This window comes from Ischnura elegans, chromosome 2, assembly GCF_921293095.1.
Source record: "Ischnura elegans chromosome 2, ioIscEleg1.1, whole genome shotgun sequence".
NCBI classification, from domain to species: domain Eukaryota; kingdom Metazoa; phylum Arthropoda; class Insecta; order Odonata; family Coenagrionidae; genus Ischnura; species Ischnura elegans.
Window position 1 is genome coordinate 5386350 of NC_060247.1, and position 1153433 is coordinate 6539782.

At 38.7% G+C, this 1153433-nt stretch overlaps 3 protein-coding genes, 1 long non-coding RNA gene and 1 other non-coding gene across 8 annotated transcripts; 3 read left to right on the forward strand and 2 right to left on the reverse strand.

Moving 5' to 3' along the window:
- The first annotated feature begins 12491 nt into the window (after positions 1-12491).
- On the forward strand, positions 12492-47279 carry LOC124153345. The gene is made up of 4 exons (XR_006863630.1): positions 12492-12662; positions 13201-13539; positions 18853-18956; positions 45173-47279. It is a non-coding gene; the product is annotated as an uncharacterized LOC124153345 (long non-coding RNA).
- Positions 47280-66038: 18759 nt separating this feature from the next.
- Positions 66039-104273, reverse strand: LOC124153346 (cilia- and flagella-associated protein 58-like). 4 transcript variants are annotated; one of them, XM_046526452.1, is made up of 18 exons: positions 104153-104273; positions 103711-103865; positions 100950-101045; positions 99248-99463; positions 98128-98273; positions 97210-97384; positions 95858-96034; positions 92591-92728; positions 87523-87784; positions 85429-85567; positions 84791-84986; positions 76597-76705; positions 72940-73118; positions 72681-72853; positions 72338-72500; positions 71625-71849; positions 66906-67016; positions 66039-66785 (listed from the first exon to the last, which is right to left on the reverse strand). In XM_046526452.1, the coding sequence occupies exons 2-18, from the start codon at positions 103858-103860 to the stop codon at positions 66753-66755; spliced, it is 2688 nt and encodes an 895-aa protein (XP_046382408.1). In that variant the 5' UTR covers positions 103861-103865; positions 104153-104273; the 3' UTR covers positions 66039-66752. The 4 variants fall into 4 exon arrangements, with proteins under 4 accessions (XP_046382408.1, XP_046382407.1, XP_046382410.1 ...); XM_046526451.1 differs by having other exon boundaries at positions 104145-104273; XM_046526454.1 differs by having other exon boundaries at positions 104137-104273.
- A 258056-nt stretch (positions 104274-362329) lies between these two features.
- LOC124154774 lies at positions 362330-362438 on the reverse strand. Its single transcript, XR_006864026.1, has one exon. It is a non-coding gene; the product is annotated as a U6 spliceosomal RNA (small nuclear RNA).
- Positions 362439-450533: 88095 nt separating this feature from the next.
- Positions 450534-915535, forward strand: LOC124173956 (tyrosine-protein kinase Dnt-like). The gene is made up of 13 exons (XM_046553120.1): positions 450534-451884; positions 497465-497947; positions 622130-622257; positions 732426-732535; positions 768285-768415; positions 819039-819276; positions 897563-897950; positions 908514-908820; positions 909334-909493; positions 910004-910162; positions 911162-911321; positions 911756-911892; positions 913709-915535. Exons 2-13 carry the CDS (start codon positions 497809-497811, stop codon positions 913818-913820), a joined length of 2169 nt encoding a protein of 722 aa, XP_046409076.1. The 5' UTR covers positions 450534-451884; positions 497465-497808; the 3' UTR covers positions 913821-915535.
- Positions 915536-1108074: 192539 nt separating this feature from the next.
- On the forward strand, positions 1108075-1119449 carry LOC124173957. The gene is made up of 3 exons (XM_046553121.1): positions 1108075-1108296; positions 1108415-1108846; positions 1119400-1119449. The coding sequence occupies exons 2-3, from the start codon at positions 1108417-1108419 to the stop codon at positions 1119447-1119449; spliced, it is 480 nt and encodes a 159-aa protein (XP_046409077.1). The 5' UTR covers positions 1108075-1108296; positions 1108415-1108416.
- Positions 1119450-1153433: the final 33984 nt, after the last annotated feature.

The following is a 1153433-nucleotide window of genomic DNA, read 5'->3' on the forward strand; positions in this document are numbered from 1 at the left end:
TACCAGTTTTTAGTAACATAGACAGAGGTATACAGAAATTAACATAATTGCCTTCACTCGCATTAAGTAGTTGAGCCTATAAATTACAGGCATATAATTTAATAGCATTGAAAATCACCTCACGGCACGAAAAAGCAAAAACAATTATCCAAATAGACTAAGGAATTGGTACAATTCCTTCTTGTCAGAAGAAATAAAATGAATAAAAATTAAACAACTACACATATTCTGTACAATGCACAGTTACACATTATTATCAATTTAAAAATAGCAATTCTATAATAATATGGAATGCAATAAAGATCAGATATCAAATACTGTATAAACCGTGACCATGATATACATGCCTAATCTAAATTCTTTCGACAGAAGATGAAATATAAAATTCCTATCCTCCTGCCACAAATCAGAACTACGGCTGGAAAAAACACGTGGCATTATTATAAAACAAGCAGATCCTGTACAATAATATCAGCAAAAATGCACAAGATACAAAAACGTCTGTCATCTGGACTTGCCACAATTATGCCACAATTTATGAGAAATAATATAGTAATTTTACAACGTTACAGAATGTAATAGAGATCACAGAGGCATGTTAAATACATTAATTAATAGTTTAACATATTCATTTACAAAACAAACAAGCACCAACCGTTTTAGCCAGGGATAAGTCATATTCGCATGTCATCAAAAATCCTCACAATTACTTTTCTTGCTGATGAAAATGTATGACTTATCCCTGTTACACCCCCTCCCCACGATGAGGGAACAGTTTGGATTTGAGGGAGGCATGCACTACACTACTTTCTACACTACATGCTACGTTAATAGGAGTAAAAAAATGTGAATAAAATTATTAGCATTCAAAAATACTGCTAGTAATACCATTCACTCATTCATAAGTACACATTCGTCCATTCATACAGCCCTGCCTACCTAAATTCCTCAATATATACGCCTGTATTAATCTAATGCCCTAACTTGGACTCGTGGCCTCGATTTACGAAGACCTGCCCAATCCGAGTTCTTTCTAATCGACGGTAAGGCGCAATATAAAATCCCTACTCTCCTGCCCCAAATCTAAACTGAGGCTGAAAAAATACATGGCACAGATAAAAAAGTGACAGTACCTGTACAATAATTTTTTTGATGAATGAAAGTTTTAAAAATTCAAAAATGTTACGATAGATATTTACAAATTATCCATTGCTGATCTAATGGTCAATATTTCAATGAATTTTTTAAATATTTTACGACCGGAAAGATAATATTAGGCATGAATGAAAATTGTTCCTGAAAACGTTACGGTGAGCTGAGTGGCAATTTCATGTAACATCTTTTTATGACTTACTTTAGGACTCCATAGAAATGACAGAAAATTTATAGCAAACATGTAAACTTTTGAAAACTATAAAGATACAATTATAAAATTAGAAAGCGATATGGAATCCAAATGTGCCGTTCATGCTGAGGACAAACTTAGAATTAATTATTGATCAAAATCTCTCTTGGGCATCACATGTAAATAAAATCACTAAATCTGTGAATCAATCACTTAATCCCCTATGAAAATTTAAATATGTCATCCCTACATCTCTTAAAGCGCAATTAGTATCTACTGTAATATTACCTTTATTTGACTATTCTGACGTTGCCTACCAGGACCTTTCTCAAGAGCTTAGTTTTAAGCTTCAACGTTCCATGAACAGATGCATTAGATTCATAATTAACTTGCAATTATCGGACCATATAACCGATTATATTAATAAACTGTCATGGCTGAAACTCGATTCTCGACGCCGGCTGCATACTCTTTCTCTCCTATATCAAATTCTAAACACAAAAACACCCCCTTACATGTCATACGAGTTCAGGAGTCTTGACACTGCCCACATGACAAACACAAGAGGGAACACAATCATGTTATACCTCATCACCGACTTGTCGTTTACAACAAATCATTTATCATTACGCAATGTAGGGAATGTAATAATCTTAACCTTTCAACTAGGAACCTATCATCATTGGCATCTTTTAAGAGGAGGCTTCACAAAGCACTTTTCACTTCACATCTAGCTGGTTCATATACATGACACTGAGCAGCGCCTACGACTAAGTGATATGTATCACTGAATATTTGTATATATTATATGTTCTATTTTGCCTTAATTTAATGTGTAATATTTGTGTATACTTTGTACCTCATTAACTATGTTGTATTTTACATGTACCCTGACATTAGCTTTCACTCACTAGGATTTCGCAGGTTTTTCACACGCCCCCTTCTTGTGTGGGCGTTTTCCTGCAGTGAGTTTTTTTTCTGGAGTGGGTTTTACAACCTTATCCTCATGTTTTTCCCCACAAACAGAAATATTTTTTACACAAAATTTTCACACATATTTGTTTGTATTTTTTGACATTTCACTAATAGTGTAGGTATGTTGTATATCTTTTGTATTGTAAAGGTTTATATACAATTCTTTAATATCAATAATTGACGCTATCAAGGGGTTAGGTGGAAGAGGGGACTTCTGAGTCTCAACCTCGCCCGAATAAAGGCATATTATTATTATTATTACTATTATTTCAGCGCTGTTTAGAAACCTTATTTAACTTGCTCCTTTGAGCCAATACCTTTCGCGTACTTTTGTTACCTAGAGCTCATACTTGGTTTTACCAGAGTGAAATCACTTTATATCAGGAGTCTCTCATAACTCCGGTAGAGTGTTTCATATTTCCCCTCCTTTACCATTCAAGATAACCTGATATGCCTCCATGAAGAATTCACAAATGCACCGCATCTGAGAGAATCTGCACTCAACTCAGCCTTAAACTTAAACTGATGAATGGTGTCCAAATCCTGCGAATAAATTTTTCTACAATTCTGAAATTGAAAAAATAGAAATGTGAATACAAAACAAGTAAAATATCCCCGATTAACGTGAGAAAATTAGCGTATGAGGTCCCGCGAGTCCATCATCTGTTTTTTTCTCTCCTTTGGATGAGCCTCCATTCTTGTCTTCGCATCCAGGGATGGTTTGCACCTAGGGAGAGAGCGGAAAACGAAATTAAATTTGGGTCTTAGGCTTCATAATCACGGGAAATTCCACCTCTATTCAGCAAGCGTGTGTCCGTTTGCATCTCATATTTTAATTAAATTCTTTGTATGCGTAAACATTCGCATCTAACTTCGGGGCTTCAGCGAGCTAAATAGCGAGGCAACCTTGAGAAAAAAATGAGGTTATCATGCGAATTTTAATAATTTAATAATTTAACGATTTGGTGGTGAAATCATGGAATCTATATGCATCAAGGCACGTTTTTTAAAAATAAAATGCGAAATAAATTCAAATGTGCGTAGAAACCACATTTTTTTGGGAAGACTCTCGGGGTATTTAGTTTGAGGTAGAGATTCTTCTTTTTTTCAATTTTTAAATTCATTTTCATCAAAATCTGACACCCAAAGAGACGTTTTTTTGAATTAAAGTGGAATGACTTTTATACCCCCCTTTCACTTTAAAACGTTGTGGTAATGCCTTCTAGAAGAGAAGGCTATCGTTATTTATGAAGGTAGTTACTCAAAAAATCTCAAGCAAACCATGTATTTGTTCAATTCCTTTTTGGCATCTGCCTGTTTTTTCAGAGAGCTTTTGAAAGTGCAATGGAATGAGGCAATTATAAATATATAAAATATAGGAAACAAATTAAATTATTATAATTGGATTTGTAAGTCCTTAACTCCACTTTATTTTATCAATGTAGGATATCTATAAATATATAAATTGAATCAAACAAATAATTTTAATTATCATAATATCTCTAATAAGCGAGTTCTCTCGTCGAATAAGCAGTCGTGGACAAAAAGCGGCGGTATTCTGAGGGGGTATTGGGCTACCCTTGGGTAAGGTAGGCCATTTAAAAGATACCAAAACCTGTGAAGATACCGTGACTTGGCGACTGGGGGCCGCCAATAATTATGCCTCTCATCACCCGGGGGAGAGGGCAGCAGCTCTTCTTCACATGTGCGAAGGTGGAGACCATACTGGTCGGTACAGCGACACACATTCCAGTACGGGCGTGGTAACATTTACTTTAACGGCTGTAGTACTGCGATGTGGAAGGCAAGGGGAAACCACCACATTATCATCCCGAGGAGTCACAGCTACTCCACTCAATTTATATAATGACATGATGGAATTCTCTCGGGTAAAATATTCCGGAGGTAAACTAGTCCCCCATTCGGATCTCCGGGCGGGGACTACTCGAGAGGGTACATCGGTCAAACGAGATAGAATGTTACGGATAGGAACATGGAACGTCAGATCACTTCGTACCTGCGGTAAGCCAGAGCACTTGAAAATGGAGATGCGAAGAATGAACCTCGATGTATTAGGCATCAGCGAAATGAAGTGGCCCCAGGAAGGAGACTTTTGGAGTGGAAGCTACAGAATGATACACACGGGATCGCTAAATGGTAATGCTGGAGTAGGCATAATGCTTAGAAAGAGCGCCGGGATGCGTGTTAAAAGCTACCTGCAGTTTAATGAAAGGATAGTAATGGTGAAGATAGATACTAAACCCGTAGCTACTGTAGTGGTACAGGTTTACATGCCTACGTCAGATTATGAAGACGAAGAAGTAGAAGATGTCTACCAAGATATAGCGGAAGTTATCAAGCAGGTAAGAGGGGAAGAAAATCTTATTATTTTAGGGGACTGGAACGCTGTCGTCGGCGAAGGTCAAGACGGAATAATAACTGGGAAATATGGGTTGGGTAACCGAAATGAAAGAGGAGAAAGGCTTCTTGAATTCTGCACGGAGCACAGGCTAGTGGTTGCCAACACTATTCAAAAATCCCCTGCGAAGAAGATACACGTGGAAGATGCCAGGAGACCGCAGAAGATTTCAAATCGACTACATTCTAGTGAAACAAAGATTCAGGAACCAGGTGAAGGACTGCAAAAGCTATCCAGGGGCAGATATCGATAGTGACCATAACCTAGTTATGATGAAATGCCACCTTAAATTTAAAAAGTTGAAGAAAGCCGCGAAAAACATATGGCAGGTTGAAAAATTGAGGGAGGTTCAGCATCAACTGGCTTTTAAAGAGGCTGTAGAAAATAAAATAGGGGAGGATCCGACCAACAAACCAATGGAAGAGAGTTGGAAAACCATTAGAAGTGGTCTGCAGGCGGCAGCTGAGGAAGTTCTTGGTAAAAGAAGAGTCGTTATGAAAAACCATGGATCACGCAGGAAGTATTAGATCTCATTGAAGAAAGAAGAAAATACAAGGCTGCGAAAACAGAGGAAGGACAGAATCGTTACAAGAAAATAAGGAACGAAATATGTCGTAAAGCGCGGAAGGCTAGAGAAACGTGGATGAAAAGCATTTGCGAAGACGTGCAAAACAATCTTAAACATGGAAAAGTAGAGGCCGCTTATAGGATAGTGAGGAACCACTTTAAGGAAAGGGGCGTAAGATGTAATACCCTTAGGGACAAAAACGGAGAACTATTGATTGAAAACGAAGAAAAAGGGAAGAGATGGAAGGAATATCTGGAAGATTTGTACAAAGGAAGTCGCCTCAGAACGAATGCTATCGAAAACGAGAGGGAAGTGGATGCCGATGACATGGGAGCCCCAATTTTAAGATCGGAATTTGATGCGGCTGTAAGAGACCTCAGGATAAATAAAGCGTCTGGCATTGATGACATTCCTGCAGAACTAATCAAAAATTCAGGAGAGAAGACGTTGAACCAGCTATACAAAATCATTAGTGAAATGTATACGACAGGTGAGATACCAAAGGATTTCGAGAGGAACATTATAATCCCTATTCCTAAGAAGAAACGACCGGAGAAGTGCGAAGATTTTAGGACCATAAGCCTTACTACACATGCATCAAAGATACTGACAAGGATCATCTATAGAAGAATAGAGCGAAAAGCAGAAGAGTACTTGGATGAGGACCAATTTGGATTCAGAAAAAACAAAGGCACAAGGGAAGCAATATTGGCCCTAAGACTGCTCATAGAAAAGAGAATGGAAAAGAACAAGCCAACATTCGTTGCGTTTGTGGACTTAGAGAAAGCATTTGATAACGTGGATTGGAGCACAATGCTTGGAATCCTAAAGGAAATTGGGGTTCTTTATAATGACAGAAGAATCATCCACAGTTTATACAAAAACCAAATAGCCGTGATAAAATCAGGGCCCAGCTGTGAAGAAGCAAGAATTAAGAAAGGAGTGCGACAAGGCTGTACATTGTCACCCGTAATTTTCAACGTTTACATTGAAAAAGCCATTAAGGAAATCAAAGAAAAGGCATTGGGAGTGAATATCCATGGAGAAAAAATAAGCATGCTAAGATTTGCCGATGACATAGCCGTTATAGCAGAAACAGAGAAGGATTTGAAAAATATTCTGATTAATATGGGTAGGGTAATGAGTAGATATCAACTGAAAATAAGCACGAAGAAAACCAAGATCTTAGTATGCAGCAGAAGAGAAGAAGTCAAGACCAACATTAAAATAGGGAGGCAAAAACTGATAGAAGTGGATGAACTCTGTTATTTGGGAAGCAAGATAACTAGTGACGGGAGAAGCAAGAAAGAAATTAACAGCAGAATAGCCCAGGCGAAGAGAGCATTCCACCAAAAGAGAGACCTGCTTACAGCGGGAAAATTAAATATGGATGTAAAGAAACAATTTATAAGAACCTACATCTGGAGTATGCTCCTATACGGAAGTGAGGCATGGACAATGACCGCAATGGAGAAAGCAAGGATAGAGGCCTTTGAAATGTGGTGCTACAGAAGAATGATGAAAATCAAATGGATCGACCGAGTTAGTAACGAGGAAGTCCTAAGAAGGGTAGGAGAGAAGAGAAGCCTCATGAAAACCTTAATAAGAAGACGGAACAACCTTATAGGCCACATCTTGAGACATGATGGCCTGATGAAGACAATCGTCGTAGGACAGGTGGAAGGCAAGAATGGAAAAGGAAGACCTCGAACAAAATATATGGAACAAGTAAAGAGAGATGTGAAAGAGAAGAAATAAATAGGAGTGAAAAGATTAGCTGATAGGAGAACTGAGTGGAGAGCTGCGTCAAACCAATCCTAGGATTGTTGACCAGTGATGATGATGAATATCTCTAAAGGTTTGCATAATAACAAGTTGTTGAGGAAGACATAGCAAACAAACATTTTGAGGTATACCAAATCGCAAAGGCATTTTTGTATTTCAAGCCATATTTAAATAACTTAAAACGTTCAAGTCCTTGACGAAAATTAGCGAACACGATGCAAGTATGTTACAAATTAAACGAACTCCATAATTTGTTATGGCTTAGTATGAATTCGAATTTAAAGTTGTTTTTCTCCTCCGAGATCATGATTCACCCTTTAATAGGACGTAATTTTGGAAAATTTGTGTGCGCAAATGTATTTTCATTGATAACAATTCCCATGCAAAAAAATCTGTGCTGTGACTGCACTAAATCTGCACTATAACTGGACTAAACTCTGTATTTAGCACAGTCACAGTACACTTTTCTGTACTAGACTGTACTATGGCAGCTAGAATTTGAGAAGAACACTACTGTAACAGTGCTGGATCACTGTGCTTGAACTGTGCTAAAGCTCAGACTGCACTGTGACTGGGCTGGGTAACATGACTGGAGCTGTACTATGGCTCAAACTGGACTGTGACTGGGCTGGGTAACTGGACTGGAACTGTACTATAGCTCAAATTGGACTGTGACAGGGCTAGAAAACATGACTGGAAGTGTACTGTGGCTAAAAGTGGACTGTGACTGGGCTGGGTAACATGACTGAAACTGTACTATGGCTCTAACTGCACTCTGACAGGGCTGGAATTAAACTAGTCATTGGCGGGAGAAAGTATTTCCTATATTATTTCATATTACGATCAACTATCATTTCCATGAGAATATGAATGCGTAAATTATATAAAAAATTCATGTTGACATTGCCGCGGCAATGCATAGCTCCAGCTTGCTTATTATTTTGGTAAAGTATGGTCAAAAGAACAACTTCCGCCGATACTCAGCCATCTTTGTTGGACAGCATTGGTGTTGAACCGGTTGTTTCATTACTTGTTTACGTGCTCTCATCCTCTGAATTCTACGCTGTAGGATGGATGCGTCGATGTAAGATCGACGCTAAGAACGTGAAGAAGTGAACCAAAGTGAACTTTACTTCAATTACATCAAAATTAGCTACTTAGCCGGGAATTTTTCTTGCGGGTGAAGTGATATCGTCGATTTTGCTGAAATCCGTGTGGCTCGCGACGAATCAACTTTCCACGATTGATTCCGACGACTCGCAATCTACTCCGTGCGAAGCACGAGAGTTGAAAAAAGACATATCTTTATTTATACTCTGCTGCTGGGGGTAAGTACTCAACTTCTCTAAAATTAAATTCAGACAAACTTAAACAGTCAAATTTTGACGTAACACTTTATTAGATATCAGTATGTAATGTGTTTTCCTTTTAATTTCAGGAAGGAAGCCAAAGAGGCAAATGAATTAAGCGGCCATGCCTTAACAAGACTTTATTTTTTATGTTTATAATCATGAGTAAATTTGTATTTAATAAATTTCTTTTATTTTCATATCTTATTGTCATTTATTGTGCTCCACGTACTGAACTGACTTTAGTTACTTTTTAGTTAGTGACTTAGTTTAGGGCGTTGGTACTGAAACTTCATCAACAAAAACTATCGAGGTGGGCATATTTGTGGCAACTAGACAAATAGCACTGAAGTAAATTTTGGTGGTTTTTATGTTGAGTGCCCGTTGATGTGCAGAATAGGATTTGTCAATTTTTCTCATAGAACCTAAGTGCTTTGATAGCAATATTTTAGTACCATAAACTTTATTCATATTAAGGAAATGGAACGTAACAAATTCAGTGAGTGTCTTTTAGGAATATGGTTTATCTTTCCTTAGACTAGTCAACATTCAAATGAGTGTAGTCGTTTTGGCCACTGTTATCTCTTTGCGGTTTTCTGATTGGCTCAGGCAACCAATCTTCAAACACCTAAAAAGGGAACTATATATCTCTGCTAATTTGCCTATCTTGATTTAATTCTGCTTTTTGTTTTCAATAAGATATACAGGGAATGCAATAGCCACATCAAGACTGTCAATTATTGATTCATGGAAAGAGTATTACAGTAAAAACTGTGCTATGGCAGCTGCACTGTGGCTGTGCTATGGCAACTGCACTATGACTGTGCTAAGGCAACTGTACTGTGACTGTGCTATGACAACACTGTGACTGTGCTATGGCAACTGCACTCTGACCGTGCTAAAACTGTACTGTGATGTTTCAATTCAAGTGCAGTCTAAGTAGAGTCACAGTACAGCTCTTTTAGCACAGTTACAGTGCAGCTTTAGTACAGTCACAGCACAGATTTTTTTGTATGGGAAGCGCCATAATTTTTCCTCGGATGATCAATCGTGATAACGCTGCCGGGAAAGTACTTCGAGTCTTTGCCTTCGTATAATTACCTTCTGTCGTATTCGCCTTTATTGATCTGGTACATATGATTTAAGTAAAAATATTAATATTTGCTCGCAATAGAAAATCAATTTTACCCCTAAGGATATGTATCCACAAAAATCATTATGAAATTACTTTTCCAACAAAAACATATTCATTCAAAGTATTTTTGATAAAAAATTTCTTTAAAAAAATCTCTTCAAGCGATGAACACAGCACAGAATTTTATTGATTCTATCGTTAAAAAAAATATTTTTTTAAACTTTGATCTGACATTCAGACCTGTATCAAATTCACTAAGGTAATCACAATTATGAGTCTACTTTAGACGCTTTATATTATTCCCCAAATGTTAATGAAAATAGATAGGAGGTTAGGTCTATTCCGAATCGCCTGTCACTATAATTTTCAGTCCTGAATAATTTTATTTTTCCAGTTAAAAATAAAAATATCTGTTGAAATTGTGGCTAATTTTTAAGTATTTTCTTGGAAATTTGCCTCAAATAATTACTATTATTTCATTTAAAAAATAATCACGAAAACACATTCTCGCACTCGTGGATGGCGTAAAGCCTGAATCACACGATCATTTTCTTTCGTCGCGAAAAGTGATCCCTCCAGCGATCGCTTTTCGCGAACGGAAAAGTGATCGCTCGAGTGATATTTTTTCTGAATCACACGGTCCCTCCCGCCGCACAGTGGGCTGAAAACGAAAAAAGCTGGACAAAACCTCGAAAATGGTTTCTTTGAGTTTGGAAGTTGAAACTTTGCACAGTTGTTGCCAACACATTGGTGCATTTTTTGACGCAAAATGTTTTTCATAGGTTAATTTTTTATATAAAATACATAGCCTCAAAGTTGAACAAATTTGGCGCAAATTGCCCGCTTTGAATTTTTTTCGAAATTCAGCATTTTTAAACTGATGTCAAACCTTTATTAGTAATTTAATTGCAACAAAAATTTATAAAATTGTTAAACTGTTTATTATCATTGATTACCACCAACTTTCACGACTTAGTTGTTGTATTTGTGACCAATACGATACAAAATGTCGGACCCTGTTTTTCGTCGAATTTTTGTGTTTATGTAGGATTTTAAAAAAAGCATCACCGAGTTACCTCGAGATATTTACACCACATATACAACAAACTATATAGATTATGATAATCGGAAGGATAGCTGCGATCACTTGCGACGCCGAAATTAAGATCGATTTTTCGAACGTGCGGCACCGCCCGGAGCTGGCTGCTGGCCACGGGAATTGCCGTACTCGACGGATGTTGGATAGTGAATCATTTTAAGCAAATTTATTGTATAAAATCTATGATGTATTATTAATACATTTATATTCCTTTTGTTGTAACCTGATTTCTTTACTGTCTTGTAATATTTATCGTCGATGCAGTACAAAATGGCGGACGCTAGTTTCAGTGACATTTTTTCCCGTGTGTGGCTACATAAAAAGAAGGACACCGAGTTGCTCTCAGATATTTATATCGTAATTGAATCAAGCCTTTTAGAGTCTCCACCTACAGAAAAAATCTACGACCGTTCGCAACAAACAAAATAAAATCGATGTTTATACCGTGCCGCGCAGTCCGCGGCTGCTCCCTCTGCGCATGGAATGTCGTGACGCAGCGTACATTATAAATCGCTATGAATGCATATTCTTTGCTGAGGATGTATTTAATATTATTATTAACTGTATAGGCTTTTAGGCTGTTTTCTCAGTCCTACTCTCAATCTCAATGAATTTGCTCCTCTATCCATTTTTACTGACTAGTGACTATTTACCAAATTCCCGATTGCAAACTAGCTGACTTGAAACTCTGACAATTCCGCACGTGCATTTTACCCCTTGGATGGGTAAAACGGCTCTATTAGCCTGCTTCTAACCTCAAAGGCGAAATAGATTTTACAACCGGCCGACCAGCCCGCAGCTAGTTGGTATTTGCTCGTCCACCCCATGCGGTAGTCGCGAAAAGGGTCTTTTTATGACCCCACGTTGCTCGTTTGCGGTCCCTTTTGCATAGTCTTTGCTGAGGATGTATTTAATGTTATTATTAACTGTATAGGCTTTTAGGCTGTTTTCTCAGTCCTACCATTTTGTTAAAAGGTTATCAATGAATATCTAAATATCTATAAAAGCGTATCATGGGTAATCCAAATTCCAACAGTATTTATCGTGCACTTAGCCCACAATTGGCTTAAATTTATCTTAACTCCCAAATATTTGAATTCCGGTGACACCATAATGTTAAGCTCGTCTACACGTATACATGCGTTTAGTGAGACTCCCTACGTCAAAAAATTAGTGCTGTGAATATGCTGAGATTAAGTTCTAGAGCCCACTCTTTCTCCGCTCATCAACATTGGTTTTGTACTATGAAAAACATTTACTTTTCCGTCGCAAAGAAAACCTTTGCAATCTAAATTATACCTTCGTGTCATAGAAGCTGGCCTTCCTTCAAAACCAAGGAAATTCAAGATCTCTGATGGCAGCAAACCTTTGCATTTTGATTCCTAAATAACGCAAAGAAAAATTACAATTTAATTTGTTTTAATTTGAAACGAGGAATGTGAAAATAATTTCTCGTTGTAATTTTACGCATGAATTGTTTTCATCTTGTTCTGATGATTCGACTCGAAATTTAAAAATAAACAGAGTAAATGTAATAGACCACAAAGCAGCGCATTTATGCAAAGATAGCGCAAACTTAAAATTGAATTGATGGCTTCAATGCGTGGAGGGTGGCGCCCTGAGTCACTTTCCCCACCCTCGTCCTCTCCGAAGCTCTTCCGCTATCTCTCCTTGACCACCAACTCAAACCCTGCCTTGCTATGTGGCCCAACGGCGAACGTCTATACCGAAACTCACCCGTCAGACTTCGTGGTGCACTGTGACTCAAAATCAGTTCAGTGCATTTTACTCTGCCTTGGAATATTCGTACCAGATAACACCCCCCACTTTCCTTAGCAATTCCCCATCCTCCAATAGCAATGAGTAAGAAGCAGTGCACCGCTTTCGGATTTTACTCTCAGTCCTCATTCCGTTGAAGTGAAGTCCGAGTCCCACATCTGTTCGTTTGGTGGTGAGAGATGGTCGGTCTGTTTGCTGAAGAGTGGAGGTATGTCTTTTACTCGTTCCCATTATTCCATGTCCTTTGTGCATATTAAATCACTATGTTGTCCACGTTTAGTGCAAAATTACAATACACATTTTGGCAATAAGATATAGGTAGTCAAAATTAAAGTAGTTTTTGCATCCCGTATTTTTGGGGTTTGACTCCCTTATTTATGCAGCAGGGGCTGGTTATGCGATAAATTAATTCGTACAATTCGATATAGTAATGCATGAGCCGAAAATGTACGTGATAATTTACCTCTTAGCCACTCATCTTTTACGGAAGTATGATCAGAATATAGTATCTATTTAAATTGGTTTCACCAATTCGCACAAGTTTCCTTTCATGAAAACTGTTCAGAAATAAACATGAACTTACAACAGCTAATGTATCACTAAAGCAGGTTTTAAAGAATGCCTAAAATTTATATGTATTACATGCAAGTCTGTTGACACTATTCCGTCCTCCCTATAATTTGATGCATTGTGTCGTAGGTGCATTTTTTTGGTTTATAGCTATAGTGCCATTTCTTATTTTTCAGGTTTCACGAGAAAGGATCGAATAAATCTATTAATCAACCGATTGGATGAAAATCAAGGCTTAAAAACAAGCTTATATCGCTCCCTTTCCAGCCGTCAGCTACACACTGTCAGCAGAATGCGTGTCTCAAGGGAATAATGGGAATGTTTCTACTGTGTTACCCAATGGCAGGAGTGTGTGCTCATCTAGCTCTATAGTGAAGTGAAAGTGATATGTTTTAAAGGATAAATTCATGGTCAGTTGTGTGTTGAATGTGAAGTGTTGGTGAATGTGTGTATTTTGTGGAATCGCCGATGGACAGCTGAGCTCTTCCGCCGATGGTCATGTCATCGAATGAAAGGTAGGAAGGGAGCCTTCTCCTCTTGCACTCAAATGTGAAGATTAAACATTTTGGCAGATAATTATTTGAAATCAAACAAGCGGTTGCACTCATTTTTTTGGACGAGTATTTGAATTATTCTATACTTAACGGCTTCTTTTTGAAAATGTAAAATTCTCCGTGACACATGGCTTCATTGTGTGTTTTTGTGCTATCGTGGGTTGGAACTGAAAAAATACAATTCTAAAATTAGTTTAAGAGTTATTAAGTATAATACTTTTCCCTCGTCCTTCCCTCGGAAAAAAAAACAAATTGCAATAAGTTCTACTTATTTGAAATACGGTGCCATGGGATAGGTGATAGCCTTCGAAATTTCTGAAATCATATATTTCACGCTGTAATGCAATTGAAAATATTCAGCAGTTATGCGTGTCCTTAGCGGTTAAACGGTTATTTAAAACTAAAAATTCGGTCTATAAAGTCCGAGCTTATCGAGTTGTCATATGAAGAGTGAAAATTGGGTGGCAGAGAAAAGAACTGAATCACAGCATGAAAAACGTGGGTCAGCATGAGGATCGTATTTAGTTGGGAGAAATAGATAGGCTTCCCCCCTCTTTCCCACTGCGCTCTTGTAACATTGACGTGACATCCCATGTGAGGCAGTGATGTCGGCCGTTTGACCGGGTCTTCGTTCCATTTCACTGACAACGGTGTTAGGTGGATAATTATCTATCACTTAAGATGGCGTTTTTACCTTTCTCCTTAATTACATAATAGAATAGAATGATAAGTCTTCTCTTTTAGGCAGCGCCATTTTGAAAATATGTATTTTCTGTTAAATCTGGCTTGAGTGTTTTATTTTGCGATAACGCGGGACTAAATTGGAAAAAATGCAATTGTCATAACAGTCTTATTGGTATTGACAGCATATAAATCTCTTGCACTTTTGTGTGAAATTATGCAGAATTGTTAAGGGCTCGACCTAGTTTAATTTCTATGCCATTGAATATATAACTATCTTCGTAAACGTCAGTACTTTTCTTTACAAACTAGCAGACTCAGCATCCGCCGTCATTCTTAATGGCTATAATTCCTTGAAAGTGACTTGGAGTGCAAGTTGCTAATCAAGTGCTCGCCAAGTTGACATGGGTTAAGTGAAAATGAGGGAGACAGAATGAAAAAACTGAATCATCTCAAGGAAAACGTGGGTTGACGTGAGAAACGTATTTAGTGGGGGATGTAGATAAGCTTTTCCCCGCTATACCGTTGAAACATTAACGCGCAAACATATGTAATGCATGGTTACCAGGAACACAAGCCAATTTAAGATCTCGGCTCCATTGACTAGTTTGACTTGCCTTCCAAAGATAAACCCCTCATCTCTTTCTTCTTCATGCACTCCACAGATATTAGATATTTCGATAGCGTTTCGGAAATAGAGCAAAATGTGATATAAGATACTAAGTGTAAGTAATCCTATATTACGTCTTAGATTACGCTAAACCATTCAACCAAGCAAATCTAAGATACTAAGTGTAAGTAATCCTATATTACGTCTTAGATTACGCTAAACCATTCAACCAAGCAAATCTCACCGCCTTACTCATGCTTAAAGCATATTATGCTATAAAAAATTCATATGCTCCTTCAAAGGTTCTCCCGATAAATTTTACGTCGACTACTAATATGACTGATTTATGCAATACTTATAAGCAACGCTTCCAGGCCCAGCCGCTTTCCTCCTACCGGCGAAACATTTAGCGACATTCACATGCAAACAGACGTTAGTTAAATTCAATGAACCCGTTTAATTAGCAGTAGGTAATGGAAAGTCACTTCGCTTGGGATATCTACGGTTTGAATTTGGCGAGCACCGAGGTTGAAATTATCTAAATAACATCGAGACTACTTTTTCTTGCAGTCTGCGCGCATTATAATGTCAAAAATTGGAATCCATTTTCTTCTGGAAGGTTTCTCCTGTATTTATGCATATGCAGCACCTCATAATTTCCAATATGCAGAGCCCTTAATGGCACATAGATTGCACAATTAACTTTCTCTTAATATGACCAAATGTTCGGGAAAATATAACCAATATTTGTAATTTTTTACACCAAAATATGTTTTAACTCATTCCAATGTCATTTTAATGGTAAAAATAAATAATTATATTAATGAATAATTAAGGCAGATAAGTCACTATGAGCAATTTTTTTGCCATGAAAACAGTTCCATTCATATGACAAAAAGACATTACCTACCTCAAGAACGAATCACGGTGAAGACCACACATATAGAGAGAAATTGTATCCATCAGAAGCTCCTTGTACTTTTATTTATCACTTTTCCATGGAAAATTACATCTTCAGTTGATAATAGAGGCTCCTCTGTTGCTCGTAATGAATCACTTTGAAATCAATTTCATATTACGACGGCGGCATCAGCGTACTCGACTCTGCAATGGCTCCAGTTTGAGACTGCTATCTTGGAAACGAATCTGCGAATGAACAGAAAAAAGAAAAATTTAGTAGGTTCTTATTATATGTCATCCACAAGTCTTCATTCCACCATCGTTCACATGAAATGCTAATGTCATAATTATTCAACTGCATGGTCTTTGATTATTGGATATTTCAATTCTACTTTCATTTATGCCATTAGAATTTTGATCTTTCCTGTCATTGAAAGTTCTGTATGGCACTTATAAGGTTGTTTACTCTAGAAATATTCTTAAGATAAGAGATAATTCGCTTGTGTAATATGGACGTATATGCGAGATTGAATATAAGAGAAGTATTATGATAATAACAAATAATACATACGCAGCCGAAAATAATTTAGAAATTCAGTACAATATTTCCACATTATGGAATGTAAGATGTTATCACCCATATACCAAGCAGAAACGAAAGAGAAATAGTTGGTATTAACACTGAGCCAAATACCAACCTTGAATTGAATGCAAGCCACTTTAGTTACTTTCCTGCTATTTTGAAGTCCTTAAATTTAAATCCACACGAATAGAAGTGGTGATTGCAATTAATTTTATTTTACAGGGGAGCATTTTCACGCACAAGAGCGAACACAGTTATACTTTAAGTGTTTGTACTTACCACATAATGCAATTAAAGATGTTCTTATAGCTCCTAAACAAGGCGTTATCAATTCGCGTTCGCCCCTATCCACTATCATAGGCAATAGTTTTACATGTTAAGCTATGTTAGAGACGGGTATTTTTGTATGTCTGATCTCGAACACACCATAATTACAATCGTATCATATTTACATTATATCTCTGCAATGTCAATTACATGGTACCACTTACCTTAGTCCATACCGCTGCTTCTTTTCCTCGTATATCTGTTGATAGATAGCATGAGTCGCTCTCCATATCCTCCATCCTACGTAATGAAACGGCGACTTCAATGAACAAAGAAACGGCTGTAGCAGTCCAGACAAATTTTTCACAACTTGCACAAATATGATTTCAGTGAAAAGGCGGTTCGTGAGGGATATGGGGCGTGTTGCGGAGGAGGGGAGAGGAAGTGCTGGATTGGAAATGACAGTTGAATGGACACTCTAAGAAAATCGTTTGACTGTTCAAACTTACTGCTCGATGACGTCTTCCTCAATCGTACCGACCTTCGGATATGTTTGGAACATTCTGGAATATTGTTCCACGTGAGCTGTGACCGTTGGCTAATTACGAAATTTTTCGCTACGTATACAGCGCCACATTTACAACATATCTTTTTTTACCTCGTAAAAATGGGATATAGTTTTTATAATTGCATAGAATACCACTATTTGTTAATTCACTTTATTGGATAAAAATTCAAATAGCATAGCATATTCGATCCTCAGTGGTTTTAAGGCTTCTCATTGGTTTATAAATAAATCGATTGGAATATATCGTGACGTCACAGCAATACGTCATGCGGCTGAGGGTATCAGAATTCCCTCTCTTTGGACTTCACTTCGCGGCAAGCTGTCTTGGGGATAAGAGGTGAGTGCCTTACCCATACTTTTGCTGATACGTTTCATATCATTATCAATGCATTTTATATTCTTAAGTCGAGGATCAATCGCAAATATAATTTTTTTCACATTTATTAAGTTATCGTTGTAAGAGTGACTATGATTTTGAAAAACCAATTTTTATTACGCCTTCTGTCTTCAAGTTTCCGCATACGATGCCATGTGAGGAATGTGCCTCTGTAAAAATTAGCGTAGTGTGTTCGAAAATGTCTGTGATGGGAAAAAATTTCCTCGGTTTCAAATCCTCGTTTTTTCTCTCAACACTAAATTTCGTGTAAAAGTAATTTCTTCTGTGATAAGTGTTTCGGCCGTAGACCAGGTTACATTGCCCATTTTCTGCCGAAGAGATTTAATCTGACCATTACTGTATTAATTAACTGGTTCGATCCTCCGCCAACATGTGTGTATGTAATAGTTTTCGAGTAGAAGACATGTTACTTCTGTGTAATTGCATTTCGATCTAGACTCTGCATTTGACAAGTGTAGGTGACCTGTGAGTAGTTCTTTGGTTTTTTTTAATGGTGTTTCAACCTTAATCAATATAAGTATAAATACAACGCTTGCTTTAATATACCTATCTTCTCTTTGGTTATCCGGTAACTTAATTTTAGTAACCCGGTAACTTGCCCTTACCTTTTTACGAAGATCAAACCGATGAATATGTAATCGCTGTGACCGTTAATGTGGGGGTGCTAATAGAAGTTGCTGAACAGTGTATCATACCTGCTACTCTTTTTCCTCAGTTATAATGAGGGCACTGTCGTATATCAATTTGTCACATGGTCAATAGCTTAAGTTGCCAGTCATCAACCCTCATTTTAACTTCATGCATTACTTTTTATGCTATCTCTACAATGAGTTATTATATTAGTAGTTTATAAAAGATATTTTAACACTTTGAATGGCATTTATGACTACGTAATTGCAATCCGCCAATTTAGTTACGATGTAGCAAACATGCTGTATTTGAAAATTTTCTCAATTGTGCGTTAACTTAATCGCACAGTGTAGTCCCTCTAATATAATTAGTACTTGAATTTGAATACCAATGCTTTCTCTCTATAATACATATAATATAAGATGTGAGATAATATTTGCGATCAACATTGAATGTACAACCATTCATTCGGAATTTCCTTTCTTCCAAACGTTTCTCTTTCGAGGTCGTTAGCATCAACTCCTGTCGTAGCATCACGTTGCACTGACAACTTTTAGAAACGTTTCATGCTGACTATTAATTTTTTCTGCTTCTATATTTTCATCCTCTAATGCCAACTTTGTTTTAATTCTTTTCAGGTGTTCGAGAAATATAGGGGTAGCGGATCTATTCCGTGAAATGGGTGGGGTATCACGAGGAGTTGCGATGAGATTTCATGGATGGGGAAGCCTGGGAAAATATGGTAAGTAAATGTTCTTCTCTTCAGAAATATTTTATGTTTCTTTAAATATTTCCATGCACCGATCCTCCTTTCCTTATTGCGTGAATTTTTAGTTACAGGCTATCAAAGTCCTAAGTAATTATTATAAGTTCATTAAACACAATTTCTTCAGGATTAATAACTTTGAAATATACGATTTTTACCATGCTTTCGATGCCAATTGAGTTGTATGCTATCAATAATCAGGTATGTAACTGGCACGGCACTTCGTGACGATTATTCCTTGGTCAGCAATCAAGAAGAATTCAGAATTAATCGTATTCAGGATAAGAAGTATATATTTTCGTAGATGGCGTTAAATTTTGAGATTTCGTTTCAATAATATTAAATGAAGTCTATTAGAGAGAGGTGCAATATTTAAATAGTTTTATCTTTTGTCTATCAGGATTCAATTTGTCTCGCTTTCCGCTGACGATTTCTAAAAGTTACTCTCGGCTTATATGAGACTGCGAAATAACCACGATGACCACGTTTTTGGAGTTTTTTTTTGCAAAGAAATATTAGTTAGACTTCATCATCTAGATTTGTGACGATCTGTTAAGTGAATTATGGGAGAATTCGGCATTTGAAGATCTCATTATTTGAACCATTCCATGGAGATTTATGGTACTTTATTTCTTTCCTGTATGCTAGCCTTTTCGTAGCGACGTACTTCTTCCCTTTTTCTTCTGTAATAGCCTGTCCTATGTGCGTTATTCGGGGCCGTCCCTTGCCCTTCTTCCCTTCCCTGACAAAAATAAACTCCACCATGGTGGGTACAGGAAGGGTGGCATCCTTCATGGTGGGTAGTTACCCTTGCACAACCCACGCTCTACCCACCATTAAGGGTAAGGGAAGGAGAGAAAAATCCTTCGTGTACCCTTCCTTGGAACTCCTTCCCTAACCATCCGTGTACCCTTCCTCTACCCACCATTAAGGGTAAGGGAAGGAGAGAAAAATCCTTCGAGTACCCTTCCTTGCAACTCCTTCCCTTACCATCCGTGTACCCTTCCTCTACCCACCATTAAGGGTAAGGGAAGGAGAGAAAAATCCTTCGAGTACCCTTCCTTGCAACTCCTTCCCTAACCATCCGTGTACCCTTCCTCTACCCACCATTAAGGGTAAGGGAAGGAGAGAAAAATCCTTCGAGTACCCTTCCTTGCAACTCCTTCCCTTACCATCCGTGTACCCTTCCTCTACCCACCATTAAGGGTAAGGGAAGGAGAGAAAAATCCTTCGAGTACCCTTCCTTGCAACTCCTTCCCTTACTATCCGTCAACCCTTCCTCTACCCACCATTAAGGGTAAGGGAAGGAGAGAAAAATCCTTCGTTTACCCTTCCTTGGGACTTAGCATTTATAACTGAAGAAAACATATCCTGAAAGAGTCTCCTTAGCTACTTTCACCTGCTAAAGAGTATTGAGTTCCGTACAAGAACGTAAGCAGTCTTTGAAAGCAAAGATAGACGGGCTACACAACTAATCTTTAAAATTTCCTTAAGGAAAACAATAATATACATATTCAGTGGCGTACCTATCCATGGGTGGGGTCCGGAGGGTTCGGACCCTCCGCCCCCCCGAAGTATAAAAACACAATCATTTTCCTTCATAATAGAAATCAAAATATTGAAAAATAATGAATTTAAAAAATATTTCTTTGACTATTGAAGTTTTTTCGATTATGAAAAGTGTTTGAATAAGTTGAATCCCAATACTTACTATCCTGTTTTTCAAAACTTTTCCCACCTGGTTTTGGACCCCCCCCAAACGAAATTCCTGACTACGCCACTGTACACAATAGTTTCTGTAATTGTGTGAAAAAAGCTCATTTAGAAGTTCTTCCATTCACGTTTTTAGGATGTAACCTATTTGTGTGGCTGACAATCAGACATCGCTAGAGTGATGTTCAGTATTAGAATGCCGATCATATTTTCTGAAACGAAATAGGTGTGGTAGAAAAAAGTCACAGCTTTCTTCCACATAGGCCCGGGTGCGATTCTCATCTTAAGATTTTGTAGTATAACTTCCGCTGAGAAACTTCTCCTGTCAAGTACCTCGATAGCCGAGGTAGTTAAATCTCTAGTTTGTAATCCAGTAAAATGTAGGTCCTGGGTTCAAGACCATGTGAAGGCTAATTTTTTTATGCCCTATAACTTTAGAAATCACTGTTTTAACTCACCCCCATTCGTTTAATCTAGTTTAATAGCGATTTTTTAAATTTTTATGTTAATTTATGGATTTTTAGTTTTTATTTTATCCTACCCTTCCTGTACCCTTCATTGAGGCTGGCCAAACCCTTCCCGTACCCTCCAGGAAGGAGAGGGCGTACCCACCAATGTTCTAAAATACCCCTCGTGTACCCTTGCTGAAGGGTACACTTATCCTTCCTGTACCCTTCATCGAGGCTGGCCAAACCCTTCCCGTACCCTCCAGGAAGGAGAGGGCGTACCCACCAATGTTCTAAAATACCCTTCGTGTACCCTTGCTGAAGGGTACAGGAAGGGTACACCTATCCTTCCTGTACCCTCAATGGAGGGTAAACCTCTCCTTAATGGAGGAGTTTATTTTTATCAGGGTTCCACCTGTCCTACAATTGTTTCCATCAGGCCATCATGCCTCATAATGCTGCCAACTAAATTACGCCGTCATCTAACTAGGGTTTTTAGAAGACTTCTCTTTTCTCCCACTCTTCTTAGCACTTCCTCGTTACTTACTAGGTAAATCCATTTTATCTTCACCATTCTTCGGTAGCACCACATTTCGAATGCTTCCACTCTTGACATCTCTCCACCTGTCAGCGTTCAAGTCTTGCATCCATAGAAACACTCCATACGTAGCATCTGATGAATTATTTCCTTACTTCTATGCTTGTATTCTTGGCTATAGGAAGATTACTCTTTTTATAGTATGCCCTCTTCGTCTGCGCTATTCTGATTTTTGTTCCGTGCTTCATACATCGTTGGTAATTTGGCTTTGTAGGTGACAGAACTCTTTCACTTCTTCAAGCTTATGCTTTCCTAGGTTAATCTTTGTCCTAGCCCCCTCTCCTTTGCTGCATACTAATATCTTAGTCTTATTTTTGTTGATTTTCAGCTGGCTAATGTCCTTTCCACATTTGACAGCCTTCTTCAAGTCATCCTCTGTCTCGGCTATGACTGCTAAGTCGTCGGCCAATCGCAGCATACTAATTCTTTCTCCGTGGATATTGACACCGGAAATTTTCTCCTTTATTTAATCGATGGTCTCCTCTGCGTAAACATTAAAAATTAGTGAGGATCTGCCACTCCCTTGTCTCACTCCTTTTTCAATTCTTGCTTCTGCACAGTTGGGCCCACATTTTACCACAGCCACTTGGTTGTTACACAAACCGTGAGCAATTCTACGATTATTGTAGAGCACTCCAAATTCTTTCTGAATTCTTAGAATGGAGTTTCAGTCCAAGACATCAAAGGTCTTCTCCAAGTCAGCAAATGCTATGAAAGTCGGTTTATTATTTTCCATTATCTTGTCTATGATTAACTCCATAGCCAAAATTGCTTCTCTTGTGCCCTTGCTTTTCCTAAATCCGAATTGTTCCTCATCCAGGAATTTTTCTGCTCTTCGTTCTATTCTCCTGTAAACGATTTTTGTCGGTATCTTAGACGCATGTATCGTCAGGCTTATGGTCCTAAAATCTTCGCAATTTTCTGCTCTTTTCTTTTTTGGCTCAGGAATGATGAAGTTCTTCTCTAAGTCACTAGGTAATTCTCTTGTTGAGTTCATATCGCAAGTAGTTTAATTCAGTCGAGCTAAGACCTTTTCTCCTGCATTCTTGATTTTCTCTGTTGGAATATCATCTGCTCTTTTGACCCTTTTCTTTTGCAGGTGTCTATATGCAGCGTCAAATTCCGATATTAAGATGCTGGCTCCCATGTCATCCTTTTCTACTTCACTTTCCTCTTCGATATTTTTGAGCTATGTTTTTTTCCGTTGAATAACTCCTCCAGATATTGTTTCCATCTCCTCACTTTGTCTTCGTATCCCATGAAAATATTTCCATACTATTCCATCATGGTATTAAATCTTGTACTCTCTTCCTTGAAATGGTTTTTCACAATTATATAGGCAGGAGTGGGAAGTATTTCAAATAAAAGTATTTTAAAATACGTAAATATTTGAAATACATTTTAATTTGTGTTTGGTATTTTAAGTATACGACCTGATGGTATTTTGTACTTCAGATACAGATTTATGGTCTTTTCCATTTTAAAATAATTAATAAGTATTTAAATTATTTTTGAAGTAGCTCCGATAGCACTTCTATGATATCGTAGTTCAGATATTGCTTCGTTTTCGTTAAAATCTTTTTTATTAATATTTTTTACTATTCATAATGTGCCAAGGCAGGTTATATTTTGTTAAAGATCTATTAGTCTCCATACTAATGTATTTTGTGTTTTAAAAGATATTTAAAATAAAATTTTTAGGCGGTTTTTTAAATACCCAAATCAAATGTTATTGTGTAATTTGCATTCCAAATACTCCTCGGCCTGTATTTAGCCCAACCCTGTCAAATGTGCCGCTTCCACTTTCTCTTCTACGAGATTATTTTGCGAATTCGCGTATGGATTCTATCGTTTTCGATAATGTGTAGACACTCACTAGTCCCACTTAATTGTTGGGGTCGGGTCGGTAAAACCTTGTAAGGTTTGCACATGAAACAACCTGCAACCTTTGCCTTCGCGGCACCAAGAAAAGACGAGGACGGACGCGACAGAGCTAGTGTAACTGGAGTCAAACTCCACAAGCAAAGGCCCCATTGGATTGAAGATTACCGGATGGAATTCATTGAAAAAATTCACGTCCACGCATACGTTGGGCCTTCAGAGTGTTTTAATCCATATACTCATCCCAATCCATATATATATCCCAATGCAAGCTGCCTCAATATGCCTGAGACAGGGGGTGTACTTAATGACAGTCGTCGTTTACACATAAAAAGGTAATGCTAACGAAATTACCCCTGGCATTTATCTAAGTCCTTCATGCTACAAGGGAAAACGAGTTCCCATGACTATCCGTTCGGCAAAATATCTCTCTTAATTTTTCTCGTCTGTCGGACATGGAACTGTAGTGGAGTTCTCTTATAATATTCGACATGTCGCTTGGAAAGCAATCCATTCTCAATTGCTCAAGCAATACAAGCTTAGCGCGTTCTCTCCGAGTCTTCAGCGGCTCCAAACCTGATTCGTATAACATTTGAGTATCGCCCGTAGTATTTTTTGAGGAATCGCGCCGCTTTCCTTTGTAATTTATTAAGGTCTTTTACTTTTTACAACTAAAATCCTGCCACAATAAGCTGGACGAACTCAAGCTTCTCTAGGGCTCAGCAACAAATATATTTCCTCTGTGTGTTTCCCGCGAAAGCCTCGATGTTATCGTAACTCCTAGATACTTCGCTTCATCTGCCCCTTTTATGTTTACAAAATGATCTGAAAATCAGTGGGGATAGTTAGAAATCCTACAGAAGCAATTTACCGCCGTGAATTTTCTCAGATTAAGTTCGAGTCTTGACTCGACACTTGTTTAAATTCAGTGATAGAAATTCAAAGCCGTGCAGATAGTTAATTTCGCGATAGATTGCAGCGTCGTTGGCAATTAAACATAATTTACGGCTAATGCGGGAGTAGAAATCATTTATAAACATGTAAAACGGACAAAATGGGGCCGATTACGCTTCCTCTGGAGACACCTGATGTCACTTTAGCTACATCAGGATGTCTATTCTCTAATTCGAATTTTCCGTTATTTTACCTTCGAAATAGCTTCCAGAATTGGATACCAACCATATTCCCTAACTGGCAATAGCTACCACAGACCGAGAATTTCCGGTAGGTTTCTCAAACCGTGTATGGGGTATGAGAAAAAAATATCGTGCGAACTCAGTTTTTACTTTTAGAACCAATGAAATCGCTCGTTTCATTGTGTTACATGCGGGAAAATCATAATGTTGTTGTGCGAAAGATCCACAGAGAAAAAATCATTCGCCTTGACCGGGATATATTCGCACGATTGTGCATACTGCTGATTCTTAATCCGGTATCTCTATTATAGTTGTTCTTGTTATTCTTTATTTCTATGACCTCGCGGATGAGTCTGGCTTTAAAATGTTTTATCCTCGCGATGACTCTTGATTTTTCGGAGTCGATCGCATGTCCGGTGGCTTCGTGCTCCGCTACGGCTGACCCAGTCGAATGACCCGCTTGTGCTCTTCTATGAGAATTAGCAGTACATGGAACCCAGTCATCCGCAACATTTCGCTATCTTCCCCCTCCAGTCCTCACTCCTCACACCCTCCGCCCACCCCTCCCACCTGAAATATAAAAAAGGCAGCAAAAACCAATCCCAGCATCATTGCCTTGGAAAGGTGACCAGCAGTCGGTCGCGAAACGTCACCCAGTGGGCTAGAATCGAAAAAAGCTGGCCAAAACCCTCAAAATCGATTTTTTTGAGCTAGGAAGTTGAAACTTGGCACACATATTCTCAAATAAATTGCGCGTGACTACTCGGTGACTAATTTTTTTCTGAAAATTGCCGACTTTATCCTCGTGCAGTGGTTTCATGAATAGTTTTATCAACAAAACTGTTATAATATCTTAATTCACACTTATTCTTCTTCCATTTGAAGGGTTTTCAAAGATTTTGTGTCATCAATAACCATAGATGTATAAGAAAATGGCGGAGCCTGTTTTCAGCCCATTCTTTTTACGTAAACGTAGATAAATGAAAGATATTACCACGGACTTCCGCCAAGTGACTGATACCTCGACGTTCTATAAAGCTTCTACATTGTGGATCTAAAGTAAAACCTTGCACCAACTTGCAACCTCGAATTTTAAATCGTGTTTTTTCGAGCGTGCGGTCGACCCCGGTTCTGGCCGGCGCGGCGGCGGCTGAGAGTACGGCGCCGCGGCAAGCGTATGGATGCAATATGGTCTCATTCACCTTTATATGTGGGTAATAGTGATAGAAAATAATCACGAGAAAGTAATATTAATAAATATTGCTACGAATGACTCTTATTATGCAATCGCTGGGCACTGCAAGATTTGCACTGCTTGAGCTCCGATAGTGAAAGTGATAAGGATTCGTCAGATAGTGAATGAAAAACAGTAATTTTTATTGCTGAAAGTGCTAATTGCAGTATGTTAGTTGAAAAAACTGTAAATTGTGTTATTTTTTGTCCTTATCACTTTCACTATCTAAGCTCGAGCATTGTTTTCCTTTTTCAAAAACAGATTCATTAGATTTTCGGCAAGCTCTATGTTTCTTCCAGTTTAATTGGCGTAATTTATGTAATTATCAGTTATGGCATTAGGAGTTGTCTCCGGAATATTTCCTGATTTATGGCCACCCGTGATATTTTTCTAGTCAACCGTTCACGGAACTTCCTCACGTTCTTATTGCGCGCCTATGTTACTTCCCCTGACAGTTGTCACAATTAAGAATGGACTCTTTTGCAATGTCAGCTCCTTGAATGAAGTCCTTATGTACAGTCGGTGGCATACAATAATTGATTCTAAAGCGTCAGTGACGGCTATTTAGAGAGGAAATCTAGAAAAATTCTAACATTTAATTTCTAACATTCTGCTAAAAAGTCTAACATTTTTTCCTCTAATTAGCTTGCCAAAAACTTGTGCAAGTGAGTGAATTGCTACGGTCGTCACAGCATGAGGTTACCCTTGCCGATATGACCTGTCGTAGTACATTTTTTACTTTACTAATGTCAATACTTAGAGGTAAACAAATATACTTATCGTACTCATTGCCGTTGGGCGATTAAATGCGTCTTTTGATCGAGGTTCTACGATGAGAAATAAGGATTTTACGAAAATTGATCAAATTTACGTCGATTGCCTCCGATGAATTGGCAACGCCGAAATTTTGTGAGGGGAGGGGGAACGCAAAAAGCTCCTTTTTCTCCCCACGCTCAAATTTTTAGCCTGTCCACGTGTTTCAGGAATTCTGGTGACGAGGTTTCTCAAAGGTTTTTGGCAGGGTGTGAGTTTTCACCGACCTGCACTACTTCATTTATTCTTCCACATCTGCATAACTCCATGCGAGCAGCCTCTCGGGTCTTTGGCAGGGGGTGAGCAATCACCAGGATACAGCATGTAAAAGAACCCCCACTACCACGCTCCCCAATGGAGCAATGGATAAATAAAAGCAGGCAATTTACATTTACATAATACACTGCGAGCCTCCTCTAGGGTGTATGGCACGGGGTGATCAATCACCAACATGCAGCAAGCAAGAGAACCGCAACATGTCGGCATCTACATCTCCATAATAACCTGCGAACCACCTCTAGGGTGTTTGGCAGGGAGTTACGAATCACCAACATGCAGCATGTATTTGGATTCCCATATGCACACCGCACGGTCATAGAAAAATTACGTATACCAGCAAAATATAAATGCTTATTTAAAAAAAACCCTTACTAATGGTTAATAATTCCTAGAGAAAATAAATGCAAGGTTAAAACTATGGAAAAAACTTGTCATGAATTATCCTAGCGAGTGACGCCATGAATCATATCAATTGAGACATTGCTATCCTTAATAGCACGAGATAAGAATGACATTTTAAATCTCTGTTTTTCAGTCTATTTCTTTTATTTTCTTCTCATGATGGCATCTAAAATAAGTAGCACGACGGTAAACGAAGGATATTATTCCCGTCGTCTGAGAGAATATTTTCTTTGAATTTCCTCTGTAAGTTAAGTCTATTACTCGATCTACGCTCCTGTAAAGATTCCCATCCTAACTCGTGTAACATGCTGGAAACGCTGCACTTTTTGTCGTAAGAACTCATCACAAATCTGGCCGCCCTGCGCTGTACACGATTGATTTCAGCTATTAGTCCTACTTCGAAAGGGAAACGCTAGCAGCATGTTCTAAGTGTGGCCTCACTAAAGTCAGGTAGCTTATTTCATTCACCTTTTTTGGGCATTTACCGGGAATTCTTTTTACAAATCCCAGTTTACGGTTAGCTTTCCTTGATACTTAACATACAGGGTGGTATCCAGAAGTAGCAGGACTGTTTTTTTCGCACGGGCGGAAATATTGAGGGGGGTCTGAAGGGCCGGATGTTGTGGGGGGGGAGCTTTGGGAGCAGATTACAACATGCGACAGTCGCCTGCGTCCATTAGTTGAGTGTGGGCTACTGTTTTAGTGACCTCCTGTTTTGACGCCTCGTCGTTAGTTGCGATGGAGCAAAATTTAGAGCAGTGGTACGCCATCAAGTTTTGCTACAAACTTGGAAAATCGGCAACCGAAACCAAGAAAATGCTTACGCAGTCCTACAAGGAGGATACCATGAGCCGTTCCTCGATATTTGAGTGGCACAAGTTGTTTCGGGAGGGCAGGGAGCTCGTCAAGGACGACCAACGCGCTGGGCATCCGTCAACCTCGAAATCGAAAGTGAAATCGATGTTGATTGCATTTTTCGACCGTCGTGGAATTGCCCATAAGGAGTTTGTACCTTCTGGACATACTGTAAACGCAATATTTTACGTGGGAGCGCCCACACGCCTGCGAAATCGGATCACATGCTTGCGACCAGACCTGGTGGGGAATTGAAAGCTCCACCACGGCAATGCACCGTGCCACGGCGCGTGGATTGTAAGGGATCTCATGGCCAAATTCGGCGTTTCCTCGTTGTCTCATCCGCCTGACAGCCCTGATGTGGCACCACCGGACTTCTTCCTGTTCCCCAGGATCAAATGGCTGCTTAAGGGGCATCGCTTCGACACGGTGGATGCGGTCCAAGCGGCGACGACGAGGGCACTGAACAGCATCCCAGACTTCCGGAAGGCCGTCACGACCTCGAAGACTCGCTTTCAAAAGTGTGTGGATGCCCAAGGGGCCTATTGTGCAGAGTATTGAGCCGACGTATCAAAATTTTCAATAAATCAAATTTTATGAAATCAGTCCTACTACTTCTGGATACCACCCTGTATGTATTCACCCCACGAAATTTCCCTGTAATGTTGACCCCCAAGTATCTAACGAATTCGGCATTTGATAATGGAATCCCGTGAGCGGTGTAGCTCCTTCTTGAAGATATATCCTTTTCCCAAAAATTCATCGCCGTACACTTTTCAAGATTTAATTCTAACTCCCAAGTACTGCACCAGTCATTTATGGCAACGAGGTCCTTTTCTAATGCTAATCTATCGCTATGGTCGTAAACTTCTCTGTTTACAAGTACATCATCTTCGAAGGGGCCGATTTTGCTTCGAATTTTGATTTCGATTCGAATACTAACTTCAAGTAAAGCGCTTTCTCTGATGCTGATTCCTTATTCACCCGACCGGAACGAGATCAGTGCCTTTCGATATCTTTGGATTAATAGAGCTAAGTTGTTTTTTTAAACCACTGCTTGAAATACAGATAGACGGCAATTGTTCTTGGTAGAGTCGAGGAAAAGGTGTTTATATATTCTTCGTGAAATTAGAGAATACACTATGGAAAAAGTTTAAGAGAGGAGCTATATCTCGATTGTTCGTTACTCTATCTTCACGTACATTTATGAGTGAAGAGACTGTAGCGCTATTTCCCAGTACTTCCCTTACATATGACCAGAAAGTCTTTAAGTTGTCGCCTAAATATTCGCCCAATATTTTTGTTTTGAATTCACTCAACGCCTTTGTAAGTGTTTTCCTCGTCACTTTTTTTTCAATTTTTAAAAATTTTCAAGCATATCTTGTATTATCTCACACAGTGGCGTAACTAAGAAAATACTTTGGGGGGGGGGGGGGGTGATAGGGGATGGGAAAGGGCGACCTCCCACCCACCACCCCCCTTTTAGGAAAATTTAGGAAAACTGACATGCCTGTAAATACATTTTACATAATTTTAGCACTTAAAATTTGGGTTTCATTAAAAGGTTCCGTTAAAATTTACTGTAACTCAAAACTAGAAAATAGTTTTGAATATCATATTTTTTTCTTTGAGGCTTTGGGGGAGGATCTATCCCCCTCATTCCTCTGACAGTTACGCCACTGATCTCACAAGTAAGTCCCGCATGTGTCTTTTTCATTTTAGCGTGAATTGCTCTGTTGCTTTAGAGCTTTACGAACTTCAGCATTTTACCATCGCGGTTCAGTATTCAAATGTTTTAAGTTACTGGGTATCGTATCATCCACGGCCCCTTGAATAATACTTATGAACTTGTTCCTTGCGTCGTTTACCCCAAGGTTGAGAGTGGCGTCTTTTAAATCAGTGAATGAGTTCGTCAAGTACTGCTTTAACCCTTCAAAATTCGCCTTATGGAATAAATAGACCCTTCTTCTCGGCACAGGTTTTCTATCGGAGACGATATGAAACTTTCCATGCACTGCCTTGCGGTCACTTATACCAGCCACAGCCTCAGTTCTAATAACGCACTCTGGAATATTCGTTGCTAAGAGGTCTAGTATGTTGTTACCCCTAGATAGGTGTATCTACTAGCTGAGTCAAGGAATTGGAATAGAATGAGTAAAGCAAAGTTTCGCACAGGTCCTTGTCTTTCCCTCCGTTTAAAAAAAAATAGTTTTCCCAATCGATCGATGGAACATTGAAATCGCCGCCAATCATGACACTTCTACGATTTTTATGGGAAGTAAAACGTCTTATCTGTATCTAACTCTAAAACTGAATATAGGCTTGGATCTGGTGGCCTATAATATGCTCATATAAAGTATCTCTTAGCTGAGCATTCGATTAAGCACCAAACACATATCAATTCACTCAATTCAATTCAATCTCCACAGTTATCGGCTCAGCTTGTGATCTCATCCTTGACTGCAATGAATACTCCTCCTCCTGTTCTCGTTTTACGGTCCTTTCTGTATATCGAATATGATTTCGAGAAGATCTCTCGGTCATGTATTTCATCCCATAGCTAACTTTCAGTTCTTGTGATTACATCAGCTTCTATGTTTAGAATTATATGGTGGAAATCAGCTACTTTGTTCTTAATACTACGGCAATTTACAGCTACGATGGATAAAGCCTCTTTTATACGTGGTTTTTTGAACTTTTCTGATAATTTAAGCTTATAATCGCATGCTACATCTGATTTTTCTGATGAACTATCTCTATTTTGACAAAGGCTATTTTGAACACTTTATTGCTGTTTGAACGGAACCCTTGACCCCACGATTTACCACATGTACACCACATGGTCATAAAATGTTACACTTAATAACACAATATATGCGCTCATTCCTAAAAAGGCAATACTACCAAAGGTTAGTTATACCTGACCTGCACTACTTCATTTATTCATCTATATCTGCGTAACTCCATGCCAGCCACCTCATTAGCGTTAGATGCGATTTTTCTTGATTTCAAAAAGGCATTTGATAAAGTACCCCACGGAAAGTTAATAATAAAATTGAAATCTTATGACCTAGAGGAAGATGTCATTTCCTGGATTACAGAACGTTTGAGCGACCGCGTCCAAAGAGTACTATTAGACGGTGAAGTCTCCAATGAGGTTAGAGTCACTTCTGGCGTCCCTCAGGGTAGTGTCATAGGCCCACTCCTATTCCTTCTTTATATAAACGACATTGGGGAAGTAGTACACAGTAAGTTACGATTATTTGCTGGCGACGCAGTAGTTTACAGAGAAATCCGTTCCAGCAAAGACATAGATGAACTAACGAATGACCTTGCTGCTATCCAAGCGTGGTGCGATGCTTGACAGTTAGAATTAAATGTGAAAAAATGCGTCGTTATGAATTTCTGGAAGAAGAATAACTCCCTACAACGTAGCTATATAATTCGGGGTACCCAATAAGATACTGTTGAATCCGAGAAATATCTAGGAGTGAGACTCAATAATGATCTATCGTGGAATAAACATATTCGAGAAATAACCGGTCAAGCTAATCGTAAAATGGGTTTTGTCAAAATAGTATTAGGAAAGTGCGACGAAAAAGTGAGAGAAATTAGCTACTTTTCCCTCGTTAGACCACCCTTGGAATACGCTGCCAGTGTTTGGGTTCCTCACGAAAAAGGCTTGATAGCAGAGTTAGAACGCGTGCAAAGGAGAGCTGCCAGGTATTTTCTAATTAATTTAACCATATCTTACGGACGCCAACACACTACGGAAGATCAGATCATACAAATAAAATAAGAGGGATAGATTGTAGAACAGACAGATTCCGATAGTCATTTTTTCCACGATCAATTAGAGATTATAACGGCAGCGATAGAACTCGTAAATTGATTGAATTACTTGTAGTGTAGCCTACTGACCTATGTAAAACTTAATGCGTGTTTCACAGTTCTATTATTATTTCTAACAGCATATAGTAGTATAATTTGTTAGTATACGGGACGTATTTTGGACGGTGTGGTGTGCATGTGGGAGTCCAATTGCATGCCGCACGCAGGTGATTGATCACCCCCTGCCAAACACCCTAGAGGTGGCTCGCAGGGTATTATGTAGATGTAGATGTAATGTGAAGAGGCGGCATCTTTCGTATGCCGAGATGGACAACTGTCTCGGGTGAGTTATAAGAAGACTCGGTGAACACGCTCTTGAAGTAGGAATTTAATTGATTGACTTTTTCGCATCTGTTTAACACATTTCCATTATCGTTTATTTGGGAACATACGGTGGATCATTTATCTTTAACATCCCCAACATAAGACCAAAATGCTATTGGGTTATCCCGCATTTTCCAGCACCCAAGTTTTCTTGATTTCAAAAAACGGAGAATCATTAATAAAACTGAAATCTTACGGCCTGTACGTTTATGTAATTTTCTGGATACGAAACTTTAGAGCTTTCGTGTCCAACGAGTAGTAGTAACGGTTCAATCTCCGTCGAGGTTAGAGTAACTTCTGGGGTCCGTGGGTAGTGTCATAGACCCAATCCACTTCCTTCTCTATATCAACGATATTGGTGAAATAGTAGACATTAAAAGTCCACTATTTGCAGACGATGATGCAGTTTACATGTAAATCCGTTGCACTAACGATTGGGATGATTTAAGGAACGACCTTACTGCAGTCCAAGTATGTTGCGATGCGTGGATATTAGAGTTAAATATGGAAAAAATACACAGTGATGAATTCTGGAAAAAACCCTCCCCGCAACAAAAATTTTACATTCAGGGTAACAAATTTGATACTTTAAACTTCGTAAAGATTTAAGAGTAAGACACAATAATGATCTATCGTGGAATATACACATTCAGGAAACAACAGGGCAAGCTAATCGTAAATTGGGATTTGTTAAAGGAATACTGGGAAAGTGTGACGTCAAGTTGGATAAATAAGCTACTTTTCCCTCGTTAGATCCATTTAAAATACTCCACCAGTGTTGTGATCCTCATGAAATATGGTTAAAAACAGAGTTGGACGGCGTAAAGAGAAGAGCTGCCAGGTACGTGAAAATTCCTTATTTTAGTCTTGTTATCGTAACTAACGTCTTACTTAACTCGGATGTGAATCTGTGTATGACCTTAGATTAAAAAAATAGAACTAACCTTTTAGATAAATTCCAGAGCAGTGTCTTTTCTGAAGAAGTTATCTGTATTTTACGAACGCCAACATACTACGGTAGATCGATTCACATAAAAAAATAAGATAGACTGTAGTCATTTTTTCCACGATCAATAAGAAATTACGGCAGCTATAGAACTCATAAATAGATTAGATGACTTGTAGTGTAGCCTACTAAACTATGTAAAACTTAATGCAAGTTTCTAAATTGTATTATAATTTATAACAAAATTTGGTTTTACTATTTGTTAGCATGCATAACGCTTTTTAGACGTGTGGTGTGCATATGGGAATCCAAATACATGCTGCATGTTGGTGATTGGTAACCCCCTGCCAAACACCCTAGAGATGGTTCGCAGGTTATTATGGAGATGTAGATGTCGACATGTTGCGGTTCTCTTGCTTGCTGCATGTTGGTGATTGATTACCCCGTGCCATACACCCTAGAGGAGGCTCGCAGTGTATTATGTAAATGTAAATTGCCCGCTTTTATTTATCCATTGTTCCATTGGGGAGCGCGGTAGTGGGGGTTCTTTTAGATGCTGTATCCTGGTGATTGCTCACCCCCTGCCAAAGACCCGAGAGGCTGCTCGCATGGAGTTATGCAGATGTAGAAGAATAAATGAAGTAGTGCAGGTCGGTGAAAACTCACACCCTGCCAAAAACCTTTGGGAAACCTCGTCACCAGAATGAGGAACATGCACAATTTTTTCAAAGTACTAGAATAAGAAGGTGCCAACCTCATATGTACTCACCGAAAATCTGGCGGATGAATAATGTTTTTTAGCTGAGTTATGAGTCTTTAAAAATTAATCTTCGTCGGCTACTTGAAAACACGACGTCATCGGAGCGTGACGTCACGGTACGGTATTCACCGATGAAAGACGGTGGAAGTGGATAGAAAATAAGTCTATGGAAGGCCTAAAACGTAAATTTGTAGAAAATAATGGCAATTTTTACTTCGATTTCTTACATTCAAGGCTCTGCCGCTCTACTCTCATAGGGAAGCGAATGGCGTACCGTCCGATGACGTCAGAAGGCGCTCCAGGTCACGTGACTTCAAGCGATATTTGAGCACTTCTAATTAGCATTTAATGCCGATTGTGGAATACTAAGAGAGTTTTAACTTATATATTTGGACTCGTGAGAAAATTGTCTATTCAGTGAGACTTACTAGCATGATGAATGAATTACATGCATGTTCCCCATTCCTGAAACACGTGGACAGGCTAAAAATTTGAGCGGGGGGAGAAAAAGGAGCTTTTGGCGTTCCCCCTCCCCTCACAAAATTTCGGCGTTGCCAATTCATCGGAGGCAATCGGCGTAAATTTGATCAATTTTCGTAAAATCCTTATTTCTCATCGTAGAACCTCGATCATAAGAGGCATTTAATCGCCCAACGGCAATGAGTACGATAAGTATATTTGTTTACCTCTAAGTATTGAAATTAGTAAAGTAAAAAATGTACTACGACAGGTCATATTGGCAAGGGTAACCTCATGCTGTGACGACCGTCTCTCGAAGACCCGGCTTATCTCTGGGAGCTCGAGAAAAGGGTCGAAAAAGGGTTGCTCTCGAGCGTTGCTTGGGTTCAGTATACCTGGCTTTTTTCTGGCCACACAAAACTTCCACTAACCCTATTTGGTGTACGAATTACCCTGAAGGTAATCATTACATATAGTTGCTTTCCTTGGGATAGGCGTTTTGGATTTCACGTTACTTTCCGGCATTACCGCTCCAATTTCAATTGATGTGATTTGGAAATGTTTGCAATGCAAATTACCTTGGAGAATATGTCTAGTTTAATAGCTGTACTCGTTCAAAAAGTTCTTCATTAAATTTTTCTTGAATCACGGATGTAGATTATGTTGATGTTAAGAATACTTCTTTAAAAAATGAAAAAAGTATGAATCTGTAGCCATCCCGGACATTTTCCGCGCACAGAATGGCATACTCGGCCATGGAGCCACGTGATACTGTGACATAAACGATGTGGTCATATTTGAATCTAAAGATAGACAAAAAACTCGCCACGAAGCGTCCGTCCTCGTCGGCTCTTGGTCAGGAATGCTGACTTACAAAAATATTGGGGGGCCCAAACCGGGGATCTTCCCCCGGGAAATTTTTAATTGTAGTGAGTTTTAAGTTTTTTTGAGCATTTTAGAAGAGTAAGAACATTAGAATTAGAACCCTGACAACTCGAATCTCTCTATCTGGACACTCCGGGGAAAATCGACAAGCTTGACACATTTTTTCCTCGCGCCCATAACGAATTTTTGAGGGAGCTCGGCCCCCCTCAGCCCCCATGGAGTCGGCGCCTCTGCTCTTGGTGCCGTAAAAGCAGATGATGCAGGTTGGTTCATGTGCCAAACGATATTTCATCATCCACACTTTCCTCGCTTGCTTTGCGACAAATCTCGTCCCCTATTCTCATTTTTCCCTTTTACTTTCTCCGTTCTTCAATGAGTTCTCGGACTTCATTCACGTTCCGCAGCTTTTTCTTTACAAATTTTCTCCTCCCATGAACTTCTCTAGCGACCTCCTGAAGCCCATTTTTTATCATCTTCCACTTCTTCTCCACTGATGTCTCAGCCTGATCTAATTTTATTTTGATCTCTACCGCTTCCCAAAATGCTTGCTGATTTTTTTTTGGCTCCTTTAGATTCTCTAATTGATGCTAGTTCTTTAATTTCAGATTGTGTTCATCATCACTAGACTATTATCACTGCCGTTATCTGCCCCCGGGTTCCACTTTTAGCCATTTATATGGTTTCTAAATATCTATCTTACTGAAATACAGACTGGTTGAAATCTTCTTTTGTCTCATAAAAAGTTTAATAACCTATCGCAGGTGCGAAGTGATCTAACGTTCCATGTTCCCATCCTTATTCCATCGCATTTGATCTATGTAGCCTTTCGAGGAGACCCCGCCCAGAGATCCGATTGGGGGACTAGATTACCTCCAGAATATTTTACAAGAGAGAATTCCATCGTTTCATGATATAAATTGAGTGGAGTAGTTTCGACTTCTCGGGATGATGATGTGCTATTTTACCCCTTGCCTTCCACATCGCAGTACATACTACACCCGTTACAGCAAATGTGAAAACGCATTCACTGAGGTGAGTGTCACTGAACCGACCACTTTCACTCATATGAAGAAGAGCTGCTGCCCTCTCCCCTGGGTGATGGGTGGCATAATTGTTGGCGGCCTCCATAGAGCATCTGGAGAGGGTGTTAGCTACCCCTCCCACGGTAGGAAAGTGAAGCCAGGGGGGCGTGGCACTTCAGCCCGTCCGCCATATTCCTTTACCTCGGGTGAAGCAGAAATACATGGTTTCTTATGGGATATTCGTCAAAGGAAACTCAATATTTTCCCTACTGACAGCCGGAAAAAGTCGTCCCCACCGATGAGCGAAGATTATTTGTTGAATATAAAACCGGAAAAAATGCATCTTTTGGATGAAATAGACGATTCAAACACGGTGCGGCAAATTAAAAATATGACGCACGACAAGTCACTTGCGACAATAGCAACTAATTTTCGGCCGTAAGCTGAAAAATATCTGACGAATGCATGTGAACCCTTAAAGTATATAACTTCTGATATTTACAATAGAATGTTTTGAACCAAATTCAATTATGAAAGTAAATAAAAAAGGATAAATGGACGAGAGAGGAATGGGAGGACACTGAATGCTACGATAATAATCACGTTTAATTGCTATTGCGTGCACTACAAGATTTTATTTGGCTAATAATCCGTCAAAAATATACATAAATCGTGATTCAAGGAAAATAATATGGTTTAGCAAGACTTAAAACAATCGGGAATCATGCCTACCATTACTTATGAATTCTCTACAAAAAGTATTGATGAGAAAATTTTAAACACAGCGAAGTCAAGCTTCGATTCTTATCGCCGGACATTTTTTTTCGGATATGTAACTTCAATATCTAAGTGTTACACAGTGTAAATCATTTCCGAAACTACTGTTAATAACCTCATGGCCATTTAATCAAAAGGGCTTCCTCATCAAGGGAAAATCTTGAGCATTAGGAAAGTAAAATATCATCTATGAGACAAGCTCGAAAGAGATTTCGCTTACAATTCCGAGTAAACTGCCATGAAAACAATGCTGTCTTAAGAAATTGAGAATGGGTCTGATGAATTTCAAGTGCTGACAATTCAGATATTATTTTCCTTCCCCAAAATCAGGCGAACATGCACAGTGGGTAACAGCTGTGTTAAATGGAATCGTTGAAGGAGGTATTAAAAAAGAAAACAATTCCCATTTTCCAACTTATATAATGTACACACCGATCAAATGTTACATTTTCAGATTTCCAGAATGATTAAACAATGCTATTGAAACTGATTATTTATACAATTAATGCAAAGTAACCAAATTAACAATAAATCTCAGGCAGACATGATGTAACATTCTATTAAGATATATTCAGATTGGCAAGAGCATTATGAATACATGATGAAGGCCGCCACACCTCCGGGATCATTTCCAATTTTTGTACGTTCATACAACCTCAATTACATCGGCTACTGGATTAGCTGAACCTGCAATTAAAAATGTATAAATTCTTTACCTATATTACACCTAAATAGGAATTATTTGACAATTTCAATGGGCAGAATCTGTGTGATATATCAAATGCTTAGCATCACCAATCAAGATAAACCTCTAGATGTTTATGAAAAATGCTATCACTTAAGTTTCTACTTCATCAGGAGAACAATGAATGAGAAATTTAAATTTCGAGTTCGTTTGAAGTTCGTCGCTAATTAAACAAGTGATTGAATGGAAGCTATTCAGAGTAGGAGGGCTGATTACTTTCTTTGACCACCACAAAATGCAAGAATTTCTGTTGGATGTGTCAAAAGGTGCCACGCTTCTAGCAGTAGCCCAATGGTCTATCCACTAGGCCACCGCACTTCCACACTGGTAGTAAACAGAGTTGGTCCTTATCAAATTAGGGAACAATATACTACACAGATACAAAATAATCCTATTCCATTTAATGTTGTCTAAAATTGGCAATATTTTTGTCACCCTTTAATGCCAAAACAATGAAAGTAATGAAATTGAATTTTTGCAAGCTAGTATTTGAGTAACTTGACATTATGGTGCACATGTGTGGTACAAAATAAGTGCATACTTTTGTTTGCTATGTATTGTAGTGGTGTGACATATGCGTGCACCTAATGTACATATAGCCTAAAATAGATTGTTTATTGTATCGTAAGCAATAACCTTAATGAGTGTTATTCACATTGATTAAAATTGAAGTGACAATTGTAACGAAAGACAAATATGTTGAGTCAAAGGGGGAAATTCATTGACAGATCATGAGTTCTGGGCGAGTAGTTAGTAGGAAACCACCATATGTGCCACAAACTTTCATCGCCTTATACAGGGTAATTTCTTATTTTTTTCAAATTGCAAAACAGACGAACACCTGATTGATCATGATGAACACATTCACAAAGAGGCAATGAAAGGGAAAGGGGCACTAAATTGAAAAAAAATGAAAGAGGCACCAACTTGATCATAGCATAGATAAAGGAGCTGTTGCTTCAGCAAAGTTGTAATCACAAAAACAAATATAAACAACACCTACGAGCAAAAAAAGATGAACAAGAGCTATATGAAAAATGACATTAACCAGAGATTGCTGTAACTCAGCAACAACTAATTAGAACATGTTCCCTCCACTTTCTAAGAGTTTAGGTGACATGAATGGGCTATGAAACAAGAAAAAACACATTCTGGGCATGTAAAGTGGTTCATTAATACATATCAACTTATGCTTTTTACAACAATATTTTTATGACTGAGCATTTTATTTCTAAATAAGATCAATTAAGGCGTATATCAACCCATCAACAGAGGAAGAAGTTCGTGTTCCTTTTTTGCCGAGTAAGTGCTGTTACTGGTCATCGCTAATGATCATAATAACTTTTCGGTCGATAATTGAAATATTGCTAAGCATTCCTTTCAAAACATGAGACGCAATTGTAAGGCCAGTATAATAACTTAACAATTTTGCATTTTAGATCTAATTTCCACAATTTGTAGAAAACAACATTAATTTGCCAATGCTTGGTTGAGAACCACAAATCCCTGTACATGTGTTATGATTTTTAACTGATGTCGAATTTCGGTGGCTAAGAGTGCCATGCGTATCTCCGCTCTAAATAGACCTAATATCTGAACACCAAGTGTTCAATGAAGCACGAAATTCACTCACATCGCACAACTTGTACCGCGAATTGGCACAAAAATTTTTGAACCATTATGTCAATACACAAAAATGTTCACCAGCGATGGTACGCAGGGATGAAAAGAGTTCCGAAAAAGAACGGATATTTTTTTAAATATCTTACTTCATTACGATAAGCATTATCACTCATGACAAAATTCAACATAGTATAATAAAATTTTAGCACTGATAAGGATAAGTAACAAATAACCATTACTCTGCCGCACATGACTCCACCTGCTGCACGCGGCACATACATAGACAATTAACGAGGTTGACCATGCACTTCAAGCAAATGATATAGATATTACTAATAATTGACTATTTTGCAACTTACCGGTGGAATGTGAGTCCAGGGGGTCTATTCTCTAACTCGAAGCTCCCGTCGTGGTAGCTTCGAACTAGCTACCAGAATTTGCTACCAACCTTATTCTCTAACAGGGAGTAGCTTTCTCAGACCGAGAATTTCTGGTAGCTTTCTCAGACCGGATATGGGGTATGAGAAATATTTCGTGCGAACTCAGATTTTACTCTTAGAACCAATGAAATCGCTCGTTTCATTTCGTAACCTGCGGGAAAATCAATGTAGTCGTTCTCGGCTGACTTTTTCTTCTAGTTGAAATTAATGTGCTTTGTAAATTACGAAATGCTGAGTGCCTTCAGCTTTCATAATAATAGAAATACGAATAATAATAGAAATACGTAGAAATAATTATATTTGGCTAAGCGGCTTTTATATCAATTCAATAGTTTCGATCGATGCAGCAGTTTATGTCACGATTGATAATCATGTAGGCCATTTAAATATAATGAAGAGAAAATGTTAGTAAACTACCAACACATTAAACCAATGCTATCACATTGTCGTTCTAATTCCCGAGAACTTTACACTCAGCGCTCCTTATGCTTTTGCCTGTTTGATGCAAAAATTTTGATGACCAACTGTTTCTGTGCAGAGATTGTTCCTTCTTGCACTGCGAGAGAATATCGCAATAACATGTGCATACGATAAGTGTATATTATTTCGGGAATATCTTCAACAAAGTTAATGGGAAGGTGGAGAAAATTATGTTTGAAAGTTACGTCATTTTACGTCCTCAGATTGGCCTAAGCAATCATTTTAGGCTCACAATATGCTTCAAACGATATTTACACAAAACTCTACTGTCGTGCCGTTCTCACGACGGCTAAATTAATATTTAAATGGTTTTATGAATAAGTATTATATGCCAACCGCCAAGCTTGCACTATTGCAAGCGAGGGCGATTCATTAGAACTTGACCATCATTATGAAAAAACAACCTATTAAACGTAGTTCCTTCTCCCAATATTAAAGTCATATTATATTATTGTTTTTGTGATGACTTCCTCCGTGGGCTTCTGGAATACCCATGGCTACACTTTCTCAAAATTCAAAACAAATACACCAACTTAACTACCGGCACTAAAATTAAATGCGTATATACGGCCAAAGACACACAAATGAAAGCAGAATGATATCATGAACACATTTATTCATTGGAAGAGCAAAAAATTTATTAATAACTATCATGAAACACCTTACATTGCATTATAACACAATAATATATCCACCTCTCTCCGGTCTGCATCTATGTAACACTAAACTCTCTTCACACAATCACTTCACAACAAAGATCGTTGCTAATAATGCACGGTAAAGTTAATCATAAATGTATAAATACTTGCAAAAATAAGACATCCATCTCTGTGCAGTGGACACATTGGCATTGGTAATGATTTCAACGCATCAATTTGTACCGTCACTACAACAGTCTCTCGCAACATCAATAATAATCACTGTTTTCGGGGTTTTTCTTCTCACTAGTAATGACTTCAAGCAAAATAAGATTTCACGTGATATAAAATGATTGAAAGTAACATTTTTCTTCTCCAAATAATGAAATCAACTAGTTAACGCGATCGATAGTTCACTCCGAAACATATATGTTTAGTCACGAAATTTGTCACTCATGCCCACTACTTTGTTAAGAATACAATAATTGAAGGCTTCAAATAATTTACGCAGCATTCCCGACCTCATTAAAGAAAATAATTACGCAAAACAACAAAAATAGTCAACACTTTTCTTGTTTACCACTCAATCGCTAGCCGTGTCAAGAAAGACTGATGGGATAGAACAAAAGATTAGCGACACGCGCCACTTGGTTCACGGCGGTTCATAGGAATTCCCATGGCCCTATGGGAATTCCCTATGTATTTTGATGGTAGCTAGCTGAAGCGCGGGGTTCGAGGGCGCGCTTCGCGAAGCTACCGTGGTAGCTAGTTTGAAGCTACGGAAGTAGCTTCAAATCCCATAGAGAATAAGGGTTGGAGCCTAATAAGTTACCGGTAGCTTCTGCAAGCTCCCTTCGCCGGAGCTTCAGCGTTAGAGAATACAAGTGGGAGCAAGTAGCTTAATTAAGCATCTTTCCACCAGAAAGCTACCGCGCTTCGAGTTAGAGAATAGACCCCCAGGTATCTTTTTACCGGGGCAATTACTGCACCCGTAAGCCGCGCAGCAAACCATCTGCGAAGGTTGAATAAATATGTCGTTTTCAAGGTTAAATACTCACTTTTTAACGGAGATAATAATATACCAGTATTAAGATGAATTCTAGAATATCAGCATACCTTCAGAATGCTTCAGCAGCCTCGGTATACTGAAAATTAGGTGATTTTCTTAACACGTACCTTTATGGGAAAACGAGCGAGCGAGGTAAAGGGATATGGCGGACGAACAAAAGCGCATCGGGTAAACAGGTTTCTGCTGGCTTCACTTTTTTCAGCTAACGCCCTCTCCAGATGCTCTATGGCGGCCTCCCATCGCCAAGTCACGGCATCTTCACAGGCTTGATGTATCAATAAAAGGGCCTATCTTACTCAGGGATGACTCAAACCACTACGGAATGCCGCCGCTTTTTGTCCACGAGCATTTATTCGATAAGCAAACTAGCTGACATCACAGCTAACCGCTATATCTGGTGGTTGACCCACCATCCACAACCCGGTGGACGCACTCGGATGCTTTAAGCTCAGTCGCGAAAGTGAATGTCTTGTTTCCAATATTTCATCAAGATACCCTTGTAGTTTTAGTTAGATATTGTGCCTTAAAAAGATATTTTACGCCTTTTTAATAAATAAAACGCAGCTTATAACTTCGCATATATTGAAGGATCCATTTGCCCAGTTATAGTTACGGGATGAAATGAAGCCTCGTCATTGTCGTAATCTCTTGAAAATTATCTCCCTTCCGGCTCAGTTGGGACCCATAAATTATTTCATCGAAGCATTGATATTTTTTAAATAATTTAAACCTCGTCAGGTCAGTACCTAATCAAGATAGCGGGGAATTGCTCCTATAACTGATTTTGGTTGAATTTTACCCCGGCCCTTCGGGAGTGATAATGGTTATTCCAGTAATCGTATGGCCGGGCCATAAGTCGATATCGACCATAACTACGGCCTCGAGGCATACGTATGGCTTCGAGCGATTCTACTCTGAGCGAAAGGCCATAAGTCGGGCGGTAGCTATGGCCTCAAGGCCGTAATACTAGGGCCTGCCTAGGAGGCGGTCATAACTCGGGCCATACGAAATAACATTGCTCGCCCAAGGAGTTATAAAAGAAACTTACGAAGTGTCATCGATTACATAGCGATTGCTACAAGAAATATATGAATATTGTGGAGGACCACATACGGATTCAATGGGCATTGGCTAGATATATGAAAGAAAGACGTCGATTTCATAAAAAAGGATACTGAATACGTGTAGATAATCCGTTCGCATACGATGATCATATATTCATTAAATATTTCCGTGCGTCAAAAGTTGTTACTTACTTTTTAAGTAGATGTAGTGGATGAACTAAAAGTTTGCTTGTAGTTAAAAAGTTAGAAATACTTTTATAATGGATGCTCTGTTAAAGTGAACGGAGGAACGGGCTTTTATTTTCTTTATGTGCTACAATAGCTAGCAGATTTCTTACTTGTTTCGAAAAGCTGTAGGCAGCTTGAAATATCCGCTATTAAATGTTTTATATTTTAAGATTCTCGTAGCAGTACGGTTCATGAGGGAGGATATCCAAGAAACATAGGGTAAGACATTTTTTATGGCAGTAAGGCAATCTTCAGTAAGTCGATGCGTTAAGGACAAATGTCGTCCACAAATAAGGGCAAGAATGATAGTCTCATATTGATGTTTTAATTTTATACAGCTACCTAAACATACGCCTCTGATATTAAAATTAATGAAACTTAAAGTTTCAATTTCATCTTTGGATTTCGTGCATTGGCTGGATTTCTAAGGCTTTTGGGGGCAAATTATTGCAGCCATGAGACAATAGTTACACCATTGGAAGGAGAGGAAGGGGGTTGGAACTACAATAGGATGCCATGTTCTAACTCTATCCATTACATGCATAATTCACGAATATTATAATACTGTACGGTACAAATCGTGTACAAATTTCTTCTGCTTCTTCTCGTCCGTGATTTGCGTTCTTCACTTTTTTTAAATGTTTCCAGCGTCTGCCGCCAGACCAGTGTTTAAAGAACACCCAAATTCATCCTTTAATAAGAGTCCATTTCGGTTAAGGAATATAGAATTAATTTTTTTTATCCACGTTGGAACAAACTTCCCACTCAAAAAATGACTAGTGTTTAAAAAAGTGAACCCAATTTATAGTACCAATTATAATTCTCCTACTCGCCTGCAGAAAGGGCGTTAAGACTTTTGGCCGGGCCGCACGATATGGCCCCTCGAGAGTGGAATCGGTGCAGGCCGTAATTTCGGGTCAGGCCGTAAGAAACTTACGGCCGGCCATACGTTTGGCCCCGTTTAGTAAAATAGCCCTGCAGATCTTGCGTACTCGAAGCCAACGGCTGTTTCGATGGGGTTTCTGAAGCGTTGCAGTTATTTTGTGGCATGGCTTTTGTTTATATCTCTGGTCCTAAAGAGATGAAGTTCAATGCATGTATATTTTACGAACATAAAATTCTTATTGATTCTGTATTTTACCATGCATTTGCTTTTATTTTTATTCACACTTAGCATGTGTTATGAGCCTGATATTTCCCACAAAGTTTAAAACCGAATTAATTAAAAATCGATCAGATGTATAATATGGCATGCATTTGTATATTTATTTAACATATACTGGTCATTTATCTTTTCCAACAGCATGAATCTCATTCGTTACGGAGTTTGCTCCATAAATTATGCTTTTGACTTTTATTTTACTTTCGTCTTAATTAATCTTTTGAGCAAATGGTTATCAAAGTTTGAATGTGATGAATTCCTGGTCTTATGGAAAATTTCGGACGTACGAACTAACTGGAATTCTCTTTTCTTTTCTTTCCAGAATGAAATTAAGGGAAAAACATGTCTTCGGAACAACGTAAAGTGAAATGAAGGAAGTAAAGTGTTCGGCCATAAGGAAGAAACGAAGAAATTAGGCACCAATGAGAGGCTGATAGGCATTTCATCGCTTCGTGTTCTTCAGCTATTGAGTGTTATTTTTGTACAGAGCTCTGTATTTAAGTTTATATGTTTTTCACACATTAATTTCACATTTGCACACAATTTACACAATGTATGCACCAAGGTATTAATGTGCACATGACGTCCATAAGCATTGGAAAGGGTCAAAATTGACTCATATGGTGAATAATGAGTACTCAATGGTGAAATGTGTGAAACTGATAAGAGGTTATGAAAACTGATATCAAATCCGCCGAATAAGGACATTTCCCTGCGATCAGTGGCCACGAACAAGGTTGAGAAAATTATGAAAATAGCGCTATAGAAATGGTTCCAATATGAATAATAAAATGAAAGTCCTTTAGTATGGTTTATTTAGATTATGATCTTGAAGGGGTTAGCGATACAGTTCGTCTATGTCTCACGTCTTTCTCCCTTGCCGTTCCGTGAGCGTCTCTCTAGCGTCCCAATCTCGCGGCGCCTTGCTGGCGCTATGCCGCGGCAGGGACCTTAGGGTCTCAGGGCAACGACCTCGGCCCTAGGTGACGGCGCTCGAAACGAAGGGCTCCGCCACATCACCCCCCTGGCAGTGAGATACCCTAGAGTGGAGAAGAATTAAAAAAAGAGAGAAAAGAAAGAAAAAGGCATAAAATTGGCAAATGTTTGGAGGGGGAAAAGAAATGGAGTAGGTTAGAGATCATAGTCCAGCAGATGCTGCGGGAAACGGACACGCCCCTTAGGGCGGCCACTGGGCAGCGTATATTCTGCCCCTGGAGCTGCGGGTGTAGGAGTTGGCCCATCAGCTGGTGGGATGCTGGTAGATGGCAACACCTGGGTTGATGGCTGCCTCCTGGTGGTCGGAATGAGAATTTCACTCCTCTCCTCAGGGGTGATTGGCTCCTCGGAGATGCTGTATGCCGGTTTCAGTCGATCAATTGCAATGTGTACATCGCGGTTTGGCAAGCGAACTTTAAAGGTTTTACTATCCCGCTACAGGACCTTGCATGGGCCATTGTAAGGGGCCTGGAGGGCACCATGACTTGTATCATGGCGCACAAAAACGTGGGATATCGATGGCAGGTCCTTAAAAATGAAGGTATGCCGTGTGCCATGGCGTGCTGCTGGTTGAGGACTCAGGCCTCGAAAGTGCTCCCGGAGCTGGGAGGTGAAATAGGTTGCGTTGAGGGTGGGGCCACTTGAGGGGGAGAGGAATTCTCCTGGAAGACGTAGTGGCTCGCCATATACGAGCTCCGCTGGGGTAGCTTGAATACCCTCCTTCAGCGCAGATCGGAAACACAAGAGGATTGCTGGCAGTACATCCACCCACTGCTGCGTGTCGTGGCAGCGGATGGCAGATTTTAGTTGGCGGTGAAAGCGCTCCACCATCCCGTTTGCTGCCGGATGATAAGCGGATGTCCTCAAGTGGACTGCACCGGCTATATCGGAGAGTTAAGCGGAAAAGGGCACTCTCAAATTGTCTGCCTTGGTCCGTGGTGATTCGCTGAGGTATGCCGAAGCGTGACAACCAATCCCGAAAGAAGGCACGTGCCACAGTTTCGGCAGAGATGTCCTCCACAGGAATGGCCTCAGGCCACCGTAAAGCGTTCTACACAGGTGATGCAGTAGCGGTAACCACGGCAGATGGAGAGGAGACCAACAACACCTATATGTTTATGTTCAAATCTCCTTCTTGGCTCAGAGAAATTAGAAAGGGGTGAGGAGACGTGCCGTGTGATTTTGGATCGCTGGCAGGGGATGCAGGAACGAGCTCACTGACGGCAATCTTTGTTGATTGATGGCCACAGAAAACGAGTTGTCATTAATTTTATGGTGGCTCTCACTCCAGGGTGTGCAAGATTGTAGATAGAATTGAATGCTTGGCGACGGAAAGCGGGTGTGATATATGGTCGCACGTTGGATGTTGACGCATCACACATTAACTGTACAGTAGGGCGGATCGGAAAAATCAATTTTTTTCAAATCCATCTGGCCCATTGAAAAAAAGTTGTGGGACCGATCAAAAATAAGGCCTGACAATTTTGAGACCTCTAGGTGAACCCCTGACCCTCGCTCAAATGAGATTTAGGGGGGGAGGGTCCAAATTCGAAAAATATTATATTATATGGTCATTTCCTATAGATTTTGCCGAGTTACTGACCTAAAGGACGAAAATTTCGTGCATTTTGACGTATCTGCCACCGTTTAGCCACAAAATGCCTTATTTGAGTCCGCGTCCGCGAAGAAACTATTCCAACGCCCACGCAGCGTCGCGGATACAAGAGCGGCAGGCAAATCCCGTCCCCTCCCCGCTCGCTTCTCCCCCTCCCACGCTCGAGTAAAGCAAAATTCATCCTGCGTGTGATTCTAGGAGGGAGTTCATCCTTGTTAATATAAATCGGAAGATGGTGGAAGGTAAAATATGATGAGTAGTGAGACGACTTGTTTCTCATTTGGCGCTTAGTCGGCGTTAAACAAATCGATGTTACCAACTTTTAGAGAAGTGATGAAATATTTATACATGCCTCAGCCCAAATGCACCAAAATTCACACCCGTCTTCACATTCACCAAAATTCACAATGCGTCTTTCTTCGTAAGTCTAACTGATATTTGATGTTTCAGCATCGTCTGTGGAGGAACAATCACGAAAGAATTACTAAATTATCTGCTTTCCAGTCTGTATTTCTTATGTTAGTGTCATTCCTCATCTTTCGCTGCTGTCAACAAAGTTTTGGTGAATTCCTTTACGAATCTCTCGTCCAGATGTATGATAAAAGAAATATTCAACTTCAAATTTGAACGTTCACCAATAGATTTTTGAATTTCCACAGCGCTAAGGTCTGATATAACCGGATGTCTCTCTCCAATACATAATCAGCGCGTAGTCCTTTACGTTGATATTCAAATCCAGCATTTAAAATAATCTCAGATTGGTCGCCAAAGGCATCCTTCCAACAACGCAAATTGGGTCCCTATATTTCCCTCCCAATGTTTATGTCGAAAATTCTTTGTCGAAAAAAGCCAACTTACAATTAGTGCAAATAGCAAATAGACCACTGCAAAGATGAAGTATGATTTTATACTTTCCCGGCGAATGATGTGGATAAACTGCTCTCGGGATTCAAAACAATTTATCCCCGATGATGAGCCCCGAGCACGAAACTTTGCCCTTTGAGGAAAAATTAACACGGTGGGAATCCCGAGAAGAGTTTACCCACACTTCAAGGGATGTTGGAAAAATGCTTGTAGCAGAGGGATGATACCTCCTTTTTGGGCGGTATTCACTTAGTACCATCGCATTCAAATCCTTTTTAATTTTTTGTATCTATTTTTCACTCTAAAAGGAATCGAAAAATCGCAGATTTTACAACTATTGCTAATACTCCGACGGGGGAGGCAAACCCCCAAAGGTGGGACTCTGTTTCTTCAACTAACATCACACATTCCCCTTTGAACTTGGATTGATAAGTCCTCTAACCTTTTTTCATCAGACAAAAGTATTTGTCAAAATTACGCATTTATTTCATCAAAATGGAGCCCTTTGATACCTCTCTTTTCGTATTCACAATAATTAGCATCTTTTTCTGTCTACGTAAGTAATTCTGGTACACTGGCTTTGATGTATCTTACGAAGTTATGACTTTTGCGTCAGCTTAAGTTGCGGGAATGATCATTGCTGTTGCTTGGCTGTTGCATATATCTCTATCACAGTTCTCAGACGCATTTTCCCCGAAAAAGTTCCAATGTGAGTTTATAGCCCTTGATATTTATTTTATGATGAAAGCATAGGTACAAATAGGCTGATTTCTCGTCAGTTTAATTTTCTTCGGATGAATTGATGAAGAAAATTTTTGATACTATTTTTCCATACAAGAATTGACGATGTTGACTTAATGCTCTCCTATGATTCCCTTTTTTCCTCAGTTGTCGAGTTTCTTTAGAATTCAATCCAGCAGCCATCATCTTTCGTTTCGTCCGCTTGTCTCTCAAAATGCTTCTTCATTGGGGGGAACCTTATGCTCCTTCCTTCACACACACACAAATATACCACATAATTTCAAATGTTCCTTTAAAAATGTTTGAGTTTTGTACTTCAATAAAACCCTACTTTTGGCATATTCCCATTTTCCGTAAGTTTTAGTACTTCCTGTGGTACCGCGAAATCCATTTAGTCACACATTATGGATGAGAAGCGCGTCACTATAGCGCGTCGCACGCCTTTATAGCCACACAAGAGGCCTTTTCATAGACCGTAGGCTCCTTTCCTGCGTTCTCGGATACATAAATATTTCGTCACTTCTCTAAAAGTTGGTAACATCGATTTGTTTAACGCCGACTAAGCGCCAAATAAGACGCAATTCGGGCGTCCATGTTATCTCATCATTGCCTCGCACTCCACCACGCAATAAATCATTAAGTGGCGCTAGAAATGACGCCGCGTTGGGTAGAAAACGTCTGTAAAAGTTAATCATTCCCAAAAACTGGCGTAACTGTTAGATTTTCACTGGCTCGGGAAATTCTTGTATGGCACTAACCTTGTCTCTTAATGGCTTTGTGCCGTCAACAATTACACTATACCCTAAAAATGTCACTTGAGAAACACCGCAAACACACTTAGAAGGATTAATAACAACACCGTAATCACTAAGCCTAAGGAAACATTCGCTTAGGTGGCGCTCGTGCTCATCCTCGTCTTTAGATGCGATCAAAATATCGTCAAGATAGGCATAGGTAAAATCGAGGCCTCTGAGCACCTCGTCAATGAATCTCTGAAATGTCTGCGCCGCATTGCGGAGTCCATATGACATGAAACGAAATTCAAAAAGTCCCAAAGGTGTGGTAATGGCGGTTTTGGGGATGTCTTCCGGGTTCACAGGAATTTGATTATATGCTCGCAATAACAATAAGTCTATAGTTGAAAAAACTCGGGCACCACTCAGGGAAGAGGAAAAGTCCTCTATGTGGGGGACTGGGTAACAATCTGGTATTGTGCGCGCGTTCAAAGCGCGGTAGTCACCGCAGGGGCGCCACTCGTTACCTTTTTTCGGGACGAGGTGGAGGGCCGACGACCAGCTGCTGTCCGAACGGCGGGCGGTTCCCATCCGCACCATTAACTCGAACTCCCTCTTCGCCGCGTCGAGCTTATCTGTGGCCAAGCGTCGAGGCATGGAAGAAGGAGGGGCCACCCCCTTGTATGTTAGATTTCACTTGGTCATGTTAATTGCTATGCTTGATCAACACATGTATTGGTTAATGTTTATTTGTGCTGGTTAATATTTTCATTTGCTCGGGCTACCCCCTGTTAGGTTAGATTTCACTTGGTCATGTTAATTGCTATGCTTGCTCAACACATGTATTGGTTAATAATTATTTGTGCTGGTTCATATTTTCATTTGCTTGGGCCACCCCCTGGTATGTTAGATTTCACTTGGTCATGTTAATTGCTATTTTTGGACCATATATCTCTTCATTAATTTTTATTTGTGCTGTAAAATATTTTCCTTTGCTTTGGCCAACCCGTAGTTGGAACGATTTCACTCCTGTTAATAGTAATTGCTATGCTATGTTCTTATTGATGTAATTAGATTTGCGTTGGACCTATTGTAAAAACTTACTCTGATGGTGACTTCAATTGTTTTTTTTTTCAATAAACACCTATTGCCGATTATAATTGATTATTTCATTTTCCTCCAACATTCATCATGGCAGGGGTGTGTACTTTCGACTGAATATACTCTTGTAGGCAGTCTCCTAGTCTTGGTTCCTATTTGTCCATGGAATAGGTTATGTATCACTATTTTCATTCCTGCCACCATTTTTCCCTTAGACTTCATTGGTGACATTACTGGTATTCCTAACAGGTGCTTCATCTTTCCATCTATTCGTATGCATTTAATGTCTTGTGTTTTTATCCCAAGTTATTTTAGAATTATAGTGGCATATTTTAGACGTCTGATAAGGAGATGCATAATTCATTGCTGTTGTCTACTATTATTGCCTAGACAAGGCCATTTGGGGTAGAGCCAGTGGCTTAAAACCATTGGATAGTTTTTATTTCAACGGATCGAGATCATAAATAACTTTGTAGTTATTTTGAAGCCACGGTGGTCCATATCTGGTAAAACGTCGCAACTAGACGTTTTGAATATAAAGGTAGTGGTGTCTATGTCGCTGTGGGCGTCAGTCATTTTGAAATTGGCGCCGATGAGGGAGAATTGGCCACCAGAGTGCAGCACTGTAAATTTATACCCATTAGCCTTATGGGAGCTGCGCTTCCTCTCCTCCTTCTTCCATGGTCGAGGTTTGCAGCAAACGGGTAGGCCGGGGGTGGTGCGTATGAAGTGCACGGTGGAGTGCTTTGTCTTCCCGAGGGTTCCTGCCGGGCGAGTAATCTTAAGGAAACGGGACAAAAGGGTGTGGTAACGGGCCTCACCCACAACTGCTTTTATTTGGTCCCCTGAGTTAACGCCGATGCTACCGATGGCATGCAGTGAGGTGGTGCCATCGATAAGTTTGGCGTTTCTCACGTCCACTAAATGTCCAAAATGGGTCAAAAAGTCTACGCCGATGATTGGCTTTGACACGTCAGCAACCACAAAACGCCAAGTGAAATCACGACGAAGATTGAAATTCAAATTTAGAGTTTCCCAGCCGTAAGTGTTAATTACCGTGTCATTTGCGGCGAAAAGTTGATAGTTCGTCCACGTCCGTGGTCCTTTTGAGAATGAGCGCGGATACACAGATAGGTCTGCTCCGGTGTCCACCAGGATTTGCACCTTGGTGCACACATCGGTCATGAAAAGGCGGCTGGAAGCAGGGCAAGGGTCGGCAGCCGCACTTACAACCTGCCCGGGATGTTTTCCGGAACGTAGGAGCAGGGGGGAACGCACTTGTGAGCGTCCTTGCCGAAGCTCCAGTGGTACCAGCAGACATTAGGGTCGCGAGGGGCTGGTGACTTAGGCCGTGAAGCACTTTTTCGGGGGCGGGAGCGGGATCTATGGCGGCGATAATGAGGGTGCCCTGAGACTGAGAGCGCGCCTACCTGCCGGGTGAGTTCGTCCATTCTGACGATGAGGGAGGCCATTATCTGCGAACAGCCTGCTGCACAGGTTTGGGAGGAGGGGGCAACTTCACACTGGGGGAAGGGGGAGCCGTTGCACGAGGGACCACTTCGTTTATGCGGTCCGCTAAGGACCCAAGGGCGTTGAGGTCTGGGGCATTGTTGCCGCTAATATGGCGTGCAAATGGCTTGGAAGCCTTGAAAGCCACAGCGATCGTCCGTGACGGAATTACCCGCCAAATCCTTTAAATGTCTTAGAAGCTGGGATGGTTTCCTTTCCCCCATCTCTTCGTGTTCTAAAAGGAGTTTTAGTTTATGCTCCTTTGAGGCAGAGAGCCTTTTAATTAATTCGCACTTCAAGTTGTTGCACTTATCTGAGGCAGGAGGGCACGATATTATGTCTTTCACCTCCTATGCGTAGCGGTGATCCAGCTGCGACACCACGAACCAGAATTTCGTGTCGTCCTCCTTGACACCAGCAAGATAAAATTGTCCTTCTAGTTGAGAAAACCAAAGAGAAGGCAGTGGCGGTTTGCCCATAAGGACTCTCGGACGCCGCCCCTCCCAAATATTTGAAAAAGTAAAAAAAAAAAATATCCATTAATTTATAATTATACATCTGATTAATCAATGCGTTTTTTCAGTCCCATACATCGAAAGTGTTGGAAAAACACAAAAAGAAATAGCGCGAGAAGTTCGTATTTGTAGCCGTGGGGCGCTGGCCAGAACGTCCCAATCCATCCCCATGCAGTTATATGGAGAGAGGTAGTGGTGGGGGCCGCTGGTGATATGACGCGTCTAACCTTGTGTCTTATGGAAGTCTTGGGACGTCGTCCGAGAATGCGCAGAGCGACGTGTGAGTTGACATCGCTACGCAGGACGGCGGGCGTATAATTTGGCGTCTACTTGGTGCTGCCACAGAAAAGGGACCTACGGAATCAGAATGGTCACTGTACTGGGTGTAGTTATACGGTTTTAATTTTTAATTACTTGTAGGTATTGCTACAGTAAATAAATTATTCCATTATGCTTGCGTTTTTTGGTATTTGAATTCCGGAACACGTAAAATCCAACCAGTTAAAGGCCGTACTGACGAAGGAAAACTATTCTCGAGTATTTGACACAGTTCTGTTATGATTACGAATTTCAAGAACCTTGGGGAAATTAATATTATAATATTTAGGCCTTAACAATGTATTCATATCTTCCCGATGATTAGAAATGCGGTACCTATTTTTCAGATAAATTTATCAAAAGACCTGCAGTATTAGGAAAAATCAGTTAACATTCCCCACTGATTTATAATTTAAGAAATAGTTGCGTGCGTGATAGGGTGAAGGATTAAATATGATTTAAATCGTTAAGCGCGACTTTAAATAGAGTCATTCAATTAATGTCATGAAGTGCCGCGTACAATGCACCTTTTGTGTGTAGGTTCATCATTTTTCTAGCCGTCCTTGTTGTATTAGTTCATGTTCACCTAATTCCCCAGCGGCAGAGCGGTAGCTGTCTGATGGAAAATGCCCACTTCTGTCTGATTTAAGTGGCCTCGAAGAGTTCATATCAGTGCGGAAATCCTTACAGCTCCCATCTGTGGCTCAGTCGAGTCGTCTTCTTTTACGATCTAGAACTTATTTTCTATTATATCATGGCAATGATTTCGAAGACACAGTTAATCCAAATGCGACCCGTTGGCGTCTCGTGTGTTTACCACATATGAATCTTAGACTCAAGGAGATGGTCCGTGACGTCCTTTGTTTGCTTGAATGCCTTTGCTGACCTTAAATTCGTCCCTCAGCTGAATCAGCATTAGTGGACCACGACTTCTATCTCCCTTGAGTCGTCCTGATAGTAACGGCAAGACTCTCGGAAAGAACGGAGTGAAATGAGTTCAGACATCATTTTCGAGGAGTTAATTGTGCGCAATTGCCGATTACGAAGTTTCTTAGTGCTGTGTGTACATTCAAGAAGACAAATTTGAATTAATCAACAGTGCTCTTTTTTTTAAGGGAAATATAGGGAAAAATTGTCCCAATTCTGTGTCCAGGCACCTTGTTCTTTTTGGTCGTATTTTTCGTCGGCCTATTTTGTGTCGTCCCTTGTTTATTTATAGACTAGTGCCCATGCCATGTGTTCAATCAGAAAGAAATTGTTGTCCAGCGCTGATTTCAACGAACGTGTAATTGATCACTTCGCTGGACAAAATGAAAGAAGGATGGACTTTTGCAATATAACTAAAGACCTGTGAGTATTTCATATTTTGTTAAAAATGTGTAAGAAATGTTTAATTGTTGATTTTAAATCATACTGTATTCAAGAAGCAACGCGAACACCGCCATCAAAGTTTACATCTGCAATAGCAAAGCGCGCGCATTCTAGTAGTGTTTGTTGCCTAGTGGAAGTCAGTGACACTCTCCTCCCCTCCTCAGGTGTTACAAGTGTCATTGCTACCTAAATCATTGCAAATGTTGTATAGATTTGACAAATAACGCCTTATGATTGCAAAACGAACAACAGAAGTGTATTGCGGGCATATCCGCACGAAGAATGTAGACGCTAAAACCTAAAGTTACGTGTTTTCGTTTGTATTTGCAAAATATCGCAGCAAATATATTTTTATTCTTCAAGATCATTGATCAGTATCATCGAGAGTCCGGACTAAGCCGATCCGTATGACCGAGAGTCTACTGCATTTAGTATTTATTAATCAAGCTTTATTAGGAAAACTAGGTATTTTTGTTGAAAAAAACGGAACGTATGGCATCAAGGAATTTAATTCCTAGATTGCCGTAAAAACTTAATAAAATACACGAAATATTAAAAAATTATGACCCCCCCCGGTGGAGTGCGCCCCCCCTAGCATTTGACTCACGAGCCGCCACTGACATGAGAGAAGGTTCCTCCGGCCAAAATGGTGGGGCACGAACAGCTATGCGGTCCGCGCAGTTTTGCGATGCTGGTGAGTTAGACATCTTTACAAACACAATATAGCGCACAAAAAATAAAGAATACAATTACAAACGCACGTATAACACAGGATCACCATAAAAGATTAACTTCGAGACACGATGGCGAAGGATTCACGCGATGTCGGCGGCATGGCTAACGGTAACTCGGCGTGGTCGCGCACATGGTTCGAAAAAAATTGTTTTTTTTCGCGAAAATAACTCGCGTCGGGGGTCACCACTACTCAGTGGCCACAAACAAGGTTGAGAAAATTATGAAAATAGCGCTATAGAAATGGTTCCAATATGAATAATAAAATGAAAGTCCTTTGGTATGGTTTATTTAGATTATGATCTTGAAGGGGTTAGCGATACAGTTCGTCTATGTCTTAAGTCCTTCTCCCTTGACGTTCCGTGAGCGTATCTCTAGCGTCTCAATCTCGCGGCACCTTGCTGGCGCTCTGTTCCGCGTACCCTGGCGGCAGCGGCAGGGACCTCAGGGTCCCAGGGCAACGACCTCAGCCAGGTGGCTGACCTTGGTGACGGCGCACAGTGGTCCCAAATCGAAAAAAGCTGGCCAAAAGTCTTTTTTTCGACTTTGTACGAGGAAGTTTTGAATTATGTATTCGGATTCTGCAGGATATGGCCTATAATATTTTGTACCTGATAGGTCTGTGTGATTATTATGTTGACCTGTGTAACCCGTCAAACATGGGCATGTTCAGCCTAAAACGCCCGAGGCGTAGAAATAGTCGATTTTAGGGTAATTCAACTTAATAAATGACTATTTTAATTTCATGGGATTCATCTGTCAATTTTAATACGGTAAGTTTGCATACTTATTCACAATATTATAGTATTTTTTGTTCGTTTCAGAATTTATTATAACTATATTTAATTATTTATAATGTTAGCTATTTTTGGGCCTATTTTTAGTCAAATGTGTCAATATAGTTTCGTGCCCCTCCGTGCCCCTCAAAGATTCCTATGCTTAATCCTTAGGAAGAGTATGTACAACAAGATGGAGAAAAAAAATCTTGCCTATACCTTCCTATCCGACATCTAGAGGGTTTTAAGTTGAGCGGTGCACCGCTCCGCTGAGGGCGGCTGGCCGGCGGCCGGCGGGAGACAGTGGCATTATCGCTCAAATATTCCTGTATCGGTAGTCAAACTTGCATGGTGTATACTTAGCATAATTCTATATCCTATACGATTTAATAAATCAAGTGCTTCACGCCTATCGTATGCACACTTCTCGTTTGTGCTCTCACCTTCAAATATTCATGAAACCAATGAGGGCCGGTTTTCATGCTCTTAATGAGAAAAATTATGAGTGATCAAAAGTGACTACTCAAGTCCTCATGCGAGAACGTTACAGTAACCACAAGATGCTTTTATCTGCAAAACTTTCCTCATATTTTTATAGAGAAGAGATCCCTTGCATGCTGTACAGCGTTGTCAGCACGTTATTCCGAAATAAGGTATTGGCGCTAAGAGAAATAAATGCTCCCTAATGCCAAGAATTATTCACAGAATCATTTCAACAGCCCATAGACGTAGATAGGATTGAATTCGGAGGGAAAAATTCGTCTAAACCCACCAATGGAGCGTGAATCTTGCTCGTGCATTTTTTAATAATAATGGAATGAGGATGACGGCCTCCCTCACCATAGCCATTGCATGGATGTGGTGAACATTTCCCACTCAGTTTTACTTAATGATTTTCTATGTGAACAAGTGCTGTGCTCCGAACTGTGTTAACACGGCTAACTCGAGAAACTTCTCCTCTCCAGATAATTAAAGCACTTGGTTTGCCAATATTTGGCATTCAAATTTCAGGATACGCCGGAAACTCAGAAGCAAGTCTATATAAGCTTTATATCTTTTATTCAATGTCAAATCATAATTTCCGGTTTATTATTGGTTAAAAATAGACAACTTATAGAAATCACATTCATCGTTTCAGCCGCAAATACTCCTGTTAAATTTGAATTATGGGTGCCGCAAATTTTTTCGTACCTTGCGGTGTACAATAAAAATACAGAGAGGAAAGAATAGTCATAAGCGAAGAAGAAGGAATATGTCGTGGAATATTTGAAAACAAGATTTCGACTGAATGAAATCAAGCATGCAAAAAATATTCTGACGCGATTTGTGCGAAGAATGTTTTCTCGAAACACCTGAGAAAGTGGAATCAAAGCTCGAGGACAGATGAGCATTGCAAAGAGATGTTCAAAAGCTGGTTGCAGAAGGAAATGAAATTCCCTCCAGAAGCATATCAATATCTCCTTCTCGCATCTAGTGAGTGCAAATGATTACCGTGTATGCACAGTCGGTGAATATATGCAGTGTATAAAAATAATCACTTATTAATCTCAATCATCATATTTTTTAAAGTGAAGTTTTGATTCAGGATTTCATTTCAGACAAGATGAAATTACGTGTAAATATAAAATTATAATCAATAAGTAAGAAATATTGGACCCGTTTCTATAATTTTGAAAAATCTACGAATAAATGCGTTATGTGTATGAAATGTAATTATTAATGTGATTTGTAATTTTCACGACGGGTATCGATGAAAGACTTATTCATAGACTTTCAGTGATATTAAAATCTCTGTCCTGCGGCTATGAGATAAATAATGAAGCCTTCAGCCAGTATTGCATTGAAATAGCTGAGCTGTGCATCGATTATGCTTGGTATTATATTCTGCTCATGGTAAATAAAGTGCTGATAATTGGAACAGCAATTTCCAAAGAATCCTTTCTTACAATTGAAGTTTTAACGGAGGAAGCATTGGAGGCCAGGAACATAGACATGAGGAAATTCCGAGAGCATTGTACAAGAAAATATCCAAGAATGTTAAATTATGAAGATATCTTTCGAAGACTCCTGCAAATATTTGAATCATACATTTTAATTACATCAGGAGTTACAAAAAAAACGAGGTCAGCCTATCAGGTGAGGTGAAAATTTGCTAATTTTAAGTGATTCGCAGAACGACAATGAGTCCGATGGTGTGACATTGGGAGACGATTATTTTTAAAGTTGTTCTTTGTGATACATGAAAGCCATTTTATTGCAATTCGAACATTATTTTCCTCAATGTTCTTAATACCAGTCATTTTATTTCATCTTATGTGACTTATCAAATATATGGAAGCCAAAAATGAGTGAGTGTGAGCACTTTTTTCCGATTTTGGTATCTCACGAACTATGCTGATGGTCGCGGGTTCGAATCCCACCAATTTCATGTCGTAAATTCTATAATGGGTTTTAACAACAATTTATACATCTTTTACCTTAAAATTATACTAATTTAAACTCTCCATGAACACCAAGTTATCACCAATCGCAATGACATCTATATTGAGATTTTCTAAAAATTGTTTAAATAATAACAGCTCAAATAATGATAAAATGAAGAGACATCGTAAAAATAATTCCAAAATCAGATTCAGACGATCAAAATCAGTGGGAGATATCCACTTTCGTTGCTGTTTTAGCTAAAATTACGACGTTATTAATTTTGGCCAGCTTTTTTCGATTTGGGACCACTGTGCGGCGCTCGAAAGGAAGGGCTCCGCCACATCACCCCCCTGGCAGTGAGATACCCTAGAGTGGAGAAGAATTAAAAAAAAGAGAAAAGTGTGAGAGTGCGTGCGTGTGTGCTTTGGTTATTTTTATTGTGTTTTGTTCTTTGTATTTTGGCTTTGTTCTGGGGAGGGTTGGGAGGGCAGTGCTGTTTATTTTTGTATGTGCATACTAATCCTACCTCTCCACAGATTCAACTCATCGCGGGATTTGAAGAAAAGAAGACAGAGATCGAATAGGACCGCAACAAGAAGATTGCGAAAGTGTTAGCTTTGGTTTGGGCCGTTCGTGCCAAAATATAAATGTAAGGCCATGTCATACGCATGCGTTAATTTTAGCCTTTTGAACCAGGTTTTTGTATGCACACTAATCCATTGTGGTGTACAGGAATGGGACTTTCGCTTGGTTTGAGTGCAAAGATACCCCCTGTATATTGTCATAGAGTGTATGCGAGGCTTTGGGAGACTTTCTTGCTTCTTCCATTGTAACTTATTGTCCTTCCCAATAACCAGAATTCATTCCCCTCTGCCATGCTTTGCTTTCTTATATTTTTGTTCCCCTTCAATGCACACGTCGAGATTGAAATTCATTGGATTTCTGTTGACTCTTCATGGATAAAAACTATTATGAAATTTAATTTGCGCATATAAATACGCAATATATTTTCACATACTATCAAGAATGAATGTATTCAGTTACCTTCAATTGCCGCATAAACTATTAAATGGATTGATTTGAATTGAATCGTTTAATCCTAACTAGTTCTGACCCCCGTAATAATTTTTTGTGTTAGTTAAATTTATTATACCGGAGAGCATACAGCATTGCGATAATTATAATTTCACCGTGAGTACAGTTGGTGATTCTTTTTGCAGCAGGTGACACTGCTGAGACCCGAGTTTTCCTGGACGAGAATTTTCATCGAACTGTATCCTAAGATCGAAGAAATGAAGAGGAAGGCCTGGAGTCGTGTTGTTTATCAGTGGACTGTGGAATATTTGTGTGTGCTTTTTATTTCTCTGTGATTTATTGATTATTGTTTGTATTTATTTATTGTAACATGTTGTTTATAGCACGTTGTAGGATTTAGGCAGGAGAGTAGGAATCGATCTAGTAGGGCATTAAGTCAGTAGTAACGACTTAGTTCTTAGGTCGTCAAAATGCGTAGGTTATCCATCAGGATGTTAGTTAATACCTAATTAGTTCTCGGGTTGTCGAAAAGCGTATCTTAGCTGGGAGTATTATTTTTTAGTATAGATTTTTAGACCTCGGTGGGCCCTGCGATAGGATACTTGGTATGGGTTGAATAGTATTTGTGTGAATGCTGTATTTTGTATGATGTGAGTGAGTATGTGAGTTACTTTATGTGCTTGCTGTAGTTGTAGTAGTACTAACACTAACTTTTTTTAATTCACTATCAATCCCTCCTTACCCTCCCTCCCCCTCAAATCCAAACTGCTCCCTCTACGTGGGGAGGGGGAGTAACAGAGGAAAGTCTATTTGTACCATTTAATTGATAATGTGATGCAATTATTTCTATCTGCAAACTCATAATGGTATGGTGACTTCCCTCTTGCGAAAGCAGTTTGGTACCTTGGTGTAATATCGAATAAATTGGATTACCTATGTAGCTGGACAATGTACCATGACAGAATAGTATCCATTTTTTGTTCAAGTGATTGTTTTCCTTGTGTACCTTTTTGTTCCGTTGCTTGAAATATGTTTGGGAAAAATATTACTGATTTCATTATAATGTATATGCCTTTTGCAATCTCTATTATTTATCCTTTATGTGCTGTATGTATTCCATTACATAAAGTTTTGGCTTTAAATTTGTTTTTTTTTTCCAATTTTTTCTCATCACCATTGTCATGTGATTGGTGCTCCTGTATTTCTTCATTTATTGTTTTGCCTCCTTTGAAAAAACAAATCCATAGTGGAAAAATTTTAAATATATCAGTGGTTTTTTATTTTCCAGTGGAGCGAATTATAATATCTAAGTAATAGTAATACCCTTTTTTCCTTGCCGTTAACAAGTAGAATTTTTTCGTAATGCTAGTATAGTACATCATTCAGTGCTTTGCAATGTTAATTATATTTCTGAAGTGAGTTTTTATGCTCTATTTTTATTTCAATGTAATTTTTCTGGATGGGTCCATTCCTATGTATTCAAAGAGATGAGCAATTCAGATGAAGTATGTAACCTGTGAAAACATAATCAACTCACAATTGATTAAAAGAAAATCAAATTAAGTTATAAAAATTAAAGAGTTATATCCTCTATTAATTACACTGGATTCATACCACCATTAACCCTAGGACAACTTAGCATAAATTTCTTCAAATAAGAAAGACACTGCACATCTTTAAAAAAACTGTACTTTACTTTGCTTATTAGTTATATGGTTGCATTAATATGAAGCCTTCAAATGATAGAAAGCAAAACTTAAATTATCATTAAAGAATCATGCGCTTTGCAACATACTTCAATGAAAAATGAAGTGATGACCCGTTACTTTGACTATGTGGCTACAGGCAATTGTTATATGTAATTATTATAGTTCTCTGTTAACCTCACTTTTTCATAGCAATCTGCGACAGTTTAGTAAAGCGCACCATGATCCAAAACAAAGGAAATTTACAGAACCCAATAAACCAAAGTGCAACACCTGAATATACACCTGTTCGTCCCAACCGGCTGGTTTCAGGTGCAGGAACAGGCGATATGTGGCGTCGGCCATAGCGTTCAGCTCTGATATAGTGAAATATCACAGTTAAGTGAAACGTTCCTGATGCTACGCAACATATAAGAACTTATCCCAGTATTCTACCGATTACATAAAGCTTTGAGAAAGTACAGTAGGAGAGATCGGAAAAATCGAGTTTTTTCAAATCCATCTGGCCCAATGAAAAAAAGTTGTGAGAACGATAAAAAATGAGGCCTGAAAAATTTGAGACTTTTAGGAGAACCCCTGACCCTCGGTCAAATGCAGTTTAGGGGGAAGGTCAAAATTCTAAAAACATAATATTTTATGGTCATTCCTTATAAATTTTGCTGAGTTACTTACCTGTCTTTTAGGAGAAAAAATTTGTGCATTTTGACGTATATGCCATCGTTTAGCCATAAAATGCCTAATATGAGTCTGCGTCTGCAAAAAAATATTCCAACGCCCATACAGCATCGTGGATACAAGAATGGCAGGCCCACCCACTCGCTTCTCCCCCTCCCATGCCTTGAATACAGCAAAATTCATCCAGCGTGTGCTGCTAGGAGGGCGTTCATTTTTGATAATATGAATTGGAAGATGGTAGAAGGTAAAAAAGTATGCATAGTGGGACGGCTTGTCTCTTATTTGGCACCTCGTCAGCATTAAGCAAATTGATGTTACCAACTTTTAGAGAAGTGATGAAATACTTTTAGATTATAGAACGCAGGAAAGGAGCCTAAGGCCTATGAAAAGGCCTCTCAAGTGGCTCTAAAGGCGTGTGAACTATGGTGATGCACTTCTCTTCCATTATGGGTGTGGCTAAATGGATTTAGGGGTACCACAGGAAGTACTAAAACTTACGGAAAATGCGAATAGGCCAAAAGTAGGGTTTTATTGAAGCACAAAACTCAAAAACTTTTGAAGGAACATTCGAAATTATGCGATATATTTTGTGTGTGTACAAGAAGAAGCATAAGATTCCCCCTTATGAAGACGTATTTTGTGAGACAAGCGGATGAAACGAAAGATGATGGCTGTTGGATTGCAGGGGTGCAGCTAGGGATTAAGGTTGGGAGGGGTTTTAGGCACAACTAATACTGGGGTGTCCGAGGGTGTGGCATACCCGCCAGGGTAAGCAGGAGGTGCGGGGGCCCTCCACAGAAAAATTTTAGAGTAAATAGTGAGTTTTACAGCTTTCTGAAATAGCAAATAGCAAAAGCAAATATACAAATAGACTAGGTAATTGGTGCAATTCCTTATAGCCAGAAGAAAAAGAGAAAATAAAATTGGAGTAAAAAGACAGTTTCGCAGACAGACTCACAAGACAAACTATATTATGTACTGTAACGGGTAGCCACTACCCGCTTAGTGCACATTTATATTATTTTTTTTTAATTTGCGGGCACTGACACTATCACTGATGAGTCGGAATTTGCATCAAATTTTGAGTTCCTCACGCCACCAAACCCTAGAGAGGGTATAAAAGGGAGAAACGTCTGAGAAAATCCAGAATTGCTCCCAGGTATAACACATGCCTCCCCAATCTGGTCTGGGCTTGCTCTTAAAGGCCCACTTCGGGAAATAGACAAGGTCATCAGGGGAACACTGCGAATGATTACCACATTCCCAAAGCTGGCAGGAAACAATGCCTTATATCTGGCAACAGAGGAGTTGCCGCTAGAAGAAAAACTGAAGAACATAGCGAAGATCTTCTATGAAAAAAATCATCTTCCCAAATCGACGACATTGCTGCTCTTGGAGTAGCAAATATCAACTCATGGGATTGCTACTGCCGACAGCTACCTTCTACAAGAGATCCGCATCACCAGCCACCCACAAGGAATTCATAATTCCTAGTCCTAGACGACAGGACAAATATATAATTAGAATTTTCTAATTTAATTTTGAGTTAAGTTGTTTGTGACTTTCATCAGTCACGTTTCTTCCCCGTACACCACACAAGGTGGAATACATATGTATTACATCTGTAATACTGCCAAAATACACGAAGAGTGGATGCTGTATTCAACCGTAATACAGCATTAAGTTTTGTGTCCTTTAACTGTATATATGCTTCAAATGTCCCCTAGTACATGTATAATACAGTGTAATACATGATGTACAGTAGTGCATTTTTCCACGAAAATTACATGATGTAGCAAAATGTATATTTCCATGGCAATTACATTATGTACCAAAATGTATATTTCCATGGCAGTTATATTTGTTACAATTACATATGCAAGCTGCCTTCCACCTCAGTAGTTCATTAAATGAAGGTATTTTCCTAACAAATTCACAAGGGATATGAGGTGCGATACTTATTAACTGATCAATACAAATATTTGAAGCATAGCTTGGAAGCTTAATTTTTGTTGCCTCTTACAAAAGCTAATAATATCTTCCTCATCACCCCTAAACAAAGCAAATGCATGCAGTCCAGAGGAAAATCTGTAACCATCCTAATGCCAGGGATTGCTAGTAACGGGCTGTACCACAGCCACCTAGAGGCTCATTCCCAGGCGTGTGATGTCCCTCAATGTAGTGCTACCGCCAGAGCATGGCAGAACTGAAGTAGTCGGTGCCGTCTGCGATGCTGGTTTAACTGCCGCAATGAACAGATAATTGGTACCAAATTTACTCAGTTAATAAGACTCTAGTCAGTGGGTTCCGAGAAAATACTGACACGCATAAATAAGAATATTTTTCAATCTGAAACAATTCGTTGATATTGCATCTAATCCAAGTACCATATAACCTCGCCACTCTCTAGAAAAAAAACTATTTTATAACTGATTCATAAATTGTCGTTGTGTGCTAGAAGTATTACATTGGAAGATTGAAATCTGAAATAACTTTCTAGAATAGGCTTTTTGCATCCAAAGAGAATTTCTTCTTCAACATAAAAGCGTCTCGAAATACAATAGCATTAAGTAGTTCAAGCATTTGATTATACCTGGTTGCATACCTTATACTTTCCTTGGATAGATAATTTCTTTCTGGCGGGGTAAACGGTGTTCACACAAGGTCCCAAATAGTTCTATTAATTTAGAGTAAATTCTTCTTTATTTTGACACTGAATTAGACATTGCATAGCCCACGGGCTATGAAAATCTTACCCTAGAACCTGTGTAAATAAGATTGTTCAATGATAATTGCCTGTGAAATATATATGATCGTTGGCACATCTGCTATTATTCCGCTCGAATTCATCAAAATGCAAGCCAAAATTTACGTATAGTCCAGCCTCAGCTACGTACCCATCCCAGGTGCTTAAGTATTTGAAATATTGTTTGGGAAGAGCAATAGTTTGAATGTCACTTCAGTAGATGTATCAATCTAAAAAAATTTGAAAGTCCTAACAAATCACCAGCATAAACATATGTATAAAGAACATGAAATCTCTTAAATCACATCTCAGCTCTTATCATGCATGAAGACATCACTACAAGGAATTTTAGTGGCAGGAAAGAAAAAAACACAGAAATAAAATACAGATATTTTATATTTTCACCAGACAATCACAATGCAATACCTTCAATTCTCTCTTGTTACCATGAACTACTTTGGTGAAACAAAACTGTCATACTCTTTTGAACAAAAATTATTTAAAAGTGCATTGGCAGAAGACATACTAACTATCTTCAATAGTTTCTCCAACGAATGTCCATTTTCGCATCATCCACTTACAAAAAACAAATCCACATCTCTATTGCAGGAGATCTCTATTGCAGGAGATCTCTATTGCAGGAGCAACCAACTTCCATTACTTTTTTGATTTAGAATACCTATTTCTGCATGTGCATTTAATAGTTATTAATTTTGTGATGTATTTTCATGTTCAAATAAATTGCGTCTTGAAAAATGTTGTGGTCATTGCAGTTGTAACTATTGTTGCTCGCAATCACCTGTCTACCCTTTATCTTTTATCATGCATGCAAAAGTATGGGAGAAACCTATTATGTGATCATTCACTCTTGGCTAGGTTTTGCAAGTTGTTAATTTATGGTGTTTCATGTGATTTAATTTGGGAGTTTCAATGGAATGGGCAGGGGATTTGTATTCAGCCAAAAAAGGGAGTTTCAGCTCAGAAGGCAAAAGAGTCTCAGTATAGCTATTAGCCAAGGGAGTTTCAGTTTAGCTAGCCAAGGGAGTTTCATTGGAGTAGCTGGAGTACTTAATTGCACTGCTACTGCGCTGCCATCCCTCTTCCAAACTCCACTGGTTTTGTTTCAATTTCAGTGCAGTTTCAGCAAAGAAGCAAGGCAGTGAGTTTCAAGGTAGTTTCAGCCCAGTTTCAGTAAAATTTCAAGGGAGAAATTTTTACCCGAGGCCTTCAGAATGAATAGATCTCTTGCTTCCAATGATAACATTAGAGATGGTAGTTAACCAAGCTTTTATCTGACATACGAAGGACCAGCATCACATGGAGGTGTGGCAGTAAAATTAAGAATGCATGCTGCTCACTATTACCCAGACATTGTTGTTTACAGAAAACCTACCCATGTACATGATGGTTTGATTGGATCATACACAGCATTGACACACTGTATGAAAGACAAGCGAAATCGGTCAGTGAAATTTTCAGTAAATTTCAATTTAATTCAGTGAAATCGATTTTGGATCAACATATCAGAGGAGCATGTGTATTGTCTTTGACTGCTATCACATTTGCGCCTCACTTATTTTAATAATTTAATCCCCAGAATATGGAGCCCCTTCAATATGCAGTTTTTCCAGTAAAGTATTGGAATGGCTATGATTTCTTATTCTCCAATTGGCTTTTAGAGCCCTGAACCAAGATCAAAAGTTTGAGACGTATCCATAGTAAAAAACTTTCTCCTTCCTTTTGATTTAGTGTTTTAGTGCTCACTGTTTTTTGAACATTGTAATTTCAATTTTGCAAACAATTTGAGTTTTTGCCCCTCTTGATCTAGAGGCCCTAGGCTGAAGTCTAGTTAGCCTAAAGGAAAATCTGGCCCTGGTCACAGGTGAAAATTCACTGCAGTGCCTAGGTGCCAAAAAAATTTTTTATGAATATTTATTCTTCTGTTTAGCCAAACATATACAGAATATTGATCATGATTGCCAGAATATTTCTCCAAACAGCTGTACCCATAGAAAAATATATGAAGTTTCTTATCTCTGACGCTTCATTTCACTTGCTTGGGCCTTTTATTTTTCCTCTGCAAATAAAGTAGATATTGATTATAGATATGCATTGCACCTCAATTTAAAATTGTAGATTAGAGATATGTATCTTATTATTATGGTTTTCAATGCAGAAGTGTGAATATTGTTACTACCTTTTCAATTTCAATTTTCTTAACATAACGAAGATCTTCCATTGCTCGTTCAAGGTTGAATTTGTGTTCAGAGGCTTTAGTTTTATACATCTGTAATTCTGCCTCAAGTGCCTGTAATATATTTCATTATGTTTATTAGTATATGCAAGCTTTTTGATCAATAGTATGTTATATCAGTAAAGGCTGAACAGAAACATTCGTCAAAATTAATTTTTGAGGTTTTTAACCCTTTTGCACCAAATGCCGCACCCGCGTGGAGAGGATTTTCTTCCCTAAACAAAGAATGCCGCACCTGTGTGGCGAGGATTTTCTTCCCTATACAAGGAATGCCGCACCTGTGCGGCATAAATTTTCCTACCCTAACCAACGAATATGATTTTCCTGTATGGCACAGGTCAAAAAAGTGACTGTGGCGGACACAATAGACCCACGGATGCAGTCGCCCCTCGAGATCTGCCGTAGCAAGAGCCCAGTCCCTTCTGTGGCTGTTAAGGTTGACCCTTCCCTATCCTCTCCATGCAGTTAACTACTATTATTTGCAGTGTTTTTTCCAAAAAAATATTTGTTTCTTACTTTTGAAATCTAGTGCTAGATATGAATTCATCTTTTTTTTTGCTGACCACATGGAAATTTCAAACAAAATTCTAACATTAATATCAACGGAGTTATAGAACAACTAGTAAATATACAAAATCTGTCTATATCAACGTTAGAACTTCGTTTAAAATTTCTGCACGCTCAGAAAAAAAACACAAAATTCATGTTGGATGTAAAAAAATCGATGTGAACAAAAAATATTTGCATATATTTTTCATTAATATTTCAGCCGGTTGACTGTGGACTCGCCCTAGGAAGGGGCTTTCAATCCTTCTAGGGCCTGGAATAGAGGCCGAGGAAAGGCATTGGCGTTCCACTGAGTTGTTGGGACCAAAAATGGTTAGGGAGGGAACCACTGCCTTCTGTCAACGTGAGGAAGCTTGGTACAGGGGAGTAAAGACAATTTACAAGAGAATTGTAATGAGGAAAAATTTCCCTTGACGGTGGTCCGGCTCCGGTTGTTTTTTTTTTTTTTTTTTTTTTTTTAGATGGCAAGAGCGGGAGCCCAATTATTATTATTATTATTATTAAAATTGTTAAAAATAGGCATTTAGCCTGGTGGTAACATGTACATATGATGAAAAAAAACAATAGAAAACGTTGAAAAAACAATATAAAAATTGAAAAAAACAATAGAAAACATTTGAAAGAACAATGGAAAACATTATACAAATCCCTTGGTCCCTTCTTCTTCAGCCGTTTTTTAAAACTATGTAAATTTTTCGGGAAGGACTCAAATAGTTCTGCTGGTAGGTCGTTCCAGTCCCTTATGGTCCTATTTAAGAAGGAGAACTGCTTTGCATTTGTCCTTTGTGATCGGCACTTTATCTTGAACTGGTGATCGTTTTTACCAACAAAGCTGGGTTTTGATATGTCCTTCCCAAATTCTTTCCATGCTTTTTCCCCACTCATAATTTTAAACATGCCACATAGCCTGCTTCTTTTCCTCCACTCTTGTAAACTCTCCCACCTTAGAACTCCGAACATTTCTGGAACACTTTCCGTTTTTTTATGCTTTCCCAAAACATACCTAGCAGCTTTTCTCTGCACCTTCTCCAATTTCTTGACCTCTCCTTTGAAATGAGGGTCCCAAACAAGAGATCTCAAAAACTCTAAAGTGGGTCGTACTAGGGTTGTATAGGCCATTTCTTTCTGGCTCTGGTGCTTCCATGTAAGACATTCAAAAGATACCCCCTATGTGTGGGTAGGTGGGTGTTTAAGCATCAAAAACTTGAAATACTTGCATAAATAGGGAGCAAAGAGGATTGAAAGCCATTATATAGGTGTTAATATGTATTTACCTCACCCTGTCCTGCTTGGTCGAGGACTAATACGTTCACACATGTCTTCCAAATAGGCTAATATATGCTCTAGAAGCATCATTACATGAACAAATGACACTATTGAATTGCAATATCATATTTGTAATCTGAAACACCGATATGGTTTCGGTTTATTTGATTTGTAAACAGTCACCCTTTCCACTGATCCTTTGTTATATGTAATTCTTTTGACAAAAAACCCAAATTTAGATGTGAATATAATTTACTTGGAAGAAGGTCTGGTTCAAAGTTCTGCATTGTTAACTTCCTACTGCAGTCTGAATGATAGCATTGCAATATGAATTTTGGAAACAAACTTTATGATTTCATCTCTAAAATTCAAGCCTCATGATTGAAAAAAAGCTCAAGATCAAGAGCTCCAGTCACTCTGATGTTTTTGGGGTAGAAAAGGTAGACAATTTGATGGTAAGGATCACAAGAGGTTTTTCTTTAGGTGTTTAGTACATTCCATGATAGATATTTTGAGCAGTTCCCTTATTATAATAGATCAGTCTGTTTTCTGCAAGACTTCTGGACATTCTTTATGTGAAAGGCAATACCAATTGGCTGTTCTTAAAATGCTAGGTAGTATCCTCCTAAATCGGTTTTAGGTAATGTAGCTTAGTGGCAAGGTGGGAAGGCTTCGCTTCTGTGAATGTATTCTTCAAGTTAATGAATTCCATATTTTTCTTACAATTCATAAGATAGCTTCCTCAAAACACTATGATGCAAAGGAAGAAGCCATATAAGTAGTGACTTTCAAGAGACACACAATTTCTCCTGTGAGCATTTTTCCAATGTCTTTGGTTTGTAAGGACCATCGGTATTTGAAAAGCACCTTCTCTGGGTAACCACTGTGTAAACAAGCATTTAGTGCTCTTTAGCCTTGATTAAGAAATAAAAAGACACTTACCTATATGCTGCGAGATTAGAAAGTGAACGCCAGTTCAGAGCCACAGCTCCTGTTTTCTCTATGAAACTTCTTCACTTCCAAATCTATTTGTCTTGCCCTGAATCTAATCGAATAGCCACACATAATTTTAAGAAAAGTGTGTTCCTTGAAAGTCACTATGTGGATTCCACCTTTCTAGTATTTTGAGGCAACTATAGCATGAATTGTAAGAAAAAGTGATGGAGCCGTAATGATTGAAAGTTCATCGTAATTGGAGGAAATGGACGTTATCCTCCCAATTTCTATCAGATATCATCATTTACCTCAGTTGCCCTTTGCAGGCTCAAAAGGCTATGCGTTTGGTGAGATGGAAAATTTTATTTAGCATTTTCCAGGATGCTACAGTCTCCTTTTGCCACTATTAGCTGCTCACTTTCTGTGCAGCAACAGCTAAGGACATTTAAAATGTTCATTTCAAACACGTCCCTTCATTTTTACTAGCATAAAGTCCAGATATAGACTGTAATTTCTCTTCCCTAGAGATACCTCGATGTTTTTCTATTATCATAGAAAAAACTGGGGGAAGGATTCGCTGTGAGCTCTTCACAGTAAATGAATTCTAATTAAAAAGCATAATTCTTTTTTTTTATATTTGAGGATCTGCTTATAGATCATAAGTGATCTCTTTTGGATGCCTCATATTATGGTTCATTAATAAACACTTGTGGATGGAGTTTTATTCCCTAAAACAATATATACCAACATTTGACAATATTTTGCACTACATAACTCTGTCTTTCAATCACAGGCAGTGAACGGTCACACACAGAGGTTCGCCAAAGCAATATAACTGCATTATTATTACAGTATTCTGCCGATTAAGGTAGGTTTCCATGGAGTACTAAAAGAAGTGATCTGGGAGCCTCCCTTTCCTTCCAGCACTGCCTTCTTCAATTCACTGTAAGGCCTACTCCCTTTATATCTATCTAAAAATCCATTCTTTTCCTTCCCCTCCCTCGTTTCCCTAACATTCTACCCTCTAACACCATTTTCAACATCCCCGTCCTCTAAGAACTCCCTCCATCCATACATTCTGTCTCCTCCGTACCTCATCTTAAAGCTGCCTCTCCTTGCCAACCATATCCAGCACTTCATCGTTCCTTTTCCTCTCCATCCATTTCACCTTCTACATTCTTCTCCATACCCACATATCGAATGCCTCCAGTCGTCTCTCGTTGTCTTTCCTCTATGTCCACGTTTCCGCACCGTAGAGCACTACACTCCAGATCAAAGTCTTCACTACCCTTTTCTTTAAACTCTTATGTAACGATCCTCTAAGAAGCTCCTTCCTGTTCATGAACGCCTCCTTTGCTAATGCAATTCTCCTCCTAATGTACTTACTACTGTATCCGTTTTCCTCTAACGTACTGCCTAAATGGTTGAACTGCTCAACCTGCTCAAGTTTTTCACCACCCACCTTCATCTTAAGTCTCACATTCCTCTCTCATGATGCTTTATAAAACCACATGACCTTAGTTTTCTTGTGATTTATCCTCATCCCATACTCCTTGCAATGGTCGTATAACGCATCCACTAGAGCCTGAAGCCCCTTCGCTGACTGGCTAATCAACGTCTGATCATCCGCGAATCTCACTGATTTAAGCATCATTCCTCCCACTTTTATTCCAGCTTCTAACATAGATAGCTAAAAATATGTGTAGTTTGCGTTCCATACACAACACCTATTGGTTTGTTCCAATTCCAGAGTAGTAGGAAACTTAAAAAATTGCTTATGTTTCTAGAATTATGGTACGTGATTCATAGAGGTCCATGAAAGATATGAAAAAAGTGATTTTTGCTGCCCCCTACTTAGGATGGTTAACTGGTGACGATGATTTCTAATTTGACCTTGGTCTGACGTTCCTTCTCCCGCAATGCAATTTGAGATTCATAATTTTTTACGGCAGCATCGGTTCCAGGTAGTTGCTCAATCCTTTTCTTCAAGGCCTCATTCAATTTCTTAGCTTCATGGAGCTGCTCGTCACGCTCTTCGCAAGCAGCTCCTAGTGCCAGGATTCTCTTTTGCATTAGCTGTATTTTCTGGATCAACTCATATGCTTCTGGATCTGTACCCTAAGAAAGACAAATTAAATGATGAAGTGGATGAATGAGATGGATTTGGATGCATACACGTACGTTATTCCAATACTTTCCTAACTTTCGTGATATGTACGGGTAGGATTGAGCCAGGAAAATGTTTTTTCAGGGATTGAAAACAAAAAAAGGAAAATAGAGGTAATGAATACTATTATCAATTAAGGACTGAAAATCAAAAATTTAAAAATTTATGACCCCGTTTTTATTCGATTTTTCATGACAAAGTGACAAATTAGTTTTTGGACTTTTCAAAATCTGCTGTAGGTGAAGGGACAGCACCATGAGTTATTTTAGGTGTATTTGATCAAATTGCAGCTCTAATCAGCTCAAATGCACTCCATGAGATTAAAAATATTCCAAGTAAAATATTCCATGAATCAATATTCTGCATGTAAAACAACAGATATCAAATGAATTTATAAATTAAAAATCGATTTTAATTCATTTATGAAAAAATTACATACCTCCAATTTTCTCCATCGATGAACATTAAGTGGATTCATTAGTTCTTCCTCCAATGCCTTGCTTTTCAACCTTTCTTGTCTTAAGTCTCTTTCAAGGTGGAATATTTCTTGTCGGAGATCAGTTGTATTGTTAAGGCAGCGCTCCAAAAGATCCTTTTCTTGCCTGAATCATGCAAAGTTATTTAGGAAGTTCGATTCCTGGTTGTTAATTACTAATTATATGATACTATTGACAAGGTTTAATTTAGAGTTTTATTTTAATAAAAGGCAGCTCTGGTTTAATGTTATGTCATATATTTATATTTGAGAAACAGTCATGAACTCGTAAAAAATGTTTTCCCACCTTATGTTTTTTACTTCAATTTTAAGTAACCTCATGTCCTCAATTCTCTGATTGTATTGAGTTTCTCCACTCTGCAGAGAACACTCCAATACCTTTATTTTATCCTGAAGCTGACCAATGTCGTCATTTTTGCGCATGAGCTGGGTGATCAATGAATCTTTGTCCCTATGGAGCTATGAGATTGTCAATTGCAGTTAATAATAAAGAGGATTTAAGTATGAAATTGATTTTGTGAAATTGGCAGCATATTACTGCTTACTTGATCTGTTTCTTTTTTGTATTTCAAATTCTCTTCTTCTATGGCATAAATTAATTTTTTATCTGAGGTTTTTTCTTTTTCCAGATTTTCCACACATTGTTGACAGTTCTGCAAATTGGAATGTAGTGTTTGACTTTTTTCTTTGTACTCCTCTCTCTCTTTCTCTGCTTTTTCACGTTCTGCAAAAATTATTTTTTATTACTAATCAATTTTTTAAAATTTCAATGCATTTAATTGCATGGAAACTATTTTGCAAGCATATAACCTTAGCTCATTGATATTAATCAATGAATATTTGAGGGATTTAATGTAGTACAATATCAAAATAAGATTTTGCAGCAAGTATTTTTTAGATGATTTTAAGTCTACATCACCCCAAATGGAAATATTTATGCTCCAGAATAATTTTGAGTGTTATTATGGACCTTTATTATTTTTAGGTGCTGATGCTGATAAAGAATTGTTTTAAGCTTTGCTCCATGAGTACTAAGCACGGAAACACCTTTTGAATTTTGCTGGTGGGATTGACTGTCTGAAGCTACAGGTCCACATTCAGGTACATCGATTAATCACACACATTCAGAGGCTTTTCTTGTCAATCAAGCACACTGTCTACATAGAAGAAACTGAGGATACCAAGCCTCCTTTAGGCTCAATAGTAAGGAAATGAAGAGAGAAAATGCAATCATAGAGAACCCATTGTAGGTGAAAGAGTCAGTACTGTGAGAGTTAAAAGACCCAAGTAGCAAAAGAATATTGAAAAATGATTTTAAAATTATTTCAAATGATTTTAAAATCAAAATATCATAAGATGGCTAAATTCATGACTTTTTCAAGATTTTAAAATAATTTTAAAATAATGTATAAGGCGTTGATCTTTTTAAGTCTTGTACCATTTGATCTCACTTTGTTGATAGTATATTCTTGGATATGCAGGAAGTAATGGCTTATTTTTGCCAAAAATGCTTCTTTTTTAATTTCACAGAAAAATAATTATGTGAACATTATTTTAGAACAATTTCAAAATTATTTTACACACATTTTAAAATAATTTTAAAATAATTTTGAAATAATTTGATAATTATTTTCTAATCATCTTAACATAATAGTAAAATCATTTTAACATAATTTTGAATTAATTAGATCATTATTTTGAAATTATTTTAAAACGCTCATATAAATTTACATTGGTACATGTAATCTTAGTCATACCAGTGTGATAAAATAAACCAGTAAAAAAATTCTCATTCCTTGGAGGTGATTGTGGATAACTGACAAGTAGCTTTACAAAAAACAAGTAATACAGATGATTTTGGAGACTTTGTCTACCAAAAATGAATCCCTTTTTTCAAAAGTGAGTTTGAATTTCGCCATCTTGAAATCCACAAAACTGTACTTTTTGGCAGTTTTCCATAATATTTCTAGAAATTTAAAATAATGAATTTCCGGGAAAAATATCCCAATATGGACATGGAAAAAATGGACATTGAACGATCCGAGAATGCAATCAAGGAACACCTGAATACACTCCCAATATGTGCTTTATTGCATACTGAAAAGGGATAAGATGAGTAAATAGATTCATTACACAAATTAGTTTCTAAGCTAATCACTGACGTATGATTTCCAAGTTGTCAAAGAGGTCATGGTAATGGTGGGATTTCCGTGAAAGCTTACGGATAAGGAGATTCTGTAATTCTCTCGATTCATGTACCACTTCCTTCAAAACATTAATGTCTGTTGACGCTAGAATAATTGTTAGGTGGGAAATTTGTTTTTTACTGTTCCTGGCTCAGTTCAAAATTTCAAATGTGTTTACTTATATCATATTAACATAGCAATTAATCATTTTAAAAAGAGGCTGAATTAGTTGCAACATATTTTAAAATCTATATTTCATAGCTCATACAAGAATAGGACATATTTTAAACTTATGTTAAAATCATTTTGAAATGGTGAAAAAAAGATTTGTAACGTTGAAACAGAGAAAGCTAATATGTTTTCAAAATTATGTTAAAATCATTTTAAAATGTTCTCGCAATATATTTTAAAATAATTTTTACATAAGATTTTGCTACTTGGGGAAATATGAAGGATTTAAAAAAGTCTATCTATGTATTTCCTTTCTAATTTTTTCACAGAAAAGTTATTTGATGTTTAAGTCTGATAGCAAATACATATCAAAGTTAATCATTTTATTCAAATTTATGGCTATGGCTTTTTTGGCATTTATTTTGTGCATCACAAAGCCAACTCATTAAAATTTTTGAATTTCATATTGAGTATTGGTATATTTTTTGGGATTAAAAATAACCACATCCTTTACAAGAAAATCAAGCCTGCATTTTTGGGAAATATTGAACACCATAAAATTTGTATATTTTTTGGCAAGAGAGAGGGATCTTTTTGAATTTTTGGTAGTTACTATTTGAAATAATTACTCTGATTTGTTATGCACTGTAATATACGACGTGAGCATCTTTACCTAGAAGACCCAAAAATACATTGTCAGTGGCTTGATTGGAGGAAACGGAAAATGGGGACATTGGCCAATACCTTTTGCATCATCGTCAATTTTTTTCTTGGATTTCAGTTAATCTGATTGGTGCCATTACTTAGGAGCAAGCAACTTTTTGAAAAGGTTACATTTCACATTACAAGGATTTCGAAATGTGTTTGAGAGTCAAGACTTTTCATTGCAGATGCACATATTATTCTGTTTCAAATTTCACGTTAAATACACTTTCGAGAGAATAAATATAAATATGAATAGGGTAGTTTCCTTCATCAAAGAAAACGAAATGTATTGGTTGCTGTTCCTTACCCACCATTAGGGTTTTCATATTATACAAATTATTTGGTTTTAGAAACCCCAGTTTAAACGAACGGCAATGGTCAATTTTAACTTCATTTGAAAAAGGCCAGATTGGTGCCCATGCGATTCCACTCCACGTGACGTCACAGGGACCTAGTTTCTCCATGAGAGGATAGGAGTTTTAGAGTAGAGATTTTTTAGAGGAGAGATAGGAGTCTGAGATTACCAATGCATGCATGAGTTTCAGAGCTCAGGGAAACATCTCTTAATAATCACTTATTAAAATTGTCTAAGGTCGGAAAGTTTCCTTCGTTAGATAAGGTATTAATAATCCATATTTAAGCCAAGCGCTACCTGCTAGCAGCCTGTGTCATATCAGCAATCAAGCCTCACCTCAAGGTCACCTCACAGGGCGGCAGCGGGAACCAGAAATGCATCACACAGACTTTTCCCAGCATTCCTCCTCAGCTGTCGCATTTTTGTGTGCTTGAAAATTTTCACTTTTCGTTTAATCGCAAAATATAGATATCGTCATTTGAAAATCTAAGAGCGCAAAATGCGTACTACAGGAGTAATAATCTTTCGATTTAGGCAATAAAAAATTATAGGAAACCACCCTATTAGATTGCTGGCACAAGTGGTTTAGTGCTCATGAGTTACCTATGTCCTTATATCCCATAACAGCATGCAGTTCCATAGAGTGAGCAACTTACCCATGCCATGCCATTGATGTGTGTGAAGGAATAGTAAAGTAGGTATAGAAGTCCTATGCCCCTTACTTTGGGAATAGACAGCACTCAGCTAATATAGTTAGTCCCAGAAATCTTTTGCAAGCTACTTACCTTCATGCTCTTTAAGGAATTGGATTTCTGTTCTCTTTGATTCTTCTTTTATTTGCTTTTCTTGATGGCTCATTAATTTCACTTTCAGCTTGAGTTCAGTAATTTCATCCTGGAAAGAATCGATAAGGAAAGCAGGTACATATATTTTTTCTCTTATACATATATTTGAAGAAAATTTTCATGATGCAGAACTACCATTCACATCCATTTTTGATGCATAGCATTCTGCCCAAGATACGTTTTCCATCATTATAATGACTGTATCCTCCAGCCATAATATCCACAAGGAATGAAAAAATAGTGCTACTTAATCTTGCTTTGTTATCACTTGCTATCTTAAGGATTCAAGGTTGGTTTTTGTGTGAGTGCAGAGGTCAGCAAAGAATAACACACATTAAGGATATGAGAACCTGTTCCTTTCCCGGAACCACCTTGCACTTCAAGGGTTTTCGATATGGAGTGTTCAAAGGCTTTGAACCTGGTACCCTCAAATCGATGAAAAATCATTTGATCAAAAGCAAAGCATTGATGTCACTGAGTCCTTGAATTCTGATACTTAACACTAGAAGGACGGCAGGGGTCATTTGACCCATTTTCAGAATTCAAATTTATTTTTCTCTTATTAAAATATTTTTTTAAATTTTGAAACTTTTTGACTTTGTTCATTTTGGTCTATATTTTGATAAATTAGTGAAAATTCAACGATACTGTTTTGTTTTAAATTTTTATGACGTGTTATACCTAGAAGGACGGCTAGGGGTCATTTGACCCACAACTGGTTTTTGCGCTATTTTCTTGCCCGTGGGCACTTTAGTGGCATGCATATCATAAAATCAGCAAAGGGCTAATGTGGTAGATGATGTGCTTCATTTTGAATCTGGAAGTACCCAGTTCAATGCCAGTTTCGTCCCAAGGGCTCCTCTCTGTATTCGAAAACCTAGGCATAGAGACTTGTTGTGCACAATCTTTCCATATTTTTTGGGCAGCAAAGGGAAACAAAACCTATTCAATCCTTGATTTGCGTAAATTCATGTAATTATGATATTTTAATTTTGTTTTATTTATTGTTCAATGATTATTGTATTACCCACACCGGAAAATCGTCACGTATCCCAAGAATTGTTTTCCGTTGTCCAAGATTCAGAGCTCTTAGAGACATTATTTTCAATATCGACTCATCAGGTTTACGAATAACTGTTTCATTTTTCTGGCCTGACAGCACTGTCACTTGACCTAGCCCCTTTGCCGTGTGTCCAGCATTAGTGCCGCCTGACCCCGTCGGGGTTTGGGGCGGGTTGACTGCACGCTGCGTCCTGGGGAAAAATCTTGTCTCTTTTTGGGAGAGCGAAGGAATTGGGTGGACTGTAAAATTCTACTGTAAATCCTACCCTTAGAATCCGCATGTAGGTCGAAGAAGAAGCATTACTGCAAGTTCCTGGAAAATACGAATCAGGATACGGTTGGCGGTTGAGTCCCTGCCTTTCGAACGGCAATTAGTGTTACTTCTGAAAATTTTGTCCTTTTGTATGATTTTCTAATGTTCTCCAGCTCTCTATGCCTCCAATGCAACTAGAGAAGATTCTACCATAATGCGCTTTCGTTTGTAGATTTTTTCGCATGCATATCAGTAGCGAGTTGAGGAAGAAAGTAAGAAGTCGAGAAATATATCAAGAGAAGAGAATCGTCGCGATTCAAAGAGCTGTAGGGAATATTGAAGATCAGTCTGGAAGTGAATCGTAAACATCAGTTCAAGGACATTCTGACCAATCAATCAACATCTGCGTGTGATGGAAGCGACGAAGTCCAAGATAGTGAATCCGATGGCGACTTTGGCATGATAGCAAATGCACAGCTCTATCCAACAAAATGCAGCTGTCCTTTTATGAGGTAAATTCCAAATAAACCAGACAAATATGGAATCGAGTACTGGGTTTTGACAGATGTGAAATGAAAATACAGCCTAAATGAATTTCCATATTGTGGCAAAGATGATGAGTGGCAATCAAATCAAGCGTTGGGGAAATAAAGAGTTACTAAAGTGACCGTAACATTCAAGAATTCAGGAATAAATGTAACTTGTAACAATTATTTTCCATCCATCCTGCTGGCAGGAAGTCATACAAAAATGGAATACTTCTCTTGCATGGACGATCTGAAAAAAACAGGCGTGACGCACAAATATCCATGACCCCTAAAATAGCCATGTAATCCCATCAACGCGAGTGTTCAAAAATACCTTAGGCAATACTCTCACGTAGAATCAGGCAAACTAGAAACAATAATGTACCTTCACTCAGCAGCATGATCTCAGACGACACTATTTCCGAAACGAATAAAAGAATACTAGAGACCATCCTATTTCATAATAAAAACAAAGCGGGAGTAGATATGATGGATAGCATGTATCAATTTATTTACACGTCTCCAAATCCAACAGCCATATCTCCGTGGGCACAAAAAAGAAAAAGGTGCCAAATACCATCAAATTGAATCATTGCACCAATTTCCTTTCCATTTTCCAAATTCCTTTTCATGTGCAAATGGCTGGTGTCCTGACACCCCCTGCCACACGCTTTTAAGCGGCTTGCGGGTTAGTGTGTGGATTTAGATGTAGATGAATAAATCGTCCAATGAACGCATTCAGCGCAAAAAAATATTTTGTGGAAACAGCGCTGAAAAAATACTGTCTGTCTGAGATTTACAACAAAGTAATAAGTTTTAAAAATTTTAATGCAAATTTTGTAAACCAAGTACCCCTTTTGTTTAAACATGTAACACAACTTTTGTATTGAGTGTATGTATTTTCATTATTTGATTTGCAATCGACTACTACATACGGTTTAATTCATGATTCTTAAAAATAATTGTTATTAACTTTTGACGATGGAAATAATATTTAATAATGTTAAATAGTGTTTATACTGACCTGATTCAACAATTAATACGATTAAACTGAATATTGGTTGAAAATTAGGCGTTTTATTCCAAAATACATTTTAGGGGTCAAATGACCCCTAGCCGTCCTTCTAGGTAGCGCGAAACTCCCGTCCTCCTAGTGTTAATGAGTACCCAAGTAACTCCAAGTACCTGCAATTTACAAAATCAATCAAACAATGTATGAGGTCACTGTTTCAATCCCCATCCTTGCTAACACTACATTTGGCAAAGGTGTGTATTATGCCACACTGAGCATTAAAAATCTAGTGAGGTTGTCTCCACTAAAAGCCCCTTCTAAGTGTGCATGCGCCGGCCTCGGTGGTGGTGGGTTAATGCCTTTGCCTGCCAACGCAATGGCTGTGAGTTTGATTACAGCCTGGATGTATTATCAACCACCCTGGATATAGATGTGTATGCCCATTGAGCAAGTAAAATGCAAGACATGACTAGATAGTCTATAATTTGCTTCTGAATTAAAATGACTTAATTTTTTTTCGAGCCAATCCTAGGGCTCATTTATAGCAATTGAAAAGATGCAGGTCAGATTGATGAAAATGGACTAAAAATGATATTTGCAATTCGATGTGCACTCAATTATGTATATCTCTTTTGACCTTCTTACCTACTGTCTGACTGAGATAACTTAATGATGTTTTATAATTTCGATCTCGCGGCTGAGCTTTAAGCCACTGAGTGTGTCCACCGGGTTGCGGATGGTGGGTCAACCTCTAGATATAGGGGTTAGCTGCAATATAAGCAAGTTCACTTGTTGAATAAGCAGTCATGGGCAAAAAGCGGTGGCATTCCGAGGTGGTATGGAGGTGGTCTCTCCCTGGATAATATAGGCCATCTAAATGATACATTAAACCTGTGAAGATGCCATGACTTGGCAATGGGAGGCCCCCAACAATTATGCCTCACATCACCTGGGGGAGAGGGCAGCAGTTCTTCTACATATGAAGGAAGGTGGAGACCATGGTGGTCAGTACAGCGACACTCATTGCACTTCAGGCGTGGTAACATTTACTTTAACGGCTTTAGTACTGCGATGTGGAAGGCATGGGGAAACACCACATTATTATCCCAGGGGTTGCAGCTACTCCAACTTTAAATTATGTGACATGATGGAATTATCTCAGGTAAAAAATTCCAGAGGTAAACTACCTAGTCCCCATTCAGACCTCCGGGCGGGGACTACCCGAGAGGGTACATCAGTCAATTGTGATAAAGTTATGAGGATAGGTGCATGGAAAATGAGATCACTTAGGACTTGCGGTAAGCTAGAAAACCTTAAGGTGGAGATGGAATTACTGAATATCGACATGCTAGGAATCAGCGAAATGAAATAGCCTGAGGAGGGAGACTTTTGGAGTGGAAGCTATAGGATTATACACACAGGATCTCTAAACGGTAATACTGGGGTTGGGATAATGCTAAGAAAGAGCGTCGGAATGCATGTGAAAATCTTCTTACAGTAGAATGAAAGGATAGTTATGATAAAGTTAGAGACTAAGCTGGTAAATATGGTAATGGTACAGGTTTACATGCCTACGACAGACTACGAGGATGAAGAAGCTGAAGACATCTATGATGATATCAGGGAAGTAATCAAACAGGTAGGGGGTGAAGAAAACCTTATTGTTTTGAGTGATTGGAACGCTGTCGTCGGTGAAGGTCAGGATGGAAAAATAGCCAGAAAATATGGATTAGCAAATGGAAATGAAAGAGGCTCCTGGAATTTATCACGGAACACAAATTAGTGGTTGCCAACACGCTATTTTAGAATCGCATGCAAAGAAGATACGCATGGAAAATGCCAGGACACAAAAGAAGATTTCAACTAGGCTATATTCAGAAGTGAACAGAGGTTTAGGAACCAGATAAAGGACTGTAAAAGCTACCTGGAGCAGATATCAACAGTGATCATAATATAGTGATGATGAAATGCCATCTGAAATTCAAGAAATTGAAGCAATCAGTGAAGAACGCAGGGCAAATAGGAAACTAAAGGAGCCAAAAATCAACAGGCCTTTCAAGAAGTAGTGGAGAGCAAGATAAGATTAGATCAGACTGAAAAACCAGTGGAGAATAGCTGGAAAAATATCAAAAATGGGCTTCAGGAGGCCGCTAAGGAAGTTCTAGGGCGAAGAAAATGTGTTAAAAAAATGCTATGGATCATGGATGAAGTCCAAGACCTCATTGAAGAACGGAGAAAGTATAAGAATACAAATAGTGAGGAAGGACAGGCTTGCCACAAGAGAATAAAGAATGAGATTTGCCACAAAGGGAGGAAAGCCAGAGAAGCGAGTATGACGAACATAAGCAAGGACATGCAAAATAACCTCATGCAAGGGAAAGTGGAAGCAGCCTGTGAAGTAATGAGGAACCATTTCAAGGAACGATGCACAAGATTACCATTAGGGAAAAGAATGGAAATATTCTAATTGAAAATGAAGACAAAGCTGAGAGATGGAAGGAATACCTGGAGGAATTATACAATGGAAGCAATCTTAGCTAAAAAATTATCGAAAAGGAAAGTAAAGTTGAAAAGGATGACATTGTAGCATCATAAGATCGGAATTCGATGCTGCAATAAGAGAACTGCGAAAGAATAAGGCCCCAGGAATTGATGAAATTCCAGCATAGCTAATCGAAAATGCAAGAGAAAAGATCTTCACTCAACTGTATAAAACTATCTGCGATATGCACTCAACAGGATACATAGGTATTTACATAGTGACTTCAAGAAGAATATAACCATTCCCATACCCAAAAAGAAAAGAGTAGAGAAGTGAGAAGACTTCAGGACCATAAGCTTGTTGACACATGCATTGAAGATTCTGACAAGAATCATTTACAGGAGAATAGAACGAAGGGCAGAAGAATTCCTGGATGAGGACCAATTCGGATTTAGGAAAAGCAAGGGCACAAGAGAAGCAATTTTGGCTCCTAGGCTGCTCATAGAGAAGAGAATGGAGATAACAAGCCAATTTTTGTAGCACTTGTCGATTTAGAGAAGGCATTTGATAATGTGGAATGGAATTCAATGCTTAAAGTTCTGAAAGAAATGAGAGTGCTTTACAATGATCATAGAATTGTTCATAGTTTGTATAAAAACCAAGTAGCTGTGATCAAATGTGGGCCCAATGGTGCAGAAGCAAGAATAAGAAAAGGGGTCAGACAAAGGTGTGCACTTTCCTCCTTAATTTTTAATGTTTACATAGAGAAAGCCATCAACAAAATGAAGGAGAAAACTTCAGGTGTCAAAATCCACGGAGAAAAAAATTAGTATAAGTACTGCGATTTGATGACAAAGTAGCAGACATGGCCAAGTCAGAGAAGGATTTGAAGAAGACTTTGACAAATAAAGAAAGGGAGTAGGAACAATATGGATGTAGGAAGTAGGACAAATATGGAAAGGAATATGGCCAGATATTACCTGAAATTTAACAAAAAGAAGACTAAGATATTAGTTTGCAGCAAAAGATAGGAGGCTAAGACAAAGATTAACCTAGGGAAGCATAAGCTTGAAGAGGTGAAAGAGTTTTCTTACCTGGGAAGCCGAATTACCAATGATGGACGAAGCAAGAATGAAATAGTCAGTAGAATCGTGCAGGCGAAGAGGGCTTACTACAAAAAGAGAAATCTTCCTATAGGCAAGAATACAAGCATAGAAGTAAGGAAATAATTCGTCAGATGCTACATATGGAGTATGTTTCTCTATGGAAGCGAGGCTTGGACGTTGACAGCAGCAGAGAAGTCAAGAGTGGAAGCATTCGAAATGTGGTGCTACCGAAGAATGATGAAGATAAAATGGATTGACCGTGTGAGTAACCAGGAAGTGCTAAGGAGAGTGGGAGAAAGAGAAGCTTCCTAAAAACATTAAGAAGAAGAAGGGACAACTTAGTTGGCCACATTTTGAGGCACGATGGTCTCATGAAGACTATCATTGAAGGACAAGTGGAAGGGAAAAAGGGCAAGGGACGGCCCCGAAAGAGTTATATCGGACAGGTTATAAAGGATGTAAAAGAGAATAAATATGTAGCTATGAAGAGATTAGCGGATAGGAGAGAGAAATGGAGAGCTGCATCGAACCAATCTTATGATTGTTGACTAATGATGATGATGATGTGAACAATATGCAGCCTACTAATTACACTTTTTTATGAATCTTCAATTCACTATTTTATTGATGTTAAAGACTCCTACCGGACTTCAATCTTCAATCTTAATTTCTTAAAAACCTCAGTTATTTTCTAGCAGGGCTCACAGGGAATGCAACTCGATTTTGTATTAAGCACCAGTTTTGTGCAGGCAAGAAGGGCAATTGCCCTTCCTCGCCTTACTCGAACTTAATCGGAGCAAATGCATGTTGGTACATTTCTTGCGGAATTCGTCCAAGTATAACAATGGTTATTCTGTGGATGGTATTAACATAAAGGCAACAAACAAAGTGAAGTACCTGGGAGTTACGATAACCTCGAACCTCTCATGGGGAACACATGTAAGGAATATCTGTGGCATGGAGCTGAAGAAATTAGGATTCGTCAAGCGTATTGTGGGAAGATTTTCGGATGAGAAAGTGAAAGAAAGATGCTATTTCTCAATCATCCGTCCGTACCTTGAATATGCAGCGAGCGTATGGGATCCGGTACAGAAAGACTTAATCCACGAACTGAATAAAATACAAAGGAAGGCAGCGCGTTTTGTCAAAAACTGCCACGGGCGTACAGACAGTGTTACGGAGATGTTAAGCATATTAGGCTGGGAGCCGCTGGAGACTCAGAGACTGCGCACTAGGCTTAGATTTCTTGAACAATTGAGAATGGATATCTTTAAGAGCAACACGGAAAACATAATAGTAGAGCCACACCGTATTTCCAGGTTCGATAGAAGTGATAAATTAAGAGAGATGTTTTGCCAAACGGATAGATATGGGAATTTGTTTTTCCCCGAACCATAAAGGACTTCAATAAATGCTAGTCCCAACTTCGTAGTGCACTTCATTTTTTATGCGTAAAACCAATCTAAGGATTATTGACTAATGATAATAATTTCGATGCATTGATTTCTCTTTAGTTACTGCACTAATGACTAAAGTTGTAAGTGGAGGCCACACATCAATTTTTATGTTCACCAGAATGCAATTTACGTATTTTTCACTAAGATTGCATTAGATACTTTCCAAATGCCTAATCATTTCCTCTTGCTATTGAAAAATACTTTGCATTAGCTCTATAGAATGTGTTTTGCTTACCTCTGCTCTAACAAGGTTCTTGGTGATAGTTTTCTTTTCAGACCAAAGAGCATCACATATATTTTGCTGCCTTTTTATTTCACGTTCTAATTCAATCCTTTGCTTTGTACCATCTGCAATGTTAGTGTGAGCAAGTTGTAGCTCCTCATTCACATTCTGTAATTCTTTATTTAAATCGATGAGCTGAGTGTGCACTCTAGAATAGGAGACAAAATTGATTTCTTGAGATAACCCTCAATCCTCTGGCCTTTACCATAATTTAAGTAAAATTTCTCTTGGGACAGTTAGTGCATGGTAAATTATCTAGAATAATCATTATTAAATGTAGACATTTAATTGGAATTTTATGTAATGAAATACCTTCATTTCAGCACAGTACAAAATATGGTAATAATTTTGAATTATAGGATGTGAGCTACAAAAATGGAGAAGGAATAAATATTTGTTGAAGGACAGTTTGCTTTTTTTATTCTCACAGTATTAACTGAGTTATTTGGCTTTCATGACGTGACATTAGCAAACAATCATGCATTTGGGGAGGTAGACTAGAGTCTGGTAATAACTCAGATTGCCATGTTTGCTTCTATGATGGAACCAGTTTTAACTAGTTTTCCGCTGTTTTATTTTTTAAACTTTACCTGTCATTTTCATTTATGATTTCTTTAATTTGAGTGGATTTTTTTATTAATTCCTCATTTAATTCGTTCATATCTTTCAGGAGTATACTTTTATCAAGTTCTTCTGTCTTGAGTCGTTTGTTTTGCTTCTCATTGATATCTAAAAATGAAAGGAGAATTGATCAGTCATGGTGATATAAGACAGCAGTGCACATATGCATTTAGATAATGTTGAATGAAAGATCTGACAAATGAATGGCTAATGAAAGTTTTCATCTGTGGTGGATACAGAAAAACTCAAGGGTGGGGGCCAAAAGATATCATGAGCTACCTTCACTTTTAATGTAATAAAAATATAATCGAGTCAAATGCAAAGTTTAATAAAGTATTAATTAAACTGATTATACATGTATAAAATACAATGCCATCTTATGGTATAAAAAAGTTACAATTGTGGTTCTGCAATGTTCAGCAATTTGGGTGGCCCCATAAGGGTATGTGCCCTCCGCACTCTCCATATGTATCCGCCGCTGGTTATCATTCAAGGTGTGTCCAAGAAGTATGTTCACCAAGGACCTAGTGCCAAAAAAGTGCCACTCAGTGTGTACCTGATAAAAGAGCTGAAGGTGTGTGTTTATCAGGAAGATATGTATAGGAAAAATTTTAGTGTGCTTAAGGGAATGAACACAGATGAGAGGCGACTGCTGTGAAAAATATATAAACTACAGAACTGTTATAAATGTTTAGAATCAAATATTCTTTTTGTTTGTTTTTTTTCAAAAGGGCTTTTAGTACATACTTTGCACATATAATTTTGGGATTACCATTGAGGAAGCAGTCAATGAAGCCAGTGTTAGGTATCAACATTGAAATAGATGTTGGAGTTTATTTTTTGTCATATTTTTGCTCCTGTTTTATAATTTATATTGCGTAGCTTAACAAATGATTGAAACTGAAAACTCACAAAGGTTCCTAGAAAGCTCCTCCTTCATAAATACATACTTGTTCCTAGATTTTAGGGTAAGGATACATATTCCTGGGGTATCATATGTTTTCATAATGAGTTTTTGAATCCTATTTTAAAAATAATTTCATGCTTTTGCTATCCAAATAATGTGTGATTTTTTCTCAAAAATATAATCACGACATTTTATTAGAATTAGATGTAAAGAGATATCTTCATTTCAGCATAGGGCAAAATATGGTAAAAAAATTGAATTATAGGGCATAAGCTACAAAATGGAGAAGGAAATACGTGTTGAAGGACATTTTGCTTTTTTTCTTCTCACAGTATTAACTGAGTTATTTGGCTTTCATGACATGACATTGGCAAACATTCATGCATTTGAGGAGGTAAACTAGAGTCCCGTGATCACTCAGATTGCCATGATTGTTTCTGTGATGGAACCAGATTCTTGGTTTATGGTTCCAATTAAGTTCACAACTATATGAAATCAGTGTTTTTGTGAAACTATTTTGACTCTTCTGTCTCCCATTACTTTATTCCATAAGCTGGGAGCCCTTGATCAAGTAATGCACCTTTAATGACGCTGTAGTGGTTGAATTAACTGCTTTCCTCAATGCCAAACTCTATGGTGGGCAATTTAAGAGATTGGGACTAATTCCTTCACTCCAATTCACTTCAAAACCCTAAAATTACCCACTAAAGAGTATAACATTGTAGAATTCAATTTATTCAACCTGGAAATCCTATGCCTAGATCCCTCGCAAGGGTCTCTCTGAACGACTTTAGTCTGTATCTGGGCACAATGTGGCTATCATCTCCTCACACATATGTAGAAATCTTGACCAGGAAGCATTTCGTTTTTTAAAGTGGTGTGAAATCGATCATACAAAGCTGTCTCTTCTCGCAAGGAGGAGAACCTTTATAGATAGAGTGTATTTTTAAGATAACTTTTGCCATGCTGAGAACATGGAGGTGGCAGATGTAGCAATTTTATTGAAAAATGTAATGAAACGATTCACATATTTATTTTACTTATATTTAGCACATACAAATACATTATTGATGATATGATATATGATACTTTCTATGATAGATACTGTTTACGTTACTTATCGATCCTCATTTATAGGTCAATAGGTAATATTTACCTGACAAGTGGCGAATCTGGTTTTTCAAAATGTCTCTCTCCCTAGTGAGGTGGTCTAAGGTCCGTTTGTTTGCATCATCTTTTTTCTTGAGCATCTCTGCCTCTCGCTTGAATGTAGTCACCCTTTCTCTCTCTTGTTCCAGCTCTGCAATCATCATGCCTCTGGCATTTTCCAGATTTTGGTATCTTTTGGTCGCATATTCTGCCTCTCTACTTGCCTTAGTTATTTGGTTACTCAGGTAATTTATTTCCTCAATTTTCTCCTGATTAGCAGGGAAGAAGAAATAAGCTCACCAATTTTTATTCCTAATCTAATAAATTGCTTTTGTTTGGTCTCAAATTTTTTTGCAAAGGGATGTAAATTTAAGTGATCTGGAAGTGCACTGGAAATTATTTTCTAACAAAGTGACTATAATTGCATTGGGAAGGAAGCACTGGCAAAGTAACATTAGCATATTTTTTTGCCAGATCAGAAAATTGACTAATGACTTCAATTATTGCCTTTAATTGAATTTAAATGTTCCATTCTAATCACTGTGGTGGGTTACATGGAGGGGACAGCAAGGAAGGGTCAGCTATAAGCTTGAATCGCCCTACTCAGCTTCGGAATTGCTTTTATACTCTGAGAAAATATGTTTTAAACACACATCAACATTATTTTTCTGCACATCTGTGGGCTCAAACATTTGCAAGGGCTGATCATTGATAGAAACAGCGAGGCGTCTTCAAATCCCTTCCCATCAATTATCTCTAAACTTGGGCAATAGGAATCCTGCCCAATTCTTCAAAAATCAGGCCGTAATGCTGAAATTAACATTTACTTAAGTATTTAAGCAAGCAGTGGGTGGTAAGAGAGATATAAGTAAAGGAATAATAAATAACAGAAATTGCCAAATCAAAGTTGCCTGTTCGAATGCAACAAGCTTATCACTAATGTTTTGTAAATCACATATTATTGAAGGATACTTTCCTCCATCATCATTTGTTACATGGGACTTGGCCTCAATAGCTTAATAATGTTTCCCACTGCCACCATCTTCCTCGAAATTTGAAAGGGATTGTGGAATATTATAAGCTAAAATTATATTGGGGATCGTGGGGCCAAAGTTTGGAGCATAAATTGTGCAAATTGCTAAGGAAATGGACATTGGAAATTGTTCCAAGATACTCTTACCAGAGTAATTCTTCTTCAAAGATTCATTAATGCAATGACGATATTCTCATGCATTGACCTATTACATCTAAAACTACTTTGCACCTAGTTTTAAAAACAGTTTTAAGTAGGGTCCATTAGAAGTACCTTAGCCTTCAAAACGTAGAAATATTTTCATTTGTATCAATCGATTTTGTTTACACCCATAAAGTAAATATTTGGGCAGCAAAATGGGCTTGCTCACCAGTTTTATTTAGGTGTCGATTATGATACAGTTCCAGAAATAAAGAGACCAGCAATTTATCTTTTTTTTTGATCTGACACTTACCTACTTCTCGAGATATTCATGACAAAAATTGACAGCTCTTTAACCCTTTTGCGGATAAGTTGACGCCATTTTGAGCTTATGCCGAGTGGGTCATCATTTCTGTGCTAAGTTTGTGCATGGGATAGATGTGGTTTTTGTTGCTTAATTTCCTGTGAGTGATTCCTTCCATCAATGGAAGATTATTCCTGAACGAGTGAATGAATTAGAATGCTAATGATGTCATCAATCAACTGATGTAAAGTGGGTGGCAAATTTTGCATTTTTGTATTGACCTGAATGACCCATATTATTTTTGCGAAAACGTGAACTCTAGGATGTTGAAGTGAAATGAGATAATTAGTGATAATTCTGATCAGTGATAAAACTAGAGTGATTATTAATAATATAGCTTGACAAAGTGCTGAAAAGCGGCAGTAGCATTTACAATCCGGCCTAGCTACAGCACAGCCACCGAAATATGACCTCATCTTAGTATAAGCCTTGTCTATCTTGCACAATCCTTCATGGGATTTGTCTTTACTTGCACCCTTTGGGGTGAGAATCCACATTCAAAGTGTTCCCTGTGGAGCCAGTGCTGGAGGTACGCTTAGCTTGGCTCCACATGTATCCATGGCTTCAGTGAGCAGTGCAACGGTTGTAGGTTGGCTAAAGTTAATGAGACATACGAGATGAGGAGTAAAGATACATGTACATATATTGGAGTCATATGCATTATGTAACACAACTATGTATGTGCAATGCATTTTTGTATGGTTATCTAATGTAGGGTGATTAACATAAATTTACCTACACACTATCTTTTACATGAGAAATGCAAGAATATTTTTTAGGCATCAAAATGTGTGGTGTTTAAATTTGCAATGTCTTACAAAAATTTCCTCGGCATTTCAAAAATGCAAAATAATTTCTTACAATTAATGGGAGAATCACAAAATTGAAAATATTTTACAAAGCATAATGTTTTAGGACTACTTTTGCAATTTTTCCATGCTTCCATCCAAGAAAATACTCCTTCAGGTCGAAATAAATAATTATCGAAACTCACGTCGTAAATAATCTATTAACGAGTGAAAATTGTATACATCAGTAATAATGGCCTGGGAATATTTGCCTATAATATTCTTACATTGAGGTCTGATGCCAGGATGTGTGAAATTGAGCAGAGTTGTATTTAGAGGGTGAGGGCAAATCGTAGGCATGCAACCTCAGTGCAGGCCGTTTTACCATTGGCAGAATTCTGTTTACATTGTTACATATTTTTCATGTATATACAATTAAATGACACTGATGGTCTCTGATAATATCGAATTAGCCAAGTTTCAGTTCTTATTTCCCATTTAAAAAAAAATAGATGCATATCTACAAAAATAGACTCAAAACTAAACAGTTTTTCTTTGTTAGGGAAAAAAACTGAGTTAGCCTTTAAATTTTGCATAGAGATGGGTCGAATAGCAGATTTCTCGAACTCGGATATCGGATTCGAATATCAAATCATTGCTCGAATATTCGAATACCTCGAATACTAAAAGATGAATGCGGGAATGTTTGACTCGGTTGCCTATGCAGCAGGAAACACAAGATAACGGGGTAAGTAACGGAGTAAGTTTGATTTCCTTTAAAGGATTCGAACATGAATTTAGCTGATTAATGGAATATTTTAGTTTTATGGAAACAGTTGGGCATATAGCTGATTCAACTAACATCTCTTTCAAATATTCTAAGGGGACACACCACCTCGCGAAAAATGATTGCATGTCGTCTCGGCATTTACACTGCTACGAGGGATTTCTGTTTGATGTATACATTCTTATCTACCAAACGCCATTTCAGCGGCACGCCCATCTGATACTCGGCCTCATTCAACTTTTTATTTTCAACAGGTATCTCGCTCTACCCCCTCTCCTGCTGTCAAGTGCTAGCGGACAATCTGAGGCGTTTTGCAAAATACACGTGCTTCTCCACCAGATTTTCTTCAATTATTTTTAGTCCATCTTTGGAAGTTCTCACGATATTAGAAGATGAATTCGAATTGCTAGCAGGGAGAAACCAAATATCCTGAGAAAATATCCCTTCGTCTGTGACTGTAACAATAGAGATTTATAGTACAACTCATAAATTGTAACTTGATATATGTTTTCGGAAAAAAATACGGCATCAACTTCCGAGAAGCTCTCCTGCTCATATCGAGTCTTGCCAGAATGCTAAGTCTCCGTCGTATTTTGACATTTTTTCCTCGCGTAAAATGCTTAAATAAAGTCAGAAATGCGTCGCGTTTGGTCTTGTTCTTTTTTAAATTACGCGCGCATTACTAATATTTCAATCCAATAAAGGTGTAATATCAACTGCCGAAAGTCATAGTTAGACACCTTTTGGGCTAATAGGTGATTCATGCAGCAGTTGACCTCCAGAAACTGGGAAATTTGAAGCAGGTAGGCTGAAAAAGGTCAGTGGGTGAGAAAAGGGGTGGCGCGAAACACGTTTCTATTGTTCTTGTGTAACTTGGTATTTTGTTCGAAGCTAAGGGCTTCGTAATATGATCCCCGCGCGAGTTGTGATCTTTGTTTTATTTCAAACAAGAGGAAAGCCTCAGAGGGGGGGGGGGGGCTAGTGCTGAATGGAGGGGGATAGCGGATCTTGGGAAATGCGCAAATGTAACTATCCCACGGTACTCGTGCAGCAGTTGACCTCCAGAAATGGGGAACTTTGATGCAGGAAGCCGGAAAAAGGTCAGTGGGTTAGAAAAGGGGGGAGGGATTGAAACACGTTGTTATTTTTCTCATGTAACTTGAAATTTTTTTCGAAGCTTAAGTCTTCGTAATATGATCCCTGCGCGAGCTAGGACCTTTTGTTTGATATCGGAGAAGGGGAAAGGGTCAGAGTGGGTCAGGCGAGTGCTGAATGGAGGGGGATAGCGGATCGTGGGAAATGCCCTAAGGTTGCTATCCCACGGCACTGAGGTTCTCCTGGTGGGGGAAACCGGGGATTTTCGGATTTTTTTCACCCAATCATTTTCGGTTCCTCGCGTCGAACTCTTTTCACCGCTCTGATCCGCGAATTTGATGTAGTTCGTCAACTTGCCTAAAACGGCGCTGCATGCACTAAACGACTAGAGTTCTTTACAATTTGCCGAGTCAACTACCAACGGCAGTGTGCGACAATATACGGCGCGAAATTCAAAGTATTCGAGAGCGTACATTTAGCATAATTATTCGAGACCTCGAATATCGAATAATTTCTAGTATTCGAGGTATTCGAGTATTCGCGGATACTATTCGCACATCTCTAATTTTACAGTTTCTTTTGGCAATATTCAAAGTTTTAACCAAGTTTCTGTGAAAAATAAAGTTCTTTACCCTGTCAGATATTTTTTAGATATAGATCGATGGAAGTATATATAAATTGGGTTAATTGAATCAGCCCTGTGAGGAGAGTTACATCTGTGCATAGAAGTGGGCTTTCCAAAAATATCCACATGGATAGCACATATTGGGCTCAAAATCAATGTCACCATTTACAACTCATATATTTCAATCATGTGATTGGTGGATTTTATATTAAACAAAAATGGGATAGAAACCTGGAGCTTACCTTATTTTGTTTGGCAATGTCATTTTTTTCATCCTTAAGATTATCTATTCTAGTTTGCATTCTCGAAATTTCACCCCTCAATGAATGGATTTCATTTTTTGACCTATCACTCTCCTGTTTTTTTGCTTCATATTTTAACTGTTGGAAGAAAAAATAAATTGGAAAAGAATTATTGATATCAGGGCAAATACATACATTAGCTTAAATTAAACACCTACCTGATGTTTTGTGAATTACACAGTAATAAAAGAAGCCTCTGGGAAAATCCTGATTATGAGGTAGCTATAGTTAGATCTAGGATGAGAGGCTTTAGAAAGTAGGTACATGCAAGAGAAGTGAAATTGCTTTCATTTTGCTGGAATTGGTATTGTACTCATTATTTGCTGAATTGAAAATTTTAGCAGGAAAAAGCATCAGGGCTATCAATGAAAGAGCTAATGAGTTAGTAGTAAGTTGAGATCAAAACATATTTTAGCAGTATACCTGTGGCTTGCAAGAAAAATTGGCTTCTCAAGGGAAAAAATATTTATTTCCCTTGAAAATATTTCATGTGACGTTGTTAGGTGAGGGTGGTATGCTCTTGTTAGGGTAGCCTTCACAATCAATTGATATAAAAAAAGAAAAAGCTGCACTCCCGGAGTGTCGAAAGAAGTGAAAACTTGAAATAAGGTGAGCATTTTTTAATGTAAGGAATAATTTCTAATGAAGTGTTTCATCAATCAGTGGAAAGTAGAATCATGTACATTTATAAAATTTTTTCTTTATATTGTAAACAAAATTAACAATTTAAAAAAATTCCATTAAAAACATACATTTTCAATTTACCACCCATAATCTGCTCTATGTTTCTAAATTTGAAATCACAGAAGGCACAAATGTGCTACATAACAGTTCACGAGATAGCTGTCTATATGTACATATATGTATACACTAGGGAAAAAAAAATTTTTTCCACGTATTTCCTTTTTTATATTTCTAAAATATATAATTTTAAACACTTAACGTTAATAAATTAATTTTATGGCACAAAATTCGAATAAGCTACTCAAATTGAGCGTATTGAAAGAAATTGAGTTATGAAAAGGAGACTTTGTTGCTTTCCACAGATTTAAAAAAATAAAAATATAAATATAAATTTATAGATCTCTGGAAAGCAGCGAAGTCTCCTTTTCATTTTCGCGTATTAATTTCCACAAAGTTAAGCCAAAAACCATTGGAATTGAGTTATATTGTTCTAACCTTCACTATTCTTGTATCGAGTACACTCTCCTGCACGAGTCTGGGCTGGTGACGGTGATGCGAGTCTAATGGTTTTTATCCCTCCACAAGTACTGTGTATATTAATTCCCTATTTATTATATTTATTCCCTAAATCGAAAGATTATTACTCCTGGAGTACGTATTTCACGCTTTTAGATTTTTAAATTACGATATCTATTTTCCGCGATTAAATGAAAAGTGAAAATTTTCAAGCACGCGAAAACGTGAGGCGTAAGTATGAAGGCCGGGAAATCTCTCCGTGTGACGTATTTCTGGTTCCCACTGCCACCCTGTGAGGTGACCTTGAGGCGAGTTGAGCGCTGATACGACGCAGGCTGCTAGCGGGTAGCTGAGTACCCTGCTGGCTGGTAGCGCTTGGCTTAAATAAGGATAATTAATACCTTATCAAATGAAGAAAACTTTCCGACCTTAGCCAGTTTTAATAAGTGATTATTAAGACATGTTTCCCTGAGCTCTGTGCCTCATGCATGCAATGGTAACCTCAGATGATGTATAACTCCTATCTTCTCGTATAGAAACTAGGTCCCTGTGACGTCACGTGGAGTGGCATCGCATGGGCGCCAATCTGGCCCTTTTCAAATAAGGATAAATATGGACCATTGCCTTTCGTCTAAAGCGGTATTTCTAAAACGAAATAATTTGTATATATAAAATGAATACACTAATGGTGGGTAACGAATCGCAATCAATGCCTTTCGTTTTCTTTGATGAAGGAAACTACCCTATTATACATATATGTAGTAGTGGTGACGGTGACGCGAGTCCAATGTCTTTTACCAATCTACAAAGGTGCTCAACGCAACATAAGAAGTTTTCACTTCAAAAAGCCTGACAACACCTTGAATTACCTCTAATAAACTTAGAACCATTGAAAATACAGAGCATAGCTACATTTATGGGTTGCTATTCATATTATTATTCTGACTTAACTTTCATATATGTCTCTGTGATGAAATTTCTATCAGAAGCTATGGATTACAACAAATGCATGTAAAAACTTGTTCATAGGTAAAAAAATATTGCTTGCGATAATATTGGGTAAAAATAATTATGCCTAAGTAAAATAAACCAATTCTCTTTTTACAAGTAGCAGAGTTCCTTTTCAACTATTATTTTTTTCCTGTGGAGACAATAAAATAACACTGATGGTCTCTGGTAGTATTTTATTTGCAGTATTTCAGGATTTAATTCCTACTTTTAAAATATTTGTAAAGATAAATACATAGCTTGATAATTTGAATTTCTGTATTGGAAAATTGCAAATTTATAATAAAAAGTGCCTAGTAAAATCCAGATATCTGGTTACCATAGCCCCAGGTGATCTTTATAAGGTGGTAGCACATTGGAATCTGCTGTACTCTATACATATTACGAATTCAAGGGAGAGGGCAAGGCAAGGCTGCAGAGGGCAGCACACGTTCTTTCTAAACCACTCTTGGAAATTGACCACTTTTCGCTCACCTATGGCTTATTGCATCATGCCGTTAACAAACTATATTTCTGGAGAAAACAATGCAAGAACAAAAGTCTCCCTAGAGAAAGTGATTGATTTCTATCAGGAGTTCAAAAGGATTTTGCGGCACCTAGATATGCCTGTCAATTTACATAAATTATCAAATAGAAGTATGTACATATAGTGCTATGCCATCTCCTAGCCACATTAAATATGTATCTGCAAGTACAATGAAAAGTTGTTGTTCTGAGGTGATTTTTCTTCAGTTTTCAAGAAACAAATTAGGATCTATTTGAAGTTATGAAACCTTGGCTAACCCAATGATAAAAATAGTTTTTTATCATGATTAGAACAATCGAACATTTTAAATTTATTGAAAATTCTAACTTAGGGCCTGAGTGGGCTAACCCCTTGATCCTTATCCTGATCTTGGTTTCCTCAAGTACAAATGCACATAGGATTTCAATTAGTGTAATAAAAATAACTTTTTGATGTATTAATCAACTAAGTACACATGTGTAGATTTTACTGACCATTTCTTCTTTCAATCTAGTCTCCATCCGTTGCATGACTTGCGATGAATTGGACATTTTCTTCTTCAAGGCCTCACACTCTTCATCTCTAGTCCTCAAATCCTTTTTTACTGTCTTAATATCTACACTTAAAATATCCAGTTTCACTGAATTGTCTTTTATTGTCCTTGATTTGACCTGGAAAGCAAACCACAGCAAGGCATTAATCATTATTCGCTGCCATTCTAGAAAAATTGATTGTGTGCCCAAACCGGCTTGCATCACAATTTTACAGTTTATGGAAAAAATCTTGGCAGTTTTAGGTTCAAACAAATCAAAAAATTTTCTAGCAAATTAAACAGGTCATTAATTTTAGATTTACTGTAAATTATCTTTAGAAAGTTAAAATTATCAGCCATAGTATATGTTTTTCAATTCCTGCTAGTAGTAAATGATGTGCATTTGAAGAAAAATATATGGACAATACTATTCGAATTTCTTCTTCTTCTTCGATTTTAAAATTAGTTGTACAGGTGATTGAAATTGATCACATATTATACCATTCAGTGATATAACTAGGAGTATGCTTTAGGGGGTGGGGAGTGCTGGGGGAGCGACCCCCCTCCCCCAGGCAACAGGAAATGTTTTTAAAATTTCATGTCTGGAAATACATTTGACATCACTTTGGGTTTAATTCGTAATTTCAAAGGGAAAACATGAAAATGTATATGTACTGTAAAATTTTCTGAGATTTTGGGATCCATCCCCTCATCCCCCTCCCCCATAGTTACGCAACTGATTCCATTGGCAAAGAATCAAAATATGAACCTTATCCTAAAAAATCATAATCATTGATTAATATAATCTGAGGTTTCAGACAAGATGGAGTGGAAACGTGACATAATGAAGAAGCAGGAGCAATTTCCACAATACATATTAAATTTATTGGTACTAACGGTTTCGCTTTACAGCACCATCAGGTGGTGATGCAGTAAAGACCTGATGATGCTGTAAAGCGAAACCGGTAGTAATAATAAATTTAAAATTGTGGAAATTGCTCCTGCTTCTTCATTATCATTGATTAATGTCCTCAATAATATTTAATAGGTATAATTCTACCCTTTAATCCTTTCACTGAATTAGTGCATTTCAGGTTTTTATTTGAATATAGAAAAGTTCAATTGAAAGTTGCAGTTGATATTTCTTAAATTGTAATTGAAGGTTCTAAACACTATGCAGTTGCAGTAGGTAAATATTTTCTCTTTTTCTTCTTTTTAAAAAAGGGACAAACTTTAACACCGCAGTCAACATATTTAATGTTTTAAGCTGGTAATTCAGACTGCTAAGTGAAAATTGTTTATGTCATACAATACCTCTATCTCCTCCCTCATCTTAACCATTATATTTTTAGCTTCATCATTTTTTTGGATCTCCTCTTCATATTGTTTTTTCAAGTTTGTGACATCTTCAATGAGATCTGCCTTTTCTCGGAATAATCGATCCCTTTCTCTCTGAAGCAAAGCTTTATTTTTGACTGTTGCACCTCTCCTGAAATCATAATCAGCAAGATAAAATCATCAAAACATTTACTTGCATTAAACATATTAAACAACCGCCTTTTATTATTTTACTTTGGGGGGGGGGGGGGGGGAATCCATTCCCCTCATCCCCCAATGGTTATGTCACTGTATGAATAAATTATGTAAATAATAGCTACAAAAACTATGCAAATTTCAAGCGAACTGTGAACTATCCCAAACTTCCCTCCTCCCAGCTGCTGGGGGGGGGGGGAAGGGGGGGGGGTGGAGTGGTCCCCTCCCTTGCCACTTCTAGGACCCCCAAAGCATATTCCTAGTTACACAGCTGGTTTCATACTTATAAATGATATATATACATATATATTTGAATGTGTTACTTTCCTTGCTTGAATATATTTCGTCACCAAATTATATTCCCTATTTACATAAACTTTTTCATTTTTTGTCACAGAAGTTGTGAGCTTAAACTGACCTCAATTTGTTCACATTTTTAGGGAGCCAATGTTTTTGTTCAAGTAAAATGATTAATAAGCAACCATTTCCACCTAAAACATCATGAAAAAAGTTAAGATTGACCTTATACCTTAGGCCCTGTAGATGTTTGTGACTCTCATATTTAAAATTCTGGATTCAATCCATGGTTACCTCCCAGCAGCTAACGTCTTTTAGCTTTGACTGGGCTTGAAACCATACACACGTTTTGCATGGCAAAGAAAGTAATAATGCAAGCCCAGCCAATATGACATCACTTACTCTTCATCTTCCATATCCATCTGATTCCTCAATTCTATTTCATGAGTGAGTTTGGCTATTTGCCCACGTAGATTTTCTAATGTTTCTTGTAGGTTTTGCTCTCTCATATGAGCTGCATCCAAGTTTTCATGAGCCTGATCTAATTCCTAAAATAAAAAAGGTAGCTGATTAAACAATATTTCATGAGAAAAAAAGTTAGCAAGGCAAGTAGCTTTCTGCTTCATCACAAATTGCAAAGTGGTAAAATATGTTTTAGTTGGGTTGAGGTCCAATCCTATGAATGAATCACTTTACTTTCCTGGCCTATATCTTCATTTTCATTTGTCTGATGTCAGTGCTCTTAATGTAAAACTGTTGGCATATTGGAACCGCAACAAGCTGCTATTTGCCTTCAGTTGAACTATTTCTGAACTTTTGCCAACAGCTAATTGAGAGAGAAAGCAACCATATCCCACCATATGGCAATAGTGAGTTATATATTACCAATATTTGGACTAGTCTATAAAACAGTTCTCCAGACTTATCAATAGCTCTTGTCTTCCTGCTGAGCTCCAGTTAATCTTCTGAGATATGAGAGACCCTCATTGCTCCTTTGTGAATAAAGAAGAGATAGAAGTATTCACCAACTCCGCTGTAAGATTTACACGTGGAGTCAAAATGACCACTTCTGCAAGTAATGGTATATCAACACTTAGAAACTGACACTGCTGACAAATGCTGGTATTTCCCTTGAGATATTTTTAATAATGTATGTTATCTAAAAAACTTGATTTTCAAGTACAGTGGTGCTGCGAGGAGGGGTTTGGGGGATAAACCCCCCCCCCCCAGAGCTCATAGAAATTTTTAAGTTTAATCCATTTTACTTAAGTGGATCAGTATTGCTTATAGCACAGTGTTAGGATTAATCAAATATCCCTCAGAAAGCTGTAAAACAGGCGATTTTGAATCATTATTCTTAAAATTTATGTGTAAAAAGGCCCCCACAACTCCTTGAAGTCAAGATGAAGAGCCATGTCAATAGTTTTATGAAATGTGGGGAGTCTGAAAAGAAAATAATGTTTCTTTGGATTTTATTGACTAATACCCCAAGTGACAGTTGAAGATGTTGAAGCATACAAACCTTTTGCAGGGTATCAATTGAGGCTTGATCTTTCTCTGATAATTCTTTGGAGTTGGCCAGCTTATCTTCAAATTCCGTTATGGTGTTTTCATGTTCTTGAATTACATCTTTGAGCTTGCACTCATTATCATGGATTTCAAGTAACTTCTTATAAATCTGACTGTATTGAGCGGCAAATTTAGTCATTACATCGACCCCTTCTAAGTCTTCAAGGACCTGTTAGTAAATAGATTTCCAATATGATCCATGGAACCCCTAATGCATCTTCACTCGAACAGGTTGATATGGTGATTGGAGCCTTTGTTTGTAAAATAATGGATTTCAATGAAAAGATCTATCCAATTAATCATCAAATTGAATGCTTTCATTATCTTGCCAGGAAATTCCCTGCAAGCTCAAAATAATGAATCTTTTTGTATACAGAGGAAGTAGTAATAATTCATATTGAAATTTATGGAATTTTGAGACTCTCTGATATCATTTTATGAAAATTCCTTGCAAAATTCTATTGTTGAATATTTTAATACGTACAAAGAAAGTAGAAATAATTTAGAAAAAAATTGCAATTATCAGGAAGTTACCATAGCTTGTGAGATGAAATACTATCCTATGTATTCCATTGAAAAATTATTGATATATTTTGACTTTTAGCCTAAAAAATGATGGAAATTGAACATGATTATAGCCTCGTTGAATCATAATATGCACGTTATTCAAAATTTCCCCTGGATTTATACTATAAAGGCCTATTTATAAAATGTATTTACACTGCAAGATAAGGAGTAAATGCGATTAAAATGAAATTTTGTGAATGAATGTGAAAATTCACAGTGTTACCACCCTTGATGAAAGAAATACCAGTGTGGTTATATCCTCAAATGCAAGTTCTGTTACATAAAAACTTCATGTAAATGTCCATGAACTTGTACAATGTGATATTTCCTGCAATAAAGCCTTATCTAACATTAATGAACCAACTACTTTTGATCCTATGCATGTATCAATAAATTTAACTCTGGAAATTATGCGTCTTTGGCAATGGAGTTAATCTCAGTGTGTGCAACATTAAAACTTGTCAGAATAATAAATTGATAAGGGAATGGCTAAGTGTTATCATTCAGTATGCCATAAAGGTAATGCCTTCCATCATTTTTATTAGGGATGGACGGATCCTGGATTTTTTTCGGATTCGGATACATTCTGATTGTATCCTTGATTTTCGGAGCTGGATCTTTTAGATCGGATATTTTTGGTTTTTTTCATTTTCAAATTCCTGATGCTGAGATTCCCCCGATGATTGTTCAATTTCTTGGGAAGAGTCACACTGTGTGCAAGTCATACTTTGCCTTTTTCATTTTCCACGGCTGAAATTCTCCTACGTAACCTCTGCGAGAGCTTTCAAACAAAATGGTTTGTGAGTAGGACAAGAATCGCATGCGACGGCGCATTCGGAGATAGAATCATAACTCTTTCCATCCTTACTTAAAATTTCGGATCCAGATCTGACATCTTCTGCGACTTTGGATCCGATATATCCGATGAAGGGCAATATCCGCAGATATTTGGATCCGAGGTATCCCATCCGCCCATCCCTAATTTATATGATACCAAACAAGTTTCATTTTCAATGTAGGTGCTACTATTGACAAGAGTTGATAATTGATGTTTGAACTTCTAATTGAATGAATCAGATTTCTATTACCTTTTCAAAGTCCTCTCTCAGGATTTCAAATTCTGTTTTTGTTTCATAAACAGGTGCTTCTGAGGAGTCAGGTTGGTTGCCTTGCTCATTACTTTCCTGTTTGAGGTATTAACGAACATACTTAGTACCTTACTTATATTTAATGCAACTGAAAATTAATACAATTATGTGATTCCATGGTGGCCAGGAAACTGGGAACACCCTGGTAATAACTGAATCTATGGGGATAATGTAGGAAAACCTGGGAATTTCATTTAGTTGCTGAGACAAGTTTTTATTTTGTAATCAAAAGAAATTAAGAAAAGTACATAATTGAAATATAAAAAAGATTTTCTGTTCAATCAGTTTAAAATTAAATTAAAAAATCATGTAATAATTAATTATCAGCTTAACTGTAAAATTGCTATAACATCTGAAAAATGTCTAAATATTCTCAAACTTGGAATTAATCTGAACATATCAACAACGGATTTTTTTACCTTACTCAGATGAGCATCATGTAAAATTTGTGAATTTTTGGGCTTTTAAATATTTGTTATTGACTTGCAGTTAATTTGGTGGTTAAATTTTAGAGGAAAAATTGTGCAATTCATAGAAAACAGGAATCCAAGAATTGACAAACATCTTGAAGTCATACTTCCTGCTATACACAAGCCTATGTATCCTGAAATTTCACTACCTGCTTTACTCACTGCAAAATGGTACCATGCAATCATCCTGTCTGCAATATAACAAGCTTTCTATTCAGAGATTCTAATAGAGCCCATCACAACATTTTGCATCAATTAAGTTAATGTTCTCGAGTAGTATGCCACACTTTACCTATCCATTCCCATTGACGTGAAGGATTTCTTAGATAAATATTTAATTAATGTTTTTCGGGAATTTTAATGTCAAAATAGCTATCAATTGTCCATTAATCATATGAAGACCGAAATAAAATTAAGGAATGGGTGCCTGATTGGGCACGTCAGCCTACCAATTCGAAGTCAACTGCATAAATAGAGAAAAAGGAGCAGATGAGTTTTAGATTGCTACTTTCCTTCAATGACAACTTTTACCCATCTGTTTGATGAAAAATGGCCGTTGATAGTCTGAGGCGTTACTTTATGGAAGTTGCTCATGATGAATGAAAAATTTTTTAACTTTGTTTTTCCACGTATACTTTATTAACACGCGACCATGGTTTCGACGCACTGCGTCATCATCTGGCAATGAGTACAATGAAGATTCTTCTTATATATAAACCAGAGTAGTGGGGGAGGGGGGGTAATCAAGAGGTGGGGGGAGGTTGGGAGGGAGGAGGGTTAGGTTTTCCCCGGTTGTAAAAGCCAAGGGGATTTGAGAGGATGGGGATGTAGGAAGGGTCGATGCACCCAAGCTGACTAAATGCAGTGAAAGGTGGGCAGGGCCCCTGTAAAAAACAAAGTAAAAACTTTTTTCATTCATCATGAAAAATGGCCGAATAACTGCTATGCTTAAGCTTTAATTACAACATTCATCATAGTCGATATCACCTTTCCAAAAACATGGTCAATCTTGCAGATAAAAATAAGCGACAAATTTGTTGTTTTTGCGGAAATTTTGTAACCTACAGAGCGAAAATTCTAATAAGATTTTTATCTGTTTAGAAAAGCATCATACCTGTCATATTGACACGGATAGGTATTTTTTCCTGGGAATTACGATTCCCGATGGGATACAAGTTGCAAAAGGGGCTGCTTTGCGCCCGTCCCCCAATGATGACGGCGCATTGCCCCAAACCGTGTTTTATAGCCCCCTCTCTGCTACTTGTCCAACCGGGGACCTCTTACACCGCATGCTAAAATATTTACCTTCAAAATTCATTTATTATCACAATCTTCCGAGACGTATGAAAATTACGTGAAAATTTTTATGTTAAGTGAATATTTACTTATGATTTTTTCAAATCACTCCATTTTTTTATTCCTTCACAGATTTTTTTGTCAATGTCGAAACTTGTAACATGGATTCTCCCGTAGCTACGCGAAGTGCAACGCTTAAATCGCGGAAAGTCATGGATTTACAAATTACAAATTTAACGGGATTTGTGAGATACGAACTTAACAACGTTTGTGCGCCAGGGCGAAACTTAAGTTACGTTCTTTCGAATTTAAGTGCGCATACACTTTGACGCGCTACCTAACTTTCAAATTTACCCTCCTAAGATCTATTTCTCGATTTAATTTTCTAATCACACAAATTTAATGCTCTATCATGCTTGCAACGCGCTGGATGCTACAAATTTTGTATCTTCTTCCCATATATGTCACTTAAAGAACAGAAAACTCGTGAGAAATTCATTGAAAAATAGGCGGAAAAATATGGCTATGTACTCGTTAATAATCGCCTTCGGCGGTGGCATTAAGTTTTGATAGTTATGCCACGCTTATTTACATAAATCCGCGCAGTTGTCTTTAGCATTTTAAATTATTCAGACAGTGTAAAAAAGATTTTGAGTGATACGATGAATGTTTCATCACATAGATCACTAAGATAATTCTAAATTTTAGAAATGATTGGTTGGGAATGTCATTTTCTTCTTCGGTCCTTTCTAGGAGGAGATTTGAATTAGATTGGTTTCTGTCCCGCTGCTTTTCCCACCAATTAATGTGTGGTAATAATTTTGCAGAATCAGGTGTGTATTTTTTTAAGGAAAATTTCTCAATTACAGACGTGAATTACGTACAAAATTAGGAGGAAATGAAATGATTTGAAAATAAGAGAAGGATGCAAATACCTGCTGCTCTGGCTGAGGATTTTCCGCATCTTGACCGTCAGCCACCCCAGCTTCTTCAGCCACTTCAGTCTCCTCAGCTACTTCAGTATCCGAACGTAGGGACTCCAAGAGATACCGATCACAGACATTTTTCCTTCGCTTACTCGCCATTTTTCCTAAATATAAGTTCCCACCAGTCAATTACGGTGTCGACGAAATATGATAATTGGTTTATAATGGACATGGAAGGACATGTGAGACAATAAATTAATATTTGTGTACATGATCGTCATGGGGTAAATTAAAGTTAACTTTGACACAGATTAATGCTCCAAAAAACAACAGAGTGTACATGAAAAAAAGTGTGAGGTAAAAAGTGCGTTTTCGGAAAAAGAGGAGTAAAATTATAAAATGGGCAAGAATAGGAGGAGGAGCAGAAATGGATACCTATCTACCTGAATACCTCAAGGGTTAAGGGCAGACTGTTGTATGTGCTAGTGGTGTCACGATGCGTGACGCGGAACGCGGACGCGATATTTCCAAAGGAACTTCGGTAAACATCAGTGTTGATTACGGCGTAGCGTTGATTACAGCCGGCTTAACCGCGTAACTAAGGCGTGTTTATTCTTAATAGATGGTATGTTCATATAAGGTAGATAATCATGTTTTCATCGTGGATTTTGTGCAGTATTGTAGCCTTTACATCGATTTCAACGGCTAATCTCACATGAATTCGATTTAAATTTTAGCCCATAAAATTAGATATAAACAGTCTGTTAAATGAGGGCAGTGTAATTAATTGGCCAATATTTTCAATGATAGTTTCTACCGGTTTCTACTTTCTTACGGAAACTTACGGTCCCCTTCTAGGAGTTCTAATAACACGCAAGTGTTTTAACCCTTTCTTACCCAGAGCTGTTTCTGGGAGAATTCAAATTTCAAGATTTCGGGCGATAAGGTCGCAACTCAACGTCAAAAGCCACACTAAATACAGTAGGTAGTCTTGAAATCAGCTGATCAATCAATCAAGCATTGAGAGAAAATCGAACACACTACAAGATCACAGCACCGTTACTGTCAAGATGAACAAAGTGTGAGAAATTTTGGGGGGGGGGGGGGGGAATACACTAAAAAATGCCAAAATGCGATGGTTTAAAATCAATCAATCATATGTACACAGTCCATGAAAGTGACTTTTCTTCCAATAGCTTTGTCAGTAATTCAACAAGTACATCACCTATCTTTCCCTTCAAGTGATCGCAGGTTAATGGACGAGATATCGATAATCTCAATGACTTTACGCACAATTTGGCTTACTACCCACATCTTACTTCCATTCGTGCTAAGCCTTGATATTGAGGAAGAGCCTGAAGTTGCGCGGTATAAAGGATAGGAACGATATAGGTGGATATATCGGATATATCTTCTGATCATGTAGCACCTGAAGCTGAGTGTAATGGTTGCGGAATTTATTAGTAATAACTACAGAAATAAATACAACTGATATTTCCTAAACACAAACTCTAATATTTTCATATTAAAGGTTCCCCAACAATTAAATGTTCCGCCAACTCCTGATTACTTCCACAGATACTTCCAGATGATTACATATTAGCTTGAGAGTAATTATGGCGCAAGCAGTAAGCCCATATTACTGCCAGTCAGTGTGCGACAAATAGATTTTATTTGAAGCGGTATTACCTCGAATTTCCTCATTTCTCTCCTTCAACTCTCCTCCTAAAATTAAAAGCCTTTTTATCATGAATCTATTCTCAAGAAAATTCCTGTGGTTTTAATTAGTTTTGGCTCGCGCAGAGTAAGCGGGGCGTCGGAATGCTTTTATACACGTGAAATGACAGTAGGAGAATACTGGTGAACTCTTTTTGCTTTTTAACCGTTCATAAATCTTGATAATCTCCCGCAGTGGGATTCTTGAAGTCTTTCATTTTGGCCTGCAAATTCTCATGCTAGGGACTCATTCTAGGGTTCGCGTACACCATTCTATCCAAAACTTAAACCCTTTCAAGCTAAAACCCTGCACCCCTTCAAGTTTCGGATCATCTATTTGTCGGCTGATACTCGGCTCCGTCCACCGTCAGAGCCATTCATAATCATTCATCCCTTTGTCTTCCCACGGCTTTCTTCTTTTTTAATTAAAGAAGCATCCACCATTCCCCATTTTAGGTAGATCCCTTCCAACCAAGTCTATACGCATCCTCTCAGTATTCGCTCCATTATTAATAGCGTTGGATTCTCATCACCTGATGCACCCGTTGAGTAACCACCACGAGAAGATGAAACGGAGCTACCAATATAGCTGCCATTAAATGTAGAGATAAGAAAACTTCATATACATCAATTTTGATGCAGCGTGACATGTGAGACAAATCGTATTTGAAGAACATGCAATTTTATAGTGAGTGCAGTAGGGAAAGATTTCTGAACTCATTAACGTCATTCCTAAATTTTATAGAATTTAAAATTTTTACGGTAGATTTTTGGTGCTGAATTGGGTAAGATTACAATGAAATACTTAAGACAAAAAAATCGAAATGATTAAGTAATGCTATTTATAGTATCTTCGAGTGTTGTTTGAATTATTGTTTTCGGCAAAGTAAATTTTCTATTTACATACTGCTTGTTCATTTTGAAAAGTATTTTTACTATGCGTATGTCATTATCACCCTTCGTATCAATAAATATCATCTCTAAATCGTTTTCGAGTAAACTCAAGCAAGATATCTATTTACAAAAATTTGATGGTGTCCGTTTTAATTTGCCAAGTCATGACTTCTCTTGACTTTTTTTTCAAACTTGAGAGAAAAATGGACACTAGAGACATGAAAAGTATAAAACCGATATCATAAACTTATTCAGTCCTCCTAGCCTTATTATCCAGTCATCTGCATCACACACATCGTCCAGTTGCCTTAGACTTGAGACAAATCTTATCGCATTACTCCACATTCAGAAATGCAACAATGTGAACAATATGACGACATAGCAGTCATAGCCGAGAAAGAGAAGGATTTGAAGAAGACTTGGCCAAATATGGAAAAAATATGGCCAGATATCAGCTGAAAATCAACAAAAAGAAGACTAAGATATTGGTTTGCAGCAAAAGAGAGGAGGCTAAAACAAACATCAACCTAGGAAAGCATAAGCTTGAAGAGGTGAACGAGTTCTCTTACCTGGGAAGCCGAATTACCAGCGATGGACGGAGCAAGAAAGAAATACACAGTAGAATAGCGCAGGCGAAGAGGGCTTTCTACAAAAAGAAGAATCTTCTTACAGCTGAAAATACCAGCATAGAAGTAAGGAAACAATTCATCAGATGCTACATATGGAGTATGTTTCTCTATGGAAGCGAGGCTTGGACGTTGACAGCAGCAGAGAAGTCAAGAGTGGAAGCATTCGAAATGTGGTGCTACCGAAGAATGATGAAGATAAAATGGATTGACCGTGTGAGTAACCAGGAAGTGCTAAGGAGAGCAGGAGAAAAGAGAATCCTCCTAAAAACATTAAGCAGAAGAAGGGACAACTTAGTTGGCCACATTTTGAGGCACGATGGTCTCATGAAGACTATCATTGAAGGACAAGTGGAAGGGAAAAAGGGCAAGGGACGGCCCCGAATGAGTTATATCGGACAGGTTATAAAGGATGTAAAAGAGAATAAATATGTAGCTATGAAGAGATTAGCGGATAGGAGAGAAGAATGGAGAGCTGCGTCGAACCAATCTTATGATTGTTGACTAATGATGATGATGATGTGAACAATATGCAGCCTACTAATTACACTTTTTTATGAATCTTCAATTCACTATTTTATTGATGTTAAAGACTCCTACCGGACTTCAATCTTCAATCTTAATTTCTTAAAAACCTCAGTTATTTTCTAGCAGGGCTCACAGGGAATGCAACTCGATTTTGTATTAAGCACCAGTTTTGTGCAGGCCGCACTACTTTTAAGAAGCTCGTTTCTAGCATGGAAAGCAATTTACCCGAATAAAGAGCTCTGGAGAAATTATTTTGCGGGAATATGGAACAGTAATTTCTGTCGAGGTTGTGTTCAGCGTGTGCGTTTAATCGTTATTCATGAGATTCAACTAAGAAAATGTAATGCTGTGCATCTAAAAGTAATCCCTCCCGTTTTTATGCGGGAGACAATTTGTATTCGCCAAACTTGGACTCGGCGTCGTCGACGGAAGTTGAATGTGGTAGCAAACGAATTCCACCCCCCGCTGCGATTCCGTTAATGTTTTGGAAAAGTCCTGTGTGAGGATAAAGCATTTGTAATCACCAAGGAAAAAGAGGCAGGGGGCGGGGGAAGGTTAGGAGTTTTGCTTAAGCGGAACTCAAGGAGAGAATGAGACAGAATATTAGGATGTTCACAGGTGGTGGAGTAGTGGCGTGGGGAAGAATAGAGTGCGGGGTGGTGTAGGTGGCTTTGTTGCCCCCCTTCCACCTCCGCTCTCCTCTTTTCGGTGCCATGAACGAAAATGATGAAAAAAATGTAGCAGTTTAAGGTAGGATTCGGAAGTTAGGGGGGAAAGGAGAATGGGGACGCTGTAAGTAAATTTAATAACTACGGGGATCTTTACATAATTTCCATACATTAGTCGCGATGTCTTTCCCAGGGGTAATGCCGAACTTTAATAAAAAGATAAATAACCGTTTCTAATAAAGATTAATGAGTCAACATTTATTAAAAAAATTACTTTACATATTTTCTTTGAACATTTTTAATTTAATGCCTTTACATATGAAATTTTTTTAATTCTTGTGCAGGCTTTCGCGGTGAATATTCAGCGGAGATGCTCACGTGTGTTTAGCCTAGTACCCAACAGTTCCGCTGGCATGCAGGGAGTTGGTATCAACCGTATTTTATAGACATTCGTCGGAGTCAGGCGTCTTCTCATTGGTCCATAAAGGAGGCCGGAGACTTCTCATTAGTCCGCTTTCTCTGCTCTTTACATTTTTATTTTCCTCCTGAGTTGGTTTGAGCACTATTTTCAGTGAGTTGGATAGCTCGTATCCGTCTTCCCTGCTGAAGGTTTACCTGCATTTCATAATCCCTTTCGCCTCCCTCATGATATCCTCTTATGATATATGATATAGCTGTTATCTACCAAGATGGAAACACGCGGTCCCGTAAATATCACAAATGACAAAACGACTCCGTTTCCTTCCACGGATTTATTTTTTTGATACAACATGTCATCTTGAAAGTCAACTTCTACAAAGTTGAGCAGGAACCATTGAACGTATTCCCGAAAATATCTCCGCTGATTTGTTGAATTCAATTTATTAATGCATTGGGCAACTAAGCGATTGTTTGCTAACCATGGGGTAGATTGTTAGTTTGTTAAGAGAATATTATGTAAGGAATTTAGAGCGGTTTGAAAGCAAAATATAGAATAAAATCGACTGCGGGAAAACTGTCAATAAAAAATATTATCTCAACGATACTCACGATATCAGTGTAGTCTACTCTTACTTAAGTAGCGATTACATCGAAGGGTAAATGAGTAAAATTATATGAATAAAATCATGATCCATACAGTTTGAGACAAAATTCTAATTCTATGCATGTGATTTGATGTTATAAAGTGAAAAGTGTTTCGGTGCAATGAATCATGAAATTCTGGCAAAATCCGTAGATGAGCTTTTATAGGCATAAGGAATAAATATTCATTTGGAGCTAATTACATGTAGTTTGTCAAGGAAATAAAAGGTTAATGATTTTGGAAAAAATATTTTGCACGATGCACAATGAAACTTTTTTAAAATTTTATTTCTATCCTGTTTTCAGCCGATTAATTAATATTACATTTCCATCATGTTTTGTTCATGTCAAAGCAAATCAAATAAACAAAGCAAATAAAACAAAGAAAATATAAAGGAAACCAATGCATAGGATAAAATTCGGAATGAAACAGTTAAAAGATAAAATATAGAAAAAGTCACTCACCCCTCTGAAGTGCTCTTTGTTCACAATCCTAAAAGTTTGCTTCTTTTTTTGAGGCCCTGAGAATCACTTCAACGTGGCGAGATTTTGTGGAACGCACACACTGATGGGAAAATAATACCTCAATCACATGAATGGATAAAAAAGTTCATACCCAAAGATTATACATGAGTGTCGGAGATAATTTTTTGGGAATAATAAATTGGAAACATGCCAAAACTTTTATCATTACATATAATTTTCGTGGCTGATCTGAAATGAGGATGAATCGATGTTTTGTGGTTTCGTAACCTAGGGAGGCATCATTCTCGCTTTGAGTCTGTATCCCAAAAGGGACATGCCTCAACAGCGACTCGAGGAGAATCAAGTTAAATTTTAGATCGCTTGATTTTTGCTCAAGTGGTTCAGCAGTGTTGGTGGGAAATAGTTACTAGTTGCCCACAGGAAATAATCGATTTTAATGCATTCGTATGGGAGTGCAGTTTAATGCGATACTTGGTGATCTGTATTCACTTATAATTGTTACATTTAATTAGCAAATTCACACTGGAAAAACCCCACTGAAATATAAGTGCTGCTCAAGCTTTGATCCAGGCCTCCTGCAATGGAATATGTGAGCATAGACATAGGGGAGAAGAGAAGTAGACTTGTGAATAACTAAGTCAGGCCACCACTGTTCGCCTCCAAGAGGTGGTTTATTAGCCTGGGGGGAGGGAGGGAGGACGGCGGAACGTGAACTTCGTGGGGGGAGGCGCTGCGGCGCAGACCGAGGGTGGAGCTCGGATGTGACATTTGAATTTACGCCCGCGTGGAAAAGAAGTCAATGGGTGCTTGGAAATAGAGCGGGGATGGTGCCTCGTGGGAATTTTAATGTGCGTGCCGTTTAACGAATCCAACGCTTTGCTTTTAGGCGATGAGGAAATAATGAGTGAGGTTAAAGATGGGTGCGCTTTGGTGCGATGCTGCAGATGGGGTCCGGAGCCAGGGACCTTAGGCTGATGGAAGGGCGCCGCGCCGCGTCCAAGGATTGTGTGCGCTCGTGTGCTGGAGTGGAGACGGTTTATTGGGGGTGGCATGAGCTCAACTGGATGGAACAGGGTTCGATCGCAATAAGGCGCATTTGGAGAGCAAAGAAAAAATATGTACAGTTAATCTTCGTTTTACGGTATGAATCTGTTCCGGAGACCGATCTTAAAGTGAATTCCATCGTGAGTTGAATCGGCATCATTTCCGGAATTAGTTTTGGAGAGCATCAGCGTATGCTAATGTTTCTATGCCATAAAATGTGTTCCTAAACAAATAATGCGGGGAAACTTGAAATATTAAATAGCGCACGAAAAATTACCTTGATAGTGAGCCGAATCCTTCGTAAACCCTGAATCACACGATCATTTTCTTTCGTCGCGAAAAGTGATCACTAGACGGGAAATGTGATCACTTTTTTTGAATCACACGGTCCCTACCGCCGTCGCCTTTTGCATCACTTCCGATATCACAGTTTGTTGTCATAGGACCCGCATCACAATAATATATATATACCGTATTTATACTTATCTATGTCATTCCAACGATTGCCAAACGTTGCGCTGCAATCGCTCCACACGGGAATGCGTTCTGATTGGCTGATATGGGGTTTTAGTGACGACCAGACGAGTGATGAGCAAAAGTGATGGGAACCCTCATCATTGGAGTGATCGCGAAAAACAATTGCCGGCGACGATCATTTGCGAGTGATCACTATGGTGATCGCGATAGTGATCACTAGGAAATGACGGATAAAATGCTCGTGTGATTCAGGCTTAAGTCAAGGCCATTGTAAAGCAGTGATGTACTGTGGTTCATACTGTGTTGTTCATAATGTTCTTACTGTGTTGTACATAATGTTCGGTTCATACTGATTTTGAGGAGGCACAATACATTCGTATATTTTTTAGATTGTCAAAAAATATAAAAGTAGAACATTAGAGAAACAGCTAATTGTAAGAATGATAAATACCCGTTGAGTATTTATACATGAGGAAAAATTTTACTCTTCTCACATAATTATCCTTCCCTAAAGAAAATACAACAAAAGCAAAATGGGTACTAATGATAAAACGATAGTTAATCTTTCTCCGTTCTCATCTCTCTTTGTTCGTGAAAATAGGAAGTCCGTCAAAAACTTACGATCTGCAGAACGTAGAGGAGCAAGTATGTGCCACTCATTTCCTTATTTTTCCGATATTCTCCAGCTTTTTTTTATTAGTCGGCGCAGTCGCAAAGGTAGATACACTTCTTTCTACCGTCCTCAACTACTTATCCACGCAAACTCAACCGATTTCTAAAGAATGATGGGCAGTAAATGTCTGGTGATTTAAAGAGAGAGTATAGGAAGGTAATGACAGTGGCGCCGACTCCTTTGACGAAGCCCGAGCCCCCTCAAAGATTCAAGAAAATAATTAAGTTATATCATGCTTTGTGAAATCACATAAATATATTTTTTATTTTTATTTCCCATGTTTGACGATAGTTACCTTTTCAAATAAATTCAACAATGTGTGTTGAAACAAATAATTATAAGGATAAGCAGGTTAACTGAATCAAGTGGTGTGAATCATGGTAGTGTTTCTGTGCTGCGACACACTTTGAATTTAACCTCTTCCCGGGGCAAGACCTCCGATATGGGCCCCCCCAATATTTTTTATAAGTCGGCGCCCCTGGGTAATGATTCCGTCCAAGATGCTGCGGAGTGAAGAGAATGATTATACTTAGGAAGCCGGGAGACATGAAGAGATTCGAGATGAGGTTGATGGATGTACATAATGATTGTTTTTTTGCCGCATAGAGAGGTGCTTGGGAGGGGTGATTTTGGTGCGGAGGACCGAGGGTAGGGCGCGAACGAAGTAGACGGCTCCGCGACGAATGAATGGTTAATGAACAGCGTGTGTGTGTGTGCCTATGTAAGAGTGCGTGCGTGGATACCGAAAACGGCAGCCAATGAGCTCCTTGACGGGTGCTGCAACTTCCCGCCAGACCGTGGTACTAACTTCATTTCGCAAAACGCGCTCGAAACGCAAGAAGGGCCTTCGATTAATGCCATCGGGTGGTGTGAAATAATCCCCTTAAAGTCTTCCTTTCTCATATACTGGAATATAAAAAGGCGTAGAGATGAATTGCGGGTTGGGGGGATCTGATTGACGGGAGTAAATTGAAAGCGGTCGGTTGAGGTGAGGGATTCACATTTAATCTGGATTAAAACGCGACTGCCACGGCATCTGTTGCTGCTTTGAGTCCCCAAAGCAACAGGGGGAGAATGAGCCGGTTTGGCAGCTGAAATTAAATGAACCTTTCATATCCTGACGTTTTAGGCCTTAAACGCCTCCCAAAAACAGCCCCTTTGTCAGGTTCACAAATAAAACTGAGCGCTTCAAAGAGAATGGCGCATTTTTTTAAATATTGGGATGCCTGTTGAAAATGTTCGCTCTTAAGTCGTACTTGATTGATTTTTAACGTAAAACCGGAGTCCACGTAGCCATTGAAATTAGGGAATCTATTTACTGCTTTAAAGTTTATACCGAAATAAAGTTCATATATTATCACCATCAAGAACAGTAAATAGTTTTCTCACTTTAATATACTTTTTTTTCATTGCAGCTAGTTTGTCACCTTTTCCCTACGGAGGGCGTGTTTTCACGGCTTGAATTTTTCGACGCTAAAGGCTGAAGGCCGTGTTTTCACGGCTTTGCGGTCAAGCATGCCAAGTGGGTCCCAAGCGAGGTTAGGGTCCCTAGGCGGGAGAGGTCCGGCCCTTTCCTATTGTCCGCGTGGGGATTATCTCGGCCCATTCCGGCACTCTCTCACTCAAGGAAGGTGCTCATGGTCCCTTATTTGTTTAGAAGCGAGAATAGCTAAAAACGTACATTTAGCATTTATCGAAAATCAAAAACGCATGTTCTGTTGATCGGTTCCAAGTTTAAAACGGAACTCTAGCGTTCATATTAACGGAGTGCATCATCACCTAGAACAAATTTTGGAGACGCTAAGGTTAGGTGTTTAATTGTTATTTTTAAACCTTACTAGCAAATTTATATAATTGCAAACAATAAAGGATAATATTTATATTGCACAAACATGAATATTTTACATTACCAATCATTGATTATATTTTTACCTTATTTATGATAATTTGATAAATTTTTCTTAATTTCCTAATATGGCCTTCGTAAGTCGTGTCCGGCGGCTGTGAATGGGTTCGGGGGAAGCAAAGCAGGGAAAAAGTCCAAATGCTCACTAAACGGATCTTTGTTCCAACCAACTCGATCCCACTGCTCAACTACGACTGACCCCACCACCCGCCGCGCCGTCAGCCGCCGTCCGTGGAGTCGCCGAGAGAGACCGTTTCCCACGCATCTCTGCCGATGACAACACGAGCGTATATGCCTCCGGATATCTTGAAAAATAATCCTGGCATGAAAAAATGTATCTCTTTCCTCGTCGTGAACATCTTAAGGGGCCCATAATATCAACAGATATTTTCTCAAAAGGAAAGGAAACTTCGGTAACAACTTGAAGAGGAATGGGTTTTTAATGGCTTTTCTTTTCTTGCACTGAATGCAATTTTCCACGTAATCAGTTAAGTAAGCCTTGATTCCCACAAAAATCCGGTAAATTGCCCATCCACGGGCAAGGTGATCTGAAGCTCTCACATGGTTGCTTCCCAAGTACCTAATGGTAATCATGTCCTAGAGAAAATTAGTTAATTCGGAAAGTGAAAGTGTCTACCTCCCTCAACTCACTGGTTGAACATTATCTGCTATTAGTGAACATTTTACTGATAATATTTATCTAGATTTAGCCGATTGTTAAAAAAACTTTAAAAAACCTTTTATTGCCAGTTGAAAACCTTGATGTCCACCATGTCTGATGGCTGCGTCTCGGACGAAGTCCGTTTCGAAGCGGCTCCATCTCCATCATCTCTCTGCTTTTTAATTAACTCAATGAAATACCGCTGTTACACTTTTTTCCTATTATTTGAATCTGAAATTCTCAGCTTACTTGTCACCCATTGGTCAGAGAGAAACAAGCTTGAGCAAATCCAGCGGTCAAGGGCGCAGAACGCGAAAGCTCAGTCCAGACGCTTGTTTTATGACATAGCCCTACCATGATTCTTAATCTTATTGCTCTAATTCCCTCTCCCAAATGGTATCTGAGAATCATGGAATGGGTGAACTTGGGAGTGGGGCGAGCATTGCAAGCCTATTGAAATTTTACCCTCGTTGTGAATTTAACCGAGAGCTTGCACTTGCAACCGCAGGTGTACTCCATTGACGAAACAAAGTCGCAGGGTGATTTCACACTCATTTAGTCCATTAATCCGTAATTGGCTGCCCTCATCATCCAGTTCGCTCGCGGAGGGCGCAATCCAGTCGCGCGTTGAAAAGAGGGAAAAGTGGAAGGCATTCTCTTGCTTCAAGATGAGCTATAATGTCTCTTCCCTGACGAATGCGAGTCCCGGAGACTTACTTAGCTGCTCGGGGTGCACCCTCTGAATTGAATTGCGCGATAATTGCCAATGCGATGGGAACCTATTGCTGGGTTGTGCACCATCCTGTACGTCTATCTCGGCTGTGCAGGATAATAGCCTAACTACGTCCGAATCATTGTCATTGAGGAAAGCATCCAAGGTTCTGAGCTCTCATATTTTGCTTTTGAATCCAAGTGGCGAAAAAAAGCTATCTAAAAAGGCGAAATGCCCATTATCCAACTCTCTTGGGAACCTTAAACTGCCAATTTTATCGGTGCATTTCAGTGACTTTTTCATTTTTTTATGGAATTTGATTTTATGCATTGCAGAGTAAAAAGATTTGCATTTAACAGCTGCATTACTTGATTAAATATAACAGCGTGTTTTTAGAAGTAAGGAAGAGTTATGAAATTAATTAAGGCATTTGGCATAAGACTTATTAATGCTTCGTCTATCACCAACGAAGTGTAGTCGAGAAGAAGAGCACTGTTTACAGGCGGTAAATTTCATAATTCTTTCTAGTGCTGATATGCCGAGTAATGCAACCTTAAAAATGTAAGGTTATGAAATTATACGAAAAATATAATTCTGGTAATAAGGAAAAATATTAATTTTTTACACTGATGTAGAAATTTGGGTAATTGAAAACTTATGTAATCTATGGTTACCATAGCAAACATGCAGTATAGATAATCAAATATGTGATTTAGTGCAGGGGATGAGTATAATTTTAATTAGAGATAACTCGGTTGAAAACCATTTAAAATAAGGTCATCGAAAAGATTTGTCTCCATTGTATTTTTTTGGGCATATTTCACTGCATGTTTGCTTTTTCGGCCATAAATTTTCAACGTGAATCAACCCTTTCGCGGAAATGTAGGGTGATTATGATTGTAGATTGATGCGTTGGAGGGCAAGAGGACCAGTGCTTCAAGGTCTATTAATGGCTACTCACAAGGCAGCCGTTAAATCATTTTCCCTGGGTTCCCAAGGGATGTAGGGGAGGAGAAAGGGGAGAGGGAGAACGGGGGGAGGGGATGATGAGTTGGAGCACAGGAAGAGCTGAGGAAGGTTGGAAGAGGAAGAAGAGAGATGAAAAGTATGAGGGTGTTGAATTGATTTATCAGCAAATATTTATCTTAATTTTATACTAATTCGTAGTAATAACATAATCGTAGTGACTTCAATAGGTAATTGTGATTTGCCCATGGTTTTATGAAAGCAATCGTGACTTCCTTGACTTTTCATTTCGCTCACGACAACATGCGAATTCCATTTACCCCCGAACCGTAAGGAACTTAAATAAATGCCAGTCGTAATTTCGTTTGGGCATTTCCTTTTAATGTGCAAATGGCTGGTGTCCTAACAGCCCCTGCCACACGCATTTTAAGCGGCTTGCGGGGTAGTATGTAGATGTAGATGAAGGTTTTGTTGCACTAGAAGAGCCTTCCGCCTAGTGTCCGAAAAAGTCATTCCGCTAGTCTACATTCTACCATTTCTTCCTATTTAACATGTCCTCCTCACCATTCAAAAAAATAATTCTAAAAATCACTCTCTGCGCCCTCGACGGCTGGTTGGTTTTGTTCGTTCGTGTTTCAATTTTTGTTTTGATCTAATCAATGGATATATTAAGTAAGCTGAGAATTTTAGGCACAAATATATAAATAAAAAGGCCATAATAGGAAAAACTTATCTAATTATCATTAGAAATTGCCAAAAAGATAAAAATATATGCAACTGTAGGTAATATAATAAAATATATTATGAACGTAAATCATTACCCTACATTATGTAAATGATATAAAAATATTCCAGTGAGACAAAATATTTACGACATTTTTCAATAGTTAAAATTTAAGAATTTTATTTTGCTATAAAATTTACAGCTCTAAATAGATTTCCTAATTTCAACGGCTTCAGCCACTACGATTTAAACATTAAAATCAAGTAGGATGGGCGCGAATTTTTAATAGTTTCAAATTCTAATAATCATTGCAATATAATGATTCACTTTGCAACTATCTCTGTCTAAATCCAAACTTCTGCTTTTAAAACAGTTGTGCCATCATCCGAGATGGAAAGTTTGAAAGTGTTAATTGAAGCATAGTTTTATTTTGAATGTATCAGCCACTGCATCAGTCCTGAATTGATTACTTACGAGCTAAATATCATCATCATTAGTCAAAAATCCTAAGATTGGTTTGACGCAGCTCTCCATTCCTCTCAGGTATTCGCTAGCCTTTTCACTGCGACGCGACGTAGGTATTTCTTGTCTTTTGCATCTTTTATAACCTGTCCATCGTAACTCATTCGGAGCCGACCCTTGTCCTTCTTCCCTTCCACTTGTCCTTCAACGATTGTCTCCATCAAACCATCATGCCATGCGGCCAACTAAGTTCTGCTTAAGGGTTTTAGAAGACTTTTCTTTTCTCCCACTCTTCTAAGTACTTCGTCATTACTTGCTCAAAGCTAATTACAATATCAATTTTTACCTAGCTATTATAAAATGTGCTTGATTACCGTGGCTGATAAATAATATGTAGAAGCTAATGCAAATGAGTTTATTTAACTATTTTGGCACTCATCGTAACCGTGGAAGACGGTGGGAGGGAGAGAGAAGAGTGTTTTGGGGCATCGTGTGGGTGATCAAATTGCTCATCTTTCTCTTATTCCATTGCGCATTATTATTCCCTCATCCTATGGAGTCAAAAACGCATTTTCGTTGCTTCCCCTCCAGCTCTAATCTTGTTCCCCCATACTCTCCCTCGGCCTTTACTCATCGTTTGTAACGAGAGAAAAAAAAATTAATGCGACGGGAAACCTCACTCACTCATGATTCTCCACCCCTCTCTACTTGAACGGCGATTCTCCCTCATCCTCGGCCGCCCCCTCATTCCCTCTCTCTATTCATTAATTCGAAGGAAACCGAGTCCAATCTTTCCCCCTAAATGCCTCCGTTTTCACCCCTCTTCCCTTGAACTTGTTTTCACTTGCTTAATTGCCATCCATATTTAATGTGAACTCATCTTGATTACTCTCTTTTTTGGCCACGTGAAGCTCCCTGACACTGCACTCATATACACCTCGTTAGTCTTTTTTTTGCTGAGCTCTTTCATTAATATTTTCACTATCTTGTTCATGTTTCGCCTCTTAAATCTTCACTATCAACATGGAGTGGGAGAAGATCCAAGGTCAGACTCGGTGGTAAACAGCATTCAGAGGATGCAATTTTAAATCAAATTTGTGGCAGAAAGGGCATGTAGAGGAAGGGAATGCACATTTATGGCTCACAGAGAACAATTTTATAAGTTTTGGAACATTTGCATTAAAATTACATTAAACTCATTCAATTTTACTCCATAATGAACCATTCTCAGCGTCACTCGTGCGGGGATGAACTCACTTTACCACAGACGTCGGTCTCAGATCGATACCTCCACTGCATAAACGCTCAACAATCGCCCACCGAATCAAATCCGCTCATCCATAGTACTATGAGCAAGGGCTACTATCTATAGATGAGCGGATTCTATTCGGTGGGCGACTGTTGAGCGTTAATGCAGTGGAGGTATCGAGATCTTATTATTTGAGAAAAGGATATCAACTAGTCTACTCTAGGATTTTCCTACTCCTTTTGCTTTCTTAACCGTCCTGACAGTGTCTAACTTGACTCCCCAATTAATGAACTACATTCAATTTTGAAAAGGTATTTTTTATTAAATCCATTTAAAGCTATAAATCACAATGAAACTGAGTTCCATGTAAATATGAAAGGCGATTGGCTTATTTAAGGCCCGCATATTGTTAGTATAAAAGTAAATCCAGAGAGAATAAGCGTGGGAGGAAGGTTGCCTTCTGAAAATTTTCTATCATGCGTAATTATCTGTGGGAATCCTCTCGGCCATATTTCTCTTGGCCCTAGCGTCGTTCACTGTGATGGGGAGCCATTTAGGCCGCAATTATTACATACGTTTTACCTCACATGGTCCATGCATTTCATGCTGTCCCTTTAATCTTTGGGCACCATTTCATCCCTCAGCACTCCGCAGGCACCCTGCATCCTAAGTGACATGCCCTTTTTATCCCTTCCCCTCTCCCTCTATATCCCTGTCTCCGGAACGACCCCTTACGAGCCACACCCCCCCGCCGCTGGAGCCCTAGCGCACCCTCACCACTCAATGAATATTTTATGGCAGATTTTTTAAATTATAGGGTACTTCAAATACGCATCTTCACAAAATATAAGCCTAATGTAAATGCAATTCCGCAAATAATCCACGCTTCGCAAGTTAAAAAAAAAATAATTTCATACTAGTGAAAACAGCACTATATTGGCCTTTCAAATGGAGTTTTTGTTTTTAGCAATTTAGCAATAAACTTTCACGAACATGCATGCACTTGATATTGGAACTTTATCCATGCGGGGCTCGAACCCGTGACCTTCGATAATGCAGGCGAGGGCTTGCAGCCGCTGCCACTGAGGCCAATATTTAATAAATTATCATCGTAAATTATATTTTTGTACCATAATTTTAACCGTGAAATATAATTTCTAAGTAATTCAGTGGTTGTCGGACGCTGAAAGGAAGATATTTTTGTATTTTATTTATCATGCAAGATTAAAAATCTAAAGTTCTCATCCATTTCCTTATGTATGGTACCCCTGAGTTATTTTAATCCATTTTATGGGGAACTTATGACTGAAGACCCTAAAACGGGGAAGAAAAGCAACCATTGTGAATGAGACATTAAGATTGCACATCGAATGCGTGCTCAAATGCGTATTCTCCTGATGTTATTTAAAGCTATTCTTATCTCGAAATTTGCCGATTCATACAATGGCACAAAATAGTGGCCGTAATGTCTGCGACCGCAGCCGAGATATCACTGGGCAGCTGTTGCAGGGGCGTCCGGCAGGGGCTGTCAGGAGCACACGAGAGGGAATCACATTCTTCTGCCCTTCCAAGCGGACTTCGAGAACGCGTTTGCGCTTTTTACCGACTTCAACTCATGGATGGAATGAAAAGGATTCATTTTAATTTTCCTTTGCAACAAAAAAACACGAATTCCGGCGGTAAGTTGATGCTTATTATTGGTTTATTTGTGCGTATAGTATTCCATAATTATATCGACCAGGGGGGTTACTGTAGGATTTTTACATATTTAACGTGAATATCAAAGCATTTTTCTTGACACAGTGAATAAACATAAAACGAATTCTGTTAGACATAAATCGTAATTTGGTCAACGTCTAAGCTCTTAAGAACTGGCTGAAAGGATGCCGATAATCACCTTTATAAATCTTAAGTCTCTACCAGCCCAGTGCAACTCCCGAACCCTGGTTATGCCAAGCGATGTCGTCCTTAATGTCGCCCGGCGATGGTTTCAAACATAGATAGCAGCACCAAAGCTCGCCCGTGTGCTCCTATTCTAACATAATGGGACCTTGTTAGGACTTAGCGGAAAAGGCTCTCAATATGAATTTATATCTGTATATCTGTTAAATATTGACTTATCCACTGAAACTTATTTTCACAATTAAAAATCTTTGTTCTATGAAACAAATGCGTGGAGAACCATGAAATAAGCCCCCGAATATGACTTTCTCTACCTCATTGCATTCCGTCCGCTAGGTTTAAAACAGACCAATCAAGCACAAACTCTGCAGAATGATATTATGGCTAATACTTATCGCAACAGATTATCAGTGGAATTCAACTTCCTGAGTTATAAGCACGTAATTCCGATTCAAGGAGATATATCATGCTATGAAACAGTCCCAGACTAGAGGGGATAGTATTTTTTGAACGTATGTTATAAAAGAGGTTCTAAACAACAAATTTAAATCCTTTAAATATCGAATCAAGCCCTGAATAGCATTTTTAACACACTTTATTTCTTTTCTGCGATAGAAATGTGGAAAAACCTAAGTGTAGGCCCCCGAACTTCGCAATTAGTGTATCGTTAAATATCATCTGCTAGGATTTCATTAGGTCAATCAACAATGTAAAATTAAGTACAAACTGCATGGATAAACAGTTAATACTTATCTCAACAGTTTATCAGTGAAATTCAGCTTCTAAGTGGTGAACAGGTAACTCCGTTTCATAGCATATGTGATGCTATGAAAGTGAATGCTAGACTGGAAATAATTGCACGTCTTAGTTGTTTTACTAATCGAGGCGGAAGGAACAGGATAAAATGATAAAACCCTATCTACTAGCTTAAAGTGCCCTATTTAAATAGGAATAGCGGCTTCCAATTTAAACATTTCCACTGTGTTGTGGTCGAAAAGGTTTAGGCTGAAAATCTTCAGGGATGGATATGGAAAAGTCAACGAAGTCAATTCTACTGCAAGGAATTCATCATTTCCCTCGAAAGAGTCAAAAAACTTCATCGAGAAAAATTTCCTTATACATCGCACTTGGTATCTCAAGAAAATTGATCGTTCTTAAATAGCTTCTATATTAGAAAGTTTACTGAAAAAAGATCACTCCCGTACAATCACCATAAAACTCCCTAGATGTTTCAGGCGAGCTACAGTGCTGCCATCTATGAGAATAATTTCTCGTAAGCGACAATAGCGACGACAGATAAAGCTTTAAGTGCCCAGTCCTGATTATTCTAAGTCCGTGGTCTGTACCTATTGTACAATTTAGAAGCTGCTTTTTTTCATTATTTCCTTGCCTTTTACTCCTATTCGTAACGTTCATGCATTACCCTGTCGCGCCGTTAATCTTGGATATTTCCGCAGCCGGTAATTAATCCGCTGATAAATTTTTTGGAGAAACGATGGCATACGTATCGTACTATTATGCTTTTTAATTTAATTTCCGTTGTGCCATAGGTGATTGAAATTTTATAAGCTGTGACGGTAGAACTCGCCTCGGATCAATCCATTGGGGTGTGAATGTCATACTATGGAGACCTATTCCTTTTCTTGGTACACCTCATTTTAAAGGATTTTAGCGGGGTTTGTCCACAAACTTTATCGGGATTTGAATCTAGGACCTTTTTGACCATCAATAAAGCAGTCTAACCAATGACCTAACACACTTCCCCTATTTTTCCAGCCCACACAACAACTGGCTGACTGGAAGAATATCGCTCCATCCGACTATGCTCAAGTTTTGCTAATCGTCTAATTTTTTTCTTTCACTTTCTGCTTGCTTCTGTCCCTTCTTCATGAATTTCTCTTGCCATTGTCCTTCTCCTTTCGTTGCCCTGTGCTTGCGCCGCTGTCTCCTGATTTCGCCCCCTCTCCCCCTGCGGATAAACCCTTTCCACTGAAGGGGGAGTGCAAGGGGGACTTTGCCTCCACTTCACATCGCCCTTTGTAGTCTCCGCCTCGTCGCCAACCGCTTTAAAAATGGATCGACCGAGATGCGCTTGCCTCCACTCCCTTTGCAACCCACCGCATCCCACGCTCACTCTTTTATTTTCCTTTGCCATTTAGTCTTGCTCTTTTGCCTTGCGCTTCCCGCATTCATTTTGGAAAAAAATGAGGCAGTGTCGTCTTCCTGTAGTTACCAGTTCCGTCGAGCGTTTACCTGATATTTCCGCCGCATTGCTTTGCGCTTTTTTCTTTTCGCGCTTTCCCCTCTCATTTTCCCGCAACCTTCGCATCAGTCCTTTTTTCTTTCTTCCAGGAGCGCGAATATTACGCCTTCTTTTTCCGTTCCCTATGGTCCCAAAAGGCTCTGGCGTGTGCACCGGGTAACTTGTGAGTTCACGTTGTGGTCAGAATATTGCGACCGTCGCCGCGCTGTTTACTTCCGTTGTAAAATGCTCCAAAATCCAATGCACCCCTTAGTCTACTACCGAGGTCAGACCTTTTGAGGGGTCTTATTGCTAGGTACGAATCTCGAATCGCTTAAATTATTCGTGTCCCCTCTGAGTATATCTTTTGGCGACAGTCAGGAGCACTGCAGAGCAGACATAAGTTTCGGAAATTATTGAAATTTCCGATTAATAGGAATCATCGAGCAAGCTGATGGTTAAATATTAATTTATTTTTTCTATATTGTAAAAGTAAGCAATATGAAGGGTGAGATTGTTGGCTGTCCACCATGTGCGCCTGGGATAAAATCCCGGGTGTGCAGAGATTTTTCATAGACTGTCGCTATATCCGCTTGATTGCTCTTCCTTCATCGGGTGGAAAGTTTAGCCATGGTACCCTTGGAACTTTCCGTTGATAGCAGGCTAACGGCGGGTTTCCCTCCACCCTTGCTTCCTATTCTTTCCTCTGATGAAAATGACCTCAGTTGCCTTATCCGAAAACTAACCAACCAGCAATATGAAATAGCGATTAGATTTGGGGAACAGTCTGGCCAGACTTTGAATCAATAGAATAATTTTACACATGTGCCAAATGTAAAAGTTACATTTAAAAACATTTTATTGGATGTTTATGAAATGAAACACGATTAATTAACCCAAAAAGTTACAAGTTTACTAACTCCAAAGAAATAGCATAGTATATCCATTTTATTCAGCCATTGGTTGGTTTTACCCTGTTTAAACGAGTTATAAGTGTATAATGTCATGGTTTTTAACATATTCTCATAGGTTTATGTTGCAATTTGGTAAAAATGAACGAACAAATTTGCAGTTACTATCTGTAGGAAAATACCTAATCCTATGTCACGGAGCGGCTCTCTTTGCTGGGAGTTTTCAAATTTTGGGCAATCCGCGTAGAATTCCCATTCCTTCGAGTGAACGGATTAAATCGATATGGTAACCAAATAATGCGCTCATTACATTCTCCAAAATTTATTGATTACCACATCAGGTAGCAAATTCTGACTTCGTTGTGGAATTGTGCTTGATTTGCGGCCCTGAATATGGAACATTAGAATTATAATTTTTAACTGTTAGAATTTTTTAGTTTGGTGAAATTTCACCTTCATAATTCCTTAGCTTGAAAATTGAGTTTAACTTTTTATGTCGCGCTGATTTTTTTCTTAATTCGTGGTATAGTTAAATAATCATTTGTTCTACTGGCTTCATGTAGGTCTAGAAAATTCTCAGGGACTTTTAATCCGCCCGGCGAGTTTGGCCTCACAGTATGCTTTGCGATGGAAAGACTTAGGCTCAGCTTGGCTTTGGGTTGGTAAATGGGTTCTAGAGGTGAAAGGAGGTCTCGATGGAGAATATTGAACCCCTACACTCAGGATGTGCGCCTTTTCATGGAGGTGACTGCGAGCAGGCCAGATGTGACCCATGGTGCAAAACGCTGCAATTTTGTGGTGGAAGCGGAAAAAAATGCACGCCTCCACCATTCAAGAGCCACATTGAGAATGCCCTATCGGCATTTGCACTTCTCATCGGAAGCATATTGGAACATAAAGAACCTCAAAGTATCTTTCTCCCGTGGCCTAGTTCTCCATTTTATTCTGGGTAAAATTTTAAGCCTTTCCACGATTATAATCTTCCTCCTCTTCCTCTATCTTTTTAATTCATCCCTTCGCCCTACTCGGCCAAAAGCCAATTTATGGGATCCCCATGAGACTGGATTAATCCCTATGCTAGAGCAAATGCAGCGGGGGTCACTAGGATAAAATAAAAGTCAATGGAATAATGAAATCACGGTTACGAATCTACGATACCAATTAAGATGGGCGCCATTGTCGCGTCGTTTGAATATTTGAATAATTTTTATAAATAAGTTATTGGGTGAAATATTTGCAGAGAACCTAGAAAGTATTTTATAGGCCCTATGATGAACACAAAATCAGAGGATTCGAGTTGATAAGGGGTAAGTCCAGAAAATTTATTATTCTCGGGAACGAAATAAAACCACAACAAGGTAATTGGTAAATGTGAATTTCATGCATTTTGTTCTATCCTTGTTATCTTCCCTTACATCCTCAGGAGAACTCCTCTAAACTTGGGGCAGACAGCTCAAAGTCCTCTTATACGACACAATATGAGAATCGGACCAAGGGTGCCGACTTACAAAAAATATTGGGGGGGCCCAAACCGGGGACCTTGCCCCGGTAAATTTTACAAGTAGTGAATTTTAAGTTTTTTAAGCATTTTAGAAGAGTCATATGATCAACATTAGAACCCTGATCACTCGAATCTCGATATCTGGACACACTGGGGGAAATCGACAAGCCTGACACATTTTTTCCCCACATCTGTGACGAATGTTTTGGGGGCTCGGGGCCCCTCAGGCCCCATGGAGTCGGCGCCCCTGAATTGGGCTCGATAAAGTTTTTAAAGCCCCTTCGCTTACTTCGAAAACCTTTTGTATACGGTGAAGATTATAATAGAAGGATTTTGAGCTGCTTCTTACTATCCCTCTGACTTGGAGAATTATTTTTTTGATGTCACATTATTTAATAATTTATTGAAATATACAGGTTATGGTAATAATACGTTTCAAGTGATTGTACCAAAAGAATTCAACAAAATACCAAACAGTTTAACTACATTAACTACTAGACATGAAGTCAAGACAAAAATAAAAAAAATGGTTGTTGGAAGAACGATAGGTAAAATATTTATGTGATGTATTGCATTAAATGTTTAAAAAAGTTCTAAATTACATATCATAATTGAATTATGTACCAGTATGCTTACATAGGTATACAATTGAAAAAAAAAGTCATGTGTGTATTTTATGTATGTAATAAGGAATAAGTGTATGTTTGATGATCAATGGTTAAAAATTATTGTTAATATGTTGTTGAAATATCTGTTAATTGGTTGTTGGAAAATGAAAAAGAAGGTAAATGAAATCGAATGACCGTTTTTCTAATGTATGTTATTATCCTTGAAAGCAATATATAAATATAAAAATAAATATATAATAAATATAATAAATAATATTTATAATAATATTTATAATAAATATAAATAAAAAATGTATATAAATGTATTAGATACTGGTATACTAATGTATATGAATATCAATTGAAGGCTAGTTCGCATGTGTATGTATGCTTGCATTAGTTGGGAAAATGTATCCGTATTATACAAATGCTGTCATATATTTTTGTGATGTATTGGAACCCGCTGACAAGTCATTGAGACTTAGCGGGGCCTAGATTGTTATATGTTGAAAGACATGATGGAATATGTATATATTGTTATTAATAAACTATATATTATTGTTATTGTTATTTAACAAGCACTGCATTGCGTTCACCTACTCATCTCGTGGTGGTTTTGTAATATTATGGGAATGAGTGAAGTTAACCTTAAAATATTTTCATGGGACGTATTGAGCGATGTACTCTCGCAGAAGATTTTGGCTCACTTTTTGCTGTTTCATAGTTTGATTGCGTATAGAGTCCTTCATCACCATAAAGGACTCCTGAAATGAAAAAAAATACAGCTCCGCAGAACTTATAACATTTTATATATTTCTCGAATATGATCTCCTCTCTTCACAAAATTTAATAAATATGGACCCAGGGATAGAATCTAAGTAATATTGTAATAATTTTGAGTGGTAACATAAATTTTCACCGGACAAAGCCGGAAACAATGTCTTATTTTCGTCTCAGTTTCAAATAGACGGCTGACCCCAATTCAGTTTTTTTTTCGCTTGTCGCACGATCTAATTCCCCGTTCGCGTCGCGGTGTCTGCCATACTTCGCATGGCATCTATGTCGCAAGTCCCGCTGCGCAAAATAACTGCAGAAGTTTCATTATCCATAAAACCAAGTCTGCTCCCGCCAGACGATCCCTCCTCATCCGTACGTCTTCCCCAACGCCCTCCAACCACACCTTTAACTCTCTTGGCGCCTTCTCTATGCCACCCCATGACACGTCTGCTCCATCCCCTCACCTTAATGCTGAAACTCTTCCGTTTACGTGGTAGTTTTACGTGTTTTTCTTTCTCGTCTCCGAATGCCATTTTTTTTTAATTTTACGGTCATTTTAATTTTCGTCTCTCCCTGTTCCGAATTTTTTGTTTAACGTCCAGTATTCTAAATTATGGCGTCGGCGCCGGAGTTATTTAAGTGTTTTTCTTGAAGAAGTCGTTGAAGTTGTAAGGAAAGAGAAGAAACCGTCTCAAAGACAGTGCTACTACGTTTATGTATTCTCTCGTGTCAGCTAATGAACTACGTGTGGACGTAGAATTTCAAGAAAATGTTCAACCCAATGGATGTGGACAGATTAATATGCAATGCCGAGTGATCTTGGTTTCCACTCATCAGACCACTCTTCAGACCCATAAGTCTCTGAGCTGTTTTGTTTATTCTCCAGGCTCATTCCATAATCAGAGGGGATGGAAAAAATAGCGTCACAGATAAATTTGAAAGATATATTTATTAACAAATATTTTACTGTATTGTACACATGTGCCCCGTAGTATTTTACGACAGTATTTTTATGCATTACGATAATACAAAGCAATTATTCTCATCAAGATTAATTTATTATCATTGATTGTTTTCAAATGATGTAATGTTTATAAACATTATTTATTACTTTAAAACAAATGAATACATATCTTAGTGAAAATATTTGATGACGCGCACTCGTCTTGATTGTCGTTGTGTCATTCATCATGTTTCATGAGTGCAAAACAAAACACATGTGGCGTTTGGTGGCAGTATCGTGTACTAAAAGGTACAAAGAAGTGCAGCGGCGGCTTTAAAAGGCAATTTTGAAGGATTCTAATAATAAAATAAACTGTTTTGGGCGTTACTTGGTGGAACGATGAAATGTTCGTGGTGAAACAAAACCCATTACTGTTCCTCAAACTTTTTATCATTAGCTGTCAACTAGTTTCGACGTCCTTACCGTCATTATCAAGACTAACAGAGCAATAGCGTAAAAGGTCAAGGGAGGGGGGACGTAAATGAGGAAGAGGGGTGCCGGGCAGGTTGAATGGAGGGTCAAAGCATGAAAGTATAAAAGCTGAGGAGAGACGGATAGAAGGTCAGGTGGTGACGAGGTTGATGGTGGCGGGAGGAGGAGGATTGTCCAATCCTCTCGTCCTCATTTAGGCCTCCTCCCTCCCTCCCTCACACTGTTGTTGGATATATAAGGCTGGACACTGTACACTATTACTCCGTTAGTCTTGATAATGGCGGTATAGACGTCGAAACTAGTTGGCAGCTAATAATAAAAAGCTTGTGGGACAGTAATGGGTTTTGTTTCTCCATGAACGATTCTAATAATAAAAACGCGGAGGTTCATTGTGTGTTCCTTGGATCGGAAGAGGTTAAGGCTACCGACAGAAAGCACATTTTATTGATACTTTCACGCGTTGCAGTTTTGAGATGCTTAACGGCTTTCTCATTTGCGTGGAACGCTACAACCGGTAAATGACAGTGGCATCTTTAAATTAGTCCATTGACGCGGTTTCTAATGCGCATTTATTTTTTCCAGGCGCAACAAAAAATTAGACACCATTCGCTAAATTTAGGGTGAAATGGATTTGGGCGCGTCCAGTCTTGGTATAAACTCACATTTTACGGCACCTATCCGTTTTTGCTTATTTTTTCATTATTTTTAAAACTGGTATGGTGCATTGAAGTGCTCTAATTTTGGGAAACAAGTCCCGTAGACTGATATGAATAGTTGCCCTAACATCTAATATACTTATCAATTTCGCGGCTTTGCATGCTAATTTCGATTCTGAGAGAAAAAAACTAGTTTTTTCCCCCTCAATTGGTTTTAATTGATTGATTTTTTAGGAGTGGTAAAGCAGTAGTGGACTATTTATATCCCTCCTGTATTTTTTCCGGCAGGGTGATAATTATGAAATATAATACATTTTTAATTAGTAGATTTTAATTCTTAAGTGGTACAATGAATCGCAAAATATTCTTGAAATATTTAGTTGGATGTGAATATACGCCAATACAGCAATAAAAAAATTCCGACATCCAAATGATGTAAAGTTTGCTGATTTGAGACGTAATGACACTCTTTATTCTCCTATTAAAACTATAGCTAAAAAAAACATTACTTTACCTATTTTGGACATTTTTGTATTATCATAGCAAATACGAGTATAGCATAAATTCTGTTTATGGTATATTACAAACTGACTTGAAAATATATACTTTTTTTGAATATATAATCATGGTCAAAATTTGTATCCAGTATATCAACTAGAAAGTAATTTTTTGATATTTTACACGCTGTCCACAGATTACCTTCATAGCTTCCATAAAATCCTTCGTAGATTCTTAAGAAAATGCGAAAGATTCGCATTTGTACTACTTTCGAGCATGCCCAAGGCAATGGACCATGGAAATCACTCCTCTCATGAGTATAAAAGACTAAGTGCGCGACGGAGCCGCCGTTTGAGAGGGAGATACGTCCTAAAACGACGATAACCACGGGGGGCTGAAGAATCGTAAAACCGATGGAGAGCAAGCGAGGAGCTATCGCCGCCGCTGCTCTCGAAAAAGTTCACTCCGGCAGGAAGAAGAGGAAGAGGTAGCTAAGAGTGTGCTAAGAGAGCAGCTGAGATATCCCAAGTGTCTCGCAATATATAGAGCGGCCGTCCTTTTCCAAGAGTTCGCTTCGTCATTCTAGGGACGCTTCCTATCGCATGTTAATCCATGCGAGATTTGACGAGGTGAATGCCCTCACTTCAATGCTAACTACTAATGCTAATTCTAACTAACTAACTCACTAATGCATGGTTGTCGGGATTTGGGTTTGGTGAATGTTAAGATAAAGAAAAGCAATTATGCGGTGATGAAGATAAAAGTAGTTTCTTCCCGTGTACCGACAGGAGCGATGAAAAAAACTTAGAATGGAAGAAAATCGTATCACGAGCAAGTTTGCTTGAGAATTCCTGAAGGCTTGACTCCAAGATTGGAACTTGGTACCAGTCGATCGATCAGTTGTAATGCGACTTAACCACTTGGCAATCTCTCTTTTACCGCCACAAAGATAAGTTGGCCAAGTTCAGCTAATTGTAAGTTACATTTTTTTTATATTACCTCATGAATTAGTACAAATATCTCTTAAGTTTTTATTTTTACTCTGTCCGTAGGACAATGCTTCGATCAGCATTTTGGTCATTGTAATTTTCAATTTGAGTATATTATTTTCTTATACCTAAGGGTGGATCTTACTCAGTTATAAGCCAGAGGATTATCGACATCTCATTTTTAGGGTATACAGGGGTGGTAGGAAAGTCGCCACTGTGTCTCCCCACCAATTGTTTGCGAAATAATCGAAATAAATTATCAAATCGATAAAATGATGAGATTTCATTTTGTGATCATCAGGTTAATGCACTTTTAAACCGAGAGATCCTCCAGCCAATGGCTCAGGGTTGTACCCACTGAACCGCCAGATACTCAAAAGTTGAGTGCACCTCTTTGCTCTTACATTTTATGGCAGCTTTTCAGCGCTAAGTGTGTGTCGTAGTCATGATTCCTAAATTACCTACCTCATAAAATTGTGCGAATGAAATGACGGAAGGAGCAGCTTGTGATTTACGCATGCTTTCGGAGGTGTCGCCGAAACTGCTTGTCGAGGGGAAGATGTCGGCGGATCGTAAAATGTTCCGAGTGTCGAAATGGGGAGCAATGAAGAGGGAGGGAGTGGAAGGTGGGAGGCGGGGGTTAAAATGACACCTCGGCGAAAGGATGAAGATGAAGGAAGAGTCGACGAAGGCGTGATGCATGCATTCTGAAGGTGGAGCGCGTGAAGGAACTGCGTCGCGACGCGGCTGATGCATGGAGATACCATGGGCCAAATGCCGATTCCGGAATCGAGTCTTTCACTCGTATCCGTAATTTTGTTTCAGCAAAAGAATCTGGTGGGCGTGCGGTAAAGATAAGCTAAAACAGAAGGTGAAGAAACACCCGAGTTACCGCCCACTTTTCATGAGATAGTGACGTCTTTGGAGTTAGGGCTCATTTACTCGTTCACACACTAAAATATTATCTAATTTGTGTTTTGAAATTAAAGGATTATTATTGGCTTTTTCAAGGTAGCGCGGATAGCCCAAATTTTAGAACGACAGTCGGTAAACAGGACATTGAAGGACATACAATATTTATATCAGATGCAGATTTATTTCTCAACCCTCCATATATATATATATATATATTTTTTTTTTCGATATAAACCTAGGATCTTCGCGTGATTCACCGCGTATTGACTGCCTAATAGTGTGCCTATCAAGCCGGCTTTTTCTTCAGCACACCGCATCATTCCCACTTATGCCATTTCATATACTTTGATTAGCAACAATTCTCTTCCGTCTGATATTTATTCATTTTTCTGAAGTAATCATCTCTTTATTTTTCTCGATATAATTTTGTTATTTCTACCCCTCTCATACCTCTGATTAGCCTACGCTAGTCACATTTCAGGTTGTAAGTAGCACAATATATTCAAGTTGTACTGTTTTTTCAAGGATTTTATTGCGTATTTAAAAATCAAATTTTTTTATAGTCTTATAACTCACAGTGCTGCAGACAAGTCGAGTTTATTTGCTTGCTGATTTCTTATCTCGGATCCTCTCTTCATGCCTCTTTTGTTACCCATTCGCAGTTTTAGGGAAACTCTTCCGAAAGGCTCGTGAGATCGTACGAGCTTCTGCTTCTTGGCGTCGCGACGTCATTCCTCTTCCATCCCATTCCTCTTAAGCCTCCCTCCATCCCTGCCTTAAGCGCCGACGTGAATAATGATGACAAGGAGGGAGTTGGGGGGGGGGGGGGGGAGGGTGACTGCCAGAAGATGTAACTGCTGAATGCCCCGAGAGATGGCGGGTGGGGAAGGTTGAGAATTGAAGAAAAGGGTGGAGCGGGGAAGATTAGCGGGAGCAGTTAAGGGAACCGCTGAAAAGTTTCCCCCTCTTCTTATCCTTCCCATCCAACCCCCCCCTTCTCCCTTGAACCACCACCCGTCATCGTGCCCACTTTTCTTCGAACGCAAAATCATTAAAACAAATGACGTGCTACTGCACGCCGCCCTCCCTTTCCGAGGATTAATGAGCCGGAACAATGAAGACTCTCCTTTCATTCCCTCAGAAGTTTCATTCTTTTCAGTTAGTCGTTCATTTTCTTTGCAATCCTACTCTTTCAGAGATGGGAGCTGTGCATTTCAGTAAATGGCTCCTTCAAAAATCCTAACCGTCTTATGTACTTCTTCAGCAGATTAAAGCAGAGGCATAGTTTTGAGGAAGAACCAAGCAGATGTGTTTCTCTTTTTTCACCATTTTTTCTACCGATTGGCATGTAAATATCCTTCCTTGTGGTTATATAAATTAGGAGATATTTTACTAGTTTTATAGTACTGTTTTAGTAATAATTTTATTTCAAGATAAGCAATTAAAAGTGATCATGATAGAAATTAGTTTGAAAAACTAACGATTACTGGTTGATTCAAGATTAATATCAACATTACAGTTTTAAGAAATAAACTTTGATTCTACCGCTGCACAGTGGTCTGAAATCGGAAAAAGCTGGACAAAAGTCCAAAATTGCGTTTTTTGAGGTAGAGACTTGAAACTTGGCGTATATACTCACAAATAGTTGGTGATCACGGTATAATAAGTTATTTCTCCTATATCTAATCCGTTACCGAGATACAGGGGATCAAACATGACCAAATTTCCAAAAACACGCCCGATCTCGTTTTTCTCCGAAAAACTTCGGAGTTAAACTGCTGGTAGAGTTTTTGAAGGATTTTAATGCAATAAAAAACGTTATATTCCAAAAATATGGTACTTTATCTACATTTTCCATTATTTTTTAACTTTTTGGTTAGTAATGGTGCAGTATAATGTCGCAAAATGGCGGACCCTTTTTTCTGGCCAAATTTGACATAAAGTAGACAATATCTTTAGTTTAAGAAAAAACATATCTCCAATTTTTCCTCAGAGTATTTAATAGACATCATTTAATAGAATGGAGCAAAAATCTTTGAAAAAAGTTTGCCCCTTCGTTAATGAACGCGATTTTTCGATCGCGCTGCACGTCCCGGCTCCGCGACACGGGGGCCTAGAGACTCAGGGACACCGTTGGATATTTCACTTTGTTTGGAACTTAATTATTTAAAATCGTAATTTTAAGCACACTATACAGTCTCTATTGACCCAAAATACTTAACTGAAGACATTACTAGAATATTGGATCGATATACTTGGTTACTGAACGCCGTAACTCTGGTAAACATGCTTTGGTTTCGAAACCTAACTGAATCATTACACTTTTTCTTTCACTACGGAAGCACATTAGGAACACCCTTTGGGTAGGATTTAAGTTTTCTCGCGAAGCTTGCCATGCACAGTTACCAGGAAAGGCTGCAGCCCGGATTCTTTCACTAATTCTTTCCCTTTTCACCCACGCCGAGGAGGAGCGTGCGAAAAGGGACATTTTATGATACCGAGCGGCCTCCCGAGCCGTTGAGGGAATTTCCGAAGGGGTTTTTCCAAAGCTTGCAGGAAGTTTCCAAAACTTGCATTTGCTTGTGGGAAGAGGCAGATATTTCGGATGAATACTTATTCATGAGTTCCATGGTTCCCCTTCGCTTGGCGAATAACGCAACCGGTATGAGTTAGAGGATTTTTGCGTTTCATATTTTGTTCTTTTGGGCGAAATGGTACAATTGAGTAGTAATGATATATGCCCTATTATAGGTGAGATTATCTGGAAAAATCCTCACCCTTCGTCAACCAGATTTTGCCGGCCCATTCGCCTTCAATGGTTAAAGGAAACCAAGGAGGTTGCAAAGGCGGAAAGGAATTATATACAAAGCCAGATAGACGTTTTGCAAAATTTAAAATGGGGAAATTATTCTGTTAGCTTTAGCTTAGTTCTAACCATGATAAATGGAAAGGTAACGCTTATGCTTTTTTGAAATTGTTGAAAAAATGGATAGTGTTATATATTGCTAAAAAAAACATGAAATCCATTTTCAGATATGCAATGCGTTGACTGAAACTGCTACAATGAGGTGCTACATCTGCGGAGCGAGAGCTTCCCAAATGAATGATTTAAGAGCTATAAAAGATCTACCAGCAGATGTAACTAATTATTCCTTTGGACTCTCAACATTACACTCCTATATTCGGTTTTTCGAGTGCGTATTGCACAGATCATATAGACTGGAGTTCAAACAGTGGCAGGTAATTAATAATCAAGACAGGCTGAAAAATAATTTTTTAGTAAAATATATTTCTGATTGCTAAATCAATAATAAAAATATTTTCCAGACCCGCGGAAAACTTAAAACACAGCTAAAAAACAAAAAAAAATAGTATTCAGAAGGCGTTTAGAGAAAGGATGGGGCTAATTGTGGATGTGCCAAGGCCTGGCTCAGGAAACACCAACGATGGCAATACGGCAAGACGTTTTTTCGATTCTCCAGAGCTGGCCGCTGATATAACAGGTAATTGTATTAAGTGAACATCACTTCAGAGTAATAGCCACGCATAGGAGAAGTTATGTTTGTTTATACGCACAAACTGTGATAAAAATATCAATTTCTTATGTTTTTCGAATATTCTATTGTGGTTAATGCGAATTTATTCATATTTTCATTACAGGAGTTAATGTTGACCTTATAAAAAATTTTCAATAATTCTAAGGGCAATATCTAGTGGAATAAGTCTCAATCATGCAGTATTCTCGGATTACTGCCGGAGAACAGCGGAACTGTACGTGGACCTGTACCCATGGTATTATATGCCAACCACGGTCCATAAAGTGCTGATGCATGGAGGAGAAATTGCGAAGGAGGCAATTCTCCCACTAGGGCAACTATCCGAAGAGGCATTGGAAGCTAGAAATAAGGACTCCCGAAAATTTCGTCAAAGGTTCACTAGAAAGCACTCAAGAGTGGCCACTAATCAGGATCTCATTCAAAGACTGTTGATTACGTCGGATCCATTTATTTCATCAACCCTAACAGTAAAACAGAAAATATCAAGGAAAACGCCTAAAGAATTGAGGGAACTACTAGATTTAGATGAAAGTGAAGGAGAAGAGTCAGATAGTGGTGATGACCAAGATTCTTCAGAGGACTGAAGTATTGAATTGATTGAAGTTTCAAACAATAATCATAATTACTAACACCCAGGGTAGTATTAGGCAACATCAAAATTGTACATTTTCTTATTCCTAGGTGTTTAAAATTAATTTTATTTCATTCGTAAGATTTATAGTTAGCATGTTTTGCTTATTTCATTGTACACATGTTTATTATGATTTCAAATTATTCCCTTCAGGAGTGTATATCCTGCTTTTTCTTCATCAAATTTGAAAAATATTTTTATTGGTCTGTCTTTTGATTCATTATTAATTGAGGTATATTCTCTAGATAATTTACATTGGATGGGATGTTTAATAGTTAAACATGCAATGGAAGAATAAAAATGCTATTTCATAATTTCCATCTTTATATATAATACGCCATTTTATTAAAAAATAAGGTAAAAAAATCTATTTAACCATTTCATAATCCCATCATTACTAAAACTTCCTCGTGGTAATATTGCATGGTTAAAAAGGAAAGGGAGCGGAAAAAACCCTTTGGAAAAACCCCTTCGGAAATTCCCTCAACGGCCGCGCGGTAGGTATCATAAAATGTCCCTTTTCGCACGCTCCTCCTCGGCGTGGGTGAAAAGGGAAAGAATTAGTGAAAGAATCCGGGCTGCAGCCTTTCCTGGTAACTGTGCATGGCAAGCTTCGCGAGAAAACTTAAATCCTACCCAAAGGGTGTTCCTAATGTGCTTCCGTAGTGAAAGAAAAAGTGTAATGATTCAGTTAGGTTTCGAAACCAAAGCATGTTTACCAGAGTTACGGCGTTCAGTAACCAAGTATATCGATCCAATATTCTAGTAATGTCTTCAGTTAAGTATTTTGGGTCAATAGAGACTGTATAGTGTGCTTAAAATTACGATTTTAAATAATTAAGTTCCAAACAAAGTGAAATATCCAACGGTGTCCCCGAGTCTCTAGGCCCCCGTGTCGCGGAGCCGGGACGTGCAGCGCGATCGAAAAATCGCGTTCATTAACGAAGGGGCAAACTTTTTTCAAAGATTTTTGCTCCATTCTATTAAATGATGTCTATTAAATACTCTGAGGAAAAATTGGAGATATGTTTTTTCTTAAACTAAAGATATTGTCTACTTTATGTCAAATTTGGCCAGAAAAAAGGGTCCGCCATTTTGCGACATTATACTGCACCATTACTAACCAAAAAGTTAAAAAATAATGGAAAATGTAGATAAAGTACCATATTTTTGGAATATAACGTTTTTTACTGCATTAAAATCCTTCAAAAACTCTACCAGCAGTTTAACTCCGAAGTTTTTCGGAGAAAAACGAGATCGGGCGTGTTTTTGGAAATTTGGTCATGTTTGATCCCCTGTATCTCGGTAACGGATTAGATATAGGAGAAATAACTTATTATACCGTGATCACCAACTATTTGTGAGTATATACGCCAAGTTTCAAGTCTCTACCTCAAAAAACGCAATTTTGGACTTTTGTCCAGCTTTTTCCGATTTCAGACCACTGTGCGCTGTCGCCTACGTTTCCTGATTATCTGCATATCGCGGAGAACGGTCGTATTTTTTCGTAAAAAAATAGTAATTTTTATTCTACTTGTTCATAAATTGCAAAATACATATATAAAACCGTAAAGTAGGATATAGGTACACCTTAGGTTTATCTTAATAAGGGTTACCATCATTTCTTAAAGCAACGGCTGGTGCTGATTTATAAACATTAAAAAAACATAACAGGAAAAAACTTTTGATAATCAAATATAAGTGTGCTCTACAAGATCGAATTAGAGAAAATAAAATTCGATTATAATTTTATAATTAAAATAATAGTGCAAGTACAAAATAAACCATGAATTTTTAGAAGTATAGAGGATTTTTTAGAAAAAACTTGTAACAATGATAACTAATAGGTTTCAGTTAAATTTGAGAAGTTTCCGGCAAACCGGTCCTTAAACATAAACCGGTCAGAAATTATAAATTACATACCCTTAGTAATTCTAGTGGAATTGCGTGTAATAACCATATGTGCTTTAAAATACATTTTATTATGCAATGGGTCGGTGTATTTCGTAGTCTTATCTTTTTCTCGATGCAAACGGTTAACGCACTGAAGTGTTTTGATTATTTTTCTAATTAAGCTGATGATTCACGATTCCTATTTTCTAGATAAAATGAACAGCCTTTTTACGAAAATTTCTACGATAAATAGGCTATACATATTTCGGTCAACATGCACCTGTTTTAGTATCTTACACCTTCTATCCTTGTCCTTATACAAATCCTTATGACTTGCGTTCTGTACGAATCAACATTTTCCATTAATACGTAGTTTCTCTTCCGCGTCCCGATTTTGATGCTGTGACCCTTTGGTTCTTCCTCAGCGTTTTCGCCTTCAATCCCTCTCTCCACCAAGTAGCAACCGACCTGTCGCCGTATAAAGCCCAGCCGCAACCACTCACTCTCCGCTCTCTCGTCCCCCAATGCTTTCTCTCCCTTGCCACACCCTTCCTCTCGCCTTCTCCTCCCCACTCTGCCTCCAGCTCAAGTCGCCGCAACCCACTCCTCTTTCTATAACATTCAATTACCTCTTCCCCCACTCCCACTCCCAGCGGTCTCGTCAAACGCTGGCGAAGACTACTCTCCGTTTCCACTTTCATCTCGCGCCCCCCCCCCTCCCTTATCCATCCACTTTCTTCATTTGAGCCCTCGAGAAAATTTCAGCTCTCAGAAAACATAAAAACACATCTCTTTTCTCCCTCCGTTTCTCGTTTATTCCGACCTCTCCAACCACCGTCCTCCGCCGAGTCCTCCCTCAAAAAGAAGAGTTGAGTGGAAAGAGAAAACATCACTCGAGAATCTGCCTCTAATTCATCTCAACGAGTCAACAACTGTTCTCTTCTTGCGCTTGGCTTTATTTCCACGAATTAATGCGTGTAACAGGTTTCTGAAGGCTGTTATGTCGTTGACATTATATCATTCAAAGTAGAGCTACTAATGTTTGGGTTGGAGTAGTATTAATACATACAAATCTTATACCGCAGTCGCGTCTAGAAGAGTTGGCTGTGACCATAGTTTTACCCTCCTATAGCCTACATGACATGCCATTTATAATTCTATTAGCCAAGTTGTTTGTAGAAACCTCCTTGTTGCTGTCAATCCTTAATTAGGATATGAAATTAGGTAATCCGTCATCATAATAATCGTACATACTTTGAAGAATAAATTTAGCCATGGAAAATTAAATTATCATCAATTAGATCTTTTATCATAGTTGTTGTATTACTAATTTGTATTCTGTCGCAAGTTTTGAATATATGCTTTAGGTATTCTACTTATTTTGGTGGTGATATACTTATTGTATAGAGATTAGTTGATATTGAAATAAGTAGCACTTATGAGAAGCTTTTAATGAAAGTTCTAATCATATACATAATCTCATTTTCAAATTCTCTTCTTCATTTGATTTCATTACATTTTATGAGTAGAGGAGAGCAATGTACACTTAATAATGAAACTAGATCTTAATACAAATTTTCTTTGGATGGACGTCTTTTTTCAGACAGGATATTAATTCTCAATTCAGTCGCCTTGGGAATAACTGTTTTTTTTCTCTCAATTAAATGCATCTCGTTTAGTCAAAATTACTAATTTTCGATTCTCACATTGTCGGCGACTCTTCCAAAAATTTGAAGAGGAACGAGGGTAATACCAGGGAGAGCTAGCGCTAATGTATGGAGCCACATGCATAATTTATTTCAAATTCTCTTCGCTGGATGGAGCTGACGTGAGCTCGAACACAAGAGTCCTCTGGATGGCAGTCCTCTACACTACTCCCTCATAGGGCATTTGTAGTGTATTATCAACAATCCAGAGGACTCTGCTCGAGCGTTGATGGGAGACCTGGGTGAGAGCAAAGGAGGAGGAAGGACTCGATGACCCGAAGGAGAGGAAAGAAGCTCGATACGAGGTGGTGTCATATTTCAGGGTGGCGCACAGTGGGCGGAAATCGGAAAAAGCTCTGTCTTCACCATAGACCATTTGAGAATCGGTGTCTTGAAGCAAAACATAAAAACGGTGAATGTTGAGCGTTAAAACCCATACAGCTTCAATAACCTTACCGCGGCGCGGCTAATCCAACTCACGACGCGCGGAGAAGAACCCTGCCGCGCGATCGAAAAATCAATGTAATTTCCGGCGACGCAAACTTATTTCAAAGAAAACTGAATAAAGACCTCAAGAAATCTTCAAACAATGCTCTCATATAAGTTACTCTGCGCGACCTTGCCGAACACCTATTTGAAACTCTACCTAAATGTAAAACTTCACCGAAAAACGGTATCCGCCATTTTGTTACTGCACGGTAAGAATTTATGGGCTGTATTCTTTAAGATTACGGAAAATTAAAGAAAAAACACCATGCTAACAGATTATGTGGTTTTTTATTCGGTAAGAATCCACCCATAACTTCACCATTCACTTACTTTGGAAGATTTTCAGAGAAAATTGAAGACGGGCGTTTTTATGGAAATTTGCTCACGTTTGAGCCTCTGTATCTCAGTAACGGGTAGGATCTATGTCAAATGAAGTACATATCAATAAATTTCAATCATTTTTGAGTATACCTGCGAAGTTTCAAGTTTATAACTCAAAAAAAGCCATTTTGTAATTTTGTCCGGCTTTTTCCGATTTCCGCCCACTGTGTGGCGGCGATTTTGCGGAAGGCCAGGATTTAGGTTTCTAAGGAAGTTCGGAGAGAGTGGATTTTTTTTTAAAGACAGCATTTGTTTTCGCTCTCCGCAGCATTTGGAACCTCAAATCTTCCCAGTCTTATCCCTTAGGTGCACGCTAAGTGGGGATTTTGCCGCATTTTTCAAAAATTCGAAATAGCGCGTTTACTGTGAATGGATCACTTGTGGCATACTTTGTTATTCTATTTCTGTACTTTTCCCTCCACGAAGAACATATGTTTGCGTCAATGTGACGACCAACTATTGCGTTAGGATCTTACAAAGTGAGAACGACGTAACTTTGGGCGATTTGCCGCTAGATGGCGTTCACACGATACTAAGGAACTACTGATAATCGGTCGTCACCGTGGAAACTTGGAAGCATAATCCTTTTTGCAATACTATGTTAATATGTTGTCTCGTACTTATTATATTTTTTGTAAGCATTTGCACTATCATTTCTTTACTATTATTATTTGTATAATTTATGTCAACCTCAAACCACATGTCGTAATTTAAAAATTTCGTCTACATACTCAAATATGCATTACATTTATGTAAAAATGCATTACATACACTTAACTAGTGACCGAAAAATAAGTGATGCACGTTTATTATAATGTATTATGCATTGGAGTTTGAAGATCAAGGGTCGGCACTTTTTGTTTCTACCTGCGGGAAAAGAACATAATGCTGCAAAGGCATTATATCAAGATTCAGGAATCGTAACCTCCTTATGGACATAAATTGCATTATGATTTTATAGAATTGTGAAAAAATCGAGCCGGTGATGACTAATGTAGAGTATATGATATTCCAAGGTAAGTACGTATTTATCACCCTGTTGAGTTCTAACGAGTGCTTCAAAAGCTTGATAATGAAGAAGGGAGGGAAGGGCAGGTAAACCACGATATGGAAAATATTTTTTTGATTTCTCACATGAAAGTGAAGGGGAGGAAGATTTTTTTTGAAGACGCATTACATTCCAGCGAGAGTTAGCAGTCTGATGATAATAATATTGTTAGCCGCCCACATAATTTCAACGTTTGTCTAGATCAACGGAAAACGGTGAAACTTTTTGGCTGAACTCTTAGATACAATTTGCAAACACCCAAACAAAAGCTAAATACATTGTTCGTATTTCACCAGGGCCAACATCATTTCCTAAGAATGCCGCAACTGAACTCGAATTGTTGCCGAAAACGATTTTACTGAACGTGATTGAAAAAAATGTCGAGAATACCAACTTGTATATTGAAGGAAAACTGTTATCTCATGTGTACTCGAGAATCAGAGATTGCATCATTACTTCTCGTATAGAAATAATATCTTTATTTGGAATTAAATACACTCTCTCTTTAAATAAAAGTTGAAAGGGAGATGCTAGAAGAGCTTTTAAAACAGATGGAACAGGCCTGATGATTTGCAGAACAGCGTTTGGGATAGCAACGGGAATTCATGAATTCGAATGGGAAAATAACAGCAAAGCATTACTATTCAACTCTTGATTTAGCCATTTATTTGCTAGAAAATGGTCTAGCTTTATTAGGTACCGTGAAAAAATCCTTAAACCCACAGAGAGTTTCTACCCTGAAAAATTCGATAGGCTGCAACTTCATTTCTTGGTTTCCAGGATACCTGCACTCTTGTTTCGTACTGCACTAAACGAAACAAATGTGAAATTCTTTTGAAGTGCTTTCTACGTTACACTACAAAGAGGACATCGAAACGAACTGCAAAAACCTGAAATGATCCTGAATTACAACTCAACCAAGGGAGGTGTCGATTCTGTGGACCAGAAGTGTGTAAATTACTCCCCTTCAAGACGAACACGAAGGTGACCTCTATCACAATTCCTCCGGTTTATTTATATAGCTACTCTTAGCGGCCACGTGATTTCTATAGCTAAGAATTTTGAAAAAAAATCCATCGAAGACCAAGAATGGAGTTCATGGAAGCTCTCGCATTTAGCCTTGCAGATAAACATTTCAAGTCCAGGGTGAAAAAAGGTAATCTTCCAGCAGACACATAGGCTTTTCTAGCAATGAGACTGGGGAAAATTCCTGAATTATCTGCTTCTGCATATGAACGTCAATGTAGGGCGGGTCATTGTTTTACACGTGGAAAATGTAAAAATTATAATACGGTAAATATACGAATGTTTTCTATTAATATGCAATAATCATTCCATCTGCGTCAAAAAATGTCACAAATGTCATTTCAGAGGCAGTGATGGCCAATAAGGATGAAAAAATTGAAAAATTAATTTTGCTTGTATAGTTTGTTATTTTTAAAATTTTAATTATTGCATTAACGATTTAGCATATGCATTTCCTTTTTTTTGTGTGTTTTTTTTGACTTTATTCCAGATTTCCTTTTGTCTAGATTGCCGTCTGCAATTCCTTTAGAAAAATTAGTCGAAGTATTTTTCAAGAAATTTGCATACAATTATGTGATATTTTAGTTTATAAATGAATGGGAAAAATATTTTAAGTGCTTTTATTTATTAGAAGTTAACCCAAATACGTTAAAATACCCTCAAATTTGAATTTATACTTGGGAAAATCAAAAATGTAAAAGTGTGGCAAAATCCCCGCTCGCGTGCACTGGCGCTATACTTGCAGGCGCGTGCACCTAAGGGTTATCGGGCGAGGACACACTTTTATTAGACCTCGGTGCATTTGCCATTTTCTCTCACTCGTCTCCCTTATCACAATCTCCTGGTCCGTTTCAAGACAACTTCTTAAAAAACATTCAATAATTATTAAAGTAAAAAGTTATTAAAATATTCCATCAAATAGTATAAATAAGAAAAATACGAAACAAAACAACCAGAAAAATTCGACAAATAAAACACAGAAAATTCTCACGGACGACTTTGCAGTACAATCTCTCGCATGTTACTTGATCAGGAAAAATTACAAACTTCCTTGCAGTGAGATACTTTCATGCCTCAAGCATCTCCCAGATCGATAAGGATGAGAAGTGAGAAGAGGGTCTTCTAATTTAGATTGGGTTGAGAATTTATTCCTATTTTGATAAAAAAGGTCTGACTCGACCCAACTCTTGAAATATGTTTCAGTTTGAGACGATGCCGCGGGGGCGGAAGGGGGGATGAAATTTTTTGAAAAAAAAATAACACCATCCAATCAAGCAGGAGAATTTCCTTTTAATCTCAGTGGTGGTGGGCTGCCCCTTCCTTTCCCACTCCCAATCAGTTTCGATGTGGGAGATCGGATTGGGGTGCGTGCCTGCCTTCGGAGCAACCCCTTTCATCCTTCCCTGGCCACTTTACTCCCTTTAATTCACCCCCACCCCTAACCCATCATCTACTCTCCCTTACCAAACGCCCTTTCTCGCATCGCACCACTCAACCTGCATGTAATTCCAGTGCGTTTTTCACCCTCGCATGGTTGCTTTTTCGCCCGGTGTTACCCTAACTTTACCATGGGTTCCAATTACGATGGATTCGGCAAAAAAGTACCCAGAGATTTATTTATACTTTGGTTTAAAACTATTAAAATAAGCTACAATACCTCTAAAGATTTCTCGGATTCTCTGGAATTTAATATATAGGTACGAAAAAGTACATAATTAATTCTTACATACAATGCAACATGTGTGTGTATACCACCTGAACTGATTTTACATTGCTTTTCAAAGTTTCAAAGAACATTGTTAGCATACGTATCAGCATTGACATGCGTTGATTGTCTTAAAATGATTCCTCATCCCGATATAATGCAGATTCAACATTCGATGGAATTCGCTTTGTGATTGGTTCTCCGGAACGGATCAGTTTCGTAAGGTGAAGGTCTACTCTTTATACTACATGATTACTACCCCTCCCACCGCCTCAATTGGGTGTGGTGGAAAGTGCAATGACACTAACCTTTAACCTGTGCGAGAATACTAAGTACTTAAGCTGCTCGTTGTGAGAGGTTTTCCAGTATGAGTTCGACCTAGCATTCATTTGTATTGGTCCTTTATTGTTCGGGGGATGATCGATATTCGAAAACAGATTCCTATGCATATCCATTCACCATAATATCTCTCCTATTTCATCATTTCTGTCGGACTTGGAAATGTAGTCATTATCTTAGATACTCCTCTCCGTGTCACCTAGGGATGTTAAGTTTTCTTAATTGCTCAACCTATCTACGTGTGGAATGTATCCCCTAAGTTTCTTGCAGCTCCCAAAATAGTGCGGATGAAATGTCGAAAAATAGCTAATAAAGCATTTGTTAATACATTGATTGAGAACTCTGACACCTTTTCATTAGTGTATTGATTCCTCCGTCCTGATTATTAATTTTACCGGAAATAAACCTTTAAATCAAAATTAGCATCAAGCAAACAAACGTTTTCGTCGCAGTCAGCCAATCAGATCCATCGCATTTGTCCGTTTCAATGCCGGTCGCATGCACAGAAGCTAAAAATCGTTCCTGTTTACATTTGCTCTGAGGGTCTGACCGCTTTCCTCGCATAATGCCACCCAAACCCCACCCGCATGTAAATCCCATGCGTTCTCCCGGCAGACCACCGCTGGATTTCGCCCCTCTCTCCGACCGCAGTCAACTTCAACGGCGTCCCCTTTGCGTTGCGGCACAGCCGTCGCTGGCACGTGGAAATGGAATCACTGCGGGGTGTCCGTCTGCCTCCCAGCAGGTGTCCTTTGTGCGAACAACGCGTGGGGGTGGTTTCAGGGGGCGGGGGAGGTTGAATGCGAAAGGGGAAGGGGGCCTGCAACGTTGAGGGGGCGATGACGTGTGCCCCAGTGGGAGGGGATGTGGAAATATGTGGGGGGTTACATTGGGCGTTAATTTTTTCCGCTTTTTCGGAATACGGGGAGGGTTGGGGTGAATGGTCGCAAGGGTGGCAAAAGGGAATGTTTCAGGAAGTGAGGGAGAGTGCGTAGATGTGGGGAGGAGGGGATGAAAGGTGGGGGGATGTATGCTTTTGGACTAATTGAATGTCGTCCCTCTGTTTTATTTTCTTTTTACGTATCATTTGATTTAATAAAGCATGGCACTACCTTTTTTTATTAGAGACTGAATCATGTTTCCTGTGCTCTTCAGAGTAATACAGCTCCCTCAGGTGGACATTGCGGTGAGTGGTGGTTATGTCGTACAATTCGTTTTTAGGCCGAAGAGTTTTATTAATTTTGATTCCTTGTGCGTACAGCCATGGTGTTGAGTACATTTTAACCTCGATGTGCCCACAAAATACCCCTCTCTATAGTAATTTGAATGTTTACTTGGCTTTAACAATGATAAATGAAATATTTTCGCAGGTTTCATTTTTCACTACCAACCTAGACTGTTCATTAAAATATGGAAAACGAAACCTAGATTTACATGGCAGAAGTTGTGTATCATTGTTATAATGGTCAAAAGGAATATCTTAAATCGTGAAAGAACAGCCATTAAAGGGCGGCTTATCTGCGAACAAAAAAGGTCGACTGCAACCACTTCTATAATGTGGTCAAGTGTCGGAATCTATTTCCGAGGGAACATCGATTATAAAGTTTTTTTTGAATATTTTGAAAATTTGGCGAGATAATGAACGAATATCATATTATTCTTTGGAAATAACTTTCTTGTTTGGTATAATGCCGTATATCGGCACTTATCGATTAATCTGTTCACCATCACTCTTACTATTAAACGATTGGAATTCTTCCAAATGATGAATAACTTCCACCGGTGCATCCATTCCTCATATTCGGGCAACTGGATTGATATAAAAATGTGCATTGGAATAAATACACCTCTCACAATGGAAAATATCACAGCCGATTCAAAGGTGGTATGATTGAAAATGGTAAATTGAACAACCGTATAAATAGATAGGTATAAATGATGGCCAAAGTTAGGTAGATATGAATGGTGTTCATAGGTAGGTAGATATAAATGATGATTTTTATAAGTGTATCCCTTTATCTATCTTTGAAATACCTTACTCATGGTTGGGGATAGCTTTTCACAAATGCCATACATTTTCAATAAAAGGGCTAGAAGGATAAGTTTATGTTTTTCACGAGTCCTCAAGACTAAAATCGCAACTTAAAATTGACTGTTTTTAATGACTTCTCCCGCACCTTCCCCAGTGATGAAGCACTCTGAAAATTTTCGAGCATTTCATTTATCCAATGGAGCTCTTTTCATTTCTTCCCAGCAGAATGCGGCAATGTGTTTACTCTCTCTCTCTCACTGTTTCTGTCTTCAATGTTTGGTCTCCTCAAGTGAGCGCTTTCATGAAAACCTCAGCACCGTCCGCTTCAAAGAGTGTCACTTTGCCAACGCTCCGCCTCCCTCCCCCTCCCTTCTTTCACGTTCGCCACAATTCCTGCTCGCTCCAAATTCCATTTTTATTTTCGGTCCTCATTCGCCCTCTGGTGGCAAGTCGGACTCGGTGCCGTTTCGTATCCCCTCCACTTTGTGTGTGTGTATGCGCGCCTTGTCAGATGCAGTCCGACGTGGCCTTTGTGGGTCGCCGCAAACTCCCCTCACACTCCAGACGGCGAATAACTCGCGTCTTCTTAATCCCCTAAAATTCACCCCTGGACCCAAAACTTGCCACCCATGGTTGATCGGAGAATACGGTAGAAATCCCACCGCTGCTGTTTGCCACCCTCAAAGGGAAAAAAAGGGATTAGAGCGAGAACCAATTACCTGCCCTTCAACCCCTGCCTGTACTCACTCTGCATCATGCCTCCGTGAAAATAATATTTTTACGGTAAAAATTTGTAACATAAAAATGAGCCGCAGTGACCAACAATGTAGTATTAAAGAATTAGGGAATACATCGATGGCTAAGTTCTAACAACATGTATCTCAAATTCGGCCGGTTTGAGACAGGTATCTTAAAGTGTATTAATATTTAAAAACTAAAATAAAGATAAAACAACTCTTTGTTAGCAAATAAATGCTTCTTTTTCAGTTTTATGAACTTTTGGTTTTTAATTTCATTGCACAAGTAAAAAAAATTAATCGTTTTTTTGCTCTCCTGAAAAATTGCTATTTTTGAGATACGTATTTTTAGAGCTTAGCCATCGATATCCATTTGTATCCATCCTAATGAGTAGAAGCATGGGTAGAAGCATGGGTAGAATCATGGGTAATTAATGAAACAAATGTGGGAGGGCGAGAATTGGGGAGTTGTGTAAAAGATTTGAGGGTGTGCTCGACTAAATGCGTGTGATTAAGTATCAGTGAAACAATTTTGGTGCGGTTACGTTGTGTTCTTTGACGTATTGCGGGGCTTAAAACAAAAAAAGAAGAAAATTGTGAATGGCCTGTTAAGTGCGAGGCTGAAAAGAAGTGAAACGGTTGTTTGTGTCGAGTTTGGTTAATTTTAAATTTAAGAACGTGAGGGAATTTTATATGAGTATGCTGCATGTTTGAATGAATAAATATGAGTCAACAGAGAAATACGATTCTGTAATCATACGTTCATTCTACGTTGACATATTTGCGTATACGTTGCGAAGTAAGAGTTTCCTGGCAAGAAAATTATGGATGCTTGATATCAACGGATACCTTTCATCTTAGAATCATGTCAGGCACTCTTTGTGTAAGTCAAAAGACCAGAGCGTGATATAACAATGATAAAATCAAGTGTAAGTCAAAAGACCGAAGCGTGATATAACAATGATAAAATTAACATGAAATAGAGAATAAAATATGGTAAAAGTTCAAATATTTTATGCTACCTATGTTGAGTTAAAAATAAGTGCAACTTAAGTATTTTAAAATAAAATTTAGTCAATGATTAGACTCTAGTTTCGTCCGGGTTTCTTGCCTCTGTGTTCTGGGTACGGTAGTTGCCGCAATTTCCTCCACGATTCAAAGTGGAATTTACTAAATAAAAATTCACCCTATTCCGTCCACTCTTAGGACTGAGGAAAAGGATTTGCTTGAGAACCAATTACGTTACAGTCCCACCAGTCCCACCAACTCTGCAACCATGCGCTCTTTTTAAATATTTTTTTGCTGAAACTTTTACTTGCATTTTAGGGTCAATCCGCAAAATCCATTTACAATGTCCCTCGCAGGAGACGGAATGAAGGAATTGCAAATTTTAATTTCCATCAGCAAGGGTCACCAGAGCAGCGCAATTCTACATTTGATTTTTCTTTGGCTATTTTGAGTGAAGACGACGGAAAAGGAACGTAACTTCCATGCTTTAAATAGTTAAAAACAAGGTGAATCATTTTTGCATATGTCATGAGTCGCAAGAGAGAAATCAGGCCGGCCTTTTATGGTAAAATTATCTTATTTATTTCATGTCATCTATGGTTCCGTGAAAATATTTCCTGTGGTTTCATTTGAACTGGGGAAAATTTCGGGCGCCTGCATTTTTTAGGACTGGGCAAATCAAAGACATTATCTTCGAAACATTTCGGGGGGTGGAAGCTCTGGCTTTGACGTCATTACTAGGTAGTTAAGCTTTCATGAAATGTAGAACACAGAAACCAGATAATATGATTTTGCCTCTACCTTTCTTGATCAAAAATTCTCTAGATTCTTGGATTAGATAACCAAATTGCAAGTAAAGATTTGATTTAACTTTGATTCAGATATTATGTTTTTCCGAGTTAAAGAATTATTTACATTATTTCTGGAGCCATAATAGTTGCAGCACTTTCACCTTCATTTGCACCTTGTGACATTGGTACCCCTCAGGGGTGGTCGCAGTAACGTAAGCATTATATTTGTACTATTGTATGCAAATTTCGGAGTAAAAGTCCAATATTCATATTCATGATTGTCGGGTGTTAAGTATTTTGAACTACATCTCATCAGTGACATGTAACGCCCATAGAAGTTGAATGATTTTATTTCTTGAGGGGCATTTAACCCAAATCCAGTGAAGCATACGTTATAACTTTTAGCCGCTAAGAATTGGCTAAAACCTTGTAAAATTTTATGCAGTTCATTTTTGCATTGGATACATTCATAAAGCGTTTTTGTTTGACGGTATTTTTAACCGAATAGTGTCTCCTTATTCCATAATTTGGGCATTTTCTCTGACTAACTTTGAATTAAGTATAATAATTTGTACTTCTGGAATATGCTCACTGACCGCTGGGTTCTTAAATACGATGTAACTGCTTTCATAATTGCAATTATTACCTAGGCTTCGTGTACACTCTAGGAAACGTAGAAATCTATGAATACGTTAAATTGTAAACTTTTGAATTAGCCCTCCGTACAATCTCTAGCATATATTCTTCACAGAGGATCATATGTGCGGAATTCAAGGGGCTCCGAACCATTGAATACCATCACGTGCCAGGGATATATGCCATATTGATTTCCGCCATCCGATTTTATAGCGGTCATTGAATCAATCATTGGACATTTAATACTCCTCGTTAGAGTGGAGGTCGTTCTAAATGTCAGTCCTGCAATCAACTCCTAATTTTATTGCCACTGATATTGCAACCTATGTGACCTATCTCTCAATCTCCTGGTACGTAATTGAACCCCATTCAAACCGACACTTAATGGTTTCTTATGTGAGGAAACTGAAATTTATGGATGAAATATATATATTGGAAGCATTAAGCTTCTCTTTATTACGTTCAAAATAATTTATCGCACGTCTTGGCTCAAAGGGTGACCTGGAGGTATTATTATTAGAGTTTTTAGAATCTTTAAAATAATATAGTTATTTGAGGGATATCTGAATGGAAAATTTTCTCATATCCTATAAAATAGTATATGATAATTTGCTCTCTACCTTAAATGTTTGAAAATCGCATGCCTGTGGCTTTGTCCGGGTGATATCTGCCCTCACCTATCCATACTAACCTTAGGGTTGAATCACTAAGAGCGGGTTGTCTAATGTCAAGAAAAAATATTTCGTAGAATGAAAATTACTGTTAATAAATTACTCCATTAAGACCTTTTTGTCCTTACATTATTCGGAAGTTCTTTGTTTTTCCATACCTTTATCATAATAAACTCACTATATATTTTAAAATTCAAGGTTAGTATGTATCATTTTCACTGCTAACTCGAACTCGGCATAGTAAAATCGACCTTTGGTAAGTGAAAACACCTTGTTAAGCTGTTTCCATACCGAAATGGCCTACGCCAGAGCGTTTTCATGCAGTCCTTTACTTTTTTTTGGAGAGAAAGTTCCATTTTTACGACCGACCGATTCACTTTCTTTGTGTCCGTTGTGGCGACTAAAGGAGACTCAGAGGGTAAGAATCAGAATATATGGAGTGCGATGTCGCCGAAATTGCCATTTCGAGAGGATGGATGGGCAATCGCGTGGCCGAGGTCCCTTGTGAGGAGAGGGGATAAATGATGACGGAATGGACCGCGAGAGAAGGAGGGATCTCAAGACGGAAGATCGCAAGGATGACGTCACGTGGTGCCTCGACCATTCCGTTCGCCGTCGACCTCTCATTGGGCAGTACGGTCATGGGCGAGAGATATAAACCACATTAGTTTTAGCCTTCCGGATTGAGGATTGAGCTATTTCTCAATGTTAGCCTCGAAAATTCTCGGATCCTCTTCAAAATATCCTTCTCTATATCTCCTTATATCTACGCTGAAGGGATACGATTTCAAAGGAAATTGTAAGTCTTGCGAGCTGGAGTCGATTTTGAATTTGTAATACCATGCTTTAGAGCTGCGAATACAATCAAGGCAGTATATATTGGTGATAAATAATGAAAATTTATGCAATATCGCTCAAGATGGTTGCACAGTAGCCGAAGGACGAGGCCTAAATTTAAATCGTAGCTTCGCAATAATTCTAACCATTAGGAAAAGCTCGAAAATGAAGTAAATACTTTCAAATGAATTTGTTTCAAATTCTCATAATTCTATTTCTTTATGGGGATGAAATGTATGGGAAGTATAGTTTCCTATCGAGATAAAACAAAAGCTGTCAAGTTTATCTTTTAATGGCATTGCTGTTGTAAGCATTGGGAATGCGAGCACTTATCGAGTTGTAAATATTGAGCACACCGGTTATAAAAATTTATCGTAATTCGCCACCTTTATTATAAAATCAAATCATCAGACGAATTTTTATATGAAACCACAAATTTTAAGTTAGGTTTTTTACGTAAGTTTTCTCTTTTTTAAAAACTAAGCCTTCTCTAACTAGGAAAACAGGCTTTACACGTCCCATACGTACGGAGAAAAGGTTAAATGACTAGGGGAAAATAAGGACGACGTGTTCCAAATGCTGGTTGATGAGTAATCACTCGTACTTCGGTCTTGTACTTAGGCCAAATCACTTATACTTATGTCTTATATAGGAGCAGGCGTGCTCTTAGAACACATTTGTTGGTAGATGTGTACATGATAGGGTATGAGAATGAATTTAATAAAGAAGTACCCCTAAGAATGCTTCGAGTTTTGTGATCTAATTAAAAGTAAGGAGCCCGCCTAATTCCAGTTCTCTGAGGAGATGGAGAGGAATGGGGAGTGGATAGACCGTTATCTTATCGGCATGATTCAAGATGTTAAGAGTGAAGTTTGAAGAGGGAGGAATAACACAGAGTTTATGGATGTACAGAAGGGTAATTTGCCAAATCTAAGGAAGAAATACATTCTCAGTATTGGGATGAGTGAAAGTGAAGATAGAGTTTTTTCTAATAAGAGCGATAACTTGTTTCCCTCAGCTATTCTGCTGGCTTCGTCGGAATGCCAAGCTAACGAAGACTGCATTATAGCTTTGTCACGCTGCCGCTATTTTATAAAAATTGTAGTTATAGACTCCAAAAGCACTTTCAGGATTTTGTTAAGATGTTCTACGTAAATCTATGATAAAAATTAATTTAGATATTCCTCGTTCTTAGTCAACTGAAGTAAAGTGTCAGATAATGGCTTGATTAAAAGGTGTCAGCCGTTCGTTGCAAACCAATATTTGTTACGTGGATTTAGTTTCTGAAATTTATTTGCTATAAATATGTGAGACTGAAAATTATCCATCCCTTCTAGTGCTTGTTATACTAGAATTCCCTCTCTAATCGTTACGAATTCATTATCTCTGCAAACAAAATCCATCATAAGAACAAGTTCTTTTCACCAACCTAAAAACTAAAAATCTAATTCCCATTACTATGGTTAAAACAACCTAAGCATTTATTTTTATTGGAGGATTTTCATCAATGCGTGGCTGTGTATTACATATCTAAGCTCTTTGCGCAACTTTTTTCCTTTGTCAGAAAATATTCTAGCTTAATTAGAATTCAGCTTTTGGAGGCCAAATCACTTGCACTTAGGTCTTCTATAGGAACAGGCGTGCTCTTGGAATACATTTGTTGGTAGATATATACATGATAGGGTATGAGAATGAAACTGATAAAAAAGTACCCCTAAGAATGCCTCGAGATTTGTGATCTAATTAAAAGGAAGGAGCCTGTAACGCGAGGAGAGACTGCTGCAAGCAAAGCAGCGAAGACTGATGTGGGAGAAAGTTCGTTTGCTTATCTTGGTAACGCGATATTCCGACCGAAATGAACTTTGCGAGGGAGTGGGCGATAGTTGAAGTCAAAGCGACGCTCCGTGAACCGTAATGCCTTGGAAATGTGCGACGCTTCGCCGAAACGGAACGGGAGACTTGAGAGGCGGGGCGAATGCGTCGAATCATTTTCGTATTTCCTCTCTTCCTCACCTTACACTCTCGGATGAGATGCTACCAGTCCCACGCAGTCAGGAAAACGTAGTTTTTCTCTCCACTCAGTTCCTCATCCTGCCAATTAATTATACAGCGACTCTCTCTCTCCGCTTATGTTTGGATTGGTTGTTATATTTCAAAGGGTAAGTGATTGATTTATCTTATTTCAATATAAACTTTAAAACGTTATCTCATAAATAAATAAGCGTCATAAATGTCATAAATAAGCTCACTACATTACAAGCTGCAAGCAGGCTGGATATTTGAATAACAGCTCCTTGTCTAATGTCAGTATTTGTTTGTTGCTAGTTACTAATAGACGTTTGGGTACCATAAATTTAAAGCATATTCTGTGAAGATATTTTGAAAAATATATATGCCTCTCAGAAGGTTATATTTGCTTTAATGGAACTTATGGCACTATTTCAGCTGTATGTTTCTTGGTTATTTGATTGAATATAATACTGTTTCCAAATGCTGGCTTGAAATAAATCTTTTGTTATCAAAAGTATTCACTCTGCCGTTGCTTATGAAATATCTTAAACCTTATTTTTCTTTATATATCTGTTTATATCTTAAATTTTTTTTCTGTTATTAATAGCTGGAAGAAGCGATTTTTTAAAATAAAATTGTGAATTATATTTTACTATGCCTTCTTTTTAAGTACATTGATCATATAGGGAGTGCACCCGTTCTCCAGGGATACTTCTTCTTAGTTTAAAAATTACTTGTTTATCTGATTGAGAAGATTTCTACATCATGATTATCAGGCCATTATAAGTTTTCAGTATTATAATTTCGAATTGTAAGCCTTGAGGCGCGCAAGAACGCTGCTGGATACTTAAACGCATAATTAAAAAACTACTTAATCAGGCTTTAAATGAATTTATTAAATGCTCAAGACATCTGGAAACACATTTATTATAAAGGAATAATAATATAATTTGATCCAGTAAGCACCTTATACTAAGGATAATTCAGAAAATTCTTTTTCTATAAGCCTTTTTCTTACGCAGTTACCTGTTTTTTTCAGTACACATTTCCTGTGGTACATTTTCAAATTATCCTTTCATCTTTTCCTTGGCCGACCCACTATTCTTTTCCCCATCGGAGCAATGCCTCTTACCGTTTTTCACTCTCCTCTGTTTCCCAATTCTGTTCAATTCAATGTTTCAATTCCACTTTTCTACGATGTAATCACCGATTAATATTTTCAAATTATTGTAATTTTCATTGAGAGGGTCATTTCCGTTAAATCCGTCCTAATCCGAGGATTTGTGTTGGTACTTGTTACTATTGATTTTAACGCCTAGAAATAGGTGTAGGTAGTATATATACCTATCAGTCTGGTCGCTCATCTTGGTTCAATCCGGTAAAGGAGATACTACCAGAAGTTAAACTACCACTTCCGTATCTCCTTGATTCATGGTCTCACGCTAAGCCCATTCCACCACGACAAAGCACCACCCATGGAGGAGACTATGGAAATATTCATCGAAAATATTCAATAGAGCGCATGTAAAAACCAAGTGAAATCGTTCTTCTGTAGAGAGACTGCCGAATGCTTCAAAGCAAAAATAAAATGATAGTGTTATGGACCACTCATTATAATACGAGGGTTGCCCAGGAAATAAAGCACCACATTTTTTTTCTCAGCCGACAACAATGGTGCGAATGCGAAAGGTTTCATATAATTATCTCAAATTTCATGGGTGCGCACGCGAAATTTCCGTCTTTTCCGACTGAAAGCTTAGCCGCAGAACGGTTTCAAAATGGCGTCCATAAGTGAGGTACGTTTCCAGCAGCGTGCCATCATTGAATTTCTTACTGCAGAGAAAAAAACTGTGGAAAATATTCACAAACGTTGGTGCAGCCTATGTAGTTTGTAAGTCTATGGAGCATCTGCTGTCCACAGGAGTACAGTTAGTCCTTGGGCTCAGAGGACGAAGACATCTGAAAACGGTTCGGCAGTTCTCCAAGATTTGCAGTGGTCAGGGAGACCATCACAGGGAGGTTGTTACACTTGACATGTTGCAGCGAGCTGATGCTACCATTGCCATGCCATTGACGCCAAGAAGCGGGGCCATTTATTCAGAAGCATATGTCTACACATTAACAAACAGGTTTGAGGACTGCTGAACTCAAAAAAGTGTTGGAGAGTGTTGCGCCATCCATCCTACAGCTCTGACCTGGCTCCCTTGGACTTCCATTTGTTCGGGCTGTAACGGGATTCCATTCGTGGAAGGCACTTTGAGGATGACGAGGAGGTGATTCACTCGATGAAGAAATGGCTCCGTGACGAGCAAGGATTGGTACCAAAAAGGCATACACGCCCTTGTTTCAGACCATAGAAACGGTAAGTTGGAGATTACGATAGGGTGTGTAGGTGAAACATTATTATTTCGCTTGAGTAATTCTCATGATGTTCTTTTAATAAATGCTGGAGAAAAAATATGGTGCATTACTTTCTGGGCAACCCTCGCAAAACAATTTCATTTTCCCTTGTGTAAAATGAATAGTACATGCCTCATAATTTCCATGGTCACTAGGGTAAATGAGGCGAGAAAAGATTCTTCGTGTATAAAAGGAAAAGCATACATCTGTGCAGAAAACTCCAGGGGTCTGACGGTTAGCTTATTTTTTACATTGTATCAAATCCCTTCATAGAGAAAAGTAACGTAAAATAGCGTCTAAATTACTCTGAAATTATATTAACCGCGTATCATAACAATTCTGCTAAAATATTTTCATATTCACTGGATATTGATAGCGCCCGTCTTAGGCAAAGAAAAGTAAACATTTTGCAGCTGCCCAATCTCCCAGAATTCCCTTCGGTCCCATGTTGTTTTCCCCGTTCGATTCGTCTCCGCATCCCCCAGGGTGTGTCCTAGCAGAAGACTGCCCATCGGCTGGCCAAACAAAATATTTGGATGAATCGAAGATCGTCTCGCAGGCCACACTCCGATTTCATATCAATCCATCCACATTCGCCCACTCCCACATTCTCAACTTCCTCTCTGCAAGTATACTCCATCACACTGGAGCAAATATTCACCGTTTCGAATTACTTGGCTTGAGATTTACATATTGTTCTCGTGTTTAAGCCACGAGGCTGACCTCTGGTGAGGAGCGCATGATTTCAAAAATATTGACGAATTATAAAATGACCAATTACTATCCTGCATTTATTAACTTTAACGTACTGTACGTATTAAATAACATTTTCATAGGAATATTGAAATCAATTGTCGACGAACGGGAAGAAGGACATGGGACGGTCGCGATTGAATTACAGAGGACAAGGTAATGAGGATGTTAAAGATAGGGAATACGTCACTATGGAAAGGTTAGGGAGCAGGAGAGCTTAATGCGGAGCTAAGAGTAACCAATCGGAAGATTGTTGACTTACGATGATGGCATTTAAATCCTTCTTAATGAGTTTTATATGGAATCATTTATTCTCCTTCTTATTTTACCAGACGTCATAGAAATTCCTATTCGATAAAACAAAGTACAATGGAGCAGGTGGTGGATGCTGGAAACATTTTTACACAGAATGAGATACGGACATACCATCTTTCTTGTTTGAGGAGAACTTAGAAATTCTGCATTTCTGATGGGGACTGCGCAAACAAACAAGAATGGATCTCCAGTTTGACTTCATCCTCTCCTGTTTTCTTTCCATTTCATTTGCTGCCTCCGTTGGACGCACTTTATTTGCATCTTTAGAATCGATTCCGACCCAGCAGTGCTCGAGAGGCAGGTGTAATTTCATCTTTCATGGCCCCAATCCGATATCAAACACATAGGTCTGTGCTTAAGGGCTTACGTTTCCATCCATGAGTCAAAGGAGCCTGTAGTAATTCGAAGACCACTAGGGCACTGGCCCCATCTTAAGTGAAACGGTAAAGTCAGTCTCTTGCAATAAAAATGGCAAATAGGAAATAGTTTTTTCTCTTAAAATAATGCCCACCATCGAGGTAGGATAGGACTTATGGACAGTGAAAAATGTCCCCAAAGGTTAATCACTTAATTCAATGTAATTCGTGCGGTACACCATTCAGGCTAGCGATCTCCACTTATATATATTTGCACTTCGGCATATCTATCCAGAAAGAAACGCGTCTTGTGAAGGCAAAGTTAACTATCACCGTCCCTTGAAGCTTTACAAAATTACGTCGACACTACAGGAATTTCAGTATGACAGCGAGAAGATCACTCTTGAATCATTAGGAAGTGTTGCTAATGTAATTTATTTTTTATGGACACTGTGGAAGCCCATGCAATTCCATCATATGCTTATTATCGCGTCTATTTGAATTTGTCACCAAATCAATTTTACTACTTAGCCAAAATGGTCGATGTATTTCATGACATATATCAAATTATTTAATAATCAATAAAAAATTTTGCAAACAAACTAATATGTACTGTATTTTATCCTATTCTTACAATTTCTAAATTTAAAATAATACTTTGGCATAGGTAATTGAGTTATTGACCAATAAAAGCTAAAAGTGGGCTAATCAAACAATTTTTTCCAATCGTCGACGGAAAGAGTTAAAAATAAAGAGACGTTCTTTTTGAAAAAAGAAATTTGTTCGTTTTTCGGTTCGAAGTCTACTTCTCGAGTGGGAAAAATCGACGGCCAAAACCCTTTGAAGCCGGCAGATAAAAAAAATCATGGCGTGAAGAACGCGTGTTGAGTGAGTCACCTCTTCACCGCAACACATCGGGTTTGTGCAGGAATCTCGCGTGTTTCATTATAGTTTACCCTTCTCTCAAAGTTAACCTTCGCCGTAAACACGTAACTGCACCAGGACCTTAGTGAAGTCACCGTCTCGTGAATAGCGGGCGGCGACTTCCGCGTTTTCGGATTTTGAACCAGCGAGAGAATTATTGAATGGGGAATGGGGAAATTTTTCGTCGCAAATTATCTTCCCTTCCGTCTGCCAATATTCTTTCAATCACTTGCGGTTCTGGGAAGAAGCAAACAGCCCCTTTGCTCTGCTTTAAGGTTGTGTATGCCAATGAATAGTCATGTTTGAGAAAAAGGAAGGATTTCCGAGCTTATAGCTATCCGTTGAGTTAGTCTTTGGTAATTTTCCGATAGCAGTCTCGAAAGAGTCAAGTTCCACCCACTCTGCAAAGATTGGACCATAATTTTCTGTGTGTACCGAACGAAAAATCTAACAAATTATTGCGGCACAAGGAAATAATTTAAATCATTGAAAGAAGTAGGAGTCAAATAATATTTGATTGATTAATGATTGGCAATTATAAATGATTGATGATTACAATTGATTGCTGATTGGTATTGGCACCCACAATTATATACGTATGGGATTATTGTGCAGAAACCAATCTCAGATGACATGAGAGGCAATCAAACACCTATGAGGGGGATTTTTAGTTTTTTTTCCAATTTTTTTCATTTCCTTTGAAGTCATTCTTCAAATCATACATTCTCGATGCATTGATTTTTCTTCGGGCATTACGAAAGAAACCACTAACGAAGGGCTCCTGTTGTCCATCAACGGGGAGTGCAAACTAAAATATGGCTTTCCAGTTTTTAAATCTGTTATTTACTGTATACTGTAGGCTTAGATGAAGGAGTTTTGCATGTTAATTTGATTATGAATTAAGTTTCGCTAATGTACTTTTTCATTGTGCCTATACATGGCACAAGGAACATATCCTGCACATTTGTGGCTCCATCTTGATTAGTTTGCGCTTTTGCGTTAATGAGTTAGTGTGTGAGTCAGACAGTCAGGACACGTTGTTTTATAAATGAGGAATCAACATATTATTTCAAAAATTTCAACTAAAACATTTCCGACTCTGTTTACATGCCCTTAATATTGACTGTTGCTGTTAAATAAAATCGAAAAGCAAAAGGAATCTGTTGTTTAAGGAAAAATGTTATTTTCATGCTTAAAAGCCAAATTTAATAAAAAAATATTGGATGAATTAAAAAAACTTAACTATTCACTCTGGTGGCATTGTAATTGCTGAATGCATAGTATTCTTTTTTCTAATACCATTGTCTATGGCTGTAAAAAATGGCGAAGTTTACACAATTTTGTGATTTTCAATCAATGTTTGCATTAATATAAAGCTTTCCAATGAACTAAAACTTTTTCGCACTAACCAGTGAGCATAAATTAAATTGCATTGAAATTAAAGACATTTTTAGCTTCCTAGTATCATTGATATCCATGCAATCAAAGACATTTTGAAATCAACTGTTTTAATTTTTTTCTTGATTTTTCATTAAGTCACTGTCATTTAAAAATACCGTAGTGTATAATATCTCGCCAGAGTTGCCATTTGCTCTATTTTTCAATTAACCACTGTAACTTCATAAAAAATCTACTTCGAAAGTTAAAAGTGGTCATTTTTTAAATCGTGCATTTAGGTCTACAACACATAGATTTTTAGAAGCATCCCAGATGATGACCCGGTAATTTTTACAGGGGCCTGCATCAATTTGAATGTAATGGCCATCAAGCAATCTAAGCTTAGCATATAGGCCGCGAATCACAGGTTTCTCCTGCCTCAATTCGTCCTCAAGCTCTGTAACACGCTCTGTTCGCTCATAGCAAGTAGTAGATACCTCTAAAGTGATTTATTCCTCCGTACATTAACTGTATTCTCTGTAACCTCCCTTCGTTTCGTCTAGACAGGAACAGAACTCGCTCCGCTTACTTATCCTCCGTGGTCCTTCACTCATTTTCCCGCTATTTTAACTCCCTTCCTCCCGGACCTATAGAAGCCATCCACTGTTTGGTATTCCGATACTCCGCCCCCCCTTCCATCCGATAATATTTGTTTTTTCTCTCTGAGGCAGTAGACAGCACTTGGAACCTGCGGGGGCTTCGGGATATCGTCGCAATCTCGCATATCTCGTGGAGATGAACAAAAACGGGAAAAAGACACCAAATGAGGGGTTTGATGCGTTCCTTCCTTCCAAATGCTTTCGTTTCGTTCAAAGTTATCCTTCAAATCATACATTCTGTACGAGCTAATGTATCTCTTTTCAAAACTCCTTGGGCTGATGGATTAATGTCCCGGAAAAAATTCGCTTTCGGGACGCCAAGGAGAAAATTTCGTCTCCATTCATTTTTGCTCCTCATCCTTTACCGGTTAAGAGTGCCGTTTGAATCGCAGACTGGACGACTCGAAGATGTTTGTGTAATATATTCAATACTATGTATTTTCAGGTTTTTTTAGACCCGTTAGCTCCTAAAGTAAAGAATGCGAGTCATAAATATCTTTTGACTGAAATGTGACCATGGAATGATGGAGTATAGAATAACATGGAATTCCTCCTGAAGAAGCCGTCTTGATTTATACGCAATCATATTGTGATGATTTACAAATAATAATCCTCCACGATTCAGTTTTTCCTTAAAAAAATCTTGAAATATTTAAGATTTCCTGCTAAAACGGCAATATTCTGTTATAAGTAAACACAATCGAATTAACGCTTATTCCTTCGAGTTAAATATAATTTACGATGTCAAAATATCGGCGAATGCATGATCCGCGCGAACTTTGACAGGAAATCCCACACTTTGCAAGATAAGAGGTAAATGCACTACTCAATCACTCACATACCCAGCCGCCACATTGCTTGTGTTACTATGGTAACAACTAAAGCAAGAGATAAATGACGGTAGTATTTTAGGTCATAATTTATAAAGAAAATGGATAAATAAATAAATAGGTGCAGAATGAGTTCAAGTTTACGGCAGTTACATATGTTCATGATGATGAAAAATTGAACTTAATTTTATATCGAGTGCTTTGTCTCTCTTAGCTTTAGTCTGTTTCGTCACTTCATCTGTGGAATTTTCGGGGAACCACGGCTTGAATGAAGTATTTGACTTTACATTAAATTGATACCGAGTTTAGTTGTAATTCTAAGCTCATGTGAGCAATGTACGACCAAAAATATGAACGAGCACAGTTGATGATAATCGGCTATATTACGATTCAAATAAGAGAACTTCCCTATATCCGCTATGTGTCAGTTGCTCTACCATAGGGACCTTAAACTGATTGATGATTCGATCTTTTAAATTGGATCTCATAGGAGCGGGTTGTACATCTGTTGGGGATAGTAAAATGGAAGCAGACGATTTCCAGAGGTGCACTCGGCTTATTGGTGTTAGGCAAAGCTTCAATGAACGGCCCTGCCCCATGGCGTCCAAGTGATGGAGTCGTAAATTATCCATCCGTTGGGACTCACGTTTAGAGGACTGAAATTAGGGTAAGTACTATTACGGTATATAAGAAACCGATAATTTAAAATGTGAATATTCGACGATTGATTGATAACCTATTTCAGTCCCCGTCCTTTTGACGTAAATAATTAATTTCTTTTGTAGCACTAGTTATCGCAATCAGTTCCAGAGTTCCAGATAAAATTGTATCTGTTTGACATTTGTGCATTATGTTTTAATTTAGCCTCTACAGAACTTTAATTTGGAATATGGTGGCCTAACTGCTCAGATAAATCTACTTATATACCAGGGATTATTTCAACTAGGAGAATAAGTGTCAGAGATTACTCTTCATGCATTAATCTAACTGTGATTCACAAATAGGAAAATTTAACGAGTTATCTGCTCTAAAGGTGTATACCTAGTATTACTGAGAAAATAATAGCTACAAGGATGTTTAATCATGAAACATTTTTCGCTGTTGACTGTAAATATTTAATGTCAACTCTAAATTTAAAAAAATACTTATCTCTTATCAATTCACGTTCTGTGTATACTATCACTTGCTTGTACTGTGTGTACGTATTAGCTCTGTTTTATTCGTTTTGTCACTTTTAAGAACTATATAAACAGGATGCGATTTGAGAAATACTTTAGTTTTATGTAATAGTTAATTTTTAGAATCGACCTTTAATCCTTATTGCTTTTTCCTCCAGAGTAAAATTTGTATTATTATTTTTTTATTAAAATGCAACAACTTTATCGCAATTTTATTCAGAAACAAAAGTAATTGTGGCTAAAAGCATTTCCTGGTATTTTCCACGATGACCAAAGGGTTGGAAATCCCATCCTCTTTTCCATCCCTCGGCACGTGCCTTTACCCATCGCTGAAACCAATTTAGCGTAGCGTCTTTCAGCCAATCAGGACACACGGCTGACTGCAATTCAACGTCATGATTGGGTTTACATAAGGAAAGCCATCAATGAAATCATGGAGAAAGCTACGGGTGTCAATATCCATGGAGAAAAAATAAGTATGCTGCGATTTGCTGACGACATAGCAGTCATAGCCGAGTCAGAGAAGGATTTGAAGAAGACTTGGCCAAATATGGAAGGTATATGGCCAGATATCAGCTGAAAATCAACAAAAAGAAGACTAAGATATTAGTTTGCAGCAAAAGAGAGGAGGCTAAAACAAACACCAACGAAAGCATAAGCTTGAAGAGGTGAAAGAGTTCTCTTACCTGGGAAGCCGGATTACCAACGATGGACGAAGCAAGAAAGAAATAGTCAGTAGAATAGCGCAGGCGAAGAGGGCTGTCTACAAAATGAAGAATCTTCTTACAGCTGAGAACATAAGTACAGAAGTAAGAAAACAATTCATCAGATGCTACATATGGAGTATGTTTCTCTATGGAAGCGAGGCTTGGACGTTGACAGCAGCAGAGAAGTCAAGAGTGGAAGCATTCGAAATGTGGTGCTACCGAAGAATGATGAAGATAAAATGGATTTATAAATGAAAGTGAAAAAACTTTGTGAATGTCCACAGTATTTTTCATTTTCATCGTTATCATCAGGTACCGCTGGTAGCATCAGGTAGCGATGAATCGCTGAAACGCGTCGTACTTGAATAAATACTGTGGACATTCACAAAGTTTTTTCACTTCCATTTATAACTGCAATATGTTCCACAACATCTCGCCAAACACCGTTGAATACATAAAATGGATTGACCGTGTAAGTAACGAGGAAGTGCTAAGAAGAGTGGGAGAAAAGAGAAGCCTCCTAAAATCCTTAAGCAGAAGACGGGTCAACTTAGTTGGCCACATTTTGAGCCACGATGGACTGATGAAGACAATCGTTGAAGGACAAGTGGAAGGGAAAAAGGGCAAGGGACGGCCCCGAATGAGTTACATAGGAGGACAGGCTATAAAGGATGTAAAAGAGAAGGAATATGTAGCTATGAAAAGGTTAGCGGATAGGAGAGAGGAATGGAGAGCTGCGTCAAACCAATTTTAGGATTTTTGACTAATAATTATGATGATGATGATAATGCTGATTGGGTTTTAATAGAATGACAGCGGTAATTACGAAAAGTGATGTAAAAAGCGATGGAAAAAGGGACGGTGTGAATGACCCTGTGGTTTAGGGAATGATTCAGGTCGAGCTATCACTCTTTCGGTCCCTGAAAACGCATCCCTGGAGCTATCGCTCTCAGGGAGAGAAAAAAAATGATCGCGCGTTGCAGGCTTGAGTCTGTGGGGCGGGGGTTTTGAATTCAATCGTTGTGAGTCGAGGGTGGGCGAGGAAGATGAGACGAATGGAATCCGGGAACGAGAAAAGACCTCCCCGCACTCCCATCGCCCGTTTTAAACGATCCTCCTTTGAAAAATAAAAAAAAAGTGTTTTGTGCGTGGGTGGGTGATCCTTGAGCGTTGAATATTTTTTCCTTCCGAAAGGGGAGGAGTAGTGAGGGTTCAGGGGGTTGTAAAATGAGAAGTTGAGACGCGCTTGGCGGCGAAAGGGGAGGGTAATAAGGATCGGGGAATGAAAGGAGGGGTTGGATGATGGAGGGGTGGTGGGATATTATTATGGGAGTCTCATATAAGAAGAGGAGAGGGGAGGGTTAGTCCGATATCCTTTAAGACGGGGTTATCTCTCAGGGGGCGCGTGCCTTTGTGTCTGCCTTCCGTATATACCAATCTACAAGGGGCGCCTTGCATCTTTCCTCTACTCCTTCGCCATCCTCCATCCAACGGATGGAGAGAAACGATACTTGGTAAAATCACATTATCTTGCAAAAGAAAATGCCATTGCACGAGTGAGGTTAGGCCCAATTGGCTTAATATTTATGGTGTATCGTCAAAATTTATTATATATATATTTGTAAAATATCGGCCATTTATTCAACCCGAAAGTTGTTTTGACAGGAAACGGTAGGGATCAAACCAGACGAAACCAGCGGCGAAACGGTTCGTCACATTCATTCAAAGTAGGTAAGCCATCGTCTGACTCTTGGCCACTTCAAGGACTTTTATTTGAGGGTGTCCGAAACCATACACGGCATTTGAAACAAAAACCCTTTTATCCCAATGTTCGACCCACCAAGGTACTACGCTCCTAAATACAAAAATATAGCTAACACTATATGACCAGCGATAAACATGGCATCTCCTGGGGACTGATTGTAAATAATCCCCATTTCACCTCTTTCGCCTTACATTTAAAACTATGTGAACTTGACTTAGATTTACATGTCCTGCCTTCAACGAGAAATTTGCCGTTGCTCACTTGGTGACTACATAAAATTTTTATCATTGAGAACTTTAGAAGAAAGTAAAGCGCGTGTTTAGGCCCGATTCCTGACTTTCGGTCGTCCGGAGTTTTTCGTCGTACCACGAAAAAATATTTCTTATCTTATCAATGATCATGATTGCTCAAAAAATTCAATATGCTTTATTTCATAATTTAAACCTAAATTGCATTGAACTCTCGATAGTCTTTTACCGGTCTATTGCTATTAGAAATTTTAAATTCGTATTGAATGAGCACTCTCAAGAGAATAATCCTTTAAATTATATTAATTTAGAAGCCTTTTTTTTGTCACTTCAAATGGCAAATCGCCAATTAAGTCAGCGGAATTCGTTGGTTCCATTATTTAGCTTTCAAATTACCTAAAGCTACATTGTCGTGAGGATTTCCATTACAGCCTGGTTTGGGCATCAGTATTCTTCGTTTCTGAAAATTGTCTTCCAGCTATGATCTGAAAAGTTAGATTTAGTTTCCTGCGGTTATTTATTAAAGTAATGTGCATCTGCTATATTGTTGGTATTGATTTGCACGAAACGACCAACGAATTTGTATGAATGAACTCGAATACTTCGACATACGGATTAACAAGTCCATTATCAGGGAATAATAAGCAATTTTTACCGTTTTTTTATTTTGATGATATCAGGTAATGTGAAAAGTGAAGTTATGGAAGAATTAGGTGATGCGATTTGAATACAATGTGTTTTTGCGTCATAATTTTTAGCTTCACTTGAGTGTGAAATCGAGTGAGACGCAATGGTGGTGCAATGAACGGAGAGAGTGATTAACTTTGGGGTGGGACGGAAAACGAGTTCGGGAAGAATATTTTTGGGGCGAGGAAACATTCTTTGGAGCGGCAGGTGGAGCGAATGGGGATTTTATTTTGCTGGCTGCTTGGGTGGGGTGAGAGACCCAAATAGCGTCCCTTATTCAATATTTAAGACTTCTTCCCTTCCTCCCCTCTTACCAACGAGGGGCTTTCTTTGTCACCTTTTGCTTGGCGGAAACGTAATGTAGTTTTTGAGAGCGAAAAATCGGAAAATATCTTTCTCGTAATTTGGAGTCACAGCGTGGGGGTTCGGAAACCTATGAACCATTTAAGAGTCCATCAGAGTGGAATAACAAGCCGCTGCTCGTCGCATAAACCAGCGAGCGGAAAAATTTGGGGCGTGTTTCCCATTCCCCTTTTTGTCCGATCCCAAAGACATCTCTTCTACCTCTCCTACCCGTTTTCTGCATGTCAAAATAATGACGGAGCTTAAATCGATTCTCTGTGACTCAGGCTTCATGGTGGAGAAAAGAAATGGCATTTGATCAATGTTTTAATTGAAAATCAGAGAGTGAGTGGAAATTACACTCTTCACCGAGCCCAAATGTTGGATCATGTTTTCTTGCGAATAACGCGTATAAGTTAAGAAAATGCTAAATTATGCAACACGTAAGTGGGTATGCGGGTTTTACTCTAGGATATATATCGACGATATTTGAACAATTTATTCAAATAATATGTCATCGTTGCAAAACGATTTATAAATCCTTATTTTAAATATTTTATTTATTCTATCAAACTCCAATATTTATTCTCATCCTCAAAAACAAACTCTGTCAAATGATTTCTCTTAGTCAATTAAAATGACATACCCGATTCACGACTAATATTCTTTCACCATCACTCTTAGGCATCCAAATGCAATTTGTGTTCTTCTTTACGCTTTCTGAAAACAAATTGGTTTTCTCCCATATTTACTTTAATTGACTTTTGTGCTATTTGAATTGGTAGCCTTGTTATAGAATTGGTAAAATGGCGAATAAAATGTATGGCCTTGTTATCTTTACACTCTTAGGTGTTATGAAATGAACAAAACTTGAGCTGATTACCCGAAGATTTGTTTAATTAGTAAGAAATACACATTGATACTGAAGTTCAATCACGCTAGTGTCCTGAATAGGGCACTACAGTGACTTCAAATAGCTGAAAAAATGTATTGTTATAAATGAGAAATTGTCTAGATTTTGTTAGCATTTTTTTAGCCTTTGCAGGTGCGGTCTATATAGCAATGAAAAATGAAAAATAAATAAATAATCCAATCTTTTCACTGTAATGCAGTCGCAGACTTGTCCTTATGGCTCACAGATGCTTGCAAACATACACTCTTCGCACGAAAGGCGCGCATTCAAGCTGTACCACTGAGTTCAAAACATTCCCCAACCAGTAGATTAGAATTTAAATTTGGTGCTTATTTTTCTGTTTTATGTGTGTTGTTCGCGTGAAATACATGTGAGAACAATTTTGAATAGATAGGTCTGATACATTTTGTTGTGGGCACTTCGGTTTTATTTTTTCCTTTTTTCATTATTATTTCATTTTTTAAAACAATTTACTTTGACTCGCTGAGTATATTTTGTCGAAAACCTTTAGTATGTACCAACATCACCAGATTCAGGTGAGATGCAGTGGAAGTTCGTCACATTTGAAGGAAAATGACTGCTGGACTTGTCCGCATTCATTTAATGCCTTGTGAACTGATATTCTCCCATATATTGTTTTGTATCAGATCATGGCTCTGTGAGCCGAAACACGTCGAGATAATTAAAATAATTGTGGAAGGAAGTGTAGCGACCGAAATTGGTGCAATCATATTTTGTATTGTTGCCAAGGAGGCCAGGATGTTTTGTTTATGCACGTTTTTGTAAGTCACATACTGTGATTGTGAAGGGCCTTGCTTAAGAAGCACTAATAAATGAATTTTATAAACGTGGAGATCTTCTTACTTATCCATCTCCACCGAAGGATACTTGGAGCAGTTTTCTGTGCATCTCTCCGTGTGAAGAGGTTGGCGGCTGCTGGCTGCGGTGAAGTGCAAGGGTGCGGAGAAAAAAGCCGTGTTCGTATGGTGGAGGTCCGGCGCAATAGCGCTGTGGCTCGGCGGTTGGGAGGTGTATAAGAGGAGGTGGTGTGGAACGGGAGCTCACTCCAAGTGGGTGTATCTATGAACGACGACGCGACGCTAGGCCTGGGCCGTAATGCCGGAATTTACCACGATATTCAAATATATAAGGAATCCGTAATTGTTTTGAACATTGTCGATGCATGGTTGTCAGATTAAAAAAAAAACAAAATGAAGCGGCAGATAAAAATATCATGATGAATCGTGAATTATCAATATATCCGGTATCACGATATACCATAGATATATTCCGAAATAACGTGATATCTTTTAACGTGCTTGTAAAGACGATAGTGATCGTCTCAGTATTAGCATAGAGTAAGTATATTATATATATTATATATATAAAGTCTTGATGAAAGCGCACTAAGCGATAATATAAATGTGACCGATCGAGGCGAACGAACAAAAATTGTACTACTAAAAACATAGACACACGTAAAAAAGGGACACTCACAAATAAACGTTCAGACGTTTCAGCGGATTGATCCGCTATCCTCAGTGCTGAAGGTGAACTGCTGCAGGCCGGGTAAGTTCCTCCAGTCGCCCTCCTTGGTGAGGTAGTGGGGGTGGAAGAAGGGGAAGGGGAGAGGGGGGGAAAGGGAGGGTAGGGTTTGTTTCGGCTTTTAATGGGCGATGTTTAGCCCGGGCGTTTCAAACGCCTTTTCAACCCAGATGTGGGCCATCTCCCTCGTCCTCACCTCGATGATAGTTGCCCTCTCTGGCAAAACTTCAATGAAGGTTAGGGAAAAACATTGGTCGAAGGTACTGTTGTGTGAGGAAGTGTGAATGGGGATGGGTTCATGAAAGGGGGGAGTTTTGCAGGAGTGCCTGTGGTTATTCATTCTTCCCGGGCTCTCAAAAAATTAAAAAAATATTAAAAGATCTGTACCCTATCATCAGCAAAAACAAAATCACGGCTGCTCTTCTTCCATCCTGCCCCTCCATTGCCTACAGAAGAGCATCCAACTTAGGTAATATTTTAAAATCCACCCGCCCCCTCCTACGGCACGCTCTGCCCCCACCTTCCTCCCTGACTCCATGCAACCGCCCCCGCTGCAAGTGCTGCCCCCTGCTACGCCCCACCACTTCACCTGTCATCAATAGATCCTCCTCCACACCATCTTGCACCTCCTTCAACGTTGTATACAGGCTATTTTGTAATTTTTGCCCCGCGTACTACATAGGAGAATGCACCACGCCCATATCCATCCGTATGAATAACCACAGGCACTCCTGCAAAACTCCCCCCTTTCATGAACCCATCCCCATTCACACTTCCTCACACAACAGTACCTTCGACCAATGTTTTTCCCTAACCTTCATTGAAGTTTTGCCAGAGAGGGCAACTATCATCGAGGTGAGGACGAGGGAGATGGCCCACATCTGGGTTGAAAAGGCGTTTGAAACGCCCGGGCTAAACATCGCCCATTAAAAGCCGAAACAAACCCTACCCTCCCTTTCCCCCCCTCTCCCCTTCCCCTTCTTCCACCCCCACTACCTCACCAAGGAGGGCGACTGGAGGAACTTACCCGGCCTGCAGCAGTTCACCTTCAGCACTGAGGATAGCGGATCAATCCGCTGAAACGTCTGAACGTTTATTTGTGAGTGTCCCTTTTTTACGTGTGTCTATGTTTTTAGTAGTACAATTTTTGTTCGTTCGCCTCGATCGGTCACATTTATATATATATATATATATATATATATATATATATATATACACAATGTATTGGAAAATCCGAAATGCACGTGGCACGTAATATAAATAGTTTAAGTTAATGTCAATACACACAGAGACACAAAAAAGAAACACTCACATTGAATAAATAAACTTGAAGCTATCGAAGCACTTCCGGCTTCTTCGTCAGCTGAAGAATGAATGGTGAGGAAAGGAGAGGGTTGGAAAAGGGAAAAGAGGGGTAAGGGGAGAGGTGTATGGGGAGGGGGAGTTAGGAATAGGGGTTAGGATGCAACGTTGAGACCCGGGAAGCTATTGGCTTGAAAGTGCCAAATGCACGCCAATTCGAGGGTGTGGAGGTTGATGGCGGAGTCGGTGGGAGGGAGGGAGGCAATAATGGATACTTTGTAGCATTGATTGAAAATGGAATCATGTGAAAGACAATGTGTGGGAACTGGTAGAGAGGAGTGGGGGGAAGATGGACAACAGGAGGCGCGATGATTGTTGATTCTGAGATTGAGAGGGGTAGTGCATAGGCCTATATAAAAAGCGGGGCAGAAGTTGCATTGAAGGAGGTATATGATGTTGGTGGAGGTACAGGTGGTGGAAGGAGATATCGGGAGGAATTTTAGTTTGGAGAGGAAAGAGGCTGGGGGTGGAGAGAGAATTTTACAGGTTTTACATCTAGGACGGTTGCACGGTGAGGGTGGGGTAGTGGGGACTGAATTCAATTTTTGAAGGGGGCGGGTGGCTTTGAAGATGGTGCTGAGGTTAGGTGGTCTCTTATACGTGATCCGTGGAAGAGAGGGGAAAATTTGTGAGGTGGATTTGTGGTTGGAGAGAATGGGGTACAAGTCCTTCAGGATGTCCTGTAAGGCATGAGCACCGGGGAAGTAAGTGGTGAGAAGAGATGGAGAGCAATTCTTTTCGGTACGGGGTTTATTGGACCTGTAGGGTAGGACCCAAAAGCTCCCTCCGAGGGCCTAAGCCAGTCAGACATTTCCCTTCTCTTACCAGATCACCCCACTTCGCCATCTTTCTACATCCTTCCAAAAATTCATAAAGCGAATAACCCAGGCCGCCCCATAGTTTCCTCTCAAAACTCTCCCACGGAGCGCATTTCGGCTTTCGTTGATTTCTATCTCCAACCCTTCGTTCAGTCCCTTCCATCATACATCAAAGATTCCCATGACTTCCTTTCTAGACTCAATTCCATTTCCCTCCCCCCCAATCAGCCCATTATCATGGCCACTATTGATGTAACCTCACTTTACACTTCAATCCCTCATTCTGAGGGACTCGCTGCTCTCCGCCACTATCTTTCATCACGACCCACTCCTCAAAACCCTAGCACTGAATTTCTTCTTGATCTTTCCCATTTCATTCTCACCCACAATGCCTTCTCTTTTAATAACAACCACTATCTGCAAATCTCCGGCTGTGCTATGGGAAGTAGGTTTAGCCCTTCCTATGCAAATCTCTTCCTCGGCCTGTTCGAAGAAAATTTCCTATCAAATTACCCTCTAAAACCTCTCCTTTGGCTCAGATACATTGACGACATATTTATTCTCTGGCCGCATGACATCAATTCCCTTAACACCTTTGTCTCTTCGCTTAACTCTTCTGCCTCAGTTTCTTTCACTTCTTCCATCTCTAACACCAACATCACTTTCCTAGATGTGGACATTCTTCTTTCCGAAAATAACAAATTCAAGACATCTGTCCACATCAAAGCCACCAACAGACAGCAATACCTCCACTATGACAGTTGCCACCCACCACATTCCAAACGTTCAATCCCTTTTTCTCTCTCCGTCCGTGGTCACAAAATCTGCAACAACCCCGAAGACCTCGAGAAGTTCCTTTCCAATCTACACACTTCTCTTCTACGCCGCGGGTATCCCGATAAACTGTTAATCAACAAAATTAGAAAAAAACCCTACAGGTCCAATAAACCCCGTACCGAAAAGAATTGCTCTCCATCTCTTCTCACCACTTACTTCCCCGGTGCTCATGCCTTACAGGACATCCTGAAGGACTTGTACCCCATTCTCTCCAACCACAAATCCACCTCACAAATTTTCCCCTCTCTTCCACGGATCACGTATAAGAGACCACCTAACCTCAGCACCATCTTCAAAGCCACCCGCCCCCTTCAAAAATTGAATTCAGTCCCCACTACCCCACCCTCACCGTGCAACCGTCCTAGATGTAAAACCTGTAAAATTCTCTCTCCACCCCCAGCCTCTTTCCTCTCCAAACTAAAATTCCTCCCGATATCTCCTTCCACCACCTGTACCTCCACCAACATCATATACCTCCTTCAATGCAACTTCTGCCCCGCTTTTTATATAGGCCTATGCACTACCCCTCTCAATCTCAGAATCAACAATCATCGCGCCTCCTGTTGTCCATCTTCCCCCCACTCCTCTCTACCAGTTCCCACACATTGTCTTTCACATGATTCCATTTTCAATCAATGCTACAAAGTATCCATTATTGCCTCCCTCCCTCCCACCGACTCCGCCATCAACCTCCACACCCTCGAATTGGCGTGCATTTGGCACTTTCAAGCCAATAGCTTCCCGGGTCTCAACGTTGCATCCTAACCCCTATTCCTAACTCCCCCTCCCCATACACCTCTCCCCTTACCCCTCTTTTCCCTTTTCCAACCCTCTCCTTTCCTCACCATTCATTCTTCAGCTGACGAAGAAGCCGGAAGTGCTTCGATAGCTTCAAGTTTATTTATTCAATGTGAGTGTTTCTTTTTTGTGTCTCTGTGTGTATTGACATTAACTTAAACTATTTATATTACGTGCCACGTGCATTTCGGATTTTCCAATACATTGTGTATTTGTGCCTGGATCGGCGCATCATCTTCTTCTTCGTCCGTCCATCGGCTGCCTCTTCGGTTCCTGTACTGTGAGTTGTAGCTGACTTCCCTCAATGTCCTGTCTCTCCTTTCATTTCCTTTAATCCATCCTTCCTCTCTTCATTTCTCTTTCATCTCCTTTTCCCACTTCCCTTGCAATGGATCACGTTCAACCCACTACATTTTGGATTAAACGAATCAAAAAATTCGCCTTCAAATTAGCCCAATACACCTGCCACACCGAATTTCTCTCATCCTGCATCTCACTAGGTACTTTTCCGAATGGCCTTCGAGTGAAATTCGCTGTCTCTGGCATTCCACCTATTCTGCGTCCCTCCTTCCACATTCTTTCTTTTCAATACTCGCTTTCCCTATGCCAATTCACTCTCACGCAATACCAAGGGTTAGTTGATCAATATTATAACTCTCTGCTCTCTCTCATAAAATTAATTTCACTCTGTTCTCCTCACCTTCTTAAGGAAGTTAACACGATTCTAGTTTCGGCGCACCTCTTACTCGAGAAGAAACGCGAGAATTCACTGCACAAACTCTCTTCCCTATGCATTTCACATTTCCGAGATGGCCTTTCCCTCCCACTGCGTCTCTCACCCCACGCACAAGTCCCCCCTCCTCTCATAGGCGTCAAACCAGACCTGGCCACACTTTTTAAACTCCCCCCTCCACCCCCACCTCCGCCGCGACCCATAGCAGCCCCGGAGCGCTCAACCCGGCCTCCTCGGCGCGATCCCATGCCAATTGACCCTCACGACCAGAACCCAGTGGAACCCACCGACCAGCAAGTGGTCAACCTTTCTTCCGCTAAGCTCAGCCCCGCCGAGGTTTCTGTCCTCAACCGCGGACTCTCTTTCTCCCCAACGCCTAGGATTAACCCCACCACTCTTCTCACGGACATTTTGCATTTTTGCCGAAACCTTCGGTGGAAGGTTTTCTGGAATTCCCACACAAGACAACAGGCGCCGGAGGGTATTCAAAATGCCCTCCACAAATTCCGCTCCCCTTCCTCTCACCAGCCCAAACCTCTTCCTCCCCACCACCCGCTTGAAATTTTTATCAACTGTCTCCTCTCTAGGGCTTCGAGTGAATCTTTCCTACGCTCCCTCCACCCGCCGCCAAACCTGTCCCCCTCGGAGTCCGCCGCCATCAGAAAACTCCAAAAAAACCCGAACATAGTGATTACCTCGGCCGACAAAGGCTCCACTGTCGTTGTACTTGACACCAGTGACTACATATCAGAGTGCAACCGACTACTAGGAGACCCTTCCTCCTACTCCCCTCTCTCATCAGATCCTACCTCTGATTTTCACACAGAATTGAACGCCCTACTAAAAACAAAAGCTCCCTCCGAGGGCCTAAGCCAGTCAGACATTTCCCTTCTCTTACCAGATCACCCCACTTCGCCATCTTTCTACATCCTTCCAAAAATTCATAAAGCGAATAACCCAGGCCGCCCCATAGTTTCCTCTCAAAACTCTCCCACGGAGCGCATTTCGGCTTTCGTTGATTTCTATCTCCAACCCTTCGTTCAGTCCCTTCCATCATACATCAAAGATTCCCATGACTTCCTTTCTAGACTCAATTCCATTTCCCTCCCCCCCAATCAGCCCATTATCATGGCCACTATTGATGTAACCTCACTTTACACTTCAATCCCTCATTCTGAGGGACTCGCTGCTCTCCGCCACTATCTTTCATCACGACCCACTCCTCAAAACCCTAGCACTGAATTTCTTCTTGATCTTTCCCATTTCATTCTCACCCACAATGCCTTCTCTTTTAATAACAACCACTATCTGCAAATCTCCGGCTGTGCTATGGGAAGTAGGTTTAGCCCTTCCTATGCAAATCTCTTCCTCGGCCTGTTCGAAGAAAATTTCCTATCAAATTACCCTCTAAAACCTCTCCTTTGGCTCAGATACATTGACGACATATTTATTCTCTGGCCGCATGACATCAATTCCCTTAACACCTTTGTCTCTTCGCTTAACTCTTCTGCCTCAGTTTCTTTCACTTCTTCCATCTCTAACACCAACATCACTTTCCTAGATGTGGACATTCTTCTTTCCGAAAATAACAAATTCAAGACATCTGTCCACATCAAAGCCACCAACAGACAGCAATACCTCCACTATGACAGTTGCCACCCACCACATTCCAAACGTTCAATCCCTTTTTCTCTCTCCGTCCGTGGTCACAAAATCTGCAACAACCCCGAAGACCTCGAGAAGTTCCTTTCCAATCTACACACTTCTCTTCTACGCCGCGGGTATCCCGATAAACTGTTAATCAACAAAATTAGAAAAAAACCCTACAGGTCCAATAAACCCCGTACCGAAAAGAATTGCTCTCCATCTCTTCTCACCACTTACTTCCCCGGTGCTCATGCCTTACAGGACATCCTGAAGGACTTGTACCCCATTCTCTCCAACCACAAATCCACCTCACAAATTTTCCCCTCTCTTCCACGGATCACGTATAAGAGACCACCTAACCTCAGCACCATCTTCAAAGCCACCCGCCCCCTTCAAAAATTGAATTCAGTCCCCACTACCCCACCCTCACCGTGCAACCGTCCTAGATGTAAAACCTGTAAAATTCTCTCTCCACCCCCAGCCTCTTTCCTCTCCAAACTAAAATTCCTCCCGATATCTCCTTCCACCACCTGTACCTCCACCAACATCATATACCTCCTTCAATGCAACTTCTGCCCCGCTTTTTATATAGGCCTATGCACTACCCCTCTCAATCTCAGAATCAACAATCATCGCGCCTCCTGTTGTCCATCTTCCCCCCACTCCTCTCTACCAGTTCCCACACATTGTCTTTCACATGATTCCATTTTCAATCAATGCTACAAAGTATCCATTATTGCCTCCCTCCCTCCCACCGACTCCGCCATCAACCTCCACACCCTCGAATTGGCGTGCATTTGGCACTTTCAAGCCAATAGCTTCCCGGGTCTCAACGTTGCATCCTAACCCCTATTCCTAACTCCCCCTCCCCATACACCTCTCCCCTTACCCCTCTTTTCCCTTTTCCAACCCTCTCCTTTCCTCACCATTCATTCTTCAGCTGACGAAGAAGCCGGAAGTGCTTCGATAGCTTCAAGTTTATTTATTCAATGTGAGTGTTTCTTTTTTGTGTCTCTGTGTGTATTGACATTAACTTAAACTATTTATATATATATATATATATATATATATATATATATATATATAATCATAATAACACATAATAGAAATTGAAAGAAAGAGATAGAAACATAAATGCAAGACGATGACACACTGTGGCGTGGAGATGGAATGAAGGCCGAAAACACATGGAAAAAAGTTCACCTGAACCGGGAATCGAACCACGGACCTTCTGCTTTCCGGGCAGATGCTCAGACCACCGAGCTATCCAGGCTAATCTAATCTCCAGTGTTTTCGGCGGGGGTTTATACACCAAATCCCCCGAGGTCTAGCCCTATCATTTGGCCAAGAGATGGCTCTGGGCGTAGGTCCCGCCACGAACGAAGAATTCAACGCGGACAGAAGAAGAAATGGAATTAAAGATGGTCACAATCACACACACAGCAGGATAGATATAGAACATGCGTTTCGGGGAACGCTGATCCCAAGAAGAGGAAACGAACCATATAGGTCATATACATTTCAAATTCACATTCACACAGGTCGCCACAGGCGAATTTACAATCATAATAACACATAATAGAAATTGAAAGAAAGAGATAGAAACATAAATGCAAGACGATGACACACTGTGGCGTGGAGATGGAATGAAGGCCGAAAACACATGGAAAAAAGTTCACCTGAACCGGGAATCGAACCACGGACCTTCTGCTTTCCGGGCAGATGCTCAGACCACCGAGCTATCCAGGCTAATCTAATCTCCAGTGTTTTCGGCGGGGGTTTATACACCAAATCCCCCGAGGTCTATATATATATAATATAATATACTTACTCTATGGTATTAGTTTCCGAAATCGCCAGATATTGATATTCAACAGTGAAATTCGTGTTCCGGTATTTAACAGGTGCTTCTGGCGTGAGTGTTTGTATGCGGAATATATCATCCGGCTTGCCTCTCTTTCGTTTATCGCACAGCGCCTTTCTGCTTTCATCGGTGCTTCATACATGCATGCTATCGAGATTTGACTTAGGTTGAAAACTTGCTTTTATCAAGATTTACGGGAAAATGTACCTTGATGAATACAGAGGTTGACTTTTACTTACTCCACTCATGATTGGCCGATTCAGGCGTTGGAGGAACTCAAATTTAAATGTAATGAACAGTCGGAGACGAATGCCTGGGCTAGATTTCCTTTTCTCTTGACGTAATACTGGTTTAAAATATAAGTTGTTATGTTGAAGTTATCAGGGTATTTAGAGTATATCTTTGTAATTATTTTACTGTATCTCAAGTATAAAATTTATGCATATGGAAAAATTATTGGGTAATCTTTTTCAAATTTGAGATAGAGCCAAATGCTGAAAAGACTCTGAAGTCTAGTTACTCCCTGAAAATTTGAAGAGGAAAGCATGAGTTTTAAAGAAGTGACAGGTCACGAAAAGAGACTGGCCAAGCGGGAGTGATGCGACTTCTTAATGGAAAAATGACCAAAGATTAGGTACTATTTGTATTTTTAAAATGTAATGACTTGGGTATGAATTTTCCATTACCTTTCTGAACTATTTGTAAATACTGCGATAATGATGTGAAACTGTAATCGAAGTGACTAATTTTTATGTAATACTAATTAATGATATGCTCTTTTACGTCTCATGCGTCAGATGGGTATCTGAAAAACTAAGTCGATTCAGTTTTAAAGGCTGGCCTCTCCGAAATACCTCCAATGACGGCAAAATAAGTGCACGCCCTTCCTTGCCCCTGTGTGCGTTTCTTCTCCATTCATAGGATTCTCGGCTTATTGAAAATGTTATGTAGAAGTATACGGAAGGGAGGGGGGGGGGGGCCGAGTTTTGCTTACCCGATAGAAAATTTTCCCAATTTCCTCGAGAATGAAATTATGGTCTTCATCAGCACATAGATCCCTGACCTGAGGAAAGATGTTGACTTCAAACGCATTAAACTGTATTTATTAATGCCAAAAGTGAAAGGTATAGAGTTCTTTGTTATTTTGTGACTAAAATTGGGCCGAATTAACTCCCTGATGCTCCCTGATTAACTCCGGCCAAAAAGGATCAAATAATTTTCAAAATGACTATAACCATGTAATAAAAATATTTCAAACTAAATTTGATAAAAAAAAACAATTTTATCAAATAAAGCCATTTATAGTAATTAATACATGTTTGAAAATGCTACTTAACAGAGGATTTATTCTTTCATATCCGTAGTACACTCATCCAATTCCACAGAAGCCACATAAATTAATCAAGAAGGCATTAAAATATTCAAAATTGTTTTTTATTTTATCGCTGAAAGGAGTTTGGGTTGTGCCAGAAGTGTTGAATTGATGAATTTACTTATTAGTTTATTAAATGTAACCGGAACAACTCGGAATAATAAGGAAATCAACATAAGTATCGAATTTCATTCTTTGCTCTGGCCTAATTGAAAGTATTTCTAAATGGTCTTGGAGGCACGAAAGCTCTAGAGGAAAACATTTGCAAACAAAGCAAGAGCACTGTGCCGGCTGGAGTGGAGGGAGCCGGCAGGGAGGGGGGACGAAGGGTGGGAGAGGGATTCCTGCAATGGGGGATGAAGAGGGTGGTGCTCTCTGTTGTGGAAACAGCAGAAGCGGCGGCCGTGGAGAGGTTTCCTTGGTGACGGCCCCTGCCTCTCCCCCTTGTGCCCGTTGCCCTGAAATTCTCTCGCCTCGTCGACTAAGGCGTCGCGTCCCTCGCCACACATCACGGCAGCCACGCCCCACAACACAACCACGGTGCCCCATGCAGTCAATATTTTATCACCAATGCAAAATTAACTTTAGTGGCAACTCACAGATGAGTTAAAAAAAATATTTAAGTACTTATAATCTCCTACCGCACGGCTTTTCATTCCCCCACAGTATTGACTGAAAATTACCGTTTAGACGAAATCTAACCCCATACTGAGGTTGAAAATTTCAATAACATTTTTCAGTTTGCTCGATTTTTCTCTCTGGAAATACTTATTGTATAGGCTGGATCAACTATTCATCTGAGGTTAACAAAATTGCCGATTACTGGAAGGTAGGTACTCTATATACCTTCCCTGAATAAGATGAGACAATAGGACACATTTTGATCAAACCATAACTCGTGAGGAAATGAAGATGAAATACTAGCCGTCGAGTGGGAGTGATGAGTCCTCTCAAGGCTTGCGTACATTCTAGACCAATTGAGTGGAAAAATCGACAAATACGTGCCTAAGTTCGGTTAATGGCACGCGGTCCACGTTATGCATATATTCCTGGGTTACCTTCGGCCAATTACCCTCCCCTACTAGCCCGCATGATCAACCCCTGCAAATCCCTTTCCGTCATCAACCCCTCGTCACGGTTTCATGCTTGCACCCCTGTCCCATTTAGTTCCCATGCCAACGCTAACTGCTCCTTCGAGACCCATCGCAGAGGAACTTACTGTCTTATCCTATAATCTCCCATCCCACCTAAATGAATATAAACCTCCTCGGAGGGAAAGATGAAGCGTAGATAAATGTTGAAAAATCTTAATCTCATCTTCTTTAATCATCAATCGTAAGATTCATTTGACGCAGCTCTCCGCTTATTTACTCCATCACCTCATCTTTTTACACGAACATAAATATTGTGCTGTACATGCTAAATCATCTGTTCAATGTATCTTATCAGCAGCCTATCTACGCTGATATTCCCTTCCGCCTGTTCTTTGACGATAATTTTCATGAGACCCTGGAGTCACATGAAGAGGCCGATTGAATTGTTCCATCTTCTACCCAAGATTTTCAAAAGACTTTTATCCCCTCCTATTCATCTTAGAACTTCCGCATTTTTGTCACCATCTATCCACATGATCTTCATCATTCTTCTATAATACCACATTTAAATGGCTTCCAACCTTTAATCTTTCGCTGCTGAAATTTTCCATGCCTCCACTCCACGAAGAAGCACGCTCCAAATGAAATTCCTGGTAAGTTGATTCCTGACTTCAATGCTAATCATCCCATGTGATTTCATAACTATTATGCGATTTGTTAGTTTGTATCCTATTATATCTTCGCGCGACTGAATTGTGAAAATTTGCAGATTATGATGGACAAGTTCACTACTTTTCTTTTATATATTGTCAATTAGAGTATGAAAAATAATTGACCCGTATGCTTCGACCCACACGTCGCTTTGTCACCTGGTTACGCTAACTATTCACAGCGAAAAACGGATGGCCTTAATAATTTTGCTCCTAAGTTGATGGCGTCATGGATTCCTGCTGAGCTGGCCACTTCGTCTCAGATACTCCTCTGCCCATCGCATCGGCCTCGAGCCGTTCCTTTTTTTAAAGGAGCTCATAGCTCCTTACATATTGTAACCAACCTTTGGTTTGAATCCCTAACAACGTTTGTGATAATCAGCGCTGTGATTTCGTGTTTCCATTTGATCTCTAGACATTTTCGTGATTTCTTAGAACGCTATATTACACGATAAGATATTTATTTATTCTTCTGTCTTTGTTATCCTGCTTCAACTGACTTTAGATAATGTTTTCTTTACTGAACTTGGGGAAAAAATCCGCTACTTTCTTAGGGAAAGTTCAATGTGTATTTATTTGTAGTGCGTTTTTCCAACTGAGTTTTATCTTAAATTTTGCTTTCCATGTTTTCCCAATAATTTTTCTATGGTAATCGGTGTAATAAGTATGTATAATTGTTTGCCTTTCCTACGGTGAGATCTGTTTGGCCCTGCTTTTCCTTCATGAGACATTTCTAGGTGCTCACGATGATGCATCCAGCAGTAGTCGCTCATCATCCGAAAATTCCTAATTTTCTGGTATAGATTTAATTGATATTCTAAGGGAACCTTCTCTTTCATACCACCAAGGCGGCGCGGTAAATGAAGAACCTTTCACCCTGTTCCAATGTTACAGAACCCACCTCTTATGTTAGTACGATAAATTTACAGGATACATTATAATATTTAAATGTTGCGTTGGCATTAATAGTAAACGTGCTAGGTTTGTGGGAAGGCTGCGGGTAATTTCTTTGTATTCATGAGGTGAAAATACTTTCAGAACTCTTAAATTTTTGATGAAAGTTTTGGTGACCTTAAAATTTGTAGCATTGTGTTGTTATTGTAGCTGGTGTAACCTTCCGTCAAGTAGACGATCTCACTTGCAAATCGGTAGTAGATTCTCGTAATTATCGTTTCACTAAAGAATTGGAATCCCCGTTCTCCTTGTGCTTTCCCATTCCTCTGGCATCTCAATCTGGCGTGTACCACATGTTTGCTTGGCCGAGGTGTCCTTGCTCGTGCGTGTTTACCAGGGGTCGATCCATGGTCGTCTCCTTCCCGAGCGAACAAAGTCCCAATGTTTGATCTCGCACTGCTTCCCTTGTTTGTGCCCTTTGGCCTCTGTATCAACACCACTGCCATCATGTGTTTGTCACCGAGTGCGCGGGAGGGAGTGTTCACCATTATATATGTGCTTGAGCCTTTGGGACCCCTCTCTATGTACTGGAATGCAATGAGCAGCGCCAGTAGGTCTGTATAGCCTGGGAACGAGAGCGATAGTGCCCTGCACTTGCAATGGGGGAAAAGAGGGAGTTAGGATTGGGGACCTTTTAGGGCAATAGCAGTAATGTGAATTGCTTACGAAGGAATCCTCGGAAGCGAAGAGTTATTTTTAATATATAGACTGTCCAAAAGAACCTCGGCCAAGATTGTGGCCAGAGGTGACTCTATTGCTAAACCATGCGCTGCACAGTGGGCGGAAATCGAAAAAAAGGCGGCCAAAATACAAATTGGCTTTTTTTTTAATACAAATTTGAAATTTCGCATGTTAACTGAAAAACGATTGAACTTTATGGAATTGTACCTAATTTGACATGATTACTGAGATGCAGAGGCTCAACCGTAGGAAAATTTTCATAAAAATGAAGTAGGATTTGGTGCTTTCCCGGCGAATGTTGTTGATAAAGTCTTCACGGGAAATCAGCCGGGTAAGGATAAAATAGAAATAAAAATTCCTTAAAAATGCCCGTATTCTATTTTCTCTGAAAATCTTCCAAATGAAGTAAGCAGATGGTGAAGTCAAAGGCGGATTCTTACGGAATAAAAAACTTAAAAATCTGTTATTATGGTATTTTTTCTTTTAATTTCCGTAATTTTAACGACTATCTTTGATAAATTCTTACCCTACCGGACATCGCTTTTCGACAAAAGTTTATACTTAGTAAGACTTTCAACTGGTTTTGCAGCAAGGCCACGCAAAGTAATTTACATCAGAGCATTAGATATGTGCAGAATTATTGAGGTGTGTATCCAGTTAACTTTAAAATAAGTTTCGACGCCGGAAATTAAATTGATTTTTCGATAGCGCGGCAGGGTTAGTCTCCGCGCGTCGGGAGCTGGATACGTCGCGATGCGGGTATTGAAACTGTAGGGATTTTAACGCTCAGCATTCTCCGTTTTTAAGCTGTACTTCAAGAAACCGATCCTTAAAGGGCCTATGGTGAAGACAACGGAAGATTGATCGTAGGTTTTCCCGGCGTATAGAATTGTGGAAGATTACACGGGATTTCCACCGGGTCAGGTTCTCCAACTCCATCTCGCCCATCGAAACGTCGGCCGAGATGGATTTGGAGAACCTGACCCGGTGGAAATCCCGTGTAACCTTCCACAACGGAAGATTTTCAGCCGAGGTTAGCACACGCTTAATTGAAATGAATTTAGTTTTCTATGGATACGATCGGGGACTATGCTTCTATTAAAAGCGTTCCAACCTCGAAAAAGTGAGTTGTTTTCCTGAGACTCATACACAAAGGCCTCCTAAAAAGATTCCATCTGATTCCTTCTCATATAAATATACATGCGAGGCTAACTGGTTGTTATTTTTACAAATCGTGAGAATGACGTGAGACTCGGAAAATCGTCTCTAGTGTTCTTAACTTTAGGGATCACGTGACAGGTACGAGACTAATTACTGCGCTGGTTCGTTGGAGATGTAGAATTTGCAGCAGTGACCAACCCCAGCCTCTCAACTGGAAGCCCTTCATAAGCTCTCACTCAACTCAAAGGAAACTCATTCCCCGTTTACACTGCGCTCGTACCGACGACGGTCGCAACTATCGCGCGTTAACACGTCTAAAGTTACCATCATAACTCAGTGCTGCCCTCGTTGTGGAAGTTTGTCAGTTAACAACTGACGACGCGACGTAACTGTATGAGGAAATTGAAAACCAGGAAATAATGGGTATTTACGTTTTCATGCGGCAAAACTAAAACTTGATCGAACTGTCTGTGAATCTTTAAAGAATGTAGGATTAATAAAGAGAAACCGTCCAAAATGTAGCAATATTCATGCTTTAAGGACAGTAGATATGTTACTCTGGTACGTTCCAAATTTGACTATACACTGTTGTTAACTAGTCACCGTATTATTATACAGACTCCATCCGGCTTGAACGTATCCAAAATAAATTTCTCGAATTTAATAATAACAAATTAGGAATCTCACTTTCTGATTACAACACTTCATATTTTCTACCTGTCTAGCGATAGCGAATCTAGCAATTTGATCGATGGATTATTCTTCCTCATAGGATAATTCTCTAAAATCGCTAGAAAATTAATGGCTTTGCCTGGTTTCGCTATTTAGTTGGGCCCTTTTCGCTTCTATAGCGTTAAGGTGTTTTTCCCCGTCCCGTCCCTTCCTTCCCTATCCTACCCCAGAGGCGTCGACGGGCTCCTATCGCGACGGCACCTCTTTCCTTTTTCCTTCCTCTCCAGCCCCTCCCCGGGTGATCGGGCGTATTAAGTCACTAACTTGGTTCCCGGCCCCGGTGTGTCGTATCCTCGAAGGGCTCCCCTTGAGCCCTCATTCTCTTTGCCTGTGAAGCCATTAAGAATCTAGGATTCATCAAGAGAATATTAAAAAAATTAACAATAATCACGCATTAAGGACTGTACATAATGCCCCTATTATTAAACTGTAATAGGCTTGGATTAATAAACTAGAAAAAAGCATGGATTTATCCATATCTTTATAAAATTTAAAAGTTATTTATGGCAAATTTGATCTTGCGATCCTTTTTTAACGATTTTAATTTTTTTATCCCATATGTCTGTTTGTTACTTACCATAATCTGCGGAATTCAATGTAAGATTATGGTTAATGGGTAAACCCATAAATGAAGAAATAAATAAAACTGGTATCATCCGCTATCTTTTGTTAAACAGAACATCACTTTTCTTTGGTAATAGAAGGAGAAAAGGGGAAAAAAACTTTTCCTTTTTCTCCTTCCATTACCTGTTCAATACATTATTGAATCGTTGGCATATATTTTTGATTTGATAGATTTATTTATGAAATATCTATGATCGTTTCAATATTGCAATGGCGCGAAAGAATTTTACATGTATCGATCTCCATTTCCTTACTCTTTTTTTTCGGCGCACTAGCGCTAACCAACGTAAGTTGGCAGCGTTAGGTACTAAGACCTGCGATGGTAACTCTGTGCGTTTTGAGGGTAAAGAATGTAGGATTCATCAAGAGAATATTTAAAAAATTGACAATATTCACGCATTAAGGACTGTACATATTGCGTTTATATGGTACGGACCTTGGTCGCCATGTGCGTAGTGTAAACGGGGTATTAGCGAGGGCTGAGAGGAGCCTCACTAACGTTGCCTCGGATGAGATAACACGTACACTCTGCACTCACTCCTTGGGCTCAACTCCGGGAGAAAATGCTCCGATTCGAGCGATTGTACGGTAACTTGGACGGGATATGTGGATCGATTTCGAAATCCGATTTTCTTCTCAAAACATTTGCCGGGTCAGCTCTTCCAATCAACAAATTGTTGAGTGGTGACTCGGAAACACGTAAACTTTCATTTTTCAGGACATCTTCCCTCCCTCTGGCGGTTTTTCTTTTTCGAGCGATATAGATATATGCGATCTTATGAATATATGAATGATTATATCATTAAAACTACATTTTCTTTTACACTTTGAAACTTGAACGCAATTTTGTTGTGGCATTAGTGGACCTTCCCTTGTCATGTAAACGTTATAGTTAATCTGCCACTAATGCATTACGCGCGGGTGCACGCGGGCGCGGTTCAGTCTTTAAACTATGCTATGCTGAATCTTCCTTTTACAGCTGAAACTCTTCCTCACGAGCGGACTGTTCGGTTATCCAAAGAACCCAAAGCCTGAGAGATAAATGGGGCTCCTCCAATATGACCAGGGCAAAGCTGAGAGCAACGGCAGTGGGGGCCCGAATTTGGTGCATACCTACCTGCCCATTCGACTGATGCGCGAGGCCAAAACGTGTACTTGGATGACGCACACGAGAGACCCTGAGGTGCCAACAGCCGGGACGCGGACATTCCAACACCCAAGGTGCGTCATTGAGAAATGAACGTCGAGCAGCTGAAGCGAAGCTCGCGCTCAAGTAGTAGCTGGCTTATAGTGTCCCAGTCGGTGTTGGACGTTCCACAGCATGAGAGACAGAGGGAGACACTTCCTAGGACGATCGGACGACGCCTCTGTGTGACGTGAATCAGTTGCTTCAAGAGGTAAGGGCTTCTTTCTTCTCCGGTTGCAACCCCAGGATTGATGTTCAGGGGTCTACCACTTTATTCGGTCTTGGACCAATCTTTGTACGATCAGCATCCAAGGCCCTTCACCAATTGCCCCATGGAGTCTATGCCTACGTCTGGCCATATGTTTTTTCCCCTCTAATGTATATTCCATTGTGGTTTTAAGCATAAAGTTGATATTACAATAGGAGGCTCCACTGCGGGGCAGTTGCCGATTTACTGTGAAAACGGTCTCCGCGCATTATTTCGCATTCCAACTTCAGTCGCTAGTGGCGCAAGGATCAGTTGCTGTTAATGTATTTAGCTTTGAATTCCCTTCAGAATCCCGTTTGAAATAAACACTGTCGTGGCTCAGTGGCTACGGCGTTTAACCGCAACGCTGAGGTTCTAAGATTATACTACGTCTGCGATACTTTTTTAAATATTTCTTTCCACTTTTTCTTTTAGAGAAGCCTGCTTTTCACAATTATTTTCACTGAAATTTTCACTTCTTCTGAGCGAAGATTTTTTTTCTCATGCGGCATATGATGTTATCCCAATTTTTCTCCTTAAATTATTATATTTCTTTGACGCAACACGACGCATTTTTAAAATACACGTGCACTTGGATTCCTTCTTTATTGCAGTACCAGTTAGTGGACTCTTACAATAGGGTTGTTCAAGCCTATCAGAACGGTCTCAAAAAACGAATAGATATTATTTCTGATATAATTTCATTTTGATTGGTATTAATTACAGATACGTTGAAAAAGTAATGGTGGAATTATTAGCAATTAAAATTCGGACAATTTCAACGCCGCCAAAAACGGTCCACCATCTTGAAATAGAGGTGATGACGTAGAAAGCCTGTACGCCTGGCCTGGCTGGCCTGTACCAGCCTGTACCCTCGATGCCAAGCTGAGCACTCTGCATGCCGACTGGACATTGACCAAGGTTATTCCTTATTTTGAAATGGCCTATGTTGTGCATGAAACTTCCGGATGGATCAAGGCGACATAAAATCCATTCTCCAAGTTAGGCAGGCAGCGTACGTAGCGTTGACAGGAATTGAAAGTTTTGTATAGCTGCATTTGCTAGGAAACTACGTGCAGTGAACTTTCATTGTGCCTCTTGTGCAAGTGAACACAATTTGTGCCCTTAATGTACCCCTAAGTGAATGATTGCATATAGACGATGAAGTAAAGAGTGAAGTGACAAGTGAAATGAGTTGTGAATGTAACATCTTCGACGAAATTATTTATTTCTTCCATGCTGGTTCAATCAACCCTATATATTTCGATCTAAGGTATCTAACTATTGCGAAGGGGATATGTTTAATATTTGAGCTAGTTGTGCTTTAGGGATACATCGAACGCATATTCATTTTCATTCGTTTGTTCGCTTCTAAGTTCTGTTTGATTTTATTACCTATTGCTAATTCATTTTGAGCATTCGCCAGTGTTTACATTTCACGCATTTCGTTATTGTTTGTTTTTGTTTTGGTCATATTTTGGTTACGGTAAGAGTAATAGTGAAATTCGAAGTTTTTTGATGCTACAATTATTGGTTTAGCAATTGGTTTCAGCCTATTCATTTCATTGTATTCGCAATGTCAATGTGAAATAACGTAGGCTGATTCTAAGTCGTTAGTGATGAGGGGAAGTGAGATGTGGAGAATCCTTTCGAACTTCAAGGAGTGCAAATTCTTTTAGTGTGTGCAGAGTGATTGGAAAACCGATTATCATGTTTTATTAGTGTTGCATAATAGTGTTTTATATTTATTGTGAGCCAAGTTTTTCATTGAATCAGTTGATTCGGAATACACTGATTATAAGTATCAAAAAGACAGCTCGTGAAATGTGTGCGTTGTAGTGCTATTTGTGATATGATGAGCAATAAATATGTACAAGTAAGGGTAATTTTGCTTATTTTTACTCTTATTAAAGGATAAATTTGGATTTTCTTTAAACACTGATCTGTCGGCAGACGCTGGAGATCTTTAAAAAAAGTGAAGATCGCAAATCACGGACGAGAAGAAGCAGATGAAATTTGTACACGATTTGTACCGTACAGTATTATAATATTCGTGAATTATGCATGTAATGGATAGAGTTAGAACATGACATCCTATTGTAGTTCCAACCCCCTTCCTCTCCATCCAATGGTGTAACTATTGTCTCAGAGCTGCATTCGTTTGCCCCCAAAAGCCTTAGAAATCCAGCCAATGCACGAAATCTAAAGATGAAATTGAAACTTTAACTTTCATTAATTTTATTATCAGAGGCTTATGTTAAGGTAGCTGTATAAAATTAAAACATCAATATTACACTATCATTCTTCCCTTGATTTGTGGACGACATTTGTCCTTCACGCATCGACTTACTGACGATTGCCTTACTGCCATGAAAAATGTCTGGCACTATGTTTCTTGGATATCCTCCCTCATGAACCGTAATGCTACGAGAATCTTAAAATATAAAACATTTAATAGCGGGTATTTCAAGCTACCTATAGCTTTTCGAAACAAGTAAGAAATTGCTAGCAAATGTAGCACAAAGCAAATAAAAGCCCGTTCCTCCGTTCACTGTAACAGAGCATCCATTAAAAATGTATTTCTAACTTTTTAACTACAAGCGAAATTTTAGTTCATCCACTATATATACTTAAAAAGTAAGTAACAACTTTTGACGCACGGAAATATTTAATGAAAATATCATCATCTCATGTGAACCGATTACCTACACCTACCCCGTATCCTCATGAAATCCACGTCTTTCTTTCATATATCTAGCCAATGCCCGTTGAATCCGTATGTGGTCCTCCACAATATTCATATATTTCTTGTAACAATCGCTATGTAATCGATGACACTTCGTAAGTTTCTTTTATAACTCCTTGGGCGAGCAATGTTATTTCGTATGGACCGTGTTATGACGGCCTCCTAGGCAGGCCATAGTATTACGACCATTAGGCCATAGCTACCGCCCGACTTACGGCCTTTTGCTCAGAGTAGAATCGCTTGAAGCCATACGTATGTCTCGAGGCCGTAGTTATGGTCGATTTGGACCAATTTGGACTTATGGCCCGGCCATACGATTAGTGGAATAACCCTGCTGAGCCACTTATACAACACTGCAGTAGGGCATCTACAGGCTTGTGACGTCACACATCAATTCAAGATGGAAGTAGGGCTTTTTGGCGTAACGTAAAATTTGTCACTTTTTAAAGCCTTCTCTAAACATGTACAATGAAGAAAATAGCATAATATAAATGTCATTGCTCCTTCTGAAGCACGATCTTTCGATTTCTTAAATAAAAAAATATGGTAAACCACCCTATTCAAGCCTAGTTTTCGAATTGTTGGAAAAGAACCGTTGAAATTCAGATAGAGCGAGCCAGGGAGAGAATGGGTTCTTTCTCCGGAGTACGGGACTCATCTAACAAGAAGCTCCAGAGAAGCGTCTTGTTAGGTAAATTTTGCTTTTTCCATCAGGAGAATCATCAATTTTAATCATCTAGAATATAGATTTTTCGCTGATGTTTTTCCTACTCCGTAAAGTCTTGAAAGTTTAACTAATAACAAAATCCGATTCGGAAATTGGGCATGAATGGTGAGAATGAGTCCATTATTTCATATTGAAACATAAAGAGAAACCAAATGCATGTGTGTCTTCAAAAATGCATCGTTGAATTGCGACACGAAAATGAAATAATTGAAAGGAGGCTTCCACGTGAAAAAATGGGAAAACATTAGTTGTCGTTAGTGTACAAAACATTTCCTTGCTCAAAATTAAAATTTTCATTGAAAATCATGAATATAATTGTGAATAGCAGGTAATAACAGTCGTGAATAGCAGAATAAAAAAAGGAAAAGTAGAAGGAAATTATAAAAAAAAATATCATGGTTAAGAATCGAGGGTAGAACTTTAGATTGGTATGCCAGTACCGTAACCACTAGACCGCATTTACAATTAATTGCACGTCGCTTTGAAGGGAGTACATTTCACTTGGAAATGCTTAATTCCTCTTTTTTAATCATCAGATTTTATGAAATTGAGCGTAATATTAATTAATTGAGCTTAAGTTTGAGCAATAAAGGATGACATTTAACGCCTAGCGTATATATTGAGTGCTAATACGAACGTTGACTTGTATCTTGGCTACTGGAGCGCCGCTATTTGTTGCGACCGGTGGGAATCAATGGAAATATGGGAGTGGAGAATCCTGTGTAAAGTTGGTGCTTATGATTTTAACGAAGGTTTCGTGACGGAGAAAATGGATAATACAGGTGTCCCTCCTTTTATTTAGCATTCTACTTGACATTGTCCTCCCTCTATCCTTATAAACACTTCCTCGTCTGTGACTCGATTGGTAATCCTTATATATATAGATTATTACTAATGAAGATTCTTCAGTGGGACATTGGATGTGTTATCACCCATCGAGTATTTAAATGGGTTTACAAAGTCGCCACTCGCATCGCTGGCGGTATATTTAGAGCTGTTAACCGAAATTTATATTCGAGATGCTATAAAATACCAAATGAACAACTTTAAATGCTATTCATCGAAACTGAAACAACTCTGTGGCAAGTATTAACAATTAATAGAGTGCTCTGCTCTCATCACTGCGCTGTGGATATTTTTAAAAACGACTAAAAATGCGTGTATAATGTTGTTGTTCCTGGATTTATGGATTACCGTGGTGGTTATCTTGCGTAGCCAATTTTGCGACGGTATGCTGAGATATGAACTTCTGCGGGAAATGGCTTTGATAAGCATGCAGACATGTCGATGAGCGGCTCCAAAAGTTCGGTAATGGTGAAGTGAGCAGACTGAGCGTTTGAAGTGCAGGGGAGGGCATTTGGGCGGGGGTGAGTTGTGTGGCTCTCCCTATAGCGTGAATACTCTCCTTTCACCCGCGATCGCTGGACCAATTGACGAAAGAGCGGGAAGCAGAATATTGAACGCAGATGCGATTAAGAGCCATTGAATTTCGGAACATCAATCAATCACTCACTAACTTTATGGACTACAGAAAGTTGAGTGTGCCGCGAAAGCTTGCCATGCTTGGCTTAATTAACTGCCAGTCACATCACACCGAGAACTTTGCAGGTAAACGGATTTTCCACAACTTAATTAGTCCCCGCGCAGATACTCTTTGTGTCAAGCTCCCGATATTAGTAGTAGATGCTGTGTGATATTAGTGGTAGATGAGATATGGAATAATAACGAGACATTTTCCATGCCCTTCAGTGGTTAAATACATATTTTATGTCAAAAGACAGTATTCCTGCATTGGTGGTTAGTTGCATTATTTTACAATGTATTACACCACATGCGATACATGAAAATCATTGCTTTGTCTCTTCAACTAACTTCTTCCTGGGTGCTATTCCCAATCTTTTTCTTTATATCCCAATAGTTTCTTTTAGTCTGCTGTGCCATTGGTTTTAACATGACAGCGTATGATTTCCACATTGATATCTGAATCTTCGAATATAGCATTCTACGAATAAATCTTTAGGGTTCCAGTGTTCTTGTTCCTCGATTTATTTGGTCGGTAAAATGAAAATTCCCTGTATAAAGAGTTTGAACTGAGTTGGAGATATAGACAAGACCACAGAGTAAATATAGAATTTTGCCTTAAAGAAACAATAATAAAACAATTAAGTCACCGTTACGTGCGCGTTTCCCTCATAAATGTGCCAATAATCCCTTGGCAGTAAGAAAATCTCATTATCGAAACAAATCACAAGATGGAATATGAAATTTATGTTAAATTTGGTAGGGAGTTGCATAATGTAGGAAATATTTCACGGTGATTCGTGGGTTATTCACACTAGGACTTTTTTGACGAATCCAATGAGCATAGAATTAATGAAATATATTTCATGACTTGTACCAGCAGTAAATATTCCTACGTATGACATTTTTATTCCTTATTTCTGTCATGCTGCTGTGTAAGTCTGGCGCAGAAAATCTTAATCAATTAAATACAAAGGAAAGATCCGCGCTTGATCAAAAATGTGTATAAAAAGCGTTACACAGACGTTAAAGGAATTAGCATGGGAGCCGCTAGAGACTCGGAGGCTGCGCGCTAGGCTTAAATTGGTTTAGCAATTGAGAATAAATACCTTAAAGAGCAATATCGAGAACATAATACTAGTGCCCCATTATACTTCTAGGTCAGAAAGAAAGGATAAATTAAGAGAGATATTTTGTCGTTTTAGGTGGACCTTTGTTCGAGCATTTCGCTTTTTTTTACTTTTTAACGGCTGTTATCCCAACACCTCCGTCACACGCCAATGAGGCGGCTTGCGGGGTACTATTAGATGTTATTCGTAAAATTTAGGTACTTTTTTAATGTTTGACAGTTAAATTTGCTTTGTTAAACGTATTCTCATTATAATTTGAATTTTACAGCTGATTGCATTAGTTGGCGCACAGAAAAGTAATTAAAGTTATTTGCGAACTTCAGCTTCCTATTAGATTCCTCAAAACTTAGAGTTATTTTCTAAAAGTCACTGCACGTGGTTGACCTTGGGTATGTTTTCCTGGAGGTCGAGGGATGTAACAGATTTCAATAGGAGGTATTGGTTTTACACAAATCTGCTGATCTGGAAAAATGCTCATGGCCAATATCCCATTAAACCCATCGGATTTGTCCATATCGCTATCTTAAAAATAGTTACCAGGAAGAGATACGTTATTTCCGGCTTTAGTATTCACGCCAGTAAATAAATGACATCCATGTGATGAATAAAGGAAAAGCCATCGTCTTTTACGACCGTTAAGCTCTTTGTAGTAGGCGTATATTACCGTTCCCTTTAAATGATAGCAAAACTTTAAACAAGTGGGTCTTAGGCCGATTTAGTGTATATTATACGGCGTAAAATAGGATGTAATATAATATCTTGATTGTTATCAGTTCCCAAATTCCCCTCGTACTGTAAATTTAACCAGGGGAAAAGAGTATTTTTGTGCACTTACGATTTTGTGATATATAAGTTAGTAAATCGTGAAATTTAGGAACTGTTTCTACTGTTTGACAATTAGATTGGCTTTTTACAACCTATCCTCTTTTTAATTTGAATGTCACAGTTGATTGCATTAGTTGGCGCACAGAAAAAGCACGTAATGTTATTTGCGCACTTCAGTTCCTTGCTAATTCCTCAAAAGTTAGAGTTATTTTCGTTTAAAATTTCTCTCGATTCTCGATCTCGATTTCTCGAGCATCGTAAAATTCTTAAAGGCGCAATGACTCAAAAGATTCAATCAGCTTATGTAATGAGAAAATATTACCATTTGAAAAAGTTGGGAGACACACTGTTTAGGAATATACGGCCATGCAAAGAATATTTCTCGCAGCGGTTTACCCTCCCTCTGGGCAATCAATCAATTTCCGTTCCCAAAGCCTTGGCACGGAAAGAACTCTGCCTGCTTTTCCTCAAAAAGGGAAGGAATAGGAAGAAAAACAATCATTAAAATTTCATCGAAGAAGAAGGAAGAAGCAAGATGAGGGACTCGGGTTATTTTGTTTTACGCTAATTTATTCAATCCGGTCTTCCACCCTAATCATGGACGAGAGTTTCGAAATCCTTTTTAACTTGAAACTTTTCCGTTCGGCTGCTTTCAAGCTTATGCCCCCCCTCCTCCCCCGCATCGCTCGCTATCTTTGCTCCACCGGCCGCCTTCCACCCACCCTCTCTCCCCGGAAAAAAATTCCCTCCCCCATTCCCCACTACTTTTGGGGGCGTACTGATGCCGCCATTCCATCTATTTGCACCCCTCGACATCCTTAGGGTATACGCAGTGCACCCCCTTTGCACCCCTCCCATCCCAAATTTCTAATCCTTTTCACTCAGCATCAACCCCTCATCCCTGCGTTGAACACCCTCATCAATCCACCCATCCCTCCCCTGTTTCCAAAGAGAGCCCCTCCCCTCAGTCTTTCCAACCCCTTTAATCTCTCACGCTTCACACCTCACACGACTACAAGCCATCGCGTCGGGGGAAAGAGTAAGTATGAATTGGCTAGGCAGGAAGTAAACTAGCCTAAACTAGCCTTGAATGAGAATATAGGATCGCCACTCTAGTGGGCGAGAACATTTTGAAGTCATTTTTTAAGTAAGTCCTCGAATGGAGGAGTTGAAGTGGACTTCTTCTTTGCTCTGATGGGATGGTAAACTCAAACCTTTCGACGACTTTATAATTTCAATGTGTGCTAAAGCACCCGGCTGTTTTCTCTCAATCTTCCCAGCTTGTGTTATAACCACTTGACTTTTTCATCCTTTCCAGGGGATGAAAAAGCAAGTGCTTTCGATATCCATCTCCTCTAAAGCATTTCCATTACTTTGTTAAAAGCTAACGGCAGAGTGTTCTCCGAAACTGTAGTTGGTGACATAAATCAAATTCATTTGTTATGGTAATAATTATATTGCGGTTACGATTGCACTTTTGAAAAAAGTACATCCATTTATAAATCCAGTCGCTGACACCTATGAAAGTGATCATAAGAGTGCATTTAAATTTTACTTCGAGTATTGTTGGAGCACAAGATTTAAATTTAAATCGTGTGTTTTTATTTAAAAAAAAGTTGCGAACCACTGCTCGGCTTTAATTGCATTTAATTAGTTTCAAGAGTGACTTGAAAGAAAGATTTCTTCATTACAATCGACGGGAGAACAATGGTGGATGACGGGATGGAGGTTGGTCGCCCAATGTAAATCCTGGAATAATTGAAAAGATGGTAATCCTTAACGTGGCTATCCAATTAAATTTTATGTGACCAGCTTGACTATATTTCAAAGTTCACTGCCCAAAGGTACCGATTAATTTGATCTTCTACTATTTTTTAAATAAATATTTGACCGATATAGAGACTAAATTAATCGAAGTATTATAGAATTTTATGTAACTTACGTTTTGCTGATGCTTAAATTTTCATTCAGAATGAGGCACGTCTTAGCCCGTAGGTATAATGTGGGCTCTTTCACAAAAAATGTGAAATTGCCGGCTGTGATTAAGGATATATCACAAAAGAAAACATTAAATCAAGGGACCATATGTGTCTCTTTTGGATACGTCGCCTACTTCTGGAGATATTCTATGCGAAAAATCGACGGCCTTAACCCTTATGCGGAAAGTTGATGACGTCACAAAACCGTATCGGGATGTTCGCAGTTCCTCTTCGACGTCGCATAACAACCTCACGAGGTTCCATATTGTTAAAAATTTTGAGAGCGATTATTTCCGTCAATGAGCTGTCCTTTCTGCTCGAGTGAATGAAAAATCGTCACAAACTCATGAAAAATGGGCGGCAACTTTAGTTTTTTTGGATTTGAAACGAATGAGAGATTAGATGAATGAATAAGATTTATAATTTGCCGTAACTTATCTTTCCATTCCATTCAACATATTCGTTCAATGAATTGCGATTTAGGGTCTGAGTGGATGTCCCATATTTCACATTTGCCTGACGTGCGTGTTAAATTTGCTTGGGTTTATCTACAATTATACTCATTTGCCGTCCCATTTCAATAAAATATCATACGTGAGTTCCTTGGCGATTTCTTATGAACTAATTGCACTTTTACGAAGATTCTCACAACCCATAGTGCCGCTTCTTTCCTTCGACCGTACTCCAAAATGTTATTCAAGTCTTGATCCCCGCTAAAACTAGACTCAGTTGCCACGTTGGTATTATGAGACCTCACTCAAACTTTATTCCACAATTGATAAGTTGAGCTCCAACTCGTAGAGTTTCAACGCTTTTGAAATGAAATATCTTTCGTAGTAATGCTGCAGTGTGAGATACTGCACTTAAGTAATGCTAGTTTTTAATGACCGGGATACCAAGAGGAACATAAGTTTAGGTAAATATTTTTTTGCAATCTTTATCACTTAATCAGAATGTCTCCTCAATTACTCTAACATAGGTGAGTTGAGTAGCACTTAGTTTCCAAAATTCAAACCGTCAGCTGGGGTAACTTCGGCTCACTTTTCATATTTTATTGGAAATAAAGAAACTCACCTATCTTTTAAATAATAAACAATGTACATAAAGTGGTAAAAATTATTGACAGATCATATATCTTCAATTTAAGGCTATTTCAGAACGTCTAACTACTTCCACAACATTGACTTTTTTCAAAAGATTGGGCCAAAGTTATTTTGAATTGGGATTACTTTGGCCCTGCCTAATGAAAGCATTCAAATGTACCGCAAGTTGGAGCAAAGATACCCACACAAAATACCTTTCAGTACATTGTTTTCAAGGGCTACTGATTTGAGAATCTGTAAATTTATTTTATAACAGTGAAAATTAAAGAATAATAATTCTACTTGGAAAAATCACTATATATTGCAATTAATCAATGTATATGTAACCAGTTAATGATAAAAATTCCTTGTATTCTATGGTACTAAACCCAAACTAATTCAGGAGTGAAGCCAGTTCTGCTGCTTGTTGATTGGTTCAAGAACTAAGTCGATGACTCATTGAAAATGGAAAAATACAAAGGAATTATAAATCTTTTTACGTCTCTGAGCCAAAGTTGTCTGGAAAGAGCCAAATTTACCCAGTTGACTGAACTCGAACTCAGCGTGAGCCTAAGGTCTGAACCACCGGGGTAGAGTGAGAACGAAGTGAACATCGAGTCTGGTTCTGGAATACAACTCCTTGTGTCTCCACTGCACTTTCCCGTCCACTTGCCTCGACCACCCAACCAACCCCCTCACCCCCTATAATACACCCCCACATCATCTATCTCCATTGCGGCGCCATCCCCCTCCGTCCCTTTCCTTGGGCGGCAATTTCCGAGCGTTAATTCACCGCACAGCCAACGGGGGCGTGGCCGATCGCCCGGCTAATAACGCCATTGCCTCCCCCCCCCCCCCCCCCGCAGGGCCTCGTATTGCCTTGTCCTCCCTCCGCTGCACCCCGCATAGGTGTCGTGTAATCGTGCAACAATGGCGCCATTAGGGTTTTAATGGAGAGTTGTCGGAAATAATATTGAGTAATCAAAATGTTTGTACGCAACGAGTAATGATTTTCATGATTCGGGGCATTCTCGCCTCTACGGTGGTAAAATTTCTGATCTTAATGGAGCATTTCGGCGTTGTAGAGGTTCTATCTGTTTTATTAGACATATTTATCGCTGGCGCTGCATATTAATGCAAATAGTCGTGCTTTTAATAACACTGTTCTGCATAAAAATAGTTCAAAAATGCCTGGATACAATTTAGGGTGTTTCTGGCTAATTTTGGTTTGCTGAATCCGAAAATGACCTTCGTTTTTTTCTATCACCCTCCATTTTTAAGAGCAATCCCTAAATTGGGGAAAACAACCCCTTATCTAAACTTATCGCTTTTCAAGGGACATTTACTAATGTGTATCTTCTTCTGATTGAAAAAAACTGACGTTTTAAGGCTATCAGGGTCAAGAGAGAGACAAACTTCACAGGGGTTGAAAAGATTTAGGGGATGAAAATTGAAAAAAAAATTAAGATACATTCAAATAACAATTTTTCTTTGTTTTTTGTGACATATGATATGGTAGCTAATGGAAAAGTTTTGAAGGGGTGAATACACTGTTCACCCCCCCCTATTTTGTAAAGGATTAATATAGCATAAAATATAAAAGGGGGTATACGAGTGATACCACTCGTATACCCCTATCCCCTCTAGTAATTGGTATAGATAGCTGCCAAAAAAATGTGAGCACATCAGATTTGTCAAAATATTATTGTAACAGCGTTTGTGGGCTCATGATTTGACTTATAATAATACATGATTTGACTTATAATAATAATTGCTATGGATCATATCACGTCATAAACTTACTTTTCAGTAAAAAATACTCGGTGGCCCTGGTAGATTTATTCGACCTCTGTTACCCTCTCCTTATTATGCTAGGGTATCCCTTTTTAACTTGCAAAAGTGAATTTATTCGTTGTCTACAAACGTGTCACGCGTTGTTGGTAATTGTAATTATTTTATACTAAGGCGAAACACTTCATTACATTAGGGGAGGGGGCAGAGAGAGGGTGCGGGAGGGGAAGAGGAAGGTGGGATTGGCAATGGTCCCTTTGACGTTATTTGAATTACGACATCGAAGGCCGATAAAGTTGAGAGTGCAGAGCCCGGAATGGAATGGAGGGACGCGGACGGGTCGAATGGTAAATGGCGGGAGATAATCGGAGACACTGCGAATTAATCGCCGTTATTTCAAATTTAAACGGGGTGATACCAGGAGTCGCCGTTTTTTCACAAATGTTTCTCATCTTGGTTGAATCAAGAAAAATTGTGCGTTATCGCGAACTGTTCAACCGAGTCTCATTTCTCTCTGTGATGAAAATATCGATGCCTGACGAGAATAATATTTCTAAATACACACGATATTACTTACATATACATATAATAAGTAATCTTTAAATATTCAATTTAACTTTGAAATAATAACTCTTGAAATTATCGTATCAATCTCAAGTGTCCGTTATGTTGCCTTTGAATAACGGGAAGTATTAGTTAAGTAATACGATTGCGTCTCATATTCTTATCCGATGAATGGGCACCATAAAAATGAAAAAAAAAAAATAGTTTTGTCTATCATGGTTTCAAAATTGCATTTCAGGCCATTATTCTGTAAACAAATGCGCTGGAAACTGAGTATAAATTTTGTTGTCCAGTTTGCGTAAACGTTCAAGCCCAAGAATAACTTGATAGTTCACATGTAATGGAGGATTCTCATAAATTATACTTGTACCATCTTTTGTCTTCTGTTCTGGTTTATTTTTTCTATTAACTACCAATTGCTATATTTAATTTGCATGAGTCTACATTTTTGGGCTGTGATGTATACTTTTTCTCCACACATAAAGGATTTTTCCTAGCCGTTTAATTTTGAAAAATGAAAAAAAAATCTTGCGGACATCGTTTTCATGCTAAACAATCAATAAATGGTAACTGGAATTTTAACTAGATTTGCGATTCTTTGACTAGCGGAACTTCATTTTTTCGTTAATCGTAGTTAAGGAATGGGAATTTTTCAGAATAATGTCAACAGTAGCATCATGAAACGTCTCCAAACCCTGGATGAAGAAATTTGCTCCTCACTGTAAAAATGCTTCAACCTGTGCTTTAAATCCTATAAATATTATTTTACAGCTCCAATATCAATATGAATGATAATAGTCTTTTACTGGAACTAATTTATCATTCACTGCGTTCTTTTTTTGTATGATGGTCATATGTCTTTCAATGACATCACTGAAAGGGATATATTCAATCAGAGTTTGTTAGAGTGAAGTAATTTTTATTATAAACCTTTCCTTCTAAATCTAAGCATGTAGAGTTCAAATTTACTGCATTTTTTGATGAGATGGATAGCCAAGAAAATGTACCATAGGAGAGAGATTCCGATTCCTTTGGAGGTATATTTTAGCTTTGAATTTTGAAACACCCTTAGCGATAAGTACGATTCTCAACTGCCAAATCTTAAATTCGTGGTGTAGTGAAAAGCCTTTTGCACACATTCCATTCCTTTTAGTGGTTAATTATATTCTGGAGAGTAAATAAATGGAACTTATTGTATGGAAAGCCATCTGAAAGAATTAAAACAGGTCTTCTGCGATTGAAATTCTTTCCTTTTTGGCCAAAGAATCTTACTCTTCTTTGTTTATCTCTCATGAGAAAACAACTGGAGACCAGGATTTTAACCTTTACCTCCTCCTTGATTTTTTCCAAAAATTCAAATTAAGCGAATTCCTTGATTAACTCAGGGTTTGAGGAAGTCGGAAGAACGAGAATTGTTCGAATTGTTTGCCGTTCGAGTTATAGGTTTTTTGTGCGTTTTTCCCTCGGGAAATCTCGCCCTCTAATCGGAGATTTTCGAAATTTTCCGTCCGTTCGAGAGACGATCAGAGGAAGTATGTTGGAGATTGCAGAGACGTTTGTTTGTCGAATATTCTTTACTTACCGGTCAGAGGAACTTGGATAACATTTGGTTTTAACTTTTGCTGAAATCCTTCGCCTTGTTTTAGCTGCTTTAATTTCCATTGAGGTTAAGGACTGAAGATCTTAATTTCAAATATTTCCTTTGTGGCATCATTTAGTCTACATATACCTCATTTTGAGATAACATTCAAACATTTATTTTATTACGAATAAATTTTGACAGTAATATTGGACCATTTTAAATGAGAAGAATTAACAAGAGAAGGCCCTACCATAATTGTCTTTTGGCGTACAACGAAATTGTAGGTACTTGCCAATACGTAATTTCAGAAAGGAGCCTGGTCTTTCAATACAAAAAACCTAATAGGATACGAAGAAGTTCTAAGTAAAGATTTGAATCTAGAAAGATATTTAAATAGAAGTATGTCGTTCAGACTATTATTTCACTACTAATAGTAACTTGTCAGTGCTATTATTTAATGTATTTTCGTACTTCTAGAGTGCGGCAGTATATAATTGAAGAATTTTATAGTATCGGAGAATCAATATTATAAAAATTTTATTGTGTGATTATTTTATTCGGTTAAAAAAATTGAGCGAGCCTACTGCTAATCCATAACAATAGCAGAGAGAAATTTTCCGCATTTTATTTTTTAACCAGCGCTATTGCTATTTACGCATCACATACCATTTTCCGTGCAACATAAGATCTTTGCAATAAAACACATTTGTAAACTTTGCTTTTCTTTAATGTCAACCTTCCAATGGTTTTTGGCAACTCTCTGCTTTTGCCTGCGTCTGAGCTGCCATAACTCAAGTCGGTTAACATTTGAATTTGTGCGGAGTTTAAAATTGTGTGAAGATAAACAACTTCCTAAAAGTATTGCCTGAGATGATTTTAAACATTCTTAAAGAGTCATCGTGGAAACGCAAGCCTATACCCAGTGGTATAAACCTGTACAATTTTATCTTCGAAGGTTATTTTCTGATTATTCCCGCTCCTCAATTTTTCTCCTTCTACTGTTCTGCTTTAAAATTATAAACTAAATCCCAAACTTATCTCTCTTATTTTCAACTTCAGCTTTTCTTCTCGTCGTCTTTGATGCCTCCCACTGACCTCTTCTCATCCTCCAGCACTCTCCCCCCATCCCAACTCCCCTCAGCTTTTCCGTTCATTAAAAGCCATCCTCCCCTCCTCTGTCTCCTTCATTAACTCCTCGCCTTGTCTTCTCCCTAAGACCTCCTCCTTCCTGTTCTCTCTCGTTCCCCAGCTCCACCTTCGCACATTCTTTTTAATCAGTAAGCGCCACCGTCAATATCGTGGAATTAATCTGAGAAGACCATGTTCCCGAGCTCTTCTCCTGCCATTTCGTAAAACGGGAACATGTGCATACTAAGTTGATGTGAGATGAATTTAAGGTCAGCTGCAGAAAATAAGTGTAGCTGCATGATCATTATATATGTACTGCTTTGTATTTGGCTAAACAATATTTTTTGCTTGTCAAGTTGGCTTAGGAAATTTTATTCACAAACATTTGCGAGACTCAAGATTAAACAATTACAGAAGGTTTTTATGATGCATCCTGATAAGACAACGCGTTAATGAAATTACAGCTTGATTCCCATGAATAGTTTTGCAATGAGGAAGGTGTATAGGAAATAATAAACGAATTATGGGCATATTAGTCTCGCTTTAAATTTAAATCTTCTCCGGTGTCATAATCGGGAAATTTTTCCGTCCCTCTAGATACTTTTCAGGGACTGAAAATTAAAAAAATTATATTAGAAAAGGAGAAAATAAATGTGGTAGAGTCTGGGATATCTAAATGACAGGGTTTTTAGACAATCTTCCATATATATATTTCCTAAATTTTATATAACATCATGGCATTGTGTCACATAATCATTCCACAATGCATTCCATTTCCACTGCAGGTAATCTGTTACCGAATTTCGCCGTTATTTTCCATTTCTTAACATTAAAATCTATGATAGTAACTTTTGGAGGCTTATATTGTGATGCTCTTGTATTCCAAATAATTCCCAATGTCTTTCTTTTAGTAGAATTTGGGGAGTGGGTAAGTTTTTTTTTTAAGTCCTCATAGATTTCGTCACTTTCCATCACTTTGTCTCCCCTCTCCGTTTGCTTCGCCCCCCCCTGGGTGCCCCCACCCCCTACCATCTCACCCCCTAACATCCCTTCCTTGGCAAATTTTATTTCGCCCGCCTTTCTTTCGTAGCAACCCCAAAAAATCCAATCTTTCCTTTTCCATGGAAAGGATCCTTTTTCGGCTCCTTTTTTTTTGATCTATGAACCCCTCTCCTCATCACCCCCATTCTATCCTCTCATTTCAACCCCCAATTGCACCCTCTACCAAAAAAAAACAGTCCCTCAAACGCGCGTCTCTCCCACCCACCCCCATACAACACCGACTCATTCCAATAAAAAACCAATTTCCACCAGCCAGCCACCTCCTTGCTCTCCTGCCTGCGTCCGAACCCTTACTCCAAGTTGTTGGCCTCGCTTGCTTCCTTCTCGTTTTCTCTCTCCCTCGTCAACAAATAAGACGAAATGAGTCGAGAGGTTACTCACTCGCATTACCAGCACTTCTCCCACTCTCAACACCGACACGTAATCGGACCTCTCCTTTCGTACCCACGTCTTCCGTTCTTACTTGGGCGAATCCACTTGTCCATCAATTTTAGCGATTGAAAAATTTCCAGCAATTGATTTTTAATCGGAATTAAAGGTTCGATTATTAAAAAATGGAAATTTGATCCAAAGGATCGATTAATCGCAAAAAATGAATGGTTCTTTAAAAAAAACATGCTGTACAGAAACAGATATCTATATATATAAAAGAAAGTCGAAAATCGTGTTAGTTAGAACACTTATAACTCGAGAACGGCTGCACCGATTTTAGTGACATTAGGCTCTTTGGATTCGTCTCAGCCCCGGTTAACATATAGGACATTAAAAAATAGGAAAATTTCACAAAAATATTCAACTTTATCTTAGAGATATGTTGTTAGGAGTTGATTGTTAAGACGGTCAAAAAAATAATTTTTTTTTCGTTTTTACTAATGTATTGACTGATCTTTTTAACAATATGAAAAAAATTTAAATGTTCAAACATGTTAAAAATATTAACGTAATATTAAAATAGTATTAAAATAATTGAATTAGAGGTAAACTCAGCTCGAATTGAGTTGTCAACAAACCCATACCTACCGTGTGTGTAAACAAATCTCCAAGCAATTGTTGAGTATATGTAATGTCCGTGTACTCTGTATGAATTCAAATCTGTTAACTTTGTAATAAACGAAGACGAAGTCACCAACTATCTATCTGAATATTTAAAGTCCTTGGACGCACCTGGCTTACCACGGCACGATTTACAGCTAAAGGTTGGCTGTGTGTTCATGATCTTTCGAAACCTAAACCAACCAAAACTATCCAACGGAACGTGTTCGGTTATTAAAAAAACTGATAATGAAAGTGATTCACGCCACTATACTCAAAGGAAAATTCAAATATGAGGAAGTTCTCAATCCGAAGATTCCATGATCCCAACTTACATGCCCTTTTGACCTTAAACGTATTCAATTTCCAATTCTTGTTGCATTCGTGATAACGATTAACAATGCGCATGGTCAGTTTTTCAGTTTTTGTGATGTTTGTGCTCATGTGCTAATGAAAACCCATGATTTTCTCATGGTAAATACTACGTGGTATGTTTACGAGTCGGTAAACCATCCGCTGTATTTCTTCCTTCGCTTCAAGGGCGCAGCTAGGAATTAAGGATAAGCGCAGCTAATACTGGCGGGTCTGTAGGGTATAGAAAACTCGCCAAGGTAAGCGAGAGGTGTGGGGGCCCTCCCCAGACATTTTTTAGGATAAAAGGTTCAAAATGGTAGGTTTTGCGGCTGTGTGAACAGTTAAATATTTTGTGACTCATCCGTCCCCCTAATATTAATAACCAAATGTTTTATAAAAAGATTCTCTGAGCTTTTGGGGGGGTTTTAGCCCCGAAAAACCCCCCTCGCTGCGTCCCTGCTTCGCTTCGCTATTTTTATTTAGCTTCATTCGCTTTATCTTGCGCCTGATAACAAAACAAAAACTGTTGTTTATCAGAAGACGCTTGACGCAATACATTAAACCCGGATGTGTAGGGCACACCGTGGTGCGCACGTTTACGCAGTGCATTTTATTTCAAACAGAGATACTATAACTGGCGCGCCTAAAGTCATTTGATACGAATGCTGCTTCATAGGGGCTTTTCTTACACTATTTTGAGCATCAGTCAAGCGTTTGTCTAGCGTTGCGTTAGCCTGCCCCGTGAACGAGCCAAGTTTACGCTACGGACTTAGATCTAAAAACATTTTTTTACGGTTAATAACAAAAATAGCCAACCACTGAATGCGTATAATTTTTATTTCATCAAAATTTTCTCATTTAATTTATAATAAATCAAATATGATTAAAACGATATAGCCGCTCTTTATTTATAAATGGTACAACTAAACTATAAGTTCATTGAATGTTAGGCGGTACGAAGTTCGCCGGGTCAGCTAGTATCTATCTATATATATAAAAGAAAGTCGAAAATCGTGTTAGTTAGAACAATTATAACTCGAGAATGGCTGCACCGATTTTAATGATATTAGGTTCTTTTGATTCGTCTTAGCCCCGGATAACAGATATGACATTAAAAAAAGGATAATTTCACAAAAAATATTCATCTCTTTCTTAGTGATATGTTTTATGAGTTAGTAACGCAACAACAATTGATAAGTCGGTCCAAACAACAAATTAAATTATTTGTATTGTTTTTACCAATTTAATAACTGAATTTCGTAGCAATATATCATTTTAATTACTAAATATATCAAAATATCTAATGTGTTCATGATCTTTAGAAACCTAAACCAACCAAAACTATCCAACGGAACGTGTTCGGTTATTAAAAAAACTGATAATGAAAGTGATTCACGCCACTATACTCAAAGGAAAACTCAAAGATGAGGAAGTTCTCATTCCGAAGATCCCATGATCCCAACTTAGATGCCCTTTTGAGCTTAAACGTATTCAATTTCCAATTCGTGTTGCATTCGTGATAACGATTAACAAATCGCATGGTCAGTCTTTCAGTTTTTGTGATGTTTGTGCTCATGTGCTAATGAAAACCCATGATTTTCTCATGGTCAATTAAACGTGGTATGTTAACGAGTCAGTAAACCATTCGCTGTATTTCTTCCTTCGCTTCAAGAGCGCAGCTAGGAATTACGGATAGTGGGGTTTTAGGCGCAGCTAATACTACGGGTCTGTAGCGTATAGAAAACTCGCTAAGGTAAGCGAGAGGTGTGGGGGCCCTCCCCCAGACATTTTTTACGATAAATGGTTCAAAATAGTGGGTTTTGCGGCTGTGTGATTATTTAAATATGTTTTGTTCGTTACTCATCCGTCCCCCTAATATTAGTAACAAAAGTTTTTATAAAAAATTTTTCTAAGCTCTTGGGGGGGTTTTATCCCCCAAAAACCCCCATCGATGCATCACTGCTTCGCTTCGCTATATTTTCTTAGCTTCATCGGCTTTATCTTGCACCTGATAACAAGACAAAAACTGTTGTTTATCAGAAGGTGCTTGACGCAAGACATTAAACCCGAACGTGTAGGGCACACCGTGGTGCGTTTGCGCATGCAGCACGTTCACGCAGTGTATTATTTCCAAACAGAGATACTATAACTGGCGCACCTAAAGCCATTTGATACGAATGCTGCTTCATAGGGGCTATTGTCACACGATTTTGAGCATCTGTCAAGCGTCGGTCTGGCGTTGTGTTAACCTGCCCCGTGAACGAGCCAAGTTTACGCTACGGACTTAGACCTAAAAACATTTTTTTACGGTTAATAACACAAGTAGCCAACAACTGAATGCGTATAATTTTTATTTCATTAACTGCTTTATAAAAGCGCAGTGCTCAAAATTTCTATACCTAAAACGTAAGAACATTAATTGAAAAAAATCCGCGTAAACGTGCTCTGATCCACCATATGTAGGCTCAATAAAGAAAATGTCTTTTTTACAAGCAATTTTGATACTCATATACGTGGTTTTATTGAATTTGTATCCTTAATTTATTATAATAAATTAAATATGATTAAAAGTGATACAGCCGCTCTTGATTTAACTTTGGTGTAACTAAACTGTAAGTTGTTTGATTGTTAGGCGGTACGAAGTTCGCCGGGTCAGCTAGTATGTATGTAAACGAAAGTCGAAAATCGTGTTAGTTCGAACATTTATAACTCGAGAACGGCTGCACCGATTTTAATGATATTAGGTTCTTTGGGTTCGTCTCAGCCTCGAATAACATATAGAACATTAAAAAAAGGATAATTTCACAACAAAATTCATATCGTTCTAAGTGATATGTATTCATGAGTTAGTAACGCAACAACAATTGATAAGTCGGTAAAACTACAAATTAAAGTATTTGTTTTGTTTTTATCAATTTGATAACTGAACTTCGTAGCAATATAACATTTTAATTACTAAATATGTTGAAAAAGTGAAATTGCATTTAAAGAATTTAATTCGAGCTAATTGTAAGCCCAGCTCGAGTGGACTCTTCACTACCGCGTTTGTAAACAAATCTCCAAGCAATTGTTGACAAACGGTAATGTCCGTGTTCCTGTTGAGGAATCGAGGAGTTTGATTTCACTTCCTCGGAATATTTGCAAATTAGTATCATCGGAAGGTGAGCTCATCAACAAAGTGTTCCAGAATATGATTGATCACCACAAAAATCAGAATTGGTTGATTGAGCGAACAATTTTGACGGCCTTGAACGAAGATGTGGATTACTCAAACTAGCTAAATCAGGATCAAATAGTTTGTACTCTGCATGAATTCAAATCTTTTAACTGTGTAAGAAACGAAGACGAAATCACCAACTATCTATATGAATATTTTAAGTCTTTTTACGTACCTGTGTGGTGATCGGAAGATACTCTGCGTGGCGGGAAAGAAGGCGTGACGCTACTTTTCCCACCCTAGGGTGCGTGGGTCCAAGGAGCATTTCTGAGAATTCGGACCACGCACTAGGGAACTCTACCCTTTTCCGCTCCTACCCCCTTCCTGCCGGCCGCACCCCCAGGAAGTAGATATATAGGGCATAAATTCTGTCGAGTGCGGTGTGTTAGTGCTTGGTCGGGACGAGTTCGTCGTTCGAGGGCTTCTGCGATTCTCCTCCGGGGACTCTTCGGGACCTTGACGAGGGAGCCGCGGTAGTTCTCGAACGACGACTCGTTTGGGACTTGAACCGGGTACGACCAGGACCCTGACCATCAGCGTCGCCTCTCCCTACTCGCCGCCACGTAAGTTTTATACTCCAGACTTACACCTCCGTGCGAGCCAGCCTCAAATCCCCCCCCTCGTGCAAGTGTAAGGACGGAATATCAAGAACAATAAAAGCTGAGTTTAGTAACTCCCGAAGTGCATTTGATTCGCTCTCCCTTCGGAACCTTATCCAGGTAGAAGTCCCCCTAGAAGATAGCAGTTGTCGTTCCGTCGCGACACCTGGCTTACCAAGGCACGATTTACAGCTAAAGCAATATTGATACTCATTTACGTGGTTTTATTGAATTTGTATCCTTATTTTATTATAACAAATTAAACATGATTAAAAACGATACAGCCGCTCTTGATTTATAAATGGTGTAACTAAACTCATTTCATTGATTGTTAGGCGATACGAAGTTCGCCGGGTCAGCTAGTTATTAATAAAAACACTCAATACTCACATTTAAGCACTAGAAAATATATGCTTGAATTATTAATTATTATTATTATAAATTCAAGAAAAACTTGAGAAAACGTCTTGGAACCATTCACCTTCGTTTCAAAAATTTTTCACGAATTCATTCCTCACAAATTTTTTAGAAAGATTAACAGATGGAGATGCTCTGTAGATGATCGAGGGCGTACCTTTTCAATTACCGGCTTTAGGGAAATGCCTTTAGCATGTGAGGGATGGGTTTTCATAGGCCCGTAGTGACGCTGCTGATACTAAACGAAATGATGAAGATCGAAGTTGAAAAATCGAGATTATGGCTCGACCTCAATTTCTTAGATTTTTTACCAAGTGAATCTCGGTTTTCGATTTTAATTGGAATCGATTTTTCCATCACTACTCAAATCCTTTCTCTTCTCCCTTCCTTAAGAAGCCTTCAAACTTTCAAAATAGGTCCGTTTGGAGGCGATTCCGGTCAAGGAAGTCGACATCTCCATCACCCGGGCGTATACTAGGAATTGCTTATTCTCGTCCTCCTTTCGTGTCTTTCATGGATCAATATCTCCTCTGAAGCTTGCTGACGGGCCTTGCCAAAACCAATTATTTTTAAGTTATATCGGAGTTCTATGATACCTAGGGCATCCATTGAAAATTTCTTGCAACATCTAGTCATCGTAATAAGGATGTAAGTAAAGATTGAGAAACAATAGAATTTTATAAATTATATTTTTCCGTCGTAAATTTACATGAATCGAACGTTCCTTGGTAATATAAATAGATAAATTTGCTCTCAATGAAAATAAAATTCCGATTAATTAAATAAAAATTTCCCATCAATTAATAAAAGATATCATGTATACCGGAAGATATTTCTTCCTTTTTCAACATTGATATTTTGATTTTATGTAAAATTTAGTTATTCCCACTGTTCTTAACTGCGTAAATTGGCAAATATAAGTAAGGGGAAAGAAGTAATTTCTGCATTTTGTTTGCTATTAGAGCCTTCACTGGAGCTCTGCCATGAAATTCCGCTTTGAAGTCGGTGGCAATTTTTAAAATCAAAGAGCTGCATGTTCTCTTGCTGGAATAGGACTAGGCGATATTAATATGTATTACCAATTTCTCCCTTCTCTTCATCGCTGTGTAATGGACTAGATAAAGCACCTTGTGGAGTTAGCTTTCAAATGGACGCACTCGCAATTAACGTCAAACGGTGAATTAAGCGACGCGACGCTTTTAGTTATAGTGTTCTAAAAGGGAACCTCACTTTGATTACGTTAATTTGTTTTTTATATCTTGCAACTCTTAAATTTGACTTCCAACCCCTTTTGGAACACCCAATGAACTAAGTCCAATCGCACTAGTGATTCCACGAAGTTTCAAATAAACCTGATTAATATTGCTATGTCCGGAACGGCACTTTGATATTTCTTTCTATGAACATCCTTTTTGTCGGTAATCTAGTTGGATTACTTATCCAGCTTGAAAACTTTGTCTATGAGATGCGTATTCCCTCTTATCAATAACTTGGGTCCAATAGAGTACCTTCTGTGAGGAACCAGTCGCTATTAATTTGAATAAAATGACTATTTCATCAGAGTTGCAAATATTTGGCGCTAGATTTCATTGATAGTGGCCGTGTAATATTAAGAATTGAAAAATTTGGGCCAATGTGCGTATATGATCGATTTTGATTTTAAGTGATCGTGTTTCCTAACGGACCAATACATCCGTATTCCAATCGTTGACGCAAATAATTATTTCATGGCAGGGTAACGATGAATTATTCTTGTAAGCGAATGAATGAAACTTATTTCCAATTAAGGACCTTTGAAAGGACTCCCCTAGTTAGTTTTTGTTATTCTAAGGTCTCTGATGTTATCGCAGCAAGAAATTCATTTGAAATTGAGTCATGGATAGGAAATTGTTTTATTAAAAGGGTACTTTGCACATGGTACAGGTGCAATTGAGAAAGCGTGTAGGAACTTCAAGTAAATTCTGTTGCAAAGATTATACTCCTCATAAACGTTCTTTTAAGTCGTCAGAGATTATGAATTCCTATTCTTTTCCTATTTTTAGTGATTATATTTCTTTCGGGAAAAATAAACGAGGTTAGAACTACTTCTTGGCGATGTTCCGGGACCAGCCAGAAATATTTTCAAGCTTACCCATTACCTATATTTCGGTAATTTCGCCTGCACTCACGAACAAGTTGCAAATGCCAACCCCTTACCCTTTATTTTGCTTCGCATTTCTTGCTTGACATTTTTTGAAAGCGGAAACTCTTCCACTCGACACAGAGAGGCTCGGGGGATGGAAAATGCCTTGGGGGCATTGCACTGTGGACGGGTGACCACCCTTCGTCGCTTTGTGCCCTCCGTTACTTTGTGCATTTCATCTCCGAAAGCCCTTTCACCGCTTTATCTCTTTTCCTTTCATTTGCATTGCTACGTGTGTCTGCTCGTGACGTTCTCGCATGATCGATGCCTGCCTTTTTTCATTCCTTTTCCACTTCCGCATGTACGTGGGACCTTAACGTGCCCACCATTCGTCTCTTTTCCAAAAATAAATCCTCTGTCCCCTCTTTCACTTAGCGCCTGATATTTTTTTCCTATGCTTTCCACTTTTTTCTTTAGTATTTCCCGCTATCCAATTTCCGCTCTCTTTTCCCAAAATAAAATATCTGTTCGCTCTTTTAATTCTCATGTCTTTCCTCTTTCATTTATTTTTTATTTTTCCCGCATCTACCGTCACCTTTTACTAACAAATACATTCTTCTCTCTCTCTTAAAGCCTTATTACATAATGCATTAACACATGCAAGTTAAATACTCCAACGGGTGAAGTTTGCCATGAAAAAATATTTGACTTAGCCGGGATTCGAACCTGGGTCTCCTGGAAGGAGATATGGAGAAGCTTACCCGGTGTGACACCCGAGAAATCTTCAATCCAGGTTCGAAACCCGGCTAAGTCAAGTATTTTTTTCATGGCGAACTTGGTGTATTTAACTTTGCACCCTTGCGCGTGACTGCGTACAAAGTCCTTTGTTCCTGCAGTGCTTTGAAATTCGTCGTCGCAGAGCAGCGACAAAATAAGGGGTTTTCACCCCGACAGTGGCTTAGTAAGCACGACCCTCGCCACATGTGCCACAGTGTGGACTTAATGACGTCAAAATCTTGTTCGGTAAAGTCCATCCCGAAGTTCGCTCTGAGAAATGGATTGGTGGTGCAACTGGTTAACATGCCTGACCGGCAATCGGGAGATCCGGGTTCGAATTCCGGCTAAGTCAAACATTTTTTCATGATGATCACCAAAAATGCACCGCATGACCACCTAGATTTTACGAGTGCCTGAACAGAAAATTGAACCTTTGACATAATATCTGGTTTTTTCCTGGCGAAAAATGGCAGTGAAGATTTCTCGGGTGTCACGCCGAGTGAGGTTCTCCGTATCTCCTTCCGACGTTTCGATGTGCCACTCGTCCACCGTCTTCAGGGAATCAGGAATGCAATTCTGATTTGAATTGTGCGGTTGGCGGGTTGCACATCGAAACTTCGGAAGGAGATACGGAGGACCTAACCCGGTGTGACACCCGAGAAATCTTAATTGAATGGGTTGCAAGCCAAGGGATACAAGTGATTTTTGTTCTCAACAGAGTTAGGTAATTGTTAGAATAAGTACACAAAAACCTGGTTGCCAAGGGAAACGACTGAGTCTCTGTTCTGTGCCGATATCGAGTGGAAAATCAAATGCAGTACTAGTCATCTAGTTGATCTCTTTTGTTTTCTATACCTAATTTTTGTACCTAGATCTGTTTAGAAAAGAGAAATCACTTGTACCCCTTGGACTCCAACCCACTCAATTGCAGTTCCACCCTTTCCAATTTCATCCACGCATTCGCACATGTTCCTTGTACGGTCCACCAAAATCGTACGTGCAATCACAAATTAACTCGTACATGATAACGTATCGTGTGACAAAGGCCTTCAGCCTGTCCTTACCTTTCGTTTATCAAATTTGATCCTTCGATATTTTATTATGTCTCTATTTCAAATCTCAAATGGCGTGATGCTGAAGGTGGTAGGGAAATGACAGTTTGCGAAAAGACTTGACTTTAAATCTCATGTTAAAAATTTAAAAAATATTTCTCGCTCTCCCTTTTTCTGTTCTCTCTCTTTTTTAACACCTGAAATGTCTGACTGCTCTTTTCATTCCCATCTTATTTCCATTCTCCATTCTCTTACCTACGTTGTCCGCATCCCGATTTCTCGTATCCTTAACATTACGCATCTCATACATTCGTCCCCCTTGTGCCCGTTCTATCCGTCTCCAAATATTCTCTCGTATGACTTTTTCGTATGTATCTGATTCACCAATCACTGCCGTTCGTTCGTACAATTATGTACGTTCTTTACCTCCGTAGAACTTATATTGAAATGGATCTGTTCACGGACACTCCCTTCATAGCCGAAAAATGGCCAAAAACTGATAAATTGTAACATTTACTGTATTTTAGCTTTCGATTTGTGTTAGGCATTCAATTTCACTTTATGATAATACTATTTATTTCTTATTCATCTTCTAATTAATAACGTTATTATTTTCTAATATTCAATGTCAAACCAAAGTTGAAAATGCTCGACTAACTATTGATAACTTCCTTCTATCTAGGAAACCCTACATAATTTTTTATCTATGTAGTTTTATCTCTTTATGCTTGTCACAGCCATTGTTAATTTGCAGATTCTTTTAGCCGGAAATTTATCATTTATCGAAGTCATAATTTTTTTTGATAGTTCTTATATATTTCCATGAGAGAAAGTCCCCTGGACCAAACCTGGACAGGGTTGTCGTCTGAGCAGTTGTTCTGGAAGTTAAAGGTTTGTGCTTCTCTTCTATCTCCAGAGGGATTTTCCCGACGGCCATGAATTTGAATCTCACCACCGTCCACGCGGAACTTTAAGATATTCCTCGATTGACGCAGATGAGTTTGATATTTTAAGATGCCTCTAAGATGCCTTTTAGCCCATGTGACTTAATCTATAACGATAAGATTTCATTCTTTTTTTACCAAAAAATATACCAAAATACCATCTGATTTTTTAAATCTCCAATTTGTGTTTTGTACGTTTTGCTTGAATTTTAAACACGTTGCACGAAACAATAAATGAAGTTGATGATTGGTAGAGAATTCAACAAATCATTCTCTTTTTCTTGGATACGCACCATGATTGTGCACCAGAAACACAAAGTTTGCCGTGATGATTGTTGATATTAATCGGCTAGTTTATCCCTAGTACAAGAGATCAAGTGTTTCACAGCCAAGATCTTTGTAGACTTTATTCAAACACTATGCATGGCATAGGAATCGATGACGAATTCAGATGTCTATGCATATGAGAACATTCGTTCCTGGATTGAATTATGGATCTGGCTTCCTAATTTTAGAAAATCAAAAGATATTACATACCAACGAACGCTATTGATTTGCAGCGATGCCTGAATTTTGAGACCTTGAGGAATAGAGGTCAGGCATCGGGTTAAATAAGAACTGAAAAAACGCAACACATATCGTAGGAGGTGTAATATGGCTCCTTCGGGTAGGGAACGAATCATTCATACCTCCATCCATTGCAGTTAAGTATGCTCATCATCTTGGCTGCTTTTGAGGCTGCCTTCCTCTTTCAATCGTCTTGTCGAATTTATTTACTGCACCCTCATCTACTTTTCAAACGTCCTCCCCAAGTAGTTGCTAGAAGTTCTACAGCACCAGACGTCAATATCTTCCAGCACCAGTATCTAATGCGTTACACCTTTGAACGTTGATTTTCATGCTTCCTTTTCCCTCTGCCATTCCTCCGCAGACACTGCTTGTAGCTTTCTTTTTCGCATTGAACCCTTCAATTCCGCTCCATCTTTCCTGCCTGTTACTCAATACCATCTCCATCCCTCCGCCCCTGTCTCCAAATAACACCCGCGTCACTACTCACACCCCCGTCCCCTTCCTTCCTCAACCCCGTCTTCCACCCACCCCCTCTCGCTCACTCTTTTCCCACCCTTATCCATGGAAACCTTACCCTCCCCCCTCGGCGCACCCCCGCGAATTTTTCCTCCCTTATCCATCCCCTCCTACTTTCAACCCCCTGGCCTGTCTCGCTCCAGCACCCCTCCCCCTGTCGGATGGATATATCCCCACCCCCCCCATTTCCCTGCGAAGCCATCCCTCTTCCTCTGCCTGGGCCCGTCGTCATAGCGACTGACGAAAATCAAATCTCGTGTCCCGCCGAGGGGAACTAAAATGCCATTTTCCACGTGTTTATTCAGAGGGACGCAGGGAGGGTTGGGTGGGTGGGGTGGAGGATAATACGGTGGGTGGCCAGGGGTTTGGAAAGTGGCGTCCCTTGCATCATTTTGCGTCCCCGGTGCGGAGGGAAGGCGTGCAGGTGGTGCGCTTTCGAGTGCTCTGCATTGGGCTTAAGTTGAGGGGCTGCTCATGCAGACGAGCACTCGAGAATCGTCACATATTCACCAAAACCGTCTCTCGACCATTTCCACCTCGGTGTGAGATTGCGAAATGTTTCAATCAACACTAGCTATGAATTCTTAGTGAATGAAAACGAATAGCTCGGGCATATTTTCAAAAGCAGTTTTTAAAATATTGCAAGGTTGAGAGAATCTTCGACAGGTGCCCTGGCACTTGGATCGCCCGTTATCAAAGGTGCCATGTTTTTAAGCTTGCTTCAAACTGCCGATAGAGCAAGAGATCAGTACGGTCAACGAATGGATGGTCGCGTTTCAAGCCTTAGTCCTACCCGATGTTGCTTAACTTTAGCGATCATTAGAGGAACGGAACGTCAATGTCACTAGGTCCTTGCTATTCTCTAAATGTTACTCAATAGTCATGTATTATGGAAAAAATAGGGGCGTACATGGAATACTGCTTTTAGTGACTGTCGCAAATCAGCCAAGAATGTTTTGATAAGGATGAAGAAATATTTCAATTACCATTATAAAAATCTCATTCGTAAAATCCATTGATGTGAGTAATCGTTTAGCGGCCGAGTTAGACGTTGGGTATCCGGAAATTTTCAGTTATTAGGAGTCATGTTTAATTAATCTGTTGATATTTTTCGCACCCTACGTTGCAAAAATTAAAAATAAGTAAAATTTTTAAGATTGGTTGATAAAAGTAAGAATCATAACCTGTCTTGTCCCCAATCTCTGTGGTGCTATTACTCAGCTTAATCTATCCGAACCGGATGCTGTCATTAGATACTAATTCTGAAGATTTTTTATTGATTCCCTTTGCCAACACTTTGTGGTACCTTTGCGTCGTAGTTTGTAGGAAAATTGAACAGTGTTTCTCATTCATGGCTGAGGCAGCTTAGTACATATCAACCCTAAAGTAATCTTTAAATTTATCATTATTTAGGAATTCGAACTTGGGCAGCCATAATCAGAAAACTTTGTTCTGTCATGACGAAAACATTCTACTTATGTGGAGAATAGTATGTTTAACAGAAAAAAAGAAATTCTGACCACAATATTTCTGATGTTTAGGGGAATGCACGTTGTGTGTAGATAGTTTGTGGAGAAAGTTTATGGAGAAATTTCTGAGAGATAGTTATGAAGTGAGAATGAAAGCCGCTAGTGAAGCCAGACGAGGATCACGTGCCTTCCTTAAAGGCTTACTGAGACGAAAATCGGAGGTGCTTTTCTATTTCCAATGAGAATTTGTGTAAGGAAAACCGAAGCCAACATTTATACTGATCTGTTTTAAATAAAAATCCGCTTCTTATCAATGAGGAAAATAAGATTGAATAGTTCCATTCGGTATTCCCAATTGACTATTTTTGGCGGTAATGAATTTAACGTTCTCTCCCTACCTTGGTGCTCGAAATTAACGTTTGTAATATTCACAATAATTACAGTGATGAAGAACGAAGTTTGCTTTGATTTCACATTATTGATTCATGCGCGCATATTAAACTGTCCTGCGGTGCAAATGAAAACATGATTGCCGAATATTCATTTGATGCGTTCGCACTGATAAATGTCGCTCATAAAAGACGAATCACTGAAAACGACCGTCAGCCATCGTTATGAGTTTTCATTTCATGAATTGTGATGGCAATGGCGTTTATCATTTAGGTAGTTGTGTGCCGTTCAGATTTAGCATCCACGCGAGGAATATTTTGGGCGGTTTACCCACAGTGTTTTTTTTTTATATTCCTGAATGAGTCGTTAACGTACATCATGTGACCCGCCACTCACAGTCACTATTCTGATTCGTATTTAACTATGCCTAACTTTCCACACATTTCGTATTTGTTTCATCAAAATCCCCATTTGAGATAGCTAAAAACCTTTCATAGTTGATTAAAGTTACCTCATGGCAGTTTCCGCAATTTTTACGCGTGCGGGTCTACAAATATCTGAATAAACTCATCATTTAAGAGTATTCACGTAAGCAAGTATTAAATATTTATTAGCAAAACAATGTGTATCAATATTGACTTTATATGTTGGTCTGAAATTTTCTGATATTGAATCTTTGCCTGGGTTTGTGGTGGCCAGGTGAGAGGAGCACTAGCTAGAGGTTGTCGGTTTCAAATACTGGGCGAAGAATTTGGACACTACCTACCAACGCCTTCAGGATAAGAGTTTGACTAGAGAAAGCAAATATCATAAATATTTGCTGAATATTAGTTAATTTGGTTCAATCTAGAGCTTTCTCTACCCTCACCAATCAATAACATCCCACGAGTTGATACAATATTTCCCCCCGGATAACGAATATGATCTTCCTGCACTTTTTCTATATCAGTTGATATAGATATCAGGTATGTCCAATGAAATGAAGCTTCATTATAAGTTTCTAAGATTGAAAAATAGAAAAATCATTTCTATGTATAGAATGGGGGCTAGCAATATTTAGACCTTGTGGAAAATTTATTGTTTGATCCTAGACATCTCCATTAATTATTCTGTTACCTGAACGTTCATGTTTCGGTAAATGAAGTGAAATAGAGATTTAATTGTGGTCGCGTTAGAATAAAACTTGGGTTTCATAGCGTTTGTCATGAGCTGAATTCTGCTCAAAAGTCAAAAGATTGACTAGCGTATTTCAAGACTGAACATTAGAAACTGCAAATGAGCGTGAGTTATAACTTGAACTCAATTAATTTTGTTTTCCAGAAAAACCCAAAAAAAAATTTTGCGATCAAATAAAAGTGTGCAAACTTTTAAGTGTAAGTAAGTCAATAAATGGGTCGCAAAATATGGTCTTTTTACTCTTCATTTACGTGCTTGATATTATGTTTAGCGATCCATTTGCTGGATATGCAATTAATTTTCTTATGGCAATATTATATCGCCATATGCATAACTCTAATATTAGTGTTTAGGTATTAGTTGCAGTAGCTTCTTTGATACTTATCAAATTGGACCCAGAACAAAAGAGATCTTTGCAATGCAGCCTCGGTAATAGGAGGCTGAGTGATTGGAGCAGAGGTGGGGAAGAGCGATAACTTTTTAATTCCATAGGGCTACTGCGGAATTAGTGTGGATAGATGGAAAAATTCGCAATATTGGTGCAAGAATGGAGGAATTAAAATATATGATATCTTATAATCTCATTTCTCACATTATTTAACTCAAACCCAAACATAAGATCAGTTCTTGGTTGGTGATACCTATCATCAGCCAAACGTATGCGTCCGTCGAAGTGAAAAAATGCGTCCAGCAGTATGTAAGAGAATACTAATCCTACCCAGCTAACAATCCGCAGATGTCGGGGAAAACTTATATCCTTTATACAAACTTTGCGCATGTGAATAGCTGAGCAGCCTGGATACGAATGTTTTACATTTTTTTTGTCAGTTTCATCTATTTCAAAGAGATTAAGGTGAAGATTATTCCTAGTACTGCATGCAAATATTACCTTGGTACGCGGTCTCGCGCACAGATGATAAGTTGTCCGAGTCTAATCTCTAATTTTACATCTGCTGTGTAACTACGTACAAAGTCACTCTTTACACGCATTAGTGTAGAAAAAGTCAATCTTTGCAAATGACGATGGAGGGTTTTAAATCTTCAGCAGTGGTGCAGCAAGTACGATTTGTATCTACTGTGCTACAAAAATCATATTCAGAAATAACCCATTTTGGCATTAACGACGGAAGAAGGAGGCCATGTGGTGAGACTGGCAGCGTGTCTCACCGGAAATTTGGAGTTCTTGTCTCGAATACCAGCTCTGCCAATTGATTTTTTGACGAATTTCATCCGTATTGTGAAAATTATTCTCTTTTCAATCACAAGTTTATTTAGGTTTATCGCATACTTTGCGCTTCATGTGTACTACCTACCTAATACTACTAATACTGTTACCAGTACTAAGCTACCTACTCAGCATTCGCACTTTTTTCCGTGTCTCACCTATGATTTGCTAGATAACTTCGTGTGCGCGTGTGCTCACCCCCTTTCGCTGCGGTGTAAAATAGAGACGAGGCTATGAGGAGGTTCGGAGAGGAGTGTGCGATGGAATGTGACCTGGATGAGGAACGAAGCCTGAGTGACAGCTGGTTGGTAAAATTTAGCGAAGGAGAATGAAAAAAAATCCCACTTTTTTGCCTTATTCTCCTTACGATGGGGAGTGGAATATCTCCTCCAAAGAGGGAAAGGGAGGATCCAGGTCACACTGAAAAGGATACGAGGATCCTTACTGATCCTCTGCGCTCCCTCCTTCCCCTCCAACTCCAAAGCCTCCGTCTCCAAGGTGGAGAGAGCAACAAACGAGGATTTTATGAGAGCCGTGTCGTCGGGAAGGAAATGATTTATGACAGCGTGATATACGTTTCCTATTGCTCTCCACTGCCTACATTTTTACTTCCTCCTGCATACTGCTGTCTTCCCATCTCTCTATACCTTCTTTCACATCGCCCCCCATCTTATGAGGAGATTCCAGCAAAGGAAAGTTGGCCATCAAAAACGAGAGCGCAACATGGGTGTCTCTACTGCTAAGAATGCGGAAAATGTTCATACTTTGAGGTTGGAGAGATGCTTCCCGTCAACTTGTTGACTAATAGGTAGATGCATGAACCCAGTAATAGGCACTGCGAATTTTTTAGCAAGATAATGGTGCAAAAGACTTTTACGATAGAAAATTTTATAAATAAGTATTTTTCAGCATCGCAATCAAACCAATATTTTATATGGTACATCTTATGCCGGGCCCTCCACCGGGAACAAACATGCAGTCCCACATATTTTGAGTGCCATTTCGATAGTAACAAATAATGAACATTTAAACTTTAATACTCTTTAAGTAACCGTGCCTAGCACATCGAGATAGCTTGCTTTCGAAAATGTTGAAACTCCTCCACATTTGAAGTGCTGCCATCTGACGAATTTTCAAATTGAAAGAGCATCTTTTTTTGAAATACGATATATCATTCAAATTTATTGAAATGGCAAGGAAAAAAAATAATGTCATATAAGCTTTGTGTTATTGAATACATTTAGAAAAATATTCTCAGTAGATTTTAAGTCACCCTTTTTGCTGTAGATTTCTTCATAGCTAAAAATTAGTACTTAAGGCGATTATTCCACGTAGCAGGTTGCCTCCAAGCTCAAGGTAAAAGCCTACGTTACGTCAAAGTTGAAGTGATCCACTCGTGGGTATTAATTCCAACTTTCCCTGCGTAAGGGGCAAGTAATATTTCGTCTCGAGCGACCGTTACTCCGATTAGGTCGTCTCTGTATGAAGCGCTCCCGACTGGGTTATTTGTTCCATGGACGAATACAATAATCTCCGTCTGCACTTGGCACAAGCGACGTAGCAACGACGCCAGGGCACAGAATATGAGTAAAATTTGTGATATGAGAAAGGCTATACAGGGGTAGCTCGTTCTTTGCACAACGGGAAAACACGATGCTAGATGGAAACATCCAGCTTGGAAGTGCCCTCAAAATGACTGAATAGGATAGCAGAGCATTGACTTCATATCACAAACATAACCGAAATCGTTAGGATGCGAGGTAGCCTGAGGAAATGAATGCGCCCTCATACCGAATATGAATAAAATTTAATACAATAATGGCTTAGTTTGGGGTAAAATCTCCTCTAACGTACCTGAAGTCAACTATCAGCTTGGACCAATAAGTGAGCAATATGGTAGACATTTATTTACATTGTGACAGAACGGCATTAAATCGTAAAGAGAAATTTTCTCCCATCACAGACCCCCGAAATAATGAAGGGAAGAGTGCAGGTCGATAGCAAATTGTGAATTGAGTATTAGTTTTGGAGGAATACGGCAGAGGGGTTTATCACGTTTAGATTCAACCGTGGGACAAGGATAAGGAATGTGTTGTAATGTATCGTACACCAATCCACCCGTTTAATGAGGACTATTTTTTCCGGGTATTTAAATGAAAGATGGTAGCACTTTTCTACGACGCTTCAGCGGTAGGTACTACGCATTAAAATATTGTGGAAAATCTTTTATTTAAATATGCCGAACTTCCACAATATAACGGCTGAATATGTTGAGCATAATTTTTTTCCGAATGTATTTCTAACTTTAATTACATTATTACTTCATAAGGACTTTTGCCGGCTAGGGCAATCTAGTGGCTGATAATTCCCCCGTCAACTTAGGGTACTGAGCCTTAAGCTTCCTTTCACTAGAGCGAGGGTGTTCCGTATAGAGGCTGATAGAGTTTAAGGAGGGGATGATTAGAATGCCTGTTTGTGACCAGTTTTATGAGGCAATTAAAAAAATTGACTTCGTGATAATTAATGACGCTGTCTTTTATTAAATTTGAATCGAATGTTTCTATCTCTCTCGAGGCAATTTAAAGTCCAAGATGGAGAAATGTAAGAAGAATGTAGAGAAATGATGGAGAATTATCCCTTTGGACGTCGACTATTAATTAATGCAAGTGAATAATTCTTGCAAACACTGATGAACATATCGTGAAACTAAACTACCTACTCTAAACTTACTTCATCGAAGTACGGCGCCAAGTTCAAAACGAAATACCGACATTCGATTTACTATGGAAAAAATATTAAGTAAAAAGTTTTACACTATTAATGAAAAATAAAATTAAAAAATTGAAAAACATGTTGTTAAATTTCCGTAGATGCCTAGTTTTTATGACGGAAAAGAATTCAAAGCCATGTGCATACATGGGAAAAATTATCTGAGTATGTGCTGAAGATGAAATTCCATAAACTCGGGTCATCATTGGGTGATAACACAAAAAATATTTACTCAATCAGGGGTACAACTCGTAGTTTGGATTGGATATGCTAGGGCCAAGCTCAACCAAGATCAAATCAAAGTCCTATAGGAATGCCTATAGGCTCCACTCTGAACCAGACGGTCAAAATCCAAACGCTCTACCCATCATGGGATACTAAGCTCTCCATAAAAAATCTTGGTATGAAAATTATTTTCCCATTGTTCACTATGCATATTTTTTATTTAAATATCAATTCAACATGAAATAAATAACTTTTTCCTTATGCTCCCTACGTTAAAAGCTCTTTATTCACTAGTTCGGGAAAAAGTTCTGATAATAAGGCTAGAAAAATATCATCGTTTGTTCGTGAAACCAATAGGGAATAATAAATTCCTCCTCTTACGAGAGCGAGCAAAGAAAAAGTTTTGTATCAATTCTGACTACGTACGATAGATGCTTCGTTGACGAGTCAATCTGCTGCCGCAATGGGCGAATAGGTATAGAGAACAGTATTGAGTGACTATCAGCATCCATTTTCTCAATTCCTTTCATAAAATGCCTCCCTTATTCTTTCTTTTTGTTCTGTGGCGAAGATTGATTGGCTTTATTATATCTGAAAGGGGAACGGATAAAGCATCGATGAGATTCAATAACTCCCCCTTGCACTCGCAGTCTTCATCCTGCTGCGGACAAAGCTTTCAATTTCACAAATGAGGGACTCGGGGAGACGATCGCACTGTTTGCTTTCGGAGGATTTTTCTCGTGGGAAAAACGTGATTGCTGATCGAACCGGCCACTGCTTCCTCAAACATGAATATCTACCGATCGAGAAAATGAATTTGATAAGTACAAGCAATCATGGTTTCCTCATGCAATAAACATTCATGGATGCCTTGCTTGATGACGAAAATATCGCCTCTGTATAACGCTGAAAGAGCCTTAAACTTTGGGACAACATTCGGCCTTTGTTTACAACAACATAGCATAACTTAATCTGTACAAATTAATGACAACTCCTTTGGAAGACCTATAGAAGAGCGTTGGTAGGTATATTGGTTTATAGCGCAACGCGTCTTGGAATCATTAATTGTTGGTAAAACAAAAATTTCTCTGGAAATTAGCCAGTAACCAGGAAGAAATCAGTATATACTGACAGCCATTTAAGTTATAAAAAGTAATCTTAGACTGATATGATGATTTATATAAGAAATGAGCTTCAAAAAGTAGAAATTTTCACAGATAACTCTGTGTGATATTATGTTATCCGTAATAATCAGAATAAAATATATAAAATCCAGAATCAGGCTACTTGAGCACTTGATACAACGAAACTGCTTTTATATTATTTTTAATCGTATCCGTACGACTGAATGTTATGAATAAAGAATTAATTTCTTTCAGATTGTAGAGTAATTTTTTAAGATAGGAGGAAACCACACATTCATTTTGGATTCAGGAAAGAAAAAATTCTTTCCAAAGACACGGTAAATAAGATTTCTGGGCCGCGTCTGATCCACAAGAATGCTGGGGAAATATGAATGCATGGGCACATGAAAGGCGAAAAAAGCATTGAATTAAGGTTTTTCAGCTCAAGAACGCAAAGGTCACAATATCCAGTTCACTACAAATGTAATTGGCGTTACTTTTCTCAAAGTCATATAGATCTAAGTGTGAAATTAATCAACAATCTACTCGGCATTAGCAGTGATCAGTACTAATATTGGGTTATACCCTAAGATCTGCAATAACATGTGTAGGCATGTTTGGCATTGATTTTTGAAGGAAAGAAGAAGATTCCTATTTTTCTACGCAGTGAAAGACTATATAACGTTCCTGAGGTTACAAGAGCGATCTAGATGGTCGACTAGCTGAACGGTAAAAAATGTTAAAGTTTAATGATAGCGAAATGTAATCTGAGATCTGAACGCCTATTGGAGTATGGAAATGATTACTTTAACACACTGTAAAAACCTGGTGATGTACGCACAAAGTCAATGCTCTGAAAAAGCTCCAATCACTAGCCTTATTGGCCAATTTTGGGACAACATTCATTTTTGTATTCGCTTCTATTAAAAGCACTTCTCCGCAATTCATGAAATTCGTGCTTCAGAAAATATTCAATTGTTTACCTTAATATTTTTATAAAAATATTTACATATATCTCCGGTGGAGGCTCATTAAACTAGATTTACGTCCACTGAGCAACAAAAATTATAATACCTAGTTCGGAAAACCCATTTTGGCATTCATGCTGGAGGAATGAGGCAATGTGATGGAGCTGGTAGCGTATCTGAACGAAAATTTTGAGTCTTAGTTCGAGCACTGAACTGTTGATGAGTTATGAAAATGATCCCTGTTTTAAATAATGCAAAAGGCTGTGACCTCCTGTATGCTGGGACAAAATTAATAGGATGGACATTTAAAAAATGGATCTTTGATCTGAGTAGCTATTTAATACTGAGGGGAAATATTGAGGGCCCTATTTTCAGTGAATGAGAAGCAAAGGTGTGGTGAGGTGATAAGAATTATTTGTTACATGGACAATAATTTCCATGAAATAAAAGGTGGGTAGTAGGGGAACTCCTGTCAACAGAAGACACATCTGTGAAACGAGAAATGGTAAACGCTCTTTAAAAAGTTCCAGTCGCTAGTATTACCTATTCGCCCCGCATTCACTCATTTGCAATCGTTGCATTGATTTAATGAATCTCATTAACTTAGTAGTAATTGATGCAACAATGTGCTATCGATTACGCAAACAAAAAATCGGAATAATTCGTATCACATCCAGGTTATTCAATATTTTCGATTGTACCATAATTTTAATGCAGACCTCACAGAAGAATTTGTGATATGGATATGATATAAATGTGTAACAGTTATTTTAATTGCCAATAATAACAACAAGCTTTCGATTTTGTGTCGCCTCATGTATTTTTAATGAGATTCCAACGCGCAAAAATATCGTTAGGAAGTTAAATTGATAGATTATTTGTCGTCAATATATGACTTGTATATGCTTTTTTTGGTATACGTTTTACTATAGAAACGAAATACTTATTAAAGGCAAAAGATACGGGTAATCTAAAAATTAATGTAAAAGATCATTGTAGTTCACATAGTTGATTGATCAGAATCTCTGTTTGTGACCCCAAGCCCCTTGAAGAGAGTTAAATTTTGGCAAAAAAAATCCCGAAGTCGAGCAGTTCTGCTGGCTTTTTCCGCATTCATTGTTTTAGAAATGATTCAGCTTTCATTTACGTATACAATTCAATGTCTGAGAAACTCTTAGGAGGGAGCTGGACTTTGATTTTAAAGGAAAGAGTGCTAACTTTTCCACTTGATTCGGTTTTTCTATCTTCTCATGAGGTTAGGGTGTATGGAAACCACATGGGTGTATGGAAAGCATTGCGAGTTGATTGAATATTTGGTCATCCCCTGGCATTCGTGATTCAGTTTTTCGGAGTATTTTCCCGGCAGAATCGCTGAATGCTCGTTTTGACTTTAGACACGTTCTCATGGACACGCACGAACGGCCAAACATACTGACACGAAGCGCACGGATGCTTCCAATCAACTCTCTAATTTGGCATGTATCCCATAGGTATTGATCCTGGTAGGATGTATCATGATTTATCCGTCTTGTTTTGATGCTCACGAAGGTTTTCCAATACTGTAAAACGAGGAATAAAATCTCTTTCCGGGAACAATAGATTGTTATTCCATGGAAATCTGTTCCTTTTTATTGTTGAGAACGAAGGTCTTGCGGTTGTGCTGGTGTAATTAACATCATTTCAAAGCTTGAAGGCAGTATTTTAATTTTAACGTCATTATTTATGTACATTTTAGGCACCCTGGAAAAGTTTTACTTTGACTCTCCATTCTCTCAAAATAAGTTATCAAACTTTGCCTTGGACCATGAGGTAACATTGTTGAGGACTGCATAGTAACAAGCTTTCGAAGGGAGAGAAGCCGCGGCAGATAACCCTGAGATATGAGTCGGAAAGCATATCGAATCATAACGACTTCCATCCCCTTTTCCTATTACTCATTTGATGGAACTAACCCAGGGTAAACCTATATTCTGAATCAAAATCGTCGCCGCAAATATGGCCCCATCTGAATTGAAATCGACACAAATTTGGCCTTAGAATATTAATTACCGTTATACGTGCTGCAATTTCATAACTACTAAAATATATTAATTATTCTCATAGTGCGCATTATCATGAGTAGTGAATTTGAAAGATTAAAGTATATGCTTTCATTTTTTATTTTAGCTATGATATTTTGAGCTGTATAAGTATGTATTAAGCTGTCCTGTAAATTTACGTGCTACTCAAGAGGTTCCCTTAACTGTTATCATAAGATAAATTTGAAATGGAAGCTGAATATACAAATATATATTTTCCTGAATAAAATAAGTAATGAGATATTGGAAAAATTCTTCGGAAACATTGTTGTGGACTGCTTGGTAACAACGCTCGATGCGAGAGAAGCAGTGGTGGATACCTCTGAGATAAGAGTCGGTAACGTATCAGATCATAACGAGTTCCATTCCCTTTTCCTTTTGTCCTTTGGCCCTGGAATTTTTGATTATTTCCAATCCACCGAATTATTTCGTGAGTGCGCGACAAAGACCCCCCCCTCATTTCGCCCCTCTTATCGCGGCACTCCTGGGGTGGCGCTTTCGTCGCCACGGCGCGGCGTCCTCGCGCTCCACCGCATTCCCTTGTTTCTTGTGTTCCACCACTCCCTTTATCCCGTGATTTTGTTGCTCGTGGAATGCGGACCGAGAGGGCAAAAGCACTCCCCTTCCGTTCGATATTGAAAACCTTTTTCCATTCCTCCTATGCTCTTGTTTCATGAGATATCGAGTGGTACGGATTCATATCTTTTTTTTTATTTTGATTATGAAATTCCTTTGCCTTAAGGGTCGCGGTTGGTTCATTTTCGCCGAGAAGACAGGACGGCCGGAAAAAGTGTCGGAGGAAAATATATAATATTTGTGACCTTTCTCTGCCGGAAAGCATGCAAACACAACGAGAGTGATACGCAAGCCGGAGGGATATACAGGTAGGTGTATTTTTTTTGACGGAGAGACATTCCTATTCTTCAATATATCCGTCTGAATTGAGAAATGATACGCTCGAAAGGCTTCGGCGGAAAGGCATTCAATTTTCAAGGGTGTTTTCATCAGAAAAGCAATTTATGGCTGAGAAATGTATCAACGAAACGAAAGCACAGGGGTTGAAGTCACATCTCGACGTGGGGCTTCAAGGGTTCGGCTCAGTCGGAGAAAACTTTTGCTGGAGCTCCTATCTCTGCGAATCCAAACAAGTTCTTGTGGTATTCTAGACATTTTCTTCGGTAGGGCCTGTTGTTGACCTTGACACGTGGAATGCAAAATTAGTTTATTCAGCTGCTGAGTGCTGCATGAATTATCAATGCCCTTCGTGAATTATTATTGAACCATTTCCAAAGTAAAATGATTTTTACCGCTACATGTGCCGTTTTTATCGCAATATATCAATGAAAATGAAGGAAAATTTATGTTGCAATTTTATTTCGACTCAAATAGACTCCAGAAATTGTTTTGCAGTATTTTGTGGTTCCACCTCTGCATTCCGGAAGAGGAACATGAATTGGTTCATTTGTCAGAGGTTTCATATTCCTTTGATCTGCGCTCATTGTTCCATTGAAGTAAACATTTAAAATGTTTATTCGAGCTTTAAATAAATACGATGTTATTCACTCCGAAAAATTTTAAGGAAGAAAATAACCGTAGTTGATTTAAATTGGTTTCGTATTTTTTAAAATGGTTATATATTAATTATTTCTATCAACTGGGCGATGAACAACGTTGAGAAATAAAACGAATGAGAACATCTGTACCCAAATATGAGTGATTTTACTATTTTAAGACGTTTCATTAACACTTAGTGGGATACTAATGGGAAAAAGTTTGAAAGTAAATTAAGAATAATAACACTGGAAATAAAAATCAGGCGACGTGGTGTGGTAAATCTAGGATGAATTCTGAAATAATACAACGTGTTGCTTACCATTTATATTTTCATCTCTATTGTCGGCGGCACAACCGTCATCATGACGTGATGATAACCTGATGGTGACTCAACAAGGCCGAGCATTAATAATTATATAAGTTGAAAATATTCAGCTAATATCGACGACAAAGAGGTCACAACGCGTGGTTAAAAATATAAGTTTGGTATAAGGAAGATATACTCTTTGGCAACCACTACTTGGGTAAAATTTGAATGGTCTTAAATAAAAAGAGAGAACCAAAGTCTGGCAAATAAAGCATTTATAATTAAAATTTATTTGGGTTGTGATTAGGGAATTCAAGTGAGGTAAATATCAGATCATTACAGTTCTATGATTTATGATGTAAACAGATTTCATAATGCATATATAGCAGTGTTTGCATGATGAGAAACGGTTCGTTTAAATAGAAATATTTTAGACAACCAAATGGCGAAATCTAGTATAGTAGCAGGGCACTACGTACGACGTTTTTATTCCTCATATCTGCGATGCTGATCATTCATTGTACGTGGTTGACCTTGGGTATGTTTTCCTAGAGGTCGATGTAACGGACTTCAATCGAAGGTTTGGTCGAATTGGATTTACCTGAATTCGCTGATTTGGAAAAACGCGAAAGGCCAAGATACTATAATCTTATAGGATTGGCTCATATCGATGTGGTAAAAATAGTTACGTGGAAGAGGGATATGTCTGGCGACAGACTTCGAACCAGTAAATAAATGTCATCGATGGGGATGGGATTCATGGAGATATGAAAAAAATATAAACTTGCCTGGATTCAATAACACCAATAAAACCCTTATCATCCCTCAAATCGGTCCAATATCTTCCTCTCGACTGCGGTCGTCGATACACTGCCATCGGCATCTCATCTCCCCTCATCCCTGCCATTCCCTAGCTTTCCACTCCTCACTCGTTTATCTACAATTCTCATTCTTCGCCCTAATGCTACCCTCATGTCTTTCCCAAATCATCCATATGTTTACATTTTACTATGATAAAATATTTATTTCACCGCAAGCGTGAGAAAAATAAAGATATCAACTCTCAATATCAGGTCAACTCGAGTTGCTGCATTTAAAGACATGTGACTGAAATTTGAAATACTATTAAATTGTAAGAGGAACCATTATAATTAAAGTTGAAAGTATTTCGCAGAGATAGATTTTCTTCGGAAATGACTATACATTATTTTCTTGAAACTGAGCTCAACAGATGATCACATTTTTGTGACAATATATGGGAAGATACTCTCTCAAGCAGTTTAGTTTTTCGGCGAAAACATTTCATCCGGTCTCTTTAAAGGGAGAACTCATTCAAGCCTTCGAAATATTTGTGTTACAATGACTCTTGACATTTACTTGATAGTCATTCACTTATCGTTAGAGCCCATTGAAGGACATAGGTGTATTAAATATTAATTTATGAGCAAATTTATTGTGCAGTGTGGCTCTACTAGACGAATAATCTCTATTGAACTGAGTTTTGCTTGTAATGAATTGTCATAGGTATTTATTTATTTATTTATTTATGTCACACCAAAAACAGCACTAAGGCCTTTACATTGGGCTTATAAACAAAATAAATTATATAAATATAATAATGAACATGTAAAAAAAATAAAATAATAATATCATAAGTAACAATCATTTTCAGCTTATACAACAGATACAAAGGTCAGAAAGATAGACTTTTCACTTGGTTATTAAAATTAGAGCGGGAGGCGAAGATGTCAAGAGAGGAAGAAGTATTGGAGACTGAATTGAAAATAGAAGGTAGGCGGGAAAAAAGGGATCGTTGAGATATTGCCAGACGGAAGTTGGGCTGGTGTAGAAGTTCAGTATTGCGGGTTTTGCGAGCAGGAATGCGTAGTGAAAAGAAGGATAGGAGATCACTGGATCTGAAGGACCCATTTAAGATGCGGTAAAGAAATGTGATGTCTAATGTCAATCTGCGGTGGTTGGGGTGTAATAATCCAAGTGAAAGAAGTATTTCGGCACGTGAAGAGAATCTGAGGTGAGGTATGCGGTGTCGAACTATTGCTAAGAAGAAATTGAGTGGACGGTTGATCAATTTTAGTGTGGTGGGAGAAGCAGTTGACCAAATGGGGGAGCAATATTCGAGGATGGGTTGCACACATCCAATGAATACTGATTTTAATGCACTCGGTTCGGATATCTCGCTCATGCGATATAGGGTCCCAACCACGATCTTCATCATCTTCCCTTTAAATGAAGTAGGGATTAATGTATATTTGAGTCACTCATCTAATTGGTTCGCGGTAACAGGAATTTTGAATTTCTGTTTCAGAGTCGTGAAAAAATTGCTTTTCGGAAGTCCACTCATAGCTTTAAATTCTTCTATAACTCCTCACCCTAGTACACTAGTACTATCATTTTTTCTATCTTAAAAAAAATCTCTTAGGATTGTATAACTTACTAAATACAACATATAATCTTAGTGATCATTTCGTTGCATAATCATCTATGTTGATAAAATTTATATACACTTTACTGATGATATTTTACCTACTAAAGTGATAAATTCATTCCAATGATTTAAACTGTTACTTCTCGATTTGTAAAATTGGTTATACGCTCTTTAAAGACGAGCTATCCTTATCATAAAGGGTTTTGCATTTTGCCTTCTCTGAGTCATAACTTCACGATATCGACAGCTTTCGCTTTTTCTGCTCATATTGATTCGAAGTCTTATCATCGCAATGCAATGAAATGTAAGCGCACGATTCGCAGAATGTAGCACGTAATTTTGTGCCGAGTCACTATATTGGACGAATAATCTCTATCAAAATGAGTTTATTGTTCTGTCTATCTAACCAATTTACTGCTTGAGATTAGAATAAGTAATTTGATGTTTTTTCGACTTAATCGTTGCCACAAATTTGGAATAAGTAACAAGTAATTCCATAATTTTCCCAAAACTATTAGTATTGAGTTTTATTCGTTAATAAGAATTAGGATGGAAAAACGGGAGATTATTAATCATTAAAATTATGCATCATCCGCTTAAGGTATGGTTACGTTATGATATACTGAAAGACAGCCGATTAGAATACATTAAATAATATTACGTTTGTGAAAGAAAAATATAACGATAAACCAAGCTGCCATTGCTGTTGCCGTTTCCGTGTGTAACTTGTACACCTTGTAATATGAAGATCATATGTTTATTGATTGTTTTAATATTTAATCAGAGTGTTTTTTAACTTAAGGTTTGTTGTTAACGCATTCGTATTTTGGAATCGTTCAAAAGGGAAATTTCAAGCGACTTGAGACGCAGGAAGTAAAATATTTGTACGGTCTTGAGTATTGTTTTATCGTCATTTAAAGCCTACCTGCTGCAAAAACCTCGCATTATTAATTACGGGGGTAAAAGATGTTTCTATTTTAACAAAGTAGATAATTATTTGATCAAAGAAATACTGATTTAAATTATGTTAAGATTAATACAGCTGCCATAGAAACATTTGAACTTAAATCCCTAAATAAAATCGGAATGAAACTAGAAAAAAATCCTTAATAATATAGGAGAATGTTAGATTCACCAGGAATGGGAAATTACGAAAAGTAACAATTCCCCAAATTTCATGAATCATTGTTGGCTTTGGTACGTTTCAGCGAGAGCAAAAAAGAGACCTTCTCCAGTTTAGAACGGATGCAGTGGGCTGTATGTGTATGCTTCTTCAGTGGGACTTTGGTTGTTTAGTTCTCTTTCGCTTCGAATGTAATACATGTAGATTATACCTACATCACGTAGTAATCTTTCATAAAAATCGCGTGTTTTTTCTCCTTTGCGGTTTTCCACTTTTTTCTCCTGTGATTTTGATATTTGACCTTTTTTAATGTTTCTTTCGTCCTGTGGACTTCTTCCACTCATAAGTATCTCAAATATAGCATTTAAAGTTAACATTTGTGTGATTTTATTAGTAGTGTAAGTTAGATTTCCACTACTTCCTTCTCTTGCTCATGCTTTGTTGTCATACTAAGTAATTAGTATTGTTTGTCCTATTGTTTTTCAGAACAAAAACGACTTGAGTAACTTTCCTCTGCTATACCATTATTTCCCTGCTGAAATTGTTGGGGAGAAAACTACCATTTTTGTATAAAAATCAATTGTGAAATAGTATGCGAAGTAAAATGTTTCCTAGAGGAATCACCTGACCTGTGTTAATACGGGGATTGAGTCATCGAAGTGTGGATATTAAAAGATTAGCAAAGTGTAGCAAGGACGAGAACCTACCGGTGCGGTCACGAAATGGTGACTATTTGAAGAACTTGAGAGTTTGGTCATCTAAAGCCTGCTGCTGATTTCAATGTAACCTGGTATTTACCACTAAATGTGGAACTGATGAATATACCTTACCTAATGAACAGAATTTACTTCGGAGCACAAACCTCCAAACCTCTTTTCCTTTTAGAAAACACGTGACAACCGGTAAATTGATTCTGAAAGCCAACTTTATGATTTATCAAGAGCTTAAAAGTATTCGTTTTTTGTCACTCGTACCCTTATTTCTATATTTTATGCGTTGCTACACATTTTATCTCTTAAAAAAACCTATTGACTCGATTCTCTTATTTTCTCAATCACTTCTTGTCTTTCTAACCCTCGCCGCTTCTTGTCTTATAGCTCTGACGACGGACCAATCAGCGGGTGTGGACTGGGGACAGATTTTCGGTAATGGAGTTTCTTTCCTCGGCCGTGGAGAGGTGAGTGTGGCCCGCCTGGGTGCCACGCCCCGCACGCCATCTCCAAAGCGTGCATGCCGTGACTTTCCTCTTAACTAGCTCACCCCCACTCATTTTCCTTCTCTCACCCTGACTCCCTTATTTTTTTCGTATAATTTATATCGGCAGTGAAATTTTTTACGATCGAGTCTTAAGGGAGATAATTTATGGCACGAATGAGTCCCATGCCTCCTATGAAAAAGATTTTTTTTATTTTGAAAATTTCTCCTTTTATTTCAATGGCAAGCTACTTGGTATTCCCCTTCACAATTCCCTCGCTTTCCACTGACTTTCTGCGTTGCATGCCGTCGCCCGTTAACTGAACGTTATTCGGCTTACTTAATGTCTTTTGTATCCAAGTGAGTTGTTTATCTTTATGGCAGTGTTTCATAGCCTCTAGCTCTGGCCATGAAACTCTGTTTTGTGCATATAAAAGGCTGTACAAAATACTTTTACGCAGGGCGTGTCAAGTATCTAAATATCATTTTCCCTCTTAACTAAATTTATTTTTGTCGAGGGATTTATACCATCTTTTTGATCGCCATATATCTAGATCTAACACCTATTCCTCGAGATTAGAAAGTCTGTGAGGTGTAGGAAAATTTTATTGGCCTGCGCGTTATCTACTTTCTCATGCATCTCTGTTCGCTTGATGTAGTTTTAAACCATTGATTTAAATCATGATTTTTAGTAGGTGAGTAATGAAGTGGTCAATCAATGGCATGCTTGGTAATACATGTGCGTCTCTTTATGAGTTACTCAAATGTATTGGTTTTAAATGAAAGGGAGGAAATAATGAACGCTGTCTATGAAGGACTTGTAACTTGTCATACTTAAATTTACATTTTTTAGATGAGCGCAAAAATCGTCATATTGATTACTGCACTTAATGTTCAACATATTTGACGATGATTGTTGAGCAATCCACTTTGACGCGCCCTTTAGAAATTATAGTAGTCCTATGAACTACATACTTCAGATTTATACTTTTGTAAACGTACAGCGAAATATTTTCATGCAAAGATAAAATAACATTACTATCGCGTATGAGTTACACCGTCCTTTAAAGGCAAAACACTGCATATATGCATGTTGAAAATTGAAAGCAAGCTTCTTATGCCTGACTCGTTTTCCTCAACATCAAATATAAAATGAAAAATACCGACTAAAAATAGAACAAATTAGCTCCTTTCATAAAATATAAGTAGGACTATTGAGTACTGAATCTTGATCTCAATAACTACATTGTTATGGCTACCAAGGAATATTTATCCGATGAATGAAAAAATGTATCTCGCCGTCGATGTATCGATTGGATTAGGTTAGAGGAGGTTAGGCCTTCGCCTCGACTCCCTCTTTATCTCGTCTGTCTCCATTTCGACTCAACTCACGCACTTGGAGGACTCCGCACGCAGATGGAACTCCCAACGTGCATTTCTCAGAAAGAGAAAGGAAGGGGACACGCCATAGACAGGCATCCCTTATCGCATTCCTCTTTGCATGAAATTAGTCAGATTTTATGTACCTACTTCTAGACGCTCTTCGTGTTATCGGTGGAATATCCTTGACTTAAAAGAGAATGACCGCTTTGATTCATATGAAGTGACTTTTTGCACAATGAATACGGTCGCACATTAATAGTGAATAAAAATACATTTTTTTAAATTGGAAATGAAATTTTTAGTTGGAAAAGTGTCTACGGCAAAGGTAGTAATGGTAAAATATCTCAACTAATTTTGAACCAACAATTTTGGAGCACAATGATATCATTTTCATTATTGATGACGAATTTTTATCTAGCTCTATTAAAGAGTAAGGGGTAACCCCAGTGTTCATTGAGCGGTGGAAATCGTAACGAGGAAAGAGCCAGTTCAATCGCTGAAACGCGTTACACAGATATGATACTGATTACACTGAGAGCCGTAAGAGACTGTGCGATAGGCTTAGAGTGCTTGGAAAACTAAGGGTAGATGTATCATATTATAGAGAATATAAACCTCTTAAACACATCGTGGACGTTTTTGGGGGAGTCCGAAGGCTTCAACTGGGATTTTAACTCGGGACCTTTCAATTCAGCAGTCTAACGCTCTGCTCACTTCATTATACATCAATAATTCGCTGAAATGTCCTTTTGAATTGCTTTATTTGAGGGCAAAGTCTCTTTTTTAAACAATGATGCGTTGCATCTAGTAATTCATTATCAATATTTCTCGTTTCTAGAAAAACATACTTCTGAGCGGTTCCTCATTTTAGGACTCCACAACGGCATTTTTTACTTCTGCTTCAGATTTTCCCTTGAGACCCTTTTGTAATCGTTTGTTCGTATTTTTCGTGTAGTTATGCGTCGTTTTCTTAAGATGAAACCTTCCAAAGTCGAGGTACTCAACATTGCTTGGCTGCGCAAGCAGGTCATCCCAGGGAAAATATATTACAGTCCAACTTCCATTGGTTGGCATTCGTAACTTATCCAAACATGCGTCCCCCATTTACCAAAAAAAACAACTACGCAACTTCGCAGCTTTACTTACAACATATGGACATACCAAATATGGTGACATACTTAGGATGAATCGCGAAGCAATGGTAAAGGTTGTGTACTTATTGTGACTCCGCACGTATTTTTGAAAGCTATACAAATGGTATTCAAAGTATTTTCACGCTCAAGTATCGATTGTGTTTGTTAAATTTTGGCAGAAAGCTGGAAATCTTGAAGGAATGGATTTAAGCTACAAAATTCAGTTGTTATTATCCTCACTCATTTTTTTTTAACATCACCATTTTTCAGTAGCTAAAAATATCCTTTTCACCTCATCATGGTATATAGATCAGGGGTCTCCAAAATACGGCCCGCGGAGGGCTTTCATCCGGCCCGCGCACTCGTCTCAAGTAGCGCGCGACCCTCCCTCGTTCAACACTGTGAGACGCCGCTAGGAGCATGCTATTACGTCACAGCTCAAAATAGACGTTGCGTTGGTAGCGGATACTTCAGTAGACGTTGGTATCGAATACTTCAAGTTTCGGCAAATTTGCTATCCGGCCCGCGGGGCGATTCGGAACTTCGAATGTGGCCCTCGTGGCCTAGTAAATTGTTGACCCCTGATTTAGGTGATGAGATAAAATACCATTGAGGTAAGCAAGGGAGCTGTTTTGTGAACCGGTGAAAGTAACGTCATTCACTGGTGTCCCCATGAGGGAATCGCTGTTATGCAAATTTCAGTGGCAATTTTCACATTATACTGACCCTTAAGAATTTTAAATTGGAAATACTCCAGTCGTTGTTAACTGGGCTGGATTATCGTATCACCATGCCATTCAAACTAGAAATTCATCGATTGACAGAACGTTTTTGTCCATCATGAAGGGGATTGCTACAACGAGGGTTATTAAAAATATGCAAGCAATGTCTTGCAAAAGCAAGGGGGAAAACCGCTCACGAGCATGTGTACTGAGGAAGTATTTAAATTTTTTGTTAAATTTATAAAATATATTTTAAATTAAGCTCAAAGCCTCTCTCAACATTTTAGTTCATGCGGAACCCATCTATAGTACCTTGTTTACAGGGGATGAAGTCGCCAAGTCTCCATCCAAGCCAATGAGTGATGATAATAAATTAACGCGTGGTTTTCCATGCCAACGATTAGTTGTCATGAAGACGTAAGTGTTAGCGTTACGCTCGAAAATATTATTCGCTGAAATAGTTCCTTCATATTTGCATGTTAATACTGTGAAACTCAGAATTTACAATATAAACACGCAGAATTGGATTCACGTTTCACGTTTTATTTTCAGTAACATAGAGGAAGCATAGGCAAAAAATTCTCGAAACACTGATTAGGATATTGCATGCTTCAGATTTTGACTCATGAAAACGTAAAGCAAAACATTTTCACGCAAAGATAAAATACCATTATTATAGCGTATTAGTAATACCGTCCTTAAAAAGGTAAAACACTGCATATATGCATGTTGAAAATTGAAAGCAGGCGTCTTATGTCTGACTCGTTTTCCTCAACATCAAATATGAAATGAAACATACCGACTAATAATAGAAAACATTAATTCATTTCGTACAATAGATTTAAAATACTAAGTGCACCATGGCAATATTTAAAACCACGGGCAAAGGAAATTACGATGAAATTTCAGTGCTACTTTCCTTCGAGGTATTGAATCTCCCTAAGCCCATCTCCATTGTCTCTCAATGGTTCGATCGACGCTATCAGTGGGTTATCTCTGCTGAGTAACCTATTGATCACTATTAGATGGCTATGCATGTGATTTGGATGGGATGGCTTTAGCCCATGAAATCATCCGTGCCAATATATGCATTATTCCCCTCTATCTCCGTGATTGCCATCCCATTTCCCGATGACCCTCCCCATCCCCTCCACCACACCACGCCCTCTTCGGGCCATCAGCATCACCTCTCCAACTGCTCCCGCCCTCTATCCATCACCACATCCTCCTGTTATTACATCACCTCCGACTGACGCCTAAGGGCTTAGCCCATCCCTCTCCCACCGTGTGGCGTCACGCCCTGAGGCTTTTGGTTCGATCGTAGGCATTGGAATTGGGAAGGAAACTTTTGTCTTTCCCTCAGGCCACATAATACCTACAGGTATCTTAATGTAAATAACAAAATGAAACCTAAACGTTGAATTTTTCACACCTTATTTGAAATACCAAATCCCAAATAAGTATGCGTTGCGTCAAACGGGGGTTTGGTGTCCTAAATAAAGTGTGATAAATACATCTTTTAAGTTTTATTTTGTCATGTGTCTTTTTCAAAAAGTATCTCCTGACTCGGTGCTCCTTATCCTGTTGTAAATATTACGCTGCGTAAGCTATTTCCTTGTAGATTGCAAGCTAACTTGCGAGCAAACGTGATGCGAAAATATTGAATTAGAATATCAGAAAATTTATGTCATCCATTCTACATCTACATAATACCCTGCGAGCCACCTCTAGGGTGTTTGGCAGGGGGTGATCAATCACCGGCATGCAGCATGCATTTGGACTCCCACATGCACACCACACCGTCCAAAAAACGTTCCGTATACTAACAAACTATACTACTATATGCTGTTAGATATAATAATTGAATTAAGAAACATGCATTAATTTTTACATAGGTTAGTAGGCTACACTACAAGTCATGCAATCTATTTACGAGTTCTATTGCTGCCATTTTAATCTCTTATTGATCGTGCAAAAAATGACATTCGGAATCTGTCTGTTCTACAATCTATCTCTCTTATTTTATTTATATGATCTGATCTCCCGTAGTATGTTGGCGTCCGTAAGATATGGTTAACTTCGTCAGAAAAGACACTGCTCTTGAATTTATCTAAAAGGTTTAGTCTATTTTTCAATCTACGGTCCGACAGAGATTCCCATCCGAGTTTATCTAAGAGGTCAGTTACACTAACAAGACTATCGTAACGACCTTTCACATACCTGGCAGCTCTTCTTTGCACGCGTTCTAACTCTGTTATTAAGCCTTTTTCATTAGGGTCCCAAACACTGGCAGCGTATTCCAAATGTGGTCTAACGAGGGAAAAGTAGCTAATGTCTCTCACTTTGTCGTCGCACTTTCCTAATATTCTTTTAACAAAACCCATTTTACGATTAGCTTGACCGGTTATTTCTCGAATATGTTTATTCCACGATAGATCATTATTGACATACCATAAAAACTAAGCTCAATAGCTCTCCCAACTTTTAAATTATTCCCATTAAGTACCCATCTCCATGATGCTGAATAACGAATAGGGTTTTCAAGGCTTGAAGCGAGCTAATGAGTTATGACACGGATAAAATTGTGATTTTGCGTGCTTGGTCAGTTCTCAGGAAGGCATGCAAATCGAGTCGATACTTAATATATTTATATCTTAAAGATATAAATATATAAACTTAATGTCTTAATTATCACATGTCTTAATAATCACCTATTAAAACTGCCTGAGGTCGGAAAGTTTTCTTTGTTTGATAGAGTATTGATAATCCTTATTTAAGCCAATCGCTACCTGCTAGTAAGGTACTCTGCTACTCTGCTACCTGCTAGCTGCCTGCATCGTATCAGCGCTCAAAGCCTCGCCCCAAGGTCATCTCAAACGGCGACAGCGGGAACCAGAATGACGTCACACGGGGTTTTCCCAGCATTAATACTTAGCCGTCGCGTTTTCGCGCGCTTGAAAATTTTCACTTTTCATTTCATTGCGAAAAATATATATCGTCATTAAAAAATCTACGTGAAATACGTACTCCAGGAGTAATAATCTTTCGATTTAGGCAATAAAAAAAATCACCCTATTGGTTTATTCATCAGTGATCTATGATAATTTAGGGCAGACCTCACTCCTATTATTATTATATACTCCCCCGTCTGACGCGAGCCCTCCCTATCTTACCCTTCCCATGCCTTCCTGCAATTGCTCTCCTTCGTGGCGTTACACTCTGAGGCTTCCGGGTCTGTCTACAGCATTGGAAGTGGCAATTTAAGCCTCCTAATTTGGACGCCCAAAATGTATAAAATAATATGCAAGCAATGCCTCACGAGAGCGACGCGTGAAAAATACATTGCAAGCACACGTGATGCGGGAATTTTGCATTACAACACTGTCGTTTGAAATTTTGTAGATTTCAATTTGTAGAGTTCCATTTTGCGACCAGAAGTTCTCGATGTATATGTTATACGCTCAATTCGACTACTCCTCCTTTCTAAACTTATTTCTTTTTTTTCTTCCTTCCTATCTTCGGAAAGTTCCACTTGTCAGCTTAAGTTAGCAAAATCGTAATTTATCCTTCTCCTAGGGCTGCTTATCTGATCCTTGAACGTTTCTCAATTGATAGTAGGTATTAAGATATGCCGAATGTACTTTTAGATAAGCTGCAAAGCATCAAATTCTGGAATGCATTAAATTGTTATGAGATCATGTGACTATACTTCGTGGAATGCATTATTTCTACATACATTTCGAAGCATCATCGGTGAGAAATGAGGGCAAGCAGCAAATTATGACATTTATAATGATGGTAATAAATCTTTTACTGATTTGAGTTTATATGCATGGGCTAAATAAACATTTACTCAGATTTCCACTTAATAGGCATGCGAATCTATTTCTATGTAGAAATCTTGTGGCCTTTCAAACTTCCATCAGTCAATTGGTGTCCGTATCATCATTATCCTCGATATTAGTTGCTGATGGATTGTTAGCCACTTTCCTGGTACACGAAGTGTGCAGTCCAAGGGGACAAATTAAATGCGTTAGCGCTTACGTCGAGGAGGTCAATTTAATTAGAGACAGTGATCTTATAAAAATAGTGTGCGAAATTAAGTACTAAAACTGGGAAAATAGCATTTTAGAAAAACCGTTAATTATTTGAACCCCGCGAAATGTTTTGGAGATAGATGCCTTTGTAGCTGTAATCTACTTGTGTTTGTCGTACATTGCTATAAAAATAACTCGTAAAGTTTATGCATAATTCGAAACCACCGTTTTATGAACTTCGTGATGGATTTGTGATTTTTCTTTTAAGAATCATTTTGGCTTTGGTTGCGCTTTTTATGATCCTCATTTTATATTTTTAGAACCCGTTATGATATGTGCAAGGATATGATTACCCACACTGAATTTATATTGCTCGTAAAAAGTGGGAAAGAGGGGCAATTATAGAGAGAGCTGTGGGAATACGACTTTCTTGCTTGGGGGAATGGATGTAAGTAGGTGGCGGCCGCGGGGAAAATGAGAGTTAGCGGGGATATGAGGGGGCGCGGCGTGAAGGGAGGGTTGGGGTGGCCTGTTTTGGGGGAACCTTATCCAAAGGGGCTCTTTTGTGGCCATGAAACTTTAAATGCAGGAAATGGAAGTAATGCCTCCGCCTTTCTAGATATTCGCCGCATTACTAGGAGTCTCCTTCACATCCCTGCGTGGCTTTAAAGGAAAGGAGCTTTTAACTTTTGGACCTCAAAAGTAGTTCGTGTTCTTATATTCTGCTTTTAAGTGTTTTTCTTTCCTGCTAGAAGATTTTTGGATTCGCAAACCATCATTTTTAGTGTCTCTGTCACAGAGTAAATTTTACTTATCATACGGAGTTGAGGTTTATAAGTGCAAATTTTTGTCTCTTGTCTACGCATCAATTCTCTTTTATAATTTAGTTGAAGTTAAATTAAATGGTAGGAAAAATACTTAATGTCTCATTTCACTTCTGTTAGAGGTAAAATTTACTTTTTCTTGGAGTTTATGATGAAGAGAAAATATTTAATGGCTTAAAAAATCTTTTCTTCAGTAACATAAAGCCTTTTGTGCGAATGAAATAGTTTGTTTCCATTAAATTTTGGTTGTTTTATCTTTAATTGTATTTGTAATGATGATTTTTGTAGTCACGGCCAATGTAACATATTTGCCTCAGAATAAATTCATACGAAGATCACCGTAAAGGCAGCTAAAGACATTATGCAAAAGATTAAATCGGAGCTGAGGAGGCTTAATTCCATCAAAAATTTAATACTTCTTATCAACAACTGAGATACCTCATAAAAGTAAAACTTCTTTCATGGAGGAAATTTTAACCAGTATTGATAAAATATTTTACGTGAATTTCATGTAATTCAATTGTACACGCGCCGTGATTGATAATAACTATAGATTCCAATTTAATAATGCTGGACATAATGAAAAAGAACCAGTAAACAAATATGTAGTAGTTGACATAAATTATTAGTATTTTGGAAAGAAAATATTTGCTATCAGTAGAGAATGATGTCTTGCCTCTTATAATCTTTAACTTAACGTGACCCATATTTAATGGCGCGGGCGTGTTCAGTTATCTTGGCCATTTCATCACTTTTGTGTGCGCTGGTAAGGATTTTAAGACGGGTTACTGAAGCAGCCGAAGAAATAACTCATTTAAAGGTTACAATGTACATCAAACCGGGAGGTTGTGGAGATATTAAAAAACACATGCAGGGGAGGCTTTATCTTATTGCATCTGAATTATCTATTTCTAGTGGATATAAAATTATCGTTTCATAGAAAGCAATAGCCCTTGTAAGAATTCAAGAATTTGCCAAAATCAGCGTCGTCATTAATAGGGAACTCGTAATATCTGCATTGGTTACTAGATACACCTATCCATCTACAAAAAGTAATGCCGCTATCAAATTTGCGGAATGCGTTTGCGTCAGTAATAGTTGAAATTGACAGTGGTCTGGCTGGCCATAGATAGAGAAATATTTTCTCCATCATCACTGAGTTAATTCCTGATGTGCTCTCAGGCCTTTCTTGATGTTAAGTTCATGGTCATTTTTCTAGTTAGCCTTAAGGATAAAAAATTATTTTCTCTGTTTACATGACATTGTGACTACGATATGATTTCGGGCAGATCCTACTGGCTGCTACATGAAAAACCTGTTTTCAAGGTAAAATAATTAATTTTTTCTTGCCCTTGGTCAGGATAAGGTGTGACGTCTTGAGTACGATAGTTGGTGCAAAGGGGTGGTGTATCGTTTGAAATCAAGAATAGCGCGTTTGAAAAGCATTGCCAGGCTAATTTTGCTTTGTTTCTGGTGTAACACGAGAATTAAGTTGTAGTATTACGAATTAAGTGTGTAGACGGCAGAGTTAAAATGGTAGTATCTTGTAAAAAATGTTGATGAAATATTTTTTTTAGACGTGCTACCTTGTAAATACGATTATAGAAATCCACTGCACTGTGCCCATATTAAAATAATACAATGTTAAAATTTCCACCCTTAATCTCATTTACTCTAGCGTGAAAATTTTACCATTGTTTTATTTTTATATGGATATCATGTGTTTCAACAACATAGAGCCTAATACGGTTTTGTGTTCAATTTTATATGATTTATTATCTCAAAGTCAAGGCTTGCGAGTTAGTGCATCATTTGCATATTATTAGGGTCCATAAATAAACTCCATAATGTACTTAGTAAATTTTTTAGTTAAATGACTTTGAAAGTATTCAAATTAAATGATTTTTTAATGGCCCTATGAGTCTCATGATCTTTAATGGTGATAAATATTGCATCCTTAATGAATGGGAGAGTGTAATTCCTAATAATTATGGAGTATGGCCTGGTATCCATTAGTAGAGCTGATTCCTCGCACTTAAACGTTTGAGATGGGTATTATGTTTTTCCCCATTCACCAAAGAGATGATTTTGAGGAGAGCATAGCAAGAGAGGTTGGTGAGGATGCTAACGACGACTGATGGCAAATAGGAACGATCCGAATTAGACACAAGTATGCCCCTCACAGATCCAAATGGCCGTAGACTTTGCTTCTCTTTACTAGATATCCGCACTGAGACGAAATCAAGGAGAAGAAATGTTGGCTCAGAGGTATGGATATGATGGCAAGAATTTGATCACTCCAGAGTGATACATCTGTACAAGGGTAAGTGTGTAGCTGAGGACAAAGAAGAAGAATGATATCACTTTAAAATAGAGCTTTACGTTTTCCAATCAGAATTTGTGGTGAAACAATTGCAAAATCCAATTTTAATTAAACGTTTTATGCGTACAAGAAAACGTATCAAACTGATCGACTCAAATACTTTGTGGCATTTCTTGATCTGCATAATAAAACAAAATTGTAAAATCTACACTTGATTTGATATTAACCGACCGTGGTATCTGCAGTTCAGTGCCATTGTCTCGGTGTTATTCCATGTCGTAGTTGGGTAACTATAAGGTAAGTCGGGTATAGTTCCCGCCCTGAGGCAATGTCTTCATAGCGACAATTGAGGTAATAATAAGAATGTAGAATAATATGATATAATACAAAAATTACTGTTTATTTAAAATATACTTTTGACAAATCTTGATTTTAAAATGTTCACCCCAATATAATAAAAACTTCCACCCACATGCATTTGGCCATCTCTCCCAACTATAGCGGTGAGACGCCACACCTCTTCGAGAGAAATGCCACTTCACCTCAAGACGAATCTAACTAAATAAAACTTTTTACATAATAAAAAATTCAAAATAATTGTATTAGGGCATAGAAGAACGTTTACTTGGACTTTTAAACCCATTTAGAAGCATCATTTTCCAAAACATTGTAAAAATATCCGTTTTATAATACATAAATATAAATATTATTTTAAAGAAAAATATCCGTTTATAATCACATTTAAATTCTTATATGTACTTAATGCCAAATGCCAAATTCTTATATATACTTAATGCCAAAAATTGGAAAACATAAAATTATAAACAAATAAATTTTAAAGTAAATGTCCCAATCAGTTCAGTCCTAGAAGGGCATTGTCGCCACCGTACTAAGTAAAAACTTGAAATGAATACACGAGTTTTTATTGGCTTTCTATGACTTCAATTGCTTAGGATCTGAGACTACGACTACTACCATATTTAACATTTTCGTTTGGATTACGATGACGTCAAGTGCGTCAGAGTACGAAGTACCTACAGGGCTCATCTTTTACGATCAAGGCGGAGGTTTACCTTGCTGCAGAGGGAAGTTACTTGCAGTCACTGAGTTGGATGAGACTTGCTGGTGAAAAATAGGGGACGTTGGCCCGTCGGCGGCTGCGAAGGCAAAGGGCTCCTCCTCCTCCATAGACTCCTCCTTATTACATGCTAGAGCGATTGCCTCTCGCCTCGTCCTGCGCTCAGCGGCAAGTTATTCCATGTTTCAACCGTTCCCTAAAGAGGCCTTCTACTAGGCAATGATGCGATCTTGCCACGGGCCTTTTAAACACGTCGCCTCTCCCACCCTTCTTAACTTTGGTCCTCTATGCCTTCCTCGCTTACTTCCTCGCCTCAATCCTACTTTGCTCACCACTTACCCGTTAGTTCTCCCATTCCCAACCCCTCCCGGCTTACAGAAGCCAGAGCTTTTGCGCAGGGATTAGTTCAGATCGTTCCTCCGTGATTATGACTGTCTTTCGCTTGGCGATGCCGCGGAAAATTAGTTTCTTGCCCGGGCGATAATGGAATGAGGATTAAGGGTTGAATGACAAGGATCTGCGAACTACTGAGAGTCGCATCTAAGTACACGTGTTTACGGCTCACAAATATTCGCCCCCTCGCAGCATTTTGAATACACAGCCGCAGTGTATAAAGTTGTATGACCTGCAGTCAAAATTTAGAGTGGATTGATTGGCTGGTCCTATGGATAGGTGTGACCTACAGTTGAGGTCAATAGCTCCTATGAAGACGGATGGGTGGGTAGATGATAGGAATATTGGCGAAGGAAATCTTGAATTCGGCAATTAATTGTTATTAATGCAATACGAGGTTGGGGCGAAACCTTTCGTTTCCTATTGTTATGATAAAAATGCATCAAATGATGCCTAGTATACCACATAAATGGGAGTTGGTTTGGAGAATACTGTACCGTTCATCTGGCGCCTTTGTAAGTGAATCAGTTGTTGCGAATATTGTGTACTTCTGATAGCGTTTGATCAAAGTAGAGGAACTGCAACTAGACCCAGGGTAATAATTTTTCCAAGGAATCAATATTGTTACCTTTTTTGAGACTTTGAAATAGAAAAGAATACTTTGTCTTAACCTAGCATGAGACTTTCATGCACAAAACATGAGTCTACTGGGGCGGTGACTTCAAGTTTATCGTATTGGAAGAGAGAAATTACTGCATAGGGCGAGGATAAAATAGTGGAAGCGTATGGAAAAGAAAATTAATGGCTAGGGAAATTTACGCCATGAAAGCCATTATTTATCGAAGCCATTACTCTTCGAGAGTATAATCATTTAAATTTGGTCTTTCGGATGAATATTATTTCTACTATGAACTTAGCGGCCGTACGCTAACACCTTACGTATAATTTCCTTCTCTAAATTACTAATTAAAGGAAATCTTGCGAATGTATGGTATCTTGAATGTTAAAATTTAAGCACTAATTTTTTTCTATTACGGTTTCGGTTAATATTGTATTTTTCTGAAAATACTTGAGGGAATTAAGATCATTGGTGTTGTCAACGTTAGAATAAAAAATATAAAGTTTGTTCATGTTATGATGCTCCTGAGATGGGCAATTAAGGTATTGATTTGAAAAAAGTGATGCTTAAAAAATGCAAATGCGCCAGAAAGGGTTATGTTTCATTGAAAATTCGCTTAAATATTATAAATTTCTGAGTGATTACGTTCATAAGTTCAAAATTACTTACTTTTTCATTTACAACAATTGTGCGTTTGAATGGTAACTATTGATGTGGCATATGTTTTCGTGCATTTGAGCCTGTGCTTTACAAATGAAAAACATAGTAATAACTTTTATTCTGAATCATTCATAGACAGTCGTATGAATTATATTAGTTGCAATTTACAAATTAAAACATAGGAGCGATTTATTGATATTCTATTCTCGGATTTCCATACCTAAATATAAATACGAAGATCTATATTGGTCATTCGCTTTATTTTGCGTGACTATCGTCGAAAAGCTGAATAAGAACAAGGTTTTGAAATTATTTGAATGCACGTTGCACAAATTATTTTGCAAACCATACATTGATACAAAGTGAGACTAATGCAGCACATTTAAAATACCTCTTTTACTCGTTTAATTCGTGGCTGAGTGACAAGTGAATAAGAAAAACTTCCAAATTTGGACGTCTAAATTGGTAAATTAATTATAGCGGTAAAGCACTAAAAGGCATTCATTTTTTAATGGCAAAATACGAACAAAACCGTTACGTGAACAGAAAACTATGGGTATCACGCGGAGTTAATCACAGAATCAATTTTTCCAAGGGAAGTAAAAAAACGGGGCTTGCAAACTCATAGATATACAGAAACAACCCTTTTTGGAGATATTCCTTGGGTGTATAGTAATGGGCTGAACATTCATGTGTACTCATGTTTTTGCTGCCGTTTCTGTAGTATGATAAACATATGACATTTCAGATATTTCTCCATATATTTGGTAGTAAGTTAAATAATAGACATAGTTAAATTCTTGACGAGGCTCTTACGATTATGATAGTGGCAGGTGTTTCGTTTGTAAGTATCGGAATGGACGGGTGCCGATGGTATGTGTGTGTAAGTTAATTATTGCGAGCATACTGAGACGACTAAAGGCACAAATATTTGAGACACATAGGAAATAAGGCACTCGACCATTCTTGTAAATACATCCCTGTATTTATTTTTCGGGATTTCTAGTTTCACCGTCCAAATGTGAGTTTGATCACCTGCAAAGGCGTATTCAAATGACATACCGATGAATTAATTTCATACGAAAATTGGATATTTCGTTATGAAAACAATCCTGATTCATTAATATTATTCATAACAACGCACCTAATATAGATATTTAATAATGCACTCATCTCCTTAGTGATTTTCATTTAAGTTTTTTTTCGATTATATAACTGCTGTGAGAGATACCAAATACTTTCAACATATGTGTACTGCTAAATGCAATTTTTGTGACCTTCCCTACAGTCGAATATTATCTCCTAAGGAAAATGGAGAAACATTATTTATGATGAGAAAGCGTCCTTTGTTCTTCAGAATAAACCCATGTGTATTCCTTCGATAGAATCGTTGTTGAGATGAATCACACAATGCCTGAATTTGTGAACCGATAATAAATCGTGTATAGTGGAAACAGTTTAAGACAAAAGCTTTAACATTGGACGTATGCGTCGGCGCAGTTAATGCGGTTGCTTATGCGTATGGAAAGGCGATATCGTCACCGGGATTGTTCTCTTTTTATTGCGTCCAGTATTTGGTTGCAAGCGTTTTTGGGATGACTTTCGTGGATCACCATAGTCCACGGTACTTTTCCAATTTCACCGGGATATTGCCGTCTCTATGAATTTTGTGGCTTCCATTATTAAGTTTTTCTTTTCATCCTTTCCAAGGGCACGATAACCTCCTTTACATTGGAGTGCATGCGATAGTTTACGCCGAATCGAGGTTGAGGTGAATACATTGCCTAAATTGTCGCACCAAAAATGATCGTAGATACATCGTGGAACATAATGTGACTGCTGAACGCAGGAGCGTGAACATATGTCGGTGTATCATCATCTCAATCGCGTGACGGGTTGCATATGCACAGGAGGAGGCGATATGGTAACGGGGATGGCGAGGTAGGCTGTTTGTCGTCCGCGGTGTCATCTATCACGCCGCATTAAAAGGACCACCACGTTACATGGGGAGATGGGTGAGATTGTTGTTTGTGAGGATACGTTAGAGAAGCGAGGCTTTTTCGGAGCAGCGCAATTTCGCCAGGCCGGAAGATGCCTGCCTGCTCCCCGGCTATGTGGATGCCTGGCCTCCCTCCACTCTCCTGACCTCGGAGATACCCCTGCCCTCTGGCGGAAGGATGATGAAGAGCTTTTCGGTCCTAATAATGCTCCCTTGTTTCGCCATCCATTACGATTCCTTGCCGCCCGCTCTCCGGGGTCGCTGGTATCGCTCCCGCTCGCAAGCGAAATGGGAAGGGAATGAAAAAAATCAAGTGAGGGAAACGGATGGGCTGTTGCTTCGCCGAGATGAGGAGCCGAGAAGTGAGGAAGAGGCGAGTTGACTCGATCTCCAGTTTGTCGGTTGGCCGTTATCGGAGGAGAGGATGCATCTCAATTAATTGGCTCGCGGCCGCTAGATGACTCTGCCTGCTCCCTGGAATTGCCTCCGGATGATTTGTAAACCCTAATTCCTCTTTTTCTCCCTGTGTCCTTACTTCAAAATTTTTCTCACAACTCCGCGCATTAGTCTCAGATGTCCTTTTCCGTAGAAAAAATCACGTTTCTTTTCGTTCTTACTATTCTAAAAAAAATATTTAAGTGAAAATAAATCATAATTTGATTGAAAGTGAACGAGACACGTAGCACCCCCAGAAACACTGAAAACAGAAGAATTTTGCCCGGAAAATAGCGCAGCACAGGCCACTGAGCTCCTATACATGTTGAAGAAAAGGTGTTTCAGACTCCTTATTGCCTTTATTCTTGATTCTTATTAGAAAAGGGACTTGCATTGAGTTCATGAAAGGTTTGTCTCTATTACTTTTATGAGACATTTTAAAGAAAAGTTTCTGCTGAATATAAACGATCAAAATAAAAAGAGACTTGGAGCCGTGTCATTTCACTACTCTAATGTAAGATTTTTCATAATAAGGGAAACGCTAAAATCATTTAAATAATATTAAACTATATTAACCATTTCTACAATGCTGATGTATTTTAAATTTCAAATCTTAATAATTGAAAACATTAATTTGTATCTTATGATCAGTATCTTTCAGCGCCACACCATAAATGGCTGAACAGGGCATGTACCAGCAACTACCATTTGGTTTGCTCCAACATGGAAATGCAGGTTGAGCAAGCATGTGGCAGTTTCTTTTAAACCACTCAATACCTTAATTTGTGGAATTCTGTTAGGAAAAAAGGAAACTAATGTTACCCAATGAATGTTATTTTGAAGGAAAAAATGAAATCTGTCCTTGTTATGTATTTCTTTTCTCAAAATTGGGGAATAGGGAATGTGCTTCCTAATACTCTCGGTCTCTCTGAAGTACTCTCGTATCATATAATGAGACGAAATACGAATTTCAACAAAACTGGGATGAGATCGGCTGAAATTGCAGTAGGAACTCGGGCGTCTATGGAGGCGGTGGCTGGTCGCAAAGGAAAAACTGGAATTGAGCGATAACTAGCGTGGGAAAAGTGACACACGCGGAAAAACTGCAAGTTATGTTTGTCGCCGAGGGGTATAAGTATTCACTGACTTGAGTGAATTATGAATAAGGAACGGAAGATGGCTGGGAACTGAGAAGTGTAAGCCGGTGGAGGCTGTATAGGTATATAGGGTGGTATGGCAGGGGATAGCAAGTGAGAATTGAGGGCGAAGGGGCGAAAATGTGAAAAGATTGCGAGAGATAGGGAATGGGGTAATAATTGAGTCGAAGTTTGGGGAGGAAAAGACAGGGGCAGATGAGAAGGAATGAAAACTCGATGGGCGAAGAGGGAACAAAAATATGATAAGAGAGGAGGAAGAGGCGTATATCTCGATATGCAAGCTCGGAACCCTGGTTAGTGTCCCTGGCAAACATTTACGAGAAAGATAGTAGAGACAGTGTGGACATGGATTGAATGAGTATTTTTGCTAAATTAGCTAGAAGTTCAGTTATGATTTGAAGTTTATTTATGAAAACGAAAGAACACATATTTTTTCGCCTTGTTTCTGGCTCGAAGTAGAATACATCTTCAACCCTCTTGCCAGAAGCTCCATAGTTTCAGCTAAAGTAATCTCATCTCCCTAGCTAAGCCTTGAATTTTGTTATATCATTGTAAAATGAGGTTTTTATATATTAAGTTCTTATTTTATGTTATTAAAGGGTCTGTAATTTATTCCATTCCTGACGAAAACTATTTATCCTCGGTGATCTACATTTCGTCAAATGGTTAAGATAAGTCATAAGTATTCTAGTGACACATCAAAAATTCTCTTGAAGTTATGCCTTTCTGAATCGGGGGCAATGCATGGCAAGAATTTGTTTGAACAGCTGTTAAAGAAATAAAAAGAATTTCGGTGAATGCAAGTGAAAGTTAAATGCGATATTCAATTCGAGATAATGATAAAGCTAGACTGATCTATTGAATCACCTAATAAGGGCTAATCGCCGGGTTTAATATTTTTTACGCTTGTTTTTTTATTGTGGAAATAATACGTGAAATTTCATAAGAATGCATTAGGGTTGTATGGGTTCTATTGCCTCCTGAAATAACTAAAATACTCCGATACTAAATCAGCACATTATCTCACAATTCTATTTGTATTTTGAGTTTTCAACTCCCATAAATTCGCATCGTTGAGTCGTATTTGAGCAAAAGGCAGGCATGAATGGTGTATTGGATAGTGACATATGTTTACCGGATAACACTACTTCTCAATTAAGGAAACATTTAATCTAAACACTGGTATAAATCAAAAATCAAGTTATTTCTATCTTAGTCAAGAAGGTGTTTTTTTCCTCGAGGGGAGGAAGACGCGAGTTCCAGTGCAGATAGGAAGGGGTGGGGAATACTCTATTCTATCCCTCTTGGGTGCTGAGGGAGAGCGGTCATAAATGGAGACGGAGGGGGGCAGAGGTCCCTGTAGAAGTGCACAGGGAATAGGGGAGAGAGATAAAGGGAGGACAGAGGAGTGAGCGAGGGATGGGGTGAGGAGGAAGGGAAGAGGATGAGGATAAGAGGGGTGGAATGGTCGCGCGTTCGGGATGTGCGTCCCTCGGGAGTGAGTGAGCTCCGAGTCGCGGGTCGGTCTTTGGAAGGAAGGGACGCCACGGCGGGATTTGCCCACCAGACACTTTGGATTTTTAGCTTCTTATGTTCGCTCTTCTCTCTTTTTTTCCTGCGTCTCGAATACCTTCCATCTCCACCCCCTCTATCCCAGCTCATCCTTCTTTTCCTCCTACTAGCCCCACCATATCCGACCACCTCCGATTTCACCCCTCAATGCCTCGCTTCTTTTCTTCGCTTTGTATATACTCCATACCCACCCTCTACATCCATATCATATTCCTTCCCTTTCGTCTTCCCTCACCGATCCCTTTCATGCATTCTGTACTTTCGTTTCCGCACTTTCGGCACGCGCAACAAATCTCCTTCTCAACAGATGATTAGGCGTTTTGTTTTCTTTTCTTAAATGTAAATTTTCCAGCGCTATAAGCGATGGTACTTTGGTGGAATGTAGTGCAACTTCTCCATTATTTTGGTGCATAAATTGACGATTTTCCTCATTTTATCGCTTAGGGTGCTAGCGACGCAAACATGTTCACGGAGATGAGTATTTAATGAAACGACCGTTTTAGATTCTATGTATCATTCATGTGTCCGTTTGAGTTCGCGTTAAGTCGAGTCACATTTCAGATTCGAAAATGATACATTATATTGAAACCGCAACTCGTATGGAATAGGTAAAAGATGGGGAAATATGATATTTAAAGGAAACGCCATTTTGTGATTGCAAGGCATAGCCCAGTCTAGGCTGCATGTGTTTTTTCATTTGTAAAATAATCATTAACCCTTTATGGTATCGGGTGCGTTCGAACGGCAGGCTGCGGTGAACGTACCTTTACATCCTCCTTGCCATGCTTCAGCGTTTTAGGCGCATGCGACGGGTAGAAGGGTGGGCCGCAGCAAAAGAGTTAATGCTTGCTTGTGTATAGTATTTTATTTTATGAATTATTGGGAAAAATAGCCGTTAGTGTATCATTTTGTTATTCATTTAATGTGTAAACGAAAATCATGAGCTAGCTTGGGCTTTGAAAAAATATTCTGCTTTGTTTTTGCAAATTCAAGGTATTTTCATTTATCCGTAATTTATCCCAAGAAATTACATTAAAATTATATCGTGATTAGATTGTAAAACTGACACCTCTAGGATATTAGGAAAGGGAATATAAACTTTTAAACGCGTAATTAATCTTTTCGGCCATAGTTTTTATTCCCATATTTTTTTGATTAACCTCTAGTTTATATCTAAAATAGGAAGACTTAAACTGTCTATGAATTCACAAAAGTTATCTAGCATAAACTTTATAGCATAAAAATTGGGAGTAATTACATTCATCTAATCCACAGTTGCTAAAGATAGAGCTATTACAGACAATTAATTGTTTTCTGCGGGCCTAATGGAGATTTATGGAGGAAAGCATATGGAGTGATCTATGAAGATATTACGAGCCATGTCAGGCGATTTTCCGTGATGGATGTTGAAATTAGGACCTAACCTCCGAGATCAACCCATTCCCTCGATCCAAATCACCAACCGGGAACTGATTTTTTTTATCCCCTCGTTCACGTCATCAAATACCTTCAAGAAACCAGAACCAGGTATCGATCAAAGTCAGCTGCGGCTGATTTAGCAGAGAATTATTTGCTTGAGCGCGGAGCGTTGAGTCGATTATTCTGGATCATCCAGAGCGTGGCAGGGCGCGGTCCCGCTTTCGGAGCGTTGGATAGCCCATCAAGAAAAACCAATCAAACAGGTAATCGGGTACGCAGGCTGATACCAGCGTATTCTCATGGGTACCAACTCGAGTAAAATATGACCAATGGATGAGTAAGCAGCGACATTTTTGCTGCGCTATTGTCCGAATGGATCTGTATTAGAGTACAACGCAGTACTAGAGCATCTGAATTACAATATTTGGGCGCGTTATTGTAATAGGGCAAATTAAAGTACTAGAGCATAGTAGAATATTATAATACTGTACAATAATAGAATACAATACAATAATACATTACAGTACTGTAATGCACTGCAATACTAGACTGAAGTACGGTTCTAGGATGCAGTACTCGCTCCCTACTCTAAGGAGCAAACGTTTACAATCATTCCTGCGATGGATACTTGCAGGTATCCGCAGTAGGTCGATTTCCACAACGTACAAAAATTTGTGCTTGGGACAATAGCGCCATTTACCCATTTATTCGTTTGCTTGATGTGCACTGGAGAATCCATAACAATTCCGTGGTGTAAGAATACTTGTATATTTGAACATTTGGCGCACTCTTATTTTGGACATGAGAGGGGAAGGGCGCGGTCTTGCATTCGGAGGACAGGAGCAAACTTCTCCGAAAGTCACTTTTTTTCTCTCCGCAACCGAAGCGTCATCCCATCATCTCAATAGCCCCCCATCTCATTTATTTAGATATTAGCTATACTATGAAGAGAACATATAGCAGCATGAAATTATTTTTACTTATCTTCCCTTCAATAAATGTCATCAATACAATTAATTTTCATTTTCTTTGCGAGAATCATTTGCTACGAGCTGTAAGTCTATCCATGAGCTACATATTTCTCTATCCATGGTGTATCACGAATGTCATTTCTGACATTTATAATAAAAACATATTCTACACAATATGTTCGGCGGAGTTTGATATGTAACCTTCGGACTGAAGGCTTTTGATGTGGAGTATACGATGGCTCAGTATTAAATTAAGAATCCTAAATGAAGGGACATGTTTCACTATGTGCTATGGATCTGATCAAAAATGCATATAACAGAAATTTCCTTGGATTAGGAAATTAATTTTTGAAAATTGTTTGCGGGCCCCGTAACGATATTTCATGTAGCGAGTTGAAAGGCTTTCAAAACGAAGGTTAGAGCTAGAGGGCAACTGTGATGAAGTCCCAGTAGGGAGAAAAATCATTAAATGCAGGGCCAGCATGGCATTCCCACTGTCCCTATATTGGGATTTTTCTTCCTCATAGAAAAATCTCCCCGGGATGGTTGGCAGAGAAATAGCATCGCTTGGTTTCGCTAGGTAGGGCTCCCTTTGCTTCCATAGCACTGGGGTGTTTTATCCCTATTTTCCCCCCTTCCAACCCTTTTCCTTCCCTGGAGGCGTCGGCGGGCTCCGATCGCGACGGCGTCTCCATCCTTTTTCCTTCCTTTCTTCCCCCTCCCCGGGTGCGCGGGCGTATAAGCTTCGTGCTTGGTTCCTGGCCCCGGTGCGTTGTAACCCTGGTGAGGGTTCGCCCAGAACCCTCGAAGTCTTTGCCAGCATGGCATCAAAAGACTTCATATGGACGGTAATGGGAGTTCCAACTATTTAACTTCTTTAATCTTCTTTAACTTCCAACTGATTTGGGGGACAGATAACCTTCATGAATTTCACTGCTTGGGTCTCCATCAAATCATTTGAATTTAATGACTTTCTTTCGTTTCCTTCGCCTGCCTTTCTCTTCGTTTGTTTGTCCATCGTGCTACCGTTAGAACAAACAAGGTCATCTTTATTCATGTTGCAATTCAAGATGTTTTTTCTTTATGTTTTCCACTTTTTCTTTGTGATCTGGCCACCTATGGGCCTTTGCATAAGGGCCTTTCATGAGATTGGAGAGTGGCTGATTCGGTTCTCAATGAATTTCCGATTCGATTTTCTACACAATATATCTGTGCCACGCAAAGGTTGGTTTTTGGTGAGCATGACTTTTTATGCAATCTGGTCCTACAGATTTAATCTCAAAGTCCACGTCCGATCAAATATTTCATCATATTTTTTCAATGCCGAAATGTCTAGGGACAGACTTCAAATTAATGCAATGGGAGTGAATAAATTTTGTTTTACCTTGATCCGATGGAATTGATTTCTTTTTCATGTTTGCTATGAAAGGTGCTTAAAAATGCGGAGGCTACGTTTGACATTATTTTCACGTCTTTGCTTACCTTGTGCTCATAACAGAATGAATTTTCTGCATTTCTTAGGTCTGTGACTTGCGAAGCGGGGAATTCACAATTTTTGGGTCGCAGAACAGAAACATTGTCATGCTATTTCCAGGGCAGTTCCTCCTCCGACTACCCTCCTACCTACCCTCCTACCCTGCGACTCCTTAGAGACCTTCTCTTACCACTTCTCGTCCAATATCGACCCCAAACCCTTATAAATGCCACCTATTCAGTCCGCCTACCCCAGCTCAACTTTTTTGACGCCCCTTTGACTGGAAAGGTTAAACTCGTGGTAACACCAATTGCATGGGATGGAGCGGAGGAGCCCTCCAAAGGATAAAGGGGAGGAAAGATTGATATTGGAGGAGAGTTGGCGGAAGGGTCGGAAGGAATCTAGGCTTGATGTCTGCTGGAGTGCCGTTCCTCCTATCCCGTGGGAGACGCAGGACTGGTTAGGGGGGGGAGGTGTTTTCATTATTGTGATCATGGATGTGCGCATAGATATCAGAGCTCTGCGTACTACGAGGTTATCGAGGTCTATGCGACGTTAAAGCCCAGGATACCGATCTTTCTAGGATATTTCTATTTCGTAATAAACAATATTGAAATCCATATTGCGTAGAAAATGCCAAATTGACCTATTTAAAAGAAGGCGGAAAAAGTACGTTTTCACAAACATCTAATAATAAGGTTTATCGAAAATAAATTAGAGTGAATATAAGAGTAGATAAGAATAAATATAAATAAGAGTATGTACCAACGCGAAGACCTTACTTGGTAGAATGTTTTATGGCACTCTGACAGCACCAATATCAGCAAGTTGATAAAAATAAAAAAAATAATTTCATAATTTTATGGAAGAGGGTTGCATTTCGTTGAATTTTTGAGCGTATATAAGAACAGAGTATATGAAGATTTTACTTGAAAAAAATTGAAAAATTCCTCATATATTATACGTAATGCCTTTTGGTATCGTTTATGGTTACTAACTTACGCTTTCACGTTACTCTTTAAACGTATATATCCTGGTAGAATTCTGGTCATCATGATTTTGTTGAAAAAATCAGTCCTTACTCTTCTTTCTTCACCATTTCCTTACTCTTCCCCAACAGAATGTTTTATATCAATGTATCCTGGATGAAATCTCTTCCTTCCACATACTGCATAAAAAAGTTCCAGAAATTGCCACTACGAGTTAGGGGCACAATTCGTTTTGCATCAAAGGTATTTCAAGTTGAAGCACTTCGTCTTAGTTTTGTGAGAGCGTGCTTGAGCATTCACGGCGTCCCATGGGGTGATTGAAACCGCCAAGTTATACTCTGGTCCCGTAAGCGTGTTAGGTGCTCATTGAAACTTGGAGCGGCCCAACGCGGAGAGGCCGCGCTTATATTCCCGTTTAATGGATACAAGCATGCCTGGGGGTGACTTTTCGTTGACGTTTTTGAAACTATCATAAACGAGTTTGAGTGCTTGGTAATTGCATTTGCAGCTGTTAGCGCGCACTTTCGAGGTTTATTTTTCACTCTCCGGGGAGACGAAAGTTGAAACGAAGGAGGAGTGAAGTAATACCATCCTAGCACCACCCTTAAGATCCTTCATAGCTGATCGAGACGAAGGAGGGGACGAGTGCTCTTTATCCTAGCCTTTGAAGCGATTCATTCGCTCCATCAGGCACGTAGCATCGGCATTACATCGAAGCGCCGCTGGGGCTGGATTGGAAATAAAAGGAATGGGAGGGCGAACTATGCAGCAAGAGCACTCTTGCGCCGAAGTCTCGTCCTTTCAGAAGTGCTCGACATTCCTCTAGTCGGATGTAAGGGATTACGGGCAGAAAGCACAGTTCATCCGTTATTTATACGACCTCCATGTAAGTCGAGCGATGAGGCTTCCTTCTCTCTTGCTATTTCTCTCGTCTCGCTCTGGACGGGTATTCCTCGAGGAATATAAGGGAGTATCTATGGTGAAGGCATACTTGTATGAAGTCGTTGAGTCGACTTTTAACTTTTGTGAGACCTGCGCGAGTGAATAAAATTATGCCCTTTTCCCATCGCTCTGCGGTGCTCAAAAAAGGGTTGGTTCCTAAAGGCGCTGCTGTATGTGTGCGTATCCCAGGTTAATGAAAACCTTCTCAGAAGTTCGAAGGAATACTTCTTGAGTATGAGGTTCTCTGAAGTTATTCATGGTTGAAAAAATACTAACCATGTTTTACCCATTGCTAAATTATGAATTTACGTAGGAGCAAGAGTCATTTTATAAATATGCATCATATTTAAAAAAAATATAAATGCTGTGATTATCTATAAAAATTCAAATAAAGCAAATGTATGTTATCGGTGGTGAATTTGATTCTAGTTAGGTCTATTAGACTTTTTTTTAGATATCTTGTGCCAGAGGTAGCAGAAATTGGGTCCATCCTGCATCTTGGCGGGAAATAGCCTATGGAATAAATGGGAGGGCTGAATAGTTTTGGCTGAATAGTTAATAGTTGAATAGTGGTTGACTCTGATTTAATAATTAAATGGGTCCTTAGCATGTCTACGTGAATTAAATGCGATAATTATTGGCTGGAATATGAAATGCCATCGTCGAAAAATTACAGTGCAGTGCAAGAGATACCTATTGAATGAAACTGGTAAGGAAAAATACTTTTTGACCATGAAGTTTCATCCGGCTGCATCTGTTCACATTAAAACAAGGCATTGGGAAGCTGTAAAACAATCGGTATGAAAATTCTGCACAACGAAGTGAAGGGCTGTGACGGTCAACTCCTGAATAGAGGCATGCTGAGACGCAGGGACCGCCATTACGACTTAGGGGGAAACTTACGGCGCGGCGTCGGACAGCGGGCGATTTTACGTTTTTGGGAACTGAGGAGTCAATTTTATGACGAGCAGTCCCAGAGCTAATATTTGCGACTTTTGTTTCCAACGCAACGAAGAAATTTGTCAAAAGCATAATGCCATTTGTTTGCCAGCTCATTAGATGTCCTTACTCCGGTGATCAAATGCTCCTAAACTTTAAATCTCACTTTTTGGTCCATTTGGAGGTCAGCTTGCGCGAGGATAAAACAACAGAAGTTCAGCACATTATATGTTAATCTCAATACTTCTTTCAGGAATTGCATCTAACAATATAATTTATTTGTTTATTTGTGTTTAAAAAAGTGTCTAGTCTTTCTTACCATTTGTCTGTCGGCTATGAGTGATTAATGCGCTCATCAGATGTCCTTACTCATGCCTTTCAGGAATTTCAATGCCTTCAGCTGTACGCTACAGTAGGTTATGGTAGAGGCGTTTTCCATTCCTCCGCGGAACTAGGGAAAGGAATACAATGGAGCAAGGTCAGATGTGTATCCGACCCTGAGCAAATTGAGCTGGAGGCAGGAGGCTTGAGGCAGGAAGATATGTGAAGTTAGTTATTCCAAAAGATTATGAACCATCTACCTTAAATATTATCTCAAAATTCTCGGTTTTAAATTATCTGATCACATTCTGGAGTAATTCCGAATGAACATACCATAAAATTTTAAATACGTACGATAAATATGGAGAGCACAAATTAAAGTTAACTCTTTTGAACTTTATTTTTGCCGTGGATATATTTTCTGTATTCCCTTAGTATTAATTTGAGAAAGAGATAGTTTAGCATATAAACTATGTTAACTATAACATCGTCACTTCACTTCCCGCCAATCAAAAAAAAATTAAAGGTATTTCCATTGGTGTTTACTATACGCCAAACAATAAATACATAAATTTGCACTCGCTCGCTGCTAACCAATAACTGCGCAGAAAGTTCCGAATGCCGCAATTGGATAGACTGTGATTTCTTCCCTTTCACCCCTCCCAAAAATGTTTCCCTCACTTCTCCTGCGCTTCTAGAGAACTTAAGTGTAGATGGACGGGAGTTTGCGACTACCTGGAAGGATTGGCATGAGTCGTTGTGACCCATCAAGATTTCTTACTCCCTGCACATTTCTGTAATCAATATTCACAATTACTTGGCATATTTAGGTGATGCAGAGTGAACTAGGCCATGAGGGAGGGAAAAATAACTTTTTAACGATAAAATTCATGTGACAAATGCAATTAGCAGTGGAAACTGAGGAATGTAAGTATTGTTATTAGGGCAACCCGAAATTCAGAACCATCCTTTATATCGGAGAATAACAGTGGAATAGAATAAAAGTATTTCAAATATTGTTCTTAATGTATTCTGATATGTTATTAGTCTCGTAAAAAATACTCAGCAAAATTTAGTCCCAATAAGGTAATTGGGGACGGCCAGCAATAAGGAGATTTTTGACCCTCAGCCGTCTTTCTATGCGTAACATCCTTGTGAAAATTTCTATGAGTAATACGAAATTTTCTTTTTATATTATCTTTGTATGAGTAATCATGCACAAAGTAATGACATTTTAAAGGAATACGACGAAAAATGAGAGTTAAAATTCATTTCTAACATGATGTGTGGGTCAAAAATGACACATTCCGTCCACCTAGTCTTAAGCATTCGTGATGACTATGTATAAGGGGTGGCACATCTTAGGCGTTTGTTTCAATGGTGACGTGGGTGAGGTGAGGACAGGAATGAAATAGGTGCAAGTGGAAGAGGAGGATGACGGTTGCCAATATCGGAATAAAAAGGGGCGATAGAAGACGCCCCTTGAAGCGCGACGGTGCGTGCTGCTGAAATTGGGATGGGTGGGTTTTACCGTGAGGTGGGGGATAGTCCGATAGCATTTCCTGGAGGAAGAGGAGAGGGGGTTTGCGTGGGATAGGAGAAGGGTAGGGGGTGTGGGCAGGGGATGGTTTTTCTCCCCCGTAATTGAAACGGGCCCCGCGGGAATGTGCACCATCGAAATCGGGGAGTTGCTGGGAAGGGGTGGAATCGTTGGAGGGGCAGGGGGTGCGTATAGGAAGGGGGGAGTTGAAGGGGAATGGAGGGATGGAGGGAGGGGTGAGCAAGGAGTGGGAATAGGCGGCGAAAGATAGGAGAAACGATAAGAGTTGGAGTTCGGGGATGTGTTTCGCGGTGACTGCGGAAAGGAATCTCTTTGAGGGCGTACATGGAGTGGAGGAGGATTCGAGTTATTGCCGCGAAATACGCGAAGCGCTCCAGTTTACGATTTGTTTCTCTCACTCGATCGCACAAACGACGTGCAAACGCGGGTTACGAGCAAAGAACGTCGCATCTATAAGTCTTTTGTTTTCGATCCTCTTTAGAAATCTAATAACATCTCGTGTTCATAGCATCGGTAATAAATCAAAAGGATTCTCATGGCATCGCTTCCGGAAATTTTACGGCTTTGTTCAACTGCCATCGAAAATAAATTGTCTTTCAGCAACTGGATTTGCTCGTATCTTATATATCTTCTTACACTCAGGGTATGAGTGTCTAACCTATTACTTTGAAGGTGGAAATTTTTTTCAAATGCGAATAGGATGGATAATTCGTTCATCTATCAATGTGATTGTCGATATTGTGCTGAAAAGATTTTGTGTAATAAATATTTTCACTATTGATAGAGCTTATTTGTCGGAGCGCATCGTGCATATAAAACGGATAAAGTTCATGGTTTAGCTAACGCATTTCATCACAGTTTACGTTCAAAATGAATTGCTAGCTCAACAAGTGATAAAACTCTGTTTAACTGTATTTAATCAGGTATCGCGCGCTATTATATTTAAGGAAATTAGATATGTATCGGTTATACATTCTTAAAATGGCCCAGTAAAAGTTTCTTTTATTTCTTTTTCAAAGTTATTTATGAAAATGTTTTATTCCCAATAAGTAGATATGTAGTCGCGTTCATTTAGTATATTTCAAAAGAAAGCAGTTAAACGGGGAAAGATATTTTAGCAGATGCAATGGTAACTTAAGGTTAAGGATTGCTTTAGAATTCAATGTATTTTCTGTCCTGCGTTAGCCAAACCTTGACTATTTTTATGATTCTTTCCCAAAGAGGGTCTGGCAGCGCTGACCGACATGCAATGAGGTTTAAATAGCGTAATTTTTTTTTGATGGTGAATTATTCGTAAGCATCAAGTTTTCGAGCAAAAGCACATAACAAAAAAAATGAAGTCTCAATGATTGTACAGTGAGGAAGTCGTATGCATATCATGAGTGGTTACCGCTTTGGCAAAGTGTTCGGGCATTTGCAAGCAACAGACGATGAAATTGAAGCCTTCCCTTATGTGTCTTTGTTTGCACCTTTCCTTCCTATGATTGATCCCTCGTTAAGCTTGTAGTCCTAACGAAACTATGAGTGACCAGGATTTATCATTCACGCTTTGATTTCTATCATTCGAAAAATATAGGGATGTACTATTTATCCTTAATGTAAAGACAATATGGTATCCTGCCATAATCCTAACAGGGCCATCTACGTAAACTTCGGTAAAAACCTCATATCGGTTACCAATTCTTTTCCGGCGAAATTTTTTTTTACGGTTTTAAATATTATTCACGGGCTATCGATTTTATTCATGTATGAGTGTTTTTCCATGAAGAAAATAAGAAATAAAAGGTGGTTTTAAACCAGCAGTTGACTTTGAGTGCGGAGGTGCTGAGTTGTAGCATTCACTAATTGATACAACCGAACAGTTGACTTGTGTAGGTAAGGGTAGAGCTCATTCTACTTAAGCCATAGGGGTTTGAATTCCTCGTATTCAGGATAGGGGGGGGGGGCTCAGGCCGTATTTTTACCCTCTGATTTCTGGCTTTTTTTCCATCTACCACAGCACCGTTGTCCTCGTCCTTTTTCCATTATATGTTCCTATCCCTTTCTTTCCTTACCTCTGAATTTATATATATAGAGGTTCAAATCACAGACACTAAACATAGACACAAAAAAAGGAAACACTCACACGAAAAATATAACGAAAGTCTTCAGTTATATTTTTCGTGTGAGTGTTTCCTTTTTTTGTGTCTATGTTTAGTGTCTGTGATTTGAACCTCATATTATGTGCTACGTTGCATCCCATTTCTACAAAACATTGAATATACAGGGTGTCCCATTTTAAGTTCCCACCCCGAATATCTCGAAATCTAAGCAAAATGAGAAAAAATGTTTCAGACAAAAGTTATAGGGTTTAGAGGGGGACATACGATGGTGACTTTGAAAATGACCTTGAAGTCGATTTTCAAGGTCAAAGAGGGGGTAACTTCCATTTCTTAAATAGAAACCCATATTTTTTATCGCAGGATCGTATTCTACGGAAAAAAATACAAACTTCTTGTTGGAAACTTTTTATTGAAAAATGTATTTTTCCAGAGTTTTCTCACAAATTTCGCTCATCTTCGCGCAAATCTGGCCCACACCGAACTGGTTCATTGGGTTCAATTTCATGAGCAGGGGGCTACGGGAGGAACCCTCGCGGATCGCGCCGCTCCCGGAACAGAGAAAAACACGGTAGTTTCACAGCAACCTAGTAACGGGTATTAGTTTTTGTGGTAAAATAATAGTCTAGATGTTCTCGTGGTCGCAATTTTCTTTGGTGAAATATTTGTTCAGGTGTTACCTTCGTCGTTTCGAACTACTATCGTCACAAAAAAGTAGAAGCTGAACTTTAAGCATGATTATAAAATCGTATCGAAGCTCGATAGGGTCTCGTCATATTTCTGTTTACTAATTGTTTATTCAACTACAACAATGAATCATGGAACATTGTTTAAACGTAAACATTTAGCTTCTACGGTCGAAAGAGTGAATAGGAACACGCGAAAAACAATGAAAACAGCGAAACGGTCGTCTCCTTCATCTCGTCACGGGAAAAATATTTGATTGGTGATTTTCGTTGTAATTTTTATAGACAGAGATCTTCGCATTACGAACAGCTTTTTAAAATTAAATGTTACCCATTCCTTTATATTAAAAATGGTAGAAAGGTAGATTTCAATTTCCGAAGACGACCGTTTCGCTGTTTTAATTGTTTTTCGCGTGTTCCTATTCACTCTTTCGACCGTAGAAGCTAAATGTTTACGTTTAAACAATGTTCCATGATTCATTGTTGTAGTTGAATAAACAATTAGTAAACAGAAATATGACGAGACCCTATCGAGCTTCGATACGATTTTATAATCATGCTTAAAGTTCAGCTTCTACTTTTTTGTGACGATAGTAGTTCGAAACGACGAAGGTAACACCTGAACAAATATTTCACCAAAGAAAATTGCGACCACGAGAACATCTAGACTAGTATTTTACCACAAAAACTAATACCCGTTACTAGGTTGCTGTGAAACTACCGTGTTTTTCTCTGTTCCGGGAGCGGCGCGATCCGCGAGGGTTCCTCCCGTAGCCCCCTGCTCATGAAATTGAACCCAATGAACCAGTTCGGTGTGGGCCAGATTTGCGCGAAGATGAGCGAAATTTGTGAGAAAACTCTGGAAAAATACATTTTTCAATAAAAAGTTTCCAACAAGAAGTTTGTATTTTTTTCCGTAGAATACGATCCTGCGATAAAAAATATGGGTTTCTATTTAAGAAATGGAAGTTACCCCCTCTTTGACCTTGAAAATCGACTTCAAGGTCATTTTCAAAGTCACCATCGTATGTCCCCCTCTAAACCCTATAACTTTTGTCTATATTAGAATCACATATCGATGGAGTCTGTTAATACCTACGAATCGCTCATACCTGATTTTAGAAGGTATTATTTATGGAATTCGTTTGCACACTTTTCTTTTTGGTGACTCCACCATTGGTGACTGAGAACGGTTTAGTCCTTTATTGCCATTATTTATCGAGCGTTCGGAGAAGAAATTTGAAATATGATTGTAAGTGCCTTATGTAGTGTGTTTTTCAACAATTCTTTTGAATAATGTCCTCTCCCCATCCCCTCTTTCGAAGGTAATTACATTTCCCTGAAAATGCGTCCATCATTCATGAAGAATTTCGGATTTTCAGCTGGCTACAGTGACGAAGGGTGCGCGGTTAAGATCCAAAGATTAGAAAAAGTGAGGCATGAGAGAGAGAGAGAAGTTGAATTGCTTGGCGCCATTATATCTCCCCGTGGAAAACGGATAAACTCGTTTTCCTCGGATGGGTAGCATCAAAGAATTCTTCACCCTTTCTTGTTCTCTCTGCTCTCTCCATTCGCGTACAAAATTAGAGAAAGTCGGTTGCATAAAGTTGTAAGCGAAGAGCGTTTTTTGTTTTCGAATCTCGGCTGCAGATACGGGAATGGAATTCGATAATAGCCTCCCCGTTTCCCGCTATGCATGTTTGGTTTAATCGGTGGAATATCTCAATGAAAGAAAGGGGAACATTTACGGTTATTAGATGATAGCATCAAATAAAGTTTGTTCTTCAAGCGGGATAAATTAATCTGAATTCCGTCTCATATCGGCGTAATTTATTCATTTCAAAATTTTCTCAATGAGCCAAATCAATCGAAGAAGGGCCATGTTCTGAATTGTGCTTTATAGTGTAAAAGTTCTTCATGATTAGTAATTTATTTTTACATTCACCAAAAAACAGCTCGTAATGGCTTTTACTACGAGGATCTCACCAATTGACTACTGGATAAGCGCAAACTGTCATGCCATGGATAACTTATGCAGGCGGGAATTGAACCCGCGACATTCAGAATGACAGACATTACCTGCAGCCTTTCATGCCGATATTTTCATGGTTAATTAAGGTCCAATACTTCGTTGGATAACATCATAATATTATGTTGATACGTAATTGCCATACTTACGCTACGTGTGGGCGTATGAAACCCTGATGTTGAGCTTATTTAGCATGAATAAACTTATCAAATGTCCGTTCAACTTAGAATAAATATTCTTTGCTCCCACCTTGGATCATGAGTCTTTGACCTTCACCCACACCAATAAAAAAAAATTGTGTTACTGTCGAATAATATGAAACTTAATTTGGTATGATCCAAGGAAATAATCATTGCTTAATTAACATTTTTACAACAAAATTTAATTTCCTAGCCAATAAAAATATCCATTTTCTTTATAAAATGGAATGAATCTGGTATAAAATTCACTCGGTAACCAATCTTTCATTATTTAACCAAATCAAAGTAGTGGATTTCATATTTTACTTAATCTTCACTGCCTGATTGCTTTGAATAGCTACGAGGCAAAAACGCTTTCCTTCTAACGGGTAATAAGTATTTATGGGCGTTTTGACAATGGGGTGATAGACCCGTTCAAAGTTAGTGTCGTAAGAAAAGCACCGAAAAAACTTTTGAGGATGTTCATATTCATTTTTTCAAAAATCAACTCATCCAAAAATCTATCAAAAATGTCTCTATGTTACTTCAAGTCGATATATGTCAAGATCGAATCGATGGTTTTCAGATTTTTTCTCCCGATCTCTTTTTTTTTTACTTCAGCCTCATGAAACCACAGATCCATCCGCAATTGTTTGGGTTGCGAATTTATGACGAAGAGTCCAAAGAGTCAGTCAGTAAAGCAAATAGCGGCTTATTATAAGTCCGATGATGCGTTCAGAAGATGTTAATATTGAATAGGAGTTAAATGATGAGAATTATCATCAACCCACTCAATTATCTAGTTCTAAATTTGAAAGGACCTGACGATAGAAATGTTTTGGAGCCATGACACTTCACGCTCCTTGAAAAATGGGACTGAATATCTTTGTTTTACGCTAGGTACCTACCTAATTCCTTTATCCATTTCTAACTCGGGAACTGATGCGACGGCTCATCATGCAATCCACTTGCCTCTAAGGTGAATGACTGCGTATTTCTTTTTAAAGGATAGGGGGAAGGTTTTGGCCACGAATATTACAAAAGAGGATCCTCAAGTCGGCCTCTAAATGTGTTGTCAACCACCACGCATTTAAATGGGCTTACAAAAGTCGCCACTCGCGTCACTGACGGACAAATTGATCTCAGTTTCAATGGAAAATATAGGATAATCAGCGCTTTTAAACAAATTTTATGCAATGACGATGCGATCGATTTAATTCATAATAGCTCAATGCTATTCCTTGCAACAGAAATCGGCCTTCTTTGGGATAGAATTGGGCCTCCTCTGTACAGTCGCCGTGGTTTTGGCAATGGTTCGAAATGAAGGGGTAAGAATTGAAATGGAGTAGAACGAGACGTGAAGGGATAGGTGGAAGGGCTGAATCCGGGAGACTGGAATAGCGGCTTAAAATGCAAACAAGCTCTGGAAGTTGACGGAGTGAAATGAGATTTATCCTTAGTTGAAAGAATAAAAGAAAACTACTGGAGTAGGTGAGAAGAGGGTTGTCAAGTATAGTGCACATCGCTGGGTGACATTAGAATGAAATTTCCTCGAATGGGGTTTACATTAGAGGTGAATCACAAAAAATAAAATTGAAGGTAGAATAGCCTGACGGAGTTGATACGTAAAAGCCAGGAGAGAAGGAAATTTCATGGAATGTTGCAGATGAAATAAGTAGGAACTGGTAATGAAAAATTTTTGCCTTGGAAGTTACTGTAGAAATTTGGAGTTTTTGTTGCGTTTATCTCTTTATCTTTGGATGGGTATATTACTCAATGCCTTACTATGTCCAGCGCCGGATCTAGGATAGAATGGGAGCAAGGTGGGGACGTGGAGAGTTACCTCCCAGCAGTAGTGGGTGTCTAAACAAAATTGCCATTTTGTCAAGTGTAAATTGCTCCTCTATCATTAGACCCTCTCTGGATCTAATGGGATCTAATGATAGAGGAGCTTTGCCTAATTTTTTTAGTTGGAGTGCATATTAAAAGAAATCTCAAGATATTAACTGAAGTTGATCAAAAAACTTGAAAATAATTTAACTTTGAGGTTTCTGGAGAAATTTTCTAACGATTTGGTGGGAAATGCAGTCAATATTAATGGAATTTTCGCCTGTATATATACATATGTTATGTCTGCTATTGTGACACTATGAAGAGAGAATTTTAGGGAGAGAAATTTTATGCAGAAACATGGGTCTTAAAGGAATTAATTTACGGCAGTTAAAAACTTGGACGTAGTGTCGGTCGCTGTGGAGCACAACTGCCTGTCCCGCTTAAGAAAATAGAGATCTTCTCGATTACAATTCTGTTCATAAGTCTGGAAGTTAGGGAAAGTTAATAAATTGTGCGACGAAAACTCGGGAATAACTAAATTTATAAGGGATTTAAAGAGGCCATAGATGGGAAGAAACGATAATGGTGCTGGAATAGATGACTTTATCCTAGCCATGGACTCATGAATGAGTATGTAACTACAGAGTTTTATGATCCCTAACTTTTCTGTATAGTGTGGAAAAGGATATAAAGTGTAAAATCTTCGAGGTGTATTTCAATTTCTTGAAATGCGCACTCAAAAAGCGATATGAACTGAAAAATTCTTATAGTACACGAACTGTCATTTGGCCTTAAAAGTCAGGTTTACGCGCGAGAAAACACTCCGTACTTCATGTGTGTATTTTGGCTAGGGATCTGTCCACGGAAGCTCAAAGTCTATATAGGATAGACATGGGAAATAGTATATGTATGGGCAGTGGTGGAAAACACATCCCTCGCTCCAGCGGTGACCCAAAAGACCCTCCCACCGCTCCCTGTGCTCGCAAAACGGCGCCAATAATGGGGTATCGTCTGGCGCCAACTCTTAAATGGTTGTGTTTTTTTTACTTCGTGTACTGTGGGTGTGCGTTTTTATGCACGTTTATGGTCACTCGACCACATTGCATGGGATTTGGACACGCTGGCTGTTGCGTCTGCTTGGCGTGCAATGAATGAGGTCGGTAGTCTGGACGCAATGAGGGAGAATCATACGGCGCCCCACGGCTATTAAGTTATGTGTCTCTATTTCTTTTATTCCGCTGAAATTCGTAAATTCCAGACGGCGGCGGGATGCGTTCAAGCGGAGACCATCATCCCGAATCGTAGACACTTTCTCCCGGTCGTGTAGGGGGAGAAATAGGTCTCTAACCTCCCTTTTCTTACCAATATCTCATATTGAATCGTCTGGGGGTGTAAATTTTTCTTGCTAGCTTTTTTTTAGGCTGAGAAGTTTTATTTATTTTCTATTCATTAAATGCATTGGCCATTATTTTGTTGGCCAAGCGTGTTGTGGGAAGGTTTTCGGCTGAAAAAGTAAATGCGGTAATATTCCGTACTCGACCGGACACACCTTGTGTATACAAGAAGTATATGGGATCCGGACCAGAAAGAGTTAATCCGTGAACTTAAAAAATACAAATGTGCGATAACTGCTGCAGAGGTAGAGTATACTCTATTCTTAAAAAAATAGAAATAACAATATAATAGAGAAAAAACAGCACAATTCCAGGTCATTAAACCAGTAATTAATTATATTCATTAAGTAGCAGCTTTAGGTTTGTCTAATCATTTATCATAAAAATGACCAGGATCAGCTTAATGGATCCACTGAAATATATTTAGGCTATTTTTAATTCTTTTTCAATTATCTTTCAATAGATAAAAAAATTGCTGTGTTTTATTATATTCTGCAAGCGGTATCAGTATTGCTATTTTGTCGCGATCGCCATTTAATGCCTTCCTTTTAAAAATAAAGTTGAAATTTCATTCCGAACCTTTCTAGTTTTTCTTGAATCTTCTTCAGAGCATGCTCCAACGCTACTGCTCAGAATATACTCGTACGAAAAGAATAGGAGCAATCTTCAGACTGAGTCCCTCGACACGTTTTATCTCAAAAGTTAAGGGTAGAAGTTTCGCTTTTGTCAGGCGAAGGGTATATCCTTACTCGGTCGTCCAAATCTATTGGAGACGAGCACGAGATATGTGCTGTGCTCGCATACATTCGGGCTAGTTGATAAGAGGGTTTCGTACGATAGATTTGGCGCTGGCGAGATAGATGGGAGGAAAATGGATGAAGGGGAGGAGAGGATGAGGGACTGGTGGGTGGGGGAACACTAGGGAGTGAGGAAGATGAATAATGCATGAATCGCCGAAGTATGTAAGAGTTCCTCTTCGATGGCGGTGGGGATGGATGATGCTACTACCTCCGCAATAACCTCCCTTTCCTCCACCCCCTTACTCCACAGCCTCCCTGCTTCGCTCAGGTAACGCCTGTTGTCGGGAGCGCCCGAGAACCAGGCAGGTACATCCAAAAAATTCCATCCCGATAACTTCATCGATTGGGGGATGACAAACCTTTCCTTCCACGTCTATAGATAGGACACGGGATCTCAAAAAAACGTGGCAGGAGGGGAAAAAGGGACCACCTTCTTCTTTTCCTGAGATACTTAATTTTCCAATGGATTTTGATCAGCAGAATCACAGTACACCGAAAGTTGATTCCTGGTGAAATTGAGCATGTCATATATTCGTGTTGATTATTAAATCCTAATTATAATTTTTAAGAAATACTTTCGAATGTAAGTTGTTCTTGTAATTATTTTTGTGGTTTCGGAGTCATTCGCAAAGCACAGTATCTAGACACGCACTGTGTTTATAAAATGAACTGCATCGTTATATTCTACGGGAGACTTATTTATTAATGTGGATTCTTTGAAATTCTGGGACTATCAAATTCTGTGGAGTATATGTTCGAAATGAACAGATGAAGGCCATCAGCTCTCCACACACGCCGGTCCGTAATGTCGTACTGGGTATCAGCCATCGGTTTCCTTTAAAAGCAGCTTAGTTACCATTGGCTCAGACACCATTGTGATTCATATGCTACCTTTGTCACACGGCCATCAAAAACCAGTGAATTGCGCACAATAGTAGCGGGAAAAGAGAGATTCTTATGAATAAGTTTTTTAATTAATGAAATTAAACAAGTAGATAGTAAATTTCCTTGGTAACGGGAATCGTCTCCAAAAAGATATTATTTCGCGTGACCTTTGCATGATGGTGGACATGCGGATTGGCGAAATGGCATGATAACGGAAAATATTGAATTCTTATTGTATTTTCCATTATTATACGATGGATTCGTAATAAGTTAATTATGCCAATAATCTTTTCATCCTCCACCGAGTATCTAATGCAGGATCAAACTAAATGAATGATAGCGTGTATAAAATGTAATTTCTTAATCACATTAGTCCTTGTGGATACGTATGAGAGGCCCTGAAAAGTAGACATTTTTTTCAAGATTAGTAATTATTCAATTCAGGGTGTTCGCACTAAATTTTTCTTTTCAAATTTCGACGTATCCGATATAAACTTTTATTTTAGAGAGCCAATGACATGTTTTCTTTTCATTATTTTTTCTTTATTGAATAATATGGACTCCGGAAATGCACAATATAACATTAAGCGCTAGATACTATGATAATTTACTGTCAATATGCTTCGTTTCTATCAATATTATAATGAGAAACGGGGAATTTCAGCCAATTTTATACATTTTTTGCTAAAAAGTTTAAAATTTGATAAAACAAAGGGGAAAATCGTTGAAAGGAAAAAATAGAAAATTAAATAAATAAAAAACAATTATTAATTAGATTCTAATGTAGCACGACACTTTTTTCCAGCATCATAAGCTTTGCATTAAACGCCAAAATAGGGTAAAATGATGTTTATTTTGAATTATTGGATTTATTTAAGTCAATTATGCCACTATAATGTATTAAGAATAAGGTTAAACCTCTTGTTTTAACTAAAAGTAGAAAAGATACTTGGCGGGGTGATACGAGCAGGTGTTATTTGAGCTGATATCTCTCTCTAGCAATCCCACGTCCGAGGTCGATGCGCCTTTCTGGACTAAAGAAACCAGAGAGCTGTACACCACCTGTGTTTCTCTTTGCGCCGTCGATGGACGTGTACCACTGGCATTCCCCTTTCCTCCTCAACCCTCTCAACGCCAGCCTTGGAATCAATTACCTCGCCTTTGGGTCCCCAAAGAAAGCCCCATTTCGGAACGTCCCTTTGTTTTTTTGTACACGTCGCACCGTTCCTTTCGATTCGAAAACGGCGAATTCACGTGTGAATGAGAAAAATTCTCCTCTCCCTTCCCCTTACTCTTTTTTACCATTCCGCTTTCAGCAGGTTTTTTATCCTCCCGGGGTAAATTGTTTTCCCAGCATCCACCCTTGAAGAACTTTTTGTCGCTCCCGCTTTCTTTCCCCCCACCCCACCATCCACAAACCTCCCCTCACGTCTCCCAATTCGACTCCTCGACTCGAGTAACTTTTTCGGCATCGCTTCGGCGACGGTGATATTGTTTCATCGCATTTCCACGGGACATTTTTTTGCGTCGGTTAATCGCTGAATTTTCAAAGAGAGGGAGAGAGAAAAAATGAAATGCCCATATAAAAAAACCGTGCGGCAAGAGTCTCAAGTTGGGAGTGCGGGCGAATGTATGATGTGAAGTGCGGAGTGAATCAATGGGTGGAGACAAGGGTCTCTCGGAAGAGGATGGAGCAAAGGATAAAGTTAGACGTCGTCGCTGCTTTCGTTTTTCTTTATTCCCTTTTCGTCAGTTTTCCGCCTGAAATTTCCAAACTGCGAAAGTAGCTGCTGGCAGTTAGAGCGGACGGACCCGGATGAAGAGTTACACGGGGGACTCGAGGGAGAAGTACCTACCTACCCGTTCCTACGTTCGGGTCGAGCCATTGCACGGGACTGAAACGGATACGCCGAACTTTTAGAAAATTTTGCAGACAGTGCGTCGACGAAAAAAGGGAAGGGAATTACGCTTGACCGTGCGCAAGAAAAATATTTTTACTCCTTCTCAGTGCTGGGTATCGCGGAAAAATTATATGAAACAAGGAGGAAAAATATGGTCGAAGTCGGAGCCATGTGGGTTCATCACCTTTGTGTGAACCCGAAAAACTCTGATTACTCAGCTATGGAACGAGTAGTTCATATGTTATATTATAAGAAATATCAGTGTCATCCTTAACGGTTGTGTCACAGTCACGCCGTAGAGGAAGTGGATTTTCGTGGTTGTATGTCACCAACTCAGTGAGGTATAATTCCAGCTCTATCTATGCTAATTAGGATCCTAAACATCCGAGTAACTTTTATTCATAAGATATCATGAATATATTTGTTAGAGCTAATTCTGAAAATAAATTGAAGTGTTCTATTTCAATTTAAAGTGAAAGATTTCTGAAGGTGACTTTAATAATTGGTTTCTTATATTTCACAAAGTTAACAGTTTTCGTTGTACGCTTACAATTTTTACGTCCAGTTTCATAAATGAGGACTTTATTGTCACGTTTAGTTTTATTATTAATTATATGGTAAAATTACATAATTATCCCGTTATATTTTCCAGCGTATATCGAATGAGGGTAAATGTATTTCTAAACCAAGTATGAGTGGGCACTTTTTCAAAATAGCGAAGTTAGGAAGAATCAGCAAAAAACATGATCGTGTACTTCATTCGGATAACGATGAAAAATCCGTGATTTATAACCACTAAGTGGTAGACGATACCTTCTAATATACTCAGAGAAAACAAAAAGTTGAAGTTTAAGAAAATCGAACTTGTGCATTATCCTTGCATTCTGAGACTGCTTTATCATCTTCGACTGAAAACTTTCTCCACTAAGTATTTCATGTTACTCATATACTTTAAAAATATCTATTTGGCATTATTTTTGCTTCATTTTATAATTCCAAATGCGACCAATTATGCATGTAAGTACAACGTGTTATCATGGAGGGAGCGTTAATTTTCTTTGGCTTTGTTAAACGTGTAGGTAGGTCCATCAGTGGCCATTCCAACGAATTTTCATTTATGTTGCGGGGTTCGTACAGGTGAACCCTCTCTTGCTGGGAGTGTTCAAATAGTTCCGAACAAAGGAACACTTCACGGTTTCCCCATCGATAGCGTAAACTCTCGACAACCGCCGCTTCAACAACCCATTGAAGATGCCGTGAAGATTTTATCAACATCATATGCTGGGAAATTACCAGATCCATGAAGTAGTTCCTTCCAGTTTCTCCGTTGGTACGTCCTATCTATCCTGTTCTTGCTCGAATCCCCGAACACATGCGTGCTCGTAACACTTCAAAGGCGCTTTCTTTGATCAACCACCGAAAAGTGTGTGAGTTGAGGGGTCCAACTTGAGGAGAAGGGAGAAATTAAAGGTTGAAGATTTAACGAGGTACAATTTTTATGAATAAATATGTAATGGCCTAATTTAACAATTAATAGTTTTATCAATAGTTTGGTTTTTCTAAATAATTTATCTAATGCAGAAAATGAAGTGAATTCGTTGAGGTATCAGTTAGCAGCTCACGGTTTACAAGAGATAATGAGTAAGAACCAATCACTAACTCGAGATAATTAGTAAGAACAAATTTTCTTCCATAGCAACAAAAGTATTTCTACTACGATAAAAACTGCGTTTCCTTACTTCCTGTCGGCAATACGGTTACGTATTCCTATGTATTTGTTCTCTGTCGACCTGCTTTTAACGATGACGTGGATCAAATGAATATGTATAATGGGTTAAGGGAACAACATGAGAGTTCAACAAACAGATTTTAAAAATGAATAATTCACCTATTTGAGAAAACTAACATAAATCAAAACAACAGTAAATCCATCGAATCATCGGTAAGCATTTAACGGTGGATCAATTTCTTACCTGACTTATTTCAAATAATAGGCGAGAAACATTTTTTTATGATGTTATAACATAAGCATTACCTTTTTGAGTAGCTCTGCATCTTTTTGTTTGCTGCCTGCAATGCGGTTTCATATGCTGATATGTTTTAGCTTTGTTGACCTGAAATGCTCCATTTCCTTGTGTAGCATCCGGATACTCGCGCCCCCTTCGCCGTGGGGAGGCGGTTGCGGAAATGTCTTCGCATTTCCGGGCAGAGGCAAAGACGTGACGGAGTAGGGCGGGTTTTGGGGTCGGGGTGTGGATGGATGGCTGTGTGAAGTTGAGCCGTGGAAGAGGGCGAGAGAAGCAATATCTCACAACAAAGCTTCCTCCTTCTCTTTGCCCCTGAATCCGTCATTCTCCTTCCTTCGACGCGAAAAAAATCCCTATGTATATATTTACCTGCTTCTCCCTCGAGACTCCACTCCTCATTTCAGTAGTAGTGATTCCCTTTCAGAGGAAGCGTTCACCGTTGCGCAGAACGCCATGGAACTCAGGGCCATCGAGAGACACAAGGCGGTAATTTCCTTCGTCTCAGGAATGGATTGATTGTGAAGCCAGGGAGCTTGAAAGACAGCGGCAGCAATTAGACCGGCGCGCCGGGATCCGTTGAAATCTGCGACTGCAGGGGAGGGGGGGTTCTTGGGGGAGACGGTGCGGAGGGGGACGCCCCAATCACAGACTATGGCGGTGCAACAATTCGGAAAGTAGCTAATCCCACGGAGATGTTTTCGGATGTACACACGTCTTGAAAGGGTCCGCGGCAGAAGAGAAGAAACGTTGACTTTTTAGTTACCAGACGCGGGTTAACCCAAATTAATTAACAACATGTGGACCAAAAGTTTAAACAACTTCATTAATCCTTTATTCTCGACCTGAGCCTCAAAAATGTGATGTCATTATCAAGTACTTTTATGTACATTGTTATATGCACGTGTATATTGTTTTCACTTTTTGAATGTTTCGCTACGATTGAGGTTTATTTTCAACCTCCGATAGCTCAGCGAAAACACGAAACAAGCGACAGGCGGGTACTGCGTGGATTGGGTAACTACGCATTCTCTGCACCACACGCTCAAGTAGTTTCTGACCGTAAGCTGTTAGTTAAAGGTTAGTTGCAATCTCTTCAACTACACTGCTTCAATTGATTCTCCCGCCAAGTGTGCACTGCGGAGAGACAGCGAGAAAACTTTTCGAATGGCTTCAGAATTGGCATGCCTTGGCTTCTCTGCCGATAAAAGCGAACTTTGATACAATGTGGCGAGAGTGTGAAACAGTGTGAAAAATTACGTCCATTCCCATTCAAAACAAAAGGAGAGACATGCTGAATTCTGGAAGTGTTATGATCCATGACAACGCCCGTCGTCTCAGCGCTGATGCAGCCCAACTGCTCCTTGAACAAATTCCAATGGAAAATTTTCGATCACCCGCCGAGCAATGCCGACCTGGTTCCGGGGGACTTCCATCTTTGCGCTGAAATGAAGATGTGGCTAGGGAGGGAAGCGTTTTCAAACGGGCGATGAGCTTCAGGACAAGTGCGTAATTTATTGGAGGCCATTGGCGGCAACATTCCATGAAGAATGCACATTTAAGCCTGTCCAAAGGCACGACCAATTATGATCATGACCCATCGGAGGTTGAAAAGAAACGGCACTTTTGTTTTGGAAGAGGGTTTTTTCTCTCACAATTGGCGCAGCATTCGTCTTTTTGACAGTCTAAAGCGGAACCTGTTGTGGTTTTATCGTACGGGTTGTCAGTACCTCCAGGCATTTTGAAAAGTGAAGTGACGAGAACCAGAAAAAGAGAGAGAGAGAGAACGAGAAATAAAACTATCTATCGTTGCTAGAAGAATCCAATAGAGCAAAAATAGTGCGAGAATAACTAGCTGCTATCCAAACTATCAAGAACATTACGAAAAATACTAGAAAAATGTCAAATGGCATATGATCACGAGGAAAAGTCGGCAACACTAGTCACGTAATTCCACACGAACCAAAAAGCACTTAATGGAACATAAAAGAACTCACTTTTAAGAGGAGAAACAAGCAGAAACTGCAAAAAGTGAAGAAATAGTGGAGAATTGTCACCATTGTCCAATCTCGGAGACCTCGACGAAAGGACAGGAAATCGAACCACGGTCTCTGCTACCAAATATGTGGCGTTACGTCGCTAAATCTGGTCGATTGTTCACGTAAGCCCAGACATAGGAAAAACTCCAACCGTCGGTCACAAGCTGGGTCAGGGAAAGACTCCACAAACAAGAAAATCAGCTCACAAGAAAAAGATTGCCAAAAAATTTACGAGTATTTTCGTTCAAAATCTATTCCAATTAGAGTATTCAAAATCAGAAGTATTACAAAAAACAATGATAGTAATTCATGATCCCATAGGAAACATTACCAGCTAAATACCAGCAGTATAATTTCTCTAAATTTGCCATTTCTCACTAGCCATGCGTCCACTACGAGGGCTCGAGCAGAAGAGAGCTTTCCTATTGCAAGATGAGACAGGATTTTGAGGGGAGGGGTTTTTCCAAGCAGCGGAGGGGTAGCCAGGGCGAATTCATCCGCTGCGCCACTGCCCCTGTTGACAGGCTGCTCCGCTAAACCTCGTCCCTGGGTTGGAGTTAACAACATATCAGCCAGCATTTTCCCCTCAAACTTCTGGGTTGGAGACATCAGTCGAATCAGAGTGATATTCATTGGAACACAAGGAGGGGAGAGACATAGTGGGGTGAGGTGTTGGAGGGAGAGAGAGTTGTGATAGGACTATGGTAATACTTCTCACTCCAAAGTGCAATACTATGGACTTAGCACCGATTTCCCCTTGCTTGCCAAGGAGTAAGTATTCCTCCGCAGTAGTCCTATATAAGTCTTGGATTGCAGGTAGGCTGGTTTCGGTGCTGCTTTCGGATGCTGCTTTCCGGAGACAGAATTTTGCGAGACAGGGCCTTTTGCTACAGGGCCTTTGCGCGAAAATCCTTTGCGCGAAAAACCTTAGCGCGAAAAGTCCTTAGCGGGAGAAGTTCTGCGGATAAGTTCGGAGGAAGTTCGAGGAATTTCTGGGGGGGGGGGGAGACACTAAAAAATGCCACATCCTCTGTGGGAAAATGACCACAGAAATTGCTTGAACTTGTGGACAAAGACACGTCCACCAAGAACTAATTAATGCCCAGAAAACTTATCGAGGCATCACAGGTCCACTGGTTTTCACTGGATGAACCCCCACTGTTTAACCCCTATAAAGTTTACAAAAACCATGATTCAGTGGTTAGAATTCAACTATTATATAAAAATTTTTATTGATTGAGACAACAGTTTTGATGAAATATCACTCAAAAAAATAGTTTTGAGAAGAATATACAATTTTTATCACTCTGTAAACGATAACTTCAAGAGTGATGTTTGGATCCAACAGGAATTCAACTGAATTCCAAAATGAATAACATGGCATAATTACAAAAGTGACACAAGAAATTTGTTGATTGATATAGTGTAAATTATTTAGTATTATATACCAAGAAAATAAAATTAATAATCAATATCTCATAATGTGATGCTTGTTCGGTGTACCAGTGATTCAAAATTACAAATAATTACCATCAGCGACAAGAAGGAACTGGGAGAACTTTTCATTGGTATAACACCAGGAAATCTTTACCAAACTCAATTGTTCCTTCTCTTATCAGATATATTTTCTGATTTTTTTTAAACCCAGTAAAAACATGAAAATACAATAACCAACCACTTAAAAAATGGGCAAAATTGGGTTGGCATAACGCATGGGTTCGTGAGGACCCTGGGTTGACCATCGAGTTAGGTTCGGACTAAGGACCGCTAAGGACTTTTCGTGCAAAGTTCTGCGGATAAGTTCGGATGAAGTTCGAGGAATTTCTGGGGGGGGGGGGGAGACACTAAAAAATGCCACACTGTGATGTGAAAGTTTATTTCTATGTGTATGAACCAGCATTATTATTACGTATCCATTCGCAGGAAGTGCTATTAAATATATTTCGTTCATAACTGGTACTATTCTTACGGATTTATTTTCACTAGATTGCGCGCCGAAGGCGCGTTTAAAGCCGTTCCGGTAAAGCGATGTTTACCCCTACCAGCCAGTTTACAATACAATAATTTTGGGCGCAGTTGTATATGTTGTCGGGGTAGTGTGTTGTTTGTGTTAGCAGAAACTTACATATTAAACATCAAAATACACTAAGCTACATACATCTTGCAATTTCTTTTACAGAAGAATGATGAGTACAAGGTAATTAAAACGGAGTTGGAAAGAACGTCCACATTTGTAATGGGCTCTTTTGATTTTTTTTTTTTTTCCTCCTCTGTTGAATACGTTTTATTTTTTCATTGTTTTTAATAGTTTTTATATATATATTTTTTTTATTGGCCCCCTTTTTTTTTTCTTTTTAGTTAATAATAATTTTTTTTTCATATTGGTTTTGTTGCTTTGTTATTATTATTATTTATTTTATTTTTTTCTTTTTGTTCTTTTTTATATATATATTTTTTTCTTTCTTTTTTACTGTGGACACACAAAACAATGCTAACCTAGCAATACTAATATCTAGAAGAAGGAAAGATATAGGATAGACTCATAGAAGAGTAGCTTGTTGAGGCAGTCTGTATGTTGTTGGGATTGTAGGATCGTAATTCCAGATGTCTGTAAGGAGAGTGTTGTTTGTTTCCCTGAGCCTGGACTTAAAGTTTTTTACTAGTTTGTTGATAAATTCTCCAATGGACGGAACACCGTGAGCGCAGCGAATATCTTTGGTCCTTGTGAGTCGGGAGAGGTTAAGTAGAAGGCGGAGGGATTTATTTTGGAAGGATTCCAGTTTATCTCTGATGGATTTATTGTTAGCGAAAATCTCGCAGCCGTAGAGTAATGAAGGACGGACTATTGCAGTATAAAGCCGGATTCTAGAAGAATGCGGTAGCGGGGAGGATGAGGAGCAAAGGGAATAAACCGCTTGCCGTGCCTTGATGGCTTTAGCAGTACTGTATTTTAAGTGGGGTAGGAAGGTGAGTTTGCTGTCCAGATAGACGCCGAGGAATTTGTGTGATCGGGCTCTTGGTATACGGATTTTGTTGATGTGTGGTTGTGTTTGTGGGCCGAATTTTTTTCTGCGTGAAAAGTGTATGTGTGTGCTTTTGGAGGCGTTGATGCGAATCTTCCAGAGATTCGTCCATTTATGGATTAGTCTAAGGTGAGTGTTGAGTTTGCCTATGTTTGTATCTCCCTTCCATGATGTAGCGGCAATTGCTGTATCATCGGCGTATGGAGCGTACGGCGTATGGAGGGCATGTCGTTTACATAAATTGTAAAAAGGAACGGGCTGAGGATGGAGCCTTGAGGTACTCCAGCTTCCATGGGTCGCAGAGATGATAACGTTTTGGCTTCGGCGACTCGGAATTGACGGTTGTGCAGATAGGAATTGATGAAAAGAATATCTGAGGGAGGGAATTTCAGGAGGTGAAGTTTGTACAGGAGGCCTTTATGCCAAACTCTGTCAAACGCTCTTGCAACGTCGAGGAAGACCGCGTCAGTTGTGTAGCGGCGGTTGAAACCGTGGCTGATTTTTTCCACTAGTCTGAGGATTTGGTGGGGCGCAGACATTTTGCGCCGAAAACCAAGCTGATCAGGTCGGATGAGGCTGTTTGCGGAAGAGAAAGATTCGAGGCGGGACAGAATAAGAATTTCGAGAATTTTTGAAAGATTAGAGAGTAAGGAAATGGGACGAGAGTTTCCGGGGATTTTTGGATCTTTGCCTGGCTTTGGGATGAGGATGACTTTGGCTTGTTTCCAAGCAGCGGGAATATATGGGGCAGAGTAACAGTGGTTAAAAAGATCAGTGATTGCAGAGAGAAAATTTGGGGAACGGCTGGCATATTTCAACTGGGAGTTGGAAATGTTATCCAGCCCGGGAGCTTTCTTGACAGGAAGAGTGTTAAGAATATTGCGGACTTGAGAGGGATTGGCGATGGTAGTGAAAGTGGAGGAGGGGGGAAGGTTATTGTAGAATGAGTTTATTTTGGGTTCTATTGGAGAAAGTGAGGAATCAAGGGATGTTGTTTGTTGAAGATGATCAGCTTGGATTTCGACCTTCTGGGCGGGATCGAATATCAAGGTTGAGTTGGAGGAGATTGGATGGAATAACTGTTTGTCCGTGCGTTTGAGAGCGCGGATGGTATTCCAGATTGGTTTCTTTTGGGGATCAGTCGGATTTTCTAGGGTAAGTGTTGAGATGTGGTTCTCCCAGAGTCTTATGCTGTATTTTTTAATTTCTTTTTTCACAGAGTTTGCGAGGTTATTATAGATGGTTTTGTCGGAAGGGATCCTGAACTGCTGCCATACACGACGAGCGGTGTTACGGCGTTTGATGAGGTTGACTAAGTACTGTGGAAATCTGTCTGGCCTTTTGGCGCGGGGAATAAATGTACGGGAGGCGGAAGTTTTGGCCGAATGAAGTGCAGTGGTGATGGCTTCTGTTTGTTTTTCTATCAATTCCGGCGTGGGATTGGATATTGGGGGGAGAGTAGAGAGAGAGTCATTTAGAAACGTGACAAATTTGTCCCAGTCTGTGACAGTAAATTCGGAGGGCAGTAGCGTAGTATTCGTTAAGGGAATGGAAAATGAAAGAGGTAGATGATCGGAAGTGAAAGAATAGATTAGAGAGGGAGTGAATTGGATGGGAAGATTGGAGGAGAAGCCGAAATCGATTACATCGCTGGAACGGGGAGCATAGTGTGTGGGTTGGAGTGGAGAGAGAGGAAGGAGGTTTCTGTTTTTGACGTAAGAGTACAGGATTTTTCCATTTTTGTCGATTCTATTGCTGTTCCAGTACGGATGTTTGGCATTCCAATCGCCGAAGTATATTCCGTTTGAAGCGGAGAACAGGTTATCAAGGTGGTCTTTGGTGATAAGTTTATTTGGCATGTGATATACTGTGTAAATGTTTAAGGGACCGGCTTGAGTGTGTACCGATACACCAAGAGCTTCGAACACTTCTGGAGTGGGGGAGTTCAGGAGGGAATGGGGAATGTTACTTCTGATTAGGATTGCAACTCCTCCGCCTCGGCGTGTGTTGCGGTCCAGTCTGTATATGTTAAAGTGTGGAGAGAAGAAAGAACGAGTCGGGTTTAGGTGTGTTTCCTGCAAGAGTATGATATCTATGTTGTTGTCTACGGCGTACTGAAGGAGTTCGTGTTTTCTAGTCAGTACGCCGTTGCAGTTCCAAGAGATGACCTGTAAAGAGTGTTTGGTGGTATGGTGTTGGTTCATGGCGAGGGCTGGAGGAGAAGCATTTGGGAGAGAATGTAGGTTTTTCTCTCCTCAATAGTTTGGAGAGAAGACAGGTGGGAATTGATGCTGTTGACGCATGAGAATAGGTCATTGGTTTCGGGTTGGTCGGTGGATGATAGTGAAGGGAATTCATTTGGATTGGTGACAGCAGCGAACGAGCGGGTTAGTGGAGCGGGTTGCGGAGCAGTTTCTAAGTTTTTGCGGCGGGCAGCCATGGCTGCTTTTGCCGCACGAAATTTTTCACAGCCGCGGTAGCTGGCGGTGTGATCACTGCCACAGAGAGCACAAGTAGCCGGAGTTTGTGTGTCTGTCTTTGGACATTCGTAGGAGAAGTGTCCTTGGGCGCATCGTACGCATTTGGGCGGCTGATTGCAGAAGTTTTTTGTATGGCCGAGGGCCTGGCATCGATGGCATTGCACAGGTTCAATTGCCTTTTTAAAATTATCAATGCTGATTTTCAGTCCGGCTACATATCTGGTTTGAATGAATTTGGCAGCGTCGATGGAGGAGTCTGTGATTACGTGGACTACTTGTGTAGGGTATTTCGGGACTGACGGCACTCCCCTGCCGCGCTGTGTGGCAGAGGGCCGGGTTGAATAGATGCGTTTGCAGGATATTATGGGGAAGCCTAGGTTCAAAAGATCTGATTTGATTTGCTCGTCCGCCACGGAGGTGAGGGTACCGCGCAGAGCGAATTCTCGGCGTCTGTTCTCTGGCAGGCAGTAGGTATTGTATGGAATGTTCATTTCTTTTAGAATCCTCTTGGCTTCATTAAAATCAGGGACAGAGCTGCATTTAATGACGGCAGCAGATTTTGAGGTAGCATGAGATATTGGTGGAGATTTACAGAATTTAAGCAATTTTGCGTGAAGGGCGGACCAATTAGTGGTATCAGAGATAATGATTGGAGGAATTTTGGCTTTAGTAGGAGGAGAGGGGATGTTTACAGATGGAGTAGAGGTTGACGGGATGGCAGCGGGAATGGAATTGGTTGAAGGTGCAGATGGAATAACAGTATTTTCATTAGGTTCGGTACCATTGAGTGCAGGCTGGATTATCTGATCAGTTTCCGTTTCGCAAGTCGTTGCCAGAATGGAATACTTATTGCTGACAGCAATGATAGGAGTAACTGAAGTGACTTTACGTCTGGTAGAGATATTTTCGTCCAGGCTCTTACATTGGGAGTGCGCATGACTGAACTGGCTGGCAGGAGTAGCACGGCTTTCTGATTGCTCGAGAGCAGGAGTCTGCTTGATGGCTTTTGATGGGCCTGAGGGGCCGGGTTGTGAGGCAGCAGGCTGAAGAGTAGATTTTACTTTTGTTTTATGCCGTGTAGTTCTGGGGCTAAACTTATTGGAGTTTTTCTCTGTTATAACCGGGCATGGCGCTGGCGTCTTGGAAGAGACGCGCTGTGGAGCGGCTTCTGGTCCCGCGGAGGATACTGCCAGGCGGAGTTCAGGAATGGTCCTCTTTAGGACCGCGGCCGCTTTCGATGACTTTTGCCCTAGTCTGGCTGTTAGGCGCGTGATTTCGGCGAGGATTGCCGCTGTATCATCGTCTTCCGGCGCCACCGATTCCGTGGGGGAGTCGGCGACGTCGGTTTTGGCCGCCATTGCGGCCTCTTTGGCGGGGGAGGGCAGGGGAGGGGCCTAATTCCCTAACGAGGGGACCCGGCCGTTTCCCCCGGACTGTGCAATGAGCGATGCTAACGGCTCAGAAGGGTGTCCGGGGTAGCGGCCGAGAGCGACCGGGGATGGTTGCCGTGCAGAGGGGGCGACACCCGAGGGTGAGAACCGCAGTGGCCGAGCTCGAAATTAGGTACAAACTCGGCCAGCCGCGGCCCCCCGGTTGATCCCTTATGGCAACGGGAAGGGACTGAAGAGTTCTCCGATGATTTTGTGCGAAGTGCGAAAATGGCCCTCTTTAGGTCCTACGGCCTTTCCTCTTGCCGCCTCCTACGGTGATGACGGACGCCGGCGATGGGAAGACGACGCGCAGATGGTGTCGGCCGATGACTGGAAGCCGCCGGGCGCGGTCTCGGCGGCCCGAGCGACTCGGCGCCGGTTGACGCGGCTCCCTCGACGTTGTCCCTCGCTGATGCTCCCTCGTTGGCGGCGTGCCGCGTCCAAGAGCCCAAGCCGTGACCAAGCAGAGGAGAATAATCAGTAAATAAGCAATGGAGCTACCCCAACAAGCTTTGAATAATCATTCAGAGGAATCTTACGGATTTACAATATAGCTTAACTTTATTTGAAGAAACACTTGCCTTTAGCATATATAATTGCATTACCCCAAGTCAGATATTTCTACATCTACATCCATTTATGTATTCTATTCATGGCCTTTTCTTGAATATTGTAACAATTTTAGAAAACGAAGTATATTCGATGGGTTATCTGTTGGAAGCACATGACACAATAATCGTGTACGTAAATGTTTAATATTTACATTTTTTAGGTATTGTCGATACTGTGGTAGGAAGACAGGCCAGGTAAGCAGGGCGGTAATTTCTTTTGTCTAAGGAATGGATAGTGAAGCATTGGAAGACAGGGACGACAATTAGACTGATGGGATCCATTTCAATCTGCAATGGAAGAGGAAATAGGAGTAATTTGATACTTATGGAGACAGAGGGGACGATGATGCAATTATGCACTATGTTTTTTCTTTAATGCTATACCGATTTTAGTAAACAAATGAAATAAATTGAGGTATTTGTAGGCAGGCCATGACACATTTGTCATGCATCTAATTATTAAATCTCTATAACGCCAATTGTCGAAACCGTGGACCGGAATAAAGTATTAGTGTGCAATTTACATGTTTTAAATGAATTTTTAATTTCCATTTCGTGATTCAACAAATAAAAGCTTAGAAGATTATATAGTATTTAATGAGGTCTGATGCTTCCCATAAAACACTTTTGATTCGGCCGAAAAAATTTTAAGCGCGAACGGGCCGAATTTTCCTTTAATTTAGAAGGAAGTGGAAACACCATGATCACACTACCTCTGCTAAGGATGTGCGATTTACTCGAACAAGAAGAACTTAAACAGACCTCTCCGAATGCTATTGCTTGCGTCGCATTAGGTTTGGTTGCATGCGTTTCAGTTTCAGTGGAACATTGTCTACGGGCTTAAATGAAGAACAAATTATGTATGATTTTACACTTTCCCGGCGAATAACTAATAGCCGTGAGAATGGGTAGCGAGTCGGTACCCGAAACGTCGGCGCTCTTAAATAATCTAACCCGCGCGCAATCCCGAGAAGATTTTTCTGAAGAACAAATTGTTTACCAAGATTTTAAATTGTAAATATGACGCTTAAAAATTCTTTCCGGCCTTATCAATTACAAAAACGATGATTCAACGAATATTCATTTAAATTTGCCGCCTAAAGCGCGTCACAGTTGAATCTAATTGCGTTTAACAATTAGATATGCATCGTTTTGTTACATTCAGAGCAGTCATTAAAAAGAGAGATAATTTTAATCAGTAATTTAGATTTTTTAAAATACCCAATAGCTGAGACAAGATTATCTTTTGCCATCGCCATTATTAAGTCTTTTGATACCTAGGTTTGGTTAATTCTGTAAAGGAAAGGAATTGCCTAACTTAGTACAGAAGAAAACTGATGTGGTTGATTGATTCAAAGTATTTTTCTTTCAGTCGTAAAGAATGATGTGCTCAATAGGAAATTTCTTCACTAAAGTAACGTCAGAGCTCTGTTTAAAAGAGCCAGATGTAGATCGAGCGCGAATTATTTAATTCCTCCAACACTTGGTTATGCAGTGTAAGTTGTAAGCAGAAGATTCCATCCCAGGCATAAAAATTCCATTTAATTTAATGTTTTTAAGTATGAATAAATATTAAACCATTAACTTCACCGCTTAATTGTGAAAATTAATCGTGATTTATCGCTTTTTTCTCTTTTTGAATCCTACTTTGCCATTAATGAACTAAAACCTAGATTTATAAATTTTATTAAATTTTCACCTTTGAAAAAGGTTTAAAACTAATTATATTTTATGTATCTGAAACAACTAACTGCCCCCAAGTAAATTCATTTAACATTAAAAGCAAATTTATCCTGGAAAGTAAATTATCTTGATGGTTGTAGGCCAAAATGGAAAATAATATTTAAGTAAAGGGCAGAAAACATAATGTGTGACGGCGGGGCATAAAAAAACTCAATTTGTATTCAACATATTTGCATCTAATAAACATACTTCGAAGGAAATTTTGGAAACAGTTGTTGTCTCTGAAATTGCGTACTCCTGATTGTGGATCTTGGGCATGGATAGGTACTAATTGTTGCTAAATAATTCGAACATAAATATGTAAATACGTATCTACTAATGCTCATGCTGTGGCGGTACAGTGTTGATAGAAGGAAACGGTGTGCTCACATTATATCTCATGAAAATGAGGCGCCTGAATCTCAATATGAAACGCAGTGGAAGTAAAGAGGCAAAACATGCGTATTGAGAGTTCTGTCTACTCGGATGTGTGTATGGTGGAGAGAGGGATACTTTCGTAGAGTCAAATGCTGATCGCGTGAACTCCGACCGGCGACGACGAAGTGCATGCACTCAATTTATTCCCGCCCTCATCCTCCTCCGCGTCCCGGGCTTCTTGATCGCTGACCCGTAACTGGGCTTCGCTCTCGGCTGCAGAAGGACTGCACGAGGGACGCTTGGGAAAGAGATGAGAGGTGTGGTGGTGAACGTCGCTAAATTCTGGTCGGAGTTTAATGCGAATGTGGGACGTCTTCGCGGATGGACAGAGAGAGATAGAGGGAGTGGCGGTGACGCTTCCGCGAGGAACTCATCTGGGCGAGGTCATGCGAGTGTCTGGGGTGGCCCATAAAATGCAGCGGGACTCAGTGTGTCTGGGAGGAGGACATTGTCTCCGATAGAGTCACCAGGAACCGGTGCGCATCTAAGCAGGTGAACGTCATTGTCGGAGTGATTAGATTTACGTCTAGCAGTAAGGGCTAGTTAGGGATTATCTAATCCACTAGGTTATTCAAATCTGATGCCTGTATGTAAATATTCATGAATTAATCAGGATTGTGTGTAATGTCGACTATTATTTTATAATAAAAATTTTTATTTCCTCATAATTAAAATAATACAATATATAAAAATAAATAAAGATTTAGAATTTGACACCCTTAAAGACTATCGCCTCGCTTTAGGGTTGCCCACTCACTCATTAGCAATAATTTCAAATTTAAATTTTGTTCTGAGCTGCGTACATACCTTACCCTTTTTTCACACTTTCACCCAACTGCTGGAACACAAAAACAAATCAAAACATAACAAAAAGAAATAAAGAAAATATAGTGCCCAAAACTGGAAATAAAGTACCCATGCAAAGAAAAAAAAAGCGAAAAATTATTACAACACTTCACAACATTTCAACGTATTAAATTCATCGGAATCATACATATGAATGTAATTTTTATTTGAAAGTTATATTTTTTCCATGCTTCCATTAGAATTTTAGTACCTTTTGTGGCAATCCAATGCCGTGCATAATAATTTGGTTTACGGGAGGGCAGTATATGGGTGTGGCTTTGCGAGTATCCAGGGTCTCCCATAAAATACAGCGCGCCTCAATTTGCCTGGGGCACGGATGAGGCGGAGTCGTCAGAATCTGGCGGCCGCGTCAGCGGGTGAGTTTCACTGTGGGAATGATGAAATTTACGTCCGGCACTAGAGGTTGGTTGAAGATCATCCAATTTATCAGCTTGTTTAGAATCTCACCGAGTAAGTACCGTCATGTAGGGCATAACACGTATTCTTAAATTATGCGGTCAACAATAAACATTTTCAAGGGATTGAAAAATGTAAGAATAAAGGCGTCTCTCTGAGAAGTTTCCACAGTGAATTACCAGTTTCATGTGTATAGAACTACTTTTAAAATTATGTTTCAAAATTACCTCGTGCAAATTTAAAAATAATTGTTCTTTCATGTACATTGTACACACTACACCGTTTTCTCTGAAACGCAATTATGGTACAAAAAGGAATAATTAAGTGAAAACATCCAACTCATATAGCAATTAAAAAATTGCTCAAGATTTTATATTTGAGGTATTCACCATATTTTAACTTCAATTTTGTTGCAAATTGAAAGCAGAACAGCATTCAAATTATAAGAAAACATTGGTGTGCTTACAGAGGTTGCCAGTGGAGCAGAATTCAAATAGCAGGCATAGATCCTTAGCTATTCCACATAAATTTACATTTTCAATGTTTATTTCTACTACTGGCTCATGTGAAACAAATGATTATCTTCGCACATTATTTCCATCATGAAACGGTTTCACAATGGTGTTAGGGTTGCAGTTTGCAGTTGCATCAAGACGAGCAATTTAAAATACTTGTCTCGCGATCATTTTCCGCATTAAAAATGGTTAATTATTCTTAAGTAAAATTTTAAATAGTCACTGTGAATATGGTGTGCTTCAATTGAAGCGTTTGAAATTGAAACTCTTTTTGAATGCCCAGGGATTCACGCAGGGGTGGGTCGTATTTGTGGAGGGATCGGAACGTCGTCGTTCAGCAGCGTGGGGAGGTTTTGTCAACCCTCCGCGGGGGTCCGCCACCGTGCACACCCGCGCTTCCACTCTGGTCACAACTCCTCTCCGCGAGTTTAATGGATTTCGGGAGAATGCTGTTAGCTCTCTGTTTGCGCAGCCGGAGGTCTAGACCCGACTATCCCACCCCACTCCACCCCCTCCCCATTCCGCCAATACAGTCCTTTCGCGGAAGACCTTATCTCGCCTAGACCTTCCAGGCTCCAACCGCTTCTTCTTCTTTGCCTCTCCCACTCCCTCTCTCTTACGCATAGCCCATAAAAATAATTTTTTTGCCAACACACTCCCTCCCCCCGTTCACTCCCTCCATCCATACACCAGAGTTCATCCTATTTGAATGTTTCTCCCCACGACGTTTTGGCTCGACCCCAACAGACTTCTGCATTATCGCTCCTCGCATTCGTCGGGTATTATTTGCTTCGCTCCTGTAGTTTCAACCTCTCTCCTCACGCCCCAAAACTCTTACTTCTTGTTCACTGCAACTTCACTCGACATAACTTGGCGTAACCATGGAGTTGAAAAAGAGCGTCTGTTGGCTCACATGGCCTTTAAACGACGTAACTCGACTCGCGATAGTTATTAGTCGAAGAAAGCTCAAAAATCTTTTGTGATATTGGCAAGTATCCAGAAAAATACTTCTTTCCTTATGGGACACATAAGAGATATTATTTGCTTCGCTCCTGTAGTTTCAACCTCTCTCCTCACGCCCCAAAACTCTTACTTCTTGTTCACTGCAACTTCACTCGACATAACTTGGCGTAACCATGGAGTTGAAAAAGAGCGTCTGTTGGCTCACATGGCCTTTAAACGACGTAACTCGACTCGCGATAGTTATTAGTCGAAGAAAGCTCAAAAATCTTTTGTGATATTGGCAAGTATCCAGAAAAATACTTCTTTCCTTATGGGACACATAAGAGTTAACGTAATTCCTCTAAAACTGATGTCACGGTTGATGCGCGGTTTAAGCTGATATTGAACGAATATTTCACCAATTGGTTTGGTTCGTAATAAGTAGAGGCACCGAACTGTGGTAAATTGCGAGGAAGTTAAGTTAATTTAAACAATTTTTCTTTGCAAGATTGCAGTTAAGACTGTAAAGGAATGTTTATCGTAGTCTCTAGGCACAATAAGGTCTGGATTATCAATTTGGGTTTGAAAATTGTCGAACTGAGCGAAATTCATTGGAGTCTTTCTCAAACATTCGGTGGCTCTAAATTCAATTCTGTTATTGGCGTGGTAAATTGTTGTTAACTGGGCTCTTTGTTACCGTATCTGCTGATATGGCTGTATTTGGAAATGATAATGACGGTAGCAAATAATTAGGAATGAAACAAGAAGCCTTCTTGCGTCTGTCTCTACCAGTAGATATATCCCTCCCCTAAACATTTTCTTCGGCGGCGACGGAAATCCTGGGTTTTTCCTGCCGGGATACCCGCTATGCTTCGTCGGGATCCTATTTAGCATGCTCCATGCTCATGTTCTTGCTGCATTTCCGTCGTCTACTCCGTCGAAATTGGCTGCGACTCTAAGCTTCGGGACATTAGGTCGGCGGAGAATCGGCTGGAATGCTAGGGCAGGCAGTCTTACCGTTGGTTCGTGCGGAAAGGCAAAGCTCAAATCAGGTCGCGATTGGATTTGTGCGAGTCGTAAGGGGGGAGACCTCAGCAAACCAATGAGTTTCCTTCCCCGTCTTTCTTGCTGCACCGCGTAACAAGATGCTGAAAAAAAAAACTGACTGAAAAAAAAACCCACCACATGTTCTTCTCTTTGTTGATTTCGAGCGCTAGGTTGCAAACACATACACGCCACGTTGACGAAAGGAGTGTTACCATACGTGCAGAATACTCATGACTGGAATGGAGTACAGTATTACTTCAAGCGTCTCATGATGTAGAAATATGTGTGGAGAAATATGATTGGAGTAGGTAAATGACCTCGACATTCGCTGGGGAGGACAAAATCCGATTTATTTTTTCATTTAATTATTATATTTTTTTATGGAACATACATAATGTTAACAGATATTTTCCACTGAAGCTTTTTAACGCAATGTTATACGCTTGCAATTTAAGAGTTATTTAATATTACTTAATCGAACGAATGGGCTAGTGTATAGTCCTTAAATATTTATGGACAGGGATTTGTCTTCAAATAATTGGGTGATCCGTATGGCTGGAATCCGTTCGTGTTATTTATAAGTGATATTTCATGTTGGTACGTGCCATACTGACTGATTGTATCATATTATTTTCAACTTTTTCCTCTTTTTAAATCGTTACTATATATTATAATCTAAATTAAACTACGTCGAATCTGGTAGTCACAGTAGTTGTCGTCTATATAATTTTGATTTATATACATCGCATATTCATTCCAAATGTTCATTTGTACTTCAAGTTGACTAGAATATTTGACATTGATATCAGTAATTGAAAACTTTTTGATATGAACATGATATTGTATAGCTTTTGAGAGAGACCGATTCTCTGATTTGGTAGCAATGCTTTTTAGTTTTCCCAAAAAATACAACTTTGATTTATCATTTTTTTAACTCTTGAATTTGATATGGAATTTTGTGAGTATTTATTTAAGCAATGTGGCATTTTTTATCATCAATTACCTTCACTTCAATGAAACGCTTGATTCTTTCGTGCCGCGTGCAAAAAGTCAATGCTTAAAAATCCATTTAATATAGCATACATTACAAGCCTACTAATTTAATTAACCCCTCTTTGAAACTCTAGTTGGAGAATTTCATTTCTTGAAGCTTTATGGTACCAAATATTGCTCACAAAGTGAAATCATATGCTAGGCGTAATTAAATTTCCCGTATGGGATCACTCGTTTTAACAAAAGGTGCGTGGCAACCGGATTTTCTATTATTTCTCTCCTTCCTGGAATTATTAATTAAATGATGCCGTACAAATGTGAACCTCTTCAAGTATGCTACATCATTTAATTGCGGAATCATACGGGAAGTTTAATTGAAAATGGAATTTATTTGATCATAATTATTACTCTCAATGGTTGAGTCTTTTTTACTCTATTAATGTTTGCTTCATTCTGGTCTAGCTGAAGCAATTCGGAGCTTAAATTAAGGTTATATATTGTATTAGATTAGAGTTTAATTCATATGTTGCCGATCTTTCGTTGGAATAACTTTTTTTAGCTACTCATTAACTTTCTAAGCGTGCTCTTCGTTGCACTATTACGCTAAAGAAAAAAATTCTACCAAAAAAAACTAATTTGATGTGTAAGATACATCAAAAGTCAATTGCCAATTAAACAGTTGCATTAAACATAAAACATACCGGTGGGTCATTCCATTTCAAATCACCCAATATAAATAAAATTTATAGCTCGCGATTTTTAATTATCCTAATTAGTTTATGTTAGTTTCCTACTAGTAGACAATCACAAAACACCATTTGAAAAAATTTACAAGGCATACTTTTTTTTGGCAGCCATTTTTTAAAAGGGCGGCTGGGAAAATTTGGATGAAAAACGTGGTTTGCATAAAATTTAATTTTGAAGCTATTTTAAAAGGTATGAGAGTAATTAAAAACCCATAGTATTCATCATGAAAATAACTTTTGGAAACCGATTATTTAAGGGGATCAGATTGGTGTGGTGGCTAGAGTGTTGGCTTCCCACCCGGTGGGCTCGTGTTCAAATCCCGGCAGTGGCAGAGAATTTTCAGAGACTGTCCGAACCCCGCTTGAATGTTGTGTGGAGGACATTTCAAGCGCAACACTCCGTCTGTCGGATGGGACGTTAAGCCTTGGTCCCCTTGGCGCCTTTCGTTAATAGCAGGCTAATGCCGACGCCGGGTTTCTCTCCACCCTTCCCTCCATACCCTTCCCTCATGGCGCAAATGACCTCAGCTGTCGGTCGTCTCCTCCAAAAACCAAACAAAAAAAAAAATTTTTTTTAAATTCTTATATCATAAAAGACAGTCAGTCAAAATATTTCTGTAAAAAATTGGGAAACATTTGTCAATACTAACTTTTTAACGCCATAATATTTTATGGAGGAAGCGAGACTCCCTAATAAAATATTATTTCTGAGTTGAACACTTAAAAATCTACTTGCAGTATAAGTTTTAGCACTGAGAATTAACTCCTTTCCTTTTTAGAGCTTGTCAAACAATGCCGAAAGCCTTTTAATGTCGATTTTCGCAGGTCAATATCTAAAAAGGGACTGAATGAGAACAAGTGAATAATTTACAGAATGTTCTTTATATACATATAAATATCAATAACAATGCCAAAAGCCTTTTAACATCGATTTTTGCAGGTCAATATGTAAAAAGGGACTGCATGAAGACAAGTGAAAATATTACAGAATGTTCTTTATACACATATAAATATCTCGCAAAAAATCATGACTGAGACTCTTCTACATTTGCAGAAGTGGAGCAGTGAATTTAAATAAAACTTACACGCTCCTCCAAGGGCTCAGGCAGTTACACAGGGGCTTGATTAAATAATTAATCAAATATTAAGTTTTGCTTAAGCCATAAAAATTACATTTATAATAATTGTTTTAAATATAAATATTTTGCATGGTCTGCATCGTGATCGCCATCTGTTGTAACCTCAACGCCCTTGCAGGAGTAGGCAGCAGTACAAAATGGTTACAACCATCAACGCTTATGTGTTCTGTTTCGTAAAAACGCTTTTTTTTAAGTGTTCAAAGATATTCCTTCTTCGGATTTAAATATTGCCTTTACTTATTGTTAGTAAAATTGGTGCGCTGTAATCATACTCATCTCAAATGTAAATATATATTACCTTTTACTAACTTCTTTTACGATATTAGTCTGATATTTCTCTCCTACTAAATATCTTGGATTGCATTTCCAGATTTTCTCGGTACCTCATTTTGATTTTATGGATAGTGTCTCATTCTCATTCATGTATAGGGCACCATTATTTATTTCTCAGTCCGTATTGAATTGCCATAAAAGAGATCGTCTGTTCAGGGTGTTTTCAATGGACGTGTTCCATTTTCTGTTTTTTTCCCGGTTGTGAAGCTGTGACTGAACGGTTCCTGATTTAACATTCAAACGGGTCAAATGATCACCCTTCCTCGGATTGTTGCCGAGAAGGAATTGATTGTGTTTCCTGCTTTGTTTCAAAGGCTGAAAGAGTAGTCATTATTTTAAATTGCTTTTCAACCCGTACTCCTCTCCATTTTTGAAAGCCATTCATAGGAATTTAGTGATCTTTTTCAGAATAATTTTCAAGAATCCTCAGCGTATCTCAAATAATATATTTTCAAGCTTTAATAGTTACGATTCTGAATTTTACTTTTCCTGATGCCGACATCCCTACACTGTTGGAATTCACATTAAGATACACTGACCATGAGATCAAAATAGTTTCTGAATGGAAACTAAACATTCCCATGAAGGACGAAGTAAAACATATATTTTGATCTCTCTTATTTCACGATAAGTATGTTTAATAAATTATTGAACCGGAACTAATTAAGGTTTTGCACCAAATCATTATCGCTTCTGTATTAGAATTGATGCAACGATAGTAAAGAAAAATAAACATTAACTATCTTTATTATTTGGAATGATGGAAAACATTTTTAGAAGAAAGTAGGCCTCCAAATGAAAGGAGAAAACTATGGAATTTGTGATTGCGATAATTTTTAAGTTATAAATGACCTGTACTACTGATGAACTGGTATTTGTAACTATATTGATCTTGAAATTATTATTTTGTAATGAAACAAAATTATAACGTTTGTGGTACCCTTTTCCTTAATAACTTCAGCGAAAGTCTATTAAATATTCAGTGCACTTTTTGCATGCATCGGTTATGAGACGTTTGGAATAAATAGACAAGGAAAAAAATACTCATTTGACTTTTCTTCCATTGAAATGACGGGGAAGTATTTCGAGAAAAGAATTCTTCGCGCTGCCCGCTTGATGGAAAACGAGTGAGGCGGAGAGGAAACAGAAGATAAGTCGCCGTTCGGACCGTTTTTCCTCTTTGATGAAATTCATTCGAGTCCCGCGAGCGCGCTTTGTGGATTTATTGCCATCAGAGGGCGTCTGCTGCATAATTGGTCCTTTCGCTCATTTCCATTCCTCCGGGCGGAAGCCATCGCATCTACCCACCGAAATTCCCTCCCTTCTCAAACAATGCCCATTCCTTTCAACTCCCTTAGGGCCTCCACGATGCACCATTCCTTTCCTCAATATCTTTCCCCCTAAAAAAAAATCACTCGTTTCTCAAAACCTTTTCTCGATCTAGGAAATTTTCCACCATTTCCCAACGACTGCAAATTCTACCGTGAGATGCAAACCTTGGCACCCTGGATCTTCTTAAAAAGAGTTATTCAACTAGTTACATCCACATGTATTTTTTACCACCCTCTCCCCAAATAATGAACCCCTATGCAGGTGCATACCAATAAATTTTCGAGGACGGAGAGAAATAACCCGTGAAAAGATATAAGTCTTACATTTGCACATATTGTCCGGTCCATTCCTTGCCATTTTGAATTAATTTGCACAGCCTTTGGTCGAAATATATAAGACTGACCCTCTTTGTCCTAAGGCAAAGTCACAGCCAGTGTAATATCACCCAGAAAGATATCTCGCAATTCCTAGTTGAGTTCCGTTTTCAGGGCATTGTATTAACATTGCATGCAACTGTTATTGAATTTCTTTGAATAGGAGCAAGGGTTCTCATTCGTGAGACTCTTTGGTGTCTATGAATTTCAGTGTATATTAACGTTCTCATTGTTCAGTCAGTGATCCACTAAACCTTTAGGATATCATTTGTGAAAATGCATCCGAATATGATTTCCAATTGACTTGCTACAGCGTGGAAATATACGTGTAATTGCTATTAAAAGTTCTCTCGGAAACTTTAGCAAATTTACGTTCTTAAATTTACTTATTTCAATAGGCCAGAGCAATGGGGATCGCTTTGTTCATGCTCCTCCGAGTGTAAAATAGTTCTTTTTTACGTTATTCCCTTTGTGCTATGGAAATAAAAATAAGGGGGAATAATTTTTTTAAAATTTACTTAAAATAATAAACTTATAAACTTTCATTCATCAGTTACAATGTTATTATTTTATAAATTAAATAATATTCACTATGCTCGAAGTTTTGCGAGAGTAAACGAATGGAACTTACTTATCGGCCTTTTTGTCTCCGGTCTACCCTCCTTTATTCCTTTGCACATACTCAACTCCAAATGTACCCGTGCATATTCCATTCCATCCTTCATCAAAGTCGCAGCGAGTGTAATATGACCTAGGAAATTTACTGGAAATTTCTAATATTGTATCATTTTCAAGGAAGTGCAGCAATATTAAACGTCACAGCATCACTATTATGGGCTACCTTTGAAAAGGAGAATGGTCCCCGGGAGGAATGAGCCTCTTTTGTTTGCATTAATTTGATTGTATATGAACGTTCTCATCGTTTAATCACATATCTACTTAACCTTAAGGGATTCATGTGTGAAAATATAGCTAAATATTATTTCCAAATGACTCGCTATAACGCGGAGATATACGTTTAATTACTTTTGAAAGGATTTTCTATAACTTAAGCAACTTTTTGTTCTTAAATTTAATTATTTTAATAGTTCATATAATCGTGGATCGCTTCGTTCATATTACCCCTTAGATTAAATGACTTTTTAGAGTTTTTCCTTGCGCCTTGGAAATAAAGAAAAGGAGATTGTTTTGGTGAAATAGACTTTAAATCAAAAACTCTCCTTCACCAATTCCGGTAGTATTCTCATATGTACTAGATTCTAACCGGGTGGATCTTACTACATATGCAAGCGGTACGTTGGTGAAAGTTTTGTGCTCTGTCTGGGATCCTGTCAAGGAAATAAATTTAATGAATTTTTGTCTCTTTCCCCTGGAGGACATGTGTGCTCTATATTTATGGTGAATTTTGTTTAACATCAAAAAAGGGTCGATATCTGCATATTTTAAACTAATGACGCAAAATAAATAACAAAAACTTTGAATTGAGACTGAAATAAAACCCAGAACCCCCTTATTTAAAATTAAAGAAAACAACTAGATAATGTGATTGAGTTTTGTCAATGCTAATTCATTAATATTTGCTTCCATAGATATAAAAAAATAAAAAAATGCGAATTCGTAAAATATATGAAAAGGGAATCTTTCTAGATATGTCTGGGCAAATTTTCAAATGATGTGCAGTTTGAGTAAATGCATTTGGATTACTGACTAGAAGACACAAATTTGATTTATTTCTACAAAAAGGTGCTTATTCTATTCTCAATAAAATGAGGTAACTTTTGTGGTACATGAAAAATTGGTTGTTCAAATTAATTTCTTCTGAAAGAATGGATATTTCATATTCCATCTTTCCTAAAGGTATTCCATTCCATAATTAATAATTAAGATCACAAATTGCATTCGTGATGTCTCATCAGTGATTTAACCCGAATGTTGATGTGGGTAACTCACACCAAACTAAGCCACGGGTGAGGGAATTTTCGCAAATTTGATAAAGAACTTTTTGCATTAGAATGATTTAAGATTTTTCAGGTGGAAGGGCTCCTAATTAGCAATGATCAAACTTTGTGACTTCCATAGTTTATTTTTTTAAACTAGGACCGGTTTCAGCAACAACCTTTCTTGCTTACGTACTTGATAATGGCTTCATGGCCGAAACCGGTCGTATTAAAATAAAATAAATCGTGGAAATCACAAAGTGCTATCATCGCTATCGCTATTAGTAGTTTTTAATGCTTCCAAATATGCTCGAAATATTTGCATGTTAATAGTTTGTCGGCTTTCTCATCGATTGATAAATGTAAATTATTCTCAGGTTTGGCGCCGCTTTAGGCCGTTGTAGGTAGACGTTTCGACGAGTGGTTCAGACATCAAAATCAGAGCTTAGACTGATTGTAAAAATTCTCCTAATAATTCCCTTGGTAAAACATCAGCCTTAAACAGCTTTGCCCTGTGGCAATCCCGAAAACATTTTTCTATATTGAAGGCGTTATTTTCAGGTTTCCCACCGGGTGTGGTTTTGGGTAATTGGTCCCAACGTGCCGAATCTGGACATCGTCTTTAGGAGTAGAATGTGGAGTAAATTTCTTGCCGGTATTTTTTTTCTGAAATTCTAAATTTTGTTTGTCTGTTTCACCGGATAAATTGAAATGGGGATTTGGCACTGGATTGAAGGCGGCTGAACACATGGGGCAAGTCGGATTCTCAAAGGATGAGTGGGTAGGGGAGTGCTAGAAACGGATTCGGTTTCCCCCCGAGATCCCTTGAGCATTCCCCACGGTCGGTGGCCCTCTCTCTCCAGCCGATTTCCATCCTCCACGCAGCCAGCCGTGAGCCTCTTCCCGCCGCCGCACATTTCACCGAGAGGTAGGCATGGTCGTCGCCGACTGAAACCCTTTTGGGAAAGGGTTTTGCGTGGAGGTGAGTGTGTGGGAATCTAAGCTCGGAGCAGCAGGCGGTTTTCCCTGGTCAGAGCAGAAGGGGGAGATGCAGGAAGAATCCTATGAATGCCCGTGGTTATCCAAGGTTAGGGGGATTTAGGGAGTGCGTCGGCTGGATAGGGGCGAAATGGAAAGGGGAAGGAAGTGAGAAAAAAAACGATGGGATTGGGAAAGGGTTTTGAAGTGCACCAAATCTCGGGAAAATAATGGATTTGGAAATTGAGAGTGAAGTACGTTTGTAGGGTGTGGTTTCCAAAATGCTCTCGGTTTGCCTGCGAAAACATTTTCAACTGGAGAGCGCAGTTTCGTGTCTCGCATAGAGAAAAATCGTACCCATTTCCCTTTCATTGGCAAAATATATCTTCCAAGTGTTCGTCGGTTGAGTAAGTTGAGTAGCTATTATTGGGATTAATATTTCTGTTTTAAGTATTTTACCAGTAACGGGGGATGTACATGGAGTTTTTTTTGTGAGCTTACTCAGACAGTTTCCCGATAGAATTTCAAAGAATGATTAAAATATTTATAGTGATTTGAATGAAAATGAATAAAAACTACCAAAATAAAAATTTTTCGAGATTTTGATAGTGAAAATACAGGTTGATGAGATTGTTCTACGGTGTGGTCTATTAAGACATGTTCACAACATATTCCATAAACATAAGGATATCGTGTTGCATATGTCACCTTATTGAAGAATGAATTTCTGCATTCAATTACACACTGAATTCATAAGAAAGAATTTAAAAATAAATCTATCAATAGTTTTAGGCAATTGATCAACGAAATTTACGTACGGGTTTTAAGCATATATTTGCTTACAGAGAAAAATTTATAACATTAGAGGTGAATCTAGCATTAGAATGCGCCTTTTCATTAAGCCTTTCCCATGAATGTCCTTATATTGTTGGGGACATAATCCCATTTCTTATAGGTAAAAATGAAAACTTCCTGCTTGCACCCCTCTCTAAATTGAGCCTGATATAAGTGTAATCTTTGGATACTTCTGATTTCATCGGTGTTAATTTAATCTTGATTTGATTCCATTGTTCATCTACGTTTGAAATATTTAAAGATTATACGAAGCTCACAATAAACGCGTAAACACGTTTGCAAATATATTTACCTATTTAACCATCTTTACAGATATTGAGAAAATATTAATCGGAAAAATATTACATGCCGCACTAAACATAAAATTCTGACCTAGTTTTGATCAAAGCATATCTATACGTCCTTAATTAGAAAACGAAACATCCGTTAATGCGTAATTTTTGGATATTTAGATGAAATTTATGTGATTCACGTTAAAATTTCTCATCGGAGAGGATTCGTGATTAAACATTTCATTTATTTGTGGTGATTCTCCGGCTTTCACAAGGGTTCATTGAATTGATGGTATGCTGAATTCTGAATCACTGAATAATTTACGCAGATGTACGGAGCATATCTCGTTTAAATTGAAAATACATTATGAATGCATGCACTTCCGAAAATGGCCGGGCTAACCACTGCTTCTCCACTCGCAGCGCGGCATAATGCTCCCGTATTTCCCCGACCCGCCTCTTCGCTAACGCCGCTTGAGAAATTATAATCGGTTTTGCTAAGCTCACGTACAATGCTGAAGTGCGAAAAGAAGAGGTCTCCGAGCTTCGAGCGCTTTGGATGGTGCTTACTCGGCGCTCGTCACGAAAACAAATAAAAAATGTTTGAAAGCAGGAAAGACCCCTTGCTAGCATAAAAAGTTAGAAAGTTAAAAGCCTCCAGAAAAAGGAGAATAGGAAAGTAATTATTTCATTCAGAATTGGGCAAAAAACATTTCACTGGAGTGAATTTACTTTTTCCTTCTCCCGCGGGTGGCTAAAAAATAAGGAAGATGGAATGGAAATAGCTGCCCGGTTCGCTAAAAAAATAAAAGAGTGGTAGTGCCGCACTAAGAAATGAGAAGAGTGGTGACGGAATGGAAAAGGGGTTTTCTCAGATAAAAAGGCCGAATCCGATGAGACGAGCGTTGGCTGAATATATTTATATTCCTGAGAGCGGTGATGGAAGGAGACGAGGAAGGGGGACGAGAAGGAAATGCATATGCCTTCCGCACTTGTGAGTAGTGAGTACTCAAAAGTCTTGCGCACCAGCTGTGGCCGGCAACCTCAACCATTTCCTTTTTATCTTCCGCTTTTTTTATTTTAGCGGAGAGGGGTGAGGGAGGGATGATGGGGCGAGGGAGAGGAGGGGAAAAAATGAGATGGGGAGGAGAGAGAATGGGACTGCGTTAGGGACAGAAGAAGTTATTCCGTGGGTAAACAAAGGTGGCGGACTGCGATAAAACAAACTGTGGGGCCGAGTGCGCGATGGGGTCGGCAAGGTTTGGGATGAGTAATGCGAGGGAGGAATGGAGAGAGAGAAAGAGGAAAGGTGGAGGAGGAGGAGGAAAGGTGGAGGAGGAGGAGGAGGAGGAGGAAAGGTGGAGGAGGAGGAGGAGGAGGAGGAGGAAAGGTGGACCACGGAGCAGTTTTTGAAAGTTTCCTCGGGAGAATGAAGGTGCGTGGGTGGGGTGGGAGTGGGGGCGGTTGGCGGTGGATGCGAGGCACAATGGCGTCCCTGGGAATTCCCTCCTTATTCCTCGAGGGTTCACAACGTAACGGGATGAGCGGGTGAGTGCGGAGAGGCGAGATTTAGACTAGATTTGCGTGTTGCTAACTGAAAAACCTTCTCAGGCACCAATGCATGAAAGAATATGGGGAAATTATCAGAGAAATAAAAGTTACTTTGACTGAGAATTAATTTAATGCTTATTTCTAAAGGCCATTTTAAACGATTGATATTCACGCGAATGTAAATCATGAGCATGATCGCTTGAAACGTTTTCTTCACACGGGGGAGGAATTCGACAAATTTTTGGAGTGGAAACGATGCGCAATGGTGCGACTATTGATGGTTCATATTGACTTGTTTTGAAAGTCGCAGACGACGGAAAAGTCGCCGAATTTTTTTTACACGTTGAATGATGGTCATTCGTATTATCATTCAAATGATCGTGCGAATGATCATGCATAGTGTAAAACTACCGTAGTCCATGCTTTTTATCGTACGGGGAAGTAAACAAGAGTTTGTCTATGAAAGTGTGTTGGTTGGGAGTCCATTGAAGGTGAGGAAGGTTGAGTGCGAGGCGTAATGGCGTTCTTGGGAATGCTCTCATTATTCCTCGGGGATGCACAAAAGAACGAAATCAATGGAGAAGCTGTGATAATGGGAAGACAACATCTTCGACAGAGACATCTTCGTTCCGGTTTAGACTGCTCATTACTAAATTTGTGTAATTATATTCTGTTTTAAGTGCTGGGTTAACATATGTGAAAAGACTCGATGCAAGTTCTAATGGTAGCATCTGCTGATATTCACTGCGGGGAATCTTCTTTTCTTATTATAATTTCACAGTCTAGGATTTTTTTGTTGTTTTTGCAACTGCGGCATATAATTATTATGTGATATAAAATTTTAATTCACAAAAACATGGTTGCTAGGGGAGGGGTGTGGGGAGACGCGTTTGGAAGAGACGGGTGGTGGAGAAGCGTGGCACAGTGGACTGAAACCGAAAATAGGTGGAAAAAACCTCCTGCAAAAATAATTTTTTTTGAGTATTGAAGCTGAATGTTTGCCCAGTTGTTTTTCATTCCAATAAATTTTCAATACATTTGTGCATGTCTTGGCAAAATTGTTTTTTATCTGTTACTTATTTAAACAAAATACATGGCGTCAAATTTGAACAAATTCGCAAAAATTGCTCGTGTTGAATTTATTTTTACGAATTTCAGCATTTTAAAACAAATCATACCTTTTGCATTAACGTCAAGGTAACAAAAATTTAAAATATAATTAAAATGTTTGTTATTGTTAATTTTCATCAACTTTCACGACTAAGTCGTTGTATTTGTGGCCAAATACAACGACTGATACAAAATGGTGGACCCTGCTTTTCGTCAAATTTTTGTGTTTATTTAGGATTATAAAAAAGGATCAACGACTTACCTCGAGATATTTAGCCTCTTGCCTTACCTCATCAAAGACTGCAGGGTGTGGATATACGTAGAGATGAATTGCGCTGCCTTCGACGCCGGAATTAAGGTTCATTTTTGGAACGTACGCTATAGTCCGGAGCTGTCTACTGGGCACGGGGATTACCATACTCGACAGATATGAGTTAGACAGTGATTCATTTGAAGCAAATGATTGAATAAAAGCAACAATATATTTTGTCACTATCACATTTATTTTCCATTTGTCATACTAACATGATTTATTCTCTGCCTTGTAATCATAAGCGGATCTAGGGTGGGGCACGTGCCCCCCCCCCCCCCCCCCCCAGGCCATTAAAAATATGCAAGATTTTTAATACGATCCCATTATCATTGCGTTTATTATGTGTTACGAGGTTTCCTTGTGCCCCCCCCAGAACAAAAACCTGAGGATGGCCTTGTTTGTGCCCCCCCCCAGAAAGAATCCCGCCCCTGGATCCGCCCCTGCCTGTAATATTTATCGTCGATACGTAGCATAATGGCAAACGCTGACTTCAGCACCATTTTTCCTCAATATATGCTAAAAAAACTTTTTTTGAGGTTTCGTCCATCTTTTTTCCATTTCAGCTCACTGTGCGTTGGCTGGAATCCCACTAAAGGAGGAGAGAGATGAACGTGAGGCGCGAAGAAATCCCCAAAATGCCATCTTGATTCCTCGAGGATCCACAGAATAACTTACAGGTGAGCAGGTAGATGCGATAGTTAAAATTAATGAAATTCCTGATAGAAACTGCTCATGGCTAACAGCAACATTTTTATTCAATTCTTCGTTAAAATTTTCGCCGGTACTCGTCATGTTAGTTAGTGCTCGGGGCCCACCCGAATACTGACACGGTGACATAGCTGAAAAAGTTTTATATTACTCACAGTTTTACATAAGTTTCACAAAATAACTTCGGATAGCAATTAGGTCGACTAAGTTATCAAAATTTTCACGTAGTTTAAGAAATATATGATAAACTAGGCAAAGAAAATAACGCTACTGTAATAGACTGATGACAGCCAGTCTCCATATGTTTGAATGATAATATTCATCAGTATATAACGATCTTCGTATGATACTACCCTTGGCTTACTCTTAATGACCTGTAGGTACTTAACTCTTCTTATACTCTTCAACCAATGTGTTGCCTTTTTTATCCCTATCATGATTATCACTACAAAATTTGCAGTAGAATCTCTTCAGCAGTGAAAACCCGCGCGTAACCAGGAGAAATAAATTCATCTCAGATAATATCGGAGGTTTGAAGTACTATTCATGGAAAAAATAAATATATTTGTTTCATCTTTTTGATCTATTTCGTCTTTCTGACGATGTAGAAATTTCAAGATTATATTTTTATGCCTAAAAAATAAATGATGATGTAACGTGAGGACGTAGTCTAGAGGCGGGCTCTAAAATTAATATTTATTTACAGAACGATTTGTTATTTGCAAAAAGTCACTCCCAATTTTGTCTTGAACACCAACTTGGAGCAAAAAAGAAAGTAGAGCTCTTTTGGTTGATAAAAACTATGATATTTATGTTGATGAAAGGAGCGAAATAACTGATGCGTTTGCATAGCGGCCGTAAAAGAGAAGTGTGCAGTATGACTGATTTTCTAGATTGAGAGACGGTAACGGATCTGCTGGAGGAGTTGGTGCACTGAGAGAAGAAAGAGAAGCTCACCACTTGAGGGTCCTTGGAGAAGGGGAGGATGTGGGAATGTAGCCCATGTGTTTAACTGCGGGACTTGGAAATCTTCGTTTAAACTTTCGGAAGAAGAGTAATTTCGCCAAGGCCTCCGTCCGGGAAGAAAATTCTCGTAGCGGGAGGAGAGATGGGGAGAATGGGTGTGGGGACTGGAGAGAAAAGAGAAAAGTAATCCATTGCAAAAATGAGAAGCGGCGATGCCTCTTGTGCGGGGCGGTGTGGGATGATCATCGAGGCACCAGGGACTCAGACGCGAGAAAACTTAAATGGGAAAGGGAATGATGGCGGACGAGAGGCGAGGGAGTCTCGGCTGCGGTAAGAGGTTGAACACGTAGCATATCTCGAGGAAATAGGCGCAGACTTCATCCCGGAATTATTATCGTCGGTCTCCGAATATTTTCTCCGTCTTATCTATTCATTCGGGCATGTGCAATCATGCAAAATCGCTGGTTTCATCAGATATTTGTCTTATAGTCATTAGGGAATAGCCAAAATTAGAAAATAACTAGTGCAACACTTCTAAAATGGTTAACTTAACATCTATTAAACGTTTAATAATGAATTTTCTTCAGGTTTATTCTCTTTATGGCAGACAATGGTCAGTATGAGGAGAAAATAGTAAATTAGTTTAGTTAAAATTTCGAATATTCCATTCCAGTCCTGTAATAAGAAGGGGCAATGCGCCATTTCACGCGAATGATTTCCATGGATGTCTCCTTTGCTTGGCATTATTTTTGAAAAACTATCTCCCGTGTCATAATGATATCCTTTCGACCTATCTTAGAATTGAAAAGGAAATGATGAGAGAAGAGGGAGGAAGCTCAGTCTCCGCTGCAGTGAGAGATGAAGCACGTAGTGAATCTCAAGGAAAAAGGCGGAGACCTCATCCCAACACTGCTCTCCAAATATGATATCTCGTAAATTTCTTTCATTAAGGAATTTGCAATAACCCATAATTGTTCGGATCATATTTTATTTGTCCCATAGTACTGCCATCTTATAGGGAATACCCACAGTAAGAACATAATAAATATGCACTTTTGAAGTAGTTAATTCATAAGAAATGAAGCGTCAAAATGCCAGTTTCCATCACACTAATGGTCTTTATAGTAAGCAATATTCAAAAGGTGAGAAAATAATATGTTAGTTGAAGTTATTTATTTTTAATACTTCATGCCAGTCCTGGAATTTTATCACTGTGGATGATTTCCACGGATTTCTAATCTGCTTGGCCTTACTTTTTCAGTGCTTTTTTTTTATAAATATTTTCATTCTTTGTCTACGTGATATCCTTTCGACCTGCTCTCAACTTGAAGAGGAAATAAGGCTTAAGAGGCGAGGGAGTACATGGACAGTCTCCTCTGCGATAAGAGATGGAATACGTAGCGCATCTCAGGGAAAAAGGCGAAGAATTCATCTTAGCATTATTATTGTCGATCTCCAAAAGGATTATTTCTGACAAATAATTTCTCACATGCTGGTACGGTTATGTATATATTTGCCCTGTATACTTATTATATCTATCCCAAATTTATTTAAGTCTTTTAGGCAGTAGGTAGGTATTTAGTGGAGATGTCCAAAAATTGTTTCACGTAAGAACGTATTATTCGAACGCATTTGTAATTTGCGAATATATTATCCAAATTTTGTCTCCAAACAAACTAACGTCAAATATATAGAAAATAAGAACTTTTAGTTTAAAGCAATGTAACGTTTTCGGTTAAGTAAACCCTGTAATTGCTCAGACCTCCAAATGAAGGATAGTATCCGCAAAAATTATTCAAATGACAGCAAATGTAAAAAAAATATGTTACAGGGCAGTCAATATATTCAAATTTTCCACTTAGTATTTTTATTCTTTCAAGTCTACAGCTATTATAATTTGAATGGTCATAACGGTAAGTATGACGATCGCGTTTCTGATTAAGGATAGGATGTATGCTGCATGTCTGGTGTGGAATCACCCCATTTCACAGACCCTGGTGGTGACTTCACGGTACCTCGAAGATAGGTGGAGGAGTTATGGGGGCTAGCATAATTGGATTACAACCACGGCGTTATCAACTACTCCGTCAACTTTGTGAAGCAGAAAAGCAGACGCTTAGAATATCAAGATTTTGTGGTCGAAATTGAAAAGAGATATGCGGAGAAGAATTGGGAGAATATGCGTGTAGTCCTTTGAAACCAGGGATGGCAGTAGGAATTAAACGAAAGTCAATTTCAATATTTCAATAGTTTCATTCCCGGAAGCGAAATGCAGAAACGAAACGAAATGAATTTAAATCCGGGGAGCTATTGGTACTCAGGGTCGAAACGAAATCGGAGTCAAAACTACTTCGAGTCGAAACTAAACTAAAACCCTGTCACGAAACAAAACGCAGATAAATGTTTCGCACCGGAGGGACCACGTGCGTCACCATCGAACGGTATAGTTTCGACCATAGATGTCCAACTCCACGCAAAACGTCTTTGGCAGTTAAGAGTTTTCCTACGATAAGTTCAGATGGCAGTAGCATCGGCAGCTCAACATTTGCCACCAAATTCAAATCACTAGAACACGACCTCGCTTCCCATTCCATTATTTCAAGTCTATTTGCTTCAGCTAAAACGCCCGCAAACTCGTACGCACAAAATAACTGATTCTCAGGAGCGAATGGGTAGTTTCAAAGCATTTTTATTTGGAGGAAAGAGCCATCAAGGCCTCAGGGCAGTAGGTTATTGCACATAAATTAAAATCCAATATAAAAAGACAAACATAATATTTATTGCCAACTAGTACATTATATATGAGAATAACAAAACTTAGCCGAATAGTTCTGTGCTACATATTTTTTTTATGATGAAGTTCTGAAGAATGATTCATGAAATCCTGGATAAAGAAAGAATAGAAAGAAACACAATCAGAGTACATCACTTGAAATGTTTCAGAAATTAAAGGAAAATTACACCTCCCTATGAAAAACACAAGAAAGTTATGAGAAATACTAGGAATTAATGACTTTCAAACAAAATTAGCTGACTGAATTGGCCATAACTGAGTGTTGCATTGTTAAACAATTTTTAGACGATATCCAAAAAAATCAGTTCTGTTAGACAAAAATGGAAGCAGACGCGTAACTATGGGGGGTGAGGGGGATATATCACCCCCAAAGCCTTAGAGAAATAAAAAAATATTGTCTTGTTTTGACATTTAATAACTGCGTCTGCTTAAAGTTAATTTTTTAGTGCGAAAATCATATGAAATGTATTTCCAAGCATGCTATTTTTCAAAAAATTTCCCCAACGAAGGTGGAGAATCGCCACCCCAGGCTATCCCCTCCCCCAAAGCATAGTCCTAGTTACGCCTCTGAATGGCAGCATGGAGAATGCGATGATTCAAAACTTTTTAAGGAACTAGAAATACAGCATTTAATTTCTTAGAAGAAAATTATCTTAGACTGTTGCAAAGAGTATTTCAATACCAGGTTAAAATTAAAGAAAGTTTCACATGACACCAACAGAAAAATGCATAAAGTTAACTTCACTAACAACACAATTTGGTGTAGATAAGTGAAAAATAAAGGTATTAATTAAAAATGATTTAACTTAATTAAAATGATTTAAACAGTAATTCTAATGCGTAGTAACTTCAAACCACTGAGTTTGGATGTTTGGTGCAAGCACACAGAAGCATAAAAACAATGTGACGAGCGAAGGATGGAAGTTAACGAAGCATAGTAAAAATTATGCATTCCTTTTTCGAAACCCTAGGAATTTAATAGTAATCGCTTCAAGCAGAGGAACTACATTTGGATTAATCATTCTTAACAGTCCCATACTTACTCCACGGGAAAGATTTTATCAATTGAGAGGAAATAAACTGACATGTCACTGTTCTTCTAAAGAGTGGGATTAAGTTACCCAAATTTAAACATACAACAACAACGGTCTTCAGAGAAGTATTTCCCAACACATGACAGCAGATGCAATAAAAATGAATGTGACTTACTTACTGTACGAGGAAAACAAAAAAAAAACAACTTACAGCCCTTGGAAGGGCAGTCCTTAACTGCGCAACTGTAACGTATTTCTTGCGATACTCCACATTTTGAAGATCTATTACGATGCGATACACGCTGGCAAATGCCGAAATTCTTCGATTTCACAACAGAACTCCGAAACAACAGCAACAGCACAGTTCACATGAGAGGACGCGGATGTTACCTTCACTTGTTTTTCTTATAACACTTCGACCGAAAATATAAATCATTAGAAAGAGACGTTCGTACGTAGGTTTCCGCGGTGATTACTTGAGTTCAGCATTCTTTCGGGCTGCATCCGCGTCCGTTGTCGAAGAACCACAACAGTTTCGCCAGCTCTCCTGCCAGCGTCCTCAGGTGAAGGATGAAGTGAAGCTTTTAGTCCTCTCTTATATAGGCAATTTTTTGGCGCCAATTCGGTGGATTTCTTTCGACCAATCAGGGAACGTCCTCGTATTTGCGTCGAATATACCTTTTCCACGCGCTGTGCAAAGGATAGCCATCCTCCCTGTTAAAGTTCGCTGGTCTTTTGACTATCTCAATGGCCTCTCTTATTATTCTCGGGAAGTACTTGTCTTCTCTCGCAATTATTTTGGCGTCGTCAAATAAAATTGAATGTCCGGATTCACTCCAGGCGTGCTCCGCGATGGCAGAGGCTTTGAACTGTTTGTTTCTGGTCGCTCTTCGGTGTTCGCTCATACGGGTGTTCAGCGCTCTGCATGTTTCACCAATGTACCATTTACCGCAAGAGCATGGCACTTGGTACACGCCTTCGGAGAGTAGTGGTGAAATTCTGTCCTTGGGCCCGGGTAGGATGTCAGCTATCTTAGTGACGCAGTTGAACCTGGTCACTACATCATGCTTCCTCAATACTCTCGCGATTTTCTCAGACGTCCCTGCGATGAAGGGGATGGTGACATAAGCCTTCGGATCCGGCCTGGTGGCATCTTCCGGGTCAGGCGTCGCGGGCACTTGTCCTCTGTTTTCTTCCTTCTCGGCCCTTTTCAGGACCATGTTGGCGCTGTATCCATTTCTAAGTAAGGTTGATGTCAGGTGCTTCTTCTCGCTGGCAATTGAGTCCGAGTCGCAAATTTTATATGCTCGGTTAACAAGAGTAGCCTCTAGTGAGCTCTTCTGGCTGGGATGGTGATGTGATGCGGCATTTAGATAGCGGTCGGTGTGTGTAGGCTTTCCGTATACACTGTGTCCAAGCCTTCCATTCCCTTTTCTCTTCACCAGGACGTCCAAGAAGGATAGCTGATGCTCTTTTTCCAACTCCATAGTAAATTGGATGGCGTGATGCTGTGAGTTCAGATGATTCAGGAACCTTTTTAGTTCTTCCTCGCCGTGTGGCCAAATCACAAATGTTCCAATCGAAGAATCTCTTAACATCATCAGAGAACTCACTGGCTGTGGCACCCCGAAGGACTTTCCGAAATTAGTGGAGCATTGCCTCCGCAATTCCTTCTTCTTATGGAATGGCAGCTACTACGAGCAGATGGAAGGAGCCGCGATGGGTTCACCCCTTTCCCCGGTTGTGGCAAATCTGTATATGGAAAGCTTTGAGAAGACAGCCTTGGAATCTTACGACAAGCGGCCTTCAATGTGGCTGAGATACGTCGATGTGTCGTCGACGTATCTCAGCCACAGAGCCACAGCCAACACCGAAGAGCGACCAAAAACAAACAGTTCAAAGCCTCTGCCATCGCGGAGCACGCCTGGAGTGAATCCGGACATTCAATTTTATTTGACGACGCCAAAATAATTGCGAGAGAAGACAAGTACTTCCCGAGAATAATAAGAGAGGCCATTGAGATAGTCAAAAGACCAGCGAACTTTAACAGGGAGGATGGCTATCCTTTGCACAGCGCGTGGAAAAGGTATATTCGACGCAAATACGAGGACGTTCCCTGATTGGTCGAAAGAAATCCACCGAATTGGCGCCAAAAAATTGCCTATATAAGAGAGGACTAAAAGCTTCACTTCATCCTTCACCTGAGGACGCTGGCAGGAGAGCTGGCGAAACTGTTGTGGTTCTTCGACAACGGACGCGGATGCAGCCCGAAAGAATGCTGAACATTAGAAAGAGACATTTAATTATCATAAGGAAAGGCAATATTGCGTAAATTGGAAATTTATGGCTGAATTATGCATTTTTATAGCTACAAATATTATATTTAACAACATCCACAAGAATAGATGTCGCAAATGCTTGCGAAAAAATTTCCCCTATCCTGTTAAACTTCCATGGTTTCGACCCACTCACCGAGTGCTAAGTATGGTTGAATGAAGTTGAGATTCGGCTCACCGCCATTAGATGCTTGGGGCACTCATATTTTTACCACTAACAGGAGAACGGTGAACGCAAACTGGCCATTCTACACGTATGTCAAACGTAATGGGTCGAAACTATTCCCTATCATCCCCCTCCACTCAACTTCTGGGATCGAAACTTAACTATGAGCAGATGAGTATCGATTAATTTAGTTTCATTCCCGGGAGAAAAGTTTCGTCCCGGATTGAAACTAAACTTCTTGGTGATTTTACTTTCGTGTGGGAACGAAACTAAAACTAGGCCTCGTATTTTAGTTTCCCTCCAGGTCGAAATAAAACGTTTTTGTTTCTCTTGTAATCCCTTTCCCTTGCCGTGCCTTTCCTTGAGACACATTTAGTGGAATACGTCTGGAGGAGTAGGCACCACTCAAAGGGAGGATTATACGCTGCTTGTTTTTTAGAGCGCAAACACATTTCTACCCGAATAAATACTCAGCCGACGAGGTTTTTTGCCGCTCACGTGTTTAGAAAACGCTTACAATGCCCTTGCAACAATGCCCTTATCAGGGCTACCTTAAGGTTGTTAGAGCGCCGCGATTAAAGTTGCAAGAATTTAATAAAACTTAAGTCAAATATTCTTTTGAAGACGCTCTTTCACATATCAAACGAAAAATGGATAACCATGTGCCGTTTTTGACATATACAACGGTAAAATTAGGATAATATACATTGGGGTCTTATGGAGAGATATGTTTTTTCGTGCTATCGAAGCTGTCCGTAAAAAGAAGTCGTTGAGATGGCACTCTTTAGGATCAAAAGTTTGTGAAAAACCTAATTATGTACGGCAAATTATATGTCCGTAATGAAATAAGAATGATATTTGCGAAAAACTACCTGAGACGGGTAGGGTGTCAGGGAAATCTGGTAACAACATTTCAAAACGAAAACCACTTCAACGACTTCGTCTAAATTACGCAAATATGCATTATTAAGTTTCCCGGATTTTACATGCGTCTTATATATATTTTGCTCGAAAATTTATATATTTATTTATGATTTACCACTGTGATATTAAATACCATTATACTGTGAATATTCAGACAAAATTGTCGTCAACAGTTCAGTGTGCAAAGGTTGTAAGCAGTGTTGAAACTAGTCACGTCGACTACTGGCAATACTTTAAAAAAAATATTTTTGACGTTTGCATTGTGCTGAGGTGCAACATTGCACTCACATTTCTTTCCAAGAATATGTTTTCTTTTGTTCAATTTTTTTGGCGACTCTTTTGCGTAAATAATAGGCAACTCGAGTAAATCACTTGACTTCAGTCGATGCCGTTCTAACTACCGTATTGGTTCGGTTGGTTTTAGTTTGAATGATCACTTCCCTTTTCAATTCACAGCAAGACCTACTCCCCTTCATTCTACCTAAAAAATCCTATTCTTTTCCTTCCTTTTTATTATTCAGATATAATATTCAGAGCTCTTTACCTAACATTCTACCCTCTAGCACTGTTCACTGAAATGTAGCGGAGGTTAGTATTGAGTGAATTTTACGCAGAAGAAGAAGCGTTCATTGCCATCAAAATACGCGGAGAGGATTAGAATGGCAAAAAAATTTGGATTAAGGGATGCATGGAAGGGTGTGTAGTGAAAGAAGAGATTGGGCTAAATTGGAGGCCACGGACGGCGGTGGATTACAGCTAATACACGCGAGCGAAACCGTTAATCTCCCCGTCACCATATCATCCACTCTTCTTCCCCCACTCTTCCATGTTTATTTTCTCTTCTCTGAGTCTGGGTTTCCGTCCAGCGATACCAATTGGATTAACGAAAAAGGATCCAGTATCGGATTGGATTCACTCTATTTTTTTTTCGTTTCCGTCTACCGTTCTGAATATTATTCTGTGGATTGTGAGCCGCTTTAGCGAGATGCCTCTCATTCCGGGGCCTTGGCAAACAATCTGAAGTATTGATCAATTTCAACATTTTATGTGGAAATGTAATACACGTGAATCGATTCGTAGTCTATGTGAATTCACTGCTTGAGTTCAAGAACGGTAGAGGTGCATATTTGCATGCATTGAGCTTACTCGTACAGAGGTCTCTTAGCTCTCTCCTGCTCATCTCATGACTTCGTGAATCTTCCTGAAATTTTACCTCAATTAGACGCATAAGACAATCAATAGAAGGCTGCTATTTAAACTTTCACTAACTAATGTATTATTAGCCAACCAATTGTTAATTTTATCTTTAAATAACAATTAAGGGATCCATGAAACTTAAAAATACCTACATCTTTCTTTATGATTTGTTGGTGAGAGGACTCGTTTGTATTTTATTCAAACGGAATGAATTTATGCAGCACTTTTTTGTTAATTACAACTAATATTATTGGAAGAGCTGCGATAAATTGCATTTAAAGTTCAAATATACAACAGCTGTCAAAATAGGTACGAGATAAATTTACTTATTCAAGGACAGGTAGTGCAAAATTGGCCTTAAATTGTCACATAATATTATCCAATTATTATCATTCGATGGCCACTCAAATGAAGATCAAAATTCCAATACGCTATGTCACGTGGTCAAAATCATGATCGATGACGTCCACTGCTTAAGAAGAAGAACGTATGGAATAAAAGTTAAATAAAAAAGGGAAAATTCTCCTTCAGTTCCCTAAATTGAGTTAAAAGCAAACGAATAGACATGTTTTTATGTAACCCCTAAGCGTAAAAAATATTATCCACAACCTATAGTGGGATGATCGTAGATGTACTGAAGACAGTATCGTTTGTGAAAAACTAATCGCTTTACCTTATAAGAGTACATCTTACGAGCTAAGGTAGATCGGTAGGTTATCTTCATCTTAAGAATTAGGTAGGTTGATTTGATAAATTCCATAAGCCTACCATTACACATTTGCCGGCGTCACAGTGTTGAATTTCCTTCGTTGTAACGAGACCTAGGAGTGATATACCGCAGGAGATGAAGCTGAATTTTCAATGAATGCGATTGTGGTGCCACTGAATTGGATGAGAAACGTTTTTTGATCGACCTCACTGGGAACCCCCATTTTAAGTTGGTGTTCCCAGCTGTATGAGTCGACCGTGGCGCCTTTTTCATGCAACTACTTGGGTAATTTTACTTCACTCACTGTATGCATTGCCAGATAACTCAAAAAATATTCGAGTGACGGGTTTAACACATATCATTTTCATATAAACTACGCTGTTATAACTATCACACAAGTTTTTTTTCAAAATAAGCACGTATAGCCCAGGATTAATCCACATTTCCGTATAATTCGACGAATTCCGACGAATATAAAAAAGATCTCATATCTCAATAGGACGATTGGTTATTGACATAGACTCCTTGCAGAGCTGTTTCAGCTCTTTCCCAGCAGCATAAAGATTTGCAAGTTTAGGTGGAAAAAATTTTCTTGGAAAATTAATGTCATTGTTAATTTTAAAATTTTAATTTCACTGATCTAGTTTAGATTTTGTTTCACTGATCATTTTTGTGATGCATTTTCGTTTCATACCATTTTCATTACATATTCATTGCTGCCACATGGCAAATAGCCAACTCGTTTCTGGTGCAATATAATAATAATAACAATATGACATTGCCATTAAATATTCGAGAAAATTCAAAATTAATTCCTAGGAAACATGACTCAGAAATATATTTTTTATTGCGATCGGTCGATGAAGTACAATTAGATGAACATTTTGAAATTTTGTGAAAATGGCAATACAATAGGGTCGTCAACTAAGATCCTGAATCGATAAGGATTCGGTTGATGGAAGGGTAAGGACATGAGCTAGGATGAAAAAAATCCCCATTCATCCATTTCTTGCAAAGGAGGCTTCCATGAATAGGATAGGCTTGATGAGTGAATCGCTTTGTGAGCGTATAAAAGAAAGGGTAAAGAAGAATCTATTCTCAATTTTAACCGCTTGAAGTGGAGAAACGGAGGCATGGAGGGAGGAAGACGAGAAGAGACTAAAAGCATTCGAAATGTGGGCGTGGAGGAAAATAGGGAAGGTGAAATGGACGGATAGGAAGACGAATCACTAAGTGCTAGATATGGTGGGAGATGAGATAAAGATTTTAAATGAGATGTGGAGGAGACAGATGGTATGAATGGAGCGAGTAATGAGCGGCGAAGGGTTGTTTAAATCCATAATATAGGGAAAGAGTCATGGTAGGCGGGAATAGGGGAGGAAGAGTTTACGATTTATAAATGTAAAAAAAGGGAGCTCTCGTAATTGTGAATTGAATGGTGAAACCGATGATGGAAGGGGAGATGGACGGAACAATTCACAAATGATCCATGGGAACCTTCGTTGACTGGAAGAATAATAATAATTAGGCAATCCTCACGTGTTTCAATTGAGAAGAACGTAAAGTTACCGCCCACTTTTCATGAGTTGGTGACGTCATTACAATTTTGCATACCTCCTTCAGGCATAGCCTTTGATCGAGAGAAGTAATTGTGTGTGTAATAATAAAGTAATCCACAATAGTGTAAACAGCAATTGACTAAGAGAAGCCCATTCACAATGAAGAGGAGCAGCAGAGTTGCGGCGTCACGCTTGTTATGAGTTCTTGACGACATCAACTTATCTTCGAAAGGGTTAAGATAAATGATTTTTCGTAGCGAGCAGCTCTAAAGTTAGACGTCGTGTTAAAAATCTAAATAATGAGTGTCTCAATATTTTTCGAAACTCTATCGCAATCGAAGGTAAAATTAATTTAGCAAACGAGTCCATTCGTTTCTCCGACCTACCTCCTGGCCCAATGGCTGTTGAAGCATTATGATCAATAAAATGTTATGCCCTGGATTCTACCATTTGTGCATGCCTCTCAACCAATAGGCCCCGAAGAATCCACGGTAATATGCGCCATGTCGCTCGTTTTGCTTCCGCCATTCGCATTCCGGCACGCGTCCCACATTGCTCTTCCGTCTCTCGCTCCTTCCGCTCTCTCCTCCATCCCTTCCCTCCCCTCTTCAATCTCCAATCAACATCCACTTCCACGCCCTCCAAGCCACAACCAGGACCTATCTACCAAGGTATATCTCGAATAGCGTTTTATCCTCAAGAGTGAATATAAACCGGAGCGATTTTGGCCTCTGCGCATTGAACTAAGCACGAATATTACATTCACTCACATACGAAAGAATATCACATTTGAGGATTATACTGTCAGGCTATGGTTTCGTTACCACCCACAGCGCAGCGTATTAATAAGTGTCTCAAAAAGACGTCTCTCACATTACTGACGGCATAACTATCCGAAATTCAATAGGAAGTAAGCAATAATAATATGAGCTAACCCAGCTCCAAACCCAACCCCTACTTCCCCCTAACCAACGGCTCCCATAAATCTCCCCTTCCAACCTTCTACTATATACACTCGCCAATTTACCTGCAATCCTTCACCTTGACAATGTTACGCTGTAACGAGACCATGGTCGGTATCAATAAATTACCATGTGGAAATAGCAAAGTTATTATTCCTTCTATTCGTACAATAAAAGGAGCTGATAAGCGAAACTTATGGTAGAATGCCCTATTGTTGGCACCCCCCCAGTTGTTGGCACTCTGTTATAAACTGTGTGATATTAAGAGCCAGAAAAGCATTGCATTATTGATTCTTCTGTATTTAGATGCAAAGGAGTTTTACTTAATATGTATCAGCGGTTCCGTCCACCTTACATCATTTGAGAAGTGACTGCGGGCCATATCACCAAGTGCTGCATTTTCTTTGGAGAAATTGGAGGTTTCCTTAGCGGAAAGTTAAGAACATAACTTCATTTGGATGCATTTTTTTATCAATATCAACCCATTAAACAGTATGAAACTTAGATATTTGTAATGATAGTAATACCTCAATGAGTGTGGGTTTTTTACTTAGAGCCTGTTATCGTAATTAAAATGGATTTTTATGGGGTGCCAATCACTGGTATATAAATATTGTTGATTTCCAGTTATTGGCACGGTGGGCCAAGTATTGGAATTTTCAGCAACTGCAATTATGTATATATTTTGTTCGCCAAATTCATTGTAGTGCTAGTATGAATGCGTAGGTATTATAAATTTTGGCTAATAGAAATGAGTGCGTAGCGTATGTCCTACGGTATATTAGATCGCATTGACTAATTTTGCAAGCTAATCCTCGAGGCGAAGGATAAAACTCTATTTCAAAAATTGAAAATATATTGATCCCTCAGTAATCATCAGCGCTCTCCAGATATTAAAAAAAACATTTGTAACCGGTTATAAAGCAAGGAAAGTGACAGGATAAATCTAGATTCTTCGGGACGTACTGGCGCGTAATTTACGCTGTCCCCTTGGGACGAAGATTAAAAAGACGAATTCCGAGAACGCGGGATGGGCCTTATTGTCTTCATTCCACGATAGTGTTTTTTTTCATGTTCTTAGTTTTGAATAGAAGTGTTCTTTTAATTTGATTCAATATTCACCCTCCAACACCATTCGCTGTTTTGCGGGTCAAGATTTTATGAGCACAAGAGACGGTATATAAAAAAAAACCGTTTACCAGAAAGGGACAGAAAGAGAGAGCATGAGTCTAAGAAACCTGTTTTTCACACCTTAACCTCAGTTTAAATATGTAATAATAGCTCTTTCCACTTTGAATTTCCCCGCAGGCCTGAAGGATTCCGTTACCTTCAGTCATGATGTGCCATTCCATATTTATTCTACTTTCGGTTCTAATCTTAGAGGGGTGGACCCCTAACGGAAACCCTCCCCTTCCAGCTTGGGCCGATGTAGAATAAAAGGGAAGCGCTCAGAAGGACAAAGGTAGTTGGTGGGTCAAGGGAGTTCGCCGTCAAGTCAGGGCAGTTCGTCGTTAGTTAGTTCGGGTTAATTTTGATAGTTTGTTATTCATTCGCCGTCCTGAGAAGAAACACAGAGTAAGCCTACTACCATGTTTATGCAGTGGGTGGTATTAAAATAAAGGCAACAGCCGAAGTGAAGTACCTGGGAGTTACGATAACCTCGAACCTCACATGGGGAACACATACTAAGAATATTTGCGGTATAGCCCTAAAGAAATTAGGATTCGTCAAGCGTAATGTGGGAAGATTTTCGGGTGAGAAAGTATAAGAAAGGTGGTATTTCGCTCTCATCCGACCGCACCTTGAATATGCAGCGAGCGTATGGGATCCGGTGCCGAATGACTTAATCCGCGAACTGAATAAAATACAAAGAAAGGCTGCGCGTTTCGTCAAACACTGCTACGGGCGTACAGACAGTGTTACCCAGATGTTAAGCGAATTAGGCTGGGAGCCGCTGGAGACTCGGGGGCTGCGCGCTAGGCTTAGATTGCTTGAACAATTGAGAATAGATATCTTTAAGAGCGACACGGAGAACATAATATTAGAGCCACACAATATTTCCAGGTCCGATAGAAGCGATAAAATAAGAGAGATGTTTTGCCGAACGAAAGGATTTTAATAAACGCTAGTCTCAACTTCGTTAGAGCACTTCATTTTTTTAGCTGTAAACGGCTGGTGTCCTAACACCCCCCGCCACACGCTTTTTAGGTGGCTTGCGGGGTATTATGTAGATGTAGATGTACTTGTGTGTACAAACTGTGTCTATAAAATTAAACTTGTTTTAAATTTGATTGATTTATCCTTAATCTCTGGTCAGCTGAGAACTTGGCAAAATTCCCAAAATGCACAGCGCCATGCAGTGATCCGTCAATCCACGTGGCTTGCGCACAACAAACGGTCCCCGAAAACAATATCCTTAACCTTCTCCTGATCGCACCCCTGCATAAGCGTTCCTTGGGATTTGCACCGGGTGACGTTTTCTGCTGACTACGACGCGACGTTACGACAGACGACTTACCTATCATCTTCTTGGGCGTTTCTCCCTCTATTTTCAAGACTCATATTTATTTAAATCATTGAAATATCGTAAAATTGTATAATTTTATACTTTCCTGGTGTGTCGTGCTTATGAAGATTTTTCGGGATAAGTATGTATGTATTTTAAAATATCGTTTATATTATTTTACTTTTTATGGAAAATAATTCTCACAATGTCCTGCATTCTCTGCTCATTCATGACGGGCTTTTATTTTATCCGCGACCGAGTGTATTCAAGCTTTCGCTCTCAAAGGCTCACAAGCTTAGAGTAAGAAAATGAGAAGAGGTCGAGTTGACAGCACTATCTTCAGGAGTCAACCGATATACCCATCAGATATATCACGTGGCGTGGGAAATTTAAGCATCAATGTTCCCGGGACGAAAGGTTAGGAACATAACAAAATGAAATACAGTATATTAAAATAATTTTAACTTTACTCACCAAAGAATGGTCACTGAGCTTCATTTGAACGATTTTTCTTGGCACCCAAATGCAGGTCAATAGTGTACCATTCGCAAATTTTATTCAAGCCACGTGACACAATACTTCGTCTCCATGGAGACGCTCCTAGTAGTGACGTGAACTGCCATCCACTTAATCTTACTCTCAGCTCACAAGTCGGAACGCGCGCAAATGTAACGGTGCTCTTCGCTCACGTTCTCATTCTATTCTCTCAAGTCCTCCCCTACCAACCTTAGGCCTATCATCCTTGGCCATTTCTTACCCTCCCCCTCCACCTTCGCCGTTTTCCGGTGCCCGGGTTCAAGGGTCGCCGAAACCCATTGCCTTTGCCCTCTCCCGACCACTCCCCCTCCCACTGTCGACCTCTTCCTGCTTTTAACTCAAGAAGCTCGCCCCTTTGCCGGAGATCGCACTCGCAGCTTCCACGCGTTACTTATTTTCTTTTCCTATCGAAAAAGCTCTTCTCCTCGACGGTGCGGAGGGCATCGGCTGACATTTTAAAATGAATGGGAAATCGTGCGCCTCGACCGCATTCCCAACGGATGATATCGAAAAGAGATCTTCCTGCTTTGCGCTACCAAGATCCGCATTGAAGATGCAAATTCAACCCCCTTAACTTGGGTGCCTTCAAAACCTTGAAGCTTTTAATGGAATGATATTTATTCGTCATGTCTGTAATACAATGAATTTGTGACCCAAATAGTTGGGAAAAGCTATAAATTTTGCGTCTGGTGATAGTTAAAACTATTATTAGAAGAAAAGCCTCCATTTTAGGCGTAGCTTATGCGTAGTGATGGCACGCATAAAATGAAGTGCAAGAAAATTTGTTGGATTACGAACCAAATTTTGTCAAAAATATCGACGTTTTTTATTTCTTTCCATTGCAGTAGAACTTATGGTTTTAGAATGAATTACATATGCTGACTAAAAATGATGATTCATGAATAAAAATAATGTGCGTAAATTTCGAGCTAATGGGGTGCAAATGTTCAAAAACCGTAGTTATCACCGTGTTTGCTTAAAAGTGCAATTCTGCTTTCAGCAAAGAGGAGGTTTCCGTGGTGATTAAATTGATGATTACTCTTCGGGTTAATTAACCCGTAAAAAATCATCAAAGCATGATATTATACTCATTTAAGTTCTTTATGGGATAAATAATTCGTAGATCATCGTTTACCGTGCGCTATGGATTGCACGCTGTATGTTTCCTAAGGGCTTATTTCTAGGTTTTACTTTTTATACGAGTGGATGGGTGCTTGAATTCTTCAAGCGGGTTGGAGAGGGTAGAGAAAACATATTTGTGTCGCGTGGTTTCGAGTCTCGTGTCCATAAGTTGTTGAAAAGTTCTAGAATTCCACCACGTAATGTCAAAGCAATTCGATATATTTTATGATAGCGCAGATTCGTTATTTATCGAAAGTTGGCCCATCCTCTGCATTGATTTCTATTGAACAGTAAGTGTGTAACGTTCACCCTGAAAACTCCACTGGGCTTGCCTTAACCGGCCGGTTCCACGGTGACTCACTCTCCCATTTCCCCCGTATTCCCTTCGCTGGGCGTGCGGAGTCATGGTTCAGGCAACCACCCCTCCCCTTCCCAAATAAACCTTCCCCTACCCACACACCCACCTCCCACCAAACCCCCCTCCCCTCCTGGATAGGTCGGTGGGCTGGCCGGGAGAGCCCAGGCAACGATGCGTCAGCCAGGAGGCGAGTCTGGGGAGAGAGGCGAGCGAACATGCGTATGTGAGGACGGGGAGACGGACAGAGAGAGAGAGAGTAGACAGGAGACCGGTCGACAGTGGTCGACTCAGAGAGTGTCCAGCCTATGCATAGAGAAAGCGCCCGAAGGATATTAAGCCGTATCTCCCGACGCTCTTCGGTAAGTGGATCAGCCTCATTTCTGCATGTGCACAGCATTGGGTGCAATTAACTGGTTTCTGGCCGGTTGCTGAAACATGGGTCGATCCCATCTCTTGTTCTCTCCAGGGCAAGTACTCTGGGGCTGTGGACACCACTCAGGTGATTTCCTGGATATACGCAGCTGAGATTCGGCTGCCTTTTGGCAGATATGAGCCGAGATCCAGCATTCTCCTGTCTCAGAGATCCGGCTGCCTTTTGGCAGATATGAGCCGAGATCCAGCATTCTCCTGTCTCCAATCTTCAAATTTGGTACCAGAAGAAAAGACAATATTCTCATGGTATCTTGTATGTATGTCGCACTGTAATTTATTGGTATTTGTTTAAAAGGAAATCTTTATGTTTGAGAAATTCTGCAATAAATTAATTGCCATGTTAAGTGTGACAATTGTGTGAAGCCTCCCTTCAGTGCTGTCCATAGGAAGGCAACTCTGGTTGCCTGGCGCCCATAAAATTGAAATTCCTATGAGGTCAGCCCACGACTCAAGAGATCGGAGCCTGCCGAGAGCTGCCGGGTATTAGCTATGGTAGGCGGTCCCATCGGATCATAGGCCGAGGGAAGGCGTGACAAAATGGCGCCCAACGTGGGGCGGCAACGTCGACTTGCTTGACGGCAGTTTGAACTTTGATTCATTTTACTGGAGAGGCAAACTTAGTTTAAAGCATTTATTAGTGCCTTACAAGATCAAGGATTGTTTAATTGACTCATTATTACGTGTTTTATAATTTGTGTTGAACTGTTTAAGTGAAAATTGTGAAGTGCCTGCTCTTGATTTGTGCTTAGAGGCTTGAATAATGTTGTGATTTCAAGTTGTAGACACTTAAGATTTAATTTCAAATTTTCTGAGTTGATACAATCATTTATTGATTATTATGTAGTGTATGTCAATGTATAGGTTAAGAAATATCTTGTGGAATTGATTCTAAAATTTGTTTAAATTTTCTTTCAAGTAACAGGGTATAAAATTAAGCCAGAAAGGCAGAGGTATTCAGTGGATGGACCAGACTGGAGAGTGCTCGATCTTCGCCTTGAACGATTTGGACTTCCGGGGAAAGAAAGGAAATTTTTCCAGCCGGAGGAGAGCACTCGAGATTGGTGAGACCCTTTGTTTTCTGTGATTGGCCAGAATGGAGGTTAACCGTTTAACTAAGGATGAGCTGATCTACGAAGTCGGAGTGCGCGGGGGCTCAGCTGGTACAGATGAAGGAATAGATGTTTTAAGAGGGGCTCTCAGAGAATTATTGCGTAGTGACCAACCTATGGGTGGCTTTAAGGAGGAAGAAAGCGTTGAAATAGAGTCAGAACTTTTAGTAATTGAATCGAAACTCACTTTAGTACAATTGGCCATCCAGGATATTAAGAAGGGTGGGAAGGAAACCTCGCCCAGGAGAATTAAAACTCTGTTGTATCACTTAAATAACAGGATTAGTTATATCTTTCCCAGGTGTCAAGGGGGAGACAGAAAAAAGGGTAAAGAGATTTATCGCAGTTTAAAACAATTGAGTACATTGTTTAGTAACTTAGGAGAAGGAGTAGAGTACCAAAGTCCAGATATATGTTCCATGTCCTCTTCTTCAGGACCAGAAGTAGAAAGACAAAGCTTACAGGGTCATAGGAGACCTGAAGTTAATGTTGCAACAGATCAGTATGAAAATTGTCAGGATGTTAATACATTTCATAGAGAGACTCGTGGGAATATGAGAACAGACCGGAATTATGAAGGTAGACCACAATTACATAAGTGGAACATTACATTTAGTGGTAGTCCCTCAGAAAGTGTAAATGCATTTATTGTCAGGATTGAGGAACTTGCAATAGCCCGTGGAGTGTCAGAAGCTGGATTGCTTCTTGGGGCAGTGGAATTATTTGAGGGGCAAGCTCTACTTTGGTTTCGGTCGGTGAGGAATGATATCTCTAGTTGGGAGGAACTCAAGGTTATGCTTCGCTCAGAGTTTCTTCCTTTGGACTTTGAGGAGAATTTACTCCAAGAAATTAGAAACAGGAAGCAAGGGATGACTGAGTCAGTGGGGACATTCATAGCCTGTATGTTAGGACTATATGATAGACTAAGTAAAGAAGTCGGAGAGGAAGAAAAGTTAAGTCAGATTAAAAGAAATTTAGCTCCCTATTATCTGGAAAAGTTAGCTTTGCAACCAGTGTTGTCAATTAAGCAATTGAAATCGATTGGCAAGGAACTAGATTTGAATAAATTCCGTATTGAACAATATGAGGCATCAAAAATGAGCAAGGTTAGATCTTTAGAACCTGACTTGGCCTTTAATAAAACTTTCCAATTTAGGGCATCTCAAAAACCATTGGTGCAGTCTATAGGGATAAAAAGAGAGGGTATTAAATGTTGGAATTGTGACCAAAATGGGCATAGATTCTCAGAATGCAAATTATCCTCTAAAATATTTTGTCATCGCTGTGGGTACAAAAATGAAATAACCAGAAATTGTCCAAATTGTAGAAGGGGTAATAGAACTGATAGAACTTATAAGCCACAGAGACAGGAAAACTAAGGAGAGAGTCCGACAAGGGGCACTCGTACTCTCTAAATTATTTAGTTCCCCCCTATGTGAATCTAGACTTGGTGAAGTTGGAAATGGAAAGAGATAGTAGGATTTATCTGCCAATTTCAGTTTATGGTCTGAAATTTTATGGATTGTTAGACTCAGGAGCCACTCATTCAGTTATTGGTAAATCAGGTTGGAAATCTTTGTCCAAACTTAAGCTGTCTCTTGAAAAACCCACATACTCTAGTATTCAAGTTGCAAATGGGAATAAATGTCAGGTAAAAGGAATAGTGAGCTTACCTGTAGAAGTAGAGGATATTACCAGAATATGCGAGTTTTTAGTGGTACCAGATATCACTTATGATTTCATTCTTGGTGTTGATTTTTGGTGGATTATGGGCTTACAACCAAATTTATTAAAGGGTACTTGTAAACTGGAAACACCAATCAGTGTTAATTCTGTGGAGTCAGTAATCTCTAAGCGCAAGCTAAATGAAAATCAAAAGAGTCAATTAGAGAAATTGATGAGAGATTATCGAGAAACTATAGGTAGAAGGGGGATAGGTTGTACCAATTTAGTGGAACATGTAATTGATACAGGTGATTCGCCTCCAATTAAACGGCGTTATTACTCATACTCTCCCAAATTATTGGAAATATTGCATAAGGGCATTGAAGAACTATTAGACCAAGACATAGTAGAAGTTTCAAATAGTGCATGGGCATCTCCTGTGCTATTGATTAAGAAACCAGATGACTCCTATAGATGGGTTGTAGACCTAAGAGAGGTGAACAAAGTATCTAAACCAGATGCTTACCCTCTGCCAAAGGTAGAGGATATTCTTGTTCAGTTGCGAAACACTAGGTACTTGAGTTCATTGGATATAAAGTCCGCATTTTTTCAAATTCCCTTAGAAAAGAAAAGTCGAGAAAAGACTGCATTTGTAATTCCAGGGAAAGGCCTTTTTCAATTTAAAAGAATGCCTCAAGGTTTGAATACAAGTCCTGCTACTTGGCAGCGTCTCATAGACAAGGTGATAGGGGAAGATTTAAAACCCTTTGTGTTTTGTTACTTAGATGATATAATAGTAGTGTCCAATTCATTTGAACACCATTTAGAACTCCTCTATAAGATACTCGATCGTTTAGATAAAGCTAACTTGACACTGAATTTAAATAAGTGTTGTTTTTGTAGAAATGAGTTAAAATATTTAGGTTACTTGGTAAACGAAAAGGGACTTCAAGTAGATCCAGATAAAGTTAAGGCAATAGCTGGATTTCTTCGCCCAACCAATGTCACTGAGCTTAAGAGGTTTATAGGGCTCGCTTCTTGGTATCGAAAATTTATTCAGAATTTCTCTAGCATCATGCAGCCTTTGAATGCTTTAACTTCCAAAAAGAATAAGTATGATTGGACAGAGGAATGTGAGCATTCTTTTAAAGTTATTAAGGAGAAATTAATATCTGCTCCTATTTTAACATGTCCTGATTTTTCAAAAGAATTTGAATTACATTGTGATGCTAGCAATCAAGGTCTAGGAGCAGTCTTGTACCAAGAAGATAAGGTGATAACTTTTATTAGTAGGGGCACCTCTAAGGCAGAAAAGAAATATTGTACTACTGAACTTGAATGCTTAGCTGTATTGTGGGCTATTGAAAAGCTGAGAGGATATCTTGAGGGCTATGAGTTCACTGTGGTAACAGACCATGCTAGTTTAGTTTGGTTAAATAATTTAAAAGACCCCAGAGGGAGATTGGGTCGTTGGGCTGTCAGAATGCAGCAATACAGATTTAAGATTGTGCATAGAAAAGGGAAGGAACATACTGTTCCAGACGCTCATCTCATCAGTGGGTTAGAATCATCCCTAAGGATTTGCGGAAAGAAGTAATGATAGAATGCCATGATGATCCGGCAGCAGGGCATTATGGGTGTCTGAAAACAGTTAGTAGACTAAGAAAATTATATTATTGGCCTAAGATGAAGGCAGATGTTGTCAAATATATTAAAAGTTGTGATATTTGTAATCAATACAAGGCTACTCAGAATGCACCATTGGGATTCATGGGAGATCAAAGACTTGTTACAAAACCTTTTCAGATAGTATCATCTGACATTATCGGGCCTTTGCCTAAGTCAATTAATGGATTCATGTATTTAGTAGTGACCTGTTGTATGTTTTCAAAATATGTGATCATGAAACCGATGAGAAAGGCAACCGCCGACAATGTCAGAAACCATTTAGAGGATGATGTGTTCTTGAAATTTGGGGCTCCCCATACTTTACTTTGTGACAATGGTGTGCAATATAAGAGTAATAAGGTTAAAGATTTATGTGAGAAGTATGGTGTAAAAATTATGTATAATTTTTATTACCATCCCCAGAGCAATCCCACAGAGCGAGTTAATAGGGTAATAAAAACCATGATAGCTGCATATGTTGGCAACAATCATCGCCATTGGGATAAAAATTTATCTAAAATTAATTATGCCATAAATTCTGCCGATCATGAGGTGACAGGATGTAGTCCTCATAAACTAGTATTTGGGGAAGAGATTTTCTTAAATGGGACATTAAGGAAAATACAAATTAATGGAAGAGAGATTCCAGATTTTCAAAATCGTAGAAAACATTTAGAACACCTAGAGAAGGTCAAGGAAATAAGAAAGGAAGTTGTCGAGAGATTACAGCAAGCTTATAAAAAGAACTCCCATTACTATAACCTGCGGAGGAGAGATGTGAATATAGAGCCCGGACAGAAAGTTTTAAGGAGAAACTTTGTACAATCCAATGCTGCTAATTACTTTTCTTCCAAATTAGCACCAAAATATTTAGGTCCTTATCTAGTCCACTCTAAAGTAGGAAATAAGGCTTACCTTCTCCAGGATGAACAGGGACTAACAGATGGTCCCTGGCATATAAAAGACTTAAAGCTGGTGTAATACAAAAATTTTTCCAGGGAAAAATTTTTTATTTAGGAAGGGGGGGGAATGTAACGTTCACCCTGAAAACTCCACTGGGCTTGCCTTAACCGGCCGGTTCCACGGTGACTCACTCTCCCATTTCCCCCGTATTCCCTTCGCTGGGCGTGCGGAGTCATGGTTCAGGCAACCACCCCTCCCCTTCCCAAATAAATCTTCCCCTACCCACACACCCACCTCCCACCAAACCCCCCTCCCCTCCTGGATAGGTCGGTGGGCTGGCCGGGAGAGCCCAGGCAACGATGCGTCAGCCAGGAGGCGAGTCTGGGGAGAGAGGCGAGCGAACATGCGTATGTGAGGACGGGGAGACGGACAGAGAGAGAGAGAGTAGACAGGAGACCGGTCGACAGTGGTCGACTCAGAGAGTGTCCAGCCTATGCATAGAGAAAGCGCCCGAAGGATATTAAGCCGTATCTCCCGACGCTCTTCGGTAAGTGGATCAGCCTCATTTCTGCATGTGCACAGCATTGGGTGCAATTAACTGGTTTCTGGCCGGTTGCTGAAACATGGGTCGATCCCATCTCTTGTTCTCTCCAGGGCAAGTACTCTGGGGCTGTGGACACCACTCAGGTGATTTCCTGGATATACGCAGCTGAGATTCGGCTGCCTTTTGGCAGATATGAGCCGAGATCCAGCATTCTCCTGTCTCAGAGATCCGGCTGCCTTTTGGCAGATATGAGCCGAGATCCAGCATTCTCCTGTCTCCAATCTTCAAATTTGGTACCAGAAGAAAAGACAATATTCTCATGGTATCTTGTATGTATGTCGCACTGTAATTTATTGGTATTTGTTTAAAAGGAAATCTTTATGTTTGAGAAATTCTGCAATAAATTAATTGCCATGTTAAGTGTGACAATTGTGTGAAGCCTCCCTTCAGTGCTGTCCATAGGAAGGCAACTCTGGTTGCCTGGCGCCCATAAAATTGAAATTCCTATGAGGTCAGCCCACGACTCAAGAGATCGGAGCCTGCCGAGAGCTGCCGGGTATTAGCTATGGTAGGCGGTCCCATCGGATCATAGGCCGAGGGAAGGCGTGACAAGTGGAATACTAATATATACTCACACACCAAATTTTATTGGTCTAACTGATATAGTTATGAAAATATGTATATTTGAATATTGGCTACAATAATGGAATCGAACGTATGAATAAAGTGACATCTGTATTGAAAAACACGCAATTCTATTCAATTTTATAATTTTATCCATTTCTGTTCATTCTATTCATCCACTATCTATTACCTTCTCAACTATGCCCTTGGATGGTAAATTCTATGTGGTATAGCAATTCGATATATTTTAAGGATACGCAGATTCGATATATATCGAATGTGAGACTACATAGATAACATATTTACCGTGTGCATTATGAGGAATACCAATATGTACCCATTTACCAAATTTCATTCATTTACCTCAAATACTTTTAAGTTCGCACGCAATTTAATAAGTTATGTCAACATTCATGCATGTTATAATAATCGAATCGAACTGTCGATTATATTGACATATGTACAGTAAAATGCTTATAGCTATTGAATAAAATTTCATTCTATGGTCGTACACTACCTATTACCGTCTCCACCATGCCGGTGGTTGCTAAATTCTATGTGGTATAGCAATTCGATATATTTTACGGAAACGCAGATTCGATATTTATCGAATGTGAGACTACATAAGAAGCATATTTCCCCTGTGCGTTATGGGGAATACGAAAATGTACCCATTTACCAAATTTAATTAATATACCTCAAATGCTTATCAAGTTATGTCAATATTCGTATTTGTTATAATAATCGAATCGAAATTTCGATTATGCGGACGCTTGTAAGATAAAATTCGCATTTGAATACATTCAAAATTAATTCTATTGTCATCCACAACAAAATCCAGCCTCAACTTTGCCCGTAGGTATTAAATCCTATGTGTTATAGCAATTCGATATATTTTTAGAGAACGCAGATTCGATATTAATCGAATGTGAGACTACATACAGTACGTATTCTCAATGTACATCTTGAGGAATACCAAGATGTACGCATTTACCAAATTTCGTTGGTGTAACGAAAATACTTATCAAGTTATGCCAATTTACTTATTTGGTATAATAATCGAATTGAAATTTCGATTATACCGACACCTGCACAGTAAAATTCGCAATGCTCTTTATTCAAATTTCATTCTATGGTTATCCACTACATATTTACATATCAACTTTGTCCGTGGATGTTAAATCCTATGTGGTATCGCAATTCGATATATTTTAAGAAAACGCAGATTCGATATACATCGAATATGAGACTACATACAGTACGTATTCTCAATGTACATCATGAGGAATACCAAGATGTACTCATTTACCAAATTTGCCTGGTGTAACGAAAATACTTATCAAGTTATGCCAATTTACTTATTTGGTATAACAATCGAATCGAAATTTCGATTATATCGACACCTGTACAGCAAAATGCGCAATGCTCTTTATTCAAATTTCATTCTATGGTTATCCACTACATATTTACATATCAACTATGTCCGTGGATGTTAAATCCTATGTGGTATAGTATTTCGATATATTTTAAGAAAACGCAGATTCGATATATATCGAATGTGAGACTATATACAAAACATTTTCCCATTGTGTATTATGAGGAATACTAAGATGTACATATTCACCAAATTTCATTTCTCCAACAAAAATACTTATCAAGTTATACCAATATACTTATTAGGTGTAATAATCGAATCGAACTTTCGATTATACTGACCCCGGTACGCTGGAATACGCAATTCCGTTGGTTTAAATTTCATAAGTTGGTAATTCTACATGCTATGCCGGCACATCTATCCCCAGCGATGAATATTCCAAGTACTTATTACCATTCGATAAAATACAATAAAACTTAGATTCGATATATATCGAAAATTATTCCACCAGCATCAGTCCATTTAACATTGATCAGTGAATAATACCAAGATGTACCATTCCTCCAAATTTCATTGGTCTATCCGAAACACTAAGCAAGTTGTGCTAATTTGCGTTTTTCAATGGCAGTATAGGTCAGCGAAACAGGCAATGGCCGCCCTTACATTAAATTCATATACATATCCATGTGGCATGAGGCATAAGATAATAATTTGAGAACAAAAGAGCAATGCATTTCGAAGAATGGACCGCGATGGTTGATTGGGTATCGTCCCATACTTATCATATTTCTCCCGTCTACTGCCATACTCCCTCATGTATAAGGCGATGCCAGTATTTCTTACGGAGCCCGACCTCGAACGTTTGCCGGGAAGGAATGGCGGCGATTGCCGGGGACTCAAAAAAATAATTTGGGAAAATTTCGGATTTAAATAATTCATTAACTATTAGGATACCTAATTAAAAAAGAAAACCCTAAGTCTACCGAATAGGTAGGCTTGTGCCAACAACTTCGCGAGCTACATAGCTTAAGTTTTGTTCGCCAGCTCTCAAATCGAAATCACATAAGAACGCGTGTAAATCGATATCTCGAAATCGGATCGACTTGGGAGCTTCTAACCCATGCCAAAAAAATCGGCCAAAAAACTAATGTTTCCCATTTGGATCTCGTCCGCGTGCGGCGATTTTAAGTGGGTCATATCGCGAATTTATTTTTTTTCCATAAGAGCCCATGTTAAAGTAGATCAATATATCTCGAAAAGTATCGCACTTTTTGGCATTTTCAGATTTTTTCTCCCGATGAATATTTTTTTAGTTTTACCCCAAAAAATTTCACCTCGATCGGCCCGGTAGTTTGGGCTGCGAATTATGGTCAATCACCCAATCAGTGAATCAGATTCCAGCTATTATTATGCGCAGCATACGCAATGTCAACATGACTCAGGCGTTTGCATGGAATGCCTTTATCTCATAAATAAATTTTATGGTGACAATATGAGTGAAATAATAATTCAAGTGATAGAAAGAGTAACTAATGTTAGCATTGAAATGAAGACGGTTGAAAAAATTATTAAATGACATTTTAGAGGCATTAACGGGAGCGCTTTCAATAATATTAATAAATGATAGCCAGTCAATGGATGGGACGACAGCTTTCATGTTTACTCGGCTGTGTTTAGATGTGACAGAAAGACTAAATAAATTCCTAAGTTAAGCGATTTTCAGTCTCTTGGAATATGTTACTGATTAAGAAGCTGCCAACATTTTTGGGTTGCCACCATGGGGTAAAAAATCGTGAAATATATTTATACGGTACTCTTACTTTATTTAAAGAGAGTTTGGGTGCTTTGACGATACGAAATAGCGTAAGTTTATTTTACGCAGCACACTAATATCCGTTATTTCACGTTGAATAGAATTTAACCCGGGTTTAAAAAATATGAATTTCGAGTATTCCATAAGAAAAAAGGTGAAGGACTGTGAAGAAATACTTGAAGAAATTTGTTTACAAAGGGTCGTGATAGTAGGAAAGGCAAAAGCGTAGGGCGGGTAATAAATTCCCTAAGATTTATGGAGAGTTCTTTGTTGTGAACAGTTAGAAATTCCTGTGGAACGGAAATAAATAAGCCGTATAATATTTGCAAAACAGAGCATTTGTAATAGCGTATTTTATGACACTGGTTAGAAAATTACAGATTCGTAATAAAAAGTCGTCTCTCCGAGGTCAATTTAGTCGTGCAAATGATGTTCTCGAGTCTTATGATATCGTCCAATGAAGCTGTTCCTGGAACCCAGCGTTCGCTTCCGTTCGCAAGCTTCCTCAGAAGGATCTGGATGGCCATAATAAATCCATGGGGCAGTTTAATGAACGTGCTGGCATGGAGCGTGATTCGAAATTCTTCGCCGGATCTCCAACGCATTCATTCTCCTCCTGCTCCTTCGCCCCTCACCCCATTTCGTATTCACTGCCCTGCACATACCCCTCCTCATCCTTCTCTGTGATTCCCATATATATCTCACATTTTTTCGAGGATTTTTAGGCCCTCAGTTCCTAATGGTGTTCATTTATGGATTGAACGTATAATTAGACCGACAACATTTTACGGTAGATAAAGAGTGCGCGACTTTTTAAGGTCGTGCAAATACCAGAAATTTTATCCCTCTGTTGCTATATTAAACCTAGGTAATTTTTTTCTAAAAATTCACCTCTGGGGAACGATTCTCAGTATTTTTTACCGTAATTGTGAAACAAATCTGAAAAAGGCATCCCATTAGTTTAAAAAGTTACAAAAAATAGGCATAGGGTTTTTCTTCACCCCAAACAATCTCTCATGTTGAAATATTGTTAGCAAGGGTAATAATATATTTTATTTTATATAATGCCATCTGACCAATACTTACTGAATTGAGCATTTCTCAATAGACATATTATTGGAATTCATTTGATTCTGTTTCGGAAGTGAGGGACAAGGAGAAAATACTTTTCTTTAGAGTAGGACATGTGTTTCTAATAGGGTGGTTTCCTATTATTTTTAGTGCCTGAATCGAAACTCCTGAAGTGTGCGTTTCACGCTCTTAGATTTTCGAATGACGATATCTATTTTTCGCGATAACACGAAGAGTGAAAAATTTCAAGCGCGTGAAAACGCGACGGCTTAGTAGGAATGATGGGAAAAGTCCGTGTGACGTATTTCTGGTTCCAGCTGTCGGCGTGTGAGGTGACCTTGGGGTGAACCTTCAGCGCTGATACGACGCAGGCTACTAGCAGGTAGCGCTTGGCTTAAATAAGGATTATTATTCCCCTATCAAACGAAGGAAACTTTCCTAACTTAGGTATTTTTAATGTGTGATTATTAAGAGATGTTTCCCTGAGCTCTGTGCCTCATGCATGCATTAGTGATCTCAGACAATGTAAAACTCCTATCTAATCGTATAGAAACTAGGTCCCTGTGACTTCACGTGGAGTGAAATCGCATGGGCGCCAATCTGGTCTATTCCAAATGAGGTTAAAATTGACCGTTGCCATCGTCTAAACTGGGATTTCTAAAACCAAATAATTTGTATATTATGAATACACTAATCGTGGGTAACGAATCGCAATCATTGCATTTCGTTTTCTTTGATGAAGGAAAATACCCTATTGTGGTGTAAACAAAACATATTATCTATCATATTGAATTGCACAATTTGTTCGTAAATCTTGGAGAAATGTTTCGTAAAGTTACGTATTGATTGCGAGTCCCTCTAATTTTTATTTCTGCTATATATTTTCATACAATTTGCTTAATATGGCCATTTTTCTCGCGGCTGAGCTTAAAGCCACCGAGTGCGTCCACCGGGTTGCGGATGGTGGGTCGACCTTTAGATATAGAGGTTAGCTGCGAGATAAGTGAGTTCTCTCGTCGAATAAGCAGTCGTAGACAAAAAGCGGCGGTGATCTGAGGGGGTATTGGGCTACCCTTGGGTAAGGTAGACTATTTAAATGATACCAAAACCTGTGAAGATACCGTGACTTGGCGATTGGGGGCCGCCAACAATTATGCCCCTCAACACCCGGGGAGAGGGTAGCAGCTCTTCCTCACATGTGCGAAGGTGGAGGCCATACTGGTCGGTACAGCGACGCACATTCCACTACGGGCGTGGTAACATTTACTTTAACGGCTGTAGCACTGCGATGTGGAAGGCAAGGGGAAACCACCACATTATCATCCCGAGGAGTCGCAGCTACTCCACTCAATTTATATAATGACATGATGGAATTCTCTCGGGTAAAATATTCCGGAGGTAAACTAGTCCCCCATTCGGATCTCCGGGCGGGGACTACTCGAGAGGGTACATCGGTCAAACGAGATAGAATGTTACGGATAGGAACATGGAACGTCAGATCACTTCGCACCTGCGGTAAGCTGGAGAACTTGAAGGTGGAGATGCGAAGAATGAACCTCGATGTATTAGGCATCAGCGAAATGAAATGGCCCCAGGAAGGAGACTTTTGGAGTGGAAGCTACAGAATGATACACACGGGATCGCTAAATGGTAATGCTGGAGTGGGCATAATGCTTAGAAAGAGCGCCGGGATGCGTGTTAAAAGCTACCTGCAGTTTAATGAAAGGATAGGAATGGTGGAAATAGATACTAAACCCGTAGCTACTGTAGTGATACAGGTTTACATGCCTACGTCAGATTATGAAGATGAAGAGGTAGAAGAAGTCTACCAAGATATAGCGGAAGTTATCAAGCAGGTAAGAGGGGAAGAAAATCTTATTATTTTAGGTGACTGGAACGCCGTCGTCGGCGAAGGTCAAGATGGAATAATAACTGGGAAATATGGGTTAGGTAACCGAAATGAAAGAGGAGAAAGGCTACTTGAATTCTGCACGGAGCACAGACTAGTGGTTACCAACACTTTATTCAAAAATCCGCTGCGAAGAAGATACACGTGGAAGATGCCAGGAGACCTTAGAAGATTCCAAATCGACTACATTCTAGTGAAACAAAGATTCAGGAACCAGGTGAAGGACTGCAAAAGTTATCCAGGGGCAGATGTCGATAGTGACCATAATTTAGTTATGATGAAATGCCACCTTAAATTTAAAAAGTTGAAGAAAGCCGTGAAAAACATATGGCAGGTTGAAAAATTGAGGGAGGTTCAGCATCAACTGGCTTTTAAAGAGGCTGTAGAAAATAAAGTAGGAGAGGATACGACCAACAAACCAATGGAAGAGAGCTGGAAAACCATTAGAAGTGGGCTGCAGGCAGTAGCTGAGGAAGTTCTTGGTAAAAGAAGAGTCGTTATGAAAAAACCATGGATCACGCAGGAAGTATTAGATCTCATTGAAGAAAGAAGAAAATACAAGGCTGCCAAAACAGAGGAAGGACAGAATCGTTACAAGAGAATAAGGAATGAAATATGTCGTAAAGCGCGGAAGGCTAGAGAAATGTGGATGAAAAGTATTTGTGAAGACGTGCAAAACAATCTAAAGCACGGAAAAGTAGAGGCTGCCTATAGGATAGTGAGGAACCACTTTAAGGAAAGGGGCGTAAGATGTAATACCCTTAGGGACAAAAACGGAGAACTAATGATTGAAAACGAAGAAAAAGGGAAGAGATGGAAGGAATATCTGGAAGATTTGTACAATGGAAGCAGCCTCAGAAGGAATGATATCGAAAACGAGAGGGAAGTGGATGCCGATGACATGGGAGCCCCAATTTTAAGATCGGAATTTGATGCGGCTGTAAGAGACCTCAGGATAAATAAAGCGTCTGGCATTGATGACATTCCTGCAGAACTAATTAAAAATTCAGGAGAGAAGACGTTGAACCAGCTATACAAAATCATTAGTGAAATGTATTCGACAGGTGAGATACCAGAGGACTTTGAGAGGAACATTATAATCCCTATCCCTAAGAAGAAAAGAGCGGAGAACTGCGAAGATTTTAGGACCATTAGCCTGACTACACATGCGTCGAAGATACTGACAAGGATCATCTATAGAAGAATAGAACGAAAAGCAGAAGAGTACTTGGATGAGGACCAATTTGGATTCAGAAAAAACAAAGGCACAAGAGAAGCAATATTGGCCCTAAGACTACTCATAGAGAAGAGAATGGAAAAGAACAAGCCAACGTTCATTGCGTTTGTGGACTTAGAGAAAGCATTTGACAATTTGGATTGGAGCACAATGCTTGGAATCCTAAAGGAAATCGGGGTTCTTTATAATGACAGAAGAATCATCCACAGTTTATACAAAAACCAAGTAGCGGTGATAAAATCAGGGCCCAGCTGTGAAGAAGCAAGAATTAGGAAAGGAGTGCGACAAGGCTGTACATTGTCACCCGTAATTTTCAACGTTTACATTGAGAAAGCCATTAATGAAATCAAAGAAAATGCATTGGGAGTGAATATTCATGGAGAAAAAATTAGCATGCTAAGATTTGCCGATGACATAGCCGTTATAGCAGAAACAGAGACGGATTTGAAAAATATTCTAGTTAATATGGGTAGGGTAATGGGTAGATATCAACTGAAAATAAGCACAAAGAAAACCAAGATCTTAGTATGCAGCAGAAGAGAAGAAGTCAAGACTAACATTAAAATAGGGAAGCAAAAACTGATAGAGGTGGATGAATTCTGTTATTTGGGAAGCAAGATAACTAGTGACGGGAGAAGTAAGAAGGAAATTATCAGCAGAATAGCCCAGGCGAAGAGAGCATTCCACCAAAAGAGAGACCTTCTTACAGCAGGAAACTTAAGTATGGAAGTAAAGAAACAATTTATAAGATCCTACATCTGGAGTATGCTCCTATACGGAAGTGAGGCATGGACATTGTCCATTGGACAATGACCGCAGCGGAGAAAGCAAGGATAGAGGCCTTCGAAATGTGGTGCTACAGAAGGATGATGAAAATCAAATGGATCGACAGAGTTAGTAACAAAGAAGTCCTAAGAAGAGTAGGAGAGAAGAGAAGCCTCATGAAAACCTTAATAAGAAGACGGAACAACCTTACAGGCCACATCCTGAGACATGATGGCCTGATGAAGACAATCGTCGAAGGACACGTGGAAGGTAAGAATGGAAAAGGAAGACCTCGAGCAAAATATATGGAACAAGTGAAGAGAGATGTGAAAGAGAAGAAATACGTAGGTGTGAAAAGATTAGCTGAAAGGAGAATAGAGTGGAGAGCTGCGTCAAACCAATCCTAGGATTGTTGACCAATGATGATGATGATGATGGCCATTTTTCATTTCTGCCCCTGCGAATGTGTTGCGAAAGTGTTGAAATGAGTGAAGGGTGAAGGTGAATAATGATATGTATTTACCTCAATGGCATACCAGTTATGTTAAGTATATTATCGGAATGTCACAAGCTATCTCTACTCAATAATTTATCTGTGTCTCAATGACGCTTGGATAATGCGATGAAATACATAAAGGTACGGGGATGGCGTTTCAAAGACCTTGCTCCTTCTGTGTTAATTATTTACCTTGCGGATACCTAATGTGTCTACAATCCATTAAATCACGTTATTTTGGGTGATATTAGAGATTAATAGTATTCCGATTCCTTTGTGGTCCCATTTACCTAAAAGATGGATGTTGGAATGTGCAATAATGATAACAGTCGTAGAAAAGTGTAAATAATTTTAATCCTAACCGAAGCTAAATCAATTTTTATGCACTTTAAAAAATGTTTAAGTTGGAAGATAATAATGTACACATTATGCACTCACACAGATGCACATTTTATTGCAAGCTAATACTGTCTCCTGCTATAAAAACTATCTGGTAAATATTTTATTATTATATATGGTATTGATAAATATTTGCCAAAAATGGTTGCGTTTTTGAGAATTCCGTCGATTGATGCTCATAGAACATCTTATTATGCTAGAAACTATCAATTTTTAATTGAAGCAGGCAATTAGACTTGTAATCAGGTAATAGGTTTATTTACTTATTACGGAAGAAGAGGTCTTTCGAAATTTCAGTTGATCTGGTCGAATTCATTTCACTGATGGCGATCCCGGAAAGGAAAAGTCACTCTCGCCCAAGAATCGAAATGATCCAATTTGCTCGTTAAGGTATCATCGTCGCTGAGTCTGAATGATCCAAATTGACTCAATTGAACTGGAAATGAAGTTGTTCAAGAAGAATCCTTAGGAAAGAGGATTAAAGTGCTTCCGTAGTTGGTGTGTGTCATGTTTGATTGACGAATGAGGTATGTGAGAGAAGGGTATGAGGAATCGGGTGCGGAGGAAAGGTATAATAAAAAGGCGGGGAGGTTTACACACTGTTAGGGAAACCTCCGAACCAAAAGCAATCACCGAATGGGAAATTAAGGAAGACCTACGTGACCGGGCGTTCCCCATGGGGGCTTTCATGCACTCCGACCGCCCGCCACTCCGTCAGCACTCCATTCTTACGTCCGTCTCCAACCCCTTCTTCACTTCAAGCGTTTCGCGTTTCCCTCTCCACTCTACCTGTTAGCCACAGAGAGGAGAGGAGAGCCTCTCAATCTAGGCGCAGGGGATGAGGCAGGAGGGAGGCGCGCCTCATTAAGCCCGATTCAAATGCAAGGCAAGGTTTTCGCCCCAAATCGAAGCGTTCAATTCCAGGGTGAGAAATGCGGCAAGGATGTGGGTTGGAAGGAAATGGGGTGGTTGGCGGTCAAAGTGTTGGGAAAATGAGAGATAGTGGGAGAACGGAGGATTTGCTGTTCGTGTGAGAGGAAGTGGGAAGGCGGCAAGAAGAAATGGAAGTACCTACTGGAAAATACAAATTGCCGTTGCTCACGGGTTTGTGGAATGAAATATTCATTTTATAATCACCGAGAATCACAATATTGACATTCATATCCCCCAGCATAGAACTTCTCACCTCAATAAATCTCCTTTTGTAACAACTGTCGTAATACGGAATGTACTGCCAACAGAAATAAGAAACTTGCCTTTAATACAAGTATTTAAGACCAAAGTGTACCAGTTGCTTCTTGGTAGTTCATGACAATTTCCCAGTATAATTAACCATGCTTGTATGATGGCTTACTGATATGATGGGGAGGAGAGCGTCTTTTGCTTCCATATAAATACAATATTTCCACTGTAGGCACTACATGCAAGCTACATTTTCCCTACCAGGGTGCAAACGTCTTGTCTTTTTATTCATTCGTCCGTTATGATTTTACAACTTTAATGTACAAAAATCCCAATTGCTCAGTTAACTCAACAGTGATTCGTTTCTCTCAGTTATTCTTCCTATTCCCAATTTCTCCTGTCCTAAGGCCAAGCATTGAAAAAATCCAATTTCAATTTCGCACAAAATCATTATTTTTTCTGGTGAAGGGTCATTTAAAAATGTTACCTAAACACCACCCCTTCAAATTATTTCCCATGGGTCAGGATTCTGTTTTAGGATACGCGTAGTTACTTAACCAAAACTGAGTTTCCCTATCGCGTGGCAAGTGGATGGAATAAGAAAATACGGAATATGCGGGAGGGACGGTGTAGCGGAAGCGCTGCGGGAATGGGAATCTCTTGAGCAGGGAGAAGAGGAAGAGGGGCGGCGGCAGAGGGCGTGATGTCAGTTGGGTCGTGCGGTGAAGCGAAGGAAATGGAAATTGGAAGGGATGTCACAGGGGCGGATGTGGTCCCTGGAAACGACTTTCGAGGACGGAGAAAAGGGCAACACCGAACACAACGAGTGGAGGAGGGGAAATTGAAATCAGGCTTACGGCAGATGAAATGTATTTTCTTTTTAATTTTTTCCTCGCTAAAAATAGCGTATCAACTATTTTCATGGGTTAAATGAGGCGATAAACGAAATATCGGTCATCACATTCAGCTATTCATTCAGCGCTTCAACCCGAAGGTTGATTTTGATACGTGAGGTCTGAACTCACCCTGAAGAAAGTCACTGGCGTTTGTGGAAGGATGATTGGGAACATTTTCCATAGAACCTTCGTTCTGCTATTTTTTATCAATTATGTTGGATTGGTGACATCATCATTAACATAAGATCTGATTGTTGTCGAATAAATACAACACGTATGAAAAATGGGTGGGAGATGGTACTTCTGATGATTACCACCACAACACGTTATTTATTGATATATTGAAAATATTTTTAGCCGTGCTGACAGCTAGGACACACCATAGTTTGGCATGACAAGGCCGACTAGAAATTTACCACGGTTTTTAGGAATAATTCATATATTTTACCGTGATCCTAGAGGTTTCGTCATGCTAACTTATCTTTCTGGAGGATTCTGTTCTTCATATATGATATTCACCCTCATGAATAGAACCTACGAGTTCGCTTACCTGCTTTAGGTGCTGAGATATATAAACGGAAATAAACAACTCAGAGGAAGCTTAAAGAAACACATTAACATCAAAGAAGCCTGTGTGAGGTACTCAGTTTCCGGCTTAATTACTTATCATAAATAGCTGAGTAAAATTAGAGCAGACAATGTAGTTAGAATGTTAGTAGTTAGTTATGTCTGGAATTCATGTTTTGCGTGTGTCCGATCTCTAGGTTGGAGCGCTTGGAGGAAATTAAAACACGCTCTAATTTAGATTAGCTGATCACGGTAAAATTTAGACTGTGGATAATGGCTTGGCGAAATTCTTTCATCCCGTGTCTAGCTTCATCCTATCAGTAAAGTTAACTGCTAATACCTATGTTGCTGAGGTGATTTGTCCGTAGTCAACCAAAAACTTCTATGAGGTTACATTAACATTGTTTATGGAGTTTCATGTATATTCCGAACGAGAAAGCACCAACTTCTAGTAATAAAGGTTTGGTCAATAATTGGTTAACTCCTGATAAAATAATTATAGCCTCTTATTTCATTTTTGTATCAATACCATGAGCTTTGATGGGGACGAAATTTAATTTGATTGCTTGCATGATGATCAAATATCATCTGGGAGAGTGCCTTGGTTTCTCTTATATGACCATTTAAATTATTACCGACGTTTTTACCGTGCTTAAGACGTTGCATAGTAGAATATTTTGAGAACAAAAAGGTATTTTCCCTGACTAACAAATTTCGTGGGCGGAAATACGTCAAAAAGGGTGCCAAGGACTTCAGGTAATCACAAACCACACCAATAACCCAGAAGGTCATTCACCAAGTACACCTAAAATGAAATTTCCTTATTTTTATCTGTCTCAAAGTCATTTAAGTCTATAACTAAAGAATAAACCCAGTATAACTGTCACAATCTTCAATGCAAAATCGAAATGTAGAATTCATTGTTGTTGTCACAAACTGATATACTAAAAAACGATATTCCATCATACCGTTCAACAGTCTTTCCTATTACTTATTGCTACTTGGGAATTCGAGGTTGAATATTAAAAATATCAGCATATCGGGCCAAATGAAATTCCTTCAACAGACACTGTTTGGTCACTTATATCCCTCTCCCCTTTACCTTACCAACTTCCCCTCCTACCCTCTCCAATTCTCTCTCCACACTCACCGCCATGTGTTCCCATTCCTTCCCGTCTTTCCTCGACCGCGCTCCTCTGTATCTCGACTCATAATTTTTCACCCCCAACGCCCTCTCCTCGGCCCACAAACCCCCTTCCAAGCAACACACACCACTCTTCGACCAATGCGAGCGTTTTTGCTGTCACCGCTCCGTGTCCTCCGCCTCAACATTATTCTTTCCTCGCCGAATGTTTTTCCCTCCGAAGCGAGGACTCTGTGACTTTAGGTCGGGGTATTCCCTCCACCTACTTTTTTATGCACAGGAATGATAATAATAACAAAATGACTTGGCTCTTTTTATCCCTTCTCTTCTTTTTGTAAACCAGGGGACCCTTTTCTCTCTCTCCGACGTCCTCATACCGATTCCAAGGGCCGATGCCTTAGAAAAACAGTCCCTCCCACGGGTCTTTTTCGTCCCCTTCGATCCCGGCTGCCCTGGCGATGACTGGTGGAATTATTTCGATATCTCGACATCGCGGCTCGACTGTGCGAGTCATGACCTTTTTTTCCTTCGAGAAAAGTCAATAGTTATTCCGGGCGGTTCCAGTAAAAATAGCCACGGGTACAAGGTAATATTACTCCACACCACGGGATATGCTCTTGCGTTATATGATAGCCACAGGCATTTGTGAATAATGCAGCCAAATAGTACTTGCTGGAAAAATAATTCATGATTGAAAAATTGGAGATGATAACAGTGAGCTATTTGGCACGCTCGAATTTGTCCCACGCTGACTGAATTTAAATAATGTTCGTGTATTAATTGATATTCAAATACTTTATGTTTTCCAGCAATTACCATGGGTTCTAAAATAGCATTGCGCTAATTTTTGATGTTCTTCATGAAATGAAAGTTAAAGTAGAAATCGGTTTTATTTTGCCTTAAGCAGGAGACAAATCTAAAAATAATAAAAAAAAACTCGAATTTGATTCCAAATGCAGAATTTCAAAGTGCCAAAAATGACTTATTTCTCACTCACAGTAGATATTTAAATCACTGTAATGCTGCTATTTTCTTTCCGCTAGATATCAAATCACCAAGAGGTTGCAAAACCTTTTACAGCTAGCGATTTTCCCATGATATCTTCACCCTGTCCTTGAGATCTGTGAACATGTTGTGTGTTTTCCTGCGTATTGACTTTGAGAACCTATCGAAATTTGTATTATAAAAACCTCTCTTGACACTCTCTAACCAATAGCACACGCTTTATCCAGACGTGTCTTCTGAATTTACTCAGATAATTTTCAAATCCCTCAAATCATCGTGATAACCATTTATTAAACCTGCTTCAATATTTACTGGTGTCTTTAAATGCAGTATAGTTTAATTCTTTTAGGAGTTAATAAGATATGGTGTCCAATGAAACAAAATAGGTCGATTGTGCTGAATATACACAGAAATGAGCAGAAATACCATGGTTTTTTAAGTATGAAGCAGGGATAGCTTGGTTGTTTCTTCAGCGAAGGGAACGGCTAAACTGTGTTACCTTTCGTTTTTCAGGCACGATTGAATTCATTATTTTATTAAAGATAACATAATTTAATGAAGAGGTCCTGTATGAACATTACCGAGATTAGCCTCGATAGATTCATGTGTTGGCATGTGTACTTACTGTGTATGGATGTCGAATTTGGTTGAGGCATTCGGCGTTCGGGTGCTAGTGGGGGTGGAGCTGGTTCGTGTATTCGAGGGCGGAGAGGGGAGGATGTCAGCAATGGGGCGGGGTTGCTTACGGGGGACAGTGAGTTGTCCTCGGTGGTGGAGAATGGGAAACATGGGAAACCCATAAGCACCGAATGTGAATGAAAGCAAGCCTTCTTACTTGGAACTGCTCTCGGCCGATGCTCTCATTCTATTTCGCGATCATTGTTCACAGATTTACGCTTTCAGTGAAATTCAATTTTAAAAATATTTTCATAAGCTAGTATAGATAATTGTGGAACAATATTTAAAAAAACGAACTAAATTTATAGATAAGGAGTCATTTGGTCACGGATTGTAAAAAAATGAATTGAGCAAAAACGATGAAATTGTTTCTTTAAGTCTTCCCCGAGAAGAGAGAAAGGTGGTATTATGTGGCAGTAAATATTTTAATCACCAATGATGTTTTAAACGAATATTAAAGCAAGTGAGGAAAATGATAACGGTACTACAACCAGACTTAAAATTCTAGACTTTTTCCGAAAGTAGCTTTATTATTATAAGTAGCCGTGTTTCGATGTCGTAGGTGACTGGGATATTTGCGTTCAAGTGATGGCGGGTCGGAGTTGCTTCGTGCGCTAGGAAAGGGTGTCAGTGATGATGGGATGTGCTGAGGGCGCGAGAGTGCGCTCGTTAGTGAGTTGTCCTCGACAGTGACGGATTGCTCTAAATGCGAATGAAAACATGCTGCTCCTCTCTTGTGTAAACATTCAAGACCGATGCGCTTTGGACCCAACCTGGTAATTGTTAAGTAGATGAAGTCAAATGCATTCCCAATCGAATTAAGGTGTTTAGGGGTGTTGCGGATCTATTGAGGATACAGTGAGGGAATTTAATTTTTTATAGTGGCTACAGAGAGGAAAAACTTGTCATTAGCGCAGTCAGAGCGTGAAAACTAACAAATAACTCATTATGTTTCGTAAAATTTTGCAAACAAACGTAAAGAAGATTTAAATTCGCAGTCTCTTTATCAAAAGGAAAGGAATGTAAGCATTATGAGAAGGTGAGTCTTTCGGTCATTTGCGACCACTTTAGGTAATAAGTCCCAAACCAGCTTCGTAATTATCGTGTGCCATAGCGAGGGTAGGCAAATTGTCAGGTAGGGTATCAAGTATACGTTACTGGGGAGGCATGGTACAATGAAAACAATTGTAAAATGCTTGCACTTCAAGTTTTCCAGGTCGGACGATTATTTTCGCTGGTCGGACGCCGCTCGACATGGCCCCCTGCCTACGCCCCTTGCGTATGGGTGTCATAGAGTGTTGAGATATTTACGGTCGAGCGACGGTGGGGGCTTCGCAAATCACGGAAGTCAGGGAAGATGTCAATAATGGTGGGATGTGGTGATGGATGGTGGTGAGGGAGAGTCAGTGGATGACAACCGAATAGATACCCAGGCACCTAATTTGATTGAAAAATTGTTTGTCTTCTCACGTGTAAATATGAAATTCAAGCACAAAGGACTCAATGCGATCGTTATTGTATTCATGTATTCCATTGAATAACAATTTCTCATGAACTCCAAGTATTTTTCGAGAAAACAGTGGGAGAATATGTTAAAAGAACTAGCTATCTAAAGTGGTAAAAATTTTACCTTTTGATATGGGAGCATATATACACGTAGTAGTAGATATCCTATGATTTTGAGTGAGAATTAGAAAAATATTTTTCCCATCCCTTCTCAAAGCTTTCTGAAAGTAATTCTCGTTGTTTTTCATGTTTAGATTTATGCGTGAATGCCATATATAGAAGATTGGGAAGTTTCCACTCGAGTGATGGCGGAGGCGGAGCAGCGTGGTGACCTAGGATGTCGGGGGAAGTAGTCGGTAATGGGCTGTGGTGTGAGTTGTCCCCGGCGCTGTTGGCGGATGAGAACCCGATAGGCACAAGATGGAAATAGTTTCCTTTCGGGCGGAACTGCAGCAGCAGACGCTAGTCGAGTGGGCGTGGCTTTTCTTTTTCAGAAGACTCTTCGAGGGGAATGAGTGTGGGTGTGACGTGTTGGGCGCAACATGTGTTGAAAACCTTTTCAAGCGAACACGTGGTGAAGTGTGTGTCACCACTGCTGTCCAGGGATACGGAATCACGTACGGGAGGGAAAGAGAGAGAGGGGTAGGAGCGTGAGGGGGACGTGAGGAATAGCTAGAAGTGGGCTCGTCCACTACGGGACTCGATGGGAAGAGGTTAAGTTGTGTCAGGGTTACTGTTGTAAGTGCCTAGATGATTAGTGTTCACAACAGCTTCTTAAGTAGCCTCTCTGGTGTGACAGCAGATGCATAAATGTAACGTCATAAAAACTACAAAATTTACTGCTAGATAAACTAGTAATACTTGCTGTCATTTTCCAAATAAACCATTATCTTATCTGTATGTTTGTTGTTGCTTGACTATTCATGATTCTAGTGGTTTATACAGCTGCACCACCATACAAGACTGACTTCGTGAAAAACACAAAAATCACGTGTCGTGAAACATCAACAACCCGTTACCATAGCTATGGTATAATTTTTAAGTAATGTTCAAATAGTATTACACTAGTCGTTAGGACAAGAGGTAGCCGACTGGATAGATATTTCGGTTCGTGACCGAAGTGATATGGATTCGTATTCCTGGCGAGTAAAATCCCCGTCAACTAAATCGCTCACGATTATTGCTGCATGACTCAGGGAGAGGAATTGACCCCCTTACTGAGCATGTGGAAAATTAACTTTTCTGTTTGTTATTTTTGGATGAGCTCTACCCTCACCTATCCCAACCAAACTTTGGGTTTAAGAACCGAATGTGCGTGTGAATAATTAGGAAGCTGGATACGATAATAAACTGACTTACTAGTTACAGATTGAATTTTCAATTAATTTCATATTATCCAGGTTACACAACTCCTGCACTCAATGATAGGAGAAGTCTTTAACGCCCAAAATAAAAAGTATTTATCCTGATAACACACCAGTCGATTTAGACTTTCTCGGTCCGTGGTGTAAAGAGAGGTTTTTTTTTTGGCAAACCCGCGTTACAGTCTGAAAATTTATACGATAACATTCGTCTCCACTGCTGTGGACTTACAAAAGGCAATTGCATCTTTATTTCAGGTAAATCCCTTATCATCAAGGAGATAGAGGTGGCGGAAGGGTTGAGAGTAAACTGGGGGTCTATGAAGTAAGCTCCTGAACGTGTGACTTGGTAAAGTACATCTACATCTACATGATATACGGCGAGACACCTCTAGGGTGTTTGGCAGAGGGTGTTCAATCACCAGATGCAGCATGCAAATGGACTCCCACATGCACACCACACAGTACAAAACACGTCACGCATACTAACAAATTATGCTACCATATGCTGTTAGAAATAATAAAATTAAGAAACACGTAATAAGTTTTACTTAGGTTAGTAGGCTACGCTACAGATCATCTAATCTATTTATGAGTTTTATCGCTGCCATTATAATCTCTTATTGATCGTGGAAAAAAAGACATTCTGAATCTGTCTGTTCTACAGTATATCTCTCTTACTTTATTTATATGATTTGATCTTCCGTAGTATGTTGGCGTCCGCAAGATATGGCTAACTTCGTAAGAAAAGACACTGCTCTTGAATTTATGTAAAAGGTTTAGTCTATTTTTCGATCTACGGTCTGACAGAGATTCCCATCTGAGTTTATCTAAGAGGTCAGTTACACTAACAAGACTATCGTAACGATCTTTTGCATACCTGGCAGCTCCTCCTTGCACGCGTTATAACTCTGTCATTAAGCCTTTTTCATTAGGGTCCCAAATACTGGCAGCGTATTCTAAATGGGGTCTGATGAGGGAAAAGTAGCTAATTTCTCTCAATTTGTCGTCGCAATTTCCTAATATTCTTATAACAAAACCCATTTTACGATTACCTTGACCGGATATTTCCCGAATATGTTTATTCCACGATAGATGATTATTGAGTCTAACTCCTAGATATTTCACGGATTCAACAGTCTCTAATTGGGTGGGGAGAAAAGCAGAGCACTGCGGGCGAAATTAAAGGAGAATTAAGGGACTGCATTCAACTGGCACGTCTATAACTTACCGGGACAAGCCGCCCAAGGCCAGCATATTGGCGTGATGGAGCTTTGCTTGCTGGAGCTTTGCTTGCTGGAGCCTGGGTGACGAAAAACATTTCGGAACGTGAATACGGAAATGAACGGTAAAACCATTTCTGAAGGAGAATAATTAGAGAAGCCCTCTAAAAAAAATATTAAAATCAAATTTTTAGATGGACTAAGGACGTGAGATTAGCTGATGTTAGCAGCCTATTAATTAGAGAATAACCATAAATATCGAGGAAGCCTCATTCATACACACCCTCCATTCCACTTCCTAATTCTATCCCCTTTATGGTATAAAATCGCAATATTAGAAACAAGATGCAATCAACTTTAAAATTTAATTTTTCATTACTTTATACATTCCACAGCCGTTTTCCCCAGGCAAAGATCAAGAATCTATGGTGGCTCTGAACTGCAGAGTAATTGACTCTTTTTTATTACCATGCTATTTTGAATGGCCCATTTTAGAGTAATATTTGTTCAGTTTCTTCAACGTATATGCAGGAAATTTGCATAATTACCCCATAATTACCCCCGTTGATTACCCTTACCAAATTTCTGATTCGCTGGAACTCAGTTTGAGAATGGAACATTAGAAAAAGATATGGCTCTCATTTTGAAATGAATATCACGAAATTCAGGGGTCATTTTATCCAGTCCTAGAATTGAAAGTAGAAGCGGTCATGAAAGAGTTTAGGGGAGGGTGTTAGAGGTTTGAAGGGAAAGAAAATTAATTTTTTAAGTAAACACGCAATGAAATACTTTCGTCAAAAGTGTTAGCAGGTAAAATAACTTTATAAATCTGCTCCTTGATAAAAATAACAGCTAACAAAGAGATAAGAAACATGATTTATCTTGTGAAATTTTGTTTAAGAACTGGTATTGTATCTATCACCTCATTAATGACAACTGTTCCTGATTAACATGATATTTAAATTAATGTAAAGTATTTAAATGTAATATTGAGCACATTATTGTAGCGATTGATCTCTCTTTTGACGATTCTAGAATAAGTTGATGCGATTGAAAGAAAGACTATTAAATAAATTAGCACCAAAAATTAGGAAAACCTGTCACAGGCGTTTCGCAATTACTGTCCGTTATAGCATGAAGAAGTCTTTTGTGACAAAAAAGAATACTTTAGAATAACCTTTCGTTATAACCTGGGTTCTCTAATGAAGTCCCCATCAATACTCTCCAGACAAAAGATTTTTTTTGCGAGAGCGAGAAGTTTTCTTTTGACAGTAAATTGGAAGCCGTAAGCATAGTTGAAAGGTCTAAAATTTTACGTCAGTCTCCAATTCACGATTGAAAAGAGGCAAGCTGAAATGGCGAGGAAAAATTCGGGAAATTTCCTGGCCCTCTTAAGCGTTTGGATAGAAGCAGGAATAAGCGTCTTCAGATCAAAGGGTCGGTACGTTTGTCCTCGGCTTTATTAAGGTGGTTCCTGGAAATGGCAAGACAAAGCTACTCGAATTTGATATCCCGAGCCTAAGGTCGACTAATGTTTTTTTGACTTCCAAATTTTGTGAATAATTCGTACATATGTAGGTACCTATTTATTATACTAGGTAGCTCACGTTCTTCCGTAAATGGGGTCTTATTTAAGTATTCTGGGCAAGGAACGCTTTCCAGTACTTGCAATGATGCTCCTTGACTGTAGAATGTATTTCTTAGCGTTTTACAGGAAAGATGTTTTTAGGCTTATCTTTAGGCTTATAAGGTTATAAAATGATATGATTAGTTACATACAAAATTAAGAATTTAGAACTAAAATGAGAACGCTATGTAATTAAGAACAAATCATCTTAAACATCATGGCCCATTCATTTGCATGCGGTTGCAAAAGACATGTTTACCAGATAATGTCGTACATCTCCGCGTCTTCAGTGTGAATATATATTAAAAACTTATTTCTGTTCATTTTAAGTTGAAAGAAGTGACACCAAAATCGTTTGTTGTGGTGTCACTGAGGTGCAAGCAGTAAATACCTCATTGAATAATTAACTGTAACTGGAGAAAATGTATTTATCCCTTTCGCAATTTATTCCCATGAGTTTTTGATTGCCGAGTTATAAATTGATCTGATCGAGAAAACATATACGTACCTATATATGATTCGGCAACGCAAAAAATGGGACTGTCATGTACAATCAGTAATTGGAGGTAATTTTATTATTGTTCCTTTTTTACTTTTCATCTTAACTCTAATTTGACGTAACACGCCTGAAAATGATGGAATTCATTGGAAGGGAACGAAAAGACTTCTATCAAATTATTCCCTGGAAGAGAAAGTTAAGTGTCACAAAAACTCTTTTCCAAAATTAGATAATATTTGCCACTGTTTCCCGAGCCTTACATGAATAACTTTAGTGAAAATTCAGGCAGGAATTAGAAAGGGACATGCATGCAGAATTGGGTGTATCAAATTTTGACAACTCCACACGTGCAAACGATTACGTTTCGGCTATGTTTCATAACCGATGACATATTGGAATATGAAATTTATGTTGTATTAAATCATAGCATCACATTTTTAAAAATTATCTTGATTTCATTTTTTTGCAGGAATATGCGTGACGCTGGTTCAAGGAATTTAATACTTCCTACGTTTCTAAGAACGCCTCACCTAAAATTTCTGGTCTGTCACCGAATTTTCCCTCGCTAAGATGTAAAATAGCGCTGAATTTCCTTCGGTTAATGGCTTTCCCTGCCCGGGTTACCAACTCAATTTGCGCCCCAGTTCTGCAACATTGAATCCTAAAAGCCGTGAATCACAAAAATAGTTTCAAAGGGGTACAGTAGAGAATACGGGCTGGTGGGCAAATAAAGACAGTTAACGGTTTCGTGGAAAGAATAAATTAGCACGGCGTCTCCGTAAATTAATTAATTCCTTTAGACCGGCGGAGTGTGGAAGCTGGTGACGGGCAGGGTCAAGTCCAAGAAGGACAGCTGGCGGTTGGGGGAACACATTTTTAAACTACCGCTTCCCTACTCCGTCTCTTTCATCTTCCATCCTCTCTAGCCCTTCATCTCTATCTTGCTCACCCCTACGCATTCGATAAAAGAGGAAGCCGCCATCCGCATGCTTATTATTTACGCCGTCAATAATTAAACTGGTCGAAAATGCCTTGTTTAGCCTTCGTGATATTGTGTTGTTGGAATTTTCGGTTTGATCGCGTAGCATCAAAAGGGCAGATGAGCATGTTTGCATGTAAAATGACGGCATATTAGTTTTTCATTGGATCACTTACGTAAAAATCTAAGCTTTCAGTTTACTGAGAAAAGATATTTGAAGGTTATGAAGGATTTTCTATTTGTGTGATTTTTTTACGATTCGTCAGGACACTTTCGTGACTTCCTTGGTGTCTGTAGTGAATTCGAGTACCTTCGTAACTTAGCTACCTTATCGAGTTAGGCTATTCTTGGCTTCCCTTTCAAGTATGTGTCACTAGAATGAAACAGACAGAGCGCTAGCGAAAAATGGAAAAACTGAATCGGAATAGCAAAACGGAATCTGATCTGAGACAGAATCACTGAGGAGGCCGTGGAAATTTGTCTAGTCAGCAACAGATTCAACAGGACTATACCTGAGCAAAGCTTTGAATCTCATTTTAAAAATGGCGGAAAAAGTAAGGCGGGGATCCTCCAATCACAGCCGGCCCCACCCCACTCACAGTACGTAATAAGTTCAGCAGATAAGTATGTACATAGGAATTTAGTACCTATATAAGACTGTATTCCTATACAGTCGTTACCTCAAAACTTGATATTAACCAGCCTTTGGTTTCTATTCTGTATTTTTGAATTCAAATTTCTAAATCATGTGAAGTCACAGACTTAGCCAAGCACGGTAATCATTTGGAAATTCAATAAGTGACTGCCCAGGGCTTGGAATCGCTTTCACGGGAACAGTTCATTTCCGTTGTGTCATTGTCTTTGCTTAGGGTAGAGAATGTCTCATTGAACGGATCGTTTGAAGGTCCAGCAGCTCTACGAATGTGGTCATTTTCCTTCTGTAATGCAGAATAACCACCTGAGGGCGATGGAAAAGTTTTCCATTGAAACGTCGGCAAGTTTCAATGAACAAATAAATACATACAAAATATAATTTCATCTCATTTACTTCTGCTCTGTGAAACTTATTCATTCACTCTGATGTCAATGGACGAATCGTGCGTTGAAAAGTTGGTGATGTGCAGCGAAATAAACCGGTGGAAATTCCGAGAAAACTTCTCGCAAATATCACATCCTTATTCATTGCTGTGTTTATATTTACTCTAAGATGTGTGGGTGTACGCGTGGGAGGTGGTGAAGATCTCCTTCCTCTCATGAGGGTACGCTCGGTCCCACTCACTCCGTCACGTCATCGCTCGCATTAAGGCAGTCGAGGAGCGTGAAGCGCAACGCTGCGCGTGTCGACACTTCCACCGCCTTTATGGCTCCCCACGGTTTTTGATGGCTGTGTTGACGGTGTCGTTTAAACTCCATCACAGGGCGCATTTTTTTCAATTTCACATTTTCCCTCCTCGTCAACCTCACGGAGCGGCAGGACATGATTTCGGGCACGAGGTTTTTGTGTCATCGTAGGAAAAAATAGTCCCCGGTGACAGTGATAAATTCGGTTATGAGCTCCAAAGGGTGTGGAAAAGGGTAAAGGATTTTTAAATTTATCAGGATCCTCATGGAATCAGGAAAACTGTATCAGAGTGTTCAAAAATACATATACATACTGACAGTAACAAAAAATTTTCATAACCAAATATAACCAAAAGTTTAGACAACCCCTGCCGCTAGAGACTGTGTAAATTCGGGTTATTGAATGTGATTTCATTGAATTACGACATGGAATTATAGTTCTCGTCATCCTATGAGGAGTACATTCGAGGTTCTCATGAAAATAATATGTACCCACCTACTAACTTTCACCAACCATTTCGGAGACGTCATACTAGATTAAAGGATGAAGGTAGTCCGTGGAATTTCCATCCGTTATACATGTTAAATGGACGGAATTTGTACAATTTGTTAGCGCCCCTATTAAAATTACGCATTGTTGTTGAAGTCAACCTGTATAATGATAAAGGTGTGGGAATAGCACAAAAAAAGGGATATGGCAATTTTCCAAAAGTTTATTTAATAATGTACGGCGCGTTTTGACTGTCTTGCCATTCTCAAGTACATTTAACTCACATTGTGCTTGTGAATGACCTGACATTCAAAACGCATCGTACATTGTGAAAATAAATTTGTGGAAAATTGCCATCTCTCATTTTCATTCAATAATTCTATGTTAACATGAGATCCGTTGCCCGGAACACCTTCTGATATTGTGCCACTCTGTGGACTATATAATATATGGCTTATATGCAGAAACAATTAGCGATGACTCGAAGGCAGGACTAAGCGTGCGATTCCAGCAGTCATTGGACAAAGGCGGCGTTCATAGAAAAGTTAAGTGCAGTCTTGTTAAGTTAACGGCTAAATCGGCGTGGGATTCGGTCGAATTTTAATTGGTGTGAAATTTGTGGAACACGCAGAGTCACAGAAATTTGTTTCATGTGCTATTCTTCGGTGCTTTGTGGACTCATAAACTGATAATCGTGGAAGAAGGCTGCTGGGGATGAAAAATAACATGGATAAAATTTGGAATTGAAAAGTAAACTTCAGTAAAAAGACATCGATACAGCTAAGAAATCAGAAAACAGTTTATTTCTATTTGTCACCACGAAAACAGTATTATTTGTCCTTAAAATCTGGGGGCCAAAGTAATTAACATTTGAGGCAATAAACAAGATTACCCTGATTCGGGATAACATAGTCAGGTGGCACTCAAACGTGGGACCTTCAGTTGGAAAATCCAGGGCTGTACCCCTTCGCCGCCGTGGTCGGAAAATTGTAATAAAGTGTGCGTCGCAATTTGCTGTTACTTCTACGCAAGAATGATAGGTGTCGTCTAGTACGCGTTATTTTTTATGAGCTTCCCAAAGCCGATTAGATAATTTTTCGGGAAGTGCTCCATAATTTTTCTCGATATTTTCCGTAAGCCGGGTTTTATGCTTCCTTTTCGCTCTTCTCTGTAAATATCTCTTTATCAGCTTCCTCCTTCCCCGTTCTTTGCGATTTCGATCCTATTCTGCACCCTTCCACACATTTCTCCCGCACCTTTCCTCTCCAGTTACTCTCTCTCTCTCCTCTGATTCCGATTCGTCAACTGACTTGACTCCTGCAAGCGTGATTTACCGCTCGAATAATTCATAATTCATGTTGACATCCGGACGTCCGCGTGGTACACGTTCATGCCTCTGCACTACTGAAACGGATACGAGCTTTAGAAATCGGCGTTTCAAACAACCAGCGTTACTGTATTTTCTTAGGTCCACGTGTACATATTTTTCCTCTTAAAGCGGGATCATAAACTCCCTTTCAGCATAATGTGCTTTTATTTAAGTTGAGTTTTTTCCAAAATAAAGAAGAGTAGGCGGGCTAAAGATATTAGTTTGATTAATGCACATAACTTATGATTTTTGGCGTGTATGTGTTTTGCAATAAATAATGCATCATAATGAGGCAAGTAAATAAGTGAAACTAACTATTCATGCTTCAAAAAATTCGTTAAAAGAAATTTATTCACTTTTCCTTAAAAATGTGCAATGAAGGAGCCATTCAAATTTGAAATGAAATCTGTCTTTAATCCCTTTTAAGATAATAATGTATCGTCAGAATTATTCATGATTTCTCAACTTGTTTCCAGCTGTGAAGGAATTTAATGTCCTAACCAGTTGCTGTGTCACATATTTATTGAATCATGCAACCTGCATTCATAATCTTTCCACGATAAATTATTGAAAACGATGCGCTTATAATCTCCGCTCAGGTTTAAATATTTAGATTTCACGGTTTACGTTTCTTCTTCACTTGGAAATCCAGCCACGTGCGTCTGCCGGCATCCATCGAATGACATGACATACGAACTCGTTCACTGCAGCCATCTCTTCCCCATACATTTCTCTCCGCGAGGATAGAAAGATGAAGTCTTCATCCCCGTGACCTTTGTCGCCCTGTTACTGCGACACGGCAGCCGTCGTAAAGGTCTCGTTCGCGTATTTTACGGCCTGGAAGACGGTAAAACGTATCACGTAGGATTCCTCCCTTTCCTCGAATGGAAACACGTGTGGAGCCAAGGGAAATACGAGGTTTAGGGGTGGAGCTGGGGAGGTTCCGGAGATTTTTAAGGATCAGTGGGATAGATGGGAAGGAGGAGGATTTTTTTTGGGAGATGAGGGAATATCATCGGTCGGGAGGGATTGGGACGCGGGTGCATTGGAGGGGACTAGAGACAGTCCACTAGGCAGGGTCTCTAGGCCACTAGGAGAGGCTTAGGAGAGCTGAAGGCCCGTCCTGCCTATAGGGGAAAGTGGCGGATTGTGCGGAAACAGGGGCGAGAATAAGCTGCCGGGATAATGAGATGAAGTAGGAAGTCTCTGGGGTGTCGCGACCGGGTCCATCGTGGGTGTGGGTCGGGGAAAGAGGATTAAGGGGAGGGGGGGTGAATAAGGGAGGGGAAGGGAGGTAGGATCTCCATGGCGACGGATGGGACAGTAGAGGAAGAAAGAGAGGGATAATGGGAACGGTATATAGGCATTTCAGGACGCACGAGAGGGATGTCTGGTTGAGGATGGGCGGCCATTTTACGAAAAAATATATTATTATCATCATAATGAGCTCTTTTTTATTATTTCGATGCTCTGATGACGATATGTAATGGGTACGGCCCACCACCTCGAAGTCGCGGGTCGCACGCTTTGAATTGCGTGAGTTCTCGCCCTTGGTGTCGGGAAGCGAATAAATCACACACAAGTATTTTAAGTTTTTACCCAAAGTTTATTTCCCTTTAAAATCCCAGTTTCCAAATCAATTAAATGAGAATACATAAAGTAATGATGAATCAGTGCGTCTACAATAGCCATAATTTAGAATATAATACCCAATACATAATTACCAATGTCTCGGGAAGGAGGGGAGCTGCTGCTGGTGATGGCATGGGTGGATAGCGAGACGCTTCGGTCGCACGGGCCAAACGCACCGCACTTCGATTCCAACCGACGCGTCGCGACGGCTACATTGCTGACTGACCACTGGTGAGTCTATCGGTGACTGAGTAATTGCGTCAAGTAGGTGAGTGTGTTACTGTATGCCAATAGCATCTCGACCGTGTCATTATATAGGGAAGTGGGACCAGGATGTTGCCATCAAAGAGGAAGGGGAAGAGGACGGTTAGGCGTTCTTGAAAGTGAAGAGGTACAAATCCCTAGGCATAGTTTGTCATAGACGTTTGTCCCTATTCTGAGACGTCACACAACAACATATTTATGCATATTTTGGAAATGGAAATCTTCCATTCCCGGATCACTACCGATAGACAACTCGTACATCGAAACGTCGGCCGAGATGGAGTTGGAAAACCTGACCCGGTGGAAATCCCGTGTAACCTTCCTAGATTCTATACGCCGAGAAAGCCTGCGATCATTATTCGTGACCGAAATTTGACAGCCATAACCCTTGTTGATGATAAGTTGATGACGACACTGACTAATTCCGATCGAGTAATCGCTTCTTTGCCACTACCCGGCCATAGGTACGTGTAAGGTCCTCGTGAATAGTCTGGTAAACTGATTTTGACTTTACAAACATGGAATTCTTTGCAGGTGCCTACTAAACTATCTTTACGTTCTAGGTATGTATGTTCTATTGTACATCTGATTTTTTATCCGGAACCCACCGTGCATCGCCCCTAAGGCGTATGTGTAGTTTGATATTTAACAATGAAATAGAAGCTGTTTCAAAAAAATACTTGGTAAGTAAGTGTAGATTACTTCTCAATGTTTTAAGCTTTCTGCACTCTACTCGGAAATCCGAAACGTATTTTGGTAGGAAATAAGATAAGATGCCTCTTGCTTTAAAATACTGTAGTAGGATACCAAGTAGTAATGTAACTCAGAATTATCGCTCCCAATCGGAAGTAAAAATAAAAATTTGCCATTCTAGCAATAGTAATTAATTATTTCAATGTAAATTCAAGCAGGCACTGCTATATTAAGACCAATTCAAAGTTTCTGGGCTCCATGTTTTAACAATTCTCTGGGATTTCATAGCTATGAAGCAAGTATAAATCATATGAAATTGTCTTTTCATTCCAGTGATATTACAATTGCTCCCGAAATTTGGATTGAAAGGTGTCCATGAATAAACTTTTATTTTATTCCCATACCGCGTGCTTATTTTCTTTCAGCATTTTGAACAAATCCGTATATATAACCCCGTTCCACCGGGACCTCTAATTTCTTTTTATAATTTTTCTTGACGAGCCGTAAAAATGCGTTGGTAAGAACGCAAAAATCCAAAATTGATTATGAGTCAGTGAAGCTCGAACCACCAGGAAAATGAGAAAAAGCGTGTTACATTTCAGGCATATAAAAACGTGAAAATTAAAGTCTATAGCTGTTTCACATCCATTTAAAACAAAACTTACTTTAGCTGAAAATAGAATAAATGAAAAATTTGATTCTTAATTATATTGCCATGAATGCTTAGTAGTTTATTTATTCCGTTAGTGAAGTGGTCGTTCGGTCCATGGAATAGAGCTATCGATTTTTCTTATTCGAGACCCCGATGCCAATTTGCAATTGATCCAAACAAAAAACTACGTGCTTTGTATGGCTGGCACTAATTGAGTAAAATATGTACCTCAAGTTAGCCGTTTAAGGGTTAGACGAATCAGGTATTTTTAAACAGTCTCGTAACATGCCTCGCAAAGAGTCTGGCCCTTGTGATGGAATATTTCACAACTAGTTCGTCCCCGTAAAATAGGTGTTTCAGGTGGCCACAGGCCTCCAAAGACAAGTATTATTTGTTTTCATTATAGAATTTCCCATTCAGTTGCCTTGGAAGACTGATTCTCAATTGATACGAAAACTTCTGCACAATTCGTCATTTTGCTATAAAATGTGCTGTTACGTTGAATACTCTTGAGAATGTGTGCTTGGCACTTATGGATTTATACAGTTGCACTGGTGGCTTAGCCTCTGATTTATCCTCATATACTGTATTGGTGCTATATTTTATAGAAGATGTGAATGCATGCATTTTTATGACTAAATACCAAATGTTTATTTGAAAATTGGAGGATGTTTAAGTTTCCCTCATTCTATCGCCCCAAAAAATTATGTAAAAGAGCAATTCATTCAGGTGTTTTATTATTATTAATGTAAATAGTAATTTTTGCGATAGAAATAACGGTGAGAATGCGACGTGAGGTATTATTTTGAATTCGTAATTTATACATGATGAATAAATTATTTAAAATACTTCTACACCGTAAAAATCAATAGTTTTTAAGTTTGTATTATTTTTAATAACTAACTTAAATGAAGTACTATTACGGGAATAACGTGTAGCTTGGGCAGAGGGGGTCATGGCATGAGAGAATGGCTGTGACTTCCAGGAGGAGAGGAGGAAGGTTTGGTGAGACCTGGATGCCGCGTGGGGATGGAGGGAAGGCTCACGAGGGATGATGCACCGTGGAATAGGAGGGTGTAAGGGGAGGAGAGGCTGGAGAGATGAAAGAAACCCGAGATGGGGGGAGGGTGGGTGGATTTCCTCCCCCCTGATTGGCTGCTGCGGGAGGGATTTCCCGGCTTGCAGGATAAAAGGAGAAGTCGAGGGGAAGGGACTTCCGGTGGCGGTGGATTGGCCCTCGATGGCGCGACTTCATCTGCTCTCGGGCACCGCCTTAAGAAGAGGGGACTTATAAGTCAAAGAAAAGAGTGCGAAAGATTGGAGACGGATGGGTGTCCCAAAGAGGAGAGAGATTTGGTGCAGGAGAGGTAGAGAGAGGTAGAATGAAGCTATGAAAAGGGTGGGGTGGTGCGGGGGACAACATGTCTTTATGTATTTGAGTAGCGTTACAAAATACTTCGCTGAGTGGGATGATGCTCTTATAGCCATGAGTACAAAGGAGTGACGTGGAGGATGAGAGTGCGTGTGCATGATGGGAAAAGATGAAATTACGCCTTCGGAAACGATTCCCCGGAGGACATGGTGGGAGATATTATAGAGCCCTGACTCCTATGAGGTACCGCCTCTTTTCTTCGTTGCTGGGCGACTAAACGGTCCCCGAGTGGATCGTGTTGATCTTATGGACCGTGAAGATATTTACAGCATTAGCACGGTCTCTGAAGCTCCATTTTCCGTAGAATATCTTACCCACGCGTGTTTACGTTTCTCTTGGCTAGAATTTTTTTCTGTCTCACAACAATGCATTTAGTTTTCTCGGCTAACGTTGGGAGTTGGGGTGAATCGTAATTTAAGTAATGCTGCAGAGGTTTAGACATATTAGTTTCAATGAGTATTGAAGAAATAATTCCGAATTTTTATTGCAAATTTCAATATAGCTAGAAGAAGGAAGCTATTCCTCTTAATGTATATTAACTGTTATCGCGTGTACTTAATTTATATTGTTACATTTGCTAATATCTCTTAGCTAACGACAGCTTCGTTTTGATTTCAGATTTGATGCCACTCATGACTATGACTAAATCAACTATATTGTCTCTATTACTTAAATTTTAATGTCAGGAGCAGATGTACTATCGATGTGGAAATCTATTGGCTTGCTCTCAATAAAATTACCCATGGAGTAGTGTGGCTGCATAATGCATCGGTGACGTGAAAGGACACTGTGCATATAGGTACAGTGTTGAAACTTTGCTCTGTATAGTGTCAACCAATGGTGACCGAAATTCCTCTCCTGTTTGAGGAATTATTATTATCTTAAAATTTTCTTATTTATAGATTTGCTCTGGCAGCTATAGCAATGTTGAGCTAAATATATTTTATGAATAAATGGATTTCATTCGGATACTGTAGAATATCGGTAGTAGTTCCTTTGAGATCATTTGCAAATATACCCGTGCTTGACGTATTTAGCTCTTCATTCCTACGGTCTTATTCTACATCAAAGTCCAGCCAGTGGTCTGGTCGCGTGTAGAACATATTTGCTACAAGTCATTCGAAACATTTTGAAATTGGCACATTTTATGACGTAATTGTGAAGCTATTTTACCGAAACAATGAAATTAAATATAATTTTAAAATGTACTTTGATTAATTCACTTAATAATACAATTTTGAAGGATTGATTATCACGAAGGTGCCAACAAAAAGATACGTATGTGAGAAAATGGTTGATCCATAAAATTCATTTGGTCTCCTCTCTAAAGCAGATATCATGTATAATGACGTCAAGTAAGTTTAATAAAGCTGTATTTTGTTTTCTGAATGTCTAAATTATACCGAAGAAAACGCATTTGCCGTTGAGCCATGCCCAAGTTTGGATGGAAATGGTCGGCGTCGTGGAACCTTCTCTTCTTCCCAACACTATAAATCCACGTAAAAGTTTACCATATTTGTACGTTTTTGATTAATTTCACTGGCACTTACTCTTGTAGTGCATTTATTAATTTTGATTATCTCTTCGTGAGCATGATTTTTTGGAAAAACTCCACGGTAACGAGAATTACGCCAGAAAGACATTTGAAACCTCTTAGATACATTTTTTAATGAATTACAATAGCACAGTTCAGGTACTTCCAATAGTGATTAAATATATTGTCAATTCATTTTAAAACCTTCAGGTATACAGCACTACTATACTAGAGAGATACTAGACTACATAGGCATAAGGAGCTAGAGTAACTTTTCATTCGAATAGGTTTAGTTGAATGTTTTGAAACAATAAGAAACAGCGAAAACATTGTAATATATCCCTTGATAATGTCCAAGAATCCAAAGATCTGAAGAGTTTTTCCGAATGAACGTATCTTGTGACAGTTTGTGTAATAGATGGTGACACGAAATGTGTTATGACAAATCCCTCTGGCAGTAAGTTGACAAGAAGAACAGAATAAAACTCAGGGGCAGATTGTCTCTCTCTCCGAGCCGCCAGTTCCTATGACCGATTTAGTGCCGAAGACGGACGGGCAGGGGTGGGATTACGAAAGCGAACGGTAGGAATCCCTCTGCCTCCGGCTCCGTCGACGACATTTAAATATGTTAAAGCAGACGAGTCTCACGACTGCAGAGGATGGGTTCGAGAAAAAGGAGCAGTGTGAGGGGACGATAGCGAGTTCCATTTAAGAAATCCGTCCGTCATAGCGTCTCCGAGGATGGGAAGTCGGACGTCAGGAACACGCTGACGTGGAGTCGGAAGGGATCAGTCTTGAGAAGATCCCTGAACTTATTTGTGCATGCGTCAAGACAGAGGTTATTACGATGAGTTGAAGGGATGAAAAAATACAATTTAAAGCTCATCGTGAAGGCATCGGATTTGCTTGCCTACAGCAATGGTGATTAATTAACCAATGAGCGTTTATTTGAATTGAGTTGCGTGTAAGAAACCGGAAACAAAGACTACTTACGTGAAAAGGGTACAAAATTTGTGGCGTGATACTTACTCTCAGCTTTTACCAGCGATCAATCACTAATGACTTAGGTGCGTGTAATAGCACCATGTGAAGGTCACTTCATTCTCTGCATTTGCTCGCGACGTTCAGCGCTCACGTGTCATTTGATGTGTCCTTCGATGCAGTAGGGAATGGAATATTGAATCAGAATCACAGTTTTAGGCTTTAAGACTTAGGCTCTTTTTTCATTCTCTACTCTGAATAAGATCCAATATTTTGAAAGAGGTGAGCGCTCTCCATGTAAGGAAAACGGATATCTTGAGGCTCATGGTAAAAAGAGGTTTGAAATAAATAGATTAATTAGAATTCTCTCCGCGATGAAGGGAGTGCCCGCGAGTAAATTGGTACTCCATCACAAGTGAATAAAGAGCTTAATAAGCAAGATATAAGGCGCCTGGTTGGACACACAAGGTGATTGTGGATGAGGGGTAAAGCGGGGAGTAGTGGAGTGGGGAGAGTGTGGTGGGGAAGATCGTTTCTCGCTTAATGAGGCACACATCTGTCACGGAAGGAAGTGACAGGCAGTTAAGCAATAGAATGATAATCGTCGGAATCAAATATGTTCAAAGTGAAGTAGAATTATAGACTGTGTGATCGAGTTGACGTGGTGGCTAGAGTGTTGGCTCATCACCCTGTGTGTCTGGGTTTAATTATTGGCGGTGACGTAGATTTTTCGAAGACTGCCCGATCTCTGCGAGTTTGCTTCGTGGAGGGCACTTACAGAAGTACAGCCATCCATCCGCCGGATGGTTCATTAAGCCCTTGGCGCCGGTCTTAAAGACTTGGCTGACATTGCCGAGTTCCTCTCGTCACTTCCTTACCCTTCTGCATTGGTGCATGTGACCTCAGCTGACGGTCTCTTCAACCAAATAAAATAACAGCAATTGACACTTTCTTTTTCCACTTTTTGTCACTGGACTGTAACAATCTTGTGTTGCTCCGTAATGTTAATATTTTTTGATGAGATAGATAGGTATTATATTTCTGCTCTTGGTACCGTTAACTGAACGTAGTTACCATGATCGTGGTTGGATCGTGATAACGTGGTTGGATCGAATACTAGCTTGCTTATCTTAAGGCCTAGTTATCGAATTCCGCCAGGGTGAAAGTGACTCAATTCGCAGAATGCTTGTACGCGACTCTCCCACAAATACATAATAAAGATAGATCTAAAGGTTATAAATTTTGATGGAATTTGGACGAAATGATTTGTTCTGACGTGAACTCGGTTCTCGAAAGAGATGGGTCGTAATCACAAAATCTTACTGTTATCAAAAAATTACTCTTCGAGTACCGATAGAATTGGTGGATTTGAACAATATGATCTCATGCGATGGAGTCAAAATGAATCTCAACCGACGTCGTCTAGTTTCCGTCTAGTTTTCTTCCAAATGTTCAATTCATACCTTTTTCACCCACTGCTACCTGATCTCACTCCAGTTTAGTCACATGTGCCTACGACTTAAATTACGCAATTAAGGGAGAAAAAGTAATTATTTTGTAGTTTTTACGATTACTAATTAATATTTATTATTGGAAATCTGTATTCCTTTCCATAGGCAACTATAGGGAAGTGAGAACTTCCCACTCCCCTTGTCCGATAATTGTGTTGTGACCGGGATTATTAAGGTTCACTGGGATTATTTTCGATAACTGTGACATTGGAAGACTTCCCCATTTCTGTTGTCCTTTTTTGTTTTCCACTTGTCTGTTTTTCCCATTTGTCTGTTTGGCACTGAGAAGGTGAATATAGTTTCACATTCGACCTTTGCACATCGCCGTCAGCCGTTTCCCTTTGGGACAAAAATTATTTGCATCTCCCGGGCTTTTTCTGTGTATTTATTTTATAAGTTATGGAAACTTCCCGCTGCTTCTCCTCCTCCGCCTCCAGCGCAGACAATCCATGGCAGACTCTACGTATTGACTCACACGGCTACCATTGCGGTCTGTCATCGCTTGCTGGTCATTGTGGTCGGTTCAGCTTATCGGTAAGACTTTTCGCCCTTTAGTCTTTAGTGTATTAACGCCATAACTGGTAGGTACCTCTTGTCACCTCCGTCACGAGTATACTCACTCACTATGCCTTCACTGTAAATAAGTTTGCTGTGAGTATATATTTTTCGATCAACTCGAAGTTGTGTGTCTGTTAATCTCACCATTCCGGCGCCAAGGGCGAGAATCCTAATCATATTTAATTGTTAGCGGCACTCGTCAAAGGGCCGTGCACAACAATTGTGTTATTCACGATACTAAAGCTTAGTACGATATGATGTAGCTGGGGCGATCTAAGACTAGTTCGCCCCAGCCTAATTCGTTTAACATACGTGTAACTTTTTTTCTGTAAAAGTGAACAAATGACGAAAAAATACTGAGAATGAACTGGAAAAGTGGAAAACATCGCAGTGAATAAATGAAATGGGTACTTACTAGGGATGGACAGGTCCAGGATTTTTTTTCGGATCCGGATTCGGATCGGATCCTTGATTTTCGGAGCCGGATCTTTCGGATCGGATATTTTCGGATCCAAATGCATTTTCATATTTCTGCTTTTAAACGAAGTAATTATTCAAGTGCTTTCCTTCATAAAAGGAAACTAAATGTTGAAAAATCATGAATTTACAATAGATTTCTTTGAAAAATTATGTTTTTTTACGATTATGAAGGGTGTTAAAATTATTTTTAAACCCTCTACTTTGTACCCTGTTATTTAAAAATTTCCCCCCCTGGTGTTGGACCCCCCCCCCCCAACGAAAACAATGATTTATGGTCCGTGAGATTTCGGAAAAAAAACAGATGCACGGACTAATGGACGGCCGAGGGTGGTTTTCTGAAATCTGTGACGTAGTTACTTTTGACGTAGTTATTATCCTAGGACGCTGAAATTTCCCCGATGATTGTTCAATATCTTGGGAAGAGTCACACTATGTGCCAGTCGTATTTTGCCTTTTTTCTTTTCCACGGCTGAAATTCTACAACGTGACTTCGGATCCAGATCCGATGTCTTTCGCGACTTTGAATCCGGTGTATCCGATGAAGGGCAATATCCGCGGATATTCGGATCCGAGGTATCCGATCCGACCATCCCTAGTACTTACTATGAAATTGTTCTTCGTAGTGTCCTTTGAGAGAAGTGATTCAAGAGCAAAACGGGATGGAGTCGGGGTAGAAAAAAATAAAGTTTCTAGGATCAGAGGGGAGGAAGATGGAGACTGGAAGGTGATGGGCGAAGAGTGAGGGAGGAGAGACAATTGAGGAGAGGAAGGAGGAGGGGGAGCGAGGGATAGAGAGAGAGGTGGTGGAGGCAATGAGGCGGGGGGTGGGGGGGGGGGGGGGGTCGAAGGGTAATTTCATCGCGTCATCGGAGGACAAGAGGAGGCTGCCACGCAAGATCGTCCCTCATGTGCGTGGGTTTCTGTCGCCACCTCTGTGTCTCTCTCGTTTTTTTTCGCTTCCCGTGGAGTGTTTTTTTGACCGACAGAGAGCATTCAAAATGAGTTCGCTTCCTTTTAAGAGTTTTTTTTTTTAATTTCTCACCCTTTTAAAGGGCTGGCTCCCGTGCGGTGACATTATATGCTGTGACACTTTACTCACGGGTCACCAAATGGATTATCTCTGCCTAATTAAATCTCTCGGGGAAGTAAGTATTTGAGCAATTAAAAATGATTATTAGGGGGATTTCACTCGGATGCGAATGACTGAAGGAAACCTACCAGTGTTTTTGGAGCCGAACCTGTATTGGGAATTCTTAGGCGATGATATTGTCGGATTTTAGTGTCTATAATCCAGGTTAATTCTTTTTATTTAATATGGGCTTAAATATATTCTTAAGTTCCACAGTCAGAGCATGAGACTTTATTCTTATATTTTTGGTCAAATATAATTTTATTTGAAGTCTGGTTTTTCTCATATATAACCTGCCAACCAAAACGGCTTTGTCAGCATATCGCTGTCATTTTTAACTGTTACCTTTACCATTTTATAATGTATGTTCCCATTATTTATAATGATACTTTTACTTATTGTTCTCCACTTTAACAGAAGTGGATGTCAACAATGGTGGGGAGTGAGTTGTCAATAGTGGTGAACTAAGGGGATATCCAATTTACACTAGAGAGAATGGTAATTTTGTTCGGACCCTTACTACAGCTAGGACTTTACCCCATACTTAGGCCCCCCTTGTCCCCATCCTGGATCCGCTACTAGATGTCAATATCTCTGATTGTTACCTCTTGTGTGAATTCGGTTTGTTTTGGGAGCTATCATTGTTCGTACGGGTCTGATTTGCACAATTTCACCTAAGGTACTGTTGTTGACCGTCCTCCTCTGTAAAGGAAATTCGAGCGAAAAATATGTAAAAACCTTTGCGAAAATCGTGAGAAAACAGCAACCAGCTGCATTGCAGAAGCAAATAATAGTAGCCAGTGGACCCTTTGTGCACTGCTTACTACTCCGAGTTGGCTTTTGCCTTTTATAGATGTAACTATTGTTGGTGGTGGTTGTGCTGCTCTTCACACCTGTTTGTCCATTTTGTACTATATGGTAGTTACATCAAAGTTGTGCTTCTCCTCCGAAACGAATGCCTATCCGTCTTGCCCGAAGCCACAATATTATAAACGTGTACAAAACTTTCATATATATTTTGCGGTCAGTGGAAGACTTCAGTCACAAATTAACCCTAAAGAAACGTGCAATCGAGCAAATAGAAAGTATGATTGATCAATAGACAATTAGTGCAAAAACATACACAAACCTTAGCGAAAATTGTAAGGAAACAACAGCAATCGTTCTTATTCAATTCAACAACAAAACTCGCGTCTTTATTGTTTAATTTTACTGTTATGGCGTCGCCAAACCGATCCGCTTACCCGGCTTACGCGAGTTCTATTAATTAAATTAAATTTAATTAATAGAACTCGCGTATAAATTTAATCAATAGAAATTAAATTCTTGTCGTCATTGGAATATCCTTGTTCCTGAAGAAATAGTTCCGCAATGGAATTTATTGCTTATCATTCTCATTCATTGCGGGCTCGCGTGCAATGAGTTTTTAATTTATTTGAGGAATAGATCAATTTTAAATCACTCCCACGGTGTAGGGGAATTATGAAATTAAACAATCGAATAAAATGATAGGTTTATTGAATATAAGGAAATATAACAAATAAGATCGGTTTTTACTATTTTAACCCTATCCATTACGGAAAACACAATGAATGCAAAAATAAGTGTTACACTTTGCAATCTTCACTATTCACATTTCATGGGTATCATTAAATGGGTGCCCATTAAACGCAAACGGAAAACCTTGCGGAGTGTAGTACTTACGTCATCCACAAGAGAAAATATCATTCCAAATACTCCAACTTGCCGTAAACTTTGGGGCTAATAATAAGGGCTGGGTTAAGGAGTTGATTGGCTTACAAAAAACGCAACGATGTTTCCCTTTTTTGTAAGAACAATATATGAGGGGAAAATGTGGTTAAGATTGATAATTAAAATAATTCTTGGCGTTCCATAAATTTTTCCGAATATAGAGCAAGAGTATAACTGTTTTAATAATTTTTATGAATTTAAACTCGGGTGCAACGCATGATATCAAACGGATCATGTATTTAGCTCTCTGAAAAAAAAATTTTTCCGGGCTTCAAAATGTACGAAAATCATTGTTGCACACCTTACTGAAGTTTTGATTGCATCAATGGTTAAATTTAATGGTTTTTCTTGACTTTCACTCAAGCAAAATACATAGGAAAGCACTTACTCTTTAATACTTGAATTGATTTCAGAATACTGAGCTTCAATTTAAGGCTATGTACTTAATTTTAATCGTTTTATACCGTCAAATGACTAATTGGCGTTCCTAATCTCATTAATGACGGCAACCCTCAAGTTACCAGCTGCTGGATCCAAATGTCACGCTGTCTAAGTTTCTCGTTGCATTCGACCAGACTTTGTAGAGGAAATCCCAATCCGAGGAGGTCGATCGATATAGGAGTTCCGAAGAGTGCTAATTTCAGACTTGCAGCGACATCTCCGCCGTCTCTCTTTTGTTCTCCCGCTGATTAAGTGCAGCCCCCATCGCCAATCTTCACTTCCTCCTCCGACGGAAAACTCTTGACTTCTAAAACATTCCGATATTCATCGGCAAGCCATAAATTGCCGCCGAAAGACAGATTCGCCGATGACACTTGGGTTCGCTAAAGGAATAAGGCCAACTTGAGGTCAAAGAGTGAGATAGGAAGGGATGAGTAAGGTCTGGAATTTTGGGGGGTGAGGAGTTGTGGCGCGGAAGAAACTCACCCCCCCCCCCCGCTTCCCCGCGTCTAATAGCCAAAGTTCTTTGGGAGCATATTTCAGCCTGCGATGGCATAGGTAAATTCCCTTTTTACTTCCTTTTTCCATTTTTGTAGAGAAAAGCATTCGGTCTGGAAATAACTTCCGAAGCTCCCACCACCATCTCTTCCTCCAGCTTCCCATCCAAATGATTCAAGCGTAAGGTGCTGAAAAAACTTCTTCTGGAGATAGCGTTGTGGGGAGTCTTCGGCGAAGATTTGGTTTTTAGACAAAGCTAATTTTTGCCTTTAGGTAAGTAGTGTTCTGCGAAGTGGATAATTTTTTCATCTCATTTTCTTGCGCAGAAAAAGGCAACTAGGAGCGCTGCGAAAACGGCTAGACCTTCGTCATCAATTTATGAAGCTCTAAATCACGATGTGACGGCAAATACTTCGACCAAAGTCACTTATAAAATTTTTAATTGCTTGCTCACTATCTTAAGGATTCAATTCGAAGGATGTTTTGGATAGGTGAGGGTAGAGCTCACCTAGAATTAAGAGATAGGCTTGTGATTTCTCACATGTTAAGGTTATAAGGGCCAGTTTTTTTCCCTCGTCAACCCCGCACTTCGAAGATATTATTTGAAGGCGTGTCCAAAGGCTTGTCCGGGATTTGAACCCGAAACCTCTCGATCTAACGCTGTAAACCTCAAGCTCTGTAACCATTATGCTACCACGCTCCCAGAAATTGTGAATGCTTCACGAATTTGGGAGTCTCCTTGCACAGGGTTCATTCAAATCTTCTCTGTGTCGTTCCATATCTTTCGTTTTATTACATGTACCGCCGAAGTAAGTGCTTAGTAACTCACGATAATTCAATTTACCTCACATCTCATTATATTTCCCGAAATAATGTTTGAAAGTTTTGATTAGCATTTGCTATAAGAAAAATGTATCATTATCAAGAAACAGCCCTCCATTTAGCTGCCTGATTTCGTAAAGGGCGTATTAGATCGATTCACCGTAATGCCAATGTTTAGTTTTTCCGGGAATATATATAATATTAATGAAATTAATTACAATAAACCAATAAAACTACGTTCGTATATTGCATTTCTAGTAAGAAGTCTCCAATTTGAGGTGTTGAGATGACTGCTCTAGAACCTTGTATCTCTGATAACTCAAGAATTCATTCATTAGATTCCAGTGTTTAATTTTGCGAAATATTTTCTTTACGAACATTTATTGCTACTCGGTTGGATGCAAATGCTCACAAGCATTAGAGATAATGCGTTTTAGCTGATGAGTTATCATGACGTGTCGAGTTTTAAGTATGGCACTGCATGCTATTTTCAATATCAAATAATAAATAAAAAATATCTATTGAATCTCTATCGTTGCTTCAAATGGTCGTTTAGCATATCTCGGTTCACTTTACTTCATCTAATTGCAATTGCGCATATATAGGGTAGTTTCCTTCATCAAAGGAAACGAAAGGAATTGATTGAAACTCGTTACCCACCATTATTGTATTCATAATATGCAAATTATTTGGTTTCAGAATGCCCAGTTTAGACGAATGGCAATGGTCAATTTTAACCTCATTTGAAAAAGGCCAGATAGGCGCCCATGCGATGCCACTCCACGTGACGTCACAGGCACCTAGTTTCTATACGAGTAGATAGGATTTTTACATCGTCTGAGATTACCAATGCATGCATGAGGCACAGAGCTCCGGGAAACATGTCTTAATAATCACCTATTAAAACTGGCTGAGGTCGGAAAGTTTTCTTCGTTTGATAAGGTATTAATAATCCTTATTTAAGCCAAGCGCTATCTGCTAGCAGGGTACTCTGCTACCTGCTAGTAGACTGCATCGTAGCGGCGCTCATAGCCTCGCACCAAGGTGACCTCACACAGCAGCAGCCGGAACCAGAATGACATCACACGGGCTTCTCCCAGCTTTCATATTTATTCGTCGCGTTTTCGCGCGCTTGAAATTTTTAACTTTTCATTTAATCTCAAAAAATAGATATCGTCATTGATAAATCTAAAAGCGTGAAATACGTACTCCAGGAGTAATAATCTTTCGATTTGTGCAATAATAAAATATGAAACCACCTTTTTAGCGCAAACTTAGACCTAATCTTCTTAGAAACCTACCATCTCAGGACACTTTAGTTTTGGCTTATGTTTAGCTGCTTGAATTTTTTGAGATAATTATTGAAGTGGCCAAGACTTGTAATTCACCTTGTAATGCTTTGAAATTTAAAAAATTAGTTATAAGATTTATTCGGAAAATAATTGTAAATTGCGTTAAAGCAAGAATGAGTAAGTAGACGACTCACTCTTATAGACGACACTTTTCTAGTGGTGCATATTTGCGTGTAATACTATCTTTAAAGAAAGACCGGGATGAAAGACGTTTTCAGGAAGCTCGACTGCCTCTACTCCAATCTGGGCACACATATTAACGCATCGCTACCATATGCCCCGTCTCCCAGACTGCTTCCACAAGGCTCGTCATCACCATTCGTCTTCCTTCCTTCGCTGCGAGCGTAACGAGACGCGATGATAAGGGACCAATTAGGGGAGGACACCCGATATTCTCTCGGCTGGCGCGCAGACCTCCGGTCGGGGGCGAAACACAACCCGGAGGCGACAATGGAGGGCCGTGGAGGAGGAGGCGTCCTCCGTCTTGTTTATCGCCGCCTCCGAGAGAGGCCCCTTGCCTGCTCCCTGCTCCATCACCACCCTCCTTCATCATCGAGTTTTTTTTGCGAGACAAGTGCCGTCTGTTTTCGCTGAAATCCCTTCCGCCGACCCCGAGTGCCATCGCCACTTACCTCTCCTCTTCTTTCCCTCCACAGATTTCGAGATAAAAAATAAATCATAATGTATTATGAGGGAAAAGACTCGATTCGTGTTAAGCGACAACATTTTCGGGGCGTCGTGATTCATATAGAGCACGGGCTTATGTTTTGTTGTGGTCAAAATGGTACGATATGACGAGAAAAACTTCATCATTAACCATATAGTCCATGCCATATTGTCATCCATAATGCTCATAGATTTTATACTCGATGGTAAACCTATACTTATTTCTCAATATTTAAGCTACTTCATTGTTGCCTTTCGATTCGAAAGACTGTATATTCATTGAGACAAGAGAGTTTAAAGATTAAATGGTAAAATTCGACATTTAAAAAGGGAGATCTATAAATGCTAGCTAAACTCTGCATATCAGTTTTAGATAAGAGAAAAATTGTTTAAAATTAGTTTGAAGTACAATAGTATCCAAAATTTAAAACTTATTTTCTGATTAAAAATTAATTTTCTATCAAATTATTACAAACTCTTTTTATGTGATGTAATTATCGTAATACTTATTAACTTAGAATATACTTAAATGCATTCTATTCAATTACTTTTTATTAATGTAAAATACGTTGGGGTCTGTCCAGTGCATAATTATTTTTATTTGTGGAACTAAATTAGTGTGAAGGCACACATTAGAAATTTAAAAGCGAGTACTTGGCACAAAAAACAAACTGGAAATGACATAAGTAATTCACATTTTAATCATTCTCCGCGGTATCATTTCCTGCAACGCATCCAAAGTAAAATAAAACGCGTCGGTCGATCTTGTAATCACCGCAGTTTGCTGTTATGATACGATGAAACTTTAGGAGGAAGTGATATTAGGAAATACCTTTTGAAGGTGTGCCATACATCGCAACACAACGGAAGTAATATGAGGAGGACCAAAAAGAAAATAAGAAACCGAAACAGGAACAATAAGACGCTGGAAAAGGTGGTATCTCGTCGTGACAGAAATGCTATCTGCTTGCATCGCCCGACATTTCCGACGCCATGGAATTCGATTAAGGGATTGGGAAAAGAGCTTAAAGGCGGTGTGGAGGGGTGTCGAGACGAGAGAAAGCAGAGAGGAGGGTGGAGGGGAGGCTTATGTGTTGTGTGAGCGGTTGGAAGGGAGAGAAAGGCTCGGAGATAGGGAATGGAAGATATCACGGCAGAGAAGACAGGGAAATAGGGAGAAAAAGCCTTGGGGAAAACACGCGGATTCTTCATTCCCTAATCATCTCAAGAAAAGCTAAAAAGTCAGTTCATTTACAATAAAATGCTCAAGCCAATCGTAAGTTTGATGTGGTAGATTATTGGAATTAATAGATATCTAGAGGTTCAACACGCGCTGCGTTTTGACAGCCTTTCGGACGGGTTGGGTGGTCCGTGCAAAATTTTACTGCAACGATTTTTGGAGGCTAAAAAAAAGGAATGGAGCTTTGAGTTTAAAAATATTTCTGGAACCATATAAACGTACAAAACAATTTGCATATCATAGTTGTGGATACAAGATAGCAGCTTACGCTGTGCATGTATCTGAGAAGCAACTCTGTTATGCTCTGCTAGATCTTTGATTGTATCAAGGTGAACAAAACAGAAGCAGTAGTCCTTCATTCTGTGCTTTTTCACGGTACAATACACAATATTATTGGTATCGATGCCTGGCGGATGAGGTTCATTCTTGAATTGTGTTCAATTATTTTAAATGTTACTACATGTTTTGCATACATTATTATGTTATATTATATTGTTCGTTGTAATACGGAAGCCTATGATAGACTCATTATAGTAGCATATTTAACGGCGATAACGTATAATTTGAAAGGAGGCTAAGAAAATAAAAATCCATTTACTATATTGTATAATTTTATAACTAATAAAAAATAAACAAAATAAGTAATAGCGTAGGTACTTAAGAATTATCATTTTGGTCCTGACGCATAGGCTCATAAAAATACTCCACTTTCTGAAACTTTCACTTCGTACAATAGCCGATGCACAAGTTGGATTTTGAAAGTGAAATGAGAAATTAAATTATACTGTGTGGTCTGTTTTACTAACCAAAAAAACTAAACAATAAGTCACTGCATTGAAGATTGCTATTTCACACTCAAGAACATAATTTTAAAGCTCACTCTGCCTTCTTAAACTTTGTTCGCTTTGTAGAGTAGTAAACACTACTATTGTATAAAACGTAAACAAAACTTTTACAACGTGAGAAAATGTGCATAGCAATTCATTCGCCATGTTAAATGGAGGGAAAGCACCCTTTTCTCGCTCTTATTTCTTTCACTTATTTATGACTTAAATGTAAAATGCTCCCATTCAATGGGCTCATCTTTCCTCTTTCCAATGATGCTACTCCTGTTTTGATCCGACGGTCATCTATGGAGATAACATTAAATTTATAGAGAAATGTCAAGCGCTCCAAACATACAGCAAGGAAAAGAATGCAGATATTTATAACAACAAAAAATTGACCTCTGATGCTAACCAGCCTCTTTGCATATGCTTGGAAATATTTTGGCAAATATTTTCCAAGAAATATATTTATTGAGTGCATAGGAATAAAGGTAAAGTGAATTTTTTTCGCCTGATTCAGTTAGGAAAATAGAGAAACGTAGGACATACCTACCTTATAAGGCTTGTCGATGGTTAAGACAAATTCCTGTTTTACTAGCTTGTATGCTGTTACATAGGTGTGTACATAGGTAAATTGTTTTGCTAGCTTGTTCGTAAATGCAGCAAAGAAAAAAATTGAGAGTTTAATCAACTTTAGATCTTACATTTTAACAAAAGAGTAGTTATCAAGTGCTAGTTTTAAAACATTTCCCGAAGTATCCTGCATTTTCTATATAGATAAGAAGCGCACGTTATATTAGGTTGCTGTACATTGTATTGTTGTCTTTATCATTCTCTTCGCCGTGATTTCTCATTCCTAATTCATTGGAGTGATTCCGGGTGCGCTATTTTCTATATTTTTTTCTCTTCGTTGATCTCTTCTTATATTCCCAGTGAATCTTGCGGCGATGTCCTCCTGCTCCCAAATTTTGATGTTCAAATGATTCCGGTCACCGTTTTAACCCGCCCTCCCTCCTCCCACACCACCCGTGGCACTTCTCCACTCTCCACCATATTTGTTGGGACCTTAGGGTTGGGGTGAGTGGAGGTCGCGATGATGGATCTATGAGTGGAGGACTGGGTTAGGGGCCTTCGGTGGGGTGGGGGGTGGCGGCCCTAGAGTGACATGACTTAGTGCGAGGGCTGCACGCTCAGAGACAGAGACATGGGCAGTGTTCGGCGTGACATCAGCCGAGAAGCCTCTATTGTGTGATGTGAACCATTTCCATTTTATTAATACAGTCCACTAAGTATCTTTACGCGTTTTTCATTTCATTAAAGTTACCACCCATGGACAAGTCGGTTTGAAGACGCGTACTAAGTATCGAACAATATTCGCATGAGACATCTGACCGTCACTCTGGCCTGGATACTTCATGAGCTGTCAAACACTCAACGCCTCTCTCTTCATTTACACCAATTACACTGTTCTGCAAAAAAATAGTTCAAAAAATGCCTCGCTACAATTTAGGGTGTTTCTGGCTAATTTTGGGTTGCTGAATCCGGAAATGACCTCCGTTTTTTTCTATTACCCTCCATTTTTACGCAACCACTAAATTGGGGAAAACAACCCCTTATCTAAACTTATCGCTTTTCAAGGGACTTTTACTAATGTTATCCGCTTCTGATTGAAAAAAATGACGTTTTAAGGCTATCAGGGTCAAGAGAGAGACAAAGTTCACTGGGGCTGAAAAGATTTAGGGGGTGAAAATTGAAAAATAAACTTTAAAAAACATTGAAATAAGAATTTTTCTTCGTTTTTGATGACATATGATATGGTAACTAATGGAAAAGTTTTTAAGGGATGAATACACTGCTCACCCCTTCTATTTTGTAAAGGATTTATATAAAATAAAATATAGGATGGGAAGGGGGTATTTCGAGTGAAATAACGCCATTTTAGCCTCAAGTTTGATTATTTCGTTGTAATATTATCGTCCTCTTTATGCTTGAGTAAAAGCAGTGTATGTATGGTAAGTAATGAATCCGTTAATCAGTCTTAAAGAGAAAGAGCAGAAGGGAGATGAGTGGACACAGGGGAAAAATATCTTCGGAAATCATTTTTGGACGGAAATGCTATACATATATATCTTGCGATCTATTCCGCACAATACACTGATGTTCACATTACGGTGAGAACATAAACATATCCATAAAATCACGTGGAAATGGGTTACAAGAATTTTATTTTGATCATGCTTCGGTAAAAATATAACCACGATTTTATTAAATTCATTCAATAATATTTTCTCCATCAATTTTTCCCTTTTAAATTTCCATGGCGAGAATCAACGCCGTTTTTAGTTAGCCTTTTTGGTTATGGACGAAAGCATTTCTCATAAATGATGATAAATAGGTAAGGAATCTGGAATTTATCTTGATAAAATAGTGTCCATAGATAATTTCAATGCTTATTCCACCAGAAGCCATTAATCTCCGTGATGTCAACTCAATTGTGATAGAAAATAAGAGGCTATCATTGTTCGAAGTCGGTTCGTTAAACTGTAAGAGATGAAGACGAAGGGATGGGATAAGAGAACAGAAGAATGGCGAGTATCTATTCTTTGTCCCGCTGTTTGTGTATGCGTGCGTAGAGTCGACGAGTCGGTTTCCATGGCGACGACGGCACCACAATGCAATCGCGAGAAATGAGAATCGACTCGCGCAAGAGAAGGCTGCTCTTCTCCTCTTTCGGGAGGACAACTCTCCTTTGCCTCGTCAGCGAACGATCCAGATAAACGCTCTGCTGCCACACAGAGTAAAAGACAAAAGGGTAAAGGGGAAGTATTGAGGCTGCGAGGAGAATTCCCAACCTCTACACTCTTTGGGATGTGATGAAGAAGAAATCTAAGGTGGACGAGAAAAAATATCTCGAGGAGAACAACACGGGAAACAAAGGAAGATCTGTTGGCGTTCCGGCTTTTACATTGGTCCCGATCTCTCGCTTCCTTCTTTTATTCTCTTTCTCCCTCTCCTCTCTTTGGCCTTTTATCCAATCAGGTGTGGAGGGAAGAGGTGGTTGAGCTTCGTTTCCCGGAAGCATTTCCGATCGCATATCACTCGTTCCACGGGTGCAATATCTGCCAGCGCCACCGATCCTCATGGAAGGGGAGGACGTATTTGCGAATTCAATACTGATTCACGGGAGAGATAGTCTCCGAGCCCGTTTCTTTCCCAACCGACGTCGAAGGCCTTTGAAAGGGGTGTGAGCGAATGTGCTGATTTCTTTTGTGCTGCGATGTGGCGCCACATTGTGGAGACTCTAGTCTAAGACAGGCGCGTGAATTTATGATCTTGCACGAGGGCTTGGCTTTTATTGCCGATAATACTGTAAAATAAATTAAAATTCGAGCTTCTATGAGTGTTTGGATGTATTTTCATAAAAAATGGCTATCGATTCGTCATAGTGGTTAAATATTCGTCATATTGGTTAATATTTTACTACTTACGGAGCTGTAAATAAATCCATTCTTCCCTAGATTTAGGAGATAAAATTTTTCCTACAGTTTAATCACAGAATTAGAAGTAATACACTTTATTTTTCGCTTTCTCCTTCTTTTTAATTGGAGTCACAGCGTTTTATTTTTTATTGAGTGCAGTGAAAACGCCTGTGTTTAAAAATAAGTTTTATCAAAAATTATTTTTTTTCTTTTTTGTTTTATTGGACTTAGCAAATTTTATCAAAAGTTTATATGAAACTCGTAAATCACTTTGAGGCCGAGCGTCATCAATAGATGACGCCACGGCGATGACGACAACGCTGCTAAAAAAAATTCGGATCTGGGCTAAGAAAACATTTTTACCTTCGGGCTGAAAGTGATATAACTACGGATGATTGCAGCTTTAGGTGGATAGTTGTCCTGTTCTAGGAATCAGTTCATTTTCCCAATGTTATTCCTTTTAATCAAATCAATGAAATTTAGGAGCTCGTATTAAAGTATATACAGAGTTATGGTAATTAAAGAGAGATTATAGTCTACTTTAATGCTTTTTTTCCGATTTTCAGCAAGAATGATTTGAATATTGATTGATAGAAAAGGAGAACTTTGTGCTTTCACATAAATATTTATTCACAAATTTACGACCATGGTTTCAACGTTAGACGTCATCATCAGGTGTCTAACCTCTAATGTTGAAACCGTGGTCGTACATTTGTGAATAAATATTAATGTGAAAGCACAAAGTTCTTCTTTTTAATTTTAATAATGAATCGCTTTCACCAAGTTACGCCTCAAACAATTAATTGATAGAAAAGGGTTGCATCATAGGAAGCGCCCAAGAAAACCTTAACTTAAATCTATTATATCTAAAAATAATTTACATGTTTCTTGAGTTTGCTAGATAAGTCGTGCGTATCACGATATCAAAGAAATAAAGCTAAGCCAAGCCAGTGGTAAAAAGGCGGATAAGATTCGAAACATTTTATCCGCTGGTGAGTGTAATTTGTGGCATTGTCGATGCCCAATGGAAGGGGTTGTGACCACAGACAGTGATGTATAGACTTCACGTGGAAGAAAATGGGAGCGTTACTGGCGGCGATGGGGCAGATGAGCGGTTTTTTTCAATGCCTTAGGGGTATGCGCGGTTGGAGTAAGAGCCTCAAGAAAAGGGAGAGGGCGAGATATATAATAGGAGAAGGAAAGGATGAGAAATGCGTCCGGAGAGAAGGGAATGGAAGGGCCATTTGGGGATTGATAGACATCTATCCGTCCTTCTGAATGCAGACACCGAAAGGGGAGGCAGGCAGTGGCCCTCCCTTCCGTCTCTTTCGTACGCAGGATCATTGGGAATCGAGATGCAGAGATTGGTCTGCCCACTGAGAGAAACGGTTATCGCTCAAGGAGGGAATTTAGGTTGCTGCATTCTGCGATTGCATCAACCGCTGAAACACATTTGATACTATCCACTCACACGTACTGCATTAAAGAACCTCTGTCAGAACGAATGGAATATTTCGGCCCAAATCGAACGTTTGGAAATTATCGACAAGAAGTGGGATACGTAATAGTAAAATAAGGCGTATTGAGCTAATCTTACACCAGTAAATCGCACCAATAACTTCATAACTGTCGAGCCATAAAACTATGTTACTTTTTTAATCATGACCTATCATATGATGAAGCTTATTATGAGTTTTACCTATTCGGAATACCTTATTTTTTTAATTTTGGCGGATGATGAAGGAACTAGTTTAGTAGCAATAAGAGAGTTGCTACGTTCAGCTACAAGAGAGGATGATGTTAAAGTTTGAACCTATTTTCTTCAAACTATTGTGATTTCGTTGTCCAAATTCCCAAGCTTCCAATCGAAACTCGTTCAAAATATCATGAAGTAGGTAATGCGTAACAAATCTAATGTTGCCTTACGTGTTAATTTGAGTAATTAATAAGTTATTGAGGTTTTTTTTGCCATTCAAATGTGATATAGTTACGCTAGGAATGTATGTACACTTTGGCGGAAACTGTTATCTACAACATTTATCCATCTTTTACTGCAGATATTTAGTATATATCGGTAGCTAATTAATCTATCGATGACCAATGGCCAATCCTTCGTTTAGCGATCATCATATTTAAATAATTTTGCCAGTGGCTAGTTTTTAAAGTAATTGCTTGACTTCTTTCCGGGATTTCTTTTTACCGATGAGCTTTAATTACCATATCTCATGCCATTTGCGATATTATTATTGCGGTATCCATTGGCCGGGAATGTAAATTATGGGAATATTGATACAGGATCCTCAATATCGTGACCGACTGTATCTCAAGCATTTCAAATCGTTCGCAATCGCGCTCATAAATGACCAAAACATTAAGCAAGAAGCGTTTGTCTGCTTGTGCTTATTTTTTGATTCATCATTTACTACTATTTTTCTTCCCACAATTTCTGTATCAGTCCTTGTCAATTCCTCAATCTGACTCTAGCAGTCAACGCACCACAACCACGAACCAAGACCGTAGCGGGAGGTCGTGTGGCGGATAGCGGAGAAGAGGGAGTGCGAATTACGAAGCAATGGAGGTTGCCTGGCAACCACGGCCGTAGGAATTGTTCCAATGGTGATCTCTTTCTGCAGCCTGTGGATTCCTGCCGCTACATAACGGGCACCGGCTAGAGGTGGCCCCGCAGTCGTGTTTTTTAACGTGTCTTCATTTCACGGTGTCTTATGGCGTAGCGTAATATCCGAGTTAAATTTTCTGGATATGGCGCCCATCCATCGTACTATTATCATATTCTACCTTGTACCTCCGTGTTTCCCTCCCCATTAGTCCTGGATGGGATACAGAGCAGAAAATCAGAAGTAAAAGGCAGGAATTTCCGAATAGATTAGCCTGTAATTACTTGGGCGTGAATATTCTTGCTTTATTCGTTATGTACATTGTTCGTGATTCTGCCACTCTGATTGAAGGTGAAATGGACGAAATAGAGAAAGGATGTTGTGTACCGAAGAATTTGGAGAAGAAAGGGAACTGTGGAGCAGCACACGGTTGAGAAAGACCGAGTGGAGGGGCCGTAAGACATAGCAATTGTGTGAGGAACTTAACTCAGGGTAAAATTGAAGGAGAAACACTCCGAGAAAGATAGAGAGATAAGTGCGAGGACACATGAAAAAAGATCCTAGGAAAAAATAACATCAAGGGACTGAAGGAATTAGCTTTGGAAGGGAGAAATGGAGGGAAACCAATGAAATATAAAGACGTATATATTTGCCGTCTTATTAAGATGTCCTGGACTCGTACTGAACGAAAAACGAAGTATTTCTTCATAATTTAAATTTTCTCCTCTATCAGTTGCTGCTTCGCTGCAATACCACTTAACCAATTCTAATCTTTTTCGTTTCTTCAAAATGTTATTGGCAAAATGTATCAATTAATATTTCAATTTGCTACAGTAGGGATTTATAAATTCAATGTGACTTAAAAATTAATAGGAGCCATTATTTTTAAATCTATCCGCATTTTTTGATCCATCTGGTATCGTTTTTACCCATAAAATATGCGAATGAAACAGGGAGTTCAATTATTTCGATTGTAACACAGAGTAGGTGAAATATACGAGCTAAGTACATGTTTTTCCTGCACTTTTGTGACTGGTCGGTTACAAATTAGCGGAGTAGATAAATGACGAATTGGGAGCAGTGTAAAGTACCTATGCAGCATGTGGTAATTTACCTCTCTGCTCATTTCCTCAGCCTCTCCTCCCCCTTCTGCATCCTCTCATCATTCCCTGGCACTCAACCCTTACCCCCTCCACATCCCCTTCTCATCTCGTCTCCTCTCCACCCAAATCCAACTCTGCCTCCCCTCCTCATCTTCTCCCCCCATTAAAGTTTCTCAATCCCACTTACCAAGTAAGTGTATGTTTTCTAAGAAACGGAGACTTATCCTTCCTTCTGTCCAATGCTCTCCTCTTCCTCGTTCTTATTCCTATCAAATTCTTCCAGACCTTCTTTATTTACTCGCTGTTTACTCATCTGTCTATATATGAAATATTATTACCTAATTTTAAGCTTCATTAAAGTATAAATATTCTTTTTTGAATCTGTTTTTAAAGAAAATTTCCGTTTATTTTTAGTTTAAGATGCCAAGGAAAAGAATAATTGGGAACAAGAAAATTTATTTGCTTCAATAACCTTAATTTGGAATTTAAAGTCATCCTTTTTCATCTTTTTTGCTCTGTCATATCGATCGATTCCCTTTAATCTTTACCGCCCAACAGCCTTCATCGCTATCTACTCTCTCAATTTTTAATTTTATGTGTGCTACGTTGTGCTCCCCTAAATTTGTATAGCAAGTCAATCTAGAAGAGTAAACGTCAAAATCTTGATTTCAGGAAGGTTGAGCCTACCTATATCAGTTATTAATGGGATAAAATACGATTCTAATAAAAGAAAGGCATGATTTTATTTATATTTTTCATTATTTTATAGTGTTTGTCAGAATTCTCCTAGTTGCCTGAAGAGCTATCGGAAAACATATTACCGATTTATCAGCAGTGAAAATCCGAATATGACTTAAATACGGATTTAAAGTGATCCTAAAGTGATGCTTTATCGTCCTCCATTTCGATTCATCCCCTTCAAACCTTCCAGCCTTCTCCCTCGAATCCATCCCCCTCCAACACTTGTCACCCTGGCCATCCCTTGGAGTGAAAAAAACATCCCCTCCTCTCTAATTGCTCGCCTTTTCCTCTCTCTCACTGCTCGTCCGTCCATCCCCACGATTCCTTTCCTGCAACTAAAGCCACCGTTCTTCGCCTCCGCCCACCTTCCCATCATGCCCCTTCTCCTCCGATAATCCCTTTACATTCCGTCGCGACGTATCCCCCTCCCTCCCTCTTCAACCTCACCCTTTTTTTCTCGATTTCTTTCTCCTCGGTCATTAATCTCAGCGCTGATTTTTCCTTCTAATCCTCCTTCGCAACGCTTCCATTGCTCAACGCGCTGCAGCAGATCCAAAATCCTTTATTCTATTGGGAAAATTCTACCAATTTTTCGAATCATTTACCTCAACGAAACATGGTCCGCCAACTTTGCACAGAGGGATGGTTGCATAAGGGTGTGTAAGTTTTGTCTTACGATTAGATCACAACGATTTCAATGGAATCAGCATTAATTTGGCTAAAAAAAAATTAATAAATTTCTATACGATTTCACATTTTGGTTCCATCAAATATATGTCCGTTAGTTTTCTTGGGAGATTTGCATCTATATCTATAAATTGTTAGAGATCAGATTTGAGTAAATAATTTCCTTTTTTGTCCTTCCTCTGCCACTTTCCTTTGAATTAATTTCTGAGCTGATATGTCCAAGTATTATTTTGCATATTTTGGTTTCAATGTGCAGCGAACCACAGTAGATTCGACATTTTTGAATAAATTGGGAAAATTTCTCTAGACGATTTTAATAGTTTGACTTAGCCTGATGTCAGATAAGGAGTCGTTAAATTAGCACGTAGTCTTTCTTTGCTGAATATGCCGTGATTGTTTTTGAAAACTTCGATAATGCTCTCTTTATTAATCAGTACCCGGGCTCCCGGCGTTGCTCAGGAGGGGTATTCCTCAGAGAGGGGGAAGCTTGAAACTTGGACTTTAGGGTTATATTGACCTCTCAATGAGAAAATATGAAAAAACGCAAGAAGAAACACGATTTCTCGGAATGCACGGTTAAAATGACAGCAAGGATAGTCGTGGGGATTTACCCGGGAAGGTAGAGCAGTGGGTGGGGGATGGGTGCTAGGTGGCGCTGAGAGCACTTGAAGGGTTCAATAATGAGAAAACTATGCAAAAGGTCCTTCTGACGTAACCAAAATTAGCACTACGGGGTTTGGGACCATAAGGTGCACCTATGGGCTTAATTTGGCCGCAATCCATGCAGCCGTATGGAAACGCATAGTGGACAGACAAAAAGAGTTCCTCTTCCTGTATTTATTGTACATAATCAGATGTTCCAATACATATTCTTATTAAAGATTAATGGTGGCCGGATAAAAGCTGTGGAATGTCATATTGATGAAAGATAAAAAAATTGTAGCCAATGAAAGACCGTAAAAGTGTGTAAGTTGTCTGGCAGGGTAATATTAAATCTTATTGAAACTAGTGATGGGCACTGGGAGTGAGTCAGTTCAAATGTACGACTCAGCAGATTGAGTTGTGAGGCAAGAGAGTCGCGACTCCCTGCGCACACGACTCCCTCAGCGCACACTGTGCGTGGCGGAGTCGTGTGCGGTGGGAGTCGGACTTCGTTTTCCGTCTGAGGCTCATCGCACGTTTTGCGGGTCAAAGGGAGCACATGACACTTTTCACGGGTAGCCTACTGCTCACATTTTCACGTCGCTTGAAAGATTCTCCTGATTCATTTTCTAGTTATTGCTCTTAAGAATCTCATATGACCATTATCGTTATTCTCTCTCCTGTATTTACCTTGCGTCGTGAGATAAAAAGGGTTTAATATGCTTATGTAAAAGTTTTCGGCAACGGCAAATTCATCGAAATAATACAAGACAAAAATGGAAATTTGTTTTAGCATAAACAATTGAGATTAACCGAGGAAATAATTATGAATTGTTAACGTGATCATATAGTTTCGGGGAGAATATTTTGATAAAAAGGAATTTAAAAAATTGTCGTTATCTCTAAGCACCGCAGACAGAATATATTGTCCATCTTCCATGAACAATATAACGCATCGTCAGAAATAGCTCCTAAGTTATATCATCTGTGATTATTCTATATGTGATTGATTATGCTTTTTCATTATACAATAAGAGATTTATTTGAATTAAATATTTCAACTTGTGATCTAGGAAAAGTTGCGTTTTAAATGTTCGTTCAGAAATCTCCCCTCACCACCTTCCCCTCCCTTTCTTCCACTCCCCTCTTCCCCCCTCCCCTCAACCAAGAAACCCTTTGCTGAATCGCACTGTGAGAGCGGCTCTCTTAAGAGTGTGCTGTGAGCAGAGTGCCAGTTCAACAAAAAGAGTCGTTTATGCCATCACTATTTGAAACGTGATTTTTCTGTTTAAAATAACTTGAACTAATTGCATTTCGTAGCCTTGAATCTGATCAGCTAATGCTTGGCCATATTGCAGAGCCTGGGCCTTAAAACCAAGATTATAATTTTTTTTCTTGATGCTCTGATTACAGTAGAATAAATCGATTGGTTTTTACAGCGGCTTCAAGTATTCACATTAGAATCGAATTGTGCAATTTATTTTGATTAATAATTTCTCAATTCGAAAAGATCTTTTGAAACTTCAATAGGCTTAAGTCTCCCGTTCATTTAAGTATACTGGAAGTATCTTAAGTTTTTTTTAGCATTAAAGACGTAATCAGGGACAGTGACTGCATATGTAGTTACGGTCAATAGTGTAAATATACTCCATAGCCTTGCGAGCTGTTACATCCATCTGTAAACGAGTCGAATTGTGGTGAAATACCCGTAAAATTTACCCTGTTCATTTTGATCACAGAAACTCGACCTGGAATGAACTTTGACCTAGAAAAATTTAGAGCCCTAGCCTGATTTAAATTTTTTCTCTTTGCAGTACTTGAAGTTTTTCTGCTTTTGAAATACGGGATTATTTACTTAAAAACACAAGTTTCGTGCAAACTTAAATAGATTTTTACTTATATTATGCTCCTTAATTTGATATCAAATGTGTTGATGGAAGAAATGCCTAACATAAATCTCGCATAAATACTCCAGCAAGGCGAAATCCCCTCTCCTAATTATAAATTTGACTCTCCTTTGACTTTCTTAGAAAACTTCTTTTGGCCTGACTCAAAAGATTATTTTCGCCTCCCTCTTAAGAGCCCTTTCATCTTTTAGCGTAATTAACTTTCTTTCCAGTTCTTTTACCAATCAATTTTCACTCAATTTCTATTTGACTTTCACCGAATTAATAGAAAAACGTTTGCGATTTATAAAGAAGAAAAAAGCTGTGAAAGCCTTGACTATAATCTTATTGAGGTATCCTGAGCACGTACTAAAGGGAGCGAGTATTTATTAATGATTTTACTTTCCCTTTTATCGGTTGCTAATTTGCCAAGATACCACTTGATCCATTTTAGCCAGTTTTATTTCTGAAAAAAATTTCACATATTATTTGCATTTGTTAAAATAGAGATTTAGAAATCCTATGAGAATTTAAAGTTAAATGGGATTCATTATTCTAGACCTTATATTTGTTTTTTTAGATCCATCCGATACGCCTTATATTAAGTAAAATGCACGCGCTGCATGTTATTTCTCCATTCCCAATTTTGTGACTGGTCGATTACAAATTAGAGGAACAAAAAATAAAGAATTATGGGCAGTTCCTGCATTGTCCAAAATTGATAATAAGTATAATTAGGCTTTCATTTTTTATTCAAAATTTACATTCTTAGCAATTTTGTATTTGTTTTACATTGCCATTTACAGTTTTTCCTTTTATAATCACTTGTCCGTCTAAATTATTTTTCTCTGCACTCCGAAAATCATCTCTGCGAAGTACCGTGAGCAGTAATATCGTTGATCAAAGTACAATAATTTAGGATCCAGGGACGAATGGCTGAAAATGAAAATTAATAAAAATATCTATTATAGTCCACAGGGTCTTAAAATTATCTCAAGGCCATTGCCTGGGAAATCCTGCCGCTGTATATTTAGATAGCTGGTCGTATTCCCTTCATCCCCTACCCACATGATGTCTGCATTGCCTCATTGCATTGTATTCATCCCTCCTCCCTCCCCATGGCAACAACTACCTCCTCACGGTGCCTCCGCATGCGGGGCAATACCTATTTTAGTTTTCAACCGCATTGCGACTAGGGATTGAGGATGCGAGGCTGTTTGTGTGAAGCTACAGGTTTCATTTTGCAGTTCTTTAGCCCCCTGGTGAGAATCTTAATCCATGAATCCTACCGAAGGAGTGTTTCATAGATAGGGACTACCACCGAATAATACTTGGTTGTATTGAAGAAGGCCAATATGCTTGAAGAAACGTTTTGGTATCTACATTTGAAGGGGTATATTAATCGAAAATTTGTATCGAGGAAATTGGCACTCTTCGGAAACTGAGTAGAGATCAGGTTCTGGAAGAGGCGCATGCTATTTAGATGCTTTTAATATAAGTATCAACTAGTAAAATACCAAGCATTGGCACATTTTTAACGCTGAGTTCTTAACACCCAAAATATTCGCTGAAATTCCTTAACTCTTTCGCGGACAAGACGGCCATAGCCATCTTTGAGTTGTGGTCTCCCTGGGACATGGCGTTTCTCGTCATCTATTTTGAGAGACAAGGATTAGCGGATAAAATAGAGTATACTCCTGAGAAAAGTTTGTTGATAGCTGCTGTCCGCGAAAGGGTTAAAAGCGATTGTTTAATATTATCAATTAAGTGTATAAAAGAAGTAATGAAATTAAAATTTTGGAAAATAGAGTACGAGTTTCATATTTTTTCCTCCGTTATTCCACCTTGACTGTGCATCTATTTCGGCCTCAAAGGAATACCTTTGTCGTTCCAGGTGGCGGTGGGATAAAGTCCTCGCCTGCCCAACCAGAAGCCGCGTGTTCGAGTCCCACCTGAGTAGGTTGGCCCTCTCCAGCCATGGTTTATCCGTCGAAATCCGAGTTGAAAATTTTCCCGTCCCGATTTGACGCCAAACTGACAATGCCGCTGAACCAATCCTCCGCCTCGAATAACAACAAACCATCTGCTTTGGGAGGAAGGGCCTTCTCTTTGGTGCGCTCGGGAAGGAGTTCACCTCATTATGGAAGGGAATTTGAGCAGCAAAGGGAGTTTTATGATGTGGAGTGCGCGAATCTTGGCCTGCGAGCGAGTGTGAACTCCTTGCGGTATATTCTATAGCCGTTATTACCTCCGAGGAAAGTCTTTTTTTGCATTTTGCTGAAGAGTATACGTAAATATACATTTTTTTCGCAACCAATAGATATGCCATATTGAATACTTCGAAATGCCCTCGCGATATCGCGGAGGGGATCGGGTTGGTGTAGTGGCTAGAGTGTTGGCTTCCCACCCGGCGGGCTCGGGTTCAAATCCCGGCAGCGGCAGAGAATTTTCAGAGACTGCCCGATCCCTGCTTGAATGTTGTGTGGAGGACATTTCAAGCGCAACACTCCGTCCGTCGGATGGGACGTTAAGCCGTGGTCCCCTTGGCGCCTTTCGTTAAGAGCAGGCTAACGCCGACGCCGGGTTTCTCTCCACCCTTCCTTCCACACCCTTCCCTCATGGCGCAAATGACTTCAGCTGTCGGTCGCCTCCTCCAAATACCATACCATACCAAGATATCGCGGATATGTGGAATGTCTGACTGCTGCATTCAGTATTTCACAGAATGAAATTTTTGCAATATCGACCCCCTGGAAAAGAACGTATAAAGAGGTTGTACGTGCGTGTGAAAGGTTCAGATAAGAATACAGACCTTATAAAGCGAAACATTTTTTTCTTTAACTAAACATTTCTTTATGAAATGCTCGGATTCTAGGTGGTAAAGTATTTGTGTCTGGGACTGTACGCCGAAACTCTATATGAGTTCAGATTTATGCGTTAATTTTGCAAAACGATTTTGGTGCATTAAATATTTTTATTTGACTTTAATGAAGCATAATATTATTATTATTATTATGTTTTTTCTTAAATTTTCTTCAGTTTTCACTGAGTAGCTTTAGTGTTAAGAGCACGGGTTTTCACCAAGGTAACTCTTCACTATTGAATTGCGTTGAGAAATTTTCTCGTGATATGACAGGTTGAAATTATTACAGCCTTTTGCAGTTTGATGTAAGTATTTGGATGGAGGTTGAGTATTTTGAAACTATTTTGTATGTGTTTTGGGATGATACCGGTAGCTGAGATGACAATTGGAGCTATATAAACCTGTTCCATATTCCATATTCTTTTTATTTCTATTGCCAGATCTTGGTACTTGTTAATTTTTCCTGTAATTGTCTTTTCGATGTTATGCGACAGTGGCACGGCAATATCAACTATGTAGCATTATTATTATTATTATTATTATTATTATAGTATTCTACCGATTAAGGTAGGTTTCCATGGAGTACTAAAGACTTGATCTGGGAGCCTCCCTTTCCTTTCAGCACTGCCTTCTTAAATTCACTGTAGGGCCCTTTCAATCTATCTAAAAATCCTATTCTTTTCCTCCCCCTCCCTCGTTTCCCTAACATTCTACCCTCTAACACCATTTTCAACATCCCCTCCCCGCTAAGTACTCCTCCCATCCATACCTTCTGTCTCCTCGGCATCTCATCTAAAAGTTGCCTCTCCTCGCCAGCCATATCCAGCATTTTGCATAATATCTGTAGGAAAAGTGAACCCAAATAATAAATTCAAAATAGTGATCTAAAACTCAAATTTGCCTTTAAGTAAATCAAATAAACTCTTGATTCAAATTTTCTTCCTCATTTTTCTTCTTTTTTAATTTAGATGTAAGAAATTTTAAAGGTTGTGATAATGTTTCCACTCTTTTATATCGTTGACATTGCTTCTCGGGAAGAATTAGCGGTTTCAGTTGCTTGTATTCCGAAAGAGTTACGGAAGAATAAGGCCTTGATATACGTCTCCGCGTTAAAACAAAGTTGGTCTGAATTTGGGAAAGGGAGCTTTTGTTTTCAATAATGAGGGTCCCAGATCCTAGAAGGTAATGAGGTCAAGTGGAGGATATATTGAAGAAGAGTTGAGTTTGATCGGGAGAATAGCCAAGCGGTGGTGCGGCGGACGGCCTGAGCTTTCGATGCAGGTCAGCGAGTCTCGGCCATTTGAGGAGGGACAGCATTCAAGAAAAGGACTCCAATTTTTTTATTTGAAGCGATGGAGAAAGAATTTCAGCTTCTCGATCCACAATTCCACTGCCCGATTTATTCGAAAGAAGATGATGTAGTAAGAATATGATGGCAATATTCTAAACTCAAAGTCCACATTGCAAATGCTTTTATAAACGAAATGAGGGATTAAAATATTACTAAATGGTATGAATAGGTCAATCGAGGAAATAATTCAGAGAATATGCGTTGAAGAATAGGATTTAATTTTACCTTTTTACAGCTCCTATCTAATAATGCGTAGTGACGATAATTATTTTTCACATATAGTCAAATTGTTCACAATAAAAATTTTGAACGAAGCGTTTTTACAGATGGAAGTCAATTTTTTCAGATGATAGGCACTTGATTTAAGTTTTTTATTCTGAGCTTATAATTGTTGTCATAGGAAATGCAGCAGTCATTATTTTAAAATTATTTTTGCTCCTGAAAAATATTGGAAACAGAAAAGTTCAATGCTCATCTTCTTTCCTTAAGGTAATGATTCATGACCTATCAAAGGCGTTATTAATTAGGTTCATATGATTTATGCATTGAAAGGGGAAAATAGTCGTCGAATTAGAAAATCACAAGTTTTTACTTCCAATAATGTGGGTTTATTATGTAACGGATTAAAAATCAATCAACTACTAATCCAAGTAAATGAATAATTATCAAATATTTCAGTTTGTTAAAGAAACTGCATGTCACCTTCATTTTGAAAGGGGAAAATTATTTAATTCTCAATTTATTTCATGCACGTAAATAATCCCTGTAAAAGCTGAAAAAATGCTTAAAATAAACAGTAACTTCTCCCTCATTGGAATTTCAATGATTAAGAAACCAATTTTAACATCAGCTTCTGGTGACATTTTCAAGGTCGTGGCATAATATTTGCCACCTTACTAGGGTAGTGATGATTTTGCCTTGAAAAGACAACAAAATGGTCCAATTAAGGTCGATTTTTAAATACTGAAAATATTTTCGTGTAAACATGAACTTAATTTAAGCATGGATTTCAAGCAAATTTTCCTCTAATTCAGGCTAATACACTATCAGTTCTTCAATCACTTACCTTCTCAGTGATAAAACTGGAAGGTTGGTTTGAATATACTAGGGTGGAGCTCACCTCATCCCAAGCTACAGGGCAGAGTGCTAATTCCACACATTTAGGAGGGCAGATCTTTTCTCCGGGCCACCTCGCACTCTTGAGGGTTTTGATCCGATGGATTCACCAGGGATTTGAAGTCGGGACCCCTTGATTCACAGCTATGCGGTCTATCCACTTGGCTTCCACGTTCCCCACCGCTCATATTTGAATGCGCTATTTATGAATGTAAATAATGGGTTTGGGCTCGGATCTAGGTGATTATGCGCGTCAAACCGGTATCTTAACCTTAAATGAAGGAGTGAACTCAGATGTAGAATCAGGTCCCTCCGCGCGGTGAGCTCTGGTTACTATTTTTTTTCCTTCCACTTATTTGAAAGAAAATTTATAAAAATAGGCTGAAAACTGCACACTAAGGGAGTTTTTTTCTTTACTCACCTGGATATTACGATACTTGACGTTCATATAAAATACGTAAGTCGTTTGTGATTATTTGTACACGGACGACTCTGAAAAGTCTAATATTACTTAGGCTAACGAAGAAAGACGCACTTAATGTGAATTTAATGGCATTCAGGACGTGGGAAGGGGGAGGGGGGGAGAACGCAAGCAGGGAAGGGACGCGAGCGACTTGCTGAATATTTTCCTCACGGAAGCGTTCTCAAAATTGGCATTTAGTGGCTTAACGGCGGCAAATAGGTCCAAATGCATTAGGATTTTAACCTAAAGAGCAGCAACTCGGCAAAATCTGCTAGGATTGAAGAAAGATTTCGTGTTTTCCCGGCGAATAGATTTAGGGAAGAGTTTTCGGGATCGCCACCGGGTCAGGAACTCTCATAACTGCCGACGTTCCGATGTCCGACTCGGTCTTCGTCCTCAGGGCTGTGAGTGAACTCCTGCCCTTTTTTTCACAGCCCTGAGGACGATGACCGAGTCGGACATTGAAACGTCGGCAGTTATGAGAGTTCCTGACCCGGTGGCGATTCCGAGAACTCTTCACTAAATCTGCTAGGATTGCATTAAATTCGTCAATTTGTGATCTCCGATGAGCAAGGGTAGGGGGTTCACCTATAGTTCTCAAATTTATTTGGCTTTAATTTTTATCAGTTCCACAAATGTACATTCATCGGGCCTGGTTTCCTCGAAAAAAAAATCGATTTTTCCGATCCGTCCTAATGTCGATGATAAATGGGAGGTTGGATAGTGATTGCTCCCTCTCCCCCTCGATCGCCCTACTAGGTGCGGCGGATAAGGGTGCAGGGCGTGGGTGCGGACGAACTCCAAAGACGAGAGGGGAACAGCACTTGGCAAGCGGCCAGAGGATGCAGCATCTGGAGATGTCTGCAAGGCTTACGGATCCATGAATCGGACCATCCCGCTCCTTACCCCCATTCCACCCGGGACGACTTTTTATTTTTATTAATGCGGCGCACTGCAACGGACGTGACGATGGTGCACTCATAAACCCCTCTCCTACCCCCCTCCTCCCCCCCCCCCCCGAAATGCACCTTTCCAGGCTGCCATCCCTTCCCCATCTCCCACCCCTTCTGTCCTCATCCTCTTGAGCCTGGTAATGCACGTGTGGTCACGGAGGCGAAAGAATTCCATTGGATTTTAAAGCTCCGTGCGCAAGGAGTAATTGCTCTCAGGAGTTTAGCATTGGCCGCACGGAAGGGTTCGCCACTGGGTCACGATGAATTCGCTCGCTTCCCATCGTACGCCCATCTTAATACTGCTAACTTTACCTGTATTTTTTAAAGCTCGGTGGTACGTGTAAATTCCTCTCATTCTCACCCAATGCAGAATCCAGTACTGGAGCCACATACCGTTCTTCTGCGGAATTGAAAATTATACTGATATCTTTGAGCGTTACAAATGTGTGCCGAAATGTATTTTGTACACTAGGTTTTGATTGTCACTTGATTGATTCACTTTTGCCAACGACGTCGTTCAATTTCGCCTAAAACCACAATTCATTAAAATAATTCTGTAGGTGAAAGAGAAATATCGGTAAGTATGGAAAGAAAATCTTCCTCATTCAGTCATTCTTTCATAATATTAGTTAAAAGAGAAATGGCAAAATTTTCTTTAGACTTACTTTAACACCACGCGTTTTATGTCTCATTCAACTAATGTTAAGAGCTTCCACCACATCGTGTCGTATGCTATACTAGATACTCTTACGTGAGTTTAGAATAAAGAAACCAAAACGGCTGGCTCCCACTTTTAAAGAGTTGCTGACGTCATTAGAGTTCTGGTTGATTTACTCGTTCAGGGAGAAGATTTCACTGAGGGAAGGAATCGCTCATAAGAGTTGAAACCGCAATGAATCGCTCAGGGCCGATGCGAGGAGGAGGGGTGTTTGCAAAGCGGTGACCCAATTGACACGAGTTCGGGACGTCATCACCTCAGTAGCGAAAGGGTTCAGGCCGTAGATTTTTCGCCGTTAACGTCTCTAGAAGCAGGATATTCATCGTAAAAAGAAAAAAAATATGGAATTTTTTTATTTTCTAACTCTATGTCAATTTGCTGTAAAATAAATGGCTAAGCGACCCTAAAATGAGAGCATCAAAAGGTAAATTTATCATCATAAGTTTAGTAATACGGAGATAATATTCTTTTCGGAAACAATTATTACAACGGATAGTATGCTATTGAATTTAATTCTTTATATTGCCAATTTCATAAAACTGGGAATAAACAAAGTCGTCTAATTCTACTGCTAGCTCCCTTTATCTATTTCATCCAACTTTCATTCCTGCCCTGTAGACATCTTTTTATCAGAGAAGCTCATGCCTGCAGGACATGCATATTTTTCTTAATCCAGTACATCTTGTGAGCGTGATACTTCTTTTCTCATTTTTACTGGTGAACATTATAAGAACCATGATGATAGCCCATTCTTAAATAAGATTGTTGCAACAAGGTATTTTCACAGTCTACAAAAACGCTCTGATTCTACCCCGTGAGTTTTCATTGTTATGTCTGACCTATCTAAAATTAAAAAATACCCCAACATATAAAAGATAAGGAGCTTATGAGATTGTGCAGAAAAGAGCCAATAAGAGGATCGTTATGTAAGAGTTTAAGGAAAAGGATAGTGCAGGTCTGCTCTAGAGCGCAAAGCTATACGGTGCGATAACACGGATACTTAGGAAGGAGGAGGGAAGAGAGAAGGGGTACGAGATGCGAGTCTGGAGAAGAATGTAGAAGGTACGGAAGTGAACGGAATGAAGGAGTAACGACGAAGTGCTGGAAATGGTGGGTGAGGAGAAGCAGGTTATAGATGAGATACGGAGGAAACAGACAGTATGGTATAGCGAGTACTAAGCGGGGTGGGGATGTTGGAAACATCGTCAGAGGATAGAAAGTTAGGAAAACGAGGAAGAGGAAGAACTAAAAAAATGATTTTTTTAGTGAGGGTGAAATGGAGTAGGCCTTACTGTGAGATGAAGAGGGAAGTCCATGAAGGGAGGGTAGACTGCCAGAATATTTCCAACGAAATCCATGGATACCCACCTTGAGCGCTCGATTACTCTAATAAATAATGAATATGAAATCCCGCATGCGTCTTCAATGCCCACCGTGAATCGCAGCATCTTGCCATTCTAGTTCTACGGCTGAGAAACTCATTTTCTTTACACGCTGCGTCTTCTTTCGCTGCTGAACTCTTTCCCAGGTTGTTCACTCCTTAGCTATCTGTCTTTACCTCGATATTTTGAAGTCACAGAAATTCCTCTACACTTTTAAAATTATTGCCGGGGAATCCCAAGTTCCTTAGACACTTCTCCGATGCAGCCATTTTTGGAAGTGTATTCCCTTGTCATTCTGGTTTGGGCACTTTGATAACTTCTGGATTAATTGATATCCATTAGCAGAAGAAAAAAACAGTTAATTAGGAGTTTTTCCGTACATCAATTTGTTATAATTATGCATTTGTCATGATAAACTAATTTTTTTTGTTCAGAGATAACAGTTTTAAAATTGTCGAAAAAATCCATGAGAAGCAATGAAAAGGGATTATCTAAAGGGCAGCGAGGCATACGTTACGTAGACGATTTTGTTTTACTTATTTAGAGGCAACTAATTGCGAAAGTTTATTACATAATTGAAGCTGAAGTTGAAACTAAGTTAATTACCAAGGGATTGGAAAAAATAGTTTTTTGCTGCTGCAGTTATTTGTTTGTGATTGGAACCAGCAAAGAGAGTTGGGGAATGGGCAGAACTTGTCCAAACTAGTCCTTATAAGAATTCCTGGTATTTGGAATTAAATGGACCCTAGGAATTTCTTTCCAATTAGATAGATGGAATTTTTAATTACGCCGTCTCATCAATGATTGAATTTCGTGGCTTCTCATCCTTTCAAGCTAGGCTTTTGAAACTTTTCATGAGTATTTTAGAATGCCACCCTGTTAGTCTGTGGGCTTGACTTTGACCGTAAAGGAGCACATTGGTAATTGATCGAGCATTGGAAGGAGAGTTCTCAAAAACTTTGGGACAAGATTCGAAGGGGCTGGAATACCAACCTTTGCGAAACAAAAATCAAAGTGGGGATTTCTGAATCGAGGTATTGGCTTGACGAAGAGGCGGAAATTTAGAGCAAATGGAATACGAGTTTGGGGAGTAGGTTTGGATCCGATATCAGAACGATTTGATGTCTAGTGTCTACTGCAAATTTGGACGAAGATATTGAGGAATTTATCTCTCCTAGTTCTTAGTGTTTTTACTCATGACTTAGCCGTTTTCCCACGTTACAGTTAGATGGACGGAAGTTTTAATCTGGCCATCCGTTTTATACCACTGACGTTAAAATTATGCATGATTTTGAAATTTTCATCTCTTAACAAGTTTTAATTCACCACTAATTAATAATAGGCAAATATTTGATGTGAAAGAGGTTTTAGTTATAGTGGCTGTGATTTCAGCAGCATAATTGCACGCAGGAATTGCTTTGAAGAGTGGATAATGGATGCATAAAAGCTATTGAACGCGCGAAAATCCACAGAGAAAAAATCAATCGTCTTGACCGGGATTCGAACCCGGATATAGAACTCGCCCCGTCAAGGCGAATGATTTTTTCTCTGTGGATTTTTCGCACAATTTGTGCATTGCGGGTGACTCCGTAGAAGTTATCACCGTGGATAATCCCGGTGTACTATTTAATGCGTTGGAAACACTCAACTAATGATTATATAGTGAGAGATTTAATAAATTTTGGTAAAGCTATGTAAATGACTTATTTTCTGTCTTAAGGTCTAATATTTTGGTTACAACATTTATGACATTTCCTTATTGTTTCAACACTCATTTTTCAACATCTTTAATTAATTTTTATGTTAGAATGATATCACTAAGATATTTTTTAAGCACTCTTTACCTTTATCAAAATTGAAAAAAAGAGTATCATTAGGTTTTTGAACTTCAGGAGTCCATTTGGAATACATTTAAATGTTTTTTGTTTACCATTATAGCATACTTAATAGATCATTTTTTACACTTTTAAATCCGTCAAATTTCCGACACATTGCATCGTTCAAGCAATTTTCATCTTCCATGCAAGTTTTAGTTTTAAAGCAACTGCGTAAGTACCTACTTGCCCTCGGAGCCACAAATTAATTCAATCACAACTTTTTTCATGAAAAGGAATTAAATATTCGCGGTCCACAAAACACTCAGTAATTAAAATTGGCAGCTGAGAGCTAATATTTAAAAAATGTAATTCCTCGGCTTCATTTGATTAAATTTATGCGCACGAAATTCAACTCGGTGGTAATAAAACCTTCTTATCGTTGATGTATGTTAGTCAGGTGTCACGTGTAATAAGTTTCACAAACTTACACTTAATAGCTATTTAATGATCCCATTCAATAATTGAACTTCTTGATTGCATTTCTGTTGAACTGAGGAGATTTATTTTACGGTTTAATTCTCGGAAGGATTTTCTAAACTCTTATCTATTCTTACTTATCACCGTTTGCAAAATGAAATGATTGTAGCTTCATTTGAGGCAAAGTCGAGGGAGTAATTGGATGGAGCAGTGGGATTGGAGAGAGGCAAGCACGGGGAGGGGATGAAGGGGTGGCGGATTGTCTGGGGGCAGATGAGAGAGCCGATGAGATGGGCGAGAGGGTGGGAATATCTCGCCCGCCGGGAGGGGGGGGGGATGGCGAAACGGAAACTAATGGACTCCGTGATTGATCAACGGCAGGAAGCACCCAAGAGACGACTAATGCACTCGTATTAATTGAATATTTAAACGAGTCTCCAAAAAGGAGCGATTTGGAGCATGAAGTTGGAAAAGATAAGAACTAATCTAATTGATTCTGTCTTTCTCATGCTCTTCTGCTGTTCTCATCGTAGCCATTTCTTTTTTATTCTGGTCTTTCCATCGTAGCTTATGCCTCGCCAGTGGTCGTCTATCATTCGGGTTTTTCTTCCAATATCTGGTGTCACTCACTCAGTGATTCAACTCAAAGGTTAGTATGGATGGGCGAGGGTAGAGCTCGACCCGAAATGAGTCTTAGGCCTCTCGAATTTTACACTATCAGGGCATGGTGGGGGGCAGTTTCTTTCGTTAGGTCATTACGTACTTCGAGGATTTTGTTTGGTGGTCTCCGAAGGCTTCGCGCGGGATATGAATCCGGAACCCCTAGATCAGCAGCTGAGCGCTCAGCCTCGCTCCCCCATTTCTGTGAAAAGGGGTGTTTCATTCTTTCCTTCTCACGATGTGCCCTGTCCGTCTCACCTTTCTGTATTTTGCCTCTGCCGCTATATCTGGCTTTTTTTAAAGACTTTCTGTTGTATATCTGTTCTGATTTCCTGATCGCGTTTTATTCTCCGTGTGTCACCTCCTTTATTAGTCCAAAAATTTGGGTTCGTCCAAAATATCGCTAATTATTATTTTTCATTCAGATGACGGACACTCTATATTAAGTCGCTTCTAAACTCTTCCAATTTGATGGAGTTGGGCGACAGATGCTCGTCGTCTGTGTCGCTCGTCACCCCAGCGAGCGCCACCGACAGGCTCTTGCTCAGTTTTCGCTCCCTCGGAGCCTCTCTGCACGCAACTGTGAGCCCGGCCAGACTTCCTGTCTCCTCGCCCTCCCTTCCCATGATTCCGTCTCCTCCTACCCTCCCCACTCGCGCTAAAATCTCTCCTTCTCCATTCCCGTTCCATCAGGATCAAGTCGCGCTTCCGCCATTCAATGCAGCCGTCTTCTTCGTCAACATAATCTGTGACGATTAATACGCTTAATTGATGATAAATGAAATCCCCATTCTACAAAATAAGGCAATTCTCTCCTCAAAATCCTTGCAAAAGAACTTGCTTCCTGAGCTCGTAATGGGCTCGTTCAACGTTTTTTACTCTATTGAAATACAGTTTGAAAATTAAATAAACCTGTATTTTTCTGTACCGCGATCCGTCGTCTACTGCTCGAGCTATTGGCGGCGGAATATCGCCGGGCTTACCCCGTTCACTGAGAAGTTCATGGCGTCACTGACTTTCCGATCAGTTTACCGCTTCTGTGCCACTTCTCGGCCTCGCGCATCCGATTCTCGTGATTCCTTGTCATTTACACTCTCTAATGAGCGATTCTGTCCCTCAAAGATGCGGTCTCTGTAAAATACTAGTTAAATCAATAGAATTATAAGAACGTCACTGGGCAATGGGCGTCAACGTTTAAATTTTCTCTCATTAAAGTTTTGAGGAAATGACTGAACGGGGGGCATTATTTTCTATTTCTAATCCATCTCTCATTTTTATCTACCGATTTAACTTATTAAATGGAGATCACGGATCTGAGTGAGCTCCTTTCTAATCTGTATATATCTTTTCCGTCTTCTTATAAAGGTCATGAACCCTAATTACATACGGAATCTACCCCCACCCACTCTGTGGCCCTCCATTGTACTTCCCCATCATCCCTAATAGTTTCATCAAACAATTCGACCTGTGGGCTCATCTTTAGACATATTTACTCCATATTTCTCATTACAACGTACTGCTCCTAGACAACAAGGAATATGGCGACCTTCTCGGCGGAAGCAGCAGGGTTAATGCCTTTTCCTCCCGCCCCTTACTCCAAACTCTTTTCTAATCCGTCTTCCCCTCTCCTTGGAGAGGTCGTGAACCCGAGACTCCTTCCCTCACCCACCCACCCCCCACCCTCACACCCTGTGACCCTCCATCCATCCCCGCGTCACCCTTAATGCTTTCATCAAATTTTTTGCATGCCTTCTTCCAGGGCGAATATATACTTATCACAGACAAATCTGAGTACATAAGCAAACCTGACGATGTCCCCGATGATTGATGTCCCCACAGGACTTGCGATAAAACTAAGAATAGGAATTGAAATGAAGTGAGAAAAATCGATTTCGATCGATTGATAGAAAGTGTACAGAGGACTAACGGAATGCTTTCGAATATTTGAGAATTCAACAATAGGCAATAAAATACCTGTTAAACGCGATTCAATGGAAACAGAATGCAGTGATGTTACCCGTTTTTGAAAATTTCCGTATTTATTTTGTTATACTTATTTATACCTCTGTGAGATTTTAGGTGCTGATATCGGAAACTTTTAACAGTTGTAATCCCTTCATTTTTTTCCGTAGTGCACTTTCAACGGAGGTCAATCAAATTGGTCAACAATTTGCCCCTTCTTACGCAGAAATAAAGAAGACTCTGCTCGCAGTGGTGTACACAACACCGTCATAGGTAGAGAGCTGACTTTTAGTGGCAGTTAACTTTTTGTGTCACCGTAAGACCTCAACAGTTATTGCAAATCACAATGTTATCTCTTTTTGTCGTCCCTTTTTCTTTTAATACACATGTAATACATGAGTTAAAATTATCGCATTCTTAATAAGGAATCTACTCACAATCGGAACAAATTATTAGAGTATAGCGTGATTTTTCCTTTTTAGCATAGTCTAAAATTTTCTCTTCGCATGTGGAATGCGCAGTTTTGATTTCGTCAATTTATTTGCAGTGCACTTATGGAAAAATGCACATAAATGTTGAATTTCTATGCCATTACATGGAAGGAAGAATGGTTTGTAACGACGAGAAAGAAACGTGAAAATGAAGGGATTATAACTTTTAGATGTTTCTGATATAAGAAAATACAATCTCACAGAGGTATCAATAAGAATTTAAAAAATTAATACGGAAACTTGCAAAAGATAAGGTAACCCCTTTTTTTAGAATAGTTCGTATTTCACCATCACTCATATGTGAAACTAAGCATATCGTGCTATATTGCACATATTTCTGATTAGGTGCATTGAAATTGCTATTTCTTTTAATGGAAATGATCGAAGTGCCTCCAATAATAGATAGATATTAGGAAATTAAGAAAGTGATGTATTGAGGGTGGGGTAGATATGGGAAAATATATGCATAGATGAACTGGTGCTGTTCACCAGTATCTCACCATTACATGACTTAAGTCGGGAGCCGCTAGAGTCACGGAGGCTACATGCTAGGCTTATATTACTTGAGGTTTACTTGTCAGATACCTTTCAGAGCAACACATATATTTTTAGAGCCTCACTATGTTTATGTCAGACGAAAAAATAAGAGAGATATTTTGACGGAAGGGTGTTGATGGATAATAATAGTTTTATTCCCTAGCGATTAACGACGCCAAAGAGCATCCCCTTTTCTTATTTTTTTATTTACGGCTACTCACCTAACACCCCGAGCCGCAAATTGCCCGAGGGAAATACATAGAGGAGGCCCAATTCCATCCCATACAAAGCTGATTCCTCTTGCCACTTCGGTCGCTTTTTAATCGGTTTACCCTTTCATTCACGGTGTCCTCATGCGACGGCGCCAAATTTTTATCGCAATAATGCCACTAAATATCACTGAGTTGGTTTCCTGAGTTAAATCTTGAACGTGATAACATACATAAATGTTTTTCAGCAAAATGTAGTCACCCAAAAACCCACAAAATGCTCCCACGAATCTTATATAAACTATAAAAGATTTACGTAATAATACTCAAAAAGGTTTTGAACATTTTTCTATGTAAAAGGTCCAAGTCATAATAACAGCGTATTAAATCACGATTACCTGTTTGTAGCATAATATTCTCATATAATGATGATGTCAAAATTTAGCCATTGCATGGCGAAAATGTTTACTTACAACTATATTAGTTCAGTATTGTGGTCAATTACACATAGAAACACGATTTTGAAAAATGTTTTATTGCTCGAATTTAGTAACTCATGAGAGGGTTTAAAAAAATACGCGGCGCGGTGGTGAGCGCAGTGCAATGCACTTTTTCCTACATTTTCCAGCAAAATTATTGCAAATACAAGAATTAGTATCGAAAAATTATGAATTTTATAGATCGTATAATCACATATATAAATTGCGGTTAACATCCCTAATTATACCTTATTTTCCGTGAAACTCGGAGAAATTAGTCCGTCAAAGACGCGAGTGGCGACTTTTGTAAACCCATTCAAATGCGCGGTGGGCGGCAACAGATTATGAGGCAGCCTTAAGATTACTCTTGGTTAAATAAAAAAAAAAAAACACAGTACTATACCACAACCATAAGATTACTCTATTATAATATTCTTGCACATGCCTATGGAGGCCATTTGTGAAGTCGCAGGTAAATCTAGATGATCTTACTTGCTGATCGCAAGTCGGAGTCTATCACGGTTTGAGGTCTGTTGTGGTGGTGACTCGCCCGCAGACGAAGGTACGACGACTGCGAGTGGATAGTAGTGCACTTCCCATTGTCGGATCGGGTGAATAATGGATGGTATTCGGACAAACATGGCGCCGATAACAAATGAACTAGCGGATGTTGGGGTTCGAACACCTCCTCCCCCGTCCCGCCTTCCGGCTCAAAGCGGGTTTAATGGACTCTTAGGCGGTGAAGGAAGTTCTCTTGCTGGGGAGGGGTTCGGATGTCGTCTTCTCGGGAGACAAATATATTTCGGATATTTGTCCAAAAGGTCGCAGAGGCAAAGAAAGCGTGGTGCCGTGACAGGATGGCGCATCAATTTGTCGCGCAGAAGACGCCGGGAGGCAGCGCATCTCCGAAGGACGGAACACAATACGCTGAGGCGCGCACTCTGATGGCCCCGAAAAGTACATCCTAGCTCTACGTGTCACCACGCCTTATTTATGCTCGCTTGTCCCTGTCTCCTATATGTGTGCGTGTGTCTACGTTTTTGTTTGTAAGAGGAAGGAAGAAACGGTCTTTTCCTCTCGGAAAAATAAGAGGGACAAGGAGAGATGAGTTATTGGCTTACTTTTTGCCTTCTTACTCTTCAACGTAGAAAAAGATGTCTTCGGGGATATAAAAAAGAGAAGTAAGGGGAGGGATAGGGTTGGTAAGTGGTAGTCAGGGTTGGGGGGAGTACCCTTTGAGGGCGTGGATGGGGGACGTCCCAGGGCAAAGGGGAAAATAAAGGATTTTGTGTGGTGGGTGTAAGTTGGATTGGGTGGAGGCGTATCTGATTGCCCCGTGTTTCCTTCGCGTCGTTACAAATCATTCCTTCTGCCGCGCCTCCATTTGCTCCGAACCACACCACTCCCGCTATCTCTCGACAAACAATACGGGCAATATCTCTTGTCTCCCTCTATATACCTACATACACTGTCGTCTCTACTCGGATGTGTCGCTCCGTGCTTTATTCGGGCATATTGTTCGCAGCGGAAGATGACGTTCGAGCGAGACTCTTGAAATATGTGCGCGCTTCAATCCGTCGGAACTTGATGAACCCCAGGGCAAAATTTATGTGCACAAAAAGAGGTCGTCGAAAAGAGAGGATTATATTGGATGGGCCTTTGAGTGAGCATATATTAGCATGGCGCTAACATAAGAATGGAGGGTTTTGGTATATTTGTAGTCTTTCATTCTTGTCGTGTACCTGAGTAGCCCATAAGGCCTCTTCAATCCTCTTACCATCCAAGCGTCTTCCGAATTGGGCATCGAGGGAAATCTAATTTTTAATTTAAGTCTTGCAATGGTTACGTATAGCAGCATCAATGGGGATCACGCTGGGAAATAATTGCCTACTGTCTCCAGTTGCATCGATATCATCCCATGGTTTTGGAAGATTTAAGAAATGTTGTGGAAAATACTTATCTACCTAAATTTCTATCGATGATATTTCCATACCTTCATTTAATGGCGTAATTTCCTTTTTAAATGGCGAGAAGTACCTTATGTAATTATAGATTTGGCAGTCATACTCTTTTTCATTTGAAAAAATTTAAACCTTCATGATGGAGGGTAGGATCTGAATATTGTATCACAGTTGGCCATCATATGGCAAATCTAGAACGTGAAAATTATCGTGAACGTGAAATGGTTATCATTATAGAATATATCGTAAACTCAGCCACACATAACATGCCAACGAATGAAATAGTGTTCCCCGGAAAAATTCCGATGCTTGATTCAAACTGATGTAATTAGTTTGAATTAAGGTAAACGGAATTCTGTCCATAAGTGGACATTTAGTGAAGGTGGTAAATTTTCCAATATTATTCTCATACAAACCGAAATGAAAATGTAATTCAACGAAGGAATATTTGAAAGAGCGGTCGGTAGCTCTGCAATATCCTCCTTAATATGATTTAGGATTTTTGAAGCAAAATTGAAATTTAAAAGCTCATCGTCACTAACTCCTGCATAGAAGTTAAGGATTTTTTTCGAAGGAAAATCTTATGAATTCACTTTTTCACTTTCCTTTGCATGATATTTTCTTTGTTAGGCCGTGATGTAATTACATTATCATACTTAGCATTAAAGTTGGCTCTTAGCCAAGAATTACAAAACATTGCGTTGAATTGTGCTGTTATGAACCCGAAATCAAGTCTGCGTGCACATCACCCACTTCCAAGGGAACCCCTTCCATCCAAGGATCACCGATAGAGTATGTATGTCCCGCACGCCCTTCAACCCGATGGCCAACCTCTCTCTCCCGCGCCTATTTATCCCTTTGTACCGCTCACCAGAAATCCCCGATAACCCTGTGCACCCTAGCATTACGGCCGTTTACGTGTTTGCCTGCGTAGGCGCGTGCGAGTGTCAGGGCCGCCAAGACGATAAATCTTGCCTCCGCCGCCCTGCCCGGCAATCCGAACCTCTCAGTCCATTCCCTCCGCAATGCAATCAGCTAATCTCCTGGGATAGCACCACTCCAGCTTCGAGTTCAAATTCGTGGGAAAGAGGAGTATTGAGACGGGACCAGCGTACGCGGGTGGCGGGAGATACGGGAGTTACTTAAAAAGAATACTGTTTGCCAGTTATGCCTAAACAAAATCAGTATCTTTCGGGTCAAAATATAAATAAACCTAATCATAATTAATATTTAGGAAGTGTTAAATGGAGCTTAAATGTAAGCAACTTCTTTAATCACTGGAGCGCATAATAATCTTTTACTTCTTGCTATGTAAAACATTACCAATATGTTTATATTTCAATTACGGATACGACTAGCGGCGGCAGGGGATAAGATGTCAGGAGATGGGGTAAGGAGAGATGTAAGGGGTAGATGCAGTTACGATTTTTCATATAGACTGCACATTTAGTGCATAATCGAGTTTTAATAGTCAAATATCGAGGAAATCTTGCCTTGAATAAATACAGCTCGAGCCGTGATCTTCGAGTTCCGTACCAACTTGATTTTTCAACTGCGATATTGACCACATCGTTTTATCTCAGCAGTATCACCACCACCTATGATAGCAGCATCCGTTCCGTGCGAAAGACTTTTCTCTGAGGCCGGAACATTGGAAAGGCACTCCCGCAATCACCAAGAAAGCATCTCAATCTGGTAATCTTTCTTGAAAATTTTAGAGAAGGCAAAGGGTTCCAAGTGGTGACCCCAAATTTTCAACGTGGGTGCATTTGTAAATTTTCATTTCGATTAAAAATCTCTTGCTGAAAAAATCGATTTTGACCGACATTTTCCCCTCATTATCCACATTGTTTATCAGCGTTTCTTCCCACAATCCATTATTTGTTAGAATTCTACAATATCTTCAGTATTCTTATCTAAATTTCGTCTATTACCTTCTTCTATTTTTATAAGTGTTGATGCAAAATTAAGAATATGGAAAATATTGATAGGGATGCATATCAACGTGTTTCTTTGTTGTTATAGTGAACGCGGTGGAATCTGATTTATTTGTGAAATGCTTGAAAGTCCTTCCTGACCATTCTCTCCAGAGTTTTTATGCATCTAAAATCTTAAAATTTGTTCTAAAAGCTTTGATTGTTGGTGTTTTCCCATTAATGGAATGATTTCCTCTTGATGGATACAATTGGTATCGGATATATAACTAAATATACTTAATCGTAGTTCATTTTTGAATCCGTCAAATCGACCAAAATTAATGCAATGAAGTCTTTTGAACTGATTTCAATAAACCAATGTTAATTTTCTTAGCTCCAGTGAAAATCACTTACTTTGTCAACAGATTATATGGAATATGCCAACAGAATTAGTATTATAATTGTGGAAATAATAATTTTTAAAGTTATCGCGGTTCGTGAAAACTCGGGGTCGCTAAATATAAAATTGCATTTTTCTTTGGTGACGGATCAACATTCCTATTTTATATTGTGCTCACATTGATTTCTCTTGTATATAAAAATACATAGCTCTATAAAATATTATTTTTCAGGCCTCTTATTTTCTATTTGTCTAATGCCTTAGCTCCGTTTACACGGCCTTTTTGTATCACTTCGTGCAGCATTCGAAAACAAGATGTAAGAGTAACGCTCCGGCAAATCGAAAAAAACTTTCCACGAGCCTTCCTTCAATCAGCTTAGTCGTTTTTCGCCTCATTTTTCTGCACGTGTCCTTTTTTGCGGAAAACGAGGGAACCTATTTGCTTCATTGCTCCCAGAGGAGATACACCTTCTCTTGGTTTCCCCTCTCGAGATCGCCAAGGAGGAGTTCAACGATGATAGTGGGTGGAGGCATTGCTGGCCCTGGTTTTCCTTTTTTACACCCAGCTCCATTCGTTGAGAACTAGTGAGGAACTTCTGGGGAGGATGCGAGTTCGATCTCTGAGTCAGCACTTTTCATGGTCAGTTTTTTCCCAAGGGGAGTTCCAGTTCCGGAAACATCGAAAGCATACTTTCTACCGAAGGCATTTTTATTATACATGTAGGAATCTCAATTTTCAGGAAGTATGAGATACCTTAGATCATTCTCATTAGAGTACTTCATAATAGCCGAAGATATTCACTAAAATGGTTAATGCAGCTAACATAATGGAAAGATGACTCAGTTTTTTTTATTTGAATTTGAGTTATGTTATTTTAGAATTTAAAATAAATTATGAATTTAGCAAAATTTTGACATACTAATATTTTAGGCCACGTTAACATTTCACTATCCTTTAAACATGAATAATACACCCGTTTATTCGCATTGGAAGAATGTGAAAGTTTAATGTCAATGAAAAAATATACCCAAGGGAATAAAGAATGAAAATTAATTTATTAACCTTAAATGGGTGAATTGATGCATATAATGAGGGCATTAATGCACATATACCATGAATTACCTTAAGTATGCTGTTAAGAATGGTGAAAGGCCGCAATGTAGTACAAGTAACTGGTTTGGAGGCTAGGAAACATTTTACGGATACAGATGTGGGCTGAAGAACCCCACACTCAAGCATGGATTGGAAAAGCTGATGATAACATAAATGATGCCTATAATTGGAAATGAATCCCTAAGATGAAATGAAAGACAAAGCGGTGAACATATGGGTATACAGAAATGTAGATACGAACGAATTGTGTATAACATCTCATGAGGATCCCAAGCGGATTATGTTGTATTGATCATACCATAAGACGCTGGAATGAGATTGAAATGTCTATCATGGAAATCAAAGAGACCATTCTTGCATGACATTAGCCCGTAACATAAGTATGTAATGGCTTTGCACTAGTGTGTGAACAAGTCAAAAGTGGTGAAAATACCTATATTTAGTGGTAATTTTCCCAGAGGTGCAATAGGGTGGTTTCCTATTTTTTATTGCCTAAATCGAAAGATTATTACCCCTGGAGTACGCATATCACGCTTTTAGATTTTGTAAGGACAGCATCTATTCTTCGCGATTAAATTAAAAGTGAAAAATTTCAAGCGCGCTAAAACGCGACGACAAAGTATGAATGCTTGGAAAACCCCGTGTGACGTCATTCTTGTTCCCGCTGTCGCCGTGTGAGGTGACCTTGGGGCTTTGTGCGCTGATACGATGCAGGCTGCTAGCAGGTAGTAGAGTACCCTGCTAGCAGGTAACGCTTGGCTTGAATAAGGATTATTAATACCCTATCAAACGAAGGAAACTTTCCGACCACAAGCAATCTTAATAGGTGATTATTAAGAGATGTTTCCCTGTTCTCTGTGCTTCATGCATGCATTGGTAATCTCAGACGATGTAAAACTCCTGACTACTTGTATAGCATCTAGGTCCCTGTGACGTCACATGGAGTGACATAGCATGGCCGCCAATCTGGCCTTTTTCAAATGAGGTTAAAATTGACCATTAACATTCGTCTAACCTGGGATATCTAAAACCAGTTAATTTGTGTATTATGAATACACTTATGATGGGTTACGGATCGCAATCAATGCCTTTCGTTTTTTTTTTTGATGAAGAAAACTACCGTATGATTGCGATTGGCCCAAAAGGATTGAGGGAATATAAATCATAACTAAATGAAGCGATTCACATAGGATAGGGAGAAATAAATCAATGTTGTTAGCTAATCCTGGGATTTTTAACATATGTTCACTTTATCATGTCCTTATTTTTACCGGATTATACGGATCAGGTACTCCAGATAAAACTGTCATTAATTGTCACTATTGTAAATAATTGCCCGTGCGCTCTGGCTCTCACATCTTATAATAGTTTTCTTTCGCAGTGCACAGATAAGAATGTTAACAAAGTTTTTTTGTTTATTTTGTAAAAACGTTCACTTTGGTAAAAACATAAAATAATGGTCAAAGCCGCATTCTCAAGCAACTCGAATCTTTTGGGAGGTTATTGGATAAAAAAACCTCTCAAAGTACAGTGGTAACAAGACTCAAGGGCGGGCTCGCGGGGTGACACTCCCGGGGTAGGGTCTGTAAGCTTTCGCTGTTCACCTCTGTACCCCGGAAGGGGGAGGACATGGAAGGAGAAAGGAAGGGAGCGCCGCCGCGATGAGAGCCCGACGACGTTTCCCGGGATTAGGATAAGGTTGGAAGGGGGGTGGGAAGAGGAATCCTTCACCGTCACAGAGGCGGGCGTGTCCTACTACTAGCGACACCATAATGTAATGTTTCTACAGAAAAGAAAAAATTTCCCATGAGGACGGAAATTTCTACAATTTTCCGTAGATCTTTCAAGGTACAGTCTTGTTTGTCTGAAAGATATATTAAACCCTTTTTGAAGTGTGTGCATTCAGAAAGTCACTATTATGTAATCCCTTTACTATCGCCGGAGGGCTACGAACTCATTGCCGCTACAAATCAAGTGGTAATGGAACCCAAGAGTTGGCCGCACTCTTGGCCCTACAAGCACAACCCTTCTAAAAATATCCGGACCGCCCCTTGTATCCTTTTCTTCTTGAGAATCACAGTTGCAAAGACAGATACTTCCTTCCGCGTTTCCGCAGTTTCTTGGACACGCACACGATCCTCCATCTTTGGCAACTGGAACCAGTCTTCGGCCGTTGTTGTCCGACTTCCGGAGCGATAGTGATTCCAGGAGAAGAGAGATGGCGGAGCACAGCAAGTTTTTTTCTGCGCCTTTTGAATCGATCATTCACTTTAACATGAATATTCTTCCGAGAGGAGAACCCAGTGAAACACACTAAAGCCTTATATTTATCTAGTGTGAATGTAAAGACTCAAAAATTCTGTTGGAATGAAATTCGCAAACTCATTCTTAACTGTGTAGTATTACATTATAAGGTTTCATGGTTAGTCAAGTATAGTTAACTATTAGTTAACTATTTCTAGTGTGCGTAATATGTCTAAGACCGTGTGGTGTGGATGTGGCGGTCCTCTTTCATGCTGCATGTTGGAGATTGGTCACCCCCCCCCCCCCAAACACCCTAGAGGTAGCTCGCAGGGTATTATGTAGATCTAGATTGCTGATACCACTAATTTTTCGTAAACAAATATCTTTACCCATCCTTTTCCCTATTCTGGCGTCCGTTACAAATTGACATCTTCCTCCGTAAGGTAACTAGGCTACAATTATAAGATAAATACATAATAATTTACGCCTGAAGATGATGATGAAGATAACTCATCGACCCTTGACTGTCGCTTCATGTAAAAAAGTGTTGGTATAAGTAACAGTTAACTAATCAAGAAATCTTAGTGTTGGAATGGGCACTAAGGCTTACTTGCCGTGTTGCGACAAAATATTTTCTGAGAGAGATTTGTAACCAAGGTGTATTGAAATGAGTTTGAGATTAAAATGCGTCCCTTTGTACATTATCAGATATTGCCACTGGTGCTTTTCATTCAAACTCTTGTTTTATCATTGCTGTCTCGTTCCACGGGTCATTTAATGGATGATTAACTCAAGTTCTTTATGCATGCTTTTACATAAGTGCTTTTCTCTGGGTGTAATTCGTCATTTTAGGGTTCATTAGGACTAGTCTGTTCTATAGTCTGTTCGACGTAAAAGAAAGGAATGTGAACATAAATATCTTAATTTAATTATGAATCGCTTTCACCAAGTTACGCCTCAAACAATCAATAAATATCTTAAATAGGAGTCGCGTTTATTTCGAGTTTAGTGTCTTTACTATAGCATTTATGGATGGGCGCAAAGAGTTTAAGTAATTACCGGATGCCTTAAACCGTGGGTAATAACTGCAATGTATTCTCATTTTCGCTGTTGCTTCGTAGCACTTCATTGTGTGTGGCTATCTGGACATGCGTGAGTCTTCAGGTTTACTGAGATGTTATGTACGGTGACCATGGGTACGTATCTCCTCGATGCATTCCCATGAATGTCGTCGTGCAATCTTCTGCGTGCCATTTGCCATTTTTCACGAGTGGCTCACTCACCCCCTGCCACGCCCCCTTGTCTCCGCTGGAGACGCAGAGGCGGTCCAAGAGACTCATTGCATGGCGAGACGGAAGTGGCCGCTGTGGAAGGGAGGAAAGAGGAACGATGCAAACATGCCTCGCTACATACGATGGCATCGGAGGAGGAGATCCCATGTACAATTCCCATGCACACGCCCACTCCGACTTAAATTTCCCCCTCCCCCCCCCCCCCCTATTTACATGGAAGTGAGACGTGGACTCGGAGTGCGGGAGGGGTAATGGAAGAAGGCGGAACGAATGGCTTAGCGCTCTTCTTCTTCTTCATTTTTTTCTCCGCACGAAAGTGTTCTCAAATCGCTCGTGTCCACTATCCTGGCAATGTGAGGCACGATGCACTGCACGAAACAATTCTGGAGCAAAACTTCTCGCCATCAAAATAATTGTGCGCCTAAGATTACTCTTGATTGCTCTTGAACTGATCAGTAACCCGAACTTTTAAAGTGAATTGTAAATTCTGAGAAATTGATTTCAATTGACATTTTATGGTATCTGAAAACCTGCGGATTTTTACTCGGGATAGCGACTTTACTCCTGAAACTAAATATTGTATCATCAATTGATCGATGTTTCAAACATAGTAATGTAATTGCATTTGACTAAGTTTTCCTTAACTTACGATCGATACAGAAATTATTCTTTCATGCGTAACACTTGCAGTTAGTTTTTCACATCAATCATATAGTTATGAATTAGGCATTTATTATAAACTTGGAATTAACCACTGATGTATTCATTTTAGATTGAAATTGGGATGGCACGAAGAGGTACCCTCGCAGGCTAAGCAGAGATTACGTCGCACTATTTACTATAAGATCACCCTCCATAAAATTCCCATACACATTCTGACTTTTCAACTCCCTCTCCTAACTTGTGTTCACTGCGTGAGCCACGAATGCTGAGTGGGGGAAGAATGGAGAGAGACGGGGCGAATGGCTTAGCCATTCTCTGCCGTTATTTGTGTCTCGCGCGAAAGTTTATCCGCTTACTCCTGTCGAATATCCAGCCAGAGTAGGAGGCACTATCGCGCACTGCACGCACCGACGTCATTTCGAGCGAAGCGGGCAATGGCGTTCTTCCAAGGAGCAAATGCTCGCCTCTGAATTATTCGCCGCGGCACAACTTGCAGAAAAACGACTGCAGAACTTGCAGAAAAATTTTGTTTCCTTACCGTGCTTCGGGAGGGCTATTAAAATGTACCGAGGAAGAATATTTTTTTCTCGCCCTTTCTTCAAATAAACTAAAAAAAAAAACCAATTTTTTGGCTCATGTTTCGAGACGGACTGTAAACTGCAGTTGCGGGAAGCGGGTAATATATTGCGGCCAAAACTCACTTTTTAGTGCAAAATCCGAATCTCTTGCTCCATTAAAAGTGAACGGCTTTTTTTTCAAGCTCCGTTTACTATGGTGATACACAAAGGTTTTATTTTCCTTCATAGATTAGCAAAAATAGTCTATAGCATAAGAATTTTATTTACTTACTCTTCAAACTTTACCTGGACCAGTTTACTCCTTTTTTAGCTTTGTAACTCACTCTAAATCCACAACAGTTTGAAATGAAACTAATGGACTCACTTTATCCCCAGCAATTTACCAAACTGTGATTTTATGTTTTGGTGTTTAATTTCATTACTTAAATGATATTTTATTTATACTTACTCATGTGAAATTTGTTTGCTTACCTATTAAAATAATTTCTGTTCGCGTAATTCGACTGGAGTAAAACGCGCATTTGAATGAGCTATAAGTATTGAAGATACTTACAGCTCATTCAAATACCCGCTATTACTACAATTATTCTCCAGAGCGATAAATAATGGCAATGTGAACATTTTTCATCCACTTCAACTATTTAAATAAGAGATCTGAATTTGCTTAGTTATTTTATCCAATTTTTTTACCCCGATTCCAATTCATAATTTCGATAGAAGTTTTCATTAGATCGAAGAATACTTCCCTCTATATTTCTAAATAAGACATCGGTTGAAGTTATGATTGTTATTTGATTATCTTACGTAATCATCTACATAATCTACATTTATTTGTCAGACGCTTGAGGGAGCCAACAATTACACCATTTACTTTTATTGGCACCATTCAATTAATTTAATTACAATGACACCATTTACTTTAATGACGCTATTTACATTTATATACGATAGATATTTAGATACGCTCTCTCAGGTGTTTTTCAGATAAAGTATTTGCCTCATTTCAGGGTTACGCCCATTTTTCACTGAATTTATTCACCTTCACCATGGCTTACTTATGTTATCTATATGTAAAACTTTTGAATCTGAATTATCTGCCTTTTGCAATAATTTGAGATGAGAGGTTATTCACAGATTGAATGATTTTTGCGATAGAAAACATGTAAGCAGCCCTGATGAGGATGAATGAATTCACTGATTCATCGGCGTAATACTGAAGTAAAGAATTATTATAACTGACGAATACACGCAACTCTCCATCGGTCGATTTTTGAGTTTTTAAGCCACTTTCGAACTACATACATATAGGGTATGGTAAGTTTTCCCTCTCGAAATAACATTCATGTTAAAGTGAATGATCGAATCAATTGGTACAGAAAAACTGACTCTGTTCCTTCGTCTTGCTTCTCCTGAAGATAGTATCGCCCCGAAAGTCAGACAACAATGACCCAAGACTGGTTCCAGTTTCCAAAGATGCGAAAACGCGGAAGGAAATATCTATCTTGTACACTACGTCGCAGTGGTTCACAGGAAGAGAAGGCTACAGTGGGTGTGTCAGAGATTTTTAGAAGGGTTGTGCTTGTAAGGGCTAAGAATGCGGCCAAGTCTTGGGTTCCACTATCACTTGATTTGTAGCGACAATAAGTTCGTAGCCCTTCGAAAATAGGAAAGGGATTACATAAGAGTTACCTCCTTAGTGCGCACTCGTCAAAATGGGTTAATTATATATTTCAGGCAAACAAGATTGTGCCTCAGTGACTTCTGAATAACTTAACTTTGTCGCTGAGTAAGCAGTGGCACTCTTTTGGATGGCTAATTTTCTTAAGCCTCTTATTGGCACCCCCGAACTCATTCACCCGCGATCTATGGGAGGAGTTTTTGTTTAAATGAGGAGCACACATGGAATAAATATCTGGGACAAATCTGTATCCGAGCGCTCTATTTTTTTTAACTCCCAATACACACTATTTATCGAATCGAAGAAAAGTGCTGCTCCATTTTTTCTTGAATGTTTCACTCCTCGATTTGTGACTACGGCCCGTATCATAAAAGTCCCCTCGAAGCCGGCCTCCACCTCATTGTCGTCAGGAGGAGGAGATACGATATCATAAAACCGACCTCAACCTCAAAAACGTCGAATTTTGAGGCCAGCCTCAGCTCAAACTTTGAGGTTAGATTATTGTCGGCTCAAAGCGTTTGAGGTGACTTCCGCCATTGCGAGGAGATGATAATTATTCATCCACGATTATTAAACTCTTCCGTTATTTTGTGCCAGCATCTTGCCTTGCTTAAAACGGACTCCGCATCCGAGCGCTTACACTCAATTACGTCCTTGTACTTGACCACCAAATTGCACAAAATTTCCTGCTCCTGCCTGGCCATGCGCTCCGACTTACAAGGGGAATACACGACCTTCGGGTGGCCGATTGAGCTCAAATTTTCTGATTCGGCAGATCACGGCTATCAATTAAATATGCCGAAGCAAGACGACGCACTTCTCAAAACTTTTCGAGAAAAAAGCAATTAGAATCTTAAAAAACGGGTCTACGGTATATATCCGGTATTTCCTTACACTTACTTCAAGACAGCGGTGGCCCAGTGGTAACGGTGGTTGACTGTGGATGTAAGGACTGGGAGTTCGATCCTCACTCACGGTACTTCTTTTATTTTACTAAATTCTTCGTTTGCAAGTTTCGGGATACTACTCGAACAAACGGAGAACGTGTTCTTTCCTCCGCCGCATCGACTGCCCTGTATTTTTGACGGCATACACGTGTCATTCATGCTTACGAATAATTTTCTCAATTAAAATCCCAATGAAAGCATAATCCGTCGATAGGGTGGATTTCCCTCCCAATTAATAATTTAAATGTCATTATTCTGACCCCACCCCTACAGAAGACAATTTACACTCGCAATACCCTAATATACCTAGAGAGAACAAATAAAGACAAAATCGCTCTTGGAAAGGCTATTATATAGCCCTTGCTTCATTTCCTACCCCTTTCAGCACTTATTATTGTTTAAAAAAATGAATTAAAAATATTTTCATTGAGCTAACGAAGATAAGAAAACAATCTTTAAAAATGCAAACAATAAAATCCTTGAATAATAAAATAAAAAAGGACCGTGAGTGAGGATCGAATTCGCCATCCTATTACATCCACAGTCAACCACCGTTACCACTGGGCCACCGCTGTCTTTAAGTAAATGTAAGGAAATACCGGATATATACCGTAGACCCGTTTTTTTTACGATTTTTAATTGCTTTTTTCTCGAAATGTTTTGAGAAGTGCGTCGCCTTGCTTCGGCATATTTAGTTGATAGCCGTGATCTACCGAATCAGAAAATTTGAGCTCAATCGGCCACCCCAGTCGTCAGGTCGTGTATTCCCCTTGTTAGCCATTTCTGTTTCTATTGTTGATATTGGCGGGTATATCCCCGGCCGCATTCGGTATATCGCTACTGCGCATGTCTGCGCAAATACGATTCGAAAAAATGAACATGGAACAATGCTGGAAGACTGTCAACTCTGAAACCAGAAACATCGTCCTCAACAATGCGTCATTTCCGCTGGCTCAAACCCCTCCTCCTATGAGCCGAGCTGGAGGAGACTTTTATGATATGATGCGATCGAGGGATCTCCTCGTCGAGCTAGGCCGGCTTCAAACGAGGCCATCCTCGACTCAAACTTCGAGGGGACTTTTATGATACGGGCCTAAGTCTCGAGATGAGCGCTCAAAAAAAATATATTCTATTTATCGCATTCTCGAGACAGCAAACAAAAGCCGTTTTCAGTGCGCAAAATATTCAATACCTCGGGCACATCCCACTCGCTTGAACTTTCTCACTCGGTGGGCCGCTTGGGGTGGGTCATAGACGGGGGGTGGGTCTCTGGTCTTTGAATGCGATCTCCTCGTAGTCCACCTCTGTGCGCACTTCCAAATCCATTGACCGGTAGGGAAGCACTCGGCAATACATCTGCTCAGTCGCTCCTCTTTCCGCCAAGGGTTAGCCACAAACGGCCAAGTCCCCCACCCCCCTCCGTGACCTCCTATTTACGGCTGAAGAGCAGTAAAAATGGAGGAAGTGCTTCAAAGGGTGAGGGATTGCCATTTCACTTCGAACTGAACGACTCCCGAGAGGGGGACAGTGTATGTAAAGGATGCGATGCTCTCTTGTTCGCGCGCACGCAATGTATACATGTGTGTTGTGAGAGTGGGGAAGCGGAGGCGAGACAATGGAGCGTGATCATCGCCGTCATAATCCACCTATTGCCGACTATTGGGAGCGAGAAAGCTTTCAAAGGGATGAGACTCCACGCCTGGCGGTCCCCACGCTTACTCGTTTATTGCCCGTGTCTGATCTCGGTCATTGGTGGGAACACGACATCATCACTTGCGCATTGCGTGTGCTACTTTTTTGCGCCAATATACAAAGAGGAAAACTTTCTAATGGCTAGGAAGCTCTCCCGTCTATAGATTTAGTTATAGTTTTTCATATTTTTAATATTTGATTGGCTGTTTTCAAAATGTATTTAAAATTTTGTAATTTATTATTATTAATTGAACGGTAATAATAATAATGATTATGGCTGGATAAATTAAGCTAAATTTATTTATTACGCTTTATATGGCAATAAAACATTTTTAATTTAAATTAAAATTATTTAACTATCGAAAATTGATCGCTTACGCATGTCAATGCAGTTATTTGAAATATATTAATGATATTAACTTCTTATAATCTTTATATAACCATGAACTAATGTTCTTTTCCAAAGAGTATAACCATTTATCTTAGTGACATTTTATCTTGCAAAATATTCTATTTAAGCATTGATCCCCTATAGAAAAGATGGTATTTTATTTTTTGTCAAAACTTAAGTTTCTTGATCTAAATTAATTCCCCTTTAAATCAAATAATTAGCTAGAACATAGGTTTAAAACTTAAAAGTAAGTGGCAGTAAGTGTTTGAAGGTGTTTTTGGCAAATGAAATTTGGGTTAGGAGTTGTCCAGAGAATCGAAAGATTAAAATAAATAAGCTCTTATAAAATTTTTTTTTTTAAAACCAGCCTTTATATTAAGATTACAGGGGATGAGCAACGTTTATATATGACACAAAGCAAAAAAACTCAGTGACCCCGAAAAACCAAAAGTGACGTATTAAAAAAGTCACTATATTTATTACTACGAATCTGCAGGCGCTCGAAGGGAAGAAAATTTTTTTGACGATTTTCGAAAAAAATCTAACATAAGTGCCGAAAAATTTCAGTCCAGAGTCCGGACCTGGGACGACGGAATTCTGACGAAATTTTTCAAAGTCCGAAGCCGGACCCGAGACGACGGAGGGACTTTGAAAAATTTTCGAAAGCGGGGGTCTCGCCGAGTAAAGCAAGACGAATCCCCCAAGCTAGGGCTGAGTCGATGGGAAATTTTATGGTGGATAACTTTTACTGTGGTCGCAAAACACGAAAATCGACCATTTGGAACTTCTTTGATCAAAAACATGTTTTGGGGGGCTATAGGTTGACTGGGGGGTGGTTAAAGGGGGGTTGGAGAGAAAAAGTTATATTTTCATGTATTGTCATCGGAAATGAAGAAGTGTGCAAAATTTCAGCGTTTTTGCTTCACAGGAAGTGAGTCAAATTTCAGTTACAAGATTTGTACCAGACAAACAGACAGGTTGGTGAGTTGATATAAAGACTGTAAAAATCCTCTTGCTTGCTCGAATTGAAAAAATAGCTCTACCGAACCATTATTCATTTCAATTAAGAATTGCTTCCACACCCATCATTCCCATTCTCTTATACAACATTTATTAATGCACCTGACTCTGTTTTCGCCCATTCCATATTTCGATTGCTTCAAAGTAGCTAGGCAAGTGTGGTTCTTTAATCTTTGATTGTTGACATTTATTTACTCAAGCACCGCCTGGCCCTTTTTATGCAGAACGATCATCGTATTACCTTACATACCCTCAAATGGCAGCCTGACAACGTTTATTATTTCTTCTCGGCACGCCAATAACTTTAATAGAGGTATTATATTCAACAAACTGTGCTCCTTCAGCAAAAAATCATTGACGACCTACTGGTGTCTAAAAAAACGACTCGCTTTGCTCGCTGGGGGGGCTCTGCCCCCCCTAGGCCCCCCCGAAAAAGGCCTGCGGCCTGTTATGCTCACTGTGGGGGGTCTTACACTTTTTGTTTACTACTTGTTACTTAAGGATCGTTTACTTTTAAGCTGGCTAGCTTAGGTATAAGCAATATTTCCACTTTCACGTAAAACGAGCGCATGGTACGTAGGCTACAATATGAATGTAAATATTTATAAAGAGAAACGTTTTTCTGAGGGGCTAAAAAAGTAAAATAAATTTCTTCGAGTATCTCTAACTTATTCAATTCAAATACAAAAAACGTTGAGACCACGTTCCACTGTAACACCCAATGCATACGTAATATCATAACATAACGACTTTACGAATTACAATTAAAAACACGTTTATTAATTATTTTCCACAAAACTCAACCAAATTCTTGATATACGAATAAGATGTAACAGCTGTTCCCCTTCGTAAGCGAATTACGTTGGGACTGAATATCAATATCTAGAAACAAATGCGCCTTAGCATGAATTGGGGCTAGTATAACGAATTTTATCGAAATATTATTTATCGTGATCGCGAATGATTTCACTTCAGAAGTACCTCTATTTGAAGTTTTAATGAATCGGGATACACAAATATCTCAGCTTTAATATCCAACGCAATGCGCAATAAATCTGGTGAGTAACGGATCACAGCCTTTGGTGTACAAGACATTGTGAATGTCAAGATTTCGATAATTTACACAGTTGAATAACTTAGTCACTCAAGGAAACGTGATTTTCGCAAGACAAATAATTGAATAAGAAATACCTTTATTTGCACGTATCTTACATATTGTATTATTCACTGCCTATTCACTCCTGCAGCTCACGGATAACATTGTACATTAAAAAGGACATTAACGGAATTCCTACCTTATATTTCTCCGCCTTTCATTTGAATGTGCTTTGATTTAAACAGATGTTTGTTCTTGCGGAAAGAAGACGCAAAGAAATAGACACTTCAAATATTACTTTCTTAATTTCCTTCCTTATATTTATCAGTTTTTCGTTTTAATATCTTTATCTTCTTTCCCAATTTAGCTCCTCTTGTTTGCATAAACAAATATGTTGCTATGATTGTTCGTTTGTATGACTGCCGCGCCGCCATTGGAATTTGGTGGCCAGTTTTTGAACTAATCCCCATACTCAATTTTAGATGAATAGACAGATAAATAATTGTAAATTTAGTGTTTTCATAATTTTTCCTGGGGTTTCAGACAATTTTAGAGGGGGTCTTCATTTGACTTTTTGCCGTATCTCGTCTCGATCACCCCAAACATTTGTATAGGTGAGTGAATGAATGAATGAATGAATGAATGAATGAATGAATGAGTGGTCGTTAGGGGATTTTATTATATATAGATTTTTGCCGTATCTCGTCTCGATCACCCCAAACATTTGTATAGGTGAGTGAATGAATGAATGAATGAATGAATGAATGAGTGGTCGTTAGGGGATTTTATTATATATAGATGATATATTTTTGAAAAAATAATTTTAGATCCAAATGTATTGAATATGAGGGTATTTTCTGTGACATTTGCTCTAAGGTTATAGCCAAAGTGGAGCAACCAAATAAGGAATGGTCGGGCGTATGTTTTGGGAAATTTATTTTGGACGAGAAAAGGGGTGTCAAGACCTCAAACGACCGTACAAGGGGTTGAACGGATAGAGATGGGAAAAACGTGGACTATAAAAAGAGAAGAGAGCAGGAGAGAAGGAGGTGGCTTAGAAAAACGAGAGGTGGAAGGAAAATCCGCACAAAAAACGAGTCTGGCAGATAAGGACATATCCGTATCCTGAGAGATGGGAATCCGAAAACCTTTCGGTTGGAGAAATGGGAAGAGGAAAAAGGAGCCGATAGTCCTTTCGAGCCGGAGGGGAAAAAGTTAACTGTGCACCTACATCGTTTAGACTCTCCAAAATTTGTATAAATTACGGGACTCGCCTTCGCTTGTAAAGATTGTAGGAAAACTATATTTTACATCTAACTGTCTGTTTTAGCTCATATTATCATTTGTGCATTGCTTGTGCAGTGTAAGAACTCGTCGAGTGTCCAGAAAAGGTCACTCTGCCGCAGGCCCTTTCTTGTCACTCCGCCACTTCTTACAATTTTTGCTGAACTATGACGCAACACCGTATCCCCCTCCGTTTTTGAGAAAATAATTCACGAGATAGTTATATTGCTCGATTTGACCAATATTAAAAAGTTTTCCGATCGGTCTGCAAATTGATTTTCCGGCGTATCACGTGGTATACATTCGAAAAATGGCATTTAAAAAGAAATGGGTTTGTTGACGCCCAAAATGTCCCCCAAATGGTAGATGCACAGAGGTAGCGGGTAACACTATAACAGATAGGAAATTCAGTGTTTCGACAGTTATTTCAAGGATTTTAGATTATTTTAGATGTGGTTGATTCGTCTCGTTGTCGTATCTTGTCTCGTTCACCCCGAATATTTGTATGAATGAGTTATTCAGTAAGTGGGTTTTATGGTATGCAGATTCCACTCATCTATGTGCGGTCAATTTATAAGCTTCGTTGTTTTGATGATTGTTTTACAATAATAAAATTTTATATTGAATTGCTTGACTCATAATTATTTCAATGAAATTTTTTTAAAAATATCCTTGACATTTTTTAATCTAGGGTATGGTTTAATACACTTGTGGTCGGTATTCATTGCGTGCATGTATCGCAATTTTATTAATTGTAATTTCTCATCTGGGTTGACATGCAATTTCGGAATTTGACATTAACGTTGAAATAAAAGTTGATTCTCTAGAACTTCAGCTAACAATTAACTCAACATTACATCCTGTAACATGGAGATGTGTACCTATAGAATATCATGAAGGGTTGCTGTACAATGTACAGTGTACATGACACCCTTTCAAATTAGCATGTGTGCTCTAAGTTGATTTAATTTTTAAAGGAAATACATAAAGATTTGCCTGCAACTACGAATGACAACGGCAAATGGAAACAAAAATCACTTTGATCCAATTATATATTAGCTAAGCTTACCTACCTATGTTTCAAATTTCTATTTATCCAGTATTCATTTCTTAAACCTTTTATGAGCTATTTCCATCAGGTGACAACAAATTGTAACGTTAAGGTCAATGATGTACGAAAGACCTTTGATCGAAATAAGATAAATTAATACCTTTGTGTAATATAGTCTACACTCCATCGACTACAGCAGAAAAAGTGGGTGAAAAAGTAGCGAGGAGAAGGGGACGGTGATAGGCGTAGAGAAAACTTCTCTTGGCGTGATTTTTCTTAGACCTCGGCAGAGTGAGAATAAGATGAGAGGAGAGAAGGGAGGAATACGGGGTGTGAAGAGAGATGGAGAGATCAGGTGGAGTGTGGAAGGGAGACGGTGTGGATCAAGAGGATCAAGGGATGTGGGTATTTAGGATATGTGAGGCTGTAGAGGGGATATGTATGGGTGCAGGGGTGCGGTGGCTGCAGGGGCCCAAACGGCCGTATTAGGAGTTTGGGGCGGGATACGGATGACGTCGAATAGCAATAAGGATACGGAGGTGCCAGAGGTATGTTTATGCTCTCGGAAGGGCGTTTATGGGAAGTTACGTCTGCGAGGGAGGAATATATGGCGTCAGTCGGAGAATTCAAGGAATGAAAGGCGTGAAGGTGGCCGAGTGAATTGCTTAGGTGAGTGCTTGATCCAATTTTAAACAAATTTTTGCGAGGGGTTCATTTGCTGATTAATTTCAGTTTTCCCATCAAGCTTTTTAAGCGTTGCAATCATTTATGAAATAAATTTTGCTCAACGATCGCTATCACTCTGCAATGAATTTTTCTTTCTCAGTCTTCCCTCTTCCGCCGACGAGAGATAAAGAACCAGAATACTCAAACCAATTTAAATTGTGAGCATTTTTTTTGTTATTATAATGTTCTTCCGATCAAAGTCGGTTTCCATGGAGTGCTAAAGAAGTGATCTGGTCTTTTTCTCCTCCCTTTCCTTCAAGCACTGCCCTCTTCAATTCGCAGTAAGGCCTAAACCCGTTCAATATGCCCAGAAATCCTATCCACTTCTTTGCCCTCCCTCGTTTACATAACATTCTAGCCTCCGTTTCAACACTCTAACACCGTTTCTAACATCCCCTCCCAGATAGTACTCGCTCCATCCATACCTTCTGTCTCCTCCGTATCTCATCTAAAAGCTGCCTCTCCTCACCCACCATGTCTAGCTTTTCGTCGTTTCTCCTCTCCGTCCACTTCACCTTCTCCATTCTTCTCCACACCCACATCTCGAACGCCTCCAGTCTTATCTCGTCCTCCTCCCTAAGTGTCCACGTTTCCGCACCGTAGAGAGCTACACTCCAGATTAAACTCTTTACCAACCTTTTTTCAAACTCTTTTATAAAGATCCTCTCATAAGCTCCTTCATTTTCATGGACACCTCCTTTGCTAATGCAATTCTCTTCCTAATTTCCTTACCATTGTATCCGTTTTCTTCCAGTGTGCTACCTAAATGGTTGAATTGCTCTACTTGCTCAAGCTTCTCCCCATCTACTTTTATCTTGAATCTCACAGTCTTCGCTCGCGATGCTTTAAAAAACAGCAATACCTTGGTCTTCTTGTGATTAATCCTCATCCCATACTCCTCGCACTGCTCATCTAACGCAATCACTAGAGCCTGTAGTCCCCTCGCTGACTGCCTGATGAGCGCCTGACCATCCACTACCCTACCGATTTAAACATCATTCTTCCCACTTTCACTCCAGCTTCCAACTCGTCCTAAGCTTTTCTTACCATCTCCTCAGCGTCTACGTTAAAAATCAGCGGCGATAGAGGACAGCTTTGCCTCACACCTCGACCAATGCTTGCCCACCCAGATTCTCCGTCCGCTACCCTCACTTGCGCAGTCTGGGCCATATACAGATTAGGGATGAGTCGCCCATCTCTCCAATACTAACCTATTATCTTCAGAATATCCATTAACTTTACCCAGTTTACTCTATCAAATGCTATTTCAAAATCCACGAAATAGGCGTACACGTCCTGGTCATATTTTAGGTTCTTCTCCAAGTATATTTTATTTTTCGAACCATTTCGTTTTTAATCGGAATATCGTCAAATATATACATAAATTACAAATAAATGAAATTAAAACTGAATTTTAAAGATGACAAGTAATACTGTTGCCAAATATTTTTACTTTCCTTACGGTAATTAATGAACTTATTTTAAACGAAGACGTATTCGCTCCAAAGGACTTAATACACCTTCTTGAAACCACGATAATACCTTGCAGTATTTCAGCATTATCGAATAGGCTATACTTTATTATTTACAAGAAATGAAGTATAGCATTCATAAATTTTATTCAAAAATTTTCCCGATTATCCGAGGAACAGGACAATAGCCAAGCTATGGTTTTTACTGAATACCTCAACGGATAGCTGTAGTAGCATTCTCTATAAATTTTCATGTTTACTTGCGTCCTCGGGACGAGAGAAAATATTCTATATCTATTTCCTAGTGCTTTAGTCTCATTTGTTTTACGCTTCAATATTTTTTTAACTTGCAAATATTTATATACGAATTTTTAATTCATCAAAGTTGATGAAATGCTTATGATGCTAGTTCAGTTAGTTATCTTAGTTTTTCTGCTTCGCATCTCCGCCTTCTTTGCCATGTACTCTTTGACTTTTCCTGTACTTCCTCCACACATACTCCCCACCCTAGCCACCCACTGTGCACCCTATATCACCGCATCCACTCCTCTCCGAAGGTGGCGCTCCTGATCCCCGCCCCTCCACTCCTCTGCCGTCCATCGACACCACGTGACGCCCGAACCCTCTCTCCGTAATCCCACTCTGATGCCGAAACATACATACCTTACGAGACCGCCCTCTCCTTCCAAACCAAGCCCCCCTCATCACTTCGCCACTTTCTCTTTCAAATCTACGCGCAAATTGTTCTGCTAAGGCAGGAGGATCGAGGTCCTTCAGGCCCACGTTATGACCCACGAAGCAATGCGAGGAAAAGAACACCGAGTTACCCTCAGATATTTACATCACAGTTACAGCTAAAACCTCTCGAGGCTTTCCAAACAAAAAATTTCAATCTATTTGGGAATTTACAAAGTATCAATTTATTTATTTAACCATGAATTCGAGTTTGCATAGATTTTGCTATCGGTGGTGCAGAAGGAGGAAATTATATTGTCAACTGTTAACTGTTTAACTCAAGCCAGAATAAAAAAATGCTCGTAGTACACGGATTATGGGGACACGCTTAAAAGCCCATGTTTCGAAAAATCTCCATTTCCACGAAAAATCCATGGAGAAAAAATCATTCGCCTTTACCGGACTTTGAAACCTGATCCCCCGATTTCCGTTCGAGTGTCTTAGCCAGTGTAGTTACGGAGGCGTCAATTCTCCCTGTGGATATTTGTGGACACTACCAGACAAGGTTCGAATCCCAGTCAAGGTGAATGATTTTTTATCTGTGGGTTTTTCGCACAATTTTTGCGTTGCGGATGACTCCCGTGAAGTTATCACCGTGGATAGTCCCGGTATACTTGAACTCCATTCCTATTTTATTATCTACACTTCAAGATATTGTATCCATGCCGACGAAAGATCGTCAAGGAGCATTAAAGATGTTCGCGCCATTCATTCCGAAGGTATTGAGATGAACACGTTTAGTGGATTAACGCACGTTGGTCGTTTTCGGATCATCGTACCTCTCATTTCATCAAAATATAAAGAAGATCGACGGATTATGTTCGTTATCGGTTTCGGCAGGTGTCCCAAAATCTTTTCTTTTTTCCTGCTGACAGAACCAGGTTATGAATTTTATAACGTTCCCACGCTTGATAGAATATCTAAGGTAAGCACACCATCGCAACGATTGATTAAATTCAAAATATAATTTTTATTCCAGTCATTATGGTAACCACAGGTATCCCCTCATTTTTAAAATGCATATACTTTAGCTATTATCATGCTGTTTGTGCTCGGTGAAATAGAGATAATGGGATAAAAAGGAAAATAGGAAAAATATATTTACCTCGCCTCATAGGCCTATGTATTTGGTAGTCCTATGCTCTCAGAATATTGTTTTCAATGTGTATGTAAGAGATTTTCAATAACTTTTAAGAGAATTGATTAATTGTGTTCCTCATGCAACTAATGCTAATAGGAGATACTAATTTGGCTTTGTGCCATACTTTTACCTCATAATGCCAAATATTTTCCTCTGCTATTGTCTCAGTACACTTCAATTATAAAATAAGCAGTTTATGATAACTACAATTCTATAGTCATCATTATCCTGAATTATTTACAGGTTTTCTCATGTAATCTTATTTATGCCTATAAAGGCCACTCATTTTTCCAGAAAGACTTGAGATATGGAGAAAATAGAAATTTCTAAATGTCTTAATAAATCTAAATTGCGATAAGACTAAAATACTGTCTTTAAATGGTTAAAATTGTCATAGGAAATACCTAATGTTAGGTGTACAGAAGAATTTCAAGGAAATCTACATTCAAGGGAATGAATATTTTACCAAAACCTGCTTTGGTCGGTATTTGCGGGGCAGATTTCAGCACCCATTTTTAAAGCAATGTCAACCTTTTTTTTTAATGCCCTCAGAAAATGGAATGTTTTTTTATGCTCTGTGAGCTCTTTTTCCCCTATTTAAAAAAAGCTAAAAATTAATAGCTCTTAGTTTATTATAATTAATTAATTGATAATTATTGATTCATGGAATGGTGTAATTCTTTAATTTCACATGATGGAAAGTGTAAGTACAAGAACAAAATACAATAGCCTTTGAATCAAACCGAAAAACAATGTTGGCAACCAATACGGGGTAATGTTCATGTTCTAACGTAATTACAGTCCTGAAGTGTTTTTGCACTCAGAAATGTTCTGCAGGATTTATCTGTCATTTTCACCACCCGCTGAATAGAAAAATGAATAGGAATAGGAAATGTAGTTGAGTTTCAGTAAAATTTCAAACATTTGTACTGATGTAGCATAAATCAAAAAGTGGATTTTCGTGGTCATAACTTGGACCCTATTAGTGTTTTCAGAGCGCATTATGATGTGACTCTCGCAGCCTGGACTTTTTGGATTTATATGATATTTTGGCCGTGAAACTGAATGAAGAATAGAAGAATTCTCATCTAATATTTCGAAAATGCGTGGTGCAATGGCGAGGAGGTGATGGACATTCGTGGTATGACCGAGTAGGCACATCACGCCAGCGAGATCATATCACGCTTTCGACGCTGCGGGCGTGTTGTTTGGAGGTTGATTTGGAGGAGACCAGAGAGTTGGAGTGTACAGGTGGAGAATGCGTATTCTTTTGGCGGGCGATGATGTTTATTTGTTTGCTCGTGGGCGCTCTCGTTTCCAAACAGCGCATAATGACGATGATTTCAAATTCGCATCATCTCTACGTCGTGGGAGCGGAACAGTTGACACTCGGCGAGAGCCCCCAACCCCTCCTGCAACAGCCCCGCTCCCAGATGAAACATACCGTATACCGATTCGATACCGTAGGTTCCCATGGCAACCCACGCTGTTTGAATTCACCACTCCGCACAAGATCAATGTTTACTGGAGTCGAAATTTAAATTGCTTTGTATAATTTCTATATATTCTTCTAGCAATCCCTCTGCACTGATGTGTTGAATAGAAGTGAGGCAAAATATTTTTTTCCTGATCATTGGTGGCTTTTGCATTTTGCTTTGCGGGGAGGAGGAGGATCCGCGGGGGCTTTGCCCCCACCTAGTGCCTGTCCTGCTATCTAGCGATTTGATCGATGGATTTTTCTTCCTCATTGGAAAACCCACTAAAATTGCTGGCACATTAATTTCGTATGATTGGTTTCGCTAATAGTAGGGCCCTCTTCGCTTTGATAGCGTTGAGGTGTCTTTCCCTCGTCCCGTCCCTTCCGTCCCTTTCCTTTCCCAGAGGCGTCGACGGGCTCCTATCGCGGCGGCGCCTCTTTTCCTTTTCCCTTCCTCTCCTCCCCCTCCCCGGGTGATCGGGCGTATAAGCCACTGGCTTGGTTCCCGGCCCCGGTGTGTTGTATCCTTCGAAGGGTTCGCCCAGAACCCTCCTCATACTCTGCCTGTCCGGCTTTAATCGGGCGGTTTTTACAGGTTTTGGTGCCTATTATATGCATTTTGGTGCTCTATTATACGCATTTAGGTTTTTAGATCAACGACGTTCTTTTGTTTTACTTAATCATAATGCGAATAATAAGGCATTATTTACAGGAGCTTGTTGAGAATGGATAGTTTGCATTGCATTCTAGAACTTTTTTCTCCATATTTTGGATAAATATAAATATCAATGTGCACATTTCTTCAAGTAGCGTAAAATACACTTCATGCCAGTAAAATAGAATCCCTTCCCATATAGATTTATTCCCTAGCGAGACCCTACCTGTAGGAAGTTTTATTTCTGGTGGAGTTTTAGTGGAGATGGAATTTTATTCTCTCCAGAGCTTTGAACTACGTCGAAAACACAATTTCGAGACCAGTTTCCACCTGAGGTCGTCAGAAAAGTCCGATTTTGATGGCGACTGCATGGAATCTCCCGTCGGTGTCGTTTACCCACATGCCTCCGCACCTTTGACCACAATAAAACCATCGAGGAAATGAGAAACTCTCGCCCTTTCCCGCGGCCCCTATCCACCCTCACCTCATCTCGTCCGTCCGTTCTATTCATTCCGCATCCACCCTTCCTCGTGAGTGCGTATTTTGGGTGTTCCATTTCGTCACACCACCTACTGTGGAAATTGGTTTCCTTCCTCTTTGCTTCGCGTCTCGCAGCAGCGATACTGGCGCCACAATCGGCCCTCGGCTCGAATTTAATGACCACGGTGGCATCGACGGATCACCATGTAGAGGGGGTCGTGTGGAGAGTTTTGAGTGTGGGCTGTCGGAGTAGTACCTAACGGATAGTTTCACAGAACCGCGAATGGGCGAGCGAAGAGGGAAAGGGACAGACTGTTTTCTTCGTTTTAACCTCTCGCGGGTCACTGTTACTATTGGTGATGTTTTTTTTCGAGTGAGCTCCGCGTACTTATTCGGTTTGTTGCCCGGTATTACGTGGGGAAATGCGAACAGAATTTGAACAGGGAGTGTGGTTTAAAAACCAACCACCTGCGGGCCCTACTCCGAAATTATGAAGAAGTAAAACGACAACTCCTTCACCCCCTCCCTGGCTGATGCCGGGTTTCGCTAGACCTCCTCCCACGCCCTCCTTGGTTTTACTTTTGGGGCAAGCGCTCTACCTTCCCGCTCCAATCCTTTCCTCCCCTCCCCCCCTTGACAGTTCGACGGATAGAGCCCACGAGGCTAGGTGCCGTCGCTCTTGGGGTTCCTGGCGTAAGCATTTCCTATCACCCCCTCCCTATCAACCTCCTTCCCCCAGGAACCCTTATAAATGTCCCCCACAGTAAAGTTATCGTTATACCCTACCTATGAAAAAGTGACCAGGAAGGGCCATGCTACTTCGGGCAACAAAAAGAATGAGTGCGCGAGGCACACCAAAAAAAATCACGAACAGGGGCAGACTAGTTCATTGGGAAAGTGAGCCTCAGTTATTATGAGTACGCATCTCTCCGCTTGGAGAAAGTGAGGATCTGCATAATAAAAAAGTGTGTGAGGACATCCATGTCAAGAAATTAGACAAGGTAGGTAGGCAAGATATTCAATAGTTATATTAGAATACATTACGAAACTCTTGACGGCTCTTGATGAAACTATTGCATTAGTTCTTGAGGTCTATTGTTGATTCAAAATAATGAGAATTAAATGAGTCCAGACATAAATAGCTAAAATAGTTCAAGTGCAAAAAATATAATAAAGTGAAAGAAGTGAGGAACAGCATAATAATACGGTTTGTTAATGCATTGGGACTAATCAGGTTTGCAAGATGAACAGGTTAATTAGAGTATTCATTATGATCTTAGTCTACTTTAGCTAATTATTCACCTTCGAGTATTATAATCAAGCTATGGAATAATTTTGTATTGGTCTATAGCATCATCTACGATTATCTTCGTATTGTTCTGTTGGCCTCGCCTCAAGGGAACGTGACGCGCACGTTCGTAAGCCAGCATTTCTACGTGGTGATGTAACAAAATGGAGATTACACTCAGTGATCGCGGTCGGTATTAATTTGACTTGAGGTTGACTCCAGGGTTCGCGGCTCCCCACGGTTCTAAACCAGAGAAGCCATTATCGAGAGTGCCGAACGGCAATTCTACTGTCTGGAATTTAAGCCTAGTCCAGGCATCGCTTCCGAAAATGACCGGAGGATCATTCGGAAGCGAGCTTTCTAACAACACCACCCACTATGAATCTCGCCGAATTCTGCTGTTAAAGGAGAAAGAGCGTGACAGGAGAACTTTGGCAATATTTGTAAAAAGCATACTTATTTTTTCATTCCCATATGGTCGAGTAGAATGCATAACTGGATTAAGCACTGATCCTTTGAATTTAATATGTTTGATTTAAAGTTGTTTTTTTTCTGAAAAATTAGCATTACTTTTCTTCGGACGATAGATTTCGGATTTGTTCTTCAGCATGGGATTAAGGATACACTAATTGGTGCCTATATCGCCTTGGGATATGTCCAAACAATTCGTAGAGTGATTACGTCTGCTAATGTAGGTACCGTGCGATTTCAAGCAGAAAAGCCAACATTGAAAATTTTCGTTCATTCGGTTTATCAATTCAATAGGCTGGGACTGTTCTTCTGTGTAACATTTTACTTTTTCGACTACTATTGAAAGTCGTTGTTCCTCATTAGTATATCCATACTATTAAGAAAATCTCCAGTATTTTTATTTTTTAATTTAGGAAAAATTTTTGATAATAAGCATAAATAAGCTTTTTTTATCTTACAGAGTTTTTAAAAAGTTTTTTATCAGTAATTTTATATTTAAGTAATTAACGGACTAGTTTGTAAACACTTTACACTTGTTCCTCAATGATTTCTAACTATGGACTAACCAACCATTCATATTTGGAAAAAGTATAAGATTCACCTATCACTTGAATTATATTAAAGTCTACACAACAAGAGGGAGATAACAGTTTTTGGGAGGTAGAAATCGTGTTGTATTGAGGGATTTGGGAATTTTTTTTGCCGTGATTTGTGTTTTGGATTATCTGAAATATTCATCGACGGCGTGGCGCGAGAAGTGGAAAACTGTGTGGCTATATCCACTGGTGTATCACGCCGTATCGATCGGCCGTCGTATTTCTGACTACCGTTCCCCAAGTCGACTTGGCTGGGAGTGGCCGTGGATTTGGTCGCAAAATCATTGGTAGCGGGCGGTCTCTGGTTTTACGCCAATGGCCGTTAAGGCTAATTGCGGTGATGAACAATTCCATGGCTATAATTCCCCAGAAGCAGAACCGCAATTCTCTAACCCCAAAGCCAAGCAACCGCAAGCATCGTTTTCATTCCAAAATGGACTGCCGGAGAAAATGTGGAAATTGTGGGAAGTGCCGTTAATGAAGTTCTTCTGGGCTTTGGACTCTTTCTGGAACCAATGATAAACTTTTAAAATTTTCACAGTATGAAGTCTTGCTTGTATCAACTTAGCATGGTGTATTATAACTTATAATTAATATGAACTACACAAAATAGCATTTACCTACAATTACAGGAAAATATGCCCTTAAATTGCGAAATATATAACGGGGTATTTTATGATAGTTTATATGCTTTTCGATACAAAGAAATGTCTTCATCGATACCGATTGTTTTATAGATAAATTTGATATTTTATCAACTAAAACATACTTTAAATCGAGCAACACCGCTGTGGTTGAACAATTTTCAACTCCATTGCTAGGTAAGAAATATTTATAGTCTTTACCAGTCTTTTCACCATAGTCATGCGTAATTTTTTTGCCATATTTTTCACCTGAATTCTATAGGCTAATCTTTGAACAATTACACATTTCTGCTGATTAGCATGTGTCATGACATATGGTATGTATCTCATCCGAGATATTTTTTAAAAAAGGGTAAACTTGATTACACTGATTCATACCAATATGAAACTTACAAATTCGATTTTTTTATCCTCAATATACTGCGATGTATTCCATTGCAATGGTTATCGAAATGGCGTTTGCTAGATCAACCTCAACTCTCTTGGGTTTATAGTAACTCAACCCTTTCCTACAGCATTTCCCCTACTACTGAGGGTAATAAGAGCGCTAATGCCAATGGGTCTGTACACAGAGGCATGCATTTGCTTCATTTGCGAGCGGCGATCGCGTCGTTATGGCCTCCGCTCGAGTAATTGCCGGAGTTTTATTGCCTTCTCTGTATCCCTGGATATCCTTTTACTTTTTTGTCACTGGGTACCGAGTTTCTGTGCTTTTGAATTGCTCACCTCCAATTCACGCTTTTAACTGAGTCCATTTATAGCCGTAGACCTCTGGGATGTGTTTCGTTGATTGGCATCGCTGCGTTTATTAAAGTAATGTAGAGATACCATCATTTTGTAGACATTCTTCTCGAGTTATTTACCGGGTAAATGACAATCTGAAGCTCAACCTCTGAACTTGAGAAAATGGAGCCATTCGTCGGGTTAAAAATCCGAGAAGTAAACCATATTTTACACCGAGAGATCCTCAAATCATTTGTCAATATCCTCATCTATCTTTATGCCTTCACTAAGTTGTTCAGTGGTTAAAAGTGAAGAGAAAAAAACTGGATTTAAAATTAAAAATTAATTCGTGCTAATGGTGGATGGATGTTCATGAATGAATTATATTTACTCTTTTTAAAATTCAAAATTTTAATGTAAAATATACGTTATTTCCATTTAGCTATTAGATTTTGGACCTGAGGAGCTAGCTGAAAATAATATCCAGGCCAGAATTTTGAGCATAAACTACGCATTAAAAAACTTGGCGCTAAAATTCCACTGAGAAAAGATCATTTGCCTGGACAGGGATTTGAACCTGTATCTACCGATTATGCACGTGGTGCTGCACCTCTGAAAGTACCAAGATAATTTCCGATCATGGTAAATGAAATTTCTCTCCGTGAAAGTATTGCACTTTTCCTGCACATGTGTGTGCATACATGAAGGCGCGCCGCTTGTCAGTCCGTGGTTATTTCCTTTAATAAGTTCCTTTTATTTACTTAAATATAAATTCATCTCGCGGCTGAGCTTTAAGCCACCGAGTGCGTCCACCGGGTTGCGGATGGTGGATCAACCTCTAGATATAGAGGTTAGCTGCGATATAAGCAAGTTTACTTGTCGACCAAGCAGTCGTGGACAAAAAGCGGCGGTAATACGAGGTGGTATGGGTCTATCCCTGGGTGGGATAGGCCATCTAAATGATACACTAAACCTGTGAAGATACCGTGACTTGGCGATGAGAGGCCGCCAACAATTATGCCTTACATCACCCGGAGGAGAGGGCAGCAGCTCTTCTTCATATGAGTGAAGGTGGAGATCACGATGGTCAGTACAGCGACACTCATTGCACTTCAGGCGTGGTAACATTTACTTTAACGACTGTAGTACTGCGATGTGGAAGGCAAGGGGAAACCACCACATTATTATCCCGAGGAGGCGCAGCTACTCCAACTTTAAATTGTCTGACATGATGGAATTCTCTCAGGTAAAAATTTCCGGAGGTAAACTAGTCCCCCATTTGGATCTCCGGGCGGAGACTACCCGAGAGGGTACATCGGTCAATTGTGATAAAGTTATGAGAATAGGTACATGGAACGTGAGATCACTCAGGACTTGCGGTAAGCTAGAAAACCTTAAAGTGGAATTGGAAAGACTGAATATCGACGTGCTAGGAATCAGCGAAATGAAATGGCCTGAGGAGGGAGACTTTTGGAGTGGAAGCTATAGGATTATACACACAGGATCCCTGAACGATAATGCTGGGGTTGGGATAATACTCAGAAAGAGCGCCGGAATGCGTGTGAAAAGCTTCCTACAGTACAATGACAGGATAGTTATGGTGAAGATAGAGACTAAGCCGGTAGATACCGTAGTGGTACAGGTCTACATGCCCACGACAGACTACGAGGATGAAGAAGTTGAAGACGTCTACGATGATATAAAGGAAGTAATCAAAACGGTAAGGGGTGAAGAAAACCTAATTGTTTTAGGTGATTGGAACGCTGTCGTCAAAGAAGGTCAAGATGGAAGAATAACCGGAAAATATGGATTAGGAAATAGAAATGAAAGAGGAGATAGGCTGTTAGAGTTCTGCACAGAACACAAATTAGTGGTTGCCAACACTCTATTTAAGAATCACATGCGAGAGATACACATGGAAAATGCCAGGAGAAAAAAGACGATTTCAACTAGACTATATTTTAGTGAAGCAGAGGTTTAGGAACCAGATAAAGGACTGTAAAAGCTACCCGGGGGCAGATATCGACAGTGATCATAATCTAGTGATGATGAAATGCCATCTGAAATTCAAAAAAGAATAAGGCCCCAGGAATAGATGAAATTCCAGCAGAGTTAATAAAAAATGCAAGAGAAAAGGTCTTAATTCAACTGTATAAAACTATCTGCGATATGTACTCAACTGGAGATTTACCTAGTGACTTCGAGAAGAACATCATCATTCCCATACCCAAAAAGAAGAGAGCTGAGAAGTGCGAAGAATTTAGGACCATAAGCCTGACGACACATGCGTCGAAGATTCTGACAAGAATCATTTACAGGAGAATTGAACGAAGAGCAGAAGAATTCCTGGATGAGGACCAATACGGATTTAGGAAAAGCAGGGGCACAAGGGAAGCAATTTTGGCTCATATGATGATCATAGAGAAGAGAATGGAGAAAAACAAACCAACCTTCATAGCATTTGTCGATTTAGAGAAGGCATTTGATAACGTGGATTGGAATTCTATGCTTAGAATTTTGAAAGAAATCGGCGTACTCCACAATGATCGTAGAATTATTCATAGTTTGTATAAAAACCAAGTAGCTGTGATCAAATGTGGACCAAACGGTGCAGAAGCAAGAATAAGAAAAGGGGTGAGACAAGGTTGTGCGCTTTTCCCCTTAATTTTTAATGTTTACATAGAGAAAGCCATAAAGGAAATCAAGCAAAAATCTTCGGGTGTCAATATCCACGGAGAAAAAATTAGTATGCTGCGATTTGCTGACGACATAGCAGTCATAGCCGAGACAGAGAAGGATTTGAAGAAGACGTGGACAAACATGGAAAGGACAATGGCCAGATATCAGCTGAAAATCAACAAAAAGAAGACTAAGATATTAGTTTGCAGTAAAAGAGAGGAGGCTAAAACAAACATCAACCTAGGAAAGCATAAGTTTGATGAGGTGAACGAGTTCTCTTACCTGGGAAGTCGAATTACCAGCGATGGACGGAGAAAGAAAGAAATACACAGTAGAATAGCTCAGGCGAAGAGGGCCTTCTACAAAAAGAAGAATCTTCTTACAGCTGAAAATACCAACATAGAAGTAAGGAAACAATTCATCAGATGCTACATATGAAGTATGCTTCTCTATGGAAGCGAGGCTTGGACGTTGACAGCAGCAGAGAAGTCAAGAGTGGAAGCATTCGAAATGTGGTGCTACCGAAGAATGATGAAGATTAAATGGATTGACCGTGTGAGTAACGAGGAAGTGCTAAGAAGAGTGGGAGAAAAGAGAAACCTCCTAAAAACCTTATGCAGAAGAAGAGAGAACTTAGTTGGCCACATTTTGAGGCACGATGGTCTGATGAAGACAATCGTTGAAGGACAAGTGGAAGGGAAAAAGGGCAAGGGACGGCTCCGAACGAGTAATATAGGAGAGGCTATAAAGGATGTAAAAGAGAAGAAATATGTAGCTATGAAAAGATTAGCGGATAGGAGAGAGAAATGGAGAGCTGCGTCAAACCAATCTTAGGATTGTAGACTAATGATGATGATGATAAATTCATACGGGTTGCGACGATGTCATGGCGTTAAAGTGCTCGATAATGACTCAAGGAAGAAACTGGCATCGTTTTAAATAGCACGAAATCGCACGTAAAAATTTCTTGCAATAAGATATTATTACATTGGTAGTAGATTGAGCGTGCTTAATTGTATTTTGAGAGCTAAGAGATAAATTGGTTATTTTTGCTATTTCTTCCACTATCTGTATGTGGATGAGCCATGAGCGTTTTTTTTTTGGAACGAAAAAGTTATCCAATCTTCCCCCTTTATGACCTTTCTCCTCCCCTTCCATTTTGTGCGCGTCCTTCTCCCCCGCCCTCGTCAGGGAATGAGCAAACAATCGCCTGGGCCCAATTCGCTTCCGTGGCTTTGTACGCATGCAACCCTTCCGTCCCTTCTCCTCTCGTTATCTCCGTGGCTTACAGCAATCCCTTCTCTTTCGGCCATTCGCCCTCCTATTCATACTCACGCTGCCAAACACTTTCACCGCCGTGTGCTTGTGTACATAAACCCTTCTCCGATATCCTCTTCTTCCACGGCCGTTTCCGTCGTTTTGTCTCGCCTTCACGACAGCAACACGATCGATCTGATGACGGCGCGTGGGTCAGAATAGCCGTGAGTGCATTGTGGGTGCCTTGGGGTATAAGTGAGCAGAGTGGCCGATCGGCGAACAGTGGAGGCGGGAAGTTGATGACGAGGATGATAAGGAGAAAATTCGAGAGGGCGGAAAGCCGAGAGCGATATATCTCGATTGATCACGTAGGTTATATAGCCACATAACCACATGATGGGGTCGTTTTCACGTTTGGTCACCGTAGCTTAGCGATTGGTCATCGTATCACGCGGTATGCCGGAGTGTGGGCTCTTACCATGAGTATTCCGTAACAATTTTACGTCCTTAGGGTAATGTCCTCGCCGAAATCGAAGGGCGCGGATTCGAGTCCCGCCTGGCGAAGTTACCTGAATAAAGGGCATGGCTGTTTGTAATTGTACATTTATTGATTATTTGGACCATAGATGCAAAAGCCTTTACGTGTTGTTTTCGTAAAAATGAATAATGATTTACTTGAACGTTTAAACATACTCGACTAATGATGATTCGTACCTGGGCTCTGTTATCATTTTTGTTCGAGAAAACAGTCCATCGAATTTGCCGTAAATTTTCCTATAGTCGCTGCAAATAATAAAATTGAATTTATGAGAGTCCTTCGGTTATTCTGCGTGAGGATAGCTGTGCGTGTATTACAGATGGCGCGGGACGTGAGTGGCCAATTGGAGTATTGTGCAAGTGTGAATGAGATTATGATGAGGCTGAAGAAGACGAGGTGATTTCGGAAAATTTGGGATTTCGGAGAGATGGGAATGAGATATTGCGAACGCTAATCGCTTGGATTATATAGCTACATAGATACCCTTACTGTGTGGCCGTTTTCACGTACCTATGCTTGTCGGAGCTTAGCGAAAGTTCACCGCAGTGTGCCAGAGTCGGGCCCCTTACACGAGTACCCCGAATCAGATTTACGGTATGGGTTGCTCCGTATTTACCATCACCTTTAACATTTTCTCGTCATTATAATGAGATGTGCTAAAGTGCAATAATATCGTGAACTCCTTCTCATTTCATACTCAATTTGTTTTGTTTCACCGCTATTATTTGGATTCTCTTTTAATTTAAGTTCATCTGATTTAGGTGTAGTATAGTTGAAGTTCGACCTATTTTAATAAAAGGTAGTAGCAATTTTTCACATTTATTTAATGCTTATGACGCGTTTAGGCCCACAGAATCATCATCTGGAACAAGATATCAGAGTCATGATATGGATGACTCTGAGAGCCGAAACATGTCGTACGCATTAAATACTTGCGGAAAAAGGAATAACATATTATTTATAATTAAAAAAATTATATTTAAGAAAGTCAATGTACCTTGCTTTGAAATTGTTCTTTTATTATAAGTTTTTAAAAAGTGAAATAGGTGGGATTCTGGCCTGTAACTAATAATCAATTGAAAACTTGGCATTTCATTTCATACTTCCAGAAATCAATCACATAATCGGTATAATTATATGCTGAGTATGAATAGCATAGAGAAAAATTAAAATTATATGGAAATTTTCTGCCTGAAAAGTGTGAGGGTTACTTTATTTGCCCAAGTTTCCAGATGGCTGGATTTTCCTTCCAATTTAAAAATATTTTAAGCTTATGATACAGATTCATTGCCTTTCAACCACAATTATTAGACTAACCACATGGACAGGAGCTCTTTCCAATCTTCAAGAAGTCTTGGTCTCTGCAAAATAACGGATAAGTTGTGAAGTGTATTTTTTGCCTCCGAAAATTGTCCTAAGAAGACTTTATAATCATTACATTTATAATTTTTGATGCTGTAGCTAAGGTCTATGTTTTTATGGTGAATTAGGCCCGTCAACCTCCACTTTATTTGTCCAGCGTCCGTTTCGGCCAATAAGCCAGCCGTCGCTTCCGCCCACCTCCCTTTTCCACCCCAAAAGAGAGAACATCTATGCATCAACTGTAGCCTTATGCATCATCGTGCCTTGTCCTTCGCCCGTGTTCCTTCCGGCCTCGACTGCGCCTAACAAGATTAACGCACGGTGGCGCCTCTAGCGGCAGGAAGAGCAGCAGGTGGAGTCGGGACACACACGACAGAGACAACTTTTCTCGTGTAGCGTAGTGGCCAGCCTGTGTTAGGAAGTTGTTTCTGCGTAATCTGAGTCGAAAGGGGTCGTTTCGACCGCGTGTAGACTCACCAAATGGGAAGCGGTACGAAGAACGATGAGGTAATGTAGAACCGTAATTAACTTTTTAACAGAACAAAGATATTTTAAACTCTAATTCTGACATTTTTTTCTTATTTTTTATCGTGACTAATGATTTTTTCTCTGTGGATTTTTCGCACTATCAAGTTTGAGCTAAATTATGCATTCATTCAAATTATGAAGGTTAAGTACTACAAATAATATGGAAATTAACATTCAGATTTGCTCGTAATTTCACGATTACTCCACCACTAACAAAAATTGAGAGATTAACCCTCTCCATTAACCCTCACCCCATAAATTTCTTTGTTTACTTTGTGTAGCTATGCGCTAAATATGATTCAGCCTACATTCCATTCTTTGCTCCTAGTTTCGAGTTCGAGTTTCTTACGGCACATAAAATTGCTTAAATTGTGGCTACTCTTTATCGAGATTTTTACAAATTTTCACCAGATGCAATCATAAATACTACAGAAATACGCATTTTAACATTGACATGAATTGATACTTAGAAAAACCAAAGATCGGCGTTCATTTAATATTAATTTTTAATAACCCCTCCCTTAATTCAGTATTTGAATAACAGAATCGCTCATTAATATTCTTAATTTTATTCCCTCCATTATTTTTAGCTGATGCATTAAATGTTTTACTCGCGAAAATGTTACAACAGGGAAAAAAATTTCCGAGATCGTGATTTTACCGCGAATCCCTCAATTGATCGCTGGGTGATCAAATCAATTTTTTTCGTCGGTAGCTTACGATAGACGGACGTTGCTTTCGTATCATGCGTTCAAATCCTGGTCATGGTAGATGATGGGCTTTTCACCGGAGAAACACTCCCATATTTTGTGCACGTATTTTAAACTCCGTAAATGTTTTCCACTGGCTATTTCGTGGTTAATGGCCGCAACACATTTTAACTAATGTGGAAGATGCACGGGATGAAACAAAAATGGAACCGAAATATTCAATTTCAACCGGGTATGGATGAGGGAGACTCGATCTCTTCTGTATTGTATTGGACCTTATGTTTGAGACTATTATGCTATCAATTGAGAAGAATATATGATATTTAAACTTATTTCACGCGTTTAATTTTGCCACGATTTTTTAAAATTTATGCAGTTAAAAGGATATTCATGAATTGCGAATTTATAACAAGATTGAATATCAATTTTAGCTTTTTTAAATCATTTTGAATTAAAGCCAATAATTTTTCCCTTTCCAGGTTTTTAGACTTTCGTAGCGAAGGTGATATAATTAAGGAAGTTCAGGACGATGTGTTTGGCACGGAGTGTGTTGTTTCTAAGTTTATGAAGGGCTGAGATAACACGTCGTCCCTGAGGGTGTGTAGCCGATGAAGGGCGTGAAGGTGGGGTTAATTTGGTGACCTGCGGAGGAGGATCAAGGCTCCGTGTTCCGTCGCAGAGCCCGTGGCTTTGCGGAGGAAGATATATGTATTTACGGAAGGGATGTGGACACTGCAAGGCCAAAGGAGGAGTCAGCAAGGCTCGCGAGGATCCTCGCTTGCCTCCTGCATGCGGTCGGAAGTCGGGTCATAAATTCGCGGCCATTCTGCTCGTCTCTTGGGATCTACACCTACCACGCCTAGAAGGAAAGACAAAGGTGAAAAATATAGGAAGCGTAGAATTGCTGGTGAGAAGCATTTTTTTTACGAGTCCACTGAAAAATTAAAAATATAGCAGGTGAAACAGGTTGGTGCGGTGGCTAAACTGCTTTATTCATACCATGTGGGTCTGGGTTCAAATCCCGAAAAATTTTCAGAGACTGCCTGACCCCTATTTTAGTGCTTCGTGGAGGGAACTTTTAGTATGGTACTTTAGCCGTCAGGCGGGGCAGTATGCCGTGGTCCCCCTAGACGCCTATCGATATGAGCGCGCGGGTCGCAACGCAGGGTTTCTCACCAAGTTCTTTCCCTTCCCTCATCCGTTACGAGATTGGCTGGCTGTGGTACCACGGAAAAATTAGCCCATTAAAGCTGAAGCAAACGGCTAGCGCCCAATATATCGTATCTTTCCTTCTTTTATTCATAGTATTCCATGTGAACTGTGCAGCTCAGCATTAATATTTGGTTTATTTTCCTAATTATAGAAATACATGAACTCTTGGAAAAAATTCAAGCACAATCATCTGAAATCAAAATACTTACGTAATCAGCATTGTTTTATGATAATGAAAAACTGAATTTGCATTTTTCTGATCTTGTAACGTTAACTAAGTAATTTTTTTAATTCAGAGTAGTTAGGGGCCACGACTATGATCTGAAATACGTACTGACAGTGAAAAAAAGTGAGGGAAATTGCTCATGGAAATGCGTAAGCGGCTTAATTCAGAATGAAATGAAAGGAGATGGAGAACGACTAAATTATCGAACATGTTTAAACCTATCGTGCAAAAATGTTGCGCTTAGATGAATGGCCTTGTATCGATGCTAAAATTATGGCTGCAATGGTCGGATGCGTTCACCGGCTAGTAGGTATAACAATTGAATTCCTGAATCTTATCTTCTATTAATAAAATTTCTATTGTAACCTTGATTTTCACATAAAGTTAATATTTACATGGTTTTACTTGTGAAAGCAAGTTGTTAGCTGGCTATTATGATTTGTCTATGAATAAGGTGATGAACTGGTGTCGATACAAAAACTGCGGCTGCAATCAGGACGTGTGATCGTTGTGTAGCATTACGTTTGAATCTTCTCTTCTTTGAAAAATTTATTCATTTATTCTTCTTTGAAAAATTGAATGTGGGCCGTTATCTCTGACCCAAAATTTTTATTCATTGCAAAAATTCGGTAGGAGGAAGGAAAATATAAATTCCGACAAAAAAAGTCAGTCCTCATTTGACTATTCTCTTTTAAGTCTAAAATTATGAAGAACGTAAAAATTTCGCCCACTTTTCATGATTCGGTGACGTTATCAGAGTTTATGCTCAATTACTCGTATAGAGAGAGTCTGAGGGAAGGAATTCGTCGCAAGAATGTACACAACAGCAAAACACGAGAGACCGAAGCACGACGCGGAGGAGCAGCTGAGAAGAGGGCGCTATCACAGCATTAAAGCGTGACGTCATCAACTTATTTGAAAAAAGGTTTATTCGTCAAGTTTTTCTGCGATAAGCTCTAGAAGTAGGCGAAGGACAGAAAAAAGAAACAATAATGGTTTTTTCATATTTCAAACTCTATCACAATTGATAGTATTTTTATGTTAATGAACGAGCCCTTTTACCTAAATTGTTAATATTTCATGGTTTTATTTTTAAAAGTACATTGCTACCTTGCCATTATGATTTTTTTCTCGTTGATTTTAAGCTTTGAAGTGATAACAGAAGAGTATATTCGTCGAATAACTAACTGAAGCGATGTCCTTCGATCCAAGAGGACATCTTGCCTTCCTGTCCATGTTTCGGTAGCTGTTTCTGGGAATTCGAGCATTTGAAACCCCTCTATGGAGCCATCCCTCCGCTCACTTGGGCTCACCTCACTGCAAACAACACGCTCCTCCTCCAACAACGCCACTGCTTCCGAACCGCGTGTCGACCAGCACGCCACCGCCGCGCGGTGTCTCCCTTTGCACACGCACCGTGCGGTCTGAAACACGCCGCCCAACGCACGCACCCCCTGAAACGACACACTTGTGACACTGAGAGTTTGCAGTGGATGGATGCGCGAGGTGGTGTTTCCTCCCGCTCAAGTAATGCTTATTTGGAAAAGAATACTGATACAATGTAAAATGACAGGTATGAAGTATAATATGTCGAAGCAGCATCACATGCCAGTTTTAAACCTGAAAGATATCAATGTTATAACGCCAATATTATTTTTATTTCTTTATCTCTTAAGCGATATAAGATTGCTATCACATTAATTTATGACTTTGCACATTTCAATTTGTTAACGTAACAAATAATGACTACGTGATATAAATAAATATACATTTGTATCCACGTTTGGTATATTTTTAACTGTAGCTTACCAAAGCAGTTTTGAGAAATTGATGGCGAAGCGATTTCTCCTATTTTGCATTGGAATTGTACCTAAATAGGGATATATATGGATTTAGGTATTTGCACTATCCCTAAATCAGTAACAGCATCTATGTCTAAAGTTGGTATCAATAAATGATACCTATTTTGGTTTAAAGTGACGTAAATAGTAAATATTCCTTCGATTATAAAAACTTTATCATGACCAACTTATAAAAATATCATCCGTGATATATTTTTGGCATTTTGGTATATTTAAAAGACATCACTATGCTGTTTAAGTACAATAGGTTCAAATTGCGTTGTGTGCCTCTCATAAATCCTTGCTAAAACATAAAGAGCTTTAATTAAACACAGTCCAGTACAGAAACAATCGTAAAGAAATAAGAGAAGGCAGCAAACAAGTAAATTGTATCAACTAACGCCCATAATCATATAAACACTGCAAGAAATATCAGTAAACAAAATATTTGAATCCCGATGTGCAAGCCAAAACATTAATAAATAATAATAAGGAAATTAAAAAATAGGTGAGGCCAAATAAATGCTATTTCGAGATAATTATGCCTCGGTCCATTGTGAAAAACAAAAACTATACGAGATAATCAGCAATACAGTTAAACATTATGAGATAATAAATGCAAAATATTTTCTTTGAATATTAGTTTCATTGCGAACGCCTTGGTCAAGTCTCAATAAAAATTTATTTTTAGCAGCTCGCAGCTATGATGAAGAATTTATGAGCCTTTTTACCGACGAGAGCAACTTTTGCTAGTATGTACACCAGTTTGTTTATTCGATAAGAGTAATCACTTTAATGTTGTATTAAGAAAAGGACTTATTGAGTGATTTTCCAATGATAATCAATCTCACAAATTCAGGTCTTCATTTATTAATCTACGTACTACTACATTACAGTACTTACTAAATTCTATGAGGATAAACTCTTAGGATGAGGATAAATTCTCCCTCCGAGTTCCCGAGAAACTGAAATTTCACAAGTCGAAGAGCTGAAGAAAATTACGTGAAGAAGAGCAGTATTGCGGAAATAAGAGATAACAGTGGTTCAAAGAAGGAGATTCGAGGGTGCACGGAAGTACTACATCAAATGTGGGATTGGCGATATGCGGACATTCGTGGTAGAGGAGCTTTTGGGGGTGAGGGGGCAAACACAACGGGTAAGATGTGAGCGAAAGTTGGACGGAAAAGAGCTCTTTTGAATTCTCGTGACTTATTTGGCGGAAGGTGCGATATCACTCCAAGGAAAGGGAGTAAGTCACCGATAATGGAGCACACCTCCGCGAGTGGGAAGAAATTTGAAATTGAAATAATAAATGATTGCCGTGATAACAGGGAGTGAAAAGTGTGCGCGTGAATAATGCGGAAGTCGAGCCTTTTGTCACATCTGTGACCGTGTGGTGGCATTTTGAATTCAAAGTATTCCGGAAGCGATTTGGGACGTGGAGAAAAAGCTTTGTCACGAGTTTTCTTGAGTGGCGTGCGGTGGCCCTTTGCCAATGAAAGAAAGATTAAGGTGAAGTCCAGAAATCTTTGCCCATAGAATAAACGACCCGTAGATCTAGCTGCCATTTATCTTACTTGGTGTAACTATTAACTTCTATTGTATCATTAGCTAAGTAAGACATTGGAAATTCGTTCACTGAATTTTTTAAAACATATTTTACATCCTCATTGCAGATGATCTTCTTCTTCTAGGTGTTTACCCTTTATGGTGAGGGGGAGGTAATGGAATATGGACGAGGGTATGCTTAATGACCGTAGAAAAATTTGGAAAACCCTGGGATCATAAGTAAATTTGGGGAGTCAAGGCTAGATATGGTGGAGGATCACGGTAAACTGAAGTAAATAAAACTTGTTTTTGCACTATCCACATTTATGAATTAATCAACCCACTTATTTAAGGCTAAATTTGTAAGTTATTTCACGTGTCACCATGCACTATGTCTTCATTAGGTGAATTAAATGATAAATTCCGGCGTAAATAAATAGCGGTTGTGTACCGTATCAGAGTATGAGGAGGAAGGAGAAAATAAAGAGGGAGAGTGATGGAAAAGCAATGATATTAAAAATCTTATGGTCAAAAAGCCAGATGGAGTGATGGAAAGGTGATGTGTTGCTCGTGATGCTCGAGCCGGAAGGAATTGGTCGGGGGAGAGTCTGTGGTCATGTGGAAACGGAAAGAATAGGTGATGGACGATCAAATCCAGCAAAATTTATCTCCTGGATCCTTCTCTTCTCTCTTTGAATTATTTTCTATTTCTCTATGTGTCAATCCTGCGTAATTTCTTCTTCAACTGTAGAACTTGCTGCTGAAAGTAGCACAGGTACTGCTGCTCGATTAACTTTTTTGCTGATATAATTTTAAATTTAAAAAAGGCATTTTTGTATTCCTGTAACCTAGTATAGGAATATTTCTCTATTTGCCTATAATACACTGCGCCACTTGAATCTTACGCTCTCTCATATGCACTCAAATTTTTCCGTCATCTCTCAACTGTCTTTAGCCTTATGAAAAGTTTTATTCTAAGTGAATACCGTGTTGAAGTTCACTCTGCACTAGCTCATTTTGATTTACTGTCTCTTACTGGCGGAATAGTTTCAATTAATTTTGTAGCTAGCGACTTCAGGTTTTTACAGTGTTTTTGACCATATAAATATCATGTGTAGTTATTGATGATAAAAACCAGCTCATGTAAATATCACCATTGAATTCCTATTTATAAGAGGAAGGATATTTAGTATTTAATTTAGCATTGATATCAGCTTATTTTAGGCGGATATTTCAAACATCGATAGCATTAATAACTAAATCTCTAGGCACAAATTCCATTGCAATACTTTCATCCCTAGCGAATGCGTGTTTTAGTTTTTTTTTGTCAGTCCACCTAAAATTTCGTTTCCTTCCTATCATCCCTGAAGAATTTGTTTGTAACTTCGCATTGTTGAAGCACTGAATAATTACCTATTTAACTCAAAAAAAAATTTTCTAACCTGACACCTAATTCCCATTTGAAAATCTGATTTACGTTTGTGACGGACTTAATTACAATTATCATGTCATTCCGCGAGAAAGCCATCCTTCATCTCATAAATAAACAATATTTGTAGACTACAGCATGCTGAAAATTCCTTTGTTGTGTTCAAGTTGGACGCACTAGCCAAATTCTAGCATATAAAATTCTGCATGAATTAATGCGGACACATTAATGTAAACTACCAAACCTCGTTGTAATGTTGTTAAAATAACATTTCTTAATTTATTTATTGATGAAAATTCCTTAAAGTAGACAAAAAATAATTCATCATCACTGGTAAACAATCCTAGGATTGGTTTGACGCAGCTCTCCACTCAGTTCTCCTATCAGCTAATCTTTTCACTCCTACGTATTTCTTCTCTTTCACATCTCTCCTTACTTGTTCCATATATTTTGTTCGAAGTCTTCCTTTTCCATTCTTGCCTTCCACTTGTCCTTCGACGATTGTCTTCATCAGGCCATCATGTCTCAAGATGTGGCCTATAAGGTTGTTCCGTCTTCTTATTGAGGTTTTCATGAGGCTTCTCTTCTCTCCTACTCTTCTTAGGACTTCCTCGTTACTAACTCGGTCGATCCATTTGATTTTCATCATTCTTCTGTAGCACCACATTTCAAAGGCCTCTAACCTTGCTTTCTCCGCTGCGGTCATTGCCCATGCCTCACTTCCGTATAGGAGCAAACTCCAGATGTAGGATCTTATATATTGTTTCTTTACTTCCATACTTAAGTTTCCTGCTGTAAGCAGGTCTCTCTTTTGGTGGAATGCTCTCTTCGCCTGGGCTATTCTGCTGATAATTTCTTTCTTGCTTCTCCCGTCACTAGTTATCTTGCTTCCCAAGTAACAGAATTCATCCACCTCTATCAGTTTTTGCCTCCCTATTTTAATGTTGGTCTTGACTTCTTCTCTTCTGCTGCATACTACGATCTTGGTTTTGTTCGTGCTTATTTTCAGTTGATATCTACTCATTACCCTACCCATATTAACCAGAATATTTTTCAAATCCTTCTCTGTTTCTGCTATAACGGCTATGCCATCGGCAAATCTTAGCATGCTAATTTTTTCTCCATGGATATTCACTCCCAATTCCTTTTCTTTGATTTCATTAATGGCTTTTTCAATGTCAACGTTGAATATTACGGGTGACAATGTACAGCCTTGTCGCACTCCTTTCTTAATTCTTGCTTCTTCACAGCTGGGCCCTGATTTTATCACGGCTACTTGGTTTTTGTATAAACTGTGGATGATTCTTCTGTCATTATAAAGAACCCCAATTTCCTTTAGGATTTTAAGCATTGTGCTCCAACCCACGTTGTCAAATGCTGTCTCTAAGTCCACAAACGCAACGAATGTTGGCTTGTTCTTTTCCATTCTCTTATCTATGAGCAGTCTTAGGGCCAATATTGCTTCCCTTGTGCCTTTGTTTTTTTCTGAATCCAAATTGGTCCTCATCCAAGTACTCTTCTGCTTTTCGTTATATTCTTCTATAGATGATCTTTGTCAGTATCTTTGATGGATGTGTAGTAAGGCTTATGGTCCTAAAATCTTCGCACTTCTCCGCTCTTTTCTTCTTAGGAATAGGGATTATAATGTTCCTCTCGAAATCCTTTGGTATCTCACCTGTCGTATACATTTCACTAATGATTTTGTACAGCTGGTTCAACGTCTTCTCTCCTGAATTTTTAATTAGTTCTGCAGGAATGTCATCAATGCCAGACGCTTTATTTATCCTGAGGTCTCTTACAGCCGCATCAAATACCGATCTTAAAATTGGGGCTCCCATGTCATCGGCATCCACTTCCCTCTCGTTTTCGATAGCATTCGTTCTGAGGCGACTTCCTTTGTACTAATCTTCCAGATATTCCTTCCATCTCTTCCCTTTTTCTTCGTTTTCAATCAATAGTTCTCCGTTTTTGTTCCTAAGGGCATTACATCTTACGGGATTACATTACATCTTTCCTTAAAGTGGTTCCTCGCTATCCTATAAGCGCCCTCTACTTTTCCATGTTTAAGATTGTTTTGCACGTCTTCGCAAATGCTTTTCATCCACGTTTCTCTAGCCTTCCGCGCTTTACGACATATTCCGTTCCTTTTTCTCTTGTAACGATTCTGTCCCATATTTCCCAGTTATTATTCCGTCTTGACCTTCGCCGACGACGGCGTTCCAGTCACCTAAAATAATAAGATTTTCTTCCCCTCTTACCTGCTTGATAACTTCCGCTATATCTTGGTAGACAACTTCTACTTCTTCGTCTTCATAATCTGACGTAGGCATGTAAACCTGTACCACTACAGTAGCTACGGGTTTAGTATCTATCTTCACCATTACTATCTTTTAATTAAGCTGCAGGTAGCTTTTAACACGCATCCCTGCGCTCTTTCTAAGCATTATGCCTACTCCAGCATTACCATTTAGCGATCCCGTGTGTATCATTCTGTAGCTTCCACTCCAAAAGTCTCCTTCCTGGGGCCACTTCATTTCGCTGATGCCTAATACATCGAGGTTCATTCTTCGCATCTACACCTTCAAGTTCTCTAGCTTACCGCAGGTACGAAGTGATCTGACGTTCCATGTTCATATCCGTAACATTCTATCTCGTTTGACCGATGTACCCTCTCGAGTAGTCCCCGCCCGGAGATCCGAATGGGAGACTAGTTTACCTCCGGAATATTTTACCCGAGAGAATTCCTTCATGTCATTATATAAATTGAGTGGAGTAGCTGTGACTCCTCAGGATGATAATGTGGTGGTTTCCCCTTGCCTTCCACATCGCAGTACTACAGCCGTTAAAGTAAATGTTACCACGCCCGTAGTGGAATGTGTGTCGCTGTACCGACCAGTATGGTCTCCACCTTCCCACATGTGAAGAAGAGCTGCTGCCCTCTCCCCCGGGTGATGAGAGGCATAATTGTTGGCGGCCCCCAGTCGCCAAGTCACGGTATCTTCACAGGTTTTGGTATCTTTTAAATGGTCTACCTTACCCAAGGGTAGCCCAATACCCCCTCAGAATACCGCCGCTTTTTGTCCACGACTGCTTATTCGACGAGAGAACTCGCTTATCTCGCAGCTAACCTCTATATCTAAAGGTCGACCCACCATCCGCAACCCGGTGGACGCACTCGGTGGCTTTAAGCTCAGCCGCGAGAAAAAATAATTACTTTGGAATTTTCTTGAATTTACCTAAAGTAATCAGGCCTCAGGCACCTAAAAATTAAAATCGCGGTGTCATGGGGTCCGAATACGATCTGATCCACGTCTGCCTTGATGATGGAATGTGATGCAAATTGGAATCCCCACTCAATGAGGATTCAAAGGACTCTTTGCTGCTGATCCGAGGAGATCTAAAGATAAGTTTTTGCTTTGCGGGACATAGGTGATCTTGTTTTACTGCCTGAGCTTCTATTTCGCGTTCGCTTCGGTTTGATTTAAATCTACGGATTGGAAATCCGGGACGTAATTTAGAGCACTCAAAAGACCTTTGCAATATTTCGTGCGATCCTGCCTTTATGCCAAAGAAAAGGCTAGGTCTCAAATTCAAAGGGTTAATATAAGCGATTCAAAGAGAAATATAAAGGTTATTATAATACAGTGAAGCATTATATTGTGAGTTTTTTTAGTCAGTATTTTAAAGGTACCTATGAGCTAGCATAATATTTCACCTCCGTCTTCAGGTTAACGTGACTCCAAATAATACTAGTTCTTCCTCAACTATTACGTATTTGCATATATTGAAATATTGAAAAACTTATGGAATAAAAGCATGTATTTAATACCAACATGTGATTATTAAATACATTGGGTCCCAAAATATGCTTATGTTGCAATTCTTTATATTACTTTCTTCTTCTTCTTTATGAAAAAAAGTTACACAACCAAAGTCTTTTTCCAAAGTCATAATCTGTTATTTTTATCCTTATATTTTACTACCAAGTTGTGTTCCATTATCATTTTGCACCTTGCGTTGCGCTGTAACATTTGGTCAAAATTACCTACCAAAAGTTAATCAAACACTCATAAGTAGGATTATGGATGTTTAAGAAGCGCATATCTAGAGCACAGAGAAAGTGCAGGATCGATTTAGGGGCCCTTCTGTGGTGGTCCACTCTTTCTAACATCCACGAAAAACGGATTGCGAGAACAAAAAGTTAATTCCACGCGAGAGAGGAAGGAGGACAAAACATGAATGCCATTGAAATGGAAAAAAACGGCGGTATAAAAAATGAGTGGAATTGAAGGAGAAATTAAGGACTTGAACGTTCAAATGCCGTTGATTTATAAATTTCCCGAGGACTATTCCCTCCCTATCCCGCTCTCGATAGAATATTTAACCGCGGGGGATCAAGGGGACCGGGCCAAGGGGAGTGAATTTAAAGGGATGAGATGGGAGCAAGGGTCAGAGGTACCCACAAAAACCCTTCAGGAAAGCCCTTATGCATCGTGAAGGGAGTCAACCAACAATGGAAATCCTTGCCCCCATCCCAGTCACTTCAACAATGAGTCAATCCACGACTGGTACGGATTAGGGGAGGGATGATTGGATCGTTGGGTGGGGGAGGGTTGTTTTCATCTTAGAGTTTGGAGGGGTGTGGCGGTGTGAGATATGACGATGGGCTATAGGGGATGGAGTGAGGATTGTCACGGGCATACTTGAATGCATTCATCATACAAAAAGAATTCCCTTTTATCATTCCGATGTTTTATAAACACCATCGAATTTCATGAATCTATTATTACCTTCAGAATAACCGCAGATATAAAATCTAACTTGATGTGGTAAAAATGCAAATAAATATCTAACATCCCATGTTAGATTTTTTGTTGCATCAAAAAGTAACATGACTGTAGGTAAAATTGACATGTAAATTGAGGAAACTGGATAGTGTTATAGACCGCGCAGTAGCTCAAGAAGTTCAAGTTCAGCGGCTCGATTCTCGATCCAGAAGATAAAAATCCAAAAATTTCCCCATCCCTGGTGCAGGAAAAGGGAGCTTCAGTGAACCCACCACCCGATGGGTGTCTACTGTAGTGTATGGCGGCGACTGCTGCTGGTGGCGGCCTTTAGTCCTAGAGCTAGTAAAGAGCCAGGGTGAGAAGCGTGAGGGGATGGGGGTTTGGCCCAGCGGGAGCTCACTCGTGGGGTGCGGGTCCGACAGCACGGGGTGTTTGGGTGGAGGATGGATGGGTGGACAAGGGGGTGCAACGGATGGGGGGGGGGGGGTGAATTTATCGCCCAGCGGGGGTTTCGGGTCTTCGGGTTGGTGGAAGTGTCGCGACATGTTCGTGGGTTCGATGGTCGGGAGATTGCATGCATGTGCCCGTAGATGGATGGAGGAGATGCACGTTAATAGGAGGATATGAAGAGGGTCCAGGTGGTCGTAAATGGTAGAAAAGGTGCCTCTGCCCATCTTTATGATGAAGTATACGGGATAAGAATGCGGGTCGCATTAAGCGACGAGCAAGTATGGTTTATAATGAAGGTACCAAGTATCGATACACAGTAAGAGGTGGTGCAGGCTCTTGTCTATTTTGTATTTATGTCGGTGTATGTTTTGCAGAATTCGTCCAATTTTAACCTAGTTTATGCTGTGGATGGTACTAACATAAAGTCAACGGACGAAGTGAAGAACCTAGGAGTTACGATAACCTCGAACCTCTCATGGGGAACACATTTAAGGAATATTTGCGCCCTGAAAAAATTAGGATTCGTCAAGCGTATTGTGGGAAGATTTTCGGATGAGAAAGTAAAAGAAAGATGTTATTTTGCATTCGTTCGCCCCTTAAATATGCAGCGAGCGTATGGTATCCGGTACAGAAAGACTTAATCCGCGAACTGAATAAAACACATAGGAAGGCTGCGTAGTTTGTCAAAAACTGCTACGGGCGAGCAGACAGCGTTACCCAGACGTTAAGCGAATTAGATTGGGAGCCGCTGGAGATTCGGAGACTGCGCGCTAAGCTTAGGTTGTTTGTACATATGAATTAAGAATAGATATCTTTAAGAGCGACACATAGAACATAATATTAGAGCCTCACTATATTTCCAGGTCCGATAGAAGCGATAAATTGAGAGAGATATTTTGGCGAACGGATCAATATGCGAATTCCTTTTGCCCCCGGACCATGAAGGACTTTAATAAATGCGTAGTGAATTAGAGCACTTCCTTCGTATGTTCAAATGGCTGGTGTCCTAACACCCCCTGCCACACGCCTTTTAGGCAGCTTGCTGGGTAGTGTGTAGATGTAGATGAGAATGATTGAAAGTAATTGAACTGTAGAAGTGAGATCATGGAATGATAAGCAAGCAGAGCATACTTGCTGCTTAATTGGGCGGTAGAAGATAAGGGTTAAGAATGCGGTTTACGTAAAAATACGTAAGGTTGACTAAAGAAAGAAGCAGTGTTTGCTTTTGAAACGTTTGAAATACTTGTGGAGGCTCAATAACATGCAATTTGAATGAGGAAATGCTTTTTTCTCAATATTATTCAAATTTAATTTTGGCTACACAGTTTCGTTTTCCTTAACTTTCTGCGCCATTGGATTAAAACCTGCGTACTGTCTGGGATTCAAAAAATTGAGGCACGATGAGTTTGACAGGTGTATGACGAAAAAAATCCCTTCAACGCCGTATTAAGTGAAACCAAAATTTACCAATCATCTGAAGGATGTGCAACATGTTGAAAACACTAGATTTTTTAAAATATCTGAGCATTTATTTTTGTACAAAAAGAAACAGAGTCAAAATGTAAAAATTGAAAGTCTCATGATTAAAAATTGACAATTAAAACCAATGCCTGTGCCTTTTAGATCGGCCACGCCCTACTCAGGGTTAAGGATTTTTGTTACTTTGTTGGCGCGACTGAATCATAAGCGTCTGCATTGTTTTGAATTGAATTTACTCGACCAATCACTCTAACACCCTCGTGGTGCTCCCAGCAAATTTCCATTCCCGAGGTGAAATTTTCCTAAGGTTTCCAGAAGTACTGATTTGCAGCCAAGGTATCAATGTCATGGCGAAAATTTTTATAAATTGGGCAATTTCAAACTTGTTTCTATGAATGAAAAGAGACAAAATGTATGTGATAGTTGCGGAAAAATATGTTTTGTGGCATTTTTTCAAAGCATTACTTTCGATGAATTCCGTTACAAGGTTGAGTATTTTTAAACCCCAGAACAAAATAATTCTCTGGAAAACCATGGTTTGAGGCTACAATTAATGCTTTTTCGTTTATCGCGGAGGATTCTTATCAGGTCCTCATCGTTCCTTAAGATCTTCACCTTTAGGCGAAATATATTAAGTAGATGACACTCCACTTAGTAAAACCACTTGTCTGTTTTCACACACTTTTATTTAAACCGACCATGGTTTCGGCAACTCGTGCCATTATCAAGGTACATAGCCTTGGGTGATAGCCTTTTTATATTGGTTTGTCAGTAGGGGAGAGGGAGGGAGGGGAGGGGTTATTGGGGTGTTTTCATTCCAAGGTTACTGATGACGTGGGTGGGTGGTAGGGTAATGTTCAGGAGAGGTGAGTGGAATGGGAACATATGGTCGTTACATAATTTAAAATTAGCGGGGCAATTAACAATTTCAAACTGTTCTAAGAAATCCAGTTTCCGCCTCCTGTTATGTACATGTAAAATTTTTGCATAAAAATTGCACCATTGGTGTTCGTCATTCAAATGTCTTGCAATTCCTGATGAATCGTCACGCTGGACATTGTACTTTAAATGATACTCCAGTCGGCCACAAAATATGCTATTTACAACCGCGCTTTAATGGATTTACAAAAGTCGCCAGTCACATAGATGACCTCCGAGCGGTCCGGATTTCACGCGGATATTAGCAATAATATGTGCCACGTATCAAACTTATTTTTTATTTTATTTTTTATTTTAAAGAAATATAACCACATACAGCATATGCCATTTTATAGTGGCCAGGTAACAATACATAAATTAGAGGACGAAGACGCAATATAACATGTAGAAAACAATAATTACATTTACAAAAACAAAAGGACAACAAGAAACTGCAGTGACAGACTACTTCGGTGACAGATAGGATAGGGAAAGGCTTATGAAGGATTTCAATGGAAGTGCAAAGGGGTCGATGTGTGGAGGGAGTGAGTTCAACACAGAAGTAATGCGGTAGAAAAACGAACGTTTAGTCAGCGAAAGTCTAGGAATGGGCATGTGGATTAGGGGATGAGAACGGGTAGGGCGGGGTGGAACTTTAAAATTGATAAAAGAGAGCAATGCTGGGCAGTCGATGGTGGAATTGAGAATCTTATAAATAAGTTTTAAATCAGCTGTGAGCCTATGGGTAGTGAGATTGGGGATGAAGAGGGAGGAGAGAATAGCATGAGTGGACATGTTGCGTAAATGCGGTATTCTATTTTTTACTATATTGGCAAAGAAATTGCTGACACAGTCCAGGGATGAGAGGTTGGTTTGTGAAGAGATAGACCAGATGGGACAAGAGTAGGTAAGAATTGGAAGAATGATAGATGAAAAAAAAGTTCGAAGTGCCTGGGGGTCTTTAATTTCAGTGAAACGGAACAGGAGTCCTAAGAGGGACATTGCTTTAGACTTGATGGATTGTATGTGCGGAGAAAAATTTAATTTATCATCAGTGATAATGCCTAGGTCCTTAGATGTTGATACACGTTTCAGCGAGTGATTAAAAATACTGTAGTCAAATTGATGAGTTATCTTCTTTAGGGAAATGGACATCACACTACATTTATATGGGTTTAATGCAAGATTCCAGACATTACACCAATTCGATGTCTGACGTAAGGCATCCTGTAGGTCTTGGCAATCAGATGGTTTATGTATCAAATGCGCAATTTTTCAAAGCTATTCCTTACGAGTGGACACACCATCCTGCCGATATTAAGGTTCAACGAGCGTGATGCGCCCGCTCCCAGCGGGCTTCCCCCGCTCTTTTCAATGCAGCTCCACAGAGGGATAGGCGCGTTTCTAATTTTAAAATGTAGAAAAAGAAGGAAGGGTCTTATGTACAGTTGTAATTGGAATGTTCATGTACAAATTAAGGTCAGAGGACCTCTTTAAACACAACATTGGAAGTAATTACACTATTCTCTGTTAAACGCACATGATGACTCATACCTACGTATCAACAGGAGACTTGAATGTGGAATCAGCCGCATTTTGATGAAAGCTATTTAAAGAATACAAGATATTATTGCAAATGAACTAATGTATCAGTTTGTGCGCCGTTAACGTCAGGAATATTTACCGGTTTTTGTTTGTTTGTTTTTTTTAATACTATTTAAAAACCAATTTTAGGAAACAATAGCAATATTTAGGAAGTAAGATATGCCGTCGCATGTTCTCTGATAAATTTTGAGCATTATGGTACCGCATTTGTAGAGTTTGGAAAGTTGAGAAAAAGGTATCTATGCAGTAGAAATAATATAAAAGATAGATCTGAGGTTTCCGCGGCGTTTCTTCATATGAGTCTTGGCTTCCGGGCGTTCCCCCACGTTTATATGTCCATAATTGACGACTTCTGACCTGAAGACGCCAGCAGGATGGCTGGAGAAACTGTCGTCACTTATGGAGATCTAAACGTGGAGGAACGCCCGGAAGCCAAGACTCATATAATATAGAAGATAGTTCGCTCTATAGTCATCGCCACTCTGCGGATATTTTATAGTACCTCAGTAGTGACGTAAATCATGCGTCTATGGGTCAGAAAGGGTCCTCAATATGTTTATGGATACCTCTGTGTGTTAATGAACACTTGCGTTTGTGAATACTTTTTCGTTTATTACGAAGGCTTCTCATCAGGTCTTCTTCGTTTTACGAGGTTTTCCTCCGCCGCTGGGCGTCACCTTGGCCATGAGTGTCTTCCCTACTCGGGGGATCTGTCGTGCCACTCCCACTGTGTCGCACCCGGGCGGTGGCCGTTGTCGGACGGCTGAGGCGGGCGGTTAGTGTGGGCTGGCGAAGAGGCGTCAAATGGATGCGGTCGAAGGGTTTACGCGCCACGCCACATTCGATTAACCGCTCCTCCTCCTCGGTCAGCCGTGGTCGATGGCGTTCTTTGCATCGCTCTTGACACTCGCCTCGTCATGGCAGTCGTCCTTCTTCCGTGAGGAGTCATGCCGACACTTCAGTCCCACAAAACAGTTTTGCATACCCCCCCCCGCTTTACTTACTCCTGATACGCCTTACATTAACCGCAATACCAATACCACGTATCCAAAACTTAATATCGCATTCATTATGTAGTAGATCTCCGCATCCATTCGCACAGTATGTAATCAATTTTATAATTGCACGCCATATTTGTTGCGAAAGTAATTTTTGGTATCGCAAAATTTACGTGCGCTGATAATTGATTCCTTGCCTGGAAATCATGCAGATTCAATAAACTATGGACTTTGCTTTATAATCCTCCAGAACGAATTGAAATTGAAAGAAGAGAGTCCGCTGTAGGTTGCCATTTATGGCATTAAAAAAGAGCTCCTTTAGGAACACGAAAAGTCATTTTCTAGAGCTGAAACCTATGTTTTAAGATTATACCTTCGTAAAATCGGACTATGTTGAAGAAATTCAAAACTATTATTTTTAAACCTAGTCTAACCATTGTAACTTTGTTTTTTTGTAACTTCTCTTGCACGCATGAAAAACAATTTTTTACAATTATCGAAAATATTATTTTGTTACTGGTGCATTATTGTTGGGATTGCCAACTGCAGAGATGTGTTGAACTAATTAAAAAGGTATTAAGTATTTTCTTTCGTCCCTCAGTAATTTCAGCTTAAATTCGACGTAAATGAAACTAAAATATAATTCGAAATATAGAAATATAAGTATATCTACATATTGATATCATGGAATTCCTACACAAGAATTGTCGGTATAAAGTGAATAATGGAATGAAAAGCGAGACTATGCATGAAACAGTGAACATAATGTTGACCATCTCTGGGAAACTATCTTAATTTTACACAATCGCAATTTCATTAATTTATATTGCAATGTTTATCATCATCGCGCAACATAATAAAGGCTAATTATTTATTCTAATCAGGAAATCTTACGGACGGACCTTTTGAGAAATATTTTTAATGTACATAGCTTATTAATATACTTTGCCGTTTTTTCCATTGTTATTGATGTAATCAGAAGAGGTGAATCTGGAAATAATTCATTAACTTTACGGTTAATATTATTGAGCAAGATGCTGGAAAATATTAAGTTGCCCATTAATACTTTCCTGTCAAAATTAACTTTTTCTTTGACCGAATAATATCGTTGGTTAGAACACCGGTCGTTTGGGATGAATTGTTTCACTTAAGGGAACGGAAATTTTAGCCTTTGGGGCCAACAATCTATTTTCAACCACATTCCTTCCTTCATTGACTCCTGAATCTCACATATAAGCGCTAAATATGCATTAGAATATAAGTTTTACACTAAAATTTTATCGGTGAGTATTGATTCTTATTTTGTAAATTTAAAAGTGATCAATTAATGATGATAGAAGCAGTATGAGATTGATGAAATCAGAGATGATTTACGAGTTTAAATGAAAGTATGCGAAAATGTGTAGTTCTGCTTTGAGTCTACGTGATGCATAATATAGCGTTCTTGAATATAAATATTCCTTGTCTAAATATTGCCAGCGAGTCGTATTGCAGACTAAATTCCAACGAGTCTCGTTGAGGCGTCGCGTTGTGAGGCGCCTGTTGCCAAGGAGACGACCTCCCTGCGCTTTGCTGCGGTGGGAACATTTTGCGTGATGAAGGAACCGAGTGAGAGAAATTGCAGGTGGACTTTTTTTCTATGTGGCATTTTATTCCCGCTTTTTTTTATAATATTGGCTGTAAAATTAGAGGTTTTTTTGGGAAGAGGCGTAGAATTTGAGCGCAATGAAGTGATACTTCGTGAATATTTACAAATATATTTTTACGAGTAGGAATCTACGTCACAAGAGTAACCTCAGTAGTCACTGTACCGATGTAGACAATATATGGTTTCTCGTGAAATACATATTAAGAGTGGAAATTGTACATACGATATTGTTAAAAAGGTAAACTTTCCCGCAAAAGTATTGTTTACGAATTGAAATAACGTTTTAATTCCAGATTTTCCAGTCAGTACAGGCAAATATTCGACAAATTTGTCGTCATCGCGTTTCTAAGAACGGGAGAATGCGACGGTGTTTCAATGAAAAATCCTTATCATTTGTTAGCAATTTCTCAATTTTCACGGGTTGGATGCATATCATACGATTTAAATCTTTATCACATTTCTTCTTTACGTTTTTCCAGCACTCAATACGTTACATGGATTCAAATAGCTTAGTATAATATACCTTTGCATTGTAATTGTCGTGGGCTATTACCCAATTTGTGCACTCATTTATCGGTATTTCAGCGTACAGATATGAACCGTCTCATTATTGATATACTATTTGGAGCTAAATATTACATGCTATTCAAATTCATAAAATGAATGTTAACCTTAAAGCTTTTAAATCATTATAAAGAATACTGAAGTAATATATTTAAGAGAAAGTAAGCGACGATATGAGTACTTTCCAATATCTAAAGGAATTAAGTATTTGTATGTCCATACACTGCTCTTTATCTCAGTTATATAACCATATCTTGTTACCATGTAGTTTGAATTACAGTGACTTGTAAGATACAAGTAAAATTAGGAAGCATCTATGAAAGAAAGAAATTTTTTAGAAGTATATTTTATTCTATTGAGCCTATTCAAATAGGGGTTTATGCAGCGCTATTGACCTTGAACTTAGGTGACTTATACCGTATTCCTATTTGTGGTGCTGTTCCTATTTTTCAATGAAGTTGGTGCACAGTGAATCCAAAATCGATATACGAGCTATAAGGCTACAAGATATGTTTACATCACTGAGAGAATGAGTTGTGTATGCACTTGCTAAACTGGACGGCCCGTTTACTTTTCAATTACATATCCTCTGCGTGTCAAGGAACAGGAGTAAAATTTTTGCATAACTTTTTGCCTCAGCGCAAGGATCTTGGGTTGAGGAAATAGTCCAGAATGTCGAGTAGGTACTGAGATTGAATGAGCACTTGGGCTGAGAAGTGGTCAACTCAGTAATTTGACCGTAGTTGCGCTCAAGCTGTGTGATTTCGAGCTGTCCAACAAGGGATGTAACCGGGGGGGGGGACCGTTCTCTAAAAACAGGGTTGTCCATTTACTTCAAAATTCAATTTCTTCCCTCGTGAGAAAAATGAGTAGTTTCGAATAATGTTTTCAGCATAGTGTTACTGAGCAGAGAAAGAAACCGTGGACATAGTGTACACGGGATGAATGAGTAAGGAGATTCAGGATGGGACAATGCACTATTTCGAAAAGGAAAATATGTGTATAAACTGTCTATCACCGAGAAGAAAAGCGGGAACCGTTCTCTTAAAATAGGAGCCTCCGCTGACTTTACAATTTCAATATGCGGCAAGGAAAATGAATGATTTCTGTTTATTTTAATTTCTCTCAGTAAGAGCCTTATTAATAGCAAATAGAAAATAGTTCATGGAATAATGCAGCCAGAATGCGTGGACACGGGGGTAGTAAAAGATTTTGATCACAGAGCAATCTTACTAGAACTGTGTGGTTTACGACATATCCTGTATCTCCGGGCTATCTGAAATCCGGAGAAAATTGACGCGTCCGTTTACTTTGCAATTTAAAATCTTATCCCAGTCGACGAAAATGAAATATTTCTGCTTATTTTTATTTCCCTCATCACGATGTTCTTTAGCATACAGCGAAAAAGGTCATGGAATCAAGTTACCGGATTGTTTGGGCGCAGGGATACAGGATCATGACCACACAGTGTTTTGACGGATATTGCGGGCGAACTATTTTGTTTACGAGCTATCCTGCATCTCCGCGCTATCATAAATCCAGACTTTCCATTCGTTTACTTTGCAATGTCATTTTTTCTCCAGGGAAAGAAAATTATTAATTTCTGCTTATTTTTATTTCCCTCATCATTTGAGGGAAGAGCAAAATATATGCGCGAAACCAAGAAGCCAGAATGCGGGGGACATCACTGCGGCTGGCCGCTCCCACTTGACTCTCCACCGGGTAAGTGTGTGTCGCCTTTGCCAGCCTCCCCGCTCACACCCCTCCCCTCCCTTCCCCTCCACCCCTTCCCCCTCTCTCCCCATTCACCAAAACCCTCGGCGCATTCTCCCTCCGATAGGATCCCAGCCGCAGTCGAGGCGCTGCCTTCGAACCGCTCGGAGGCCCTTGCCCCTCTCCTCTCTATCTCCCGTCTTTCGCGTAGCAGACCGCACCTTTTTCCCCGCGTGTCTCCACTGCCGCTTCTATCCCCGTGGCCCCACTTCGACTCGGAGAGCCCGGTTGTCCCTACGCTCCTAACTCCCCAGAAAATTTTCACTTCTCCCTTCTCAGCGACGCATTCCTTTCCATCTTCTTCCGAGCGGAAACTTCTTTGCGCCGAGGGGGAAGCTAAGTTTCCGCGTGATCTTACGCATTGTGTTTCGTTTCTTCACTGACCGAGTGCTCGCGGTTTCCATAAAACTTTTAAACTTATTGGAAATTCTATTGGTATATTAGTCCCAAAACGCCAAGAAGATACATCGTGTTTTTCCCACGAGATCGTGTTTTTGTGCTTTCGTGTCATCGCGCGGATTCTTTCGAGTGACTGTGTGCGGTGAGTTGGGCCTATACACGACTAGTTCCGATTTATAATCAGTTTGTTCCTAATATAACTCGTACGTGTACTGAGCTGCTTTACTCCTGCTTCCACGTTACTCCGCGGCTTTCTTCGCTTCCTAACTAAGGATACTGGAGCTTGCTGTGCATCTTTGGAACTTCCTCTCAGCCTGCCGGACGTGCGGAAGTGTTTTCCTCGGGAATGCGTGTGTTTGGATTGAAATATAAATTCTCTGGCTCCTTTGAGTCATCCTCCACTCACTTTTGAGTGGATGCCTCCAAATTATTTACTGACAGCTTTTCTTAAATTTATATATCACGTGTGTTCACGGAAACCTGGATTTATTTTCGACGCACAGAAGACTTTCCGGTGCCTCCTGTCGTGAGTGGAAAGCCTGGGAAACGGAATGGAAGCTCGTATAAATCCCAATCTCTGCTAAGAAGCGCATATCCGCACCCCTTGTTCCTATGCTTCGCCATTCTTTTTGATGAGTACTGGCAGTTCTATACTACCTGTCAGGATTATCCAGGTGGGAAAAGGTGGTGTGATTTAGTGCGTATAAGAGCCTTGGTATGATCCCTTGTGTGACACCTGGAGCCGCATTATCTTGGAATTAAACTTGCGCTTGGGTGGATCGTGATTGTAGGCAACTCTCCCCCTCCCGAGTGTTCACTCCCAGCCCTTCGGATCTCGCCGGTGTCGAGTGGTCGGCCGTTGGTCGTCGCAGTGTTGTGTGCTGCGGTGCGCGGCGTGGTGTGAAGGAGAGAGGCCGAACCTTCTACTTACGATCACACTTTCTCCCCGAGGAGGAGGGTCTGTCGTGTAAAGAAGAGGACTACGCAGCCTATTATCCAATTTAGGCTCGCTCCAGGATGACGGAAGGATGATGGTATGTGCACATCACATTCTAAACCGTCATTAAAATAGCCTATTTTCTTCTTTTAAAATAAAAATGGATGAATTTGTCTCGCGTAGATTATCTAACAATGCTTTTTTAATGCTAATTATGTATTATTTGATATAATAGCCATTTTCAATTTTGAAGTCTGATACAGGGCCTTGAATCGTGCTCCTTGCTTTTTTTTCCATGTGCACTTTTGGATAAAATTTGCGGTGAATAAATTTGTTTTATTTTTTCCGTTTTATCAGCTATGAATGCAGGTAATGAGATGTATGATTTCAAATTAATCGGTCATTAAATTATTCAAATCAAATATGTGGTGTTCACCTGATGAAAAACTACTATTTCTGAACAGAAAACTATATTTTCACCTCATCATTACTTAGCTCCTACCTTGTCCATCGTTGATTTCATCATATCAGTTAAATCAGCAACATTTGTGCCGCATGAACTTAGGAGAGGGATTTTACATCTCAAGCATGTTAGATTATGGGCTCGATGTTTGAAATAACTTTCTTCATTGATGCTTTAAGTCTATCATTGCATTAGCAAAGCAAAGTTATAAACCTAGTGTATATATTTCTGACTCTCATGACAGTTCTTTTTTTGGCCAAGCTTAACATTCTGCATGGTAAGAATGCAGGAAAATACATGATGTTTTTAAGTAGCTAACTTCTGTACCATCGCATGTTTCTATAATGTCTATTAATATTTAATGAAGAAGGAATTATTTGCATTGAAATCGAGAGCAGAAAAACTCTGGCCTTGTGCTAATCGTAACTCATTATTAAGAGAATCACAACGATCACGCCTCTGTAATCGGTATAAAGTCAATACTGGCGCATGCACAAACTTCAATTCTAATATATACCTACGCAATAGTTGTTAATATGGTTAATGACAAGTAAAGCGTATTTTATATTTTGTCCATTTTAATCTTGAAAAAAGTGAAAGAATCTGTTTTCGCAATTTTATAATCGACTTCATCGCATTCACGCTCTTTATTGAGGAGAAAATCATCATCCTGTAACCATTAACTATTAGATTATTCACAGAAGTAATATAATATTGTTCGTCGAGCAGATTTTGGAAATCCTTGAAAAATTTTTTACGCTGGTGGAACATGGAAAAAATAACGGTTTAATGTGTTGAGTACCCAAATAAAAAACAAATCATCTATTCGAGAGGTTTCGATGACTTTAAGTGGATTTTTTTAAGGGAGCATGAGATTCAAACCTAAAGAAGCCCCGAACCTTTAAGGGAAGCGCATTCGGCTTGTGGTCCGTCTCATGGGACCACAGAGGGAATTCCCGTCGGAGGGAAGGGCCGTCGTTCTCGCAGACAGTGAGCGCCACCGCGGGTAGCATGATACTCTCACGATTACGAATCCGTCCGAATGCATAATTCAGCGCCAGCTGGTGATTACAACGAAACCCACTCTCTGCAAAGGACGCTTCACTTTCGAGTTTAAATGGCTTTTGTTGACTCGGAGTCGAACAAGTTCGTAGCCAGCGCACATTTTCCAACTTAGTGGTCGTATGCAGCCAATGGATAGTAGCGAATCCTTTCAAAATAGCATCAAAATAATAGCAGAGTTTATAAGGCTGTCTTATAACGTGTAAGTAGTGCACATTTTAGCAATTCTGTGCAATTTATAAATTCTCTATGATGACTCCGTTGTCATATCATTATCGTTGTGATATTTCCTCGAAATATCCCTTATTACTATCAAAATCTTTCTCGAACGCTAGTGTTCAGTGATGCGGTGGAAATACGTCTTGAGATAACACCTCGCAATGAGGAAATTGGATAATTGGAATTATTAAATGAACAAGTTTGACTTTGCAATCACTAGCAAAATATTTACCTACTTCAAGTAATATTTAGAAAAAAATCCGTGTAGCATTTTTATTTTTATGGTGGTTGTTGCAGCTTAGGTTTTTTCTTTGAGAAAAAACTAGCTTTCTTTCTTTCATGTATTGTAATTTATCACATTAATTTCTTTACGAAAGAAACGTATATATTCAGTCACTTCCTTACTCAATAAAAAGATTCCATTGTTTAATGGGAATTAATCTAGTCTCTTTCAACCTCTGAATTTCTTACAGTTAGGATAGAGTTTTCTGTATTTCATAAATATTTATGTTTACGGTGTAAATAATACTTTTGTAATAATTTTGTAAGCGTCTTTTTCTCTCGGCAGACTGAAAGAAAGTGAATTATTATGCCAACGCCCTTTTCCTTCCATGAATCAGGGTTTAAGGCGTCATAACTCTCTAATCACAAGGTCTGCTGAAGGAGACCTCTTAGGTGTATTGATCCAATTGCCAACAAGTTGCATGTTTTTGATCGTATATAACGGCCAAAAAAGAATGAAGTTATTGTTTTTTCAAGTTCTTAATTTGAATGCAATGACCTCTGGTGCCGTATACGATCTGATATACTTTTAATGCGTTTGCTCACGAAGAAGGTTTATAGGGCCTTAAGCGTATCGGGAGAAATCTCTCCGAACTTAATAACTACCTGGAGAAAAATGCGTCTTAAGTTACGATGTGAATGAGAAGCTAATAGTTTGGTACGAGAATAGTAGTCTGTCATTTTAGGTTGGCACTATTTGCATAATAATGGAATTGAATAGGTTCCCCTCAGCTTTGGCTTTCCAAAGACGACCGAATGGTTCGAAATAATTTAACTTTTTACCAAACTTTTTTTGATTTAAAAGTCAACGGACGTGCGTCAGTTTTAAATTGATCTATTCTCTTTGAAATAATTTGAAATATTTCAGTTAAACTCATTGATGAAAGAGGCTACGATCTTTTGTGTCTACTTCTAAATCTTTTGATGGGTTGTAAATTATGAGTATTAATGATGAACGATCGAATTTTGGTATAACCGGAGCTATCACTCTTACAATTTATTTCTGACTGTTCGCTACCTTGAATATATTCGGAGTTTCTTCTAATAAACTTAACTTTATAAATACTAATGTAGAGATTATATAAACACTTAATTGTCTCTGTGAGTAGTACCTCCATTGCTTGCTGCCCTAGAAATTAACCGTATGTAATAATAAACGATTTGATTATTGATAACATTTCGATACGATGATCGTGTAGCTTTAATAAGTTTTCCCTGCCAGTTGACACATCTTTTTGTACAATAACGGCAAGCATAAATTATCAGATAAAAAATTAATTTGGCATAGTATTAGTTGCAATTTTATAATTTTGTATAAAATATGATAGCCGTTGAGATTTTTATAAAACTCTGCCACTTATTTAATAATATTTAAGGAAAAATAGACTTGGAAAATGAGTCAGAGTAAAATGAAACTTTTTTACTTTCAGCAACATTTTTAGCTCAAAACGCGTTGTAAAAAACTTATGCCATTAAAAGGAGTGGACATTACAAAAAGTTATCCTTTTCATTCGATTCAGTAATGTTGTTCCACCATGTCTCGCAGAATAAAATCAAGCTAATTGGGAAATTGAGGATCGAGGTATAGCTATTTAACTTTATAGAGATGAAAAAAGCATTATTTGGATTCTTAATTTTTCATGGTACAAATAGTCGTTTTATAACCCCTAAAATTGGTTTAAAATATTTTTTACTATATTCCTTTGTCTCAGGCTCTCGTCGTATCCAATCTTGTTCTCCGGTCTCCTTTATTTTTCTCTTTAGCTTCTCTTCCGCAGTCAGCAAAGTATTCCCGCCGCTCTCTTATCGCCTCCTCTCCCAAGCCAATAAAATATGCAACGCCTTCGTGAAAAAGAAACAAACGGAGAGCAATCCAGCCCGACTCCGCCACAGAGACCGATTCCACCAAATCCCGCAAAAACTCTCTCTCTCTCGCCCGTTTGAGGAAACCATCCTCCCATGAATATCCTTTTAAATGTGACGGCGATAATCTCACGGAGGAAGCCTCGGTTACCTTTTTATAGTCAGAACTACCCATTCATTGCGAGAGTGGTCCTCGCTGCTAATGGCATCAATCCACTCAGTTTTTTAAGTGAGTTTCAGTCCAATTCGTGTAGACGAAGGAACTACGGTTTACTTTGGTTGAAGTTAGGGAAAGGAGTAGACCTCCATTAATGAGGGTTGCTAAGGCTTTGCGTTATGGGTAGGTATGCATGTTGACTTTATATAAAATTGATTTTTTATAAAAATACTTGTGCTCAATTGCGGCTAGTTCCTCATTATTAATTTTCTTTTAACATATACTTTATGGTACTCATTAGGTATATTACAAAGCTTTTGGCTTTACTATGACTATTTCCTGCTTTTGCATATTAAAAATTTGTCACATTATCTGCAAATGGTTTCTCACAATAAATTCCTATCTCTTGCGTACACGTTTTAGATCCCGCGTTGATAAATCAAGTGATTGTCAATAAATAGAATTATATTTTAGAATCCAATGAATTATTATGAATTTCCATTTCCTTGTTCATATCTCTCAGGGATAAACTATTAACAATTGAATAACACACTTGATACAATGATTACTCTTCTGACGATTTGATGAAAGAAGCGCTTTGACTTTTTTTTACCTCTGGTCAAGAGAGAAAATCGAATCATAACTTCATATTCCAATTATCGAGCCATTGCTATTTATTAAGAGATTCTAGAGGCGTTCAAGTATGGGCAACGGGGTGTAGTAAGGTTAGTAAGTAAGAAATTGCTAAATAAGGTTGGTTAGGAGATCAAAACATTGCCAATTCCTTATCTTCCCTTTTTCTTTCTCATCGCAGTGTTTCTTCGCTATCTTCAAGGATATAGGGTTAATTCGTTCGTATAACCTTTAATCCGATTCCCTAAGGTTCGTGTCCCACCGCCTGGCAACATATACTACTTCTATCCCTCGTAGTTGCTCCCCTTTATTCTTCCGTATCGAAATTCCTCCTCGCTGCCGTTTGATGTCACCTTCGATTTATTATCTTTATAAAGTATTCTCTCTCTCGTCTTTTGGAAATCCTCTGCCATCATTTTTCCGACGAGACCTTTTAATGCTACCCATTAACCTCTTGTTGCATAGGGTAGGCTCTTTTCCCGGAGAAGTAGCTTTTGCTAAACGTTCGAAGAGAATTTAACGCTATAGAAATGCTATTTTTATGATCTGATCTGTTATTTTGGCACATTTTTAACTTTGTGCTTCCATTTGACTCAAACGTGGCAAGATTCATGGAGGAGAGGGGTTAATTTACTCGAATAAAATTTAAATGATCGATTTCCCCAAATATGAGCTTTTGTTTCTGAAAGCTACCACTTATATTTGCTCTGACAATTTTTAGTGATAGCTATGAAATCTTAATTAATATAACAGAATATTTACATTTACACAAATATGATTGAATAATTGCTGACATTTATAAATATTAAGGATATGAATATTAACTCAACAGAATACTCATAACTATACTCATTATTAAATAATTTGGCTTAGCTGGGATGCCCAGAATTGAATCCCGTTCAAGAAGATTAATTTTCTCACTATGAATCTCACCTTTGGTGTGTATAGCTTTACACCCGTGCACGTTACTGGGTACAAAGTGACTTGTTACACGCTGTATAACACTATTCCTGGGTTAAAAATGAAACTAGTGTCGTAAAGTACTTCTAAAATATTTTCATTATTAAAAAACACGAGGAATACATAACTAGGAATGTCTACAGTGGGTTATTTCCTGTCATTTAACCATAAATGTGTTTTTCATTCGTGCAAAGTCATGGAACAATTTCAGTTTGTTGATGCGCCTACATTTTTTTAATTATTTGAGAAAAAAACATTTCATTTACAATGGCATCTCTTTGCATTTAGTCTTAAAACCCTTTTCAATCAACAGGAGCTGCATAAATAAATAAAAATATGTCATATTTGTCTCGCTGATGTTGATTATAGCATACCACATCATTCTCTTGGAGTAAGATCATGCTAAAGTACTGGTTAATATTTGCAAATTGCTTGGTTATCGCCAGAAATCTCCTCAAGAGAATTGAAAAATGAAAAGGTCAGAGGAAGAAGGTGACAATGATTAAAACGATTCCATCAAATTTCATAAAAATAACATGCGTAACATTTCCATGTCCTATGAATTCCTATATAATAGATTGTATGCACAACCTTTTTCTGACTAATTTCCACAAAAAAATAGTCTAGAATGAGACATTGATGACAGTAATGTGGATAAAAGTGTAAGTGGTTAGCGGATAAAGTTTACTTTTTTACGAAGACGAAGATTTTCTTAAAAAAGCTGTACTTTCTGAGCAAAGAATAGACACTAATTGATGGAGTGAAGAGTAAATAGCTCTCAACGCCACTTACTATCGCGCAATAAAATCTCTCGAAAGGAATGGCACCTCACCCCTCCACGGTCTATGGTTCGTGGCCATTAGCCTCGAGATGGTGTGGTAATCTCCTTCGCCTCGGAGTGGTCGCGAGTGGATGCTGTAGCACGCACCGTCGCACAGTGGTCGGAAATCGAAAAACGCCGGACAAAAGTCCGAAATGGCTTTTTTTGAGGTAGACAATTGAAATTTGGCACAAATACGGGGAAATAGTTGCTGATTTTGAAATATTAAGTCATTTTTATTAAGTCTCAGCCGTTACGGAGTTACGGAGGCTTGAACATGACGAAATTTCGAAAAACACGCCATTTATCATTTTTCTTCGAAAATGTAAAAAGTTACGCAGATGGTAGAGCAGTGGATGGATTTTCATGAAATTTTTAACATGTTCATCTGTCATTATAGTTTCTTGCCTGTACTTTGCATAAGTTTCAGACATTTTTGTTGATATTTGTGTGCTGTAATGTATCAAAATGGCGGAAGCTTTTTTCAAGCAAAATTTCACTTAAAGCAGTCATTATCTTTTTTATAAGAAATATGTATGTCGAGATATTTCGTAATAATACTAAGAAAACATATTTAAACGTTTGTCTGCAAAAGGTTTGGGAAAAAATTTGCGGCCCTGAGAGAAAATTCGAATTTTCGACCGCGCGTCGCGGTCCGGCTCCACGCGGCGGACCCCGGTAATATCGATTGCGTGTGATGGTTGAAGTTGTTTGCACCTAAATTCCTCAAATTTGCCTTTTTCAAGCAAAAAACACTTTTGTGGATTTCCTAAGGTTCTATATCGAAGATATTTTGAAAGCAGTATTGGTCATTAGGTCATAAAATGGCGGACATTTTGTTAGGCAAAACTTAACATAAAGTAGTCATTATCTCTGGTTTTAGAAAAATGTATATCATGATTTTTTGTCAGGGTATTAAGTAAACATAATTTTAAAGTATTCTGTACGAAATATCTCGACATACATATTTCTTATAAAAAAGATAATGACTGCTTTAAGTGAAATTTTGCTTGAAAAAAGCTTCCGCCATTTTGATACATTACAGCACACAAATATCAACAAAAATGTCTGAAACTTATGCAAAGTACAGGCAAGAAACTATAATGACAGATGAACATGTTAAAAATTTCATGAAAATCCATCCACTGCTCTACCATCTGCGTAACTTTTTACATTTTCGAAGAAAAATGATAAATGGCGTGTTTTTCGAAATTTCGTCATGTTCAAGCCTCCGTAACTCCGTAACGGCTGAGACTTAATAAAAATGACTTAATATTTCAAAATCAGCAACTATTTCCCCGTATTTGTGCCAAATTTCAATTGTCTACCTCAAAAAAAGCCATTTCGGACTTTTGTCCGGCGTTTTTCGATTTCCGACCACTGTGCGTCGCACAGTGGGCGGAATCCAGGATCTAGGCGGAAAAAAGTCCAAAAACCGACTTTACAGTTGGGACAATTTTTGCCGTTAGCCTTATCCTGGGATAGTTGGAGCACCCTTTTTCACCATTGAGGTCACTACCCTCGGCAAAATAGCGCCGCTATGGCCATTTAAAGGCACCCTTTCTACGGAGACCAATTTCCGACCAGGCTCAGTTGTGTTTTGACAGTGAAGTGAAGAGCTTGCAGTAAGGTGACCAGTGCAAAAGGCATATATGTAGAATTTGGATTACTATTTTTAAGGTATGTTCCACCGTTTTTCATGATATTTAGTGTTACATTTGCCATTTCAAATTTTTTACTGTTTTTTGAAATAAACATTGCAAAAATACTTGATTTTTTGTGATACCAAATGTTTGGTTTGACTTATAAAAAAATGTTCTAGGGATGTCAAGCTAATTTAAGTAATAATGTCTAGAGAATGTATTTAAAAATGAGGCCATAAAAGGATTTGGTGCGGAAAAGTGCGGAAATATAGTTTTTGTGTTTTTTTCTGGCGACATGGAGAGCGCTGTCGTGACGCACGGAGAGCTATGTAGCCTACTTCACGACAAAATCGAGACAAAAGACTCATTACCAGATTATTTAATGAAGAAATTTGAGTTGAGTCACAGTGAAATTTATGCTAAGAAGTGTAACAGTGTAGCTATTAGGAATTTTTTAAACAATTACGCCAGGCGTTTAAAAAAAGTGGCGTTTAAAAAAATATAATACGTGGCTTCAAAACCCAATGCTCCTGCCCAACAAAGAGACAGAAAAACGTCTCAGAATTAACTTTAGTGCCGAAGCTAAGCCATCAACTTCCAAGGGAAGACCCAGAAAAGTGTTCAAACACTGCACGGATAGAGCGAAACGGACGAGAGTGCAGCCGTTGATTAAGTCGCGCACAGAGGATGAAATCGTGTTCGCGGCCCAGTATTCTCTCCTTTCTTCTGGGAAACGAGACGCTGCAGCTATGGTGAGAGCAGTTACCCAAACTACTTAGTAGGGCTAATAAACTAAAGAAAGCCTACAATTCGCCCCCATAACACACAATACCTGGAGAGGAGGCGCTAGCGCTTCTGATTGAAACTGGATTGACAAAGGCGCAGTACACGAGAATCAGGACAGGAGCGAATGACAGATTAAGCAACATTTACCCGTCTTATGATGTGTTAGAATAGTCAAAATTGCAGTGCTATCCTCCTAAGGAAACTTTAAAAGTACCAGAAAGGTGTGCAGAAATAAATTACTAGCTCTTTTGGACCACACAATCGAACGCATTGCACTAGTGCAAAAGGATGTTCTCATGCAGTGCACTATTAAGAGAGAACTGCATTTAATGTATAAATGGGGGTGTGACGCTAGTAGTGGTCAAAGCGTATATAACAGCGCTATGAAACTTAACGAGGGTGCTCAGAATGATTCATCTATGTTTGTCATCTCTCTCGTACCTCTAGAATTATATGAAATGAAGGGACTAGTGGGGAATTGAACGATACTGTGGAAAAATCCACAACCGTCGTCCACTGAATTCTGCCGGCCAATAAAAGTAATACATGATGCTTCCATAATATTGGATATCCTTTCGGAGTTCCTCAAGGATCTGTCCTGGGACCTCTGCTATTTTCTATATTTGTCAATGACATTTCAATTGCGATTAAAAATTGTAAATATATGATATATGCAGATGACCTTCAAATATACATCCATACTTCGATTAAAAACATAGCTGATAGTATTAATCTAGTGAATCATGACGTGAGAGAAATCACAAAATGGGTGGGTAAAAACCACCTCATACTGAACTGTTTGAAGACGAAAGCAATAATCATCGGTAGCTCAAGGATCCTAAACAAAATAGATTATAATCACCTTCCTCCAGTTGTAGTTGGTGACCATCAAATACCGTTCAGCGACTCTGTTCGCACTCTTGGACTAACCCTCACAAAAAATTTGTCTTGGAACCAACATGTGAACGAAATCTGTAATAAAGTCAATATCACACTGTATCAACTAAAACTGCACAAGCACTTACTTCCTATATCCACCCGAAAAATGTTAATTTCTACCCTGGTATTCCCTTCCTTTGACTATTGTAGTCTTGTTTATAATGACATGCCTAAAGAGCTGGATAAAAAGTTACAAAGGCTACTTAATTCATGTGTAAGATATGTATTCAATTTAAGAAAGGATGTTCATGTATCACAGTACAGAATCAGCCTTGGTTGGCTAAATCTTTGTAATCGAAGGAAATATCTACTCGGTGCTCTTCTTTTTAAGATTTTCAGAGAGAGAATCCCTAATTATCTCCGGGAAATCTTTATGAACAGATCAGTAACCACCCATATGTCATCTCGCAAAAATGACTATTTATGTTATCCTACTCCACGTACTAATATCTACCAGAAATCATTTCTGATAACGGGATCAAAATTCTGGAATTCTCTCCCTGAGGATCTTAGACAGAGGGGCTCCATCCATGCTTTTAAAATTAAGTTGTACATGGACTTACTCAGTGGAGAGCTAAAATAAACTCCCACGAAAATACAGCCTATTATGTATCATTATTATGTATTATGTACTATATTCCGTCTGCCTATGATGTCAAATTTCAATCCTTGTTACGTGTTATTTCTTTTTTATAGGTGCGTATCAAACAACTTTACTTGACATTTTTCATGAACTTTTTGCTTTGATGAGCCATTATTTTTGTAAATTGTGTTTTTTGCTCCAAGGGTTTTTTCCCAGAGCATAATAAATATCTATTCTATTCTATTCTAATAGAATCAGCCATTCTTCTTATTGGACAGTTGTCAGAAGAGGCACAGGAGGCAAGAGAAAAGGATTTTAAAAAATTAGGAGTAGACATGCTATGAAGATTTCTCGTTCCGCAAATATTGAGGATGCCTTCATTAGGTTGCTAATTTATTCAGATCCTCTCATTTCATCCAAACGTCAACAAAGTACAAAGAAAAGTAATGGTATTTCTGCTGAAGTTTTGCAATTATTAAAAGAGCCATGTGAAACCAGGAGAAAGTGAGGTAGATTATAGCAGTGAAATCGAAACGTCAGACAGTGACTAATAATATGATAACATTATTGTGAATATTATCATTCTGCCGCAGGGAAAATTACATGCATTCAAAATTTTGACTCGTATATTAATATTAATTAAACTTTTAGCCACCTTTACCATTTGTATAAAACTATTATTTTGCTCTACTTCGCTTGTACTGAGTGAATTAATGAAATAGATATTTTATTTGAATGTTTGTAGCCTTGCTCTGCTCATATTTGTTTTTGTTTTGTCTTGAGGACTGATTTGAATACCTTATCGTATACAATAAAATCATTTATATCTCTTTTCTATATTTTACTTCTGCCTCAGTCAAAATCAACAAAATTTGTGCGGAATCGAATTCGTGGAGGCGGGTGATCACGGTAAGTTTCTTTGTTAGCCGCACGTACGCTGTCGCATGTACTGCCATTAACCGCCTCCCCCGCAAACAAAAGTGCCATTATTTTCTACGATTTGGAAGATATAGTTTTGGAGACAATCAAAATTCCTGGGCAAGTAAAAGGAAGTACCATTATCGGATGTGCATGCAAGGTTGCCATTGTGAAACCGCTGGTTTTTGGACTAGACCCTAACTACCGTTAAATGGTATTGAATGGCTAAAATTGAGTTTAAAGCGAATTTATACTTAAAAATATCCTTGGCTAATAATTTTCACTAATAAATTAACAAAAATATGGAGATAGTTCATATTTTTCCCAAATTTAGAAAAAAATATTTTTTTCCGCCTAGATTGGGTATTCCGCCCACTGTGCGTCGCTCCGCAACGTCCGTGCGGCCTTCACACCCACCCACGGATCTCACTCTTCCGGCGAGTGAGTCCCGCAAGGCTCCTATCTAGACCCTCTTTATTTCCTTCACTCCGCATGCTTCCACTTTTCGGCTGGAAACCCTTTCTTCTCCTCCTTTAGGAGAGAAAGTACAGGAAACGACAATAAAGGTGTTTCAGGCCTTAGAGTATACATATATAAATTACAGAGGGTACTAGGTAGCAAAGGGTTAAGGCAATATTGAAACTCTATTTTCAGTATTTTTATGGAGGATGTGAAAAGTTAGGAAAAATGCCATAAATGCATTTTATTTCATTTCAAACATTCTTTTTTGTGAATGTAATATTGAATGGAAATTAAATTATCCATCAAACCGAGCAAAATGGAGGCAAAATATATCTATGGATTCAGGCTATAAAATATCACCTGGTCTCGAATTTTTTTCATTCTTTCTTTCATTCTTATTCGCTGGAGTAGAAACTGAAATTGGCTCATATGAAATCACAATCAGAGTTTCAGAAGAAAGTGTGAAGATCGGTAGGGATATCATGAGTGGATAACGCTGTATACAAACCTACTGAGGCCTGCAGTAGACTCGGTTTGCAGTTGTTTTGACTCTCAAATTTCGCTGTGCGCTTACAAGGAAGAAAATATTTTTGGTTAGGCCTCGAATGAAGACTCCATCAGCGCCGTCAAATGGGGACATTTATTCGCGTAGGAGCGCTCAAAGATGAATTATGAAGCACCAATCCATTATTTCAACTTGCTTCTTAAAAGTGTTAAAGAAACTAACGGTCTTTTTATACTTCTCAAATGAAGTTACATAATATACTGGAGGAGAAAAAATAGAGAGTAAAATACGAAATAACGTGCACCAGATGTGGGAAAGGTTCTAGGAATTAGCCCCAGGAGTAGATAAACAGCCTTTCTCTCTTAATGATCTATCGAGGGGCAATATTTAGAGGAGTATAATTGGGTAGTTGTGACATTTGATAGTGAGGAGAGTGTAAAAAAATGTCATAATTTCACTACAATTCACAATTTAATAAGGTCGTTATTTACTCTTATTCTCAGAATGAAAACTAATATAATTAGGTCATAATGATGAATCTAATGTTCATTGTTATTCGACGATGTTATAATTTTCAATTCAGAAGTAATTATTTCATTTGCATTCCTATGCAATGTGCGAAAACATTTGAAAATTCCCTGTGTTATTGCTGTTAGGATAGCTGCTCCCGCGGGCCTGTTGGATCGCCAGATCCATGTTAGTGGTTTCTGATCCTAATATAATTAGAGGAAGAATTAATTGCTCTTTTCAGTGGTTGTTGTCATCATACTCTCTCAGTAAAGTCAATGTAAATCGCTTGAGGGGCTGAATCTTTATTTGGATATGATATAGATTTCTGGTAGAAGTCGCACGGGCGAATGAAAGACTGATTTTCACTTCCCATCGAGTGCCAAAACTTAGAGCAGAAAAAAGGGGTGGTTCTGACATATTCTGATGAGGGAAGCGTAAAATATTAGTCACTACCATACTTCAATTCACTGCTATATGTCGTTATTCAATCTTTTCCTCAGATAAAAAATCATAATTGCTCTTTATGATAAAATTGTTATTTTCAACATTTTTGGCGATATTTCTATTTTTAACGAAAGAATAATTACTTCGCGTAGAAATATATTTAATCGATGAAAACATAAAATTTCCCTAATATAATTAGAAGTAAGATAAATTGCTCATGTGGGCCTTTGGCTGAGCCAGATTCATCATTTGCACACTCAGTGATTCAACCCGAAGGATCGATTGTAAAGGTGAGGGTAGTGCTCACACGACCAACGTAAAGGGTTCATTAACCTGGGCCACCCCACATTTCGAAGTTTTTTTTTGGGATATCACCCGGGATTTGAACTTGGCACCTCTGGATCAGCGACTGAGTGCTCTACCCACCAGGTTACCATATTCTTCCCGTTCCGTTCGCAGAAGCACGTACTTATTATTTTCGGTTGTTACCCTTATTCTCTCTCTCAGTACAATCAATGGAAAGCGCTCGGGATCCCGAGTCATTTTCCCCGCACAGCTCCACTGTGGACTTAAATGGGCCTTGACGACTTGAGTGCTTCGCCTTTCCTTCTTCTGAAAGGTTGAGGCACCCCGGAGCGACGGGTTGAGGAGACAGTGGTTGCGAGAGAAAGGAAAAGGATAATTTTCCTTTCTCTCGCAGCGGGAGACCGGGAAATTGGGAAGGTGGTTCGATATTGCGACACTCTATTTTAGAGAGCATATAGTAGTGGTCAAGTCGCCATCGGCACTATCCCATTAATGACGATTCTTAATATACCTTCTCCAATTAGGTCAACTTTTTTTTCCTTCGTAAAAATATGCCTTGAATATCTTTTACCAAGGAAAAATTATTGTCTACATCTACATAATACCCAGCGAGACCCCTCTAGGGTGTTTGACAGGGGGTGACAAATCACCAACATGCAGCATGCAGGAGGACCGCCACATGCACACCGCACGGTCATAGAAATATTACGCATGCTAGCAAAATATAAATGCTTATTCATAAAAAAAAACTTGCTAATGGTTAGTCATTCCTAGAGCAAATACATGCAAGGTTAGAAGTATGAAAAAACATGCAATGAGTGATCCTAGCGAGCGACGTCATTAATCCCATCAATTGAGACAACGTTGCTATCCTTAATAGTACGAGGGAAGAATGAAATTTTAAATCTCTCTGTTTTGCAGTCTATTTCTTTTATTTTATTCTCATGATCACGTCTACTATAGTACGATGTTAAACAAAGGATATGAATCACGTCATTTGAGAAAATATCTTCTTCGAATTACCTAAGTAAGTTAAGCCTATACTTCGATCTACGCTCCTGTAAAGATTCCCATCCTAACTCGTGTAACATACTGGAAACGCTGCACTTTTTGTCGTAACAACTCATCACAAATCTGGCTGTACTCGATTGATTTCAGCTATAAGTCCTATTTCGTAAGGGTCCCATACGCTAGCAGCATATTATAAGTGAGGCTTCACTGGAGTCAGGTAGCTTATTCCTTTCACCTTTTTTGGGCACTTGCCGAGAATTCTTTTTACAAATCCAAGTTTACGGTTAGCTTTCCCGCATTGTCAATCACCATGGTTCCGCTGTGCAACTAGCTTAGCCGAGGAGCAGATAACGAGTAATAAATGAAGATATTGTACTGCCCCCTAATTATATTTAACAACTCACAACACTTGATCAGATTGCCTTGCAATCATCATCAGATGAAGTGATAATTTCAAGGCATTTGAAACACGTGATTTGAGCTGTAGAATAAAATTAGTTTGCAGCACGCTATCTTTGTTTATTATTCGATATCCTCTCCAATTCTTCTTTTTGACGTTCTTCCTCGTCGCAAGGTTTGGAATTGGCCAGGGAACGCTTATTTGGTTTACCCAGAACAATTTCAGTGCCTGCCAAATTCTAAGACACAAATGTCCCAATAGGAATTCTCCAGTCGGCCGCTAAATGTGTCATCTCACACTGCGCATTTTAATCGGCTTTCACCAAAGAGGTTGTAAATATAGTGGAGGGGGAACCACTGGTTCCGAGCGTTGAGCGTAGTGTGGCCGGAATGGGGGTGCTTGGGTACGATAGCCACGCCCACTTTGACCAAAACATTGATAGTCCCATCAGAGTCAATGCTAACTATTTGGTGTATTATTTGGTCATGATCGTTGTTGCGCTATAATTAACCATCGCAAAGTAAACCTTTTTTCTAGCATTGTGGGAAGGCTTCCTGAGAATATGCATCGAATATCTTTTCCCGAGGAAAAATTATTGTTAATCACCATGGTTCCGCTGTGCAACTAGCTTTGCCGAAAATAACATTTTACAAGTGTAAAATATCCATTCATCTGCACTTCTACTGGTAATTATTAAGATTACAGCCAATAAAATCTTACGATAGCGGACCGGTCGCAATAATAGTACGAAAGTATGTTCACGACGATATATTATCACCACGATATGACTATATGGACAGTTTAATATACACACAATAGTATGACGAACGATCGGAAAACTCCGACGACAGTCGAGAAGTAATTGTTCCATTTTCATTTTATAAATCAGAGGCAGTATAAGGAATAAAATACTTCATTATATACGTTTACTGTTTGAGACTAAGTCCGAAAACTGTCAAACCAAGATGGCGGACTTCTGACCACGTTTAGTACTCGAAACAGTGCCTCCAGAATATTACAACCTCCTTTGTTTTAACTTATTCTCCATTCGCTTCTATGACGACAGAGCGTATCAAATTTCCCGAAATGAAGACTGTAATCAGGGATACAGACCGAAGTTCATATTTTTGATGATATTATCCATCAAAATCAAACATTTTCAATAGTATTCCGATTAAAAAGGCCCTCAGTGGCAACATAAAACAGACTTCTTTGGGGAGGAATGTGAAGCAACGCGTCGTTTAAAAATGTATTCGCTACACGTTACGACGTTTAAAGTCGAATTCCCGAAACAAATCTATTGCTTTGATTCTGGATAAGTATATTTTCTGCGTTTGAGAAAACATCAACGAATTAGTCTTCTCTGATATTTTGCGAAAAGAATCTATGATGTATTATCTGATTTCGTTGCTCCGGTAGCTGAGAAAACAGTTGAATACAGCTTGCTTGGGAAATTATGCGATACTCGGGTTTTGAAATATGCGTTTACCTAAAATTTCGGTTGGCGTGTTTCCGTTTTGTAGTTTATCGACTCCGATCTAATTCGGTTCTTTTTCAGGAAGAGGGTTTTTTTTTCATTATTTTTATTTTCCCCGATATCAACACGATACGTATCAATACGATTTATTTTGTTTCTCATTTATTCATAAACCCTTGTCAATTGATCATTTATTTAAGCATTAAATTCAGGGAATTTTGCATAAAATCATCGTGAGACTTCATGTTGGTCGTCATTGAAAATATTTCAAGCCTTTCTTTTGCAATTTATGTGCATTTATTTGTTAACATCATTCGTCGAGTGGTGATGTTCGAGATATTCGTTATTTTGCGCAGATATAACATTCAAGAATGCCATGCTGATGTAGAAATAACGTGTATGCTTGTGGAGCATTGCGTGTTTGGATTTCATTATAAAAATATCTGTAGTACTGCATTCTGCTCGTGTCCTCTCGGCCAGCGAACGGTCCTCGTTATTTGCATTGCTTCGTTAGAGTGGAATTTCTCACGAATTCATTCAGCACCAGCAGCCTTGCAGTTATCAGGTTGGGAACAGTAACTTTTTTTGGATTTCAAATATTCCAAGTGCTCTTGATGATATATCGTTGCGAGTAATTCTAACTTTAAGTGTAAAATGCGATATGCCCGAATCACTTAATTCATTAATCAGTATGTTTATTAACTTCATTTTTAATATTCCCTTTTAAAAGTTCAGGCTATGCTCCTTGTCGCTGTTATCCATAATTACGATAGGATAACCGAAAATTCTATACTTGATGCATTCTCATGTGAAAGCTGGAATTGCATGTATCCAAAATTAGGAAAATTTACGTCTCATTTGGATGAACTTATTTTGTTCCCATTGAATAATGTGACTTGTTTTGCATACGTTTTCAACAGGCCTCGCGTCAACGCTGTCGCATTAATTATTTTGGAAAACGGTGCTCACAGTATATGTGGCTTTATTTTTAAATGCCATTTTTTTCTCTAGTGCTATTCGTGCATTCGTGTAGCCACTGGGCGGATGCTCCCAGCCAAGCTTTTTCACTCATCCGCATACCAAGCGCAGCAACGCCAAAATTAATTAATTAAGTCCTTTCGCTACTGTTCTTTATGGCCATTTTTTATCTTCAGTCTCATTCGTGACACTACTTTTCCTTTCTGCTCCTCCCGCTACCATTGCCGACGTGATCATAGCTTTTCATCATTTTCAAGTATTTGCATTTATTTGAAATTGATATCGCTGCCTTTTACTATGCACATCAATTCAGTCAGATCGACATAGCAACTGACAATTGGTAAGTACCTGACTTGTCTGACTGACATGTCATCAAATGCATTATGCAGTTCAATAACATTTTATTTCTTATGAAATTATCAATATTGATGTGTCGAATAGCTGATGCTTTTTATAATGGCTGTCGACGTACTAATTCCTCTGGAAGTGTCTGTATTTGATTTTGATAGTTAAATTAGAAAGATGAAAAACGTCCTGGTCACAAAAATCTAAAGAGAATCACCTACCTCATTAATGCGAAAAAAACTATGCATATAATATACATAAATACGTTTTGGTAAAAGTTCACAGCGAGGCAAGAGTCAGGGAGGATAGAATAAATTTTTCGGTTCACTTGCTTTCGTGAACCAAATGAAACCAAAACCAAGGAGACCGCGTTCTTCTTAAAATTAGATTTTGTGAGAGTGAAATTTATGCCAATGTTGATAGCGATATTATCACTGACATTTAGGAAATAAAACTTTTTAAAACTAATTTTTCAATCATGGTGATCTCTCTAACACGAAGTAAGATTTTTCGCTCTCTATTTCGTAACTTCGTCCACTTGTTCCTCCTTCACTTACCATCAGCAGTGCTTTGCCTTCCATTCCAATAGTTTAGTTTTATTTGTCTTTTGAGATATGAGCATTTGTTCAACTCACCTTATATTTATTCCATTAGATAATGTGACGTGCATGACGGGTTTCCAATAGGCGGCAGCGCTGCGTTAATTATTTTTGTAAACTCAGAGTATGTGTTTTTAGTTTGAGACTTATTTTCAAAATAGCGCTATTGGTGCATTTGTGTAGCCACTGGGCTCGCAACGAACCTTTTGCTCCCCTCCGCATACCAATCGCAGCAAGGCTAATGTGAATTAATTAAATCCTGTCTCTCCTGTTGTTTTATATACCCATTCTCCATTCGTAACATTGTTTTTCCTTTATGATCCTCCTGCTACCGTTACCACTGTGATCATAGCTTTGTTTCATTTCCACGTTTTTGCAATCCTTTGGAAAAAAATGAGTCTGTCTTATATTTTACGAATAAATTCAGCCAGATCAGTAGAGCAATCACAAAGAGTACCTTGCTTTATCTGACATGTTTCTTTCATATAAAGTCATCATAATCAATTCGTCGAATAGAAGTAGATTTTTTGTAGCGAGATGACTATCGATTTCCTTGCTCAACTGGGCGTGTCTATATTGAGGCAAAAAATGAAACAAATATTGACATATTAGTCCCGGTAATAATTTCAAATTTTTTAGTTAGGCAAGAGTCCGAGGGAAGATTTTATAATTATCAGTTCTTTTGTTTTTGAGACGTATCACGCAAGACATCACGTTCTTCTGAACGTCAGATTTAAGTCAGCCATTATCAACTAATGTGAATAAATTCCTATATCATCACTTGTCTTTAGACGAAAATGGCTTTACACATTCTTTAAGTATTTTAGATCTGTCTACCGCGAAATGGTTATTTTTATTGGTTATTCACTCTCTAGTTTTGACTCCGTTCCTTTCGACTTCCTCCTTTAATATCACCTCCACCTAATATTCCATTAAATTAGTATAGTTTTATTAGTCAGTGGAAATTGTGAACCCCTTCTCGAATAACATCTCTTACCGATGGAATAATTCATTCATACTCAACATTCATAAGGTAAATATCCTTATAATTAATTTGAAAACCAAAGCCTATTGAAATTAATAACTTTTTCTCGTTTTATAACGTTCATTTAATTTCTTTAGATATTTTAAAGTGCGATTTCTTATTAAATACTTATGGAATGTTCCACATAAAAATCTCAGTTTCCCAAAGTTAAGTTACGTGAATCTTAGGTAAGCCGAACTACCTCGATGTAATTGCCAGCTTAGACAAGAGTACTGCGGAGCAGTGTCTCACTTAAATATTTGCTTCTTTTTCTCTTCCACGTGCATTTATAAAAATAATGAATGCGATAATATTTCGATTCCTGCCGCGTGAACGACGGTTACATATACATGAATTTCTGTGAGAAAAATACCCCTTGCCTGGGAATCAAACCACGGACCTTTGTCTTTCGTGGCAACTGTGCAGACCACTACGCCATCCAGGTTCCTGATTGTACCGAGGCTGGTTGGTAACAGATGTGGTACGGTACGGTACAGTACAGTAGGCACGGTACAGTTTTCATAGGAAATCGTGGAATGCTCAGGGGAATTTCTTCTCATGGCAATTGATGTATATTAAAATATGCTTATGCTTAGGGCACCTTGATTAGGTATCATGGATGAAATTGCTAATGGCGCTCTATAGACTGAATAGCCGCACAATTTCTGATGGAGGTCACTCCATTATTTTATTCTAAAAAAGCCTCCTCTATCAAATTTTAAAGCAAGCCAACAGTAAAGGTTCACTAACAGCCATATCCTTATCAACTCGTACCCGCCACCACCGGTATGACTGGTGGGAATTTACCCAGCCGCTACTGAGACCGGTAAACGGTATTTCTTCTGCAAAAGGAATTAATTATGTCCTCTAATCGTCGCAACACATTTACTTATCGGAGAAATTTTTATTTGAGATTGGAGATCGGGGTGGCCATGACAGATTTGAGCAGATTTTAGGAATTTTGCAACGTGTTATGTGGGGGTGAGGTATGTTGGGGACGGAGGGAGGCTGATCATTAATAAGCGCTGCCGTCGCAGCCTGAGCCATGTGTTTCTACTCCATAATTACGGGTCCTTAATCCTCTCGAGATGGTTTTTTTGGGAAAATAATGAACCACGTGCATTCATGGTGATTGCAGTCGGCAGTGACGTATGATGTCTTCAATAAGGACTTCTTTTTTTTAAGGATTATGAATCCATTAGGAGTTTTGCGAAGTAAAATTTATTCTGAGGACGCAATACGGCGGTGTTTCATATTTTCAACGAATTTTTGAAAAGCTCCGGCTGTGACGCTCTTGAAGGACAATTGCCTGTATGTAAACATAGTTTTTAACACGCAGCTCAAAAAATTTCCCGGTAAGAAATACTATTTTTTGCCTGTAGTGCTCCCGATATAAGTATTTGATTTCCAAGCAAAGATTCAAAAATAAATTATAGTGTTTAATTTTTTCTTAGCATTAAAAATGTCCACGATATCGCTTTGAAAATGCCAAAATTTTAAGAAGGGGAGCAAATTTTCAGAATTAAATTTAAACTTTCAAAATGATAACTTTTACTCATCGAAAGACGAAAATGAAATATAAATTCTCAAGATCCTAACTACGACATTTCCGATAGATGGTGTTGCCGCTTCAATTCTGTTGTTAACAGTGCAACCACATTTTTGCATTAATATTTTTTCTACCGGTATTTCATTGTATATATATTAGAAATTTATTTAAATGCAACTTTTAAGTTTCTACATTAGTGTTCTGCACTTCGCCATACCGTAAAATTGAAGCCATGAAAAATCTCGGATGCCAGAACATTAAAAGAATTTGTACAATTTGCCATCGAAGAATTAAATTTACTTTGTAGTGTATGAACGATTTTAAAGCGGCCTTAGTTAAATTCCATTTTATATTTCCTATATTTATTGAAGCTTGTAGAATGTTCTGGAAATACATTTGCTTATGCAATGTGATGATGTTCTCAAGTCGCTCTTTTTCTTTGTTACACTCTTATTTCTCTGTGCATTGGGAAATTTTTGTCATTTGCTCGGCAATTATTTTCCTTAGTTAAACTACATGCTACTACATAGTTTTACTCATTTTAAGTTTGTGGGTACCATGTATTAAATACCCCAAAGTTGGTAAAAGATTGAAACAGAAACTAAATTTATTAAGAAATAAGGAATGAGGAAATAATCCTCATTCCTTAAAAACATTCATTTCCTCATTAATCAATGAATGAATTAATTCATTTCATTTTTTCTTCGGTAACATAATGATAGATAATACGTAGGTATCTCCGTAAATTGAAATGTATGGTAAATTGAATAAACTAACAAATTATTGCTCTTAAAATATGGTGAAATCGTGAACTGGTGGAGTGAAAAAGTGAGATATCTTCTCATAACTTCAACAATGCTGTAAAGTGTAGTGATCATGGATAGCGCCGGTCTGAACTGATCTTTTCTAGCTGTCTTCCGATGTATTTCTGCGAGTAAGATGGAAATATACGCGGCCTCTACCATTTTCTTCGATCCGAGATCCATTTCGCCACATCAAAATTGAATTGAGAACTGTAAAATTATTAAAGTTGCCCATTTTTGTATTTTTTCCTTATACTTTTTTATTTTTATTCCATATCCTTCGTTTCTCCTTCCTTTATTCCTCCCAACCCCTCCCCCCTCTATTCCCTTCCTATTATTTGTTTTGGCATCCGCACCTCGCCGTATAATTGCCGCAACAGCTGCGAGCGAAATCTCTAATTAATCGCGAGCAAAGAGGGAGCTGGGAATTGACTTTGGGATCAACGTGTCAGCTGTGGCTTGCCTCGCCTTTCCTTCCCTGTAGAGGCACTGCCACAGGAGGTGCGAATTAGGAGTGCGTTCCAAAGGCGTGGAAAGAGCAGGTTGGCCTTAGATATAAAAAAAAGAATTAACTACCCTAGTATTTTTCTTGAATTATCGTGAATTGTTTAGAAACAAGCGTGAACAAAGAGGGATATTATATTAATCTTGAGTGCGGAGTGGAATGAGCCGGTATTGTAACAGCCCACGCACCTTCTCGTTGTGCCAACCATTCTTCCTCTAGAATTGGTTTTAATTATCTACCATTTACTCCCATTCTCTCTTCAACACCCTCTCAAGGGGATCGACCCACGAAACTTTGCTCTCGGCGTATCGCGCTCCTTTGTTTATGCGCGCGTGAGCTTTAATTGCAACTGAATGTATCTAACTATAGAGGATGCAGGCTTCATTCATGAGTTGTAATTTGATTTCGTTTCATATTGCAGGTTGCGCCAAATTTCCTTTGCCTTTTAGCGAATAATACTTGGGGTGCTATATGAAACGCGTAGCTTGTATTGATCACTTCGCTTTTGCAGGCCAGAACATTTAAGATATAAACAGGATTTTGCGATCACTAGAAGACGGTTCAGTGTCAAATTTTGTTCCTTTCAGATGAATCCACTTGTGCGTAACAGACTTACTTAAAGTGATATTAAAACATAAAATTGGAAAATTAATTCGCTCTGAAAACTTAAATTCTCGCAGTAAGAACTCTTGTGTGACAAATGGCTTACTCGCAAGAACCGTAAATAAATTTCTTATTGAAGTACAACAGAGTGATGTATTAGCCAAGTATTTATGATGGTGCTGGTGTTTTTTTTAGCTTGAATTAGTTGGTGTGCGTCGGCTTGAACTATGAGTAATAGTAGTTTCAATTGATTAATTGCCTATATGATTTATTTTTTATACTATAAAGGTTTACACATTGATAAATTCAAAGTACATTGCACGTGTATTCTAATTGATTGAATACTTTATCTGATGTAAAATGCATTGTTTGTTAATTTGGCCTATGCATACGGTCACGATGATAAATTATACGTGATCGATTGTCAAAATGGTTGCGCATATTTTGTTTTTTTAAATTCTGTCAGAAATATGAGATAAAGCTAATTTTTGTTTTATTTTAGCTATATATAAGTCACAATAATAAATCACGATCAAATCGTGATAGGTAGTTATAGCGATTGGACCAAAAAAAAACTAAGCAAAGAAATTAGGAGCATGACAGTAGAAGCGACCGTTAAGTATGAGGAATGGAAGCTCAGAAATATATATTGGTAATGTATGTGGAATGCACGATCTCTTAACTCCTTCAGGACACCTATAAATCCTTGCCCTTCGAATATTGAGAAAATAATTTAGCACCCTTAAGCCTGAGTTTGTTTTCCCACGTACGACCGCGCGGTTTCCGTTATATTTTGTTAAAAACCCCAGTTTCGGATTAATGGCCAGCTGGATATTCTTATCCCTCGGTTTTGCTTGCATGGGTTGATTTGCAATACTTCCACTCTGAGAGCTGCCCATCGGGAAGGGTTGCTAGAATAGTAGCGGTGCTAATACGAGTATTTATCTGAATAAATGGTAGGGTTACCGGTTGAATATTTGGAAAGAATAATGGTGTATATTTTTTAATAGAGGAAGGAAGCGATGTATTTTACACTAAATTTATTTAGCTAATCCCTCGAGCGGATAGAATATCCAAATTAATGCCTAGCGTGCCCCAATTGAGGCAGATTCCTCTGGTTTTATACCTTAAGAAGGTATCTTTGCAATCTCTCTTGAGGATGATTTATCACGTCGTACATCATGTGGTTGCTTAATCCCAGATGAATTCCGGTCGGTTTACATTTATACTGTTTAGGTGTAGTTTATTTTTAGATTTCCCTTTGCAGTTCTCCTCAAAAACTAGATTAATGCGTCCAGCCAGGTAGGAATTGAGGAATAATTTACGGTGCGTTTAATTTGGTTTTAGCGTGAGAAATTATCTTTTTTTCAACATGCTGGTTAAGAATTGAAGAAAGAAATGTTAGTTTCCTGTGGCGTCGTTCGGGTTTACGCGTGCAATATAAGTTGTTCAACGAACACCTTATATTGCACGCCTAAACCCGAACCCACCACTGTTCATGTGAAAGATCACGCTAATTCGATAGTGAAATGACGTAGAATTCTTCTCATTTTATTGGGCTGTTATGCATGCCTTTCACATTGTGGATGCCGTCTTCAATGAATGAAGAATATTTAATTTTCTTGACGCTTAATTTATCTGTTGATATATTCTGCGTTATGAATTCCGGAGAATGAAATTTGCAGTGAAAAAAATCTGACAAAGCGGAAAGTTAAACTCTGATTTCCTTATATCCAGAACACATTCATTGCAAGTTAATAGAATCAAGTAATTAAGTTCAAGCGAGTAGAGAGAATGGCTGCCGATCCATGGATCCCGAGCTCAAATCCAGCGTGAAGCCTTTGCACGTTCTTAAAAATACATCCTACAAGTGTTTCAGGGAATGGTTTTATCCATCTACTGTCAATGCGGAACATCTACCCTCAATGCGTTAATTTCATACCCCTTCGGCTTATTTCAGGATGAGCTCTACCCTTACAAATCAAAGCCTACATTCGAGTAGAATGACTGAGTGAGAAAGTGAGATCATGCACAAAACAAATGACCGGAATTTGATCCCAAAGCCCTCTGTCGAGCTTTTCTGATGTGCGTCCGGTTATTGCTTACGCTGATTTTACTATTGCCAACTATTGCAAATTCATTCATTGGTGACTTCTTAAGCATAGTTCCGTCTCATGTGCCTCAATCTAGGCTTTTAGTCTGAGTAACTTGATTTGGTTAATCACCGACGATATTATCATCAAAAGGTGTTAGTTTCATGATTGCTCGAGTGGTTTTTGGAACTTGCCCTTGGAAATCTTTAGCGAGGGCATAATGGTTACCTAAAGAATGTAATGCGATGAAGCAGGGGTAGTTTTTTGGATTGTCCATTCATTGAAAAAACTTTAATTGTGAATTGTTCTATTAAAAGACCTAGGCAGTCTAAAGTATACTGAAACAAAAGTGGTTCAATAAAGTGCGCTCTTAAGATGGTACTCGACGAAAATTAAACTAAGCAATCAAAGATCTAGTCATTTCATCTAGTGAATAGATAGTGTGTTTTAACCCCTTAAATCACATGAAAATATCTCTGCCTGTCATACTTGGTGACACTTATGACAAGCATATAAGATAAGTAAGCTTTTCGCGCAGGGTCAAGAAAATATTCCTCGCTTATTTTTTCTATAAAAGGAGCTTTTATTGAAATTGGATTATCCAATCTATAAAATAAGATAAGATGAGGGCCGGCTGCGGTAGTTGCCTGATGTTCCCAATAAATTTCGATCGGAGGAGGATTAGAGGAATACCAGACGACTTAATGAGTAGGCAGCCTGGCAACTGACAGGAGGAGCCCTTAGTTGACGACTGCCAGACGAGCACTCTGCGGCGAGGACGGGTGGAACAGCAGTTTAGTCGCTCATAAACAATGTGTGGGAGCAGGCTAGTTCATATCGGTCCGGTATGATAACAACACCAGCATTATTAAGCGCTTAATATGATGATTTTTCAAAAGTATTTTACAGAGGAGCCGTGAAAAATCTCTTCGTCTTAAATTTACTCCACTACTTTTACACCGTAGATCCTATGTATAGATCGAGTATTTTTTTCGGGTTATGACAACGATATTTTCAGGTTTCAACGCAAATAAAAACAAAAGGCTTCAATCATCACATGGCGCAGGAAATGATTGGATCTGGTGAATCTAACTCGTGCTCAAATGGAAATGTTCTGGACTTTTATTTCCGTAGTTTGCTTATATTTTTACAAAAGCATGTGCAGTGAAGAGATGTTTGAGACCCCGCAGTTTGTTCAATTAACATGAAATCACCATTTTCGTGAGGAGTGAATCATTGAAAGCGTCCGGATTGAAGAGGGACTGTGTGGACTTCATTGCGAATGGAAATTGGGCGAGTCCCCGATTTGTTTGACCCTCTCAGGCCCACCCTCCGCCCGTCCCTTTGACCCAAATCCTACGGAGGAAAATAAAAGGAGGGACATCTGGGAGGGATGGGATGAAAGCCCTTGGGCCCTGTCCACGCCGATCCCTCTTTAGGGGCCTTACTCACCCACGCCAACACACCGTCGGCAAAAAGTCCGCATTATGTGTGGGACCCATTGAAATTCGGACTTCCCAGCCAGTCTGAATGGCTCTGGCCGACCAATTCCAATTCATTACGATAATTCCGTAATCCCGTGGACGCGCGCATTGTTCCAGATTTGGCGGACGCACACAACACTTCCATATATATTCCACTCTCCGTTTGCTTCCTTATAGCTCCACCGTACCCGTCATGTTCATCGCTGGCTCCCCTTCATTGTTAAACTTCTCAATAGAGTTTTTTCATTGATTTTTTTCTTAGTTTGACTTTGTTTCCCTTTAGATAAGCGATAATAATTTTGACGATTATTATTCTTCTAGTCAAAGTTCTATCCTATAAAGAATCTCCTACTGATCCCGAAAATGAATTTGTGTTGACACTTCCAAAGCGTATGCTATGCATATATAAAGTTATATGGTTTGTATTTAAACGTTATCTATGGTATTTGATTAATATTGTTTCAATAATAAATTTTTAGATAAAGCTTGTTTCCGCTTCACTTAAATGAGCGTTTTGGATAGAATATATTGCCTGTTGATTATTCATTTAAAGCACTTTTTATGCACCGTTCATATAAAATTAATCTTTGCTCTCTCAATTACTTTGTATTCTCAACCTTTACCTTATCAATGAAGCGATATTTAATAGCTGTGTCAACAATAATGAAACACTAGGTAACGCCTGTGAAAATGTCGCAATTTTACGCTATCAGGGAATAAGTATGTTGAGGAAATGCTGTACTCGGGTTTTAAATGGAGAAGAAGGTGTATCATAAAGTACTTTCGATATGCTAGTTTTATTTCAAAAACATACAAAACACGTGAATGCATTACAGGTAGGAGAGTTTGGTACCAGTTGGAACAATCATGACGTGTATTACTGAATTATGGCACGCAATTCACAAAACGTCTTTAACCTCGAGTGAGTAATCGGCATGAAAAATCGAAACTTAGTCAAATTAATTGCTAAAAGTGAAATTTGATATTGAAATTGTATTTTTAACCAGAAACTGGTGATTCATCGTTTAAAATGCTACATAATTCATCACTGTAGATGCCGTGTTTACGGTATATATAAGGAATGTAAGAAGAAGACATTTCTGTAATAATTTATATGATAGTTTGTAGATTTCATTTTCCATGCATATTGATTTTACGTGTTATACCTGATCACAAAGTACATTATTAACACATGAAGAAATTTCTATGTATTGAAAGTCAAAAAGAATTTTGACTGGTTACCTAATGTTATGCAAAAACGCCTATTTTGAAGAATTCTCTGGGATGTGTTTATCTGATTTACGTCTAAAGGTAGGAGGATGACTGTGGCTAATTGCGGAGAGAAAAATGGCTGTGGAAAGGAAATCACTCTCGCATTCTCACCAAATGCAGGGCTATTGGAAACGGTTCCCTTTGGGCGAGGTCATGCGTTCAACGACTTTATCTCTTGCGTCACATCTTCATTCGATGGCTCCCAACATAATCACAGGTAACAAAATCAGATCTAATTGGTTTGTTACGTCCACAGATTGTGGTTAATCAACCAAGATTTCGACAAACTATCTCATTTTCATAGTGAAAATGCTTATGGTATGAGTTATGCGTACATTGTTTTGGTGCAGCGGGATCGTTAGTAAGCTGGGGAGAGGTCTAAAGGAGTGTATTTGGTTTTGAGCATATTTCCCAGAGAAAAAGAGCTGATGTGTTTATTTGTTAGAATTCGAGGAGATATGATGATAAATGTGAGGAGTGGGAAGCTTATAAATTGTCAATTACCCATCTTTCATTATTATTTTTACATTCCAGAGAATTTTCAAATTGCCTTTAAAGTCCAGCTTTCTCCCTTTACGTTGGCCTTGGAGAACCTTGCCATTAAACTCAGAGTTATGTTTAGTGTCTAGAAATTGCTTAGCAGAGTAGCACTGCTTGAAATTTTTGCGGTATATGATACCAATAATATTTTATACGTCGTGAATTATCCATTCTGCCCTCACTTTATTGCACCGCAGGTTTTTGTGCCCAAAAAAGTTGTTTAATACTCCTGTTACACTTTCACAGCTTTCTAAAAGCCCCCTAAAAACTTTGTGTGAATTTGCTCGCATCATATATTGTTTCTCCATAAAAATTACGTAATTATTCGGAACCGCAGTCGGTCAATTACTGTTCCACACGAGCTTTAATTTTGATAAAACAACTGTAATCAAATAATGTGTACAATACTGAATGCATAGTAATTTTTATGTATCAAATATTTTTTAAATATTTAATATATTTCTCATAAAATTACATCATTAGTTAAAATTTTATAATGTCAAGGCGTAAGTTAAAATGTGGTAAATTTATATATCACATGTAATATGTGAACCAATGTTTTATTTTCAATATTTATCTCCATAGTCTCAGTAGCTCCCTTATCCGTGTATATACTCTATAGATCTGCTCGCAAAAGTCGTGGAACGCGGTAGTAAAGTCACGCGAAATTCAAATAACAACAGTTTGCGTGATATCGTGCCACTATTTTTCATTTTTTCCCGCGTTTTTCGGTCGTTAAAGCGATTTAAAGATTAAATATTTCGCTAAAAAGATATGAATAGGCATTTAACTGATAAGATTGTGGTCGCATATTTCTGGTTTCAAATATGCGGCGTCATAAAAAAATTGGCGTTCCACGCTGAGATCTCAATTCTTCGCTAACATTGTTTCTATAATTCTTATAGTTTTCCCTTATTAGAGTAGTGGTGCGATATTATTTACGGAAATAACACACAAACACACTTGAAAATATAGAATATGACATCGTATTTGAAAAATGAAATCAATTCAAACGTAAAATAATACATTAATTTACCTGCTGTTCCTCCTTTGGGCACCTTTAGACATTTGTCTATACTTTATACATCTAATTCAGAGCCTTAATGATTAGATTATCCATTTTAACGCTATAAGAATGCTACACCAAATAACAGGCAATATTCAACAAATTAATCCATCATAATTTATTTTATGAATGAAAAAAGAATTTTGGCTTGTTATTTTGAAATTTTTAATTTAAATTCTATCCTTAAAAATGCATAGCAATGTAGGTAATTAATATAAATTTTATTTGTGGATAGCGTAATGCATTTAGTGTGTAAGCATGGAATGATGCTGGCGGGCATTATTTCCTTGTGGGATGTTTTCTCAGAAATCCTGCGCTCTAATCCTCTGTTGATTTGTGTCCACTCCTTGCATCGCCGCGCCGTGTGACTCTGTCCGCCTGTTGGCTAATCCCCGCTCGTTGGTTTGCGCCCCGCCGCAAATAGTCCAGAAAAGAATCGGAGAAAGAGACATAGAGACGTGCAGGGAGAGAGAGAGGGAGGTGGTAGCGCAAATTTGGGACGAATGGTCCTCTTTTCGTTGAGGGGGAGGGAATCGTGTTGGCTGCGTTTGTTCGGGTGGTGTGGAGTTGCTAAGAGGAGAAGGGGTTCAATCGGATTTGTACTTCGCCCTGCGCCATGTTTACTTTCAGTTCGAGCATTCGGCATTATTGCGGTCTGCTAAAACCTTCGCAGATGTCCGGAGGCATTTCTGCAGTTCTGAACATTGCGACCGTTTGCTCGCGAAAATGTTTTGTGCTAATCACCGCAGTATGAGAATTCAACTTCCTGTTTGAATTCTTAACAATGGGGAAAGATCCTAAAGTATATATAGCTTGAGGTGGTTGATTCTATGGAATGCGACTGGATGGGATTGGTTAAGAATCGATGATTTAATATGAATGGGATCATAATTATTGATATATTAATGATCCCATTCAAATTATTATAATGTAATTATAATTATATATTATAGTAATATATTATTAATTATATGATAATAATATATTATTATAATATAATTAATATTACGCTAAAAAAATTCATTCACGTTGTTGTCGATACTATTTTCAAAATGATTTAATGCTGCCTGAATGATATGTGTTCATTCGATTTTAGAAGATTTGAAATAAAATTTTAAAATATTTATTTCTTTATTTTATCTATTTTTTCATTCAAGGACAATGGAGCAAAATGCTATAATATATAATTAATGAAACTTTCACATGTTTTCCGTGATAAAAAAAGGAGTGAAAGGGCTGAACAGAGAAAATGAAATCGTATCCGTCCATATTTACTTTTACTCTCACGACATTCAAAGATAAAAGGAAAAAATCTAAATTCCCTTTTCTTTTACTCAAATTTGTCAATAAATAATAATATCAAGATGAAATGCGAATAATACACGGAATTTTTATCAATACGAGTTTTTCTCAAGACCTTTTAGTAGTTTAGTCAGTGATATATGCCGAGCGGCGATTTTTAGTACCTACATTCAGCCACTACATGACGGTTACTAATATTTTCTCTTCTATTTTTTACGTGAGTTGATGAACGAATACATGAAACTACTCAAAAACCATAATTTGCTATCAAGTGTAAAAAATGGATAGAAATTGTATCATAAGAATTACAATAGGTGTGGCCTTATATTTCTCTAATCTCAAAATACGGGACCATACAATAATAATTAGATTCTGACAGGTGTACTGAATTTTGTCTGCTTTCTTCCTCGAAATTTAGCCCGCTTTCTGTCATTGAAGACTCGCGACGCTAAAAGCAGTGGTATCGAGATACACAATTAAGGAAAATTCAGATCGCTAAATATTATTTTTGCTATATTCGTGAACGGAATCTGGTTAGAAGTTTTAGGAATTCAATAGTTAGAATGGATAAAGTAGATAAGTGTTAAACATTTTAAAGAAATTTCTATTGGGAAAGAAGGTGCAGTGAACGATTACTATCACTCGCGTTCAAGAATCGAAAATTGCAGAGAAAGGGTCACGCTATGTTAGATTCGAAGCGTACAACGTACGGGGATGTAGGGAAGCCATAGTGGTTGTTTCAAGAAACAGGCGAGGTGAAGCGTAGCATCTGAGCGTTGCGAAATTTGCGCTCAACTAACCCCGAGACATTGATGTGCCACACACCATAGTCCTGGCTAAGAGAACTCTCGGGACCCTGGCTCTAGATTGATAGGTAACCTGTGTCAATGGGAAAATAATTGAGTATATGCGATTGCGCATGCATGTTCCGTGAGTAACTATGTGGATATGGTTATCAATTTATGAAAATCCTTATTAATGTTAAATTATTTAAATCCTTTTCGGTGTATTGACTGGATAAGTTTTACATCAAGAAAGATTTAGTGTTTTCCCGGTGAATGGACTGAGTGAAGTGTTCTCGGGATCGCCACCGGGTCAGGAATTGCATTACTGGCGACGTTTCGATGTCCGACTTGGCCATTGTCCTTAGGGCTGGGTGGAAACGTCGGCAGTAATGCAATTTATGTCCCGGTGAGAATCCAGAGATCTCTTCAACAAGTTTTTCATCGTTTTCTTGCGTCTACTGTCGAGACGTTAAAAGTTAAAACTACTCTTAGGCATCACAGTAGTTATATCTGCAATAAATTGATTTGGTACGTGAAATTACAGAAATAAGGGACCAATTAACTTGGATAAAACCGAAGAATTTGCGTTGACGCAGACATATCAAATAACGAGGCTACAAATACGAATTAAAATACAGGTATGTCTGAAAGTTATTGAGCCGTTTCAATTAGAATGAGATGCTGTAAGAAAAACCCTTACGTTGTATATACTTCAGGGCACCTCTTGCTGTTATCGACACAAAATGAACGTTAGCCCAACGCCATGTGCCATGCTGTTGTCCATAAATTTATTTGACGTATTCGAACTTTAAAATGCCTTTTTACCTACTGAACTCTCACTGGTGATGGATTGACATCGTATCAAGACAGGGTGTGGAATCTAATGGAATGCTCTTCAAAGCTGAGTTGATTGCGTCGTCATCTATCGTTGATTGTTCAAACGATAGACGCTGAGCTAGAGGCGTCACCAGATTACACTTGGAGGGCTTTTGAATCAGCAACGCAGTGCCTTGCTACCAAATGATGCTCATTCAGAGGACAGATTCCCTCAAACGCAGTGACGGTCGCCGTGGCGATGAGCGCTGCCTGCTCAGACGTGCTTTCAATCCTTTGAAGCGCTCTCACAGTCTGTCTCTCTCACTGCGGTAACGCGCTCAATAAGTGTCCCGTAATCTCAGTCCTCTAATCTCAATGAAAAATTGGTGGTAAATCTTCCTGCTCTGAGCTTTTCATCATTCGATCTATTCATAAGCGCTACTCCACTTATCTAGAGAGAACAAGCTCCAATTGACATTCATAGGTGTTCTTCCCGTGTGAATTGATTTTTCGATAAAGGGGAAAAGGAAGTGGTGAGGAAATAAGTGTTGAGAATACAAAAGCTTTGGAGCCATTTACGGTAACTATAACAAAATATCTAACTTTAAAAACATACATTTTACAGTTGCATTAAAAGCTAACAATAAAAAGGTTACCATGAATATGAAAAATTGAGGGAAAAACTATTGTGTTTCCCTCAATCAATTTTAGGAATATGTTACTTAAAAGCAAAAAAAGTGTTCCTAAAATCTGCAGAAATAATAATTTATTACTGGCGTATTGATTTAAACGGGAAAATTGAATTTATATTTCTAATGATTTAACAAAAAATGTTAGGTTTTTGAAGGCCATGCAATATATTGGCAACATTGAAATAGTTATTAAATCAATGAAACAGTAAGGTGTTCAATTTTTAACTAACGCTCCAAATCCGTTTAAATAAAATAAGTTGTCTAATGAAGTACATCTTGATGTTAGTAGATTATTTTGTGATTTTTTTTGTAAATGGTTTTGTATATTATCTTGGCAGTATAACTACTTTAATTAAATGATAAAAGTGAAGATAAATCGAAAAGACTACATTTCAGAACTGCCATGATATTTCATTTTCAACAGAATATTTGATTACGATAATCTCTAATCTCTCACGCAATTTTGTCTCCTAAATTATCTTTCCCTTAGGGAAGAGAATCTCTTAAATTGAAAGTAATCGTTTCTTTCTCACATGACATTCCACGAGATAAAACTTTCGTTTCAAATTACTTCCATTTCTCTCCGTATGAACAAATTCGCCGACAGTAAGCTATAATTTAGCGCCCACTTGCTCCAAAGAATTCATTCAAATAATTAATTTCTAATCTTCTCTCATTCATTATCAAAGTACGTCTTAATATACACACCCTGAGAGATTTATATACCAGTAGATGATAAAATAACCTTCTGAATCGTTTCATACGAGAAATATTTCCTTGAGTAATTGATTAGGTGAGTTAAATATTCTTGTATTTACTGTTCCAGTATTTTAAACAACTTATTGTAGATTATTTTTCAGAATCATGAAACGTGGACAGGATGAAGGATGAGTTTTCTGTTCCCAAAATAGTGATGGAATGGGGGAATTTTTCCATCGCCCGAGACCTCCGGGACTTGCTGGTAGGAGGAGGAGTGGGGCACGGCGAAATGCCCGCCCCTCATACCTTTGGGAAAATGACAGATGCATGTATTTTCGCAGCTAATCAACGCCGTTTCCTTCGCGTGGACTGTTATTGTGATGAATGGGTGGCGATGAGGCTCGGGTTTTGAACTGTATTTCACGGAAGATGGCCTCTGTCAAAAGAGATAGTGAAAATATCATTTCGAGGAAAAAGTGAAATAAAATTCTTATTTTTTATAAAACAATTTTAGGAGTTCTATAATTATCTTGAGTTTTTATGTACATACACGGTTTTTTGCAATAATAATGTCTTTTCATACAGGAGAAGTGAAAAAATAAAAATTTTATTCCTTCCACATCGCCTTAATGTGCCAACAGCATTAGGACTGTTTTGACGCAGCTCTTCATTTTTTGCTCTCCCCTCTGCTAATCCTTTTTCGTGACGTATTCGTCCTGTTTTCCATCCTTAATAAATTGTGCCATACCATTCGGTCTTTTCTGTAGTCGAATTTTTGTCCTCTGCAGAATTCCGGAGACCGTTCTCTTCTTTCATTTCGATTTCGTAATCCATATTTTCCAGTTATTCTTTCATCCTGGCCATCGCCGACCACAGTGTTCCAATCACCTGATATAGCATGGGTTTCTTCTCCTCTTAGTTCTTTGATTACATTCGTGATATCTTCGTAGACGTTTTCAAATTCTTCATCCTCGTTGTCTGTCGCAGGAATATACTCATAAACCTTTACCACTAAGGTATATACCGATTTAGTTTCAAACTTTACTATCAATATCTTTTCATTTAATCTCGGGAATATTTTCACACGAATTCCGGTGGTCTGAGTAGTATTCTAACCCCAGCATTATCGTTTATTGAACCTCTATGTATAATCCTACAGCTTCCAGTAAAAAAATCTTCCTCTTGAAGACACTTCATGTCAGTCATCCCTGGCTTATAGAGGTTACCGCGCCTACAGTGAAATAAGTGCCGCTGTACTGACCACTGTGATATGTACCTTTACTCATATGAAAAAGAGCCGATGCCCTCTACCCTGGATGATTGAAAGCATAATTGTTGGCGTCCTCCAGTTACTACGTCTCGTAATGTTAACGTCATCTTCGGTGTTATTTAAATGGATACCTTTCAATCCGAAGGATAGACCAATAACCCCCTCAGATTGCCGTCAATTTTTGTCCTTGGCTGCTTTTTCGATGAGAAAAATCTCTTTCATCGTAGCTAACCTTGATGTCTTGATGTCGACCCAACATCCACAATCCGGTGGACGCACTCTGTCTCAGTTCAGCTCAGGTCAGCCACGAGATCGCTTCCATTAAATAATTATTTAATTTTCACTTTGAGTGAATATTTTAAGTAGGCAATATTCGATTAATTTTTTCCTCGAACTCCTTACTCATGGATAGATATTTTTTTGCTTATGTTTAAATCCGGCAAAGATTAATTAACACCCAAAATATTTTTGAGAGACCATTACTGAACTATTTTTCTAGCCGATAGATACTTGTGAATCGTAATGCTAGCATTTTTGCAGAAGCTAATCTGAAGATAAATCTTCCTAATGCCCGCGAAATTTAACTGTGGACGAGGTACTCCGTTTCGAAGGCCAAATGATGTTCTGGCGACGGGACACGGACAACCATCTGAGCCTCTCTTTTTTTTCTCTCAGCCCGGGGGCATGATGAGTATTTATGGCGGGGAATTCGGACGCAATGGAACACGTCCTCCCAACCTCTTCCTCCTCTTCTCTTCTCCTCCTTTCCCTCTTCTCGTCGCCGCTGTCCTCGCGGCTGAAATCCTCGCTGGCTTCCCCGTTTCTCTGGCGTGAGAGAGAGAGAGAGAGATGTGTTTGGTGCAATGTGGAATTTCAAGGCTCTGGTGACACGTAACAATGATTTTCGGCGCCGCGACAGGTGAAGCGGCTCTTACGAGGGATATAGTGAGTGTGCACATCTGTGGCATGACATGCGCTGGCGGTCTTTTTGGTACCTATCGTAGTGCTCTGGTTTCTGCGGTGGCAAAATAACGAGGAGTGATTATTTCAGATTATTTCTTATGAGTAATATCAGTACCTAATATTATCCTAAACTATCCCGATATAAGCAATGTATTTTTAATTATCATCAGAATTCAAATTTCATGGTTTATTTGTAATGAACTATTTTAGTTATTCCAGGTATCAATTTCTCAATATCAATTTAACCTGTAGTTTTGGCAATCTTTGGTAGTCAACCTCAATTCGACATGTTTGCCTTAGATGATTGATGAAACCAAAATTAATGAATGATACGTCATTGTAATGAGTTGACTTCCCAATTGGCAAAATATGTATGATGATTTCACATTCTGATGGTAGGAGATGGTGAAGATAATGAGAAGCTACATAAATGGATTTAAGTCTTTTAACTTGGTATTGTTGAAATTGTTTGAATATTTTATTTATCTTGGAAATGATTAATCTTAGTTTCTGTAATTAGTTGATTTTCATGCCATTTCCTTTAAAATTATTTTGTGGCTGTAATATCTTCCACATTATCCTAAAATATTATATTATTATCCATTTATTTTTGAAATAGCGATCAGTTTAATTCCCAGTTGCGAATGATGTATATTGAGTTTACATGTGTTGATGGGCTATTGATATAATCGCATAAAATAGGATAGTTTCAATCTAGGTAATAATTTTGAATTAGTAAATGATCCTGCTCCAAAAGATGGTTTAATGCCGCCATAAGTCCCTTACTATTGCTTCCTAACCGGATTGAAAAATCATTAAGCATGAATTAAATGTCTTGTTGGTTTCGCGTTTTTCGCTATCTTTGTGCTATTTTATTACTACAAATGAAATAAACAGCTTCCCTTGCGACGAAGCATGTATAATAAACGATATAAAATTTGATTGGAAAACCGTAGACTTGAAAAAAAAACAAGCACGATTAAACCACGATTTAAGCGTTATGAACTGTCATACTTTTCATACAAAATCACCTGAGGTTTTGGTGTTATAACTTTACAGCTGGAAAAAACTTAACTTTTAGCATCATAATGGTCATACACGCATCGAATTCTTTATTAGGCATAAAGTTCCCATGGGTTTGCATGAAAACCTTTACTCTTACCGTTAAAATTTTATTACCAACGCCTCGATTAAGGTCTTCAATGTGCGTTTATTGGTACTATTATCTTTGAATTGCGGTCGTTCACAAGTAGTTAAACTCAGACGGCCTAAGTGCTTATTGTTTTGTTATCCCTACATTTTTGTGAAAACTTCGGACTTTACATTACTGACTGAGGGCGGGAAATTATTATTTATTTCAATTTCAGCTTCTGTGCAAATCATAGTGCTTTGTCAGCTCAAAGGAATAAATTAAGTTCCAGTGTATTTGTCGTTTTCTTAAACGTATTTTAGTGCCATAATATTCTCGGCACATATTTTCACTTGCCATGTACTTTTCATTCAATTTTGAGGAAATTATAGAAGACTCTATTTATAAATTTTCCAAATAATAACTCTTATGTCTAAATATTGAATATTTAATGGTAATTTTGGATTTCCCAAATGCCATTTTGAAATGATACCAGTTGCATTAGTGTAATTAATACCTAAGGCGCTCTAGAGCTCAGCTTAAAAGACTTTGGAAAGGCAAAAGTAAAATGAGGTAAACAAAGCAAGAATATGAAATCAGGCATTTTCAGAGGAAATACGGAGGATGAAAGCACTGATGAATTATTTATCATACAACAGCTGATCAGAGTTGTCATTAGAACATCTGAACGACTTGTAACTCACGACCTTCAAATACACAAAATAATGCATTATGATTGATAATTCTCAATCTTGATCCAAGATCAAGATCTTGAGTATGTTTTTTATCTCTAAAATTCAAGTACTTCGAATGTAATACGAATAGTAATTAATTCTGAGAATATGCAGTGAATGCTGGTTTTATTGAAATTCAAGTCCGTCACCAGATTCTGTAAAATTTGCTTGTATGAATACCTACTATAAGGCTATTCATTGAATAGCCTTCCCTTACGCGTGTGATGCATCCTGTGAAACGAAGCCCGTGTGACATTTTGGAGTCGCGGGTTGCCACTCTTCCAGGAAATCGCTGCTTAATTCGAATGTTCCTAGTCTCGCTCTCCGAGCTTACGGATTAGGCCAACTCCACTACCCCTCTCGCTTCATTCCTCACCCCACCTATCTTTCCTCACTCGTAGTAAAAATCGATACGTATCCAGGATCGCTCCCTTTTTTTCTGGAGGCCCATTTTTTTCTCCAGTATCCTCTCCGTTGGCAGTCGTTGTTACGAGAGTGATGTCGTCCGCATGCCTTTTTTCCATCCGCGAGGATTACAAGAACTCTTTTTAATGGCCTAAAAAAACGAGATCGGTCGGGCTGTAAAAAACCGTGGAAAAGCTTCGCCTCTAGGCTTTAACCCGTGGTTTTTTTTGTTCCGTGCCGTCATTTAGCGGTTAACTCCGTCCCGCAGACAGTATATCCCAATAAAATGCATAGAGTGCCTCTTAAAGTTTAACGAGCGACTCTATTCGTTTCAAATTCATATTATCCTTTGATTTCAGGAATTCATCATCTCTTCCGTTGCACTGGTAGCACGTGTACCCTATTAACAAAAGGGACTCGTAATGATGGATGCAGTTGGATGCATTTTTATTTTTAAAAAGTTTTCACTGTGGGGAATAATTAGAACGCCTTTTTTTACTCTTGATGGGTCTTTCCTTTTAAAGCCACCCATATTAATCAAGTGTACTCCAATATCCTCTTCATATCAATTAAATCAGGAAATTTTCTACTGCATCTGCATACCTATTTTCGAATCATATCTTCCTCAGTATATCCCATGGCTATCTCACTAAATTACATCAGATTGCTGGATTTATCTTTCTTTCATGCATGCTTTTCATGCATCACTTTTGGGGATCACTTATCGAAAACACTTCATAAGTAAATATGCGATCTAAATTAATGTTTATTTCTCTCCTCGATTTTTTATTCAAGATTTCCTCATAGAATAGTATTGATAGCGGTATCAGCAGGAAAACTATAAGTAAAAACATACATCATCGTACAGTATGTGGAGGACATGACCGACAGCCGATGTCATCTGCGCCAAGAGGGAAGAGTATGAAATGAATAGTGGAGAAAAACCCGGCATCAGCGATAGACCGCTCTCGACGAACAATATTACCTTTCAATTCTAAAGGAGAACACAACAGAGATAATGAGCAGAATAAATATTTCTCACGCTAATTCAACGATATCATAGTGTTTTCTTTTTGATATATTTTTTTATCCATGCCTCGGTTTTTACTATGTTGACATACTCTGTGCAAAGACATTGCATTTTTTAACAAACTGGAGCATATCCCAGTAAAATTCAAGGTAATTTTTATGAATATTTTAAGGTGTTGCTAGCTTTTCCTTTGACTTTGCGCGTAGTTTTTTAAATCAATAATGTTCATATATTCAATACATGCAATGCAGTGGTATTTCAAGACTAAAATTACAGAATGATAATATTTATTTCTTTCAAGGCTACTATGGATTCACAGGTGTTTGTTTTTTTCATTTATATTTATGAGAATTAGTTTGTAATTTAGCCATCGCTTCGCCCACTCCTACGTCCATTTGTAAGAAATCTTTTTCGGAAGTAATGTCCTTTTTCAGCTGTGCATAACACGTTAAGAGGATGCATAATTCTCTTATCTCGACGGGCTTTATTATTTTATTTTTGTGGGTTCTTCCCTTAACACACCCTTTCGTGGCTTCTTTTAAACCTACACTATGACATAGAACATTTTAGGATATATTAAATAGACTCTCTGCAATATTTAGCTGCTTCTCAACCGTAAGTAATTTAATCCTGAAAAATATGGATGAAAATTTAAAATTTGAGATGCTAGCAAATATTGATAAGGGTCTAAATTATGCACCCTAATTATTTCAAGATTATGGCATACTGTCCATTACAATACTGAAATCCGAGTTAGAAGACGTAATTTAATTAATAATTCCATTCAATTTTAAAACTAAGTACATCATATTAAATGGATGTTATTTCTGGAATTTCTTCAATTATCTTTTTGTTAATAGCATTGTCATCATGCACTTAGAAATGGGATTTTATTGTCTTTTTTCTGGTTACCGCAGAGATTCATGGCGTTTGTTTAACTGTACCAAAAGTATGATAAAGTTATCAAAATTACCTTATCACGTGTGGTAGGTAAAAGCCTCCACAATAGTCACACACATTCCATATTATTACACTTGTCATAATTCCGTTTCTGAGCGCATGGTGAAAATGTTGTAAACATCGAATTATTTTACGTACCATTAGTCAATATAGAAATGCAATGGATATTAATCGGTGTACATTACATTATTATTATCGATTGAGCGGTCTTCGAAATTTTAAATGCTTGAGTCATTGAATTCTACAGACTGGGCTGACTGAATATTGTAACGAATAATAGAAATTTCGCATAGATAACTTTAATTTCGACCAGTTACATCGCCATCGCACACTGACAAAACTGGTTTAGTGATCAAAGTTATCTATGTGAAATTTACAGGGGGTTTTTGCTTCAAAATGAAGTAACTTCACTGATTCACGCCTCAAACTATCTATTTTATTTTCGGATAATACGTTTTATTCAACAATTATTGCGTTTCGAAAAGGAAGATCGGTCGAGAGTGACGCGTGCTCTTAAGTGCAGCGATTCCATAAAGGGCCTGTGCGTGAGTAATACGGATCGCACTCAGTGCTCAGTGCTGAATCGGCGTGGTGGCGGCGGCTCCTTGGATGTCTTGGGGTCTTCGACCGCACGAGCGCGTTCTCTTCCGGCGTTGACCGCGACGCACTCCGTCCACGAGTGGGATGCGACCCCTCCACCTGACCGATAATTTCGGGATCCGAATCAGGCTGTGGCAGGAGTCGGGCGCGAAAAGAGGTAACGGCCGGGGTCGGAGTCTTTCCCTCGGAAGAAGGCCAACGCCCCCGGCGGGGAGGGCCCCGAGGTTGGAGGAGGGAGGGAGCTCACTCGAATGAGACTTCACTCGAATTGGCAGTAAGAAAGATGCTTTGGAGAGCAGGGTTACGCCGTGCAGCGTTCGATGAGGGAAGAAGGAAAATAATTTTGTCTCGAAAAGTGAAAGGTAGCTGATTATGCTAATTTTAGGATGGCGGGCTATAGTAAAAATAATTATTCTTCACATCTTCGTAGTAAATAAGGAATTCAAATGATAATAGAATTTATTTCGCAAAGTTACAGTTAAAAATGGAGATTCAGTGAATACGATAAAACAAATTATTAATACACTTCCAATGTATTATTCGTTTATATTAATTAATTATATATGACGAATAAGTAGTTAAAGTTACATATGAATTATTTGCTAGTTATTAATATGCTTGCTTCGTTTTTGCCCATAAAATTTTTTATTTAAGCCTTACCTTTACTTATTAATATCATTTGATGTTCTAATCGTTCACCAATTGCTATTCATGATGCAAAGTCGACGCAAAAATTTGTCTAAATAAATGAAAAACCTCTTACTTTACTGTAGCTTGTAGCACTGTAGCTTGAAAACCGACATTGGTAACACTGACCGGGTTAAGGGATTCGAATTCCAATTCCATTGTTTCCGACTCCAATTTAAAATTGGCTTTTAATTGAAAACGGAAGTATGAAACTGTTGGCTAGAAAATTAAGTGCAAAACTAATTTTTTTATTCCAAGAGGTAACTTTTATTAAAAAAAAGCGTGTATGCAAAAGTTTGGAATTTTTTGATTTTTCAAAATATCCTTTTTATATTGTCAATTGTTGCCGCATTAATTTCAGCCTATCCGCAGCATTATCTCAATTTTTTGGAGTGAGATAATGTCCTGCTTATAATTCTTAGGGCTAATTAAGCCAGACATAGTTTCTTCTTGAAAAATATTATCCACTCTCTGAATTCAGGCAAATAGTTTATACTCATTTATCATGTTTGACATAATTTTTAATATAATGACAGCGATAAATTCGGGGTATTTTTTCACGCGCAGATTTTCTTTCTCTTTGAATAACTTTGCTCGAATGTTTTCTATATTTTGCCTTACTTTGACCCATTATTATGTTGAAGTTATATTTTGAAAAGATACCTCAAGGTCAAATCTTGTCGCCAAGCTAAATGAAAACGCGGTCTCTATTATTTGAGCTTATAAATAAGTAAGCAGTCAGGCACCTCAGCTACTCTTTACCTGATGTGCCAATTGTCATTGTAAGTACTTGATGCTTAAAGACGTCGAAATGGAATGAGTAGCTGGAGTAGAAGGGGTTGATCGAGCATTTAGATGACTGTTCGTGGCTTTTTCTTTCGTGTGGAGAGACGCTTAAAGGGAATGAAGCGAAAGGAAGTTTCTCAGGAGATTCAGACGCTGTGTATCCCTTCATCTCATAAAGCCCAATAATCTAGCGCAATCTCTGCTTTCTTATGAAAACGATGCCTAAGCCTCACATTACTTGTGACAAAGCAAACCTTTATGTCAATATATCATTGAATAAGGATTTTATGGGAAGATATTTTCAGTTATTAATTGATATATTTCTTTAAGAGCAAAACATTATGGCAACCCGTTAAAAATATAAATAAATACATTCATTTTGAAAAATGTTTCTTTTCAATGAAAACCGTTATATGAGCCATGCCCTGTAATGAAAGCACACATCTTTTTCTTTCTCAAAATTTACTGAGAGATTTTTGTGCTTCAGCGCTGGCGTTAACTTTTTAAAAGGGTTAATATAATGGTTTGAATTTTCGGCCACAGAAGTGAGCTGAAATTGAAGCGAAAGGTCATGGAAGTATTTGCTACTAACGCGGTTTACATAAGATAGGATAAATGTAGGTTGTAAACGATGCGTACTATGATATATGCCGCTAAATTTTCGTCACCTTGATCAAGAATGAATTCATAAATTTCTAGAGACGCTTTCATAAATAAATCTTGGAGTGATGTACCAAGGAATGCCTTCAGTAACGCCTATACTTAGTTGTGCATATGTATCGCTTAATTTTTCGTAGCTGATAGAAGGTAAAACAGATAAATACTCTTTGTTTTATTCAAGATTCTCAGTTTATGTATCCAGTTTATGATGACATAAATAAACTACGAGATTATCACAATGGCCCAAAGTTTTATTGACATATAACCATAGTAAAAGAGTATTTCATTTAAACTATTTTGAATTATTTAATTGCAAAATATTTATCGTTAGTAAATATCTTAAAATAGTGTTTTTTAACTTCTATATTTTGGTTAAAGCTGGGGCGGACTGGTTACCCAAGAGCTCCGTCGGCAACGAGATCTGAAGGCATCAACGGGAAAAATTTCCCCCAATTCTAAAAAAATGAGGAGATACTATGGGAGCATGAAATTGTCTCGCACGTGAAATGAATAAAAGGGAGCAGAGCAGTGAATGGCGTTCCAATCTCCGTTCAAAGTTTTTAAGTGCTCAAACCATAGAACTAAAATGTGAAAAATAAACCAAAAAGGAAACGGGTTAGGGCCCTAATACCTGATGTACCTTGGATATTACATTACAATAGCGTTGACGAGTGAGAGAAGAAAAATAGACGGTCCGTAACCACCGCAGAGGCCTCACGTGCTATTTTATGTAACAGTTAATCTAATTGCAGGGTATAAGGTAAATGGAAGGTGTTGATAGAGCTGAGGGAGCACGGGTCCGTCTGCCCCTGGGGCCCTGCAGGGTCGGGGAAAGTCACACCTGTCAACCCTGGCCAGTCTACCATATAACAAAAAAAGTCAATGAACTTCAAGGATCATTATATACATGATGTGGCTCGTGAAACGTCCTATGCCATTAATGCTGACGCTTAACGAGTAAAAATTAGCGGTATAGGTATCTGAATGGATTTAAAAAGGGTAAATGCTCAGACCACCGTGGTGTCGGGTGCGAATCATAGGCGATGAAAGGGTTTAACTGTATGGATACGGAAGCATATACCCTTGCCAAGTGCTCATAGTGATCCAGCGAGATTCACAGGGCGATGGCAAGCCCTTTGACGATGGGGAGGCGGCTCTGTGGTGTAATGCCTCTGGAGCCGTTGGGATGCCTGTCGTAATCTGACCGCTAGGAGTTGCAACTGTGCCCATGGGATCAATTCCAGACCCGATAAACCCAAAGCACTCCGACCCACGCGTTTTCCTGAAACTACCTCTGCTCTTGGTCTTTCAAATGGATCCGGGCTGATCCGGGCCCGCGTATTACTACGCGAAGAAGTTTTGACAGACTAATAATACCAGCCCGGAAAATGAAATAAATGAAGTGCCTGGTTTTATTTCGGGTATATTTTTAACACGTGGTACCATTTGATAATTTAACCACGCGTTATTTTTTAAATTAGTTTGCTTTCTTCGGTAGTTTAAGTTCAGGTTGATCAGGAGGCCCTCACTTCGGTGGGGGTACAAGGAGTTACTTTTCTGATGTAAACCATTCAGTAATTTAATTTTAAAGTTTTACCGTCATCCGTAGGAGGTCAAAAATGACGATTTTGTGTTATAATATTTTTGATTAACTTCGCCGATTTGAAACAATTAATTCAATGAGTGGAAGTGAGGTATTGTGGAAATTCATTATATCTTTTATAAAATATGGAATGCATTTTTTTCATTTAATCATTGGATTTAGATGTCACCAGTTTTTTCTTAGCCCAACAATGTAATTGATTAAAATACTGTGCTGATTCAAGATAGGAAAACATTAAATTTTATAATTTGTTTAATCTTGACCTCGTGTTTTACACAAATATGAAAATCAAGGAGTGTGAGTCTGTTATAAAAATCGTATTTTCCGACGTTTTGGATATTTATTTTGTAATCTCATTCTTGTGATATGAAAAGATGAGTGGTACAACAAATACAAAAAGCTAGCCAAGTATTAAAAGTGAATTTGACATTGCAAGAATATGCAATTAAAATTGTTGACAAGAGTTTACCCAAGTTTTTAGCAGTCCTGTCAATTTTATACTACCATAATAAGTCCCACCTAATGCTTCATTTTAAGTCTTTACGCTTTTTGGTATATTTGTGGTTTTTCTCTCCGTCCCTTTATGGCAAAGCCAAAGCAATAACTCGAGAGGGCGGTGTCTTTCTCAGTTTTTGTCATCACTCTAAGAATCAAGTCTTTAATGCATTAAAAGAAAACGATGCTGAGAAGAAAGGTGGACTTGGGTAACAGCTGGATGTTCTAAAAAGGTTGTGCTAAATGAGGCAGTGCTTTTTCTTCTTCCACAGAATCTCCCTAAATTTTATATTAATTTTATCGATTGTAACCTCTTTAAATCAGATAAATGTGCTAATGTTTAATAGGTCTAGTGATTTTGAAAGTTTTTAAATGAAAGTTGGTACTCATTTCAGAATTGCAGCATGTATTTTTTTTCTGTGTTAGAATGAAAGCTTTGTGAATGTTAAATTTCTTAATGGAAATAAAATATCGTAGAAGTTACACATAGCGTACTTTCATATGTTTAAAAATAAAATGCATATACTCTCATGGAATTTAATGTGTTCAAAGACATGGTTAATGCATATTTCTGTTAGTTTGTGATGTTACGCACTCCGAAAATATTATTGATTATTGGGCGACGAATACCTTCACCCTTGATGTGTGAATGTCCAGACGTGGTTATTTATGCCTGCCTTGTTTCCACGTATTATTTTGTATTCCTCCCATTTTTCAAGAGTGAAAAACTTTATTCATTCCTTTGCAACTTTTTCAGGCCCGGCAGCCCACCGGGAAGAGCGGAGGAGGAGGGGTGGAATTAAAAATGCAAGAGGACGGAGGGTTAAACCTCAGTAGGGGACTGCGCAAGAGGAGACCGCGACTGACATTGACGATTGGGACTATCGGACGTTGAATCTCTCTCTCCTTTCGCCCTCTCCTTCTCACTTCGCTCTACTTACCTCAAACCTTTACACAATTGCTCCTCTCTCCTTTCTTCTGTGCTAGAAAGGGGTCCCTCGCACCACCATCCGAGGACGTACGCTCAAGAGTCCTCTCTGCCTTTTCTCTCATCCTCGATTCTCTCTCACGTGACCCTAATTCTCCCCTCCCACTCTTATCATGGCCCCCACTTCCCTCCACCCCGCCCCCTGGGGGCCCGCGCTGCTATTGCTCGTCGCGATCGCATGGACTGCGGTGACTCCTGTCGGCGGCCACCTCAACCTATTCATCAGCCAGCAGGAGGTCAAGAAGCTGCTCGGTGAGTCACCGCATTTCTTTTTATCCTTACCTTTTCCATGAGTCATGGCCCACCACCCATTGGGAATGTTTTGAGATACTTTTGACACCTGAAAAATGTTTGCGACATGACAAATGCTTTATGTGCAAGGAACGTTTGTGCGTTAGAAAGATAATACAAGCTCAGAAATCTCTCTAAAAATATTCATCATTCATCGAGTGCACAAATTGGCTTGCACGAAGTAAGGAATATCTGTGAACTGAGCTATTTAAATGTCCTTTCTCATGTGCCTTGTTACTTTCAATTGTATTATGGCAAATCTTAGCAGAGAAACTTATCTGTCAGTTAAAAAGTATCTCATCCATAGCATGTTTACTTTGTGAAGTTTTTGCAGGGTAGAGAAATAATAAAAAGTAGTAGCTCTCCACCGGAATTCCCGCAGTTATTTTGATCTCTACCAGATTCTGCGACCAATCTCCATTATCGAATCCGCGACCAGGTGATGTCGACCTCTCTCTCCCTCCTCTGTGTGAAGTGGGTCAGGTTCTTTTGCAGTCATCCGCTGCGCCCATCCTATCGTCCCTCCTGCTGCCACCCTCTCTGTTGGCCTCGAGTCTATGCAGTGCTGACCTCGCAGCCATTCATTACCGTTCCACCCTTTCTATTCGTCCGATCTATGCCGTACTACCACGCATCTCAAGGTGAACACAGCGACAGACAAAATCCTATGCGCTCATCTGTCCAGTATCCAATCTGGTTTTCTGTCTACATTATTTTTAAAATGTTTTAGGAGCTATAAATAATGCTATTACTGTCTTTTTAATGTAATTTTTCTCAGTTCTCACCGAGTGTTAAGGAAAGGTACAGGTTCTCAACAAAGTAACTCATTATTTTAGTGTGAATGTGGGAAGAGAATTATTATTATAGAGGAGTTTTATTTGTCATTAAATGCTTTGTAAGCGTGCATGACTTCTTTCAGACGAGGCAATAATGTAGAGAGTCTACTTTTCCCGCTTGCATAATACTTTGTAACGTTGCTCTATGGTTGAAAAATTGGATATGAAAAATTTATTACCTTCTTATGCTGAAGCGTGTGCATTTCTCATTAATGGAAAGATTTCTAATCATTAGAGAGACGCCAGAATTACGTTTGAAACTTCTTCAAAGAATTTTTGCCAAACAGGAAAAGTGAAAAGCTTTCTGTGCTTAAAATACGAGTTGCATTAATCAGGTGATGGAAGATAAATTTTAACCGCCAATTGAACGATTGCGCAGAAGTCTATCGAGGTATTAATTTTTTTTATTTTCAGTAATTATTTATACTCTTAGGACTACGGGTTATTCTTTTTGTAATCTCTCAAGTAAGCAAAAAACTTGTTTTTTGCGAACATGCTTATTTATTTTTTCACTGTCATCACGAATCCTACTTGTGCACTCGTTGTAGGAATCCATTCCACTAACGTTCCAAACCGCTTTAATCGTTCTATTGCAACCATACGTCCAAATAGTGCTTCACAACCTTGCATATTCTCTTTTTGCGTGACTGCATGAGCAAATTTCCTGCTATTATCACTTTTACACATGACATTGAAATGTGAAACGTGGGTTTTAACTCTCTTACTAGCCTTAGGAACACCATTGGGAGTTATCAATAACGGAAGCAAAAGTCGTAATTAGAATCACCAGAGAAAATTATAAAATATCTGAAAGGAATTCTTGTACACATAGAAAAGCGAAACGTATCGTTTGATTAAATTAAATGTTTTAATAATTAATTAAGACATGACAAATTTTGGCTCTATCATTCCAAACGTCAGTATCGAAATCTCTCACTGATATGTTATTGGATTTTGTGACTCATCTTCAGTATTCATTAGGATGTATTTCGTCTATATTTTCTTAGATTACCGATTACTCTATTGTTTCCCTCTCTTGAAAGTAAAAATAATTGGTTTTCTGCAACACCTATTATCTGGTCAGCATATAATCTTACGGATATCAAAAATTTCAACGTCCCCCTATGAGACGTGGACTCACCTCACAACATTTGGTGGCTTTTAAATGAATGCCTAGGGTATTCATATTTGTTTGGTTGTATAAGTACAGACCGCGTTCTTCTCAATTGCAGATTTAGACGAAACGTGGATTTTATATTATTAGGATTTTATATTTGAAAAATCCACCACCGCTCTGCAATTGATAAGATGGGGATTCGGGAGCTGTAATCGATGAAATTTAATCGGAAGTGGGATCTGTGTGTTATTTACTGGAAAGCAACTGCAGTTAATTCATCTGCAACAAAAACGTTCTCTTGTTTTAATTAATCTACTGCATAACTTGATCCATAAACCCGTGCATAGAGAAAGCATAAATCATATTTTAAGTGTTAAACTTCCGTCTTTAGTTTGTGTCTCACCGACCTCTTTCAGTGGATATTTGAAATTTGGAACTTTGAATATTTTATCCTCTTCATTCGTTATTGAATTTATATCGAAGCAACTAAAGTACGTAAATTTTTAATGGTATGTAAGCACATTTCTTGTTCCATGGCATAGAATAGTTTCCTTTTTGGAAAAGGTATTCGTTTAAAAAATCTTTCCCTTAAAATTAAATGGTAAATCACTTTATTTATTGATTTTTACACCATTGTGGTTGTTTATGAGAGCGTAGTTACTTCCGAGAAACTACCCTGAAAAATGAAAAAATCGCCTTACCACAGTTTTTAATTTCTCATATCATATCCAATTTTAAAGATATAAAACTTAAAATTAACGAAAATGTTTGTTTAAATTGAAAAAGAACACAGTGAGTTTAAAGCTATTTTGTAAACATAACTAAATGATGATGTTGAGAATGAAAACTTTACTGTTATTGAATTAAATGCCACCTTTATCTTTTTAATTGAAAAATATTAGTTTAAGTCGATTATTATTCATGTAAGATGTGTTTTATCCAAAAACTTTTCATCAAACGTTTTGTCAAATTTTTAGTATAAATTCGACATTAGCTACATATCTCAATAAACGTCTCTCCAGTGAGGGGCAAAAATATTTTCCTCCTTGTCTATACGCAAATGTCACCTATTCCGCGTTGCAACGGTTTCACCCAGTGGGAGTTTGTGTTGATGGGAAGCAAGTTCATTGGAAAGGAGCTGAGGGGCGAGACTTAGCAGGCAACGTCCTCATTAAGAATTTTTCTTCGTGTCGTGAGTGAGACATCTAGTGTGAGTGCGCAACGTGAGTTGCACTCGCGGCCACACTCTGCTTTGTGTGTGAGTCGACGCGGGGTCACTATTTAGTGTGCGAAAAACACGCGCGCCAGACGTGTCGGCGATGCAAAAGAGATACGAAGAATAACATTCGGAATAAAAATTCAAAGAGGTGGCTTTCTTTCTCTATTTATTTTTCACTTCCACCCTTTTCTTTTCCAACACTCTTCTCTCACGTTCTTCGCTGTAAAAAAAACTCTCTTTTTACATTTTTTTCCCTTAACAGAGCACTCTGAAGGTCCCTTTTTCCCTTTTTCCGCTCTAAAATCTTCCTCGTCGACCTCTTTTGTGAGCACTTCGTTGTTGTGCGCTCTCTGTGCAAGCGCGCATTGCGGCTTTTTTTGAAGAGCAGCGGCGGATAGGTGGCAGCACGGGGAAAGGGCGGAGAAATTGCTCCGACTGGCAATTTAAATGTGACGGGAACGCCGACTCCAGCGTTAAAGACACAGCTTAAAGAAAGAATGAAGTTTTCAGATAAAGTAATGGTTTTGTAATTACACGACGCGAATGCTCATGGTCTAGCCCAACGAAAAAGGGAATAAATAGAGCTAGGGAACAAGTTAACCAGATACTATGATGGCAATTCTCTGCTTTTAATGCTAACTCCTTTATCCTTTAAGCCATGTACTTCCAATCTTAAAAATAATCTACGCAATTTTTGTGAAACAACGAAAGAAACGTACTAAAATTAAACAAAAAAATGGAAGAGCTCAAACTTTTATTTGTTTAGGTGCTTGCGATCCACGCTACTAAAAAATGCTACAGCCATCACATGTTCCGGTTTTAATCTCATATTTGCATCAGTGCATTTCCTGGGATTTGAGGTTATTATCTATTTATACCTCCATTTTTGGACATATTTCTCTGAGTTCAGTGGTGTTTACTGCACCTTTAGGTTAACTTATTAGCCTTTAGATGACTACGGGGTCTAGGCATGGATCACTCTTCCTCATATTGACTGCTGCAGTATCTATTACGTGAGTTATAATTTGTCTTGCCTCGTCACAGATCAACTCAATGGCGTTACGAATTACAATGGGGTCTTTCATTCACTCCCGAAATCAAAATTCATGAATTCAGTTCGTGGAGGAGAAAGTAAGAGAAGAAATAAAATTGTATTTCTCAGTCATTCATTCTCACGCGAGTTAAAAGTATGACATCGGGAAAGTTCAACCACCTTTTCTAAGTTGGTGACGTCTCTAGAGTTCTGGTTCAATTTCTTTCTCAGGATGAACCTTTTTTTTATGGGAAGGAGTTTCTCGCAAGAGTTTGAATCGAGACCAATGTGCAACGCCGAGAGGTAGCTGAGAAGCGGTGACATGCTAAAAATGAATCCGTGACGTCATCAACTTAACTGCAAAAGGGTATAGGCCGTCGACCTATCAATGCAAATGGCTCGAGAAGTAAGGACAGATCAAAAAGTGGGAAAAATTCGGGTCTATTTAATTTTTAAACTCTTTCGCAATTGGAATTAAAATGAAATTGGTGGATGCACCCATAACAGCGCTCAGCTGCATCTAGCAATCTCTGAGTCTGTCCGGTTGAATACAAGCATTATAAGATCATTTATTCTACATTTGATATTTCCCTCTAATCAAAAGAAGGATAAAAGGCATTCTCTCGTTCGATCATGAATAATTAGTTATATCAATCGATAAATTGCCTTTCTCAGGAAGAGGAGGACTTTTAAACGTCTTTTGCCGTTGGAAAGCTCTCAAATCTCGGTTTGAGAACTGATACTTCTGCGAAAGGGAATCTGAATTAAAGCACCCTTAACCAGAAAAATTGAAAGATGTAACCCAGCTTTTATGGCTTAACTTTACCGCCATTTATCATTGTTTCATGTAGGATTATATGTTCTGTCATATCATTGGAGAGCTAGTCTTTACTACTTTACTACCATTAAAGGAAATCACATTATTTTATTATAGATAATTTTATTAGCCATCATCAGTAACAGGAGGACATTTGAATGCCTCTGTTTAACCTCACCTTGAGAAATGATGCATCCGCGAAAAGGTATATGACCTCAAACAGCCTTAACGTACGTAGTTGAAGATTAAACTTAACTGATGTGGTAAATGATTTCCGCTTGGTGGAATAGTGAAATTTGTAATTATAAAATTTGGTATGCCATTTGAGTCATTGAAGATCTAATAAAACTTTCGTAAGTAAAGATTGAAAGTCCTTAGACGGGACTTTTCACATCAGTTGCAGGTTCATAAAATCGCGAGGTGACAAAAGTGAATTGAAATTTTTTCTAAAATCGACGAAGTGAACGTCATAGGCTGTGTGGCAATCATATTCCGACCTCTCTTTCATTCACGCTGCGGTAGAAAGAACGTGAAAAATATCCGATGCGATAGAGTGATCACATTACCTTTGGCGAGCCATCCTATTCCCGAGATTAGATTGGTGTGAGAGATAACACGGAAGCCTCCAATTTGAGCCCAATGTTATCTCCATCTTTATTAACGCAATTTCTATGGAAATGCCATCCCCAAGGCAATAATGTGGGTTATACAGCTGGCTGCAGATGAATGTATTTCCCACTCACTTCATTTCGTCCTTTCGGCCTTCAGAGGCTCACAAGTCCCGTGTCTCCATCTTCCTTTAATTCTCTCCTCTCTTCCGTTCCTACATGACAATCTCATTGGATTCCCTCCCTTGTCCTCACATATGTTCCTCCTTTCATCCGGCCAGATTCATACACAGGGGGTCTATTGGCCTGCTACTTCCATTTTCACTGTGGGAGTTTCAAAGTTTAATTCATTGGCAAATTAATGTTCATGAAGATAAATGTTTTCCCAGAGAAACTGAAAGTTGTGGAACGAACGTCGAGAAAAGTTCGTTGCAATATTAAGGCTCGATTTCCTCAGAGGAGAAATCTCATCAAATCTTTAGTTTTCACGAAAGTGACGACGCTGAGTCCACCATTACTATTATCTATCTTCAATGTTAAAATTCTGGAAGTACGGCTCCCAAGGTGGTAATGAGGGCTGTTGAGTTTGGTGCTGATGAAAGAATGTCCCTCTTTCTCTATTTCACTCCAGTCACCGTCAGAGATGTCTCAATCGTTATCTCCACTGTTCCTTCGCTCCAATCGGAATCCCTTTGAATTCTCTCCGTGTTCATTTACCACCTTCTCCTGGAAACCTATTCGATTCAAGGACGCATTAATGTACATATTTTAACTTCCATCCCACTTCCATTTTCTCTGGCGGGAGAATTGCATCAAATATTAATGATTTTGTTTAATTTGAGTTCCCAATTGTTACATTTTTTCAGGGAAGTCCTTTTTGTATTTTTTTTGGAATCAACGCCAAAAATAGTTCACCGCGACATTATGAAAGGTTTTATCAAATGAAAGGTTCTATCTCAATCTTTGTTTTAAATATAGACACGACGCTGAGATCAACAGTTGAGACCCTCCGTTATTTCAGTCGTTATTTCCGCAATTTCTATGGAAATACGATTCCCAAAGTGGTAACGAGGGTTTCTCAACTGGAAGCAGGTGAATGGGTTCCCCTTCACTTATGCAGCAGTCCTTTCCATCGTCGGAGACCAGAGTCCCAAATGATCATTTTCCTTTTTATTCTCTCATCCGTCACATTTCTCCAATTTGCATCCCTTTGGACTCACTCCTCGTCCAATCTTATACTTGTCCTGCCCTCTCATATCCTCACTCGTCCATGCGTGCGACTAGATTCACGGAGAGAAGATCACAGACGGAGTCTGCCAGCCTTCCCTCCGCCGCCATTTCCGCCGCACGTGCAATCATTCTTAACACTGGACGTGCTCCGGTACTGGAGGTGGGTGTGGAGAGATGAGGAGGAGGGGTGGAGATGTTATATGGGGCGGGGGTGCGTGGTAGAGATTAAAGGGAGATTGAGAACCCCTCCACCCTTACCCCACCCCTATCTCAATCTCGGGTGCCGGAAGCCAGTCGGGTCAGTAATTGTCTCATCCACTCCTGCCGTTAAGGCTCTCCTCAAATGGACTGGCTGGTCGCCGGCGACGGCTAGGGTGGAGGAGTGGGTGTTTCGTGGCCGCAGGGTGTGAGGATGGTATCCGCCTCCTCTCAATCTACCCCCAGTAGTGCGCTGAAAGAAGCAATAGGTGAAATTACATTTATATGAGAATATTCTAGCTAAGGTAATAACCAGGGATGGGGATGCTTTACATTCAGACACATTTTTTCCATAAAATTCCTCAACTTTCCTCATCTTATAAATAAAACGTTATAACCTCACCTTGTAAATATATATTTTAGTTAATAACTTAGTTCTCTGTATCAATATTAATTTTGTGAGATTTAATCATACAGGAAATAATGAATGAACATACTTACAATTGTTCCGCTCAACATGCATAATGACACGGCCCAGGTTTCGTTGAGGATCTCCACCATCAGGGGTGATTTTCATTGCTCAGTGATACACAGTCATGCAATTAATTTTTTTATGTAATAAAAGTACGTTATGTGCAAATCATTTCCTCGTTACAGTATATTCTTCACGTTAAAAATTACTCATTCAGTTAAAATTGGGCAGGTATTTAGCTCTTCAGTAAAATTTTATTCGTCACCTTGCTTTACATTTAGGCTAATTTTTTCCACAAAAGTCCGCAACTTATATAACCTCATAGTCCGTAACCTCAACCTATATTAGTATTGCTTCTTATGAATAAATAAACCCCCTGTTATTTGCTCAATTTGGCAAATTCAGAGTTCATAATCGGCTACTTCGACATCCTATCAAAATTTTACGAATATTAAAGTAACTGAAGTTCGTGCCCAGTCGATGAATAATTCCAGAATATTCCAGATAATAATTCCAGAATCCACGTGTTAGCGCTTTTAATAATTATAGCCTACGTTATACATTTAATCTATTGATATTAATTAACTTCAATCCCTAACTCTTTGAATCTCTCATTTCTTTAAGTGCTAATTATAGATACGCCTCCCTGCACTTCCATCAAACCACTCCCTTCTCCGAACTCGCTTCTCTTCTTTCGTCTCGCCGGAAGCAAAGGGAATCGGGAGTCCTGCAGGGGGATGGAGGGGTGGGTGGGCTCCCGGGGTTAATTGGAGGGTGACTTCCCGACTTATTTCCCATCCGCTTCCCGTTCCTTTGAGGGATACCAGACCTCTCCTCCCATTTTTACCCTTATCCGGACTAATCATGAAGTTTTGGCAACGGAGTGCGTCGGATAAGGGTGTTCCGGCCTCCGGTTTGTGGTCACTCGGCGCTTAGCCGATCGGCGATCCCGATTAAAAGGGATCAGTTCATTGACACCAGGGCCGGCGGCGGCGCAGCCGATGCTACCACGACAATCTCTGCGGTCTTTTCAGTCGAGAACGATTATTCAAGCATGGTGGTCGTTTTTGATTGGCCCCGAATAATACTAGGAACATTGCAGTATGCAGCTTTGAATATACAATTTGGTCGCATTTCAGCAGTTATTATATCTCATTATAATTAATTGGAGTCATCTACTTAAAAGGCGTAACGAAAAAAATAGTTCTACGTGAGTTTGCGACCTCGTAATTGAGAAATATTTGAGGAAAAATATCAGTTTCACAATTATGAAAGGGCTAGGCATATTAAATCTCCTCTCTGACTTTGCAAAGTATTTAAATGAGAGATTTCGAAGCAATTTAAAATTCTCATTGCTGGGGAGTCATTAGGGATCAAATCTTTATAAATGCACAATTTTATTTTATATACTTACCTAACTTTAATTAACTCCAAAGAGCTGTATAAGATAGTAAATTGTCTGATACGCAATGGCACAAATAGCAATTTTTCAATTGATAAAGTTTCTATGTTTAAAAGCCTCCGTTAAATGGATCTACTATCGGTAAATCTACCCAAATGTAGCATGTAAATGATTAAAAGCACATTCTTTTAGAGTGATAAGTTTCCCGTTGAACGTGGATATTTATCATTTGAATGTTGGTTATTTTTCGCCTTTTACGGCTGAACCACACGATTATTATTTACGTTCAAGCTAAGTGATCATTTCAGCTACGCTTTTAAATGACAGGGAAAATGATTACTTAAGTTATAATTTTAAAATAACTTGGTTATTTGAGTCTTCCATGATGTCTACGTTCGTTTCTGTGAAGGTGGATGGCATCGCCACAGTATGCTTTTGGTCTCGTGGGCTGATTGGCTGCTGCTGTGTTTCACGTACAGATTCTGTGTTGGAAAAAGCGACGGTAGCAAATTATGGAAATAGGGGTGATATGCCCAATCATTTTTTCCAGCCTTTGATGCGATGACGTTCAAGAGTCATCATTTAAGCTGTGATTGTCCTCATCCCTGAATTTGCACGTGAAAAATGGTCATGATATTCAGGTTTTAGTTTCTTAATATTCACGTTAGACTCTTTGGCAATTTTTTCAGCTGTGATGTTCTTTTTTCCATTAATATTTTTCGAAATTTAAAAATTTCATTTTAAAGCATGCTATTGTGTTGAGAATATATGCAATTTGCAATCGGTGAATCGGTGAAACCTTCTAGAAATAATATTATTTACATTTAGCGGATTATTTTAATTGAAAATACAATTTGTTTATATTCAGAAAAATTTCTTGCTTATTTTACGGTATGATTCAAATGATTTTGACAGTTAACCAGATAATAGAGTGGGAAAAGTACGCTCCAGCATATGCACGGGGTCAATCCTCGAGTCAAGTACTTATATTTCAGTCCTTCAACAGCATCAAGGGACCTGCACCGATGCCCGAAACAAAAAACGTAAAAAACGGCGGCAACTTCTTTGAGAGGGACGATGAGCTCTGATCATTCTATTAAATCCAATAAATCCGCAATTTGGCAGTAATCGATTCAGATTACTCCATTGCTAAACACGTAGCCTGCAGTAATTTCCTCAATTTGGAGGTAATTTGCCATTGGTGGTACAAGTGCTTTCCTATTAATTCGTATTGGGTAGCAGATAATTAACATAAAATGGGATATCCAAAAAAGTATTCACGGCTTTACAGATACAATTTACATGTTTAGTAGTCTCATTTAACTTTTTGAAAAACAAAGCGAGAAATAAATTAACCAATTCAGTCATTGAAACGAGAAAATGCTTGTCGGAGAATTAAACGAAATCTGATTGGTATAAGACCATGAAATCTCTTCATGATTACAATAAATTTTCCTGAAGCGGTTGTTAATTATTGCATGTTAATTTAAGCAAAGATGTAGCAAGGAAGTTGTATAAAGCAAATAGTATGTATATTAAAGCAAGTTATAGAAATCTTAAACTTCATTTCAAATTCTATATTTTTAAATTTAAGAAAGCATATTTATTTTTATAATTTTTATTTTTATGACTTTATTTAGCTAATTAACGAAAATTATTATTATTACGGGTTTTACTTTCAAACTCAAAATTTTCTGGCTACACAATATCGAGCTAACATAAAGTAGAGAAAATTATTTGATGGTATGTGAACAGCAATACTGGCCATTTCGCAGTATTGAATAAGTCCTGCGAATTATTTTTTCCACTAAAGACTGAATGTCACATGCGAACATCGGAGAACTTCGAAGGTGTACCAGAATTTTTTCGGGCTCTAAATGTTACCGTATTCTTTGAAATGTTGGCCATAAATTCAACGGAATGCCATCTCTTATATTAACGACTTAATTATTCCGCTCAGTTCTCGAAACGTTGGTCAGGAATTGGATACGTTGGTGGAATGAAACGTTGGTGGAATTCTGAATACAAAATTATAAAGTAAATGGATTTAGATTTATTTATTTTTTTAGCCGTTTCTCAAAGTTCAAAGAACATATTTTAGAGACTTTATGATATACGTCATGGTATTAATGATGACGTGAATGTCAAAACCTTTGAAATATTTTGAAACATTCTCTCCGCATAAAATATAAACAGTGATATTGAACGTCTTTTAAGAGATTACTACTCGACTGGGAACATAACCTGAAAATTAGGTTACCAATTAAGAATGGATGATATTGGCCCTGGAATAGTGCGGGGTACCAGGTTATCTCATGCGTCAGTAAGGTTCGATTGTTGTGCAGTCGTTTCAATTCAGATTACCGTTGAGTTAAGGTAAAAACCAGGGAGGCGAAAGTGCTTTCAAAGTATGGATTTTTAGGAGTAGGGCAGTGAAAGTGTCTTCTCGTCTCGTCGTAGAAGTTTTCGGCCAACACGCGATCTTCCACCAACCCACTATTCCATGCGCTTCAAGGCTCACCTTACAAGGCACCTCTTACCATGGATTTATTTCCTTCCTCCTCCGTAATTGGATCTGCCCTTGAAGCTCCATTACAGAGTGAGGGCACATGGGACCTCGCAGGGTGGCTGACCTCTACATCCTTCCTAAGGAGAACAGCAGAAGGGGTGAGGGGGCGGAGGTCATTTCGGCGACTTTCAAAGGGGGTTAGCCGTTGGAAGGAGGAAGGTCTCTTAGGTAATATCAGCACGTGGGGACGGGATATTCTGTTGAGGGCGGTGGTTTTTTCTGTGCTACTGAGAAATTCCTTACTTTTATCATCAGGTACTACTTTCAAAAAGTCAGTGCATAAAACAGTAGGGTTGTTCTCAAAGATCCGAAAACTCAATAAAAGAAATTCGGTAGATGGAAGGGAAAGATAAGTTACGACAAAGGATTAGTCTTCTCTATTGAACCAATATGTCACAAATTTAAAATAAGGAACATTGCCTTGGAATGCAGACTACCAGAATGTACTCTATTTTGATGCTAAAACAACAAAAATATTATAAAATGACATTACTATCACTTCTGAAGTCAGCCTCGACTGGCTTCTTTTTACGAAATGTCGCTGGTCCAAAACTTATAATATGATCTTTAAATTTCCAGGGAATATGAAACATTCTTCCTTCTCAACATACGCTTTTATCTCAGATTTTAAAATTTTTCCTCGATACTTTCCCTGAAGTAAACTTTTATATTTGTATAGAGGTATGTGCTAACAAATATCTTATCAATATACCAATACCATTTTTAAGTGATAATATAAGATTTTAGCAGGCATTTTATCGCAAACATTGAAATATACTACTGGTAAAGAGGGAGTTAATCAGCATTTCATTGATAAGTTTCAACTCAAGTTCACGTCCGCGTATGACTATTGCTTACAATCTAACTGAAATGTTTCTTCTGATAACATTACTAAAAATTAATCTTCCTTATAAAGAAACGATGTCTCAATTATAAAATAAGACGACGCAAAACATGTTGCCCACTTTTAAAGAATTGGCGATATTATAGTTTTCGTTCATATTATTTTATAATACTTTTTATTTCGATATAAAGTTTTCGTTCAAATGATAGATGGAAAGGAACCTTTCATTGAGAAAAAAATCATTAGCAAGGGTGTAAATGCGTGGTCAATTCAGGAAGACGCAGATTTGGTGAGACGTGGTGATACTCAAGGCAACATGACACCATCATCTTATCAGCGAAACGATCCAGGTTTTTTTTTACGATTTTACGACAAGCGATTTTTCTTTACGATCTCGAAAAGAAGGCGGCGAATCGAAAAATGAGAAAAAAAATCGAGTCTTCTTTATTTCAGGCTCTATCAGAATTTAATTGTTAACGAAAATCAGTTAACTAACCTACTAAAATAGTGTGGTGAATCTTTGATGCGATGGCTGAGAATTTTCTCCTCTTTGCTGCGTGCTAAGGGGTTAGTATCTAGAGAGCGGAAGGACTTCTAGAGGAAGGGAATTCTGCAGAGGGCGGAGGGTGGTTTTGGTGTGTGGGTGAGGGCGCGCGCGGTCGAGGAGCATCCCCTGGGGGTGCGGTCAGCCCTCCTCTAGGAAAACACCGCAGACATCCCACCTCCCCCTCGAAAACTAGTCGCTCTTTGCCTCCTCATGCTTCTTCACCCCGCCTCCACATCTCGTGCCTCCTCGGGTCCCAGTCGAGACGGTCTTCTTCTTCCCCATCCACTAACCCTCATTTTCATTTACAGCTCAACTCAAACCCCATATATAATTTTCACTTCATCCCCCGTGCTTTTACTTCATGGCGTCCTAATCGTACTAATAATACCGTGATTTCAGTGGCTACAGTGCATACGTATTATAATGATTCAACTGACTTAAGGCATTTCAATATTTGCACATTTTGTATTATAAATTTAGACTTCAAAGAGTTAACGCGGCCTGTGGATTAATGCTAAACTAGTTGATTCTTCTCTCTTCATCTGTGGAGATTGGTACAAATAATTATATTAAATGCCTACGTCGGCATAAAATGAGTCCTTTCGTTGGAATTTTCATTATGCATTCTTGCGGGATACCAAATTTTAAAAATTAATTTCACATTTTCGCTATTTTGATCACGATCCCTCCCTGGATTATTTCTGCTCCTCCGGCCATTCGTCTTGTTTCTCATTCTCCTCACATCTCCACACTCCTCTTCCCTCTCCCTTCCCCTTTCTCCGCATTTTCTTCTTCATTTCCTCGCCCTCTTTTCCTCCTCCACCCTGCTTTCACTCTGATATTCACTCGAGGGGGTGGGTGAGAACAAAATTCTCCACCCCCTCTGCACACCCGTTTCCCCCTCTCGGCTTATATATTTCTAACCCCTTGCTCTGAATATCTCGCTCTCATCTTCAACCGAATCTCCCGGATTGTGTCTTTGGGAGCCCCATGGCATTTTTACATGAGATACCAGCGAAAACGACATCATTATTTCCAATGGGCATGTTGTATCTGTGCCGGTGTGTGTATCCGTGATAATACGTGGTTTTAGACCCTAACTCCGGCTTGCCTTTACGCTGAGTTTTGAGCCTAGTGCAAAGTACTGGGACTGATTGTGATATGTTCTGGGTAAAGCAGCTCATACTATATACATATTTTAATACTGTCACAGTTTCGTTCCCACATTTGATTCATAATAAAGAATGCGCGATAAATAGATGAAAGGGTGGGGCCTGGGATGCTTTTAAATTCTGCCACATTGTTGATCATAATTTGTGTCTTCGAGAAAAAGAAAAATTCTTCATCTTTTCTCCCGCGATTCTTTTTTAATTTCCCAAGAGTACATAAAAATTTTATTCAATCCCAACAAATGCAACTTTATTAGTGCCTACCTTGTAGCATTTAGATTCCCCTTTTTTTTGCGCTAAAGGATTTAAAAAATTCATTTTCCAGAGAAAATTTACAATCTTTCAAATTTCACGGCCATTAATAACCAATCCTGACGCACCCTTTGTTGATGAATCGCAGATTTTTTCGTTGTTTCATGCATTAAATATCAATTCTTCTAGGAAAAAAATTGCGGATTCCTCATTCTTTATTCATTATTACATTCGATACAAAAAACAATTGATGTTTACTAATAAATTTGCAGCGAGCAGTTATTGATTTTGTATTTGAGCCTGTAATAAGCAGAGTGGTTTAATATACATTACCTATCGCGAAAATCGCCCATAATGCGTGTTTGTTCAAACATTAGTGTTAAAATGTGTCACATCCGATTCATCTCAAATGTTGTCTCACCACTTAGTCATATGTTGCTTTTTGCTCATAACCTGTGACTAATATCGGGCTGAAATAGATATTGCAGGAACCGAAACGATAGTTGAAATATTGGCATTATTTAGGGGTAACTTAGTCACCTCCGAAGGGCAATCGTTTTATATTCACTTTTTTGTCATTAAGTGGCCTGAAGCAATCTGTTTATTTAAGACAGGAAAGTGGAAAGCAGATACTCAAGTCCAAGTAACTAGGGTCCACTCTAGTACCTGCATTTAATACATTCCCTCCTCCAACCCCATTGCTGCGATAATAGGTCTCCTACGAATAATGTCCCTTCTTCTTCTTCTTCCAAGCACACCTGAAACGTGTCATCTCTCACGTTCGCCCATATGATCCTCCCCTGCCACACAGAAAAAGTTCCCAAGACATAACCCTGACCGCCACAGAGAATGCGGCACCATCGCAGAAGTTTGACGAACTGCAGTCCTCAATTATTTCATCCTTTTTTCATTTTTTCTACGATAAAAACCCTAACTGCCGCGTATATAAAGATTATTTTTTAGGAATTACAAAGTAGTTATTGATGATCGCAATGCAATATTTGTTGTTACCATTTCGGTAGCTATTGCTGGTAGAGGGATTGATTGAAACAAATTCTTTGTGGTGGCATTAATTTTTTAATGTCACAATCGCAATATAAGCTTAGTATATTGTTATATCCACGTGAACTTTTAAGGGAGAAAACTGAATAGCAAACTAGTTCCTTGCCGCAAGCCTCTCCTTCAGTGATATCTAACTCTTAATGCATTCTCATCCTGTAACCTCGCTGCCGCTTATATATTTGTTCCTTGTACGAGGCCCCTGCGGAACACGCGTGATCCAGGAACGTGTCTTCTTCCCTCTCTCCCTTGATTCCCCTTTCCGTACTTTCCCTCCGCCTGCAGCCAGGGTTTCCGCGCTAACCCTGGCTGCCAGGGTCCCCTGGGCTCGTTCTCCACGATATGGAAATGGAGACTTATTAAATTCTCGCCGGGTTCATGTTCGCTTCGAGACTCATTGTTGGATTTCGAGAGTGGATATCCTCTCGCATGGTTGAACACGACTGAGTGGAGGAATTACGAAAAGAGGTATGGAGACAGACACCCGAAGCTGTGTTTTCAACATTCATCCTCAGTTGTAGCGAGATGCCCTGATTCCTCGGTTGAGGTCATGAGTGTGGGTGAATGAATATTTTTTGTTGAATACACTGCCAAAATATTGATTCTCATTAGAAAGTATAAGTGAACCGCGATCAGGATGAAATGGACGTAACTGTTATTGGGCTATGCCCGGGTTAAACAGACGATCTTTGTAATTATTATTATTTAAGCAAAATTTTTCAAAATGCTTGCACGTGACGCTATCTTTTTATTTGTCTGACCTTGAATCTGCAATTTAGAATTCTTGACCTGTTTGTCTCGATGAACGTTTTCGTACGCATGTGTGCTACTGTCTCAGAATTTCTTTCGAGAACTCAGCATGCATTAATCCAGTATTATCTCTCTTGGCTTAACTACCATATTTCACAATGTAGTATTACCCCTCTTAACGATCGGTTCGACTTACAATAGGTTCGGTATACAATCCAAGCAGATTTTGCGCGCTTTTAAAACTTGACAGAATTTGGTTACACTAGCGCAAAACATAATTAAATATGTAATCCTGACAATATTTTTCCAGCGAAACATATTTTAACATAGCAGTATCTACATACGCGGACGCTTCATAACCTTATTCTCTTTCGGAATTAATTTCGCTTCAACATGCGATGGGAATCCCCTTCAGATCTGTCTTAAAATCGTGAAGCCAGGATCCAATGTATTACTGCAGCAATTTTCACTATCATTTCCATTTCATCTCCCAACATGCGCGTAAGTGTTACTGGAGGTATCTTGTCGTGTATATCTTGCACGTATCCTAAGTGCGGTGACCGTCTTAAGGCCGCAGCATTCTCTCCCCCCGCCTCCCGGCCACATTGCTCCCTCCAAACCCTTCACATCCCTCCCTTCATTTGACCCCTTCATCGACGGACCCCGGGGGAAACTACGAGATAAGGGGATGGGCTCAGGGAATTCTGGGTAGGGAAGGGCGAGGGGGAGGGAGGGCGTGGTGGAAGTTGGTGGATTCTTCAATCGAATGCTAATGGAGGCTCTTGGTCCAAACCTCAGGACGACCCCCGCCTTCCATGGACCCTTTCTCTCTCCAAAGTTCCAAACTCGTCCGTCTTGCCGCATCATCCCATCTTTCCACCTGCTCCTCTCACCCTCCCTTACCTTTTTTCCTCCCACTTAACCAGCTTCTTATTTCCTCGACTTTCTCCCTTCAAATAGGTTTCGAGACATCACCTTTGAAAAAAATTTCCGCCCAGTTCACCTTCAGGTCCTTCTCTTTCCACCGAACCGTTTAAATTATCTTGCACGACACCTTCATGATCTCAAGAGAAAAAATCCTATCTCCTTCCTACTCCCTCGTGCTATGGTCAGTTGGCTAAGTAGGATGGTACTGTAGAACCTCACTAACACGACCCTCAATAACACGATAACCCAAATTAAAATTGCAAATTTCAAATCTCCTTGATTTTTCCATGACACATAATGCTATATTATCCTCTTTAACGCGAGTATTATTATCCAAAAAACCTCAATTACACCGATTTTTTTACAAATCACAACGTAACTCAGAACCTCTATAACAAGTCGTTTTAATAAGTCCACCTATATAATACGTCTCAATACATGATTCTATGCAACAAAATACGTTATGAATGGATTAATTGATTCTATTAACCTCAATAATACGACTGATAGCCAAAATAATCTATCTAACACGACCCTCAACAAAAGGAGCACCGCGATGAATAGACTGTTGATGACTAACCTCTCGAAACACTTCTTCGCGTATTGAGTTGCGTTATCGAGGTTGACTTCTTAAAACGACTTGTTATTAAGATTTCTATTGTATTTCTACTCTCTCAGCATGCCCATAATTCTTTTTTTCATATTCATGGTGATAAAAAGAAACAGGTTAATAATTTCCTACCGAATAATTGACGATAATTGTGTAATTTCTCATTCAAAAAATTCGGTTTCTACCGAATATTGTTTAAATCATGACGGTTTCATTCTATAATTGCGTTCTAATTTGAATATAGGTGTATTAAGGATACAATATCTTTCTTAAATGCTTAAACAGAAAATTGGACACTGTATGTATTACTATCAAGATTACTCTTGCAATTAAATACTGATGTGCTTAATCTAAAAAACATTAATTGAAGATGTGGTAAAATGCTTGGTTTAGTAAATAAGAAAGTTGCTCATTTTCATATCGAGAAGAAGAGAAGTTGATCGAGTCGTAAAACACATCTCATTCGATGGAGATAAACCAAACTACCCACCTACATTGTTATATTTCCAGGTATCTTGGTAATAACAATGGTTGCCCAGGAATTACCTTATTTGTTTAGATCATTGTATATGACAAAGTTTGACTCAAAACCAAACAAGGCTCCCGAAGCACCCACAACCCACACTCTTACCCTTACTCCAGCTGCTCGCTCCTTCATCCCCCCTTTGCCTTCTCTCTCCAGCACGCAACTGCCTCCCCCCGTCTCTCGCTCCCCTATATCCTAGCTACAATATCTTCTCCACTTACCACCCATTATCCCCCCACGAGGTATCGGCCCATCTCTTCCACTGTATTTATAGGTCCGATAGAAACTATAAATTATGTTGTATGTTACCGAAACGATAGGTATAACGATTAGTTTTCCTCCAGAAAAATGAGGAATTTTATAAATACTAAGTAGTTGAAGTTTAGAACGCGCACTTCCGTTTTATTTTATTAAATGAATAATTGGTATTTTAACTCTCGCCACTTCAAACCCATTGCTCCACTTTCTCACTCTCAACATCACCTCCCTATTGCAACTATTGGGTTCTAAGCGAGGAAAAAGAAATCCTTTATTTGCGATCTATTAAATAAGGTTATTGTACCCTCATGCTAACTTTATTTTTAAAGTCGGTAGTATTGTTGATGACAAAGCCTTCAGGGTATCGTGTGTTGCATTATCACCTTGTAAATTCGCATTTCCCTTAATCATTTATTTTAATTAAAAGCGAATACATTTCACTCCTGTCGTGACGACTGCTTCGATGGTAAATTGTCCTAATTTTCCTATGCCCCATCTTTTAGTATTATAAATCTCATTTACCTTGAGAATTTCTAAATGAATCATTAATTTTTATGTTGTTGTTGCAGAATCAATATCTCCAGCAAGTGGCGGATCTATGGGAGGTTAAGAGGGCTATACCCCCCCCCCCCTTGGGTATCCGATTTACACTAGATAGAATGGTAATTTTTTCCGCCCCCCACTACTGCTGGTATGCTAACTCCCCCTTTTGTGCCTATCCTGGATCCGCCATAGTCTCCAGCCAATGAGTTGCTACAAACGATCTTTTTCCCTTAATTTTCACTTCCTTATCTCATCTAGTTCTCAGAGCCACCATCGTTTCCATTCTCCTTACACCCTCCAACACGTCCATCTCAACACGGGTAGTTGTACGCTCATCCTATTTAAGTTTTAGTCTCCTTTTATTGCTCTGTGTACAAATTACTCATAATTTCACATTTTAAGCTTTCCCTCTAAAACAAGCAATCATTTTCAATCTGTCTATATCATCAGTTCATGTGAAGATATTGTTGAGAATTCTTAGGGATAGCTTTTTTCAGCTAAATCATGAATTCATCCTAACAGTTTCATTCGTAAATATCTTGACACTCATGATAATGATTTCTTGCTTCACTCTATGCGAAGTTTTAATTAGTAAGCATACTTATCATACTTATTTGTATACCCTTTCTACTGGTATAAAGGGACTTTTTATTCTATATTTTCAATTAGACAAACCATAAATAGTGGTAAGAGCCTCTGTCAAATGAAAGAATCAGTAGAGAAATCATCCTTTCAAGATACACATTTTTATTCTGTTCAATTTTAGCTCGGTTATTAATAAAAACACGCCCTTCACTTTTTGGAGAAAACAGAGGAGTGCACTTTCTCTTTTGTACATTTACTGCCCTTCCTAATCTACCCCTGCCTCAAGCATTTCGTCTTCCCCCTTGCATAATCATCGGATATCCACCGCACAGCACGCCCAATGCCTTTCCAGACCTTCTCTTCCCTACTTCCACGCTTTCACCAACTCTGAGTCTCGTCTGAGTCCTCTATGTGTTTTTTGCCACAATATGTCCTTCACCCTGGTCACCAACACACTTGACGTTCCTTATACCACCATTTACTCCCCAACCTAAAGTTAAGTTATCCATTGTACGACGCTAATTTTGGGAAAGGGTGAGGAGGTTAGTTTATCTGATTTTATTACATCTGTAATTTTTATTACCTCTGATTTTTTTTCTCTGAGTAAGCTCAAATCTCACTACCATTATTATGCTTATTGAACAGATATCCTTGATTTTGTAGGCTCACGTCTTTATTTCGTGGGTGGATTTAATCTCTTTCCGTCTTGAAAATTGTTTCATTTCATTATATTTTTTTCATTCCAATATTTTTTTCACTTTATTTACGTTCTGCATTCATAAAATCACCACTTTTTCTCGGTCATACATAGATTTTTATTTATTTATTTGAGCTGTTTTTTGTATAATTTGGAGAATATTTTGACTGTAGAAGTAGTTGGTCTCTCCTTTCTCATATTGTATTCTTCCCTATTTATCGTTTTTAATACCTTTTTTAAATGAATAGTAAACCATCGCTCCTATTTCGCACTGTATTTTTGCCTTCCATTTCATCTTCTTCTTTCAATCCAGAGAAAATATTTTGCTCCGTCAAAAGATATAACTTAAACCTCTTAAGTAAATCTCTTCTCTCTCTTTCAAACCTACATAGGATGTTGCATGGGAAAGGAGGTAGTTTAATTAAACGGGATACGATGCAATGGAGATTATCAGTGAAAGATCTCCAGGTTTAATAATTTCCTAGTAATTTCACACCGCTTTTAATGTTTCCTAGCCGGTCTTTTACGTTTTCGGCCCTATTATTACCAACGTGAACTAGCAACAGATTTTCCCGTATTGTCGGCTACGCAGCGTAAAAATGTTTCCCTCCGTTGCCTGGGTGCAATCAGTGCATCTCCACCCTCCCTCCCCTCTCTCTCTCTCTCTCAATCCTTTTTCCTTTACCTCGCCCAAAAGCGGTCACCTCCCTCGAATCTAAAAGACTGTGAAGGAAGAAAAAGATTGAGGCCGTAAATTCAAGGGGCAACCAATTTCCGCCCGTTGCCTCTCTGACTTCTCGCCGCACCTTCATTCACCTCCCAGTCACTCCTTCTTTTTCTTCACCTTCTTCCGTCCTCGACTTTTTTCTTTTACTTGATTTCATTTTTCTATTCGCACATCCAACCTCTCACTCCATCCCTAATCTCCAACCCATTGCCCCCTATTCTTCCGTTGAATTTTTGGAATTCTAATCTTAACCCACGCGAGTCACTCCGCGTGATGCGGTCGTCGTTTTAAGGAATTTACAGCGCACGCCCTGACTGACTTGCTTTCCTCGCGAGACGGGGCGCTTCTCTTATATCATTGAGTGTAGAGCGGGAAGGCTGTTGGAGAAAATAAAAGGACTGCGAGGCTTATTTTTTATACGATATACTTTATCTTTCTTCTTTTCAGCTGGTTGTAATTGACATATTTAAAAGTTTGCTCACATATATGTACTAAGTAATTAATAGCCTCGCGGCTTGAGATCTCTACGTTCATCAAATGATGAGAGCCCTAAATATATTGCATGTTATTTTTAAACGTGGACAACTTGCATGAATAATTAAGCTAAGAAATATTATAATCGAAGGCATTGATAAGTTTTGTTCAGAGTTTGCCAACTTATCTCAATAACCTCATATGTACCATTACTCTTAAGGCGTTGATATCTAGGAAAAAAAATCATCGTGCATCTAGGTTGAAAAAATGAGAGGTAAATCATCACTGGAAACTAATTGTAGCCCTTGCAAAACAAATTTTATTTTCACTCTTATGAGGCTTTGTAAAACTCTCAATTATATGATAAATTTTACTTGCTTAAATGCTGCTGCCGGATTTTAATAACCGTCTATTGAGGCGTGACGCAGTTCATGTGGTATGATTTAAAGATGGTCCAAATATTAACGTTGCATTCCTTTTTATCGCAGTTACCCGTCGACTCGATTAAGCGTCTCCTCCACAATGTCTGGGTTTCCTATCTCCTATGTCCTCAGCTTAGGGTTCCCATGATTATACCTACTCTATGTTTAAGAAGCTTTAATCACCTGACATCGTCACATTTTTTATTTAACATATATTTTCTTATGTGTAATACACTTATCCTTCGTTAGACACTTTTCGAATCTCAGCAACGTGTATAACTTGTCCAGCAATGAAGCCACGTGCGGCATAATTGGAATCTTTATTGCAAATGGCCGCATGAATGAAACATATAGCATTTACCACTATGTACATCTTTCAACCCTATATGTATTGTAATTTCTCAGAAAATTTAGTCTTCGTCACTTTCGTGAATTACTTTTTAAATCCGAATGATCTTAAACTTAAAGGAATTGGTAAGGGTTAAAACGAGTTTCCCTCTAAAGTGAGTTGTCTACTAGATAAATTTGTTGAGATTATTTTTTTGTACTGAAAATTATTTTTAATTTTGTAATGTAACAGTGGAAATACACTTTTGTGCATTGCCCACCTGAACTACTTTCTTTAAAAATGTTCATGAATATCGTTTGCTTGAGAATCTGTGGTTAAAAAAATATTGTTTATTCAAAATCATTTTGAACACGGCGTTAAGCAGTACTTGTCATTAGAATAATACTAGAAAAAAGGCTGAGTAAAGGAAAGAACACCTACATAGCTTTTGTCGATCTTGAAAAAGCTTTTGATAGTGTTGATTGGAAGCAGCTCTTTACGATAATGAAAGAAGAAAAAAGAAATTACAAAGACGGAAGAATTATCTGGGGTCTCCTTAGAGAAGAAATTGCAGTGCTGAGATTTGGACAATATGAACAGCAGGCCAAAATTAGAAAAGGAGTGAGACAGAGATGTTCATTGTCACCTGCGCTATTTAACTTACACCTACAAAGAGCACTGGACGTGGCAGAGAGCAACTTACCGGAAGCAGGAATTAAGGTCCATGGGCAGAGGATATATAAGCTATGTTTTGCGGACGACTTAGCCGTCTTGGCAGAAAGTGAAGACCAACTACAAGAAGTGCTTAGGGAGATGGAAGTCACGCTGGCTAGATACAATCTAAAGTTAAGCAGGACCAAAACCAAGACACTCGTTGTAAGCAAAACAAGAATACCAGCACATATAACCTTGGTTAATACACAGCTGAACAATGTAGAAGAATTCACGTATTTAGAAAGCAAGACCACTTCGGATGCCAGAAGCAAAAGGGAAATTAGCAGTAGAATACAACATGCAAAAATAGCTTTCAACAAGAATAGAAAGATATACGTTTCAAAAAACATGAGTATCAAGATTAGGATGAATCTACTCAAAACTTTTGTATGGAGAATAATGCTTTATGGTAGTGAAACTTGGACAATAAGAGCAGCTGAGAAAAAAAGAATTGATGCTTTTGAACTATGGTACTACCGTAGAATGTTAAAAGTTTCATGGGTAGACCGGGTTACGAATGAAGAAATACTGGACAGACTGGGAGTGAAAGCAGACCTGTGGAATATTTTAACTGCAAGGAGAAATAAATGGGTTGGTCATTTACTGAGACATGATGGATTGGTAAAGACAGTTTTAGGGGGCACCGTGGAGGAGAAGAGCGGTAGAGGAAGGCCGAGGTTGAGTTACATTTCCCAAGTGATGAGGGACAAGGGCTGCAACAGCTACCTGGAGCTGAAGAGGCTGGCGGAAGATAGACGGAGATGGAATGACTACTGCAAACCAGCCCAAGGGTTGGCTACTTAGAAGAATAAGAAGATTCTCTTATTTTTATTCCAAATGCGTCTTTTGAGCCTTTTCTCATCACACGAATACCCTCCTTATTGAAGTAACACGGTGATAAAACCAAGTATAAATTTGCCTGAAATTAAATATTCATTTGGGGTATTTTTTGGTTTTAAATGTATGGTAAATTGGTATTTTATCTGTTTCCATTCTGCCTCAAGAGTGGCTTCTCCTAGATACATTGGGTAAATTTCATCTTTTTCTATATGAAACAAAATTAAAGTTTCTTTAACCGGCTTTTCAAATGAGATTTACTTGTGTCATGAGAAATTTGGCAGTGTGCCATCCTCCTATCTCTAGTAGGTACGAAATGGAATTATATATCTCACGTAACGTGAGTACGCTTTTCAAGATGAGTGGACCTGGTGTATGTATTTAACAGATATTGTCATTTATAAATTACGGCCAGTTAAATCAATGTAAGCAGGTGAAAGTGACGTATAGACGGCCATGTGTAAACCGAGTCGTGGACCACCAATCTTTTGTCGCCAACCGCATGTTACGGCTGGGTTACATTTTAAATACTATGCGTTACTCTTATTCCTATGGTATGTCATATAATTGCTATTCTAAGCATACTTTTGTAAAAATAATAAACAGCAAGCTTTAATCGGAAGGCTTCAACGAATGGGGGCGTGTCTAGCGTTTTTAGCCCCAAAGAGCTCTTCTTCGGATAAAATGTGTGTGTTTTATGATAATTTCTGGATTTTTAAAATATCCGTGTCACCATAGCGATTTTTTCAAGTCGGATTAAAAACAATGCATTCTCACAATGGCTCGAAAACATTTCTTGTGCAAGACAGAAGGAACGGGACTTCGCTGAGGAGAGGGAGTTCCATTATTTAGGAAAAATGATTTCATCCAACATCCATTGTGCTCTCAAAGTGGACGAGGCCTGGCTCCGAAGTCCACAGCCGCGCTCGTTCCATTATATTTATATATCCTTTTATTTCTGCTGTCTCACTCCGATGGTGACGGGTCGTAGCTGGCTATTTCTTCTTTGAAAAAAATGGACCCATTTTACTTTTAAAAATAACTGGCGCATAAATTAAGGCTCAAACAATAAGCGTGGGGAGTGGTGGCCACGGCTTGCCCAGACCATGCGGGTGACACATATTGCGAAGCCAGTGCGGCATCGCGGCGACTGTGGTGACACCATGCGACTACCTAAATATATCACGCGCACTTTTGTGTTCGCGGAGAGCCAGCGTGTAAATGGCGCCGTGAGTAACGCCCAACAAATATTTTTCCTCTCCTTTTTTACCTTAATTTGTTGATTAATTCACCGCTTACTTTCTCTTTCGAAATTTCCGTTGAAATAACCAAAACCTCAGCGATTTCAGTCGCCAGAACTAAAGCATTATACCAGAATTTAATTTTCTCACGAACTGTTTCACGCACCGAAATGCTTAATTTTTTATAGCTACGAGGAGATAGTTCGTGATCGAATTACTTACCCACAATAAATATGCATCATAAACATTTGTTGCTATTTCGTGTATTTCAAATGCGTATAGGCTACAAACCATTACCTACCCAAAATCAAGACGTCCCAACTCGATAAGTTCATGCCTAATATGTGCTGGAAAAGGAAAAAATTAGTTGCTAATTCCTAAAAGTAGATACGATTGAAATATTTATGCCAGTAATTCCATAAATAGTTAAGTGAGGGAAAAAACCTCTTTAGAACGGAAATCTTTGGACTCAAGAACGGAGTTATGATAAAAAAGATGGCGCAGAGAGGATTCTGATAGACTCCCCATTAGTATTTCATCAGTCATGACGATTTTCTTTTATCCTTTTAACCATATTGCTCCTTGTTTCTATATTTTGCTCGTTAGAAGATCTAGAACGGAAATGGCCCTATTTTATGAATACTTACCCATTAAAGTACCCACTGAATATTTTAGTTTTTTGCATACTTACTAATTCCTCAATTCCTATAAACTGCCTAATAGGTCCTAACAATTGGTTTGAAATAAAATTATCTAAAGTTAAGCAGCGTAATCGGCCACCTCATGAGGCACTCTTGTTTGATGACACTATTCGTTGAAGAAAAAGTGGAAGATTAGATTGGCAAAGGTAGGCCTCGGAGATAATGATTAAGGTTTTAAAACCAAGCAGACAGACCTACGTGTTAAAAATTAATAAACGTGTTAAACCTAACTCACTTCTCAAAAGATAAGGCAATAGGAAAATTAAGCGGAGAGCTGCGTCAGACAATATTTCATTCAGATGTGTTATTGCAAAATCTTGTTCGCGTCGCGTTGTTTTTACTGTGAGTTTTATGGGGGAGAGAATTATATAAAAATTCAAATTATTGTAAACCTGTTTGGAGGAATTGAATTTTTCTGAAAAATTCGCTTTTGTTGTAAAGCCGTCAAAACGGTCGTGTGTACCGATGTATGAATTACAAGTGCCTTTGTAGTGTTTTAAACTAGATGATCAGATGCGGTTGAGAATTTCCACCAACGCCCATGTATCGATCGCTCTACTGATATTTTATTCCAGAAAGTACTTGAGAAACTCCAGCGTCACTCACCCACATCACAGCCTCGGGAGCAAGCAGAGGATCCCTCATGCCCTTCACCCACTTTTCCATTATGTGCCTCGCCCGTGGACAGAGGGGTCATTCACTTTCACTTCGCCTTCCACAACCCCCTTCAAACCTCTATCCCGTCTACCAGGCTTTTTGTATTGTAAAGAACTTCTCAGTTCAATTTTTTTTGTGATATATATATAAGATGATGTCAGTGATTATCTATGTTGGAGTTCTTGTTTAGTGAGCTAATGACTTCTTGTTTCATTTCGTGATAGATTGTGTAATATCAATTGATCATTCTCTTGTGTGAGTAATAAGTATTTTTTTAAATACCTAATATACAGGAATTATTGCAACGGATGGGTAAAGTTATTCCAAACTGTAAAAAATACGCATCAAATGACAGCGAAATAATTACTTTAAATTTAGCACGATAAATTGATAAATAAGCCAAAAATTAATTACGGTTAGCTTGTTCGTTTTCATTTTCAAGTTAATAAAGAATGTCTCTTACTGCCAAATGTTAGTGATAATAAATTAAGAATACGACAGCTAAGATATGATGTTCCACTTTTCGTTAGAGCTCTTTGAATTTTTAGCCGTCTAGTTCTTGTTCAATGCTGCACGTCAGCATAAGCAGTTCCAATAATAATTGTACTTCCCTCGATGACGCTTATTTAGTCACATGCGAGTTCAGTGCAGTTTTTACGTGGAGGAACGTTACAAGAAAAAGTATTATGCGAGAAAGCTCTTCGTGAATGTGATCGTCATGGAAATCTTATTAGCGAACAAAAATTTGGTAAAGTAGTATAAAGTTCTACCTTTACGGTACCTGATCACTTTATATCTTCAAACTATCCGTCTCTACCCACACATATTTGGAGACAATTAACTACATTTTTCAATCAGTTAGCAACATCTTATCAACTGCTATTATGTCTTTGAAAAAAGACATTTAACTTTCATTCGAATGCAAATTCAAGTATTTGAGTAATTTATGGAATTTCCAACGCACAATCTACGAAAGAGGAACTAAGCTTAAGCAGTGACTCTGAATGAATTCGGTTGCTCGGCATCAAACCATTACACGTTTATTTGAGAAGTTGTCAACTATAGTATCATGCAGCAAAATATCCCTCCACGCTTCATATTGCTGATTTGGTGGAATATAATGGTGGGTAAAATATATATTGAATACGATTACATCAAATATCGCTAAGGGATTTGCGTTTCACGAATTTATTTTTTGGATTTCCTTAATGGATAAATTTAATGGATTTCCTTAATGGGTATTCTTTTGTATAACTTGAACCATTGATTAGAACTCAAATTCTTTCGTGACGTTCGTGGAATATTTATTTTTATTTTTTATCCAGAGAACTAAATTGGGTATGTCTCGTTTTTCCGATGCTTCTCCTCTCTTTTGTGGAAATTAACGAAGTGCTTTGTTCGCCCAGTGTCTCCATCAGCTTCGTGGGGACTTTCTCTTTCTCAAACTTTTCACTTTTTCCTCTCTCTGTCTTAGCCTTTTCTCTATCTATCTCTCACCACCAATTTTCTCCTCCTCACCCCCACCTCCCCTTTCCCTCCACAGGCTTCCGTCGCCTTCCAGTCAATACGCTCCCGTAAACGCTTCGTCTTCATCCCATTGTCTCTCGTTTCTGGGGAATCTTCCCTTTCCTCCTACCACGCCCTCCCAAGACGGAACATCTTCTCGCTGCAAGATCTCTAGTTATACCAAAGAGAAATCGGCTTCTTGTCCTCTATTTCGCTGTTAGTTGATTCTTTCACCGGCTCCACTAATCATTTTGTCTCCTCAGATTTCATTCCCTCCATTTCTCTCAAAGCGTCTGTCGTATTTGCTCAATATTCACAGCGCTTGTAACCCGCGAGGCAGTAATGTCGTGTTGTGGATTCAGGGTGGTGTTTTAATGGCCTGTGTGCTTAACTCTTATTTCAAATATGAGGAATAAGACATTGGATTGATTATCACCATGTAGCTCCGATAATAATTAGGAAGTTTATCATGTCCGTGCATGGAATCGCTGTCTCATGTTAATCAGTCAGCGGGTTAGTGTTACCCTGATTGCCGTAAACACAGTATGGCCCTAGGCTTGTGGAGTTTCACGTTATGTTGGGCGCAAGTGTTTGGTGGATGGAAATTGTTCCAGGAACTGGGGAACAATCACATTTGAATTCAGGTTTTTATTCCGTGCAATTGCGTTTCATTTTGATCGGTCTTATTAGAAATATAGACTTGATAAATGTCCGTTTCCTCTGCTTCGTAATTCATTACACTACGTCAAAGGAACATTCTTAAGCAAGATTTGAATTTGAACTTATTTAAAGATAGCGTGAATAACTTCAAATCGTTTAATTTTTATGCTGTTACAAATGCCCTTAGCAGGAAATTATTGCTAACACAGATTTTTAACTTTGAACTCAACAAATAAGTCCGCGGGATGGATTATCTTTTATTTTAAATAAATGGAATTTTCTGAGGACCAACGTAAGTACGGTCCTACTTGCTATTTTGAGCCGTAAAAATATTCCAATTTTGTCAATTAATGATTGAAATAATTTTGCTCACACTATCGTAAATAAGTAGCCATCGTAATGACAGGAAAAACATGTTTTGTTCTGTTCTGCTCTCAAGTAAATGAGGTGTGCTTACCTCCTTTATAATACCCTTTTTTAATTTAATCAATTGACAGGTTAGCCGAGGAAAATAAAATTGGCCTCAATAACGAATAGTAATCAATGGGAAACCAATTTATTTATCATTTTACCCCTTTTGAGTGATTAGTACTGAATACATGATTGTTATGGCATGGTTTAAAGGGTGCTTGGGCCAGTTGATGGGAAGTGTCTCTCAAAGTTCATGAGCATAGTCTCTAATGCTTTCTCTGTTTTGTTGAAATGGTGGTCGCATCATGCTACGCAACTTCTCTCTTCTCCTCCCGCCATCACCTTGCCAGATGACGATTAAAAATCATTTTACATTCCCTTGAAGAAGTGACCAGCACTCGGTCACGAAACGTCGGGGCAATTTCCGATACATCACGCGGTATGCACCCGTATGTCTCTCTTTAATCACCATGAGACACGAAAGGTTTATTCAAGAAATATGAAGGCAAGATGTTGCATTCATTCAAGCTCCAGCCCTTTGTAACATACATGAAGCAGGTGCTGATCCCACGATAGCTTGCAAACGAGTCTGCATCCAAGATACCAGCCAGTTTTACGAAACAGTTTTGAGATTGTGGAAGCAACATATATATTTCGTGGTGAACCGAAAGCTATACTATTAAAAAGTCTTTTATTGCCAAATATAATTGCTTATATTTTACTATGCTTTAAATGGAAGCCGTTAAGTGCAGCAGCATCGCAGATTAAGCAAATCTCAGAATTAAAAGTGTAAATTATGTCTGCAATTTTGTCTAAGGTGGAATGGGATAGGAGTAAAAGGAAAATGCATAGTCCCAATTTCAATGTTTAATTGGTTGAAAAGGTTTATTCAGGTTCCTTACGAAATGCCTAAAGTAAAAACTAATGCACCAAATTCAAGATAAATTGACCCAATCTCCAATTAAATGGTTAAATAAGGTGTGAAATGAATCCAGGGGTGTAAGGCGTGATAATTTATTGTAAGACTCACTACTATTACTTGGAAGACTACTTATTTTTTAAGGTGTGGGCTTTTCTCGGATTTTTCTTCATTGGTGCTAGTATAAAATGGTTGGGGAAAAGAGAAAACGGGACAAAGGAGATCGGGCTGGAAAGCAGCAGGAAAGCACGCTCTCTCTTAAGTGGTACTCCTTTTACAGGCTGATGAACAGCATAAGTAGATTACAGGCTAATGGCTTGGAATAAAAAATACCTCTTCCTCCTTCAATTCGAAACAATTGTGAATGGCAACTTATTTCTTCAATTGTCTGTAAGTTTGGGAAGCGGAGTTAAAATTTTCAAAGGCTGATTATATACAATGTTCAGGCGGATCTCTTGGAATACAATTCAAGCATTTTTCGAAAGTGATTTGTGAATTTTTTTCCGCTTACGGTCATAAAGACAACTTACACTTGCCTAGATGTTAAACTAATAGACGGCTTTTAGAATAGATATATGAAACATGAATATCATCTCATGAAAGTCAAATTCATGAAACAATTTCTCGAGCACAGTAAATCGTAGGCCTATGCCTAATATAACTTTATACCTATTTTAAAATCCAAATCATCCCTAAATTTTCGTTAGTTATGGAAATTTGCCATATAAATTACCAGTACTCGTTTTATTTTAGTTAACATAACTTTTCATTGTCTTTTGGAAATCCTTTGTATCTTATTGTTAGTGCCGCTAATTTTATAAAAAAAGAAATTAATAACGGTTTATGGGGTTAGTGAAATAATATCCTATTAATAATAATTTCCTGTAAATTATAAATTTCTATAAAATTAATAAATATTACTGTCATTGAGTATAGAGCGGTTTTTCTTCATTTAAATGTGTAGTTACGCTTAAAATTGGAATGGTGTGCTTTTTGCCCTCGTTTTAATATTAACGCAGTAATAGCTGTAGTTTTGCACATATTTTCGTGTAACAAATCATTTATTCACATAACGGTTGATTTTTATCGAAAGTAAGATAACTTTAAGTGCCGGTCTACGTCATTTGTCTCGAATATTCGACTTCATTGAAGTTTATCCATCTTGGTAAGATACTATTATCGTAGTCCTATGAGGATTTTCCTCGTCGTGCGAGGATGCTGACTTTTTTCTTTTCCCTGAAGAGGGCGAGGCATCAATTTCGGGGGAATTAAGTTAATATAACACAACAAAAAAGATACCGGTGGCTCAGAAAGGGCGGCGTTCCCTCTCGCTCTTAACGTAATTAATCGACCTCAAAAGACTAATGAAATGGAATAACTCTGTTGTGGAAGGGCAACCTGACTGGCTTTCAGAGCAAGTGGAGGGAAGGAGTGGAAATGCGGAATGAACTTCGGTGTGTTTGGGGAAAATTCATATTTCATCATGTTAAGGCAAATTTTGGTTGACTTTGTATGCATAAAGCTATGCTGGTAAAAATCACCTAATATCTTCCAATTTGTAGACTAAGTCTTTTTGTCCTTCCTAAGATTTTATCCATATTATTTTGGTTTAATATCTTTATTTATTCGTCCTTTCAAGACTTTTATAATTAATATTTCCTCTTGAAATGTTGGTTCAAAAGTCTTGCATTTGGTGTAAGTATATCAACGTTTGTTACCTTCATATGTCCATGCTAGGTTAGATTATTAGTCTCAATGCCCTCTGTTATGGTATAACTAGTTTGGCCTCGGTGACGGCGGGGAAAAGTCCTGATCTTGCAAACTGATAGTCGCGGGGTCGTGTCCCACCTGGGTAGGTTTTCCCAGTCCAAGGCATGGGTATTTTTGGTCTACCCACGTTGTTGTACGTTAGGTTCCCCGCTGTAAAGGTCATAATGCACTGTTTTCGGGGCAATAAGGACGATAAATACAACACTTTCCCTAGAATGACTTACCAGAGTAAGAGCTGTTTTATTCCATCCATCGGAAAATTAGATCGGTGCAGGCGGCTTTTAAGTGAATTTCACTATTTTTGACGTGTAGAGAGCAGTAGTTCCTTTCTGATATCAAAGAAATATTATATTCATCTTCTTATGCCTATTATGATAAATCATGTTTTACACCAATACCTTTTTTTGTGTTTCCGCGAGTTTTCTTCCTATATCTTAGATATTTTACCTAGCATTTAATTTTTATCCTGGAAACTCCACCGTTCTATATAAACCTAACCTGTTGTCCTAATCATTAAAGTCTTTTGCATGTGAGGCCAGTGCTTTTGACCACTTAACTCTTCTGACCGACTTTTACCTATTTTATTTGAAATTTTCTTTAGGCAATGATGCTATGTTTTTGCTAAATCCACACTTTCGATCAAACTTTCCTCTTCATCAATCTTCACATAGCGCTCAGTTCTTCGAGTGAAGATAGGAAGGGGCTAATTTTGACCTCTGAGCTCAAGGTCAAGATTGAACCCCAAATTCATATTATCCTCCACTGTGGATATTTTCATGGTAGCATGGGTGTCTCCGATTGACTGATTCTACTAATGGGTTTTGTGGGCTCCAAGAAGTAGAAAACCTCTCGCATTTGCCTCAGAACCTAACTCTGGACTGCAAGAACAGGAAAGGGAGGATTTGAGTCGGTTGAGTAAGATGGAATTAGTGAAGAACTTGGTGAAAGAGAAATACTTATAGATGAATTATTGGGTGATAAGAGAATTGAGTGGAGATATGAGCCATTTATGTAACAAAAATGTTGAACTGTAATGACACTTAGTATCTTTTTTTAATATTTCTCGCTAATTGAAACATTATCTGATTATTAGTTGATGCATCTTTTCCGTGTGTTGCGGCCGCACCAAATTCCCTTAGGCCAAATATCCTTTACCCAGAAACTGAATGACTTATAATTTCTGGTAAATAATTTTTTCCCGTTGAATCGAAAGTATATGTATCATATTTTATTGAATAAATTATAAATTCTAGAACATACTTTTTTCAACACCATTCGTAACATCGTTATTGGATTCCCCCAAATCACGTAGTTCCAGTGATGACCTCACTAATTTCCACTTCCGTGCAGCCATGGTTATGCCACGCAGCTATGTCTGCACATGTTCTTTAGTTTTCACCCAGATCTCTGTCCCTCGTATTCACTCTCCCCTTCTCCCGTTACTTCCCGCATTACCGCTGCAAATTGGAATTGAATTCGGCACTCGAGACGCGACGAGGTGGATGTGATATGAGTTGGGGATGTTGGAGCGGGATGGAGTGGGGAATAATGGGGGATGGGGCGTGGTTGAAGGTGGGTGGGGAAGGAGGGTGTTTGGAAAGCAGGTTTGGGGTGACCATGGTAGGGGGACCCTGGGAACAAGCGAGGTTATTTATGGTGGCGATACAGAAACCAATGGTGCTGCTTGGTCCACGTGACGAATGGGCGGCAATAAATTAAAGCTATTATAAAACAATAAAACTTAACCGCGGTTGTAGTTGTTGGCGTATTTATTGGTGACAATCAGGCTGATGGAATCCGTTCCTTAATTACACAGGGAAAATAGAACGCTAATCTACTGTTCATCGCTATGCTGAACACATTGAAAAACTAGTTAACCAGCTCTGACGAGCTTCATCTAAGATTGATGCTTGGGATCCATTTAACTAGTTATTGCGTACAGAAGCCTGAATAATTTAAGCTTAGGCAATGGTAATAAATATTAGATGAGAGAATTTTGATGCCGTAAGATAAAACGAACTCTTTACAGTCGAATATTCAGTCATTTGATTGCTTAATACTGAGAAGAAACAACTGGAAAGGAGTAAAAATATTCAGATAGAAAGTAATTGCGTTACATTTTCTTTATTTTCAATACATTATTCTTTTCTTATGTAATTCATAATTCATCAGGAATATATACGCTTTAAATGCACCATTTCAGTGACCGGCCGATAGTATATCGACAATTGTGTGACGGGCTGAATGAGGCTGAGATGACCTCATCTAGCCCGTCACGAAAGGAAATCTGCATTAGAAGAAGACCATTCGTTGATAGAACTAAGCGGTAGGTCTTCAGTATCAAATAATGCCAAGAAATTGCCTCGAAATATTTTGTTATAAAATTGGAAGTTACGTGAAATACTGCATCATAGAATATTCATTATTTACTGGAAAGGACATGAAATTGAGGTTTCATTACACTGCCTATTTTTTTACTAAGTAAAAGCCTCCTCTCTGATAGATCACCACGCGTACAGTGCAATTTTTTCTTGACCCGGAATTGCAAACTAAGTTACTGATTATGTATCTAATTGATCTGCGAAGTAGAACCGTTGCAGGGTTGCAATTTTTTGTCCATTTTTTGAGCACCAAAACTTGGTGTATTTCGAGCAATTCCTTCATTTTTGGCATATTTTGAGGTTCTAGCTATATAAAAAGATACTCTCACGGCTTAGAAAATAATTCGTATCATTCGCTCTACGCATGAGATAAACCTCAGTTCCCCGGGAAAAATCGCTTATTTGTGCGAGAAAAGCTGTCGTTAAAGAGAGATTACTCGTTTCCTCTGAACCTGTGCATGTCGTGTTTTTCAAGCATTGTCGAAGACCGATGAATACATAAAAACAGAAAAACACCCATGTCATAATTATTTCTCTATTTTTAATATTTTCGGTCGCTATCATACCGGATTAAAGGCTATATGGACGTTGTATAGAAATGAAATTTCGAGTAGGGATGGGAGATCCAATTAAAAGGAACGTTCCCGGATATATTTAGCTTCGGTAGCGTAAAAAAATTCTCTTTGCCAAATGGGATTAACGAGCATGTTTGGCATTGAATTTTTTTAACCATTAGGATCAAAGAAATAGAAATATTTCCAACCCATTCGAGGAAATATACCATTTTAGAGCCCTCATCTCTTTTAAGCTGGTTAAACTCACCTCCGGTTATCTTTCAGGACACTAACGAGTAAAGTAATCTTTGATAAAATCAGACTTTGGAAAAGGAATACACCAAAATTTCAATTAGAAGATGCGTTTAAGAAGAACTTGGTAAGCCGTAAACTTCCATGGGGGAGTTTTTTTATGTGGGTATTTTTAACAGCAATAAAAATTATATTGGCGGGTACGATTATGTGTTAATCAGGTTTGTTAAACTGTTCCATAGTATTTAAGAGTGATATGGAGAAATTGAGTGTAATAGAAATGCTAAATTTGGCAAGTCTACCTTCACTGAAGCTGGAAGGTTTCTCGTATTTGTAGACAAAGCATATTTTTAATCGAATAAACAGTACTTTTGGCGGAAAGAATGAGTTCGTAAAAATCTAAATTTAGGACAAAGATTTTTTAAACTTACATACTGACTCGATAATATTTCACCACACGACAGAATGAAACCGCCAAAACAAAGTATTTTGGTATGCATAGTAACCTATGCCTTGGCCAGGAAAGCAAAGGGCTGATTTAGTGTGCAAAAAAAACTTAAATAAAATTGAAAAGGTATTATAAATCAACCGACCTATTTAAGTGCGACATATTCTTTGACTATTGTAGGCAACGCATCATCCATAGCAATTCATTAGGCCAGGATAGATTTTAGAAAAACTCAAAGCTCATTCCAATGAATGATTCTGGTGAAAGCGGTATGACTATGAGGCAATCGACATCTGCATGCTAAACTAAAAAATCACCTCAATATGTACCTATATTGAGGTGGGTATTAAAATACCAAATATAAATATTGAATACATAATTTAAACTTTAGTTTTGCATTGGGATTTTGGATAAAGCTTAATTTTTATTGTAGCTCTGCTTTGTATGGAAAGAAAAGGAATTCTAACAGCTGTTCGTTCGGTTGTCTTACTCATTTTGCCAACCCCATTATTACGTACTGTGACAATAGGGATTTTGCAAGGAACTGATGCAGAAAAATTGAATAAAGTTAGTTTTAAGTTTAGATGAGGCAAAAGTCTTATATGTAGAAACTTCTTAAGGATAACCTCAACAAGCGTGTTGCGGTAGGTGCTAGGATACCATCAATTTACAATCAACGAATTGGAGATGCGCTTTGGAGATATATGGCAACTGAGACCCTCTTGGAATTTATTGGAGTTCTTTACTGCTCGGGGAAAAACGAATTCCCATACCTATCCCAACGGCAAAATATCACTTTTATAGTTTATGGTGGATCTAGAAACATAATCTAAATCTACGTACTCTTAAATCCGCCTCAATAGCCATGTGGCAGGGGGTGTTAGGACAGCAGTCTTTAACACATAAAAAGGAAATGCTCAAACGAAGTTCCGCTTGGCATTTATGAACGCCCTTCATTATTCGGAGAAATAAAGAATTTCTCGTTTTTTTAACTTATCGTTTCCGTCGAACCTGGAGATATAGAGGTATTGTAATATGATTTCCCCTGTATTGCTCTGAAATATATGTAAGCTCAATTGTTCAAGCAATCTTAGCGTAGCGCGCAGCCCCCGAGAGATAACATGGGTAAGAAGTTTCTAAAGTTATTATTGTTTTTAGGGTGCGTCGACATCTTAGGTCATTTTGTGAAGTTTCTAAAATAGAAAAATAAAATAGATAAGAAGTTTCTCTGATGATGTTCACTGCAGTTCTATTTAAGGTACGTGCTCAACTGGTGAAGCGATTAGGAGTGCGATTGGGTAGTAGATTGGAGGTGTGTTGAGAAACGCGAGATTTGCAAATTGAATGGCGTTTTGCGCGTTTGGGATTAAAGGTGACGGAAGTCAAAGGAGAGCGATCCCTGCGGTGTGTTTCGGATGTGGGGTTTCCCGTCTGGTGTGAGGGCCGTCCGCCTTCTCCGTCTCCCCCCCTTCTCCCTCCCCCCTCGGGGCAATCGCATTATTTCACGCTGCGTCTCGCACATCATCCGACTTGTTAGACGCCGAGTGGCGCCACCTGAATATGCATGAGCACCAAAAATGAACTCTCTTGCTCACCCACCCCATAATCTCCCCATCCCTCTGACGAACATTTGCAAACCATTCTATCGCTCTAAAGTAGTGTTTCTTCATCGCTAGAAATATTTTGCTCCTGTAATCTTCAGCATTTTGAAAATAAAAAGGATGTAAATTCCAGAAATACATATGATGAAACGGTTTCCGGCGTTACTTTGTGGAATGATTCCATTGTGGAGATATATAATGGAGTGGAGTAGAATAAACGAAACACTCCAATGAAACACATAAAGATATTCTATTGTGCAACTTTGGGGTTCACTACAGCGTAGTATGTTCTGGCTTATGCCACGGTTGGGTTTCGATATACCTTCAAAAGAAAATATCTGACAGTATACTATTTTTGTGTTGAATTGTAATTTGTAATTGATTCTGCCTTACATTGCATAACTTTAAACGACCGGTTTGGTCGCGGTGCTGAATCATCTGGTAATTGCATCGGTCAAGTTTTATTTTATCAGCTATTATAACTCGCCGATTCAATCTCTTACTGATATTTCATTCAGTTTTATTTTATAAAACCACGTCAGGGTAATACTGGTTTTCGGCTTAGTTAAAATATACGGAGTGTAATATATGGAGCAAAGGAAAAACAGTGTGCTCTATCCTCAATTTATTTTATATCCTTTTTGCTTACTTTGCGACACATAGTCATTCAAAATTGCGCAAATGTGCACCTTTTTTATGTAGACCGCGTTCACTCCCGGCTAGGTAGCTATGGCTTTCCGCCTCAAATGAGCTTTCCTAATCTCATTTGAGGGGACTTGTCATCTCCATTTCTGAAAATTTGAACCCGAGGGCCACTGTTTGTAGACACACGGTAAAATTCGTGTAATTCGCAATCTCACCACACGTTTGGGATAAAACCGCAATTTCTCGTATCAGACATGCTGCTCGGTTTGCAGTTTGCTTTCCACTCGGGTGCGTTGCATTTCGTATCCTGGGGCGATGCGTGTGTAAGGGTAAGCTCCCTCGCCAGCCTCTCCTCATCTTTTCTTTCATTTTTTATTCTCTCTCGGTCTCTTCCCCCCTTTTCGTCTTTTTATTCCCATATTCTGTAAATTCTACTCCCACATCTAGTCTCCTCGCCTGCGCATTCGCTCTCGTGAAGCAAACGAACCTCGGACGGGCTTCCTCGCCGCAGATTTTCGTCGCTGAGTGGAAAGCGGGAATCTGGAATTTTGACGAACAGGACGTGCACGCCGGGGAATATTATTGATCCGTGGAATGCATAATAAATCCCCCGAAATGCCCACACCGAAATTTCCTTTTTTCAAATACACCTCGTTTATTTGTTTCTTTTCCTTCTCTTCTGCTCTCGAAGGGAGGAACAAAAGGCAAACGACCGGAATATCATTTGGAAAGTTTACTTTATTCAACAGCTGAGGGAAGATTTTTATGTTTTTGGGAAGCCTCGAGTCGTACGCTTTGTTTATGCTAATACACGCTCATGTACTGGATGAATGGCTAACTTGTAAGTCTGGCAGTGAATATCCATAACTTCGTGCGATAAATCAACAGAGAAAAAAATCATTCGCCTTGACCGGGAGACGGACCCGGAACCACAATTTGTGCATCGCGGGTGACTCCGTAGAGTTATTACAGTGGCTAGTCCCGGTATACTTAAATCATCGAGAAGTTCATTCAAGATATGGTGCCATTATGCTTTTTATCTCATTCCTACCGTGATAGTTGCCATTTCCAGATTGAATGAGTATTATCACGTCTCGGTCAATCACTAAACAGAATACTTGTTTTTATTTAATGATAGTATATCTGAAAAACTAAAGTAATTAAAAAAATCATAATGGTGTACACCTGCTGAAATTTATGGACCCATGCTACAAAATAATTACGTATCAAAAAATATAGTTTTGGAAATAACGATTTTTAGGAAGGTCACATAATTTTCTAGCTGCTAGGAACTGAAGTTCCATAATATTTTTTCTCTTTCCACCTCATGTCACCTTGTCACCTAATGCTTGTTACATAATTGGCCTCAAATACAAAAACATTGAGGAAATAAAATTCATAAGATACATAGTGGAGGTTTCTCTTCAAGGAAAATTAAAAAAAAACTTTGTTGTGTGTCTGAAGTAAGTTTTCTCTCTACGACCCTGGTTTCGATACATTGTGCCTTCTGCAGGCCTCCAGAGGACCTGATGGTAACACTACGATAGATGTATTAATGTATTAATGTCAGCCGAAGTGGTTACAATGTAAGTTAACTTGGAGTTCACCGAAGTTTTTCCTGTCATTATCCAGCTATTTCAAGTCCCTGGTCATAGAGTATATTTCTCGTTCGCGCGCCGCTCGATACAGCGATAGTGTACTTCGTTAATAACTATTTGTCAGTTGAAATTTAAGTGGGCCAGAATGTTGAGAGATTACACCCACATTATCTATATGTGTAAGATAACATGCATGACAGCTCTGCAGTTTTTTATTGAGCTCAATATATAAGGCAATTTTAGCCCAGAATTCAATACGCTTCATGGTACCTTCATACGTTTTGGTGATAAATCGAAGTAATTTTCAATGACTCTCTTCGAGGATATTGATATCCTCCATGAAGTATTTTTATGGGATTTAAGAATAAACCAGGAGATCGAGAAAATTCAAACATTTTTTTAAAACAGGGTGGAGCACAGTATTCATTATACACTAATGAAATATTAATTTCTCAAAAAGTATGCAGAAGAATCTTTTCGATAAAAATTGGCAATATTAATTACATATTTAATTAATACTACTGCAAGGACGGAAAAAGAAACTAAAGGCATATGGGTACTGGAAAGTTTCGCAGAAATGAGCTGAAACGTAGAGCGGCATGTTTCCTAAAAAAATAAAATGTTCTATACAAATAATACCTTATATATCATTTCACAAAACTCAGATGAGGAAGAGTTTTAGATTAAATATGTTTAGCACAAAAACCAAAAAAGGCCAAAAAGTTACACACTATCTTTTTATCGTCATAAAACGTCACGTATTCCCTGATATACTTTTTTTCTTATTGAAAAGTAAGCAAATGCATTGGTTACTATATTACCCGACTTCATCCGCATGGCCTTAGGATAACATAAAACAACATAATAACTCTGATTATTTCAACAGCTTAATATGTTAGAATACGCATTTGGCCCTTAGGCCCATGAAATCGAAGAGAAGTTGCTTGTTTCGAGGAAGGGGCGCCATCTGATTCAGTTTTCATGAAAGTTATTCCCTGTCATGGCACTGTAAGAAAGAAACAAATGCCCAAACTTATCGACCAGAGAGATCTTTTGCTTCGAAGATTAATCCTCCCTTAGCGGATGTGACGAACGTATTCCCTAAAGGAGCCGCATTTTTAATTTGTTAAAGGAGCAGATGAAAAGAAGGATAGCCAAGTCATTCGAATTTTCCTTTTAAGCGCGCTTCAGTGCTAAAATTGGATTCTGGTAATTTTACACCGTAAGATTAGAGTCAACATTTCAGCTTATGATGTTATCATCTGTTTCAAAAAAATCCAAAATTTCAGTCTAATAAAAAAGTTCCAAAAATAGTATCTTTCACTTATGTGAAATGTTTGTTATCAGAAATGTATCCATTATTTCTAGGTTAAATAGTTATCGTATTGATCAAGTTAGCTTTAAGTAACGCCCACATCAGCGAGTGCAGAATTGTTTTAAAGATGTTGAGTTATTTGGTGCTTGTATTTCTTGAAGAAATTAAGCTCTTTAAGGTACAAATGTAAAACCATATCTATTTATGTGAAGCAGAATTTGTTGTAATTAATAAAGACGTTGAATTTAATACCTAGTTTTCACTATTTTTGAGTGTGGTTTTGTAAGAGGTAATTTCTTTGCTTAGGAGAGATTATTTTTAACCTATTAAATTAAAAAACTATTGTACAATTTTTTTGATTTATCTTAGTTTTTATGTTCAAAATATTTCATTTTAAACTCTACTCTCTTGTGAATTTTGTGAAAGGAAATTTTTAGGATCATCCACATGGATCATTTTGATTTTTTAGGAATAATCTGGCTCTGTCTTCCGCCTGATTTCCGCGAAACTTTTCAGTCTGCATACACCTTGAGCTTCTTTTCCCGCCCTTGCGGTAGTATTAATTAAATCCGTTATTAACATTGCTAATTTTTCTCAAAAAGATTCCACTGCATGCTTTTTTAAGCAATGAATATTTCATTAGCGCAATAAGTATTCATCGCCACGGTTTTTTTTCGCAGAAAAAGGAACACCGTAATTTATTCCCCTCGCCACTCCATCTGGTGGCAACGCTGGAGATTAACGTGGCTCTCTTTCCATTCAACGTCACATCCCTTTACTGCAGCCCACTCAAACCACCACTCATCACGCTGTAAAAATGAATACATGCGTGAGGCAGCGAGCCTTTTGGGGTGCTTTTTGTCGTTCTTTTTGTGTGGCTCTTATGCCCTCTTTGCTGATACTACTTTCCATCTAGTGAAATCAAAGTCACACTTATTACATTAAACTTTGCCTCGTGAAAAATTAATCCGTTGTCTATGATAATTCGTCTTTGCTGTTGTCAGAAATATTCTACCATTGCTCAGAGGCCCAATAATGAATAAATCTTTAATCAATGGAAAATTTAAAACTATAGAGCAAGCGGTAATAAATATGAGCAGTTTATCCAGCAAAGTGGAAAGATACATGCTTGAAAAGTTAACGATTTCTTTCACCTTAACGTATTCCCTGTAAAACAAGTTTTTGTTGAGTACTTTGAGATAAATAGAATGCTTGGTAGCTCAATTGGTATTCAAATTAAATACAGAGAGTTGTACCATATTTAATCGTAGCGTATTCTTGTAATCGTATGATGTGAAGTTAATTTTTTTTTCCTCAAACCCTTCACATTCCTCTGCAAGCTCAGTTCCATTCAATTCACAATTTATTCTGTATTTTGCTGTCATCTACCACTAACAGTTACTTCTTAAAAATCATATTATCTCACCCCTTTGTAGAAGGAGCTGTTAAAGATCAAGAGAGTTGCTGAGTGATATTTTTCCCAGATAAACTAATCTTACTCACGCAGAGCTTCAACCTATAAGTAGGTTGGATTGCTAGTTGAGGGTTCACTACACTCCGGACTAGCTACTCCATATGTTTACCGTATTCAGGGTAAAAGGATAGTTTCCAGGGCCATTTCTTTTCCTTAATGGTATTTTTTTGCTCGGTTTTCTCCGAAAGTATCACGCAGGATCTCAAATCGGGACCCATCGATGATATTTCTGGCGTTTTAAACCATAAGTTACCATCCTCTCAATTATCCTGAACTCATAATTACATTATATTTTCCCTCGACTAATACATCTGAGAGTTACAGCTATTGATGAAGAATGATGATTCAGTGTTTCTAATTCGGGTTCAAATAAGGTTGAAGGTGTTTATTCAGCAGAAGTATTGATTGGGAGATGGATCATAGCAGTGGCGTAACTAGGAATATGCTTTCGGAGGGATGGGATGGCCTGGGGAGTCGCCTCCAGGGGGGGCCCGGGAAAATTTTTGAAAAATCAAATGCCTAGAAATACATTATACCTACATAATTTTGACATTAAAGATTTAACTTTAAATAGATGCAGTTATTACATATCAGAAATGGACAATAGTTTTAAATGTTTTATTTTTATTTCCCTGAGTCTTTTGGGGTGATCTATCCCCTCATCCCCCTATAGTTACGCCACTATATCATAGTATCTACTGTCTTCTTGGGATCTGCTCACGTGTCCAAGGGTTTTCAACAAAATATATGACTAAATATTCTTTACGATTTTCAATACATATAAAAAATTTGATAAAAACGTTTCAAAGGAAAGAGAGTCATAAAAATCGTAATTTTTATTTTTATGGAGAAATTTCATGGGAAAACCTGTTTCGTGTTCAACCCCCAATTTTTAAGAAACCTAAAATTCTTTTTTTGTCACAATGCAGAGCTGAACCAACTTTTTAAATCCTGGTTTTTTAGGATATTACTGAACACTTTTTTTACTTAACCCGCCGTTATTTTTATCGGTCTGGCCGACTATCTTGGGAACTACTTTATGTATCTCTATGATCACCCTCGTAGTTGTGCAAAACAACTGTTTAGACCTTGAACACATTTTTTGATCAATGTTTTGTTTCTTCTCCGATAAAATATTTGAGAGGGTGCTCTTTAAGCACTTCCGATGAGCTTCCTTCCTCCTACTTGATTTCGGTTTTTTTGTCTGTTGGCCTCCAAGTATCATAGTGCCCTCATACCCGTCTCCTACGGCAACCAGCCCAGCTTCCCCTTCCTCCATGCGTTGAAATTCGCCCTCCTCCCGCCTCGAATCCTATGCCACCCGTCAGACTTCATCCAGACATCCATTCCTCCTCGTTTAATGCCCTGACGCCCCCTCACCCTAGCCACCCCCTAGCGCACCCTCTCCCGGAAAAGACGCTCTCCCCTTCACCCTTGTGTATTCCTTCCCCCTTCCCTAATGGGCGGCCAAAACTCCTCAGACCCTACTCTGTGGCTACCCTTTGCCTTCATATCCGTTCTCATATTCGCCCCATCCTGTTCCTTCGCAGCCCCTCATCCTCTTTTCTTGCTGGGGGAAGGCATACAACGCAATGATGCTCCGACAGGAAGCCTCGCCTCTTTTTTTATTCGTTCTGAGCGATTTGCCCGTCCATATTTTATTCCGCCCGGGTGATTGGCAAAGTATGGATAGGGTGAGGGTGTGTATACACATCCAGATGGACTGTTTCTTTTCCCAACTTCCTTCTCGCACTCTCAAATGATTCACTCCCTGTCGTCCGCTAAGCCATTTTCTTTGGGCAGGAAGTATAGGGTGTTTTTTTTTCATTTTTCGGAGGCTTAAATTGCGGGCAATTGTTATCGTCCCATGCATTCCATTTTTTTCAAGCAGTAGAGGCTACTTTATCCATGCCATTTCAATAGAACATCCCATGCTTCGTCGCTAATGACACGAGAAAGTTACTTAACAAGAAGATTAATTTTTCGTATGGATAATATCACGTAATGCTTCCTTCATTCAGGAGTCGCGGGTTATCCAATGCCAGTGCACTTTCCGCTACAGTAGGGCAGTTGAGACGTTTTTGCTTTCTAATTACTGAGCAAAAATAGAGAGAAAAATTTTTAAATGCCAAAATGTTTTGCGACTTTGACCTTGAATTTACTTTTCCGTGGTTTATATCCAGGAGAAATAATTAATTAGATAAATGAATGTACATTAGGTTTCTCCTTCACCTTTGGATTGGAGCCGCTCAATTGAAGACAGACTCAGCAAAATAAGAGAAACGCTCCTTTATGTGTGAATTCTATTGTACGAAACCCGAATTATATGCAACGGAATCTTAGTGAAATTATAATGAAAGTAATTGTATGTTTATAATATAAATTGGCTTACTAAAATTACTATGTTAGTTTTGAGTCATAATTCATGTTAAAGACAATAGCTCAAAGTGATTACATTTCTTTAGAAATGTGTATAATACACACTGTATATCTATTAAGTAACTGCAAGAAAGACTTTTGTATTACTGATTACAAAACTTTGGTGAACCAGTTGCATATCTATTAACCACCAAGTTCTTCTGCTCTATTACATGCCGTAAACTTAGGATTTAGCCTTCTCGGTACATTCCAACAGTATCTTTTCTGACAACTAGTAAGCCATTGCAATGGTGTTACTAGTAAACCAGAGAATCTATCATATGTAGATTACAAACGCTTACGACAGTTGCCTATATATTTTAATCGTCTGGGAGCGCTTTCATCATATCCAAAGATAAAAACGAGAGTGCCGAATGGCTGTTCACTCTTGAGTGAAATTGCCGACTGGATGGTCAGCCAAGCAACCTCGAGAACCTCGGAGAACACTCCCCACTCCCGGTCCTCCTCCTCGCATTTCTCATCTTCGGAATTCCCCCTTTCCACCACACATTGGTCCATCTTTCTTTGAAGGACACCCCTCCTCTTTCGTTCGAGAATAGAGTCGCTGCATTTCTCTTCCATCTTGGCGACCCGACACTCAGTAATTGGGGGCAAATTGAGTGAGTGGGGGGGCGGGGGGGGGGGGAAAGAGGCTCTTCAATGTCTGGACAGGCCGAGAGGGCGGGGGAACAGAATGCTCAGAAATGGAATGGGAGTGTTTTGGATGGGGAGTGTGGTGTTATCAAGACGTAGCATACCTCCCGCGCGACAATTTTGTCTTTTTTTGGTGACAGATTACTTGTTTTAACCGCATTTCATCACCTTGAGATATTTATACAATTTTAGATAAGCCTTAGTTTACGTTTCCTTGTATTTTAAATATGAAAATTTTACCTCTGTACTTTCTTAGACACAACTTTTTCATGCTTAAGAAACAGGCAATTTATGTGAAAGAACTACTTTACAGGCTTCCTATATAATTTTGTTATGATAGCTTTATTTTTAAAGAAGCAATACACGAAACGAATGAGAAAAAGAATGGCCGGTCGAGAGGACGCATGCTTCCTCTTAAGGGAGAATGAGCCCTGTTTGATGATTGCAAAGGGCGGGATCGAAATGTTTTTTTTTAACGGCTTGAAGGATAAAAGGTATTGGCGAGGTGATAAAAGACAGCAGAGAAAAGGGATGCACTACTTTCTAGATAGAAATGTGACGAATGAATAAAGTGAGCGGTAACGAGGGATTTGAAAATGCTCAGATTTTTGGCTTGGAAGTAGAAAATTTGTGGGCTGGAATGTTGGAGGTGCGTTGGAAAGCGTTGAATTAATGATGCGGGAAGGATTTCTTTCAAGGTAGGAAGGTGGCTATATGGAGGAGAGGAAATTATTGGTTATGAAAATTGCGCTATAAGAAAGAGTAAGGAAGAAAGGCTGGAGAGAAACCCGGCGTCAGCGTAATCCTTCTATCAGCGAAATGGGTTATTATCGTCCCATCCGATGGATGGAGTACTGTGCTTGAAAAGGTAGCATGGATTGATAGGTCTCGGGCCAAAACATTTTAAAAATCAATTTTGTACCGTAGCTCAGTCAGCAGTTTTGATCTACTAACTTTTCAGTAAATTCAATGATGAGAAGGAGGGAGTGTAATCTGAGAAAACCATCACTTGAAAAGGTGAGAAACTCAGTGAAAAGTAATGTTGCCTCAGACAGTAGAAAGATATCTTTTTCAAGCCCGATTTTATGATTATTTCCCTAAATTTCCTAATTTAAGTGAAAGTAGCTGTACTTAGGCTACGTAAATTTCTATAAAGTTATTTTGCTTAGGATAGGAAATTTAGGATATTTTTCAAGCCTGATTTTATGTTTATTTCCTAATTTAAGTGAAAGTAGCCGTACTTAGGCTACGTAAATTTCTATAATGTTATCCTGCTGTTTTTAGAATTTGTAGTAGCTCAATTATTCAAATTAAAGAGTTTTTTTTTTATAGAGTCATGCGTGATATCGATGAACCTGCATGATTTCCCTTCAGGAAGTAGTACAAGTATTATAAAATAAAAACCACCTGATTGTTTCAAATATGACATTGATTTGCAAACGGCGCCGATGCCTTCACCTCAAACTTTGATGACTCAAAACGTTTTTCCTCGATGATTCAATTTGATCATCATTATTTACCGCCGCAGTTTCGATCGTGGTATTCGCCATTTCCGCAATCAATCATGCCCACAAATGTCGCCCAAACTGGGCTGGATGGTCATTTATTATTTACCCAGCTGACGTGAGAACAGAAATCGCTCAGTAGCCGTGCCAAAACCGCCATAAACGCCCCAGAAATCAGCAACGGGCCACACCCCCACGGCGTGTCCAATGGCAACGTGCGTCTTGAGGCGATATCTCTCCGATTATTATCGGACGCGTGATCGCACGGCTTGCGTAGACACGCGCCCACTTTGGGGATAACGCCTGTGAGATATATAGTCCACCGATGTTCCACTATTTTTTCGTGATGGAGGAGGGGATGGCGTACTGGGGACGGATTCTGATTGGCTAAAACCGTCACGCAGTGAGTATGCAGGATCGGTGAAAGATGGAAAAACGACCCAAAAACTGATAAACAGTCGGAGTGGTCATAAATCCTTCGCTGAACAAATACTCTTTCATCTACACTTCACTGCTCTGCCATGGCTCGTTTCCCCAACTGCGGAGATTGCTTCTCAGTCATGGTGGTATCTGAGAAATAGATGGGGTGGCTCATACCCTCTGCCTTTTGGAGTTCAGCCTAAATGATGCTGTTTTAGTGGTCACCAAAAAACCCTTGTCTAGCCAGTATGATAGGAAAGGAAAGTAATGTAGCAATTTAATACGCCAGTATGTGTTTAAAGCTACTAACGCCGCGTCTATAAAACAGAATGACAGAGAACTATGGCATTCGAAAGAGTGCTCAGGGGAAAAAGAGTGGCCCCTTAACTAAAAATTGATAGTGAGGACTTAGCAATATAGATCGAAGGAGTATCATAGGTGTCAGAAAATTAGCCATGGGAAACCATTAACTTTCCAGAGTACTTTGTTTGATTGAATTTGTTATCATCTTACGATTGTTGATGGGATGAAGGATATCATTTCCAAAATCGGTAACGTAATGTATGCAAAATGCATGAATACTTAACGGGATCCATTCCTTCTAATATCTTCCTATTCCTTGAATTCGTAGAGATTTCAAGTAAAGATTGATTGATAACTTTTTATCTAAATAATAGCCTGCATGCCACCGCTGATGTGTTTGGCAGGGGGTTACTTACCACCAGCATGTAGGATGCAAGGGGATCTTGGTGCACATGGTATCTCATGCGCATCACTAGTTCATAAAATATTACGCATAAAAGCGAAAATACACATTCATCCAAAAGAAAAACTTGCCAACGGTTAGTTAACTTTTTGACGGATAGTAAATCCATGTAAGGCCAAAACAATGGAAAAAAAAGATGAACATGCAATAAGCCGTGCTAGGGAGTGACGCCATTCATTTTATTGAACGAGATGCCTTTGCTATCCCTGATAATACGAGGAAACAAATGGATTTTAATTGTCTCTATTTTGCAGTTATTTATTTTCTTCTTGTGATAACGTCTACTATAGTATGACGGTATACGGAGGATATTTTTCGCGTCGCCTGAAAAAAAAACTCTTCTCCGGAATAACACAAAATTTAACGTATACTCAGCTCAACGGCACTTTAAAGAAACCCTTCCATTACTCGTCTTACTCGCCTTGCATAGTTGAGACGCTGCACTTATTTATTGTGACAACTCATCACGAATCTGGCCACCCTATGCTGCGCTTTAATAATGTCAGCAATCAGGATTTATTTTCGGATTCAAGACTTTTTCCTTTTATCTGCGAGAGAAACACATTTTTCGATAAGGATGAGTACAAAGTGAGTCATCAACTTCACACACTGCGCAGTTTGGAAGATTTGTGTTCAAGGCACCCGCCGGAAGTGCGCGTAGGCTTCGTCATAATGCAACTGTAATCTTATGCGTCCTCGTTATGAAAAAGTATTCCGTGTATAAAGGCCTCGTTAACTTTTCCATTAGTTTAAGCCCTGTTTTACAATAGACTCTTGTACGATATTTTTTATTCAAGACTCTTTTCTTACGTACAGAACTCTTTACTTTCTGAGTTTCCATCTTTTCGATGTGGATAACTCGTTAAAAATACAATTTTCTTTATTCGCTGAAATTGTGAAATTCTCTTTGAGTCTTTGAGGTTCCGATTTTGTGGCCTTTATTCTATGCACACGTAAATTACACAAAAGCAATAGATTACGTGACTCCAACTTGCGCACTAAGCTACTCATTTGATGACTGAGGAATTTTCATCGAAAGTTATGAAGACAGCGCTGAGACGTTGACTGTCAATGGATTTCCGAAAAACAAGTTCCTGAGAGTGGCCGCTCGACGTCGTCATGCGGATGCATTCGGGCACTTGTCGGCACAATTCCGCCCGTCGCCCACCGCTCAAACTTGCGTGAGACCCTATTTACACATCACGCGTGGATGACGTCAACTCTCGAGAGGAGCATCCCTCTCGAGGGGAAATTGGAGAAGCGGAGGACCGAAGCGACGGCAATAAGAGCGCAACGGCACTATAGGAGACCCCGAAGGGGGGGAGGACGTAGATTCGTATATTGGAGTTCGTCTCATGCATAGGAAAATCCTTCGCCTTACGTCACCTCGGAAAAAAAGGAGTTCTTAATTCGACAGTGGGAGCTAACATGGACCGAAAGCCCTTGGAACCTTCATGACGATTGTCTTGCTCCCCTTCTCACTTGGGACGTTCCCCACCACTGCCTCGCCCCACCACCCGATTGCAAGATGAGAATGAGAGGAATAGGCGTCCTTATCTCTCCTCACCCGGCCCTCCCTACAAATGCACCCGTCGACCCATCAGCATGGGAGCGGTGGCGTATTTCAAACTGCCAAGCACTCCCATTACCATTTAACCCTCCTTCCCTTAAGGGGCAAAGGCAACCCCCTGGTCCACCGATTCCCCACCCAGCGCTCCCCTCTCCCTTTTAGTCTGGGGTGGCACTCACCCCCTCTGTATGTAACATTCGCTACTGCCGCGATTCCGGTTCGATGGCAGTGCCAATCTGTCCAATCATTCGGCGGAGGAAGAGAGAGGGGGTGGAAGCCCCATTGCACGCTCTTTCGCCCTTCCTGGGTCTCCTTCCCTTCTCTCTCTCTCTCTGTTCATTCCCCCCTTACTCTTCACTCCTCACCCCAGGGACTTGATAGTGAGTGTTGCAACATAAAGGATACTTTGGGAATCAACTGGCTGCTATGCCCCACACCCTCTTCCAGCTGAAAAAGGTTTTCTGCGATTCAACGTTGCTTGCTTAATTTTTATCCAGCTCTGTACCACGGTCAAGAGTTGTTTTCATGTCGGTGATTCAATTTCTGGTCTTGCAACCCATCTGCCAATCGTCATAATATTCGATACATTCCACTATCTTGTAGCTATTTCTTGTCACATTGTCCTCTTTTTCTGTTGCGTTAGTTCTGCCTATAGTTTTTTTAAGTTTCGAAATTGTTTCCATCCAATCTCAAGGTGGTTTCTTTGCTGGAAAAGTTGTGGCTGCTAACTGGCTCTACCCCAAAGAGAATATTTATCATATGAGGGACTTGTTTTAGGGAATATTGTCAAAAACGCCGTTTATGGGCATTACTTTGGATAATTTGATCAATCTCATATTACTGTTCTGGGAGTAGTTCAAGATTTGATTATTCGGATTGATAAAAATGTGCACAAAAAGCGAAATATTCAGCTTTATAATGTTTTAAGCGTAAATCTTTTTACTGTATATAGCTATAGTCAATTAAAATATTATAAGAAGCTTATTTTGCCTCAAAATGATGTACATTTGATACAGTCTTTGGCTTGAGAATGAGTGGAAATGGAAAAGAAATGAGTCAGGGAGGGTTGGCACTGTAATTTCTTCATTAATGGGTTTTTTGAATACAAAATGCATGAATAATCCCCTATCTGGGTTCGTGTGGTCGCTAGTAGGAAACGTTACCCCTTCCCCTGCATGTTGCTTTGGGAATACCTTTGGGGAATTAGTGGAGAAGATGAGGCCTCCCCATTTCTGTGTTCATACCTTGTCACTCCTCTCCATTCCGCCGCATTTATGAGTGCCACAATCGCGCTCTTAGATTCAAATTTTGGGAGACCCTAAATTTCAGCATCAGCTAATCATATAGCCTTGTCGTCACTTTAGAATCACATTTATAGCCCTTTTTCTCATGGACATCCTTGATACCATGGTCGATCAGCAAATAGTTGAGTTATGGAGATCAAGTTTTCAAATATTCTTAAATGTTCTTTATCGGTATTTAACGTTTTGTGGCGTTTTTTAGCTAAGTTATGCACTAAAATTTAAATTATTAATCCTGAAGTGCAATATAGTGCTATTTTGTAGTGTAAGGTCATAATAAATTCTTGAGTTTTTTTCGGGAATTAAAATTCTTTATTTTGTTTTTTATTTTTGAGTCTGCAAAACTTGAAAAGGCTTGGAAAAAAAACCGTGATTTGTTCTGAACCCAAGTTGAAACTGAAAACAAGATTTTGAATGACCATATTTTATTCACCTAAATGTACGATCTTTTGCGATTTCCATTTAGCCTAATATTTTTTGCTTACAAAGGTATATTTTTCAAAATATTCTTTTTCGTAGTTCGGAAGTATAACAAAAGATTTATTTTCTAGGTAAAATACATCGAGTAAATAAAAATTTGGACACCAGTTACAAGGATAATTAAAAGAGTTCAATTGGCTTTAATCGTTACTATAAAAAAACTTACATTTACTTATGAAAACAAATATTGTAAACCTTATTTTCATGTCTCGAAATTTTCTCCTTTGATTGTGTAATAAAAACTCTTGATAATGTAATTGAAATTAATATTATCAAGGAAATGTTTGCACGAAATAGGGAATTAGCATGTATGTACGAGGGTGGTTTGAAAAGTTCTCGGAATGGAATAGAAAAAATGTTCTCATATCACTGAAACTTATTTTATTTTCAATATAGTCTCCTTGTAGATTACTACATGTGGTCCAACGATATTCTAGGTCCTTGATACCATCTAGAAAATGAGATTTCTCTAGGCCTGCAAAATAGTTGTCAACTTCGGATATCAGTTCTACATTTGAAGTAAATCATTTTATCCACCAGGTCCGCCATCAAGAAATTTCAATATTGGGAAGAGATTGAAGTCTGACGGAAACACATCAGGTGAATAAAGCGGAAGTGGCAACAATTAATACCATAGTTCGTGCTATTTTGTCATGACGACAGCACATGTGTGCAGGCGCGCATTGTATTGATGAAAGATGACATTCTAACTTGCTTAGCCTGGCCTTTTTTCGCGTATATTTTGTTGAAATTAGTCCAAGAGGTTAGCATAGTATTGCCTAGTAATTGTTTGCCGGGTGGGGAGACAATCTTTAAACTGAATCCACAGCTTTGGCTGTTTTTTTGTCTCTGGGGAATAGTAATGGACCCAAGTTTCATCTTTGGTCACAAACTGGTGCAAAAAAACTTGTTCGTTTTCCCTAAAACGGGTCAAACATTGTTCCGATATGTCCATTCCCATGAGTTTTTGATCCAGCGTCAAGAGCCGCGGCACTCATCTTGCAGATAATTTTTTTCATTTCTAATTTTTCCGTTAAAATATAATAAACCATTTTAGATGACATTTGGCAAGCAAGAGCAATTTCACTCACTTTCAATCGGCGATCCTCCATTACCATTTTGTGCATTTTTGCAATGATTTCTGGAGTAGTGACACTTCTTGGCCGACCTTTTCGCGGACCATCATCTAAGCTCCCCCGACCAAATTTAAATTCATTTGTCCTCTTTGCAACAGTTGACTATGAAGGAGCACAGTTCCCTAGTGTATTCTGGAAATCGGCATGAATGTCCTTTGCTTTCATACCTATTTTTACGAAGTACTTAATCACTGCACGAATCTCGATTTTTTCCATCTTCGGAAATCACTATGCGGGAACAACAAAAAATTCACGTCACCACCACAGTTCTTTTCCACGAGCATTGATGTGGCATGTGTTTACAGCGAACAGTCCTATGGATATCACGTGAAAAGTTCGTTGCACTAGCGCTAACAACTCAAGATAATTCCGAGAACTTTTCAAACGACCCTCGTATTTGAATATTTGCTGATCGCCCAAATCCCACGTCAATTAGAATAATATTTTCCTCTATAGTCTAGTTGGTTGGCAGATGAATACAAAGCACATCACTATTTTTATCCGCTTTTCGAAGATACTCCTGGAAATTACCTAATAGTAAGACAATTCGTTTCAGAAAAAAATCTTTGCCAATCACGTAAAAAAATGTTTATCAGAAAAAACTTACTACCAACAATTGAGACCATATGTTTTTGTTCCCTCAGTAAGCACTCCTAACATTTTAAGTCTATCCTCCTGTTGCCTAAAGGAAACTGTTTTTGCTAAACTGGAAAATGATTAATGCTAGTGAGTTGGAGACCTTTTCTTCAACTGTTAAGTTTAATGTGCTGTAAATATTACCAATTCTATTTCCCGAAGGGTGTAACGTGCCTTTGCTAACCATCTAACCACCCGGTCTCCGACCTCTGCATATTGAGGGTGGCCTTGTGAATGTGGTGCGGGATTCCTTCAAAGAAAAAGCATCGCTTTGCGCTTGGAATTGCGGAGAGGGAGCGGATCCTACATGAGCGCAGGTTATGTAAGAAGGGACGGGTGGGCCGTGGAGATAGCGTCTCAGGCGGGGTGAGTGGAGTGAGGGGGGATGGACTTGTCAACCCACAATGCCGCCTTCATAATTGAGATGGCGCGTGCGAGAGAGTGTTGAGTTTCCCACCCGCCTTTCGAAGCGATTCCGTTTTCAAGGGCGGTCCGCAATTCGGTCGGATGGAATTCGGAGTGGTGGGGAGAAGAATCGTCGGGACAAGATAGGAAAGGGGAATTTGGGGTCGGGAAGGGTGTGTGGTTGGGGTGCTTATGAAAGGCTGCATGAACATTGGAACGTCTCAGCTCAGGGCTCTGTTTTTAATTGGGGGTGCCACTCAAACTGTGAATAATCTCATGCAAATAAATATGGGTTGGGGTTGAATTCGATGGTTAGAGCCATACCTAATTCTCGGAAGTGCTTCAAAGCGATTAAAATGGGATGCATGGAATTTTTTTTGGATTGAGCCATCTTTCTTTAGGAGTGAAGAAAGTCAGTGGCCTCAAGCAAGATGGCTTGCTTACATTCGTCAAATTCTTGACTGCTTGTGATAAATGATTTGTGCTATCGGTATTGGCTCTCAAGTCAGGCTAAGCTCTCTGTCTTCATTATCAATATCATTCTCCTTTGTAAGACCAGTTTTGGCTTCCAATATTTGAATGAAATCGTTACCTAGCCTACAGTTGTCAGAAGCGTTTTTAAGTTTTTAATTTACCAGTTATGAGTCAAAGTTCTGAAGTGAACACCATTCTTAATTTGCAAATGTTTTTACAAATTTTATATTTTTAATGCTGAAGAATCTGGCGAAGGTGGATATGATGGTTGCATAAATATCTGGACACATTTTTAGCTTAATTCGTAGGAAATCGCGATGTTTTCAGAAGAAAATTAGTTTTACAACGGAATATAGAGATGACATGCCACAAATGTAACGTACGCGTTGTTATGAGTGGGCTTTTCTTCCTTGCCTCTCGGATATGTGTTTTCAGTGATTGTGTTCAATGCCTTCACCGTATTGCGCGGTAGAACGCACACTCAGATCTAGGACACGGAAAAATTATCTTTCCTCCTTTCTTCCTGCAGGGGAATACAATTTGCATGTGAATTAGAATAAACACTACGCGGTCTAGATGAAATGTATCAGCTATAACGTAATCACATTTTTAGTCATTACGTTGAATCGGATACCGAATCAGCGACGACGATGGCACTCTTCCGGTCAAGCCAAACTATTTGGTCGCCACAATGCTTGCGTCACTCTCCAATCGGTGCGACCACATTTGTGCTCATTTATAGTTGCCCTCTTTAAGCAGTGAAAATTATATTTGGGCTGATAACTACATCATCTGTACGAGTGCCTTTTATGATAGGGATAATTTGATTAGTAAGTCTTCCCTGTTGTAAGCGTCGACGAAGCGATGCCACCTCTAATGGTGCATGAGGCAATACATGGTAGCCCCAGCAGAGCGAAAACCTTGAGGCAAAGTATCTCAAGCGAATTTCATCAGCAAAATAACAAAACTCTTGTCTGGAAATAGTGATGTGACGAAAATAGCAAGTACTCTTTGTAAAAATTAAAAACCACCAAATATTTCCACGATAATTGAATAGCTAATTTTAAATTTCTTTTGTACCCCTGCAACTTTGTAAGTGCGACTTATAGTTGAAAATGATGGTTTCGCAGAAAAATGTCTTCATTCACAATATATTATATTTGTATTTTTTTAACTTTCTTCAATGTTAAAAAATTCGCTGATGTTAAAAAATGTTTAAAATGAAAAATATACGGCTTATTTTTATATCAGGTACTGCCGATCATTAATAAACAGAAATCTCAGATGATAGTTCCCTCAAAGCCCTTGCCACAGACCTTTTAAAGAGGGGGTTGAATTCTTAAGTCCTCCAAAGTAGTAGAAATCTGACTTATTTTATTGATTACTGCTTGCGCCAGAAAATGGCTGACGGGAAAGTGTATAGAGCTATGATGAGAACTTTTTTTTTACGAAGAATAACAAATTAAGCGTTGTAAACTACGGGGTAAAACATGACTGAAAATATAATTCGAGGGACACCGAAAATATTATAAGTACTTAGATAAATTAATTCCATTCGATCGTTTTTCGAAGTTCTTGACTTCTTTGTGAATAAAAGATTTTGAATGTTTTTTACACATAGCTGGTAAAGTAGAAATTAAGGAATGAAATATTACTTAAAAATGGAGAAAACAAGTGTTTGTAAAAGGAATGCAAACAGTCAAGCTTCCTCCGGTGAACTAGTTTAATTTTAAGATATGCTGGATGAAGAGAAAGTGCTATCTCAGATATTCAGTGACACCACTTATTAATAATTAATTATTTAAAAAATCATTAAAATAGTTTCTTTTAAAATAATAAATATCATTGAATGCCCTTAATAATATTAATTCTTCGATAAATAGATCTGATGACCTATTAATGCAAAGATATGTTTTTAAGACCGACAATATATCTAAAAATGTGGTGAATATATTTTTGTTTTTTGAATACGGATTAGATATGAAATATTGAACATAACGAGACACAGCCAAGCAGTAAGAAAACCCACATAGACCTCTATGCATGGGACGATAGAATTTTGTACGGAAAGAGCGCTCCCCAGACCCCTGTGCGTCGGTGCCGGAGGCGAAGGTTTGGAGGAGCGGGTGGGGAAATGGGTGCGTTGATGGCGGAGAGATTGGGTAGCCTTGGGGGAGGGGATGAGAGGGGGTGGGTGGGGGGAGGGGGGTGGGTTCCACCCCCGAAAACTGAATTCGCATTGGAATGGGGGAAGGGGGTGCTTCATGTGTGAGAACGGGGAGTAGAGCGGCCTAGAATGTATGGTAAATATATGTGTAGGGAGGATGGGCTATGGAGCGAAGCGGTGGATGATGATGTTGTCTGGGGTCCCCTGGATGGGCTGCTCTCGTGAACTGGCCTCGAGGGAAGAAGGGAGGGGGTGGGTCTTCTCTTTCCTCGTCCCATGGGAGAGAAATGGGTAAGATGGAGGAATGATAGGTAGGGGAATAGGTGGTTGAGGATAGAAAACTGGGTTGGAGAGTGCTCTGCTGACTTTCGTGGGGGTGAGAAATGGTGTATTGGGGTGGTGCAATGAGGGGGTGAGAGGCCACCAGGAATCTAGAGGGAAGTGGTATTATGGGATGACTAAGAGGGGGGGGTGGGGAGCGGCGTCTTACTTGCAGCGTCCTCTGAAGTGCCCCGAGTTATGGCCCGAGGGTAAGTGAGGAAGGATAGGAGCAATATCCTGGGCTCCCATCTTCCTGCAAATGCATCGCCCAAGCCTTAAGTCACTTGTCGGCATTCAGTCTCGCTCAAAGCAAATTCACTTGGCGTATCTTGTGAGTTGAGTTTTATTTTCCTGTCTATCTTCAAATATTCTCCACTGGTTGAAGTCATGGTGAAATAAAAGTTAAGCTCCTTACCGGATTTCTGTCTGGGCATTAGCAATCGATCTCTATAGAAGCTATTGGCTACTGTTAATCAAGCCCAGTAGTTAGATGGACATCGTGCAGCAAGTAAGGCAGCTCTGAAGTATTAACTTAAAAATACAAATGTACCTTGTGATTTACTTGAGAATCGTGCATAGTTTTGCTGAAAAGTCATGAGAAAGAATAAGGATCAAATAATGCAAATTCTGTGAAGCCTATTTTTTATTAATCATTTGTTGATGTTACCAACTATATAGAAATTTTTTTCTGAACAAAAACCGACAAAACTCTCTACCTACTGGTTTCGCATTGAGCATTCACGTCTCTTCCTTCTTAAGCGGCAAAAATTGACCTCGTGGCGTGGCCTTCAATTTAGAAAAGTTGAACAACATTTCGACATTTTCTTGCTTTAAACAAAATCAAAGCATGCACAATTCTCTAGTGGCAGTCTTAAAAACGTTCACATGACCCTGGAAGTCAAATGCAAGTAGAAGACTTAAATGCAGTGTCAGAGTTCTAATTTTGTTAATTGGGTGAGTGTTCTACTAGCTTAGGTCGTAATAATCGCAGTCATACCGAGCCAAGCTGTTGTGAGCGGAGCTTTACTCGATGCATTGTCCTTTTGGCTTGAGTACTGAGTTAAATTATCTCCTGGAAACTTTATTTGAACAACGGCTTAACTAGGCGTACCTTAAGATCGGTTGATTTGAAAAGAGCATCCTCTAGTTACATGCAACTTAAAGTGGTGAAAATCGAAGTCGAATTACATTTAAATTAGAAAAGCTCAGCCTTCTCTTGCTTATAGTTTTTATCACTGAATGATCGTCAACGTTATCATATAAAATTCGCTTAAAATGTATTTTATCAAATATGCGTAGTCTGTGCACTGTGCAGGCATTGGTGGATTGTATCACTGATTGACCTGGATTGAGATAACGCGATAACCAAAGTTACGCCAGACAATGTTGTCCTCCAACCCCGCCTGCCATTTTTCTTTATCTTCTCAAGTCCTCATCCCCTTCCCCTCTTCATTGCTCCAAGTCCCTCTCCAATGACGAAACGCCATTAACAGACCCCGCTACGTTCCCCCCGTCCCTTTCCTTACTTCTCCTGGGGCAAAGGAGTGGGAGGCGAAGAAGGGAAAAAGGTTTTTCTTGGGACTTAATTGATAAAATTTTCCTCTTCGTTAACTCTCTCCCCCAACGCTGTTCTTGAATCGATGACAAAGGAGCTCGGCGAATAAGATTACGTGCTGCTCCGACGAAGACGGGCACCTTTATTTGACGGTAGATAGATTGTACTCATACATTTCTGTCCTAAAATGCAACTTTATTGGCTACAATCTAAGATGGATCTAGGCTCATCGCCCTCTAATAATGAAGGATTTCTTATGCTTATTTCTACGATCTTTCGAGCAGTCAAAGGCCTGAGTTGTTTATCAGGCTATAAAAATAATTAGCCATAAAAATGTTTCACCAGCCTGCATATTTGGCGATAAACCGTATCATCTCATGCAAGAGACAGCTGAAAATGAAGTTGCGCCTATTCGACGAGTTTTTTAACTGCCTGCCTAATTCCTGTATAATCCCTGGAGGTCTGACTGAGTAAAATCAAATCCCTGATGAGCTGAGTGAGATGCATCATCTTTTAAATTATAAACAATCAATGAAAGAGAAGTAATTAGTTTGCTTATACATTAAAACCTAATAGTCTCTTCTAGTAATAAGAGCTAAAATGAGCGGTATTATGTCAATTTCATTTTTGAACAAATAGTCTCATTTTTTCATTTTCTGGAATGGCTGAGCTTGAAATTTGAGTGGCTTTGTTGATACATCAAATGCATCTGTAGACAGTTGTTCCAATTTCCTGCGGAATCGTCTTTGAGGGATGCTCTATTAAGCTTTTCTATTAATTTTTTAGTTGGTTGCGATGAGATTGTTGGAGGTAGCCGAGAGATTGGAGTCAGTTGCTGTCTGAAGAGGAGGGGTCGGCTTGTTATGTGCAGCGGCAGTTTGCCTACTGAACGGAGATGGCTGAAATGAAGCATTGCAGGGGGGGGGGGACGCGGTAGAGACGCTATCGCTGCGTTGATGCGGTGATGCCGTCACCCGGCAACAGCGGCGCGCTCTCCATGGTGTTGTTGCGCCGCACAGCCCACTCGCTCCCTATTGCGGTCAACACAATCACCGCAGCCTTTGTGTGTACATGCGATCGGCCGAGAAGCCGCTTTGAGGTCCTCACTCCCACGCACAGGATGAGGTTCGAGCAGAATCCCTGCTGCACGCGTTTTCCCCGCTATAAACTTGAGGGGGTGTAGTGGTATAGTGGATGGTGGTGCCATAGCCTGCATTGCCTGGAGTCTGAGATTACTGCGGCAGGTCAGTTTACCTATTGAACCATGGGTAGACGAATCTCAATTTGTGAGGCTGAAGTATTCTGTCTATCTCTGTTAGGACAGTAGTCATCCTCTACTAAAATTGTTGGTGAAATAGAAGGAATTATATGATTCAGGGCACGTTTTTTAGGTGAAAACGCAAAAAAGTAAAATGCACATAAAACGCACCATTTTTTCGAAAAATTGTTTTGGAGTATTTAGATTGGAGTTTGAGTGGGGTATAGAGCCGTGCAGAAATTTTTATAGTATTTTGAGACCCTAAGGTACAACAATATCCTGAATTGAGGTGGATCGATCTATACCTATATGTTTGATAATTCAAGAATCCAATGCATAAATTGACACAACCATGGGCATGTTTATAATTTACTCTATTTTCGCCACTGATATTGGGATTATTATCGTCATTTAGCTTGGTTGGGTACGGCATGCGTGAATTATCTTTGCCGATCCCATTTCCTTTGCGCAAGAATTTTCCTAGCTGGATTAACGGCTTACCAATTGGCACCTCGTTGTCACCCTCCTCTCTTCCACCGTCTTTATTCCGTCCCCCCTCCGAAGCCCCCTGCTTGAACTCTTCTCATCAAATGGTCTGTGGGCGACATGAGGTTATTAGTGGGGTGACGCATCGCCCAATCCCAATGCCCCCCACTCCACAGGGTGAGAAATACTGCGAAATGAAACGTACGGACCTTAATTCTTTTCGCAATGTGGAAACGCAATAAGAATGAGAGCGAGGGGATATTGCTGGGAAAAAAGTCATTCCGCGTTCATCTGAAGTCGGGACGAAATGGCGGAGCCGATCAGAAGGCATTAGGGTGAGCACAAGTTCACGTCGTTACGAGGGTTATCTCAATTCAGTCTGCAGTGCGTTTGCGTCCTCGAGTTATCCCTCGAGAGTAGTAAGAAGATCTACGAATTATTGAGAAGTTGATGCAGACGCCAGCGCCTAATAGTTCGCATTGACCCCTGACCATTGACGAATGGTGATTATTACACTGGATAGACATTTAGGTAGCGCTAGGTGATTGCATGGAGGGTATTAACATACCGATGCGAGACGTGGACACAAAGGAAGAGTGAAATGACCACGTATGAGGCTGCAGATATGTGGTTCTGGAGGAGGGTCACTAAAACTAGATAGACCTGCAGGGAAACCATTGGGGATGTAATGAATGAAGCCCATGCAGGAAGAGAACTATCGGGAAAATGTGAAATAAGAAAGCTTTCGGACACTTACTGAGGTACAAAACATTCATAGGTAAATTTATAAAAGGATAAATCGTTGGTATCAAATCAAGAGGACGACAGAGAACACCATGCGTTGAAGTATTTCCGATGAAAACGGGATGCATCTCTGGGAGTGTCACGAAAACCAAGTCTGAAGATAGGATAACTTAGAAGTCGTGGCTGCAGAAACAATGGCAGCCTTTTAAATAGAATGATTGCTTTGTTCCGCTTTGCATGGAAATTTAGGAGCACTATTCTTCTCAATGGATTGTCATCTATTTAAGAACTAACTAAAAATTGCCTCATCTTTTGCGCTTTTAGTCCGTGAAAAGGGTTAAGACAATGCGCTGTGATCGATTTTGAAACTGGATATGTAAATTCTAACATAAAAACCGGTTCTAGATTCTGGGTTAAAAGTTAGTCCGGCTGGATAATGTTTAAACTTGTTGAGGCCAAACTTGAAATTTGTCAAACTCTTTCAGTGAATTCGAATTCCCTTAGGTATTCCCCGCTATTTGCGATGGAGCGGGAGTTTTCCCATGTGTCTCGGTATTGGCGTAGGAGTGGCTTGTACAGTTTGGCTATCTTCTTTATGCTATTAACTTAGTCAAATAATTTAAACATGTTGTTTCCAATTTTTTATTAGTTATTGAAATTTTTTGTTTTCAATTTTAAGAAAATTACGAAAAGAATTTTGTTTTTAACTCGCTAGACGCGAGCATAATTTCTGTAAATATGTTGTTGCTTTTAGAGCAGTAAAATATGCAGTAGAGTCGGGAAGAAATAAGTTCTTTTTTCTGATGGACAAAATATTTAATGCTAAGAACTTTGGCGATATGGGTAGCTTGGAACTCTTCCAACAGGATATGTAGCGTCCACTTACTTGACCAAATTTCCCTCGGAATGATAGACGAAGCCAAGCGAAATATAAATACTCAAATGTTTCTTTAAAGTCAGTTTTTGATTTAGGGGTCAATAAAAATATATCCGCACCACTCGAAAGTGCCGAATTAGTTTGCACTTCAACCCCAATAAAACCCATGGTATTATAATAAGCATTCCACCATGTAATGGGTGGAGCTAAGGGGCGTTGAAATGTTAGTGTAAGATTCGTCAAAGTTGAAATAAAAGTTCAACAAGTTACACTATACATCTCCATTATATTTTTTCTGTCTATTTTTGGCTTCAGAATCGTATAAATATAATTTTTATTGGCAAAAGTGGCAGATAAAAGGCAAAGAAGCCAAAGCGTCATCAACAAAATTAAATTTAAATGTTTTTCCGCGTCTTTTTCGAGTAGGGTGAACAATTGTTTATTCTAGATGCTAAACTAGTAACTATGTTTTGCATAAAGAAATGAATGGGAATTCGGTCAGTAGTAAACTGCGTTACAAATATGTTCATCGGCTGCTTTTATCCCGCGCTTTCGCAGCACTTTTCACCCAGTAAGAATTCCATTGCATTGTCGTATCGCAAAATGTATCATAAATCAGTTATGGGGGCACTGAAAATTAATTATTAAGGAGGTGGAGTATTCAAAGAACTGGCATTCTGTGTATGTACTCACGTTGCAAGAATATGAAATGTAGAGCGATTCAGTTTTAATGATTATGCATATTACTCTCCTTAGGTGGGAGTGCTAGCATGCAGGAACATAGCATAGAAGCACAGAATACCGAAATATTAGCCTAGAAAGCATAGAGCGACTGAATTTTATTTTATAATTTTTTAAAAATATAAAAAATTTGTCTTTACAAATCATTGCAGAAGCACAGCGATAAGAATAACCAATTTCTATAGTAAGTCAATCGAAATAAACCATTAGAATTCTATCCATAAATTTCACGTAATTAACCTTATTTCTCGTTTTTTTTTAGTCCGGATGATAAAGTTCTAAAAGTCTTTTTCCAAGGTACCCATTACTACTTTTTGTGCTGTTTTTTCTCATATTGTGGTTATAAAGCGCGATATTATTTACACTTCTAGGTATCTCGGATGGAAAGATAATATCCGACGGAAAAGATGGAAAAAAAGTCTTTCGAAACATATGTTTTGCGTTAGTTAGCAATTTTGTTACTCCTATTATCGCAACACGCTAATTGGTTGTACCTGTAATACCTTTGATAGCGGAAAATTGCCTGAAATCATTCCCTTTCATTCCAAAATCACGAGAATCGCTCGCACTTCAAATAGTTCATCCATCCGTGAATCATAAAAAAATTACATTTTATCAAAGCAAGCAAAGCCTCTGTGTTAAATTAATCACTATGCTGAATGGGAGTCAATTAGGAAATTCCTAATTAGCCAAAGATACGCTTCAGTGGCTAATTTCATGCGCCGTAAAAAAAACACCGGCTATTTGAAATTCTGTCACGCCGAGTAGCTATTCCGGAATCGAGTTGCAGTCGGAGTTTTTGTGCAAGAGAGGGATTCAACTGAGAGTGTATTTTTACGCCCCCATGCTTTTGTCGCATAAAATCAATTACGAGGATTGGGCTATGGAGATAGTGTGTGTGCAACAGAGTGCAGTAAAATATTTGAAATGCAATTGGAATCACGCGCATGATAATAATGCATTTTTTTATCTTTTAGAGAAATTTCGAAGCTACTGAGAGGGATAACATTGTTTATGTTAAAACTTGATGTTCATGTTCAGCGTTATATCAAGTCCTAATTTCATAAATTTTAAGTTCTAATGATTTTTTCTATTTTTTAAATTCTAATAATTTACCGCCCACCAAGGTGTTGTTTTCCTTTGTATCTCATCTTAATTGTAATGCAGCAAGACAAGAGCGTTGTACTGTCATAAGTATTCTTCATTGTCAACTTTGACTCTGATAAATTTTTAAAAAGACAACGACCAGATTTAAGCTGAATATCAACAAAATATTAAGACATTGTAATTGTTTAAGCTCGAGAAAACCATCTATGAAATCAAGAACAAAAACATGACTTCTATTGTCATATCCACGGAGAAAGAATTGCAATAAGAAAGAATAGAGGATACCTTTACGATGATCCGCCACGATATAAGTCATAACCAAGTCAGAGAAGGATTTAAAGAAGACTGATAAATATGATAAAGATAATGACCATATATAAGCTGAATGTCAGCAAAAAACTAAGACATCATAATTGATTAACTTCGAGAAAACCATCAATGAAAACAAGAACTAGAATATATATGACTTGTATTGTCAATATCCACGAATAAATAATTAGAAATAATAAAAGATACTTAACGATGATCCACCAATATATGAGTCATAACCAAGGCATCGAAGGATTTCATAAAGTCTGATGCATTTGAAAAGACAATGACCAGATTACAGCTGAAAATCGGAAAAAGCAATGACCCCAACGGCGCGGCGTGCTATCTGCAATTGCCTTCCAAATATTGGATGCTAATTATTTTTCATAGATTATTTCGTTTTTTAAAGCTTTTTTACGATGAAAATACACAGTTTTAATTATATCAAATGTAGTATAATTATATACTATGCCATTCTTATGGAGATGACATCTCGTACTAACCATTAAAATAAAATTGTTATGACACTTTTTGACTAGAGATCCATAGTAATGATCGATGCGTCTATCATTAAAGCCGGTGTATCGCAGGCAATTTAGGTAGGAGCAGGCACGTGGCCGGGGAAAGGAGGGTTGGCACTGGAAGCATCAGCCCCCTTACTCCCCTGAAATTTTCCCCTACGGTACATCCGCGAAACATCAGCTTAGACCACTACCACAGGGGCACCTATCCTCTGACACTCCGTATTTCAATGAAGTTACATTTCATAATGTCTGCCAATACCAAACGGTGAATGTAACTGTCAGCACTATGAAAGCGAAATGAATAGCTGACCCGATGCGTGTGAAGTGACAACAAAACATCAATATAGGCAACCCGTACACAACCCAAACACCCTCCCTAGCAAATTTATGACTAGGTGCATGAATCTATGAATTATTCAGTATCAGAAAAGTGGCTATTCACTTAGATGTGCTCATGCAATTAGTGCCGTGTCGTTATCTCTCCTACAATGTCGCGTTTCCTTTTTTTTCATGTTTTCGTCGAAATGCCATCTGCTTACTTTTCTCTTTCCTCGAGGCATTCCTTTGTCACGGCATCCTTCATCATGGCTACCGCGCGTCGCTTCCTATGAAAACCCTTCCACTACCTGCTCTTCGACAGAAAATCCGATCCAATTTCATCCAAGCCACTCTCATCCTTGCCTTCCTCGCCGCGTCAGAAATCCAATCACTCATCCTTCCTCCATTCTCTCTCCCTCAGCGCTCCTTGTACACACACCCCCTCCACAAATAAAATCTCTATCTCCTAACATTCTTTCATAAGACATCAACGCCATTTGGATTATGGAATCTGGGAAACACAACAATCCTAGTTACCATGAATCCTAGTAACTGAGCACTTTGATACCGTCCATTTCGCGTGTAATAATTTTCTCGTGGAGGAATAATTATGTGAAGACGGTTGAAAGTCATTTTGAAGCGTATATTCATCGATATGTTGGTACTGGAGTCTAGTGATGTAAAAATCATCGTCCCAAAAATAAAAAAACTTTCTAAATAAGAATGCGTTAATCTCAATCTCGTTACAAATCAAATTGCAAAATTGGTTTGTAAAAATGCATTATTCAGCATTAATATTCCCTGTTATCTCCAAAGCTACGAGCTTCTCGTGTATTTTATTCATGAGGCCCTGAATATGTGTATAATAGCTCATTGTGGACATAAAAAAGGGCTTTATGCTCCGATTAGCTCATGCTCGTAGGATGTCGACTCCATGGCTCAAATTACTTGTTTAGGAAAGATTGAAAGACTATGGAAGATTACTTATTTTCGCTATCATAAGGCTTGCAGTTCTACATAATATGCTAAATTTTCAGGATCTAAAATACTGAAAAAAATTAACTTATTATTCTAGCTCCTTTTTGCTCTCACAAAAGAAAAAATTCCTCCACAAATGGCAACTGTCAATATCACCTTAAACATTCCTTACTTTCTGCTAAAGCTACTCTTGCAGTTGCGGTCACGTTCATAAAAAATCTAGATTCTCAGCATTTGTTATCATAACAGTGTGTGAGGCTCTACATCTCGTTGTCATCGTCACTGCATTCACTAATTAATTCTTACGGTGACTTTCATGCGAGTGCCTTTCATACTGTTTTTATCATAATTAGCAGAAATACCACATATACCGAAAGTGAGACACATTGGCGAAGAATCAGGTAAATAACTACGCATCTCAACTATTGATTTCATTCAATATAATAATAAAAAAATCAAATCGCAATTTGCGTGATAAAAATCTGCTAATTACTGAGTTTACTAGTTATCTCTCGAATGAAATAATTTGCGTATTCACTTTCTCATTATTATTTTTCTCATAATCTAAATTGTTAATCACATTTTTAATTCCATAATGTAATCAACCTTTTAATTTAGTTGCTCTTAATTAATTTATTATCTAAATAATTCCCGAAATTGTTATTTCTAGTGATGGGTCAAATTTAGCTTTCAAAAGGATTCCGTAATTACGAGCGTCATTAAATTGATTTCAATAAAATGATCGGTACTGGCTTAGTATTGATAACCTACGTCCGAGTTTGCTTTTGCCGGACAATACTTTGCTATTTTATTTTCTCCACAAATATTGAAATTATATACTTTCATAAATAACATTGACCTTAAGGGAATATAGGATGCGGTAATCAGATTTGACTGTGAAATAATTCACTACGAACGCTCTCTTTTTTAAACTGGCACTATCTGAAAGAGAAATTTTGATTCAACTCTTTTCATGATTGATATTGGAATATTATTATTTTATGCTATGTTAATGTAGTAAATATTTGACTATTACGATGTGATATTTATCGAAAACCAATTTTAATAATTCAGAGTTTGCTTTTAACTTTACAGGCAGCGGACATTTTTTTGGATTAGGGGAGAAGTGCGTAAAGAATATTTTTTTCTTTTCTTAGCCAACGTAAAGTACCAGACCCAAAGAGATTATTGAGAAAATAGGAAATGGGCATTGTTTTTGAAGGCATGACTACGTTTTCGTCCATAACATCATAGTTATCGAATGACTCATTTTGAAAGAAGTATTTTACCAATACTATTCATGTTTAGGGCTTACCTACGTTCAGGCATCTATTTTCAATTGATGACTATTTTTCACATTTCCATACGCAATTTTTAGTACACACTTTTGCGATTGTAGAACTACCCTTTAGAGAACTTTTAGTTTTTTATTATCAACCGCCATGTGTCAGTATGCTTTATAAATTTCCACTTTAACGTGCTTCAAGAGTATATCAAGTCACCTGCAACTTTAGTAACGAAAGCACACCACGATAGTATTTCCCTTGACCTAGATTCGCTATGCGGCAAGCCAGAATTCCCATTACACACCTCCACCAATCCCTTCTTCTGCTTTCGCTCTCCGGGTCAACGAAGCAGCCACGAGGGAATAAATTTTGGCGAGATGCATTCGAAATACCTACGTTCTTTTTAGCATCGAATATATCTTTGCCATAATTTAATATCAAAATGATTTTTAATAAAGTTTCTATTTTTTGTGACACTTTTAGTTATAAGACTTTTGTTATTATAAAAAATCGATGGTGCTTTTGTAATATCCATGAATAATCTTTTCGTTTTCCTCATGCGGTAAATTGGCCGGAGAGGTATTTTCTCGAGTCAAATCGCATAAGCTATATGGATGGTTAAGGTACAGCCAGGATCTAAAGCAATTAGTCCAAGAGAAAATTACCTCGACTGTATCTTTTATTTACGTCGAACGGTCTTTAGCAAGACGTGAGATAAAGCGCGAATTATAATTCATTTAAATCTTATTGCCTAAAATATATCACTCTCTCAGTGATTTAAGCGGTAAATTGGTTTGGATAGGTGAGCGTACACCTAACTATGCTGAGGGCGTATTTATTTCACACATTCAGGGTAAAGTGGGGGCCAATTCTCTTTGCTGGGCCACCCAGCATAACTAGGTCTAGGATAATGGATTTGGGTGTTCAAAGACTTCACTAACAGTTTAATTCCGCAAACCTTTGTTCAGAAGCCAAGCGTTCTATCAACTAATAAAAATAGGGATGTATTCAACATGTGCTTTTTTAAATAACCACGCTCTCATGTAAAATACATTTATTTATTTATTTTCATCGTCCCAAAAACAGCTCATTTCAAGGCCTTTTACATCGGAGGATATATCGTGAAACAACAACTATCACACACAACCATTCCCTAGGTAGGGACAACCTACCCAGGCGGGACTCGAACCCGCGACATTCGGTTTGGCAGGCGAGGACTTAACCCAGCCGCCACCTAGGCCGGCCGACATAGTCCTTGAAATGTATAAATCGTTTCTACCCACAATCATTGAACATCTTTTATTGCCATCCAATATCGTTATGTTATCCGTTTGTATCTTAAGTATGAATACCATTTTTTGCTAGTGTGGTCACATGAAGGGTGACTATTGTGTGCAAAGCGCATCGGCTACTGATCGAGGGGTGAAGATGTGAAGCCGGGAATCTGAACCAACGGAAATTACCATACATGGATCCTCACATTGCCAGGGGGTTAGAAGAAAGAAATGAACTGGTGCCCGATCAACTGAATTGGTGAAGTCGACACGCCTTTAGCTTAGTTGGGGGTGAGCTCTACCCTGGCCCATTCAGACCAATCCTCGACTGAAGTCTCTTCGTGAGTTAATATTGCATCTACCCTTGCAGCGGTTACAACGCCCATTTCCAACGTAATACATGCCCTTCCTTTATTCTTTAAATTCGTCTGCGGCACCATTACTTCTCACCCTACTCTTCTCTTTTCTCTCTGCTGTCTCTCGCTCTTCTTGCCTCTTCCTCTGGCTACATTTATTTAATACGTTTTCATGTCCCAGGGAGAACGTGAGCAGAATGTGAATAAGGGGGTGGGACTCCGTGAGGGGGACATATTGAGGGTGGCAGGGAGGAAGGGATGCGAGTGAAGTTGAAAAGGGTTGAAGGAAACAAGGATGGCGAGGAGACGAGGAAGTTTCGTGGTTTTGTGCGCGCCTTCGTTCAGTGGACCAGAGCGTGAGATTCCACCATGAGTTCGTTTCCTTGGGAGCGGGTGAGTCGGGGCAAAGACTTGGAGGCTGGAAATTTGCAGTGACATACATATTATTACAGGTTCTTCCCGACCTAAGACGACAGTTCGAATCACGACCATTTTAAGTATTGTGGGAAGGTTTTCGGATGAGAAAGTGAAAGAAAGGAGCTATTTCGCACTCGTTCGTCAGCACCTTGAATGTGCTGCGAGCGTACAGAAAGACTTAATCCGCGAACTGAATAAAATACAAAGGAAGGCTGCGCGTTTCGTCTAAAACTGCTACGGGCGTACAGACAGCGTTACGCAGATGCTAAGCGAATTAGGCTGGGAGCCGCTGGAGACTCGGAGGCTGCGCGCTAGGCTTAGATTGCTTGAACAATTGAGAATGGATATCTTTAAGAGCGATTCGGAGAACATTAGAGCCACACTATATTTCCAGGTCCGATAGAAGCGATAAATGAAGAGAGATGTTTTTTTCGAACGGATAGATATGGGAATTCGTTTTTCCCCCGGACCAAAAAGGACTTTAATAAATGCTAGTCCCACCTTCGTAGAGCACTTCATTTTTTATGCGTAGACGGCTGGTGTCCTAACACCCCCTGCCACTCGCCTTTTAGGGGGCTTGCGTGGTAATATATAGATGTAGATGAAGTAACACCCGCAATGAGGTATTTAAAAAATTTGAGGCAATTAAAGTTTTGGAGTATCATCAGGATTTCCTGATGAAAATTTGACAACAATCGCGCGAATATTGCAGTAACTTCACGGCAATATCCTCAACAGCAGGTTTTTCGCGGCTATATATTACTTTATTAGGTAAATATATATTACTATATATAATATTAGATAAAATATCTGCTAAAAATGTTATTGCAATATTTGAGTCAAATGATAACGCGTAAAAAGTACTTGTACTTCACAGAGCGAGGCTACATTTTGGCCTGCGAATTATTTGATGCTTGTGCATGTCATTTCCGACTTACGAACAATTTGACCCGCGGTCCAGTTTTCACAACGTATCTTCTTCATAATTCGAGGAGCATCTCTATTAAAAATATTGGACTTCGTCATATGCGTGGTCGTATTCGCCATTTTACGCATTTTACTCCGGGGTCTTTCACTTAAACCCAAAATTATAATTCAATGTAAGAAATCCGTTAGTGGATTGAAATGATAAGCCACGATGATAAAAATGTTTTCCTGATACAGCTGTTTTCTCATAGTTTGAAAATAAAAAATAAACGCCATAGTTGCCGCCTGCTTTTTCGTTGCGTGATACCATGAGCCTTAGCCGAGCACGGTGGATCGTGGCGACTAGCTCGGTAGTTATTGATGACGCCATCAACTGATTTGCAAAAGGGTTAAAACCGTCAATTATTCGACGCAAAAAGCTCGAGGAGTAGGCGACGGATTGAGACAGCGGGGAATACGGGCCTTTTTCTTTGAAAACCCAATAACAGTCGAGAGTAAAAGAAAATTTTGGGGACGAGCCCACTGAGATTGTTTATAACCACATTTTATCCTATCACTGAAGTCGCACCTCCTTTTTTTATATTCACCTGAGGATCCCACCGAATGCAGGGCTAAAGCTTCTAGTTTCGCATGCTTAGCGAGACTGATGAGATATATGCAGCTAGTATTTCAGGGAAATCTTCTCATGTGGAAATATTGATGCTTGCAACAATATTTTGTCGCAGCAACGCATCTCTTGTCTTCATGACCGAATGCATTGAAGATGAAAGGAATTGCAAAACTTTTAGCGTGTCAGGTTTTTCTCGAAAGTGTGAGAAGATTTAGAAGAGATCTATGTAATGTAGGCGCATCTAAATAAATAAATATAATCATTAATGAAACACCTTTTCATTAAAGTGTTTTTTAGTCAATTGTTTCAGAATGCAGTTATTTATGCACTTCTGTCAGGTTCATGTAAATAACCTCAGCGAATTTCATGGACAAAATTCTTGAAAGAAACATAATACAGCATGATTTATATTACATGCATTCCTTAACATAAGTTGGAAACGAGAAGGGAGAGAGAGAAAAGAATTTAATTATAAAATATTGTCATTTTAGTTGAAACATGTACATTGTACACGTTGGCGCTTATTTTAGGATTACAGTGATATGTGGTATAAAAAAACTTCATAACCAGACGTTCCGTTAAGGGTCCGATGTAAAACACTGTTTGAAAGCAGTAAGTTGAATTTGTAAGACCCTACACCTTACGAGAGGCTGTTTTTTTTATTTATGCAAGCCTAGTATTTAAAAAGTGTTTATGGTCAGGCTTAAAAGATGCTATGGTGCAGAATAAAGTAAAGAACTCATCGCAGGCCCGTGGAAGTGTGCAAAAGTTTTGAGTAGAAGACGGGAGCCCCTTCCACCTGAATGGAACCTCAAGATGGGAATAATAGCGGAAAATGAAAGCCGTGGTTTTTCGAGGTCAGGCACTGAATCGAATCGAGCTGTAGGTACTGCTGCCAAATGAGGTCAGGAGATCTCTTCGTAGGAAGTATTCATGGTCTGTATCTACGGGTCGTGTTTATAAGAAAGTCTATTCATAAATGAATACGACCTTAGGTTTATGTAACGATGTAGAGACGTGACTTCAACAGAAAAAACTTATGTAAATTTGTGTAGCATAAAGATATTTAAATAAGTGGAAATACTTATTATATTAGATAACTTTTCCAATTAATGAAACTTAGCAATATGAAATTATTACTTAAAATATAAATGATATATGCATTGTAGAATCCTTTTCATTTATATAGCTGAAAATCGGATATTGAAATAAGAATTTATATAAATAATGGATATGCTTAGTATAGACCATTTACTTTTTTGACTCTATCGTATTCACGATATGTATTACTATGGAGAAAAAAGGTACTTATCAATCATCATTTATTATTTCACGAGAGATGCTCATAAAAACGGAATAACTTTTATTTTGCATTTAGAGGGTATGTTTGCATTGACTAGATGTAGAGGTTATAGAGAAGCAGGGTGAACGTGGAGTATAATGTGGAATAATAGCATTAAATTAGTTGACTACAGTGCTACTGGATATGTGGCCCATTGATCATATTTTCCTACTTTTTAATGTAGTAAAACAGGATCATAAGCTGATAACCCTTAATAATTCTGCGTTTGTCTTGCTCGCTTCTTCCTCACACTATTCTAAAAGTAACTCCGAAATTCTAAGGAATAATTGAAAACTAATGATTGGTAGTGATGCATGAGTTTTGCATGCAGTTTTGAGATTTATTTAATGATTTTCAAGGAGTTCGTATCCATAATTGTCATAGCACCCTGGAGGATGCCATGGTGAGGTGTGGCTAACCCCATACTAAACCAAAGGTACTCATGGAGCACAAATTATTGCTGACTAACCTAGTTCTGAAAAATATTTACATGCGGATCGTAGCCATAATTTCCATATCGATCCGATGGGTGGCTTAATTAGACGAGGGAAGAGCTCACTCCAAACTTACCTAACGGCGTGTGATATCACAAGTAGAAAAATAAGAGAGACCTTGTTGGTGGGCAAAGGGAGAAGTGGGAAAAGGGAGGCTCTGGGACGAAGGTGCGTGCTATGCTTTGTGTTTATTTTCTCCACACTTTCTTTCTTCCTCTTTCACTCACCTCCTCCATTCTCCCTCCGACGCAAAGAGAAAAGGGATGGAAATGCAGAAGAGGAACAGGCCGGAGAGAGAGGAAAAGAGAGATAGAGAGTGGAGTGCGGAATATGTAAATGGTTAAAAAAGGACGGAAGAGGTCGGGGCTCAGAGAGGAGGTCCGAAAAGGTTCCCAGAATGCTGTGCGTGCCTCGAAGCGAGGTGTGCGGGCCATTTGGTCGCTTTCGGGGCGAGAGGGATGAAGTGTTCGCCACGTCGCCGTTGCGTGGAGAGGCGTGAGAGGAGAGAAGAAATTTTGCGTGGATGGAAAAGCGGGAAATGTGGAGGATGGACGGACACCACATTGCGAAGGCAGACGGATGAGATAGGGCTAAAATGCTCCGAAATGCCAAGGGAGACCTCGGGGATTATGGAGGTTATTCGCTTATAAAAATGGAGAAAAATCAAGTTAACTTATAACTACGAGAACCACCAAGCTACGAGAGATTCCAGCATAATATTTTAATTTTCTATTAACATCGTAACTATATTTTGTTACTTAGCAGGATTTATGATCCATGACGTGAATTCAATATGTACAACTATATCTTAATCACAAGCGCTCTTCTTCCGTCATCCACCAAATATTCTAAATTTTTTCCTCCCTTGATAACGTTTCAGTCTAGATTATTAAGCTGGAATTATTCCAGCATTTTTTTGTGTAAGTACTTTCTTCATTGGCTCCTGCAATAATTTAAGTGAAGGAAAATGTATTAAAATATTTCTTTGACGTTTTCTAGTCAAATTACGCCTCTGCCGGTGTTGCAGATATCATAATTCTTTTTTGCTTATCACGCCCAAATCAATAGCTGAATACAGATTTTAAAAATATTCAACGTTCAGTTATATAATTATTTTCTGTACGTAAAATCTTGAAGGAGACACATATTATCACCTATTCTGAGATATTGGATATGGTGTTATTAAACAAATTAAGCATCAGAAAGTATCTAACAAGTATAATAATGTTTTTTTCATTTACGCCCATATTGCTTTTGAACGTACATTGACAAAATTTTTGACACTTAGTAATGTAAAAAACTACTTTGCAGTAAAATTTTGAAGATGGCACAAATTGTCAGCAGTGCTGAAAGTTTTGAAAGTGTTTTTAAAAGGGTCGCATGAGGTTGAGACAGAGAGAGAGAGAAAGATGGGAAGAGTAGGTCCGAAAGAGAGTGTTGGTGGGCCTAAAATCCTCTTGGTGCCTCCGAGCGAGGTAGGGAAGGTGTGCGCCATTTGGAGGCTTTCTGGGCGAGAAAGATGAAAGGTTTAGGACGCCGCCGCTGCGTGGAAAGAGAGAGAGAGACTGAGAGAGAGGGAGCGGGAGGGAGAAGAGAAAGAATTTTGCGCGGATGAAATGCGGAAAATGTGGAGGATGGACCGCCGCCACAATGCGGAGGCAGATGGACGCAAGAAATAATTGAGAGAGGAAAAGAGTCCCGAAGTTTGCCAGATGTCCCTGTTATATATACTGTATGGGGATTCACTTGGCAATTCATTAAATTATAATGCAAAATAAATATTATTTTTATAGGAAAACGTTTTCATCGTGAAGTAAAAGGAAAATGAAAACATTTCTGTGTGCCTAACAGTGTCTCTAAATTGTTTGCTTCGTATACAACGAAAAAATGTTGGGCTCATGTTCTACGATAACACTCAATTTGTATAAACATTTGTTGTTATGACTTTCTTACGTTCTTGTTCCTTTAAAAGAACGTGGCACTACCACCGGATATTGGTGGTCATTTTTTGGACTAATCTTTGTATTTAATTTTAAATTCTGGATAACAATCAAGATGTAGCTAAAATAGTAATATACGTGTTAGAATATCGCAATGTCATCTCGTTCTGAGTTACCCTGAAAATTTCAGCTCGACATCTCATCGGGAAGTTGGTTAAATATTGTGTAGAAAATTTGACGTAGGCAAGATCACAAACAACAAAGCGAGTTTATAAAACCGTTAGAAAATAGGACAATTACTTAGTTCTAACGTTTAAAGTTCAACGTTAGTTTAATTAGTAGTTAACGTTTTTTCATTAGCTTTTTCCCATGCAGTTATTCTCGTACCACTGGCCTGAGGATTGCTTTCTATGGTCTTCTAATCTTCTTATCTTCTAGTCCAGCGTATACCTGGACTTTATCGACTATGTTTCGAGTCCTTGTGGAATCAATTAAAATAAAATGTATTCAACGCTTTCATTAAAGAAAAAGAAATTGAGAGTGGCTGCATCTTTTTTTATTCGGCTGCATTGCTCGTCACACCTTTTTTTTGGTCTCTTCTCTTATTTTTTCTGGTCTCCAGCACATTGACTTCGATTAAATATTTGAGAAAAAGCAATTGCTCAATGAATTTAAGACTCGTGATTTTGGAAGCGTTGACCTTCATTGATACGTTTTTATTTAAACAATTTCAAATGAAGTATCTATTTTGTGAAATTTTCATTTTCATTACTAATTACTTAGATAAAAATAATGCTGTTTTCTTTTTTTCTTTTGTTTTGAATACATTTCTTTATATAGTGTGGGAAGTACAATTTAAATGCTATTTATATTAATTTCCTTTTGTTTAGTGAATTTTTTTAGATTTAGAATTTATTAGATATTAGATTTATACCTGGGTAAGCTTCAAGCAAAAACGACCATTGCCTAATTTAAAAGAAAATAATCAGAAATAGGCGGAAAATCAATTTGCAAACAGTTTATTCTACAAGGATCTTATACTGTTTTCATATTAATTAAGCTAATATACGTTATTTTTGCATTCCTCACAATTTCCAATGGGATCATGTTCTGTAAGTAATCTCTCATCCGATTTATATCGAGTCTGCGTTTCCTTAAAATATATCGAATTGCTATAACATATAGAATTTTACATCCACGGGCATAGTTGACCTGGAATTATAAAGCAGACGTCCATAGACTGGAAGCTGAATCAATAGAATTGCGGATATTACAGCAGAGATGTCAGTATAATCGAAAGTTCGATTCAATTATTTATTATTACCGATCCAAGTGTGCATTCGATATAGCCCTTTTGGTGACTTATTTATATTGTTACGAGAATATAAACTTTAATTATTTGGTAAGAAAGAAAATCTCAATGCACACATGTAAATAATTTTGATAGGCAATGATTCCTAATGAAAATATATCGATATGAATTTACATCGATAGGACTCATTTTCTCCTTTGCTATTGACCGTACCGATCCGAAATTTTTAGGGTAGTACCTGATTGGTAACATAAATGTTTTCGTATAATAAGGGGTCCATGGCAACCATAGTTTTCGTTTTATGTCGATAATTAATTTCAATGTAAAGTAAATGGGGATAGAATCAAATCGTTCTTTATACGTTTCCTCTTTTGCGAGATGAACAAAAATTTAAGGATATAATCCTTATCACAGAGGTCACAATTAGTAATGATCGAAATTCTGCTTCACCTATTAACCAGCAAGAATAATCAAAATTCCGAAATCCTGAACGTCGATTTTTCCCACATGTATTTTTTATTTACTAAAGCAAGAGACTGAAACTCTTGCTGAGAGGTAAAATTAAGGCAAAAAATAAGATAAAAGTTTAAGTAAACTAATGGAGTAAATACAGTCGAAGATATATTCGATAATAGTTTGCATTCGATAGATCCCTTTTACAGACAAATTTTATTTGTAATTGGGATATGTCTTTTACCAATATGTTAAAAAATAATCAGAAAGGAAGGAGCTACATCCTAGGGTAGGGGCTAAAATACGAAAAAGCGGCTATATTTCACATGTTCATTCGTCATAATTTTATATTTATCTCCATTACGTACATATACAATGGGGAAGTTGCATGAAATTTTTTTCATCAAAATAATATATGATTCTTATAGCAATTTTCACGATGAATCCATTTTCACCAATCAAACTTCTCGTAAACCATTTATTTTATCATGAAATTCATTTAAATGCGCCTGCAAACGCGAAGTTATCTCTGATTGTTGGTGACGTCATTTCTCCCTACGGCGTTTTCGTATTACATGTACGGCCGCAGAAGCTACAATGAAGCAGTCGTTGAGCAAGTGAATATCTCGGTATTTTTAAACCGTGTTTTCTCTTAGACATTTTATGACGTTATTTAGTCACGTCAAGTATATTTTATCCATTTTCTGTATTCGTAGAACAAGAATATATCGAATATATGCGAAATGGAAGACGGTTTCGTGAAAAGGCTGTTGCGATAATCTCCCAGAGGTGAAATCCATAATGATGGCATTATATTTTAAAAGTGACCCAGACTTGTTGGCTGCAGAATTTAGAGAAGTGAAGGCTTCGCGGTAAGTTTTTCTAGTTTATTATGGCATTACTGGACCAGCTTATACGAATACAGTAGTATACGAATACAGTAGAATACAGTACTCGGCCTCCGTTGAAAATTTCTGCCTGAAATGTTGATCCATCTAGTTAGTGCAAATATAGTTTATATGGTACAAGTTATGATTTTTTGCTTTCTGTATGATATCAGCTTTTTGATTCAGTATATTGTGAAATGCTTTCTGTGCACAGATTTAAGGTAATTTTTCAGTACACATTATGCACATCATACTATGGACAGTTTTAAGGTGTGTTCTGTATGCATACTGTCTGAAGTGTGGACAGGTGTTGACAGGTTATGCAATTTTGGAGCCGCTTTTATAGTGGCTGCTTAACGATAGGCATAAGCATAAGATAATACAGCTTTTAATGTTAGCTATGAAACTTCTATTTGATGCCTACAAAATAATTATAAGCTATTTAGCAAACGCATGGCAAAATTCAATCATTTATGTTAAATAGTATTAGGTGCGCAACTAATCTCTCGCTGTTTTTTAAATGAAAAATACATCTCTATTTAAAAAAGGTTATAAATGAGTAATTCAAAGTATTTTCCATCGCTTCCTTAAACATTTCCCCATCATTGAGGCAGAGCCCGAATATCGTTATGGTAGAAGTGATTGTCTTTTAAAGCTATCCTCTAATCCTGCTTTTTTGCACCAAACGGTTGTCAATGCAGGAATGAAGGACAAGCAACTTGTATTCCCTGACCTTTCTTATTACTCTCTCCACATGGGTCCTAAAGCTTTCTATTTGCTTAGTTAGCTTAACTTCATCTTGAGAGCTCTCTACATTCTTGGAAACTCTTGGTGGTCTAATTAACTCTCAAATTTTACCACTGAATGAGTGAACAGTTAGTTTGAACGCGCGATCTACTTCTATCCCACAGCTTTTTAGAATTTGCTCAAGAAATCCAGTCTATGCGAATGACACTATCTATTGCCCGGCCACCATTACCCCTCCAAATGAAATTTTCTGAAGAAGAATCATATGATTTATTTTTTTATTGAGTTTAGATAGAAATATTTGAGCTATAAACAATTGATTGATTTTATAGTAATGTTAAAAATGATTCCTTTTGAAATAATTGCGTTTGAAAAAACATTATTTCTATTTTTCTTCACTATCAGCAGTATAATGCACTAATTAATCGGTAAAAAAAACGGATGTAGAGATTCCTTCGCAATTCACTTTTTTACTTTATACCTATCGCAGCGTAATAAACTAAGCGCAATTTGTTATACTGATCGCAGTAAAAATAACTGATCCATACAATAGAAAATGTCACTCACTGCAGTGAGTACTGATCTATTTTTATGCTCCAATTCAGGTTTAACTTTGCCAAATTGGATTACCTGGTTTTTCGATGCCTATTTCTAAACAATCAATAGTTGACTCTACATGCGAATTGCGAGCAGGAAAGGGAATTGGCATATTAAGCAACATCTTATTTTTGCCAACCCAAAAAACTAGATTTTTCAAAAGACTAACCACCGGAATAATGGAAGCAGAGAAATATCGTGCCGCTGTCGAGGGCGAGACATTGCGATCTTCTAGGCTAAAATATTGAAGGATTTGTTGAGTCTAATTTCCCTGAACATAGCAATAACAGGTAACCCAGTCTTTCCTGATAGCATATTGACATTAAAATAATTTTCACAATCTACTCTTAAATACAATGCTGCCTTTTTTCCAAGAAAAACACAATATACTTGACCCTTTGGCTTCATATCTCCCTGTCTGATTCCATGTCAGTCACTTATCATATTCATAGGAGAAGTAGTAGCATTGGCGGAAACAGGTTTCTTTTCTGAACACCAACAATTTTTGATTCTGGCTTCAATTAGCACGACTTTTCCTGACCTCGACTTTCCACCACTTCCTCACGTTGTATTTCCTCCTATGGCTCTAAGTCAGTTGATTGGAAGAGGTTGTGATTATGCATCAGTGAGTTTCTTGCAAATTATACACTGCAAATATGGTTTCGAGGGAGTTCAGTTGGAATACTATGCATGTGAACCAATTGATTTCGGAGAGGGGGAGGGTAGCCTACTGTATGCACCCTTTAAGTATTCTTATCATGATTAATCATCGACGAATTCAAAACATAACAATAATTATAAGACATCGGGTACTACAAGGGCCGTCAACCTACGATAACTCAGCAAAAACAGCATGCAAGCGACAGGCGGGTACTGCGCGAACAGGGCAACTGCACGTCCTCCGAACCACACGCTCAAGTCATTTCTCAGCATAATTCTGTCGTAATTACTTAAGGTAAAGTGATCTTCACGAACAAATCCCGTCGTTTTCGTCGACAGATCGTTCTTCCTCTTCATCGCCTTAACCCACTTCTTTCTTCTCGCTTTATTATTCGACATAAGGACGAATATTTTATTAGAATTTCGAGTTGTATTTGAACGCATAGGCACCACGAAATATTTATTATTCGATATTATAAACAGCACTTCACGTAGGTAAACATACCGTCTTCCTGGCGTACGTATACCGCAACAATCTCGAAGCTCCACGCCTCGGACGTTAGCAACTCTGTTTGGGGAGAAATGACGTCACTCCTCTTGGACACACTACTTTCGTTCGCACCCCCCACTCCTCCACTTTGACCTTTAATATCTTGAAAACTAACGCTAGTATTGAAATTTCCCCCGGTAGATAATCTTCCCTAGAGGTTTACTACATTTTGACAGAGTTTTCAAAAAATGTGAAAATTCCCCATTCAAAACGTTCTCTCAACGACTATATCATCGTGGTTACTAAGACGACCTTAAATATTGTTGAGGGCGAATATGCGTATTGTCCGTCTATTCCGTCCATTTAAACGACATTGTGAGTATTTTTCGCGCTTTTTAAGCAACTTATGGACCCATATACTCGAACACACGTGACACAAATATGTTCCCACACCACTCCCAAGCCCGCTTGATGCACTCAAGCGCCCATCGACTCGTATTTATATAAAACTAGCGAAGGAATGGGAAGCTATTAGGGGATAAACCACCCTTGTACCATGGATATTTTCCTTCCCCTCTGTAATATTTTTGCACCATATATATACATATTTCAATCATGGTAATGGTCTATTCAAGACGATAAGGTTTGACCTTTGCCCTAGGTACTCGACCAATCGTCCTGAAACTCTAATTTCATGAGAATCCAGTGATAAAACGTAAGAGTGGATGAGAGCATCCATTCGAATGCGTAGCGGAGAAACATTGTGAGACGAGAAGAGCTCTTCCAGGGTTCGATTGAGATTAAGTGCTGGGAACGGTTTCCAATAGGAAAAAATAGAAAGGATTGGCGAGCATAAACGATTCTTCCCTTGGTGCGTATTGGGCTCCATCGGGCTAGTTCCCTCATTCCATTCAACAGCATCAATCACGCTCTTCAGATTCTCTCTCCTCTTTCCCCCTTTTCCTATTCCCTTCCTTTCTCTCCCTCAATTCCTTTCGTCTATCGTAGACGGCAATCTTCCCTCCACCTTAATGGTTCTTAGTTTTATATTTTTTTATTCCAACTTCGTACATCTACGAGTTAGTAAAATGTGACGTGTATGATTTTAGTATAAGTCAGCAAAATAAATCTTCATTGAGGCTTTCTCTCTTCATGGTTAATAGAATAATATATATGGATCTCAAAAATAGTAGACATTACCCAACACAAAAAACGCGCTTTTTAAGCAACTTATGGACCCAATACTCGAAATCACGTGACACAAATATGTATACACCCAAAAAACAATACATTACCTATTCAAATATGTACTCGTAATTGCCTATTACAATATTGCTTTCTGTTATTGATTTCTCCAACAGGAGTTGAGTAATACCCAACATGAATTAAAAATACGGCTCACCTCGTTTAAACTCGTACTGAGCATGTCCTGGTGCATAGTGTAAAAGTTATTGGCTAAATCTCAATAAATGAAGCTCGCGTTCATTGAATCTCAAATGAAATAGCAACCATTTGAATATCACCGGTAATGTCTTTGCTAGAAATACAACCGAAACCCACTCGGTAAGAATTTTGGGAATTTGTGGTGCGAAGTTTTCACCATTTAGATTTATTTGTCACGGAAAGGAATAAGAGCGATTCTATTTTTCAGACTTTTCCTCTAGATCAGAGTCGTGAAATCTCGTGTTGAATAGCCTTGAATTGCGCTTCAAATCTCCATTTTACTCCCATAGTACAAATCCTTTCTCTTTTCTCATTTTTTGGTGAAGGTTATGTTATATCTTGATCTCTCCTTCCCCCTTTTCTTGCCTTCGCTGTGTCTTCTCTCTTTTCCACACATTTCATATTATTTCATCCCTTCCATCACCTGCTCAGAGATTCTTGTCGGGTGCATCAATGATTGTGTAAAATCTCGTGAGATTTAGCGTGGAAGAGTGTGTAGCATGAAGTTAAATAATTTATTAAGTTCTTCGATTTTTCCTATCTTTTCTTCCCCTCTTCCTCCTATGGGATGCCAAACCCTTTTGGTCCGTTTTGATTACGAGAGCATTTCGGAGTCTGCGAAAATGAGCGCATCGCTCGGCGTGAGCTGAATGACGATGACCCCATTTGGATCCCTTGCTCATCCCGCCATGCGCTACGCACCTCCGTGCCGTATAATCCATTATGTATGTATGTATGTATGTATGGATGCTGCTGGATACTCCCAATTTTTCCTTTTCTCCTTTATTTCTCCCATCGACCGTTTTTCCACGTGGTATGTGTTACTGGTTATGGGGGCTCAGTCGGCACGCTAAGTAATTCGTCTCACTTCTTAAACTTAACTGCGAGCATAGTAGAGCTAAATACTATGTTTTATGGTTGAAAAAATTGCTGTTTGACTACCTACACGTTTTATATATTTGAATATTTTACGAAAACTTACTCCTGAGTTTTTTGCAACAATGTTCTGAGTTTCCTTTGCAACAATGACGCCATATTCAGACTGATGGCTTTCGTGTCTACTGATTATTACCTATATTATTATCTTTACATTTCTCTTATTTTATAGAATTCAGTTTGTTCGCTGTATCCTTTTTGGTATCTAAACGAGTTTGTTGGATATTTAGATCCCCATAATGCCTAGATTGACCTCGATGCTTCTTAAAATAACCTCATAAAGAGATGTATTGGATCATTTTCCCCGTTGAAAAAGTTGGGTGATATATTTGACCCACATGGTGGCTTAAAGTGAGAAAAATTCTATCCCCAAAACAAATCATTGGACCATTGAAACTCATTTTGAGTCTTTTCACTCCATTTTTCTCATTAATTTTGAATTATCTTCCAGTAATTATGAAAGATTGCAAAAAAGTTTCTTTTGCTCAGTGTAAATTGTACTTGCGTTTTTGTAAACATGTGGCATTTATCTCTTCTTGAAGTCCTTCAGTGTAATAAATATTTCAGTCAAGAGAGAGTAAATGAGACATGTATTCAATGAAATACTTTGTAAACAATTTTCCAGCTAAAATTTTAATATAAATAAGTACATAAGTCAAATTATAGATTTTTTATGAAAGCAGCAATTGAGAAAAAATGTTTTTATTTCTACACTATGAATTTTAAATCACTCTTAAGAATTTGAAAATACTTCACCTTACCGTGGGGTTACAACGCAGGTTTTAAATAAACCCGTGCAATGGAAGCTCATCGGTGAGGTATGAGCTGCTGGAATGTGGCATTGTATGAACTATGAAGAATTAAGTATAAGCTACTTTAATGAGAAATTTAGACATGATTCAAGGAAAAACAGCAAAATTAAACACTTCCATGCTTGATCACCATCGCTTTGGCTCGCAATGCCCCTTTTCTCTCCCAATTCCCACAAACCTCACAACCAACACGCTTTTTCTCCTTTCTTTTCGTTCCCCAACTCCAACCCTCCAGTTAATTTCTCTGCAACTCTTCTCAGCTCTATATTCTTTTTTTCTCATCTGCTAAGCTATTCGGACACCCTCGTCGTCTCTCCCCTTTGCAATATAAGTGGAGGACACTCTAAAACACTATTACGCGGAGCGTAAACTGTTCTAAGGAATTTCAATCTCATCTCTCATTTGTAAAGCCTGACCTCAACTTCTGCTCCTCTGCACACGAAAAACCTCCGTCAACGCACAGCTTTCACCGTTCTTATTATTCCATTTCCTGTTAAAAAAGAAGTGTTCATGAACAGGACAGAGCTGAAACTTACGTAAGAATTTAAAGAGAAGAGTCTATATCTAGAGTGCAGCGCAAAACTGAGCGGAATAGTGAACGTTGACGAAGGAAGAGGAGGAGAAACTGGAAGGGTTCGAGATGTGGGTACAGAGGAGAATGGAGGTGAAGTGGAGAGGGATGAAGAGGAATGACAAAGTGCTAGACATAGTGGGCGCGGAAAGAAAGATTTTGGATGAGATACGGCGGAGTTTCTGGATGGATTGTATTCTGAGCGGGGAGTAGATGTAAAAACCGCCCTAGAAGGATAATTACTTAGATAGTGGGGTGGTAGAGGAAGAGAATAGGATATATAGACATAATGAAAGGGTTTAGATCTTATTTTTTATCATAAGTAAAGCCCACTATGGGTGTAGGGACGGCCGAAAGTATTCGCAAATGCACCATGAAAATCTAAATAAACCGATTGACTACTGTAATAGTAGTAGAATAGAAATAGTAGAATACTTTGTAAAACCTTGTAATTCCCCGCGAATCCGAGAATTTTATTTCCACTCTGGCAGAGTAAAAGAAGAGGAGAAAGGTTTGACTCACAAACTTGAATTACTCTTTTCTTCTCTTCATTAGTGTTTTTTCCCCGGCTATTCTTAGAAATATCTCAATTGGCACAGTGGAGATTTAAACTGAGCTATGCGTACTGCAGTTAAGTTGAAAGAATGGTGAGAATTATGCTCGTTGAATTTCCGAAGTCATACCTGAGTCATGGAAAAATGCAGCTATTACATTCTCCGTATTTTTTCCGTCGTCCGAAACTCATTATAAAGCGGTTATTTTTCAATTCTCCGACAGCGCCTGCTAGTTTCACTGATTAAGCCTCTACTTAAAGGTCCGTTATTACGCTGAAACTTTATTTCTATGGGAGAACTAATTTAAAGCTATTTGCAGAGCTAAGATGGAATTGCACTAGTAACAATGAGTTTTGGTATGTTTATTTTTTATTAAATCTTTTGCAAAAGTCCTTAGTTGAGTATTTCTTTTTTTTCTTTTATTAGCTTCAATAATTATTAACCATATTTAGTTGTTTCAATAGTTATGAAATTTATTTTAAATTGATAAATTCAACATTCATATTGCAGATTTTAATTTGAGGAAGCTGTACACAATAGCAGATATATTACTGCCATTACTTATTTTGTACTTCAGTTGTATGCATTGATATTTCGCCTTCACGTTGGATAATATGATTCAGTGTACCTTGAAATGTTTAAGTTTGTAGTGATTTTTAAGTGCACGTTAATTTTCAATAAATATGAAGGTGCTGAAATGGTTCCTAAAACTTCTTATGCCTTAATATTTAGATTACGAATTCGTTCAGTCTTGAATTTCCGTTTTTGATTCCATTTTTTTAAACAGAATTCTTCGTTTTTTCAGTTTTAATACTCTGAATGCGGTGAAATTGTTGCCTTGCTAAATAAATTGTAATACTGCGGTCAGAATTGAAATTCTGCATATGTTTCAACGTATGCAAGTCACTCTTCTGTGGCTAAAGCAGTGTGATGGATTCATGCTTCAGGGCAGCTGATGGATTTTGCATAAAAAAACTGGCATTTATACAGTTCCCGGCGAGCCCTAATGAGCATTATGCGCCAGAAGGTCATTAGATATTTTATAAACATCTTTCCCGGTGTTAGTATTGCGTGATAACTCCTTAACGACTTTGCGTATTCAAGAAATTTAGTGCAACCTGACTCCTACGCTTCCACGGCTTGAATAACAATCGCAGATGCTTTATCGATCGTAATTTTTTTGGTCACGATAGGTGGGACATTTGTGCGAGCCTCGGGTTCATATTTCAAGATTTATGTGTCTCTTACTTCCCGTGAGAGTGGTGGGTTCGCGAATGGAGACTAATGCGGCGTATTTTTTACTCTACTTGATGGCGAAACATTTCTCTTCGTTTTGGAGGAACACATTCGCACGTGAGAGGGTAAAATGCGAAACCAATATTGCGCGTTGCACATTTTAATAGCGATTTTTAATATTCCGAGAACCTATCTTGTTATAATTTCCTTAAGCACCATTAATATGGAATTAAACCGAGAAACCGAGATTTTAGGTTAAAAGTTCGAATAAGTAGTGGTTTTATGTCTAGGTTTTAAGTTATGGAGAAATATCAATTTTCACTTCTTCGATTGGAATGGCCTACACTTTTCTCGGATCAGTAACTTCCAGTTTTCAACGCTTGTATAGCCTACGTTACAATAGCAGTCTTCATTTCATTTAACTTTCTTCATAAAAGCATCTAAATCTTTGGAAGATTTAGCATATTAATCATGCTGAAATCAACGTTTGTTCATTCTTTCCCCCGATGCAAACTCTTTCGCAGGTTTTAGGTAAAATACTCAGAGGAATTATGCACACCGGTGCTGGAGTTTAGCATCGCGGAATCGGAATGAGCTCTTATTTATAATGGTGTGTCATATGCATCGACATTGGTTTGCAATCAGGACGGTAGCAATTTTCGCTGGACACTTTCTTAAACACTCACAGATATGTGGAGCCTATTGGTGCATTAAAATCGTTGAGAACTTATTCAAACAAAAATTAACCCAGGTTGCATAACGCTATAAATGACTTCGGCGATACTTCTTGGGAAACTTTTAATTCCTCTCATTTTAATTATCCTCTTTCCCATGCCTGTGTGCCTATTTCACGCTTTGCATTTACATGTATATCTCGGTATGGTAACAAGTTCGAGAAATATCTTTTTCTTCACGAAGAGGTATGTATCTATACATGCATTATTGCAAACAGCTTGGGAATGCAATTAGTATGAATTTTTAGTATTCACTGGGTGATACCCTGAACCTAGAATCAAGGGAATTTTTAAATCTAGACTTTGTATTATACAATTACTGTACTTTTCATATCCGTCTCCATTTTCTATGGAGGGTAAAAGCTTTCGTTCAATCTTTTGGATTAAGTGATGTGCATTTCGTCAAAAAAGTTTCCCAACTAATGGAGTGGCGACATTTTTTCTGCCGTTAATAACTCAGCTTCGTCTCTGGTGGTATATCATTCCTAGGAATCGCCGTGAACATATACGTTTTTACAACTATGCGCGTTAATAATACGGGGTAGACTTATTTAATCTGTTAATCGACTTACCAACTCGATAAAATGATGATAATTTATTCGCCACCAAAGTACTCTCTCCAGCTCACTTACGCTCCCGTTCACACAACCTCGGTCATAATCGAAGTCCATACCACGTTAATCCTTAACTATATTATGAGGGCACGTTGGTTACCGAGATGTCACTAGTTCGTAATGCAATGAAGTCACTGTTGGCACGGTCGAAACCACAAAAAGGAAGAATGAAGGGAAGATCGATATGATCATTTGGAAACATTGAGAGCGATAAAGGGAAAGCAGCTTCAGCGTTGTGAGGTGATTTTCAAGAAAGGAAGGTGAAGTTATGTGCAGTGCAATAAAATTCATTTTCCCAGCAGTCATTTATTTCAGATGAGTTACAAAACTTCGGCAGTGGAGGACAGCACTGGTTTTCCACGGTCGCGGAAAGTATACAGCCAAGTGGTGACCGAGGCACTGACAAAATTCAATAGAATGGGGAATTATGTTACTTCCTCTATTATTACCGTCAAATTTGTTGACTTAGCAGGGTAAAGTAGCAACTAGTTAACTAGTTAATTTGGGGACTTTTCCCTCAAAGTATACGGTGGTACTTATAGGGCAAGGTTTATGTAAAACACGGTCATCTCATCATCTAGCAATCTACGCCTTGCTAATTTGCTCTTTGACTGTTGGGTACTAAATACAAAAGATCGCTTTTCCTTTGCAACATTATTTACAATTCAACCGCTTCCCTCTACGCGGCGGGCGTCTGGGATCTCCATCAGAGCGTGCAATATTTCGATGCTCTAATTCATGGCGCGGCTGAGGTATAACATTTAGCAATATAGGAAATATAAAAATGACAATTATGGTTTATAATTAAAGTAACAAATGAATTCATGAAATATTTATTGATATAATTCTAATTTTGGTGCTCTACTAGGCCTGTTTTTTTGGGGTAGCTACAGGTTTTTATATGCATTGCTCAAATGATGTACGGGTATTTCATTTTAATTAAAAATATATTTATAGAAAAAAACAAAGTAACTTTTAAAAATATACAACGTGAATCTGACACCTAAAAAAATATCATTCAAGATAAAAAATATCGGAGTATCAATAATCATTCACAAGCATACGTGGCCCCCCTGGCATTCTTAGTGAAACTTATTTGACCAAAATTAGGTGCCTTATGTTATTTTAGTGAGAATTGTTGAAGAAGTCGGGTGGGAATGGAGGCTCTCTGTGCTTGATGAGGCACTTAATGGTATGATATGGTATCTGGAGGAGGCGACCGCCAAATCTGCTCGTTTTCGTCGTAGGTAAGGGTATGGAGGTTAAAACTTTCCTAAACTTTGCATGTGACTTGATTATTTTTCATTACAATAGAAATAAAGGTAGCTCAAGATATATTTTGCGACCCCCTTGAATTTTTTCTGTATCCGCTACTGTGCCAGGATAGGCAACTTGATATCGCGAGCATTTGCGCTTCCAGGCATCCAAAACTGATTCATTTTATGCTTGCGATGAAGATACTTCATCAAAATTCAAATGAGGATACACCACAATTCTGAGAAAATACCTGTTTTTGCTGTATTTACCTAATTGTTCAATATTATGCTTCATGAAATGGCAGAAACATAAAATTGTCTTCGAGCTATCACATAATTAGGTTTATGAAATATTTATTTATTTGTTTAGTCAGTAAATAGAAAGAAACATACCTATAAGTCAAAACTTGAATTTTTAGTGCCACAAGTGCCCAGATGTATCTGTAGATACGTCAAAACTTTACTGATTAGTTTTTTCATGAGCTTGAAAGAAAAATGAACATCTTTAAAAAGATAATATTCCTTATACATTTAAAATTAAAGAGGTAAAAACTGGATTCAGATAACTCAATGCTTTATAAGAAAATTGAATTTTCACATGACCGTAGCGTAACGTTGCTATCCTTAATAGTACGAGGGAAGAATGAGATTTTAAATCTCTCTGTTTTGCAGTCTATTTCTTTTATTTTATTCTCATGATCGCGTCTACTATAGTACGATGGTCAACGAAGGATGTGATTCACGTCGTCTGAAAAAATATCTTCTTTGAGTTTCCTAAGTAAGTTAAGCCTATACTTCGATCTACGCTCCTGTAAAGATTCCCATCCTAACTCGTGTAGCATACTTGAAACGCTGCACTTTTTGTCGTAACAACTCATTACAAATCTGGCCGCCCTGCGCTGTACTCGATTGATTTCAGCTATTAGTCCTACCTCGTAAGGGTCCCACACGCTAGCAGCATATTCCAAGTGAGGCCTCACTAAAGTCAGGTCTCTGGAATAAAAAGGGTGAGGAAATTTTAACCCTTAATAGCTGATTCCAGTAGGAATGAAAGTTGCTAATTTAATATTCATTACTACTAACTTTTAATCTGCAGCTTGCCCAGTAGCTTGACACCCTGGAATACTCATTGCCTGCGTTAGCACTTGTCTTTGTCCTGAGCATCCGGCAACAGGGAAAACTCGCGGCCAATCGGAGCGCTTGGATCAAAGTTGCTCTGGTTTAAAAATAGTGCCTTTTCGACCCGAACACCATTAGTAATTTTAGTCCTTACTGGCACCAGCTATCCTGGGTTACAATTTTTCCCCACCCTGTATAGCGGGAAGGGATGCCAGAACAATATTGTGTGAAGGGACTAAGGCAAAAATAAATGAATAAACGTAAAAAGAGAAGTGGATATAGGGTGGAGGAGTATTGGCAGATGTGGAGGTGGGATGCGAATGGAATAGTTAACGTTGGTTCGACGGCTGGCCGGTCGGTCCGCTTTGTGGGGGGAGAGCGTTTGGGTCGGAGCAGTGTGTGAGAGCGATGCCGTTGAAGGGGATGGTCGTGTTTCCGAGGGAGGGAGGTGAAGATTGCGCGCCCCGCGTGTGTATTTCCACGCACATGTTCGGCACGCATCGGGGAGGAATTGTGGTGAATATTGAATTTCACCGAGTGAAAGGGATCGCACGCATTCCCACTTAAATTCTCCACTCTGCCCAGAGACAGCTAATAGAGTGCATGACGGATAGAAAAGCACACAACACTGATATAAGTACAACCTTTTAATCAACTGGCCAACTGCCAAAAATGTGCTCGGCAATCAGTTATCGTTTCTCGTGGTTTTTTAATGTATTATTTTTATGTGTCTTATTTTGAGTAATATATTTATATCTTATTTAAGCATCCACAGCATTGTCAAAAAATGTGACTTAGAGATCTTTTGCTCGCCTGCCAATGTATATCAATTCTTTTGGGTTGCGCTGTCTATGAAGCAATGCTGACATCAGAGAACCCAATCTTTATTCGATAGGTACATTTATCTTAGCGTGGGGTGCTCTCCAGTACATACAATGGCAATTTTTAGGCGAAAACATTTTTTTTGCTCGTCTATTACAGATTCAATAAAATTGAGGTGAAAAGAGTACATCTACATACCATCCCATACCACCACGTCACCTCAAAAGGCATGCAGAGAGGAAGTTAGGACACCAGAACATGACAGAAAAAACGGTGCGCGTCGGAGGCTATTGAGTTTCACCGAGAATTCATAGTAGTTCTTTATTGACAGGGGAGGAAATATTTCTATTGTTTAATCGTATCTGTCCTAGAAACGATAAAATAAGATTGAAATTAGAGAGTTCCTGTTTCGGACTTATAAACATGATGTGGTTTCAAGATGATGTTATCAGTGCGACTGTGAAAGATATCCGTTCGTTAAGCTCAAGTAATCTAAGTCTGTTACGCATCCTCTTAGTCTTTAACGCATCCTAGCCGTATACGCATGGCAACTGTGAAATGCTCCCTGTTCACTCGTAGCAGTTTTTGACCATTTATTGGGTATTGTTGGGTCGTGAGCGTGAGGGGATGGATGGAAGGGTTGAGTGGGGTTGGGGGTGCGGTCGAAAGGGAGAGGGGGAGCAGAAGGGAGGAGAAGAAGAAACGTGTGGATGCATGAAAGGGCGCGGCGGAGGGTGACGGTGCGTGAGGCGTCGTTTTATTCCGCATTCCACTGCCGCGCTCTTTCACCCACAGCTCTCCACCCTTAGGCATCCAACTCCCTCATCCCCACGACTCTCCTTCAGTTCTATATCACCGCAGGTGCAGAACTTTGGAGTGGTTAATTTTACATATCGCTCTCTATACCGTTATTAGATACTTATGAAAAATATTAACGTTTCCCTTCCCTACGCTAAATCATTGTTAATAATTTTTTTATTTAGAATTATACTTCAAGCAACTATATTCTGCGCAGGTTGAAGATCTTTTCCTATTTTAAATGACCATATAGGATAACTTGAGTATCATTGAAGTGAAGACGGTGTCTTGGGTATCTTTCAGTGAGGCACTGGAGCCACTCTGTCCAATATATTATCCTATTAATACAGCGCGACTTAGTGTGTTGATAGAGACAACTTGACTCGTAAAAAATTCCAGTTATGAACTAAATTAGTGTGGAACGATCTCCTTAATGAGTTATTTTCGAATGGTTTTACTATTTAATGGCGATTACTAAAAAAGGCATGAAATCCTCTCTTCCTCTGCTAGCTTTTCTCAGTGCCTTTGTGTAAAAGGTACCATTTACTTTGAAAAAGCTGTGCTGACATTTTCCTCAGAATTATCCAAGCCTCTAACATTGGAAGTAGCGATAGTTCAGTTATGCTTTGAAATAAAATCTTTTTTACTCCTTGGTATGAAATCAAATAAATATGTAAATGCACTGCTACAATTTGAAAATAAATGAATTAAGAAAGGTCTTCCGTCGCCCTCTGCCCAAGGGTCATAGAATGGCGATTCCCACCCTGATCTATCCCACCCCATTTCAAGCCCCTGGGTACGCGCTCTGCCACGCGAAATGCCGAATTCCGCGTGGATCGGAGCGCCCTCTTGCATCGTCCAGTGCACACCTCACCCTCCATTCACTCGGCGGGACCTAGATGACCATCCATCTCGTTCTTTCTCTCTCTCTGCCTTCTGTTTCATTCGTATTCTCCTCTTACCTTCTTCTCTCCCGGCCTCTCGTCTCTTTGCGAATCCGTTATTCACACACTCCCATCCCGGGATTCCTCCTGTGGCTGGCTCACGCACGTGCATATTAACACGCTGACAGCGTGATCGTATTTTTTTACTGAAAGAGATCTGGACATGGAGTGAGCCGAAGATGTTGACGATGTGGTGTCGATCAGTGGAATGATTCGCAGAAGTTAATCAAATAATTTTTCATTCATTAAACATGTGTGGTGGAAGAAGTAAAAATAAAAATTCTTCTATTTTATGGAGTATACAATTAAACAAATAGTATAGTCTTGATAGGGATATGATGTAGAAATATACAAAGGAAAGCGAAATGAAGAAGATCTGTGGAGTAAAACTGATTTATTAACTCGCCAAGGTTATTACGGATACTAAATTGGTGCGTAAGTTCCGCTACAGGAGGTTGAGAAAAGGGGAAGTTTGAGGGGAACTGATAAGGACTTATTGAGGCATTCTGATAAAACAGAGACATAAGCTACTAGGAAATTGGCACAGAAACGATGAACTGCGACAAAGAGTAGCAAGAATATGTCAACGCTTGAGCTCCGAAGAGAGTAGAATAATAGAGATGTTTTCAGAGGTGAATTTGAATTAGAAATTGGACTTACAACAAAGCTATTGAATACCGATATCTTTGCAGGGAGAAAAGATACCAATCACTCAAAATCCAGAGTAATTTGCTGGAATAACTCTCTTACCTCATCCATACTTGCTCATTGCTCGTTCATTCCAGGTCGACTATAAGTCTTAAAAATTCCCTGCACCACCTGCCGGGGTGGAATGGGGAGGATTTGATGCATACCCTTCGCCAGCAACATTTTAAAATTCCGCATTCCCTCTTAAATTTCAACCCTCTGTAGTGTAAAAGCGAGGGTCAGCCCTTCCCCAGGCGTTTTCCATGCCCCGCGATTCTGATGGATGTGGCCGGGTGTGGGTCCAGGGGCAGAAAGTCCTCGTGCGGCAAGGGCCAGGGGTGCCGCGGCATGGGGGCAAAAGAGTCAGGGTGCATGTCCTGGAACGCACTTCGCATATGAATCGCCGCCGCAAGCGAAAGGGGGGAGCCAGCCTACGTTACTAAATGCTATAGGAGGGACGAAGGGTTGGTGTGGAAGAAGTTGAGCGATCGTTGTACCTGCATGTTTTTTAGAGTCAAGGGGCGCACTTAAAGTTTCGGGGGAAGGGTTGCCCTGAGTGGGGAGGTGTACTTGAAAATGTCCCGATTTACGGTGGGGTGGTGCGTGCTGTATCTCGGCGCCATCCGCCTACTCACCCATACCTTTCTCTTCGCTTCGTCCCTTTCTAAATTCTGAGCCCAGTCACCCTCTCCATCACCCATGCCCTCGTCATAATGACCGCACTAACTGACCGCCTCACGTTCTCGCCACGAGGGGCCACTCCAATCGCCCCATTACGCTAGACGGCATTATCTACGTAGCGACCCTCGTGTGTAAACGCAAGTAGCATCCCTGCCGGATCACGCACCCGTGGGGAATTTCAAGTGAAAGTCTAGGAAACTCCTTCGTAACCGATAAAATGGAGAGCTATCGCTACTTACTGATATTAAAGGATTCAATTCCATCCTTGCTCATTGCTTGATGTTTTTCTTTCTTTGAGTCTGCTTGAATATTACTAATCTTGTTAGATTAATTGCAATAATATTTGCTGTGTAAACGTCATTGCGAGAAGAACTGTGAACATTGCTTTTTGCCAAATCTATACCTGGTTCTACTGATATCTGCTTTCATGAATATATTTGGATCTAATACACCATACATTTATAATGGCGATATTATACTTTTAAGGGTGCCTTGAAATATTTTATTTTTACTTACTTGTTTTCATTGATGTTCAATAACAAACCTACTAATGTATATCGCAAGGTGTTATGGAGATTAAATTCGAAGATAATTCAATGTGAGTCAATGAATAACATCATTTTATTATTTCCGATATGTTTTTAATTATTCCCAAATACTATTTGAAATCAAATGAGTTTCTTATTAGGAGCTAAAGAATAAAATTATTTTAACTGCCGCAAGTTCTTGCAGTTTAACTTTTTCACAGTAAAATGAATCATAAGCATAAGGTTTTTTTTAGTGACCTCCAACTTGTTAACGCGACCAGAACAGCTCTTTGATGACCTACGCCTCTTCAGTTCAATCTTTCACTTAACGTAAACTTTCACGTAAATGGCCAAGAAAATGTGCCCATAAGTGAGGAACATTGCTTGATGTAGATGCGTTGATCATCAACGAGCTGTTTTGGCCATTTTCATGGGCATATAGTAAGTTTTTTTCCGATGTGGTTTCCTGCCGCATCAATTGTGATGCGTCATGCAGCTCCCTTTCCTCTCCAAGAGGGATATGGGAGAAATGCAGCGGAATGAGAGTGAATAAAGTGGAAATTATCCCTGAAAAAATAGCACCGGACAGCAGCGTGCGTCGCGAGAATGAGTTCGTGTGTTCTTGTCTTAGGCTCATTCAATACTTGGGTGTCCCCACAGCCAAGTGTGTAACATATGCATCCGTCAAATCGTAATTTCCATGCCGGTGAACTCACCCCTCCCCTCCTCCTCCTTTTCAACCCCTCCCGCACTTCATTTTAATTCGCGATACATGCTGCCCTCTTTTTCACCAGAAGTCCCTCGTAAGCACGCCCCATATCCGTACAATAATCCCACTAAAGAATTTTTCAATTATGCTCGTACCCTTGGGGAGTGTGGTAGTCTAGTGGGTAGTGCGCATCATAAAAGCATGAGGTGACCTCGGAAGAAAAACTAGCCCTTCTACATAAAATGTGAGAAATTCACACGCCTGGCTTAGTTCGGGGTGAGCTCTGCCCTCACCTATCCCAACCAAACTTCGTGTTGAATCACTGAGTGAACGATTATTAGCCTCTATGTTTAAAAAAATAATATTCGTAATATTTATATATTTTTTCCTCCCTCGTAAAAAAGAGTAACATTTTAGAGAGTTATTACTGGCATTAGCCATGACGAGTTCTTCTGCCGAGGAGAAGAAAAATTAACTGTTCTTGTAATTAGCTCGGGGATACACAAAAATAGCTCTCTTTTAGATATGGATACTACCTGCGAAAGTATTTAAACTTTTCTTCCCATATTCTGTGCTACTCTTCGCGGAAATTTATATTTTCAAGGAAATTCCTAATGAATACGAGGTCACCAACGGCCTCGGAGGGTGATTTGGCTGGCAATGGTAACTTATTCTTCTAAAAAATGTCAAGCTAAAACACAATTTCCGAATTGAGTTCTTCGATCTTGGCTCAATCATTTTACACCTACGCTCAATCGATGCACCTTGGATGGCAGTATTTGGCATTAAATAGAGCCATCCGAATGATAATTCAGACGCTGAAAAATGTTTGTTCAGATTTTTAATAACACCGATCCTGTTGTCAACTGTGCAGCAGTCATTATATAATAGCTTTCGCCGATATATAAGACCTCGTTTGCAATCATTTTATGTTATTTATGCATTTCAGGCTCTACTGCTTTTGATTTGATTTAGGTGGTAAATTATTCAGCTGAAATATAATGGGTGTCATTACATAATATTCTTGGATATGACCCTGTTCGTGTAAATGCAACTCAATATTCGATTCGATCCAATAACCGGGGACAGAATATACCGATAGCTATTAAAGCTGATACCGACTTCCATAAATTACGCCCCAAAATCAATTTTTAGTAATTCCTACATTTCAAGAAGTTCGCATTATGCTGAGCTATGCTTTAACTCTCGGCATTTTCACCATGGAGATGTCGTCAACATTTCTATCAATATCCGAGTTTTTTGGTAGTGAATTCCAGCTATCTTCCAATCCAGTCGTCTTAATCTTCCACAAGCATTGTTTATAAATTTTATTCCTATCAAAATAATCATTAAACAAGTGTTTTGAGTAATTTTAAATTATGTGATTAATTTTAATACTCGTATTTGTCTTGTATCATTCTTTTTTATAAAATCTTCCCTTAAATTGTAATGCTGAATTTAATGATATCTAAAATCATAATGGTTTACACTGAATAATGTTTCTTCTGTTGTATTTTAATGTTTACTTTTCTTCTTTACAGGTAAGTTCACTCGAAGAAAAAACCCTTTTCAACCAAAGCAGACTGCAAACACTATGAGTATAACAGTTTTATTTACCAGTACATCTATAATATTTTATTCCGTGTAAATTTTCGATGCAGACACGAATAAAAGTGTTAAACGCATTTGTGATGGTAGTTATTCCAAAAGTAATCCTATATGGGGATCTCTTATTCTATTTAAAAGTCTAGTAATACTATAAAGTTAAATAAATTTCACTATCATTTTCAAAAACACTCAAACTATAAGGTATTAAAGTTAACTGAAAATTGAATTTATTTACAAGTGTTGTATTTTGATGGTAGTTCATCATTAGTTTCACGTGTGGGAAGAATATGTGTATAATAATAAAAGCGATGGGAGCTACGTTAAATGATTAAGGTAATATTGATTTCCATAAATTATGCCCCAAAATCAATTTTTAGCAGTTTGCGCATTTCAAGAAGTTCGTCTTTAAGGCCATCGCTTCACCGCAGAGACTCGTGGCATCTGCCTCGTCCTCGCATTATCGCTTTCACTTTCACCTCTTATCAGCCATTTTCCATCGGCCGCATCGATAATGCGTTTCTTCATCAAACAAACGGAAACCGCTTTTTCGCCCCCTACACGGCTCCTTCCTATCTATTTCAAAGGCGTCGAGGTGTATCATTAAGGCACCTGGAAAGCCATCACAATTCCTCAGACCCCTATTAGTACTTATTATCTCGCCTCTAGACCTCTTCTTGCGGTAACTGCGGTCTTTTTTAATGCATTGGAATTTTATATAAATTTACTCGAGAAAAATACTTGTGAAATTACGCGGATTGTGGTATGGAGTCGCTTATTAGATGTTTTCCCGTTTTCATTTTAAAACTTATATTGAATGAAAAAAGGGAGTAGGATATTTCAATTAGCCATTTCCTATTTTTCAATTCGGAATTCTAAGCGCTTCAGCGAAGGATCATAAACCTAGTGCCTTTACTGCACTGGACAGGGCCTAAGATATTCTCTTGATGTAAGATATTCCCTTGATATAAGATTTCCCCTTGCTGATATCCCCGTATTATACCCTGGAATTGACGATTTGGTCTAAAAACTGTCGTCTTTCAAATGGAACGGTAAATGGTAGCTTCTTCTTGGTTGTGAAGAAATGTTTAAGCAAGTCCTAAAGTTTGATACAAAGGATTTTTTAAATTTTAATTGTTTTAAGCCATATTAAATGTAGCATAAATGGCGTAAGTTAATGTGGACTTTTGTTCATACAATTATGTTTGCCTAATGAATTGGTATATAAAAAGATGTTCACACCAAAATCTAAACTATGCGCAGTTCATTTGATGGCTTAATATATGTAACCCCTCTATATAACACACCGCCAAAGAATCGTCCCTCATTTTTCCATTGGAGCCATGATGATATTTTATTTCACTGACGTCTCCGAGGGAAGATAGGAGAGATCTACGTCCACACACAGCGTCGACGGATCATTAACCGCGTCTCTCTAGCGCACTGGGCCGGGCCTAAGATATTCCCTTGCGGAACTCTGTATTATCCCCTGGAGAACACGTCACCGTTTCTCTTTAGCTATCCATCAAAAGCAAAGCCGCAACGCGTACGTAAAGCCTGGAAAACAACCCTCCCTTAACGATCCTCCCTCTTCTTAAATGTCCTCCTCCAGTTCCTTGTCAACCCGATCCCACCCGACTCCATATACCATCCCGTCCCTGCTATGACGTAAGAAAAGTGTCCTCCACAAAGAAATACTCTTTCTTCAAAGGTGCCCTCCTCCTCTTTATTATCCTAAATCCATCCCAGCCCCAAACCCCAAACGGGACAAAGGACGAGCTTATAGTTGCCCCACTGCCTACGTCAACCTCTTTCGTTCTCCCTATATAGGGCGATCGCAACAATGAAAATGCCAGAGGAGGGTGTGGGGAGATAAGGAAAATGTTTCTGCTTGGAGTTCTGTGGGGTTGAGGAGGTTGAATGGTCGTGGAAGGGAACCATTTGGTGGATATTTGGGGAAATAGTTGAGAAATGGGCATAGTTATTGTGGGTGGGAAAACTGACGGCGGACTCATGGATCTAGGAGAAGGGACAGGGGACAGTTACGACCTCGTTAAAGACTCGCTTTGCTATCCCCACCCTACACACATTGCTACCTTATTCATCCACCCTCATTACTCTCTTTCTCTTCGTTATGCAAACCACCCTTTCCCTCCTCTGCGTCCGTTCTCCGCCCACTACCCTCCTCCACTACGCCCTTCCACTGTGTTCCTTTATTGTCGCCCTTAGACTATTGCCGCCGCTGAGGGTTGCAGACCCGAAATATTTCCTATACACTACCGTCATCTGCCGTTTTGCAGTCCGTCCCCATTAATGGCGATGAGGGGGAGAGAAGCGTCGTGTCCGTCCGGCTTCATTTAATTCGCCTCCATTCTCTTCCAGCTCCTTTGCCCCCTGGGGGACCGTGTTGTTGTTTTGCGAGCGCTGGATTTATCAAGCGAGTCTCTTTTAATGGCTGTTTACGCCCAGAGGCGGACGTTTTCCATCCCCACCTCTACTTGACTAAGCGAAAGTGGGCAGTGATGGGCTTGAATGAGCAATTGAAGAGCAAGTGGCCGTCTTGATTCTATTTTTCGCTCTTCTGCTTCATGAAGGATTTTCATAATTTCTATAAAAGGTTTACAGTAGCTGTAACAGCTGTTTGTAGGAAGTGTAATTCAAAATTCCTTCAAGGGTCCATGCTTTTGATGATCGTTTAATTAAGTACTGAGAAATAAATGGAATTCATAAACATAGAATTACTATTTTTAACCTCTTAGAGTGCTAGGGAGCGCTATCGCTATGACTTGTCTGTCAAGAAAAATGCCAGTAGCGCGATGGCGCTCCTCCTGCAATGTCACTCTTAGATGCTGATAGCTCACTAATCATTCAATATTCATTTCATTTTATCATTAAATATTTTTTATAAATTATAAAAAACATATCACCAAAAATTCGTCAAATAATACAGCATAAAGGTGAAATCACGTATAATATAGATTTCCTTAGGTTTGATGCACAAAGGTTAAGAAAACACTTAGCTGTTTCACAAAATAAAATATATTGCGACCGGTTTCGATACAGCGTATCATCATCTGGCATCATTCCTCTGGTATCATCTGGTATCATCATTCCTTAGGTTTTTCAATACATACCTTTAGTTATTTTTGAGACTTAACTTTTCCCTAGCCTACTGCAAAATCAGCAAAAATACCTCGGAACTTTTTAGCACAGTACTTAGAAAATCGGTTGGCACTCACTAGATAAGTAATTAAAATAATCTATTATTTTTCATTGAGCGGGAAGGGATCCTTACAAGCGTCAAGAGTAATTTAAATCCAATTCAAGAATAAAGTTTGCGAGCCCATAATCTTGATTTTCGGGTTAACAGTCAAAGGCGGAAATGGGGAGCAATGCTATTTTAAGAGAATCCTTTGGTGTGCTAATGAGTGCTATTTAAAATATTTCGCTAATATACATTCATCAAGAATATTCTTGAGCTATTCGATTCCTATTCCTAAATATGACCTTCAGATGTTGATGAACTTCAGTATAAATACTTTTGGGTAAAGATATGCCTTGGAATTGTATTTAGAGTCCTTATTTAAAAAATATTTTTCTGTAAATTAATCTATCCAAAGAATTGTGAATTTAGCATGATGTTTCCACAATATGTCATCAAGATATCTCCCAATTTGAGTAAATATTTCAATGAATAATATTCTATGATAGGTAACATTCTAAGCAAGTTGATTTTGCTGAATAAGGAAATTATCGAATACTTATACTAGAGAATGGAACCTTGCACGTATTAAAAGAGTCAATTTGTTTCAGTGCTGTGACCAATTATTGTTACTACGTACTGGATGAAAATCAAAATAAAATTTATCTCAGGTTTTCTTTTGACTGTAGTGACTGATGGACGGAATAATTGTAAAAAGTATGTGTAGCAGAAATGCTCGTACTCGTTTAAGTCAGACATCGGATTGAAAAATTCTATATTAATTCGGCTTATCGATGTATGGCATTATTACGAGGGTTGCTATTTATGTATCCGGAATAATAAGTCATTATGATTGATTTTACTGTTTTTCAAAATATTCTCCCCTATGATCGATACACTTTTACATACGTTTGAACCAATTTTTATCACGTTTTTTCCATTCCGATTGAGGTATCTGAAAACATATATTTTGAACGTATCAAAAGCTTCTTCTGGCGTCGAAAATCATTGACTACGTGGTTTATTCTTCAGGGACGGAAACAAAAAGAAATCATTAGGTGCCAAATCGGAATTGTTTGGCAGATGACCATCAATCCGATGTTTTGACCGGATGCCATCGTTTGGGCCGATGCGTGAGAGCTCGCATTGCCATAGTGAAGGATGATCCTACGTATCTGGTTACTTTTTCTTATTTATATAAAGACTTGTGGCAAACAAAGTGTAGTGTTCAGAATTGACCGTTCTACGATTCTATAGCAGCACTGTAGCCTCATGCCCGTTTTTTCCAAAAAGCAGGCGACAAATTGCTTGGAAGTGCTTCTGACGCGAACAACTTTTGTTGGGTTCGCTCATCTTGGAATACCTATACAGTCGATCGCTGTTTGCTTTCGGGCTCATATGCATAGATCCAAGATTCGCCGCCTTTGTAAATGTTATAATACACGGCTTTTGACGTGCCAAGATTTCATTTTTTGAGCATTTCTTAGCAACAAGTGACAAGATAACGTTTTTGACTACTTGTCAGATTACGTGGAATCCAACGCGCACAATTTTTTTTTCAAGGCTAAACGTTCGCGTAAAATCCTGTGTGTGTTTGTCACACTAATGCCCAAGAGTGCCTTAATCTCACGGTATGTCACATTACGATGTTGCTTTATTACCTCCTGCACAGTATCGATGTTTTCTGACACCACAATCGGATTTTGGACGACCTTCTTTAAATTTGTCCTTGAGTGTTCAACGGCCACGATTGAATTCAATAAATCAGTGATAAACAGGGGTTTTAGATTGTCCAAAAGCCGAAGTGAGTTGATCGATGCACTGTTGTTGAGATAATCCACGTCGAATGTCGTAATAAATCATCGCGCGAAAATTCTCGCGAGTTAATTCCATTGTTTGGCCGAGATGAAACTTTCAACTTACAGTAAATAACAGAAATATTCCTCGGATGCAAGACGTTCTGAGTACATATCATGCCATAAATTTCGAACTTTTTGATGAATATGTTAGATGGCACATAGCAGGATTATTGTGGCCAATTCCGGGTACATAAATAGCAACCCTTGCATATGGCATTGGGTTTATAATTATCTATTGTGGATATTTGATCGGTAGTAGGTCTTCATAATGAATAAAGTTGATGGCAAAAGATAGAAATGCAATAGCGAATTGAAATAAAACATAACCTTCTTTCCTGTTCCCTCAAATTAAATGAGTTAGTTTATTGCCATTCGTAGTTGAATAAAAAAGATTGCTGTATCTCTCTTGACGAGGAAAAGCATGCTCGTCTCTCCAATTCTTGCCTTCGGAAATTATTTTCTGGAATTGACAATTATATATCCATGAAGGTTTAAAGAGAATATTATTTTCATACTTTATAGCAGATTTCATATTATTTGGGAGAGACACGCCATTATAATGTATTAGTCTATCCCAAGTACCACTGAAAACAGCACAGAGAGCCATTTTCATGAGGAGTGTTTTTCAAATAACAAGCGGCGGTTACAAACACCCATTTCTTATTTTAGGGCTCTTTGATACTCGTACCATATTATTATGCCATACCGAGGTATTATCCACACCAACAGGCGAGGATTGTGCACCAGATTACGAGAATTTGACCCATTTTGTGAGATTATATAGATTGCATGGAAATCCTTAATTTCTATCCATGGAAGTGAAGAGCGATTAATTGTTAAGCAAGCGATTAAAAGGGATTTTTTTCGGAAGCATTTCATTTAATAATTTGTGGATGATTTCTTGTAGATTGTGACGTTTAGTTTCAGAGTTGAGCCTGCATTCATCTGACAAAATTCAATTCTACTGTCAGCTTAGACACAAAGTGTAGAATTGGTATGAAAAATAATAGACTACGTTTTATAGGGATGATGGGGTTGGAGGTAGAAACTACTCCCCATGAAGCTATGTTACAGTAAGCTTTCTGATTTACATATGGTATTAGATAAGTTTCTTTGGTGGTTTTTCTAATGTTGTGTTCATCGTTTCAACTTCGAAAATAAAAAAATGTAGGTAAATGATGTTTCCCTACGTTAGCGGAAAATTGGGTCATCCGAAGGATTTGGAGTGGCGATAAAATGAATTCGCCCATGTGTACTTCGCTTCTTGCTGCGTCTCCTTGTTACTTCTTCCCTTCCAGTCCATATCTCCACATCTTTATTACCTCTTTCTCAGTGAAAGGACCGAGGTGTTGTGTCGAGCGGACGAGGAAAAATACTCTTTAGGGAGACGTGAGGAGGAATCGGGGAAGGAGGAGGCGTGTGGAGGATTCACCTTCCTAGCCATTTGCCCTTAATGAAGACGTCGTCCATTTTTATTTCTCACCAGGGGGGCCCAAACCTTCACCACCCCTCTCCCCCAATCCGCCTTAGTTTCACCTCCGAGCCAACGCCCCAAATTACCGTCCTTGTTTCTTTCAATTCTCTCAGGCCAGTCATCATTTTCTTCTGTTTCTTTAAAGTCTTTTTTCATCGCGCACGAGGCAAAGGTACATTTTTTTCCGTCGTCTTACGTAGGTATATCTGGTGGTTCCTTAAATAAGATAAAAGATTTTATGTTCTACAACAATGCCAGTCACGACGTTTAAACCGAGGTGTAATCCCACAGTTACTACGTATTTACCTACTGATGTATTTTGCGAAGTTTCACGGAATCAGAAAAGTGTGCATGTTATGTGAAAAATAAAAGAATCGTTTGAAATTTGATTTCTTGAGAGGACCAACTATTTTACCTCTTTCTATATGCCTGCTAGTTATTAAAATAGCACATTAAGGCCGAAGATATGGTTTATTTGATTAATCTTTCATCCTATAAATGGCCCATCTATGATGAATATTTTCAATGAGCTGTAAATACTGAGGCAAATATTTCTCAGAGAAATAATTTATCAACTCTTTAACCTGCATGATTGAAATGTGAGACATTTGATTTTCATTTGTTATCCGTTTGAATAAATATAAGCTCTTTCTCCTTAAACTTCACATCAATTTTTGTGGATTTCAATAATGCATAATTTGAGTGTATTTTTGGAAATTTAAACTGTGATTCTGCAATGAAAATTAAAATAATCGGCTCTCTGATATTTTTTTGATATAAAGTGATCACCGTTAACTCTCATCAAGCCCATTCCCGATTATTTAAGGGGATGCATCAATCATCAACAACGTATAATCTTTAGTAGTGATGTAAGACATAATTATGGCTTAGCTATGAACTCGAAATTTCAGATTTGAAAGAGTATATCCGTGTTAAAAATAATCTGCGCCTAAAGCTTTTTTATTGCAGTATTTTATCAAACGCAAAAGTTTGATATTTTTATAATTACAAATTTTTTCTTGCGTTTTTTTATATGTACTTTGAAAATTTTCTGTATGAATGAATACACTTTTCATGAGTACGAAGAAAGACAAAATATGGCGGGCAGAGCGTCCTCTTAATAGCATGTCTTTTCAGTCTCCAATCCTTCCCATTGGTTTTTCTGTCCTCCATTTTCATCCCTCTCTTTTCTCCGGATTTGAAACTCCCTTCGCGCTTTCCCTCCCCGACAAGCCCTTCACTGCCTTTCTCTACCTTTTGGGTCAATCTCCTTCTTTTATCCTTCGTTGCGCAGCTCTTCCGGTTTCTTCGGCAACTTCCCTCCCTAACAAGTTGCCATCTTTCTCCCGTCTTCTCGTTTCAGATGTCCTCCATTAAACCTCCCTTACTCTTGTGGCGTCAATATCACTGCACACAGATTTATTTTCTTTGCCTATTTAATTTTTTATAGTTAGACAACTGTATTACAGTGAATGTTATCATTTTGTGCCTCTAAATTGGTTGCTGATGCGTTTTTATGTTCTACTACTAACGCAGGTTTAAAAAAATCTCTTTTATTGAAATAATCTCATATTCATTCTATCTATTTCGATCTATAATCTTCTATATGTGTATTATTCAATCTTTTATACATAAGAATGATTGGTCCTAGTGTAAACTTGAAAAAATTCACCTTGGGATATCACGGATGCATCTAAAACAAACGTCTTGCTCTCAATGAACGAGCAATAGTATCAATTCCTTTAATTTCATTCCATTAGACGGAAGATCTCAGCACTAACCAATATCACTATTACCTGCAACACCACTCTTTCTGCTACACCAAAATTGCCCGTATCCAAAACACTGGTGAGCCATCTTCTGAGTCCATCGAAAGCATTTCCATGTCTATTTGCGTTTCTTTTCACACGTATTGTGCTTACCAAATTCGTGAGATTTCCCTCCATATATCTTTCAAGAGTGAGCAAGTGCTTCCATCTCACTCCCACTTTTCTCTTGCAACTTAGCAAATAGTTTCATTAGTAAGCATCAACATTGCTTTCTTTGCGGTGAGCCGATTGTTAGCGACCCGCCATTCTTTTTAACTCTATGGTCAACCCTCCTCCGTTTTCGGCTCTTTATACTGTGACGTTGAACGGCAAGTTTTATCTTTGTTATTAAATTCATCGCATATATGTAAATGTTTATTTGTTTACGCAATTCACTACCTTTTTGCACATGAAGACAAATAAATTATATATTTTGGGTTATCAGCAAAAGTGTCATGGTGCCGGAACACCGTTCCGGCACTGGTTAACAAAAGACACAATATCAAATAGCAATCACATCAATTTCGTTGCCTCAAAATTTCTAATTTATACATTCTTAACTAAAACAAAGATTTAGTAATGAAATGTAAATAATGACTGGTAATGAAAAAAAGAGAGAAATATTTCACTTCTAAAAAAGTTAAGGAAAGTGCGTTCCAGCACTACTAATTTGACATCACTGGTTATCAGGGCTCGTTTAGATTTGTATTTTGGGGGTTATTGTTCTAAAAAAATGAAGGCTTTTCTTTTTAAAAACTAAAAACTTCCGCGAAAATTGAACGCAATCATCAGATAGAAGGCTTATATGCGGTACCAATTTTTTATGTCACTCATTTATTCTAACCAGAGATTGGAAGTACATAGTTTCTATGTACCCTTAATACAAAGGTAACTCACCTATCGTTCCACATCTTAGGCAGCTTTGGGTAGGTTAGGGTAAATATTAGGAGCTGAGGGTAAGGGGGCCAGTTTTTCCCCTGATCACACGTCGAACCGCAGAATTGTCTGTTGGGGATATCAGATTGGCTTTACTAAAGATTTGAGCCCTTGGGTCGGGTTAATTGCCGATGCACAGTGGGCGGAAATCGGAAAAAGCCGGAAAAAATTACAAAATGGCTTTTTTTGAGTTATAAACTTGAAACTTCGCAAGTATACTCAGAAATGATTGAAATTTATGGATATGTACTTCAATTGACATAGATCCTACCCGTTACTAAGATACAGAGGCTCAAACGTGAGCAAATTTCCATAAAAACGCCCGTCTTCCATTTTCTCTGAAAATCTTCCAAAGTAAGTGGATGCTGAAGTTATGGGTGGATTCTTGCGAAATAAAAAACCACATAATCTGTTGGCATGGTGTTTTTTCTTTAATTTTCCGTAATCTTAAAGAATACCGTCCAGAAATTCTTACCGTGCAGTAACAAAATGGCGGATACTGTTTTTCGACAAAGTTTTACATTTAGGTAGAGTTTCAAATAGGATTTCGGCAAGGTCGCGCGGAGTAACTTATATAAGAGCATTTGTTGACAATTTCTTAAGGTGTTTATGCAGTTTTCTTTGAAATAAGTTTGCGTCGCCGGAAATGACATTGATTTTTAGACCGCGCGGCAGGGTTCGTCTCCGCGCGTCGGGAGTTGGATTAGCCGCGACGCGGTAAGGTTACTGAAGCTGTATGGGTTTTAACGCTCACCATTCACCGTTTTTATGTTTTTCTTCAAGACACCGATTCTCAAATGGTCTATGGTGAAGACAGTGGAGGTTTTTCATGCGATGTAATTGCACGTTTCATCGAAGTTGATTCCGTTTTCTTTGGATACGATCGAAGACCATACTTCTATTAAAAGCGTTCAAACCTCGAAAAAGTGAGTTGTTTTCCTGGGACTCATACAAAAAGACCTACCAGAAAGATACCAGCTGAGACCCTTATACCTTCTTCACTCTCCGATCCCTGACCCTCAGGATTCTACTTCGAAAACGGTCATTTTATGACACCGCGGAATGGAGCCTTTGACCGTCTTAACGGGGGTATTTCCACGGGAACTTCTAGCTTTTTTAAAATGTGTATCATACCCTCAGTTCTACTTTGACTTATAGATTACTTACCATGTCTTTTACACATTTACCATACGTTCTTCCCCGTGTACTCATTAGGACATTGGATAACCATAGGTTCGACAAATTTATTATTTCTAAATTTTACCTAGGCTCCATCCGCCACTCAGTAGAAAATGCCAATGAAGTAATGAAATAGTATTGGAATTGGGAAAAAAATTATTCACTCGGAAAAAAAATATTTGCTGAATTATTTTTCGCGGAGGCTGAATTTAAGACAAGACCCTGATGCTCTGAAATTTCTCAATGACTTCCTGACATACAAAAGTTGGCTCGCTGAATCCATAACATTTCCAGAATTTGTTATGCATCACTTTCCCGATACTTCAACGACAGCCGGTTGGTATTGTATTTTTCTAAAAATATATTCCTCTCAAATTGATTGAATTAAATAAAATTCCCCCTGTAACTTCATGTTACAAAATTCATATTATATTTGCTATGCATTCCCGGGCGGCCAAAAAAATGTCGAACCTCATGTATTATATCACGCAGAAGAAAATTCAAACTTTAAAAACTACTGCTTCTACTGCTGGGCTTGCTCTCGCGGCATCTGTGAGTTTGAGAGAGAGGGGAGACACTGCAGCAGCTCACCTAATTGCAGAAATAACAACTACGACCCCTACTCGGGCCATGAGAGTTCTTTCAAAGTGGAGGACGAGTGAAAAGGTCCACACTGAGATGACAGTGGAAGAGGCACTGTCATTAATGATTGCGTCTGAGTTGACCAAGAGTCAATATCGGTCTTTCCGTAGGACAGCTCTGAGCCATGGACACGATTTGTCCCGGATACGACAGAATAGCGCTAACAAAAAAAGGACTTTTATAACGAAAGAATTAAAATAACCGAGACCATGTGCGAAGTAAACCTTCAAGCACCACTGACCCACACCATATCGAGAACAATAGCCTGCTTAGCCACCACTTCCACCTCTCAAGAATTAAAATGTGTGGTGAACTACACATTAATCTCTAAGTACGGTTTTGATGGAAGTTTGGGCCACTCTCAATATAAACAAATGTGGCAACAAGTGGATGCTGTAGACGAATTCCTATTCATGAGTTCCCTTGTATCTCTTAGTTTGATTAACGACGCTACAGGTAACGACTAAAGTCTTATTTCCACTTTCTCTTGGTTAATTACATTTATCTCTAAACTTTTGATAAAAAATTTAACTTCCACCCACAATGACACTTCTCACATCTGGGCTCTACAATTTAGGTGACACTATCTGGGAAAATCCACGGCCGACGTCGACACGATTTTGTCATCCCATCCGCTTTAGGTGAAAGAAAGAGACGAAAGAAGTTACAAAATCAGAAAGACATTACCTATATCGAAAGGCAGGTGGATGGCCTTAATGATTTCAACTCTGGATTTTACACGATCAAGTTCTGTTTACTACTGACCATGATCAACGGAAAAGTAAAACTTCGATGAAACGTGCAATTACATCGCATGAAAAACCTCCACTGTCTTCACCATAGACCATTTGAGAATCGGTGTCTTGAAGAAAAACATAAAAACGGTGAATGGTGAGCGTTAAAACCCATACAGCTTCAGTAACCTTACCGCGTCGCGGCTAATCCAACTCCCGACGCGCGGAGACGAACCCTGCCGCGCGGTCTAAAAATCAATGTCATTTCCGGCGACGCAAACTTATTTCAAAGAAAACTGCATAAACACCTTAAGAAATTGTCAACAAATGCTCTTATATAAGTTACTCCGCGCGACCTTGCCGAAATCCTATTTGAAACTCTACCTAAATGTAAAACTTTGTCGAAAAACAGTATCCGCCATTTTGTTACTGCACGGTAAGAATTTCTGGACGGTATTCTTTAAGATTACGGAAAATTAAAGAAAAAACACCATGCCAACAGATTATGTGGTTTTTTATTTCGCAAGAATCCACCCATAACTTCAGCATCCACTTACTTTGGAAGATTTTCAGAGAAAATGGAAGACGGGCGTTTTTATGGAAATTTGCTCACGTTTGAGCCTCTGTATCTTAGTAACGGGTAGGATCTATGTCAATTGAAGTACATATCCATAAATTTCAATCATTTCTGAGTATACTTGCGAAGTTTCAAGTTTATAACTCAAAAAAAGCCATTTTGTAATTTTTTCCGGCTTTTTCCGATTTCCGCCCACTGTGCGATGGTACGAAATTTATTCTCAACTAAGGGAATATTTTGGTTGAGTTTAGGTTAAAGTTACGATTAACATTTTCAGGCTTATTCAAATTTAATAATTTCGTTGAGAACGGTAATATTAACCACCATCAGTTGATTTTCTAACTGAAAATCCCAATGGCTGCCCATTGTTTTTTCCTTCAGGCGTTTTCTTGCCCTCTCCTTCCACCTCACCGATCTACCTACCTGTCTTCCCCTTCCCCATTTCCCCCGTATGTAATTCTCTCATCCAATTTCATTCTTTATTTCAGACTTCATTAACACTAGAACTACCGATGGAGTCATTTTGACTCCTCGCGATTTTTATTTCTCCGCCCTGACTAAAATTTTCCGAATTCCGGCCTGAAATTTCGTGACTTTTATTCATTTTTGACACAAAATAAAACTTTGCGATCAAAATAGTTCTAGAAAGTAAAATAGTACTTATTTTTTAAAATTTACCTTCGACTACCAAAGGGAGTCATTTTGACTCCCTATTGTATTTTGCTCGTCTTTTCGCCAAATAGTAATATTTGTTCAACAGTTCATTTCTTCTTATTTTAATAATTAATTTCAATCAATCGATGGCTTAAATATATAATAATTTCGCTTTTAGGCCAATATTTGCGAGAATTTGAAGGCATTTCTAATTTTACGGGTCCGTGTTTGGAACTACAAACCATATGAATGTCCTGATATAATTTTATCCTGCGATAAAGTGGTGAATATGCCATTCATATTGAGCATTTTCAAATTCATGTGTTTAGAAGCCGTCGTGTCTTGCCCTCATCCCTTACCCCTCCCTTCTCCCCGCCTATCAGGCTCGCTACAGCTCAATACTGTATACACAGTATTGCACTGCAGCGCTTTTATTTCACCCTTGATTTCGTGGAAGTTCATTTTCAAACCAGAAAAATTACCTTTGTATCCTTCCATTGATACAAGGATGAACCAGGAAAATAAATCAGTAGAATGAAATAAAGTTATTGTCCTAGCATTGTCGGCTCTGACAGCGCTGGCTGTCGCGCGCCGCACAGGAAAATCGTGCGCTGTCCTTCGCATTAGTAAATCCAGTGAACTCTGGAATGGACTGCAGAACTCTAGTGAAGTAAGGCTTTCATTTTTCCTGACTAGCAGTATGACCAGAAGAAGTAGGCTAAAGCGTGAAGTCCTTTCTATGTTGCATTCTATACCGGAAGGTAAATCGGAATGCGAAAAGGAACATCATTTCGTCTCTGACGAAGTCATAGATTTTATTCCTCACAACGTTTCTAGCTAGTCTGAAGATTCAGACATAATACGTGCAAAAGACATGCAGTAATTTACATTTACTTTCCCTTTCATTAGGAGTTACAAAACAAAGATATTATCTACAATTATTTATCGATTCGTGTGTGCTGACTCACATAAAGTGATGTAAAATTGTGGAAGCACGCAAACAAAATTATGAAGATTTTACTCTTTTCGGTGGGGAGCTAGATGCATGTATAGCCATATTTTATGCCCTTGAATATCAGGTACAAATGATCTCTCTATTGCAAGTACTTGGTCAAACGACTGGGGAATACCATTATCTAAAATGAACGACTGGGAACCGATTTGTAAAAATTTTGCATTATCTAAGATTTGATGAGAAATCTAATCGATTCCAGCGGCTCAAAACTGTCAATTATGCCATCTTTTCAAGAGTGTAGGATAGATTCACAGATAATTACATTCCTTGTTAAAAACCTGGTCCATACATAACGGTTGTTGAACAAATTCTCCCCAGTAAAATCAGGTGTATTTTACTCAGTACATTCCATCTAAGCCGGACAAATACGGCCATGAATATTGGCTAGCTGTTAACAATGGTAGCAAATATTTTGCAAATGCCTTCCCTAATGATGGAAAAGATTATTCACTTCATGCAGATTGCCGTTTAGTAGTACTGAAACTAATGCAAACGTTTCTGAAAAAGGGTGAAATGTTACTGTAGATAATTACATTACCTCAGTCAAACTCGCCGAACAGCGAAAAAGCTAGGCTTCTAGCATTATGGGAAAGGTAAATAATTCGAAGAGAAGTACCAAAAGAAATGAAATCACATTATTACCACAAGAACATATACTCAGCGATGGCCTATCCACTCGTTGGAAAATACTTCCGACTTAGCAGGTATTCATGGGTAGTGTACAAGGAGACTACCTAAAACATTTCGCGCAAGACGCTTTTGAAAAAGCTCGATACAGAGTCGGCTGATACTCATGTTATATCTCGACAAAAGCGTGTCCAATGCTGCATATACTTCTGACGGGATTCTGCAAAAAAATATTTCCAGGCAATACCAAAGTGCAGAAAGAATCGCTCAGTTTGGAATTGTATGACTTGCCAAAAGTATTTCTGTGGGCAACTGTGGACAATGAACGACAATGCTTGAACTGTAAAGCACCTTAGCCAAATGCGTGGCTTATCAAATGCAGTTTTTTTGCTGTATTTAATTATCTTCCCAACTTCCATGTAGCCTAGGTAATATTTTTGATCATTCAAACATGATGATAAAATGTGTGGAAATGTCTATGTTTACTGTTTTATCCAATTACCCTGTGAAAATCCTATTAAAACAACATAACATGTAGGAAAAAAGAATTTCAAAGCAATACCGTCGAAACTCGCATTTAAAAAAATATGATTTTTTTGTTTAAATAACGTCTGAAATAATTCAATAATAAACAGTAATGATAAACTAAAGCAATGTATAAATAAAAACATAGATAAACTGGAAAAATAAACAATTATAAGGTAGGAGTCAAAATGACTCCATTTGGTAGTTCTAGGAGGGGTGTCAAGTCCGGTATTCCTAGTGTTAAGCATTCATACATTTCCTTATTTCGGGAAAGCATATTTTTTCATGGGAAAAAATGGGAAGGATTGCCAATTTTTCATTTGCTAAAGAATATTGTACGTTTCTTTGGCAAAAGTCGTTTGAGGCAACTAATTCATGATGCTGTGAGATATTGCTTTTTTATGCTTATTTCTGCGAATCATTTTTCTTTCTGCTATTTTGAATGCCTACCTTTTCACTGTGAGCTTGGGAATGAGAGGTCGCCATCCGTATCGCGGGATCTTATTTCTTGCTAGCGATATTCATAACTGTGGAAAACGGGCATTTTTCTTCTTCCCTTCATTGGGTTTTTAAATGTGTTCGCATTTTCAATTTCTCGAGTTCCGAGTTCAGAGGGCCAAATATTTAGTTGCCGTAATACCTACGTATTCATTAATTTACAGCGAAACTAAAGCTGTCTAAAAGTAAGTTTCCTGGATATCAGACCATTACTTATACCACTTATTTTTTATCAGAGCGCGGCACAAAAAACAAAATTTCGTTGAGAAACTGATAAACAGAGAAGATTGGCTATCGACCAAATAGCTTCGACGCGACGGACGAGGATAAAAAGAAGCAGTGGTGCACAGTGACGTACCTCGATGCACTTTCTCTGAAAATGGCCCATTCACCTAGATACAAATTCCGCATGGCTTTTAAACATTATGCCACTCTAAGGAGACTGATCGTTAAATGTAAGGATCAGATAGACCAATTGGATAGATGGGGAGTATATTCATTGAAATGCAACGATTGCAATGGTGTATGCGTGGGACAGACAAAAAGAAGTCTTGAAATCAGGAAGAAAGATCATTTAAGTGCTTAAAAATATAACAAAAATGAAAAAAAATTGCTAAACACTTAATATGCAACTGCCATAGGAGCGATTATAAAATGAATATTTTAAAATTTTGCAAGTTAGTGAGTTTCTGTCTTAAAGTATTAGGCAAAATATATTGTACGCTTATAGACTGCAATTACTAGGTAGGGTATTAAAAGTTAATATTTATTTTATAAATGGCAAATAAAGCTACGAAAGCTTACCTTTTTCGCCCCTTTTCACGTCGGTTGATCATGAAAATGTGGCCCATAATTAAAATAAATCTCATTCTCTTGCCTAAATAGGAAGCAAGGTTTTCTTAATGGGAGAATAATGCAGCCTGCTCGTAATAAGTGAGAAATTTGCTCATTACATAATTAATAAAAACAACAATAATACTTCTAATAGTGCGGAGCGGACATATTTGCCAGACCTCGATGTCATTAACGGCAGCGTTTCCCGCATTCTTTGTTTTGCTAGGCCGCCACCTCTGTGGACGAGTCATACGTAGAGCATCTAAATAAAGTTTAATTTATGAGTGTGATTTCCTCAGTGGCATTGAAATATCTATCTTATCCAATTGTATGAAGGAACATGAGCATTAAGCTTTTTGTTCTATACCCCTCTAACCTCCTCTTTTCTCAAACAATGATGAGGTCGCCTCTGAGGCCGTTTTACGGAAGAAATTCGCAAGTTTTTATTTCAGGCTTTGTAAATGGCAATAATGTAAATGGCTGACTGAATTAATCCGATAGCAGTTGGTGGAAAATAATTTTGCTCGCCAGATTTCATTGTTCTTCATACTTTCTCCGTTTCAAAAGACATTTTTAACTATTTTTTTAAATCGGTAATATCGCTCAAAGTGTTAACTATGGAATAAAATTCGATGGGAGCTTAAATTGTTTTCTAAGTTGCAGAGATATTATCGAAATGGTCAACAGTATTTATATCGTTGTTTTTGTCGTGGTGGGCTGCTACATTGAATGTGCGAAATTTAAAATCTTTTAGATTAGTTCAGGGAGTAGTTTACCAACATAAGGTGAACCTTAGGTGTGAATCAGATCATTCAACAATTACTCTTCACTTCCGATAAGTCTACATTATACCCTACAAGCCACTTCTAAGGTGTTTGGCAGGGGGTGATCAATCACCAGCACGCAGCATGGAAGAGAATCCACACATGCACACCATATTGTCATAAATACAGTGTGTCCCAAAAAGAATGACTCGATTTTAACTTGTAATAGTATTGAAACAAATGTCACTAGGCAAGCGAAACAGCGCCAGATGTGATCGGCATTGTTTAGAGTTTTAGAAAAATTCACTGAATGTCACCACGAGTGCTGATGTGGAGCATGCAGGCCTTAGACCATTGGACTAACAATTAGGTCTAACAATAAGGTGTAGCCAGTCTCGCTGAAGATGACGTACAGGACCGCGAGAGCAGGCTTTACACTCTTGGCCTCCTAGGTCCCCTGACATAACACCATGCGAATTTTTTCATTGTGGGAAATGTTAAACAGCGTGTTTACGTTCCTCCCATACCTCGTGACATTGATGAACTAAAAACAAAAATGTCAGCTGCTGTAGCTTCAGTGACAGAAGACACCTTACGCTCAGTTTGGGATGAATTCAGCTATCGACTAGATGTCGTACGCGCAACCAATGGAGGACATATTGAACATTAATGATGGGTTTTTATAAACTTTTGTCTTTTGTGAGTAATTTAGTATACATTATGTTGATGTTAAGCCCTTCTTCCTAATAAATAATCTTATTTAAAATCGGGTCATTCCTTTTTTGGGACACACTGTATATTACGCATAATGACGAACTATGCGTCCACATTCATTCAAAGACAAGGCTTTCCAGTGGTCAGTGAAACTAATAGAAAATCCATGCAAGGTAGGAAGAATGGAAATATAAAAACATTTTATGAGTTCTCCTCACGAGTGACGCCTTTAATTTTATCAATTGAGACTTCGCTGCTATCCTTAATAGTGCGAGTATAGAATGACATTTAAAATCTCTCGGTTTTACAATGCATTTTCTTTATTTTCTTCTCGCGATCACGTGTACCACATTACGACTTTGAACACAAAATATTTTTCACGTCATCTGGGAAACTTCTTCTCCCAATTTGCTAAATAAATTAGCCTATACTTTGCTCTACGCTCCTGGAACGATTCCCGTTCGAGCTCGTCTAACATTTGGGAAACGTTGTAATTATTTCGCAACATCTCATATTACGAATCTGGCCGCCCCGCGCTGTATCCTATTGATTTCAATTATGATGGAGTTTGAAAATCAATGAGTATGGAATTTTCCGTCTTTCAATCTGTGGGTTGATTCTGAGCGAGAAGTCAACATCTTGAACCCTTTCGTAGATGAGTTGATAGCGTCATGATTTCTTTGCCGAGCGTGTCGTTGCTTCTCAGCCAAACCTTTCTCGCATCGGCTCGTTGCTCTTCACACTTTTGTCCGTGATTACTTCCCTATCGGAACAGTCACCCCTGAACGAATCAAAGAGCACGAGCTGTAATGACGTCACCAAATCATGAAAGTGGGACAACTATCACGTTTCTTTGTTTTTAAATGATAACAAATTGGCCGAAAAGCGAAGATAATTGTTTTCGTACATATTCTCTACCCTCCGTCTACCGAAGTATTTTAATGAAATTCCGATTTTGGCTCTGACCACACGACCATATAACACAGTGTGCGACTGAAGCAAGTCAGGCAATACTCCACGTGACACAAGCAGTCTGATTTCAGCCATAGTTACCAAAGGAGGGTAATTTCGCAGACAAGGTGCTCGCTTCTGGGCGTTTGCTGCTTCGTCATATTTGTACCGATTAATTTTTAGCACACCGACAAATACTCTTGTGCCGCAGCGTCTATGAATTAAATGATGTTGCAAGAAATATGGAAGCATAAGCAAGGGAAATTTTGGGTCATGAAGTTAAAATGCAAACTTAAACGGGTCTTATGGTAAGCATTATCGCGGTGTAATCTTTTATACATTTTTTTTATCGTCAAAATAAATTCAAAAAGTAAATACGTTGCAAAACCACTTTTCTTACGACATAATGCAACGGAACTCAACACATTTTTTTGGATTCTTTTATGACGTGGTATACCGCGAAATCAGCTCATGCTCCTGAATAATATATTTTTTGTAACTTAACCGTGAAACTTCGCCTTCCCTTCTTCCGTTTTCCTGCCGTCTATGGCTCACTTCATTGGAACCCTCTCTCTCCAGCTCATCCTCAGTTGCCTTCGTATTTTTCGTCGCTGAAGGTGATCCGTAGGAAGAGGAAAAATAGAAAACTCTTAACCAACTGCCGCAACTTTTCTTCCCGATCTTCCCGATCCCGACCGATTCCCGATCCCGAGCGCCTACGCCAATTGCTGCAGAAAGAAGACCTCTTCGAACTTTCCCTGAGTCGCCTTTCTTTTTCGTGCCTGGATCCTCCGAACCGTTCCGATATAAGATTGATTCTGTGGGAGGGATTTACTAGTGTAGATTTGGAAGCTCAGGGAGCGTTTCAATGTCGGAAAAAATAAAGTGATATAAAAATATCGAGTTCAACAGAGATTTGAGTGTTTATAAGTTGCTATAGCGCGCTCTCGTGACGTAAAAATCGTTTTATAATCCCTTTATATTCCTAGAAAACCGTCTGGATTCTCCTCCTTGCTGACTCGGTGATAATTTTCATTTCAATCAGCCACAAGTTCTACCGAAGTTTCCCCCGTTGTGAGAGCTTTGAATACCTGTATCAAAAGCAAGAGTTAGAATTACTGGAAATGATCTCTAAACATGTGGGCGATCCGTATTAGTTCTGTCGGTTCTGAGTTACGTCGTTACATAGTTATGAGGCGCTTAGAATAATAACGGCAGATCCCAATGAACGTTCATTCGGAATTAAGTGATATTTTCTGTTTCTTAGCAAAAAATAGGGAAGTTATAAACTTTACGACGTGATATTTTCTGGGCCTTCAAAATTAGGAATTTAAAACCTGTAAGCAAATTATTGAAAGATTGAGATCAAATGTTTTTATGATTTATTGTCTCTTATTAGTCCGAAAAAGTGTAGAGAATAGGAAACGTAAACGTAAAATAACTAATATCCGCACATTTCCAAATCTTGTATTTTTCTTCATTATCGACAGCATCATGAAGAATATTTTTATAAAAATCATGGGAAATGGGTAGCATGCATTTAAGTATTTTCATAGGGTCATTCTATTTATTTTCTGTATCATTAACCGTTCATTGTTCACTGCTTCAACTTAAACAACCGAATTTATGAAAATTTATCCCTTTTAATAAAATTCACATTTTGATGAAATTTAAGGTCACAATTTCAGAAATATCATAATCCACAATAATGAATGTAACCTTACGTTAATGTAAAGAATCACCTCAGCTTCTTTTTCTAATTACGAAGTTTGAAGTAATACCATTTTGTACAATTGTAATCAAATAACTTCTAGTTCATATTATTAATTGTGAGAAGTTCTTTAACTCTTGCTGCTGCGTTGACATTACACCGTTGGTCAGGGCTCCACACACACTGCATCTTCGGTTTCTTCTCCCCAATATCTGCATAGTACTCATTTCAATCCACGTATGACTGTCCAGGTATAAAAAATGTGTGTTATATAGAAATAAATACATACATTTCCACCATTTAAGTCGGAAGAGTAACAAAAATGGAGATTTTTGTTTTGTCCAGCCGGAACTCGAACTCAGGATTCGTAATTAGTGTTGACCAGAGCGCGAACCAAATATGACGCTGCGTCACAGGAACTGTAGAAGCGCATGGACCTTATATCGCTTTCAATTTCCATTATTATTTTTTTCGAAACATTCCAACTCAAAAATGATATTGTAAATAACCTTGCGACTAAGTAAAATAAAGGAAGGATACAGGGGAATTCATTTAACCGCAGCGAAGGGGCATATTTTGAGAAATAAAAAATGAGGTCAATACAGGCAGTTTTGCATTCTGATTTCCATGCGTAACCAATTTAGCAAGACATTTAGTTGTTTTTCTACTTCGTATTAAGATCCACGTTATGGGAGCCAAAAATGTAACTCGAAAAAGTATTGATTCTTTTACCTGGAAAGAAACCACGATTGCGATATCTTCTCTTACCTTATATTTTAATTACTTTGCCCCAGCTTGCTCGTCGGAAAAGAAAATACATGAATAATGGTAGGTTCAGAGATACGTTTGCAATTTACTTGACAAAATGAAATATTCAATTTACGGACAATTTTAATAATCAAAATAATTCCTCATACCCTTAGGTCATGACCAACGGTATATTCTAATTTAGGCACAAATTTGGTATATGAATAATTATTCCTTCTTTTAATTATATTGTCTAATTATTTGCCACTCTTCATCACTTAAACTTTTCACAAAATCCAATTACTTGATACAAAGGGATACCATAATAAGTCATAACCTTAATTCTTGGCCAATTATAACCTCTTGCCTTATGTCTTCTTGTATCTTAAATGAAAATGAAAGTTTATAGTTACAACCCAATTATTCGTCGACACATGTTGGTTTGTCCCTCTGTGGTCTGGACAATCCCCTCAGCCTGCGTGGTGTTCGTCCTTCGTGGCGGGCCCTCAGCTTCTTGGGTCTCGTCCTGTTGTAAAATATTCCATTCCTCTCCTTAATTCTAGCTCCTTTGTCAATCGTCCTTTTCTAAGTGGGATATGTCTCGCACGATGCCGCACTCTTGAACTTCCCTTTCCAAAACTTGCGTGCTCTCTCTTTGCACGTCGCACACTGCGAGGGTTTGATCTACAAAAATGTTTACGTGTTGTCTTTGCACGACCGTAAGCTCCGACGGTTTGATCTACAATGCCATTTTCATGATGTCTTCCCGCTCCAACCGTCCTACTCCCTATTGTTGCCGACGCTTCCACTCCTTAGGTCTATTGTTTATCCTCAAAATCCACAATATGGTGGGTCCCTAATTGTTATAATAAACCATGAGGTGGCAAAAGAAGAAATGGCGAGGCCAGCGTTTTGTTATACCAAGCAGTGTAAAATTTTACTTCACTAAGTTCCGTAACGTTTAAAATACATAAGCCACTCACCTCAAGCATTCTGTTTAATTCTACTTGTTATAGTCTCCCAGCTCATCAAATTCTAATAACAATGTGTCCTTCACATCGAGAGAAAAACGTTGAAACACACAAGTTGAACAAGAGGAATGGTATAGAATTTTTCTATTTACTCATGTTTTTACTAAAAAACTCTGGAATTTTTTATTGCGTACGATTTAACACTATTAATGAAGAACTTCATTTTGTTTATCATCCATTCAATTAACTTTTTCAATCATTTTTTACCTTTAATGAGAGATTCAGGAATATTCAGGAAAATTCAGGAAGTTTCACAGACGTCGTCATACTGTCTAAAATGTAGTAGTATGTAATGACTTTGTAGCGAACTTACAGTACAGTCTGAGTTGAGATATGTTGCTGTAAATCTTAAGAATGAGTTCGTTCTCAATGCGGTCAAATTTTAAACGCGGAAAATTAGGTCTATGGCTTATCTCTATTCCTGTGATATTTTTTCAAATGGAAGCCAGATGGAAGGGGTGCACAGGCATGCCTTTATCTCAACATTTGTGGTCGGTAGGGATATGACGTAATTATTTTGAGCGTCTCAAACTTTTCAAGAAATCGTCGCATTTAAGTGAATTGCCATTTAACTTGTTCGAAATTATTAAAATTTTCCAGCCACATATATCTCTGGTCCATTTGACCAAGAAGTACGTATCTACGTGCAATTTAAATTTTAAGCTAATTGAGTAGCAAGCTATAAAATTCTTTCCTGAGGACTTAACTTTTAAAAAAGGGAGGTTAATGGAACGGTATGAGCTAACGAGGAATCTCTTTAAGATAACGGCATCCATTCGCATAAGTGGTCTTTTTTCTCCTCTCAAGTCCTTCGCCAAGTCATTTCATTTCCCTCTCTCTGTCTCAACCAAAATTTTTAGCATTTTTAACTACTCTATAAAACTTGCTGCATCAAGAGCGAAGAAGTTTTAAAAATAATAACCTAAAGTTGAACTAAACGATAATATGGAAATCACACGGCAGTTTCATCAGCTAAGTGCGTTTACCTTACTTAAATAATATTTTACTTCGTGATACACCTACGTCTCCATACTACCCCGCAAGGTGCCTCAATAGGCGTATGGCGGGAGATGTTAGGACAGAAGCCGTTAATGAAAAAGGAAACGCTAAAAAAATCCCCCCTAGTATTTATTGGTCTTTTATTGTTCGAGGGGGGGGGACGAATATCCATGCCTATTCATTCCGCAGAGTATCTTTCTCACAGTCTCATCCGTCGGCCCTGGAATTGTGCTTCGGTTCTAGTAAGATTATCTTCGTGTCATCTGAAAGATATCTATTCTCAAACGCTCAAGGAATCAGAGCCTTGTGGTATGTTTTATGTGTCATTATCCGCAGCCAGCGTTACGAGTGGAGAACGCATCGCACACGCTCAACCGGTCGTCTTTTGTTCCTCCTTCGTGATGCATCACTTTTTTATGCGCCGTCAAATCCATATTTTTAAGACATGTGGGATGGATATTTGCCAACATTTTCCTGTATTTCACAGATAAATGTTTTAAGAAATTATAAAGCGGTCATTCGCTTTTTAAGATGCAATCAAATGTAGACTGGAATCTATTTTACTAACCGCAATAACTTCAAGATGATAGCTAATACTATAAATTTAGGAATTCCACTGGCCGGTCGAGCGCGAGTGATGCGTACTCTTAACGTCATTTTTTCACTCTGCTCTCGCGGCGACAAATGTCCTCTCTTAGAATGAAAAATTAAATATTTTCTCTGGGCTTATGCGTAGAAAAAAAGTCCGCGTTCCTATTTAAGGTTTTTCATTCCCATGACAGTTTCCCCTGTATTATCGTGTGGCCGCGCCACTTTCTTCCCCAATGACTCCTTGCTATAAAACGCCTCGGAATTATTTGCTAGTTTTTGGTTAGCGCCTATTTGTCGCCGCTTTTACTCTTTTATCGTTGCATGCGAAGCTTAAGTTAACTTCCAATTTACGGCCTAGCCTGAGCCATTGTCTGGGATTGATGCATTTCTCCCCGAGCAATTCTGTGGGTCACCAGGGCACGGAGTAAGAACACCTTTTACACGTGTTCGAGGGGGTATCCATCCAAGATAGGGGGAGAGGGGATATGGTCTTCCTTAAGATGACCGGGAGAGGCTGAGTGAGAGTCACACACTTCCGTTCCATGTGCAATGGCGTGGATTTGATTGTCCCCCTCTCAGAGATGGCCTGACCGCTTGGGAAATACGCGTTCAACCCATCTCACAGACTGCGAGAATGAAGATCGCATGCCTGGAGGCCTTTGTGATGGAGCCAAGGGCGTTTTCGTCCGATATCACAGAGGGTCGTTTTCCTCGTATGCTCTGTATCTCTCAGTTCCTCCTGTCCTCTTCGCACTGGGTCTATTCATCACGAAATAAGCTTTCATCGGAGTCACATTGAACTGTTTTGATATTGATTATGTCGATGCCATTGCACATCGTAGCCTCTCACCATAATTGTATGCTTTGTAAGACATTGTGTTGCAAAAGACCTGGTGAACGGTGGGATAGTAAAGCGGAACTTCGAAACAAGGGATCTGTAGTTATCTATCGAACGTATTCACCGCATTTATGTGAAAATTTATCTCACCCAATTCTATATAAGATTATATAAATAAGCATAAGAGCTAAAGAGGGCAGGTGAATTCAAATTCCAATGGATAAGAAATGGCAGAATATATGTTCGCAAAGGCGAGGGGGAGGAACGCCTAACAATTACTTGCCCTGAGGATCTCTCGATATTCTCTAAATGAGAGTGGCCAAAGAGAATTGTCAAAGGTCTGCCACGTGAATTTTCAGTCACTTTTCTGCCATATTTATTAATTTAGACAGCATTTTTCAAACAAGCAATACCACTTAATTGTCGTCTCGGACACATGGTTGAATACTAAAATACCCTCAATTGCATTTGAATTGGATGGATAAGCATTGATTCGTAATGGTCGGATCGGAGGAGTGGGCGGTGGTTTCTGTGCGTACGTTCTGAACTCCCTCACGCATCGAAACTGAAATGTCCCAGAAAGAGCACCATTCAAACCTGAATTCATGTTGGGTGAATTTGTGAGCGCGTATGGCAAAGCGCTACTTGGGGTGGTTTATTGCCCACCCGAAATTCGTCTATCTGTATGAGGGGTTCGAGACCTCTTTGCCGACCTTTTTACCTACTATATACACAAATGTTATAAAGCGTGGTGATTTCTACTGTGATATGCTAAAAAAAATCATACGATAGTGTTCATATGAATGATTTAATTTTTCCTGCAATCTTTCGCTGGTACCATTCAAACCTACAAATAATTTAGCAAGCATTAGTACTTTTATCGATCTGTTTACTACGGTTGATATTGATAAAGTCTCAGAATATGGCTAGAATCCAATATCATTTCTTTCTCTACACGATGTGATATGCATAAAGTAACAGTTTAAGTTGGATTTTTACATACCAATAGAGTTATGTACACGTGATTTCTGTCACATGAATCTCAGCAAACTCCAAGAAGATTTCGTAATGATGAATTGGAATGACCCATTAAACTAGCATTACTTTAATTCCAAAGTTAGATTTTCAACGAAAATGTACCAAAGATACTTGATGTTCTCACCTCACTGCGCAACCGGAATTATAGGCAACCCTAAATCCCCTGAATAACTCAAAATATTAGATTCACGATGACGCAAAGGGATCGCATGCGGCGAAATTTCCAAAGAACCCGTCTTCCCATTCTTCAAAAACAGCACAAAATACTGAGAAATCGAGTAAAACATACGATGTGGAATGAAAACAGAAATGCTATCACAAATGTTTTAAAGATAAATGGGACGTTCGGCAAAGCTGGGAAGAACTAAGGCGGCTAGGTCTTGCGAAATGTCGGAAAAACCCTTGTGACTTAAATTTTGAACTGGATATGAGCTCAATATGTTTTTCGTTCGTACCGACGAAAACCTGGCTATTTTAAACACAAGAATGCATACAGAGGCAGATTTGCATGATGAGCTAGAATTGAGATCAGAATGGATTTAATAGACTGTACCTACCACATTATACGCTGGAAGTGTTACCTCGGTAATAAAAAATGATTAAAACTAATGCCTTTGGTTCTGACGGGATCAATATTATAATTCTAAAAATTCTAAAGCCTGTCGCTATGCCCGTGATACGAGATATATTCAACTGCTCGTTAAATCAGTCAACTTTTCCGATTCTCTGGAAGTGTGAACAAATTCAGCCTAATTTTATATAGATATTATGTAATAATAGATTCCTAAAATTTCTCACACAAAGGTAATGTCAGATTTTCGGCAAATCGCGCTTCTAAGTACACTGTCAAAACCATTTGAGCGATTTGTACATGATGCCAGCTGGAAACACCTCACCAGAAACGGTGTATTAGATCAATATCAGTCAGGATTCAGGAAGAGGAATGGTACTCAGTCTATCTTTTTAAAAGTTACATACGATATTAAACTTTCAATTGAGCAAAAAAAGATAATATTTTTGGTTCTGTTACATTTCACTAAAGCTTTTGATTTGGTGAATCACAACATACCAATAAATCGCTTGAATGATGTTGGACTGTGAATTCAGCCGTTGGTACTTTGGTTCAAGTCATACCTCTCTAACAGGAAACAAGCCGTTAGAAGACCGAAAGGCGAGAAATAAAACTATTGTCCTGTAACCAAAGAAGTGCCACAAGGGTCAGTCCTTGGGCCCCTTCTGTTTTCTATTTATGTCAATGATCTTTCAAAAGTTATCAGAAGATGTAAATACCACATGTATGCCGATGATATTCCAATTGACTTTTAACCTTCTGATGTCACTGAACCAATTACTAAGTGATGATATTCGCATATATACAAAAGTGGTCCCAGGAAAACTGCCCACAACTAAATCTTAGCAAGAACATAAAAATTAATATTATTAGTTATATTTATGTTCATAGAATTATACTTAATGCACTACCAAAGATAAATGTAAAAGGTATCCTTGTAATGGTGTAACTTGGTTATTGTGATGGTGTAACTAGCCTAGGAGTTACACTAAATAAAACCTTATCATGGAATTAACACAAAAAATCCACTTCACATATGGTCTTTTAGCTCATTCATTTCCTCGTATTTTTCTATAAGGCAAAGAAGATCCCGCGAGCACCCAAAGATTAATGCTTGGAAGGGGAATTGCGGAGAAGTCAAAGGATGTCAGAGTTGTCCATGCGCCAGAAGAAATGGACTTGCTACAGAAGATAAGCGAGCTGTATAGGTTACTCTACCAACAAAGAACTCTCAGGTGCTACTTAGCCTTATTTTAGCTCCACTATTGAGGGTTATCTAAAATACAGTTTGGGGTATGAACTTAAAATTGAGCCATTGAATGTTTCAGTGATTGATTCAGTGGCTCAGAGCCAGGGATGAAAAATTCATTTAACAGCAAGAACATCTCCCTTTATAACTTATTGAATGAATGATTTTTTAAATTTATCTTCAAGCAACAGATTTTCAGGTCATGCAAGTAATTAAACATTGCTAAAATATCGATCGATCTATTGTAATTTTTATAGAGTGCGAATATTAGTACATTCTATGAAAATGCGTCTTTGTGTTTTTATATGCTTTTGATTTTTGGATGAGTCGCAGCGGATATCAGGAAAATAGCTATTAACCTTGAGTATTCATATTAAACTTGAAAATTTGGGATGGGTAGTGGGTGATTTGGAAAAGTTGATATATAAGGGCGAATATATTGAACATTTGTAGCTTTATCACGAATAATTGTGTTGAATTAAGTAAAATGTTAAGTGTGAAACTTATAAATTCTACAAAAGTTTCAATCAATTCATTTAGCCATGAAGTCGAGGTTTCTGAAATTTAGCTCACATGTATTGGAGAAATAAAAGGTGTTGCCTAGTTTAAATTGTGTTACGGACTACGGATTTTCCATTGAAAGATAGAGTACAATCATTTTTGATAGGTACTTATTTCACTTTGTTTCGTATATACTTCGTTTCATTTCCTCCTAGTAATAAATAGCGCAACATTAAAAATATATCCTATGCGTTACAAGTTAAGTATAAGATAAGTAAGTATAAGTTGGAGACAAGTCTTCGAGAAAAAAGCGGTCCTTTCTTCTCCTCGGAAATTTTCTCAGAGTGAGGAAGATCCCACGAGGAGCCAAGATAGAGGAATGGAAGGGGTGTTGCGAGGCTGTCAAAGAACGCTCATAGATCATGTCCCCGGGGTTGTGTGTATACCAAAGGAAATGGAATCGGCGATCAAACCGACAGATATGCGAGAAGTATGCGTTACTACAACACCAAGAAAAGCTCGGGAGTAAGACAGAAGTCGATACTTAGCTGTAATACATGTATGAGAATCTCTGGCAGGTTTCATTATGTACATCCAAAATGGCGTTTTGAGCATGAACTTAAATATACCTAATGGAAGTTCAGTGATTAATGCCCAAAAATCGGATGGCATTCATTAAAGATAAGTATTCTGGTAAATGCTAGTGATTTTTAATTGAAGCCTCAAGCAGCAAAGGTTTTCAGGTCATTATATGAGTACACCTATTCGCATTAACTAAGCGCTCCTGAAAAATAGAGCATTATTGTACCTAATTTAAATGCAAAACATGGATTTTTATATTCCATCAGAATGCTTCTTTGTGTTTTTATATGTTCTTTATTTTTGGGCAGTTTGCTCCGTTTTATTTGTACAAAATATATAAAAATACTTACCTATTCAGGGTTTTTTTCCCTAATATCGCCCATCTTCTTCCTTCCGCAGGTCTCTCCGCAGAGCTGTATTACGTTCGTGACGGCGTCGTCAACACGTACGCCATGAACTTCGTCGTCCCGGTTCCCGCGCACATCTCAGACCTTCACTTCTCGTGGCAGTCGCTCGTCAAGAACCCGGTAAGTCCCAACATCCCTCCAAATCTTTAAGCACAGCCTCTTTGTTGATAATACATATCATTGGAGGAAAAAAAATAGAATCCCAATTTTCAGTGGCCTAATTTTTATTTAGTACTCATGAATATTATTTTTTTATTTGAAGCCTTCGGCACGGTCAATTACTAGGTTACTCCTCAATGTTTGTGGTAATAATGTACTCTATATTTGCCCCTAACCAGTTTTCAAAAGGCGTGATTCGCGAAATTTCTCTCCATGATTTTATACGTATTCTTCAGGAGCAGTAGCCTTTATTCATGCTTTTGTTTTCACCTATTTCCTCTCCAAGTATATTTGCCTTTGAGCTTCTTGCTGACCTGAAGACAAGGGATTCTTGTAGCTCTTTCCTTGATTTCGTAACGTTCGTAACTTTCTTCGACCCTCACCCAGATTATACTACAATTTTACAGAGTTTGTTAACCAGTTTACCTATTTTAATCCCCAATCCATTTTCAATTATTTACGATAAAGGATTCGTTTCACTTGGAAATATTATATTTCACTGTTACACGATCCAATAAAAATAACTGACTTCCTATAGATTCACATTTTAGGACATTTTTTCAACAATTACGGAAAGTTTCCACGTATACGGACTTAACAAGGGCATTATGGAATTTTTGAATGCTGAATTTTTCTCGCTTCTTGGAAATAAATTTTCGAAGCCAAAAGACATGTTAAACGGAGAATATTGCTATATCTTTTGACTAAGTATTGATCTCCATCCAAATGTGACTGATGTTAAAATTACTGGTGTTTTAGTCTCGCGTGTCATGGAGTCAGGCGATATCGATGGAGTGTTCAAAGCAGAGCGGTGGAAAAACTACTGTGAAAATAAAAGCAGTTGCCTCAGCGTTATGAAAACGAAGGCAATATTATTTGTGGTAAAAGCGGTTGAATAAAATAAAATTAGAAAAGAAAACAAATAAAATTAAGGCTGTGATTGGTCATAAATTGTACAAGACCTTAATGCCTTAAATATCTTATGAAACTCTTAAGGAAATTATCAAAAATATAATAAGGTTGGAGTTTTAGCCATCGTGAAGTAGCCATTCAAAAGAGTTGGCGTTTATTAGCCCTGCAGATGTAGCAAGTGCATAGTCTTTATGGTTCGATGAATCCCTCTTCTTGTAGCACTGTCGAAGCAGTCATATAAATGAGAACGAAATGTACTGTTTTAATTCAAAATTTATGTTTGGTGTTTACAAAACTGATACGCCTTCGTAAATCGTTTTCAATGAGGAATAATTCAAATTGTTTTATTGATATCTTTAATTTTACTGATTTTGCATACTTCAATGAAGGAAAAATTTAATTTTTTTAACTATGCCATTTTAAAATATGCATGTTATCTTACTTTAGTGCCATAATGTGTATAAAAATGCGTAACACTTATTTGAAAGTTTTAAGTACATACATTCAGTAAGATTTGCCATGAATTTAAATATCACGGGCTACTTAGTACATTTTTGTCTTGAAATATTCAAAAATATATTTATCTATATCAATGCCATGTTATTCCCCTCGTTAAATTAGGAAAGTTAATTATAGTACTTAAAGTGCATGCACTTGAGTTGATATTTCGGATAGGGCGTCAATTTTTCCGGTAGAGGAATAAAAATTACAATTATATCAAGGTAACTTAGAAGTAGAAAGGGAAACACCGGAGCCAGGACATGAGTTGATTCATAGGGATAGATGAAGGGAGAATGTTGGTTTTATTGGCAAAAGGGGTAACATTTGCATTAGGTTTCTGATACTATTATAGCCTGAATTTGAGGTTTGAAATTTTTTCTCTTAACGGGAAGGTACGTCTTGGATCGGTTTCGAAGTGGATCGGGGTGTGTGATTGTGGCTTGGATTTCTGTGACGTAGCTGCAGGTGTGCAGGGATGGGATTTTAGTTAATTAGGGAAGAGGATAAACTACCGCAGTGGGGTTATATGAGTGCAAGGAGTATGGTGGCGTCGCAAGGCGGGTATTAGGTTGCACGCAGCTTGCGAGTGGCGTAATGAGTATTCCTCGGAGTGGGGTCGAGGTGTGCATCGATTCTCTCTGGCTGCTGTGTCGCGGAGAACAGACCACGTACGCAATACGGGAGGAAGGGATAAGAAGGTGAGATGAAGGCTGGAATACCTTTAGTAGAGATGGAAGCATTTTTCTCCTCTGCGCGAGTTATAGCACGGAGTTAAGCGACAGAAATTTGATATTTGAAGTGTCTGTTGTCGGTTTCATTTTCTTCGCCTCAGTGAGGTGAAAATAGCACAACCTACTTTTCCATTGAGATCCATCTCAACATTCCAGATGTATTTCGCTTTACTTTCATTCTAAATTAAAACTTTACATTTCCTGCTCGAACAGATAACTAGAGATAACTAGCAGGGGGCATAGGTTGTGCTCAGAACTAGTTGCTCAGGGAGTGAAAGGCATCTTCTAGAAAACGAACCCCAATATAATGCTGGTGTGAACACTTTTCCATTTATTTAACTAACATGAATCTTTTCTACTTAAAAAATGAAACTATTCCTAAAAAGCTTGTTTATCTAACGTGTTAAAGAAAGCATTTGTGTAAATAATGAGTACTACGCTGCATTGATAACGTGTTGATACGCAACTCTTAAGGCCAGTAATAAAAATGATGCGTGCTTATATTTAAGCTACTTTTATTAGAAATGTATTCCGCGAGTTTACTTAACGGAAAAAATGCCCAAATATTTTTTTCAAGTTAAATCAATGCTTAAGAATAAATGATGATGAAGTATAGGCGTTATGCGTTGTTGTTTTTTTTCGCTTTACACAAAACAGGCCTCTCCGGCTATTTTAAAATATTTCAATTCTTATTCTTTGGTAATATTCTAACAATTTTATGGAAACATTGAGCACTGATATCATCTTTGACTGAGTCACTATTTTCAGCCTTGTCCTAAATAATGAATTCTTTAAAATGTAATAATATTAGCTAGAAAATAGCATCCCAAAAATTGTCATGAAGTATACGTAGATATTCCTAATATTTAATTTCACGGACTCAGTTTTTTATGTAACCTGACAGTGGTGAGGTGATGCTTTGTGGCATTTTGAAGTAATATAATATGCCTTTCCTTGCAAAATAGAATTATATTGCTACTTCATAATGTTAGAGATTCTTGATAGCTTGAATCTAATCAGCTGAATGTATTTTTTGAGCGCAATCACCTTTTCGTGAAGTTTATGAAAAAACACACTCTACAAAGCTGAGCTGGAGGTTTCTTGAAGAGTCAAATTACCTTGCGACCATGCATATGTTTTTCTTTGCAATCAAAGAAAGTGGTTTAGTAATTTAAAACGTTTCGTTTTCAAGGTGTGAATCGGCTATCGGCTGAATTCCTACTCGTATACAATTTAATAGAGATATCTAGTGCTTCAAAGGTCTCATTTCTACAACTGAGCTTGAAATATCTAGTACACGGGATTCTCAAATGTGTACCTCAATCAGACAACACACATGAGTTGCAAAGGCATTGCTCCTATTCAGCACAGTTAAAATCCCACTGATGAATAAGTTGCTCAGTTGTTCTCGTAAAGCCCACCTTGAAGATTTTCCTATGGCGTACAGAGTCCCTAACCTCCTTATTCATTATTCCCGTCTTAGCGAGCACATTCCCCTTATGTTTGGAGTTTGCATGGAGTTCCCGACTCACACTCTTGTTAATGGGATCAGCGTGCGTAGATGGAGATGATCCTCTTCATGAAGGTGTCCCGCCTCGAATGACAGGGGCGGCACAATGCCTTCGGCTCGCTGAGTTGTAAGCAGCCTCCGCCCCTGGGATGCGAGTACTATAAATGGCTTTCCCTTCTGCTTCCGTTGCGTCCGTCGCCAAGGGAACTCTACGAACCCTACTCATTGGCGACTCGAACCCTTTCCCCTTTTGTCATCCATCTCTCCGCTTGGATCTACCTGGGAGACTGGGAACTGCTATTCCCCCGATGCGGTTTCAAAGGAGTGATCCCCAACTTGAAGGAAGATACGATTCAATTATCACGGGGAAAGTTGGAGAGGAAGCTATCCCTTCCTTAATTCTCGTATGCATATTCTCGCAAGTTTAAATTAACTCCAGCGTGTCACATAATGGTTTGAGACTGAAGTAAGATTTATTTCAAGTGTTAATTCATGTCAGGCATTATTTTTCTACTACAACTCAAAATAAAATATTTTAACTCGATGATATTTCATATTAATTGCTTCGTAAATTTTCAAGAAAATGATAAGATCATTAAAATTTTATCTACGCTTTTAAAGAACAGTCTAGCCTTTATAATGAAAAGCCATTTGCTCTTTGTTACTCTCTGTAAGAAAATATTACCCCTTTACTTCCTTAACATTTCTCATTCGTCTTTTGAGCATCTAAGGGTGCCATTTACTTTCATTTTCACTACTTCAAATTTTCCACCGGACAATTTATGGTCTCCTTCAAAGTTCCTCCTTGAGATCTTCTAGCCGAGCGGCAATTTATACAATTATTCAATTTCAATGAAGGCTCTCAGCTCACGGGACCTTATTACCTGTGTTAGGCTCCGATTTTCTTCCATCGAAACATTTGTCTCTGTGGTAGGGGTATATTGCACTTGGAATACATCACTATTTGTTTGTCTTTAAGTTCTATGCAGACGCCGCACAGTGGGCTGAAATCGAAAAAAGCTGGCCAAAAATTATATCTTCCATATTTTTATGAGTAGCTTGATGTGAATTTTTCCAACTATTTTATTTGGCCTGTATAAGGTGAATATAACGAAATTTTGCCGGAAACTAGACCCGGTGAGTTTTTTAAACAAATTCTCGGAGACTGAAAAAATCTAAAAATCGACTATTCGGATCGCTGCAACGGAGATGGAATTTTTCATGGAAAACAAATAGTTAGCAATAAAAAAGTATGTAACTTAGCATTGAATTTAATTATTAAAATAAAAATTTCATATTATGTACATAAAATTATTTTTTAACATTATTAATTATATAGTCAATAACTTTGTGTCAACATTATTTTCTGAGAGAACATGAATAGGAAATCACCTAGCAAAAAATATATATTTGAAGAAAAATGTAATCGAAAACACATCACACAAAATAAATATGAACGATAATAAATAAAAATAAATATATAAAACGTAAGGAAACACAGAATAATTTTACCAGCCCACTACCAGTTTTCATCGGATTCCCAGCTATCACTGATCTCGTCAGAAGTTGGTTTTGCTGTAAAAGTAAGTTTCGTAGGTGCTCTGAAACATTTATTTCGACATTTTCACATACATATATGTTGGTATAAGAGGATTTGAAGTTAGGAGGAGCTTTCGGAAAAGATCTTCCATTTTAGCTTCGCACGAAAATTTTCGCGTGTGGTGAAGTCAATCCGAATAAATTAAACGATACAGATACCAACCTCAGCAAGGAGCCTCCATGAGATTATTATACATGTCTACAGGGAACAGTACATACTTCTCCAACCAACATCGAATTTTTTTTTCAAACTTGTCGGTAGTCTTCTTGCATTCTTCCAATTTCTGAAAACGTATTTCTCCATGATGTTCTTCAAAATTTCCTTTAACTTATTACCCCAAGTTTAACGTATGCTGAAAGTATTGAAGGGCCAATTAACGTTGTGAAGACAACGAATTTCTACTTCCATTAACAATAACGTCATGCATTTCTTTGCGGGTTTCTTTCGTGCGCTCCATTTTTTTTCATCCGAAATATCAAGTCTAAATCAACCCGACAAGGAAATCGAATTTAGGATAATATTCCCTGGACAATACACACAGAGTCACCGAGATATTTTACTTGGAAAACGTACTTTTTTATCGTTCCGAGATATCCTTCACTAGTGGTAGTTCGGCCTCAACACTGAAATTTCACGACTAGGGAAAATAAACCTTGGTTCTTCGCTTCCGTTAGCTCAAGCACTCACATCCTTTCGCACTCACTAAGATAAACTGACTAATTTTCTCGGTAAAACATTGAAAGGGAATATTTATCAACCAATTGGAAATTAGCATTTGTGGATAACCCCGTACTTGGCAGACATCGTTTGCGCCGATGCCAAGAGAAGCGATCCTTAAAAGTGCAAAAACCCCATCATAGTCCGAGGTAATAGAGCAATAAGCGGCATTTATACAAACAGACTGCTATGTCTCGATTGCAGAACTTCTTAAACGCAAGATAAGAATTATAACAAGAAGATTGGGTTTACGGGAACAATGGGAATTCAATCGGTCGAAAGGGTAGTACCCGGCGCTGCGGCGGCTACTCATGTGCCTTTTCCAGTGTTTGAGCTGATGGGAGCCATAAAAGGCCTAGGATAGTACGGGCAGCAAAATATGCGCATGCATAGTGGTTAGAATTGGATTTTCTAAGAGTTAGAAAATATTTCTTTGCAGCCGCCCGCTTCCCGAGACATGCTTTTGACTTGCCGGTCCGGTCCAATCGTTGAGTCCATTATGTCTTATGAAGGAAATCGTAATGTGCCCTTAGAAAAATTGGAACAATAAAACTAATATGGAAATTTGAATGTATACAAGTGTAGAAAACTGTAATTAAGTCTCACTTTTGTCGAATTATCAACGACCATAACTAAGCCTGAACAAATGTTCGCATCTAACCACACCGTCGGGCGGTTAGACATTCACGCACATAACTTGATAGGAGAGGCGGGGTGGAAAATTGGGGCAGGATTTTTTATTTGAGAATTCTAATTGACACTTTGTTATGTAGTGTGCTACAAAACACTTTGTGAAGTGAAAAACGTAAAGTTTTCCACTACACTATGTCCAAGTCACGTGAAAACTAGGACATTTTAATTGTTAAAAAAAAAAATAATAAAAAATGTCGCTCTATTTAAAATTTTCACTGAAACAGATTCTAACATTTTTCTTTTTATTATGAAATGATTAAAATTTAGGCATTTTAAAGCATAACGCAACAGTAGCAATGAACTTCAGTCAATTGTTTCAAAAAATGGGAAAAAAGTTTAAGATCATTTTCTATTGAATTGGCGAAGTCTCTAGCTTTAAAAAAATTAAGTAGAAGTAAAATTATTTCAGAATTGAGGTCAATGATTATTCTTTACTTAGAAAATGTAATCGTTGTTTCCAAATCTAAAAGTGAAAAAAATCATTTTTGGCCAACTTTTTTGATTCCAGCCCACTGCCGGTTTTTAGCCTGTATTTATCTTTTTCTACGAGTTTACAGAAGTTTTTAGCAGTAATGCATTACCACGTATTTTTAATATTAATGATTTTCATAGGCTCATTATTACATTTCAAGATGTGTGATGTTAAAAATAGCAGTTAAAGATATAGTATTATCTAATTTCAATTACTTCATGAATCATGACGGATAACTACAAGCGTCACGAAAAAACTCATAGTATCTGTGTTTGAATAGATGTCAGATTTTCAAAGGTATTGGTGATAATTAGATTTTCTTTTTTCTCTTGTCTTAACCTCTTTTAATTTATGATCAAAAATTCCTGGAGTATATTGGTAGCATTGGTGATTCTGAAATGTCATTTTTTGTTTGATTTATACATGAGGTATGGTATGGTATTTGGAGGAGGCGACCGACAGCTGAGGTCATTTGCGCCATGAGGGAAGGGTAGGTGAGGAAGGGTGGAGAGAAACCCGGCGTCGGCATTAGCCTGCTCCTAACGAAAGGCACCAAGGGGACCACGGCTTAACGTCCCATCCGACGGACGGAGTGTTGCGCTTGAAATGCCCTCCACACAACATTCAAGCAGGGATCGAGCAGTCTCTGAAAATTCTCTGCCGCTGCCGGGATTTGAACACGAGCCCACCGGGTGGGAAGCCAACACTCTAGCCACTTTATACATGAGTATTTCATCTATATTATGGTTATTATTGTAACGTTATGATTGTGATAATGTGCAATAATGTGAGTGTTTCGCAGTTTATTTTGATCAACTACGAGTGATTATTTAATGCAATATAAAAGAAAGCTAAAATTTCCAAGTGTACCTATCATGTTAAGCTCTACGTTATCTAGACGTCTCGAAAAGATGATTTTTATCCTGGTATAAAGCGCTCATGCCTTTTACAGCGTGCCTCTGGATAAATATACTTCCCGCGACCCAATTTATGTCCATTACGTCAAGCCTAAAACTATAATCCTCAAGAAATCCTTTTTTATGGCATAATTGTATCTCCCAAGGCTCATTAACATTTTTCCCTGTAGCAGTCTTTTTTTATGTAATGTATCCTTTCCCACAATACCTGCTGGCACGGAATCAAATCTCCATACGCCTTAATGAGACCTAAATTTAATCACCGCATAGTTATTGTGTTTCAGTATGTGTGTTACTTAGTTCTTATGGACAATGTGGCCTAATTATGGTATACATGGTTATTATTTTCTACCTCTTCTAACTCTTATAAAATCCCTTTTATCCACTTCAGGAGATAAAAAAGAACCTGATTTAGTAATTTATCAAAGAAATTGTGAATAATCATCAATATAATAACTTTCGGTAGAAATAAAAATCCATCTCTTCGAAATGGTCTCAGTGTTTTAGGGTTGACACCGGAAAAAATATAATTAAAAAATAGTTTGCATTACTAAAGTCAACTAAACAATTTTCCTGCGAAAAAACTATACTTGAAATTTTTTAAAAGTAAATTTTCAGTCAGCTTTAATGATTATTAAGTGAGTTGCTTCTTAATTAATAATAAAATCATTTCTTTCTTGTTTTTTTTTCTGCATTAAAAAGACCAAAGAAGTGGACGCTAATTTTTTTAAACTCCAATTCCACTTAATTTCAGAACTCAATATCCATTACTCAAATTCATACACTTAATTTCATTGTCCTATCGCTGAAAATCTCCCATTTTATCAAAGCCATGTTTTCTTTTTATCTATTTTTTTAAACTCCATTTTCCAGCTCCAAAACTCAGTAGCAACATACAGTCGATTACGTTTGAGGCTTGAGCACCGTGGAAAAAATTGTATAGTGGTTTTTTAAAGGGATTTCTCTGAACTCCTGCAATTTTATAAAAACCATTAGCAAAAATTCTACTCCAAATAAAGAAATTCTTGAGGCTTTTCTTCGGTCAGGTTATAAAAGGGCATACTTTTGGCTTCTTTAGCTAACGGTTCTCAAATTTTTCCAAATGATGACTCTAAAGGTGCTCTTTCTTTGCTGTACCGACAACTCTCGTTCCCCAGCGAATGTACGGAAGTGGAAAGCTCAAAAGCATTCCTAGCCCACTTGCCTTAATGAGGGTATTCGTTGGGGGAATAATGTGAGCTAATCTTTCGCATTCTGAGATCCCGGGCCGATTCCTTTAACGGAAGGACGAAATTACAAGGCGGGTTTGTTTTTGCTCATCTCCAGCTCGCAGGGAATTCTCTGGGGTATGTTATCCCACTCGCTGCTGGGAAAATATTCGAGCGTAGCCTTGTTTGATGGCTCAGTGAATAACGGTACCCCACAAAAATATTTTTGTAAATGTCTTCGTTCAATATGGTTCTTTTGCTTCAATATATCAATTGGTTTCAATATGCTTCGTTCAATATATTCTTACTAATTTTTGGTCGACAAAAACGAATTCATATCTGAATTTTATTCATTAGCTCATTTTTTCAAGATACTCTATAACCCAATTGAGGATGATGCGCGAATCCCCATATTTTCACTCAAAGAAACATTTAATTAAAACATTCCTTGGTAGTAAGTATGGAACAATAGGTTGTTTTTAATTAAGGACAATGTGTTACACAGCATCAGTTGATTTGAGCTTGGTTCTGTGTGCGTTTCGTGTTGAATTGCCTCTTGTATTTCAAATCCGGAGACGCGGTTTTTACAGTCTAGCTGTTGCCAATGAGCATTGACTCAGAATAACGACCATGATATCTACGTTCCCTTACAGACTGATAACGGTGAATCTTTTCAGAGTGTTCATCGCGTACAGTTAAACAGACTTTGGGGAAAAATTTAGGATGGAAGAGGAGGAAGGGAAGTTTCAGTAGCATGCTGCGGAACTCTTCTAGTAGTTCATTTATTAGGTGCTGGTGTTGGTAGTTTTCCTGTTTTTTGCTAACTATAAATCCTAGTGCCACATCTTTTAAGGCTTTCATGTCTGCTTTCTCTCTCTCCTCTAAGATTCTAATAAACTCGGAGATTCTCAATATTGGAAGTATTTGAGTTACCACAAAGATTCCTTTCTTAGCCGTTTTCATCACTTGGTCTTAGGAATTTTGCTCCAAAAGTTATAATAAACCTTTAGCTAAGATTTGCTTCAAAAAAAGAAAATCTCGGATCTTTTATTCCGGAAGAATGTTAAAGAGTAAACTTTACGCTACCACAGTTCTCAAAAAAGGAGTTTCATGTCCTAAAACACTGCTCACTGCAGGCTTCGTTCTATGCCGAATATATGGGAGTGGAGCGCACAAAGGCATTCCTCGCGCACTTGCTTTAATGAAGGTTATTCGGAGGGGACATAATGTAAGCTAATCTTTCGCATTCTGCCCGCGGAAATCCTGATCCGATTCCTTTCAAGGAGGGACGAAAGCACGAAACACGGGTATATTTTAGTTTATCAGGAGCTTGCAAGGAATGCCATCGCATAAATTCTCCCCCTCTGTAATCGTTTCTAGGAAAATGTTCGAGCACCGATGACCATGCTAGATTGCTAATTAAGTAATCATTCATATGTTACCCCAGTGATTCTGGCATGTAGAGAGTAGGGAAATATGCTGAGATAGGCATTTTATTCCTTTGATTAGTAAATTCTTGCGCCCCATGTACGCCTTAATGGAATTTCATGGATTAATGAGGGGGGGGGGGGGGAGATGTAAAGCTCTTGCCATTGAAACATAAATGGACGTGGCAATAATTATTATTGGTTTAAAGGATCTCTTGGTGGTTTTCAACTATTCTGTTGGTACAATAGTAGAGGATTTTTCAATGGGGCACTTAAGTTAGCTCCGAGAGAGAAAACAAAAGGAATGTGAATTGCTTTAGTATTTCATTAGCAAATACCGCAGCAGTTTGGGCAAGGCTAGCTTTTTTATTTCGTTTCGCTTGGCCTTTGCAGCATTCCTAAGGCCTTTCTCAACGCCGTGAAGATGCTTTGAAAGGAATAAGGAGTTTTCTTTTGAGGTAGAGAGGAGTTCGGTTGGTCCGGTGCTTGGGCAAAGCGTAGGTGGTGGGTGGCCAGTGCGAGTTGGAGTGTCGGAGGAAGGAGAGAGGGTTTTCGGGCTTTACGGATGGGAAGCAAACGGGCACAAAGGCCTTTTTCTCGCTTTCCGAGCGAAATTAACGGAAAGGAAACCACGCAGTCGGCAAGAAGCCATCCATATACGCTCCTTCCAAAAACCCCCGACCATTCCTTTTCTTCCTTTTTTTTCTTTCTCCTCTCTTGACAGCGCTTACCTGTTCGTTGCCATATGTGGCAGTGTTGTCCCTCTCCTCAACGTAGTGTCATGTGCGAATATCTCGAATTTCACGTCTGGTCACTATCTAACATCTTGTGAAAACGTTTTGCATCCATTTTTGTCTTCATGTACGAGTGTAAGGCCCCCTGTTAATTGACGCCAGAAGATATGAAGTGAAATTGTTAAAAAGGTTGTTCAATAAATATGTGTTTTAAAAAATACGCAATATTTTTAGTAGCCACATGCTGGAAATACTTTCAGTGCCTTATTTAAGACTAGAATGTGTATTAAGATGCCATATGCATATTAAAATGTCTATAATTTTCTGTGATATTACAGCGTGAAAAACAGTATTTTCTCCCGTCGGATTTACTACTAAAATCCTATTCAAATTCAATTTTAATTCAGGCTCTTTGTTGTTTCAACTAAACTGTACTGTTTGGAGACCTTAAAAGTGATGATATGCTTCATTGAAATATATGGAATCTAAGTTCAGGATTGCAATGAAGCTGTTCACTAAGATATGTGCGTCTTGATGTTTGTCACTTTCTCCCATTCCGAAATGGCGTAAAAATGTTTTTTTCGAGACTCAATCTACATTTATTTGCGCTAACCATTGAATTTTAAGAACTCGAATGAGCAAATTTTTCTCATAAGCATTACTTGATCCTATTACTGCTGCCAGCGGCATTTATTCTTCTGCACACTCTTTTAATCAAATTAACTATTAGTTTTTGGAATCAGTATTATAATACTACAGGACACATTTCAAGTACCCTATTCTCATCTGGCAATTATTAAATACTAATGTTTTCAATTGTTATTGGCAAATTGAATTGATTGATTGGATAATATGAGAATCAATGTACTTTCTACTGAGATGAATTCACCACTGTCTTTTAGTAAACACAGAACCTTGCTGAGGTTAAAGTGTTTTCAGAAGTCAAGCACTTCGTCCCTTTCAACGGGCAATGAGTTGTCACAAGATGAAGGCGACGTTGCAGAGAGCGGAGACTCAAGAGAGGGAGAGGAGAGCCCTTCACTCCATGCGGCGTAACAAGGTCGTTTGCGTATCGGGAAGAGCGATTAGAGAAGACACTTTTTTTTTGACGCACTCCAAAGACACAATTACCATCGCCATTTAAAGCTTAGGCATCCCACCCCTTCCACCGATCCTTAGTCCCGATTTTTTTTCCTCTCCTTCCACTTCTTAGATGAAGCCTCTGCCCCACGAAATTTCCACTTATGCTTCTCCTGGAATTTTTTTCTGTGGAGGCCATCCCTCGTCTTATGTCGCAGCTCCTTAGCTCCCTTTTTCCGTCCTCTCTTTTCCTATCATTTTGCTCTGCCTCCTTCCCAACGAGTCTTCTTTCGCTCTTTTTCCATTCCTTTTACTCCCGTCAATCTTTGAGAAAAGGGCACCTTGCCTCCCGAATGATAAAAAATGTGGTCTTCCTCCCCATGTTCTTTTTTCTCGGCTTTGCATCCAACGCCCTTCGATATCTCCTCCCTCTCCTTCCACTCTTCCGCATTCTATTCCATCCCTGTTCGTGGAGGTGGGACGGAGAAAGAGGGAGATTGAGAAGAGGTATGGGGAGGCTCGAGTTTTCACGGGAAACCGTTGGGTGTCGCAGAAGGGTCCTCCATACCACCATTCCCTCCTCTTTCCAACGACTCTTTCCACCTCTTTTTTCCATTTCCTTTTCCCACCAGTCCTTTAAAAGGTTGTCACCTGACGTAAAAAGATTCCAATCGCATATTTTTAGTTTTTTTTCCATCTGACCCTACCACCAGCCTTACCTTATCTTCTTCATTCTCTCCCTTCCCCGTTCTTCCATTTTCTCTTTTCTATCTCTCTGCGGAGCGAATGAATTCCTCGCCACGACCTCATTCCCCCCCGCTCTTAATCACTCGGCCCATTTGCGAATCTCGTTTCTCGCGGTCCCCCGATCTTCTTTTATTTTTTTATATTTTTACTTTCTCCTTCGTTACTCTCCCAATGTATTCTGTTTTTCTTTCTCGCGCTTTCCCACTCTGCCCCCCCCCACCCCACCTCTCTCTCTCACTCAGTCGTCCCGAACCTCCTCCCCCATTCCTCACTCTCCTCCCCACTCACTGCTCATAATTGCGACTTGATCGATCGCAAAATGTTCGCTCTGAATAATGACTTTAACTCATTTCTGAGGCCTTCGTAAATGAATTTTTTTGTCCTCTCTCGTAATTTTCTTTAGTCTTTTTTTTCCTTCGTCACCTTAAAAAAAATTTAGAAGAATAAGTGATACATTGCCGGTTGCAGTCTCTGAGAATTATATGGATTCAGGAGGTGATATTTAAATTTCTGTGTTCAAGTAGTAGATTAATCTCCCCCACACCTCATAGGAAAACACCATTAATAGGGACAAGGCTTTCGGTCAAGCAAAAAGTGGAAGAGAATAATTCACCACGACATACAACATGTGAGAAACAACCAGTCCGGGTCCACTTGAATGGCACTCGAGGGAATGATAAACGACATAAGCTTAGAACCCTGGTGAAGTAGGCAGACTTAGCCGTTGGAGCGTTGGCATCATGTAGGACCCGGCAGGAAACCCGAGAAAATTTTCTACAAATCAAACGCCGGGACAAAATTCTAGGAAAAAGGTACGTAAGCTCATGTAAATGCTGATTAACGAAATAAATATGCCTAGAATTTTGTGGATGCTCGAATTTATGACTCACTGCAGAAGTATTAAAAGGTGTGTTAAAAGTAGGCTGTAAATATTCTTGCATTCATGGCAAAGATGAAAAAAGTTCACCTCAGGTTCTCAATTGTGCTATATAATCTAGTATAACTGGCGTTTCGTGAGAACATTTTATATTCTTTGATATTCCTTATGGTATGGTGCGGTATTTATAGGAGGAAACCTATCGCTGAGATGTAGGGAAGAGTAGTCAACGAAATGATTCATTGATTCTTCTCATAACAGAATAATCTTCTAATTTCATTGGCAAATTAAGTCATGGTTTCGTTAATAGGAGTGGACCACATTGTCCGCATGGCAGCGCGGGATTGTCCTATTCCCCAATCTTCCATTCCTCTCCTCTCCCTGGGGGCGTCGTCGGGCTCTCGTCGCGACGGCGCCTCCCATTCTTATTTCCTTCCCTGTCCTCCCCCTTCCGAGGTGTGTGGATGAAAAGTGAAGGATTATAGAGTCGGCCATCAGGAGAATAACCACGTGAGTACGTCCTGGGCCTCGTTTCATTTGTAGGGAAGAGTCGGGAAGGTTGAGAGAAATCCGGCGCAGGCATTGACCCACTGTTAAAGAAAGGCGCGCGCCAAAGGGACCACGGGTTAAGGTCCTAACCAACAGACGGAGTGCAGTAATTGGCCAAAAAGCACTCAATTAGGAATCGGGCAGTCTGAAATTTTTCTGCCACAACCGATATTCGAACCCGGGCCCACCGGATGGCAATCCAAGACTTTAGCAGCCACAACAACCCCATAGCTCCTTCCCGATGCCAAATTCCGCGTCGCCAGTTTCTTCAATCCCTTCCCTGCCTTCCCCTAGACCGACCACTTTTCTTAACTTTCGCCTCCCCCTTCTCCTCATCGTCTAAATTTCACTGCGACCGACCGACCAACCTCCCGCCCATCGCCCCAGGATCCCATGGTCTCACGTCATGACGATGCTAATGGGATACGCTTTCAATGGCATTAAGTTTCTCTCCCCCACCCCCAATCCACCCCCGGGGGCGGGCCCTTTTTATCCGCTCGCTTCCCTTCCACCACCCCTTGCCAACCCCCTTGATCTTGTTCTTCTGCTCGGTCCTAACTCTCCCCCGCTATCAACTCGTCCCCTCGGCTTTAAAACATTCCCCGTTCTGCCTGCCTCGCTCTTTCGAGCCTTCATTCTCCAGCAACCAACCAAGTTTCTTCGCAACTGATTCTCGTGCTAACTCATCGCTAACTGGATCATCGATTCCTCAATTCGGAGGGGCGCCCTGCTCCTCAGGCACTGCCTTATTTTTCATGTCGCCATTGCCAGTAGAGGTCCATGACTTGCAGAACACGGTTTTGTCTCCAATTGGATTAGTAAGCTTGAGCTTGACGGACAGTTTAATATAATTATAAACAATACCTTGCTTTGATCAAAACGCAAATTCGTCGTTATTGTGCTCTTTATTGTGCTACCTCTTACTGCTAACTAAAACGTTTTCTTTTTTTGCAGCACGTGGTGTTCGTAAATTATTATAATGGTAAAAAATATAAATTACGTTATTTATACTGCAGTAAAACAGAAAAACGTTAAGCAACTTGAAGCCTTTATAGTTGAAACGGTGTACCTTCGGTGGGTGTTATGCTGCCTCATTTATCTTTAGAACTAATCAAATTAAAATTGCGCAAAAGGTTGCCTGATCGCATTGATATTAAAGGTTTCATTGTCTCCAAATCAACGTTGATATGTTGCAAGAATATTTTCCCCAGCGATTAATTATTCGACAAAATTTTCATTTATTAGTTTCGTTTGGAGTGACTAATGTATCCGCGGAAATATATATTTCCTATTTTAAAATGGCATAAAACCTAAATTTACAAGTTTATAAATGTTTCATCGAACAGTTGGCCTTCTATGCTACACCGTGAATTTAATGTTACTAGTAGGAAGAAGGGACAACTTAGTTGGCCACATTTTGAGGCACGATGGTCTGATGAAGACAATCGTTGAAGGACAAGTGGAAGGGAAAAAGGGCAAGGGACGGCCCCGAATGAGTTATATCGGACAGGTTATAAAGGATGTAAAAGAGAATAAATATGTAGCTATGAAGAGATTAGCGGATAGGAGAGAGAAATGGAGAGCTGCGTCAAACCAATCTTAGGATTATTGACTAATGATGATGATGCATGAGTAGGAAAAAATGTTTGTAAATGTGCCCTTTTGATGATAAGATAGAACCATTTGTTTCAGTTAATTCCATAGAATTAATGCCCAAAAATCAAAATACATCGAAGAGGAAGAGAAGTTACTTTGCCGCATTTCGCCAAAAATGTGAAGAAATGTGAACGCCAGTATGAATACATGATGTTGTATATTGATTGAGCGCAATTATTAAAAATGTATTCATTTATTACCAAAGAATTTTGTGTCATGGTTTCACTCAAAAAATCAAATTTAACGTATGTTGCAAGAAAGGATATCTCCAATTTTATTTTTCGATTCCAGTTGCGTCCGTCTTAGCGTATATTTTCCTTACTAAATACATTCCAAGCTGAGCAGGTATTTTAGTATTTGGGTTAGCTATCCATTCTTAGGAAACGAAAGGACGAATATTGCTTTTTTAAAACTCAAATGTGTCTGCATTGTGAAAAATCCAATAACGGGATAAAAAATAAGGCAGACATTCTTGGAGAAATTCATGGAAAAGGAGAGGACAACAGCATTTTAAACATTATAACTCTAACTATTCTTTGTTACATTTCGGATATTAATGAATTTAAATCGCTTAAACTAACATTTCGTACTAAACTAACTATATTATTCCACCTAATATTATCAATAATCACCAGTGTGACGTTACAAGTAGTTAGGTTACGCGTCTGTGATATTGGCGTAGGATAATAGGGGTAGGACGATGTGCATTCATTTTAAAACGAAATTTTCAATCGTTTTCTTATGTCAAAATTTTAGCATGTCGTTAATTATCAATGTCATTATTTTCTCAAATTTTTTCGTCAAAAATTTAATGACATAAAAATAACATTATTTTGACATAGTTTTAACATAATGAAGTTCTAATTTTCACATAAAGATGATATAATTTTGGCATAATAATGACATAATTTTGAATTTTAGCTCCCACCTGTGGATTATACTCCGTAAAACTAATAAATGCACCAAATCACATTAAATGGGACTTGTTACTTTAGATCAGGGGTCTTCAAGTTACTAGGCCACGAGGGCCACATTCCAAGTTCCGAATCGCCCCGCGGGCCGGATAGCAAATTTGCCGATGACTTAAGTATTCGATTCCAACGTCTACTGAAGTATCCAGTGGCGTATTTCTTATTTACGAACAGTTGAAGGCAACTCTGACGTGTAGTACAGCGCTGCAATGCTCCTAGCGGCGTCTCACAGAGTTATACGTGCGAGAATCGCGCGCTACTTGAAACGAGTGTGCGGGCCGGATGAAAATCCTCCTCGGGCCGGATCCGGCCCGCGGGCCGTAGTTTGGAGACCCCTGCTTTAGATCATCGATTATTATTAGCAAAAAAGGGTTCGTAAATGACTATCGGGTCATCTGAGTATTATTGCCTAGGTTTTTACATGATAATATGAAAGGTACCTATCTTTTATTTCCTCTGATTTGTATTTTTTTTAGACAGGGATAATTTTTAGACGCGCTCATTAATCCTTCCCTATCAACATTCTCCACCTTGCATTAATGCATTACGGAATGTCAGCAACAGAAAAGTAAACTTTTCATTACTAACATAGTGGCTTTAATTACTAAAAAAAACAATGGGAAAGGCTTTGATGAGCATCGTCAGTCCCTATCCATTTGCATAATCTTATTCGCATGAATACGTTCTTAACTATTCAAAACTGAGAAAGGAATGTCAGTTTGGTAGCATATTTAATATAGGAAATTCCTTTGAGAACCCACCAAAAGTTAGTTTAACTCTGTTATCTCTTATTCACCATCTGTTGGTTGAATAATAAAATTCTAGTAATTTCTGAGATTAATATGCTGTACCTTTAATTTATATCGAAGATAATAGCGGAAAAAGTCGTATGAAATGCCTTTTTGCTGTTCATAGTCACTTGCTTATTATTATCTCACTGTTTAAGTTGATAATCTCTTTTAGTTACCTTTATATTTATTTTGTGAGGTGGCAGTAATTTTTGGAAGCACTAGTCATTCCTTACCCGTCTAAGTTACATTCTTAATGGGATATAGAAGGGTAAAGGTAAATTTTGGCATATACTTAGAGAGTTTTTCTGGTTAAATACGCAACCGAAATGATAAAAATATTTACTTTTTATCCCATCGATTGCGGCCTTACAAGCTGTTGAGAAGCACTCCCATTAGTAATTTACGGCAGCGATTCCGTGCGACCCGGCTGTTTGGGTCGCTTACTGAAACCGTGAACCACACGCTTCGTCCTTCCTTCCAGCCCTCTCCCGCCACTTGAGGGGCTTTGCTAGGGAGACCCTGCCGGACTGAACCTTGCCTTATCTCGTCGTGCGGTAGGCGGGGAGCGCTTACGAGCCATTACTCGCTTTATTGGGCTTCAAAATTCTCCGTGGTGCAGCCATAACCGCACGGAATTTAGTGAGCTTGGTAGGGCTGGCTAACAATTATAATGCGACTTTAACTGGCGAAAAACTATCAAAATAGTTATAAATGAGGAATCAAATGATTTCAGTCTGTGAATAATCTGTAATACTTTTAATCATTATATGCAAAAAATGAAGAAGAAAAAAAATATGAAAAAATATCTTGAATTCCATATTGGTGAATTCATCTAAAGAATCGGATTTGTACGACAAGTTTTCTTTCTATTCGGCTCTGCTGAACATTATCTCACCGATGAAACGGTTTTTAACAAAACTCCCTTGGATCAGCAGCCTATAGGTAGTGGCCTTTTTTAAATATTCGTTCAAATTCATTTCAATGACATAATTTCATCGGCTTGATTGTTATGATGCGTCACCATTAAACTAAAAAGGCCAATAATTCAAATTTTTCCCTCACTACTCATGTGATTGACAATACTCCCATACTTGTATTACTTTTTTCCATTTAGTCTGGCTCCTAAGTTTAATTGCCTTGGAATTCGTTTTGCAGATTGCGATAGGTGTGTATAACATTGTAATTACTTAATAAGTACATTGTTCAATAAGTAATTATAAAAAATGTCTTATATATAGGCATATATTTCTCGTAATATTCCCTGAAAATTTCAATAAAATTCCTTAAGTCTTATGAAAGTATATGGCTCACAAACGTGCATAAGGGTAACGAGTTCAGGGGAGGGTGCGCTTGGGGGAGGAAACTTGGAAGGGAGGCAAAACTCTGCAGTCGGTCGGTTCCCTGGAGTGTGAGGGAAAAGGCATGATGGATGGTAGGGTGGCCAACTGTTTAGGAGAGATCCATGCTTATTGAATCACGGAAGTGGAAGGAAATTACCGAGAATTCAACTCACGTTTTCCTCGGTTTATTTTGACCAGCTCATTGTCAACGGACATTTTGCTTGTTGGTATTCACCCATTTGCGGATAAATCTTGTTAAGTAGTAATAGAGCGTTTTGCAGAGGAAACCATATCTTGAAAAAATGTTCAATTCTAAACGAATTCTCCCCAAAGCGCTAATTGCAACAATAAAATTAAACAAAACTAATCACTTAAAATCCTAAATAAAATGTATAAATACGCCTATTTAAAAGCATGCAACGGTAAAAACGTAAGCAATATAGAGCATTAACCTAGTTTGACCTCTTAACAAGATACACTAAAATAAAAAAAGGGAAATTAAAAATGAAACAAATACTAAAGTAAAAAATTGAAAAGAATTAACACAGAACTAAGTTATTTAAAGAAATAATCGTGTCTGAACTACGATCGTATGATCTATCGTGGAATAAACAAATTCGGGAAATAACAGGTCAAGCTAATCGTAATATGGTGTCTGAATATTAGGAAAGTGCGACGACGGAGTGAGAGAAATTAGCTAATTCTCCCTCGTTAGACCCCTTTTAGAATACGCTGCCAGTGTTTGGGACCCTCTTGAAAAAGGCCTAATAACAGAGTTAGAACGCGTGCAAAGAAGACCTGCCAGGTATGTGAAAGGTCGTTACGATAGTCTTGTTAGTGTAACTGACCTCTTAGATAAACTCGGATGGGAATCTCTGTCAGATCGTAGATTGAAAAATAGACTTAACCTTTTAAATAAATTCAATTTTCTAACGAAGTCAGCCATATATTACGAACGCCGACATGCTACGGAAGATCAGATCATATAAATAAAATAAGTGAGATAGACTGTAGAACAGACAGATTCAGAATGCATTTTTTCCACGATCAACGAGAGATTATAACGGCAGCGATAGAACTCATAAATAGATTGCATGACTTTTAGTGTAGCCTACTAACCTATGTAAAACTTAATGCATGTTTCTTAATTTTATTATTGTTTCTAACAGTAAGTGATAGTATAATTTTTTATTATTCGTAACTTCTTTGGGACCGTGTGGTGTGCATGTGGGTACCCAATTGCATGCTAAATAATGGTGATTGAACACCCCCTGCCAAACACCCTCGCAGGATATTATGTAGATGTAGATGTACGAAAAAAGCCTTAGCCGTAAAAGAGCAGCGAGCGCAAGCGATCTGAATGGTGTGACAATGGAGAATGAGTCCTTTAACACAAATCCTTGTGAACTCGAGGAAGTTCGAGGTAATAGACTCGTTCAGTTAAGAAACGGGTTTCTGCGCATGGACCACAAACTAACAAAATATCTATAACGAAGTACCTATTATATGCAGCATTCCTCGTATAAGGTCGAGGGTACAATATCAACTGGGAAAAATAGCATGGAATTCTGTCAATGTACCTTGGATAACATGCACAAATTGCGGCAAGGAATGGGGTGAACTATTCGTGGGAATAGACCCAGGATCTACCTATCGTGACATCGGTGCGCGGAATCATCCAGAGTTCCACAAAGACCCAAAGCGTGTTTTCTTCTCGTGTTTCCAACGGTTCAGATTGCTTCGTCATTTCCCTTACGTTCTCCTTTTATCCTTCGAACAGCTATGTTCCCCCTACTAATCGCATGACCGAGCAAACGACATCGCACAGCGTTTTGGAGGTGGAAAATGAAAAGAGAGGAGAAGGGGGTTGGTCTGGTGAGGGGCGTGACAGCGGTGCACGCAAAGGCCCAAGAGAGTACGGGGATTAAACGGGGGTGATGTGGGGTGGTTTGTCAGGAATATCTTTGTGAGGTACTGAGTGAGAAGATGGGAGAGTTATGGAAATTTCCTTTTAATACTACGGCTAGTGTATGATGTAATTCGCATGAATAATGAGTATTAGTGGACATTATCCTGCCGTGAATCATCACGATGAAAACGCGGATGGAAGGAGGGAGAACTTCATCTTAGAGCCGCAGCATATTTCCAGGACCTAAATAAATGATGACATTAGATGCGTATTTTGTCAAATAGGTAGGTGTAACAATTCATTCATCCCCCGAAAAATACCCACTTGGACTAGGAGGTCAAATACTTAGTCAACCTCATGCAGTACACAACAATTAAATCGAAACTTGAAGCGTGTACGTGTTGTAAGGGCAAGAGACGCGTTGGCGTGTTGTAGACCTGACTATTGTTGACTGTTAGCAACGAATGACACTTCATTGCTAATATGGAGTCCAAGTGGGTATTTTTCGGGGGATGAATGAATTGTTACACCTACCTATTTGACAAAATACGCATCTAATGTCATATTAGCAATGAAGTGTCATTCGTTACTAACAGCCAACAAGAGCCAGGTCTACAACACGCCAACGCGTCTCTTGACACATATACACCCTCAAAGGTTTCGAAAATAATCCTAGAGTAGAAAGAGTTGCGCGTGAGGAGGGTGATTCGACCTTTTACTGGGCGTTTCCCGCCAAAACCCTCCCAAGAAGCAATTACGATTCCCGTCACGCCCAAGTCTCCACCCCCGAGCATCACCTCACTGAAACGAGGAATGCAAAAACTTTATCCTCGCCCCCGCGAGCTTAACTCTCTTCTCTCTTTTGCCGCTTTTACTTTCTTGCGGCGCTTATTTTTTCAATTCCCAGAACATAGGATTAAGGGATGTTTCACGATACATACCTCCCAGAAGTTCATGAATCCCAAATCCCTACCCTTGATACCTATTGAGAGTTTTCTACGCTACGGTTGTACTAGCAAAAATAGTTTTGCAATTTTAAAATCTGCAATAGGAAATTTATTTGAACTCATCAACGGCTCTCAATAAGACTTAATTGTAAAGAAAGGGGCAATATTGCAGTGGACTGGGAATCATTTTAATCTCGACCACATATCCTGCAGCGGCTTTCCTTCTCTATATTTCAGTCTTGTAACAGAAGTAGAAAAAAAGTTATTTATTGAAAATAGTATAATGGTCCTAGGTGTATATTGAATGAACTCATCGAGAGTTTGATTGGCAGTTAATAATTTACCATAACCTTTCATAGCACTTAAGACGCATTTAAAAATTAATCCTCATTGATGTTACGTAGCTACATAACTGTAATGAAGAATAAATGTTTTTCTAAACAGTTACAGGGATATATCTCAAGGACACAAATATTTTTATAACTGGTCCATAAAAATTGATTTGATAAATGAAAGTTGTTGCATTATGAGCTCCAAGTATCTCAACTTCCATTTAACAGAGCATGATTACAATAATGTGTCTTACGATCTTTAGCGCTGAAGCTGCTTTTACTTCTTTTTTCTGAATGGGATTTAAATTTACTTCATTATGAATTATAAACAATTGCTTATGTTACAAAACTATGAAAGAAGAGTGAATCATTCACTATCCTTCCTCCAGCTATGAGTGGTATTTAAAATCTCTCAGCATAGTGCTGCAAGCATCATGATTTTTTCACGCAAGTTACTCTTTGCAGATGAACTAAAATTGTCTCAGAAATAGTTTTTGAACCGTTTCAATCACTGTTTCAGACTTCTTTTAAAACATGAACTCCAAAGCATGGAAAAATATGTCAGTAGGCGTCTTACGTATGGAAGAAGCAAAATCTTAAGCACAATTTTGTCAGTGAAATTTTTCAATCCATGATAAAGAAAACCTGATAATGTACTGTGTGTAGGCATGGAAGTACCCACAGTATGATTGACATTTTTTTTTCAATTTATAATCTAAGGTCTTTCATTTCGGTTTCCTTAGGTAATTTTCCTTATTTTCTGTTATGCATAATAGTTGTGCGTTATATTGTTCCCCTTTGCTGGAATCCTCCCTTTTTCCCAAGACTCGTGCGCTGCAAGGGAATGGCTTTGTAGTTGCTTTCGCAAATTTCCCTCCCCATTACGCTCACAACCCGCTGTGCTTCATTGCAACATCATCATGCATCGCGGGTTTAAGTTTCATTCTGTGAATATTCTGCGAAGGGATTCTTCTTTTATGGAGGTAAAATTTCAGATACATTCCAGCAATCCATTAACTGATGCAGAGTCACGCGGGAATTCTTCAGCCCCTATAGTAAGAAGGGGTTGATCTACCTACAAATTTTTTATACGAAGCCTTGCATACCGAAGGGGTGCTTTTTCCGAGGTGCTTCGCCGACAACCCCTCCCAATTACTTCCGCCACCCGCTGTGTCTCTTGCAATCCTGGCCGCCATCCCTTTCCAAGGAATAGGATATTTGGTCTCTTCTCCCCAGCAAAGACTTCAAGTGCACTCCCCCCTTCCTTCCTACACCCACATAACCCTCCACTCAGCCACCGCCGAAAAACCACCCCTTGGAAAGCCACCGCCACTAATCCGGGAAACGAATGGTGCACACAACACCGCACGAGCGAACAATAACATGCGTTTCCCACCCCTGCCATGCACCCTGCATACATACTTTGTCCACACTCATCCCCCCACCTTCTTCTCATTCTTAGCAGGAAAACTCCCCTGCAATTATGGAACCAGCGCGGCACCTCAGTAGGGAGGGACTGATCTAGATGTGTCTTACTCCACAAAGATCTCTCTCTCACCAAATAACAGCTAGAGTAACAGCCCCTAAACGCTAGAGCATTTTGCACCAACGCATATAGTAATTAATGTAATAATTACTAAAGAAAAATTTCCCCTATTTTATTAAAAATAACATTGTAATAAAAACAAGTCACGGCGTCATGTGACAAACTCCTAGCTTTTTCGAAGCCCCATTGCAATGCTTGCTAATATATACAATCAGTTTCATTTCAAAGCATGATCTGCTAATGGGACATGGCACAGAGTACATATGTATATTATTTAGAAAATTAAAAAAAAATCATTTGTGATTCGTTATCAAGGATCCAAACAATCCTTACGTAATTATTTCACATTTATTCGAGTCTAATTTCCACTCTTTTTGATGATTTTTTGAGAAATCAAACCACTGCACGGTGCACCACTCCGGCAGGGGGAACCATTCTTATCGTACTCCTTCACTTTGGTTTCTCTCACCTCAATCCGGATGGAATAACCCATTTTGCGTCTTCCACCCCTGTTTTCTTCCAATGGTATTACAAGCAAAGGCATCACTTTCCTTTTACCCCATTACCCCATTTCCCACACAACTATCTTGTTATTATGTCCCACGAAGTCATCTCAAGAGGCTCAATCACGCTGTATCTAATGTATTTTACGAACTCAATCGTATGGTGTTTATCATCTTTTCAGGCAGTGCAAATGTACTTAAATACCAAGTATGACATTACTCATCTTTACCTGAAATTACACTTTTAAATATGTATATTTCAGTATTGTACCTTTCCTAAACTTTAAATCTAAAACTAATTGCTGTAACAGCTTCAATTTCCCATATAAATTAAAAAACTACTTTTTGAAGCCTTACTGTTCCTATGCATCCTCTTTCCTTATTGTCACCTCCTCGTCCAATTTTTACTAGCTTTTAAAACGCAAAAAGTTTTGCTATTCATAATTTTGAGCAAGTATCTTTTTTATTCTTTTGAATATCATAATTGTTATTACAGAATTTTGGTACAAATATTTACAGTTAAACACGATTAGTTACCGTAATTAAACGCGGCATGTAATTTCAATCAAATGAAAGATTGGGTAAATTTTAATCTAGCCTTAATAGCCAGTGTCGAAGTTTTAGTTACTTTGTATCAGTATGTGTCCATCGCTCAATTCCAACATCGTACGTAATGTTCGCAATTTTTGGGGGAAAAACAATGCAATCCTCTACGCGGCTGACTCATACTTTTTCTCTCTCATTCAGCACCACCCTTTTGCCAACTCTCTCTTTCATTCTGGGCCATATCCTCATCCAGATTACCGTAAGGCTATGTTGACCCCATAACCGATAACTCCCCTTCTCACAACGGGGAGAATTTATACTGCTCTTAGCGTTTCCTTCTAAATCCACCCCTTTCGTATTGCATTTTAAATATTTTTAACCCATTCAGTCTCTAAATTTGTTCTTCAATTGATATTATGAAGAAGAATTTCAAAATTTTAAATCCGACTTAGCACTTTTAACGTGTTGACGCTTTTATACGAGCATTTTTTATTTCCTTGGTTGATATTTCTTTTTTCCTCATTCAGTACATCTTTTTTTTATTTCTATTGCCTTAACTGTCTCTCTCACATTTAAACCAAAATAATTACCGTGCTTTGTATCCTAGCAGCATCTATTGTATTGCCACACAACTTCCATGTGTCTCTTCAAGCGGCATATATTGCCAGTTCGTGCTATCTGTGTAGAATGTGTTTTGTGTTTTCCGGAGTTTCCGGAGGACAACTAGTCGTCCCACTTTCAATATCTATCTTCTGCCTACTTTCTCTGTCGTTTCAGGCCATTTCCTTCACCAGATACCGCAAGACTAACCCCATAACCATTCCATGCAGAGAGAACTCTTCCTCTCGCCACGGGGACAATTTACACCGCTCGCAACCCGTCTCGTCCGCTATCCAACCGCTTCCTCCCCCCTTTGATGCTCACTGCTGCTCGCACCCCTTACCACCCTCTTCTCATCTCTCTTCGAAACCCATAACGTCCGTCTCCGCCCCATTCGACCCCAACTTTCTCACATTCCAATGGCGCCTTCGTCGTCGCCTGCTCTCCACACTTCGCTCGCCCCATTCCTCACGTGTCCCATTCAACCATCTCTCCCTTTTCAACATCCTTTTTCCTCTGTGTAAAGGTTTCAATACCAACCATACCTCTCTCTCTCTCTCTCTCTCTCCTCCTGCGTGTATCATTCCCCTGTTCCTTCTTTGCCAATGCCGAAGTCACGAGAAGTGATCATGGAAGCAGCATAATCTTCTGTTGGAGGGGGAAGGCTATTCCCCACTGTCTCACCCCTCGATCATATAAATGGGAGAATAATTTAAGGTGCATATGAGGAGTTTTATTCCAGTGTAAAATTTTGTACAGATTTCAAATCAAAACGTAGTTAATAAAGGAATGAAAGAACCAAACATTTTGCATATCGGCTAGTAGTAATAAAAAGGTTAGCCAAATCCTCTGGTTTTTGGGGGGAGAGCTGATCGCCCCCATCAATCGTGTTTGGAGGGCATGTTGTAGTGACCCTCGGTGAGATCAGGCAGGATGCATTTTACCCCCTTCACATTGTTTATCGGCTGGAAGCATGATTACGGATTCTTTGCCTTCTTCGAGTCACTAGGCAACTGTTCTCAATCTTCCAACCAAAGCTCATTCACGCCAGCTCCTGTTTTGAACTTATTGGGAGAGTAGAAAACAATCTATAATATTAAATAATCATTATACAGTTTCTATCAAGTGGCTATAATCCACACACCATTTTTGATGGCAGATGTACTCGAAAATCACGATGGTGTCAGTCTAAAATATTGTCATCAAAGGAGTAAACATAGCTGGGTTAAATATTAATGAGCGATGCAGTGGAGGTGTTTGCGGCAAAAAGAACTTTCCATACCTAATGATGAAAATAGTGATTGTAAATATGGGGATGTCTATTTTTGTCTAATAAATAAAAATAAAACTTTACCAGTATAATATAGTTGAAAATGAAAAATATAGTTTATTTTTCAGTTTCAACTACATTAGAATTATTTAAAAAATTAAATCATTATAAGCAAAACAAGGAAATTAGCATGCGTCAAACTTGCATGAACTTTAGTGCTTACATGATCTCTAATTCCTCAAATGAACTAGAAATGCTAACGTACAACTCTTATTTTTTTACGGACAATGTAATGATATTTTAAGATGTATAAAAATTGCTGCTAATAAACTATTTCTATATTCTGCCCTCAACAACCCTTTCTTATTCTTGCCTGGGTGAGCTAATATAACAGGGGCTTACGTCATCCCTTGTTTTGTATCTCATTTCAAAGCAAGATTGCGTATTCTTTACCCCACTAAATTCAACAAATCACCAACTTTTGTTCGGCGGCAACCGCTTTCCTGGATCCCAACTGCTATTTATGAAGAGAGTTACCATTGCGGTAGTGAGGGAGTTCTTCACAGTCTTACGCAATGATCGTTGCAGTTGCATGTCACGGAGGTCTCACGGCGTTATGCACTGTGGAAGCAAGTTAAAAACCTTTCTCTGATGAGAAAAGTAGCAGTAGTGTAAAAAAAGGACTACACCAAGAGCTGGAATGAATCAAAGGGGAATAGTACGCAATTTACTGCATACGATTTACTTAATTACAGCGTATATACTTTTGTCTTAATTCCTTAACTTATAAAACCCTTTTTCTAAGTTTTATTCAATTACGTAATGTGCTCAATATATTCTTAAGTTTTTATTCTTATTTATTTTATATTTAAGCATTTATGCTAATGAATAGGACCTTGTATATTGCAATGATTTTTATGACTTTTTAGGTCAAATTATTGATTTTGTCACGAAAAAATTAGGGTTTATATAGGCTTTTCTCCGCTCTTGATAGTGTTACTTGGGTAAAATAGTACTCCGATCAATCTAGATTGTTATCTTGCTACTTTCGCTGGATAAAAGAAAGAATCACAAAAACTCATTGAAACCATTGCAGTTTGGAGAGTGAAATATTTTAGACTAAAAAAGAGAATGTTTCTTCTAAATGAATGAGAAAGCTTCTAGCTGGATCGACTTATTTGAAATGCGTGTAACGATTGTTTTGATGTCGCAATGTTTTCTCCATTTATTTTGATATCCACATTTAAATGCAGTATCCCCATAAGCTAACTGATCATAACTCAAGCTTTATGATGAGCTAGTAGAAAAAAACGAAAATATTATTGCGAAGCATAGTTGAACTTCGATGGATCCTCAGCTTCACCGGGAAGACCTTTGCCAGCGGTGACGGGGGACGAGGAAGAAAGAAATGAACGATTTAGCATGCGCGGAAAGAAAAAGTTTGCTTCTTCTTTTCCAAAGTTGCGATGAAGTTTTCTTCCATCCTTTACCAAAAGATCTCTGCATTACATCCGTATTTTTCCTCGCGTCCCCACCATTTCTTTCCACAACCCTCGACACCTCTTCCTTTCCAAACCATTTTCCATCTTCAGTTCCTTCTCCTTCTCGCATAACGTTTTTCGGCGTCTCGTTTTCACCTTATTCGCTTAAAAAATCCCTTTCTTTTCCTTTCTACCTGTGCGCACTTTTTTTATTTTTCTCCTTGCCTTCGAATACTCTTGTACCCTTTCTTTGCCTCTCGTCCATACTTTCACACGCTGTTACATGGCTCGAAGTTCCAGCGACTCCTCGCGTCCCCTCCAATAAACTGTATCTCAAGTTCAGCTTTGTTATACCTTATCTCTCCTTCTTTTACGCCCTTCTTGTTCTCTTCCTCTCACGTTTCTCTCCTCTTATCTTCCTGCTTCTGGTTTAAGGCTTTCGAAACTAAGGGCTTTTTCTCCGAATCAAATATATCCAGGGTAACTTTTTGGTAAAAAAAACTTCCATTAAAAAACTTCGCACATGCGTTCCAAACAAAGGAAATTTGCTTGTGGGGCTTGGTTTGCCATAAAAATCTGAATCATGATTAGATTGGTGTCTATTATTTATTTGCGAGAAATAACATTTGCTAGATGTTCTTAATTTTTAATGAACAAATGACTCGGCCAAAGTTTAAATAATTTTAATCCGATTGAATACCAAAATAATTTTTAGTAACAGTGTTTACTATATTTATATTCATACCTGGTGAACAATTTTTAAGTTTGACAAAGTGAAAACACTGACAAATTGGATTAAAAGTGCACAAAAATATGATCAATCATATTTTAGAACAAGTATTTTTCTGTATTCTCACTAGCTGGTTGTGGCTATGAATCGATTGAATTTTGGATTGTCATACAATTAGTGTCCACCAATTTTGTACCAACTTATGAAATAATGAAGACCGACTTATTTACCAAAAAAGATTATGTCAGTATCCTCATTTTATATCGATAAAATTTTCGGGGATCCAATAGTTATACTCCGATGGTAGTAAACTTTTTTTTACAGAAGTGTGTACTGTTATCGCATGGCTAAATGCAGAATAGGCTTGAAATGTTACCCATTTCATGTTTTCCCAGTGAAGAAAGCATTTAAATGTAAAAGAAAATGTGTGGGGCCGTTATCCTGAAGGAAATAACCTTTAAGGCCTCGAAAAAGATTTTCTCGTGGGCGTAAATCGTGGAAGTTAGTTCGAAGCCCTTTTCGGTGCTGCCGTCAGATTATGCCGTTTCATTCACACTTATATTGATTGCACCGAGTGCCCTATCTCTTTAGCTATCGTCATCTTGGCCTTGGAGGCTGTATTCGTTTGCTGCTTCCCATGTTAACCTTTGGTGCATGCATCCAGATTACGCATTGAAACCCAAAACCAAATAGTGGATTTTGTGGAATTTGGAGCTATTCTAGACCAAGATTATCCACCAAAAAGTGCATGGGAATCTAACAGTTTTACAGAAATTTCCGCATATAATTATTTTACGGAAGTTAGTACCGTTATGACGTGACTTGATGATAAATAGACTTCAAATTTTCCTCATTTTATATAAATCCAGTAAACAGAACGTTGTAATGTAAAAGAAAGTGTGCAGCGCCGTTTACCTGAAGGAAATTACCCATTAGACCTCGAAAAAGATTATATCTCGGCGATAAATCGAGGTAAATCGCAGTTAAAAGTTAGTTCGCAGCCATTACGTGGCGCTGGTATCAGATAATGCCGTTTCTCTCCCTCTTGCGAACGTGCGATCATTACGCCGAGTTCCTCGCTTCCTTCGCTATCGTCGTCTCACCGTTCGAGGTTCTATTTGTGCTCCAGACTTGACCTTTGGTGCAGCCATCGCTTCGGTTTTTCTTCGCCGTCCGTTGAAATCGAGCAGTGGGAGCGAGGCGAGTGAGAGACCACCGAAAGGGAATACACGCAGATAAAGGGAGATACGGGGCCGCCCGGGGCCATGCTTACAAGGAGAGCGTGATTCGACGACGCGAGTGATTCCGCAAAGGGGTGAGACATGTAACGTGGGCATTTCCATCTGAGGATCACGAATCGGTGAGACATGAGATCACGTCTTAAGCGGCCGATCAGGAGTGGGCTGTTTCAGGAATTATATGTTGTTATCGCTAGTGGTAGCCTAAAAATTAAGATACACTTATTTTCCCATTAGTCGATCCATCGGCTGTTACTCTATTAATTCGTGCACGCGCCAGATAAGTGCTTGCAGATAAGTTGGTGACCTCGCGAACTCAAGGAAGGTATCAAAATGGAGAAGTTGTCTGCTTCAAAGCCTACTCCTGGTGCATGAAATCGCGTATGGGCCTCGTATGGTTGGATGTCGTTAACTCTCTTGTCAGCGATTCCTCCGCACAGGAAAAAAAATACTCACTATTTCATGAAAAGTGAATTGGAACTCTCACGCTTTCTTCGATTAAGTTTGTGAAAGGATTAATAATGGATGAATATTTTTTTCATTGCAACAAACCCTACCTTCCATCAACCAAATCTTTTTGACGAACTGCACCTAAGGGAACTACCAATTCAGGCATAAAGCCACGGTCACACTAGGCTGTTTAGCAGCCGCTGGTAAATAACGCCATCATCTAGCACATCTGTGCGGTTCATGTTATGAATAAATTGCCGATGGTACTGTTGCTGTTGATGACTTGGAAATATTGTGTGTGTGCGTGCAACTTGTCGTATCTTTTTGTGAATCTTGACGTGTTGAGACTTGCGTTAGTGTTGGAGTTAAAGGTTTTTGTGAACAGACGTTGAAACGAAAGAAAAGTCGATGGTGGGTTAGATGTTGCATGTATTAAGAAAAACGATATGGGGGCATCAGCAACGCTTTATAACCTTCCTGTAAGCGCAATGGATCTGGCAGGCACAGTGCGAATGTTTTTTTCATTTCTCCGTGCCACTAGGTAGCATGGACCCTTTGCGCTTGTAGTAGCTTTTTGTTCAGACATGTTCTGAACAATAAAACAACAAAAAACAAAAGAACAATTTATGTTTTCGCATACATGTCGACAGAGCAGCGGCGCATTATTTACCATTGATAAACAAAATAATGGCACAATAAACCAAAATAAAACCATTATTAGCTAAATAAACTAGCATGATAAAAAATTGCTCCAATAGAATTCGCATGCTAAAATAAATTACACATAACATTACTTAATAGCCTAAAGAGCACGTTAAATCGAAACTTACTGGATCGGTCCACGGGTATGTAGGTAAATAGCAAATACGGCATCATTTTAGTGTTCTTTTTCAATAATACTGGTGTTTTAAATTTTAAAGGTGTATCAATAAGCCATGCTAATAGTTAATAATGTTTTTTTACATCTGTTCCTGTCAGGCACATTGCGCCTGAACTCGGCAATTCCAATATTTTGACGGAATTAAAATTGGAAGATCCATCATCTTATGCGGACATTTTAAGATTGTTGGTTCCTAAATTAAATTCCTAAATTTAAAGAGTTATGCATAAAATCAACTAGACACGTCTAAATTCACTCTTTAGCCTCTTGTGAGCTACTAAGGGTTCCCATTGGTTGCCAGGTTCCAGCGAGTAGATCACGTGACTGCCAGCGGAGGGTAGGCAGCGCTAAAAAGTTAAAAGAGTTCAATTTCTGATTGCGGCTAGTAAGCACTGTGCCGCTGGCAATCACCATCAGATGGTTCTGGATCAGACTAGGCTTTTTACTGGTGTAATGCCAGTGGTTAGTTATAAGTGGCTGCCAAACAGCCTAGTGTGACCGCCGCTTAAGGCACGGAGTGTGAGAGACCCATAAAGGGTGCTCGAAGCGTGTAATTGCGTAAAACGGGGTCGCGCATGACGTGTGTGTTTCTGTTTTAGGATCACGAATTGCTGTAACATGGGTCAAACGGAAGATGGTAAAACACAGCTTAAGGCTGAAATTCTCTTGGAGATATCATCGTATTTGATAGAGCAGCCATATGATCGATTTACCTATTTTGCATTTGTCAGCTTCGAATTTCAGTTATGTATTAATTCTGCACTCACTACATTTTGTCAGGGACAAAATGTTTTCGTAAATGGGGGTTGGGATACCAAGACTCAGGACTGACTGCAAATCAGAAAGGAAGAACGTACCTATCCTGAAACAATATTATTTACGAAATGATTTTTTTATAATTTGATAAATTCGGAGATGATTTTTAATTTAAAATATCAATCTTAATACGGATTCTGATAAATATTAATTGTAACAAAAGTAGGAAAATTCGCCGTTTTTGTTTTATTTCGCTTCATGTGTATTATAACTTAAATAATTTTCTATTCTGTGTTTTTTCAGTGAAGGAATGATGCTTTTAATTGTCCGTGGATTTTATACTTTCAAATGCTTTAAAATGGGAAGAGAACAACTGTCTCTCTTATTTGAAATCCAGGGAGAAAAATGTACTCAATGTTATTGTGGGGCAGCTCATTTGATTGAATGTGCTGTTTATTTTGGAGATCCAAGAAAGAAATAGTACGGATTAAAAGATCTATTATTGTTGGAAGTGCAAACCTCATTTTAATATCGTGAGTAAAGACGGAGTATTTTTAGCCTATCGAAGCGTGTTTGAATCTTATAACTATTATATTAATATTCTATACCCCCAAGGTCATGAAAAATCTGCGTAAAGAAAAAGGTGAGAACAACCCTGCCAGTATAATTCTAAAAGAGAAATTATGATGAAAATAAAAAAGTTACACAATTCGAAATCAATTTTGACATTTTGTTTCCCCAGATCTAGCCAATTTTGTTAGATAACAACGAAACATACATTTCACCAAGGTGGCGGTCATTTTTCGCTTGGCTTTAATATGAAGTTGATTTTTTAAAGCTATTTCAATTTTTTTAAGCATTCGTGAGTTGTAATTATGATATTATACACTAATTTTTTGCATAGCTACTAAATGTCCTCCATGATTAGTTGATGAAACACTTTCTTGGTTTAGTTTTATTGTCTTGTACTACCAATAATTATTTCCTACATCGATATGACTTTTTCACTTTACAATGACAATTTTTCACTATTATTTCTTATTCACTCTACTTTCATCTGTATTTCAGCTTTCCTATCCTCATCCACTATGTAATGACCAGTACTGGATTCCACATCCATAAGAACCCATTCAATGTATTTCCAATCGACGGAGCCATTCGAAATATTTGTATTGAAAGCGCCTTACAGTATTTCAGCAGTGTGAGGGTGGAGCGTCGGAGATAATTGGAAAGTAGTGTGTGGCTTGCAATGCAACATTCTTTAGGGTATTTGGGTTTGCGTGCTAACGTGGGGGAAAAAATGCATGGTGAGGCGCTTGAGGTTAAACGATTTTTAACTAAGAAGTCAGCTTGAAAAGGGAGTGGGGCGGAAGTGATGTTTATTGTGAGGTCTGGAAAAGGAATAACATCAGTGGCTCCAATGAAAAAATTTCTGCCAAATGTTGTAACTAAAGAAATAACGTCATAAATCCTTATACATACATTATTTCTGCAGTCATTAGTTGGAATTGGGTTTTTAGTGTTGTTGCGTGTTCGCAGTAATTTCAGTCATAGGAAATTTTATTTGGGACATGCATGTAATTAACTGTGATTTATTATAATACGATGCGTTAGAGTTTTTCAGACAATCTATCGATATTACATACGATACTAGCTCTTGTGTTTAAATAATGGAGTCATATTATTTTTTTTAAATTTGATTGTCACGTTTGATACCCAAGATTGTGATACAGTTCTAACTTTGAAAAATGGAAATATGATGGAGACCATGCCACTTCTACAAAAATGGATGTAAGTTTGTTGGAAACACCCGTAATTAATTTTTTTACGGAAAAGGTAGTGAAATTTGGAGCAAATGCAGGACACGTGACGTACGTGAAGATAAAGACTGCGTTCTTGAATAGCTTGCATAATTCTCTTATAGCATAAAACTCAAATTCTCACTCTCCAAGATCTCCTTCGGCGATCTTTGCTTCAAGAACGTTTGCCTCATGGTAGCGTGGTAGAATACATTCCTTACGGACGAATATCTTGTTTTCACTAGAGAAATTGATACTATTATGTTTGTCAGTTAGTTAATATCCTTGATTACATACGACCTACCTATTTATTTATTGAAGCGAAAACACCTTTTTCCTAATAAAAATTAGTTATATTTGTGGTGTTGATTTCCTGTAGTGTCAGTTTACCTGTAATATTCATTTATAATTTGCCAATTTATGTAGATGGAACAGCTGTATTAATACCACAGAAACTATTTTTTTGGTCCCATATATTTAATTACCGATCCTGGTTTCGGTCAACTATATTATTTTAACTATCACAAACCATATCAAATTCATCTTTCACCTTAAAAATGACAGAGCTTGTCGAAAACTAAGTTGGTAAATAAAAATCTATGGAATATGCAACCGTTTGTTTGTGATTAAATTGGAAGTTGCCCGGAGCCACAGAATATCGCTAACTACTCTTAATTTTGGGTAGAGTAAGCATTTATCGTGAGTCAAGCATTTATTAAAAGTACATAAATTTTATCAAATCTTTTTTTTCTAATTTTTTTATCAAATCTTTCTTTGGTTTCTAGACGTCTGTATAGTAGGTCCTGCCTCGAGCAAGAATCAAAGTTTGACCGCACCATTGGTGATGGGGATTGCATATAAGCTAAGATGTCAGCAAAATTACTATAATTCTCCCGTTCTGAATGACACGACACTGAAAATTCTGTTTTCCTTTTAATCCTCGGCCAAGGTCAATTATCACGTGATCTAGATATTGGGCACGCACGTGTCATTTCCTTGGCGTTCGTTATCTCATTCCAAGAACTCGCTCGTGAGATATGGACCCAAGAGATTGAGGGACAGGGGAAAGGTAAAGGGAAATTCGGAGGCCATGTGAAGGTGTAGAAGTCAGAGGATTACGTTAAGGGAATGGGGAAAGGCGATTTAGCGGGCGGAAGGGTTGAGAGAGCTGGATTTCCGTGGACCCAGGGATTCCTAACTGCTTTTTCCGTGTTTGCTTTCGCACGATGCAATGCCTGTCCTCTCAATCCCTACTTCCACATATTTGCACATTCACCCGCTCGCAGAAGACTCTCCTAACCTAGCTCACGTTTCATTCTACTCATTCATGCTCCGTAAGCATTACATCATCCTCTTTAGGGGGATGCTTATCTTCCACTAGACATTTCGCTACCGCTTATTTAATGACATAGAAATGACACAAACTTTATGATATTAATGTTGAAAAACGTCAAGGAGCATAGGTCTAAGAATGACATGAAAAATTATTTTCCAACGTTTTGAAATATTTTTTATAGCTTTTTAAGTGCTTTCAATGCAAATATTTGTCCACTGATTAAAAAAAATTCTTCAATTTTTTCACGTTAAAATAGTTAACATGGTAAAATAATTCTCGGAGCATAAGTCAAATAGAATTTGACCTATTAAACGAGGTCAAGATAAGATGAAAAAAATCATTTTTTTTTTCAATTTCAATCATTAAACAAACTTTAAAAAAAAGGTCCTGAAGAAGTTTTAAAAAATGTAACGAAACGTCAGAAAATAATTATGCACATCGTTCTTATACTCTGTGACATTGTTCATCATTAAATAATTAAGTTGAAGGAAAAGAAAAGGATTGTGATACTATTTTGATGTTAAATCTTATTATGTTCTCTCAGGGTGCATAAAGTAGATGCTAGTATACCTCAAATATTTACCTCATTTATTTATCATATTAATGTTTTCTATCCTGGCAAAAAAAGAAAACTTCGAGAAAGGTGCATAAAACTCAGCTCAAAATTCCAAGGTGAACGAATATCAACAAATTATAGGTTTCTGGCAATAATCCACAAATAATTACACCATTGCAAGTGCATTTTAATCTATAAATATGATAATTTGACCGGACAAAGCCTGAATACAACTCTCTCTATTCGTGAGAGTATACGTTTCAAGTGAGTTATCCGTCACCAAATAAATTTAAATACGACCGTACGATAGGATGGTTTTCGTCCTCTTATTCACGTTTCTTCACAGCATCCTGACATCAGAGCAATTTAATCCGTTACAAATACTGATTATAACAAAAGGGTCAAGTGAGCAGGTAATTGGCTTTTAAGAATTGTGGAAAATCGAAGTGTTTCATCGAAAGAAAGAAGTTAAAATTATTTTTGGTTGAAGCGTGACAGTGAAATGGACTTACATTTATCGTTGCGAAGATGACAAAAATATTTCTTGGCTTGATGAAGAACCAAAGCCAGACTATGTCATGAAATGCAACATTAAATTTAATTTTGATCTATTTGCACTCCATAAAATTGATAAATAAATAATTAATTTTTTCAATAAAATTTAATTAATCAAGCTAAATTTTCAGTTTTGATCAGTAATTTTCCGGAAAAAGGCTAGCTATTATTGCAACAAATTTTGCAACCCAGGTATGATTATAAATAAATACTTACTCCCGGGCTATTTTTTCAGAGTACATACATTATTATTTTAGTTTGATGAGTCTGCTTCATTAATTTTGCTTTACTTGTTAAAAGTTGGGTTTTACAAGAAATGATCGCGTGCTAGATTAAGACTAAGAATATAACATGATTCGTGTTGATAAAATTACACATGGAAAAAATATTCTAATCGTGAAATTATTCTTTTAAATATCCGTTGAATCTTAAATACCTATCTACGAACACCGTGAGAGGGTGGCCCATTTGCTTTTATCCTTTCAGTTATGCAATTATAACACATCTAACAACAGCACTCTGCCTCTTTGCACGGCGAATCGCAACACGATTTTTTGCATACTGCTAACCAGACCGGCAACTACTCACCCATAATTATATGGTTGAATGTCGTTACTATACTTTAAACAAAAATAATTAGCAATATTGAATGTAGAACTAAATACAGTGCAAAAAATATGTGAAAGCTCCCGTTTAGGTAAAAATACTATGCCATAGTTTTTATCTTACGTTATCCCTTCTCCAAATATAATGGTATTTCAGTAAATATTTGATGTGATAAAATCAAATTTAAGAATTATATTAGAAATCGCTAAAAAAAACTAACACACTTCACTCACATTTATGAAACGGGTATCGTCCTGTCAAAAGGCTAGCTTTGTAAAAATTAAAGCACTAAGGAAATGAGATATTACTAGCATATCGAGAAAGTAGCATGCTCATTGCTTCAAATTTAAAGTTGCTTAAACGACAAGGCAAAATGAAGAACTCGCCATTTAGTTGGGTAATGAAGGAATTAAAACCCGCAGTAATAAACTGTTCCTCCGATGGGGAATCACTTCACTCAACTGCTACACAGCCGTAGATTGTCCATTAATTTAGCTGTTCGCTTAGCATTTATTAACCTCTATTACTGTTCTATTTAAGCCTGTTACTCGGAGCGGAGCAATTCTCTCCACTGTGTGGTAATTTCATTCTAAGAAGAGGCAAACGTAAGAGAAACGTTTTGTAGACGGCTCTCTTCCAAGCCCAGCGCGGCGTTAACTATGATACTATATTTCATGGATTTCGAGTTTACATCGACCCCCGTGTCTTATCTCAGGATGATGCGGGATTACCGGTGAATCTGCCGTCATCATGCATGAAAAAACGCGGTGAAAACCCGGGAATCATTATAGCATCGAGAAAGCAGCATTCATTCCAGTACATAAAATTTTAAGTCACTTCAAAGATAGAGTACGTTGAAGTACTCATATTCCAGCTGGGTATGAAAGAAATTAAAACATGGAGCAATTAGAAGTTCGTTTAGCATTTAATAGCTGTCGTTACTATTCTTTTTACTCTTTCACTTGTGTGCAGAGTGCTATCTTCACTTCGGTGTGGAGTAATTTTACGCTGATAAGTGGCACTCGCGAGCGAAACGTTGAGTAGACGGCTCTCTTCCAAGCCTAGCGCGGCGTTTACCATATTATAATATCTCCTCACAGCTCCAATTTCAGCGTTTGCCCAATCTCAACTCGGCGCTTAATTTGAATACCTTCCCGCCTCCTGAGGACCGCATCCAATTTCCCGTCCCTACGTAATTGCCTCCGTTTTCGCGAAATGTTAATTCCGCGTCAGTTCGCTCCCAGCACGTCACGGCGGCCGAACTGGAAAAGCCCTTCCACAAAGCACATCCTACCTACCACTCTTCTGTCCTTCCACCCTGTCACAAATTGACCCGTATTCCCATAACTATGACGCAATAATAGTAGTAGTGGTAATTTGGTTTCTGGGTCATTGACGGGTACGGTCAGTTGATACCACCCATTTCTTTGGAATGAAGTGAAATAGGTTATCAACGAAAATTAGAGATTTTTTTTATATTTTATTCACCTTTTTATGAAAAAAAGAAACAGATTTATTCTAAATGCTATATTTAAACATTGGAGTCTATAGTTTACCAATGCGTTGGATTTATTACAAAAGGCATTTGATATTAATTTTTTTCATTTTTACGAATGAAGAGAATTTTAGACTTAGTAGTTCTCTCAAGCAATTATTTTCATAGAAAACCACAGGTAACAAAGCCCTGAATGGGGAAAATTACCCTGACAGGAAGCAAACGTGCGACCCCCATTTAAATGACATTTTGAGTGTTTTTTTTTTCGCTTTTTTTTAAGCAGCTTATGGACCCAATACTTGAACACAGGTGACACAAATATGCTCAAACCCCCCTAATTACCCGCTTGATGAATGCAAGCGCCCATCGACTCGTTTTTCTATAAAGCGCCCTGTAATTTAAAATGTGTTTAAATGTAAATTTAATATAATGTCAGTCGGATTTTATGCTTATTTTTAATGATATTATCAATGCCAGGGGATTTTAAATTAGGATTTATGTAGTATATTTTTCATTAAAATTATGATATCTATTCACCAAATTTTCATTTAACTTTTGTGCGTACAGATTTCTCGAATAAGGCGAATATGGTTGAACATAAGGCTAAAAAATGAAACGAGTTCAAATTTAAAGTGCGTTGTTTGATTAGTATGAGATCATCAAAGCATGAATTAAATTGATATCAGACAGAGGTGAAGAAATGGCCAATGAGTATATAATTCAAATGTTCTTTACATTTTAAATACAGGGTAAGTTAAGGAAGATGGAGTAATTTTAAGTATTTCATGACTTTTCCTGGTTTCTTCTAGGCATTTTCAGCTATAGTTACTTAAAATTTGGAATAATTTCAATGTATTGAAACATTCTTTAACCCATCCTAAAGTAGAGATACCTATTAAAGAGATCAAATTCCAAGATTTCTACTCTGAAAACTTGAAGATTTTCACACAATCATAACTATCGCGGAAGCTATTTATTTCATCAATAAAATTTACTCCATAGCATGTGTAGTTTAAATATTTCCTAAATAGAGATGAAAATTTATACATTTTAGATGTTGCTTAGAGGCAACATAGGGTTATAATGGATTAAGAGCATGAATTGACTTCTATAATTCTGAATATGGGAACTCTCTGTCTATGTTAAATCATAGTAGGTATTTAAATAGGATGGATCTCCATTGAAAAGACTTGTTGAAATGATATTGAAAATAAATTACCGTATATAATAATAATAATATTATTTCATGCAAAGATGACCAAAGGGAATTCGTTGCTAAATAAATAATTAAAATAATGATGTCAAATGTTGTGGAAAACAGTCCCGGTTACTTGAAAACATTTTGTCTCCATTTTTCTAAGGCTCAATAATGAATATTAGGGCTGTTATTATCCATCTTGGTTCTCTAAATCCGAATCTAAATAACTATATAGTGCGAGAGTAAGTTGCAAAAGCCCAACTTTTTAATAATTTTAGCAAACTTTTCCTTGCAATTATCGAGAAAAGATGTATTTTCATCTTGCTTTTTTTAATAGCTGAAAGGAAGCCTTGGGCCTCAATGCATTCTTTCAAAAGTTTATAAACTTTTATGCTCGCTAAATTCCCACCATTTCAAGGGTTTGCGCATAAGTTTTGTTTATGATTGTTAATCTAAGTTTTTGCGAGTCTATACGGCGTTAACAAAAGTGACTGTGCCTTTCTTTGGCTTCCAATTTCATTCTTCCTTCTTTTCTCTCGTCTTTTCGAACTCGTTTCTCCATCTCATGGAGCTCTCCTTTCGCCATCAATCAGCCTCCGGCCTTTCTTCATTTCTCCCCCTTGATCCTGTCCGTTCCAACTCAATGACAGCCCTCTCTCACCGCGCTGAACAACCGGAGTGCTTCTCAGCCTCTCACACTCACGCCTGACGGTAGCAGACCCACCAAGTTAGCTTGAGGCCGAGATTTCGGGAGTAAAGGAAACGTACTTTCCGGAATTAATTTGTGCTCTTTTAATTCTGAATAGAATATCGTTAACCATATTTTAAAACAATGGTATTACAAATCTTGATTTGTCATGGCAATTGTTTTTACGTTGCGATCGGTGTCTTTATGGCGATACCTAACTCTTGCATGTGGTATTGTGTGCTACTATATTCATTCAATCTTGACTTTTCTTAACATCAATTCCACGCAACACCCTTTTTGAGTCCCTCTAACTTCGTAAATTAATGTGTTTCAGCATCTACAACAATGTCTTATTTGTAGTTTTTATTAATCAAATTTGAATTTTACTCTTCGCATTTCCCCTATATTCTTTCTGACACACATTTTCTCTCATTTGAATGCTCTTTTAGAAAAATTCTGATCATATTTTTCCCCTCTTGAAAAAAATGGAGCCGTTAAAGTCTTTCTCCAGTAGAAAAATTTCCAGCGCCTACGGATATGATAATGGCAAAAGCGGGAATTGGCGAGCCCTGCTGTTGTCTTCCCTGAAGCACAGGCAGTACAATATAGTGTTCTGGGAAGGGCAGGAGGTTCACAAGAAACGGGTTCCGCAATACGAGTTGGCTTTTGGGCGCTAATTATGTTCCTCCAGGGGTGACGGCAATCGGAGGAACAAAGGGAGGTCTCCTTAGTGACGGGAATGAGGTGGAGGGAGGGGGAAGGGTTAAGTGGTAAGAGTGGAGAGAAGAAGAAAGGATCGGTTGAGAGAAGAGTCTCCCTCGTCGCCTTCCTCTTTGCTTCCTCCTCCACGGCTCGCAACAAGGAGAACTCCAGAGATAAGGGAAGAACGAAATGGGAAGCGCGGGGTTTGGTAGTAGACGCTGCCTTCCTCCTCTTCCTCGGAGGAGAAGCTTCGGGAGGATGAGGAGTCAATATGAGGAAATTGTTGGAGGAAGAGGATGGGGGGAAGAGGGAGAAGGCCTGCTTGGAGGGAAAGAGTTTTGATGAGGGCAAGTGCAAACGGAACGGCGCAAATGAGATCGGCCATTTCTTAGTTGCCCTTTCTTGACGCCCAAATAAGACGCCCGGACGTCAGTCATTATACAAGATCACGGATTGATATTAAGAAACTCGGAAAATAGATTGCGTATTCCTCAAGTGTTGCTATAGCAATTACTCTTTCATTGTTTCATTAACATAGTCTACAGTGATAAATAGTTTTTTTTCAATGGAGAAAAAGTTTTTAGCAAAAGAAAATTTTGAATACGTCGGTGCGGTGTTTTTGTCCTCTTAACATTGAAATATTAAGCAAACATTAACATTTTTCAGCAGTAAAGTTAAATGTTAAACGAAAGCTTAGTATATTGCATGTGTATCACTTTCAAGTGCCGTTTTCGTCCCCGTGAACTTAATCTTTGTATGACACCAACTATCAAATGAATATTGGATACATCCGGTAATTAGCACGCAGTGGTTTTAAAATTGTTTTCAAATTCGAATTTACAAAAAAATCGTATAAAGGTATGACCAATGGCGGATTAAAAGTTGGAGCGGCCGCCTTCCCATAATTCCTAGTAAAAAAATATGTAAATCGTTAAACTTGGGCTCTCCGATTGGGCTCTCAATAGCTCAACAGATAATGTATACGGATAATTAGTTTATATCTAAAAGCCACTTGTTGAAGCAGACACATGATCGATGGGAATTAGTGTACCAAGAGAAGGGGCGAAAGGTTGTCTACCGAACTCCCAAAACAACGACTTTAGCCCTCACCTGCAAGTGACACTGTAATGATCAGAAAAGATGAATGATAAGATGACAGAAGTTATGGGATGCAGTCGTGACGCAATAATGCTCCTGGATTAACGCCTTCTGATTTCAATAGATGGTCAGCAATGAGATGAGGATCCTTAAGTCGGTTATTGGCATGGAAGCTTCGGAAATAAGGTAAGTAATGCTGTGATGTTTGCCCGTTTTCAATTACACTTGTGGTATCATTTTGGATATCATAGATGAAGATACTAATCCACTATTCTTACCATCATATGAACGCATCTTCTCGCTCAGAGATATTCCGGTCCTCCCTATCAATTTTTTTTGAGGAAGCTATATTTTCGTAAGATATTGTTTTTTTCAGCGTCAGTGGTGAGAAATGAAAAAGGAGCAAAGAATCAAAAAGTTGAAAATCAAGAGGAGTAAAGAGAATCGGATTAAAACATCTTCTTTTAAACATTCTCTCCGTGAACTTAAAGAGGACTGTGCGCCTCCGAATTAGCTGAAAAGGGAGTATTAGATAGTCTAAGGGAAGAAGCCGTTGCAGGAACAAAAAATCCGGAGAGAAAGATAATTTAAATGCGGTAATTAAGACGTTCAGGATCCTTGTGAATTCGTAAGTCGGTGTGTGCGTTTCAAGGAAGTGGATGCCGGTAGTAAGATCGGCTATTTCCTTTCCTCTCCTGCCTCCGCTGTCGAGGGAGCTGGAGACTTGTGAAGAAAAGGAGGTGGGGAATTCTCCCTTTCCTTAAAGATCCACACCACTTCCTCGAGCCCCGGCTTACCCTCCAAAGAGGAAACGCCTCTTGGGGAAGCTGGTTAACATTTTAATGAAAAGTAAAATTATTGTTGTCCGTCCCGAGGAGGAAAAGCGAGGAAGGCGGTAATGCAAAGAGATAGACAAATGAGAGTGGAAGTGCAAGGAGGGATACGGAGAGGTAAGAGAGGGCACGGAAATGAAAGAGGAATAAGAAGGAAGCGATTTCTCTTGAGTAAATGAAAGGTTTTAATTGCCTCGCTCCATTTTGACTTTCCTCTCTGTGTTGTAGCTCGCCTTTTCTCCTCATTTTTCTCCTCTTTAGGTATTTTCTTCCTTTCATTCTTACTTCCATCGCCCGGTTCCTTTTAATCCTTTCATATATATGTGCTATCTTTTTCACTAACTAACCCTAATATTAACATCTTTTCTTCCCCTTTGTATTTAATTTATATTTGTCTTGTCTTCTTCGATTCCCCTAAGCCAGATTTTCCAAGCTTTTCCACTGCACAAATTCTATCCCGTCCAGCTTAACAGTCAATCTTTCTTGCTTTTTGAGGGATGTTTCACAAGTCAATTAAATATATTGAAAAACGATGTATCTTGTGGAGCTTCTTAGAATTCTTCAGACGGAAAATCCACAATCAGGATGGTGAATTCCAGATAATATACAAGTCAAATACCTTTCTCAGTTGATAGAAATTGAAAGCAAGTCCATCTAGGTTTCAAATTGAATATTTTATGCATAAAAAGGTGGAGAGAGATATTTTTTAACGTAGTCGGAAACAGGCTTTTTTTAGAAATCTCGTAAGATTTTACGGAGTGAAGATTCATTTTGACAAGTTTCATTGCCTTATTTAAACAGGTAACAGATCTTTTTAAAATTATACTCAATTTATCATATTCATGGCAAGTTTATGTATATTATGCATATTTTTCGTAATTTTAATGCTTCCGATTAACTGCTTCAATTTTCAGTGGGGTTCACTTTACCAATATGGAAAAGTCAAGGCATCATATATATTCATATATAGATAGGAGGATATAATAACCCTTTTATTATTACATTGTTGAATTAAAAAAACGTACTTATTGCGAGGACAAACATATATGGTGCATAGATGTTTAAGCATTAATCAAACTCGTGAGAACATGTGAATACGATAGGCTGTATAGAAATTTCATCAACAATCTCATAATGGTTTTATTTTTCTTCGTCGTTAAATTCAGAACATTTCTCTTTCTCCGTGTCATTGCCTTAATACAAAGCTATGCCCGTCTCTCTCAACAAGCAATTTGCAGGATGAATAGCAGTTTTAAAATGCAATGAATGAGGAAGAAATGGGATTAGATAAAAGAGGAAAAATTTTCATGATTTATTTCATTTGATCCTATGGTATTGTCACTATTATTTTCTCCACTAACTTGTAATACAATAACTTTTTGTAACTTATTTTTTATTTATCCTCTCCATTCTCATACTACATCATTTTTGCATGCCCAAAGACCCGTACATAATTTCCTACTCTGTAGTAAAACAGATTATTCAATGCCATTAGATATACAAAAAAATTACTTCACACTTTCACATGGCAGCCTATTCTTAATCTTAATTTCCACAATTATTCGTACAGGTTTATCTCTAAATTTTTTATTATTTGCAATACTTTCTCTTTAATGTGTGGTAATCTTAGTCATAGTTATATGTCATTGCTAACGCAACTTCCTGAACTTCTCACTTCCTAGTTTCCTAACAGCCTTATGGGAAGTTTTGACGATTCAATATCAGTAGTCGATCTCATAGTGGAATCATTCTTCTTCACTTTCGACGAGGTGGACAAACTACTGCAGAGAATATTTCAATGTCATTATATAGGTCGCGATGGATTTTAGAAATTTGAGCTAATCATAACTGGAGATGATTCTAAAAGATAGAAGATAATATCTTAGTATCTAATGTATTTAATTACATGTTAACTTCGACACTGTGACTTACATACCACGCGTTTAAATTAACGCTGTGAAGAGAGCATTTGTTTTGTCAAGGGAACGTAGCAATCCTGTTTGACTTATATTTTTTTATCTTATTATCTCATGCATTCTTTTCTCGAAACTTACTCTATCATCTTAAATTGCCTGCGTTTATAGTGCGGTTCCTTATTTATTGCATAACCTTTATCTCTGTTGCGAAAATTTAAGCTGACTACATGGATACAGTTCATTGATAACATTCATGTACCCTAAAACATGTCATGGTGATTGTTGAATAATTAGTACGTCAGGAAATTCACTCAGAAAATAGCCCGTCTAATATGGGTAATTCATTCTCATAAAAAGGAGATGTCTTGCTGTTAATATTTCTCTCCTATAAATGGGATGTTGGAGTCTCCTGACTGCTGCTGTTTCCGTTCTTGTGCTCACTCCTGTTGAGTGAGGCATATCCTCCTCTCCCCGCCCTCCTCAGCGCGTGACCCCGTACACTAGGGCGTGCCCCTCCCTTTCCCTCACTCCCCCGGTTCATCGCCGAGGAATTTCCGGCCGGGGTGAGGTCAGCGGCCGATCGCTCTCTCCTTCCTCCCTTTGCTCATCCCGGTCGATCAGAAGCACACCCGGGACGAAAGCGAGATCGCTTGCTTCCTGGGTATTAGCTACTGTTTACGTATAGCCTTCGCCCTCCGCTTCCGACCATGGCGGACGACCAATGAAACTTAGAGGCAAAAGAAAAACGAGGGAGACGAAATTTATTTCGAAATAATTCCATATCTATTTTTACGGGAAAGATAAATATATTACAAGATGCTACGTTCTCCTCGCTCAGTACGACGGAGAAGAGATTTATGTTGGTTTGACATCCTCCTCTGCCGCAATTTCTAATCGGATAATGACGAAATTGATGCCATAAGGAATCATATTCCGAGTAAAGCTCTGTTACAAACAACCGCCTGACCCCATTAAAGTAGGCAAATTCGAATAATTGTATCAGTATAATATTCCCTCGTTGGGAAAAGGCCTGTCATAGCCGGAAAACAAATCGTTTTACTTGAGATAATTTCACTCAACAAGGCTCCATAAACTTTAAAATATGAAAAGGTGTGTGTTTTTTTTCACCACGGCCATTGCCAATGTCCAGTATTTGAGGCCAACGAGCGACCTTTGAACCTAATTGTCCGAAAGAGCCCAAATTTTGTGAAGTTTATTTCGTACAGGATTGAAACCACTGTTATAAAAACCGCGATGACATTTGATATATTTCCTTGTATTTTAAACATCCTAATGCTACAAATTGGTAATATTTGGATGCATTCCTATTAAAATGGGTTCATCCAATCTTGATTCATGGATGATGATAATTTATTGTGGCAAATATCAGCAATACAAAATAACTATGGGCTACTAATATGCAAGAAAAAGAGAGTGAATGCATACTAAACAGTCAGTAAACTACGTATAATTGCTGTCTAAAAATAAATACCACTTTAGACTCAAGTTTTTTCGAACAATCGAACGTCTTAGCGCTGTACTTTTCAGGAATACAATTTGAAAACAAATATAACCGGTAGATAATCGAGGTTTGTAGGCTATCAGTATTTGGCGTTATTATTTTGGATGTAGCTTTTCAAATACCGCTGGAAAAAGGGAAATGACACCGTTATGATTCCCTTTGCAATCGATTACTTTTCTTCGGCCTTTATTTCTCTGCCACTAAGGTTTCCACTTTCTTTTGGAGTTTCTCCTCCTGCTGCCCTTATCCCTTGGATTGGCTTCTGCCCTTCGCTTAATCTCAATATTTTAGCCCAGACAGAGAAGCGGACACGAAGAGAAAGATTATCAATTGAATTGGGTTCAGCAAAACAAGTAAAAGGATTAAAGTTGCATGCTATTATCCGTCATACGTACTCACTGGAGAATGTAGACACAAAATTAGTAAAATACAAAGATCAATCATAGAAAATGAATATTGAAAAATAAAATAGTGGAAACTATTCCCATGGAGAAACTCGAAGTGAATCCGTCTCAGAGATTGAGATTAGATTAGAAAGATTGATTGAGCCTGTGAAAATATTTTTTATAAGAATTTCTTGTGCCATGGTCAACTTATCGTAATTTTCATGAAGTAAAAGGTATAGCGACTCATGCTATTATTCAAAGAAACACCCGGGGGCAAGCCATCGGCGATACACTTTAAGAGAGTTTATGTATCCATGAAATCCTGACCTCTCCTTACGGAGTAGCGATATGTGAAAGTGAAATAGTTACTTAGTGCATTTTAAATATTTAAAAAAATATTCATTTGGCATTGATAAGGAAAATTTAATTTAAATATTTTTCGTGTTGTATCTAAAAATATTTGATGTAGTTCTGATTTCGTATTTATATGAACCATCTTTCTGCGTAGTTGTGTATTGCCTTATCATTTTTTCCGTATTCATTTATCCCTATTACTCTCGGAATGAAATACCTTTTTGGATTACTCTTTTACACTATGAAACCTCTGGCTCTTTCTTTTCTTTGCTTTCCCTTTTCCCAACTCCCGCCGAGTGATCATCTTTCTCCTCCCTGACCCAACTTTTCCACGAACGGCTCATTCTAGATATGAAGGTGAGATGAAGCCCTTGTTCATCGAGAGATATATTAAGGGGGACACGTTCGCAGCTTGAAATGAGATATTAAGGTGGGATATCCTTCTCTTTCGAAGCCAAGACGGTAGTCTTTCTTTCATTTGGATCTTAGTTATCATTTTCCTCTTTCACTGTCCGCACGTCCCACTAATACACTTTCTCAGACATACGTCTTAATTTTCGGGGCTTTCCACCTCAATGTATTATTCTTTACATCCCTCAGATTTAGATAGTATTAGGTGTCGGTCGAATTCGGTAATGCATGCCGTTTGGTAGTAGTAGATGTAAAAGGAATGGGTATTTTAAATAAGGTTATATTTTAGATACAATGCGTGTAAATTAAATACACTCCTAAGCCTGTGCCACTTGCATTTTGAGCAAAGGGACATTTTTTAATAGAATGGTCCGAATAACTCTTTCGGATGAAAAACTGTTTCTTTGATGTGTATGGGTAAGCATAAGAGGCTATATCTATTCTTATTATTCTTTTAGGCACACGTGGTAAGGTAAAAAGTCATCTCTTTTGTATCCCATAACAAGGCTCAAACGTAGCGATCAGTTTACTAAATTGAACTTGTTATTTTTCTAGTAAATTTTTTCTCCTCAAATTTTGAAAATCATCCCTCAGTATATTCTTTGGTGTATATTTTTTAATATTTGAGATTAATCCATTTAAATGTTTTAATATAGAAGCTTCTGATTATGTAGGTTTGAAACGATCAATAAATCCGGAAAAAGGCAAGATATAAGGTTTAGAGGATGAGTGATCTGTCGTACTAAGCAGAAGAGATGGTGAAATAACTCGAAATATTTATTTGGCTGTATTCAATTATTGTCGTAGTGCGCCCAAAGTTCGTTCTATGCTCGACCCCATCATTTGCCCATCATCTCTTTCCGTATCCTCCCGTTCCTAAAAGCAGACTCATAAACCCTGTCACCTCACATTTTCACGCCTTAAGAAGGGACAACCTGTCACCACGGTAGCACTTCCTTGCCCTTTCCTCCCCTCTTCGGAATCTGACTTGGCTCCACTCCATCGCACTGTTCCACACCCCCCTTGCCATACATACACATCCTGCCACCCTATAAATGGCATCCCCTCCCGATTGCCCCTCCTCCAACTCACTCCATTCTCTCCTTCTATATTAACATGTTTTCATTCCATTCCTCGTCCTCATCTCACATCTCCTGGCCATCTAGCCTGACAACATTACCTCTTTTTATTGCTCTTTTCCCCTCTCCCGTCTTCGCAGTCCGGCGAGCGAAACTGAGAACTCGTCCATGGTTTTATATACATATATGTATCCGCATTTAGAACAGACAACACTCCCTCATTCCAATTTCTTTCGTCTTACCCTGTTTTGAGACGAATATCTCCTTTTCCCCCAAAACATTTCTCTTTTTGCTTCATCTGCTAAAGAATCGGTCCTTGTTTTCTCTTCCCTAGGAAAAACGAAACCGAATTCCAGATTCAGGACGCGGAAGAGTTGTAGAAATACAAGGAATCAATGTCGGAGTGGATTACGGGCAAGCAAAGGGTTAGCGCTCCAGCCACGTTCGTTCTATTTGGATATCCGAACTTAATCCATGTAAAACCGTATGCATTACTCGGAGAATCCCCATGAATCGTGGCTAATTTTTTTATGTGAAACCGATACCAGGGAATAAAGTTTTTTAAGTGTGCTTAAAGGGGCCTGCGGCACACCGTTTGGATTTTATAGTGGCAGTAAGTGTCCCTTGGCTATCCTTTTTATTTTTAGAAATTGAAAGAACGTGGAAATCTCGTACGCCCGAGGTTTTAAGGAGAACGATACATTTATCAATGCATCCATTGATGCCAAGTCTAGAACATATCGCTATGTTTCATATATCACTTGATTTAATTGGTTGCATACATCTTAAAAAAGGGGGAAGTAATATGGGAACGCGTTCTATCGCAATATCACGTAGCCTTGCAATCGTCCACTATTCTCCCTCCACTCACCCTTCGCATCATGAAGTGCTCTCTCGTCGCCAAGTCGTAAAGTGCCCACACCCAACATCCCTCACTCTCTCCCTCCCTAACTCAGCTCTTAAAAAAATAAAGATGCTGCAAGTACGTTCCCCTGAACATTCCGTAGGGAGAAGAAACACTCTTCCGCTTTGTCGTCCGATTTTTACGGTAACCACCGCCGACGTGACCTCATCCATTCTTTCTACCCCCTCTTTCAATCCTCGCGTAAGGAATAACATTCCATCCTTTGTCTGACCGGATGTGCTCGTACCAAGGAAAATACATGCAGTAGGCCCAGTCCTTTCCATTGAACCTTGATTTTTGCAGCAACTTTGGACGCTTTTCATTGATTTGTTTGAATAATTTTTCAGGTAAAGCCGTAACGCCAGTCTAAATTGAATATTTTTAAAAGCGTGAGGAATGAGAAATAGTACAACAAAATATACAAATAGCAAAGAATTAACCAGAGGAGAAAGTAAAAACATTCACCTAGCTCACAGATGGGATATAGTTTTTACGGCGAAACTGTAGCGTGTTGAGTAAAAAGGATCTTTGGAGGGGGGCGTGAGTTTATAAGGGAGAAGAGGCGATGTAAAGGCGAGCGTTTGGCGAGTTCCTAAGAATAGGCAGAAGGATTAGGGAGATCGAGCAGGGGGATGAAGTTGGTATTCTAAAATTCAGCACGGAATGGATTTCAGGGCAGTCAGTATAGTCGAGTTTACTAGGGTATTATGAAATAATTTTTAATCCATTTTAACACGATCAGTTAATAAGAGTAGATTCAGTTTAACGGAGAGATTCGCCCGAGATATTAATTCAGTAGAGAATAGAGGGCTGTAAGGAGTCGAGAGTAAGAATGGCTAGTCCTTACGCACCATTGTGGGACATGGTAAAGTCAGCTCATAAAGGAGGCACCAGTCAATCTTGGTTGGCGCTTGATTGCTTTTGCCAATTGGGACGAATTTTAATCGATTTTTTTTATTTCTGCGGTACGACAATGGGTGCATAGTGCACAGTTTTTTTCAGCATTTAAGGCATATATATGTACTTAAAATTGAAGGAAATAGCATTGAAAAGTTATTCATTGTATAGATCACATTAATACGAAAATAATTTTAGTAAGCTTACCTATTAATACCTTCAATCACTCAGTGATGCAACTCGAGGGTTGGTTCTGTTAGGCGAGGGTAGAGCTCACCCCATCCAAGACCACAGGCGTGGGAATTTAACACTTTCAGGATAAGGGGGGGCAGCAGTTTCTTTCCAATGGGCGACCTCTCAGTTGAAGGATTTTGATTTGGAAAGTTCGTAGGCTTAACTCAGGATACGAACCCAAGACCCTTCTATAAGCAGCCAAGCGCTCTGACCACAAGGCCACCCTACTCTCATACTCCTAATTATAATAAAACCTCCTCTCGGCGAAGAATTCAAATCGCCCGTCAGCGACGCCGTGACGACTTTTGAAAACATGCTTAAGTGTTTGGTGGATGGCAACGCGAGGGAAATTCATGCAAACCACATTGTTTTCCTGATTTCACAGAGGTTGACTTCATTCCGATATTCGTTGAAAAAGATATCTTGACGGGGATTTGAGTCGCCATTGTTGGCTTACGAGAAAATGAGTTTAATTTCTTACGGCATGCAATTCACGATAGAAATTCTGATGAAGAAAATTCTTACGCACTAATGGTTCTTGAAATATTTTCGCTTTATTGGTGATCTAGTTTACTATGCCTTTAAAATATTCTTTGTATTTCTCTTTACTGAAATGCTTCGCATATTTTCTCTTCGCCCTCTTTTTTTCATGCCTACAAGATAATGTATTCTTTGGTAGAAATGGTACTACAGCCCACTTTTGTTCTGTGTTGGATTGGGAGAACAAATCGCTTGGAAATTCCATGAATTAAGCGGGGTGAAGCCTGCGTATCTTCTCGAATATGGCAACTATATGACCTATCATTTAATGGAGACTTACGGTATTACTGGTAAGCCTAGCAGGAAAGCGAAATAATGAGCAGACTTGATTCATGCCCTCATCCCACAAGTCCTCAGAATATTTCACGTGATTTTCATCCCAAAGAACGGATCATAAGTTGATTTAACAAGAAAAGCAAAACTTTATGTGCCCAATACCCCGCAGTTAAAACTTATTTATTTAGAAAATGCAATAAATAATCATATAATAAGTTTTTATAACTACTAAATTAAAAATGATAATATCAACTAAACTTAAAATAAAAACTTTATTTTTAAATTCTTTCCAAAATAAATCAGAATGTTAAAGACAATATTGAAAGGTTTTTTTTTCAAGTTTGTAACGGTCTTTATGGCAACCGATAAGTTGTCATCCCTACACAGTCTTAATTTTTTGCTTATTTTACACAGTTTCTTACCAAACATTTCTTTCCGAAGAAGAGTAATTAAAGGAGCTCCATCCGTTTCGCATCCAGTATCCCTAGTGGCAATAAATCTCTACGACTAGCTTCCTTGCCACGTACGCAGTTCCTTGATAGGCTATTCTGCAGTAGACGGGAGGGCTATTTTTGGTAACCTTTGCGATGTTCTAGACCGAGTCCAGTGCACCATGTCCTTTTCGTTTCTTTCCTCGCAAGACAAGAAGACCTGTTCCCTCCCTTCTCTTCCAATCTCCCGGCAAACTCCGCTTGCCAGCCTCACCTCCTCTCTTCGACTTTTTATAGCGCCAGTCTGCTCCATAAATCTCGGCGGTCAAACTCGGTTACATCCCCTCCGCGTCCACTTGCCTCGAGAAAATGAAATATATACGCCCTCGTACGCGAACGATATCCTTTCGAGGGATGAGTCTTCCGTTTATGCGCCCGTTGCAAGCTCTCGAAAGATTTTCCTCTCCTACCCCTTGCAGTTGGTATAAGCGTATGCTATCTCCGCGGGGGAAAAGGGGGTGGACACCTATCTACCTATCCAACAGAAAAAAATCGTGGGAATAAAGAACGTTCCTGAAGGACGTACGTGAAGGAATCGAGGTCACGTGAATGAAACGTGTATTTCTTGCTCACAAGTCGAAGCTAGAAGTTTCGTGTGAAGGGTGAAATTGTGGTGCCATGAACATTTTGGATTTTCGTGGCGGTGCACATCGCTATTCATTGGTTCTAGCATTTCACTACTTTCATAACCCCTTCCTCTTCTATTAATTTTCCGAATATCATGCATCTATTCTCTATTTATTTTTTTCTGCGGTTCTCTTTTAAATGGTAGGTAATAAAATGATATTTTGTAATTTGTAATCAACGTAGAACCGTGAAATACAATGTGATTATTGAACATTGAGAGCACAGCTATCGCTACTCGAATAAAATCATTTAAATTCTTCCAATGCATCATGTTTCGTGTAAATTGAATTAATTATGTATGCTATGTATGTTTTGATATTTTGAAGCTTTCAAAATAATTATATTGTTCCTTTGAATAGTGCTAAAATAATGAAAATCCGATGACGAGATACACTCGTCATTGCTCGATTTGGCGTCGAAAGTTCTTGAAGAGCTAGACTCGTCATTACAGCGCAAGGGGATAATTAGGTTTAATTTGTGATGAAAAACTTCTGACTTGAAATCCCTGAGTACTAATGAAAGTATGCGTCAAAGTTACCAGCTCACGATGTTTCCATTATGGTGATGGGAGCGTATGGAAATAGTATCTGTGACATAGGTACAATCAAAGCTTGAGGCGGTTTACCAAATATCATAGTTTCCGAGTAAATACCCTCCCTTTGGGGCGCATGCCGATAGATGGGGTTGGCTGGGGATTAGTATTTTCTTGTGCGGGATGAGTGTGGTGATGAGGGGGTTGCTATGTTTGTCGAGAGATGACTGGGAGTGCTAATAAAGGGCGGGTAGTTTGCGTTGCCTCTCTCATCTTATGCAAGATTCGTTTGGGGTTGAAGGGGGGATGGAGAATGAAACGACTTGGGGAGGGGATGGAAAGTTGGGCTCCATGTGGAAGGAGAGGCGGTGTCATGGGGGAGAAAAAGTGATTTCTGGTTCCTTTCAGGAGGGACGAGGCATAGTCCACTAAAGTTGTTGAGATTGGGGAGTTGGCAGGCGCATATTTTTTCGTTAGAGCTTTTTTTCCGAGGATGGCCAGAGATGTGAAGGAAGATGCGGATGTTGGGATAGCTTTGGGGGTTTCATTGTGCGTCGAATACAAAGGGGAGGAATATAGTTTTGGCCATAGCTTTGGATCCAGGGTGAGCATGTACAATTCCCGGTGATTGGTGGCGCCTCGGTGATCTTAGCGTGGGCGCCGCCGGAGAACGAACGTCTGTTGCGAACCCTGACGGACGCCGAGGGGCGAAGGCTTATTTTCCTCCTTCATCCATCTTCCTCTCGTGTCCGAAATGGCGACAGAATATTTTGTCCGAACTTCTATCCTCTGCCTTTTTGTGTCATTTAATTCAGCGGCATTTATTAAATGGTTCAAACACGAAAGCAATTTTACCCTCACGTTTATTGCCCTCATTTTCGAAGCAATAACCTGAATATGAACAATATTTGCTGTAGTATGCGGGAAACTAAGTATCTAGTAATCCAGGAGAAAGTACTCCTATAAATTTATCGCAGGTTTTCAATTATTAGATATTATAGGTCATATTGCCGTCTGAAAATAATTTATTCAATCATAACCAATACGCTACGTAATAATCTCATGTAGGTCCAATATTTCGAAGACTGATTTAATTTGATTGACTGGTTTAATTCATTTATTTCTTATAATTTTACTATCGGACTTAATTATTTCATTGATTTTATATTGTCAGTGAAAAAATATTTCTCTTACTCTTATACATTATTTCTCTTGTAAATCTGTGTCTAAATAAGAGTTTTTAATGTCATATTAAAGCATTGACATAACCCATTAAGTTTATTACAGAGCTGAATGAGTAATAGTCACTTAAGTAAATGAATTTTCTTTTTGAATCAGTATTTTGATGCTCCTCTTTGACACTACAACTAACCAATGAAGTAAATGGTAATAAGTGTTTGAGAAACTGACGATATAAGGTCTCTTGGAAAGAATAACTGACCACATTTCTTCTTTTTATCTATACAGACATTTTTCCAGATTTTGTTTTCTAGATTACACATTCTTACGAATATCTTACACATATAATTATTGTAACAGCATATAGTATATTCCAAATGTAAAATGAGACAATAGCAATGTCTTCCTCTACTTCTTCAATCTACCATTAATGGTAAAACATGAATATGACGCAGTTTTAAATTTAATGCGTGCCTAAAATATTCCGTCAAAGCCTTATTAAACTGGGATAATAATTGAAAGTTATTATTTATGTGTCGATACACAAACGATTTTATTACGAAAAAGTGGAATCGTAATTTTCATCCCTGCCTAATCGTGGTGCGCTGCTGTAAATTTAGAGAAATTTATCAGTCAAAGCGAGCGCTCTTCCTCAGCCAATCTCGTTGATGACTTTATAGCCCCACGTCTAGCCACCACATTCCAGAGTGGTGGGGTTGTTTGGACATGGGGCCAGCAGGTGGGAGGGGCAGACGCAACGCGGTGGAGACGAGGGAGGGGAGATGGAACTGCGTACCTCGTCGGCTCGCGGTCCTGGGATTGGGGTGATAAAACGATAATGGCCACTGGGAAGTGCGGATCCCGACCGTCTCCTTTTATCCGGCGCCCGTGAAATTGCACGCTGAGAGCGACGGAGGACTGTCTGGAAGCGTTTGGTTTTGTCGCACGTGTACTGCGACTAGTCGGGTCGGTGGGTTAATTTACAGCGCCGGAGAGTGCGCCCGAGTAATAGCTCTCTGCATGGCGTGTTTACCTGCCATAGAGCTTGGATAGTATCCTATAATGAAATCTAGGAAGGTTGTTTTTTTTGGGCTTGTGCTAGGTTTACTGTTACATACTCTGCGTTTTACGCCCCTGGGGGTGGTTTCATGATGGTCGCTTTTGCTCTGGCCAAGTTCTCTACCGCAGACAATTTTCCTCACGTGACGCCCTGAGGTCACTGCTGGTTTGGTTGATTTACCAAAGTAGGTCAGATGCCCAGACTTCAAATTGGTGATTTCAACACCATTTGAGAATTAAAATGTTGATATAAATGTAAACTTCGAGCTGCATTTCCTCATAGATACTAAATACTAGGCAAAAGATAGGCGTGTTTAAACTTATGATATTTTCTTATTATATATGTAGAATGAACAATCGCCGGTCGCTGACAAATTAAATTTCCAATGTTTTGATCTCTACTTGTTTGTATCCATGACATTTAAAAAAAGGTGACTTTCTCTTAACTACGTCAAAGAATTCTCTACAGCCTATATATTAAATTCATAGTATACTATAGTTGTAGAAAATGAATACCACTTCATATAAGTACTGCAAATAATTTTGTAAAAGTACTCAGTAATTTGGTGATTACCGTACTCCTGTTTCGATCGTTCCGATGTAGTCAATCTATTGATTTTGTCTTTTATCCGCGAGTAGTTTCCTTGGATCGAATAAATTCTACGTCGCACTTCTTTCCTCCTCGAGCTTCTCCTCCCCGCTTCCTCCATTTCCTCCGTTTCCATCCTCCATCGTTGGGGTCTCCGTCATTAGAAAGGCTTCACCCACCCGCACCCTTAACCATAGGGGGCGGCACCACCCATGGTATGATTTCGCAATCCCTTCTTCCCCTCTCCTCTCTGCGATACCGCATTCCTGTCCAGATAATTTTATTTCTTGCTTTTAAAAAGGTATTTTTTCTACACAAGATCAGCCGCGCGATGATACGTCTAAGGTTTTCCATTCTCTTCTGTCGTCTGCCACGTTCCGCCAATTCGGCGAGGTTTCTAGCCGCTGCAAATCTTCCCTTTCTCTATCTGTCCATCTTTTGCGAGGTCTTCCAATTGTTCTCCTTTCTTCTATTTTCACATCCGTAGCCATCTTAGGAAGTATTTCCCCATTCATTCCAAGCACATGTCCCACTCATTCCAATCTCCTACTCCTAAACACGCCTAAAATGTTCGGTTTTTGATGGAGAGTTGATGATTCCTCATTATGTCTTCTTCTCCATTCTCCTGTTTCTGACTGGGCCAAAAACCTCCCATAGAACTCTTCTTCAAATATCGCTAATCGATTCAGGCCTGTGTACCGTGTGCTCCATGATTGGTATCAATACAAAAGAACGGGGCAGATTAGCATTTTGCATTGTTTGATTTGTTCTTAATAGATATTTATCTATTACTCAGTTACATTATATCAACATAACATTGTGTTCAAGGCCCTTCTCCATCTCCGGACAAAGTTGCCAGCAATTGTTCGATTAATTATGTTATGGCTCTGAATTTGTAATTTGGAAGTTATCCTGCAAGAAAAAAATCGTTCGTTAATGGTAAAATTATCTTTAAAGTAAATTTATGGTTTCTGCGCGAAAGTGCCTTGAATTTGTTAAAGTTTCGTTTTTGAGAGATTGGTCTCTGAGTTAAACGGGAGTTGCACGCCGAAAGAATCCGAACTGTGTCTTGAAATGTCATCTCCACCGACCGCGATATTAAATGAGGTAAAGAATTTGGGTCCAGGATTTTTAATGGGTGCACTGCTTCCTCATGGCAAACCATTAACCTTCTTGCTCAACTACCCCCTCATCACCCTCACAACATCTCTCTTCCGATCAGACGCATCAGTCTTGATCGATCATTCCCCCCGACCTCTGAACCCTTATCCGTCTCCCTCTCATCCCACCGACAAAAGCGTGATTTCTCTAGAACACTCCAATGCTTACTTGTGTACTTACGCCAGGTTTTTCCATCTCCAGATAGAAATGGCGGAAATAGCGCAAATTGCGTGATGACAGCGTCACTACGCAACGTTGGCCCAGAGGATCTATGCTTGCCACTATAGCCAGAATCCCGGGTTCGTGTCTTGGCACCGGCGAGAGTCTTAATCACAGTAAATTCATGCTATTTTCCTGTTTCTTCTCTAAACTATTCTCCTCGACTCTAGAATGACTTTTTAGAATATATCCTTCGACTAAATAAGCCATACCTCTCTCATCTAAGAGAGTAATCTGTAAGAATGTTAATTATGAAACACTTGTTCTCTCAACATGTTTACATCCAGGAGTTTCTTATGCCATATATCTGCAAAAAACGTAGCTTATTTATATATATTAAGATTTTTACATTTTTAGTTACTCTTGACGTAATTAAACTATATTCCTATACAATAGCCCCATATTTATATGCGGAGGCTCTTAATTTAAGGATGTAGTGATGGGCTAAAACCATCTTGCTTCTAAATCCTTCACTAAGCATTCCTGCGTTTCATTACCGAAACATTTTTCCTCTCAATAAATATAAACCTGGGATTTCTCTAAATTATGATTCAATGGAAATTATTATATTTCTATTAGTAATCTATAATTTTGCTTATGTGCACGAAAGATTTGAGGTACCTCAAGTGCATAATCTATTTTATATATGATTTTAAAATTTTGTTCGTTTAGTTTCAATGATTCCTGGGTAAATTCCATAAAATCATTCACCATTATCATCTTCCTCACTCTTGCTTTGTCGCCTTTGTTTGCCTCCGCACACTTTTACCTCCCCCTGCATGTACCAATTTCGCGACCGTGTCTTTGTGGAATCAAACGAGAGCGATGGGTGTGTGAATATAGTGCATGTGAGAGGGAACAATTCGAGGCGGAAAGACACTCGTCCGAACTTAAAACTCGACTGGGAGTGGGAATGCAGCGAATAAAAAAAAGAGACCCACCCCTCTCACACTGCCCCAGGGGATCCATTTCAAAAGAGTCCCACCGACGGAACACATTCGTCCTTTGATGCCACCCATGCGTTCGCCGATCGCCGCCCCTGACTTTTGCGCCCTTTACACTCGTCAGGAGGGCCGGCAATAGCCACCGGCGCCCCGACTGATAGCCCACGCGGCATCTTGCACACGTTACGAAGAGCGCACGGCCATTGCTTTCATCGAGTGAAATATCTGCCTTGTTGTTTGGAGTGCCTGTTCCAGCCACGGATGCGCGCACGTCTGAGAGAGATATACGCTACATATCCCTTCGCAGTATCCTAACCATTTCTACCGGTGGATTATTAAAATCGGCAAGTTGCTTCAGAAGAACTTTTCTCCAATTTTTTGGTGGATGATACCATATTTTTAGGGTCGCACGATTTTACAATGTATAAGGAATGATAGTTTCAAATTTGGTTGGTTATCCTCGACAGCCTTGTAAACAACGAGAGTAAAAAACGTGTGCCAAATTTAATAATATAACAGCGTTCATTTTTATTTCAAATAAATTGATTTTTCCAATAAAATCCAAATCGTTTTTTTCCAGTTAAAAAAATGTGTATCTTAATGATTGTTCTGATACTTATTGATTGAACAACCACACGACCCAATTAATGTTACGGAAACCTTTTCTCCCGGTGCAAACGCACATTTATTCTTCTCTGTTCATTTCTCCAGCCTTCACCCGCAACGACTTATTTTTACCCTAGCAGCATTTTGTTTCCATTTGCCCCGAGGGATACTCTTCCATCCACGAATTTTCCCCGCCTCACACAGACACTCACTCCACCCCTTCCCTCACCAACTTCTCTCTCCCCTCCATCTCTTCATTTCCATCTTGCCCCGCGGCCAGCGTGTATTTAGAGTCGAATTTTGAGCCAACATCAGTTGTCATGGGAACGAAATTTGAATCTGCTTCACCCTTTCGCAATTCCCCAAAATCCGCCCCAGCACTGCGAACTCTTCTTTCATCCCTCCTCTCACCCTCACCCTTTGCTTGTCCTCTCCCTTTCCTTCCTTTTCCACCAATTCACCCCCCTCTTTTTCCCGCCCCCTGGGCAGTCCCTTCTTCCGCACCCGCCTTTATCCTCTCTCTCTCTCTCCAAAGCGCTCTTCCGATGCATTCACCCCCGAAAATTAGTTAACCTCCCCCGACCCTCACACCTCCGCTCCCATTGTTGCTAACCCGGAACTAACCCCATTCGCTCCGGGTAGTTATCCTGACTCTGCCGGATTAGGAGGGGGTGTAGTTATCTTCAAACCCTTTCAGTACTTCGAAAGGCTTGACCTGTAATCAGCGTCACAAATTTCATTGTCAAAATAAGAAATTGGTACTTTGGCGTTGAATTTATGATTTACTCCATATTTTAGGGTTCCCGCCGCTAAAAATGCAAGCGTTTCAGGTAACGTGAGAATATATTTCGTAAAATATTGAAATCCGTGTGTAACTATTAGTTGGGGGTGATGAAATGAGACCTCTACGAGAAGTGATGGGTTGGCTTGGGGAGGGTGGGAGAATGAAGAGGTAAAAATGATTGCGAAGTAGTAGGGAAATCTGCCGAGTCACACTTTATTCTGTTTGTCCAGTTAAAAGTTTCTTCATTGTATTATTTGAAAAAAATTATGTGTCCCTTTAAATAGTTTTTAGCGATCTAAAACTGAAGACACGAGACCGCAATCCTGGAGTACACGGAGGCATTCAGGTGCCACCAAATTTTTCAGTTACGAGTACTCGTTTGTACACTTTGAGTGGTCTGCAGATGGGTATATGGTGATTTTGGACATCGCAAATTCTAATACATAACAAACTAGTTCAAGTTACAATTAATCTCATATTATCAGACAATATCAACGTTTTTAGCACCGCACTTAGCAAACAGTATCGCTAATTGATATTATTTCAGCTTTTTTCACTTCTGTGATCGCATTACACAGTTTTGGCTGTATAGAATGGATAGCTGCGTAAGAATGGTGGTGATTCCATAATTTATTATTTTTGCTCTTCAATGAGACTCAGTCAACTTAAGTTGCTATCTAAGTTTAAAACTTACGTTATAACGAGTATCCATTATGAGAAAATTTTCCTTTGGTGGTGAAAAATATTTCACCCACTGAATTTTAAAACAGATGTATTACTAGAACGTTGAGTTTGATATAGGAATCTATTGACTAAATGTTATCCATAGATAAATTATTAACATCCAATCATTATTTAAACTGATGTCTTCGTTAGATTTTCAAATTCTTACAAGTATACACTTTTACCAGATGTATTACATTCAGAAATGGCCGATCATTCATTGGTATCGCTTACTATGTCTGCTGATGAATTAATAAGACACTTGTGTAAACAATCCTAGGAACTACAAGTGTACCACGAGAGTAAATAATGAAGTTTTGAAAATTCTGTAGCAAATTTTAATTGGAAGCTGTTTTAGTGGAAACGATCCCTCCAATGTAAATACTTTCACTTATGCTGGTATCTCGGCAAACTAGTCCTGAAGCTGAAAAGAACACAGTGAATCACACGAAAAAAGATGGTAAATTAAAACCGTGCATTACTCGAAATATCCTACGACGCATGGAGAGGAAAAATTACTTCTTCAAAAAACAGAAAATATCCAAGTAATGTTAGCCTAAAAAATGAATATCTTAAGTATAGAAAAAATTGCGCGAAAATCTACGTAACGCCGTCAGTAATTACTACATGTGAAAATTTCATGCGGCAAATATAAACGTTAAATTACAATGGAATTTGCTTATAGAATTGATTGGTAAAAAACAAAGAGATTGTTCAATAATGCAGTTAGAATTAAATGGAGGTGTAATTAATGATTCAAAAAATTTAGCCTCTGAATTTAATAAATACTTCAACAAATTTTTTGAATGTGCAAAAATAAAATATAGTGAAGAGAACAGGGCATGTACTTAAAACACGGTACTAATAAAAGTGAGTTGAAATCATTTTTCATACAACCAGTGGTGCCAATTGAAATAATAAAATTAGTAATAAATCTTTCGTGTAATAATTCCCCTAGATATGATAGATACTAGAATGTTGAAATAAATCAATGATCATGCTGCTCTTGTGTTTGCTCACGTTTGTAACTTAAGTTTTATTAATGGCGTATTTCCGAGCCCTTGAAGAAAGCCGTTGTTAAACCACTGCATACAAAGGGGACAGGCAGCAAATCACGAATTGCCGACCGATATCTCTTTTGTCAGTGTTTGCAAAAACTCTAGAGAAGCTTGTTTAAGGCCGCCTACTGAAATTCCTAGACAAGACCAAATTTTTTATCGAATTTCAGTTTGGATTCACACATGGATTAAGAGCTGAAGATGCTCTAGAGAAGCATGTGACCGAAGTATAAAATTCAGTTAATTGAAGCTCGCGAGCTATTGTGTTATATCTAGACATAACTAAGGCATTTGAAAGTCTCGCACAAAGTATTTCAAATGAAACTTGAGCAAGCTGAAATGCTTGGGTTATCACTGAAGTGCTTCGGCAGTTATTAGTCGACGAGAGCACAAGGAGTAAAAGTAAATAATTGTTTTAGTGGATATGTAACTATTGAGACGGGATTACCACAGGGCTCTGTTTTAGCAGAAAGATTTCGTGCTTTCCCGGCGAACGGACTTAGTGAAGAGTTCTCGGGATCGCCACCGGGTCAGGAACTCCATAACTGCCGACGTTTCGATGTCCGACTCGGTCATCGAAACGTCGGCAGATATGGAGTTCCTGACCCGGTGGCGATCCCGAGAACTCTTCACTAACTCTGTTTTAGCACCTTTTCTGTTTTTGATTTACGTAAACAATTTATGTAAAAATAAATTCAATGGCATACTCAACGCTTTTGCTGATGAAATATCACTATGCTATTTAGCACCTAATTGGAAATGTGCTGAAACATTTGTTGGAGAGGATCTACGTTTCTTACGAAAGAAAGGACCTTAGAAAAGCCTGGTCCAAGTTTTACTACTTACGAAAAAAGTGTCCACTTCCGTGTCCAAAACTATTTGTCATGCTCTTATTCATTCCAAAATCTCTAATGGTATCAGGGGCAGTGCCTGCATGAGCACATTTAATTGTCTCCTCGCTTTGCAAAAAAATAATTCGGGTAATAACGTCCAAAACTTCTTATAAACTCTCATTTCCGCTATTTGTGGCCCTTAACTGTTTCCACTATGGCATTTGTATTTATTCAAAGTCTTAAAAAAAATTTATATCGGAAGTGATAATGTACCGAAGTATCTGACCAATGTAAATGTAATTCAAGGAATGATTCAGTCGTTGTAACAAAATGGCAAAGGTCAATTTTATATTTAAACGTTGCTTTCTCTACATGGGGCCAAAGATATTTAATTTACTGCCCGGTGAAATTGAAGAAAAATTAAATTTTAAAATATAATGTTAAGATTTACCAAAGACTGGCTTTTATCTCTAGAAATGATTGAACATTTATTTTGATATTATTTCTCTGAAATACTTATGTAATATTTTTTGCATTATTTTTTGGCATACTTTTTTGTCATTTGATGGTGGCTCAACTCTGGTCCTATGACCTTAGAGACCACCTAAAGCTCCTCCTCTTTTTTATTATCAGCTCTAAAATCAGAATGTAGGACAAAATATATCAAGTCAAATGATCCATTGGAAATATTTCTTAAATTCAGATATTTTTTAAATTTAAATTAGAATCTCATAAAACATTTACTTTTCAAAATATTGCATTTATATATTGCCTCCCCATGCAGTTTGTTACCTCACGGTACCATTAATTGGGCTAAAAATACCCTGCGCTAGAGAAGGGTAAAGGTACGCAATTTTACCCCCAACACAGAAAACAGGCAATATGATGCGGTGGAAGATCTTCGGATGCTCATATTTTTCCGCTTTCCACAAGGATGTTCCTTCCTCCTTGCTTCCCGTCATTCCCACTCACCTCCGCTCCTCTTCACCTTCAGCACGATCCCTATTCTATGTGGCGATGACAGGTGCTGCCCCGGGGCTTTCCCTCCCGCTCTCTTCCACGGAAGAAGAGGTTGCGATGACGATGAGGGAATGTGTTCCCGAGGAGCTGTTGGCTTGGGGTGTTGAGGGGAAGGGCGTGAGCCAGAGAAGACGGAGATGCTGGAGGGGAGGACGTGTGATGGTCTTTGTCGCAACACACGCCTTTCCTCATCTTCTCTGGTTTCCACCATTTAACCACCTTCTTCTCGATATTTTCGCGTTTAATCAGGATCTCTAAGGTACTCCGTTCATTTGTTTTCGGAAATTCATAAAAAGGCAGCTAAAATACTATACATAAAACTGTTTCGATTAACACAGGAAGAAGTTAAGTGATAGGAAGATATTTTTTTTTATTTTGCCATCACCGTCAGTAAGACATTAGGCTCCAAGTCCTAAAGCTGTTGGTTAAATAAACTCAATTGTTACTTAATTTATCGAAGACAACAATCGTTTTGTCGAAAATATTTTTCCCGTGGGCATGATAAAATTTCACTCTGGTATCGTTTGCCTATGGTGGTGCAAATGGGTATCTAATATAAATTTAAGTGACAAACATCTCAATAGCGCGGATTAAAATAACGATACCTGACATAACATGAAGATGAAATCTATGGTTGAGCATTGCCCCATAAACAAAAAACTTTCTGTAAAGTTGAGCATTGACATTGCTCCTTAATTAAAATAAATACGATTGTGAGTTTGATTGGATCCTTGTGTTTTTTTCACTGACAATAGCTAATAATTGATAAGTGCTTGAAGCCTATATTTCAAGCAAATCTTTTTGCTACTGTTAAATTTTTAATTAGGCAAGTGGTTACTTGCGATTATCTCCTATTGGTATCTTAATTTCTAAGGTTACAAAAAATGTTTACTCCATAGTCTGAAAATTTATGATTCCGTTGCATTCGCTGGGAAAAAATAAATTCTTGCTCAGTAAATTTCGTTAATTCATCCGGATTAGAATTAAAAATTATCTCGAAAAGCTTACTTTATGATCATTATACTTTTAGAAGTTGTAGCATAGTTTGAATATCTTATTTCGATTACTTGGTGAGCTCCCCCTTTCCGTCCGTAAGTATTTCTGAACAAATTGTATAAATTAATGAATCCGGGGAACAGTTAATTTGTTGCTTAGTTTCAATGAAGACAAAAATTGTCCTTTCAATTTTTTTTAATCGTGGAAATGATTGAACCTCACTGTAGGATCGGTAAAATGTGACGGTACAAATGGATATCTATTATAAACTCAAGAGACCTAGGGAGTACATGGTTTCTCACGAAATGGAAATATGAATACTTACGGAGCAAAACTCCACTCCCGTGATAACCTTTCAGTTCGCACTTCGACCCGAAAAGGCGAGTGTGTGTCAGAGGTTAGCGGTGGAGTTGAATACGACCCACTTCTCCAAATAAAATATCGCCTTCTCTCGGAGAGCCACACTCCTCCTCGAGTTCCACTTTTTATTATTTTCGCTGATACCACGCTCATTCCCCGCACTCTCTCTCTCTCTCCTCCGATTCCCGGAAACATTCGCAACTTCGTTTCCGGAGGGCAAGTGGTTTTTCGAATTTGGAACAAGGATTCACGAGGATGAGAGGGAAAGCTCTTAGCTGCATGTCTTCAAGAAGACAGGAGGAGAGAATTCAGAAGGCTTTCTTAGTTTTTCGCCATAAATTCAACGTGATACTATTAGAATGCCAAAAAAGATAAACCTTTTTATGTATACAAGTATGAAACATTATGATGATGGTTATATGAAAGAGGCATTGGCTGTATTCAAGTGTCAAAAATTATATGGTGGATTGAATAAAATATTACATAACAAAAATTAGGAAAGGGGCCCTGTTCCATTGTATAAGGCTAAAATCCACTGGCAAATAAAATGCTAGCTCAATAACTATTCGCGATTAATGATTAGGTTAACACATGATGACTCAGTATCAAAATATGAGTACTCACGGAAGAATGATTATTTCTTAAACGGCGGCCAAACATTTTTTGGCAAAAAATTGCCTCTACCTCTACAAAGAGGAAGAAAATAATCGGCTCTCAACCTTTAAAACAATTATGCCCTCTTCTCATGAATGTAGGGGCTATGCGTCCCTCAATACGTCATTTATCTTTTCATACCAACATTTTTGGGAACAGTTATGTCTTAAAATAGCAGTGGATTTTTTAACAATTTATTCTGTAACTGATCTTCATACTTATCCGCTACCAGCGTGCTTAAAGTAAAGTCGCCAGCGTTGAAGGTAATGATGAAAAGTCTTTGCTTGCAAGGCCGCGGTATCGATTCTTGTCGGCGCATCCAGGGTTTGGGTAGTTTTTAATGCGTTTTTCTACATTATTACATTACTAGTAGAGAAATTACTATCAATACTCCCACTCACAGACCTGTTCTTCAACTTTGTTAAGCTTGGGGTGATTGATTTTGAATCAATGGTGCACACATATCGATTATTAATGGTAACCAGGGGTGATACCTTCAACACAATGACACCTTAAAGTTACTGTGAGTTTCCAAACACGCAAATGATGAAGACCAAATATGAGACATTTGGAATATATGCATGGGACAGATTCCATTGAAAGGGGGACAGCACAAATATGTAGTTTCTTTGCGTGCTCTGCCCTGCCAAAGGTGTTCGTGCTCAGATGGTTATCGGGGCCAAATTTTAAACAATCTGTGGCACGCCTTTTTGTTTACTTGGTAATTCGGGCTTGCGCTTGGGTTTTGGCGTCATCTGGCGCAATATTGTCGACGGATATCGGATAACACGGAGATAAAACCGAGTGATGAATTGCTTTTTTGGTCACGAGAGATTTTTTCCTTAGCAATGGGGAGAAAAAAGCTATTTTTGAAACAATTCCCCGCGGTGAATGGTCTGTAACTTAGAGAATTTTAACTCAATCAGGCGGATTTGGTGAAACATATTATATTCACTTACATTTTTGGAAGGGATTTGTTAAAAAATGAAAATGTATATCGCGATTTTCTCATTCCCAACAAAATTTAGAGTAGGAATACCTAAACCGTATTGACACTGCATTGATTTAAATGCTAAATGTGTTTTCCTTCAAAGAAAAAAACTAATTCCATAGCCTTAATAGTAATTATATAAATTATATTTAAGCACAAATGAAATACTTTTGGTTGTTCAATATCCAGTTTTATATCACTAATAATTTTCTTTTCTTTTCAGGTGAGTAAGCTGGATTTTCCGTAAACTTCTGAATTTTTCCTCTGCCGTAAGTGAATTAATCTAATTACTTATATCATTAGTTAAAACGGTACGCGTTGGTAATACCAAACAAGTTATGAAATTTCAACCAAATAACTGATTTTTTTGTAATTTTTTAGCCACTTAAGCGTGTAAGATATTCAATACATGTATACTCCTCAAATTTCTGCTGGGGAGCATGGTGCTTTGGAAGTGTAACTGGCTAGAGCACTCGATCGGAAATCGGGGTCTGGGTTCGAATCTTGGTTAAGAGGAACGATTTTTTTCTCGGTGGATTTTTCGCACAATTAATGCATTGGGGGTGACTCCGTGAAGATATCACCGTGGCAAGTCCCCGTACACTTCAATTTGTCAAGAGCGACCGCCTCTATGTGGTCAAAGATCGGGTTTTTCTCTCCCGCTGTGGCGCTGAGAGCACGATTTGGACTGCTTGTGGCATCATATGTTCAGTAGTCCATAATACCTCGTCCGGGTAAGGTCCTCAAATTTCTACAGGCAGGTAGCTTAACTGGCTAACGCACTTCACCAGAAATTGGGGGAACCGGGTTCAAATTCCGGTCAAGACGAACGATTTTTTTCCGTGGAATTTTCGCACAATGTGTGCATTGCGGGTGACTCCGGAAAGATAATACTGTTACTAGTCCCGGTATACATCAGTTTATTCAAGACGGCTCCATTTTTTTCAATTTTCTTCCCTTTTCATCAAAATGCGTTCTCTAATCAATACCTCAGTCGAATGGTAGAAAACTCAATTTCATGGTTCTTCTGTTTAACATTACCCCCTTCCCATTACTTTCACTCGAAATTCCCAGCTAGTAGCACTTTCACACATTCAGATTTTTTATTATACTTCAATGAATGTTATAGAATGAGAAAGCATGGGCCAAATAGTGAATTACGCTTACAATATCTCCTTATAACATTTGCCCTACGCATGGAAAAAGAATTTGCTGAAATATGCTACAAATGCTGGTGTAACTCCATTTGTTGTAGCGATATCAGGGACCTTATCTTTGCAGAAGCCAAAGAAATATATTTATTTATTCTTCTTTTCTACTTGCTCATGCATGGTGTTTAAGTATTTACGCAAAAGCAACGATTTTTTGTTGGCGAAAAATTTAAGCAAGAAGGGTGTTTATTAGGCCTTTAATAAGAATCTTGTTTAGTTCAAATGTCGAGTGTATACGGACACCGAGTTCGTCATTGGCGCAAAATATCATATTAAATGAAAAACTCATTGCCTTTGAAAACAGCGCCTTTCGGATTTAGATAGATGGATAGTTAATTTTCCTAGGATTTCTCCTTTGGAGCATCAATATGTTTACAAAAACTCGGACAGGCCATAATCAGGAAAACATTTACAGTAATATTAATGTTTCGGACATTATATTTGTCCATCCTCAGGGCTATAAAAATGATAATTTATGATACAAAATTAGTTAAATACAGTAATATTAATCTCCTTTAAAAAGTACGATATGAAAGCATTAATATTCAAACATGAGTATGTTGTGTAATCACAATTGCTATTTAGGAAGTACAAGTAAAAGTATTTTTTAAACCTATGAATTGTGGTAAAGTTCTTCATTTTTTGTGGAATTAAGTTCCAAATGTGGCATGATTTTATGTAGATTGAATTTTGATACATTGTGGTTCTATGACAGGGTACAATTAATTTGTTTATAGCTCTAAAAGTTCTTTTTTAAACCAGGTTATCTAAATATGATTGGAAAATATAGGTCAGAGTTTTAGTTTGCTAAATTTTTACATAAATAGTCCCATTTGTAGTTTTCGTCCGTGTTCTATTTTCAGGATTTTTAATTTTTGTCAGTAAGGGGTAATATGCCCCTTTTACGCTACGTCACACACCTAGCATATTGCACAATTTTGAATTTTCTGCATCAAAAATTGCTGAGCTTAAATATTTAAATTCATCATCCTTGAGCAACAATTAATGTAAGGGATTAATAGGGTAGGTATTTGTTAGTTTCAGCCTCGGTCATCACAGCTGAGGTTCACTGCACTCGTTCCAAAAACATAAGTTGAAATGTTTTCGAAATTTGATTCTCGGATCAGTCTAAAATTTCAATTAATGAAAGGTATTAGAAGCTTCATTATAATTTTTTGCAGGATGATAATCTCTTATAAAGGTATTATTAATATTAATATCTAATTCATTAATCCTATTTGCGTATTCTGTATCAAAATATTTTGTACCATTTTGCGAAACCATAGCGCATAACATACTTTTTTTGGAACACGTAGAGTGTATTTCAGCTGTTATGAGCAAAGTTATTGACCTCTGCTATCCTCTAGTCTTTGAGACAACGATAAAAAATAGTTAATGAGTTACTTGATATTGGCAAGAGAAGATAATAAAATATCTTTACTAATGCTAAAAAAAAACAATTCAGCTAAGATGCCAACAGGTTTTATGGAACTCAGAGCATTTTAAAACCCTTACCCGTAAATCATCATTAGGACGACTAATATTTACTATGCCGGAGCTTATGCGTACATATTTGACAAATTTAACTCATGAGAATTTCAATTTACATTGTCAATGAGTCCTTGATTTTAAATATTTATTAGCATCATGGGGATCATAAATTGTGCACACGGAAAAAAGAATAGGTTAAAAAATAATTTTAGGAGAGGACTTCATGGACAGCGCAGATAGTGAAATAAATTGGTTTTTCAAAGTATTTCGTTCAATGACCTAGACCTCTTATGTTCGACTAAATGAAGTTTTAAAGTGTTTATCTTTGATTAATCAGAAGAGAGCCTACTTTTTTATTATGCAGGAGCTAGTGCGGACAAATCTGACAAATTTACCATCAGAAACTTAATTTATCTTCATAATGAACACTGATTTCGAATCCTCGTTAGCATCTCAAGAAGTAAAACCAATGTATACATCCTCTCAAAAATAAAAAAAAGGGGTTGACTGTCAATTCCCTGGAAAAATAGGCTTTAAAAAATATGAGTATAGCGTCTCACCGTCCAGTTTTTCCTCGTATAAACCTAAATCAAGTCTATTTTTCAGACCCAATTTTACCCTCACCTCCTTTTTTGTTTATTAATTTATGCGCCTCGGAATTAATTTGGTTTTCCAATTCCATCCTTTTCCTTTCGCTCCATTTGTTTCCACCGCTCTCACTTCCTCCAATTCCGAATGCCTGGAGTGAAATCCCACTCCGTTTTATTACCCTTGTTTATATACGAGTGCGAGGGAGGGAAGGATAAATAAACGACATATAGCACCCGTATCCTCTACCCCGCGCTTACTGCTTTTATATTTGCTCCCACCGACGGCTTCATGCGAGTTAATTACGGTTATTGTTCGATTTAAATTTCAGGTTTCATTTTTTTCACAGCCGAGAGTGTTTTCGCGCCGAGGAGGGTGAATTGCAACCATGAGCAGCCGCTCTCTCATGTATTCTAAGGAAAGGGAGGACTCTGGAGGTTCGCCAAAATTATTTCGATTAATTTTTTTACGGGGGGTAGGCAGTCCAGTGTCGTTTCCGATTACGGAGGAAGGGGACAAAGAGTGGAGTCGGAAGCGATAAGCAAAACGAATGGCGCGATAGTGGCGCCGCCACGTGTATACGAGTGGAATGTGTCGGGGGATGCTGGCAGCGGGAGCGATGCTTTCTGCGTAAAGTTCACGCGTTTCGTCCGCTATATATAGGCCATATCCAACGGCGTCATTCAGTTATCCTTCTCAAATATCGTTTTGCGTAAAGCCATAAAAACCTAGAGTAAAAATGCGAACCTCCCGATTGCCGGCCTGGTGCTCTACCAATTTCCCATTTCTTTTTTATTGCCTAAATCGAAAGATTATTACTCCCGAAGTACGTATTTCACGCATTTAGAATTTTATACGATAAACGATATGATTTTAAACGATATATATTTTTCGAGATTAAATGAAAAGTGAAACTTTTCAAGCGCGCGCAAACGCAACGGTTAGGTTTGAATGCTGGGAAAAGCCCATGTGACGTTTGGGTGCTGCTGTGTGAGGCCACCTGGGTGCGAGGCTATGAACGCCGCAACGATGCAGGCTGCATGCTGATGAGTATGGCAGTAGCGTATAGTACCTTATTTAAGCCAAGCGCAAGCAGTTAGCGCTTGGCATAAATAAGGATTACGAATACCCTATCAAACGAAACGTTTTTAAAAACTGCTTTTTAAAAGATGTTAAGAATATGTTTCGCGACTGTGATAGTATTTAGTTAATATTTTTACCATTTGTTATCATGATTGTTACTTTTTTGTGGCTGTGACCAATTTATTTTCTATTTTTTGTAGTTATAATCATGTATTGTTCGCCCTATAATTATGTACATGTTGGGCGAACATTAAACATAATAAATAAATAAATAAATAAAACGAAGGAAACTTTCCGACCATAGGCAATTTTAATAGGTGATTATTAAGAGATATTTCTCTGAGCTCTGTGCCTCATGCATCCATTGATAATCTCAGATGATGCAAAACATCCTAAGTACCTACTCGTAGCATATAGACTCTTGTGACGTCGCGTTCAGTGGCATCGCATGTGCGAAAATTTGGCCTTTTTCAAGTGAGGTTAAAAGTGACCAATAACATTCGTCTAAACTGGGATCTCTAAAACCATATAATTTGTACATAATGAATACACGAATCCCAATCAGTGTCATTGATAAAGAAAACTCCCCTATTGCGTTATCAGCCCTTCTCTATGAATTTATTTGTATGTTAATGCTTATGATATCGTGTGAATAAATGAGGGAATTAATTATCATATTATATTTTATGAATAAGCAATAAAATTTATCATTAAAATATGATGATTTGACTAGTTTGAATATATTATCATCAATATCATTGGGGTTCCACTGTCAGGCAATCAAACTGACGCTCTTGTTCACCATATAAATGACGCGATTGCTCCAATACCTGGGATGCAAAGAGTTTTTCTCGCTCCCATAAAAATGGGCGACGCCGCTAACACCCCAAGTGCGAGGGAAAACTTACAGTTGGGATGGCCAGGGTAAACTCTCCTCACGCCCGGATGACGGGAGGCTGATTTTATTTTTATTCCAAAGCCAATTGTGGTGCGAGTTGGTTGTGTGATTGGGGAGGTAGGTGATTTTCAAATACCTACCCGTTTTTAGAATCGGAGGAATGCGAATATTTTGGAATGCTGTGTGGATCACAATACGGATTCTTTAGCATTGGGATGTAGGAATTCCGTGGATATGGTGGGGAAAATGCCAGGAATGAATGCGCGTGTTACTGGAAAATCTATGGAGATTTGGTCATTGCAATGCTTTTCGAGGGATGAGGGAGAAAGGGTCAGCAGTGAAACCTGAGTTATGGAGTGACTTGGGTTGAGATAGACAACCTTGTTAACTCGGAGAGTGATCCGATATCCCTTAATTACAGCTCTTTTCTGTGTCTGGTGCTTTTATGCGATACCATATCGGATAAAGTATTTTCTCTTGTCGATTTAATATTTCATGACTCTCTATCAAATTCAATTAAAAGACACCATTTTAATGATCACTTAACTGACCAAATGCGACCACCGTTGTGGCAAAGATACAGTTATGAGCTGACCGATTTATTGATTTTTGCTCTAAATTTTCCTCTTTTTTCAACATTCTGGCAAACACAGTGTTCTTCTATTCTTTATAACACTCCACTTTCATAAATAACCCAAGCATGATTTTCGGATTGAATACAGATATTTTTATGCTATTGATGAATTCTTGGTAGAATCGAATGCACCAAATATTTTCATCAATTATTTTTTTGATGATATAATAGCTAATGTACACATTTATTAATATACTGAAGGCATCTTGCCCTTAAAAAATATCACCTATGCGTTTGAAAGTCTTAAATTCAGTATTTTATTTGGATGCTTTGTCATTGATATGCTCACAAGACACGGTGGAAATTTTGGTGATAAACTGGATCCTTATTTGGCGAACACGCTTCCATTCGTGTCCCTATGAACTAAGCAGCTGTTCCTTGTTTCTTTTGTGCTTTCAGCTTGGAAACGAGGATAACGTTTCTCATTCATTCACATTCAATGCTGTTCAATTGGCCAACGCAAATACTAGAGAACGTGTATTTTATCGCAGTTAGACCCTGTTCCATGGTGATACGTGCTTGAATTCCTCAATGTCCGATAATTACGCCGTGCATTTATGCAATGTTCAGACCGCAAAGAGACCTCCTCACACTGTCTGTATTTGGCAAAAGGCTGCAATTTTGTTTTTGTATCATCCACCATTTTGTTCTCACTTTTTTTCGAACTCTATTTTATCCCGGCATCGTCTGATACATTCGCATCAGCTTGTTATGTGTGGTCCTTGATAGTGGAGTACCAATGCATGAGGGCTCAGGGGAGCCCTTGGAGGATACAACACACCGGGGCCGGGAACCAAGCCCGTGGCTTATACGCCCGATCACCCGGGGAGGGGGAGGAGAGGAAGGAAAAGGGAAAGAGGCGCCGTCGCGATGGGAGCCCGCCGACGCCTCTGGGAAAAGGATAGGAATGGAAGGGAGGGGACGGGGAAAAACACCTTATCGCTACAGAGCGGAAAGGGCCCACTAAATAGCGAAACCAAGCATACGCAATTCTTCTTCCACCATCCCGGGGAGATTTTCCTATGAGGAAGAAAAATCCCAGATAGGGACAGTGGGAAGACCAATAGACCCGTCACTTTTTCACCCCATACATCCGCCATATAGAAATCTCATCATTTGACCTCGTTCAAAATTAGAGAGGCTGCTTGCCTTATGTTACCGCGAAAATATCGGGGTTTGCCAAACGTGGGAAATCGGATGCAGATGCTGTCGGATTAGTATCGGCAAAGTAGCTATAAAAATGTCGACTTTGCTTCATAGAGAGAATTTCATGAAAAATATTACAAGCATTCAGCTATTTTGGAGATGCGGTCCAAAAAAAAGTCAAGTGTAATAAACAGTATTCACGGATTATTATTAAAAGCTGGCCTATAATTTTATTTACTCTTCTTTTGAACGTAATAACTTAAATAAATAGCCGGCCTTCTTGTATCACATGATTAGGCTTCAATTAGGCGGAATAGTTTGGGTGAGTTAGTTTGACTATAATTATAATAAGTAGGTATATCCGGTGATCTATAATATTTAATATTTTTTGTTAAAGATTGCTAATGAGATTAATTTGTAGTTAAATTAGCTTCCCTTGGTTTGCTGTAGCAGTGGCTTCAGACTTTCAGAATGATCAGAATGAGGCGAGTATTGTTTTTTAATATTTCTCTAGCCTTATAGTCGAGGGAAACGCTTCATTTCCATGCTTCTTTTTCATTGCCATTTCCATCAATTTATCTTACAGCAGTGTCTGTTTCCACTTCATTTTACACTTAATTACCTCGTCCATTAAAGTAATGAAATACATACATTATCAAAAACACTAGTCTGATGGTGAATGATATCTTCTCTCCTGTCCCTGGTTATCCCCCTCTTTGTCAATCTCCCTCGCCGCCATTCTTCCTTTCCCACCCCTTATGCATCAATGCTGTTTACATCAGTATTCCATGATGTTAATAATATTTTCTATAGCTTCAATATTAATGTGCTTTTGAAAGAACCTCTGGTTTATTGCCATTTGTTTCGACGTAAAAGGCCATTTTCATTTGCAATCATCTGTTGGAGATATAAATCCTTATGCCTATGTTTCTGTAATACGTTTTTAACATTTTAACATTTAACGTTTAACATACGTTTTTTAACATACGTTTAACATTTTTTTTGCGTAAAAGGCGATTTTCTTTTGCAAGCATCTGTTGGAGATATAAATCCTTATGGCTATGTTTCTGTAATACGTAATAGTAATTATTCCAGCATTCATGACACGCTTATAATATTTATACTTGAACATTTGCTATTATGTTCGTAGAAAATGTAAAAAGCATTCGGCATGAAGGATAATTGCGCCCTATGCTTTTGAATGACTGTATTTTTAATTGATTGCCTGTATAAAATTATTTGTTTTCATTAAAATTTAGAACAGTTAATTACGTGTCATATGTTTATAGGACAAAGCTGTAGATAAGTAGTGAAAAAACGAGATCGCGCGACCAATTCGATTGTTAAGAAAAATAAATGTAATGATACCTACATGCATTGGTAAAATGCGTAAAACAGCTCTTTCGTTTATTTTAGGATATATGAGAGGCCTTAACCTTCTGGTATTAAATGATTATCTTATATTCTATTCATTAAAACATTCAAATACCTTTCCCCTTCCGCAGTGTAGTTCGAATTCTAAAAAATATATCCAGAGTAAAGCTTCAAACAGGTTTTTCAAAACAAAAAAATTGTTGCTAGAAAAGGATACATTGCATGACCATTGATAAAAAAGACTCATTTTTAGTAGCCCTTAGGTGACAGATATTATCTCTCCTCCAGACTAGAGGGCCTCCAGTCCTTCAATTCTCTCTCCCTCGTCATCCCCCTGCACCCCCGTCGCTGTTTACGTTCGGACACATTGTCGGTGGGAGTGGAGTGAGTGCATACGGCGAGGGAAGAAGGGTGCGCGGTGATCTACTCTTAGCATTCAATTAGAGACGACGCCTGTGTCACACCCACGCACCAAAGGACCTCTTTCTATCTCTCTTTCGTCTGCACACCCCACCCTCTGCCCACCATTCACGGTCGTGCGCGTGCGTGGTGGTCGCCAAGAGTTTGTCTAATTGTAAGCAGCAGTGTTGCTTGCTTGGGGAGTGGAGATGAAGGGCGGGGAACACGACGAGGTAAACGTCACGGTGCACGCGAATGCAGCCACAGACAGGGAAATGAAACAGCATGAACTACACTAGGTTTACTTTGAGGTGGTCACCCCAATTTGTATACGAAAGTGTAAATATATAAACGTAAATTTATTAATAATATATAATTATAGTTAATTATATAATAGCGAATGTATAATATTGTTTTATTTGCCTATAATTGAGCAAAATTAAAGTGTGGGGTTTACTTTCATTAAAAAATGGGACATACGGGGTAAATGTACTAGGTGTGTCTTGTATTTATTAAAGTGATTCAGTTATTAAATAGAACATTTTTAATGTGAATATGGTCACTCTTGTTAAATAAAGATTGAAAGCATTTCTCATGATTGGCTATAATCTGTTAATAAGTAGTCAAAAAGGGGTATTCGAATATTAGTTGTAATAATTAGACCTTGGAGTAGCAGATTGATGACATGGTTCATTTTTGTTGCTAGAATTTGAAATTTCCCGACGAAAACACGATACTTATTTTTTAATGTAGTTTTATTTGTAGTCAGAGCTAAAGAGGTAGTTTTAGGCTAAAATTAATTATCGCAACTTTTGATGGATTTTGGGACATTTTATGATAGCTGGGCGTCTTTCAATTTGGATACAGAATAGATTCAAATGTGGTTTTTTTAAGCCACAGTACTGACACAACTTAGGGTAACGTGTTATTAACCATTATTAACGGCATTTGACATCGAATTTTATATTCACAATCCGTTGACATCGACATCGTACGGTAAAAGGAGGCGAATATCAGTCTTTCTGGTATTTCATATTTAATTAAGCTTTTCATTAGCTATCGAGTTTTTAATTTACTGAATAATTGCACTTTAAAGTTTGCAGTCTATTAGGTGCTTTTGATTGTATCTTGTAGTGTATTGAGTACTTTACTAGCGACTGACCTAGCATAATAATATGCAAACCATAAAACTGACGCTCTTTATTCAAGGAATAAGCCCTATGAAAGGTCATGGAGGTAGATCTTTTCCAGTGCGTGACAGAAACTTTATGGTCAGGTTTCTTTGAAAACTCAACCTAAAGTATGGATAAAAAGTTTAAACTAAGCCGCGTTTTTTGCCATGAAAAATCGGCCTACACGTTGAATATCGGTAATATATGAAAAGTCGTCATATGGGACAGACACATATCATTCGCCGTTGAAAGATACATTTTACGCTCTATGAAAACTGATGATTCAATCCTCATGATATTTTTGTGAGACAGAGTTATTAAAAATAAATTGGGATTCCCACATCTGACAAAACGTAGAAGTAGAGAGTGGATAATAAAATTTCAAAGGAGACTTAAATACTGCGACTGCAGCTCTTGTTTGAATTAAAAGCTGAACGCCCATCGCATTCCTCTAACAATTGCGGTCTACCTGAAAGAAGGCAGTAATAATTCAGGTATTAAACTATGCATATGTAGAGTCAAGTCTAAAAAATTCCAGTTACCTGCTGAAAATAATAAACCACCTCGATGATGATGATAGTGGGATGTACCCTATGCATGAAAATAAGTCTAAAGGCCGTTTTACACGGTACATGGAATTGCGCAACCTGACGTACGTGCGAAGACGCAATCATAATTGCGTCGTGTAAATCGGTGAATTGCGAGAACACATGCGAGAATGCGTGGTTGCGAGACGGCAAAATAGCCCCTGTTCCAATTTCGTTCATGCATTCGCGCAATTCCACGCCATTTTAGAAATTAATGCAGCTCTAACCTACGCAATTCCGTGCCCCGTGTAAAACGCCCTTAAGTGACGCGGTGAATGTGTCACGAGGATATGAGGATAATTAGAGTGAGAATCGGTCGCGGGCGGGGGTTGTGCGCAAGGTGGGACATGTTTGCCCCTGTCATTCTCTCCGTAGCGGAGGCGGTGGAGGAGGAGAGGTTTTCGGTGGGTGGATGAGTGGAGTGCTTCTTGTATGGGGACAACTCGCGCGTGGCGGGGAGGGCTGAGTGTTTGCGAAGGGAGGTGGTGGAGAGGGGAGGGTTGACGTTTTAAAAGCGTGGCTTACTTGGCTATAATGGAACGGAGGCCCACTCTGGTGGGCGGAGGAGGAAAGAAGAAGAGCTCCGCTCCTTGGAAAAAGCGAGGGTTTGACGAAAAAATGAGAGCACCTAATGGCCTGGCTCACTCCTCAAACATCCCTCTCCTCCTCTCTCTATAATGCTCTAACCCCTCTTCTCATATTGCTTCCTCCTTCTGCTGTTTAGAACTGAGGAAATGAGTCACGTACGTGAGGCATATGCCCAAAAGCAATCAGAAAAGATGATACATCCCTTTGCAAATTTTAGATGTCGCAGTGTCTGTATTTTTCGGTATTCAAAGTATTAATAAGGATCGTCATTCATTGTTTCTGCTTGCCGCTTCATCACCAGGCCGTATCGGGCGAACCTTTTTCAGCAAACATTTACTTGTACCTTCAAAACATGCAATTCACTGGGAAACTTATATTTTAATCGAGTGACATATAGCTGTAAAAGGCCCGTTCAGAAAAAGAGATGCGTACCTTAAATAATATTCTTTTGTGTAGAGTCATGTCTCAATCTTCACAATTATCGTCGGCATCTTGTTTAAACCGAAGCCCTTAATTTTTGTGAGCAGTATTATTTGCAACATAAGTAATGCTAGCGCTCCTATGTGACTATGCATGTTGTTATTGCGACATGGAATCTAATTCAGCCATGCACTATTAGTTTATTTAGGACTATCCTATAAGGCGAAAGCAGCCCTGATAATCATAACGCCCCATATGTTAAGAATTTGGCATAGAATGCATAAGTGGAATTAGCATAGGATTAACCTCATGCATGGAAAATTATGTATCCTAATTAGCTTAGTTTTCTCCCTAGATTTTTGTGGATGTTAAATGAGCTTAGTTATTTCTATACTTAAATGCTAAAATCTCTTAAGATGGATGCTTGGAGGAAAACTAATGACGACTCGGAATAAAATCTCATGCTTGAGGTTCGTCACTATTATCTCCAGTCATTGGACTCATCTTATTTTATTACAACGTTGACTTGCTAGAACATAATATGTCAGATCAGCATGCATTTTTTCTACTGCCAGCTTATATTTGATCGCCTTGAAAATTTTGTTTGTACTAACACTTTGGATACAAGTCTGAGCCTCCTACTATGTGACGTTTCAAAACAGGCATGTTTCAACCCTGTGCTTTTGCCATAATGGACCATTACATGGGATGAATAAGTCGTGTTTGCGGAACTTAATGCGCCTACCGCTCCTCTATCGCTGAACATCTGCCATAGTCTGCGCGCCAGTAAAGTAAACGCGGGGTCTCGGATCATTATCAAGCATTTGAATTTTCATATTTGCTCTGGCCGTACGACCTAACGCAATGGATGGGAATCTGGTCTAACGAGAATTTCGCTGAATTCAGACGAAGCGTGTGTGGCAAGGAAAGCGGCGTTGAGAAGTCATTTGTCTGTGTACACGGAATGGAGGGAGATGGGAAAAATGAGTGAACGTTTAGGGTGGAGATGAGGGTGGGAGGGAAGCGGAGTGGGAGGGAGAGGAAGAGAGTGAATAGTATTGCCATGGAGACATCTGGTGAAGGAGCGCAAGGCGGTAAGAGGGCGACGGTGTAAACGGTGAGTGTTCAGCGAGAGGGAAACCTTTATGGGGACTAGTGCCCTTCTAACCACTGGTGTTTGCCCAATCTCTTTTAATCCAGGGCCTCTACTCTTCCTCATACAACAAGTCGCCCAATTCGGAAGATTGAAATCCATTTTCTTTAAACTCAAACATCGTCATCTATTCTCCTTTCACATTTATGGTTGTTTAAGCTGTACAGCCAAATATGTTCATTTACTTGATCGTTGTGTGCTAATGAGATAAAATAATGTGGAAATGAATTTATCGTAGACAAGTATTTTTATGTTAGTAATACTAATCACCAAAAGTAACTTAATACCCGTCTGAATTTAGCAATAAGCCATATTAAAACATACTTTCTTGAATTCCTTTTTGACTTTATAAGTGACATATGTGAATTATATCATGGTGCATGTTTTCAAATAAAAAAACTTACTTGATAAAGCGAGTTATCCAATGCAGCTAAAACTTTTGTCATGCCACAGTGACCCTTGACCAACTCAGAATAATAGATAATTTTAACAAAATATATCTGAGTTAATTATTTTATTACATCATAGATTATCTGAGTAAAACTAGCTTACCATGTCATCGGTCCCCAAGGGAAGTTTACGCATTTGGTTTTTGTTAACGAGGCATTGCTTGAAAATCATTTTCTCTTTATTAAGACTGATTGATTTTTCGTTCTTTTTTATGTGTCCCTTGTGTTCTTTTTTGTATGGGCGTTCTTTGGAATAGGATAGTATTCTTTTCCTTGGTATTCTGCCTGCTCAAATCTTCGCCACCGCTTTACCATAGGCTTGCACCACGCGGTGCACTCTTTCGAGGGCCCTGCTTCCGGTTTGCGTTTCCTTTTTTGTGCCATTTTCAAGTTTATTCATTGCCTTTACCCCTTTCCCGTCTATTCACCTCGGGCTGCCAGCCACCCTCAAACTCTACTCTCATTGCTTCCATCTCTATCTTCTTTCATGTCTCTCTGCTTTCTCCTTTTTCTCGTCTATTACCCTTTCGAAAATATATACCCCTATTCTGTGTCTCTAATAGTTAGCCTTGCATTAAATATCTTTTTCATAGATTTTGATGCTTAGTTGAGTTCCCATAAACTGCATATATCACTGAACAAATATTTTTCGAGTTTATACTCTGTTAATTCAATGGCTTTTGATTCTAAGTTGTAATGTAATCAGGGCTTTTGAAGTGCTAATATAGGTTCCAGATTCGTCGTGAGTTTCGTTCGGAATTGCTTCGATTAGAACTTTGATGGCTGTTACAGCAGAAACGCGTTTAGTGCACCTTTAACGTCCGACGGCCTTTACTGCCTACCTGACTGACTGACTCTCTTTCACCATCGGATGATAGCAAACTTTTAACCTGTCCTAATTTTTTTTCCTGGCATGTGCCATGGCTGCGCACTCCATGAATGCGATTTCATAAACTGGAGTGCTTCAGTTTAAGTAATTCATCAGCCGCTCTGCAGGAGTGTACGCGAATAGCAGTGTTCATTCAAGCTTGGCTTAACTTCTGTGGGCTGATGTGGAGTTTAATTGCTTGTTCTCCATTGGGCACTCGTATAAATATTCGTTGAAACTAGAATTTTCTTTCCTACATGAAAAACAATTAGTTTTTGTAATTTGGGATATCTGATGCCCTGCTGAAGATACGTTTAAATTTTAATATTTTCATGTTTAAGTTCAGTAGTCATTTTATCGATAAAATGGTGATTTTCATCATGCATTGAACAGAAAATAGTGGTAGATTTGTCAAAAACTGTTGAAGCTTTTCAAACTCGTCGTAAGACCATTTCAATCGGAAAAATATGAAAATTACTTACTTAACTTACTTTAATCTGCATCTTGTAAGGGAACTCGCATTTTAATCGTTCTGAGTGGTGTCATCGATCAGTATCCATGGTTCCAGTCCGGGAAGTCATGAACATGTCAGAGAGAAATAAATCGTGACTACAAGACGTAGAAATATCAAGGGTGTTAGGTTGTGGTTGGGAAAAATGCAGGGGCAAAGCGTGAAGATGGGACTTGTGTTTGAATGCAAAGAGTTTTGTATTAAATACATTACAACTGGCTTATGACGTTCACGCATGTAACAAAATCCTGTCTGTAACGAGATGAGTTTTCGGTTCCTTTGGCTTTCTTATTAACAAAAAATTAACATTAGTTTATACTTCATTATGCAAGAAATAGTATTTAAAAATGTAATTCATTTGACGTCGGCTCTATTTGAATTCATTCTGTGGGACGATGGTTAATTGCCACGGATTTTGTGCTTAAATAGAGACGATTTACGGAATATTAGACGGTATTCCTGTAATGTATTGGGCAAAATCCTATATAATGGATAGGTATAACGAAATCCTGTTTATAACAAAATAGAAAGATGGTCCCCAAAAATTCCTTACAAGCGAGTTTTACTGTAGCATAATGTACCTTGCGGCCTATTTTCATAAAAGTCGTTTATACAATTCCTCTGCAATGGATATAAATCTGGGAAATTTTAAATATTTCGACTATAAATCAAAGCTTCATAAATAGAAAATGAAGATTAGCTACGAGGGTAGCCTTTTAAGTGTCGGGAATAGAGTTTACCTTAATACCTGGCAGCTATAAATGGTATTATAAACAACTTTTTGAGTTGCACATTCAAAGTTTCATTCCGATCAGCGTAATAGTTTGCAAACGGTGGCGTATCAAAGTTCAAAAGTCGCTGTACGATATGGAATTCAGTCATGAACAGTACCGCACCATAATATTCTATAACTTTCGACGAAACCTCATTCTGCAAGAATGCGTTACTGAACATTTTGTTTTTTTGCGAAGAAACACCATCAAACCGTTTATCGCAGGTATGCAGAGTTTCAGTGAGGACGCTCTAGCCTCATTGCCAGCGAACAGAGTGAAGGGCGACCAAAAACCGCCGTCAATAAAGAAAACGTGGATGCTGTACGTAACATAACTATGGAAGATCGTCATTTTACATACCGTGAGATTCAGGCATTATTTGAAATCTCAGGGACCCGAGTTTAAAAGATCTTACACGAAGAGTTAGGTTTAAAAAAATTGGTTTCCCGCTGGATACCGCACCTCCTCTCAGAAGAACAGAAAGCAGCTCGAGTCAAATGGTGTCGAAATACTCGACAACGATTAAACTGAGGGGCATTAAAGCACGTTTACAACATCGTAAGTGGTGGTGAATCATAGATCTATAGCTATGAGGCTGAATCAAAACGCCAATCTTCAATATGGGTCTTCCAAAGTGAGCTCAAACCGACGAAAGTTGTTCGCTCTCGCAGCGTTTCCAAGAAAATAGTCGTATCGTTCGTAGCCAAATCAGGGCATGCAGCGACGATTGCTCATGAAAATCAAAATGAAGTTAATTTTCAATTGTATACGACCATTTGCTAGCCGGAAGTGATCGCAGAGCTTCGGAAAGATAACCTAAATCTTGAATCACCATCATGACAATGCAAGCTCACACACCACTCGAGTCACAAAGTTGTTTTTGGAACAGCAAAACGTCGAAATTCTTGATCATCCTCCATACAGCCCGGACTTGAGCCCCAATGATTTTTTCACATTCCCCAGAATCAAGAATATGCAACGAGGAAAGCGTGTGAAGAAGCGGTTGATGCCTATAAAACAGCCATTTTTACTACCCCTACTTCGGAATGGAATAAATAATATAACGATTGGTTCTATCGTATGAAAAAGTTCATTCACTATCGTGGAGAGTACTTTGAAAAATAATTTAAAAATTTGCATTATTGTCACTCTTTTAGTTTTTTCATTCCCGACTCTTACAAGGCTACCCTCGTATGAACCCTTCTAACAGAACAAAAGTCATTGTTAATATGTATAAAAATGGTTACCCCAAATAAATATGATGATACCCTTTTTTATAATGATTAATACTTTTACGAAGATTGTGTGAGTCATAGCAGGGATATACAGCTGTAATGTGATTCGTCGAGATTGCTAATCCTCCGCTCATTCTCTAATCTCTCACTGACGCGCTACTACTAACCCGCGGGAAAGTTATCGGGGATGAAGTATAAATTCAAGTGGAATATTTTAGCTGACAGCACAAAGCAATGGTTAGAATGACACATCTTATTATGCAGGTGCTTTTAAATCATAAATTCCAACTTCTCTTCCCTTCGTCATGACAACCTAATTTTTCTGTATTAAATTATTTTACACCTACAATAGAATAAGTTGGAATAGGATTATGAAGCCTTCAGAATATTTACTTAAGACTTGCTGTTGAAGTTATTTTCAGCATTTCTTGCGCATAATTGCGCAATTTGTGAATTAATCCCTTTTTGCCCTATGAAACTATAAAAACGAAAGGTGTAACAATTCTACGGTGCTATAATGGGTTCTCTCCAGAGTAGCGAAAATGTTCACGAAAGCACTTGAAAACGCTATTGATTGTGCTCTCCGCTAAAAGCCGCTGCAATTCGAGCCCACGAATAAAAAGCCTTTCACCATCATGTGGCACGATAATCCTAGACTTACAGCACCTGCCCCATTAGCGGTCTCCAACGCGCCTGTCTCCTCCACCATGTGACCCTCTTACCCCAATTATTCTGTAGCATCACCCACAATGTCGTGGAAATTCTCAGAAGCACTTTTGCTCCGAAGCACTGATCACATCTCATGCTTGATACTTGAATCACCATCTGGAAATAGGCATGATCCTTCTAAAAAAATTTACTAATTTGGAAATTCAGCAAATTGGTTTCCTGCTTTTAACTTTCTTCTTAGGTAAAAACGCTTTCGCTTCTTTCTTTGCATACATACGCTTTATCTTTCATGTACTTTTGTTGGCATGAGTTAATTTTCATGGTGGATTATAATCAGGTTTTATCTTGTTAATAACCTCTCTTGAGGTTTCAATTGATTTTATTCTCTAATGGATCTGATTTGAGCTTGCCGAAGAGGACTTACTCTCTATAGAATTTAATTTTCAACTCCTTTAAATCTCCAGTTAATACTGAGCAGAGCAATTAAAAATCACCCAGAAGAAATAATGATGTAGTTGTGTTTTGAAATTCGCATTCGAAAAATTATTCACACATAGCTTGATGTATAAAAAAGTTTGTGGATTACGCAAAGCATCATCCCTACCTTCATTAGTTAAATTCTCATTTAACCAGATGAATGTAATGGAACTAATTAAATAGTTAAAAAAAAATTCTTTTGTGATCATTACTTTCTGCTTGGATGAAGTTTACGCTTCGTTTCTGTCGTCTCTTTTGTGCGGCGGTTTGGCCTTCCTTCCACTTTCCTATAATGTGTCGGCGTTGACACAGGGGTCCCTGCCCCCCCTGCTTTGCTCCTTCCCCCTGAGAGCGCTCACCTTCGCCATTACCCCCCCTCCCCGCTTAAAAGCTCTTTCTCTTCCGCCCAAACCACCCCATTTCACGCCCTTCCCTCCCACTCCCCCCTTTGCCTATATCCTGCCTTCCGTGTTGTTTATCCGCCTGATTGCTTCCGCTCGTGACGTGAATTGGGGAGCAACTCTGCCCTTGTCTCTCCACAAACTCATCCTCCTCCTTTCCTATCCTTCACATCCCGTCTCTTCCACTGCCTTTGTGGATTTTTATCCACTACCTCTCCCGAGGTGTGTTCTGAAGGCAGAATTGCCTTTACAGAAACAGTTGCACAGCTAGTTTTTTCTTTCAAATGGCATCAATGTTTTATTATTTTTTCTCCTCTTCCCACTAAAGCTGAAAGGTAGAATACGCTTGCATTGACTTTTTTCTATACTAAAAACTTGTCTGTTTTCTTGTAATAGCTTATCAAAGCCTATAGTAATTGACATAAAATTTAAAAAATACCGCACCTCATATCGTAATGGTTTTTGAGTGATTTTTTTTTGTTTCATGGATTTTAATTCACTTTTTTCTCGCTAATTTTACTTACCCCGAAAACATTCGCGGCGCAGCGAGTAGAGAGTCAGTTTATTTTTGGACAATTATTATATATAGAAAATGTCTATACATTCCACTGAGCTGAGTTAATATTACGAATAATTTGACTCCTTGTGTTCCTTTCTCTTCTCCACAAAATCTCCCTTCACATTCCCATCCTCAATTTCTATCCTCTTCTTCGCCTCTTCTTCTGCCAATCTTCACGGCCCTTTCCTAACGCGGTATTGTATTGCAACAATCTGGGATTTATTATATTTTTTTGTTAATTATACGGTTACCCCACGACTAATACAGAAATAAATTAATATACTCAACTAGCCAAAATTCTCGGACAAAATTGTCATGCGTTACTCATTTTGGAACATTTATCAAAGATTATTCACCTCTTCATGATTTCTCCTCCCAAAAATCATTATATCTAGATGTGGTAATGTATGACATATTATTTTACTCCAAGGGGGTTTGACCGTGACTACGTGATTCAATTAAAAATGCCACACTATTTTCCTATGTCTACTTACAAAATGAAATTCTTTCCCTTCCTTTGAGTACCACCTCTTCACCAACTTCTCCCGATTTTTATAACTTTTCTCTTATACAATTAATTTCAAATGGCTGGTTTCTTTGGTTTGATTTTTTGGTTACCTTTCAGGAAACAGGTGAGTTATGCACGAATGTATCAAGCACTGAAGAAATTGCCATTTTCAATTTGAATTTTTAGCATTTTTCTCGGCCACCTATCTAATTTCGCGACAGTTGATATAGCCGATCACAAAGAGCTCAAATTGTAAGTTCGTCGCTGAGTAAATAGTGTCTTCTTAGTGAATAGTATATATTTTCATATACTTGATTATATTTCAACACATTTATGTTGGTAGAGACAGTGTTCCATTTCTGGGATTTGAATATTTGACCTAATGAATCCATCTAGATTGACTTTTTCCGTTGATCAGTTCTTATCTACTGATCGTAATTTTTAAAACCATGAAAGACATTATCTTTTCAATTATTTGGAGAGCTCTTGCATAAAAAAAATGTAAAGACCGTGAGTTTCCATTGCGGTTTTAAGTGAAAATTTAATCAAATATTATAGCAGCCAGAATAGGGGCTATAAGTTACTTGCTGGCATTAATTTTACATTTTCAAGGGCGTGAATCGTTCGGGTAGAGTTATGTGAGAAGTGAACAAAAAAATGAGAGCTGCACTTCCAACCCTTGCCGGGAAATATTACGATACAGATATCACTAGGGCAAGGGATTTATGGGATGACAGCTATTTTATTCTTCCTCGTAAATCCAATTTATAGCAGGGAATATGGATTTACGTCTTCAGAAAAGAATATGCTTTGATCTCCGGATCGGATTAGCCGTAGGTTCTCCTTGGTTACTTTTGCAAATCCTAATAATACCACGTTGCGTTTTCAATTAGGGTGCGTCTCCTATCATATGAATGACTCGGGCTGGCCAAAAGTATAACATATAACATTTCAACCTAGTGGTTCCCTGAATTGAAATAATTTTAAAGAAATTGGATTAAAACTTCTGTAACGTCAATACGTCATTAACATCGATTATAGGCAAGATACTTGAGCATATCATCGTTAGCAATATCATGTCTTTCTTGGACAGACGTAACTTCCTCCATGACTGTTAGCACGGATTCAGAAAAGGTAGATCATGCGAAACACAGCTCGCGCTCTTTCTTCACGATATTATAAAATCTGGTGAATCGAAAAGGCAAGTTGACGCACTATTTCTAGATTTTAAGAAAGCTTTCGACACTGTGCCTCACAACAAACTTTTATACAAATTACAGTCATGCGGATTAAACGAGACAGTTGTAAACTGGATACGCGAATTTCTCAGAGATCGTAAACAAAAAGTTGTTCCTGACGGAATTAGCTCCGATGTTGTAAACGTTACATCAGGTGTTCCTCAAGGAAGCGTAATCGGCCCCCTGTTGTTCATTATATACCTTAATGATCTCTGCTCCCGCATTAGCAGTAAAATACGTTTATTTGCTGACGACGCTGTCATCTATCGCGAAATTAGTGATCACTCTGACTATGAAATTCTATCATCTGACTTAAACAACGTTCATTTGTGGAGCCAAGAGTGGGGACTCGAACTTAATCCGAGCAAATGCATGGCGGTACATTTCTTGCGGAATTCGTCCAACTCAAACCATGTTTATGCAGTGGATGGTATTAACATAACGGCAACAGACGAAGTGAAGTACCTGGGAGTTACGATAACCTCGAACCGCACGTGGGGAACACATATAAAGAATATTTGCGGCATAGCCCTGAAGAAATTAGAATTCGTCAAGCGTATTGTGGGAAGATTTTCGGATGAGAAAGTAATAGAAAGGTGCTATTTCGCTCTCGTCCGACGGCACCTTGAATATGCAGCGAACTTATGGGATCCGGTGCAGAAAGACTTATCCGCGAACTGAATAAAATAAAAAGGAAGGCTGCGCGTTTCGTCAAAAACTGCTACGGGCATACAGACAGTGTTACCCAGATGTTAAGCGAATTAGGCTGGGAGCCGTTGGAGACTCGGAGGCTGCGCGCTAGGCATAGATTGCTTGAACAATTTAGAATGGATATCTTTAAGAGCGACACAGAGAACATAATATTAGAGCCACATCATATTTCCAGGTCCGATAGAAGCGATAAATTAAGAGAGATGTTTTGTCGAACGGATAGATATGGGAGTTCGTTTTTCCCCCGAACCATAAAGGACTTTAATAAACGCTAGTCCCAACTTCGTTAGAGCACTTCAGTTTTTTAGCTGTAATCGGCTGGTGTCCTAACACCCCCTGCCACACGCCTTTTAGGCGGCTTGCGGGGTATTATGTAGATGTAGATGAATACGTTCTTGATAGCAAGAAAATTCTTATTCAATTAACTTTTATTTTTTCAACTGGTAAATAATGGCTTTGGAATGTGTCTATCCATTACCGCCCTCAGGTTTATCTTTTGTAATTTATTTTTATGCATACATAAATATTTTGTCAGAGCCGTAGAGGTTGTGGAGTTTAACACTAGAAGGACGGCAGGGGTCATTTGACCCATTTTCAGAATTCAAATTTATTTTTCTCTTATTAAAATATTTTTTTTTAATTTTGAAACTTCTTGACTTTGTTCATTTTGGTCTATATTTTGATAAATTAGTGAAAATTCAACAATATTTTTTGTTTTAAATTTTTATGACGTGTTATACCTAGAAGGACGGCTAGGGGTCATTTGGCCCACAACTGGTTTTCGCGCTATTTTCTTGCCCGTGGGCACTTTAGTGCCATGTATATAATATAATCAGCAAGAGGCTAGTGTGGTAGATAATTTACTTCATTTTGAATATGGAAGTACCCGGTTCAATGCCAGTTTCGTCCCGAGGGCTCCTATCTGTTTTCGAAAACTTAGGCATAGCGACTTGTTGTGCACAATCTTCCGATATTTTTTGGGCAGCAAAGGGAAATAAAACCTTTTCAATCCTTGATTTGCATAAATTCATGTAATTATGATATTTTAATTTTGTTTTATTTATTGTTCAATGATTATTGTATTACCCACACTGGAAAATCGTCACGTATCCCAAGAATTTTTTTTCCGTCGTCCAAGATTCAGAGCTCTTAGAGACATTATTTTCAATATCGACTCATCAGGTTTACGCATAACTTTCATTTTTCTGGCCTGACGGCACTGTCACTTGACCTAGCCCCTTTGCCGTGTGTCCAGCATTAGTGCCGCCTGACCCCGTCGGGGTTTGGGGCGGATCGACCGTACGCTGTGTCTTGGGGAAAAATCCTGTCTCTTTCTGAGAGAGCGGAGGAATTGGGTGGACTAAAATTCTATTGTAAATTCTACCCTTGCAATCCGCACGTAGGTCGAAAAAGAAGCATGACTGTAATTTCCTGGAATATACGAATCAGGAAACGGTTGGCGGTTGAGTCCCTGCCTTTCGAATGGCAATTAGCGTTACTTCTGAAAATGTTGTCCTTTTTTATGAATTTCTAATGCTCTCCAGCTCTCTATACCTCCAATGCAACTGGAGAAGATTCTACCATAATGCGCTTCCGTTTGTAGATTTTTTTGCATGCATATCAGTAGTGAGTTGAGGAAGAAAGTAAGAAGTCGAGAAATATATCAAGAGAAGAGAATCGTCGCGTTTCAAATAGCTGTAGGGAATATTGAAGATCAGTCTGGAAGTGAATTGTAAACATCAGTTCAAGGACATTCTGACCTATCCTTCAACATCTGCGTGTGATGGAAGCGACGAAGTCCAAGATAGTGAATCCGATGGCGACTTTGGCATGATAGCAAATGCACAGCTCTATCCAACAAAATGCAGCTGTCCTTTTATGAGGTAAATTCCGAATAAACCAGACAGATTTGGAATCGAGTACTGGGTTTTGACAGATGTGAAATGAAAATACACCCTAAATGAATTTCCATATTGTGGCAAAGATGATGATTGGCCATCAAATCAAGCGTTGGGGAAATAAATAGCTACTAAAGTGACCGTAACATACAAGAATTCAGGAATAAATGTAACTTGTAACAATTATTTTCCATCCATCCAGCAGGCAGAAAGTCATAAAAAAATGGAAAACTTCTCTTGCATGGACGATCTGAAAAAAACAGCCGTGATGCGAAAATATCCATGACCCCTAAAATAGCCATGTAATCCATTCAACGCGAGTGTTCAATATTACCTTAGGCCATACTCTTAGGTCGAATCAGGCAAACTAGAACAATAATGCACTTTCACTCAGCAGCATGATCTTAGACGACACTATTTCCGAAACGAATAAAAGAATACCAGAGACCATCCTATTTCATAATAAAAACAAAGCGGGAGTAGATATGATGGATGCCATGTATCAATTTATTTACACGTCTCCAAATCCTACAGCCATATCTCCACGGGCACAAAAAAGAAAAAGGTGCCAAATACCATCAAATTGAACCATTGCACCAATTTCCTTTCCATTTTCCAAATACCTTTTCAAGTGCAAATGCCTGGTGTGGTAACACCCTCTGCCACACGCTTTTAAGCGGCTTGTGGGTTAGTGTGTAGATTTATAAATCGTCCAATGAACGCATTCAGCGCAAAAATATATTTTGTGGAAACAGCGCTGAAAAAATACTGTCTGTCTGAGATTTACAACAAAGTAATAAGTTTTAAAAATTTTATGCAAATTTTGTAAACCCAGTACCCCTATTGTTCAAACATGTAACACAACTTTTGTATTGAGTGTATATATTTTCATTATTAGATTTGCAATCGACTACTAGATTACGGTTTAATTCATGATTCTTTAAAATAATTGTTATTAACTTTTGACGATGGAAATAATATTTAATAATGTTAAATAGTGTTTTTAATGAACTGATTCAACAATTAATACGATTAAACTGAATATTGGTTGAAAATTAGGCGTTTTATTCCAAAATACATTTTAGGGGTCAAATGACCCCTAGCCGTCCTTCTAGGTAGCGCGAAACTCCCGTCCTCCTAGTGTTAAAACCATTACTTTAAAATGAAGGGAGTTCACGGAGCTCCTGGTGGAAATGTATGGCATGGCAAAATTATTTTGCGTGCCATTGGTTTCAATATCGTGTATGTGACTGATAAACACCCCATGGTAATGTATATGACTTTGGAGATTATTAACACGCCTATTTTTCTTCAGTACTTCTGATATTTTTTACTGCTTTCTTGACTGATGATCATCAATTGTTACCCATGACTTATTTATTGACTACTGATCCAGCTTTAACTTTCATTGAAGAGATGTTTTAGTTTTAGGAATTTTCCTCATTCTATCTTAAAAAATCTCAGGGGGTTAATATTCATTTGGAGATAGTGGTTAATTTTTTTACGTTGAAAGTATACTCTACATATTTTTAACAAGCTCATTTAAGGACTGCTAATTCATGTGCGAAAGGTGGACTTTAACGCATGAGTAATTCATATTCCCTTTTTTGGCAAAATATTATTCTTATTATGGCTTTTATTTGACATCTGTGTCCTTCATGAGGCTATCTTTCAATTCAGTATCAGAAGATTCATAGTTGACCACCAATCGCTCATTGTAAACTCAGTATATAAACCACTTTTGTGTCACATAATACTTCACTGTTATCATAAATATTTATGAGTAACCTATTAGCGTGATATCATTGGATGTTCTAGTCCTTTCCCTGAGTCTCCTAAGTGTGGATTATTTGAAAAGTTGTTTTAACAACGGGAACTTTCGAGGTATGCGGCCAAATTAATATTTCGAATTTCCTGTAACTGGGCTGTTAATACATCAATGGCAAATATTATGACAGTAAACAGCGTTTTCTCTGCAATATTCACCGTAGCAACACCAATATTGATATTTAGAGACAACATATCTATATGTGCCCATAGCCTGCATAGAGGGCTGCGCAAGGAGTAAAAGCAAACTTAATTTGATGAATGTTGACTCAGCTAAAGAGGCTATCGCACATTCAATTATCGATGGAATTTATTGGAAAATTATGCCTTAATTTTCGTGTGGTGTAAATGTTTCGCGGAATATTATTTTATCTCCTTTTGTACTGTTACTTGATACAAGTTTTCCTTTAATTTCTGGATCAACACCTAATTTAAATTCTAGCCTACTTTTTACAGGATGTATTTCAGTTGAAGATTTCGCTTGTTTATTACATTATGGGTTTTCAAATCGTTATGGGATTTTATGGGACTATTACAATAAGGCATATTAAAATTCAATTGAGCTAAGAGATCTCACTTCATAGCATGAAAAAATGCGGTGCATTATATTCATCATAAAATATATTAATTATTTTAAATATATTTAAATTTCAATTATTTAAAAACACGGCTCTCTTATTTTAATAATACCATAAATGAGTAAAGCTAAAAATATAAAACTGATTATTTGTCATTAAAGCATTTTTATTTGCAATGTCCAAGGGTTATCTCACGCTAGAGGCTGAAATGAGGTCAATTACTCTGCTCTTGCGAAGTTCCTTTATATTGTTTTATTTCTTGTCTTCAATACTCACATTTAAATCAAATATATCATGTTTATTATTATAATTTTCCCTCGATTCTCGTAGAATTCTAATATTAACTCCTATTTTGACATACGCTATGCTTAATCTAGCGTTTTGGATACGATTTATAGACCCATTTATTTTCAAAGCACACAGGTGACATTGGCATTTCAATTATAACCCTTTATACAGGGAGTCATTGCCATACAATATGTAAGAATTCACCATTCAAAGCCATGTTGAACTACTGGTCGTATAGTATATTGGGAACGGTATGTACATTCAATATACATGACAGGTCATTTGTAATCTATTAAAATATTTTTAAGCTATTAAAACATTTCCATGGGCTAGGAAAATATATCTGGCCTCCTTATACAATTAATTTAGTTCTCTTAAAAACGGTGCTAAACCATAATGGTTTACGATTTTTCTGAGCATTTCAACTTCACTTTTATTGCCAATCAAATTGTGACATGGTGGGGTAAGATAGGTTTTCACTTTTAAAGAAATAGGAATAAGCCTTTAAGAAGTTTTATGGTAACATGTTTTAGACGGAGCAAATTTTACCTTTGTATAAGGGCAGAGGTTGAGGGCGGGTTTTGCATCCTTGGCTAGGTTCAAGAAAATCCCTCCGCAAATCACCACAATTAGGTTGGACTCGAATCCAAAATTCATTGAAAGAATTCGGTGGATAAAGGGAAAGGGAAAGTCAGTTATAAAATTATCATCACCAAATAACTATCCTCTAGTTTGTTAAAATAAAGGAAATTAAGGCCTCCCACTTTTCATGAGTCAGTGCCGTCATTATATTTCTTGCTTATTTCCTCGTCCAGGGAGAGACTTCATTGGGCAGGAATATCTGATGACAGGTAAATAACATAAATGACAAACAGTGTGAGACCCACGCATGAAACCGAAGAGTTGCTGAGAAGTGGCGATGCGCTCCAAAAGAGTTTACGGCGTCATTAACGCATATGCGAAACATTATATACCGTCGATTTTTCGTAGCGAACAGTTCTAGAAGTAGGCGACGGATTAAAAGACGGAAAAATACCGGTTTCTCCATTTTTATATCTACAGTGAATTAAAATTGATGAAAGGGCCCATCCGACTCTTTCTTTCCATCTCTTTGCGTGGCCAACTCTGTGGTATTTTAGATCATTATCTTTCAGACCAAATGAAGGAATTGTGATTTCAAAGGTAACATAAGGCTCGATTCACATGGATGGGATGGTCTGCGCTACGCTAGCGGATGAGGTTCCATTAAAGTTAATAGAAGCTTACACATGACCGTCCGCACGCGGAGGAGCCATCCGCGCGCGTACGGGACACAGAGCCAGGTTTGTGCTTACGCATGAACGCGAACGGCTGATGCGGACCAAGCAGATACGTCATTGAAAATAGAGCGAGTTACAAGGTAGCAGTGGGAGTGCGCCTCTCCACCATGCACAGGGAAAGGGAGTGGACATGCGAAAATGATAGAAAAACTTTCTTCAGCACGAGCCTCAGTAAATGTGGTCACAGGAGTTACTTATAACTTTCTTTGTGCCTCAATAGGGTGCACCCAAAACTTCCTTTTACGGGCACTTCTTTCTAAATTAGTATACAGCATTTGCTTGTATTGAACTTGGCAGTATGTCGTTCTTCTACCTTGGCAAGCTGCACCAACTGATATTGCTCACGGATTTCGTCCGCACCTATGTGAACAGCGGTGACCGCTCCCCGCGCCCCTGGCGTGTGGCGCGGAACGCGGAACGTCCGTGTCCATGGGAAACGGTCCTATACTCTGTTCCTTTCATCTCTGCGGGTGAGCTGGTGTGGCCAAAGCAAGTGGAGATGAGGGGAGGGAAAGTTTCTCGACTCGTGACTTTGCCTTTGCCAATCAGCAAACAGTAGGCGTGGCGTCAGTGAGTCGCTCTCAGACCTCCGCCGAGTGAATATCGTGAATCTGCTCCTGCAGTGTTGCCAAACCTCACGCGTTCTCCTTGTATGTTACTAAGTATGCCGTCCACCAACGATGCCTTATTCAGTGCGGTAGCTGACAATGTCATGGGCTTCTGTGAAAGGATTATCCCCAGACCCCAATGCCTTCCAAATGAGTAGGTGTATTGTCTCGGGGCCGGGGCCAAAATACCAGTGGCCACCTATGACACACGTTTTCAGTGACACAGTAGGGCGGCCATGTGCATTTGGCAACGTTATGTTCGCTCCTCTCTCTCTCTCTCTCTCTCTCTCGGTACTACCCCTCCCCTATCAGCGTAGCCATCCGAGAGTGTCCGGGCTCTCACGAAAGCTCACCCGCAGACATTAAATGAACGCATTTGAACACATTCTCAATATTGGTCCTGTATACTGAAGACATTACTTAAAACGCAGTCGTTTACGTCACTACCGAAGGGTTAAAAGTTTGAAGTTGAGGGAGAGTAGTACGATATACTTTACTAGCCTCAGGAAAGGCCTTCCCACAATTCTCCACTTCCTCTCTTCGCCGCCTCTCTCCGCGCACACTCTCATTTTCTTTCCACGTCTTCTCTTTACTTCTCTCCCTGCCCGCACCAACCGTTTTCCTCTCCCCCACCTCTTCAGCTCTCTCTTCCTTACTCGGAGGCAGTAGTTATCTTTCCAAAGTGGCGGCGGCTCATTGTGGACCGCAGTCACGTAGGCAACGAGCGAGGAAGCAGCCCCGTGACTCCGGAACTAAGTCGGCGCGTGTATCCAAGGGAAAAGCGGGTCGCGCCCGAGATGAGGATGCACAGGGCATATCAGGTCCATTGGCCAGAGTCAGGAATGAGTATCTTTTTCTAGCGGTTAATGCAATCGCTAAAAATCGACCTTTGTTTTAATGAGTAGAGATACGTGAGAATCGCACTCTCATTTTTGTTTTATCGCACTCTAAATAACAGTTTATCGCATTTTGTAGCGTCTATTTTTTATTTTCATAATGACGTAGATGACGATAAAATGTAGTGAAACACAGTTATATGACAAAATACATAATATTTTTATTAATTATGCTGTAGAACAATAATAAACTAAGGAATAATACAGATAGTGGCGGAGGTGTAGCTTGCCCGCTTCCACTTGTAGTTCGCGGCCACGTAGAATCCCAGCCATCTAGCAGCTCGCCAGGCGATGAGTGTCGGCGGAGCATTTAAACTACGCTCGGCACAAAATGTACGAATTTTGCCGTCGAGAAGGCAAATTTGCGTAAAAATTCCATAAAAGTCCAGTCATCGCATCTATGTCACATTTATTTGCGCACATCGCATCTATATCGCATTTGCGATTTTCACGCATCTCTATTAATGAGTAGTGTTACCTTGGCTTACGTAGTGATAGAGCTGCAAAATTTTTATTTTATTTTATTCCTAAACCACCGAATTTCCCTGAAAAGTTTCCCTGAATGATCCTCTAAACATGGAGATGAATAGATTTATTGGTGACTAAAGAATTTCCGTGTTGGCTTCTGCGGAGATTTTTACTGTAGGCGGTGATCCTTCTGGGTTTCCTTCCACGTTTATCCATTTTTCAGGACAATATTTCTCCGAGGTTCCATAGCAAAATTTGAAAGAGAATCAATTATTAATCTTTTAAAGGCCCCAAGAAACACAAGTTTTGAACTTACCATAAATCACCACCAGCTCGTGGTCGTTACGCTTCTAGCCTCAATATCATCGGTACTATGACCTAATGTCTGCGCGACTATTAAAGCACACCCTTGTACATTCTCTGCGCTCTTCCATGAAAGGAAGCCGAAAAATTTCATGTGATTTCGCTCCAAATGAGTGGGATAGGGAGAGCCGGAGGTTTTAATGAACCCCTTGATTCGGTGGCGAGTGGATGGCATGAGGTTGTAAGGAGGCTGGAGGTTTTAGTGGATATAGAGGCTTGGGATTGGATGAACAGAGTGGTGCCGTGGAGTTGCATGAAGAGAGAGAGAGAGAGAGAGCGATGAGGAAGAAGAGAGAAAGTGCGGCAAGTTAAGCAATTTGGGCGCGAAACAAAGGGCGAACGCAGCGACTCGAGGAAGGGAGTGGCGAAGTTTGTAAACTCTATTCGGCGCTTGTTGAGTGGGGTGAGGGAGCAATGGAGGTGTGGAGAGAATAAGAACTAATGTGCATTCCAAACAAGTGCGCGTCGATGATGAGGTCCCTTTCAGACTTCAGAGCAGTTCACGCGTAATGCCGAGGTTTTGTCCGCTTGAAGTCCGGAGTCCTCTTCATCTCTGCCGTTATGACACAGATCTTAAAATGAGTTGACTTATTTTGACGTGAATGTACCTTATTTAAGTGTTAAATGTGGGACAGTACATACTGATACTCCAAAAATTTATTCAAATGCGTTTTTCTTGCGTCAAAGCTGCGATGCGTTGTTGAAATGGTGTGAAAAGATTCAGAAATTTTTATTGTATGAACTATGAAATAACCTGATTTGAACATAAATGGTGATTTTTATTTTGATGAACACCACTTTTTTATATGAACAAATCATGGAGCTACTCATTTAAAGATTTCATGGATAATTAATGAATACACATAGTAGCAAGCGTGCCTTAAAAGCAATTGAAGCAAAACGGGCACCACTTTCATGTTGGGTCGCTCGTCTTTCCTATGCTTCGTCGTAATGCGGTTGTTTCTCGAATGGGCTAATTTTTACATGCTTCATCATCGTAAAATAATTCAGCATTTTCTCCCCAGAATTACAAAAATAATTTCGTGGCCTCAATTAACTACGAAATTTGCCACAAATACGAATGTTTTGTGCTACTAAAAATGTTTGGTAATTTTTTTGTTTTTTTTTCCTCCACATCGTCATCACTGTTCAACTCATGAGATCGGTTTTACACACTCCCCGCACCATTCTCCTGTCAGCCAACATTTTCAAAGCTACATATTTCTTCTTTTTTAGCGTAATCCATTTATTTTATTTATATCTATTATTTTCTCCATACCATTGAGAATATTGGAGTTGCAAGACAACTAGTGATTATTATATATCCTAGAAAATGTCGGCAAATCTTTTGATTAAATCAGAAATTTAAGTTATTGTATGATAACTTTTTAAGCGTAAGATCTCAATTAGTGCTTTTAGTGAAGTCAGAACTATTTGTGATTTTTCTATATTTTTAAAAATGTTGTCCGTATTTCTGACCTTCGGCTTTTTGATTTAATTGCTGCATAATTAGTTCACCTATTTTGATATTGTTGATTTTTAAGAGAGCAATTAGGAGATTGAACATATAACCTTTATTTAAAAAACATCCCTTTATTAAAAATTGAACCTGCTCTTAACTCCTGTTCGGGAGTTAGCTGAACACCTTGAGATCTTATGCTCAAATTCTTCTCGCCCGTGTTCGTCGCCATCCCACCTACACCCGAGGCATCGCGACGCCTTTCGCAAAACATAAGGCGAGCGGAATTCCTCCCGAGGGCGTCTTGGAATGTGAAAGGGGCGTAAATAAGAAGAGAGGGGTGTGAAAGACGAACGACGGATTATTCCCCCTCACCTGTTGCTGCTCCACGGAGCGTGTAAACCCCGCGCCCTCACTTGCTTTAAGGAAACACATGATAGTCGCTTGACCCGTCATCCTACGCTCATTTTCTCGTTGTAAATTTACTTCGTCGCATATCACTCGCTCTATCTCTTATGCTAAAGTCATCACTCAACTATTTTTCGGCTTGAAGAACCGACCTACTCCCATGTTGGGAAGGAAATCTTCGATATCGAAACCGGTACACTTTTCCCTTCCAGCTTACCCGTCCAATCGCTCGAGTCCGAGCATTTTCTCTCGGAGTTGAGTCCAAGGAGTGCGTGCCACGTGTACCTACGTGTGTGAGTGAGTGGCGTCCCAACCCAGGCAACCTTAGCGAGGCCCCTTTAACCTTCGAAACGTTTCTTTCGAGTTGATTGAGTGCTTGAAAAGGGTTTCCGGTTGATCACTACTGCGGATCCTCCCGTTGCTGATAACCAGCACAGTAATTTTTTTTCGTACCTGTGACATGAACCCCAACGTTTCGACCATTGGAGGCTACTTTTCTGTTTCATCTCAGTATCACCATGAATTTTACAGGGTTTATGCAAGGGACCCTAGTTTAGAGGCATCTGCATCTCAAGTCTGGAAATTTTACATCTGAGAAAATAATCAGGTGAAGCTTGATGGAGCTGCTACAGTGAGCGTAGACCCTATGTAACCTGACAATAATAAAATTATGTCTTGAATTATAGGTAAGGAAAACGTGGTGAAAAAATACATAACGAACGAGAGTGATATATTATCATATTTCTGATACAGTGATTTGGAAATAGTGCTCGTACTATCGTAGTGCTCATCCTACGTTCATTATTTTACCGTCCACTTATTACACGCGTAAAGTTTACTCTTAAAGTCATCACTCGACATATTTTTTGTCTGAAGAACGGAGCCTTCACTGTGTTGAGAAGGAGATCTATGATTTCGAAACCGGTCCACTTATCCCGTCCAAGATACCCGCACCATCACTCGAGTCGGGGGATTTTCTCCCCGAGTTGAGCCCAAGGAAAGACTGTCGCATGCACGTGTGTGTTGAGACGGTGGCCTCTATACCGAGGCAAGGCCCTAAAGAGAGGCCCTTTTCTGCCCTCGCGAAGTTTCCTTCAAAATGAGTGGGTGTTTGTGAAGGGTTTCCGGTTAAACGCTGGGGTTTGCCACTGCCACGAACCCTGTTGTAGCAAACCAACGCAATCATTTTTTTTCGAACTCGTGAAGTGATGCCCAAGGCTACGGCCTTTGGAGACTACTTTTCTGCTTCACCACGGTATTATCCTGAAATGTTTTGGGGATACACGCACAGTGGACCCTTGTTAACGTACATCTGCATCTTGAGTATAGAAATTTTTCATGTGAGAAAATACGGAGGAAAAGCTTTAATAATAAAAGTGAGCTGCTAAAGTTGACGGAGACTCTTTATGAATTGACATTATTATGATGATAGTTTGAATTATATGGAAAGAAAATGTGGCGTAAAGAGAAATTGAGCGAGATAGATGCGTCATTATATTTCTGATTTGGAGGTATCGCTACCCGGGCGTGGGTTGTACGTTCAGAAAAATAGTGGGCACCTCTAAATATTGAATTCCAGCACAAATGAGGTCGTGTACTTGGTGTTCTTTGTTTTATTTCATATGAAAATCATTTTTTAAGTGAAAAATTGTGTTGCTGTGTTCCACGGCCGAATTGAACGTCGTTCTGAATTATTTATCTAGGTTGCATCGAAGTAGAAGTCCGCTATTTTATATCGAAATTGTTGTATTTTTTCGGTATTCTAACGTCCATAGAACTCATCTTGTTTAACATACTTTTTTATCTAGCAGTATATATAAGTGACTGATTGTGAAGTAATTTCTGACCACATAGCTCATGCTATTTAATACCCCATTTACAACCTCATTGAATCAAAAATTTCCATTTTTATCATGAATTGGAACAAAAATTTCTGTTATTTTATGGAAGCGTATAAATATATACCTATCTATATTTGGAAAATTTTTCCTTACCATGATTTTTATTAATTATGCAAAGCTCCAGAAATTTCCTGTTTTTATTATTATTTCCTTCTTATATTAGTATTCATCATATTATGTAATTTTAAGCGAGTTATATGATCGCTTTTTCAGAAAAAAATATTCTCATGGGGATTTCTATTAATACAATTTTAAGTAGGAATTATGAAAGTATGTGATTAAGTTTATCTCTTAAAAGAAAGAAAAATTCCTAAGGCTTCTATCAATTGAATTATGAAATCATTTATACTCGTATATATTGTTTTTTGTATTGAAAAACAACATGGGTTGCTATCTAAACGTGTGCGTCTAATTAATTTCTATGAAATATAGGAAAATAAGTGGATAGCGCAAATATTTATTGTGATTTTCAAAGCTTTCCAGCCTCTTAAAAGTGCAACATTGGGTAAAGAAGATATTTGAAGGTAAAAAAGTGTAAGCTATGGGGAAGGAATATCGTTTTTTTTTTTTGGAAATATTAAGAAAAAAACCCTTAGCTACTTTCTTTATCGCCCCAACGTCGCAATACTTTTTCCTTTATAGGCATTAGTGCCGATTATGCGCAGCACAGCTTTAACTCTCTGGCCATTATCATCAGTTTTGTCGTTATATTCACATGGGGTGCCTCCTTTCCAATCCCCTGGGGCGTATTTAACGGCGGCTTAATTCGTGGACCCGTGCCTACCCTCCGCTACGGAATATATCCGTAAACCCGACCCGCCGTGTCCATGGAAAACGGTCGCAGTGAATCACTAACCCCGCCCTCTCAAACTATCGGATTCCCATACACCCTTCCACTTCACCCCCCTCCATCATCCCTAATTATTCCACTCTCACGCCTGCCTCCCTTATTCCTCCGCGTTTCTCTCCTCTGTTGCAATCTCCATTTTCCTTGCTAGCCTTCTTCCGTTCGAGCCTAAAATCACTTTGCCTCCTATACCCTGGTTAACGATTTTTTTTCCATTTTTCGCTTTCTCCGCAAACACTTGAGGCGTGTACCGTGGGTGTGGGAATTTATTCGCTAATTATATAATAAATTATATAATAAAGTTATTAATTATATAATGGTCGCTAATTATATAATAAAGTTATAGGCAATTCCCTGTTTTATTCCAGGGAATTCAATTAAGTTCCACTCGATTTCTATCATTCATATGATTTTACTTTCAATGTGTTTTTCAAAAACTTTGCAAGGAGTGACACAAATTAGCTGCTATTAATAATTTTTGGCAATGACCTATCTATTTTATTTGACAGTATAGATGATGCTTATGTTGATTTAAGTATTTCACAAATATGTATAGGGAACAGATTCTTTCATTTACAATATTTTTCTGCATGATAGTTCACGTAAAATTTAAAATTGTGGCGATAGTCAATATTTTAGCATATAACACCACACAAATAGCTTGGCAACGATTATGACGCTATGAAGAGGCAGATGATCTAATGGAAAGTTATTTTGCCAGGATAAGAGCACTTATTTCAAGGCTAATTAATTATAACCTTTGAGAAAGCCGTGAATGTTAAGTGGATTTGAGTTTTACCAAATAAAATATTATCTTGAATTCACAAAGTTTCAATCTATTTACGTAGTTATGAATTCGTTGTTGTACAAAACTAACCTGTAAACCATTGAAGATACAATTATTAATTATCTGATATTGTGCAGGGAACATCAATTGTATAGCGTACAACGTTTATTCAAACGTCTTTACGGCCGAAGTATACTTGTTTTTTTACACCCGTGCAACTATTCTCCAGGAAACAAATAGCATGGAGTACAGGCACACGCTCGGCAATAAACACCGCGCTGGATGCTCGCTGGCCGCAACCACAGACATCTCTGATTGGTCCTCATTGCCTTACGTCCCCCTCGCAACTTCCGCAGCAAGAGCCGAAGTATAGGAGTGCCGTGGACGAACGGTGCTCGGTGAAATTAACAAGGGCGGAGTGTTAAGCGGGCTCGAGGTGTTCCAAGGGACGCATCTTCGTCCCTTTCCTTCATTCTGGCGGAAATAAATGAGTTTTCAGAGAGGCGCGGAGAAGGATTCTGCTGGAAAATGGTGGTGGATATTATTCCAGGAGTTGGTACGTATTTTGCCGGAGGCAGTTGGAAACGGGAATATCGGAGGATGTCCCCGGGATGTCCCGGACGACCGCGCGGCGTAAAAACTATGTCGCAATGTGATACAATGTATTCCACACAATCGGATGTCCATTAGGTTGCTTTGAAGGAATGTAGCAAATTTTGTTTGTATCGTAACTCTGCGGAGTGATACCGTTTTTCCGGAATTCGTGGTTTAAATGTCTCTCCAACATGAAAATACCTGTCATTCTGTCAATGTCTTCATTTCATTTGTCCGGCACCGCTTCCCAAATCCCCAGAATTCTTCTCACTCTGAAATTATCTGCCCTTACATTGTTCACAAATGTTCAGTAACAATCCTCTAAAATACTCCCATTCTTTTCACTTTACATTCCCGTCCGTACTTTTCGTAATTACCACCTACTTGAATTCCGTCTTCCTATCTCCCAAATATCACTTTTTATACGCACTCTTTATCTTGTTCATCACCATTTCGTCTACCTACTCTTACCGGGATCTCTCAATGCTTAACCGAACATACAAGAGGCAGCTTTGAAAATATTTGAATTTAAAACAAAATATTTATATATTTTTTTATTATTAAAGTTGCAGGTTATAAGTTTAGCATTCAATGTAAAAGCTGAATCGATTGTTTTTTAAATAATGATATAAATGAATACATTTTTGAAGCGTGAGTGTGGCTACGGATTAAAAGGAAGGGGTTAGATGTGGTAAATGCTTCCCCTTTCAAAGGTACGCGAGAGGCAATGGATTTGCTTTTGCTAGGGGTGAGTTGTGTGGGAGGATATGGAGAAGGGAGGGTGTCGGCAGGATAAAAGTGATCTCGTTAACAGTCTCTTCGTTTACTCTAGGGAACACCGCTTTTCATCTCTGCCTCCCCTGGCAACCCACCTGAGCAGACACCCTTTTTGAAGGCTCCCCTGTCTATCTACTCCACCGCTGTCAACCCTCCCCTGCCTCGTCGTTTCTCTATATTTCACATATTATCTCTCTTTTTCCCCACACTTCATTTATGTCAGCCATTGAATTTTCTATCTCTATCCCGTTATTACGAGTTTCATATATACGTGGAATCCCTGTGTTAACTCGGAAAAAAGAACAACTACGATGGGCCCGACTGGTAATAGATTTTGCATAGGATCTCAGCTGCTTTTGAGCGCACTCATATTGAAATTTCCAGTTTCGTCCATTTATCGCTCATATCCACTCGCACATGATGTCACTAATTATGTAACTCTACTGTTGATTTTTCAACGCAACATACTCTAGCATAGCAAAATATAAATGCTCTTTTGCTCCTTAAACTGATTCCACGTTTCCTGGATATTATCCCGATTCAACATACGATTGAATTCGCTTTAAGCTCGATCCTCTGGAACATAACATTTTTTAGTCATAGCTTTCCAGGAAAATAACGAGAGGGTCAGCTACAAGAACATCAGGGGTCAGGTTTAAGAGCATAGCGAAATTTGAGGGTCAGGAATAGGAGCATTTCAAGCCCAATTTGTAAAAAGTAAAAACAATATATTTTTTTAAATTTACACTTTCAACAAAAACACAGTCTTAAAGAAGAAGTATCAAACCAATTACTAATTTTAAAATGAATTAAAGGTGAATTGAAATTGTTCCTGTAGGGATATACATGCAAGGAAAAAACCTTAATGGTTCAGGCATTGAAGCATTTACCTAAATATATTTCTGCTAATAGCTCATGAAAACATGTACTTGATCTAATTTATTCGCTCACTCAGACCCTGAATCCTAACTCTTAAAAAAAATCAGTAGGTGGAAGGGAAATATATGTGACGACGTAAGCTAAGTCTTTAATAATTAAGCCATTCTCTCATACGCTTAAAATGAAAAAATGCTAAAGTTATCGCTCACTTTCCATAACTTGGTGATGTCATTTGAGTAGCGGTTCATTAGCTCGTTCGGGAAGAACCGCTGTCCGATGAAAGGTATGGCTTGAAATTATCTAAACACCAAAGAACTTGCGACAAAAATTCGTTACATCTTCAACTCATTTGCAACAGGGTTTAGGGCGTCAATTGTTCACCTCAAATAGTCCTGTAGAAGTAATTTCTTTTTTCATTCGTTTATTTTTTTAAATATCAGAATCAACTGTAAAGTAAACTTTCGAGAGAGACCATTAAGTCGGTTCATAATTTATTAAACACAAGGCTTTGCATATCTCTCTTTCATATCCCACGCCTCATATCAATTTATTAGCGTATCTCAGAGGAATGTATTTAGGTTTTTGTTAACGGGCATTTCAAATTTTTTTTCTCATAGTTGACATAATGCGTATACATAATGTGGGTATAATATAAATATATGCACATAATGAATCCAGTCGATTCGGCTTTAACATTGTGAAAATCCATGTTGAATTGAAAGTACGCAACCCTAGTAACTTTTCACTGAAAAAGTATTTAATATATAATATAATGCGAGATGAGTGTTTGAATCTTGATCAGTGGAGGGAGTAGGTACATCTGCGAGGGTGGAAAGCTTCCCTCCTCCGTCCTCCTCCAAACCTCTTTCGACTCACCTGCGCTTCGCCGTGTCCTCCTGCCCCGATGCTCCCGCATCACCAAGCCCCTCGTGTCACACAAAAGTCACCTCCCCATGGAGACGCAGGAAGGGGTCTGGCGGCGATGGCAGCGCCTCTTGTGGTCGCCTGCAGGAAGGAGCTCACACGACGCGGCACTAAATCCCGTAATCAATTTACTCTCCAGACGTTTCCACCGCACCCACGGCGTCTCTCTTCCAAACACGCATCTGCCCCTCCATCCACCCTCCTTGCTCCTCCTCTGCTCCTGGGGACTGATTCGCTCGATATCACCTTCGAGGTCTCTCCGTCCATTGGGCGTGATTTATATCGCCTGCCGCGGGAGTGAGTGCTTTTAATTTTCTATGAATTGAGCTCAGGGCAAGATTAGGCTAAACCGGATGGATCACAGTGCACATGCCGGAAACATATCAGTTGTCATGTCACTCCACCTAATTCCGCTACAAGATATCGAACCTTCACGAATACTTGGCTTCACCGAGGGTTTCTGTTTTATTGTTAGAAAACGTAACTTCAAATTTTAGGAATGATTTTCGTCCGATGGTTTTTAACCGGCAATATCTGTTTAATCCACAAAATATACAAGTATCCTACTCAATAAGAACTGATGCTATGATAACCAACATATACATCTTCCATACATCTTCTATCCAGAATTACATCGTGGAAAATCGTGAAATTGAGGAGTAAGGACAAAGTGGTGACAAAAATTAGTTACATTTTCAACTAGTTTGCAACAGGATTGAGGCCGTCGATCTCTAGAAAAAAAGACAAAATTTAGAAGTGAGTGGCAAATATGTTTTAGGCTCGATTGCACATTCATAGAGGAATATAATTACCGCCAGTTATGCTAAAATAATTTTCTATTTTAGAATATTACCCTATGTGCTTTACATAATATTTTTTGATGAACTTTAAACCGGGTTATATAAGTAAAAATGTGTAAAATAGATTTACTTTTATCGCCATATATACAGAAATATGGAATTTATATTAAATTTTTAACAGAATTTGTGAGTTTGTATTTGGTAGCTAGGTAATAAACCAGTGAAGGCTCATGTATAATTTTCGTATTCTTTTTTCAATCTCACCATTTATACTCTTTTATGTGGCGTACTTTAATAGTCCTGAAAGCTTCCTCTAATTGCACCATGTTTAAATTGAGTTGTATTTAAAATTTGGAATTCAAGAATTCTGCCGCAACCTAATAAAAATTTGAAGTTGTTCTTCACCGGAAAAAGCAGACGTGGTGGTCCTCTTCCCAGCTAAAATAATACTTACGGAGAAAAATATTTTCCTTTTTGTCACTAATTTGAGTCGCATTCGTTTCATTAAAGAAATTTTAAATAGCTAATACATTTAAATCCTTCTCTCTCTTTGTGAAACTCATATTACTACTTAAACTTATGTTATATATATAAACTTATATTTCCATAATCAATTTAACGCATATAAAATGTACTCATAAGCAAAATATTTGCCGAAATTCCTCTTGAAATATGTTAGTGTTGTATCACTTGTTGGTGAAGCATGCTTATTATCGTTATCTAGCAGTCTTTTCCGTATTTTGGTTCCACAATTTAAGTATTATCTCAGGAGATGAATTTTTGTATCCAAAATGTTATACTAAGAAAAGATTGGATCAAATTACGTACTCTAAAACTACAAAAAGGGTTACCTAGGCACACAAAATTTCGGTAATAAAGGAATATTTGTAAAATTTAATGCATCTTTATGTCTGTAAGATTTCACTTTTTCCCGGCGTATGATGGCGGTGAATTCTTCTCGGGTTTCCATCCGGGTGAGCTCCATCTCCATCGCTGCCGACGTTTCGATAGAATCCTTTTCTATCGTCATCAGGGCCGATGACGTTAGAAAAGGATTCATTCTATCGAAACGTCGGCAGCGATGGAGATGGAGCTCACCCGGATGGAAACCCGAGAAGAATTCACCGCCATCTTTATGTCTCTTTTAACACAACCTGAATTAAATTTATCATTCGATTTTTCCGCGGTAGATGGGTTATTTTAGGTAAATAAACTTATCTCTGCCTTTATATTCTGTGTATCATAATTTGAATATCAAGTGTCCGTCATGAACAATGAAATTTGGCCCAAACGTATGTGAAACATCTGTTTTCTTTGAGGTAATACGGAATAAAACTTGGCTCATTACATCACAGTGCCTTCTCATTACTTTTTTGGTAAATACCTGAGACGTATTTGCATGCAACCATTGTAAGTACCCTATCGTATCCTCAAAGGCACCTCTCGACCCTAAGCGCTCTCCCTGCGGTGAAGCAAACAGCCACACGCGGCCTGCATCCGCGCTCCTTGCACCCTCGCTCTTCTCCCGCTCCTGTTAACGCCCCCCGGCCCCGTTGCAACAGTTTCCGCGTGAACCGGGCACGCCCTCTTCGCCCGGGCAATAACTCATGCGCACTGCACTCCGCTGCGAAGCACTCCCTACACTGTTTATCCGCTTTGACTATCCCATCGCTTTTGTGCAGCAAGGTTTATATTCAGATAAAGATTTAAAACTACAGGCTCCGCTTTTTGGTGATGCATGAAGATGCAAATAAAAGGTTGGCAATGGGAATTGCACTTTTCTCCAAAAGTGTTGATTAACTTTTAAATAAACGTACCTGCTGCAATTTAATAAGAGGTTGCAGTTGTGCTTCGTGGAGAACAGCCAATAAAAATACGTGACATTCCTCGTCCTGGGTAATATGAGAAATACTTTTTCAACTTCGCCACTTTGCCGCGAATTTGAGTTACATCCGTTTCGTTTTACAATTATTAAATAAGAAAGAAATTTAAATCCTTCGTTCTTTTTGTGAAACTCATATTACTACTTAAACTTATGTTATATATATAAACTTATATTTCCATAATCAATTTAACGCATATAAAATGTACTCATAAGCAAAATATTTGCCGAAATTCCTCTTGAAATATGTTAGTGTTGTATCACTTGTTGGTGAAGCATGCTTATTATCGTTATCTAGCAGTCTTTTCCGTATTTTGGTTCCACAATTTAAGTATTATCTCAGGAGATGAATTTTTGTATCCAAAATGTTATACTAAGAAAAGATTGGATCAAATTACGTACTCTAAAACTACAAAAAGGGTTACCTAGGCACACAAAATTTCGGTAATAAAGGAATATTTGTAAAATTTAATGCATCTTTATGTCTGTAAGATTTCACTTTTTCCCGGCGTATGATGGCGGTGAATTCTTCTCGGGTTTCCATCCGGGTGAGCTCCATCTCCATCGCTGCCGACGTTTCGATAGAATCCTTTTCTATCGTCATCAGGGCCGATGACGTTAGAAAAGGATTCATTCTATCGAAACGTCGGCAGCGATGGAGATGGAGCTCACCCGGATGGAAACCCGAGAAGAATTCACCGCCATCTTTATGTCTCTTTTAACACAACCTGAATTAAATTTATCATTCGATTTTTCCGCGGTAGATGGGTTATTTTAGGTAAATAAACTTATCTCTGCCTTTATATTCTGTGTATCATAATTTGAATATCAAGTGTCCGTCATGAACAATGAAATTTGGCCCAAACGTATGTGAAACATCTGTTTTCTTTGAGGTAATACGGAATAAAACTTGGCTCATTACATCACAGTGCCTTCTCATTACTTTTTTGGTAAATACCTGAGACGTATTTGCATGCAACCATTGTAAGTACCCTATCGTATCCTCAAAGGCACCTCTCGACCCTAAGCGCTCTCCCTGCGGTGAAGCAAACAGCCACACGCGGCCTGCATCCGCGCTCCTTGCACCCTCGCTCTTCTCCCGCTCCTGTTAACGCCCCCCGGCCCCGTTGCAACAGTTTCCGCGTGAACCGGGCACGCCCTCTTCGCCCGGGCAATAACTCATGCGCACTGCACTCCGCTGCGAAGCACTCCCTACACTGTTTATCCGCTTTGACTATCCCATCGCTTTTGTGCAGCAAGGTTTATATTCAGATAAAGATTTAAAACTACAGGCTCCGCTTTTTGGTGATGCATGAAGATGCAAATAAAAGGTTGGCAATGGGAATTGCACTTTTCTCCAAAAGTGTTGATTAACTTTTAAATAAACGTACCTGCTGCAATTTAATAAGAGGTTGCAGTTGTGCTTCGTGGAGAACAGCCAATAAAAATACGTGACATTCCTCGTCCTGGGTAATATGAGAAATACTTTTTCAACTTCGCCACTTTGCCGCGAATTTGAGTTACATCCGTTTCGTTTTACAATTATTAAATAAGAAAGAAATTTAAATCCTTCGTTCTTTTTGTGCAGCAGGTTAAATAACCATAATCAGTAATACAAATATATGAAATTTACTCTTGACTTATAAATTTTGCCAAAATACCCGTAACGGTCTCTATATTTTGTTTCTACTATTTCCTTCTTGCTGATTTAGCTACCTCGAAATTAGGAACGTCTCATCATTACATACCCCTCTCTCAACTTGCAACCTCTTTCCACTTCCCCTACACTTCTGAAATAGTGTTACGATACTCGGTGTCTTGATTTTGGCTGAAGTCAGTTGAAACCAAGGTCGGTGCTCAAAAAGCAAAGTGGAAATTCACAAAGATCATTATTTATTTGAGCATGTAGTTTGCAAACTCGAATTGTGCAGGTCACGTGATTTCTCAATCATTAATTTCAACAATGGTGAACACAATATATATGTTAAAATAGTGTTAAAAATTTCAAATAAAAATGTCATACTGTGGTTGTTCTACGTATGGCCTATTTGGTGAAATTACGGAATTCCGCGGTGTAGTTCCAGAACATCCTGTTAAATCCTGATACATAGTATCTCTAATTTTTTATATACTCTTTTCATATCCTTTCGTCATCAATTGCTTAGGGAATCGTTAAATTTACCTTAACTCAGCGGTTCCCGAACTTTTTCTTTCCACGACCCATTTTAGCCCATACGTTTTAGCCGCGACCCCTTAAAAATGGTGGTCAAAGTTTAAGTACATAGTTCACCATATTATTTTTATACATCTCGCGACCCCTTTCCTAACGGCCCGCGACCCCGCTGGGGGTCGCGACCCCCAGTTTGGGAACCGCTGCCTTAACTTAAACTTAAATTGACCGGTATGCTATAACCAGAGCCCATTTATAATTTTTTTTAATTTGGAAATTAATGGGAATTTATCCGGAAGAGATTTGTAAGAGGAAATCGTAAAAATACCTCGTATCCATATTTTATATAGCTTATGTGTATGTACTAAAATTGAATTATAATGAATGAGGACGGATGTAAAAGTTATCTATCGTATCATAAATGTAAGTCCTTTATGCTACCAAGTGACATGGGTTATCATTGTCTCCTCTCTCTTTGCAGCTGCCATATGTGCTTGCCGTGGATTACGATGACCGGCTAGGAGCTCTGAGGCCACCTGAGTTTAACATCTCACTTCGAGGACAAGTTCCCACCAGAGTGCAAACATTCAGGTAAGAGCCTTTGCTTGTCATCGCCTTTTAGTTGACACATATCTGCTCATTACAGTCCGTTTTTCTCCATTGCTTAAAAGCCAATATGTAACTTTCTTTTTCATTTTCTTCGTTGGTATCTCAATTGCTTTTCTCACTTTGAGCCAGAGGTATCATTATAAATATGAAATTTACCTAAAGTCTGCGTTGTACGTTTAAATAAAGAGTGAGTAATTGGAAACCGCCAAGTTATAACGACGGCCTTCAATTCTGTTCATGTTAAAATAGTTCTTGGAGTGTAGGTTAATATATGTTACGCAAAAAGTTTTAGCCAACGTTTCTGTTTATTTTAAACTATTTAAACATGAATTAAACGAGGTCAAGGTAAGGAAAAAAATATTAATTCTGTTTGAAAATAAAAGGATTAGGTGATTATTTTTTAAATATAGCGATGAAAAGAGAATATTAAGGTAAAAAAAACTGTGTAAACTGACTGTACCTGCGTAAATGTAAACTAGATGTAAATATTGATTGATTGAGAAATAAAATCGAAAGGAAATATCATCAAAGATCTTTTTCAAGAGCTGTTCCCAGATTGATGAAGAAGTAGGCTTAGTCATGGTCCTAAAATTAATCTCGTATTTATTATAAATTTATAATATATAAAAGGCCAATTTCATCGAAATATCAAAACCTCTGGTGATCGGAGAGATTATTCACGGCATACTTATGGTACACTGGGAACTGATTATATTTCAGGATGTCGTTGTGCGTTATTTTGATTATTATTTTTTACGCATTTAAATTTCAAAGTCAACGTAAACTTTTACGGTGTGGGAGTTGTTAAATTCCCTATAAGTTGCAATGTAATGTTAGCATTGACCCCTTTAATGTATTTTTAATCTTAAACGTAATTGTTTAAAAATGAATTGATATATTTTCGCTTTTGTCAAAGGAAAAAATTAGAAAATAACTCGATTAGAAAAAAAAGCTTATACATTGAATTTGTTTATTCATGAACGTTCTTAATGTGACGGTGGAAATAAATGATAACTCAAATAAATACGCATTAAGTCCTCATAATCTGTTACCATTTTATTTCGAATATTATCACATTCAAAGTAGCACCATGTACTCCTATTACACAAGAAGCTGGGTTTATTCGCTGTCTCACACGAACAGCGTAAATTGGTGGGCGGCAGGGAGCCGGAAGTGTTGGTGGGGAACTTGAACGTGAAACCCATTACAGAGTGCAATTTATCATGCTGCTACTACACCGTTCAACCCAGACTATCGGAAAATTATAACAAAGAAAAGTTTCGCTCTCCATCACCTTGGCTACGCGGTTCTTGCCTTTGCGTTCCATTTTTTGCTATTTATCCGGAAGTGTTCTGCTTTAAACTGAAATCTGCTGCTAGTGATGAGTCTAAGAAATTTGAGTTAATGCTCAGTGGTTTCCGGGAGTTCAACGAAACTCCCTTATTAGTTCCTGTCAAGAGATATTTTCCTTATACTCTATTAATATTTCCAAACACCAAATTTATAGCTGTACAATTATCAAAAAAACATCAGAACGTTTTTTGCATTATTATGGATTTCATTATATCCCGAAAAACTTCCACTGCTGCAGTAATATACATGCATAATCACAATTAATTGCTGTGGAAATAGCTGATTGGTATGATATGAACCAAAACGTTTTTTTTTTAATCTTTAACGGTGATGTCAATAGAGCACTATTTTTTTGAGTTGAGGTCAACATGCTAATGATTATGAAATGATTCCCTGATTCGACAGTTGCAAGGGTAGAGTTAAGCAGAAAATAAAAACTACGACTGAGTATTGTGGGAAAAGAGCTTTAATTTTTTCAGAGCCTTATGCGCCAACCAATAATGTTTAATGGCGCCGCAAATAGATTATGACATTCGTGGGAGTTTTGGTATTCAGATGTAGTTGTCTTCGTCAGTCTTCCTTCATCGAGTGCGATAATTCTCCTAATGCGGTCTAAATATATAAATGAACTGCAATGCATATCGTGCAGAGTTACTATTTTTCTAAATCTCTAATTTTGAATCAAACTTCATGCTCTAAGCTTAATTTATTCCCATTCCAGTGAACTGTGTCCTTCCGCTACGCTCAAATCACTCACGAGCATTTCCCGGTGACCTGAATTTTATACTTGCATAAACCCCACTTTGATTATGCTTCGAGTTTATCTATGGAGTTCCCAAGTAAAATATTCTTCTGATGTGTTGTTTGCCGTGTTATAATATTCTTAATTTAATGCACAAATTCTTTTCGAACAATCGACCCTTTTCATATTGCCCAGAATCAAGCATATGGTACGAGGAAAGCGCTTCCAGACGTCTGGAGAAGACGTTGATGCCTACAAAACAGCCATTTTGACTACTCCTACTTCGGTATGGAATAAATTTTATTATGACCGGTTCCATCGAATGCAAAAGTTAATTGACCATCGCGGGGAGTGTTTTGAAAAACAAATTAAAAATCTGCGTTATTGTCACTGTTTTAGTTTTCTTCGTCTTCTTGTCTTGTTTTAGATTTATTTTTAACGAAAATAATTTTAACATAGTAACATTATCATGCACTAATTTTCCATAAACTAAAGCTATAAGAAGATAAAACGCAGATCAAATATTCGATGGAAATCACTTTATAGTTTTTCTCTCGGTAATGGATTATGATCGTTAAGTGAGCGCCTAATATCTTAATATAACGATGAAATATTATATAAACCCGTACTGCTGGTGATCTTGGTTGACTACACTTATTACTGTTAAATTGCGTTCTATTTAAATATAAATCGCAATTAACAGACTGCTTTAGGTGGAGGAAGCTGCAGTATTGCTGATGATATTGTGCGACTACAATTATTATTGTTAAATTGCGTTTTATTTAAATATAAATCACGATCTATAGACTGCTTTAGCTGGAGGAAAATATTGGAGGGATGAGAGGAAGGAAAGCCATGATATGCCTCGGAGGTGGATGCCGTCTCTCTCTCTAAGTAAGGGGATGATTTTTGTTCGGAGTTGGAGGAGCGGGAGCGAAACGCTCGCAAGCATTCCCTGTTGATTCAGCTGTGAATTCTCCGATAATTTCCTCCCCTTCCCCACCCTCCACCCGCCCTCGCCCTCGCCTCCTCCCGTTCCACCCACACTCACCCATTCCACCCACGGCAAAAACAAGGCGAACACTCTCCCTCTCTCCAGATCGCATCCCCACTTATTTCCCACCCGACGCCGCCTTCTACCCCTTCGCAAACCACTCCCAACCCCTCTCTTGGTCCTTGGTTCATTCCCAACTCCCCTCTTGCTCCCATCCACGCCTTTTTGTGTGAGTGCGTGTGTTCACCCTTGTGTGCATTCTTCGCCCTGCCCTCCCCTAATATGATTTAAAAATCTCTCTGCATTTTTTGACATATTTAGTGCATTTATTTACGAATTCGTAAGCATCATGCCTTGCCATTTGAACATAATCGTGAAATTATTGTATTTAAGAAACGTAGCCCATTCAGTTTTGAAATAATACTGAAGGTAATTGGTGGCTGTGAAGTGAACTTTTTTTAACATCGTTTTTATCCTTTTTAATTGGGAGGTTTGCTGAAACTCAGGATATAAAGTAATTCTTCAGCTCTATTCCCTCTAAAAATGTTAAGTGAGATTCGTAGTGTACGATATTAAAAAAACGCATGATAAAACGAAATTTGAATGACTCAGGGTTTATATTTATCCAAACGTAAAAAACTCGTTATAGATTTTTTGTCTTGCTTGACTTTACCCCGAGTTCTTCAGCTTACACTTGGACTATGAATGGAGGTTAACCAAGGAGTATTATGTGGAATGTTTTTGAGAGATCCCAGGGTATCGTCAAGTACCTACTCATCGACTATGTTGCCTTTCCCAAACCACTTGCTCAGGCGAGGGTTACTTGCTCACTGCTCAGGCATATGAGAGGGTCGTTATAGTGTCACACCGCATTCAATCCCTGCAGCGAAGCCCTTGACGTGTTTGGGGGTCACTGTTCATTTGTAGTGATATGAATTCATTATGCTCTCCCGTTTAGGATGACGTGCCTGATCAAATATGGGTGTGATTTTCGTACCCTCCGAAAAACACTGGAATAATTTTTCAAAATGGATAATAGCCTTGAGTGGCTCTTTTATTGAAATATTGCTCGATAAATCAAAATGGTTTTACGTGTTCATTCATTATTTGGGCCTGATCAATTTCTTCTTATGCAGCGAGACAACAAATATGCCTTGCGTGAGATTGATGTAAGTTACTTTTAGCTAGCCCGATTTTACTGCATTACTTCCAAAAACATTACTCGATGTTTTTATACTCCTTTTTCGATTTTTGGCTTCTTCTTTCATTTTTCCCGTCGCTCTTTCACAAACGGTGGTCAGTAGTCTTCCATTTTACCTCCTCCTCCATTTCCTCACACTCCTCCCCCTCTCTTGTCCCACGACAACCAACATGTCGTGGGGGTATCGGCGTCCCCTGCTCACTTCCGCACCCTTCTGCACCTCCGACCCCCCTCGCTTACCCTCGGACAGAGCGTAACCCAATCCCATCGCCCTCCGCTTCCCACAAAGCAAATTCAAGCGCCCCTTGCCGATCCGAACTCACCGAGAACACCTGTCACTTTTCCCGAGAGCATTATTTTTCCTCCTAGTTGTCTTCCTATCTCGCCCTTTGCTCTCTATTTCATTCTTCTTCCTTTTCTCAATTGATCCCCCCACCCTCTGTTCCCTCACCTCCTTTCTAATCGGTCTCTACTCACCATGTCCTTCATTGACAGCGGAGAAATAGTAAAAGTATGTGATTAGTATGCTAGTAAATTGAATTACAGTAAGCTTACAGTAGGTGTATGACTTAGTAAATAATATTTCACAAATTATTTAGCCTCATTTTGGAGATATTTTTACCCAGCACTTCATTATTTTACTCGCGGATAAATTTAAACCAAACACTATCAAGATCATTGCCAAAATACCAACCTTATTCACTTGTGGCGTGAGGTATTCATTTTCTCTTTGATGGCGGTTTTCTTCCACCTTCCTTCTATAAGTAGTTGTATCAGTGAGTACATAGCTAAAGCAACTGTTAAAGCGTTTGGCCTATTCGAACAAGAGCCGAAAATTATTATTTTTAGCGCGTTTTCTCCTTAAGTAAGGAATAACTACCCGTCGTTCAAATGGGTTTGCCGTTGTGAGGTTGTAACGTAGCTTGGCAGGCTAAGATGTGTTGAGCGCTTAGCTCCTGATCAAAGGTTACTTTCAAATTTCAGGCAAATTTGAAAGTAAGCTTTAGGCATTTTTATTTGTACGATGTTGTCCAGGAAAGAGCTTTCAACTGTCCTGAATAAACCCATCAAATTCACACTCCTTTGCCTTAGTCCTACGCGGCTTTAACCTTAACTATTAAATAAACCTTCGATTTGAATGAGTATTTTTCTAATTTTATAATTGCTGCCATACAGATATAATTACATCCTTTTATTCATAAAAATGAGTTCACTTCGTTTTCGTTAATCAAGAGCGTTGCCTCAATTAAAAGCATCTGGGATTTGGAGGAGGTGACAAAAAAATGTTGACAATTTTGCAATGAGGGCTGTGTAGTGAGGGGTGGGTGGAAATACGCATAGTGTACCTACGTATTACCTCGTATTATCGAAAGGGCATGGGGACCAAATAACCCGCGACTAATGAAGAAAACGTTGGCTGAACTGGGAAGGAATAACTGAAAGTTGCTTTATCTGTTTAGATTATCTGCTATAGTTGTTGTTAACGTTTTCGTTGATAACTTTCCTCCTCACACCTTTTGCACAGTGCTACTGTGTTGGTATATCTATAATCTTAAAATTAGTTTTTACTTGGTGTTAATGCATTTTTATTCATGAAATATTACATTAAATTAAATAATATTGGTTTATATGTAAAAAAGTTCTAATTTGCTAGTTACCTGCTACGTAAATCTTTATTCATTAACTTCAAAAATTCGACTACCTGTGGTTTGATACATTTAGAGTTTTATTCAATTGTAATCTTCCAAATAACTCCATGAGATGCGAAAAATGCTCGTAAATATCATGGCAATATATTATTCAAGTAATTATTGAGACACAATTTACATGTGAACTAAATAGATATGAACCAGTAGGTAAAAACTATGGTCCCCTTAAAAATCCTCCTGAAGATAAAATGTGTGAATGATGTTCTGCCTTTCGACCTTGTCTCCTTGAGTCCTCCCACTATTCCATCACTCGTAGGTAAGTACATTTCATAGGTACAATTCATCCAACCCTTATGGATACCCCCTCCTCTCCTCCCTCAATTTCTTCCCTTTCCCCCGCCCCTTATTACATCAATTCGCATCTGAAACCGGGTGGCGATCCTCCCACGCGCATCTCGTCTCCCATGGCAACCTCACAATGCACCCTCACCCCACTCGCTCCCATACAAACCGCCTCTCCCTCACCGAAAATTCTCCCAACCGCCTTTCACGAGTGGCAACGCTTAATCGTCTTAGCGTGAACTTTAACAATGTTATTACTTGAATTATTTCCGCATGGTGAATCCTCAAACAGTCTACTTACAAGAGGTTTATGCCCGAGGCAATTATGGCGCTTGATTTGTTCTCTTGAATACCATAAGCTGCAGGGTATTTCTGCATTTAATCCGCTTTAAACTTATTTTTCTTGAATGCACGAGTTCACGCTCACTTCTTTTGCCTCCGTTAAAGTATCTCTCTTGGATTTCGCGGTTGTGGCGTGGAGTAAGTAGATATTTTACATCTCGCTTTCATTCAACTCATTTGAACATGTGTGAATAAATGTAAGTAATTCTTGATGAATATTTTTTGCTGTAATTTTGAGTTATTCAATGAGGTCAGGCAACTATTAATATTTTTGCCGGCATTAAATCTTCCGCAATTGATATTTTCATTATATGGGATATCGAGAGTAAAAAATCCAGAATAATCCAGCAATCAAAACTATCATGATTATGCCAAATTTTAGTCAAAATATAAAGAACGGAGTGCATAAAATTAAAATTTACCGGATTCGTTATTAATTAATATGAGCACTATATATTTCGCTCAAATTCCCGGCTGCAATTCCATATTCTTTTTAAGATTTTATGCCATGCATCTCTCATACTCAATCTCACATGTAACTGCTGTGAAACTAAATCCATCTTATTGAATATGAAGAAATGAAACGATAAAGTTGGTTTTATGGAGTTGCTCCAGAATCATAACTGTCAGTTCAGTATTAAATTACTTCTTTTCATGAATCGTAAATACGATTTCAAAATGTCACCTACTTTTTAATGCTATATTTTACGAAAACGCTACCGAATTTTTTATCTACGTGTTTAATTGGAATTTTTGTCTTTAAACTTAAATAATGAGTTCCTATAATTTTTTTCAGTAGAGTATAAAGATAATGAGTTTATGTGAAAGAATAGTATGGAATGGAGCTCAGGGTATTATTATTGCCAAATGCCGAAATTCGAAAATTAATGGAATAGAATGTCGAAGCGAAATGCCTTATAGAACCATGCAATTTTGAACTTTTTATGAATGACCCTGACGAAAATTTTACAAATAATAATACCTCGAGCCCTACAATAGAAATTATACCTATAGACTAGTATATATAGGTAGTATCACATAAGAAATGATAATTCTCAATCATTATTTCGTGGAGTACTGCTGACAACGATGGAGCTAGCTTGTTTTCCTGTTTATAGACACGTATTAGAAAATTTTGCGTGGTTTAATAAATGTTCGATGAAATAGTCCTGAGCGGGATGCGAGGTGCTTTAAAGTGGTGAAAGGAACTGGTGTGGTAAGAAAGGGTTGGTAGATGGAAGGGTAGTTGCGTTGTGTGAATAAGGGGGAGATTAAAGGACGGTAAGGAGGTGGGAATGGGGGAAGGGTCGTGATGGAATGCCACTCAGTGGTCCGTTGCCCAGGGAGACGGACATCTGCAGTGAGTTGAAGGCTCAGCGGATTGTAGGCGCTCGGAATTGGACATGGGGTGGGGGAATGGAAAATAGCCTCTAGAGGGAGTAAAAGGAAACGCCGGAAATGAAGAGAATGCCCTGAGAAGGAGACGTTCAGGAGAGCTCACAAGGACTGCTTATGAATATACTGAAATACTTATCTCAATATAGACTCCCTTTATTTTCTATCAGTCTCTCATTTCTTAAACGAAGGTAAAGGCTTTTAGTTATGAAAAGGTATACTTGATCAATGCCTTAAAATGACCTCATTATTAATTTTGAAATTAAATTGCCGGCATGTAGTCTCCTTAGAGGCTGCCATATTCAGTTTCATTAAATTGTCAAGCAAAAACTATCATAAATACCGATATTGTATAGTAATCTAACGATAATTTATATTTACTCTTCTCTTTCATTGTATTTAATCTAACATTTAATCTCTCTCTTTCATACTCGTTCACTGATATGGGATGCATAATATGAATTGGATATAGCTTCTATTTATCTGTAATATTGATTGATATTATGATAACGGACTTCTTAATCAAGCCACCAGGCTTGTGAGGGCCTAGAAATACATTTCGCTACTAATACTTCAAAGTATTTTTGAGGGTAACATGGATAGCGGATGCTTACGTTGCGTAGGCAAATAATACCGCTAAGCCCTTCAGATGACTGTTGGATAACACGTGGGTGTAGAGGGCCTGAGGGAGGTCCCTTGGCGACACGTGAATGCGCCAAAGGGTGGAGAGGCTCGCTTTGAAGGGCCATCAGTCAGCTGAGATGGATCGGCCGAGATACGGCTCAGTGGCAGAAGAGGTTTGGCGATCCCTTCCGGGGAAGTGCGGTCTGGTGTTGATTGTTTGGAGAGGGATGAAGTAATCGGCCTTTGATACCTTTGTTAGGGTAATCGTATAGTGAGGAGGGAAGAGGTTGAGGTAAGGGTAGAGGTAGATGTGGCGGTACCTCGAGGTAGCACAAATGCATTGCGTGTTATAGTGAGCAGGTCGAGGTAGAGGTGTATCTCACGGTTCACCAGGAGGTCGTGCAAGACCGCTTTCAAAGAAAAACGAGTTTGTCTTTTTGAACGGTTTGTCACGAGGTATATCGGGACGCTTCTCCGTGATTTGTGCGTTTAATGCCCGCTTCAGGTGACATCGTCAAGTATTCTTAAAATTTATTTGTGTATTCCTCTGTTTGCAAATGCAGATGGTGATATTCTCCCAAATCTTGTCGCAGTTGATTTATGGGATTAGCACTGAATTCGCGATTAAAGTACCAATCAGCCACCACTTATATCCCTTATGACATGTCGTCACTACCCTGATTAATTCTATTGCTTAACATTGTAAAAATGTTACAAATAAACAAATAACCATTGCTGTTGATGCCACATGATGGAGGACTGGCTCTTGGTCAAGGCTTATCGAAAGCTGCATGCGTAAACGATTTTACTATGTGATACTACCTCTATCTCCAACTTCATCTCTACCTCTATCACTATCTCTGCCTCCATCTCTAACTCCTCACTATTCGAGCACCCTTAGAGGGCGGAAGTGTTGGAGTAGTCATTGTGGTCTATTCACGTGGAATGGAGTGCTGTATGCACACATCATGTGACAATAGCTCCGGAAGCAAGCCCTTTAGTTTGAAAAATCGAGTGATTTGTCTCCAACGGTCTCTTGGGTGCATGTTCTCAAACGGATTGAGAGCTCAAGGGGATCCCTTCGAAGGATACAACACACCGGGGCCGGGAACCAAGCCAGAGGCTTATACGCCCGATCTCCCGGGGAGGGGCTGGAGAGGAAGGAAAAAGGAAAGAGGCTCCGCCGCGATAGGAGCCCGTCGACGCCTCTGGGGTAGCATAGGTTCAGAAGGGATGGGACGGGGAAAAAACACCTCAACGTATAGAAGAGAAGAGGGCCCAACTAAATAGCAAAACCAAGCAAAGCTATTAATGTTCAAACGATTTTGGAGGATCATTCTATGAGGAAGAATAATCCATCGATCAAATCGTTAGATATTTCGTTAGATATTTAGAATCGTTCTCAAAGTGAACATGGAGACCGTCATTAAAAAGTTGACGGCAGCAGCATCTGGGAATATATTTGCGGCGTATTTTGCGTGTCAGTGTCCACGCCGGTTGTATTTACGATACAAATGAGTCTTTAGTAGTAAACATTGAGTCCATGGATTAATAGGAGCAAAAACATGATTTAAAATTGAGTATTAATTCACGTGGTACCGGGTTTCGGGTTTCAAAGAGCGTATTTTCCGAAATCTTCTTGCCACAGTCGCACTTGTCCCTTCGTTGAGAGACCTAGCGGAAGGACAGCGAGGAAGGTTCACCTAAGTACTAGCTCCGTTCTCATCGAGGAGTTGATTTTCCACAATGCCCTGATGTTCCAAGTAGTATTATTATAAATTCCTCGTGGCTTCTTGGGAGCTAGGGGAGACTGGGGCACAGTGGGACAATTGATTTATTTAAACAATTTACTCGGTCAAAGGGCAAATGCATTAAAATTAAGGAAGTCATATCACGAGGAATAATGCACAAAAATCTTATTTCCTAATCTTATGTAGTTTCGCGTAAATGTTATAAAATATGTTTTTTGCTATAATTTTCGTAACTTTCATGTTATGAATATTTATGCAATTCTCTTAATTATCGCAAGTTTCATAAGGAATGACTTGGTGAATACATTATTTAGGCCCGTATTCATAGTCGCGTCTTGAGCATTTGCTTGATGAAGATCGCCTCAAGCACGAGCTTATTCGCTATTTCCGTTTCATAGTCGCCAAACAAGACGGTCTCAAGTCATTGTTGAATGAGACGAGCTTGATCAAGCTCGCCTTGTAATAAGGCGAGCTTGTCCGCTTTCATAGTCGCGCCTTATTGTAAACAAGCAAATGCTCAAGCGCGCCTGTATTCATAGTCGTCAAAGGTCGTCTTGTTTATCAAATAAGACAACGAATAAGATCGCCTTCGTCAAGTCAACGTCGACCCCGTCTTGAGCAAATGCTCATTCAAGTTTGTGTTACGTTAACCGCTGGAATCCGGACAAAATACAGTTTTCTGACGTTTTTACTCGAATTTTATTGCCAATTATGGAAATTATTAGTATTTTGCTTCGAAATTCGGCGAGTTATGAAGAGTTTCGAAGAATATATTAGGCTGGAAGGTATGGAAAGGAGTGGTGAATATATTCCTAAAAAGAAGGTTTAAGGACGTAAAATTGTGGCTGATTCGTATCCTGCGGGTTATGCCGTAAAGTCTAATGTAATCTGTGCCAACTTCTCTGACGACTTGATTCACTTCATTGCTGTCACAAAATGGGAAGTGGACAACCGGTAAAGTGTGTGTGAAATATTGTTTTTCATTGCAAGGAGAGGATACCTCGCCTTATATGCTTCAGTAATTACATTTCGGATATCAATGAGTCTTATTTGACGTGGATTACGTGTTCGAGTGGAATATTTCATTGATAAAGTGGTGTCTGAAAGTGCGAGTAACATACCGTTACGTACAGTTCGCGATTGTGCTCCTGTGCAAACCTTTTGTGGCATAAATTGTTCCATTTTAATTGTTTTACACATTATTAACCTTGTCATTATGGGTATCTGATTATTCATGACAGTAATATACTCTTCAGAGAGTACCTAACGTTTAAAACAAAGTCATTGTACTGGAGTGCTTGTCAATCAGTTATGAAATATTTTGTTCCTTTTGAAAAGAAATATATCCTTTAGTTGCACTGTCTAATTCCTGTTCTTCCAGTTATTTCTAACTTCTCCAATTAGTGGAATGCATGTCTGTTCCTACCAACATGTATTTTGTGGATCTTCGAGAGTGCAATAAGAATGAAATAGATAAATGTTTGGAATTAAAGTACCTAAGTAGCCTCTGCTTCGAAGCCTATGGTACAACACTCTTCGAAAGGACTATTTTGGTGATGTAAAAGTAGTGGTCGTTTAGTAGAAGTGCTGCTGTCTGATCTGAGAGAGTAGTACATTACATCTTTTGAGTACCAGTGGTAATGAGTAAGTGACGATAACCACTCAATTTAAAGTTGGTAGGTTAATGAAATTTGGAGAGCGGAGGTGTTATTCAATCTTCTTGTCACAGCAATCATGTCAAGGAGCAGGGATAAATGTTAGCGAAAAAGTTAACTATCATTCTACCAGTCTACATAGTTGTGAAGTGACATACTGCGATACTTTACTACCAATATTGCATCTTTTTTGTTATTATTTTATAAATAACGGATCTTCTTAACGTGGTCCCTACCTCAACACTGAGTAATACAAGTCAAAGTTGAACTTTAAATTTCTAATGGAGATAAACGGAGTGTTATATGATCCGCAGGACGAACCCATAGGCATAGCAGTCGCTAGATTACCGAAACGGTACATTAGGGATGCTCAAAATCCCTTCGATTGGTATCACGAAGGGGAGTTTAAACAACGCTACAGATTTACCAAACATTCTGTCACCCATGGTATACTTCCCCTAATGGAGAGACCTCTTAACAAGCCAAATAAGAGAGGTCTTCCTATTTCCCCGCCTCTGCAACTACTCATATGCTTGAGATTTTATGCGACTGGCAGTTTCCAGGTAAATGATTTATTATTTCTCTCCATCAATATAGTTTGTAACGACCGGCTCATATTTACCTGTTGAACTTTCGCTTGGTCAGTATAGATTCTTGGAAAAGCAAAATGTTAGCAATACCTCTGTTTCTACATCTTTTATTTGATGCTCTTCTTTTGGAGTGTGATTCTTTTATCAACAGTTATACTTATTTGTATGGTGAAATCATCTTAAGCTTTTAAAAATTTCAGAAAGTATGTGGAGATACATTAAAAATTTCCCAGCCTACAGTTTCAAGGGTAATATTCAGAATCTCCTCACTGCTGGCGTCGCAAATGCGGGGTACAATTAAAATGCCAAGTACCATTGAGAATAAGTTGACCACCAGGCAGGCATTTCAAGAAATGGGGAAAGGTAGAGGTGATGTTGGTCTGCCAGGAATTGATGGTGCAATCGATTGCACTCATATAAGGTTGTCAAATGTACATCTCAACAATATTCAGGAAGTGTATAGAAACAGGAAAGGATTTTTTTCTCTGAATGTACAGGTTTGAAAAGTTCCAATATTCCTTTAAGGAGTTGATCATACTTTACTTTATCACAAGCTAATTGAACTAGAGTTAGAAGTAGGAAACTGGGTTGATCGTTAGGAATTTATTTACAATGAATTACAGTTCCATCAAAATCTTCATTCAAGCAATATGTATTTTAAAGGCCTTAATGCTTGCATATGGTGTTATAAGAAATATACATAAAATTACCATCACTTCATTTAGGCAGTTGTAGGCCCTTCGTTGGAGTTCAATGACATTGTTCCTGAATGGCCTGGCAGTCAGCATGACAGCAGAATTTTTCAAAATTCAAGACTCCACATGCGATATGTTGAAGGTTACCTTGATGGTTGCCTGATTGGTGATGCTGGTTATCCTTGCCTACCTTTTTTACTTACTCCCCTCGCCAACCCAGACACTGAGGCAAAGCGAAGGTACTTATTTGAGCTAATGGTAAAATCTCTCATTAGTAATATCTTTAGGTCATACTACCAGCATGTGATCATTCATTTAATTGAAGTTCCCTTGTTAATAAAAGTATTCTGTTATTTGAATTACTATGGCAATTATGTGAAATATAATCGATTAATTTTCAGTATTATGTAAGCATATGACATAATTGTGCTTATGTTATTTTACATACTGGGGAAGGTTCTACCCCAAAGTGTATTCTTCATTTTAATACTTACTAATTTTTTGCAACTCTGTTTTTTAATTATAGAATCAATGGTGGTTTATTGTTCAATTAAGTTCCTTTAGGGATTTGGTTCTCAACCTACCTTGTGTCATGAGACTTAAATAATTTTCTTGCTACCATCTTCTCCAAATGTAAAAAGCATAAAATTGTATTCATTGCTATTTAAATATAGTAATTTTAAATATTTTTTGTGATGGCCTCCAGCAACCCTTGTGAAAGGGTCAGTCAACAGCCCAAGTGGTAACAAGTGAGAGGTTGAGAACCTATACATTAAAGGATGACCTCAAAATAGAATGTAGTAAAAATTTTTCCAGAAAATTGTTTGCCATGATATCAGGTTCTTATTTAAAAATTTATTCCTGCAAAGATTTTCATTAAAATAAAATTATATTCTTTATATTTCAATTTCTTTATTCTTATAACATATTACCACATATCTTATGCATATAAAATTTTAACATATATGATTTCATATGATTGTATGATTTCATTTCTAAAAACAACATAATGCTAATAAAATCAATGACACAACTAACACATTTACTCAACAGGGATAAGAAAACCAATAAAAATTCTTAATTTTTTTCCTCATTAAGGCGGAGCTCCTCCAACTCTGCATTTGCAGTTGCAGCCCTCTCGTCTAGTTCATGCATAATATTTTCATGTTACCTACTTATTTCTGTCTCGAGGCGAGGCCATAGCCAACTCTTCATCATACTTCATCAGTTTTTTTTGAAGTGCTCCCTTTTCAACTCAGATTTAAGGTAGCCTCTTTCCTCTCTCTCAGTTCTTGATGATGCAGTAGCTGAAATAAATTCTTTTACTTTAGGATAATTTACTCAGTTTTATAATCAAAAACTGTTACTAAGGTTTTTATTTATTAGTTATGTGGTACATCAGGTGGAGACTTGTCTATTCAAATTTATACTAAATAATCTTGTGATCAACAAACACGCTATCATTTTATTTTATTACATAACCGATTAGGTGCCTTAATTTAAAGCTCATCATGGCCTCTGAAATCAGGATATATTTTTGAAAAAGAATGTTATTGATTTCCATGGTATTTATTTGCTGCCTGACGAAGGGACTGATTAAATGAAATAATTCAGAAGTTACATCTCAATATGCATATGGACAGCAAGGGGCTGTTTGAGAAGTTCTAGGTTTTTTTTTTCTGAGATCACATAATGTAGTCTGAATGTGACCTAATGTGGGGGTTACTTTGGAGCCACCTCAGATAGCCTGTTGTGCTTAAATTGGAATGCCTGAAGATAGTAGGTGGTCAAGTAAAAGAAACCAATGCAACCTTATAATGCTTCAAAACCTCATATTGAATTTCAATAGCATAAAATCTTATTTTGAGTCAAATTGGCAATGTTACTAAATATAACCTTTATTTGACCTTACCCATACCTCAGCATACTAATTTCTTTTAAATCAGAATGAAATTATTTATGTATTGTCTGAAAATGCCCAGAATATTTGAATAATGAGACATAATTGGACTCTATCAAGTATAATCCAATTACATATTCATTTCATAATAAATGTCATTATTAAAATCAATATTTTTACAGCTTATACTAATTCTGATGTGCATACTTAATTTGCTTTGTTAAATGTGTAGGTACAATGAAGTTCATACAAGAACAAGAATAGTCGTGGAAAGAGTGTTCGGAATTTGGAAAAGGAGGTTTCCATGCCTTTCAAAGGGCCTATCCACAAAACTTATTTGCACAACAACTGTCATTGTAGCCTGCGCTGTGCTGCACAATATGAGCTTGATATTACAAGATGTTCCTCTAGAGGAAGAATATGTTGAAGATGAAGTGGTTCCAGTGGAACCACCTAATGAGGAACTTGCATGGGTCGTAGATTGCTCTAAAAACTATTTTGAAAAAGTCAAATAGATACATTAGCTCGCAAAAATACCTTCAGTTTCTCCATTCAACATCAAAAGAAATTAAAAAATTGCATTTAAAATCGAGAAAAATTTCTCTGAGCCGACCACTGCGCGAAGACACCCGAGCGTTGCCGAGGCCAGGCGTGACGTCATAGGTGCCTAAACAACCGTAGGGAGTAGGGAAATACGCTGAGCGCATGGTGTAAAATTTGTTTTGAGGGAGTATTTAGCCGCTCATCGTCACTTTATTTTGTTCTGTTATTCTTGGGCAAGTTTTCCTTTTGCTATTGTGCCTAGATTATTACTTGGGATATTAATTATGCGGCATTGGGATGATGAAGTACAAGCGTTTCACTTCGTGTGTTTTGGTTATCAGAAAAATGGATGATAACGTTGCCACTCGTTCGAATAGTACACCTGAAACTCATCTACATCTATATAATACCCCGCAAGCCGCCTAAAAGGCGTGTGGCATGGGGTGTTAGGACACCAGCCTTTTTTTAGGACACCAAAAATTGATGCCACGACCATCATGGAATTTGTTAAGACAAATTATTGCTATACGTCGGCGGCAAATCGAGTTGTAAAAGAAACTTTTAATACTGGTGGATAACGATCGTAAGCTGTGCTGTTGACATTAGAGTAAGCTGTGCTGTTGAATTTGGCAACACCGAATTAACGGAGAAGGTAGTCCTATCCGTCCTACGGTACGAATTCACAGCAAAACAGTCTGCACACAATCCACATGTGAGATCGCGAATCGGTTCCGCTGCCAACACACACACAAGGTACAACCTATTTCAATAATATAGGTAAATCCATAAGCAATATACTAGCATATACCATAAAAATATAGTGGGAAATAGGCAAATACTCTTATCAAAAACTGGATGTCACTGTCACATTCTTATATTCATCACGTACAACTTACAATAACAGAACTCGTTGTGATGAAAACAACTATTTACTCACTGATTTAAACCCTTAAATTAGCCCACACAAGTGACACAGGTGACTTTTCTCACTACTATTCGTTGAAATAATGGAATAACAAACTTCACTCACAGTATTTATTTCAATAGCGTGATCGTGAAATGTCATATCTACGGTGAACAACGGAGATTAGCACGCCACTGACAATTTTTACACTACTGTTAGACATTTATCGATAGCGTAATAGCACTTTTTGCAATTCAATCACGATGGAACACTGATAACTCTTGGCCGATATTTTTCAACCTTGTCAAACTTTGTGCATTACAACCACTGGCACTGTGATTATTAGTATTAGCTTAACGGGAGATGTCACCTTGAAAATAGCACTATTTTTGCACAAAAATGTTCCTAGATGTCTCTAATCAGCGAGCAAAAGTTGCATTGACTGGAATTCACCCCATAATACAAGCACATACAGTCCTAAACGACGAATTCTCCGGTACCTACGAATAAACGGATGAAGTTGTTGTATATAAAAGCTAAGCGGACATTAGTAAACATCAAAATCGTTCTAATTACATACTTAAATGAATGATATGCCGTCGATAACATCAACTTACAATTAACGTATCCCCCTTCCAATGGCCGTGGCTCAGACTCCTACAACGGTGTTGTTTAGGTATTATAAAGTTTTTGGTTTAACTGCTCCAGTTTTATATTTTATGCCCTTACTCAGATATTAATATTATAAATAATGCAAAATATGAGGGCTTCCAAGCCTCTATCGTCGGATATTTATCTTTAAATATAAAATAATCAACAAGTCTAACAAACGAAGCTCTCACAACTGCTGGCAACTATTACAAACAATCACAACAATAGCTTCGCGTGATGTTTAGGCACCTTTGACGTCATCGAGGCTTCGTCGGCAGTGGCTTGGGGGGTGAGGGAGTTTTTCCCGCGCTTTAAAATTCGTTATATTTATCATTAAATATCTCGCGAAGGAAAACTCAGATTTACATGCGGTTTTCTTTGTTGTATTCAGAAAATAATTTTCTGTCCGCCTGTGAAATAAAAAAAATTCATGCAAGTTCCCCATTGGCAGCCAGGAGATGGTTTTGCTATGCGACAAGCATTAATTGATCGTATTTTCATTTAATTTGTGAGATAAACAATATCTTTAGAGTTTAATGCATTCAATATAATTAATATCATTCCTTGAAATTTCAATTTCTATTTAAGTAATCACCAACTAAAGCATTTCTAATATATATTTGCTTTCTTATTCATTGTAATTTTATATTTGTTTACCCATTTTACCAATAAATGTCTCCTTTGTATAGCTGAAACAAGTTTGATAAGAAGTAATTTGTGTAATTAAAATATCTGTCCAAATATCATAGAACCAATCTTCCCACCTTGATCTGATGATGCCTCGTCACACTGGGTGTCATGCATGCCCACCACCATCTCATTCATATCTGCAATTATGGAATGAAGCCAATAAATAATTAAATTTAATAATGCAAGCAAGTTTAACTTCATTCCCAAAAAAGAAGGCTGATTGAAGATTCTTTTGCCTTTTTTTAATTTTATAATAAAAAAATACTAAAATTATGGGAGGTACATGATATTTAATTGATTCTTGCCTTGTTTGCATTAGCACAAGGAGAAATAGGAAACTATAAAATGATATACCTTTCAATTTACTTATTTGAGTTACCATAAAATAATTTTAAAATAAAATTTAAAATATATGCATAAATAAATATCATATACATATATCCATCATTGAGACCCATCTCATTAGGATACATATATCTCACCTGTGGATATTACTTCAGTGTTATCACAATTATCTTGTGGTATGAGATGGTCTGCTTTTTCTATAACATTAAAAATAATTGTATTAAAAGAATGTAGATGTGATTTTAATATTAAAATGTTACCGAAACAAATCACAAATTAATTGTCACAGCAATACAAGTTTGACCATTAGTGGCCATAATATCTGCAGTTTAATTATTCCAAGGATACAGAAGACATGTTAATCAACTATGAGAGACAGTGGTAAAAAGCCACAAATAAAACATGAAAGATTTCTGAAACTTCTATAGTTAGATCGGTTTGTTAAATATTCATAATTTTTAAATCTTATTTTGTTTATATTTACTCACAGCTCCTTCCTTATTTTCATTTACTTCTGTTTATATCTAAATTTAAATACTCGCCGCAAGTATGCATGCACATTCCTTCAGGAGTAAATACTCATGCATATATTACCTAACTATTTATACATCACAAAATATTTACCTGCAATTTCATCAGGCGGCATGATGTTGGAATTGAAAAGTACGTATAGGGGTTGTAGCCATCAAATCTAGAAGAATATTTTGTACCTCTGCATCAATTACCAGGAATTTAGATGGCCTTCCTCCGCTAGTTTTCATACGATTTTGATTTCCCGTGGTCGATGCACTCCTTTTTTTGTATGTTAGACTACCATGGTTTGAATTAGGTCTCCGATCGATGCAATATAATAATTACTTCTTTTATTATTGATACAAAGGCCATTGAAATGAATGAATTTTTCGTGCACCAAAATTTTACCGGTAAAGTTAATTGACAAATAGGTATTCCATTCTGTAAAATTATAAAATGTTAACATACCTCTCGCGTTACGACAGACGACGTGTGGTACACCTGCGTTATGTGTCGCCAAACATCTTCTTTTCGACGAAGTGTTGGCATATCTCCTCTTTTATCTTCTTTTTATACATTTGCAAGTATATCCAGGGATACTTTCCTTTCCATTGGAGTATTATATCGATATTTATTAGACGCGGATGCCGTGATCGCGCTTCCGTGAATGTTATTGAAGTCACTCGAATTTACCGCGGTAGTGTGGCGCTGGTTGTCAAGTAAACAAATGTAACGTCGTCGGTGATTGGTCGATCAAATAAGCATTTGCTTGAGCATTTGCTTGACGAAGCTCGCCTTGTTTCAAATAAGGCCAGCTTGATCAAGACCAGCTTCGTCAAGACGAGCTTATTTGTTGACTATGAAAGCGGCAACCAAATAAGCTCGCCTTGACCAATAAGGCGGTCTTCATGAAGACGGTCTCAAGTAAACAATCAAGACGCGACTATGAATACGGCCCTTAGAGACTTAGTAATATTTTTCTAAACATATTTTTCCAAAGTAACATGTTTAAAATTTTTGCTGACAAATACAAGACTTCAGGACATGCGGGGCACAGTGGGACAGCTGAAATTGGGGCGCAGTGGGACAACTTGGATTGGGGCACAGTGGGACAACTCGAATTGGGGCACAGTTTGATGCCGAATTACAGCCCAGGAGCTTCGTACTATCAATATCCGTTACCTAAACGCACTCAAATTTCATATCATGCTTACTTTATAATGTTTTGGCTCCATATTGATGCTTTAGGATTTGAAGCAGTACATTTCAGTTAGTGAATGTGAGGGCAAAACTAAAGAATGGCAACAGCAATGAACATGAGAAAAGTAATGCCGAAGTAAATAATTAGTGTGAACCCCGATCGTATGCGACAATTTGTCTACATTTCCTGAATCCCACATCTGTTATATGGATGTGCTCTTTGTAAGGAACAGTTCAGTCTTGGCCAGAAGCGAGCTTGAGGTAGTGAGAAGAGAGAGGCTCATAAACATTAGTTGCTGCCACATTCCTCCTTACTACAAGTCTGCTCTGGGAACATTCAGTGATTTGCGTGAAAGAAAGAAAAACAGGCAATAAAACTTTATTTTTAAAGAGAATTTTGAGGCAAGATTGTTTATTACGTATTGTCTATTTAATTCAAATTATTTATAAATTGAAATTTTGAGATTCATAGCTTATAAAATAAATTACCACCATAGTAAACTGTGACTTAAAACTGCAGCACGACTGCACCACAGTCTCCTCTGCGCACGAAAAAATTAGTATATGAGTTAGCTCAGAGAAATAGAAAGAAATACCCGCCATCTTGCGATCAGAAAGACATCGCTGATGTTGGTTTATTTTACGTTTTTTTGAAGTAGAATCCTTCGATTAGCCTTCGAAAACCAGAAGCAACCTCACTGGCCAGAGACGTGGGCTTCTATAGGACGGTTGTGAGTGCATTTTTTTCCGATCTATCAGCTCTTTATGTCAACATGTATTTTCCGATGGAGGTGTAATCATGATGAAAGTGGTTCCACTACCGTTCAACTCCAGGAAAAGTGATAGCCCTCAAAGGTGAAAACAAGTAGGTGAAGTTACCTCCTCTGAAAGAGGCTCCTCGATGTCATTGAGCTATATTATAAAGGTTCAGGTTAATACAATTCCTCCATTTCTTGTGTTGTCTAGAGTGAAATTCCTCCAAAAAATACTGTTGAAGTGTCCCATAGGATCAGTAGGTGCCGCATGTCCTTCTGAATGGATGGCTATCAATTTATTTTTACTGGTTTTAAAATATTTCATCGATCACGCAAATTTAAAAAAAAAACCTGCATTGGTAGTTTTACATAACCACGAATCATATATTTCTGCCGATACTATTGAGTTAGTAAAAATGAATGGGTGGTACTTTTTACTTTGTCACCTCACTGCAATCAATTAGATAACTGTTTGTTTGGCCTTTTGAAAAAATATTGAAATGACCGCAAATGGCCTATAAACCACCCAGGAGAGAGAATAACAATTTGCATCTTGGTTGAATACAGCACACAAAAAAGCATTTACATCTAATAATACATATTATTTTTACTTTCGGTTCAACCAGGATATGCCCTGTTAACCCAAGTATTTTTAATGACAAAGACCTTGCCCAAGAAACTGTCAAAGATCAGTTTGTTGGACCTTTAGAATTTCACTTAGAAACCGAGTAAAATCTCGAAAGCCCAGGACAACCCGGGTTGAAACTTCGTTTTAGAGAGCATAGTTTTCCCCCCTGAGGAATAACGTCCAAAATCTAGCAGGCTAATATCTAAACATGCTAGACAAAAGAAAAGATAGGAGATACCTACGGACACACCAGTTAAAAAGAGACTGGAAAATATCATCAATAATAAATAAAATAATATCATCAAAGGAAAGAGAGAAAAAACAGCCTGGTCATAAGAAAATGTTGAAAAATGAGCGATAAAATGTCACGAAAATTTAAGATTTTCACATTAAAGAACTAAAAAACAGATTGGAAATGGAAGATACAGTTTCAGAATAAGGTGACTAAATTTACCACCAAGGACAGTTGGCAGAACTTCAGCCATTAGCGTAATTAAATGTTGATGAAAAACATTGCATGCAGTGTTTTAAAGTTTATAATTACATGACTTAATATTTTTTATCAGCACATGTATCTTGAACAAAAATTTCTTGATTAAAATGTTCGCTTGCATGTATATTTCACCTATTAATGTTAATTAATTCATTTGTACCCTCAATTAATTTAAACTTTGTATTTTATTGAGTAATGCAAGCCTGTCCCACTCTGCCCCGTGCACTGTCCCACTCTGCCCCAGCTTGGGGCAGAGTGGGACACTTTTCAACAAAGAAGAAACTTGAGTATTTCAACTATTTTAAGTTAGTTGGATTACTTGCGAATTTTTTAATAAGTTGAGGAATATACTCTTTAAGCAATGGCACCAAAATCTTCCATTTTCCAATAATTCAGTGGGAAATAAAAATTAAATGCTAAAACTGTCCCACTGTGCCCCAGTCTCCCCTACTCTCTGGGATCCATACTCTCCCTTTAGGACAACAATTATGAAAATGAAATAAGTATTTAAATAGGTACTATGCAACTAGATGCAACGCTCAAAATTCCATTGTTTTACGATTTTAACCCTCATATGGATTTGCTGCGCCTTAGCGGCGCTCGTGGTTTTTAAAGTGGTGTAAAAAGTTTCCATTCCAATAGACCATTTTGAAATTTTCAGTAGTCTATTTTTTCTGCTTTCTTCGTCTACGTCTAAAATTTTGTTTGCATAGTGTTGATATTTTACATTTTATTGGCCTCTAATGAAAAAAGTTACGTCGTTGGATTTATGGCGCCGCTGCGGCGCTCAGTATTTCCTCGTCCCTACGTCGGGGACTGCACTTTAAATGTTAATGTAAGAGCAATTATGTTTTGTATGAAATGATATAATCTATTTATAATCATATTATTTAATTTTCTAAACATTATAAACAAAATGTAATTGTTAAACAAAAGGAAAATATTACTATGCTAATTTTGCTTTCTATTTTCGCTAAGAATCGTAATGTCCCTCGATATAATGTTCATTGGCTAAACTTCATCTTTTTACAAGAATTATTCACAGAAACTCTTGGCTAAAGTTGTTTATTTCCTGGGCCTCCTACTTAGTTTTCCTAGTGCCGATTATTTCCTCGTCGCTACGTCAGGGACTGCACTCGGAACGCTAATGTCAAAGCAATTATGCTTCGTATGAAATGCTATAATCTATTTATAATCCTATTATTTAATACTTAAAACTTATTAATCAAGTGAAATTGTTTAACAAAAGGAAAATATTACAATACCAATTGTGCTTTTTCTTTTAGCTAAGAATCATTATGCTTGCCTCGTCATAATGTTCATTGACAAAACTTCATCGTTTTGCAAGAATTATTCATAGAAACCCATGGCTACGCTAGGTTGTTTTTTCCATGGCTTCCGTCTTAGTTTTGCTTGGGCACCTTCTCCGCTCCGCGTCCACATACCTGCCATGGTGATAGTCACCTTTGAGTAAATCCCAGTGTTACTCTGTTTAGAATTACACCAATCAGCAATTCTAAGAAAATTTTAACACAATGATCTGAAATCGTAGAATATTGCTTTCTCACCGACGTGTGAATATTTCTCGTTGAATGAGCAACTGTACTTGCCAGGAGATTCAGAGGTTTCACAGACTACCGTGAAGAACACATCGCACGGTTACTGTTATATGTCTTGTACTTCTCATTCGAAAATATTCCTTTGCAGCTACGATAGTCTATACAAAATTTTTGGCGTTTATATAATTACCGATGACGTATCAGTTTACCATTGGGGTGAAATCAAGATAACTACCCAACTAATTGTGTGATAGAAAATTATTTCTTTTTCCTGACCATTACTTCAGTATTTACTGGTAAAAGTCGTTTCATGATGAATAGGAGAATAGAAAATTTCCGTTAAGTGAAAGTTTATAAATATATTTCTCGTTTCTTTGTGTACTCAAATGCACATATATTTTATTTATTGGGGTTTTTTCTTAAGTGAAGGGGTGAGTGAGGAGGAGTAAGGAGAAGGAATGCCAGGTAGGTTGTTTTGAGGTGAAGGGGTGGTAGTGTGTCGACTGCCAAGGATCAGGGAATACCCAGATCGTTAGGCCAGGTAAGAGTAGAAAACCCTTATCGCGAAAAAGGTTGGGAGTGCAAGGAGACAATTAGATACAATAGCCTTCTTTTTCTTAATCCTTCCATCGCTGCATGAGGGACAAGGAACAAAAGCCTTGTCAAAACGCCTCGCAGTGGCCCTCCCTTCATTCCAGCTCGGGTGGGTCATTAGGGTGGAGAGAAGTTCAATCAAGTTTTGTGGGAGGGGGGAAGAAGGCGGTGAATGACGAATAAGGAAGCTTAGTGGGAAGGTATGGATAGTCTTAATGTTTGGGTCAGTTAAACTCTACGGAAAGAAAAGATGAGGGAAGTCCTCCCAACTTGAGGGTATTTTTGTCACCTAAGAACATTCTTCCATCCGTCCCTCATGCAGAGCTGGACGAAAGAAAATAGGCACCTGTTCCTTCTTCCCAACCTCCTATAACCCATACTTCTAAGAAGTTATTTTCTTGGATTTCCCCCCAATCCAGGAGTAAAACCTCAGCTGGTGCACTCCCACACATCACATTTACTCGTCCGTGTCTAAGGAAACGTCCTCAGTGAGGAAATGGGGCTCCGTGGTCGGAAAAAAATATCGGCTCTTCTAGCTCCACCTCCGAAGCGGCGTTGTGTTGTTGGACACGCCGCTAAATATACCATATTCGTTATATTTCAAAACACATAGGACTTTTTTTAAAGTTGCAGGTTATAAGCTCCCAGAATATTCGTAAGATTTGTCTTGATTGCCAGAATCCTGTAAAAATCACGAAAGTAACACTCGTTTCTTCTCACTTGACCTACAGCTGTTTTATTATTAACGTTTAATAACTTATCCTTCTGTATACACTGCAAAGACAAAACATATGGGTGGACACAGTGAAGGAAAATTATGTCATATGGGCATAAATGAATTTTTTTCGGTCCTCATTTTTAGTATTTAGATACATAAAAATATAAACAATATAAACATTAAAAAGTGGAGTTTTTCCAGCACAGAATATCAGAAAAAATATTTCTAACAACCATTACACACGAAAATAAAACTTTCATTCGAAAATAACAAACAAAGGGAACAGAAATAGAGAGCATTACGGCAACAAATGGAAAAGAATGCAGCGTTCAAGATTTTTTGTTATAACTTCCACAATAATGGGTCAAATGTAGCAAAACACGGTGAGAAATAAAGATAATAGATGTATTTACCATTATCAATCAGAAAAATTGTAAATTCAAGCTGACTTTGAAAGATAATAACAAAATATGACGCGGCGCCGCTGCGGCGCCGAAAATCCAACGACGTAACTAAATTTGTAAATCCATATGAGGGTTAAACAGCAAAAGAATTTCATGACATTATAGAAAAATCTGTGAGGAACTATCAAATAAAATGCTTTCAGTATTGCCTGTCTACCGCAATATATTCACCCATCCTTTGTCTCGTGTACTTATTACATTTCTTGGCAATTGACGTGGAATGCAGCAAAACTCAGAAATTCTTCAATTTGGATCCGATCCCCATCGAGTATTGGACATTCCGTAAACAGATGGAATCCTCAAACAATCGCGTACATGTTAGGATGGCACGTGACCTCGAGCCAACGCACAATGTACAGGTTAACTGACAACATTCATCGAGGATAAGACGGTAATGGAACTATTTGGAATGTGTTGATGAACACTTAAGATTTTCCTCGGGAATGGGGACAAATGCAGAAAAGTATTGGCACTCATTGGTTTAACACCACCCAATAATACTTCGTCCTCTCTTAACCCATTAATGCCCAGAAGATTTTTTTCAAAATATTTTACTTTTTTTCGCTCAAATTATGATTAGACATCATATCTGATGCGGGAAAAATGTTTTTAAAAATCTCTAACATTTGCATAGTACTTAATCCTATACGTATCTTAAGATGCGTCTGGGCACTTGAGGGGTCAAATATGTACATTATCATCTAATTGTGTAGATGCACGTTTTTGCTGTATAATTCATTACTAATGTCTTCATAAGTAGTTTTTAATACTTGAATTTGTATTTTTATGCATCAATGCATCAAATATTATAATCCTGAGTATTGTTATGGTATTATAACATGAACAATTTACATTTGAATTTTGAAATTTTACAGCAGTGTGAGCCTTTATCTCAGTTTTCTATACCGTAGCCATCCCTGTACAACTAGTTCATCCAAGCCTCATTTAAAATAGGTGAATCACCATTTGTTATTCTTATTGCTGTCCAGTAATTTGCCAGGAATTGATTGCACAGGTCCATTTCACCCATGTGAGAATTGAATTCTGCGATCGCCACTGGCATTGTAACATTATTTTTTTCTTTCTGGAAACAGAATAACAAACAGCAGTTTTCATTTCATTATATATGCTATTGGTAATCATGGTAACTACGTTATTATCATTGTTAGAAACTATTCAATTTCACCTGAGCAGTCCCCTGCTTTGATTTTTGAAATGCAGCTTTTTCTGGAAGGTTAGATGCTATTTTCACAGTGCTCCAGTGCCACACAAGCTCCTTCCAGTCAACTTTCTAAGCACTTTTCTGATGCAAATAAGTTGTCAACAAATATGTTTGTACCTGGTAGTAATTACACTCATCCACAAGTCCTAAAACTATATCTCCTCATTGACCAAGATCTGTTCTCTCAAGGTTGGCTCCAGCATGATTAAGGTGGCCACTTGATTCGGAAATACTCCATAATTTAAACCCAAATCTTACTAGTTTCCCTTATACATTTGCTTGCAGCCATATCTACCAAAGTATGGGGTGATTGATTCATACACCAAACAGTATTATCCAGTGCTTGCAATTTTGAAAGTATCGTTCAAAATCTCAAACAAAGGTTGAACTTTACATAGCCTATCCTTGCCATCATTCTTCCCATTATCTGCCAGATGCAGAAACCTTAAAATTTCTTCAAACCTGTTCCTTCGCATTGACTGAGAAAATATTTTGATGGTGCAGTCTGGAGATGACCTCCAATAAAGCCATCGACTAGGAAAATTGTGATAACCTGAGAAGAGCAATATTCCAAACACTTAATAAATCTCTACGATTTGCAGCACTAAGAATTTACTAACATTTTTAACAATTGGTCAGAAAACTTTTCTTGAATTTTTGTGCTGACAGCGTTGATGGCTGAGCTATTTCAACGACGATTTCACCTCTGCTCCGTCACCAAGGTACGTCATCTCTTCTCAATGGCAAATGGGAGCCCCTATGCTGTTTTCTTGAATTATATATCAAGGAGTGTGCAACAAAAGCAACAAAAAATCATTTACAAAAAAGACAGTTGAGAAGTTATTAAATCGCCGATTCCTCCTTGTGTCAGATATATCCTGCGGAAACTTGAACTGGAATACTTAGTACAAAGTTTTGGATACGTAGCGTAGGGCATAGTTTATTTACCAATGGTCACCAAAGTTACTTATTTCCTAAACTGATTTCCGGCTTGCAATCTGGATTTCATTTCCAGTGGAAAGTTTTACGAGAAACAAAGTAATCAATCCGTTCCACCGTCGGCGATACAGAATAGCAGTGATGCCAGGACAGCGGCGGATACATATGCGGGGCGAAGGTGGCTCGCGTCCCCCTCTGACGGGGCTACTCGCATTGCCTAACATTGCAGAACTACAATTATAACTCTTTTATAGCATGAGATGGCATTGCCTTGCATATGTGTATAATCATTTTAAATAAGACTTTTCAAAACTTTGCATGCTACTTGATTATTTTTCATTACGAGAGGTAGCTCAAGATATCTTTTGCCCCCCCTGAATTTTTATTTGTCAGCCGCCCCCCTTACTGTGTCAGGATAGGCAATTTGATATCGCGAGCATTTACCATTCCAGAAATACAATACCGATTCATTTCATGCTTCCCATGAAAGTAATTTATCACAATTCAAATGAGGTTACACCACAATTCTGAGAAAATACCTGTTTTTGCTGTACTTAAATATAACATTGCCTTTGAGTCATCATACAATTAGATGGTTATAATAATTATTTATTTATATAATCAATAAATAGAATGAAACATAGCTATAAGTCAAAAATTGAATTTTTAGTCCCACAAGTGCCAAGACGTATCTTTAGGTACGTCAAAACTTTACTGGTTAGTTTTGTTATGATCTCGAAAGAAAAATAAATCTCTTTAAGAAGATGATATTCCTTATACATTTAAAATAAAACTGGTAGAAACTGGATACAGATAACTCAATTCTTTATAAGAAAATATAATTTTTATATTACCATAGCATGGCGATTTCTGAGTAGTTCATGACCAGGTATGTGTAAGTAAGCATGACAATTGCAAATATAGGCTAAAAAATCTAAACCACTTGCATAACATTTGAAGGCTTTTTTCTGCCATATTGCCAAGAAATTGCATAATCAACAAGCTAATGAGTATTTAGGAATTTTTAAAGTATGACGTATCTAAAGATACGTCTGGGCACTAATGGGTTAAGTCTGGCGATAACCGCCAACTCACATTTCTTAAAATAAAACGGACACGGAAAGGTAATATGAAACCATTTAGAAGATAACATTTAGCTCTCCCTGTTCCGGGATCCCGGGAATGTAACACAAGACGGGAAAGCAATCTGATATCTTTTTTCGAGAGGAAAACTTAGCTCTGCACACCTGTTCCTTTGAAAATGTAACCCGATTCAGAAACTTGATCTGATTAGATTACCGAGTGAAAATTAAAGCGGATTGGGGATTGTGAACAGCAGCGATTTTAGGCGTGGACACTTAACCACCTTTCATTCAACTGACATTCGTAAATAAACTCTAATACCGAAAATTAATTTACACTAGTTTTGCATGAAGGGTTATTTTAAAAGAGCTTTAATTATACGAATTTATTAATTATAAATACGAATATTAAATTATAAATACGAATTTAATTTTAAAAGAGCTGCTCCTTAGATTTTCTGTGGAGCCAGTGTGACTTATGATCCGACACGGTGCGACTGGTCAGCGAGGAACACAAAATTGCCAAACGCTTCTTCTCGTTGAAGCACTAAAGTCGAAGCGGATATTTTTCCAACGTTTCATATGTTTGCAACTATCAGAGTTTACTAAGGCCTTCGCCGAGCGAGAGAGTCAAATTTCCTTCATGCCCTACGCTCTGAAGTGAAATATTGATGACAGTATCAACCTCATAATTATGGTAAAAAGTTTTCCCTATGTGTTCTCAGTATTCTGAGGCGGATGTGAACCAAATTTTGTCATAATCAGCTATTTTATGTATTGAACTATTGTAGTAATTGCGCCCATTATTCGTTGCCTTTTTCTCAAATTCAGTAATTAGTATTAAGCTTTTTGCCCTTCTAAACTACAGTGAAGACTACAAAAATATGAGGTTTTTTGTTAACTGACCGTGATCACTAGTAAATATTTGGAGAAGAAATAACTATTTTGCGTGGAAAATATTTTTATAATAATGTTTACCATTTGGCTTCTTGCCAGTTCTTTTTCTGAATATTCTACTTTGGAAATATTTGAGCTAGAAAAATATGAGTGCGAAAAGAAGCAGCTGTAACGCTATTGAAAATCTCTCATCTCTCTTTTGCTCACTCTCGTGATTTCCTCGCGCCGAGGTTAAATCGTTCCGCACTGATTCGAGTTTAATGCCACTTGCAGACAGATGAAATCGCTGGTTTTGCGAAGAAAAATAAATCAGTTTGTGAGTCGCGGAGCGAGTACGCCTTCGGTCGGGCGTAAAAATATTCATGGTGGCGGGTCCAGGCCGGTCCGGTGGTGTGCGGCTCTCAGAAACAAGCTTGCAATTTGTTGGCCGAATTTGCTGAATGCATTTTCGGTGCGAACTGTTATCTCTCCCGAGTTGACCAGCCAGCCTCGGGTTTCATGTGGTTGTTCGACCGCGAATCAAATTCAAATCGGGAGAGGGTCGGGGAGGAAACGAAATGGGGGGGAGAGTGACAATCAATGGTTCATTAGCTTTCTCTGCTCCGCTGTATCATGTTCATGTCCACCCATGAGGACTAAATTACGAATGCGCCTCCGTAATGGAAACGTTTTTTGCATCGCACCATGATTTCATTTCAGCAAATACGACGGTGAATCAATAAAAGTTTTTAAAAATTGATATAATTTTTATTGCAATTATAGTCTTTTTGAATAAATAACATTATATGGAATTTGATTTGAACATTAATTATGTTGCGCCATTAAAGGTTGAAATTGAAGCTGTTTTATGTCTGCATTCTCTCATACATTTTTCTTTCGGCTTCGTCCATCTCCGGATTTGTGGTAAACTTTCAACCCATACATGTTCTCTAAAAGCTTTTTGCTATGGTAAAATTTTAATTAATTATCGGAGTAATTACAAAAAAGAAATAATACTATAACCCATTTTATCCGTTTAGAGGCGAATACAACGTTTGGTAAAGGTAATCGATAAAATAACGCCATTCGTTCAAATAATTGGGCTACTTTAATGCTATTTTATAGGAATTCGCAGAGCAAAGAGTTCGTAGCGGTACAACGGCACTAATGTCAGATGGAGTTAGATTGGATTTGTGAAGTGATGTAAATACAAATATCATAATGATTTTTTTTGTATAAATTGAATCTTCTTTCTTTTTGTCCTTGGTAAAAGAAGGAGTATTTATCGTTCTGCATTACCTTCCCTCAGTGAAGTAAGCACACAAGTTATTATTTTTTTTCTGATAAACGCATAGTTGGTTCACAATCGCCCTTGTCTTCAGCGTCTATAACTTAAGTCACTTTTGGTGTATAGTGACATCCTATTCCTTCATGGAATTTACTCTTTACGTTTCCTTAGCATTGGAAACCACGGAGTTACCATGCACTTTTAAACGAAACTTTGATTTTATACTTTTTGATAATTTTTTAAAATCCATCTATTTTGGTATTTTCATTTCCAATGTTTTTATTTTATAAAATATATTTCCCATCAATTATTTCACAAAAGACTTTGATACGTAAAATTCCCTGAATGCTGAAGGAATTACTACTATTCCCTTGTTTGTGCAGCGAAGCCCTTTTCCTTTAAATTAAAGCCAGAGCTGTCTATAGGCTTAGGCACTCAGATATTTTGCGATGCAATATCTTTAGCACATGGAACACCAAAATTTATTGGCAAAATGCTCGAGGGTTGTGATGAAATATGAATTCATTTATCCTTCTGAACATAAATCATAGATTTTTTCCATCCTATCGAATACATAAATCGTAAAATTATATTCGCTTCCTCGTTGCGTTGCGTCTTATATTTTTTCAAATATGTGCCTAGAGCATCGGTCTTCCATCAAAATAATCTGCAGGCGTTATTTTCTCTTGGATAGCATCAGTGTTGGATCTTTTAAACTGGACCTGGGGTTGGATGACCATTTTTATGGCTTCATTTGCCAAGCACCGAAAACTAAATCACTCTGTTGCTTTGTACCAGCATTTCATTTGCTTCGAAATGCTAATTTTATTTCTTTATTGTCAATGCTTGCTCCCTATTTCGCCGCTACTCATGGAAGGAAATCGTACTCAGAACCAAGTTATTATTAACTACTCGTTTAATACTTACCCAACTGCTTAAGTTAAATATATAAAAAGCGAAAATTGTTCACAAAATATTTCTGTGGGTGAATTGAATGGAATTGCTTCGGTCTGTGGCTTAGGTAATTGGTTTCTATGAAGTCGTATCTATGCCTGCGACACCGAGCGAAACTTGGGAAAATTACCAATTTGTCACTATGATAAAATGGGAATATACTACAATAATTTCATTTAATGAACTACTCATTTGTGAACACGTGTGTCTCATATTTGTACTTTATTTTATCTTTGAGATTCTAGTTATGAAATTACGAATGAATTGGTATGTTAATATCCTCTCATGACCCAAGAGAGATATTTTCCAACCAAAATACGGGTTAACATATGATTTTACGTGGGAACTAGAAGGAAATTAACTAGCGATAATCACTTAGCAGGCGGGGTCTGAAACAATACTAATCATTACTACGTTTGTAAGAAAAAAAGCGAATCAGTAACGTTTTTAAGTTCATTTATTCTTCGGTCAAGGAAGATTGGAGACGAATTGAGAGAGGTACAGATAATAAGTAGAATTGCAATTTCATATCCTTAGTAGACAATATTGATTATGGCTTGGGCAGTTAAAAACTCTCATTTGAATTATGTGTTTATGGTAAGAAATGGTGAAAAATATATACTAACTCGATATTTGCACCAAAGTTGCTACAAATGGGTATTTAGACGAGAGGACGATTATTAGGGTGCCCAAAGTTGATTTTTATTGAAATGTTTATTCGGAAGGAGGTAACACCTGGATTCTAATGATAAGAGTCAGCAAAACTTACACTGAAAAAAAAAGTAAGTGGGAGGTTTTAATTGGTGTCTAATAAGAAATTTGTTGGAATGATTTCTTTCCGATATATTTGTGAGGGAAAAGAGCAATCACTTGAATGGTAAAACGTTTCAAAAGAAACTATCAAACGTGTGTTGTGAGGTTTTGTTATCAGGTTTAGGCATATCCTAATGAAACTACTAAAAAAAGTCGAGATGAAGGGAACGAAAACAATGCAAAATAAACTTCTTGGTCACTTTATTCGCAAGGATCCTTTTTCGCATCCTCCATCGCACATCAAAAAGTTTCCTATTTTTTCCCTATGATTATTTTATGCTTTTCAGTAGCGAAGAGAAAATATGTAACAATCATGGATGCTCCTTCACTCATGAACTCGAAGTGATGTTTATTCATTAGAGTTTTCAATTTTTTCATAATTTTTAGAGCAAAAACTCCTTCATCCGTGGTGATAAAGATACTTCAAAGAGTATTCAAGAAACCATATATATTTTTTTTCTTAGACGTTGGAGTCGCGTTGCGAAAATGAGGAGAAAGGAACAGGATATATAGGTGGTCTAGAAGGAATGTTATTTAGGCGCGTGTAGGGATACGTGGTGAAGGCTTATACCGTTAAGGGTTTCGTGTGAGGGCTCCTTTTAGGGAACGGACAGATCGGCGTCGATCGATCTTCAGCGGATCCGATAATTCACTTTGCGGTTGGGAGAACCCATGGGGAGTTGGGGAGGTAGGGCCCTTTTTTTCCAGTGGCGGAACAACAAATAAGCCTGGGCGATTATTGGCCAAATCAGGGGCGAAAGCATTGAGGTGGGTCGGCGAAAGTGAAAGGGCGGTGGGCGAGGTGGATGTGGCCAACGAAGGTGGAGGTGATGACGGCGTAAAAATGACCAGATACCTTTCGGTTATCGGGAAAGCCACTGATATCGACTCGAAGTTAATTGCTTGAAGTTTACGGCTGATAACATGCAGCATATAATGAGTCAATCCATCATGCAATTGTTACGGTGCGACTCAATTATGGTAATAGCCAAAAAATATGAAGCATTTATGGGTGGACTCATAAATTAGGATTTTTGTGTCCACCCATTAATTTATATGGTCCACCCGTAATACAAAATATTTAAAAGTATCACACGGAAATAGTTAAGTATTTGCCATAGCATATTTTTCCTGCCAGAGATGGTATGCATAGAATTCGTAATACTTACTTGTATTCATTTGAGTTAAAATTGCATTTTATGGCTGTTCATTTTTTATGGCAAAGAATTTAAACTGGAAAAGCAAGAGAACAGTTATCAAAAATTAAATGGACGTGTAATTTGTTTACTTCACTGAATGACAAAGGCTTGCAGGGCCGCTCCTATGTATTCATCGTCAAAGGTGTAGTTTTGGGTGAAGCACAGGCTACCAGAAAAATGTAAAACCAATTTCAAGTTATATTTTTAGGCAAAAATAAATGGAAACTTGAACATAAGACATCACCCACTGAGAAGCTGAATTGTAGAGAAGAATTATACGTAGATTTAAGTAGTTTTCTCTGCAATCCAATTCTACTGCAGATTTTGTGCTCCCTCTTCACTTTGATAGAGATGATCTTCACGAATCGCTGGTATGCCCCGGGGAAACGTGTTCATCGGCTATTTTTTATGGCTATACCTTCATTTTTGTTTTTTCTTCAATTCCACGGACGTGCGTGAGATTTATCCGCTCTGGGGGGGTCAGTGATTGACTGTTCGATTATCTTGGTGTCTGAGGGCTTCTGATAAAGGCATGTGAGGATAAAAAATGGCAGGGCTACGTTCAAAAAGAAAATAAATCGACGCGATAATTGCACCGTGGGTCACATTGGGATTGGTGAACTTTAATCGATGGACCGCATTGATTTGCGCCATCTACTTCCGGCTTACATTCTTTTTCAAAACCGATCAACCGGACAGAATACGGTGAAAATGAGCGAACTGCGCAAAATGGACCCTCCACGCTGCTGCAGCAGTTTTAATTGGAAACGGAATCACGTCCGCATCTATGCGCTATCCTATGAGCCTCCGCGGCGACATGCGGTGAAGTTCAGTAATAGGGAAAAATCCACATGGGACACAAAATGGAAAATGAATGGGAATCGGTTGTTACGCATATGAAGAAAAACGAGAGAGAATTTAATCAATCGTGTGACATACTTACTTATTCGGACCACAAAGATGTGCATTCAGAAGTTACTCATGGGAAGCAGGGGTTCCGATGGCTATCTCTTTCTTTAAAATTTCCAATAATAATTTTCTTTATAAATACATTTTTCATTATAATATCTGTCATGATATGTTTTTCAAATTTAAACAAAACCGTCTAAACGATTGTATAATCTATGAACACCCAGAATTAAATTTCACTTTTTCATGGATTTAAAGTATCTAATTTTCGCCAAAGAAGTACGCAATTTTTTAAAATGCTGCCATCAAACAAGTCAATAATTATATCCCTGCATAGATTCCATTCAAGGGTTTTTCTAAGCTTTTGTTTTGAATTCTGATAAGAGTGGGCTGAGAATGTTGACTGTATCCCTCTGCCATGCAATCATACTCACGCATTTATTTATTACTAATGTAAACAGTGAGCATGTTTTTCCCTCCATGAGAATTATACAGAAGTTACTTAGATTATTTTGCATCCTAAGTTACATACGTTCCAATTCCGATTCGCTTCTCGGTGAATGGTAGGGCTACCAATATATTGCTAAGCATTACCTTTTTTGCTCTATTTTTGACTCAATGAATACAATTTTAGGGCTCTTATAATGCATTTCAATATTGTTTCGGAATTTATTATAGAATAACTTTTTTCTGATCCCAAAAAAATCCATTTTATTAATTTTTTGGCTGTTAGATTCCCGTAATTTTTACATTGAAGTTTATTTAGCAATCTGATTCAAATCTGTTCAGTAGCCGAAGTATTACGAGCATTTAACCAAAAGATGGAAAGTCAACTTAGAAGCGGGCATCAAATGCCTTGAGGTACTTTTTATATGGATATTATTAAGCTTATATTCTGATTGAGTTTTAGTGAGTCAGTTTTCCGTTGTAACAGATTTTTTTTCATGTAATTAAATTTTGAAAATGCTGCCTGCTCCTTAATTCTTTAACATATCTGTTTAAGCAGTGTGCCATTAGCATATCCATGATTTTTTAATGTTAAGTGTGAGGTATTAAAGTTACTTCTCTTGATGTATGGCAGTCAATTTTACTATAATGATGAAGTATACCATTCAAAAATTAGTTTTTATCGAGTAACACTTGCCATTTACCTCCACAGGGTTCGGTTCCCGTGCACGGGTCTTCGAAGTGCGGAAATTGAGATCGTGATGCAGCTGAACGTGAGCACTTACAACCCACTGCACAACGAAACGTCACTCAATTTCCGGAGGAACAAGATTTGCCTCAAAGGTAAGGCCAGAATAAGCATTAAAGAGCTAAATAATTTAAGACATTGGCAAAAATACGACATAATAATAAATAAGAATGTCTCTCTGCATGATTTCCGCACTACTCGATCAAATCTGCTGGCCGAGGATTTAAAGTGTGTTGCTGCGGCGATATAAAAACATGGCTTGGTGAATATATTGAAGAGTATGGGTTGATTATTAAAATTCTCATTCTCATATTGAATATAGGATTGCTTCTTTGACATTTGCTACGACTTTATAGTCTATTCCAGCCACATTTCTTGGACACCGGTGAACAATGAGCATTACGTTTAACTGTTCTCATAATCTATCCATTCAGTTGAGACTTATGTAAACTGTATAATGATCGAGACTTATCCTTAGTTCGAATAATTTCCTTTTTATAGGTAGTGCTCACAATCCTTTTGTGATATTTACCAATGGTGTTTGCCGACTTTACTAATCACTTTTAATGAATTTTTTATTTGCCTGGTATCGAAAATGTCATGGCTCAAAATTTGAAGGAAGCGTTCCGTTTCAAATTACTAACGATATCGACTGTTCACTTTTATGAAAACAATGAGTAAGGAAATCAATAATTATTGAATAAATCAATCATTATAATTAGCAGCGTAATACTTCTGTTTCCATAGAGTACTTGAAATGGTTGCGTTAACTATGCAATATTATTAAAGCGCTTCAGTGACCTTGTCTGAAACGTTTTCTTCAGATCCAAATCGATAAAATCATAGGATATTCATTGTAATCTCCGGTAAATGTTGATTACTCAGCGAATAACTTGCGCATATTTGATAGCTGAGAGAACTCAATCCAGAATGATGAACAGGGGTTGTAAATTTCTCTAATCCATACTAGCGGTGAGAATGTAAGTAGTTCCATCCGAACCCTCGCACTTCGATGGTTTTTGTTTGGGATGTCTGATGGCATCACGCGACATTCGAACCCAGAACCCTTCGTATCTGTCGCCCAGCACTCTACTCTAGCTATTGGGCTACAACGCTCACTAATGGCTCAAAGAATTTGAAAAAAATGAGCATGGGCTCAGTTTGGATTCCCTCAGTATTCTGTGATTGAAATTTCGGATGATTCCGTTTTGATCGCCACAGCCCATCCACCCACCGGCCAATCATCGCATTCAACCCGTTCGAGTGGAATCCGGGCGTTTATGACGAATTATTGATTGCGATGTGACGGAATATTGGGGCTGTCCGCAGTGTCAACCGATTCCTTTCCAGTCATCACTTTAATTCTCTTCGCCCGATCGAAATGCTTCCTGCATGACGACAGGAATCGAGCCATTGGGAGAAGAGATCTCATGTTTCCAATAGGGCTAAAGCGCGGCGAACCGTTATTATTAAGCGGTGAGCTAATCCCCATATCCGCCCGAGATATCGGAGAGACCGGCCCTCCTGCTGAAAAGATGCGTTTTGTGACACTTCCCAAACCTCGGATGCATATCCCTAATCGAATTCGCCCCACAGCCGGGTATGAATGGACAGAGAGAGAGAGACAAATCACAATCGCCGCCCGCATTGCCGCCCAATGTCCCTCCTGTGTGATCCTTTCCCCTCGATCGGTGAATAATTAGCGTCGCAACGCGTGCGAACGCTCAGACCCGTGCGTGTGCAAGCATTTCCGTTTTCAATCCCTTTTCATTGCCTACCGCCTCGTGTCATACCCAGGGCCCTCTTCGTCTCTCGTTGAATGTCAACAGAGGTGGTGTGGTGGCCTCCCACCCGGTCGGCCTGGGTTTAAATCTCTGAGATGGATGAGATTTTCAAATCCCGGCTCTGTACGCTCCTTCCTTCAGTTATAAGCGTAGGGCACTGTAAGTACAGCAAATCGTAGGATTTTCCTCCCTCATAGGTAAGTATTTCCTTTTCGTAGAAACATGGAAGTATGATTTAGCTAGTAGTGGGCCCTGGTCGCTTCTTTAGTGGCGAGGGTATTCCCGTCCCACCCTTCCTTCCCATCCTTCCCCTGGAGATATCGTCGGACTCCTATCGCGGCGATGCCTCCCATCCTTTTTCCTTCCTCTATCCTTCACCTCTCGAGATGGCGCGGACGCATAAGTCTCAGACTTGGTTCCCGGCCCTCGAGAGTGTATCCCGTGTATCCGATGCGGGCCCGCCCTGGGTTCCCGAATCCACTGTAGGTAAGTGCAGCACTCGGTCCGTCAGATAGCCGTGGTCCCCTTGGCGCCTTTCGTCAGGAGCAGACTGATGCCGATGCCGGGTTTTTCTTCACTCTTCCCTTATGGCGCAAATGACCTCCTGGACCTTTAACGTCAATACTACTTCCTCCTTTCCATCCCTAGTAGAAGCCTTAAGCCTCATTCATAAGAATTGTTTTTGATTGCCTTAAAATAAACCCGATCCGCATGTACTGAAGGTATTATTAATTGTATTCATTGCAGTGGGATTTTAATAGTTTTCAAAACTAACAATATGAAATGTGATCTTTTTAGCAATTGAATGGGTCAAAATTATGTTTAAATTATGCTTAAAAATTCTTAGGAAGCCATTTTAATTTGGTGTTAACAAGCAGAGGTTCTGCTTAAGTTAAACATCTGGTAGTCATCCAGTATTTTTAGGAGTCGATTTAAGAGAATGGCATTGAGATTTGTGGTTGTGTGGTATTATTCCACATCTCTAGCCACTGATTCTTAAAGTATCAGGTGTTGAAGGAACTTTATGCTATTTGCAATTAACCGATCATGCTTTGAATTTGACTCGGAGTGTACTTCTAGGACTGTACCATGGTGGGTTTTTCTTGTTTTCAAGTTTGCAACTGGACTTTCTCCAAATGATGTTCTTTAGTGAGATCATTATGAACTCATATTCTATCCTGAAATGTTGTTCATAGATTACATGTTGTACGAGAGATTAATTTATCCACCAGAAAGAAAAAAAGGTATCATTTAGAACATATCATTATCATAGTTTATTCATTAATGGCACCAAAACATACCTTCTTTTTATTTGAAATTAACAATTGTTTAGTGTTGACTTCGAAATATAATACCTGCATGGCTTGCATCCGTGGTGTTTTAGAACTCTGCATTGGTTTGACGAGTTTTCATTGCAACCACGTTAGTCGAGTATAACATGATTTCGATCTCTTGACGGCATTATTCATTCAAATTTGAAAATTCTAGATGATAGTTCTGTTTTCATGCCTATTGAGTAGAATATGAAATTTTTAGTTGGGTCTTACTTCAAACGAGGGAAAGAGCGGCAAAACTTTGACACATTGGTTCCCGCATAAGAGCCCCAAAATTAAGAAATGCCTTCGGTTGAATCACATAATACATTAACCGTATTGATCATGTCTTCTGCCGTCACGTGGCAAGAGTGATATAAATGGAGTTATCACATTGCATCTAGAAATATCCAAGCACCAGAGCACCTGGGTAAACCTGACCCCCATTACGTACCATCTATCCAATTCAAACACGAGTTTTAGCGCATAACGTCGTTATTGACTAATATTGAGTGTGGACGTTCTCGAATCAATCCAATGAGAAAGGAAGTATCAATTAATAAAAATTTTCTTATGAGAATTGGTGAAGTAAACATTATCACATTCTCTAATGTCTTGAAAGAAAAATGAAACACGAAATTTTAACCCTGGATGGCTGATGCCAGTTGGATTCTAAGTAACTGATAATGCTTAGGGTGTAAACCATTTTTAAACTGCAAGATTTTTAAACTGCAGAAACTTTGAGCCAAGCGCTCCGATTCGCCGCGAGTTTGCCCCGTTACCAGATTCTCTGTACAACTCATGAATTCTTGTGCTTTGCTTTCCGGAAATTGCGATGCATTCATGGCACCCGTTAACATGGCAAACTCGCGGCTAACCTGAGAGCTAGGCTCAAAGTTTCCTTATTTAAAAAAAATGTGCGTTTTCGACCAAAACATAATCAGTAATTGGGTGATTTCCTATTATTTTTTATTGCCTGAATCGAAAGATTATTACTCCTGGAGTACGCATTTCACGCTATTAGAATTTTAAATGACAATATCTATTTTTCGCGATTAAATGAAAAGTGAAAATTTTCAAGCGCGCGAAAACGCGACGGTTAAGTATGAATGCTGGGAAAACCCCGTGTGACGTCATTTTGGTTCCCGCTGTCGGCGTGTGAGGTGACCTTGGGGCGAGTATATGTATGCCGCTGCGATGCATGCTGCTAGCAGATAGCAGAGTACCCTGCTTGCAGGTAGCTCTCGGCTTAAATAAGGATTATTAATACCTTATCAAACGAAGGAAACATTCCGCCCTTCGGCAGTAATAGCGCTTGGCTTAAATAAGGATTATTATTCCCCTAGCAAACGAAGGAATCTTTCCGAACTTAGGTATTTTTAATGTGTGATTACTAAGAGATGTTTCCCTGAGCTCTGTGACTCATGCATGCATTGGTAATCTCAGACGATGTAAAACTCCTATCTACTCGTGTAGAAACTAGGTCCCTGTGACGTCACGTGGAGTGGAATCGCATGGGCGCTAATCTGGCCTTTTTCAAATGAAGATAGAATTGACCATTAACATTCGTCTAAAATGGGATTTCTAAAACCAAATAATTTGTATATTATGAATACACTAATGGTGGGTAACGAATCGCAATCAATGCCTTACGTTTTCTTTGATGAAGGAAACTACCCTATTTTGGTTCCTACCGGTTTCAGCTATCCTGGGTTAAAGTTTAGCGGCAGAATTTTTCTCCACCCCGTAAAAATAAACCAAGTGGTCCACCCGAGGTATTTGAAGGGGGAATGGACAGTTTGGCGCTCAATCTCTGCGGTCTCCTCCCCTTTCTCCGTATTAAACGCCGAATTCAGAGAACGACGAACGGCCTGGGGTGATGGGGTCGAGGAATGCTATTCTGGAGCGGTCGACGCAGGTTGAGTGGTTAGTGAGGGTGAATTGTGATCGTGGCGGAGCGCTAAAAGTAAAGAGGATGGATTGCAATGGAGTCAAAGGTGAATCGGTTAGAGGCGGAGGAGATGGATGGGATAGCTGGATGAGACAGGTGCTCTCTTTTCCAGTTTTTATTTGTTTTTCTAAGTATATCATTGGTTATCCGCTTCGATGCAATCCCATTACCTCAGCTATTTTACTCAGAAAAAAGTCACTAAGGTTTTGTTCATCTTTACTCGCAACTTGAATTTTTTGCTGTGTGATTTCAATAGTTGCATCAATCCCTCTCTGTAATAGTCGTATTTGGTCTTTATTTCGGGGCGAATAATTTCTTTATATCTTACGCTATTCATTGTTGTTTGAAGGCTATGTATCATGAACAGATCGGATGTAACCGAATTCCGTATAGCCAGCTTCACTTAACGTTGCGATAGTTTGCTTTTGAATTTACCTTCTAAAACTTCTTACCTCTTGCCAACATTCACTTTTATCTCTGATCTAAAAAGCAACCTCCGAAAAACCCGAGTTCAAATTTTGTATTGAAGAAACATGAATTTGCTCAAAATTTAAAACAGCATTCCCCTAAAAATCTCTTGTTCACTATAGCATAAATTTTGAAAGTGTCACCGCACGAAAACGAACACCTCGATCAGGAATGATGTGTCTCCTTAAATATTTGGTGATATTTATTCCGTCTATCTAAGGTTATAAGTACTCATCATTGAAAACAATAAAATGTTATATGCTGAAGCTCCTGATACTTGTTGGAAGCATACCAACTCACCTTTTGACCAGGTGCGGAGTCGAAAACGAAGGGGCATTAGGGCGAGGAATCTTATACTGCCGTAGCCACCGGAGGCTAAGCACTTGATGGGGGCGAATTGTACGCATAACGGAGCATGAAAATAAAGCAGGTAAAGAGTGATGGAGTCGGAGGTGAATCGGTCAAAGGTTAGAGAATGAGTAAGAGAGAAAGGTGGCGATGATTCTCCGTATTCAAATTCACCCTGCAATTTTAGATGTGGCCCCGAGTCAGAAATACTTACAGTTAGCATTCCCCATACGAAGTGGTCTGTAGCCTATATATGTTGAAGATAACCGTTTAGCTATACTTGCACTTGTTGGCAGTTTTTGTTTGGGCTGTATAGTGAGGAAATATTCCACAGAATAAGTACCAACGCTCCAGCGATTCAAATCTGGTCATTATAACGAAAGTCCGGTGCCGACGTTGGCCACGTTGCCGTGCCTACGTTGGAAATTGAGATAAATAACTCCTCCTACATTAATATTTAAATATATAATGATTCTGGTAGCTAGTAATGATGGCTTTCCTGCTTGAAACACATTCCTCATACCAAGATCTACTTAAAATTATGTTAGTTACAAAGTGGTGTTTTGCTTTTGCATTTGCCTACCGGTGTTACTATATGCTTCCGTTAGTACTGACAAAAGTGGTTTTGCGTCAATGAAAATGCTATGTCATAGTGCACAACGTTTAAAAAAAGATGCTTAGGTAGGTAAAAATTTAATTTTTTTCTCGCTTAACATCTCCTACATGCGTCTAATTTCCACGAAAACCTATTTCCATTTATTTTCATATGTTTATCGCTTTGAAAACCTTTTCCAAGGGATCGTTGTTATTGAAAGGGGCACATTGGTAGACTTTAGTAAACCCGTGCTTTTCCCCTTTTTTATATGGAGCTAAGATCACCTTTAGCGTTTAACTTTTATATAGGTTAGTTGATAAAAACTTTACAGTCAAAATCGATTGAAACTCACTATAAATGAGTTGATAGGAGGAATTTTAAGGAAATCTCGTCATCAACTAGCAATTATTTACCAGGGAATAATTTTACTCAGTTTCATCGAATACCTAATGTAGATAGGAATACAGTATTGTAATGCATTATTTCCTCGTCACATGTGGTTTTATTTAATTACTCGTGATGTGAAGATTTCATGGCGCGAACCGCTAGAGCGTACGCCAGTTGGTCTAAAGTTAGAATCATCCCGGGCCGGGGGTTCGTAATTCACTTTTCTTTTGCGTAGACATTACTCCATATTGTTGTGCAGTCTGAAATCACTCCGTAATCGCATGGTCAGATGACAGTCACGGTCGATGATAAGCACCACGTTAAATTTAAATTAATGAGATACTTGCCTCGCTTACGATTCGTTTAAAAGATCTCAAAGTAGTTATCTTCACTGCGGAGGTGGAGAGCATTTGTCTTTGGTAATACTTAAATGTATGCGTAATGATGATTTGCACCTCGTAAAATCATTGGATACATTAGTGCATAGACTATAGGTACATTGCAGATTGTCAGAAAATAGCATCTAATAAACGAAAATTATTTCCTAATTTGTTGCAATTATGTCACATTTTTTATTTTAAAAATTTCGTGTGTCCCTTGAAACTGTAGAATACGTTTTAATAAAACAGGAGGAAATATTATCCTAGTTTCAATAATATTAACCATTCAGAATTCATTCCCATTCTGGATTGGAGAACGAAAATTGATATTCGAGGAAAATTATAGGCTATAGATGATTAGTTTTTTCGTCGATGAAAAAATACAAGGAAAAGCGTTTACGCAGCTTCACAACCAGATAGTTTACGCAACTGCTCATAAAATTAGTGGATATTTATTAAAAATTAAGCTTTACATACGGCTAATTATTTTCAGTAGTGCTTTCAGTATGCTTCAGTAGTGCTACTGATTGTCTGATCTGTGTAATACGTAGCTTTAAACATGCAGAGCATTCCTTAGGTAAATCAGTGAATGGTCAGTATATGTTAAAGGTAACTCAACCGCCGATTTGTGCACGTACTTGATGGAATGAAGGTTTAAGGGTGACTAATAAGGGAATGAACCTCAGAAAAACCATCACCGCTACGGAAAATTCAACTCCAATCCTTGGAACGAATATTCAATGCCAACGTTGGCCACCGTATGAAAAAGAGATACCAAAATTATTCCTGTAGTCACACATGAGGATGATTTATACGAATCTTTTTCAATTAGGACCGCTTTTTATTGTGAGATGACACGTGTTACCTTATGGTAAATATTTAAGGGCGTGCCAATTTCTTTCTTTGCGAATATTGTTCGTGTTTTTAGCCAATGATGATCGAGATAATCGTCGCCATCACTACCATCATTCTGCATATTTTGCGCAAGTCAATGGTTGACTGTAGCCATTTAATTTACCGAATTTCACTCTCGTACACGTAATTAGTTATGATATTTAAGAAGCATTGGAAACCATTCAATTAAGGAAAGATAAAGATGCATTCTGTGAATACTAAATCTATGTCTACATACTACCTTGCAATTCCCCATGTTCCCCACGATAGGTTCGAAGTTATCTTAACTCCCACGTACTTAACTTCATCTGTTGCGTTTATGCTAATGCCATCCACAACATAAACATGTTTATAGTTGAACGAACTCCACAAGAAATGTACCGCCGTAAGTTTTCTCAGATTAACTTCGACTCCCCCTTCTTGGCTCCACAAATGAACGTTGTTTAAATCCGATGATAGAATTTCAATGTCAGAGTGATCACTAATTTCACGAAAGAGGACAGCCTCGCCAGTAAATAAAAGTATTTTACTCCTCACTCGGGAGCAGAGGTTATTAATGTATATAATTAACAAAAGGGGGTGGATTGCTCTTCCTTGTGGGACACAAAATGTCACTTTAGCTACCTCAGAGCTAATTTTTGCTTAAAATCACTCAGAAAGTTGTGTGTCCAGTTTGCCACTGTTTCATTTGATTTCCCTAATTTGTGTAAAAGTTTGCTGAGAGGTACCACGTTGAAAGCTTTTCTGAAGTATATAAATAATGCGTCAGCCTGTATTTTCGATTCACAACATCTGAGAACGTCGTGAAGAAAGAGGGGTAGCATTGTTTAGTATGATCTACCTTTTCGGAAGCTGTGCTGACAGCCATGTAGAAAGTTTTGATCGTCCAAGAAAGTCAAGATAAAGCTTACGACGACATGTTTGAGTATCTTGCCTATAATCAATGTTAATGAACGTGAATGCCATTGAATTTAAGAGTGAGTGGCCATTGCAACATATATGCTAACGTGTGCATAGAAATCCAGGGAACTGGTTATGCGCTGTGAAAGAGGACGTCATTCAGATGCAAGTAGAAGTTGCGTAATACTGATGGCGTTCCTCATGGCTCGGTACAAGGTGCTTGGTCATCACCATGGCCTTGCACCACTGAGGGTGCGGGAGGGAGGGAGTGGAGATGGAAAGGGATGCCGCAATCATTCCATGGGACCCTTTCGATGCCAATCCAATCGCTATTCCCCACCGCTGCCCAGGCTCACCCCCCTCCAAAATCGATTGCTTCCATTCTCCTCCCCCATCCGCAAGGAATTGTTTCCGGATGAATTGGGGGATGCGATGTAGTTGATGGTGTGATCTTTCACGCCTCTCCGTCAAAGCGACGAAACTCCACTTGGGAAATCGAATCCCTCGCACGAACGCCTACTTTTTTAAAGCAAACATTTACGCATCTTTGCCAAAAAAATTAAAGAAAATGACAGCATAGATACTTTCCTTAAGCACGTGAAACTCTGGCTATTTAACAACAAAAATAAGGTAGGGGATATCACGTAAAAGTTCTTGCAAACCATATTTGTGTTCTAATATTGTTAATTTAATTTCAAAACCAATGTTTTTCTTCAGTGTATCATTGCAGTATATTAAATATGTATTAATCTTCATCCAGGTGGCATGTTTTTTGTTCAATAATATACACAGTATTACGATTGCTTTCTGGAGATGATCGCACCGACAGACACAAACCTATGACGTCACCATAAGCTTGTATCTGTTTTTGTGTCTCTGTTATTTTCAAGTGTTTAAGGAGCAATAAATATAATTATGAAAATGCATGCATGAAAATGTTTTATATTATGATCAATAAGTTCATTCAGTTTATGTGAAATATTTTATACTCATTGATTTTCTCTGAAAAGTATTTTAAGGCATATTTTTCATTAAAGTTGATTAATGCTCGTATATTTACAGAAATTGTAGTGGCGAATCTTAGAAAAAATCGTTGAGTTAAGTACATAAGTCCATAAACTATCTCCTATAAATATAATAGAACAATTTTTTTACAATTCAAGCCATGTTTTTATGGTGGTTCAATCAAGAAAATATTCATTGAAATATTATCGTTATTTTCTCAGTATTTTGCCATCGCTGCTCTGAGTCCATATTCTGTACTCGTCATTACTTTTATTTAGACTACCTCTATATTACCTCTTCCTTCGATAATCCTTTGTATTTTATCCTTTTTAACATAACCATCGCAATCTCTGCTCCAACATAAATGAATAGGTTAATTCTTTTCACTGACATTAATCATATTGATGAAAGTCATTTCAGTTGCCGTTACTTAGTCGAACAATATAACAGCAAAAAAAGGTAATAAACTATAATATCTAAATTCATTTAGTAGTAAACCTATTATAATATTCTTATAATCAGTCCATAAGAAGCTGGTATTGACGGAGCAGCTGCCATACTCTTTTGCTTGCTGCTTAACTGCATTATAGCGTGTGAGTTACATTATACAGTGTGGGCTCACATATCGCAAAAAAAATTTTTTGCACCTCAAGAGAATAGAATAGTATAGTTGGAAGCCCTAACGCCTGCACCCTTTTCGCCAATCCACCAATGGTAATAATACCTCCATTCTTCCTTCCTCTCCCAATGGACTCGAATCCGGAATTGGCTACCCATTCCATTGAGTGCATAGGCCGAAAGCAAATAAGCGAACTCGAGCGACAGACGTGTGTCTATGACATGGGGACGAGATCATCCCGGACATTCGCGACCGGCACACGGACGATGTGACGGCGTGTACTGCATAGGGAGGAGGGTGAGGAGTGGTCAGTTATCCGGGTGCTAAAGGGGATGCAGAGAGAGGGGAAGGGGCTTCAATGCGATAGATTCGATCCCCTTCTCCATTTGCGGTTTGTAAATCAGAGCAACAACGGATTGATAGTTCTCTCAATATGCAAGTCGTCACCACCCCGAGCTGCTGCACCGAATGGGCTTGACAGCCATCCACCTCATCCCACTCCGAGCGACATGGGCGCCTCTGGTGCAGGGGCGGCGTTATTCCAGTGACATCGTAGCTGAGAGCGGTTGCCCCGGGCCCGTGGAGCGATCCTGTCCGAATGACGACCATTGATCTCTTATTATCCAGAGGTAAATGAACCTGAGATACCGAAGCTGATTGAAAATAACACCAACTGAAAAGGCGCCAACTAAGTCAAAATGATAGGATTGGTCTGATTTGCTTCCTCTATCCATACTTTACTGATCATATCATATAATTTTATCCGAAAATGAATTCCCTAATGCAATGACAAAAGCTACCTAATTATCTCTTAAAATAAAAGCGTTAAATAGGAAAATGAGATCATGTATCGTAAAAGCCCATAGTTTAGATTGTGTTGCATACGCAGGACTATTGCCTATCTCTGAATAGGTGGATAACGCGTTTGGATATCCATCCTTGGCAGTTTTTGAAAAACGGTTTTATTTTATATCACTCGCTAGATTATTAAATGCTTGAATTTTGATATCCTGAGTGGAATTCTCAAAATTCTACCTTAAGTTTAGAAAGGGTTATTCTCCATGATCGTTGTTATTCACATGAGAAAAATTTTCTGGGAGAGGGATTTCACAGTCTAATTGCAAGTAAAATAGGAATATTTCGCATTATAAAACTATTTAATAAATGATGGATATCAATTTATTTTTTCTCGTTTTCGATTTTGAGTCTTTTCGATACACTGTGCCATGCTCTAGTCTTGGACTTATTACAGTGTAGGAATCGAAAGCGTTCGATTTATTAAATAGTTTAAAGCTGATAATTTTGTTTACGTGTCTTCTTCTGTAATTGTTAATCCATGTGGTGATTTTGTGATCGCCATTCGCCTTTTTACGAATCCTCTACACTACAATCCTACTCATTTAGGAGGCTTCAATTCGCAAGTAGACATTGTAAAGTCTTACCAAATTGACCAAATGATCTCAACTGATATGGGATTTCAATGTATGAGATAAAACTGTAAAATGTAGATGTATTATTGATTCGTTGTTAATGGAGAAGACCATGTCCATGATGGTGTATCGCGTACCGCTCTTTAGACAGATAACAAGAATGTCAACGATTTAAACAGTTTTTAATATGCATGCAACGCTACTAGGAACTAATTTTCCGTGGATTGCTTCCCCCGCGGCTTTGAATGAATGATTGTGTGGCGGCCCGGGAACTGAGCTTAGCAGGGGAAGTGTCGTCTGCATCGGATGGTGACCGCGGGAGAGGCTAACACCGGTCTCATCATTCGACTCTTTCCGGGTGGCATTGGCCAGCGATGGGAAAGAGTGGGTTCAATATTCAAAAGAGAGCCATCCCCTTCTTCTCTCTTTGTTCTCCCGTACCCGGTGCGGTCGCGTGGCGTTTGTCATTTGCGACAGCGTTGTTATTGCGGGGATCGTAAAGGCTTTGGGATATTTTCGTTCTTCTTTTTTTTATACCTCTCCCTCTTTTCATTTTCCTGAAAGCGGAGAGAATTCACGCGGTGCTACGTGTTCGAACGGGATTGTTTTCATGATTTTTATATCAATTTGTATCCGCGATGTCGCGTGGAAGCATCGCGGTGATTTGCGACGTCCAGGGCTTCTTTCTCGTATGAGCGACAAATGACCGCTTGTATCTGTCGCTCTGTGTGCCCATGTACAATCCGCATCAAAAAATAATATTGGGGAAAAACAATGCTTTGCCGATTGCGTCGAGATGCGTCGTTTAGGTTTCGCATCCCATAGCGGGAGTTCCGTCGGTGGATAAATGAAAAACGCGCGAATCAAAAATCGTTTTGCGATTGTTCTGGACAGAGTTATCCATAAAGGAATGATTTAATAACCATAGCGAGAAGCTAAATGCCAGAGTCCGACTATATTGATTTTTTCTCTTTGCGGCGAAACATGTTTGGTCCTCAAAACTAATTACAGCCGTTATGGCCACGGTTTATAATTTCCGTTATTTCAAGTAGATATGCTAATGAGCATGTGGGGTTCACCGAAATGGTAAATGAATTAATAATCGATGCATCCTTTCTTTTTAACTCAACAACTAAATAATTAAAGTTAAATTTATTTAAACACCTCTCTTCTATGAAAATTCTGCTACCAATGAAACATAAACTACTCTTATTTAAATGGAATGCATCGATGATGCCAATGATTCTTGGAAGATGCATTTGTGGGTGCATTGCAATAGCTGTGGGCATACTTAATTTGATTTTAATCGAGTAATTTTAATGCCATTTATTGCTTAGTTCGATAAAGCTGATAACTTTACAAAATTGCAGACATGATATATAAGAAGCAGTTTGTTCAATACTTACTCTGAGGGCGGCGTAGGTATTGGATTGGTAAAGGGGCGAACGGAGGACCGAAAGTATTGAAAATTCCTAGCAGGTTTGTATTTGCAATATAAAGTGGACGCTTAAAATATTCCCTATAGTATTTCTGACAAAGCGTGCTTCTGAGAATGAAAACTCCTGCACACAGTATAGTTAATAGTAGCGGGCGTAACTTGGTGGAAATCCATAATCGCAGGAATAGGATTCTATTCCTCCTTCACACAGGCTTTAGCTATCCATTGGAGATAAGAACGTGAATTATCGTCATATTTTTAATTTAAGTTATCACAATGCGCTCTAACTGAGTAGGGTTAAGATTTTAAGGGTGTGGTTGAAGAGTATACTAATTGTAAGTGAAATAAAGTACGTGAAAATGGATTGATTTATTCCATAGAAAAATATTTGCCGCATCGCATCTGTAAAATGTGCCCAAATTACTATTTTCTCTTAATACTTTTATCCTTTTTCACCGCGCGAGCACATATGAAGTTCCCTTACCAATGTATGACTTTTTTAAGAATGGATGATTTATGGTGGGTGTGCTTCATGAAAGAAATATAGGCATCATTAGGCCATCCGGATGAAGACAAGATTATTCCCTGTGAACGCAATCATTGTTTTAATATATTAATCAGCTTAATAAGCTGGGATTTTTGTAGATTTAGTTGTGTAGGTTTTGACGTGGAAAGGAGTGGGGTGTGGGTTTTTATCCAAAATTCCGTCGCCCTTGCCAGTATCCCTTTCAGCTTAGCGAGGGTGGTGGTGTCGTCACTCCCATTGACCGATTCAAAAGCGCTCTTTAGAATTCAATTGCACGGAGGGAGTGGGTTTAGGACACGATAAGCGCGTGGTGGTGCGCTGAGGAGGAAAGTGAAAGGGTTTTACACAGAGGGGAATGAGGGTTGTTGGGGCCGAAAAGGGTTGGGCCCAGCCACCGATCGCAAGCGATACCCCATGTCCCGCACCCCATACCAATGCCCTTTTCTCTCTTGTACACTCACTGATTTTCTCGCTCTGCTACTCCCAATTAAAAAAAAATACTCTCCTGACTCAGTACGTTCAATCCTCTAAGCAAAAAAAAATATTTTTACGCCCAATATGGTAATACATTCCCCAATATTCAAATAAAAAAAAGTGGAGTGAATTTTACCTAACTGATAGGAGTAAAACCTGTTTCATTTTTTTCCACATAATGTGCACCGTCTGAGATAGAGAATATAATCCTCATAGTCTGAAAAAAGAAAATCTCTGCTGGACCCTTTAGTCATCCAAAGTAAAACTTCTCGCGATACTTTTTGTCTCAGAAAAGGAATATGCCACTGCACCGTGGACTACAACATAGGTACACATGACTGTGCTTAATCTAGAGTGAACTCTAGCCTCACCTATCCAAGCATTCGAGGTGAGGCTGGAGTGAGTGTTTGATGAATTGGGCGTAGAATTCCAAAAAGGGTTGGGCCCATTTGCCGATCACGACTGAGGCTGGATATCCCGCACCATAATCTTCCCTTTCTCTCACTCACCGATTTCCCCGTTCCTCCAACCCCGTATATCGTACGAAAACACCCGACCATCGCTCCCTCTCTCCCGTCTATCCCCTTATCCGCAATGCCCAATGCTATCTCTCCTTTGAGAGGAAAGGGGTGGGAATTCAGCCTTTTCCTCCCTCCCCTCCCACCTGCCATCCCTTATTCTGCGTGATTAATTGTGATGTGTGGTCAGCAGCATTCGGGGAGACCGCACCCACTGCTCAACGGGACAGCATCAATGGCCCTCCTCTCTTCCGCTCGCTCTCATCCACTCCCACACCCACCCCCCCCCCCACCCCCCCATTTCCCTCTTCCCACCACTATCCTTATCTCTTGTCACTCTTGCCCGATTCATCTGAGGCGCCATCTATTCCGCTTCGTATCCGTTTGATACTTTTTCAGCACTCTCCCATGTTACTTTTTGTCTTATAAATCAAATTCATATGCATATTCATGCGGAAATGTATTCACGCACTAAATCAAGGCGATATCTTCCGACTTGATTGTGATTGTGCCCGGGAACGTTTGAGTATCTCAATTTTTTTAAATATCGTTATCGATTGAATAGAGCTCATAGAATTAGCATTACGTAGAAGTAATAGGTCACTTTTTTTAAAGTCAGAAATGCTTTGAATGTTTCATTTCTAAGTCAGTTTCATTCTCTCGCGCACATGATTTATTTTTTGAATATGCAATTCAGCCTAATTTTGGTAAAACAGACGTCATATTTACTTATAGGCCACTACCGTCTCCGCACATGTTTTGACAGAAACAAGAATTTTTCCATCAAGGTGGCGAAGCTCTTGATAGCTGAGAAATTTTTGGGAACGTGGAAGATTGGAAAGTTATGTGTGGACAAGTTGAAAATTGGTACACTGTGAGTCCGACGATATATTCAGTTACGATAGAGAATTATCGCGATATTTAAATCAATACCAGGCTCATTCAGCCTTTAACCAAGATGAATTTACTTTTCATCGATATTGTCACTTATTAATTTAAAAAAACTATGATTTCTGAGGAACTATGTTTTATATTTTTCGGAATTAAATGAATTACTACTTTTCACTGCATAGTATAAACACTTAAGATCTACTATTACTGCGGTGGACATCGCTACCAAACACCCTTTTAGGTACCAAATATTTAATATATTTGCTCTCCTCTTACCTGTACGGTAGGTTCATCTTCCATATATGTACTTTCAATGTGCAACCGAGATTCAAATGCAATCATAGAATATGTAATATCCTCCTCTTTCAGGGTTATTGTGCAGTGTAAAAAGTCTGAAATTTGGTTAAAAATGACTTATGGCCATTAACAACTGAAAGTGAGAGACGGGAATGGAATGGAATGCCATACACAGCATTGTCGGAATTATTTCAGGAAACCATTTCTGTTTTCTGCCGACAATGGCCATCCATTGTCTGTCATCACTCATCACCTGCCTTTGTCCGTTTGCCTTTGTCTACCCACTTTTTTTTCCTTGTCGCATCTCTCCATCCCCTACCTTGTTCAGCCAATCAGAAACGATCTCTTCCTTCTCCGAGAGGAAGTCCATACTATTTCCTAACCTACAAGCCGTCATGAAATCTACATAATGAGGTTTTTATACTTTTACATGAATAAATGAATTCTGCTTCCATTTTTTCATTGATCAAACTTAACGTGGTTCTTTCTTTGTCGTTAGGCGTGAACGCAATTTTCGAAGGTGTGAAAAATGACTCATTTGCATTTTTCGCCAAATTGCACTGGAAATGCTTTCATTGTTTCCATTGAAAACTCGATTTCATTCTCTCGCAAAGCGATTAAAGAGAACAATGATCTTAATTTTAGCGTGAATGAGTTGCGTCCAGAATGGTTTGTTCTGGAATATTGATTTTTTTGGAGTGAATGGAATGATTAATTTATGTTTTATTCGGGAGAATGGCTTTCACTGATCCTATGAGCTCATCTCGGAAGCGTCCCTTCCCTGATGCTTAATTTCTCCATCTGCGTTCGAGCAATCGAGCATTCTTGTTACAACAGAGTTGTTGCTCTGTTGTAACAAGAATGCTCGATTATCTCTTCAGGAGAGTTTTGGGATCAACTTTTTATCACCGAGAGTTTTAAAATTCGGCACATGGAAGTCGTATGCGCACTGATTGGACACGTTTTTTGTTTTATTGCAAACTATGGGTACGAATTTTGTTGAAATAAACTACAATTATAATCAGTGGCGGATCCAGGAATCCAGAGGTCTGTGCTTCATTGACCAAAAATAAATGCGCTCATTGTTAATTTTTGGTCTCTGAAGCGTAGACCTCGCACCAAGCACCACCCCCTTTCTATCCCTATCCTGGATTCGCCACTGATTATAAAAGGGTGGTTTCCTATTATTTATTTGTTGCCTAAAACGAAAGATTTCTACTCCTCGAGTACGTATTTCACGCTTTTAGATTTTTAAATGACGATATCTATTTTTCGCGATTAAATGAAAAGTGAACATTTTCAAGCGCGCGAAAACGCGACGGCTAAGTATGAACGCTGGGAATAACCCCGTGTGATGTCGTTCTGGTTCCCACTGCCGCAAGTGAGGTGACCTTGGGGCGAGGCTTTGAGCGCTGATACGACGCAGGATGCTAGTTGGTAACAGAGTACCCTGCGAGCTGGTAGTGCTTGGCTTAAATAAGGATTATCAATACCTTATCAAACGAAGAAAACTTTCCGACCTCAGCCAGTTTTAATAGGTGATTATTAAGACATGTTTCCCTGAGCTCAATGCCTCATGCATGCATTAGTAATCTCAGACGAAGTAGAACTCCTATCTACTCGTATAGAAACTAGGTCCCTGTGACGTCACGTGGAGTGGCATCGCATGGGCGCCATTCAGTCCTTTTTCAAATGCGGTTAAAATTGACCATTGCCATTCGTCTAAAATGGGATTACTAAAACCATATAATTTGTATATTTTGAATACAGTAATGGTGGGTAACGAATCGCAATCAATGCCTTTCGTTTTCTTTGATGAAGGAAACTACCCTATTGCAGTTTATTCCAACAACATTGATATCTATTGCTGTATCCTCCCAATAGTAGAAGGTGTTCGAACAAAATTTACATTTATCTAGTGTGAATTGGATACCCTTTGGCGGCTATTGCTAACCCTAGCCCCCTCTATGCATGTATTGGTTATGAAGCAGAGAATATTTAGAGTCTACCTTCTCTTTTCAGATGTTTTTGTTTTTGTACGTCCCCCCGTGGTCAGTGTTCTTCCGCCTTGCCCCTACTCGTGCAATTGTGTTTTGTCTACTGAGGTTTCACCTCTCTTGTTCCTTTCACTATTTTGCGGCCTTATTTACAATCCATTGAGCAATAGAATCATTTGGGAAAAGTTAAAACTCACTGTAGTTAAAACTTGCTTCTTTTTGGCGTAAATTAAATAGCCTCCCGTATAAATGCTTGATTTGGTTTTCGTGAGCCCATTGTCGAGATTGATAGTGGCAGGCGTGGTCTTGAAAAAATGTAGAATGTTTATTATGGCATTCAAAACGTTTTTTAATATCTACTGACTTTTTATTTGACTAATCTAAGTTCAAATTCACCTAGGTAATGGTAATTAGCTTACTGAAACCGATCTTGGTCCAATAAATAGTCTCTTATAATTTAAAGTCTGTACTATCGAGTATTATGGCCGTTTTGTGCTTCTAAATTTAACAGACCACTAAGTGACAGCTTTATCCAATGTAAAATTTCTATCGTTTCACCGAGATATTCATTCATTTATAATATGTACCACCTGCAGCAGCAGCGAAAGCACGATCGGAAAATCTCAAGACGGCTTAGATCCTGAATACACAGGACAAGGTTTTCAGGGTACTCTATTTAGCACGTGGTACCTTCAAGAGGCTGGTGGGAGTCCTGAAGTTCAAATTGCAGAAGTCCTCCGCTAGCCTAATCCCCTCTTAGCCATTTAGGGGATAACATGACAGTAAATTGTAGACCTCAAGGGGTTTTTGCCCTTCCCTTGGTGTCTTTCGTTTAGGGTTGGCGCTGTCCATCAGCAGGCTTCTTCCACTCTCCTTTCACTCCCCATGTCCTCTGCCAGTACTTCTGGTCACATGCGCTGATTTGGCCTTATCTGTGGGGGGTTTGTTGGAAGTATTGTAATCACTAAAGTTTGAAGCGTTGCCCAGAACTATTTAAAAGTGCCAAAAAGCACCCTTGTGTTAAACTTTGCTCTAATTTTATATCAACGCATGGCTTTTTGCAATTCATACATTTAAATTTGATAAAAATTAATGCTAACATCACGTAAGCAATTGGTAGAACCGACTCGAATTTTCAGCAATTTTTTTTAAATGAAATATCCGTAAGTTATCTAGTTTTTCTACCAATTAAGGGGTAATCGGGTGAATGATTATGGGGCCTTTACTGACTTAGGCAGAAAAGTAACATACATGATGCAAAATTTTTGCCAATCACAGCATTTTTTTCTATGACATATGACTGTGTACATAGCCATGATATTTCGAACCATCTATTCGGTCATTTTATAGTAATTAGGCTAGACTATGAGGAAACTGAATCCGAGAAAAACGAGACACTAATGTAGTTTTCTCTCGCAGAATTATTTTCTTGAGACTCAAAGAAAGTATTTAACTTGTGGAATAAAAACAATTAACTGTTTAATTTTTTTCTCTATTTATTGGTTTCCCGTGTGCACGCGTACATTCTGGCTTGCAATGTCCTTCATATTTATTCTAGCCGCACGAGGTGCAGTCTCCCACATGCTATATTAGATATTCTCTTCGAAATCGAGAAATGTGATTTTAATGTCTGCTCATTTTCATCGTAGGAATGTTGCACATTTATTCCCAAACTTTTTGTTTTTGCTCGCGATGCATTGAAGCGCTTATGTTGTCCATCCTCTCCACATCGCATCGTTTTATCGCACCATCTTCTTCCCCCATTTCATCCCCCTCTCGTGAAAGTTTTCTGCTACCACTTTCGGCCCTCCCTTTATATCTGCTCTCCCTTTCCATGTAACTGCCTTTCCCTATTCGAGTCGCTCCCTCTTCTCTCCCATTTTTCCTTCATCCCAGTTGCACCTCCCTCTCATATCGCCAGTATTTCCGCTCCTACTACGTTTATTTTTTTAAAATCTATCTTCCCCTTCCACTCACAGGGCGAGTGTCTTTAGAGGCGCTACTCGTGCCATCTCTTATCGCCACTCGGAATTGCTTTTTATACGCATTTTCCTCACCGTCCCCCGCCTACTCGCCAGAGTCCTTATCTCCACATGGAAAGGGGACATAGACTTGCTCAGGAGAGGATTAAAGAACCCCTTCCTATACTATCCACTGCTCGCGGCTTTGTTGTGGCCGCCGAAATAAAATCCCCATTTGAATTGGAAAACTGGTTCCCTCCCCATCCTCGTAAATTACGAATAACGGCCACATATCCGAATTTTCATTTTTTTTCCGATTGCCGAGATTATCGTGAGCCTTTTGTTTCACACTAGCGGAGACCCTGGGTGCCAACTACGAGCGCTTATGACACGAATCCTTTGCGTTTCGTGGATACATTCGAAAAAAACAAAAGAGCCTCAGAGAGAAAGAGAGAGATGGGAAGTGTAGATATCCGTAGAAGCAGTATTTAGGATTCGCAGCAGACCCAGTCAGTGGAAATTTAAACGGAAAGTGTTTTTTTATGCTCCGCGACCGATGTGCAAGGCACAATGAGTATACTTAACCCATTTACGGCCAACGTTGCGAAAACGCAACATTATTGAGAAATGCAAAAAAAATGTTTCAATTGAATTTTATTCATTTAGAATTCGCTTTTTTCGATAAAAATAAGTTTAAACTGGTTTTTAGTGAGATTATAATGAAATTAGTTTTTATTATAGTTGAAATTAGACGAGAGTTAAGCAAGATAAATAATTTTTCCTAAGAGTAACTATTCCCTTTATTAAGTTTTTTATTCGTCCATGTGGACGTAGAAATTTCAATTAACAGATATTAAAGCTTATATTTCGTCAGGGAGCCAACATTAAGCGAAAATCAGATCCGGAAAATAATGTTGCGTTTTCGCAACGTTGGCCGAATCCGATATCTATAGGTAGTCATGCAACCCGCATTACTAAATATTTCCGTCTCGTAGGAATATGCCGTTTTTACTGTCAGATATAATCCTACGCATTTTTATGCCTCGTATTTGACAGATATCGTCATATTTGATAATTAAAATTCTTAGATATTACATTTCCAATGAGATGCTGCATTATTTTACCTAAATCTAATATAAAATAGAGATGCATTGCGGCTTGAAATAAATGAGTCAAAGTGAATATTTTTACAGAAGATAACATATTTTCCAGTTTTTAATTGACATTTTATCACAACAGATTGAATGACAACAAATAATGATTATTTATGAATTACATGAAAGCATTTCGGGTGGAATGGAACACACAACTTTGTACGTTCAATCCGAATTAGTCCTTCCTTACTTCACGATTCAGCGATATCACCGACTTCCACAACAGGATATTGGGTGAATGAAGACGATAAGGCGTAGATATGGTTCGGCAATGATTGAACCAAAACATATTTAGATTAATAAAAAATAATCTACACTTTTCAGACAATTCCTGTCTGGACAAAAATGACAGATTTGTAAATTTTGACCTCAATTTGACGACTTGAAAAATTATTACAATTCGGAATATTTGCGCATTAATTTTGAAATAATGAGCAAATGGTACCTTACTTTGGCCACTACAGTGCATAAATGTTCTTTTAAAACAAGCCTTTCAGATTTTGCTTTTAACTTTGGTGCTTATGTTATTCAGACGGTTTTAGGGTTCAACCAGGCGATAGAAAATTACTTCTATCGAAATTTAGGCTTGGAAGCAGGTGTTATTCTGGAATTTCTCAAGATTATCCCTGATCCCTCGAATCATCGTATGTTTTTCAATAAATTCTTTTCATCTTGAAGACTATTTATTGTTTTGAAAGAAAAAGGATTATTTGTCAATGGAGCTATCCGTGAAAATACGAGTAAATACGTACAAAGGAGGAGTGCCTGATAGAAAATAATAAAACCATCGACGTAAACCGAGAGGAACATGAAAACAAACATTTGATAAAGCCCAAGGTCTTAGTATTGTTCGATGGAATGATAAATAGATTGTCCCAGTAGACAGCAATACAAGTTTTTCGCTTCCATTTGGCACAGGGAAAAGTTTCAGCAGAAAAAAGAAAATACTATTTCACATAATATTCTATGTTAATAAAAGAAAATACCATTCGTGTTATTGGGGAGTATAGTAAATACATGGGAGGTGTGGACCTACTTGATAATGCAAATGAAAATTACCGCACTAGAATTCAGGGGAAAAACGGTCCTAGCTTATCAACTTACTGGACAGCGTTTGCACTAACGCCAGGAGATTGCAACGGAAGTAAATTTCACTGGTTGACTCCAAATCGTATCTAGCAGGGACGCATCTAAAAAGTGAAGTGAATAAGTCAGTAGATGACGTACCCCTATACAATTCGCGTCCATAAACACAGAAAATGTTAGGCCATATAATTCATCGCGGATTCGTGAAGCATGAAGGGACGAATTTGGCCAGAGAGTTAAAAAAAATTCAGTAGTTGCCGAAACAGTGTAAAAGCCAAACCATGTTTGAATGTACAAAATTTTATGTTCCATTGCACCCAAAATGCTTGAGTATTTCATAATTAGCCATTAATTTTTGTAATTCAATCTACAATGATAAAATTAAAGTCAAGGAAAAAATGTGAAATACATGCTCTTCTGAGAAAATTTTCGCTTTGATTTATTTCTTTCAAACCGTAAAGCATGTCTATTTTATAGTGAACTTAGGTCAAATAACAGCAACATCTCGTTGGAAACATAATATCTAAGGATTTTATTTATCCAATATGACCAAATTGGTCATATACGTGGCATAAAAAGGTATAGGATTATATCCGACAGTAAAAACAGCATATTCCTATGAGGCGGCAATGTATTGTAATGCGGGTTGCATAACTGCATACAGATACCGGATTCGGCCAACGTTGCGAAAACGCAACATTTTTTTTTTACCATAAGCAAATTTTTTTGAAGGCCCACATTTTCAATTTACCTTATTTAGCATTTTATTAGGTCAATTGAAAAGAAAAAATTATATATTTTCAAGTATTTCTTTACTCGGCCGGTAATGGGTTAAGGAGAATCGATTTATTACTTCGAGGGAAAATTAGAAGTATATTATTATTTGCCTGTGTACTTAATAGTCTTACTCGCTCACTCACGCATTGGTTCATCCCAGAGGTTGATTTGTGTAAGGGAGCACGCCTATGCGTTTGCGTCCACAGATGATTCAGGGACTTGGGTCACTTCCTTTCCTTAAGTTATCTCACCCTTGTATTATCGGTAGACTATTTCCGGGATTTGAAACCGTGACCCTCCGATTAGTAGTCTAGAGATAAATAACTCGCGTATGTAACTCAACCTTGGCTTGAAAAATAATATAAATTACAGTTAATGTAATTGGGTCTGTGTGCATTCTAGATATTTTAGCCAACATATTCCGATATTTATTTTAAGCTAACAGCTTTGGCCGTCTCTTTTTCCGTGTACAAATGGCCTATAAACGTAAGGCAGGGTTCACACAACATACTTTATCGGAACTATGTTATCTACACCATCATTGAGTCGTGGATTGAGTCTACGGCAAAGAAGCAATTTATTTGGGAAAAATGTCATTTTCTCTCCATAAAAACGGTTCATATCGTGTGAGTTCTTCATGACGTGTTTAGAGTTTCGCCTGTCTAAGCGTGATGGGGGCAATGGTGGTTTGCCGTATAAATGCACTTCGTGCCGGCGGAGTCACGTTTTGTGTACGGAAGGCTAGCAAAAACGCGCGTCCCGGATATAACTGCGGCGGGTGACCTCATAAAACCTGTTGTGTGTTATCCATCCCTCCCGTAATTCAGTTGGCCGCTGCACTTCATGCGGTTATCTATCCTGTTCCTTTTGCAAAACGCTCCCTGCCCTGCAAATGTTTTCTTTCTTTCCTCCTGCCCGCAGTGTCGATATTATCATATTCTTTTCGATCCAAATCCTCCATTACTTTCTGTTATGTTACGTTTTCATTTATTACTTCCAAGGTGCGGCGGCTCCCGTTGAGGGAAATAAATTTTCAGGCGCTTAAGCGAATTCGTGTTATTTCCTCTTCATTATATTTCATCGTGTTATATACCAGAAAAATTAAATTTGCTCTTAAATGTGTTATTTATGACGCCCTAATAATGATACTTTTATTTATTTCGAGGTTTAAACTATTAATATAGCGAATAATGCATTACGTAAATATAAATATGGGCAGAAATGCTTCTTTTGCCCAGATATTTTGAGCTGATCTCAAACACAGCTAGTGTTAAAATTAATTAAATGGTGAGTGAATCATGAAAATATCGATAGCTATAAATTCAACATCTATTTTTACCCATTGTAGTTCTCTGAAGTGAAGTGAGGTTAAAGCGATAAGAAATGACTATATAAATGTGTAAAATATTGCAAAAACTCAAAGGAAGAAGAACACTTCTTTAGTAATTACCCACGTCTTAAAAAGATAAATAACTAGATATTGTGTGCTATTTGTGTTCCTACTGCATCCCATTTGCCCTAATACCACTGCTTTCGATCCCCCGATGCGCTAGCGCAGAACACGAACGTGTCTTTTTCTAAAAAAAATAATCGCAAATCCAAGTCCGGAGGCACCTCGAGCAGTTTCGATTGCCGTAACCCGACGCAAGTTTCGATGGAAAAACGCAACATTTTTAAGGTTTTTGTTTTAATTTTTGAAAACGAAGAAATATGTCATTTTCAATTTCCAAGTAAGTGCTTATTTTCCATCATTAAGATAAAACATTCCACAAGATAGAAGATGAGACGATTTTTCAATTGAAGTAACTCATTCAATTTGCTGAATTTTTCTTTCCAAGTATCCATGTAAGAGTTACAAGCAATGGAAAATTGTTTGAAATATAGATATTACAGTTTCAGAAGAGTCATAGTATATTTTAAGAATATTATTCATGTACGAAACTGTATTATATGTAGCTTGGACTGTAATTAATTAGGAACAAGTGACATGATTATGGGAAGATAATTGTCGATGAATAATTATTCTAGGTTATCACGAGGGGTATGAAGAATGAGAAAATACTTACGGCATCAGAAATAAAGACAAGGTTAAACTTTTTGTGAAGACCTACGGTAGGTGAGAACAACTTTAGGATATCGAAGGCATACATTGCAGTGCTAAAAGTTATCCTGAAATAGTAATTATTTTTGCGCGGCAGTGAAAGCTACGGCATTAACGGTAGAATAATGTAAAACTATTCACAAGAGCAAATTCGTGCATGGTAGTATTTTTTCATCAAAATAAGCTGTTACTTGTGGATGAAAGTAAAATGCATTCCGGCGTAATGGGTCTTAGAAATTTTTGTAGAATCGATTAACAATTGATTTTAAAGATTTTTGACAAATATGGAGTTAAAAACTGACGCGCGTTATACATCTCTGAAAATTAGAGTTTAAATCATTCTATAAAATGAATATGTCTCCGTTCCACATGAGGGATAAAATTTCAGCTTGGAATCTTCATCTTTAGAAAATTCCACAAAACCTCTCACTGCTTGCTCGCACGCGCGTGTTGCTTCGTGTTTTCCACCCACTCGCAGTGATTTGTGTTCCTATTGCATCCCATTTGCCCTAATACCACTGCTTTCGATCCCCCGATGCGCTAGCGCAGAACACGAACGTGTCTTTTTCTAAAAAAAATAATCGCAAATGCAAGTCCGGAGGCACCTCGAGCGGTTTCGATTGCCGTAACCCGCCGCAGTCCCGTTTTGCAGCTGTCCTTTCCGAAGACACATTATGTCCGCAAAAACAGCACGCGAAAGTGTTAGAGATGTGAGCGCGTGAACTATTTCGTTAAACGATTTATTTTCATTTCGCTGTTTTCGCTCGCAGTGGAGGGGAAATGAGCTTTACAGTTCATGTACCTCTGTCGCGTTTAGCTGCTGTACTTTAGGTGTTACACGAGTGTTTCCGAACAAATCATGTTAAGTGCGCGCTTTGTACGGACATAATGAAATTAAAATAATTGAACGGATTGCAATTACCCGAGCGTAATGATGTGAGATTTTAAGCGGATAGGACTTTGCAATGCGTGTTTTTAGCGGAATGAGCAGGTGCGCGGGAAACTGCATGGACGATCATGGATACGGTAATCACGCCCTGTCCAATTACGGCTCATTGCGTCCTTTTCCGTGAGCATTCCCGTTTCAATTTAGCGAATATATGCAATTAAATTTTTTTTTTCACTTTTTCCATTTGCGAGAGCATTTATTTACGTAAAAGCAATCATGGATTTTTTCTAGTAACTCCCTAATTTAAAATTCTGTTACCAAAGCAATGGTGTCATTTTTTGTCATTATGTAAAACACTTGAATTAATATGAAGCAAAGCCAAGTAATTATTTTTTCTACATACCTTAAATCATGAAGATTTTGCTTCGTGAGTTTTCAGTTGGGATAACTTGTGGATGTACTCTTTTGCATTGTCAGGTAAAAAATAAATAGAAATGAAGATAATATTTATAAGAATCTGGTAATTAAAGTTTGCTCAGCTGATTGACTATACTTATACCTCACATCAACTCTGAATCTGAACATACGCACTCAAGATAATTATAATATTTCTTTTTATTATTTCAACAAACAATATTTCCTGCATAATTAAACTTCATGCATTTTGTAAATCATGTATATTCCTTTTCATTGGTCTATCAGGGAATAAATATACTAAAAACCTTTTTAGAGTCAATATGAAGATGGAAAAATGTATTGAATACAATTTTCTGTGAATATTAATATACTCAGCTTATTACCAATAGCCACCGATTTGAATTAGAGTATTTCTGATCAACATGACCGTAATGATTTTAAACATTTTAATGAACAATATTATAAATTTTGAGATGCATTTTACATATATAAAATCGAGTTTTTTCCGAAGGCAAGGAATTCTCAATTAAGCAATATCAGTGTCTACAAATACTGATGTTTCACATGATGGATTTTGTCTCCTTTATAGCGAAGTTGGGTAGTGTATTGCTGTCTCCTCCAACCGGACCCTGCTTCTGTGGAATCAAGGCGGCCATTGAAGACTGATTTACGCACCCTAGAATGTCGACCGCATTTAATTTGGGGACCGAATCCCTGCTCCCGTTGAGCCCTTAAACCTTCGCCGTATCACCCGTTGTCCTAAGTCGGTCTCTCTGGTTGCACTCCCGAGTGGTCAACTGGCGGAGGGTCGGCGCTCAGGAATCCAATCATTGTCGCCTCTACCCTATCCTTGAGCCACATGTCACTCTTCAGCAGTTTTCACTGTATTCTTCCTTTTATGTTCGCATTCCCTTCGCCTTGTTCAAATTGTGTTTGGGAAAGATAGCTGGTTAGATACATAGATATTGCAAATTATTCTGAGAGAATTTGGTGAATTTAAACGGAGAGCATTCTCATAAAATCAGATGCACGACATGATGTTTGCAATTATTTCCCAAATTGTGCTTTCAAGTACACCTGCCTAGTAATGTTTAGTGTGAGGGAAATCGACTTGAGAATCGATTTCCATTCATAGAACGATTCCAGCCGTTATTATAATATCTTTACTACTTGAATTTAGTTCTATTCCACAGCCTCTCCTCCTCAAATGAACCAATTCAGTAGATTTTAATTCGACATTTCCGTGAAGAAGTTCTCTTATGACACATATTGATATTTTCGACCTCCCACTGAGAATTGAATAAGAAAGTGAAAGCATGCCTTAATGGATTTCAAGTCCTATGGCTCACATAGATTTCTATTATATATAAAGTTTAAGCTAAGAATGACTCAATAAGATCTTCATCCTGATTTAAAAGTAGTTTTTCTGGAATAATTTTTACGAATACAACATCGAAAATTGGGACATTTTAGCATATCATAATATATATTTTAAGTCTATTACGGTATGAATTTACAGGATGTTCCTTAAAGTCACGCATTCCTCGGACCTCTCTTGTTCCCCCTGTATACTCTCGATCTGACTAAGAGCATCACTCGCTGTAAATATATGCTCTACGCAGACGACTTACAAATATATGTTCATTCTACCGTAGAAGAGCTTCCATACAAAATCCACATGATTAACTCAGATGAACGAGATGTAAATTCCGTTTCATCTCAAGCCCTATCGTTTCCTTTTAATTCCTATAAACGATTCCAGTAAATCGTTGCACGGAAGTAATATCTGTATAGATATTTAGGTATTTTCCTATTTTCTACCTCCTGTTCTAAAAGCATTCAAACGGCAATTCTCAATTCATTTTTAGTCTCCTTTCATTTCTTTCAACGCGAATTTAAACGTTTTCTATGGGCTTTCATGTAGAACAAGATTTCTTCCAAATTATTAGAGAATGGAATTTAGTGGTATAGAAATAGTTTTGTGCACTGTAGAATAAAGGCGGTCATGTTCGGTCAAGTGTAAACGCTGTACGTTTTTCTAGTATTGCGTACGTGTGCTCACTGTGTACTATAAGACACTATAAGTTTTTACTCACTTTTCTGTACTTTACCCTTTCCCGAGGTAAATGGTTTATAGTCGCAGCGTAATTGTTATTGAATTGTACAATTTTCATAAGGACAGCTTCTGTGCTGGCAAAATCAAAATAAATTTACTTTAACCGGGAATATACCTTAAAATCCTTGTTTAGGTTTCAAGCCAAACACGCCCCTCTGGAATGTAGGCTCTCTCTGACTCGCGCAAAATTATTCCTTTTCTGACAAATACATTTAGAATACACGCCTAAAAGAAAAATTAATAATATCCTCTGTTTACTCTTTGTTTTACATCAATAGTGATGCACAAATTTGTTGAATAATTACCGTAGTGATTAGAATGTTATGTTCAAAGTGAGTTCGAAATTACTACACAGTTGCTTTTTACTTTATGGAGACAAAAACAGAATAAAAAACATAACAATTTGGTGAAATGCATCGATTTTATTTTTTGATACACTGTATCTGCCGCTTGAATATTTGTTTCATGTCTTTCTGCACATTTTGCCTATCACCGTCCTACAGCGAATCGAGACGAAACAAGAGAAGAGATGGAGTCAAAATTCTTGACTGAAATTTCGGGCGCGCAACGGCGACGTCTATTAAAAGGACGAGAGAAGAGGTGGAAGAGACGAATTCGGAGGGAGGGAGGAGAGAGAGGAAGGGTTGCGAGGGGAAGTAAATCCATGCGGTCCAATAACAGTCCCCTCCTTCCCTCCGCAGGAGAAGTAAATGTATGAAAGACTCGCGAGGAATGCGATTCCATCCCTCCTCTTGCTGATACCCGAGTCCTTCTTCTTTAGGATCACGCGACGAGGGAGATATTGGCGGCCGGGGAGGGAGGACGGATTGACAGGAGGCGTACACTCGGCGGATCCCCGAAATAGCCACTGGGAGACAGGGATATTGTCGCCCCGCGAAGGACATTACACGGAGGAGCGTTTGTAGGAAACAAAGGAGGAAGGAAGGCTTGATGAGCATTCCATGTTTCGGCCAATATGCAATTTAAGGATGTTCTTGTTTTTAAGCGGCCTCGGTAACGTCCGAGCCTGCCAAAATGTTGGCCATGGGTTCAAGTCCCAACTAGAAATTGTTTTCAAATAAGTTGTACAAATTTATTGAAATAATCGTAATTGGGCTAAGCTGTGATCATCAAAGACATTTCATTGTTAAAACTTTTCAGAGAGAAGATTCAGCTATAGTACCCGTTCAAGATGAATTAACGGGGCTGTGAGATGAATTAACCCATGGTCAACATTTTGGAAGGATAGGACGTAGCCCCACTGATATCACCCCATCATTCACAAAATCAGTGATTCATTTCGAAAGGTTGGTTTAAGTTAGCGAGGGTAGAGATCACCCCGGATTAAGCTACGGGTGGCTGACAATCATAGGTGTGGTTCAGAGTGATGAGCGCTCGATTGCCCTTCTAAGAATCCCGAGTCTAAATGCGGGGAAAACCACTGAAACAACTTCAACTGGAATCCGCGTAATGCGAGGTGACCGAAGGAAAGAAACTGACCCCAATGCCTTGAATTAACGTACTATGTGTGTCGTAGCCTGAATGAGCTTTGCCATCTCCTATCTAAAGCTACCTTTGAGCTGTAGAAGTGAGTGAGTGGAGCTAAAAGGTCGTTGATCATGATTAAACTTATCAAACGTATAATCACCAGTATATCTCGTTAAATTACATTCTCGTAGTGTTTGTTTTCGCCACGCATATAAAGAAAGTCACCACAAAGGCTTTACCGAGATGTGGAACGTGATAGCATTGCAACAAGATTAATCACCAGCCTCGGACACCCGTCTCGAAAGTCGCTTTCATTGATTGGATTAGGACCAACAAAGCTCAAGGTTCAACGATCTGTGAAATTCTCTCAAAGAGTGGTACAGAAAGCACTTCGAGCACCCGTTATAAATTATCAGTGCACGGAAAGAATGCATGACTTAGTTACGTTTTATGCAACTTTTATTAAAAAGATACGTGCCTTAACAAAAAACGCAGTTATCGCGTTTCATGATTTATCAAACCTTCAACAATTGTGATTAAATTTTCTAAGCCAGTTTAAAGAAACTTTTTCAGTTAATCACGGGATACTTATAGTATGATGGTAACCAAAGCTAATAATTCAGTTATAAGCTAATTGATTGGTTTCTAATAGATTGCTTGGTAATTTAATGCCAGAACTAACACCAGAGATAGATAAGCAAGTTTAGATAGATACTCTTTATAGCAAAATTACTCATACTTGGATGTGTAGCAAAGTGAACTCTGAACTTATCGCATCCTTCTGGCCTGGAAAGGCACTGAATTAAGAATTTGGCATTAAAAAAGACTGGTTAGAGATTACAACATTGATTTATCTTCAATTATCGACTCAGTGAAAATATATCACGTTTAAAACGTTGGATTTCAAGTGATACTTAAAATTATCTTTTAAAAATATATTTAAAATATTTCATAAAAATAAAACATTCAGTCCGGAGAAGATAAGGAGAAATATTTAATTTCTAGTGGTGATTATGCATGTTGTTGAACGGTAACGTCAGAAATCTCATTTTCTTAGTTAAAACACGATTATCTTTTACACAATTACATTTTTTTATGTTATAACATGATTTCGAAAGAAATTATCAGCAGAATAGCCTAGGCGAAGAGAGCATTGCACCAAAAGAGAGACCTGCTTACAGCGGGAAACTTAAATATGGAAGTAAAGAAACAATTTATAAGAACCTACATCTGGAGTATGCTCCTATACGGAAGTGAGGCATGGACAATGACCGCAGCGGAGAAAGCAAGGATAGAGGCCTTTGAAATGTGGTGCTACAGAAGAATGATGAAAATCAAATGGATCGACCGAGTTAGTAACGAGGAATTCCTAAGAAGGGTAGGAGAGAAGAGAAGCCTCATGAAAACCTTAATAAGAAGACGGAACAACCTTATAGGCCACATCTTGAGACATGATGGCCTGATGAAGACAATCGTCGAAGGACAAGTGGAAGGCAAGAATGGAAAAGGAAGACCCCGAAAAAAATATATGGAACAAGTAAAGAGAGATGTGAAAGAGAAGAAATACGTAGGTGCGAAAATATTAGCTGATGGGAGAACTGAGTGGAGAGCTGCGTCAAACCAATCCTAGGATTGTTGACCAGTGATGATGAACACGATTTCGAATTTTATAACGCACTTTAACATAGTTAAAAATAGATTTTTTTGGTATAGTAGCTTACATTTTGTGCATTGTAAATGCACATAATTGATAATAGTCATAATTATAACACATTCACTTCTTTATTATCTCTGAAGAAGTATCTAGGCATTCCCAACATTAATAATGGAATATTTTGTGTATTTATTTTGATACATAGACGGTCATACAAAGTTTTCACTAGCTAACGAACTCCATAAACTGGACTTCTCCGAATACTGAACACATTGGTCACAATTATGGAATTCTGTTGATATTTAAAATGATGGGAAAGATGGTGGACGTGATTTTGGTTAGTGTATCGGCTAGAGTAGGGGTCTCCAAAATACGGCCCGCGGGCCGGATCCGGCCCGCGCACTCGTTTCAAGGAGCGCGCGATTCTCGCTTGTTTAACTCTGTGAGACGCCACAAGGAACATTGCAGCGCTGTACTACACGTCAAAGCCGCCTTCAAATGTTCGTAAATACTAAATACGCCACCGAATACTTCAGTAAACGTTGGAATCGAGTACTTCAGTAAACGTTGGAATCGAATACTTCAGTCATCGGCAAATTTGCTATCCGGCCCGCGGGGCGATTCGGAACTTGGAATGTGGCCCGCGTGGCCTAGTAAATTGGAGACCCCTGGGCTAGAGTATTCCCACCCTGTGGTCCCACGTTCAAATCCTGTCGGTGGCGGAGATTGATCAGAGACTGCACGATCCCTACTTTAAGTTCTTCATGGACGGCATTTCCAGAACATCATTCCGTTCATCAAATGGGATGCTAAGCCGTGGTCTCCTTGGCACCTTACGTTAAGAGCAGGCTAATGCCGACGTAGGGTTTCAGTCCATCCCTCCTTCGTTACCCTTCCCTCATGGCGTTGAGCTAAAACCAGACCAAGATAGAGGAAGGTTAGGGATGAGTTTAGGGAATCCGATCCCTCCAGTCGTAAGATAGTTGGTTTAAGCGGCAGAATGAGAGAGGGATAGTGGATGGAATTGTTGGAACGGCGAATGCCTAGAGAATGCCTGTGAAGCAGGAAATCACCACGCACTCCATCTTTCCCCGACTAGATATTGAGAGCAGAGAGTGGGTGGTTAGACCTAGTCTCTCCTCCTTCCTTCCCTTCCCTACCTTCTAGGCGTTCCCCTCATCCTTTCTGGTGATTCCAATTTCCGAGCATCCTGCCTTTGTTCCAACCAGCCGAGCAGACTCTCAACACGACCGCATTTGGATGCGAGATTCGCGCACGGAGAAGCATTCCCTCTCCCAATCCCAACTCCCTCCTCTTTCTCCTTTCGCTCCCGTCCCCTTCCTCTCTCCTCACGCACCATTCCTCATCCTTAACTTTTCTCCCATCCGCTCCTTCATCTTCTTCTCTCCTTCTTCTGCGTTTCCCGCTCGAGTTTTCTCCCCAACGCAACGGAAGGGTTCGGCGGCTTTCCTCTTAACGCAGACCACAGACATGCTGAGAATTAAGGATGAGCATACCCTTCTCAGAAATCCTTAAATACTCCACAGTTATCTCTTAATTTAATATTCAGGCGTGTCAAAAATAATTACTATAAATGTTACTAAATCTCCAGTTTTTTACTTTTAACCCTTTTAAATATATGCAGAAAGGGATTTTAACTGTGTGAAATTTAAATGCTAAGTCCGCCTCATCTTGAGACTTGACCAGCTGGAGCAATTGTTTTTTATGCCCATCTTTTATCCAATATCTATGTTGATGCGTAGTATCTCATATATTTCTGTTGGTACTCAGCTCAGTACACAGGTCTGAATGAATTGCGGTCTTTGGTATTTAATTTTGTAGAAATCAATTTTTATTAATTTTTACCTAGTTGAAGGTATTAATAATTTTCTAATCATTCTTAATTTTTTTTATTAATCACCATTTATTTCTCAACCGCTAAATTCATGCTCTGTAATAGAATTTATACAATTGAACATAAATTACGTTAGTGATTTCCAGTGTGAAACAAGAATTTATCATTATTATTACTTGGTCCCTTCAATTGGAATCATTTCACCAAATGTGGAGGTAGGAGTAGGCGGATTAAACTAATTTGGAAAGAACTGCACGTATTTACATATTCTTGGCTAATCCATCGAAATATAGTCATTAAAGAACTATTTTACATTCAATATGATTCAAGCTATATGTGAAGAATTTTTTTTATTTGTTGTCCGAAAGAATGTTAATACCAAACTTATCGAATTTTCTATCATACGAATCAAATTATTAAGAAAATTCAGGCGCCTCACATTTGTATTATGAACAAAAGAAATATCAAGCTATGAATTATCCTGATGGTCCACAATTAACTATATAGATAGCATTAGTTCACCACCGCAATTCGAAATAAGTCTCTAGAGCGTGAAATCAAATACCAAAGAGAGACTAATTTTTTATAGCAAACAGTCATATCATGATGCCATTGCTGACCTTCGTAGATTAAATTATGCAATGAAGTAATTTCTAACTTTTCAAATGTATCAACTCATGTTTACTGCTCCTAGAAACGAAGAGTAATGAAAGTATTTTTCTTGCTTGATTATTAGCATAACTTAAAAAATAGTATTGCAAAAGGTTTCCTCAAAGTCCTCCATGTCTTGGACGCGAATCATCTTCTCGCAGCCGAACTCTTTTCACGAAAAATGGAATTCCTTCCAAGAATACAACTCTCTGAAAAAGTTGGCTCCAATTTCCCTACAGTGATTCACTCCTAGTGATCGTTACACCTTCAAGCGTGAATCACTCCAAACACAGGAGTCGCGTTACCACGCTTAGGTTTCCAGCTACACATCATCTCCCTTCCTTCACTCTTTTTCAAAGCCTTTGCGTTCTTGGCTTCTATAGACCCAAGATGCACCATCCTCCCTTTTTATTTTTCCCGGCGCCTCTCTGCCAACAGAGTGCACCAATTTTATCTCACACTTATTTCGTTACACCTTCCCATGTGATCTCACCAAATTTATACGGGGTAATATGAATCTATAGAATCGAGAAACAGAAAAAGTAAGTGAAAATATTCGTGTGGACAGTGGCACTCCACGGATCAGAGACTCCGGCAATCGGAGGAGTACACCAGAAAAGACTTGATTACTTCAAGACTTGGCGCTGGCAGAGAATGTTGAATGCCAAATGCACGGATAGGGTGAGAAGCGAGATGGTGTTCTGGATAATGGAAGAAGGAGTGCAATTTTGAAACTCCATTCACCTGATTTGGATGAGGTTGGTAGATGATGTGAATAGACATGAAAATCACGTAAGGAATATGATGGAGGAAAAACTTGATGCTAAATGTCCCTGAAAATAAAACAGAGGTACGTATATGGGTCTGGTAATGAATTACACAAGGAAAAAGAGTATCGGTTAACTGAAGGAAATATTTTGGGAAAGGGAGATATGGAAAGTTGCATTACGGCTATCGAAGGATTATAGTGCTATTTATGTGTGCAATATGAATCTTATTACTTATTTTGTTAATAGGGTGTCATTCGGCATCTTTAACCAAGGACACTACCGCTTTTTTTCGTACTCCCGATGTGGACCACGTTGGCTGCTTATTTTATCCTTCTAAAACGTATGGAAGACCTCATTGTTTAGCCTGCAAATGTGCGGTCTCAGAGTTTTGACTCGAGCTCAACAGTAAGCGATTTACTCTCATTACTAGTGCAGATGCGTTTTTATTAGTTGTATATCATTCAAAGAGCATCAGTTTTTTATAAATCGCGTGGTGTTAAGTATATATCTTATTTTTGAAGCACCACTTCGGTTCATAAGGTGCAATGTTTTCCTTAAAGATTCCGGTTAGAATCAATTGCGGACGCCTTGCCCCTGTGGAAGATACGATAAATTTCTTGAAGCATAATTTATTTTATGCAACGCCCAATGCAGACTGGCGGAGAGCATAGAGTAGCACTCATGTCCCCAGTCATAATCTCGATGCACTCACGATACTAACTTATCTCCTTTCGTTCAACGGGCTCCCCTCTGCTACCGGAATGCGCCTATTTCCTGCTCTTCTCCTCCTCCAATATTTATTCGAATGTGATCCAACGATATCCATGCTTTATAGAGACTTCACCCCCTTTAACTCTCTTCTCACCCTCTCATCCCTTGGCATTACTACACAATATGGGGTGCTACCCGTGGTTAATAGTGAACAAGGCCAAAACAAAGAGGAGAGGAAGTCATCATTTCAAATAATGCTGAATTTAGATGAATGGAGCCAATAGATTACTGAATAAAGATTGGAATCGAAAGAATTTATAGTGTAACATAAAATATCCTAAAACGAAACTTCTAAAATTATAGTAAATATAGTAAACATATTTAATTATTTTAGGTAAAAATTACTGCCATGAAATTGATCTTGTTACCTCTTTTTTACCGTCCAGAACCATGTTTCTAATCTTCTTAACTGAAGAGCTTTAGATCTCAGAAAAGTTTCTTTGTCTCCTGAGAATTTTCTTCGGAGTGGAAAAAGGCTTTAAGCCGGGGAGATTCGAATAAAAAATTGGAGTGGAGGAGAGACTAAGAAGGATATTCACCATTTGCTTCGGGTAGGCGGCACGAAGGTTGCATCGGGGTTAAGCGAGGTAGGACAGTGGGATTAGCCGGGGGATAGGAGAAGGGAATGGGGGGGGAGGGAGAGGGGTGGGGAAAGGACTCTGAGACTGATGAGGCGGAATTCTGCGAGAAAGAAATCTTTTTCCCATCTTAAGAAGAGCGCAAGACAAATGCCCTGTGGGAGGATGGACGGGCATAAGGTCTGCCGTCGCGACCCGCTATTATTTAAAGGGGAGTCGAAATAGGCTCACTGCTCTCTGCGTGCGAAGAGGTTCTTGTTCTTTTATACAAGTAGCTTTGCGGTTTAAGAAGGCGCTGTGTCAACCGTTTCCATAATGTTTCTCTCGCCATCATAAGTCAATTTAATATCTTAAGATCAGTTTTATTTTGCTCTCCGCTTAATTTTACCATCAGCTAATGTTTACTCATTCATTTGTATTATTTATGGCTTATTATTTACGGCTCCGTTTTGGATCGTATTCTGACCTAAGTACCATATTTTCAATGGTTTCCTGCTAAAAATATTTTATTGCATGAATTGTATTGAAATTAAAGTAATACAAACCATGCACCGCTGCGACAAATGTCTTAATTTGTATTCATTTCATGTGCGTTGCAATCATAAGATTAGCTTTACTCAGCCCTCTTTATCTCTATTCTCTCATCAAATGAATTTCCTCTCCAAGGAATATTTTCTATTTCAAATCCTTCATTATCTATTCCATATATTTTATCAAACGTTATTCTTTCCCGTTCTTTCCATTCAGTTGTACTTCGACTATTGCATCCATCATGCCATCTATATTTGTTTTACTATTGGAGGGAAGCGTGGGTAGAGTGCTTGGCTCATGATCGTAGGGTTACTGTATAAAATCCTGGGTTAAGTCTTTTGACACCTCAAAAAAATCTCCGAAGCCTGACGTGAAATACAAATAACTTGGAGGATAAAGAGAACTTTGGAGCAACAATCGCTGGAGGATAGCTCATGTCATAAGATACAGCAACTAAGTAAGGAATATAATGGAGGAAAAATTGAAGAAATGCACCGAGGAAGAACCACAGATAGGTGTAAGGAGAACGATAATGAAGGACTCTAGAAAGAGAAACATCAGGTTGGACGAAAAACCTATTCCTCTTTCGTGACTGCTCCGTTACTCCTTGACTTATTGCCGGTAGCATAAGAGGCACCCGTTTGGCAGATTTATCTCTAGGTTTTGGGCATTGAAATTAGGGTAATCAATTGACAGTGGAAATTTTCTTTAACTTAAATCACCCTAGCAAACACTTGTAACTTATGGTTATAGGAAGATATCCTTTAAAAAATCCTTAGTGTTTTTGTTGTCTGTTTTACATTTTCTTTCCTTTGAATTCCTACTTTTTTTAGTATATTTTATTTGGAAATAATTTCCAGTCCAAGAAATACTGGGATTAACAAGATGTTTTTGAAATCCTGGAGATTTTCTCCAGATTCTCAAAAAACTTGGATATATCTGTTGCGACATCTGTATATAGCGGGGAAAATACAAAAGATATATTTAAGACTGAAAAAGAAGGTAACCTTTTTGAACTTGATACACAATAGTATTGGATATATTGATCCTGATCCTTGAAAGTGAATTATTGCCAACGGTTTGCGGGAGAAGGGTGTTGCGTACCTCTCTTTACTGATAAGTTGAATACTTGGGTTTATGATCTAATCACTTTTCATTTTGAAAAAACGTTTTAAACGGGTGAATTTAAACAATTCTCCGGACTTGGTGGCATATTCTATGCCTAGGTACAATGATGGGTTATCTTATTACACTCTATTCATTGCTCTTATTATTTGCTGTTTTCTTTGGGAATGCAGTAAAGTCAGTTGTACCTCAAAATCATACTTTAATCGGATACTCATTATTCCTCGAATCTCCCAAATATTTCCATGTCCTTTCGGGTATGGATTCAATATTTGACAAATTCGATATTAAACGCGTATATTTAAAAATATTTATTTTAATTATGAAGTTGGAGTGAATTTAAGAGATTTCCATTGTTTCCGTCATTGCAAGCGGAATCTGAGCGATTATAACGATTGTTATGAGAGCTTAAAGTGAATGAAAGCAGTATTAATTTTTAATCAAGATTTTATATTTACCCAATCGAGTTAGTGATTAATTATTATATAAAAATTTTAAAATTGCCAATCTAATGTATCAAAATTGATATTGGAAAAAATGATTGGATTTGTTTGAAGATGCATTCCCAAATCGTATCGTTAAAATATTTGGTGGACGAAAAACAAATAATTATAAAATGGCCTTCCAAAAACCAATAATATCGCCGATGAATTTTAATTAACGCGAAAACCAATTTCATTAATCGCATCGGAATTAAAGAGAATAATTAAAATCCAAATCCATCCAGCTTACCTTTCCCAAAAATTCCCATCAATATCAGAATACTGCTACCCGACGACTCCCGCAATATCTTTGAACTTCAATAAAATAATTCAATTGGGTAGCCATCACATGTATCCGTGGCTAAAGCTGTCAAAAAATTTAAAGGCGTTCCGAAATTATTCGATTTTTAGGTTATTTAAATAAATATTTTTGTGAGTTTTTTCTTGTTGACTTAGTGCACTAGTAAAAATGTTTAAATAATATTAAGCTTGGCGTAAAAAATTACGATATATAATATTATTTTTTCTCAGTGCTTGGATAAATTATAATTTAATTCACTAATAATTCCTGCTGTAATCCGTTTTTAGTCACCCAAATGCTCCTCTTTTTCTTTACGGTCCCATCATTACAGCATGTCCAATTTGTTTTTTTTTCGGCAGTGATACATTTCTTTATGCGTTGCAATGACACGTATATTCCAACATTTCTAAGTTAAATCGGAATTATGGCGTTGATTACTGATTACATTTTAGAAAGAGTAGTGTGCAAATTTACGTAAATCTTCGTGTCCTGACGTAAAACTAAAACTTTGAAATGGTCTCCAATCACAAGCTTTCATTAGGTAAATTATTGAGATTAGAGTAGTTCAATGGTAGAAATATCACAGGATGCACGCATTTTCTTAATTACATTAATGTGCAATATCAGTTACCTAAATAATCGGGATAAGTTGAATAATTGCAGCACTCTCAGTTCAAAATATATTACAGCTGGCTAAGGGGATTACGCACCATTTACATCTTTGAGACAGTCGTTGCGGTCTTTAAAGGATTAATTGTCTCGGTTGGCGATTTCGGAAAAATTACTCCCTTCCCCCCTAAGCCTTTTTTCTCGTTCGACCAATCAAAGAGGTGCGACCTTACCACCATATTTGCTCGATTGCTTTAAGGAGCTCGTTCGGAAAGTCTTATCCAGGCAGCATGTTGTCGATCCAAGGCTTCCTGACGTAGGTATGCATTTACATTTGTATTCACCTCAGGATAAAAGTGAGTTTGCAAAACTATTGGAAATAGTGCGGGTTCGATTCTTCAAAATGCTTCAATCTTTTCGAATCTCTCCCGGTTCCTCAACCATTCATTATACACTAATTTTCTTCAAAAAATATCATCCAAAATATTATATGTATTATCTTGTTGTATCTACAGGAATATTGTTTTACTATGCATTCAGCGCCGTGTGACACCATTGAAATGTCACTCCAAAAGCCGTGGATGTGTATTCTTTGTCTCATGATTTCGGCTTCAAGGTCTCAATTTTTTAAATTTATTTATTCTCCTTTATCTTATCGTTTTCTTCAAGCTTTTTGGCAATTTTAATCAATTTTAATATTTCCTGGTCATTCATTTTTTTTATCAAGTGTTGGTTGATATTTTTCCTAGCGTTGAATTAAACTTTATTTTTTTTCGAATTGCTGCGTTCCAATTTTTAGTGTATTAGTCGATAAATTTGCGGAGTTGCTTCGCCTTGGTATTCCAGTAATGTTTCATGAGAACGCATTATAATGTGATTCAATATGTTCAGCTTTCTAGAGACCTGAATGAGGTATTTTTTTCCTCAACCATCCTCATAAAAATTCAGTTTTAAAGAAGTCTCTGTATAAAAAAAATGAATTATTGTGACCGTTAAATGCATTTAAAAAAGTAAGAACCGAGATAACATTCAATCACTTACGATGCAGCATTATTTAATTTGTAATGTCTTTATAATAATTTGAAAAACAGTTCTAGATCGCTTTTTCACGAGTTCGGTTCCCTAATATGAGTTTAATGATACCCACGAGTGCTTCCATGCCAAAACATTTCTACTATGGTCAATTACAGGTTACAAGTTATCTGTTGGTACGACAATATTCATTTGATAATATGAGTCATTGACGTACTATGGAACAAAAAAGTTTCCCTACTTATGGCGTGGTGCCACAGTTTTTGCCGTCAAAATTATACCATGATCTCGTCGTGTATTATTTCTAGATTTCGTAGCGACAATTTCGTATTTACAGCTTAGCGCGTGAGTGATACACGGATGCCTTACAATATTATATAAGTAATCTCCTCGTAAAAATTGGTAATAGATGACTCAATTTTTTTGGCACTAAATTACTTTCTCAAGCTTACATATTACCATCACAGGATGGGTTTTCGATTAGTTTTATGCATGTGGAATGGTAATATAGTCACAAGTTTACTTCTATCTCAAAGTATAGGGTTCTTATTGTGAGGATTCTCTAATTTAGGTTTGATTAAAATTTACTTGCTTTCCTTTAAGGGGGTATCTCCGTTAGGGGCATATGGGGTATTAATTTCGATCTTCCTGAGTGTGGCCTTTGAATAATATTCAGTAAAAGAGGAAATTAATAACTTGTTTAATAATAAATTCCACATGTGGTGATACTCCATTTGCAGGGAAACTTACTTGATCCATAGTACTTTGTTGCTATGGCCGACCGTAAGGTTGCTTGGGATATCTTTCCCCGTTCAACTTCTTCTCATACAAATTCCGCCACACTGAAAAATCCCTCCCTCGCCCGTATCGATCCGCTCCCACTCACTTATCACTCCCAAACTCCCACTCTCTCAAGACGCGCATCAATCTCCTTCGCATCCCTCCACCGCCCCCTCCATCTCTCACACGGCCACTCACGTTATCGGCCTCGGACCCTCTGCCATCCCTCTCTTCCTCTCTCTGCATAGTAGACAAATAAAGTACTACAATTCTAAGAATTTCATGTAGTTGCCCTCCATTTCTAGCAGTCCCAACTATTTTCCTTAGTTCCCCGAAGCTCTTTTTCCTTGCGTTCTTTTTTACCCGTCATAATACTTATCTCTGAATCTTCCTCGAACGACTTCTTCAATGTTTACCCTAAAATATAAATTCCACACGCAGTTGCGAGTGACATGCGCGTATATTATACAGTTTAACACTAGGAATACCGAACTTGACACCCCCCCTAGAACTACCGAATGGAGTCATTTTGACTCCTACCTTATTATTGTTTATTTTTGCTGTTTATGTCAGTTTTTATTGATAGATTGCATTAGTTTATCATTTTTGTTAATAATTGCAATATTTCAGACGTCGTTTTAACAAAAAATATATTTTTTTTAAATGCGAAATTTGACAGTGTTGCTTTGAAATTCTTTTTTCTTACATGTTATGTTGTTTTAATAGAATTATAATGGAGGAATTGGATAAAACAGCAAACGTAGACTTTTCAACACATTTTATGATATTGAATGATCAAAAATATTACTTAGGCTACATGGAAGTTCGGAAGACAATTAAATAAAGCAAAAAAATTGCTGTTAATACGCCACGCATTTGTCTAAGGTGCTTTAGAGTTCAAGCATTGTCGTTCATTTTCATTGCCCACACAAAGACTTTTGGAAGGTCTTGCAATTCCCAACTGATAGATTATTTTTGCACTTTGGTTTTGCCTGGAAATAATTTTTTCGCAGAAACCCGTCAGAAGAATCTGCGGCATTGGACACGCAACGATTTTATCTACATCTAACATGAGGATCAGCCAACTCTGTAACGAGCTTTTTCTAAAACGTCTTGCGCGAAATGTTTTAGGTAGTCTCAGTGTACACTATCCATGAACACCTGCTAAGTTGGGAGTATTTTCCAACGAGTAGATAGGCTATCACTGAGTAGACGTTCTTGTGGTATATTTGTGATTTCATCTCTTTTGGTTCTTCTATTCTCTTTTATTTACCTTTCCCATAATGCTAGTACCCTGGATTTTTTTGCTGTTCAGCGAGTTTGACTGAGGTAAAGTAATTATATACAGTAACATTTCGCCTATTTTTCAGAAATGGTTGCATTGGTTTCAGTACTGCTAAACGGCAATCTGCATGAAGTGAATTACCTTTTCCAACATAAGGGAAGGCATTTGCAAGATATTTGCTCTCCTTGTCAACAGGTAGCCAATATTCATGGCCGTATTTGTCCGGATTAGAAGGAATGTACAGAGTGAAATATACCTAATTACACTGGGAAAAAGTCGTTCATCAACTCTAATGTACGGACCAGGTTTGTAACAAGCAATGTAATTCTCTATGAATCTATCGTACACTATTGAAAAGAGGGCAAACTTGACAGTTTTGAGCCGCTGGAATCAATTAGATTTCTTATCAACTCTTAGACATTGCAAAATGTTAACAAACCTAGTCGTTCGTTGTAGAAAATGGTATTCCCCAGTCGTTTGACCAAATACTCTCAATAGAGTAATCATTTGTACCTGGTATTCCTCGGGCATAAAATATGGCTATAAATGCAACTAGCTCCACATCGGAAAGTGTAAAATCTTCGTAATTTTGCCTGCGTGGTTCCACAATTGTACATCGCTTTATGTGAGTCAGTATAAACGAATCAATAAATAATCGTATATAATACCTTTTTTTGTAACTACCTATGAAAAGGAAAGTAAATGTGAATTACTGCTTATATTTCGCACGCGTTTTGTCTGAATCTTCAGACTCACTAGAAACGTTTTGAGGAATAAAATCCTCGACTTCGTCACAGCCGAAATGACCTTTTGTTTCGCGTTCCGATTCACCTTCCGGTATAGAATGCAACATAGATAGGACTTCTTCACGCTTTCGCCTACTTCTTCTAGCCATATTCCCAGTCAGGAAGAATGAAATCCTTGCTTCATAGGAGTTTTGCAGTCCACTCGAGAGTTCACTGGATTCACTAATGCAAAGGACAGCGCACGGTTTTCCTGTGCGGCACCCGGCAGCCAGCGCTGTCAGAGCCGAACGTGCTAGAACAGTAACTTTATTTCATTCTACTGATTTATTTTCCTGGTTCATCAGTATATCAATTTTTCTGGGGAATCGGTATATCAGAGGTACTGTTTCATATTTGAAAATCAACTTCCACGCAGTCAAGGCTGAAATAAAAGTGCTGCAGCGCAATGCACAGTATTAGCGGGCGGCGGCAAAGGTGGGCTGCGAGAAGGAAGGGGTAACGGAGGAGGGACAGATACAACGGATTCTTAACACATGGATTTAAAAATGCTATGAATTGCATATTCACCACTTTATCGCAAGGTAAAAGATTATCAGGACATTCACATAGTTTGTAGATCCAAACACAGACCCGTAAAATAAGAAATGCTTTCAAAGTCTCGCAAATATGAGCCAAAAGGAAAATAATTGTATATTTAAGCCTTTGATTGATTTATATTAATTATAATTGACATAAGAAGAGATAAAAACTTGTATAAATATTACTATTTGGTGAAAAGACAAGCAAAATACATTAGGGAGTCAAAATGACTCCCTTTGGTAGTTAAAGGTAAATTTTGAAAAACGTGCACTATTTTATTTTCTAGAATTATTTTAATCGCACAGCCTTATTTTGTGTCGAAAATGAATAAAAGTCACGGAATTTCAGGCCGGAATTCGGAAAATTTTAGACAGGGCAGAGAAATAAAAATGGCGAGGAGTCAAAATGACTCCATCGGTAGTTCTAGTGTTAATGACATGACCTATCCTCTAGCGTACGTTGCCCCAAAGTTCCCTCCATTCTCCAATTTTTCAGTTAACCTCCTCATTCACCACCCTATCCATCTATTGATCTTCACCATTCTCCACCTGAAATGGCCACGGAAGGCTTCATATTATTTTCTGACCAGCTTTTCCGAATGTCCAAGTCTCCTCTACCTCTGTCCTTCTGAATTTTTTTCTCACACTATTTCCATGCCTCTATTCAAATATTCTCCATCTCTATCGATGCACTTCATATTCATTCTCGATCCCCCTTTCTCGAAATTTTAGAGGCAGAACCTGCATGCTCCCATTTGGTTCGGATGCCTTTATTCTCCGTAGAAGTGAGTTCCTAACTTCTTTCCAACGATAAATTTTTTATGTTTATTCAGCAATTGTTCATCAAAGAGTCAAATTTTCCTCAAAGCCTCTAAGTCTGCTCGTTCAAATTAATTAATATGTCTGGGTGTATGATAATGAATTGAAATTTCACTATAAAAATTATCTGGTTTCCTTTATCATTGTTTCTCCCTTATTTCCTCCTTGATTTTAGCAGTATGAGGACCAGCGCCTAACACAATTGCATTTGCCATTGGGATCTTAAATCAGCCGAATGGTCTAACATTTCTACAACAGAGTTTTGAAAGAAAGTCTTTAAGGCTTATTGCTCCATGTTTGTGAGGGCGTAGGAAAGTTATTTAATTATATTGTTAAGTACTACTCTCATTTTTCATTTTAATCATGCTTATAGAATATTTTTGAAGATTTTAGTATGAGCTTCACCTCAAATATGTTTTAAACGAATTCCGTGGTCAAAATTAGTGGAGATTTTTTTTTCAAAAAGCACCGATGTATTGCAGCATAGTAGCGTTATTGCAGCCTGATTTCTGTAATATAATGGAGTGAACATTAAGTGGTTTTATTATTTTTAATCTTACTTTGATACGGTATTAAGCATTTCTATTTGATCATAGGGTTCCTTAATTCTATTGATACATCACAGGTAAGGCTAGGACCCATGATGTGAATAAGCATGATTTTTTTATTCTCAACACTCATGCTGAGAAGTTTCTGAATTAATAAAACCAATAAAAATCGGGAATGTTAAAATAAATTATATTTTATCTTTTCCGATGGTTGATTTATGCTTTCTAAAGTGTCTTTTCTATTGCTAATAAATATTTTTTTACTTTCTGATTAATCAGGTACATTTACATGCTGAATATCAGCATGACGCTTCTTATGTAAATATATACTCATTTCTAAGCAAGATAATTTATAATTTGAATATTGGTAGTGGCGACTTTTAAATAATCTACTCTATTGACTTTATTGCTAAATATTGTCGTATTTATCAAATTAGGCAAATATCTGCTTTCCCCAGCGCCATAAATTCATGGCAATTGTTGAGGGCGGAATACCCCATACCGTGGTATGTGATTCATTGTGTTTACCCTTGTTTCCTGGTATATTATCCTTGAAAGGCAATCTCCGATAATGAGGTTTGCTTATGCTGTCACCGTTATTCAAAGAGAAGGATGGAATTTTGCTTCCAAAAGGGAAAATGGCGGTGGATTTGAATTGCAAGCGAGGAAACTGGAAGAAGGAGAGATGTGTGAGATGGTGGAAGAACAAAAGTGTATGCAAAAAAGTGATGAGGATGAGAAAAGAGGGAGTAGAAGTTAAAGGGAAGAAGGAGGGAGAGGGTGGAAGAGGTAGTAGGGGAGAAGATGGAGTGCGGGGCTTGGACGGAGGTGAATGGAGGTTAAGGGATGCGCGGGGTGGATGAAAAATGTGCGAGCAAAGCTCATTGGCCATGCAGATTAGGGCACGCGGAGAGCAAGACAGGAAGGAAAAGTCGCAGATGTTAAAGTGCAATGGGAAGGTAGAGGGTGGGATATTCGGATGCGAAAAGTTTAAAGGCATCGATGGAATGCCATTAGTGAACTTTCAAAAGTATTGAAAGGTAAATTTTGAGGCATCAGAAATGGAAGTACTCAAACATATGCTAAGGAAGTACAGTAACATATGCTAACTATTGATGTTGATAAAGTCAAATTTTTGCGGAGAGATATCGTAGAGCAACATATAAATCTACATAATACCCCGCAAATCGCCTAAAAGGCGGATGGCAGGGGGTGTAATGACATTAGCCGTTTACAGATTAAAAAATGAAGTGATCTAACGAAGTTGGGACTAGCGTTTATTAAAGTTCTTAATGGTTTGGGGGAAAAATGAATTCCCATTCTCTCCGTATGGAATGGCAAACAAAGATATCGCACCGTCCACAACTTTTATTTGAAACAGATGTTAAAATAAAATTAGTTGGCCGTGGGATATCTTTTTTATGATTCAATATTGATAATAAAGTCATTTAAAATTCTGCAACCCTAAGAATGACAAACTTCAGCTCATAATTTCTTCTTTTCTCGAGACAGTTCCTTCAGTTCGTCTTTTTTCCATGTGGTCTTTCATTCTCAATGTGTAATTCAAATAGTGGAAAATGTAAAGATATTTGGAAAAGTAAATTTCAAAATAAAATATGATGCTGGGGACAAATAGTGAGGCAAGTTTTAATTACGAACTGACGATTTAACATTCCTTAGTGTTTCCTCGACTGGGCTTCATGCAAGAAAGGTTTCACGAACTTATTCAATTGAGCAAACATTCAAGTAGATTCTTTCGCTTCCAATGCTGGTAGATGATTCCTACTCTAGACATATATTATTTCGTGCTCTCATTGCTTATTCATCGTATCATGTCGAATAGAATGATACCACTAATTTCGACATTGACGATTACGTGTGTATTTATAAGCACCATGATATGTAACGAAGACGGCGTTCCTGTGGGTTGTAATGGAAGAATAACCTTCGTTTTGATCCTAGTGAACTATCTCATGTACTTTTTTTTAAATTTAGACTTTAAAAGTCTTCCGTTAATAAATATTTTATTCAGTTTATACTTTGATAGGTGCACGCATTGCGTATTTAATTAAGCTTGGAATACATTGCGCATTGTGTAGAAGAAATCGATGCATAGAAAGTTTCATAAGCATCCCCTGTAATTGCAAATTTGTCATGGAAACTACACTTAATCATAAACATTTGAAATTCGTGTTTATTACGCGGCATTATGACTTTCATGGGGGGTAAATGAGGGATTTATGATCCCCGGTATGGGAATAAATTATGTGTACCGGTATGAAGCTGCAATAGCTGTGTTAAAGAGGGTTCAAATAGAAGCAAAGAGTATTATAGTAGTAATGCTCTTTTTTCTGGTTTGAAGGGGGTTGCATTGAAAGGGGATGATTCTCCCACCCTCTCCACTTTTATATCTCATCCCTTCCCTCGTCCTTATTTATTCCACCCTCTGCACTATCTCTGGGAGTATCTCGCGACGGTGGTGGGGAATCGTGCGTGGGGCCGTGATTTGTGTGGAGGTCGCGCTCATTTGTCGCAGCAGGGGCGAGCATTGGGTAGAGGGTACTGCAAGATAGAGGGGGAGTGGAGGAGATGGCGAATGAAGATATGGGGGGGTGCGGTGGCTGGGACCATGAGGAGTGGAGTGGAGCGGCGAAGGTATTTCGCCAAAGAAATGTGCGGACGCATGGGGAGCCTCAAGAGAATTTGCCGAAAGAGTTTAGGGAGTCATATTTACGATAAAAAACGAGAAAATCTTAGGATCCCCACTAGATTTCACCCTTTTAGTGCCAAATACTTGGAGTGGCACTGACGGTAAATGCCAAAAGTACTTTAATTTATTGTAATATCTTCGAAAGAAAATTTGTGTTACATTATTTGTTGGCATTACTTTTTAGCTTCACAAATAATCGTGATTTTCTATTCAAGAGTTTATTTGCTGCCGTGTAATTAGTTTGATCATTTAACTGACACGACGGCTATATTTCGGCTCGTGGCATTTTTCGGCTATAAAGCAAAGTACGGTATATCGGCCCTCAAGATATATACTAGAGGATAACGGTTGAGGGCTCTCCAGAAAGATATATTATGCGCATCCGCATCTCTGAAGAGAATTGCTATGTACGAAACTTAAAGTTGATTCAGTGGACCCTTGCATTGTAATATTAACGCGTTATGGAGGCATGCGAATGCAATCGTACGTCGAATCAGCATTATTTTATACCTAGGAGTCAGTTTTAAGGATCATCCGAAATTTTGAATTTTGCTTCAGCAATTTTAAAATATGCTTCGTTGAAAAATTAAACTTACACTCATATATTTGATGCCATTGAAGGAGAGCAAACAAAATAGGTGATTCTTTAAAAAGCGAGTGCAAAATCATCTCATATTGAGTGCCAAATTCATCGTTACTTGATTCCATAAAAAATCGGGGTCTACTGTATTTTTGGTTATGCTTTGGACTAATATTTCGCTGCAGAAATGCATTAAAAACAAAAAGCGTGGAAAAGCACAGGGTGTTACTAACTGAATAGCAGTGTTTTAAGATTTATAATATTTATTTCACTTAATAAAAAGTTATGAATTTGACATGAAATGAAAAAAAACAAACTCAAGCAATTTTGCTTGTTAACATAGCAACATGGCAACATAGAGCATGCACCCAATGTATCCGCCATCACCCGTTAGAGAGCGCTAGTAGCAAATACTCGATTGACACAATTCAACTTTTGGGAAGAACTCGTATATCGTCTTTACGTTCATCGTGTAACGAATGGTGGCTACATCAAAAACTTGTGGGATCTTATGTAAAACTGTATGAGTTACTCTTAATTTTATGCATGATGTAATTAGATGTAATTTTACGGTAATGAGTATTAAAAAGCGTTTAAATATCGACATTCATTTTGAAATAACCGGCATTTAACTGTATTTCCTTTGGTACCACTCTGAGAGATAACAAAATCAACTAATTTATTTGATTTGCGGAGAAAGAGATACAGACTGGATATAATTTTACAAAATACCCATGTTAGCATATGTTAGCTAGTAGTTCAAATAATTTTTTTTTATTTAAGAAATACATTTCATAAGAAAAACGTATTTCAAAGCACTAAAATGACTGCCAAGTTCTGGAAAAGATCAGCGGAAGAAAATAACATTTTTCCTGTTTGATCACTGATGTGTTTTATACAAGTTTTGGGGAGATAAGACGTTTCAGAAGTCAGGAAAAAGATGCATGGTAGAGAAAGCACAAAGGAGAAGAGGAAATGAATATAATTGGATAAAAAGAAGCTACCTACGTACATAGCGGTTGAAGGAGGAGAGATTTAATCTGAAGAGGGCGGATAAAAGAGATGAGAACGGTTATGGGGGCACTTTGCACAGAAGAAATGAGGCAGTCTGGATGGAAAAAAAGGCCGAAGAGAGGTCCTTGGGAAGAGGGAATAAAGACGCAATCAGGACGGCGGGGTCCCGGACATCAATGGCCAATGCGCATTACATTACGAACCAAGAGTTTAAACGAGCCCCTTAATCAACTTGTCTGCTGACTTTTACTCTTTTGCCCAGATTTTTTTAAAAAAGAATTATTAATAATTAGACGTTTGATATATTTTGTCTCCTAATCCCATCTAAAAGATAAAATGATTTGGCCTACGTCAATAAAGCTGAATTCTCTCAGTTCTTAGGCTTGGCGTCACTGATGATAAATTACTCTCTAAATTCCTAGGTATACACTTCGCAATATAATACTCGGATTACCTATGAAAGTTCTATTATTATTCATAACTAAGCTTTTGAAAAATAATTTTTACTTGGCATGTTACTTTGCATTGAAATTATAGCATCCAAAATTAGCCGTGGTTGAACCTGTTGCCATTGAACTAGACCGTTCCTAAATTTAAGATTCAATTGAAGCGCATTGCCTAGAAGTTAGCATTTCTATGATTAACTATAACTTTATTTCTGACTAATGATGTTTCATGGTTGGGCCCTGGTGTAATATTTTTTATTTAATAGATGCTCTCAAGTATACTCAATAAAAAGTTTATGAAATAATAATTTTATTATTACTCCATTGTACAAATTGCATTTAAATAGCAAATAGTTTTAGGTAGCATTGAAGGAGAACTTGCGCCTACCATCATATAGCATTACATTAAGCTTTTACTTAAAGATACATATAGTTCGTTCAGTGGTAGCACGAAAATCTGCAAAGAATGTAAGTATGCACATTAAAGCTACCTACTAACAGTTTATTTGTAACTCATTTTCATCAATTATTTGCAAAAATATTTGCACTACGATCTCTTTGGTGAGAAGCCAAAAATTTCCAAATTTTTTACGGACTTGTGCATAACTGATGACACGTTTTTTCTTCTCTTTTCTCCAATTGTGAACAGAGGAGCGGTTGGTAAACGAGACGGCAGTGTCGGCGTCCCGTCCTCCAGGCCCGGGTTCGATGGGTGGCGTGGTGGCTTCGGCGGCCGGTGGGGGCGTGGGGGTGGCGGGGGGCGGTGCCTTTTACATCGGAGTGGCGTGCGCATGCGCGCTGATCCTTCTGGTCGCGTCCGTGGCCCTCGCCTCCCTGCTCCTGCTGCGATCCAAGAAACCTAGCAACGGGCAACACGGCTCGCTACAGTGAGTACCTACCCACTTCATTCTATCGCCAAAATACATCCGATACTGAAGGCCGTACGCATGGTATGCGGATGGAAAATACTTATTGCTCATGTACGACCTTTAGCCTTGACGCAATATTCATGTGGGATACATATAGAGGGTGTGGAAAAATTTTGTCACGGAATTTTAACCCTGGGTAACTTAGAGTAGTAGAAACAAAAATTACCAATGATGTTTAAGTCGAGCACGCACCATATTTAAACTGCAGAAACGTTGAGCCAAGCGCTCCCATTGGCCGCGAGTTTGCCCTGTTGCCAGATGCCTTGGATACACCGCGATCTTTGGCCGGCAAAGAATTTCAAGTCATGAGTTGTCTTGAGCATCCGGCAACAGGGCAAGCTCGCAGGCAATCGGAGCGCTTGGATCAAAGTTTCTGCAGTTTAAAAATTATACGTCTACGATCTAAGCATCATTGGTAGTTTTGTTCCTATCGTCATCAGCTATCAAGGCTTAAATTTCGTGACACAAATTTTCTCCACCCTGTATGGGAAATTGATTTGTGATATACATTTCACCAATATGATATCCCTCTATGAAGAAATCATGGCCGAAATTTCATATAAACTATGTGTATCGTACGTGTTTTGCTATTATCCGTGAGGACGCATGCATTTATGACTACTTACTATAGGTTCCGTATGATGGAAGAAAGTTTTTCATAGTGTGTAATGTTTTCATAGATCATACGTAAATAAGTACCTACCTTTTCCCGAGAAACGAAACTAATTTCATGAAAATGAGACATTTATCTCCTCTAATTGTGCTTAATTCAATGAAGCAAAAACCTATCTGGCATTTAAATGATATTCTTTCAAGAATTTGGCTTGAAGACCTGGATGTTTTAAATTTGTCCGCCGGCGATACAAGTCCAAACATAGGGATTTTTTTATTTATGCAACCATATGATGAATCGTTTTAAAACTGACGGCAAAATCGTTAAGGTATAGCAATCGCTAGTAATGAGACTTACGCTCGTCACATTATTTATACATTCATTGTCTATCAAATGAATGATTATACAGAAACCAATTGAAGTTGGTACGTGAGGGGGCTAACTAGTCAAATGTCATACCACTCTCATGTAAGTAACATGAATATACTTCTATCAATAGATTAATATGCAATCTCAAATAGTAGCAATCTCCGTGATTGTAATTATTAGGTATCAATATAAAATTATAAATCCTGAAATAACCACTGTTTTTGTGCCCAAATTTCACTTTTTGACCTTAATGTCATCCATGAAGGGTCCACTTCCGTGTCGCGATTTTCAATTCTTTCATTGCCTTGCCCTTTCCAAGTCCTCGTTAACTAAAATAGTGACTTGGCTTTACTAGTTATGAGGAAAAGTCGTAGTTATTGGAAGAATAAATCCTTAGGAAAACGTTCCTGAAAAGTTTGAAGCATTTGTTAGAATCTTTGGATTGAAGAAATGTCACATATGGCGAAACGTTTTCACGTTGCCCCTTTAATCCCTCTCAGAATAAGGCTGTGCACATGAATCTCATTGGTATGATGCAGATTAATTACGATTATTTCCTGCGTTTTCACATCCATTCCTGTTCCGTGTCTTCGCCGTTCATTTTTTGTTCCCAGCCAGGCTGAAGATTTAACGAGAGGAGAGTCATCAATATGCCATCCCCGCTCCATACACGACAACGCCACCCTTACTGCCCCATACATACTCGCTGATGACTGGAGCAATTTTCCAGGACACATTACCCTCCTTCCCAATCCCCTCCACCCGTTTCTTTACAATCTCCCTCCGGATTGTGAATGAGACCGGAGATACGGAAGGTTGTCGAAGGGATTAACGACTCGAGTATCGTATTAGTGGCATTAATGAGAAAGCATATAAAAATGAGAAGAGTTCTTTAGCACAGGTAATCAAAACTGGGGACGAGAACATGTTGCCATAGAAATTGAAAAATGTTTACTATTCGGCAAGGTTGTGAAAACAATTCATTAAACTGAACTCACGATGCTCTACTTATTACTTTCGAAGCATAATAAATCTGTTTTCTTCATATTTTTTTTTTTTTAAGTTTACCATTTCCGGGTATTTCAAGTGCCAAGAAAAAGAAATGAAGAAGTAAAAAATATATTTTTGGCGTTTACGTTTTTATTAACGGGATTCTATCTCATGCTGAATTACCTTATATATATTTCTCAAAAAATGCGTAAAAATCCAAATAATTAATTCTTTAGAATAAAAACAATTTGGTAAAATCTTATACAAATATTGAATTATAGCGATAGCCGCATGCATCAAAAATAAGGTGAAAATGCTCTCCATTCACAATGCACAATGCCAATTCATATCAAGAAAGAACCTCAACACAGGAATGGTAGCATCAGGTATTTAGGAACTCAATCTTCAAAATTTTAATAAATACTTCTACTCTGTCCAATTGAATCATCTGCAATATTTCCACAAGGCACCTCAGTAGGCATGCGGTATGGGGAGATGGGCACTAGCCATCACTATAGGAGAGAAAAGGGGATGCACGTTGGTGAAATTCGATAACTGAGTTCCATTCTTAAGTCCTGCATTGTAATGAGCACGAAAAAAATCTTATACCTATCCATGCGGTAAAATGTCTAGCTTATACTATCGTCTCTGTCAGACCTAGACACAATGTAATATTTTAATATAATGTCGTCTTTATAGATTTAAAATATATCTATTATTAATAGCTTAAACAATCTAAGCTTAGCACGTTGCCTCTGAGCCACTAGCACCTCCAAACTACTCCAACAAGTATCGGGTACCGCAACATAAGTTAAGTAAGAAAAAAAGAATGCAAACCGAAGGAAAATTTGCCGGCAGTCACCTCTCCGGAAGATTTTCACGATGGAGATACGGTCATCCTAAACCTTGCACCCATTTTCCATATCATTCTTTCCTTTGCGGATTCAATGGAACAGGACTGCTCTGGGAGTTTTCGTTGAAAACGTGCAGTTAGGGAACCATAAGCCCCACTTTCCATCCGAATGGCAGAAGCTCCCCTCCCCTCCCACACCCCACCTCCCAGATCCATCCCTCCCCTTCCTCTGCTGGCGTCCATATATCCACTCCCCTGACATCTCCACGTTAATCTTCACGTTCATCGCTCGAATCTCATTCTAGACTCTACTTGACCCCATATATCGAGCCAGTTTATCTTTCGTCAGCGTTGCGGCCTCTTCCTGCTAGCTTGCAACTCCAATTTCCGTGGCAATCATAGGGCAGGGAACCGAACTAACACACAAATTCTTGGAACCATCTTGAAAGCTACAGCGAAGTGATTGATTACTACGGATTATACGCTTTCGACGCATATTTTATCACAGCAAATGCATCAAATTTCTCATATACATCATACGCACTATTTATTTTAAATGCACACTAATCTTGATTTTGGTGGTTGAATGACAATTAACGTAAGCATAATTATTAATTATCTACATAATTTATTTTCATAATAAATCGTAGCATTTTTAATTACCTATGTTTTGCTATATTTTAAGAGAATTTTTATTCATCCCTAAAACCTTCGAGTTCAATACTAATTTTCAATAAATGGAAACCGGTCATGCGTCCTTAATATGAATACGCTTAATGATGTGAATTTAATGAGATTACCTAATGCTTATTTAAATTGAAGTAAGAGTAGATGAAAGCTCTTTATACTACTATGTGGATTTCTAATTTTCATTCATTTTTGCTTGTTCATTAATATTTAAGTATTTTTATCCATATATATTATCATTAAAGCCAACTTCATCACTTTTTCTACCTTTTTATTTCCAAAAGTGTTTTTTCGAGGGTATGGAATTTTAATTACGGACTATTTTGGCTTCCTCACGATTATTTGTAGCTTGCTTGCACAACGAGATAAAAAAAATTCTTGGTTTAGTGAATAATTTCAAATATTGGAGTTAACCAGGTGGAATCTCCATTCACCATGAGAATTTAATGCTACCTTTATCGTAGAATCAATAGCTTATTTTCCTGATAATCATATTTATTCTTGAAAAATGCTATTTAATGTGTGTGATTTGATTAAGCGTACTTGGTTACAGTAATGCTATGATATATATTTGGATTTTTTCCCTAACTCAGATGGGCTGTAATCCATCACCTTAGATTATAAAGACCGTTGACATGGCAATGGAAGGAGAAATCCTTTGACTATTCCTTATATCAATATATTTTGATGTGATTGTTCGATTCTAAAGATGAAATTTATTTATGACAGTTTCCTTGCATTAAAATATTGCCATACCACTATTTACTCATACAACGTTCATACTAAAGTCATAAGTACTGAATACGAACTACTCTTGCACAGACAAACTCTTAACATTAGTCATGCATATTCCTCATTGGTGTACGCCGTAAAAATGAACATTTTTTGAAATTAAGTCAGGAAAAACAATCAATCGTTCAGTTTTGTTCTACTCTTCCTGAAAAACATTTACCTTTTCTTCACCAGCAAACTGCCCTTGCGCAGGGCCTGTTATCGAGGTCATTTTCTTTTCCTTTCCTCTCCATTTCACTCTAACGTTGAAGGATCCTTGACCTTCTCAAGTGACCTCTCCCTTGCTGCGGTCCACCAATTTTCCATCCAATTTTCTCACTTTCTAGTTACTCCTTCCTTTCTCTCTTATCTTTTAGCTCTCATCCTTTAATCCTTCCATTATTATAAAGGCCTTGTTTTCCATTTCTGATATTTTCATTGGTGAAAATAAAAGGGAGTTTCAACTTCCGTAATTTTTTCATGGAAAAAAACAAGTTCATCGATTGAAAAACTGCGACTCTTTCTGGTATACTTTAATTTCACAATAATTTGGATTTGTCAAATTTCGCACACCATAGGATATTCACGTCATTTACGCAATACTTCGTGTCGCCCAGATGTTTTAATTAGGTTTGAACTCAATTACCTCAGAATCCACTACGTAATGTTCTAAATCCTCAACCTCTGCGGTGCCAGAAAATTAATTACTTGCGAAGAGTTTGTGAACATATAACTAACAAAATGTTCTCGGCACCGATATTTAAAGATATTTTAAAGGAAATTGTGGTAGCTAAAAGCTAGGTATGCCGAAACACTGTAATAGTTACCCTAAAATATTTGCCTCGGGTAGCATTTTCTTAACCGGTCATTAACGTTCTCCCATTTTCGCTTCCTTCCGAGCCAAACTGATCCATTCTCGTAATCTTCCCCGTATCCATTGCGCCGTAGACGAATGCCTAGCTGAGCGAGAAGGGATTCGGTGGTTTGGTCGGGTGAGGGTGAAATAAGCCACGCGGAACGGGAGCGTGTTTCGGAGTGAACGGAGAAAAGTTTCGTTCTAAGGGAAGGAGGGACGCAGGGTAAGAAGAATCGGACGGGCCGGGTGTCGTTAGTCTTTTTTTTTCTCTTCTTCTGTGGAGAGCGAAAGTGGAGAACGGACTGGTTGTCGGAGGTTTATTCCGGTGGCTGCCCTCTCGAGTGGAACCGAGGTTAAGTCCTGTGTGTGAGTGAGAATGTTTGCCCGCCAGTGTGTGTATGTGTTTAGAAGAAAAGAAAAGGGGAGAGATGAGGGATAAGAAGGGAAGGGAAATAAGAGAAGAGCGATAAATCTGGTTGGCCGACGCCCCACCAGACGTCGCCACCCAACTCGTGCGGATATCCTCGTTTGCGGCGGCTGCTGCGAAGGTCGCATTCTCTTAAAAGGCATTGGGTGTCTCAAACGCGTGCCAGGATTGCCATTCTCACATTCAATCAACGCGCGCAAATCCATATTTTTGGTCATTCCACTTTTCTGTTGGGGGTAGCCCATCACTTGAAGGCCATAGTATATCTACTGCAATGATTTGTATTCCAATATTTCAAGCTAGAGCGTTAAAGTGAGATAATTATAGATATGATATCTTTATATTTCTATTATTTTGGTATAATTTTGAATGTGAGAGAAAAAATCCAGCATCATAAATCTATGAAATATAAATATTACTGGGGGACAGATGAAGTATTTAGTTCATTACTTTCGTCCAACACATGATATATCCTACCACATGATTTTGTGTCTCTTCATAAAAATTTCCAGCTTCATAATAACCTTTGATCTATACCAATTGTTTACCTTTATCAGTTGCCGCAAAAAAATAAAATTTACTGCGTAAATATTTGTAATTTTGTATCTAATTCGGGATTTATTGGATAGTTAGGGCATTGCTTATACCTTAAGAAAAGTTCAGCAGTGTGAATTTATGAGTAGAGCTAACATTTTATTGTGAAAAGAGGCTCATTTGGAGAAAACGAGGTCGAACCATATCGCCTTGTAATTTTAAAATACATATTTGTTTTGTAAGTATTTACATCCAACGGCTCATTATAGGGTCGCTTCCTTGTGCTTATGCACCATTCACAACATGTGCGCATTTTGGGTTGACTCGGTTTTAATTTCGTGAGGGATCATTCGTTTCAAAAGTCTCCCATTGAACTGAAGCTGTTGTTAAAGTTCAAGTGGGATTAATGCCAAATATATATGTTAGTGACTCGCTGGATGTAATGCACGCTTATTTCTATTAATTTTTCATTTTTGTTGTAACTAGCGAGCGTGGTGGTCTATTCAGAGCGGTTGGTAGCTCATCGGATGGTCGGCTTCAAATCGCAGGATAACCCCTTGAGTAATCCTTGAAATGCGTACAGTCAATGCTGAATGCCTTTGGCTTAGCCTGGCAAAAGGCTCTACCCTCAGCTACCTAAGCCAACGTAAAAGTCCAATCAACGAATGTGTTACCTAGTGAGTTCTGTTTTAATTATTTTCTATTATGTGAGTTAAATTTTCTCAAAAAGAAATCTTCAAACGGGGTCTTCAAAAAGATATATAATAAAATATGTTTGCAGAAAATGAAAGGAGGAAAACTCATTCCACAATCGGATAATGGAAAAATCGAAATAAGCTTGGTTGCCCTCGATCAAAAGACCGTCTAGATGAAATGCTGTTTCCTTTCATAATAAAAGCGAGTAGAAACCATGGAGACGGAGAGGTCTTTTATCGAAGAGGTACATGGTGAGGGCGGGTGATGGCGTCAAGGAAGAATCAAGGCAGCTCATGGTGGCTGTGATGAAAGATGTGGGAAAAGTAGTAAGTTCGTGCCGAAGGGAGTTGCTGTGGACGGATGAGAGTACAGGCATAGAGGTTGATCTTTTGAAAGGTATTTTGGATGACTCGCTTACATTATCTGTAAAATCATTATCATAGGATTGTCTTTGGTGTGACTTTAATACTCGTACGTTAAAAATTTATCCAGGATTATTTTTAATATGGCTTTAACCATAATCAGACTTCTCGAGAAAATTCGAATATTTTCTGCGCAGAAATCACCGGTCCGAGGAAGAAAATATGGAACTTTTTAAATGTTATTGGAAACGAAAAACAGGAAATATACGCATCTGAAAAATTTCTAGGGTATTTGAAGCTGGAAAAATCAAAGAAATATCGATGTACTCGATGAAATAGTCTTCTCGATTGAAAACTTTAATTTCAAAATGCAAATTAGTGGAAACAACAGAGACAGAATGGGTAGTTATCGATGATTTTTGTGGTGAGAGGGCGGGTGCAAGCGACGAGGGTCAAGGACACCAACAATGGATATCAGAAAACTTGGGTGAACTCCTGCGGAAAATATCTTACGGGGGAGGATAGGAAGGGAGACGGGGAGATGGATTATTGAGACGGGTTTGAGGAAGAGAAGAGGTTGAGAGGGTAGGTGGGTGAAACCAATGAGAGAAATGCGAGGCAGGAGAATAAGATAAGGATTTTTGTCGCGGCAGAGGCGTCCCCAGAATATTAGAGAGTCGCTGGATAGAAATCTAAGCCCCGTGATAATTGAGATGATGATGATATTGGTGCTTTAATTCATTCGAGCTGTATTCTGAATTCATCCCGATAATGAAGCCCAATGTTTCGCCTCACAGACAAATTTGGGTAAGGTCGAAGGGTGGTGGGTTCAGGAAATAACTGAGGAATCGGGGGTGATTGGTTGCAGATAGTGTAGAGGGAGAACAAATGATTAATTTCCCTTTTTCTTCTGAAATCAGCAGAATTTTTGAACCATCGGTAAATAGTTTTGCATAATCTTGCTGTCTTTTTTGAGACTACTCATTTACACCAGTAAAATAAAGCTGATATCTTTTAATCGAAAAATGTTTGATAAATAAATTTTTATAATGAATAAATATCATTGATAGTCTTTATAATTATTCAAATACGTGGGAAAATGTAAAAAATATAAGTTTATATCGCAGACCCGTTTCAAAAATCTTACGAGGCACGAGATAACTACGATGAAACAGAGGTCCACGGTGAAAATAATGTTATTTTTCGTAACCGTTGAAGTCTCAAAAACCATCCCGATCACGGCCCACAAGTACCTGGTACGTGGATGAGATGGGGAGTGTTGGAAAGGAGTTGAGGATGAGGATAAAGTTAGGGATTCTAGGAAATATTTGTCACAGAAGGTTTTTAGAAACGTGATTTATAGTTATATAGACCAAGGATGAAGCTCACCATGAAGATATTTGCGCTCAAGTGCATGACTGCGTAAAAAGTCAACTGCTTCACGCAGTTCGTTTTTAATTTTTAAATCTCTTAAAGTCAAATCGTTGAAATAGTTTTCTCTACACAGTTGAGTCTGTTTTGATACACTTAATTCTTATCAAATTCATTTATGAAAGGTTTAATCTCTCCCAATGTTGAAATGAACCTTGTTTTCTTCACAATTCTTGATACGCAAAATTTGAAATATACTTATTTAGAGCACGATAATTTGTAGCCTTGCAATTACAGTGCAGCATGGATAATATCGAACTTCAAGGGACCAGTTATAAATTTCGAACTATCCAAAAATTCAAATTAAATAAGTCCTTAATAAATAGGTCCAAAACGATCAAATAGGGAAGTGCACTAATTTTTTTTTATTGCTGAATTTGAAAGTTTAGCCTAAAAAAGAAACATTAGTATAGTCACTTTTATTTTCTGCATCTGGGGTCTGCACTTTAAAACGTTTTGAAAGTCGGAAAATTTCATGTTGCGCTGAAACACAGTGCCTCCATCTTGATTGAGATGTGACGTCACAAGGCAGTAGTCACCAGTGGAGTATCGCTGTATTCCGTCGCCTTCTTTAGCGCGGCGAGAGTTTCCGGGAATCGGTGGAGTTTGCTTCCTAAAAATGTCGTCTAGTACCGAAAACATGAATTCAAAATAGAATTATGAATGATTTTTTGTTCCAAATTTCATCTCGACGTCGAAACAAAAGCCTGGAGAAGATGTTCATTCCCGTGCCTTAAGCACAAGCTATACAGAATGAATGGTTCTAGGCTGCTCCTGACTCTTACCCAGGGGCGGATCCAGGATTTCTTTCTGGGAGGGGCACAAGCAAGGCCATATCCAAGATTTTGTTCAGGGGGGGGGGGGCACAAGGATATCTCGCAATACAAAACGAACGCAATAATAATGGGACCGAATTATAAACCTTGCATATTTTTGAGGGTCTGGGGGGGGCACGTGCCCCCGTGCCCCTCCCCTGGATCCGCCTATGCTCTTACCTATCGATGATATTCTGTTTTGAAGATCATTTGAAGGTATTGTAAGATCAAATTGATATTTATATTATAATAATTTACTTAATAGGTACCTCAGTCACATCAGAAAGTGTGTTGAGTCAAAATATACCATCTTCCGCGTAGACCTACGTAGTTTATAAACTGAAAGTAGTTTGGTTAAAGAATTATGGCGCGACTGTTTTTTTACACGACCGGGCAAAATGCGTACTTTGCCCATGATATGTGCATATATGATAACAAACGATTTTTGTTAAAGTTAATCTTTATTTGTTGAAATTAGTACATTTATAGGTGATACAGATATAAAGGTACACGGCAGGTCGCGCGGCGTAATTTGTACTCCATTGGTGACGGGTTCATCTTGCTGATCTAAAAAATTAGCTACAATACCTCGAACTTTGAAAACTCGCAATATAGGCAGTCAAAGTACATTGTAAGAATACACGAGACCATTATAGCCCAGAATGTACGTACAATGTCGAAATCCTTGGTTTTCAAAGATTGACGTATTTTATACGCCAGCGCGCCCGGTCCAGGGTTATCAACTTTTATTTCATCCTATTTGTTAGTTGAAATTATATTTCAGAATGGTTCTTTTAGCACTGCTTCTGAGGTAAACTGGTAGGTACTGAGTACAAGGTACTGAGGTATGTACTGAGTAAGTAAACTCCCTTTGGAGTAATGTGAATTACAAGTGTTCGAGATATATGGCATTTTATATTCGCTTTGTGTTCTTATTAATTATGCCTGTACGCATATTGTTGCTTGCCGCGAGTCTTTAATGGTATGTGCTCTTGCAAGAGTGGTTTTCATTTTTAATGTGGAAGTTGGTCAGTATAAGCAAAGAAAAAATTAACATTTTAGCGACGTAGACGTAGACTTGAACCATGGTCCTTCGGGTAACTTCTTTCTATTGACTCGTGCACTTTACCACTACCCCAACCGACCCATTGGGAAATTGAGGATATTTTGAATTTATATATATAATTTGTAAAAAGTAACGCATGAAAATTAATCAATTACAGCCTAACTAACGCCCTAATTGAAAAAGATGCAGCAAGGTCTCCCAGCAGCAAGGTACGCGGTCTCCCCTTGTTAACCTTAACGTCTCGCATTTCTATGGAGCGTTGAACCTGTCCTCCTTATTCAAAAATTCAGTAACCAAAAATACATCAGTTTGGTATACCATTTATAAATCGTTGGAATTTTCCTTCTCCCAACCAAGATTATCTTTTCTTGAACCCATCCTGGACAGCGAACCATTGCAACAACCAGCCAGCTCGGAAATAAGGCTTAGCGAAGGGCGAACGTTCCGGCCGGCGTGAATACATACGCAACGAATAAGTCTTGCAGCAAACGTCTGAAATAGGTTTGTTAGTTTGACTCGGTTCTTACAAAAAAAGTTTTGGCATGATAAACGGCATTGTGCCAAAATATACCCAGCGAAAAATAAATGCCATCATGCATTTATTAAAGATTCAATGTGCTATTCGTACTACTCTTTCCAAACTTGAAGTTGACACGTAAATGAATATTAATATATTACGCAATGATGAAGTCGTTTACTCAAAAGAGAAGCAGCCACATATATAATCTGAAGATATTTTATGACAGCAAAAAACGGATACCCTCAAATTCTGTAATTTTTCTATGCAATAATAGTGGTAGAACTAAACGGTGTAGAAGCTGCCTTCTGCTACTGCCTTGTGACGTCACGGCCAATATTCAACATGGACACCCGTTTTCGCGGCCTTTGAATTTTTCCATATTTCAGACGGTCATCTCGAATCAAGTATTCACTATTAGGATTTAAACTGTGGTTTTACGACATTATGTTATTCTGAACTCTAATTTAAAAAATGTGTTTGGTGCATTTGAAACACTAGTGCACTTCCCTATTCATATTTAAAATCAAAACTATTTATTAAATTGACACTATTGAAGTATAAATACTTTGATTAACTCCTATTAACAAGATTAAAGTATCCTTAAAACTGGAATATTTATTTCAACAAACTACGAAGTAAAGTATAGCCACAGTTTTATTCTAACCTTAAAATGTCCTCAGGAACATCCGAACTACTGTACACCACCAACTTAACTCGTCATCGTATACGTTCAGGCAAGATGTAATATTCTGCAATAGAATCGTAATAACCAAAGAGATTAAAAACATTGAAAACGTACTTTATTGACTAAAAGAATATTGAAAAATAAAGATAAATCTCCTGGGATGGCAACTCGAACTCTCTCTCTGGGAACTATCCAAAATACCCAGATAATACCCAATACAGAACTCTCTGGGATAAAACTCGAACTATCCAAAATGAAATTCGAATTAAACACGACATTTTTAGCATTGCTTGAATACAAAATGCTAGGGACTAAGAGAAGTATTCGAATAAAAGAGTATTTCGAATCAAATAAGTTCGAATTATCCAGGTTCCACTGTATTAAATTAGTTTTTTTTGATAATGTTTTACTGCTTCAAAGGAGTTTCAATCACAAATTTCATAGCATTTATAGTATGAAAATTTATTTGAGATAACATAAAGTTAGGCAGTATAATTTTCTAAATAAAATAAATATGTATTAGAATAAACCTCTTCTCGACTTTTATACATTTATTTTGCCAAGGACGCATTTTTAAGGGAATATTAATAGGCTGTAAGGTGCATGCGAGCTTCCAAAAATGACCATCACAGTTATAAAGGTTCTTCGAATAAAAAAATTGGGAAATTTATTTGGATACGCATTTTAAAATAATGCTCAAAGTTTAAATTACAGTATCCCATCTATATACAGCCCTTGTGGTGACTGACTGACTGATGGATACAAATTCCCGACCACTTCTAGAAGTGCTGGAGAGCTGAAATTTGGCTGGCGTGCGGGGAACCCGAAATGATCCGGAGGAAAAATCCGAAAACAGGAAGTTTCCGCCACGTGTCGTCGCAAGGACGACAAAATGGCCGAAATCGCGCTTTTTCCGGGGACCGTATTTCGGTTTTTATTTTACTGCGTGCAAACCGTGCGTGCCACACGGATTGTCAATGCATTTTTTGAAAGCTGATAAACTTGGGCACGTAATTATGTAATGCTTTTATTTTATAGTTAAGCATTATGCTGCTAAAATGGCGTCCGAAAATTGGTTTTTCAAAAAATATTTCATAAGTTCCGGTCCCCTCGTCGTAATAATAGGTGTAGGATATTGAAAATGATTATTATATATGCTCATAACATAGTCTACGAAATGTAGGTAACAATTTTCTTTCGTCGTCCTTGGTTACTCAGAAACAAATTAAAATTTACCAAAAATCACCAAAAAGTACCATTTCCAAAAGATTAACACAAGATTTCGTCCAGTTTTACACGACTGATTTCGTTCAGACTTAGTATTTACATAAAACTATGCATTTTGTTTCAGAAAAAGTAAACGTTTTTACAATATTGCCTTCGATAAACCAACAAAAATTAAAAATGGTGGACACTTCCCATTTTTTCCCGGGAGTTCGTTTACTATTTATCGTTGTACAGGCGATAAATTGCCGTCATACGGACCGTTGTTGTATATTATGAAAGCCAATAAATGTTGCCACCTACTAATGTAATTTTTGAAGTTAATGTCTAAGTTAAACGCTTTCAAAATGGCGTCCAAAAATCTATTTCTCGGAAAATGTTTAATATTTTCCACTGCCATCGGCCTAATTCTGTGAGTTGGACAACGAAAATGATTATTATATATTTTCACAACATCATCTACGAAATGTAGGTAACAATTTTCTTTCGTCGTCCTTGGTTACTCAGAAAAAAATTAAAATATTCCGAAAATCACCGAAAATTACGATTTCCAAATGATTAACATAGCATTTTGTCAATTTATACCTCACCGATTTCTTTCAAACTTTGTAGTTACATACATCTATGCATCATCTTTCTGAAATCATAAATATTTAATAAATGAATTGATCGATATAACCGCGAAAAAAAAATGGCGGGCACTAATAATTTTTTCCGGGGAGAGATTTACTTTTTATTGTTTTACTCTCGAAATATGGATGTCATAGGGGCAACTTCTCTTAGATATGATAGTAAATAGATGTTACCATGTAACATAGTCATTTTTAAATCCCCTAAAAATTCCTAAAAAATTACAATTTGCATATTAGTAGCCTTTTCCGGTACTTTTCGTCACAATTCCGCCACATTTCCAAGCCTTACCACTTTTCGCTACGGAATTGATGTGGACGATTGATAACCCCTGGCTGTAAAAACCTATAAACCCCCGGTTAACCCACATTCACACCCCAAAAAAAAATTTAGCATACAATTCTACCATTTTGGGTACTTTTCGTGACTATTCCACCGCTGGTTCTTACCCAAACGACTCATCCCCACGGAATTTATGTGAACGGATGGTGACCGCCAGGAGTACACACATATAAACCCCCGGTATTCCCTGAAACCCCCCGAAATGTAAAATGTGCCATTAAGGCCCATATCGTCAGTCGCTCCTTCAGATCTCGTCTTCACTTAGGATTCCTTCGGCGGCCTCCTTCGCGAAGGACGCGATTACGTTCGAGAGACGATCCTCAGTGAAGCTCTTCTTTATCTTCCGACTTAAGCTGGTCTTTTGGATCATTTTCGTCGCTCATGGAATGTCCGGTTCTGAGATCCGTTCATCCAGTCAAACAAAGACAAAACATAACTCACCTAGCGTCACATGGGCCACAAAATATGCCGAAATGGAGCAAATGGGTAACGCGGAAAGAGTTTTTCTGTTTAATTTGGTAATCAAACATAGGGATATTCAAGAAAATAAGAAAACGGACGCAGTGACAGTTTGCATTGGAATCAGAAATTAAATTCACCGAAAATTCATAGATAATTCATACATCAAATATACAACAGACCGAAGAGTGGGAAAAAAGCAACAAGTTTCCTCAGTTAGATGATTAGTAAATATCAACTATAGTCTTTAGTAGTCGAAACGTACACCTAAACAATCCAGCATTAACGTAAGCCAACATGATGATTAAATAATTCCTGGGGTGTAGGTAATATAATGCAAAAAGTTGTTTGCCAACGTGTTGTTTTATTTTAAAGCCATCATTCCCTTTCCGAATAAAATTCCACTTGATTTTGGCAATTCCTCAAGTATTGCCGAGATAAGTAATCGTACGCGGAAAAAAGGTTTAGTTAGAACTATCGAATTCTGATGAAATTTATCACACTTTTCGGTCGTCATATGGCACATTGAAAAATTTAGTAACAATTACCAAACCAGTTTGATAAATTATATCAAACTGGTTTGGTAATTGATACCGAAATGGCCACAGCAGTTCGATATAAACTATCAAAAGCAAAAGATAATAAAACCGACGTAGCGTGCACAGTGCGCGTGAAAGATTTTCAATCCAGAAAACACTATCCTGATTTAAAATCATAAAATTAATAGTTTAACGTAAGTTTATGCTAAAGAAATGCAAAAAAAAGCAAAAAAAAAGATCACCAAATTCAATGCATAATCGAACGTGGGCCCTCCGCTTGGTAGCGACGGGCGCTAACCACTGGGCTAAATCGGATCCTGTAATATCTCCATACACAAAGGCAATAGTATTTTATTAATGTAAATAATCAACCTTTGCGTTGAAATGTGAATAAGATGTGACTAAACTTTCCCTTTCTTAGCTTAAGAAGAATACTTGATGCACACAATTGCATTACGTAGTTACTCCATATCCATTTCTAGTGCAGATGCGCAAGAACACTTTATTTGTAGGCTTTTTACATCGATGTAGAGACGATTTTAACGTGCTGGGTGATGGATTGAGTCTAGTATGACGACTTTTATCACATGTCATTCAACATGATCGCGAATGATTATGCCTCAGGAATACCTCTAATTAAGGTTTTTATGTGTCGAAATACACAAACATCTCCTTACAGCTTTAATATCCATGATAATACGCTGTTCAATCATTGCCTTTGATGCACCGGCTTACGGATAACATTGCAATGTAAAGCAGAAATAAACAGAAAAATGAACGTAAACAAAATTAAAACGTTATCGCCATCACAAATAATAAAAACAAAATCATTTCTACCAACCTATCTTTTATGTAAGGCTGTTTAAAAATCTTTAAAGTGATGAAATGGTTGTGAAGTGGATGTGAAGGTTGGGTCAGACCAACCTACGCTGGCGAGGAGTCCTTCACCAGCAAAGTGCGCTGAAGAAGACCTTCGGACGTCTCTCGAACTGAAATCTATCCTTTAGGAGCCGAGGAAGATGAAGGATGGCTAAAGAAGCGACTGACGATACGGGCCTAAGTCACCTATTTGGGAACTTCTCGCAAACATTACGCCGAACTACCCGTCCCCTCTGAGCTCTAGATCCAGAATTTTTCGTGAAGGCGGGCCACCGTAAACCATACGGAAAAAAATACCAGAAAACCCCCGATCACATCTTGGAACTTCGCCAAAAAAAAATTTTAATTTGCCTTTCCGAGTAGTTTTCGTCACAATTTAGCCGGTGCCACTACTACTAATTGAAACCCCCGATAACCCCGTGAAACCTCCCAAAACATTTCTAATAAATTGCCTCTCCGGGTAAAAGAATCGTCAGAATTCCGCCTCTATTTCGGACCCCTAGGACTTATCAGCACGCAATTTATGAGAACGATTTGTGACCACTGGTTTAACACAAGTATAAAACCCACGGTATTCCGTTGGAATCCCCCGCAAAAATGAAATATTTCCCATTAAGTCTTCTTTTATGCGTACTTGTCGAACTTATTACGCCGCATTGCACTACACTTTACAATCATCGCTGCATAATCACTGTGGAAGATTGGTGACCGCATGTATAACACATTGAAACCCCGAATCCCCCTGAGCACCCCTCTCGGTGGAGGAGACCATTTATGAGGACTTAGCGGAGTAGCCGCTGGAGGCTCTTCATCCCCAAGGCGGCGAAGATGTTCCGAAGAGTAACTGGCGTAGGCGAGCGGGAGCTTCAGTAACCCCCGGGGGGCGAAGCTGCCCCGATGTTCAAGCGGCGCAGGCGCTGTGGGCTCCATCCACCCCTGGGCGGCTAAACCGCCCCTTAAACGAATAACGGAGAAAAAGTTCCGAAATGCCCTCGCCCTCTGGGCGGCTATGCCGACCCCAGACGAGGAACGGCGAGGCCGTTCCGAGTATTAAGCGGGGCAGCCCCGGGGGGGCATACTGAACCCCTGGGCGGCGAAGCCGCCCCATAACGACGAACGGCGAAGCCGTTCCGAGGAATGAGTAGGGCGCTTCCCTACCCCCTGGGCGGCGAAGCCGGCCCCTAGCCGAGGTGAGATTATTCGAATTAAAATTCTTCGAACGACCACAAATGTAGACGGCGAAGCCGGAACCGGGGTTTTTAAGGGGCGGAGCCCCTTAACGAGCGCGCGGAGCGCAGCGAGTCCCATCTATATACAGCCCTTGTGGTGACTGACTCATGGATACAAATTCCCGACCACTTCCAGGAGTGCTGGAGAGCTGAAATTTGGCACGCGTGCGGAGAACCCGAAATGATCCGGAGGAAAAATCCGAAAACCGGAAGTTTCCGCCACGTGTCGTCGCTAGGACGACAAAATGGCCGAAATCGCGCCTTTTCCGGGGACATTCTTTCTGTTTTTATTTTACTGCGCGCGAACCATGCGTGTTACATGAATCGTTAATGCATTTTTTGAAAGCTGATAAACGTGGTCACGTGATTATGTAATAGTATTAGTTTCTTTTTAATAAAATGACTGCCAAAATGGCGTCTAAATTTTGGTTTTTCGAAAATAATTTCATTCCTTCCGCTCCCCTCGACTTAATTTCGAGTGTAGGATAACGAAAATGATTATTATATATGCTCACAACATCGTATACGAAATGTAGGCAACAATTTTCTTTCGTCGTCCTTGGTTACTCAGAAAAAAATTAAAATATACCGAAAATTACCGAAAATTACGATTTCCAAAAGATTAACACAGGATTTTGTAAATTTTAACCTGATCGATTTCTTTCAAACTTAGTATTTGCATACACGTATGCATTGACTTTCAGAAAAAATAAACATTTAATAAATTATTTAATCGATATAACGGCAAAAAAATGAAAATGGCGGGCACTACTAATTTTTTCCGGGGAGAGATTTATTTTTTATTGTATTACTCTCGAAATATGGATGCCATAGGGACAACTTCTCTTAGATATGATAGTAAATGGATGTGATCATATAACATCATCATCTTTAAACCCCCTGAAACCCCCTACAAAATTAAAATTTGCATATAAGTAGCCTTTTCGGGTACTTTTCGCCACAATTCCGCCGCTTTTCCAACCCTTACCACTCATCGCTACGGAATTGATATGGGCGATTGATGACCATTGGCAGTACAAACCTATAAACCCCCAGTAAACCCTCCTACACCCCAAAAAAATAAAATTTTGCACATAAGTCTACTTTTTGGGTACATTTCGTGACTACTCCACCGCTGGTTCTTACCCCAACGACTCATCCCTACGTAATTTCTGTGAACGGATGGTGACCGCAGGGAGTACACACATAAACCCCCGGTATCCCCGTGAAATCCCCCCAAATGTTAAATGTGCCATTAAGTCTCCTATTTGGGAACTTCTCGCAAACATTACGCCGCACTACCCGTCCCCTCTGAGCTCTAGATCCGGAATATTTGGTGAGGGCGAGCCACCGTAAACCATACGGGAAAAAATATCAGAAAACCCCCGATCACCTCTTGGAACCTCGCCGAAAAAAAATTTTTTAATGTCGCCTTTCCGAGTACTTTGTTACAATTTAGCCGGTGCCCCTTCTACTTATTAAAACCCCCGATAACCCCGTGAAACATCCCTAAACAATTCTCTAATAAGTAGCCTCTCCGGGTAAAGGAATCGTCAGAACTCCGCCACTGTTGCGGACCCCTAGGACTTATCGGCACGGAATTTATAAGGACGATTTGTTTCGTTCAACACAAGTATAAAGCCCCCGGTATTCCGTTGGAACCCCCCGCAAAAAAAATGAAAAACTTGACATTAAGTGTTCTTTTATGGGTACTTGTCGCCACTATTACGCCGCATTACACTACCCTTTACAATCATCGCTACATGATCACTGTGGACGATCAGTGACCGCATGTATAACACATTAATACCCCCCAATCCCCCTGGGCACCCCTCTCGGTGGAGAAGACCATGTATTACGACTAAGCGGAGCAGCCGCGGGGGGCTCCTCATTCCCAAGGCGGCGAAGCCGCCCCACAACGAGCTTAAGTAACCCTCGGGTGGCGAAGCCGCCCCGACGTTCAAGCGGCGCAGCCGCTGTGGGCTCCCTCCACCCCTGGGCGGCAAAGCCGCCCCTTAAACGAATAACGGTGAAACAGTTCCGAAATGCCCTTGCCCTCTGGGCGGCTATGCCGACCCCAGCCGAGGAACGGCGAAGACGTTCTGAGAATTAAGCGGGGTAGCCCCGGCGGGGCACACTTAACCCCTGGGTGGCGAAGCCGCCTCTCAACGAGGAACGGCGAAGCCGTTCCGAGGAATGGGTGGGCCGCTTCCCTACCCCCTGGCCGGCGAAGCCGGCCCCTAGCTTTTTCTGGTGAGATTATTCAAACTAAAATTCTTCAAACGACCACAAATGTAAACGGCGAAGCCGGAACCGGGGTTTTTAAGGGGCGGAGCCCCTTAACGAGCGCGCGGAGCGTGCGAGTGTTATTATATAAAAGGAAGTTGGCTTGTGTACAAATAGAAACTCAATGGAAAATGCAAATGAAAAAACCTAAGCCCCAAAGATTGGAGGTGGACCGAATCAGAAGTTGTAAGAGGAATGGTGTTGTCAGAGCTGGAGGATGCAGAGTTGGAAAGTGTCAAGTTCATGTTTTCATTTGACGTATCTGGGATGGAACTATGTGCCTTCTCCGTTCGCTCGAGGCAGCTGAAAGAACTGAGACGGAAAAAAGTTGAAGACGATGCAGTAAATACAAGGCAGCAATTTAATCCAATGGAAGGCCTTTTATCCAGTCTCTGTCATTGTAGATGAGGTTTCTCTGCTCCCACATTTTCATTGAATGGAATAAAATGAATTGCGGACCATAAAATTTCTATAGACTAATGTTTTCCGATATGACTTCCTGTTACCGAAATCAACTTGCGGTTGAAAATGATATATATCGTATGCTTTTAAAGATTCTTGCATCGCGTTTTCTGGGGAATACTTATCAGTTCATAATTTAATACCCTTGATTTAAAAAAACTGTCAAAGTTTGATTTAGATTATTAAAATTCCGTACCCTAACGTATAAGATGATTTTCCTACTGTGCTACATTAAAAGTGACGGTTGTATATTTATCGAGTTAGAGTGGCATTTCATAATCGAAATTGAAGCTCGAGTTTTGCATGGCGAGACCCTTCCTAACAAAAAATTATTATTTTTACATAAAATATGTCAAAATACTGAAATTTTTAGGAAAATTATCATCAGTATACGGTAGCCAAAATATTTTAAAGCCCTTTATTCTCTGGATATTTGACATAATTCATGCATTTAGCGAATTGAATAGGTACCTTAGCACTGAAAGGTCTTCTAGATTCTCAGTGATTACTCTAGATAAGTTTACAATTGAAAGTGTCACAATATACCTTTGTTTATTCATTGTACTAATTTCACTGTCTAAAAAAAACACTCATTAAATTACCATTCCTCAGAACTTGACTCAAACCATACCAAAAGAGATAAATGGCTCTAGGAAAAGAGAATTCATATTGAGCGGTTCATGAGGTAGCGAACACTTTTCGGTCGAAATACGCGCACTAATTTGATGTATGTGGCTTGATTTAATTGATTTTCTTTACAATTTATAGTATCTCATTTGAGAAAACTTATGAATCCCTTGCAGAAAACTGAAAAATAAAAAAATCGTGTTGAAGGTAAACTTTAAAATGGGTACATAGGAAAGAGGTTTGGCTGGGAACAATGAATGGTGTAAGATAGAGGTACGGAGAAAGAGACCGCATCTCCTGGGTATAAGAAGACGCAGGAAGCAGTAAGCCGGGAATTTAAGGATATGAATGCATATCTTGCGGTCGCAAAAAAGGGTTCGACAATGGCTCCGCGCGGAGAAAAGGGCTCGGCGGGAGATAGCTATTTGAGAGACGGTGCGGGGCTTAAGAGTGCGCGGTTCAGGGTCCAGGAACTAGACGGCTTATTATCGAGAGTTTTAAGGAAAGGAGGGCCGCCTGGGGGTTAGGGACCTCAGAGTTTGCGAGGGGAAGGTTCCTGATCCCCCCGGCGCGGTAGGGAGACTGTGCCCTAGAAAAAGGGAGAAAGGTTAGTATTCTAAAAGGAGCACCCCGTGGATGAGTGCATTCTTCGAGGAAGTGCTTCTTGGAGCGAATTCAATGAGGAAATTCCTCGGATAGGCACACTCAAGGGACGCTGTTCAATCTTATATGCCTCCGTTTATTGATATCAAGTGCCGAAAACCAACATGTGGCTTTTGAAGTTCTAATTCCACGTACCCAGAACGATGTAGCTGATGACTATGCGGCAAATGATGTTTCTACGATGCAAACTCATTTTATTTTTAATTTACTAGTAATTACGTACCATTATTTTTTATTGGCACTTAAAATTATTGTTAAATATTTTTCAGCTTGTTGTACTGATTTTATTCCTAAAAATTCCCTTGAAGCCTGGAAAATCGAAAGCATAATTTCGGAGGGTCAGAGATTTCGATATTTATGTATTAAAACAAGAAGTAAAGAGCGTAATCCTGAATAGAAATAACTTTGCTCTAAAATGTAAAATATCTCATCAGCATCAGTGGTTTGGGGGATAACCCTCCCCCCCCCCCCCCCAGAGCTCAGAGAAATTTTTAAGTTAAATCCATTTTACTAAATCGTATTGATATTACTAATAGTATAGTGAAAGGATTAATAATATATCTCTCAAAAAGCCGTAAAAATCACCATTTTGAACCTTTTTATTTTAAAATTCCGCAATTTATTAATCTCGCACCTGCCACTTATCCTGGTAGGTATTCCATACTCCACACACCCCGGTATTAGCAGCACCTAAACACCCCCCCAGCCTTAATTCCTGGCTGCGCCCCTGACCAGCATGCCCTTCTTTTCACTATCTTGCACAGTACTAACCGAGGGAAGGGGTGCCAAATCAACTTGGTACCTCAATGCTAGGACAAAGAGGACTTTCCCATAAAAGTTTAAACGGCTCAATATACATGATTACCTGCTCAGAGGACACTGATTGTAAGAATTTAGAATAACAGCTGGGGGATTAGTTTCAACCAAGGCCTTCACACGTTTTTAAACATCCATATTCAGAATTTACAGTGCTTGTTTACATTGAATGCCAGGGAAAGACTTCTGGTATTCCTTATTAAAAAACAGTAATTTTTGAGAGATAACCGTAATGATCTTGTTGCTGTAAGGTGGTTGATCTCTTTGTTTTCAATCACAAACAGCTTCAGTAGGTGGGTACATACTCCTTTCGCCGTCATTTGTGATGGAATATAATTTTCAGCGTCCTCTTGTGATAAAAGCCATAAATACAAATTGAATGACACTCTCAACATAAATGCTATGGATACAGAAGTGGCGTAGAGTTTCCAACGCATATATGCCAACGTAATCGGACACTTTGTAAGATTTCCTACACGAAACCTTTGATGCTAAAGACCTGTCTCAACGTCCATAGGGAAGTTTTCTATTCCTTTCCAGCGTATAGATTTCTGTTTGGTCATAAAAATTAGAATTTTTTTAATCAAAAGCGGTACATACTAATTAAATCTTCGTAGATTCGTACAATTAAAAAATAAGCATGATTAAGAATATTGCATACTTCCATCAAGTTATGCGAGTACGTGATTAGGGGTACATAGCATCCAAAACTTCCGGCTAACAGCAATTTTGTGTATTAGTTAGTTCTATACCCTTTTCTATTGATGACGGAATTGATTAAGGTAAATTATACTCATTTTATCAATGTGAATGACGTGATGTTCCGGAGGTTTGGCCGATCAGAAAATAATTTACTCATGACATGAAAAAAACATTTCAATACTCATTTTGAGCACCCTCAGGACTAATTACAGCGAATTAAATGATAATAATGAAATTTCATTACTAATTTTATGTTAATTTCGATCATTTAAGTTGTTTTAAGTACCTTAATTTTCTGTTCCGATTGCTTGGAATCCAAGAACAATAAAGCGCCCAAATTTATTTCTGAAGATAAATTTATCGTATCAACGAGCACTGGCTACTATAATTTCATTATTGTTGTTTTATTCCCACCACTTAGCCCTGAGGATGTTCAAATTGAGAGGCAAAATATAATAAGAGGATAAAAGGTGATGTGCAGTCATTCTTAATGGACCAAACCCCAAGATCATTATTCCCCATTCATGTACAATAAATTGGTTAATAAAATATTATCAATCTCTGCAAACAGCATTCATTTTCTAGTGCATATTCTAAGGGTCCTGAAAGATAAAGAAAAGAGATGACCTCACAGCCAAGCGGAATGCGTGAGGGAGGGGTGTGAGGGTATTATTGAGGGGGCAGTTTGGAAGGATGAGAATTTGGAAGGAATTTAGGCTATTCGGGAAAGGGTCCAAATTGGCTTCTATTTGGCCCCTCTCCATATCCTCCCTTCGTCCCCAATACAATGCGTCCCGACCCGCCATACATCTCTCAAAAAGACTCGTTATTCCATTCTGTTGCCTGGCCCATTACAAGACCAAAGTATCGCTTCCCGCTTGGCTTTCATGGCAAAAAGAGAATGCCTGGATTTTCATTCGACGGCTGCGGGCTGCATTCATTCGTCGCTTCCCATAGTAAGGGATTCTCGTACGTGGGATGTATCGATTATTTCTGGATATTAAATTATGTCCCCTCATGGACTCGATATTGTGCAAGTATCAGTTTGCGAAAACCTCTCTGAGATGGGGTTTGGGATAAAGAGAAAGTTATAACATCGATGATGAGGGAAAATAGTCCAATCCGCATTCAAAACAGTAGTTACCAGCGGTATTTATGTGTCTCACATCTAATCTTAGATAAGGGATTAGTCTTTTCAGAGAACCTTAAAGTTACAATGAATCTCCTCTAATTATTCCCATTTCCCAATGATTCAATCCAATTTAACCATCTTCAATCATGCTGCAAAGATTTATTTGCGTAAATAAGACTGCAAATTTCCTCAGTTTTTGATTTTTCTTATACCTATTTCCTACCTTCCTGTTCCTATACGAAAGTTCTAGCAACAAATAATGATCTATCTCCGGTAAGTGGAGGTGTTCACCGTTAGCCTTAATCCCTATGGTTACACTCCAATTTTCTTACGCATTATCTCACCTGGGTACACAAGTAGTTAAAAACTAAAATGCATATTTAATGTTTCAACGGCGCATTATTTCATTTTTTTTTCTTGGATAAGTACGTTTTATGAAAACTATTTTTGGCATGTTTTCCAATAATTGTACTTGCTGAATTTATATTTTTCAAAGGCTTGAAATCCTGAAAATATTTTTCCTTGCGTTTGTGATTTTTTCGTTTTTCAGTTCCTCATTTTAGGAGTCAAATAAGAACATACAGACTTATAAACGTTTCATTCATTTTTCCTTTGAAAATGAGAGATCATAGGTTTATTTACATTCAACTCATGGGTTGGTTCCCGGAATTATTTAGTCTTGAATCGCGGAACATGGTAGTGAAGAGCACATACCATTTTATAGGTTACATTCTTATGGTTACGGTGAGTCAAGAAATGTGTAACTTACTATTTATTATAACATTAATAAATTTTATTTATAATCAATAAGGTATTTAAAAAAATAAATATGCGTAATGATTACTGCATAAGTGGATCTTCTGCCCAGACCACAAAAATGATGATGATCGCAAATGAGACTGCAAAAGTATAAAAAACTTATGAATGGACATTTAAATATAAAATGAAAAGCAAATAAGCATGTCTACTCCGGGGCAGCTGGATTTTTTATATTTACTAAGCTCTATTGGTGTTTTTATATTATTCAAATGCTAAATCGTGAGAATCCGGGAACTCAAGACGTATTATATTCTTTGGAAAAAATATTAATTTGTCAATTATTGGGAACACAAGTTTGCACTCAAAGGTTGAACAAAACTTGCTTTTAAGGGAATTGTGCACTAAAAGCTTATTTGTTTATTAAATTGATTTGTCGTTTTTATGTTTCTTAATAAAATATGTACTATTAGTGGTGCTCTATCGATGTGATGTATTTCATATTGCAGACCAATGTTCAAAACAATGGAAGTCTTCGCGCTCCATGTTCCCGTGATAAAAGAGAGTGGAAGAAATGGAGCGTGGATTATCCTCCTCCGCCTTCGTCCCGTTCCCCTCTGTTACACCCCACGTGTATATCGCCCTTCCCTTTCTTTAATCCACTCCCAGCCTCTCTCTTTATCCCTCGCACTCCTAGCCGCCACAGCTGCTCTTTACGGCCTTCCACTTCATCCCTCGCGCCGACTTAAGACACTCCCATTCCGCGCGATTAGCCTATATATTCATTGCCACTGACGCCCCGCTTATCCAGGTATGCCTTCCTACCTCTCCTCCCTATCCCAATGCTCCCCATTTTTAGTGGCTGTTTACTTCCTTCGCTTTCCTGTAGTTGATCGTATCTTCAATATGAAATCCTTTTCCAGACCTATAAATTATATCCTTTTATTTATGACATCCCTTTCCATAAAATTTTCGAAAATTCATTATTTAAATTTATTTCACCAATGCACACGTTTCAATAATAATAACGATGAATACACTTTTCTATAAACTGGTTCATTTACATTACCATTTTCATATTGAACGTATGAAATTCATTCAGTCAGTTGCTACAATCTTTTTTCAACCACTAACATATTTGTATCTACTCAAAGTCCATGTTATAATAATTATTTCTATTATACGAAACTTTTTTATTTGAAAACTTTTACAAAAATAAATATGCAACATTGAAAAAACTTTGTAAGCACCCACTACGCTGAAATATAATGTTCAAAAATTGAGCTACGAGTGTGCCTTCCTCTTTAAGATCCTTCACTAACGGATCTGTATGAATGGGAGCCTGCTTGGCTCCGGAACATCTCAAATTCGCGTCGACTGAGTAGAGCTACCTTCAATGGAAGAAGAAGAAGAGATAATTTGACCCGGAAATGCTCTTTTATGGAAAGAATCACCAAGAAGGTGCACTTTGTCGTCGCTCCTTCCAGCACCTATCTCTATGAAAAAATGGGACAAAATGGTTTATTCTAAGCTGACGCGAGAAAAGATCGTACATGAGAGATTTTTCCCGTGAATCTCTCATTAAAAACATCCAAATGAAATGAACATTTAGTCTCTTCTAATTTCAAATTTGAATTAAAATTTCATCTTGATATAGGTATGCATAATAATTAATTGGTAATGCTTCGGGGAAAGTACTGAAATGAAGAGTAAACCCGTTTAAGCATGGCCGGTCCAATTATTTTTACTGAAGGTTATAGAGAAGTAAATGCTAAATATTACGTGCTGTTGTAATTTATCCATGTAATGGAAGCCTAACTTTTCTCACATAAGTTCAGAATACGTTTGAAGTTACAAAGGAAGTTCATTAAGCAATGAAATGGATTTTTTTCTGTTACAGGGGTAGTGTTATTCAGCATTCAAATACACCACGTTATTCCCAATCTTTTTGCTTCACAACAATATTTTTCAACGTAATCTCCATTCAATGCTACGGCTTGACGCCACCATTTTGGGATGGCCTGCACGATGCCATTCCACTGGTCGTTGTCCGAACCAGCATGTATCAATAACTTATTCATCATGCCCATATCGGCGATAATGAAACATGCGTTTCCCAACGATTTACTATGCTTTTGTACACAACAAGATTACTGTACACAATCTGCAAGCGCCTATGAATATCTAAAATATCCTGGTTTTCCGCCAAAAGAAACTCAATCACTATTCATTGTTTGGAACTTGCATTCGTTATAGGCGCCATTTTAACAGCTCCGTATAGTGCGGTCATCTATCGGAAGTCAATGTAAGTAAAACACGATACGAAGCGGGAATGTTTGAAAATGTTTCACAAGAAATGCCAAGATTTTTCAACGAAAATTGGCCGTGAAAATAAATGTACTACTCTCGTAAATTTCCTCGAATATGAAGTAAATAAAATACTTCCATGGTTACCGAATCTTCCATTTAAGCTGTCTTATCATTTGCCCCTTTTTGTTGAAATAGGAACTACTTGCTCATTTTTAAACTCATTTTGAATGACATCATATAGCATTCTTAGATGGAGTCTTATGTATTTCAATTGAAATGTCCTTTGAATTTGGGAGTCCAATATGTGTATTGTGTCTGTGATAGCCATTAACGCTTATTTTAATCAGTAATTCAAATTTGAGTTCGTAAATTTTGGCACAATAACTTGAATTTGCATATTATTGTCCTGTTTTATGTCTATTTTCTCTGACTTTATACCCTAAGAGCAATTTCGTTGAATTCATATTTTTTGTAATCTCTCTCTACTTTCTTTTGCTTACATTCAGCTAATTTTACTAAGTTTGTAAATTATAAAGAGGTTATTTTGTTTTTTCTTTGTTTAATTTTTATTGTTCTGAAAAGGTATTTCATGGGCTAATTTTAATGCTAAGTAGTTTTTCCTCTTTAATTAGAAAATAGTACTACAACAAAACGGGAATGCGAAAAAGTGCACGCTCAAGAATAGTAACTGGGAGATTGGACAATAAATCGCAGCAATCAACCCATATATAAGGCTTCATCCGCGATTCGAACCCGTGACCATTCGATCAATTATAACGCTCCACACACTCAGCCATTAAGCTCCCCACTGTAGCCCTATTTACAGAAAAATCCTCCAAATTTAACTTTTTCATTGCATTCCTACGCGCAGTAGTTTAAGGGATTTGAGAGTGGTTTACATAAAAAATGAGACGTCACGCTCTCCCACCTTAAACTATCGTCCTCGGCCTGCACTTCACCTTCCTCGGAGACCATAACTTGGGCGGGAAGTGCAGCGAGTTCAATGAGGCTCTGTGGGAGGGCGTAAGAGCCGAAAACTCCAGAATTAAGTGGAGGGATTTGCATTAAAAGGGTTCGAAGAAGGACTTACGAGGATAGTTTGAGCTGAGTTGTAGAGGGGCGAGAGGCTAGAGATGAAAAGGGAGCCAGAGAAAGCTAGGAATGGTGGGAAGGATGGAGGCAATAGGGGCACGAGGTATGAGGAAAGAGTTTCGCCACATAATGCGCTGCTCTAATCAATTTATCATTTTTTTCTTCTTTCTTGTCGTAACATAAAGGCCACGAACGATCTATTCTCCCAGGCAGTGCGGTGCATGAGAAGGCTTAAAAATGAAAATGGCCTCGAATAATGGGACTAGCTCTGCAGCAAACGCCACTTGCTTGAAAGAGGTCATTTCCCGTGAGATTAGATGTTTGTTATGAGAAGAAGTATACATAAATGAATTTTATTGATGAAATATGCGTATAAGCTGTCGTTTTTTCACTCTAAATTTTTTTTTGGAATCTATACTCATAATGTAGCGTACTATAAGTACTAATTATATGTGATGAATTAAGAATTCGGAGCACGTATATCATTCCGAAAGACATAATGAGTTTTTGTCACTGGCTCTTCTGTCTTTCGTTCCCGAATCCTTTTACAGAACTTTGCAATACTTCAAAATTATCGAAAATACGGTTTTATTACGTACGAGTAAGACGTATTTTTTGTGGTAAAAAGGAAAGGTTTGTAGTTTACGTTAATTCCTTTAATGGAATTTGTTGTATCTACATTTTGTAATGAGGGATTTTATGGGCTTTTATTCGTTTATTATTACTTGCCTTTCGTCAGACATTTTTAATTTTCATTGGTAATTGTCGTCGGCTTTTCGACGTGATTTTGATTATTTTCTTTAATAATGTTCCACTGTGGTAAGCGGTCCCACATTCGCCACATTATAACCAAATCCAAATTTTCTTGTTTTAATCAAATAAGTGTGTTTTCGAAAACTAGAGGGATGGATTTCTTGTCAATAATCAATAATATTCAGCAGAATAATTAACTGCAGAATTAAGAAAAAATATTCTCATAGAGCCAGATTTATTTATTTATTTTTTGGTAATTAAAAGTGAAAGGATATCATTTATATGCAGATATAGGCATTTGCGAACGATATATACTAGAGGCAAGTAAATGCTATCGGCCAAATATTTTAGTCAGGAGGCTTACAAAAATAGCCGAGAGTGTTTTCTGACTGGTAATGCACAGCAATTGGCTCCAGGTTCTTTTCTTGCGTTTCGAATTTTCAGAACCACAACTATGGAATTCGTAGCACTAAGAGAGGGATGGTGGAAATAATGGTGGCATATTTTACCACCAAGAGCCTTCATGGGGAAGGAAATATTTATTTAAATGTAAATAGGAAGGACGACATTTTTACTTTTCGTCTTTGCCCACTCCTCGAGTTGGGTTTTTCTCTGATCCTTTCGTTTTTCCTACCCTACCCTACCCCCCCCCCCCAATATTGAAAGCAACCTGCGGGCCAACCTCACATATACGCACTATCCATTCTTCAAAATGGTATCAACCTCGCCATTTATTTATTCCTTTTCGTTCTCACAATTTGGATTCTCAAAACTTCTCTAAGAGCTCACTTTCCTCGTTATTCCACGCAGAATAATTTCCCTGCCCTCCTGTCACTTTGCCTCACTTTTCGACCTAGTTTCTCCGTTAAGCTGACAGATCGTAGTTCTCTTACATCTCGCATTGGACTCCTTAGCAATACCAAGAAGCGATGCCATAATATTTAGCTGCGACAATTTTAGCACATTCTTAGCGCTGTTCCCTCGAACTGTCATCACAGCAGTCTCACCATCTTTCACCTACTTTTTCTTTCCAGTTCATTACGCTAAAACCGCCATGTATGCTTTTTATAATTCCTTTTCATATCAGAAGCTTTTTGAGGCTTTTTTTACGGGCATAAAAAACGAACTTTAATTAGATGGAGTAGATATGCTATGTTTACTTTAAATTTTATTTTGGTCTCCCCGGAGGGAATCTCATTTTCATAATGCATTAGGAAGTAACCTAAATATATACAAAGAAGGAAGAAATTTTCATCTACTTTCACAGGCTGGCTCAAATTCTCCGGTTATTTCTCACCCTATAGACATGATTTCAATCCTTTTGCTGAAGTCATTTGTTCTCTAGCCAACATTTACGAAAATATTTCTGTAACTTTTATGTCATAATTGTATTTCTTTCCTTCAATCTTTACATTGGCTGGTTATTTCAATTTTTAAGATCAAACATTTATTGGTTAACGAAATGAAATAATTCCAGCTCGTATCCATTCATTCTGCTGTTTTAAATTTTTTGAAAAATATTTAAAATTTCAATTTTCTGATAAAGAATATATATACTTTTACTATTGAATTGCTGAAATGCATTGTAGAAATCTGTTGAGAAATGCTTAATTCATAGTTCACATTTATCGCCTCATTGATAACATCGATGTCAGCTGACATAAAGGGCAAAAATATTTTGAATTTAATTGGCATTTATGCATTACCTAAATTTTACTTTTGGACATCCATAAAGCATAATCAGACAGCTCTTGATAATGATGCGTAAGCATTGAAACCGGTCCAGGAAGAATAAAAAAGTGTGGCAAAATACTACTGCTGTTTCAATTATCACAATCCATGGACTTCCACAAAGTCAACTCATCAAAAATCAGTTTGAAGCTTAATCACTTGGGTAAAGTTATAGAAACTCAATACATGGCTTTATATAAATTTTTATTGTAATGCCATTGAGTATGTTATGTTGAAATCTATCCACGTGACGGATGCCCGGGTTTAGTACGGCGAAGTCTCGATTAATAATGTATTTATATTCTACAGATCATGAAAATGTCTCCCATACTTGGAAAATAGAGAGGTGATTGCGGTAGCAGCAATTGGTTTTTGCTTTTTATCTTATCTCCAAACCAAGGAAGAGTATTGATAATTTAAACTTTTTATAGAGATTTTTCAGCTAAAATTGGGGTTTAGGGCAAAGGGGTGGGAGTCCTTTTGAAAAAGGAGAGTACTTTAGGGACGACAATATCACCCGACTCCACGGAGGAGGGGGCGTAATTGGAAACAAGCGGGGAGGGCGAGGGGGAGGAGAAAGTGTAAGAGGAGGAAGGAAGGAGAGAGAGAGAGGCGGCGTATCCAGTAGGACGTATATTGAGAGGAATTGCGTTGCCTTACGCCCTTAATAGCACTAAAAGAACTCTTTCACGTCCACGCTTGCGGGGGGATATGGGTTACTCCATGCTATTCGCTCCCCTTCTCCTACTTCCTCTGGGTGAGAGAAATTGACATTAAAAAGATTTATTAGTGATTCGAATGAGTATAAAGGGTTGATTCTGCTTCCGTTTCCCTAATTCTTCGAATCCATAGTAACTGTAAGAGGAGAATTTTTGTAGAGACATATAAGCGGCTTCCATGGAAAACTGGGCATGGTTAGGAACTGCTACCTACGTAAGGAACACCTGAACACAAAGAAGGGACTTTTGCGAATCTAATAGCGATCGAATTCTTGCCACAATACTTCTATGGTTTTCTTGCAGAAGTGTGGCACGAAAGCCCTTAGGTATGCTGGGTCTAAAAAGATGATTGAAGTCGGAACTGTTTAGGGGTAATAGGAGCTGCATGGTACTTCAGCAGTACAATTCAAAAGGACTCGTTGGTAATTGTTAAAGGTGCTCGCCTAAGCGCACTGATTTTAACAATTTCAGTAAATATTTATTTCCTCTGTCCCATTTGGATCCTTTTTCTCTCATTTGGCTTCGTTCCTTTCTGTCATTGAAGTTGACAGGAAGCCTTCTATTTTTAAATTATGTATGTGTAGGAGTATTTTTCAATTATATAGGTGGGAGTCCTTTTTAAAAAGTAGAGTTCCTTAGGGGCGGCAATATCACCCGACTCCACGGAGGAGAAAGCGTAATTGAATACAAGCGGGAAGGGCAAGGGGGAGGAGAAAGATTAAGAGGAGGAAGGAAAGTCACTATATCACTAATAAAATATATTATGTATTTATTTTATTAGTGATACCAAAATGGTAGTATACCAATCTTTACCAAACTAAAAGTCTAACCTAACTAATAAAAAAATAAAGTTTGCTGAAAACAAGTAATTCTCTGATACTACTGAATCGGCTAATTAGAGATAGCATCAATAGGGAGAATAACCTATTTTTACAGGTGTTAGTGTGAGAACTTCATGTGATTCACTTACGTTAGGACGACTATTAAATGTATTTACTCCTTCCTTAGGGGGTTCGGGTTGGTGTGGTAGCTTGAGTGTGTTGGCTTCGTACTCGGTGGGCCTTGGTTCATATCTCTGTTGAGGGTAATATTTTAATACCGACCTATATCTTGAGTTTTTCGTGGAGAGAAATCTCTCGGCGCCTTTTTTCAATGGCAGGCTAACGCCCACCTTCAGTTTCTCTCCACCCCTCCTCCCCATGGCAAAAATTACCTTAGGTGTTGCTGGCATCCTCCAAATAACAAGCTACACAATTGAATGTTTCATATAATGAGTTATTGATTGAATTCTTCATGAGTGAGATTAGTGGTTTGGGATTTAGATGAAAAAACTTGAGTATCAGCACATCCAGCTGAGGTTACGGAAATCCTTAACATTGAAACATTCTGTGTATATCACTTAAAATCATTTTCTTAAGTATAATTTTCCATATTTTAAAAATATAGTGTTCTTTTTTTCTAAACCTACTAATTCATAATCATTTAAGCGTAATTTTTTAAGTTTATTGCCATGGAGTGGATTTTTTCGCTTGTTTTTACGTAATGACATTCACTAGTTATTCTGACGTCTGCTAGCTTGGACATAAATTCTCAAAAAAATGTGTGTCATTAAACATTTTTATTTTGTGCTTTTGATTTAACCAGCTCTTTCGTCGTCTTACATCCCTTTCATTTTCACTTTCCACTATATCTCCAGTCCCGAGTTGTGTTAAAAAGTTTGTCTTCTGTAAAGGGAGAAAAAGCACAAAACTGTGAAGCTTTCGTGGCTTGGAAGCATCGTCGACCGCTGGGTAGGAGTCATTTTTGGCGGCGACATCTGCAGACGAAAGGTTCCTCGCCCTCTTCCACACGAATGGAGGAAATTCTCTCGAGTCTTTCTCGATGGCTTTAATCATATTTCCACTCTGAAAAGGAGTTTCCCTCTCTCTCTCTCTCTCTGTTCAGCCTCTCATTATCACTTTCCCTTTCCCACTTCCTTCCATCTCCATCTGCGATGGGCTCATTCACGCACTCATTAAATCAAAGTAATTCGGAGGATGGAAAAGGAAAGATATTCTCTTTATTCAGCTACCATCTTTTAAGCTTAAAATTAAAAAATATAGAAACGTCAAAGTTGCTACTTCGTTTTCATGAGTACGTGACGTCACAAGAACCTTAATTCATATACCCGATAAGGAGGAACCTTTCCTTGAAAGGAGGAATCGTTCACAACCATGTAAGTAGCAAAAACATTACGCAATGTCCTTTTACAATTAAGACCGAAGAGAAGCTAGGATGCAGTGAAACGATAGACATTATCATATTATCAGTGACATCGTTAAGACCATTAATGTGGCCAGGGCTTTGAAATGGTAAGATTTAACTTGGGCGTTTATTTTCCAAAACTATTATCTTCACTGATTAAGGAAATGATATCCATCTTTTTAATTACCTCCAATCATTATTTTATATTTAATCGAAGGCTACATGCGGGGAAGATAATGTCTTTTTCAGTGTAAAATGAAGATCATTATAATGAGGAGATAGGACGGACTAAGGAAGGTGCAAAGTGATAAAGATGTGGAATAAAGGGCAACACATGCCAGTTAAAAACGCAATGGCTGGCAAGCTCCACTTGACATGGGGAAGAGTTTCACGTGATTTCAGTACTCGTGGGATCTTTCGCATATTTTCTTTACCTTTTTATTTTGATATAGCTTGAGCTTGGCTCACAAAAATTGTTACATCAGGCAAGCAGGGTAGATAAACTGAAGGGAGATGATCGGTTGGATAAAGATTTACCTGTCTCCAGATTTAGCAAGCTCCTATCAAAACTCGGTCGCTCCGCAGTTCCGTTCAATGTCAGATCCGACCTTAGTAATAGTATCCCTCCAAACATTTCTATTTTAGGGCTCATGGCAATTTCAAAGGATTAACATTTTGGGGACATAGTTTGGTGAAGTAATAGTCAAACCTTTGCAAAAACTGTGATTTTTAAACGTAATTTGGTCCTCCATCCCTCCAGATGAATCTGAACGAAGTGTTTTGAGGTTGGGTGCTGGTTTCCAAGAAACTTACATTCATGAATGCGTGATACGTGGTGCTTGGTAGATTGATTACGGATCCGGGGAACTAGTTGCCAATAATTCTTCAAACCGTCCTATACTCCGCTGTCAGCAGCCGAGCCGCGCAATAGCAGCGTGCACAATTTGCCCTGGTGAACGAACTTAGCCTACTGGGCAACTGGTGACGTGTTTCTGTGACCAATCAGTGCAATTGTGTCTTCGCTACGCCTTTGTTGCTTGAAAATCAGAGGTGTGGAGCTTCTGCAATGACAAAACCACAGGTGCGTGCTGGGGCCTTTAAGTGGAACAAGACAAATAATGCCGGTAGTAGACCGGTAGATTGGGTCTTGAGGTTAACGTTGAGAAACGATTCTGGAAATGCACTTAAGAGTGAATCTGCCGTGTGGCATTTTATGAGGATAAGAGGAGTTAAAGAATGACCGTCGCGATGTAAGTAGTTGAAAATGGAAACTTACTATTTCCAATGTACACACGTGCGTGCGTGGAAAATTATGCGTTCAAAGCGGATAAGATTTGATCTAGTTGTCTTTTTCTTATTTTTTTTTCGATGTTTCAAGCGGGTATGTGTCGAAGCAACGCTTCTGTCTCTATACCACAAGGGATGCTATTGGTTTGCATCGCCGTAGAGAGGAACCGCAGGTTCCGGAGGGGGTGGAGTCTCGACGTTTTCAAAGGGGGGTTTGGAGCCGAAAGATTGCTTCAAACGCTCGAATAGCACCTCGTTATCTCGCCCAAGTTCCTCCGCCTCCCATTGGAAGTCTTCGGCTTCCGCGACTCAATGCTTCACTCATGCGTGGTCGCCGTGTGTACCCCTCACTGCGCGGCCAACCCCCGTCAAACTCCACTGGTAAACACACCCTTCCCCAACCTGTTCCATTTTCCCTTTTAACTATACCCACCCCTCATATTCACCTCTGGCACCTCTCTCGCCTGCGTGGCCCTGTAAGCGCCGATATATTTGTTTGAACTTCCCCAAACAATTTTTCTAAAACTCACTTTCCCTTATATTTTTTTCTCTAAACTCGTCATATGTGCATGAAGGCTTCCTTGAGCATATGGTTCAAAAATTATTAAAATATCAATCCTATGTACCCTGTATCTACAAGTATAATGTCCACTCATTCATAACGTGAGGGCCAATCTTTGACTGTGCTATCCACTATCCGCGTGTCTCCTAAACTTCAAATAGAGACTTGAATACTGGCATTAATTATTCTTAAAACCAAAGAACCAAGTTTCAATAAAACAGGGTAAAATGCAATTCAATCGTGCAAGAAAATACTTTAAGTAATATTTATCATTTTTTCGTTCGCATGATGTGTAACGCGCATCAAATAACTCAGAAAATAAAAAAATGCTATGCGAGAGCGTCACATATGAAAATGATGGGTAGTTTATATCCACTCATAAAGATTATTTATGGCTTATATCTATTCTGAAAGCACTGATAGTCCATTGACGTTAACTGCGTGATGAAATTCTCGCTTCATTAGGATGTGTTTTTGGGTGGATCCAGAACGTTTAACTGCCCAAGCTTAAACTTTGAGGTTTGATCTGTAATTCGGGGAAATGGAGATTTTACATAAGATCGGATGATATCTTCAGAATTGTGACTATAAGCCAATCAATTGTTATTTTCCTAATATAACTTTTATTGCATTATTTTCTCTTTTATCCTATAGGCAAAATTTCTATTGCCCGATTGTCTGGCTCTTTGCACTATTTGGCCTGCGCTCGCAAGCTTGAAATGAAGGACTATAATTATAGTATATAGTTTATTCTGTTTCGCCTGGTGATATTTAAGATGTTGATTTATTAATTGCTATTTTTGCATAGAAAAATGTTGTAACTTGTCTTCCGCTTATACTCCCATGTTTTACAGGAATTTTGTTTTCTCATCTCTACTTTTCAGATATGTCCTTTCGTGCATCAAAATGTCAATACATACTTTTTTCAGAGCCATTGATACATTGAAATAAGAGCCTTCAGGCTATCAAAATATACATATCCTTTGGTTTTCTCGGAATATTAGTATTCAACCTTTGCTCATGAACTTAAATTCAGCTTTAAGAGAGGCCTCCTGCTTTATTTAAATGAATTGCCTCACGGAGAAAATATGGTGGCATTTAAAAATTTAGTTCATTATCTTATGTGGTATTGGTGGAATTTTAAATATTTTCACTTATCACTAGCAATAAATGCAGAGAAAATTTATGGAACTTGTTTATTGCTATTTTATTTACACATATGCTGATAAAACGCAGATATTGCGGCCGAGTTCCCATTAGTGACTTCATCCACGACATTCTTCTAAGCGTCCAGTTGTGAATGTAAAGAGAAATCCTTCGCATGCTTGCGACCCAGAGTTTGAAATCATGTTACTTTTAATTCTTTCCCTCCCGGTGTCAAAGCATACTCTCCCCCCCCCTTTTCCGTACCTTCGAGCGTATTTCTATATCTCCTTACAGCTCGTCCTTCGCACCCCCTGCCTCCTCCACGAGCGTACCTTTTCAAACACGCTGGTCGTCCGGGCAACGATTAAACCACGGCCCAAGAGACGCGTTTCCCCACTTGAACCGCTTTCAGAACCCCCCACCCCCTTCCCTTGAACTACCTGCCCCCCTCACCTACCCTCGTTCAATCCACACATTCTGCCTCCCTTCCTCATTCTACGCAAAAACCAAAACCTCTTTAACAGAAAAGAAAACTTTTGAGGTCCCCACCCATGTTTTCTCTCCGCGCTCTCATAATAATTTCTGCCCCAATGCTTTCTTCCCCTCATCAAGGTGCTGGTGCCGGGGTCTAAATATTCTGGAAAAATGGCCGCAGCTACATCTTACTCAACTGGGTTCTTCGTAGCGAGCACTGTGTCGTGAAAAAATCTGTTGAGACTGTGTATTCAGTATGATTTTTCATAACGACATCATGTATTCAGCGTGGTAAGACTCGCAGTGAAACAGCTGCTGAAGCAATGCTAGTTATAACGCTTATGCTTTTTTCCGTTGATGCAATACGGCACAAATAAATAGAATGTTTGTACATTTAAAAAAAAGTTAGCCAAACGATTCTATGATGCTGATTTATGAATAAGTATAGGTATTAGGACAAAAACCGGATGAAATTAACAGTGCTCTTATGTATATAAAACCTCCCTTACACTGATGCTTTTTGATTAATAATTATCCATGCAAACATTTTTTGGGCAGCAAAAATCATTTCTTTACGTTTATTTAAAATAGGTTTTGAGGATTAAAAAATAAGGCTTACCTGGCTTTAGACATTTCCTGAGGCACTACAAGTATATTTCGTCTTGGTCAATAGACTATCTAAGATTTACAGCTCTTAGTTTTTTTTGCGTTTTTCTAGCTTTAACTAACGAATGGCTAAAATATAACGTATAAATCATTTCACATAATGCTCATTAAATGAAGTTGATTATAAAGTTTGTACTAAAGGATAGAATTGTTAATTTAAATATAACCAGGCAGGGAAAATATTCATGTTTTTTGCATTACTCAACTTGTAGTGAAGAATTTCTTTCCTCGAAATATTGTTTTTTTTTAATAGCGCAAAATTACTGTTTAGTATTTTCTATGGATTGCGTTTTCGCCACGGGACGATCTTAAACACTTTCAACGAGCGGCGTCAGGTTTAAATCTTGGTTGGCAACAATGGGAGCACGGCCGTTCCCGTCTCGATTCCGTTACCAAGGTAACCGTCTAACCCCATCCCCTTCGCCCTTTGAACCCGTGCCTCTCACACCCCACCCAACCCCCCTCTGATCACTCCCATTCTATAGCGCCGAACCTCCATTCTCCGTTCGACCCCTACACGCTCCATCCCATCTGCCTTTATTCGCATCAGAATAGATTTTGCCATTCCTCCCTCTATTTGCCATGCAAATTGAATCACAAAATCGCTTTCCGCATGGTGCTTACATTTTTTTGTCCCGTCATGTAGCCTCTACTTTGGCAAAAACTTCGTCCCTTTTATCGTTGCCTTTTAAGCATCCACTGCAGCACATAGTGTTTCGAGGCTGTTGGCATATTTTTTGCCATAACTCTGCTAATTATTCACGTGCATCATGAAAATTATCTCATGTCAGCTACCTTTGCTCATGTCAGTCACCTTTGTTTCACTGCCATATGAGTTATCTCTGTTTTGCCTTTCTGCCATGGTACTGCATTATACATTTACTTTTACGATGTTGGCCTGCAATAAAAAAAAGCTTATTCAGAATATTTCCATCCAGTAACAATCCAACGTAATCCAGCTGCCAATTTCAGAATTTTTTCCTAATCTGATCTTTGTGTTTTGCCTTCGTTAAGCCTTTTTAAACAATCTATACATGTTTTGCATTTATTTCGTTGGCTACATGCATCCTATTTACTTTTTACAAAAACTTTGAGCAGAAACTCTCTTTATTCTGAAGAGGTGAACTTTACCCTCGAAATATAAATGAATGTAGCTGCTCGTTTGGAAGGCTGTTTTTTTAAACAGTTATTTTTTCAGGAGAATCTACAACGCCCTCACTTGCTCGCATTAATTTTGTCTTCGAGTTCGTCTCGTCTTTGACTCACCGGCAAAAACGCGGTCGCATTCGTGCATAAACTGATTGTTCCCTCTCCCTGTGCTCATGAATTCCTCGCAGCGATCATCATTATGCTCCACAGGAGGTCACGTTCCGTAGCGAGGAGAACCACGCGTATGAAACGTGCCTCGATTTACATCACGCCCGGGTTAACGCGCCACCTTTCGGAAACAAAAGGAAACGCGGTGCCGCCATACTAATTGAGCCATAATGCTGCCAGTTCCGGTGCGCATTAACAAAGCTTTCGCTGTAAAATTTGTGCGGGGATGCATTCGACCTACATCCCCGCGCGGAGTACGATAATTGAATACCCTTGATGAGTGCCATTCGGAGCTTTGTCGGATCCAATTAAAATTCTCAGCCGTTTTTGTTTTTCTTCCATTCACCATCAGCGCGTGCCAAGGATTTCTCCGCCACACCCTCAATTCAGATTGCGGAAACCAATGAATCATCACGATATTATTAATACTTCAATAAGAATAACTGAAGTATATCTCATTTATGGATATAATATTTGACAACGTTTCGGAGATTTATTTTCCAACTACGAGGCTTATTATGTAAAAATATTTGAAGCGCAAAATTACATAGAACAGTAATGTAATTAACAAAAATTTACGTAATTAGAAAATATATATAATTGTTATATTATAACATAGCAACTTAAAAAAACAAACTAAATTACTACACGAAAATGCATGTCTAATCAATTTTATTATTTGTTTTTTTTTAATTTTCAATGTAACATTAAAATATTTTTCTGGATACTTTTTTCAATTTAAAATTATATGTAATACCTGTCCATTTTTGAAATTGATTGTACCTCTCCTTTGTTTTTCCAATAAGCCTTTAAAACGGAAAAAGAAATTTTGAAACGTTAGGAAATGTTATTTTTAATTACCTAAACCTTAAGAGCTCATATTTTGATATAAACAAGATGTAAAGAAGAAAATAAATGTATAATTGCTATATATAGCCAAACAGTTATATTAAGACGTCTATCTTGTAGGATTTGGGCGAGAATTTTTATTAACGGTGAGCGTCATCTCCTCTGTTTTAATAATTCGTTGTTGCGATTATGAATGATGAGATTATGGTTATTTTTTATTTATAAATTTTGACATCCTAATTTACCTACTCTCCGCTGCCTGTGAAATGTACCTTATGTCCTCACTCATCGAGAACCTTTGGCCAGAGAAAGTAAACTCCTCTCTTCACAATGGTATAAATTTACCTTTTTAAAAATATGTTCATCTTATGAGTTTCCTGATGAATCTTTAATGCATGGCTGCCATAATCTCCTCTCCTTTATTAATTCTTTTATGTGGATTGATTTATTTCTTACGCCGGTTATGAAATCTGAGATAAACAAATCAGGAGAAAATCTGGTAGCATAAGTGTCACCGTCGCTGCGGTATACGTAGATTAAGTCTGCAATTCCATTACTGTTCAAACTGAGGTCATGTTGCGTAGTACATACATTTTTATATTTACCTTATTTAAAAAACTATCACTTTTCATGGATTTTTGTTTATTTGTATCCTTACTTTTCAGTGTTTTTCTATATTTGTCACACGTAGTGATAAATTTTATGTGTGCAACATGAATCTCATTCACCTTTAGTCGTGCAATTATAATTTCCAATTCGCTGCCTAATGTCTCTAACTTTTCACTCCTAAATATTTCCTCAAATGTCTTAAAAATTAAAAAAGCGTACTTATTACCACCGATCTCTGTTCCTTTAATTACAAGTTTAGATTTCCTCAAGAGTGCAATGGCATACTGGTCCAATAACAAATTTATTTCCTGATAACTACCTTCTTTAGAGAAACCATCGCATTGGTTTTCCGACCCCAAGTCCATGCCAAAATTTTCCCCTTTGACTCATTCTTACCGCAAATACTGGGAAGACGTGGCAGTTTCGTGATCATTTTACAGTAAAAAAGAGATTTCTCTTCCTTTTGTGAATCGAAAATTTCCATTTGATGTATCCGTCAAACTTATTTTTGGAAAATATTTCATTATCAGGCGGCAGGTGGCTCGTCTTCTGGTCTTAAAGATAAGGATCGAGTGCTCGTCTGCACAGCAGCGATGACATAATGTGAAGAGCATGCACTTCATGGAAAACAAATTTCCCAGATCCTGTCATCCACAGTACCTTTATTCCGTTCTTTGAAAATCATTCTAGTCCTTCGTCTTACATGCTACACTTCTTACTCTGATAGAAATACTTCCATAGTTACTACTAACTGAAAGAGTAGTTGAGGTAATGAAAGATGTGTCGAAGTAAATTTCCAAGTGCATGAACCCTTAGCCATTTTCAAATCCCGTCAAATATGTTATATTTAATGCTTAACATCGTCTTCAGTCTTAACGTCACCAACTTTAGTGGAAAAGTAAGAATATATAATTTGAAATAGTATACTTTGTTTTAATCTTTTTATCCTAATTTAAAGCATATTTAATTTATTTGAAAGCGATATAATATCTGATCCTTTCTCCTGCGTTGAACAATGATATGTATGTACTGTATTAGTGTTAAATGAATTTATTTTTAAGTAGCCTGTGCCATAAATCATCTAGAAATATTAATAAACACTTATTTTGTTAGAATCTGGGTTAAAAATTGTCTGATATACCTAAAACTCTGGTCCCAATCTGCTTGTTCACACTTCCAGGATATTTCTTTACGTCTGTACTGATATCAAAGGCCTCTCATCAAAAGGTAATCCCTTTTAAGTTCAACAGATTCAGGCTTCAATTGGTGGAAGTTAGACATATTTAAGTAAATGAAAGATCGTAGCACTATTCCACAAGAATTTTTAATGCGTACAACGCGTTTCGGCTCACTGAGCCATCATCTGGTACAAGACCAGATATACCAGATGATGGCTTAGTGTGCCGAAACGCGTTGTACGCATTAAAAATTCTTGTGGAAAAGTGCTACGATCTTTCATTTACTTAAAAAAAAAGTAATCCCTTTTGCTTAACTTCAGCCTATCCTATATGATTCACCTCATTTATCATGTTCTAATTACGCCCTCTGTCTCCCTATTTCCTCTCATCGTAGGCCTTGAATTTTTCCTCTGCTTTCTCGTCACGTTGTTGATACGCTGATCGCACGGGAGCGCCATGCGTCGTGAGGATGTCCCAACCGCGCATTTTTTGTGTTTGTGTTTTTTTTCCACGAATAAAACTGAAAGAGTTGTCCTTTGACGCGGTTTACCTCCGCACGTGATCGCCTTGTCCATGCTCCATTTCGCGGCGGTCACGTTTTTCTATCCTCTCGGCGGAACGACGCGTGATGCGCTATGAATTTTGCGTGAGTTTCAATTCTGTTCTCTCGCATAGAAAAAAATACGCGCGAAATTCACTCGGCAACATTCCCTCTTCGTAGCCCCTCATAAATCATTTTTACTCCAAATTGAATCCACGAGAAAATTCAACATAGACTTGTTCCCGCGACAAAATATGTATGTTCATCTTTTTTCATGCAGGTCAAGAGGCAGTCGTCGAATTTCAATTTGGCTCCCCGACCTCGGCTCGCCTCTATAAATTACTGCATTGCAGAGAATCGGGGCATATAAAGTGATCTCTAATCGCAAAGATTAATTAATTTTAAAGCTGCAGGTTGGACCTGCCGCAAAATCTGTTAGTAAAAATATATACTTATAGATACATTACTTCACGGTTATCTTGAAAATATAGAATTACTCATGAATAAACGTAAAACTTCGAAGGGCTGCAAGCTCGTATTGTAATAGGAAATCTCAAATTTTTATTGTGTTGAAAATGAGAACTCGTATTTCTGGAATTTGGCAGCGCTAAAATTTATTATGCATTAATATTGAAATTCATATGGTTCTCACGGAAAGAATTGTTAGGAAAGAGAAGTTAATAAGTATATATTTTTTGATCTCAGAACTAAAACTTTTTACTGTAATTTTTACGCAGTATTTCATTACCAGCTTAGCACCATTGTAAAGTAACAACGCTCCATGCGGCTTCAGTGAAGATTCACGACTATCTCTCTTCTTGGCTCAAATCCATCGCTTTACTAGATTACTTCTATTCTATTCCCCAGGCTATAATTAATATAATTGCAAATGGGGTTTCCGAGAATAACCGCTGAGGAAGCTTTCTCGTCATGGCTGCCAAAGTGAAGATCGAAGTTAACTTTTTGGAATGAGCTGGAAGTTAATTTTGAACTTTGAATTTTAATGAACTTTTTGACCGTGGTTATTTCATTTCCCTCTTTTTATTACGATCTAATTTGACTAATTGATTTAAAATTTAAATCCATCTGCGTAATTTATGGGTAACCCTCGAAGTTGTGAGTACAGTATCTTTTATGCTTCCGCGATCGTTTGATGAATATTCTCCACCCAGCCCTTATTCATAAGTTCATAGCGCGTGTTTTTCTAAAGCCCTAGAAACATATTGGATAGACCTGAGAATGATAATGAGCTCATTGACGATTTATTAAAAGCCGTTTCTTCGGTGATGGAGGTGTATTACGCAAAGAGAATTTTTTCACGATTTTACTCGCACGGAGACTTTTTTGAGGTTTTTGGAATAAATTATTTTAGCATTTTCATTCTGCTCCTTCATCTCTTCCGACACCCGTTTCTTCAATTAATATCTTCTATTTCATATTCATTAAATTTTTCTCGTGGACAGTCAATTCTCCTCTCGATGCGAACTTCTATCTCTCTCTGATCGTAAAGATACGGTTCTCTTTCTACATATGCTAATTTTATATTCCTCTCTCTCGTGATCATCTTCAGTCCCATTCGAACCCCTCTCTTCTCATCTGTATGGCTCTGCTACTATTCGTTTTTACACGCCTACCCAATAGAACGGAGTTTCCTCTCGCTAGCCAAGTAGAACAAGGAAAAGGAGGTCGGGGAAATGTTAGATAAATAAAAATTGGGTCTGAAAGTCATGAAAATGCGAGGTATATATAATCGATGAAAAACTCCCTCGGCGGAGATATGCAGACAATATTTTTTGATCGCGTGGAGCGTTGCTGCGTTCGAGAACGGCATGTCTGCTTTGTTTCTTCCTGATTGGGTGACATGGGGTAGCGCTGACTTAGAGGCATCGAATGGACTCGATATTTAGATGGTCATCATCACGGGATTGCCACAGTATTGGCAAGATTTCCACATTTGTATATTTTTTTTGCAATCTCATATACTTATCTTTCATTGCCCATCTACCTCAAGCGGTACACCATTTAGCCTAGCTCGCATGAGCGATATCCTATTTCTTTCCACTGCGGGTGATGAATCTCGGAAGAAACGAGTGTTACAAAGCTTAATAAAAACTGCCATCTCTCAGAGTTTTCCCAAACTACGTTTGTTCTTCATGAATTGCAACACGGCGACGAGAAGATCGCTATGTCGTGAATCGTTGGTAATTTTCTGTTTATAATTTATGATTATAGACTTGCGAAAGTGCATGCCATTATGACTAATGCCAACATGGAATCTCTTTCGAATTTAATTTTCACCAATGCAAATTCATTATTTAGCAAGTATGCGCAATATATCACAGGAGAAACATTAGGTATTTAAAAATCAATCAACAATTTAGAAAATAAACTTATATGTACTGTCCTTTATATTACTCGTACTATGATTAAATCTAAAAGAATATATTTACCTAAACATTTGAATTATTGAGCGATTAAGGTTAAGCAGAGACTTAAAATATTTTAAATTATAAATCAATTTTATGTCTCTATACACCTAGGTGCATTTTCCTATAAATTTACTGGGTATTAATCCAGTACACTTTATAATAAGTCAGGGAAATTTGAAAAACTCGCTCGACTGGCGATTAGAGATTATTCAGAGAAATCGAAAATGAAAATTTGGTATATATGCTTTATAAGACGATAGAAAGCTATTCAAAAATTCAAAGACGATAAAAAGCTACTCACACCATGAGGGGGCCGAGTTGAATTGACAATTCCAGGATCATAAGGACTGAGCGAATTTATTTTCGCAATTTTACGTGCACGGAGACTTTTCGAAGGCCGAATAATCAATCGTATCATAATTCTGCTTTCTAACCTCTCTCAGCAGCTGCTTCTTTTTTTACTATCATCTTTTCTCTATCTATCAAAATTTTTTCCGCGATAGCCCATTTTCCTCGCGATACGAACTTTTCTCTCACTAAACGAAAAGATGCGGTCTCTTTCTGCCTATGCTAATTTTATCTTCCTCCCTCCCCGTGATCATCTTCAGTCCCTTCCCACCTCCCTCGGCCCTTAAAACTTTCCTCTCTCTGCTTCTTCAACCCTCCACCACTTCCGCTTCACTTTTATTCCAGCGATTTTCCTTTCATTATGGATGCTCTCTGGTGCGTCGTAATTTTCGCCCTCAACCCGCTTTCGTCAACTTTTCTCAGAAATACTTCATCCCCTTTTAGACTTTTCATACCCTTTTCTTTCCACCCTCAACCCCTGTTATATCTCAGCTCTTTTTTTCAGTCTTACATTAAATACTTACTCTTACCACCATTTGATCTTTGTAATAATCGCCCTTCATTTTTACCAGTCGTTTTCTTAGCGACCATTTAAATTAAAAATAAAAGCATCACCAAATGCGTCGTTTTTATTTTATTTTACAGGAATGTTATCGTATTAACAGATAGCTGTCCTTAGTCATAGAAATATTTAAAATCTGTTCCAAATGATGAATATCATATTTATACAGATATATAGTACACATACATGCATAGCTAACAAAGAACGCGGCGTAAGAGTCTAGCTTCAGCGATTTTCGAGTTCCCTCTTATTCCAGTGATTTTCCATTCATTCCACATTTTCTCTGAATTTTCGTGTTTTCACCCCCAAATCCCATTCGCCGACTCTTCTCAGAAGTGCTTCTTCCCATTTTAGATCGTTCATACTCTACTCTTTACTTTCACCCTCAACCCCTGTGATGTTTTAACTCTTTTTTCTCCGATGTAAAGTAACTACGTACTACCTATATCCATTAGCCTATATTTATATCAGTAGTTTTATTGGCGACCACCGAAACAAAATAAACTCAACACTTCATGTGTCATCTTTAAAATTTTACTGGAGTCACGCTATATATTGAAGTCAAAGATAGATTAAAAAAACCTCGTTCAAACTGATGAATGCCATATTGAAAGATCAAAAATAACTTCTAACAACACGTATCTCAAATTCGGCCGGTTTGAGAAAGGTATCTTAAACAAAGTGTAATAACATTAAAACAATGAAATGCAAGCAAAGACAACTCTTTTCTTGCAAATAAATGCTTCTTTTTCAGTTCTATGATCATTTGGTTTTTAATTTCATTGTTCAAGTAAAAAAAATTATCGTTTTTTTCCTCTCCTGAAAAATTGCTATTTTTGAGATACGTGTTGTTAGAACTTAGCCATCGATATAGACTTTTATCTTTCTCTATGATTTCCTAATTCAACGATTTTCCATTCTTAATGCATGTCCTCCAATGCTTGGTAATTTTTGCCTCAACCCCCTTATATTACCTTTCTTAGAAGAACTTCCTTTAAATTTAGGACTTCCCTACCTTTAATTTTTCATCCAACTTTTGTTATTGCTATTATTCTCTACTCAGTCGTCGACTATCCTTCAGAATCGCGCCGGAGTCGCTCACTTACAGCCTCATATAAACCCCATTCACAACATCTGCCTTAGCCTCTTTCTCCCAATTCCTTTAAATATTGATCCACAATTTTCAAAGTAAATTATACACTATGCTAACAAGGATCATCAAGGGAACTTGTATAAACTGTTTTATGTTATTTCCAAGGTACTTTTAGGCGCTTCATGATTCAATCAAACACAATAATTTCCACCCTTGCTCTATAATTGAGTCTCCTAATAAAGCTTTGCTTTGAGCTTTAACTATGAGATTTACAATGACTAAGATTCAAAGCCTCGGTGAGTTAAGCCACGATTCTCCCAATTTCCTTACAGTGAACCTGGTTTCATTGTTAACTTTCGTCACATTTAGCCATTTTTCCACTCTCCTCACGCCGTGATTTTCTCTCATAAATACGACTGAACTTCAATCTCTCTCTCCTTTAACTCGCATTCCCAACTCTTTGCATTCAGCACAGCCCTGGTCTCTTGTCCCCCTTTTAACTCCCTGGGTTTTTTTTTTGTTTTTTTTTAGAATCTCCGCAGTCAATCTGCAACTTTTATGATGGCTCTCGTTTCCATAAAAACTCCTTCCTCTTCAAAGCTTTTTACGGAGTTCTGTCTTGGCATGACACCGCAAAGCAATTTAAACCCGTTATAGTATATTTCCTGGGGTGTATTTTTTATCCTCTTTGCCTAAATCCGTTAATTGAGTCGATTTTGACGAATCCACTTACAAAATCCAGATTTTTTAATGAATTTACTTCTGTAAATTTATCAGCATCGTCATAAGTCAACAATCTTAAGATAAGTTTGAAAAAATGCTCGATTCCGCTTTCCTTTCCGGTAGCCTTTTCATACTGACGTATTTCCTCTCTTCTACATTCTTAATAACCCTTTGTCCGATGCAACCCGTTCGGAGCCGTCCCTTGCCCTTCTTTCCTTCCAACTGTCCATCTGCGATTGTTTCCATTAGGTCACCCTACTTCCTAATGTGGCCAACGAATTTGTTCCGTCTTCTTCTAATGGTTTTAAGGAAGACTTATTTTTTCTACCACTGTTTTGGCTCTTTTTCATTTTCGTACTCGGTCGATCCATTTTATGTTCATCAATCTTCGGTGGTACCATATTTTGCCTGTTAGCACTATTGACTTCTATACACCTGTCTAAGCCTAGCTCCCTTTCTATAAATAAGCAAATAAAATATTCAATCGTATCTAGTAGTTTTTATTACTTGCTATCGTTCCAGAGGCACTCATTATTCTCAATCATGCTTAGAATTATAAATGATGCAATGATATTTATAATTCATATTTTTTTAAGCATTCATTTTGTCTTCGTATTAGTAATTGAATGAATTTTATGTGCTGTGGTATCTTATATGTGTCCCATCTTAAGGCCAGAAAATTAGTGTTGAAAGCTGTGTCAAGTTTTTACCATTGGTAGAGCATTCTTTGAAAGCTTGTACATTTTCATCGTGAATCTTTTTGGAACTTTCAACGTTTTATCAAGACTTTTAATTTAAATTTCTGAATCGAATTAAATACAATAATGGTTATTAGTATGATTTGGTAAAGAAATAAGTAAATTTTAGTGAAGAATAAATGTCTCTATGCCTGTCTAATTTTATGAGATACTGTGTATCAAATTTTTTGATGTTACACATTATCTGAGGCCTCGAATGAACATTTTTCAGTAACTTAAGATTATTATCCAATATGCGAATAAAAATATAAAAATCCGCTGAATTATTTCAAATTTTGGAAATTTTGCACGGTAAGCGGATATATGTTAACGGTTTAGAGAATTCATACCAAAGTTAGGTGAATGAATTTTTTTTTTATTTCTATTTAAAATGTCCTATTTTATCCTCCCTTTATTCAAGACAAACCCTTTATTTTTACGAGATCTAGTCTCTTAGCCTAGGTTTTATTGTTACGTTCTCAATTCAATCGTTTAATGTACACCTTTAGTAATATTTAATTTATAATTTTATTAGATTTTGACTTCCATTATCCTAAGAATAACTTGCTTTAAAAAGGGCTTAGAAGTTATGTTCAGGCAAGCAAACCTTGATTGTCTGTGAGACACGTTCAAACGCTGCAATTTTGCTTTAACGGAATAATTCATATACATAAATATTTAATACTATAATGTTTATGAATATTTTGCGCACTTATGGTTTTAAGCTCCTTCTTGCTGTAGACTACACATTGTTACACATTTTTTCTTTCTTTTCAGTATCCTTCTCCATCGCATTTTCACTATCTCTCATTGTATTATTTTGTTATTCTAGATGTATGCAATTCATGTTCACTTAGGATAAACAGGATAATTTTAGAAGTTGACAATTGAAGTTTCTTTCAAATATGAAGCCAACAAAGCATGTTCTCACCGCGGTTGAAACCGGAATATGTCTGATTTGTCGACAATTTTAATCTGTGTTGGTACTGCTGTGCATTTCTTTGAATTTCAAGAGGATTCTCTTCTTCTCTGTCTTCTGTTTCCCAATTCTTCAGAATGTTCCTCCTGTGCTCGTCCCCAATGCTGCAGATATTACTCTCCTGTTTTCCTCGTTACATTCCCTGCCATACACCCTAACATTCCAACCTCCTCTTGAGCCTTTTTGCTCTTTCCCACTTCCTCCTCCATCGCTAATTTGAATTCCCTTTTAACCCGTGAGCACGATTACCATATTCCACTAACTCTTCTTACCCACAGCCCGCCTCCGCCAATCCGACGCCTTCCACCACCCACCCATCGCTGTACATTTCCGCAAAAAGCCTTCCTTCTCCTCCTCCTTCCACACAACAATCGCAATTCATATTTCCTTCCCCCGACCCTCTTCCTTCAAGTGAGCAAATCCTCCCAATGCCTTTGTGTCGCCTCCCTTTACAGTCTTTTCCACCTTCCCCTGAAGCTGCTTCCTTCCCTCCCCACAGAGAAATACTCCCATCCTCTCTCACCCAAAGAAGAGTAAACGCTCCCTCTTTCCCTCCATTCTCTTTCCTCTTCCGCGGCGAGTTCCTTACAAATTTCCGGGATTTCCTTCTTCTGTCTGCTTCCCTTAAAAAAAGCTACAATCATTTTTATCGCCATCCTTTCCTCTTCTCGTTTGCTTCTTCCACTTAAGATTATTTATTATTCCTTTCTTTCTTTTCATCAAGTCCTCCTTCTTCCCTCTCCTTTCCCCTTCATGGACTGAAGGAAAGTAGTACTGGTGGACTTACTGTGATGCTTTTAGAGTTACTTGAGTATTCACGAAGAACTTTTGTAAAGTGTCGGTTACCAAGCTTTTCATAATCGAACGCAATTGCTAATTTCCAGCATTCCCATCATGAAAAAACGTAGCTTGCCCATTAACTATATTTATTATTGATAACTATCACATTCTATCCAAATATTCCAAATAATGCCTCTCCCATAATTTTGCATTTCTCACTTCTTGAGCAGAGGCGTTTGACCCTCCTCACCACCTCTGAGCTCCAATTATTTGCAAACAAGGGCATTATAGTCTTCTGTTGAAGTATTCTTTTCTTTATTTTTCGAGCCATCCGTGAGTAAATTCAATACATCACGTGGAACATCGCTCGGTAGCCCTTATTTAATTAAAGCGAGCCTCTCGTGGTTTTTTGGCAGCGTGTAATTGAGGTTGTTATTGATTAAATGAATCCAATTCATTATTCCGCCGTCCGGTCGTCATTCTCTTATCGCGCCCTGCCTCCCTCTCTCCTTCCCCCCGCACTCACGCATCGCCACGCCCACCTTCCCTTCACTCCCATCACCTCGAAGCCTTTCGCACCATGAGTACGGGGTGAGTGTGAGGGATGACAGTGTGAGGCTCCCTCGTTAAGAGCACGCAAACGCCCACCGTGGCTAAGTGGAGGGTGATAACGCCCTCTCCACCCCTTGAGCCCATCATAACTCCCCATACATCACTTTAAAGCACACCCAACGCACCTTAAACCACAAGCCTACTCATTTCATGCATTTTTTTTCCTTTTTCTTATTTTCTTTTCATAATTTAGCGTACCTGCTCACCCTCTATCACTGGATTAAATGGCGACAGGAAATTATTCCGCACACTGAAAGAAATAAGGTTTCAGCCATCAACGATATGAGAGAAAGGAATGAGGTTTCAGCCATCAATGAGGCTATGTTCACTTAACATTTATGGGACATGAATGAAAATCATCAAATTTCTAATATTCAGAAACCTCAAAACCATAAGAATCAAGACAATTATATGAAACTGTTTTGTTGAGTCAAAATTCTCTCATCACCCTTCGATCCATTCTTTTCACCCATTAATTTACTTCAAAGTACACTACTTTCAACTGCATCCCCAATCTTCCAAAATTTATATATGCTCGACCCAAAGAAGTTCATATTCTCTAAATATACAATGAAATATGGTACGTTGCTAATAAACCATACCCTATTCCTCCTTCTCCTCGTCCCTGACCCCCATTGCTACCCACCCCTTCACTTGGAGTAGTACTCCGCTCGCTTCTGATATCTAAATACCCTTCAATGAGCCGGTTCACGTTGACTCAAAAGAGCAATTCAATAATTAATTTCGATAAATTGGAGGGAATAATTTATTCCGACAAAAATAAATTCTTGTCCGTTCTGCCATTCATTCGTAAGCTCAGAAAAAATTTCAGAAGCTGCCGCCCACGTTCATTAGTTGGAGTCGCCATTAGAGAGAGATCTGATTCCATTGCTCGCTCCAGTAGAGCCCGGGGTTGAAAGAAGAAAACCGTCACAAGGGTGTAAATTGCAAAGAACCATGCGATGTCCATGCGCAAGGCAGGCGAATATTGGAAAATAGGAGACCCTTCCACCTATCCACTCTTCTTTGCTCCATCCCAACTTCCCTCATTACCTTCGCTTGCATATGTGGAAAAAAACTCACTTCTCATGCTTATTTTGTCCCAAATTTTGGGGTTGCCCATTTCAAGTTTTTAACACTTCTTGGTCCGATGCCCTTTGCATTTGACTTGTACTGGAGGCCGGCCATTTTTTTAATTTTTACGCAGAAGCTACAAGTATACAATTAAACTCACACAACTCGAGAAGTAATGCATTTTTGTTGCACGAACAGTACACGTTTTTATCATTAACATATATTTTTAATGCATATGTTTTAATGTCTTTTTTGCGACAACAATAACTTGGTTAAACAGTCCAAAATAATTCCGTAGAGAGGAGTGACAAATCATAATACAAAAACACGTTCAAATACGTGACCGGACCACTACCACTGGATAAGAAAACACGTACTTTTACGTGAACGGACCACAATTTGTTAATATTCTTATGCTTTCGTTCACCAGTCAGTTTCAGAGATGCCGGGATTTAGTTCTCGGCTTCCAATGAAATGTCGAGGTTCGATTCCCACATTAGTAGATGATGCTCTACCCTAAAATTTTTAACTTTTACCATAGACGTGTTTCAATTAATTAATATCTGTCATCACAGTGCGCGTGTGCATAGTTGCTAGAAATACATTTCAGTTTTTTGAAGGAAAGGACTATGCAAATATTGTTCCAAGTATTGTCCTGAATCCATTCAACAAACAATAATCACCCGAATAGTACTTTAGTGCTTCACTAGAATCCAATGACAAATGTGAATAAATGGATAGGATAAAAATTAATGTCATTTAAATAATTACCAGCATTTATATGATTTTTTTTATTTTTCGAATAAGTTATCCACAAATTTTCATTAAGCTTTACATTGCCAAAATTCTTTGTTTATTGCCTGGAATAACTTATTTTCCCTTTGGATTTTATTTTTCAAACGAAGTTTGTCTGCTGAGATAAATTAATTTGCAATAGCCTCCCTTTTTATTTATATCCAATCTATTTTTAGTGGCGGTGTTGCAATCAATATTCATCAGTGAAGTTACCTCTGGAAAATCTTCATTTACTGAACTTCTATGATTGGGTGCACGGAAGTATAAGGCAATGATAAAGGCGCAGGTTATCTGTGCCATTGTAAATTTATCTTTCTCTTTATGACTGTTTAGGTTTTAGGGATGATCATTTCCTGGGTATTTTTTATTTGGGCAATTAGAATTCGAGACGATATTCCCTGAAATTGGATGTCACCGAGTTACAAACGTCGACGAAACGGAGCCACAAGCCCGTTTAAAGGGATTATTGTAGACTATAGCGAGGAGGGAAGCGAGAAGGGCGGATAAATGAGGAGGTAGAGGGAAAAAAGAAAACACGGTCCACAGGCGAACGTGAGGAAATCGCTCTCGGGTTGGCTGCCTTCTCGAGGGAAAGTCAGGCAATAGGAAGACAAACGCCTCCTGGGCTGTGAGATGGATCGTGTGCTGAAAGTGAGACTAGTCGGCGGAGGGAGTTGGATGGAAGACGGGGCCTCCTTCATCTTATTCCACTCCCTTTGGCGCCAGCATCGCATTCGTTTGTTGATTTCCTTTGTGCCGTGCTCGTTTGAAATGGCGAGAGAGAGCTATGGAGGGTGAAAACCTTGGGAGGAATATCCCTGGAATGTTTCGTTGGCCTGCCAAAGAGGACGCGTCGTCGTGGAAATTGAATTCCGCCGCATAAGCCGCCTCCAATGCCCACTGCCCGTGCTTGCTGCGACGTGAAAATGATGTCCGAATGCCATCCTTCCCCTGTGTTGGTCTAGACCGGTGAGGAAAACATACTTTCGTCGTTGTGTGATGATCTCGTTGACGTCCTCTTGTAGGTTGTCAATGTCCTTTTGAAGGAAGAGAATTGTGTGTTGCATGAAATATAATTTAGGAAGAGAATTGTATGCTACATGAAATATAATTTCAGGAACCATATTTTGCTTACTCTGATTTCTATGAAGAGTTCGGAAGTAAGACAAGTTGGATATCATTCGCTCCTTGATGAACTGGATATTCCTATTATCCGGGAAAAGTGTTATAATAGTGAGCATGGAATCAATATTTTTCTCTTTTTGTTTATTAAAACAACTAAACTACCATTCGATCATTTCAATAATTCAAAACTTTCGTTATTTATAATGAAACCTATTAGATGGATTCGAAGTAAACGAATATTATCATTTAAGAAAAAATTAGTATTCTTAGTCCATTTGAGGAAATTCCTTTTATAAGAAAATTTTTTCCTGCCCCTCGGTTTTCTGGTATATATCTAATCTCAGTGTGTGATTGAACCGTAATTGACTTCTTATGGCGCATAGAGGTCCTTTTTACCATCCTACACTCCCGATCTTTCGTGAAGGTCTGCTGATTCGTTACCGCATTAAAAAGAAAGATTACTGAATACTTAATACCTTATCATTTCCCATACGATGGTTGAGATTTTAAATTAAGTCATGTAAAAATTATTGAAGTTTTGAAAATTCAGTGCTGAATTTTACCCCCCTGCAAAGTGGTTACTAAGAAGCATTTAAAAATGCATAATTGTGCCAACTTCAGCTTTCATGATAGTTAAGTGAGCAAGCATTATTTGGTTAGCTGTGATAAACGCAATTTCAACATTATACCGTCTTCAAACCATGGAAAAAAGGAGAGAGACGTCATAGCTAAATTTTTCAAGGTCAATAACTCTTTTAGCTTTGGCATAAGTAATAATCAGCTATGTAGAGAATTGATTGAGGCCTAATATGTTGGAATTGTATCATATTTTTGAATACAACTTACCAGAAAATTTCTACAAAAAATTTCATTCACACGACCGGTTCTGATCAGAAAATATATTGGAAGTGGTCATGTGAGTAAAATCGTTTGTGAAAAATTGCTCTTATGTTATAAGTGACTATCAGCTTGAGCTCGAATAATTTTTTTTACTAGTTTCGGGGAAAGTATGGGCTGAGATTTAGTTTTCTCTCTCAGGTGTTATTGCATATTTCCTTCCATAAAAGGCTTTTATCCCGCTTTACATTGAGCAAACACATTTAAGTGCCAGCAACTCCCGAATAAGTTGATTTAGTTCAGAAGTTCTTGGATAAGCCCTGTTAAAATCCATCTTTTTTTAATTCAATCCAGTTTTTTATTTAATTCTGCAATTATGTCTAAAAACTTTTATGTGAGAGAAGAGTTGTGCATATATAAGTACTCTTTTATTCGTGGCTTACAGTGATTCCATAGGTATTATTAGCAAATCACCATTACTGCTGGAAATGTTAAATGCCTTCAGAGTTTTTCCAACTAGTGAATAAACTTAGATTTCCGTCACTCGGAAAATAGTATCTCATTAAATTCCTATTTATGCTTCTGACAACTGAACCGATGACGATAGCAAGGGTCTGCTGGCTAGTTTTAGCTGGTTATATTTCTTTTTCTGTATCAGCACCAAATGATTCTTGTTTATGACTCAAAAATTATTTTCTAGTGAGTTAAAACCATAAAGTGAAGCCTCTTAACTCAATATAGAGCGAATCAAATTTTATCATCAATATAAGAATACCTATAGATTATCTTGTGTAAAAACTATGGAGCTCGTTACTTTTTATTTTGTAACCCGTAATACGATACAGATACGCAGTTTTCACACTCTCCGCTAAGTTTTTTTGTAGCTATCTATAAAAATTGAAGGTTATTTTGAAGTTATTAATGCAAGAATGCATTTAAGAAACATCTTAATAGACAATTCACCTATTATAAGTATTGAATTATTAAATTATAATTATTAGCAGATTAATAAGATGCATATGCCCTACTAACGTGGGATCTATGATTAAAAATTTAAGGCCTGTAAAACTATCTTTTGAGGCCAAATAGCGGAGTTTTTGATGAAAAATGTCTCGGGATTCCCACCGGATGTGGTATTGGGTTAATTCTCCCAACGTTTCAATGGCTTAGTCTGCCATCGTCTTCAGGGGTTTACTCCTTATGGTACTTTTTTACGGTACTTATTCATTTATTTACTCATAACCCTGGTTGCCGTTATTGTTCTTAAGTACCATTAATAGTAAATACCCCTGAATACGTTGGCAGACTAAGCCATTGAAACGTTGGGAGAATTACCACACCCGGTGGGAATCCCGAGAAATTTTTAATCAATCTATACGCCGGGAAAACCTAAAATTTTACATCGGAGTTTTTGCCAGCAAGAGTATTTTAAAAGCACCTATCGATTTCTTAAATAAATTTATTGATTAATGCATAAATTAATCCAGAAAATACGCTAACCTATTGAACTCCAATGAATAGATTAGATTACCATATTTTATCTGAACTATCCACCACTATGTTGCCTGCTGGGACCGGAGGTTGCCCTTTGGAAGTGAAGGTATTTGATGAGTTCACTGCTGGACCTCCCGAAGGAGAGATTTGAAAGAGGAACGGGGTGGGGGATGAGTGGGCAGTAGGGATAGCAAAGAAAGCGGAGATAAGGAAGGAGTTTATTGTTGAGATGGAGAAATGGAGATGGGAATATCTTCCTCCCTGTTGGTGGAAGCAGCGTCAGAACTGTAAACGGGAATGATATCAGGAGATGCGGCAATGGGAAACGATATTGGGATCAGCCGGTGAGGATTGCATTGAACGGCGAAATGCAGAGAACATCACGTTCGCCCAAGTGCACGCGTGCAAACGGCAGAATGGACGTCAAGAGTACACCTACCCGCTCCCTCCTCAATCTCGCTTTCTGTGTCCCCAAGGATGTGTCTAAAGTCTATTATCCCCCAGTGGGAAAACACTCACGGATTTTCCAAATGGTGGTGCTTCGCTTGCAACTGTTTCTGTCGTCTTAGGAATTTTCATCTTTGTCACAATAAACGTCTTGCCGAGTAAGCCTTTCCCAGTTTTCGTACCTCCGTAGGTTGAACTGATTGAACCATTTGATCAAAAGTATTTGGAAATATTTCCTATTGAACGAATTTGAAAGTTATTCATATACTACCCCTTCTTAAGTTTCCTAGTTTTGGCGGTGAATTTTATACTTAGTGTGTCCATCAATACCAATCGAATGTGACAAAATAAATGAGCTCCTGCATAGATTTGGGAGATATTAGATGAGTGCAAAGATACTACCCTACGAATAAGTTACTACCCTTTTTAATTAGAATTTTTTCAGAATTCACCCCTAGTATTTAAACAAATAACGTAAGCACTATTTGCTCAGTCCTTTTCACTCATGAAATTTGGTCGTGAAATTAAAAATTTTCATTGTGTGTTTTTATTTCCAAAATGTATTTTTCTTTAATAATACCGTAGTTAATGATCTAATTGGGTGGTTTCCTTCATCAATGAAAACGAAAGGCATTGATTGCGATTCGTTACCCACCATTAGTGTATTCATAATGTACAAATTATTTTGTTTTAGAAATACCGGGTTAGACGAATGACAATGGTCCATTTTTATCCTCATTTGAAAAGGGCCAGATTGGCGCCCATGCGATGCCACTAACGTGACCTAATAGTTTCTATAGGAGAAGATAGGAGTTATACATCGTCTGACGTTACCAATGCATGCATGAGGCGCAGAGCTCAGGGAAACATGTCTTAACAATCAGTTATTAAAACTGTCTAAGGTCGGAAAGTTTTCCTCGTTTGATAAGTTATTAATAATCTTTATTTAAGCCAAGCACTACCAGCCAGCAGGGTACTAGGCTACCCGCTAGCAGCCTGCGTCGTATCAGCGCTAAGCCTCGCCTCAAGGTCACCTCGCAGGGCAGCAACGGGAACCAGAAATACGTCACGCGGAGAGATTTCCCGGCATTCATACTTACGCGTCGCGTTTTCGCGCGCTTGAAAATTTTCACATTTCATTTAATCGCGAAAAATGGAAATCGTCATTTAAAAATCTAAAAGCGTGAAATACGTACTCCAGGAGTAATAATCTTTCGATTTAGGCAATAAAAAAATAATAGGAAACCACCCTATTGAGCACTTTACAAACAGAAATTTGCCTTCAAGGTTTATGTGCCCAGAATAATGCCCTTGAATCATATTAATGGTAAAATGTTAATTTGTTTAACACGTACCTTTTGAGATCGTCTTTAACATAGGATGAGGATTAATTAATTATCTTTAGACCTTCATTTATCTCTTATTGTTAGCATTTATTTAACAAACACTAGAAGTGCATTCGATGTTTTAACACACGGCCTTTTTCTAATATTAAAATTGTATTTCCGGTAGACCGGCCTGAGTATCGATGCTTTGAATTGATCAAAGAAGATAAATATCTTTCCTTTATTGCAAAACCATGTGCTTTCCTGTAGATAATTCTTATATTTTGGCTTCTCTGGAAATTTGGTTCATAAATAGGCAATCTATTTTTGCGTCAGATACCCTACTCTTCGCTAAAATACTGCTGAAATTCGGAGTGAAGTCGACAAAGAGTAAGGAATTGAAAGAAGATACCAGTAGTCAGGGGCCCATGTGATAAGGCTTTATAGGAAGCCAAAGTTCTTTTTTTAGGCCGAGCGAGCGAGAAAAGAAATACCTCCTTCATATTTTACCCACTTTCCTTTTCATCCATCTCGATTGTCCCCAGACCTGCAGGAGGGCGAGGTCACGTGAGTAAGGGACAAGGGTATCGGATAGGGTAGTATTGAGAGGGTATAGGTATAGGGAAAGGTGTAAAGGCTGCCCCATCGGACCAGTTGAGTTCAGGGTGTCAGATAGATCTCGTGTAAAAACGACGAAGAAGAGGCAGAGGTAAAAAGTGAGGCTTTCTGATGCAGATTCATCAGATGCATATAGCGTACACATTGTGGCAAAACATTGATTTATTATAGCGAACGTTTTTCTTCTATTGCTCAAAATAAAACTTAGTTACGAACATCTTAGCAACTGAGTCCTTAGTCATGAAGCGCGCCATGGAATATTTTGAGTTCAAAAGGTCATAATTTTAAAATTTTGTTACCGTCAAACAAAACTCACCACGTTTTCCGGTGTAGGTACATGCCAAGTTTCATCGAAACAGCGTAACTTTAAGTGCCAAAAATTAGGCATCAACACTACCTCACGGTAAATGGAGAAACAGTTGAGAGGAAGTGTCACCTCATATTTTCTGGAATTTTCCCTTCATGTCCCGTTGTCACTTGTTCTCTGCCTTCCCCACCGGCAGTCAGCATCCCCGTCTTTTAACACTCCGACCTCCGCGCTCCCTTCTCGTGCCATATGGTGTTTATCTCAGGACAGGATAGCACGCTTCAACGCTCTCGCCTTCTCGCGCACTGCGAATGAAATTTCTTGAGCGAGAAATTTGTCTCCGTCCTCTCCCTCTACGGGCAGTTGTGCCCGACACGCGGTTTTCATGAGAAAATATAACAAGCAATTGTATAATTCGCAGCGCACACGGCGCGATAAATGTTTTTGGAAATCACTTCAATAACGAGGGCCAGAGGTATTTCTTAATGAAACGCATTATCCTAAATTTCGTTTTTTTTCTGACTTGTTACCAAGCATGCTTCATAGTTTCCAATGGAACTACAGTTAGTTGGGGTTAATTCATTATAGAAGGGCAATTACTTTATAAGGGTGGTTCATTCGAGAGGTGAATACGACCTGGTGTACTTGTAGAACCTATGAAAAAGGTCATTAAAAGTAAGTGAAAAAATACAGTAAATTCTGTAGTTATTCATTAAAATAGTTCTCTACACGTACGCACGTAATTAGCGGGACAGTATCGATCCATTTTTTTTTTAATTTCGGTTTTAACTTTTCCATTACCTATTATTAGTTCATGAATGTGAATTTCAATTAAACAGTGGAGAAATGGTAATAAATGAGCAACGTTTAATAATATAAGCATGAGGGTCACTCCAAAAGTAATGCACCCAAATTTCCTGACACTGCAACCTTCGTTCTAGGCAATTCCAATTTTTACAGTGTGTTTACGCATCCTTTATGAACACCATGTCACTTTTCAATATAACCTCCGTCATTTTCAATAGCCTTACGCCACTTTGGAACTAATGCGTCTATTCCTGTCCGGGAAAACTCTGACTCGGCGCGCTGAACAATGAGAGGTGTCTGTGCAGGATGGGTTTACCGCTGCGTCCACGATCTTCAACATTGGCGCGCCCGTTCGCAACAGATGCTAGATGTGCTCAAAGACTAAATGTATTACGATCGACGTCATCATCTCCGTACCACCTCTTCAACTTTTCGCTAATGCTTATGAGCGTCTAATTCTCACAACAAAGGAATTCAGACACAGCGCGCTGCTTTTTAAGGACATCAAGTGCATCCGCCATCTTATAGAACTGCTTCTACCACACCACGATCGGTATTGCGTTCAAATAAATTTTAATGGAAGCGGGAAGGATACTTCTATGCAATCTATTAGCTGAAAGTACCTAGAGAAACAATTGTGGTGTCAGGAAATTTGTGTGCATTACATTCGGAATGCCCATCGTATAAATATCCACTGAACGAATAACGTAGTTTCCTTATCCTTTCTTTTTCCTTTCCTTATCAAAGAAAACGATAGAAATTGATTGCGATTCGTTACCTACCATCAGTGTAATCATAATATACAAATTATTTGGTTTTAGCAATCCCAGTTTAGACTAATGTTAATGGTCAATTTTAACCTCATTTGAAAAAGGTCAGATTGGCGGCCATGCGATGCCACTCCACGTGACGTCATATGGGCCCAGATGCTATACGAGTAGATAGGATTTTTACATCGTCTGAGATTACCAATGTATGCATGAGGCACAAAGCTCAGGGAAACATCTCTTAATAATTATCTATTACAATTGCCTATGGTCGGAAAGTTTCCTTCATTTGATAAGGTAATGATAATCCTTATTTAAGTCAAGCGCCACCTGTTAGCAGGGTACTGTGCTACCTGCTAGCAGCCATAATCGTAGCGGCTATCATAGCCTCCCACCAAGGTGGCCTCCCATAGCAGCTGCCAGACGTCACACGGGCTTTTCCCAGCATACATACTTAGCCGTCGCGTTATCGCGCGCTTGAAATTTTTCACTTTTAATTTAATCGCGAAAAATAGGCATCGTTAATTAAAAATCTAAAATCGTGAAATGCGTGCTTCAGGTGCAGCAATCTTTCGATTTATGCAATTAAAAAATAGGAAACCACCCTATCCCTAATGAATCTCATCATTTGGCCTAAGTTGAAAACGTCAATGCATGGACTGTAGACCTGAGTAGCCGTGCAACGTATACAAATTATCTTGAATTACTTCCATAATAATCTGTTTCACAGCATTATATTATCCAATCAGTTAAAGCACCGATTTAGTTATAATGTCACTTTTCGTTACACAGAGTGGTTACTTTAATTTTCTCAAATAAGTGAGTATTATTTTTTTATTTCACTATTCCAGGAATAGTTTAATCTTTATACTTAAGTCAACTCCATCGAAAAAGATAACGTTCTCAGTTCATGATCGTGATAGTTTGATTTTTTTAAGAAAGGCAATTACCTTCCGTGGTAATAGCATTCCATATCGTAAGAGTAAACAGGGAAATCTGTATGAGGCAAGAAATAAATTGCATGCTAGTGAATTAAACTGTTCTATTACTGTATTTTACAATATTTGTAGCAAATACCCTTCGTATATTAATATTTATAATGTTTTAGCGTAAGTCATGGGCCTATGTCTCTTCTCCCTTAAATTAACATGAAGAAATTTTAAAGTTCCTCGTGTTAAAGGCCCGTCATTTTTGTTTTTTTTAGCGATTGATCTCATGCACCTGTTTTTTATTTATAGCACCTATTGTGATTTAAAAGCTTCATCCTTGTCAATAAATCCATCCACCCCGCACTGGAAGGCCAATAAATTATTGAGATTTCCAATAAAAGAGTAAAAAAAGGAAAAATGTTAGGCACCATTAAAGCAATAGGAGCATTATTTTTATTCGGTACCCACCAACTAATCCACTACACAATTTAACAACCATTGCGGTTTCTAAAATATTTTGAATAGAAATGAATCCCTTCATGCAACGAAATCTTATTAAATAAGTTTTATGACTCCTAATTGCCAATTTATCACCGATACGACTACTGCTCCCCGCGGAATAAGGTAGTATATAATTATGACTGGATAATTCACCAATACCTTCTTTTTTTCAATTTTATCTTGCGTTCTGAAATCCATTTGGACTAATTGGAAAGGTTTTTTGAATAATTCTAAGATTCCCATTCCAATTTGAGTAGTGAAACGGAGCTAATGAGAAATTTTCAAGCAATTTTAGTGTGAATGCTGGAGTCCTTATCTCGGGTTTATATTCCTTGCAAGCAAGTGAACACTTTGAAATATCAAGTCGTAAATTGTGGCATTGGTCTCCATGGCTAGAGAATTTCGTCGTGGAGCCCATTGTTTCGGGAAGAGTAAACTCCTTGAAAAAGTTTTCCTAAGTGTCCTAATTAAGGAAATTAATCTCCTCTCCAGGCGCAATGGATTCTTAAAGTCTGAAAAGAAATTTCAAGAGCCACCGGCAGCCGCCGAAATATTAGAGCCATTGTTGGAACTACCTCGCCTTAAATCTTCGTTGCGAAAAATTGCTTCCGAGATCGTTCGGATTAGTTCCCCCTAATTCATTACACTTCGTATTTTATGCATGTGGTTCCGTTAACCTAAACTAAATAGCCTACTGACTTACGCTTACCTGGATACATGCGTAACTTTCTGACCCAAAAAAATGACGACTCATCATATTTTTACTAAATATTTACCCTTTTATTGTGAAGAGTAGATATATTTTTCAATACACAAATGGCGTCATGCGGCGAGTAGCCAAATATTTTCTTATTAGCATAATTCGCAAATTAGTGGCTCAAATCTAAAATATTAGTGTGCTTTCTTTTTGTGTGCTTTCATTCATGTTGAAAATCTCTGCCTGTTGGAAAAATAAATTCACATTTTAGAGTGATCCACTGTTTGCATAGAATTCTGCCTGTGACTCTGTTATCAGCTTGCCTTAAAATTCCGATAAAACGCGTGAAGTGATCATGTTTTAACGTATATACGTGCATGAGGGCTGAAAGCATTCTAAATGCAATATGCCAAGCTTATAATGGAAAAAGTAGACTTTTGTCTTATCGTTTTCATTGAAAAGGGAAAACATCTAACGAGAAAAGAGAAAGGGAGAGAAAAAGGGGTAAATATTCTGAATGAACCTCTGGGGAAAAGTTTGCGGGGAAAAATGAAATCATTTTTTTGTTAATTTTCACTCGTGTTGAAGGCTCCTTGGTACGTTGAAAAGAGGGGTGGAGATGAAATGAGGAAAAAATTAAAGAAGTAGAACCACGCACTTGAATCATCCTTAGGATTCGTTTGTTCCGGCTTTCGTTCGTTTATTCCCTCCAGCCAACGGGGACTCGTTAAGCCATTTCGGAGATGTGATTTCAGCGCCACGCCCTCTCATAATGCCCAAAGCAGAGCCATCTCCCGTCCATTTGTTCCCGCGCTTCAACCCATTCCCCCTCACCCCCCCCCCCCCCAGGTTCAGGATGGGTGAGGGGACTTGGGAAAGTGGCCTTATTAGGCGCGGATATGTTTTTTGGCGGGAATAGGGAAATTGGGAGAGAGAGAGAACTCTCGCAGTTGGTGAGTTTGAAACAAAGGGATTCAAGTGGGTAGGAATGGTGGTCAAAACCCTCACAGCAGCCTGCATACCAGTTATATTTTTTCTCTTTTTTAAAGGTGATATTGTTAGAATCATGTTTTCCACATCTATAAATCTGTAATATAAAGTATTTTAGGGAATAAAAAATGATAATGCTATGGTGATAGAGTTCTGTTTTGCCATACGATGAATGAAACTGTTTTTTATTCGCTGCCTAAACTTCGGAAAAAATGATTTAACATGTAGGAAGAGCAATCAGTGAATGGTAAAAGTTGTCACTTGCATAGCAATTTTATTTTTCGCCTCTCGAGGGTTTCTCGCGGCCAAATTTACATTATGGTTATCTTAATACGGTGGATCGAATGCGCTTAAATCCATAAGGGGTATATTAGTAAAAATTAATCTCATTTAATGCCCCCTTGAAATGAACGTGAAATATCTACATATCTACGCGGAGAGGCTGTTTTAGAATTTGATTTAATTGTGAAGATGTCATTTTTCGGATAAATAAACACAGGTTTTATATGCATCTACCTTTTTGGGTTTGAAAAGTCATCATTGCTGTATTATTTCCTTAAATATACTTTCTGGCCGTCATACACTAAATCGGAAAGAATTCCGTTAAAATTCTTTACCATAAAATTGGTTTATTACATTACAACCTTTCTCTCCCATACAGATAATAGAATTTGCGAATACATGTCTAAGGCTGGGAAGTTTCAAAATAATGAACTCACAGCAATTTTTGGTAGTGATTAAGTAGTGATCAATATGAATTACGGCCTACTAAATCCTCGACGCATCCCAGAGCCAAATGTCAAACCCATAGGATTAATATCAATCCACTGCAGAGGGACGAATGAGTAAGATAAATCACTAGGCGTTAACGACGTCACACCCGCATTTAATGCGTCATTTATTTCATTTTCTCGCCGCTCATGTCACTTTGGAAACCTCCTCTTTGCTTTCATTATTTGCCACCGACGATTACGACTCGCAGTGGCTGCGGTTGAGTGGGTGTTAATGGGAGATAAAGGAAGAAAAGGTGATGGAGTGAGGGATTATGGGTGCGAAAAAAATAAATAAATGGTGGAAATCGGTGATGAAGAGAAATGGGGAGGTATGAATCGGTTGGGAGGAAAAAAAAGGAGAGGGAAGAGAAGCTGGTGGTGATTAGCGAAAGCGAATAGATTAGAAGGAGAATTAAAGTGGGCAAGGCAGTTGCTAGTTCATACTTGAAGTCATCCGATATGTTTGAGAAACACGCTCATTAGTGCACAACCACCGCAAACCTCCCCAACTGAGTTTCCTCACCTGGCTCTGTCCCTAGAAATGGGTGATGAATTTGGCGGAATGGTGAAAAAAGGGGTGGCTTAAGTAATCGAAAAGGGAATTCGGATGTAATTCAATGCTTAAAATTATAAAGAGAGGAATAGTGAGTGAATTAGTAAAGTGGATTTATTTGTAGGGTGGGGAGGGATTGGGAAATGATTCGGTTGGAAGGGGGCGCGCTGTGGATACGCAATGAAATGAGGAAGAGATGGCCTCAGCCGCTAAAAGAGGAAGGAAAATGGATTCATTTCAAATGGTAAGAGAGAAGGAGTCTTTTCCAGTCAGTAGCTTTTCTCTCCTTCGGTCGTGCAACACAACAAAGGAAAAATATGTTTTTTTGGAAGAAATAAAGTTCCTTAAGTTTAACTGATACGACTTACTTCACTTCAATGCTCTATTTTTAAGTGTTGTCGTTAACAGGCGAAAGGCGCCTTTAATCCTAACTCCAAGCTGTTTAAAATTGAGCAACAACCTTACCGTAAGTAGATTTCTCTTTGGGAATTACTCAAGCTAGGATAAAAATGTGTATTTAATTAAAAAATATAGTGTCCCTTAGTAAAGAGTCACTTTGATGCAATTAGTCTTCTTTTACGATGTACTTAATGGCAAGTTTTTTATAGGTGAGTAGAACTCGAATAAACCCTTTACGCGCGCTTTATTAACCTCTTGATAAAAATACGAAACAATTTCATTATTATTTATAACTGCTACGATGAGCTTTGTGTATTGGATACTATGCTGTGCTTACAATTATCCCACATTTTAACGACCTCTTCTCTATAAAACACCCTCGCTCTGATGACCATCCACTAATGCTGGGCATCGCCAGTGAGGCCAACATCGCCTATTAAAAAAGAAACCCCGCCGTAATGAGTCCCAGGGCATCGCTCAGATAAATAACACTCCGCCCGACGCCCGGCAAACCTCTGTTTAATACCGCGACGGCTAATCACCACTGCCGGACACATCTGGTATAAACCATCCTTCCCCGTCCACATCCTTTCCTGCGGGAAAGCGAGTCCCCTTTGCGGACGATAATTACTCGCTAATACTCCGCAGCGACCGTAAAACAAGCGGTTAATCTCTCCGCGGGTCCCAGGGGGAGGAAAAAATGAACCTCGCCCCGGACTTTATCCCAAGCGTTCGACGAATACATCAATCTTGTTTCCGATTTTAATTTTGCGATCCCTTCTCCTCCGGCCACGTAAACTCAGACAATTGCAGTCACAGGAGCGCAACCAGATACGAGAATCGATTCGTGGTGTATTTAAAGAGCCCATCAAACAAAATGTGGCCGGGATTTTACAAAATAAAAAAATGAGGGTCATTGCCAAATTCGTTCTGTTTGAAACGTATAATTGTTGCCGAGTGAAATCTTGAGTGAAGTTTTCAGTGAAACGGAGGTGGTTTTTTATTGTATTAACGCTTAGAGTGCCGGGAAGCGCTATCGCGCTCCTATCTCTCGCGAAAAGTCCCAGGAGCGAGATAGCGCTCCTCCTGCTATGTCATTATTTAAATTATAAAAATTAACTCATATTACCAAAAATTCGTCAAATAATACATTAAAAAGGTGAGCCCACATATAATAAAGATTTCCTCAAGTTTTTTTTAACACTGTTTAGTTGTTTTTGAGACCTAATTTTTTTCCAAACCTTCTGCGAAATCAGCAAAAATGCCTCGGCACTTTTAGCATAGTAACTAGAAGATCGGTAAGCACTCAAAGGGTAAATGACTGTTTTATAATATTCTCCCATTTTGCGGATACTATACTTCGTGTCTTAAATGCAGCACAACACAGACAATTGCAGTCAAACTTAAGCAACTGTGCACAGTAGGCACAATGCTCGGAAAATATCAATTCGAACTCTGCCTCACGAAGTCTGCGTCTCACCTCTCGGAATATCAACCTTTCCACCCTTTCCTCCCTTTCCTCTGCCACACTGTTTGGAATGGCTTTTGCGGAACACGGAGAGGGGAAAATTTTAGGGTAGGGGTGCTCTGAGAACCGCCGGTGGGCGGAAGGGGAAGGTTGGAGTGTCCAGGGTTATTTTATCCCTGAGGGTCAAATGGGAATAGTTTTCGTCATCGGAGGCGTATGAAACGGAGGGGTTGGAAGAGGGATAAAGGGACAATGCGGAAATTTGGCATCCTGAAAATGCGGGTTGACCAGATAATACGAGCGAAAAATAACTTCGAGGGAGAGGTTAATCGGTTTTACCAGTTTTTAGCTTGTCATGCCTCTCATATTATCAGATTGGTGGGAAGAGAATATTTGGAAAAATTAGTATTGTTTTGATAATTTTTTTCAATTTAGTTTCCTAATAAATAAAATGCTCATTTTGCAGTTCCACTGATCAAAGTAAGAAGTACACCTTTAAATATGTATGGGAGGCTAGAAAGGGGAGGCCATAGCTCATCGACGGCTCTTGCCGAGAAATTGTTTGTTAATAAAAGAGTCCGTTTCCCTACTTTAAGCACACGATTTAAGTCCATTCTTCGTTGTAGTATATGGAATGCACTCAAAGAAAGAAGCCTTTCAGTGCACCTCTTGCAGTGCCCAGCGATTGTATAATAAGAGTCATTCGTAGCAATATTTATTATTCTTTGTTTCTGGTGATTATTTTCTATCACTATTATCCACACATAAAAGTGAATGAGACCATATTGCATCCACATGCTTGTCGCGTCGCCGTACTCTCAGCCGCCGCCGACCAGAACCGGAGTCGACCGCACGCTCGAAAAAACACGATTTAAAATTCGGGGTTGCAAGATTTTACTTTAGACCTACAATTTAAAAGCTCCATAGAACGACGTGGTATCAGTCACTTGGCGGAAGTCGGCGGCAGAATCTACTTTTTCTCTACGTTCATGGAAAAAAATGAGCAGAAAACAGCCATGGGCTCCGCCATTTTGTTAAATACCAATAGTTAATGATGAAACAAAGCCTTTAAATGATAGGAAAGGAAGTTTTTATTAAAATGGTAAAACACTTTTGTTGGTAACACAGTTCATGAAACCACTGCACGAGGATAAAGTTGGCAATTTTTAGAAAAAATCGAGGGTGGTCGTTTTTCGTTAACTTTGACGTCAAATAAACTGTTAACGTGAAAATACATGAAAGACATAATTTGAAAAATTATGCACAGTATATATGAGAATATTTATGCGAAATTTCAACTTCCTAGCTCAAAAAAATCGTTTTTGAGGTTTTGGCCAGCTTTTTTCGATTTTAGCCCCTGTGCGCCGTCTCGGAGCTTACATACAGATTAGATGGGGTATTCTAAGTTCTCGACTGGCCCTAACGGTAGACCTACTGGGAATGCGCAAAAAATCTTGAATCCTTTCAGCATCATCCTTTGACAGAAGCGGTCTGTCCATGCTTTTTTCTTTACGCACACTTCTGGTCTCTTTAAATTGCTCAAACCAACGGCTACGGCAGACTTTTGCGAGCTGTCGATTGTGAGCCGAATTTGGTACGAAATGCCAGCTGCAGTACAATTTGCGATCAAATGCATTTACACGCTGTAGAAAAACACTGTAAAATAGCAACGTTATACAACTTTTTGCGATGGAACGCAATGATTCTAAATCGAAATGTTATATAACAATGTTAGACAAGAGTTTAATACAAAACTTATTAGAGAATGCCCTTTGGCAAAAAAGTTGTACCTCCTCATATAACATCGGAAATGAGTGAAGTATCAGTGTTACATGCTTCCCATCCAGTGTCATTAAAGATCAAATGAAGTTATATGATTTTGTTGCAGTCTAGTTCGTACGCCTGAAAATGCTATTTAACTTCCACTAACTCTTGATTTACTTTGTGGTATTCCATTATAAACTTCCTGGATATCACACAATTACTTATACCACTCATTTTTTTACAGAGCGCGGCCCAGGTTTCAATGAATTATCATCGTCTTCAAGCGCAAATTATGATTTTTTTCATTTTTGTGAGTACATTGAAACCCAAGTCGCGCTCTGTAAAAAATAAGTGGTACCTATAATTAATAGTGTGATTTCCAGGAAAACCTATATAACTCTGTTTATTAAACATTGTTTAGTAACACTGTTACTTACTGTAAATGCGGCAACATTTTTCGCGAACTCTAGGACGCAGATAACGTTGAGCTCCACCTTCACCGCCGCATTCACAACTGAGACTAAAACGGAATGACATGACGGCTTTATCGCCGCGTGAATTCTACCGGCCGCGTCTGAAACCATCACCGCCCTCCCGCCGCCGCTCGCCGTCAACTTTGAAACTTCTTATGTGCATTGGAACGAAGCTCGTTCATTTTGGAGTAATACTTGAATACTTGAATATATACGTATTTTGGAAAATGAGTCTTACACCATTTAGAATCTATGAGAATAACCCTGTACTTTCACAGGGCGTTGAAGAAAGGGTTCGTGTGTGTTTTTGAATGGGTAAAAAGTGGTGCGAGTCCCCGAAATCGATTGGGACACTCGAGACCATTAGGAAATCCTCGGACGCTCATTCCTCTTCGTTTTTTTCACTCCCATTTTTTCCCTCCAAAACTGCAATTTTCCTCCTCCACTATCCTTACTCTCTACCAGCTCCCTCGAAGTTCCCCCCTTCGCCCTGGGCGTATTGAAGGGGACAGAGTGAATAAGCGGCCGCAACAACAGTCCTTGGAAACACCTCCGATTGTAGTAGTTATTTCCGTTGTTAAATTCGTACTAGTCCGCAACCTTTTTATTTATTTAGCGGCATCATCATGTAACAATGCAACACTTGTCACGGTGGCAACATTCTGCGAATCCGGCTGTGCGACATATGCAAATTCTGTGGAATAGATGTATCAGTATGAACGTGAGAGATGTCCATATCCACATGGTGACACCAAACAAGATTCAGTTTATTTCAGTATATTTTATTCGAGTAATTGCTCCGGATTTCAGCTGCTACATCCCTGCCATGAAATGTATGGAAAAACCCTCTAGACGCCTTTCATTGAAACTACCAACTACTCCTCCAACTGCGGGTCATTCTGAACTTCCCTTCGCTCAATATCACGATCTGCCGAGAGAGTGGTCAACTTTTTTGTTACAAGAGGTCCCACTGGTACCTTGCCCTTTTGAATCGAGAGTCTTCGGGGTTGGAGGGTGGATGGAAAAAATCTAACCCAAGTTCCCACTCCAGCCTGTCTCCTGCCGTCCCTCCACGGATCCAAACTACCCTCTGTCCCCTTGTGACCCGTTTATCGCAATTCCTCTCGCGCTCCTTGCCTTCCCCATTCCTCCCACATGGTCCGGCCTCGTCAAACACAGGCGAAGAGTTACGAGGAAAGTGGAGCACACGTTTGGTGTCCGACCCTTTAATGTTTACGCATGCAGACGGAATGATGGCGGTTGAGATGGGATCCGACTCCTCTTTCAAACGTCCTTCCAATACTATCACGTTCCCATGGCAGCGAACGCGCTCTCGTACCGTTCCACATCGCCATGTTATTTGCTTGCACCTGCCTACGCTCAAATACTCGGACTCCAATGTGAGCCTTTTTCTCAACTTTTTCACCGTCATGGTCTCTCTGGATAGTTAGTCATTTTAGGCTGAAAAATATTGCCGCTTACAATTTGGGCTACATTTTAGTGCGAGCGCGAGCAGAATGCAGTGGACCTAAGCGTTCAAGAAGTCAATGGATGACTGGAGGACATATAGTAGAAATAAATACTCAAATTTAAAATATTCTATCACGGTATTTTCATTAAATTTTTCTTTTTAAAGTTGCATATTTATTTTTTCTACCTTTAATTTTATAAGGGTCATCATCGCATCATTGCAATCCTAAGAATGGTGCTTTCTGCATCCCTCCGTTTCTTCATAACCGAAGCAAGTTCCTTCGGTTCCCTTGTATCATTCTTCCTCGTGCCCTTCTTTTTCTGTCCCAAGTAATTATCTTTACGGATTTAAAGAAAAAAATAAATCGTGTGGGCCACTCAACTAACCCATTTTTGAGTGCCCATGCTCCACTCGTTAGTCGTCGATATCCATTTTACGAAGGTCCATAACTGCTACCGTTGCGCGAATGTAAATACTAAGATTAACCTAAACGTTTACGGATGCCATTCATAAATTGTTAGCTCTAATGAAAATATCGACTGTGTTCCAGAATTTATTCTTATCTTTGCTACTTTTAAGACGTTGTTTAAGGTTCTGCAGTTTCTTATTGCTCCCGTTACTCGAGCTACATTCCACAAAATTCAAGTTGGTGAGGATATTGGAAAAGATTGTCATTCGGTAGAATTTTAAATCATTTTACTTCGTGAGATCAAGATGACTTTCGGTAGACGCCAACAGGTATATATTTATATTTCAGATTATAATTAAATTTGCCGCTGTATTTTCTATACAAAAGGCATTCTACATTAATTATATAATAAAACATTACCATTTTGTTCTCATGTGTATTACCACTATGTTGACCCACGACGGTAAGCTATCTTAAAGTTCTTGTTAACTTTTTTGTAAAACTAAAAGAAATCTTGATATATTTCCTCTAATGAGGAGGGTACTTAATAATTTACTCTTTTTATACCCGAATTTAACTTAGTTAATTAATATGACTTCATGTTCACAATAAATGGAAGCAGTTCTTTCAAAAATCTTTTCAAAAGAGCTAGTCTATGTCTATGTTAAAAAAATTAAGGCTGATAAGAAGTAAGATTTTGTTTGAGAATTATTTATTTATTTTTTCTAAACGGTTCCCTTTTTGTATAATTCTTTTGTTGACATTATGAGACTTTGCACTTTTACTTGAAAATTTCGATTGATGAAAATGTATATACTGTTGTGAATCGATCGGATTCCTGAGGAAACCTCGTTTTTTTCTTATTTCGTATATCATGGTTGCCATAGTGACAGGAGCGAAAATTCCTCGCGCCTCGCTGATTCCATTTCTCGGAAGCGAGAGGAAGTTGGGTAATGCGCCGCTTATTCCGGCCCTCGTCGAAAGTAGGAGGGGTGAGTAAATACATTTTGAAGGATCAGGAGAAGGTTGTAAAAGCTAGATGGAGAGGAAGCTTTGGAGTAGAACGCGAGGAATATCATCTAGATAAATTTGGAGGTATAGTCAAAACTGTAACAAATATCCGTTTTACCTATTTTTCAATTCACTCCTATGGAAAATGAAAATGGAACTTTTGCAAACATTATGATTTCATGTTTTCTCGATTCTCGGGCGATAATCAGAATTTCGTTAGTGGAAAAAGTATAACCTGTTCCCTCACCCAATATCCGATTGGCAACTACCTGATCTCGAGAACGTCTCTCATTCCTCGTACCATATCACTCGTACGTACGCAATCACAGCCTGGGAAGTGATGATCTCGTCAACAACTTTTCATTCCACGAAATCGTTCGGATCCCGATGTGAGTTAATTTCGGGCGCCGCGAATCCCCTCAATTCCTTCTACCTTCCACGAATAGCCAATAAACCGCTAAAGACTGATTCTCACGAGTGATTACCTCATATATCTTCATCCAGATTCTGTGATAAATTCGTTTTGATGGAGTATTCGATTGATCTTTACTGTAGTTGTTTGCTGTGTTTCGCGTTAAATTCACGACCCGTCGCAAAACAGTGAATGTCTGCCATCTAATTCTGTAACTACAGAGTTTCTGTCCTAGACTAGAAATGTCCTAGCTTCTTAAAGCAAAGTTTATTCAACTCGAGTGCAAGGGTTTAACGTCTCTGCTCCCACTGGGTTAAAACTTATCCATCTTATTGTCCGCTAGGTTGCAGCACTGACAGTCGCCATTTGAAAATATTAAACTGATATGGGAAAATACGTATTTTTCTAATTTTAGTAATGCTGTGCCTTGCTGCTGAAGCTATTTCAACAATGAATGCCATATCCAAGTTATATTACACATGGGTTTAAAGTTTTTAAGTTAAAAATCACTTTTAACCTAATTTCTATTGAGTTTTGGAAAGAATATGGTATGGTTCGCAGACTTTACCGTCACCTTTTTGAACTTTTTGTTGAATAATATTAACTTTGTGAATGTTGGTTGGTGATATTTGTCACCATGCATAGTTATTATCTTCGTTACCGGGGAATAACAAGTTTTACCTCTTTACAAGCGAGAATAATTGAGATTTTTACACGACCCCAATCAAAACCTGTCGTTCTGTAAGCGATCACGAGATTACTTCTTCCAAACTTTGATCTCGCCGTGGGTTGATTAAAATTCAAATCAAAGTATTTCAGGACGTGATCCAGAGCGGTCGGCGTCGTCCAGCCTCTCATATTCAGCTCCCTTCAAAGCCTTGCGATCAGAGGACACCGCCCGTTCTGGTCCATCCCTCCCTTTTTTAATCTTTTTTCAAAGGATAACATGGGGCCGGACGATGGGCACGCAACTACATGCATGTGTCGAGATTTTTTAATGTAATTTAAAGCGTATAACGTGAAGGGTCAAGTTATTAGGGTACGGAAAATGTTTCCGAGAAGGAAAAATATCGGTTCGTGGAAGGGAAAAATAAATCGGGGTCTTTTCACTGCGCCCACTCCCAGCAGCGTAATGGAGATCTCTTTCCGGTGGAATGATTAGCATGGAGGGCGAACTGTAATTATGCGAAGCTCAGGCGCAGATTCGCTTTGGGTGGTGAGTCAGGTGAGGTGGGGAAGTGGTGGTTGGTAAAATATTACGGTCGTGGTTATCAGTTTTAGGGAGTGGCAGTTAAAAGCCAAATTCAGAATTCATAGACTTTAAAATTTGAGCTGTGGTGCGAGCCCTGCTGGAATGTTTATGGTTAAACAAGGGATTCGAAGTCCAAGAATGGTTAATATTTTGATTACACTCAATTTTCTGCTTTTAGAACAACTTTTCTTTTTAAAACTGTTATCCTTTAATTATTCAGAAAGTTCATATTAATAGTCAAACGTTGCCACAACAGTGTATGAATCACCTCTATGAGTCAATTGCTTATTGCTGCTGATGACCACGAAATCTCACCCAAAAACAACAAGAAAAGTACAATATGAAACGCTTCTCTTCCCCTTTTCTCATTTGCGACTGTCTCTCCTATGCTGTTTGGGAAATAGCGTGCACATATTATTTGCGCTTGACATGAATAAATAATAAACGACTACAAATAGAATTTATAATATGTAACTGTGCTTCAAAAATGGCAAATATATGTCTTTATATATATTTTGTAGACATCTTGTGGATATCCTCTCAGCTCTTATCGGCCATCAAACAGAATGCCCAGATTTAACTTATCTCACGAAAAGTCCGCGTTAGAACCAACGTTTACATTTAATTGGCTTTATCGACAGAGAAATCTGGAGAGAGATATCGCTTCCGTAATTGGCTACGAAAAGAAATCGTCAGTTTTCCGCTCTCAAATCGATGATACTGATAAATGCTTTGTAAGAAAAATGTGCCATTGTACCCAAGAAATCGTATATAAGTTACAAAATAATTTCTTTTATTTGTTATTTCATCGGACTTTTATTTTATTTACAAAATTTAAAAACTTTTGGAATACCTTTTATTCAAAAGTATCCATAAACTACATTGCAATGCGCATGCTTAATCAATTATATTCATCATAACAATAGACGACACTTTTACAGTTAAATTACAAGCTATGCTTTCGCCGTTTACTATATTGTCTAAAAAAATGAAATTTCTTCCATTCTGTACGTATGCAGAAATTATGGTAGGAATTAATTTCGCCCAAAGCGCCATGATATTCCAGTACTGAGGGCTCTATAATTAATATCTATATCATACTATCTATAAGCTCAGTGAACAATCATTTGTGGAAAAGCATGAGGCAAGAGAAAAAATCATTCCCGGCCGTCAACTGTGGGAGTGGGTTCTCCTCAGCAATATGCCAAGAATTTACTTTCCATTTTTTAGCTTAATTAATGTTCATTTCCCTAATTATTTCATTGGATAAGTAACAGTGGCTAATAACGCGATAGATTTCATGGGTAAAAGGTAAAGGAAACTGTGGAAAAGGTGTTTAGGAAAGAGAGACGGAGGGGAAGGAGTAGGAAAAGTTGGGGAAATGGGAAAAATTTAACACTGGGGCAGTTTTGTAGAATTTGCGCCATTTTCCTTTTGGTGCAAAACACGCGCATTTGTTTGCCTTCTTCGGAATTTCGCACCTTAAAATCACGAATGCAAATGACTTTAAACATGGGGGCAGAGAATGAAGGGGATAGAACTCCACCCCGCAAAATCTTAAAAATAAGAAAAATATTGATACAACAGAAATCCTGCATGTTAGAACTGCAATATTTTAATGCTTTAAGTTTCAAATTGACCACTCTAAGTACTTTATTCAAATCAGTAAAATCGATTTCCTTTTTTCTTCCTCTTGACCTCAATTTTTTTAATGCTCCGAGACGCGAATAAACAGTCACATTAGTAGTTAATTTGCTCAATTAATCAATTCTTCCATCTTTTATCAATGCATCCGTGAAATTAGGTGGCGCATCATTTCCAAGTGTTGGTGTGATATTCAATATAATCCATCCCAATTCCGAATCCTAGTTACGCCACTGGCTACGAGTGCCGTGAAAAGAGATACTATTGGCTGGTTTATAATAACTAGTTACCGTTAACCAGGACTGATGTAGCGGAAATATTAACTTCAAAATATTTTTAAGTTACTTTGAAGCAAAGAAGTTCAGAATAACATTCAGTTGGGCTCATTAACTTGAATGGATTAACTCTTTACCTTTGGCATTCATGCTCCACAAAATTTTATCCAGACATTATAAAACCGTCACTAAGAGTTTGGGGTTTGAATCTGCGTTTGGTTGGGACTAAGGTTTGGGTGAGACGTGAATAGGTGCGAGAATTGCGCGGTGGTGAATAAAAGGAAGCTTCTCCCGCTGCGGCGCATATCGGGGAATCATCGCCCCTGCTTTTATTACGCTCTCAGAAGTTTCTTCATTAACTCCATTTCCCGTTCTCTCTTCACTTCCTTTCAGAAGCCAGTCCCTTGATCTAGTCCCGTTAGCAGAGCCAACATCAAACCATTACCACCCACTTCAGTGGCTCTTCATTCCCGGTATTCTTTCGATTTTCCTTTTTTACCCAAAATTTTTCCGGTTGCGGCTCTAGTGGGTATTTTCTCCTACATTCATGCAGGTTCAAAAGAAATAGTCTATCAGTAAAGAAAAGATTAATTTTTATGATTCCCTCATTGAGGTCGACATTTTGAAACCTAATAAATTCGTCAAAAACTGCTACAGAAAGCGTTACACTATCATTGAACGAATTAGGCTATGAGCCGCTGGAGACTCTGAGGCTGCGCGTTACGCTTAGATTGCTTGAGCAATTGTGAATGGATATATTATAGAGCGACACGGAGGACGCCATATTAGAACCCCTATATATTTCCAGGCCCGACGGAAACGATGAGTTAAGAGATATTTTTCGAAGGGAGAGATATGGGATTTCGTTTTTCCCCTTGCAATGAAAGACTTTAACGGATGCTTTGCTTGAGAATTTCCTTTTATTTGTAGAAAGATGGTGTCCTAATACCCTCCGCCACTTGCTTATTGAGGCGGTGCTCGGGGCGGCATGTCGATTTAGATGTTGAACACGTTGCAAGGCAGTAATGGTCTCGCTCACAAATTATTTTCGTTTATGGTAGTGATCGAAAAATAAGGAGACCCGCAGTTTCACAGTATTCGATGCCGCCTAATTATCGATCAATATTTGCCGCGGAAAATTGAAGTATTTAAGAAGATACGTTATTGACGTCATGAGCTCATGCCGAGCGATTCACCGCTTCGTAGATCATCGTGATCTGTAGGGAACCGATACAAGTATAATAATGTAAAGCAATTAAAATTTTCGATAAAAAGGCCTTTATCATTTTTTTCTATAAATGCAGTAGTTAAAGAGGATGTAATATTACCTATTTTCAAAACACGTATTTTATAAATATCCAGTGCAATTTTTAAGGACTACTGGTGTTACTGATATAAGCTCCGAATTCCGATTGAGCTGCGCGCTGTCTGACTACCAGCTATTACTCGAAACTCTTGACAAGTTAATTGGCACTGTTTTATAAAGGATCAAGATACATTTTCTGCTTGACTAAACATTTCTCCGGCTAATCTCAGCAACGTGGATCTTACAGACTAAACTTTAAAAAAACCATTATAATTGTTTTCATTGAAGCTTCAATTACCGAGGATGTACTATAGCCAATTTTCTCAAACAAATCTAGTGTTTTTCTTAAGACTACTGACGTTTCATGGTTAATATTAAATTAATCAAAAGATAGGCAAAGGATTGCTTGGTATGGTAGTGCACTTTTAATTTTTGAATTTTTTAGAGAAAATGCAAAACTGAAAAACTTAACTCTGTGTAAATTTGTCCCCGTCTCCCCCCATATAGTCATCTAGGACACTTGTCCTTCATTCCGTCCGTTTGTCTTCCCTCACAGTTCTAACTTCAACTTACCAAGGTGTGCATCACATTGAAGCCCGCGTTCCTTTCCTTGCCTCTTGGCCGGGTTCGCCGAAGTTCCAGGTCAGCTGGCTTCATGAGTACACAGCGGCCGAAATTGCTCGAAACCTTCTTTTCGGCAAACATCTACAGCTCTTGTTCCTCGTTTGCACTTGGTTTGTTTGGCTATCTAGTGCAGTTGAAGCGTACTACGCTCTTCATCTGTTCATTTCGCGGAAGCTCCGAATTCGTTCTGAGCTGCGCGCTTCCCGATTACCAGCCTTTAACCGGAACTCTGGACGAGTTAATTGGCACAGTTTCAGAAGGGAGCGAGATACATTTCCTGTTGGACTAAACATTATTCTGACCAATTATTCCGCTCAACAAATTGGGTCATTTTATTTCCACCAAACTCCTTATTTGTTTGACACGGTGGATGGTATGTTTATGGATGCAAAATGAGCTTTGGTGTAGGTGCGCTTATAAATAAACTTGCTGAACACTATATTTTTCATTATTTTGATGAAAGCAGTTTCTTAATGTTTTTTTTTTTTGAGTCACGAATAATAATTTTATTGGCTCCGTCATATTATATCATCATCAAAAATTCAATATATTTTCTATCGTGTTTGCATCTGTTTTGGTTATTTTACCCTTGAAATTTATCACTCATTTACACATTTATCTTCCTCTTTGTCTGGATAAATGAACATCGTGCAGAACCAGGTGACCTAGCTGAACTAGATAAATGAATATAGATGTGAGATGTTAAAAGGCCTCAATATATTTTAGTATTGATAATGGCATTTTAGTTTAAGGGTAAGATCTGTATTCTGTGTTTTTTTTATTTTCTAGATATGACATATCGTACCACCCCATATTAATTATACCTTCATTCAAACAGTTGAGGACGGTATGAAATGCTTAATGGCCGATGCGTGAAAATATTGAGTTGATAACTAATAGAAAGTATTCCTGAACAGAATATAAAACATCAATTAGTAATATTACCTATATTTCAAAGTATAGAGACAGACTATCACACCTACAGTCACATGACTCATACGTAAAAGACACATGACTCAGAAATTCATTTTCACAAATTCCTGATTTACAGGACATATTTTTCTCTATCGATAGGAGGTATTTTTATTTTAGCGTTGAATTACCTATTAAATTATCGATATCATCATGAAACTTTGTATCCTTATTATGTTGATACGTACATACGTCATAGTTGCAATTCTTTATGTTACATATTAATATTTTGCACCTCAGAAAATACTGGAGTAAAATGTCGAAATCAGAGAATCAGGAATATATTGGTATCGGTGTTCTTTATGTTCCCTAAATATCCAAACGGTAGCGTAGGTTTCATAGTTATATTAATTTTGTAAATCACGAAAAAAAAAAAATGCCGGTCGATAGGCAGTGATTCACCCTCTTCATGATAAAAAAAACAGTATTATGTGCTGGATTTTTAGCACCGTTGTGTCTAATTTTAAATTGCATGTAGTAGGTATGTATTTGATGTTGTCACTTATTCCGCTGCTTGACTAACGGCCCGGGCCTCTCTCCCTTCTCCCGCCCTTGTCGTCAAGCACCAGCTACACGACGGCGGCCGCCTACGGCAGCAACCCCAACGTGTTCATCCGTCTGGACTCGGCGGCGCGCAACTTGGGCTCCGTGGGTCGCGCCTCTTCCGTGGGCACCTACGTCAACGGCGGAGGCCCTGGGAGCGTGTGCAGCGGCAGCTACGCCACCATCGCCAGCTTCCAGAAGGTGCCCCTGGCCCCACCCTCGCCGTACTACTCCACTTCGGTGGTTGGAGGGGGGAGTGGTGTGGGGAGCAAGGGGGAGGAGGTGGGGGGGAGGCAGAGCGTGGGTGGGGGGGCGAGCAGCTGTGCCAGCAACCACGTGTACGCCAGGCCACACTGCGCATCGCGGGTCTCCTATTATGCTTCCTCGCAGATATCACAAGTCTCTGTGGTGAGTTCATTAATAAAATACTTTAGAATGTAAGTTTTTCGCTTTTGTATGCATTTTTTTTACTTGAAACTAGCAATTTTGGAGGAATGGAACATCTTGGCGCGGCCATCTCGGCGCGAACTACTTCGGTGCGAAATAAACCTACAATCTACCATCGTGTTTCGCCGAAAAGAGGGCGCAAGAGCTGCGCTCCCACTATCGCGCCAAGACGAAGGTGGCCCGCGCCGAGATGGCCGCGCCAAATTGTCCTCGACCCCACTTGATGCGACAACATCAAAAGGTTTTACCCAAGGTTCTTAGAGTAAGTCTAAGAACCTTGGGTTTTACCGAAGTTAGGTGGTTAATTACAATAGAAAAACACATATGCATATGAATAGACATAAACTTTACGTTGAAAAAAAAACAAATGTAAAAGGGTCATTCCACCGCAATTCAGCGAACATTGGTCCCCAAGATCTCAGAGTTTGATGAAAATTTTTCCATGGTCCCATATTTCTCTCAACCTAAATACTCCGAAACTTTTTTGCGAAAAAAATATTTTTTTTTGCGTTTTATATGTATTTTATTTTTTTCTCATTTTATCTAAACAAGCGTGGCTTAAATCACATAAATCCTCCTATTTTACCATATATAATTGTTGTAGAGGCATGATTTTTAGCTTATTTCCAAGCAACAAATTTTCATAAGACACTGAATTCATTGATATTCTTAAAATTCTCTCTCCTATTATAGATATATTTAAATGTTAAAAATGTTAATCAACTTTTCTCAAATGGCCCAAAAGGACCAAACTTTTATTGTGTTCCTGTTCTTATAGTTCCAATTTATAATATGTGCATGTGAAAAGTGCGCCAAATCATAGTTTTGTGACCTGCAGCTTCAATTATTAATTATGAACACAGGCAATATTTTCTATCCCTATCATTAACTGTAATGCTTTTGATGAACCTTGTGCAATATCTGTACTGAAGATTTTGTACATACAAGCAGTTAGTATGACTAAAATTTCATGTTTAATCCAAGTTATAATAGTTTAGTAAGATATTAGTTATAGTTTTGCAACGATGGACTTCCTCAATACTTACGTCTTTGTAATTATTGACCCCGTGTCATCTGCAGCTATTATCCTTAAATTTCACTCTTTACTCAAAAAGGAGTGGTATTGGGGCCAACGAAAGAATGATAGGGAAAGGGGAATAGAGGCTGAAATGGACGCATCCCGTGTACATATACGTGAGGTGGCCAATCACGCCAATCAGTCAAAATGTGAGTGCTCTCACACTTCTGAGGCGAGGTCCCTTTGAAGACGGGGCGAGGGAACGAGATATGCGCCCAAGTATTTGTAGGCGCTAGAAAAGTAATCATTATACAACTATCTCTTCCTTTTCGTCTTTTCAAATGTGTACCGATACTTCATAACTAAAGTATAGAGTACAAAATTCTCGCAATATCCTAAGAAATAAAGGCAAATAAAAGGCTTCTAACAAAGAATGGCAGCAAGGTTTGTATTGGGGGAGCATATAAAGACTGAGAGTGTCACAAAAATGCTGCAAGTACTAGGATTGTAATCACTTGGACGGAGAAGAAAATAAATAGACTTTGCGCACCCTTCTGCACACTTGCAGGGGAAAAGCATAAGGGGAACTGCGGCGTAAGATTGGAAACCGGAGCAATTTGGTACTAAGGAAAGATCACCATTGCAAGATAAAATGCCGGCCCCAAAGGACCGAGGTAAAAAGTTCTCATGCCTCATCAGGACGACTAATGATAGAAATAAACTCCCTGCAGAATTGTTTCAGCCCTCTTCTAGCAGCATAAAAATTAAGCGGCTACTTAGATGGCTTACGAGTATTAGGAATCGTCATTTTAAGTGAATAAGGATTACAATAACGAGTGCAAAGCAGTCGCTACTCATTAGTTAGTGATACTAAAATGCAACGTTATCAGTTGCAATCGAAGTCGAAACGTAATAACGTAATTAGAAAACCACTAGAAGCGATTGGGCTTTCAAGGAGAGCGACCTTGTGCGGTGAGATAGCATCGTTTGTGGTGATATCTCATACGGGAGAGAACGTAGTGAATCCGCACATAGCACTTAATCTGGCAGTATTTGTTAACAGATTACGCGCTTAAAAATGATGATTCCATCTTACAGAATATGAGTAAAATAAACAATGAACAACAAATGCCAGGAAATCAAATGTAAATATAATATATAATATAATCTAAAATATGTCACTTAAAACTTTTCTCTATAATCGTATACCTAAAATTTGAGGTACAAGATAATGCATGCAAAGATTTGAACTATCTTCAACGAACAATTCAAGATATAGTATCAGTTTGAAGCAACCTACCCCTCACCGAAAAAGACAAGGTTTTTCCCTGAGAACGATAAACCTTATATACACCAAAAAGAAAGAGAGAGAACAACTTGAATTTTCAAATTGAACGAAAAATTCTCGTCCGTGGTGCTTATTTGAAACTTTTTCATCAAATCGCTTTCGACCTGATTTTTGCTGACCCGATAGAGTCGATCCTTGTGGACAGTTAATTGCACTTCAAGTAAATATTTTATCATAGTATTTTATCACGGAAATGTTTTTATTTGTAGTATTTGCAATTGCTGAAAAAGGTCTACTCTGAAAATTTCAAAATGATAAACTAGATTTTAAAGCATTAAGACGCCGTGAAAAAAGTAAGAATACGACCGTTGAAAAGTCCTCTTAAGTAATTTGAGTGCCCAGAAGTAGGTTGTTTGCTAGTTATGAGCGTATATTTGTGGGATAAACCCATCGCCCATCTGTTACTGGTGTAATCACAATAGAGGCTGCGGAATAGCTTATAAGGCGGCGAGGTCGCCTAACCTGCCTTTCAAAGGGACCTCAGCGGAGGGACCTCAGCGGAATCAGCGGTCGCATCACGCGTTGCATAATTGGCAATTTCATGTGCTTGTCGGGTTGCGTCTTTTTTCCTCTGTGTCTACGTTGCTTTGAATTTGGCCGAAGGCCGTTCCTGCATCACTGGCTATTATGAAGAAGAACATAGGGATATATTACCTTGCGGGAATGAAAATGGTGATGTCTGAAGTAGATTGTACGCAGAAAAAAATGAACTAGCCGTAATTTACAAGAGCCGATTTGCCAATCAATTTTAAGGGTGTCCCAGCGAATTATGGTGCCTAAGATAGCTCTTTTGACTTTGACTCTGTTAAGAAGATGCTCTACCTTTTTATGTAGTCAACTTTTTAAATAAAAAATAAACGTTAAGTTTGATGCAACATGAATTAGTGGCTAACGTTACATTCCAAGATGTTTTGCATTTAGCATTCCTGGATAAAATAGCCCGAAAACCAGCGAGCATATGCTAACAATCAGGTATTTCTAAGATTCCGTAGGTTAAAATATGCGAGTCAATTGGAAATGGCGTTAGACTTCGTCTTTCCAAGAAATAATAAGGTTCTTTGATTAGCGGAACAAATCCATGGCTTCAAAGATGCTGGAAAAATTAGTAGCGGGTATCGAGGTATATTCTGTGTTGATTTACTAATCGAAAACTAATTAATTATGCCTTTATTCCGCCAGTTCTCCTTTTTCTCAAAACTGTAATTTCAAGTGGCGTTTACCTGCTTATCCAAAGTATTAAGTAGTGATGGTACTCCAACATAGAGAAATGCTTCAACGGAGAAGAAAATTTCCTCGTGGGAGATGCAAAAGAAACCATCTGAATTCGATGCAGAAATTATATCAATCTAAATTACTAAATGGCGTTGGTAAAGTAAATGATGACATTAAATGCTGACGTGCGTACGTAATGACTAGATGATAAATTGGAAAAATTACCTAACACGATAAAAACATAAACATTGATTTAAAAAATACGATCCTTTTACCCTGTATTTTGGCTACTCATACTTCCGTTCCTCCTGAAACGTAATGGCTTAGTTTTCATAAGGCTGAATCGATAACGGGGTGTTGATTCGTATAGATGGACGATTACTAGATATATTGTTTAATTGAAGAGTCTTTTATAAGCGTACACCTAACAAATTCTTCTGCGGAAATAATACGATGCCACTAAAAGTCATGCCTTTGTGGTCACTGCCACTCAGCTGGCTTTCCGATAAAGAATATTCGAGATAGATATGACTCGCAAGGATGATCGTGATTCGAGGAATTCCCTCAGAGCATCAACGCCAGTGATAGTAATCGACCTCTCTCGTGTGCCCTCTAACAATGGCAGCTGCCACCTAGCGGAGTTCGAGGAGACGAGACGAAGCGATTGACTCCCGGGAAGTGTGATTTTCGCTTTAGAGACCCAGACAGCGCGGGCGGCGGCGTGAATTTTTTTATCCCGTTATACACGTCGGCCATTCAGCACGTCCGCCTGCTCGAGACGCGATCCATCGACAGCGCCGCCGTCACCGAAGTAAAGGCGAGGAATCGGGCGATCTCACGGGGAGAAAGGGATCAAACTGTCCCACGCCACCTGTCGAACTGACGTCCCGTCCCAGTGAATGCAGTGGGACTTTGGAACCGCTTTGGCTTTACTCTCTCCTTCGTACTATACTTTTGTTTTTACATATTTATTTCAATAGGGTAGGGGTGTTTAAAACAGTGGTAAAGGTTGTCAGATGTACGAGGAGAAATATTGTGTGAGCGAGGGAGGGTAGGTAAAAAAAGGATTTTTAGATAGAATGAAATTGGGTGGAGTTTAAGGTGAGTCGAAGTGAGAACTCCAAGTCGGGAAGAGACATAGGCTGGGGGTGGAAAAATGCTCCATGTTTATCTTCTGCGAGCGGTGAATACTTAAATTATAAATTATTATGGTGTAGCTTGCATCGGTATTAATTACGATTCATCGAAACTTGGTATCGTACTCGGAGGAAGCACGCAATGACTTATTTTATTATTTTCGCCACATTTTATTGTAGAAAATGGTAGGGAGGGAAGGGTGGAGAGATACATTGGTATTAGTGTGCTCTTATGCCGACGATGGATAGCACCAAGGGAACCACAAAATGTCGACGGACGGTTTGCTACTCTTGAATTGCCGTATTAGGGATGGGTAACTCTTTAAAAAATCCTCGTGGCTCTCAGCTTGTGACGCCAACATTCCCATCGAAAACTATTTTAAGTAGGACACGGATAAAGAATCCATGGAGAATGCTTTGATAAAATAACGATTCATTGAGTTTGGTAAGGAGTCGCCGTCACTTCCCGTCCTAGTAATTTCAATGGGTCCTTTGGTGCGGTTTTAACTTTATTCCTTCACCTGTAGCAGCAGAAAATGGAGAGAAATTGGAGTGTAACAGATATCGACGAGGTTTTGGCCCTGCCGGAGACCTTGAAGGGAGGATTGAGATTGCAAAACCATTGAGAACATTCGATTAGAGCATCCGTAGCGAGCGTGAAGAAGCGAGCCGTGGGCAGCAGTCCTCGATTCGAAAGGCACCGTCAGAATGAGTGAGTCGAGTGAATTTGAGTGGGTCACGGAGGGATTGACGCGTTAGAGTGGAGGAATATATGCACGAGCAGCTGGAGGTGGAGACGAAGATTTTTGAGAGAGTTTTAAGCCCCGTTTACACAAACTTCAGTCCCTGCTACACGGTAAATTAACACGCACAAGTTAATGTGTGAAGACGTGAACAATTTTGATAGCCGGAATGGAACATGTGCGAATGCATGAATCAAATTAGAACAAGTTCTATTTTCTGTTCGTGCATTCGTACAAGTTGGGTGGTTACACGGCGCATTTTCGTGTACATTTATACATTAACACGTACGTATGCATGCATCGTGTAACCAGGCCTTTAGAAACTTTTTAAGATTTCCGGCTTCACTTTTTCCGCGATATAGAGAAATAAAATTCATTTTGAACATTCCTAACTACAAATGTATTAACACCGACCATTGTTTCGATTTTGCTATACCCTTAAAAAGTTACCAAGGTTAGATACAAACCCAAAAAGGTGGATTTCGTGCTCTTTTCACTGAAGGTGCCGAGGAAAAAAAGAGACCGCAGTTGAGTGACGTGTTGTGAAGTGTCTAGCAGGTAATAGTTAAGTACGGATAAGGCAGTTTCTGTAAAATCTCTGCCACCGCCCGGATTTGAACCCGAATCTACGGGATGGGACGCCAATGCTCTATCCACCAAGTCAGCCGGACCCCATTAATAATCGATAGCGATAGGGCGGAATAAGAATATGCTTTTATTACTGAATTTTTCAAAATTATGTAAAACTTTTAAGAGTATGTAAATGAAAAAAGGGAATTGCGATGGAATAAATGGGAAAGAGTTTCATTACGAATGAAGGAACTTTTCGCTTTCCATTCATGGGAGTTAATTTAGGGCAGCAGATGCGACGCTTTCTCTCGGAAAAGAAGCGAGCGGTGCTCATGCGAATGTCGTCATTGAAGCACTCGTTGTGGGACGCACTTATTTTTTACGGATGCATAAGATATTCTCATACAGTTTTGAGGAGAAAAGCTCCCTCAAATGATCAGAACTTCTCTCCGGCCTTTTTTCCTTCTCCCGGCATTCTTTTCCTTTTCTGCGGTACTCGGGAACACCGTCCCAAAACGGCGAAATAAAATGGAAGCTGCGGTCGGGAAGAATGGAGCCAATTGAAAGCGGAGATGGGAACCCTAAAAAATGCGGGAGTTTCTCCATCATAGAATCTGTTCAACATGGCTTCCCGTAAAAGTGAATTTTCGTGGAGAATAAATGATAATTTTCGTTCATCCCTGGGTATTCTCTCTCCGACTGATTCTACCTAAAAGTTGGTTAGGAAAGGCGAGATAGAGCTCACCTCGAACTAATGCAGTTTCCAAACTATCATTTAAGAAATATGTTTTTAGTGTTTGAACGCCTATCAGTGCGTAAACATGGAATTGATTTATGAAATAAGGCAGTTAAATTGATATTATGTCCAAGACAATTTATAAAAAAGCTGAAAGTCAATGTCAGATACAGATAAATCTTAAAAAGTGTGCTGGAACTCATGCCCTTTAGGCTTAGATGCTTTTTCGCCGAAACTTTTCAAATGAATCGATTGGATTCCATCATTTGCATGTGTAATGTTTCCCCCGAGATATCGGATTTCGACAGCCGTGGTTGTGAGGCGTTGAACGAGGGTGCGAGAAAACACGGTCAAATGAACGAATGAATACATGGATGGGCGATTCCCATTCGCGGCGAGAGACGAAATTGGAATGCGATTCGAAGGAAATTCGAGCGGGAGAAGGAAATCTGAATTGGGAGAGCTTCGCTTGCTTACGAATGCGTGTGGAGGATAAGGGGGTTGAAAGAAGGGGGCAGAAGAACACCCTAGGAATTGGGGCTGGGGGTGAATGCCCTGATGAATGAATGAATCGTGCGGTAGCAAATTCGTCGCCCGCATCCTGTTCCGAGATGGCGCTGGAACGAACAAAAGACGGCGAAAGATAGGAAGATGACTGCTGCGGTTCCACCGTGAATTAAGAGAGTGAGGAATTTGGGCGCATGGGTGCTGGGCCAATACTGTGTAGGGATGGAAAAAATCTAGAGCCATATCCACTGTGGTTCATGAAACCAGTAACACAAAAAATTGATGTAGAAATCGATTAAGATATAATTTCAATCTACGCTACAGTGAAAAATAAACAAATAATAACCTTAATTTACTATTCTCGTTTAGCATGAAAAATATTCGTGCATAGATTATCGGTTTATCGCAGTCACTTACTGGACATAATTATTGGAAAAATTAGTTCCTTTTGTACATTCCTTTTGTAGGCTTTCACGGTGTGGCAAATAAATAGGAAGATGGAGGAAATATTAGTTTAGCAGATACTGCAAAACTTGCAAATAAAGAATGTACGAATTACGAACATCCAAGAAAATAAAGAAGGCTTTAAAAAAAGTTAACTGAGGGATACATGAAGAATTAATCGAAATATTTTCGGTAGGTATAATCGAAATATTTTAGTTATGATGTTAGGTTATAGGAGATTTATATCCCATAAAAGTATAAATGTTGGGATGTTGATTTAAATCTCTGCAAATATGCTGAAAGACAATTGGTAAGCGTTATCCATCAAGGGAAATTGGATTATGATTCACGATGATAGTTCGCTGTGAAAGCATAAAATCTTATCGAGATAAATCTATACACCCTAAAAACTACTTATTTCATCCTCATATCCAGCATGATAAAAAAAAGTGTGGGCGCATGCTACGAAAGGAAAATGCGTTGAAAAAAAGTCGGATGAAGCAGGAGAGGACGAACCCGTGTTGGCAGTGATTGGTCGGAATGCGTCAGGGATGAAAAGGAATCATTTTCCTCCTTTCAAATGCCATCCCCTCCTGCCGTTCGTTCTGCTCCCTCTCGCAATTCCGAATCCTCCATCCAATGGGAAGAGAGCGTAGAAAAAAGAAGACAACGGTTAACTCTTCAATTGTACTCTCGGGAGGAGGGATTTATTTGTGTCTTCTATCCCCGTGGCGGCGAATTTCCATGGAAACACGAAACGAACCGAATGGTGTAGTGATTGGAAACAGTTAAGGGCGAGTTGGGCGCCAAATTTCCTCTTCAGATGCCGTCAATGGCACTTTCCCTTCCCAATCAACATCCCGCGTCATGACTATTTATTTGCAGGTCTGAAAAGGAGAATTGTCTGAGCATGGATTTAGAACCACGAACGTAGAGGGAAATTGTCAAATACCACTATGATCTTACTAATGTTATTTAAAAATATGAAAGACGTGTCGATGATTCAAATTATCTCTATGTCATGCGGACGTTTCATGTACAAAACCCCGCATAAAAACGTTAAAATTGGAAATTCACTTCGAAAAAATTAGTGTGTATAGGCGTTCTAGTTTTTCGTGAAATCTAGATAAGTAAGGGAGTGGTCAAAAAGTTCCGACCATTTAACGGTGGAAACATAAAGCGACGCAAGAGGTGTAAGGGGAGGAAACAGATGAATAGGCGTGCTGCGCAAGTTTGTTTTTCAGATGATGGTATTTTTTCGACCCTGTCAACATCCTCACTTCAGGCTCTTCATTTGGAAGTCTGTGAAAGAGAAATTGTCGACGAAATGTTCCAGAATAGTAAATAATGTCTTGCAATACCAATGCGAATTGCCAGTTGCCACCAATGATTTAAATCATCTGGGCATTTGAACTTTCGACCAATGGGTGGCGCCCCTTAGATTGAGGCAGAGTGGAATGGGTAGCTTATGAGATATGCACTTCAAGGATAATCGACCTTTTTTCAATTCTTTTTACCAAAACCTGTCCTCTTGTGAAACATTAGCAAGTTGTGTAACGAAAAACAATTTTATTTCTTCACCGCATTGAAACAAATGGCGCACGATATAGGTCAACTTAAGCAAAGTTAAGTTGTTGTTATTTAATGTATTCGGGTGCAGCCTACGTTTTAATGTATAAGTATACAGCGAGAAACTTAAAAGTACTTAATTCCTCGGTAACGGTTCCTTTTCATTACACTGCCTTTAGCAATTAATTACTCTTATTGTTAGAGAAATTGATAGGAAGATCCAAGTGCTACCATTATCATTCGGAAATACGAAGTATCAAAACCCTTTCGTATCCAACTACCCCTAAACACACTTGTACCATAAAATCTTTAGAGGGTATTGTTTCGAAAAGTCAGTTTCACTGTTTAAAATTGATGGCTAATTCTTAATTATGAACGAATTTGGATGAAAGCTATGCTTGGATATGTAGGGTAGAGAAAAATTATGTCACTAAATTTTAACCCAGAATAGCTGATGCCAGGAGGAACCCAAATTATCGATGAAATTTTGGTCGAAAACGATTTTCAAACTACAAAAACTTTGGGCCAAGCGCCCTATTGCCGGATGCTCTGAACAACCCATGTCATCGAATACTATGCCTGCTGGAGTACGAAATATATCGGGCAACGGAGCAAACTTAGGGCCGATCGGAGAGCTTGACTCAAAGTTTATGTAGTCTAAAAATAGTACGTTTTCGACGTAAGAATCATCATTAATTTTGTTTCCTGCCGGCATCAAGTATCCAAGGTTAACCGTCGAGTGGGCGCGCTGTCGTACAAAGTACTCCAATCTTCGAATACCAAGGATTTCAAAATTGTACGTTTGAGAAACTCTGTAATAGAATGGCCTCGTGTACTCTTACAATGTACTTGCCTATAGTGCGAGTTTTCAAAGCTCGAAGTATTGTTGCTAATTTATTTTTAGACTGGCAAGAGGAACCGACACCCTTGGCATACAAAGAACGCCACGCGACCAGCCCTGTACTTCGTGCTTTGCTCTTGAGTGGCCTCTTGTATCCTTACAATGTCATTTAAACTGTATATAGCGTGAGTATTTAAAGCACTATCTATTGTGATAATTTTTTACACCGGCATGAGAAACTCAACACCCTTGGCGTATAAATTACGCCACGCGACCGCCCGCTTCCGCATGTGTACCTATATATCTGTATCACCTAAAAATGTACAAGCTTGAAATAATTTCTACAAATAAACATAAATTTTGTTAAAAATCTTGACTCCTCTTCTACTGTTGGGAACAGGCCAGCAGCACCCTGGTCGACCCCCGTGCCGGAGACCCGTCGGAGCGGCTGCGCCATCTGACGGTGCCGAGCACGAGCGTTCGTCCGCGCACGCTGCTGCACGAGGGCACGTTTGGCCGCCTCTACCGGGGCGTATTCGTGCCCTACCGGCCCAAGAGCAGCGGCGGGGGTGGGGGGAGCCAGGGAAGCAGCGGGGGGCGGAGGGGGTCGGCCGGAGGAAGGGGAGGGTACCGCTCTTACGGGGGCGGATCAACCACCACGGACGTGGAGGCCGACGAAGAAGACGTATTCGTCAAAACGGTCACGGGCGAGTATTATATGTAGTCACAAACAGCATGCATGGTTAAATAAATTATCGTTTTCAATAATATGTAGACACCCACGAGTCCCATTTAACCTATGGGATCGGGTCGGTGAGAACTTGGAAGGTTGGCACATGAAGTAACCAGCATCCTTTGCCTTCACGGCACTAAAAGCAGAGTAGGACGGACGCGGATTTACCGAAGATGGAGTCAACCTGGGTGCCCAATCAGAATTAAGATTAGCGGATGGAATGCATTGATTGATATGTAGTGATATAATAGTGTTAGATTATCTAGCTAATTAAATACATTTTTAATCAATTCAGGTTATTAATTTTCCTCAAAATGTGTCTCAATGTCACAATTTGCACTTTTCATGCTTCTTTGAGCGGCCTTAGGTAGAGAATTGAATATTTATGGGAAAATAAAAGGGGTTGGCACAGGGAATTTTCTTTATTTTTGGGAATTTTGTTTTTCTTCTTAATTTTCTAATCATGGACGTTTGCTCACTGTTTCAGAGGCTGCATCTGCTTTGCAAACATCCCTTTTAATATCGGAAGGAACAATGCTGTGGGGTTTGTCTCATAGGCACCTCCTTCCTGTGCTGGCTGTGGCCCTTCCCCCGGGAAGGCCTCCCCTTTTGGCCTATCCTTATGCATCCAGAGGAAACCTCAAAAGGTATATGATAACCTATATGGTAAAAATGCCACATATATCCTCTCCAGTATACATCTATGCTGGGAAATCATCGAGAATATTAGCTTACATTTAGCAAATTGGGTAATGTTATGAGTATTTTTTTACAAAATGGGTGATTCAACTTTTTCCACTGATGTATTCATCTGAGGTCTTCTTGAACTCCTCGCAGGGTATAATATAGATTTAATTTTATAACTTTGTATTGGCACAATATCTGTGGCACCTCATCTTAATCCACGTATATAATCCATATTGATGTTGATTTAAAATGCTTTTCCATTTGACGCATTCGTTTCAAAGATGTTTTTCAACATAATTATATCATTACACATTTTTTTGGAAATCAACTTTGTAACTCTGATTATAATCGTTCAGAAATTCATTCAGTTGCTGATTTATCTTAGCTATATTTTACTGTTTTATACGGTGCATTTTATATTCGTACATGACTTGCCACGAGTGTATATTATATTATGATTGATTTTAAAGGTTCCTTCAGCGATGTCGACTCAGGGCAGGGGAAGAGGCGGAATCTGTCACGTTGATGACCCGTGATATTGTAGGCATGGGAGTACAGGTTGCTCTAGCACTTCTCTTTCTTCATAGACATAGGATATGTCATCGTGACATAGCTACAAGGAATTGCGTGTAAGTATATTGGGTTTATATTTTTGTAATTTGATTAGAGTGCATATTTCAAAGAAGTAAATGGCATATTTAACATTTTGGAAAACATTGAGCCTAAGGTTAAAAATAATATTTTTACGTTGAAAATAAAGGTATGACAGAGGGTGGTGAACCATTGATAGATCACGTTATGGTGACCTCATTATGGGAATCTAAGCTACTGATTTTTATACCTAAAATTCTTGAGCACTGAAGAAAGTTATTTTTGTTCTAATTTATTTTGGATCGGATTGGAACCAAGCTAAAAAAGACCGATGTAATTTCGATACTTTGTGATTTTGTTGACACCCTTTCCTGGGTGTTAATTCTATAATTTAGATCAGCAGTAGAAATTTCTTCCACGTAAAAATAATTTTAATAGCGATGTATACGGATCCTGGATTTTTATCGGAATCGGATTCGGATCGGATCTTGATTTTCGGAGCCGGATCTTTCGGATCGGATATTTTTGGATCCAAATGCATTTTCCAATTCCTGTTGCAGAGAATCCCCCGATGATTGTTCAATCTCTTGGGAAGAGTCATACTATGTGGCTGTCGTATTTTGCTATTTTTATTCTCCACGGCTGAAATTCTCCTACGTAACCTCTGCGAGAGCTTCCAAACATAACGGTTCATGAGTAAGATAAGAATCGCATGCGACGGCTCATTCGAAAAGAGAATCGGAACTCTTTCCACCCTAATTTCGCGTTACATTCACTGAAGCTATTATTCAAAATTTCGGATCCAGATCTGATGTCTTCCGTGACTTTAGATCCGATGTATCCGAAGAAGGGCAATATCCGCGGATATTTGGATCCGAGGTATCCGATCCGACCATCCCTAAATTTTAACAATCTCTTCATATTTGCTCCACCTCAAGAAGATTGAATGAAATTATTTATGAGTGAATAGTGTATAGGAATTGAAATGTAACATAAACCTCTTTTTGATCCATAATTTATTTCCTTGACTTCTACAGTGTCGATTCTGACCTTCGTGTGCGAGTTACTGATAGTGCATTGTCTAGGGATCTATTCCCTGCTGACTATCATTGCCTTGGTGATAATGAAAATAGGCCTATTAAATGGCTAGCACCAGAGAGCCTAGTCAATAAGCGGTTTTCTGCAGCATCAGATACAGTAAGTAAATTTATATTAGTATTAAACCAATGCAGTAAAGGGTTGGTGCATTATTATTATTTGATACCATCTTTCTTGCAAACTATTTTTTTCTTATTTCCCTTTCTTCATATCTAGCTAAGATGTTGATCCCTGATTAAAACTTAGTGTCACTGATGATAAATTTAAAGTAATTTTTCATGAAGATGATATCAAGATGAAAGCAAAATAATTCATCCATTTACTAAACCGAAATCTGAGGTAGAAAAAATGCCTAGTTACCATTGCATACTATAAGTATGTGCTCGACAGTACCTCTATTTGCATATCTTGAGTGTCCAGGCATTCATAGTCACAAAACATTTAATTTTCGTCTCATCAATCGCTATGCTTAAATTTTCAGTATTTAAAAATATGCGTAAAATCTTCACAAAACACCATTTTTTCCTTTTCAGTGGGCCTTTGGAGTGCTTCTGTGGGAGCTGACTACTCTCGCCCAACAACCTTACTCCGAGGTGGATCCATTTGAAATGGCTGCTTTCATAAGGGATGGTTATCGCTTGGCACAACCCCAAAACTGTCCAGATGAGCTGTGAGTATGATGCAAGAAACATTGTACTATCTTCTATTTTTTAAGTTTGTGCTAAGTATAAAAATAATCAAAATCCTAACACTGTATTGCTATCATGAATCATGTTGATGTATCTTAATTTACATTACAATTTATAGTATTATCCATAAATACAAGTTAGATGATGAAAAAAAGCTTGGGCTAAAAGTTAGATAAAAATTTAATGTTACTATAGGCTAAATGTCTCCATAGTTTCATTCCGTATTCATTTTTCATCTTTAAAATAAAAATGGCCCTTGTCAAGCAATGTAAGTTAGTATGCTCAGCACTCCATGTTCAAGCTGTACGCATGATTTGGTTACAAACGCGTTTTTAAACCAATAGGAATAGACACATAGTAGAACTCGGGACATCGTAATTTAGATAGGTCAATGTACTGAAATTGCATGGTTGAATAAAATGCATGATGCACAAGGTGGAAAAAAGAACTGTTGGCTGCGGATTAACCAGTTATTTCCGTTTGAGTTATAGTCTTTGAATTTGGATGGAGAGGGTGAAAATTTGCATTGACATTATCTTTATCGCAAGGCGTTGGCCAGGGGGTGAAAGAAATGTCGTAGAGCAATGGGGTGGAGCCCTTGGCTGGTGACCGATGAGTCTCGAGTTAGAATCCCAGCAGAAGGCTTTTGTCACCTAATAAATGAAATCCTCCAAACACGAGGTGGCCTAGGGGGGTTCACACTGAATTAACTAGCCTAGAGTACTCTGAGTGTGTGATTATGACAATCCTATGGCGAAGTTAAGGATCGACTCTCCCGCACCTGCTCCAGCCAGATTTCCGGCACGGTGAGTTAGCAATGCATGAATGAGGTATGCCAAAAGGTTTGCAATTCTAGAAATGATTACAGAGGTAGATGTAGATCAGGGCTGGGCAGTATTTCAAAAACAAGTATTTTAAATTATGTATTTGAAATATATTTGTAATTTGTGTCTGGTATTTCAAATACACGACCTAATTGTATATTGTAATTTGTAATTCAATTACAGATTTTTGGTATTTTCTCATGCAAAAATAAAAAATACATTTGTAAAATGCTTTCGAAGTAGCTTTGATAACGCTTCTGTAACATTATACGTCAGAGATCACCTCGCTTTCGTTAGAATTGTTTTCTTCATGTTTGGTACTATCCATAACGTGCCTGGGCAGGTTATATTTTATTAAGATTTCTTGGTTGTCGTACAACTGTATTTTGTGTTTTAAAAGTAATTTAAAATATCATTTTGTAGTTTGTTTTTCAGATACCCAAGTCAAAGGTATTTTGTCTTTCAAATATATTTGGAGCGGTACTTTGTACTTCAAATACTCTTCGGCCTGTATTTTGTCCAGCCTTGACGTAGATATACCCTTCCATTATTTTGTATCTTTGTTCGATACTAAATACACGTCATCAAACCGACTTGTCCAAGGGTGGTAACTTCAATTAAATAAAAAGCGCGTAAAGATACTCAGTGGACTGTATTAACAAATAAAAATGATTGACATCACAGAATAGATGCTTCTCGGCTGATGCCACGACGAACACTGCTCCCCTTGTCTTATGTCTCTGAGGGTGCAGCCCTCGCAACATGTCAACTCACCCCTGGGTCTCCCCCAAGGCCCGCACCCCAGTCCTCCACTCATACATCCTGCATCGCAACCTCCACTCACCCCAACCCTAAGATCCAAACAATCTTGCAAGGTGAATTTCCCTTCCCAAATGAACTCCCCTAATCAATTCCATCCGGAATCCCTTGCTGCCTTTTTCTTAACTGTTGCAATGGTTTACTCTCTTTTTAGGTTTGCTGTTATGGCTTGCTGTTGGGTATCCTCTCCGGAAGAGCGGCCATCTGTCGTGCAGCTCCTTACTTGCCTTCAAGACTTCTACACAGCACTCGGGAGATATATATAATTTTTCAGGAAGAAAACCAATGCGAACTTTTTTGTCTGAATAGGCATTCTAATTTGAACCAGAGTTTATAACATTCGAACAACTGGTTAAAAATGGTTAGTTTTGAAAGTGGTGCTTAATATTGTGCTTGAATACAAAATTTTGCATTCAAGAATATTTTGCTATGATTGCATACTGGGTATGCTCCTCAGGATTTTTACTAGTTGCAGATACAAGACGGTAGGAACGGAGATAAGATGGAGATTTTACTAATATTGCTTTTATGGCAAGCAGCAAATCGTAACATAAATTACATACTAAAAATTACATGCCCAAAAAGACAAAGTTTACAGGAATTGATGGTAAGATTAACAGAAATAGAGTTGGAAATTATATTTGTCTCATGATGTGTAAGCAAATTTAAATGATTTGTAAAGTGGAGGCAATTACTGTGTGATCGTGATGTCTATATGTTAATGAAATTTTGTGCGACACCCTTAAAAAGTGAAATTTCTATGGTAGAATTAAGGAAAGTTTTCAATAAATATAAAGTCTCTGTTAGAATAGAGAAATTAATGATATTAATATTAGAATATTCCATACATGTGGAAAGAATTAAAGACTTTTTATGGACTTTCAAGCCAGCCAAATTTGGAAACAGTAGTCTACCTTCATACTTGATAAATATTGTAAATGGTCAAGGTCTATTGACCATACTGTAAAGTGGAATTTTCCTAAGCTGTTTCTATTTTTTTAAGAGAAAAAAGATGAAACTAGATGTTTTTTGTCATTGGGAGGCATGATAATTGATGTTACACATTTGTTTATATTATAGACGTGTTGTGTGATTATTGAGAGCACTTTGAGAGGTGATAATGAGGTGGCTGTTGTGTTGCTTTTAACCAGGAAGTTTACAGTCTTTTGAGTGGAAAAACAGGGTGTGTTGTTGAATTGAAGTCTAGCAAAAGAAGGAAACTTTGAATTTTAGGTTGTCTGTTGGTGTCCACATTCTATCACCCTTCACTAAAATTTTCTTCTCTCAGTGTCAAACAAAGTCTCATCTTAAAGTCTTCCCTCAGAGTTTCCTTGCCCTAGTAAGCTTGCTCTATAGAAAGACATATGCCCACATGCTTTGAAGCTCCAATGTTAATTGTAATTTTTGTGTATATTTTCTTGGTTCATGCGGCGATAGCATGGTAAGAAGTAATGAATTCTTGAATCAAAGTAAACCAAAGATAAGACGTGTGAAGAGACACTACCCACATATATGTATATTCTTGATGGAATCTGTAAAGAGATCAAATATTATTTAATTGAATGAGGAAAATTTTGAGAGGATAACCAAACTACCTTTCAATTCTAGTCCATTAAAGTATCTCGTGAAGTATTAGAGTTCTATAATTCCTTTCCTGAAAGGTTTTATAAATGCCACATGTTATTTGTTGCTCGAAGAATAATACTATAAATTGATTCCGTTCCATAGAGCATATTGACTTTTTATGCCAAGATAGGAGGAGCTATGCTTATAGAAAGGTCTTCGTAGAATTTGCTTATTGATGTACAGAAAAGAAGTGAACTTGGCAGACACATTCCAGGACTCTGGTCAGAAAGTTGCACGAACGGCAAGGTTTGGTACTGGATTGAAGTAATGAAATGAAAGAGTGGTATTATTTTCTTTTGTAACTAAAAAGTCACCCAAAATAAATAGTGTTAATAAAACATGCTGAAACTTTGTAGTTCCGAGTTATAATTCCTAAAATATTTCCTTAACGTATAAAAATACCATTTCATTAATTTTTAACAACTCTTGTATTATGCAAAAAGTTTTTTCGTTTAGAATAATAGGAAGGTATAGTAAAAATACAGAAGACAGGGTAGCAGGAAATGCAATGCAATCACTCTTCCAAACGAAGAATAATTCATGTGCTGGGCACTGGCCAGAACGTTCCAATCCATAAACGTGCAGTTATATGAAGAGTGGTAGTGGTGGGGGCTGCTGGTGCTATGACGCGTCTAAGCTTGTGCCTTATGGAAGTCTTGGGACGCCGCCCGAGCATGCGCAGAGCGACGTATCTACTGAGTTGACATCGCCGCGCCGCCCGGCGGCCGTATAATTTTGGTGTTGTAGTGTTGCAGAATACCTCGTTTTGATGACCAGTTGACTTATTATGTGCAAATTGTTTTAAAGTAAATAGGCCTGGTTGTAGTTGAGTTAATCGAGTTAGCGATTAATAGTGTTTTAGTGTTACTGATTGTTTTGTTATTAGTGAGTCATAATGGTCTCTAGATTGCCTTAAAAACTCACTAAAATACACAAAATATCAAAAAATTTTGACCCCTAGAGTGTGCCCCCCACTGTATTTGACTCACGAGCCGCCACCGGATACGATTTTCATTGAGACTAGATACTCCGTTGGCATCACTGTGGATGATATACTTACTGGCGAAGAAAAAATAATGCATTCGCTTCTCTACGGCAGAGTTTGCCTGATTCATTCAGCCATGACGGGCGCTCAGTCAACCGGTCATCACCCTGATCGAGTGCGCGGTATCCCTGCGATAAGCATGGCATTGCGTTGGGGCGAGTAGCTCGAGGAACGCGTCTCAGCCGTTTGGTTGGCTTTCCACCCTTGGATTACACTCCAGTTGAATAGCAGTAATTCTGGTGACGCGCGAGTCTGTTTGACTGTTTGACACGAGGGGATATTTCTCTAATGCTTTGCGTATCACTTGCTTGTCAGTCAGTTGCGGTCGGGAGGTTCTAGGACTTGGTGTCGATTTCGTGACGTTTGAAGCCTCAGCTATTTTTGCGCAGCGCGAAGTAACGCAGTGTTTTCTTCCTAACAGCCACTGTCCGACAAGACGTCGAGGATCAGCGGGATATTTGCGTTTATCGACGTTTTAGAGTGATTCCGTGAGTTTAAGGGAAGCATCCTAAGAGTTCTGATACTTGAGTATTCGAAATAATACATTTCCACGGATTAACTTGCGGTCGAGTACTTGGGATTGATTTGGTACTTCAATGCACCTTTTTTTAAGTAACTTTGCATCAATCAGTGATTCGGTGGATATTACAAGTGGAGTGTCTTCTTCAACACTTAAGGAGTATTCATCGTCGAAGTGAAGCTGACGAGAGGCGTTTGGAGTTTTGTCGGCGTCCCAACACTCGAAACCAGTTTAGGAAGGTGAGTTGATCTTATTTCATTCATTTCTTTCTCTTATTTCATTTTTATTGCTTTACGTGCATACAGATGCTTAAAACTAGACAATATTTTTAATGCATTCCCGTTATTGTTACGTTCGTCTTGCATTATGTACCTAATCACTAATAGAGTTAGATGTAGAGGGTACTTGAAAAGATTTTCTTTAGCACGTAAATTCGGGTATCAAAAGTTATTTCGCTGATAACATAAAAAAGAAAGTAGTGCCCGAATATTATGACGCGAAAGTTTGAAAATCATTAAGGCGACCTTAGAGTTTTTATCAATATAGAGGGCTTCACTACTGAGCAGTTGCCACGTTTATATGAAACTGGTCTCCGTGCAATAAAGCGCACTTCACTTAAGTCACCAGTGGCGCAAGGATTGGTAGGTGTCAATGTTTTTTGCTTTGAATTCCTTTCAGAATTCCACATGAAAATAATTGCCGTGCTCCAGTGGCTACGGTGTTCGACTCCTACGTTGAGGCTCAAAGATCGAGTCTCGTCTACATGACTGGTTTTTCATATTTTCTTTCCACTTTTTCTATCATGGAAGCCTCCTCTTCACAATTTTTTTCAACATTTTTACTGAATTATTCTCATTTTTCTGTGCGAGGATTTTTTTGTGCGGCATGTAATTTTTTCCCTTTTTTCTCACAAAATCTTCTTTGAATTATTTTACTTCCTTGTCGCAACGCGAAGCAAATGTTGTTTTAAGATAATTTTTAAGATACAAATTGGATTCCTTATGTATTGCCATACGGCATTGTGGACTCTTGCAATTCAAGCCTAGTTTTCGAATCCTTAGAATAGAACCTTTGAAATCCGGAGAGAGCGAATCAGGGAGGGAATGGGTTCTTCTTTCGAAGTTTGGGACTGTCGACCATCTTTTCAGCGAGCGGTCATTCATTTAATAAGAGCCTCCATAGACGCGTCTTGATGGTAAATTGTTATTTTTCCATCAAGAGAATTATTTGTTTTAATCGTCAAAGAACATTGCTCTTCCGGTTATGTTTTTCCTACTCTGCAGGGTGTTAAAAGTTCAACTAATAACGAAATCCGATTCGAAAACTCGGAATGAGTCCACAGTATCATATTGCGACAGAAAAAGAAACAAAATACATTTCCATCTTAGAAATGCATCGTGTTGCGATAAGAAAATAAAATAACTCAAAGGAAGCTTCCGTGTGAAAAAATGGGATAACATCAGACGTCACAACGACGACGTGTACAAAAATATTTCCTCGCAGATAATTAAAATTTTCAGTGAAAGTCATGAAAATAATTCGGAATAGCAGGCTTATGCTAAAAAAAATAAGGAAATTGTGAAAAAATACGACAGACGGGAATCGATCATGGAACTTTAGAATAGTATTTCAGCACCGTAAACACTAGAACATTTAAAACTGTACTCATGCACCGTTTTCAAGGACATGCATTTCACTTGTAAATGCTTAAATTTTTTATCGTGTGCCTCAAAGCTGAGTATTCTGTTCGTAGCCGTGTTTCCCCTACTCATATAAACCGACCTATCAGTCTTTATAAGGAGCCAAAAAATCTCGACCTTGAGTCTTTACTCAAGTTACTGAGGGACAGCTCAATAACTTGAATTACTCTGTTTTTTGCTGTGAGTAATTTGTGCGTGAGACCTTGGCCTCACTCGGCTTTCACCAATATGGATCGCTCTATTTAATACGTGCAAATGGCATGTTTTTGGATTCTTGATGTAGATTTTGGTTGTATATTTCGTTGAGAGGCAGACGTAACCAACGTGTGTGTATCCTTATAAATCGTAATGATGTGGTTGATTAGCCGTATGAATAAATCAACGTGCAAGATTAAAGTATCTGCTTGACTAGAAGAAGGTAGCCACTATAATATCAAGACACCTAATTGAAATCTATCGATACGAAAAAAATATCAGTTTGCATATTGTTTGAGGAAGTAAAATTCACCAGAGAAAAATCATTCAAAAAGGACAAAGCTAAGTTCGTTCTCGGGCCTTACGGTAAGAGTGGCAAGAATAGGAATTAATAATGCCCATAAAGTAATTTCTTTCATCTTATAGAAGTAGAAGGTATTTTAACGGCAAAATCTATATTTAGCTTGTGTTTATCATCCCACAACAAGCTGATATTTTAAAAATTAATTGATCCCTTGGGATTTAAACAACTTTTCAATCCTATGAGCTCCAGTTTAAAACCTAAAGAATCTTAAAGGTGTAGAATGAGAAGTTTGGTCAACACAGGTGGTCAGAAGTATAGGAATGTTTTATAATCAAGAACTGTAGCTCTATGTAGCAATAGAGCAGAATATGGTCTATTCCTGTGTTTACACTTAAGATATCAAAGTCAATTCACTTGTATTTGAAATGAAGAATCTACATGGGCATTATGATTCCCAAGTGCCAACGTCAATGGCAAGGTCTTCGAAGAGATGAATAAAGAAAAGTTGAATAAACCGTCTTCAGGAATATATTTTTAAAGAACTAATGTAGATGAATCAGATTAGCACACAATTGCGGCAGCGACAAATTATCATTAATGATAAAAATTCCTTTTGGTACGATTCGAGCCAGAACGTCCTCATTTCTCACAAACAACACCCAGGTTATCGTGGAAAGGGTTGTTGCCTCACAATTAATTTTCCTGCAATTCTAATTAGCCTCGGCTCTCAGAAAATACTCAGTCGCATCGGAATGGCCTAATTTCATGAGAGGCGGAAACGAAAATACTAACTATCGCTTCTTGCTCTTAAACCGTCCATAAATTTTGATGGTTAATTACTTGCAATGTGATGGATTTCGTTTTGGCGCGGTACTAGCAGATGGGGACACATGCTAGGAGTCTTGCTATCCAACACTAATCACCCTATGCTTTGTATCACTCCCCCTAGAGGCGTACAGGCGATTTATTCGGCGCATATTCCATGATTCGTCTTCCACTAAGGCATAAAATCTCATTTATCTATTGTCTCCCCATGGAATTCTCCCTTTTTTAATTAAAGTAACGCCACAGGATCCACCATACACTCTGCGGCTCTCCACCAAATAGCTCTTTGTTTTCCTCTCCATAAGATGCTCCTGTATTAATGGCGTTTTATTCCCCTCCCGCCCTAACAACCACTAGATGAGGGTGAGACGGTGCTGTCAGATAAGCATTGAAGGGGAATGAGAAAATTATGGATTTAAGATGGAGGTAGCAACATAGTACGTGAGAATGCTTTTTCATTATTTTCGTGGGTGAATAATGCATTTTTTAGATGAACTTGTATATGGATGAAACATATCTTGAGGTAATATATTAAATCCTGAATATGCAATCGTTATTAAATGTTGTGAATACTATTATTACCTCTGTAGCCGCTTGTGGAGAGAGTAGTAATTTTGTCCATCTTCGCGTAATGTGCAGTGGATCGGTATTTATATCGTTGAAAAAGTACTTTATTTACTGAAAGTCTTACGCTGTTACACTCCGTTGCCTCCCATATCCTTGTTTGCTGCCTCTTTAATCCTTTCTGCCTCAAATAAGCTGATGCTATTTGCAAGATACTAGTCGTACGATGCAAATTTCGTGGCTAAGAAAAAATTAGGGAGTAAAAATTTTAAGAAAGACGTGGTAAGTATATACATACGTGATGTCACCTTAAGCTACATTATTTTACTAAGAAAATGGAGCTCTTTTTATTAAGTTGAAGCTGAACATGGGTATGGGTTTTTAATCGTTATTCATGAGATTCAATCAAGAAAATTGTATGCGGTACCTCGCATGATAATCTCTTTCGTTCTTAAACTGGAGGCACTTTACATCCGCGAAACTTGGACTTGGCGACGTCGACGGAGGTTGAATATAGTATGAAACGAATTCCACCCCCATCTGCGCATCCATTAATGTATCCGAAAAGTTTTGTTTGAGCAGGGGACGTTTGTGAGCGCCAAGGAAAAAGGGGAAGATAGTCGGGGGACAGGGGTGTTTGGTTAAATGGCGCTTAAAGAAAGGGGTGTATAAGGGTGTTCCCAGGTGGTGTGGCGGTGGAGAGGAGGGGGAAGATGTGGAATGCGGCGTTTAGCACTCTTGAGTGGTGGATCTGCCTCTCCCTTAACACCCCACTCTTCTCTGTGCCATGAACGCAAATGAGGACGAAAAGAATGCAGGAGTTTAAGAAGTTGGTGAGCGAGAGGAAACGTTGAAAAGAGTTTAAATTGATGGAGTCTATTCTGTGTTTTGATGCATCGAGAATCTCAAAGTAATCATTTATGAGGGCATCATAGATTTTCCCTTTTTCCAGAAAATCGCGTGAGAATGGTGCGATGTTATTTAGTCGTGCTCTCCGTGCTTAGCGAGAGATGATAACATTTTTGCCCTCTCAAGTACTGTGGAAATTCGGTAAATATAACTATGACTGGTTTCACGTGAAATTTAATAGCTTCTTCGTTCAGAGAACAGTGCATTTAAGGTATTTGCAGCAGGGGAATCTAATGACCAACTGCGTAAGATGATAAAAAACCCCATGCACTGAATATGGGCAATTTACCCAGGCGGGACTCAAATCTGTTATCGGCCCGCCACGCCGTCACCATAGTGACAAGCTGTAATGTAGTTGTTAATTACTAGATATAATTATATAACACATTTTGCAGCGTAAACAATTCAATATATCATTTTCACATTTGATGTATTACGCGATGAAATACTTGCAAACAACCACGAGGATAATTACAGACGGTAAGAATGAAGTAAGCGTCTGTTTGATAGGCTTGAACCTATTTCATGCTCGTTGCTTATTTCAGAATTTTTCTTTTGAAATTGAAAATGAATATTTCAGACAAAACTAATTGAACAATAATTGTATTGAATTAAATCGAAAAAATTTAGTATTAAAATGGCATAATCCATTCTGTATCTTCAATGAAAATTTTAAAAAAATCATTAGGCATTACAATTTATGAACAAGCTTAAATATGTTCCTCCTCTATTATCTCCAAATGAGCTTGGGGAGAGAATCGCTCACAGTAGGTCCAATTCTATTCCTCTCCAAGAAGTTGTTTATTGGCTGAAGGGGTTTTGGAGGGGATGTTGGAAGAATTCGAGGCTTCGGTGGGGTGGTGGGTACCCATTGATTTCGAGAAAGAGGATGGGACTTGGATGTTAAATTAGAATTTACACCCTCGTAGAAAAGACAACGGGTGGGGAGGAATGGATTGGGGATGGTTCCTGGTAAGGAGGGAGTATTTTAGTGTGCATGCTGATAAGCTGAAACTTGTAAGGGAAATGCATTCTCTCTGTATTTTTCTTTTCCTTCGTCTGATAATATTCAAACATTTTTCGCCATCTATTTTCTCGGGGTAATTACTTTACATTGTCCTACATATGAATGTACGAGGTAACTGTTTAGGCCTTCCATAAGAATGTACATGTGATGACGAGTACATGGAGCGATGAACGTCTGGTGGGACCTCACGCCATATGAACGTTTTGTTTATGTTATTTTGCGTTTTTTATGCCATTTAAAGAGAAAGCATAGCATGCTTATGATTTCGTCCATGCTTTTACGGAGTGAATAGAATGATTATCTTCAGCCTGTCGGGAGATATGAAGGGAAACGAGAAGAGGTTGATGGATGCAATGATAGTTTTTTGCCTCATGAAGGAGTGCCTCGGGGTGATATGGGTCGGCGTTCCTGAAGATCGAGGGTGAGGTCACGAGCGAAGCAGACGGCTTAGTAATGAATGATTAATGGACAGCGTTCGTGTGTGTGTCTATGTAAGAGTGCGTGCGTGGAGACCAAAACCCGCAGACAATGAGCTCCCTGACGGGTGCTGCTGTCTCCCGCCAGGCCATGGTACTAACTTCATATCGGAAAACTGGGGAGGATGGGGAGAAAAGCCTTTGATTAATGCCACCGGGTGGGGTGAAATAATCCCCTTACAGTTCTCCTTTCACATATAGGTACCGGCTAATAAAAAGGCGTAGAGATGAAGTGCGGATTGGGGGGATCTGATTGACGGGAGTAAATTGAAATCGGTCGGTTGAGGTGAGAGATTCATTCACATTTAATCTGGGGGCGATGTGGATTGCCAGGGTGTTCGCCTCTCTGCTTTGAATCCCTAGAGTAGCGTTGGTAGGAAAGAGCCGCATTGCCAGCTGAAATTGAATGAATCTTTCATATCGAGACTTATCAGGTTTTTATTCGTTGCTGTCGCACAAAATTTACTCCGAAGTAATTGAAATTAATGAATTTATATCATAAAGATTTGTGCGCATTTTTTTTAAGATTGGAACTCCTTTCGCAAGTTTAAAATATTCACTCACCTGCCATATTTGCATCATTTACGTAATAAAATTCTGACGTGTCACAGGCACATTTATAACATTGAAAAGAGGGCACAACTCTAAGATTTGAAATTTTATCAGCACAAAACTGTACAAAAATGTAATTTATAATGTAACCATGAAACTAGTTGTCATATAGCATACTGCATAATTACCATCATCATAAACACACAATTCTCAGATTGATTTGGACTAACTCTCTACTCCACTCTCCCCTCTGCTACCCTTCTTATAGTGATGAATTTGTTCTCTTTGATATCCTTAATTACCTGTTCTATGAGGCTCATTCTTCTCGTTCAACTGCCCTTCTGCGATTGCTCTCATCAGACTATCATTCTTCATGATGTAACCCACTAAGTTGTCCCGCCTTCGCATTAAGGGTTTTTGCAGACAGTTCTACCTTTTTTCTATTTTAACCCCTCTTCCCTTGCACTCATTCTTCACTTGCTTTATCGCCATTCATATCCAACGCTATTTTTATCTCGCCCTATTATCCGCTGCGGAAATATCCTTCATACCCCGATCATATACATAATTTTATTCAAAAGAATTAAAGTATTTTTCTCATACTTTTTCCTCTTGCCAAACCCTTTCACGAATGGGTGGGTGGAGGTTAATAGTTTGGAGCAGTTGTAAGCAGCGATTAGTGGATGTAGATGCGTGGCCCGAGAGAATTTCCTCTTTCGCTTCGAGGATTTTACACTGCAGCAAAATTGAGTCGATAATTTGCATTCTTTGACCAGAAAGGTGTTTCAAATTAAGAATCAATTTCAGGTTCACAAAGTCAAAATGGCAAAATACAAGAAAGTAGATAATTTATACTCGTTATATTATTCGCAAAAGGCTAATTTTACAATAAAATCGTGGAACTGCATAATATTTTGCTCTTTGTAAAAAAGTAGGTACGGAATACCATTTTGGGAAGCCTAATAATATAATAGTCAGGAAAAGAGATTTACTGCGTGCGTTAAAAAATGTATTTTAATACCGCGATTTCCAGATCTCGTGTCCCCGCTCTATCCGAAGCGCGGGAGATGCACCATTAGTTTATAATTTACATCTTGCCTCACGGTTCATTTTTATGTGAAAATTCAAAATCGTTTAAAATATCTATGCACAAAGAAGAACTTTTGCGTTATTTAGGGTGGAATTTAGAAAATATTACCAGAAAATAATAGCTTCATTGCGTCCTACCTTATTTGATATGGCCGATTTCGAGAGACCTAAATAATTCCACAAAGTTTCCTGTATCTTTCCCCATATATCTCGCGATTGTGTTTTCCCTTCCGTCGCCCTGTGCTTTCACCGCAGTCTCCAGATTTCTCCAGTCTCCTCTCCCCCCTGCGGTTGACCCTCCCGCCCCTCTGCTCTCGAGGGGGTGGTGGAAAGTAACCCGCTCTTCGCCTCCGCTTCGCATCGCCCTTTGTGGTCTCCGCCTCGTCGCCAACCGTTTTAAAAATGGATCGACCGAGATGCGCTCGCCTCCACTCCCTTTGCAACCCACCGCATCCCACGCTCACTCTTTCCATTTCCACTCTCACATTTTCCTTTGCCATTTAGTCTTGCTCTTTTTCCTTGCGCCTGCCGCATTCATTCCGGGAAAAAGTATGGCAGTCTCTCCCCATAGTTATACCAACGACGTCTAGCGTTTACCTAATATTTCCGCCGCATTGCTTTGCGCTTTTTATTTTAAAATTACTCCCCTCGCTTTTTCCTCGAGGCCCTCGCATCCGTCCTTTGTTCTGCGCTTCCAAGAGAAAGAATCTTTTATATTTCTCCCATTCCCTAAAGCTAGAGGTTGAACTGGATAACTTCTGAGTTTGCACTGCTGGTCCCATTAATCCGTACACATTCATAGTCAAGGGTGCTATTTCTCAGCATGAATCTAAAGTAGCTCTATTCTATTATTGTTGAGTATTTTTATTAATATTCGTTATTAGTTTTTCATTAGGAGTTTGAATTATTTAAGACAAGATTTAGAATATTAACATTATTGAAGTAATATATGTCCTATTTCTGCGGAGTAACGAGAGTACGAAACACTTAGTATGAAACTTAATGGTCAATCTTTGTTTACAATTTAATGTTACATCATTGAATCATAGCATGAATTTGGTCGGCAATATTTTCATTATTTGTAAAATATACAGATTATGTAACTTTTACTGTTAATTATGACTGATTTTAGGTCTTATAAAACATAGTCATTTTGGTTTATGAAGCTATTTATTCCGCTAGCCTTGCATAGGACTATAAAATCCCCCACGTATTTTAGGACTGCCACGCAATTTTTCTGTAACAGCATACTTTTGAAGGAAAGATATCTACTCAGCTTGGCTTTGGAAATGGGATTTTATAGGCGAAAGGAGGTCGATGAAGAATATTGAACCGCGGCACTTCGGATATATGCCTTTTCATGGAGGCGACTGCGGGCAAGACAGCTGTGACCCTTGGTGCTAAACGCTGCAATATTTTTCGTGGGAGCGGAAAAAATACCTGTTTTCACTATTCAAGATTTACATTGGCCATGCCTATTCGGTCTTTAAACCACCAATGGAAGGGATATTGGAATTTTAAATTTCGTTAAACTATTCTGCTTCTGTTTCCTGTATGAAGGTCTTATATTTATTTCAGTATTATGATTATCATTCCTCCCTCACCATTTTCACCCCTTTCATACGTTTTAAGCTCACATCTCTCTCTCTCTCTCTCTCTTATTTTCCCATTGTTTAGGTACCACACGTATCCCCTTCATCTCATATAATTTGGCTCTTATCTTTCTTCCTCTTCACGGCGTTGGACTTTGACAAAACACCACTTTATTTGAGTGGACACGGTAAATCCTTCGTGATATATCGCTATTTTTCTCTCCTGCTCCCTCCTTTTCCTATTCATCCTTCTGTCCCTCTTCTCCCTACTTCTTACCCCAAGTACAGTAAGTAAAGTAAGTATGACCGCCTGCATCCCCGTGGAGGGTCCATGCAGACGCCGCACTACTCCTCCCTGTCGCATCCATGCATTTTGTGGAAGTCGCTGGTAACCGCGGGTCATTGATTGTAGGTACATTTTGATAAACCTATTCATAGGATAAACAGTATTACACTGATAATTATGATGCATTTGACCATGCACAAATGTTAATGTTCTCAGTAGAAAAAGGAAATACATATTTATTATATTGCATGTTCAACTCAAATACTGTTGGCAATGTAAAATTTTGATTCTCGAGTATAATGAATTTCAAAATATGATAATCCCAGTTTTATTTAGGCATAAATAATAGTGAAAACTTGAAAAATGCAAAAGTGAAAGTACACGAAAGTATTTCACAAGTTGTATTGTTAGTGTAGATTCTCAGCCCACGAATAATGCAATTATTTAAAGCTAAATAAAATAGCACTGCGATAGATTTCTACTTTAAAAATCGATAACAATATATTAAAGGCTATATCTCTAATCACTTCTTTTCTTGACTTGTATAAGTACAACGCTTTGATTAAGATGATTCGTTACCCAACTGAGATTTGGATAGCCAAAACACAACTTTACTGCATTTTTTTACCTTTTATTTGTTTTGTGTAAATCATTTCCGGGTATAAACACGTCGTACACTTTTGTCTTGTTCATGTTGACGTGACCTCGGTAGCACGCCTGGCGAGGTCTCTGTGCGAACATGTTCCACTATGTGCTGGTTGGATGAGGAGGATTTTGAAATCGTAGCCACCATTCCCAGGCTAAAAAAAATATTCTTAGCTTCCGCAGCCAACAATATGATTCGAGGATAAGTGTAACTCATGTAATATTACGTTAATGTGAAGCATCTTATGAATTTTTCTAATGATAGTTGGAGCAGGTCTTTAAATCAGTTTCATTTGACAACTCAGGTGGTTGGAAATAGCCGCCAAAAAGCACTGATGCAATAAATATGATGATAGATGGTATATGCATCTTTGATTAGGTATTTGTGTCAAATGTTTCTATTCACCGTGAATAGAAAATGAATAAGATTATCATTTCTATATCATGTATAAAGATTATTTCTTAGAGGACGCAGTGAATAATTATTGAATGAAAATGTAACTATTGTACACCAAAAACTAAGATTTACCTTATTATTCAACGTCATGTAATGTATTATTGTGGGTAAATGATAATCGGGTTGTTGGAAGTGGGTTTTTAAATATATGTGTAGTATCCTACGCTTCAACTACTGCATAATAGATCGCCCTTCGAACAAGTTGTTTCATTGCACCTCAAAAACATGTGGAAGCTTGAAAAATATGATCCCACCTCCTTGGTTCAGTTTCAAATGGGCGGCTGATACAAATAGTTTTTCTTTCGCATGTAGCTCGACGTAATTCTACGGTATCGTTGGCTTGGCAGCCGTAGCTACCTCGTGTGAGATTCATGTGTTAGATCATTCGCACAGTGAAAATAGCAGCAGAAGTTCGAGTATCCATAAACACAAGTCTACCCCCACCAGTCGATCCTTACTCCCCACGCTTTCCCAAAGCTCTCTAACCCTGCTTTGAACTCCCTTGGCACGTAACACCTCTCCTATGACAACTCTCCTTACCACGTCAGCTCCATTTCCCCACGCCTTAATGTTTAAACTCCGTCGTTGGCAGGGTAGAAATCTTCACCTTTTCAGGCATGCGTATTTTTTTTACTCGACTTAAAAGAAAATTTGTCTGTCCTTTTTATCGTGCATTTTAAATCTCGTCTCGTAATGTTTGAATGTTTTTTCAACTTCCACTTCTCTAAAGTCTGCACGGCGACACAGCACTGGAGTTATTTTTTGTTAAGGAAGTCGTTACGGGTTTATGCTCGGGATAAAGAAAAGCAGTTGCATGGCATTTATCACCAAGGTTTTATTTCAAGACGAATCGTGTCTCTCATGCTTTATAGAGCTTGGTTCGTTGATATAGGTGGTATATTTCAGAGTACATTTATAGCTGATTGGGATAAAAATATCTTAAATGAGATTGCTTATTGAACTTAGTGATAATTTTTCTCGCATTGAATTATAATCATTGCTATGAAATTGTATGATGAAGATGTTTAAACTCCATCATGTAGAAATTTTGGAACTCTTTAACATCGATGGCATTGCCTTGAAAGTCTTATTTGAATCTTGCTTATTCGCATGTGCAGAAGTCAATAATTTCCCTAGTTTATATTTCTGCGAAGATTCACTCGTGGTTTCAGACACCGCCTATGTTTGAGCCACGTATATCACAGTAGGCGGTTTTAAGGCCGTTTTACACGGTGCACGGAATTGCGCAGGTTAGAGCTGTATTAATTTCTAAAATGGCGCGGAATTGCGCGAATGCATGAACGAAATTAGAACAGGGGCTATTTTGCCGTCTCGCCACTCAATTTTCCCATGAGCTAATCTTTCCACACCGACATGTTTCTTCCCTTTCACATCTTCCTTTATCTGCTCCATATATTTTGTTCGAGGTATTCCTTTTCCGTTCTTGCCATCTTATTGTCCCTCCACAATTGTCTTTATCAGGCCATCATGTCTCATGATGTGGCATATAAGGTTGTTCCGTCTTCTTTTCAAGGTTTTTATGAGGCTTCTCTTCTCTCCTGCTCTTCTTAGGACTTCCTCACTCTTTACTCGGTCGATCCATTTGATCCTCATCATTCTTCTGTTGCACCACATTTCGAAGACCACTATCCTTGATTTCTCTCTGGTTGCCATTCTCCATTCCTCACTTCCGGAGAGAAGAATACTCCAAATATAAGTTCTGATAAACCCCAGCCCCATCCGCCAGTAGTTTCAGCGTAGTCCATGCCATGTGGTTTGCCCAACACTCGATCCGTCTATCAACCTTAGTCATCTTCCCAAGGTCTCCCATGGCTTTAAAACCGTCGCGGGCACGTGGCAAGTGAATCAATGTGGGGTATCCCTCTGCCTCCCAGCAGGTGTCCTCTGTGTGACCAATGCTTGGAGGTGTTTTCTGAGGTAGCGGAAATTGAATGCAGAGTGTAAGAGGGTCTGCTATGTTGACGGGAAGGGCGAGTTAGGGGTGTGCCCCAGTGGGAGGGCATGTGAATATATTTGGGGGCTACCTTGCGTGTTATGCTTTTACGCTATTTCGGGGAGGGACGGAAAAAAATCGCAGAGGGATGGCAGAAGGAATGTTTCAGGAAGTCAGGGAATGAGCGTGTAGGTGTAGGAAGGGAGGTGAATGACATGGAATCAAAGTGAGAGGGATACATGCTTTTGGACTAATTGCATTTGGTTCCACGATGTTTTTTTATACCATAAACCGTGGGCCCTCGGTTTTTAATTCGGCGACTGAATAAATTTTTTTATGGACAGTAATTTAGGACTTTCATATTATAATGGGAGAGAGAACTTTTTCACATGAAATCTTCCAAGACCAAAGAAGATGCTTTCGCTATATTTTGACTGAAAAATTGAAGGCCTTGCGGGTCATTTTTTATGGTGAGACGTGGTAAAATACTTTTTGAATGAACTTAGCCTTGGGCAAAATTACTTACTATTTTGATAACTATTTATATTCAAACATTTATTTCAGTTAGTGTTCTTTAAATTCAAAATGAAACTAAGGTCAGGTGACATTACCGCTTGGTGAAAAGAAGGCAATAAAAATATCCATATATCAGCACTGATACAAAAATAAATAATCCTCCTACCAGGAGCAAATATTAATAGCGATCATGCACTTCTAATGATGGAAGTAAGAGTAAGATTAAAGTAATTGGAAGAAGCAAAAAGGGCTTCACGTCATGAGGCTTCTCTCCTACTCTTCTTAGGACTTTTAAAGTCGTCTTTTAAAGATATATCTCAAGGGATATATATTTCAATGTCACAAACTATGGCAGCGCAATGGAATATGGAAAGGACGAAAGAAATGTAGAAAACTATGGGTAGTAAGTTTTCACAAGCAATAACAGAAGGAAAAGTCCAGGATGAAAACAGGGAATATGACATGGGAAAGAATAAAGAAGGGAATGTTGAAAACAGCAATAGTAGAAGTAGGTTATTGTGAAGGAAGAAGACCAAAGAAATTATGGGTGATAGAAGAAATGTTAGCTAAAATGAAAGAGAGGAGGACATGTAAGAATAAGACCGGAGAGTATGCTTGTATGATATGTACAGCAAGTTAAACAATGGGCTGAAAAGGGAAACGCAGAAGGCGAAGGAGAAATGGTTATCAAGCGAATGTGAAGTTTTGGAAGAATTAGAGAGAAAACGTCAATATGATTTAATGTATAAGAAGGTCAAGTATACTACATGGGAGGGAAAGAGTGGAAGAGCAATAATTAGAGAGGTTGAAGATAGGGAAGGTAAAATGTAATGCGAACAAGTGGAAGTGAAAGAGAGATGGAAAGAGTATGTAGAGGAGATTTATGCAACAGATGAAAAACCTGAAGCATTGGATGTAGAAAGTGATTGGGAGGCAGAGGATGGGTATAAAGGGTCATCAATACTGAAGGGTGAAGTGCGAAAGGCAATAAAGGAAATAAAATATAGGAAGGCTACTGGAGTGGATGAGCTTCCAATAGAATTTTTCAATTGTTTAACAGAAGAGGGATTGAATGAGGTAGTGGATTTGTGCTGCAAAATATATATACTGGGAAATGGTCGGAAGACTTCTTAAAGATTGTGATGATACTAATTCCGAAAGAGGCTGGAACAAAAAAAATGTACTGAGTTTAGAACGATCAGCTTAAATGCACATGCTTCTAATATCCTGTTATGAGTGCTAAATCAAAGGTTAAAAAGTATAATGGAAGAAAATGCCATAAGGATCAGTTTGGTTTCAGGCAAGGAAGAGGAACGAGAGATGCCATAGGACTACTGAGGATGGTTGGTGAGAGATACATGGAAAAAGGAAAAGGAATAAGTAAGTGTTTTATAGACTTGAAAAAAGGCTTTCGATAGGGTACATTGGAAGAAACGGAAGAAACTGATGGAAATTATGAAGATGAAGAAAGTAGACTGAAAGAAAAGAAGACTAAGTAATGAATTGTATTTGGGACAAAAGGCAGTAGTGAAAGTGAATGAAAACATGGCTGAATGGGTGGAGTTAGGTAGAGGGGTTAGGCAAGGATGTTGTCTGTCGCCAACTCTGTTCAATATGTGTGTTGAAGACATGATAAGTGTGACATTGGATGAAAGGGAAGAGGGAACTCGCTGCGCTGCGCGCGCCCTTAAAAACCCCGGTTCCGGCTTCGCCGTCTACAAGTGTGATCGTTCGAAGAATTTTAGTATGAATAATCTCACCTCAGCTAGGGGCCGGCTTCGCCGGCCAGGGGGTAGGGAAGCGCTCTACTCGTTCCTCGGAACGGCTTCGCCGTTCTTGTTCAGAGGCGGCTTCGCCGCCCAGGGGATGAGTGTTCCCCCCCGGGGCTACCCCGCTTAATACTCGGAACGGCTTCGCCGTTCCTCGTCTGGGGTCGGCGTAGCCGCCCAGAGGGCGAGGGCATTTCGGAACTTTTTCACCGTTATTCGTTTAAGGGGCGGCTTCGCCGCCCAGGGGTGTATTGTAGCTAACAGCGGCTGCGCCGCTTGAACATCGGGGTGGCTTCGCCCCCCGGGGGTTACTGAAGGTCCCCCTCGCCTAAGCCAGTTACTCCTCGGAACGTCTTCTCCGCCTTCGGGATGAAGAGCCTCCCGCGGCTACTCCGCTTAGTCCTCATAAATGGTCTTCTCCACCGAGAGGGGTGCCCAGGGGGATTCGGGGTTTCAATGTGTTATACATGCGGTCACCAATCTTCCACAGTGATTATGAAGCGATGATTGTAAAGTGTAGTGCAATACGGCGTAATAGTTGCGACAAGTACGCATAAAAGAAGACTTAATGGGAAGTATTTCATTTTTTGCAGGGGGTTCCAACGGAATACCGGGTTTTTATACTTGTGTTAAACCAGTGGTCAGAACTCTTTATCATAAGTTCCGTGCTGATTAGTCCTAGGGGTTCGAAATAGAGGCGGAATTCTGACGATTCTTTTACCCGGAGAGGCGATTTATTAGACATTTTTTCGGAGTTTTCACGGGGTTATCGGGGGTTTTAATAAGTAGTAGTGGCACCGGCTAAAATATGACGAAAACTACTCGGAAAGGCGAATTTAAATTTTTTTTCGGCGAGGTTCCAGGAGGTGATCGGGGGTTTTCTGGTATTTTTTCCCGAATGGTTTACGGTGGCCCGCCTTCACCAACCATTCTGGATCTAGAGCTCAGAGAGGACGGGTAGTGCGGCGTAATGTTTGCGAGAACTTCCCAAACAGGAGAGTTAATGGCACATTTTACACTTGGGGGATATCAGGGGATACCTGGGGTTTATACGTGTGTACTCCGGGCGGTCACCATCCGTTCACATATATTCCGTGGGGATGAGTCGTTGGGGTAAGAACCAGCGGTGGAATAGTCACGAAGAGTACACAGAAAGTAGACTTATATGCAAAATTTTATTTTTTTGGGGGGTGTATGTGGGTTTACCGGGGGTTTGTAGGTTTGTACAGCCAGGGGTCATCAATCGTCCACATCAATTCCGTAGCGATGAGTGGTAAGGCTAGAAAAGCGGTGGAATTGTGACGAAAAGTACGCGAAAAGTCTACTTATATGCAAATTTTAATTTTTTAGGGGTTTTCAGGGGGTTTAAAGATGACGATGTTATATGGTCACATCCATTTACTATCATATCTAAGAGAAGTTGCCCCTATGACATCCGTATTTCGAGAGTAATACAATAAAAAGTAAATCTCTCCCCGGAAAATATTAGTAGTGCCCGCTATTTTTATTTTTGCGCGGTTATATCGATTAAATCATTTATATAATATGTATGTTTTCTGAAAGATAATGTATAGCTGTATGTAACTACAAAGTTTGAAAGAAATCGGTGAGGTAAAAGTTGACAAAATTCTATGTTAATCTTTTGGAAATCGTAATTTTCGGTGATTTTCGGAATATTTTAATTTTTTTCTGAGTAACCAAGGACGACGAAAGAAAATTGTTACCAACAATTCGTAGACAATGTTATGAACATATATAATAATCATTTTCGTTGTCCGACTCACAAAATAAGGCCGACGGCAGTGGAAAATATTAATTTTTTTCCAAGAAATCGAGTTTTGGACGCCATTTTGAAAGCGTTTAACTTAAAAATTAACTTCCAATTTGCATATGTAGGTGGCGACATTTATTGTCTTTCATAATATACAACAACGGTCCGTATGATGGAAATGCTTCGCCTGTATAACGACAAATAGTAAACGGACTCCCGGGAAAAAATGGGAAGTGTTAGCCATTTTTAATTTTTTGCTGGTTTATGAATAGCAATATTGTAAAACTGTTTAAATTTTCTAAAACAAAATGCATAGTTTTTTGTATATACTAAGTCTAAACGAAATCGGTTGCGTAAAACTGGACGAAATCTTGTGTTAATCTTTTGGAAATTGTACTTTTTGGTGATTTTTGGCATATTTTAATTTTTTTCTCGGCAACCAATGGTGACAAAACAAATTTTTGCCAAGGTTACATGGAGAATCATGTATTCATATATAATAATCATTTTAGTTGTGCAACATCCAAAATTAGGCCGATGGCAGCGGAAAGTATGATAATCTTTCCGAAAAATCATTTTTTGGACGCCATTTTTTCGACGTTTAACTTAAAAATTAACTTAAAGCAATAGATAAGTACGTGGCAGCATTCATTTGCTTTCTAAATGTACAACAACGATCCATGTGGCACGCACGGTTTGCGCGCAGTAAAATAAAAACCGAAAGACGGTCCCCGGAAAAAGGGCGATTTCGGCCATTTTGTCTTCCTAGCGACGACACGTGGCGGAAACTTCCGGTTTTCGGATTTTTCCTCCGAATCATTTCGGGTTCCCCGCACGCGTGCCAAATTTTAGCTCTCCAACATGTCTAGAAGTGGTCTAAAACGGAGTAACTCTAGGTAGCCATTAAGGACAACCTGTTTTTTGGCTACCATCATTTGCATAGGGTCATGCTGACATATAAACATTTGAAATGAAGTAAGCACAACATTTGAATTGAAGCAAGCACAACATTTGAATTGAAGCAGAACAACATTTGAATTGAAGCAAGCACAACATTTGAATTTAAACAAGTACGTACATATATATTACATGGTATTACATCATAGAAAAAAATCCTCCACACTTTGCATTTTAAACAGCCAAGACTGAATATTTTTCATAATTACATTATTATTTTTTGTTTTCAGACATGATACGGGTAATAAGTTGTACACTTTTGGCCCTATAAACAAGAAACAACGTTTATACAACGTAAGGTTAGTCCTAGGTAAAGCAATACATGATCTTCGTAGGGTGAAGGAAGGATGGTTGTATTTCCACTTCTCATGAAAAAACGACGTAAAACCTTGTAAATGAAAAGATGTCTCAAGGGAAGCAAGCCTATACTATAAAATAAAGGAAAGGAACTTTCAAAACGGCTCTTTTTTAAAATTACTCTAATAAGCCTTTTTTGTAATACAACAATGGATCTTATAGAATTTTTATAAGCTGCACCCCAACTAAACACACCGTAGTTTAGCCTGGCATTTACTAGGGCGTTATAAATGAGTTTCAAAAAATATGTTGGGAATTTGTTACGGATGAAATAAAAATTTGATATAGTTTGCCTCATACTATTTGCAACATTTTCAACATCTTGACGCCATTTTAAACACTCATCCAGGATTATTCCCAGATACTTGAAACTAGACACGCGCTGTAAGGGCAAACAATCCGAACACTCATACATGTGACAATCCTTTGAGTGGTAGTACAAATCCCAGTCAATTATATACCTGTTACAAATATTGTAGCAAATGTATTTAGTTTTATTTACATTCATTTTTAAATTATTTGCTTTTAACCAATTCCTAAGATTAACCAAATCAATTTGCATATTGTTTTTTACAATGTCCCAATTTTCACTATCGTAACTTAAGGCAATATCATCAGCAAAGGCAGTGATGTGCCCTTTAACTTCGAGATTACATAAGTCATTAATATAAATTAGGAAAAGAATAGGTCCCAAGACAGATCCTTGGGGAACCCCACTTGTTATCACTTTATAATCACTATATACATTACCAATTTTTACACACTGCATTCGTGTACAAAGATAGCTCTTGAACCATTTTATGGGTGCATCAGACAAAAGAAGGTGAAATGGAGAATGTGAGAACCTACAGCTACTTGGGAACTTTGATAACAGAAGGCTGGAAAAGTAAAGGAGAAATAGAAAGAAGGATAGGAAAGGCGAAAAAAATTTTAAAAGAAGAAAAGAGTGTTATGTAATAAGGCACTGGAATAAAAATTGAGGAAGAGATTGGTGAAATGCTATGTTTGGAGTGTATTTATGTATGGATCTGAGACTTGGGCGATGGGGAAGAGATACAGGGACAGGATTGGGACAGGATTACGCCATTTGAGATGTGGGTTTGGCGGAAGATGGAGGGAAAACGGTGGATGAAGGTTGGAAGGGGAAGGTCAAGGCTGAAGTTTATTGACAACTTAAAAATAGGAAAATATAGAGACTTCAAAGAAATGGCCAAAGGCATGAAATAAGAAGGAGACAGCGTTGGCGCAAGGGACCTGCCGACGGGCAGAACACCACAAGATGATGATGATGATGATGACAGTTTCCCGACCGCTCAACAACATCTTATAGTAATTCGGATTGCGGCAAAAAAATATCTCAAGGTATATATTTTTAATGTCACGAACTATTGCAGCTTAAATCGAGTTCACAAATTTCCTTGAACATTGAATTCTGTGTTGAAATGAAGCCATTTATCACAGAGACGTCAAAGGTGCCCTTAACGAGGTAATGAGATATGTTTCGGCTTTGCAAATAATTGTAATCACGAGCGTGCTGCGCCCGCTCCCAGCGGGCTTTCCCCGCTCTTTTCAATGCAGGTCCACAGAGGGATAGGCGCGTTTCTAATTTTAAAATAAAGAAAAAAAAGGCAGGGTCTTATGAACAAATTTAATTGGAATGTTCATGTACAAATTGAGGTCAGAGGACCTCTTTAAACACAACATTGGAAGTAATTACACTAACCTCTGTTAAACGTACATGATGACTCATACGTACGTATCAACAGGAGACTTGAATGTGGAATCAGTCGCATTTTGATAAAAGTTATTTAAAGAATTTGAGATATTGTTGCAAATGAACAAATGTATCAGTTTGTGCGCCGTTAACGTCAGGAATATTTACCGGTTTTTGTTTTTTTGTTTTTTTTTTATTATTTAAAAATCAATTTTAGGAAACAATAACAATATTTAGGAAGTAAGATATGCCGTCGCATGTTCTCTGATAAATTCTGTGCATTTTTGGTACCTCATTTGTAGAGTTTGGTAGCGTATAAGTTGAGAAAAAGGTATCTATACCCACAGTAGAAATAATATAGAAGATTCTAACACACACAATTAACAAAATTAAAAGTGCCATTGATATAGCTTTCGTGAACAATTACCTATGAATTATAATCATTGCCATAGATGCGGAAAAAGTGCTTTACCGTGTATATCAAATATAATCTCGTCCATTATCTTCGCTGCTTTTTTGACTTGGAGGCTTTTCAATCAGCATTGGTAATTGATTTTCAATGATTTTATAAACATTTTCACTGCTCCAATTGCTCAGACTATTTTTATGGAGTTCTTTCCTTCATTCCAACATGAAGTGGCATGAAATTTACTTTCGTCAATTTTTCTACTGCTCCATCTAAATTTTGATTTCCTTGAGCATTCACACAAAGAACTTCATCTCCGTTTATCCTGCTTTTAAGAGAGCCACTTTGCCACAGCCTTTCCATCTGTTTGCTTCTCTTCCACTTTCTTATTTATTATTTGACATACATATGTCTTCTATCCCAGATTTACTATCACTTTAACGAAAGGCAAAGGGGGAATGGGAGAACGTATTACGCCTCTCGCCCCTTATTGTTCTTACTTTGCATGCATACAGGTCCAAATCTGAGGTTAGGGTTAGGAGAGCGAATTTTTTTTACCGTTTTCCTCGCTCAACATTTGGGTAAATTGGAACCACCAATGAATCAGCCGACGCCGCCGGCGCAGTAGCAGAACCAAGAAAAACGAGATCCCTAAGACAATGATTTCCTACCACATTTAATTATATTACAAACTGCAGCTAATAAAATGGCTTGAATTCGTTGAGTGTATATGTGCAATTCAAATCAGCATAAAATTGATGTATAGCATAGTCAATTGTTGGCATGAACCCATACTTATGCTAAAAACTAACAAAAAAACTAAGGCAAAGCTGAAAATCCATTTGAAACATCCTCATTTTAATTATGAAGTTCTCTTATAGGGACACGGATCTTAATTAAATTTATCAATAATGTCCTAGTGGAGCGGTAAAAAAGTTGATTAACAAAAGTTAGTTGTTTTCTTCATTAAAATCATTGATTCAATCCAGCGGCATTCAATGCTAAAATTATGGGCGAAATGGCCTTACTAAATGCCAATCTTGCCATTAATTCGTAGCTATACCGCCACACTTGTTGTAACCCATGCTCGGAAAAAAGATTTGATAAAAGCTATCAAACTGGTGTGGTAGGGAGTGGTTTTGGTGCATATACTTGAATTTTGATGCAAATAATTTAGCACTTGATTTATTTTATCAAACGCTCTTGATAAATTTTACCGGACATTTCGATATTTTACAATTTGGTCAATTGTACGAAAGAGTTTGGTAAAAAAGCCTGAATAAATTTCATACGATTCAGAGTTCAGTAACTTTCCTCGATGTTATGGTTAATTTTACGATAGTCCTTGCTTGTTTGGTAACAATTATAATTATCAACCTCTATTTTTTAGTTTGATAGAATTCACTGATCGTTTTGCGTAATATTTCGTGCGGACTCTCACGTCGTTTTTGGTTTGTTTATACCAATGCACAATTGCAGTTGAAATGATTTCAAAACAGACCTTACATAATAACGAGGTAGGTAGAAATGATTTTATTTCATTATTTGTGATGGCGAGAACGTTTTCATTTTGTGCACGATCTTCTTTCTGTTTATTTCTGTTTTAATGTGCAATGTCATCCGTAAGCTGGTGCATAAAAGACAATGAATACTAGAATACGTAAGATAAGTGTAATTATAGGTATTTAATTTTCAATTTTTGTACCACGAAGATCATATTTCAATGAGTGACGAAATTATTAAGCTTTTAAAATATTCAGAATTATAAATTTGTAATAACTTGTTTATCAAATTTGTCATCTGCTACCTAAAAGATGATTAAATAGCGTATTATCATGGATATGAAAGTAGTAAGGAAATATTTATGTATTTCGACGCATTAAAACTTTAATAAGGGTTATTCCTTAAGTCCTATCATTCGAGATCATTAGGCTTTTGTAGAGGCAATTATTATGACAACGGATAAGGCTAGTTGTTGGAGTCTTTTGTTACCATGCGGGGGGGGGGCTCGTTCAACACTTCATGCAGGCGTATTTTCTCCACTTTTTTTTTAGAAACTTACGTTAAACTCCTAATTTTAGATTTTCAATCAATCAGTGTTTTTCTGGGTGGAATATATTTCATACGCGCACGCTACGTCGGTTTTATTATCCTTTTGATTGTAGTAGTTTTTATTGAATTAATGTGGCTAGTTCGGTAACATTTACCAAACCAGTTTGATTGAATTTATCAAACTAGTTTGGTAATTGTTACCAAATTTTTCAATATTCCATATGAACCGAATATTTTGACAAATTTCATCGGAATTTGATAGTTCTAACCAAACTTTATTTACAGTGTGCAATCTATATCTCAATCGGTTGGAAAGGCATGAAACCCATTCTATTCCCAAGTAATGGGAATAGAATATAGTTGTAGTGGGTTCGAATCGTGAGTGAGGTCAATGAAAATTTATGTATGGCATATGCTTTTGAAGTATTACTGAATTCTTTACTGCGTTCAAAAGTAATTTATAGATAAATCTAGGTTAAAGGTCATCATAATCACTAATTTAACGTAAAATAAATTTATTTATGGCAACCTTGTCTCAATGAAAATGAGTAATCCTCCAATTTGTCGTAAATATTTCGACTTGAAACTAGAAGTAGCGATAAAATATTGGAAATATTTCTGAGAGGTAGGTAATAGCTATCCTTCGCATTTTTTGAAAGGCTTTGTGTAGCCCTTGGTATTTTTAGAGGCATTTGTTTCTGGAATGCCTCATTTTTCCGGTCAATCGATTCACTTTCTTAGTTTCCGTTGACTGATAGAGATCCATGGGGAAGGAATCAAAAGGTTGGAGTAAGATGCCGCCGAAATTGATATTTCAAGAGAATGAATGGTCATTCCATTCGCGTGGCGCCGAGGTCCCTTCTGAGGGGAATGGGAAGAATAATGGCGGAATGGACCACGAGAGAGAGATAGAGGCAGAATATGGGAGATGGGAAGGAGCCGTGAGGGTCCCCCAGTCTCATCCGACCGCTTTTCTCAACTTCTCTTTGGTACTCTTTGGTCTTCTCGAAGTACCGTCACGTGCCAGAGATATTCACCATATTGACTGTGGCCATCCGATTTGAGGATTGAGTTATTTCTTGAAGTGGCACTCGCGAATCGTCTAACTCAAGTTTCTCCTTAGCTCCTGATCCAGGGACACAAATTCCAAAGAAATTGAACAGATGAAGCCTTGCGTCTGGAATTGTTAATACATCTACATCTACACAACACCCTGCGAGCCACCTCCAGGGTGTTTGGCAGGGGGTGACAAATCACCAACATGCAGAATGCAAAAGGACCGCCACATGCACACCGCAATCGGAAGGAGCCATGAGGGTTCCCTCAGCAGTGGCGCCTGCACTCCATGGGGCCCGAGGGGGCCCGAGTCCCTTAAAAAATTATGGGTGTGTGAAATAAATGTGCCAGGCTTGTCGATTTTCCCCGGAGTGCCCAGATATCGAGATTCGAGTTGTCAGGGTTCTAATGTTGATCATATGACTCTTCTAAAATGCTTAAACTCACTACTAAAAACTTAAAACTCACTACTTATAAAATCTTTCGGGGCAAGCTCCCCGGTCTGGGCCCCCCCAATATTTTTTGTAAGTCGGCATCCCTGTCCCCCAGTCTCATCCGACCGCTTTTCTCGACTTCTCTTGGGGAAGTACCGTCACGTGCCAGAGATATTCACCATATTGACTATGGCCATCCGATTTGAGGACTGAGTTATTTCTCAAGGTGGCGCTCGCAATCTTCTACCTCAAGTTTTTCCTTAGCTCCTCATCCAGGGACACAAATTCCAAAGAAATTGAACATATGAAGCCTTGCGTACTGGAGACAGTATGGAATTGTTAATACATGTACAAAATACCCTGCGAGCCACCATTAGGGTGTTTGGCGGGGGGTGACAAATCACCAACATGCAGAATGCAAAAGGACCGCCTTATGCACACCGGACGGTCATAGAAATATTACGCATACTAGCAAAATATACATGCTTATGCATTAAAAAAAACTTGCTAATGGTTAGTAATTCCTAGAGCAAATACATGCAAGGCTATAATTATGAAAAAAAATGCAATGAGTGATCCTGGCGAGCGACGCCATTAATCCTATCAATTGAGACAACGTTGCTATCCTTAATAGTACGAGGGAAGAATGAAATTTTAAATCTCTCTGTTTTGCAGTCTATGTCTTTTATTTTATTCTCATGATCAAGTCTACTATAGTACGATGGTAAACGAAAGATATGATTCACGTCGTCTGAGAAAATATCTTCTTCGAATTACCTAAGTAAGTTAAGCCTATACTTCGATCTACGCTCCTGTAAAGATTCCCTTCCTAACTCGTGTAACATACTGGAAACGCTGCACTTTTTGTCGTAACAACTCATCGCAAATCTGGCCGCCCTGCGCTGTACTCGAACAATTTCAGCTATTACTCCTACTTCGTAAGGGTCCCATACGCTAGCAGCATAATCTAAGTTATTGCCATGTTTATTCTAAGTTAATACCATGTTTTAAACTGTAAAAATAATTTAAACCGTACAAAAGTGATGATGATGGTGATAGTAATGGACATAAATACTTAGAAGGGCACTCAAAGTGGTTGCGCAATCCCATTCGAATATTGAGCTATTTCTCGAATTTAGATTCGAAAATTCTCTTCCTCACACATACTAGTTTGTCCACTTTACCTTTATGCTCCAGAGAAATGGAATTTGCAAATACTTATGCTTTTAAGTTTACCTTTTTCAGCTTTCAAGCGTCGCTCCCATCGAGAAACAATGGTTGGTCGAAGAATGAAAGACGCCCTAAATTGAATGAGTTTTGCATAAGTACCTGTTTTAATTAGCGCAGTAGAACGTATCGGGATACAATCGATAAAAGGCTGACTAGGATGTCGTGATTTTTGCCATTGAATAAGTAGGGAATGAGTCTGAAACAAGAGGAGAAACTACGGCGGGCGAAGTGTTATAGAGCAGAAAGGTGGGAGAGAGTTCGTTTGCCTACCTCGGTAACGCGATATTCCGACCGAAATGAACTTTGCGAGGGAGTGGGCGATAGTTGAAGTCAAAGCGACGCTCCGTGAACCGTAATGCCTTGGAAATGTGCGACGCTTCGCCGAAACGGAACGGGAGACTTGGGAGGCGGGGAGAATGCGTCGAATCATATGAGTATTTCCTCTCTTCCTCACCTTACACTTTCGCATGAGATGCTACCAGTCCCTCGCAGTGAAAAAATACATAATTTTCCACTCCACTCGGTTCATCTTGCCATTTAATCCTCACATGGATTTACGAATTTAGTTACGTCGTTGGATTTACGTCGCTGCAGCGGCGCTGCATCATTTTTTGTTATGATCTTTCAAAATTAGAATTTATTTACAAGTTTTCTAATTGGTAATGGTAAATACATCTATTATCTTTATTTCTCACCGTGTTATGCTAGATTTAACCCATTAATTTGGAAGTTATAACAAAAAATCTTGAACACTGTATCCTTTTGCATTTTTTAGCCGCAATGTTCTCTATATCTGTTTCCTTTGTTTGTTATTTTCAACTGAAGGTTATAATTTTGTGTGTAATGGTTGTTTTAAATATTTTTCTGACATGCGGTGTTGAACAAACTCCGCTTTTTAATCAGACAGCACCTCTCTCTTTCCTCATGTTTGTGTGTCGGTATTTCTATTCCAAAGCTCGTTATTTAAAACTTCTCTTGCCTTGTCAAAAACTCATAACTTCTACATCAGCGACATAATCTAGCAGGCCACTTAATTGGCGCTAAGCCGTACTGAAAAATAAGGCATTCAGCTCTTTATTAGCTGATATTGTGCTAGCGTTCATTTTCTTGGCGTCCTTTGAGATATTCAGATTAAAAATTCACGGTAAAAAGTTTTAAATTATCCAATTTCCGTTAGTAAGCACTCCTTTATTTGAAGAATCCGAAACGCTAAAAAAAGTATTTCATGCTTGATGTTTCTTTAAAAAGTCATTATCGTCGGCGGATATTCTTAGGTGGCTCAATTGCCACCGTAAGAAGCGGGCGTGAAGGATTTGTGTATATATACCATACCCCGCGTGCTTCGATGCCACTGCCATTTATCAACCAATCCTAAGCCTTTACTGACGAATCTATTTGTATTTAAGATAAAGGTTTAAATGCATATGATTCCAAGATATTATTCAATATATATGCAGCTGTTTTTCCCGAAAGCTGATCTCTTTTATTTTTTTAGACCGCACTTATTTCTTTGCAAGATTCTGCTATATACCCTTACAATTCTCAGCATCATCTATTATTGATTGCTTGGTAATTAAACCTGTTAAAATTTTCAATTCTATTATTTCTATTATCTATGGTATACAAATAATTTATTTGAAAAAAGTGGTAAATTATTTTTTAAATAAAAAATTATACAATAATTTTATTCGAGGCCGTGATTTCTGTTTTTTCTAAGACATGAGTGGCATGGCATTTAACGCCATTTAGTTATCCTTCTAAGCTGTTTAGTTGACTTCAGCACAGAACGACAATAATTGCTTCCAATGCTGCGTCTCTCTAATTCTCCCTATCGGTGAAGTATGGAACTAAAGATCATGAACAGTCAAAGCTTATACTCTAAATTGCTCCCATCTATTTCGCAGAGTTTCATTTCCATGGAATCGATGCCGAGAAAGACTCGAGCAACCTGTAGCATTCGATCATACAAAAATCAAATGGGTTTTAACTACCGACTTAATTTTGTATAACAATAAAATTACATTTTCATACCCTGATTCTTGTCCTGACCCAAAAGTATTTTACGTATATTGCGTATTGCTGTTCCATATCCAAAGTGGAGACTAGGTATGGTTACAATTTTAGGGAACCCTGTTGAAATAGCAACAGGTTAAAGTAATGTATTTTTATTACTTAACTGAATAAAATATGAAATACACATGCATTGAGCTGTGAATTCCGTGAAAAACATGGTTATTGGGGTGACGACGCGAAATATCTATCATATTTTCGGGACAAATCTTCTATATTTTTTAAATCATTCTAAATCCTCCTATCATTCTAAATCGTCCTAAAATTCTACCTTGCGATTGTAAATCACTGAATATTAAATTTATTTGACATGCGATTTTTAAAATATTCTGCTGTTTCGTGAGGTTGACCTTAGAGTAGGAGGACATACTTTTAGACACTATGAGGACGATTGGTCAAATTATTCAATTATTCCCCCCTATGCTCCACATGTTAACAGAACGTCCCGGCTTCAAAATGAGACTATGATAAGAGTTGTTATATGTGATCAACACTAGAGCTTTCCCTTTCACTTTTATTTGTAATTGTTTCCTCATCCTTCTTGCCTTGATGAAAATCGTTAGATTACATTGGGACAGAGGAAAAATCCTAAGAATGACGAGGAAGCGAAAAGCATTGGGTATGAGGTAGAAATGGTACCTACTTTCCCTGTTTCAAGAGAATTGGAAATCCTGCTTCCCTGATAGTGGTTAAGCAAACAAGATTGAAAGTCCTCTTTGACTTCGTCGTTCCCTATTTTCTTTTCTTTTCATTTCCAGTTTCGGATGGGCGTGTTTCATTGGCATCAGTAGAGTGGTTTCCAGTCGTGCGAAGCTCTGGAGTCTAGTGTAATGTCATCTTTCATGATCCCAATGCGATGATAAATATTGGCGCCCTACTCGCGTATACGAGGGATTAAAAGGTTTAAGTTTCCGTTCGTGAGATAAAAAAATATTTTTTTATGTCAACAAGGCTAAAATATCATGATTTTAATCCCCAATTCAACGTTATAATTAAAATAAAGAAGATTCAGAAGCTCTCGTAAGAATAAATATTCAATCAGTAATGCAATGAAAAAGGTTGTTTTGCATAGGTGAGGGTAGAGCTAACCCCTGATTTAGCCGCAGACGCGTGAATCACACATTCAGGTTTGCACGGCTTATAGAATTGCTTTCGGGGGCGTCTGAGGGTTTCACACCACATTTGAACTCGGAACCTCCGATATGCAGTCGAGTGCTCTGCCTACAAAGGATACCACGATTCAAGCTAGTAATAACAGCGAACAAGTCAAATGGATTTGCAATTTAGAGCATTGTTTCCTGGGGTGGAGGGCTACTCAGTCTGATCCATGCATATAATTTATGTCCCATGAACACTGGGCCATTTCATTCATCTAACGACCACTAATCATCAAAGTTCCACTCACTTTTAACCAGGCCGAATCACAATTCTATTTGACTTCAGTTTTTAGTGTACTATAGGCTAGTTTTTCTCATTTTTCTTAATTATACTACAGATTTTTAATTGATCGAGTAGTGCACAGCCATCTTCAGCGCTTTTATGTGAATGAATTTACTCTGATGTAAATACAAACCGTCCATCATTTGGGTATTCTGAACCAGTGACGTAATTATTGGGGGGTTGAGGGAGATGAAAGAACCCCAGAATCATAAAAATATAAGAAAATAGTCACTGCCAATCACTTCTATTAAACACGGTGATAAAGGTTTAAGTTTTATTTTTGCCTCTCTGCTTTATTCGAATGAGTCGTTTATTTGAATAACTAGCGAATATAAGAGATCCCTTGAGTCAGTACGCATAATATGAAGTAAAATTTTTCGTATTAATGCTCGGTATGGAGTATTATTCAATGTGATCCATTCCCCTCCAGAGGTCGTCATCGTTACGCCACTGTTCCGAGCCTCTCTCTACACCCCTTTTTTCCGATTGGTATTTCTTTCACTCTTGAGCGGGAGCTAGCACACGAGGCCTCCGTAGTGTAGTCGACATTTTCTAAATAAATTCGGGGGGAGGGGGGGAGGAGCATGAGAGAAAAGGGAGAAAGACGCCAATGTGGGGATGATGCGTGCATTTGCTCTAGATTTTTTTTTTCTCAGATGGAAATTCCTCAAATCATACATTCTAAACAAACTCCTATTTTTCTTAGAAAGCCCCTGGGGCCGTGGATTGATGTCCTGGATTGAATTCGTTCCCAATTAGAGAAATTAGTAAATTCCTTTTTCCACTTTTTCCTGTCCCTTTCCTCTCACTCCTTATTGCCTTGCTCTCGTTCTGAACGTAAATGGAGACTTTTGATGAAAACAGCCCCTATTTGGAAAATTGTTATAAGAACGATGGCATATAGCGAGCTCCTGGGATGCGATTGCTCCATAAATAAAGATTACCTGTTATTACTCTTTTGAGATTGAAAAATTAATACAAAAAACGACAGCCTATATGAATATATGGGCTAAAATAGAGGGAGGTTTTTATATTTGTATATCAATATCCATACGTTTCAACTCCGCCTCAGTCATATTTCTTATGACTGCAGTTATCCATCAAAAACCTTTGGAGCCATACCATAAGACCAAATGGTGAAATGATGAAATATTGAATTCTTGATGTTATTTTGATTGAATTGCTATATTTTATATGGCATAATAAACGAATATTGCTGCGTTAGCGGTTATTGTAATAAAAATATACTAAAAAATAATATCGGGAGTCCATGTACAGTGCACAGAATTTTTTTTGAGGTTTTAAGGCTGTAATGATTTGTGCGCTTTAATGTTAGCTAAAAGTAAGTATTAATATACCATCTTTTAAAATCAGAGAGAATTTATGAATATCCAAAATGCCTTTGAAAATACACATGCAATGAATCGTCAACTTGCATCTAATGCTCCGTCATCCATAAAAATTTAGGAGATAATGGCGGAAGCGCTTCATAGGCATTAATTATGCATTCACACAAACGTTTGGTACTAGAAACGTCACTCTTATTTTATTAATATATGAACGAAAAAAATGAATTAATCTGCCAAAATTGTTTGAGGGTGATCATTTACAATGTCCAAAAGGTGATGCACACTATCTCACATTTCGGATGCGAGATCTTGCATCTTTATTCTAGTCAGTTTTGGTCCCTATTTTTTCATTTATTTAAGTGTAATTACTCAATCACTATGATATAATGTTATCATAAACGGCACCAGCAAGAAGATTTTTTTTAAGAATATATAAAATGGTAACGCCTGGCAGTTTTATGACAATACCAAACTTAGCTAGTTACTCCTCTGGACTTGTTGGTGAGGCTGGAACTCTATGAGACACATATTGTTGATATCCACTCTTCGAATATTTATTCAGTGATCCTTTTTCGCCTGGAAAAATGATTATGGAAGAGACAATGGAATGAAAACGGTAAATTCATTTACATAAATGATGGGGAGGAAAATTTATAACAAAAATTTTTAATTTTTTCATCTTCCATGCTTGGCAGCGAACAATGGGCTAGAATCGAAAAAAGCTGGCCAAAACCTCAAAATCGATTTTTGAGCTAGGAAGTTGAAACTTCGCATACATATTTTCAGATGAATTGTGCATAACTTCCCAGATTATTTCTTTCCTGTGTTTTCACGTTAACAATATATATAAGGTCAAAGTTGAACAAGTTTAGCGAAAAACGACCACCCTCGATTTTTCTGAAAATTGCCAAATTTATCCTCGTCCAGTGGCTTCATGATTAAATTTATCGACAAAACTGTTATACCATCTTAATTATCACTTTTATTTCTTTCATTTGAAGGGGTTTTAAATATTTTATTCCATCAATTACCATAGATATATAACAAAATGGCGGAGCCTGTTTTCAGCTTTTTTTTACATAAACGTAGAGAAAAAATAGATATTACCCCGGACTTCCGCCAATTGACTGATACCACGTCATTCTATGAAGCTTCTACATTGTGGATCTAAAGTAAAACCTTGCACCAACTTGCAACCACGAATTTTAAATCGTTTTTTCGAGCGTGCGGTCGACTCCGGTTCTGGCCGGCGACGGCGGAGAGTACGGCGACGTGGCAAGCGTGTGGATGCAATATGGTCTCATTCATTTTATATGCGGATAATAGATATAATTGTGATATAAAACAATAACCATAATGTAAAATTGATAAATATTGCTACGAATGACTCTTATTATGCAATCGCTGGGCACTGCAAGAGGTACGCTGAAAGGTTTATTTCTTTGAGTGCATTCCATACACTACTACGGAGAATGGGTGTAAATCGTGTGCTTAAAGTAGGGAAACGGACTCTTCTATTAACATAAAAACTCTATTTCTAGGCAAGAGCTTCTACGCTCATGGTTATTGATGGAACAAAATCTTTGAAAACCCTTCAAATGGAAGAAAAAGAAGTGTCAATTAAGATGGTATAACAGTTTTGTCGATAATAATATTCATGAAACCACTGCACTAGGGTAAAGTTGGTAATTTCGAGGTCGGTCGTTATTCGCTAAATTTGTTCAACTTTGACCCCATATATATTGTTAACGTGAAAATACAGGAATAAAATAATCTGGGAAGTTATGCACAATTTATCTGAGAATATGTATGCGAAGTTTCAACTTCCTAGCTCAAAAAATCGATTTTGAGGCTTTGGCCAGCTTTTTTCGACTCTAGCCCACTGTGCAGCGTTTTGATGAACTGCTCAGATTGCGCAATTCTGTAGGCTATCGGTGTTGAAATATGACGAAAAATCCAAAATAAGCCAAAATTGTTTTCAAAATTAATTAAATTGTATTTGATTTGACCTTATATTATGCTTTCTAGTTTTCATGATAATTTATCTATACTGCATCATTAAGCTTAGCAAGGGGAGGGTGATACTTTGGTGGTAAGAGTCATTGATTGCTGATCGAAGGGTCTTTGATTCGGATCTCGGGGGAAGCCTTCGGACTCCTTCAAAATAAAATCCTCAAAGTGCAAGGTGACCCACGGAAAGATAACAGCCCATCTACCTTGAAGCTATTATCATTACCCGCCTGTGATCGAGACCGGTGTGAGCCCTCCCCTCACCTACTAAGACTAACCCTCACTGAGTGAGTTTCCGCGCACTGCGCGACGTCGTCGCACAGTGCGCGGAAATCGAAAAAAGCTTGACAAAACCCTAAATGTTGACTATTTTTTTGGAAAACAAAAATGGTATAGTCTGATAGCATTATGTCTGAGGATTAAGGAACATTAGCTATTTAAATATTTGGTTTGTCGATAAAGTCATCAGAGGCCGTTAAAAATGATAAAAATAGTAACAAATTTCAAATCGTTAGCAAAAATTGAGTTTTTACTTTCGCTCGTGAGTCGTCAAGCTTAAAAACTTTAACATGTATTTTCTGAAAGAGTAAATGTTTCCTAATAACTTTGCATCTTGCACTTTTCCGAACCGAGTTATCCCAAGCGCGCCAAAAGTCATGACATATTTATGCTGCTCCCCAGGTGCTGTTTCTACGAGATATTGAGCGTCAGTCAAGCATCAGTTTAGTGTTGCATAAATTTGCCACAAGAAGTGCTTGTTTTCTGAGCATTTCTAATAATCCGGCTATGCCAAGGCTCAATTCGTTTAAAGTTCCGCGGACTCTCAATAGGGTGTCCTTATGAGGCATCCGATTAAATAAAAGCTAATTTGACCATTGTACGTTAGGGCGGATCGGAAAAATCGATTTTTTTCAAATCCATCTGGCCCAATGAAAAAAAGTTGTGGGACCGATCATAAATAAGGCCTAAAAAATTTGAGACCTCTTGGTGAACCCCTGACCCTCGCTCAAATGCAATTTAGGGGGGGAAGGTCGAAATTCGAAAAATATAGTATTTTATGGTCATTTCCTATAGATTTTGCCGAGTTACTTCCCTTTTAGATCAAAGTTTTCGTGCATTTTGACGTATCTGCCACCATTTAGCCACAAAATGCCTAATTTGAGTCCGCGCCCGCGAAGAAAATATTCCAACGCCCACGCAGCGTCGCGGATACAAGAGCCGCAGGCCTATCCCCTCCTCTCCCCGCTCGCTTCTACCCCTCCCACGCCTCCAATACAGCAAAATGCATCCCGCGTATACTACTAGGAGGTCATTTATCTTTGATAATATAAATCGGAAGATGGTAGAAGGTAATAAAGGAAGCTTAGTGAGACGACTTGTCCCTTATTAGGCGCCACGTCGGGGTTGAACAAATCGATGTTACCAACTTTTAGAGAAGTGATGAAATATTTTTAGATCCGAGAACGCAGGAAAGGAGCCTACGGTCCATGAAAAGGCCTCTCGAGTGGCTATAAAGGTGTGCTAACTTCGGATATGCGCTCCAATTTCGGCTTTGTCCGACAGATGTGATTAAATGGATTTTGGGCGAAACGTACACAAGAACTTATAGTCAAGAAATTTTTATGTCATGATGTCCACTCAATTTACTTGTTATTACCTAGTAGTGAATACATTTTACATACATTTCCCTGATAACATTAACACTAGAACTACCGATGGAGTCATTTTGACTCCTCGCCATTTTTATTTCTCTGCCCTGTCTAAAATTTTCCGAATTCCGGCCTGAAATTCCGTGACTTTTATTCATTTTCGACACAAAATAAGGCTGTGCGATCAAAATAATTCTAGAAAATAAAATAGTGCACGTTTTTCAAAATTTACCTTTAACTACCAAAGGGAGTCATTTTGACTCCCTAATGTATTTTGCTTGTCTTTTCACCAAATAGTAATATTTATACGAGTTTTTATCTCTTCTTATGTCAATAATAATTAATATAAATCAATCAAAGGCTTAAATATGCAATTATTTTCCTTTTGGCTCATATTTGCGAGACTTTGAAAGCATTTCTTATTTTACGGGTCTGTGTTTGGATCTACAAACTATGTGAATGTCCTGATATTATTTTACCTTGCGATAAAGTGGTGAATATGCAATTCATAGCATTTTTAAATCCATGTGTTAAGAATCCGTTGTATCTGTCCCTCCTCCGTTACCCCTTCCTTCTCGCCGCCCACCTTTGCCGCCGCCCGCTAATACTGTGCATTGCGCTGCAGCACTTATATTTCAGCCTTGACTGCGTGGAAGTTGATTTTCAAATATGAAACAGTACCTCTGATATACCGATTCCCCAGAAAAATTGATATACTGATGAGCCAGGAAAATAAATCAGTAGAATGAAATAAAGTTACTGTCCTAGCACGTTCGGCTCTGACAGCGCTGGCTGCCGGGTGCCGCACAGGAAAACCGTGCGCTGTCCTTTGCATTAGTGAATCCAGTGAACTCTCGAGTGGACTGCAAAACTCTTATGAAGCAAGGATTTCATTTTTCCTGACTGGGAGTATGGCTAGAAGAAGTAGGCGAAAGCGTGAAGAAGTCCTATCTATGTTGCATTCTACACCGGAAGGTGAATCGGAACGCGAAACAAAAGATCATTTCGGCTGTGACGAAGTCGAGGATTTTATTCCTCAAAACGTTTCTAGTGAGTCTGAAGATTCAGACGAAACGCGCGCGAAATATAAGCAGTAATTTACATTTACTTTCCCTTTCATGGGTAGTTACAAAAAAAGGTATTATATACGATTATTTATCGATTCGTTTATACTGACTCACATAAAGCGATGTACAATTGTGGAACCACGCAGGCAAAATTACGAAGATTTTACACTTTCCGATGTGGAGCTAGTTGCATGTATAGCCATATTTTATGCCCGAAGAATACCAGGTACAAATGATTACTCTATTGAGAGTATTTGGTCAAACGACTGGGGAATACCATTTTCTACAACGAACGACTAGGTTTGTTAACATTTTGCAATGTCTAAGAGTTGATGAGAAATCTAATTGATTCCAGCGGCTCATAACTGTCAAGTTTACCCTCTTTTCAATAGTGTACGATAGATTCATAGAGAATTACATTGCTTGTTACAAACCTGGTCCGTACATTATAGTTGATGAACAACTTTTTCCCAGTGTAATTAGGTATATTTCACTCTGTACATTCCTTCTAATCCGAACAAATACGGCCATGAATATTGACTACCCGTTGACAAGGAGAACAAATATCTTGCAAATGCCTTCCCTTATGTTGGAAAAGGTAATTCACTTCATGCAGATTGCCGTTTAGCAGTACTGAAACCAATGCAACCATTTCTGAAAAAGGGCGAAATGTTACTGTATATAATTACTTTACCTCAGTCAAACTCGCTGAAAAGCAAAAAAATCCAGGGTACTAGCATTGTGGGAAAGGTAAATAAAAGAGAATAGAAGAACCAAAAGAGATGAAATCACAAATATGCCACAAGAACGTCTACTCAGTGATAGCCTATCTACTCGTTGGAAAATACTCCCGACTTAGCCGGTGTTCATGGATAGTGTACAATGAGACTACCTAAAACATTTCGCGCAAGACGTTTTAGATAAAGCTCGTCACAGAGTTGGTTGATCCTCATGTTAGATGTAGATAAAAGCGTTGCGTGTCCAATGCCGCAGATTCTTCTGACGGGTTTCTGCAAAAAAATTATTTCCAGGCAAAACGAAAGTGCAAAAATAATCTATCAGTTGGGAATTGTAAGACCTGCCAAAAGTTTTTGTGTGGGCAATGAAAATGAACGACAATGCTTGAACTCTAAAGCACCTTAGACAAATGCGTGGCGTATCAAATGCACTTTTTTGCTTTAGTTAATTATCTTCCCAACTACCATGTAGCCTAAGTAATATTTTTGATCATTCAAACAATATGATAAAATGTGTTGAAAAGTCTACGTTTGCTGTTTTATCCAATTCCTCCATTATAATTCTAATAAAACAACATAACATGTAAGAAAAAAGAATTTCAAAGCAACACTGTCGAATCTCGCATTTAAAAAAAATATTTTTTTTTGTTAAAACGACGTCTGAAATATTGCAATTATTAACAAAAATGATAAACTAATGCAATCTATCAATAAAAACAGACATAAACAGCAAAAATACACAATAATAAGGTAGGAGTCAAAATGACTCCATTCGGTAGTTCTAGGGGGGGTGACAAGTCCGGTATTCCTAGTGTTAACACTTTAAAAATATACGGAGATAATAATTTAACTTTATTTTTACATTTTCATATACAGCCAAAGTTTCTGCATGTCGCGTCACAAAACATACATACAAGGCAGCCAAACGGTTGATAGGACAATGTCGTCCTTCGGTCCAGTTTATAGAAAAACATGAGAAAAGATTTAACCTTACACAAAACACAACCAAGTAACTCATAAAAGCACTTTCCATTAGTTAGCTAATATATTTGCACTGGAAATAAGTTTTGAAGACCTCTTATTTTATACAGCCTATTTTAATAAATTTTATTAGAAAAAACGGATACACTTTGGATCAGAAAAACGAACCATTCGAGTAGATGCTTAAAATTGCCAGCAAGAGTAAAATATAAAATATTATAAAACAATATTGAATAGAATGAGTACACGAAAAGAATATCTTCTTGAGGTACAAAAAGCTGGTGTAAGTTGTCTCCCTCCGGTCAGAATTGTTTAATCCAGCTTCTCAGCTGGCAGGGATGATCCGTTCCCCAAAAGGTTGGCACAGAGGCCGGGTTTTGAATACATACGACATTCGGATTCAAACTATCTTTCGCAGTTGTGGCAAAGCTGGGACGCGAGGCCCGAAGGCCGGCGTGGATCCTGGAGTGAGACATCGGACTTAAGGGGGTGCCCTACCACGATCGCGGAAGACGATGCAGACCCTTCCTATTAACCAGTTTGTGCTTCGCTCGTTATAGGTACATAACGGTTTCTTGACTCAGAATATTTTAAAGCCTAAATCTGTGCCTTGAGACAAAGACGGGTCTTTTACCAGGTTACCTATAGGAGATACTTGACGCATAATTTCACGAATTTCGATTTTTTCAATGACTATCACCACGGCGTAAAATCACGTAAAGAAAATCCAACCAGCCAAAGCATAATATAATCCTTCAACTACAAGCAAAAGCTGCACGTATGCCACACGTCGTAAATCAAAGCTGCAACTTGGGAAATTGTGAGACCTTGCAGCCAGTTTTTCGATAATGCGTTGTCGTTTCGAGTCATCCGAAACACCTTTCCTCCTTCCGCCAGTCATCCTTCACTTCTTTGCCTGCCCTCCTGGCCCTCCCTTCCGAGGCGCGCAGGCCCTCCCCTCAACAGCAACACTGGCAGCCGGCCGGTCATACGTTTTCTTAGCTGCTTGATTTTGAGGTCGCATCGTCGTTCTTTCGTTTAGCGTATTTCTTTTTGTGGTGCGATGGAAGTGTATAGTAAGCCCCAAGGGAAACGACGCCGTTGAAAAGAATGGAAGCCTTGGAAAAGGAAGACGATCAACAAAACAGAGACTTCTGTCAAATTAACATAAAATGATCTCAATAATGTTTTCTTATCTTTTGATAAAATTGTCAGAAGTATATGTCTACAGTTGCGTTTTGTTTTAAAATGAGTAATTTTTAAGGATACTATAGCAAGAATGAAAATGGTTAGATTCCGTAGTAGTGAAAATTTCTTTTCTATTGATAGTTTCTCTTATTTTTTAAGAAACGATGAAAATGTTTTATTTTTCACGTCTTGATAACATGGTGAGAGATAAACTTCATGTTTATTCACATTGCTACGCATAAGATCTTACACCGCATAACAAAAAAATTATCAACTTTGATTCTTAAAAGAGAAATCTTGCGCCAACCTGCCACCCCACCTCTCCTATCAAGTTATGTGCCTGAGTGTCCAACCACCCGACGCGATGATTAGATGCGGAAATTTGTTCAGTATTAGTTATAGTTGAGGATATTTCGCTAAAGATGAGACGACATTACAGTTTTCTACACTTGCATACATCATAAATTCCATGTGTTATTTTTTGATTTTTTGATGTCCAAATTACGATTTTATTCATGAGATGTATGTTACGGACTCGACGATTGCGCTGGCAAGTCAGAAGATTGTCTCGGAAAGGGCGCGGCTGCCAGGAAATAGTTTATTATTCTTGGAGAACCCATATCTTACCGCAATGCACCCGCATTTTGCTAACCACATTCTCCTAGGTCTTTCGTAGCTACCATCAGCTCCAACATTGGAAAGGGCTCAAGAGTGGCGGCGGGCCCACAGCGGTAACCCCCATTGTGACCGTAAACCCTACCTCAGTCTTACGATTTTTATCTAGCGTTTAAAAAGTTTTCTACTAAAAGCATAGCTGTCCGTTTGCATAAATGCCGCTAACTGCTTTATTGCCTCGTTTTATGAAGGGTTTTTGCCATTTTGAGGATCGCTTATCTTCGATATAGGTGATTTCTACGAGGTGGCTCGCACGGAGTTTTCCACAAATGCTTCTTCCCAATTGATTGCTTCACAAATGCTTCTTCCCAGATTTGAATACTTTTGTTAATTTATAATGGTTCATACATAATTTCATGTTTTCCATTGCATTTTTAAAATTTTAAATGTTTGCGAGGTGATTTCTGATGAATGCTATACCAGAAAAAATGATGACACAAAGTTCAACTATTAATTAAGTACTACTTTTGTCTTGAAATGCAGGTTTCGGCTCTCCCACGGAGTTTTTTTCATCATGTTCTGTTTTATTGCTTCTTTTCATCGGTGTTAATAAAAAAAATATTTCTAGCTCTAACTAACCATTGTTTTTCGCATCCAAATGTGATTTTCAAGCAAGTTAGCTGACATATATTGTTACATTTTATTAATAATTAATTATGTAAGTTGAATATATTTCACGTAAGGATATATCAAATGAGAAACCTCTCCACTTTTCGTTTGCCACCCGTTTTTCCCTTCCGTTTCGAAAACTGCGAGCGATGATGTCTTCATTACGTAAAATGACTCTACATTCCGTTAAAATAACATCATAAACCACAATTCAATGCTGAAATTTTATTTTTTAAATTTTGTTTTATTCCAAAACCACCGAATACAGCTCAAATTGAGCCATTTTGTATTGAGTATTCAAAAAGTTTAACAATTATTCACACGATCAACCAAGCCCTGGATAGGGGAAACCTACCCAGGCGGACTCAAACCCGCGACTTCTTGTTTGGCAGGCGAGGACATTACGCAGCCGATACTGAGGTCGGCGATGTTATGTTGACGACATGCATGTTTACGTAATGAAGATATCAACGCCAACAATTCAGAAAGACCTTCGCATTCGCAGGATTATTTTTTTAGCGCATGAAAGAGGAACCAGAAGTTGGCTTCTAATATTTTTAATTGGCTCGCCGCCACTTCGGTGTTACATATCAACTACGACTGCGAACCCTGTTCCAAAGACCTGTATCAAGTTTATCCTGAGTATCAAATTTCTCCTCGGAGTCGTCGCGGGTGAAGTTGGGATGGGAGTTGCCTTCCCCCCCCCCCCCTTTCTCTCCCTCGAGGCGCTTCGACTTCCGTCTCCATATCCCGGCGCTGCGACTGGAAGCCTTCGTAAGCCGTTAAATTGGAAAATACAAACGCTAGGGCACCCCCTTAGTACAACTCAATGCGAAGATACCAGGTATCTATAGTACTTTTCAAAAGAAAATTTGGCTAGAGAGAGGCAATAAATACGATCCGTTTTATTCTTGACGAACTTTAAAATCATTATGTATTCAACATTTTTTTTCTTGTAACTAAATCAACCTCTAAATGGATAAATTACCTATCTAATTTCTTCAACGGTGATTCTATAACAGCTACGAGATAGGTTACAGACTTTGGTGATATGCGGGTTGCCTATCCTGAAAAAATTCTGTCGCGTCGCACGCATGTAAAATCTAAAAAATCTTATCCTATAAGCTGCACACATCGTGTATAAAACCCTTAAATTAAACTCATCGTGTACTACCATTGTAAAGGCCCTAGTTATTATGGATTTGTTTCCCTAGGTATTTAATTCCGTAATGAGCTTAATTTAATAAAATATAAAGAGACTCTGGCGGCATTTGCTGGTGGGATCAGATTTTTTGGGAGAAGCAGGGAAGGATCTAGAGAGATGCTAGATCCTCCTCTCCCCCTCCCCCCCTCCCCTGTGGATACAATTTCCTCTCCACAAAATGGCAATTTCGTTCAGTGATAAAATGAAGAGAAAGTGGGAAAAATCATTTTATTTCTAAATCCCAACGCAAAACAACGGAAAAAAATTTGTCACATACTCACTCAATGCTCATATGAGGCTTATTATGAGGAAATTATATAAGGCTCATATGAGGCCACTCAGCCTCATATGAGCCATATATAATTGTACAAATTTACAAGTGAATAATCGTCCTTATCGTGCAATTATAACAGTATTTAGCGGTTCGTTATGTAAGTAATACAATCAAAAAAAGAAAAGATAAAGTTATAAGATCAAATCGACAAGAGAATTTGTAAACCATAGATATTTCCTTAATCCGGACCTTCTCCGAAACATAACAAAACAATTACTTTCCTTCCTAAAAGAAAACGAAATATTTAAAAATCATGTATTTAAAAAATATTCCTTTAACAAATGAAGTTTTTTCGATTATGAAAAGTGTTAAAATTAGTTAAAAACTAATTACTTGGTTCCTTGTTTTTAAAAAATTCCCCACTCGTTTTGTTCCTCCCTTCCGAACGAAAATCCTGGCTACGCCACAGGAGGAAGAGAAACTACGCGGCATATTTTGTCCAAAAATATTTTTAACAATAAATATAAACATGAGCACATTCTAGAAAATATATTATAATTCGAGTTTTACTATGCTTACTATTATATACATATTTAAAAATTTAGCGTTTTTTATCCGAATTTACAAATGAAATGTTCAATATCGTTATAATATCTATTATTTGTAATCAAAGAAAAGAGTCTAACTGTTGAGAATCAGTTTAATAATGACCTCTTGTTATAAGTAAGTTGTGTGACACAACAAAATCATTACAATGCTATGTAGACTATTACTAAATACAGAAAATGCATTATGAGGACAAAGTTGCAGCAATGGGTATTCGCGTGGTAACTTGATAATTTTGATTTAAAAAAAAACTAGAATATACATCTACATTGCCTAGGGTCAGACTTAAAGTTCGGGCGAAATTTTAGATGTTTTGCACTATCTAGTGTTTCGTAGCCACAACGCGGGATGAATAAAGATTCCGTGCACACGATGGATATTTCCGAAAAATCAAATCATTTTGCCATTGAATTGTGTTCTTATAATCATATCGAGTATTTTCATGAATGAATATTCTTTTGTGCCAATTTTTTTCGAACATTATTGATTATTCAAAAGTTTGTGGAAACAATAAGTCTTCGTGTACTTTTCTTCATAGTTGCTATCTCAGTGAAGTTCTAAGATTATATTTCTGCTTGAAGATATTTAGATGAAAAAGATTACGACAGGTTTTGCTCCTACCCTCCTTACATCTGCCACCTTTGGCGCAAAACGACCTTAGTAGATCTCACTGCCTTCCTCACTAGATATGCCGTCATCGGTCTTTGAAATGAGGCCACAATATGTAATGAGGAGCGAAGAGGGCAGGTCGAGGTTTGTCAAATGGAGATACATAAGTATTGCCCACGCGCGGAAGGCTGAACGCCTTTAGTGGTGGTGGTAGTACACCCTATTCGATCCTCGGAACCACCACTGGTCGCTGCGCCTCTGAAGGCCACAGACAGCTTGACTCAGACGCCACCACTCCCACCCGTGCCGATGAGTCAGCCAAAAAGGAATATAGATGCCAGCATTTTCCATGTTGCCTTCATTCGTGTTAGGTTACTGTTCACGCGGTAGTCGGCGTTACCTTCACGCGCGCGTATGCGTAGGGATCTTGGAGGTCGCCCATTTGTCGTCGATTGTGATCGCCTTAAGTTGCTACTGCATATTACGTTTGCCATTTTAAGTAAATTTTCAATGGCTCTGGATCAATACTTTCGTTGTGTCAAAATATTCGTTATTGAAGTTTATGTACTGATGAAGAGTAAGGATGAACGTTTGATTTGTCTACAATTTTTATTCTTTTGTTTAACGCTGTGTCTATCGATGCGATTCTTTAAAAATGCCACCAAAAATTTGAGTACTGCTGCTCAGAAGTACCCTATGACTTTGCCATTGAGGAATAGTCAGATAATAGAAAAATTGTCACTTTTTGTCTAATTGTAATCAATTTTTTATTATTTAATGTAATTCCGTTTCAGTGAATTGTGTGGACGCCAGGGAGATTACAGGGAATTTCATCTAAATATTTTCATCAACTCCGGGAATTCGAAGTTGGTTCCTGCCGAGATTGAAAGCAGACCCGTTGGCCACTAATCTATTTTGATCGGAAGTAGAAAGAGCTCTTGCTTAGCGAGTATAATTGGTTCCCACTATTGGAATTGCTGGGAATTACCACTGCGACCCTTTTTCCCACAACAAGCATTTTCTACAATCGTCTCCTGCATCCTCATTTGAATCATCAATGGTACTTGCCATCTTGGGCCTGCGATGGAAGTGATAAGTGATTGTGCTCTGTTTTATTCATGGTCACTCTGTGCAGTGAAAGTGTTAGTGCTGTTGTGAATGGGTGTGCGACGTGGGACCGTCAATGGAAAGCAGAGCTGCATCCGCCGTTGGACATCCTGGTGTGCTGGTAGGGAATCAATCATTTAATTTCTCCTTGCATGCTTTTAGAGTCGGTGGGCACTCACTACAGTTTTCTTTTTGCTTGTTTCTCAAAGCTTTAATTGTTGCAAATTCTTATATTTTCTCACACCTAGCCTAGATATCTTATACCTCTACTCTTGGGGAGACATTTTTCTCCTGGTGTTTTCTTGAGGTCTACGCCACATGTGTGGATTTCTGCTTGCATGCAAGCACGCATTTGCAAATGCTTATTTTGTTCAGTGAGGTTTGGCAGGGTCCTTAAAGTCAGCATATCTCTGCATTTTTTCGTGTAATTTTTCCTTTCTTTGTTGTAGTGTCATATCACGTCTGACTTATTTTTTCTAAGGATCTTGCCTTACCCTTAGAAAAAAATCTCGTTGATGGAAAACAAGTAGGTACTTAATCAATAGTTTATTTGAATGGGAATAACTATTACAGTCCCACCCAAACGGAGGATGTACATTACGACCGTTTCCCAACTGGATCTGCCGTCTCGTCAGCTTCCGCCGCCGTCGGCAACCGTCCTTTATCCCAATTGCGGTATCTAGTCTCCTCGAGTTTCTCATCTCCATGGTGCGTGTACCCTAATTTCCATCTCAAAACCCTGGTTTCGCTCAATGCCCAAAGTTTTGCCGTTTGCATCGCAGCTTCAAGAGGGGAGGGTCGCATTACTCCAACGGAGAGACTGCGGTGCGACGGATGAGCTTGGCGGTGGGATGTGTGGGTCAGCGTCTCAAAGGCAATTTTCTACGGTCTAGCTCCACGGGTGCTTTAGCCCCGTCAAAGTTTAAATAAACTCCACTTTGTTTTTTTGAAAAGGGGGCCATTTTGATTTTCCCTACGAGTTGAGATGACAGTGCCCATGCCGTGATAAATCCGTGAATGGAAATTTTGATAATCGTAATTGGCGATGAAACGAAACTTCAATTCGAAGGTGAGTCTAAGATTGCATTGCTTTTAAAATATGGTCGACTTTTTAAACATGTTATTTTTTGGTCACTATTATTTATCCGGGAGTAAATAGGCTCCTAGTTAAGAAGGTAATGGCTTAGGTAAGAGTAAGTTAAAATTTGTCCTGTTTATTTTTAGTTCAATTCTATTTGCAGTTTTCAGATTTCGCATTAATATTTTTATATATATTATTATTATTTAGCTTGCAAGAGAAAATGTAGGAGATACCGATAGCTAAGTCCCGGTCAAGTTATGTCAACTGTTTGAGCAACTTGTAAACTCAGGCTAAGCATGAGTTCGCATTGCCTCGTTCAAAAAGTTGGGGAAGGGGAATAATGGCAAATCATTCCCAAATATTCTTTTATTCGTGCAGATACTGCAGCGCACCTTTATTATATACCTACTGATCCGTAGTGACTTGGACGGAATAAATGAATCATGAAATGCTGTTGTGGAGATGGAATTCGCAATAAGGAGACCGGGAGTGGCAGGGCTGGTGTATGCCGTAGTAAAAGGCAGGAAATATACTTGCAGCGATTTGTTGTGAATCTCTCCGCGTGGAGAAGTTGGCCGTTTGGGCAGCCTCTGCGGTGAAGTAGACGGAAAGGGGGCGCTTTTGTACATTGGAAGCGCTCGGTGGTGCGGTCACTACGCTCCTTCTGGCGGGTGTTTCTCTTTGGTATGGTATGGTATTTGGAGGAGACGACCGACAGCTTAGGTCATCTACGCCATGAGGGAAGGGTAGGTAAGGAAGGGTGGAGAGAAACCCGGCGTCGGCATTTGCCTACTCTTAACGAAAGGCGCCAAGGGGACCACGGCTTCACGTTCCATCCGATGGACGGAGTGTTGCGCTTGAAATGTTCTCCACACGACATACAAGCAGGGATCGGGCAGTAACTGAAAACTCTCTGCCACCGCCGGGATTTGAACCCAAACCCACGGTGTGGGAAGCCAACACTCTAGCCACCACTCCAACCCGATCCCCATGTTTCTCTTTTTGTCTCCCACGAATGTTCGATGTTCTCCAACGATGTTTCTGTTGGTGATTAACTAAATTAGTAGACCTCCACGCTGAACAAATGAATTTATTTGAGCTCTTTCTCTATGCCCGATACATTTCCGATCTTAATCTTTGTTACCTAAGTATAGCACAGCTTCAAAACGTAACTTGGCGAAAACGCACTGAGGTTGATTTTTAATCCACTTTAATGTTGACTTTTTTATTTAATGATTGGGGTGGTACTTAAGAACGACGCAGAGCAAGAGATAGTTATCAATAAATAAAGCTTGGAAAAATATATGGATGAAAAATTAAAGTCCATGAATGGTAAATATGGTAATTTTATGTAGGCATATGAATTTAATTTTTACTAGTGTTTTTTCGAGGTGGTATTTATGTAGGAAGTACTTACTATTTCATGTAAATTATTTACTAATATTTTATCCTGAGATAATTTGAAGGTAGGGTGTCAAAAATACCCAGTATTTAACTGGTATTAAAATCACTCAAGTCCATGTATTTTCCCTGAAAGATAATACTTCACACAGAACGGTCGTGGATAACACAAATGTAAGTAAACGCTGAAATATCAAGTTTGGATATTCGTAAGATGACAAATGGATGCAAGATAGACCAGATAGAAAAAGAAAAAGCGCACCATCTAATCTGATTGAAATCAATTCGGCTAAATTATTTTTATACTATTCTTCATTGCTAGTAGAGGTCCTTCAATGAATTAAGATAAGATACATTTAGCTTTCTAGGAATAGTAAATCAATTAGAGGATGTTACTTTTTGACCTAATGATAGAGCTACAACGTTAATTTTATAATTAAAAACAATAGAATTCCATTTCAACTCTTACTTATGAAAAAGCTTCCAGGTTATTTTTCAACCATCTATATTGCGGCTGGATTGCGAAAGTCATAATCACGTGAATGTCGTCACATCTCTCAGAGCATCCTTAAACTTCCTTGACCACGCACCTAACAACTACCCACCCTAGCTCAACGGATAGACCTTCTCTTTGCACAGATTCGTCCTCCTGCCAAAACACGCTACCGCCTGGCAACTCGCCGGCGACAATTAGACGCACACCGCGTGACGCTGTGCGTTAAACCGATGGCGGTAGTCGACGTAAGAGGACCCCTCTCCCATGGATAACCAACAAACCCGTCCACGATTTCGCCACCCTCCCACGTTTGGTACCCAAGTAGGGAGACCACCAACCCTCTCCCCCTTCATCTCCTCCCGGCTTCCAATTTTGGGGAGAGCGCTCGCGAAATTCGGTTACTGCGTCTTCGTGGTATAGAGGCCTTCCTCCCTTCTGAGGGAGGGGTCCTTTGATATCTGCACGCTGCCGCTGCGGCAGAGAAATTTCTGGAGTTTGTCGAAGTGGATGGGGAGGGTGGAAGGGGGGTGGGGGTAGGGGTGGAAATGAGGGGGTGGGGGGAGGAGTAGCACCACGGAGCATTAATTGGGCGTATTGGGATTTGAGTGGAAGCGGGAATTTCGCGGGAAGCCATAGCGGATATTAACTCGGCGTCAAACCATTTCCCGTCTTCCCTGTTTTACGCACTTTCTTGAGGCTCATTTTCTTTTATTACTTATCGAAGCGTGCGGAGAATGCTGGGTCTGAGAGTGAGCTTATTTTTTCAGGTTGCTATATTTTTCAGAGGCAAAATACTAATTGATCCAAACATACATTGTGATGATAGCATAATCGATAGCCATTAAGAAACCGACAGAAAGAAGTCCAAATCAATTTCAAGTCAGTTCAAGCGAAAATTTTATTTCTCTTCTAACCTACTACTCATTTCATATGTTTCAGGGAATTTTTTTTTGTGAATCAGAAACGGGTCGTAACGGTGACTTCAATTGATAGCACTTACATTACCCAATTTTACGTACATAACAATAGCAGTCGGCAAGGGAATTTTTTTGTTACATTCCAAGTTTTCTCGTTAAGTTTGCGTATAGTGTGGTAAGCAGAATAATAAACGCACAAAATTGTTTGCCTCCGCTATTTTGTTGAGCTGAAATGTGTGTGGCAAGGTGAATACTTACAGGAAAAGATTTGAAATAGTAATTATTGCCGCTGTAACTTTCCGCAGAATAACCAGTCAAACTTTGATTGGTTGTACTCGCAATTATCCATTTGTTAAGGAATTGGAATCCCCGTTCTCCTTGTCCATTCCCATTCCTCTGGCATCTCAATCTGGCGTGTTCGACATGTTTGCTTGGGCGAGGTGTCCTTGTTCGTGCGTGTTTGCCTGGGCTCGATCCGCGGTCGACTCCTTCCCAAGCGAGCAAAGTCCCGATGTTTGAGCTCCAATTGTACGTTCTCCTTCCTCTTGTTTGTGCCCTTTGACCTCTGTATCAACACCAGTGGCATCTTGTGTTTGCTCACGAGTACGTGAGAGAAACACAACCATTCTGAGCATGTTTGTGCATTTCGGACCCCTATCTATACTCTGCAATTTACTGGAGGTGGTAAATACACAGACCTCTATAGTCTCCTTTAGGCAAAGAAAAAGTGATGGTATCCGATTCATGCCTGAATCACACGAGATTAAGCGACAGCCATCATTCGATAGCCCTTCCGTGATCTTGAGTACCATTGGAAATCTCTTCTTACCCAGTCCGTCTCTTTGTCGATTAATGCTTTTTTTAAGCATATATACCCTTAAACAGTCTTTCCGGCATCAAATTATTTTACTTCTAACTACAGAACCGGAGAAAAATATGTCTTCCCTTTTCTCCAACAATTCAATTAGGAAATAACAAATCTTAAAAATACCCTGGAAATCCAGGAGTCATAACGCGCATAAAAATAAATACAATAAGTATTATCGTAAATAAAATGCGATATATTTTCATACATAAAAATTTCCGTGCATATAAAAGTTGCGATGAATTTACTATAATAGAGGTATGCATAGTTTATGGGTTTTGTGCATAAACGATTGTGCTGAGTTATTAATAAATTTATCGAATAATTTCTCTCAGAGGCCGTTAAAGATGACAAAAGCATCATAATATATGATGGTTGGAAAAAAGGCCAAATTTGAAAAGAAATGCTGCATTGAGGAACTAACGAAAACTTTGCTGAAGGAGAAGGCAATGTTGTGGTGAAAAAAGGGAAACCATTTTATCTCTGAAAAATGTATTCTATTTCCAGCATACACGGATTTACAGTTCGCCTTCTCCTCCTTAACTGCAACTGATCCTGAAATATTATGGTTCATGGATTACTGTCGTCGTGCAGTGATCTTTAGCACCATGATTTTCAACGCTGGGGGTGATCTTCTGAGTGACTTTGATGCATGCAAATGTTTCGATGAGTGCCTTCAAAATTTCAGTCTTAGTGAAGTGAAATAAAAGGCGAAGAGCTTGAAGTGCAGGAGAGTGGTGGGGACGCGGAAATCTAAACAGACGGTTTCCCTCGCGACCCCTTATGTTATGTATGCTGAAACATGTTTGCGTTATTGGAGTAGCAAAGGGGTCACGAGAGAAATCCAGTCCCCCATAAAGCTCGTAGTCCCCTATAAAAATTCGGGGGTTTGAAGGACCCCCTCACTATGACTATGCTTGAATGTAACGACATCTGTGTCAAAAATATAGGGCAGGCCATACCCCCACCGGATTTTTTGGGGGGCCGGGTCCCCTGCGACCCCCTTTCTACTACGATGTCGCAGAAATGCTTTAACACAACTAAATTTATAACAGAGAGCTAAGGGGATCCCGTCCCCCAGATTTTCTAGTGCGATTACGAGACTTCCGGGGGGAGTCAGGGCCCCCTATGTTTGGCTGTGCTTGAATATAACTATGTCTAAAATAAAAAGTTAAGGGGGACCGACCCGAATTTTTCTGGGGAGCTACGAGGCTTATGGGGGCCGGGCCCCCTAAACCTTACAATTACTCCAATGCCGCAGACATCCTTAATTAACATAACCTGATATTGCACAAACAGCTAGGGGGATTCCGCCCCCCCCCCACCAATTTTTCAGGGAAGATACGATCCTTTTGGGGACGCTGGGACCCCTCTAGCTAGTGTCATGCAGAATACATGCTTAGATATAACTAAACTTTTATAAAAATAATTTAGTTTTTCGAGGGTTAGAAAACTTGAAGTGACAGTATCCTTAAGACCCCTGTAAACTTGTAAAGTTGATATTTTTTTAATATTAAGATTTATATTAATGACTTTGGTCACATGGCAGGCATGCTTACACAAACTAATATAATATTTCCGGTACTTAATTTCCATTTCATTTCCGTGATATCTAAACCAACGCGTTGGTTATTTTACTCAGGTAGTTTTGGAATAACAGGAGAATAACCGAGACTCGTTCCATTTTCCAAGTTGAAATGCAGTGAAAAAAACCCATACCGCAGCGATGAGCAGCATGGTTTCCTCACGTGTGTTCAGGCGTCCGGTTATTTCTTCTGGTTGTTTAGATATAACCCACATAACCGAAAATTAACCGAGTACTCGTACCATTTTAACTTGAGACCCATTTAAAAAAATCTTTCCGCAGCGATAGATTTCCCCCGCGAGTATTCACTCATCCGGTTATTTCTCTTCCGCTTGCCATAGGTTATTTTTCGGTTACGCCAACGAGTACATGTCGCTTAGGTTATAACCGGCCTAGAGGTTGGTTATATTTCGGTTATATCAGAAATAACCGATTATAATGTGCTCTGTGGCCGCTAGAGGCGCAGGAAAACCTCAGTCAGGGGGCCGTGGGGCAGCGGCAAATAGAGCTGGTCGTTCCAACGGTTCCCAAGAGAGTGCAGGAAGCAAGAGCTAGATTATTTTTCTCAAATTTTTTTTCGGCTATGCCAAAAACAATACCTAATACTCAGGTTAATCGGCCCCTAAAGTGGCCTGTTTTCAATAGGCTAATCTAATAAAATAACAAGCAAAACTCTAGGATAACCTACTCATAACCACTCATAACTGACAAATACCTTTTTGGAAAGGTTTTTCTGGTAAACAGTGATGTGTCCTCCATTATTTTCTGTCAAAACCTAAGAATTACATACTCTTAGAACAGAAATCTACGGAGTGCTCGCTTCTATTCTGCAGGTGAAGTTAACTGCTATACTATTTCTGCAGAGTCTACAGGTCTCTCGGTTATTTCGTTGGGTAACAGATGAAAAATCTTGCGAAATAACCGATTTAGGTTTTTCTCGTCGCGAGTGCTAGGTTATTTCATGGATGACCACGAAAAAAAACTAGAAAAAATAAACGGGTCAATGCTCTCTGTCGGAGAATCTAGGTACTTCATGCTCCCGACCAGATGTTTGGGTGAATGGTATGCAAGAAGCAGGGAGAAGTTCCAAAATGAAAGAGTTTATTCCTAAGAACCGCTATATAACGTCGAAGATATGCAATACGCAATGCTTCAGGTTATATAACCTGAATAAAACCAGTTTTTTTTCATCCTATTTTAATACGCAAGTATTCCACTCAGAATAACTGGATAACCTAACACCGGTTTTTTTCTCATAACCGCCCATCCCTAAAAGAAACCCATTGTTACACGTTGGATGAGACGTCTTTCCTAGTCTCTCCACTGCAGTTCTATCTCCCTTTGCAACAATGACCCCCCACCCCCTTCCCACAATCCACCCGCCCGCCTCCCCGCCATCTATCTCCACTACAGTGCCTCCCCTTGAGAGGCAATTCCCGAGCGTTAATTCGCCGCACAACATCGCCAGGCTAATAACACCATTGCCCCCTGCGGCGACTCCATCGCTTTACCCTCCATCGATGCACCCTCTTCCACGCCGCCAGACATCGGCGGCGTCATGAAATCAAGCGACAATGGCGCCATCGATATCAAATAATGCAATAGGTAGTGATATAAACTATTGAAAATATTGGATCGAAATGAAAAAACATTTGTGAGCTTCGGTTCGTTACCGCTGCCTTCACTCTAATGTCTTAAGTTGAGCATGCCTAAATATCAATATATTTTAGGCCAGATTTACATGTCGGAACAGACTTCTTTAGAAATTACTCAAATGCGTTATCTCGCTAGCGCGAAACATATAAAAGTGTTTCAAGAATGCCAATGCTATTCGTTTTGGCATACGTAGAAAAACGAGGAAGCGACGGTTGCGATGGACCATAGCCATAGAGAGAGTAGCCCCCTCTCATTATATTCGTTTCTTACGTAGTCTACTCGTTGAGAAGGAAAAATGCTGGCGGAAAGAGGATGGGGTAGAAAAGAGTAATGAAATACATTTAAATCGTTATCATTAATCATATTGATATATCCAAAGCCATTGACACCCACTGAGTTCAAAATTGAACAGCTTCAACATCGGCAGTAGATCTAATCTAGGTCTTAATTGATTGGTAATCTCATCGCTATCACTATCCACACATGCAAGTAGTGAACTGAAAGCTTCGTCGTGTAAACAGGGTTCAACCCGATGTTTATTTTTTCCACGTTCTTTTAAATCCATATATTCTATGGCAAAGTCATCATCATAATTCAACAATTGTGACATTGGTTTGATGCATCTATACATTCCGCTCCCTCATCCGTTAGCCCTTTCAGAGTAACGCATTTCTTCCCTTTTTCGTCCTTATAAGTATTAAAAGAAAATAAAGATGGCAATTTTCCACAGGTTTTCACAGGTTATTATCAAGTACAATGAGGATTAATTGGTCGCTCAGCTGTATTTATACAAGACGTATGGGTGGGACGGTGGATGGGGAAGTTTAGCTTCTCTAGTTGTTTAGATATTACTCACATAACCGAAAAATAACCAAGTACTCGTTCCATTTTAATAGATATATATGATAATACATCTATTAAAAATGGAAATAATATCTGGATTGGAGGTATGCGTATTTTCGTGGTGCGCTTTGGGAAATGTATGGCAAGGAGAACTACAGGTCCACGACCAACTAATCCTCATTGTGCTTGATAATGACCTAACGGTTGAAACGCGTCGTACTTTAAATGAACCAGAGGAAAAGTGCCATCTCTATTTTCTTTTAATACATACTTATAGAATGTTATTCCATTACGTTTCGCCTGATTCTGTTACTTTTATTTACATCTTTAATTTAAGCTGTCCAATGCAACTCATTCGGAGCCCTCCCTTGCCCTCTTTCCCTCCCACCTACTATTCTACGTTTGTTTTCATCAGGCCATCATGGTTTATTATGTGGCCGACTAAGTTGTCCCATCCTCTCCTAAAAGATTATAGAAGACTTCTCTTTCCTACCACTCTTTTTAGCACATTCCCATTACTTACTCGGTCAGTCCATTTCATCTTCAACATTTTGCGATAGCAACACATTTCGATTGCTTCCACTCTTGGCTTCTCCTCACGCGTCAAAGTTCTCTCGAATGTGATTCATTCGCAGCATCTAATGATTTTTACCGAAGAGTAGTCACTATTAAATATGATTAGAAATAGAGGGGAAAGAAATACCTTAAATTGGAAATTCTTCACAGCTATCGCAAAAATAGCAGTGAGAGTGAATGTACCACACAATCGATAAGCCATGTCCACAAGGTCTATGTTTCTGGTAATAGGGATCAGCTCTGTATTTTCGGGCGGGGTGGTCTGTCGGAGATATTGGACGTATTTTCTGCAAATCATAGCTTACAGTTGGAAAGCTAGAATTCACGAGAGAAAAATGAAACCTCCCTCTCCCAACCCTCACCCCATCTCTCTGAACCGACATAATATCTGTGAAATCAGTCATTGATGCGACGGCAATAGAGTACGTGACATGATGGACAACCAGTTAACCTCTTGTTGTACCCCTATCTTCTGTCCTTCCAAAGGGATTCTCCCTACGACCGTATATTAATATCACTTTGCTGATATTTTCTTCGTGCCTTGGAAGGCGATTCACTCTTCAGGGAGGCAATACATGTCAAGGAAGCCGACTTCTTAGACACCCTGCATTATTGCGTCGTTCACCCTCGCTCGCTCTCTCCGAGAGAGAAAAGAGACACATTTCGCTCAAGAGCCTTTCTAAAATTTTATCTAGAATGCCTGCGGCATTCGTAACCAATTGTTTTAAAGAATCGCCGCGGCGCGCCGTGAGTTATTGTGAGTTATTCGCAGTCCCTGAATATTTTCATATGGATGTCGACCATCACAGAAAGGCAATGCGTTCAAATAATTTTGAGAAAAATGAGTTAATTAAATGATTGTTGATTATGCTGCCTTTTTTTAACACACAACGTAACAATTTTTAAAATCTTAAATGACATTTAATTAAACTATGGGTGCATGTCAAGTGAGACGCGTGATAGACTTAGGCACAAAGTGATGTTACACCAAGAATGAAATTTTAGTTTTAAACTATTTGGCTGGGCGACGATGGTCAATTCCTGGATTTATTACACGATTAATTGATCTTACTTGTGCAATGGTAATGAAGTCATTCATGATGTCATTTTCATTCCGATTGTTTTTTTTCCGGAGAGTTAGTCCAAAGTAGGTGTTTGGTTTAATCCACAGAGCAGTATGTACACTGTACCCTGGCGTTTGCACAGTCTAAAGATATTATCCGTTAGGCCTAATACTTAATGCCGTATATTATACTGCTAGAACACAACTTTTAAGACATACTTGTTTTTTATCGGACGAATTTGACTTTTTCTACCCCCCCTGATGTTCAGTCACTTTCAACAGTTTTAGGAAAAAGTTTGTGGCGCCACTTCTGCTTCTCAAGAAATTTTACTTTCCCTTACTCCTTTTGTTTTCCTTGGTTACTCATCGAAAGTATTCTTGCTGGCTTCGGCTTCGTCGAAAGTAATAGAAAATTATGATGCGGTTCTGTTCATGACTAAATTCCATCTCGTACAGCGACTTGGGAACTTCGACACGCCACCGTTTTAAAGCTATTAGACCGATCTTAATGAAACTTTGCATGGGCATTAACCAACACAAAAAGTTCTTTATAAACATCATTTATAGTTGCTAGGTGATAAGGAACGTTGTATTTCCTATACTTAAAAGGATACCCTCGTATTTATCACATGAATGTTGTATCATAATAGATTTCAATTTTAATAAATAAACTTTTATAGCTTGTAATCATTCTTTTCTGTAATAATGAGTTATTTTAAATATTTTAATTAAATATTAGGCACTAATTACTTGAATTAATATTGATATATTTCACTTGCTGCTTAACTCTCGTATTTTTAACTATAGTTAAAAATTGAACCTCATTATTGAGATTAGTTTGACAGTAATTGCAATCAGACTGTCGGAAAAGAATAATGGAAAATCAGAAACACTTCTTTACCAGAATAGATACTGATGGATATTAAATAGAAGAGAGACGTTTTCGAATGATTAACATCGGATAGTTATGAAGTATGGAAAGGAAGAATAAATACGTGAATATAAAAATGTTTGCAAATAGGAAAACGGCCTAATGGCTCCGTTCACGGTTTAAGGAGGTACGTCAAACCAGTCTTCGGATTTTCGATTCATGACGATGATTATGGCTCCCATTTTATCAGCGTTCAATCAAATCCTCTTTCCCCTGTGCCTCTTCTTTCATGCACTAGACAGCTTAGGGGGCACGCATTCTCATCTCCTTTCGCAGCGGTGTAAAATAGATACGAGGCCATGAGAGGGTGTGGAGCGATACGTGGGCGATGACATTAAACCGCGACGAGGGCTGATTGACAGCTGAATGGAAAATTGTAGCTGAGGAGAGTAAAAAAAGAGGGAAGGGAGTTGTACTCTGGCATCTTTTTCTGTTTTTTTTTCTCTTCTTTCGATGTGCGTTGGAGGAAGTGGGATATCTCCTCGAATGAGGGGAAGGGAGGATTACATGGTGAGACTCTGAAAAGGATACTAGGATCCTTACCGTTCCCCCATCCTCTGGGCTCCCCCCTTTCCCTCCCCCAAAGCCTCCGTCTCCAAGGTGGAGAGAGTAACAAACGAGGATTTTATGAGAGTCGTGTCGTCATGAAGGAAATGATTTATGACAGCGTGATATACGTTTCCTATTCATCTTCTCTGCGGCATTCCTTATCAACCAGCAGTTTTCCTTCTTCTTCCATACCTAAACCTCCCTCTATTTAAATTCCGTCTTGTAGAGGGACCCTAAATTAAAAAATGCTTGAGAAATAGGGCAATAGAGAGGGTGAAGGAAATAAAGGAGTCTCTGGTGCTAAGCTCGTGAAAGCGTGTAAATGTGTAGCTGCGTTATACAGTATCCTAGCTATATGTTGGCGTCACGACGCAATAATTTGAGAAGTGGAAGCATTACTGCTGATTAAATATCAAAATCATCATTCACATTCCCTAAAAAATGAAGGACTTCGTCATCTACACGCGTGAGTTCAGCCTAAAATCATTTACTCACGCTGCCTTATCTCTCACAAAAGCACAAAAATTACTTATTGCACTCTCGCTCGGATGGTGTTCCAACAACTCCCGCAACAAGTTGCTTTGGGGAGGAGGTAGGTATAGAGGAACGAGATCAAAATGCCAAATTCATTAAAAGTTTTTTTAACGAAAATAAGTTTGATGCTGAAAACTAATGTGGAATTGTTGATCTGATTGGAATTGAATTTTTAAATCGTACTGTCGCACATAATATATCTATTATGTTGATGTAAGGTTACCTTTGCAAAGTATTAAGTTTAATATCTTCCAGCAAAACCATTATAAAGTTATAATTTTGGCATATTACTTTTTATTGATCAAAAAAAGGAAAATTTGGTCAATAATTTCTTTACTAAGGACAATATGATATAACCGATATGGAATTACACAGTTTTCTCTAATGGATACCTTTATTTCCTGGTGACAGATGCATTAATTTTATTTGAAAGAGACTTGCTGATAAGCTGTAGTATTACTCTGCGGCTGCCCCGAATGCAGAGTTAAATCGCCGAACAGCCACAGAAAGTATACCTCCGACATCCAAAATCAGGCAATTTCAACGCGTTGATAATAAGTCCAACTGGATGAAAATGAAGTACCTGGCGAGGAAGTGGCAATACAATAAGCTTCCACAGCTAGTGCGATTGGTTTGTCTGAGGTTACATTTGATTTCACTTCGTTGAGGAAGTAATTACCGTCCACGGAGGCCGAATTGTAAGTAAAATTTAAAATTATGGTAAGCCGGTTCAGGTATGTGTGTTGTCTATAGTATTGGCTTCCAGTCCTAAGGGTCCGGGTTCAAATCCCCGCGGTAGCAGATATACTTCTGTGATATACCTACCGATTCTTCCTTGACTATTGAGTGGAGTGGACGCCGTGTTACTCATCAACCTGCTTCTCTTCCCTGCTGTCGCAAACAACACGCCGACAACCACTTCCTCCGAATACCTATTTGTTAGTAAATATTGACAGGCATTACAACTATCAACTTATTGTGGATTAAATAAGCAAAGCTTAAATTAATTTCTATCTTCTTACCAACTATATGGAAAAGTGATAAGAATATGAATTTGATTATTGTTTTTTCCATCACTGAGATATAAAATGGTGTAATTATAACTTATGTGACACCAACAAAATGCGCTACCGTGATTTTTCATTACTTGAGGTCGATTTAGACCTCTTTTGAACTCACTATCAAATACTTCTTTTTCTCTTGACCTCTTTGCCTCCCGCACCAGTTTCTACAGCTAACTGCAAAGTCTTTCATTTTAATACCCATCTTTTTGCATGTATTTTATGTCTTAAAAATCATTGTTATTTATGAGATTATGTTTATACTTGTTTTGATCATATTTGCATAATTTATTACCGTTTATATAACCCAATATAATGACCTTCGTGCTGTTTTAGGTGTTAAATAAAAAATTAAATTTGCGGAAAAATAAAATTCTTTGATTGCTTCTTTAGTGTAATAAATGCTATAGTGTTAAAATGGATTATTTGGACACATAACAGTGCTTGGTAAAATGCGTGCGATACTAGAAAAAGCATAGCCTATACCTACATCCGATTTAAGTAGTGCATCGAATCATAAACACTTTCATTCTCTTCCTTAATCCCCTTTTCCCCATTGGCATAAGAACATTTCCAGTCTCTGCTTATTTCGTGAGTTCCCGAAGAAGACCCCCTCCTCTTACCCCTCTTATCACGACACTTCGGGTGGCGGTTTCGTTGTCATAGCGTCCTCACTCTCCACAGTATGCTTTTGTTTCTTTTCTTATCTCACTCCCTTTCTATCGTGATTTTGTTGCTTGAAAAGTGCTGGCCGAAAGGGAGAAAGTGCACACTCGGTCGGATACTGAAAATCTTTTTCCATTCCACCTCTGCTCATGAGGCATAGTGTTGTGTGGAAATTCCTTTTCCCTCAGGGCTGTGGTTGGATCGTTTTTATCGAGGAGAGAGGACAAATGGAAAAAGTGTCGGAGGAATGCATAATATTTGTCACTTTTCTCCGCCCAAAAGCTTGCAGATACAACAAGTGTGTCACGCATGCCGAAAGGTTATATGTACAGATAGATGTATTTTATTGATGGAGATCCTTGCTTTATTCAATATATCCGTATGAATAGGGAGTTAATGAGCTCAAAAGGTTACGGCGGAAAGGCATTTAATTTTCTAGAGTGATTTTCACCAGAAAAAAAATTTTATGGCTGAGAATTTAAACAATGAAAGGAAAGTACAGGGGTCGAAGCGACATCTCGATAAGTCGCATTAGGGTTTTGTCGCAGTCGGAAGAAAGCTTTACGGGTGATCTGCCTCTGCGAACCCTCACAAATGATTCACAGATTCTCATTAGACGACGCATTGTGATTATTGATCATATACACTTCATTTTCCTCGCCAAGACCTTAAATATAAAATTCGCGACACTTGAGAATAGCTCACGAACATGAAGTTATTGTAAGTTAAGAGTGATCTCACCGATGATAGTGTTTTCCTTCAGGAAGGATTAAGATTTATCACTTCGTCCAATTTTCATTTTTGATTTAAGAAGCCAGGAAACGTCAAGAAAAATGGTTAATTTAATGGACAGAGAGCATAAGTTCTCTGATAGCCGCTCTGCTTAAAAATGCATGCTTTTTCCTCAATAAATGGAGCAAAAATGACGCACAAGAGAAAAAAATTACTATCTATGAAATTATTATATATCTATATTTTACGTTTTTGGTATGGTAAAAAAATGTTGTTATTAGGAGTGTGGCTGTCTTTATCTTTTTTTATTTTTCGGCAGTTAATATTGAATACAGAGTCTAATATTTCATATACTTCACTGAAAAAATAGTCATCTCTTACAGCTATCCTCGCCTCATATTAATATGGTAAAACATCTCTATTTCTGTATGATTAGCCTTAATAATCCATGGTACAAATAACTGGATCTTTTGCATGATGTCAAGAGATTCTTTGCAATTTTCAGTGCAGGCACTGAAGGTACCTATATGGCTGATTTGAAAAACTTTTCATGAGCGGGATCCTGTAAATCCTGTCGAATTAACTCATGCCAGTGCAAAAAAGTCATCGCCTTGCTTGACGTATTCTCCTTCGTAATTTATTATAGGAAATGTCGGATCTGCAGCCATTTCAGTCAGTTTACATAAAATTTAACTGCAATATGGGTGTTCTGCAGTAATTTGGACACCTTGGGAACTCCTTTTCCATTCTTCTCCACGCCCACATTTCGAACGTCGACAGTTTTTTCTCGTCCTCCGACCTAAATGCCCACGTATCCGCACCGTAAGGTGCTATATTCCATATCAAACTCATTAGAGTATAGGTCTTCAGATAATATATAGAAAACAAATAACAGAAATAGGGCTAGTGTTGTCTAATAAAAACTTTAATTCATTCCGTCTTATAATTGCACCTGATAATGGAAAAGAATTTTCGAAAATACTCACATAAACGGATGTAAATTTGTAATTTCTTCGGGTTTTTGACATGTTGAATGGATTTCCAACCGGCTGAACTTGCTTATGTTGAGACTTGGGATATTGTAAAATTTTTATTCCTGATGACAATTAACGTGTTCTACCCCATTTTATATTTAAATTGAAGTTGGAACAGTTCAGTATTGTATTGATTAAAAGAGAATTAACGACAGATATAAAGGTCATTTCGATGACAAAAAAATAATTCCTAAGCAGATGAGAATAGAACGCGGTCATCAATGACCACCTCGGAGACGATTGGGAGGTCACTGAGGCAAGGAGATAAGTTAATGCTGATTAATGGACAGGGAGGGCTGAAAAGAGGATAGATTAATTGCAGCCCCTTATGGATTCAAAGGCGTGAAGTTCTCAGTCCACTCCCTGGGACAAGATGTTAGGAGTATAAAGAAAGGAAACGGAGTACGATTGATTTATTTTATGAGGATGATATATTAGGAGGAGATAATTATGCTCCAAACTGAAGTGTTTGTAGTAAGGAGGAAAGAACAGCTGAAAAAATGATACTAAATAAAGAAAATAAGTCAAAATTCCTCAAAAATGTTTTTTAATATGGCGCAGCAAAAAATTCTCCTCTAAAAGTTAAGACTTATCCACTTATTCTAGCGCAAAATTGAAATACATTGAAAAGAATTCCTTTACTATTTTTATATTCCATAAATAGTTTTAACGATTTTCTTTATCGTCCATAAAGCCCAAAAGACATAATTACAATATTTATAATAAGGTTTCATCTTAAAAATATCCTTTTCTTAAATATATCAAGACATGTCTCTGGAGAAATATCCTTTTCTGGAAGATCTGAATAAGAGTGTAGGAATATGCGGAATATAATTTAGTGTGATTAATCTCTTATTTAAATAAATTTATTATAGATATATCGACGGCTGGATTATGATAATATCACGTATCTTAAACAAATCTCTTCTCTTTAATGGATACGAATGGCTAACTTCCGTGGTTAGCGAGTGAGGTAACTTGCTGTTACCGAGGTGTATAAGACTTGTCGATAAGATAAGGACGTTGGCCCGTCGGCGGTTGCGAAGGCATAGACTTATAAATATAAATAGACTTCTCATAGACTCCTCATAAATAGACTTCTCTTTATTACATGTTAAAGAGATCGCGTCATCCTGCGCTCAGCGGCAGCTTATTCCGTGTCTCAACTGCTCCCAAAAGAGACTTTCTAGAACATTGATGTGAGCTTGCCTCGGACCTTTTAAACACGACATCTCTCTCACCCTTCGTAACTTTTGTCCTATTTTTACTCTTCACTTACTTCCTCACCTCAACCCTACTTAACTCACCACTTACTCGTTAGTTCTATCTTTCCTAACCCTCCCATCTTACAGGAGACGGAGATTTTACGCAGGGATTAGTAGAGATTATGACTGTCGTTTGCTTGGCACAGCCGCGGAAAATTGGTTTCTGCCCGGACGATAATGGAATGAGGATTAAGAGTGTTGATTGACAAGGATATGCGGCCCACGGTGAGTCACGAAATACGCGCAAATATTTGCAGCTCATAACAATGGGCACGCCTGCTGGCTTATTCAGACCCTGGCAAAGTTAGCTCTCAATAATATTATGTACCATGCTGTTAAAAAGTGATAGTGAGCTACTTTTTGATGTCACAGCTCCTTAAGGAATTTAAATATCACTAGTCATATATTGCTTGTAGATTTGGTAGCCAATTTACCTTCAACTATTACATCGATGCAAAGATTTAATTAGCTTATGCACTTCTTACAAAGTGTAATAAATTTTTGTCTTTAATTTAATCCATCAAACAAATGTGAATAATGGGACTGAATTCCGCGCATTCACCCGAAAAATTAGGAAAGTATTCAGTTAATAAGCTATGGTGAATCATGAGTAATTTGCTTCAAGTAGTCGCAAAAATTGAATAAAATATTTGTGGAGCGTACATTTGCTTTCAGGGTGGATAAGTACGAGGGGCATATGAAAAGTAATGTCTTCAAAGCTTTAGTGTCGCAGCATGCAGCACTACGCTAAATCTAGCCATCAAGTTGTGTTTATTGATCTTTCCTCTTGCCATCCCATAAACAGTTTCTCATTAGCAAAATAAATATCGGCGCAGTACCCATTCGCGATGGTCGCTGCTCCCGCCAATCATAAACTTCTGTCTGTTATTAAGTTTCTGTATGCGAAGATGGTAGCTCCGATTAAAATCCATCGCCAATTGGATTAAGTGCGTTGTTCGAAGTGCATGGACTTGAAAAATGTACGGAAGTGGTGCAAAGAATTTATTACTTACCGCCTCGACGTTCATGGTGAGGAGTGAAATTCTCTAAATCAGCGGGGAAGATTATAGCTACCGTCTTCTGGGACAGAAAATGTGTCCTGCTGGTCGATATAATGCCCAAGGATACAATAACCAATCGCACGAGGCACTATGGGACCCTAAGCAAACTTCAAAAAGCTATCCGGAACATAAGATGCGGCAGTTTGGCATAAGGCAGATCGGTTGCACCAGGACAAGGCGTGATGGACAAGGATGTGGCCCTCAATACAACATCACTCATGGTAGGTGACTGATCACACACCTAAGAGTTCAGATATTGCTTCCTCTGAATATCATCTCTTTCCGGCTCTCAACAAATATTTGGGAGGGCGAAATTTCGCGAACGACGACGAAGTTCAAGAAGCGGTTCTTACTTTTTTACGGAAAGTGGCGGGAAGCTGAAATATAACTGAATGTTCAAGGTTTCTAACCGCGTAATATGCAATGGAAAAATAGATCTGCAAATATGAAAAAATATATTACTATTAAAATACTATTAGACCCTACTGGAAATTCTAAAATCTATCCAGAACATAAGATGCGGCAGTTCAAGGTTTATAACTATGTAATATGATATGGTAAAGTGGTTCAGCAGCTGTGAAAATAATTTTGGAGACCTTAGATTTCGAGTTCCCCTTGTATTTTACACAAAATTCATGCTCTTTTCCTCAAAATATTACTACAAAATTTCAATTTGTACCATGATACTACCGTCGATTACAAAAACTAAGACTCTAGTTCTTTCTGTGTTTTGATTTTTTTGCAGTAAATTTTAGTATTGTATTCTATATTTAACCATTCCAATTTCTTCATAAATGGTTAGAACAGATTTACAAGGAGTTGATTTTGAACTTTTATCGCTCGAGTCACGCTACACTCACATTTAGAATGTTGCAGTTAACATAAATATACAGCCTTGTTAAAATGGGAAATTCTAATAATGATTGATTGAAGCTTTCGCGGCTCATGATGAATAAAAATAACTCACATTCGGGTGTATGCCGCGTGTCGTAGTGGAGATTGCCCCGACGTTTCGCGACCGACTGATGGTCACTTTTTCAAGGGAATAGTGTTAGGATTGGGTTTTTGCTGCCATTTTATATTTCAGGTGGGAGGGGTGGGCGGAGGGTGTGGGGAGTTAAGACTGGAGGGGGAAGGTAACGAAATGTTGCGGATGACTCTTCGCTCTTCCTCGGCGACGGCTGCTTGGCACAGGGGTGGGGGTTAGGGCGGATCGGAAAAATCGATTTTTTTCAAATCCATCTGGCCCATTGAAAAAAAGTTGTGGGACCGATCAAAAATAAGGCCTGAAAAATTTGAGACCTGTAGGTTAACCCCTGACCCTCGCTCAAATGCAATTTAGGGGGGGAAGGTCGAAATTCGAAAAATATAGTATTTTATGGTCATTTCCTATAGATTTTGCCGAGTTACTGTCCTTCTGGGACAAAAATTTCGTGCATTTTGACGTATCTGCCACCGTTTAGCCACAAAATGCCTAATTTGAGTCCGCGCCCGCGGAGATAATATTCCAACGTCCACGCAGCGTCGCGGATACAAGAGCTGCAGGCCGATCCCCTCCCCTCCCCGCTCACTTCTACCCCTCCCACGCCTCCAATACAGCAAAATGCATCCCGCGTATACTGCTAGGAGGTCATTTATCTTTGATAATATAAATCGGAAGATGGTAGAAGGTAATAAAGGAAGCTTAGTGAGACGACTTGTCCCTTATTAGGCGCCTCGTCGGGGTCAAACAAATCGATGTTACCAACTTTTAGAGAAGTGATGAAATATTTTTAGATCCGAGAACGCAGGAAAGGAGCCTACGGTCCATGAAAAGGCCTCTCGAGAGGCTATAAAGGTGTGCGAACTATGGTGACCCTTCCCCTTCCATTATGTGTGTGACTAAATGATTTAGCGGTACAAAAGGAAGTACTAAAACTTACGGAAAATGCGAATAGGCCAAACGTAGGGTTTTTGCGTAAGTACAAACCTGAAGCACTTTGGAAAGAACATTTGAAATTATGCGATATTTTTGCGTGTAAGTGCAAGAAGGAGCATGATGTTCCCCCCAATGAATAAGTATGTTGAGAGACCAGCGGACGAAACTAAAGATGATGGCTGCAGAATTGAGTCCTAAAGAAACTCGACAACTGAGGAAAAAAAAGAGAATCGCCGGAGAGTGTTGAGTCAACATCGTATGGGACATTCTTGTATGGGAAAATAGTATCAAAAATTTTCTTCATCAATTCATCCGAAGAAAATTAAACTGAAGAGAAATCATCCGATTTTTATCTCTACGTTCCTCATGAAATAAACATTCAGGACTAAACTCAAACTGGAACTTCTGCGAGGAAAATGCGTCTGCCAAATGTGATAGAGGTATATGCAAGAACCAAGAAACAGCAATGATCGTCCCCGCAACTTTAGTTGACGCAAAAATCATAACTTCGTAAGAAACATCCAAGGTAGTTTGCAAGAATTACTTACGTAGACAGAAAAATATGCTAATTATTGTGAATACGAAAAGAGAGGTATCAAAGGGTGTCATCAAAGGGCTACATTTTTATGGAGTGAAAGACTATACTTTTGTCTGATGAAAAAAGGCAAGAGCACTTATCAATCCAAGTTTAGAGGGGAATGTGTGATGTTAGTTGAAGAAACAGGGTCCCAATTTTGGGTTCGCCTCCCCAGTCGTAGGATTAGCAAAAGTTATAAAATCTGCGATTCTCGATTCCTTTCCGAGTGAAAATTAGATACACGAAAATAAAAAGGATTTGAATGCGATGGTGAATACCGCCCAAAAAGGAGGCATCATCCCTATGCTACAAGCATAATTCCAACATCCCTTGCTATGTGAGTAAACTCTTCTCGGGATTCCCACCGGGTTAATTTTTCCATAATGGCAAGCGTTTCAAGCTCTGACTCGGGGCTCATCATAAGGGATAAATTTCGATGAATCCCGAGAAGAGTTTACCCACATCATTCGCCAGGAAAGCATCAAATCATATTTCATCCCTTACAGAGGTCTATTTGCTAATTGCACTAATTTGACTTAGATTTGCGGCATAAATATTGGGAGGGCAATCTAAGGACCGAATTTGCGTTGTTGCAAGTATTTGTTTGGCGGCCGATCCGAGATTTTTTAAAGTGCTGGATTTTAATATCAACTTTAAGGACTACTCGCTGATGACATATTGGAGAGAGACCACAGTACCTCCGGCTACATCTGACCTTAGGGCTGTGGATTTTCAAAAATCTGTTGATGAACTTTCAGATTTGAAGTTAAATATTTCTTTTTGTTATAGATACGGACGAGAGATTCGTGAAGATATTCACAAAAACTTTGTTGACAACAGCAAAAGACGAGGAATGACACTGATATAAGAAATACAGATTGGAAAGCAGGTAATTGAAAAATTCTTTCGTGATTGTTCATCCACAGACGATACTGAAACATTAAATATTTAGACTAACGAAGTAAGACGCACTTGGTGTGAATTTTGGTGCATTTGGCGCGTGGGAGAAGCTTGCGGGGAGGGGACGCGAGCGGCTTTCGCCCAAAATCCATTTAATCATATCTGTCGGACAAAACCGAAATTGGAGCGCATATCCGAAGGTAGTACACCTTTATAGCCTCTCGAGAGGCCTTTTCATGGACCGTAGGCTCCTTTCCTGCGTTCTCGGATCTAAAAATATTTCATCACTTCTCTAAAAGTTGGTAACATCGATTTGTTTGACCCCGACGAGGCGCCTAATAAGGGACAAGTCGTCTCACTAAGCTTCCTTTATTACCTTCTACCATCTTCCGATTTATATTATCAAAGATAAATGACCTCCTAGCAGTATACGCGGGATGCATTTTGCTGTATTGGAGGCGTGGGAGGGGTAGAAGTGAGCGGGGAGGGGAGGGGATCGGCCTGCGGCTCTTGTATCCGCGACGCTGCGTGGGCGTTGGAATATTATCTCCGCGGGCGCGGACTCAAATTAGGCATTTTGTGGCTAAACGGTGGCAGATACGTCAAAATGCACGAAATTTTTGTCCCAGAAGGACAGTAACTCGGCAAAATCTATAGGAAATGACCATAAAATACTATATTTTTCGAATTTCGACCTTCCCCCCCTAAATTGCATTTGAGCGAGGGTCAGGGGTTCACCTACAGGTCTCAAATTTTTCAGGCCTTATTTTTGATCGGTCCCACAACTTTTTTTCAATGGGCCAGATGGATTTGAAAAAAATCGATTTTTCCGATCCGCCCTAGTGGGGGTGGAGTCGAGAAACATTTTCTCTGCTATTTTTTCCTTCTGTGGCCGAGAGAGTTCGTTGTGGGGCCCCCGCGTTGTGCCGCGACAGACACGCGAGCCAAAGCATGCATGACTTTTCTCTTAACAATCTCCCTCCTCTCATCATTTCATACGTCATATTTCTCTTTCTCAGAAATTATTTTTTATATATAATTAACATCAGTGGTAAAATATTTTTACGATCGAGGGTAAAAGAAAATAATTTTAGATAGGAATAGTTATCATGACTTTCATTTGGATTTTTTTCTTTTCAGATAAAATTATTGGTGTTCTATTTCACAGTTCTTTTTTTCTATCATTCAGCTAACTTTATTACATGCCTTTGCCTACTAAAACGGAAATTTTGAGCTTGATGAATGTATTTTGTATGTTCTTAATTTACATATCTGATGGTTATGTTTTATAGCCACTTCTAGGTCAACACTTAAAATTCCATGGCAATATTAAGCTAAAAAAATGATAGAGAATCACAAACATAAAATTATGTAAATATCAGACCTTTCTAAAATACTTAAATCCTCTTTTCTGGTTATGAAATGTTTCACACTGCAATTTGAATTTTTCAATTTGTTTAGGCATCTTACAGTAATTACTGTTTGTTGGAATGTCTCAAATATCCACGAGACATGGAATACCTTTTTTCATTCCAACACTGTCCATGTCCCAACTTTGTCTCGCCATTTTAACTTGAATTATTTTGGTTTGAAATTATTGAAACGGAGGAATATCGTCATATACGGAAGGATGCATCATCATATCTCAATGGATAGGCTAACTTTTGAGCTAGCATTAATTACATATTTTGAAGACGGTGCTTCTAAATGAATGACTGACACGATTGGTGGCGGGTTTTATGATCAAAATAATATGACTATGTATTTTAGTTATGCCGGCTCAATATGGAGGAGATTGAAGGATATGAATCTGTTAGATTTCTTTTACAAATACTTTATCTCATTCCCGATTTAGCTTGTTAAATTGTTAATATAAAATCATAGAACTTATAACGTTGGATACTATATTAATCTGTATTCCATTTAGGAGGCTAACATATTTCCGCTGTCGAATAAGGATGTACAGGAATTTTTAACTGTAATTGCGGACCATTAAAATATCCCAAAGCATCAACTTATATTTTTTAATTAAGAGGATACGAATAAAAAAATGTTTGCCATCAAATTTTTTGAGAAATGCCTTGGCCTCAAATCCATCGTTATCCCATTATTTCAACTAGACTCACGTAATTCGTGGACTCTGCACACAGCTTTTCTCCGAAAGAGATAGGAAAGAGGAAGATATCCCATTCCATCCACAGGTGGGCGAATATTACACATTCATGGTCTCTCCTTACCCTGGACGACCTCTTACTAGAAAATCTTAATCCTTAGGGTTGGAACGTCCAAATATTTAACTCTGACCCTTTCGTGGGCAGTCATGTGCTCTATCCACTAGGCTACCGCTTCTCCGAAATAACTTATACAAAGTATTTTTTTTAATACCCTTCTTCTCTCTTTGGGGCCTATTAAGTGCAATGTATCTGATAAAGATAAGTCCGCTGGATCCGCGACTGAAGCTCCAAGCCACTGTAACCAAATACTCGCTATTGGAAGGATAGAAAATATACATGTGATTTTAAGGTAGGTATTGTACCGGATGCATTTCTTCTTCTGCGAGCCACCTCTAGGGCCGGGCGTGATCAATCACCAGCATGTAGCAGAATTTCTACATGCACACCTCACGGTCATAAAAAACCCTCACAGTATCAAAAACAATGTAAGCAGATTAATGCAGGTGGTTTGCTGTTCTTTTACATCTCCACTACTGACATGAATAACCAACCAATCGCTATTGGATGGCTATGACTGTGATTTGGATAGGATGGCTGTTGGCCATGAAACCATCCGAGCCAATATGCATTCTCTCCTTTATCTCCGTGGTTGCTATCCCATCTCTTGCTATCCCTTCTCATCCCCTCCGCCGCACCACGCCCCCTTCGGGCCATGGAAATCACCTCTCCCACTGCATCTCCGCTGCTCCCGCCCTCTATCCATCACCACAACCTCCTGTTATTATATCACCTCCGACTGACGCTTCCCTTCCTGGGTCTAAGGGCTTTGCCCATCCCTCTCCCTCCATGTAGCTTCACACCCTGAGGCTTACGGTTCGATCTTTAGCATTGAAAGTGACAAACCACTTGCTTATCCGCGGGTACCCCCATTCAGGTGCCCTAATTTAAATGACAAAATGAATTTCAAGAGATTTATTAATAGCAATTTATACAAACTATCAAATACTAAAGCGTGTGAGATGCATAAAAACGGGTTTGGTTATCTAAATGTAGTCAGATAAATACTTCTTTTGCATTATATTATGTCATGCCTCGCAAAAGATTCGTTTTACTCGATCCAACCGGTAGATGCCGCAGTACCGAAACTATATCCTTCAAGGTCGTAAGCTAACTCACGAACAATTATAATGCGAAATTTTGCATCAAAAATTACAAAAATCAATGAGTACTAACCTCAATGGATCTGTTGACTCTTATATTTATTAATTACCCAACTACCCATCTTTAAAGTTTTGGATTGAGGATAAGGTTTCAAGGCTCGAAGCGATCAAATGAATGATGATTTTAGATTATGCCGTGAATTTACTTGCGTAGGTCAGTTCTCACAAAGGCATTCAAATCGGGTATCACTTACGCACATTTTGTTGCGTGATGCATTTTTTAAATTAGAACACGTTTTCTCTATTCGTCCAAAAAAGTTACCAAATTTGTTAATTCATCATTGCTATGATCATGTATTGCAGACCATCTGTAGTTGTATCTCTCTGGGCCCAATAGCCTTTCCTGTGCTCTCTCTTGCCAAGCATCCCTTCTTTGTGACTTCACACACTGAGGATTTCGGTTCGGTCTAAAGCCTTAGAAGTGACAAACCTCTGGCTTCCCAATTGGATTCTCCTAAAGTCAACGTTACATATAATATACAAGCAGTGCGTTACGAGTGCTGAGGGCGAAAGCTGGCTGGTGAGCACATGCTATGAGGGAATATTTCAAAATTTAGAAAATCTATTCCCATTCTGCTCAGGGACACCCTCAATCAGCCTTTACAAGTCACCCTACAATCCATCCCTACGATATTGGCGAAGTTTCCAGATTACGAACCTAGCTGGTGAGCTATGACGTCATGGTGAAATTAGTAGTGCCGGAATGCACTTTCCTTAACATTTTTTTGGAGTAAAATATTATTTTGGGTGTTTTTTTTAATTACAAGTTATTATTTAAATTTTATCTCAATTTTATTTGGTTACGAATGTATGTATCAGAAATTTTGTGGCAACATAACTGATGAAAATTTTATTTGACTATTACGTATGTCTTTTGTTAACCAGTGCCGGGACGGAGTTCCGGCTCGTTTCGGCACCGTGACACCACTGCTGGTGAATGATGATACCAGATTAACAAGCGATTTCCCTTGAAATTTTTGCCTTGAATCAATTGTCTAGAGGGCATATAAAGCGGATTACATTGAATATCTTGTTCACTTTCTTCCATGCTGTATTGTCTATTACGAATTCATTTTCAAAAGTAGACTATTCAAATCTGTGCCGATGAGTGGCTTACATGTTAATGTGTCAATGCCATTTTTTTTAGTGCAGGCCTAATGGGAGGAAGGAGGAATTGATTTTCATTCTAAATACATGCCGTTACCACATAGTGAAGGAAACTATTTGAGATCAAGTAGAAAATTTCGATGTTATAATTTAAGTCGACTCGCAGTAACAATACCAGTGTGCACTGGGTTCTATCAAATAAATAAGTAAAGTGCTTTCGTGAGGGATATTTATCATTTCCTCGCATTGATCCAACTGCTATTACTAGTTTTGAGAAAACGAATATTAGCTCTTGTTATATTTTATTCAAAACAAAACTTACCATATGGTTTTTAACATTACCTTGTCTTTGATTTTTCTCCAAAACACTGAAACTAGTGCAGCGATTGGTTGCCATTCAAAAGTGTAATATGAGGGTATATTGCTAATTTAAACAATCAGTGGATATTAAAGCAAGATTCATTTCTCATAATAACAGAGAGCAAAAATACGCAAATTTTCGATTGTTTTACCTAATATATATTCAATCCCATCACAGTGTTATCCGGGAAAAGCTAAATATTACATTTCTGCGAAATTATTTTAGTTAACGGCAAAATGTTAGCATATTTTCTTTGGAAAATTTATGGTCGTTTTTTGTATCAACTATTAAATATTTTCATTGCGTTCGTCACTCGGTTTTCATTGTTGATGTTTTGTAAACAGTCTGAAATATGAGTAGCTTTTCAAAGCTTTGAAAATGGTTTCTCGTCAAAAATGAACATTCAGAATTTATTGCACATCGTTTGCGAAGATATAAAACTTCCATTCATTCGGTCTTAATGACTACCTTTTTGTGGAAATGATAAAAGATATGTTACTTCATTTTAAGGGTAATTTTACTTTTAGCTGCGGAGTAAAATGTCCTCTTTATTCAAACCTATCAAAATGTGTGAAAACATGATTGACTACGATGCATTTATGTTGCTCGTAAAACGAAACGACCGACCGAGGGGATACTATAGAGAGAGGAAGGGGGTCGTGGGTATATGTACCACTTGGGGGCTGCGTTTGGGAGAATAAGGGTGGTGGGCTGGGAACAGGGACGGTAAGTGGCGGGGAAAGTGTATCCAAAAGGGCTCTTTGTAGCCTTGAAAATTAAAAGGCCACAAGTTGGAAATAAATTCACAAAATTTCTATTCTCCCCGCGTTCCAAATAATTATATTTTCTTTTTCCTCTTATATTGGCCTCACTTAATTAATGATAAAGTAATTCTTGGAGTATGTGTAGGTTATTAGCCAACGTTTAAGTTTATGTAAAACCTTCATCAGGGCTCAGTTTTGCTCATATTTTTTGCACATGTTTCCTAATAATCCTCTCACTTACGCTACCTTATTATCGCATTAAGAAAGCCAAAAGTTTGTTATATTTTGATATTTTAACTCTCTTCTTTCTATTATTTTCAAGTACTGGTATTTAGAGCCAAAATATGTCCATTTTGGCTGCATAAAATAATTTGACAAAGATCTGCATGCGTGGAATAAAGCTTGTCCTGAATCAACTACGCTTGCAAGGAATTAACTCGGACGGCTGACCGTTTTCAAAGATGATGACTTGAACTGATGCACTCAACTATTTACATAAGTCATAGTTTAACTTTTAACACTAAAATATTTCCTTCGTAACTGGAGATAAGAATGTAAGGTTTACCAGTCACGACCTAAAGAAAATCACGATCCCATCGCTTTCGCAAAAAATGTGCTGCATTTACCTGTAGTATACCAACGTACAGTTATATTAAGATCTTCACAGCTATGTTTCCCTCCTTTGAATTCTAACAGGTATTCATTCACAATAGTTGCATGTAATCACTTAAGCAAAATATTGAAGCAAAAATGCAAACGGTAAAAAATTCAAAATATCGGTACAGTGTTACTTATTTAGAATCCGAATTCATTAATTCTTAGTAAAGGAAATAATGGATCTATTGATAATGCATGCAATTCTTTCGCCATCTCTGTTTTTTTAAATGCTATATGGAGAATATATCATTTATTATTTGTTTAGAAATTGTATTCCAACTTACTTCAGTGGCTCACGTGTCGGTGATGGGATTGAAATCTGTAGATTACAATCTGTCAATGTCAAATGGCGTAAACCAGAAAATGGAATGTGAAATAATGGAAATTATCGCAGCCTACAGCCTGGGATCTTCCTAACTTGTCTTCATTAAACCGCAACAAGTTGTGCAATTTATTTCTGTGGTATAGGCTGCAAATGAATTTTAAGATGGGTGGCTTGAGCAGTCGTAAGCAATCCGAGTAACGAATTACCATTTGACGAATTTAAGTATACCGGGACTAGCCACGGTGATAACTTTTACGGGAGTCACCCGCAATGCACAATTGTGCGAAAAATCCACAGAGAAAAATCATTCGCCTTGACCGGGCAAATTTCCACAGGGATGAATGACGCCTCGGTAGCTTAACTGGCTAAAGCACTCAGCCGGAAATCGAGGGATCCGGATCCCGGTCAAGGCGAATGATTTTTTCTCTGTGGATTTTTCGCACAATTACCATTTGGTTTTCTTAGACAGAATACGAAATAAAAACAATATATACGTGAATAAAGCCTATAAACTTCTGTGGTAATAATCTTTTTTCATTGAAAATAACTTACAATTAGAGGTAAAATACTTGTCTTTGCTAATGTGTGAAGTACACAACGTCATCGGGGGGGGGGGGGGGTTACTTAGCTCACTTTTTCCATCAATTCTATCCATTAATGAATGTTGTTCCCACCTCTATTAAACGAAAATGTGTCATGGATATCTGATTATCCGTGGATCTGTCTTTTCATTCCCTGATCAATTTCATATACTTCATATGCTTTGCTTTCTGGCTATTTAATGACATCTTAACATCTTGTGACTTCTTAAAAAAAGTTTAATGTTAATGTAGGTGCCTCTTAAGAAAAACTTCATTTTCCTCCTTTTTAAATCAATATGCATTAAAAATCATGTGTACATGTTAGCTCATAGCGACTTTTTTTTAGAAGGAAATACATTTCTGTCGCACATAATAGAGAAATGATAGAGTTTTTTACCTGTAACGTGCACTCAGCACAGGTGGAACGGCTTACAACCGTTTGGCTGTGCACTTCGCCATTGTTATTCTCAAAATTACCTCATGGCAGTACGCACAACTGTGGGATGATTGGTGGTGACATGATAGTAAGAGAGAAATTGAATGCCCCACCTCTACTTGACTTTCAAATGTGCCCTCACGCCCTGCTTGACGTTAGCTCCTTGGTCATTTGTCAAAGGAAATCTCGGAACTGGAACGAAGATCGTCTGCTTACATGACAGGACTCCAATATGGATGTCCTACGGAAATAAGCAGACCGCAGTTACCGTCGGGAGACCAATTTCCAAGGGACAACCAATTATTTCACCTCACTCTGTGTCCATGACCGCTAAGGGATAGTGGACTCTTGAGAAGGGAAAGCTAGGAAGTGCTGCTGTTCGGACGTATCGGAAGCATGCACTTGATGATGCGATGTTAGCTTGTAACTTGAGAACCAATTCCATAAGAGTATTCTTATTTATTTAAGTATCCAACCGGTTGATTTAGGTGAACTTTGAGAATTTTGCAAATTACCACACTACAATTAACAAATTAGTTAACTTGTAGTCATCAAGTTGGATGATAATTGTCGAAGAAATACATCAAACATTGGCCCGAAGAAGATGAAGCAAAATATTCACCGTAGATAGATTTACGTGCCAGAGAGATTGCCTCATCCTGCGCTTAGTGGGAGGTTATTCTACGTTTCAACTTCCCCCTAAAGAGAAGCCTTCTAGGACAGTGATGAGAGCTTGTCACGGGCCTTTTAAACGCAACACCCCTCACCCTTCTTACTTTTGTCCTCTTTGTATTCCTCACACACTCGCTCGCCCTTACCCAACTTTACTCACCTCTTACACCTTTAGTTCTACCATGCCTAGCGCCTCTTCCAGCTCACAGGAGCCAGAGATTTTTGCAAGCAATGGTTCTTCGTGTCTATGACTGCCGTTCGCTTAGCGCAGCCGAGGAAATTAGTTTTTTGAGCGGTCGGCGATGAAAATGATCTGCGACCCCACAACAGTCGCTCGCACTCTCACGTATTTACAACAAAGCGCACGCTTGCAGTCTTCTCAAGGCACTGACAAAATTAACCCTCAAAAATGGTGTCATGCAATCGCAAAGCAGTAGGTACTGAGTTACGTTTTATTGGGAGCAAAGCCCTTGAAGAAATTGAAACGTCGGACACATAATCTCTAAAGTAGATTTGAAAGTCAATATATTTGGACAAAAAGTATCAGTAATCCATCTGACCTTGGCTCTCTTTTCTCCACATATGAAAACAAAGATTCGTTTAGGCAGAAACGGGGAAGCAGAATTCATCGCGAAAAATGAATCGGAATGTTGATTTGCGCACTCATATTTTACGTTTTTTGTTGACGGAAAATCTTGTCCAATTGTTTAAAATTTATAGAGGAATAGTTTCTATAATCATTTCGGTTTTCACCATATTTACTTTTTTGCATGAGTAATACAAAATTTACGTAATTGCCCGTTGCTTAATTGTAGGTTCCTCACATAAAGTGTAATGCGTGCTGCTTATCCTAGAATTATAATGGATGGTGGTATAAGCATGTGGCTTGGTGCACCGAAAATCCGCGAAGATTTATCGCCAGGCTTCCGCTTAACATAAAAGCCGCTATTCAACGGAGGAGCGTGTACACTGCCGGTGCAATATTATCCCACTCACATGAAGGGTTGCATATGCATCTGGAGAAGCGATAACGTGACGGTGGTATCGTGGTTGTTTGTGGTCCGCAGAGTCATCAGTCATGGCGAATTAAAAGGATCTATACGTAAAGGGGAGAAGGGCGGGATTGTTGTTTGTGAGGACGCGTAGCGGAAGGAAGTCTTTTTCGGGGCAGCGCAATTTCCCTCGACAGGAAGATGCTTCCACACCGGCTGTGAGGATGCCTGGCGTCCCTCCACCCTCCTGTGACCTCGGAGATACCCCTGCCCTCTGGCGGAAGGATGATGAAGAGCTTTTCGGCCCTAATAATGCTCCCTTGTTTCGCCATCCATTACGATTCCCTCCCGCTCTCCGGAGTCGCTAGCATCGCTCCCTCCCTCTCCTTCGCGAAATAGGAAGGGAATAAAAAAGCAAGGGAGGGAAACGGAAGGGATGACTAGCTGTTGCTTTGCTGAGATGAGGAGCAAAAGGAGGAAGAGAGGAAGGGGGCGAGACTCCAGTTTGTTGGTTGGCCCTTATCTCCGAGGAGAGGATGCGTCTCAATTAAGTGATTGACTCGATCACGGGCGCTAGATGGATCTGCCTGAGCCTTGAAATCGCCTGCGGGCAGTTTGTTGACCCTCTGCCAACTCATTCTTCTTCTATTACCCAGCTTCAGCGTATTTCTTCGGTCTATATCTTGAACAAAATGAGCTTCTATAACTTGCTGACTTCAGCCTGTAAACTTGTAAATAGAGAGGCTTGACCTAATATCTTGAAAACATCGTCTCGCTGACTTTTCGAAGGCAATGTAAACGAAAGAATTAACTGAGTATAAATGATCAGGATCGTATTTGAATGAAAAATGAGATTCTGCGATCGTCAAATATGGATTTGCAAACCATAGCTCCAAGAAATATCACTTTTGTTCTGAAAAAGATAAAGACCCATTGTAAAAACTCAAAATTTTACAAATTGTACGGCAGCAGTTGATATATAGTGCAAATTTATAATACTTATCACAACATATAAAGTCTTTTCAAAAGTTCCTGTGATTTTTTCATTTTACCAAGGCAGGTTTCAGAATTTGGTATCTTTGACTATGGCAATCACCTAGTCGAAACCTAGGGTGGTCGAAATGAGTCTGTGGAAGTGTGCATAAGTGTTTTAATGTGATGAACGCCAATTGGTTTAAATTTGCTGTGTGACAGATATAGCCAAACATCCCTTCCAGACAGTGAAACCAATTACCAGAGTGATTTTGCTGAGTTTAGTTATTTTTTGCATGGAAAGGAAGGATACACAGATTCACCAAGACGCATTAACGGAGATGTCAACCTCAAATGAGATCAAGTGAGCGTGTTTGGGCTGAATAGGAGAGTACGATGCGTAAAGTGTGGTATTTTTGGAACAAAGATGAGAAGATAAGGGTAAAAGGGTAGTAAATAATGGGATAAAAGAGGCACAGTGCAGAAAAACTGCAAATTATGGTGCGTGCTGTGGGATCGTAACATCTGATTAGACGATATTGAAAAAAGAGGAATGGTTGACGCCGAATGCAATGAGACTAAAGGACAGCGGCAATAATTGTTACTTCACGGGCGAGTATTCCAGGAAAGGGAATAAGGGAGAATAAAGAGAAAATTTTGTAAAAGGAAAGGGTGTGGGATTGTGATGGAGTCAAATATTGGGGAAGATCAGACGGGGTCGAATGAAAGATGATGTTTAATACTTACTCAAGGGGCAGAAAGGTAAACAAATAGAGTGGAAAATATAGAGATCAAGTGGGTGAAGTGTATCGCATTTAGGAGACCGAATGCAATGATTGAAAAAATGCCCTCAGTAAAACTCTTGTATGAAACCAGTAAGTACTTATAGAATTATAACAGCGTATTCATTAAATGCCAATAAAATCACTGTCATCCAAAACATTCATGAAAATAATTTAATTTTTAAACTAGTAACGATTTGCGAAGATATAAACACCCAAACACTTGACTATTTTACTGCTAAACATGCATATTCCTTTCTACAAAATGAAAGAGGCGCAATGGAATCGATAATTGCTTCTAAAATACATTGACATTGACCTACATCTTTACATTTAAGTCATAATATCGATATATTCCGATGAATAATTATATTATTCATCGGAATATTAATAGTTATTAACTACATGTGCTATTAGCGATATTTCGTCCGCAGAAGTATGTGTCTACGGCAATGAGCCTACGGTATATTCTCCAGGCAAGTAAATTTATTAGGAAACCTACTGAGATTAAATTTTGATTTCGTCGTCGTAAGATTCCAACTTTTAATTTTGCACATAAACGGGTACCAAATGTTATTTATACGTAATTTTATTCGATTATATTATTTCAGCCACAGTTAATTTAGGAGTATATATTTTTCTTGGAAAACATTTCATAATATTATGTCGATAAAAGCATTAGTCATTTTCAAGGGCACCAAAAAAAATTACAAAAATCCCATGTGCTCAAACAGTTTTATTGCCGCGATGACCTCTCAGAAGCTTCATTTTTTGGTCGCTAGGTGTCAAACACTTCGTTTGGATTCGCGAAAAGGTGTATAGTGACTGGGGGAGAGAGATGAGTGAACGAAGGTTGCTTCACGAATTAATCTAGGAGCCGCAAGAGACTCGGAGGCTAGGCCTTGAATGCTCGATCTAGATGCTATCATAGAACATATATCTTCCAGAGCGACACGCAGAATATCATCATCGATCATCTTCACGTATCTGGGCCCGACACAAAAGGTAAAAATAAGAGATATATTTTGCCCAGCTGCGAGATATAAAAATTTTCCCCGAGCTGTAAAAGACGGAGATGAATAATAGATGAGACGCACAGCAGTAAAATATCCGCGACGCGCACCTTCTTTACTCTTCAATGCTAAAAGCTGGTGTCGTACCATACGGCCATTGAGTCAGCTTGCGGGGTATTATGTAGACGTAGACGAAGAGAGATTTAGAGGGAGGTTAGATTTTGGAAGTACGTGAGCAAGGAATGAGGTGAGTTGGCGGTAGTAGAAGGGATACTGTGATGGTAGAGGATAAGGATGAGGGTAGGATAGAAGAGGTGGAATGGTCGCGTGTTAAGGGATGTGCGTCCCTCGGGAGTGAGTGTGCTCCGAGTCGGCCTTTGGAAGGAAGGGACGCCGCGGAGGGATTTGCCCAGCAGACTCTTTGGATTCTATTGGATTCTTTAGATTTTGGAAACTTATCAACGGTCCACTCAATTTCTTCTTAGCAATAGTTCGACATCGCTTACCTCACAGGGAAGCCGAATTACAAAAAATATTGGGGGGGCCCAAACCGGGGATCTTGCCCCGGGAAATTTATGAGTATGAGTTTTAAGTTTTTTAAGCATTTTAGAAGAGTCATATTATCAATATTAGAACCCTGATTACTCGAATCTCGATATCTGGACACTCCGGGGAAAATCGACAAGCCTGGCACATTTTTTCCTCACACCCATAACGGATTTTTTAGGGGAATCGGGCCCCCTCAGGCCCCATGGAGTCTGCGCCCCTAATACCTCACCTCAGATTCTCTTCACGAGCCGAAATACTTCATTCACTAGGATTATTACACATCAAATTTCTTAACCTCATCAGGAATGGGTCCTTCAGATGCAGTGATCTCCTAACATTCTTTTCACTACGCATTCCAGCTCGCAAACCCGCAATACTGTAGCTCTACACCAGCCCAATTTCCGTCTGGCAATATCTCATAGATCCCTCTTTTACCGCTTACCTTCTATTTTCAATTCAATCTCCAATACTTCTTCCTCTATAGACATCTTTGCCTCCCGTACGAATTTTAACAACCAACTGAAAAGACTATCTTTTTGACACCGACCTTTTGTGTATATTGTATATGTTGAAAATGGTTGTTATTTATGAAATTATTTTTATACATGTTTTTAATTATATTTGCATAATTTATTTTGTTTATAAACCCATTGTAAAGGCTTTAGTACTTTTTTTGGTGTGATATAAATAAATCAATTTTTAGCCTCTTACGTTCGCTCGCTTTTCAGCCCATATCTCTTTTTTCCTGCGTCTCGGATGCCCTCCATCTCCACCCCCTCTTTTCCAGCTCATTCTTCTTTTCTTTCTTCTTTAGGCCCACCGTATACGACTACCTCCGCATTCATCCCTTGATTCCTCGTTATGTATCTTCACCTTTGTCATTCCATGCTCCATCTCTTCACCAGTATCACTTCTTTCCTTCACTTTTGTCTCTTCTCGCTTTACTTATGTCTAATTATTCCCGCCCCTCCGTTTTAACGCTCTTGCGCTCGTATTACCAGCAAAATATTGCCAACTCATGCAATATTTTACCTATGTATTCACCGCCGATAGTGCATATTTGCGTGAAATAAAGGAATAGGATATGAAGTTGATGAGTTTGTGAGAGACTATACCGTGAGTTGCTGATAAAAATGCAAATTCAAGGAAGAGTACCTACTCTTGGTAGATTGGGATCTTCTTGACATGCTGGTTCTTGCAAAAAAGTCTCAATTACTATTGGCAGTTCGGCCTCTTTATTCATATTATTCCGAATACAGCATTCATTAATTTTAGACAAATGTCATTTATAAATATATTTTATATCATCTATAGTAGAGTTAGCCATTCGAATGGATGACTTTTATTATATATATTGTTTATTCTTCAATTAGGAAAAGAACTTCATGAGAAAAAATAGCCTCTTCAGCTTATTCTTTATTGGCTGAAGTCGAACATATTACTTGTATAAAATTAAAAAAATATCTCTAAAACTCCCTTTCAACATTTTCCTGTTTGTTTTATCTAGAATGAAATACTATGGACATGATAATGTTGATTTTATTAACATCGGTGTTATCATTGTCCATGTCAGGCTATTAAGCATGATGGATGCTGAAATTGGGATCTCACCTATGTGATTTCCCCATTCCCATGGTCAAAACCACCGACCGGGAACCTTTATCTTCTCTTTCAAGTCATCAAAAACCTTCAAGAAACCAGAACCAAGCATCGATCAAAGTCAGCTGCGGCTGATTTCGCAGAGTATTTTTTTACTCGAGCGCGGACTGTTGAGTCGATTATGTTCTCTATCATCCCGAGCGTTCAGCGTGGCAGGGCGCGGTTCCACATTCGGGGGGTGGTATCGCTCTTCCATAAAAGCACCCCAAACAGACACTCGGATACCCACGTTTTCTCATTGGTACCAACTTGACTCTAATCGGAAAAATTGATTCGATATTTTTCCAGGTACCCGTATTCTACTGTTCTTACAGTACAGCACTGCATTAAATTGCAGCACTAGAGAAAATCGCAGTAATAGAGTACCTACATTATAGTATCAGATTAAATTATATTGCTAGGGTAAATTACAGTGCACGAACTCTTAAGACTACTATAACAGAGTGAAATACTAGCCTGAAGTACGGTACTACAATGTAATTCACCCTCCATACCCTAAGGTGCCAACGTTTACCGTCATTCCTGCGTTGGATGCTCATAGCTCTCCGTAGTTGGTCGAATATCGCATTTTTATTCATGTTTGGCGCTCTCATGTTTTGGAGGTGAGCGTGGAAGGTCTTAGAAGGTCTTAGCTCCCCCCCCCTCTCTCTCTTTCTCTCTCACATGCATTGGAAGAACGACGTCTTTCAAGATTTCACTCGAGGTGAGTATGAGGGATGATGAGTAGTTGGCAAAAATGCATACAGCTGATGCGTACATCGATTACTCGATCAGTCAGAGCTTCCGAAAGTTGGCTTGGGAGGGCAATTGAAAGGAGAAAACGCCCTCTCACTACTACACCTCCTCCTGTCATGTCGTCCGGAAGGAGAAAACGTTGGTCATCCGATTTTGGAAGTGACGTGCGTCCGGCGGCTCTTGAAGATCGTGGACTTCTTTCTATGAGGAAGTCGTTAAAGAGAGGAAACATTCGTGGTGGAGACGACTTTCTAATTCACCAGTCTGACCTTCTGGTTTATACTCCCAGATGGGGTTAATTGGTGGTAAACATTGAAATAACACGTTTTGGAATCACGCGTGCTATGAAACTCGTACGGATTGGTGTTGAGACATTAATTCATCGAAAAATAAAAAAGAATGTTCTTCGCATCAAATTTCGCATCTTATGTGAGAAACCAGTAAAAGCGTATCAGGACAGGGTGCACCTATTTTTCATATTTCATATAAAATCTTGGTTCTAAGGAACTTTCTGCATTCATGTCACCTTTGACTCTGAAAATTAAACCAAAATTACTGATCTGGGAGATATTCTACGAGTATTATTTCTTTGATTGACACGGAATATTTTGAGAGATATGTAAACAATCATTGAACAAAAATTTGAATATACATTTTCAAATACTAAGCTATCATTCGTTTGGAGTACATAAAAATTTATTTATACCAATTTTATTTATATTTGTTTTTGCTATTTTCGGCAGGAATGTATTTGCGATAAGTTTTTATTGTTAGCAAGGCTTCTTGTATTTATGCGCCTTGATTCTTTTCCATGCATTAATTCCATGTTTTATAAAGTAGTTTCCTCCGCTGCACATATTCACAGGCACGTATCCCATGGAGGACTCTGGGGCTTTAACACCCTCCCCCAGTAGTTTTTTTTCGTTTTTAGCGACTTTCCACCATGCATCTACTTTGTATATAACAATTCTAGTGGATCCTAACCTCTGACCTGGTCTTAAATAATAAAATCCACGAGACAGTACCAAAATATCAAATTCAAAATTTCCCAAAATTGGATTATTTAAATAACTACTGCCGCCAGTGCACTAATGATTAATTTTTTCGGAGAACCAAGAAACTTTTACAAACAAAATCGTGCGGAAGCCAAGCCATAATAACTGCGCCAGCTTCGGAAAATTCAAACAATTTCTATAATATAAAAATTTTGTAAACAAAAATCGAAGCTAATCTCATGAATTCTATTATTTTCCTATGCGCGAAAATTGATGAAAATGACTAGTGCAGTCAATCCCCCTATCATCAAAGCTCCTCCCCCCTCTATACCAATTTCTGGCCCCGTGTTTGCATTGATACTTGAGTAGGTGACGTTAGATCCTGTTTTCGCAATTCCCGCAATTCCATTTTCGTAGCAATGAGAAAATATTGCTGCTTCAGACTGTGGCTTCTCAAGGTTAGGCCTCTGTAGCAGTCAGAATTCGCACAAGTGACTCAGAGAATCTCCTTTAAAATACCACTCATATGACTGCATTACGTGAACGCTTGTGTTCGGCTGTATCTTACCAAGGGGGTTATTGTGTTCATCTAAATTCGGCGTTGAATTCGGGTGACCTCACAGATAGACCCAAATACGTGAATTGTTTGTAAGTTCAAAATGTGACCACCTACTGCGCACGAAAAATGACTCACTGAGAGGACTCACTTTTACTGCAATGGCTCATTGAAATTGTGTCATTATTGTTTCCTCGAGAAATGCATGACTCATTGAAAGGATCATATGAAGATCCAATAGTTCTCTGAATGCGATCATTGTCATTCGAAATATGGAACAACCTCTAGAGTGAGTGGAGTGGCCCCTCCGGTATAATCAACTGGAGCATTCAGCCGCGAAAATCCTCGTCGTCTATACTAAAACACGTCCAGAGACATGAAATGTCTCTCCAGTTGGCCTTGTGTCCAGCAAGCCTTCTGAGGTCTCTTGATTTGCGTCGGAACAAGTCATTGTTCGTGTTCCATCGAGACAAAGTTTGTTTCCAGGGTGGGTGACTTTCATAATGACATATCTTAAACCGTTATATAACACATGTCTCGACATCATTACGAATTTTTGCGATTACACGATGGAGCGCAAAGAGTACATGTGCTGCTGAAGTAGTAAGCGAAAGCCTCCATGGAAAGCAGGGGATGAAATGTGTGAGGGGTGGCGGAAAGGAAGGGTGAGGAAATTGAACTCATTCACTTATAACGTTTGCTTTGAAAATCCTCCATAAAAGGAAGTTGTACGTCTGTGGATTTATATACACTAGGCAAGTACTACTTCATATACTTCAGATTTAAATCTTGAAATTTCGATTAAATTTGTGTGATTCTTTTGTATCTCAAAAGTTATGATTTAAAGTTGCTATCCACGCTTTGAAAGCAATGACCAAAATTTTGATATAAATAGAATAATTCCACTTTATTTCCACTATCAAAATGCAAAAATAAGTGATATATGCCTCAAAATAGCAAGGTTTTGCCACCCTTTCCTTCCGCAATATGCTTAATGTTTGCACGAAAAAGGTACTAGGCAGTGGCGGATCTATGGGGGGGGGGGGGCAAAGGGGGCTTTCCCCCTTGGGTATCCAATTTACACTAAATAGAATGACAATTTCTTCCGGCCCCCCCTTAGCTCCCCTTGTCCCTATCCTGGATCCACCATTGGTAATAGGGTAGACTGCGATGAGTATTGAGCACCGTTTTTTTCGTACCAATATTCATACTTCAGTTGAAGAACTTTGTATTCAGTTTGGGAGAACTTGCTTTTGCGTGTACGGCATCCAAAGGAGGAGTAAAATAGCTAAGTCAAACTCCTCCTCCGTATTTACATTACTCGCTGAAAGTTGCGCAAGCACCAAGGAAAGGTGACCTCGTTTATATTCACATTTTATTGATACAAGCATGGCTGAAGGTGGATTGTCTTTATTCGTTTGTGCATATTTTGGGAATTCTTTGTGATCACATTATAATCGAGTTTGAGAGCACTTTCAAATTTATCTTCTTGCTTTTTAGGGTAGGACACTTACAGATGCAGTGTTTAATAATTTTTCCTCTTACACAGTTACTACACAAGTATTCACTGGAATATAATAATAAGCGTCTTTTCCTTGATATTATCGACTCTGATGTCAATATACGAAATAGTTCTTAAAAAAATAGCTGTGCTAATATTTTTCGGGCGTCAAAAAGCCTACTTTATGTCATAAAAATATGAGAAAAAAATTTCAATCGAAAGATGATTCTTTCATAAGACCGAAAACTTAAAAATAAATTTCCCTTCATTTCTAGTTTATTTCATCAAACCCGATCAAGTAATTACCGAGATATAATTCTTGGAACTCTGTAATCTCGCTTTACCACGAAGACAGTTGAAAGAGGAGTGAAGTAATGTCATCTTTGCACCACCTTTATGATCATTCAGAGCTGATCTAGGCGAAAAAGGGGACAAACTTTCTTTCTCTCTCTATGAATCACTTTAAAGCGAATCATTCGCTCCATCGGGCACATAGCAGTGGCATTAGATCGAAGTGCCATTGTAACTGGATTGGAAATAAAATTAATTGAAGGAACTATGTATGAAGAGCACTCTTGCACCCAATTCTTGTTCTTTCAGAAGTGCCTGACATTCCTCTGGTCAGATGTAAGGGATTACAGGCGGAAAGCACAGTGCATCCGATATTTATTCGAGCTCCATGTAAGTCAAACGATGAAGCATCCTCCACCTCCTCTCTTTCTATCTCTGAATCTCTCCAGTTTCGATCCAGACGGACATTCCTGGAGGAATAGCAGAGTGTATCCATGGTGGAAGCGTAGCAAATATTCCCTTGCTCTGCTTTCAACTTTGCCCTGCCCAACGCCAGTGAATCAAATCTTTCTTTGCTGCCGTTGCTTCTGAGCTGTGAAAAGAAAATAAAATTTTCAATTGAGCTTAAACTGCGAATATATTAGAGGAAATTGGACCAGGAACGTGTTTCGTGGCTCTAAGGGACAAATATTGTTTCATTGTCTTTATCTGTGGTGGAAATACTGACAAATATTTATTCCGATACGCGTTGCTTAGGTAATAAATTATCTTTGTAAAACGCATAGTTACTTTTTTAACTAGATATATTAATGTTAGATAACCCTATTTTTCCCCTCCCTTCCATTCTCTTACTCCTCCCACACATTTCACCGCTGATTTAATGTTTGATTACTCGTGGAAGATGGCTGCTTTAAAACTCTCCTCCAATTTTTTTCCAAGAAATTTTAAATTTCACTTCAAAAATGGTACGAAGTCTTTTACAATAGCTGTTCACAATGGTAAATAACAGCTAAAAGATAAAAAAAATACAAAAAATAGCAACCAAAATTTTTGAACATATTTTGAACAATTGAAGAAGGATTTGGTGCTTTCCCGTCTTGATGTATAATTACCAAGTCCCACCCGTCTCGTCACTTACATTTGCAAAGCTGTTTATCCTGGAAACTCTTTCTAAATTTATCTTGTTCTGAATTTTTTTTTCTTTTGATATAACTTAAAATGATTTGTGCATCCGCAATTTAATGAGCGTCATTTCTTCATTCTCCCACTCTCACCACACACCCAAATTCAAATTCCCTAAGAGCGGACACATTTTCAAATTTTTATCGATTGGCGAGTATGATTCGAGTTTGGAAAATATATATACACTTGCTTTTCCGTTTCTCGATCCATTTAAAACTTCTCGAGGAATATTCGACTAAAAATTGATGGCCTTCACCCTTCATTAAAAATGCTTATGATGTCAATATTTTTACTGAGCCTGTCAGTCGATAAAATTTTCAATAGCTCTTAGCTGTTGGAAAACGTAGATGTCAATGTGCAAAACTTCTTATTTCATCTTACATCTCAAAAAATAGATTCAATTTTTTAATATATTCACCTAAAACTGACGAAATTATGACAAAACACTGCGAAAAAAACATGTTAAAAAGTAAGGAATTAAATTTATTGGTGCAAATATGGCTTTTATAGGTCACGCATAAAACTGCTTTGAACTCGATTACATCTCATTTCTACGGCCAATGTGCCGTTCAAATAGAAGGAACTGGCTTTGGATAGATGGACCGCCTGTAATTTTATTTGCGCCTTGCCTTGGAATCAATTTCCTCTCCTCTGGGTTTCCAATGAAACCCCCTTTCGGAACGCCCTTTCCTTTTCACTCGCCGTTCCATTCTCTTGCTTTTGAAAACGGTGAATTCAAGAGTGATTGAGAAAAATTTCCCTCAATCCGTATCGTTTTACTCAACTGCATCAAGGAGTTTTTATTTCTGGGATGCATTGATTTCCTAGAATTCCAGCTTGACGATAGTATACTGCACTTGGTCCTTTTTTTCTCGGACACCAACGTAGTTAGTACTTCCTCTCCCTCTGAGCCTACGCTGGAAAGTTTTTCGATGTCACCGTGATGATGGTGACAATCTTTTCTTCTTGCTTCCAGGGCAAATTTCGGCTTCTCTTAATTAATGCCTTTACAAAGGGAGTAATGAACGCCAAAATGCAGGAATCAGACAGGATTATCTCAATTAAAATGGCAAATGATGTGGTACGGACTAAGCCAATGGGGGAGTGGGGAGTATGCCTTTCAAACTGTTTTTATGGACTTATTCATTTACACATCAGTACGAAATGACTATAGTCAGGGGTCACAGTTATCCAGCGTTCAAAGATTATGTGTGAGTTATATTTTAAAATATATAGTAGGAAATGAAAAACATCATGGAACGTAAAAATTGGACCCCATCATGATGCATAAACATGAACCTCGGAATGATTTTCTCCATTGCGGTTGCATGGATGTTCTCATCAATGATTTCGCATGTCTTCATCATATTTATTTTTGAATACCAGTATGTTACAAGGTAAGGGTTTGAAGTACTCCCCAGGTAGCTGGATCCATTCAACTGTTGTCTTCTTGAAGAATGGACATTTTCATGGGATCTCCATTTCACTTCGTACACATGGTAATTTATTGATGATGGCTCTTCCAGTTCTTTTCGAAGTTAACCCCATACTGTGACGTTGTTATTTATTCCACATAACTTACTAATATTACTTATTTTCCGTCTGCTCAGTAGAATATCCCACCCGAATTTCGACTCGCCTCATCTCTTTCACGTTTTCAGTCGTCTTATGCCTATTCAGCTCGCTCGCTTCGATCATTTTGCCTTCTTCCAATTTGGACTGTCTCCAGGTTTTAACGACTGCGATACGGAGATAAAAGGGTTTTAGGAAAGAATGGGACAGTAAACGGTGAAGTTTGACTTTGTCACCGCTTTTATTTTCCTTATTTCCTGTTCATCAGTTTCCTGACTGAAATTTTCCAACTGCAAAAGTAGCTGCTGGCAGTTACAGCAGACCCGGATGAGTTGGCCGGATGAGACTCGAAGGTGGAGTGCCTACGTCCGGGTCGGGTCACTGCACGGAGTAGAAACGGACAACTTTTGGGAAATTCGTAGACAACTCGTCGACGAAAATAAATATAGTAATTAAGATCGATGACGCATAAGAAGAAATGTTCTCTTAATTTGGTGACGGGCATCGCGGAAGAAATTTTTTGCCAAGGAACACAAAGCGTATGAAGAAAATTGCATAGAATGAGCTCGTTATTCCCCAAGAAAGAAATTCTCCAATTCCTCAGCTGTGATGTCAGTAATCTGCACATTATGGATAGGTAATGGAGTCATGAATGTGTTTCGAAATTATTATGTCAAAGTCGGGCATTGAAAAACTCGTCAATAACGCAGAGCAGTGAAATCCATCTCCATCAAGACAGTGTAGAATCGCAGTAAGCAGTAATTCTTTTACACCTTAAAATTTGATATTTTATTTTAAATGAAAAATAACGAAGAAAATAAATTTTAGGGTGCAGTTTAAACTTAACACTAGACCCGCTGAACTTTCCAACCCCACCAAAACCGCGGCATGGGACTTTTTTGTCCCATTGACAAACTGAAATTGTATGTTTTCCCCATATGGGACAAAAAAGTCCCATCCCGCGGTTTTAGGTAAATCGTCGTTTTTCTTGCGAACCAAACATCGTACAATATGTTCAATATGACCATTCAAAAGAGCATAAAAAATGAGTACAAGTCAGCAAATTTCAAACGGATCAAACTACTAGTACATGAATGGCAAACATTTGCAAAGGGCGATGGGACAAAAAAGTCCCGTCCGCGGTTCTAGTGTTAAAGTTTGAGGTTTTAAATCGCTAAAGTGAGTCATAGGATTATTTTCCCATTTTTCTGTAACTGCACAACTTTTTCATGAATGCTTGTAACGCATCATTTCGTATTTCGGTAATTACCTTGATGATTAACTGGTACACGTAACCCTAGTTCACTAAAAGTTCACTAAAAGCGACGGAGGAGGGCGTGTTTTCGAGGGTGTGGCTGACTAGCTGTATGAAGTTGAGCCGTGGAAGAGTGCGAGAAAAGCAATATCTAAAAAAAGCTCTTTTCCTCATGATCCTTCATTCTCTTCCCTAACCCTCGCATCAACCAGAAAAGTATATATTGTGCGAAATATCCACAGAGAAAAAAATCATTCGCCTGTTTTGGGTGACTCCCATAAAAGTTATCACCTAGTCCCGGTATACTAAAATCATTAAGATAGTATATATATTTCGCCTCCCGTTAAACTCCCGCATCTTCCTCACATTTGGAGGTCTCTCTTGACGGGGTTTGGAGGGTTCGTTCACCCTGGCGTTGGATTACACAGGGTGGTAATTTCCTTCGTCTCAGGAATGGATTTATTCTGAAGCTTGGAAGATTGAAAGACAGCGGCAGCCAATAGACCGTCGGAATCCGTTGCAATCTGCGGCAAAAGAGGGTGCTATGGAGAGACAATTGAAGAAATGGGAGCGTGTCTTCCTATTCACCGTAGAACATCGCGCAAAGCCACGTTTACGACAAATCAAGTTGGCGCATTTCCACTTATAATGAATCGTACCAATATCTGAGTCCTTCTATCAGTCACAGTAAAGACCATTCACGAATCGAATAGAGCATTTTTGAGAATTGGAAGGCGGGTAGAGGGCAGTTTTGAAGAGCAGGAAGAAGGAAAATTAACGCATAATTGGTAAATATAATTAATTAAAAATAAAATTATCCTTTTAGACAAAATTATGATGTTTTTTTGTGATACTAAGTCCAATTAATGACTCAAAGATGAAGAGGACTATATTAGGGAGTGTGATGAATGTTACTATGACTATATTCATAAAAGTATCTGATAACATTTCTTTCTGATTTGGATTGAACTGCGATTCTCTTACTCTTACTTAGAAGAGAAGGTAAATGCTTACCTGACAGTCTGTTTGTAGGTTCTTTCCCTTGTTATAAAAATAATTCCTTCCCTTATTAGCAATAAAAAGCGGAACCATTTTGATTGCTGGCCTAAGTTTACCCAACCGATTTTAAAAGGATAAATTTTTATGTGTCTCGGTAGACGAAACTCTTCTCAAATACGAGAATTAATAAAGAACTTAAATCCTTAGGTCTTTATAATTATTATATTATAGTATTAAGCACAAAAAATTTAGTTTTCCTGCCTTGCACTACATTAACCACCGATGGGTAATAGGAGTATTGCTTCACTCTCCATTGTTAAAACCTTGGCTGTTGAGTGTAAAGGAATACTTAGGTTGTAGTATTTTCTTGGTCGTCAAGTCATTGTTTCAGTTTAAATTAGTTCACAAATCATATTTCCTTGAACTCAAACTTACCGTGAATATGGTATCAATATCTCACACAGCTTAACAGCTCACTTTTACCGACTATTGGGCAAAGAATCTTTGAAGCGTAACTCGGTGCTCGATTCCCCGTATTTATCCTGTCATGGCCTCAGTCTTATGTGTTGAAGTAATATGCAAATATTAGTTCATTTAGAGATAGAATTTTACCAATCCTCATTTTAAAATTCTGAGATCTCAATGAATTCACTCACACATTTTGTGCAGTGGTACTACCCAACGATTATCCTTTATCACATGAAATACTGCTTCACGCTTATAAGATGAAGTTAAATGTTAAATACCAGATCAGAGTGTTTCAAATTTTGTGTATTCTTTTAAAAAATACCACGCAATACATCCACGACATATTTTGCCATCGACTACTAAAAGGGGGCAATGCTTGAGCTGTCCGTTATCAAAAGTCTCAGAGCGGGTAATACATTTCCAGCTAGAATTTTAAGATATAAAAAAGATAGTAGCGAATCCACCCATTTAATTTCATAATTTTTTTAAACGTTATTCTGACCCACATGAACTACAACAAATATCAAATACATATTGTCTAGGTAAGATAACGGCTGTGTTATGTTTCCGGTTAAAGCTAAGAAGGCAATGCCAAACCGACAACTGAAGTTCGGCATATTATAAAGGTTCATTTTTTTTACGTATTTAGTACGTACGTATCAAAATTAATAAATTCTATAGATTTTTCGCTAATATTCTTCCTCAATGGAAGGAATTTATATAAATCTTGCAAATTTTAGCTCCATTTAGATATTTTAGAAATATACAGAGATGGGTCATACAATTTATGAGATTATACCTCAGACTTTTGTCATTTTATGACTATTTTTACGTAAAAAAAACTTTGTGCTGACGAGAAGGGAAGGGTATGTTTGCATTTTACCTTACGAAAACGAATTCAGTACATCTGATCTACATATGAGACGCAGTGGAGGGAACGGAGCAAACTATGTGTGAAGAGTGTCTGCTTGCATGTGAAACTAAGGTGAATAGAGGGATGCTTCCGTGGAGTCAAATGCTGATCGCGTGAACTCCGACCAGCGACGACGAAGTGCACTCAATTTATTCCCGCCCTCATCCTCCTCCGCGTCCCAGGCTTCTTGATCGTTGACCCGTAACTGGGTTTCTCTCTCGGCTGCATAAGGGCTGCACGAGGGACGCCCAGGGGCGGGAAAGAGATGAGAGGTGCGGTGGTGAACGTCACCAATCCTGTTCGGAGCTTAATGCGAATGTGGGACGTCTTCGCGGATGGACAGAGAGAGATAGAGGGAGTGGCGGTGACGCTTCCGCGAGGAGGACGGATCAGGGCGAGGTCATGCGAGTGTCTAGGGTGGCCCATAAAATGCAGCGGGACTCAGTTTGTATGGGAGAAGGAGATTTGTCTCCAGAAAGTTATTCAGTCACCAGTAACTGGTGCTCGTTTCAGCATGATATACTATATAATATGAGTGGGATAGAAGCCACGGGGTACAAGTGATTTCTGATTTCTAAGCAGAGTTAGGCACAGAAATTAGGTATAGAAAACAAACGAAATCAATTAGTTTATTTAGCAGTGCATTTGATTTTCCACTCGATGTCAGCACAGAACAGCGACTAAGTTGTATCCCTTGGCAACCAATTTTTGTGTATTTCTTCTAACAATTAACTTCACCTAGCTATGTTGAGAAAAAATATCACTTGTATCCTTTGGCTTCTCACCCCCTCATATATGAATTTCACTGTGAGAGTGATTAGATTTATGTCTAACAGTGAGGGATCATCTAGATGAAGAATCTCATGGTCATGAATATTTAACATGAATTTCCCCGCAATGTCTAAAATGTCGGCTATTTCAAAGAACTAAATTAATTGGAACGTTTACGTATCAAAGTACTTTTTCTTTGAACGTTATATTTGTATCTTTCGAGTGCGTGAATACCTGCTTCCATTAGCATTTTGATATTTGCTGTGGAAATCCAATTCCGCGGAAAAATAATTGGGTACCCACAAATTCTACCGTAGAATGCTGTGGCAAATAATAAAAATATTTGGTTTCTCATAACGCAAAAAATTAATTTTCTCTTAATTTTTTGCCTAAAGTACAGATTTTGTATTAACATTTAAATTATTACCAAACTCTAATTCATAAACCGAAATAATAATCTAAAAATCGATGTTTTCCTTGAATATAGGGGAACATAAATTCGAGCTCATTTTAAACGCAAATATGAATAAGGCTTCATAGAAATGTTTCCAAATTTTTGCCTATGGGAGCAGTAATGAAATAAGTAGCTGCAAAAGACGCAATATATGAAACGTTGGAAATATTAAGTATTAAACATGATTTTGATTATTCCAGCGTATGGCACTAGCGTAATTAGTCAGGATTATGGATATGAAGGGATTTTGAAATAATTGAATATTTTTTCCATTGAGGGCTTCAGTGCGTGATTCCGTCAGAATATTGAATTAAAGGATGTGTAATATGTGTAATACTTATTTATATTCATTTGAATTTAAAAAGTGTGGCTAAATTTTACATTTTAACCGAATTCCCTAATTAAATTAGCGAAAAGGAAATATTTATCTTTGCAGAAAAACAAATAATTTGCGCTTGTGTAGGTTGTAAATAAGAGCAAGGTTTTCATGATGCAATTTCCCCATGTGTGAATTAGAGAGAGAATGCTAAATCAGTTCTTACCGAGAATCAGGGTAGCATTAGTCAATCTTTGCTGGCGATAATATGAATGCTTATGTAGCCAAGCGTTCTAGAAGGAAAAAATTAAAAAATGTGAACGTTTTCAACGTTTAAACTATATAATATTATCCAGAAGTAGTAATGCCTGTACTTTGTTTCGCTCATACTTACATATACTATCATTAAAAATGCAAGAGTTCACAATGAATACAGTTTTACGCCGCTCAATCGATCACTGCATGCTTTTAAAAGGAATTTAAATAAAGTAGTTCATATTAAACAAAATGATTGGCCCTAATTAAGATAATTTAAAAAAGAGTTAATGCAAAATATGGAATGACTCATTTTAATATTTTAAAATTGAATTTATACAAACGGCCGAGGATACACGTGTAGGTTTGATTCATAGCTGTGGAGGGATCGGAACGTCGTTCAGCAGCGTGGGGAGGTTTCGTCAACCCTCCGCGGGGGTCCGCCACCGTGCACACCCGCGCTTCTACTCCGGTCACAACTCCTCTCCGCGAGTTTAATGGATTTCGCGAGAATGCTGTTAGTTCTCTGTTTGTGCAGTCGGAGGTCTAGACCCGACTATCCCACCCCACTCCACCTCCTCATCCTCCTCTCCGCCAGCACAGTCCTTTCGCGGAAGACCTTATCTCGCCTAGACCTTCCACGCTCCAACCGCTTCTTCTTCTTTGCCTCCCCCATTCCCTCTCTCTTACGCATATCCCATAAAAATCATTCTTTTGCCAACAAACTCCCTCCCCCCGTTCACTCCCTCCATCCATACACCAGAGTTCATCCTATTTGAATGTTTCTCCCCACGACGTTTTGGCTCGACCCTAATAGACTTTGGCCCTCATTATTAACTCTTATTGTTAGAATTAGCCCTCCTCGCAGCCGTCGCGAATTATTTGCATCACATGCAGCAGATATATATCTCTCATGACTTCTCCTCACCTAACGCATTCTGAAGCCCTATTCACAACTCGTTTATACAATACATGGCTGATCAGTCATTAATTTATTCAAAGCATTCATTCATTGCAATTCTAAGATTGGCATACTAGACCTCTCCATTTATTCTTATCCCATGCCAGTTCTTACACCTGCCGAGGCTTTACTTCTCCGAATTATCCTGGATATTTCCTAGGTACTATGGTTTTCAAAAGTATGTAGACACCCAGGAGTCCCACTTAACTTTGGAGCCGGGTCGGTGAAAAATTGTGAGGTTGGCACTTAAAGCGACCTGCATCCCTCACTCGTATGCCAGCAAGAGCCGACGAGGGCTGAGGTGGACGCGACCTATCCACCGAATCTGCAGTCAAACTCCATTAATATAAGCCCAATCAGAATTAAGATTAGCGGATTGAATGTAATGATGTAACTCTCTTCCACGCTCACGTTGGGCCATCGCAGTGCTTTCTTTTGGGCTCCGTGGCGAGATTTTTCCTATCTTTAGATTCATGTTTCGACTCACAGTTTATCTCTCACTAATACGTGGCTCCATGGCCGAGTAGGTCTATACTGTGCGCGGTAAAGTTCTGGGAGGGTTCGAATCCGAGGTTATTATTCTTTCTTCACTTTTTAAAAGAGACATCCTGAAAATCAACTTAATCTATGCAGATGACTCAAGAAAAAGTCAGTACTAAATTTTTAAGCTGTAATTTAAACTGTGTGAAAATTTTAAGAGAGGACTCAGATTTCATCTCACATGTTCATATGTTATCTATCATATCATTGACCCACTGGCATTTGTCTTTAATTCTACATCAATCCAATACTGTTTCTCGCCTATTTCTTCCTCAGAATGTTTCCTCTTCTTGATTTACCATTCGCGTTTCAAATTGCCATCAATTATTACTTGGATCGTTATTGCCGTCGTACTCCGTCGAAGGAAACGCCTCTTCCTGACTTCACACGTTTCACGTGCCACTTACCTCCTCTATTTTATTTCCCTTTAAAGGGAGCAACTGAAAGCTTCCTTTCAACAGTCATAGGAATTACAATCTCTCTCCTTTTTCTCATTCCGCGCATTGTTTCCTAGAAGAGATTGCATGCTTCCTGCTTCGTTTCAAAGAACCGAAATGCGTTCATTATTTTCAATTGCCTTTTCACCCACGCTCTGCTCCTTCTTTTGAAAGTAATATGGTGCCAAAAAGTGTTCTATTTCAGAATGAATTTCAAGAACTCTGCGAGTGCCATAGGGTATGCATACAACCTTTTCTAATTGAAATGCCGAGAAGTGGACATCTTTAACTGATTTTCCGCTGCAAATATCACATGATTTGGTCACTATGAGACAAAGAAGGTCAGTGGATTTTACAGCTGTCCTCATTTCCCTCGTCATTTTCTTATTAGCCAAATATCCTGTCAAGTATAATGCCTAACTTCGTATAACATGAAATTTAGAATGCGTAAATGGTTAAACATAAACATTAAAGAAATTCATGTCAACTCAATAAATCGAAATTTGAATATCTGAAAGTATGAAACCTCTAAATTTTGAATTTAGCTCTTTCCTTTTCCAAGCATGTGGGGTTCCAGAAAATTTGGATTAGCGTGGACAAAACCGATGTCCTTAGGGAGGGATGATGATGACTGCTTCCATTTAATTAAAGGTCGGTGTGCGTAGTTTTCCGGTAGACACTCTGTCCCAGTCTACCATCTTTTCAGCTTTCCGGGGTGGGTTATAACATCGAATGAAAAGTGACCGGCATTTTTCTCTGCTTCCATGTTACCTCCCGGTGGAGCACTCGAGCACCTACACTACTAATGGGAATGGAAATTAAGGATCCATTTCGTTTTAGGGATGAGTTTTCTGTACTAATTTCAATAAACTTTTCGTTCGGTAGTGAGATTTTTTTAAAGCTCTCGTACTGACAATGAGAAATCGTGTAAATTGCCCTTTTGTGGAACTAGGGCCCCCGGGCACTGGAAACTTTAACAAAGCAAATATTTACCAACAAAGCAGCTAAAAGGTTTCTTTATAAAAGTTGACAGTGCGCGGGGGCCCTAAGGGAAAGGTTTTTTAAGAGAATACTATCCAAGACGTTATTAAGATAGATTGTAAAAAAATGTTTAGACTTGAATGATTTCGTGATCTAGTTCATGCATCAGGATTTAACATTAAAAATTTGGAAGAGCAAGAGTGCAATTTGATTAAAACAGTAGCCATACTTATTACGCCTTCAAGTAATATCATTGAAGTAAAAATGTAAATGTGGAAGCAACTTTATATGGAAAATCAGCACGTTAAGTATCAAAATCTGTAACAATATTTGCAATGGGAGTTACTACAGGAATGAGTACGAGATATTTCCTTAAAATGTTACATTATGCATGACCAGGTTAATCAGCAGGGAATCGATTGCTAACGTTAAATAACATTATATCCTTGTCACGGTATAATTTTACTTCAGTTATTACTTGGGCGTAAATTTCAGACCGGCCAACCACATGGTAAAATATATCTAAAAATGTGGCGGCTTTTAGTTTACGTTCGTATTAGTTAAAGCTGCATGCATTAGATACCATCATTGACTGCGCTCACCGAAGCTGCTCAAGGATGAATTATATTACATTTCCCACCCCTGCTTGCACCGCAGTGTTCCGAATAAAAATTCATAATTGTTTTTTCAAAGCCCAAGTACGATTGCGGACTGCGAAGAGAAAAGGGTGGTCGAGCACTTTGGATGGAAATAATTCGGCGCTCGTAATGAGAGAATTGGAATTTATAAAACAAATGTGTGACGCTTAAGTAAAGAAATGCACTTTCTGTTATTAAAAAATTGGAAAGCTAAATACTTCGAGAGAAAAGAAAAATTGGGAAGGAATTATTCCAGTCCTAATCATACATTAAATTATCTCTAGGAATAAATTTACTCTGTCTCTATCCAGTGTGCAGTTTTTGGCCGAAAATGGGATCGGAAAAATGAAATAGCGGTCCACGGGAAAAGAGGGAGTGCTCCAGAAAGAAATGGATGGAGTTCGGAATTGGTTCACGGAATGGAATAAAGATTTATCTCAGATGAAAAGGCCGGAGCCAGTGGGACGAATATTTTCCACAGAGCGGAGTTAGAGCGGACATGGAATGACGCGAGGAGGAGGGGCGAGAAAGAAATGCACATGCCTTGTGAGTAGTGAGTAGGTACTTCAGGTCTTTTGCATCCTGTTCACCAGCTGCGGCCAGCAACCTCACGCTTTCCTCTTAATCCTGCCCCACCTTTTTAACGGTGGGATAGGAAGAAAGAGAGAAATGATGGGGCAAGGAAGAAGAAGGAAAAAGATTGGGATGGGGACAAGAGAATGGGATTACGTTAGGAACACAAGAAGCTATTCCTTGGGTAAACAAAGGTGGCGGACTGCGATAAAACAAATGGAAAAAAACTGTGGGTGTGCAACGGAGTCGGTATGGTTTGGGTTGAGTAATGCGAGGGAGGAAGAGATGGAGAAGGAGGGAATAGGAAGACGAAAGCGAGGAGGAGGAAAGTTATACCGAGGGGTGGTTTTCGAAAGTTTCGTGTGGAAATTGAAGGTGCGAGGAGAGGGAGGCGGTGGGCGGCGAGAGGGTGGGTGGGAGTGGCACTTGAGGAGGAAGGGTGAGTTGCATGCGAGGCACAATTGCGTTCCTGGGGATTCCCTCTCTTTTCTCTCTTTATTCCACGGGGATACGCAAAAGAACAGGTTGAGCGGAAATGTGGTGACGAAGCAAAGAGAAAAGAGTTGAGATTGAGGCTAGGTTTACCCGTTGCTAAAGGAAAACGTTCTCATGAAACCATGCATGGATTACTCTTGGAAAATCATTTAAGAAATTAACGTTGCTTTCAATATTAGTTACTTTAATGCTAATTTAAAATCCTTGCTTCATATCTTACAGGGGAGAAAACATGGCTTGTTTGAACCTGTTCTCGTGGAGTGTTGTTAAAAATTTATTTGATTTTCAATCAATATTCTGATTAAATAGAGAGTGAAAGGGTGAAAGTATGGAAAAAGGGAGGTACCAAATTTTAAGGGTATTTACTGTTTGTATTCACTGAGGGAAGATTTTTTTCTTGTTTGTATTTTATCACAACGTGATGTGGTATTTTTGCAGCTGATGAAATAATTACTACGTGACATTTAATGTTAAAGCACAAAAACTTGTTCACATTGGTAAAAGACGGGTCAGAGGAGACAGGTCAGGTTGGCAGTGTGTGGATTGATTAAGAGTCCATTGAAGTTGAGGAAGTTGAATTCACAATACTCTCGTAGAGTAGTGATGGCAAGACACATGTCTATTAAAATCGGAAATGGAGTTTTTAATGCCAAAGATTGAGGATATTAAGATCAATCCTTGATCTTCGAGTTTCAATCCAAACTCGATTTTTCAAATTCGACCTTGGCCATTCCGTTTGACCTCAGTAGCGTCACTACCGCCCCGTGCTAACATCATCCATTCAATGTGACTTTTGTCAAAGGCAGATAAAATTGGAAAAGTCGCGCCCTCGATCATCAAGAAAGCATCGCAATCAGTTGTTCTTTTTTAAAAATCTTTAGTGGCCGAATGGTTCCAAGTGGCGATTCCAAAATTTATATTTTTGTGTGTATGTAATTTTTTTCTAATTATAATTCACGAATTTATTCTAAGTCGATTTTCTGGGGTTCTTTCTAAATCGAAACATTCATTTTGACCGACATTTTTACATCACTATCCTGGATATGTTCTTTTTATTCCGCGGGCATGCACATCAGAAAAGTATGATCGTGGAAGTGGCGACGGCAAAAATAAAAGAGAATTGGGATTGAGACTAGAAATGTCATGTGCAAAAGGGAAAATCTCTTTCGCGTTATTACTCATCTAAGAATCTTGCAAATTTATTTTAAGAGTTTAAGTTCTTCATCGAAAGCGGTAAACGAGCCCCGCAAATATAGCGAGAAGGTATCGGCAGGAGAAGAGAACTCAGCGTTCAAAAAATCAGCGTTCTAGGAGAAAGAGGGAATGTGTACAAATCGCCTATGTGTTTAGGTGCAGGGAAATCGTTTAAACAATCGGAAGAAGAGTTATTTCGCCAATGCCTCTGTCAGGGGAAGAATATTCTCGTAGCGGGAGAAGAGTGGGAGTGAGGGCTGAAGAAAAGAGAAAAGTAATCCATTGCAAAAGTGAGAATCGGCGATGCCTCTTGTGCGGGGCGGTGTGGGATGATCATCGAGGTAAGAGTGACTCAGACGCGGGAATCCTTAAATGGGAGAGGGAATGATGGCGGACGAGAGGCGAGGGAGCCTCGGCTGCGGTAAGAGGTTGAACACGTAGCGCATCTCGAGGAAAAAGGCGCAGACTTCATCCCAGCATTATTATCGTCGGTCTGCGAATGTTTTTCTCCGTCTAATCTTTTCGTTCGGGCGCGGGCAATTACTTTTTGGCGCTGGATAATGTTTTTCTCTCAGCACTATAACGGTGAAGGAAGTAGCCAAAATGAGAGAGTAATCAGTAAACCTCTCTGAAATGTTTTATTCATAGCTAAATAAACTTTAAGTAGTGTTTTTCCTCCAAAATTGAGGTACTTATAGTAGAATTTGATCAATAAGAGGAAAAAATTGTTGAAAAGAAAGTTTTAATACTTTCTTTTTGAATACTGAATTACTTAATGCCATTTCTGCAATCAAATAACTCGGATGCTTATATTGGTTTCTCATCTGTTTGGCCTTACTTTCGTATATTTTCCTTCAGTATCATAAGAAAATTCTTTTGATTTTCCCTGAAGTTGAGGAAGAAATAATGGCGTAAGAGGCGAGGGAGGGCCATAGTCTCAGATGCAAGTAGGGATAGATCACTAAGCGCAAAAAAGGCGAGACTTCATCCAAAATTATCACCGTTGGTCTCCGAAAATGTTTTCCCCGTCTATTTTTTTTCAGTCAGGTACGTGCAAGAGTAGGTACTCTACAAGTGCTAGATTCCTTTTATTTTTGTTCTACAACTCTGCCAAAGTGAATAGCCAAAATGAGAAAATAATAAGAAAAAAAAACCTCTGAAATGTATTTTTAATAAGCATTCAAACATCAACTAATGAAGTGTACAGCATATTTTCGGTATTGAGAGTAGTCTTTGAACTAAATAAGAAGATCAAGGTATTTTGAAACTTCTATGTTCGGTAGTGAGCACAAGCTAATGATCCCAACTGAATTCTCATTTGCTTGACCTTATTTCCCATTATTTTTCTTCTCAGTCAGAATAAAATCCTTTCGAAAGGACTTAAATTTTTTAAATTTATACATGACCGAGGGAATAGCTGCTCTTCCTTGAATACTATTTTATGTATTCGCGATTTATTGGGTGTCATGCATTGCTCTCAGTTTTCCGAGAGTTCTCTGTTCTAATGTTCAAATGATAAAAACATGGTATGCCCTTTCATTTCTAAAAAAATATACTTTTTTTCAATTTTAATTTTCCTTAATTTTAACTGATTGTATTACCTGATCGATTCACTTTAACGCCAGGTACTCATTATGACTAGTTTTTTGTCTCTGTATCATTATTGCAATTGTCTCCTCTTCAAAATGTCACATCACATCTTGGTTCATTATTTTTACTCCTATCACTTCTATCTTCCCCGTCAAATAATCAAAAATAATGTTCATCAGCCTCCATTCTATCATGAGGATTTTCACACATTAATGGAGCTGTTCTTCCTAAAAGGATAACACCGGAGTGTGAGACGGTGATTTTTGGAGAGAAATGCAAACCAGACTTTGCTATTAAAATTCCAGGAGAGGAAAATATCATAGAAGAAAAAAGCTGGATTCATGGAGGGTGATACGGGAAAAAGTGTTTGTAAGGGATAGGGTTGGATGGCTGGCCGCATGTGGCGGTGGGTTACGACGATTTAACTTCATGGAAATGGTTAATCCTTCCACTTCCCCCTTTTTCCATGTCGCATTGCCATTCGAAACGTACCCCACCCAATATACGTCGTCCATGTTTATTTTCTTTTCTCCGATCGGGGTGTGCGATAGGTTCCGTTCAGCGAAACCGATTGGATTAACGGAAAAGGATCCGGAATCGAATTAAATTCTTTCCTTTTTCACTTTTGTCTGTAATTCTTCGATTGACACCCTTTGTTCCGTGGAATATGCGTTCCTAGGCAATAGAAATCGATGAGAAATATTACCAAATTTTTGTTCTCTTCGAGAGGCGAAATGATTGTTATCAGAAAATGTAGTTTCTCCACTATTTGGAGAACAGAAATAGCGAGCACAAAAATCGGCCTTCTAGAGTATATTATGCTCAGAGTTCATTTTTCCTTATCTATTATCATAATTATTCGTGAAGGTGGAATACATGCTAAATGCAAATGAAAAGAGAATCCAAGTTAGAGTCCGATTGATAGAAAAAAAATCATATTAACCGTACAAGAAGATTCATCCTTATGTTTGATGCTTAAAAATTTAGTTTATTTGTATTTTTCACCGATTTATGGTGACTGATCTCATATAATATTCGCCATAGCATTAGAATACCATAATAATATAATGGAGCCTCTTCGCTGTGTTGCTCTTCAAGTTAAATATAGATTCATTCTGTAAGTAAATTGAATTATATTCGTTCCATGTCAAAAAGGTCGGCTAAATTAGCGGGAAATATTGCTCATGGAAAATATATAAGGATTAAATATAGGTTGAATATATGTTTACTTTGCATTTAAGCTTAAACTGGCTTCGTGTATTTCGAAACATTATTTTGATAAAATTTCTAAAAAAACATGTTTGGAATCGCGCAGCCCAGAACCAACCTACGTTTGGCAAAACGATTCCTCGGGAAAAATATCGCTGTACCCTCCTAAATTATCCTGAAATGTGATTTTCTCATGATCTCTGAAATATGATTTGCGTGATATATGGCACCAGATGAAGACCTTTTTCTGCTCTTCATCAGGTTCGAATGCGCCTTACGACCTAGCCCTTCTCCCCCTTTTCAATTCCTGAGACTTACGTTTCTTCCGCTCTCCTGATTCAATGAGGCAGGTCAGGGCTATCTGGTATCTGGCCCTACTAAAAAGGATCTGAATATATTGAAGTTGTTAGAACTAGTCGGTTTTGGTACTTTTTCGAGAACATTTTTATTTGCAATTTTTTCAGGAATATAATATAGAATAATTGTGATTGAAAGATCAACAAAGAATTCATCATAAGATTGATACATTTTTGACCAATTTTATTCTTCTCTCCTACCTTGGTGACTTTAAAACTACGGTCTTTCATTAATTTCAATCATTGTTTTGTATGTTTATATATTTAAAGTTATAAATTTGCCTATTGCTTCACTTGAAAATTTAGTTCAAATATTGAAGTTTTTTATGCTAAGAATATCGATGACGGTAAAATATTTCTTGATGATGAAAAATTCATCTGTAATTTCTAAACTATAGCCTTCCCCAATCAGTAAATATGGTTATTCCAAATAAATGTAAAGATAGATCCGTTGTAATTGCAAAATTGTTCATCGTGAATCAAGATCGGTGTTTTTATTTAGTGACATCTAGTAATCACCCATCGACCTATCTGACATTTCCGGAGCGGTCTCCCTGCAAGGTCAAAAATGTTGCATGCGCTGAACTAGTTGAAATAACGTTTGAAGTTTAAAAGCAATGATTCTCACGGCGTCCCTCATTCTTGTTCACTTACGTCGGGCAGGTATGTAATCCGTGGTTCATTCAATCGTCCACAGGAGGTCAGCCTCAAAGTATCACGAGTCCGAACGCACGAAAAGAGAAAATATTTTATTTCCTTCTGTCCTTCTCTCACGTTTTTCATTTTATTCTCTTACGTCTTCTCCTACACCCAGCCCATCATCCGCAATTATTCTTTCCACCTATTCTTTGGTCAATCGTGTAGTGGGAAGATTTTCGGACCAAGAAGTAAAAGTAAAAGGTTTCTTGATAGAAAGAAAATTCATCTATAATTTCTAAACAATAAACTTCCCCAATCCGCATATATGGCAACTCCAAACACATGTAAAGATAGATTTCATACTCGTCCGGCCACAACTTGAATATGCAGCGAGCATATGGGATTCGGCGGAAAAAGACTCAATCCGTGATAATAACTTAATAAAATCTAATGGTTGGTTGTGCGATTCGTCAAAGGCTACTACATGCGCATAGAGGGCGTTACACAGATTCACAGGGAGCCACTTGAGACTCGGAGGCTGCGGGTTAGGCTTAGATTGCTACAAGAAGAACATCATATAAGAACCTAATAGTATTTTCACGTGCGAGAGATATTTTTGGCCGAACGGATAAGTAAAAAAATTAAAGGACTTAAATAATTTAATAAATTTAATAAATAACTTAATAAATTAAATACTACGCGAAACTTCGTTAGAGTATTTTCCTTTTATTTGCGTCTGTAGTCCTAACACCCACCGCCATACGCCTATTGACCTGGCTTGTGAGGCAGTATGTTGATGACTCTTTCTCCATTCGCCACCCTCCCTTTGTCATCATCAGTTTTCCAGTGGCTCTGATCAAGTGTCGCCGAAACTCCCTTTGCCCTCTTTCAATCACGCCTCCCGTGTCAATCTCTTCCTGCTTTTAACTTTAGAAGATCGTTCCTTTGCCTGAGCTTACACTCCTCGCTTCCCTTGGAAACTCCTCTTTTTTCCTCCGGGAATGCACTTCTCCTCGACGCTCGAGGATCGGCTGATATTTTATAAAAAATGAGAACTCTTTCGCCTCGACCGCATTCCTGATCGGATGATATCGAAAACAGATCGTCCTTCGTTGCACCACCGTATTCCACATTCAAGATGCAGCTCACATTCATGACTTCAATGCCTTCCACTTTTCACAATTTTCGAAAAAAAAACTGGTATTCATCGATCGTGTTAGCCATTTATTACGTTTTTGTTCTAAAAGGTTGAGAATATACCGTCGTTTTTCGTGAAAAGATATAGCAATGTTGCATTACTCTTGGAGTGGCAATTTTTTATGATATTTTATCCACGCATGCTTCATTTAAATAGCACAAATACATGAATACCTTCAAATAAGTGCTGTTTGATTATAAATTATATTCGGACCACCAGTGAGGGTATTTTTAAGTTCAAATTTTATTTTTTACCCTGGGTAAGAGATAGTAACGAGTTGAGGAAATATGGGAGGAAATAGTCTTGAATTCCGAATGAAAAACGTATATCCTGGATATGCCTACACCATTGCTATCTCTCTATAGCCACGAAAAAGAAATAAACACAAATTTTATTTTATTTTATTCTAGTCCAGATACCAAATTCATTGCCATCTTTCTTTTCAATAAACCATCTGCGCTTTTCATAAGCAATTTCGTAATCAATGCGATTCGCTCGCACTAATTACTTGACTCTCATTTACCTTCCTATTTTTTTCATTGCAATATAGAAGAATTAAAATGATAGATTAGTTTTAATCACTCTCAAAACGTCATAGTAAAATTTTATCTCAGAATAAATGGGAAGGAATTCATCAACTCCTCAATTGGTGCCTCTACAAAGGTGGAATCATTAGTCCACAGATAAAAAAATAAAACTGATATACGTACAATGAAAATATCAACTGAATATATTAACGATATCCAAATAGTATTTTTTTTGTAAGTAAAATAGGTGAAAATGTATAAGATGAAAGAAGCATATAAAGACGATGCATTACCGTTAAATTTAGTTGATTTATATTTATTAAAACAGTATTTGTAACATTTAAGGATCAATTTTAAAAAGATTTGTCGGAGCTCATAAATCAGACGTGCAAATGACATTTTCATGCCCTGTGGTTTTGTCTTACGAAGCTGCTCCTGGCGCCTAGCGTTTGCTTTTCGTTCGCGCCCAACCTCCGCAAGGACCCATTGGTCCATAAATCCAGCGGCCAGTTAACTAAGCGCGCCGCGCCGGCTTCCTCTCGCAGGGGGCGTGATTCGGAATTCTCAGCCGCATCTCAAACGCATTCATCCTCCTCTGCGTCTCTTAAACCATCGAATATTCACTGCCGTGCACATACTAATTCCCTCTTTGCAATTTCCTCCAATCTCTTCATTTATTTTCTCAGTTTGTGGGATTCGTAATTCATTTTGATATCCTATTTATGGATGAAAATATACGTGACCTAATTAAGAAGAGAAAACGACATATCGGAAGAGAATTTTTCATGAGTGGTATGTTCGAGGCAACATAATGACCAAAGAATATATAAATTGACCTTTGCACTTCATATCACTATTTTGCTTTCCATTTCATTACAAATGGAAGGGATTTATTTCACTCCATTAGCATTATCACACTGCAGGCATATTTTTTACGATAGTAACTTAATTAATACTGGGTTAAACTTCGTAGTTATCTTAAAACCACCCAATTGTCTCGCAATAGCTCCTCGTTAAAAGGCCAACAGGAATAGTCTCGTCGATCGTTCTTCTCCCAATAATACATTTAAAATTTAGATAGGAATACAATATATATACAACAACAACTATTTCCGAATAGGTACATTCTTTGCGCTCATGATACGATAGTGGTTTGAAAAGTTCTCGGAACGGAATAGAAAAAATGTTCACACATCACTGAAACTTATTTTATTTTTCAATATAGTCTTCTTGTATATTACTACATTTTTCCAACGATATTCTAGTGCCTTGATCCCATCCAGAAAATGAGATTTCTCTAGGCCTGCAAAATAGTTGTCAACTCCGGTTATTAGTTCTTCATTTGAAGTGAATCATTTTACCCACCAAGTCCACCATGAAAAATTTCAGTTTTGGGAAGAGATGGAATCATGGATGGCTGAAGAGATGGATGGAGTCTGATGTAGGCACATCAGGTGAATAAAGCGGAAGTGGCAACAATTAATACCATAGTTCGTGTTATTCTGCCATGGCGAAAGCATATGTGTACAGGAGCGCATTGTGTTCATGGAAGATGACTTTCTTCCTTGCTAAACCGGGCCTTTTTTCGCGTATATTTTGTTGCAATTAGTCCCAGACGTTAGCATGGTATTCTCAAGTAATTGTTTGCCTTGTGGGGATACAATCTATAAACAGAATCCCCTTCACATCCCAGAACACTGATGCCATGACCTTTCCAGTCGAAATAATTGTCTTTCCTTTCTTTGGTGGTGGATAATCATCATGTTTCCACAGCTTTTGCTGTGTTTTTGTCATTGGGGAATAGTGATGGACCCAAGTTTCATCTTTGGCCACAGACCGGTCCAAAAAAACTTGTTCGTTTTCCCTAAGACGGGTCAAACATTCCGACATGTCCATTGCCATGCGTTTTTGATCCAGCGTCAAGAGTCGCGACACTCATATAGCACATAATTCTTTCATTTCTAACTTTTCAGTTAAAATATAATATACCCTTTTATGTGACACCAAGCAAACAAGAACAATTTCACCCACTTTCAATCAGCGATCCTCCATTACCATTTTGTGCACATTTTTAATGATAATTGACACTTCTTGGCCGACCTTTGCGCGGACCATCATCTAAGCTCTCCCGACCAAATTTAAATTCATTTGCCCTCTTGGCAACAGTTGACTATGAAGGAGCACAGTTCCCTAGTGTATTCTGGAAATCGGCATGAATGTCCTTTGCTTTCATACCTATTTTTACGAAGTACTTCGTCACTGCACGAATCTCGATTTTTTCTATCTTCGCAAATCATTATGCAGGAACAACAAAAAAGCCACGTCACCACCACACTTCTTTTCCACGAACATTGACGTGGAATGTGTTTACAGCCAACAGTCCTATGGATATCACGTGAAAAGTTAGTAGCACTAGCGCTGACAACTCGTGGTGATTCCGAGAACTGTTCAATCCACCCTCGTATATATTGAATCCTTCTTTTACTACACTAAAATATAAAGGAGTTCACTTTAGGTATCCCAATCTATGGCAAGAGAGGAGTTTCGTGTGTGGTTACGGTATCGTTTGAAACATAGTAAGGTTTCGTGAAATTTGCGAGGCAAAGTTTCATGTCCTGGAAATCTTCTCTACTCTACTCTGTACCTTCGTGTTGAATTTAATCATATTCTATTTCCAAGTAGTCACAAATGCTTAAGATCCATGTGAATATTTTTTATGCTCACGAATTTCAGTGACAGATTTTGGAGGATTTAGTAGGGAAAAGGAGAGTAAAATGAGAAATTATGAGGGCCGGAAAATTTGTGAATGAAAAATCAGCGGCGGGTTCCAGAGAAAGCAGTTGGGAATGAAATAGGCAGTAAGCATAAATTCTGAATAAAGAATTTCGTCATTAGTGGAATATTAAAGAGGTTTATCCTTTCACAGGCTCCTTTATCTTAAATTTCCACGGCTGTTAATTAAATTGAGGAATTCTTCGATGCTTGTTCTATTAATACTAGACATAAAAGATTTATGGATAATTTATAAAATATCGTTCGTCGAAATGTAAATGATAGTTTTCGATATCAACTCATATTTTCGCAAGATTCATTGCGTTTCTTTTATTTATCCGTAGCAGTATCAGTATTTATTCAGTAATACTTTCAGTATAGGATTATATTACTATTAAGAGTGACCATGCTTCTTTCACCAATGTATTGATTGATTTTACGAGGCGTTTATTCCGGACTTATTCTTTTCATTGTCTGCGAGATACCAGGTATTGGCGTTTATACAATGGATGCCCTGTTAGTGACTTGAGAGATGCTAACAGTTGCTTATCATTTTTTTCCTTTCCAATCAAATGTTTTCTTTCGTATTTTAGGAATGAAAATAATATTGAAGCAAAGATTTCTGAGGAAAAAGGGGCAATGAACATACGAAAAAATTGTGCGAAAATTCACAGAGAAAAAATCAATCGCCTTTACCGGGATTCGAAAGTGGATCCCCCGAATTAGCTTTATCCAGTTTTGTCGTCATTCCACAAACTAACAGACCCCTTGCAATGGAGGGGGTGAGAAGCCAAGGGGGACAAGTGATTCTATTTTTCCGAACAGAGTTAAGTACAGAAATTAGGTAAAGAAAACAAACGAGATAAATTAGATATTTACTAGTGCATTTAATTTTCCAAACAATGTCAGCACACATCAGAGACTCACCTGTATCCCTTGGCAACCAAGTATTTGTGAATTTCTTTTAATAATTAACTTTGCATTCTTTTAATAATTAACTTTGAATATTCTGTTGAGAAATAAATCACTTGTACCCCTTGGCTTCTGACCCCCAAATTTCAGTCGCAAGTGAATGGCACAACTTGGATTGCTAGGCGATTAATATGCTCAGCAGTCCAGACCATCTTGTCCGGTGTACTCCACAAATTTCCACTCAGGGGAATGACGCCTTGGTAGTTTAACTGGTTAAAGCACATGACCGGAAATCGGGGGTCAGGGTTAAAATCCCGATCAATGCCAACGATTTATTCTCTCAGAAATTTTGGTACAATTTTTACACTGCGGGTGGCTCAGAAAAGTTATCTCCGTAGCTATTCCTGGTATACCTAAATTGTCCATAAGTATGCTTGTAAGGCACTTCTCCGTTAAGGAACAAGGAATATAAACAAAAAAATCGATTTGAAATGCCATTTGCCTTCGCCCTATTATTTAACCTAAAAAGTTCAATTTTTTAACTGTCGAATACGATTGAAATATTTTGCAGAATTCTTATTTTATGAATGAATGTAATTGTTCTTGTTACAAAAATATCAAAGCACCAGTTGATATCGCTATTCAAGATTTAGAATGATCCGAGACGAAGCTAAATAAGTTGTAAACGGAGCTTTTTCAGAGTTCTTTGGAAGGAGAATACCTGTAACTACGCACGGTATGATTTCTCGTGGTTAGTGAACGAGTGTAAGTAGATACAGTGGTTTAGGTTGTGGATGGGGAGTTTAGGAAGTTTTTACACCATATGGGAAACCAAAATCCGTCTGGATATTAAGGAAGACAGTCGTGACGAGATTGTTCCTCGTGGAAGTTTTTGTACATTCCACCTGCCAACCCGTCAGTACTCCATCCTTTTGTCCGCCTCAAACCGCACTCCACTCTCCGCTCTCCAAATTCCCACCATTTTGCCTCTTACAATTAGCCTTACGAACCTCTCAATCTTTGATTAAGAATCGCAATGCTGGAAAAAACATAAATCTAACCCCCACCCCTACAACTATGAAAAGTGTACTGGCTAAATCCATCAATTCATTTTCAAAACACATTAATTAATTAATAGAAAACCTGTGGAACTTCGATTTTCCTGAAAACCAACTTCTAAAAAACCCTTCCTTTATTCCAAACCCAAATAAAATTTATCCTAAATTGCAATGCAATGTCATTTCTACCATTATCCATAAAAATTGAATGTAAATCGTAATTCATGAAACAATCATCTCCAGCTATATCCAAGAGACAGCCACTTTACGGGGAACTGTGGCAAAACAACAACAACAAGTGAGAAAGCGCCTCTCAATCTAGGCGAGGGGTTGGGGAAGAGGTGCAAGGGATTCTCTCATTCATTGCATTCGCCCCAAATCCCCGAAATCGAAGGGTTCTCTTCTATGGCCGAGTAATGCGGCGAGGCTGAGAGGGGGTGGGGGGAGAGAGGAAAGAGGGGAGAGGTGTGTGGAAGGGGAGGAGGGTTTGCTGTTCGGACGAAGCGTGATCATAGTGGAAGGAAGAGGACGCACTTGTTGTCAAATACATCCAGCTCATACGAAGTGAGGGAACGTTCGATTATTACGTAAACTCATTTTTGGACACTCATGACTACCTCCGACTCACGTAAGAAAAAATAGTCATCTGCATGAACCCCTTCCCCAATTGCTTACCACCTAAGAGTTTTCGATGCGTTTTATTTGCTTTCTATCAAGGAAACTGATCGTGTTATGCAATTTTTCCCGTGTTTCAATAGTAATGAAAATTAAAACTATGATAAAAGCGAATTATATGAGTTCATTAGCAGTATTTATTCGCTAAAACTCGAAGATTCAAGCCGTAGATTTGTTTGGTGGGTTAGGGCAGAGCTCGCCCGTGACTATGCCATGGGCGTGTGAAATTCACACGTTCAGGATATGGGACCAAGTTCCTATGACTGGGCAGGTTTGAATTTACTGTCAGACGATTTTTAATTAGGGATGCGTGGACTACTCCTGAGCCTTGAACCCGGTACCCTTCGATCGGCAGCCAAGCGCTCTAGCCAATAAGATAACACGCAATCTAATGTTTATTTGTAGTAATATTCTATTACGCGTACGCTCAACGCTACACATTACCTGTAGGTTCTGTATGATTTACTAACAATAAGTCCAAGTTGTGACAAGTGAATACTTAAAAACCGTAAATGGTCGGTTATTAGATTGTGATCGTGCATAATTAGCATTGAATATTCAAAAAGTGCCCGTTTTTCGTAATTTTTTACGGATTATCGCTCATACTTATCGTTTCGACACTTAAGACGGAAAATTATGTCAAAATGAAAAATAACTTTTTCATCGTAGAATAATTTTTTATTTAAATATTTTCTTGCGCTGCGCGGACGTCTGAACAGGGAGAAGAGTAAAGGGAATCGGGCGTAGGGTGCTGTGTAACTTCAGGGCCGTGCGGTTCAGCGGAGGAAATTGAAATTGGAAATGGGAAGCGATTTCGAACGTGCTTCTGGGAACGGTTGTGGTTCGGAGGAGCAATTTTAGGAGATGGAGGAGGAGGCAAATCTCGTGTGCGAGTGGAGGATTTTGAGACGTTCTTACATAAGACTGAAAAAAATTTAATTGGTTGGCTTAAAATAAGATAGGGAGAAATCCTTACCTTTTTTTTAATTTTGAGATTCCAGTATTCACTGCAGTTCTCTCCAAACGAACATAAAATCCATCGTTTCCCTACTTGAAAACATTTCATATTGCCTACTAGGTCACCACTTAATTTCCATTCTCCACCAATTCCAGTCAAATACCTTTCCAAAATTTAAACAGTCCAAAGAGTCCATTTCAATGACCAGTAATTATATGTGTTTCGTTGATGGTATATTTTTCTGCTCCATAAGTATTCTCCGACAGAGTAATACCTATTCTTTTCGTTCTTACCATAATAGTATTGCTCAAAAGTAATGGGTTTGATTTTACAATAGCTCAACTGCTGTGGCGTATCTATTTATAGTTACGATCCATCGATCTGTGCCACTTGCCATGAATACCTCGAATGATTTTTATGGTTATTTATTAATGGTTAATTATTTTAGATTCCACTAGTGAATTGACTGTAAAACTGTCTCTTAAACTTTGCACCGGCTGATGTTTCATATAATAGCGGTTGAGAGTGTTGCGCCTATCTTATCGTTATACTTCTGCTATAATGATGGAGACTACTTCAGAATACAACTGCCAACCATTGTATTCTGAAGTAGTCTCCAGCATTAGTGGGAAAACTTCAGTAAAGTCATATAAATACGCGGTATTTTATCCAAAAGAGAAGTTGTATTTGTAATGAATGGTCCGCGAAAGTATAAATTATTTTGTGAAAACCAAATCATTCTTCGATGCGGTGTCACCCAATGAAAGGCTGAGAGATATGTTTAATTTATCAGCAAAATCTTCAATCATATTTACGGGGAGGGGTTGGAAACCTCAGACCCCTCCCTCCGTTCCCTAGGGCCATTATGAAATTGACCAGCTTGAGTTACTAAACAGGCAACCACATCGCATAGCCCATCAACCCTACCTCTGGTCTCTCCCTTCCTTCTAATTATCTCTTCGCATAGGCACAAGTGTTTTCTTAATTCCTCCCCTTGTTCCTTCCAGACGGGGATTCCGGGGAAGATTCCTTCAGCAGACATAGAGGGCACGAAAAGTTTCATATTACATGACTTCCGCTGTGCGAATGCGGTACATAATAGAGTGAGGAAATGTTTTATTGTCAAGAAGACTATTTGAACATAGATAAAAAGGTGAGCTCTACGGCCTCAAGGTCAACTGGGGAAAGAAACACTCCAATGGCCGTAACAAGGGACCTCGTCACAGGTATAAACAAAACACTGTGTGGTTTTCGTCTGAAGACTTTCACAGCTTCTTTTATCTATGTTGCTGGTGGTTTTCGGGTATTGCTGTGTAGAAAACATTTTAACTCGACGTTTCACTCCTCCTACTGGGAGCGTTATCAAGAGAATGGAAGGAATTTATACTCGTCCCGAGCTTATATATGTTTTTTTCGCTACCCATTGTTGTGCCGGATTTGAATTTTAGCCGATAGCCGTTGGCCATTATATTGTGCTAGGAACCCTCTCCATATACGGCTGAGGTTATACCCATCCTCCCTATTAAAGTTATTAGGTCTTTTCGCAATCTCGATGGATTCACGTATAAGACGCGGATGGTATTCTTCCGTCTTCGCTAATACCCGTGTAGCGTCAAACATTATTCTATGCCCAGGGCTGGAGGCAAAATGTTCAGCAACAGCTGATGCGTCCCACTGATGTAATTTTAACGCCCTTTCGTGCTCCTTAAGCCTTTGGGAGATTGAACGCTTGCTCTGTCCCACGTAGCTTCTGCCGCAGCAGCAGGGAACCTCATACACTCCCATAGATTGAAGGGGAGGATGGCTATCCTTCGGTGAAGGTAGGATATTCTGAATCTTCTTCACGGTGCAGAAGCGAGTCTTAATGTTGCCTTTATGGAGGATTCTGGCGATTCTATCGGTGACCCCGGAGATGTATGGAATTTTAGCGTATGTAAGTGGCTTCTTCCCCTTGTGGCCGTCATGTTGAGGAGGGTGTTTTTCTTTCATTGCTCTTTTAATGAAAGAGAAACTATAACCATTGCCTTTCAGTGCCCACATAAGGTGTTGCATTTCATCACTGATATGCTCAGCATCACACACGATTTTGGCTCGGTGGGTTAGCGTTTTAATGACGCAGGCCTTTTGTTGTGGGTGGTGATGCGATGTTGCATTCAGATACCTGTCTGTGATACTTTAATAGGGAGGATGGGTATAACCTCAGCCGTATATGGAGAGGGTTCCTAGCACAATATAATGGCCAACGGCTATCGGCTAAAATTCAAATCCGGCACAACAATGGGTAGCGAAAAAAACATATATAAGCTCGGGACGAGTATAAATTCCTTCCATTCTCTTGATAACGCTCCCAGTAGGAGGAGTGAAACGTCGAGTTAAAATGTTTTCTACACAGCAATACCCGAAAACCACCAGCAACTGTGTGGTTTGCTGGAACGAGAAAATTCTCAGCAGTGACCAACCCCAGCCTCTCAACCGGAAACCCTTCACTAACACACGTTCAACAGTGTAGAAACCTTCGCGAGGGTTTTGGGGGACCTCGCTAAGGTTGCTTAAGTTAAGGAAACACACACACACAATCACACACACAACACTTACTCCGTAGGTTATACTCCGGGAGAATATGCTCAAAACTGAGCGATGGAACTGCCACCTGCACGGGAGAAGCGTACCGGTTTCGGAATCCAAGATTCCCTTCTCAACGCAACTGAGGTTAAAGCTTCACTTCAACAAGGTTGAGTGATGAAAAAACAATAGACATCGCTGAAATATATATATAGAGTGAGGGAGGAAATGGTTGTGGTGTAGAGGGTGGAAGAGGAGAGGGGGAAATTGTGGTTGAACGTAAGGCATGGGGGGGGGGGCGGAAAAGGAGGGGAAGAGTTAACGGACGGAGGTAAAGAAAGGGGGGGAAGGAGGAAAGGGAAGGTTTAACTTTGGACTAAAGTTAAACCTTCCCTCCAAACCCACCCTCCGTCCTCCTGACCCTTTGACACCGATTCCTACGGCCACTGCCTTAGGAAAATAGTCATCCTTTCCATCTTCCGATGTCTTTTTGTCCCATTTGAGCCCGATCGCTTCTGGAGTGACTGGCAGAAAAAAATGTCGAAAACCTTTGCGGCTCAAACACATGAATTGATTTTCCTGCTGCAAAATTCTACGCCACTCCGTGCTGCTAGTTAAGAAATGGCCTTGAGAGAAATTTCATCAGCATATTATTGCTATCAATATGTTATAGGAAATGTAGAAAAATCATGCATACACATAAATGTACCTCATATTTAGAGTAAAGCGATGGTAAGCCCACGTATATTTTGTATTTAATTAGCTTCAAGAATTTGTTTTCACGGAATGAACTGCTAATATCGGCGATTCTCTCTGAATAACAGAAATACTTACTACATTTGGCATTCTCTCCTAAATGAGTGCCATTTCGTTTTTTTGTTCAATATTACAAATTCAGCCCAATTGTCTAAGAAAGTGTAAATAAATATTTCCTATGCGCCTCAATATAGCATGAGGAGATTTACAACTCATTTTATTCATTCATCCTGGCTTAAACTACTCTTTTTTACTGATGAATAGTACCGATAAATCTATTACTTAAAATATATTGATTGAGAAAAATGAATTTAAACATTATACTTCATTACTGGCCTAACAAGACTTACCTTCAATAACTGTCATAGTTCCTTTTGGCCTTTTATAATCTTACCTTGGATCTACCTTGCCTCCCTTTAAGTTTTTGAGATACAAAGTGGTGGAAAACGCTTCAAAATGATAAATGCCACGATTTACGATTAGATAATATGATTTCAGCGAAATTAAAGTTTCTAAATTATCTGACTTATTGTAAAAGTGACCTAGAACTAAGCATGATAAAGAACTGTTGCTTCCTTAAATAGAATGTTTTCACTTGGTCTCAAAACAATCGTTCGCAATTTAATTGAGTGAGTTATACTTCAGTTTGTCACAAATACTAAGCATGAGTAAAGGAAAGAGGGGCAAAATCTATTTAAAAACCAGGAAAATGAATAGTTCCCGATAGGATAATAGAATAAATTGGCACAAGGAGCACATGCAAATAAATAAAGTATAAAAATGACCATTATGTTTAACCTGAGCAAAAAATCGTATGTAAGATATTATTTAATCTTGTCTTCAATGTCAGTAAACGAACGTGTGCACTATGTAGTGATAAACCTCAGCCGATGAAGAGTGGCACATTTAATGTATTTTTGAAGAAAGCATGGATAATGGAAAAGTACTTATAAAAAGCGAGGATATTTTGGTAGCAAGTCCCATGTCGCAGTTCCCTCCAGTCAGCGTCGTTTTATTCATGTGTAGGTATGTTTTTAGATGTCATTTATTTGTGGTTGAGATATTTTCATTCAACTGATGTAGGGGGTGGAGGAGTTTCGTAAACTAGGAAGGCAGGGGAAGTTCTCTGTAATGGTCTGAGTTGGAGTATGATAGGTGTCCGCGAAGGTTGAGGATAGGAACCCGATAGACCCAAGATGAAAATAGCCCCTCCCTGTCATTTCATGCGTAACGGCAGCAGAGGGCGCTAGTTGAGGGGGCGTGGAGACTTCTGTTTCAGGAGACTCTTCGAGTGGGGAGGAGTGTGGGTGTGCCGCGTTGGGCACAGAATGTGTTGAAAACCCTTTCCTCGCTCCGGGTGAACGCGTGGTGGAGTGTGTGTCGCCATTGCTGTCCTGTCAAGAGATGTGGGGTCATGTGGATGGGGAGGAGGAGTGAGATGCTACGAAATGGGAGGAAGAATTCTGAGGAGAGGTAGAAGGAAGAAAGAAGACTGCCTTCTTCCGAGGAATGTTACAAATCATTCGCTCTTATACCTTTGATTATACTATGGAATATATGAGTAAGTACCCGATGAACGCATTATTTACTGTGTGTTAAAAGTAATTCCTTGGTTTTAATTTTTTCCCCACAATTAATAACTTTGCACCCGGATCAGTAATACTGAGTTCTCCACTCATAATGAGAAATCTATCGTTTGTATGAGTTCAACGTCCTGAATGACCACATGTGGGGATTTGGTGGTGACTCTACTGATTTGGCTGTTCTAAAATGCAAGCACACATCACGCAAGCGATGAACAGATACATTTTTTCCCTTTAACACCAATCCTGGTGAGCAAATTGTCATCACTCCGCCATTCTTGACATGGGCAACTTCCATTCACTGATCAACCTCGTCCTTCCAGGATTTATTTTAGTTGTGGGTGTCCGACGGTTTCACCCTAGATATGAAATCCTCTTTGCTATATCCTTTGGCTCCAGTGCCCGCGCCCTGGCTCTCGTATCGTGCTCGTCATGACTCTAAATCACTACCTCACAGTCCCTGAACGATGTAATAGTACTATACAAATCGGGAAATTAAGGAGTGATATTATCTACTGGAATATTACGAAATGGTTGACGTTTGAATTTAAAATACACAACACTGGTAACTTTTTCATTTCAATATGGATTTTCACAAAGTAAAAGCCGAATCGATTGATTTCATCTGGTTGACGTTTAATGGTAACTTTGCAATACATGTGGCATAAATTATTTATTGCATTGCGATTCTTAAGAAACGATTAGATGTATTATTATTCTTGGAGGAGGTAATTCCTCATGTTACATGACTATAAATCTAAGGCTATCTCCAAAAATAAGGTATTTCCATTAATGGCCAAATAATTCCAAACTACGTACAATTTATGCATCCCTTGCTACTACTGAAAATCATTAATTTAACCAAATGTGCGACTTTATGTCTGCTGATATGTTTTTCCTCTAAATTATTTGCAGCAAGTTCTATGAATTTATGTTCGTTTACCTTATGTTTGATGAAATAGCTAGTAAGTAGGAATAAAAAAAATACCCGCAGTCACATTATGTAGGTTGATGAAAAAATGCTGTTCTAAAAAATATGAATTATGTCAACTGTGCTGCTAGTTCAGTACCAAAGGAAATATTTGGCAGCCTGAAAGAAAAACCAAGTTTCACTTTTTAAGATCTGGGTTCATTAATGTACTCTACGGCCGTCATTGTCCCTATTCAAGGGAAATTCTTTATTTCGGTTCTAAAGCAGAAGACGTTGGCGTAGTTGAAATGTCTCAAATTTCATGTCAGACTCGAGTTCTTAATCACGAGTGAAAGGGCCTGAGCGGAAATGACGAGGAAAAAATGCAGGGAACATCGAAATAGCGCTCTCGAGCGTTTCGTGAGAAGCAGACACAAGCATCTGAGATCAAAAGGGCACGTTAACCCCTGGGCTTTATTCTGTTGATTCCTGGAAATGACAAGGCAATGCTACGCGAATTTGATAAAGAGACATCAACGTCGACTAAAATCTCCGCCGATCGCTTCCAATTTTCAAATGTGCTAGTCTTTACTTTTTATCTTAACGCATCCATTTTTCTTCTTTCGGTTATCTTCATTTCACGGAAATAATATATTTTAAGAAATATCATACTATCTGTTGAATTAAACTTCTGTAGTTTAGCATCAAATTCCGCGACTAATGGGATTGAACGATAATTTCATAAACATAGCCAGTTCTCTTTTGTTTCGTGTAGGGAGGATACGTCACTGAAAGGAACGGAAAATGATCCAAAGTTCTCTCGGTAAATGAGAATCTGAAAAATTTTCCCGTTCATCGCTTTAAGAGAGGAATAATTTTAAGAAATTCTTTGATAATCTGGAAATATTTTTCATGGCCATTAGAAACCATTAAATAATTTTCCAGTAACTGTTACGAGTATGATCGTCTCTCAATCACTTACATCGTCCATAATTTTCTAGTGTAAAAGTAAAATATTAGCTTTTTTCTGCAAAATTAGTACAAAAAGAATAGACACTAAGCATAAAAAGCTTTTATGCACTAAATATACATATCAAAGTGAATTTTTGTCAAAAAGTGGAAATTAAATTACGTGCAAACACTGACCCCCGTAATTAAAATATTGCGGACTATTTCTACCTAATTGAAAGGCGTGAACATAGCAGCACTTCCTCCACATTTACATACTACTCCGCAAACCGCCTAAAAAGGCGTGTGGCAATGGGTATTAGGGCACCAGCCGTCAACATAAAAAGAGCAAGTGCTCAAAAAGATTACAACTAGCATTTATGTAAGTTCTTTATGTTTCGGGGGAAAAACTAACTCCCGTATCCATCCGTTCGGCAAAATATCTCATCTAATTAATCGCCTCTGTCAGACCTGGATAAATAGTGGGGCTCTAAGATGACGTTCTCCGTGTCACTCTTAAAGATATCCATTCTCAATTGTTCAATTTAAATTTTTCATCCTTGGCAAAAATATTATCTCTCAGTTAAGTGTGAGTCATATTTTTTAGTGAAGTATTCAGGAAATGAATATTCATTCTCCGTTTTTCTTCTTCCACCTTTCTTACCTGTTTCCTCCGGCCCACATTCACGTTATACTTTCACTTTTTCCTCAGTCGACCCACACTTCTTCTCCTTATTGTAACGTTGCCTCTTACCGCTTTCACTAGCCTCTATGCCTCCATTTTTTCTATCTGTGGCGCAGTATCCAACGCAACAATACTCTCCGACTACCAATCGGACGGCCAGCGTTCGATTCCCGGCACCGGCCTCTCAGAGAGAGTCCGGAATGTTCCAGAAAGTTCCGGCGCGAATTTGCCGTCACTATAAACAAACAATTAATCAGTCTGTACTTTGAAGTGAGAATAAACGCTCCACGACAGAAACCTTACAGGTGTGTTACAAGTGTGTTATTCAACGTAGTAATCGCTACATTCATTCATTCCATTCTATCTACTTTCGACAAGCCCAAATTTACATTTTCCATGCTCCATATTCATCGCATGCTCTCCTTATCACCTCACTTTATTCTCTATTCACACTTTTAACTTAAATTTATTACTTTTTCATTAAGGCGTATCACATACGTGGCACTTCTTTCTGAAATGTGAAAACATTTTGGTTCCCAGAATGCATCACCAAATAATCTCCATTTTTTGTGCCTCTCTAGCTTTTTCCTTCACAAGGTTTGAAAGCCTATTTTTTTTGCTTAAAAGCTTCCTCTGCCCGAGTGACCAGCTTATTTTCAGCACTGGTTCTACTAAATTAAACCCTAAAACCCGTGGACCACGGAAGAGTTTTGTCAAAGTAGAAATCGTGCTGGGAAATGAAAGGAAGGTGTTGTTTTGGGGGTTTTTAAATTATGTTGGTGTCTCGTCCTTCACTTAATTAACTTTATCAGATCATCAAAGAGTGGGAGAGGACCAGTGATTCGGGCATTCACATTTAAAAAGTACAGCTCGACAGTTAATATATGGGTACGAGGCTTAGTTTGGAAGTAGAAAGATGAAACAATGAGACGTGCACTTATTTTTTTAATCCTCATTTGATTCTAATGGAGGAATATACCTTGTGTCGCCTGCACAACAGCCAAAGGTGGGACAATGTATTCTAACACTTTCCTCTAAGGACATTCAGAAAACGTATATGCTAGGCATCTCTGGTTTAATTTCTGGTGAGAGAATATAAATTACTTATTCTTCAGTATGTTGAATATTCTTTCAAACCATATTTCAGTTTTTTCTCCATCCAAGTTAATTACTATGAAAATATGATCTTCAAAATCTTCAAGAGATAGTTGAATAATATGTAATGCATGTCTACTACATGATGCACTTTGTTCGTACGTACATAGGTAATCTGTATGCACGTCCCTTCGAACAGTGGAAATATTTATTTTACCGAGGAAATTGAGTACTGTGGAAAACTCTGCGTAGACTTGTAGGGTATTACCAAACATATAGGCATAGGTGATCTGCAATTCCTGATATCAAGTAGACCTATAATATAAACTAGAATTGGACATTATTTTAGAAATAGGCGTACAAAATAATCGACTGATAATGACGAAAATGGAGGCAGATGATGGATGAAAAGTTCTCGGGCTTTCCACCGGGTAATAAAATCCTTCTCCGCCTTATATTAAAAGACTCGCTTAGCTCGCTGGGGGGGCTCTGCCCCCCCTAGGCCCCCCCGAAAAAGGCCTTCGGCCTGTTATGCTCACTGTGGGAGGTCTTACACTTTTTGTTTGCTACTTGTTACTTAAGGATCGTTTACTTTTAAGCTGGCTAACTTAGGTATAAGCAATATTTCCACTTTCACGTAAAACGAGCGCATGGTACGTAGGCTACAATGTGAATGTAAATATTTATAAAGAGAAACGTTTTTCTGAGGGGCTAAAAAAGTAAAATAAATTTCTACGAGTTTCTCTAACTTATTCAATTCAAATACAAAAAACGTTGAGACCACGTTCCACTGTAACACCCAATGCATACGTAATATCATAACATAACGACTTTACGAATTACAATGAAAAACACGTTTATTAATTATTTTCCACAAAACAACCAAATTCTCTATATACGAATAAGATGTAACAGCTGTTCCCCTTCGTTAGCGAATTACGTTGGGACTGAATATCAATATCTAGAAACAAATGCGCCTTAGCATGAATTGGGGCTAGTATAACGAATTTTATCGAAATATTATTTATCGTGATCGTGAATGATTTCACTTCAGAAATGCCTCTATTTAAAGTTTTAATGAATCGGGATACACAAATATCTCAGCTTTAATATCCAAAACGCAATGCGCAATAACTCTGGTGAGAACGGAGTGAGTAACGGATCACAGCCTTTGGTTTACAAGACATTGTGAATGTCAAGATTTCGATAATTTTCACAGTTGAATAACTTAGTCACTCAAGGAAACGTGATTAACGCAAGACAAATAATTGAATAAGAAATACCTTTATTTGCACTTATCTTCCATATTGTATTATTCACTGCCTATTCACTCCTGCAGCTCACGGATAACATTGTACATTAAAAAGGAAATTAACGGAAAAAAGAACGTAAACAAAAATAAAAAGTTATCACCATCACAAAACACGATAATAAAATCATTTTTACCAACCTATATTATGTAAGACTTGTTTAAAAGTCTTTCTACTACAATCGTGTATCGCCAACAAGATACGAACTATAGTCAACAGCACGAATCATATTTCTAATATGGCATTTAGAGCACTTGTTAACTTTGAAATTAATAACCACCACACTCTCGATGTAATATACCAAAAACAACAACTAATTTCTTACCTTACATTTCTCCGCTTTTGATTTGAATGCGCTTTGATTTAAACAGATGTTTGTTCTTGCGGAAAGAAGACGCAAAGAAATAGACACTTCAATTATTACTTTCTTAATTTCCTACCTTATATTTATCAGTTTTTCGTTTCATTTCCCTTATCTTCTTTCCCAATTTAGCTCCTCTTGTTTGCATAAACAAATAGTTGCTATGATTGTTTGCTTGTATGACTGCCGCGCCGCCATTGGAATTTGGTGGCCATTTTTTGAACTAATCCCCATACACTCAATTTTATATGAATAGACTGATAAATAATTGTAAATTTAGTGTTTTCATAATTTTTCCTGGGGTTTCAGACAATTTTAGAGGGGGTCTTCATTAGACTTTTTGCCGTATCTCGTCTCGTTCACCCCAAACATTTGTATACGTGAATGAATGAATGAGTGGTCGTTAAGGGGCTTCATGTTATATAGATTACGACGTTTCGATGGAGGCAGATGATATTTGAATTGTGGGAGGATGACAATATTTGAAATTGATGTGTATGGAAAAAAAGTGAGTGTTCTTCATTGCAAGTTGTCTTATACACCTAATACATACTTTACTGTCAGCATTTAAAAAAAACTGATTTAGGTATCTTGCTTCTCTTCCGTAACGATCTAAATGGGGCCAGACATCTTAAACGGTACGATGACATGACAGAAGTGGAAGTGATGACGATTGCTCTTCGCGCTTCACTTTTCATCTTCGTGATCCGTCATGGCATTCCCTTCCGCCCCCAAAGCAGGAAGACCTTCCTTTCTCTCATGAAATGCTGGGACAAGTGATGGCAAGGAAATAGAATGGAACGAGAGAAAGGGTAGCATCAGTGGAGAAGACTTAAATCTATATATAAAGAATTGAAATCGTGTTTTTCGCATGCGCTTAAGACTAAAATGATAACACAAAAACTAACTTTACCATCCATTTAACCATCCTGTCCTTTCCCTTAACGAGACAGACAGTTGATTGTCTGATTCCATCAATATAACTATATTAGCTGTAGAAAATGAACACAATATTTCGAGGACAAATTATATTTCCATTAAATACTAGTCTCGCGATAAATAATTAGTACTTGGAATAGAATGAACATTTAAGATCTCGGTTTATTAATTTTCTCCATTCGTTCTTTTCGATTATTTCAGCATTCGTCTGGAGTAGTTCAGTGTCCGTATGCATAATTTTGATGTGGACCAACTTTTCAAACTTTGGCAGCCACATTGAACATGGGCTATATTTATTTCACTTCACCGGCCTGAAAGCAGCGCATTTAGAGCCTTTACAACGGGGGACTTCAATGAACAACAACGCAGAATGATAACAAACATCAACGCCTTGGAATGGGGCAACTTATCCAGGCGGTACCCGAACCCACGACCTTCTGTATGGCAAGCAAGGACTTTACCCCAAAGCCTCGGAGGCCGGCAAAGTATGATTCATGAGTGATTTACATAAGCTTGATGCATGAGTGGAGGGATATTGAGGAGCGAGTGATGATGAATGTGGATGTGGAGTAGGAAGGCGGGAGGCAGCAGGAGAATTTCCTCTCATTAGACATGTGGAGGATGATGCTCATTTTTATTCACATCTTCGTCATCTATTTTCTCCTTTTATTAAGGATAAGCATCACTACTGTTTCGCCAGTCGTTTTTCGTAACGTTTTACTGGATTAATAACTACGATTTTATTTACTAGCTCAATCATTGCGCATTAAAATTTAAGAATTCATGATTAGACCATTTTAAAAATTTACTACTACACAAAATTCAAATATTTAACTGAAGGATTTTTTCAAAATATTTTAGTTTTGGATTTTTTAACAGCAAGAAAAAATTGGTAAGAACTTCATATGCCTTGAAATATATGCATCCATTTCAATGGAATCTATTTTTTACTTACCATGGGTTTTTCGGGATATTGGTTGGTGCGGTGGCAAGACTTCCTTCGTTGTGGCTTCGGGTTTTAATCCCGGTAATGGCGAAGGTTTTCAAGAGACTGTCTTAATCCTGCTTTAGTGTTGAGTGGGGGATATTTCAAGCGCAACACGCCGTCCGTCGAATTGGACGTTAATCCGTGGTCCCCTGGGCGCCTTTCGTTAAGAGCAGACTAAAGCCGACGCCGGGTTTCTGTCCACGCTACCTTCCCTCATCTCCCACCATGGCGCTATTGACTTCAGCTGTCGGTCGTCTCCTCCAAATACCGAAAGGTTTTCTCGTTTTCTTGTAACAATATTCAAGAAGTGGTGTCGATCCAATGTATCTGTATTATCTATATCGATGGCTTTAGTAGATATAGTTTCATGAGAGCAAAAAACCGATTTATTTTTTAATTTTATATAATTTTAATTGAAATTAAAAACCAAAAATACACAAAACCGAAAAAGAAGCACACGTGTGAAAACAGAGGGTTGTTTTTGCTTGAATTTTATCGTTAATTAACAGTATTAGCAGTACATATTAACTCAGACCGGCCAAATTTTGAGATACGTGTTGTTAGAACTTAGCCATCGATATAGATACTACAGTCCCGTTATGAATGATCTTCCTTATTGATATGATCTATCAACTTGATATCAGTTATACTAGGATTGAATCAGAATCTCCGTTCTCGTATTAAAAATTTGAATTTCACGATTGTTTTTCCTTTCCTAGAGACTCCGTTCCTTCACAATATCGGATGACGTGAAATAGGCACTGCAGCCGTCTCTTACCCATACACGTATTTCACTCCGCGAGGATGGTAAGATGAAGTCTTCATCCCCGTGACCTTTGTCAACCTGTTACTGCGACACGGCAGCCGGCGTAAAGCTCTCGTTCGCATATTTTACGGCCTGGAAGACGGGAAAACGTATCACGTAGGATTCCTCCCTTCCCTCAAATGGAAACACGTGTGACGCTCAGGAAAATACGAAGTTTTGAGTTGGAGAGCTGGAGTGGTTCCGTTTATGGTTAATGGGAGGCTTTGGACCTCTATAGTCATCCTTGCCCATAGCGGAGTATTCGATAGTGCAGAGGCGTGAGGTGAGAATTAGGTGCAGGGATAATGAGATGAAGTCGGAACTCTACGCGGTGTTGGGACAGCGGATGTCTGGGAAGGCGGACTATGGGTTGGGGAAAGAGGATTAAGGGGAAGGTGGTGCGAAGGGGAGGGGAAAAAGGTCGAGGTGGGGGTGGTGGAATCTTCATGGTGACGGATGGGACTGCAGGGAAGAAAGAGAGGGATAAATGAGACGGAATATTTGCATATCTGGATGTACTATGTGGGTACCTGGTAAGACCTAGACAGCCAAATATTTTGGGGAGAGGTACTGTGCAGCGTCAATAAGTTCGATAGTTACTATACCCAGTCTGGAGAACACAAAAGAAAAAATTAACGAGCAGAGCAAGAGATGGCCAATAAATTAGGTAATTAATAAGTAATTTTGCTGAAATCATTAATTGACTTCATTAATTTAGGTAAATAATTAGAGCTGGCAAATGAAAGTTAAATATTTATGTAATATCATTTTTACCTATGTATTAAAATATAATTTTTATATTAATAATTAACTTGAAATTTTTGTGAAGTAATTTAATGTAAAATAACTATGTTGGTACGTAAATTGAATTCACTTCATCTTTTTTTTCGCTCGATGTCTATCCGTGTTATCTATGTCCCGAATATGTGTTGTCTGGATTATTAAATGTCTTCTGTGGAATAATTGGAGCATTAATTTTACAATTTGGAAACTGTCGGGGAGCACACGATCATATATAGTACCGCGCCGTCTAAATTTGAACTTGGTTTTACTATAAATGCCATTTAGAGTACCCAATAGGGTAGTTTCCTTCATCAAAGAAAACGATAGGCATTGATTGCAATTCGTTACCCACCATTAGTGTATTCATAATACACAATTATTTTGGTTTTTGAAATACCGGTTTAGACGAATGGCAAGGGTCAAATTTTATCCTCATTTGAAAAAGGCCAGATTGGCGCCCATGCGATTCCACTCCGCGTGACGTCACAGGGACCTAGTTTCTACACAAGAGGATAGGAGTTATACATCGTCTGAGGTTACCAATGCATGCATGAGGCACAGAGCTCAGGGAAACATGTCTTAATAATCACCTATTAAAATTGGCTAAGGTCGGAAAGTTTTCTTCGTTTGATAAGGTATTAATAAACCTTTTTTAAGCCAAGCGCTACCATTCAGCAAGGTACTCAGCTATCCGCTAGCATACTGCGTCCTATCAGCGCTCAGAGCCTCGATCAAGGTCACTTCACAAGAAGAGAGGGGGAACCAGAAATGCGTCGCACGGACTTTCCTACTTACGCGTCGCGTTTTTGCGCGCTTGAAATTTTTCACTTTCATTTAATCGCGAAAAATAGATATCGTCATTTAAAAATCTAAAAGCGCGAAATACGTACTCCAGGAGTAATAATCTTTCGATTTAGGCAATAAAAAAATAATAGGAAACCACGCTATTGCAATTATAAAAATATTTGTGGTTTGTTCAATGAGTCTCAGCGTGCCGTTGGAGGGCAAGTATAGGCGTTGAAGGTGAGGGAGGTGTGGTCTCCATCGTGATGCATGGAACAGAAGGGAAAGACAGAAAGAAAGAGCAACTGTAAATTAAACGTTTCAGAAGGACACTTGGAGAATGGCTTCTTTCGTGCACGCGGCCAATTAATGTGCAAGATTGAGAAAGAGAAAATAAATTGAGGCAGCGTAACCTTAATTTATCATTTTGCAGCTATTACATGGAGCATATTATTAAATATGAGATCCAGCTCCTCGTTATCTTAAAGCAGAGTGTTTAACTTTAAAGCTCCTTTTCGAGAACAAATACTATTTTTATATGCGTATGCGTGTCATTGTAACTGAATTACTACAAGCATGGATACAAATTATTACGAGCACTTTAGGGTTTCATGTACTACAGTCATTTATTACTTTCTCTCTCATTTGAGTTCTTTGAATTTTTATTAGCATCCTATTTAATTTTCCCAAAGTGCTTGTCTTTAGAGGAATGAATTTCTAGCATACTGCAGTATCATATACATTCCTAAAGTTGTAGCTTCGCTCATATGTAATCTGTTACTATAAGGCAATGATAACGTTAGGGAAAACATTGTGGCACCGAGAGAATGGTAGGACTAATGGTTGAGCTCTGAACTCGAGTAGATGAGAGAGCTCTGACAAAATTGGGATGTCACCTGGAGGGTGGAGGGAGCTGGAGGGCACAAATTCAAAGGGAGGAGAGAGCTCTGAAAAATCGGAATGCCACCTGGGTGATATAGTGGCGCTCTCGTGGAATAATATGGAATTAGGCCTCTGCCGCTGGTTACTGCTTGTGTTATTATTAATTTTTATTAACTAACTAGCTGACCCGGCGAACTTCGTACCGCCAAACAATCAATGAACTTACAGTTTAGTTGCACCATTTATAAATCAAGAGCGGCTCAGTAAAATAAGGATACAAATTCAATAAAACTACGTAAATGTGTATCAAAATTGCTTGTCAGAAAAACATTTTCTTTCTTGAATCTACATATGGTGGATCGGAGCACGTTGACGCGGATTTTTTTCACTGAATTTTCTTACGTTATGACTCTAAAAAATTTTGGGCATTGTGGTTTTATAAAGCAGTTAATGAAATAAAAATAATACGCATTCAGTTGTTGGCTATTTGTGTTTAATGAGATTTACTTTACGCAGAAGAAACTTATGAGAAGATGACTTGTTTCATTTAAATCAGGAATAATGCACCTCGTATGTATTTTCATCAATATGACATAGGGGATTAATTTAAAATTACCATTTTTATGACGTATATTAAGTGTAAAGTAGTTATGTAGACCATAGAAATTTATGTTTCACGTAATTCAATTTTATTGTAGTTGTAATTAACTTTATTTGATTAATATTTTCTTTAAAGTTCTATATTAGGGAAAAACAATGTCTTATCTAAATGTAGGAGAATAGCTAGACAAATAATGGAGCTAAACCTCCAAGGGGGAGAGGGAGGAGTTTTGAAGAAACGTGGATGTCTCGTGAGGAAATAGAGGGAAGACCCTTGGGGGATGATGCAGCATGGAATGGGAGGGTGTGAGGGGAGAAGAGGCTGGAGAGATGAAAGAAACCCGAGATGGGGGGAGGGGGTGGGTGGATTGCCTCCCCCCTGATTGGCTGCTGCGGGAGGGATTTCCCGGCTTGCAGGATAAAAGGAGAAGTCGAGGGGAAGGGACTTGCGGTGGCGGTGGATTGGCCCTCGATGGCGCGACTTCATCTGCTCTGGGGCACCGCCTAAAGAAGAGGGGACTTGAAGAAAAGAGTGCGAAAGATTGGAGACGGATGGGTGTCCCAAAGAGGAAACAGATTTGGTTCTGGAGAGAGAGGGATGATGAAGCTATAAAAAGGGTGGGGTTGTACGGGGGACAAAATGTCTTTATATATTTATGAGTAGCGTTACAAATTACTTCGCTACGTGGGATGATGCTCTTATAGCCATGAGTACAAAGGAGTGACGTGGAAGATGAGAGTGCGTGTGCATGATGGGAAAAGATGGAATTACGTATTCGAGGATGATTCCCTGGAGGACCTGGCAGTGCTATACAGTCACGACTTCTTTCATGCTCTGCTCCGTTTCTACGCTGGTGGGTGGCACGTAAAAAATCCCCGAATGGATCGCGATGAGCGAAGCTGGCAGGTGTTTCTCCAGCAATGGCTTAGTAAGCTCTACCACCGTCTCCTGTGCCACAGTGTGATCTTGAGCTGTCAACACCTTACTCAGTTAAACCCAGTGTGTGATTCGCCTCGGAAGAGGATGCTAGGCGGTGTAAATTGTAGCGTGTCTGACCGGTAGTCGCGAGATCCGGGTTCGAATCCCGGGTATTCAAACCATACCACCTTGTCCGGTGTAGTCCTCGAATTTTCGGAGGGATAAATGTTGCCTCGGTAGCTTGTCTTTTTTTGCCTTTAAAAATAACGAAATGAACTTTGAAATAACTCTGTATATCCATCTTGAAAATAAATGCAATTTAATCGTAGCTGAACTTGCTAAAGCACTCGACCGGATATCGGGGGATCTGTGTTCAAATCCTGGTTAAGGCGAAAGATTTTTTTCTGTAGATTTTTCGCACATTTTGTGCATTGCGGGTGACTCCGCAAAGATATCACCGTGGCTAGTCACGGTATTCCTAAATTTTCATGACCAATTTCATCTAATTGTAAATAACTTTGCACCCGTGCGCGTGACTATGTCTAAAGTTACATCTTTCATTCAGTGCTCTGGCAAGAGCATTAGCACAGTCTTTAAAGCTCCATTTATTCAGAGGACCGACACACGTGCATTTCGTTTCCTTCAGTTGATTCCATTCCTTAGTAAGAGCACCACAGACTTTCTTGCCTTATGTTACCGTGAAATGAAACCACAATAATATTTTTCCATGTTATTTAAGAATACATTTATGCTGCTTAATGCAGTTCCTTAAACACACATCATCTCTGAAACTTCGCCTCTCAAAACACCCCCAATGGTGCAAGAAATTCCTTACCCTTTCTGGGTGTAGTAACTGGGTTATTATTTTTGGTATTGGCTCTCGTAATACTCTCCGTAAACATCAACTTATCCATCAATAATTAATTTTCAAAATCACCCACCCGTGAAAATGTATCAGATGAAAAGCCATGATTAAGGGAAGTTTGTCATTATTAGATTTCAGAGCCATTATTTTTATGAGTGCACTTAGAGCGTTTAGGATAATATTTACTTACTACAGCATATAAAAAATAAGTTTTTATTCTCTTAATTTGAATCACGATGCAAAAGACATTTTTGCAGTGCCTTCTTGGCGTAGGAAAGAGACAACTAACCTATTTTGAGCTTATATGGGTTATCTTGAGTGGAAAGAAAAAAAAGGGAAATATCCTATCATATGTCCCTTGAGAATTTCCGTAAACCCGCGACTTTTTTTAATTTTTTATGCGTGGCTGTATGCGGAGACAGGTTTTTTTTATATACATAGACACGTAGACAATTGGTATTACAAAGCTCTGTGGCAGTTATTTGATAAAAAGAACAGAATAAAACTCGAGAGCAGAGTATGTCACTCCTCGGTCCGTCAGTTCCAATGACCGACTTAGTGCTGAAGATGAACGGGGAAGGATTACGGGAGTGAATCCACATCAGACTCCGTCGACATTTTAATATGTAAAGGAGATAACTCTCGCCGTCTCTCACGACATCCGAGGACGAGTTCGAGAAAAAGGAGCAGTGTGAGGGGACGATAGCGAGTTCCATTTAAGAAATCCGTCCCTCATAGCGTCTCCGAGGGTGGGAAGTCGGACGTCAGGAACACGCTGACGTGGAGTCGGAAGGGATAAGTCTTGAGAAGATCCCTGAAGCTACTTATACATGCGCCAGGATAGAGGTTATTACGATGTGTTGATGGGATGGAAAAATACCTTTTAAAGCCCAAATTTAAGGAATCTGATTGCATTGATATCCATAGCACATGACGTATCAACTCATTGCGGTCAGTTTACGATTGTTTTTGGTTTCGTTGAGGAATTTTAATAATACTGGAAATGAGAAGTTACATTAACAGGAAAACAGTATTATCAATTGCTCTTGTATATTAACAAATTTCTGGCATCTATTCATCCTTACTTGGAAATGACTGATCCATTTCACATTTATTCTGCCCGTGCATTTAGCGTTTAATCACTCTCAGTTGATTTTCCAACACGGGCAAGAAATATAAGTATTGTGATGAAAAAAGGAGTACTGAAAAAATAGTCCCATTTAAATTATACCACTATTTCCATTATTGTATTTCTGTTCTCTATCCTCGTATTTAGCTCTGTTGCATTAATAGACCACAACATGGGAATCTTGAAAAGGGAAAAAAAGTTGAAATATTTATTTCAAGACTAATCTTAAATGAAGGAATGGCTCAATTACTAACCTTTTGCCTTACATATTGCCTGTTGATGTTGCGCACAATTATTTTTTTAATGGGAATACGTTAGTGACTGTGGCGCAATGCGCACAAACAGGCTCTCCTGCGGACTTATATTTCTACTCTTGGCCATCTAAAGTGACAGAATTTCACAAGGATGGAAGGTTCTTGGTTACTTACTCTAAATTATATTTCATTACTGTACATTCAATGACTGCCATACCGTATCACCTATGGCAGTGCTCTTAATTGTCTTGCAGCCCATGCCAGTGCCCTGATACACAGCTGTGTGCCCATACATGAAGTGCAGAGTAGAATTTTGGATCCGAATCGAATTCTTAAGATATGTTTCATAAATTTTTCAATATAACGGTACAAAAAGAGATCAAATAAATAATAACCAAGATTTGATTAAGGTGAACGCCCTCCATGCGAGGAAACTGGTTATCCACGGTAAAAAATATATTCAGAAAAAAAAGAAATCCGATTTAGAGAAGGCCTATCGTCCAAACGATGCAATCAATTTCAATGACGAAATTAGTAAAAGAGACACAGTTTGACTCTGCAATGAAACATACATGCACTTTAAAAATCTCTTGCTCCCTAATAATTCTTTTGCGTAAGTTTTTCTTTCTAAAATAAACTGTTTTTCCCCCAAATTGACATTGCCCACCTCTGAGGACTTGGCATTCCAAGTTTCCTCGTTTCCAAGCATTGAAATTTTGATGCAAATTAGCTTAATCTATTCCTGTCATCGGACAACAAATCGTTCACACTACTACAATTAAATTAGGCAATTGTGAATAACAGAGACCTGTGCAAACTTTGAAATAAATGGCTTAATTGAAAATGGAGTGATTAGCAGAGGTTTTGGTGAAACTGAGGAGGGAAGAAAGAATAGATATCATTTTTCCCTGTGATGAAAGGAGTGCCTGCGAGTGAATTGGCACTCAATCACAAACAAATAAAGAGCTTAATAGAGCGAGAGAATTGACACATGGCTGTCGACGAACGCTCTCTGGGTGAAGAGAGGTGAGGGGGTGAAGAGTGGAGTGGGGAGGGGGGGGGGGAAGATTGGCGTTCGCTTGATGAGGCGCAGACATGGGAAGCGAGGAATAGCGCTCTCTCTGCCTTACTACTCGGAAGGAAGAGACACAAGAAGGTTGCTCTGCGAAGGGGTAATCAACGTATTGTTCGAACGGACATCATGGCATCAAAAGTGATTTCAGTCATAGAAATATAGAGCCTCTTAATTACCTCGATACTATGTTTTTCTGATGTTTTAATAATATTTTACATGGGGCTAACAATGCATTTTCGTGTTCATTCGCGTTGTAAATTGAAATATCAGCTTGCTACATTAACCCTTCCGTCACCGTGCCTAGAAAACTTACGCGAAGGACTGTGCGCCGCAGTGTGCGGGGTATCTCAGGTGCCCCATTTATAATTCATAAATTATACGTTGTATTTTATTCTTTCATCTAATTGAACACTATAGCTCTTTTTTTAATGGTATAAATGATATATATCTCGTTTTTTTAATTTATAAATACATTTTTCGCTTAATTTAGGTTTTTACATTGATTTGGTGCGAAATGGCAGCAATCTTTCATATTTGTATTACACTTGTATGCAATTAAAAAAAGTACAAAAGGTGCCATAATGTAGTATATTGGCGTTACTAAAGTTATAATGTAATAAAATTTGTTGTATTCAACTTTTATCCCTGCACTTATGTATCAACAAGTTTCTTTTTCTTCCCACCAACAGCGTGCAGGGTAACTCAGTTATCCCAGGAATAAAAATTGAAGTTTTCAAACCCAATGTAAATCTAATAAAAGCAATTCGCCTAAATAATTTCAAAGTGGTTGATCTCAAATACAAAAATTTTACTACATTATCATCATTTGATTTAACTGAGTTACCCCGCAAAGTCAGGGAAGGGGGGGTCATCGTTATCTCTGCATTGACCTTTTTTGCAAAAATTCTTATTGTGTTCAACCGTCAATGTATAAAACTGGTATTAACATTTCCGCGACTTGGTTTGAATGTAACTGATCGATTAAGCTTTATGTAAATTGCTCGCATTCATAATGAGTGTAACTTTTTTTAAATAAAGAATGTTTTATTCCAAGCCAACCCGCGCTTCAAACATAGTTATTTCATCACGTTGGTCTTTTAATGGCGCTATTGTGCTTAAACCTTCTGTAGTTGCTTCTATCCTTATATTGATATGTTTCGGTTCATTCTCAGTATTTTTACCCATCACTCATTGAAACAATTTTTCGATGCACAGTCTGGTATGGATTGGCGAGAGGGTGGACTTCACACCATACGAAGTCCTTAACGATGAAACTAACCTAATGTAAATCCAATAGGGCGGTTTCTTATTATTTTTTTTGCCTAAATCGAAAGATACTATGAAAGCGTGAAATACGTACTCCTGGAGTACGTATTTCACGCTTTTAGATATTTACATGACGATATCTATTTTTAGCGATTAATCGAAAAGTGAAAAATTTCAAGCGCGTGAAAACGCGACGGTTAAGTATGAATGCTGGGAAAAGTCCGTGTGATGTCATTCTGGTTCACGCTGTCGCCGTGTGAGGTGACCTCGGGGCGAGGCTTTGAGCGCTGATACGATGCAGGCTGCTAGCAGGTAGCAGAGTACCCTGCTAGCAGGTAGCGCTTGGCTTAAATAAGGACTATTAATACCCTATCAAACGAAGAAACTTTCCGACATTAGGCAGTTTTAATAGGTGATTATTAAGACATGTTTCCCTGAGCTCTGTGCCTCATGCATGCATTGGTAATCTCAGACGATGTAAAACTCCTATCTACTCGTATAGAAACTAGGCCCCTGTGACGTCACGTGGAGTGGCATTCATGGGCGCCAATCTGGCATTTTTCAAATGCAGTTGAAATTGACCGTTGCCATTCGTCTAAACTGGGATTTCTAAAACCAAATAATTTGTATATTATGAATACACTAATGGTGCGTAACGAATCGCAATCAATGTCTTTCGTTTTCTTTGATGAAGGAATACCCTATTGGGATGGACTTGAGTCCGAAAAAACGGAGGGAATGCAGATAATAGGAGCGGAAGGAAGGTAAGGGGGGAAGTAAGGAGGAGGAGGGGAAGGGGGAATGAGGGATAGAGAGAGGTCATGTAAGCAGTGAGGCGGATGACGCGGAGGGTGGGGTCGAAGGGAAATTTCATCGCGTCGTCGGAGGGCAAGGTTCGAGCACGAGGCGAAACAGTTGACGAGCGCTCGGCGGCTGCCACGAAAGATCGTCCGTCATGTGCGAGGGTTACCGTCTGCAGCCGTGTATTGGAAGTCCCTCGCCTATTTTCGATTCCCCTCGATGTGCGTTAGTCACGAGTGATCTTGAGTATTTGGACCAACACGCGTAAGTCACGTAATATCTGTCCCAAATTAAATCTCCGGGGCGGAGAGAGTAAAAGAGTTTTGCAGTAATTAAAAACGATTATCGAGAGGATTTTGCCCGTATTCATATGGCTTAAATATAAATTATGATTGCGTGTGAAGACCAATAATATTACTCTTTGTATCTCTTGAAGGCATTGGAGGCTGGTAACAAAATATTAGCGACGAATCATGTTTTAGAATGCTCCTATACCGATAGCGATTTTTTATGGAAAAAAACTCAAGAATTTGCTTATTTTACAGAGGCATGGCGCTTGGTAGGATGGAATTTCCACGCTTGAGATGTTTCTAAAGTGTTCTTGAGGCACTGATATTACATCAAGAGCCTCTTCTATCGATGACAGAGGGCGTGAGTGGAAGGCTAAATGGTGAGTTCCTAAATAATTGAGTCAGCCTAACTTGTATGGGAGAGGTGTTTAGATTGGAGTGAAATCGGAAGATGGCAACAGCTTCATCCTTTTCTGATCAGAAAGCACGACAGTTATTAAGTGGTTCTTGTCGTTCATTGAAAGTCACTGAGTTTTTTTTTAATTCTTTGTGTCCGTTTTGCTCATTTTGTAAAAATAGAAAGAGCGGTTCATTGGCATCAAATAAGTTGCATTTCTCGATTTACCGGATAAAATCGGAAATCTATCTCTTTAGGCGGTGAGAAAGAAAAATACTCCCTAGAATAATAGCTGAAGTTCTCAAGGATCATATTTTAGCTCCTGCTAAGGGTTTTTTTTTCTTTTCCATTCCAGAGTCTTTTCCATTCCAGAGTCTTTTCCATTATTTTTGTATTAAAAATAAATGAGTCTGGTTTTTCGGCGTAACCTCTGTTCCTTCCAGGAGCCTTTCCGGTAGAAGATCCAAGCGTATGACGCGGAGAAAAACTTCTCGCTTCGAGCTTACGGGGTGAGGAGTTCCCACATTTTTAAAGTTGTAGACAGGGCCAATTTCTCCTGAGAGTTCGGTAGTTTTTCCTAGATAGAACTATTTCTTCGCCTCATTTTTTGATTGTAAAAAGACAATTAGAGACACCTTATACTTTGAAGGACTTCGGCCGTCTTTTCCTCCATCGTGAACTAATTTAAGTTAAAGTAAGCGTGCTCATTTTATGAAATTTGTTGCTAAAAGCTTCAATTAGTGGCATTAGATAAGTGATTGCCTTCTTTTATTTTTCAATTTGAAAAACTGTACGGTATAAAAATAAAATATGCATTCTGGAAATATGACTTACAATGTTCAGTTTTCTAATTATAAAAGGACGAAAAATGGCAATAAATTTATAAATAGAGGATATTTTTCATCTGGGTTTATGTATCAGCATAGAGTAAGGACTAGAGTAAGGATCAGCATAGAGTATATATAGAGAGCTCACCACACGTACAAAAATCGCATACGTTTTTGGTGTAGTTCTAGAGCGATTAACCAGATGTCACTAGAAGAATTTTGGCAATTTTTTTAATTTGCTCGTTCCACAAGTCTAAAAATATATTCTGAAGCAGAAAGGGTTGCTACGTTAATGGGAGACATTAATTATTCGATTTTGTTTATAACAATTGTTATAAAAAATATTTTATCGAATTTCGGCTAGTTACTTGACTTTTCCGAGTTTATATTCCTAATCCATTTTCCGGCAGACTGTTCTTAGTATAAAGTTGAAACTTGCAGGAAATGTTTATAGGACATTTTTTTCCATACTGGTAAACTTTAATTTGTTCATAACTCAGTTTCGACGTTGTTATGTGTGTTTATATATCTTTCGGACGAAAAATATGGAATTTTGCAGGGTAAAAATCAATCGCCTGCTAACTTTCGTATCTTACGATATAGGTCCATATATGCTGCGTATGAAATTTGAACAAAACTATAAATTTATTTTTGGTGAAAGAATTGTAACTTTATCTCGATTACAAGGGGAGTTATGAATTTTTAATGAACGCACCTCGTCAGGCTTTCCTTTCTGGCCTGGGTCCACGCTGAAAGCTTCCGCCTCCCAAGGATATCGTTTTGCCATCAGATAGGTTGGCGCGGTGAGCTGTTGTTTTGACGAGGAAGAGATTTTCCGTGAGGGAAGATTTTTTCCCTTCAAGAGACTCACAAATCTTATTGATGTTCATCGCTTCATTGAACAATCTACATATAGAATGAAATACATTTCGAGTGGTGTGCTTCAGAACTTTAGTTATGAAATACCTCACTTTGGTGAAGTGTAAATGTTATTTACAACACCAAGTGCCGGAATATTACAATAAAATAGGAATGCGAGATAGGATCCCTACACTGAAAAACAATGCACTGTTTGCCTTTCGCTAACGGTCATAGCCTCTTCACCACAGTTGGTAACTAAAGCTTAAAAGTATTTGGTAATGAATTCTTAAGCGCGCAGCTTCAAACGAACACAAAGAGGCATGGATCAGCAGTAGCATTTTAGGGAATAGGGGTGGTCGGTGACCTTGATTTGTTTGCTCGATAGCGGGATGAGTAATGGCCCATTCTGTTACCACGTCAAAAATGGAAAGGTTTCTTTCGGCTCTACCATTTTTCTACTTCGGGTCTTACGTATGAGGCAGATGATCATCTAATGCATGTTTTTGTCTTTCCTTGAGACCTTATTCTGATCATAGTTGTGATAATCGACGTCTCGTCAATAACAAGACGCATTGTCGTTTGAGGAAAGTTTTATTTTGAGCGTTAGCATTTAGTTGAGGTTCTTAAAAGTAAAACAAATAGCGGCTGCAATTGAGCCCGGGTTCACTCATTGCTTAAATTCTTGCCTCATTATATGAATGAATCCCTTCTCCCAGGGGCCGAAAAACTAAATATCCAAAGATACATTTTACGCGGTGAGCATTTGTACAGGAATATCGAATGGAGTATTTTTGGCATATTCCGATTGTAAGTTGTTGCGGCACTAGAAAAATATGGCGATTCAAAATTATACGCCCTCCCCTTTTTCGGAATTAAACCTCTTATTATGCAGTTTTGTGAATCGAAACTGCAAGCAAAATTTGCTTCGTAGGCCTCATGGGGAATCCTAATCCGTAGGCTAAAATATGTTATCGCGTTAGAATCTTGAGTTGTCCATTCATTAATTGTTATAAAACATTTGATTCCATGTATATTAGATATTGATTGCTTTTCGTACACAATTTAACAAACCAAAACCTATTTTTTTGTCTTTGATGACGAGTTATTCATTTAAATACAGATTTTCAACACTAATACAGGATTTATTATAATCTTGCAACATAAAGTAGGTTCGAAGATTTTCGCGGCGTTGATCAGATTATCTCTGCATTCTCTTCGGGTTTCCACCGCGTCCGTTGGCTTTTGTCGAAACTGTTCTCGCCAAAAGGCAACGGACGCGGTGGAAACCCGAAGAGAAGGCAGAGATCGTGCAACATAAAGTTTTAAGTCCAAACTTCGAACTGTAACAGACCTATGGACGAGCCTTTCCGGAGATACTTCCTCTGAGTGGCTGAAATGTCACCTAGCAATGACTTTCCCGAGGTGTAATCCTCATTTTCCTCCATTGTTGGGGACTCATGTCCTGACGAGTAAAAACTAGTGATGTGTTTTTAGAAGGTTAAAAGACTTCCATCTGATGTAAAAAAAATTTCGACGGAGTCGACGTGAAAGTAGCCCTCCGGCGCGAGAATGTAGGAAAACAAAATTGTGCGATATATATAATTATATTACTTTTGCTAATCCAAGTAAATCTCACCGTATGAAAATTAATCACAAACAAATTGATTTTGATCAATCAATTAGAAGATAAACGAAGGAGATTTGATTATTTCCAAAGCAGAAAAAAAGAACAGTGTGCTAATCCGTAATAAGATCTCATGCATCGTAAAATGTTACATTCTATTTAATGTTACATAGATAGGTCAATCTACCTTTAAATGCAGTCAATTTCAATTGTGAACTTTCCACAGTGAAATCAATTGCAATTTCAAATGGCTACAGCTTAAATACTTAGACTAAAATCCTTCAGAGAAAGATGAAAACGCGAGCTATTTCTCAGATTAGCTCCCTTCCCCCATAACAGAGAATTCTAAAAATTGGTGCCGGTCATTTTTTGTGGGAGACCTTTCCAACAGGCTTGCAAACAAATTCCCCAAAAATAAATTCTATGTTTCTTTCTACAACCCTTGCACTCTCGGTGAAGTTCTGTGTCGTGACAAAGACAAAATAGAACCCATCCATCAATCCGGCATTTACAAAGTTAATTGTGAATCATGCAACTTGAGTTTCATTGGTCAAACAGGCAGAAGTTTTATCATCAGAATGAAAGAACATAGAAAGTGCAGGAAATTGGGATGAAACATCACTTCTCGCCAAACATTTGGTACAGACTTTTCATTCTTGTCATTTTCAACCATAATTTTCTTCACCCCTTCAGTAATGGCACAAGGCTTGATTTTTTAGAGAAATTTGAAATAGTACAAATTTATACAAATATTCTTATTAGATGTTCCCGTAGACATACCCCGTTAAGACGGTCTTAGGCACAGCTCCGCGGTGTCATAAAACGTCCGTTTTCGCAGTAAAACCCTGGGGGTGAGGGATCGGAGAGTACAGAAGGTATAACAGTCTCAGCTGGTATCTTTCTGGTAGGTCTTTTGTATGATTCCCGGGAAAACAAGTCACTTTTTCGAAGTGTGAACGCTTTTAAAAGAAGCATAGTCTTCGATCGTATCCAGTGAAAACGAAATGAACTGCAATGAAACGTGCACTCACCTCGGCTAAAATACTTCCACTGTCTTCACCACAGACCATTTGAGAATCGGTGTCTTGAATAAAAGCATAAAAACGGTGAATGCTGTGCGTTAAAACCCATACAGTTTCAATAACATTACCACGTCGCGGCTAATCCAACTCCCGACGTGCGCAGATTAAAGAAAGAACACCATGCCAATAGATTATGTGGTTTTTTATTCCGCAAGAATCCACCTACAACTTCACCTTCTACATACTTTGGAAGATTTTCAGAGAAAATTGAAGACGGGCGTTTTCATAGAACGTTGCTCACGTTTAAGCCTGTGTATCTCAGAATCGGGTAGGATCTTTGTCAAATGAATTGCATATCCTTAAATTTCAATCAGTTTTGAGTATACCTGCGAAGTTTTAAGTTTATAACTCAAAAAAAGTCATTTTGTAATTTTTTCCGGCTTTTTCCGATTTCCGCCCACTGTGCGATATCCCACGGTCAAATTTGCATCAAAATTTAATGCAACTAACGCGCACCCTGTCCCACCGTCAAAATTTCATCCAACTGGCTTTTGGTACTATCATTTGTACAAAACACCGTTTTGTCCAAATGGATAGGGCAGGTTCTAAATTTTCATCCAATAGGATGAAACCAACAATTCACAGGGCCCTTGACAAAAAGCATCGCCTAGCGCTGAAACAGAGGCCACATAGGTTAAGCCGGTGTCCCACGGTCAAACGGTGCAAATATTTTGATGCAACTGGACGGGGGTGTCCCACGATGCATATCATTTGGACGAAAAGGAAAAAGACGATATTTATGTAAACAAATTTGGAAGCTTATAGAAGTGAAGGATTCTGTCTTTTTTAGCAAGCGAAATTGTCTGAACAGGCCTCTTGAATATTGAAGAGGCGAAAAAAAGAAAACAGAAGAAATGCTGAGCTTGGCCTTGGCTGGAAAAGGGGGTATGAATGGTTGGAATAAGCATGCTAAACATGATGGAGAAGGAGTTGGTCGCCGATGTTCCCGTATATTATCGATAATAATTGACGATAAGTGAGGATATTTGCATGTCCCTTATCAGCAAGGTTGGGGGCAGAATGAAACGGCAGGATACAAACGTGACGCAGTTTATTCCCGTGGTGAATATATTATTAATAATTAGATGGATATTGTGGTTGAGAAGATGTTATGATTAGTGCCGTAAACGTGCATTTAAATCACATTTTTCCTCTCCTAATCTAGCAGTTGCTAAAATAAGGCCCTTATCCTAAAATAATAGTGATGGAAACGGGCAGCTGTAGTGTTTCACAGGTATAATCGTCATTTCATATTAGTCATTTCTCCAGCTGCTCGCTCGCTCGGATTGCATGCCCGCCACAAAGATAACCTGTAGAATTCGGTCTCGATACCTTAAGTAAATCTTTTATTATTTCCAAAACTCCCCTCCTAGTATTGCGATTCTAAAGATAGCTTCCTTCTTATTAAAGATCAACTCATTATTACGGATTTCCTGGTTGAGAGTTTCCATCGCCTATCGAGACCAATTTTTGCTCATTTTTACTTTTAGGACCACACCAGTCGATGAAATAGACGATCACGAACGTATATATACATTTGAAATAATGTTTTGTGAACTCACTTCGCGGTATGGTGACATTATAAATTCAAAACTAAGCCATTTAGTATTCAATACAGTATTAATGAAAAAACTCAACCGGTTTCGATATTTTCAGGTATTTATCTAGAGGTTTACGATAACGCTAATGACCTGAAAAGAAGGAAACCGGTTGGGTTTTTAATGCATACTGCGTGGAATACAACAAAGTTTGCAAATGAGCATTTTAATTAATAAAATATATATTATGGACGCAAAAATAAACTTTGTTGTATTCCACACAGTATGCATTAAAAATCCAACCGGTTTCCTCCTTTTCAGGTCTTTAGCGTTAATTGTATTGTATTCGATCGCTTCTCAGAACGACTTCAATTGCGTTTTAGTGATGTATTGAAGTAAATACGATAGGCTACATGCACTGCTAATGGGAAAATCTACTACCGGCTTCCCTTTCTTTCAATCCGAAGTGGCAAGAGACCCGTCACCCGAACACATGCCGGACCTTAGGGACGTGGGAAGTGGTCCTTAGTCGGGACCTTATGTTATCTTAACTTGGAGCACCACCCAACTTGAGTTAATTTCCTAGAGGTGGTCTGACTTGCAATTGAAGCTACACTTGTTAATAGATGAGGTCTTTACCCTCCACCCGCCTCCTTTTGGACGGGTTGGATTGCAGGTCCGCCGCTATTCCATGGCATTGCATTTTCGCACAAAATCTAAACATTTCACATTCTCTTTACGGGTCCAACCCTACCCCTACAAGTTATCTGGGGGAATAGCCACATTTTCATGGCTCTTCTTTTTAACCCCGTCCAAATAGCGGTCAAAACATTTTGTTACCCTTCAGTTTCTCCTTTTCTGCCGATGTGAACACATACCCATTACTAATTGAGAAGTCCTATTTTGGCCACAGTTTTTGTGTTTAACAGTGATCTCACACAGAAGTTATAGTGTTGTGATAACTAAAGAAATGTGATTCAGTGATTTATTAGTTCCTGACAACCACATACGAGTAGGCATACTATGTTTCATTTATTTCCGTTTCTAGTTTCCGTTTTTTTAAATTGGTCTGAGACGAGGCACAGCACTATTTTTCATATTTTCCCTTATATTTTATATTTAAACTTTGTAGGAAGAAGACTGTTGTGTAGCTTTTTACAAATCTGTGTAATTATTGTTGACTGTCAAAAATTTCATGGACTTTTACGCGGCGAGAACTGCACGGAAAAATGCTGGAGAAAAAAGAGAAAACCATAGTTGCTCGAAAAAGGAATTTGAATGCATATCTAGGGGGTTGTTTCAGATTACACGGAGATGAAAGGCAAAACTTGAGCTTATTAATTTTTTGAACATGAAATTTCTTTATTCCGACGAGAGAAGATGGTGAGCTAGTTCACGATCAATCTCTTTTGTTTTTTAGAGGAATGGCAAATGGTTGGACAAAATTGTTGATTTCCCTGATGTATTTCGCAACCTTCCAAGCACCTCGGGTTCGTATTTTCCTAGTATTTTAATGGTGACATGGGGTCCCCTGGGATATTGTTCTAGTAGTCTTATTTTTTAACAGGTACTTCCGATATACAAGGGGGTAGGCCAAGTAACCAATTCACTGATGTTACTACGCGCTCCAAAATTAGGAAAACGAAGCTGCTTGAAGTCAATTAATTTGCAGGAGTAGCAGAAGAGTTAATCTTTCAATTCTCAACTAGTTTGAGATCTCTGTCTTGCGGATTTTTGATTGATCCGGTAAAATTTAAGAAGTTCTGCTTAGATACAGCGGATAATTTTGTGAGACATTATGGATGGTTTTACATGCCACCCATGGAGCACGAAGTATTTCTACATGGTGCAGATGTTATCGAGTTGGCTCTTCTTCCTAATGGAGAACTGTCAGAGGAAGCCCAGGAATTTCGCCATAAAGATATTAGAAAATACCGTGAGCATTACGCGAGAAAAATATCTCGAATTCATACGAATGAGAATATTTTCCGGTGACTGATCCTGACATCGGACCCTTTTATTAGCACATGAGGAACTGACTGAACAAATGTCGGGGCCTTAAAGATCTTTCGCAGGAGGTTCGTGATCTCTTGGTCTTGCTAGAGTCTCAAAATTCTGCGAGCGAATGCGAAGAGGAGAGGGATGGGTGGGATTGAGAAGAATCTGATGATGAATAATTATAATACATAATTCGTAAAGTTATAAATCATTAACCATGCTTATATGAGAATGAAAGAGTCACTTAAATACTATTTTGACATTTATTTAAAAACTAGCTGACCCGGCGAACTTCGTACCGCCTAACAATCAATGAACTTACAGTTTACTTACACCATTTATAAATCAAGAGCGGCTGTATCATTTTTAATCGTGTTTAATTTATTGTAATAAAATAAGGATGCAAATTCAATAAAACTACGTAAATGAGTACCAAAATTGCTTGTCAGAAAGACATTTTCTTTATTGAATCTACATAGGGTGGATCGGAGCACGTTTACGCGGATTTTTTTCAACAAATTTTCTTACGTTTTAGCTTAAGAAATTTTGGGCATAGTGGTTTAATAAAGCAGTTCATGAAATAAAAATTATACGCATTCAGTTGTTGGCTATTTGCGTTATTAGCTGTAAAAAAATGTTTTTAGGTCCAAGTCTGTTGCATACACTTGGCCCATTCAGGGGGCAGGTTGACACGACCCCAGACCGACGCTTGACTGATGCTCAAAATCGTGCAAGAAAAGCCCCTATGAAGCAGCATTCGCATTAAATGACTTAAGGCGCGCCAGTTTTAGTATCTCTGTTTGGAAAAAATGCACTGCGTAAACGTACTGCATGCGTAAACGCACCACGGTGAGCCCTACACATTCGGGTTTAATGTCTTGCGTCAAGCACCTTCTGAGAAACAACAGTTTTTGTTTTGTTATCAGGCGCAAGATGAAGCGGATGAAGCTAAATAAATATAGCGAAGCAAAGCAGTGACGCAGCGAGGGGAGGTTTTGGGGGATAACCCCCCCCCCCCCCCCCCCCAAGAGCTTAGAAAATTTTTTAATGAAAGATTTTGTTATTAATATTTGGGGGACGGATGACTAACAAACAAAACATATTTAACTATTCACACAGCCACAAAACCCACTATTTTGAACCATTTATCTTAAAAAAATGTCTGAGGGAAGTGCCCCCACACTTCCCGCTTACCTTAGCGAGTTTTCTATACCCTACAGACCCGTGGTATTAGCTGCGCCCAAAACCCCCTATCCTAGCTACGCACTTGAAGCGAAGGAAGAAATACAGAGGATGGTTTATCGACTCGTGAACATAGCACGCTAAATTGACCATGAGAAAATCATGGGTTTTCATTAGCACATGAGCACAAACAACACAAAAACTGAAAGAATGACCATGCGATTTTTTAATCGTTATCACGAATGCAACACGAATTGTATATTGAATACGTTTAAGCTCAAAAGGGCATATGAGTTGAGATCATGGAATCTACGGAATGAGGACTTCCTAACCTTTGATGTTTCCTTTGAGTAAAGTTGCGTGAATCACATTCATCACCAATTTTTTTAATGATCAAACACGTTCCGTTGGATAGTTATGGTTGGTTTAGGCTTCGAAAGATCATGAGAACAGAAACTACATTTTTTTGTAAATCGTGCCTTGGTAAGCCAGATACGTCCAAGGACTTAAAATATTCAGATAGATAGTTGGTGATTTCGTCTTCGTTTGTTACACATTTAAAAGATTCGTATCCATGCAGAGTACGAACTATTTGAATTTACCTCGTTTTAGTCATCCACATCTTCGTTCTTGCTCGCTAAATCAACCATCTTTGATTCTTTTGGTGATCAATCATATGCTGGAACTCTTTGTTGATGAGCTCACTGAAACTAATTTGCAATCATTCCAAGGAAATGAGTTAAAACTACTCGATTTCTCGACAGGAACACGGACATTACCGTTTGTCAACAATTGCTTGGAGATTTGTTTACAAACACGGTAGTGAAGTGTCAACTTGAGCTGGGCCACGGCTGGGCTTACAATCAGCTCGAATTAAATTTTAAAAATGTAATTTCAATTTAATTAATATTTTGAATATATTTAGTAATTAAAATGTTATATTGTTACTAAATTCAGTTATTAAAGTGGTAAAAACAAAACAAATTATTTAATTTGTAGTTCTGACCGACTAATCAATTGTTGTGTTACTATAACTCCTAAAAGCATGTCCATAGGAAAGAGATGAATTTTTTTTGTGAAATTATCCTTTTTTAATGGCCTATATGTTAACCCCGCCTGAGACGAATCCAAAGAACCAAATCTCATTGAAATCGGTGCAGCCGTTCTCGAGTTATAAGTGTTCTAACTAACACGATTTTCGACTTTCTTTTATATAGATAGATTACTTTTAGTCCATACAGAAGAACCTCTCGAAATCTGGAAATCGCACCTCTTTAACGTAAGTCAATGAACCCAAAAACCCTACTTTTAGCCTTTTTTGTTTATTGACTAATTTCAAAGATCATTAACTCGTACTTTATGACTAATTATCATTTATTTTCATGTTTTATCATGATTTGGGTTCGTCTATGCAGTCAGCGTTACAATTGGCCAGTTAATAAGTTAAAGTTCCACGTATCGCCTAAAATAATATTTTTTCGTGAAAATAACTGCAGAAATGAAAATAGCATGCCAAAAAACGTGTAAAGAGCAATTTTCAAAGACATCCAACGACAATCTGATTTTTGTCCAACTTTTTCGCCATCTGGGCCATTGTGCGCCGCCTGTCCTCCTATGCTCTATCAGGCCGATATAAACATCTTGTTCCCTTCCTTCGATGCTTGGGGCTCGGGGGACTGAGTCAGGAAGAGGGGGAGCGGGAAGGGAAGGGGATAGGCGAGTTGACCTTGAAGCGATCTCTCTCGCCTCTGGCTAGCTACTGTCGTGCCATCTTCCCGCTTTTTGAGAATTAAAACTGTCGATACGATTTCCCCCTATGCCGTGAGCCCTCTAGAATATACTTACTCTATGGTATCAGTTAACACGGTTTACTTTCTTGGCAGGAAAAATTTCATTTTCATCTCAGTTTCTAACTGCTGAGGTACAATTTAAGTGGTATTTTGCATGAGAAAAGAATATGAAAATTAGAAAGCAAAACATTAGTACGCCAATACTAAAAGCAAAGTTCTTAGTCGAAAGTGGGTGGTAAGGACGGAGGTTGGGAATTGAAAGTCATGGGTGACGTCTATGCTATATTAACGATAACATGACTTCCATTTGTCATAGTTGCATTAAAAATTATGGCCATAAGAGTTATTTGCATTTCTGAAGAGCATAAAGTATTGATATGAGCGCAGTAGTGATAGGGGGACACTTGATGACACACCCGTGATTTTATTTCGTGCTGGAAGTGAGGGCATCTCGAAATTCCTCGAAGTTTTGGTCTTCCGAAAGTATTTTTGGAAGCGTTCCAAATCCCAGTTGCTTCCAATTTATGAGCTATGAGTTGGAGTGTGAGAGAAAAGCGGAGGGAATGAGTGTCTGTTTTCGTATCGGGTCTGATGCTTCATAACTGGCATTCCCCTTTCCTCCCTATGCTTAAGTATCTGTCTTCAATCGTGCGTCTGGGATCTGCTCACACTTCTGCGCCAGAGAAATACTTCCTTCACAGATAAGAGGGAAAAATGTTAAGATTATTTTCGGCTGTGATTTTATTGTTTCCTTTCCGAATATAAATGGCTACCGCTTACATTTTTATGAGTATTTTAGATTCTTATGCGTTATTATAATTCGAAATTTTCATGGCAATCACATTTATGCTTGATCAATTTCAGTGTGACATTTTTGATCACCCGCCGTGCAATGGCGACCTAGTGCCATGTAACCTCTAAATTTACGCTTAAATGAAGATTTGGCTAAGAGGGAAGAATTTTTAAACGGGCGATGAGCTTCAGGGCAAAGGAAAAATTCATTGGAAGTCATTTTCAATTACATCTTACATGGTATGGTAAAGATTGTGTCCACAGGCACGATCAATTCCTCAATCGCCGCTGCGACAATGTCGAAAGTACACCATAGGTGTGCTCCATGTTTAGCCATGAAATAATTTTCAATCAATCACTTCGGCTTCTGTTCGTGAGCCATCGTAGCTTGAAAAAAAAAACGGCTCTCGTATATAAGTGAACGTTACAAAGGTTATTGTTTCATTTTCCGTAATGGAAAGGTTTCACAAAGTTATACTAATCCAATATATATGCCGCCAGTGCTTAGCTTTCGTTCGTCATCCACAAATGCCATATCATGCCAAGCTGCTGCCGCTGTTATACGCGTACACATATTAACACATCGCCACCACATGCCCCGTCTCTCCGAAACCTTCCCCAGCACTGTTTAGCACCATTCGTCTTCCTTCCTTCGCTGCGAGCGTAACGAGACGCGATGATAAGGGACCAATTAGGGGAGGACACCCGATATTCTCTCGGCTGGCGCGCAGACCTCCGGTCGGGGGCGAAACACAACCCGGAGGCGACAATGCATTGGAGATGGCCTCCTCCGTCTTGTTTATCGCCGCCTCCGAGAGAGGCCCCTTGCCTGCCTCATGCCCCTCCCTTCTTCATCATGTGAAGTTCTTTTTTGTGTGACACAAGTGCCGTCTGTTTTCGCTGAAATCCCTTCCGACGACCCCGAGTGTCATGGCCACTAACCTCTCCTCCTCTTTCCCTCCGCAGATTTCGAGATAAAAAGCAATGAAATATGAGAGAAACGAATACGAGGAAATCTGTTGTCGTATATCAATATCGTTGTGAGTGTATTGTTAACCATAGGCCTGGCAAGTGTTTGATCTGGAGCAGCCAAGTTGGAAGGATTCCGGAAAAAAATGTACACCTTAATTACAAACTGCTATTATAGTGTGCACAGTCAATGTTTTTTATGCTTGATGGAGTAGCACTCCAAAATTGTCGTAGCGTGCCCTTCCCTGTTCCGATAACATTATTTCAGTTCTACTTTTCAGCACCCCTCATCAATTTTCTTTTAGGATCGCTAAAATTCATTGTAAATTTTTTTCATTCCACATTTTATGCTTACATTTCACAAAACGTGGGAATTATTGCACTCTGAAAATATCATTCGATCTCCAGAAATAGATTTCTATTTCGCAGGCTGAATCTGGTGAAGGAGCGATATTATGAAATATCTGGCTATGGTGCGTCACACATTACGGCATTGTCTCGCAGGTAATATCAGGAAGATAGGAAACAAGATACCTGCCTCACAAAGAAACTAAACGACGCGATAGCTGGAATCTCATCGTGAGAGAAAATGTGATCTCCTCGTATCGCCCGACATTTCCAACGCCCCGGAATTCGATTAAGGGATTTGGGAAAGGCGGCTTGTGATTATTTTTATTTGTTACGACGTTGAGATGAGAGTAAGTCGGGCTTGGATAGATGAGTGCTGAGACATGGGAGATGGAGCCGAGAGAAATGCGATGGGAAATGGAAGAAAAAATAAAGTGTAAAGAGAAGACTGTGGAACAATAGAAACATTAGAAGAACACGTGGATTTCCTACATATTATATTCCATCGATTCTCAAGGGCATGGTCCTTTGCTCAAGAGATTGGAATAGGACACGGAAAAAAGAAAATAGACATAAATGTAATAATAATAATACTTAATAATAATAGAATAGACTTTATTTGTAGAATCGAACCTTTGGGACTCTAGCTTCAGATACATTGAAGTTTATGGAGAAACTGTTCTGGTAACATTTGCATTCGCTAACAAAATATAGTGTAATGGAATTTTATAATTATTACGTAATGTATAATACATATAAGTTGGAAATAAAGAATATTAGGTCCAACAAAATAATGTCTTAGATCTAACATACGTATTCAGTCGATTATAGATAGTTTAAAGTTTCTGAGAGTCGGCATAAATTTATAGTTGTACTTAAAAATATATTTATTTGAAATAAAGTTGAAATTTGAATCACTTATTAATTGACATTTATTGATTAATTGGTTAAATACTTTATTTCGTTCTATGTAAATCGATTATCAATCACTTGAACTAACTGAACTCACTGCAATAGAGTAGTTTATCAAATTAACACTTATTACCACCGATTAAGCCTTGATGCCAATCTCTTGGGTGTGCTGACATTTTTTATGCACAATAAAAGTGAAAATTTAGTACAAGAAGAAATGAAGCGATATAAACTTTATGAAACTGAAGGGAAATTCATATTTTCTTATTTATATAGTTTATAGAATCCGTTATTCGACCAAATTACTTTCTGAAATGGTTCCGTTTGTAGGATGGTTATTCAGAAAAAGGCACCATAAAACTTATGTATAGTTCTATGGAATAATATTTGCATTTAGTGGGGCCGTATGGTTCGCTTGATTCGCTTTGGTGGTAAAGCAATATTTAATCTGGCGTTGCCAAAGTATTATAAACGCATTACGTAGTACACAGTAAATCCTATCGTCTTATACCATGCTCTTTCACAGTGACAATACGATAAAGACCGTTGTTAATTTAGTCTAATGAGGAGCATCAATTTAATCAGTCATGTGACTGGGAAAATATCTTTCCTTGGTTTACGGAAATTATACTTTCTGCTGGAAAAATCATTTTTAAATATTAGTTATCTATTGATGGTTCTTTCTCATCTCCACTGATCATCAGATAAGTTTACTTACTCAAGTTCTATATATATTTTACATAATCGGGTCCCTATCAATCACAAAGTAAGTTGCGCTCGTGGAATGGTGTGTCTAATGTTCCTTTGAATGGTTGAGAATCATAAGAACCAAGAGATTGAATCAATTGATTGAAAACCCATAGTTACTTGATTTGTAGAGATAGAATATTTGAAACGAACAACTTTGCCCATTTCTACGCATCACATTGTGCGTAATTGCTAAAAATGCACGCCTCCTAAATTGCAAATATATTAAAAGTAGGTAACGTAAAAATCAAACCCAACTACTCATTCACTCAGCCCCGCGACTTCGCCTCATAAATTAGACATTTTTCAGGAACTGTTTCATTTACTTAATATGCTTACTCACCAGGAAACAATACATGTTTTCCATTACGTTCTGGTGTTTTTATGGATTTTTTGTTATGGATTGACTATATCTGTCATTTCTGCCTCACCATCTGGAATAGCAGATACCAGTAAGCTAAAAATGTATGCTTTTTCAGGCTAAACACGATAGGCATATAGTATGAATCTTCGCCAAGAGATGAAACTACCATAGGTAGAACCTCAGCGCCGTAGAATTGTAACTATAACCTCCTGCCTCCTCCTCCCTTATTTATTATTATTACTTATAAGGGAGGTTTTTTTAAAAGGTATATTTATTTCCGTCACCACCTTGTTTTCCTCCCTTATACCTCCTACATTTCCCAATATCCACTATCCCCCAACCATGAGTCCTCAGTCCTCCCCTATTACCGTTTCCCTCCCCTACGTAGACACTAAACAAGCCTCTGGCACTCCAGATAGTTGCTCGCTCAGGTTTCATGTTAAGAAGAGCCTTTCGAAAATAAATATCAAGTTACACGAGAACAATAGAATCGTATTTCACCCTTTCTCGCCAACTGACCTTTTTCAGCCAATCTTCTTCAAAGCTCCCAGTTTCTTGACGTCAAAAAAAATGAGTCACCCATTGGACCCAAAAGTGTCTAATCGTGACTTATGGCAAATGATGAGGTATCTAGATTGGATTGAAATATTGCTACTGTGCACAAAATTCATATGAAAACGACACCAAACACGGTATATTTTTGCCTTTTTTAAGTGTTTTAACATGACAAAGCGCAATACGCAGCTGCTCCCGAAAGCCGTTGACAACATGTAAGTAGTTACCCTGCTAAAAATTAAAAATGGAGGTGGAATGGGGAGTAGGAATGGATTGAGCTCTCAGTTCTATAGCCGGAAAATTTTCACTGTAGTCGAGTAAAAGTTTCAAGTTACCTGAGAACGATGGTAAGTGGTTTCATTCAAAATACCATTATTACCCTATCCTTCTGGTCAACTCCCTTCTTTTCACTTGACCTGCCTTCCCGGTCCCCAAGTTTTGAAACACCCTGATAGCGTGAGTCACATGTGTAACGTTCTCCCGGGCTCTTCTGTGTCAACCAATAACTTTCAGCGATTAGTGTTTTGCCTGCGTATGATTTCAAGAATAGGAATGGGAACCAAATATGAAAAATTACGAGTTCAAATAGGATGCATTTCCGGCATAATTTTACTTTGTTAATTGTAGTTCCGTCACTTTTATTTATTATTTATTCATTTATTTCCAACTTCCCAAAACAGAATATGAATCGCTCCGTCACGTAGGGCAGTGAGGGGCAAGAGTTCGCATGGTGCACGTTTCCTTTTCCGAAATATTTCCCTAAATGCCCGGATGATGGCGCTTGTAGTTAGTCAGTTTTATTTACGTGACCGAATATTAGCATAGGGGTGCATTGAGTGGAGGACAGCGAGCGACAGAGAGTGAGTTTTTCTTTTTTTTCATTTTCACGCGACTTTTATCTAAATTGTAGGACCGCGTAATTCTTATCTGTGCTTCAGGCGTTTATTTAACTACTATGTTATTCTAACGATCCTTTTTATGCATTCTTTGCCTCGAAAAATTCAATGCAGTTAGCAGGTTCGTAGCTCACCATCGTGGTTGAGCTATGGCGTATTAGGTGTAGCAAGTGCCGTTGGGGCAAGAGTCCGCATAAGGACTCTTGCCCCATGGCCGCTGATTCCTGTCCCATTTTATTCCATTGCTTCATATATAACGTTACAGTATCTGTAATAAATATCACATTCACTTTTTTAATAAATTAATTAAGAGAAAATGCGGGACTTAATAAGAAAAACCGATCGGAAAGAATTAGGAAAACAAATTTAGGAGGTAGTTACCCTAAGGATTAACAATGGAGAATCCGTACACTCTATTATAGCTGGTACAGAAATTGATGAATTTTTTCTGCGTAAATATTGCTTAATTTCAGAATTTTAGGTACGTTATATTCATAGATATGCATAAAACAGTCACATGTCTCTCCTGAGAGCATTAGACCACATACAAAAGCATTGCATGTGCACAATCGGCGTATAAACTCAAAGCAAAACTCTGAAATTCTTACGGGTACCCCCTACACCCAAAAACTATACATGAAGACATCTAAAAATAAGGTTAAGAGTTGCGATGCCAAGCGGCGGTTGGTGGACGGCAAACTGGACATTAGCTTCACCGGAAAAAACTGATGATCACTGTGGAGTTTGTAGAAATTATGCTCAGATCCACCAATTTTGATTGGAAAGTGTCCAATGAATTTAAAACGTGGAGGAAAAAGCCTTGCACCACATATTCTGGAAACGGAGGCTTCACATACGAAACTGTGATTAGGACTCCTCCCCCATTAGAGAAGGACACTTGCCCCATATTGGGGGCTAGGCTCCGATTTGTTTTTCTCTTACATTTTGATGAATAAAGGCAGTTATTTATTTTTTCTGCAGTAATGGAAAATAAGTATTGTAGTACATGTAACTACAACAAATTGTGTACAAATAAAAACTATTATTTGAACCTGAATGCGTAATTTTGTAATTGTTCGTTAGATGCGCACTCTAGCCCCTCATTCCCCGACTATAGTTTTCAATATTTTCGGAATGCACCAAAGTTCTTGGAGAATTGTAGCCGAGTGTTTCGAACGAAAGAATAGCTCCTTTGAAAGGAGACGGATTAGAAGTTCTGCATAGGTCTATCCAAAAACAGCGTAACTGCAGTAACATTATGCGGGAGTAATCGCATTTTTTTGCGATGATTTCCGGTGGATACTGCTGCGCACAAAATAATATGCTGGTGAAATTAATGCCTTCATAAATTCTGGCTAAGACCCAGATTCGAAGCTAAATTTATCTGTTTATTAATCTCAATTACCCCCAAAAACAGCGCAATGTAGCCTTTACATCGGGAGTTCTTTAAACAACCAACAACAGATGATCACACACACCCATGCATGTCCTGGAAGGGGCAACCGACCCAGGCGGGACTCGTATGGTAGGCGAGGACTCATCCCCCCACCACCGAGGCCGACACATAAAAGTTGAATAAACAAAAATAAATTGAAGAAGTGAAATCTTTTTTGCAGTGAAATAGTTTTGGCGGCAAAAAATTTTGATTTTACACTAGGGCCCATTTATTCCTGGGCTTATAATATTTCAAACTAAACTCCGCATATGGCAAAGTTTCGTGCTTTATACGCATAACCTACCTATAATAATGATAGGGTATGCATCGATGAAAGGGCAATTTTTTCAGTACCCTGAGATTAAAATTGGAGGCCTGATTATTATTTTCCAGTTTTGACTTTGCAATAACAATATCATTCCTTCATTTAACACCTAAGTTCAGAATCAACTGTTCCGCTAATACTGATTCATAAAACTAACTAACTTTTGGGAAAGGCGTTTGGTTTAACAAATTTACAAAAAAATTGACGTGCCGTTTTAGTCGTAAGCACTCTCATTTCAGTGGAATGAATGACTTCCTTGTATTGTTTTTCCGAGAATTCTACCGAGAGCTACAGACATTAGTCATCAAATTATTTCCTTCGTTCACGCGGCCCAGTCTTCTGTCATGAAACAAGACGCTAGGCCTATTTCGCTGGCCAGAAAGAGGAACGGAAATTGGTCCTGCAGCACGGAGCTGGAAGTTCCGGAAAACTTGGGCGCAAGACCCATTACTGAGCACGATTTATCATGTTGCTGCACCGCCTGCTGCACACGACTCCAGAAAAATATTTTATTGGCAAAAGAAGAAAAACCAGAGCCCTAATTATTTTTCTATTTTTATTTTACAGTATGTTAGATTTATATCAGTCTAGAACAGCGGTTCCCAACCTTTTTATTCCTCCCGTACCCCTCTATATGTATACAACTAATTTTATGCCACCCAAAATTTAACGTGCACAGTTTATAACGTAATTTTACTACGGGTAAATGACACTTTTAGTAATAAATAATTGTGTAAATAGAAACTATGCTTTGAATACCCCCTACCATATGTATACATATTTTCTGGTGGAGAGATACACAGTTCCTGGCGTCCGCCATCACCGATATTTTGGGCGAACCCTCAAGGGGTACGCAAACTATCAGGAGGGAACCGCTGGTCTAGAAGATTGTATTCCCACAAGTGAGACATGTTGAAAAAATTGTGAGCAGTGAACAAGATGAATGGGAACAGTGAAACCGAATGAGTAAAAATTTCAGGGATTTCAAATTGATGGCACCAATATCATGCCGAAAACCGGGTAAGTAAATAGATGAAATTGTGGATTTAATCCAGGTTATTATTCACAAACAGGAGTATAACAGTAAGGAGGGTTTCTTCGTCGGCCCGATACTTTGAGATGCGTGCGATGAGATGTCGCGTCGATTTCCCATGGTGACGGTGGCACCGCAATGCAATCGCGAGAAATGAGAATCGACTCGCGCAAGAGAAGGCTCCTCTTTCGGGGGCGCTACTCTCCTTTACCTCGTCAGCAAACGATCCAGATAAACGCTCTGCCGCCAAACAGAGTAAAAGACAAAAGGGTAAAGGGGAAGTATTGAGGCTGCGAGGAGAATTCCCAGCCTCTACACTCTTTCGGGTCTGATAGGAAAAAAATATAAGGTGGACGAGAAAAAACATCTCGAGGGGAACAACATGGGAAACAAAAGAAGATGTGCTGGCGTTTCACCGTTTCATTGATCCCGATCTCTCACTTCCTTCCATTGTGCTTTGTCTCTTTCCTCTCCTTTGGCTTTTTATCCAATCAAGTGTTGGGATAAGAGGTGTAGGAGTTCGCGTCTTCGTTTCCCGATCGCATATCACTCCCTTCCACCGATGCAATATCTGCCAGCGCCACCGCGCGCCCAACGATCGGGGAGGGGCGAGGATATATTTTTGCGCATTCGGTGGTGCTGATTCACGGGCGAGATTGTTTCCGAGATCGTTTCTTTCACAACTTTCATCGAAGACCTACGATATTTCAAAAGGTTTGTATAAGTAAATTAGGTGATTTTTCACGGCGCAGCGTTGTGGGGACACTTGGCTGAAGCATGTGCCAAACTTATGCTTCCGCACATTCGGCTTGCGTTTATTTACCCTATTTATTTCTTTACAAGTTATACCCTGAGCTTATAGGCTAATTTAAAAGTATTCAGATGCATTCGCCACTAGAAAATTGTAGACTACCTCAACTATACTCTTGTTATACCTTTTGAAGAAACCCTGAATGACGAATAACCGTTATCACTTATATTTCATTTTGTGTGAGCCTTGAAACTTATGAGAAGAATGAAAATGAATGCGTACATATTTCATTTTCTCTCCTGCATATCCATTCTGCAGTTTCACTTGTTTGAAATAACAGTTAAATCGATACTCTTAACAACCCTTGAGAATGCAATTTAATGCAAATTGTATTGAAATGCATATTAAAGACTCATTAAGAGTTTACATCTCACTGTTCTTAAATAACTCCTTTTTCAAGACTGCTGGTATCGAAAGCATATGAATATAAATATAATGATGAAGTAGAGAGATTTAGTAATGCACGTGCATACACTAACGATACTGTAATCTAAGGAGGCAGTGAAGGATATGCTCTAAAGGAAAACGGTGAGTAAGTTAAAATTTTAAGAATGACTGTGAGCTAAATTAATATTCATCTACACTCCGAAACCTGTGATTGAATTCTGTAAAGTCTTAGGTGACAAAATTTTCTTCATTATTGAAGATTTAGGAAAATCTTTTAGTTAAATGTTTTGAAATCTTCGTGAGTGTTGTCATTGAGTGAAAACCTTCCTGCTTTTATCCACCCTCGTCATTTAGGGTGATCACTTTTTCGTTTATTATCCTCATATAGTCTTCAAGTCAAACAGGCGACATGCTGCCACCTTAAAATATATTGTGTCAGTGTAAAGGAATTTTTGAAAACTATTTGCCACGAGCCGTCATATCGTTAATCATTTATTCTCAATCTTATCGCTTTTGGTGGCACGAAACCTTTTTAATTTTTAACCAAATATGGTCTAAGTGTGTCTTTACACGAAGTAAAGACGCATTTAGGCCATATTGGAAATGCTTAAGTAATGATTATTCTTACTAAATTATTCATAAGGGTAATTAAAAGAGTATAGATGCCTTCTTATTATGTCTTTTTTTTCAAAATCTCGTCTCCAAAGTGGCCGAGGAATAACTACGCTTGTGATTTTTTTCTCACCAAAGTGGCACCAATTTCATTAGATGTCTAATTCTATAAGATAAATGCAAAGTTCAATTATAAATAATCACTTTGTTCCATAAAATTTTTTGGGTTCCCTCGTTTGACGGAAAGTAGGATGTAGAAAAAAACATCCGCATTCGGCGGTGATTCGGATTGTCGATGTTCTGAGGAAGGGATTGCGACTACAGACGGTGATGTAATGACCTCACTTTGGAGAAATGGGGAGCGTTACTGCCAGGAATGGGGTGTGTGGAGCGGTTTTTAATTTTGGTTCTTGGCCTATGTTGAAAATGCGGCTGTTGTGAGCTTTCCGGAGAGATAGCCATGATTTTCTATTAACCTTCCCATATATTAATAGATATAAAACTATGTATATGCATAATTATGACTCTAAATACAAAATTTCTCTATGTTTGTGAGCTGCTATGTCGATTTTTGTCAAGATGATTTGAATACAGATTCAAAGGAAAGGGTTATCTCATAGAAATTTCCCAAAGTAGCATTAGATCTACAGTTTAGTAGTTCAAATGTAGCCCAGATGTTTCATGAGCTTGGGTGAAACTTATTGAATATCTCGATATTATTTAATGAAAAAGCATTTATTATTTTTATCATTGGGTAGCGTTAATTAATCGTATTGGCGATGCCCACTGGAAGGAATTGTGACCACAGTTGCTGATGTAAGGGCTTGAGGCGGGAGATCGAAGCTGGCGGCAACGGGTGGTTGAGCGGTTTTTTTTTATTGGACCTAAGGGGTGGACGCAGCTTGAGCGAGATCGCCAAGGAGAGAGAGATAATGAGAGTTGAGAAAGAGAAGATGATAAATGCGTCTGGAGAGAAGGGAACGAAAGGGCCATTTGGGGATTGATAGACATCAATCCGTCCTCTCGCAGGCAGACACCGGAAGGGGAGGCAGGCAGTTGCGGGGGGGCCTTCATCTCTTTCTCGGCCAGGATTATTGGGAATCGAGATACAGAGATTGGTCTGACCACTAAGAGACTCGGTAACCCTCAAGGCGGGGAGGTAATCTCCTGCATTCGGCGATTGCATCAACCGCAGGCACTAATTCGGTGATATTAACACTTAAATACTGTCTAAAGAGTATCTGCCACAACGTACCTAAGGATGTTACTAGACAGTATCAAACTCTAGGAATTTAAAAAAATGATCTTTTAAGTACGGATGGGAGAAATTGTGACCTTTGACCCTTTTTTTTCTGGCTAATCGCTCCATTAATTTGGTAACTGTCGAACTATAGAAGTAATTTTTATTCTTCAACGATAGTCATGTATGGAATGAGGTTTTTCTAAGCTGAAAACTGACTTTCTGTTAATTTGGCGGATAATTGAGGAACTAGTTACCCGACAAAAGAATTTTTTTCTGGCTGAATGTATAAATTTGACGTTCGGGGGGGTTATTCACGCTGGTTTGTCCACTGGAATATGCGGTAATCGCTCAAGTTGGTGAAGTTGGGAGGCGATCCGCTGTGTTCTGCGATTTTATCAATCGCAACCAATACTCCGCCAAAAACACATTTGATTTGATATGTAATCAACGGCTGGTGACATAACACCTCCTGCCGCACGCCTATTGGGACGGCAGTCGGGGTGGTAAGTAAATGTAGGTGCAAGCATTGCACCCTAAGAACCTTTGAAAGACCATAACGGTAAATGGGGGAGGAAGACAAAGCTATCCAATTTATAAAATTGTAGTAAGGATCTCATCATTTTTAACGGTCATCAATCCTAAGATTAATTTGACGTATCTCTTCATTCAAATAAGCTTATCTTTTATTACCTAGATTAGTCTCCTGCTTTATATCCTTTATCACTTGCACTATGAATTTCCATCCGTAACGTTCTTCCCTTCCCTTCTATAAGTCCTTCAATGATAATTTGGTAAAATTAGCTAGCTAGTAGTAGTATTTGTAGTATGAACCTAACATTACAGGATAAGTATATGGATTTGTGCGATTAATTTCAAACGTGTCCGACTATTTGATATATTTGGCGATTTTTAAAACTAAGAAGCTTTTCTAAAAAGAGGTCGCTATTTTTCGCTATGTCTTGCTACCTCCTCCTTGCAGCACTTGTCACTCTGGTCATCCCTCGAAATGGGAAAACATCACTTCCTCTCTAATTGCTCGCCTTTTTTTTCTCTCTCTCTGTCCTTCCCTTCTCCAAGGTTTCTTCCCATCATGCCTTAATCTTCGTATAATCTCCTTTCATTCCGTCCCCCCTCCACCTCACCTTTCTCTCTTCCTCTGCCACTATCCTCGGAATCGTAATTCCATAAGTTGATTTCACCAACCAAGCCTTTATTTGTAGTATTTCCATTGCTTAACTTACTAAAGTATATCTATATAGCTCCTTATTTTATTGGAAAAGGTCTACCAAATTTTGAAGGATTTACTATAACCTGGAACCCAGGTAGGATTTGCCAAATTAACGCCAAGTGGTTAATCTTGCGTTTGGATCCATTGTATTCCGAAAATGTGTGGTATTGGGGAAATATAATGAAGTATACGGAATGCGGAGAATTTTCCGAAATAAATAGATGGTTTAAAGGTAGAGAGGGATGAAGGACTGTTGTCAATCAGTCTGAAATGACAGACTAAAGGCAGAAGAGGAAATAACTTACATAGATCCAGATGTCGGATGCACTACTATCGAATGCATGTGATCATGTGTTCTTACGATCACATTATAATCCTTAATTTTCATTATTCCCATGCCCAAGTATTGCGTAATGCATAAGAGAAGGTGCGTAGATTTATTTGAGACAAGTTGTATGGAATTATGGAACGTTGTTGGAGATTGGAAGGCTCGAGGAATGAAAACGAAGATAACATTATGAAGGACTCTGTCGGAGGATCGTTTATATTCAAATGAAAGCGAATCGGAGAGGGAGGTGAGAGGGATGGGTGGTGGTATAGGGTGGAAATGAGGGGGTATATCTACCCAGGGAGGGTGAGGGTAGATTAGTGAAAGGGAAGCTGATGGATTCTGTGGTTGATCAACACCAGGAAACGCCTTCTATTGCACTCGTAAAATTAAGAACTGAATAGGTCAGAAATTTAGAGATAGCTTGAATAGGTAGTTAAGAATCGCTTCTCCAATCAATTCATCTTCCTGTAAGCCGAAAACGAGGGAGGAAAAAAAGATAAAACATCATTTTATCCTGAACAGCAAAAAAAATACTTAACGTTAAGTTTAAGAGTTAAGCCTGCTTAATGCTTGAAGATATGGACTCCTTTATATAATCATCCTCCAGTGATGAATAAGGGTTCGTTAATGGAGTTACGGGTGCTTATAATGAGCCAATAATACAGAACTTAGGTAATCCGATTACTTCCTTCTTGGAGTACAGTTAAGGGATAGGTTTAGAAATTGATATTTTCATTGAAGTAATTTTAATTAATGCTTGAATTTTTTTCTCAAAAAGATTTTGCGCAGTTGGTCCAATAAACAGAAATATGCGGCGCACCATTTGAAAAATGAATGTGTCCAAATTTTAATTATAATAATTTGAAAATCTTAAACAATTCAGATGTACTCATAAGATTCATGACTGGAGAACTGCAACGTTACATTTTAATGTATCTCATACAATTTGCCATTGAATTATTTCTATGTACAATATCGTAAAGGTGTAAATAATTCAGAAGTCGGTTTTTGTAGTTGCGAAATGTGAAATCAAGGCCTAGAAATGGTGACTATTGGTGGTGAATTACGCGTTTATTATAAATGTGTGGACGTGGAGAAGGCACTTAAAAGTATTATTTTGTAAGTTCATTACATCTGTGAAGTAAGAGCTGCATCCATTAATTGTGTCATTTTCACATGTGCATTATATTATTAGTTTACTTTTATAAGGTAGTGAGCGGGATGGAGGTCTTTGCCTCTATGAGTAAAGCTAATAGAAATTATTTCAAATATTCGCCTATGATACAAGCCCTCAAGGTGATGAGCTATTTGCTCTGGACAAATAAAAATACGAAAATTTTAAATGATTTTCTTTCTTTAAAGGACAAGTTGTTTAAGAAATGTTAACCAAAGCATCCTCATATCTGACCATGAAAAACCTCCTATGCAGGAGATGGGACTCTAGGGGCTTCAGACTTCCCCGATTATTCTCCTAGTGGTGAATACCTATGATACATCTACTGAAGAGACCACAAGCACATGGTCACGTATCCTTCAGCACTCCCATAGTCCAGGGATCTCTAATTTACTAGGCCACGAGGGCCACATTCCAAGTTCCGAATCGCCCCGCGGGCCGGAGAGCAAATTTGCCGATTATTGGAGAATACAACACCTGTCACCTGCAGGGAGGGCGCTCCTGGTGGCGTATTTCTTATTTACGAACAGTTGACGGCGACTTTGACGCGCAGTCATATAGGTTACTGGAGGGGGCGCGCCCTCTACTCTCCAATAGCGGGAAGTGAAGCCAGGGGGGCCTGGTCAAATTGCGCATTTCGCCATGATGCAGGGCCCCGCTATAACACAGAGTCTTACGAGGCAACGACCAATTTTTGCTCTTAACTCATTAAATAATGCCTTAGGGCATTTTTCGCGAAATTTACGATGAAAATATATAGTAATAGATGCCCAAAGAATAAATCTATGCTGGATCAGAGCCCTTGCAACCTGAACGAAGACAATAATCAACGGACAATGAGGTGTTTAGTCAAACATAATTGACTCAATGTTACTCGCAAAACAATGACTGGCAATTCGAAAATTGCATTAATTTTAACTTTATGAATCTTAATCCGGAAATTAAAGATCTATTGAAAATGTTGCTATGTAACCGTCGTTTCTTCTACGAGCATAGTAGTCACCATTGAACTCGTCATGAACTGCTCCTGTGCGATAAAAATATTGACCAAACCCGAAGTTAAAATAATTGTTAGGACATTGCACAGAAATAACTCACGACTTTGTTCCACATAATTCCATTTTCACCGTCAAAGCCCACGAAAAAGAGCGGTGCTACCTCTCGTAATGTAAGTTAGTGCACTATGAGTGCATACGTAGTTGATAATGCTCAACTGCGGACGAAAGATTACCAAATCACTACGTTTTCCATACAAATTATTTTATTTTATTACCTAAGCCCCTGGAAAATATCCATACTACATCAAGTAATACCCTTTTTTGTACGCGAGTGAACTCGTCTAACATAAGAGCGTACCTCTAAATTTAACCTGACGAAAAGATCGAAACATTATGATTGTCAAAGAAAAAAAAAATCTAGCATAAAAATTCATTTGATCAGCTAATTACAAAAACATTAATTCATGACTGAAAATCATTTTGACATTGATCAAATACAAGATTCAACTTTGGCAGGTCAACAGCAAATGTAAACATAAACAATGCATGAGTGAGGCCAAAAATGCAAAACCGATCTTCAAACAGTATAAGGCGATTGCAATTCACAATTATCTATTTTGTTCTATTTTATTACTCACCAGTGGCTGTTATCCTTCTATCTGTGCGATTATTGCATCCGTAAGGCGAGCAGCAAACCATCTGCGAATGCAAAGTTAACATAGCATATATCTGCCTAACGGAACGTTTCCGGATATAGATAATAATATCCAGAAAAATAAACTCACTACTAAATATTTACGTACCTTTATATGACCTCTATAGTCACTGGTTTCAGAAAAAAATAATATTTTCTTTATATGTACGCTTATGGCAAATTGACGAAGCGGGTCCCGGCGTGATGGCTAAATGCGCAAGAGTGCCGTTGGATCTGGCTTCACGTCAGAGCGCTTATGCCCCCTCCAGGGACCTCTATGCGTGCAGTACAGCGCTGCTATGCTCCTAGCGACGACTCACAGAGTTAAACGTGCGATAATCGCGCGCTACTTGAAACAAGTGCGCGGGCCGTATTTTGGAGACCCCTGCCATAGTTCCATTTCGTATTTTTGTCAATAACGAACAATGAATTAAAATTTCTGCATCATGCAGAAGAAATAACCAAAATATACGTAGATAAATATTTTTCTCATACATTTATATATCTATATAAAGCTGACTTAAAGAAATGTATGGTTTTCCGATTCGCGCGAATTGATGGGAAAACATGAGTTTATAAGCAACCCGCATACCTACCATAGACGATGCTGAAGAGATGCATGCCATCATAACACGTAATAGGAATGGGAGAGATTGGGGATGATTTGGGGATTCCTCCGGGGCAAGGGTTGTGACGCGAGGGTGAGAACGAGGCCTCAGGGACGACAATGGGATGGAAGGATCCACCCTGGTAGTGGCGTGTCACAGAGACCTGACGCCGCGGAATCAACAATGAGTGTTGCCTCGAGACGGCCTCAACGTCTTGAGAGGACTCCGAAGGTTTAGAGAGAGGGGAGTGTTGTATTGTGCTGGGATATATTGCGGCCTCGGTGGGTGTTTGTTGGCGGTACTTGGGTGGCGTAGACTCAAGGGAGCAATTGCGCCATCTCCCCTTGCTTTGAGGGAGATGTGTGGATGGGATATGAGGTGAAAGGTGACACCACCTTCGGTCCCATTGGGAGCACGGGATTTGGAGCAATGACGACAGGGATTCCGGCACTCTGTATGTGCGAATGGGTTGATGGGGCATTATTTTGTTGAGGTGCCTTATTGAATTAAAACCCTATTACAAATAATACCCATGCCCTTGCACATACATGACCTATCCTCGAGAAACTGCATTTTAAGCAAGTTTCATTTAGATAGGTTTTCTTTTTTTTTTTTATAACCCACATTCTTCTAAAAGTTAGGGAATTTAATATTCACTGTTAGGGAATGCTTCTGGAAGGAAACTATTATTGCCGAATCAATTACATGTTGTATACTTCATAAAAAAATTATACTCATGTTTATCACATTTATTGTTATGGAAGGGGGCTATATAAACGTACAAATTTTTAGGCACAACGGTCATCAAGATTTAGTTTCGAAGGCGGCCGCTGTTGTCAGTGGTAAGCCCAAATGAGTGAAGGGGGACTCAGAGGCGAAGCGTCCCCCTTCCCTTCGCGAAGGGCAGAGAGGAAAGCGGGTCAGTCGAGGAAGATAAACATTCAGATAAGAGGTGGTGTCATATTTCAGGGGGGGGGGAAGAAAAGGTCTGAGCGAGGGAGAGAGGTTTATTTTTCTCAGGCAACATTCATTCCTCGGTCTATTCCGACCCATGCGACGATGCTCATCAAAATGAATACTGGTGTGTATACTAAGAACGAAGCTGCAAATTTCTCGAAAGTTAACACCTTATTTTCGATTGCGGCGGCAATTATTTTTCGTCCTTTTATCGCTTGAGTTCACGAGTATTTTGCGAAGTGACGGCGCAAAGATTACCAACACAATTAAATTGCTCTTTGTTGTTCATTTCTTGATCGAGTGGAGAATCTTCTACAGCCGTCGATCGACATACCTGCCGCTAGATCGAAAGCATAAACTGAGATGAGACTACGCAGTCCATTGAGGGCCATTACAAAAAATGGAAAGCTTATTTGCCGTAGGAATTGTCTCTCACCATAGAGTACGTCTGTATAGAGGGCTCACCGCATGTACAAAAATCGTATATATTTTTTATATAGTTCTGGAAGAATTTACCTGATGGCGAGGAAGAATGTTTTTGCAAATCTTTGAATTTGCTCGTTCCACAAGCCTGAAAATATATTCTGAAGCAGAAAGGGTCGCTACGTTTAGTAGCGACAATAGCTAGTCGATTTTGTTCATCACAATTGTTATAAAAAATATATCCTTGAATTTCGGCTAGTAACTTGGTTTTTCCGAGTTTATATTCCTCATCTACATGCCGGCAGACTGTTCTTATTATTAAGTTAAAAAATTGCAGGAAATGTATATTGTACATTTTTTTCATACTGGTCAACTTCAATTTGTTCTCAAGTCAGTTTCAACGTTGCTATGTGTGATTATGTATCTATTGGAAGAAAAATTTTGCATTTTGCAAGGCACAAAGCAATCGCCTGCTATCTTTCGTATCTTACGGTATAGGCCCTTATATGCTGTGTATGAAATTTAGAGAAAACTATAAATGCATTTTTGGTGAAAAAATTGTGACCATATCTTGAATACGAAAGTAGTTACGAATATACTTACTCTATGGTTTTACACGTCTCAAATCATATGGCTTGTGCGCCTCATTTTGCGTGGGAACAGAATTTCGAGTTACAAGTAGGATAATTTTCGTTAAAGATTCATCCCGATTATTCGAAATGTCGTTTACTTTCTTATTTCCTTTTTGAGAACAAGACCATATCAAGCTAGCAATAAAACTGAAACTTTTAGACAAAATAACACATTTCCGCGATTGCAATGAAGAATGTCTGATTATTTTCATAAGTGGGTACTATTTGAAATGCATGTAGGTATAATCGGAATATAATACTAATGAGAATACCTAGGTCCAACCTAAAAAGTAGATTGATCAACAACGGGAATGTAAAGCGTAAAAAATGGCAGAGCACTTCATTTTAAACAAATTAAATTAAAATTATCTTGGTGCAACTCACCTAAATGCAGCCGTGCTCTTCGGAAATAAATTTGTGTGTTTTTTCGCCGCGTTAATAAACGTACCTCATAAGATATTCGCTTACTGTGAATTTTTCATACGATCCAAACACCGGCATATATACCATAGCTCGAGTTCCTATTCAATAATGCCTCTGTTACCTTGGAAATGCTCTGTTTCTACCTTAGGGGAGAATATAGAGTTCCATGCGTGAAAAATCAATGATGTAAGAAAAATTTTATCGATGCTACAAAAAATAATAAGGGCGAAAAAGAAATAGTTCTCTTCTAACTTCTAATAGATAGGTTGTAACCTTCAGTTTTCCATTCAGTTGACTGAATGATACCGAGCAATACTGTTTATAATTTCAAGAAGACAATTATAAACCATTACATTTACATTTCGAAAAATTGAGGGTTAAAAGTAAAAATCACATGCAAAAACCACTGCATCGATTCTAATGATTTTCTTGGGGAAAATAGGTTCTTTAGGTCTTCATCGCGGAATAAAATTTAGGCTTCGACTTCTTGTCTTGGACTTTGTCTAAAAAAATCAGGTAGATTCAATGAAAAGTATAAGATTTTTAAGGACATTACTTCACACAAAGAATATTCAGGTGTATTCTTTTATGTGATGATACCTTGTTCGTGACTAAATGACTCAATCATTGGAAAACAACGATATTGAGGTGAATTTCTGTTAAGTACAAATTCCACTTAATGTGCTAAACTGGTTTCGAATTTCTGCATTTCACAAAATTCCAGTGCATATTCTTCGAAGCAATGGCTTTTTCACTGTTCTTACTAAGCTCTACCCCTGCGTTGAAAACTATTTCGCCTGTTTTTCTCAACAGCCTCAGTAGCCTGGGTACCTTTTGCATTTTTATTCGTAGTAGGGACAATGGCACGGTCGCTTGTAAGCTTTTCTGATCTGATGCCGCTCGCCATCAGACCTCCGTCCGTCTCGTCAGCTAACCCAGCGCCACCGACGCGACGCGCGCTTCCTCTGTTTTCGCTCCCGTGAGCCTCTCCGCATGCAACAGCGAGCCCGACCAGACCTCCCCTCCCGCCCTCCCCCTCCAACTTCCCCTCCCCTCTCCTCTTACACTCCCTTCCCCCGCTTACAATTTCCTTCTTGAATTGTATTACGACGAATATTACAGCAGAATACTTCTTTAATAATTATTGGCCATTCATTGTGTTATCAAACCAGCATGCTCATCTGTCGGGTTTTGTTCCGATAGACTGTTTCAGGTTACATCCCTGGTGATTGCAATAGGTATTTGAAACATGAGTGGGTAAGCTTTTATGCCTGTCAGAATGAAGGTATGTTTCACATCATTTCGCAAGTCGCATTTCCTGTTTTCGCTCACTCAGTGATTACAGCTGGTTTGGATAGGCGAGGGTAGAGCTCACCTCGAACTAAGCCACAGTTGTGTGAGGTTCACCCATTCAGGGTAGGAGGGCTAGTTCCTTTCCCTGGACCACCGCGCACTACTTCGAGGATTTTGTTTGGAGGTGTCCCAGTACTACACCCAGGATTTGAAATTGGAACCTTTCATCCTGGTCATTAGCTACTCTTCCCACTACGTTAGCATGCTCTCCTCTTATGGATTAGCGAGCAGATATTGTTTTCCTGATGACTTCATTTTCGGTAGATTTTTATACTTTAAAGGTGCGATTTCGCTGCTATGAGCTATGCCTGGGATGCGAGAGATAGGCCGGGAGGCGGGTGGTTTCAACGTAGTGCGTGAGATTTCCAGAGTACCTTGATTTGTGTAGTGTGCCGTTTCCATCTGAGTTTCTTGTAGAGCCATACTCGGAGGAAGACAGCGCTCACATAGCGAGTTACAGCGCTCACTCAAAACAGTGGAGCTCCCACTCCGGCTTTTGGCCGCCGCTAAAAGGTGACAGCGATGCATTTTTTTGTTGTAACAATTTGATCAAACCAAGTTTCATTCTTCTCTATAAATTAGATTTATATCGCGGAGCTTGGCATATTATCTCTTCGGAATAAACAAATTTCATTTTCACAAAATTAACAAATCAAATTTTCCCTCCTTATCTCCGTTTAATGAAAAACACCTCTCAATAAATACGTTCAAATACCTTATTTGAGCGTCAACGTTTTTCCCTTTCCTCTCCTGCATTTTTCCTGCAGTTCTCTCCGCGTGAATGTCAACGACATTGTTCATAGTCAACAATTCCTCGACCAAGTAAATTATCGTCTGCAATTCCTTAAGAAATTCAAAGTACTTATCAAGAAATTTTAATATGCTATATGCTTTATTTTTGTTAATTAATGAAAGAGAAAAATCTGCGCGCAAGATGCTCTCGTATATGGCGGATAGTCACAAAAATCGTTGCTATTCACATATGCGTTGCAAAACCTTGCAGCTGATTTACTTACTAATATATTTATAATGCTGTAATTTCATGTTGCCATTTCATATTCCCATGCAAATCGGCGTCACTTTTTTGTAACTCAACATTTATGAGAATTTTTGCGAAAAAAAATGACTCACTTCATTTACTCCAAGAGCAATCATAAACATCACTAAAAGGCTGATACATAGATTTTATCATAGAATAATGTCAATATAGTTATATTAAGGCGTTTTTTCCCCATATAATCGTCGATGTAGAGCCAAAAATAAATTTAAAATAGGTACGTAATTTTCGAAAAAACGGAAAAGTTAAGTTTCCGTTAGGAATAGCGCTGTGTTAACGCAATAAATGTAGGTTAACAAATGTTTTGATAAAAAAAGAAGAATGAAGTGTGATGCCCCAGACTTATTACTACATACTCTTATGTAGTCAAGGGGAGTTTCATGAAAGTCGAAAAAATGATTTTTGTCCACCATTTTCTGAATCTGGACCACTGTACGTCGCGTCGCTGCTCTGATGAACGAAACACAATGTACAAAAGAATGCATTATGGGATCCTTGCTATACGAGTCACCACCCACTATTTTAGCCAGCTTGTCCTTGTGTCTTTTATGTGTTATGTACAAGGTTTGTGTTTGTGAGCGGAAGGAAGAAACGGTCTTATCCTCTCAGAAAGGGAGGCGGGAGAATGAGGGATGAGTTATTGACGTACTTTTTTCCTCCATTCCCTCCAACTTAAAGGATAGATTTCTAAATGAATGCCGATATAAAAAGTAGTGTTGCGGGGAGAAATAGGGTCATTTATTGGTGGTAGTCAGGGTTGGGGGAAGTACCCTTTGAGGGCGTGGATGGGGAACGTCCCAGCGCAAAGGGGAAAATAAAGGATTTCGTGTGGTGGGTGCAAGTTGGAATGGGTGGAGGCGTATCTGATAGCTCCGCGTTTCCTTCGCGTCGTTACAAATCATTCCTTCTGCCGCGCCTCCATTTGCTCCGAACCACACCACTCCCGCTATCTCTCGACAAACAATACGGGCTATATCTCTTGTCTCCCTCTATATACCTACATACACTGTCGTCTCTATTCGGATGTGTCGCCCCGTGCCTCATTCGGGCACATTGTTTGCAGCGGAAGATGACGTTCGGGCGGGACTCTTGAAATATTTGCCCGCTTCAATCAGTTGTAACTCGAAAGACCTCAGAGCGAAATGTATGCGCAGGAAAAGAGGCTTTTGTCGATAGGCCTTTGGACGAGTGATATAAAATGAGTATCGCTTAGGAAAAAGGATAAAAAATATGTTATTATTTAGGTAAATCACTCACGGTGGATATCTTAGAAGTCCTTACGTCCCATTAATCTCATTTTATCGTTCAACTTTCATCAATACAGCAAAGGAAACCCATCATGATGTATTCCCACTTTCCCCATTGCAAACTGATAGGTCTTTCGGTGGTCATATTTTAACTTTTAGACATAGTTATCCAGAGGGATCAAGAGATTTCCCAAGAGTCAATTGCACATGTTCGGAGTCAATCATGGTTTAAGGCGTAGCGCAGGCAAACAATATTTCAATGTGATTATGACTACCTCTTTATTTTTTTCATATCTCGGCTCAAGTTCCACTTATTTTATTCTAGGGTGCTATTTATTTTAAATATTTATTAATCTGTACATGTAAATTAATCTTCTGTTTTTTTCAAATATCTTTTAACTTCACCTTGAAAATATATTTAGTGTATCATTTTTTTATATTTTTTAATATCCGGAACACTTACTTTTGTACATCGTCTAATGAAAGAGATCGATGCAATAAGCACTAAAGTCGGAGCAAGGCTTTCGTATAAACAAATATTCCTCAAGATACACCTTGTCGCACAGTTCAACACTTAAATCTGGTATCAACTGAGCCTTGTACTTGAGAATATTTTAAAAAACGGTTATTCTGTCACTTACTCAGTGATTGTAGTAGATGAGGTTATACCACGGGTGAGTGAAATTCACACATTCAGAGTGAGTTGCGACACCTTAGCCACCTCGTGCTACGAGGGTTTTTGTGTGAGGTGACCGAAGGAAAGCATAACGTGGGGTTTGAACCCGGGACTCCCTGATTAGTAGCAAAACATTGCTCACCGGGCCACCACACCCCCTTATCTTGTCTTTGAGAAGTGAAAAAATTAAAAAAAGAGTTAAGAATACAAAATTTACTGCCGCATAAACACCACTTACAGTTAAAACAAAGCACTCCAGGCAGAGAAATTTGGAAAGAGTAAAAATAATAATGCAGTCCTAAGATAAAAACTAAGTATATTTATGACACACTATGGTGCCTGAATGAGACTTGAGTACTATCTATTTTGAATTTTAGGAATACAAAACAAAATTGGTGTTATGAGATGTGGAGGATACGCTCCATCATTAATGAAATACCCTGACGCGTATCGATTGCTGCCTAGCATTTCTTTTTAAGGACCTTTTTCACTGCCTCAAGGCTACATTTCGTTTCCAGTGGTAGAGTAAATGCTTAATGATTTCTTATGAATGCTTTGAATCTTGCCTTTCACAACCAGTTCTCGAGTCTTCACGCATGTAATTCACTTCCAAGAAAACCCCTTCCATCCAAGGAACACGCATGGGTCACCAATGGAGTATCTACCGTACATAGGGCACCTTCAACCCGATAGCCAACCTCTCTCTTCCGCGCCTATTTATCCCTTTGTACCGCTCTAAATAAATCCCCGATAACCCCGTGCACCCTAGCGTTACGGCCGTTTCCGTGTTTGCCTGCGTAGGCGCGTGCGAGTGTCAGGGCCGTCAAGACGATAAATCATGCCTCCGCTGCCCCTGCCCAGCAATCCGAACCTCTCAGTCCATTCCCTCCGCAATGCAATCAGCTATTCCCTTCTCAGTCTGCAATCCAGCATCGTTTCAGCATTAGTTTTCTGGGTGATGGGGAGAAGCAAGGACCGGGAGAGAAGGGTACGATTAGTTAGGATTTTCATGAGGGTTCGACGAGCGTTTTTTGCCCATCCATCCCTGTAGGGGAGACAGGGGCAGCATGAGAAATTACATTCCTTGCCCCTGCTGCTATGTAGCTTCACCATACTAGTATATTCAATTTTTAACACTGCTGTACAGTTAAAAATCGCTTAATAAAGACATCGCTGTCATCTCTGGGTTATTAGATCATGTTCGTGATTTTAACGAAACATACTATAATTTTCAAGGACTTCAGCATAGGGTATCCAGAGTAAACGAGAAAGGAATTCCTTAATGGCATGCTTTACATAGATACTTAACATATAGGTTACCACTACCCATTAATACCTTGCTTAAAAAATTTCTTCATAGGACGATTACGTAAAAAAGAAATGTACTATTAACCGTTAGCTTCGTCATCTTTCCCCGTCGTCCCCTACCTGCGATTCCTCATTTCACACTTTTTTGTATCAAACTCTTGTTGATGCTCCTTTTCAATATCTCATCATATTATGGTACCAGAGATGAAGAGTGTCTAATGGATAGGATTAGGATCTCGTTTTTCTCAAGCATTTGATGACTTAAATAAATGCTAGATTGAACTCATAAGGTCAAACCACTCACAATCAGGAGCTTTACTTAAAATTAAAAACTTGATGTTTTCACAACATCAAGTTTTTAATTTTACACCCACATGCCTTTTGAATTGAATTTTTGATAAATATGCTGACGCAAATGTAGAAGGTAGCTTCAAAGATAGAGCTGACGAATTTTATCTATTACCCAAGCTGGTAGATTGATATGTGGCGTAGGTATAACATATTTTCTATTCTTTTCTCCCATTTAAAGTGTGAGCAAAGAGAGTATTTAAATTAACGGTATCCATTTCGAACACGGTTATAGTTACTATACAATTGGTAGGTACCCTTAATTTTACCAAGATTATATTGTCATGTGCTCTTAGCAAAGACAATGAGTTCAATCACAGTTGATTTTTAATGGAAGATCCAGATAGTACCAGCTTTGATACTTTGTGAATACGTATGGTTTTGCAGCAATTTCACATCAATATTTAGAATACAAGCATACCCATTACGATAGACAAATATCCGCATTGTATTGTGTACAAAAAGAATGAGACCGAAGCAACCGAGGAACTCGTTTTGTTGCTTACGCGGAAAAATTTGTGTCATGCCATGCCGCCAATTGTGTAGCATTTCGTGGATTTTGCTGGAATAAAAAATGCAATTGACTCTCCAGCGAATCGGAAAACTTATCCAGGTTCTTCCCTTTATCGACTCCAGCGTTTCCCGTTCTAGTATTCCACGTGTGCCTCTTTTTTTTCTATCGGAAACCAGGGTCTCCGCTTCATTGCTCCCGGTGGAGATAAACCCTTGGTTTTTCCTTCCGAGATCGCCACGGGCAACAGGAGAGGCATCGGACGAACCCTCTGCAATCCCCTTTTTTGCCCAACTCCATTTACAGAGAAGCAGCGAGTAACTCCCGGGGCGGATGCATGATTGCCTTCGATTCCTAAGTCAGCACTTTCAGGGTCAATTTTACTCAATCGGCAACTCTCTTCTTTCAGAAACTTTTAAAGCAAGCTGTTTTAAGGACTGTTTATTCATGAATATACTTTATGCTTGTCTTGTATGATTATCAAATAAGCTAAGTCCGTAGTTACCTTAGCTACGAGAACATAATAGGGTAGTTTTCTTCATCAAAGAAAACGAAAGGCATTGATTGCGATTCGTTACCCACCATAAGTGAATTCATAGTATGAAAATTATTTGGTTTTAGAAATACCGGTTCAGACGAATGGCAAGGGTCAATTTAATCCTCATTTGAAAAAGGCAATATTGGCACCCATGCGATCCCACTCCAAGTGACGTCACTGGGACCTAGTTTCTATACGAGTAGATAGGAGTTATACATCGTCTGAGGTTACCAATGCGTGCATGAGGCACAGAGCTCAGGGAAACATGTCTTAATAATCACCTATTAAATCTGGCTAAGGTCGGAAAGTTTTCCTTGCTTGATAAGGTATTAATAATCCTTATTGAAGCCAAGCGCTACCTGCTAGCAGGATACTCTGCTACCTGCTAGCAGCCTGCATCGCAGCGGCGCACAATGTCCTCGCCCCAAGGTCACCTCACACGGCGAAAGCGGGATCCAGAATGACGTCAGACGGGCTTTTCCCAGCATTCATACTTGGCCGTCGCGTTTTCGCGCGCTTGAAAATTTACACTTTTCATTCAATCGCGAAAAATAGATATCGTCATTTAAAAATCTGAAAGCGTGAAATTCGTACTCCAGGAGTGATAATCTTTCGATTTGGGCAATAAAAAATAAGTAATACGAAATCTCCCAATTCCTTTTCACGAAACCCATTACCTGTCAGGAATCCTTATTTTGACATTCGAACGAAAATGTGAATCCAGTTTAAAAATGCGTGAAATAAAAAAAATGATATTTGAAGCCGCACTCTATTTTTTATGAAGCCAATTAAAAATTTTCAGAGAAATATGGACATAATTTTTCCCGATAGACTATTTCAACTCCGTTTCTCTTCTCATTGGATATAGTCTACAAATTAAGTCTCGCAAAAGCAGCTTTCTCCCTCTGAAGTGTACGCGTACTCATTATCAGGCCTATCACATCATAGTTCATCTACCTTATTGTGACATTAAATTAGGATACAATTTTTCATTGTCATTGAAAAAATTCTACTCCTATTTAAAATTAAGAAATTGAGAAAATATTGGACACAGGAACCTTAACACCCCACCTGAATATTTACGAATATTATATATTGCTAACATTCGATTTGAGCACGAGTGAAAATGTCTGAAAACAGCTTTTCTTTGACGGTATCTCGCTGGCAAATATTTCGCTGACTATTATTTCTGTCGCACCTCCGCCTCCTTCACCATCAACTCTTAAACTTTCCCCTACCTCCTCCCAGCATCCAATATCCTTCTCCACCCCACCCACTGACTGCACACCCTATCTCCCTGCATCCACTCCTCATCTAATGCCCATCTCCTGGTCCCCCCTCTCTCTCCAGGCCATCCATCAAAGGCATGTGACTCCCGACCCCTCACATCAATCGCTCCCCAATCCTACTCTGTTGCCGAAGCAACCGATCAAGCACACTAACATCACGCCTCCGCGCGCCACTCCCAAACGGCCTCGCAAGTTGCGGTCCTCGCCTGCTAATCCGAAAGTCGCGGGTTCCAGTCCCGTCTAGGTAAATTAACTCTATCTAAGGGATGGGTGTCCGTGTTTGTACACGGTTTTTAATAGTTAGGAGAGGACATTGTAATCCTCGGTGTAAATGCCATTTCGTGTTTTTTTCGGAGTATTTGCAAATAAAAAAAAACACCCGTATCTTACTTCATTTCCGTTATTTACTATCATACCTGTGAGAACCCTAAGGACCAATGTTCCGGCAAGCATGGAGGGTCATAGGATTGAGAATGATGCAGATATTTCTCCCAGCCAATTTTATGTATTACTGGAAAAAGTAATATTCTATTTGGGAATAGAATTCGGTGTATTTAAATTACGACGGAAATGATGTCACCATCCGCTGAGCCCATTAAAAGTCAGAAGCAATGCTTGGGATTTTGCGATAAAATCCGTGACTTTATGAGATACTAATATAAATGAAAATTAGAACTGAAAGAAATAAGAGAGGGATATCGTCGAACCAAAAGATATAATGTTGGTTCGTCCATATATCCACATTGATTGATTCAGAGAATATTATTGTGTAACAATTAATAATCTCGGCTGTGTTTTTAGGTTATATACATGAATTTATGCCTTAAATAGTCCATAGTTTAACTATTTCACTTCCGCAATAAGATTTACCATTGTTCTAATGCTGGAATCAAATATATATTTTAATATCCATCGATTTATAATGGGAAAAGGTCGTACCTTTCGTTAAAAGGAAAGCGCCGAGTACTTCTTCAACGATAGAAAATTTATCCCTCACTGAAATACATTGCCCATACACGTGAATCAAATGGGCACACAGTCATGCCAGCCGGCAGTAAGGAACAAACTTTTTCAAATAAAAAACTAATCTCAAAAATTATTTACAGAGAGAATATAAGAACCAGTAGATAAACCAAACCAGTAAAACCAAACGTCCGTCTTTCATCTACAAGAATGCGGAAAAAATTTTACCTAAGAATATTATTTTATTTACGTTTATCCATTTTTTGTTAATACCCGTTCCACTGTTAAAAAAATTAACAAAATGTTTCGTGTTCTGAACGTGAAATCACCTTTCCCGCGTACTCTGTAATCTTTAAAAATTTCCTCCAATCTCATGAGGAATGGTTGACTGATCCACGTTACGATAACCCCATCAGATCCCAATTTCTTAGGTGGTCCACACCTTTGAATTGATTAATTTTCGGTTTAAAATACCAATATTTTTCGTAATAATAGCAATTTACCTTGAATTTGAGTAAAAAAGAAAGCCAAACATGAGTAAAAATAACAATTTTGAATATAATTAGAGAATGAGAAATTGAAAATAAACTCCTCACGCCTTGAAGCATTTACTTCAACATAGTCCGCCATTAGTGATGTGCCAACAAATGATAAGTAGCGTCGACTCCACTTCGTAGTTGATGTAAGGTAGGGGTGTCCAATTTACTAGGCCACGAGGGCCACATTCCAAGTTCCGAATTGCCCCGCGGGCCGGACAGCAAATTTGCCGATGACTGAAGTATTCGATACCAACGTCTACTGAAGTATCCGGTGGCATATTTCTTATTAACAAACAGTTAAAGGTGACTTTGACGTGATGTACAGCGCCGCAATGCGTCTAGCGGCGTCTCACAGAGTCAAACGAGCGAGAATCGCGCGCTGCTTGAAACGAGTGCGCGGGCCGTATATTGGAGACCCAAGATGTAAGGCAATCTAGAGGACTTTGAGGATGAGTTTCGGAGACCTGGGAGAAAGATTGCAGAGAGAGGGGGGAGGGGTTGTACTTTTGGCGCGTGATGACGCTTATTTGTTTGCATGGCGGCGTTCTCGTTTCCAAACAGTGGTTAATAACAACGATTTCGACTTGGAATCATCTCTTATAATCTCCAATGGTAGGTGTTTATGATTGATATGGCTGTTGATATCAATGCCTACACAATATTGGGAAATATTATGTTAACCTTCCTAAATTCATTTTCACCGAGATTTGATGTTTACACTTTTTTACTCGTTTGGACGTGGCTGTGAGTTTTATCTTATGTATCCTCTTAATGCTTAGGAATTATTAATAATAGCAGAATTTTTCAGCTTAAATTTAAATTTTTTATATAAAAATTCGTTAATTGAACAGGGTTTTTAACAGTATAACCGCTCTATCCGTGAATAGTGGTCACAGTGTACCGTTTCTCCTTTTTATAATCATATGCATATTTCGCAGCCAAATATATTTTAAATAAATAATAATGAATTGTAGATAATTTTTGCTGCACTAAAGAATAATTTATTGTTTTTTCATCTCTCATCAACTATATTAAAAGTATAAATGTAATTATAATAGTCCATGTATTTTGAGATCCTGAGTTTCCATGGCAGAACACTTAAGTGTCGTTATCATACGATTTTAAGGAGGAAATATTCTTATGTTATTGTCAGAAATCGCATTTCAAATTAGGATTGCTCCGCCGTCAGCGTCACCACCTTTGTAAACCCGTTTAAATGTGCGGTTAGTGGCAGCTGAATGGAGAATCTTCTCTTTCGTAATATTTGTAATACTCTAAATAGTATAATCAAAATAATTCAAGTTTGATTAACATTATGAATTCACATTCACATAGAAATTCGCGTTTCAATTAAATGGGTCGAGGTCCTTCACACATACTATAATGCGTATTGCTTAGTCCCTTGGTACGTCTATTAAGAATTAGTATGTTTCAGCGGAGGGAGAAATAAGGCTATCGTTCATCTACATCTACATTTACATAATACCCTGCGAGCCACCTCTAGGGTGTTTGGCAGGGGGTGATCAATCACCAGCATGCAGCATGCAATTGGACTCCAACATGCAAACCACACAGTACAAAAAACGTCACGCATACTAGCAAATTATACTACTATATGCTGTTAGAAAACATAATAAAATTAAGAAACATGCATTAAGTTTTACATAGGTTAGTTGGCTACACCACAAGTCATGCAATCTATTTATGAGTTCTATCGCTGCCGTTATAATCTCTTATCGATCGTGGAAAAAATATGACATTCTGAATCTGTCTGTTCTACAATCTATCTCTCTTATTTTATTTATATTATCTGATCTTCCGTAGTATGTTGGCGTCCGTAAGATATGGTTTACTTCGTCAGAAAAGACTTTTGCTTTTGAATTTATCTAAAAGGTTTTGTCTATTTTTCAATCTACGTTCCGACAGAGATTCCCATGGCAGATGGCAGATGGCAGCTCTTCTTCGCACGCCTTCTAACTCTGTTATTAAGCCTTTTTCATAAGGGTCCCAAACACTGGCAGCGTATTCCAAATCCAACGAGGGAAAAGTAGCTAATTTCTCTCACTTTGTCGTCGCACTTTCCTAATATTCATTTAACAAAACCCATTGTACGATTAGCTTGACCGGTTATTTCTCGAATATGTTTATTCCACGTTTATTCCAAGTCTCGTTTCGTTATTGTTGGAAAGATGGTTTAAATCAACTGATCATATTCTATGACATTTTCCCATTTTTTAGACCCATGTATCTGATGTAATATGCCGTTAAACATAGAATGGAATTATACATTTTTGAAGTTCCTCTTTGTTTTTATCTCGAAGTATAGGCAGCGCTGAAATCCTTTTCATGCCACTTCACACGGGACACGAAATTATATAACTATCTGTATACTTTTAACACGGATGTTCAATAATTTATGTATTTGAGCGAGAGATATTTTGCCACCTCCATATAATGCATTTGCGCAGACCTTGATACTGCCCCCGAATTTTCACGAACTTTTTGAAGTACAGATGAATCAGTTGGGAAGTTACGTGCTAGGCAAAACGTGAACGCGCCTATTCTCTGTCAATGGCATCCTAATCAAAACTCTCTCCTTCATTGCTACCCACGGCGAAAAAGAGGAAAAATGAGAAATCAAAGCATTTGGATTATAGTGCTCTAACTGTTCAGTTTGAACAAATATTAAAACCGATAAATAAAGGAAAGAAAGCCAAGTGTAGGCAATTATTAGAACTCAGAAAATCATTCAATGGCCACAATAGTACAGAAAAATTATACTTCTATTTTTCCTACTCAAATACTCTTCAGCGAAAAAATTGATTGTGTGTGTGTCAAATACTTGAAAACCCCAACCAATAAAACCATGAAGTTATTACGTGGTAGTTGAGAGACCTTAGAAGCTTAAGGTTGCTTTAGCTTAGAGAAAAATATACATTACTGTACCAAGTAAATGTTCCTTGTGAATATCTATTGCTGAGTTATTGCAGTATTCCTTTTCCAACAACACGTACTGTCATATTTCATTTATACAATTCATGAATTTATATTAATTTAAATGTTACATACGATTTATTAGGGACATTTTCACTCAAGGTAATTGTCCTAGCCTCGCACCCGCTTCTTGTAGCCCCATTCAAAGGTATGACTTATGTACTCTCCTGCAGTAAGCTAAGAGTGAGTGATATTTATTGCTCAAATGGTATGATTCTTCGGGTGAATGATGGTTTTATATTGCTGCTATAATTACCCATACAACTGCAGAATCATAGCTAATGGGCATCATTTGATCATTTTTGATTATTAATTTATGTATAAGTCTTCGAAGTAGCTTTTATGGTTCTATTAGAAAATCAATACTTTTGGATAATGTGGACTTGATACCGTAGTAATACGGGGTTAAATCGTTTTACTATACTACGAACGATCATAATCAGCTGTAAAGAAACAAGAGGTTGGGATATATTTTGGGGTAGACGAGGTCATTCATTCAAAGATTTGGTAATGAGGTATGCATGTTGTTGTTTGAGGTAGGTGTCAGAAATGAGTTTGAAGTTGGGGGTTAAAACGGTTCCCGAGAAATATGCTGAGAAGTCAAGGTCGTGGAAGGTAGAAAATCTTTACGATAGATGCTATTATTATCATGGATTGCATGCACAGAGGATATTTGTCTAAATGAAAACTGCATTTGGTCGCGCAATTACTAAAATCTGAGCCCAATATTGAACACTCAACCTCAGTATTACCGTGAAAAAGGAGGAAGTTAGCAAAGGAAATAGTCATGTATAGAATTTATTTCAAGATAAGTTACCTAGAGATTACCCTCAGTAGGCATGTTCGTGTACAATTGCCCCTAACCCCGCCGTCACGTCCACTGAGCTAGATTGGGTTCCCGACGAGTTTTTGGGCCACTACCCACTAATACGATTCTTGCGAATAATATATTTTATAATGGACACAATAAATACGCCGGCAGGAAGTAGTAGGCTTGTTAAAATACACTTCAAACCTAAAGGGTTAGAAGGAGGGTAATATGAATTGAAATATTTTGTCGTTTCTGTGGTTGAGCCGTGGTTGAGCCGTCGTTGAGCAAAGAGCATATACGAATAGAGAGGGTTTATTTTTTTAGATTGCTTCTCTGTCCCTGATTGTAACCATGTATTCCATTTCAAGGGTACTATAACTCTTGTGAAGCGTGATATACGTGAAGTGTTCATCCCTACGTGCGATGTCAAGTAAACTAGTTTCAATTTTGCTGCCTGAATGTCTCGCGTATCAGATGGTAAATTGTATTGTGCTGAAATTTATGGGTAATATTGTGATCTCACTGTCACTGAAGTGGATTCTTATTGTTATACATTTTCCTTATTTCGAGTATTTTCAAGTCACTGACGACATGCTTTCCTGAAGGTTATTCGTATGTACTTATTAGGTGATTTTTAAGGCCTTTGACGTCAGCCAAACTTGCAAATTATTTGCCTACCGTCGTTGGCTGATGGCGACCGTTATTTCGTTTTTACGTCCTCGTAGCTATTTTCGAAACAAAATTCTGGAAGAGAGTTTGGCAGGTAGTGACCGAGGTCATTAGAATTCACGTTAGAATATGCAATTTGAACGTTGATTGCCTGCCTTGCTATTATAAGCAAACATGTATTATGTTGACATCCTCCGGGACTCGTTTCTTAATGCTATTTTTTCGTAATCTCACGTTTTGAGGGTTGAAATGGACACCTTTGCCTTTTGTGGTTGTAATTGCTTAGAATTATTGCAATTATTTGAAACTTTTCTCTTAATTCAACCGGAGTTTTCTTTTCTTGGCCGTTGGCTTACCTACATAGCCTTACAAGTCAATGAGACAGTATGATTCAATAAGTTAGTAGATTAATTACTTATTTTAAGTTTCCTTCGTTTATAAACCCCTCTGAATGCATTGAAGCCGACAATTGCTGCGATGATAATCCACAGTTCAGGTTTAATCTATTGTATTCTATATATATTCATGAACGATAATGACATCATTTTTATGGCTTTCTTTTTTTATTATTTCCAGTGATTCGAGTTCGTCTAAAACTTATGGTGTATCAGTTATTCAAGTGATATTTCTTGGAATATTTCTGCATTGAAGAGAGAACCTGAGGAATGAATGGTAAGCCAATTTCATTTTATTATTTTATACAACCTTGTTTAAGTTACATGCCAATATTTGCCATTAGTCTGCTAATCCTAAATACTTTCATGAATTAGAAGGAAATTTTTCATGCGCAAGGTTAATATCTTCTGTTTACAGACACATTTAACACTATTTTGTCTCGCTCAATCCTCTATTTATGGAATTTTTGATACATATCAATTACCAGAGGATATTCCAGACCTACTGAAGAAATCTCGTGAGTTTAGGCTTTTGATGCAGATATCATGATATGAGTGAGGGACTTTTTTTCAAATGTTGATGCCATATTTTATTTGTTTAAAAATTTTCCATTACACCTTTCCGTGACTACAAAATACTCACTGGGTTTTCAATCCAGAACTTGAGTTCTGTGCAGGAGCATTTCTGCTATCTCCTATCCTTAATGATACGAAATTTCCCGTCGCTCTTCCATCTTGGTCTTTTCAGGCTATAGCGTTCCAATCACCTAAAATTAATTATTAGATCTTCTTCTCCTTTCACTCGTTTTATTACCTCAGCGATATCCTCATAGAAGTTTTCCAGCAGTTTATCATCATGTTGCGACTTAGACATTTAAGCCGGTACCATTGCGCTGTCCACCTATTTTGTATGCTAGAGCTGTCTACCTATGCTTTTACTATCATTTATTTTTACTGCAGCTAATCTCATATATTTCGGCGCTTATTCTAAGTATTCGCGTTAAGCTATCATGTAGGTATTACCCTTTACTACTAATTATTCGTTTTTAATTATTTCTTGCTCTAGGGCGTGCTTGGTTAATAGGCCAGTAGTCGTGAGGCAGAAATCGAGGATGTTTTTGGCTTGGCTACTTCCTTGACATGTACAGGGGTTATTAATTTCCAACTCTTCCACGTTAGCAGGCCTAAAGTCTACCACTCACATATTTGTCAAAGTCATGTAGCTAGAGTCATATAACGAACTATATTTCTGCCCCCAATTGTCCTTAAGAAATGGTTTTCTAGCTCATATAAAAAATAAGACTTCGATTTAGACACAAGGTATCAATGAAATTGATGTGGTTATATTTCCGTCTCCTGTTAAATTTTTTTTCGGATACCACAATTTTTATTTGGTTACACATGAATATGGTTATCGTGAACTGCTATTTATATCGTTACACAAAGAAAAATTGAGATGAAAATAAAAAATAAATGTCTGGGTTAATCCAAAGCCTATTCAGCAGGTGCCATCACAGTTTCTATATTTACATAATGCCCTACAAGTCACTTCTATGGCGTTCGGCTGGAGGTGACGAATCACCAGCATGCAGCGCACAAAAGCATTCCCATAACGCAGTCGTAAAAATATTTCGCATACAAACAAAAATTACGTACGTATTCCTGCAAAGACAAAACTTATCAAAGGTTATTTAATCCTGTCATAATTTATGCATAGTTAGAATAATGGAAAATACAAATTTGTATTGAGTAATCCTTGTGAGTGACACCATTAAATGTATTAATTGAGACACCGTTGCTATCCTTAACAGTGAGAGGCAAAATGGTATTTTAAATCTTTCTGTTTTTCAAATATCTATCTATCTATCTATCTCTCCGTGATTACGTCTACCATTCCTATTCTTACTCACCTAGCATATTGGAAACGCTGCACTTTTTATCGTAATAAACTCATCGCGAATTTAGCCGCCCTGCGCTGTACTCTATTGGTTTAAGACATCAATCCGTCTTCACAGGGGTCCTACGGGCTTGTGGCATACTGCGTTTTTACTAGAGCCAGTTAGCTTACATTTTTCACTTTTCTTTAGTATTTATCGAGTATTATTTTTACAGATTCCTCTTTACGGTCGACTTTCTCGCATACTTTGTATGCGTTTACCCCACGAGAGATCCCGTGTAATGGTGACACCTAAGTATTTTAAAAACTCGGCATTCGAACCGGTTAGCGGTGTTTGGTTGTTGGATACCGCTAATTTCTTTTTGATGTCCTTCTCCCTAAAATCCATCGCTGTATTCTTTTCAAGACGTTATGCTAGCTGTCTAATAGAGCACAATTCATTTTTGGCGGCGAGACACTTTACTAAAGCCTATGTTTATTGCAAAGACCATTTTTTCCTGTCAAATTCGACCTTAAATATGTCTTCCAGTAGAAGGAAGATTGAAGAGTCTATGGTTTGACCTTCTGACGCATGACATTTTTTTCAGTGGTAAATTTTTTTGTGTGAAACCACTTTTTTAATCAGAGTGGATATAAAGAGAATTATTTCTCTAGAACTGCTGCTGCCATCAATGAATCGATCGCATGGTATGTTGCCTAGCACGTCGGAATGTCGGTGAACAAATAAGATATGGCGAAAAAACTAAACTTGAAATACTTGAGACAGTCATATATTCCATCATACATTCAATTTCAAATGAAGTTTCAATTCCAAAGTTAGCTTTCCACATTGAGTGGCAAATACATATTAATTGAAGGGTATTCGAGACTCGGTAGACTTGGTGACTTCATTTTTAATCAAAACATTCACACAGGAGTGCATGGGTTTTGCATAGAAAGAGGGAGGCGTATGCAGGAGGAAATGTCCTCAACATCACTAATTTTAAGCTCTCCATTCATTATATTTTCACTTAACACATTTTCATTTAACACTTGAATAATTCCTCAGATTTCCTTTTTTTCCATCGACTTTTCCTCATATCTATTCCTCGTATCTCATTGTCAGCCGAGGCCTTTTTTGGCCGTTCTTCCCTCACACCTGTCCATCATCGATCATATTTATCAGACCAACGTTTCTCGTGATATGGTCAGCTAAAGTATGCCATGTAACTCCCTTAGGTTTTCAGGAACCTTCTCTCCTGCACTTCTTAAGGCTTCCTCCATGTTTTACTACCGAACAGAATTATGATCCTAATGAATTTCTTCCTGACTTCAACGGTCGCATTCCTAGCTGATTAGTAAGTGCTATTTTTGAGGAATATTTAGTTAGCTTGTGATATTCTGACAACGCGCCTTTAACACCCCGATGATATCTGGGTGTTTGGTCTTTTGGTAAAATGTTTCAAGCTTGCTTTCTTCTCCCATTCCTTTTCCCTTACGGCTGTCTTTCCAGGAGCGGCGGCTGGTTATGGTATACTCAAGAGCTACAGAGTATTACATATTTAAGTGTATGACATATACAATCCTTACTACATACCATTGAAGTGATTTTTCTACACTCATCCGTTGAACAGTGGGTCGCAAAAGCAAATATGCACCACCCATGAGCCACCACTCGGAGGTAGAGGAAACCACTTCCATTTCTTTGTCTTCCGTTTGCTATGCTTTTGAATGAAATCCGGCTGGGGGAGCATTGAGAAGCAAGGTCGTGAAGGAGGAGTGTGGTCGGAGAAATTCGGGAGTGAGAACGAATCGTCAAGTGGTTATTCCATGTATGTGATGCGACTTAAATTCGAGACAGAGTTTCTGCCACGTGCGTGCGAAAGTCCGATATCCATGGGCCCCATCGCGGTTGCACCAATGTTTAAACTGGTTTTCCAATGAACTAGCACCTCCGTCCGCGAGTTTTGCTGTACATAGTTTTCTTGTGTCATTCTTACCATTTGTTCCCGTGATAGAGGCGATGGTATTGCTTCGACTTCCTCTTGAAATGCTCGCAAAACGAGGAACTTTATATCAGTTTCGCGAATCGCATTTGACAAGGGAAAACTTCAAACTCTGTAATTCAAAATGTGTATTTATTTCATGAATATTTATTCGCTGTTTTCAAAAAAAGTAAAAAAGCTTATAGCTGATGGACCAAAGGTAGTGATAGAAATTACATCACAACGATTTATGAAGGGGGTTTTCTTGAGAGGCTGCTCTGAATTTCGACTAGAATTATGTCAAAAAAATTTGTAATTGCTTTTGATTAGACGCATTTGCAGTTTAATATGATTAGAACTGGATTCCATGGAGCGAAAACCTTTGTGCCCACAAGTTTTTATTGCAACCGAGAAAATTATGTACATTGCACAATCGGTCTCACTATCTGCGTGAAAAGCGTCGCAGTTACGCATCACGATATCCATTTCGTAAATTAACCATGGAGGCAATTTTGATGTCAGCACTGATGTCGAGGAAAACTAACAAAAAATAGCCTTATTCCCGATTTAACGATTTATTTTCGCACATTTCCGATTCCCAATTTAAATGTATCTCCCAAGTGAGTATTTTAAGAGACAGGCATCATAATACGGCCCCTATCTTAACCTCTGGAGCAGCGGTTCCCAAACTGGGGGTCGCGGGCCGTTCGGAAAGGGGTCGCGAGATGTATAAAAATAATCTGGTGAACTGTGTATTTAAACTTAGAGAACCATTTTCATAGGGTCGCGGATGAAACGTATGGGATAAAATGGGTCTCGTAGAGAAAAAGTTTGGGTAACGCTGCTCTGGAGCATACCTATGAAAGGTTTTTTTTCAAAGGTCCTCTGCAGCATTTATTTTGAAATTAGGCCAAAATTATGGTTTGTCGAACCATTTAGTACATCAGTCAGACCGTTAGTAACTGACTAAGGAAACTATGAATACGACCGATAAAGTTGAAATGGTGAAGCCATGCTGTAAATACGAAAGTGGGAATGGGCATTTTTCACGAAGAAAGGAATATACAGGCATATTTTTTCTTGTGAATACGAGTCAGCGATAATGCAATGTGACATAATCCACAATAGAGAATTAACCAAAATGAAACAGTCAACAGTCTGCTTGACGGCATAATATGAATGAATTCGCTATCATAATGTCTATTAAGATTAAAATATTTTTTTCAATTGGATTCAATGCTTCTTCAGAAAAAGATGAATCAGGATCTTAACTCAATCTAATTGTAAATTGGAGCATTTTCTTTGTTAAATATTTCTATTTACGTTAATAGTGATCCACCGTTTCAATTTTGGCTGCTTCATTTAATAAAAATTATTTTTAAATTTTTCGGAGAATATGGAAAAAAAACATTTCCAACACTATTTTCTTTCGAAGTGAAAATGAATTTTCATCTGAGAATGACAAAAAAAATAGGGCAAAATTTTCATATCGTAGATAATGCCGAATGCTGACCAGGTAACACAATACGCTCTAAAAATTCCAAGATGATTGTATAAGTTAAGTTTCGAGTTCGAGTGGGAAGAATGCGTTGTATGAATTGAGTTGTAACACCGCAAAAGCACATGATGATTAATGCGATAAGTCGTTGGAGCCAGGGTCTTGTTTCATGCCTGTCATGGAATTGTAGTTAGTCAACTTTTTGAAATCGAACACCACCAAGGAAGATAAAACGGTTTTATTTACTTTGAAATGACATTAAAACCCGTGGATTTCATAGGTTTAATTCATATTAAAATGAACGATTCATTGGTATACCGCTAACATATATAATAAGTATAGTGGATTTAGATGTTGTCGTTTTAATTTACACTAGGACGTGGGCATAGTAGCCACTAATACCAATCCATGGAACCCTATCGAAAGTTCCAAGATGCAGGGGAGAACATGTGAGAGATTATTTTATGTATATGGAGGGACGTTGCATAATCTGAAAATATTGGGCCTCCGGTACGAGAAATACAGACTTATCTGTGTCATCGATAGCCAGTGCTGCATAGGAAGAAAATCCTCATTAATACCCATTTAAAAAAGTGCTTAAATAATGGCAGGGTCATATTTTGTTTTCTTTTTCTTTGAGATTTTTGGCCTGCGATAATGTGGTTGTTTTGCAACCTTTGAAATGACATGCAAAGTGTTGATGGCAAATATAGTGACTTTTTATTTTGGTGACCTTGACTGCAATCGTAATGTCGTAGTTTTTTTAAGAGTTCATGCCAACACAAGCAAAACCACCAATGAGATAAACATAGAAAATGATAGAATTTTATAATGAAAACATTTTACATCCATCCAATGCTTCAGGAGTATCAATTACGGCAATCGTTAATTGAAATAATTTTAATTTGGTCATAATCGTCCTACGCCATTGTCTCCACCTTCATAAACTCTGCCATATTTTTAGTATCCATTGTGAATTTTTCAGCCTCTTGTCCGGCTTCTTTAGTGATGGAAATCAGCACGTAATTCTTTCCGGCATCTCTGTTGGTCTTTTGAAACATTAGGAGTTCCCCGAGGCTGTTACTTAGGATTGATTCAATTTAATGTATATATTGATGACTTGTCTCCCTAATTCCCACTTTACTAGCCCACATGCTATCATACGCTTGAGATTGTAGATTTTTCTTGTTATGTTGTCACAATAAATAAACAATATTGCTATATATATTCAAAAAATAAGTAAATAAAATATATTTGGACACAGCCAAATACTGAATTAAGGCCTAAAGCTGGCCTCCGCATCAAGACTTGCTAAAGACTGCCGTCAGTTAAATAGAGTACATTATTATATTTTAATTATTTCATCGAGCTTGAGTTTTAATTTTGTTCAAGTTTTAGCGGAGCAAGATGCTAGAAGGGGATAATACTAGTTAAAATAGAAGCGGATAGTGGTTTCCCCCTCCGCCGTTTGTTTCACCCCTCGCTGCCGCGATACTGGCGCCACCCTCGGTCATTAGTAAATTTAATGACGACGGTGGCATTGTAGGATCACATTTCAGTCGTGGGAATTTGGAAACGGATGAGTTTGCTATCATAGATCAATATTGAATATGCATTATCTTTACTCAAGAAAGAAAACTCTTGTCTTATTGATCTAATTGTAAGATTCAACGGTTTCAATCGGTTTGCAATTCAAACTTGATACAGACAGCTAAACTCCAGCTTGAAAGGGAGGTTTTTAATTTATTCAAGTCGAAAACCGTCTATTCTCCAGTTAAAACGCAATAATAATGTCATTACGTTCACTAAATCATATGAAAAACACCATAATTTGCCGATAAATTCCTTGCCTGTAATACAATAGGTCGCGGGTTTGAGTCTCGCCTGAGTAGGTTTCAATTAACCAGAGCATGGATGTTCCTGTACGTTAAATTGTCAAGTTAAAAGAGGTACAATCGAGGATACAATTCTCTTCTCTAGTACAATATACCTTGTTGTAAAAAGGACAATGGGTCTTTGTTAGTTGGTCCATAAATAAATAAACACCATGTTATAGAGAACGGTAAATATTTCTCTTTTTCATCAAATATCAGTTATCAATCATCTGTGCATTGAGCTTGCCGTTACTCGTGCGTACTGACGCGTGATTTAATACTCCTGTGATGACACTGCATTTGAGGGACAAAAAGTAGCTCTAACAGTGGAAAAACTTCCGCAAATTATAATTTAAGCTCATACAGAGGAGAAGAAGTTTTATATGGAATAGGGTTTATACTAGTGAGTATTTACTGCAACATGTTGTTCCTCCTCGGAATAGTCAGGAAAATGGAGTTGTCGGTCTGACAATGAGAGACCGGGCGTCACTAATCTCAGATTAAGAGAAAGAGGGGGAAGCAGGTCCACTGGGAAAATGAGCCTCAGTTAATAACGGAGGCTATGAGAGAAGTGGTTTCCAGCGACATGAGCAAGACAGGTCATAGTTCGGCTGTAGCCTTGTGGTGAGTAACTTCTCGGTCTCTAGTATTGCTCTTATGCATATCCCCCATCCACTTCGAATTATTCTGCTGGTCTCGTCCCAAAGGAACATGACAGATGCCATGCACTCGGTGTAAGCCTCGCAAAATCTGTTGCTAAATGTGAAAGATCGTGAAAGGAGAACTTGAGAGTCATAGTTGACATTTATTTGTTGATTTACGTATGAAAATTTCCATTTAGCATTACGCAATAGTATTACCCACTGATTACATTCATTTAATAAGTTGGATTTATATTATTTTCATGAAAACTTGGTATTTATTTCACAAGATGAATAATATCTTATTTTCAGTGCATTGTTTGAGATAGTGGAGCTTTGGTTAAAAATCCCCCCTGGAGCATGTCTATACGAAACAAAGAATAGTTTTGCATGGGCCTTGGTATTAGGCATATCTACGTTTATTTTCGCATACTGATCCCCTCGCCCAAAGGTTACGTGATAGTTGACGCTCGTAAACCCGCACTTCTGTGTAAATATGTTAAGAACTGGCGATCACGTCGCGTGGTTGTGACTAGGATAGATATGGGATCTACAGAAATCACAGAACCACGCCTTTTTAAACGGATAAAATTATTAACAAGTGTGTTGGATGCCTTTTACGTCGGTATATTTTGAAGCCTATTTCGAGTAGACGTTCTGAAATTGACCCGTGGATAAGTCACCCCTGCGTTATCTTCCTGCAAACATGCTGTGGGTTATCTTCCGTGCCGACTGAATTTAATGCATTGAAGGGGCAGAAAGGGTTTGACCAAGAGGGTGCTTAATATAAGACACGGTCTCAGGCGTTATTCTGTGGAATTGTTTCATTGTTAAATGAAATAAAATAAAGTTATTTTATTCCATTCAACAAGAGAGTGCTTGCATGCAAATGAACTTGGAGAGGTAATCAATTCACCGTTGGATAATTTTCGGTGCAGTAATTCATAAGGAGCTTATTTAGCTAACATGCTCTTTGATATCAATTTGCTGCTATCTATAAGTAGGTTGTGTTGTGTGCAAAGTAAACCATACGCTATCATCTGCGGTATCAAAAATGTGTTTTGTATGATCAATTCCTCCGGAATTATATGAAATGATCCGTTTCATTTTATTTCATTGATATTCTTATCATTTCATAGGGGAGACATTCACTGGGCTTATTAAAATTGACAACAAAATAGTAGGACCATCCATTTGAATAAATCGATGGAATACTTGATGAATCGTGCAGACTTTTAATCGTAATATTCTCATGCCAGCAAATAGACAATATTTTAGGAAAATGATTGCATTCTTACGCCCCTCATCTGAATTCAAAATCTTATAAATAGTGTAATCAGGGACGAACAACTGTATTTTGTTTTACTACATCTCCATAATTTTCAAAACTCGACTAGCATCCATTATGCATTTGTTGGAAAAAATTCTCCTAAGTCTGTTTAAAACTCAAAATAGCATTGTATGTCAACAGGTGAAATGAGAGCAATGAATCATGATGAGAGTGGGATTTTTGAGGCTCGTGTTGGGGTTTTTACATCATCAACTTCCGTAGTGAATAACTAAATGTCAGTGCCCGCTCGTGTATTTCAACGCATCGATCCGACGGAAGTGGTCGCATTTATAGCCACGATTGCGCGATTCGGCGTGGTTGGGAGCATCCGTGGATTTGCTATGATATAATTTGGACGCTCCATCTACGCTCTAGGCCGTTTGGCCAAATTAAGATAGTTAATAATCCAATGGCATTTACTCAAAAAAAGCAAAACTATGTTTCCGATTTTCAATGACACAACCAGCAAGCTTTTCGTCTAAAATATAATTGCGGGAGAGAAAGCTCTCGACAATTGCTGCTCTCTATTTTATGCTCCGCATTAAATGAAAAACAATTAAGCTAGCATAAAAACGCTATGACCTTAGGATTGAAAATAAAATCGTTATGTGCGATTTTATTAAGGCGCTATAAAATCAGGTTTACACATCCAAAGCTCAATCGCTTTATCTCAGGACCCAAAGTCCAAGAATTACTAATTATGTAAAAAATAGTGGTGAGGTTTTACATTATCTATTACGTTTTAAAACAAAAAAATTTCAGGCCGAAGGGTTGATAATAAGATGAAAAGAAACGATGATTTGCATGGTAAAGCACTATGGTATACAACATAAATGTAAACTCTGAGGAAGTATTGGAATAATCTAATGTCTCCGTCGTGAATTAGATGGACAGTAATGGCCATGATGGTCATTTTGTGAAATTATGCAATTTTAATTTTAATCCATGGATACCAAAAAGGGAAACTCGATCGCTATGGTAGTTTATTGTAAAGATAAAACCAGTGATGACGTGATAGTTTCCATTTCTGATTGATATTCACATAATTACTGAGTGCAGGATAATATCAGCGAGGGACATATACGTAGGAGGTACCAATTTGAAGAGCGCACGTTTTCCAGAATTTTCTCTTCAGCAAATGTTCTTGGTTTCCCCCGTCTAATTGTATAAAATTTTTGTTTTGTTGCTCTGATTTTCGACGCATATCTTTGAATTTAATTTCAGCGGTGTCCAAAGTGGTGTTTACTAGACCATACTCCACTCGCGTGGATGAAGTAACTCAAGCCTTTCCTCCAGAAAATCCATAATGGGCGTTGGTAAGAAAAGCGATACCATCTATGGCTCTGTACACGAGTGATAAGGATTTGCGAGCGAGGACCTCGTCGTAATGACCGCCAAGGTATCCGTGTGAATATCAAATGTACTCACTAACAGTTTAACCGTCAATAAACTACCCTCTGCTGGCATTACAGATATAAAATATCGTATCATTTCATCGATAGGTGTAATAAAAATATTCTCCGCACCAAATGCGACCATTGGCTGCAGTTGTATGAAAGCTTAGTGGAAAATCTCTAAAGACCTTAAATAGTGCAAATTAACTTGGAGAAATATCTGCTGTAGAACTTAATTTTGTATTTTAAATTCGTTATTTATTTGTTTCCATCCCAATTTGAGAAACGGCATGAGGGTCTCGTGGCTGATAAAAAATTATCCAGTCATTCGGTGTGTTATAGGCGACGTGGGGAATGAGTGAGCTGTGTGAGTTCAAATTAGTGGACGTGAAAATGGCCAATAAACGCACATCCTCAAGAAATACTTGCAGCGACCAATGCTTGTAAAAATACAGTTAGTGACCTTAGTGAAAATTTCAAAAAATTGCATTTGCAGTTGCAGATTATCATGAGGTCCTCCAATGGAGTAAGAAAATTTTTAACTTTCGACTGAAAATGCCTCAAATGAGAATATGATGTGTGTGTTCTGTTCTTGAAACGGTTTGGCAAAATTTCATAAAAATATCGGTGATATTGAACTTAGTCACTAAATTATTTTATCCTGCCATCCTTTCATTGCTCTTTGATGAGAGCAGTTCTAAGTCCATAATGTTATAGTAATATGATAGTAATAAGTTTAATGAATGAATATGATTGAGTTACATGGACGTAGAAAGAGAGCACGCTTAAGTCATTAAAACAAGCAATATTTTTTAACAATCGATTTGTGACGCACAGGTTCATCAAGCCCTCTTGTCGGTTGATGATTGTGAATTAAAGAATTAAAATAGAGAAATATGTTCTTACTGTACCACTGCAGATAGACCTTAAGGTTAAGGGCATTCACTGTCTGTGTTAATAATTTTCTCGCCTTTCTATCCTAATTATAATATACCTTTCCAATGTTTAATATTTAATAATAATAGAAATAATAAATGTATTTATCCTTGACATCAGCAGTACAAGAATTTTTTATATTTCAAATAGAAATGGATGATATAGAAATCCCTTTAAGGCATTGCCTGAATTGGGTTGCCTCAAAATTTATTACAATAAGAATTGAAAAAAAATAAATCAACTTAGACAGTGATACAAACTATTAATAAATTTATGGAAGATAACAATTTGTTTTTTATTATAAGCTTGTCGTTCAAGAAAAATACATTTGGTATTAATTATACTATTAACAAAAAAATTATCTGGATTTTCGCACTAAATAACCAAGTTTTTACTCTTATCAGAGAAGATGTAAAAGTATTACAATATCTAATAATATCTAACAATTCAGGAAATAATATCAGCCCTTCGTGAATAAATGAGCTTTTGAAAAGGGTTTTATGTGGCTTGGGCAAAATAAGCATATTTGTAGATCTCAAGTTTATTCTTTGGTTTTTGATCCTTCTTTGGGTTTATCACCGGAGGTAAAATAATTTCAATACTTCTAAAACGTAAAGATGGCGCTAAGGCAACGACTGTGAATCAACAAACATGATTAAGGACGGTTTAATTTGGCATTTTCTAGCTGTCAGTCCCACCATTGCTCATTGGAGAATCAGCATCGGACTAAGCGAATTTTTATAGGCACCTCCCCTGCAGATTATTCCGCAGTTAAATTTGATTGCAGTCATGCATTATAGTTTAGAAATAGATCTAATTAATCATGGGGAAAATTTATTTCCTAAAAATATCCTTCGTCCAGATCGATGGTAGTAGCCATAGTTCAATATATTTTCTCACTACATTGCTAATGGAACGATCACGTTTAAGATTCTGAGGCGAGTTACTCTTGAGTTTCAAATGTCATGGAATCTTTTCCCACATATTGCTATACTTTTTGCCTCAATACTCAAGTAAGTAATGGAATTTATCTTCAAGTGGTATGTATTATCGCAAATCCATATTTGTTCATTGCTGTCATAAAAATATATGTTTTACTCTTTATATTCACGGCCTTTTTTCTGAAAAGCGCTTGAATATCTTTTGTCTAGTAGCATTAAATTATAAAAGGTTTTAAGGATATAATAGTCGTTCACGAGAAAAAAAATTGTGCCACTTAGAATTTCTCCTTACAGGTTAAATAAGGGCTTTAAATAAGATTAAAATACTTAGTAATTATTATTCTTGTTGTATTTAAAATAAAATGAACCTTGAGCCTTTAATTAACACTTTTGTTACATCCATTCAATCCCAGTTTCCCAAAATTTGAGCAATATTTTACTTACCTCTCCTACCGTGCGTGTATACTCTTCGGACACAAGAAGATGCTTTCAATATATCGCATATATTTTTGAATTTATTAATTGCCCTTCCCTGTGGTCTACAATATTCTTAAGGCCACCATGTTACCTGCCAGTACCTAGTATACTCTATAACCAAGCCTAGAGCATACGACCTGTAAGCCGGCCGTCCATCCGCCTTCATTTTCCCAAATTAACACCTATCCGCCTCAACTCGAGTGCTCCGTGCGTTGTCCATCCCTCGTGTGCCCTCCGACCTTCACTGCGCCAAATAAGATTAACGTTTGGACGGTGGCGCCTCTAGTGGCGAGATGATAGTAGCAGGTGGAGGCGGAACGTATCCGACAATGACGATATTTCTCGTGTAGTGGAGTGGCCAGCCTCTGTTTGGATTATTTTCGCCGTAATCCGAGGAAAGAGGGGCTGTTTCGACCGCATATACATAGACTCATAAAAATATGGGGTGGTGCGAGTAGCAACGATGGTCTCTCATGTTTTTCGTAATTGAATGTTTGAAAAGGTCGCGAATTTTTTGGTAAAGTTTGGAAAATATCTTCGAACAGCCAGCAGTAAAAATTCACGAACTAACACTGAGTTCTCTCCGCGAACTTAAGTTAGTTTAAAGCTGGTTAGTCCGCGATTCTTTCCTAAAATAATAAATTTCGAAGAAAGAGTGGTAAAAAGTCAGCCGAAGCGTAAAGGCTCTGGAATCCATTGGTAAGAAGATGCCGTATGTGCTGAATCACATAGCGCTAGCAATAGTAATTAGTTATAATCCCTGTGAGGGCAAATATTTTCCTCCTCCGTAAATATCGAATTTTTACAGCACATGGTTAGATATCAATTACGAGTGGAAAAAACATTTCTTTCTAAAGCATGGAACGTACAACACTCATCAAAGTCATTCCAATTTAAAAATTCTCCCTGGCGAAAGAAAAATGCTGCTCTTTTAAGTTTTATTTAAGACAAATACATAGTGCCGGAGTAACACACACCTGTTTGCAGACCAAGGAATGGACAAGAAAGTCCGACGAGATAAAAGGGGGAATGAACCTTTTGGAGATTCCAAAGGACAAGTCGCTCGAATAAAGAGAAACCCGGCGTTGGCATTAGTGTACTCCTAGCGAAATGCGCCTGGGAGCCCACGGCTTAACGTCCCACCCGACGGACGGTGAGCTACCCTTCAAGTACCCTCCTCAAGGTACTCAATTAGGGATCGGACTGCGTCAGAAAAAATCTCTGCCCATCATCAGCACTATCGTAACTATCCCTATTATCTCCCTATGAATCTTCCATGAAAACTCGGTACTAAGTTTCTAGGTCTTATACTAATACTAGCTGACCCGGCGAACTTCGTAGCGCCTAACAATCAATGAACTTACAGTTTACTTACACCATTTATAAATCAAGAGCGGCTGTATCGTTTTTAATCATGTTTAATTTATTAATAAAATAAGGATACAATTTCAATAAAACTACGTAAATGAGTACCAAAATTGCTTGTCAGAAAGACATTTTCTTTATTGAATCTACATAGGGTGAATCGGAGCACGTTTACGCGGATTTTTTTCAACAAATTTTCTTACGTTTTAGCTTAAGAAATTTTGGGCATCGTGGTTTAATAAAGCAGTTCATGAAATAAAAATTATACGCATTCAGTTGTTGGCTATTTGCGTTATTAGCTGTAAAAAAATGTTTTTAGGTCCAAGTCTGTTGCATACACTTGGCCCATTCAGGGGGCAGGTTGACACGACCCCAGACCGACGCTTGACTGACGCTCAAAATCGTGCAAGAAAAGCCCCTATGAAGCAGCATTCGCACCCTTTATAGGTCATTGGGATAATAATTTCCCACCCCCTTCTAACGTGAATGAATTCTTTGCTACCTCATCTAAACCCTGATTGTTTTTGTTTCTTTGTCTCTCTATCTTTGTGAAATTAATTTAAATGTATTTTTAAAAGTTATTAATTAGACAGGAGCATTTTTTAAGTATTGACAATTCCTTATTTTCATAGTTTTTCCTCAAAATCCAATTTCTGTGTTTTTTGCTCGATAAAATTGGTATTTATATTTTCCACTCTTTTAGTAATTTACATTTATGAAATGAATACTATTCAATTACGTTTTCTTTTATTCACTTTATATTTTTTATTTATGATAATTATTAATTTATTTTCAAAATATTTTTTTTACGAATATTTACATGTTGAAGTCATTTTCATTATACCACAATTCAAGTTATTTCATTCTTTACAATTATTCTAATATAATATGCAATATTTCAAATAACAATTGTTGCAACTATTACGTAACTATGCGATTAGCGCAGCTCTTGAGTGGTCTCTCCTCCCCAGGCTCCGCCAAGTTGTGACGTCATTTTTTTTTTTCACGCGATGAACTAGCTCAGCAGGCAAGACGGACGGCTCTTTTTTCGGCTAGGTGAACCGCTTACTTGTTATCAGCTGTTGACAAATATAGAGCTGGAGAGGAAATCTTCACGATATACGAGTGGGTAAAATGTAACTCAAATTATTTACATCGTATCGCTTGCACTCAACAGTGGTCGACTTGACGAATATTCAGGCTCTGCTAATTATCTTTCAAAAACTAAATATGTCTAGTTTGTGTCCTTTTGAGATCGTAGCTATGAAAAGGATATTTCTCAGTAGGCTCATTTCGCAGCAGTCTTCCTCAGAAACTTACAAAGAGCAGAACCTCTGCTGCACAGTTGGAAGAGAGATACTAGAAAATAGGGGATTATTTTCAAAGAGGTACGTTCATGTTTTTTTACATGTTGATAACCGAAGTCTTTTCATAATTTTTCTCGTTGACACACAGTTCTACATTACTTTATTTCGTTTCATGAATAAATGATTCCTCAAATTTTAGCCATGGAAAATTTATCGGCAAGAGAAATAGAGCTTGCACTGCTGGAAATTACAGATGATCAGGCATGTAATTCAGACTTCGGCGGAGACTCAGATGCCGATGACGGAGACCCAGTTCAATCAAAAAGAGATTGTACTGCAAAGAAAGCAAGGAAGTCCATCCCAGTGCGATTGTCGCCCGAGTCCATGATCCCTGGTACATCGGGCATTCAAGCCAAGGGGAAAAGGAAGATCGAGGCTAGTACCTTGAAGACAGTTGTTGAGGGTGAGTCGGAGTCTGATGACTCAGATTACGTTCCCGAAGATTACAGCAGTGATTCGTCCTCAGTGTCAGTGCAGTCTATAAGAGGGAAATTTTCTAACTCCAGTGAAAGTGAACCCGAAGGTGGAGTAAGGATCTTCGACCATGATGAAACAGAAGAGTTCAGATGGAGTAAATGGGGGAGAGATCCTAAAACGTTCACTGATGCTTCATTCAATCAGCATATAGGCCCAAATATTGCTCCGAAAGATTTACATTCTCCGCTAGCATTTCTCTTACATTTCATCACGGATGCATTTCTCGTTGAAGCTGTGGCACAGTCTAATTTGTATGCCGAACAACACGAGCAGAATTTAGAACTAACCGTTGAGGAACTCAAAGCATGGCTAGGGATTATTATTTTTATGGGATTCCATTACTTGCCCAGCATCAGGTTGTTTTGGTCGACAGATGAAAACTTTCATTGTGAACGAGTTGCTCGTATCATGTCATTGAATAGATTTTTAAAAATATTGCGCTTTTTACACATCAATGACAACACTAAAATGCCCCCCAGAGGGTCACAGAATTTTGACCGTCTCTATAAAATTCGCCCGTTGCTGAATCAGTTGTCCGAAACATTTCCCTCGGCATATTCACCTTCTAGGTTCCTTTCTATTGATGAGAGCATGGTAGCATTCAAAGGGAGATCCACAATGAAGCAGTATATGCCTCTAAAACCAATAAAACGGGGATTCAAGGTGTGGCTTATGTGTTGTGCTGCTACCGGCTATTTGGTTTCTTTTGATGTATATACAGGGAGGGATGGTGACGGATGTCCCGCTAAAGGTCTCGGGGGAAAAGTGGTTAGTAAACTTAGCAAAGGTCTTGAGGGATTGTTCTATTGTCTTTTCTTTGATAGTTTTTTTTCTTCTTTATTGCTTATGTCCGATCTTTTGAAAAAAAAAATATTTAGTTGTGCAACAATAAGACCAAACCGAAAATATTTTCCTGATGGCGAGCTGGTAAAGAATAATAGGATGAAGAAGATGGATATTGACTATGCCATGGCAGGGGACATCAGTGTATGCAAGTGGCTCGATCGTGGAAAAAAACCTGTATGTGTAGTGAGTACGATGCACAATCCAGCAAATCCTACTAAAGTTCTGAGGAGAAATAGAATTGGCAACCGCGAAGAAGTGCCATGTACAGAGGCTATTGTGGATTACAATAAATATATGGGTGGAGTAGACAGGTTTGATCAATACCTATCTACATATAGTATCGCGAAAAAATCACGTCGATGGTGGGTAAAATTTTTTTACTATTTTTTTGACTGTGCCATAGTGAATAGCTTTATTGTGTATAAATAAATACTGAAGCATAAGGGGCAAAAACACTTGAGTCATCTAAATTACAGGTCAAAACTGGTGAATGAACTAATTGGTAACTACTGTTCTAAGAAAAAATCAGGTTATTTGCCAATGAAAGGCTATGCAAAAAAGCGAAGAAGCTCAACCGGTGCTGAAACAGTGAAAAATACAATTCGACTTATGAATGTAGGTTTGCATATGCCAGAAAAAATTGAAACATATCGGAGATGTGCAAGTTGTAGTACCAAAAAGAAAGAGAAAAGGAGCAACGTAATATGTAAAGAATGCAATGTGGCTCTGTGTAAGGACTGTTTCAGTCAATTTCACAAGTCGTAATGCGCAAAATTATGTTATTTATAGGAGTGAAAATTCTTTTTTTATCAGTATTTTGTCAATGTAAAGTATTTTGTAAACGCAGGAGATAAAAGTTCATTCACTCTCCCAATAAAAAAAATTATCTAAGATAATTTGTTCATATTTATCAGAAAGAATCAGCACAGAAAGGTTTATCATTGTACCAAAATGTATAAGGTGAAGTAAGGATTGCCCCTTGAACGAAACGCAACCCTCAACGCGTGAAACTGCAATAAGTTGAATGTTAAATTTGCAACAAAAAACGCATAAGGAAAAAATTGTATAAATAGTTATTTATTTATGAAATAATAATAAATCATTCAGTAAAAGATGGTGGCTGTACATAAAAATATAGAGGACATATTAAACTTGCAAAAATTCTAAATTTTTTAAAGTTTATAGTAAAAAATAACATTTTGGGATAAAAATTTAGAAAAAAAACTTTTTATTTAATCATGTAAAATATTCATTATGCACCCTGCCAAATTTTGTAACTTTTTTCAAATCGCAAGTCTTTTGACCGTTAAAGGGTTAAATGACTTAAGGCGCGCCAGTTTTAGTATCTCTGTTTGGAAAAAATGCACTGCGTAAACGTACTGCATGCGTAAACGCACCACGGTTAGCCCTACGCATTCGGGTTCAATGTCTTGCGTCAAGCACCTTCTGAGAAACAACAGTTTTTGTTTTGTTATCAGGCGCAAGATGAAGCGGATGAAGCTAAATAAATATAGCGAAGCAAAGCAGTGAAGCAGCGAGGGGAGGTTTTGGGGGATAAACCCCCCCCCACTCAAGAGCTTAGAGATTATTTTATGAAAGATTTTGTTATTAATATTAGGGGGACGGATGACTAACAAACAAAACACATTTAACTATTCACACAGCCACAAAACCCACTATTTTGAACCATTTATCTTAAAAAATGCCTGGGGGAAGTGCCCCCACACTTCCCGCTTACCTTAGCGAGTTTTCTATACCCTACAGGCCCGTGGTATTAGCTGCGCCCAAAACCCCCTATCCTAGCTACGCACTTGAAGCGAAGGAAGAAATACAGAGGATGGTTTATCGACTCGTGAACATAGCACGCTAAATTGACCATGAGAAAATCATGGGTTTTCATTAGCACATGAGCACAAACAACACAAAAACTGAAAGAATGACCATGCGATTTTTTAATCGTTATCACGAATGCAACACGAATTGTAAATTGAATACGTTTACGCTCAAAAGGGCATATGAGTTGAGATCATGGAATCTACGGAATGAGGACTTCCTAACCTTAGAATTTTCCTTTGAGTAAAGTTGCGTGAATCACATTCATCACCAATTTTTTTAATGATCAAACACGTTCCGTTGGATAGTTATGGTTGGTTTAGGCTTCGAAAGATCATGAGCACAGAAACTACATTTTTCTGTAAATCGTGCCTTGGTAAGCCAGGTACGTCCAAGGACTTAAAATATTCAGATAGATAGTTGGTGATTTCGTCTTCGTTTGTTACACATTCAAAAGATTCGTATCCATGCAGAGTACGAACTATTTGAATTTACCTCGTTTTAGTCATCCACATCTTCGTTCTTGCTCGCTAAATCAACCATCTTTGATTCTTTTGGTGATCAATTATATTCTGGAACTCTTTGTTGATGAGCTCACTGAAACTAATTTGCAATCATTCCAAGGAAATGAGTTAAAACTACTCGATTCCTCGACAGGAATACGGAAATTACCGTTTGTCAACAATTGCTTGGAGATTTGTTTACAAACACGGTAGTGAAGTGTCAACTCGAGCTGGGCCACGGCTGGGCTTACAATTAGCTCGAATTAAATTTTTAAAATGTAATTTCAATTTAATTAATATTTTGAATATATTTAGTAATTAAAATGTTATATTGTTACTAAATTCAGTTATTAAAGTGGTAAAAACAAAACAAATTATTTAATTTGTAATTTTGACCGACTTATCAATTGTTGTGTTACTATAACTCCTAAAAGCATGTCCATAGGAAAGAGATGAATTTTTGTGTGAAATTATCCTTTTTTTAATGCCCTTTATGTTAACCCCGCCTGAGACGCTTCCAAAGAACCAAATCTCATTGAAATCGGTGCAGCCGTTCTCGAGTTATAAGTGTTCTAACTAACACGATTTTCGACTTTCTTTTATATATCAAATGCGTAAGAAAAATTAGATTTAAAAAAATTAAACTCTGCGCGGATTTTTTAATATGGACAATTATTCCAAGTGCGTGTTATTTGCTTTAATTTCACTACTTTTATGATATTTAGAAAGGTCAGGACGTTGCATTGTGCTTGGTATGATGCGGAGTGCGTTGTTTCCAAGTTTATGAAGGGTTGAGGTAACACATCGTCCCTAAGGGTGTGTAGCCGATGAAGGGCGTGAAGGTGGGGTTAATGTGGTGACCTGCGGAGGAGGATCAGGGCTCCGTGTTCCGTCGCAGGGCCCGTGGCTTTGCGGAGGAAGATATATGTATTAACGGAAGGGATGTGGACACTGCAAGGCCAAAGGAGGAGTCAGCTGGGCTTGCGAGGATCCTCTCTTGCCTCCTGCATGCGGTCGGAAGTCGGGTCATAAACTAGCTGGCATTCTGGTCGTCAATTGGGACCTAAACATACCACACCCGCAGGAAAAGACCAAGGTATCCTTGAGGATTAAGAAGTTCTTGAATGCGTTTCCATTTCATTGCAGAGTAAGAAAATAATGTAAAAATAAGGCCAAGGAGACAAATTGCATAATTCTATCGTTGAAATTTAACTCCAACCTTACGCAGCAATCTGAGGAGTTGGCAGTAGAGTTCATTTCTTTTTCCGAGTTGTCCAGTCCCGCTGTAGTTGCCATTAACATTAGCTACATGTGTGATGCACATTAACCTATAGTGAAGAGTTCTCTGGATCGCCACCGGGTCAGGAACTTCATAACTGCCGACGTTTCGATGTCCGACTCGGTCATCGTCCTCAGGGCTGTGAGGACGATGACCGAGTCGGGCATCGAAACGTCATTTAAGGCAGTTATGCAGTTCCTGACCCGGTGGTGATACCGAGAACTCTTCACGCAGTCTATTCGCCGGGAAAGCACGAAATCTTTCCACATTAACCTATACCTTCTCACGCATTTCAAGGGATAACTCCTTTTCGATCGGTAGAATAATTCTGTTTAAGGAGATTGAAAGCAAATTTTTAAGCCAACTTGAATCCTAAGAAAAATCGATTTTCTATTTTCAAATAACTATTGCAATTCCCTGCTCAGTGTTCTACTTCCAGTAAGTATTTTCCCGTGCATTAATATATTGGAATTTGTATCGATCTCAAATATTCTTTAAACTGCTTTAGTTTCTAAAAATATATTCACGCACAGACATCGTTAGATAACTCAAGAGTCTATGAGCACAAAATGAGGCGCTACCAGAAAATTTTGAAGATCAAACGGAACACACGGATGAGCAATGACGAAGCGCTAAGGAGATAGGAAGGAAGTATGAGTCTTCTGAAAACCCATATTTGAAGACGGGAAAATATATTCGGGAACATAATGAGGCATGATGGTCTGCTGAGAGCATAGTCAAACGGCATGTGGGCGGGAATAGCAGAAAATCTAATGAACTTTGTTGGGCAAATTATCGAATGTGAAATAGGAGACATATGTAAGTCCGCGATCTTTAGCCAACGGAGAAGTGTTTGGAGAGCTGCTTCAAGCCAATCTCAGAATTGCTGATCTTTGAGATATTCATTTAATTTGCAAATAATTTCACTGCTTATACATAAACTAACTTATACACTAACGTAACGAGATAATTTCACATTTATAATTGTCTTTATTAGCGTTATAAGAATTTGAAATAGGTCATACTTGCAATGAAAAAATGGCCAACTTTTTCATTGGATTGGACCAATTACCATAATTTCATTTAAGAAGAAAAAGTAAAAACATTTTCCTCCTATTTCTGGATTCAAGTGAATAGTGAATCCTTGTATCGGAATTATTATTAAATTTCAAAGCACATAAATTTTTACAAAATATCTTTATTTGCAGTACTTGCAAATAGTTTCCATTAATTTCTATCTTGAAGCTTTTCAGGCAATCCCAGCAGAGGCATACAATTCCCGTACAATTTCCCGCAACCCGCTGCTATAGTGGACATCTCGCCTTCCTGTCCATGTTTCACTAGATAATTCTGGGAATCCGAGCATTCGAAACCCCTCTATGGAGCCATCCCTACGCTCACTTGGGCTCACCTCACTGCAAACAACACGCTCCTCTAAGAGCACAACTGCTCCCAAACCGCGTGTCGACCAGCACGCCACGCGAAGTCCACGGAAACTCTTAGTGCACTCAAACACGCCACCTAACGCACTCAACTCCTAAAACAATACACGTGTCATCCCTTCCTTCGCGCCATAAAGGGTTTTGCGACTGGGTTGTGCTACCCAAAATGTTATCTCACCCCGGGATAGGTTTTCTCCACATCGCATCTCCTCCGTTCTCCCTCATATTCCCTGTCCTGTTACTTTCTATACCTGGTCTCCCTTCATAGCTATACTTTTATTCGAGTACTTTGTATTTTGCATAATACGTTCCGTCTCAGTACTCTTTTTCTCATAAGATTAAAAGGCGCCGGTCGGCTATCCAACGAACGCTTCAAGCACTCATTTTCCCAAGGGTGGCAAGTCGGGGGTGGCCCGGGGGAGAAATACTTCTTTGTCCGAGAGGAATCCAGGGAATAGAGACGTTCGGGAGACCGAAGGATTAACCCTCAACCCAGAGAACAGTAGCCAATGCATCCATAAAATAGCCAATGTTCTAAAAAGCAGCCATTTATTTAAAAAATTGGGAATTTTTGGAAGTAAAAATTAAATGCCGTACTCAGCTCCAAATCACAAGAATTTTTTTCAGTGAGATCGGAATGCAAAATCTCTCGGAAAATGGAATATCATTTTGAATGTTTGAAAAAAAATGAAAACTTTCATCTGGTAATTAATTTAATGCGCATTTATAAATTTCCTTGCCTCTCTCGATATAAATTAATAGCACACTGATGTCTGCCCTAAACACATGACATATCATGCGTATAGGGAAGTGCACTAGTGTTTCAAATGCACCAAACACATTTTTTAAATTAGAGTTCAGAATAACATAATGTCGTAAAACCACACTTTAAATCCTAATAGTGAATACTTGATTCGAGATGACCGTCTGAAATATGGAAAAATTCAAAGGCCGCGAAAACGGGTGTCCATGTTGAATATTGGCCGTGACGTCACAAGGCAGTAGCAGAAGGCAGCTTCTACACCGCTTAGTTCTACCACTATTATTGCATAGAAAAATTACAGAATTTGAGGGTATCCGTTTTTTGCTGTCATAAAATATCTTCAGAATATATATTTGGCTGCTTCTCTTTTGAGTAAACGACTTCATCATTGCGTAATATATTAATATTCATTTACGTGTCAACTTCAAGTTTGGAAAGAGTAGTACGAATAGCACATTGAATCTTTAATAAATGCATGATGGCATTAATTTTTTGCTGGATATATTTTGGCACAATGCCGTTTATCGTGCCAAAACTTTTTTTGTAAGAACCGAGTCAAACTAATAAACCTTTTTCAGACGTTTGCTGCAAGACTTATTCGTTGCGTATATATTCACGCCGGCCGGAACGTTCGCCCTTCGCTACTAGAATCATGGGATGTTAGCCTTATTTCCGAGCTGGCTGGTTGTTGCAATGGTTCGCTCTCCAGGATGGGTTCAAGAAAAGATAATCTTGGTTGGGAGAAGGAAAATTCCAACGATTTATAAATGGTATACCAAACTTTGATGTATTTATGGTTACTGAATTTTTGAATAAGGAGGACAGGTTCAACGCTCCATAGAAATGCGAGACGTTAAGGCTACCAAGGGGAGACCGCGTACCTTGCTGCATCATTTTCAATTAGGGCGTTAGTTAGGCTGTAATCAATTAATTTTCATGCATTACTTTTTACAAGTTATATATATAAATCCAAAATATCCACAATCTGCCAATGGGTCGGTTGGGGTAGTGGTAGCGTGCACAAGTCAATGGAAAGATGATACCCGAAGGACCGTGGTTCAAGTCTACGTCATGGTATTATTTTTTGTTGCCTTCATTGTGATCATACGGCGTCTAGTTTATCATTAATTATAATTGCAGCAATCATTGACATGAGACAATTTTTTTATCGTCATTATGGCGTTTAGGTATTTTAGCAGTGTCATTACAAACGCCGAGATACGATGACTACAAGGGTTGGTGTGCGCTAAAATGTTAATTTTTTCTTTGCTTATACTGACCAACTTCCACATTAAAAATGAAAACCACTCTTGCAAGAGCACATACCATTAAAGGCTCGCGGCAAGCAACAATATGCGTACTGGCATAATTAATAAGAACACAAAGCGAATATAAAATGCCATATATCTCGAACACTTGTAATTCACATTACTCCAAAGGGAGTTTACTTACTCCGTACATACCTCAGTACCTTGTACTCAGTACCTACCAGTTTACCTCAGTACCAGTGCTAAAAGAACCATTCTGAAATATAATTTCAACTAACAAATAGGATGAAATAAAAGTTGATAACCCTGGACCGGGCGCGCTGGCGTATAAAATACGTCAATCTTTGAAAACCAAGGATTTCGACATTGTACGTACATTCTGGGCTATAATGGTCTCGTGTATTCTTACAATATACTTTGACTGCCTATATTGCGAGTTTTCAAAGTTCGAGGTATTGTAGCTAATTTTTTAGATCAGCAAGATGAACCCGTCACCAGTGGAGTACAAATTACGCTGCGCGACCTGCCGTGTACCTTTATATCTGTATCACCTGTAAATGTACTAATTTCAACAAATAAAGATTAACTTTAACAAAAATCGTTTGTTATCATATATGCACATATCATGGGCAAAGTACGCATTTTGCCCGGTCGTGTAAAAAAACAGTCGCGCCATAATTCTTTAACCAAACTACTTTCAGTTTATAAATTACGTAGGTCTACGCGGAAGATGCTATATTTTGACTCAACACACTTTCTGGTGTGACTAAGGTACCTATTAAGTAAATTATTATAATATAAATATCAATTTGATCTTACAATACCTTCAAATGATCTTCAAAACAGAATATCATCGATAGGTAAGAGTCAGGAGCAGCCTTGAACCATTTATTCCGTATAGCTTGTGCTTAAGGCATGGGAATGAATGTGTTCTCCAGGCTTTTGTTTCGACGTCGAGATGAAATTTGGAACAAAAATCATTTATAATTCTATTTTGAATTCATGTTTTCGGTACTAGACGACATTTTTAGGAAGCAAACTCCACCGATTCCCGGAAACTCTCGCCGCGCTAAAGAAGGCGACGGAATACAGCGATACTCCACTGGTGACTACTGCCTTGTGACGTCACATCTCAATCAAGATGGAGGCACTGTGTTTCAGCGCAACATGAAAATTTCCGACTTTCAAAACGTTTTAAAGTGCATACCCCAGATGCAGAAAATAAAAGTGACTATACTAATGTTTCTTTTTTAGGCTAAACTTTCAAATTCAGCAATAAAAAAAATTAGTGCACTTCCCTGTTATGTACCATTATTTTCTCCTCGAGTGACTTCTGCTCCCGCTTCATAAAATTAGAAATGCCTACTTTTTAATTTTGGGATTCTCGAATGCTTATTAATGCTTAAATTCTGCTCCCCCAACCCTTTTCAGATTCGTTTATATTTTGGGAGCTAAAGTAACTTCAAAGAGAGTGAGCGATGGCCTACCTTCTTTAGGTGCGGTGGTTGAAATTACACACCATTATGTTTGATAACAAGAAATTAGATAAATATTATTTTTTAATACTTCATAAACTGATAATTATTGTTGAATAATTTAATAAGAAAAATGAAATTACTATTTTAATAAACTTTTCAATTTTTTCCGTCCCCTGAAATCTGCCGCCCGGGGCACGTGACCCCTCTGGCCCGTGCGAGTTCCAGGCCTGGGTGAAAGTGGGAAAAGTGTCCCTGTCCATTTGGGTGCTGAAGGAAAAGGGAAATAACGCGAATCGCATTAAAATATGGACGGATTGCTAAAGTAACATTCTGTCTTGGTTGTTATGGGTTTAACACGCTTATCAACAATAATAAAATAGAAACAAAATGAAAAACTACGCAAATTCTGTGGCTGGAACGCGCAACTCCCAGCGTGAGACCCTTCACCGTAAACGAGATTAAAGAATCGTTACATAAGGTAACAGCCAATTTGTTGTCTTAGATCTGAGACTTGATTTTGACTAAGTTTTACCCTCTGGATAGGAAAATAACCTTAGTTTTTATCTATCATGTCAACTTTTTAAATTTTTGGATACCCTATTTTTGTCTTATATGTCATACAAAATTTGCATATTAATGAATTTAAAGTGAAGTCTTACCTTATATACTGCCCATGAATAATGAATAGCGTAGAACGGTTTGGTACCGAAGAATGAATGGTTTACCGATGCGTGAGAATTGAAAAAAAAATAGTTTAGAAAAAAGAGAATAACCCGCTCAACACTAAAGCTCTCAACGAAGTAAATTTTGGATTACGTGCCTGCGTCTTACTAAAACATCTATAGCATAACTAGGCAACTATTCATCTGCCGTTGACCTTCTACGACGTCATTCACCCGGCAACAGTTGCATAAAGGTTTATGTTAGCCAAGTGGAGAGTGTTGATGCCTTTTATGTTTGACACTTAATCAGGCAGGGATCGTATGGTGAAAAAACTTGACGTGGGAGAAATACTAAGTAACGATTTTAAATTAGCAAGCCTATTTACCTTACAACAGTTCAAAACTTTAGGTAAACAGAAAATATGCTAAAAATTGTTTCCTAGTGTTATTTACCTGAAAACGTCTATTAAAGAAACGTTATCTTCGTGATTACACCAGAAACTCTTGTAAGACGATTGCATAGATCACTCTTGGCTCTAACATGAGTTTATGCGTGCCTCGAATCTCCCTCAGTGTCGCACTCTGGCGGTAGCCGTTGCCAGACGGGTGAGGCGGGCGGTTAGTGTGGGCTGGCGAGGAGGCGTCAAATGGATGCGGTCGAACTGGCCACCACGCCACATTCGATTAACCGCTCCTCCTCCTCGGTCAGCGGTGGTTGTTGGTTGCGTCGCTTCGTACCCGGAGGCGGTTACCTCGTCCTAGCCACGGCCACTTGCAATTCCTGCGGGATGAATCACCATAGCACAATATTTACTATTTCATGGTTCACGTAAATTAGGATTCAATCGTCTATGGTTGTGGGATGTCGTCATGGTGTAACTACGACGAAGTAATTTGTTCACACAACGTTTATTAAAACCAACTCGATTACATGTTTACTGTGTCATTCTAAAGGGTACCAACTACTCCCTTGTTCCGTTGAGAATGACACAGAAAGTCTCGAAATCTGTTAGATAAACGTTATGTGGAAAATTACTAACTTGTAATTACTTCCACCAATATTCTCAATTTGCGATTTTTATAATAGAGGCAAATATTTTTGAATTAAGTCGCGTCCAATAGTATAAGAGTAGGCTCCTCCTAAGTGGATCCCAAAATATTTTCCTAATTTAGAGAGCCAGGAAGGCACACGAATGGTAACCACATTACAAAATTATTCAATTATAAATGTTCTCTTTGAATTGGAAACTAAACTTTATCTATAGATGTAGGACGAACTCCTCTTTCAGTTTAAGTTCCTAAGTAGTAATCGGAGATATTAGTCTCGATTCACTCACACATTTCCATCTACCACGGCACGAATTCCATCCGTTTTCTGTGGCGTCCGATATGTGTGAACCAATGTGTACTTTATATTTTCGGGACCTAGTTGATACCGCATATAACCAAACACTCCAACGACGCGAATCGGTCTCATGCGATATCTCTAAGGCACGAATCCAATCACGTGTCTACGGGCGTAGAGTTTCTGCGTGTCGTTCTAAGCGTATGCAGGGTTCTAGTTGTCGGTTCCTGCTTCACTTGCTCACAGCAGATATTCATTCCGTAAGCTGATTTGGATAGATGAGGGTGGAGCTCACCACAGATTTATCCACAGGCGTGTGAATATCCCATATTCAAGTTAGAGAGGGCAGTTACTTTCCCATGGTCACTTAGAGTATTTAGTTTGGGGATGTCCAAAGCTCTGATAGGAATTTGAACCCGAGTCCCCTCGATAGGCTGCCAAGCGCGCTACCCACCAGAAAACAGCGCTTCCCGGTTCCTAGTTAGAAACGTAATATATACCTAATCTAAAATCTTCGGTTCGGTTCGTCAACATTTTGACGGGAGGTTTGATAACAATTCTCGGCTTCACATTGTCGGTTAGTCACCGAAGCGTCTGGAAGTGTCGGGAAGGGGACCTCCTCCCCCCTGCCTTCTCTTCTCCCTTCCCCTCACTCCCGCGGGTGACCTCCGCCAACCGCTGTCCTCGGCTAGGGTGTGAATTCCTCGGCGATGGTACGAGGATTGACCGCGGCGCGACGCTGTTTGCGCTCTCGTGGCTGAGAGAAATTCCCGAGCAAGATGGGAATAGAGTGGTGTGAAAGTTGAGTTCTGCAGGGGTGGAAAACGACTTTCTGAACGAGGGAGTGGGCCGGGTAGTGGTAAAGGGTCTAGCATGTTAAGGTGGTGAAAAGTGCCCCCCGATATTTTGAGAAACAAAAAATATACTTACACCTAAAGTGCATCCAATATTATGTATTTAACAAAAGTTTCAGGCCTCAACAATGCAAAATAAACACAGACAAAATTGAAACACGATTTTTAGTTTTTTAACCGGTTTCAATGCTAACCTGCTGAATGATTTGCCCCGTGTATAACGGCCCTTATTTATATTCGAAGAGACGATCCAAAGTGTGATAGGCATTGTTCATGTTAAAGTTTATTCTTAATCAATAATATTAGAAACTGATGAACAATCGTTGCTCTCAACAATCAAATCAAATATCCTCCTGGAATACATCGATGCAAATGGCAGAAAGCAGTTATTCGTGTTTTTGACCCTGTTCCACCAATTTTAAAAATCTGAAAAAAATTAGGATTATACTTTTAGATAGGAGTATATACAGATATTTTTTTCGGCGTGTCTATTGTTTCCTAAACTTTTTAATTTAATTTAAAAATTTAAAACTTATGTCAAAGTTTGGTTTTCGGTTCAAAACTTTTGAAAAAAATCAAAATGGTAGACCATAATAGTATACACAATGGGGTGCTCTCATAAAATTAAAAAGGTAATTTTTTTGCATATCTAGATAAGTAAGTTAAACTTATTAACGTATGCGAAATGTAACTTCATAATTCTCAATGCTCTTGAGCTTCAAAGTTCGCAAAAATTACTAAATTCTTTCGCGCTACAAGAACGCCCTGTGACGTCAGAATGCGAGTCAGCAGACTCGCTGCATGGCAATAACAAAACAGTAACGACCATAAAAAACATTTACGATGATACTGATTCATAACTGAAAGGGTTTGTGGAAACAGTTGTGAATAGTTTAATAGTTTTACGGTGCGTGTATTGCGCAATGGTTGACTTCGGCTTCGAAAAGACGCATTCTGGGAACATTCTGAAGGTAGATTAATTTAGTAATTTTCTAATAGGTACTGTGGAAATCGCCGTAGATTAGGATGATGAAAAGGTAATAAGCGCTATTTGTCAAGACTGTGCTGCATCTTCCAGTATGTATACGTTCTTTAAACCTGTCCATTATTCAGGATAAATATTTCAAAAAACTGAATATGAAATTGACATATAAAAAAATAAATTGTACAGAGAGATGAATAGGTTTTTCTAAAACTGGGAAAATATTCTACTCTCTACTAGCACCACGTAAACGTATTATTTACTGGACTCTGACGTCACGATCAGCCTACATGGCGATGGGTCGTTTGAAGCGCAAGATTCAAAGACAATTTTCAAATTGGAATTTTACGAATAATACACAAGTTAGAGAAGAACTGCTTTCATTTTAATTTACAGCACGAAGAATATTTTTATCGCATAATCATCCATTTTCAGTGGAATTCCCCATTTAAAATGAAGAAAGCGATTTAACAAAAATAAAAACTGGAGATATGGTGAAAAAACTAAAAATCGTGTTTCAATTTTTTTTGGGTTTATTTTCCATTGTTGAGGCCTGAAACTTGGGTTAAACACATATTTTTGGATGCACTTTAAGTGTATATTTTTTATTTCTCAAAATATCGGGGGGCACTTTTCACCATCTTAACCTGCTAGACCATTTCCACACAATTTTAATTGACCGAGACTTTCAACCGGTTTACGAAAGCCCCTTCTGCGAATGCTGATGGAGTGATCGAATTTAAACGGGGAAATGAGCCTAATTTTCTCACATTCAATATAAAAATGATTCCACGTCAGATTAGGAAAAAATGCAGGCTGGAGACGGGCCATCGGTTTCTCCATATGGAACGGACTTAGAATTTCCGTTAACAACTTAACAACTTCGGCGCACACAGTGTGAGAGAGAGAGAGAGGGGGCTAGAAGAAATATACTCGTATAATTGAAATTTCATGACGTCACGTACAGTTTCTCCTCAATCATAAGTAAAATTATATTAAAATAAGAAATGAAAATTGAATAAAATAATTTTTTTGAAGAAAGCTATTTTTATAACCAGATTAACTATACTTATCGTAGTTATAATTACCTAAATATTTTGGTTTTATACTTAATTAAATAGAAACTGGAAGCTTGTAAATGATGGAAGGGCTCCATATTATCAATGACAGACACTTCGTTACTTCAACAATTTATTTAAAAATTGGAACCTGCCTCACCTCTTATGCCATTATCATGTGTATATATACTTAATAACTCGCACGCTCCGCGCGCTCGTTAAGGGGCTCCGCCCCTTAAAAACCCCGGTTCCGGCTTCGCCGTTTACATTTGTGGTCGTTTGAAGAATTTTAGTTTGAATAATCTCACCAGAAAAAGCTAGGGGCCGGCTTCGCCGGCCAGGGGGTAGGGAAGCGGCCCACCCATTCCTCGGAACGGCTTCGCCGTTCCTCGTTGAGAGGCGGCTTCGCCACCCAGGGGTTAAGTGTGCCCCGCCGGGGCTACCCCGCTTAATTCTCAGAACGTCTTCGCCGTTCCTCGGCTGGGGTCGGCATAGCCGCCCAGAGGGCAAGGGCATTTCGGAACTGTTTCACCGTTATTCGTTTAAGGGGCGGCTTTGCCGCCCAGGGGTGGAGGGAGCCCACAGCGGCTGCGCCGCTTGAACGTCGGGGCGGCTTCGCCACCCGAGGGTTACTTAAGCTCGTTGTGGGGCGGCTTCGCCGCCTTGGGAATGAGGAGCCCCCCGCGGCTGCTCCGCTTAGTCGTAATACATGGTCTTCTCCACCGAGAGGGGTGCCCAGGGGGATTGGGGGGTATTAATGTGTTATACATGCGGTCACTGATCGTCCACAGTGATCATGTAGCGATGATTGTAAAGGGTAGTGTAATGCGGCGTAATAGTGGCGACAAGTACCCATAAAAGAACACTTAATGTCAAGTTTTTCATTTTTTTTGCGGGGGGTTCCAACGGAATACCGGGGGCTTTATACTTGTGTTGAACGAAACAAATCGTCCTTATAAATTCCGTGCCGATAAGTCCTAGGGGTCCGCAACAGTGGCGGAGTTCTGACGATTCCTTTACCCGGAGAGGCTACTTATTAGAGAATTGTTTAGGGATGTTTCACGGGGTTATCGGGGGTTTTAATAAGTAGAAGGGGCACCGGCTAAATTGTAACAAAGTACTCGGAAAGGCGACATTAAAAAATTTTTTTTCTGCGAGGTTCCAAGAGGTGATCGGGGGTTTTCTGATATTTTTTCCCGTGTGGTTTACGGTGGCTCGCCCTCACCAAATATTCCGGATCTAGAGCTCAGAGGGGACGGGTAGTGCGGCGTAATGTTTGCGAGAAGTTCCCAAATAGGAGACTTAATGGCACATTTAACATTTGGGGGGATTTCATGGGGATACCGGGGGTTTATGTGTGTACTCCCTGCGGTCACCATCCGTTCACAGAAATTACGTAGGGATGAGTCGTTGGGGTAAGAACCAGCGGTGGAGTAGTCACGAAATGTACCCAAAAAGTAGACTTATGTGCAAAATTTTATTTTTTTGGGGTGTAGGAGGGTTTACTGGGGGTTTATAGGTTTGTACTGCCAATGGTCATCAATCGCCCATATCAATTCCGTAGCGATGAGTGGTAAGGGTTGGAAAAGCGGCGGAATTGTGGCGAAAAGTACCCGAAAAGGCTACTTATATGCAAATTTTAATTTTGTAGGGGGTTTCAGGGGGTTTAAAGATGATGATGTTATATGATCACATCCATTTACTATCATATCTAAGAGAAGTTGTCCCTATGGCATCCATATTTCGAGAGTAATACAATAAAAAATAAATCTCTCCCCGGAAAAAATTAGTAGTGCCCGCCATTTTCATTTTTTTGCCGTTATATCGATTAAATAATTTATTAAATGTTTATTTTTTCTGAAAGTCAATGCATACGTGTATGCAAATACTAAGTTTGAAAGAAATCGATCAGGTTAAAATTTACAAAATCCTGTGTTAATCTTTTGGAAATCGTAATTTTCGGTAATTTTCGGTATATTTTAATTTTTTTCTGAGTAACCAAGGACGACGAAAGAAAATTGTTGCCTACATTTCGTATACGATGTTGTGAGCATATATAATAATCATTTTCGTTATCCTACACTCGAAATTAAGTCGAGGGGAGCGGAAGGAATGAAATTATTTTCGAAAAACCATAATTTAGACGCCATTTTGGCAGTCATTTTATTAAAAAGAAACTAATACTATTACATAATCACGTGACCACGTTTATCAGCTTTCAAAAAATGCATTAACGATTCATGTAACACGCATGGTTCGCGCGCAGTAAAATAAAAACAGAAAGAATGTCCCCGGAAAAGGCGCGATTTCGGCCATTTTGTCGTCCTAGCGACGACACGTGGCGGAAACTTCCGGTTTTCGGATTTTTCCTCCGGATCATTTCGGGTTCTCCGCACGCGTGCCAAATTTCAGCTCTCCAGCACTCCTGGAAGTGGTCGGGAATTTGTATCCATGAGTCAGTCACCACAAGGGCTGTATATAGATGGGACTCGCACGCTCCGCGCGCTCGTTAAGGGGCTCCGCCCCTTAAAAACCCCGGTTCCGGCTTCGCCGTTTACATTTGTGGTCGTTTGAAGAATTTTAGTTTGAATAATCTCACCAGAAAAAGCTAGGGGCCGGCTTCGCCGGCCAGGGGGTAGGGAAGCGGCCCACCCATTCCTCGGAACGGCTTCGCCGTTCCTCGTTGAGAGGCGGCTTCGCCACCCAGGGGTTAAGTGTGCCCCGCCGGGGCTACCCCGCTTAATTCTCAGAACGTCTTCGCCGTTCCTCGGCTGGGGTCGGCATAGCCGCCCAGAGGGCAAGGGCATTTCGGAACTGTTTCACCGTTATTCGTTTAAGGGGCGGCTTTGCCGCCCAGGGGTGGAGGGAGCCCACAGCGGCTGCGCCGCTTGAACGTCGGGGCGGCTTCGCCACCCGAGGGTTACTTAAGCTCGTTGTGGGGCGGCTTCGCCGCCTTGGGAATGAGGAGCCCCCCGCGGCTGCTCCGCTTAGTCGTAATACATGGTCTTCTCCACCGAGAGGGGTGCCCAGGGGGATTGGGGGGTATTAATGTGTTATACATGCGGTCACTGATCGTCCACAGTGATCATGTAGCGATGATTGTAAAGGGTAGTGTAATGCGGCGTAATAGTGGCGACAAGTACCCATAAAAGAACACTTAATGTCAAGTTTTTCATTTTTTTTGCGGGGGGTTCCAACGGAATACCGGGGGCTTTATACTTGTGTTGAACGAAACAAATCGTCCTTATAAATTCCGTGCCGATAAGTCCTAGGGGTCCGCAACAGTGGCGGAGTTCTGACGATTCCTTTACCCGGAGAGGCTACTTATTAGAGAATTGTTTAGGGATGTTTCACGGGGTTATCGGGGGTTTTAATAAGTAGAAGGGGCACCGGCTAAGTTGTAACAAAGTACTCGGAATGGCGACTTTAAAAAATTTTTTTTCTGCGAGGTTCCAAGAGGTGATCGGGGGTTTTCTGATATTTTTTCCCGTGTGGTTTACGGTGGCTCGCCCTCACCAAATATTCCGGATCTAGAGCTCAGAGGGGACGGGTAGTGCGGCGTAATGTTTGCGAGAAGTTCCCAAATAGGAGACTTAATGGCACATTTAACATTTGGGGGGATTTCACGGGGATACCGGGGGTTTATGTGTGTACTCCCTGCGGTCACCATCCGTTCACAGAAATTACGTAGGGATGAGTCGTTGGGGTAAGAACCAGCGGTGGAGTAGTCACGAAATGTACCCAAAAAGTAGACTTATGTGCAAAATTTTATTTTTTTGGGGTGTAGGAGGGTTTACTGGGGGTTTATAGGTTTGTACTGCCAATGGTCATCAATCGCCCATATCAATTCCGTAGCGATGAGTGGTAAGGGTTGGAAAAGCGGCGGAATTGTGGCGAAAAGTACCCGAAAAGGCTACTTATATGCAAATTTTAATTTTGTAGGGGGTTTCAGGGGGTTTAAAGATGATGATGTTATATGATCACATCCATTTACTATCATATCTAAGAGAAGTTGTCCCTATGGCATCCATATTTCGAGAGTAATACAATAAAAAATAAATCTCTCCCCGGAAAAAATTAGTAGTGCCCGCCATTTTCATTTTTTTGCCGTTATATCGATTAAATAATTTATTAAATGTTTATTTTTTCTGAAAGTCAATGCATACGTGTATGCAAATACTAAGTTTGAAAGAAATCGATCAGGTTAAAATTTACAAAATCCTGTGTTAATCTTTTGGAAATCGTAATTTTCGGTAATTTTCGGTATATTTTAATTTTTTTCTGAGTAACCAAGGACGACGAAAGAAAATTGTTGCCTACATTTCGTATACGATGTTGTGAGCATATATAATAATCATTTTCGTTATCCTACACTCGAAATTAAGTCGAGGGGAGCGGAAGGAATGAAATTATTTTCGAAAAACCAAAATTTAGACGCCATTTTGGCAGTCATTTTATTAAAAAGAAACTAATACTATTACATAATCACGTGACCACGTTTATCAGCTTTCAAAAAATGCATTAACGATTCATGTAACACGCATGGTTCGCGCGCAGTAAAATAAAAACAGAAAGAATGTCCCCGGAAAAGGCGCGATTTCGGCCATTTTGTCGTCCTAGCGACGACACGTGGCGGAAACTTCCGGTTTTCGGATTTTTCCTCCGGATCATTTCGGGTTCTCCGCACGCGTGCCAAATTTCAGCTCTCCAGCACTCCTGGAAGTGGTCGGGAATTTGTATCCATGAGTCAGTCACCACAAGGGCTGTATATAGATGGGATACATAATATAAACATATTTACTTGGTAATGACGTTACTGACGAAACTGGTAATAATTTTTAAATAAATTGTGAATGTAACGAAGTGTCTTCCTTTCCTAATATGGTTTGATAAGCTTTTCCTGAGCTGAAATGTATCTCAACCTCAACGACATTTCTCACCTCCCCCGTGGCTTTTAACTTAGGGACGCCTTTGTCCCTCAGCACTAATTGGAGGAAGAAGAGAATAGGGTGGTTTCCTATTGTATTTTTATTGCCTAATTCGAAAGATTATTACTCTTGGAGTACGCATTTCACGCTTTAAGATTTTTAAATGACGATATATATTTTTCGCGATTAAATGAAAAGTGAAAATTTTCAAGCGCGTGAAAATGCGACGGCTAAGTATGAATGATGGGAAAAGCCCGTGTGACGTCTTTCTGGCTCCCGCTGTCACCGTGTGAGGTGACCTTGGGGCGAGGCTTTGAGCGCTGATACGATGCAGGCTGCTAGCAGGTAGCGCTTGGCTTAAATAAGGATTATTAATACCCTATCAAGCGAAGGAAACTTTCAGACCTTAGGCAATTTTAATAGTTGATTATTAAGGGATGTTTTCCTGAGCTCTGAGCCTCATGCATACATTGGTAATCTCAGATGATGTAAAACTCCTATCTACTCGCATAGAAACCAGGTCCCTGTGACGTCGCGTGGAGTGGCATCGCATGGGCGCCAATCTGGCCTTTTTTCAAATGCGGTTAAAATTAACCGTTGCCATTCGCCTAAACTGGGTTTTGGAAAACCGAATAATTTGAATATTATGAATACACTAATGATGGGTATAGAATCGCAACCAATGCCCTTCGTTTTCTTTGGTGAATGAAACGACCTTATATGTCAGGGAGGGAATGAAGCGACAGAATGAATCAGCATACTTAAACTAATGGCGCATGGATATGAATCCACTGTATGTAATGGTATCATTTATATATGTACCAGAAATGCCCTCCCTCAATTTTGTTTATTCCTTATTTCTTTGTCTGAATTTGCCTAAGAACGAAGGAATTATCTGCATTGGCTAAAGATGTTGGATATTGTATGTATATTGGGAAAGCCAATGGGTTGCCTTTGCAAAGAGTAAGCTCAACCTTTTTATCAGGATGTTTCAGCAATTTGTTATAGTTTTTATTGAGAATTTTCCATTTTTATTTTGTGACGAATCACCAACTTATTATAGCTTAAACTGCACACAATTTTGAGTGTTATGTGAGAATAATTATTACCGTTTTTCCAAAACACCCTATTTCCTTGTTTTTTCTATCTCTCGCTCAAAACAGTGAGCCTATAACTCCTGACCCCCCTCCCCTATTCCCCCGACTCCTTCCCCTCTCTCCCCATTCAACAAACACACTCTCCTTCTTACGGGGTCTCGGCCGCAGTCGAGGCCATGCCTTTGAACCCATAGGATGTGCGTTTCTCTCGGGCAGTTCACTCCGCTTCCCGCGTGTTTCTTTCGCGTATTCCCGGCACTTCTCCCTCGCACGCCGTCCGAACCGGGAATCCGCCTGTCCCTCCAACAACTCCCGAGGAAAGTTGAACCTTTTCTCTCGCCCAGTGTTACTGACCTGATCTTCCCCTTTCCTGGAGTTTGAGGAATAACAACTTTGCTTTTCCCGCATCGTGAAAAGACTTCAAAGGATTTCCACCAACATAGACCGTGATTTGTGGAGGTCGTGTGTTTCGCGGTCTTATATCATCACTCTCAGTAATTGTGTGAGGTTTGCAGGGTATATGAACTCCTCCAAAATAATCGTATCCTGTGGTTATGACACAATTTTCTCGAGTTCTCTTACAGCAGTGCAAATCTCTGCAGCATCTAACGTTTATTATGATTTTTCCCTTGATTGCGGTCTTGAGATGCTTCATGGGCTCGGTAATCGCTATTAATCCATCAACTCCCACCTCTTCGTTGCCCCCGAGTGTTGTGTTATGGAAACCGAGTGCGCGTGTGTTACAATAAATTTCTCCTGGTTCTTGTTAGGCTGATTTTCACCATGATGGAGGCACATCGGAGTTTAACCAAAGGATATATAAGGACCGTTAGCTTGAGATTTTATCGCGCCCTGGATATATTGGAATTATCCAAGCGTAAATGTATCTCTAGTGTTGTGTGCAAAATGCTTGTAAAGCGGATTCGCAGTTTAGGTATATCTAATCCCAAAGTACAAAGTGCTTACCTTTTTCCCCCTAATATTCGCTGACCTCCGGATGAGTGCGTGCAGATCTGAAAAATGTATCTAGATAATTCCCAGTGTGATTTTGATCGGATAAGAATAATCCCAGTAAACCCATATTGCAGAATGGGATCCCGCTGATATCGAGGAAAAACGTGCACGCGTGAGTTGACCGAGAATGGAAGACTCCTGGAAACTATTGGTGTGACACATGTGCCCTCCGTTCTTTAGCCAATCGGATGTCGCCAGTGTCGAGCTTTGGTCGTCTCAGTGTTTTGTGTCGCAGAGTCGTGTGCGCCTCGCTGTCAAAACAAGTGAATACCAGCAAGCGGGGACCACTTGCGATTATACTTTCGTTTTGATGATGGCCTGACTTTTTCTCTTGCGGAGATCCCATCGTAGTAGCCTTTTGACGTGAATGGCGGACGAAGGAAAGTAAGTATCTCATTGTTTCGCTATTAGCTCATATATTCTGGGGCCTGATTCTGGTTCTTTCGGGCAATAGCCAAAGCGATTTGTCGAAAAGATTGGCGAACGGTGACTGAATTCGTATTCTCATTTTCATTCGCTAGCTATTTCGCCAGAAAAACTTCGCTTCGTCCCTCTGGCGACGAAAAAGTTATGCTCGTTCTGTCTGGCGAGCATGTAGCGAATGTAAACATTCTCCAAGAATGTAAACATTCGCTCTAGTGACTTGACGAAAGAATTGATGAGAGAACGACTCGTGATTTACTATACGCTAGCTATAGCTATATAGTTATAGCTAGTGACAGCTATGTGCCATCATTATGTTATATTTTTGATCCCAATCAATTTAATTGTTATTCAGATACTTGGCATACAACCTGTGTGTTGTTTTACTCGTCTTGTCGTTCTAAGTAAGGCAATATACTTATGGGATTAAAAGTGGGTTTCCATTTGAATGAACCGCGAATCTTTTGTCTGGCGAGCGTTCTGTGTTATTGTGGGAGTGCTGTTATTCTGAGCATATAAATGTGTTGGATTGCCTGAGAAAACTTGTTGTTTCGGTTCTTATGCTCATGGACTCTTCATCGGAAATAATAAGAAGGAGACTGACCGCAGCTTTGTCATATAAGAGCATGTCTTATAGTAAATGAAGTAGTGTTCTAGTGAATAGTATGGCTATATACCAATTTCAAGGTTATAAGTTCGATTCCTGCAATGGTAACTTTTTTTATCTCCACCTAAAGAAAAAGGTTCGCACATTATGCTTTTCATCTTCACAGGTAAGTCAATTGAAGTAGTCAAAATATTTTCTTTGTGCAGGAAAATCTCTCATCAGTTGTTCAGATCTTATAAGGACCCAATGAATTTCACCATTAGGCTTTAGCTTTATGTCCGGCAGAGCTGTAGGCAGCATAGGATTTGTAGTACGCTGTTATGCAGCCTTTGGTGTTCATCCTACATGGGTAAATTATGTTACTATGAGAATATTTGACTGCGTTCCTGGCCTATTCTTCCCTAAAATCTTATCCTTGCCTTGCTTAATTTCCTTAGCGTAAGGTAAGCTGCTTATCATTTTCTTCCGTAATAAAACCATAAGAAACAGACAACTATCTTATTTAGTTCCATCTGGGTTACGTTAGAATTGAAAAGAATGACCCATTAGTTTTTGCCGGAGTGACTTTTGGACTCATCGTTTACATCGACGAAAAAAATGAAAAACAAAGAAAAGGGTTTTATGTTCAAGTACGGAAAACGACTAATGAATAAGCAATATTGTACAACATTACTTAATGTAGCAATTTGATAGTCTCACGCAATAAAAAAACATGACATGAAATATTTTATAGATATGATTCGAACTTACCAACGTGCTTCGTGCTCTTCAATTGTTTCGGACTGCGGAGGCAGTGTGTTGATCGCTGAAATTATCTCTTGCCTACTGACTTATGGGTATTCATCATTGCCTACGTCACAGTATTTCGCCAAGGGAACGAAGTTACCCGAACTAAAGCGATAGGCGGGGAGAAAAGAATAATGGCGGAGAAATTTTTCGCTTCGCTTCGACTTGCCGTAGCGAAGCGAAGACTCGGGCGAAAGGAGAACGAGAATCAACGCCCTGATCTTAAGCATAGAGTGAATCCGTGTGGCTCATGCCGTCCTCCCTAGTTCACAGGAATCGACTTGGTTAACCAAAGGGATGAAAATTTTGATATCGGTTTCATCGTCATCAGTCAACATTCCTAAAATTGGATAGACGCAGCTCTCCATTCCTCTTTCCTATCCGCAAGCGATATTAGGCTGATAGTCCTATAATCTCCGCATTCCACAGCTTTCTTCTTTTTCGGAAGCGGAATTAAAACCGTCTTCATGAAATCTTCCGGCCATCATCCCTCCTCATAAATCCTGCGCACTAGTTCGAAAAACCTTTTCTTACCATCCTTCCCTAGATTCTTCAGAAGCTCACACGGGATATTGTCCACGCCTACTGCTTTCCTAGCCTTCATATCACGAAGTGCTCTCTCTATTTCCGAATCTAATATCTCCGGCCCAAGATTATCTTCCTCCACTGCACTTTCCTCCTCTAGAGTCAATCTCTCTGGTCTGTTCATTCTGTCATACAGGTCCTCCACGTATTCCTTCCACCTACCCTGTACCTCTTCTCGCTCGGTTAGCATCCTCCCATCTTTAGCCTTAATTTTAGACATGGCTTGTCCTCTTTTGCCGCCCGATAGCGACTTAACTTTGGCGTACAACGCGCCTACTTCTCCATCCTTCTGGAACTTTTCCATTTCCTCACATTGTCTTTTCCACCAAGCCTCCCTTGCCCTCTTAGTTTCACGTCGTAATCGATTATTCAGTTCTCTATACATTCTTTTGCCCTGTACTGTGTCCACGTTCTTCCACTTTCTCCTCCCCTCCATTTCTTTTACCATTGCCTCCGATATCCACGGCTTCTTTATCCTTCTACTGTCAACGTAACCAATTGACTTCTCCGCCGCTTTGACTATTCCCGTTTTAATATTATCCCATCTTTCCTCTACCGTCTTAGTACTTTCAACCTCCCGTATACTAATGTCCACTAGTTCCTGATATTCTTTCCTTATACTCCCCTTCAGGGCCTCTACGTTCCATTTCTTCGCCTTCCTAACTTTCATAAGTCTTTTGAATCTTACGTTGCATTTCATGAATTTTCAAATGAGTTGTGGTCAGAATCCGCATCCACTGCGGGGAAGCTGCGCGAGTTTTTCACACTATTCCTAAACGTCTGTCTTACCATAATGTAGTCTATTTGATATCTCACCACATCCTCTGGACTTTTCCATGTGAACCTTTGCCCTTTACGATGATTGAACGACGTGTTTGTGATGAATAATTTGTTTCTCCTACAAAATTCTGCTGCTTTCTCTCCCCTGTCGTTCCGTGTTCCTAGACCAAAATCTCCTATTTCGTTTCCATCCCTCCCTTCCCCGACTGAGGCGTTCCAGTCCCCCGTCACTACCAGATTTATCTTACGCGGTGAGTCTCTAATTATTTCATCGAGCTGTTCATACACCTCATCTACTTCTTCCTCCCTATGATTGCTGGTGGGCATGTAAACTTGGACCACCACAAGGTTGGTGCGCCGCGCCTCAATTTCTACCACCAGAATCCTATCGCTTACCTGGTCTATACCTACCACACGCTTACCCATCTTCTCGTATAATACTGAAGCTACCCCTCGCTGGCTTTCTTCCCCTCCACTATATATAACCCTGTACCCATCACTCCAATAGTCCCCCCCAACCCTCCACCTCACCTCGCATAATCCTAAGATGTCTATCCTCCCTTTATCCATTTCCCTTTTGATATTATCTAATTTCCCCGCCCTCATCATAGTCCTCACATTCCACGTCCCTAAATTTACAGCCGACTTCTTCTTCTCCATCTTCTTGGTCTTCTTTTCTTCCTTCTTCATTGCTGCTGCTGATGATGATGATAAGTCTCTGCAAGGATTTCGCATGTTGCCGACCCCGAGGACCTTGCCGACCTCGCTGCCGTGCCCGACACCCGCCCTTTGCGGACGGGTCCCGGGCGATGAGATTCCGAGGCTCATTTTGTTGTACTCCATGTGTTCAGGGAAGTGATAGTTGGTAGGGTTTCCCACTTCCATTCCAACAGTGTTTTTTTACGTGACACCATCACGTGGACTACCTTTCGTCTGGCTCCTACCCTTCGACCTATCTGGCATGGGTGGCCCTACCGGGAATAATTTAGAATTAATCCTGCCAGTGCAGCTCTAGGGGTCATAGGAACGCGCAAGCCTTTCCACCGCGACAAGGTTGTAGCCCAAGGGAAAGGAGCCACGTTTTTAGCTAAGTTAATAAAATTGTTATTTTTAATTGCATAAACACGGTTCAAAGACGTACTTGATTGCTTGATTGGCAGGAGTGCGATGAAAACAATCATTTTTTGAAGATCGGATTGATAGATTGATTTTCAAATTGCAGTCAGAGCGGTCACTTTTCGGGAGGGCGAGGGTGAGCTCGTCGAGGAAAGGGTCCTGGATTTGCGACCCTACGAGGATGTACCACGCCTATCCTGGGAGTACCTGTTCCATGGCCACACGAAACGCATTTTAACCTTTTCGCCGCATGTGAGGAGAAGGTTTTCGGAGATTAAACATCAGTGAAAGGGTTGAAGTTGTTGGAGTCCCTTTTTCTCTTTTCTTATGAATTCTCAGAGAAAAAAGAAGATTTTGATTTCGATAAATGATCTTCAGTCATGTAGCTTGTATTCGATGGACTAAAGCTTTATGTGGATGCTCCCGGTTACATAATGTTTTTACGCCGATCAAATCCTCGACCAGTGTAATGAATTGTCTGCCACATGTGCTCCATACTTCTGCATGTCGGTAATCATCCTGAGAATAAAAGTTCATTACTTTCGAATTTAATGACTTTTATAATAACAACAAACCTACTAAATATTTTGTCAAATTACTAAAGGTTTCGCGGTCCATGTTTGTAGATTTATGGTTTTTTGGGAATATCCCGCGTAAGTTTGTTAAAATGGCTGACGTTTCTTCTCCTATGCCGGAGACCTCATCAGGGCAAATGACCGTGTTGTCTTTATTTCGCATCAATTTATAGGTGGTGGGTGGTGGTAGGGAGTTTTCTGGAAGCTTGTTTTTCTGGAAATGACCGGATGCCATGTGTCACTGATCTTCTGCCCGTTGTCTCTGTTGAAATTGTTTTTATGCTTTTTGATTTCTAAGGCTTCCCGGAAAATCCTCGTTCTAAAGTACTTCTCCCTGGCGAGAATTTTTGGGCTGCCCACATCGATGCCGTTTCCAATTTTTCCCTTCCTTTCACGTTTCGAATGATGTCTCTAATTTGCGTGCGTGGCTTAAACACGGTTTTTATCTGATTTTTATGTAGTATTCTGGATATTTTATCCGTGACCCCTTTAATATACGGCAGGAAGGCTTTTTTCTGCTACTCTTCGGTCTTTTCTTCTTCCATCCTTGAGTCCTTTTTACTTAATTTGCGGGAGATGGCCGTCCTTATTTCTCTCCGTCTGTATCCATTCTTCATAAGTATGTTCGTAAATTTGTTTAGTTCTTCGGCCCTGTGGTCCTCGTCCGTGAGAGTGATCGATCGGTGGATCATTGTGGACATCACCCCATTAATTTGAGCTGGATGGTGATGTTATCCGGCTAGTAGGTACTTGTTTGTGTTTGTTGGTTTTCTATAGACGGTGTGGCCCAAGGATCCGTCTTCTTTTCTTGTGATGAGGAGATCCAAGAAGGGCAATTTCCCGTCGCTTTCCACTTCCTTCGTGAATTTGATGTCCTCGTCAATGCCGTTAAGATAGAGGTGGAACTCTTCCAACTTTTCTCTGCCGTGTCTCCAAATTACGAATGTATCGTCTACGGTCATTTGCTCTGATGAGGTCTCCGGCATAGGAGAAGAAACGTCGGCCATTTTAACAACCTGACGCGGGATATTCCAAAAAAACCATAAATCTAATACTAAATATATATTTATTTTGCTCATTTCAATTCACTTTGTGTATTTACTTGCTATGGTCTGAAAGTAAAGTTTTAATACTTATTTCAATATATAATCCCTGAATAGTTTATTTCTTACGCTACTACTTAAGTAAAAGTAGAGATATGACATTTGGACCATATAACACAGCTGCAATTGTTATTTGCAATGGCTTTCGCCATTGGGGATTAATTTTCGTGGAAATAAATCAACCTTAGGCGCCTAAAAATAACTTTTTTTGCTTTTTCTTGCTTGAATGACATAGCATTTTATTTGAAACCACAATTAGGTAGTTGTAATCAGTGACCCGTTTACTTTGTTATATTACTTCCATAGGGAAAATAATCACTTTTATAAAAATTATCACTGTCAGTGGTAGACTGCAAGATGAAATTTACGTTTCAAATTGCTTCCAATCCTCTTCAAATTAGCATTTACAGTGAACTTTGGGAAGTATTTTCTTAATACAGAGAATTCACGTGAAGTTACTCAGTTTTATTACATATTTTCATTGAAGAGACATATAAGGCATATAATTATGTGAATCTGAAGCGATTTATTTTGCTGGCGAAAGCTTAAAAAGCGTCAATCATTCCTTCGTTTGAGAATATGTAGTTGGGACGGGCGAATAGTTGTAATAAATATTCCGGCGCTCTCTTGTCTTGCCATGAATTCGTCGGAGAGAAATTGTCGGAATTATGAAACTCGGAGGGATGAAGGATGAGTACATGCGGATATAAAAGGGGTAGCCACTCTGAGACTGTGACTATAAGGACATGAGGAAGTGGTCGTAACGGTATCGAAAGTAGAAATGTCCGCAGTTTATGCCTTTGGGTAAACGACAGATACGTGGATTCTATCTGCTTGCCAACGTCAAAGATGGAATATAAAATCTTGTCCTCCAGTCATTCCACGCATTTGCGTAGTATTTTTCGTGGGGATCTATAGATGAAAGGATGAAGAATGTGATACATTTTCTAAACTAGAGGCCTTTTTTTCACATTAAAAACGTCAAGCAAAGATAAAAGTTAGGCCTCATTGAGGATTTACTTGAAACCAAGCAAATCCTCAATGAATCGTAAGCTTTTCTTAGCTGGTGGATGATAATTTTCATTTGGGACCTGTGATTAGGTGGAAAATATTCCAGCGTTCTCCTGTTTTTTGGATAATTTTTCGAAGAATTTTCATTGGGAGGGATGATGTATGAATACGTTTGGGTATAAACGGTAATTACTCCGTAGTCTGCGGCTCTCGGCATGCGCGCCGAGGAGGTGGTCTTGGCAACAGCGCGGCGAAATGTCTGCAGCTTATGCCTTTGAGTAAATGATAAATGCATTGATTCTCGCAGATAGCCAACGTCACCTCCACTGTTTCGGCTGTTGCCATGATGAATGAGTTGCGATGGTGATCGAACATCCACTTATCCCTCGTAGACGATGTCTCTATTAATGATGAAATTAGGCCCTATCGATCATTTTAGGGATATTTCTTAGGATAAAAATATAATTCAACATCAATTTTCATCTTCAAATACGCCTCAGGATAATATTTTTGTCTTTATATTACGATTAACTGCTTGAAGAAATTAAATTATCTTGCAGAGGGTGCAAAATCCAGAATTATATATGTAATATGCCTTGTACTCATGTATCATTATTGTAAATACGTTACAGTATATTGATAGTTATTTATTTGGAATAAAAGTCAAGCAGAAGTGTGCTTGCTTACTTCCAAAAACTTTCCAGGATAAAAGTTAGTGATGGTGTCAGTATAGACAATGTACTCAGATAAAGTGTTAAAGCTTTAACCATAAGGGTGTCCGCTTATAAAAGTTTTATGAAAAAATTGAGTGCTTGAATTGAATGATGAGGCAGTTAAATTTTGATGAAAAGCCTGTCCAAACAGTATTACAAAATTTTGATATTTTGTCACATAGCATTGTGTCGGTTGCTATTGGTCGTTACGAGAAAGCCATTACACCCGCGTGTCTTTTTTCCAGACGTGAGGATTACAATAACACTTTTAAACTGTAAAAAACGCGAGCGGGTGACTATTAATGCAGTGGTAAAGCTTCGCCGCCGGTCTTTGTCCCGCGTTTTAGATTTTTTTGTCGATCACCTCTCACGACTCAGCGGCTAACTCTATCCTGCACACAGAGTTTCCGAATAAAATGCAGGTAGACTCCTAGAGTTTTTTGGGAAAATTCCTCAAAATGCTATGTCAATGATTGTTTGCGGAAATTAATTATCCTTGAGCTTGTATCCGAAATACAATTGGCTTGCTAATAGAGGAGATATATAATGATGGGTACCGTTAATGTATTGCTCGCATAGTATTTATACAAATGAAATATCCCGTCGTCAAAAATTCAGCCCCCCTCATTTTTTGTAAATGACATGAGTTTTATTCTTTCTTCAAACGCACTAATATAGTGAGACAACTAAAACTGCTTTTAATAAAACCTGCTATGTGGAAAGTTTAGCTGGCTAATGAATTTCAGGATTTAATTTAATATTCCGCAGTGTAATTATTTAATGATGATGATTCGGCTACCTTCAGTAAGATGAATTCCTAGGTAATTATCTGAAAATTCTTTGGATAACGTTTACATTTGGAGATAAGTGAGCAGGGTAAAGTCAGGCATGCATACCTGTGTGATGCGACAGATTTGCGGCCAATCTCATCCTTTCTTTAAAATGTTTTTCAGGTAATAACTTGATATAATCTTCATTGACTATGCGTAGCGAAAACGAATGAGTTTTTCGATGCTGAATTGACAGAATATTTGTAAATTGGAGGGTTGTTTCCGAGGTTCAATCCTAATTATGTCCCTGTTTAGATGATCTATACAGCCAAATCTTTATGATGGGGTGTTCACGAGTCTGGGCTGCCAACCGAGCGTAAATTCCCCTTGGACTAGAGTTACAAAGCCTTTAGTAGCCATAGTTTTCTCTGCGGAAAGCATATTTGTGCGTATTGCTGGGCAGGATAGGTCATAATGCCCTTAAAAAAGCCATTTGTTGCTGACATAGGAATTTCGTGGAAATTTTATCGCGATCGCGGTGAAGTACTAAGTGTTACACATTTTCTTCGTCTTTTACTGAGGCAAGAATTGAGGGGATTGAATAAACGCCCGATATGGGCCCGTTGACCCATAAATCCGTTATTTACAATTGCTCTGAGATATTAGTTGGTAGAGTATTCAGAATATGCATTTATGCAAAAAATACCTATTGTTTCACATTAATTTTCAAAATATTCCCATCGCAAACAAGTTCAGTTTTTATTTATCGGATTGTGCACCACCTTCGTTCTGTCTTTAAACCCTCCAGAGAGCCACTTGTTGTTTCCTTCCCCAAATATCGTAAGATACATCGAGTGGCTGACAGACTTTTTCCCTGAGGTCGGCCGACGCTCCGCGGGCAAGTAGTGGTTTAGGCAGGATGCCGATTAGGCAGTAGGTACGTGATGTCGTGGTACACGGATAATTCGGCGATTTGGATTAATCTGGAAAGTTCCTTGCTACAAAGGGAGAAATAATTCTCAGATCACGAATTAACTGAGTGTCTAGTAAAATGTAATATTTGTTAATTGCTGTTCAAACCTAATTTTTCCCTTGATTTGCGTTCAGAAATTACCGATTTATTGATGTGATAAAATATTACCCAGCAGTGTTTAACATAGAGTTTCTTACTGATCACAAAATCTTTATATACACAACACAACTTGGTACGATATAAGAGGACTGATTTTTAAAATGTGTCGTCAGCTGCAGGAAATATAATTGCGGATAATCACTGTCCCATCACATAAATGTATCAATCATAATATGTACTTGAATTTGAAATCATGCCATCGAGGAAGATGGTAAAAATTAATCCGAGCGCAAGCAAACCAATAACCCACGCTAAAAATATGACATTTTGTGATGCTGCACCATTATGAATCTTCCAAATCTTACAATCCCTCTGATAAAATCCTAGAGATAGCATGTCTACTTTGACAAAGTAGTAGTAATTTACGGCTACAACAAACTTAATTTACTTGCGTTGTGAAAAAATTATTTTCATCATCAAAGAAACTAATATGTTTTATGTTTAAATATTTTATATATATGTTTATACACTTTTATTTATACCTCCAAAAGATTAATTGCACTACACATAAAATACGATGGAAAAATATTTATGTACTCGACGTAGAATAAAGATCTATGGATTTAATGAATATTCGGATAAAGAACCTAACGCGGGAAATAGTATATATATGCCTATCCGTGTGTTTTAACTCCAAAAATAAGATTATATGTAGAAGTTTGATTATTGACTGTGAAGGCTATCGGAAAATTGTTTGAGGAAATTTTTTGACGCACAGACTGTGATGATGAAAGGTTATTTGAAGATACTTCAAATTCCAATACTCTACCATATAATTTTTTAAAATTCATTTGATATGCGTGATAATCAATTTGATAACCAAATACATCTATCAAAGGTAATTGTTAGTTTCCGAGTAATTGCAACTGATAAAACTCTTTCATGCTGGAAGTAATTGGATTAAAATTGGAGTGATCCTTCTCTAATTACTCCTATGGAGAGAGGAATATTGCAGCCAATCCCCAATTAATGAGATGGCACCACTTCATGACGATCATTTATTAATAATTCAATTTCCTTGATTTAGTGATTGTAAAATAGAGTAAAAATTTGGGAATATGCTGTTAATTATTACTAATTGGTCAAAGCAGACATGTCATGTCTAGGTTTTTAACAGAAGGCTCGTGAGATTTAGAAGATTCATAATGATGTAACGTCACTAATTTCCAAAATTTTAGCTTGGGTCACTGGCTAGACCTAAGCATTCTCGGATTAATATTATAGTTAGGTATTTAAAATTACTAAAGGTGGAGGAACTAATTTGAGTTCGCAGCTACCACTCAACCAAAGGCCACACCTACCAATTTTAGCTACTTTTAACCATCGGAAGGTAGTAAAAATTAAATAAAATACGATCTCAATGATAGTTGAGATTATGTTCTCAATGCATACAGTTAACTCCACAATACTCTACAATACTCTGTAGAGTCTACATTCTATTCTTGATACGTACACTTATTATTACGGCGAACGTATTTAAAAAATATTTTTTCCTTCATGCAAATGTTTGCAATAGATTTGCGACACAAAATCATATTTTAAGTGATCAAAAGCCATGTGATTGATTTCAACCAGTAGATTGTCAAGTTTAGGCTTTTCTTCGCTGAGGAATTTTTTGCATTCTCTTAATCTCCTGCAAGTTCATTGTGTAGTAATGATGAAAATTTCGTGTCAGCTTAAATTGTGTTACATGTGTTTCACTAAAATTTACTCAATAAGTAAGTTTTGACTGCATTTATCAGAGCTCCCGGTATAGGCTGAAATTTACTGGAGTTATTTCAGGAGACACAAAATTTGTGTCCATCTTTGTAGATAACAGTTTCGACGGCATTGCAGCTGGCTATAGAAAGATAAACATACGTAGTGCATGTCCCGTAAAACTCTCCGTTGCATGTGTGAGAGCATTCGATGAATGCAGGCATCATTCTTTATCATTATCTCTGTCAGTCAAACCCCAAAATATAATTTATTGTGTCTTGCAGTATTATGAGTAATTATTTGATACAAATATACTTTCACATAAGAACCTCAATTTTTAGTATGGCCACCAATGTAAAGGTTGTCGTAAATGCGATCGCTTCTATTTTTGCGAATGGATAATTTAGCGTTCAAACATCTGGATGTGTGCCCTTTTTTCGTCACTTCGGTTGTCGTCATTAAGAGAATCCACCGTCTACTCAAGGAATGAGTAAGTGGGAGAAAGAATTATTGGAGGTTGGGAAGGATTGGCAGCTGCTTTTTCTTACGCGTGGAAAGACGTCTAAAGAGAAGTTAGAGAATGATAGATTGATAACAGGGAAGGATAGTCTTATCTTGAAGCCCCTTCTCTTCACCGCCGATGCTGAGTCTCACCGATTGCGTACAGCGAGAGATATGAATAAAACATTTGCACTGATATTTATTGAAACTAATGAAACAGTGAAATTACCTCTAATTTCTCTGGACGGCATGAAAATCGGTCCCGACACCATTCCTGCTGCTTCTTATGTAAAATGACCTCCTAAATCCGAATATGAACTCGGTTTTTTCCATCACCCACCATTTTCGGGGGAGCTCCCCCCCTCCAATTTTCATCACTTTTCGGTCATTTGGAGGAATTAAAATTTTCTAGGGGTTTTGAGGGGAGCAAAATCCTAAAAAAATAATATTTATGGTAAAGATGTAGATTTGGGGGGAAATAGTCTCCGTGCATTATGTAAAAACGAATTGAAAATGATCAATTTTGTATTTTTTTGCAAATTTTCACGTATTTAAAAAAATTCCAGCTTCCATTTCACATCATCTTCCCCCGAATGATAAAAATATATAACAACTAGAAACATTAGTAATAATAATAATATTTTGCTGCATAGCATAGCAACAACAATTTAAAAATATAGCAGTGGCTCTGAATATTCACTTAACTACGATGGCCTCTGCCGCCTCTCCCGCTCAGGCTTGGACGGCAATTCTCTTGCTTTCGCAGCTAAAAAAGCAGGCTTTCGCAGCTACTTTGTAATTATACGAATAATATAAGATTGAGATTTTCGTACTCTCATTGGAGTTAAAAAGTATTCTTTCTCCTAAACCATGGATCTCCACAAAGTATTAGCCTCTCAAATCAATTATGTATGTTGAAGTTGTCGTCACCTTCCCTCAGTATACCTCTAATGATCGCAGAGTCAACTCTTTCGGTGTTCTGGACAAGGGTCCTTCTTTCAAAGTAGTTTAAATTATGCAAAACAATAAAAGTTGTTGTACTCCGGCTTTTCCGAGTGTATGTCAGTATGTGGGCTTGATTTGTGATTATTACCGTGATTTAATGCGTAATTATGTTACGCGTGTGTAAAAATCATCCTCATCGCTTCAGCTATGTTTGCTACGAATTGACTTAAACATCGCAACAATAACCTCTTTCTTTAATTCTTAAAACTGTATATAAACTGCACTGGCCGGCCTCGGTGGCGTCGGGGTAAAGTCCCCGGCTGCTAACCTAGAGGTCGCGGGTTCGAATCCCGCCTGGGTGGATTGATCACCATCCAGGGCATGGATGTTTGTGATTGTCCATCAAGTTAATTGGAAGAGAGGACAACAATGTCCTAAATTCGCTTGAGAGAAAATAAGACGAAATAATAATAATAGTAATAAATTTTACTCTGACTGCCAAATTGGCGGTCAGAGCTAGGCTTAAGCTCCAAGTGTTTGCTGTACCACTTGTTACAGTAATTTGACGAAATACTTGGTCAAACTACTATTGCTGCTTCTGAACTGCTTCCTTTGTGATTACAACAGCCGCGCCTGAGAAAAAATTTACATCTTACGGAACTGGCCTCTGCGAGAAATCTTCACGCATGGTTATAAAAATGTCACTCATGTTTCCCTGGTTCCGACAGAAAATGTTCACTTGTCACCATTGCACATCAAGCTAGGACAGATGAAATATTTTGTGAAAGCAATCGACAAGGCAGGAGCTGAATTTCAATTTTTTACTGAAAGTCTTCGTTTTAGCGAGGCTAAAACCAAGGAAGAAATTCGTGAGCCCCCAGAATAGGAAACTTTTCCAAGATTCGACGTTTATGAAACACCTGAATCATAAATAGAATAAAGCTTACCTTGGATTCTGAAACGTGTGTTAGAACTTTTTGGGTGACAATGAAGTGATGATTATGTCGCCCATGTCGAGGAATTGCTGTCAGCGTATTAGGCCATGGGGTGTAATATATCACTAAAAATGCATTTCCTTCATTCACACCTGGACCTTTTCATAGAATATTTTGGAGCAGTTTCAAATTAACATTGGGAACGGTTCCATGAAGATATCACCAAAGGAGAGGAGATTTTCAGAGAAGTTGAAATCGGGCATGTTGGTATGTATATTAGGCCTACTGCTGGTTTTTGTATGAGAAACTTCTACCTCAGTGTATAAAGGGAAATCAAATACCAAATTACTTTTGTTATTCATCGTTATACACATTTGTTATTTTTCTCTTTGTTGATGCGCGTGTGGTATTGAGGGCTTCAGCGTGGTAGCGTACCTTCTGAACTGTTGGCACAAATTTTCATTATTTTTTCTATGCCGTGTTTTTAAATATTTTTATTATTGCTAATATAAGCTGTTGATATATTTTTCCATCATTCTGGGATATTTCGGGTAGGGGAAGGTGAAATGGGAGCAGAAAAATGAAGAAAATAGGTGAAAAAATTGCGAAAAAAGGAAAGGATAATAATTTTTAATGCGTTTTTTAAATCATTAATGGAAATAAATCCCCACAAATCTACATCCTTATCATTAACTATCATGTTTTACAACTTTTCGCCCCTCAAAAACCTAGTAATAAATATAAATGTTAATATAATCCTTTTCATTCCTACAAATTATTACAAAAGTGATGAAAATCAGAGGGGGACTGCCCCCCTAAAATTGTGGGTGATGGAGGAAAATTGATGTCGTATTCGGATTTAGAAGGTCATTTTACACAATAATCAGCAGGAATTGTACCAGGGCTCGAAAAAAAATTACTTTTTGCCGTCCAGTGTTTTTAACGTTGACATTAGTTTTTTTGTACACATAAAAACCAATGGCTGATAAAGAATTTTGTGCTTGCATAGCATGTAGAATGGTTATCTTACTGTCGTTTCTGGTCAGTTTACTTACGAAGCAGGTGACAAAGTGCAGTACACGTGGGTGATTGTAGCCAATAGTGACTGTGAAAGGCACCACGTAGGCTTGAATGAGTTATTGGAGGTGAAAGGGTTCCCGGATCCCACAGATATGGGAACATTTACCGCGCCAAATGCACATTGTGATCTGGCGAAATTCACAGGGCGTAGGCAAACCCTTTGGCGATGGAGAAGCGGCTCCGCGTAATGCCTTTGGAGCTGTTGTGATGGCTGCCGTAATTCTACCACCACGAGTTGCAACTGTGCCCATAGGATCGATTCCAGACCCAATAAACCCAAAGTACTACGACCGACCCATTAGTTTACCGAAACTTCCTCTGCTCTTGGTCTTCCAAATTGACGAGACAGGATAACCTTGAGTCAGCGCTTTGCAACTTCAGCTTTCCTATGGAATGACGGAGAATACATGCAGTGAAATTTTATGATGTGAAAGACAGCATTTACAAATGATAGAAAATACGATTAATAAAATAATATTTGTTTTTTTTTCTTTGTGTTTCCTGTCCCTCTACTTTTCTCTTATATAGGCTTTGTATTCATTTACTTTATCACGTTACCACAAGGTTTTAGCCTACTTGTGGCAGTACGTTTTAAATAAATAAATGAATGAATGAATACATAAAATAGGGTGTTCGATAGTATAGAAGTTTATCTATTCCTTAGTTGCTACATGACAATAATATTTAAATAATGTTGGATAACTATAGAGCGGTGTCGTTTTTACAATATGCCTTCTGATTTACATATTTTTAGCATTTTGGGCATCCTTTGAAAATTTCAATTAAGGTCCGTGTATAATACAACTCTCAGAATTTGCCAAAAATAAAAATCAAAATATACTCTCATCAGAATAAAAATTAAACTTAAGAGCATAATAAATTGTACATGTTTATAACTAAATCCAACCGAACGATGATTCAAATGGTAAGCTCTTTTACCTGCCGATAAAATATAACAAATTATGGGTAAAAAAATAATGTCGTATGTTTAAACGGTGAGCCTTGAGTGCTGGAACTACTTAATTTTGTATGATGCCACCTTGTTATTACAATGTTAGTACAGTTTCCATACATTATTTTGCATTCTTCCCATATTACATGCAAAACTTCATTATTTCTCTTGCGATTTTTTTCATGGGCAGACAACCCAACGGGAATAGCGGTGGAGGAGTGGCTTCAAAAAAAGCAGGACGGGTGGTTCAGCCTGAGGAGAGGGCTGCGCAAGAGGAGACCGCGACTGTCATTGACGATTGGGACTATCGGACACTGAATCTCTCTCCTTCTCACCTCTCTCTACTTACCTCCCACCATTGAACGATTTTTCCCTGACTGAGTGCTTTATGGGGTTCACTTCAAGTACAGCTCTCCGTCCGTCGGATGGGACGTAAAGCCGTGGTCTCCTTGGCGCCTTTCGTTAAGAGCAGGTTAATGCCGACGCCGGGTTTCTCTCCACTTTTACATAACTGCCTTTCCCACAAGACGCAAATGACCACAGCCGTCGGTCGCCTCCTCCAAATACCCCTATTTTCTCTCTTCCTCGTCTCTCTCACGTGACTCTAATCCTCTCCTCCCACCCTTATCATGGCCCCCGCCTCCCTCCGCCCCGCCCCGTGCTATTGCTCGTCGCGGTCGCATGGACTTCGGTGACTCCTGCCGGCGGCCACCACAACCCATTCATCAGCCAGCAGGAGGTCAAGAAGCTGCTCGGTGAGTCACCTTATTTATTTTTATCCTTACCTTTTCCATGAGCCATGGCCCACCACCCATTGGGAATGATTTTTTATTGATTTAATTGAGATATTTTTCGCTTAACACATTTTGCATTACCTTATATAACCAAAGCTTTCGGTCATGACTGTTTAGGACTTTTTTCGCAGTGGAAACAAATTCTTTCCATGGCTTTCTTACAATGTCCATTACTCGTTGGCACAACGAACAGCCATCTACAAACTACCCCGCAATCCACCTAAAGAGGCGTGACGCGTTTACATGTTTAAAAAAATGGTCATGCAAAATTACGACTAGCATTGATTGAAGTCCCTTATGGTTCGGGGGAAAAACGAATTCTCATGTATCCGTTCGGAAAAATATCTCTCTTTATCACTTCTGTCGGAACTGGAAACATAGTGGAGCTCTAATAGAATAATCTCCGTGTCGCTCTTAAAGATATCTATTCTCAATTGTTCGAGCAATCTAAGCGCAACGCGCAGCCTCCGAGTCTCCAACGCCTCCCAGCCTAGTTCGCTAAACATCTAGATAAATCCCAGTGTGGACACTTCCCACTATTTTTTTTGGCAGCGCTTAGTTGGTGAGGGTGAAGGGTTGATTTTAGTTAGAACTTTGATAGTATTCGTTTAACTGCCACGAATTGGAATTCCTTAAGCCATGCACTGCTGCTTATTGTGAAGGAGTCGCGATATTCGTGACAGAGAAGCCGGAGAGAAGACTTGAAAAGAGACCGGCTATCAGTTGACTGCTTTACAGTTTTCCCATTCAGCATTTAACCCCCACCGTTCCTTCACTTAAACACAAACCATCACTCCATCCCGACTGTGCGCATTTGAGGGCTAAGATTTTACTAGTTCTGTGTTGCCTAAGTCGCACCATTTGAGTATTATGGAGAAACTAAAGTTTTTATTTTTCCATCACGACGTTGGTGGGTTGCGCCTAAATTTTTACCACAAGAATCCTATTATTTATCTGATCTGTGTCCGCAGCACTCTTACCAATCTTCCGGTTTATAGTTACCCCTCTTTGACTTTCCTCCCCACCACTCTACATAATTTAATATAATCGATCTTATAAATGAGCGGTTGATTGACAAATCTATTGTGTTATTTATTTTCTGAGATAGTATTTTAAATTTTGAAGGATTTAGATGTATCTTACTAATGCGTAGTCATTGTAAAGCTTTTGATTGCATTCTTGGGATGAAAATAGTTTCAATTCTTTTTTAAATAAATTTCTTTGACCGTTGGATTAATTTGGGTATAATAATACTTCTAAAATTTAAGCTCTCTCCCTATGCAGTAAGAGGCTGAAATATTTTCTTACTTGTCTCGGCGCTTATCTCGCCTTACCTGCGTTGCTACGGTTCCACCCCTGTGCGATGTGCATTGATGGGAAGCAAGTTCATATAGGTGGGGGATTGAGGAGTGAGACTTGGCAGGCAACGTTCTCATTAAGAATTCTCCTCCGTGCTAGTGAGACGCCAGGTGTGACGGCGCAACGTGAATTGCACTCGTGATTACACATTGCGATGCCGCTGCATTGGGTGTGAGTCTGCGCGGGGTCACTGTTTAGTGTGCGGAAAACACGCGCGCCAGACATGTCGGCGGTGCAAAAGAGAAACGAAGAATAACTTTCGGAATAAAAATTCAAAGAGGTGGCTTTCTTTCTCTTTTTTTTCACTTCCATCCTTCCCTTGTTCACCGCTATTCTCTCACGTTATTTGTTGTTAAAAAACCCTTTTTCTATTTTATTCACAGAGTACTCTGAAGTTCCTTTTTCTCCTTCCTTTTTTCATTCCCCCGCCAAAATCTTCCTCGTTGTTCTCTTTTGCACCACGTTGCTGAACACTCGCTGTGTACACGCGCATTGCGGTTTTCTCGAAATGCAGCGGCAGATAGGAGGTAGTACGGTAAATTGTGAGAAATTACTCCGACTGGTAATTTAAATGAAATGGGAATTGCAGTGCTTAATAGATAGCCAATTTTTTTGGCTAGTTTACGCATTATTTACATGAAGCTAAGATGATTTTTTTTAATTTCACAGCATGGATACTAATGATCTGGGAAAATGAAGTAATGAATGCATGCCAATCATGTAATTGCATTTGAACCGTCTTTACAGAAATAGCCTTATTGTCTTATGCATCCATATTTATAAAATGAACTTCTAAGAAAGTAAATTACGTTTTTATAAACAGAATCCCTCATATAAGTCACTCGATGGCAAATATAGGTTTTCATGAAAGGGAATAATACGGAGTAGTCCGTTTTCCAAATACATACATTTTTTCCTGCATAAAAAACGAAACTTATTTTAACCTATATAATTGTTGATTCGTCCCAACCTCATGATGTTAATTTTCAGGCTGTATGAATACCTTAAACAACCAAAGCATTGCCAAATGGAACATTTTGTGTGGATTGGACTAGATCGAGGGAGATGACTGAGAGATTGACATAGACGGAGTCTGCAGGCCTTCGATGTTCATATTCGCCAAGGATGCAATCAATCCGAATTGATTGGCTCTGTGGCTGTTTGGGGAAGGGGAGAGAGGGAGGGGGTGCGTGGTAGAGATTAAGTGGAGATCGGGAACACTTTCCAATCCCACACCTTCCCCTCCCCTCCCTCAACCACGGATGCCGGAAGCCAGTCGGATCGGTAATTGTCTCATCCATTCGTGTCGTTAAGGCTCTCCTCAAATGGACTGGCTAGTCGCGGGGGACGAAACGCGTGGAGGAGTGGATAGTGTAGTCTTTGGTCGCGAGGAGGGTATCCTTCTCCTAATATTGTCCATTATATGCAGTTCGTGCTAGTCGCTTTCGTGCTAGCCGTTTAAATTTATTGAACCTTACAAAGTATTTGTTCAATTTATTTCTTTTATAGATTTTAAAAATGAATAAAAATTAACTATAAATTAAAGTACTTGGAATAAATAGCGAATTTAGGATCAAAAATGCTTTTGCGAAAGAGTAAACGTTTAAAGTGAAAAATATTGAAATGAATTTTTTAATCCTCGAGCGGGCGAGCCTGATATTTTTACGCGACCCGGCGCGTGGCGTACTTTGTCCACGATATGTACATATTTATATGATACCACTCAATTTTTTATTAAATTTATCTTTATTTGTAGAAATTATTTCAAGCTTGTACATTTATAGGTGATACAGATATATAGGTACACAGGTGGTATAGGTGGGACGCGGGCGGTCGCGTGGCGTAATTTATACGCCAAGGGTGTTGTTGCCGGTGTAAAAAATACTACAATAGATAGTGCCTTAAATACTCACGCTATATAAGTCAAAATGACATATGTTTTTTTACAAGAGAAGCCATTCAAGAATAGTAAAGCACGAGGTACAGGCTGGTCGCGTGGCGTTCTTTGTATGCAATGGGTGTCGGTTCCTCTTGCCTGTGTAAAGATAAATTAGCAGCAATACTTCGAGCTTTGAAAACTCGCACTATAGGCATTCAAAGTACATTGTAAGAGTACACGAGGCCATTATTTTTCAGAATGTTCGTACAATGTTGAAATCTTTGGTTTTCGAAGATTGGCGTACTTTATGCGACAGCGCGCCCGCTCGAGGGTTAAAGTAGCTTTTTCCCTTACGCTTATTTAGATCAGATAATGATGCATATATTTTACTTTCGGACCCATTCATTTAACTCAATATTGTAAGAAGTCCGGCTAGTTCTCTCCGAGAATGAAGAAGCCGTTGTCATTTCTCCTCTGCCCGTCATGCCGCGTGCCTTAATTTTTACAGTCGTGCATTTTAACCGACAATTCCCCTCTTAATTCTCCTCCTCTTCCAGTTCCATAGAGAGAGGACCTCCTTCAGTCCTCAATCTCCATTTTTATATCCTCTCCCTGACTAATCATGAAGTTTTGGCGACGGCGTTGGATGAGGTTTATCCGGCCTCTGGTTTTTCGTCTGTGAAACCTCATTTATAATTAATTGAAGTTATCTGCCTGAAAGGCACTCGCAAAAGTTTGATTAATTCGTATTTACTTATCATGACTGTGTTGTTAAATTCTTCACGTAAAATACAGACAATGCCTAAAAAATTAAGAGGTTAATCCTATCAACTGTGTCGTTAAAGTTTTGGCAACGGAGTGCGTCGGATTAGGGTATTTTGGCCTTTTGTTTGTGGTCTTAGCTGATCGATGATCCTGATTAATAGGGATCAGTTAATTTACACCACGGCCGGCGGTGGTAGTGCACATGCTCTGCCACCATGGAAATTTCTGCGGTCTTTTCAGTCTAAGCCTTTTATCCAAGCGAAGTGGTTGTTTTTTATTGGTCTCGGAATACATTTTGCACTCATATACGACTTTGAGGTTGTAAATGCGTCGAAACCTCATTCATAATTAATTTAAGTTATCTGCCTGAAAGCTAAATTTTATTAATTTGTATACCTTTATCGTAAATTTTTGATCCAACAATTTCTACGATTCTTCATGCAAAATACTGTCAATGCCAAAAAATAAGAGGTGAATTCTGACTCCTGTACCGTTCCAGTTTATGATGACAGACCAGAGGTTAACAGTAGTGAATAAATAGTTATAGCCTATTCAATAGATCTGATTTAAGTCCCCTAATGCAGATAGCTTGATAATATATCAATGAATATTCTCAGATCATCAAGTGAAAATCTTTATTTTTTTGCTTTGAAGAATTCATTTGTTAATTATTTTGCGAGTTATCAAGGTATTCACGTAATAAATTAATATGTTTATCACTGCAGTTTCTTTACCTTCATGACATAGTGGTAGTAAATGAATATTTTCACAGTGTACTCGAATACATTTAGGTATGTACAGTTTGAATGCATTTAGGTCGTCAATGCAATTTTTTTACGTAAACATGTACGAAATACTTAGGAATTTCAATCAAAAACTTATTCCTAATAAAAAATATCGATTCAATTCCACAAAATAAGAGCCCTTTTCTCCCGTCATGCAATTGATAATCCGGATATAAACTAATATTTTTAACAATGTGGTTGATTATACCACATTTGCATCAAAAGCAACTCGAAATGTCAATCGCGCGTAATCAAAGCTGGGGAAAGTTCATTGACGCCTACACAAGGGACTCTAGTGTGGTAGACGAGGGAGGTGAGGTTTAAAGGCGTTGCAGAGTGAGAGAAATTTGAAAGGGAAGCAGGGAATGACCCCTTGAGACCCTCTTCACAGACGAGGCGCATGTCGGGAAAGTGGGTGAAGGGCGTGAGGGAGCCTCGGCTTAAGTTGCGGAGTGTGAGGGAGAGACGCTTGGAGGAGAACGTTGGGAAATGGGGTTTTTCCAACATTCACGCTTTTATCTCGACTGAGGTTGTGACATTTATTTTTTAAATAAATTCGCTTAAAATTAAGGCTATAATTTATCTATTTCAATAATATTATTGTTATTCTCGCAATATTTTGGGTCGACTGGTAAAAAACTTGATTTTACTTTATCAAAATGCTGTATATGTATTTGGTAAGAAGATAACATTTCCATGGCATAAATTCACTACAGAGTAAACCCTATGTTTATGGCAGAAGTTGGAAAAACTATGCCTTAATTTTCTCCGCGTGATTAATTTTAATGTAAAATGAGTTATCACTAAAGCGGTAAAAAAGTAATGATTAATCTTATTTGAGCATTGATTGTGAAACCCTAAGTTTAACCGTAGCGTTTAAAAGATTCCAGATAGGTATTTCAGCCGAGATATAAACGTGAATTTAGGAAAAGGTCAACTCTCTGTATCCTCCTCCAGCATAACACACTTATACTCTAGCCTCATATGCTGAATGAGGGTCCGTCTAGCCTGATACACGCATTGTCCGTAGGGACAGCCTTAAGCGGTCAATCGCTTCAGTATACCACGCTCTTTAAACGTCTCACAGTGGGCTGAAATCGAAAAAGCTGGACAAAGCCTCAAAAACGATTTTTTTAAGTCCGGAATTTGAAACTTTGCACAGTTGTTGTCAATACATTAGTGATTTTTTTACGCAAACATTTTTTCAAAGGTTGCTCTTTTAAACAAATTATTTGGCCTCAAAGTTGAACAAATTTCGCAAAAATTGCCCGCATTTAATTTTTTTCGAAATAGGGTAGTTTCCTTCATCAAAGAAAACGAAAGGCATTGATTGCGATTCGTTACCCACCATTAGTGTATTCATAATACACAAATTATTTGGTTTTTGAAGTACCGGTTTTGACGAATGGCAAGGGTCAAATTTTATCCTCATTTGAAAAAGGCCATATTGGCGCCCATGCGATTCCACTCCACGTGACGTCACAGGGACCTAGTTTCTACACGAGAGGATAGGAGTTATACATCGTCTGAGGTTACCAATTCATGCATGAGGCACAGAGCTCAGGGAAACATGTCTTAATAATCACCTATTAAAACTGGCTAAGGTCGGAAAGTTTTCTTCGTTTGATGAGGTATTAATAAACCTTTTTTAAGCCAAGCGCTACCAGCCAGCAAGGTACTCAGCTACCCGCTAGCATCCTGCGTCCTATCAGCGCTCAGGGCCTCGATCAAGGTCACCTCACAAGGCTGGAGGGGGAACCAGAAATGCGTCGCACGGACTTTTTCCCATCATTTCTACTCACGCGTCGCGTTTTCGCGCGCTTGAAAATTTTCACTTTTCATTTGATCGCGAAAAACAGATATCGTCATTTAAAAATCTAAAAGCGTGAAATACGTACTCCAGGAGTAACAATCTTTCGATTTAGGCAATAAAAAAATAATAGGAAACCACCCTATTCAGCATGTTAAAACTAATGCCACACCTGCTTTATTAATTCAACAGAAAAAAAATTTACAATATTATTATGCAGTTTAT

Excerpts from the sequence above, each read along its gene's own strand:
- LOC124153346 (XM_046526452.1), bottom strand. The coding sequence starts at position 103,860 with ATGGCGAGTAAGCGAAGGAAAAATGTCTGTGATCGGTATCTCTTGGAG. Across the intron at positions 97,385-98,127 it reads ATGGATATGGAAGATGAAGA|GAGAGGTGCAACAGTCAAAA; the intron begins GTAAGTGATGTC and ends TTATGATTTCAG. Across the intron at positions 72,854-72,939 it reads ACAAAAAAGAAACAGATCAA|CTCCATAGGGACAAAGATTC; the intron begins GTAAGCAGTAAT and ends ACAATCTCATAG.
- LOC124173956 (XM_046553120.1), top strand. The coding sequence starts at position 497,809 with ATGGCCCCCACTTCCCTCCACCCCGCCCCCTGGGGGCCCGCGCTGCTA. Across the intron at positions 497,948-622,129 it reads GGAGGTCAAGAAGCTGCTCG|GTCTCTCCGCAGAGCTGTAT; the intron begins GTGAGTCACCGC and ends TTCCTTCCGCAG. Across the intron at positions 909,494-910,003 it reads TCCAGAGGAAACCTCAAAAG|GTTCCTTCAGCGATGTCGAC; the intron begins GTATATGATAAC and ends TTGATTTTAAAG.
- LOC124173957 (XM_046553121.1), top strand. The coding sequence starts at position 1,108,417 with ATGGAAAATTTATCGGCAAGAGAAATAGAGCTTGCACTGCTGGAAATT. Across the intron at positions 1,108,847-1,119,399 it reads AACAGAAGAGTTCAGATGGA|TGTCGCACTCTGGCGGTAGC; the intron begins GTAAATGGGGGA and ends AATCTCCCTCAG.